Below are 1153433 nucleotides of genomic sequence, written 5' to 3' on the forward strand. Positions count from 1 at the left end.
TTCTAAATGGAGCGTATCTGTGATGGACGCTCATCAAACTGAGACAGTCAGGATTTCTCCCAAATGCCTTTTAGGGTCCAGATTACTGTAACAAGCCCATGTTTACTTTCTGGATTATTTGGGAAAACCTGTGAACCTGGTGTGAACGGGATGGCTTTTTAGTTAGAATCACCTCATCCAAAATCATAGATCTATTTTCCTTCTGGGAAATATAACTTATTTGATTCTAATGTCCACAATACTCCTCTGAATGTTTCCTACTATGGTGCCTGAGTAAGGGGCTTTCCACCTCAGAATGAAGTCAGAAAGATGCAATTATTCTCTTCTCAGAGTTGACTGTACTAGGCTCATTGACAAAGTTACTCAGCTGTGACTTGGCCACGTACATACCCTATGGTCTAAAGATATTCTTTGCTGCAGCCATGTACCTCCATGTTCATGTTATAGAGAAATACAAATACAAGTGTATTCTGCCCCGGCAGTGTTAGAGCTATCGTTTGTCAGTTGTAAATTATACATAGTCTTGGGTTAGAAGGAATCGACAATTCTCTAATCTAGAAAAGAGTTTCATAAGAAATATTAGACCCTCACAATTTGGAAGTCTCAGTTGGTAGTTTTATTTTGTTCAGGAAGATTTTAGAAGCAAACAGTTCTCTGGATGCCTAAAAGTCATGCCTGGGTTTCTGTTTTTACATATTTAAACTATGCATTTAGATACAATTCAAGCATTCCAGGGTGTTAACAGTGTTTACAAAGGAAACTGCCACAGGCAAATTCAAGCAGTTCCTTAAATTAATAATGCTTTTGTTCACAGTCCAAATTTTCCTTCCAGTTCTAGTACCGTGTTTCCCTGAAAATAAGACCTAGCTGGACCATCAGCTCTAATGCGTCTTTTGGAGCAAAAATTAATATAAGACTCGGTCTTATTTTACTATAAGACCGGGTCTTTATGATATGATATGATATGATATGATATGATATATGATATGATACCGGGTCTTATGTTAATTTTTGCTCCAAAAGATGTATTAGAGCTGATTGTCTGGCTAGGTCTTATTTTCGGGGCAACACGGTAGAGCCAATGTGCCTCTTCTCCAGTTATTCAGCCGGTGATGGTGACAATTTCCATTTACACATGGCATTTCATCTAGAAGGTGCACACACTCTCTCTCTCCATCGCTTTCTGCCACCTTCTGCATGGCAACAGAAAATGCAAACTGCATTATCACACTCATTGGTCAGTAAGGAGAAGAGAAGCCCCAAAGTGAACACTAAAAAAAGGAGGCTGAAAGAAAGTCAGGAGGGGCAAATGGAAACTCAGCACGTTACCATGTTTGTTTAGAAGAAGAGGGGCCTGATCCAAGGAGCAGAGTGTTCTTCCAGTAACCTTGCCTGCACCTTTGTAACAGTAAGTATTATAGTGGAGTCAGTGGCTTGGAGCTAGACAGACCCACATTTAAGTGCTTGACATCTTGCTTCCTTGTTGAGTGTCTTTAGGCAAATCCTGTGACCTCTTTGAGACTTGGTTTTTCCATCTGTTAAAGGGGTATAATAACTCCTACTTTTCAAGATTGTGTATGTTGGATTTGGATAAATATATGTACATATATATAGTATATATACATAATATAATTATATTATTATATAATATATAATAGTATATATATAATATATATATAGAGAGAGAGAAAGAGAGAGAAATGTATACACATTTTAAGAAAGGAAAAAATTGTATTAAATTTATGCTGATGGTAACCACTTTAGGCACTTCTTGTAATTGCAGAAGTCAAATGTGACTTGCATTCATCTTTTGTTATTGGTATATATTGAGTATTACAATTTTGATAAAGTTTTCCTTTCTTAAAATGTACATTCATTTTTTTTGGCAGTGTGTGTGTATGTGTATAAAGGGTAAAGATGTAGGGTATGATTGCTGGTATTCACTATTTCTCATTATATTGTTGCTATGAGTATTACTGCCATTGCTACCTATAGTTGCATCTGATGGGCGCTGGAGTCTTCCAAGGGGCTACTCTCCGCCTGACTCCACCTGCCTGAGTTTTAGTTCGACTAATGGAGATGATCTTGAGGTTCATACAAAAGAGGGAGGGCTGTTATCACCCAAAGGTCGATATTACCGTGATCTCTTATGGGTCAAGGCAAACATCTGGAGGACTTTTGAGAATAGGCATTGCAGGGCCCTGTCCTATAGTTAGTGATAATTAGATAATTGTCAACTCAATAATTGTCATTTCTAGTAGTTCCCAGGTTGTGCTGATACTGCTGGGACCACACTTTGAGAATCCTTGCACATCAGGTAGCTAATTATCATCTTGGAAGCCATTGAGACCCTAATCTCTGGAGAGTGTTTTGTATTTGGGGCCCAGAGAGTCCAGAAGAAGCTGGGGGCCTTAAAGGTGAATCAGGGATAGGTTGAACACCTGCAGAAGGTGAAGACTGAGGGGGAGGGCAGGTATCACGACCCCATGCCACCTAGGGCAGTTGCACTGGGACTCTTTCAGCTTAGGTTTTCTCTCCTTTCTCCTGGCTCCCTCTCTCTCTAACAACTTTTATTCCTGTGGGTGTCCTTGTCTTTCCAGCAAGTCACTTCCGGATCAGCCTGATGAAGGGACATGGAAAGAGTGTCTCAGGTAGTGGAAACAATATGCATAATGGTGTAGAAGTTGGCTCTGAGGAGCTAAGAGCAGTTCCACTTGGCTGGAGCCTAGAATGCACAGAGATTCCAGCTTGGGAGGATGCTGTGGGTAACACAGCAAAAGTTGGGTCACAAATTGGACTTGATCCTAAATACTATGGGAAGCTACTGAAGGGCATTAATCAGGGGAGTGACACTAGATGATTTGTAATTTGAAGGGCTTACTCTGTCTGCATTGAGAGAAATTGCCTGGAGATAGGGAGATTGGAGACGTGGCTGTCGTAGTTGTCTAGTCATGGGTGGTGGTGGCCTGGATGAGGGGAAGCAGCAGGAAGAGAAAGACTCCTTGAGTCCCTGTTGAGCTGTAATAAAGTTCTTGAACCATTTCTGTCATTTATTCCAGTATTGTTCCCCGCACCCGCCCCAGTGGCTCCCATACGTTAGTGTGCTTCCAAACCACCTGGTGGGCCTATGAAAAACAATTCTGTTTCAGTGAGTGGGAATCATGCCCGAAGATTTCCATTTCTAACAAGTTCCTCGAGGATGCTGACGCTGTTGGTCCTCGGAACACACTTTGAGAACCACTGATTTATTCCTACCCTTCTCAGAAGAGGATTATAGCCGTGGGCTTTTCCAGCTGATTGTGTTCTCAGCTTTTGGTAACCAGCATCGTAGTGTTTCAATAAAACATTGTTTCTACTCACTAAGATTCTCCTCCTGGGGATCTGCATTATCTCACCGAGCTCTCTCAGGCTCAACTAATTTGTCTTCATGAACCATCAGCCCTGCCTTAACGTTTCCAAAAAGCTGCTTCCTCTCTGGCTTCATTTGGCTTCCACCGCAAGTGGGGCCAGCTCATCCCCAAGTGATTCTAATTAACTCTCTCCGGGTCAACTCCTTGAGTGAATGACTTGAATAACCCAGCATGACTCTAATGCTTTATTTATTTAAAGATTCTGAACTCTCCTTCCCCACAATCCTATGTTAAACAAGGACAAACCGAAAAACAATTATTAGTTAAAAAAAAAAATTGTTTCGTTATTCCACAAGTTGCTTCTTTGTTCTCTGACTCTTTCCACATTTCTTTAACTCTCACAGATGGCCAACCTTTCTTCATTTTAATTTTGGCAAGCGCCATCCTGGCCCATGCAGGAACACATTAAACATGCTTTGATGATGGTAATAGAAAACAAAAATTAACTGCAAGGTTGCCGTCCTGGTCTGTTATTAACAGGCTTTCCTTCCTTTGGAAGGATTAGCAGAGCCTGAGTCAGTCAGAGGCCTTGTCTCTCTCTCTCTCTCTCTCTCTCTCTCTCTCTCTCTCTCTCTTCCCTAGAACCAATCCTTCCAGTGTAGGACTTTTGCAACTTGGAATCTCTTGCCACAGCATTGGTGTGGTTACCATATCTATTGTGATGAGCATATATGTACATGCTTCCCATGTGCCTTCCAGAGACATGACGGCTCTTGCAGTCCCCATGGTACCTTCAGCTCTCTGTATGATCCAGCAGCTCGGCCACACAGTGTCTTTTGGGCCTGAGAGTGGATTGCTGAAAGCTCTCCTCCAACACTGGTTAAAAGGCGAAGGAGAGGGTGGGGCGGGGGGAGGGTCGCAGAGGAAAATAAAATCAGTACTCCTTTGTGCTGTACTGCAGGCAAGGCTGGCTTTCACAGTGTCACTGAGGGGAGGAGATGGGGATGCCAGAGGGGAGAGAGAACTGATGGGGAGTTACAGCGGAAGGGAAGGTGAGTTCAGAACTGAGCCTGAGAAAACCTCATGCCACCCATTATAACGCAATCAAGTAGTTAAGAAGGAAATGAATGAGAGATCTGAGAGTGAAAATTATTTTATAGCAGAAAGAAGACTGAGTTCAAGAGTACTTCTAGTTTCAGGTATCATTTACTATATAATGTATCGGTGTATTCCCTCAAGTGGACTTTTTAAAACAACTTAAAGTGAATCTAATTTTCCCATTGATTTCATTCATATATTTATATGACATGTACTTAAATATATATTCATACCGTATAAATATGTTTATACTTTAATACATATTTATAAGTGATTCTAAGTTATGTATGTAACTTATTTTAATAAGTTATATAAATCATTCTGATGAACTGAGAACTTTCAATGAGAAAGGGGTCAAGTTGATGGCTAGTCCTATGGCATGCTGAACGTTTTAGAGAATGGTTGGGATTTCCCATTTCCCATTTCCCCATTTTCTTCCTACAATCTGATCCCTTAACGAGAGGATCCATCTTTTCCTGTCTACAACTGATTGAGGCAACAAGTGTTTATTTCATACTTTGAAGTCTCCTTTTTCCCACTGCTCAGATTTGATCTCCTAATTTTTGATTACATTGAGTCTCAGTTTTGTTTTGTTTTGTTATTATTAATTAGTTTGGAATTTGTGAATTTTCAGATAGGGTCACTTAAAAAAAATTCAGTTACAAAATTCATCGAGATTGGGTTGTGAAATGTTTGTTCACTTAAAGGAATAAAGTCACTTTAAGAACTTTAGAAACTTTGATTAAAAATAATTAATTGCAATTTCAGTCAATGTCACTTAGTGTAGGCTGAATATTTGTTTTACTAATCAGAAACACATTCTGCAAGGGTCTAGGAAATCTCACCTTTAGTCTAGGTTGAATTACCTAGACTATTTGAAGGTGATAAATACATCTTAAAGTGATATCTTTTTTTTCCCTACCATGGATTTTCCCCATGCAGTTTGGCTTTTTTCCATTGTGTCCGAATTAAAGAGGTTTGACTGGAATAGAATATTCAGTAGTCCTAATTTACAATATTATACTTCACCAATAGGTGTCACTGTTTAACACATGATATACTCGTATTCAAAGAAACAATTTCCTGCGTATGTATGGATTTCAAGTTTCTGTAATTCTAATTAATTCCATACTTTATCAGTGTGGAAGGGTAGAAACTTTGAGCATTAAGTTTCCATAAAGCAAGGACTCTAGAGGCTGTTGTGGGCAGAGGAAGGAAGCGAATCGCGTATAGAGTTCTAGTGTTTTAGCTATTTCAGAGAGAAGTTAGGGGAGCAGCAAAGATCTTGAGCTCATCAATATTCAGAGATCTGTCACCATAAATACCTTTTAACGATTGCTTGTTGAGGCTTACTTGCTTTTTCTTTTTAAAATTTTAACTCAGTGAGAGCCTTCAAATAATAACGGAGAGTCAATTAATTCAAATTCTGTTCCAAATGGTGACCACCAAACGTTAGGGTTCAGAAAGGTTTCTGTCCTCCTACACATAACTGAGTCAGGATACCCCAATTAAAGATTTTCATCTTTGTCAAATATTGCTGCGTTAGACATGTGTTCTGTGATGAATAAATGAGTTGGCCTTGAACACTTGACATAACAGGCAATATTTAGGGACTAGGAAGACAAAAAGAGTATCACTGTTGGGTCAAATTCTCGGCTTTAAGATATGAAAGCCTAGACTTTCTTCTCGATGATACAAGAGGAAAGAAGCTTTTTTACAGATTTAGCGAGCCTCTTAGAAAGTTCCTTTTTCTTCAGCTGGTTTTTTGAAGAAAATAAAAAGTTATTACAGAAGTTTTGAACATACACAAAATTAGAGAGAATAGTATAATAAACCTCCATATAACCATCACCCAGGTTCAACTATTATCAGTATATGGTCAGTCCTTTTTCATCTGTACTGTCTCTCCCATGTCTTACCCCTACCTGTTGGATTATTTTGAAGTAAATACTAGATGTGATATCACTTCACCCCTAAATATTTCAGTATGTATCTCTAAGAGACAAGGACACTACTTCCTGAACCATTGTTACAGACAAAAATTTTAACACTGTTTCTTTAATATCACCCAATATGCTCTCAGGATTCAACCTTCCCTTATTATCCTACAACATTTTAAAAAATTGGTTTATTTGAATCAGGATTCAAATAAAGCTCATATCTTGCATTTGGTGTTTCATAAAACTCTTTTAATTTGTAACAATTTCCTCCCTTTTCTTTTAAAAAAAAAAAGCCATTTATTGGTTGAAGAAATTGGATCTGGTGTTTCATATCATAGACTATCACACAATTTGGGGTTGGCCTCTTGCATCCCTGTGGTGTCATTTGCCATGTTCATCTGTCCCATGTATTTCCAGTTAATTAGTAGTTGTATCTAGATGCTCGATCATATTCAAGGTCAATTTTGGGCAAGAACATTTTATAGGTGATGGTGGGTACTCAGGTATATGATATGTGTCATGCTCTTTCTTTATTGTATTTTATTTTTTGTAATGTTAAGATTGACTAAAGGGTTCAGATGTAGTGAGCTTGATCCATACATAATTCCCCATATTTTAGCAACCCTTGATGACCACTGCCTATGAGGAATAGAGTGAAGCAATAAAATGGAGTCACTATAGCCAAGATGCTAAATTACTAAAATTGAGTAGGTTGAGGCAGGAGGAAATGATTCCATTTTCATTTTAATTACCCTGGGAACTTAAACTTTTAAACTTACCAGTCTTGCATCAATGCCTGGCTATACTAATCAAACCTCCAGCTAACCCTCTGATTATCCTCTGAAGGACTGAGGAAAGAATATTCATGTATCCAGACCACCTGACATCCATTACCCAGACTACATGACATCTATTATCCAGACCACTGGTTGTCTAGACGATTACCATCTCAGACTAATCCAGAGGCTAATAATGCAGGACTGATTCTTCTCAAGAATGTACTTTTTACTATAAAAATTCTTAGCTTTTCTTTTTTTTTTTTCAGAACACTGGGTATTGCCTAGTTGAGTTTCTGGTTTGTAAACGCTAAGATCCTTGAACAAATTTTTATAATTTATTTCTAGCCAAAGCCTCCAGACTCCTTTTGAGTTTCTTTGACACCTAGAACTATAATATTATAAGAGGCTACAAAATGTAGATATTCTAATTCAGTCACTCCTTTTGTAGTTACTAAGTGGAATTCTTCTATAAAGAAGAATTTGTCCTTGTCAATCATTTGATTACCCTGGAATACAGTTAATACTGGAAAGGCTTGATTTTCCCTCTTTTATTTATCAAATTTCAAATGAGAGATTGGTGCCTTAATGGCCTTCAAATGGAACCAATGAGATTATATATATATATATACACACACACACATATATACATAATGTATATACACACACACATATATATGTGTGTGTGTATATATATCATTATGACCTCATATATTAAAAAAATATTTGATGTGTTTTAATCTATTATAGTTATTCTACTTTTTGATGCACAGATTATTTCATCTTTGTACAGTAGTAGTCTCTTTAACTTGGCTCCTATTATCTCTTGACATAACCTCAGTGAATATGGATTATTCTTGGAGCTTCTTTGTTTTCTAGTATGACAGTATGTTCCATGTTTATATTGTGAATTTACTGCACCAGACTTGAAATCAGCCATTTCTCTGTGGATATCAGGTTCTTTTTCCTGGAAATGGTATTTAGAAACCACAGTCTGCACATTAGGGATGCCCCTTGCCACCGAGTTTGTTATTGCTTCCAGATTTTTTTGTGTGAACAGAACTAACTAATAATATATTTTTTAAATGAAATACATCATGAGTATATTAAACTTTTGATTCAAATGCAAATCTACAGGTTTCACTGACCTGTATTTCTTTTAACAGTGCTTCAGTCTTGTATAAGATCCAAATTCGGGAAAATAGTTCATGATATTTAGTTTGGGTTTAGTGAGATATATTTACGTGATTTTTCAGCCACTTTTGTGTAGTTAAGCGATTTCTAGCCATCAGTGTATGAATCACTTCTGTGGTTCTTAGAAGCAGAAACATGTGGATACTGGAGCAAAAACTAGGCTTGTGATGTATGGAACCTGAAGCTTATTCTTGAAAAATTCTTCCAATCATCAGACATGTTTAGTTGTTAATGGAGAATTCAGTTCTCATCAACACCTAGTTAAAATGGAAGTGCTCTGCTTTTAGAAATTGATAATGCAGTGGTGGATACAAGTTGAAAAGCAGTGTACATTTTCAAAATTTATGGTAATCATGCAAAATAGAATTTGTCAAAACACCCATGATTGTAGGGCACAAACTTACAATGGGACTACAAATAACAAAAATATGTTTTTTGTAAAAATATGTTTTTTATGCGTGCCAACTATCAATAATAAAAATAATTTTTGATCCTTTCTAGAAACTATTAAATTATCTTTCTATTATCATTATAGAAATTGATATTAGGAAGTTGTTCTTATATGATGAGATGAAAACATTGAAGCCAGAAGTGTAGAGAAAGTTAATATTATAAAAGTATTTTAGGCAGTTAATTAATAAGAATTTTTTTTATTATATGATAGTTGAGTATTTGTCAATTATTAAATTTTTTTTGTTGTGATTTTTCTTAAGCTGAACAAATATGCACTTCCATACCTAAATTTTATATTTTTAATATTATTTTTTTAAGTGAACCCCTAAAAATATAGAAATCTGAGACCTCAGAAAATCTGGAGCTGCCAGGTGCCAGTTCTTTATTTAATCTCTCCCAATTTTAGCCCTTCTGTGCCCTGTTCTGTGGTGTGAGACCTTTAAAGATTGCCTTAGCTGGGCTCACATTCTCTGTGGCTTTCAGATGGGTCTAGTCAAAGAGAGGTACCAGGTAGAGTTCAAAAGGAAAGAGAAAGAAAGGTTGGGATATTCACTTATTTTGCTTCCTTCTTGTCTCTCACCATAGTAATAACAGTGAATGTGCTCTTCTAAGGTATTGGGACTTGGTAGAAGGCTCCTGCTCTGTGGTTTTACCTCTTATGGGGCTACAATAACACCATTTTTTCCTTTTTCCCTTTCAGGCCATGGATGCAATGACATTCTTCAAGATGCCTCACCATCCTTGCTGATTTCCTTGATCCTGTTCAAAACGTAAGTAATGTTAAATTCTTGTAGTTAAACTATTTCAAGTGTGCCATTTGTTTTCTGCTGATACTGAGATGGTAGTTGAAGTTAAGCCTGAGTAGAGAAGGCTGGGATGGGGAATTAGCCAAAGCTTATTGTCTGCTTTTGGTACACGTGGTACCTCAGCTTACGCTTCCCCTTTTGTCTGAAAGCTGTGTTGTATCTGGACCCTGTTTAGGGAATGGGACTTTTTGGCAAAGCAGGGATCTCCTGTGCTTACGTTTCAGGCTTCATTGGGACACCACATTGAGACCCACTCCCTCTTAGGACATTCCTACTCTCTGGTGTCTCAATACTGATTAGCATATGAGTCTTTAATTTTCCAGGATAAATGTATTCTGTCCTCTCTCTAGTGTTTAGAAGTATTCCCTTTTTGCTGTTTGCTGCTCATGGGTGCATCACTCTCTTCCTTCCTCCTCTAGTACCTTTAGCATAATATCTACAACTAGTGTAGGCATTTATTTTATATAAGGAGAGTTTATGATTTCTGGTAACTTATGTTTTACATCTTGCAAAAACTCCTGAGGCAAAATGCTGAGGATTGGAATGAAATGAGTATAAGAAAAAACACAAGGAAAAAAATCACACAAATTAAAATTACGTGATTATGTCCCCAGACCACCCAGAAGTGTTGCAAGGCGTTTAGTAGTGTGATACAAAGTGGTTCTTGGAGCCTGCCTGGGACACATCTGGGCCTGTTTACTTTCAGACTCACATGATATCTTTCTCTGCCCTGCTCTCTATTAGAAGAAACTATATTTATCAGTCTTCTAGTCCTCTAGCATCTCTACAGGTTTGGCCAATGGGACACACTGGTATAAAGCAGGAGAGAAGCCAAGATACTCATTCTCTCCTTTGCTTTTGTTGACATCTCTGTGTCTCATCTATGTGTCTTCATCCTGCCAGAAAACACCTTCATGGTCCCACTGGAGCTATGGTCCCAACTTATACCCAGTGACCACAGCTCCTGGATTTGGGGACATAGCCTCGTCCCTATATTCCTGCAGCCCTAGTATAGTAGCAGATTCTTGTTGTTGCCAATCTCTGGGATACCTCACCTTCTCCTGTTCAGCTCCTTAGTCCTTTCATCACTTGTATAATCAATTCCCTAGACTGAATTCTATCTGTTTGAGATACTTCAAGTGGTTTCTGGTTTCTGATTAAAATTCCAAAGATACATCATGTTTCTGCCCAGTGGGAGAATTTGTTTTTAGCCAAGACCCATCTTTGTAAGCGATTGTTTGTATGTAAAAAAGAGCAACTCAATCAATGAATATAGTATAAGTAAAAGGAGATTTATTGCAAGTATACAGAGCTCGTGAAATCCAGTATTTATTGTGAGTACACTGAAAAAGAAATCTATTCTACTTTTTAGTCTGGGCAGATTGAACCTCAGGTGATAGTATGGATAAGTAGATCAAACTAAGCCATAGCTGACTATTTTACTGCAACCCCAGGTCAACTTATAAAAGGCTCCTGGAGAAAACTCTTGTCTCTTTCAAGTCCAAGGTTAGTTTCCAGCAGTGTTCTTGACAAGGGGGAAATGTGGTTATGTTACTACATGAATTATTATCCACTTAAACTTTACCAGAGATAACAGGACACGTAACAGGTCAGTGGTACCCAGAAGACTCTCCTTAATACAGGCTTACGTTAACTCTTTAAATTCTTTTGCTTGCTGACTTCATTTCATTCTATGTAATTAACTCCTCCAGTACTTCTTTCCAGACCTCTTTTATTTTATTTTCATGTATTTTCTTATAATATCTTCAGCAAGGGGGAAGAGCCCCGTGTCTAGAACAAAAAGAATGGATTATGTAGAGACCTTCTAGTCCATTTGGTCACACTCCAGCTGTAACGGTGGAGGATCATTTCATTTCACATAAACATTGTTCAGTTCCCCTCCCCCTTTAATTGGCTGTTTCCATAACAATCTGAGGAACTTGAAATTTTCCTCAACTTTACTGAATATACACCTATTATTTTTAACTGTACCTTCTTCCCTGCCATAGTGTTCAATTCTTATATGTACTGCTCTCTCAAAGTATGTTATAGAATGGCCCAGAATCAGGGAAGTCCTAGGAACTTGAGCCGTAGAAGTCTGCGATTTTCACTTCAGTGACCCACTGTTAATGTATCTCAGCTCCTAGCTGATTCTAGTTCTGTCTCTTAGTTTAATAGATATGATGGAATGGGTAGTAGACAGCCTGAAATCAAAGGTACGTGAAAGGGGATCTCTATTTGACCACTGTGCCTTTGTCTCTTAATTTATACCTAGTTGGCAAGGGATTTGATCATGATCTTAGTATTTTACCTATTCCTTCCCCTCCAAATCATGAGGATTGATTTTTCCTCTCTATATATTAAGTAGTCACTTCAACAATAGGAGTATTATTACTTTTAATAAAAGTGAAAGTTATTACAATGAAGTACCATGCACTTCAGAGAATGTATGCTTTCAACTTGGCTAGCTGGCATATCCTTACCGAACACCCACTCTCTTCTTTACACTATTGCATAGGTGTTGTTGGTCTTGATATGTCCTCCAGAATGCTGCCAAGAAAGGGAATCTAGCAGTGGTTACCTCTGATGGGACTGACCTATAGATTTACAATCCCTGAACCCATAATGACCACAATTTGTTTAGCTCTGTTTTGATGTTCTGCAGAACTAGAAAGCCACTAATCAGAATTACTAATGGACATTTATTCATTAGTCAGTCCATTCATGTTAAATAATTGAACAACCAATCACTACTGACCAAAGTAAGGGCTTTGAAGTCTGCTCATGGCTGAACCACAGGTAGCAGGAAAGGCCTGGAAATAGCTGCAGTTATTAAAATTCAGTAGGGGTCACATGTGGACCAGGGACCCAGGCAAGGAGATTACCAAAGAACAAAGATCTAGGGAAGGCAACCTCCATGATTGCAACTTTTGTTTAGATGCTAACCTCACATGTCTTTGGATGGAGAACTAGACCGCTTTCCAGGTAATTATAGTGTACTTATATCAGGGCAAAATGGTCAGGTGGAAGTGCTATCCTTGACTTTGCCGTATTTATAATGGCAAAGTCAAGCTTGTTTGCATGGTAAATAGCTGAATGGGCTTTGATAAGAGATTATAAAAAAAGAGATTATGCAGTAATCTGTGTGTGTGTGTGTGTGTGTGTGTGTGTGTGTGTGTGTCAGAGAGACAGAGAGAAAGAGAGAGAGAGATGATTTTCTAAAAGGTATTTGTAAGGGTTGGAAGAATAGAAACACTTCCTACCCTAAACTACATAGAATTCGCTGCCTTACCTATCACTCCCACCCTCAACATTGGGGCTGCACTAAATATATGTAGATCATGGCAGTATTTGACTAGAAAATCCGTTATAGATCAGTTTAGATCAGAGAAGAAACAGATTGTGAACCACAGGGCCTTATGTGTAGAAATAAAGGGAAAATTTTTGGATAACAAGATACAGCATAGACATATTTCTGCAAAAGTATTTTGACTGAAAGCAAAGCCTCCTTAAAAATCAGCCGATGAGCCTCATTAAAAGTCAGCAGTTAGAGCAATTTCAGACAAGATCGGAGAATTCTCTTTACTGAGTAACCAAGAATCTAGTATGTTAGAAAATGGAAATTTAGAGCCTAGGAAAATCTTCATAAAACATAGAAAAAGAAGGGCCAAAGAATATGGAAGCAAAAATCTGAATTGTGCCAGGGCAGAGATATTTTACCTACCACATGACCAAAGGTTTCCACCAGCTTCTTATCAAGCAGAACTTAGCCATGAATATCAGATACCTGGTGCATAATATTATATTTTGTAGTAGATAATGATGCATATTTTAAGTGTTCCCTTTAGCATTATTTCCTGTATGAGTTCAGACATCCATGATTTATTAATTTTATTGCTTTCATAAATCCTTGAGTTAAGAAACCCATCCAACTGTTGTTCAAGATAAAGATCAGCACCAGATGATCTTAGGTGATTTTTGGAAAGAATCTGATTCTCAGAGTGCTCAGCCCAGGTTGGGTGCATCCCAGAGAATTTCAGACTAGGTATGTCACAAGCGCCATACAGGAATCAAAGGGGAAACCAGTTTTCATTCGAACAAGTGGCTAGAAACAGCTGTATGTTAGAGTAAAAGAATTTCATATTGATATTGGATGCTGTTTCAGTTGAAAGATGGCCACTCATAAAGTTGTTATCTGTGTGTCAAGCCCCAAAGAACCTAGCTCCATCACTTAGTAGCTGTGTGACGTTAGACTGGGCATTTGTCCATTCTGTGCCTCAGAGTCCTTCTTTATAAATGGGATGGATATAACAACTCCTGTGAGTTATGATGAGGATTTGATGAGTAGGACATGAAAAACACATGGAAAGAGCATTCAATAAATATTAGCTAATATTAATTATTAATGTTGATAATAAATATTTACATAAATAATTAATCTCACGGAAATAAAGGCTGCTGTAAAATTAAAACTACTGGATATGAGCTTGGAAGTATGGCTTTTAGTCATGGCTCTGACAGTTTTACACAAAGTGAGTTAAAGAGTTTTAGAACTGGAATGTGGGAGGGATTTTGAGATTATTTTATTCAATTTCCTCAATTTATGTGAAGAAATCAAGGCCAGAGGATTCTTGCTTAAGGCCGCACAGCTCGTTGGTAGCAATATGTATTTCATTCTACTGCTTCTCTTAAATGAACTTGGCTTTTACTTTCCTCATGTGGAAATCAAGGTATTGAGTTTATTAATTTCACACCAAATTCAATTAAAATGGAGGTTCTTCTAAAGCTCACATTGTTAATTTATCCAACTGATATTTATGTCTAAATATGAACATATGCATATTCTATAGCACTGCAATTCCACTCCTAAGTATGTATCCAACATTAATGTATATACCAACAGATATGCACTGGAATGTTCATAAGAGCACTTTTACCTTGGACCCAAATGGAAATGACCTAAGTGCCCATCAGCAGTTGAATGGGTAAATAAACTGGAATATTCACAGTATGGCATATGATGCAGCAAGGGGAAATGAGTCAACTATTGCTACCACAATATGGACGAATTTCACCAGTATATTGCGGAATGAAAAGTCATACATGAAACAGTTCATACTATGACATTCATTTATATAGAGTTCAAAACTAAGCAAAACTAAACTATGCTGCTAAAATTGGGGATGTTGGTTACTCTTATGGGTGGTAGTAAATAGGAAATGGTACAAAAATGTTTCTGAGGTACTGGTAATATTTGTTTCTTGCTCTAGATTCTGGATGCATAGATGTGCTCAGCTTGTGTCAATTTAGTGAGTTTTATACCTATGATATATGTGCTTCTCTCTATGCATATTATACTTCAATTAAAAAATAAAAGAGATACAGTAAAATTAAAAAAAAAAATTTGAGTGTCACCTCTTATCAGCCAGTAACCCACGTGCTGGGGACAATATAATGAACAAACCTGATAATATCCCTGCCCCCATGGAAGCTATTTTTAGTGGGGAGTAGAGAAGACAGATACGTGCAATGGAAGAAAACTAATGTCATAGCAAATCTGTAGTTGGTCAGTGTGTCTGCGTTTATTAAGTAGCCATTGTTATCTTCCAATTTATAGTTAAACATTTGATAGAGCATCATCTTTCATTCTCTCTCTAAAACCGTTTAAATGCTGTTACTTTTTAAAAATCTGTAATATTTTGTCTTTTGTTGGCTGTCTGCTGATTTCCAAGTAGTTTTAGACTCATTTTTCATCAGTATGTCAATGAACATCTTCCAATTACCACAAAGTATTCATTTCTGATAAAAGAATAGAAACACAGCAAGCTAGAAAAACCTGCTTTGGCAGCCAGTGGTATATGAGAACGATTATAGCCATTTAAGTAACCTCAGCAGTGATCTGTTTACAAAGGAAAGACTGTTGCTTTCTAAGATCTATTGCCCATTTAGTGACCTCACTGACAAGTGTAACATTATTCAATATTACTGCCTCATGTTTCCAAAGTTGTGCTTTAATTGCCTTTCAGATATAAGGGATGCTTTAATTATTATGCCTAATTGTGCATAGAGAACAACTGCAAAAAACAGGGATATACATTGATGTTCCAATGTGCTTTTATGGCATAAATTAAGTTCAAGAAGCAACAAAGAGATGCTGAGAAAACGGGTGAAGAACTCTGGGAATGTGCCGAGACTTTTATTGGGACCACATATAAGGACCCCGAGCAAAGGAGAGAAAGATGCTAATTAGAGGGGAGAATATAATATGTTTTCCTTGTTCACTTATGATTGTTTGTGTCAAAATGTCCCTGTGGACTGACGGAATACATAAAGCCTCAAGCTTGGGTTTTTAATAAGGTTTATGATATTACTTAAAGTTTTACGGGTATTCCATTACTTAATAATGGTTCTTTTTATGGGACTTATGGAAGACATCTTTTCATTTGTTATGCCAGTCCCTTGTTTTCTCATAGTTTTCCTTTCCTCTCAGCTCAGTCAAAAGTGGGTATGAGGCCCCCGTTGGTCATTTTGCACAGTGTGGCTCTGCCCACAGGTTACAGTTGATTGGAGGAGGAAGAGCACATGTTTCTGTAAGAGCACTTTTCCCAGATCGTGGCCACCATTCATTGATCAAGAAGCAGGCATCTGACCCAAGTTTGGCCATCGTTTGCCTTAGGAATTTTGAGTTGGGTCTTAGAGAAAGAGAAGAAATAGGTTGGTCCCTCTTTGGATGTTTGGATGGCATATATATATATATATATATATATATATATATATATATATATATATATATATATATTTGTTGCTGTATGTAGACCTTTTTTTCTGTCATGTGCCATACTCTGTAATGGAAATGAATGATGCAGGTACCCAGTGGCCACCAGAGTTGGGAGGTAAATGTTCTTGAGGTCATTCTAATTTCTACTTCCTGCCCATTCATGGGGCCAAGAGGGCATTCCTCTTCCTGGATTCCTTGAGAACATTAATTACCCTTAAATGGCAGAGTGGGTTTCTTTACTTGCAAACAACAGCCCTTCCTACTGCAGCCCCCTTTCTTTACACTGTGACTCTCTCCTGAAGGCAGTTGCCTAGGGGTTACCATGATACAATCCAGTAAGTCAGCTCAACTCCCTTTGGAATGAAATGTTTTAAATAAATATAATAAGTAAAGGAGTAAATAAATATTTTAGAATTCCTAAGCAGGGTTTATATGTCATTTCACATTTGGAATTATGTTTCACTGAATGATGAAGACTCATTATAGAAATCATTCCATTTTAAAGCTGAAAGGGATCTCCATTCCAGAGTTTTTTCTGGCTGAGAAAATTGGGGCCCAGGGCAGTCAACAGACCTACTCAGATTTCCTGTTTCATCAGTCCTAGTAGGGCTTTTTTCATAGAGACAGTAAAGAGATTATACAAGTACATTGGCCACTACGGAATCTGAACCTGAAAGCAGAGAGCTGAATTCCAGAGAGAATGGAAGCCAAGGGTGATGGGGCACGGTGGGGGGAGGGGAGGCAGTTCTGTGGAATGTGAGGAGAGTGGAGTTGTGCATTCAATGGCAGCTCCCCAGACACCAAATTCCTTCACATACCCTCTTATTGCCTGACCCATCATGCTGCTGTATTTTAGCAGAGACTTCAGCAGTGCATATTCTGCAATGGCTACCTTCTTCATTCTGTTTTCTGAACACAGGACTCTGCTTCTCTTCATCATTCCCCAGCTCCCAACGTCTTTGCAGGTACCCTTAGGTTGGGGCTGAATGAGAAGACATGTTTATTATCAGCCATCAGAGAAAGGTGTGATTTGATGAGATTGCAGACCGGATACTGACCAGGATGCACCTTGGGGGAAGACGAGTATGTTCTCAAAAGGAAAGAAATCAAGCAATTCCGCATAATGAACTCATCTAGTCAGAAACTAACCAGGAATTTATACATGTTTTGGGGTGGCAGAGTACCCATCGCTGAATTTCAGTCTTATTTCTTAGATGGGTAAGTTCCTTCACCTCTCTATACCTGACTCAGTTCATCTTTTCAAAGGGTAAATAGGCTAATATATATAGTTGTATGGCTTAAATGAGAAAATACACATGCACTCACTATATGTTAGCTACTAAACGTGGGAAATTTTTAAAAAAGGTAAAATCATGACTATCACAGAGATAGAAAATGAACATGTGTCAGAGATTTTGTTTAACTAATTATTCAATGAGTACAACCGTTTCAAAGTGCGAATACAAAGGTCTGACTATTTATAGACCAGGAATATTGAAATTAACTGCTCTAAACAGTGCATAGTTTTCCAGTAGAGGCACCCAGTAATCTGTTTTGCTTGTTCAAAATTCCCTGACGTTGCTTTAATTATTATTAACTCATCTTAGCTGAGTTCCTCCATTCATGCCCACGTATCACGAAGGGCTCTCCTTTTGACATATCATAAATCTCCTGTGCCTAATATTCCTTCCCATTCCAGGTAGATTTTGCAATAGAGTTCTTCTATTACAACCCCTTATTATCAAGCCTTCAATTCTCGGCCATAACTTAACCAGCTTGGATTAAAGTCAAAGGATGAAAAATATGTTGAGGCTTAAATAAGAAAGAAAAACGGAAGTGGTCATGCTGGCAATTTACCCATTTAGAAAATGTCTGGGGCTATGAAAACTAAATCCACTGTTGGCAGTGCACGCTCAAGCAAGAAAGTCTATTTGGTGTGGGAAATAGTACTCAACCTTTCATTTTCAGCAATTTAAGCAAATCTCTCCTGCTCTCTCAAATATTTATTTAGTCTCCTATAATTTATGGTAACCATGGCACTTAGTATTACCCAGGTGTTAAATCTAATACAAAAAAAGTAAAAAGAATAGTAAAGAAGTATCAAGTGATGCCCAAGGGAACTTATTAAGTGTATTTCATTTAAATAATCCAATTCAACGAATTGAGGCAGACCTCTTAAAAAAATGTGCTACTTGAAAGAACTTGGCTCAAACTGAAGCAGGCACCTCACCTGCAAGCTGCTCAGATCATTAATTTTAATAATTTCTATTGCACGCTTCTTGGGTAGACTGCTCTATAGTCTTTGTGCTGGGTGTTCATACTCTTATTCTGTGATATACAAATCAGATCGATACTGGGATCTCCATGTGAACGATGAACAAAGGGGCCAGTGACATACATAAGGGCATAGGCAAGTCCACAGACACACTGTTCTGTTTCAGCTAATTTTTGTCTCTTCTCCACGAAACCTAAGATGTTTCCTGCTGAGAAACAGATCAGTTCAGGAGGTTAGCCAGGTCACCTTGAGGTACCCCTCTCCTATACTCTCCTGTCCTTGGAAGCCACTGTCTTTCCTACCTTCTTCTCCAACAATCAGCACCAATGTCATGCACTTTCATTATCGGCTCAACTTGTGAATGTATTTGGTTGCTACTTCACCACCTCTAAGAACCAGTTTAGAAGAGAAGGATTAGTCTAGAAACCCACAAAGCTGTGAGGCCACCTGACTAGTTGGGCTTGTGCTGAAGGCTAACCAAAGAAGTGGAGGAAGGCAGGAGACTGGATTCGAGGTGTGACTGGGCTTGTATCATATGGCGCAACCTTGGGCTAATAATTGAAAATTTTTGTCCAGAGCATGTTTACCACAGTGCAAACTAGTTTAGTAGGAGAAAAATGATTATGATGGACTCTCCAATACTAATAGGCTAATATCACAGTGTGATTGGAACATGGGCTTTGGTGGTACAGCTTGGCTCTGTCGTTAAGTAGCTACTATTTAGTAAATTGAAAAAAGAATTAGTGTCCCTGAGCCTCAGTTTCCACACCTGTAAAATGATGACAGTATGTCGTGGAGTTGCTGTAAAGATAATCTATAATATGTTTAACATGCCTGGAACATGTGTACACTAAATGACACCTATTAGTTTTACATAGTAGGCCAAAGTCCCCTGAAATTAAGTATTCTTATGTTTACTTCTAATTTTATATCCAAATATTGGAGGAAGGAGAATATGAAAGTTCAAATATGGTATGCTTCTTTTATTTATTAAAACTATATGATCTAGGTTATTTATTCATTTTGGTGACATTTATCCATATGTTGAATAAATCTACATGTTGGTGATACATGGCAATTTTCTGTTTCAGGCTAAGGTTTTTTTCATAATATATCACCTATCCAAATGAAGTCTCTTTTCTCAGATGGAGATTGCTCAGGGAATGAAAAATTATTTTGTTGGCATCTTCAGCCAAATCTGGACAATTTATTCAAATCCAATGGTGCAGAGAAATATTATTATAAAAACAAATAAGAAGCAGCAGTGTGTACTGGAAAGAGACTAGATGGAGAGTAAAAAAAATCAGTTTCCAGTTCACCTACCACATCAATGGTAAATGTGACCCAGAATCATCACTGAACTTCTCTGGGGCTCTGTTTCTTCTGTGCTGTGACTTCTTGAATCACATATATTCTGATACTAGATACAGAGAGACATTGATGAGTCTACACTAATTAGAAATCAGTTACTAAAACCATGAGGAAATAATTCAGATTATCTGTGTTTTGGGTACTGTTGTTTCTCTTCATTAACATAGAAATCAAGGATATTTACAATTATTGCTAATAATGATAGCACTAGCATAGTGCTAATATAGTATACTAGGATCAATATACTACAACGCACTTTTCAAATACATTGGTTCATTTGGACCGTACAGTGATGTGTAAGATAGATGTTACTGTTATCTCCTTTTGACAGACCAGGAGTGTGAGAGTGTGCGTGTGTGTGTGTGTTTGTGTGTGTGTCAGAGAGAGACAGAGAGAGAGAGAGAGAGAGAGAGAGAGAGAGAGAGAGAGACAGAGAGACAGAGAGAGAGAGAGACAGAGAGAGAGAGAGACAGAGAGAGAGACAGAGAGAGACAGAGAGACAGAGAGACAGAGAGACAGAGACAGAGAGACAGAGAGACAGAGAGAGAGAGAGAGAGAGAGAGAGAGAGAGGGCCAGCGTGGTCCCATAACGATTATAGAAATCAGTCACAGTCTGGGTCTTGTTCTAGAGTGTTCATCCTCTTGAAGCTTTGCTGCCCCCAGTCCTCCCACATCTGCTTCTATTTAGCCCAAGCCCAGTAACACAATAGTGACATCGGGAACTCTGCTTGGGTAAAAGCTGTAAATATGCCACATGATAATTCAAATAATTAATAATCCAAAGAATGACTGACTTTTAACTCATAAAAACAGACCTTACACCCTTGCAAGCTTTCCGTTGATCTCCAAAATGGCTTTTTCTGAGCAGGGCAGAAAGATAGGAATTTAATTACTTTCCCAAGCTTTGGGACAACTTAAGGAAAAATGGTCAGATCAAATTTTTTTTTCAGTTTTTAAAAACACATTAAAATACTTTTAATCTTATTACAAAACAATACATATTTACTGTAGAAAATTAGAAAACATACACAACCCCAATTCCACCAACCTGAGAACACCTTTGTTGATACTTAATACATACCAGAGATGACAATTGTGTTTGGCCACCTGGAATCATGGCAAGTTATTCACCTCACATGGCATTTTTTGGGTCTTAATCTGAATTTGGCCTCAGAAGCTTTCTCAGCGCAGTACCTGTGGGATCCATACTTGATCATACTTGACCCATGGATTAATACCTATTTTCCATCTCTTGTGCCTTTCCAATGCCTTTTCTCTAGGCTCACCTGTTAACATACACACAAGTATATACATATATTTTAATAAAACTTACTGATTTGACTGGCTTCAAAGCATTTAACTTCTTTATTAATGTTCATTTCTATCCCGTTTTCTATAAAAGGTACAATTCTTGCACTCCAATCAAAGAATTTTCTGTGTGGCTTCAGGAAGTGGTGAGATAAGGATAGAAAGTTAAAAAGACCTGTGCAGACAAACATAGAAATCCATTCTGAAAACGAGCTTTAATTTGAACAGTTTAAGTGCAAAATTTTCAAAAGGAGACTTGTGGTGAAAATACTTAATACCCAACATTTCGCGTTAAGCCTGCGTGCTTTCCAAATAAGGTGTCCCCTGTCCTTCTAAATTACTGAGTGTAAAAGCTGTAATGTTATATGTTCCCGAGGGGCAGAGAGTAATTCAGACATGAAGTAATTTTAATAGAAATCATTCCTCTTTTCTTGGCAAGAGAAGAATTTCAGTAGGAATTTTTCAAAATTACAAAATATCCTTCCCTGGGGGATTCATGCCGCCACTTAGCAGATTTCTCATTTCATTTAACACAAATATTTTGATCCTCAAGGGGAAATAGGCTCAGTAACAGTTTCTGCATTACTGTCTCCCAAAGATAAATGAGGTGCTTTCCTCTAAAATGGACACAGGAGAGGTAAGGTGGGAGGAAAACTGATATAAATCCCAGGAAGAAATTTCTAAAAACAAATCATTTACCAAAGTCCTTAAAAATGGAAACAACCTCCAATTTCTATTTCATTTTCTTCTCAGAATGTTTTTCAAACAGGAGCGATCACTCCCCGCCACCTCCCCCAGAGAAAGCTATCCTAATAGGTGTGTCTGAAGGAAAAAGAGAAGGTGATGATCTTGAAAGGCATCTGGGTTAATCCTTTCTTACCAGTTCGGATGGATCTCAGTGGCCTCCTAGATGGGTGGGAGGAGAGAGATTATGAGCTGCATCTGGATTTAGCTGAAAAGGGTTCTTCGGCTGAGCTGCAATGTATGTGTGATGGAGAGTTGTGGATGATCTTGGGTCAATGATGTCTCTATCAATGCCAGCACACCTGTGAGGAAGATGCACCTTGTCAAAGGGCCTGTTCCCAAGTGCCCTATGCCCTGCAGTTCTTCTGAAACTGAGTACTTAAACCTGCCCTTCCCAACAAACACTAAAAATTTCATTGTCCCACCGGTAATTCCGTTGAGGTTCCACTCTTTGTCAAACAATAAGCAACCTGATCTCCCATGTTGGATAATATGTGTAAATAGGATGACCTATGTTTGCCAGTGGTCCTGTAGAAAAAGGTGAGCTTGAAGGACACAGAGTGATAATGACAGGCACCATGAATTGCTAGGGAAATTGTTTGGAAGTAGATAGGTATTTCTGTCCTCATCAAGTGGGCATCTACTGACTCTGTCTCTGAAAGACTGACATTGCTCTTACGGTCAACTTCAGCACCATGTTTTGGTGATAAAACATTCCTTTCTTAGAAAATAAATAGTTTAAGGCTTTCAGTGAAGGAGGCAGTAGATGAGCTTTTAAATACACCTTGATGTTCTCAAATAAATTTAGTCTTGCAGTCTCTTACATGGTCCCTCAAAACTTCATCTGTAAAAGTTGGGTCTCAAGAAGTTCATTTAGCTGTATTTGAATTAAAAACTTAGACCCTAAGAACCGGAAGCCGTGGCCCATCTTTTCATCATTAGTGATCAGTAAATGTTTTTGCCCCAGCAGTCTGGAAAGGTTAGCAACACCAAAGGAAATTGCTTAAATGATTCATCAGAGCTCTGCTTTAGTCTTACAACATGTCTCTCATGGATTCATGTTTGTTACAAAAATTCAGGATCAGGAGCAATCCTAATATACAAGTGGTCATATGTCAAAAAGTCACAGTGATCTTTATTTCCTAATGGAATATTAGAAGTTTCACTGCCTGAGGGGTTGACATCAGTGTCCAAGGTAATTGCCAGATGTTTTGACATTAGGCTGTAAGTCCTTTTGGAGGAGAGGTTGAGAGGATAAGCAGCTCTCTAAAACCACAAGCAGCTGTTAAAAAAAATATAATTATTTTTTGAAATGGAATTTTTATGACCACTTAAGCTCTAAGAATTGTTTAAAGTGATATTAAAAAAACCACATAGTATCACTTTTTAAAATTAGTCTTCAAGTGGGCCTCTTTGTAAGGAAACAGACTTTATTAGGCCAAGGTCCTTTTCCCTCTTCTTTATCTTTTGTTTTTACTATGCTAGGCCTAGAAAAGTCACTCCTAAGTCAAGTACCTCAATTAATCTCTGTACTAATGAGACCAGGATGGGTGTTACCTTTCCTCTGGTCAATTTCAAGGTGATCAAGTGTCCACCTAACTGATTATGTTTTGAAAATGTGTGGCACACAACATGTGGCCCCTGAGATGTGGGACAAGGGAATATAATTAGATTAGTGTAAATCCATTTTTACTACTAAAGAACTAATATCAGTAATGTTAGTTATTTATAATATGAAGTAATATATTTTGAGTGCCTGCTGTGGAGCAAACTCAGTATTAAGTATTTCACATATTGCAGCAATATAATAAGGTAACACGAGCAATCCCATTTTATACAAAAGAAAAATAAGAAGTTAGGTGACTTCCCCAGGATCACATTGCTACTAAATGACAGATACTGGGTTTGAAAGCAGGTCTGTCTGAAATCCTTCAAGCCCACCTTCATGCTTTTATGCCAGGCTGCCTTCAATAACGTTAGTTGTCTAGTAATTTATAATTGATAGTAGAGTCTTTCATTTATTTTTGGTCTCTTTGAGTGCTGAGGATTACTCATTAGGGAAGTGATCTTTGTCGTGCTTTATGAGTAGGGAATGAAGGTGAAACAGTGACAAAGCTCATTCAGATTTATGCAGCTGGGAAAAGACTCAACTGGACCTGGGATCAGGTGCTCTGACTCTTCATCCTGTGCTATTTCCATCACATCACAGACACCCAAGGTTTTAGGGCTGGTAAGTGTCCATAGCTTGTCGCCACTTTCTTTGTCCTTGGAGGTGTAACTTGCACTGAGAATCACAAGACTTACCTTAGTTTGGGAAGAGTTTATCTGACACACTGCATGAGGCATTTCCTCCACAATCCCTACTTTACAGGAGTTCACACAAATCCAATTCCTAAGCATACTTACAAAGCAAGCTCTTGGAAACTAGTAGGCAATTCATATGATAAATAAATGAGTAAACATATGTGTAATTACACAAACATTATCAAGCGCAAAAATTAGTATCTAATGTCCTAGCCGGAAAGTTGGATCCGATTTAAATTACAGTCAGTTCTAAGATAAGAAAACTGTTATTTATACTTATCATCAGAGAAAGATCTGGAGGACTGTAGTAGAGTTTTAAAAAAGCTGAATGTTACTAGAGTTAGAAGAAAGCTGAAAGATATTGGGTGGGCATAAGAAACATTGTTAGTTCTTGTGTCCATGACCTTTTGCTAAAGTTGAGTTATTCTAGGGCAGCAGCCATGTTTGATTTTTAACAACCTCTTATCCTTCCACCTTCATTGCCTAACAGTGTCTAGAAACATATTTCTTAGCCAAGCATTCATAGATGGGCTTGGAGGCATCTGTGTACCTCCTGATATTGAAAATAGAATATAAGATATATGTGCATTTTCCTGGAGAGGAGTCCAGAGAATTTATTGGTTCCTTGGAATGCATGACTGTGCAAAACCCTTAGTCCAAAGTGACTGTCCATCCTGACTACATGTTACAATCATTTGTGCAGTTCTTGAAAATTGATGACCCTCACTGGGACCATTAAGTCAGAATATCCTGGAAAGGGGAGGTGGGGGTGAATTTTAACAAAATACTCTAAAATTTATTCTAGTGCACTAAGAGTGTTGAACACCACTGATCTAGAACATAGTATTGTCATGTTATTTGAATAAGGAGGGAAAAGAGAAGGCGGGAGATGTGTATATTTCTTGGGGGTAGTGTACAGAGAGAAAGAGGAAACTGAAATTATTTGCTCACTCTCAAATTTATTGTTTTTTTTTTTGTCATTTGCTTTCTGTTAATAGCTTTTGATCTTATGCCAATGCTTTTCTTATAAACAGCCTCAAATATTTTCTAAAAGCAGGCATTGCAGTGTTGTGTTTTATATGATTTACTGTTGTTTATGTGACAAGCAAGAGGAATAGATTTTGACTAGTTAAGGAGGGGGATTAGAATGATTAAAAATGCTTACAGACCTGAAGAAAAAGCTATGGATCCAGCTACTGGGAAGACCAGACATGGGCAGTTCCTTGGAGAGTCTCAGCTCAGTACCCAAGACCTCCAGCCCCTACGTTTCTCTAGTCAAGTTTCTAAATGCCAGGAAAGGTTCAGAGTGGCTCCGTTTAGGTCAGGTGTCTGCCAGCTATGGTGAAGCGGTGGGTACAGCTACTGGGAACCCACCTATATGTATTAGGAATCATTTCACAAAAAGGAGAAGTTTCAGGAGCTTAGGAGTCATGTCAATTGCTATCTACTCTATTCATCAATAAATTTTGGTTGAGTCTAGTCCAAGACCAAATTTCAAGAAATGAAAGTGCCAGGGAAGTAGAAATGTCACAGCTTCAGAAGAGGAAGTCTACTAGAGGATTACATTTATGAGTTGGGTTAGTTGTGGCTCAGATGAGAAGATAATTATCAAGGCACTGTAGTTTTATGGTATTTACCCTCATACAACCGGTAAAAACTCCATTGTAAGACCCATCTGACTGGCTAAAGCAGGGCTTGGCTCATGGCTGTCAGGCTATAGAGTGGAGAGGGCCAGGGCCGTGAGCAGGGTTTCTCAACTTCAGCACTCTTGACACTTGAATCTGGATAATTCTTTGCTGTGTGTGTGAGTATATGCATGTCGGGGTATCCTGTGCATTTTAGGATGTTTTAAGGCGTCACTGGCTTCTGCCCAACAGATGCCAGTCATGACAAAAAAAAAAAAAAAAAAGGTGTCTCCAGAGATTGCCACATGTACCCTGCAGAGCAAAATTACCCTGGTTGAGAATCACTGACCTAGGGGATGATTGATGAGTGACTGGTTCATTTTACAAGTAATGCCTGAGCTCTATTGTATGCACTGTGGTGGTCATTGAGATTGTAGAGACGATTGAGACGCGCCCCTTCCCTTCGACAGTTCATAGAATAATGGGAAAAAATGGACACAAACAGCACTGTTTGTCTCTTGTCAGCGCCCAGGATATTCCCTAGAATATATTATCTGCTCAGATGCGTATTGATAGAATGAATGAAAATATATCCTTTATTAACTTTTGACCTAAGACAAGTTCAATATTCACAAAGAATCCGTGTCCTCATTCATAAAATAGGTATAATAATACTTACAGGACTGGGGTGCAATTTAAATAACACATGCTTAGACTGTGGTAGACATTCAATAAAGAATTATTATGAAATGACAGTGTAAACTGTCAATTGAGATTTTTATCTTTTTCCCTAGAATTTCTGACAATCATCCACAGCTGAACAGTAAGGCACAAAGTGCCACACATTGTAAATTTAGGGAAACCCTGACAGGCAGCTCACCACAGCTCTTACACAGAGGCCATCCCAGCAGACCGTCACCCCTTGATTATATAAAGGAAGCTGGAGATGGGGAAAAGAGCTTATCCTTTGGACAGCGCTGAATGATCTCCTCCCTTGGGTTGAATTCATCAAGTGCTAACCCCCTGTAGTCAAAAGCATCTAAGAAAGTCATCCCATTAAATAAGGGATGGCTAATGGTACCCCATTCAAAGGTTGTTGTGTGTGATGTTGCAGAGGTTGGAAAAAGGTGTGGAAATCAGAGTGGGCCTGAGAGGTGGAGAGCCCAGGAGAGGGGAGTGCTGGCGGTACGTGGTATGGTTAGATGACCCGGATGATGATAAGAGGAGCTAGGGTGTAGATCAGCCCACTGGGGACCCCCTGTGGGCTGTACAGAGGAATAGACCAATATGGGGGCTGAGAGCTAAGCCATATTTAAGGGCTATGAGGTAGAGGAGGAGGCCAGACCGGGCCAGCATCTCCCACAGGGAAGGACCAGCAGGGGTTCTCTGAAGAAAGAACAATAAAGAGCCAGCACCATATGCTGGCTCACCATAAAGTGCCAGCATTTGGAAACGGGGTGCCTCAGAATACCTCAGTACTGCTCCATAGAACAAGTAACAGAAAGGAGACAGAGAACTCAGCACCAGGAACAACATCTCAGCTGTCTGGTTATGTGCATGAGGGTTGGTGGCCACAGCAGAACCAATGAAAAGCCAACCTGATGAAAGTGGAGAAGCTCCTGGTCTAAGGACCCTTAAATTCCCTTTTAATATGATACGAATTGGTCTCCATGCCCAGGGCACAAGTCTGAGCCTAAGTGGGTGGGGATTGAAGGGCTGCCAGGCGGAGAGGTGCACAGGCCATTACCCCAATCCAGTCACACAGATGTTCTGTGCTTGCATTGTGTGATTGCCAGCCTTGCCCAGAAACCCTGGACTTCTACAAGAAAAAGGGTCTCACCTTGCCTTCTATCAATAGCACCAGAGGGAGTCTTCATTTCCAAAGGTAATTGCTGCAAATGTGTTACACAATATCATTCATTACTTGCTAGGACTGAGTGTTGAAAGTACATTTCACGAGATAATGAAGTTGTTTCCCAGGACTAAAATAACTGGTTATCTGACTCTTAGGTTCATCCCACATTAGATGTATTACACACACATCTGTCAAAATAAATAACTTACTTGGGATGTGTCAGAGCTCACAACAAGCTGATGAGAAATGTGTAGAGTTGTAGAAAGCAAATCAGAGAGGCTGAGTGAGTGAGGAGAAAATAATGATCTATGTCAGCAAAGGGACAGCCCAGCATGAGAGATGAAAGCCTGGTGAGATTTTAAAATGCCCACATTCCCATTCCTACAGGTTTCAGTGAACAAATAGGCCCGCATCGGGTCACACCAAAAATATCAGTTGGAAATGAATTCCCAGCCGCAGTGGTATCTCATGAGCTGGTTCTGTAATCTGCAACGGTGACAGCCAAAGCCATAAAGCTAAAATGGGGGTTTTCAATCAGGTAGCATGAGAAAAGTGGGGGGAATCATGTACTAGTTGGGAAAATACATTTTTATCAGGCAACAGGTGTGATAAAAAAAAAAAAAATGGACAGCTTGCTCCAAACAGGAAGGGTTGCAGGCATAGATTTGCAACCTTACTTGTTGAATGGAAAATTATTTTAAAGGAAGATTTAGGGAATATTTGGTGTAGCTTCCAAGTGGAAATGATGAGTTTCGGGAGGCATGAGGAAACCAGATCATGATGATGGTGATGACGATGAAGAAAAAAGGGAAAGAAGAAGTGGAGGAAGACAGGAGAAGGAGGAGGAGGAGGGAGAGGAAGAGGCGGAAAAGGGGAAGAGAAGGAAAAAATCTGGCTCGGTCCAGCCAAATAACAAAAGCAAAACATGACCTATAAAAAATATACACAAACAAGTAAGCTCAATTAGCCAAGATGATAAGGATGGGAAAGATGAACATGAGTAAGTGTTCCAGGCTTGACAGTGTTCTTTCCCATGGCAGCAGTCATCTGTCTCACGTGTCATCACTGTTGGATACCATGTAATAAAACGCCAGGAGAGGCACTCACAGTTGGCAGCTGTCCCTGGTGTGTACCCTAAAGAGCCCCAATTTGATGTCATCCAAGGCCTTGGCCCCGTTCTGTCTGTCTCTAGGCTGACAAGGTCTGAGAATTCATTGAGCACGGAATGTTGGCCCAGGCATGTAAGGCCCTGGGTCCCTCTCTTGAATCCTGCAGCTTTCCCCATGCGCAGCAAGAATTGCCCAGTTTAGGCAATTTTGTTATTCAGCCATCAGAACCTTTATTTTGCCAAAGACAGAGGAAGAGGAAGAGATCGAGTAGAGGAAGAGAATTCCTAGTAGAGAGATCTGGAGTGAGAGCTAATGAGACCATATTAAGGTTTGTTTTTTTCACCTCCAGTAATATAGCTTTTATGAGCATTGCTATTACAATAAAATGAAAAGAATAAAGAGAATCGTAGGAGTGACGAAAGAGTCATGGGCTGTGGGGGCAGACGACCATGGATTCCAAGCCTGCCTCTTTCGAGCAAATTGCTGAATCTCTCTAAACCTGTGTCTTAGTGAAACACTATATATTTGAAAAAGTTATTAAGATTAAATTAATGAGAATCCCCTTTACTGAGTACTTTCTACATGTCAAAGCTTGTGTTAAAGTATCTACAGAATTTCAGTTAAACCTCACCATAACCCTAGGAGGTGGGAACCATAATTCCTCCCATTTTACAAAGGGAGAGACTGAAAGAGAAGTAACTTGTGTGAGGTTACCCAGAAAGTGGTGCCACTGGGATTTGAACTAGGTCTGTGCGGCTCCAGAATCTGTGCTCTTGACCGCCATTGAAAAGTGCCCACACATATATGGTGATGGAGGGAGAATTGACTCTGGGTGATGAACACACAATGGATTTATAGATGATGTAATACAGAATTGTATACCTGAAATCTATGTAACTTTACTAACAATTGTCACCCCAATAAATTAAAAAAAAAGAAAAAAAAAAAGAAAAATGCCCAGCTTGGCCCCTCACATATAGTGAGCGCTTAATAAATGGCAGCTTCTGTTATTATTACAACTACCTTAATCCATTTTGGAACAGGAAGGTATGTAAATAAAATAAAAGAACTACTATTATTGTTGGTGTTGTTTTAATCATAGGAAGTTTAAAATGTCCTGCCAGTTCTCATAGACATTTTGCTCAGAGAATTGTGAAGACTTTCCCTTTACAGGGAAATAAATCAAGTGAACAAACTCAAATAATTGAAAAACTTCTCTTACCTAAAAACACTTAGCGGAATCTGTTGCTTTGGCTACCACTAAAATATGGGGTTCCTATCGGACGCTTATGTTTCTGCTATGATGTTAGAACATCTGTAAGTTTAGGCTTTATTGGAAAAAAGAAAGGATTAATTAGATTTTCCAAAGATTCTCTTTAACAAACTCAACAGCATTCAATATGAACGTTCAAGTAATTTCAAATTTGATCCCAAATTAAGAGCTTTTATTTATTGGAAAATTATGTTCAAGATTTTAAGGAAGAACTTTGAGTTGTCTGCTGTAGCCAAGATTTTTGGGGGACCTGACTTGCTTAGATGTTTTATTTCCTTCTGTAATTGTACTTTTTGGAATGAGAAATCATAAACATCTTTAAAGGAGACAATCTATCAGAAAAAAAGCTCCTATTAAAAAACTGTATACTTCATTTCTTAATTAGGTGAATAAGAATGACTGAGGTCTGGACAAAAGAGTTGTTTTTTTCTTTTTTCAAATAATGGTGGTAAGAAAATAGGCCAAGTGATTAGTAATCTATTTTTAGGACTTGACAGGTCAGGTTTATTTCTAGGAAAAAAAAAAGGGCTCTTAATCTACTTGTAGAACTTGATAATAGCCCTGAGCCATTTGTCACTGCAGGTTAAAAACCTATGTGCTCACTTCCTACTTTAAACAGCCTCGACTAATCCCTCTGGAAAGCCAGTCTTTTTACCTCATCACCAGATGGCACCAAACGTCTTTAGAGGGGAGAAGAGAGGTGAATGGGAATGTGTATTTTTTTTGATATTTTATCTAAAAAATAAATCCACTTGCAATACTAAATGCTGAGGAAATGAAATATACAGAGAGAGTGAGCCAATACCACGTTAAGCACTCCCACAGCCTCCCTTTGTTCCAGCTCTGGATCAATTTCATATTCTCTAAAAGACTGAATCTGATAATCCTAGGAAAAGAGAATCTCTCTGGAGTCAATTTTTTATTGTGGTGAAATATACATATCATACAATTTATCATTTTAGCCAATCTAAGTATACAGTTCAGTGGAGTATGCCTTATTGTAGTGTGTACATCTACAGTATTGTACAAGCATTATCACTATATATTTCTTTTTTTTCTTTAAATTAAAGTTCATTGGGGTGACAATTGTGAGCAAAGTTACGTAGATTTCAGGTGTACAATTCTGTAATACATTATCTAATCTCACATTGTGTGTTCACCACCCAGAGTCAGTTCTCTTTCTATCACCATGTATTAGACCCCGTTTATCCTCTTCTAGAGCCCAGTTCCCCCGCTCCCTTACCCTCAGGTAACCCCTAAACTATTGTCTATGTCTATGAATTTTTGTTCTTTCAGTTGTTTGTCTTGTTCTTTTGTTGTTTTCATCACTATATATTTCCAGGACATTTTTATCATCCCCAACAGAAATTTTGGACCCACTTAGAGTCTTTAAAAAGAAAAACCAACAACAACTTTAGTTTGAAATAATTATAGATTTACAGAAACTTGCAAAGATAACACAGTGAGGTTCCATGTACAGCTCACCCAGTTTCCCTCCAATGATTATAACTTATGTAACTATAGTACAATAGCAAAAGCAGGAAATTGACATTGACATTGGTACAATGTGCATATATATTTCTTCCCCACAGCTTTATTGAGATATAATTGGCATATAACATTGTGTAAGTTTAAGGTGTACAAGGTAATGATTTGTATGTGTATATATTGCGAACTTTGAAGATTGCAATATATACACAAAGTGGTGAGAACTTTGAAGATTTCCTCTCTTAGCAACATTAAATGTACAATAGAGTATTGTTAACTATACCCACCATGCATTAGATATCCAGAACTTACTCATCTAATAAATAGAAGATTGTACCTTTTGACCAACATCGTCCCACTTACCCCACCCTCCAGCCCCTGGCAACCACCAATCTACTCTCTGTTTCCATGAGTTTAGCTCTTCTAGATTCCACATGTAAGTGATATCATATGGTATTTGTCTTTCTCCATCTTATTTCCCTTAACATAATGCCCTCAGGGTTCATTCACGTTTTTGCAAATGGCAGGATTTCCTTCTTTATTATGTCTGAATAATATTCCATTGTATACATAGATGCCATTTTTTTTTCATTTGTTTATCCATTGACAGAAAATTAGGTTGTTTATATATCATGGCTATTGTGAATGATGCTGCAATGAGCAGAGTGTGTAGATGTCTCTTCAAGATAGTGATTTCATTTTTGGATATATAACCAGAAGCAAGATTGCTGGATCTTTTGGTAATGCTATTTTTAATCTTTTTGTGGATCCTCCGTACTGTTTTCCACAGTGGCTGCACCAAATTAATATTCCCACCAACAGTGTACAAGTGTTCCCTTTCTCCACGTCCTTGTCAGCACTTGCTGTTTCTTGTCTTTTTGATATGTGTGTTGATAGTTCTGTGCCATGTTATCACCTGTAAATTTGTGTAACCACCACTGCTAACAATGTACAGGCCATTTTGAGCAAGTGTACAAACCTCACCTCCCTTAAAGACCTTTACCCTCCTCTGTTTGTAATATAATTGCCTTACATATTTATTCGATATATATTGAGAATCATATCACGCATGTTAAACTTTTGGTTTCAACCATCAAATGTAATTTAGAAAACCCAAGAAGAGAAGAATGTATTGTACAAGTATTTACCCATATTTTACTATTTCTGTTATTTCTTCCTTCTTGATGTTCCAAGATTCCTTCCTTAATTATTTCCTTTCTGTTTCAAGAACTTCCTATATGGGAGGTCTACTGGTGACAAATTCTCTTAGTTTTTCTTCATCTGAGAATGTTTTATTTTCCCTTCATTCCTGAGAGATAATTTTGCTGAATATAGAATTTAGGGTTAATAGTTCTTTTCTTTTAAGCACATGAAAAATATGTTGCTTCCTTCTGGTCTCCATGGTTTCTGATGAAAAACCTAAGATATTTGAATTCTTTTAACACTGTAGGTACGTTTTCTTTTCCCTCTTTATGATTTCAATATTTTTTTCTTTGTGTTTTTTATGTTAATAAGAATGCATCTTGGCCTGCATTTCTTTGAGTTTATCCTCTCTGTGGTTCACTCAGCCTCTTGAAAACTATAGGTTTATGTATTTTGCCAAATTAGAGAATACTTTTTTTTAGCTCCATCCTATTTCTCCTATCCTGGCATTCCAATGACGTGACTGTTAGATCTTTTGTTACGGTTTCACAGGTCCTTCAGGATTGGGTTGTTTTTCTTCCATCTGTGCTTTCTTTGTTGTTCATACTGAGTCATTTCTATTGTTTTATCTTCAAGGTCACTGATATTTTTCTTCTTTCTTCTCCATTCTGCAACTGAGCCGAAACTCAGTGGCCCTTTCTATTTTGGCTATTGTATAGTTCTAAAGCTCATTTGGTTCTTTTTAGGTTTTCTGTTTCTTTGTGAGCCTTTCTATTTTTTCACTTGTTTCAAGTGTGATTATAATTGCTTATAGAAATATTTTTATGATGGTCACTTTAAATTTTTGTTGCATAATTTTTACATCTGTGTCATGTTGATATTGGCATCTGATGGTTGTCTTTTCTTGTCCAAGTTTAGATTTTCCTGGTTCTTGGTATGATGACTAATTTTTTATTTTATCCTGGACATCTTGAGTAATATGATATGAAATCTGGATGTTATTTATATCTCCTGGTGTAGCTGGCCTCCCTTGATACCACACTGGCAGGTGAAGGGGGTGCTTATCTCTTACCACCATGTGGGGTTGGACATATATGTGATACCACTTTACCTCCATTGATACCACTGTGTCATTCCCTGTGTCCCAAGATTCCTAGCCAGTCCACCTTTTTCTCTCTACCATTCAACATCCAACTATGTTTGCTTTCTATTTACTGTGCAGGATTTTTAGCTGTGCATAATGGAAGAAATAAAGAAAATTTCATTTCACTATCTTTGTCCTGAACTGGAAGTTCTAGAGTTGTTTTATTTAATTTTGCTCTGTAGTTAGTGAAACACAGAATCGAAGTAAAATTACAGGAAAGATTATGCTTTAGGCTGAAAATTTAGAGTGTTTGCAGACCTAACCAGTTTATTAACTTCTTTCTGAACTGCACACTTTGGCAGAAAAGCAGCGCTCATTAATCAATGACTGTTTCTACCATATAAAGTAATGACAAGGTTTTTGGTTTTGTTAAACAGTATAAGGAAGAAAGTTAAATTTTTTCCCTTAAAAACATCAACTGATTTTTTCTTTTTTTTAGAAAATATTTAAAGAATCTGTCTAAACACACCTGAAGACTTGGGAATTATATCTGCATCCTGAGTTTTCTGTTCTTGACAGGAAAGTGTCGTGTTCCAAAGTGACACAGTGTCACAGAATTTAAGTAAAAGTGCCATGGAAGAGGATGGAAAGTACAGCCTGATGTATATTTCTTTCTTCCTCTTAACCAGAATACAGCTGCTGAGTTATAGGCTTTAACTATCATGTAACAGGGAAAGCAGTCAAGGTTGACTACACCTGCTAATTAAAGACCAAACCCAATTGGTACCAACAATCCAGAGAAACCACAACCTTTCCCTCAAGATGGAAATATCCACACTGTCGCCCCAAAATTACCACATAAATTCAACAGCCTTTAGTTTTCCATTACTGTGATTTTCAGCCTCAATGATACCATGCAGAGGACAGCAAAGTTATTTTGTAAAGGGCCAGATAATAAATATTTTAGTCTTTGTAGGTCACATAGTCCGGTCTGTTGCCAGTACTCAAATCCTACATTACAGCACAAAGAAACCACAGGCAGTACATACACACATGATTGTGGCTGTGTTCCAATAAACCTTTATTTACAAAACTAGGCAGCAGGCCAGGTGTGGTCAGTGGGCTATGGTTTGCTGACCCCATGTAGCAGGATACTTTGCTGAAATATTAATTTATATTTTTCTCCCTATAGATTTTCATTTCTTCATTCTTCATATGTAGTCAGGTTCTTTCATGTTTCCTTGACTTGGGGATTTTGAACGAACAGAAATCAGAAGCAGCCTGAAATCAACTTTTCTATTTATTCCGAAATCTAAGACAGAGGTTATAAACTGGCATCTGGAAGACTGACTATGACCAGTGACATAATTTGCTTGGCCCAAATGATGTTTTCAAGACATTTGAATTAGTAACTAGCATTTAATAATCAGGATATTTCACATAAAAATTCAGATCTCTGACTTTTCTAGAAGAACTGGCATGGCTGGCCGAATAGGGCCTGTATCTGTCATGACAACAGGCTAAGACGCAATAGTAGCAGTGGCTGCCCCGTTTGGACAGGTTGTAGCATTCCCCCAACTCCCTGTTTTCTTCTGAAATGAATTCCAGGGTTAGTTGCTATTTATTAGTTTTCCTTGACTTTTTAATGGTAAAGGATTATTTATTTATTATAGGGTCTATACCAGTGACCATACTTACAGATATAAATCTTTGGGCTCCTTTTGTCTTATCTGCCATCCTTGGCTTGAGGCCATTATAGAAATAAAGTTAGGTGTTCCAGATGAGAATAGAAGAAGGAAAACACTTCAGAAGGAAAGAGAAGGATGCCAGTTACCTAAACTGACAAGTGTGAGGATGATAGTGGGACCTCAGAGAAATGGGACCAGCGTTGTGTTCTGTGGGTCTGGGGGGTTTTAAAACACTTTGTAAATCCTTTGACATTCTTCACTAGAGATTGGCCTGGCCTTGGTGACTGCCTCGAGGAGAAGAATGTGATGGAGGTAATGCTAGGTGACTTCTGAGGCAAGAAATGCCATTTCTGCTGGTTTCTGTTGGGATTCCCCCTTTGGGAGTCTTCACCAACCACATAAGGAGTCTGACAACTGTTAGATGGCCCTGTGGAAAGGTCACGTAGAGAGACCACAGTGAGCAGGTGTGCCTGAGGAGCTCCAGCTATCTCGTGTTTCGAACATCCCCAGTCCAGGTGCTAGATAAGTAAGAAACCTTCAAAATGGCTCCAGCCCAATCACCATCTGATTGCAACTTCGTGAAAGACTGAGCAAGAACCGCCTAGATGTGCCCAGTCATCTCCTAGAGCAAGATCAATGATTGTTATTGCTTTAAGCAACTGTTCTGGGGCACTTTTTAGTGTAATAACAGGTAACCGAAACAGTGGAAATGCTGGAAAGGAATGGAAACCCCCCAAAGGGATGGCTACATGGAGCAAGGTGGCTCCTTGCCTTGGCAGAAAATCCTGTAAACAGAAAGCAGTTGGCCTTGAAGAGACTGCTATGGGCTTGGCTGGAGGACACAGATGGTGCCCAGTAGAGGTGGGGACAGAAGACTAATGGTCCCATTTTCCAAGCACTACACAACTCTGGGGCAACTTTTGGAAGGAGAGCCAGAAGAAAAAGAGAAAGAGAAGAGGATTCTAACCTTTGAGCCTGAATTTCTTGCCAGTTCGGGGGATGTTATCTTGAGATCAATGTTTGTTCGATTTAAAAGCAATTTAAAAGCAGTATTTCTTAAACATTCTAATTTGAGGACTCTAATTCAAATTAGTGTAAAAAAATAAGAAACTCTTGATTTGCCCAGGATCTGAAACAACACCTCTTTTGCCCTCCTTAGCCAATTACACGTTTGCTAACACGATGGACTATTTAGCCAAAAATGTTGTGAAATTGGTAAACATATGACATCTATCAGCTCTGAAAAATTCAGTGAATAAAATATAAGTGGAGAAAAATCTTTCAATGGGAAGAGGTCTTGGAGACAGAAGAATAAGTCATGAAATAACTAATTCTTGATTCTGTCCTCCCTCCTTTTATTGCTCATATCTCTCAATGGCATTTAACCTGAACTTGGAGATGGGGCAAATACCACAGTAATCTACCTCACAGATAGTGTTGATTTCTTTTGCAAAACCAGTTTGACAGTTTTTGCTAACATGTTTATAGCTTATTTTGACTGCCCTGATCATTTTGGTAAAGGCTGTATTAGAAGCCATATTTCACTAATTCATGTTGTCTCAGTTTCATGAATAACGACATATAAATAAGAAAGAAAGGCCAGATTTTTTTCCTGTTTTATTCTATTGAAATTTCTTAAAAATAAGAAAAAGAAAAATATAGATTGGTGTTGGCAAATGTTAATGTTTGTGTATATTTTCTTTAGTGAATATGTTGGAAAGTTAATTTGAAAAAAAAAGCATCCACTTGCTGATGGGTGTTTTCAAGAATTATTGTTAGAATTCAGACCTGTATGTTTACATATGTATGTGTGTATTTGAATGAATATGTATACAGTTGACTCATGAACAGCACAGGTTTGACCAGTGTGGGTCTACTTATAATCCATATTTTTTTCCAATAAATACAGTAAATGTATTTTTTCTTCCTTTGACTTTCTTAATAACATTTTCTTATCTCTAGCTTACTTTATTATAAGAATTCAGTATACAATACGTATACAAAATATGTGTTAACTATGTTATTGGTAAGGCTTCCATTTAACAGTAGGGTATTAATAGTTGTTTTTGGGGAATCAAAAGTTATACGCAGATTTTCAGCGTTGTTCAAAGATCGATTGTATATGAGGTTTGACAATTAAGTTTGTGAACATGTTGCAGCAATATTGCTAACCTTTTTGATGTTAGAGGGATTATTCATTATGAATTTGTACCAACTGGGCAAACAGTTAACCAAGTTTACTATTTGGAAGTGCTGCAAAGACTACATGAAAAAGTTAGACGAAAATGACCTAAACGTTTCACCAACAATTCATGGCTCTTGCATCACAACAATGCACCAGCTCACACAGCACTGTCTGTAAGGGAGTTTTTAGCCAGTAAACAAATAACTGTATAGGAACATCCTCCCTATTCACCTGACCTGGCCCCCAGTGACTTCTTTCTTTACCCAAAGATAAAAGAAATATTGAAAGGAAGACATTTTGATGACATTCAGGACATCAAGGGTAATACAACAACAGCTCTGATGGCCATTCCAGAAAAAGAGTTCCAAAATTGCTTTGAAGGGTGGACTAGGCGCTGGCATCGCTGCATAGCTTCCCAAGGGGAATACTTTGAAGGTGACCATAGTGATATTCAGCAATGAGGTATGGAGCAGTTTTTCTAGGAAAAATTCGCGAATTTAATTGTCTGACTGTCATATGCATGTGTATGTGCGCATGTGTGTATGTGAACACTTTACCCTTTGTTTTCCAGTCCAGAGCTTTGGATGAGGAGTTCAGAAAGTTCCCAAAACTTCTCGTTTCCACTTTGTATAGTTGCATTTTAAATACACGAATATAGCAGAGTTCTTTTTCTAAAGCTCCTTCATCTTGTTCATGCTTTTAAATACATATTTCTTAAAATCATAACAGTTTGGATATGGAAATGGGTTTGAGATTGTTTTAGAAAAGAAAGGTGGCAAGTACAGCGCCTCTCTGAAAGGAAAGGATTTTTAAAAGTAATCAAGAAAGGAACCTGCAGGGAGACTTAAAAGTGAGAGAATGAGGGCTTTGATGAGGCCCCAGAAAGCTTTCCTGGAAATGAAGAACCGCTAAATGAGCCATTTGTAAGCAAATAACAGGAGAACTGAAGAAAAAAGAGGAGGGGACTGTTTTTTGTTTAGGCCAAGTAATATGGGTATTGCTAAGTTTGGCAGTAGCAGAACTGAGAAAACAGTAAGGTTCTTAATTGTTATTTCTGAACCTTCTGGTTGAGGAGAGCAAGGGGAGGAGCCTGGGAAGGATGCCTGAGTGCGCCTCAGACCAATCTGAAATCTCTTATCAAATAGATTGTTGGATTCTCTTTCGTCTCCCCCACACCCCAGCTCCATAATTCTTGTGACCTCAGCTTTATCAGCTTTGGGGGGAAAAACAAGGAGTGTAGGATTTTTCCAAAATAAATTATCCTCAAGTCAGTGGGCCCTTATATTAAGCCGTCAAATATATGTCTACAGAGAGTGCCGTCTGCAAAAATGCAGTTTAAAAAAAAAAATGTGTAGCCAAAACCAAGGCATATTCTTCTGTGGAAAACAATACTTTCATCAGAGTTGAACTCATAATTTCACATATTAAGATGATAAAGTGGCTTACACAGAGGGAGACAAGTCTAGAAGGAACAAAAAGGAAATTGGAAGAAGGATGTCTTAGTAGTCTCTTAAAGAAGCATCATCATTTTGTCTGTGGTAATGAGACCCGGGGCATCCGCACCTGAGTTACCCAAGACTCCCCTTGAATGCTTCTAATTACAGGAGATAGCCAAAATTCGGTTTGAGGTTGGAAGAGAGATGAAGGCATTCTGACCCCCTCACCTGACTATGGCAAGAAAAGAGGACTCTTGGTTCTCATAATTTCATTCTTGTCACAGAATGTAGAGAAAATTACCTCAGAATCATGCCCTGGGCTGCCTAAGGGCCATAAATTCAGGATAGGAGATGATTCCAGAAGGCAATGAATTCTTTCTCTATTAATTCGTATCCCTTAAGACAAGCCACAGTGAAATGGTTGTTAGCAGCAACATGAGTAGTTCCAGAAAGTAGTATGGGTGGAAATAAAGGGTTCCCTCTTTGGTTTAAGTCAACTATAAGCAACTGAGGAAGAAATTGTCAGAATAAAGTTCCAATAGAACATCATGAAAGAAAAAAAAAAGAAAAAGAAAGAAAAGAAAAAAAGGGGAAGAAGTAAGAAAGAAAGTTGAGAATTATATTAGACACTCAGATTTAAAAAAATAACCTCAAAGGACCCATCAAACCTAACCAAGATAAAATCGGAAGTCTTGTTCATAGCCTTCAATTAAAATAGCAGCATTTATAATTACCATACAGTGCAGTGACCCAATTCTCACAAACAATCTAAATGTTGCTTTTAAAGGAAACAGTGTCAGAAAGAAATGAATTCTGCACAAATCAGTCAATATTCTTTGCACCATTTCTATAGCAACTAGAAGCAAAAGACTTATAAGTTTTGGTGACAGTTGATTCTGAGTAGGAAAAAGGAAACCACTTCAGTTTGTTTCTCAAGTTCAGTAAAATAATAAATGTTAATCTCACTGGACTTCCAAATGAGATTTTTAAAGTCCTTTGCAGTTTTTAACAACAACATCTTAGCAATGAGTTCCCCAACCTTGCACCCTTGAACATATCAGAACACTCAGAGGTAATGATGGGGGACCGTCAAGCTATTTGTACTATTTCAAAAAACCTAAAGCAAATGGTGCATTTATCTATGTAACCCACATAATCCAGTATCTGCAGGTAACCACATTAAAAAAACAACATAGTACTAAAAATTAATTTAAAAAAGAGTTGCATTCTTTATCCATTATACTTGAACCACATTACTTCATAATTCCATCAAAATTTCTTGTGTCTCCCTTTCTCCTTCACCACCCCAGAGCCTTTCACTCATGAAAACTCCCTAAAATTCTTCCTCCACTGGCTGTCCTAGGGAATTTTTCTCTTTTACTCTCACTCTCTTCTCCCTCCTGATTTCCTCCCTTATCTATTTACTATAGACCCATTTCTAACTTCTCTCGTAACTCCTTTCCTACTTTTTCTGCTTGTTGGTTCTTGTCTTCTCTGGCTGTCCAAGTTTCAGTTTCTGCCTCATTGAAGGAGCACTCTGCCTAGCAGTGGAAACATGTGCAAACTCATTTATTGAGTGGAAATGTACATGTTCATAGTTTGGATATTGTACCACTGTAAGATCTTGTCTTTAAGTGGAATGTTATTTGCTAACACAGGGCTTGGGAAATTAGCCCTTCCTGGTTGACTTTTTTCCTTAACCATTCCTCCTTTAGCGGTGGTCCTGTGGTACCTTCAGGGCTCTACCACACATAGTTTAAAAACATTATGTCCCTATTATTTTTCTGTCCACTGCTTTGGCACTGTCCCACTGAGTAACTTTTCGGGTACGTGTGACGCATTTTCCTAACCAGATTGCATACCCTTTGAGATGGGAGACAAGGGCAGAAGAGTCTTCCTATAAAGACCACTGTAATGGGGTCTTCTATGCCACATTACAGAATGCTAGGCAGTCAGCTGGCATTTTATAAATACCATGGAGTTCATGATATAAAGATCAAAGCATCTAATTTTTCCAGAAAATCTGTTCCTAACAGGAGATTTCCTGAAGTGTGTGCTAACTAAATAGGAACAATAGCTCTATAAAATATTAGGAAAGGCTCAAACTATATATACCCCTTTGGAAATTAATGATACTTGTTTGCCTATTGTTTAACTTCTTGAACCCAACATACCGCATATTTACTTGGACACAAAAGCCCCCCTTCCTCTTTTGAAAGATCCTTCAGCATCCCACAGCAAGAATGTGCATCACCCTTTGGTAAACTCTAGCCTAGGATCCCATAATAAGCCAGGAGATGAGTCTCAAATAAAATCCTTTTCTGGTGTTTTTTTTTTGAATCCTCTTTCTTAACAAAAATTAACTCTAATCAGGTATGAAGAGGAACAATGGAAGAATAAAGGGTAAAAAATACTACTTTAGAATTTTTCTTTTCTACATCTGCAGTGCGTTTAATTCTGGCAGCCTTTGTTTAGTCCATTTTCTCCTTGTGCAGGTCAGCCTTGAAGTGATACATGGGTTTTTGTTTTCTCTGGACACCAATCAGAGAAAGTTTCTTTCAACATCTGGTACTGCTTAAAAGCTAAAAAAAAAAAAAAAAGGGGTGGGGGTGGGGAGAAGAACTTCATGAAAAAGCTATTAGTAGGCAGGGAAGTGAAGCCTTGGTGTGCTCATAAAGGGAGGAACATTTAAGGAAATTGAAGAGACAAACAAACTAGAAATTTGAATGTAGCTGATGTTTCTTTCCATTAACAGTTTATTATCTGTGGTGTATATAAAATGACCCACAACAAAACACCGTGCCTTCCTCGAAAGCTCTCAGATATGCATGCAAAAAGGACAGCCCTAGGGAGAAATATATGAATGCTGCGTTGAATTATGTTAAGTAGGTCATGGCCAGCCAGTAAGAGGACATTTCCTAAGAATACAAATAATCACACCTTCAAGAGTAGTCCCACAAAGTAGGGAGAATGGTGAGGAATAGACAGGCAGCAATGATACAGGCAAGTGTCCTACTCCAAGAGATGCCTCATTCCTGGAGAAAGCTGCTGAGGTAGTGCTGAGTATTCAAGGGAAAGCCTTGCCATTCAGAGACCACGAAAGAAATTTAAAGGAAAATAAACAAAATAATATAATTCACTCATCCAGGAAACACTTTTTAGCATTTATTATAGATCAAGGAACAAATGGAAAGATTAAGAATGGCGTGGTCTCTATCCTCTAGGAGGTTAAATCCTAGAAGGGAATAAAGACACATGCACGGAGAACTCCAATATCACGTATGAAGTGATCAATGCTGTAAGAAACTTAAAATTGCTGTAGAAGTGCAGTGGAGGTTCCTTTTTAAAATTCTTTCTTTTACAATGTATTTCCTAGAATGTATGTGCTGGTTGGGACAGAGGTAAATAAAATGGTCCCTGTCCTCAAAGTTCTGATGATCCTGTGGGTACTCAGCCACTCACCTTTAAAAAAGGAGTCACAAACTACAGGCTGCAGGGCATTTCTGGCTCATTGATTGTTTCAAAAATCAAGTATTAGAACACAGGCATGTCCATTTCTTTATCTATTGTCTGTAGCTGCTTTCAAACTACAACAGCAGGGTTAAGTAGTTGCAGTGGAGACATGTGTACAGCACGCAAAACCTAAAATAGTTACCATCTGGCCCTTTCCAGACCAAGCTTGATGACCCCTGTACTAGAAGGCAATCAGTAATGCTAGTCATGTGATAAGGACTCTCTTCCCTATAATCACGGATTCAATAGTCCTGTCATAGACACAGGGTGATTGTTCTCATTTCAATATGACGATGGGAAGTACGCCTACACCTACAGGCTCTTAGAGGTTGGAAGGTTCCTTAGCATATGAAAAATTCCTTGTTGTCCAGATGATACTCCAGAATCTAAGTTCCATGCCTGTTCTTTCTTCACCATTGTATATCTGGTGCCAGACGCTAAATAAATATTTCTGGCGTTACACCCAGAGAGATCTATAAATTAGTCCAAAACAAATGTTGGCAAGAGAACCATAATTCAGGATACCTCCTTTCCCTTGGGTGCCCCTTACTCTTTTCTAGCAATTTCTACACTGTGCTATTATAATAGCCTCTTGTATTGTCTCCCAGACTATATTCTTCCTTATAAAAATCCGTTAACTATCAGAAAACGTTCTCTAGAGCTCTGCTCAAAAGTCTCAAGTAGTTTACCATTATTGAAATCTTACCTAATTTTCAAGACTTAGCTCAGCTATTCTTCCTCTATGAAGACCTCTAAAATCTCTCACTCACCTCAAGAATGAAATGTATCCTCCCAGGTGCCCATAATTTCTATTTGTTGTATTGAAAAAATGTGTTACAGTAGAAAACTATTCACTCTTTAGAGCACATTCTTCTGATTTCTCTGATTTTAGCTTTCTATTGCCTTTGAGCAATTTTACAACTCGGTAAGTTGTAGATAATAGATAGCAATGCAAAATAACTCTTGTCCATAAATATGCAAAAAATTATGTGAGGTGAAAGTTCAATTAAATTTCCTCCTCATTATAGAAGAAGCTAGTTTTGTCTCAATTTGCACATTCATTACAATACATGGTTTCATTTTACGTCTGTATGAAAATCGTGATCTTTTTTTGAAAAAAAAAAATTACCTTTTAACACGTTTCTTTGTTTATTGTGTAACTGCTGTATTCCAATCTTGGTGCAAGAAAGTGGACATGTAATGATCATAATAGTCATGGTCTCTGACTTCAAGGAATTTATTACATCTAGTGCGGGAAGTAGATTCATTTTAAATCACAGAAACAAAGATTTAAGGGTCATAAAGGAAAATTAGGTTGTTCTAAGAGAAAAACCATAGAGAAATTGGCTTAGAGTAGTGGTGGGCAGTGAGGACATTAAGGACGTCCTCTTTAGAAAGTGACATCGCAGCTAAGACCTGGAGAAGAATTGTCAGGCAAACAAAAAGAGGAGGACCAGTTCAGATGAAGGAGAAGGAGGAGCGAATGAAAGAGGGACAGGGTAAAAGCAAACAAGGCCTCTAGATACCAAATGAGGCAGGGCCTCGTAGCCCGTTGTACGTAGTTTGGGCTTCATCTTAAGTTCAACAGGGGGCCTTTGAAAGGTTTTACAAAGATCTTTATACCCCTAGCCAGAGAATGAATTAAAATAAAGGTCAGGATGGAAGTAGGTGCCTTTAAGAAGATACCATAGTCTTATGTACATCTCAAACACTCACCTCAGTCTACCTTCTCAGATAATGGTGAGCACCAGGGTTAACCCCCCTAAACTCAGGACAGGGGTGATGCCTTATTTATCATTGAATCTATCTAGTTCCTTGTGTACATAGAAGGCCCTGAATAAATGCTTGTTAAGTTGAACACCAGTCAGCTTTCTAATGATAACCACAGACTATACATTAGCTAACAATGGCTATCATTTACTGAGGGCTTATCATGGTGCAGACTCTGTCCCAAGAGCTTTGCAGGGATTATATAATTTAAAAATTATACCAAATATATCAGACAGGTTCAATAATTATTTTCATTTAAGATATGAGATGACTGAGACTTAGGAGAAGTAAAATAACTTGGCTAAGGTAATGTAATCCATAAATGGGACAAAGTTTAGCCTAACTCTAGGACCTGAGCTCTTAATCAGAATCTACATTATTTCCCATTCAAGTATTTGAATTGCAAGTTCACCAAGATAGATGCTAGTTCATTATACCTGCCTTCTTTTTAACCCTTCAGAAGATTAGCAAATGGACACAGCTTTTCCAGATTGTATGCAAATACTCTTAGTCAGCATTTTGGAAATCACAGCCTCCCTCAAATATAGTCATTTATACTTTCTCTTATCCCTTCAAAGAAGCTTGCAATCGAATCCAGCACAAAATCTGTCTTGCATTAGTGATTTATGTCATTTCCAGATAATTTTATGCCTAACAACATCACCTATATTGTTTGACAGCAAGAATCAAGCTGTGAGAAATTTGGACCCATTCACTGCAGCTTCAATTAAAACATAGATAAAAATAAATATATGCCAAATGTAAAGGAGCCAATCTCAATAACGAAAGGAGCATTTGTTCCAAATTCTGTGGGGGATCTCAAACAATGTAGGAAGGGAAGAAAACAAATAAAATCTAATTGACTATTTGACTTCATTGCATTAATACATCTTCACTGTATTCATCTAATCAGACAATTACAAGTGACAAGATATAATAGTACCAAATTCCCTCCACATGAATAAAAAGCAATTTCAGATTATCTTGCTATATTGACTTCTCATCACGAAGTGTTCAGTTTCTTTCTCTTGCATGTAGCTGGGGAAAATTGTAATTGCTTTAACTGGTTTTGATTGACCAACTGCTTTACCAGGACCATAAATATAGACGTCAAGACAGCAAACACTAAATGTTTATTTCTGTGATCCTTCTCTGGATATTGACAATCTGACCCGTGAACCCGCCAGCAGGTAGTCTCATAGATCATTTTCTCTACAGGAGATTCTTGCAGTTGGGCAGGTTTGTCAATATCCCTCACAGAGGGTTTTGATCAAGGACTGCTTTGTAATTGTCTGGAAGATACATTAAACACCTCAGTTTTCCCAGTGTTCTAAAGACAGAACAGTCACTTCAAGTGTAAATTGCTCACACCAAGATTTCTCTATCTGGCTATTTTAAAAAGCGTGTTTCAGATCCTCGCTGCTTAGAAAGTTACAATCATATAAGGATGACTTTCTCATACATTTTTCTGAAGCTATTCCCTTGCTCATCAAATCAGAGTGTTTTTAAAAAAACAAAAATCCTAGTTGACAAGTCTTCTTTTTACATTTAATGCAACACTTTGTCAATCCAGACAGCTAACCCTTGCCTTAGAAACGTCTTTAGTAGTTCACATGTTTCTATTTTTACTGACACAGCTATACATTAATTGGTAGCTACTGAGTTTACAAAACAGATAATCGACAAAAATCATCAGGATGGATCACACCCTTGATTCTCTTTCTTCCATCAAAGATATTTAGCCAAGTGCTGAAATTTTGATGGGAGGTATGTGGAACTTCACATGTTAGTATGAGATACTTGGAAAGGAAAGAGGGGAGCTAGGAAGTAGAGGCAAAGACAAAAAGTTAGGACATTGAGGGCAGATGAGAAGTGGGCCAGTGGCATTCTCCACCCCTTTGACCACAATATCTCTTCAAGTCCTTCGCTCCTCAAGAATTGTTTTCAGTATTCCCTTCTGATGTCACTGTTGCCAAAATCTCTTTCTGTCAGATAGGCGAGAGGATGAAGTAGAGAACATCTGTTCAGATTTGTTTCTCCTTGAGTATGAATTAGCAGGTGGGGGAATGATAGGATATTCTAAATTACTGATGCTGTGAAATTTCAAACACATTAGTAGGGCCTATGGTTGGGAGGTTGGGGCTGTGTGTGTTACCGTTTTTGTGTAAGAAAAAGTCTATAAATTGTATTCTTAGCTTGAGTGAGATGCTAATCAAGCTGGGCTAGGTTATCATAGGTCATAAGTAAGAAATAGGCCTAGTGTATGAAGTAAGCATTATAGAAGGAAGAATTAGAAGATCATTTCTAACTTGAGCACCATCACCCCATTGCATTGGGAAATGCTAAACTCTGCTACCTGTGAAGAGATCTGTGAATTTACCATCCAAATGATAGTTGTTTTCTCTCTAGTTAAGTGTTTGTGCTGAAAATACAAAATTCAATGAGCGTCTTATTGTTCATTGGCCAAGAAAGTGATTACAGATTATTTTAAGAAAAAGGCCTCTTTCTAGCAAAGACTATATTCTGTATAATTCATTTAAAACAAGATTCCTATTTGAGAGAAACCCAGAGCATGAAGAACAAATGGACATAAAGTAGACTAAAGATTTAACAGGGGATGGATTTGGGAGTTAAATGACTTCTGACCACCATTCTTAGTCTCCTGACATTTAAAAACTGCAAAGAAAAGAGAAAATGAGACAAAGTCAGTTTCTCTCTATATTTTAGCCGTTTGCTCTAGGAACTGATAAAACATCTCTTCAACACACAGGTGGAAGTGTGAATCTGAGAGCTAATGAATATTGGAAATGTTCCCAAAACTTCACAGTTTGAGAACAAGTTGTCATGAATTAATTTTGTCTCAGCATCCTGTTCAGATGGATTATAAAATAGACTTAAATTTCAACCTTCTCATAGGTTTTGGGATCCAATCTGAAATGGGGGTCACAATATTTGCTATGGTGAGTGGTAGGTGATACATGCCATATTTAAATATCCATAAACCATCTCTCTTCAGCTCACTTAGATCTTGTGTGAATATTGGAGAGAGCTCTGACGAAAGCCCTCTTTATATCTGTACAAGGACCAAACACATACCACGTATTCCCACTCCTAGTCCTTCCACGGAGGGGCAGGTCTGCGTACTGGTAGGAGTTTGGATTTTACAGAGAGAAATCTGGGCTGGAGTCTCAGCTATTTTATTGACCATCTATGTGACGTTGGGTAAGTTACTTCATATGCCTGAGCCTCAGTTGCCTCATCTGTAAAGTGGGGATACTAATGTATGTGCCTTGCAGAGTTGTGTGGATAAAATGATATAATTTAAAGGGATTTGACCAGGTCTAGCGTATATCAAGTAATCAATAAATATTAGCTGCTATCATTATGCCACAGTTTTGACTTACTACCTGGTAAACCTTAGTGATTTATTGCATTTTATTTTTGACCAATTACCAATCTCAAATCCCATAATGTAAGTGTCCAGATGGGCCATGTGTCTCGTACGTTAACTGTAGTGGAAGAGCAGTGTTATCACGCGTGCTTTGGTATTTCTGAAGTTCTTGCACTCATTACCTTCTTCGATCCCTACAACATCTTTGTGAGGCAAGGTGCTTCTTCTTACCCCACTCTGCAGGTGAGTAGACTGTGATTCAGAGGACTTGAGGAACTTAACTTGTAATGTGGTCTGTGGTAGACCCAGGGAAAGTCTGCAGCTAATTTTACTTTCATGTAGAACAAACAAACTAAAGTTGATTGTCTCTATCGAGCCTTATGGTAGCCTTTTGCTCAACTACAAGTCCTGCTCTGATGCCTGTATTTCGCTCATGTCTGTGTGAATCCTAACTTGGACTCTGCTGGTGTAAGAAACTTCTGGACCAATCCTTCTATGTGCCTTCAAGGTATTACACAGAAAATAAGCCCTCATCTTCTTCAGTGTAATTATCATTAGAAGGTCAGTTAGAGGGAAACAATACCAGTAGAAGCTTATCTAAAGAATAAGTTTCCATTCCTCTATGTTGTGAATATTATTATTAGATCAAGTGACGTTATCAAAGAGAGAGATTGATAAAGACATGCTTCTTGGCTGCTTGTGAAATTGTGTTTTTTTGAATGTCTGTCAGACATTTTTGTCCACAGTTTGATTCATGATATAATAAAAATAGTCCTAGGGAACAAGTGTGTGGTGATTATATCAATACGATGATATTGTTTGTTGAATTCATTCCACCAATGTTTGAATGTTTCCACCCATTTGGCCAAGGGTTGGGTTCTAGAGATGCAGTTGTGAGCAAAGCACTGTCCCTATTCTCAGACACATAAAGAGGCAAATGCTACAAAGGGGGATACATGTGCCGCAGTAAATAAAAGTATGTAAAAGGGCCACTGCAAAGTTCGGGAGTCCCCAAAAATACCCTCATTTATGACACCAATTGTAAGTCTTGGGGTCCTTAAGACCACCTCAGGGTCAGTAATTCATTAGAAGAATTTACAGAACACACTGAAAGCAATTATACTCATAATAATGGCTTGTTACAACCAAGGTTATAGGTTAACCAAGGGAAATGGTACATAAGGTACAGGCCAGAGAGTTCCAAATGGGAAGCTTCCACTTGTCCTCTCCCAGGGGAGTCATGGACCACACAGAAGAGTCTTGAAGGGAAAGAGAGCTGGTGGCAGCCAAATACATGGGATGGTGTTTAGGACATTGACCTGACCTGGTTTTTGCCCTGTGGATGCTCACTCCTTCCTGGGACAGGATAGACAATAGATATGTTTAGCTCATCTATTGATATCATTGTGCCCTGATATAAATCTACCAACCTTCAGAGTTTCATGAAGGAGGGATTCTTTGAGTTTGTGACATGTGTCCTTAGGGGTCAACCTGGGAAGGAAACACATTGCTCTGTTTTCTTCTATGGTAACATTTTACATTTGTTTTATACTTATTCTTTCATTCAGTCTAATAGTCACAATAACCCTATAGGTGGATATTTTTGCCCCTGCTTTGCAGAAGAGGAAGTAAGGATTTGGAGTGCTTAAAGAACTTGTCCAAATGGCAGACAGGATTTGGGTTCACATTGCCTGCCTCCAGCCAGCCTTGTTCCCTCCCTCATTAAATCCTCTGCGCAGAGTTCAGGTTCAGCTTCGCGCCTCTCAGAAGAGGAAGTAGGGAGGGAGAGAGCAGTGATTGCTATGTAAAAGGCTGTACATTTCAAGGTAATATATGAGCTCTGACAATTAAGTTCACGACCTCATCCTAGAAAAAGTGCTACATAACTCATTGCTGAATATCACTGTGGTCACCTTCGCAGTACTCCACTTGGGAAGTTGTGCACCGACGCCAGCACCTAGTCCACCCTCCAGAACAATTTTGGAACTCTTTTTCTGGAATGGCCATTAGAGCTGTTGTCATATTACCGTTGATGTCCTGAATGTCATCAAAATGTCTTCCTTTCAATATTTCCTTTATCTTCAGGTAAAGAAAGAAGTCACTGGGGGCCAGATCAGGTGAGTAGAGAGGGTGTTCCAATACAATTATTTGTTTACTGGCTAAAAACTCCCTCACAGACAGCACTGTGTGAGCTGGTGTATTGTTGTGATGCAAGAGCCATAAATTGTTGGGGAAAATTTCAGGCCGTTTTCGTCTAACTTTTTCACATAGCGTTTGCAGTACTTCCAAGTAGTAAACGTGGTTAACTGTATGTTCAGTTGGTACAAATTCATAATGAATAATACCTCTGACATCAAAAAAGGTTAGCAACAAGTTCATGAACTTAATTGTCAGACCACGTATGTGAGATACCAACAAAACTTGGATGAAGGGACCCATCATACTGATTTGTATCTTGGAGAAATCTCAATCACTTTTCTTTTATCTTCATTATTATTTGTTTCTAACCAACAAAATAATTATATTAATAATGAAGATAATTATAGCAGCTAACTCTTACGTGGTGTTTAGTATATGCCTGGCACTGTGCTGAGATCTTTACCCCAACTCTGTGATTGTGGTGTAGCTGCTATTATTAACTCCATGTTATGGTTGAAGAGAGCAAGTTAGGGAACTTGTACCAGGTTGCACAGTGTGTAAGTGCTGAGGCCAGGAGGTACCAAATTCCCAGAGCTGTCTTGCAAAATCTATTATATGTCAAGGCATTGGGATGACCTATGGATTTAAAAGCCCCAGAAAGTATAATGTATTCTTCCGCATGATTGTGTTATGAGGAATAGTCTCTATATACATAACATCTGCCATCTACAGGGCATTCAGATAGAAATTACAGCCCAGTCTCATTATTCCTGAGAAAATTATTCCAGGTATTAGAAGTGTTGGAATTCCGAAAGAAGCTGTTGCCCCCTCTCACCTTGCCTCCAAAGATGAACTGCAGTGTTCTATACAGTGTGGAAAATGATCTGTGTGTGCTTATGCATTCATGTATGTGGGGGTGCAGGCGGGGAGCAGGAGTGGAAAGTCGGCTGGAGAAGGAGAGAGAAGGTTAGAGAGACTATGCCCCCACGTTAGACTGATGCATTCAGTTTGCAATACAGGACTCATGGAACAGATTTGTTCTTTTGTCTTAATTCCAAAACTATTGTGAAGAGTTTCACTTGCATTCTGGAAATCAGGCATTTCTATGAGACTTAATTTCTTTCTGTGCTAACCTACTCTCAGCTGTAATTAGAATAGGCGCAGACAAAAAAAAAAATGATATGAAGAGTCACATGCTTGACATATATTTATTGAATTTCTATCCTAATTGTGGGCAACTGAAACATTTCATCTGTCCTCTTGATTCTGTCTGGGAAGCCCACATTTAAGCAATGATCTCAGAGCTGGTATCTGGAAAAGCAGGGTCTCTGAGCCTGCTTCAGTATGGCCCAAAAGATAAAGCCTCTGGTCCCCTCTGATTTTTCCTGAACAACGACCCTTAACATCGTTATTCTCCTTGTTGGCACACTGCCAACTTTACATATAGTACCTTTATATATAGTACTTTATATATAGTATATATAGTATATATATGGTACTTTATATATTGTACCTTCTTAGACCAAGAACAGTGACACTTTGGTTCTGTTCTGTAATGGGTGATGCAGAGTTTTTTCGGGGGTTTATTTTGAATAAAGAGATTTGGCATCCTGAGGGGATTAAAGGCAATAGTGATATTGTTAGAAAACAATGTTAGAAACTGAAGCTACCTTGATATTCTGATGTCAATTTGCTAAGGTCCTGAAATGTCTAACATTTTTCCCATTGTGGTATATATACTTCATGGCTAGGTGGCTGTAAAAACAAAACAAAACAAAACAGAAAGAAACGTCTCCACTGGTTTTGTGCAATAGGAGGAACTCAGCTCACTCCATTCATAAATCTAAATATCTGCACTGTGAGAGAGCTAGGAGAATGTTGTCTCTCACTTTCTAAACCCAGTGCCAATTGCTCGAAGTAGGCCTTCATCATTAATCCCCTGGATTTGGAATATAACCTTCTCGTTACTTTGTACTCTTTTAATCTATTTCCCAACTCCTCTCCAAATATCCCTGCGCTGTACTCTCTCAGTGATCTCTTTAAAATGCAAATTTCACCTTGTCTGTCTCCTCCACAAAGGTCTTTAATTACTGGGTTGCCTGAAATATAAAGTTTCACCTTCTTAGCAGAGCATATAAGACCTTCCATGATGTGACGTTTGCCCTTTCTGTCACTTTTGTCCAGTGGCTCTTAGTCTAATTATTACAGCTAACTCGGTTACTATATATAGTAAATTATCTTTTGCAGATGTCCTATGAGGTTAAGGTTATAATTCCCATTTTATAAATGGGGATACTGGATTTCAGAAAATAAATTAATTGTCCTAATGATGTCATTGGGATTCAACACTTACTTGCACTAACATTTTTTAACCTCATTCTTACACTGCCTAATAGCTCTGGGGTTTGAAACTATGTAACTTAACTAACAAACCTACTGTAAGAAAACTACCCCTTACTCTGTAACTCCATATTTTGACTGGTTTTATGCAAAGATAGGAACATCTCACAGAGTTCTGGACCTGGTCTCTGGAAGAGAATGAAACCAGGAAGAGGAATAGCACCAACATAGAGAGAGGGCTCTTTTTCAGTGTCTCAGTCCTGCTTTCTATTCCATTCTTTTCTCCCTACAGAGTAGATTTCTCATGTGTCAGAAGTAGGCCTACTCACAGGTACTCAAGAGAGAAACCTGCATTTGAACAGAATTTTAATTTTGATTTCTACTCAGCAGGAGGTAGAATCTGATTGGCTCAGTTTGGATCAGGTGACACACAATATTTAATCAAGTGTGAACCATAAACAACATGGCGGCCTAGAGCCATCTTTGTGAAAATGATCCGCAAAAAGTTAATTTAAAGAAATTTTCTCTATTAGTCAATAAAGTATATTAATTGGATTTGGTTCAGTTTAGAGTTCAAGTTTTTAGTGCAGTTCATTCCAGATTTATTTATTTTTTTTGAAAGAGGATATATGATTATTTCAAGTTAGGTGTACATTTAAGGCAATGTCATTAATGATAAACATAGAAAAGAGCCTTTCCTCCTGATGCCTAGAACTGCTCTCAACCACTGAAGGAGCAGCGTGGTTGTCTCCCCCTCACATCCAGTATAGGATTTCAGGGAGTCCAGGACAGCTCCTTGGACTGCTGAGAATTTGTTCATTGGAGCTTCAATCTTTTCCCCTAAATAGTCCCCTGAAAAGAATAACTTTTTGAACATCTTGCAGATATTTTACGCTTGGATGAGAATGAAAATAGAGCATTTTTTTAAAAACAAGTTTTAAAGAAGACCAAATCTTGCATGAAGTCACTGGTACCTAAAGGGGATGCGAGGGGCATTTCACCAGAGGCTGAGGGCCCCAGTAGCCGACCTCACCCTTCACATTGGTGCCCAGGTGCAGACACACAGAGTGCAGACGCACATTCTAATCACACCAAAGCCTAAGGGAGCTTCTAGGTAATAGCCAGACATGGTGAAGGCTGTCTCCTCCTGGTCTTCTTATAACAGCTCTGTGACAATGGAGGCTATTGCCACACTTGCTGGATAGCAGGTCTGATCTCTTTGGGCAAGATGAGGTTCTCAACGACTCTATCCTGAGACAGGGATGAGGGAATGCAGTCCAGATGAATGCAGCATCATACGTGATACTCAAACACATAATGGTTACATCAAAGCAAATTACTTCATTTTCCTGAGTTTTGGTTTCTTCATCTGTCATATGAGGCGAATAATACCTTCCTCACGAGGTTGTTTTAAGTATTAAGTGAGAATGTATGTATAAAACAACCTTCTGAAGATAGTATTATATACATATATTACATATGTATTATATATGTATATTATATATAATATTATGTTGCATTGCAGTACACACAGCAAGCACTTAATAAATGGTAGAAATGTGGCTCTTTATTTGTGTTTGCTCCAACTTGATTTATAAATAAAGTAAGTGATTTGTAAGGCCTCACAAGAATATGCTTGTTGGTGCTTCTGTGGTTGGTTCCTTAGCTCTGTATCCATTAAGAAAATGAGTCAACTTCAGTAACAGAACAGCCATACTTCACTTGTATTTGCTTATTTGTAAACACAGCATGCTGCCGTCAGGAGGCTGGTGCTGGCATGAGCAGGACTGAGTTCTAATCTCCCGGCTCTCATTAACACCAGCAGTTGTGCCAGCTCTGAAATGTGGGGTAACTTCTCTATGCCTAAGCTTCCTCATGAAACATCTGGCCTATATCACAAGGACGTTACAACCAGTAGACATCATAGCTGGGGAAGTATTTTGAAAAAAAAAGTTTAAATCTTATTAACTCAATTTGTGCCTTCAAGATGCACAGCAGAAACCACATGACTAAGCTATTCCCTGTAAATAGAGACCAACTCCCTGTAAATAGAGACCACTCTGACAGAAGTTCAGAAGGAAAGCACTGATTTCGGTGAGACACCGAGCTGCGTTCAATGGGATAAAGCTATACATTTACCCTTATTGGAATTAATGCAATCCTCCCAGTGAGGAGAGAGGAAACAATTTCATTAGGATCCCCGAATGTAATTCTACAAACATAAATAGAGTTAGTCAACTAGTCATTGCTTAATTGCTTGGATGTGTGCTTTTGTGGGAACAAGTACTTCTGGATGGAAATTTTATCTCCTGTGCATTAACCACGCATTCTCCCTTCATCACTCCCCAAGGGGGAGCATTTTATCGTTGCCACTGAAGGCCACCACATTGATTGACCCTCCAACAAAGGGCACGAGGGGAGTCACAGTCCTCATCCTGTGTATGGCTCTTCTTTCTCCTTTCTTTTAGAGAATATGAAGTTAATATGGCTGCTTTCTCCTCATGCGACATTCATTCTCATTGTCACCATCATCATCCCAATAATTACAGTAATAATAAACAGTAAGCACTACTCCCCAAACCTGGGGTGACATATAGTCACATTTCTTTTATTTTGCAACTAAATCCTGTTTGAAGTCTATGTCTAAGAATAGCATGAAGTTTTGCGTCTCTTTTTGGAGGCCCCCATCTCCAGAAGTTTCCAAGGACCACACATTAGATTCTAGGAGCACAAAAGAATGTGAAGGCCATTCAGACTTCTGGCCACAAAGGGGACATTCTTATCATTACTTATTACTGCCACATGGGGTTGCTGTTGACAACTGCTCCCGAGTAGTCTGGCAAATCGTGCTGGAAGCTGGTGAACCAGGTATTGGCTCCTTTAGAGAGCTGAACCTGTTTTCTCATTGCCTGATTTTTGAGCAGCTCCCCTTGCCTCACTTAGGCTCCCATGGTCACAGTTCTTGGTTTGTAGCAGTTCTGTTCTGTCTAAAGGTATCGTTCGAGCCTCTAGATACATGCACTCTTGCATTTAGTTTCCTTTCCCTCCTAGGAGTCAGACAGAATTTTGTTTTCAACAGTCATAACACAAAATGATTTAATTACGTTGCCTTTACACAACCATGAAGCTGGCAGCCTCCTCTCATAAAGGTGGCTGATCCTAAATGCCCACTAGGGACTCAACTTCTGAGGAATAGCCCCAGAAAGCCTCCTTTCCCTAACAATATCACTACTTTCTCACTCTTCTAGGGGCACGGACCCTAGCAGTCTCCAGGGAATGCTCTGGCGCTCTACATCTGGGAGAGGGAACTACCACTCATGCCTCACAGTGATGTGTACCTAGGATCACCTACATTGTTGGGGATACTGCTTTTGCTGGGGCAAAGAGAGGAAAACACAGAAATGTAATGTCACCTTATGTACATCTTAGCACATAGCAATGGAAACAAAGGAAATGTCCTGAGTACCTATTCTTTGCCGGGCACTGTATAGATAGACAGTTGGTTAAACCAGTAAGGACAGAGCCAGAGTCCAACCACAGATCTGACTGATCCGTCCCTTCAGCAGCTGCCGCCCACTCTGGGTAGATGCAGCCCTGTTGGTTGTCGTTTGGTGAGCAGAGCATAGGCTGGATTTCAGCCCTCTGAGACTCCTCTGCGAATGCCATTGAGTCGTGTCCAGACTGCATAAGCACAGCATCCACACGTTAAGCTGACGAAACAGTCCAATATTTAAGGGCAAGAGCTTGGGAGTATGAATCCTGTTGCTCCACTGCTAATTCTGTGACCCTTGGTGAGTTACTTTAGTTCATTCAATCTTGGTGTCTCCATCAGTTAAGTGGGAATAACACCTGCCTCACGGGATTGTTGTGAGATTAAATGATTTCCATTCATTTACAGTGCTCAGACCTAGCACACAGGAGATACTTAATAAAAGTTTCTGTAACGTTAGTATTTTAATCGCTACCCTATCAGTGAAGGACTAGAAGGAAAGGGGTATGATACAGAGGAAAGATGTTATGGAGCAGGCCTCTTAGGGTTGGCTTTGTTGAAGGCCGTAAAAATGAAGGGTAAAGGAGTAGAGGGTCCATGAAGTTTGCACATGGTTCCCCAGGGAGGTGAACTGGTGAGAATTTAGGGCAGAATACCTGTTCAGGAATCATCGATATATGTTTATCCAAGGTACTATGTTTCTCCAGGGTCTGTGTCTTTCAGAAACCTGAAGCATGATGGTAAGTGAAGAGCAGAGAAGCAAAGGAGCCTCATTGTCTAGAAGTCTCCCCCAATAGCACCTTTTTGCACCACTAAGCGAAGTGCTCTCCTGGGCCAGCAAGTCACAATTCCCACTCTAAATTCTCAAATTTTGACTGTTAAAGATAATGGGAGCTCACAAATATTTGAATAGTACCAAGATCTATTGTGAAAACACAATTCACAATCAGCTGAGAACCAATGGCCTCCTGAAGCATGAGGGCCAAACTCAGGAATATATAGATGCTGTAATCCTATCTCATTCTCATGATTCAGGAATCAGCAGAAAACTCTAGTGTATGAAATCCTTGTTTTAGCCAAAGGCACTTGTTCTCTGAAAGTATACGTTAAGGAGAGGGCTGTGATATCCATGCAACTTCTTGGCTCATTTGACTGCATTTTAAATTGTGCATCAGCTCGTAATCATGGCTAAGGATTAGAGAACAGAGGACAGGGAACGCCAGTGGTAAGAACTGTTTTAATGGAGAAAAGTCAAATGGTCTCCTTTCTTAAGGAAAGCACCCTCATCAATTCCACTGCCACCTTACTCCTACTGATACTGAATATCCATCAACTTTTATTGTCACCACCGATAGTATATGTCTTTAAGGTCTGGCAGAACTCAAAGAAACAAGTGAGGATTGCAATATAGATTACTCCAAAATAAATGGGTTTTGATGGAATCAGAAAGTTGGACTTATTACCAGCCTCTTGAATGTGCAATGATAGAAAAGTCAGCAGACAAATCAAGACACTGAGAAAGCGATGGCTATCCTTGACTGGATATGCAAGAGGAAAAGGCGATAGAAAGATAACCTCAAACCTGTCCTCATTGCACAGAGGCTTCTGGTTGAGAAATTAAAATTCAAGTTAACCCTCATGTCTACAGTGTGCTAGAAAAAGAAAAACATACCTTTTCTCTGAGGTACCATGTGCTTTTCATCTCATCTGGGCTTTCTGTGTGGTCTGTAAACTTTCATTGCCAGGTAACATGAGACACGTTGGCAAGAGGTCTCTGTACATTTGGCTTGGAGCAATGGAAATGGTGTTGGAGTAGGAAACAAAAGACCTGGGCCCTTATACTGTCCCTGTTGTTTATTAGCTGGCATAAGTTAATACCTAGGATCCATTTATTTCATTTATAAATGAGGAAACTAGTATCTGACCTTCTGGCCTTACAAGGTGGTTGTGAGAATGAAATTAGGTAGTGTGAATTAGAACACTTTGAGCAAAAAGGGTGCAAGCAGTTAACACATTAAAGGACTCGTTACAACAGATAAAATGGGCTGTCGGCTTCAACTCCATTGGGGACAAGCTGCAAATTTCACAAAACCAATCTATCCCCAAGGACCATTTTTTTAATCTCACGTTTACCCATCGACTCTGCAATCTGCCTTTTGACCGCTTCTAAAATTATTTTCTTGAAAGTCACTGTGACTTCCTCATCATTAAATTTCATGTTTATTTTTCATCAGTTTTCATCTTCAACCTCTCTGAAGCCATGATGCCACTTATCATCGACTGCATGACATTTCCTTCCACTTGGGTGACCCCATGCTCTTCAGGTTTCCCTCTGATGTCTCTGTTTCGCTGCTGTCTCACTCCGTAGATACAGGTATTCTCCAAGGTTCTGCCCTTGCTCCCTTTTCTTGACTTCCTTTCATTTATCCCAAGTCTTCTTCAGCTGTTCCCTTGAAAACCTTAAAACCATTATGTCCATTGGACCTTAGCATCATCATTCCTGCTATCTCTTCCCTCATATCACTTTCTGCCTGGCCTGCACACTTGATAATGACTCATTATTTTCTTAGTCACAGAGGTGAGAAACCTAATTTAGTTTGGGCTTATGCCCTTCCTCAATGAGTGATCAATCCTGCCACCTTTCCTCCAAACTCAAATCTAGGCCCTCCTCACTTCTCACCAGCACCCCCTTAAGAAACTCCAATTTATGAAGTAATAATATTCAAAGCAGAGCTCCAATCATTTCTGATATTCTCTTATCCACAGAGGCCTTCTGACACTCCTATACTTGGGATTATAGCATGGTATCCATATGCCATCCATGCCCAGGCCCCAACCTACCTGTTCAAGGATTTATTCCTGACTTCCCCACACATGTATTCCAACCAAATGCAACCATTTTTGATCCACAAACATCCAATATTTATCACACTTCATTTCTTCTTTCTGGTCCTATTTCTTTCTATTCATTCCTTCACTCAGCTAACCCCAGTCACTTCCATATCAGAAAACCCCACTCATTCTTTGAGACTCAGTATAAATATCCCCTCCTCGTGATTACAGCAACCAACACAATCCCTCTCCCTCTGAGATTAGAGAGTTCTTTGATGGTCATATGGTACTTATTACAGTCCCTTGTATTCCTGGATGAGTTTCCTTTCCCCCCTCTTAGATTTAGTGCTCACTGAAAGGTGAAACCATGCCTTCTTCATCCTTCTAACCCACAATGCCTAGCACACTGCCATATATGTAGTTGAATTAACATGAATGATACAGCTTAAGGATGTTCTCAGTTTTGATTGATTTAAAACTAGCTCTTAAACTATTGGCTTAAAAACATATGAACATAATTACTGCTCTCCTGGGTCAGACCATTATCTGTCAGTATTCAACTGCCTTCCTTGGGTCGATATTACTTAATTGAGGCTTACTGTGCATAAGGCACCACGGCAAGCGTTTGCCAAGGATCATATATAACCCATATAGAGACCTTTAAGGTATGTATAATGTTTTCCTCACTTTACAAATGTGGAAACTGAAACTCAGAGAGGTGAAGTAAAATGCAAAGATTACACAGCTAGCAAATGTCAAAGTTGAGACTTGAGCTACAAAAGCATATGGTCTTACCATTGATTGTATAATAAATCTTAAGGCCAGAGATTTAGCCTGTACATTCTAGTTGTTCTCCCTAACCCACGTGGACTTGATTATCCATGGTTCTTAATTTAGCTTCTTGCAAATTAATTTCTATTTTTAACTTGTGCTACTTCTTGTGTGAATGAGTTGAGTCTTGTCCTAATCTCCTTTGGCTTGGATGCAACCCTTGGGAAAGTGCTGCAATGTCTTAATGTACTCAGCTGTTCAGTGAAGGGGATAAAGCCATAGATGTTTCCAGTGGCAGCTGTCTACAAACCCCTGCCATGTTTAAAAACAAACTAGAAAACTAGCCTCCTGGGGCCAGAGAACCATGTGTAATTTATTATAAAATGGAAAATACTTCAGGAAGCCCAAGAGGGAAAAGAAATCCTTTCACCTACTTCCTGCAGGAGCTCTAACTGGCCAGTCTTGTATTTTTCCAGTTACAAAGGCAGATTTTTCCCTCTGAAATTCACAAAGGACTTTGTGGTAACTATGAATTGATACGAAATTACTCTCAAATAACTTTCATAATTGTAGAGCTTGCTTTCCATAAATTTGATGTTCAGTGACCCCTAGCAATGACATGTTATTTCAAAATCAAGCAATTAAATTGATAAAACAAATATTTATTGAGCTGCTACTATATGCCTATCATGGATTATGGTTGGGCCATATTCTGGGCTCCCTAGAATCAGGATATCACATGCATGACAAGTTCTCAGTAAATATATGTTAAATCGAAATCAATATTAATTGACACTGAAGTGTTTTCTTTGAAGTAACCTTTATTTATTCACATACAAATGAGAGAGGTAGACCAGACGATCCAAGACCCTTTTCAATTTTTAAACAACACAACAAAAATGCTTCCAAAATTTATTCTATACTCTGGTGGCCTAATCAAGTGGGCCATATAGAATGCATACTTCTATGAATTGTGTATATATCATATAGGATGACAAATTAGACATGAAGATAGTTCCAGTATAGTAAATAGAGGCAATACAGGTTCTAGTCAACAATATATATGTTAAATAATCACTGAGAATGTATAATGGTAAAAATGTATCACTTAGTATAGTAAGAAAAGTATAAACAATTCAGGAATAAATTTACATGATGTTTGCAGAATATATATTTAGAAAACCATAAAGCTTTACTGTGGGATGTGAGTAAGGCAAACAAATGGAAAGATCTAATATGTCCTTGGATAAGAAGTTTCAATTTAGTTAAAGAAATCTATAAGTTGGACCCCATTTAGATTCTTTGGAGAATATAATTAAAGTTAAATTAAAGGTTGTTTGTAAGGATGATATGTTTGAGAATGTTCAGGTATTTTTGAAGCAAAGCATAGTGACATATATATTTCCCCAACAAACATCACATTGTATTATAAAGCCACAAAAGTCAAAGGAGTTTGGTATCATAAAGGACAGATAGCTCGATCTGTTCTCTCTACTGAAGGAGAAAGGAGATCCTAAATAGAAGATCCTAAAAACCGTATATTCTTGTAATAATTTAACATATAATTTCAAATCAGCAGGTGCATTAGTCAGACTAGGTTAGGCCAGGTAACAAATTATCCCAAATCTTAATAGATTAATACAATGAAAGTTCATATAATGCCCAATTTGTAGTCCAATGCAGATTACATGACAGGGAGGGAAAGGCCTTTGCTCCATAGAGTAATTCATGGATTTAGGCTACCAGGGTCTCCACTATCTTATAGGTGAACTATTTTAAAATATATGGTTTCTGTAATTGCAGGGCAAGAGAGCTAATTGATACCTCACTTGCTCCTAACTGCTTTGCCTGGAAGTAACAAACCTACACAGCTTATGACCTGCCTAATTGCAAAGGGCTGAGAAATGTGAATAGATTATGGATATTTTGTGGGAAATAAATGTTTCTTCCACAATGGACAATTATTTTTTAATGGTATATGAGCAAACTGATTCAGTATTTTGATTAACTGATTAAACTTCTCCTGTAAACTGAAGCTAAGATAATCTGTTGCCAGCAAATGTACATTATAAGAAATGCTAAAGTAAGCTTTCAGGTTGAAAGAACATGAAAACAGATAAAAATTGAATTTTCAGGAAGGAATATAAAGCATCAAAATGATATATATTAGCAAAATACAGTTTTTTCTCTTAATTTCTTTGAAAGACAATTCATGGTTTAAAAATGTCAACGTTGCATTATGGGGTTTATAATGCATATATGTGTAAAATATATGACAACAATAGGCAAAAGAAGAGGATTGAAAGGAATTCTGGTATGCAAAGTTGTTATATTTCATGTGAAATGATACAATATTAACTGTAAATAGACTATGATAAAGTAAAGACGCATTTTGTAATCCTAGAGTAATCACATAAAGAGCAGTACAGCTAAAAGAGAGTAGAGAAGTTTAAACAGGAATACTGAAATCGATTTAGTTAACCAGTAAGAAGGCATAAAATTAACAACAGAGAAAGATCCACAACAAAAGAGATTTGACAAATAGAAAACAAGTAGCAAAATGGTAGACTTAAACCCAACCACAGCAAAGGTTACATTAAATATAAATGCCAAATAAAAGACTGAGATGATCAAACTGCATAAAAAAATGTTAAGAACAAACTCAGTGCTGTTGGTAAGAGAAACATATTAAATATAAAAAATGCAGAGTGGTTGAACGTAAAAGGATGGAAAAAGATACACCATGCAATAGTAAGCCTAAGAAAGCAGGTGTGACTATATTAATAGTCTTGAAGATGAAAAATATTATCAGAGATAAGGATGGACATTTTTCAATTAATAAACTGTTCAATTTATTAGGAAGACTTAATAATCCTAAATGTGTATGCACCTAATAATAGAGATTAAAAATACATGAAGCAAAAACAATCACATCTAAAGGAGAAAGACAAATACAGTTTATAGATGGATAATTTAAAATAGTACCTCTCTCAGTAAGTTATGTAATGAGAAAAAAATAAGAAATTATGTACAACTTTAGATGAAATCTACAAATGTATTAAAACACTAAGATTGCCAAAACTTACACTGTATGAAACATAAAATATATGTATTTCTACAGTTATTAAAAAACTGGATTCATTTAAAAACATCCCAAAAGAGTACCTTAGGCCCAGATGTTTCAGTGTTAAAATCTATCAAATATTTAAGGAACTAATATTATTCTTGTACAAACTGTTTTAGGAAAGAAAAGAATAAAGAACACTTCCCTATTTTTTTTAAGACAGTGTAACCCCGATAACAAAACCTGATAACAATATTAAAAGAAATGAAAATAGTATAATAAGTCTCATAAACATAGATGTGAAAATCCTTGACAACATATTGACAAATTGAATACAAAAATATATGAAAAGAATAAAGCGTGACTAAGTGAGGTTTATCTCAAGAATGCAAGATTGAGTTAGCATTAAAAAAAAAAAAATCAATGTAATTCATAATGTTAACAGAATAGTAGAGCAAATCTATATGATGATATAGATAGATACAGGAAAATCATTTGTCAAAATTCAACATATATTTATGAAAGCGATATCTCAACATAGGAATAAAAAGGAACTTTGTCAATCTAATAAAGGCATCTACAAGAAAACAAAACAGCCAACATCATACTGGTGAAAAATGGAATGCATCTTCCTAAGTTCAGGAACTAGACAAGGATATCTGCTTTTACCATTTCTAGTCAGTTTGGTACTAGAGGTCCTTGTCATTGCAATAATGTAAGTTAAAAAAGTAAAGTCATAAAGATTGGAAAGAAAAAAGTAAAGCCATATTTCCTTGTAGGCAAAATGATTGTTTATGTAGAAAATACTAAGGAATCTAACACAGAAAACTCAGAATTAATGGTAAGATAATAAGAAAATATACAAAAATCAAATGGATTTCTATATATTAGCAGCAAAATTGGAAAATAAAATTAAGGAAAAATCCATTTATAGTAGCATTGAAATATAAAACATTTAGAAATAATTACAATAAGAGGTATATAAAATTTCTCTACTGCTAGCAATAAAACATTGCTGAGAGAAGTAAAAGAAGGCCTAAATAAATTAATGTTTTGAATCAGAAGACTACATATTTTTAAGATGCCAATTTTCTCTAAATTAATTTATAGATTTGATACACTCCAAATCAAAATTCCAACAGACATTTTTTGATAAAAATTGACAAATTGATTCTAAAATGTATGTAGAACTTCTAGCCAAAGCAATATGTAAATAGCAAAACATTTTGGAAAACTCATTATACCTGATTTAAAGACTTACTATAAAGGCTACTGTAATCAAGATGATATGGTATTGATATAAGACACAAATATTATACATCAAGGGAACACAACAGAGAGTACAGAAATAGACACACATGTAAATGGTCTTGATTTTCAACAAAGGCACCAAGACAATTCATTGAAGGAAGGAAGAGCCTTTTAACAAATGGTGCTGAAATAACTACATAAACATTAGGCACAAAAACGAACTTCAATCCCTATCTCACACCATACTAAAAAGTTAGTTGAGTTGGATTATAGACTTAGTTGAGAAAGCTGTAACTCTGAAATAAAGGAGAGGTAAGTGATACTTGTACCATTATTAAGGCATGAGGAAATTAGATAATTAAAGGACCCTAGAATTAATTCTTTCTACAATATAGATGAGAAAACTGACTCAAAGAGGTCAATAATTTGCCCAACATCACATTGACAGTGTATCTCGGTTCCACATCAGTATTCTCATTTCATTTCTTCCTACATTTTAGGATTTTTCCATAAAGCTAATCTTAACAGTGTCAGGTGAGCCTGACAGTATCCCAAGTCCAGTTGTGACAGTTTGTCTGCATTCAAATCTAATGCTACAACACATCAAAATATAGAGTCAGGCTGTAAATTAAAACTGCTGATCTGATATATAAGGGAAAGAAGTGGTAGTTAAGAATACGAGTGATGGTGCCTCATATCTGATGCATGAGATTTGATCTCATGTATTAAAGAACCATTCAACAAATATATACTGAGCATCCCCTTTATCCAAGGAGGTCACAGAGATAAAACAGGTGGTAAAACATTATTCTGATCCAGAATCTGTGACTTTTTCTTTAAAAGTTTATTAGGTGATGGCTTTATGCAAAAGGCTTTATTTACATGATTTAATTTAACTAAATCCCTACAAAATCCTGGTTGGTGGGATTATTTTCTCCATTTTACGGGAGCAAAAACTGATGTACAGAATGGTTAAATTACTTTGTTCAAGATTACAGGATTATTAGGTAGTTGGGTTAGGATTCAAAGTTGATTTCAGAACTCAAATTATTAACCTCTCTACAATATTGCCTAATATTACATTTAATGGCTACTTGTTACTAAATTCCACTGTGCCAGGTACATTAAACTATGACATATATATATGGCACAGTTTAATGTGTATATATATATATATATATATATATATAGAGAGAGAGAGAGAGAGAGAGAGAGATAGGTATAGATACAGATATAGATATATATTTACATATAGATATATATATCTATAGATATATATATTCATTAATTTATCTATCATATATATAGATAACATATATTTTAGTTGCCCAACATCTGTTTCCTGTAAAATAGGTTTACTGTTCCCCAAACAAAGGTGAAACTGAGGTTCAAAGAGGTCAATACATTTTCTCATTTAAATTGCTAGTAAATTATACACCCAGGATATGAAATATATTTAATACCAAATTCAGTGCCATTGCAATGACAATGCTTTCCCAATATTTGAATCTACCAACTCTGATGGCATAGTGCTTGATGCAACCTGAACAGCTGAGGAAAACTAGATCAAGGCATAGTTTCCTGGATTTTAGAGGAAGACGCTCCAATGCAGCCACCTGACTTTCTAGGCTCAACTTTCTCTGGGAAATGAGCACAACCATTCTTATCACCTATACAATGTGAGGCACATAGGTGTGATTAGAAATATTTGTCTAATATGGTAATACACTTACATGTATATATGGTAGTCTAAGGAGTTGAGATTACCAATGGGCTCACTCTATTTAGTTTTATCTACCTAGTTAACAGAAAAACGAAAATGAATGCTGTACTCCTAGGCTATCAAGCCAACCTCTTAATCCCAAAACACCAAAATGTGTTATTTTTCTCTTTCCTTTTTAATTCAGGTCAGAGGCTCCAATAATGCCACCTGTTAAAAGAAGTCAAGGCCTTTTAAAATTAATGTTCACATGCTCTAAGATACTCACTTCTCATTTTAATTTTAAAACAGAAGTTCTTTTCCATTTCTTTTTCTTTCAGGGGCATCTCCTATTTGAAAGCACTCAAGTGTATGTTACCATTATAGTGACAGTTTCTAAATGATTTTGGAAAAGATCAAAGTCTTTTTGTTAATTGCTAAGTATAAGATATTTAATCATTTCATTGTGATTTATTGGATGAAAATAGAATACGACAGCCTCCTCCAATATTAATGTAATGGTAGTAAGTGGATGAAATAGCAAAATACAGTAAGATTTCCAAATGTTATATCAACACAGATTGTGGAGGAGCTTGTTAAAATCAGTAATTTACTTTCCTTTTCACTTTTGAGATTGTGAAATTTGTACAGTTGCGCCTAAGAAAAAAATTTGTGCAAATACATACCTCTTTGTTGGATCAATTATATCACAATAGAAAGAGGATGTTATTTTGCTCTTCACAGAATCAAGAGCTATTTTGTTGAACAACAACAGTTTGTTTCACTAAGGAGTCCTTTCACTCCTACTGTCAGCAGTCAGGAAACAATTGTGTGGAAATGTTTTACATGTCCTCTGCTTTCTTCTATTTTTAGTTTTGATATTTGAGTCTATGTAATTGGAAGCACACTAACTATAGTGTAGTAAATCCCAAGTGGATCTCCATTTTTATGCATCAGAAACTTTGTATGAAATCTTGGACGAATGTCTTAAAAATGGGCTTTTGATCCACTTAGTGCTGTGATTTGATGAGCCAATGGTTGCATTATGCCATCTGTAGGGATTTATTAATATCTAGATTAGGCAATGGCTGGCTCTTTGCACTTCTCCCATTGAGTAGAGCACTGAGGACACAAAGAACTAGACGTCCATGAGTAAACTGACTCTTTCCTACAGCCTTGCCGCCATGGTTCAGAGAGTCTCAGGCCTTTATGGTGATATTATCTCAGAGAGTGGTTTTGAGGATTAAATAGGCTAATGTATAGAAAGCAGTTAGCTTAATACCTTGAATTTATTAAATACCCAGTAAAGGTCAAGTATTATTATAATAATATTTTGAATAATACCTTTTTGTGTTATTATAATTTTCTGCATACTTTCATGTATCTTATTTCAGACACTTCAAGTTGAAGAAAAAATGTTCTCTGCTGGACTTATTTAATTGGTTCAGACTTAAATGTAGAAAAATGAGTTAAATACTATAAAGCATTAATTAATGGAAATGAAAAAAAAAACAGCATTTCAATTTCTGCTCTCAACTTGCAGGAGAAAGAAAAAATGAGGAAATATGCTCAGTACTTGTTTAAAAAGTAAGTTTTTCAAAAATGTACTAAGGACAAAACAGATTCATTCCATACTGCTCTACTTCACATTTTTATTCTAAACACCAGTCAATGCAAATCATTGTTTACAGTAAATGCTAGAAAATTAACCCATTCACTTATTCATTCAACCATCACTCTTGCATGCTTACCATGTTGGAGGGTCCTAAATGATCAAAGATACATATAAATATGTCCATTTTTACTCAAATATTAAGTTAGGAAGGTAGAATAATGTATTTTTAAAAATATTTCAATAGTAAAGGTAATCCAAAAGTATTTTCAAGGTACCATTATTTAAAGAGAAATGAAATTAACAAGAATTCTCCTCTACCCTGACAGTTCTGAATGCCATTTTATTATAATCAGGGTATGGAATAACTTTTCCATTAAATGAATATACTCTAGATATTTTTAGAACAATCTCATTTAAATGAAGAGGTAAGATTTTTAACACCATAGAGTCATTTGATGAGGCCAGTGACCTAAAATAATAGCAGAACACTCAAAAAGCATACACTGATGTAGAGAAGCAATAGTTTCCATAAATAGGGAAAGTTTGGACAAACTCTCCTGTAATTAATTTTTAAAAAAGCTTTACTGATATTTATACATTTGAATAATTGCCTTTTCTTTCAAAGTAATCATCTTGGAAAACAGTAACTAAATTCCAATGATACAGATATTATTCCAAATAGTATTTGAAAATCTTTCAAAGAATTGAGCATTGCAAAACAAACAAACAAACAAAAGCACCTCACTTGTGGCAAATGTTTACTCTTTGAGCCCAAAGTATCTGCAACTAACTTTGAAAAATAATATGTAACTAATATATTATTTTTCAAAGTTAGTTGCATATATATATATGCTGTCATGCTTGAGGAATTACTCTAGAATTGTCAAACGAACTCAAAGTGTCTGCAGGCTTTGCTAGAAATAAATGATAACTGATATTTATTCAAGGGTCTTAGAGTTTGCAAACTGGGAACACAGCGAGGCAAAAAACTCAGAAGTGTTCCAATGAAGACAAAAGTGCTATAGTAAAAAGTACATTCTTGAGAATGATCAGTCCTGCATTTGTAGCCCCAGGATTGGTCCTGGATGGTTATCAGTTAAATGTTAGGCAGTCAGGATGATGGATGCCAGATCGTTCGGAAATGGGTGCCAGGAGGTCTGGCCATGTTTGGTAGTATGGATAAGGGATGTCAGCTGGATGGACTGGAGTCCTTTAGATGGTAATCAGGTGGCCTGGACTTGTGAGTCCTTCAGGGGTACAGGGTTACCTGGAGGTTCAGATGTACATTCAGGCATTGATGCCTATCTGGGAAGTTAAAAAATTTTAAGTTTGCAGGCTAGTTAGAAGAAGAATGGAGTCTTTTCTCATGCCTCAACCTTCATAATGTTAATAATTTTAACAGCTTGATTAAAATGACTCCATTTTATATATTTCGTATCTTCACTCTTTCGTCAGAGTAATATCATAAATCTGCAATTAACATTTTAAAATAATATGAAACTAACCTATGAGTTGTTATACTTGAAGAATAATCCAAAGTATTTTATAAGAAAATACACCAAGTAATATATTCACCGTATTTCCCTGTATTTAAAAAACTTTTTAAATTTAGTTTTTAATTTCCCCGTGATATATAATGCATGGCAAGCCTTTATTATGTTCCTTCTAAATTGTTATTTTCTCCTCCCAGAGAGTTTATTGAATTCGTTATCCTTTCCTTATTGGTTTAAAATGTTATCTATAGAAGAGATTTTTGGGAAGAAACTGCCCAGCTCACGATGATTATGTTTCTCTGAAAACTACCCCCCAGGCAATAGAGGTGAACCGCTGTGTTCTTTTGGCCTGGGGCACTCATATTTCTCCTGGGAATTGGGAATTGGGACTGAGAGTTAGGTGGTCCCCATGTATGTGCTTGGAACTGAGAACATCTAAATGGGAACTGAGGACGCCTGTGTGCATGGAGAAGGAGGTCTATGGAGAGAAAAGAAGAAAGCAGATGTGCACAGAGAAACAGAGGTGAGGGGCCATGTTGTGGGAGTTAGAAGATGGGGATAAACTAAGAGTCACTCAGTTCCAGTCTCCCTGTGAAGTCTCTGTTTTTGAGTGTCAGAAGAGTAGCCATCTGGTAAGATGTCAATTTCTTACTCAAGTTAACAAGAATTAAGTTTTCTTCATCTGCATTAAAGATGTATATTGACTAAGTTTACCAGTTGAATTGCATTCTCCCAAAATTTATGTCCATCTGGAACCTGTGACTGTGACCGTTTTTTGAAGTAAAGTCCTGGGTAGCTATAATCCAGTTAAGAAGAGGTCATACTAGAGTAGAGTGGACCCTAATCCAATGAATCGTGTTTTCATAAGGAGAGGGAAATTAGGATACAGACACACAAGTAAGAATGCTATGTGACTATGGAGGCAGAGATTAGAGTGAGTGATACTTTACAAACCAGTGACCACCAAGGATTGCCCAACACCACCAGAAGCTGGGAAAAGGCAAGAAAGCATCCTTCTCCTATAGTCTTTGGAGAGAAAACGGCCCTGCTGACATCTTGATTTTATATTTCTGATCTCCAGAACAGTGAGACAATACATTTCTAATATCTTAGCCACACAGTTCATGGCAATTTGTTACAGAAATCGTAGGAAACTAATGAAGTACCTCTAGCACACACTAAACTCTTACTTCTTAGATCTGTTTAATTGGTCTGTCTGCTTATTCCTACAAGAATGTTACATTGCTTTGTTTTTACTCTTTCAGTATTTTAATATACGGTTGGGCAATTCTCTGTCAGTATTCAATATTTTCTTGACTATTATCACTATCTTACTATTTTACAAAATTCAACTCACTTTAACAACATCCTGGCGGGCTGTTAAAAAATTGTAAGTGGTTCGATGAGTTTCTGTTTAGCTTTTTACTCTTAATTGGTAAGATGATTTCATTGTGATCAGAGAGAATGACACCTACAGTAACTACTTTGGAGAATTTATTAGGTTTCTCTATGGGCTGGTATTTGACAGTGTTGGTTAAGGAGGCCAAAGTTTGCCACTCCAAAATACGGCTTTTGGGATATTGATTTTAAGCCGGCTATTAAGAAACAAAAGACTCAGAAAGAATCTTTGACCCTCCCCTTTACCTGCCTAAAGGAATTCAGATAGAAAAACCTGCTTAAAGGAAGAAAACATCACCTTAGCATTATAATATAAACTAAATGTGGTAGACCAGGAGAAATCTAGCAAAGCCTGTTTCTTAAACTCCCCTCTCTGTCCCATTGTTTTTAGATGGCTCTGCAAGTATTTGTTTACCACATATTTGCTGTTTCTCATCTACCTGTGAATTTCCTGCTTTTCTTTTGAAATCCCAAACTCCTGCCTCCCTCTCCTTTGTCCAGAATGGTGTATAAACCTCACCTGCCCAGTGAGTCTTTGGGTCTCATATTCTTATGACACCCCGCATATACATCCTTAATAAGTTTGGACATTTTCTCCTGTTAGTCTGTCTCTTATTAGTTTGATTATTAGCTCAGCCAGAGGAACTCAGAAAGGTGGAAGGAAAATTATTTTTTGCGCTCCCATATTGGCATATATTTTTGGGGTGTTTGAAAAGAGGGTGGTGTATCTTTGAAGAACACAAACCAGACTCGTTGCTGGTAAGCATACGATTTATTCACGTCCTAATCTGAACCTTTATTTCTTCCTAGTCTGTCAAAAACAGTGAGGTGGGTAAATATCTCCCAATATGACTGTAATTTTGCTAAATAGTCTTTACATTTTGGTTTATATATTTAAATATTGTATTATTTGTTTCATAATACTTATGGCATTTATTTTGGATTGCACATTTTATCACTAAAGGATATTTATCTTTCCTTGATTAAGGGCTCCTTGGCGTGCATTCTACTTTGTTTTCTATTGGTACCATCAGCTCCCTTCTTTTTTGTTAACATTGGGTTACCTTTGTCCATTCTTTTAGATAGGTTTTACATTTTATATAGTTTTTAATTACCAATAATGCACTCTTGTTTTAAAATTTCAAACAACATGGGAATATGTAGAGAAAAATCTGAACATTCCCAATTCGTTGACCATCCACTGCATCCTCCATTGCAATGCAAGTCATCTCCATCGAAATAATTAATATTAATAATTAATAATTTGGTGGGTATCTTTTAAGATTTTTCTATTTACCACTTTATCTGGATAATTATAAAAGTGAAATCAATAAAAAATTTATATATAAAATATAAATTTATAAGTCTGAATTATAAATAATAAACACATAAATAATAAACACACAAATATGAGCTTTTACATACATTTTGTCATATTGTTCCACTTCCATGTGGTGTGAAAGAGCTAGAGGCTGACCAGGGAGGAATAACTCTGGCCCACCCAAAACAGCTGTGATAGCTACTCAGAATATAGAAGTCATCTCTTAGAAGTGGAGGAGAGCAATTTGAATTTAGATAATTTAACTGAAGGACCTGAATCCTCAGAGCGGGGGAAACCTCTAGGAGGCAAGCCAACGTCTATAATTTTCACCCTTTGGCATTTGCTAATTTGGGGAATAAACAGGAAACTGAGGATATGGACTTCTTACTTACAAAGGCTGCTTCTGGGAAGTGGAACTTTTGTATAGACTTGCTGGCTTCTCAAGCACATTACCAGTTAAGGGGTGTAGACTTGTAGTTGGGGAGGATTTTCAAGTATATGGATACTGTTTCTTTCAGGCCACTTGCTAAATGTTGAGGCTGAGTCTAACAAAAGGAGAAGGAGCATTTCCATGCCTCCATCTCAACCTCAAGTCAGCCTGGTCCCTGACTGGTTAAGATAACCAGCCACCGCTGGTGTGCCAGAGGGAGAGTGTACCAGAGGGAGAGTGGGCATTCTCTGCAGGAAGATAGTATCACATGAAGCCTCTGTAATTTTAAATACACAATATGCAGCGTTCAAAACAATTACTAGACATGCCCAAAACAGGAACATATGACCAAAAACTAAGAAAAACTATGTACAGTAGGAAAAGAGCCATAGATAATCTAGGTATTGGATTTAATGGAAAAGTACTTTAAAATTACCTTGACTCACATAGTCAAGAAAATAGAATAATGGAGAAAATAGCTAGAAAGATGCTAAGTTTTACCAGAGAAGTAGTAACTTAAAATCAAATGGACATTCTAGAAATTAAAAAATGGATCTTGCTAAATGAATTTGTTTGAATTGTTTTCTCATTCATAAATTCCTAAAGGCATACTTTCATGTCAATAAATATAGTTTAGTACTTATTTCCATCTAGTTTTTGTCAGAGATCACTCTATAGTAGTATATATATATCACTCACTCATGGCTGCACATTGTATAGATATACTATAGATTATTTAATCATCAGTATTTTATTGAGGGATATTTGAATTTTTTATCTTTTGTTTTTATAAATAGTGATGTAATAAGTAACTGTGTGTGTGTATCTTTTCCTGTTTTTGCTAGTATATCGTTAGGTTAGATTCCACAGTGAGACAGTTGAGTCAAAGAACAAATGTATAGGTAATTGTGTTCCCTTCACTCAGCTGTACTATTTTGCATCCTCTCTAGCAATGCATGAGGATGGTGAGGGTCATCCTCTATGGCATACAATCCTGCTGGGTGACAGAAAGCCCTATGTGGGGTCTTTCTGAGCATATTATGCCTCAAACACATCATTCCCTTGAGTTTAATTAACTTACATTATTGTAAAATGACTTTTGGAAAGCAAATCATCCAGAATGAACATTCAGGTTCTAGGCACAATTACCTACTATTCCATATACATCATGTAGCTGCAACGTGCCCAAGTTATATAACAATGATGAGGCACTATACATACACAGCTGCATTTATAATTTAGTGGTGCAATCTGTGGATGCATAGTATCTATCATTTACCTTTCACACCAAGACCCAAGAGGCCATAGAGTACCACAGTTGAATACAGGATCTTCTTTTAAATAAACAAACAAAGCCACTTGTCTTTATTTGTAGTTTTGGTACCTTTCTCATTCCCATTATTTTCTTATTTTCTCTTATTTTGTGATGCAATTTGTCATATATTTTCTATTTTACTGGGTTTTACAAGGGTTCAGATTTTGGATTGATTAAGATTGCTTTTTTATTTTCAATTTTATCAGTTCTGTTTTTATCTTTAATAGCTGCTTTCTTATTTTTAAAGCTATTTAGATAATACTTTTTTGTTGTGGTAAAAAAAACTCATAGGATAAAATATACCATCTTAACCATGTTTAACTGTACAATACAGTAGTGTTAACTGTATACACATTGCTGTGAAATAGATCTAAAACTCTACCCATTGAACAACAACTCCTCTTTTCCCCCTCCCCTCCCCCTGATAACCACATTCTATTTTGTTTCTATGAGTTTGACTACTTTAGGTACCTCATATAAGTGGAACCATGCAGTATTATTGTTATTATTATTATTATTTTGTGACTGGCTTATTTCTCCAGCATAATGGCCTCAAGATTCATTCATATTGTAGTATATGGCAGAGTTTCTATCTTTTTAAAGGCTGAATAATATTCCATTGTATGTATATACTGTATATTCTCTATCCATTTCTCCACTGATGGACATTTAAGTTGCTTCCACCTTGTGGCTATTATGAATATTATTGAAATGAACATGGGTGTACATATATCTCTTCAGGACCCTGTTTTCCATTCTTTGGGATATATACAAAGGAGTGGGATGGATGGATTATATAATTCTATTTTTAATTTTTGATGAATCTCTACACTGTTTTCCATAGTGGCTGCAACATTTTACATTCCCACAAACACAAGAATTTCAATTTCTCCACATCCTCATCAGAATTTTTGTCTTCTGTTTTTTTTTTGTTTTGTTTTTGTTGTTGTTGTTGTTGTTGTTGTTGTTGTTTTATAGTGGCCATCCTAATGGATGTGAGGTGATATCTCATTGTGGTTGGTTTTGATTTGTATTTCCCTGATGATTAGTGATGTTGAGCATCTTTCATATTCACTTTATATCTTCTTTGGATATAAGGGCCTATTCAAGCCCTGTGCCCATTTTTAAATCGGGTTTTGTTGTTTGTTTTTTTGTCATCAATTTGTAGGAATTATTTATATATTCTGGAGATTAAATTCTTATCAGATATATAGTTTGAAAATATTTTCTCCCATTCCACAGGTTGCCTTTTTAACTCCATTGTTTCCAGTGCTATGCAGAAGTTTCTAAGGTTGATGTAGTCTCATTCGTCTATTTTTCCTTTTGTTGCCTGTGCTTTTGGTGTTGTGCTAAGAAATCATTGCTAAATCCAATGTCATGAAGCTTTTCCTCCGTATTTTCTTTTAGGAGTTTTATAGTGTTAGGTGTTATGTTTAGATTTTTAATCAATTTTGAGTTGATTTTTGTATATCATGTGGTAAGATCCAACTTCATTATTTTGCATGTAGATATCCAATTTTCTGAACATCATTTGTTGAAGAGACTATCCTTTTGACATTGTGTAATCCTGGTGCCCTTATTGAAGGTCATTTGATCATATATGTAAGGACTTATTTCTTTTTCACCCTGCTCTGAACCCCCTCCCATCTATCACCCCAACAAATCTAGTACCAATGTGACACCATACATAGTTATTACAATATTATTGACTATATTCCTTATGCTATACTCTACATCCCCATGACTAGTTTGTAACAACCAATTTGCACTTCTTAATCCCTTCCCCTTTTTCACCCACCCCCAACACCCTTCCTATCTGTCAACAAACAAAATGTTCTCTATATCTATGAGTTTGTTTCTGTTTTGTTTATTTTGTTCTTTAGATTCCACATATAAGTGAAGTCACATTACATCTGTCTTCTTTGTTTGACACACTCCACTCAGCACAATACCCTCCGTGTTTATCCATACTGCGCAGATGGCAAGAACCCATTTCCTTCCATGGCCATGATGGAATATTGCTTGACCATGGAAGGAAATGGGTTCTTGCCATCTGCAGCAGTATATATATATATATATATATATATATATATATATATATATATATATATAATATATATATACATATATATACATATATACATATATACACACATATATACATATATATGTGTGTATATTATATATATAATATATATACACATATATATACATATATACACACATATATACATATATATGTGTGTGTGTATATATATATATATATATATATATATATATATATATATATATGATATATATATCACCTCCTCTTTATCCATTCTTCCAAGGACAGACAACCAGGCTGCCTTTCCACATCTTAGCCATTGTAAACTATGCTTCAGTGAACATATGGATGTACACGTCCTCTTGAATTAGTGTTTTGGGTTTCTTCGGCTAAATACCCAGAAGTGGGATTACTGGGTCCTTGTTTGTCTGCTGTTACTGACTTTATTTTAAAGTCTGTATTGTCTGGTATAAGTATCGCTACCCCAGTTTTTTTTTCTCTTTGTTTCATTTTCATGAAGTATTTTTTTCCATCCCTTTACTTTCAGTCTCTGTGTGTGTTTTTCAATCTGAAGTGAGTTTCTTATAGGCAGCATATATAAGAGTCTTGTTTTCTTGTCCATTCAGTCAACCTATCTTTTGATTGGAGCATTTAATCCATTTACATTGAAATTAATTATTCATAGATATGTAGTTATTGGCATTTTATTATTTATATTTTTTTATCTTTTTTTTTCTTCTTCTTAATGAAGCACCTTTAACATTTGTTGTAATACTGGTTTGGTGGTGATGAACTCCTTTAACTTTTTCTGGGAAGCTCTTTATCTCTTTTTCAATTTTAAGTGATAGCCTTGCTGGGTAGAAGAGTCTTGGTTGTAGGTCCTTGCTTCTCATCTCTTTAAATATTTCGTGCCAATCCTTTTGGGCCTCCAGAGTTTCTGTTGAGAAATCAGATGACAATCTTATGGGAACTCCCTTGTAGGTAACTAACTGCTTTTCTCTTGCTGCTTTTAAGTTTCTCTCATTGTCTTTAAACTTTGGCCTTTTAGTTATGATGTGTCTTAATGTGGGCCTCTTTGGATTCATCTTGTTTGGGACTGTCTGGGCTTATATGCCTATTTGCTTCACCAGGTTAGGAAAGTTTTCCATTTTTTCTTCAAATAGTTTTTCGATTCTTTGTTCTCTCCCTTCTTCTGGTACACAGTAATGCAAATGTTGGTATGCTTGATGTTGTCTCAGAGGCCTCTTAAACTAGCCTCATTTTTTGGATTCTTTTTTTTCTGTTTTCTGTTGTGATTGGGTGTTTTCTGCTACCTAATCTTCTAAATCTCTGATTTGATCCTCTGCTTCATTTAATCTACTGTTGATTCTCTCTAATGTATTTTTTATTTCAGTTATTGTAGTCTTTATTTCTGACTGGTTCTTTTTTATGTTTTTTTAATTTCCATTTTTATGTTTTCTATGTCTTTTTCTTCTGCTCATGTTCTCATTACCTGCAACACTTCTCAATTAATGGGGGAAATATTTGTCTTCTAATTTGTCTATTGAAACTTGCAATTCTGTTGTCTTTCTTCACTGTACTTTTAATGACTACAGTATTGTAATTTTTAAACATAACAGTAAAATTTGCTAATCTCGTTTCTTAGACTGAGTATTTTTCTGAATTTCTTTGACATAATTGAGACAGAGATAAAATTTTTTTCTATTTTTCATTAAATCTGTTTCTTTAGAGAAATTTGAAATCATATATAAATATATGTGTATATAATATATGTATACATGTAACAATATATATATATATACACATATACATATACTTGCATGTGCATCTCTATTTTTATCTCTGTCCTTATCTAGCTCTCCTCCTTTTCAATGGCTGAATATTTTTTTATATGACTGGAGATTTTTATCAATTTATTCATTCTTATGGAAAAAGAAGATTTCTGCATTTTCAAAGTATTAGTAATTGAGGTGAGTTTTGTGAAAGATTATGTGGGTAAGCTCTCGAGTATTTCATTCCTAGCTGGTGGATGAAGGGACAGTTGATATTTTCTGTGGTTTTATTTTGGCAGATTGCAGGTTCATTTTACCTGTATAGAGAGTGTAGAGGAAGAAACAGTCAGAAGCAGCTATTTGGCAGAGTCTCTGTTATGTTCCTAAGTGTTTCTTTTACATGTTTGTTCTTGTGGCTATTTTAGTTGAAGCCAGCTGCTCCCATTCTCCAACTGTTAAATTTCCCTTATGAGAGCCATCTGTCTGGTGGGCCCTTGGTCTCTTCCCCGGAGGATCAGGTAGGGTTTGATTCACTGGACTCCCACCTGCCACAGTCTACTTCAGTCCCTGCCTCTATGAAAGCAGTTTCACTTGAGGTAAACCCACAGTGTTTTAAAACTTCGTGGGTTTAAATTGTTGAAATACTATAGCTTCTTAATATACTAATTTAAGGATAATATTAATTTTGATAAGTTGATTTAGAGTGTTCATCCAAAAGGTGTTTCATTATTTTGTGGTCACATTTTTGTAACCCCAGAGATAACTATTATTAAATCAAGTCATTTTCTTTTAAGACCAATGACTTTCCTACTGGTTCTTATTTGACTACTCAAGAGAACTAAACAATGGCAAGATATTTGCTATTTTTCTAAGTACTTCCCAAATGCCATATGAGGTTCCCAGTCATTCTTTCATTCAGTAAATATTTATCATGTGGTGATATATCCTATCTATAAGGCATGTGTGGTATAGGACAGATTCAATTTCAGCCAGTTTAGATGTTTGATATGATTCTCTCAATCTTACTCTTCATCATGCAGTCACAGTAACTTAGAAAAGAGAGATAATTTTTTTATACATCTTCAGGAAATGCACATTTATAGAAGTTATTTTCAACAAAGTAAAATGGCAAGGTCCGGGCATACTCTGCCATTTAGCAAAAAGAAACTCAATAACTTGAAAGAAAATTACTCTTTGAGATAGCAAAATATAATAGCTTTTCATGGATATATTTAAGGAAATAGTATCTTTGGTTGGAAATGATACAGAAATTAGGACATATCACCATGAATTGCTTTTAGTCAGTTTAGAGGAGGTAGACAGAATGATACAGTAATCAAAAGGCAGGCATTGGAACCAGAAAGATCAGGTTCAAACTGTTTCTGTCATTTTCAGCTGTGCCCTTGTATAAGCTTCTCAACCTCTCAATTTTCTTATCTGTAAAATGGGAGTGATACTATTTTCATCATGGGGCTTGGAGCAGTGACTGAAGCATAACCTTGAAGACTCTGGTAGGATTTTCTTACAAATGGCAACATTCTAGGAAAGTCTTTCTTCCAAATCCTACTTTTTTGCTCTCTGCCATGCAACAGTCATTTATTTACCAACCATGGTAATTCCAGAACTTCCAGCAAGTGACTTGTTGCTGTGATACTTGAATTTCATATTTAATGAATAACATGGTGGTACTTAAATTTTGTATTTAATGAATAACACTATCTCAATACTTAGTTCTTTGCTATGGCAGGCCATTGGTAGAGCTTTGACAGTATTCCTTCCCTGTGTAGGTGAGCCAGTGTCTATTTATGTTAATGGATAATTCTTTCATGAGCACCTCATCCTGTAACAGTTGGTCTTACAATAACCATGCACACATACCCACCTATATGGAGGCTGTGACTTGGACATATGACATATGCTAAAATTAATCTAAGGCATTAATGTGAGTCATCCATCACTTGAAAGTCCATTTATATTAACATCTCTTCTAACCTCTTGTGCAAATAAATGTTCTTGGCATATTTAGTAAGTCCCTTGTCAGGGAAGAAAAAAGAGAGCTCTGTACATGGAACTGATGAACCGACATGCTCAGTCTTCCTATTATCTGATGGTCTTAGGCTTTTAAGAAAGGTTATTTCTTTAACTGACCTAAAACATTGTTTTACAGGAAGGAGGAACCTTAAATGCTGGTGTAAGTTCATTGTTTGTTCTTCCCCAGAAGACCTTGCTCTCTCATGCTGTAATTTGGGAAGCACAATCTGTTTCTTCTTGAAGTAGGCATAAAATAGATTGATGCTCATTAACCCAAGATTCTCAACTCCAAGATAGAAATATAAACGCTCATCTCCATGGGAAATTTGACAATTTGATGGACAGATCTAACCTTAGTTCTGGGACAAAAGTATTCTCCAAATGTTTCTATGACTTCATTGCAGATTCTAATTCCATCTGTGGCAGACAGTAGTCACCAAATGGTGTTCTTTGCTCGTAGGGCACACAGGTAGACTATATTACTCATACTCCTTTGTATGGCTGTGTGACTGATCTAGGTAATAGAATATGAGAAGTGATGCACACCATTTCCAAGGTTGGGCCAAAAGCCTTCTGTGAGAGCCTCTGTTCTTTCTTATTCCCTGAGAATACAGAAGATGACTTTGAGACCCATAGGGGATATTGGAGGCACAAGATAGAAGAATCCTAGGTCCTTGAATTACCACATAGGATTGTCACATGAGTTACAAATAAGCTTCTCCTGTGCAAATATTATGGGGGATGTCCTAGCAGTAAGTCTATAACTTAAATACCATCCAGATGCATAGTAACTTCACTCAATCCGGATTCCAAATGCAAACTTGCACTTTATGATCTGAATTCAACCATCACTGTTCCCTTTTATTTTCCTCGCTCTCTTCAGTGATTGCATTCATGTTTTCCAAAGCTTGTTCCATGGAACCTTAACATCTAAGACTGTTAATTAGATACTACATTTTGTAACACTGGCTCAAATAAAGATTACCTTGTTCATTTTCTGTGGGACATCTCAGAGCCTTGATATTTTTGAGTTTCTAAGAGAGACTACAATAAGCAGTACTTTGCAAACATATTTTGGAATTACATCATTTCCTTTCTGTCTTCTTTTTATTAACATCTTATGGAGTAATCTTTAAGAAACACTAGTCTAGACAATTAGATTTATATCATAGGTTTTTCCATAGGAGTTTTCTTGTCTCTTTATTATTCCCTTCCATTTCAGTGTGGTTAGCATTCATATTGTTGGACATATATGAAGAGGCACATATTGAGAATTGGTACCCAAATTGTATTGCAAAGCCTTTAAAAATTAAGGTGGACCATTCACAGAAAAAGTGCCTCCCACATATGTTGTAAGATGATGAATAGAAACTTCTCTGTCTCCCAAAGCTAACCTCAAAGCTAAAATATTTTTCCCTCTGATTAATCCTGGTTTCTGAAATTCCCTTCATAGTGTTTAAAGACTCTCGTGTATCTAATCTGAATATAAGGCAGTATGTTTTTGTGGAGAAGTGACAATTAACTGGCTAACATTTTAGTTGGGATAAGTTGCTGTGATTAATTCATGGCCACACCACTGATCAAGCTTTTGGGCAATAGGACACAGCACAGAGTTTTGATTACAGGAGAAAAAGGGAGTGGAGAGTTAAGTCCACTGTTACTTTGGTGTGAGGTCCAGACAGCCAGAAGGGAGGCAAGCTATGAATTCAGACATGTTTGTGCTATTTCATCACTTAGTAATTAGGTCTTGGAAAAGTTATTTAACTTCCTTAAGCTTCAGTTTTCTATCTGAAAAAGAAAGATAATAAAAAATGTCTTACCCATGGGGTTTTGATGATTAAATTAGAAAGTACACAATTAACATCAGCTATTGGTTTTATTGTTATTATTATTAATCCAGTCTTTTGAATGTTATACCAAAAATAAGGCAGTTATTTACCAATGCGTCATATGCCATTGTTGGGCAAAGGAGACTTATGGGGACATTGTTGGGAGGAGGAAGTGAATTCTTTGTCACTGGCATTCAATCTTTCATGCCTCTCAGAAATGGTCATCCAAACATCTCCATTTAAAAATGTATCACATCATTCAAAAGGAAGAATGGGATTCTTTCCATTGCCTAGGAAATTGATAGATCTTGTCATTGATACACTTGTGAAACCTCTTCAATGTGGAATAATTCAATTTTGATCATGTCTTTGAAGTTTAGGGAAGATAAGTATTACTTGCATTGTGTTACCTATGTTTTGTTATAGTCAATATTTAATTTAATGAAATGTGACCCCATCAGTTATCTTTGAAACACGGCACTCCCAAACTGGAATTAAGAATTGTTCTTTAAAAATTTATCCCTTCACTTATTAGCACAGTTCTTGAGTTCCAACAAGGAGTTCCTGGTTAGTGTATTTTCTTTGTGAGGCTGATAACATTTTCTTTTTAACTCTAAAGTTATTAAGAGAAGAATCTTACTGACATTCAGCGCTGACATATAAATACACTGAGGAAAAAAAAGTCCTTTTGGGACAAAGGTGTAGATGAAAATATCTCTCCAGATAGTTTGGTGAAAAATAGGATTATTTTTGTATACACTCGTGTGTGTGTGTGTGTGTGTGTGTGTGTGTGTGTGTGTGTGTGTAATTGGCTTTATTTTTTTTTTTAATTTTAGAGCAGTTTCAGGTTTACAGAATAATTGCTCAGGAAGTACAGACAGCCCCCATATTATCTCCTATTCTCCTTGCTCCTCCCACCGTACAGTTTCCCTGTTATCAAGACCTTGCATTAGTGTAGTGCATCTGTTATAACTGATGAAGAAAAAACATGTTATTACTAAATAAAGCTCATGGTTTGCATTAGGGCTCACTCTATGTTGTACATCCCATGGGTTCTTGCCAATGTATAATGTCATGTTTACACCCTTAGATTGTCATACAGAATAGTCTCACTGCCCTAAAAATTCCTGTGCTCCACCTATTCATTCCTCCCTTCCTCTCCCCAAATCCCTGGCAACCACTGATCTTTTTATTGTATTTTAAATGTTTTGCACTTTGCAGAATGTTGTATACTTGGGATCATACAGTATTAGCCTTTTCGGACTGGCATGTTTCACTTAGTAATATGCATTTAAGAATCCTGTATGTATTTTTGTGGCTTGATAACTCATTTATTTTTAATGCTAAATAATATTTCATTGCATATATATACCAAGGTTCATTCATCCATTCACCTATCAAAGGATATCTTTGGTGCTTCCACATTTTGGCAGTTGTGAATGAACTACTACAAATAATGTGCAGGTTTTTGTGTAGACATAAGTTTTCACATCATTTGGGTCCATACCAAGGAACATGATTACTGAATTGTATGATAAGCTTATGGTAATACATAACTTTGTAAGAAACCGCCAAACTGTCTTCCAAAGTGGCTGTATCATTTTCATTCTCACAAATAGTGAATGAGAGTTTCTATCACTCCATATCCTCACCAATATTTGGTGTTGTCAGTGTTTTGGATGTTGGCCATTCTAATAGGTGTGGTGGTATCTCATTGTTTAAATTCTCAATTGCCTAAAGACATATTTGCCACCTGTACATCTTCTTTGGTGAAGTGTGTGTTCAGATATTTTACCCATTTTTTTTTTTTATTGTATTGTTTGTTTTCTCATTGTTGAGTTGTAAGAGTTCTTTGTATATTCTGGATAACAGTCCTTTATCAGATACATGTTTTGCAAAGATTTTCTGCAGGTCTTTCTCTTGTCTCTTTGTACTCTTAGCAGTGTCTTTCAAAGAGTAGAAGATTTTAACTTTATAAGGTTCAGCTTATTAATGATTTCTTTCATGGATCATGTCCTTGGTGTTGTATCTAAAAAGTCATCTGCATACCTAAAGTCATCTAAGTTTTCACTTATGTCATCTTCTAGGAGTTTTATAGTTTTTCATTTTAAATGTGAGTTCATTGTGATGACCGGTGTAAAATCTAAATCAGTTATTTTTCACATGTGCATGCCCAGTCATTTTGCACCATTTGCTGAATATACTACTTTTCTTCATGGTCATGCTTTAGCTCCTTTGTCAAAGATCAGTTGACTATATTTGTGTGGGTCTATTTCTGGGCTTTCTACTTTGTTTCACTGATCTATTTGTCTTTCATTCACCAATATCATCCTGTGTTGATTGCCTTGGATTTATAGAAAGGGTAAGGTCAGTCTTCCAACTTTGCTTTTGTTCAATATTTTTTTGGCTATACTAGTTATTTTGCCTTTTCATATAAACTTTTTAAATGGTTTGTTGATAGTTACAAAATAATGTGCTGGGATTTTTATTGGGATTCTGTTGAATCTATAGGTCAAGTTAGGAAGACTGATATCTTAACAATATTGAGTCTTCCTACCCATAAGCTTGGAGTATCTCTCCATATAGACGTGTGTGTGTGTGTGTGTGTGTGTGTGTGTGTGTGTGTAATCTTTTTTGATTTCTTCAAAACTATAAAAATCAGCTAATACAATCTCTTATTTTCAAAAATGGGAAAACAGAAGCCCCCAAAGGAAATGAGATTTGCACAGACATCAACAGGTTAGTGATAGAGAGAGGAATAGTGCTCGAGTTTTCTGACCTACATATATTTTTGGCTTCATTTTTATCATTACATTATGTAGTTCCTTATGTTTGTTATTTATTGCTGCCTAAAAAATTACCTCAAAATTTAGCAGTTTAAAACAGTGAATATTTATTATCTCATAGTTTTTGTGGGTCAAAAATCTAAGCATGACTTATCTGGTGTCTCTGATTCAAGATCTTTTATGAGGTTGCAGCAAGATGTGTTCTCATTCATAGAGTCAAATGGAGAAGGATCCACTGTCAAGGTGATGTATTTTGGCCAGCCTCATGTCCTTAGCACATGGACTTCTCCAAGGACTGCTGGCTTCACCAGCAGTAAGTGATGAGAGGGAGGGAGAAACAGAGAATCCAAGATAAAAGTTGTAGTGTTTTTATAACCTCAAAAGTGATATCTTGTCACTCTACCATGTTCTGTTCAAGAAGTGGGTGACTAAATAAAACCCATACACTCAAAGTAGGGGATTCCATGAGGGTGTGACTATCAAGAGACAGGAATTACCAGAGGTCATCTTCAAGGCTTCTACCACAACTCTAGATTCTGGCTTTAGTCTTTTGGGGGCAAATTAATCAAGAAATAGGAGGAATTGATGGTGGAATACTCCTTGCTAGCATTCTTCCTTTACTCAGAGAGGAGAGAGATTATTGATCATAGAAGGAGTAGAACCTCATTCTTTTCCAGAAAAATACACTTTGATCACCATCACCAACTTTAATCTTAGGATGAAGTCACCAAGAAACTTTAATCTTAGGATATAGCAACACAATGAAGTCTATTCTCTCCATATATAGACCTGGCCATATCTAGCTCTCTCACCTGATTATATTTTTGAAGGAAAAACATGTTCCAGATGAGGAAAGACTTAAAAATGTTAAAGACCTTTTATCTAAGGTAGATTTCTGAAGGACTTTCCCCATAGTTCTTCGAATCCATAAATGCAGAGAATATATGAATATGAAACTGAATAAAACTAAATTAGGAACTCCATAAAAAGCAAAGAGAAATATGTTTATAAAACCATCTGATGTGATTTCCAAACAACCCTTTCAGCTGTACAAGAAAGGAAGATCTGAGAATTTGCTCACTACCATGTATCCACAGTTGACTCCCAACTTTGATTATATGGCAGCATAATTATAATAGATGCAAGTAACATATATACCTCTGAACCAAACAACAGAAACAAGGAGAGAGCCTGAAGGATGGGGAGAAACCTTCATGGGATTTCATCTCATAATTGAAAACCCTTTCTTAGGCCACTAACTTTGAAAAGATTCCCTTTTACAGACACTGCTGGAGGGAGAGGGAAAAAATGTAATTTAACCCAGACCTTAGAATAAGTCCTATAAATCTCTAAAACTTTGGTGGAGATATTAGTCTCTAGAAGGAACTATAACTTCGAAGTTTCAGGCTTTTATCGGCTACTCCTTTTATATAATTTGTTTACATAAAGTCATTATGCAGATGCTCTTTGCGCTGAAAGACTACTTTGATAAACCTTGAAGTTTTTCAAAGATAAAACAAATTTTAAAATAGAGAGATTCAAGAAAATGTGGACCCCAAAGCTGACTAGTTCTCTATAATAACGTAAAAAAGCTGTTTCCGTTTTAGATACCATTTCATCTTATTATATTATGTTTCCCTTAGGAAAAATATATTTTCCATGTTAAGATTTAGATTGATTCACTAAATATTGATCATACTTGGAGGGTGGGTATGAGATCTTGTCCCATAATTGAGGCAGAGGTCAAGAAGAAAGACCCAAAAAACGAAGATATGGTGGCATTATTTTAATAGGATGCTATTGGAGGGATCCAGAAAGGAATTGGGTTGACTCTGTTATAGAACTATTACACATAGTGTTTTCCAGAATGAATAAACCAGACTTTGGAAAATATATTGATGTTGTCTATGCTCCTAATGTCAAGGGGTGAGGAGATGCAGATTTTAAGGCCTAGTTACTGAGGGTCCCAGTGAGGATTATCCTAAAATGAATGGACGTCCCTGGTGTCAACAAATATGGAAGAAAGGCTGCCTTCCCATGAGAGAGTAAATGGATCCAGATATATCCTCTCATTGTTAACAATTAGAAAGCTGGATAAAATATATGAAACAACTGTTTTCTGATGTTTTACAGCAGTACAAGACTGTGATTTCTGAAAGAAGATAAACAGATGAAGTGAGCTCTACAATTCCCCTGGCTTTATGCCTGGATACGTTGTCAAACCATGGCAAAGTGAGCAGCAATCCAGACACTGATAAGCAGTCTTGTTAAGTTGGTGACACAGAGATCAGAGTTCAGAAAGGCTGGAGTGACTAGAATTTGTAAGGCAGATGACCAAAAGAAGTAGCTCCAGAAATATGCTTTTGTCTTCCTTGAGTCTTTGGCTGGATACCAGACTGTGTTTGTAAGTGTGACAGTCATGAAACTCAACAAACAACAACTTTTCCAGGGAAGAGGGTAGCGGTTGTAAGCCAAACAACTCCCAGAACTTATACAGGACTTGGAATCATTTAAATCCTAAAGTCTCGTGGAGAGACCTAAATAATACACAGAACATTCATTTAAGAATCCTAAAGGGAAAAATGAGTATGAACTCATAATCAAACAGCTTCAGGAAAAAAACAAAAACAACAACAAAAAACCTCAAAAGGATCAAACTGATATGCAAGCTATTTAACTACTATTTGCAAGAACAAAGCCCAACATTTGTTAAAGAAATATAACAAAATCCAGCTTTCCAAAAAATGAAATCACAATATCCAGAATCCAATAAAAAAAATACTCAAGATTCCAAGAAGCAGAAAGCGGAAAGTGTAATATGTAGCCAGGATGAAAAATAGTAAGGAGGCACTCTGTTTCTGATCTGACAGGTAAAAAGCTTGAAAGTCATCACTCCCTCACAAGAAAAAAGCTGAACTGAAACAAACAAACAAACAAACAAAAAAAACAACAACTCTTTTAAAATACTTTAGAGATTTGAAGTCACAGGACAAACCACTGGCTCCCAAACTGGAGGATAGAGAGAATAAAAACTTACCAGAGCAGAAGCACAGGAACAGAAACCTCTGTAGGAACCAGTGCTGGGAGAGGAAAACTTAAACTGTAATTGATGAATTGCGGGAGTCTCAGTGCAGATATGTTTGAGAGTTGAAAACTCCAAGGGGGTCAGATTTAGTGTGATTTCCCACACTTCCATGAGTTTTATCTTTAAGAATCCTACAGATGATCTAGTGAAAATTGGAGAAAAATTCCCTGTGATTCCAGCCGAGAGATGGAAAAGGTAGCAATTTTTAAATATGCCCAGAGCATTCTGTTCTTTTTTATAGCATCTGTTTTCAAGAGAAGTTATTTTACCAGAGCCTAGCCAACTGGCATTTTATCAGAGCTTCATTGACCTAGAGGGAGGAAAGTTCCTATCTCTCTCTAGCCCATTCTAGACGCCCAATGTGGAGGAAGAGAAATACTCACCTTCAGTTCTCACTAGCCTCTCTGTCTCACCTAAGGGTGGAAAAAAACCAAAGTAATACTGGAAAAGCACTTATGAAGGTCAAAGCCAGAAGCACAGTCTCACTAAAGGACTGAGACCTGATCTCAGGGCTATAGAATGCTTTCTCTCCCCCTACATGCTACCATGACATCGATAGAGCCTATTTTCCTTAGTTCCTTTTACTCAGTATAGTGTGTCCAACTTTAAGCAAAGAATTACAAGGCATACTAAAAGACATAAAACACAGTTTGAAAAGACAGTAAGCGTCAGAATCAGAGTCAGATATGGTAGAGTTGTTGGAATTAACAGAACAGAAATTTAAAAAAATCTATGCTTGATATGCTAGGGGTTTTACATGTTGTCTACTAGGGAAAAAGTAGACAATATATAACAATATATGGATAATGTAAGCAGAGAGATGGACAGCCAATTTTGTTAGGATATCAAAAAGAATTAAAAGGAAATGCTAGAATTCAACAACACTGTAATGGAAGTGAAGAATGCTTTTGATGAGCTCATCAATGGATTGGACATGGACAAGGGGATGAGGGGGATCAATGAGTTTGGAGAAATGACAACAGGAACTTCCAAAATTAAAATGCATAAAGAAAACAAGAATGTAAAAGAACAGAATATACAAGACTTGTGAGACAATTTAAAAAGTGTTAATATGTATGTATTGAGAATAGAAGGAGAAAAAAGACAAAAAGAAAGCAGAAGAAATATTTGAAGTAACAATGATTGAGAATTTTCCAAAATTAATGACAGATGCCAAACTGTAGATCCAGAAGCTCAGAGAACACCAAGAAGGGTAAATATAAAACAAATTAACCTAGGTATATCATATCCAGACTGCAGAAAAAAAGAAAGTGGCATTGGAACAAAGTGGCATTGGAACAAAGACTTGAAAGAGGTGAGGAGTGAGTTATGTCGATCTCTGGGGAAAGAGACCTAGGAAGAATTAGGAGCTAGTGCAGAACCCTTAAGTGTGAGTGTGGGAATGGAGGAATCTACTCCAAAGAAAGCTGGGCAAAACTGTAATTAAGAAACTAAAATATGATGAAAGTTATTTTCTCTGCTTTATAGATATTAATAATGTACCTTACTGTGTCTTTTGAAATAGAATATATTCTTATTCTTAATTGACCTAACAAATAACAGTTCTTTCAAAATAATAGTAACAATATATTTGCATCGCTAAAAGGCTTACATCATTACCTTAATGCATCCATTAACTTCTCTCTATCTTAAATTCTCTGCCCTTCCTTCTTCTCAGAGTGGGGCATTGTCCCATAAGCTGGTGTGCAGGGTTATTTATCCCTCTCTTCAATTGTGTTTCTTCTATGTTTGTGGGGGGAGGAAGATGGTTCTATAGAAATAAAAATAATCCAAATGGGAAAAAAATTAATAAACATTAATAGACACAAAGATGATGGAGAAGAAATTACCAACAAAGATGTTCAAACACACATTATAAATGTTCAATATGCTTTAGTATTTAAAGGAAACATGGGGCATGGTGAGATGATGAATGGATGACATAAAGGGGAAACAAATAAGATTTTTAGCAGTGAAAAATATCTGAAATGAAAATTTCACTGGATGGATTAATACTATGTTAGACACCACAGAAGGAAAGATAAATGAATGTTAAGATATAGCTGCAGAAATTATCTGAAATGAAGCAAAGAGAAATAGAAGAATGAAAACAGCAAACAGAGCTTCAGAACATATGGGCCAACAATAAGTGGTCTAACAAAACTATAATTAGAGGTGCAGAAGGAGAGAAGAGAGGGAGAGGACAAAAATATTTTGAATAAATAATAGCCAGAATGTTCCATATTTGAATAAAACCTATTAACTGCAGATTCAAGAAGCCAAATGGACACCATTCAGCATAAAGACACACACACACACACACACACACACACACACACACACACACCCTCAAAGTATATCATCATTAAATTGTGGAAAGTCATTGATAAACAAAAATCTTAAAAGCAGCCAGAAAATAGAAACATATTTTATAAAGGGAATAATAAAAATGATCACTGACAAATGTGAGAAACAATGTAAGCCAGAGGGCAATGGTACAACATCTTTAAAGTGCTGAAATTGAACAGTCAATCTAGAATTCCATATTCACCAAAAATATCCTTAACAAATGAAGTTAAACTGAAGACTTTTTCAGAAAAACTAAAGGTGAGCATAGTCGTTGCCAGAAGGCCTTAACTACAAGAAATGTTAAAGAATATTCTTCATGCTGAAACAATATTCCAGATAAAATTTGGATATATACAAGATAATGAAAAATATTGAAAGTAGTAAATATTTGGAGTGACATATACTTGCATGACACTTCCCCCCCCCCCCCATTTCAGAGTTCTTTAATGGAAACTTAATGTTTAAAGTAAAATTAACAACAATGTATTGTGGGATTTATAATTCATGTAGAAGTAAAATGATTTACAACAATAGCACTGAGAATTCACTGGGCATTTAAAAGTATAGCTGTAAGGTTTTTACATTATTTGTGAAGTGGTATGGTATTTGAAGATAGACTGTGATAAGTTAAAGATGAATTTTAGTTACAGAGCCAGCTTAAAATTTAAAAACAAAATGTGGAGTTCATAAGCCAACAGTGGAGATAAAAATCATAAAACATACAATATGAAAGCAGGCAAAAAAGGGGTAAATAAATCCAAAGACATACAGGACAGAAGCACTAAATACAAAACAAATAGCACAATGGTAGATTTAAACAAAATGTATTGATAGCTACATTCAGTTTAAATATTCTAAATATTCAGTTTAAAGGCAGAGCTTGTCTGACTGGATAAAAGTTAGAATCACATATATGCTATTTATAATCAACTCATGTTAACAATACGGAAAGAAATAAGTTAAAAGTAAAAGGACAGAAGACATAGCACGCAAGCAGTATGTATAAGAAATCTGAAGTGGCTATATTAATATAAAACAAAGGTAACTTCAGGACAAGAATCATTTTAAGGGATAAAAAGGAATTTTTACTAATAAGTCAATTTATCAGGAAAACTTAATAATCTTAAATGTGTATGGACCTCATAACAGATATACAAAATACATGTAATAAAAAGTGATAGAACTGGAAGGACAAATTGACAAATTCACAATAATGACAGATTTCAAAACCCCCTTATTATTATAACTAGTAGACAGAAACATCAATATGTATTTAGAAGACAATGCTATCAGCCAACTTCGAAATATATGGAACATATATGGAATACTTCACCCAATTATAGGAGAGTACAATTTTTTTGAAAGAACACTCAAGAAGATAAACTGTATTCTGGGCCAAAAAATACACTGACTAAAAGGTTTTAAAATTAAACTAGAAATCTATATATGAAATTAAATTAAAGATCAGTAACAAAAAAAAAAAAAAAAGACACCTGGAAAATGCCCCAAATATTTGGAAATCAAGACACAGATTTCGATTAACTTATAAAGGAAGAAATCACAAGGGAAATTAGAAAATATTTTTAAGTGAACGAAAACACAACATATCAAAATTAGTGAGATGCAGGTAAAGCACTGCTTAGAGGAAAATTTATGGCTTTAAAAACATATGTTGGAAAAGAAAAAGGGTCTAAAGTCAATGATCTAAGCTTTCACTTGAAGATAGAAAAAGAAAAAAAAGCAAACTCAAATAAGTAAAAGGAAGGAAATAGTAAAGGGAAGAGATCAGTGAAGATCCCAGAGGAATACTTTTCTGAATTCTGAGGGCAGCCATAACATGTATTGCCTGTAAGTTCTTTTGTTACTATTCTTGTTTGCTCTCTCCTGTCTTCACTACATGCTATGAGATACATCTTGGTCACCACTATCATGGGGAGCTAATGGAAAGATCTGTTACCAAGGTAGAGGCAAAATGGTTCACTGGTAAGCAACAGCAGCCTGATAGAAAATGACTTCCAGATGGCAAGAGGAGATTTGTGAGGAGCAGAACAGTAGAGTGAGGCCAGGTGGTTGGCTGCGATGGCAAGCCACAGTTAGGAAAGATAGGAGAATCATATGAAAATTTTCTGAAGAGTCCTAGAAACATGTGGACAAGGACACTTAGGAAAATATTGGACTTCTGACCAGCAACTAGGATCAGGACTCTGAGATTTAGAAATTAAAGAAGCACGTGACATCATAGGCTTTGAAGCATGGACTATTTGAGCCCATCATTTTGGTGATGCTAGCTTCTCTTTTCTCTATGGTTAAGAATGGGCATCATTAGAAGGTTTCATTCTGAGGAAATGGTGATGTGCTTAATTTAGGAAGAGGGTTGGTAGGACATGAGACTTCAGGGGTGGCTACAAATAATGAGGAAGTTGACCTAGGATGTCTCAACCATGTAATGCCATCCAGACACTAATATTTTAGGCCATGGCCACTTTTAGAAAGTGGGAAGTCTTATTAGAAACCCACTCTTCTGATTTATTATATAAGAGTTTTCCCATATATGACCTTTTTCTGATTGTTTACTGTCAATTGAATTATTGAAAAGTTATTTATTCAACAAATATTTGTGGAATACTTTCAATGTGCCATGCACTATTTTAAGTTTTGGAGATGCAGGAATGAAGAAGAGACACATCCTCTTGGCTTTCACGGGAGCATATCTTCCAGTAGGAGGGAAGATAGAAAACAAACTTCTGAAAAGGTAAAAGTAGAAGATAACCTCAGTGCTGTTTAGAGGGAAGCGTGATGTGATTGAGGGACTGGCAGAGAAGTGGGAACAATATTAGATGCAGTGGCACAAGTGGCAACTGAGTTGATGCTGAATAATAAGAACCTTCCAGGTGGACAAAAGTACAAATATTAAGTCTCTAAGCTGAATACACTGACGGAAGCTGGATTTGTCCAGGAGAGGTTGCCATGAATAACAAAGGAAATCTGGGTGGGGGGGTGGATTCAGGAGAACACTTTTTGATCCTCCTTCCACCACTATTTAACCCTGGTCTTTAATTTTTTTTCACCTGTTAAAGGGATGTAATCAGTCCCTCCTTTATTGCCAAAACTTAGAGGACAGCCAAAAACATTGGGCAAGATCACTTATGTGACAGCAAGCTGAAAATCTAAAAAGCATCCTGTAGCCAGAGGGAGGTCAGTTTGAGAAAGGCCACTGAGCAGCCCTGCTAAAGCTTTCTTCACTCTGGCTCATTTGCTTACATGTGCATGAAAAGCAATAATAAGGAATGGCTTACCTCTGCCTCAGGATCAGGGTTAGCATAGGAAAACAGGTGGTTAGGGACCTGAAAAGAATGTGCTAGAGCAGAGTGGAATGTGTCTGAACACTGCATGATTTCTTGAACAGTGGGGAATAAGAGACCTTCTCATTTGACAATATAGGTTAGCCCCAAACCATACTATACCTAGGGTGTGCCCAGTCTCACAACCACATTCTGCCTGAAATGGGGAAAATGCTTTAAGAATGAATATGTTCAGATTGTTTCCTTCAGACCAAAACCAATAAATGCATTAGGGAGCTTTAAGGAAGCTTTTCTCTTGTATATGAGAAAGATAAATAATTACTTTTGAGTTTATGATCCCAGTTTTAGGGGCAAGTTTTAAAATGAGTTTCCAGCCCCATGGTGATGGAAAGGGAACATGTACATGTGTGCATTTGCACACACACACACACACACACACACACACACACACTGGCATTTTGAGGATGCCAGCCTATTATTCATCCAAGATGATTCCAGCTAACTGAAGCAGAAGATGAAGGAAACAGTTTCCAAAAGACACAGGTACACCGAACGGAATCCACTGCTTGGGAGAATTGAAGAAAGGTTAATAAAATTACACAGACGGTCTACAACTCTCTTCATGAATAATCCATGAGAAAACTAAAAATAGGACAACCTTCCATAATGCTGAGTGTTTATGAAGCAATAGAACATGTACATAGATCGCTTATTGGGGACACCACAGGTAGTCTGAATGGTAATCTCATTAAGGGAAGTACTTGGTATCTGTAGATATATAGATGAGGGTGTCGCTCCCATTGAATGATGTAATTTATGGATCTTAATGTAGCATCCTTAATCTAAATCTCTTAGAAGGATGTAATTCTTTCTCCCCACCATCTATGAAATGACCTAGGTCCAGTGTACCCATTTAGAGACGGAGCAGGCAGCAAGCTGAACTATCAAACTATTTCTTTCCTCCAAGGCCTTCGTGCCCATTTAGAGCAGGGTGGCAGATCTACAGACCAGGCTTTGATCAACGTTTCTGTAGCTTTTGACCCCTCTCCACAGCCACTTAAGATTGGATTAGTAGCCAACATTTTGAAATTGGGCTATCACTTGAATTTCCAACTTCTCTTAAGTAATAGGAAGACCCAACAACACTAGGCTAGCGTTCTTGCATGGCTTCTGATTATCAGAAGTTGGGTAGCATCTCGCCCTTTTTTTTTCCCTGTAGGTTGTCACCTGGCCTATTTCTGTGCTTTTCCATTTGATTTTGTAACCCCTAATTTGGAGACATTATGTACACTTGTCCCCTTACCACCACTCTTGTTGCTTTAGGAAGGAAGTGTAGGGAGGCACGGTTTGGTATATACAGATATATATATGTCTTGTAAGTAGATCATGTTAGGAAATCCAGTTGTGGGTCAGTTTTCTGGAATTAAATCCATTTATACACAGGAAAAATATTAATTCAATTTTATAAATATTATTTGGATACCTCCTACACGCAAACACTGTGCAAGGTACATGGGAAAGAAGATACATGGAAAAAAGACATGATTCTTGTTCCCAAGAAGTCCAGGCAAGATCATTAATGTTTATTTTACACATAAAACATTTGCAATGAAAACATAGTGGAAAATGTAATTTATAATCACTTGCTATTTTACAGAAAAAGGAAAATTGAATGTTACATCTTTTATCCTGAAAGCTATTTCCTGTGGATAAACCAAGAAAAGAAGTAGATGATGAATGTTAGCATTTGAAGAAAACTTTTGAGCAAGTAATTTCGAGGTTAATCGTACCATTCTTCTTAAAAAATTTTTAGAAGATTTTGAACCATTCTTTTTCTAATTTGTTTTTTGGGAGATGCAAAGTGTGGAATGGAGGCAGAAGAGAGAGGTGGATAGGAAAATAGAAATGGGAAAAAATAGAAAGAGAGAAAGCTAAGATGGAGTTAAAAAGAATATGAGTGCCCATGTAAAAAATAAATTCCTGAGTCAGAGCTAACTGAGTGTGTGTGTGTGTGTGTGTGTGTGTGTGTGTGTGTGTGTGTGAGAGAGAGAGAGAGAGAGAGAGAGAGATCTGTGTGTAGGTTTCTGATCTGAGTATTGATGAAGAATGATATACACACTTCTTTTATCAAGGTCAGCAATGTCCTTCACATTGGGAAATCCAAAGATCAGTTCATCTTGATTTATCAGAATCATTTGACATGGATGATCACTCAATCCTTCTAGAAATACTATCAAGCTACTGCTTTCTTCCAAGCCAAGGCAACTACTCTGGCTTCCAGGACACCACACACTCTTGGTTCTTGTATCTTACTAGCTGCTCTTTTTCAGTTTCTTTTGCATATTCCTCCCGATACCCACCCCACTCCCCCCCCCCCCCCGCCAATCTTAATTGTAGAGTGCAACCAAGGCTCATTACTTGAGCTCATTTGCTTTTCCACCTACCTGTAGTCTTAGTGATCTGCCTCACAGTTTTCAATGTCATCTGTATGATATTGATCCTCAAATATACACCTCAGCCCTGAAGCCAGACTGGTGGATCCATGGCGTACTCAACATCTCCACTGTGTGTCTCACAAACATCTCGGTGCTAAGATGTGCAAAGCCAGATTCCTCATCTTTTTTCTCAAAGCTGCTTCTCTCTCAGTTCTCTCTGTCTAAACTAATGGAAACTCCATTCACTTTGTTTTAGGTCCAAATCCTTTTGAATCATCTGCACTTGTCTGTTGCTCTCACCTTGCATCTAATTCTGTGTATGTTTTTAAATTATTTATGTCCTTAAATATTCAAATTCATCCAACTTCTCATCACTTCCATCATTGTCATGTTGGTATCTGAAAGCCACCCTCATCTCCTCCTTGGGTTAGGGCAGTAACTTTCACGCGTCCATTCCTTTCCCTCCAGTAGTCTATCTTCAGTACAGAGACTGGATCAATGATTTTCACATCTAAGTCAGACCATGTCTGTCCTCTGCTCAAAATCCCTGAATGGCTCTCCATTTTACTCAGAGAAAAATCTCAAGATTCACAATGGCCTCTAAGCTTAAAATCAGGTAGTACATTATCTTTCTGAGCTTACTTCCAACAACTCTTCACTCTATTGCAATCCTACTGGCCCTTTTGCTATTTGAAAATTTCAGGTATGCCCACTCATCAGGGTCTTTGCAATTGCTGGGTTTTTTTTTTTGCCTGGAATGCTAGTACCACAAACATGTGTTTCAGACCTTTCCTCAGAAGTTAACTTCTCATCAAAGTCTTTCCAAACCACCGTATTTAAAACTGGACCTCTGCCTGCCTGTTAGGCATATGTAATCCCTCTTCCTTCTTAATTTTTCTCCATAGCACTCATCACCTCTTTATATACTATATCTTGTACTTGGTTATGTTTTATATACCCGCACTGAAATCTAGGCTTCTTGAAGGAAGACAGTTTTGTCTGTTTTATGTATTGCTGTGTTCCCAGTACCCAGAACAATGCTTTATAGATAGGGGCTCAATAAGTAATTGTTAAATGAGTGCATGAATGAAAGGAATGGTGAGACTAATTCTTCAATCAGGCAACAAGCTGGTTTAAACTCCAGGTGGCATCACAGTGCCAAGATAATCAGTTTCCTAGACCATCGTTGAATTACAGGGCAGCTTGCTATGTGCCATCAGAATAGAAACCATTTGGCCTTTTTCCTTCTTTATTACCAGGTCATGTGCCATTCTCTAACCTCTCCCCACCAGGGGTCCATCTGTGTAAGCTGAGGGAGGGGTACTGGTGCAACAGTAGAGGGTGGCACAGGAGTCTGTCCACATGCCCACCTAGCTTATTTGTGCCCTCTGGACTTTCTCGTGTCTGATATCAGCACTACCACTTCCTTCTTGCCATGTGTTGCTGCTGTGCCTTCTGAACCTTATGATTTGGGAGTTCTGGCCACATGGACAATTAATGTTCCGTGGTCCAATGGTCCATCTCAACTAGGGCTCAATAGCATGTGAAAAGCCATTTTAAATGGCCTAGAAACCTCTACAGTGCATAGAATGAGCCATGCTACAAATATAAGCGTAGGGGTCCATCTTACCATTCTCCTATTAGAACTTACCATAAACTACATACAGTATCTGTTCTCAGCAGATACCTCTAATAGCACAGGATCTGCTAAGTCTAATATCCCAAGTGGCAGGGCTGCCTGCACTATTCTTTGGACCAGTTGGAGATCTCTTTCATGTTCTGGGGCACATTCAAAGCTGGAAGTGTCCCATGTCTCTCAGTAAATGAGTGGAAGCAGTATTCCCAAATATGGAATATGCTGCACCTGGAACCGAGAAACCCCTACCGAGCATTGTGCTTTCTTCAGAAAGGTGGGGTTATGAGATGCTGTAATTTGTTATTTACTTTGGATATGATGTCCCAGCATACTATTTTAGCTGGGGAGGGTGGGGTAGTTTCTTTGTCTTACTTTCTCACTACAATAGTGCAGATGAAAGAAGACTAAAGAAGCTATGTAGAGGTTACCCTACAGACTAAAGAAGCTGTGCATAGGTTCTGACAGCTACCAAGTATGTATGTTCATGCCAATTTTACATCCAGGCACTGGATGAATGATGATGGAGTAGGTCAGTGGAACCCAGTGGACCCACAGTAAACAGGATATGGGCCAGAACTCAATTCACGACAACAGAGGTCCATGATGACCTCTGGGTCACCAGGTACCAATGTTAATTTGGACTCTGTGTCTAACAGTTCTTGAAATGTTTGGTTATTTCTCTCTGGTGTACTGGAGGAATCATTACTAACCAACATTGTCATGGTATCTAGAATTATTTTTCCTGGCAGATGACCTTTCCCCCAATGGTTTGAGAATGGCTCAGGTCTGAACTTTGGGCAAGAGACTGTGAATTTTTATTGGGGTATCCACCTTAAGCCTCTTGCTCATCCATCACTGATTGTTTTTCATTGTACAGCTTGAGCAATACCCTCACAGGATGGCCATTTGTCTTGATATTTGGGATACCATATTCTGTTAATCGTCACCATGGTTCTCTGCAGGTTGGCTTCCTTAACAGCCACTTTGACCTTACTAGTCATTATGATAATTGTGTTCACCTTGCATTTTCAGTTAAGTGCAGCCACCTACCTGGCTTCTATGATTTCAGGATCCTCTCATGCCCGTTTTTATCAGGGAGCCCACTTTTCTAACAGGGTTTCTTATTGCTCCGGTCTACCAAGGACGGCTGTCACTGAGCTTCTCAACGATGGTAGTGCCCTCCTCACTGGCATGTTTCTTAACACGTTGGTTAGTGGATTGTCCTCTAGGTCTTTGCACAGAACATTGTTGATGGGTGGATATTCTGGCCTTATGTAGTACATCCATTCTAGCAGGCTCACGTCTCTGAATCTTTTGATCACTGCCTTCACCATCTGTCACATTTCTACTTCATTAGGTGTGAACTATTAGTTTGTCCCAGATTCCAAGAACCATCCCAGTGGTGTATTAGCTCAGTCTCCAGGAGTCTCCAATGGGGTTTAAGTCTTGGATCTCAGAGAGTGCTCATATATTGATGAATTCATCCCTTTCCCACTGTACATTGTATTCTCTGTGATACAGCATCCTCATGATGCCATCACAGGTAAACTCCCCTAGGTCTTGCCAGTACAGGTTGGCTAGGTGTTGCAGCTTTTTTGATATATAGCCTCTTACCTACTTTAGCAGACCCATTACTTCCCCAAATGAATTATAACTTTTCCCATGATCTGGTGGCCAGGAGGGAAGGTCAAATATATCATGAAGATACTTGTATTCATTTGCAAGACAAAAGCTTCCGCAAGGTCTTCTAGGAAAAGTGAGGTGTGAAGCACAAGGCTTTAAGAGGGAGGAGTGGACCACTTCTGAATAGCTAGAGGATTCAGGGAAATCTGAGTAATCTAAAGATTTCTAGAGCAGCAGACAAGATATTCCCATCTCACATCTCCATGCCCCACCCTTTCTTAATCAGGGCCCTCCCCTTACTATAGAAGACATGCTGGTGTTGAAAATTCAACCTTCTCTGTAGCTCTGCCTGGGTCTGAGCCTTAGCTTTTTCTGCCCTCTGGCTAAGGGAGATGAGAGTCTTTTTGTAATATTATTAATACCAAGGATGCCCTTAAGTTCTCACACCACCTTATTGTTGGTTGTATTTTACCCTTAGGCTTTCATTTCCATCTCAGTTCTCCATTAGTGGAATTTCTACTAACTGCACCATAACTGCACACAAGTGATGAGATTCTCATTTTAGAACTAGGTGATCCAGCTCCTAAATCCCATTTTATAGTTGTCTTCCTAGAATCACTTTTGGCAGGAACTGATCCAGGTTGGCTTCTCCAGATGACAAACTCTAAAACTTTGAGATTTGCATGCAGGAGGTTAATTGAGGAGTACTTTTGGTAACAAGACCTGTGAAGAGTGAGAGTCACGGACTGGGCAGAGGGAGAAGTTGAATTGTGATGCAGTTGCAAGAGAGGCTTCAGTTGATCCTACGGTAAGGCTTGGAGCTATGGTGCTATTCACAGTTGCCCTAATTGAGAGCTTTTGTACTCAGGCACTACTGGTCATGGGATGCAGAAGCCTCCAGGAAAGTGGGTGTGTATTTTTTAGCCTAGAACAATTCCTGGAGAGGACTCATTTGTGAATTATCTGCCTCAGTCTTGAGGGAGTATTTGGACAGTGGACCACAGAGTATACCACTGCTCTCAATAGAGACTTCTTGAATGAATGAATGGTCCTTTTGGGGTTGTGAGCCTCTTGATAGTAGATTCCTTTTCTGATTCCTTTTGAGTTACAATACAGCAATTACATAGCACCTTTCATATAATAGTAGATTTTCAATATGTACTGAATGAATAAATGATGGAATAAATTATAGGGTTCTTGTCCATGTGTGGCTATTCAATAATTAGTGATTTTTAACTATAATCCTTCTGCATTACAATTTTCTAAATTTTGCCACTCCCACAAAGAAGAATGATGTGGATTTACTATTTGTGGGGAACAGTAACTGGAAAAATCCCTTTGAAATGTGGTGGTGTGAATGGGCACTAGTCGAGCTCAATTTAATTGCTGCTCTGCTCCTTAACCGTGATGTAGGACTCATTAGTGCCAGGTTGATGGCATTTCATTGACATGCAGTGCCTTAGTAGAGGCTGAGTTTGTACGCTGTGGACACGCCTGTTAGCTTCATTCTGAATACTTAAGAGTATACCAGACATGCTTAAAAATTCTTCCTTGAAAATAGATTGTTGGTAACTGCTTTATTTCCTACATACATAGTTTGTCACCACATGCATTAATTCTTCATTAAATGATGTCAACATTCCACTCGGTAGAAATAATTGTACCCTTTTCTTAGGTGCAATTATCCTGATGAAAGTAATTAGTCAACATAGCTACTTAAGAAGGAGCCCTGAATTTGGAAGAGATTCAACTCATGTGTACCATGTGGTAGGGATTTAGCTTGGCGCTGGATTCAACTTGGCAAAATGCACAGCTTCAGTGAGGGTTCCTTAGTTGTTTTTTCCCTTACACAGGTGATGTCCCAAGAACATCCAGCACAAAGGAAACATACTACATGTATTAAGACCCAAAGCATACCTGTTATTCTGACAAAAATTATTTGCATATATTGTTTTGTAAATCCACATAAGAAATTAGGATTCTAATTTTGTTTTATTCTCTCCTGCCTATTTGCCCACTTACTGGCCATGCAGCTAATGTTGTACATCCACATAAAGCTTTCCCCTGCCATCAACTGTGAATTTGGAGTTTGGATTTTGCTAAAACAAAGAGAGGAAAGCAACACTTTGATGGCTTGCGATCTGAAGTAGTTTGTGAGGATGGACAGTTCCTATCCGATTTCAAACTTTTTAAGCTATCCCCAGACCAGTCTCTTTCTGAGCAAAGTAGTAGATGAATTCAAAGGCTCTCAAATCTCTACTGCTGAATTTTCTGGCGTGATGGTGATGTTCAATATGATAGGGCTTTGGATTGTACAGGTGTTTGCAATTGTCAAAATTCAATGAATGATTACTTTTACATTAAAGGAAAAGGCTCAAAACAAATACTGAAATACTTCATCGTACATATACGATCTACGATGAAGTATTTATGGAGAAAGTAACAATGTCTACAATTTAATTTGAAATGGATGAAAAAAATAATATGAGTTGTTAGATGAATATAGAGATGGAGAGTTGTGTGATAAAATCAAGTAAAGCGAAATGTTAATGGTAGAATCTAGGGCCCAGGTATAGTGGTGTTCCATGTAACATTATTTAAACTTTTCTATTTTGGAAATTTGTATAATAAAATATTGGAAGCAATCACCATTGGCAATCCTCCTGCAGTGCCCTAGGGGCAAACTTTAATCAAAATGGGGTGACAATTTAATTTATCAACATTTATCAAGTAACTACTATGCCAAATCTTCATTCTGGGTATGAGATTTCATTAGGATTCTATGCCTAGCAGTTTTTCTCTGCTCTTAATAGGCTAGTGGAGCAACTCCAACCTCTCCTCTAATTCTGATTCCAGCAAGAAGAATATAGGCAACTGTATCCCACCCCTCCGGGATTCATGGATTGATTTACTCATCCTAACATCTATCCTTCCAGCTAGCTCTCTGTCCGTCCGTCCATCCATCCATTCATCCATTTGTGTTTATTCTATTACTCTGTTGAATGAGAGGGATTTTAAAAGTGATCAAGATGGAGTTCTATAATCAAGAAGCTTAGTGTCGTGAGGAGTCAGCATGAAGTCAACATTCCCGCAAGTTCCACTCTGACCTTGTTTATTCACTCTGTCAGACAAAATCATTTGAAGGCCAGGGATGTGATGTAAGATATTGAAAATATACTTGTCTGCATCTGGAAAACTTCAAAAGTAGCATTTTTTATTTTCGTGGTAATTTCCAAAGCCACAAAATATTCCAGTCACAAATAAAAAAACCAAGGCTTTCCTGTGGGAAACTTTAAAGGAAACCTAACAAAACTTTCCCCAATTGGAATAAACTATTAAATACTTAAAAGCATTTTAGTAGCATATAAAACCAAATCAAGTCCTCTGAAAATCAGGGGGCCAAATCAAATGTTAAGTTTTGAAAAGTCCCAACTGAATGCATCTCACCAGGATCCTGCCAAGGGGGTTACTGCTCCCTCCAGAGCTGTGTCCTTTTTTTTTTTTTTTTTGTAATCGTTTTAATTAAGTTTTACAGAATAAATTAGTTCACCATATTTGAGTACATTTGCACACAAAGATGCAGAGTTCTTCTTTCCCTTTTCCAAATCAGAGCTTTATTGCTGAAATAGCAATCTATGCAGTGCAACTCCTGTTGGAAGTCCAGTCAATAAGAAAAAGTCCAGTGAAGTGGGAGTAATAGGAAATGGGAAAGAGAGCCCAAAAGGAGACAGCAGAAATGGAGGATGCAAAAGGAGAACAGAGAAGAGTAGGAAAAACTAGGGAAAGTAGACAAGGCCAGAGGGCAGAAAATGACTTGGTACTCTTACTTAGAGCCAAAGGCTAAAGACTGGCTGTCCGGTGATAAATAAGTCTCGGGTTCCCTTTGCCCCCAACTCCAAAATCAGTAAACTGCTGGTTGAAAGTCTTCACATTCCATTGTTCACCATTAGAAACAGGAGTGCCAGGTACTCTGCAGTCCTACGAATCAACCATCTGGAAACCTGGTTCTTGGCCCTTTTGTATCATCTACAATAGGAAAAAGATTTCTCTCACCTATTTCTGTTCTGCTATTAGAATTCCTGGATGTTTTTTCTTCATGTGCTTTTGCCTCATTTGTAGGCATCTAATGAAAAACAAAGAAACGAACAAAAAGCAACAAACCAAAGAAAGAACTTGTGTTACACCAAAGAGAGAACATGAAACTTACCGTGGCCTGTTCTTTCACAAGACGGTGCTCCTCTTTCTCTGTTTTTATTTTCCATCTTGAGAATTGGAATGACTGTGACTTGGGTTTCAAAATGATTTGGTTGATGATACAGATACACTTCTGGTAGCCTCACAGGATTTTATTCATTGGGATATTTAAGTTACATGTTACATTATGGGAGTTGGAGAGGAAGGGAGTATTGCAGTGTGAGTATTCCTGGAAACAGACTGAGGTGGAGATTAGCATGCAGGGAGTGTATTGTGAAAGGCTCACGGGAGTAGCACCTGTATAAAAAAGGGAAGGAAGCAGGATGGGGCTTAGGGTGAAGTTGGCTGTGATACAGTATTAATGCCGTTCTTAGCTAACTCACGGGGCTCTGAAGCTGGGATGACCCTTCACAGCTGTTTATTTTGGGCATCAAGAGCCAGGCCCTTATACTTCTGTAATGACCAGTCATTGGATGTGGGCTGCTCCATGAGGCAGCATACTATTTGGTGAGACAGCAGAGGCATTTCCTGAAGAGGGCTGATAGCTGAGAGCTGTCACCAGCAACATACTCAGCAACTGTGGGAATAAATCCTATTTTCCTGGAGAGAGATTGCCTGGTTCATTACAGCATCTACTATCGGAGCACTTCCCGCCCCCCCCCCCCTTTCTTTCTCCTATGCATATGTCCTTTAGTATGTGGCAGCCACAGTCCCATATAGTTCTTCTTTTTGAGGTTACCCATAGTCACACAGTTAGCCATGGCTATTCCATCTCTCTCTCTCTCTCTCTTTCTCTCTCTCTCTCTCTCTCTCTCTCTCTCTCTCCATATATATATATATATATATATATATCTTTTTTTTTTTCTTCCTGTTTCAGCTTAGTTCCCTGAGCAGCTACAGCTGTGGCTTCAATTTTCCTAGCAGCTTATCTTTCACTGTTGGTTTGAAATTGAGAAAGACCAATGTTCCTCGATGGAGAAATTTCACATACCTGATTCCTAGGCTGGAGAGGCGCAAACCACGACCTATCAATGATAAATGTACAGGCACTGGATTGGTTTCTGCTAATTTTCCTGATCTGTTTGCTAGTGCAGAAATGGATGGTGGTTGCTTTTGTGTTTCTTGCTCGTAAGGAATGTTAATATGAGTTTCGAGTCAATCCACTGGTGGATCTATATATTTTCCTTGGAGAGCTTAAGAAAGGCTCACTAAATAATATTCTTTTCCACCCATCAATCTGTGTTAGGAAGATGTATGACTGGTATCTAAGGCACTGTCAGTGTGTTATTTTCCATGTTCCTCTCACATGTCAAATATAAAAATACAGCCTGTCAGTGTAAGTGTGATATGGGGCATTGTTCAGAGAGACTGTGAAAAATCCTGCAGCGTTCTCTGATTCATCATTTCAACAGCCTAATCATTTCATAGCCCAGTCTAAACAAAACAGTTAAGGGCATTCCAACTTAGGGGGTACTAAATCAGGGTCAATTCAGAAAGGACTGAGAAATCCAAAAGAGAAAAATGTTTTGGAAAAAATAAGAGAAGCCTTGTCTTTGTATCCAATTTCATAGTTACTGATTTTTTTCAGATGGTTGTTTATCGGTTAATTACTCTCCACCACGCCCTATACCCTGACATTTTGCCAAAGTGGCTGGGAGGCCTCGTTAAATCAGAATTTCTACTTTCAGCTCACCTGTCACAGCTAAAGGCTCCCTCAAATGCACTGACATCGATTAATATTTAATGATTGAATAGTAGAAATATTGGCTCAGCACTTTTTCTTCCTTTAAATTAAAAAAACCTTTAGAATGGACTCTGCTTCATACACACTTGGCTCTAGATTTTTACAATAGGAGATTTATGTGGGATGCCAGAAAGGAGAAAAGACCATCGCCCACTGTAAAGCAATATGCGTTCCAGGAAAAGGCTGGACTGTGGCAGAGAGAACAAGCATTTAGTGAGTATTCACTCTGTGCTAGACACCGTATTAGATACTTTCTTTCTCGTCCCTCATCTCCAATACTCACAGTTCCTCTACAAGGTAGTTCTTATTATTTTCATTTTACAAATGAGAAAACAGCCTCATAGAAGTTAGAAAACTTGCCTGAGGTCACACACTCAAGTATTCATCAGTATTTGAATCTTGGTTTGTTTGGCTACACAGTCCATCCTCTTTCCAAACACATGTTGCCTCCCTGGGGAGACAGGAAACCTGAAGCTCATTGAACCAGCGCCCTATTTGACTCCAACAATCATTTTGTGTCTTTGTGTCTCCATTTTTCCATCTGAGAAATGGGCTGAAAGCCAGGTCTTGAATTCTAATTTGGACTCTTCTAGGACACAAGATTCTGGTTTTTAAATCAGGTTAGCTCTTAGTTTATATGAGCAATACCCTACAGGTAATTTTTTATAGCATGCAGATGGAGGAGATTAAGGAACACTTCCTTCCAGGGAAAAGTAGTAAAGAATATAAAAATGCTAAAAAAGTTAGTATAGGAATAGTGTGCATTTTTAGGGAGATCAGTCAGCATAACAATGACAAGTAGAGAAGGGATGTGTTCAAGTGAAAAGAAAATAGGCTTCGGATCAGACAGATAAGTTAAATTTGCTTCTGCTACCGATTAGCTCTGTAAACTGGGGCAAGTTTTTTAGCCTGTATAAATGGGGGTTTGTAGCCTCAATAAAATGGGGATAATAAATCCTACTTCCCTGTACTGTCGTGAAGAATGGAACTGGCAATGTATTTAAGGGGCCTAGAATTGTGTTTGACACATAATGGACACCTGTTAAATAAAAGATTGGTGTTATTAATATTAAAAAAGAAATATTCATCACAATCAATCTTCATAAGTGTTCTAGCTTAGTTCAACTTTGTTGTTTGTTGAGAAAGATAAACTAGGCACATGTCGAAGGGAACACGTAGATGAAGATACAAGGAGTCATTTCAGTAACACAACTTCCTAGATATAGGGATAGATATATGAGTAGTGGGTTTTAGTGACCAGAGGGGGGATCCTTAATTCAACTCCGAGGGTCAGAACAGGCTTCCTGAAGGAGATACCTGCTCTGAGTTTTAAGGCATGAAGAAGGTTTGCCAGGAGTTGTGGGTTGCTGGCTGTCCCACAAAATCTGTTCTGTCCTCTGTAGCAGTGGAGATGCAGCTTTGCACATGGTGCCCAGTTTGAGAAAACGTTATTCAGCCTCCTGCAGCTCAGACCTGTCAATTTGTTTATCATCAATGTTTAGTGTGTGTATAGTGCTTAAAAGAAATGGCTCATTAATTGACCTATGGATGGACATTTGGGTTGTATGTGAAGTTTAATATATATAAAATATACTTCAATAAGTATAAACCAAATAGACAGAAGAAAAAGAAAGTAGTTTGCCCTTCAGGTTTTCTTTCTCCCTTCTGGTGGCCTGGACAGATGTGGTATAACTCAGCTTTGAAAATGAAGTCAAAGACAACAGCATCTTAGGGGATGACAGAGCAACAAGATGGTGGGAACCTGGGTCACCATAACATTATGGCACAGAGCTGCCTTGCCTTCTTGAAATATCCATCTTTGGACTGTTAGAGGAGGGAGATATTGACATCTATCTTATTAAAGCCATTGTGTTTCGGGGTATCTTTGTTGTAGCAACACAGTCTGTACCCTACCTATACTACACCAGGCAACAATACCCACATCACCGTTGGGTCAATGTTTCTCAAAAGATTGTTCAAACACCATCTTCATCAGAATTACTGGGCGACATATTAAAATGCAAGTTTCATGCACGATTAAACCAAATCCTTGGGGGAAAGGAGTGCAGGGAATCTGCATTTTAAGCGTGCCCATGTTCTTGGGTGATGCCTATATGAACTAAAGATGCACTTATCCTGGATTATTAGCTTTCTGCTTTTTCAGGGCGTGTGGAAAATGTTCCAAGGCAGTAGACAGGTATCAGCTTTTTCATGTTGTGAGTAGGGTTATATATAACTAGTCGTAAGACCAAAGTCGGGATAATTTTAATACAATTAGGCTTAGGAATCTGTGGAGAATTATTGTTATAACTTTTAAGCGTTACTACTCAAACTGTGGTCTGTGGAAAGAAGTCTCAACATCACATTGATGCTTTTTAGAAATGCGAAAGCTCAGGCCCAAGCCCAGACCTACTGAATCAGAATCTGCATCTTAACAAGATCCACAGATGATTCGTGGGCATATTAAAGTTTGAGAGACACACCCTTGTAGTCCTTTTCCTTGGAAATCAGTCTTAGAACCAGGCCCAAAAATATGGTTAGGAATTCAATGGGCAACCTCCAAAATGGTAGAGACAGTTCTAGAAGTTAATGTGTCCCCCCCCCCCCACAGCAATTGTACTAAATTTATGAACTTTTAGGACTGATGGTCCTGACCCTTGCCATTAGCAAGGCCCATGGTGGCTAGTACAAAATAAAAAAACACTGGCTCTTGGCTCTGGGAATGCCTCAATTCCACTATTACTTGGATTTAATTCCTTATCAGTCGAAACACACAGCAGATAACTTTCGCTCTCTTTCGTAATAACAAGGCTCTTTCACCTGTTTGTTTGTTTTTCTATTGTTCTTTCTCTCCTTTTTGCCCAGCTTTATTGAAATATAATTGACATATAAATTGTGTAACTGTAAGGTAAACAACATGATGATTTGATATATGTATATACATTGTAAAATGATTAACACACTAAGGTTACTCAGCACAGCCATTACTTCACATAGTTACCCTTTTGTTTTGTTTGTTTTTTTACTTTTGTCATGAGAACTTTTAAGATCTATTGTCAGCAATTTTCAAGTATACAATACTACAAAAGTATTGTTTACTATAGGCAGCATGTTGTACGTAAGATTCCCCAAAACTTATTCATCTTATAACTGGAAGATTGTACCCTTTGTCCACTTCATCCACTTACCCTTCATCCCTGGCAACCACCAATGTACTCTCTGTTTCTATGAGTTTTTAAATATTCCACATATAAGTGAGATCATAAAGTATTTGTCTTTCTTTGGCTGATTTATTTCACTTAGCATAATACCCTCAACATTCATCCATGGTGTAGCAAAGGCAGAATTTCTTTCTTTTTTATGGATGGATAATATAACATTTTATATATAATCACATTTTTTATCCATTCATCCATTGATGGGTAGTTAGTTTGTTTCCATGTCTTGGCTGTTGTAAATAATGCTGCAGTAAACACAGGGGTGCAGATATCTTTTTGAGATAGTTATTTCATTTACTTTAGATAAATACCCAGGAGTGTATTACTTGATTATATGGTAGTATTACCTTGTATTTCTTGAGGAAACGCCATACTGTTTTCCAGAGGTTGCATCAACTTAGATTACAGCGATTGCATCAACTTAGATTCCCACCAGTGGTATGCAGGAGTTCCGTTTTCTCCTCCTTTTCTCTGATACTTATTAGTTCTTATTGTGTCTTATTGCGAATAGCCATTCTAATAAGTGTGAGACAATATCTCATGGTGGTTTTGATTTGCATTTCTCTGATGATTAGTGGTTCAGCACCTTCTTATGTACCTGTTGGCCATTGGTATATCTTTTTTGGAAAAATATTTAGGTCCTTTGACCACTTTTTAATCAGGTTATTTAATTTTTGGCTTTTGAGTTGTATGAGTTCCTTATATATTAGTTCCTAATCAGTGTTACAGTTTGTAAATATTTTCTCCCATTTCATAGGTTGCCTTTTCATTTTGTTGGTGGTTTCTTTTGCTGTACAGAAGCTTTTAAGTTTTATATAGTACCTCTTGTTTATTTTTGCTTTTGTTGCTTGTATTTTTGGTGTCATATCCAAAAAATTATTGCCAAAACCAATGTCTGGGAGATATTTCCCTATGTTTTCTTTTAGGAGTTTTACTGTTTCAGGTCTTATGTTTAAGTCTTTAATCCATTTTGAGTTAATTTTTGTGAGTAGTGCAAGATAGGGGTCCAGTTTCTTTTCTTTACTTTTTGCATGTGAATATTTAGTTTATTGAACATAATTTATTGAAGAGATCATTTTTCCCCTTTGAAAGAAATGGGTGTCTCTTATCAAATATTGGTTGACTGTATATGCATGAGTTCATTTCTGGGCTCTCAATTCTATTCCATTGGTCGATGTACCTGTATGCCAAATACCATAGTATTTTAATTATTACAGCTTTGTAATATACTTTGGTATCAGGAGTGTGATTCTTCCAGCTTTGTTTTTTCTTTTTTTCTCAAGATTGCTTTGGCTATTCAGGGTCTTTTGTGATTCCATATGAATTTTAGATTTTCTTCCTTTTTCTGTAAATGATGCCATTTAATTTAGAAGTACAATCTGAGGCAGTAGAGAATAATGGGTATATATGAAGTAACTTGTTAATAATAATAACAACATTTTCCACAACTATAGCCATAATAATGCAATAGATCATTTATTATTTTCTAAGGGTATTACATATATTATCCCTATTAAATTCTTTTTAAAAATCACGCTAAGTTAGGAAACTGAGGCTTAGGAAACTTAAGTGATTTGTCCAAGATCACATAGCTTGATGCGTGGAGCAGTCAGTGTTTCACTCCAGATTCAACTGATTCTCTCTTCTTACCCATTAAGATGTGGCCTCTCAACAAGTCATCCAAAGCCAAGAATACTAAGCTGATGACCAATTTTGAGGTACAGACCAACAAAAATTCAGCTACTTAAGATGTGAGAAGAAATTGAACAAGATATAAGATGGCATGGAAATCTGAAAGGACAGGCTAATGTTCATATATGATGGACATTCATGGAATTCTGGACTCCCGGTGTCCATTTTCCCTTCTTACCAGCACCTTGGTTTCTGTGGGAGATTTATCTCTTCCCCTCAGGATACCATAGAGTGGGATCCTAATCAGGAACCATGGTGTCACCAAAAAATAAGTAGACATATGATCTAAAGCAAACTGGACTCCCTGGAATTTGATTCTTGGACAAAGTAATAAGCAGACAATGTATGATTAGAGTTTAATCACTCTGGAGGGTAGCCAGGCTCTTCCTGCTGTGTGTTCATTCCTCTAGTTTCTGCAGCTCTTGATTCCAGGTTTCCAGGTTGCTATTTCTTCTATCTCTTTAAAACTTGGTCTCCAATTTACCTGTCTACTCTGAACTCCCATGATCCTTTCAATATGTTACCTTTTGCTTAAATCAGCAAGAGTTGATTTCTGTTTTTCACAACCAAAGAACCCTGATTTCCACACCATAATTATATTCTATCCATTCCTTGAGTCTTCATGGGTAGGTCACGAATGTTTTAGGAGACCTTGTGGAGACATAGAAGTGTTACTTCTACACCATACTGAAAAAGCAATGATTAAAATCTTACTGCTTTATGAGCAATAAAAAGAGTAAATTAATTTCTAGGAAGTGAGCATGGACTTTTGAAAGGAGGGTATAAGATGAAGCTAGGGAGCATTAGGTTGAGTAGCAAAAACGTCTCTACCTATTATTCAATGACACACTAATTCAGTGCATTTGTACTTAAAATTTTCTATTAAGCAAAGTTTTAATTTAAAAAAAGTCAATGTAAACACCTAAAAACATTTCAGTGATCTGCAGGGCTTCAAATTTCAAAAAAAAGAAAAAGGGCTTTCTGACATTACTTGACACTATGGACCCCTTCTACCAGTTGAAGATCTGAACAAGAAGACCAGTCCTTGGAATAATACAAGTATGAACAGTTAGAATATGCTCATACTGTGCAGTGACAGATAGGAGAATTTTCCTCTTCAGCCAGCAGGGTCATTGGAGATGAACTAGTGATTAAGGACTGTTGGACTCTAGGGGTTAAGACAAGGAGCTGTGCCCACCAGTGATTATTCCAGCTGGGGTGTACGCAGAAAGTCAGCCTCTATCCATGTCCACAAAGAAAGGGATTGAAGACAATTCACATGCTTTGTCTGTTGGGGGAAAATATCAATAGAGGTCTTTCCTTGTTGAAGGAAAAGTAAACAGAAAAACAAAACATGGGGGAATATTTAAAATAGTATACCACAGAGGAAGAGAGTCTTAAAGTCTTATAGAAGGAACTAGCCTCAGAGAGTGATTTCTTCCACTAAGCAGAAGAGAATTTTAGAAAACTGGATCATAAGTAGTGGAATGCAAGACATCCCAGCACTCTGAAATAGTGACAGAAAATCATAATGAGAGACATTGGATGAGATGAGAAGAAAGATTCCTAAGTGAAGAAAGGACGTTTAGAACATCAAAAAAATGGCACAGCAGGATAAAATTGTATAGCAGTAAAGAATAGAATAGGCACTATATAAAATCAAATTAATGCTGCATTGAACAAACTCCAGAGCTCCTACAAAATTCACACAAAAGGATAGAAAGATGAAAATGATGGAGATTGAATCTCTGTAAGGCAGAGAATGGAGATGAAATCCAGTGACTTTAGGTGTTCAAGAGTAGAAAACAAGAACAACTGGAGATGAGGCAATAATCAAAGACAGATGTCAAGTAAAATGGAACTTCTCTCAGTTATACAAAGACTTAAGTATCAAGAACAGAAGGAGTCACTGCATGCCAGACAAAAATCAAAGAAAAGAAAACTGTACTTGAACATGACTGGCCAAAAGTTTGAATTAGTAGAATAAAAATAAATGCTATATTTACCCAGGCAGAAAGAAAAATGTTGCCTACAAAGACTGACCCTAACCTTTCTTTAATAGCAAATGCCAGAATTTGAGAAAAATCTTAGTGCTTTTGGGTGAAAAGTTTGTAACCCCAAAATTTTAAAAGCATCCAGATTGATTTTCTTGTGTGATAGCAGCAGAAAAACCTTCACCATTATTCAAAGGCACAGAAACTCTTCATGGATGTGATCCCTTTATTATTTACAAATATTATTTAAAAACATTAATTAAAATATGCTATAATAATGCAGGAGATAAAAAATTGAGCAAAAATGAAATTCTAGGCATAGTGCTGATTAAGTCATACTTTGTATCCTAAAATCAGTAATAAATTGTAGTTTCTAATTCAAAACCTAACCAGGTTACATGGCTGAGCTTAGCCCTGCAGCGTTGCCTTGCACTCTTATTTTTTTCCCACTCTCTTGGCACCAGATGTAATTCTTATTTTTTAAAATTTATTTTATGATTTTTATTAAAATATAGCTAACATACAATATTAGTTTCAGGTGTACACCATAGTTATTCAACATTTATATACCTAAAGAAATGACCACCATAAATTCAGTAACCATCTGACACTGTACCGCGCTATCACAATATTATTGACTATATTCCCCATGCTGCACGTTACATCCCCTGACTTACTTGTTTTATACCTGGAAATTTGGACCTCTTATTCCTCTTCACCTTTCCTCCTCCTTTTTTTAATGTTTTCAATTACAGTTGACATTCAGTATTATTTTATATTAACTTCAGGTGTACAGCATAGTGGTTAGACATTTATATAATTTAAGAAATGATCCCTCTGACTAGTCTAGTCTAACCATGTATACCTGGCACTATACATGGTTATTACCATATTAATGACTATATTTCCCATGCTGTCATATTAATGACTTCATATTAATGACTTTACATTCCCATGACTCTTTTGTAACTTCCAGTTTGTACTTAGTCCCTTCACCTTTTTCACCCTGCTCCCTACCCTCCTACCATCTATCACCCAAACAAATCTAGTACCCATCTGACACCATGCGTAGTTACTATGATATCATTGACTACATTCCTTATATTATATCCTGCATCCCCATGACTACTGTGTAACAACCAATTTGTACTTCTTATTCCTTCCCCTTTTTCACTCACCCTCAACCCCCCTTTCATCTGTCAACCATAAGTATGTTCTCTGTAACTATCAGTTTGTTTGTTTATTCTTTAGATTCCACATATAAATGAAACATATTGCATCTGTCCTTCTCTGTCTTATACTTCACTCAGCACAATACCCTCCATCTATGCTGCCAAGATGGCACGGACACATTCCCTCCCATGGCCAAGCAACATTCCATTGTATATATGTACCTCCTACTCTTTATCCATTCTTCCATTGACAGACATCCAGGCTGCCTCCACATCTTGGCTATTGTAAATAATGCTGCAGTGAACATATGGATGCACGTTTCCTCCAAGTAGCATTTGGGTTTCTTCAGATAGATATCCTGAAGTGGGATTACTGGGCCCTGCTTTGTCTGTTGTTGTAGCCTTTGTTTTAAAGTCTATTTTGTCTGGTATAAGTATTGCTACCCCAGCTACTGTTTTTTTTCCATTTCCATTTTCCTGAAATAACTTTTTCTATCCCTTTACTTTCCATCTGTGTGCGTCTGTCAATCTGAAGTGATTCTCTTGTGTGCAGCATATTTAAAGGTTTTGTTTTCTTATACATTCAGCCCTCCTATGTCTTTTGAATGGAGCATTTAAACCATTTACTTTGAAAGTAATTGTTGATAAACATGTAGCTATTGCCATTTTAGTATTCATAATATTGACCTTCTCCCCTCACCCCAATCATAAAGAAGTCCCTCTAACATTCCTGATAGTACTGGTTTGGTTGTGATGAACTCCTTTAGCTATTTCTTGTCTGGGAAATTCTTTATATGTCCTTTGATTCTAAATGATAGCTTTGCTAGGTGGAAAATCCTGGTTGTAGGTCTGTGCTTTTCATCACTTTGAATATTTCTTGCCAATCCCATCTGGCCTGCAAAGTTCTGTTGAGAAATCAGCTGACAACTTATGGGAGCTCCCTTATAAGTTACAACTTGCCTTTCTCTTGCCACTTTTAGGATTCTCTTTGTCTTTAACCTTTGACATTCTAATTATAATGTGTCCTGGTGTGGGCTTGTTTGGGTTCAACTTGTTTGGGACTCTCTGCACTTCTTGGGCTTGTATGTCTATTTCCTTTGCCATGTTAGGAAAGTTTTCAGTTATTATTTCTTCAAATAGGTTCCCAATCCCTTGCTTTCTCTCTTCTCCTTCTGGTACCCCTATGATGCAAATGTTGTTACTCCTGATGTTGTCCCAGAGGCCCCTTAAATTATCCTCATTTTTTAAAAAATTCTTTTTTGTTTTGGCTGTTCCAATTGGATTTCTTCTACCTTGTCTTCCAAATAACCAATTTGATCCTCTGCTTCATCTGGTCTGCTAGTGATTCATTCTAGTGCATTGTCATTTCAGTTATTGTATTCTTTCCTTCTGACTGGTTCTTATTTTATAGTTTCTATGTCCTTGTTTTATGTTTGCTATCTCTTTGTTGAAGTTCTCACTAAGTTATTTGATTATCCTTATAACCAGTGTTTTGAACTCTGTCTCTGGTAGGTTACTTGCCTTCGTTTTGTTTAGTTCTGTTTCTAGAGTTTACTCCTATTCTTTCATTTGGGATGTATTTCTTTGTTTCCTCACTTTGAATGCCTCTCTGTTTCTATGTGTTAGGTAGATCTGATGTGTCTCCCAGTCTTGGCTGGGTAGTAGGTGCCCTGTGGGGCCCTGGCATAGTCTCCCTGGTAGCCTACTCTGGGTGATCTTGGAGTGTCCCTTGTGTGGGTTGTGTGTGCTCTCCTGTTATAGTTGTGTCTTGATTGCTTTTAGCACATCAGTGTGTGGCATTGACCCTCAGGCTGATTTTCTGTGGGGTTTCACCATGTCCATAGCTTACCCCACTGAGTGAGATTTGCTCCAGTGGGCTCTGGTGTCTATTGAGACTGCCCTTTGGGTGGAGCTAAGTGGATAGTGCTCTGCTGTGGTCTGAAGCCAACCTCCAAGTTTGTTGTTTCAGGTGCCTCTTGTGAGGGGCTCCAGTGCAGGCCCAGGTCACCCACTGCCTGTGACCAGCCAGGGGCTACCTAGTACAAGCTACAAAGTGATCTGCAGTTGTTCACTGCCTGTGCTAACCTTGGAAGCATATGGGAGAGACTACACTGTGAACTGAGTACATCTACCACCAGCACTGGGCCTGGGGTAACTCCACAAAAAGTGAGGACACCCTGAAGCCTGCTGCCACTTGCCACCTACCTTGAGGTTCAACCCCTGATAAAGCTTCATGCAATACACAAGTTGAGTGGGGCAGGGTCTCAGGGAATTACTAGAGTGGGAAGAGTTATGGTCAAAAGGTTAATGTAGACTCTGGTTTGGTGCCAGTGCTGAGCTTGCAGCTACTCAGCAAAAGTCTGAGAGCACATCATGGCCAGCTGCTACCTGCCTGGGTCCTGCAGACTCCAATGGCTTTTCAAGAAAGAGTGCTATGTGGGCAGGGCTGGCTGCTGTCAGAGAAAGTGCCTCTGGTGTTGGGCGAGTTGGGTGGGATAGGATCTCAGGGAACAGCAGAGCTCACCAGACCAATCAGATTCAGATTTGGCTTGTGGGGTAGGCCTCAACACACAAAAGATGGCACCCACCTTCCAGCTGTACGGGGAAGGACCCCACAGAGGAAAAATTATGACTGTCCTCCAGCCCTTGCTCTGAATCACACACCTCCATCTGCCCCCCATATGCTCTTCCAGTGCCCCCCCAAGTTCCTGTCTCTTGCTGTAGCTTAAGGTGAGTGCCTGCAAGTGAGACAGTCTTTGTGAGGGCTGTCTAAGAGGATGTCTGCATCTTGCAGCCTTCCATCCCATCCTGATGGTTGGAATCCCCACTGTTTTTCACAGTCAGATGTTGTAGGGGCTCCTCTTCCTGGCACCAGTACTCTGGGCTGGGGAGATCGATGTGGAGCTGGGGTCTCTCTCTTCTCTGTGGGGAACCTCTGTGGCCAAGATATCCCTCCCAGTTCTCATCCACCACCAGGAGGTTTGGGGCTGGCTTATTTCGCATCCAGTCTTGATGTGGCTTCTTCTTTATATCCTTAGTTATAAAACTTCTGTTCACCAGATTTCAGATGGCTCTCCAGGCTTATTGTTCTATAATTTAGTTATAATTGTAATGTGTTCATAGAAGGAAGCAGGCACAATGTTTATCTACACTGGCATCTTGACTCTCTCCTTGAGCTGTATCATTTAGTCCTCTATGCTCCCTTTCAGATGAAACCCCTTACTGTATTCATGGTATTATTCTCTGTAAGTGTTTGCTGACAATGAATGACCTTTATACAATGTTGGGTTAGAGAGACTGGAAAATGACTAAACAAAAGATTTACTTTTGTTCTACACGAAGTAAAGCAAACATCTGTATTCTGGCTATTTTTAATGCCAAAGATCTTGACTAACAGTGTTCTGTATTTTTCAAATGCTTCTGAATGACCCCAGATCTTGGTATTTCATCTGGAAAGGATTATGAACAACCCAGTGGAAAATTTTGTCACCAAGGCCTCTTGATAGATTCTTCTCACTTTAACTATATAAAACAATTATGTGTATTAAAACACTATAAGGAAAATGCAGCTAAACATTAATAATATTAACCATTGAATGCTGGGATTTGTGATCACTTCACTTTTCCTTACAATTTGCTGTAGTATTTTACAACTGAGCATATATTATTCTTATAATTAGGAAGGAATTTTATAAAAACCCCACAATACTAAAAAGATACACACAGGCATCTGACAAAAGCAGAAACCTGAATGACTAGTAACATGAAAAAATACTCTTCCTCATTAGTAATTAAGGAAATTTAAATTAAAACCATAATATATATTTTCATAATCATCAGAATGGGCAGTAATTTAAAAGTTAGACTATACCTATAATAGTGAGAATAGTGGCACTCTTACATCTTAATGTGAGAATATAAATTAGCACAACCACTTTGGAGATTAATATGACAATATCTGGGAAAGTAAACAATGTGCATACCCAGCAAATACATTTTTTTGTCATTACAAGCAATGTTGCAACATTGCTTGTAATGACAAAAAAAAATTGAATACAAAATCAATTAAAAGGAAAAAAGGGATAAAACATTTGTGGTATATTCTATATTGTAATTAAAATAACTGAATGTGATCTACACAGAACAATGTGGAAAAAATTTTAAAAATGACGTTACAGGAGGGAATGCAACTTACAAAGAAATATTTATAACACAATTCCAATTTTATAAGTTTAAAACAAAAAACAAACAAACCCTATTTTATTTATGGTTATAAGCATGTATGGTAAAATTATGAAAGTATACAAGGAAAGGATGGTTACAGGATAGTGGTTTTCTCTGCAGAACAAAGGAAGGGATTTGAAATTCGGGAGGAATAACACAAAGGGTGTTGGTTATTCTGCAGGTTTTTTTTTTTCCCTTGGGAAAACTTAAAAATCTGAGGCATGTATATGAAGACGATAATATCTGGCAAAGCTAATAGTAGGTATAACTTTATTTGCTTGACATATGTTAGTAAAAAATGCAAATAAAATACTAGTAATATATTCTATTTATAATATATATTTACAAATATAAAAATAAAGTCTATATAATTTTAGCATACTATATTATCACAAAAAGACAAAATATGACATAAAGACTAGAAGAAAATAAAATAAAAATCAAATTCTGGTTATATTTGGATGATGGGACTACATAGTATAATTTTTTACTTTTATTTTTCTGTATTTTCATAATTTTCGTCATGAGGTTATACTACCTTTATAACTGAAAACATGAAAACATTATAAGAGTATAAGAATAACATGGGTTTAGGCCATTATTATAGAAGGTCTTGAATGTCATGCTAAATTTTGGGCTTTATCCTACCATTTCCCAAATTGTGTGCTGTGGAACACTAGTACCTTTGAGATGCTAATTTGTGTTCTTCTGAAACAAAGTTTCCAGGGCCTATATATTTTTTAAATGATGGTTTCCAGAGCTCCCACTTGAAAAAGCACAATGCACATTTACATAGTAAAAGCTCTGAGAAGTTTGCAGTGAAAAACACTACATAACAAAAACTTAGCATTTGTTTATCCATATGTCTCCCAAATGCATATGATTATAGATTCTTTTATCAAGAATTATTTATTGTCATAATTTTTAGGAGACATTGTTTGCAAAACACACTCTTAATTACAAAAATATTTGTAACATTAGATATAAACTAGCATGCTTAAAAGAGAATTTGGATGTTGAAAGTGGCAGTATTGGGCAAAATGATTGGAGGTGATGAAGGTTGGAGTCATAGAGGCCAAATGGGCAATAATTGCAGTATAATATGTATAATATGCACTTTTGTGTCCAAATTTGTAAGGAAAAAATAAGGATGCACATTATACATGAGTAGTACTAATTCCCTGTCTATATAAATGTTTTTAATTCTTTTATTTATGCTTATGAGTTTAAAGGGTAACTCTAGAAATCAATAACAATATCCATTGCACAATGATACCCTACAATACGATAATCAGTTCTGTTGAACTTATGATGAACTTAAAACAAGGAAGAGTTCTTGGCCTTCTATGGTGAGTAAATATCATAAATTTGTTACTGGTACATAAAATTTCTTGTACCATAATATGTTTAAAAATATGCTAAAATTCCTTTAAATACAAAAATACAAGTACCTAGATGTAAACAAATAAAAATTTGAATTAAAAAGTCAAAACGAAAGATTTTTTCCCCCTGAGAATTTGGGCCAAAAACGTGGGTGGGCGTTATACACAGCAAAATACAGTAATTAACCATAACGTGGTAAGGGCTTCAGTGCATTACTGACAGTCTAAGCTATCGCCACATTTATGCTCCTGGCACACAATCAACATTTATATCTCACATGTCTGAGGACCTGCTGAGATTTACCTAGTCTGGCTCCAAGCTATAGATTGGATCAAGTTCTATCCTATATATCTCATTGTCCTTAAACAAGAGATTACCCTAGTTATGTTCTTTCTGTGGCAAAATGCCACCTTATTTCAAGTCTTGCGCCATGTCAGCTAACCTCCCATTGGCCGAAGCAAATCACGTGAATGGCCAAACCCAAATCAAGAGACAGAGCATTACACTCTGCTTACCACGAGGCCAACCATGTCACAGGGCCAAGCTTAGCATCCAAGGGCTGGGGAAGTACATGCCTCCCAGGAAATTGGGTGAAGATTTGCTGAACAATAATCTCATCTATGGCCTTGTCTGTCTGCCAAATGAAGAAAGCACAACTATTTGCCAGATGGTGGAAGTCTGCGTATGTTGAGTCCATCGCCATGGTGTCCATTTCTGAAAGAGGCCAAGAACACCATGAAAGGATGGTTTTAGCATGGCACAAGCCTATAGACAGTCGTGTGACCACTGACCCTTACCTGCACATTCTTTGATCTCCAGGTGTAATAACAAGTGAGTGAGAGTATAAAGCGCCCGGGAATCCCTGAGAACAAAATTGCTAAGAAATTAAAACAGGAGTGTAAGAGCTTAGACCAAATGATTAGCAGAGATAAATACATAAGTGAGAAGCCTGTCTCACATTTCACACAGCTTTCTTCTTTTAATATTAATTGATATTTAGTATTCAGAAACATAACAAAGTCTAGATCTCAGAAAATAATTTCAATCCCCATGGGTAAAAAAGGAATGATCTTGAATATTTTGAAATAATGTGGATCAAACAACCTGCTGAATTTTTAGATACTTAATTGTTTTCTCCAAAGTGATTTGGTGCCTGCTGTGTTCTACATTTAATACCCATATAAATGTCATATCATATGTCTTTTTTTCAGTTGTCATCACCACATACTAATTGTGTAAATGTGACACATAGGCAACTCTTCGTAGGTGAAGGCACACAGTGTCTTTCTTACTCTAACGAGTGATAATCAAATACATTCTAAAGTTTTATATTCTGGCCAGAAACTTTTACATGCACAAGGTTTATGTTTAGTTGTGTTGCAGGAGAAGCTGCAGAATGAAGAAATGATGGGAGGAAACCGAGCAGGATCTGGCCTGTGGCCAAATTGTGAAAATGGCAAAATGTTTCCATGCTACTTGGTTCTTATAAGGACCCAGGCTCTTCTCCTCTCTGTCACAGCTCAGTGACCTCATGGTCCTCACACTCGCTCTGGGGTCAAAGAATCTGAAACTCATTCCCATCAAGGCATAAATGACTTATAAGGATTCCTGTTTTAAACATCAAAGTGAAAAACTATAATGATCAGAGAAGACCAGGAATGGTAGGTGGGGGAGCATTTTGGAGGCACGGATTCTCTCAATGCTCATAATATACCATCAGAAAGGCACTAGACATGTTGTATCTACAGATATACATGTGTATGTGGAATGTTTAATGTTATGCTGAGTCTATATAGAGTACTTCATACATAGTACTGAAAAAAAAAAGTGGCTGAGACAGGATATTCCTGACTTACAGTATGTCTCTTCTATGGAATATGACCCTATTATTTTTAAAAATATAACTCAAGTTAAAAACAAAATTCATAGGGTTTTAGAGATATGAACATTTGGGAGATGGAGTATCAAACAATTACCGTTAATATTTAGTATTCAATGTATGCTTGGTTAGTCAATTGTTAAGCCTCTACTTGAATGAATAGTTGTGCTTAGAAATGCCCCTTGGTACCAGTGGTCATGCTACCTAAATTACAGTGTTTATTGCTATCTGTCCAACACCAAGTCCCAGATTAATAATTATTAGTAATAATAATGATGAGGATCATAGCATCATTTATGTAAAATGGTCTTTAAACCCATTACTGTAGTTTTGTTTTAGAATCATGTGGTCTCTGTCACTGACCAGAGGGATGAGTTGTGGATGACCACCTTACCTCGCTAGGGCTCTGTTCTATTCCTTTACTTATTCAGCAGGTATCATTGAGGGTCTACTCTGTGTAAGCCTTTGCTAGGCTCTGTGGGAAATGCCAAGAGGAGAAATACACAATCTTTGCTCACAATAATATTACAATAAAGCAGTATATAACATAAGTATATTGTAACATTATAATTTAAATAAGACCAGTACATCCAAAATGTTCAGATATTTAAAAGAGGGAGAGGGCATTTTTTGGTAGAGGGGTTGGGGAGAAGAACAGGGTTGGAGAGGAGGGAAGGCTTCATTCAGAAGGAGTTTTGGAACTGGCACTGGAGGGCTGTTGAGGAGTCACTACAAATGAGGGAGTGGTCTTAACAAAGAATTGAGAAAAAAGACACATTTGTCAAACAGTAGAGATTCCCACTTGACTTACTTACAGGTTGTGTGTAGGGGAATAGAGGGAGTAAAAGTCAGGAAGACAAATTGGCAAAAAAGCTCAGGAAACTTCAAATTTCCAAATAACGGGAGGGAACTTTCTTTATAAGGTACTGGCGAGTCACTAAATCTCTTTGAGCACATGTTTGGCATGATGTGAGCTGTGCTTTGGGAGAATTACTCTGACATAATAGGTAGGATGATTTGGACTGGAGGGAAGGGAGGGTTGTTTCAGGCAGACCAATTAAGATGTTACCACAGTAGTTCAAGTCAAAGAAAATATGGACCTAAACTAGAGGTGAATAGTAGGGGATAGAAAGGAACAAAATTTCTGGATGAAGAATGGATTAGGTGGTTGGGAGGCAACTGGGAAGATGTCAGTTGTGGCTTAATTTTTGAATCTCCCCAGATTCCCATTGACCAGGTTTTCTCAACCTCAGCACTATTGATAATTTAGACTGGAAAGTTCTTAGTTATGGATGGGCAGATGGTTGTCCTATATACTGTAGGATATTTAACAGCGTCCTGGTCTTTGCCCATTAGATACCTGAAGTACTGCCCCCACCCCCATCTCCTATTGTGAAAAATTAAAATTATCTGTAAAAACATTGGAAAATGTCCCCTGAGGCACAAAATTATCCACAGTTGAGAACAACTACCCTATATAAAACTGAAAGAACAAGTAGGATATAAAGTCCAACAACCCACAGACAATATCTATATTTATCAAACATCTATCTATCTATCTTTCTGTTTATCATCATCTATTTATCTGTCTAATCTGTCATATATTTATCTAATATTGCTAAGTTTTAAAGCATCTCTACAAATCCCAAAATATGAATGGCTTAGAAAAAACCCCAAAAGCCAGTAGACCTTCACAGTATAAGCATCTTTGTAGATGGAAGTAAAAGGAAGGCAGTGTGCATTCTGCAGGCCCTGAGTACCAGAGCACCCCGATATCCCCAAGAGGTATTCACAGGACAACGTGGCTGAACTGGGTGGGAGTTTTGCAGGATCAAATCAAGGGTGGGAGCAAGAGGACTTCATTTGATCAGATTTAATGGTGCTAGAGCAGGCTAGGCTCTATAAACCACTGATAATAACAAGCCAACGTTCCCTTCCAGGGGAAACTATCGGGAATAGATTCCATACTGAGTAAAAAGGGGCAAAAAATTCCAGATGAAAATGGGACTCAAGAGAAGAATTGGGAACTCTCACAAAATACAAGGTGATATATATATATACTTTTTTTTGTTTTTTTTTAATTACTTTGAGCAGACAAACAGAAGAGGGAGTTTAGAATCATGAAATCAAGAAAAGTTATTTTGGCCTCTCCTCCCTCCTAAAAGTAGACGAAAATTAATTTACTTACATATGAGCAAAGGAAAAAGTATGCAGTCTAATAAAGAGAATGAAGAGCAGAAAAAGTTCCCCATGGCCTGGTAGGCACATGGAAAAACATGCCCACAAAATGGATGAAAACTGAAACCCAGAATTGCAACGGGAGCTAAAGAAACCAAGCAAATGGTAGAAGCTGTGACAATAAATCACAAATAGAAAAATGCAGCTGCGAGGCGATTAAAGAAGATTTAAAGAGAGAAATAAAATAATGAAATTTACGTAACGAAGTTGAGCCAGGAGGAACACAAAAACAAATAGAAAGGATAATACAATGAGAAAAATAGAATGTGAATAGGAAGAAAAATTTTAAATAATATCAAAGAGATATGAAATAAAGCATTTAAAAAAGCATCTGCGAGACAACATATGATTCAACATATGTCTAATGCGGGGGTTCATTACGTAGAGTCATGGACTTCAGGGTTTGTGGGTAAAACAGGTGGACTGTTGTCTTGGTTGGGAAAAATTTGGTGTCTTCATTTTCACTCACCTCTAGCTGAAATTTAACTTTTTTCTTTAATTATTAATACACGCCCCCAAACACAGTAGTATTAATAATACTTGTTACCTTGTCACCAAAAGTAATCACAAATATCATAATATCAAATGTTACTTTTAAAAAAATGTCTCCAAATATCACTTATGTTCATCATTTTTTCAAACTTATGGATGTTATTAGACCTGCCAATAGATCTAATCATTTAATATGATAATAAAGGAGTAAATATATTACTATATCACAATTTAAAAATATTTTGAAAATTGTATTTCAATATAATTGGTTTCCTTTTATATGCTATGTATTCCATTTTATGCACCTAAAAATATTATTCTGAGAAAGGATCCATTGGTTTCACCAGACTGCTAAAAGTTTCCATGGTACAATGAATATTGTAATCTCTATTATATAATAGAGTCCCTGAAGGGAAATTATAATTCAAAAAACTTTCCTGAAATAAAAGATGATTTGAAATTACATATTGAGAGGTCTAGAAATTGACTCATAATGGCCAACATTATCCTGTAAAGAAAAGCCCTTTTGGACATCCCTGCAAAAAGACCAATAGAAAGAAAATTAGATTGCCATTAGAATCTTCAACAACAATACTTTTACGACCAAGGAAAATATAGTAATATATTTAAGAAATATAAGGAAAGCAAATGTGGGCCAAGAATCTTATGCTCAGCCAAATTGACCTTTAGGTATAAAAAGCCTCTGGTAAACTGATGTAAACATGCGAGAACACAGAGAATATTGTTCTCATGTGCCTTTCCTGAGGAATCTACCAGACCACAATGAAATGAGAATGGAATTTAGGAGTAAGCACTTTGAAACTTTTATAGTACTCTGACATTGCCATGACATCCAAGCCCATGAATCATTTCTCTAGTAATGCATTTTCATCGTACGCTACAAAAGTATTGGTCCATAAAAGATTGGCAAAAGTTTTAACTCTCCATACTAATAAATGAGCTTCAGACAACCAAATTTACCATATGGTGGGTAGTGAACATTTAATATCAATGTACCCGTACAATTAAGACCAAAAAAATCACTATAAGGGAGACAGTGTAGTATAAAACATCTATATGCTCTGACAGTGTAGGTAACATGACTATTTTTAAAAGGAGGTAATTGGAAATCGGGAGGTTATGTAAAAACTCTCTTCTAGTTCTGCCCACTGAAAAGACCTAGACACAGTGACCAAATTATTAATAATGAGCATATCTCACTTGCAGGCTGTTGTCTTGAAATACTGTTTCCTACTACGTGCATTTGGATGATTCCAAGTCTAAGGTAGGAAATGTATATGGTTAGCCTATAACATACCAGAGAGCAGGAAGCTACCAAAGATTACTCAGGTTGGTTTTTTTAAAAAGACTCAGCAGCTAACTTGAAGAGGCTCGTAGGGGTCAAATATGGGATAAGCAAAGTTCAGAACTCAGGGAGACCAGAGAACATTTACAGGCAGGGGGAAAAGACCTGAGTAGAGTGGGAGACATTAGCAACATAAGCGGGATGAAATGATGGGTGGAGAATAGTTTGTAAAGAAGGGACCTGAAATAAAAGATCTTTAAAATGCTGTCTGAATCTAACATGGAAGTCTGTCCCTCCAAACGTGTCTGGCCACTTGCCCAGGGTAATTGAGGCATTTACTATTTCTAGGGTGAGAGAAGCAGAAAGAGAGACCCCTTGTTGTTGAAGTGACTAGAATGGATGGAAATAAATTGATGGGGTCTGTCTGTGGCATCTCTCTTGAAATTACAGTAGGTTCCAGTCTTCATCACTCAGCTTCAGCTGTTTTCAGAAGGGCTTTCCTCATAATTACTGCCATATATTATATGAGAGCGCTAAATCAGGTGAATGATTGCTTACCTATATTTGTTTATGAACTATGGTCCTCTTGCAATTTACAGCATCGAATGGGTGCCTGTCTTTAGCGTTTAAATGGGTTGGTTAGGCTCAGAAAAGAAGATCGCAATTCTAAGCACTCCTGCAAGACTCAAATTCGTGTACCATTGAGTCCTACTCCTGAGGAAAGAAACACGACTCCTCTTTGATACTACGAGGTTCCTAATTATTCTTCTCTGAGAAGGCATGAAGGGATATCTAAACACATCATGTATATTTTATCTTCCTAGGCTTTCTGTTTCATGCACGGTTACTTTGAATATTCTACTATTTTAAATCAAGATGAAAACAAGTCTTGGGATAACTAGAGAGCATTGCCCTTAAGGAAAGGACCTTGAGACCCCAAATAAATAAATAAATAAATAATCATCTTCCATTTGCATAATGCTTTTAATTTTTTCAAAGCCTTTTTCACATCTATTATTTCACTTGATCTTTCACAACCACCATGTGAGGCTGTTCACTTGAAAGCAATGAACTTGAAAGCAGTGAACATTTAAAATGTTTCCAAAAAATGTAGTAAAACCACAAAGAAAATTCCCAGAGCATCTATACCATCGCTCTAACTTAAACTGTATTTACTGCAAATTGTATTGACTCAGAAGAGATGGCGGCTCGTAAATACAGTTTCTCTGTCCTGAACCACATTCAAACTGCAGTTGTTATGAATACAAAAGAGCTTTCCGAGTACATAACTGTAGTTTTGCTGCATTAAAGCAAAAGCCTGGCATTTGGACTAGAAAACAGGCTGTAACTGTGTCTGCTGTGCATGGCAAGCATCTCAGTGCCTGCCAGCCATGGGGTGGATTTACATATATTGACTCAATCCAGCATATGAGTAACGATCAATTTTCTTGATCTATTCTATTCTGTCAATCTGTGCTTTTGCTAGCAAATGAGGAGACATTGCTGTCAGCCAGAAATAGAGTTTCCTGGGCTTATGTGAGCTTTTAAGATCTCTTTTCTACTTAATTAAAAGATACATACAGTGGTTGGCAGAGAGCAGCAGGCAAGTAAAAGTAACAAAATTCACTATGTATAGATGGGTTCCTGGAAGAAAAATCTTGAAGAATGGCTAAATAAATGTAAAGGAAGTCTTCTGTTTCTGAGGACAGTGTATTTTTATGTCAATTTTATTAATAGTAAAATAAATACAAAAGGACAAACACAATGTATCAAGAGTAGCCAGTAAAAGCATCCTATTTAGGAGTCACAAATTACTCTTCCAGGTAGCAATATGTAACCCGCCGGATCAAATGAAGAGAAAATGTTTTTCCTTTTCAGTCTCTTATATTAATGTATCATGTCATATTAATTCATTTGGTTTTGGCCCAGATAATCTCTGCCCCTAAACTGTACTGGAGTTGTAAGTAAGATGAAATAATATATACAAAATGAGCAAGCAGTGTTCCCATAAAGGACACTAAGGAAAGCTTGGCCCATGGCAGGCACCAGTGTGCGCCCTCTTACCTCAAATGCCCTGATGATCTCAGTGAACTCATCAGGCCCCCAGGCAAAATCTGAATGCGTTTTGGAGAGTTGGTTTTATGGTAGGTAAGGAACCAAATGTTTCTGCTAGTGGGTACAGTGGTGCAACCTTCCAGTTTCTACTTTTCTGACTTTTAAGTGTTTCGGGGGATGGGGATTCTGAATCTGTCCTAGAAGTGGGACACCATTATGCATGCATTTATTGACTTTAATGAAGTAGTGGGCTGATTGGGTTTGGCTTCTGCATGTTCCCTAAGACCTTCCCGAATGCTAGTGCCAAATACCTTCAGAAATGTCTAGGCTTCCCAGGGGATGGATTTTAGGAATAGCACACGTTAGGAAGGAACAATGGCTGAAGTCCTGTGCTCCAGTGAAGGGAACAGGCCCTGAGCCAGCTGCCAGATCTTGGTTCTGGCCTGGCTTTTCCATGGAGGAGTTCTCTGATCCTGAAAAAATTATTGCCCTTTTTGCACCTCAGTTTTCTCATCTGTAAAATGAAGATATTGCAGTAGATGCACAATTTTCAAGCTGATTTCAAGCTAGGAGTCTTCTTAGCAACTATTATTGGGATAGAGTGGGTGGAACTCTGGGACCCCACTGCTGTGACAATGTTAGCAGCTCTGCTTGTTGCTGTTTTATAAAGTGTGCTTCCAATCGATTTTCTTCAGACTGAAGCTAAAAAAGGCAGTAGAGCACCTTGAAGATTTCTAACATCTCTAGCAATCTATGATCGATTTGAGAATATCTGAGCCTTTTTCACCATTGGGTTTACAAATAAGTATTCTGTTTTCCAAATCCCAGGACTGTCTTGGAGCTAAGTCACCTCCAGTTCTCAGTGGTTCTTCCTCATTGGTCACATCTGACAACCATAGCCCCCATTTGGTTAGCTCACAGATATAGCATGTGGCACATAGGACGAATTCAATAAATAGGTATCAAAGGGCTTTCTGATTCCTATAGGATCCATAATTCTAGATTTTAGCCAAAGCAACTGGTGAGAATCACCAAAAACGGAATGGGTACCAAAAGGGGCAAGCATTTGGCGTAGGAACAGACGGAGAAGATAAAAAATAAAATGAAGATGTCTGATCCCTAAAAATCAAGACATCGACACAATTTCTACATTTATTTCCTAACCCATCTCATTTGGTTTGGAAATGAAAATAGACATATGGTGCTCTTTGAAAAAGCTGCATCTCCTTTTTGATCTCGGCCTCCACTGCCTCCCCCTTGACACATGGCATTAAATATGTGAGGCTGAACATTTGCCCTATGGAGACAGTGGAATGAAAGCGTTCAACCCAACCAGCACAAGGACTGTCGTAGTTGGAGCTGAGATCACCCCAGAACGGAAGTGCAAATCCTTCTGGCTAGAGGTCTCTAATAAGGATCTGTAGGCCATGGTAGACTGTGAACTAAAGTGTATACTTACTTAGGGCAAGACTGGCCTTTTCCCTATTATGTCAGGATTCTAATGCTCACACTTAACCCCTAATATGTTGTAACTCACCGTACTAGGAGCATTCCCTTTTAATACAGTCTCACTTCTTTTAGAATTAGGAAATTGAGACCTGTGGTGGCTACAGGACTTGCAACAAGGACACATATTTAGGTTGTGGGACAAGACAATGTGCTTGGCTTTATGAATGTTCTTTGATGAAGAGGTCATTATCTTCATGTTATCTGTGGCTCACAGATGTGAGAATGGTCCATGAGTAAATTAAGTCAACTTACATTTATTGAGCATCTACTATGTGCCAGGGATGGTGCTAGGTACTCAAGATACAGTCACAAACCAGACGTGCTTTCTACTTTTCGTGAAATTCACAGTCTTATGGGGAAGACTCTCAATAAAGTTCATTTGAGCAAAGGCTAAGAAGTAATCTGAAGCACTGTAAGCCTCAAACAGTTAAGAAGGGGATCCAGCCTCCTTATCTGGGTGATCAGGGAGGGCTACTCTGAGGATAGTGTGATGAAGCTGAGAGCTGAACAATTGAAAAAAAAAAAAAGGAGGTGGATAAGCCAGGGTTTTTCTAAAACAGCTTGATAAAAATTACCTGGGCACTTGTTTAAAATTGCGTATTTCCAGGCTCCTTCTCTTGGAAAGTCTCATTCAGTAAATGGAGGGCTGAGATGTAGAAATCTATTTGCAAGTCCTCCAGGTTGTTTGTGCAATCCAGGAAGTTTGGGAAATCCTGAATGAGGTGATGAGTGTTCCAGGCAGAGGGACTGTCTATACTGAGGTGCCACATTGAGGGATGAGAGAACCTGAGAGATGCTCTGTTGGCTCAAGGCAGGAGTGTGATGTCAGGAGAGGATCAGGAAGAATTTGCTAGACAACTTTTTAAGACATTGAACCTTTGCACAGTGGCTGAGCAGAAGCTTGGGTGAGTACTGGGACGTGGGGAGAAGAGGAAATTAATGACTACTCAGCAGAAGGAGCTGGTCCTGCTAATTCCTCACAGCTGCCCCCCGCCCCCAGATAAAGTTTGCTGTCACTTATTTTAAACAGTATTTTCTGTAACACTGAGGAGAAATGTAGGTCGCTGAATAAGAGGGGTGGTTAGCAGAGGAACCTTAGAATATCTTCAGCTTTCTTACAGAGTGCCTATAAGGATGCATAAATTTCTGCAGAGAATCACTTTCTGGCTTACATTTCAACAACATGTAAGTATCATGATGAGGAGACTCATCATCCACACACCTGGGCATCTCCTTTTGTGTGAGAACCTTCTCACCTGTTTGTGTGGCTACGCAAATGGCTTTTAGAAGAGATTCGGGGCACAGGAACAAGGAAGGTTAGCCTTGCTTATCTTATATTTCAGGATAAGGAGCAACCCTGTCGTTAGGTTTTAGAACCCTGGCAATGGGTCGATGGAGTCATCTCATATTGGCTCGTGACAGCCTATTGTTTTGTCTTTTTCCATTTGGGTATACTGTGACTTCACATTGGTAGCTTGAAATCAGTCATGGGGGGGAGGGCAGTTACACCAGGAAAATCAGCAGCTGACTTTTTTTTCCCCGTTGCTGAGAGCCTGTTCTTAAACCCTTACCGCACCCCACTGCCTAACAGGTATCACGTTTTTGAAGTCATGGCTATTTTTACATGTGAGTAGTCACTGACCAGACTCTCCTACCAATGCAAGCTCCTTTCTCCCTGTTTTTTTTTACTGGGGAGGAAAGTCTTCTTCAGGATCTTCAGTACACTTCTGTTACTTTTCCTTGGTGAGACCTGTGTGGCATTGCCATCCATTCAAAGGAGGCTGGGATGGTGAGTACAGGGCAAAAGAGGGTGGGGCTTCCATGTTGGGCCCCAGGCGATCCTGACTTGAACTGTGAAGTTGGACACAATTACCCGGAACAAAACGGAGGCTCTGTTAGTAAGGACGACAGGGACTTCATCCTTGGCCAGGAAATGAGTAATATTTCCCACATTAGTAATACAAGAAAAGGATGTATGTGGTCTCCAAGATCCAGAAGCCTGAACAGTAACAGAACTGAAATAAGTTCTCCCTGTTTTGTTTTTGTTTTGACAGCTGTTGGCATTTTATGCTCAGCCTTTTATAGCAATGATTCTCCAAGTGTGGTCCTCAGATCCGTGGCCTCAGCATCATCTGGAAAATTGTTAGAAATGCAGATTCTTGGGCCTCATCCCAGATCTCCTGAATCAGAAGCTGTGCAGGACGGAAACAATGGCGGTGGTGGCGGAGGGGAGGGGAGGGAAGTACCATGTTTCTCCGAAAATAAGACCTAGCTGGACAATCAGTTCTAATGCATCTTTTGGAGCAAAAATTAATATAAAACCCAGTCTTATTTTACTATAAGGCCGGGTCTTTAATATAATAGATTATAATATGCATGTGTCTTATATTAATTTTTGCTCCAAAAGACGCATTAGAGCTGATGGTCCGGCTAGGTCTTATTTTCGGGGAAACGGTATAATTAAGCACGTTGGTGTAGCAATCTGTGTTTAATAGGTGCTTCAAGTGATTCTGATAGATGCTGAAGCTTGGGAACTACTGTCTTAAGAGCGCACCTAACTCTATCAATGTAATATGAGTAAAGTGAACTTCAGTGAATGATAAGCACCTGGCTGGTGTTAGCCACATAGCACGGTCCTTCATTCATCCTTTTACTATTCATGTGTTGAGCACTTGTTGTTGTCACCCTATGTCATACAATTCATTGCCCACCAACAGCCAGAATGATCTTTTAAAAAGGTAGATCAATTATACTATTTGCTTCCTGAAAACCTTTCAGTGAGTTGTATAACAAGATGAAATACAAGCTCTAAGTCCCTCCATGGCTTGGCCTGCCCACCGCTCCCAACTCCTTTCTCACTACTCTTCCCACCCTCTTGCTGCTTCCACCAGGCTGACCTCCTTTCTGTGGTTAAATCTCTGTTGTCATTCTAGGTCCAACTTAGAGTTCGCCTTTTCAGAGAAGACATCTGACAACTTTAGCAAGTGTACCCCCACCTGCTCCCACTTATCTTCATGTTAACCGCTGATTTTCTTCCTCGCATATGACACTATTGTGTCTATTTGCTTATTGTCTGGCTCTTCCACTGGAATGGAAGCTCCACACAGGATGCTCTCTGCCTCTCAGTGTCTAAGTGGACCCTGAACACGGGTCTCAACACATATTTGTTGAATGAATTTCAGGCATTACCTTAGATGTGTCAGAACTGAGATTTGAATTTCTAGGGGAAATGAACAACTGAAATCAGCACTTTGGCAGAGGCATATCATACTTTTTTTCACTTGTAAACTATAATCTATTTTACGTGTAGAAACCAAATTTACTTACAGGAAGCTCTTGAAGGGATCATGAAACTTACTTGTCTGGACAAGATCAGTTTACTTCAGGCTGAACTGGCAGTATGTTCATTTATTGACGGGAGATTGCCAGGAACTTGAAAAAGAATACCAAAATGTCTTCTTATACCTTGTACCATATCATATAGGCAAGTAACTGACTCAGAAAATTTATGATAGCTTTATACTTGTTTTTCTCAGAGACTGTTCTGGAAATACAAAGATGAAATCAGACTCCAGTGCCATCTAGTGGTCATGTTTAGTTCTTCGAGAAATAAAATCCAATATACTCTAATGATTTTTCACTTCTTTGGGAGGTTGTGTGTGTGTGTGTGTGTTTGTGTCTTTCTAGTCTTACATATTACTTTAGTCATATTAAATGGTGATGTAGGTTTGATCAAATTCTAGGAAATTCATGAGGAACATCAGTCCTTATTCTCAGGTTGTGATAGACATGTAGGTGTTTTATAAATAATAATTGTATTAGGTCACCGTTCATTTAAAGCTATACAATATTTAAGGGACTGAAACCATTTGATGTCCTCATTTGGAGGTGGGCATTGGTGGTCACTCAGAGGCAAAGAGAATCGGGAACTTCTGATCTCCCTCCAGTCCCCAACTTTCATCTTACTTTGTTGTATAGTCAGATGTCCCATCCTATCCTTGTTTTCAACCTCCTCCATTGGCTCATAGTGACGCCCTTTGCAAAAGACAGTCAAATCTTCAGTTGAAGAAGCAAAATGGAGAAATTATATTAGACAAAAATTAGAAGCCCCCCAACGTTTATTTTATAAAATTATTTCCATCGCATGATTTATAGCATGATTTATGGGGTCTAAAGAAATGAATGGGAATTGATATTCTGAGTGCATATGAAACAGACTATGCCCTGTGCTAAGCTTTTTATGTACGTATATCTTTCCAAGGTAGCAGAGCTTGAGTCTGGCGCTTTAGACCGCTTGGCCATCCTAACGTCTATGGACATATATCTTTGCACACTGTACAATCCTGCACAACATGGATGATTGCTCCCTATTTTTGAAAGAGGGATAATACTCATAGAGTTGGCTTTTGTTGAGCCTATAATATGCCAGGCTTCGTGCCAGGTGTTTTCAATGCATTGTTTTATTTAATCCTACAAACTTTTGGAAGTACTCTTATGATATGTTCAGAGGAAGACACTGAAGCTCAGAGAAGTGATTGCCCCAGATTTCATATCTGGAGCCTGGAATTGGAGTCCTTCTGGGGGGCTCCGTGGTGCATTTTTTCCTACTCTTTCTCCAGCATTTTAGAAAGAATTTTTATTTTTAATTATTAAAAAAACGATTTCTCTTTCCATTCCACATCCCATCAGATGATTGGCAATTTGAGGGCAAGGACCATATCTGATGCCTGGCATGTAAGCACCCGGTAAGTGTTTGTGGAATGAGTTGAAGGAGGCAGGCTTGGAGAGATTCCAGTTCTCTAGTCAGTCACTTGGTTAACATTTGTATTGGTTGTTAATCCTGCGTTAAAGACTATCCTGAAACCTAGTGGCTGAAAACAACAAACATTTGTTATTTCCCAGTTTCTGTGTGTCGGTGTACCTGGGTCTCACAAAGCTGCCGTCCAGATTTTGACCAAAGCTATAGTCATGTCAGGGCTTGGCTGGTAGAAGATCTGCTTCTAAGATCGTTCACATAGCTGTTGGCAGACCGCAGAGGATCCATGTCCAGCTCACTCATGTGGCCATTAGCAGACCTCATCTCCCTACCGTGTCAGTTTTTCTGCAAAGCTGCCTCACAACATGGCAGCTGCCCCATCCCCCTCTTCCCCCCACGTCTGCCCCTGAAGTGAAGTGATCCTAGAAAGAGTGAGAAAGAATGCCCAAGATGGAAACCAAGTAGCTTATATTTTCACAACCTGATGTCGGAAGTGTTGTCTTTTCACTTCTGTTGTATTCTCCTCATTAGATGTGACTCATGAAATCCCTCCCACTTAAGAGGAGGACATTACACAAGGGCCTGGATCTAAGTCAAGGAGCTCGTTGGGGGCCATCTCAGAGGCCACCAATCATGACTGGTGGCACATGTGCTGAATATTAAGCCTTGAAATCACTCTGTAATATTTCAGATCAATGCCTTGCCATGTTAACCAAGAATGTTAGTAACCGAGCTGAGGCGGGTTCTCAAAATGCATAGGGGAGCTAGTTCTGGTGTTAGACACATTCGATCCAAATCCTAGTGCCCTCTGTTCATAACTGTGACTGCGTTGATGTCTCCATGCCTTAGCCATGAAGTAGGCATTATACAAGTATTTACCTCATAAATCTGTCATGAAGATTAAATGAGATAGTGTCAGTACATTGCTAAGTACAGGACCTGATGCATGAAAACAGCAATATATTTCAGCTTACATGGTCTTCATATTTGTGGGAATTTATTTTTAACTCTCCAGAGTGCTTTCTTCTGTATTTCATGTTTTATTTTCTTCACAGTGTAATCCTAGTAAGGTGGTAGAATTTGGTACAGTTGTACCCATTTTAAATATTTAACATTCGAGACATAAAAATTGAATGACTTGCCAGTAGATGTTGAAGGCAAGCTTGTAATCCAGTTTTGCTTTTGTCTAACTAATTTCTCCTTCCCAATTCTTTCTAATTTATTTTTTAAATATCTCAGAGGGATGGGCAAGAAACATCCTCACTACCCCATGCTTATATATTTGGTATTTGTTGTCACAGAGCTTTAAGAATCACCTAGATAATGAACCTAAAAGTTGTCTTAGAATAGAATCATAGTTTGAATGTCATAAAAGAACAATCTATAAACTAACTGCAGTACATGCACCACATTCTAAACTGTGCTGTTATGGTAGCTTAGGAAACCCACATCCTGGCTTTGGTTCCTCATTCTAAGAGCATGGTTTTTCTGTTAAGTTAATGAAAAACAACCTCATGAGACTCAGATTCTATCCCTTAATTTGAGAATGATCTCCCAAAAGGCCTAGGAGACGTCTCATGATAAATTCCAAATGATATTTTACCTAAGCCAACAATAAAACTCGGTAATAGAGACATTGAACCACAAATACATTCACATTTAATTCCTGTTATTCTTCAAGTCCTCAACCACTTCTCTCCTTTTCCCTCCCAGAAAACCCCAAATTCAGGCCAAACAATAATGAAGAAAAATATTGTTGACTATGTGTCATAATCACATCTGTCTTTAGAAACAGAGGACTCTATTCCCCAGATACTAGATTGAGCCTTGAATCATTTTAACTTACGAAGCTGATCTATTTAGAAGAAATGACATTTTATTATTGAAGCTCAGTGTTCCCTTTTCTCCATTTCCTCTTTATAAAATGAATAAAGATCAGCTTCTCTGATCAAGCTATAGCACACCTGTGCTGTTGATCTCTCCTTTAAATGATTATAGCCTTCTTATAAACCATGTGTTGTCAGGTCTCACATATGCATACAAGCTACCTAACCTTTGAGACTTTCGCTTATTGGATTTTACAGGGTACTTTGAATGGATTAGAAGGCGGAAAATGTGGGAGAGCAGGAGAGAGAGATTGTAGATGAAGAAGGGGCTGAAATAATGTCTAATATTTTTTTTTTTTTAGTAATTGGAAATCTAGAACAAAACAAAGTTCTTAATACCTTTGTGGAATATCAAGCAAAGTAATTGGTGCCACTTTAATGTTTAAGAAAGGGAAATCTTTCAAAGTCAGGATCTGTAAGCTTCTTTATGTCCTTTTCCCTGGCTAACAGACTTAATTCCTCTGGGTAGTCTCCAAAGGCAATAGGTCATCATTTCAACTGGTGTTCATGTCCAACCCTACAGTTGAGCAAGAGAATCATGTCACCACAATGACCTTTCTGGGGGCTGACCTAATAGAAGACTTCATTCTTCAGAGCTGTTAAAGATTAAAGAGCATGTACATCAAAGCCCCAGTGCCATCATAATAAAGTGTCTGGATGGATGGGTGTGTGTGTGTGTGTGTGTGTGTGTGTGTGTACCGGTTAAGTCCATATATACAGTGAGATACAGAGATAAGCATATGTGTGTATGTACATATATTTTTATGTATGTATGTATCTATGTATGCATCAATTTATCTATAGTAAATCATCTTTAAGTAATGGCCCATACTCAGATCACATCTGGATTATTGTATATAGCTCTGGATCATACGTTTTATGAGGGTTCTAAACAAGTTAAAATATATCCAGAGAAGGAGCTTAGGATAAGGAAAGATCTAGAAACTACTGGGTAGAATGAATAGAAGAAGCTAGTAGACATTATTGCCCTGGAGAAGTGAAGATATAGTAAGAGCAGAGTCACTTTCAAATACTAAAGCAGTGTCACCTGAAGAGCGAAAAGTCTTGCAATGTGTCACTCCAGGAGCAGAGCTAGAACAGCTGGCAGAACTGACAGGAAGGTTGGTCCTCAATGGTTGATGGACTTTCTAACCACTTGAGAATGCACCAAAGCAGTTGGACCAGTCAATACAGCTGTCCTACAAGTGTCCAGTTCAACTAACTGGAGCGTCTCGCCCATGTAGCAGCCTAAGAAACTATGCTAGATGCCTTTTCAGAAATCCAGACTCAGGTTGTCTACCATGTACTGATTATCCAACAGAATAATAATAATAATAATAATAGTAATATTAATAATTATAATAACAGCCAACAGTCATATAGCATACTTACTCTGTGCCAGGCCTTGTGCAGTTACTCGTACTTTACCTGTCAGAAGATAACAACTCCATACAGCTCTTTGACTCCTGGTGTGAGGTAGAAAGTAGGAAAATCATTCCAGTTTTTGACAGTGAAAGATAAGTGGGGTGGCAGAGAATTCAATCAATTAGACAAATAATGTGTCTTTGTTCTTCGGTTATTTTTAAATTATCTCTTCCTTTAAACAAAATGTGGTATGTACAAACAATGGAATATTAGTCATATATAGAAAGAAAGTTCTGATACATGATACAATATAGATACACCTTGAAAACATTATGCTAAGTGGAATAAGCCAGACATGAAAAGACAAATATTCTGGGATTCCACTTATGAAATATATAGAATAGGCCAAATCACAGAGAAAGAAAGTAGGTTAAAGATAACCAGGAGCTGCTGAGAGAGGGGATTGGGGAGTTATTGCTTAATGGGTAGAAAATTTCTGTTTCGGGTGGCTATTGTATGGGACAGCACAATTTGAGAGAGTTCCACTCTGGCCCTTCTCTGGCCAAGCCCCTTCCCAAGAGGTTAGTGGTAGAAGGGGGCCAAAGGGTCTTAAGTTTTCCTCTTCCTCTTTGTTTCTCATGTGGTGGGAGCAGGCCCAAAGTGGGACCCGTAAGTGCCAGAGCCGTGATAAAACGGTCTATCTGAGTCAATTTAAGGGCATTTGGGTTAGAGTCATAATTAAGCATATAACAAGTTCACAAGACTTGATTTTGAACCTAGCAAGTGCAGGTAGAAAAAGAGGTCATGGTGGGAGAGCTCAGGGTGTGAAGATGAGAAACAGAAGACTGAATGAAACTTTGTGTTCATGTGGTCACCTTGGTGACATATTTCTTTCTGGGGATTTGGGAGAGAGAAGGATTCTTTCCAGACGCTTTCAAGAGTGAGGGAAGAATGTTTACATTCTGGTGGAAGATGGGACCTTCCTGACTCCAGGTTCTGGTGTAGCTTAGTTTGTAAGCGGCAGGCCTTGAAGCTGCATAGCTGTGGTGGAATTCATAACAGATGTGAAGAAGATGGTCATGCAAAACTAGTACTGCAATAATGTGTCCCAAATAAAATTGTATGGCGTCTAAACTTCCACTTCTTTTATGGTACAATGTGGATTTCTGCTTTTCCTTAAATTCTGCCTTCTCTCCAAGGAGATCACATTCACAATCCCCTTTCTCAAGCTATGGAACTGAAGACATAGGTCAAAATCAGGGAAACCTAAGTTTGGCTGAATCAAAGCCCCGGTGAATTTGGAGATGAAAGAATGAATTATCAGTTTTCTTGTTGCTGATTCTTTTTTATGAAAAAGCCCTTCGTTTACTGTCTTGGCAATAACTGTTCAATTCTGAAAAATTATACCTTTAATTTCCCTTTGGAAATACTTGCAACAGTGAAGAGGGGAATTTACTCTCCTGAAGTCAGATGGCGGCCTTGATGTCTCTGGTAGAGTAATGCAGTTAGTGAGCCACCGAGAAACCACCGTGAACTTGGCTACTGTGGGAGGAGAGTCAAAAAAAATGGCACCTTCTCTTTCCTTGACTTCTCACTGAATCTGAAGAGGAAAAGTGCAGTTGTTCTAAAACACATGGCTAGCCCTGGATAAAACAGCAAGGTAATCATATGATTATTATAAAAATGTCTTACAAAATATAGAGATGGACGAACTAACAGTTAAGCTAGCCTATGTTGAGTGCCTACTCCCTTCCAGACACTTCTCATGCATTTGTACTCTGAGACCCATTATATCCATGACAAAACAGTTGCGGCTCAGAGAGGTCGATCACTTGTCAAAGGATGCAGAGCCAATATGTGGACTTAATCCTGTCTGATGCCAAAGGTCATAAGTGAGGTGATGCTTGTCTTTCCCCTTCTTAGTCTCAGTTTTCTCAGGTCCTTGGGCACTTGACGTTCTCATTAGTCCTCACTCTATTAGGGCTTCCCTTAGTATTACCTGCTTGAGTCTCTACTCTCCCCACAGACCCCGTGCACCCCACCTAACCTGTTTCTTTTCCCCTGTTCCTGAAATTTGACTCGTCCTGTTCTTATTTCCTCAGTACCTTGTTATTTTTACTTTCACGAATTGATATGAAGAGATTAATATACTGCTCATCACAGCAATATTTGCATATTGAAAGAGGCCATCTGTGAACAGTATGTCCATGATCCAAAGAAATGATTCTCTAATACAGAAAAGTTCAGGATCAAGGCAGGCTAATGGAGAAATAACGTCCATACGTCTGTGTGTGGCATTTGCCTGTACATGTGTCTGCATGTTTTGACCAGAGGATTGCTGCTAGGGAAAGACTTTCATAGTATTCTCCTAACATATTTCATAGACCAGTGTTTAACAGTCTTCTTTTATTGTTGCTCCTTTAAAGACAGTGTTTTCCTAATTGCTCCTTCCCATGATATATTGTCACCTCTTTATGTACTAATGTAACCTGTGCTTTATACATAAAAAAATAAGATTTTTTAGACTCCCAAGAACCAGCTTTTGCCCAATTGTGGATAATATGCATGGTAACAGACTAATGCTTTCCTACCTTACTGAGAGACAGGACAGCCTAGTCTTAAGAGCAAACTCGGTGAATTAAAATCCAAGCTCCATTATTTCCTGGCTGTGTGACCTGAGCAAGTTATTTAAGTCCTTGGTGCTTCAGTTCCCCCACGTATAAAATGGGCATAATAATAGTTGTTGTTCTGTGGGCGTTAAGAGAGTTAAATGCATGTAAAGCACTTAGAACAGGTCTGGAGGCAGAGTTAGAAGTAAGTGTTAAATATTATATTTCATGTCAAGGTACACATAGAAAGTGATGTTATTTGTACTGCACACAGGAGGAAACCAGGGTGGGGGAATTTTGTGTTGTCTGTATGGGGCTTATTAGAAAAAAAACTGGTTTTTGTATTATTACATAGTTATTTTAAGAAAATGCAATCAGGAAAAACAATTTTAAATTTGTAAATCATTTTCAAACAAAATAATTTCAAAATGTAATACTGAGAAACTTGAACTTCTTTGTTACCATTTACAGAAATCTTTCCTCTAGTGGATTGTGGCTAATGGTTTAGGGGAGATGCTTAAGGGCCTTAAGAATCATAATAACAATTCTGAATTCGAGAGGGGTATAGAGGGAGTCATTTAAATCGTGCCTACCATTGAAACATTTTTGTCGGCTACTTTGAAAAAAGGTTGAACATTTTAGGACTTTGAAGATTTGTAACCCCTCATATCTCCTGGTTGACTTGTAGTTTGTGTGTTACAGGAAGTGGTGGACCACGTCTCAGTGGCTGGGAAGCCCTGACATTACCCATCCCCTCCCCCATTTTGTGTAAGCCTGGCCCAGAGCAAAGATGAGTGAGAGGGATTTTTCCTAAGAGAAGGCCTTTTCAGAAGAACATTACTAAACTGTCTTAGTCTAAAAATGAAGACGCAAGTTGGGCCTGTTAAAAAAGAATTATTTGGGGTCCTATTCAGCACAGGCATGGCATGCTTCAAAAATGGGAGGGCCATTGAGGTAGCAGAAGTAGTCACAGCTCAGAATAGCTGTGCTGAAGGACAGCAACCAAGGTCCAATTTACAGGGGATGTCAAAGGACGGGTTCTGACTGGATGGCACAGGAGGCTACCCCGTGGCTCTGAAACCTGTGGCTGGGCTGGTTTCCTGGGCACAGCCCAAGTACAGGATTACATTCTGCTCATTTACTACCCGCTTCCTCCCTAGGCCATGTGGAGAGCCGCTGGTAGATTTCTAAAAATACAGAATTAAATCTCCTCTCGCCTCTATTTGAATAATTCCATGCTTTTTATTATTCTTTCCCAGCAGTGAACTCAGAGAAGTACTGTGTGTTCTAGCCAAGCCTAATGATTGTTTTATAAATATTTATAAATAAGATACTATCTTCTTTTCTTTCTCTCCTCACCCTGGCTATACATTATTTGGAGGCCCATTCTTCCCTTCCTAGCAGCAGTTTTGACGTTTTGCTGGGCTGGGGGGTGGGGAGAGAAGGCATCCAGAGTTTGACATTTTTCTTTGATTTGCTTGCCTGTATTTCTGAGTCTTTGTTAAGAAGCTTCATTCTGAAGTATTTAAAGGTGGCCTCCTGAGGCTGCTTCATTGTTCAAATGTGCAAAAACCAAACTGAAGCGTCTTAAGGAGATTTAGAGTCTTTTGCAGAAGAGAGAACCTGTTTAGTAAATTCATTTATCAACAGAGGAAACTTTACTCTGATTAAGACAATGTCTTTTGCCTATCCTAAAAAGCATCAGAAATATCGGGGGCAAAAAAGTCAAGAACTGACGCCAATAACCAGTTTTACACACGTAGATCGGTCTTGTTCTTGGAAAGACTGCTGTTCATATTCTTGCAGTGGATTGCACTCCATCTATGGTGTTTGGAAATTGTCCCTAGTAACCATGGCTTTCAGAAAGTGGTACCAGATTAATGAGATTATGTTTACTGTGTCCAACTATTATACTGATTTCTATTGTTGTGTTCTGAGCATGAAATCACTACAGAAGCTAACTGTTAAATAAATGCACGTTTCCTGTCTGGTACCAATATGTTCTCCTGATCTTCACTGACTGTAATGAGACAGTATCACATCAGAGAGGGCAGAGCGAGACTGACAGGCCTTTCAGAGTGGGCACCATCTTCATCAGAACTTGCTTTCCTAGTTTCCAGGTGTGCCCAGAGCCAAGGTTATTCAATTAAAATCCTCCAGGAAGCTAATCTTGATGACAAAGGGAGAAGTGCTAGTGCAGGCTGCTTCATAGGAGAGCTCTCGGGGAGCCGGGGTACATAATCTCAGGAATCCAACCCCCACCGCCACAACCACCATAAGAATAGCAACAACGACAAGGCAAGAGTGTGTCAAGTTTCTACTTTGCACAAGAGCAGGTTTCATACAAAGCGCTGATCTTACCTAATCTCATTTTGCAATGATACTGGGGAAACAGCACATTTAAAAGCGTTTGGGACAACCCTATGGAGAAGATGATTTATTCCCAACTTTCTGAGAGATAAGGAAACTGAGGCTTCATAAGTGAGGGACTAAGTAATTTGCCCGAGGTCCAAGAGTGGCACAGCTGGGATGCGCCTGAGACTGTCTGACTCCACACCTGGTGTTCTGAAGCCCTACACTACACCCTGTCATAAGGAGCTTGAGGTGCAGTTAGAAGAGCTCTTTACTGTCCTCTATTTTGTCATCTGATAAAGAACACGTAGAGATGTTTTCTGATGTTTTCAACCATCTTGTAAAGTCCTCTTTACTTTGGGATCTTTGCTCTTCAAATAAGAACCAAGGCAAGAATTAGACCCTAGGATATCCTTTGGGAAAAGGACAAGTTCCTCCTCTCGTGTTGTCTAAACGGTCTCCATGAAACCAAGCCTGGATCTTGCGAGGCTGCCCCAGGTGCTAATTTGGGCTAGAACATCACAGACATGGAAGTTGTTGACTGGCTGAAAGCTGAGAGCAAGAATCATGGCTTGATGTGCCCCAGACCATAAGAAGGCTGGCTGCAAGCAAGCTACCAACCCACACACCACAAACCCAGCAAAGCACCAAAATGCAGCCCTCCCTGGCCTCTGTGGGAAAGCACGGGAAAGGGGGCCTGGAAATTAACCTTGTCAATTTTTAAAATCAAGGTAAGGCAGAACAATGAAGAGCTTTACCAAATTAGAACTGTTAGACCACTTCCTTCTGGGTCAGCAGCATGGCACACAGCAGTGGTTTTCACGTTTTTACATTTTCAAATGGTGGGGCACTTTTGAAAAAATGAAGTCTCGTGTAGATTTCCACTAATCAAAAGTTTACATTGGAGAGTCTCAGATTGTACGTGCAGCTGCGGGAGAAGGGACAGGAGGCCACCTGATCACCTGCTCTGCTCGCTGTGCCACTGACGCTCCACCAGAGCCCCCTGAGGATTTGGGAACATATTTGGGCAGACTCAAATTTACATTAACTTTGAATGTGTTTTACAAGCAAAGACCAGTTTCAGTTTAACCAAACTAATATATTGTCCTAATGATCGCAGAATTTAAATTGGCCAATTTCAAATAAAGGTGAAAAAGAATATGCAAAAATAGAGTATTTCAAGCATCATAGAATTTAAAAATAAAACTTTTTATAACAGAACTTTTCAAAGATACTCAGAAATAGACTATCAAATGAAACTTTATGTATTAATCACCAAGGTCCAACAATTAACAACATTTCGCCAATCTTTAATCTACCTTAATCCCATTTTCCCCATGGAATATGTAAAGAAAATCATTTCACCCATTAATACCTCAGTATGCATTTCTTAACAACAGGACTTTTTAAACAAATGAACAAACAAACAAACAAACAAAACACACTGTTATGACACTTAACAAAATCAATAGTAACTCTTTACTATAGTCACAGCATTTTAGTTTTGGAATTTTAACCCACTCAGTGTTTCTCCAAATGTATTTCAATGTTAACATCCATTAGATACTAACAAAGGATGTTTTTGGACAAAGGGTTTCATGGTCAAATTATTTGTGGGAACCTCTGGTTTAAATAACGTTAAACAAATTTTCCATCTGCAAGGCTTCTTAAAATCTTCAATATGCGAACTTCTGTGTGACTCTCCAAGAGGGAAAAAGATTATGCAGAAGTTTTGACATTGATTCGACTACTGACACATTTTTTTTTTTTTTTTCATGAGAGAGGACAAGCCTTCCACAAAATATTACATGAGTAGGAAGCCGATCTGCACCCCTGGATGATAAATTGCTCGAGGGCTTTCATGTTTGTATTTCCTAGAGAGTTAAGGACACAACCTTGTTCTTAGGGGGCAGTATTTGATGACCATCAATTGTCGTCATGCCAGACAGTGACATGCTGCTCAGGAGAGGTCTACAATCTAATCATGGAGAAAGACAAATGCTATTCGAGCAATTCGAGAACCTCCTGATGTGGGGCTCCATCGAATGTTACGGCTACAAATTCAACAGGATTCCAGAGATGGGTAGATCCACGTGGCCCTGGAGAGTTCCTCTGTCCAGAAGTTACAAGATGAAGCTGCAGCTTGGGCAGGGCATTGAAAGATAGGAAGGAGTGACAAAGACATGTGGAATATGACTGAATAATGAATACAAACCCATACGTCTGAAAAATTATGGTGTGTTCAGGGAAGTGAGGAGGCCAGCCAGGCTAGGGAGTGATGAGAAAGGAGATCTGATAAAGAGAGTGGAGTGTGAGAATGTTGAAGAATTTGACAGTCCATTTGGAATATGATCCAGGTGGCACGATGATAAAGTATTTGAGAGCAGATATTGTATCTTTTATGGCATCCATCCAAGTAGAATACTTTAAAAACAGCAGGTATTTAATACCGCAGACAAACAGATGTTTATATATATGGAATTCCATGGACTGTAACAAGCTGTCGGTTCATACATCTCAGCATAAACTCATTGTTCAACACAACTCGCCTATCGATTACTGCAGACAAGACCCTAAGAAGGTTGGTCACAGGATGGGTCTGTTTTCATGGAAGTTAGGAAGGAAAGGAAAGATCAGAAATGTGGTATGCTTGGGGGCAGAGGTTACCAAAACAATGAGCTCTGTCTTGAGGATGAAGGATGGAGAAGTTGGAGGAGGGGATGACTTGAGAAAACAAAAGCCTGAGGGTGTTAGGCCTCTGGGACAGCAGGGAGAGAAGAAGAAAAAAGTCACCAGAGGGCAATAAAAAGTCTTCACTTAACTAGAAAGTGGAGTCACATTTTCAAGGGGGTTTGGGAGTTAAGAACTGGCACCAGAGGGCAGGGGGGTAATCTACATCAGTGCTACTCATAGGATGGTTCCTGAGCTGATTCAAGCCATCAAATTGTTTTTGATCAACAATGAAATAAGCATTAAAATTGTGAGCAATCCAGATGGCATGGCTGAACACCCAAGCAAGTGGTTATTTTCTAGTAATGAATTTGTGTTGTATTTTACAAAAGTAATAGTTTAAAAAGTGTTAAGGAAAAAAGAATGCTTCGCCACAGATGGTTTGAGAAGCACAACCTAGATTATCCTTGAAAATGCCCTGAGGAATATATCTTCCCTCGCAGCCGGCTTTCCATCAAGCATTAAAATAAGTGGCTGTTTCTTCGTTGGAGAGCCAGATGGCTTGCATTTATAGGGCATCATATTAGAAAATTACACACCCGATTCCTAGAAGCCATAGCCAGCATGGGGAGGAGCTTACACCGGAGAGGCAGAGGAGAACTGGGAAGGACTAAGGTGGCCCATCTCCTCTTCACTGGGGTTTATTCTCACTGAGTAGATTAACAGGAGAAATTATTGGCCCTGTATGAATGATTTCCTCTTACTCTTTCTTTCCTTCCCGTTTTCCTTCCCTACCTCTTTGCACTGACCTCTAGCAAAAAAGAAAATCTCTGCATTTCAACAATAGTTGGGTTTGTTAAGGTTTAAGCTTTAAGAAGATAAATAAGAAAGTGTTCTGGAGAACAATGAGTAATTCTGAGCTCTTTATTTCTAGAGCATCTATGAGTAATTTGGGCATGCCACCTTGCAAAATTTTGTTACGTCTTGAATTAATATTCACTTAAGAATAAATATAACTTTTGAAAAACCATTTTGTAAAACTGGTCAGTTTCTAGCAGCCAATGTCCTTTAACCTCCCTCTATGTGGAAAAATAAAGACTTTAAATTATTGTCAAGCAAAGAAGAAATGTTATCAAGCTTCAAAAAATCCTTTAAAATTTTCCTTTATGGTAAAGTGTCTGGGGAGATGATATCCATACCATCCAAGGCTTTTAAAGAAAAATATCTGGGGGTGTAAAAGTTTGACTTGGTAAACTCTTGATAAAAAATAAACAAATAAATTTTCCAGACATACCTCTCTTACTCCTCAAATTTCTCTCTGCCCCCTACCCCCTATTCCAACTGCAAGGCAACATGACATCCTGAATAAACATGGATTCTAAAGTCAGTCAAGTGCAGATTGAAATCCCATCTCTGCCACGAACCACTTTTGACCTGAATTTACTCATCAGTAAAATGGGGAGAGTGATATTTCAGGGAGGGCTGCTATGAGGATTAAATTTACAAGCATGACTGGCACATAGTAGGCATTTTGGGAGATGAGAAAAAGTTAATCAATACTTCTCCACTTCTGTTTTATGGAGAATTGTGATATGTCCTTTGCACTCCCAATACATATCTAAACACCGTTTTTCTCTAATCTCAGCCTTTTCGCTGGTCTACTAGCTGTGCAATCTTGGATAAGTAGTTCATACTCATACATCTGGAGCTCATTCTCTTAAACCCTCTCACTAGGAAATATAGTAAATATAAATAATACCTATGAAATATAAGTGCTTAATATGTGCTAGCACTGTCCTAAGTAACGACTCATTTATTTTTCACATCAACCCTATGAAATATGTGTGTTTGTTCATTTGCATTTACAGATGGAGAGAATGAGAAAGAGTAGTGTGAGGTGACTTGCCAAGGTTACCCACAAGCAGATGTTGGCAGAGACAAGAGTCAGGCCCAGAAACCTCTACTTGAAATCATTATGCTAGAATACACATCAGCTCATTTCAATTTGACCTCAGAATTTAATCTAAAATGATATCTCAAGATGCTCCTTCTTTGAATCTAGGATTGAAAAAGAAAACAAGGAAGGTTCTTAGATGGTTCTCAGCAAGAGATAACCATGAAGTGAGTCCCCAGAAGGTGGAGTGGCTCTGTTATATGGTGGACCTGTGCTGGGGTAGACTGTTATTTGTTTGGCTTCCCTTTAGCAGGAATCAGCTGGGTGGAACCCAAATTGGAAAGGTGATTGCTGGGCATAACATCTTCTGAGTAGCTACCAGTGTCTGTTGCCTTCTTACCAAAATGAATCAAAACTGTGTCTCCCGAAAGCCAAATAATGGATAACATTTCTTGACCATCTACTCTGTGGCAGCCACTGCAATGAGTTCTTTAGGTAATCATATCTAATCATGACAGCAACCCTTTTCAAGAAAATGCTATTATTTTGCCTGTTTTATAGATATGGAAACTGGTGTTGTGAAAGACTAATGGATTTGCCTACACTCATATAGTTGATAAATAGTAGAACTGGAGAAAGAAGTTGTTTTATGGATTTCTGACTGAATAGAGGCAGAAAATTTGCATCATAGAAGGTTCTAGTTGAATTCCTTGGTTTCAGATTCCCTGGTTCATCACACTCTGTGTGGATGAAAAGCTGAGGCCAAGGCGAATGAAGCAACTTGCACAAGGTCCTCAGATCATTAATGACCGTGCCAGACTTAGAACCCTGCTTTCCTATTAGCCTGCTCCTGGAATTTTCCTGCCACACCACACCGCCTCTTGCTTGGGATTAAAGAGTGATTACAGAATCCAGGACGTGAATTTTCAAAACTCCTATAACGTGTTTTCTGCATTTAATTTTAAGGGCGTGGAAGAGGGGAAGTTGGAATCAGTGATGTTAGAGAATCTTAGAGGTGGGTCAAAGAGAGTCAAATATGGAGAAAAAGGTCCTACACAGTATCCTTAGCTGGCCCCTAGTGAACACTGGAGTGCTTTGTTCAAAAGAACTCAACTAAAAATAAAGTGGGAAAAGTGTCCCTATAGGAAAAACATTTCGTGCGAAAGTATGATTTCAGTAAGTCAACCATTCCAAGTTTAGACTGTGATTCATTTTACAAATGAAGTTACGCCCCCAGATCATGTATGCATCCAATTTCAGCCTTTGGCCATATTCTTCATCACTCTTGTGGGACACGTGTTTATTAAATTATAGCCCAAGCCCTGGTTCTGCGGTGTGGACTGTTTATCTTGTAGATCTAAAGTAACATAATTATTTAAAGTAAGTTTGAATGGCATATTATTAAATTCATTTTTTTCTCTTCCACCAGCAGAAGGTATTCTCATTTTCTAAATTTAAAATATTTATCTCTTTAAATTTTGATACAATATCTTTGATATGTACACAATAACATTAAAAGTTGTGTGTGTAATTATACTGTCAAATGGTTCCGTTTTCCTTCTTAATCTTCCTCCAGCACATTCAGCCTCGAAGAAACGAGGCTGCCAGATTATAATAAATCATCCCTGCAGGCCCCAAATATTACGCATACAAGAGAAATATGGGAGGATACATATTTTTTAAGTACATACATATATACATTTTGTATTTGTACACATGGATACATATTGTTGGCACTTGGACTTAATTGCCTGACTTTTGAATTAAAGAATAGGTATTTAAGGGTAGCAGATCTATTCCACACACGCCTCAGTCAAAGTGGTATTCAAAATCTATTTGTTGACTTGACTGTTTTACACTAGATAAAGTGCATGCAAAATTGTATAAATATAACAGAACAATACCAATTATCAAGTGCCCATTATATGCGAGGCATATTGCCTTTAAATTCACAGCCTCTTTGCAAAATAAATTCTATCGACCCTTTTTATGATTAAAGGAACAAAAACAAAAACAAAAAAAACTCTGGGACTCCGAGAGATTAAACAGTTGAAGGAAGTCAAACAAGTAACTGGCCGAAGATTGGGACCTAATTAACATGGGTTGGAAAACACTTTGGCAAAGGTTGACTAATGCTTTGTACAATGCCAACCCTGAAATTCTTAATTTTAAAGAGCACGGGCCATGTCTTGTTCAAAGCACGACCTCTTTCTTTCAATCCATGCTACCTTTTGGCATTTGTTAAAGAAGGAAACTAACATTTATTCAGCACATACTTTCTACCAGTTTCTATGCTGGCCCTTTGCACATGCTGCTTCATTTAAATTTTTTAAAAGACTTTGGAAGTTCTGACTCTGCTCAGGTGCTGCCTATCACGGCCAAAAGTCAAGACCATTCTACAGGCTGTCAGAAGATATGAGTTCCAGATGTGTGATGAGGGTAGGTCACAAATGCACTCTACATCCTCAGTTTCTTCATCTGTGAAATGGGATAATAATACAGTTCCTGACTACCTCACTTTTCAATCAGGGGCAACAAGTTAGAACAGAAAGTATTAGAAGAGAATAAAATCATATGTATGAACAACGGTGGTCACCTGTACGATATAGTCACACTGGTGGTATGAAATATGTGCCAATCATGCTCGTAAATGTAATCCTCATAGCAGCCCTCCCTGAAATATCACTCTCCCCATTTTACTGATGAGTAAATTCAGGTCAAAAGTGGTTTGTGGCAGAGATGGGATTTCAATCAGCACTTGACTGACTTTAGAATCCATGTTTATTCAGGATGTCATGTTGCCTTGCAGTTGGAATAGGGGGTAGGGGACAGAGAGAAATTTGAGGAGTAAGAGAGGTATGCCTGGAAAATGTATTTGTTTATTTTTTATCAAGAGTTTACCAAGTCAAACTTTTATACCCCAGATATTTTTCTTTAAAAGCCTTGGATGGTATGGATATTATCTCCCCAGATACTTTACCATAAAGGAAATTTTTAAAGGATTTTTTTGAAGCTTGACAATATTTCTTCTTTGCTTGACAATAACTTAAAGTCTTTATTTTTCCACATACAGGGAGGTTAAAGGACATTGGCTGCTAGAAACTGACCAGTTTTACAAAATGGTTTTTCAAAAGTTATATTTATTCTTAAGTGAATATTAATTCAAGACATAACAAAATCTTGCAAGGTGGCATGCCAAAATTACTCATAGATGCTCTAGAAATAAAGAGCTCAGAATTACTCATTGTTCTCCAGAACACTTTCTTATTTATCTTCTTAAAGCTTAAACCTTAACAAACCCAACTATTGTTGAAATGCAGAGATTTTCTTTTTTGCTAGAGATTATTCTTGCAAGAAAATGAGTCTTTTAAGAGTAAAGCTTAAAAACCGTGAAAAAGAGGGAAAAATCATCAGAAAAACTTATTGAAAAACGCTAAAAAGATCAGAGAGTAACTTTCTAGTCTGGCTATAGCAATGTTTTTATTATGAGTTTAACATCTGACCCTACTGTCCTGCTTCACCAAAGATGTTCAACTTTTTATTGTATTAATTTCAAATTTATATGTGCATAAAGAAATAACCTACTTTCTCGGGAACATGTTCCATTATAGATTATAAATAACGCAGTGAATCAGTTATTTTCAAGCATATTTTTGTTCTCTCACTTCAGTACTTTTTGAGCATCAAACCAAAAGACGATCCCTTGAAACAACACAGAACTTTTTATTTTTCTTTTAATAAAACCACTCTTCTTTTTTTTTATCACATTTTCATTAAACATTTTATGAATGTACTAAAAAATATTGAAGCCAACATTAAAACGCTCTACTCTCATAGCAGAATTATGTTCCTTCATTCTTCTCACTCTGCGTGTCATGGAATGTTCCAGCCAAACTGCGAAATGTGGCCTGTGTAGGCCCCTGAGGGACTAAGTGTGGACTCCAGCGAGAAAAATACCAAACAAGAATATGAAAATAAAATAAAAACTGGATGAGCTATTACAATAGCTTCTTCTATGAAAATCATCTTAAAACCTTGAAGTGTTGTTCAAGTCATTAATGTATTCATTTAATTCATTTAATGAATATTTATTAAAGCCTTACTACATGCCAGACATTATTATAAGTGTTGTGATATAACAATGAACAAATAAGTAACAAATTCCTCCCCACAAAACTTACTTTATAGAGGGAGATAAACAAGTAAAATGCAGTTTATCTGAAGGTAATAGTTGGTATGGAGAAGAGTATTCAGAGACGGAAGTCAGAGAATACTGGGTAGAGTTGGGGATTATTGCTTCAAATAGGTAGGCAAAAAAAGAATGACAGAGACCAAGATTTGAGTAAAGAAAGACCTAGAAGAGGTGAGGGAGGAAGGAATGTGGACCTCTGGAGGAACAGCTTACCAAGAGAGCAAGCAGTGGGTGCAAATGCCCTGAGGTAGAAATGTGCCCAGCATGTTCAAAGAACAGCACAGAAGCTTATGTTTTAAAAGAATCGTTCAAGTTGACGTCTTAAGATTAGACAGAAGGGGTCAAGGATGGAATTAGATACACTCATAAGAAAACTATTGAGTATTATAGGTGAAAAATAAACGTGGTGGTAACAGTAGAGATGATGAAAAGACCAAACACATATAAATAGTGCTAACTTGTAATTTCTTTTGTCTCTGAAAGTAAACACCCAAATGAGGCAAATGTTCAACGTCTATTTATACAGAGTATATCATCTACTCTTTCTTAGAAATGAACTAATCAGAGGCTTTTTAAAATACCTATTTTGTATTTCTATGTCAAATTTGACAATTTACACACACACACAAAATTATGCTGGGATTTTGATTGAGATAGCATTGCATATGTAGATCAATTTGAAGCAAATTGATGTATTTAAATATTGAGTCCCTTAGTTCATGAACTTGATATATTCTTCCATTTATTTAGGTCTCCTATAATATTTTTCAACAATGTTTTATAGTTCTTGAACAGGTTTGTTAGGTATATTCATAGTTTTATTTTATTTCTTCATTTTATTGTCTAATAGATTTTTGCTGATATACAGAAATCCAGTTGGTTTCTCTATGTTAACATTATATTTAATGACTATACTAAATTGTCAGTGTATCTGAAGATCCTTTCAGAATTTCTGCATACGCAATTATGTTTTCTGGAAATAATGGCAGTTTTGTTTCTACCTTTGCATACTTTATTGAACTCATAGACCCTCCTATACAAAGATGAATAGAAATAATGATGGCGGGCATCATTACCTAGTGATCTCAGGTAAAAATCTTTCAATAGTTCACCATTAAATATAGTATTTGCAGTAAGTATTTTAGAGATTTTTCTTAGCAGGTTAAGATAATTTTCTTCTACTCCAAATGTGCTAAGAGGTGTTTTGTTTTATTTGTTTTGTTTTTGTCATAAATTGATGTTGGTCTTTTTATCAGTCACTCTTTCTGAGTTAATTGAATTACACATATGATTTTTCTCCTTTATTCTGTGAACATGATGGATTAAATTAATTGTTTAATGTTGAACCAACCGTACATTCATAGAGCAATTGAAATTTAGTCTTGATTCAGTGGCTAATAATTTTGTTTAAGAGTTATGAACCTATATTCATTCATAAGATAAAGTGATTTTCTTTTCTTGTAATGTCATCATTGGGTTTTATATCAAAGTTGTGACAACCTCATAAAATCGCTTTCTAAGTTTCCATTTTTCTATTTTTTTGAAGGGTTTGTGTAACATTTGTGTGATTTCTACTTTAAATGGTTGGAAAGATTCAACAGTGAAACCTTTTGGATGTGGTGTTCTCTTGCAGAAAGTTTTTAATTACAGAGTCAAATTCTTTGACAGATACAGGTGATTTATGTTTTTCAAGGAATTTGAGCATTTCATTTACACTTTCAAATTTATAGGAATAATGTCGTTCATAATATCTTATCGTTTTAAGATCTGTAGGATTTGAAGTCATAAGCCCCCTATTATTTCTGTTATTGGTAATATGTGCCTTCTCTCTATTATTGATACTCAGTTTGTTTAAGGGATAATTCTAAAAATTTATTTTTGTCTTTTTATATTGTACATTTGTGTTCTCTGTTGTGTTATTTCTTCTCTGTGTTATTTCCCTTTATTTTTAACTTATTTGGCTTTAATTTGCACTTTTTTGTAAATTTTGTAAATAAATACATAGAGATCTGATTTTCAGCCTCTTTTCTCATATATACTTTTAAGATTATAATTTTTTCCTAAGGAGCTGTAGCTGCATTGTATAAGTTTTAACATACCATATTTCATACCATTTAATTCAAAGCAGTTTTTATATTTTATTATGATTTTTTGTTTGATCTATGTGTTTTTACGAATATACTGGTCATTTCTCTTATTTGTGGATTTTCCAATTATCTTTTGGGTACTCCACTCTAGTTAGGGAATGCATAAATCTGTGACATGAATCTTTTGAAATTTCGTTAAGATTTGCTTTAAGGCCCAGAATCTTGTTAATTTTGGTAAATGTTCTATACACTTTTGAAAAAATAGTCTTTGAATGCAGAGTTCTATATAGGCCAAATATATTAATCATGTTGTTCTCGTCTATTCTTTTGTTTTGTTTTGGTCTACTTATTGTTACAGAGGAAGATGGATTAAAACTTTCCCCTATAATTATTGATTTTTCTCACATTTTATTTTATTTTTGCCAACTTTTGCTCTATATATTATGGGGATATTTTCATAGGAACATTCACTGTGTTTTTATTCAACTTCCTATTAATAGGTTATTTATTTATCTATTTATTTATTTATAACTGAGGAAGAGATAAGCTTTGTAGTTTTCCTAAGACACACTGTGAGTAAAGCCAGGTTTGAATGAGGATAGACTGGTTTTAGAGGTTTTAGATTCTGAAACACTGTAATGTACCTCCCCGGAACTCTGCAATGAATTAAACCAAAGAGTATTTGCGAGACAGCCATGGGTAGAACGCTAGAAAGGTGCTGTGATAATTTGTTTAATGTCCTAAGATCCAGCTATAAATCTTAAAGCTATCTAGAGGGGTCCACGTTCAGAGAACTGATGGCAAGTGAGAAACACATCAGCCTTGAGGAAGCCTATACAGTTTATTTGAGGAGCAGTACAGAACCTCTTCCAATTTCTTTATTGGTAATGAATTATAATATGTTAAGATTCTATGAGCATGATGGGGGAACAAAACTTCACCAAAAGTACTATTTATATTTTTGTACTTAGTTTAGAAAATGTAGTTTAACATTGACGTTGGTAACTTAGCTGTGAAATTTAAAGTGTGATCATCACATGATTTTTATGATGTATCTCACATGTGGAAAGCATTTTTCTAGTTTTCAATTCTGAAAAAATACATTTTATCCATAATTTTAGATATTGTATCATTTTTTTCTGCTCTTTTCTGTTCTTTTTTACTTTTTATTTTTTTATTTTTCAATTACAGTTGACATTCAATATTATTTTATATTAATTTCAGGTGTACAGCATAGGTGTTAGACATTTATAAAATTTAAGAAGTTATTCCCCCTGACTAGTCTAGTACCCACCTGGAATTACACATGGTTATGACCATATCATTGACTATATTCCCTATGCTGTACTTCTCCATGACTATTTTGTAACTACCAGATGGTACTTCTTAATCCCCTCACCTTTTTCACTCTGCCCCCAACCACCTCCTGTCTATCACCCCAACAAATCTAGTACCCATCTGACACCATACATAGTTATTGCAATATTATTGACTACATTCCGTACGCTATATCCTACGTCTCCATGATTACTATGTAACAACCAATTTGTACCCTCTGGTAACCACTAAACTATTGTCTGTGTCTATGAGTTTTTGTTTCTCATGTGTTTGTCTTGTTCTTTTGTTGTTTTTGGTTTATATACCACATATCAGTGAAATCACATGGTTCTCTGCTTTTTCTGTCTGACTTATTTCCCTTAGCATTATACTCTCAAGATCCATCCATGTTGTCACAAATGTTCCTATATCATCTTTTCTTATCACCGAATAGTATTCCACTGTGTATATATACCACAACCTCTTTATCCATTCATCTATCGAAGGACATTTTGGTTGTTTCCATGTCTTGGCCACCGTAAACAAAGCTGCAATGAACATTGGAGCACATGTGTCTTTATGTATAAATGTTTTCAGATTTTTTGGGTAGATACCCAGCAGAGGGATTGCTGGGTCATATGATAATTCTATTCATAATTTTTTGAGGAATCTCCAAACTGCCTTCCAAAGCGGCTGCACCAATCTCTATTCTTACCAACAGTGTATGAGGGTTCCTTTTTCTCCACAGCCTCTCCAACACTTGTTACTATTTGTCTTGTTGACGATAGTGATCAAACTAAGGTGAGGTGATATCTCATTGTGGTTTTTATTTGCATTTCTCTGATGATTAGTGATGTTGAGCATTTTTTCATATGTCTATTTGCCATTTGTATGTCCTCTTTGGAGAAATGTCTCTTCAGGTCCTCTGCCCATTTTTCAACTGGGTTGTTTGTTTTTTTGTTGTTGAGTTTCATGAGTTCCTTGTATATTTTGGATATTAACCCCTTATCTGAGGCACTGTTTGCAAAAATCTTCTCCCATTCAGTTGGTGGCCTCTTTAGTTTGTTGATCATTTCTTTTGCTGTGCAGAAGCTTTTAAGTTTCATATAGTCCCATTCATTTATTTTAGCTTTTACTTCCATTGCCTTGTTAGTCAAATTCATAAAGTGCTCTTTGAACCCAAGGTCCATAAGTTTAGTACCTATGTTTTCTTCTATGCAGTTTATTGTGTCAGGTCTTATGCTTAAGTCTTTGATCCATTTTGAATTAATTTTGGTACATGGTGACAGATAGCGGTCCAATTTCATTCTTTTGCACGTGGCTATCCAATTCTCCCAGCACCATTTATTGAAGAGACTGTCTTTGCTCCATTGTATGTTTTTAGCTTCTTGTGAAAAATTATCTGTCCATATTTATGTGGTTTTATTTCTGGATTATCAATTCTATTCCATTGGTCTATGTGCCTATTTTTCTGCCAATACCATGCTGTTTTGATTATTGTAACCCTGTAGTACAAGCCAAAGTCAGGGAGTATAATACCTCCAGTATTGTTCTTCTTTCTTAAGATCACTTTGGCTATTCAGGGTCTTTTGTGGTTCCAAACAAATCTGATGATTTTTTGTTCTATTTCTTTAAAAAATGCCATTGGCATTTTGATGGGGATTGCATTAAATCTGTATATTGCTTTGGGTATTATGGCCATTTTAACTATGTTGATTCTTTCAATCCATGAGCACGGAATATCTTTCCATTTCTTTGTGTCTTCTTCAATTTCTTTCAAAAATGTCTTATAGTTTTCAGCATATAGGTCTTTCACATCCTTGGTTAAGTTTATTCCTAGGTATTTTATTCTTTTTGCTGCAATTGCAAAAGGAATTGTTTTTTGTATTTCTTTTTCTGAGATTTCATTGTTAGTATATAGGAATGCAGTGGACTTTTTTACTTTAGTTTTGTAGCCAGCAACTTTACTGTATTCGTTGATTGTTTCTAATAACTTTTTGGTGGAGTCTTTAGGGTTTTCTATATATAGCATCATGTCATCTGCAAAGAGTGATAATTTAACTTCTTCATTCCCAATTTGGATGCCTTTTATTTCTTTCTCTTGCCTGATTGCTCTGGCAAGGACTTCCAACACTATGTTGAAAAGCAGAGGTGATAGGGGACAGCCCTGTCATGTTCCTGAATGTAGAGCAAAGGGCTTCAGTTTTTCACCATTAATTATGAGATTAGCTGAGGGTTTGTCATATATGGCCTTTATTATGTTAAGGTATTTTCCTTCTATACCTATTTTATTAAGTGTTTTAATCATAAATGGATGTTGTATCTTGTCAAATTTTTTTCTGCATCAATTGATATAATCATATGATTTTTGTCCTTTATTTTGTTTATGTGATGTATCACATTGATGGATTTGCGCATGTTGAACCATCCTTGTGCCCCGGGGATGAACCCCACTTGGTCGTGAGGAATAATCTTTTTCATGCATTGTTGCATTCGATTTGCTAGAATTTTGTTTAGGATTTTGCATCTGTATTCATCAGAGATATTGGTCTGTAATTTTCTTTTTTTGTGTTGTCCTTACCAGGTTTTGGTATCAGAGTAATGTTGGCCTCATAAAATGAGTTAGGGAGTACTGTCTCTTCTTCAGTTTTTTGGAAGAATTTGAGCAGCATTGGTGTTAGATCCTCTTTGAAGGTTTGGTAGAATTCACTAGTAAAGCCATCTGGTCCCGGACTTTTGCTTTTGGGAAGGTTTTGGATGACTTGATTCAATTTCATTACTGGTGATCGGTCTGTTTAGTTCTTCATGGTTCAGCCTAGGAAGGCTATATGTTTCTAAGAACTTGTTCATTTCTTCTAGGTTATTGAATTTGGTGGCATATAGTCCTTCGTAGTATTCTTGGACGATCCTTTGTATTTCTATGGTGTCCGTGATAACTTCCCCTTTTTCATTTCTGATTTTGTTAGTGTCTTCTCTCTTTTTATCTTAGTGAGTCTAGCCAAGGGTTTGTCAATTTTGTTAATCTTTTCAAAGAACCAGCTCTTTGTCACATTACTTTTTTCTATTGTCTTTTTGTTCTCTATTTCATTTAGTTCTGCTCTGATTTTTGTTATTTCCTTTCTTCTGCTGACCTTGGGTTTCACTTGTTCTTCTTTTTCTAGTTCTTTAAGGTGTAACATGAGGTTATTTATTTGATATTTTTCTTGTTTCTTGAGATAGGCCTGTAATGATATAAATTTCCCTCTTAAAACTGCTTTCGCTTCATCCCAAAAATCTTGGTAGGATGTATTTTCATTGTCATTTGTTTCTATGTATCTTTTGATCTCTCCTTAATTTCTTCTTTGACCCAGTCATTCTTTAAAAGTATGTTGTTTAATCTCCATGTATTTGTGTTTTTTCCTGCTTTCTTTTTGCAGTTGATATCCAATTTCAAAGCCTTGTGATCAGAGAATATGCTTGGTATGATTTCAATCTTTTTAAATTTGCTGAGGCTAATTTTATGTCCCAATATATGGTCTATCCTTGAGAATGTTCCATGTACACTAGAAAATAATGTATAGTCTGATGTTTTAGGATGAAGTGCTCTATATATGTCAATTATGTCCATTTCATCTAATGTGTCATTGAGGGCTGCTATTTAATTATTTATTTTCTGTTTGGATGATCTATCCATAGCTGTCAATGATGTATTTAAGTCCCCCAGTATAATTGTGTTTTGGTCAATTTCTCCTTTTAGTTCTGTTTGTAGTTGCTTGGTATATTTCAGTGCTCCCAGATTGGGGGCATAAATGTTGATGACTGTTATGTCTTCTTGTTATATAGTCCCCTTTACCATTATGAAATGTCCATCTGTGTCTCTTGTTATCTTTTTCACCCTGAAGTCTGTTTCATCTGATGTCATTATGGCTACACCTGATTTTCTCTGGGTACCATTTGCTTGGAGTGTCAATTTCCACCATTTCATTTTGAGTCTATGCTTGTCCTTGTAGCTGAGATGTGTCTCTTGGAGACATCATATGGTTGGGTTTAGTTTTTTGATCCAATCTGCTACTCTGTGCCTTTTTATTGGTGAGTTCAGTCCATTTACATTTAGGGTGATTATTAATATGTGAGGATTTCCTTTCATTCTATCTTTAGTTTTCTGGTAAGGCCGTGTCTCCATTGTTTCTTTGCCTTTTTGTTGTTGTCTATTATTTCTGTGTGGTGGTATTCTATGACATTTCCCTCTGTTTCTTCTTTTATTACAGTATATATTTCAGTTCTGGATTTTTTTTGAGTGGTTACCCTTAAGTTTATGTAAAGAAAGTTTGATATTTAGAGTATTCAATTTTCTTCAGCACACTTACTTTCTCCATTCCCATATTCCAGTTCAGGCCTTACTCTCCCCTTTCTTATGTTTTGGTTGCTATAAATTGTCCCTGTTGATGGTGGTCGAATAGCCTCCTTTAGTATTTCTTATAGTGCAGGTCGTGTATTAGAAAATTCCCTCAGCTTCTGTATGTGGAAAGGTCTTTATTCCTCCTTCATATCTAAAGGATTTCTTTGCTGGATATATGATTCTTGGCTCATAATTTGTCTCTTTCAATAGTTTGAATATTTGGTTCCACTCCCTCCTGGCTTAGAGTTTCTGCTGAAAAATCTGATGATAATCTAATGGCTTTCCTTTGTAAATTACCGTCTTCTTTTCCCTGGCTGCCTTGAGGATTCTTTCTTTGTCGCTGATTTTAGACAGCTTCAATACAATGTGCCTTGGAGAAGGCCTGTTGCGATTGAGGTAATTAGGTGTTCTATTTGCTTCTTGGATTCGAGGATCCAGTTCTGTCCACAAGTTTGGGAAGTTCTCATCAACAATTTGGTTTGAATATATTCTCTGTTCCCTTCTCTCTTTGTTCTCCTTCTGGTATGACCATTATTCTTATATTGCTCTTTCTGATGGATTCAGAAAGTTCTTGCAGAGTTCTTTCATTTCTTTTAAGTCTCAAGTTTCTTTCTTCTTCCAGCTGTGTAATTGTGTAATTGCTATCTTCGATGTCACTGATTCTTTCCTCCATCTGGTCAACTCTACTACCTAAGCTGGTTATTTCATTCTTAATTTCTTCTATTGAGTTCTTAATCTCCAGAAATTCTATTTGGTTCTTTTTCAAATTTTCATTCTCTTTCGTAAAATGCTCATGTTGTTCTTTGATTGAGTTTCTGAGTTCATTAACCTGCCTTTCTGTGTTTTCTTGCATCTTGTTGAGTTTTTTCAGAACTGTAATCTTGAATTCTCTGTCATTTAAGTCACATGTTTCCATATCTTTAAGTTCCTTTTCTGGAGACTTTTCACTTTCTTTCTGAGCTGTCTTGTTGCCTTGGTTATTCGTGGCAATTACTGATTTATTATTTCTCTTCCTAGACATCTACAGGAGTGGCTTCTGCAACAGGTTGATAGGAAGAGATCTTTCTTTTGTTTTCCAGTAGTTGTTGGTAGAATGTTTTATTTTCTGTCCGACTGCAGCCTTTTTTTTCTCTTTTGCACGGTAGTGCTATGTTTTCTCTGCACTATTCCAGCTTCTCACACAATGGGGGGATTCCCTGGGAGACGGGCTTCTCCTCTGTTGATAGTTTGCCTGGGTCACAGGGCGCAGTGTCCGTGTGGGTATGCGAAGAGCTTTTGAAGTTCCAAAGCTCTTCCTGCACCAGATTCAGAGCCCGTATGTTTCAGCAGTTCTGTTTACTCCTGCAGGGGTCCACCCAGATAGGTGGGGCCAGGGGCGGGGTGAGTTGTGAGAGGTGGCCCAGAGCAATGGCGGTGACCACCACCACAACTGGTCCTGCTTCCACAGCTCCCTCCCCCTTGCCGGAACTAGTTGGGCTGCGAATCTGTGTCTGTGGTCCACAGTTCTCAGAACAGCAAATATTCTGTTCTTTTGATCTGACACTGCTACAGTTCCACTTCTAGCACCGGGCAGGTGGGGGTGGGGCGAGCTCTGGGAGGGTAGGGAGAGGTCGGCTAGTCTCAGTGCCTAGGGCTTCCGTTCTCTGCTCAGCAGTGAGGGTTTAAACCACCCAGTGAAGGCTTAAACCACCGTTTTCAGCCTTCTTCCCTCAGTCTTTTCTCCTAGGTCTCTGCCATGAGCGTTGGGTTCAGCCATGTTATATGCTGTCCCCTCAGCCCTGTGGGCCACAAACGGAGCCCCAATAGTCCGAGTTCTTCCCTCTCCCACAGCTGCGGTAGGTCTAGGATGCAGCGAGCTCGGAGCACTGAGCTAGGTCTGTGTCCTGCGCCCACGTGGCTCCGTCTCCGCACTTCTCCCTTCCCTTATTGCCCGATCACGCAATTCGCCCACCTTTCGGTGAATTCAGTAGTGGGCCTCTTCGTCTTGCCTGTCTGCTGTGCAGGGAGTCCTTTGTGGAGTTATTGTTGTTTGATTAATTGTAAATTCCCCAGGAGCTTTACAGAGGCTAACCTAACACCGCCATTTTGATGACGTCTGGGTTTTGTTTTCTTATTCACTCAGCCCAACTATGTCTTTTGAGTCGTACATTTAATCCATTTACATTGAAAGTAATTGCTGATAGACATGTACCTGTTGCCCTTTATTATTCAAAATTTTAATTAATTAATTCATTTTTTTCTGTCTGAAAGAAGTTCCTCTAACATTCCTTGTAATACTGGTTTGGTGGTGATGAACTCCTTTAGCTTTTTCTTGTCTGGGAAACACTTTATCTGTCCTTTCATTTTAAATAGTAGCTTTGCTGTGTAGAGTACTGTTGATTGTACGTCCTTGCTTTTCATCACTTTAGATATTTCCTGCAAATCCTTTCTGGTCTGCAAAGTTTCTGTTGAGAAATCAGCTGACAATCTTATGGGAGCTCCCTTAGAAGTTACTAGTTGCCTTTCTCTTGCTGCTTTTAGGATTCTCTCTTTGTCTATAACCTTTGTTATTTTAATTATACTGTGGGCTCACTTGGTGTGGGCTCACTTGGTTTCATTTTGTTTGGTTCTCTCTGTGCTCCCAGGACTTCTTTGTCTATTCCCTTTGCCAGGTGAGAAAAGATTTCAGTCATTATTTCTTCAAATAGGTTCTCAATTCCTTGCTTTCTCTCTTCTCCTTCTGCTACTCCATGATGCAAATGTTGTTACGCTTGGTGCTGTCCCAGAGATCTCTTAAACTATCCTCATTTGTTTGGATTCGTTTTCCTTTTGCTGTTCTGATTGGGTGTTTTATGCTACCTTATTTTCCAAATCACTGATTCGATCCTCTGCTTTATCTAGTGTGCTGGTGATCCCTCAAGTGCATTCTTCATTTCATTTATTGTATTCTTCACTTATGACTGATTCTTTTTATGGTTTCTATGTCATTTTTTATGGTTTCTATGCTCCTTTATGCTGTCTCGTTTTTGAAGTTCTCACTAAGGTCCTTGAGCATCCTTATAACCATTGTTTTGAATCCTGTATCTGGTAGGTTGCTTGCCTCCATTTTGTTTATTTTTGTTTCTGGAGTTTTTTCCTGTTCTTTCATTAGGGTGTATTTTTTTGTTTCTTCATTTTGCCTGCTTTGCTGTGTTTCTGTCTATGTATTAGGTAGATCTCCTCTGTCTCCCAGTCTTGGCCTGGTGGTCTTATGTTGTAGGTGCTCTGCGGGTCTCTAGCACAGTCTCCCTGGTCACCTGCTCTGGGTGCTCCAGATGTGTCCCTTGTGTGGGTTATATGTGCCCTCCTGTAATAGTTTAACCTTTGGCATGGCAGTGGGTGGGACTGACCCTCAGGCTCATTGGTTGTAGGGTTTGGCCACATTCACAGTTTTCGGGTTGTTGGCAGTGGTGGTGAGGGGACTTATTCCCACTGAGTGGGATTTTTCCCAGCAGTCTCTGTGCCTGTTGTGACCACCCTTTTGGTGTGCCACTTGTGGGGTTAATTGGGTGGTGCTCTGCTGTGGTCTGAAGCCAACCTCCAAGTATGTTGGTTCTGGGACCTCATGCAAGGGGCTCCAGTGCAGGACCATGTCACCAACTGCTTTTGACTGGCTGAGGACTACTTGGTAGGAGCCATAATGTGATCCGCAGTTGTTTGCTCCCTGTGCTAAACATGGAGGCATGTAGGAGAGACCACGCTGTGAACCAAGGATGTCTGCCACCAATACCAGGCAGCTCTGCAGAAAGCCGGGACACCCCAAGGCCTGCTGCCACCTGCTGACTCCATTGATGTTCAGCAACTAATAAAGTCTCATGCAGTATGCAAGTTGGGTGAGGCAGGGTCTCCGGGAATCACTAGAGTGGGAAGAGTTGTGGTCAGCAGGTTAATGTAGATTCTGGTTTAGTGCCAATTCATGGCCTGGAGCTACTCAACAGAAGTCTCAGGGTACACCGAGGCCAATTGCCATCTTTCTGTGGCCCATAGACTCCAGTAGTTTTCCAAGAAAGAGTGCAATGTGGGTCGAGCTGGATGCTTGCTGAGAAAGTGCTTCTGGTGTTGGGAGAGTTGGATGAGGCTGGATCTCAGCAGAGCTCACTAGACCAGTTAAAATTCAGATTTGACTGGGGGCATTGGGGGAGGGCTCAAAACAGGAAAGGTAGCACTCTCCTTCCAGCTGCACTGGTGCAGGAACCCACACAAACGAAAAAGTGACTATCCTCCAGCCCTTGGCACGAAGCCACACACCTCAGTCTTCCCCCGGTATGCTTCCAAAGCTCCCCCAGTCACCATCCCCATGCCAGAGCCCTGGGTGAGTGCCTGTGAGTGAGCCTGTACCTGGGCCCTTTAAGAGGACATCTGAGTTTCCCCACAACCTTCCATCCCACCAAGATGGTCAGAATTCCCACTGATTTTCACAGCCAGATGTTGTGGGGACTCCTCTTCCCAGCACCAGTACTCTGGGTTTGGAATCCTGGTGTTGGGCTGGGATCCCTTGCTCCTTGGGGGGGGGGGGGGGGAACCTCCACAGTCAAGGAGATAACCCTTCTGAGTCTTAACCACCACACAGATGTTTGGGGCTAGCTTGTTTCACATCTCAATTCCTCCTACCAGTCTTGATGTGGCTTCTTTATATCTTTAGTTACAAAATTTCTGTTTAGCTAGACTTCAGATGGTTCTCCAGGTTTATTGTTTTATGATTTATTGTAATTTTAATGTGTTCCTGGAAGAAAGCAGCCACAGTGTTTATTCCACCATGTTTCCTCTCTTAACCATTTTATAATTCTGAAAAAAGAATTCCTGTTTTAGCTCTAGCAATACTTCCTGCCTTTCTATCTACACTTTCCAATAGTAATATAGCTCCTGTAAAACAGCTTTTTTTTTTAAATTTTCAAAACATTTTTTCAATTATAGTTGACATACAATATTATAATAGTTTCAGGTTTACAATAGTGTTCCACATTTATATAACTTATGAAGTGATTACCCCAATAAGTGTAGTACCCATCTGACACTGTACAATATTACTGACTATAATCCCTATGCTGTGCTTTATATTCCCATGACTATTTTTACAACTTGAAATTTGTACACTTTAATCCTTCCTTTCTTTCACCCATCCCCTCAAATCTGGCATCCATCAAAATGTTCTCTGTATCTGTGACCCTGTTTTTTTTTTTGTTTGTTGGTTTGGTTTTTTAGATTCCACATATAAGTGAAATCATATGGTATTTGTCTTTTTATTATAACCTTTTTAAAAAATTTTTATTGGGGAATATTGGGGGACAGCATGCCTCTCCAGGGCCCACTAGCCCCAAGTAGTTGTCCCCCAATCTAATTGTGAAGGGCACAGCCCAGCTGCAAGTCCAGCCATCGTTTTCAATCCCTAGTTGCAGGGGGCGCAGCCCACTATCCCACGTGGAAACCGAACTGGCAACCTTGTTGCTAAGAGGCCACACTCTAAGCAACCGAGCCATCTGGCTGCCCTGCTGGAGGCTCAGCTGCAACTCGCCATCTTCAGTCCAGTCGTGAAGGGCAGAGTCCACCAGCCCATGTGGGAATTGAACTGGCAACCCCGTTGTTCAGAGCTTGCGCTCCAACCAACTGAGCTATCCAGCCACCCCATATGGTATTTGTCTTTTACTTATTTCACTTAGCATAATATCATCTAGGTTCATCCATATTGTCACAAATGGCAAAATTTCATTCTGTTTTTTATGGCTCAATAATATTATATGGTATATATGTAACTTACCTTCTTAATCCATTCATCTATTGATATACACTTAAGTTGCTTTCATATATTGGCTACTGTATGAGTAAATAATGCTGCAATAAACAGAGGGGTGCATATGTCCTTTTAAATTAGTGTTTTGGATTTCTTTAGGTAAGTATCCAAAAGTACAATTGCTGGGTCATATGGTAGTTCTAGTTTTAATTTTTTGAGGAACATCCATACTGTTTTCCATAGTGGCTGTACCGATTTTTGATCCCACCAACAGTGCACGAGGATTCCCTTTTCTCCACATATTTGCCAATACTTTTGTTTGTTGATTTATTGATGGTAGCTATTCTGACAGGTGTGAGTGATAGCTTGTTGTGGTTTAACTTGCATTTCCCTAATTATTAGTGATGCTGAGCATCTTTTCACATGTCTGCTAGCCATCTGTATATCCATACTACCCAAAGAAATCTATATATTCAATACAATTTCTATCAAAATGCCAATGGCATTTTTCACAGAACTAGAGCAAATAAATCTAAAATTTATGTAGAACCACAAAAGACCCCAAGTTGCTTTGGCTATTTTGGCTATTTACTAAAGTAGCCTTGAGAAAGAAGAACAAAGACACATTAGAGATGATGGTCTGGCTAGGTCTTATTTTCGGGGAAACATGGTACTATTCCAACCACATTCAGTGTAAAGTATCCCTTATTACATTTTGTAACCCACTTACAAAATGTGTGTAGCTTTGTTCTTTAAAACCTGTACAGTGCAATAATGGGTAACAAATGCCTGGCTTCATGTATCTCTGTTGAGAATTTAGTTACTGTCTTACTATTGTTCTTTTTTTTTATATATAAAGTTCTTGATGTGCTTGGAAAAATTTTTTTTTCATTTATAGCATTTGTACATTTCTTCAATCTGTGACTTGATATATTTTCATCCATTTTGGAATCTTTTAAGTATTATTTTGTCCTACTATCTTTGTTCTTCCAGGATGTAATTCTATGTATATTATCCTTTTGACCAGTTTCTATATGTGTACTACAGTTTTTAAAACATGTGTTTTCCACTATTTCTGTCATTTACATTGAATATTTTCTTCTGATACAAAATTATAGTTTAGTACTATATTCTTTAGTTTTATCTAATCTGCTCTTGAACCTAACTGTTAAGATGTAATTTCAATTTTATTTTTTTCAATTCTATAGTTTCTATTTGATTCTTTTTATAATTTGCATTTTTCTTCTGAAATCTTTCTTCTTGTCTTTTTTGTTGTTAATGTTGTTGTTAATCTTTCTAAAAACCAACTATTGGTTAACACTGGGGGCATTAGAATCGTATGAGCTAGAATCCAATTTTGATTTCACAAATTGCTAGCTCTGCCTCTTTGGTCAAGCTGTTTAAGCTCTTTAAACCTCAGTTTCTCCATCAAAAATATGGAAATAAGAATATTATTATTATTTACATACAAGGTCATGTATGTAAAAATGCTTGACATAGGCCTGACACATAAAAAAATATTAGCTATTATTATTCTAAATATGTACTACAGGTGAGATACAGAGGTAGGTATTAGGAATTCAAAATTATTGTAACTTTCTTTAATACAGTATCTCCCATTCTCTACTGGAGGCATTTCCATTAATATGTGTCAATAATTCATAAACTAAGTATGTCAAAACTGAAGTCTATGCTCTCTTGGCACAGAGTCAATCATTCTTGACATTGCCAGTGACATCTTCATATATTCAGCTTTCCAACATAACAACCAAAATAAGTTTACACTTCCCCTAACCTTCTGAGTCTGTCACCATCTCCTGCCAATTATTTTTCTCTCATGTTTCTGTTTCTTCCCTTTCTTCCTCCTTTTATGCTAGGTCTAGACCTTTCTCACTCTATGCCGAGATAGCCTTAACTAGCTATTCCGAATCATCCAGACTTTTGCTCATTCACCTGTTATATCCTGCAACCCAGTATGAGAATCATCATCTTGTCACTCACTCCCTTGTTTAGCTTCATAAAATTTCTCTCTAATATCAAGGATATCAAATTCCAGCTCCTCAGATTGGTATGTAAAATAGTTTACCCAATACCTCTCTTCACTGCAATCTCACAAAATTAGTTCTCATTAATGAAAAGTCCAAGGATGGCAATAAAAAACTAAGCTTAGCAAACCTAGCACCCAAATCATACTCTCTAATCATTATTTTTCAATAAAAGGAAAGGGATCTTCTTGGAGTAGTGTTTAATTCCAGGGCTAGGGCAAGATACATAAAGATGAAGCTGGACTAGCTTGAGGTGCCAGAAAGCAAGGAGATGCTTTAAAAAAATGAGGCTGTCACAAGAACACAGGATCCAACCTGAAGAAGCTCCCAATGGCCAAAGGTGGATGACGTAAGCAGCAAAATAAATAACAATAGTATTGGATTTAACCCATGGAACAAAATAAATATTCACCTAATAAATATTACGTACAAAAATAATAAAATAAACAAATAGATAAGTATAAGAAAAGAGACGGCTTTTCCTCACAGTAGAATTCAAGTAAGCAAATATAGAAGAAAATAGAGAAATGGAAAATCATCATTAGGCAAGCACTACACTAATAATAAATGTTGCAGAGAAGCTGTACCAAAGAATACTAAAATTAAGGGGCAATTTCAAGGAGAAACAGGATTTGCAGAGTCTCAAGGAATCTCTCCCGCTCCCCCGAAATACTTATCAACTGCAAAGTAATTTTAAAGTGGAGAAACCTGGCATACACCAGTAATAAGACAGTTGACATCATGAACCCTGAGATATGATGCACTGAGAAGGACACAAGCATCATTGTTGGGACATTGGAGCCAAAAATGCATAACTTATTCCACTTGTGGGAAAATGTTGCACAAATGCAAATTGGGAGACTTTCTACAAAATAATTTATCATATTTTTCAAAAATGTTAAAATCACGAAACACCAGGAAAGACTGAAGAACTATGATGGATTAGAGAAGACTAAGGGGAAATGGCAGCTAACGAAATGGGGATCCTGGGTAGGTCTCTGGAACTGAAAAAGAACACTAGTGGGAAAATTGGAATTTTGAGTAAGAGTTGCACTTTAGTTAGTAATATGGTGCCAGCATTAATTTCTTGTTCTTTCATTGTAATGCGGTTTTGTAGGAAGTGAACATTAGGGAGGAAAAGAAGTTGAGGGGTATAAGAGAATTCTCTTTACTATTTTTGGAATTTGTCTATGCATTTAAAATTAGGTCAAATAAAAAGTTAAAAAATAAAAAGCTGACCTCCCTCCAATTTTCCACGTGGTCCTTCACGTTCAAGTCTATACTTTATTCTCCAAGAATATGCTCACCTTCTTTTGTCGCTCTCTCCAGAGCCAACATCCATCTTAACGCAGTTTCTTTACACACAGTGTACAGAATGGCTAAGACATCAGCTTTGGTGTCAGACAAACTTGAGCTTAAATTCAAACCCCGTCTGTCATTATCTGGGTGACTTTAGGTATATTGTCTTGGTTTTCCAGTCCTTGGTTTCCTCATCTTTAAAATGGTGGGAAAATTATACTTGTTAAAGGACGACTGTGCAGATCAAATGAGATCCAGCTTGTGCAGGGCTAAGCACAGGGGTTTGCACATAGTAGGGACTCCACACGAGTTATAACTTTTAGTGCAGATGTAATTTCCTTTGGAGTTTGTCTCTGATTAAGCTGCAAATCCTCTTCTACTCTGTGTTCTGTCAGTAGATAGCAATTCCATTCATGCCTTTTAAATTTGTGTTTGATATTTAATAAGCTGCTCTTAAGTTTAGATAATTTCCTCAATTAAATTATAAAATTGCTTAATTCAGAAAGAATCTCCTACTTCTTTTATCGGGCCCCAACTGCCTAATTCAGTATTCTGCACACATCGCACGATGAATGTTCACTGACTGACTGATTATAAGTTGGCAACTCTGTATTCTTTCAGCCTCCTAATGAACTGAAGCTTTCATATACTGATAATATTTAATAAACTAAAAAGACTGCAACTTTTCATGTTGGCAAAAATATTCAAATATTGCACTAATGTCTACATTTTGAATTAAATTTCTCATGGTGCTACAGTCCTCTTATGGGGAAATGACTAGATTCTAGAGGGTAGCAAGGCCCCAGGGAGATGGGAGGTGTGAAATATCTGAGAACCTCAGAACAAATCACGCTGCCTACTCCTATCCCCCTATCGGCCCCACTGCACATTTTTATTTAAAAAAGTAAGATTAAAATGTGTCCAATGTTTGAAGAGCTCAATAACCAGAAGGTGACAGGGTATGTAAGAAGAGATGTGGCTAATGTTTTTGATGGGGATGGTGTAATGAGTCCCATGAACAACTATATGACTTTGGGCAAGTCAAGTTCCCTGAGCCTCTCTTTCCTTGGTAGGAATAACTGCATGTTCTTCATAGGATTATTTTAAGTATTACATGAAATTACATGTGTAAAAGACCTATCACAGTATATGGCATGTATTGTGCATCAATAATTGTTAGATGTAATTACTATTGTAAAAGAGAAGCATGACACATCCCTTACAAGACTGTTGTGAGGAATAAAGGAGAACGTGTGTCCTGTGCCTGACACAATGCCTGGCACATAGTAAAGCCTACGGATAGGTAACTTTTCTTGTGCTTGTTATTACAATAACACAAGGATTCTCAAAGAATGGGCCCCAAGGCTCTGGTTCACTATTTTTAGAGCTTTGTTATTTGTACAACTACCTATAATTTACAGAATGTTTTCCAATCTTTAACTCACTAGGCTCTCAGAAGAAGCTTGTTGCTTCCTCTTCTGAAAAAGAGGCTTTGTCATTCCCCAGTTTTGCATAAGAGGAAATTATAGCCTGTAAAGTGTAAGTGACATGTACAAGTGATGCAGTGGAAGAAGAACTGAACTCAGGTGTGAAGGACCCGTACGCCAGCATTCTTTCCATATTACCTCTCTAAAGATCATAGCTCATATTGAACTAACTAGATCGAATTACAAATTTTTTGCCTGGCAATTACCTTACATAATTCATACAAGCTGTCTTCATGGTTGTATTGATGCAACTGGATTTTTTAAGTGGGACCCTTAGAGTAGTGCCAGATTTGAAAAGCAACTACCAACCAAAAACCAGGAAAGTGAATGCCATCTAAAGGGTTTTTGTTTTTTTCTTTTTTCCTACCTTTCTTTTCTTTTTTCTTTCTTTCTTTTTTTTTTTTTAAGATTGTTGTTTGTTTAAAGCAAAAGAACTTTCTGGAGATGCAGCAGCAGCAAATCTATCAGCTCCTTGCAGTGTCATCAATCATAGAAGCACAGGCTAAAAGCAAGCTGGACCCAGTACCATCCTTGTAAATTATTTTTCAGGAAATCCTGCAGGCTTGGGTTTTGACCAGGAAACAATTACAGTTTAATACAGAGGACCACAGAATTCACATGGAACTGATTTCTATTTCTTTGTGTTCTGCTTACACAAAGGAAATGCAATTTTTCAAAAACAGCAGAGAAATACACAAGCGCTGGACTAATATAGTGGTGCCTGTCACTTACAACGGAGGGATTGTGTCATTTCTCATTGCCGATCCTGACAGCTCCTCAAATAAAGAGGTGTCTTAGCAAATTATGTTCTTGATATCACTTACTGAAATGCAATGGCTCCATTTTAAATAATAAAGTGACGATGCAAAAGCATGAAGGTGGACATGAACAAATCTTACCATAGCTTAACTGGTGGTTCATTATACTGCTCAAGGCATCATCTGAATCTCACATTTATATTACGTGTCTGTATATGTGCAAAACAAAAAGCCGGAGGTAATTTTGTATTTGATCTGAATCCAGAAGAAGAGGTTGTTAAATTATCATTGCTTTGATATTAAATAGCTTGAACCTGTACAGTGACCTTTGAATATGCAAATAGGGCAGCTTTGTTGCAAAAAAAAAATGTGGTTTGCTAATTGTTAAAATGATAAATGAGGAAAAAATGGAAGAAAACTGGCATTTACTTTGAAGCAAACTTCGTTGAAGGTTTATGTGATAAGGATAAAGAAAATGTTTTATATTTATGTGCAGGTTCAGAAGAATGATTGTCTAGAGCTGTTCAAATCTGTGACTTTGCAGCTGTAATCAAAACCAGCGGGAGAGTTTCTGACTTATATCCCTGGCAGAGAACTCATGGAATACATAATATATACCCAGAAGAGTTAAGGGAATTTCAATAGTTTCTTAGGTAACAGTTTTCATTCTGCTCTTAAGATGTTTGAAAAATGAAAGGCTATAACTCCAAATCAAACAGTAATTAAACATCCGTTTCTATTTTTAAATGAGCTTTTAAACACCAACGTGATCAAGAAACTAATGCTCCCAGAAATAAGGGATGACTATGACTTCCAAGAATGATGACATCAGTGGGCACGTTTTTCCCTGGCAATCAACCATTTTAACCTTGAGCTGCAGCATTTCGGATGTCTGAATGTCATGCCTACCCCCAGCACAGAGAGTGTCCAGAGTAGGTTGAGCTTGGACCGGCACCCATGGGGACTGGGATGTGACATCTCATTTGTTTTCACTCTCAGGAGATTTGACTTACATCTCCAGGGCAACTGTGATGCTCCCGTGTTACAATTGTGGAGTCCGTTTCCTTTGCAGACTGGGAGTCACGTGCACATAATTCTCCAGACAGCAGTTCTCTGCAGATGTTCATAGTGAAAGGAGAAGGTGGCACATTTCCCAAAACATTCCTGCTCGCCTGGACTTGCTCAACAACCTCCACTGCTTTAGTTGCAGCATATTGCGATGATAAAATATGGGGGCTATGCAGCCACTTCGTAGCTATGGTCTTTGATTGAACAAGTTACTTCTCTGTGCCTCGGTTTTCTCATCTGTAATAAGGTTTGCATGCTACTACCTACCTATCTCAAGTAATGTATAGCAAGCACTCTAGTTAGCTATTAATGCTCTATAATAGAACCACCTGGGCCATTGAGAAAGCAATTCATAACTGTTGAGTCCATCTCAGAAAAATGAAGGTGGCTGCAGCCTACACTATCTCAAGAGAAACAGTAAAATGCAATGAGAAAATGAAGAAATTCAATAATGTATATTCAGTGCTAATGAGTTCCAGGCATTCTGCTAAGTGCTTAATAACTTACGGTAATGCCAGGAGTTAGATATTGTTTTTAATCCTACTTTACAGATGCAGTGAGTTATTCAATGGTAGAGGTTGAAGCCCAGTTTGTCTATTATCCAATCTTATGCTCTAATCACTCTGCTAGAATGCCTCTCTTGGAGGTCAGGATTGGGAGCTCTAGTGACTTGGGACCTAAACCTACTTATGCCATTAACTAGCTTTGTGATCTTTGATAAATTATTTCATTTCTCTGGAATTTTATTTTCTCTTTTGATTGCCATGGCTTCTTCCAGTTCTGACAACCTGTGATTCTATAATGAGAATATATATTTAGGAGGAAAAGAAAGGGATAGAGAGAGGAAGAGAGAGAGGGAGACGAGAGAGACAGAGGAAGAGAGGAGACTTCAATGCATAATTATAATTGAATACAGTGATATCTTTGTAGTTTATAAGGAAGTCAAATTCTTTCAGATATTTCAGTATATTCCTTCTTATACAATATGACTATATATTATCACCATCGTTTTATAAATGAGGAAATTGCAGTATAGAAAGTGTGTAACTTGCCAAGGTCACATAGCTAAGTTGTGGAATCTAGCAATTTTACTGCTAATATGAAACAGCATTCTCTAGATTAGGCTGAAAAGTCAATACATAAAACACTTCTGAAAACTTCTATTGCTTAATGATGCAAATGGTGATGTATTCCATGTTATGCAATCAAAGAGTTATTTGAAAGATATAAATCAAATGTCATTAAAACAAATCCTGTTTGTCACTGGCAACTCTTTGATTTCAATTGGATCTTCAGTGGGTGGTATCTTCTTTAGATTTTTCTCCTGCCTTATTTCTATACTGTCTCCAAATTTTATCCAGTTATTCCATGCAATGGAAGTTCATATTTAAATGCACCCTGCAATGAATCCACTAAAAATTCTGCGACTACATATTTCATAATGAAATTCATTCATTGTGCTATATCTCTATACGTCAAAGTTTCGATATTTATCAATTGAGGATAATGCTCTTTTCCTTGTCAAGGTTTTAAAAATTCAATGAGATATCTGTGACAAAGCTTGAACAAGAGTAAATACATAGGAATCATTATCTTATTTTTAAGTGTGAATTTTTGCTTATTAAAGTTTCTTAAAGAAGACATTTTTGTAAACTCATGAATGTTCATTTAATATCATACAAACTGGATTTTGAAAATTCCAAAGCTGTTGACAGCAAACAAATTCCACCCTATAGGGAATGGTAGAGCTATCCCTCAAAAGGAATGGTGTAATCAAATCTGTTAGCAATAACACAATAATAAAAGCTCTGGTTTCTATTTTATCACCAGCCTGGATCTATTAATATTTATACATCTTCATGGGAGTGTGTACATGTAAAGCTTTTCCTTTTAAAATATCAGTTATAAAGTAAAATCAGAAATCTCGTCCTTTTCTTCATCTCTCTTTCTTTCTCTCTTTTAATTTTCCTATCCCAGGGCAATTATTCTTTGAAGAGTTTTGTGATGGCAAACAAATTTGCTTCATAAATGGAACATTGGTTTTTGCAGTTGTGCTGAGGGCTGGAGGAGATCAGAATGTCTGTGTGCTTCATAGATTCCCGTAAAATTCAACTTCTCCCAGTCATACTTCTCCCTGATTGCTTAGCCTCTATACATTTCGACAAGGAGGAAAACATTTTTGAATTGTTAATACCAAAACGCTTAAGAGTTTTGTTTCGACTGCAGCATGTGGATATATTTATGGAGGCTGAAATCCTTTATATATTTTATATGCAGATTATAATTGTATTTGCAAAACCATTAAGCATACCTTTAGAGGGAGAAAAATTCCTTAAATATATATATATATATATATATATTTTTTTTTTTTTTCTATACACACATATACATATTTCCTATACACACACATACATATGTGTGTATAATGAGCATTTACAATGTTTAGTGAAGGATTTTCCTCCAAAAATGACTCTGTTAAAACAATCAAATCTCACAAATCTCAGACAGCGCAGTGTGCTGGATTTCTAACCTCTGGAGAGTATGGCATTTGTGGTTTACTCATGATAACCAGAGATGGTGGAAAAGTTAACTACTTGGCAGTGGATCACATTTCTGTAATAATCCAATACATATTGCACATTGATTCATTTCAGATTTGGCACAGAATTAAGCAGCAAATATAGACATTTCTTTAGTCTTCTGACACCAGATTTAACCATAAACTTCATTTAGATGCTACGTTTTACTTCACTGCGATTAATTTCAATGGGGAGTCAGAAGCCCATTTGCAAAAAATTCAACCTCAAAATTTAAGGGTTTGGAATTCTGATAGAAATCCAAATCTTTTGGCATTTAAGTTCATTTGCCTTTGGCAAAAAAAAACAATCTTGTTTTCAAAAGAAACAAGTCAGAAGAGAACTTTATTAAAAAAAGGCTCAACCAGCTGTTTAAAAGGCTGTTTTGATGATGTCAGTGCAAGTGAATAAAAAACACATGGATTTAAATTCCCTTAAATTATACAAGCCTTTAAAAATTAAAGGAATTATGTTGTTGGGCAAATGTGTTTTAGGTTTATTAACTTAGGAATCAGCCTTCCAGGGTTTCTAAACAGTTTTGTATTGGAGGAACACTACAATTATTTGTTAAACTTAAGATAAGTGAGAACATGGAACACAGTTCAGGAAGTACAGAGAGCCTTATGTCTGTGCACCCAAGTGGGAGTGGATCCCTAACAGCCAGTGAGAAAGCATGAAAATGACTTTCTCTTCCTCCCGTTATCAATAATACAGTAGTGATAGAAGGAAAACGAGGGGTACACTTTTAGCTTACAACTACAATTCTCTGTGATGTTTTATTTTCTGCTTAAATGTTTGTTTTCCGGTTGTGTAGACAAAGCCCTGGCTATTGGATATATGCCAATTGTTGAAAGAGATCTGCCAACCTAAAGGTTTCTCCACGTCTTTTAAAAATCATAGGCTCATTCTTCTAAAACTGAAAGCTTATTTTAGCTTCCATATTGGACAGGAAGACAGATTATAAACAACTTTGCTGTTCAATTCTTAAAGCAACATGACACCTCTTTGCAGAAGATGTGGTGAAGTTTTGACAAATGAGTATGTTCATACATAGACTCTATATTAAAACCATTTAGAAAGCATGATTGATGCCCCCAAACAGTTGTTTCTTGTTCTTAATTTGGTAAAAAATAGAACTTCATATCTCCACCTGCTTGGTCTTCTCCAAGCTGTTTCTGTCATGATACTATGATGGGACATTGGGACTTTTGAGCTCTGAAATAGAAGGCAGAAATAACCAAATCACACGTGCCCCTGTAACATCTTGGTACATCTTTGAATGGCTATAAAACACTAGATTCTACCTTCTGAGTCTTGGGAGATTGAGCAGTCCAATGTTCTGGAACAATGGCAAGACTAACCCCGAATATCTACTCTACAGAAGGCCAGGTGTTTATAAGTCTGATGGTAGGAATATAGCTAGTATAGCTGGTGTAGTTCATAAATGCTAAGTCTTAAGCTCACTGGTGTAGGTAAATACATAACATAGTGGTATATGGTAAGTGCTTAAGACAATAATGATTTCACACATATTATTTACTCTTATCATTTGCAACTCTCCTATCATTTGCAATAATGTATTGCCACATTGCAAATGAGAAACACAAGATTCAGAGAAGAAACATGACTTGTTGAGGCCACACAAACTGCTAAAACATGACACAACAAGAATAAAAGTCATATCTGTCCAATTTAAAAGTCCATGCTCCGCAAATTAAAAATACCCACCAGAGTGGCTAAAATTAAAACAACGGACAATATGAAGCAATTGGGCCTTGCATACCCTGCTGGTGGGAGTTTAAATCAGTACAACCACTTTGGAGAACTATTCAGAGATTTCAATTAAAGCTGAGTCTCCTCATATCTTATGTTCCAACAATTCTACTCCTAGATATAGCAACAGAAATATGTACATAGATTTACTAAAAGACATGTGCAAGAATATTCATAGCAGCATTATTTATAACTTCTTCAAACTGGAAACAACCAAAATGTCCACCAACAATAGAATGGATATAAAAATTGTGTTATGTTCATCCAGTGAAGTGCCACACAGCTGTAAGAATGAACAAACAACTACAGTCAGTTAACCACACGGATGAATCTCATAAAATGGAATGACAGAAGCCATATTTAAAGAAGTACATTCCACAAGAATCCATTTATATAAAATTCAAAAATAAGGAAAAATCATCTATCATATTAGTGGAGGGATAATAGTTACCCTTGGGGAACAGATCATGATTGGAAGGAGGCATGGATTGTACTTCTAGTATAACTAGAAATGTTTTGTTTCTTGATGTGAGTGCTAATTATATGGGTATGCTCACTCTGTAAAATTTATTTAACGAATGATTTCTGCACTTTGCTATACAAAGCTTATCTACAAGATTTACTTCTCAATACAAAGTTTACTCTCACAAATTTAAGGCATGACACCCTAGGGAAGAGGAGAGTGAAGCTAACACACCCCTGTGTGCTAGGTCCTCACGGGTCTCCTGCAGCCAGTTTCATGCTATGAAAGCATGAGCTCTTTCACATGGACCCAGGCTTGGGATAACTTCTGGGCAGAGACATCTTAGCCGACCTGAATGTCACCCAGGCAGGAGGAAGAACAGGGAGCCTTCCACCCGCGAATACAACATCACCTGTAGAAGAGTACAACTCGAAGCCATCCACATATGAAAACGTTTTCCAGATTCTGAGCTCACAAAATTTCTGGTCAGTTCACTAAGTTTACTCCCGCTCTACTGATGTGGACGAGCATTGTAGAACATGCGTAGACACCCAGACTGTTTTGGTGTCCAAGGACACATGTGCGTCTAGTCATGGCAATTTGAATTGAGTATTTACTTTCAAAACTCCTCAATCTCCAAGCCTAATGAAAACTTTTTCAGCAAGGGGAGGCAGTCCTCGATGCATTTTGTTTCTAGGCTTGTTGCCTGATTTCTTTGTGGCAGTGTTGAACATGTGGCCACAGTGTAATTTGCATGGTTTATATGCACACCCAAGTTTAATTTGGAATCACAAGACCCTAGGGCCCCTGATGCTATATAACCTGGGACTCCCATCTGTAGCACAGCATATGTTAGTCTGATGTAGTAAAACTAGGCAAGAAACCCAGACCTAATTATAAATGTACAGTCAGAATGTCAGGTAAATTACACTTCCTACAAGTAAATTATGACCTTAGGACACCGTGGCTTTGGCATGCTGGGCCCTCTTCCCCACAGCGCCCCCTGCCTGTAAGTACCCACAGTGGGGTATTGACAACCGCTCACTTGAAGAGTTTTGGAACCCTCAACAAGCATTTTGCCACATTTACAAAGAATATTTTGTCTAAACCCTGTGACATATATAGAAACAGATGAACAAAAGCAAAGTTTAAACACAGTTAATATTCAGTTGCATCTTATGATGAAGTGCCTGAGGGCAGGGTTTTTCAAACTGCAGGTTACAGTTCATAAATAGGTCATGACATCAATTGAGATGGATCATGACAAGCACTTTAAAAAACTGAAACAGAAGAGATTAGAAAATTTTAGAATGACTTGCATGCGATAATTGTCAGTATTGTTTACAGCAACTTTTTTTGTTGTTTAATTTTGTGTGTATATGTGTACGTATCATGTCAGCATGTGTAATATGTTCCTTACAAGATGACAGTTTATTAAAGCTTGAAAATACTACTCAAAGGTGCATTGTAAACAGATGTAATGTTATAATGGCGGTAATCATCTCATTGTAATAATTTTATAGCTCTTTCATTCAAGGAAACCAACTCTATGCCTGGCAAGTGCTAGGCACTGAAAATAGAGCCGTGAACATGACAGACAAAGTGTTCCCCTTCGTGGAACTTGAGCAGATGTGTATTAAACACAAATTGCACAACTAATTAATTATGCAATTACAGTGGTCACAAGTGACACTAAGGAAACAAATTCAGGAGTGAACACCAAAAGGCTCTATCAGCTTTTGGGGTGGTGTCAGGAAACTCTGTCTTAAAGAAGTGATATTTGAGCTAAAATCTGAAGAGTGAGTCAGAATACAGTAAGCTCGGTATCAGAAACTTTAAGTATTTTAACATAACCCTTGATATTCTCAAATTCCCCATTGGTCTCTCATGGTATTTCATGCCTCCCTTGGACTCCAGAAAAGCCCCTCTAGACACAGACAGTATTCTGTTTTGGTGCTGTGTTCTCAAAATTTCCAGTCCCTCACTCTCCATTCAAACTGACTGTTCATTAGTAGACATTAGCCTACAAAGTCATCTTCAGTGGCCCTTTTCCATCAGTATCCGGAAGTGGTAGAGAAAAGGTTTGGAGCTGATGCAAGGGAGGGCTTCTAAGTCATTGTGTGCTGACCAGCTCTGCTCCCAGCATGCTGCTTCTCTCAGAGTCCTCTCTCTCTTCATGGGAGAGAGGCACCAAGCAATACCTGCCTTGCCTCATAAAAAACGGTCCTTCACCTGGTCAGAATGATCTGTTCTCCAATTCGGGAAAATAATGAGGAAATTCCATATAACAGGTCTATTATTGGGGGGAGCATTGCATTTGTTTGGAGACATATTTTGAAACCACTGCTTGGGATGGTGTTAAGGAGATGGCAAAATGTCAATCTGGCACAGGTCACAAAACTACCTTCTGAAGTGGGTAGGCTCTTTTAAAGAGCTAACGTTTCTTTCTGAGGAAACTTTGTATGGAATTGTGATGGTAAGGGACTCGGTCAGAGCTGAAGCATTCTGCGTAACAGAGAGGAGAAATTGACATTCCCTGGGAGAGGTCCAGGAAGCCATGCGCTGCCTAAAGAAAGATAAGAGGAGAACTCTTGGGACACCTCTCTTGGCTTTCGCATCTTGTGGATTTCCTTCACTCCTGAGTTAGGCTTTTCATTTAAAGAGATGTTTTTTATCTTATCTAGTACTTCCAAGTGCTGGAGCAAGAGGGTTTTTCACATCTTATTTGACAAACCACCAGCAACAGAAGTGATTGGTATATTTAAATTATGTGCAAAAGCCACTGACTATGCTATATATACAAATTATATTTAGCAACAATACGAGTACATTCTCCTTCTATCATCCAAATGTAATTTCTAGGATAACTGTTAGTGTTGTACATCTCAGCCGCACAAGTACTATTGCTACTTTTCTAGAATGTGTGCAAAATATGTTGAGGGAACTAGGACATGTCACATTAGTGAACAAGATCAGTCCTCTATATTAGTGATCACTACATTTTAACCAGTTTATAAACAGACTCTAAACTGCAATGGTGTATCCTCTACTGTTGTCCACAAGAAATTGAAAACTAAAATAAAGTCAATTCTGGTAAGAAAATAAGCTTCCTGTTTTGCTCCCTCTCGCTTATCATGGGGATAATCAAAATTGGTATGAGACTTTCATTTACTGAGTTTCACAAATTTCAGGCACAAAGAGCTCTGGAGATAATTTTAAAAGGGATTTTAAAATTGTTTACTACAAGAAATGCAATGCCTCTCTTCCACCTGCCCCCTTCCCCACAAACACTTGAGTGAAAGTCGGCATTGCTTACTTATACTTCTGCATGAGTGAAGTCTTTGTGAGAAACCGAAAAAGATGTTGCATGTTGTGTGTCAGTAGGTATAAGGTGACACAGCAGTCAGAAGTTGATAGAAAACCTGTCTTTTGTTTACCACCAAAGCAGGAGCATATGGCATTTTCTTCTATAGCAACACAAAGATCTCACTTGGCTTTTTATTATTCTGACAAGAAATAGTGGTATAAATGGTATAAAATAGTTAGACAGTCAGCAAACTTTTTCTGTTAAGTGCCAGATAATAAATGTTTTAGGCTTTCCAAGTCAGACTCTGTGTTAGAACTACTCAACAGTCCTTGTATCTTAGCAAATAAGCATCCATAAACGATATGTAAAGGAATGGCTTTCCGATATGTGAAGGAATGGTTTGTTCTTATAAAACTTTATTTACAAAGACAGGGTGTGGACTGCATTTAGCCTGCAGGCTGTTAGTTTGCCAATCCCTGATCTAACGTGTTTCCCTGAAAATAAGACCTACCCGGACAATCAGCTCTAATGAGTCTTTTGGAGCAAAAATTAATAAAAGACCCGGTCTTATTTTACTATAATGTAAGACCGGGTATAATATAATATAATATAATATAATATAATATAATATAATATAATATAATATAATATAATATAATTAATATAATACTGGGTCTTACATTAATTTTTACTCCAAAAGACGCATTAGAGCTGATGGTCGGGCTAGGTCTTATTTTCGGGAAACACGGTACGCATATGTAAAAAGGCAAAACCTTAACAGAGAAAAGGCTGAAACCTATTCATGCCCACATCAATCTGATGCTTTCCCAATAACTGTTTCTTTGCAAAGCAATTATTGTAGTTCTTTTATTTCCCCCCCCCCCAGTGGTTTGTAAAGACTTTAGGGGCATTATATATTCTTTCTTTAATCCCTTCAGCAAATAAAAACTTCAGAGTGATTTTCAAAACTATTGTGCTCTTCTTCCTGACAGTTGTGCTGATGTTACTGTTTTTAAACAATGTTTTTTTCCCAAAAGAAAAACTGTACATCTGATTGCCATGTGTTATTAGAAAGGAAATCAAATGCCCTATGACTAGAGAGTAACACTCTGAAACAAATATGATCAGGGCACTGCCTGTGATTCAGAAGAATCATGTTGGCATTCCCTAAGCCTATCCCAGAGTCCAAAAATATGTCAAAGACCTCTATGCTCCTATAATGTTCCTCAATTCGAATTTGTTTTCCAGTTACCATAGCCCACCCTTTATAGCTCCAAGTAGGATGATTTTAAAAACCCTATTTCATAGATTCATGTTGCTGGAGAGGTCTTGGTGATCACCGGTCAACTCTCCAGCCAGCGCATCTGTTGGACTTCCTGCCACGCCCACACCTATGTGGACACTGCCCATAGTAGGAGTCTCTCTTTTCCAGGGTAGCACGTTCCTTTTCTGGTTGGCTCGCTGTCATTCCAGATGTAACTGCTGCATTCAGGCAACATTTGCCTTCCTCTCGGTTTTTTCTACCTACTGAGGCAACAGTACTCTACTCCTCTAATCACTTCCCCCCAGGCACCGTCTTTCACGTATTTGAGAACAACTTGTCTTTCCTGATTATTCATTTCTCAAGGTCACAAGCCACCCATTCTTTCCAAATGCCTCATAATAACCTAGTTGAGAAGAGGAGTCCCAAACTCAGATGTTGACAGGGGCAGGAGATCCAGGGTAAACAAGTGAAAGCATGTTGGGTAGGACTGAGGTGAGCAAGAGAAGGGACACCCGAGGGACGAGGCAGATGCTACCTGCATCCTTCAGTTGTTGCTGTGTGCAAGTGTGGAGCAGGGCTGCCTGGGAGATCTCAAAGAACCTTGGGATCAAGACTTCTATTTGAAATCTCCCAATTTTTAAATGTTGGCAACTAATTAAAAAAAAAAAAAAGTTTAAACACTCTGTAAGCCAAACAAAACACATCTGTGAGCCAGATTTGGCGTATGGGACGCTAGTTTGCAGCTTGAAGTTTAGAGTCATCTTACCATCCTGGTTGCCACGTTTTGCACACATTTCTATTTAGTCACTTGTAACTTGAGGAACATTAAGCATTGCAAAGAGGGAGAGAATTCCTTAATTGAAAGGAAAACAGAGAAACAGCAACTTCAACACAGATGAGCACCAGCGAGCAACTTCACTGCATAATCAAAATTTAGGTCACACGTAATATAAGGTTAAATTTTAACTTTTTAACCATTGTGAACTCTAAAAGTAAAGACATGTGTTAACAGTTGATGTGATAGGTCGACAAGAAAACATATTGCTCTTGTCTAGAAGAGGTCTCCTAAAAACGGGAATAAAACACTAAAGGAATATAATATAAAACCATTACCAGGCCATATGTTTGTGATATAAAACGAGGCATTTTCTTGCCAGGATATCACATAACCATGGCAAACTGCCATTAGCCTCACTCTCCCACCATAAAAGAGAGAGAGAGATTCAACAGACATTCTTGCGATAAATTGGGTTGATGTTTTATTACAAGTATTTAATTTATGAAATATATTCCTAGAGTTCAATGCCACTCACCAAAGTAAATAATTATATCATTGGGCTGAGAGGATATTGTTTTGTCATTTGTAAGTCTGCCCTTTCCACGACACATTGGTTTGCTGATTTTAGAAAGACTTATCTGGAATATATTTTGGTTCCTGTGCTTTATGCCCTCTGTTGTATGCTCTGATTTTCAAGCCAGTCTGCCCTTTCCCCCTATTTCCTCAAGAATCTGTTGGGAACTTAATTGAAAGAATGGAATGAACACTAAGCCCCAGCTGGACAGCCCCTGGTGTTAAGGTCAATCTACCAGCACCTTATCTAATTGCTGACCTCTTCCTCATGGAAAGGGTGGTGGTCTTGGATGATTCTGCAAATCAGTTGCTGCCATAGAAATTTGTTTGTCCAAAGCTGTCAGCTCGTAGAAAGGGAGAAAAAACAGAGTAGCTTTGTGGAATATTTTATATACTAAAAATCCATTAATTTCAAAATTGCCTCTTTTTTATAGTTCAAATATGCATTTTGTAAAAAAAAATACAGAATCTTTGGCAAGAGAGCGCTGAATACTTTATGGCTTATTAATAAATTAAAAATTTGGACAACTCTTCTAAATGGATATTAAGAAGATATTTGAAATAAGATATTGAAGTTATAGAGACAAAGTAATTTTAGAATTTAGAGCATGTTATTATTCCTGGAGTTAGTCTTTGTGATTATATATATTTAAGAAAATGCCAAGGAAAACTGTTTCCCTTCAGCAAATAGAGATAAAGAGATTAGACATGCATAGACTTAAATTAGCTGCTTTTCTCCCCAGACAGTAATTAAAGCAATACCACATATTGTGACAATATACAGATCATCTATTATTTGAAACCTAGAATTAATAACACTGAATCTAAAACTTAGAAGGAAAAATATGCATCTTCTTGTTTTACGTTAGCACTCTTAAAGAGATTTAAATCAATCAAGAAAAATAAAATAAACAACTTAGAAAGCTAGACAGTTGTCTTTATTTTCAGTTTATTACTACAATAAACCTAGTCACCCCACAGAGTTACCCTAAGGATAGTTCTCAAATGCACATTATAGAATACAGTTCTTTAAAGTTTAGACTTTGCTTTCCAATGTATGTATTTAGATTACTATGAAATGTAGCACAGCTATTTCCTAGAAACTTTGATACCTAAAGAAATTGTATGAAATTGTATTGTATAACTTCAATCTCTCTGAATGCCACCTTCCAATTTACTTAATCTCCGACTCGGAAAATCCCTCTCATGCTGTTTATGAAACAGGTACTATCCTGAATGAAAGTGTTTCAAAAATCTTACAACGTATAGGCCATCTTAATGTACAATTTACATGGATTAGTAGCAACTTGCTCACATGCCTCTGCGTTTGGATGCATATTATTCCAAAGTGCCTGATATAGAATAAACCATGACATTTGCTATTTCATGTGCTATTGCCAAGGCACGGCTTGTAAACATTAGCAGAATTTCTGATCCAAATGACAGTGTCAGTGGAAAAGACTTCCTAGTTGTTGTTTCTACAGTTTTGTACATGAAGATTATATATACATATAATATATACGTGTATATGCAATTAATTAAAAATTTTGCTCTGTGAAGGACCCTGATAGAAGAATGAAAAGACAAGCTACAGAATGGGAGAAAATATTTGTCAATCACATATCTGACAAAGAACGTGTACCTAGAATATGTAAAGAACTCTCAAAAGTCAGCAGTAAAATAACAAACAATCCAATTAGAAAATGAGCAAAAGATATGAAAAGACATTTCACCAAAATAGATCTACAGATGGCATGGCAGCTGAGCACATGAAAATATGTTCAAGATCACTAGCTATTAGGGAAATGAAAATTAAGTCCATAGTGTGATATCACTCTATACCTATTAGTACAGCTAAAATTAGAAAATAATGAGAATACCAAATGCTGCTACAGAGGTTGAGAAACTGGATTTCTCATACATTGTTGATGGGAATGTAAAGTCATGCAGCCACTCTGGGAAATAGTTTGGCAATGTCTTAAAATAAAAAAATAAAATCTAAGCATATACTTACCACATAAGCCAGTTATTGCTCTTGTGGGTATTTATGTCAGAGAAATAAAAACTTATGTCCACACAAACAGCTGTTCAAGAATGTTCATAGCTGCTTTATTTGTAATAGCCCCATACCGGGTGGTTAAACAAACTGTGGTATATCCTGAAATACTGAAATACTATTCAGTAGTAGAAAGGAATGGACTGTTGATACATGCAACAACTGGGATGGATCGCAAGGGCATTGTGCCCAATGGGAAAAGGTGAATCGCAAAAGGTTCCATACTGTTTGATTCTGTTTATACAACACTTTCAAAATGACAAAATTATAGAGATGGATAACAGATTAGTGATTGCTAGGAGTTATGCATCCATAACTCCTGTGGATGGTAGAATGGGAGAATGGATGATAAATGTGAGTATAAAGGGATAGCATGAGTGAAATCTTCATGGTGATGGTATAGTTATGTATCTTGATTGTCGTAATGGTTACATGAATCTACAGATGTGATAAAATGACAGAATTTCACACACATATATCAATGTCAACTTTCTGGTTTTGATACTGAATTATAGATATGTAAAATGTATCCATTGGAGGAAACTGAATGAAGGGAACCTGGGATCTTTCTATGCTTTTGCAGCATCCTATAAATCTGTAATTATTTTGATACAAAAAGTATTTTTAAAAGCCTCCATGCAGTATGTAGAATCCATATACTATGTATTAATCATTCTTAACTAGGTGAAAACATTGTTGTTTTAATGAATTATACCTTGAAATGCAAGCTAAGAGCCTGGGTTTTTGGTGTCAAATGGACTTTAATCTCTGCTGTTTCATATAGTAGCCATAGGTCATAGAAAATTACTCATTGTCTCTAAGTCGCAATTTCCTTTCCTGTATCATGGGACTAATACCTACCTTGTAGCATTTTTGCAAAAAGTGGAATGAGGTAATATATGTATTGCTGTTAGATGTCTGACATCTAAATAAACTGCAATAAATAAGAATTGAATTTTTTTCAGACCTTCATAGAGCTCTGTACTAATTCTTTATTTTACTGCTGTATTTAAATTGATATATATTTATGACTTGATTTGACTCTGCAGCTGGATGGGAAATTTCATGAGCTCGAGAACTAAGTTACTTTAGATGCCATTAACACCTAGTAAATTACTGTATAAAATTAAGTCAATACATATTTATGAAAAGCATAATCTGCATTGTACTATCCAATGATTACTTGTTAGTGTCCTCTGGAACTTCTCAGCAGCATTTGACACAGTTAACCATTTCCCCATTTTAAATCCTGCTATGGACTGAATTGTGCCCCTCCCCAAATTCATATGTTGAAGCCCTAACCCCAGTGTGATGGTATTTGGAAATGGGGATTTTGTGAGGTGGCTGTTTAGATGAAGTTGTGAGGGTAGGACACTCATGATGGAATTAGTGCCATTATAAGAAGAGACACCAGAGAGCTGTAGCTCCAATTTTTCTACCATGTGAGAAGGCAGCTATCTGCAAGCTACAAACAGAGCGCTCACCAGAAACTAACTATGCTGGCACCTTGATCTTAGATTTCCCATTCTCCTGAACTATGGAAAATGAATTTCTGTAGTTTAAGCTACCTATGTATTCTATGGTATTTTGTTATAGCAGCCCAAGCCTACTAATACTATTTTTTTTTCCTTTATGACATCTTTTTCTCTTGGTTTCTCTTTTATCTTACTAGCTACTTCTACTCATTCACCTTTGCTTTTCCACCAGCCTTTAAATATTATAACTCCTCTGTGCTCTCTCTTAAGCTTTTTTTTTTGTCTTAACTCTATGCTTCCATCTCAAATCTAGTCAGTTGCCAAAGTTCCAGTTATTATCTTTATGCTAGTAATATCCATATTCATATCTCCAGTTCACGCTTTGCTCTGAGCTCCAGACTCATGTACCTAAGTTTCCCCTGGGATGTCTTACAGTCATCAATATGTCTAAAACTGAGCATGCATTGGTCAGACTTCTGTCAGGAAACAGAAGAAATTTTAGTAAAGGAACTATTTGAAAAATTGTGGGCAGGGTTTAGAAAAAGCAACAAGGGTTGATGCATTATTGTAGGAATTATTGTAGTACTAGCAGGAAACTGTGAGCACTCCAGGGTCTGCAGGGTGAGGGAAGGAAGTAGTTTATGAGAATTGGGGGAGAAGAGAGAGAGAGAGAGAGAGAGAGAGAGAGAGAGAGAGAGAGAGAGAGAGAGAGAGAGAGAGAGAGAGAGAGAGAGCCCAGAATCACAGGAGTGGCATCCCATCATCTTTGCCATATAATCTGGTCAAGGTTCACAGGTCTTTGGCTGCATTCAAAGGGGGTATTTTACAGGATGTACACAGCAGGGGCAAGAAAATCTTGGGGATCATTTCAGAATTCTGCCTACCACATAGGCTAGTAAGTATACATTCTCCCGGTGTCAGTTTATGCATCACTTTTTCAGAGAAAATTCTCACTAGGCCCCTGTCTCAGGCTTATTAGGTTTCAGCTTGTCAAATCATTCTCACACAAATCAGAGCTCTTACTCTGAGGTTTACCAATAGTTGCTAGAATGCAAGCACTGAAAAAGCACAGACAAATCAGAGGGAGGTTGGAGAGTTCTCTTGCCCCTCCGACGTCCTTCCCTCCACCCTGCCCCAGGGATGTACTCTTTAACCCAGAATATTAAATGTGGACTACATCTGAGATTTATACTTAAGTTATGAACCACACATTTTGTACCCTTAGGGAGGTGTACGTTCTCTGTGGAGCCATGCCTCATAGATCCATAGATTGTAGACTTGTTTACCATAAATGAGCCTAAATCCAAGACATACTTCCAAGAAGACACCCTAGATAAGGATTCTTATACTAGCAAATACCATTGGTCTATTTGCCTAGAGGTCTACTGACCAGGTTCAAAGGAGATTAGAAGATTATCAATGGTCACCTGTCTTTTTTTCCTTCCTCAGAACTACCTCCAACCCCCATCCTGGTAATTGGAGAAATAGATCATAGGCCATGTAGTGGTGTCCTAGAGCTGCTGCAACAAATTACCATAAACAGGAAGGATTAAACAACAGAAATTTATTCTCTCAAAGTTCTGAAGACTGGAAGTCCAAAAGCAAAGTATCAGCAAGGTCACAGTCTCTCTAGACGCTTTAGGTAGGAGACAGTCCATTCTTTGTCTGTTGCAGCACCTCATGTTTAAAAGCACTCCTTGACTTGTGGCCACATCATTCCAATCTCCTTGGCCATACGTTGCATCACCCTCTTATCTGTGTCTTCTCTTTAGGCTGTCTCAAATCTCCCTCTCCATTTCTCTTCTAAGGTCACTTATTGGATGTAGGGGCTCACTCAATAATCCAAAATCATTTCCTTATCTCAAGATTCTTATTACATTTGCAAAGATCCTTTTTCTAAATATGGTAACATTCACAGGTGGCGGGGATTAGGACACAGACATAGCTTTTGGGGCCATGATCCAACCTACTACAAGTCAACTGCTTGAATGCCTCTCTGCCATGGGTCCTCCCATTCCATGCTTCACAGTAGCCTGCTCTTCTGCCCCATCACAATTCTGCTTCCTCGTTCAATATCTGTCTTGGTCCACTAGAGTGCAACCTCCCCATAGGTAGGGACCTTGTCTGTCTTGGTCACAACTGTGTTTCCAATACCCAACAAGCTGATTTGCATATATTAGGTGCCCAGTCAATGGATTTTCGCCCCAAAACCAACTGGAGCATAGCTTTCTCTTCCAGTTTTCTGGGTAGAAATAGCCTAAGTCATTGATAATGAAAGTTCTTCCCACTAATTGTGAACTTGTCATCTCTCAAGCTGTCTCATTAAAAAAGCATTCATATTCTGAATCTAAATGAAGATATTTCTCTTCTAACGCATTGCTGTAACTTCAGATCAATGTCATTGTGTAAGAGGAACACTGACATGTAGATGGTACAACTCAACTCCTTTGCTATAGTTCCTGACATGTAAATGTGGCACCAGGCACCGTATCTATGTTAACAACTCAGTTTCGTTAAGCTGACAAAATTCTTTTTCACAATAAGAATATTTAATCCTTTCAAGCATGAACTCTGTCTTCTGCCGTGCTGTGCCTTATACACTGCAGAATGCATAAGTGGTACTCAATGCATAACAAATAACAACCACAATGATGATTGTAATGCATACCGTAATATGGTTACTAGAAATACAATTATGTGAACAGACAATTTACAGAAGCGAAGGGACCTCAGAGCCCTTGTGTAGTCAATCTGGACTCTTTCCTAATCAGGGATAATAATAATAAAAGTATCCCCCCCCTCCATCTGCAGTTAGCTTGTCAACATAACAGTATTTATAGAATGCTGTATATAACAATGGCATCTCCATGCAGATGGATTAAGATCGAGGCGCAGCTGCAGATGGCTGTTCATTAACTGAAAGAAGAAAATGAATCTGAACAAAGGCACTTATGGAACCCCTAATTTATTAGTGCTGTAATAGGGAAGAGGAGCTCTCTGGAATGGTAGCTGAGTAAGATTGGTTACAAAGATAATTGTGAAAACAAGACACAGATTCAGTACAACATACAGGGACGTTTTATTGCCTGTAAGTTCTGTAGAATTACAAGGTCAACAGATATCAGACTCAACATGTAATCCTTCATATTTATTAATTACATTCAACAAAACACTTGCCATCAATCTACCAATCGAAGCTAGATTAACATTCTGTCACAAAACCTGCTCCATTTGTCCAGACACAGGTTATGATTTCCTTTACTTTTCTATTGTATTTAATACAATGTGTGCTCATACATGTACACACACACACACACACACACACACACATATCCTTTCCTCCAAATACTTTCTGACCGTGGTCCTGAGAATGACTTCCTGCCATTCCAGGATTAGATGAGGCAAGGTATGTTAAATGTCCAACAAAATGTCAGACATGAAGAAGATACTCCCCAGCTGTTTTATTTTCCTTCCATGTCACAGCTGCTACATGACCAAGAGAACTGTTGCCTACATAACAGCAATGATTTCTACTTCTCCAAAAGAGTAGACAAGTATCTAAAAACCTGACATTATCTAGGATCCATGACAATGATTTTCAAAGTGGAAGATGTTCCATCAAAGTAAAACAAAACAAAAATACTCATTAAGAGGTGAATGATAGACACATTGTGATGTTTCCATAACAATGCAATAAAAGAACTCAACAGTCAAAGGAACAGACTACTGATACAACAGCAACATATGGATGAATCTCAAAATCATTATGCCCAGTGAAGGGAGAGAGAAGCAAAGAGTACATTCTTAATGACGCCATATACGAAATTCTAGGAAAAATAAGTCTAATTTATAGTGATGATTGAAAATAGATCAGCAGTTGTCTGAGGCCAAGGGTGGAGAAATTCTCTGGGAAGGGAGGAACGGAATGTTTCTGTCTTAATTATGGTGGTGGCTCCATTTGTCAAAACTCACTAAACTATTTATTTAAACTGAGTTTACCTACAGCAAGTACATTATAAATCAATAAATTGGTTTCAAAAGTGCCTTTGCTCAAATATGTTTGAAAAATATTACATCCTATATTTTCCTCTCAGAAATTCATAATTAATCAATTAAAGGCAATTGCATGATTGACAGCTCTGAGAAATCCTATGGTGTAGAATACTGATTAACCGCTGGTTTCCACATTCCCTGAATCTATGTTACTTCCAATCCCTCCCATTCTGAAAATAAAATCCTATTAACATCTTTGGCTTATTAATTTATTAGCTGTGTGATCATGGGTGAGTCACTTAAATTCTTTGTACTGTAATTTCCTCTCCTGAAAAAAGGGATATTATTCCCTATATCATAGGTGTAGTGAGGATGGAATGAGCTCAAGTTTGTAATGAACTTTGAACAGTGCCAGACACAGTGTGTTATTTACTCTTGGAACACATTTTAGCAAATGGAGAGCCTTTCTTCAATCATCCACTTAAGCAGAGAAAGTCAGGATAAATATTATTGTCTTACACAACTCTGGAAAGGAAGGGGACAAGTGAGTGACACTTCCTAACGAAGAAGCTGCTCAAATGATCTACATGTAAAGCAATGCACAGTAATGATCTAGACAGGGCGTCACACTGGAATTGATGCCAGCGCTGAGGTTTACTGACTGTAACTTGGGGAGTCACGTGATGTTCCTAGACCTCAGTTTCCCTTCATTAAAAATAAGGTGGTCGATAGAGACAGAAAGCAGATTAGCAATTGCCGGGGCTGAGAAGAGCAGGAAATGGGACATAACTATTCAATGAGTACCAGGTCTTTTGGTTTTTGTTTGGGGGAGGGAGTGATGAAAGTCATCTGGATTAGATAGTGTTGTTGGTTGTACAGCATTGTGAATGTACTAAGAGCTACTGAGTTGTACACTTTAAAATTGTAAAAATGATGAATTTTATCTCTATAAAATATATAAAGTGGTTGTACTAGGTGATTTTCAAGATCCCTCATAGTTTGTTCACACATTCATTTATTCAGTGAATTTCTATTAAGCCTCGCTGGAACGGGCAATGTGTTCTGTGAGGACACAATAATGAACAGAAAAAGACATAGTCCCTAACCACACGAAAATTATACCTTTGGAGCATTCCTTACTAATGGTGGCCCTAGTTTAGGGTATTATGCTTTGTTCCCTTTAATTCAAGGGCTAATTTGAGAGGTTGGAAAGCATGCTAAGAGTTTGATGCTATGACATGAGTTATTATTTGATATTATATGCAGACAGAAGAAAGGGAAGGGACTGCCATTTCTTTAGCCCAAGTAGCAGACACTGTTGACTTAATCCTCACCAGATTTATATAAAATAGGTGTTGTCGTGCACATTGTACAGATAATGCCAGATAAACTAAGCCTTAAAGAGGTTAAGTAAATCTTACTATGTTACAGATTTTATAAATAGTGTAACAAGGAGTTTAAATACATAATCCTGTGGATTTCATATAATACTACATTTGCTCCTCTACTGTAATTCTTATGAATCTAACATTATTTCTATAAAATGGAGAGTACATGTGACATTTAAGATTTACAGTGTTTGCTGTGAAGTTTGGCCTCCCTGTGACAGATGCCAGCAAACAAGTTGAACAAGGTGAAGAAAACTAATTAGAGGCCAAAGTGCTGTTGATGCCTAGAGAAATATATTTTGTGGTATTTACATATTCAAGATAGTTGTGAATATTTAAAACCATTGTTTAGGATTGGATTTTTGCATCTAAGGGAGGACATTGTTATAAAATTCCTTGTGCAACTCCTAAAAGACCCTATTAAAATAAAACCTTGTGGTCATCATAGTTTTTAACAAGATACTGGGCACACTATAAAAAAATGACCTTGACAGGCGGGTTCCCCCAGTTTGCATGCACATATCAAGTAACTACTGAAATGCAACTGACAAGGAAATTAAAGACAAATTGGATAGTAAAAGATACGAGGAAAGACAAACATGGACCATTTATTTTGGTTAGTAATTTACTGACACAAAGCTATTGCTACATTTAAGTTGTATTATCAACTGAGGTGTTTGGGGGGTTGAAATAAATGCTTTAATCGGCATCTCAGTTGATGGAAAAGTTGGGTTAACCTTCATAATCCAATAATTTGTTTATTACCTGTATAGGAAATTTTCTAAGCAAAGCATGACCCCTAATATTTTTTTCAGTTTTTATATGTTATTTCCTTTTTCTTTTTTGCTTTTAATTTCTTGGCTACAACTGCCAATACAACATAAAAGAAAAGTGGTTATAGAAAGCACATTGCTTCTGCTTTTAAAGGAGATGTTCCTTTTGTTTCAGTATCAACTAAGATGTTACTTTAGGTTTATTGAGAGAAACCCGTTACGAAATTAAGAAAGTGTCCTCCTGGTCCCTGTGTGCTAAGAAATTTTCCTGAATGAATGTTAATTTTCATGTAATGCCTTTTTCTGCATCTATTGTTATTAACATACTGAGTTTCCTTTTTTATTTTGTTAAAAAATGTGTATTACTTTAATATACTTTGGGAGATCAAACCATCCTCACATTCCCTGGATAATACTGGCCCTCATTTATCTCTCCAGTTTTATGTCTTGCCTATTCTCGTGCCCAGGTCCCACTGTTCTCTCTCTCTCTCTCTCTCTCTCTCTCTCTCTCTCTCTCTCTCTCTCTCTCTCTCTCAACAAGAAGGTACCCATCTGCAAAATCAACAGCCTGGGCCTATTTGAACTTCTTTCAGGTCTTTGGATAAATTTGATTTCGTAGATCATGCATGATGTTTCACATTCCTGGCATGGTCTTCTCTCTCCCCAAACACCAACTTTACTAAATTATTGTCTCCAACCCTTAACTTAATGCTTTTGCAGGAAGAAACATATCTTGATACCTTCCACTCCCCAACTCCCTACCACAGCACCCACTACTTGTCCTCTGATAGCACCTATATTAAGTTGTAATTATCTGTTAAATTTTCTTTCCTCCTAAATATATTTTACACTCCATGGGAGAAAATGCTAAGTGATTTTTTAGTAAAATTTCCCCTATACCCCACAGAGAGCCTGGAACACTGAGAAATCAACAAATGCTGAAAGAAAGAAAGAGAAGGAGAGAGCAATAGAGTGAGGGAAGGGTAGGGGAGAGAGAGAATATCTTTAATTTTCATTTCTGAGATGACTCTAAACATGAAAAAGCTTTTGTTTCTTTTAATTAGCATCAGAATTTTCTGTTTTCATTCAAAGCATGACATATATATATATATATATATATATATATATATATATATATATATAAATTCATGAAAAGAAATTCTATTTCTTGAGCTTATGGGCCATCATGAAAAAGCAACATTGATAGAGAATGGAGAAAAGGCACTTCCGTGAAACATTTCCTTTCTACTATAAAAAACTAAGCCATATATATATATATATATATATATATATATATATATATATATATATATTTGGTTTTTTTCTTTTTAATGTTACTTCATGTGAAGAATTGCAAGGCATTAATTCAGGTTTAGGATCTTGAAACTATCAGTTTGTCATATAATCCTAGCAGTTGTTATATACAGACACTGCAACTTTCTTAATTCTGATGTTAAAATGTCAGCATCTCTGAGATTGTAACAGAAGTTCCGAAGTAATGACAGGACAAGGGTACAAAGTAATAGAGGAGAAAAAACAAAAAAACAAACTAAAAACACAGGATAATTACTTCTAGGACAATCCTAATGAGAATAAAAATCAGGCGGGGTTGAAAGTAAGCAAAAGATGGAATAGAGGCGAGCCTGCTTCTTGACCATTTCTAGATTAATAGAGTTATATTTCAGTGCCAATAACATATTCCCATTCAGATTTCATTTTCCTTTGCACTCTACTCTCACGCCTAAGTCCTTAGTTTATACTCTCGTTAGTTCATGCCTGTACCTTTGCCTTCAATCTCTTTCTGTTCCCATCTACTTCTTACTGTGTTTCCCCGAAAATAAGACCTAGCCGGACCATCATCTCTAGTGTGTCTTTTGGAGCAAAAATTAATATAAGACCCAGTCTTATTTTGCTATAATATACGACTGGGTCTTATATAATATAATATAATATAATATAATATAATATAATGTAATGTAATGTAATGTAATGTAATGTAATGTAATATAATATAATATATAACATAACATATAATATAATATAATATAATATAATATAATATAATATAATATAATATAATATAATATAATATACCGGGTATAACATATTATAATATAATACTGGTATAATGTAATATGATATATAATATAATATAATATAACATAACATAATACCAGGTATAATATAATATAAGACTGGGCCTTTTATTAATTTTTGCCCCAAAAGACACATTAGAGCTGATTGTCCAGCTAGGTCTTATTTTTGGGGAAACGTAGTAGTAATACCCCATTCATGTCTATCTTCTTCCCCACTTCATTCAGGCACATCTGTTTGCCTGCACTGTAAGTCCTAACAGACTTGGGGGTTTGTCCATGACATAACAGGAAGCACATCAAATAATTTGGGTTCAGCCATTGCATTGCTTCAGCTTTAAATTTCTTCCTTGCCAAGAAGAGATGGCAGTGAGAGTTATCACATTTTTGCAGTCCAGTCGTCTGTCTTATCACATTTGGGTCCAGTACTCTTATATAGGTTTCTAAATGCCAGATTAATCCCCCTGGTTTTTCTTGTCCGTCCTGTTTCTCCCACTCTTGCCATCCACGTGGTTCCCAAGATCCTGACCAAATGCCGAATTTCCCTGCCTATTCATCGCCTGGAACACAGAACTCAAATGTTCCCAATCTTTCCATTCATCTCTGCCACAGAAATTGTCTTCAACTCGTTGCTTTTAGAAACACCTTAATTTATTTCAGGAATCGGAAAGGCAATAGGTAGATAAATAAACCAAAACCAATATGGAAAGAGAGTGACAGAGACCCTCTTCTTGCTGTGTGCATCCTGATTCAGAGCTCCGCTCCCTGTTGCTGACTCCTACTCTCCTGGCTGATTCTGCTGCAGACCTTGACCCCCATTTGACCTCCCAAGCACCTTGCTTTTTCCTAGTTACCATCCGTGGTCTGCAGCATCCACACCCACTTGCTGCAAAAAAATACATGCTTTCATCATTTTATCGCCTGTCCTCTTAAGAATCCACAAAACTCAACTGTGTAACGCAATTATGGCTCTCAAATTATGCTTATTCTCACTGGCACCCATGTGTTTCACTACAAACTACAGAGAATGGGAATCTTGTTCTGTGACACAGAAAAATTAAATGAATGAATTGAATTTTCTTCTTTTAATGCCCTTTCTATTTGTCATAGCACACAGCAAAAGCCCAAACGCTCAATCGGCCAATGAGTAAATATACATTGATTTGACTTTACCAGTGTTTATGGTTTGGGATTTATATGAAGTTAAAAGCAGGTTCCCAAAGAATAAACGGTTTGGGTTTTTTTTTGGTCACACTGTATTTTTTAACAATTTGAGAATACGGTATAATAAAATAAAATGTAAAATAGCTATCTACTGTGTATATATATATATATATATATATATATATATATATATATATATATATTTTTACATACACACTATACTATGTATACTATAAAACATGTATATCTAATATATATATATACACACATACACTTGTCATAAACATAAACAAAATATAACTAAATACATCCACACACTCATACACATGTAGTATTACTCGTGGTGTGACTCCTTCTACTAGTGAACGTTTATAACTCCAATATGTTTTACTTTATAAATTAGAGCAATAATATTCTCTACATCTCCCCAGTCTTGTCCCCCTTTACCTCTTTTTGCTTTTTTAGTGTTTGAAATATAAAGTCCGTATGTTTTTGATTAAAATAAAAGGTCTCTTTCTGTTAATAATCAGAATTAATTTCAGACAAGGCTAAGACTAGAATTCCTTTGGGAATATGCCTAGGAGACCCCATGAGTGTCTGGTAACACTTAAACCTTCACTAAATATCCTATTATATATTTATCAAATAACATATCTGTTTATATCAAGCTTTACAATAACTCACTTTCATGCATTAGGCAGACATATGGATTGTTTAATGACATTGGCATGTCTTCTGACTCCAGAGCTGTTTCCTGCCATGGCAGCCACACACTATAAAGAAATTATAAATGCATTTTTTTGAGTAAGGAATGAATTTTGGAATGACAACCTGGCTCTGCTTCATGATCTAAAAATGAATGATAAAGCTTTTTCAGGAAACCTTGGTTAAAAAAGAATTCTAGATACTGATTTACAAAAACCCCTGAACTTGTTTTGGTTACTGGAAATGTAGTAGTCCTGGTAACTTATTCTGGTCATCTAGGTGACACTCACTATTCTATTTGCTGTTTTTCCAAACCGGTAATCTGGGGAGATGTTTATAATAGCTATTTTCCTTAATCTCCAGCTGGTCTGATAAAGGTGATTTACTGAAATCAGGAGGAAAGAGGCATTCCAAGTAATCACTGATGATAACATTTGCTGGACAAACTTCAGATATCTAAAAATAGAAGGACATTGGTTCCTACTTCCACAAAAAGAATCTGATGTCAGCAGTGTCAGGACGTGCAAACTAACCAGAGCGAAAACACCCCATGGGGTTTTATAACTCACTGGAGTCATTTTGAGGTTCTGCATGTAAATTGTATAAAACTCCCAACAATATAATCCTCAGGATATGAGGATGATTGGCAGGCTGCAAAGCTTTTTCTTTAGACTCAAACAGTTCTTTGATACAAACAATATTTTTCATTTCAAAGGTAATTGTTGGTAGCCAATAGGCACTGATAGTCCCATGTGGGTAGCACAATAAGTACATTGCCTTTCAAAAAACAGTATTGCTTTTCATGTGATAGAGACCATTTGTGCAATTGAAAACCCATTCAGAAAGCACAGTGATAGACTCCTTAAAATTCCAAGATGTAAATGTATTGAACTGCACTATCAGACAGGCTTTTACACAAAAGCTCCTTGGAAAATAATTTTATATATGTGATATATATATATATATATATATATATATATATATATATATATATATATATATTTCAGCCATCATTATATTTACTTTCTTGGCAATAATTCCTTTCCCTTTATTTTCCATTACACTTAGCGGAAAATCTCAGCTGTGTCTCAGCTGGAACAAAGGCAAGACACAGCCCCAAATATCAGTTTTTATCATTGTCTCACTTACTGTTTCCCACTGTCCCATTTTTGTTTCTTACCAGAAATTTGTAAATAACCCATAGGACTCAGAGATGATAAATGATTGCATAGCTTGTCCTTGGCCAGAAATGTCCAGGAAAGTAGATTTTTCTAGTAAATCTTGCGAAGTGTCTTTTTTTTTAATCTCCCAGAGTGAGTTTATTTTACACCAAATAGCAAATGGTTTTTATCTTTTCATTTTATTTCTACTAATACTTTTCAAGGAGACAGCAGGCCAGTAAGAGAGATCTTCAGGCTGTTCAACGTTTGTAGTTATTGACAAGGCTGAAGAAAACGTGTAAGGAGAGAGTGTAACAAAATGAACTATTAGAAAACATAAAGCCAAGAATAAAGGATGCTGCATTACCATCCATCAAGAGATTAACCATTATCTTATTGAGAAATCAAAGTAGAGTTTTAAAGGAATTTACATTCAAAATTCTGAGTGATCAGTTGTCTGAAAGAAAATCAATTCCTACATCACATCAAGAATAGTCTTTTATGAGTCTCTACATAACTATTGATAGCTATGCAATTGAAATAATAAAAGTTCAATGACAAAAACTGGGTCACAATATAAAACTGGCGTGGGAATAAAGCCACACAGTTCATTTTTTATCTTCATTGAGTCACTGTATGACCTTCAAATAGTTTTAATCTCTCTGTTTCATTTTTATCTTGTATGAAAATGAGAGTTCAATTAAACTACAAAATCAGCAGAGATGCCAGAAGGATGGAAGACATAATTTTCCTACAAGTACCTACAGCTATTGAGAAACACAGGTCCATGCACTAAAATTAAAAATCTTTAATTCAAAATTAATGTTTTTACTTTCTATGTGCTGGAAAGGCTGAATGCTCTTTAATACAAATGTAGAGATTTCAAATGCTATTTTTATAATAAATGTCTTCAGGCTTTTTCAGTTTTCTCAGTAAGGTTATTAGCTAATTTAGGGTCTTGTGGGCTGTCTTTGCTGTACCAAAGTTATTATCATCATCATCAAATCGTCTTGTAGATACTTTGGCTAAACTCCAGAAGGCTTGTTAATGACAACGCTATATTAATGCTTTATATATGCATAACCCTTTGCTCTTGACAATCCAATGTGCACAATGCTCTCTTGGTTAGTAAATGATTCTGTGTTAAGGGTGATGGTACACGTACTATGACTTTAGTCCTTCTGAGCTAGGGGTTTGACGGTGTTTGTCATCCAGAGATGGAGAATTTCAGGTATTTTGCCACTTAAGCTGAACGATAAGGTTCACCCGTGTAATCGTCTTCATTGGACATAATAACAGACGTTTGGCTGTAGCAAGAAGTGTGAATGCCAATGCCCACAGGTCAGGATATTTAAAATGAATGAAGTGAAACTGGTATCATTGAAACAATACAGGCTGAGAACTCTGTCCAGCAAGCCACTCAGTTCTGATTGTTGCCAAGTGGCAACTCCAGCGCATTATCAAACTCGGCAACGTTTTTAAAAAAAACTTAAACTCTGTATACATACATGTAAAACATCCCAATTTGTAACAATAGTAATCACTTAAGCTATTTTAAGACCTCTGAGAGAGGTCTCTGGGTTATGACATGATAATTGTGCTACCAGAGGTCTCACATTATCAAAAAGTTCACATCACATTAAAATAGTTGTTTCAATGGGAAAGTGGAGATGAGATGCTGGAGCGTTTTACACCCTATAACACAAGTCTTTATCCTGTAGGAATTTCACAGTAGTGGTGGTTTTTATCATTACATATCTGTGCAACTATAATACCTAAGCATCACACACGTCAGATAGACTTTTTCTCAAGAGCTGCTGTAGCACCACAAGCACTGACACTGGTGGAGCTCTTCTTACACGTCTGTCTCTTCCCTCATCACTGTGAAGGTAAAAAAATCATAAAGTCACTCAAACAGAAAAGATGGCTTAGATACACCACTGCATTGTACGTGGATGGCGTTGGATTTCCATCACATTCAAACCTGAAATATACATACCATACTCAGAGATGCACAAAAACATGGTCTTTTTATTTTCTGTAACTATTTTCATCTCATTCTGAGATACCCATTCCTATTGATGGCAAAAAAAAAAAAAAAAAAGTACTTCAAAACTTGCTAATTACAGTATCCTAGGCCCTTCAAGTTTAAAATAATTTCTTTTGGTGTGAACAGTCTCATTTTGGAATGACTAAGGCAACTCAAAGTTCCATTCCTATCCAACCTGCCCCCATCCTCCCACTCCCAAGGCAGCTTCTGGTTTCAAGGGTTACTTTTCCTTCCTGATGGTGGGTAGTTGGGGCCCAGTGTCCTCACCTTCTTGGGTCTCCATTGATCACCTGTGGGTGTCTAGCTCTGATGCCCAGTAACGAAGAGCTGACTTACTGAAATTCATATTCTGTGCCTTTGATATGTATAAAGCTTGCTGAATGTTCCACTGGGGAGTTAGCCCTCATGCCCTGCTGATAAGGCCCTACTTCTACTGGTATTATTTATTATGATTATTGTTGTTATGTTACTGTGATAAAATACACATCATAAAATTTACCATTTTAACCATTTAAAGTTTAAAATAACTAGTATTAAGTACATTTACAATTTTTGCAACCATCACCACTCTCTAGTTAGAGAATTTTTTTGTTACCCCAAATGGAAAGCATATACTCACAAATAAGCCATCCTTCCCCATTCCCTCTTCCCTCACAGCCCCTGACAACTACCAATATATTTTCTGTTTCTATGAATTTGTCTATTCTGAATATTTCATATCAATAGAATCGTGCAATATGTGGCCTTTTGTATATGGCTTATTTCACTCAGCATAATGTTTTCAAAGTTCATTCTTTTTTAATGACTAATATTCCATTTATGAATATATCACTTTTTGTTCAACCATTCATCTCTTAATGGAAATTTGGGTTGTTTATACCTTTTGGCTATTGTGAATAGAGCTGCTATAAATATTTGTGTACAAGTTTCTATTGGAAGACCTGTCTTAAATTCTTTTGGGTCTATACCTAGGAATGGAATTGCTGAGCCATGCAGTAAATTCTATGTTTACTGACTTCTACTCTTGCGGGCATGCAGATCTTCTTATTCTCAGCTACTTCCTTCATCTTACCCCTAATTAATGATGTGTACCCCATAGTTTACCCTCTGAGGACACTTTGCCTCTCCTTACAGAAGCTCCATGGCAGGCCTGCAAGTTTGCAACTCAGCCTTCTGGATGGGCAGAGGCACCTCAGAAATTTCTGAGTCTCTTCTGTACCACAACGAGATATAAGAAAACAAAAGGACACTCTGAGGCTCATTCCTTACCTTCTCCTTCTATGCGAGGCCACTCCTGAGCCTTGTTGGATGTGCTGGGGAAATGAATCATCTACTTGAGTATTCTCATGCTTGCCCTCCCTCTCTCTGAGAATTCTAACAGGCATTTTTTTTTCTTGTCTTATTACTGTCCCCCTACAACCCTTACACACAAATACACATACAAAGAACCTGTCTGATACATCTACTTTTCGCACCTGTAGGTTGTTTTGACTCTGAAGAGGATAGGACATATCTCTCAGACTTGTTATCTTTCCTTCGCCATCTCTTTTTCTCCTTCCATAACTGGAAGTACTCTCACTTCTCGACGAGCAGGGACTTCTGTTACATGACATCTTATTCTTTCATGAAGTATAATTTGCCCTTATTTCTTGGAGCCATAATAGCAGAAGGGCTTCAGGGCAATATTATTTAGGGGGGAATGAAAACATAAACGTTTAATATTTTTAATATTAAATTATCCTCTTTTTATGTCTAATAGCAGTCTATGTAATAGAAATCCTATTTCTTAATTGGTTATTTTACATTCACTTTTGCTTTAGAAATCCTTGGACTATAAGAAAAATCGTATCCATTTTAGACATTTCTGCAAAAATAAAGATCTTAAGGGAAATGTCCACCTGGTCCACATGTCCCATACTCATGTTCTCCAAGTTGTTTATTCTTCCCATGGTTTCATGCTTGATAACTCCTTCAGTGTGCTCTCAGTAACTTTTAGTACAATTATTTGTTTGACTCCATCAAAGCCTCAGATCCCCAAAGCTGTGTTTTAGCTCCTGTCTTGTCCGAGGTTTGCAGTCACAAGCCTGTTCTGTAATAACTCTCTTAACTTGGCCTGGATCCCTCAAACCCTCGTATTACTTTGTTTGGAAGGTAGATAAAACACCACCAAAAAAAGGTCATGTCAAGGGAGCAGAGAGCTTATAGAAGGAAGGAACTGTTAGAAACGTCAGAAGTTGAAGAGAGTTCGGATAAAATGAGTAAAGAAATGTATCTTAGTGACCTTAATGAAAGAATTTTCAGCAGAGCCATAGAACTAGAAGTCCTAGATAAATAGCTGATACTTCCAAAAGTTTTGTATTACCCTCTACCTCTTTGTAGCACTCATTGTAGTTGTAATTCATTTTGTGAATGCTTTGATGTTGATTTTCCTGAAAGACTATAAAGTTCCGTGAGTGCAAAGACTATCTTTTGTATAATATTTCTGTATCATGTACCCTCAGGACTGAACATAATTCCTGGCGCATAGAAAATGCTGAATACATAACAGTGAAGTGAATGCAAATTAATGAAAAATTTAAAGACACACACCTTTTAGATATTGAAGGTGCCAGTGGAAATTCCAGTCAATGTCGCTTCTAGTCCTAGCCCCATCGTTAACAAGATGTGTAAGGTTGGACACGTCACTGAATTCCTCTAACCTCCCAGTTCTCTCTTCTAATAAGGTGATTGGATTTGCTGATGATCTTCCCATCATGGGTGACTTTTCACCTAATTCAGCCTTGTTTTTCATTTATGAATGAGTTTTTTGTTTTGTTTTGTTTTTGTTTTTTTTTAATGGGAGGTGGGGAGAGAATCTTATTACTGTTTATTTATTTTTTTATAAATTTTATTGGGGGATATTGTGGGAACAGTGAGTTTCTCTAGGGCCCATCAGCTCCAAGTCATTGTCCTTCAATCTAGTTGTGATGGGCACAGCCCAGCCCAAAGTTCAGTTGCTGGTTTCAATCTTTAGTTGCAGGGGGAGCAGCCCACCATCCCGTGTGGAAATTGGACTGGCAACCAACCCTGTTGTTGAGAGCTCATGCTCTAATCAACTGAGCCATCCGGCTGACCCATGAATGAAAAGTTTTAAGTGTATCTCTTCCATACCCACACATTTTATTCACAGCTCTAGGCAATTAATTGCCTGAAGTTTAGCTTGCTCAAATGAAGATATTGAGTAACTATCATATTTACCATAACTTTTTGTCTCGTTATCCGGCTCTGGGGACTCTAACTGCCTTCATTTCTGTCTCAATTTTAGTTCCCTAGCCTTATTTATTTTTTATTTGGTTTCTGCTGTCGTTTTTCCATTCATGGCAAGAGAAAAAACAAAAATGGAAAATACAAAACACTTTGGTCAGCAGTGTGACTCTTTCCTGATGATCTTTTTCCAGTAGTGAACATTTCCCTCTGGGAACCACACTACCATTTTTTATTTCCAAGCTGAATTCACATTTATACCTTATTAAGAGCTCATTGGCACTAAATGTCTCTTTGTTGAACTTCTATGTGGATTTGCCTGTGTGTATGTGTGAATTTTTGGCTGGATTTATGCCACAGTTTCCTTAAAGAGTGAACCCGCTTTCCGTTTTGAACCCTTTAAACAATATCTAAAGTAAATACAACAATAAAATAATTTTTTTTAAATGTTCCAGATATACAATTTTCTTTCCGAGAGAGATGCTTTATTATAGTTAAGGATGGAGACACAAATCCTCCTTGATTATATCTATCATCTCCATGGTTTCTAAGCTACTACAGGAATATAATATCCAGTAAGAACCCAATTCAAGAAGCTTTCAAGTAGAATAAGTTCAATATGCAATCCAGTCTTCTAGTCTCCAATATTACGATATAGATGAAATCAGGCTCTGAGAGGACTCAAATGAAGGGTTCCAATTCCTATGAGAAAATCAGACAATTAGGAAAAAGGAGCGGTTTAAGGAAAAAGAAAGCTTGAACTACTGTTAAATTAATTATGTGAGTTGAATCAAAGAAGTTTGAGTTGAAATTCTTTTTACAACTTCAGTCTTTGACAGAATTAAAAGATCGTACATGGGAGATCTCGAAAAGAAGATAAGGGAAGAAGTGGTCAGTTTCTCGTTGTAGTTCCATAACTTGTAATTCTTTTAAAGTTTCCTGCTGTGGAATATTATTTTCCATTGTAAAAATACTCCAAGTTCTTGCCAGTAAAAAGTACCTAGATTTTATAGTCTATTGAATCAAGATTGATATGTAGTAATTTACAGAGAGATGCATTGAGGCCAATCCCCAAGAGGGATGCTATCATTTCATACAAAAGTGACTCAAGAGTAAAATGAACTATTAGAAATGTTATTCTTTCACTGGCCAACTACTGTCATCCTATAGTCAGGTCCTAAAGTTGATGGGCTCTGAGATGGGAGATTGCTATTGTAGCTATGTTTCTAAGTCTAAGGAGTTACTGCTCTTATATTTTAAATAGTGAGAGGACGTTGCAACATTGAAACTTTTTCATTGGAAGTTTTGCCTGCATCAAAGAAATAAAGATATGACTTGTATTGAAATAAAATCGCCACAGGAGGGAATTCCTCCCCCTTAGACTTTTATTCATAAAGTATTAAGAATTCCCCTAGTTTTCTAAAATACAATGATGGATGCATTTTGGCAAAGTGAAAATTGAATATAAAATGTTATGATGAATTATAAATACATACATATTTCATTCTCTCATCTCAACACTTTGCATTAAATATGAGTGTTGTATTTCTTTCAAGTGACAGAGTTAATTTTATCTGAGAAAATAATAAAATGATCATTCATTTCAGAAAGGCCTTTGGAAAAGTTTACACTCATTTCCTTTTTATTTTTACATACATGTATAACCCACTATTGAAGAGCCAAGAAAGTGCTTTACACATCTCATGAACTCCATCAAGTGGAAAAGAACTTAAAGCAAATATTGACATAGAGTAGTGACTTACCATATTACCTAGCAGGGAAAAATTTAAATTAGCTTCTTGAAGGATAGATCAACAAAACCCAATGGTAAGTGAAGTCTGCACTGATCTTTGAGAAAGCTTGAACTTCAGAATAGACTTTGGTGATTTTAATGAGACCGAAATGGAAAACAGGGTGAGAAGTAGTTTACAAATCATGCATGGTTATTTTAAAGGTGTGTGTGTGTGTGTGTGTGTGTGTGTGTGTGTGCATAGATGAAAGGGATATAGGGGAACAGGAGGAAGCAGAGTGAGCGTCTACCAATTATAACTTAATTGCAATCCATCAATGTAATAAAATAGAATGAAATAATGATGAAATAAAATCCTAATAAAATAAAATAGGATGACCCAAATGTAATAAGGCTGCAAAAATCACATCAATACAAGATACTCAGAAAAGAGAGTCAGAAAAATTGTTTTGCCTTCCAAATCAACTGTACCTACATGTGTAAATTTTCTCCATGAAGAAGGGTTTTCAGGTTCTGTGGAAGTTCATAAAGCTGCTTATCCTCATACGAGTCACCAAGATTTCACATGTCCCTCCAAAGAACAGAATAGAGTCATTTGTGGCTGGAAAATGTACTGATTGCCACTTGTTCTTCAACCAGTTCTTCTGTTATGGAAATCTCTTCTTGTATGTAAACGCATAAGATAAATGATTGAAAGGACATTCTAAACAAAAATCACTAGGTCAAATTCATCATGTACGTAATAATTTTAACTAGTATTCCAGGAAGGCTTTAAGAAGGAGACTCAAGGTTAAATAAACTTAAAAAGTAGATAGGGGCAAGCGATAATTAATGTTACAATAAGTAATTAACATAAGTACAATTAAGCTAAGATTTAGATTCAGACTCAAAACACATAGTACAGGGAAAGGATGCCAGATGTGACTCTGAGGTTTCTAATTAATAATACAAAACTAAGAATAGAACCAAATATGATCATTCAAAATGTCTGTTATTTCCCTTAGGGAAAGGGAAGCCCAGATAGTCCCAGCACTAAGGCCAGGCAGAAGTTTCTCCCAGGACTTGATGAAGTACACTCTGAAATGTAATGAAGACAGTTTTCACCACCACCTACCTTCACATGCTGCAACTCGAGACTCTGAGAGCACTTGGAGGTCATGATGGCATGATCCTGGAAGTGTCTCTGGTATCTACGAACATACTATTTAGGATAACCTCACTGATTGGTTTGTGTTTTTGTGCAAACACAGATTAGTAGTAATATAACACCTGTGTAACAAACTTTTCACTTAATTACATCTTAATATTTTGCAATATTTGCGTTATAGTATTTTAAAATGCAAGAGGACATTATAAAGTTTAACTCTCCTCCACCCAAATCTCAATCACCACCGTCTTTCTCCAGAGGTAACCAGTTAGTATTTTAAACTAAAAAAAACAGTACTTGTTTGTTAAATTTTAAATACATGCTGAAGAAGTGTGTAAATGTTAAGTGTGGAGCACAATCAACTCTCACAAAGTGAAGAGGCTCATGCAAACACTATCCAGTTTAGAAAATGGAACATTATTAGCTCCTAAGGAGTACCCGCACCCAAACGTGTACCTCTTAACCACTATCCCCTACCCTTCTTGTAAAGTAAACAAAATTCTGTCTTCTATCACCATAGGTAAGTTTTGCCTGTTTTTGAACTTGATATGTTTGGAGTCAAACTGTATGTCTCCTTATGTTTGCTTTCTTATGATCAAAATGGAGTTTGTGACATATATCACGTGTTGCATGTGGCTGTCATTGTTCCTTATCATTACTGTATAGTGTGCCATTGTATCAATATACTGGAACTGATTTAATCACACTACAGCTGATGCCATTTGCATTGTACCTGATCCAAATATTAACAATGCTGCTATTCTTCTCCATAGATTTTTGTTGGATACATATCAAAGAAGGAAATTGTGGAATTAGTGGATAAAAACAGTCTCCCAACTAATTTTAGCAGTTACACTCCTACTAGCGGTATGTGAGAGCTGCCACTGCTCTGCATCTTTGCCAATATTTGCTATTATCAGTCTTTCAATTTTAGTCATTTTGATGACTATAAAGTGTTATTGTGATTTTTATTTGCATTTCCCTGATGACTAATGGGGTTAAGTACTTTTATTAAATGTTTATGGGCCCATGAGGGTGAAGTGTCTTTCAAGTGTCTTGCCTTTCAATTGGGTTATCTGTTTTTTGTCTTATTGATTTGTAGGAATTCTTTATATATTATGTACATGAGCCCTTTGTCAAATTATGTGTGTTACAAATATATTCCCCACCTTGCCTTTTCACTCATCTAGTTTTCTATTTGATTAACAGAAGTTCTAAATTTTGATATTTATAATTTACAATATTTCCTTTATGGATATGGCTTTCTCCGTTCTATTTAAGAAGTATTTCCCCACCTCAAAGTCATGAGGATATTCTCTTATGTTTTATTCCAGAATCTTTATCATTTATACTAAATTAGAATAAATAATTCCCATTTACTCTTCACTCAGATTTACCAATTGTTAGTATTTTCCAGATACACACACACAAACATGTATATACACATAAATACATATATTTATGTGCAGTTTTTCTATCTGTTTCTCTTTCCCAGTGCATTACATCAGGAGGTACATAATATTTTTTTCCCATTTTAGTGGTGTTAACTTTGATTGGGTAAAAAAGAACTTAAGGCAAGAATAACTGAATGGGAACCAATTTTACTTCATAAGGAATATATGAGAATTGTGAGTTTGTGTACAATTAAAGCAGTATTCTTTACCTGCGTAAAGCAAAAACTGACAAAACTTCAAATTAAATTTTGCAAACTAACAATTATGATGGGATATTTAACTCAAGTCTCTAAGAAACTCCATAGGCCAAGCAGCCAAAAATAAAGTAGTTAAGCTACAGATGTTTTGAATGAAACACATAAATATAGAGATGGCGGGGGCGGGGGGCAGAGGGAAGAGAGAGAGAAAGGAAGAACTTTACACCAAAAAAATAGAAAGTATAATTTCATTTCAAGTAAATAGGAAACATTAATTAAAATTGAGCTCATATATTCTACATTATCTGACTAACATTAAATTAATAATTCAATCATAAATTAATAAATTTACAAAGTTGGAAATTAAGGAAGGCACTTCTAAATTTCAAATAGAAATTTAAAAAGAGTTGAAAATATGAGTATTAAATAATAAAAATGCATAGCATTTAAGATTGTAATTAGAATAAATTTATAGACTTAAAAACATTTATTAAAAGAACAAAAATATTTGGAAATAAATGAGTTTAGCTTTCAATTCGAGAAGCAAAAAAATAACAAAGAACAGACAATTAGGGAGAAGAAAATTTCAAAAATAACATTGATGTAATCTTGATGTAATTTTTCAAAAGGAAAATTGATGCAAAATGAGTCAAAAAACAGAAAATTAACAAAACTAAATGCAGTTCTATAATGAACTAATAAAATAGTCACACTTTCAACAAGAGTGATCAAGAAAAACAATTTTTTTTAATATTGTGAACTAAAGGGAAAACCAGTTATGGTGTCAATTTTTTAAATCATAAGGCATACTATAAAGAAAAGTAAAAAAAGAAAAAAGAAGACTTGGATTAAATTGAATATTTCTAGAAGAATATACACATTAAAAAATACAAAGTATAATAAACTAATAGTTTTCAAATTAATTTATAATCAAAATAGTTGTCCCCCATTTTTCTCTTTCTTCCAACAAAACACAATAAACTCCAGAACCAACTACTCTCAAGGTGAGTATTGTCCAACTTTCAAAAAAAAAACAACAAATACAAAATATTTAACAGAATAGAAAAAAAGTAAAAGTCAGTCCCCAACTCATTTTAGATAAGTAGTAACTTTGAAATCAAAACTGGACGAGGAGAGAAAAAGAAAGGGAAAATTATGAACATAGATATAAAGTTTCTAAGTAAAATGCTAGAAAAAAATTTAATGATTTCATATACATGTCACAATCAAATAATATCTAGTCCAGTAAGTCAAGAATAGTTCAACTTTAAAAGAATCTAATAGAAAAATGGAAAAATAACATGAGCAAGCAACTCACCTAAGAGAAAACTTACAAACATATTAATAGACATTAAATCTCACAAATATTCAGGGGAAAATACACCATTAATACCAAAACAAAAATGAAGAAGAATCTTACATACATACGGTTGGTAAAATTTAAGAAGTCTGACAGTATCAAATATTGACAAAAACAAAGCTTGCAAAATTTAGAATTTCCAACATTGGTGGGAGTGTAAATGGCTGCAACTCTGAACATTTTGTTTAGCAATTGGCTAATATCCAACACATATGAAGAAAAATACTAATGTTGCTGCAATTCCTCCTTTAGGCATCTTATCTAGAAAGCAATCTTGTAAAAATGCACAAAATGATATATACACGTGAATTGTAGCATTGTTTATAAGAGTAATAAAATTGGAAGTAACCTAAAAAGCTTTCAAAAGACAATGGATAAATTGTAATTATTTTAGTTATTATTAATGTCAAACAATAGTCTACAAATAGTAAGCACAGAAGTTTAAATGAATGAACTACATATATCAAGATTCATAAGTGCCAAAAAATAAGGCTAAGTAAACATAATGGTAGAATGACACAATATGGTATAAAAACGTATATAAAATTTATAATTTATGAGATACCCATTCTCATATTTTTAATTTGTCAGGGTAATTATGTTATGTCTTAGATGGATTTTGTTTTCTAAACTTAACATAAATCAGTCTTTTGTTAATTTTTAGCTTTGTTAGCTCTATTACATTTGTTGTATTTATTGATCTATTTTATTTCTATCATCTTATTTTGTCTTTTATGTTTACATCCTCTTCCGTTGCTTCTTTTTTCTTCTGTTTTCTTTTGAATTAATAAAAAGCTTAATACTCTATTTCACTTTTCCCTACAGGCTTAGAACCTCTGTGTTATTATCTTACAAAGTACTCTGGAATTTTAAAAACGTATGTGGTTAATTTTATTTTCTAACAAATTCTGCAGCTATGCAACACTTCTTCCCCTCTCTCTTACATAACACAGAGCCTATCATGCTACAGCTATGCATTAATTGTTGCAATTTACCATCTCATTATTTTCAGTTATATTTTACATTTCTAAAAATATATAAAAGTTGTTTTGCAGTCAATAAATAATTAAACTTAGTGACATAGTTTATCAATTTTTGAGTTCACTTCTCTGCTTGATGACAATCTTTAATTTTTTTTAAGTTGAGCATCTCTAATAGTTAATAATTTTAGTGTTTGTATACTTGAAAATGTCTTCGTTTTGCTTTCACTCTTTATAGTTCAACTGGGTATAAATTTTGAGGTCACAATTATTGTCTTCAGCATCTTAAATATATGACTCCATTGTCTTCTGGGGTTTCTTATTGCTAAAGAGAAATCTCCTGACAGTTTGAGGGCGATTTTTCTGTAGATGTTTTGCCTCTAGCTTTTAGGATTGTTTTTAATATCTTCTAAGTTATAGTTCCAGCTTTATGTTTCTTTTGCACACTTTTCAAAATTCAATAATTTGTTATGAATAGTTTTGTCTTTCTTCACTTTTGGAAAACTCACATTTATATCTGTTCAAATATTGTTTCTTTACCATTTCTCCTATTCCCTTATTCTGGAGACTCAAATCAAATATTTCTTAGCTGCTTTTCCTTGTCCTTTAGAAATTGATTTTGTTCTGTGAATTCCTCAGTATAATTATCTAATTCATTAACTCTCTGTTTTTCTACAGTGTTTAGAATTGTTTGGATACCATCCTTAGAATTGTTTTACCTAATGGGTGTTATTTTTTTCTTTAATTTCGGTGACTATAGTTTTTATTTCCAAAGTCTGTGGTTCAATGTGTTTCTTCTCTCCTTGGGCCGATTTCATTTACATATGTTTTGTTTTCTAGATTCTTGCTATGGTAAACAGGAACTATTTTTTCATTTGAGATTGTATCATTGCCTTCCCTCATTTGTATAATGCCGTGGTTCCAGATAGCAAGTCAGCAGTGTTTGATTTTTGTTTCTGTTTTTGCTTTAATTTCCCCAGCTTTGTTTTTTCATAAGCAGGAGAGCTTTACCCTGGCTCCTGTTTCCAGGTAATGACTCTAGTTTTGGTCCTAATATCATCTGGAACTCTTTTAATTTCCGATTAGTAGCTTTAACAACCTGAGTCTAGACTCATGGATTCCATCTTGCTTATCACTTTGCTTTTCTATTCTATGTCTCATCTCTACAAACATTTACCTTGATAAGCCTCATTATGACATTTGCAAGACCTAATATTCAATTTTTCCTCCTATTGCTATGATTTTGGAACTATGCATGCGGTAAAAATATAAGTTCTGTTCATTTTGCTTGTGTTTGGAAATTGGTTATGAGAGCAAAAATTATAATATACTCCTAATTAACATATTTGATAAGAAAAAGGTAAATCTTCCTTCCTTGATCAGATAAGCTTGATAACTCTGGTTAAATGAAGGGAAACGGGTTTGTTTATTGCTGGAAGTCTCAGCATCTTTAATGTGTGGATGGTTGGGAGTCTTCCTCGGTGAGTCATTCATGCAGCACGCAGGTCCCTTGAAGCCTTCCCTCTTTTCTTTTTCAAGGAACATTTTTTGAGAACTAGTGCTCTATGAAACAAACATTTAAAATTTAGAGTTCAATTGTTTTTTTAAGTTAGTATGTACTTTCTTAGAGGAGAATGTAGAGATAGAAACTACAACTGACTGTCATCTGAATTTAGATGGGAATAACTGGATCAAGGTATGAGCTAAAAAAAAACACACAACAACAGTAAAAAATCTGCCTAGGACTTCAGCTCATTGAACCATCTTAGCAACCTATTCTGACCACTTACAGAATTCAAGGTAAAAGGAAACTTGAGTGGGACCTACCATATATTCAGGGTCAGGATCTTTAGGCTTGGCTGAGAGAAATCAGTGAGCTAAGGAGAACAGCTTCATGGGGCAATGCTAATGGGCTCTGAAGCGCTAGCTTCTGTTTTTATGGATGGCTACTCTAACCAGTTAATTAGGTTAGATGAAGCCAGGAACTCTATTTCTTAAAAGGGAGCAGATGTCATTTGCCTATTTTTATCCAACATGATGATAAGTAACCTGGACTACAAAGAGTTTTCAAATAGCACTGGTCAGCAATCTCAGTAAATTATAGGATTTTGGGGAATGATTTTTAAAATGAAAATGTACCAGATCAAAATTATGTGTATTAGTGAATATATTTTTAGTCACAGAATCAGACACACATCATAAAAATCACCAATGAGGTATGGTTTAAATATTAACATATATATCTATCCTCATGTACCTACAGTAAGCTTACTTTGTTGTATTACTTAAGGTAATATTTTTACCTTATTTGCATCTTTCTTATAAGCTTCTGTCTGGGTAATCTCATGAATTCCTATAATGTAGTTTCTTGAAATTTAAAATAATTTCTGAGAAACCGTTGGTAACTATCCTCAGTTTTTGTATGATATGATCTCTAAGAACAGAGAGATGTTGAAACACAAGCTAAGACTGAGTTTTTAGTTCCTTCTTTAGAAATACTTCCCCTCTGGCCAGTCCACAGACACAAAACAAAAAGCAAGGTCATAATTACAGAGTTCTATACTGTTATGAAGGACCCCAGAGGTCATTGACTTTATATTTATGCTTTTTGATTGTAACCTGTCACAATCATTTAAAAGATGCTTGTAGCATGTATCACTATTTCTCATGACGTGTACATACAACAAGCAATATCCTAAGTAATTAATTTTCATAATATTTATTTTCCTGCCTTTTGTATCATTTCTCCCCAGGCATCAGAAAAACATAAAAGAAGAAACCTCTCCAGTTTTATGAAGTCATTTATTTAGTTCTTTGTTCTTTAACATGCTCTGCTCAGTCCCCCCTCCCCCAAAGAGAAGGAGGATCTGAGTTGACTTAGGGGAGAATGGTTCTCTAGCAAGAGCAGAATTCAGTTTAGACATCAGATCCCCTCCTCCCCCATGATCTGACTGTTACTTAACTCTTCCCTTTGCAACTCTCGTGACCCCGTCTTCCAATTTGTATTGTAACAGCACTTAATCTCACACATCTAACTCATTGTTGGTTATTATTGCTGCATCTAACAGGACTGGTCTTTCTTCCTGTCCATGGCCTTCCTGTCTCTTAGCCTCTTGAACTCCCACTTGTCCTCTAAGATTCCCTGAGCAAGACTTCACCAACCCTCTTAAGTTGATAAGTGCCTTTTTCTGGCTCTCAGAATTCTCATGCAAAGAATTTTCATCCACCTTTGCAGTTTCTGTAATGTATTATGTTTATCTGCTTTCTCCCCTCTCCTTGAAAAAAAAAGAGCTGTGTGTTTCAGTTTGTGTCACCATTATGTAGCGCAGTAGGTGCCCAATTAATGCTTACTGGGCTCATGAGCACCATGTGTGATAGGGTCATGTGTGATAACATGAAAGTATTTTGGAGTTGGGTAGGTAAACTCCACTAAAGTAAGGATTAAAAAACTAAGCTAGGGAAAGCAAGGAAAACTGAAGGATTGATTAGAAATAGACATTTCTAAAGACGTTGGTGCAGGATAATTGCTCTCTTGCATCAATGAAGCATTTAACTGTTCCATATAAATGAATTGATCGTATATGACATAGTTAATAAGTGACATGCTAGGTAGGATTGAGAAACTGGCTCTATTTTGGTGCTCTTTACATAAAACTGCATTGCCTTCATGATTCTTAGCTGTATTCCACATTTCAAATACAGGTTTTTTTTATTTTCGTATATTTTCAGGGTGTGCCCTGCTACACAATCTCTCTGGCTTACAGATTGGTTTGCAAAGTGGATATGCTATAAGATAACTTAAATTCTGAATATGGTGTTGGCAAAGGACAAAAGACAGATTTTTGTAAGTTTACAGTTTGCTGTGAATAAACCTTGGGAATATGCCGGATTTCAGTCTCCGCTCTCAGCCCCTTGAAGGCAGGCACCGAGTTTTATTAGTCTTAGCCTTTTAGGTTGTACTCAGCCGCACAAAATCAGTGATCCATAAGCGTTCCATGACTGTGATGCTCATCCAAGAATTCATGCGTCAAAGAATAATTTGTTAATTATTATCAAATACGATTTCTGTATTTGTTCCCTGACTCAGAAGCCCCAAATGTTTCCAATAAATATGTTTATAGATATAAGCTGTTTTGCTGCTGATAGTGTTTTGTTCAAAAATAAAAGATATGTTGAATCAAGTTAATTACAGAAAGCCAAAAAAAGTCGACTGAGGCTTTAAAAAAAAATTCTCTTGCTTTTCTTCAAACACTTTGATCTTAGAATATCATGCCATCTGTAATTTCTTTAATTCTTAATCCCACTGACTGAAGATATTAATCTTCTAGCAGGCCCAAGTGGAATGCTCCTCTGGAGGTGGAAGTGGGTTGTGGGGTGAGAGGCAGGAATGTAAACCACATCTCCACTCTAGAGCTCTCTCCCGAACGCCATACGCACATATCCAAAGTCTTAACTTGACTTTTCTACCTGGATGTATAATAGTTGTTTGAAATTTAGCATATCCAAAATGAAATTCTTTATTTTCCCCACTTAAATAACTTCTGATCCTGTAACCTTCCCCCCATCTCATCAACAACAGCTCCATTTTTCTATTTGGCCAAAATCTTTACTCTTTCTTTACCACCATCTTGTCTCAAATCCACCTCTAAACCATCCGGAAACCTGCCTTCTGCCTTCAAATTAAACGAGAACCTAGCACTTGCTTATTCCTGTGTAGCTACTGTTCTTACCCAATCCACCAAAATACCTGGCTGCGGAACAGGTTTCCTTGATTCACCTTTCCCCACTACTGTCTATACTTAGCACAGCATCCTAATACTCCTTTTAAAATGGAAGTCAAATCATGTCATGTCTCTATTCAAAAGCCTCCAATAGCTTCCCCCCTCATCCAGAGTAAAATTAAAAGTCTTTACCATAGCACAGGAACCACCACAGGATCTCATTTTCTACTGTGTCATTCTGGTCTTCTTTCTGTTCCTCAAGCATAACACATCCACTCCTTCCTCAGGGATTTTGCATTTCCTTTCCCTCTGCTGGAACATTGTTCTCCAGATGTCCCCTTATCTCGCTCCCTAATTTCCTTCATATCTCAGATGTTATTTCATTATTGAGGCTTTCTCTAAACAATCTACCTAAAATAATCCCCTCACCTCCATCACTCCCTATTACTTTTACATTATATTTTTACTGCCTTTTAGTATCTGTCATGCAATATATTTACTTGCTTTTAAAATTTTTAATTTCTAGCTCCCTCGCCCAGAACATGTTTTTCTCCTTCTTCTCTTTCTTCTTTTCCTCCTCCTCCTCCTCCTCCTCCTCCTCCTCCTCCTCTTTCTCCTTCTTCTTCTTCTTCTTTTTCTCAGTTTCCTACCACATCTAGAGCTGTGTCAGACACATAATGGAAGCCCTGCAAATATTTGTTGACTCAATGAATGAGCTTGTCAATGATTGACAATAAAGAATCTGACTGTCCATCAACTCACTTTCCACTCCAATGAACCCATGACGAGAGTGGGTCAGGAATTCTTGGTTCCCTGGTAGAACAAGAAAAACCAAGACTTCAGTGTCTTCAAACTCTTGTGGTTGCAGGTGACAAAGATGCACAAAATCTAGAAAAACAATAGAAAGAACTCCAGCATCATCACATAGGGTATCTCATGAACCAGAGTGTAGGTGTGCAGCCAAATCTCAGGTAGGATCTCAGTGGAAGCTGTGGGATGCGGAAGATGATTCTTGCTCCTTCCCTCGGACGGCTTAGGAATGCATTAAGACTCGGCCTCCCTTTCCTGTATTTGCTCTTCTCTTCTTTCTACCACAGTATTTTCTCCCTGCAGATTAGTCTTTTCTGTTCCTTTGTCCACATGGCAGAATGAAGCTTTCTACAGCTTACCTTTTATCAACCTTGCTGGGGGAGAAAATCTGATGGGTAAGGTCCAATTAGCTATGAGTAAAGAGTATGCATAGCTTTCCAGAGAAGTGGGAATCATTTTGAGCCAGTCTAATGCCCTTAAAACTATCTGTTGAAGAGTAAGAAGGACATTTTCCCAAAGTAACACATCCAAGGAGGGGCAGAGGTTGGGCTTGAACTGGGGTCTTCCATTCCAATCTTGGGCTTCTTGAACGTCTCTGCACATACTCTATAGGGAGTTACCCATGAAGCTTCTATATCCCTTTGATGACCATAAGCAAGAGTAATTAGGTTTTTTATTTTATTTTTTTTTAAGTTCAAAATAAAAAGGTCTTAGAGAAAGAAAGAAATCAGTGTATAAGATTGGGCCTTTGATATTCTGAAAACCCAACCCCAGTTATCATGCTTCTGAGAAGATGGCTGCTGTAGCCAGTTTGCTGAACCTGCTTATTCATGTTCATGGTACTGGAGAGCTTGGGGAGAGAGAAGTATTTGCTTCTTTTGTGATCCAGAGAGTGTGCCCACTGGAGCATCACCAGCATTGGTCTGGCATAATTCCACCACTGGTGAACATAGGCCTGTTCTGTAAAATATTGATTTTATCAAATTTATTTCAACTTCATTCCTTTCCAAAAAAAAAAAAAAAAAAAAAGAAAAGAAAAAAGAAAAAAGAAATGGAGGCAGCTCAGTGCTGCTATTGGTTTATAAAAAAATGTAATTTACTTTTCTTTTTGCCCACAGTTAATTTAGCCCCATTGTTTCCTTGCCCCAAGTTCATGGGAAAATGTGACTTCACTAAGGAAGAATCCATGTAAAGATTGTACATTATACTTTAATGTCGGAAAGGTGGATGAGTCGACATCGTATAATGGGAGTGCATCACCCTTTTACTAAGAGATGTAATAGCAGAAACAGTCTTGACTGTGGAAACTGCCATAATAACTGCTCTGCTCATTTTTTATTGATGATGGATAAAAATTCTCATAATACTGAAGCACAGTAACTTGCTGGAATATAGCTTCCGGCTGCCCCTGGGGCAGACTTTATTTATGCATCCCTACTTTCTCTATTTGTACTGATAATAATAGTATTATTATTAATAATAATAAATACCAGTACTTTCTGAATTGCAACAGGAACTAGAAGTTTTTCTGTTTTGCCCTCGACCTCCCCTGCTGAATCTTCTTTGAAAGATGTAATGCAAGAAAAACCATTATAATCCTCACCATTTTCCTGGTTGCTGATAGACCTATACTAGCAATTTGGAACAGAAAGTGAAATCTGCCCACTGTGGGTTTTGCTGGTTTTGCAACTATTATTGTAGGCTTTAAAAAAAATTATTAATTTATAAATGCTCCAAGCCTTACAGAATATAAGCAACTGAGCAGGCTGGGAAATAAAGTTACGTAAATCGCTATTAAGTTAGTAGCGCAAAGCACAGTGACGATGGCTCAATATAGGAGTTTCAGAACAAGCACAATCAGGAATTTCCAAAACCCTAAAAAAAGAAAGTATATTGAAAAATAAGTAAATTTGTCTAAAAGCTTATAAAAAGAGGGTGAAATGCAGATTAATGGAGATCCCAAAGAATCAAAAATATAAACAAGGTATGAAATTCTTGTATAATTTGATATTTTGAGAGAATAAAATTACAAATAACATTAAAGGACAACTCACAGTGGATAATCACGCTTTCCCTGAATTAGACTTATAGCCCAGCCAGTCTTGTGAGACCCATCACTAGGTTTATTGTTTGAACGCTATTGAGGGTGCGGATCAATACTATATACAATGTAACTTTGTCAGGTGCAATAAGAGAAATTCTTGTCTGATCTTAGTACCAAGAATGGTAGTACTTGTTATGAATAATGGGTTTGTATTTTTTTATTCTACGGGCCCTGGTAACTGTATGATTGACTGAGTTTCTCTTTTCATACTGGCGATGCGAAAGCAAAATTCTCATTTATAACCTTCCCATGGCAGTGTATAGGTCTTTATAGTAAGTGTTTTCTCATCGTGATTTCTAAACCCACTTTCTGTTCCTATACTACATTTTATTATGTTTAGTTAGCTTTATATATCTGTTTAGCTGCTTTACCTAAATCCTTACTGGAAAGAATATGGGGGTTAAAGGAGAAATAGAAAGAGAAAGAACGTTGAAAATGTTTTAACTCAGACTTAAATATAATCTTACATAACAAATTATAAAATCTAATTTTTCTATTTAAAAGAACATCACTAATTCCTCTTGAGGGATCCATATCTCTAACACTCCATATCTCTAAATAGCTTTCGTAGTAGATATCAGTTCTAATTTGTATCATGTTTGTAGGTATAACCATATTAATCCACACCGAATATCACCTGAAAGTTTAATACTATGGCATTCTTGCTAGGTTTCTTAATATCAGTTTCAATGTATTAATCTATAAAATGGTGGTAAGTGCATAAACCTTGAAGGCTTGTGAGAATTAAAGAGAATCTATATGAAGAGTGAGTCTTAACTTTCTTGTATCTCAGTTTTCTCATCTGTAAAATGGGAATAAAATAGTACTATATCACAAGTAGGTCATGAAGATTAAACAAGTAAGCATATAAATCATATTTAGGAAAATTTCCAGCAGAGAATCAATGTAATTACTATTATTTCTAATATTTTTATCCTCAAAGCTTTTATAAATATCCTAAATTAATTTCTAACTCAGAGGTTGGAAATACAGATTTACTTAAACCACATACTATATATAGTAGCCTTCTTAAATGGACTTAAAATGACCATTTAAAAAAATCCCATGGTCTGCCATTGCCTTCATTAGATTCTCTATTTATATTGGTCTGAAATACTACAAGATCAGCTAATGTAGAGCAGTGGTCTCAATCAGGAGTGACTTTGCCACCCCACCCCAGGGGACTTTGGGCAATATCTGAAGTCACTTTTGGTTTCACAGCTGGGGAGGAGTGGGTAGAGGCTAGTGACTAAGGCCAGAGAGGCTGGCTGCTAAACATCCTACAATGCACAGGACAGGCCCCACAGCAAGGACTGATCTAGCCTCCAATGTCAGTAGTGCCATGGTGGACAAACCCTGAGTTCCTGAGTTTCATTGCCAAAAGGTGAATAACAAAAGGAACTGTCATAGAACTGGTGAAAATCAACATGCTTCTTATTCAACTACTGATGTTTCTGGATTTTGTTTTTTGTCAAATTTTAGTTTCCACTTTTGTGGAAACTAAAGGAAATGTGACACTGTATATTTTAAAGAGTCCCAGAGACTACCATTATCCACCTGCCTCTAAATTCAGAAACGATTCTGTTTTCAAAAAGCCACTTAGGCTCAAATTCTGAATTTCAAAAAGATCCATCGGAGTCCACATATAGCATATATGCTAGACCAACGAGTGCATGTGAGTCTGCAGGGCTTGCAGAACAATACATTTGGTAATGGTGAAACATAAGATACAATCTAAATACCCATTAAAAAGAAATAGATAGTCACAGGGATGTAAAGTACAGTATTGGGAATATCGTCAATAATATTGTAATAATTATGTGTGGTGTCAGATGGGTACTAGACTTACCAGGATGATCCCTTTCTAAGGTACATAAGTACCTAATCACTGTTGTACACCTGAAACTAATATAATAATGTATGTCAACTGTAATTGAAAAATAAAATTAAAATCATAAAACCGAAATGGGTGGAAAAAATAAATTTAAAAGTTAATGAATTAGATGTGTGTCAAAGTGGATAAAGATCAAACATGATATTGAGTGAAATAAGCAAATTGTAGAATAACCTGCTTGGATAACACCATTTCTATAAAAATCTGAAAAACAAAATCATGCATTACCACTTAGGATTGTGTTTGGATGCCTTAAAAGAAATTCGGCAACAGTAGCTTAACCAAATAGGGGTTCATCATTTTGTCCTATAAGAGTTCAGCTGAAGGTGACCCAGATGAAGGTGGCTCCAAGATGTCATCTGTCAGGTCCCACAAAGCACGGGAATGAATGCTCATGCAGTTAATCAGGTCTGATGGTCCAGAAGGGGAACAGGATATAACGTGTAAATATGTTTAATTAGTCCTCTTTTGCTAGAGGACTCGAAAAATTATTTTCAGACAGGCTCAAATCTGCATCCAGGGTCCGTTTCTCAAGACTCATGGCTGATTCTATATTCTTCTTTCACTCTCCTGATTACAAAACGATAGCTTTGGTGTCACACATTGCATCCATGCTTCAGATCCAAAAAAAGGGAGGGTCAAAGATGAATATGAATCTGAGTATACCCCCTCTTACCAAGAAAACAATGGTTTTCCTAGAAGCCCCACCTTTTAAACTTGACCAAAACTAGGTCACATCCTTCCTACCCACCCCTTCACAATTTAGCTGCAACAGAGTCTGGGAGGGGTTTATGGATACACTTCCTGGGCCACTGCTTCCTGGATAAGACCGGTGTTCTGATGGAATGCAGGAAGGGAATGACAATGATTAGAAGAACAATTAGAATTGTCTGTCTCTAATGTTGTTTTACATAATGTTTAAAGATAGGTAGTAAAGATATAAAAATGGGGGCTGGGAGCATATACCCCAAATTTCTGAAAGTATATGCCTCTAGGAAAAGAGAAAGAATACAATTGAGTAGGAGTCCCAAGAGGATTTTCACTTAATCTCTGTTTTATGTATGTGTTTAATATAAAAAAGAATCTCAAGCAATGGGAAAAAATATTAAAGTTTTTTGATCTGGGTGTTAGATGCATCAGTCTTAAATTCTGTCCTTCTCTGTAATTTTTTTAAGTTAAGGAAACATCTTAAAACTTTTGTTACTATTCAAAATACGGTGGATAATGGTAAATGTCCTTTTGCCTTGAGAGAGAGAAATGAAAATACATGCCCAAATAATGAGAGAACAGGACTGAGATGAAAATTCCAGAGAACTATGTTCCCACTGGCCAGTAATCCGGACAATTCTTGGAAGCCTCAACTCTCAAACTCACATTGCATACAGCGTCTCCCAGGTGCATACTCTGAAACAATTAAGCTAGGATTTAAGCAGAGCCATGGGGAAAAAAATTTAAGTATTCATGATTCATCTTGTTCTCACTGAAAGTCAGCCTAAAAGCTTGCATGTACAATGTTTCCAAATAGCTGACTGTCCTAACATTTTCTTTCATGAGAGAGAGGTCATGCAGGATACTCATACAGGAGGTGCTTTTATGAAAGGCACTTTATACACCCCACCACCAAAAAAAAAAAAAAGAAAAAGAAAAAGAAAAGAAAAAGAAAAAAATGTGTAATGAATTATTTTCCAAAGCTGATGGTTTCGGAGCATTCATTTTCATTTTCATTTTCATGAAAGTCAAAGTCACCCCCACTCAGTAATGAATTCCTTTTGGATGTGATTCAGACTTTCCAAGGTTACCAATTCAGGTTTTACGGAAAAAAAATATATATATATTACATCAGTCTGACAGGAGCTATCCATGGGAAGTTGAGGGACAAAAAGTTAAGGAAGCAGAAGATAGGATGTGGGGACTGGGCATTAATGAGCCCCTGAAGAACTTATTTTCATGCCAAAGAAAGAAGCCAGTTTAGAATAGGTTTTAATTTATGCAAATAAAGAAGTCAGAGAAAGGAAGACTTACTCTCTTAGTTTCACGTTTACCTGCTGCAGACTCTTGTCCCCAGTGACCTAAAGTGCTTCTGTGAAAGAGGAAGCCCTAGAAAGGGAAGGGAAAGGAAAGGAAGGGAGAAGTCTGTGTCAGGGGAACTTAGAATGTCTTCTGTTAAAGACCCCACGTATTCCTTGTCGCTGTGTCTGTCTTCTATTATCTTAATTGTCTTAGAAAATGTGGTAAGGATTTCAGTGTGGGAAGGAGGAAAAATGAGGTTTTTCTTTTTTTTCTTCCCAGCTCCATTAAATATAGAAAAAGAAGAGAAACAAAACACTCTGCTATAATTAAATCCAATACCACAGAAACAACAGCAACAGTTTTCTTTGAGCACATGTGCACAATACAAATCTCTCTTAGGGAAGAGGCAGTTAAATTATTCTAATATTCTTAAAGATGGAAGCTGTTGGAAGCAAAGCAGTTCAGGCCCAAAGAAATAAAGTGATATTTTAATCGCATTCTGATTATGCTGACAGATGTTGCTGTCATGACAGTAGCTTTGGGCCCACTTCCAGGGGCAGCAGGACAATTGTGCCAGTCAAAGCTAAGTTTGGAAAATTTCTGACCAATGGGAAAGGCAAATCTATTTAATTTTTGGGGTTGGTTTGTGCTCATTGCTGCTCACTGATGAAACAGAATCATTTCATAATGAATTCCTGCCTAGGGAACTTAACCTTTGGACTTTTGCCCCTGCTCCACCCTGAAGACCTGACCTTCACAAGTCTTTTTGGCCACTCTGGATGCTCATTTCCTCATTGATTTAAATAAAACGAAAAAACAACAAAACAAAACAAAACAAAACAAAAAAACTTGCCTTCAGAGTGGTTGTGACAATTGAAACAACAGATGTGAGAGTGTTGTATAAACTAATGTTGAGCATAAACTAATATTGAGCGAGTGGAATTATTTTAAGAGTATTATAGCTATTGCTTGTTATTAACAGAAACCAAGTATGTTTAATTTTTTGTTTTATTGTATTTCTTTTTTTGACAGGTCATTTTGGTCTTGAATTTGCCGTTCACTAGAGTACAGCTAGGACAACCTGACTCTTCTCTTCTCCCAGCTTGTATTTCTTGACTTCCAAAGAGGTAAGGAGATCTAACATCCCTTCAAGCTCAAACACTCCAAAGGTATGTGACTCAAAGTACAAATAAAGTGCAGAATGTATCTTGAGTAAAATCCTTGTGTGGGCAATATTTGAAAGGAAGTCAAAAGCACGACATTATGTGAAAGAGTAGTTTTGAGGCGCTTGAAGCTAAAAACTAGAAATTAATACTTGCTGTTTGCTCTGTCTTCAACAAGAAGTTGGAGAAATGAGGTCTGTATTCTTCAGAAGATTCTGATTGAAAAGAGGATTTTTATTAAGTTTTAGAAAAGCCACGAGGCAAGGATGAATCCTCTGATAGCTGCTCAAATATTTCCTGAACATTATCCCTTTCGAGGGACTGGAGCTTTGATGGATGTGGCTGTCACTCCCAGACATGCCATGTATGGTAGAATAAATGGATCAGTGCTTGGATGTTTAGTCTTCTATGGAAGAACCGAGAACACAAAGATTCAAGGGTAAGCTTATTTTGCTCAGTGCTGATTCTGGATCTGTGCATGTAGGTGTGCAATTTTAAAACACAAATAACCAGGATGCTAAGAGCTCACCAGAGCTCAGGCTGGGGAGAGGCATGTACGTGTGGCAGAACCAGAGATGTCTGTGAGTTGAGTCAGGTCTGACTCAACAGTCTCTAAAGTAGAAGCAATGGCAGATCCAGAAATACCAACCATTGTCACTCATGCAGCTGACTGTCAAGCCAAAAAAAAAAACTAGTCTGAATGAACTTTTTTGTCACATCTGACTCAGCAACATACAGCTTAATGGGCCGCTTCCCCAAAGAGAGAAGTGGTGGACATCTGCTCTTAGAAATAAATGACTGACATGTTCCCCAAACTAGCATTTTCTCTAAGGCTTTTATGTCATGTATTGCTTAAGTATAATTTTCAACTTTTTGAAAAGTGCTTGCAAAGAGTTAATGGAAGAGATTGTAATGTTCAAATGTAGACCAAGTATGTCTCCCTTCTAAGACTGTTTGGCTATAATTGAGATTGCTAGAATGTGCTGACCCCAAGTATTCTTCCCTTCAGCCCAGTGAATCTGTAAAAGTAAAGCTCACTGTTTCCCCTTGTGTGACAAATGAGCTTCTTCTATCCTGGACATCTACTAGGAATATACCTTTGATTATTCTGAAGGTCCATGCACTGGTTTTAAGTCTTCTATGATGCTACCTGGCTAATGTCCCACTATGTTAAGCATAGAAATATGTCTGAGTTCAGACACAAGCCTCTCCAGAATAGCTGCAACCTTTGAAAAGAATAGGAGATTATAACCCCAAATCATTATAGGTCCAAGATGCGCTCTTGCGATGTTTGAGGGATCCTACGATGGCCATCCTATAGTGATCAGGAGCCATCAACCTATAAAACTTGTCTTCCAAAGATAAACAACTCTCATTTCTTTTAACTCAGCTCTCTCAGATCTCATTTCTTCTTTGCATCCCCTCTCATATTTCAAAGTGTATGTTGGGAGCCAGGCTGGGGACTTCAGGTTCTACCCAAAACCTGGAGAGAGCCAAAAAGCCCTTCACTGGTATGAAGATAGGTGGTAAGGAGCAATGTTTATGGAGGTTATAGAAACATTTTTTTGAAAGACCATGGATATAAATTTTCTCAAAAGCAAGGGCAATCAGTGTCTTCTTCATTTGTGTATCCCTCACATAGTTAGCAGTGACTTGCATATAGTAGGCATTAAAAAATATTTATCGACACCATTGATCATTCATAGTGCAAATCACTCCATGTGTACCAAGAGAATCTCTAGGGGGCATCAAAAGATGAATAAAACAAGGTCCCAATTCCAGAGTTTACCACAGCACCATTTGGTCTAGGCTTCAAATTCACAAAAGGCCTAAAACATAGATATTTTTCATTTCTCCACATGCGGTTATATATGTCTTCATAGCGGTAATACTGACAAGCGTGGGAGCTGAAGTTGTTCATCATACAAATTTAAATTAAGCCATGATTTTTACACCTCTTTTGATGCTATCTTTAAAGATCTAATTAGTATATGACCCCATTTATATAAAGGTTGTTTAATCTATCTTCAATCTATCATTTAGAGAAATTATTTGAAATAAAACATTCATAAAGGAATGGCCTCCAAAGTATTAATGATGAACATTGTAATATGGTGGGATTTCATGTGACTTTTTTATCCTCTTCCTTTATTGTTCTGTATATTTGAAACCTTGTGTTGAACACATAAGACATATAATCAGAGAAAAGCAACAGAACTGTATTCATTATGCAAAATAAGAACTAGGATCTTTCAATTAGAAGCATCAGTCAAAATTTTTGAGCCAAAATGGCTGGAATGATGGTGGCTCTGTTAACAGAAATTGAGGGTTCAAGAAAAGGAATTGATTTGGAAGAGAATATTGATTGAATCCAATGGTGGGTATGTTGAGCTGGAAATGCCAGAAGAGTATCTACATGCAAATGTGGAAGATAAGCTCGGGGGAGAGCTGGCAGTATAGACTTAAAGTGTCACTGATGGGAGTTAAATTATAAAAGGAGAGATTAGCCCAAATGGACAAGATAGAACTTGTACATTTAGAGAGAGACTGAACTAAACAGACCCACAGATACAGAAGACACTTATCACCATAGGAGGGAGGAGGCCACCAAGAAAAGGCAATTCACGGCACCAAAGACAGAATGTCAACAGGATGACAGCTCGGAAAGCCTGTGGCAATTGGTGATTAGGTCTTTTTCCTACATTCACACACAGGCGTAGGTAGGCATTATGTTCTGAAAGAGGAGTTAACATTAGGAAAAGATCAAGAAATGATACTAAATGAATAAAGCATATATATATATCATATATATATCCAAAAAAATGTATACAAGTGGACACTTTGGTCAACGTTGCTATTAGTTTAGTACATACAGAAGAAAGTGCATAGTTCAGCCAGACCTGAGAAGAAGAGGCGAAAACTTCTGGGGACCACTTACCTGAGTTTATCCTGCAAATCCTCATCCAAGACCACGGCAAGTGACCAATCCCATAGCTCTACATCCACATTGCCTTGCCTGGTGTCCTCATCAGCACTGCTTCTATGAAGGACACTCTAGAAATCAGGGACCTAGGACGGGAGGAAGTCTCTGGTCTCAGAGGAGTCTATGTTCACTCTCCTGGGCTTCCCTTAGGGTGCAGAGCAATCTCAGCTGATGGGATTCTTCTTCCTCCGTACCTTAGCCATCAACTGTGATGCGGAAATGGGCCACTGCAGAGGTGAGGGGTGAATAGACAAGGAATCAGTCATCGAGTGGTGGCCATGGAGGACATCACTGAGAAAAGAAATAGCTACGTACAGCAACACATAGCAATGGAAAGAATAATACAAGGTTAGGGGTGTGTGAGTAGTATGCTGTAGTGACAGAGGTGTGTGTGTGTGTGTGTGTGTGTGTGTGTGTGCAGTGACGAGAAACAAAATTGAAAAGTCGGGTTAGGGCCAGCTTGTCAAGAGTCTTAAATAATTTCCTTGGGACTTCATGCTTGTTACTCTTGGCAAGGGGACATCATCAAACTGTTTTAAATAAAAGACACACATGATCGATTGTACATTTTAGAACAACTCTCAATGCAGTTTGAAATATTATTATGGGGGATTAAACCAGGAGGTTGGATGACCAATTGGGAAATGACTGCAGTCACTGGGGCAAGAAATGATGAGACACTAAATTAGGGTAGTGGCAGTTGAAATAGAGAGGGTAGGTTAAAGATTGGAAGGAATTATAAGCAATACAACTGAAAGAATTGGGGGATTACTCAGGTAGGAGGGATAAGAAAGAACAACCAAGGGTCAGGTTCAGCATGGGAACCTGAGTGGCTGGTGATGCTGCTAACCATTATATAGAACACACGGAAGGGAGTATATTGGGAGTTGGGTGTGGTAAAATATGTATTCTGTATATATTCAGTGTGTGATGTTTGCAGAATATTGGTGGGGCGGGGGGGGAGGGGCGTCACAAATTCAGGCCTGGATTTCAGGAAAGAGGTTGAAGTTAGATACTATTAAAAACCACTAGTTATGGGAGTTAGTTGAAACTAAGAGAGCTGATGAAATAATTATAGCTTTGACCCAGCTGTTAGCTGTCACTCAGGTCATATGGGAACCCTTGAATAATAGGGAGGAACATTTTTGCCAGAAGGTAGAAACAAACCCCAAGATCCCAGAACCACAACCATTTGAATTCTTCAGTTATGCACTTGGCAAAAGCTGCACAACAGCATCCACAGAGAAGACATATTTTGTCTTGTAGATCCAATTTTCCGTGCTCGAAATTCTTAGATTAGATTTAAAGACTATATGGTATCTGACTTATACTTAGTTTAGGAATGTTTTATTTCTTCAATAATTTAATAAGAATTGCATACAATCCATTTGATCATTTACCACAAGCAACTGCATATTTAGTAAATATTTGACAAAAATCTAAAAAGCGTATGTACACAAGTTATATGGGCTATGAATATGAACTTGGAAACGTTCACAGATTCTTTTTGAAGATTTCTCTGTCAGGGTTCCTTCAGTTGTCTACATTTTCTGGGGAAATCAGCTTGAATATGTAATTCATGTGAAATTATTTTCTTGTTTGTTTTGATGGCTCCAAAAATGTCAGAGTGGGTGAAAGTGTCAGACTGGTCAGTTGCAAAGTATCTCCATGGTACTCGTCAATATGCAGTGACTTGTTTTGATCAGTTTGATTTATCCGTGGTCTTATAGATCTATTCATTATTTCATTTCCCTAGGTTTGACACTTCATAAGGCAAGCAGTACTTACCTTTGAGTTTAAACCTATGATTTATCTAAAGCATCTAAAGATCATCTTTAGCTATAATGGCAAAATCTTTTTCTTTGGTGAAAGTGACTGCTGTGTTTCTGCTTTATTTGCAAAATGGTATCAGAACATCCATACATGGCAGTAGCCCCTGTAAATTCATGAGGTTTCTCTTTATTAATCATCATTTTTAATATTATAAAAGGAATGCATACTTAAAACTTTCAAACTATGAAAAACATAAAAGTAGGGGAAAAAAAGAAAGAAAAAGTGGGAGTGTCCATGATCATTGGAAACTTGGGATCATTTCACACGTTTATTAGCCATCTATAAAATTATGGATACCATTTATAAAAAGAATGACATACTACCTCATGGTTTGCTCCCTTATTTTACGTAACAAACAAAGTGATTGCTCATAATTAGCATTTATGGATCTACTTTATTTTTTTAAAGCTACATAGTAATATGCAATATAGATGTTCCATAAATTAATAATGACTCTATTGGTGCTACTATAGAAACTGCTATTGGTGGACACCACACTGCTGTGAGTAGCCTCAGACACACAGTTTTGCATACATTTATCTGTAGGACACATCCTTAGAAGTTGAGTAGCTGTGTCAGATGATTAATCAGTTTTTAATTCTGACTAATATTGCCAAATTGTCTTCCAAAGAAGTTGTAATAATTTACTTCCTCACCAGCAATGAGTAAGAATGTCTGCTTCCCTGACCCCCTCTAACACAGCATTCTAAAACTTTTTTGAATCTTTGCCAGTCTGATAATTCAAAAATGGTATCTGGTAGTTTAGTTTGCATTTGAAAAATGATATTGCATTGGGGTTTAATTTGCATTTCCTTAACTGTTCCTTCTGCAGTGAATCCTATTAGCTTTTGCTGATTATTCCAATGGGTGTTACTTTTTCATTTTTCTAATTTGTAAGAGCTGTTTGCTCATTAAGAAAACTAATGCTTTGTTATAGTTGTTGCAAAACTATTTACCCACTTTGTTCAACTTTTGGATTCATTTATGGTGTTGTAATGATGTTGAAATTTTAATTTTACAACTTGAAATTTATGAATTGTCTGTGGTTTCCAGTTTTGTATTTTACTTGGAAAACACTCTGACCATTTCAATTATAAAAGCCACGTTTTCTGATTTTTATTTTTAATATTTAATTCTTTGATCCATCTGAAAATGTTTTGGACATAAAGATTGAGGCAGGGGTCCAATTTGATATTTTAAAAACCTTAAACAACTTATAATATTCTGTCACCCCCAGCCCATCCCCACCCATGATTTATCATATGTCAAAATCCTTAGGTATTTTAGTCTATTGCTTGACCATACGCTATTCCATTTTTCTTCCTGACAGAATCGTATTCTGGTTATTGTAGCACTATAATATGTTTAAATATACTGAAACCTCTGTCATTTTTCCTTCCTTTTCGTATTTTCCAGGTATTCTTTCATGCTTATTTTATCATAAAATCTTTAGAATCAGCTTGGGTAGTAATTAAAAATTAAAATCTTATTGTTCTCATTATGAAGATTATGTTAAATTTATAGATCAATTTAGAAGAGAGTAATACATTTTAAAACTTTAAGTCTTCTTACTACAGCCCCAAAATAATACATATTGCTATTTGTTAAATTATTCACCAGTGGTCCTCAAAATCATTTAAAGATTTTCTTCACATGGATCTTGTTTATTTATTAAGTTTATTCCTATGTATTTTTTTGTTCTAGTTTACGATGTATGGAAATTTCTTCTTCAAATATATATTCTGTGTAATGTTTATTTACATATAGAAAATCTATTGATTTTTGCATGATTTTGTTATTTTAATAGTTTCTTAGATTTTTGTATGCTTTTCTTGAATGTTCAACATTCCATCTCCTACAAAAAAATGATAAATTTGGCTCCTCCTTTCTAATTTCCATATCTCTCATTTCTCTTTTATGAGTGTACTGACACCTTTCTCCAGAAAAGGAAACAACGGTGATGTATTCATGATACCTTTAGCTATTCAGAAATTTTAAACCTTCACATAGGAAAAGCTGTCAATCTTTTCTTTCGTAGCTTCTGAGAGTCATGTCTTGCTTTGAAAAATCTTTCTTTCCCATTCCGCAAATGCTAAAGACACATTCCATATTTTCTTCTAATATTTTATAGTTTTCAGTTTTACATTTAGATCTTTAATCCATCTGGAATTTATTTCTACATATTGCGTGAGATAAAAATCTAACTTTATTTTTTCCAGATGGTTTGCAAAATTTCCCAACATCATTTATAATATTGGTCAGTCTTTCCTCACTAGTTTGAAATGCCACTTTAGTCATACTCTAAGTAGATCAGTTTTATTTTAAACCATAGCTTAAAAACAAAACTGAATTACAGTATAGAACAAAGACAAGAAACTCAAGCAAAAAATGGACATTAAGATAAAGTGTAAACAAACTATTTAATGTCTATATAATGAAATACAAAGGTCATTCAGAGGAAAATAGTATAAATATGAATAATTCAGAGAAAATATTCTTATAAAATATTCTAGGAAGAAAGATTCAGAAGATGGACACCCGTAAAATATAAGGCTTTAGCAGTTGATTATTCAAACATTGTTTAGAGTTACTCCTATCATATGAAAAGTTATTTAAAGCCTTCGAGCTATAAACATCCTCCAGCTGCCTTGTTTAACCCCAGAGTCTCTTCTTACAATTCAAGATTGTTTGTTTTTTTCACTTACATCTCTGAGGCTCTGCAATATTTCAGCATCTCACTTTCCTGGCACTAGAGTAGAGTGAAGGTGGATAGAGACTTGGCCTCTTGCAATTCTTTCTCCCTTTTAACAGGAGTGTTGATTAATAGTCATTGAGATTAAATGTCAAAGATAATAAGAGTCAATGGGGAACTCTGAAACCTAAAGCATGTGCCTTCCCAAGGCTTTAAAAAGTTTCTATTAAATTACAAGTTAATAATTAACATTCTAATAGTGGATTCTGATATTTCATAGCCATATCTTTCTGGTCTTATAAGTCCTGAAGGACTGATACATACTATTGGAACTACAACAGAGCCAACTGATAAATTTGTGTAACAATCGTCATTATGGACGATTAGTAAAAATAGTATTGCCAATGCATATTTTTATTTTCATATATTATCTGTTCCAGTTTACCTAAAAATTGGCAAAACAATCCAAGAGAAAGACAGTTTACTAATCTTGCCATATCAAGTCATATCCTCTGAGACTCATCTAGTAAGGGTAAAGAAAACGTGCAAGATGGTTATGAGGTATGTTTCTATACAGCACCATTAAAACATGTACACTGTGTTTTCCCACAAGTGAAGTGATATGTTTTTATGAAGGACATTTGATTGAGTTTTAATCAAGCAATTAAAAAACAAAATAACAAATAAGCCACTTTCTTCAGTGGTTGGGTTTGGGCGTGTGTCGGAAGGGGTGGTCCAGATGTATGGTCAGCATCACATTATGCAGGTGATCTGAGCCAGTTATCTTATTACAGATAAAATGGAAGCAAGTCCCGGGATGTCAACATATGGAAGGTAACTGCTGTTCTAGTCATTTTATAGCAAACACTTGGATGTTTTCAAACATTGCAATGTTGAGGAATCTACAATAAAAACATACAATAACTGAATAAATTTTTAACTTTTCATCAGGTTTCTAGGGATACAACCTGGACTTAGGTTTTATTTTTAAAAACTAAATGAATATAGATTTTTCCTCCCACAATAAAAACACTAAGTTCAGAAGAGTGGGAACACTGGCAATTAGGTTAACGAATGCTGCCCTTAGCTGATTTTCCTGGAAAACGTTGCAGTGTGCCTATTTTTGCCACCATTAATTGCTGAGATGGTACTGGGCACTCTTTGCCTTCCTAGCACTCTAAGTGAAGCTAGACTCTGGACTTTCTATCCTTCGGAGGAGTACTAATTACAGAATACTTTACATAAACACTAGAAACTCATTCAAAGCCAAGACAAGTTTCAGATTTTAAAAGCATTTAAAAATATCCTTGCAACAGCCATACCACTTTGTACTTATCTATTTTTAGAGGCCCACTGTTTGTTTTGCTGGAAGAAAAAATTAAAACATGAAAAGTATGCCATGAGCAAATCTGCAGTAATAAGTATCACATACATGTTGTGGATGAAAACATTCACCATAAAACAGTCAACATGAAAACATATTTTGCTGAGGTGCTTTTGTGTTTCCTTTTTTATAAATAGCAGTTATTATTTTGCTTTCAATTGCTAAGTGTTTTAAATAACATGAACATGCCCTTAAAAGTTGTCAAGTTTTACTCTGTATAAAAATAATTTTCTGGTCTTTCATAAAATTATTACGGAAAATTTTAAGTGTATTCCATCAGTTTCATGTGTAATTTTACAATTATCATAGTGTTAAAAATTAGAAACACAAGGAAGAAAAGAAATAGAAACACATGATATCAGACACTGAAGAAGCCATTAATTGGAAATTATTAATTTCTCTGTATAAAAACAGAATTTACCTATGAACCTGTTCAAGTATTTTGAACAGATATCATGTCACACAGATTTAGAGATAAAATTTTCCCAATTAGTTGTCAATAAGTCACACCCAGTTTAAGGTCATACCCTGCCTTATCTTTAATGTCCCTTTGAGTTCCTGAGCATAATAACAGGGAGTAACTGTGCTCTGAGCCCAGAAAGAATAGTTTTGGACTGTTCGCCTCATATAAATACTGTGATAGAGCCAGGTACATTTTCACACTATATCTTTAAAAGCAAAAAATCACTTTAAAGGTTCTGAGTCACCTCCATCTGGAAAATACAGTGGTGTATAAAGGAAAAGTATGACATTTCAATACTGAGGACATGAACTCTTACTACAGGGAAGAAAAGTAAATTTCCTGCTTTCCACAATGTTGTGCCATATTCCAACCCCGGTCACTAATCAAGGGCAGTTACATAGTTCTGTGTAGGGAACTGATGCTGGTGTCCGTCACCAATATCTTCCCTGAGACCGTCTATAGTATGGGCGTTCAGAGCAGCTACAGTGACGGCCAGCACACACCAGAAACTATGGTCACACTTAAAGGGTCCAAAACACTGTGATTGACTGCTTCAGGGCTTGTTTGCTTCAACCCAAATACTTCGCCTTGGCAACATACAGAACCATGGAGTTAAGAAAAATACTGACAAATGCCGCAAATCACGTTCAGAGTGGAAATTGGGACTTTGTTAGTATTACTAGTATTTCCTGCCTTGCAACCGGTAGATCTGTAACTGAAATGGCTTGCTGTGAATTTTGCAGTGCTCAAGCCAAAAGCAGTAAAATTTCTGTAAGAGCATATGCGCCATGACAGAATACCACACCAGCCCTGAAAAATGATTTTCCTGGGAATGTCTGTGCAGCAATGAAGAGAGCCCTCAGTGCTATGGAAACTGGGCAGTGGGTGTCACTGCTTGTAGTCCACAGTGAGGTAATTTTAAAGGTACATTTCCCTTTATTCGTCCTGCTTTTACTGAATGTACATTATTTTATGTGAGAGGGACATTGCAGAAAAGATCAGATGAAATAGACTGACAATGGAACCAAAGTTCAAAGCGTCTCTGTTTTCAGGTAACAGCCGTATCTGCACTAAATCTCTGGAGGGCATGTCATTGTAACCCTGTCCATAGCTTTTCAGACAGTTTAAGACAAACAAATCACTTAGTGGTTGAACAACTGTTGCATTTGATACCATCACACAGAAGTTGTAGCAACAGCCACTAATCAAAGTTCTTTCCATTCAGTTAAAAAAAAAGAAAATTCCTCAGCTTTGATTTGATAACCTAAAAATAAAAGGCCTTTCAAAGTGAGAGGCAACATGCCTTTATTTGAGATCAATAAGAATAGCTATTTGGAATGTCCTGATTTAGGTGGAAGCCCAAATAGTGCTCTGATTAAGAGACAAAGGCATAGGGTATTTATGAGAAAGGGAAGGAGAACAATTGCATCAATAGAACGAAGGCATTTCTATTGCTGCAGATAACATAACTCAGTGACGCAAATTCTAAACAGTGTTTTTAATTTTCAGTCCGGTAGCCATAAAGTCATAACATCTGCTTCCTCATTATCCTTGAGTTCTTTGGGATACAGGCTGCTTTAGGCCCAGTCCAAAGGTTATTTTGTCCTGTTTTAACTTTCCAAGGTCTGAGGCATAAGACATGCAAGGCAGTTCCTCTGGCATGGCAGCTCCGGCTCCATTTTAGAGGGACTCCATTTATATATTTTGACAGGTTTAAGATCACTTTTTATGTTGTTCTTTTGCAAATTATTATATGCCAATGCTTAAAAAAGAGAGAGAGAGAGAGAGGGAGATTCTGTTTGTAAGAATCAGAAAATCAAATGTTCTAGTTGCATGCTGTTGTCAATAAATAACTATGGTGTGGTGTAAGAGTCATCAGAGGTGACTGGCGAGGCCCGCAAAGGTATAGCCAAGCCCTCCTTAGAACCGCTCTCCCAGGCCTCGGGTGGCACCCCACTCAGAGCTGGTTCAGCTGGAGAGCTGTGCCCTCCTCTCGGGACTTCTGGCTGACGTTGCAAGGAGGCTCGGACGTCCATCACCAACACAACCAAGCGGTAGAGGTGTAACACAACCACCAGGAAATTCTTCACAGCAAAGAACACCAGCATCTGGTTGATCACTTTGAAATAGGTCATCAGTATGAGGCGCAGGACAAGGAAAGGGCCGTCCTGTATGAAGATACTGATTCCAATGTTCCACAGATCGGCACTGTATTGGCAAAAGAATAGGCTTCGGAATCCCCTCGCTGTCACAGACGCCGGGCACGCGACCTGCTGTACTACAAATATAAGACAGACCGATTATGGTTATGTCTCTGAAATGTCAAAAAGGAAGACAGAATGAAATGGGAACAAGTTATCAGCAATGGGTACTATATTGGTTCACGATTGAGAGGGATTCTAGCATTTTGTTCTGGTGGAACAGGTAATACCACCCTGCTATTTAACATCCTTGGTCATTTTATTATCCAAATTGACAATCGGTTGTATTTCCAATAAAACACACCAAATGAAGTCAGTCCTCTAGTTTCTATCCATGTGAAAACTTCAGACCACCTTCTAGTGCTCACCCTGAGGTCCGCACAGTTAAGTAGGCTGGAGAGAATAAAGAAGAGAAGAAACCACCTTGTCTATTGTTGCGGTCTGCAGTTTAGGGAGGCAGTACAGCCAGGCTATCTAGACCTCAAGGTCAGGGTTATGGCTGCCTCTCCGGCTTCCTCACTGTCTAGCAGGGAGATGCTGACCAAGTTCCTTGACCAGCCTGGGCCTCAGTTTCCTTCCCTGAAAACTGGGATGACAGTGATATTTGTGAGAAGAGGAGCCCCTATTCACTGACTCTTTTTGTTTCCATTAGAATAACACCCCTGGCTCCTCTCTCCTTTTCACTCTATCTTTCTCATGGGATAATAAATGACTTTCCTGACTGCTAAGTTTGCAGATGGAATAGAGAATACATGACCCAGATCCTTCTAGATTCTCTCTTTGAGATCGACCTATTTACTGGTTGACTCACTTGATTCTATGTGTAAATTATGTTATGAAAATTGAAGCTCTTATACTCAAATTCAAACTTAATTCACATTAAACATATTTTTCTTATGGTGGTGATCAAAAAAACCCCCGAAAATGCCATTGTTATTTTATTTTGTCTAATTCCTTATGGTTTTGTTTCGCAGTTTACAAGAACTGGATATAATTACTAACTCTCCAGTTGAAGCAAAGGAGGTCCAATCAACAAATGAACTTTTTAATTTTAATTCCTAAAATGTAAATTTAATTCAGGGTCAAGGGCAGAAAATAATCCTTGTATAATAATGAAGCCTTCCATTTGGAGTTTTCAAACAAAGAATGCCTTGTCTACTGAAGCTTGCAAATATTATGGAGCTGCTTTGATATGGGTGAACATAATGCACTGTTTGCTGGAAAATACAATAGTGATTTAGTCAGAAGTAACATTTGGTCTTTGTTTTACAAACAGCTGCATAACATTATCACTCCTCAAAGTTTACAAAATGTCTTTCTTAAATAAAAATTTTCTTAGCAAGGCTGTAAACCACAAGATATGGGAGGGTGAGGATCAGAAGAACGCATGGAAAACCAATGTACCGATGATAGCTTTTCCTAAGAAGTTAAGGTCAGGAAAAGAGGCTCTCCTAAGAGTGTTATTCCACATCTAAAGTGATGGTGCATAATATTCTGTCATAATACACCAGTTAATCAATGGGTATTGAGTACCTTCTAGCATACATTATGACAAAACGTGTGTGTGTGGTTGTGTGTGTATATGTGGTTGTGTGTGTGTGTGTGTGTGTGTGTGTGTGTGTGTGTTACTGACATAGTTTTGTTTGTAACTATTAACTAGTAATTAGATTTTTGGAATTTCCAAAAAGCCACAGCCACTCTTTCCATCTATTCTGTAGACAATTTTATTTCAGAAAGTAGATGCTAAGGTCCAAAATGGCCTCTGAAACCTCTGTGCCTGTCAAAGTGAGCCAAAAAAAATGCAGAAAAAAATGAAATATCCCTGCCCTAAGATTAATTCTAATCCTGAAGCCATCAGGCAGGGTGCCAGAAAAAGAAGTCAGGCTCAAAGAACATTTAATTATTAAATCCTAGAATTTCTTCAATGTGGCATCCAGGAGAATTTCCAAATCAAAATTTCAGTGTTCCGAGAAATTATTCCAGATCAATGCTGTCCATTAAAACCTTCTGTGATGGTAAAAATGTTCTAGATCTGTGATGTCTAACACAGTAGCCATACGTGGTAATTGAGCATTTGAAATGTGGCAACTGTGACTGAGGACCTGTACTTTTAATTTTATTTAAGATTATTTATTCTTTTATTTAAGAAGAACCGAGGCACAGATGTGTGAACGAATTTGCAGGAGGTTTTACAAATCTTAAGTGATGGAACCATTGTACGAAGTGCCTATTAAAAAGCTGTGCTCTTATCCACTCAGCTATCTCAGGCATACTATATACCAATGTGGATCTGCTCGTGGCTTTCCTAAATTTTAATCTACTTTTTGTCTGAAAAGCTGAACTGGAACTAGCATCGAGATGTCAAAATGATTAAAATGATAATCTTCTCAAATACATCCTTAGTTTCATTACAGTTTATAATCAAGAGTTGTAACATTCTATTTCTTTGAGCAAACATCCAAACACTTACCCACTAGGTCAAGTGGAAACTGCAACATGCTCCAAGTCCATGTAAAAAGGATGGCACAGACTAGGGTAGGGTTATTCCTAGAATGCAGACAAAATTTTAAATTAATAATTAAAACTATGGTCACGTGCAGAAAAATCTTTTCTCCCCCCCCCCATATTTGAGTATTCCCTAATAAACCTCTTGAGAGTTGTCAAAATATCTTGGTGATCCAAGAAATCCATGAAAAATTTATGCATAATTGTAATTGAATAATGAAAAAGAAGTTTTAATAAAGCCTAAAAATCTGACCCTTAAAACCCAACTTCCACATGTGCCCACATCTGTGTGAATTATGGCAAAGCCTCTTGCTGTATTTAGTTTTACAAAATCATGGAAACATAATGGAAAAGAAATGCTAGGAAAAATGTTAGACATTGACCTAGAAATTCAGAGGGCTGATTTCAAGAAATTTCAAAGTCAAAAGAGTGAAAATTGTTCTATGGTCCCAAGACTCTAATTTGAAAAAAATCATCTCAAAAGGGCTAGATGCTCAACAATTAAAAGTTCAGCATGCAAAAGAAAGCTTCCTCAGTTGGAAAAACAATGTGAAGATAAATCCAGTAATCAGAGATTTACAGTAGATTCTAGGATATTAGTCAGGGAGTATGACTGTCTCATTCACTTCTGTGTCCAATGCCTAGAACAGTGCCTGGCCAATCATAGACATTCACCAAATACCTGTGGAAGGAATTGTTGACTATCCAAAAGAAGGATGCATACTTGGCAAATATACAAAAGTCATAGACCTAGGAAAATGGCCTTGAGGACTAACGTCCTAAAGAAAATGTTACAAACATACATTTTTAAAACATACCGTTTTAAAACGGTATTTTAAAAGTATCAAAGTCGTTTTTTAAGCAAAAATACAAAGGGAATTATCAATTTCAGGGTAGTGGTGTAATAACAGATTTTGTTGCCAACTTCTCTGTCAAGAAGGATTTTCAGATTGGAGAGGGATAGAAAAGCATCATGGAAACCAAACTAAATGAGGTGATTGTAAAGAATACCGTGAAATGCTTTCAGTAGTGAGGCCCTGAAAAATTAGATCTCAAAACTCTGAGAAAATTTGTAAATGAGATTTCTAAGCTGTCATTATGTCTTGGCGGTTAACAGTGGAGACAAGGTTGGTGTCAAAAAAAAAAAAAAAAAAAAATGAAGTCCGAACTTTCAAAATGAAACAGAAGTATATCTCAAACTGCAAAAGGCACATTTACCATGAATCCCTCGTTAGATTACATAAGTGATTGTGTAAAAGATTCTGAGAACCCGTATAGAAGACAGTAATTACTAAGAGTCAACATAGGTTCCCTAAGAACAACTGCACTCAGTTATGATTATTTTTTCTCTCTCTCTCTTTTTTTTTCAATAGAATTCAGATTCCTAGGCAGGTAATGACATATAAATTATTAATAGACACTTGGTTTTAAGCAAGGCTTATGACAAAGCTTCTCATACTGTTCTTATTAACAAGATTAAGAAATATTCTGGGTGTGATTACAGTTAGGGGGATTCCTGTGAAAGTGACTCCCCAAAGGGAGCTGTCTAATGGGTTGCTGCAGGTTCTGCTTTGATTCTGTTCAACTTCATGTTTCATCTATGACTTGGTTGCCAACGTTGATGGTAGGCTTCTTATATGCACATATGACATGGAGGTTGGATGGGAAACCAATACCCTGGAAGACACAGTCAGGATCCCAAAAGATCTTGACAGAATGTAACTGGATGACCTAGAATAGGATAGAAGAGATAGCATTTCACAGCAATAGCCATAAACAGGCTCAAAGATTTTCCCTTACTATTATCTAATTATAAGTCCATCATGGAACATGATTTGTCATTTTCCAAAATCAAATGCAATCATAGGTCACTTCCAAGAAGTATAAAGTCTAGAATTCTATGTGGAAATTCCTAGGGACCCCAGTCTATAACTCTCCCCTCTTTGCAATGTCAATGTCGATATATAGTTGACCTTCAATAAGTGCCTGAATTTTTAAATAATTTTACCGACAGTGTCTGAACTATGTGCATTCTTTTTTCTAACTGTTTAATTCTGTGATCACACTTAATCCTCATACCAACTCTACAAAGTACATACACTTGTTATCTCTAGTTGGAAACTAAGATATAGAGAGTTGAAGAAACTTGTTCAGCCGTGTGGTTATAAGTGTTGGGAGCAGAAATCAAAATTAGATAGCTAATTTCAGCATCCACCCTTTTAACCATTATGCTACAAAATACACTATTTCCATGTAGGCAATGTAAAGTTTTAACCCTGCTCTATCCTACCGTGTTCAGAATATATCCGAACTATCATGTGTTGTGCTCCATGTTTTAGGAAGAACGTTTATAAAATTGTTGGTCCAAAGGAGAGAGACTAGGATGGTGAGAGAACTCAGAGACATGTTATATGTGGGGTAGTTAAAAAACTGAAAACTGGAGAAGATTCCTTAAAAACTTTATTTCATACATTTAAAGGGCTACCATGTGGAAAAGGAATTAAACTAATTTTCCTGTGCTTCAGGGAGCCAATTCAGGTTCAAAGGATTTTAGTTGCAACTATAAGAATCCAAATTTCATTACAATAGAGAAAAGTACTTTTTAATAATATTACCTCAAAATAGAGTGAGTTGCCCCTGGGGTTAGTTATATTCTCTATTAGTGAAAATTATCAAAGAAAGTCTGGACAAAAACTTGTTGAGAAAATTTTAGAGAGGATTTTGCAATAGATGTAAAATAGATTTTTCAATAAGTGGTCGCTTTTGAAGTTTCTTTTAATCCCAAAGTTCAGTAAGTCTACCAAAACTTCATGAGCAATTTGTCTTTAAGGAAGCAGAAACTGATAGTAAAACATGAGCTCTGGTAGTAGGTTGCCAGAGTTCAAATACTAGCTCCAACCCTCAACAGAGATATGTGGGCCTCCAATTCCAAATTGATTATTAACTAGCTATGCGAATATGAACAATTAATCTACATCTATATGCTTTAGTCTACCTGTCTTCCATCTGAGGATGACAATAATAATAGCTATTAGATTTTATATGATAATTTTACTAAGTATGTTATTTAAATATGTTAAACATATAAAGCTCTTAGAGCAGCACTTGATACAGACTAATTATCATAGATCACTACCAGTTATTCTTTTTCTTACCAGGTAACCTTGAGACTTTCTCAACTTCTCTTGCCTGTCACTGTTGGGCTTATAAAATGGTGATAATGATTCTATCTACCTCATAGTGTTATTGTAAAGACTAAATAACTTATCACAACTAAAACCCTTAGAAGAGTGCTTAGGACACAGAAAGTGATAAATATTATCAAGTAGTAGTAGTTGTATTTCTATTATTATGTAAACATACTTCTTAAACTCTTTGTGTTTTAATTTCATCATTATACAAAATAGGGGATGAATAATAAACTAACCCTAGCCCTAAGTAAGCCAAATTCTAATCTTACAATAATGAATATATATCTTCTGCATATGCAAGTATTATCTGAGCATACACAAAATATGGGAGAATGTGTGTGTTGAGAAACATATTAGTAAAGTTATCAAAACTAACTTTGGAAAAGATGGCCAGAAAATTTTTGAAGCAGATAAATTTGTATTATTAAGTCAAACAGTAAAAGTTACTCAGGAAGTTTAAAGGTTGGAATGTAAATAAATCACTGAGTTTAAATGGCAAACACTCAAAATTTGTGAAGGAATTTTGGAGTAAATTTGTCCAACATTGTCTGCATTGTGTAACTGTCTCCCCCAATTGTCTTGCTCCATTTTCTCATCTGTAATCTATCTCCATAAATGTCAATTGAAAAACATGTAAGTAGACAATGGACTCTATTCATGATGAGAAAAAAAGATCTGGAGAAGTATAATTATAGATGTGAGTGTTACTTCTCTAATTGGAAAACTAAGAGGATAAAAGACTGGAATTTGGTAGATCAGTACACCAAATCTATTGACTGAAAACTAAAATGAAGTCATACATTGCTAATTTGCTTAATTATTTGTTTTTGGAAGTAGAAATATTCCTGTAGATAGAGATAATCAGTGAATAGAATTCATCTAGCTTTTTAAAATGCATCCAACAAACCTCTTCAGAGAATGGGGAAAATAAAGGACAGAGAGAAAAAGAAAGAAAATGAAGGATTAAGCTAGCCTGGAAGAAATGTTTCACCAAACAAAAAGAGCTAAAAAAAAAAAAAAGTATAAACATAGGAAAATTCTCCTTTGTGTGGTAAAATACTCACAGTGACGTAACAGTAATGCTATGGGGACAGATTTTTTTTTTTTTTTTTTTAATAAATGATCTGTGCTCAAAAAAAAAAAAAAGACTGCACAGAGTGATCTCCAAAGATGTAAATAAGGACTTCACTCTTAATGGCAATGATATTGAAATTCAGACTTGTTAAAATGTTGGAGGGTGGCTGAAGCAGAATGAAAAGTTTAGCAAATTCTCTCCTCAACAAACATACATAACACTGAACAAATTTTCAAAAACAACCACTTCAGATCCCTGGAAATCAACCAAAGGCAAATAACAAAATAAGTAACATTTATTCATAAAAAACTGGTGGAGCTTCAGGTAAGAAGAGTGGGAGTCTGAGGCACTCTTCCCCTGGGATATTCCCATATACCCTCCAGCTTGGCTATGTCAAAAAAAATTGTACCAGACAGAGTTAATTAGACAAGGAAGAGTTTATTCAAGACTATTGCAATAGGAGAGAGAGATTGAATTCACCTCTACTGAAACAAAAGGCAAGAGAGATTTTAAGCACTGGCTGAGCTAGTGGAAAAGTACTAGAGGACATTAGAAAGGGAAAACCAGTGCAAGACCTATACATTAAAAACTACAAACATTACTGATAGAAATTAAGGAACATTTGAATAAGTGATGAGATAGTTCCTGTTCATTGAATGGAAGACAATATTATTAAGATGTCATTTCTTCACAAAGTCATGCTTCAATTTTATACAATTTTACCCAAAACTCCAGCAGTATTTTTTTTTTTGTAAAATTTGACATGCTGATGATGAAACTTTAAAGGAAATACAAAGGATCTAAAACAGCCAAAATAATTTTTAAAAGAGCAATATTAGAGGACTTACAGTATCCAGTTTCAAAATTTATCATAAAAATGCCGGTAATCACAATAGTGCAGTACTGGCATTAAAATAGACATGTACAGCAATGGAACCCAATAGACTGTCCAGGAAAAAACAAAAACAAAAAACTTCCATATGTGGTCAATTGATTTTTCACAAAGATACCAAGGCAATTTAATAGGGAAAGGATAGTCTTTTCAACAAATGGTGCCAAGACAGTTGATCCCAGCTGGGATAAAAAACAGTATTGGGACAATGCCAAAAACAAAACAAGACAAAACGTGAACTTAGACCCTTACTTCACACTATACAAAAATTTAAGTCGAAATATTACAGAGGAAAATATTTCTAATTTTGGGTGAGGAAAATGTTTCTTAGGTATGTCACCCAAAGCACTACATAAAAGAAAAAAATGATACATAGGCCATTTCAAAAATTTTTTTAAAATGTTCTTCAAATGACAACATTTTAAAAAAAAGGATGTAAATATTTACATTTATGAATCTAATAAAAGATTTGTATCCAGAATATATAAAGAACTCTTACCAATAATAAAAATATCAATCCAATAAAAAATAAGCAAAAATTTTAACAGACACTTCACCAAGGAGGACATATGTGTAGCTAATCAGTACATGGAAAAATGCACAAAATTATTAGTCATTAGAAAAATGGAAACTAAAACCACAATATGATATCACTATGAACTCATTAGAATGGTTATCATCAAAAAGACTGGGGGGAAAAATGTTGGTGACAATATGAAGAAAATGGAATGCTCATGCATTGTTGGTGGGACTATAAAAAGTACAGCCACTTTGGAAAACAGTATGACAGTTTCTGAAAAAGTTAATCATGTGCTTAACATAAAACCCACTCATTCTAGTTCTAGCTATCTACCAAAGAAATGAAAATAGATCCATCCAAAGTCTTGTAAGTGAATGTTTGCAGCAATATCATTCTTACTAGTATGAAAATAGCAGTACACATGTATATCAACTACTGAATGGATAAGTTAAATGTGGTATATGCATGGAATACTATTCAACAATTTAAAAGGAGCAACTACTGAGAGATGCAGCAACGTGAATGAACCCCCAAAACATTATGCTATGAGAAAGCCAGACACAAAAGATTCATATTTTATGATTTCATTTACATGAAATTTCTAGAAAAAGAAAGCTTATCAATGGTTGCCTAGGGTTGGTAGTAAGAGTGAAAATTGACTGCAAACAGCCCCAAGGAATCTGGATTCTGGTGATGGTTATACAAATCTATAAATTTTCTAAATATCATTGAACCATAGAATTACAATAGTTGAATTTTATGTTGTGTAAACTGAAGATATTTAGAAAAATTTACAGTATGTAAATTTATAAAAATAAGGCAGATTAACTTCACGTGGGTGTAATGAAGGAAATTGATTTAGGTTAAAAAATGGGATTTGAGGTTTTAGCCAGGATGTAGGAAAGAGGTAGATATTATTGTAATGTACATATCGTTGCAGGCTTTTTCCTAAATCTATCAGCCCAAATTATGGAATAAAATAAAATAGAAAATAAAATAAAATGTTCTAATAATAGGTAATGCTAAGTACCTTATAATGAAATAACTCCCTCTGCTATTACTCGTAAATATATTTTACGTGTATATTAAATTTATTCTTCATGATTGTCTTTTTGAGGCCAAAGGGGAAAGCTATGCCACAGTGGGAGGGGTTTAAATATCGCCTTTGAAAAGACGGAGCTTTGCAGTGTCAATTCCTGCAATACCAATGTAACCTGAGGTGAAATCAGAACTTGGGAGGTGAGTTTTAGGAAGGAGAAAAAAACTCTCGGTTCTTTCTGGGCCTCGGTTTTGGAGTCTTTGAGTAGTGATAGAGACACTCAGGAGAGAAGAGACTGCAGAAGGTCACGAACACAATGCAGTTATATTTAAAAAAAAAAAAAAATGACTTCCATCTGAAACCGTGAAACCTGAAAATAAATTTAAAAGCAAAAACCATGGGATTGTTTATTTGATCCCATTCTCAGGACATGATACAAGTTTAAAACAAGAAGGAAAAAAAGATTTATGAAGCATTCAGATTAATTTGTAAGTGGCATAAGAACTTGCTGAACTGAAATTGCCTGGGTTGGGATAGGACTAGGTGCCCTTCCACTCACCATTTGCTCCCCAATCTCTGCACATACTAAATAATCAATCAATAGTTGGTGGATAAATGAATGTCTGGTGACATTCATATCCCTCCTGAATGAATACCCCATTTCTTATCCTATATGCCTCCCATACCCCTAGATATTTAGCATGTATGTGTTTACTTCTATGTAAGTGTAGTTAGTCATCTTTATAGTCTCATGTCCCTGTGCCTGCAGTTATTGTTTTGATGTGCTTGTTCATGATTTTTTTTCTTTTTCTTGTAACTCCATTATATTGTGTCCTAAAGTACCTGAAACTTTGTTATACAGTGTAAATCACTGACCAAATATACGGTATTAAAGCTACAAAACTAAAGTCAACATTTTGAGGATAATGGATCAACTTAGATTTGATTCCTTTTAAAATTCTATGTGTACTTAATAAGGTATAAGAAAAATAAATATAAGTGAGACAGGAAATGATCATGTAAAGGTAACCTATGGTTATAGATATGCTTTGGGCTATAATTGAGACATTAAGTTTACTCAGTAAGTTTGTGTATTATTCTCAGCTTTATGTTGTGTTGTTTGAGAAACACAGCATAAAGTAAACCGTAGCATTAAAAGCCAGCCTCATTGCAATTTATTTTTATACCATAGTGCAAAACAAACCAAGCTGAAAGTACATTCAGGCACTGAGACTTAAATCCCTAATGGTAAGAAGTAGTTCCATAAACAGATGTGATCATGGATTCTGAGTTTATTTGCTTGTGGCAAAAATAAAAGTACCAACTCAATAAGTTTTAATTTATAGGCATCTACTCCAGAAAGCCTTTGGGCACTTTGAACAAAACTGACTAAAAATAAAATTTAGTAAAATAAAACCTAATCTGCCCCATTCTTCATTCACATTAGGGAATAGAAATTTCCCAGCTGGGTAAAGGAGAGATTTCACTGTTTTCTGTGGGTGCTTTCTTGGAATTATAGCTATGCCGTGCTCTAGAAGAGAAACTTATGATTGATTGTAGATTCCTGGACACTTGAGAATGTGAAAGAGGAGTTAGGGGTCATCCTTCTCCAGAAGGTTTTCAGATAACCGTGGCCCCACCTAACCTGTGGACCTGCAGACATATAGAGCTTTTACATTCTCACATATAGGAAATATTATTTGCCACTTTTCTGTAGCAGATACTTCCTGTTTGTATTTTAATATATACCAAGTATATCTATACCTATCCCTATATCTATACCTATAGCTATCTGTATCTATATCAATACCTATACCTATACCTATACCTATACCTATACCTATACCTATACCTATACCTATACCTATATCTATATCCACACTGGGCTGCTACCTAATATGTATCTGAACAGCAACAAATTCTATGAATCTGCCATTGGGCATATGAGATACTGAAAATCCTTGTTAATGCAGAATATAAATGATAGAACAAAGAGACAGGTGTGTGGGCTCTGACCTTGAAAAGAAGGTCTTTTCATTGCAGGGCCTGCTTACCTTACATTTTTTTCTCCCAAAGTCTCACTTGTGAATTCCAATATGTCAGCAGCTGTCCCCACAAACATAAGGAGAAGTTCAGAGAGTTGGTCCCGAGTGATCGTGCCTCCAATAGGTAGAAGCCATCTTCCAATTATTAGCATCAACAAGAATGTCTGATGGAGTCCCAAAGTCCAACTTTTCTCACATGTTGTAGATAATTTATTTACAAAAACTCTGGCCTGTTTAACAGAGATGTCATCCAGACAAAAGGATTATGAGTTACTACCTTGGAGAGAGATACTTTCTTCACCATGGCTTATAATCTAGAGTTATCTTTTGTGCAAGGTCATTTTCAGATGATTCTTTACTTACTAAAGAAAGTAAAACTCCTTTCAACTGAATGCTCTAAAACAATTAAAAGGCTAATGTGGTCCTTCAAATGGGTAGCCTTATAACTGAAAGTAATTTAAACCTTACACTTGCTAGTGGGATTATTCAGTATGATATTTAATGAGCCAATTTTACAATGTTTTAAAGATCATTTTTCATTCTATCATATTTTATAACAAATTATAACACATAGCAAATTTTTTTAAATCCCATGTTAAAATTCCTATAATTTTCTTTCAGAGATTTTTAATGTTGATTTTACTAATCTGGGAATATTTTAGCATGGTACAAATCTTCTCTTTTGTTTTTTATTGCTTTAAAACATTACCATGTCAAATGAGAAAATATATAATAGTGTTTATTCATTACCAAAATATAAAGAGGCTACCTATAAAGTTATTTTTATTCTGAATATTTAACATATTATTAAAAAATCCATAAGCTAGCAACCAAGTTTTCTTCTGTCCGTATTCTTGGATTCAGAGAAAAATTTACATCCCATTTATGTAATCTGGATGATATCCCTTGTCCACCTTCTAATTAAATTTTAAACTATTTTATTAACCCTCTAGATTATGATCTTTTAAGGACTACCAGGGCATGGGACTCAAGTGGTTCCAACTGATTTAAGCAAGTGACTTACCTACATTTCTGCAAAATTAATTTATCCCTTTTGAACACTTGCTTATGTCAACTGCAAAGGTAGAGGGAAGAAAAAAGAAAAAGCAGCATGCTAACCTGATTGAAGCCACGCATGAAGATCAATAATCTTTCATTTGCATACTTCTTTATATTCTATGAAACTTCACATATGTCTTACTTAATTCTTATAGGAAGCATACTAGCAGGGGATAGATTAATATTTTCAATTATCAAACAAAAAACTGAGATACAGAGAGATTAAGTGATTTGTTCAAAGTGATATTGGTAAACTGTGATGGGAGCTTGAATTTGAACCCAAAGCTAATTTTATTAACCTCATAGAATCAATAGCCTGTCTTACTGTTGAAAACATGGTTCAGTGGTAGGGGCCTTGGTCTTGAGTCTCTCCCATATATCATTTTCTAATAGGCCATGGTTAGTTGGCAAATATCAGGCATGTGAAGAACAAAGAAGTGATCCTATTTGGGCTGTAAATCTTCCCTATTTTATTAATATAAGCACATAAAAATATATAGGGCAGATCACAATCTTATAATGATTTTATTTCTTCACAAATAAATGTATCTCTCTGTGCATATATTGTCTGACCAAAATATTAAAGATTCCTTAATGCTGCAAGTTAAACATATGACATATATATGTGTGTTTGTGTGTGTGTGTGTGTGTGTGTGTGTGTGTGGCATAAGTCTATTATGCTTGTTAACTATATTTAATAAATATAAAAATACAGTTACTTTATGAATTCCTGAGTCAAGCAAATAATTGGCAAATTTCCTTAGAGAAGAATGAGCTGAAAGGTGTAGAGCAGACTATCCTCACCAAGTGAAAACATTTGCTAGTATATTGTGGGAAAAGCTCTCACCATCTCAATGAGATCACCCCTTCCGTGGCTTTGTTCACTTGATATCAGAGTTTGATTGAAGTCTTGTTTGCTGCTGGTATTCTGTGACATTCCTTCAGATTGGCTAATGCAATTCTAAGAATTTTGTAAAAAAGCAATATGTCAAAAAATCCCACAATAGGTATGATTTAAAATGGCTTCAATGTATCTAAGAGATTATGAGCAGATATGCGGAATTCAAACAGTATGTATAAACATTTCCAAAAATCAGTTTATAGGCTTGAGATAGATAGAAAACCACTTTTCAATTAATAGGAGAAGAGAGTCTACTTTATATGTCTAAATTTTCCACAAGTCTGTGAGGATGTAGGTGCTCTGAGTTCATTGTATGGCGCTGTAGAATTTATGGATTGATAACTGGGGTCCCTTTCTTGATCTTTGGAACAATTGTAAAACAAACCAACAACCAATGACAACATTAAAATGTGTATGACCTGGGTCAAAACATTCATTCTAAGAATTTGTTTCTTGTCCAGAAGCCTCTTTATCTAAAATACCATTTTGCTTAAGTAGGTAATCCAGTTACTTTCAATCTTGTCAGTACTGTAACAACCAAAAAAAAATTAACACGTTCACCCACCAAAATATACATTTTAGTGTCAGTTTAGAAGTCAATTTAGGTTTATAGAAAATTTGATAATAGACCTAAAATTAACGACGTTTTTCCCTTCTTATTCCTTCATTTGGCATGTAAATTTCTTCAAGTAAACTGTATGTGATTTCAACCAGCCAGATGCTGGGAATCTGATAAAGAGAAAGAAAAAGTATATGAGAGGAAAGGGGTGGCACTTGAAAATGTAACTGTAGCCGATGATTATTTCATATATATATATATATATATATATATATATATATATATATATATATATATATGTATACATACATATATGTATGTATATATACATATATATGATTTCCTTAAACATTTGCAGAGCTAACATACTTTTGAAACACACACACACACACACACACACACACACACACCACCACCACCACCCATCCATGATCACATATTCAGATTTACAGAAAAACTTTTTTTTTAAATGCTAAAGTTGTAAAAAGTTATTTTTCTTAATGATTCTAGATGCTACATCACAGATATGTCTGTGAGATATTTTTAAAAGTAGAAAAGAAAGTCTGTCAAGAAGCTAGTTTTTTCTGCCTTCCATCAAAACAACTAGTGCTAGGGGTGAAATGGCAAGAATAATTAATGAAAACGACTACGTGCCATATCTCTAAGAGCAAAATACAGCTGTTTGCACACTTTTTTGTACAGCTAAGACTCCAAGAAAAGATAATAAAGATAAAATTAAATCTTTGAACCAAGTAACAAATCTTCATTGCAGAGTAGTTTTGTAACTTGATAGAAAAAATAGAAAACAAACTTTAACCACTTTGTTTGCAGGCATGAAAGCAAACTGTATATTAAAAGTGGTGACCTTGATGTGTTTTTTTACATCCTTATCACTGAAAATCCATGGGCATCTTGTTATTTTAAAAAAGTTGTCTGCACTACAGTGTACGATAACGTGGTAGCAAATAGCTTTTAGTCCATGTTATGATTTATAAGCTGAGTCTCACTCCATTCTTGTAATTCTATTTGTTATATATTGATGAAACTTTCCTTTAAGCAGCAGCTGCATTAGGACTGCAAAGAGCAACTGGTTTGACTCCTAAAACCTAATCTGACTTGTATAGTTTTTACTAGAATATAGTTTATATCCAGCATTGTGTGTTTGAATTCATGTAGAAGATCTGGGTGCCAACCAACCACTTTTTCGTGGACTATGTCTTAAAAGCTAATAAGCTTCAGTATACTCCTTCGGGTCAGACTGACACCATCCGAGACCAGAAAGTTTCCATTTCTTTCACTATGCCACTTCATAAATAAACTTAAGAGTGAAGGTCAGAATTGTTATCATAACCATTTTGTTTCCATTCATGTAGAACTAGCAAGATTCAGGAATGAAGGTACAGAATTAATCATCTAGGAGAAATGTCTTCATGAAATAGGTCAGGATGTTTTCCGAATGCCAAGTCATAGGTTACAACATTTAGGATTTAGAGTAAATGTAAAAAGTGAATGGAAATTTTATTACTCTTTCTCGTCATGAAAAATTCAGATGGTTTTGACGCTAATGCCTCTAAAGCATAGAAAATATAACTGAGAAAGGTAGTGTGTTTAACAGAGTAGAGGTCAAGGCCTAGGATCGAAACTCCAGAAAGTTGTCGATTAGCTGTGTGGCCTTGAGAAAATTACTTCATCTTTTTGAGTCTCAGATCCTCTTCTATAAAACAGAATCGTACAGACCATGCCCAACTTGTGGAGTTGCTAGGTTCATAAATGAGAAAACATATCTGAAAATACTTTGAAATCAAGAAGAAAAGTGATTATTATCATAACCAAAATTTCCTAAATGGACACAGAGAATTGCTGTATCTCCCTTTAGTCTACCATTTCTTATTTATTTAAATGCAATTCCAATACCTTTTTGTCTCTTGTTCTATCACTTTTTTCTATTTCTATCTCTGCCCACCCTGCCCAATTCAATCTCTGGGCATTCAGTTTAATTCTTAGTGTCAAAATGAGTCAAATCCATTACTATTAGAGGGTCCAATTTCTTTTGTAGCATGAAAATTAGAGAGGTACTGCCAGGGGCTCAAAAATCTTTTTTTTTTTTTTTTAGTGAAAAGAGAGCTTTGGGTTGCAGGCTATTTGTTGTAATAAGATTTGACCTGTATATCAATTAACTGTGCCACACATTTTTATTATAAAAGCATTTGGGGAAATGAATTGTTATTGTATATGATAGCTGTGTCATAGAATTGCTTTTGAAGGAAAAAATGATTGAAATCACCAGAGTTTATTTCCATACCCCTGAGAGTAGTAAGTAGTAAGGAAATTGAAACAGTCCCCTAACGCCCTATAGTTTTTAAAAACCATGATAACTAGAACCAACCAATGTACTGTTATAAAAATAGTTTTGCTACAGACATAGAGATAGCCGATGACTTTAATTTGTTTTTAAATGAAATTTAAGGCAGACATATGTTTTCTTCATGCCTTTATGATTGGTACATGCTTGGGGAATTCTTCTAAAATAGTCCACATAGCTAAATTCCCCTCCATATGCCTAAAACTTGGAACAAGCATTTTCCAGATAAGGTTTGAATATCTGAAACATATATAGGAGGCTTATCTTTGCTATAAAATGACCAACTGTAGCAAAGATGTCTATATAGAGGCACAATTCTCACAGATCTTCCCTCAAGTAATTTATCAGCGAAGGTAATAAAATAATATTATTTCATAACTATTGTTCATCTGTAACACATAATCCTGTACCCTGAACCCTGAAGATATTAAGTCCAGGCTGGAGTCTGATGGACTTTGCTAACTGGCTTCCCCCATATTGTAGAGATTCATTAATAACAAGAAATGTCTGAAGCCAGCCTATAGCCTGCTACCTAGAATTGCCCAAGTAAGAAGCAACTCACTTGAAATTCAGCACATTTCTCTCTATATAGATTAATGTCTCTTATTGGAAGCCATTGTTTATTTTCTGGGTCAGTGTGGTTCTAATACATAAAGCCCACCTTTCCCAATAGTGAGTCCCATGACTCTTTTACCCTGATTTTGGGTCTATAGAGTAGAATTCCTATTTCACTGAAACCTCTCGAGGGAACCTCAAAAGTGAATCTCCTGTAATATGCACAGCCTACATTTTAAGACAGCCTATTTCAAATAGACTCTCCAAGTTTGATTGTATTTATATAGCAGAGTACAGATAATGAGGTTTGTTTTGTAATTGTTGTTCCTAAAAATGTCATTTTGTAGGATGCTAGGTTATTGCACCCTGCCCATTCTTAGCCTAATATAGAAACTAATTGAAGCTACAAGGGTGAAAAACTAATTTTTACACCCCCATGTAAACTCTCGCATATTGGGTGGAGCGGGGAGCGGGGAGCGGGGTGCTCCTAGGAACAGCTCTCTAACACAAATTGTTAATTATATAATCTTAAGTCTTAAATGAATGTAATATTTTATTGGTTTTGACAGATCATGGGTTCACTTTCTTTTACTGATGACCCCTTATTTATTCAGTTCCTGATAACTCCAGTTCCTTAGAAAAGTGTGTTTCTGACACAAATTGGATTATAATATAAAAGTAGTTTAATCGCTGAATAATCCACTTCCTATTTTGCAAAAGGATGTACCTGGGTCTCATGGTGCGTTTCAAGAAGCCATAATGATGGAACAATGCTAATCAGATATAAAAATATGGCTGGTGAAAACCTGTGAAAGAGGAAAAAAAAGATAGTTAAGCTTTTACAAAAAAAAAAAAAAAAAAATTAAAGAAAGAAAGAAAAATAAATGCACATATCCTGACCACAGTGAGTCAAACCTTTTTATCTCCAATGTTTATTTAAATGAGGGGAAAAAAACATTATGTGATTTCTGCCATATGGATTATAGAGAAATAAAGTAACTGTAAAAGGCACTAGCAGCTGTCATTCTCACTGAATTTCTAATCCAATTAATAGATGTTAATTTTAATATGGTTTAATGGGACACTGCCAGTTAGTTTCAGGCACAAAACTAGATATTTTGTATTTAATATGGTTTACAGAAAGCAAATAGAGCAATAGTAACTCTTGTTGGATTTTTCAACATCACAATTTCAGGAAGATTGGCTACATTTTTCAACATTAACCTGGAATTCTGAGAGCTTAAATAACATTCTCCTACACAAAAATCAGATGATAATGAATAGGAATGAGAAAAATCAACTGGTTTTGTCTGTATCTGCTAAACCTACTAAAAATAAAAAGTCACAGAAACAACAACAGAGGAAGGGTGTGGTAGTTTTTAAAAGACTATATTCATTATTTTCTTGTCCAAAATACAGAGGACAACCCAAAGAGTGAGCTTTGTAGTCAGACACACTCCGGTTCAAAAGCCAGTTTACTACTGATCTCTCAGTTTGCATCCTAATCCACAAAATGGGGATAATCACTGTGTTAGTTTGCTTGGGCTGCCATAACACAATATTATAGATGGGTGGCTTGAACAACAGAAATTTATTTCCTCACAGTTTTGGACGTTGGGGGTCTAAGATCAGGGTTCCAGTATGGTTGGGTTTGGTGAGAGCTCTCGTCCTAGTTTTTAGATAGCCACCAAATTGCATTTTATTTTAGATTGGATTATTACTTTAATAGACCATCTCAAAGTCAAAATTCTAATAAATAAATATAATTTCATTAAATTACATTTGACATACTTGTGAGATTTTAAATGACCTGAAAAAATAGAAATGTTAATTGCTCAACAAAGAGAATTATTTGAGATGAAATACTACTGAAACCTTACTATTATACTACAGGAGAGAAAAGTGAACAAAATAAATCTAAGAGAACATTTAGAATGGACTTTTTAAAAGGCTTTCAACCCTTTCTCTAATATCTCCTTTCAACTTCTATGGAGAGGAAGGGAGAAAGGGTGACAGAGAGAGAGAAAGAGAGAGAGTGGTCTTTTTAAAAAATCAATATTTAATATAGATCCTCCCCCGCCTTTGATTTCTTGCAAAAACTAATTTTGAAACAAAAGGTTATGGGTCATGATATTATTAAAATCTGACTTGGAAGATGGCTGGGCTGCAGAGATATCAAAAGCCCCCATGTTGAACATGCTTTTAAAAAGAAAAGAAACAATTTTTTGACCTTACATATCAAGGGAAACATCAGGAGAGAACATTTCCTTTGTGAGATTGGAAAAGGAAATGAATTCTGGTTGGGAGGACAGTTGGAATATGTAAATGTTTGTGTGGGTAGTAAAATGTTGGCTGGACTGCAATTTTGTTGACTCTATGAGGATTAATTATGGGATTAACTCCCCTAACAATACTGTTACAATAATAATCTAGGGAAACCATAGACTGAAAATATAATAGCTCTTGAAAGAGGTTAAAAATAAAACAAACAATAGCCGGTAACATCTTCTATGTACAAGACTTATTTCTATAATTGGAAAGAAAATACTATCCTGTTCAATTTATTTCCTCTAACTAGGAATCTAGTTATGTTAAAAAACAAACAAACGAACAAACAAACAAAAAGTCAAGATCCGTGATTTTCTGTGTTGCCTACTACAGAAAATCTAAATTCCATAATCTGATATTTTCTAAGTCTCCATTATCTAGTTTATCTCCACTTCCTCTTCCTCTTCCCTTACACATCCTATGAAGCGGAGCTGCTTGAAACCTGCTGTGCAGTTCCAACCTGCTGTGTATTTAAAACACAATAAAACATTTTGGAAGGTTTCCCTCACTTCAATCCTTCTTCATTAGTGAAAAGGAGGTAAGGAATCAATGACATTGAGGGCCTAAGAATCGATCATACTAAACTCAAGAGAGCCTGAGTCCGTAGTCTTTGTTACCATATTCCCCACCCTCTTAAGCTTGTCCCTTAGAGGATTTGCTGGAATTTCAGAAGGCTTCCAGATAGAGCTACCAGATACACAGTACCACACAGTGACCAAAAGCGAATCAGAATCGGAAATCAGGAGCTTGTTTTGCTGTTCCTCCCTAACTCCCCAGTGGCAGGCTGCAGCAGTTGTACATCTGAAAAAATTTTAAAAACTTATGGAAAAAATAAAAGTCTCCGTAATCTAAAGAAGTATTAAAAACATTTTATTTTGGCTATGAATAATACATTTCAGCCAAATATATTTTGTTGGACCATGGGTCCCCGTTGAGAACGAAGGGCTCTATATGCTCCTTCAGTTTGGTTACGCTGAGAAGAGAGGTGTTGAAATGGCTTTAGAGCAAATGTCCCTCCAAATTATAACTGCCTGCTTTGGAAAACCCTCCTCTTACTTACTGCTCTACCCACCAACATCATACCTGCATTTCAAAGGCATACCAGGAATTAATCTTAACGTGTATTTCTCTTGTGACTCAACACGTTCTCCACTGTTTTATAGTCACGTGTATATGAGACTTAGCTTTCCTCATAGTATGAGTTCCTTGAAGGCAGATCCTGAATTTTATATCTTTATGTCCCTTCCCCCTTCCCTTTCCTTCATCCACTTCTCAGTGTTATCTGGTATTTTAGTAACTCTTTATTTAATGCTTATTAAGCAAATGCTTAAATGCTCAAATGACTGAATTCATGAATAAAGGGAGGGCTGAGCAGATGAAGTGAAAGGAGGCTGCTGGCATCTACAAGGACATTTATTGCCATTTCAGGAGGTCCAGCAGCAAATACACTTCTTGAGTTCTGTCCCTTGAGGAATCATTACACTGCAGTAGAAATTTCACAAACTTAAGAGACCCAGATTTGAATCTTGTCTCTTCCATTCATTCATCTTTGGAAATTCACTAACTTCCCTCAAACTCAATATCCTTGTCTTTAAAATGAGGATAATAACATCTACCTCACAGGGTGGTTATGAGGGTTAGTTGAGAGGGTGCATGTTATGAGCTTGCTATTGTATGTGCTCAATGCATGTGAATCCCTGCCTTATCTAGGCTCAGCTCTGCAAATACATGTATACCCATGGCTGAAAGAGGACCCAGAGGATATCCAATTAAAAATCTGTGTCTTCAAATAACTTATAATCAATCCTATTTTTAAACTATGATTCTGAAAACTAAAGCTATTTAAGACTTCTTGAATCAAGGGAAGTTGTTTGTACTGCTGAGGACACCGTAACTTCACATTCACCGGTAAAGCAATGACTGTCTTACATTTGTGGGTTATATGAGCCTTTTGCCCATCACGAGCTATAAAATGCTACACAATCAGGGCTCTGCCTACCTCTTGGGTTCGGTTGCTTGCCATTCTTTCTCACTGTGCTCCTATAACAGTTCTGGCAAAAAGCTAAGTGCCTTCCTAACTCAGGCCTTCCCTCATGTATTCCTCTCCCTTGAAATACCTCTCGCTCTCACTTTTTACCTGATTATTTCCTTCTCATAGTTCATGTCAGCTATATGAGACTGCACAGAAACATTGATCTTGTCCCTCTTGTCTAAATTAGATCTCCTTGTTATGTTTGTTCTATAGCACTTTTCATTTTTGCCCCATATACTTTCAAAGTTCATAATTATATATGCACGTATGTATATGTGTATGAGTGCGTGCATGCGTGTGTTGCCATGACTCAGTTGTCTCCCAGCAATTCTAAGTACTACAAGCACAAGAACCGTGCCTGTCTGCTCATCATCATACCCTCATCTCCTTCCACAGCGCCTGGCACATAATGGGCTCCCCAATATTACACATATGTAGTGATTGGATAAGGCCACGGTTGATTTATGGTTCCTACCTGCTTTTCTGCCACTCTGTTGCTGGTTTGACTAGAAATTTCTTCTTGAAATATCATCATAAATCAAATTTATCAGAAGTTTTCTGGAAGGAAACTATTCTATTCTTATATGAACTGAATGTTTTTTTGGGTTTTTTTGCTGCTATGAACGATTTAATGTTTCGAGATGACATTTTAGCCATTACTTATTATTTTGAAAATTTGCCATATTCTCGATTGCACATTGTCAGTGCAATTCATTTTTGGAACTGAGGAGACTATGAGTTCTAAAACTTAAAAACTAGGCCTAATCCTCCCTTTTTCTGTGTAATTAATCAAATGGCGTGCTCTTTCTCAGGAGCTACCAAATCATTTCAGTCCAGGCTTCACATCTTAACGGTACCAGAAGTAAGATGCCAAGCATTTTGTATGAAGACTAATACCACAGATGGTCTAGCCAACTCAGAAATGATGTAAATCAGGTGTCTGGATACTAGTTTATAAAAGTAAGACATACTATTCATAGACTAACAAATACTGATACATACATGTTTAAATAAGATATGTACAAGTGGAAATTTTTCACAAAATTGGTACTACCCTACAATAAGTCATCTGCTCTTAGAAAGTCAGTTTTATTACAATACCAATTACCACTGTCTTATCGGAATACAGAAGGTGCCCAACATGTAAAATTACTCTGCTCTTCCTCAGCTATTTTTTCTAAATTAAAACCTTAGTAAAGATATTCTTTCTGTCCAAAGAAATTTTTGTATGTGCATTTTTTATTTCACAGCCCTTAGCCAGCATACCAGTTCTCTCTAAAGTACTCAGCAGGAGCATCATCTTAAAGGATTTTTTCCTTTATTTGTTTATCTACTTATTTACTAATCAAATATGTTTATAGGTCTTACACACACTAAATGCTGCTCTGAGCTTTTAAAGAGCTACACTTATGTTTCTTTTCAGTTCATTTCATCCAAAAATAAAATATTATTTATCACACAAATTTGTAATTTCAACAGATTATAATGTTTTTCACAACATGATTATGTCATGACATTTAGCAATTTAGCCCTGCAATGGATTATGTTTACTTCAACTCACCATTAGTCTAGAATTAGGATTCCATTTTCATCTTTCTAAAAATGACAGTTATTGTGGTTCTCTTATTGAAAAAGTAACATTTGTTCATTTTAGAAACATATAACAATGTAAATAAGCAAATACAAGAAAAATTAACCATAATATCATCTGGTTTAGCTTTGCTCTCTGCAAACAATGAAGATTCTTGTCTTCTGATCATATGCATAAATCTGAAAATATATAAGATTTAAGTGAAGTAAAAATAATGTTCCAAAATTATTTTGACGTGAATTGGAATTTTATTTGTATTTAATTTCTCAGTATTTCCTACTCTACAAAGGAGAATAGAGCTGTAAGAATACTAGACCTAAGTTGCAGAATCTCACATTAAACTGCCTTGAGTGTCCTCAGTAAAATTTCTGGAGCACTTTATAATAATAGGCCTACTTTCATGGAAATCAAGAAAGTAGGTCAAGATACCCTCTCGTGAGCCCCTAAACCCTGTCTAACAATTTCAGGATTGTCTGTCCTCCTTACATGTACAGTAGACTTACTTTCAGTAAGTGGGCCTTAACATCCACGATTTCCAGCGGGGCTGCTCAGCAAGGGCTTTCTATTCACAGGAGGGAAAGTGGTCAATACAACAGCCCCGACCTATTATCTCCCTCTCTGCAGCCCCTCAAAATGCACCCAATGCTCTAGTAGAACACATCCCCCCTGAAAGCCTGAAAAATCACAAATCTGACTTCAGCCACCACCCATGTGTCTTCTTAACCCTCACAACTACCTTGCTCCCGGAGCCCTTTGTCTGTATCTGCCCACTAAGGAAGGACAGAGACCACAACCAAATGGCCCTAAGCTCATGAGAACTCCCCCCAAAATGGAAAATTAAATATGGAGTGTGTATGTTTTAATAGGTGCCAACGTTCGATGATAGCTTTGTTTTGTCCGTGATCTTATGGGGAGCAGATTAATAACAAGAAGAGAAGAAACGGGGGAATTTCCAGTGGTTTGGGAATACTCATTGCAATGGAATTAAAATCTTTATACTTCCAAAGCCCTTGAAGAATGCCCACGTTTAGGTTTTGTAAAGAGGAGACTACTTCTGAGGGTAAATAGCAGGGCTCTTAATTATAATTGTCATTGTGGTTGCCCATTTTAAAAATAAAGCCATCATCCCCAATTATGATATATTACACTTAAAATTGTCCAAGAGGATATTTAACAAAGCACAATCTTTATTAAAATTGAAGTTGCCCACGTTCAAACCTCAGCAGTAGGCTTCAGTATGACTAAACTAGTTATAGGAACAAAATATGCATCAATTTTAAAATCTATGTACTATTTTCCTCATAAAATTTCTGAGGCAAAGAAAATCATGACATCTTCCTAAATGAATTGGTTCCATTATTGAAACCCTAAGTACTGCCAACACGATATTCCATCAACCGGAAAAGCCCTTTTGTCTTCTCTCCACTCTTGTAAAACCACCAGCTACTTCAACGGCCAGTAAATAAATCACTTACAAGAAATTTTCCTTGTCTAACAAGCCTACCGTACTGATTGTATCTTTATTCTGCAGCTTTTCTGCACTCCTGAACTTAGTTTGTGGAAAAATTATTTGGTTGTCAGAGAGTTGTTTTGTCCTCTTCTCATGTATCTGTGTATATTTTTATATTCCTTCAAGAACACCATCATAGCACCTGGTACAATAAATGATTGTTAAATGCATAAGTGAACTTAAGCGCTGATGACTACAGGAATTGTAATGGTCTCTGAGAGGATAAAATTCATTATGGGTATTATTTATGTAAGGCTTTAACTTATTTCATTCTATAAAAGACAATGGTATTTATTTCTCTTCTATGGAAGAGTTTGGTTTCTCACTTTATGACCAAAAATAATTTAGACTTTTTCTACTCTTCTGTTTTCCTTTAATCCTGTTTTGGTTTAAAAGGATTTCTACTCATGCAAGAGTGTCTTTGAAGCATGTCCCTGTGTAGTCTGAACTTTTCTACCTTTTGTTCTAAGCAAAATTATCCCAGTGCGCATTCACAGATCACCTGGGATTTACCTACCTAATTTTGAAAAAGAAAAAAAATATATTTCAACCCTTTCTCCACTGTCAGGAACCCTTGACTCTAAAAATATATGTAGCTGTATTGTCCACAGGCAAGCCCAGTTTGGTTTTTGAATGCAGAGAATAACAAATATGCTGATGGATCCTGGGATGGGGAATCTTTCTCTAAGCCTCAGGCTTCCTTATTTGCCAGTAGGAGCAAGAACCTTTCTACCAGGGCTCTTGTGGGGAGTGAATAAGTTAACGCACGCAATGCCGATGCCTGACGCAATAAATGGGAGCGCTCACCAGATGCTGGGAATTATTTTTGTGATTGATTATGATTTGTTGTGACCTTAGCTAAGTAATCTAGCCGAACTGTGCGGCAGTGTTCTCATCAAATGGTGATAAAAATGTAAACTAACCCATAGGCTCATTGTGAGGATTACCTGAGAAAATGTATGTAAAGCAGGCTGGGAGCTTTGTCAGTACTGGGTAATTGATACCTGTTACCACCTCCGTTATCACCATTGCCCACACCTTCATCGTTGCCCTGATTACTATTACGAACAGGCTGTCAGAAAATGGCACAGCCAGTTTATGAAGAGGCTATTCTAGGTGGATTAAAACAGGTGTGTGGGACAGGAGGCTCAATCGGGGAAATAAGAAAGCAAAGGAATACTGCAGGACGCCACCGGGGCTGGCAGCAGCCTGGACGGTAAGGAGGACTTCTTTTATTCCTAAGGATTACTAACTTTCATTCTAACAAGCGTACACCACTAAGTCAGCTGTGCACCAGCTACCTACTTTGAGGTCAGACAAACTGAAGATAAAATAGAACCCCCCTTCCTAAACAACTATGAGTAGGAGGCTTCTGTTCAGAGAAAAGAAACAACATTAGTCATTTTATATTAACAATCTGTATGGCCTTAATAGTAGTATTTCAATGTGACTTTCAAAGAAAGTTTATTTTTGGATAACTATAGAACAAAACTATTTTATTAAAAAAAAAACAAAACAAAACTGGTTTTCTTTAAAAAAAAAGAAAAAAGATTTATATACCCCAGGATTAACTCTCCTGATACCAGTACTTCAGAGGAACCTTGAGAGTTGTGAGGGACATGCACAGGAGAGAATTATCCTTGATGTAAAAGTGAATTTTCCATTGTTGGAAAAGAAGTTAAACGATTCAACTTTGCCGTGATGCTGTTTGCATAATCACGTCACTGCCATGAGAAAGAGAAATGCATGAAATTTAGAAGTAGGAATAGATTTATACTGGCTCATGGGAGCTCTCCACTCTAACTTCCACTTTGTTTCTTTACCAGTCAAGTATAAGATGTGACTAAATATTATAACCTCAGTTTTCCTTTCTAAATGCCTCAGTTGAACATAGTGATGGAGAAAGCATCAACATCATTCAAAGGTTCAGTTTCCTGGGACTCCCATTCTAAACGCAGATATAATTATTTCTCTAATCCCAAATCCATTGTGAAATAAATGAAAACATGGCTTTTTCTTCAGTGTGAGGCATAGTACTAATTCAAGCTAACCTAAGACCTTCCAAAAACCATGACTGAGATCGCAAAAACAGTCATTTGCTGGTAACAGTCAATGTGTATTTCCCAGAAGGATGCAAATTTAAGTCACCCTTTGCATTTAGCTCAAGTCTCAGGAGATAAAATGCAAACACACAAACACATGTGAAGATGATGAATACTTTAAAGTTCTGGATACACACTGCAGGCAGTGCTGATAAATCCAATGCACAGTGGAAAGTGTTACTGGACTCACTAAAAAGCTAAGAAGAGATTTCAGGAAATATGGGCCGCAAATGTGAACAAAAAGAAAAATAGTCTGTCTGTTGGGAGAATCTCCAGTGCCCAAGTTGGCCATATGGAAATCACAGGGTCTTCTTCCAAATCCCTCCATTTCATCCTCTCTGAGGTCCAAAAAGATCAGCAGGAGAAGAGCGCTTTTACTTCTCAGCTTTCTCACTGGCATTTGAATAAACAATTTTAGTGGAGGATGCTACAAGTTAGCAAAGACTCCAGAATTACATTTAAAAAGTTCTACACTACTCAAAACTTGTTCAAGATCAGACTTCTTATGGTTTCCATCAAGTCTAGGTTTTCCATTTCGGCTATTGAACCTTTTAAATACAACTGAATAATCAAAACAGATTTCATTGAGTTTTTTTACAAAATCGGTTTAAATTTGAAATCAATTTAGGATAGAATCTGTTCTGATTCCTAATTTATCTTTTTTGTTTTCATAGAAGACTCCTGGACATTTTCTAATACATGATGTTCCAAATGAAATACAATAAAGATGTAACATTTAGGAGGAATTTTTCACATGGAGGCAAGGGACATGGGGAGAAAAAGAGATCAGGAAGAGTAGAAAAGAAAGTGTGTATCTGTCTTCTGGAAGTATGTCAGAAAAAGGCACACTTAGCTCTTCCTCTCTCAATGTTTCATCTCCTTAGCTCTCCCCCTGTCTAGCTCCTTCTGTTCTCTAACAGACTCAACTCAAATGTCTTCTCCCCAGCGAGGTCTCTCTGACCACCCTTATAGAGGGATGGAGAGCCAAGGGGAAGGTTCTGTTCTCTTCCCCCTGGTTCTCCATCCCTCTGTAAGTCGTACCATTTAGGCATTCACAGTTCTGACAACTCAGTTGTTTACTTGCTTATCGTTCCTTATTGACTTGTTTATTATTTCTTTATTTTCTGAGTCCCCTAACTGAAATGTGAGTTCTTTCAGGGCAGGATTTTACCTGTTTAATTCACCTCTGTATTCTTAGCACTCAAACACTAACACATGCTAGATGTTCCAGATATTTTTGTTGAGTGAAGAATGATAAGACTCTGTCTTTCCTCCAGAGAAACCAGCTCAAGTTTCCCAACATGCACATCCCTCAGGATGTCCGTTACCTACGCAGCCTGTGCACTCCTCTCTCTTACCCAGTTTTCCTGCTTCAGCTCACATGCCGTGAAGTCCCTTCTCCTCCCCACCCTTTTCTCCCCCTACCCACAGTACTTCTGATCACATCCTTTCTCCTCTAAGTTGTTGGAGTCTCAGTAACCCTCCTCTCACAATTACCAACTAAGAGAGCCTAAATAAAATCTTAAGTAGAAAAACAAAAACAAACAAACAAACAAACAAAAACCAGCTCTGGGCCTCAGTTTTCTCATCTAAAAATGGGTGAGACAAAATAATTGCAGCTTCTGTCAGGATCAAATGGGATAATCTATACAAAACACTTGAAAGAGCCTGAACATAAGTAAATGCTAAACATTCATAATTATTCTTCTTCCCATACATTTGAGTACTTAATCAAAATGATACCTTTTATTTTACAGTCTCAAGTGTGTTTGTTTTCTGTTTGCTCTGCCTGTTCTTAAAGTGTGTAGCATAGAATCATGCTTACTAATTAGGCAATTCAACATATATTAGGTTGGTGCAAAAGTAATTGTGGTTTACAAGGTTTACTTTTGCACCAACCTAATAGTTGTCTGATTGAACTTAATAAAGAAAGGGAGAAAGAGAGATAATGAAGCAAGGTGACCAAATAGGTGACATATTTTATTAACTTAATTATATTTGCCTTGTATTCTTGAAATTCCAATGAAGAAAGCTCAGTGTTTAAAATTATGTGTTTTTGCCAATAAATGTAACTTAGATTTCTACCTATTCTCAGATACTGTCTACTTTCAAATGTGTTACAATCTTGGTCATTTTTTCTATCCCCTGAGGAATATTTTAATCAGTATTTGCAAGAAAACAAGGAAATATTGTCTTCTGCTTGGCTTTACATAGATGGTTATTCACAGATCCACTGGATGATTGCCCAGAAAATAGAAAATAAAATCAAGAAAAAATAAAGCAACGTGATACTAATTTCTACCTTACAGTAATGTAAGTGAATTTGCAGGTGAAATTAATAAACACTGGGTGAAATGGAACAAATTCCACTAGGACACATTTATTGCACTTAGTAAGGGGTGTGTTGTTGGCTTGCTCTCTCTATCCTATAGAATTCCAACTAGTTAAATGTCTCCAACTGGCAAGTTATCAGTGTTGATGTAATGTTGCCTGTCCCCAGACAGCTGAGTTCAGCAGCTCTAGTCCCATATTCCTTTCCAAAGGATAACTAAAGAAACATTCTTTGGACAAGTGTAATATGTTTGCTATGTTGCAAGAAATTTGGTTCACAGTTTCTCTATAGTTCTGTTTATTGTTCCATGATTTCTGTAGCTTTGATTTATTTGGGACCAGGTGCCAATTATAGTAAAAAGAACAATGTTTAAACTAGCCCAGAGTAGCCTCACAGATGTCCATGGATCTGATGTTCCAAAAAAGAAATTTTCACCTCATGTGTGTACAGAATTTAGGCAACCATTCAGGTATTATTTGACTGATTGATATTCAATACGGGTGGGGTTTTCCTTCTTCTACTTGACTTGTAAATAGATAATGTATTCAACTGATACACAGAGTGACTCTTTGACAGGTCCTTTTTTAAAAAAATGAGATCTTATATACATAACTCTGTAGACTTGTTTTCCTGACAACATATCATAGACATCCCTGTAGGTCAATAGCTAAAATCTAGCTCATTATTTTTAATACCAGCAAAATATTCTATAGTATGAGTATATTACAATTTTCAACCAGTCTATTGATTTACATAGACTGTAAATCAAGTTGCTTTCATGTTTATTTTCCTCTAACAAGATGGAAATTAACATTGTGTACATATGTCTTTACATATGGGTATTTTTGGTTCTGTAGGGTAGATTCCAAAATGAATGACCAATAGATGAAAAGGTGCATATCTATATTAATATAGATCTCCATATAGATCTATATATTATCATTTTCATGTATAGAAGTAAGATACTGCCATAATACTTACTTTATGTGTTTTTTATTTTATTTTATTCCATCAGCCTTGATTTACTCATGGAAATTTTTTTTTAACACTCAGAAACAACAATAAAATTATGCCTTGCCTTACCCAGAAAATATCAACCCAGAAATGAAATATGTCCCAAATCAAACCGTTTTTAATTATTACCATATTGTATCAGGGATAATTTTCTATATTTTTAGCATTCTGTCTTCTGATTATTTTTTCTCAAATTTATGACAGAATGAGAGTTTTGTCCACCACAAAAATTACCATATTTTCAGATTCAATTGTAACATCAGTAGAACAAAGCATTTCTAATCACAGTTCTATTTAGATCATTTTTCCCTGAAATTTTATGTCAAAATCTATCAATTTTTTCTTTGCTTATTTTCAGATATTAGTCTAGATATTGAGCCAGCAAGATTTTTGTGAATTACTGCTATAATATACAATACACATCATGGGCCTGTTCTGAAATAAAGGTGAGAATTTTTTTTTTATGCTTTTTGGCCCTGAACCAATGGTTTATTGTCCAGTTCTTCAAGTAAAGTTGTTTGACTTCTACAGACAGAAAATATGTCCAGTAGACATAGGATATTTTTTAATAATTAAAAAAAAGAAACCCTAGGATCTAAAAAAGGCCATTCCTTTTTTATTCATTGATCATCAACATGTGTTATTTCATTTTATTCATAACCTTTGAGATAAGTATTTACAGATGAGGAAACTGAGGCTCAGAGAGGTTAAGTAACTTACTCTATACCTCACATCAAGTAAGTAGGAAAGTTCAGATTTTACTCCATTATCTGTCTGATTTTGAGGCCACACTCCATATGTGAATATGTTCCCAGTTCCCTATTTCACGCGATGTATTGACCATCACCCATTTTTGCCCCAACTTTTTTTTCTTCTCTTGATTGTAAGTTACACATTAGTCTGAATCAGCCATCAGTGATGACACAGACATGAAGGTAAAGTTCCATTGGCTTAACTATTTCTATACAACTGGAATGGAATTTTGACTTAATGTGAGGTAAGGACTCTGGTCTACTCTTGGAGAAGGAACAGGGATATTTCAGGGCCTGCTGACATAGTCACTCTGTTGAGGTTGACATTTCTCTCAGAAACCCTGATAGTTGGTAGCTGGACTACCTTCTGTGGAACATTTTCCAGCCTCCGACTTCATCCTCCTGTCACTGAAGGTATTTTTTTACCCTAGAATATTGAAGCTACTCAGTAAAAACTAAATCAATTTCACATGACCTGTTCTGGGCACACGTTTCTCCCCTTTTGTTTCTTTAACCCTAAGGCTCATTTTGGAAGCTAATGCCATTTTTCTTTGAGATTTTCAAAAGACACACTGGAAAGTACCTCAACTGTCTCCTGCTTAATAAACTGTTTATGGGGGGAGGAGGCTGAGAGTGGGCAGTAACATTCCAATCCTCACTGTATTAATTTAAGATTCTACTTGAATAATTTTTTCATTGGTAATTCTAGAAATTTTTCAACAGTGGAAAACTTAAGCAAGATTCACATCATTTTAAGAGACAACACACTTACCCCCTTGCACTCTCATGAATTACACAGCCTTTTGTAGTTGGATGTGTAAAACTGTAGAGAGAGTTTCGTTTTTTTTGTTTTGTTTTTTTTCTTAATATGGTGGCTAAATATAATTCCATTCTGTGTGTAATTCGTGAATTGGCTAATACTATTTTTTTCTTTCTCATAGCATTAGGTAGTTTTTAAAGTATCCACATATATGAAAACACAGCCTCACTTTTTTTAAAATTTTAATACAGGAAAAGGCCTAACCTGGAGAAGCTTGGGATGCCAGTCTACTGGGACTGGAGGAATGGAGGTGGAGTCTCTTTGTAAATGACAAGAGAATCTTTTTCTCATTTCTTCTTTCGCCATTCGAGTCTTTGGGGGAGGAAATAAAGCATCATGCAAAGCCTGTAGTTCTTGCACGTTGAGGTTAAGTCTGAACCACTACCTGCTGGTCCCTCCACCAGCGTCGCACCGCAACCTGTCTTTCACGAGTCGGTCTGACCATTAACCAAGCTCGCATGCGACCAACCCCAGACACCTGAAACTGATGCCATAGCAGGGTGCCAGGGGCTGAAAGGAAGCTGAGGAGCTGAAACCACAGACATGTTGCAAGGGGCTTCTCGCCCTTCATCTCAGCCCGATGCACACAAGCTCTTGCTAAAGTCGCTGATGCCCAACAAGGGTCATCCTCATACCTGCATATACGCAGAGGAACCATGTACATCCACACGCCTCAACAGAAAGTAGCGCACATGCTATCTCCCTTGCCCCACGACTCCCCCATTTGGAGCACTTTCTGCAGATCGGGCCAGTGCGTCCCTGGTTTTTCTCATTCTCCCAGTCGGCAAACCTGGGGGCCGGTGACGCACGGCTGTGACTTGCGCCTTCCCAGTGTTGCCCTGGGACCCTGGGGTACTCCGGCATGCCCAAGGGACGCGCAAGCATCTCACGCTCCTTCGAAGCTCCGGGCGAGGACAAAGGGGGTCCGAATCCTTGTCTAGAGTCAGCAGGCTGCGGGGAGAAGGGTTCTTGGGCTGCCTGTGAGTGCCATAAAGAACAGTACCCGAGGACTCCTCGCGCCCTCCCTTTCCCAGGGTGCCCTCACCATTTGTAGCCTCTGCCGCGCTTGAACTTGAGCGTGAGCGCAGTCTCCAAAAAGAGCAAGAGGTTGAGCAGCACGAGCAGCCAGTACCTCGGCTCCTTCGTCACCACGGTCACTCTCCAGACCCCAACCAACGAGTGCAGCACGAATAGCAGCCGGGTGATCAGGGCATTCAACAGGACCAGTCCCTCCATGCCGGTCCGCGCACTCTGCCCTCCGCTCCTCACCCGCAACCGGCAGATCCCGCCAGGAGCACCCGAGCCCGCCTGTGGGCGGGAACGTGACAGCTCTGAGACCTGCTACTGCTGTGGTCCTTCCTCACCCTCCCACGCGTTTAGAACAGGAGAGAGCGGCTCGCCCCTCCCCCAAACTTCCTGAGAACTCTTCAAAGAGGGGAGAGAAAATCTAAGCCCAGCTTTGCTAGACTGCAGGGCTTTCCCGGAGGTCGGGGCTCACCGCCCCGGCCCCTGGGCGTTCTTCTCCAGTGCTGCCCACTCCCCTCCTTCCCCGCGAGGCAGTCCCCATCCCTGCCCTCTATCCTCACTCCATGCCCAGGCTTCCACGGGGTTCCCAAGAACTTCCTCACCCCAAGGGATTGGAAAGAGGAGGGAGGTAAACTGAGGGTCCAGATGCTGCCAGAAAGGGAAGGAGGACCTATCTGTGGCATCTCCTTGCTTTCCCACTGAAGTACTTTAATTCACTCACACTTCTTGCAGGAACAGGCTCTCATGGTGACTAACCGGGGACGGAGGAGGGCCACAGAATCTGCGGTCCAAGCAGTTTTAGAAATGCAGTGTATGCACAATTTTGAAGCATTGAAACTTCCTAAAACTAAAGGAAATCAGTCACGTTGGGCTTTCTGAGCGCTCCCTGCATCTCCGTTAGCGAAAGGGTAGCCCTGGTGACTTCTACACTTTGGGCACAGTAATTAAAGCAAAGAGATAGTCTTTATTATCCTCCCCACCCTCACTCCCCCACCCCCTCCACTTTTTTTTTTTTTTTTTTTTTGGTCTGAAAGCATACAGGGTTGCAAGACAAGAAAGCAGACTAGAAATTGACGGGGGAGATAAAAGATGGAGGAGTTAGATTAGGAGGAAAAATTCATGGAGCGGGGAAATTGCACCTTGAGGTCAATGACCAATAAATTAAACTCTGGTCTTTCCAGGATCCAAGGCAAAGAGGAAACTGGAGTCAGGATGTCCCAAAATACCTCCATGATTTTTGTCTCCTTGTTTGATCTCCTACCACCTGTACCACTATTTACTTAACGTTTTCCTTTTAACAAACTCAATTTTTCACTGAAAGGAAACTTTATATCACTTATAAATGGAAAATCAGTATAGTAGGCTACAGATGGAAGGTAGTTACAAAAATAAATAAAATGAAGGTACTGAAATTTCACTAGATATTAATTATTGCTTTTCAAGGCTCTGTGCCTCAGTATCCCTCCTCTTGGGGAGATAAAGAGAACTACGCATGTTGCTACCTCGCAGGAATGCGCTCTTTATCACATTAGTAAATTGAAAGAAAAATGCAAAAGGGATTTCTTTCCTGGTTAGGTTTATTCAACTTAAAATCATACCACACCTTTCTGAGAATTATGTTGAAAACTCTGAATCATATGATTAATGACTTCTTAGGTAAAAAAATAAAATTAAATTAAAAAATCCAGCTGCTTAGAAGAAGCTCAGTTATTTCTGGTACTGTGAGTAGGGAGAAAGTTTTCTGTTTCCTGTGCAATATCTTACAGAAACCCAGCAGTGATTTCTTAATAATGCTTTTTTAGATAGAGGAATGTTTGTTCATTTTTGTGTTGTGGACAGTACTCATGTTTTGTCTGTGTTCAGATGTGATTGCAGAGCGGTCCTCTTTTTTTCTCGATCCATCACACTCACAGAGTAGCCTTCCTAGATCTTAATGTTTTATGAAATTTTGGTGTTCAACGGAAGAATACCGAGGTTTGGTTGGTGGTACCAGACGAGTTGCCTGATATGGGGGCTGCTTTTCTCCTTCTCGGCACCCTACGAGGGCTCTGTAGGAGAAGGGTTAAACCAAAAAAGGAGGGAGGTCTGTCTGACATCTTCCACACATCTTTGCTGTTCACTGTTTCGAAGGTTTAGATTCAGTATAGATTCTGTTGCTTCTGGATCTGAAAAACAAAACTGTCATTAAAGAGAGCTTTAAAGTTATGTCTTTAATTTTCTCTTCAGCCCATTTTAGAAAACTGAAGGCTTTGAGAAATATCTTGGGACCTCCAATCCAATAGCCCACTAGTGCTTACAAGGGAAATGGAATCCTTTGGGAGTGAAGCACAGCAGGTATAATAGGACAGGGCCTTGGGCAACTGGAGCTGGAAGAGAGCTGTGGACTCGAGTGGCTCTGGGGACCTCATGGTTGCAGTTTGTGGACCTTTCACAGCTACTGTCTGACGCTCTCAGCTTCCAGCCAAAATCTTTCCATAATGTGAGTTCAGTTTCCTGAGAAAATGTATTCAATTGAATCTCTCCACTCTAGGTTCCAGGTCATGGTGGACCACTGAGTAGGCTTTTGACTGACTTTAGACCAGTTGTTGGCTATTCCTATGCAAAGACCAATGTAGTGCTGTTTTCTTCACCCTCCCACATGGGGTTCTGGGCAGGATGGTTTGAGCAGGGTGGGGAAGATGGCATGACAAGCACCTTGACTGATACATCCTGTACCATTCAGTCCTCAGGTGACATGCACACATCCTATACCTACAATGCCAGAGATGTCCCTGCCCTAAACATTGTGCATGCCATTATGGGCCCACCTACATAGGGCTTCCAACAGTGATGCAATCCAAAGTCACATCTGCATCCAGAGGCCACCAAAGCTGCAGGTTGGCCTCAAAAACTATAGCCCCTAGTAAAGTTCATTTCTCCCTTAGCTCCATTTTAATCCTATTCAGACATCATTCGTATACACACACATACACATATATATATATGAAAGTTGGGGAGTCCAATTTGAAAGTGGGGAGTCTAATACTCTTATAATACCTTCTTTCTTCCTGACTCTACCTCTATTACCCAAATATTGTTAATGATGTTGTGTATAGCAGCACCGTTCTCTTCCCTAGCTGTAATTCAATCTATTGTGTCATGTCAGTTGACCCTAAATGTTGAAAATCAACAAAAGATATTTAAGATATATAATTATTATTCAATGTATTTTTCAGATGTATGTTTCCCCTAAATTTTGAAGCATTCCTTATTTTCCAAAATCCAGTATTACTGATAAAAAACCTGATGTTCATCCCTTTGTCTTTTCTTTGTGGATAAGTATCTTATTACTAGTTTTTTCAATTACAGTTGACATACAATATTATGTTAGTTTCAGGTGTACAACATAATGATTAGACATTTATATGATTAATGAAGTGAGTCCCCCCAATAAGTCCAGTACCCACCTGGCACTATACATAGTTATTACAATATTATCAACTGTATTCCCCATACTATAGATAAGTATTTTTTTAAATTTTTTAAGATTCTTTGTAATGGTTATCATTTCAATGTGTCTAGATATTGGGCTTTTTTAAATATTCTCTACCAGATTTAGTAGTCATATGTCTTTATTTAGGTGAGTCAAATATTCTGTTATTTCTTTGATTATTTCTTCTCTATTGTTTCTGTTTGTTCCTTATGTTTTCTATCTGTGTCTTTTTTACCTCTGTTCTGGTAAAGTTTCTTAATTTTATATTCTAGATGTCTAACTTAACCACCAAATAATTTTATTTCATCATGTAACTCTATCAGTGATCCTTTTAGTCAACTTATTTTGCAATAAGCCTATCTTATTAATTGAAACTTTTCTTTTCATAGCAATTTGTTCTTGTTTGATGGATGCAATATCTTTTAAATGTCTTTAAGAATATTATAACATTTCAATTATTTTGTCTTTCTTGAATTATTTTTGTTTTCACTTATTGATTGTTCAGTTTATTCAATTCCTTCCTTCACTTTCAGGATTTCATAATCTGTTGATCCTCATATGACCTAATGATCCTTTGTTGTCCATTCATATTTGTAAATAAAGACCTGGGCTGGCTATTTGGTATACGTGTCTTGAGCTGCTATCTGTCTATTGAATGAGAGAGCTGACTATGGTTCTGATACTCGGACAGGATACACTTGTCAAGTCAGCTTCTGTGTGGGGTGCAGTGAGGAGAAGTAGGCAGTGTTGTCAACGTGAGAAGTGTTCCTTTGGGAGCTGACATTTGTGCATCTCATTTAGGCCTTGGTAGAGCTGCCTTGATTTGTCTCCTTGACCCCATCCCAAAGATCCAAAACCACACCCAAGGGTGCTCTAATTCTTGTATATCTTTAGGAGGAGTCTCAACCAGCCATCTTTTTTTTTTTTTTCCTTGTAGAGGACAACTCTTAGATTTTTGCTTGAAATTATTGATGACTCTAAGTAAGGAAGCAGGGAGGATCTCCAACCATTTCTATTGTTCTAAATGTGATAATTGAACAAATGCCTTGAGCAGGACTGCTCTTTGCACTTGCTGATCTAACTTCAGCTTCTTGCGGGCTCTCACAGAAAGAACTGTTCATTGCTCTCTTAAGCTGTTTTCTTCTGCTTGGTTTCTCCACTGGCCCGATCTTGCCTGTATTCTATCTTCCTGGAATTCTTTAATCTCCCTGGTCCAACCCCTCATGCTCTCTAGCACTGTTTTTGTTTGTTTGTTTGTTTTTCTTTTTGCATCCTTTTTGGTTTTAAAAATCATTTCTGTCATTTCAAAGGTGAAGATTGGGTTCCTAGTTCACAAATTTGAATCAGAAAACTCACAGATTTCTTTACTGTTATGGAACGTGTGAATTAAATAGGAAGTGTAACTGCAACCATTTCACATTATCTGTAATAATGGAGGATAAACAGCTTTATTAAGTTAGCAACAATGGTAATAATTACTCTCTTATTAAAAATAACAAAGTAAATGAGAATGGTAATTATCACTCTTCAGACACTTCAACAGCGAGCAAGGAAAAGAAATCTAAAGTACAGGTGAAGCACCCAGTGTCAGGCGACCTTCTCCAAGTTGCCTTCTTCAAGTCTTGGCTGTACTTCTTAAGTGAAGTGACTGTTGGCAAATGACTTAATCTATTTGAGCCTTGATTTCTCATCCATAAAATAAGAATAATGATAGTACCTCCATGTCTATTGTAAGGATTAATATTTCAAAAGTGCTTAGAAAAAATGCCTGAATATAGTAGGCACTCAGTAAATATTTGTTGAAAAAAATAAATGAAGATATGAGTTGGGGTTGAATAAACAACACCCCAAAGCAGAAATGTATTATTTCCCAGCTAGTACAGTAGCTGAGTCTTCCTTCTTCTAAGGCTGGCTGATTATAAATGATGGAGTAAATAATAAAGCTAGTAAATATCATTGGTAGGAGCCCAAGGACTCATTATCCTGTGAAGGGAGATCACAGACCAGTGGCGACACTGCATGATTGGCTGTGATGATAAGCAAATCTAAAAGCTGATGGTTTTACTACCCTGAATAGTATGAGGTTCATCTCCTGAGATAGCTGAGTAGTTAAGATTTTGACTTTGGAGTCAGAGGATTTGGGTTTGAATCACAGTTCCTATTGTAGATTGAATTGTGTTCCCCCAAAATCCATATGTTAAAGTCCTAACCCCTTGTACCTCAGAATATAACAGAATTTCAAGATAAGGTCTTTAAAGATGTGACTAAATTGCAGCTCTTAGTATAGGTCCTAATCCAGTTTGACTGGCATCCTTATAAAAAGAGGAAATTAGGCTCACAGAGAGATAGACGCCAGGGATGCACAGGCACAGAGGAAAGGCCATGTGAGAACACAGAGACAAGGTGGCTGTCTGCAAGCCAAGGAGAGAGGCCTCGGGAGAAACGGAACCTGCCAACACCCTGATCTTGGACTTTCTGTGATGTGGGACCATGAGAAAATAAGAGTCTGTTGTTTCAGCCATCAAGTCTGTGGTGTTATGTTATGGCAGCTCTAGCAAAGTAAATGCTTCAAGGATATGATCTGTGTAAACTTGGGTGAATTTTTTTTATCTCTCTGAGCCTCAGTTTTCTCGTCTGTAGAATGAGGATATTAGGATTTAACCCATAGATTTTGAGGATGAAATGAGACTACCGTGATCACAGAGCCTGCCTCATAGTAAGAGTTAACTATGTTAGCTATTATTATTATTGCTACAATTATAATGATCACTATTGTTGATTTTGTTAAGGGTCTCCAGAGGGACAGTTATCAGGGCCCCATCTATCTGATTGGAAAGTGAACAACATGATTACATACCCAAAATATTGTATCTTTTTGTAAATCATGAGCTGGTTTTACAGCTAAAGAAACCTTCTTTTAAATGATTTTTCAGGTCTGGTAAGAAGACTTGACTATTTAAGAAGATAAAGTATGACTATGAAACACCAAATAATTACATAGTTGTTGTTTTTTTAAAGAGGTTGTTCCAAATGTGACTTTAAATCATGATGTTTAGTTCCTGTATTAATAGTTTGTTGGTTGTTTCATGGTCACTTGATTGGATGTTTTGATCCATTCTGACTTTGTGCAAACACACCTAGGCTTATAGCTATAGCTGAAGATGCCATTTATCATTTAGTCATGATCATTCTTAACCACAAAAGCAATAAAACAAATTACACTGGAAAACACTGTGAGACATTGCTCTTCATCAATGCTTCTTTTAGGTATGATTTAGAACAGGTGGTCAGAGTGTTATGAAGAGATTGATGGGTTGGCAGTCATAACGCCTTATTTCCAGTCCCTGCCTCAGGGTTTGCCCTCATAAAATGGAGCTGAGTATGCCAGCCTTGTATACTTCATGGTCCTTAAAATAATCACATGAGGTAATGAATGTGAAAATGCTCTGTAGAAGTACATCAAAGTCAAGGTTAACAATTCAGTGATAAATCATGTTGATAGTATGTACCTTTGATAGTATGTGATGAGAATGGAACTTTATCCCTCCGGTCTTCCTCCCCAAGCTCTATAACCACAGGCTAGCCATGAGAAAAAGATCAGACAAATATCAGACAAATGAGGAACATTTTGGATAATACCCTACCAGTACTTCTCAAAACTGTCAAAGTCATGAAAAACAAGCAAAGACTGAGAAACTCTCATAGACCAGAAGAAATTAAGGAGACATGAATGCATTACCTTGGATGGGATGCCAAAACACAAAAAGGACATCAGTGGGAAAACTTGTGAAATCCAAATAAGGGCTAGAGTTTGGTTGGGAGCAATATGTCAGTGTTAGTTCTATAGTTTTGACAAAGGGAAAATGGTGATAGGCGATCTTAACAAGAGGGAGACTGAGTTGAGGGTATACAAGAACTCCCGGCATTATCTTTGCACATTTTGTGTAAATCTAAAACTATTGTAAAATTTTATAAAGTTTATTTAAAAAATAAAATTGATGTACAAATATAACACTGTATTTGGTTATTGCATTGATTTGAAAGCAGCTTGTAAATTCAAAAACTCACCTTAGAGATGTCATATAAAGGAACTTTTATGTGATATTTTGAGAATACTTTTAGAATAGCAGAGTTAGTTGTCCTTTTTGCTGTAGTCCCTGAATGGAGTATCAACAAAATGATTTCCCTGCTAACGGATCTACAGTGTTTAGCCAATCCGACCTCCTCACTTTGCAAACTGACGTCCCAACTGTGACCTTGGCCAAAATCACAACTTATTTAGTTATTGATAGTGTTAAAAATGTGAAACAAAAGATATTTTTATTGCACGTAAAGTACTACATAAATATGAATATAGGTATGTGTTTGTGTATAAATATGCAATACACACACATATATGCAATCTTTCTTATAAATAGATAAAATGTAAAAGCATAGGACAGTCTCTTCAATGCTAGTCTGGTGGAATTTTTGTCTAGTGTTAAGGAAGCACATCCAACTCAGTTAAGGTACACAGTTGTTATTTTTGTTTGCTTGCTCTGTGTGTGTGTGTGTGTGTGTATGCGTGCGTGTGTGTGTGTGTGTGTGTGTGTGTGGTTTCTCAGGCTCCTGTGGCTGATTTCCAGGAAGCACACACTTCTCCTTCTAACAATCTTTGCTTCTCTCTGCCACATGCCCAACCCAACTGGCTCACAGAATGAGGAACCACCTCTCCTCTGCCTACAGCTCTTCCTCCTGCCCCCTACTGTTTGTGGTCCCCAGCACCCACTCACTTATCTTCCGTTCCTTTCAGGGGCATCACATCACTCTTATTTATTAACCCTCAGCTAAAGCAAGACTTGTGACCATCCCAGGCAAGCTAATACTTTGCCACTACATCAAGCCTGTAGTCTTTATTTAAATTTTTCTTTTATTTACTTATTTTTTTATTTCTATCCCTCCACTTTCCTCCCCTTTGGCAACCATCAGCTTGTTCTCTATATCTATGGGTCTGTTTCTATTTTGTTTTGTTTATTCTTTGTTTTTTAGATTCCTCATATAAGTTAAATTACGTTGTATTAGTCTTTCTCTGTCTTATTCACTTAGCATAATACCCTCTAGTTCCATCCATGTTGTCGCAAATGGCGAGATTTCATTCTATTTTTTTACTGAATAATATTCCTGTGTGTGTTTGTGTGTGTGTATCATCTTTTCCATTCATCTGTTGATGGACATCTCTACGCTTCCTCCATATCTTGGCCATTATTAGTAATGCTGCAATGAACATAGGGGTGCATAAATCTTTTCAAATTTGTGTTTTTGTTTTCTTCAGATAAATACCCAGAAATGAAATTGCTAGATTGTATGGAAATTCTAATTTTTTTGAGCAATTCCATACTGTTTTCCATAGTGACTGCACTAATTTACAATCCTGCCAATAATGTATGAGAGTTCCCCTTCCTCCACATCCTTGCCACCATTTGTTATTTGTTGATTTATTGTTGATAGCCATTGTGACAGGTGTGAGTTGCTGTCCCATTGTGGTTTTAATTTGCATTTACTTGATGATTAGTGATGTTGAGCATCTTTTTATAAGTCTGTTGGCCATCTGTATGTCCTCTTTGGAGAAATATCGTTCATGTCCTCTGCCCATTTTTCAATTGGATTATTTGTTTTATTGGTGTTACGTTGTATGAGTTCCTTACATATTTTAAGTGTTAAGTTGTATGAGTTCCTTATAACCCCTTATTGGATGTATCATTTGCAAATATCTTTTCCCATTCAGTAGGTTGCATTTTGTTTTGTTGATGATTCCTTCAGTGTACAAAAAACTTTTTAGTTTGATGTAGCCCTATTTGTTTATTATTTTCTTTTGTTGCCCTTATTCAAGGAGACATGTCCAAAAGGATATTGCTAAGAATGATATCAAAGAGTTTACTGCCTATGTTTTCTTCTAGGAGTTTTATGGTTTGGGGTATTATGTATAAGTCTTTGATCCATTTTGAGTTTATTCTTGTATATAGTGTAAGAAGGTGGTCCAGTTTCAGTTTTTTGTTTTGTTTTGTTTTGTTTTGCTTTGCACATATCTCTCCAGTTTTCCTAACACCACTTACTAAAGAGACTTTACCTTATGGTATATCTTTGCCTCCTTTGTGATATATTAATTGACCATGTAAGTGAGGATTTGTTTCTTGGCTCTCTATTCAATTCCATTGATCTATCTGGTTTTATGCCAGTACCATATTGTTTTTTGTTTTGGTATTGGTTTTTGGTTTTTGGTTTTGTGGACAGAATATTGGGACACTTTATTGACTTTTTTAATGTTTAGGATAAATGATAGACCTAGGGCTATGGATGTCTCTCCAGCCTATATTCCAAGAGTGGTTTTTAAAAATGCAATTATTAAAGAATACATGTAGGTTTACAACAACATATTCACCTCCCATTGCAGTTGATAACCCTCTTCCAAGTCTAGTACCCACGTGGCACCAGGGCAGCCAAGGATATTATCGGTGTGAAATAATTAGCTGTCACTGTGGTCTTTGCCATTAATTCAGAGAATTCAGTTCTTAAAAGTGTCATCATATTCTTATGAGCTCCTGGTTTCTTGTGACCTTCTTATAAGAACTGAAACTTTGAGTTTTATTAAGTTTCAACTCCAAGGATATTGTTTGGCTCCTCTCTAATATGTGTTTCTTTAATAGATCAGGTGTATAAGTCCTGATTGTGAACTAGGAAAGATGATGACAATGGATATTAGAATAATGATAGACAAAAATACTGTTTTGATTATTGTAGTTTTGTAATATAATTTGATATCAGGGAGTATCATACCTCCCCCTGTGTTCTTTCTCAAAATTTCTTTGGCTATTTGGGATCTTTGTGATTCCATATACATTTTAGAATTAGTTGTTCCAATTCTGAGAATAATGCAATTGGTATTTTTAACAGGGATTGCATCGAACCCAGATATTGCTTTAGGTAGTGAGAATATTTTAACAATATTAATCCTTCCAAACCATGAGCAAGATATGTCCTTTCATTTATTTGTAACTTGCTCAATTTCTTTCTTCAATGTCTTATAGTTTTCAGAGTACAGAACTTTCACCTGCTTAGTTAAATTTATTCCTCCGTATTTTATGCTTTTTGATGCAATTGTACATGGAACTGTTTTCTTAATTTCTCTTTCTAATTTTTTATTATTGGTGTATAGAAATGCAACAAATTTTTGCATATTGATTCTGTATCCTGCAACTTTATTGAGTTCATTTATGATTCCCAATAGTTTTTTGGTGGAGTTTACAGGGTTTTCTATATATAGTATTATGTCATCTGCAAATAATGAATGTTTTACTTTTGCCATTCACTGTGGATGCCTTTTATTTCTTTTTCTTGTATGGTTGCTGTGACTAGAACTTCCAATACTATTTTGAATATGGGTAGCAGTGGTGATAATGGGCATTCTTGTGTTGTTTCTGATCTTAGAAGAAAGGCTTTCAGTTTTTCATCAATGAGCATATTACTTATAGGTCATTCATTTATAGCCTTTATTATGTTGAGACATGTTCCTTTTATACCCATTTTGTTGAAATTTTTTTTATCATAAAAGGATGTTGAATTTTCGCAAATGCTTTTTCTGTATCTGTTGAGATGATAATATAGTTTGTATTCTATATTTTGTTAATGTGATATATAACATTGATTTATGGATGACAAACCATTCTTGCATTCCTGGGGTGAATCCCACTTGGTCATGGTGTATAATCCTTTTTATATATTCTTGAATCTGGTTTACTGACGTTTTGTTGGAAATGTTTGCATCTATGTTCATCAAGGATATTGGCTTATAATTTTATTTTCTGTTATTTTTCTTTCTTTTTTTTTTTTTTTTTTTTTTTGTAACATCTTTGTCTGATTTGGATATCAGGTTAATGCTGGCTTCCTAGAATGAGTTTTGAAGTGTTCCTTCCTCCTCAATTTTTTGAAATAGTTTAAAGATAGGTATGAATTCTTTGAATGTTTGATAGAATTCACCTGTGAAGCATTCTGGTCCTGGACTTTGATTTGTTGGGAGTTTTTTGATGACTGCTTCAATTTCATTGGTCGGTTTAAATTTTGTACTTCTTCCTGGTTCAGTCTTGGAGGGTTATATACTTCTAGAAGTTTATCCATTTCTTCCAGATTGTCAAATTTGTTGACATATAATTGTTCATAGTGTTCTTTAATGACTCTTTGTATTTTTGTGGTATTAGTTGTAACTTCTCATTCATGTAGGATTTTTATTTTTGGGGTGCTCTCTTTTCTCTTGAGTTTGACTAAAGGTTTGTCCATTTTATTTATCTTTTCAAAGAACTAGCTCTTAGTTTTATAGATCTTTTCTATTTTTAAAATTTCTATTTCACTTATTTCTACTCTACCTTAACTATTTCCTTTCTTCTGTTTACTTTGTGTTTTGTTTGTTCTTCTTTTTCTAGTTTCTTTAGGTGTAGAGTTAGATGGTTTATTTGTGATTTTTCTTATTTCTTGAGGTAGGCCTGTATAGCTATGACCTTCCCTCTTAGAACTGCTTTTGCTGCATCTCATAAACTTTGAAAAGCTGTGTTTTAGTTTGTTTCAAGTTAGTTTTGATTTCTTGTTTGAGTTCCTCTTTCATCTATTGGTTGCTTAGTAGCATGTTGTTCAGTTTCAACATATTCCTTGGTTTTTTCTCCAGCTTTCTTCCTATAGTTGATTTCTCCTTTCATACTATTGCAATTAGAAAAAGATGCTTGTTATGATATAAATATTCTTGAATTTATTGAGGCTTACATTGTGATCTGTTTGGGAGAATGTTCCTTGTGCACTTGAAAAAATAAATGCATTCTGCAGTTTTTAGATGAAATGTTTCATAAATGTGTATTAAGTTGATCTGCTCTAATGTGACATTTGAGGCCATTACTTCCTTATTAATTTCCTGTCTGGATGATCGTTCCATGGACGTGAGTGGGGTATTAAAATCCCTTCCTATTATTGTAGTACTGTGGATTTCTCCCTTTGTGTCCACTAACAATGCTTAATACATTTAGGTGTCCCTATGTTGGGTGTGTAGATATTTATAATTGTTATATCCTCTTCGTGGGTTGAGCTTTTTATAATTAGGAAATATCCTTCTCTGTCTTTTTGTTTATTTGCTTTAAAGTCTGTTTTGTCTGATAATGAGTATTTTTAACCCAGCTTTCTTTTCATTTCTATTTTCATGAAATAACTTTTTCCATCCCTCTATCTTCAGGCCGTATGTGTCTTTTGATTTGAAGTGAGTCTATTGTAGGCAGCATATAGATGATTCATGTTTTTTAATCCATTCAGCCACCCTACGTCTTTTTATGGAGCATTTAATCCATTTATATTTAAAGTAAATCTTGAAAAACATGTACTTATTACCATTTTGTTAATGTCTTTTGGTTGGTTTTATAGTTCTCTGTTCCTTTCTTCTTCTCTTGATATCTTCCCTTGTGGTTTGTTGGTTTTCTTTGGTGTTTTGTTCCTTTCTCATTGTTCCTTGTATATCTTTTGCAGGGTTTTGGTTTGTGGTTACTGTGAGGTTTATATGTGTCTTCCTATATCTATAGCAGTCTATTTTAAGCTGATAGGTGTTTAATTTTGAATATATTCTATAAGGACTACATTTTTACTCCTGTGTCTATGTTTTATGTTATTGATGTTATGTCTTAGATCTTCTAGTGTTGTGTATTTCCTAACTCTTTATTGTAGGTTGAGTTGAATTTAATACTTTTTTTAACCTTCATAGTAGCTTTTGAAATGTCTGATTTACTGTATTTACTAAATATTTGGCTTTACCTGTGCAATTTATCCTTTTCATATAGATATGAATATATATATATATATATATATATATATATATATATATATATATTATTTTTTCTTTTTCTTTTTTTCTGGTTATTGCCTTTCCTTTTCTGCTTAAAGAAGACCCTTTAACATTTCTCCTATAGTTGGTCTAATGGTGATGAACTTCTTTATTTTTTGCTTGTCTGAGAAGCTGTTTGTCTCTCCTTCAATTCTGAATGATAACCTCGCTGGGCACATTATTCTAGGTTGTAGGTTCCTTTCTTTCAGCACTTTAAAGATGTCTCACCATTCCCTTCAGGCTATAAAGTTGCTGCTGAGAAATCAGCTGATAGCCTTGTGTGGTTTCCTTTGTATGTAACTATTTTCTTCTTGCTTCCTTCAAGATTGTCCCTTTATCTTTAATTTTTGCCATTTTAGTGACAATGCCTTAGTGTGGGTCTCTTTGGATTCATCATGTTTGGAACTCTCTGTGCTTTCTGGATGTGGATTTCTGTTGCCTTTCCCAGGATAGGAAAATTTTCAGCCATTTTTTTCTTGAAATAAAGTTTCTGTTTCTTTCTCTCTTTCTTCTCCTTCTGGGATCCCTATAATGCAAATGCTTGAGTGCTTGATATTATCCCTGAAGTCCCTTAAACTATCCTCATTTTTTAAAATTATTTTTTCTTTTTGCCTTTCTGATTGATTACTTTCTGCTAGTCTTTATTCCAGGCCACTGATCCATTCTTCTGTACTAGCTAATCTGCTATCGATTCCTTCTAATGTATTTTTCATTTCAGTTACTGTGTTCTTCAGGTCTGCTTGGTTCTTTCATAAGTCTTTGTTGAAGATCTCCCTAAGTTCCTCTATTCCACTCTTAAGTCTGGTGAGTATCCTTATGAACTTTTCTTTGAATTCTTGATCAGGCAAATTACTTATCTCTGTTTCCTTAGGATCCCCCTACCCCCTGGGGATTTTTCTAGTTCCTTCATTAGAGATATATCCTTCTGTCTTTTTATTTTGTTTGATTTTCTATGTTATTTATATGACATAGACAAAATAACAGATCTCTCTCAGTCTTTTAAAAGTGGCCTTACATAGAAGTGACCTCTGTGTACTCTGTGTGTGCCAGGTGGTTTTGATGGGCTGGTAGGAGCTGAGTGGGTGCCTAAGGCATCCAGGGCACTGGCCTACCAAGCTGGAGAGGTTCCGCGTGGAGAGGCCAGGTGTGTGTAGTAATGCTCTGTTGACCCTGCTTGCTCCCTTTGTTCAGGGCCAAAATGGGCTCAGGCAATGAGTCCAGGAATGCATAGCAGCAACCTTGCAGGTAGGCCAGAGCACTTAGATAGAGACCCTGCTCACCCTATGGAGATGGGGGGGCGGGGGTTAACAATGGTGCTCACCAGCCCCAGCAACCCTGTAGAACTCCCACAGTCCCCAAGCACCTGCGGCTCCCTAGCCTTCTCTATACCATCTCTTGTTTGTTGTACAGAAAATGGTCCCATGTAGAAGCTTTACTTTCAATGTAAATGGATTAAATGCTCTGTGTAGGCTTTGGGAAGCTGGTTGAATCTGAATGGAAGCTTATGTCACCTAGGGCACTGGCCTTTGGGTTTGGAGTGGCTTGCAAGGAGGCCAGGTGCTTATGGTAAAACCCTGTTGTTTTTGCTGACTACCTTTGCTCTGAGGCAAAAGGCTCCGGGCAGTATAACTGAGCACGTGCCATAGTGATCTCACAGGTAGGCCAAATCACCAGAATAGAGTTCCTGCCACCCTGTCAAAGCAGAGGGGAATGTAAACAACAGCACTCACTGGCTCCTCTGGCCTGGAGAGTTCCCGCAGCTCCCGAGGGCTCCCGTGGCTTCCCAGCCTTCTCTATTTGGCCTCTTTCTCTTGTTTGTTGGTCAGAACCTGTTCATTCAGACCTCAGTTGCTTTGTAGGAATAACTGCTATCTATATATCTGTATATTTGGGTTTGCTCATGGGAGGGGATGAGTTCAACATCTTCTTATGCTGCCGCCATCTTAGGCCTCTCTCAAGGTTGGAAGTTGGGTAAGAAAAACAAAGAAGTAAAACTGTATCCCTTTTAGGTGACAGGCCTGCACTAGGCATTGAGGATTTAAATGTGAGTAGGATCTGCTCCTTGACGTGGAGGACCTCACAGCATAGTCTAGGAAGCAAAAACCTAAAAAGCTTTACACTACAGCATTGTAAGCATAAGGGTAAGCGCGTGTGTGGTGGGAAAGCTCTGAGGAGAATCACATGACCCAACTATGGGGCCAGATTTAAACAATACTTCTTGGAGTATTGACCACCTGAGATGCCTTGAGATGAGTGAGAAGTTAACCAAATAGAAAAGAAAGGGGAAAGGGATTCCACGCAGGAGAAGGGACTTTGTCCTCTGAGATTGCAAGGAAGGAGGGAAGTGTGTGAGTGTACATAAGACAAGGGCTGAAGGGAGACAGGTAGTCAACAGAAATCAAGCCTGAGGACCTCAGTGATCACAGAGATGGAGAATATGAGGCCATGTTCTGAAAATGAGGGGTGGGTGCTTTGTGGGGAATTTGAGGAGAGTGGTTAAGATTTGGGCCTATATCTGAGGGAAAAGAGAGTAGAATCTAAGCAAAAGTACATAAGGTGTTAATGAAAAATTCAGAACTAGTATAAGCACCAACATATAGGAATATGAGTTCAGATAATTTACTTCGTAAATTCATCCTAGAAAAAGGGTGTGGGGGCGGAGCCCCAGAGAATAGTTTCCAGGCTCTCGGCCTCACATAGACAGGTGCCTGGCTCAGGTAGTAAATGGCCAACTGTGATTGTATGGCCATCAGCTGTGGCTAGTTGGCCGTCAGCTGTAACCAGTGAGCCATTGGCCACTAATATAACTGCTGTGGCTAAGGAAGAAAGATGGCGGTTTGAGAGGAGGAGAGAAGAAAGAGAAAGAATGGGGGCTAGCAAGAAGATGGCGACTGGGCTGGCAAGCGCGGATGGCGGTTTGCGGACAGTGTGGATCCAGCCTCCAGTGAGAGTATAGTGCCGCCAGAGAGAATAAAGTGGTATGACTCCCCTACCTATGGCTCCGTGGGTGTTCCTTTTTGGCCTCACCATATCCTGCGTTCTTGTATGGGGAGCGGGAGCAGAGACCCCGCAGGCCACCCCGCACGACAAATGGCGCAGCGAGCAGGGTCCCCCGCATGACACATGGCATAGTCGGCAGGATATGGTGCCGGCCAAAGCTCTCCAAAGGACGGTGGAGCAGTTTGTGCGTGTGAACACCCAGTCTGAGGAAGACCAGGAGGAGCAGCTGCCGGAGAGCTGGACCCCCGTGGAGGGGTGGGAGGACGTGGACGGTTCTCCCACCAGCACAGGAAAAGCCATGCAGCTGCTGCAGAGATGGAGCCCCGTGGAGAGGTGGAAAGATGTGGACGGTTCTCCCACCAGCACAGGAAAAGCCATGCAGCTGCTGCAGAGATGGAGCCCCGCGGAGAGGTGGAAAGATGTGGACGGTTCCCCAACCAGCACAGGCCGGAGAAAGCGAAGGTCGTTGCAGCCCTGTGGGCCGGGGAAGTTCCTGCTCAGGCAGCCCGGATGCGGGACTTATAGTCCCAGGAGGTAACGCTTGCTGAGTCCTCCGTGGGAGATGAGGGTGAGGTCAAGGTCATCCCTCACCCCCAGGACAGCCCTGGTGAATGACTATGGACTATGGGGAATTGCCTTCCATCCCTAATTTAATGGACTGCTTGACTGTTTGTTTGGGAACTGTTGTTAGTGGAACTGGGGGATATTTGCTTTTGTCTCTTGACTGGCCACCATTGAGAATATGTAAGCACCTTGATTGTGAGTCGCTGTTGTTCCAGCAGGGTACCCCGAGAGGCACAGAGAGAGTGGCAGTGCGCTGAGAGGTCTGGCTGAGCCCTGAAGATACCCTGGCTGTGCCCAGGAAGTCGGGCTGTTCCCAGAGAGAGTAGTAGAGCCCTGAAGGTACCCTGGCTGTGCCCAGGAAGTCGGGCTGTTCCCAGAGAGAGTAGTAGAGCCCTGAAGGTACCCTGGCTGTGCCCAGGAAGTCGGGCTGTTTCCAGAGAGAGTGGCGGTGCCCTGAGAAGCCCTGGCTGTGTCCAGGAAGTGTGGCTGTGCCCACAGAGAGTGGTGGTGCCCTGAGAAGCCCTGGCTGTGTCCAGGAAGTGTGGCTGTTCCCAGAGAAAGTGGCAGTGCCCTGAGAAATCCTAGCTGTGCCCGGGGAAACTAGTGGTACCCTAAGAAGTCCAGGAAGTCTGGCTGTGCCCAGGAGTACTGGTGGTGCCCTGAGAAACCCTGGCTGTGTCCGGGAAGACTAGTGGTACCCTAAGAAGTCCAGGAAGTCTGGCTGTGCCCAGGAGTACTGGTGGTGCCCTGAGAAACCCTGGCTGTGTCCGGGAAGACAGGTGGTACCCTAAGAAGTCCAGGAAGTCTGGCAGTGCCCAGGAGTACTGGTGGTGCCCTGAGAAACCCTGGCTGTGTCCGGGAAGACAGGTGGTACCCTAAGAAGTCCAGGAAGTCTGGCTGTGCCCAGGAGTACTGGTGGTGCCCTGAGAAACCCTGGCTGTGTCCGGGAAGACAGGTGGTACCCTAAGAAGTCCAGGAAGTCTGGCAGCGCCCAGGAGTACTGGTGGTGCCCTGAGAAACCCTGGCTGTGTCCGGGAAGACAGGTGGTACCCTAAGAAGTCCAGGAAGTCTGGCAGTGCCCAGGAGTACTGGTGGTGCCCTGAGAAACCCTGGCTGTGTCCGGGAAGACAGGTGGTACCCTAAGAAGTCCAGGAAGTCTGGCCGTGCCCAGAAGCACTGGTGGTGCCCTGAGAAACCCTGGCTGTGCCCAGAGAGCCTGGCTGTGTCCAGGATATTGCATTCACCCCCAGGCTCCTCGCACAGGTCCCCTCGCGGAAGACGCTTGTCGCGTAGATTGTGAGGCGAGAGCCTGTAGGGGTGGAGTGTGGGGGCGGAGCCCCAGAGAATAGTTTCCAGGCTCTCGGCCTCACATAGACAGGTGCCTGGCTCAGGTAGTAAATGGCCAACTGTGATTGTATGGCCATCAGCTGTGGCTAGTTGGCCGTCAGCTGTAACCAGTGAGCCATTGGCCACTAATATAACTGCTGTGGCTACGCTAGGAAGAGAAAAAAGAGAAGAAGAATGGAGGCTAGCAAGAAGATGGCGGCTGGGCTGGCAAACGTGGATGGCGGTTTGCGGACAGTGTGAATCCAGCCTCCAGTGAGAGTATAGTGCCGCCAGAGAGAATATAGTGGTATGACTCCCCTACCTATGGCTCCGTGGGTGTTCCTTTTTGGCCTCACCATATCCTGCGTTCTTGTATGGGGAGCGGGAGCAGAGACCCTGCAGGCCACCCCGCACGACAAAGGGCTACATCCCTCATTCCTGAATATCACTACGGTCACCTTCGAAGTACCCCCCTTGGGAAACTGCACTGATGCCAGCACCTAGTCCACCCTTCAAAGCAATTTTAGAACTCTTTTTCTGGAATGGCCAACAGAGCTGTCATCATATTACCCTTGATGTCCTGACTGTCATCAAAACATCTTCTTTCAATATTTCCTTTATCCTCAGGTAAAGAAAGAAGTCACTGGGGGCCAGATCAGATGAGTAGGGAAGGTGTCCCAATACATGTATTTGTTTACTGGCTAAAAACTCCCTCACAGACAATGCCATGTGAGCTGGTGCATTGTCATGATGCAAGAACCATGAATTGTTGGTGAAAAGTTCAGGTCATCTAACTTTTTCACACAGCCTTTTCAGCACTTCCAAGTAGTAAACTTGGTTAACTGTTTGTCCAGTTAGTACAAATTCATAATGAATAATCCCTCTGACATCAAAAAAGTTTAGCAACATCATTGCAACAATTTTTCAAACTTAATTTTCAGACCTCTTACACAGCCTTCAGCTGTCTAAGTGTAGGGAAAGTATATAGAAAGTGAATTGTAACACTCATCTTGGGTTCAGTTTTCCCAGGCAGGGTCAGAAGACTATGGAGACTTAAGGGAACCAAGGATAGCTGATAACCGTTCAGATATGAGGTATAGGGCAAAAAGGGAAATGGGAAACGTCAATAGACTGGAAGAAAATAAAGACAGTACAGAATTTGATGCTTCTATCAGGATAATAGAAAATAAAAATGTCTTAAAACTAAATTTGGTAGAAACACAGACTGATCCATGTGTCAAGCTTGTGAGTAAATAAAAGGAGATGCCTGGAGGGTTAAGAAAAGCAGAGGACATTAAACCCAAGTGACAATGACTTTAATGGAGGATGACATTTACAAGAGAGTGGAAGTTCAGTGATGTGCCAGGAGAATGCAGCCTGGAGAATTGGGATTGCTGGGATGCAGAATTGCAAAGCACTAAGGGATGAAAACGCACCAAGGAAAGGAGATGTGTGGATGGATTGCAGAACTGGGAGGAATGGCTAGGATAGCTTCCTTCTAGCACGTAGTATGGCTGGGAAAGAAGCAGCTCACAGTGCAGGCACGGACTTTGGTATCAGACCGACCTAACTATGTAACTACAGGCAAGTGCATTCCTCTCTCTAAACCTCTTTCCTCATTCATAAGAATACTGCTCTAACAGGCTGTGGTGGCACTAAAGAAGGTACTGTGCCTATACCGTCATAAGTTGTACATAATAAATGAGAGTCAGTGTTTTTTTTTCTGTGTTTTTTTTCCCTCAACTTTGCCTGTGGCTGAAAATCCTAAGTGATCTGGCCTGTTTATGCAAGGCCTGCACACAGTGGACAGAGAGCTGGTGCTGCCGAGAGCTGGACTCCAGTTTGAAAACCAGTAGCAAGAGTTTAATATTGACGTCGACTTTGAGGTACAAAAAATGATGGGGATCAACATACCCAACCACTCCTACAGACAAAGGGCATAAAAAACAATTCCCTTTTTGGTTCTGATTACTCCCCAAAGGGCTAATCTATTGTTCGTAGGTATGGAGAAGGCATGTACATGGCAGAAAATAAAGACAGGGGAAAGAAGCTGAGCTGGGTAAGGGGAAGGAAGAAAGAGATGAAGAAAATCAGTATAGAGGCAGCATTGTCAAGGGAATGCAATCAAATTCGACGGCGCTGGGCTTAGGTTGTGTTTATGAGGAAAGGGCCATTCATGAGATCCATGGGGTCTTTAATTCTTATTATATATAACATGCTGGTTGTATTTATAAAATAGAATCATAACTACATCTGGAACTTTTACACAGAAATTAAGGTTGACGTATGTGCCAGATTGATTTATATTCCCTGATAAGATGGTAAAGTAGAGATTTATTTTACTTTGCACTCTTACAGCTTGGATTATTATTCATACTTTATTTTGCAAATTGGTGGTAACCCAAATGCAGCCAAATCAAGAGTTCACATGCCAAGTTTTGGTCTGAAAAAGTTTTTGCATCCAATATATACTTGGCCACAAAAATAAGGAGATCAAATAATAGAAGAGAAAATAAAGTGTTTTACGTACTCTGGAGGTCAAAAACAGATGTGAGGAGCCTTCTCATGGAGTGTGGCTAGCTAACATCTGGAAATCCCCAATGCATTTCTTTGTCCATTTGCAAGTTTCCCCCAATGTTTAATAACAGCTATTCAGGAACGCAGTGACTTGTGCAAAGAATAAAACTTATAGATATCAAAGACAAAGTCAGAAAACCACTCTGTTCTTGGCATCCGTCCTTCCTGGGCAAGGATTTCATATTTTCTTTCGGTCAATGCTATGTTTAATAAACCTATGTGATCGGTTCGATTTTGATTGAGCCAAACTTGGTTTGTTTTGTTTCTTTTCTATGACTCAGTGACAAAAGAAACATAAAACCTTCTGCTTACTTTAATCACAGAACTATGGTTTCTTCTATGTAATCTGAAGAAGAATTGAGAAAATATTCCCAGAAGGACTAGTTGTGCTATAGTAGGGGAGGAAGGTGAGAAAGGGGTGGTGAGGGAAGTGGATAATTTAGCGTGTTTTCTTCTCTTGGCTCACAGTCTATGTGGTTTCTTGTTCCCTTTCAAACAACTCTTTTCTGCAAAGACAACTCCCATGAATTGCAGAATTTATAAGGAAATTTACAGAGGAGAGCAGACCTGTCTGTATTTCTGACCACAAATGTTTAAAATGCTGAGGGACATGCTGTGAAGCTAATGCAGAAGTTGATTCCCATTACTAAATGCAGCAATCAACATTAGACATACACTCTTCACTCCATTCACAGGTCCATGTTGCATTTTATAAATTAACAGTAATCTAGACATGCTTTGACAGAACAGGGTAGGCCACAGAACTGATTGATTCCTCACTAATTCCGAGATGACAGCAAGGTATCAACTTGTATGCCTACTCAGGTCCACAGGTAGTGGCGGCTAAGAATACAAGGTTTTAGAAGAATTCTACAGCTCTTCACAAGCTCAGTGAGAAAGTGCCTCCTTTGTAGATTTTGAATGTGTGTCAAGGAAGTGGGTAAGAACAGCGTAGCTATGGTACTTGAGCTACTTAGTTACCATTCTGATTTAACGAAAGAAGTGTCATGATAAAACCTGTTTCTGAAGTTTGGGGAATTTTTAATTCAAGGTAAACTCACAGTAACAAATGCATATATATATATATATATATATATATATATATATATATATATGGCAGTAATAGTAATAAACTCCACCACATGATGACACTGTATCTTTAGAAGAACTTTTACATGTGTCATCTTATGAGTTTGTAAATTGATCCCATGAGGTGGAAAGGCGGAAGTATATTTATCCACATTTCCAAATGAGGAACTAGATTTCAGAGTAGATGAGTGATTCATCCTAAGTCATGCGAATAAGTTAGAGAATGTAGGACATATATTTTGTAGTAGTCATTTGACTATTTTGTGATCACTCAATTTTCTGACTCAAATTAGGAGTCAGAAAACTGTAGGAACTATGAGTGGGATTTTCTGATTCCTAAATTTTGCAACAATAAAATATAAACATGACTACACAGGAAACATTTGCAATGAATATGTGTACACATGATTAAGTGACAGGTGGGAGATAGCTGGCCGTTGAAGTGCACGAGTGGCTGTACTGCAGAGTTTTCCAAAAGAACAGAATATAGCTAGATTTAGTATAAAGAATCAGTTCGTGCGATTTTGGAGGCTGGCAAATCCAATATATGCAGAGTCCATGTCCCCGTTGGAGTCTGAAGAGTAACAGCCTGCAGTAGAAGCAGGGAGAGCAGATGTCCCAGTGTGAAGGCCATCGGGCAGGAGAATTGTCTCTTACTCAGGGGAGGTGCAGCCTTTTATTTTGTTCGGTCCTTCAAGTGATTGGATGAGGCCTACCCACAATATGGAGAGCAATCTGCTTTACTTGAATGAAGTAAATACAAGTTTAAATACCAATCTCAGTCAAAACCACTCACAGAAAAACCCACAGTGATGTCTGACCAAATTACCTGGGCACCCTGCAGCCCAGTCAAGTTGACACATAAAAGTGATCATCACAAGTCCACTCCTTATCAACTTGTCACCCATACATGTTTCTGTCAGTCATACTTAATGTCCAAATAAGGCACATAACAAGGTTAGCCTTCTTCCTGACCGGAAACAATTATCCTGTGTACAATCAAAAACACACCAACCATTTTCCCATAAGAAGACACCAAGTCCTTGAACAATATTTACTCTTCTCCTTGCTATCTCCTAACTTAAGTACTATGAGGATAGAATGTAATGGACTGAAGTGTGTCCCCTCAAAATTCATATATCAAAGCCCTAAGCCCCAATGTGGCTGTGCTTAGAGATAGGGTTTTCAGGAGATACTTAGTGTCAAATGGGGTCCTAAGGGTAGGACCCTAATCCCATAGGACTGGTGTCCTTATAAGAAGAGGAAGACACCAGAGATCTGTCTCTCAGTCTGCACGTGCACACAGGAAAGACCATTGAGGACGCAGTGAGAAGGTGGCCATTGCAAGCCAGGAAGAGAAATGTCACTAAAAACCAATCCTGGGGCGGGTGCAGGGGGGCACCTTTACCTTGGAATTCCAGTCTCCAGTAGTGAGTGTGAGAAAATAAATATCTGTAGTATCTTGTCATGGCAGCCTGAGTTGACTGATACTGGGACCAAAGCCCTACCTGAGGTTCTAGCAAAAATCCCAGCTATTTATATGGGCTTAACTGGAGGTCACTTCTCCCTGACTTGGGGAAGTGTGCCCCTTTGCACTTATCATCTTTGGCTATCAGCAGGGGTAGCAGATTCCATGGCCTAGTTATCCTGACATCTTGAAATTGTGCTACTAGCTACGCTATAAAAGACTTGATTTAGGTCTAAGGATTGGGCAATAAAAGCATGCCTAGAAGATAAATTAGATTAGCAAAGACTGTGTGTGTGTGTGTGTGTGTGTGTGTGTGTGTGTGTGTGTGTGTTTTAAATCATACTATGCAGCCAACTTTTAGAACCCTAATTTGTTGCAAGGTTCCTATTTTGGTAAGGAGGTGGTTTTCATTCTTTAGGTAAAACTTTTTTTTTTTTTTACAGAGTTGAACAGACCTCTTGAAATAGCTTCAGTGTTAATACAACACCTTTATGCTGTAAATCCTAAAGAAAGCCAAACAAAGGGTGGTTTGTTAACAACACTAGGTGTTTCAGTTTTTCACTGTACTGCATTCATGGATTTTGGAGAGGACCTATGAAGCTATAAATAAAAGCAATACATCTATTTATTTTTTTTATTTTATTTTTTTGTGAAACAATTTCTAAACTCCCCAATAGGTATAATGTTTGACTCGTTTAACAGCTTGCTACAGACTTTCCTTGGGGAAACTAAAGGGTACTTTCCCCCTTTTTGAATCAAAAGTTGATAATGTAGAAATACTGCACAACTACCATGACCATAGCATCTTTCCTTTTCATTGAATAGCAGTTGTGGTTTGCAGAGTAACTTACTTCAGAAAATTGTGGAGACTTCATAGCAATGGTTGAAGCTATTTGGATTCTCCAAATTACCTAATGGAAGAGGTAAGCTTTATGCTTTAAAATGAGCCATATGTGTGTGTGTGGGTATATACACACACAAACATATATATGTTTTTTCTTTGAAGCCTCTGGTACAGAACTTTTCACCTCAATATTTTGTATTGAGCATAAAATTGACTGCAATTCTTACTGCTTCATCTTTTCAAAAGTGCCAATATAGGAAAAAAATTGAAAATTTTTAACAAACCCAAGATTCAACAATTATACCAATGCTGCCTTTGTTTCCCATAAAACCTTAAGAAAAATCATATATTAACACAGCTGCTGCTAAGTTATCGACTTTTGTTGTTCTTCTAACAACAACAGACTCCCAAGGTTGTGGTGGTAAAATGAGTGATGAATGATGAATAGAAACAGTAGGAAATAGGCTAATAGATAGTGGTACTTTGTACAAGGAATTCAAGAAACTTAAAAAAGTCTATTATAAATCAGTTCAATCCAATTTTGAGTCAAGGGCATTCAAGACAATTTTTACCATTTTCTGAAACTACTAAGAGTTGAAAATGGAGTCACAGATGAAAATGTCCTTAATGGAATTAGCTAAAAATTGATTATAATAAATGGAAGTCTTAGTATGGCTGACCACGTATACCTATCAAGGAACATTGCAACCAGGATTGAGGCTCAGACATGCTGGCATAGATGACATTTCGCCTCCCCCCACCTCTTCAAACTCCCTCTCTACCCCTCATCCTCCTACACACACACCCAATCCCACCTTTTACGGAGCTACTGTAATTTGCTCTCTTGCCTTCCCTGAGATAGAGGCTGTTTATTCTTCTATTACCACCCCTACCTCCTATTCTGCACATTCCAAACTAGACCTAGCCATGCTCTAGGCTTCTGGGGGACCCATAAATCTCAAAGAACTTGAATTCCATCCACAGCCAGGATGTAGACTGATGGGGGCTGAGTGAAAATGGGAGACAAACTGTAGTAGGGCCACTGCAAGGAGGGCACTGGAGAGAAATTGTTTCCCAAAACTGATGAAGGATGCTGGCTCTATGAGTCATACTCAGTCAGTCAACCAAAGCAGGTGAGGAAAAAGTGGTCCTATGCGCTCTGTGAGGCTGCTCTGTAACCCTGCCAGTTCCTGTGTCACCAACATGCTTTGGATGAGTGTTACAGCCAGCGATGACAAGGGAACCAGACCACTCCACCATGGGATGTCCCTGTAAATGTAGGGTGTGAAAGGGGAAGGGCGTTTTCCTACTGTCTTACAGAAGAGAACCAAAGCCAAAGGCAAGTGGTGATGGAGCTCTAAGTGCAGTGTGGCCCTAACGATGCTCCAGAGGGCAGTGTCAATGGTGGATCAGCACCACCGAATGAGTAACCAGGGCAAGAGCCCCGAAAGTGCAGTCCTGGCCCTTCCAGAGATGATTGTCTGTCACAAGAGCACTGAGCCTCAAACAGGGCAGAGGACTATCAGTTATATTCAGGACAACCACCTGACCTCAGAGACTCGAGGACAGACTCTTTTGCTGACTTTGTCCTCAAGCTGGAGAGCCACAAGCTGGAGAAACCTGGGAACATATGAGTTACTTATGTCTGAAACCACATTAGATCAAGTATTGTTTATGATTACAGAGCAAACAAAGTGTTAGGCATGTAATTTAGACCTTTTACTGCTATCTTGATGGACCACCTGCTTCTTTTATCTTTCTTGTTTGTTTTGTTTCAGTTGCTTCATTTTTAAACAAGAAAAGGCAAAAGTGAGGCTTTCATTTTTCATTCTACATCTTTTCATAGCAAAAGAGAGACCTCATTTTAAGTTCTTTACTCCTCATCAAATACTGTCTCTGTGAATTATGATTTGTGCCTTGAGGTCAGAACCCACAGCAGCGTACAGACAAACATTGCATTTTGGGAATAGAATTTAAGGAGAAAGAGACGAGGGTTGAAAAGTCAGGCTTTGGGATGTTCACAGTTAGGCAAGGGAGGAGTCCGAGCAGAAGCAAGAGTTCAAAGCCAGTTCCCTCACGCAAAGATCAACCTCCCCAGACGTCTATAGTAACTACTAGGAAAAACACTGATTTATATGTTTACTTTAAATATAGAACAAAGTTGACTTATGCATACATATGTACATGCGTATATAAATGCATATGAGTGTGGGATTTCTACATAGAGATATAGATGTATAGAGAGATGCATACATATTGAATTATATATAGATTTATGTAAATCATAGATGTATATGTGTGAAGTAACAGCAGAAAGAAGAAGAGAAAAATAGGAGAAGTTATTCCTTCTGACCCCTTCCTGTCCAATCTCCCCATGCCTCACACCACTGTTTACCTTGCTTATGAACAGGAGCCCAAACTTCTCGGGTGTCCATTTTTGCCAGGACTCTCATCTCCTTACGGTGGTGTAGAGCCCCATAATATGAACTAATTCTTCCCTCCCTTTCAAATTCTTTTACTTTAAGCAATTGAAGATTCTTAAATATATGTTATTGAGCCTATACTCATAATGGACTATTCAAAAAATGGCTAACATTTGTTCAAGAAGAACACAAAATAAATTCACTTAAGCCATTTGTTCATAATTACAGTAGACACAATGCTCCTCATTATTGAACAAACTCTATGCTAAACATTTGGCCATGAGGACAATGGGCCAAATTATACTGATCATTTTTTTACTGTTTTGCGTTTGCACTGACATACATGGCCGTAGACAGTTAATTGGATCTATAAATACTCCCAGTTAAGTTTAATTAGTTCTCTGTGCACAATCTCCGGTTATGATAACTCTGATGATAATTTTGGATAATTTTTTTTTAATTCCATAGGAAGTCTGATTTTTTTTTTTTAAAAAAATGACCTAGAATATGCTCTGAGAGGAAAAAAAAAGAGAGAGAGGAAAAAAATAAAAAGAAATTGGATAAAGGAGTGAGAAATAAGAGTATGAAAAGATTAGTTACTCTGTAAAAGCCAATATGATTGTAGAAGTATTAAAATCCCTGTAGGAGATTTACAGAGAAGTCTGCCCTGGATTAGAATTTGATATCAAATGACTTAACTGAACTCATACAATTTCTGTGTCATTTGTAGTTGAGTTAATAGCATATGTTCCTGGAGGATTACAGCCAATGATTAAGGAAATTAGGTTTTGTTTGAATTTAATTTAGTTATATAAAGCTGCTACTATAATTTACAGCTTTGATATTTAATATTTAATAACCCAGATCTGAGAAGAATACTAGATATAGCTGTGTCATTATGCCTTGAAATATTGTTCCCATAAGTCATTTATATTTGCTGGCTGATAAGGACGTTCATCAACTAGATGGACTCAACATGAGTCCGCTGATAAAGCCAATGCAGTTTCACAGTTTGCTGAGTCCCTTGTACATTTCCACTTCATTTCCCACACCTGTAACTTACTGAATCATAATTTATCTGGCCGGTCAATTGTCATAATGAAGAAACATTGCAGCCTTTACTTCAGCAGCCAGCTATGGGAAAGACTCAATTCTGCCTTTCTCTCACATTTTATGTATCTGGGGCTTTTGTCGCTAAAAATCGTGGAAATTTCAGTGTAAATATTGCCCCCTCAATATTTTTCTTGTTTTTTTTCTTTGTTGTTGTTGCTTTGTCATGTTTTTTCCCCAGTCCCATCTCCTTGCCTTATTCTTTCTTTTTTTCCTTCATTTTTCTGAAGCTCTATAGAAATGACTCTGATTCCTCTTCTGTATATATCTTTATCTTTGTAGAAATTTAATTTTTCATTTTCTCTGATTTACAAAAATTAATCCTACACATCTGATCCTATACACTAACTTTTAGTTCTAAACATTCCTAATTTTTTCTCCCTATGCAAGAATATTTATACTGCACAAACTGCTTTTCTCTGTTAGTATTTGTGATTTAAACCTTTTATGTGTTTTATTCACATGTTTTTTGTTGCCCTTACAACTTCCGAGAATCCTTCCCATCACTCTTCTGGTTAGTTTTGTTCTTCTCACTTACTTTTACTTTCTAGTTTGGGCTTTTTTCAAAGACAGGTTAAGTCAGCCCTTCAGAAAATTCACAAGGCATAACCTTTAACCTCAAAGATTTTAGACGTCTGAACAAAGGACTTAGTAGCAATACCTACTTTAAATTCACACACACACACACACACACACACACACACACACACACGTATATTTATTTATTTATTTTTTGTTTAGGTAGGTAGCAAAGAGTGGAAATGACTCAAATTGAAATATTTAAAGTTGGTCAACACTTAAACATGCAAGTTGAAACACCAGGAGTTTGTTTGAAGGGAATAAAGAAATATAGTAATACAGCCTAAGAAATGAGATTCTTTGGTGCTTTCCTGCCAGCCCTCTAAAAACTCCAACTTGGTGAACCCATTTAATACCACTAATAATAAAGCAAAGCGGTTAAGCGTGGGGTCTGGAACTACATTGACTGGCTGGCAAATTTGGATTCCCTGCTTTAGCTGTGTGACTTTGGATAACTTACTTAACCTCTCTGTGCCTCACTTTTTAAATCTGTAAAATGAGGGTAACAATAGTACTCTTGTTGACAAAATTGTTGTGTTACTGCTTGTAAAATGCTTAGAATCATGTCTCAGACATAGGAAAATCTCAATAATTGTGAGATATTGTTATTTACTATTGTTTTTGTTATTGCTATTATAAAATAAAGCACCAATTACAATTGACCCTTGAAACAATGCAGGGGTTATGGGCACCAACCCACCACACAGTTAAAAATCTGCATATAACTTTTGACTCCCTAAAATCTTAATTACTAATAACCTACTGTTGACTAGAAGCTTCACCTATAACATAAATAGTCGATGAACACATATTTCGTAAGTTATATGTATTATACACCATATTCTTACAATAAAGTACGCTAGAGAAAAGAAAATGTTATTAAGAAAATCATGAGGAAAATGCATTTACAGTATTTATCGAAAAAAATCCTCATATATGTGGGCCCACACAGTTAATACCTGTGTCATTCAAGAATCAACTGTAGTAGGAAATAGCAAATCAAAAAGCGAACATTTTATATAGATAGATAGATAGATAGATAGATAGATAGATAGATAGATAGATAGATATAAATATATATTATATAAACATTATCAACAATTGTTCTTCCTAGATCAAAAGTAACCCATATGAGGAGTTGAAGGAAAACCCTGCATTAAGCATATTTGAGATACAAAGATTTTTTTTGTTTTTTTGTTGTCGTTTTGTTTTTGTTTTTGTACCTGAAGATAGTGAGCTGCCTCACATCCTCAAAGCTTGAAACTCTGGTGGTTGTTAAACATTCCAACTCAAGAACCAGAAAAACAGTATGTTTGCATGAATGTAAAAAAACAGAACCCTAAAGCAACAATCCAGACCTAGATCAAGATCTCACTAGTCAGAATTCCCTGATTGATTTGAAGAGAATTCCTTGAGTACGGACTGTACAGAAGGCACTGACCCTACCCAGTAAGGAAGTTAAGAACAGAAGAGAGGGTAAGTAGAACAACGATTCAAGTCCTTAATATCGAATACAAAGGAAAGGATGGAGTTTATATATTCCAGTGACTATTGAAATAAGAACACCCCATGAAAGAGAGAAACTTCAGACTGATCAAGAAGAGAAATGAGATTGGCTTTCTCTAGCTATGCTCTCATTTATTCACAAACTGGATCCTATGTAATACTGGGAAAGGGTGAAAATCTACATATTAACTAATATCGCATAAAGAATCTTCAACTAATGGAAATACAGGCAGAATCTGAAAGACCTAGAAATACAGCAGCGGGAGCTACGAGTATAAGAATAGAGAGGCTAATGATGGGTATTCCTGGGAACAAGATTGCCAGTAATAAGAAAGAAAGCAGTAGAACCAGAGTCAGATCCAGGTCTATTACAAAATTAGTTTCAATTACAGACACATTTTAAATAGCCTAATAGTTATAAAGTTTGAAGAACTGCCAATGTTTCTGAATTAGAAAATCTGAATGTGAGTCACATCTACACCATCTATTAGCTCCACAATCTTGAGCAGTCATTAAGCTTGCTGAGCCGCAGTCTTTCCATAATGAAAATAGAAGTGATAGTATCTACACAATACCACCTTACAGAGCTTTAAGAGTAGTCAAATGAAACTATACTCTGAAACATAAAGCACTATTGGAATGTAAATTATTAATATCATTCAGCTTTTGCTTGATTTCCCATTAGTGGGAATATTACTAATTTATTATATTATTTATGAACAATAGCTCTAATTGTTAAAGGGGGATATCTGTCCATTATATGAAAAAATATATGTAACTTATACACTGGTCCTAGCTATATCCCCTGGTGAATCAGAATTAATTTGAATCTACTATCCAATGATATTTCTTCAAATATTTAATGATAGCTATCGTGATACCCTTAAAGTTTTCTATTCTGCATATTAGGAAAATTCAAGGGTTGGTGAACTCAGTTATACAATGACATTGGAGCTCTGGATCTTGTCTGGTTCTACTGTCTACTCAAAATATGATTCAGTTTCCAGACCCTGGAAATCAGGTCATTTTCTTCTAAATTCCTTTGAGTTTGTTAATATCTTTCTCAAACGTTGATGCCTACACCTGTGACAAATTTTGTGTTTGCTTAGACTATACACATCCTCAGTCCAGTTGCACCTTCTGTTTTCCATCAGAAGCCTATTTAGTTCATATATTGGAGGGCAGTGTCTTCAGGAAAGACAGCCTCCCCACCCCCATCCTCACCCCCGGTAGCCAAGAGGTGAATGTTGACTAGTTTAAACCAATCGTGGCAGTTTTATTACCCTGCCACCTTCATGGACATGTGAATGCAGTCTTGGCCACTGAGATACAAAAGAATGTCTTCAGGGAGGCATGTAGGAAAAGTCCTCTTCACTCTTTAGGAAAGAACCAATGGCAGGGTTCACCCCGTCCTGCCTGTGGGATGCTTACTTCTGAAGTTTGGATGTGCCACAGACAATTTGAGATGATGCTAGTAGGAAACCAACATTATTGTAGAACCACCGACCTAGGGTCCTTTCATCATAAAGCCACTGAATTAAAAAGTATTTATTCTTGCCTTTTCCAGACATTTCTATGCAGGGTGATCCATTATGGTTATTGCTTAAGCCCCATTTGGATGTGTATCAGGGTCTGTTGATGCCGCAACTTACCCTTTTGCCCACCTGAGGCAACCTGCTGCTATAAGAAGCAGTGCCAGCACTCTGATAGTTTCCCACCTCACGTGCCTGCACCTCTTCTCTAAGCTAAGAAGCATTGCTAAGGTGCAGTACAAGGAGTTTAAGCTCCTTCCTCCTAAGCCTCAATCAAAAGGAATGACACTTAGGGGAGGAGGGGGGCTAAGCCTTCCCCCACTCTGGTGGGACATTTATGAAATATGTCCCACACACTTTCTCAGAGGACTCCAACTGAGTCCCAGTAGCTGACAGCAGAAACCGGCTTATTAATATATCCTTTCCTGTCTTACTTACTCCCACCCCCTCAAATTTGTTGTCCTTGATCTTGGGATCACCTTCTAAATAATTACATGTGCCTAAGACTTGTCTCAGGGTCCGTTTTTGAGGAAGCCAAATTAAGATACGTCAAGTATTCTGTTGTCTGCAGCTAAAAGCATTCTGATGCAGCAGAGCTTTCTGTGATGGTAGGAATGTTCCATCATTCCTACCTATTGGGATGTGTAGTCCAATATGCCAGCCATTAGTCACATGTGGCTATAGGGTATGTGAAATGTGGCTAATGTGACTGAGGAACAGAATTTTTTAAAATTTCATTTCACTTTAGTTTATTTAAATTTCAATAGCCACATGTTGCTGGTGGCTGTCATATTGGATAGTGCAGCTCTCGATGCATTCCAGTGAGGACGGAGTGAATGAATCACATCTCTGATTTTTTAAACATCAGAATTATATTTCATAACCTATATTTTGCATAATGAAGAATTGTACTAGGCTAGGCTTTGTGAAGAATACAAAGATGAATAAAATAAACAGCTTCTGCCTTGTAAAATCAACATAGTCAGGGAAACACACATACATATGGATATATAAAAGCAGGGCACATATTGCAAGAATGGTATAAACAAAGTACTACTGTATTTCCCAGAAAATAAGACCTAGCCAGACAATCAGCTCTAATGTGTCTTTTGGAGCAAAAATTAATATACGACCCAGTCTTATTTTACTATAAGACCCGGTCTTATATTATACTATATAATATATAGTATAATATACTATATGTTATATATAGTATATACTATATATAATATATACTATATTATACTTATATTATATAGTATAATATAAGACCGGGTCTTATATTAATTTTTTCTCCAAAAGATACATTAGAGCTGATTGTCCGGCTAGGTCTGATTTTCGGGAAAATACGGTATGGGAAATAAAAGAATGCACAATAAATTTCTGATGTGGGAATCCAAGAATGCTTCACTAAGGTAGCATTTAAGCTGAGTCGTGGCAAATACAGTATCTTCAGGGAGGGACAGAGGGAGAATTATATTTATAGGTGGATAGAAAAAAGAGACACAGGGAAGCAGTACAGATAAGAAGAATGAGAATGCAAGTGGCACGATAAAGCTGGGCTGTAGAAAAAAAATTCTAGGTGGAGAGTACACAGAGCTTTGAATTACATATCAACACACTTAGATTTTATTACCCTGTGAGTGATAGAAAGGTATCAAAGTGTTTGAGCTTGGGTGGTGATGATGGTGTTGTCAGTGACATATCGGTTATAGAGAGGAATAAATAGAAACATAGAAATCAGTTAGATATTTACAACATTCATCAATATACAAATGCTATTGCTGTGAACTTTGTCCCTAGCATTGAAAATAAAAATAAGAGACAGTTCAACCATATCTCACAGGTAGACGTGGTAGGTCCTGACCACAAAGTGAAAGTAGTTTATGAAAGAGAAGAGTTGGAGATGGCCCCAAGAGAATCACAGAGGATCAGGATTGAGGGAAAGAGATTCTAGCAGACGTTTGAACATGCAAATGCTGGGCGTTGGTGGTCAGGTATGTGAAAAGAAGCAGAATTTGAGCAGGAAGTAAAAATGAGAGGAGGCTCTTGAAGTGTACTTGTAGTTCAGGGAAGACGAAAAGAATTTGGAAAAACCAAAGTGAGCAAAGGAAAAGATTAGTTTTTTTGTTTTGTGTTTGTTTTTGTTTAAGTACCATATGCTCATATGCTTTTAGCTAATATTGAGTAAAAGATGGTTATTTATTCCTAAGTTTTTTCACTTGTTGATTTGGGCTCATTATTCCATTACTGAATTTATTGTTTGACTGCCAGTCATTCCACAGAAAGTTACTCAGCTTTTCCAATTGTCTTCTTTTGTGTTTTCAGCCTAAGTTATTTAAGATATAAAGGAGTTGAATAAAAGGAAAAGCTGATAATTTTCCTGGGAAAAAAAGTAGTATTGTATGAATTGTGTAGTGGACGCCATGGTGTACAGCACATATTCCCATTCAGAACTAAGGCTCTCATTTCTAGAGTTTGAGTGTTGGCTACTGAGAGCTCAGAGCTGAGTCCTTCTCCAGGATCTGTCCTTGGCTTTGCCCGTCATATCTCCTCCTTGGAAGCAGCCTGTACCCATTGACTGGTTGATGTAGCCCCTTTGTTTCAATTCTGGTCAACTCTGAAGAATCATCCCAGCTCTCTCTCTATAGCTCCGTGTGAGATCAGCTGAAGCCTCTGTTGCAACTTCATCTCAGTTCAACTTTTTCTTTGCATCCCTTACTATCTCACAGGTGTTACTCGCACAATCACCCCCAAATAAATTACCTGCTAGCAAATCTCCATCTCAATATCTGTTTCCCCTGAGAAACTCAACCTAAGATTAACTGCAAATCAAAATCTCAGCTGGTATTTTTTTGACTTGACAAAACCATTTTAGACATCATTTAAAGTATCAGATTCTTTTTACATTTGAAAAAGATTAATGGCGATGACTTTTCTAAAGTTATGTTAATTTCATCAGCCTGGCACTGGCGCAACAATAAAGAGACAAATTAATAGATGAGAATAGATATCTCAGAAACAGATCCTACTATATACAGGAATTTATTATATTATCATGGCCATTGATATCACAAGAGTATAATAAAGATTAATGACATAACAAATGAAAGAGGAAAGGGAAGATTATTCAGTAAATGGTTCTGGGACAAAGAATGGGAAAATAAATTTAATTCTTATATCATATATTGAAATAAATCCCGAATGGATTAAAAATGTTACTTCAATTTCACTAATAATCAAGGAAGCAAATTTAAACATCAAGGAGATGCTGTCTTTTGCTGCTCGTATTGGTAGAGAGAGTGTATTGATGAGGGCACGGGGATAAAAGAGTACCCTCATATACTGTTGGAAGAACTGTAAATTTTTACAGCTTTTGAAGGGTAATGTGACATTTACTATGAAAATTATAAATGTATGTCTTTGGTTAAATTTATGAAACTTTTAAATTGGAGAATAATATAAAATATTAAGAATTACATGTATAAATAATTAACTTTACATACCTTAAGGGTTTTTACAAATTTATACCCTTGTGCACATGTAAAAATAAATATATACAAACACATAACCACCACCTATATAAAGACATGAAATACTTTCAGCACTTTAGAAGTTTCCCTGGTGTTCTATCCTAGAAACAGTCCCCTCCCAATAAGTGAATAAGACAGTCTCCATCCTTCCTAATAAGTGACTAAGACAGACCATTTCCTTTCATGGAACTTATGGTATACTGGGGGTGACAAATATTAAGTAAATAATTACACAAATGACTATTTATGAATAATTGATCCTAATATTACAATGTAAAATTAAAAGTGTGAAAATAGAAATAGCATTTAGATTGGGGAAACTGAGGGAAGACAAATCAGAAGTAACATATAACGTAAAGAATGAGTTGGAGTCAGCCAGGCAAAGAGAGTGGGGAGGGAGGAACATACCAAGGAGAGAGAATATTATATGGCTTGACTTAGGAAAGGGTTTCAAGGACCTGAAAAGTAAAAATACTGCTGGTAAGCAGAAAAAGAGGCAATGCAGGAGGCCGGAGAAACAGGCAGGAGCCAATCCCTGCAAGACATTATAAGCTGGTTAAAGATGTACATTTTAACATAATTATAAAACCACTCAATGATTTTAAAAGAAAGTGCATTTTTAAATGGTCATTGTGCACCACTGTGAAGATAATGGATTGTTGAGAAAATCGTGTGGAAGTTGGGAGACTACTTATTAGGCTATTGCAAGAGGTGACGATGACTTGGACCAGAAAAGTGACTTGGAAACAAAAAGAAATGGAGAATTCAAAAGGGGTTTTGCAAGTTGCATCTACTGAGCTTAATGACTGATAGGGTGAGAAGGGTGAGGGCAAAGGAGATTGTAAATTCATTTAAAAGAAAAGCTTCAAAGGATATACACCAAACTGCTGGCTGTTACCTCTGCTTTGGGTTTGGATGTGGGGGGAGGATAGGGACAGATTTTTGACTTTTTATTTTATGTAGACTCCAAACTAAAATGGTATCGTGGTGGTGGTGGTGATGGTAGCAGTAGCAGCTTAGAGTTATTTTAATGACCTTGCAAAATTGCCTATAATTAATTGCATTACTTAATGGAAATAATAAAGAAAATGGTCATTCATTTGATTTCATAAAACAACTTTATTGTATAAATGAATGATAACATAATCCAAATTAAAAGGCAAAAAACAAAACTGGAAGAATATTACGACAATGGGTGAAGATAATTCTATATAAAAAGGTCAGATAAATTATTAAGGTTTATGTGAGGTTTTCCATACTAATCAGCAATTCACAAAAGAAGAAATAGAAATAATTTTTCTAGGTTTATTCAGATATAATTGACATGTAACATTGTATCAATTTAAGGTATATAACCTATGGATTTGCTACACTTATATATTATAAAATGATTACCCGCATAGTGTTAGCTAACACCTGCATTAGGTCACATAATTGCCATTTCCTTTGCAGTGAGGCTATTTAAGATCTACTCTGTTAGCAACTTTCATGTATATAATATGGTATTAACTATAATCACTATGCTGTACATTACAGCCTCAAAGCTTATTCATCTTATAACTGCAAGTTTGTGCCCTTTGATGCACATCTCCCTTTCCCCCCACCCACCAGCCCTCAGCCCCTGGTAAGCACCATTCTAGTCTCTGTTTCTGTGAGTGTGGACTTTTTTGAATCCACATATAGGTGAGATCATACAGTATTTGTCTTTTTCTCTATCTGACTTACTTCACTTACCATAATGCCCTCAAGTTCCATCTATTCTATCCACATTGTGGCAAGTGGCAGAATATTCTTTTTTCATGGCTGAATAATATTCCTCTCTGTGTGTGTGTGTGTGTGTGTGTGTGTGTGTGTGTGTGTGTGTGTGTGTATCACAACTTCTTTATCCATTCTTTTGTTGATGGACACTTAGGTTATTTCCATATCCTGGCAATTTACTTTCCTACCAACTGTATAAAATGGTTCCCTTTTTTCCACATCTTAGCCAACACTTGTTATCTCTTGTCTTTTCGATAATAGCCGTTCTAACAGATGCGAGGTAATACCTCGTTGTTTTGATTTGAATTCCCCTGATGATTAGTGAAGTTGAGCACCTTTTTGTGTACCTGCCCTTTGGATGTCTTCTTTGGAAAAATGTCTATTCAGTCTCTTTGCCCATTTTTAATCACATTGTTTCATTTTTTGGTATTGATTTGTATGAGTTCTTTATGTAGTTTGGATATTAACCAAACTTGGGGTGAGGGGTCAGAGGAGAGGTACAGGAGGCAGTGAAATAGGCCATCTACAGCATCAGTGCTTTAAGTTAAATTGTTGTGAGTCTGGCAGTTAGGCAATATTGTATATATGTTATTACAATTTTCATATTCTTTGACTTGAACTTTTACCTCAGGGATTATATTCTAATGAAATGAGCACAAATTTGAAGAGATCTTTATGCATTCCATGTAGCCATTATTTATAACACCACATGGGAAACAATATAATGCACAACCAATGGTAAATGGCATATCCCTGACTATCGTACAGTCATTTACATTTACGTGTGGAAATGCTGAAGCTATCATTTTAAGTGAAAGCATGTTTTTATGTCTGCTTGACGCATTACCCTTCTATGACCCCTGCCTGTGGATACCATATATAGTCTTAGTCCTGCCAGTATCAGCAACCAGATTTTACCTCTGTGTAACCGCTGCACCTCAATCCTGGGCAGTCTTTGGCAGGCAAATGTACATCCCTGTCTTCCTGACCTTGTCTCTCCCATCTCCAGCCACTCCAGTTAAGATGGATGGCATTCACTGTGTTCAGGAAACCTGCAAAAGGATTCAGGTACACTTAATTGCTGCAATCAAATTGACTTTATAGATATAATATGGAACACATTCCAGAAAAAATAAATTATGAAGTTGGAACTATGAGATAACCTGAAAATCTGTTAAAAATAAAAAAGGGATGCTATAATGGTCACTGTAGATAAAAGAGAAAAACAGCCTTCAGGAAATTTAGCAAAAAGAAGAGCTGGGAATTCATCCTGTTGCTACATCCAGTACTCTGCCTTGCGCCTAACAGGCCCTCAAATCTATCTATTAATGACAATGTTTTAGGTTAGTTTATTCTTCCCACTAGAGGGCAAGGTTTGAAGGCCTTTACCTGCTAACTTATTTGTGTAGAAACTTGCATAGTATTGAACAGTGTACATTCAAAATGTATTTATTCTATTCCTGAAACAGCTAGCTTTGAAATCAGTAGATTAAAAAAGCATAGGCTGAATAGTCTCTGGAGAATGGGATCGGGAGAGGATAATAGAAGATAATCATTCTTTCATTTATTCAAATATTTCGTTTTTGACATTATAATTTTGTATTATTTTTTGACATTTTTGTAATTTATATATAGATTTTAATTAAAAGTGGACATATAAAAGCATATTACTGTGTTTTACATAATCTTTTATTGTTTTTAATTGCATAGGTGTTGGAGGAATATATACACGTAGTTTATATTAATCATATTGAAACCCAGGATGAGAAATAGTTGCTTGCATCAAACCCAAGATAAGAATATTGCTGTTATTGGTGGTTTTAGCAGTTGTAACAGCAGTGATAGAAGTAGTATTAGTAGCTATAGTAGAAGCAGTAGAGCCTAATATATGTTCAGCCCTTGTGAGCTTTAAATGACCTTTATTATCACCTTTGTCCTATTAAACAGCTTTGTGAAATCATTCACATCGAACTAAAGGGAAAAGTGAAGTTCAATTTTTTTGCCTAACAAATGGTATACAGTTAGCAAATGGCAGAACTAATGCAAAATTCTGTCATTTGATTCCTAGACCTTCATTAGTTTTACTATTGTTCTAGGCATTTTCATATTCAATCATCGCAAGTCAATACAGACAGCAAATTGGCACAAATATTTGGGCTTCCCATATGTTATAATTTCAAGGGTGGTGTATTTCTCAATATACAAGAAGTGATCTAATAATTTTAAATTATTTAATTGATTTATTGTAATCAGTAAAACAATAGTAATATTGATGCCTCTAGGATCTTCTGATTTTATTTAGCTCATTGTCGATGACATTTTTCCTAGAGAAGGTAAAACTGAGCAAGTATAAAAATAAGTTCAGTGTGTCCTTGGAACACATTATAATTTTGAAGTAGTTCTGAGTAGGAAATGATTTACTGTAGTGACTGGAAATGAAAATTTCTGCAAGGTCATCTGGATTTCAAAAATTATTCTAATGAATCCTAAGCTTGATATAAACTTTATGTGAGTTATCACCTTATACTAACGTGTGCTAATAGACACCATCCCTAAATACTGTCATTTGATGACAATAAGCCTTATAAAAGTTTTGTTCCTGAGCAACTCATCTCCTGCTAAAAAAAAAAAAAGAAAAAAGAAAAAAAACAGTAAATCTTTGCTTTAAACTACAGTTTTTGCTGAGACAAATTCTTTAGGAGTTAAATTGGTGACCATTTTAGAATTGTGAATTTTAGCATCCATGAAGTCTGCCAGTTTGTTATTTTCATGTTGCTGTGAATCACTTCTGAATTGTCATTCCCTCTTATTTTTCCTGTCATTCCTAAAGCTTTGCCATAATCTGATACTCACTGGAATACTTAGTACTCTGCTGTTTCCCTAGTGACTAAGCCCTCTTTTCTGTGACATAGGAACTGGTCCATGCCTTCATCACCACCACCACCACCACCATCAATCAGGAGACACTTGCCCAATACCTCCCCCAGAGCACAGTCTTTCCTTGCAAAGGGACTGTCCCTCTTTGAATGCTCAAATATTTTATTCTGCTTTAAAGTATTTCAATAGCAGTTTTACATTTCTTCCCATTCGGGGGCTGTATTTTCTATTTAGGTTCTTGTTTCATGAAGATATAGGAAAAGATGAAATTGATGCTACTGAGATTTTGAAATGCTAACATTGTGTAGTGAATATTTTTCAAGGACTAAACATTTATGCTTAATTTGAGCAGAAGGATGAAAAGATGAAGCATAAAGAGAGAATACCATGAACAAGAATTCTTAAGAGTCTAGAAATAATTTCTCGCATAATACCTTTTAGAAGGAAAAACATAATGTTCATTACTAAGGCTTTTAGAATGCAGTTTCTCATTTGCCATGGACATGACCACAAAACATTTTTCCCACTAGATTTTCTTTCTGCTAGGTTGCTAGCATTCAGCCTATTGGGAACATTTTATTTTCTTTAAAAAAGGGAAACATGAGATGAGAAAATACCCCCCTTTTTAACTTATTCAGATACAGTCCTCTGTGTTTTAGATATTATTTTTTTCTTAATCTAGCATTTTTTGGCGGGTATTCATTATATTCCAACCATTTTACATGCAGTATCTCACATAAAGATCACAACACCTTTAAACATAGATATTATTATGTACATTTTATAGATTAGAAACAAAGGCTTAAAGAACTTAAATAACTTATCCAACTGAGCTAATAAGAAGCAAGAGCCAATGCATAGACACAGATCTTTCTCTAGATAGAATCCAAGCCTTTAGTCAAGTTTGAAAAAAGGTACCAGAAGCTTCTACTAGATTCAGTAAAAATATATCGTGGGACATATTGCCCAAATCAGATTTGAGCTATTTCCCTCAGTAAACATATCTCAAGCACCTATTGTGTATTGGGCACTATGCAAATATTAGCTTTAAAGTTCTGGCATTCTGGATATAGAGAAAGTAAGTAAGCACAAAGAAATTATGTAGGATGAACTATAAGGCTGTGAAAGTTGCAAATTATGGCACAAGAATAACAAAGAACTTCTATGCATAAAAATAGTGGAATTGATATGGGGCTTGTAGCAGATTGCGATGTTAACATAACAGTTAGAAATGCAATACTGTTTGAAAATAACGTAAAGACACACATGTAGTAAGTGCAAATAATCTTCTGTCCGTATTTAGCTTTGGCTAAGCTTTTATGAGACCAAGTTGTTCCAGTGTGGCCATATTCTAAACAAGATACAGGGAACCTGGAGAGGGTCCAGAGGTCCATAATGAAAATAATTAACATGTAAGAAGAAAAGAAATCCTTGAGGAAATATGTAAGGATATGGGGTTATTTTGTTTGAAGACAGCAAAGATACAAGCAAGGAGAGCTGTAATAACTATTTCAAAATACAAAAAGAATATTTTAGAGGATGAGAAATAGTTGTTCCCCCTATGCACTAAAGAGAAAATAAAAGAAATATGTGTTCCTCAGAGGATAATACATAAAAGTAATAAAGAGGCCATTCTTTATCCTATTTGAGAAGAGTCATCTTAATTCTCCCTCTAAGGACTTGTGAGTAGGCAGAAACAAAACTTTAAAATTGTCAGAGGATAAAAGTTTCTCGTCTCACACCTTTCCTGACACACACAGCCAGAGTATCCACCTACCAACCAAAGACATGAACAATCGTGCAACATAAATGTTGCCCCTTCCTGAAAGAATGAATGGCATAGGTCTGAAACTCTTTTGGTTAGCCACATATTTTATAAAATTGAATTATTTATCAAAATCAAAATATTTTTAGTTTAGATAACAATAGAAATCTGTTATTTCTTTAATTTTTAAGTGATCAGAATACCTGGCAAACCTGGCCACATACAAGGCTGGAGACGTATAGTACATGTGTCTCCCCCCACCCACCTTCCCCCCCACACCTCCGTCCCCACTCCCCATTCCCCCCCCATGTGCCTGCATCCCCACCATTTCCTATAATACACACACTGGGCCTCTTTCACTCATTCTTGCTGCCTGCCTAGTCTCTTTAGACATTTGACTTTGTAAGCATGGGCATAAGTTAAAAGGAGCAGTGGAAGGGGAACCATTCAATTGCTTTGCCAAACCTAGCAGAGTTACCCCCAGGATCCTCTTGCCATCACTTTATTTAGAGCTATGCAACCAAATGCAAACTAGTACAGAGTCCCTGGGCAAGAATGCACGAAGAGGAGGTATGAAAACGAGATAATTCTCCATTGTCTTCCAGAAGTATTCTATGGAACTAGGCTTCTCTGACTAAGATTGAGACAGTGTGTGGTAGGAACTGTTTCAAGCCACAAAGACCTGTGGTGATTGGATCTTCTGGAGGATTATTTGTATTCAATGAGAAGTAATTGAAAACATGATTTTTATATTAAAATATAGTATTACATTTTGCAGAGTTCAAGAACCTTTACAAGGTAAAGCACGATATTTCAAAGCCATTTGTCGCTAACAAAAGAACCAGGTTTGCATATGTCTGCCATTGGTGGTTATTTTGTTGACAGAGTTTGAGGAGCATTACTAGGTTTCTGCCAACTCCAAATCATTGCAGTTTCTATCCCCTGTAGCAGTCTGTCTTGCATCTCTTCTTGGAAGTCTTGTAAGCATAAAAGTGCGTGTCCACAACACAAGTAAATCTTAATTAAAATTATTCCCACAAAAATTAAGAAGCTCTTAACTTGAAATGTTATGTTAAAAATGATCTCCAATTAAAGCACCATTTTATCCAATTGTCTTGGTTAAGGACATATGTTTTGAATCAGATTGCCTGGGCTTTCTACACGCAATACCGTGTTTCCCCGAAAATAAGACCTAGCCGGACAATCAGCTCTAATGCGTCTTTTGGAGCAAAAATTAATATAAGACTGGGTCTTACGATAATATAAGACCCAGTATAATATAATATAATACCAGATCTTATATTAATTTTTGCTCCAAAAGGCGCATTAGAGCTGATTGTCCGGCTAGGTCTTATTTTCGGGGAAACACGGTAGCTGTGCCACCTTAAACAAGTAATTAACCTCTATGGTCTTCAATTGCATTGGTTCTCCATACGATTGTTATGAGATCTGAATGTGTCAACATTTGTAAGGCATCTAGAAAAGTACTTGGAATATAATAAGTGGTACAGACCTTATTATGGGGAACACTAAAGTTTTATTTTTCGAAAGTTTTATTTTCAGGTAGCAGCACTACAGCTTCATAACCTCACCCTGAGGTGGTGACCTTGGGTGGAATATATGTGTTAGTGAATTCTCTAGTAACCCAACCTTTAGTAGCATTAGAAGGCAAGGCAAAGTGCCAAAAAATGAGAACTTCTAACTCCAAACAGCCAAGTGTGTTTTGACATCCCCCAAAACAATAGAAAACGGGGTCTTTTGAAGCAATACCAAATAGCATTTATTTCAGAAATGTGAGAGACTGGATCTCTAAATTTTATATTGAAGAACCGCATTTTAAGTAAAGGAGCAAACATTTAATGCCCTATTCTATTCAGTGGCATTTGAATAAGACGAACTATATTTACTTGTGGGTATTTTTGAGGGGTTTATTTTGGTTTTTGTCTAAAAGATTCAAAAGCATAGATTCTATTTCAGAAACCATATCCAAAAGATTAACTATACCCAACTAGATAACAAGTTTATTCCAAGAATAAAGACCCATGTTTTTGCTGTATTATAATATACTTCATAATTAAATGACAGTAAAAACTTAGCAACCTCACATTTTTTCTGATAAGCCTTGCCTAGCAGTTCTCAAACTGTTTGGTCTCAGGACCACTTTACATCTTAAAAACTATTACAAACCCCAAAGAGCTTTTGTTTATGTATATTGCATCAAATATTTATAGAATTAGAACATTTTAAGCAAAAATTTAAACATTTCTCTTTTAATATCGTTAAAAACAACATTAAAGCAAATGCAGGCTAAAATAAACTATATACTTTTATGAAAAATAACTATTTTCTACAACCAAAAGAGAAAAAAGATATTAGTGACAATGGTGGCATTTTTTCACATATTTGCAAATCCTTCTAATGTCTGATTTCAGAGAATACAGTTGAGTTCTCATATCACCTACTACATTCAATCTGCTGCAGTGTATGTTTTGGTTGAAGTGTATGAAGGCAATCTGGCCTGCACAGATACGTATTTAGGAATGGGAAGAGTATTTTAAGAGCCTTTTAAGACAGTTTTGGATAGTCTTTGCTATTACAGTCAAACCTGACAAGGAGTAGTTTCTTCAAAGTTGGTTGCAGTATGGAATCTGAAACCATACAATTGAGCCTTTTGTACATAAGATTGTCTTGCACTTTCAATGAGTTTTCCACCTATGCATAATTTTGTAACATCTTGCATCGATCATTTGGAAAACTTGACTCTGAATTATGTTAACCATCAAATGTTGACAAAGCAAGCTAAAAATTCACATTCATTAATATGCCATCAATCTCTCAGAAAAGTCTTTAAGGAACTGAGACGCTGTGAAGCTCATGGTGACAGATAAACATTATCTGAAGTTTTAATTTTGCTTGAGAGCTCAAATTTTATCAAGAATGAATGCTATCTTTTGTGTTCCTTGAACTAGGAGGCGCACTTGTTCATTTTTAAGAAGATGTTCATTACTATAGTTTGTCAGACCTTCTTTCTGTGTTCCAAGAAGAAATGTGTTCCATGAAAAAAGTGGCTATTTCAGCTTGTAACTCAATCACACAAGTGCTTTTCCTCCTGGCAACCATCATACTTTGGCATCCAGCAGAAATGTTTTATGCATAATTTCCATTTCACAATACAGAATATTAAAAAGATTTAATAAAATCCGGGGTTGGGATTTAATAAAATTAATGATGTTTACTGCTTCAACAAGGGCATTTTTAAGTAAAACTGTCCTTTGCCCTTTTGTTTTTTTTAACTGTGAGGGGATGATCATAATGAATACTCTGACTAGTGTATAATTTGATATCCCTGCTTTGATTCATGCCAAGTGCCAGCTGTTTGATTCACCATTGTTTTTGCACCATCACTACATGCCAACATAGGGGGGAAAAGAAAATAACATCTTCATATTATGATTGAAGCAGTTTTGGCTTCATGAACCTGCTGAAAAACTCCCAAGTCAAATTGCAGATCACAGTGATTGGTCCATGGGTGGTCATGTGTAATTCAGGCCGATCAGAGTCATTTTTCAGAATCATATGGATGCTGAGAGACAGGGATGCTCTTTTCTCTGGGATTATTAATGTAAAGTCAAAACCTTGAATTGCTGCTGGCCATCTTTGGTACAACATAAAGGAAAGCTCTCTGAAATGATTTCAAAAAGAGGAGGTCAGAAGTCAGAGATGGAGAGACATAGACTCGTAATGACATCATTTGAGCTCCTGGATCTGGCTCAGCCTAAGGCCATATATCCTCATGATTTTCAGTAGTATGAATAAATAGATTTTCTTTGGCCAAAGATAGTTTGAATTGGCTTTCTGTTCTTTGCAACCCAAAGAGTTCTGACATAAAATGAAAAAATCTGTAAGGACAAAACCTATAATTTATATTTTTGTAACCCTCAAAATATCTAGCAAGTGCCTTGACTATGATGGTCACTGTTCTTACCATCTCAGCCTCCACTTAATTGAATCTCCTCATTTTATACATTTCTAAAATGCACATTAGATTATGTCAATCTTCGCTAAACTGCTTCCACTCTTCCTTGCCATGGTAGGGAGGGGACTGTGTTTAAAATTGTTTTCACAATATAGCTCTACCCACCTTTACAGCTTCTCTGCCAGTTCTTCTCCACCAATGTCCTTTATCACATTTGCTGGTTCTTGAAGGAGCCATAGCCTTTCTTGCCACCAATGCTTTGCACATGCTGTTCGCACTAAACCCCGGATATCTAACTAACGATCTCCTACTTCTCGAAAAGCCTTTCAAAGATCACCTCACAGGGAAGTCTTTTCTAATGCCCACTCATTTCCCTCCCTGAGTTTCTATTGCTTCTGTGTTCTTTATCAAGTCTTCACAAACTATATGAACATTGCTTGCATATTTGTCTGTTAGCCTGAAAAATGGTGAACCTCTTGCATGGTGAAATTTCATCTTTCATCCTTGTATTCGCAGACTGAGTACAGAACCTGACACTTACTAAGCACACTCTCAATATTTATAAAAGCAAAGAATAAAAATAACAAATAACAAAATTGTTTTAGTCATTACTCTTGGACTCTGCCATTTATTTGCTCTGTGACTTGGGTTAAATCATTTATGCTATTGAGAACCTATATTTCTTCATCTATAAAACTGGGATAATAGTGTCTTCCTTGCCTAGTATGATAAATATATAGAATAATAGGCAGAAAAATGACCTCCCTTCCAATGATCTCCATATCTAAATCCCTGGAACCTGTGACTATGTTATGTTACATGGCAAAAGAAACTTTGGAGATATGATGAAGATTATGGACCTTGATATGGTGAGATTCTGGATTATCCAGCTGTGCCCAATCTAATCACATGAGCCCTTAAAAGAGGAAAATTCTCTCAGGTGGGAAGCAGAGATGGCAGAAAGGGAGACCAGAAAGATTCAAAGCTTGGAAAGGACTTGCTTGATCCACAATTGCTGGCTTTGCAGATAAAGAAAGAAGGCCATTAGTGAAGGAATGTGGCTGGCTTGTAAAAGTTGAGAATAACCCCTGGCCAACAGCCACAAAGAAACATAGACTACAGTCCTACAACTACATGAAACTGAATTTTGCCAACAACCTGAATGAGCTTGGAAGTGGATTCATGCCCAGAGCTTCAAGAGAAGACTACAGCCCTGCAGATACCTTGATTTCAGCCTTGTGAAACCGGCTGTAGAGCATCACCTAACCCAACCTGTGCTGGTACTTCTGACCTACGGAATTGTGAAATAGTAAATAGCGCTATTGTTTTAAACCACTAAATGTATGGTCATTCGGTAGGGCAGCAATAGAAAACTAATACATATGTAATATAACTTATTTTATAAACGGAAATGTCAGACAGATATGTGCTCTTATAATTTGATACTGCAATACTGGAGATTTGGGGTTAAAGAAATGTGCTGACCCAATGTTGTATTCATTATAAGGAGGATAAGGGTGAGAGAAGAAAGAAAGTGATGTTAAAGTCATGAATTTAGTTTGCTCTTTAAATGTTTAACTTTGAGGTTGCCTCTTTTCAAATCCCTGGAGATTTGGCCTTCCTGCCTGCAGAGAGGTTTTATTAAAACTCAAGTCCCTTGTAAAAGCTTTTAATAGCTTTCTTAAAAAAAAAAAAATCGTCTTTAACTCTCTCTTCTGTGCTATTTCCCTAAATGCAAGAAAGCATAAAGATACTAAAGAAAGACAGGACACAGAATTAAATCAGGGGCCCTCCTAGCTCTTCCATTATTCAAAGCACTTAGCAAACTATAAATGATTTAAGAGTGATACAACCAGCCTTCCCAGAGTAAATAGTTTTTATTTTCCTGATTGGTAAGCAGGAGAAAGAAGAGTCTGTATTCCCATTAGCAAAGATTTTTGAATCATCTTTTGCCAAGAATAAGACAGCATCTCCTCTTCCTATCTAGTCTACTTTCTAAAAAAATATGGAAGCAAATCAAGAGAAAAGGAAAGGGTATTACAACTTTATTAGTGCTTTTATTGGATAGTTATAATATGCCAGCAGACTACCGGGCACTGCACAGAATATAGAAATGAGACCCTGAGTACTTGTTCTGTAATGTAAACGAAGCTGATCAGAATGTACTATTACTGCAAGGTTCAAACCAAAGCCATGGGGTTTCTCATAACTGCACTTGGCACTTAGAGCAGTTGAGACTCGCAACATGCTTCATAAACATTAATTTATTATGCTGGGCTTAAGTTTAATTCCTCTAGTGGATTGAACATATGTACAGATGATGAAAGAGGTAACCTAGTGCTCATTCTAATTCTGGATTGTAGGATCAGCTAGTAATAATCACAATAATGGCTGACACCAGTAATCTTCAAAATGCCCTTTAAGCATTTATTAGCCATCACACCACCCTGTGGGAAAGATAAATATTATTCTCCTCATTCAGAGCCTAATAAATTGTGTTTTCAAGTGGAATGGTTTTGCCCAGGATTCCCCCCAAACCCCACCTGGAGCATGGAGAGTTAGAGTCCCTGGATTGAGCGGAACAGACCATAAAGGTTACCAGTACCCCATTATGAGAGGGGGTTCAAAGTGGTGAAACTTACTCAGGGCTTCTATTACTAGAGAAAACGTCCTAGGGTACGTCTAGAAAAGAGGGAAAAGGTCAATGAATCGGAAAAACCCCAGGAGTTTCCTTTGACTGCAACACATTTTCCCAATTCGTCTACCACAGTCCGTTCTGGAATGTTCAGTAAATGAATTTAAAATAGAGGGTAAAAATTTCCAGCCAAAAGCCGCAGAGAGCCCACCGATGTAACTAACTGGCCACATAGCATTTTATTTTTAATGAAACATGTTTTGGGTGCAGGCACATTTATACTCTATCCATTGGATACGAGACAACGCATTTGACACCCCTGGTTATTGACATGTGTAGAGCACACCATTTGTCTTCTTACACCCAGAACCACCCCCAGCGCAGGGCAGATGATGCTTCCTTTCTTGGAACCATCCTCAGAAAGGATAGCTGACTGAGGGAGCTAGAGTATTTCCAACATAATTGCAGTCTTTTTCTCTCCATTCTTTGTCCCACTTCTTATTTCCCTTGTTTGCCAGCCTTTGTATTTCTTTCCACCATTTCTTCTTATTCCCAATTCAGAGCTTTCACACTGACTTTTCCATCTGCAGGGAATGTTTTTATCTCCCTATCCTCCCTATATCTACTCAAATGTCATTCCCACCCCAGTCCTTACTTGCTTTATGTGTCTTCATAGCAATCAACACTCCTGAAATTATATGTCTGCTGGTTTAGTTCATTTTTAATTTTCTGGCTTTCTCACTAGAACGCAAGCTTCATAAAGACAGATCTGTTTTATTTACAGCTGAAGCACTTAGATCAGAGCCTGACACACAATAGACATTCAGCAATATTTGGTGAATTAATAAATTTGTGAACATATTTCCATGTATATATACACACATGTCATTTTAATAGCTGCATAATATTCTGCTAATATCAAAATGTCCTAAACCATCTTTAGTTTTTGGAAACTGAGATTATTTGCCTTTTTTTTTTCTTTTAAACTAGTATAGCATGAAGATCATGTTGAGGAGGGAGTGTAACAAGGAGGAGAGAATCAGGGTGATGAAAACAAAACCACCATGTTTCTTAGTAGTCAGGGACTGCTCTGCTTCCTACTGTCCAGCTGATTTCTAACGACCTCATCTCTTTTTACCCTCAGTTCCTGCAGCAACCCTTCCAGATGGGATGCCTCCTTGCTGCTACTTTGTCCCCAGGTTTAGTTGTCTGGGCCCCAGTTCCTGCTTAAAGATGACAAGGTACGGAACTTTATGCGTGTTTTCTGCAATGTCAAGTCCCTTCCTATGCCCACTGATCAAAGGGGAGAGCATCAGGTCATGATCCCTTAACCGCGCTCTTATCCTGAGTCTTATCCCTTTGGGAGCTAATCAGAGACAGAGTAATCTAATTACACTAATTAAGAATAATGCATTAATACAAGAGATTTTGAACAGTCAAATAATTATCTGCTGAATTTGGAACCTTTAGGAGAAATTATCAAGCATTGTGACTTTCAAAAACAGTTCTGGGAGGGGCAGAAGTGAAGGGGCAAAGGGAGGGTGTTTGTGGCTACTCTCAAATCAGTCACCTTATCTGGAAAATAGAGTGCTGAGTTCACAGAACAATCCAATGCCCTATTTCCCCAGCTCCTCACTTACAGTACGGAGACTTAGCCATGAGAATATTTGGGGCCTGTCCTCCGTTTTGCCCTCAGTTTCTTGACCACATGCCACTCAGCATGGGAGTAATGTATGTGTGATGTGAGGTTGGTGCTCCAACCATGGATGTGCGTCCTCGAGGGGAGATTTTGATCTGATGTTGCTAACAGACCTCCCCATTCCATAATGCATGATAAAATATAGCTTCTGCTCCTCTTATAAAATGCAAGGTTGCTGGGTCTATTTCCTAGAGGCAAACAGTATTAATCTGCATACCTGAAATTCTGTTTAAATATTCATCTTTGTAAAAGCATCTGTAGCTTTTGTCAGAAACACATAGTGTTTAAGAAAACTAAATTAATTATGTGCACTTTAATATTGAAAGTACAAAATAACAAAACTTACCTAGAATGCATATTTTCTCTGTCTTGCTGAGAGGAAAGACACATGAAAGAAAAATGTGTACTTAAGCATTCATTTAATACTGTGGATGGTGAGGGGCAAACATGTGTGGATGAACAATGAATGCTTTAATCAGATATTTTTGAACGAAGTGAAATAGAAATGTTTATGGCTAAAATACAAGTATAATCTCAGAAACTACTGAAACAAATATCAGCCCTAATAAGATATTTCTGGAGGCTCACAAAAATATAATCAATTTTTCAGTTCATAAAATTTCAAAAAATTGAATTTACATTTGCTAAACCAATTAACAAATTCTAATTTACACAGTGTTGATGCTTCTAATTGGCAGCCGTGCATTTTTATGAGTCTGCTTGTTAATCTCTTATGGTAATCAAACTCACAGATGTAAAATTCATTGGTGTTCTTGATACATGGAACTAGTTAAAATTCTTAATTAAATTAGGGTGACTAAAAGAAAAGTCATTTTAAAAGTAAAATCATAAAGTGTTATGACTAATGCTGTACAAATTAGCATAAAGTAGATTTGGGGAGAATCATTCTGAAGACTTTGCAATTAAGAGCACCTGCTATTAGTGCACTTGTTAAACTTTTATCAATTAATCATTGCTCTCTCAAATAGCAAGAAAAATGGAATGTTGTGAATATGAAGAGAGTGATTAATTGCAAGTGGCAAATTGCTGACTGGCTCCATTATTATCTGTGTTTTAAGGATATTTAGAAATAAATGTCTATTACCAGTTTTATGAATACATAAATTACACTAATGAGTTCAGTATTGGTTGGTTTTCTGTCTTACTTATTCAGGTATGTTTTCTCAAAGTTTTAAAGATGACTTAGGGAACATAGATTCTGTGGCAGGACATTATTATGGCGACCTCAAAAACATTTCATGAGTACATTATGTAATCTTATTCTCTGAATACACACTGTCCATACTTTTTTATTGAAAAGACATGGGGAGAAGGAAAAGTTGTTTCACTATGTTGTAGAAATCAATCCCTACTTTAAGCACAATTTAGGAATAAGTAAAATAGCGCTATGGCTTCGAAATGTTAATTAATTCTCAATTTCCCCTGCTGTTCTCAAACCTGAGCAGTTAGATTGCAATGGGCACTTTCTTTAAGACTCATTTTATTACAAGTTAAAATTGAAAAATACATTGATTTAGAAATATGTTTCTAAATCAATGTAGCAATGGCAGAGTACCTAAAGTATTTGCTAGAATGTACTTTTCATTATTCCAAGATTCACACAGGGATCTCTAATGGTCCCTGAAAATCCAGAGATTATCAAGAAATGTGACTTTAAGTACTAGGAAATTGCTGTCGCTATTTATCTTAGCTACTCATAGATAAAGCCTTATAACTGTTACACAGAAAGAGTCTCAAATGTAGGAAAGACTTCAGCTACATTTTAAAAACTATAGGACATTGGTCTAAATTAAGAAGTGTGTGGGTGGGGAATAGATGAACTATAAATCAAGCCTTTACAAATTCCAAATTCTACCAAATAATAACAAATGCCAAAGGAGAACACTCTTCTTACCTTCTGGGAAAAAAAAATGCCCCGCATCGTATTGCCCCCGTAGACACTGTGAGATCACAAACTGCACCCTCACCTTTCCCTGAACTCTTATGCTGGCCTCTCAGGTCACGTTTGCTCATGAAGGAAGGCACTGATTTACAACATTACCATCCTGGCATGAAAAGACAAGTCTAGACTAGGGTTTCTCTACTGACATTTTGGGTTAGATCGTTCTTTGTTGTGGGAGGCTACCCCTTTCTGTATTGGAAGATGGTAAGCAGTATCTGTGGCATCTATAGTACTTCTGCAGTCATGTCATTCACAGATGTCTCCAGACATTGTCAGATATTCTCAGGGTGGCAAAATTGTTCTCCATTGAGAACCACTAGTCTAATCTGATCTAAAATTCTGAATATTTTTAAATGTGGTAAATCGGGTAAATTTGGCTCCCAGTAATCGTGTCCCCTTTCAGATGTTGGCAAATATACTGCTTGGACTTGGTTTCTAGTTCTGCCACTCACTCCCCAGGTGACTTTGGTTATCATCTCTAGACCTTAGTCTGTTCATCTGTCAAGTGAGGATAATAAGCTCCAATTCAATAGTATTATTGTGAGAATAAATAAGGTATTAAATATAAACATATAGCACAGTATCTGGCACATTATTATCCCTGAATAAAACTTGGTTGTTACCTTTATATTATTATTTTTGGTTGTTATAGGTCCATTATCATTTATAAAGCTATGGAATCTGAAGTGTCTACACATCTTCTTGAGTTGCACTAAAGAAAGTTTCCAACATAAATAATGGTAATAACTTAGAATTGTTTAGTCCGTTAGAAGGTCTAAACCCTATCACAGAGGTTGTTTTTTTTTTATTTTTCCATAAAAGAGTATATTTTTAGGATCAATATGTCTGTTGAGCATAATGAAGGAGGTCAAAAGAGATAAAAGTCTAGTGTAGGGCTTCAAAGAATGTAAACCCTAGTCAGGAAAATTAATCTTCAACCTACAAAATAATGAGAGAAAAGTAGATGATGCTGTTTCATACATTTTTACTAGATTGCAAACTTGTTGAGGTTAGTAGCAGTATCTTACACACCTCTTTAATTTTACCACTAATACTTTAGAAGTAGAGCAGCTCCATAAATATTGGTGGGATAAAGGAATGAAGGGAATATCAGAAAAATATATGTTTTCTTCCAAATGTCCGTGACTTATTACATGGACTTGTTAAAGTCAGTTCTATAAGTTGCTATCTCAATAAAAGGAGAAGGAAATAATTATGCCTAATACCTGACATTTATATATTCCCACATAGTTTGCAAAGCATTTTCAATTACATTATCATATCTCATGATAATATATCATCAGCCCCCTTCTGCTTTGAGAGCTCAGCAATTTAATTACTGCTGCTATAGCACAGGTCTTGGCCCTGGAGTGCTTCTCAGCCTGGGATATACTTCAGTCCTTAAATGACCTTGATCCTATATGAATATTCTTTAATAACATCGGATAAATTTTATTATATATAAGATTAAGTTACAAATATAAAACTCTTTAGAATCTTTACCTGCTGGTACAGAATCACAGAACTAGGAAAAACCCCAAGAATCAGGTTTGTCTTATCCTTTTATAGATGAGGAGATGCAGACCGATGGGGTAAGAGAATTTCCTAAGTTATCTTGCTGACTCATTGGCCAAGTCAGAATTAGAAGCTGATGACTCTTTCATTGTCTCATGGTATTAATCATTACAAAAGGCAGAGGATTTAAATTGAACTCAAATTAGTCAGGCTTCCATTGGCTCCAGGAAAATATTTCACTTGTAAGAGCATGTAAATTTTTGAGCCCTCATTTATTAACACAATAAACTAATGAGTATATAATTTAGTTAGCAATATGGAAAGTAGTAATGTAATGCAGCTGATATCCCTGCACCAGTCATTTGCTTATTAAGTCCAAATGGAATTTCTGTCTCCTCAATTTCTGCTTTAACATCAATATACATTGAGGTAACTGTCTTCATTTTAGAGAAATTGTGCAACTAGTGTCAAGTGAAAATTAATCATATATTTTCAAGCATTTTATGTATCCATCATGAACTTTTATTTGCATTTTATATTCACATAATATTTTTGGGAATTGAATTAATCATGCAAAAAGCGTTGTATGGTACTTTTGTGATGTAGACAATGAGTCTCTCACTTGTTCGGACACAGCCATGTAAGAGGTGGTCGATAAATATTGATAATGTGGGTGGCTGCCTGCTAAGATTTTAAAGAGCCACCAACTGTAATTATATGCATTTGGTCTTGGGGCCATCTTCATCTAATGTGAATGTTTATAGGGTTCTTTATATAGAAATAAACTTTAATAATAAATATGTAAAAGGAGAGATGAGTAAGTCAATCAGAAATAATTATATTCTAGGCTAAAATGAAGGACCTTTGTGAGTTAGGTAATTATTAGTGAAGTGTTAAACAAGTTAAACTTTCTTCTAACACATTCTGAAATTAGAGGCACTTCTTATTGTCAAGTTAGGCAGCAAATAGGAAGATCATGATTGATTAAAACTTCTAAAGGACAGAAACCATAGTTTCCCCATTTCTCTACAGGTTAGCATGCATTTAATAATTTAATTAATTAGGCATTTAATAATTCTTTTGTAACTGAAACAAATCCGTTTCTAGAATATTAAGTTAGCTGTTAATCCTTCTCTGAAATCTAAGGATGACACAACTTCCCAGGAACCTTCTGCTTGCACTCCTACACACAATTAGGTTTAATTGTATGGGTTACTTATATGGATGTGAACTGGTTGCTAAATTTACCTGTAAAGATTCTAGAAGCTAGGTTGGCTAATCTTGTGCTACCCTTGAGCCTTCCCACTGTTTTTTTTTTTTTTTTTAAGCCAAGAAAAATTACTTATTTAAATAGAAGATCCCAAATCTTACATCCCAAATAAAGAGAAAGATGGTATTCTCAAAAATACCTGGCTACCACAGCCAGTTGCTGCAGGTGTCTCAGCAGTATCAATAAGAATTGCAGAGAACCTGGACAGACGGTGATCCTAGTAGAATTTTGTAAATGAGATCTGTTGTAGAGGCCCTCTGAATTTGTCATGATAGTCCACTCAGGGAACTATAGACTAGCAAAACTTACAGAGAAGGGATCCATTTTATCAGCGTCAACAGGCTTACCTCTCTTAGGAAAAGGAGATGGCTTATGACTGATGTTCTAAAATCCTTTTTCTATAACCCTAAGGGAGAATAAGTTAACGACCCACAGAAGTTGCATTCCCTACAGGATGATTTAAACAATTTTTGATGCTTCCGCCCTAATAACAAAACTCATCATCCAGTAACTTGTATGATGGTTCCTTGCAAGATTCCATCTACACAGAGGCTGGCTTTTCCCTGTGAAAGCCCTGACCAGTATTATATAACCTGTAGGCCTGTACCCAGGTTCAGAAACTGGTAACCATCCTAGAAGACCTGAAGTTTACAAAATGACCAACATTCAGATAGAAATGTTCCCCATGCACAAATGAGATTGGTTTGCCACGTCTGAAATGAGCTCTCCACCAAGAGCAAAGGACTCAGGGAATGCACACTGCACAGTCCATCCAACACTTTCAACGCTTCGCACCTGGTGGGCGCACTTGCAGGTGCTTCTTGAAAAGCAAAGTTTCTGTTACGTAAGTCAGCATACGCAAGTGAGCATAAGTTGTAGGCCCCAAAGTTAAGGAGCCCAGTGGACTGAACTTGATGGTTGACACAATTTATGTACAAGAGATTTAAACTTTAGAGCACCTATCTCTCCAGCATCATTTGATTCTTTACTTGTTGGGGGAAAATACTTTTAGAGCATTGTCCATTCTTTTTCCTGGTTGGAAAAAAGACTTTCTGGTAGGAAAATAAGCCACTAGCAAAGCTGGGAGGAACAATTTGAAAGGGACTGCTTTTGAGCTGCCTCTCATATAACCAGAGCACCTATTCAGTGTGAGTTTGTATCTGGTATGGTAGATGCAATTTGTTATAACAGATAAATTTCCTTGTCAGGGAAAACAACACCAGCCTATATGAGTTATTTTTAATGCTGGCTGCATATTAGAATCACCTGGGCAGCTTTAAAACTACTGATGTCCAGGCTCACCAAAGATATTCTTATTTAATTGATCTGGGGCAATGCAAACCCATTAGTATTATTTTTCCTAAATCCCAAAGTGATTCTAATGGGTGCCCAAAATTGAGAACTTCTGCTTAGATTTATAATCTCTTTTCGAGAATCTTTTAAATTTATTTAGCTTCACAATGTTCTACAAAGATAATCTTCCCCGGAGGACTGAAGGGTAAGATTAATGATAAACTCAGTAATTTCCCTACCTGAAGCCACTGGGGAATGGATTGGTCATTGCTTCCCACCAGGCCACTATTTTAGTTATAGAAAAATTAACCTAAAAGGGATATTTATCATTGAATGTGTTCATGAACTGAACTTGGTGGTGCTAAATGGTAGATATAAATCCAGAGGAAATATTACACTTGTCCCTAGATCAAATATTCTCACTTATCATTTATCATCTAAAGACATATTAAAAAATTCTGCCATAGTTACTCAGGGAAAAGGTTTCTCCCATCACTTTCTTTTAACAGATTAATGATGACTTAAACCTAGTCTGCCCTTGATCTTCTAGGGTCTGATTTGACAAGGATGGCTGGGCAGCCAAATGAATCCCTGATCAGGTTCATATACATATGAAGTAAAAAAAAAAAACGGTAAAGGCTGATTGTGGTTTTTACAAATTTTAAATCTTTCTATGATAGGAAATTCTGGTTTTGCCAAGGTGAAGTAGCCCTATCGCTCCCAGGCTCTCTCCTTTACAATTAAAAACCTCTGAGCATAACACAATGAGAAAGCGTAGGAATTTTCTGAAAGGTAGAAAGAAGGCTGTTTGCTAAGGCCTCTCGAAACCTGAGGAATAGCCCTGGTGGGGAAGGGGGTCTCCTTATTGCTGCCCACATATCCTAGACAGGGTACCACAGAAGATTACAACAGGCATAGACCAAAAAATATCCAAGTAAAGCCTGCTCTTCCCAAGCTAAACAACCAGAAAACATGTGTCCTAAAATTCGAAAATCTCATGGGCAATACCCACCTTACTCTAGTCAAATACCAAAGGGAAAACAAATCACACCTCGCACCTTTGCAGTCTTAGCCATGGAGTGGGAAGGTGATCTTCTAACCCAACCCCCTGCCCAGGAAAAAGTAGGCAATGTTCAGATTCCCCCATCGTTGTTTGATGTGTGAGGGACTACCTGATGGAAGTGGGCAGTACTCCAATTTTCCCAATAGGATAGTGGGGCCTGTTGGGGAACTGAGCACCCACCCCTATACAACACCAAGGAGACCGAACAAGAAAGTGCTACTTGGAGGTAATTAGTGTTCCACTTCACCCCACCCCTGAAGTCAGGAAGACTTAGGAATCTGAACCTCCACACCCACATAACATCCAGGAGTTGGAATAAGTGGTATGAGGTGGGACAGTAGATAATCCATTTATTCCACAGGACCCTCCCCTGGTGTCAGTGGGGGCCATGTGAAGCTGAACCTCAGGCCCCACCTGGCATCAAAGAGGCAGAAATAGTGGGAAGCAGGGATAGTTAGAACTCCCCTTTTCCTTACCTGGTGTTATAGGGGCTTAGTGTGGAGCCAAGCTTCTAACCACACCCTACAGTAAGTAACACAGCAGTGTGAGACAGTGCCCACTTTTGCCAAGGTGGGTAGACTAGGCCCTGCAAAGGACTGAACATATACAACCACCAGACATCGAGGTAGGTGCACTTTAACAAGAATTTGGCTGCACAAAATAGGCGATTAAGTAGGAACCAGAGTGTCATAATGTATACCCAAAATGTCTAGGGCACAATGGAAAATTACACATCATATCAAGAATGAGGAAAATCATGATATGAATTAGAAAAGCAACAAACAGATGCCAGCGCCAAGATGAGTCAGATGTTGGAACAATTTGACAAGGATTATAAACCAACCACCATAAAAATGCTTCAGTGAGCAGTTACAAATTCTCTTGATACAAATGAAAACATATAAAATCCCAGCAAAGAAATAGAAGTTATTAAAAACAAAAAAGAATCACATGGAAATTATAGAACTGAATAATATAATAAGTGAAATTTTTAAAAAACCTCACTGTATGTGCTCAATCATAGAAGAGGGATGATAGAGAATAGAATCAATCATCTTGAAGATAAATCAATAGAATTTAACCAGTCTGAACAGAGAGGAAAAAGGTTGGAAATAAAATGAACAGTCTCAGGGACCTATGGGACAATAACCTATATAAATGTTGTGATTCAAGAAGATAAGCAAACCACAAATAGAATAAACACAAAGAAATTCATGCCCAGACACATTATAATTAAACTTTTGAAAACTGAAGACAAAAGAAATCCTCAAAGTAGCCAGAAAGAAATGACACATTACTTAGAGGAGAACACCAATTTGAATGAAAGCCTATTTCTCATTTAAAATCATGGAGGCCAGAAAAAACTGACACAACATTTTTCAAGTACTAGAAGAAAAGAATGCAACCTCAAATTCTATATCTGGTCAAAATATCCTTCAAAAATGAAGGAGAAATAAAAAACATACTCAGAGGAAGGAAAAGTAAGAGACTTACTGTACTCCAATTATATGGAGCAAATATTTAAGGCAATTATCTTTTAAAGGTAGAGAGGGTAAAAGGATCTAAGTGGAAATAAACTTTTTAAACTTCACTCAAAGTGGTAAGATGTTGATAATAGCAGAATGTGATAACTCACATGTTGTTATATCCAGGACAACCACTACTAAAACTAAAAATTCTATAAATGAAAATTAGAATGAATCCTTAAAAATTGTTCTAATAACCCACAGGAGGTTAAAAAAATAGAAAGAGGGAGAGAAAAAGCAGAAAATGAAACAGGAAACAAACAGAAAACAAAGATTTTCTTCTTTATTTTTTGCTCTCTTAAAAAATATATACACATCGTGTCCACATAAGAATACCTGAATTTGGCAGTCACATTCACGGAAAAAGAATCTGAGACATTATTTCCTAGGCTGTAAATTCAGTGAGTGTAAATATTACTTTTTTAAAGTAGAAGATTTAAAAAAACACTTAAATTATTTTTTCTGCCCTCAAAATTGTAACTTTTATTTTAGTAAATTTTTCATTGTTTATATAACTAATACTAAAGTTAGTTCCATATGGTTGGACAAAATTACGCATTTTCTATGTTTTAAAGGGCTATCTTTTACTCTTCCAACATTATGGAAACATTACCTTACTAGAAAAGACACATATATCAAAATATTTTAAAATATTTTTAATATAAAGGAAATAAATTAATAAATTGAAAGCTAAGTGTCTCAGGCTAACATTCTGCTGAAAGAAGAGATATTTAAGGCACATTTTTTTATATGCTGATCACTATTACATTTTCTAACCATTGGGTGAAAAATTACTCAAAGTATTAAAAGACTGTTAGTTTTATTAACATTAGTATTTGATTGTATTTTTCTTTTTGCTCATTTGTACTTTATAAGATTTCTTCAACAAGCATGCACTGGTTTTATAATAAGATCAAAATTCCAAGTTTCAATTATATAATATCCACTAGCAAATTCTAGTTTCTCCACACAGTCTCTCTCAAAATGTGCAAATTAAGGAGGCAAGCAAACATCAAAGATGATAGTTAAAGAAAGAAAATATACAAATTACTTTTGGGAGATGAATATAAAATTGAAACTATAAAGCTGAAAACTCACATAAGTAAAACTACAGATAATTTCATTTATGAATATCAATGCAGAAATATAAAATAAAATATTTGCAAACAAAATTTTCAAACAGCACATTGGAAAATGATATATTCTGACCAAGTAGGATTTATTAAAATAATGCAAGGATGATTCAATATTTGAAAGTCACTAATGTCATTCAGCACATTAATAGATTTAAGGAAACAATATCATACATTCCCTAGATGCTTAAAAGATATTTGAAAATTTAATGTCAGTTTTTAATTTCAAAAGAAAAAAAATTCTGATATAAGATTCGATGAACTCATGCTTTAAAAGATTGTGTGTGTGTGTGTGTGTGTGTGTGTGTGTGTGTATATTCTTCAACCCAAAATGTCACATTTATTTATGGAGAAACATTGAATAAATTCTCACTAAGACAGGAATAAGGCAAGGATGCCTATCATTTGCATTACTATATACTCTTGTTTTACAGATATTATCCAATGTAATTGTTTATTAAATTAAGAATATAAGAATTACAAAAGATAAAAATATATCTATATGTATGAATTAATGAGTGTGCTTGAAAAGAATAAAAATATTACAAATAAATAGTATGCTATTATATTTGTAATATAATTACAAATAATAATATCAAGTTATAAAATTAACATGTAAAATTAAGATTTCATATATGCAAAAATTACTAGTTTGAAAATATAATAGAGGAAAAGATTCCACAACAAAAACTGAGAGAAAACAAAAATAAAATAAATAGTAAATGTATAAAATCTACACAGTTGACCCTTAAACAATACAGATTTGAACTGCACGGGTCCACGCTTATGGGGATTTTTGCAATAGAAACAGAGTTATTCCTCCATATCCCTGGGTTTCACATCTGTGTATTCAACCAACTGCAGATGGAAAATAATATTTTCATGATCTGCAGTTGGAAATCCTCAGATGGGAAGGGCCAACTGTATGCGTTGTTCTGTACCATTTCATGTAATAGACTTAAGCATCCATGGATTTTGGTATCTGTGTGGGTCCTGGAACCAATCCTCCACACATACTGAGGGATGACTGCAGTTATATGTTTGGGGAATCGAAATTTATACACAGATTTTTGACTGTGCACTCCCATGTTGTTCAAGGTCAACTGTACATGGAAAATAAAACACTGTTGAAAGATACAAAACTATACTTGAACAAACAGAAAGGACAACCCTGTATTCTTAGATTGGGTGATTCTACTCATGAAAAATTAATATTGTTAAAGTTAATATAAAACAACATATGATTAAAATATATGATCCCAATAAAAATACTAATATTTTTGTGAAGCTGGAAAATTAGATTCTTAAATGCACAAGCAGTCAAGAAAATGTTGGAATAGTAATTAAAAGTATCTTAAATCATACTACAAAGTATCTATATTTTAAACAATGTGATATTAGTCCAAGAATAGAAAGACAAAACAATGGAATAGAATATAAAGTCCAAAAATAGAGCAAGGATATATGAATATTTGATATATATTAAAGGTGGCATTTCAAATGACTGGGAAAAAAGGATGGAATTTTAAGTAAATGATCACAGGACAGTTTGATAGCCAGTGGGAGGAAAAATGCAATTGAATCCGTACCACACACTGTTAAACACCAATAGAAAAACTTTATATGCATTAGGAATCTGAATGTAAAAAAAGAGAATATTGCATATACTGGGAGAAAACTTGAGTAAATTAATTTACAACTTGACAGTTAGAAAGTCTTTCCAATTATGATTCAAATTGTGAAGCAGTTACAGAAAATATAAATAAATTCAACGACAAAAAATATTTTGCATAGAAAAAAAAGAAAAAAACTCCATATGTAAGTCAAAACACAACTCTACTTATCAGCTTTTGTAAGTTTATGTTGTGTAACAAATAATCTCAGAATCTCTGTGGATAACAACAAAGGTTTATTTCTCGTTTGCCTTACTGGACAACTCTGGATTGGCTGTGGCTTTGTTCCACACCACATGTCCACAATGTAGGCTAATGGAACAGCCCCTTTCTGAATCACTGCCATCCTCTTGATTTCATTTAGTACACCCATGCATAGTTCACGAGAGTTCTAGTTCTACGTCTTTGCCATTACTTATTTTTAATTCTAGTTTTTCTCATGGGTATGTAGTAGTATATCATCATGGTTTTAATTTGTATGTCTTTAGTGATCAGTGAATGATATTGAATAACTTTTCCTGGACCAGTTCATTTGCAAAGAAAGCATTGACACATTTTTTTTTATTTAGTTGTCTTCTTCTTATTGAGTTGTAGGATTTCTTTGTATATTCTGAATCCACATTCTTTGTAACATGTATGCTTTGCAAATATGTTCTTCCCATCTGTGACTTACCATTTAATTTTCTTAACGGCATTTTCTGACAAGTTTTTAATAGTTTGCTTTTAATTCAATTATGATTCTTTTTGTGATTCATATATTTTGTGTCCCATCTATGCAACTTTTGTTTTACCCAAGGTCACAAAGATTTTTCTTACACGTTTTCTTCTAGAAGTTTTAGGGTTTTAACACTTTTGTTTAGGTCTATAATTCATTTTGAATCAGTTTTGTTTATGGTGTGAGAAAAATGCAAAAGCTCCTTTTTCCATACATATATATCCAGTTATTCCAGCACCATTTCTTGAAAAGGCAGTTTGTTCCTCAGTCAGTCATCTTGGTAATTTGTCAAAAAAAAAAAAATGACCATATAATCATATTATCTATTTCTGAACTCTCAATTCTGTCCTATTGATCTAAATGTCTATATTTATGCCAATGTCATACTCTAATATTTACTGCAGGTTTGTAGTAAGTCTTGAAATGCATTATCCTTTTTCGAAATTCTATATTCTATGTTTTTTGTATTCCCACATAAACATAGAATCAGTTTGACAATTTCTTTTTAAATGTCTGTTTAAAAGACATTATCCCAATAATTGGGATTATACTTGGGGTTGTGTTAAATCTATAGATAAATTTGGAGAGAATCAATACATTAAAAATATTCAGTCTTTTAATTCATGAACATTGTATGGCTCCCAATTTATTTATGTCTTCTTTAATTTCATTCAGCAATCTTTCCTAGTTTCATTGTACAATTATCTCTAAGCACTTCATTTTTTTTTTTTTTTTTTGATGCTATTGTAATTGTTCATTGCTAGTATCTAGAAACACATTTGATTTTGGGATACTGATCTTGTGTCACGTGATGCTGTTATATTCACTTACTATTTAGAGTAGATTTTTTTGATAGACTCTTTAGGAATTTCTATGTATATTTTGGGGTATTTCTATGATACCCCAAAAATAAAAAGTTGTATCTCTTCCATGTGTGTGTGTGTGTGTGTGTGTGTGTGTGTGTGTGTGTGTGTGTTTATTTATTGCACAGGCTAGGAGCTCCAGAACAATGTTGAATACAAGTGTGAGCAGACATTCTTACCTTGTTCCCAGTCTTAAAGTGAGAAATTATTTAGCCTTTAACTTAATCAGTAAGTGTGATTCTCGATAAATGTTTTTTTCTCTTACCCTAATATTTACATTTTGCTGAGAGTGCTTAGAATTAGTGGGTGATGCATTTTGTAAAATGTTTTTAATACATCTATTGAGATGACCGTATGCTTTTCTCCATTATTCTCTTTGCTTTGGGAATTACATTGATTGTGTTTAGAATGTTAAACCAACCTCACAATCCTGGGATAACACTTGAACATTACGTATTATTTGTTTTTGTTTTTTAAATATATATTGCTTGATTTGTTTTTCTAATATTTGGTTAAGGATCTTGCATGCACTTTTGTTAGGGATATTGGTCTTTTGCTTTGTTTTCTTTATAATATCTTTGTCTGGGTGTGATATCAGGCTGATACAGGACACGTAGCATTCTTTGGAAAATGTTGCATTCTCCTCTGTTTTTAAAAGAATTTGTGTTGGATTGGTATTATTTCTTCCTTAAGTATTCAATAGAATTATCCTGTGAATCCATCTGGACCTGGAGTTTTCTTTTGTGAGAGCATTTAAGTAATGAATTCAATTTCTTTAATGAATATAGAATGATACAGGTCTTTGTATGTGAGTTAGTTTTTAATTTATGCCTTTCAAAGAATTTTTCTAATTCATTTAAGTTCTCAAATTTATTGGAATAAAGCTGTTCATCATATTCTCTTATTATCCTTTTAACAATCGTCAGATCAATAATGCCATTTCTTATTTCATTCCTGATAATGATAATTTGTGTCTTCCCTTTTTTTATCCCTTTTGATCCATCTTCTCACAAGTTTATTAGTTTTGTTGACCTTGTCAAAGAATCAACTTTGAATTTAATTGGACTCTGTTTTCTCTTTAGGTTTATTCTCGTCTTAATGATTAACTTGCTTTAACTTACTTAGGTTTTATTTGCTCTTTTCTTTTTTTTTTAACTTCTTATGATGGAAGTTTAGATCATTGATTTTGTACTCTTCTATTTTATTAACATAAGCTTAAAAAGATATAAATTTCTCTGTAAACAGTGTTTTAACTGCATCCCACAAATGTTGACATGTAGTTGTTTTCTCTATACTTAGTCACAAATATTTTCTAATTTCCCTTGTGATTTCTTCCTTGACTTAAGAACAATTTAGAAGTGTATAGATTGTTTTCTAAACACTTGAGGATTTTCCAGTTCTTTCATTTATTGATTTTTTTAGTTAATTCTGTTACAGACAGAAAAGATATCATATATGACTTCAGTCCCCTCAAATTCAGTATTAGTTTTTAAAAATTAATTAATTAATTAATTCAGTATACATTTAATTCATCTACTTTCTTCATGACCCTGTGTGGTACACAGAAAATTGCCTCCTCTCAAAATGTCCACAATGGAATCACCAGAACTTGTCAATCCCCAGAACCTTACAGAGGAAAAGGAATTTTACAGAGGTGATTAAATTAAGGATCTTGAGGTGCGAAGATTCTGCATTATCTGTGTGAAAGTATAAATATGTGTGAAATTTTGCTAAATGTTGCCTATTCCTCTCCATAAAGAATTATACTATTTTGCGCTGTCACCAGCAGTATGTGGGTGTCTATCCCTCCAGCCTAGCCAGTAGAGTATGTTGTCTAATCTTTGGATTATTGCCAGTGTGGATAAACCAAAATTTGTACCTGGATAGTGTTTTAATTTACATTTAACTTGTAATCAAGTTGAGTCTATTCTTATATGAGTCACTTGCATTTCTTTTTTAGGTAAACTGTTTTTGTTGTTTTTTAAAATATTTTCTCATTCTACTATCTCTTTTTGTTTCGGATATTAGCCATTTGCCTGTGATAAAAACTGAATTTTTTCTAAGTTTATCAATTGTGTCTACTTTGCTCGTAGTATTATTTTTTCTAATTTTTTTATTGGGGGATGATGGAGAGCAGTGTGTTTCTCCAGGGCCCATCAGCTCCAGGTCCAGTCATTGTCCTTCAATCTAGTTGTGGAGGGCACAGCTCAGCTCCAAGTCCAGTCGGGGTTTTCAATCTTAGTTGCAAGGGGCACAGCCCACCATCCCATGCGGGAATTGAACTGGCAACCCTGTTGTTAAGAGCTTGTGCTCCAATCAACTGAGTTATCCAGCCGCTCTGCTTGCTTGTGATATTTTTGCCAGACAAATGTTTATATTACTTTGACCCAATATTCTGATTATACATCCTTAGACTATATCCTAAAGAGAAAAAAGAACTGAAACAAAATTTTAAACCATACTGAGTTTTATTGTTGGTAAACATTGGAATTTTTAATTTTGTAATCATTTTATGCATATCATAGAATAAAGTAAATTTGTTAATTAGGAATTAAGAATTTCAGTGTAGAACAAATAATATAAATACAAAAATCAAAGAAATTAAGAAAAAAAAACTTTTGAGAGACTTACACTAGTCAATTTTAAGACTTGAGTATTGAGATTTGAATATACAAAGGGATAATTATTACAATTGTCTGAGTATAAAAGATTTAGATATTAAAAAACATAATTAATTGTGAAACATTGAATATATATGAAGATTCTCAAAATGAAAGAGACACAGAGACAGAGAGAGAGGGAGAGAGACAGCAAGAAAGAAATTTGATGTGTCTAATACATGGAATGATCTTATCATTTATTATCCAATGTGTTAATTTTTTCAGAGTGAACAGAGGCATAATAATATTGATGTTGGGGAAAGAGACATAACCAGGACTGTCGTGGACAAAATGGAATATATAGTCATTTTATTATTACACAGCTTCCTTACTCTACTAGTTAGTAATGAAAGGGGAGAGGATAAGTAAATTTTAGGAGGAAAAGCACTATTTTTTTTTTAATGAAAGAACATCAGTTAATAAAGCTAGGAAGCATAATAGTATTACAAAATCATAATTTTCTGACCCCCTTTTAAATCAGTGATTCAGGCAAAGATCATTTATAAAGGTTAAAATTATTAGGTAAAATGTTGCTGGCATATAAGATGTATACAATGTTGCCAAAGGAAAAAATAATTCACAATGAAGAGGTCTACTGGTCATCCCATCAACTGAGTGATCAAGGTTAGCATCCATCACCTCTTGATATAATGCAAAACAAAGCGCACACCTATGAATTATTTTTTCCCCCAAAATGTTTACTGTCAATCTAGTCTTTAGACCCATCTTCTAGTTTTCTAGAAATAAAGCATACAGAAAAAAGATAAAAACACAAAAAAGAAACAATCAGATACATTAAAAATGTGGGAAAAATCTATGATACAACTGACTTTTTTAAATTCAATGTTATTAAATACACAAATAAATAACAAAATGTTATTAAATGTCCAAAGCTATGAGACTGAGACTATTCTTTAAAAAAAAAAAAAAAATCCTAGAGACAAAGAAAGCAAGTGCAAATATGGCCGTTATCCACTGCTAAATCTTGGTGGTGGATATTTATTTTATTAAATTTTTCCTGCATGTTTGAAATTTTCCATAATAAAAATAATTAGGAAAAAAATCTATTCATTTGATAGTGTTGCCTTGATTGGAAATTGATCAGTTCAGTCAAAATTGCTAAAATGATAGTGTATCAACTTTAGATATTAAATTTTCTCTTCTTTATGATCATCTAATTAGTTAATAGGACATACTAGTTTAGAGACTTTCTTTTATTAATTTACTCTGATACTTACAAAAGATACAGCAATGATTATATCTGAAAAAAATAAAATATTCATTATATCAACAGTAATTTCTGCTCAATTTATTATGCACAAATGATGGAGGAGCTGTGATTTGGGTAACATAAAAAAGAATAGGCATGCAGGTAAGTAAGATTCTCAAGTCTTTTATTCAGTTTTAATTGTGTATTTCACCCACAGTTCAAACCAGCTGGTATATTGAATTCAGAGGGGGGAAAAAAGGTAAATTTAAGCATCAACTCTGTCTTTGCAAAGCAATATTTTGTCTCCCTAATTAAGCTTGCCTTGTGACTATTAAGAAAAGAATGTCTACAATTATTCACCCCTTTCCACTCCCAAAATTAAAGAGGATGTCTTTTAAAGCAAGCTCTTTGACACAAATTCCTGGTAAGCAAGTTGCATTGCCATTCTTTTTTAAAGTTTTGCTATTTGTAATTTCCATTAAAATTTTCAGGGCCAATAATATCTAAAAAATATCTAGCTGGAAAGGAATTCTGATTTCTTCTTTCATGATTAGCAGTTTAAATAGTAATTTCATTTAGACTATAATGTGAACCCCAGCCTCAGTATTATGAGTCTTGGATTGGGAACTATTATAAAGGAGGAAGAAGTCGAAATAAAACTAGTAGGTTGTATAGTGATGGTCATCATTTAAGAGTGGGGTCAATTATATCAGGGATGTGGGCTGTGATAATCTAATGGGACTAGGAGCTCTTTCACTATATTTTCAGCTCAAATTTCACTGAGCGTATATGAGTAGTGATTTGGAAGGAGAAGCAAACTATTGACCACAGAATAAAGAGCATTCCAAATGCTTATCTATCAATGGTTCAGCAACTGGTATCATCTTCATAGACCAGAAACTTGGAATTTTTTTTTTCTTTAAAGGGGCACATAGTAAATATTTTAGGCTTCATGGGCCAGACTGTCCCTGTGGCACCTACTCAGCTCTGCCATGTGGTGCGAAAGCAACACAGACAATGCATAAATGAGGGTTTGTAGCTGTGCTCCAATAAAATTTCCTTTATAAAACTAGGTAGCAGGCCAACATTGACTTATAAGCTGTAGTTTGCCAACCTCTACCATAGATGATCAAATCATTGAGTTTAGCAGACAGCATCTGATGTAGAATTTGGTTCCTGAAGCATCAAAATTTAGGAAGTTAAAATAAATTATTTTCAAAGGACAAGAAATTACTTGTGATTTCCCATTTTGTCTTCTTTATAAATGAATTCTTATTTTCTAGTAGTATGAAGGTACACAAGATCAAAAAAATAAAAAAAAATAGAAGGCTATAGTATAGAACAAAGCTATCAGCTAAACATACATATATATAATACATACATACATATGCAGGGGTAATACTATATAGCTCTTAAGATTATACTGAGAAATATATATATATATATATATATATATATATGTATATGTATATGTATATGTATATGTATATATGTATGTATGTATAACTGATTTAAGTATTTTCATTCTTTTTGTCCCATGCAACCATGCAAAGTTAACATTTTCCACTTTGAGAAGAGAAAAATAATACATTCTTGAGTTTTGGGCTTAAGCCTTGTTGGACAAACATCAAACACTGAGCAACAGAAGTTACTTTTATGTCAGGGCCCTATGTAGAAACATGATAAAAAATATTAAATGAATAGGATACTGTTTCCTAATGGGTACAGCACTGGAACATTTTGATGCATTGTAAATAATTTTTTCAAGTCCAGCAGTGGTTTTCCTGCCTAATTGATGCATTCTTACACATATAGTTCATGAGAATTGAATAGTATTCGTGTAATATCAGCTCAAAGTCTGGCATGTAGTTCTTAAAATCATAATTGTTAAGGGCCTACTATGAGAGGCCATGTACACTGGTTAAGAGTATGGATTCTGGAGTCAGACTATGCTGGGTGTGAACACTGTTGTGTGACATTAGGCAAACAGCTTAACCTCTCTGTACCTCAACTTCCTCATCCGTTAAGCAGGGGTAATACTATATAGCTCTTAAGATTATACTGAGAAATAAATGAGTAAATATGTATAAAACACTTAGAAACACTGGCATATAGTTGGGAAAATATAAGCATTGAATGAATTTATATCAGCTAGTTTTCAGCCTGTGTTCGGAAGCTGGAAGTTCTTTTATGGCCCATAAGTAAAGAGAATGAGGGAACCATGTGATTAATACCTATGCTTTTCTATTCTATTCAAAATAGATTTTTTAAAATTTGTGGAAGATGTTACTGCTGCTTACAGAAGGACTGTATTTTTCTAATTTTCTTGAAGTTATCAATAGACAGATGTTTTTGACCAATAATGTGTGAGCAGAAGTGAAAAGTGTGAGGATATGTCTTTTTAATCTCAGATATTTCTTTGGCAATATTCGTGGTAATGGGTATACATCAAATTATAGGAAAATCATAATGAACACCAAACCTTTTTTATTGTAATAGAAATGTGAGTGTTTTATAAATATTATGTTAGTTTAGGGAAGCATTTATAAGTATTATGTTAAGGAACCATTTATTTATTTAATATATAAAATTCCTAAAACTATTTGATCCCCCCATTTGGCGATCACTCACCAAATTCAAAATGCTTGATCTCCAATTACCAGCTCTCACCCTGCTTTGTTGAATATGGTGGTCTACAGGCTGTTTCATGTGTCCCATCTTATCTTTCTTTCCCATCTCCTTTTAGTATAATATTGGCTCAAAGGTAGGCTTTTGGGGGGAAAAATAACCAAATCTTCCTTTGGAAAAGCAAGTTGTAGATTTTAAGCAAAAATTAAAAACCCAAAAAGCTGTCTATAGATTTCTTTCAATCTCATATAACCATAACATGATTTATGGTTCTACAGACCCTTAGTGGAATTTATATTCTTTGTCCATCTGAAATGGACCATGCCCTGTGTTGAACATACTATTTATGTATCTCTTTTCATGTACTCAACAACCATACTCTGAGAGAATATTTTACAAATAAGGACACTGAGACTCACATAAATGGAATTAATTGACTCCCTAATGTATGTTAGGCATTGCTACACGAGTTTTCTGTAAGTTATTTCATAATACTACAAACTTTTCAGTCGCAGTGTTTCCATATTTTCAGATGAAGAAACTGAAGCTCAGAGAAGTCTATGGCCCAAAATTTAGAGACTCAAATTTGACCCACTCTAACTGGTCCATATCTTTGTTCCTTCTACATTTCCATGTTTCTTCAGCATTTTAGAATGTATTTTTATTTTTAATAATTTTCTTCTGTTTCTTCCCCTTCCCCTTCAAACAAGAACCTTTGCAGTAATTTATTATTCAGCAGTAGATAATTAATACAACTATTAACCAAGTGACACGCTGGAGAACTGGAACCTTCCCGTTTCTGCTTCCCACAATTGATTTAATAAATACTTGAGATTTTACTATATGTGCCAGTATTAGATATTGTCCCTGCTCTCAAATAGCTTTTCGTCTAATGGTGGAGGGATGGGAGAAAAACAAAATTTAACTGGACTTTTTAAAATTAAACCCAAAGTAAGTAAAAGAATAGAAATAATAAAGAACTTACAGAGATAAATGAAATTTAAAACAAACAATAATCAACAAGCACAAAAGTTGATTTTGCAAGCAAAAATTATCATAACTGAATAATCTCCAGCTAGAATGATTAGGAGAAACAGAGAAAACGAGAACACAAATTACTAGTATCAGTAATGAAAGAAGGGACATCACTACAGATCCTAAAGATAACTTTTGAAAAGATAGTAGGAAAATTTTATGAATTAAAATTGCTTAGTGAAAATTTAAAAAACATATAAAGCTTCTACAATGAAAACAACATAACACTGTTGAAAAAAATTAAAGCAGACCTAAATAAATGGTAAAATACATCATGTTCATGGATTGGAAACCTCTGTATCATTAAGGTGTTATCTCCACATTAACCTAAAGATTCAACACAATCTCATTCAAAATCCTTCTAAGAATTTGTTTTAGATATTGTCAAGAAAATTCTAAAACATATACAGAAATGCAAAAGACCTAGAATAGCCAAAACAATTTTTTTAAAAGAAGAACAAAGTTGAATGAATTATATATACTTGATTTCAGCAATTATGATGATGCCACAGTAATCGAGTCTTGTGCTACTGACTTAAGGATAGACAGACAGATCAAAATAACAGAATCTGGAATCCAGAAATTCACTCACTTGTACATAATTAATTAAACTTTTACAGAAACACTACAGTAGTTAAATAGGGAAAGAAAAGTCTTTTCAGCGCATGGTTATGGGAAATCTGGGTATCCATAAGAGAAAATAATCAACCACTGTCCCTGCATCACATCTCATATAGAAGATAATTTGGGGTGAATCATAGACTTAAACATAAAAGCTACAATCATAAAGCTTCTAGAAATAAAGAGAATTATATCTCTATAAATTAGAGTCAACAAAGATTTCTTAGATCACGGAAACATTAACCATAAAGAGAAAAACTTGTGAAATTGAACTTTATTAAAATTAAAAATATCCATAAAGTGAGCTATTGGTGAAAATGTAAATTGATACAACCACTTTATGGAAAACTGGAGTTTTGTCAAAAAATTAAAAATAGAATTACCATATGATCCAGCACTCCCACTTCTGGGTATACAACTGTAGGAAATGAAATCACTATCTCAAAGAAATATCTGTACCATCATGTTCATTGCAGCATCATTCACAATAGCCAAGATATAGAAATAAACTAAGTATTCATTACTGGACGAATGGATAAAGAAAATGTCATATATGTGTGTGTATGTGTGTGTCTGTGTCTGTGTTCTATACAGCATCATGGTAACTGTAGTTAAGAATATTTACTGTATCTTGAAAGTTGCTAAAAAGTAGATCTTAAATGTTTTCACCACCACCATACACAAAAAAATGGTAATTATGTGAGGTGATGGATGTGTTAACTAACCTTATTATGGTAATGACTTTACAATATATGTACATGTATCAAATCATCATGGTGTACACCTTAAACTCATACAATATTATATGTCAATTATACCTCCATAAAGTGGGAAACTAATATTTTTTAATTCACTGAAGGACTCAGACACTTCAAAAAGGAAGGTAAATGAATGGCTAATAAGTATATGATGAAGTTTTCAATATCATTAGTCATCAAAAAACTTCAAATTAAAACCTCAATGAGATACCATTCCATAATCAGTAAAATGCCTAAAATTAAAATGACTAGCATAGAAAACGTTGACAAAAGATGTAGAGAAATAGGAGCTTTCATACATAGCTGGTGAGGGCCTAAAATGGTAAATATCTTTTGGAAAAGATAAGGTAGTTTTACTTAACTCTTATAGAATTAAACACACTTTTTTTTTAATAGAATTAAATTCTATTCCTAGCTAATCATCATAGACTATTGAAACTGTATCTTCCCTTAACTGCCATGGCAAAATGTGTCATCAAAAACTGTATTAGTGAGACCTGCCTTTGGTATGTCTGGGATTGAGACATGTTTTAAAACACTGCTTTTTAGAAATAAAGTTTAACTTCAAATAAGAATTGTAAATAATTTCTTGTCCATTGGGAGATTATTTCTAACTGAAAGAGTCATCAAAGCAAAATTTCAAAAGACTGCATTTTTCCTGAGTAATTTTTCGTGGGGTTCATTCCATTTAACTAACATTATTTAATGTCTCCTATGTGCAGTCTATTGCATCGGAGTTCAAATGTTAAAAAAAAATTATCAGACTTCACTGAACCCGTAACATAGTTGGGCAGATGAACACATAAATATCTTATCTAAGGTAGACAATGATAAATGCTACAATGGAGATAGAATGAATTTGCTATCAAAATATAGCAGTGTGAACAGAATTCCCTATATTCGCAGAATTCATCTGAGAGTATAGGGAAATTAGACAATATGCAATTTGAGCTGCACTTTCACAGGTGACAAATATAAAAGGCAATCACTCAAAATTTGCTCACAGTTGTTTTAATTTCTTAAAGCTTTGATCTAATTAAGTTAATAAATGTTGGACAAATTTACTCCATAGATATGAAATCAGAAAATATATATTAAGGACCTAGTATGTCAAACCTGATACTTGACACATTAGGTACTTAGTAAATACTTATATTTCATGCACTTCTTTCCATTTCCACTACAACAAGCCCTAGTCACAGCTGCCAGTGGTCTCCTACCTGGACTGAATGGCTTCCAAAGTGGCTTCCCCTTCTTTCATTTTAATATCCTCCCTTTCAGCCTCTTCACACCAGACTGATCTTTTAAAAACCTGCTAGAAACATGTTATAGGGCCATTAACTAAGAAGATACTTGTTCTTGGAATGTTCTCTCCCTACTTTTATATGGCTGGGTCCTTCTAATACTTCAAATTTTACTTAGCGTTCACATCCTCAGTGCTTCCGTCTCCTGACAACTCTAAATAGGTCTTCCCAACTCAAAACGCAAACCTTTAATTTAGCACCGTTTTGATTTTCTAACAAGACTGTCGGCCACTCAAGGGCAGGGGTTTTGCTTTTTCAGCTACCCAATGCACACCTACCATCTAGTATGGAGCCAACACATAGTCGACACTGAATAAATTGTTTAACATTGTGTCATAGGCAAAATCAGACACCATCCCTGACTTCATGGCACTGACAGCCTATGAGTGAGGCAGATATTAATTAAATAACCACAGCAGTTAATGGGAAATTATAAATTGATAGGGGTTTGAAATATACCACATGATTTTATGAAAATATACAATAGAAAGATGACTCAGGAAAGATGACCTAGAGGACTCAGGAAAGACTTTGCATTGAGCTGAGATCTGAAAGGTGAGCAAGAGTTACCGGGAGATGAGAAGTAAGAGTGTCTTTCAGTAAGGGAGAATAGCTGTGACAAAGCTTTGTCATGAGATTGAATATGATGGGGATGATGTAGAGAAACAGTGCTCAACTGGGAATTTGGCAGGGTCTGGAGGTATTCTGAGTTGTCATAATGGAGGAGGGATGTGCTACTGACATTTAGTGGGTAGAGGCCAGAGGCACTGCTAAACATTCTATAAAGACTAGGATAGCTCTCCACAGTAAAGAATTGTCCAAACAAAATGTCGATACTGCCATTCACAACAGCCAAGATATGGAAGCAACCCAAGTGCCCATTAATAGACAATTGGATAAAGAAAATGTGGTACATATATACAATGGAATCATACTTGGCCATAAGAAAAATAAAATCTTACCATTTTTGATCACATGAACGGACCTAAAGGGTATTATGCTAACTGAAATAAGGCAGACAGAGAAAGACAAACACCATATGATCTCACATGCGGAATCTAAAGAACAAAATAAATAAACAAACAAATCAGAAACAAACTCATAGTTACCAAGAACAAACTGATGTTGCCAGAGGGGAAGGTGATTGGGGAGCTGCGTGAAAAATGTGAAGGGATTAAGGAGTACAAATTGGTAGTTACAAATAGTCACGGGGACAGCATAGGAAATACAGTCAATAATGTTGCAACAGCTATGTATAGTGCCAGGTGGATACTAGACTAATTGGGGGGAATCACTACATAAATTATATAAATGTCTAATCACTATGCTGTGCACCTGGAACTAATATAAAATATATTGAAAGTCAACTGTAACAAAAAAATAAATAAATGTTTTAAAATATCAATAGTGCCAAAGTTGAGAAACCCAGGGTTAGAGTATTGCTTCTCAAACATATTTTTTTACTTAAGTAAGAAATATATTTTACAACACAATCTAGTAAACAAACACACAAAATGGAAATAATTTACATGAAATATTTACCCTTTTGCTTGTGATGTACTCTTTTCTATTCCATTCTATTCATTTTTTTAAATTCATTTCATGCCATACTGTTAAGTCTCAATCTGCAGTTAGAAAAGTCCTATGTTGAAGGACATGAAAGAAGGTGATTGTCTAGAATTCAGAAATCAAGGGGAAGATTGGGAAGTGGTAGAAATGGTGAGGCAGGTAGGGGTAAGACTCCTCAGAGACATGAGGGCCATGTTAAGGATTGTGGTATTTATCCTAAGAGTAACAGAAAGACACTGAAAGATTGCAAGCAGGATATGACATCAGTAGATTTTTATTATAATATACAGCAGCACTGTCCAACAGAAATATAATGCATGCCACATAATCTAATGTTAAATTTTCTAGTACTGTCATCTTTTAAAAAGGTAAATAGGAATGGGTAAAAGTAATTTTACTATTAAGTTTAATTTAACCCAATAGATTATTTCAACCTGCAGTCATTACGTATCACTAGATAACTGTTGTAACACTGAGTTAAAAGTCCCCGAGTTATTAGGTGCTAGTATTTATTAGTCTTTCCTCATCATCTGCCCCAAATTTCCTAAGCAGGCAGTTTTTTTGCATGTGTGTCTGTGTGTGTGTGTGTGTGTGTGTGTGTGTGAGTGTGTCTGTGTGTGTGTGTATTCTGGACTTAAAAATCTATCCACATTCCATCCACCAGATACAAAAGGCACTACATTTCTTTTCTTTGGGACATGTTAAAATCAGATGTGACCTTATATCATACGTTATTTCCTGACCACTCTAGACTCTGCCTCTGGAGCTGTGGTTCACCCATCAGTCACTCTGCCTCACCAAGAACAAGCATTACAGTGTTTTGAATGATCTTTCCTACTGTTACATTTTACAGCGTAAGTTCCTACCAGACTCTCTTGACACACAAGTAGGAAACAAAATATCTTTTTAAAATTTGTTCACGCTCGTATTACAGAAGGTATATATACTTTTATACAAAATGCAGATGGATTAAATAAATATAGTGTAAATAAATAATAGTGTAAAGATAGATAAATATAGTGTAAAGAAATAAAATGGGACGACACAATATAAATTGCTGTGAACCCTTCTTTTCCCACTTAATAGCTATCACACTCTTTCTATGTTAATGAGCACTGTTTGGCATCTGTATGTATCTACCAAGGAGTTGAATAAGTTCCTCATCCTTGGATTTCAGATTGCTTACAGCTTTTCTGCTATTATAAACAGTGCTGAATAAACATTTGTGTTAGTGTTTCTGCATTTTTGTTATTTTTAAAATAAATCTCTAGAGTAAAAAATCTTTCATGTTAAAGGTTATGCAAATGTTAACGGTTTTAATACAGCCAAACTGCTTGGAGAGGCTGTGCCAATCTCTGCTTCTCCCAGCAGCATTCAGTACTAGAGCGCCAAACACCACACACCTGCCCAATCAAGCTCTTTGTCTTTGCCAATTTGATAGATGAAAAAGTGTCATCTCATCTTCGTATTAATTTGCATTTATTTTATTACTAGCCAGTCTTTTGGAATTTTTTTCATGTGTGTTGGTGATCTGTATTTCTTTATTTGTGCATTGTTTATTCATGTTTTCAGTCCATTTTCTTCTCAGAAAGATCACCTTTTTCTTTTCTATTCATAAATGCTCTTAATATACTAAGATTATTAACTTTTAATAACAGATGTTTTAAATATTTACCAGTTGGTCGTTAACTGAGGGGAAAGGGAGCCTTTGTTATATTTTGGTTTAATTCTTTATGTTTTCAGGTCTTTCAAGTCTATGTAGCTTCCATCTTAATATCACATGACTAAGTCATTCCACAACATAGGTTATATAAGCATTTATCAAGATTTTCTAATCTAATTACTTTTATGATTTTATTTTTTAATATTTTAATATTTAATCTGTATAGACTTTAGTTTGGTATAAATTAAGGATACCATTTAATTATTTTCCTAAATGGTTAGCCAGTTAGAACAACATGCTAGGTATACCATACTAGGTAAGGTATAATCAACTCTGCTCACTGACATGATTTTCTAATTTTATTATATAAAAATATTCTACTCAATGAAGTAGCATGGGATTGAGTAAAAGAGGAGGATACTTTAACAGAGAGCCAAAAATAGTATGAGGTATGACAGTGAAGTTTGAGAACTTATTGCAACAATGTTGCTAACCTTTTTTGATATCGGAGGGATTATTATTCATTATGAATTTGTACCAACTGGACAAACAGTTAACCAAGTTTACTATTTGGAAGTGCTGAAAAGGCTGCATGAAAAAGTTAGATGACCTGAACTTTTCGCCAACAATTCATGGCTCTTGCATCGTGAAAATGCACCAACTCACGTGGCACTCTCTGTGAGGGAATTTTTAGCCAGTAAACAAATAACTATATTGGAACACCCTCCCTACTCACCTGATCTGGCCCCGAATGACTTCATTCTTTTCCAAGAGATAAAGGAAATATTGAAAGAAAGACATTTTGATGACATTCAGGACATCAAGGGTAATATGACAACAGCTCTGATGGCTGATGGCCATTTCAGGAAAAGAGTTCCAAAATTGCTTTGAAGGGTGGACTAGGCTCTGGCATTGGTGCATAACTTCCCAAGGGGAGTACTTCGAAGGTGACCATAGTGATATTCAGCAATGAGGTATACAGCACTTTTTCTAGGATGAGTTCATGAACTTAATTGTGTGACTTGTATAAAGATTTCTAAATATGATAATAGGTCTAGTTTTCTTAAAACTCTGAGTGTTCGCAATGTATGTGGAATTGTTAAAAGCCTAGGTTAAATATAAAATTAAACCATAAAATCAATTTCCAGAGCTGTTTCTGATCTCTCATTCATAATTTCTAGTTCTCTCTGTTTACTTGGAACAACTTTTATGAAGCAGAGGAAATTGATTGGAAAGAAATTTTGTCAATGTTAAGTTTCAGCAGGTAATTGAGTTTCTATGTTTAATGGTATATTATTAACTTCCTTGAAATATTAATCAAGAAAATTCATACATCAAAATTCTTGATAAAGGAATTCTCACTGTTGCTCTTAGTAACTACACAAATTTGAATTAATGGAAACATTTTTAACTTTTTATTATAAAATTTGAAAACATAAACAGAAGTAGAGAATAATATGATAAACCTGATATACCCACCACCTGCTTCAACAATTTTAAACTCCCGGTTAAGGTTCTTGTGCTTACCTTAAACACAAAACCATCACCTTAAAATAATGTAAAACATTGTTTTAAAACCATCATATTCATCATTCTTCACACATCCTTAATTGCCTTTTTTTCCTTTCAAAAAAATGTTACTACTTGATTTGTGATTCAGATAAAATGCAAACATTGCAGTTTATTGATATGTGTCTTGTTCTTTATGGATTCTCCTTCAATATTCTGAGGTTTTAATCTTTGTAGTTTTTCACTGCTGTTAACAAAACTGACTCTTTTGTCATATAGAATTCCCCAGTCTGAATTTTGTTGATTGCAGCTCCATGATGAGATATAGAAGAATGATAAGATTCAATTTCTTTTTTGAGTGTGGCATGAGTATTTTATAGGTCATTTTGTGTATTTCCATCTAGAGATGCAAGATATCTATTATCTCTCATTTTTAATGTTATTAGCCAGTGATGATTATTATCAATTCAAAACTGGTAGCATTGTAAGTCTACCATTTCTTCTTCATTTATTAGCTAGAATACAAAAAAGAAAATTGGCTTCATCAATTATTTGGGTACCATATGGTACAGATCATATTGGAAAGTCAGTGTAAATATTTGGATCTTTCGCTTTGTTTACTAGTTTTTAAAATAATAAACTATTCTCTAGCCTCCAGAAATCATAATGAACTCTGATTTTTGAATATTCAATATTTTAAAGTTTCCATTTCCATTAACTGTCTCATCTTTGTCCCATGGGAGCTAATTCAGTTTAACTATTGAGTTCTTTTGAATAGAGACTGTTTGGTGGCTTCCTTTCTATCAGGTACAAGATGTGCCAAGTTTTCCTTGTGCATTTCTTAAACCAGGTCCAGAATTCAGTCATTTCCTAAAAACCCTGGTTTCTTTAGGTGGAAAATGATATTTCAAGACCCATTCAGGTTGCTGCTAAGGCTCAACTGGGTTGACCACTGTTTTTTACCTTTTAAAAAGACCAATCTGGGAAATGTGCATTTCATTAAAAAATAAATTGGCAGGTCATACTGGAGCCTCCATTTTAAATTCAAGAATGTAGGTTTGCATTTCTATCCTCTTTCCTCCATGCTGAAATCTTGGCTTTCAATGATGTCAATATAATTACTGATTTACTCTATCCCACATTATGCATAAAACCGTCTCAGAATAATTATAGCACCACTGTCACCAATAAAGTAATTATTGAAAACAGTTTTTAAACAGATTTTGCAGTTCTTTCTTGCCTTAGAGTACATTTTACTACTAACATACAGTCAAAATTCCCAAGTTTTAAAGTCACTTGGAATAGTTTTTTTCTATGAGATTAGGCCAACAGGATATAGAGTTAGGTTCACTTGTTTCATTTTTGTCTTAGATTTTAAGAGATTGCTTTTTCATTAAATTCTCTTTATAATAATATTTAAAAATTTAAGGTTCCAAAGTCAATCTCTAAAACAAAGTATATTTGAAGAGGTCTGTGTCTTCTACCGTATTTCCTCCTTCCCACTAGAGATGTGCTTTTTAAATTTTGTTTTGATTTTATGATTATCCTTTCATAGTTTTGTTAATAAGCATCCATATCTTTTCTTTTTTTGAAACTTAGCATACTCTCACCACCTTATTTTTGTCCTCATCAATATATCCTGGATTTCATTCCATCATAGTATATAAAAAATATTTTTAATTCTATGTTACAGTACCCCATGATACAAATGTACAATGATTTATTCAACTAGTTCCTTATTAATAGATATTTAGAGTGTTTCTAGTGTTTTCTATTACCCCTCACGCTATCAGAGTCTTATGCATCTTTTCAAATGTTTACCAGGGTTTGGTCATAATACATTTTTACAAGTGTAATTGCCAGATCAAAGGGTAAATATATGTATGATTTTGCTAGTTATTGGAAAATCCCCCTTCATAGATGCCCTACAAGTCAGTTCTCACCAATAGTATATACAAGTGTCTAATTATCCACAACCTTTTCAACCAAGATTGCTGTGAAATTTTGGATTTTTGCCCCTCTGATGGGTGAAAAATGTTTCTAACAATACTTTTAATTTGCATTTCTTTTGTTGTAAGTGAGGTTAAGCAACTTCCCATATGGTTAAGAGCCATTTGATTTTCTATTTCTGTGAACTTCCTGCTCATATTGCTAGCATATTTTCCTATAGAGAATTTTTCTCTATTTCCAGAAGTTCTTTATATTTTAGGGATTATTAGTCCTTGTCTGTAATTAACTGCAAATATTTTCCCAAAGTTTTTAATTTGTCTTTTTACTATGTTTAATTTACTATACAACGTTTAGTTTTCTAGAATCAAATTTATTGCTCATTTATTTTATTGCTTCTAGATTTTGATTAATATTTAGAAATAGTTTCCCATATTCTAGGTTATAGAGAAATTCATTCATGTTTTCTTCTGGTACTTGTATTGTCATAGAGTTCTTTTTTATCCTAACACATTTATCCATTTGAATCTCTGATCCATTTGAAAATGAATGTGGTTTACAGGAAAAGTATTGGAATAGTCATATGAAAAAAGATGGAAGTGAAAACATTTTTTTGATACCCAAGCTATAATTTTTAAAGTTCTTTTTATTTTCTCAATTCATGCACTATCCTTTTCTTCTAGGGCTAAGAAAAGAATCATATCTTCTTTACTATAATTCCATAATTCAGTATAGTACCTTGAATTTTATCATACTAACTCAACAAACAGACAACTGATGAGCTTAAGTCCAATAAACATCCCACAGAAAATAAAGATGCAATATTTTTGGCTTATCTGGTAATTTCCAATTGTATCTTAAATATATTTTCACTAATATCAGCACTTCTAATTTTCTATTTTCACTTCATTATAATAGCCTAAGGACAATTATTATTATTTTTTTTAATTCCAAACACCAAAAATTCCACAAGCAAACACAATGACAGTGTTTCCAAAACTATACAATGAGCTGGAGATATACTCTAGATCAAAATATTTGGTGATTAGCCTATATATAAAAACCTAAATTTGTCTGACTTAGAGTACCTTAGGGACATCAATGCACAGACTACAGAAAAAACGTGTCACATGAAAATTGAAAACTATGTTAAATTCTTTAAAAATGCATGGATCTATTTTCAGACTTTCTGTTACGTCCCCCTGTGCTCTCTACTCTACTGCTGGTGCCACGCTCTTTTAATCACTGTAACTTTATAATATTTTAGTATCTAGTAGAGGTCATCTAATGGAGCTAAGTCAGGACTTTCTCTCTTTACTTGCGCCTCCCCAGCTGGGCACCCTTCTGTAGGGCACCGTTAGAACAACCACATTTGGCAGTGGTGTTTTATGGTTAATTATGCTAATGTGTACTGTAATTTCTAAGACTCTTTAAGAGGGAGTGTGACTCTGTACGATATGCAGAATAATGCCTTCCCTGCAAGATGTCCACATCCTAATTCCCAAAATCTATGAATATGTTACAATGCATGGCAAAGGGGAAGTAAGATTGCAGATGTAATTAAAGCTGCTAATAAGCTGACTTTAAGATGGGGTGATTATCCTGAATTATCTAGGTAATGGCAAGTCCCATGGAATGACAAGGGTCCTTGTAAGTGAAAGCAGGTGGCAGGAGAGTTTGTGTTAGAGTGATGCAACATGAAAATGACTCAACTGGCCATTTCTGGCTTTGAAGATGGAAGGGGACCATGAGCCAAAGAATGTTGGCAGCCTCTAAAAGCTGGAAAAACAAAGGAAAGGGATTCTCATCTCAGGTCTACAGAAGGAATACAGTTCTGCCCAGACCTTGACCATAGCCCAGTGAGATTACACCAGATTTCTGACCTCTAGAACTGTTAAACAATAAATCTGTGTTGTTTTACGGCAGTAAGTTTGTGGTAGATTGTTACATCAGCCATAGAAAACTAATACACCATGGAAGTCTTTTTTTTAAAGCATCCATATGGTATATTGGGAAACATTGTATTAAATTATGCTTTGATTTGGATTGAGTTATTAATTTATTAAAAGTGTTCCTCAAATCCAGGCAAAAGGTTAGGCTGCCCCAGGCAAACATTGTGTTACAATTTTATCTTTAAAAACTTCTTCCTGTTCCTGTTCAACAACTACTGATAGAGGCCCTATTTAAGAAAAACACATTTTAGTTATTTCATATGTGCACACATGTGTGACTGCATACAGACACATACATTCACAAATTAAGTCTTCTTAGGTTCCCAGTATTCTCTCCTGCACTCCATGCACATAATTTTATGCTCTGAACATATCTTCAACTGTTACTTGCTGCCAAATTTACCTTTCCTATGTCTCATTCATCTCCACTCACTCAAGAAATTACTTATTGAATACTTACAATGTTACTGGAATGTGCTTCTCATTCCAGAGATTCAGATATGTCCCCATACAGCTTCCCCCACTCACTTTGGCATGCGACAAGATCATGAGATCAACTGCCTTAGCTGCTGATAAGAACGGAAGTGCATTGTATTTCTTGGGTATTTTTAATGGAAATCCACTCCCTAGAGTGGATTATGTTTGGATTCAATGGGGAAAAAACATTTGCAAACCATGCTAAGGGCAATTGGATGACATTGAAGAGTTTCATCAAAGTATTGACATGGTCCAAAAAATATGGGTGCTATGCTGAGAACACATTTAAGGAAATATGGAGACTAGTCAGACAGCTGTGGGAGCTATCTAGTAAGAGATATCTACGTGGTGGCAGCAGGAATGAAGAGAGAAGTGTGTAGATTCTGGAGACACTTAGAAGTTAAAACTAATAGGAGTTGTTTGTGAGTTGGTGAGAGCAAGGAAAGAGCAGAGGATCACTGCGTACAACTAAGTGGAGGCATAGATCTGGGAATGTGGGAGGGGAAAGCATCTTTGTGGAGAAAGGTGATGAAGTCCGATGTAAAAGAGATTACTTATGTAACAGCAGTGGAGGCGTGATCACTAGTTAACACCGATACTACATGTAATGTCTGCTAATGTTTGGAAGGACTTTCATAAGTGGAGTTTAGAAACAATTCCGTGGTCTTTGTTGTCTAATTCAAAGAAGTCAGGAATATCAGAAGTTTCAAACCACGATGGAGAATTTAAGACCAACCGGAAGACAATGACAGAGCAGATATGGGGTATTTTTGGGGGGAGAGGTAATTTTTGGAGCTCTTATGTCTTACTCTGGCATTGGCATTCCCAGCGCATTAGGGATTGAAGTCCCTTGCTTGGCTTTGGTTGTGCAGACACTGACGAACTGCATCACTGAGGCCTATCCTGGAACTTGGAAGAATAAATGCTACCTGGGCAACACAGGAGAAAATAAATGCAAAGACAGTGTTGAAAAAAGTAAAACTGTATATCTTCTTTCGATCACACCAATTCCTAATCTGAGATACTCATTTCAGATTCATCAGTGAGTCCTTCGCCATGAAAAAGTAAGACTTTTGAGACTTTATATTCTGAAGAATTCTGAAAAGGCCTAACACAGGGCTGCTGAGTTTTCCTACATATAATCCACTCTAGAGAGTGGATTTTCTTCCAACCTTATGGCAGGAAAAGAATTATTGATCTGAGAAAATTACATAAAAACTGTGAGAAATCCCAGGGAGAATAAAGGCTGTTGTGAATTGGTCTAGGAGGAGTCAGGAATCCCCTTAGGACCAAGGCAGCCTGACAGCAGCAATGAAGTTTAGATTGGGGCAAATTTTTCAAGTTCTGCTCTTGTCACACCCCTCATTGCCTGCTCCTTCATATCAGAAATCATCAGTAACTACAAAGGCCCATGGGTATGGCTATTCTCAGAGCAGCCCTTTGAGGGTGATGAGGTGATTTAGGTGTAAACTGACCAGTCACCCTGGATATTCATTGATCCAACCTCTTTCCCACAACACCTCCAGGGCAGGAAATTTATAACCCAAAGGGATTGTCACCCCTGAGCACTGCTCCTGCTTAAGAGTTTAGAAGTGGATGCCAAAACAGAGCTATTGCCCAATGAAGGGGAGCAAATTAGATTAGTCTGAAGGATTCTGTGGTGCCTAGAGCTATATAGCTTATTCTTCTAATCCCTCCATCTTAACTATTGCCTGACCTTAAGTACTTCTTTCATATATCATAGAGTTTTCAAACTGTGGCTGTTGACCCATTAGTGGATGATTAAATCAATATAGTGAATTGTAACTAGTATTTTTCAAGAAAATCCAATTGAGCAGGAAATACCAGAGTACATTGCTCATTATAAAATAAACATTATTTTGTAATCTGTATAAAATATGTTTAGCAATGTCATTTTGTAAATACATTTCAAATGGATCATGAGGTAAAATGTATTTCTCACTGTAGAATAGGGTCAAAAAAGTTTAAAAGGCCCTGCATGGCTGTTATCCCCAGGCAAGCATTACTTCACAGACAGCTGAGAGATGCAAACTATAGCATAATGGAGCAAAAATAACTGTATGATGAAGAACAGTTGGAATAGATCATCCAAGTAAGCATAATGAATATTCTCAAACAGAGAATGGAGGGTATTAGTAGTGCTAAATAGTATCAAGAAGAAAGAAAAAAGAACAAGGTGAAAGGTGAGGTGTGAACGGTCTTATAGGTGAATATAGAACACTGGTTTGTAAAACCAATCAGTGAGCTGACATATCAGACTGAAGAACCTTCCCATAAGGCAGCAGGAGAAAAAATGATGGGATATGAAAAATACAGATAAAAAGTCTTTTGGCGATTAAAAATATAGGCAAAAACATAAAGATAGTGGAAGTACTGAATGGGTATTTTTTAAATAGATGAAGAAATACTTGATAAAATAAGGAAAATAAATTTGTTCAATTTAAAGAAAGATAAAAACATTGAAAGAGGTCTTTATAGAGCACAAAATAATAGATAAAACCCTACACCTGACCATATTGTAATAAAATGTAATAACATCCAAAAAAGAGTATTCTAAAACCTTCCAGAATGAAAGAGCAGATATATTACAAAGAAACAAGAATTGCACTGAAAAGAACAAAGCAAGAAGACAATATAATATTATTACTAAGCTGTAGAAGGAGAAAGTCTATGATTGTAAATTTTTTCTTTTGCCAGTATGCCATTTAAATCTGATAGGAAAAAAAATATCTCACAGGGTTCGCATGACAGAGTCAAACCTCCAAACGCCTCTTCAAAGAAAGTACTCAAGAACAGGGCTAATTCTAGGAGGATAATTGAAGATATTTGGAAGTAAATGTAGTCAAACCACTTTTTTAAATGTACTACTGTCATCTAAAAAAAGTAAAACAACAAAAATAAAAATACATCTAAAACAAGCTAGAACTAAAATTCTAGAAAATTCCACAAGATAAGAAACAGGTGCATGAGAGACTATTTATCTTTTGAAGGGAAGATATAGATGTTTAAGAAATCAATGTAGAATGAATAGTATTTCAGAAAACTACAACTTTCCAAAAATAACCCTACTGGAGGTGAAAAGTCTAAACAGATCATTTTCCATAGAAGAAATAAAAATAGGTGGGTAAAACTAATAAAGAGATCCCCTACACAAAAGCACTAGGCCCAGAAGATTTCACAGGAGAACTCTACCAACTCTACTTTTATGAAAGAATTATAAAATGATCCTAAAATATGACAAAGATTTCCCCATAAAAAATAGACTAAATTCCATTATAAATAATGGTGCAGAATTTTTATATAATGTATGTATTAACAAAAAGAATCTAATAATCCTAAAGTATGATTATTATGACTAAGTAAGGTTAACACAAGGAATACGCACATGTTTCAATATTAGGGAACTGTTAATAAAATTCGTCATTATAATCAAGTAAAGGAGAAAAATAATATTATCATCTCCGTGGACACAGGAAATGCACTTGACAAAATGCAATATCCATTCATTTTTTAAACACTCAATAAAATAGGAATTATTGGAGATGTTCTTAACATGATTTTATCTATTTACTTACCTATATATCTATACATCCAAATGCAGTTATCTTAAGAGGGAAACACTAGAACCTGTCCTACAAAAGCCAGAAAAAGAAAAGCCTAGCCACTAGTTCTCTTGCTATTAAACATTGTATTGGAGTTATTGATGTACTATGGACTACGGTGTTTCCCCGAAAATAAGACCTAGCCAGAGAATCAACTCTAATGCGTCTTTTGGAGCAAAAATTAATATAAGACCTGTATTATATTATATTAATTATATTATACCCGGTATTATATTACCATGTTTCCCCGAAAATAAGACCTAGTCGGACCATCAGCTCTAATGCGTCTTTTGGAGCAAAAATTCATGTAAGACCCGGTCTTATAATATAAGGGTCTTATATTATAATAAAATAAGACCGGGTCTTACATGAGATTTTGCTCCAGAAGACGTATTAGAGTTATATATATAGCTCTCTCTCTATATATATATATATAGAAGTGAAATAAACTTAAGCTATTTAATAATTATATTGCTAATGGTAGTATAGGAATTGTTCTTCTGATAGTGTCATGTGTGGAATGTGAGATTCAGCAAGTAGTCATTATTAGATAGACTAATCCTATCAGGCCCAGTGTTATTGGTAATTGGGACTCCCATAGTAAGAGACCAAGCATACAAATGTAATATTTTTAAAAAAAATTTAGTAAAAAACAAAAAGTTCTGTGGTTCTGTATTAGAATAAAAAGAATGAATTACATATCCCCAGCTTTATCTGTGGAAAAGATTTTTTAATAATAATCAATTCAGTAGTAAGTAATGTGCATCCCTAGCATTCAGATTATGGCCTTGAAATAGCATTTTACTCTAAAAAGAAGTATGGCTTCTCAAAGAAATGACTGATTCAAGTCTAGGACAAGAAATGGATGTGGTAAGGGTGAATATCACAACCAAAAGAAGGAAGCTATCAAAAACTACTATAATTGTATTAAAATTATTTAGGAGCCAAATTGAAGAGACCAAGGATAGAACAATATGGGCATCAATAAAGAAAATAATTTCAATCGGTGGGTACATATCAAATATACTTAAATCCATGAGTTCATGATGACTTAAATAAAAAAATGGAAAAAGAAAAAGGAAACAATTGCTCTTTGAGGAGGACAGATGTTATGGTTAATTTTGGCAACTTGAATGGGCTATGAGGTACCCTGATATTCTGGGTGTGTCTGGGAGGGTGTTTGGGGATAAGATTAACATTTGAATTGGTAGACTGAGTTAAACAGATTGTCCTTCCTACTGTCAATGGCCCTCATCCAATCAGTTGAAGGCCTGAATAGAACCAAAAGCTGACCTCCCATGAATAAGAATGAACTTCCTGCCTGACTGCTGACCTGGGACATCAGTCTTCTGCCTGCCTGCGGACTAGAACTTATACCATCAGCTCTCAAGTCTTAGACTGGAACTACACCACTGGCTCTTCTGGGGCTCCAGCTTGCCGTTTGCAGAGCTCAGGATATAGCCTCCATAATCACACGAGCCAATTCCTTAAAATAAATCTCTTATACACACACATATACACTGTATTCGTTGTTTTTTTTTGTTTGTTTTTTGTTTTTTTTTTTTGGAGAACCCTGATACTTGGGAACCACCTCATTGTTTTTGAAAACTTATGAATAAGAAGAAAGAATCAAACACCCTGCCTTTCTATATGAATAGTATCACTGTGTAACCAAATAGTCAATGAGAAGTTTATTTCACTTCATGGAAAAATTACTGCTCAAAATGAAGGAAGTAACGAGATAATTAAATGTCATCATTTTGCAACCCCTGATGACTTTGAGGATCTAGGATGTGACCAATCAGAGACAGAAAGAGAAGAACCATGCAGTATGTGCTCTTGACTGAAGAACAAAATACCACCTTTGAAAAAGGCTTATCAAGACCCAAAATCCAAATATTAATTTATAAGGAATACATTGACCAGAAAAATCTGTTAAATGGCATCACAGGGGTACAATTTGTAAAATACCAACTATGGGAAAATCTACAGGACAATCAATATAGCTTTATCAATAATAGGAAAAACAAGAAGAAAAAGGGAAGGAAGGAAGGAAGGAAGGAAGGAAGGAAGGAAGGAAGGAAGGAAGGAAGGAAGGAAGGAAGGAAGGAAGGAAGGGGAACTGATAAATTTAAAAGATTTTTAAAGAAAAAAAATGCACTAGGTGTACCTTATTTGGAGGCTAGTTCAAAAATGAGAACTGTAAAAATAAATGATGACTTTCAAGTTTAAACTCTTTATATTTGCTCATATTATAATAGTGGTTGTTTTTTGAGATTTCTTATCTTTTAGAGATACTTACTAAAATATTTATGGATAAAATGATTTAATATTTGGGATTTATCTTCAAAATAATGCAAGAAGAGGAAAAATGAATGGAAGGTTTAGATGCAGAAACAGGAGCCATTAGCTGATAACTGACTGTAAGGTTGGTAGTGAGTCCAGGGCACTTCATAAATTCTTTCTGAATTCTTTTAACATATTTTAAAACTACCATGCTCACACATTTTTATTTATGTTACTAATGCATAGTAAAGAACAAGTGTTCTCTGAGCTATTTTTTAAATAAATGAATAACATTTGTCCAGTGGTTTTTAAAAAAGATGTACTTATAAAAGAGAAAGAGAACAGTGGAAAAAAACAGGACTAGAAGCCAAACTTCTTTGATTTGTAGATTTAATGTTGGAGCCATAAAAATATTTTACATATTATAAAATTCAATAAAAAAGAAATCGTTAAAAATCTAAAAACAGAACAAATGAAACTAACTCCATCTCCAGTTGGTGGCATAATCACGCAGAGAAGATCTATTCCAAAAGACTTTAAGACACAGTAATTTCATTTTACACTCTCAGTGGGAAATAATTTAGGAATAAATCATTTTTGGTAATCATATTTTTGGTACTGATAGCGGTATTATCATTCTACAACTGGTGTATTTGTAATCTGTGATGGATTAAATGAGTAATTAATTTTTGTCACTGAGAACTGAGATTTTCAGCATGGGAGAAAATAGATACTGAGGTAAATTTAATGAGGAAAAGTAAATACTCAGTAGTTCTGAATTTGACTTGGAAATATCAGTACAAATACATATTTTATCTTCTAAAAATATATACATATATCATTCCCTGCTCTAGCCATGAAAAGTCCTTGAAACAATGAACAGTATCAACAATGTATTAGATTTCCATTGCTGCTGTAACAAATCACCACAAATTTTAGGGCTTAAAATAACACATATATATTCTCTTACATTTCTGGATGTTAGGAGTCCAAAATTAGTGACTGAGCTAAATTCAAAGTGTCAGCAGGATAGACTGTTTCTTTCTGGAGGATCTAGCAGAGGGACCATTTCCTTGCCTTCCCTACTTTTAGAGGTTGCCTGCATAAGTAGGTGTTTGGCTCCTCTTTTGCATTTTTCCAACCTCTCTCTTTTGTGATCACATCTACTACTGATTCTTATCACCTTACTTCCCTCTTATAAAAACCCCTGTGATTACAGTGGACCCAGCCACATAATCCAGGATAATTTCATCATCTTGAAATCCTAACTTAATCATATCTGCAAAGTTTCTTTTACTATATGAGATAATATACTTGCAGGTTCTGGGGATTAGGGTGTGAATATCTTTGAGGGGCCATTATTCAGCCTACTACAGTCTGACTTCTAGCCCCCAAAGATTTACATTCCTCCCACATCAAAATATACTTACTCCATCCCTAGATCACCAGAAGTATTATTAAACTATACGGTATCAATTCAAGTCCAAAATTTCATGTAAGTCTCATTGGTTCAAAAATCAAATACCTTATCATCTAAATTATGTATGGATGAGACTTTAGGTGTGATCCATCTTGTAGCAAAATATCTTGCCCCATGTCAACCTATGAAACTCAAGAAACAAATTATCCTCTCCCAAAATACAATAGTGATACAGGCATTAGATTACAGTTATAAATATTCTCATTTAATAAAGAGAGAAAATTAAAGGGAAAAGGGAGTTCTCAAGCACTTTTGAAATCTAACTGGGCAAACTCCTTTAGTTATAAATCTTGGGAATAACCCTTTGTGTTCCACATCCCTATCCTCCAAACTCACAGTTTTGCCCTCATAATCATCCTTTCCTTCTCATGACAGGTCGCGTATGTTTGCAACTGAGTCATTTTATCAGCTTATTTCCTGTGCGTAGAACTCTGAGAGTCCAACAGCTATCTTTTATTTTGTCCTCTCTCTGTTGCTTTCAATCCAAGTTTGCAATGTCTCTGTTGGTATAACATTCTCAAAAAACCTGTGGGTCTTTCATGTATTTCACAGTAATTCACTGCATTAGACAACAATGATAGTTATCAGTGAGCCTTTGTATACTCAGTTTCTGATTTTGAAACCATCTTACACCAAAAGGAACTACATTCATTGTAGAAACGTCTGGTTGTTTGGGATAGGAAGAATATAGGATTAATATACCATAAAACTTATCATACCAAAAAGTGGAGAAGTAACAAAAGCATACTAAATTCAAGCCAAAGGGATTGAGATGCCAACCAGTCTGAAATGGGAAAATTTGAGCATAAGGATAATAACAGAAATGGATTAAAATACATCAAATTTGTTTAAATCCACGAGTTTATAATGATGCTAAAATGAATGAATAAATAAATGAAAGAAATAAGAGCAAACAAAACAATGCAAAACCAAAATTTCTTTGGACTCTGTTAGCAGATGCTGTTGACCAATTTTATAATTTGAAAACTGGTAAATAAATTGAAAGAATCAAGAATTTATTCTATTTTTTTTCAATATGATCTGTATCTTAAGGTAACAAAGAATTGACAAACATCCCAGAAACGGAATCAGACATTGTATATCTCTTTGAAGTACACAGTGTCATTAATAAAATTCTTTTTTTAAAACATGCATCTGAATATAATCCAAACTCCAGATCTATAAATTTACACAAAATAGGAAATACCACTACACACCTATTAGAATGACCAAAACCCAGAATATTAAAAACACCAAATACTGACAAAGATGTGGAATAAGAGGAATTCTCATTTGTTGCTGGTGGGAATGCAAAATGGTACAGCCACTTTGGAAGACAGTTTAGCAACTTCTTACAAAGCTAAACATACTCTTACCATATGATCCAGTAATCACACTCTTTGTAATTTACCCAAAGTAATGTAAACTTATGTCCACACAAAAACCTGCACACTGATATTTGTACCAGCTACATTCATAATTACCAAACCTTAGAAGCGACCAAGATGTCTTTCAGCAGATGAATGAATAAATAAACAGTACTTCATCCATACAACATAATATTATTCAGCTCTAAAGAGAAATGAACTATCAAGCCATAAAAAAACATGGAAGGAAACTTCAATGCATATTAAGTGAAAGGAAATCTGAAAAGGCTACATGCTGTATGATCTAACTCTATTATATTCTGGAAAAGTCAAAGCTATGGAGATAGTAAAAAGTTCAGTGGTTACCCAAAAGTTCCACCAAAAACCATCAAAACTAATAAATGATTTCAGTAAAAAAGATACAAAATTAATATTTAGAAATCAGTTGCATTTTTATATACCAATAATGAACTATCTGAAAGAGAAATTAGGAAAACAATCCCATTTACAATTGCATTAAAAAAAATATCTAGGAATAAATTTAACCAAAGAGGTAAAAGACCTGTACTTGGAAAACGATAAGACATTGAAGAAAGAAATTGAAAAAAATACAAATAAATGGAAGTATATACTGAGCTCATGCCTAGGGAGAATTAATGTTATTAAAATGTCCATACTTCCCAAAGCAATCTATAGATTCAATGCAATCCCTATCAAAATACCAATGGCAGTCTTCACAGAACTAGAACAAGTAATCCTAAAATTCATGTGGAAACACAGAAAACCCCAACTAGCCACAGTGATCTTGAGAAAGAAGAGCAAAAAAGGCATCATGTCACCTAATATCAAACTATACTACCAGGCTATAGTAATCAAAACAGCATAGTACTGGCATTAAAATAGACACATAGATCAATGCAACAAAATAGAGAGCTCAGAAATAAGCCCATGCCTATATGGTCAATTACTCTATGACAGAGGAGGCAAGAATATACAATGGGATAAAGACAGTCTCTTCAATAAAAGGTATTGGGAAAATGGGATACAAATACCCCATACAAAATGGATACAAACAAGAAAGGAAGGAAGGAAGGAAGGAAGGAAGGAAGGAAGGAAGGAAGGAAGGAAGGAAGGAAGGAAGAAGAAAAGAAATTGGACCACTTCCTAGACCATATATAAAACTCAAAATGGATTAAAAACTTAAATGTAAAACCTGAAACCATAAAACTCTTAGAAGAAAACATAGGCAATAAACTCTTTGACAAAGGCCTTAGAAATATTTTTTCGTATGTTTCCTCGGGCAAAGACAACAAAAGCAAAAGTAAACAAATGGGACTACATCAAATTAAAATGTTTTTGCACAGTGAAGGAAACCACCAAGAAAACAAAAAGATAACCTTCTCAATGGAAGAAGATAGTTGCAAATGATACCTCTAATAAGGAGTTAATATCCAAAATATATAAAGAGCTCATACAGCTCAATATAAAAAAAACAACAACAACAAACAATCCAATTAAAAAATGGGCAGAGGACCTGAATAGCCATTTCTCCAAAGAGGGCATACAGATGGCCAACAGTCAAATGAGAAGATGACCAACATCACTAATCATGGAAATGCAAATAAAAAACACAATGAGATATCACCTCACACCTGTCAGAATGGCCATCATCAATAAATCAATAAACAGCAAGTGTTGGCAAGAATGTGGAAAAATGGAACCCTGGTGCCCTGTCGGTGGCATTGTAAATTGGTGCAGCCACTATGGAAAACAGTATGGAGTTTCCTCAAAAAATTAAAAATAGAACTACTATGTGACCTGACAATTCCACTTTTGGGTATTTATCCAAGGAAATCCAAATCACTATTTCAAAAAGCTATGCATCCCTGTGTTCATTGTAGCATTATTTACAACAGCAAAGGTAGGGAAGCAACCTAAATGTCCATTGATAGATGAATGAATAAAGAAGACATGTACATATACAGAGTATGCAAAAAAATGTATACACATTTTAAGAAAGGAAAAAAATGTATTAAAATTGTATTATAATACTCAATATATATACCGATAACAAAAGATGAATACAAGTCTTGTGTATACATTTTTTTGGCACCCACAGTATATAATAGACCATTACTTGGCCATAAAAAAGAATGAAGTATTGCCATTTGTAAAATTATGGATGGGTATTATAAGTCAGAAGAGAAAGACAAATACCATATGATCTCACTTTTATGTGGAATCTAAACACAAAATAAATGAACAAGTAAAACAGAAACAAACTCATTGACAGAGAACAAACTGATAGTTGCCAAATGGGAGGGGGGTTGGGAGATGGATGAAAAAGGTGAAAGGGATTAAGATGTACAAATTGCCAGTTATAAAAATAGTCATGGGGTTGTAAAGTACATCATAGGGAATATAGTCAATAACATTGTAATAACTATGTATGGTGCCAGGTGGGTATTAGGTTTATCAGGATGATCACTTTGTAAGGTACATAAATGTCTAATCATTATGTTGTGTACCTGAACTAATATAATGTATGCCAAGTATAATTTTTTAAATTTAAAAAATACTGTATAATATGAACATAAAAAGGAAAATTCAGTGGTTACCAGTGGATAGGAGTTGGGGTGGGGGAGGGGTGCATAGGATAAATAGATGGAACACAGAGAATTTTGGGGGCAGTGAGAATACTCTGTATGATGCCATAATGATGGATACATGTCATTATACATTTGTCCAAACCTATAGGATGTACAATATCAAGAGTAAATCATAATGTAAACTATAGACCTTGGGTGAATATCATGTATCAGTGTAGGTTCATCAGTTGTAACAAACGTACCCCTCTGATGAGGGATGTTGGCAGTTACATGTGTGGGTTCCGGAGGCATATGCATAATCTTTGTACCTTCCTCTTAATTTGCTGCAAGCCTAATACTGCTCTAAAGAGATAAAGTCTTAATAATTGAAGAAGAAAAAAGAGGGGACTTACCTTACCAAATATTGTAATGCTACAGATAATTATAACAAAAAACGATTTACCCTCATAACAATAGAATAATTATAAAAGAATAAAAAGCTCACAGACAAAACACAAGTCAATAGCAGGAGAGACAGACTATTAGATGTTGTGGGGGAAAACTGGCTCATTATTTATGTGGCAAAAAAAAAAAAAAATCTAGTCTTTCACTTAACACTGGAACAAAAGGGGGAAATGCAATGGATAAAAACCATAATATGAAAGGTAAAACTACAAAGTCAAAACAATTATAAATTCAAGAAGGAAAAACTACATAAGGCACTAACTAGAGAGTGAATAAACAGGAAAGTGCCAGAGGAAGTTAACACTTGCTACTAGAAGAAAATAGCATGAAGTGAGTTTCCCCTTTTTTAAAATTTTTTTTCTTTCTTTCTTTTTGCTTGAGAGCAAATCACTCTCCAGTTTGTATGAGGTGGCAAAAGCTGTAATGCGAAACATGCAGATAAGCCAATTTAAAGAACTAAAGAAGAGGGTTCAGAGCAACTACTATAATAGGAAACTGAGGGGAAAATTCCAGGAATTAGAAATGGAGAGAGAGAAAAAAAAGAGAGAGAGATCCCCAAATATTTTTTGTAAACTTTGTTCAACCCTCTGGCTGATAACTGAACATACACATGGAGTAGATTTAATAACCTAACCAATGATAAAAGAACTGCACTGAAATTTGCGTTGCTATTCACTGGAGGAGAGACAGAGTTTTGCAGTTTGAGTTCATCTAATTTAATTGCCTACTAAACAGACAAGAATCAACGTTCATTGGAGGAATGGAACAGAACCCAGAATCTCTACAACATGTCATTTTCAGTGTCCAGGATATAGTTTAAAAATCCCTTAAAAACAAACAAACAGAATGATGCTACCTCAATAGAAAAGGTAATGAATGTAGACCAAAAATGAAATGACTCAGATATTGGAATTATCAAAGAAATATTTTAAAATGTCTGTTATAACTATGCTCAATGATGTAAAAAAATGCTCACAATGAATGAGAAGATAAAAATTCTCAGTACTAAGAAATAAAAAGTGTAGAAAGAAAAAAGACAAAGGGGAAAAGAAAGGAACAGAGTTTTAAGGACGAGTTGGACAATATCAAATGGTCTGATAGATGTGTGTTGGGAGTTCCAGAATCAAAGGAGAGAAAGAATGGAACAGAGAAAGAAAAAGTTGATGCAGAATGTGGGAAAACATCTTTCTGTCTTAAACGAAACCTCCCAAACACAAACCATATGTGAAAATTCCATACAAACACTGCAGTGATTGCATGAAACACAAAAACACGCAAGGTAAATACCTTCAGGGAAATGGATGTGCCTAGAGATTACTGAGTCACTCACAAAGTGTCAAATAAGCAGAACAAGTAAATGGGGAAATATACAGATTATTGAGTAGATGATGTGGGAGAGCCTGGCTCGTATGATTCCATTTCCTTTATTTACTATTCTTTTTTTATGTCTCAATAAATGTTAAGCAAAATCAATAACTAATTCATTACAAAGTTTCTCATCTGAATTCCTTCATATATATACCACCCTCTCCTTTGGCAAATGAGAGTAACTTTTCATCCAATTACATGTTGAGCTAAGGAAAGAATTTGATTATCCAGCAAATTGAAGACAGAAGGCATCCCTGACCCTTTTTTGTATCTGAGGCACCCTCATGGATAGATAGATAAGCCAAGAAAAAATTTAAGTACCAGTTATCATCTAACTGAGCTCCAGTATTCCCAAGTAGACCTCCAAACTAAAGGTACCCTGAAAGCCAAGCTCTACATCTGGGATCTACCTTGGGCCAATTTTTCTTCCTTTCTGGAGCACTCAGCTGGTTTCCCAGGCCATCACCTGGGCAAAATTAGCTTGTAGAGGGTCTTCACTTTCAATGAGGCCTCTTACCAAATGGAGCGAATTTACCATTGGCAAATTCATCCTCCAATGAATGTTGATTCTTGTCCTTTTAATAGGCAATTAAATTACCATTGGCAAACTATACCAGATTGGCAAACTTCGTGAAAGCCTAAAAGTAGAGGCAAGTACCAGTCTTATTTCATAACCTACTTTCTCTCTTTCCACAATATTTCCCTCCGTTTGGCCTATGCATTTTCTTCTACCAGGCAACCAGTGTACTAAGACTGCTTCCCAAATGCTCAGGTCCTCTTAATGCATTAGCCTTTTCATATTCTCTCTGACACAGCCCAATATGTTTTCTTTTTCTCCTCAAATTAGAGTTATTTTTTTCTCTTTCCCAGCCACTGTGGGCTTTGCTAGTTATTAGCTAACAAAAGAGAATAAAAATAGGAATGGTTGATTGGTGATGGCAGAATTTGAAAGCCGTTGCAGATGTTTACATTGTAACTAGGGCCTTCAAAGTCTTACCCGAATGAACGAATAACTAGACTATCACCCATACTCTGGAAGAGTCCATAAAGGGGCTGATTGTAGAGGGAGCCTTGGACAGAAGAGTACTTCAGTACCCACCATTTTAAAATGTTGGGGTTCCAAATAAGATTTAAAAGGGGAAAGAGACTTCTACTATTTTAAATTTTAAAAAGAACAAAGAAAAACCAATGAGGTGGAGGGGCTGTGGATAAGAACATCCTGACCATCCTGACCACCTCTAGAAATCTCTGTAGGTTTGAGCCCTGCTGATGCCTCATTCAATGTCAGAAGGCCTGCATTCCCAGACTGTCCTAGAACCAATGAGTGGAGGAGAAACGTTACTTTATATACTGGTCTCAATATTTCCATGTTTGTAAGACAATGCTGCAGTTATTAAATAGCCATGCACATATAGAGCATTTACACACGTACACCCCAAGTTGTAATCTCTACAGCCATTGTTAATCATTAACATTGTTCCTTTGAAGTATTATAGATGTGTCATTATGACAGAATAGGTTTTTCCTCCTTCACTTTAAAACATCCGCGTCTTCTTACTTGTTTCAGCTCCCTGTTGAGAACCCCAAAAAAAAAAGTACAACAGTTTATAAACACAGGTTGGACTCCCTAAGCAAAGAACACTGCAGGATGCTTTTATATGTAATGAGAACTCCCCAAACCCACAGTTTTAGAGCAATCAAGGTATCTGAATTACTGATGCATTCAATTCACTCAGGTAATACAGTAGTAAATAAAATAACCTTTAACACAAACATTGGGCAGTGTCAAGGAGTTTTCATAAATTGAAATGTATCTTCATAATCAAATTCCTTTGGTTTTCCTTTGTATTGTTTCAACTTCGTACATATAAATTAAGATTTAAAGCTTATAGGTAATTTAATAAACATTTAATGCAAAATGTTTGTCATTAGAAGAAATGTTTGTCATTATATACCCGGCCCCTGTATTAAGAAGAACTCTAGCCAGAAATATTGTTTTCATTTCCTCAAATGTTGAAGCCAGAGCAGTCTATGGGTGAAAGTAATGATGAGTCTACTTCAGCTGAAAGATAGAAAGAAAAATAGTAAGTTAAAAAAAAGAAAAAGGAAGAAGAGAGTGGAGGAAAAGAAGATTACTTATATTGGCTTTAAGTTTGAAATCAGCACTTTAGTTGTACAGTATTTTCAAACATCCCACTGAGGGGTTTAGTAGAGGATAATTGGAATATTTGAGTCACTAAATCAATGTAAGTCACATTTAATGATCTGTAAACTTTAAAACTGTTAGTTTTAGTGATTCTATAACGTTCCTGATTTCAAATGAACACATTTGTAATCAAGAGAACTATTGTCTTGATGTGGAAGCAAAGGGAGATAGAGATCAGCAGTGGTCACACTACATTATTATCCAATTGTGCTTAATGGAGAGTTCATAGTGAATGGGGATGATAAGAATTCTTGTTTCAGCCTAAAACAATGTTTTTCTTTGCTTAAAAAGTTACCAAACTAGTAAGTAAATGTTCCCCTTTAGTATCAGAGTTATGGACTATCATTATGATCCACTAAAGTCAGTGAAAAGAAACCCATTTTAAACAATTATAATGTTCTTCACTTTTGTTTAATATTCAAAGATAATTTTTAGTAATATAAATGTTTTAGTCTAATTAATAAATAATTATCACATTAGATTACATTTCCTCTACCCCTCAAATTCTTCTTCCTCCTTTCCTACCTTTCTTAAATTAGTGGCATGACCACCTATCAACACATAATTAGTCTCTATTAATAGAATAAATTCATAAATGTGTAAATGAAAAAATATAAAACGTATGGGTAATAATAACAATGTACTTCCATAGGCCAGGCTCGGTGTTAAGTACCAAGGATTCCTCCATGAATAATATATGGATATGGTACTTTCCTGGAAGAGCTGAGAGTTTAGAATCCTCACTGAGGACCGATTCCTAGTTCTACCTGTAGCCTCATTAGAGCAAGAGAACAGCAGCTCTTGATTCTTCACACGGCTGTACTGAAAGGATATTTTCCATGTCCAGCTAGTAACAAAATCTATAATAAGTCTCTAGTCTCCAGCAAAATGGCCACTGAATTCTATAGCTTGGAAAGGATGGCTGACTTAGGGAATGCTGGCCAAGTGTTTGCTAGGCATGACTTACTCTTTATCAGCATCCTACATCATTAGCCATTAAAAGTGATACTTAGAAAGAGTAAGGGATATTCCTTTAATTTCCCAAGTTTTATGACTATTGGGAAAAACCTATAAATGGGGTTTAGCTGCAGTCAACTTTTAAAAATAGATTTTAAAATATAGCGATATGTCATATTGCTAGACATCGCTAAAGAAGAGCTAAGGCTCATGACAAGATGCTTTAGAATGATGGCCACATATGATGGACAATGGCCCCCAAAATGACACAAACCCAAGTAGGGATCCAGAGATAGAGGTAATTCCAGCTGTCTCCAGTATCTCCCTAATTTTTCTCTCCCGCTGTAGAAAAAGTATTGGATGCTAGTGAAAGCATTTATAGAGATGCCATAAGATCTGCTTTATTTTTTAACTAAAAGAAAATCCTGTCCACTTTAGTACAATAAATGCTTCTCACTAGCAGATTGTTTGAGATATCCTTCACAGGACGTGTCAGAGTGTGGTGACACCAAAGTTTAGAACTTGGAAGTGTGTTCGTTCTCTCTTCAAGTCATACTCCCAAGTGGACAACTCGGTCATCAGCAGATTCGGGCTATGTTCAATTTGTAGAAAGATCTCGCGGTGCATTCACACAGCGCGCCCTGCTTAGAAATGCATGGAGAACAATGGGAGCCAGCTCTGTGTTAGGAACATGTGTCTCTACTGGATGAGTGCTAATAAACTCTTCTCTTCCCTCTTACTAGAAAGTCTAGTCTTAGATTAAAGCCGTGTTTCCTCTAAGTCTATCTCTTCTGCCAGAATCACACTTTTCTACCCTATCTATGCACCAACATACAAAGAGTAAGTAAATACTTCAATACTTGATAGTTTTCTTTACCCTGGCTCACAGTATTTACATATTGTATTCTAAGCTATAATACCAATGTATCAAGGTTTGACATGCCTGTGATGGATTTTTCTACTACATATTAAAATGTATTTTTATTAAAATCTAAAGTATCCATTTGTGTACCTCCCAAAAATATTTTTATCCCCTTTACCCTAGAAATGTGAGAACCACTCCTAGAATAACATTGGTTTAGTGCAATATGGGATCGGTTCCAATTGGGAAAAGGGCATTATGAATAATTTTAAGTCATATTTTTTAAATGAAGGTATTATTGATTTTATCACATGGAAAAACAATCTGCAGAATGCTAATCTGACTCATTTGGGTGCCTTGAGAGCTTAGGAGAAAAAAGCATTTGTCAGATACTTTGCTGAAACAATGATGTTAGGAATATTTTGTCTGTAATAATTGGCCTTTAGTATTTTTTAAATGTATTCACAATAAGTGGACAATCATTAGCTTGTTTCTTATAAACTTACTGTAAGAGAAACCCCAGTCATCTCTTATAATACATTAAGTATATAATTAGAAAATATTTTCAAATACATTCTTCAGGGGCCTCCTTTCTCTCAAGGGTGAACTTCTTTTGATTACTCAAGCCCATCAAACCCAAACGTGGAGGTGTAGCACATAGTACAATATCACATAGCCAGCATCATGCTTGCTGTTATGAAGAGACACTCATGGGAGATGTGGTATCTTGTCTCTCAAGCAGCCAGCCTTCCATCTAGCTGATGAGACTGAGGTAACATATGTCAGGTGAGAGAGAGAAATAGAAGAGAGTCTATAACCAAGGGCTACATCCTGAGTCAGTGTCAACCAGCACTGAAAGAAAAGGAGATCAAGGGGACCAGAATCATTCAGAAAGATTTCATGAAACAAATGGAACTCGGGTTGACCCTGCGATTGGTCACAGTCAGAGAAACAAGAGGAAGGAAAGGCATGCCAGAAAATATAAAACATGAACAAAGAAACAGTTGCCCATAGGAGTGAGCTGGTCTTTCCCATCTTCTCATGGGGCAATGCAGAAATTAGACTAATTGTTACTGGGACTGCCAGCCCCATGTTAAAATACATCATTTCTTAGATAAAAGCAAAATAGATTTACCTTTCACAAAATAAAAACTTCCAGAAAAATTGAATGCATTCCCTTAGGGTAAAACAAAGCACAGAGAATTTCAACTCCAAAAGCAGAATTTTTCTGAGTTGGAGATAACAGGGGGAACTGAATTGGAAGCCAGTATGCAGCCCTAGGAGGGAGCGGCAGGGCAGCTACACATTTTTTCCTTTTCTTTATATTAACATTACATCCGTGCTCACATTTATTTCCTTGGGGATGAGTATCTGTTTCTCATTAGAACCCCTACTTTATCTTCCTTTTCTGGTATCCTTTCTCAATTATTAAATGTTATGCCAATTAATCTTATTAATACAGACCCCAGATTCGGGTAACATTTTTTTTCCCCTTGGATTTGGAATAGCTTAAGCAGACTAAGACTAGAGTCAAATTAATTACTTTCATGGGCACTAATGAAGAAATCATGACAGAGTGTTGCCTCTGAGCCCAGTTCATGTTACAGAGACTTCGATACCATACTTTTCTAAGGATCATTTTCACATGGGCCTTTGAAATTCAATGTCTGCTGCTGACTAATTTGCTTAATACAAAATTTTTAACCTCACAGCCAGATACATGGCCATTTCTACAGGTTGCCAAACATCTGGTTGAGAGACGAAAATGTCAACCCCAAATTGACATTTTCATGTACTCAGGTGTTTAGCTGTGTGTGGAGAAAACATCTGGGTGTTTGGCATAGTAATTGTCCAAATAACTTGACAATCTTCACTATTCCATTTGAATGGTGTTAGGAAAAATGTGGATTCTTATTATTTATCTATAATTTATTATTATTTTAGTATTACTACACTGAAAAATGGTAGTTTAGTCTTAAAAATTATGTTAACATGGTACCACAATCCAATTTTTTTTTCCATTACCATTGACATTCGATATTTTATATTAGTTTCAGGTGTGCTGCATAGTGTTAGACATTGATATAATTTACAAAGTGATCCCCCAATTAGTCTAGTACCCACCTGGCACTATACATAGTCATTGCCATATTATTGACTATATTCCCTATGCTGTACTTTACATCCCCATGACTATTTTGTAATTGCCAATTTGTATTTCTTAATCCCTTCACTTTTTTCACCCAGCCTCCCAACCCCCCTCGCATCTAGCAACATCAGTTTGTTCTCTGTATCTACGAGTCTGTTTCTGTTTGTTTGTTTATTTTGTTCTTTAGATTCCACATGTAAGTGAGATCATACAGTATTGATCTTTCTCAGACAGACTTATTTCACTTAGCATAATACCCTCTAGGTCCATCCATGTTGTCACAAATGGTAAGATTTCTTTTTTCTTTTTTTTAAATTTATTGGGGTGACAATTGTTAGTAAAATTACATAGATTTCAGGTGTACAATTCTATATTACATCATCTATAAATCCCATTGTGTGTTCACCACCCAGAGTCAGTTCTCCTTCCATCACCATATATTTAATCACCCTAACCCTCATCTCCCACCCCCCACCCCCCTTACCCTCTGGTAACCACTAAACTATTGTCTGTGTCTATGAGTTTTTGTTTCTCATTTGTTTGTCTTGTTCTTTTGTTGTTTTTGGTTTATATACCACATGTCAGTAAAATCATATGGTTCTCTGCTTTTTCGGTCTGACTTATTTTGCTTAGCATTATACTCTCAAGATCCATCCATGTTGTCACAAATGTTCCTATATCATCTTTTCTTATCGCCGAATAGTATTCCATTGTGTACATATACCACAACTTCTTTATCCATTCATCTATCGAAGGATATTTTGGTTGTTTCCATGTCTTGGCCACTGTAAACAAAGCTGCAATGAACATTGGAGCACACGTGTCTTTATGGATAAATGTTTTCAGGTTTTTTAGGTAGATACCCAGGAGAGGATTGCTGGGTCATATGGTAATTCTATTCGTAATTTTTTGAGGAACCTCCACACTGCCTTCTATAACGGCTGCACCAGTCTGCATTCACACCAACAGTGTATGAGGGTTCCTTTTTCTCCACAGCATCTACAACACTTGTTACTAACAAATGGTAAGATTTCATTCTTTTTTATGGCTGAGTAATAATCCATTGTATACGTGTACCACATCTTCATTATTCCAATCATCTATTGATGGACACTTAGATGGTTTCCATATCTTTGCTATTATAAATAGTGCAGCAGTCAACCTTGGGGTGTACATATCTTTTCAAATTAGTGTTTTGGATTTCTTCACATACATACCCAGTAGTACAATTTCTGGTCATAATGTAGTTCTATTTTTAATTTTTTGAGGAACCTCCATACTATTTTCCATAGTACTGCACCAATTTACATTCCCTCCAACAGTGCACATGGGTTCCCTTTTCTCCACATCCTCACCACTCGTTTTTTGTTGATTTTTATTGATGATAGCCATTCTGACAGCTGTGAGGTGATATATCTCATTGTGGTTTTATTTGCGTTTCTCTGATGATTACTGACATTGAGCATCTTTTCATGTCTTTGGGCCACCTGTATATCCTCTTTGGAGAAATGTCTATTCAGGTACTGTACTCATTTTTCAATTGGATTGTTTGGTTTTTTTGGTGTTGAGTTGTATGAGCTCTTTATATATTTTGGATATTGACCCCTTATCAGATGTTTCATAGCCAAAGATCTTCCATTCAGTAGGTTGTCTTTTTGTTTTTTTTGATGGTTTCCTTTACTGCACAAAAACTTTTTAGTTTGATATAGTCCCATTTGTTTATTTTTGCTTTTGTTGTCTTTGCCAGAGGAGATGAATATAAAATAATATTTTAAGACATATGTGAAAGAGTTTATTGCCTATGTTTTTTTCTAAGAGTTTATGGTTTTAGGTCTACGCTTAAGTCTTTAATCTATGTTGAGGTTTTTGTTGTTGTTGTTGTTGTTTGGTATATAGTGTAAGAAAATGATCCCATTTCATTTTTGTTGTTGCTGTATGTATGTATCCTGTTTTCCCAATACCTTTTATTGAAGAAATTGTCTTTAGCCCATTGTATATTCTTGCTTCCTTTGTCATAGAGTAAATGACTATATAGGTGTGGGTTTATTTCTGGGCTCTCTATTCTGTTCCATTGATCTATGTTTCTGTTTTTATGCCAGTTCCATGCTATAGTCTTGTAATATAGTTTGATATCAGGTAGCATGATACCTTCAACTTTGCTTTTCTTTCTCAAGATTGCTGTGGCTATTTGTGGTCTTTTGTGGTTCCATATTAATTTTAGGATTATTTGTTCTCGTTCTGTGAAAAATGCCCTTAGTGTTTTGATAGGGATTGCACTAAATCTACAGATTGTTTTGGGTAGTTGAACGTTTAAACAATGTTAATTTTTCCCATCCATAGGTACAATATATGCTTCCATTTATTTGTACATTCTTCAGTTTCTTTCTTCAATGTCATAATTTTCCGAGTACAGGTCTTTTACCTCTTTGGTTAAATTTACTCTTAGATATTTTATCCTTCTTGATGCAATTGAAAATGGGATTGTTTTCTTAATTTCTCTAATAGTTTATTATTGATGTATAAAAATACAACCGATTTCTGAATACTAATTTTATATCTTGCTACTTTACTAAATCCATTTGTCAGTTCTAATAGTATTTTGGTGGAGTCTTTAGGGTTCTCTATATATAGTATAATGCCAACTGCAAATATTGACACTTTTACTTCTTCCTTCCCAATTGGGATGCCTTTTATTTCTTCTCCTTCTCCTTCTTCTTCTCCTTCTCCTTCGTCGTCGTCGTCGTCGTCTTCGTCTTCGTCTTTTCTGCTTCTGCTTCTGCTTCTCCTCCTCCTCCTCCTCCTCCTCCTCTTCCCCCTTCATTGCTGTGGCTAGGACTTCCAATACTATATTGAATAAAAGTGATGAAAGTGGACAGCCTTGCCTTGTTCCTGATCATAAGGAAAATGCTTTTAGCTTTTTATCATTGAGTATGATGTTAACTGTGGGTTTGTCATGTATTGACTTTATTATGTTCAGGTATGTTCCCTCTATTCCCACTTTGCTGAGTTTTTTTATAATAAATGGATGCTGGACTCTGTCAAATGCTTTTTCTGCATCTATTGATATGATCATATGATTTTTATGTTTCATTTTATTTATGTGGTATATCACATTAATTGATTTATAGATATTTAACCAAACTTGCATGCCAGGAATAAATCCCACTTGATCATGGTGTGTGATCTTTTTAATATATTGCTGAATTCGGTTTGCTAATATTTTTTTTTAGAAGATGATTTTTTTTGTTGTTGTTTGTTTTGTTTTTATAAATTTTATTGGTGAATATTGGGGAACAGTGTGTTTCTCCAGCACCCATCAGCTCCAAGTCATTGTTCTTCAATCTAATTGTGGAGGGTACATCTCACTGCCCCATGTGGGAACCAGCAACCCTGTTGTTCAGAGCTCATGCTCTAACCAACTGAGCCATCCAGCCACCCCAGGTTTGCTAATATTTTGTTGAAGATTTTTGCATCTATGTTCATCTGGGATATTGGCTATAATTTCCTTTTTTGCAATGCCTGTCTTGTTCTGGAACCAGGGTAATGCTGACTTCGAAAAATGAGTTTGGGAGACTTCCCTCCTCTTAGATTCTTTTAGAATAGTTTGAGAAGATTAAGTGTTAATTTTTTTCTTTGAATGTTTGGTAAAATTCACCTGTGAAACCATTTGGTCCAGGACTTTTGTTTGTGGGCAGTTTATTTTTTTTACTATGATTTTGTTCCATTAGTAGTAATCACTGTTTCTTCTTGATTCAGTCTTGGAAGATTGTATGTTTCTAGGAATTTATCCATTTCTTTTAGATAATTTTTCATAATATTTTCTATAATCTTTTGTATTTCGATGGCATCGGTTGTTATTTGTCCCCTTTTATTTCTGATTTTATTTATTTGGGTCCTCTCTCTTTTTCTTGATGAGTCTGGTGAAAGGCTTATCAATTTTGTTTATCTTTTGATAGTACAAGCTCTTGGTTACATCAATCTTTTGTATTGTTATTTTTTTTAGACTCTATTTTGTTTATTTCTGCTCTGATCTTTATTATTTCCTTCCTTCTACTCACTTTGGGCCATGCTTTCTGTTCTTTTTCTAGTTCGAGTGTAAGGTTAGATTGTTTGAGATTTTTCTTGTTTCTTGAGGTAGGCCTGTATTGCTATGAATTTCCCTCTTAGGACTGCTTTTGCTGTGTCCCATAGATTTGGGGCCATTGTGTTTTCATTTTCATTTGTCTCAAGGTATCTTTTGATGTCATTGCTAAACTATTAATTGCCTAGTAGCATATTATTTAGCCTTTATGCATTTGTGTGTTTTTCAATTTTTCTCTTGTAATTGCTTTCTAGTATCATACCATTGTGGTTGGAGATGTTAGATATGATTTCAATCTTTTTTAAATTTATTGAGAATTTTTCTATAACTTATTATTTGGTCTATCTTGGAAAATGTTCTGTGTACTTGAAAAGAATGTATGTTCTGCTGCTTTGGGGTGAAATGCTCTAAAAATATCAATTAAATCTATCTGGTGTAGTGTGTCATTTAAGGCTGCTGTTTCATTGTTGATTTTCTGTCTGGAAGATCTGTCCATTGGTGCCAGTGGGTTTTTAAAGTCACCTACTATGACTGTGCTACTGCCAGTCTCTCCTCTTATGTCAATTAATATTTGCTTTCTATATTTAGGTACTCCTATGTTGGGTGAATAAATGTTTATAAGAGTTATATCCTGTTGTTAGATTGATTCCTATATCATTATGTAATTTATTTCATTGTCTCTTATAGCCTTTGTTTTAAAGTCTGTTTTGTCTGTTATAAGTACTGCTACCCAGTCTATTTTTTTTTGTTTCTTTTTGCATGAAATATCTTTTTCCATCCCTTTACTTTTAATCACCACAATCCAAATTTAAAAAGCTTTTCTCAAACCAGTTACCTAATTTGCCTTCTCACCAGTGAGTCTAGAGCTATTTTATTATCATTCATACAGAAATAGTTCCTTATCCTGGTTGAATAGCCAACGAGCAAGCTTCAATACCATCGCATATACATAGGGGACCTATATTAATGCTTTCAACTCTTGTAACCTTGGCAGACATCTTGACATCAACTTGAGACACACCCTCTCTCTCCATTAAAAACAGATGTACCCTGACCACTTCAACTTCAAAATAAAAATGCAGAATCACTCAATAAGCTTGTGTGAGGAATATAGTTCAGAGGGAAAACCTGTATTTACAAAACTGGACTAAATTGAAAATAGGCTTCTGTACTCTCAAATTGACAAGTAAAGCAAAGGAAATGGAGAAAACAGACACATTTATTATCATTACCTTTTAGAAAATACCCAACACTCTTTGCACCACGATACAAGAACATTTTGATGAGTGATCTTGTTCCTGTGTCATGATGTTTGCAAGGAGAGGGTCTGGCATACCAATAGCACTCCCAGTAATAGTCTAGGGAATTGGTTTTCCTCTTGGGAAGCCATAAATCTTGCAGCTGTTTATTGTGAACCTAACAGGATCTCTGTCTGAAGGAATGGCAGGCACATTCTGACTCTAATCTCTGACATCAGTCTGGGCTGGCTGGTAACATGTGTTTACACAGAGCTGTCCGAAAGCTGTGGCATGTGACGAGTGTCACGGCCCTGCCTTTCTTGTGCAGCCTAATTGCCTATCGCTACCTGATACAGTAGGGAAGGGGCCCCTTGCCAGGCTGGAGAAATCCAGAAGGGAAAGGGAAGTGCTTCTAAGACTACGTCTGAAACCAAAGGAATGCAAACAAATATGAATTAAACAGATTTCCAATGCTTATAATCAATCAACTTGATAAAATAGAAAATATCATGGCTACTATTTCAGAAGGCTCTTAAATAAATCAGATGGCAACAGGAGGTAGCTACAACAAATAGAACGGATTGAAATAAAAACTACACAGGGCCTAGGACATGGGCAGCAAGAGAGATTGCAAGGAATCAGACCAGAAGAGCCTTCTCTTCAGATGAAGAGTACCCAGGAGACAAGAAGAGAGATGGGGCTGGGAGATTGGAGGGAAGCTGCCGGAACAAACCGTAAAAGTGCATAACTGGGCCTGCCAATGGCGGCATTAAAGAAAGTGGCTGGAAAATCAATATGGAAAGGAAAATTTTTTTAAAGAAGTCTTGAGAAAAATGAAAAATAGCCTCATTAAAACATTTGGAAGTGATTATAAAAACCACCTTGAAATAATCAGTGTTAAACACAGCTTCAGAAAAACATACTGAGATTTAACTCAATTAACTCTTTCAGTCTTACACTTATGTCAATTTTCACAGACACAACATTATGCTATATATACCCTCCTTCCCACTGTACCAGTTTTAAATAGGATCCATTAATGCAAGGAGGAAGTGATTCGAACAAAACTGAAAGCAATATGAATTAAAAAACCCATGCAAATTAACTGATTTTTTTCTTTAAATCTTAGAAACCAAGAAGAACGCTAAACAGTTCCATCATGATTTTACATAAATGGGAGCAGCTTAAAATAAAATGTTTGTAATTAACCAGTGAATAAGTTGTATTTTTAGATCAGACTTTTCTGACTTATTTGTTAAATGACATCATTTTCTTGGTCAGAAAAGAGGTCACATTGGAAGTGGGGCTTGAGAAAACCAGGAACAAGACATGCAGACTCCCTGTGCCTTCCTCTAGCACCATGGCCCTGACCAGGAATCACTGATGCCCTAATTCAGAATTTCAGGGAGGCCATGAAACTTAGGAATCCTGGAGTAAATTCTGCATGTGTTTATCTACACATTTTTTCCTGGAAAAAAGTTCTGCTGCAGTATCTCAAAAGGACTGTGTGATTCAAAGACAGGTTAAGATTAAGTTCTAATATGCATAAATGACAGCTTTCACAAGGTGATGGTGGAGGGCAGGTAGCCTCAAGGACCACACCCTAAAAACGCTGTCCCCTTAATGCTGAAAATCCCACAATTAGAACTTTATTCCTGTTAGTTTACTACTAAATTCTGTAAAATAAAATGTTATATATATATGACACACCTGTATATATATATATATATATATATATATATATATATATATATATATATATATGTGTGTGTGTGTGTGTGTATGTGTGTGTGTATATATATATATATATATATATATATATATATATATATATATATGGCTTTAAGCATGCCTAGTGTGCAGATTTTGGTTCTTAACATCATTCTCCAATAAAAGGAAACAGGACTTTTTGAAGAAATAGCTGATTCTAGGACTGAGGTCTGATGAGCATGGAGCATCTCATAGCACCAGAAAACAAGGAAGTGCTAAAACAAACAAAACAAACCTGTTAGGAGTGTGTCAAAGAGTTAGCAGCCAACCGTGAGAGCTCCCAATGACCAAAGCTGGAACAATTTGAGCAAAAATAAAATTAAATAGTATTGGACTATAATCCAAAGTGTAACATAAATATCCATGAATCCATACAACATAAATAAATGATTGAATAAATCAACAAATAGGGCAGAAGAGACAAATCTTCCATATAGAAGAACTCCAAGTAATTGATGTAGATACTCTACCCTCAAGAGGAGGAATATAAATCTCTGCTCTTTAAGTGTGAGAGGTACATAAGTAACATTTTTCTAAAGAGTACAATGTGCAAAGAGGAGACACATAGTAACTTTCCAGTATAGAAACCTGATAAACATTACCTCAGGCAAGTGAGTAAGTTCCATATCAATAGTGATAAATCATGAGATATAACCTCATGATAATATGATGTAATGAAAATGGCACTTTACCTTTGTGGTCTTCTTCCCCAAAACCTATAACTCGGGTGTAATCATGAGAAAATATCAGACACATTTTTAATAGAAAGGTATCCTACAAAATACCTGACCAATACTCCTCAGAACTGTTAAGGTTATCAAAGACAAGGAAGGTATGAGAAAGTCACAGCCAAAAGGAGTGTAAGGAGATAGGACAACTATATGTAATGGGCTACCCTGGGACAGAAAAAGGACATTAAGTAAAAACAAAGAAAATCAAAATCAAGTCTGGACTTTGGTTATTTTTTTGTTTGTTTACAAATGAACTGGAAGGATAACACACCAATATTATGATACAGTCTGGGGAGGGTATGAGGCTGTGTGGTGTTTTAAAAGAATTCTAGCTGAATCCAAAATGCTTTATTTTTTAAAAATAATACTGTGGCCATATGTGATAGCGGTAAATCTGGGTGGTAGGTAGGTATATTATTATTACTATATTATCCTTTAACTTTTTCTGTAAGTTTTTAATTTATCAGGAAAAATAAGTCAATGTGTAAAAAGCAGGGAGCAGGTAATCTTTTGAGTTGCAAGTTGTCATCTTTGTACGATGGTTTTCAAATTAAGCTCTGCAGGCCTGTGTTTATCAGCACTACCTCAAGAACCCCAGAAAGGTGTAGAAAGCTGAGAGCAAAAGGCTCTAGAAAACCACCTCTGCTTCAACCAAAGCAATCTGCTTAATGTATTTTATAAAATAGGGTGACTGTTTAATAAGTTCAGGTGTTTCCCTTAGACCGGAGACTACTGGCTGTTACTTTTTTTCTTCGTCCTTCAATTTTAGCAGGACATGTGGACACCAAGAATTCAAATCTTATTTTCCATGCTCCCTTGCATAGAGGTGTGACCATCTTGCCATCTAAGTTCTATACAGTGCAAGGTAAAGGAAGTATCTTTAAAAGGAAAGCCATTTTCTTTTTGTACCTCCCCTCCTCCTCTTGGCTGGAATATGGATGTGATGACTCCTGCTTTCAGACTCAGTGAACACCTTGGTCTATGAGTTGACCCTGGGAAAGTGGAACACCGAGATAGAACAGGAGAAAGAGAAACCTGTGTTTCATTCATGCCACCACTACTTGGTGTTTAAAATTTTTATTTCCCCTAGCAGCCGAACATAATTCTAATACCTATAAAAATATCCTACTCATTTGGATGCATCAAATGAGATAGACCTTGGGACCAAGAGACAACTTTCTCTAATGTCATGGGCTAGGATGCTTATGTTATAAGGGAAGCTGGTTCCGGAAGTGAGCTGTTTCTAAGACAGGAAACCCTCATGCTCCAGCTCCCAAGACACTGGGGAAGGGAATGACACAGGAAAACCACTGTAAATTATATTCTGAAAGAGTTTTTTCATGGTAGAGCCATAAGACCAGGAGCATGGGTGAGCATAGCTCTGCCTGACACTGTGCGAGGGAGGTTTCCTTTTACTCCCCACATCCAGAGTCCACCAGCAGCCAAAGATCTGTGAGTGTGTGTGTGTGTGTGTGTGTGTGTGTGTGTGTGTGAGTGTGTGTGTGTGTGTGTGTGTGTGTGTGTGTGTGTAGATCTCTGTTGTGCTTCTTCCAATGAACACACACTGCTCCCCTCTCCAGCGGTGACACCACATGACAGAAACAGCAACTGCAGCAGTGGAGAGCTTGGCTCCTGGTAAACGCATTAGGCTATTTTGGATTTTTTTCCATGTTATGTCATCAACTAAATACACACTGCTAGTGTTCTTGGGCTTGTTATAGGAAGGAGGGTCCAAGAAGGAAAGAAAGACATTTCTATGACAGCAAGATGGGACATGGACTCATTTAATTTGAATATGAAAGGAGAGATGACCTTGTTTTGAACTCCTAGATGGTGAAGTGGGACATATTGCTTACATGTGTACAATTTCATTTAACATAAGGTTTTACTGCTCAAGTAAGTTTGAAAAATCACTGCCTTATTGTGAATGAAAGCTAAGGATTTTACCGTACACCATGTAAAACCCCAGACTTAAAGTCAGACACACAGCGTTTGAAACCCAACTCCCCCCTTTTATGTTCATGGACAACTAATTTAATCTTTCTGAATCTCCATTTCCTCTTCCAAGGAGTCTGCATCTAGCTGTCCTAGTTGTGTGTGAGGTTGATATTGTGCACAATGGGTGTCTGTGTGTGAGGCAGCAAAGGTGACTTAGCAATCAAATGACCAAAAGTGATTGGCTATGGGTACTACGTAGAATAATGGTTCCCCAAAGATGCCCACATCCTAATCCCAGGAACCTGCAAATGTGTCACACACACACAAAAAAAAAAAAAAGTGGCAAAAGGAACTTTGTAGATGTTGTTAAGAACCTTGAGAAGGAAAGATTATCTTGGACCATTCAGTGGACTCAATGTAATCATGAGGGTGCTTGTAAGAGGAAGGCGGCAGTGTCAGAGTCGGAGAGAAATTTGTGAGATGTTTCCTTCCCAAAGATGTTCCAAGGAATGCAGGTGACCTCTGGTAACTCGAAAAGGCAAGGAAATGAATTCTGACCTGGTGCCTCCAGAAGGAGTACAGTGCTGCCAACACTGATTTGAGGCCTCCTGACCTCCAGGACTGTAAGAAAATACATCTTTGTTGTGTTAATCCACTATGTTTGTGGTCACTTGTTACAGAAGCAATAGGAATCTAATAGAGTCGGTACATACGAAACAGCACTTTGCTGGGGGTACTTCACCAGTTTCCTCTCAATTTGAAAGGAAACAGATTCCTGTTCATGAGACAAGAAAGCTGAATGAGATCACCAGCTCGCTTCGCATGGATTGTGGATGAGCAGGCAGGTTTCAGAGGATAACTAGATACAAGTTATTTTGTGAAGCTATCTCCTGGAAGAACATTCCTCACATTGTTGAAAAAAGAACTCAGGCTTTCCGAGGACAACGTTGTCCCTGTGGATACACAAGGCTTTAGCCTGACCTTGTGCCCAGGGAAAAGAGTACCAGGCTTCCCACCTATTCAGTGGTTGGCAGATGACTTTCATCTGGAGTCTCAATTCAAATCTTTGTGTTGCCACCACTATATTGAAGAAGATCTTCTTGAAGAGGACCAGTCCTCAGGGATGCACAACATGAGTATATGCATGGAGAGGGAGTAGCGTGTCCAATTCCTGCTATGTATTTAGCATTCTTGTTCCGGACTTATGCGATAATTTGCATGTACAAGCACTTATAAAGTCAGACAAACACAAGAAAGAAACCAGAAAATTGTCCATAGGAAGCAGACGTTCCCCCAAAGAAGGGTTTAGGTGAAAATAAAGATTTTGGCAGCAGAAAGGTCACATGTGGAGTTTAACCATTCATTTACCCAGATTCCAGAAGGTAACATCTGAATCTATATTTGTGTGTATAACATCCAAAATGAACATAGCTAATCTAAATGACTGTACATAGTTAAATAACATCCACAAATGTGCAAATCCACAAACCATGTCAATTAACTTAATATCTACTTCCATCCTCCTTTATTTTACAAATTCCCGATGATCTCCATTTTGGGTACATAAGAGGCTGGAAAACCCTGAAAGGAGACACAGTTTATCAGAATTTTTTCTCAGTTTTATTTTAACTATCAAGCTCATGGTTTCTTCTTATGGGGATTATAAGTTAGGGAGTAGAACAAGCGAAATTACCAAGAACAGAAATGGGTATTTTGTTTTCTTTTCCCAATATTGCTCCACCATGGCTTTCCCTGCAGACTAAAATATATGAGTTAAACAACAACAAAGCAAGTTGATCCTATACCCAGGTAGATCAAGAAACAAGCTGATATGGGAATCACATGAAAACTGTAATTTCAGTTGCAGCTTCCAGTTCAAAGCAACTTTGTGAGCTGCACCATAACAAACCCAGACTGTTTGGAACATTCTATACTTTTCATATATCTTTGCTTAGCTGATGAGACCAAACCAGACAATCGCTGCAGCACCACTCAAGTTGTTCCTCTGTCCCAGGTGTCATTCCAGTTTCCATTTACCTGCGATGTCATACTCAACTTTATGAAGAAAAACATAAAACCTAACAAACCCTCTCCCAAGAAGCCTTTTCAGATCTCATCAGGCAGATTCATCTCTTCTTCCATATTCATGTTCTTTAGATTCACACCTTTCTAGTATTAAAGTAGTGTGTGTGTGTGTGTGTGTGTGTGTGTGTGTGTCCATCATTAGAAACTCCTACAAGTCTTCCTTTCCTATATACCCAGGAAGAGTTAGCACATTACACATATTTACACACAATATGTACTCAGATCTCTTAAGACATGTTCAGCCACAAGTAATAGAAACAATCTCCCCAAAAAATGGCTTCAACAAATTAGGAATTATATTTTCTTCACTGAATGAGAAGCCAGAGACAAGGCGTCCATGGCTAGCATGAGGTCTCACAATGTCACTTGGAATTCAGCTCTATCCAGCTCTGTACTGACATACTTAGGATGTATTATTCATAGAACTACCAGGTGAACTCAGCATGACTGTTCTATATCCAGCATTGTATCCACATCCCAGAGAAGAGGAAGGATGAAGGCAAAGAGCAGTTGCCATTCGGCTCGGCCTCTCCCTTAACCTTAATGAGTTTTATGAGGCCCAAAACTCATTAAGGGCCCCCATAAAACTGAGACTTATCTTTATATCTCATTGGATAGAATTGCATCATATGGCTACCCTGCGACAAGAGAAGTTTGTAAACATAATTTTTTAAGTGTCATTGTACATTGCCACTCAAAATTGGAGATCATTTAGTTAATAAAAAGAAAAAGGGCAAAGAGATGACATAGGTTAGCAGCAGTGTTGCAGTATTTAGAACGTTATCCATACATTACATATAAATGCTTGACTAATCATTTGTGTATGCTCTATTTGTATTAGTACATTGTTTGAGTACCATGTTAGCATAGCAAAAAAGCTATATATACCACATGTTCCTTTAGACGTCATCATTGGGATTATTTCTTTCCCACCGCCTTCATCATTAGACTCAAATGCCAAGAAGATATTTGTTTAAATCTGAGCATTATCTCAAAGAAAATAAGAGAGTTATTCACTGCTAGATGAGTCAACTCTTAATAGATTTATTTAAACCATGATAGAGTTTAAAGATCAAAAATCCTCAATGTAGGAACATTAGGTGGTTAAATAAAAACAAGCTACAAACTATAATTATTTTCTCGATCACTCACTTGTCACTTAATTAAATGTACCCTCAATCATAATTCTGTTCTCTTCAAAAGCACGATATGCCCTCCTGAGGATCCCAACCAAACAAACTATGGTTCTTTGAACTCTCAAAGCAAGACTGCCCTGGACTCCGTCGGTGCTTAAGGATTCCTCGTTGAGGATTCTGGAGAGGAAAGTGTTTCCTAAAATTACTATTCTAAGCACTGAACAAATATGTTGTTAACACATTAAACTGAAAAGCATCCAGATTTTCAGAAGAGACTAAAGCCCAATGGGAAACCATATAAATGAGGTGAATCTTAGCTGAGAGCAATTTTGCGATCAGGATAAAAAAAAAAGATTATCGGTCTATATAATTTATTAATTCTTCCCACACTTCTGTGTTGTAAAGAAACTTGCTAGAACACAAAGGGAATTTACCAGAAATCTAATCTAAACCCTTTGTTTACAGATGAAAAAACTGAGACTTGGAGAAGTCAAGGGGCTTGAAGCCACTTAACTCTTTAGTGGATCAGGTTTCCTGGCTTCTGGGGCTCTAGGGAAAATGAGTACAGTGGACTGAATATTCCACCTCTATTCTTTTGCTTTCTCAAGAGTGTCATTTTGTTGTGCATGGCCTAATTGTCTGACACTAATATTTTCAGCAACACATGAGAAATGGTTTTTATAAATGCTGAAATGAGGTAGGTAGAACCATCTGCCTTTGCTAAACTTTGTCAGTGCCATCCCTCCAGCTTTGAGGAATCGCACTTTTGGTCTCAGTTATCATAATACAGGAGCTGTTTTTCCTGAAAAGTGGTTGGAGGCTTCCAGAACCACGATGGTGGTGAAAAGATCCTGAGCCACTATATTATCAGCACTTGTGGTTGGAATAATTATGCCACCATATGTGTGACATGGTTATGTTCATTCAAAGGTGCAGAGGCACATGCTGTAAACTTACATCAAAATTAAATTCAAGGAAAGAGACTCAGGGGCAATGGCAACTGTTTGAGACCTAACTGCTCCCAAGAGAAAGCCAAGAGACCTGAATGGTGTGGTGGAAGAAAAAACAATTTTCCTTCCTATCTTTCAAATTAACATGAACTAAATTAATAGGAGAAAATGACCAAATCTATGACCTATGTACACATGGGGATTCCATAGGAATATGAGACCTGAAGACAGACCGCCAGTTAAGGCTTATATGTCATCTTGAGCTAAAGAGAATAGGGCAGGTGGGGGTTGTGGTTTGGGACTTCAAAGGGCACGGCAGGGAGGAAATTCACATGGAAATAGAAACAGATATTTGGTAAATAAGTATTTGCTGGACCATCTTTAGCATAGGACACGGAGAAGACTTTGATCGAACAGGTCTTGCTAGGTTCTTCCCTGTCTACCACACCCAGTTCATATTAAACTATAGTTATCTATAATTAGAGTTCCCTTCCCAGAGCAGTTCCTCTATCTGACTTCTTTTATGCAGTTAGGAGGAAGGTCAAGGGTTTTTCCCGAGTCTTTCTTTTCTTAAAAATAACCAACTTAAAGTAATATCCCAAAAGTCCTATTTTGGGATGGCAAACTCTGCTTCCATTCAATGGCATGAAAAGAAAGGAAATGCCTTTTCTAACTCAGCCAGTACCAGTATGATCCTTGGCATGACACACGCTACCTCTGACTTTTAGTCTCAATGTCTTTGAAATGAAGTTGAACAATACATGTGGCCCTAAGTTCCCTACCAGGTCTAACTTTAAAGCCTGTAAGTGGTAAGAACCCCATTTTATTGTTAAAGGGCTCACTTTACTAACATTTCTTTCTTTATGAGTAAACATGTAAAAAGGCTTATGACTAAGTCACTTTCCACTTGATGAGCTCTTTTATGTTTCTTACTTTCCAAGAAAAGTTCTGCATTTTACCAAATCTTATGATCATAATTCCAAACATGAGCCATTTATTGTCTAGACCCATTTGGCTTATTGGACTATTCCTTAAGTTATCATAAAAAAATACTTGGTTCTTATTCTCCTCTGTTGTTTCATCCAATATTTTTTTTTTTCTTCTCCAGCATTTTATTTGCCACAACCAAGCCAGTTGGGCAGGAACTGATTTGCAAACCCTCTAATCCATAAAGCACTGAGGTTTCTGACCAACATACCCAAAACATAGTATTCTAGGTTATGTGAAATAAAAATAATTCCCCAAGCCTATTAAAACTGCTAAAATAATATAGTTATTGCAAAAACCAAACATTTAAATTGTAAAATATTGGGAGATAATAGTTATTATTACTAAAGTGAAATAATTTAAGCCTCCTCTTCTTTCTTTTGTTGATTCATTCTTCCTAGTCCATCACTCAGCGTGTGAGTCAGACCTCTCAGAATAACCTGACTGAAGCAAATTCAACACATTTTAGTTTAATTTTCTTGAATTCAAACACAACTTGCACAATGAGGTGAGCAGCTAACAATTCAAAGGAACAAACCATTAAATTAAAATTCCTAACTTGATTGTTTGAATCACACTGAGCTAAATTTACATCCTCCATAACACTGTGGGAATTCACTCTGTGGGAGATTTTTCTAGCTACATTTTTTTAAGCAAACCTTTTCTTTTATTAAGGGTGAATTACTTGTCGCTGTACCTTTAACGATAAGAAAAAAGAAATAAAACTGGGCTCGAGGTGAAAACAATGAGGCAATAATTTTGAAATTAAAATACAGCACATGATATATCAATATAATTGTCCTGCGTATGTGAAGATAACTCTGCTTTGATGGTGTTATTTTCCGAGCACAGAAAAACCTAATAAAATCTGGAGAACTGAATTGATGAGAAATTCAGCGTTAGAGATTATGAAAAACACACACTAAAATAACCAAACAAAATTACTGAAAAACAATTGTAGTGGCAAATTATTTATCTAAGTAATGTAGGAAGATTTATAGCGATCTCCCAACATTAAAATATATTAGTTACTTAAAACACTTAACTTCTTTGACAAAGAAAAATGTGATTACATAACTCTTTGTTTGACCTTGAGCAAGTCAGTGGACATTTCTGTGCCTCAGATTTCTTCATGTTTTATTATTCATCCTTAAGGAAACTTTTTTTCTAAAATGTCTATGATTGTACCTTTGTGGTGATAGTTTTTTGTTGTTATTGTTGTTGTTTTCTCCTTTTCCCTTATTCATCTCATGTCTTCAAAATGGAATCATTGGTTACAAAATTGAAAAGAAAGGTTTGGTAATTATCATCTAGCTCACCAGTTGATAACAAACAGAAAACAGAATCAACCATGGAAGCATCCAGAATGATGCTTCCAAACGTCCAAGAAAGCAAGAAGCATTCAGGGGAAAAACAAACAATCACGATGCTAAGCTTTACTACAGAAATAGCAATTTAACTACATATTTGCTTGATCTGACCTTGGGCATGTCATTTAACTGTTCTATGTTTTCTTTTCTTCAGATACTATAAAATGGAGATATTAACAGTGTCTGTTGCAGAATTGCTGGTACACTTAAATGAGATACTGTGTACATAAACCCAAGTGCCTGCTATACAATCAAAGCTCAATAAATAATTTCTATTTTTAGCATCATCACCATAATTATCACAGATAAGCTCTCAGCGGTGATCACCATTTGGGGAATAAATTTGAATGAGCAGAACATTCCACTTCAACGTAAACATTACAATTTAACATTAAATAGGAAAGATTTGGTAGGAGAAACTTTTCAACCCTTTCCTTAGAAATAATAAAACAGTCACATAAATAAGAGCTAATTGTCTTATAAGAAAGCAATGCACCTTGATTGCATAGTCATAAAAAAGGAATTTGCAAGCTAGTCTCTGCTATGAAAAAAAGCTGAAGAAGGAAGAATTTTCTTTCTACCTCTTGGCATTTGTCCTTAGGTTTTGAATTATTTTCCCAGATAATTAGTTATTTCTACGTATAAACCCACTAATCAAACTTTATTTAAAACTCCAAAGAGTTTTTATGTTTTTTATATTTTTGATAACCTACACTTTTCCCCATCCACTATCCCCTCTTCTTCATACATACACACTGGATTTCTACTAGCTCACTTGGGAGCCAGATGGTACAGGTCTTTTTGCTTCTTCTGTCAGATATTGACATATTATGCCAAGGAATTTCCCTAGTCTCAACCTGCACTGGTAATTCTTAACTCCAAATTATTTGAATGGGGCAAATTTATTCACCTAGCATTAATACAGAAATGGTCTATGGATGCTTGTAAGTATTAAAAAAACAATACATTTTTAGCAGATAGCTCAGGAAAGGAAGGTGCCCAGGGTGGAGGGGAGAGAAGCTACCTAGCAACATGGAGGTTTGGAGGTCATGCAACAAAAAGGACAATGCCCAATAAGAATGGCTGAGACACTTTCATGGGACCACGGATGCTGTATGTCCATATTAAAGATATTTCTCATGCAAAAAATGCAAATGTAAACCACTCCCTGCTATATGTACCTGTCTCAATTCTGCACCCACACCCAACTTTTATACAAATCTCTTACACACTGCATTTTGTGTCATTGATCCTTTGATGGATAACAGACCAAAGCGGAATCTACGGTAGGGGTAACAAATCAGTGACAACAAGCTCAGACACAGATGTTTTAAAAAAGAAAACTATATCAATGGAAGAAAATGATGTAAGCCAGAGAAACCTAACTCCCAACCCCAAGATTTTTTGGAGAAATTAAGAGGGCTTCTCGAGTTTCACCCCCATATGTGGAATGAGAAGTTAGGTGTAATTTGTATGGCATGTACTTACTCAGAATGCTTAAGTACTCAATATCTATACTATTCATGATGGTTTTCTTTGTTTTGATTTTGGGTGGTTGTAGTAATGATGATAATAACGATGAGGTGAGTCATAGACTAGGCATGTCACATGGCACTTTTTAAAAGTTGCTAACCATTTACATCCTGACCACAAAAGAATAAGAGACAATTTTCTGGTTATTTGCTATAATATTTGCACCCTATATTTTCCCCTCATAGCACTTACCAAAAATTTGTAACCATATAATTATTTTCATAGCCTAACTGATAGTCCTTCTTTAATCTGGTTGTGGCTTTTTTAGAATATGTCAGATCTCTTATATTGTTACATGTGCCATAACAATCTTATACTATTTAATTCTCCTCTTTGCTGAGCACAAAAACACACCATTTACCCACAATCAAATCACTCTATGGCTTTCTTTACCTTGTTATTTCTCCTGACTATACTCTGATTATGTCAATCAAGTAGATTCCAGAAATGCTCTCGTTCTGTAAAAGACAATCACAGGCTTTTACCCAGAAGGGAAACTTTTGCAAACACTGATAAACTGCCATGAGATGACCATATTAAATGGGGGGAGAAAGAAGGAAGGAAAGATATTTCATAATTGGAAATATGCATCAATCTCTAAGTAACCAAGTTGTTTATCACTTAGGTTTCTTTACTTGAAAGCAACAAAAACCAATTCTGGCTAACTTAGCCAAACACTAAATAGGAAGTAGGATGGGAAAACTGTAATTTGTTGCCACATAAAACTAAAAAGTTCAGGAGTAATGTCTTCAACATTATTTGATCTAGAGGTTCATATGTTTTACTTAGGTTTGGTTTTTCTCCAGCTTCTTGTTCTGCCCTCTTCTGTGATGGTTTCATTATCTGGGTCCAAATAGTGACAAGAAAGTTGCCAGAAACTCTAGGGCAACATCAACTCAGAATTAATTTTATTAGAAAAGAGAGGGTATATCTCAAAAGCCCTAAAAAGGACTCTGAACTTCATTGACTTGCTTTTGTCCTAACTCAGCCAACCATCATGACTCAGGAAAATGAATTATGCGAATTAGCTTAAGTCACAGATGCACATAAAGGCCAAAACATGGACTGAGAATGGAGAGGTTGTTTCCTAAAGGAAAATTAAGAATCTGATACCTGGAAAATAGTTAATAACAACAACAATTATAAAGCTGATATTGTATTGGTCCTTTGTGTCTTACTATTTGCCAAGAATTATTCTGTGTATTCCATGAATGCTAACTCATTTAATCTTCACACCAAGGTTCATATAATTATCTCATTTCACAGATGAAAATGTGAAGTCTCAAAGCAATTAAAAATAACTTTCTCAGAATTACACAGTTCCTGATAGAGTTGAGATTTGAACCCAGGCAGGGTGAAGCTAGAGTGTTTTCATAACCGTTTTAATACACCAATTGTGCCATGTCTAGATAGAAAAAAATATATAATTGTAAATTTTCATGCATTCTAGCTATTCTGCTCATGGATTTACCCCTAGACTCTGAAGATAATATGTGATATATAAAGAAACACTTGGTTAAATGAATGAATTCATAAGTGGGTGAAGGAATAAATGAATGGTGTGTGAAACCTACTGCAGTATAGCTAAGCAAACTTTAAACTTCAACTAAGTTGTAAACCTCTAAAACAGTCATACTTTATGAGTTTCCTGTATCCTTTCCAAAGGATAGCAAGCATAGTGTTAAATGCATAAGAAGTTCTTAAAAATAACTTCTAATTATTGAAAGCAAACCTTGCGGAGTAAATTTTACTAATTAATATAAGTCAGTCTTTACAACATGCGTCCCATTTTACAGATGACAAAACCTGATGCTGAAAAAGGTTAAGACATTCTCAAAGTCATATAACTAATAATGGGAAATCTGGTATTCAAACTCTTGTCTTTTACCATCACTAATGTTATTTACAACCTTATTCTCCATTGTGCTTTGTCCCTGACTAAAATCTCACACTATAGGAGGTTATCTACAGCAAACAAGCTTTTCTGTATTTACATGAGTGTAGGTGGAACTGTGCATGCATGAGTGTCCAAAAAAATTCATATTCAATATTTACATTTAAAAAACAAATTTTTATAATCATGCACTGGTGAGACAGAGGTATGCTTTCTTTCATTACAGTGATAGAAAAAGAAAGGGGGAAAAAAAGAGGAATGTTTAAAGAGAGAAGAACCAGTCAGACACTAATGTGATATCGTGTTGGGAAAGTGAACAACAGGCTTTATCAAGTGAAGAGATCCAAAGACAAACACCTTTTATTGGAAATGATTTGACCTGCCTTAAGTCTCCTAAATTCAAATCTGGAATCTGCCAAGGGTGCTCAAATGTATTCAGCCAGTCAACTGCAATAAAGACAATGAATGGGCTCCAGAACTTTCTGTTACTTAACTCATTGTGAAAAATTTTAGGGTTTTGTTTCTGTATTAGATTACTTGTCAGCTGAATCAAAAGTTCAGTACTAACAGTAAGGAATAAATCAGTAGAGAATGAATGCCTTTCTCCTCAAAGACTCCAATAATATAAAATTACTAGAGCTAGCTAAGTTGGAATATACTGAATAACTGAATATATTTATACATTACAGATGGTGTGGAATGCTGCCAGTGATACCTTGGGGATAACTTAAAGTCTGGCTTTCCTAGGGGCGGAGAGATAAAATAGCCAAAATAGAATCCCTTCAAACTTGAATCAAAGAGATGGAATGAAAATGTAAACTCATTTAAAAACTTGAAGGACTTATCTACCCTAATACAAACCAAAGGAATAACTCAATACCTTTGGAAAAAATATATTGTTTCTTATCAAATAATCAGAGTAAAGGGTCTTTGGAAAAATAAATAGGCCCACAATGCCACCATACAGCCGAAAAATCTGAGACTGTGTGTTCAAAGGCAAAGTGGAAAGGAGACGAGATGAATCAATTTTTTGTATAATTCACATAAACTGTTCTCCATTTTAAAGAGTCTGGAGGCTCAGAATTCACCAGATTGGCAATGTTGATTTAATTCACAGAGCAATTTAGAATTTTATTTTTATGAAAACCAAAAGGACGCTTTAAAAACCTACTCCAACCAATTCATTGTATAGTTTAGACAAAGCAAGTTCAAAGGGATTAAACTGCCTGCCCATGGTCACACCAGTTTAGCTATAGAGGAAGAAAAAATATTGAGGATACCTAACTCCTAGTCAACTGTTTTTTTCCAACACACTATGCTTGACTTGATTTCTGTGTCTATTTTACTTTCTCTGGGAAGTCTTTCATATTTAGGTAGGAAAACATATCTAAATATAAGCAGAAAACAGAATTTTAGGGAACTGCATTTACTTGCAAAAGAGAATGCCAAATCTGAATTTTATTCAGGAGTAGAATTTTGGAACTAATATTTCCTTAATATTAATCTACTTGTCTATATGATACTATAATAAATTCACTAATTTAGTATGGCGAAAAAAATTCCAAAGTATATGAATGCATTTTTATATATATAATGAGATCATGTTTTTCCTGTTTTTTCCATTTATGACCTCATTGTTATTATAGGCTTCTTGACATGTTTAGAGTATAATCACTATACATGTTTAATTGTACAAAGATTATGCTCCACTAAGAAATGTATTTTATTCTTCCTTCCATTGGTATAAAGCTTAAATATTCTTTTCATAAGTCTGACTCCTTGTCATCAAAAAATCTATTTTAAATGAATTTTCCTTCTCTTGGTTCCAAAATGCAAATTGAGGCAGGCACTCAAGAAAGCTTATTCCCTTGTTTTTAAGCTGTCTTTTTCAAATAGGCTATAGTTCTATTTTGCCACCTACAAGGGCCTTTAAGAACTTCAGGTCACTTGTCCTATAATTATTCTGACTAAATGTTGACACTCTAGGTGAGGAAGATGACCCTGTGGTTTGAATGAGGCCGGACAGCCTTCACTTCCTACCCTAATTTGCAGTTACATGTTCTCTCAGGAGAGCGTTGTATGTCATAGGACCTTTGTGATATGTACACAACTTCATTCAGTAACTGGACACTCTGGGCACCATTGTTACTGGTGAGAAATGAAGAGATTACAGTTCAGATACATATTCAGTGTCAATGTGAAAAATCCAGTCAATCTCCTGAGAAGTCCAGTGTTACTCTTTCGATATCTATACTCTACGGTCTTTAATGGTATAACATTTTATTTTTGGGGAATAAGAATTCCTTTCTTTCTAATGAATTAAGAGATTAGAATTAATAAAGCACAGAATTACACAAATAACAACCTCAAAGGAGTTGTCAACTCCAGAATTTGACACTATTCTGGGTTTCTTCAAATAACAGCTCATTAGATCACAAGATACTTTGCATTTGCAATGGTTCATCTCTCTAAGAAGGTTTTAAAAGAGTGGGTGGATGGGTTCAGGCTGTATCCAGCATGCCAAACACATCTCATCTTTGTGTGAATTTAAGTTATCTCCAGCGTTTTTCTCAGATACCAATACAGAGCCACACAACTACATCCTTAAAAGTAATTCTGAAACCTAGCTCTTGAATCCACTACTTAAGCACCTCCACATTAGTAATGGCTTACAAGGACAAGGAACCTATGGAAATATTGAGTTCCATTTGGGATATACAGTCTTCTCCCTCCTATTGAACACTTAGGGTGTTACTGTAGTCTTCAATGGAGCAATCAATAAATAATCACTGTTTGATTTGGCCAAAATCTCAAAAACATGGTTAAAATAAGAGAAGTAGCTATTTGTTCACTTATTCATTAATTTATTCAACAAATATTGATCTGTGCCTGGCCTTTTTAAGTTTCTGATCACACAAGAAGATATGGAAAAATAATATTATTTGCAAAGAACTTTACTGGCTCCTCTTGTCAAACCCTCAAATCACTGGTTTGTAACATTTTTGGAGGAGAAGCATCATAAATTTCTTAAAGAAATAGTTAAACGCTATGAACCTACCCAAAAGAAAACCCTAAGTCCAGACAAACTCGCAAAGGTTTACATGCTACTTCTAAGTTTTCCAAGTGTTCCTAAACTTTATACCAAAGGATGCATGCTTAAGAACCACTGCTGCTCCTAACTAATTAGCTGCTCACAGGCCACACTTAGTGTCCTACTTTTCTCATCCTCAGCATTCATTTAATGCTGTGTACATCAGTATTACAAAATCAAGAAATGAAAACATTAATTTGGGTGACAGACACACACACAAACACACACAAACAAAAAAAAAACAAAAAAAACAAACAAAAATTTGCTGAATTTTCCACTAGTTAAGTTCATTGCTGTATTGTGGGACAAAATATTCATTCTCAAAAACTATAACCATTCAGTAGAAAGAGTAGGAGAAGAGTAATTTCTGTATTTGTATACATTAAACACAAATCTTTATGTGTCAAAAAGAATTTTAGAGGTCTTTAAGTATTTTAAAGACTAAATTATTTTAATGACAAATAGAACAATTTTTTTTTTCTTCAAGAAGGGAAGAAAGAGAAAGACATCAACATAATTATACATTGATAAAATCAGAGTCCAAGACATTTTGCCTGAAAGAGCAGATTATACCTACCTAGAACTTTTATTTTCGTTCATTTTTCTCCATCTCAACCAGTTTTCCACCTTCATGGCTGTGGTCTCAACCCAAACTATCCTCTGTGACCTGGATGTATAGAAAGTTCCTGGCTTGCAAATCATTGTTTCTGCATCAGATTAACATTGCAATACTCTAGTTAATGAAATCTTGGCCTAATTTGTCTCTCACAGATCTCAGCATTCTGATCTCTCTCTGAATTCTATGCTCATGTACCTCTACCCTGGGAAAGGCTATCTGGGGGACCCAGCTGTGACAGGCAGGGGCAGATTCTGCATGTGATAGCTCTGACCATATAAGTCTTCATGTCTTGTAATTCCAAAGAAAGAAGAAGCATTTTCCTCTAGCATATTAAATGATTCTGTACATAAATCAATTGGCTTTGACAATTTCTAAGTCCACTAAATAAATCAAGTCTAATATATGAAGACAAGCTTCTTGATGGACATTCAGATATAAGTGAACCGTGTATCTGATGGTATTAGGAATTATTATTTATTTCTTAGGTGTGATAGTGGTGATTTTTTTTAAGTTCTTTCCATTTACAAGCACATACTGAAATATTTATGGATCAAATAATATATCTGGGATTTGCTTCAAACAATATAGAGAGCAAGGAAGTGCTGAAGTATAGATGAAACCAGATGAGCCAGAAGTTACTAATGTGGAAACTATGAGATGCTAATTGGAGGGTTTTTTTTTAATTAGTCTCTCTTTTGCATATATTTGAAATTTTTCATAATAAACAGTTGTGGTTTTTTATAACAAATCATACAAAAAAGTGGAAACAACTCAAATGTCCTTCAACTGGAAAATGGATGAGTTATATGTGGTGTACCATACAATGGAATACCATTTAACTATAAAAAAGAATCAAGCATCGATATGTGCTACAACATGGACAAAACTTGCAAACATTATGCCAAGTGACAGGAACCAGACACAAAGGACCACATATTTTGTGATTCTGTTTGTATGAAATGTCCAGAATAGGCAACTTTTCAGAAACAGAAAGTAAATTAGTGGTTGCCTGAGGCTGGGGAAGCTATGGGGATTTGGGGGTAATGACTAAGAGGAGTAGGGTTTCTTATGGAGTTAATAAAAATGTTCTAAAATGGACTGTAGTGATGGATGCACAGCTCGATGGGTATACTAAAAGCCATTGAATTGTACATTTAAAAAAGAAAACACATGGGAAACAATTTTAAAAATTTGAATGTGAGCTGCATGTTAATTTTGAATTAGATTCAAAATTAATCTAAGCATTGAATAAGCAGTGTTAATTTTGTTAGAGGATATAATGGTAGCTATGTAAAGAAAATTCTTATTTATTTATTTTTTTCTAATAACATACCAAAGTAGTTAAGGATAAAATATTATGATGTCTGGGATTTGCTTTCAGTCGCCTCATAAAACAAGTAAAGCAATATGGTGACATTGAAGTAGTTGTTATATCAAAGTGATAGGTAGACAGGATTCATTATATTTTTGAAATTCATTACATGTTTGAAATTTTGCAAAAAAAAAAGAAAACAAAAATAACTCAGTGGAATATGGGGAAAGAAGACATTGTGTAGCAGAATGAGTATTCCCGTGTGGACACTGCCATCTTCCACAAAATACTAGTTACATGTTAATAATAATTACTGAAAATGATATTATGTGCTCAAATAAGCTTGAGGAACATTATGTAAAACAAAACAAAACAAAAAAAAACAACAACAAAAAAACACCCATAAGCCTTCAGCATCTTTACTATGTGAAGATACAAGGAGAATCTCCTAGATTGAATACATGCTACATTATCCCAAATGTTCCTTTCCATATACATGTTGCTTATTAGATAATAAAAAAGACAAGACTATTCTGTAAAATACAGACCATTATTTTTGATAACTGTGACCTGTCTTTCTGTAAGCAACTTTCTGTAAGCAACATACTAGTACCAATACTTCAATTCAGAAGCAAGGGACTAGTAATAGACTGGTTCCATTGTTTTCAAATTTCTCAAATTCCCATTTGTTTGAAAATGTGTCTATGGCGCAGAACGAGTTATAGTCCAGATCAGTGGTGCAACCTCTGAATCGTATATTGGATGTTGCAGAACTTTAACCTTACCAAATTCCTTAAGTTTTGCCGCATTATATGTGTTCAATGAATTGAAGTTTTGTGATGTTGGAGGAGTACATGGTTTGAGTTGACCAAACCAGACATTCATGCTTCACAACTCTAATGCTCCAAGTCAGTCCAATCCTTCAGAGAGTATAGTGCACAGACACAAGTTTGATGTGCATAATTCCCTAGAAATTTCATCATCACTTTGTTAAAACTATCCTGTCAGTCAGGAGATGAGGACCTCGAAGAGCTATTCTGTGAACCACATTTTTGCCCTCAGCTCCTCAGATCTTTTGGTGACTCCCTTAGAAATCAAGGCTTTTTACAGAAGAAGGACAGAACTTGAATAGCAAATTAGTTGTCACGATTCTGGCTGCCACAGTGAGCTGGGATGTAATGGAATACACCTAAAAGACACTAACTCTTAGGGACAGTATAATATGCTTCTAGGTGATTTCAAGAATAGGTGTAAACAATTCAACTTTCACGTTAAAATTTAACATCAAATAAACAATCCCATTATGGGAAATAATTGTTGAGGTCCTCTAGACACACTGTTGTGTTACAGGATTGAAAGTATCAGACCTAAAATCAGACTGTGTTTGAAGTTCAGCTTCACCACATATTTGTCACAGGACCTAGAACACCTTCGTTAATCTTTTGAATCCTCAATGACCCCTTTGCAAAAGAGAATATATTAATAATAATCGTACCTCCTTTTAGGCTTTCGAGAGGCCTAAACGAAATGATGTGGAATAAATAGTATATAAAAGTGTTTGCACGTGATATGTCTAAAGGTCAGTTATCACTGTTGGTTTTTATACAGGTTCCCACATTTATTTTCTTTTTCTCAAAAAATCAATGTTGTACAAAACACACTTGGGGATAACATTGATTTAAACAGAATCAATGTCCTCAGTGTTCAGCACAGTACCTCACATAGGATGGGTGCTCAAAAGTTTATTACTGAAGATGATGGATGATTAAATCAAAGTCTTCTAAGCCCATAGATGAAAGTCTTGTAGGAGTTTTTGAGCTGGAAGCAGAAAGGAAGCCTCTCCTTATCCCACAAAGTATCCTTAGTGCTTTCTGGGAAACAGGATTGGAACATGTTTCTCTAAATAAAACTTAGTATGTTACTAGAAAGAGCCTCATGACCAAATTCCATGTTAAGCTGGCATCAGAATTTCTTTGAATCTGATTATTATCTTAAGCCACATTCCAATGAGCCTAGAGTGTCCTGTGGGGAAAACAATTACTCAATTGCTAGTAGTTGGCAGATATCCCATTAAAAAAATAAATAAATAAAACTTTAAACTTGCCTTTGCATTCCTCATTTCAATACCAGTTAAATCAAAAGTAGATTGTGATTAAAATGGAGGCATTTTTATGTGCTAGCATTTACAGTATACATTTTCTAAATTATACTTTTTTTGGTCTTGTTTAATAAAAGGTTTAGTTCCTCTGGGGTTTCCCTTCCTATGTGAATTAAATTTTAAATCTTACTGTTTCTAGTGAGAAAAGTATTAAAGCTCTACATATGCCCCTAAATGACATATAATCTACTGATTACTTCTCTTCTTTTGCAGACTTTACATTCAGAAACTACATAAATGGAGAAGACTTGTTGCTTAAAAACTGATCTCTTTGTTTAAAATGTTCAAAGAATACAGAAATTGAAGCAGTATACATTTGTTTCAAATTCAGAGGTGCAAATGTAATTATTCGCTTTAAAAATTACATATTTCAAGAGAAGTCATAATAAAACAACTATAATTTGCTGTCATCCTTAGGGATTTCTAAACATTTCTCTGGGTTGAATTTAGAATATAGTAGATAAACCAGAGAAATGTTTGTTTGTTTGTTTGCTTTTAAAGTTCAAAAATATTTTAGTGTTCAACAGTGTAATACTCAAGCTGGGAGTGGCCGGGGGAAATGAGATCCATGGTTTCTTCCTAAATTTGCCAAATATTAGCTATATTAGTAGCATTGGTCACAAAGTCTCCCAAGGGTTCAGTGTCCTCAGCTATAACACAGGGGATTGGACTAAATGACCTCTAAAGTCCCCTTCAGTGCTATGACCCTATGTTGAAACCAAATAGATTATGGGAAAATCTAAATCACTGTGAACTACAAGGAATGTTGAAGGAATCTTTCGATAGTAAAATCCTCTGAAATACCCAAACCTTATTGAGTAGGAGTCAGGCTATCATGCAAACAACATCTGGATATGATTGTTCAAAACCAAATGCAAAAGGGGAATCCAAATTATGTTAGATGTTAAACTAACATCAGAACCTTGGAAAATGAAACAATTTAAAAGAGAAAACAAGACAGAAATGGTTTGCAAGAAAAGAGTGGTTACTATAAACCAGGGAATATTCAGAACGGGAAATGAAAAGATATTGAAGTCAAGGAAACTGACAAAACCGGAAAGGTGAAATACTCCATCAATATAACCCTTTATGTTGGCCTAATTGACTTCATAATGTTTTATTCTAAATATAATGCAAATTTATATCTCCATGAAAATCTACATGATAGGCATTACCCAGACAGGAGTTTTGTCTTAAAAATGTTAAATTAGATTTACAGCTGCATTTGCCAGTCTGTTAAACATTTTTATCTACCCTTTCCAGTAAAAACATTTTTAGTGGTTATGGCTACTAAATGTTCCCAAGTTAAATGGAAACATTTTCACTGGTGGGTTTACATACTTGCTAAAATTTTCTTTGCTCTAATTTGACAATATTGAAAATCTCCCTGGGGCCATTTTTATCGATATATCACTCAAAGTTCCACAACAGCAGACTCTTGTGAGGCATATACCAAGTTAAAATCTCAGGACTATATGAAATTGTAGTAATAATAAAAGCAGCGATAATAACTACCACTCCTACCATTTACTGAGGACCCAAAATATACGCCAACCAGATACTGAGATGTATTAGGTGGGTGTTAACGCCTTATACAATTGAATACTAACTTGAAGCTCAAAAACATTAAGTAACTTATCAAATGTCATAAACCTGGCAAGTAGCAGGGCTAGAATTTGAATCCAGGTCTACCAGTCTCTAGAGTCATGTTCACACCCCTATGCAATGCTAGAATTTACAGAAGCGGCAGGGCATGAAGTCCTATGTGCATGTGAAATGTGTGTGTATGTGTGTGTATGTATGCACACGTGTGCACAGGCACAGACCCGTTTCTCTGTAGTGGAAGTCCATTTCTTGGATCAACTTCTCATAGAAGTACATGAGCCCAGAAGGATTAATAACTCCAGCAGTGAATCCAGCATACCTTGGCTGAATATTTCACTTGGAGAAAAAAACGGAAAAGAGAACCAGAAGTTCCTATCCAATTACTTCATACGTATGTGTTCTCATCTGCATATTTTATGTGTGCATAGAAGTTTAAAATTCATAGGGCTCTTTTTTCATCCTCACCTGAGCCTTGCTAGAATCTCTGGCTTTGCACAGGCGGAAACAAGCTCAGAGAGAGTAGTTATCTCATGTAAGAACTCAGCACAAGAGAAGGCTGAACTTTCTCCTAGACCACACCTCAAATCCTGTCCTGTTCCCATTCTGAGTATGACATCTCTGGTGGTGTGCCATCAGCGAAGGCATCCAGGACCTCAGAGCCTCTTCTCTCTCCCTTGAGCTGGGTCTCTCAAGTTCCCTTTAGTTTTAACATTCTGAAATTACTGAGGTCCCTGCTGCACGCTCTAGAAATTATTACAGAATCAAGGGAAGAATTTCCCAACCCTTTCACATGTCCACCAGGGAAGAGAAGTACTTGAGTTTCCATTGGAATAATACTATTTTAAAGTGCATGGTTTTGGGGGTTTTGTTTGTTTGTTTGTTTGTTTTTAAGTAAAGTAAGCTTAATCCATTTCTCCCTGATTAGGAACAGAGTGATTTTCATGCAATTGCAAAATACTGTCCCCACCCAAAAAATACTACCTTCCCTTCCCAGTCTACTAAAGGATCCAACTATTCAAGAAAACACTCTTGTTCCAATAATTGTCCACTTAAACAAAATTGCATTATTGGCAGATGCCTAACTTATAAATCTGCTTAGAGTCATATTTTTCTGACCCTTGCCAAAGTATTTGTTCTATATCTATATATCTTTTAGGTTCTGTTCAATTTCCAAAAATAGGCAAATATTTCACTACAAGCTTAAATCTGCCAAATATGCACAAATCTTATCAGTTGCTAGTCCAAAAAGAGGGAGAGAGAGGCGATGGGGAAGGATGGAGGGAAATATATAGTTATATATTATAGAATTGTGGAGCCTTCATAACTCTTCTGGAGTGGGTAGGGTGAGAATGACAGAAAGAAAGCAGGGGAGGAAGAGGCCGAGAGAGACAGAGACAGAGACAGAGACAGAGACAGAGAGAACACCTTATTCCAGATAACTTAGAATAGCCTGAGATCACAGCTACTATCTAGGAAGTAATGCAGGCAAATGATTCTCTCTGAAAGAGCTTCTCCCTGGAATTACTCTGCCACTGCCTTTCCTCTATCCATCCTATGGTGCCGAGTGATGGTGTGCGCCTTGGAGCAAACATTCAGGTTTGTGGTTCTACAAAGACTGTGACCACCTGTATACTTTTCTATTTGTTCTACAGCCAAGTTGAGCAATTAAATCTCTACAGCCTTGCTTAGATAATTTGGAAACCAATGATCAAAGATATTTCCTCTTGCCCAATGCACATTCCATTATATCAAACTCCTTCAAAAGCTGCCATTCCAGATTTCCATCTTGGGAAGACAGAAAGATCTGCTCTTGTGGCAAGCCCCTGTGGGGGTTCCCCCATTCTCAGCATGACAGAAACATGATATGGAATATCGTTTTGGCAGAGCATCTCCCAGTGACCACTAAACATTTTCAATGTGGTGATTCTCACTCTTTGATTCATGTATTTTCCAGGCTCTTGGGCATGCCTTTAATTGGTTCTCTTTAAATAAGTGAAAAGCAAAGCAGACTAATTTAAATCTTAAACAAATTCTAATTATCCCTTAATAACAAGACTCTTCCTTTAAGCTCTCCCTTAAGGTGATACCTCTAATCTCCTTCAGTCACACTCCCTGCTTTAGCCCCCCACTCAAATACGTCATTCATTTTCCTGTATAAACTTCCCAAGATCCTGTCTCCCGTTCCTGGCCTGTGTATAAAAACAGATAAAGGAAATGATTCCTCACTTTGTTCTTTTACCCATATGGCATAGATGTGTCTCAGAATGGAAGTCACAGGTCCCATGGGCAGAGAACAGAGGAAGGGAGAGAGAATGATTTATGATAGTCAAAGTGTGGGATGGTGCAGGAAGATAAGAGAATAAAGCACTCTCTTGCATGTGCCTTGTTCTCAAGATGATTAAAAATAAACAGCTAATCTTTCCTCCTGCTTGAGTGAAAGACTTGTACTGACATGTGGGTAGAGAGGGAGAACATTTCTTCTCATAAGCACTCTTGAACTCAAACCAGTCAAAGCAAATGTGTATTGAATATTTACTATGTACCCGACTCTTAATAATTTCACCTTCTACACTTGAAAATTCCTCTTTATCTAATGTTTAGCTCATTTTTGCCTCTCTTTGTATCCCTCCTGGATCTTTCAACCTGGAATCTTGCTCAGCTCCTATTTTCCTGTTTAATTCTAAAATAATGTAAGATTATATTAAACATCTGCTGTGAGTCATCAAAGCTCTTCTTCCCCACCCATATCATACTGGGTAGTTGTGGCACATTTTTACCATGTTCCTTGCATATCCCTGTCACCAGCAAGCTGACGTAATGTGTGAGTCAGGAGCTTTGTGCAAGTCTCAAGGGACGTGTGACTCATCTGCATAAAAGATTGTTCTCAAGGATGCCCACACCTACAGAACTTTAAAAATTGTAAACTTCTTAATGGTTAGACTGGGTCTTGAATTTGACTTCTATTCCTCACAAGCATGGGGGTATAAACCAGAATCTCAATAGATAGATAGATGATTGATAGATAGATAGATAGATAGATAGATAGATAGATAGATAGATAGATGATAGATAGATATAAAATGGACTTTATTCATTCCTCTTCTAGATGTTATTCTTTCTCAGAAGCTGAGTTCATTTTCTCTCTTTTTCAGCTGGTACATAATGTGATTTTAATTCTGCTTCATGGCTGGTATTAGCTGACATTTGTCCAACAAAAATAGCCCAGCTTCACAAGAGAAAGGATAAAGCCCTCTGTGTGTATCCATGTGTGTATTATATATAATGCATTACATTATATAAAAATATGCATATATAATAAGCAAGCAAGAATAAATAGAGAAGTTTAGTGGCGGACTTAGTGAAGAAAACACATTTAAATGGCAGGACAGGGAATGAAAGAAACCAGTGGTAAGTAAAAGAGCATAGTCACCTCCTCCATCTGAGTCTAATGTGAGCAGAGACATGGTGAGGGTTAAATGAGATAAAACATGGAAAGTGTTTGGAAGAGTGCCCAGCACCTGGTAAGCACTCAAGGGAATTCTTACTCTTGGGTTTTGTGTGCTTACTATGTGCCTGGGACCGTGAGGTGTTCGGGATACACAGGGAGCAAAGCTGCCTAGCGACCAGGACCCACAGAGCTCACAGTGCAATGAGTAAAACCTGAAACAAACATAAACTATAAGGTCGGCCAATTACGTTCACGAACTTTCCACAGTGCACTTACCGGTGGAAAGTTCGAGAACGTAATTGTCCGACCGCGTATGTGAATGAAAAATTTCAAATTCTGACAGGAAATGTCATAGAAACAAACGGAATGCTGAGAGAGAAAAAATAAGGGGCAGGTGCTCCTTTTTGATAGAGCGGCAAAGAAAGGTCTGCGGAGGACACATTTACACTGGTTTGGGGACCTCAGCTGGGAAGACGTCTTCCACCCCGACCCCTTGTGTTCCTTCTCCAAAGAAAAGAAAATGTCGTCTTTCCCTCTCCTTTAATGATATCACCAGTTACTCAGGAACTCGATTTCCTTAGTTACAATTCTATATAAACCAAGCTCAGTTCTCAGTTACCCCTGTATTCTTTTCTAACTAGTGATTAAGTGCTACGGTTTTGGGCATCAGATCTGGTTAAAATCCCACATATCAGCTGTGTGCCTCTGGCCACTTGCTTCATCTGTAAAAATGTGGAAAATAACATTGCCTGCTAAATAGAGATGGAGAGAGATAAATGAAATCATTTATGTAATGCCTTTATCACGGGTATTGACACTGGGTAAGTGCTGAATAAATAGAGAGTATTTATAATAAGAATTAGACATTTCAGATCATCCAGAAGAGTTTAGTGGGTTTATTATTGAAGAACTGTGGTCATACCTCTTTTCGCATTATTCCAGATTATATTCCTTCTCATTTTACCTTGATGAATCCAAACTCCTTCCCCCTCAAAAGAAAAGACACTCGAAACTCTTGTAAGTAAATATTCCTCAAGCCGCTTAGCTATGAACATAATTTGTGAACACCTTGAAGAGCAATTTAGATCTCACCTGGTTTGTTTCTTTTATGTGGATGTCCATCTCCCGGTATCACCATGTTGGTGCCATCACTAGAACAATCCATGCCGTGGTCCACGTAAATGCTACAGTTTCTCAAAACAAAGCCTGTAAGAAGTAAGGGAAAGGACTCGTTGTCTCTGTCAATCCCTCAGCTTTTTCCAAATTTATTAGAATGACAACTAACTCCTTCTTTTACATTTTCTTTTTAATGAATAACCATTTATATTTTTTAAAAAAAACATGGCAGTTATCACTGGGAGACATTTGGATACAAAGCCAACATCCACTTTTGCCATCTTTCATCATACTGTGCCTGAAGGTCTTCAGTACCCTTCACAGTGCGTACAGATTCACCCTCAAACAGTTCCAGACGTTTCTACAATGACTGTAATGAATGGACTTTTTCAATGAACTGTTGAAAATATTGTCCAGTGCTATTGTGTAGTAGAAATCCCAATTTGCTGCCATCTATTAGGTTGGTGCAAAAGTAATTGTGGTTTAAAAGGTTACAAAAAAATTTTGCAAAATCCGAAATTACTTTTGCACCAACCTAATATTTACCAAAGCCCACATAGGGAGTGGGTATAACTTACCCGACTCCAAACAATTTAAACAATACCTTTACCAACAGACGTGATTTAGCTCTCTGAACTTCTCAAGGCTTTTTTGGTGTTTATTCCTTTATCAAATCTTCACAGTTATGTGGAGTATGGCAACTGTCATAGTCCCAATTCACAGATGGAGAGATATCAAATTCAAGAGAGTTGAGAGAAATTTCCGAAAGCCACTATCAATAATATTTACTCTTCGCAAGTCGCTCATTAATAGGCCATCTGAAAGAGTTTATCCTGGAAAGGTCTCCTCATTTTGATGAAATAGGAAGCAAATGTTTTCAAGCAATGTTCAAGTGGGATATGTGCTCACAAAGCAAAACATTTTACAGGACACACCCCAGTTTCATTCTCAGAATCATTGATTTTGTCTGGTTTGGACACCCTTTTGGGTTCAAATATAGAGATAAAGAATCCTAGATCACTGATGTGATAGTCTCCCAGGTGAAATGCCTTTTCCAAGTGCGAAATCTGTTTCCCTTTGAGAAATTCTCCCTCCTGTTTTTGAGCCCAGCTGGCTGTTTCATAAACCCATGTTTCTAAGAGCAACTAGGTGAGACAGTGTGAACACTTCAAAGTGAACACTTCTGGAAGTCTCCTCTGAGCACATGCCCTTTTGCCTCTTGGCTGTTAGAAGGGGCAGAAATTTACATTAGATGAGAATGTAAAATCTTTGCTCACAGAAGCCTTCCCTTAAAAATAGCAACTAGTAGTTCCTTTACATCACCATGGGGGGGGGGGGGGCATATTTTGCTATTAAATTTATTGGGACAACACAGATTAGTAAAATGATATAGGTTTCAAGTGTCCATTTCAATAATATAGATGGTTCTATATATTGCATAGTGTGTTCCCCACCCAAAGTCAGTTCTCCTTCCATCACCATATATTTGACTTCCTTTTCCTGCCTCTACCATCGCCCTTCCCCCTTACCCTCTGGTAACCACTAAACTGTTGTCTGTGGTCTGTGTCTGGGAGTGTTTGTTTCTTTGTTTGCTTGTCTTGTTCCTTTGCTGCTTTCTATAGAACAGCAAACCTCAGCCTGCCATCTTTTTTTGTTCAATTTATTTTAAGATTTTTATTAAAATATAGCTAACATACAATATTATATTAGTTTCAGGTGTACATCATAGTTATTCAACATTTACATACCTAAAGAAGTGATCACCATGATAAGTCCAGCAACCATCTGACGCGGTACCACACTATCACAATATTATGGGCTATATTCCTTATGTTGTACATTACATCCCCATGACTTATTTGTTTTATACCTGGAAATCTATAGCTCTAACTTCCCTTCATCTTTTGCCGCCTTTTAAAATTTTCAATTAAAGTTGACATTCAGTATTATTTTGTATTAATTTCAGGTGTACAGCAGAGTGGTTAGACTGGGTTCTCTTGCTTTTCTGGGGGAAACCTCCATGGTTAAGATATCCCTCCTGGTTCTCAGTCACCACACAGAATTTTGGGGCCAGCCCATTTCACCTCTCCACCCCTTCTACCACTCTTGACATGGCTTCTTCTTTATATCCTTAGTTATAAAACTTCTGTTCAGCAAGACTTCAGGTGGTTCTCCAGGTTGATTGTCCTATAATTTAGTTGAAATTTTAATGTGTTCATGGGAGAAAGCAGACACAGTGTTTATCTACTCCACCATCTTGGATCTCCTCTATCCCATTTTTGCAAGTTATGTTTTTTTGGAACTTAGCCACACACATTGAATTATAGTTTGTCTATGACTTTCATGCTATAATCACAGAGACTGTTTGGCCCACAACCTAAAATATTTACTATATGGCCTTTTACAGAAAAAGTTTGCTGACCCCTGCTATATAACGTTATCCCAAAGGTTGAGGCAGAATAACATCCTAATTTAAAGCACAGCTATGGAGTCAGTGTTCTATTTGTACTGTGTATAGCCTGGTTCTGATGTTGAATGACTGGCACCTTGTACAAAGAATTCAACTTCTCTGGGTCTCAGTGTTCTTATCTGTAAAATAGGGAGATAAATAGCATGTACCTCAGAGAAGTATGGCAAAGATTAATTGAGATAATACAGCTAAAGGGTTTTGAATATTGCCTGGTATAAAACAGCATTATTAGTATCACATTGGCAACAGCTATATAAACTGAAGTCCAACAGAAAAGCTTCAGCTGAGTTTCAAATGGCACTTAAACATGCTTGTAAGAATTTCTGAGATTCATGGCTGTGTTATACAAAGGGGATTCTTAGCTTATTTCCAGTGACAAGCAATAGGCTGACATAAATGACAGCTTAAGAAACAGCCATTCTATATCCTTCCCTCACTGCATCCCCAAACCATTGCTTTTTATTTCAATAGCTTATGTCTACATATGTCACATTCAGACATTCAGACTTCAAATTAGTTGATATTTAAACTTGTCATTTTTCATGTTTTTCTTTCTCATCTCATCTCCCATGTCTTTTTTTTTTTTTTTTCTTTTACTCCCAACACTCATTCCTTAATACTGGTTTTACAATTTTCACAGATTCTAGAGGTTATGGATGATGGTGGAGAGAACTCTCACACTTCCACTTAAGCCAATGATACTCAAAAGATAATATATTAAAATCCCTAGTGAGATTATTTAAAATGCAGGTCCATTCTCCACAGAATCTCATTTCATAGGGCTGGGATGGTTCTAGAGAATTGCTTTAGTAGGAAGCAATACAGATGATTCTTACATAGGGTCATACTTTGAAAAACACTGCCCTACTCCTCCTCTTTCCCCTCCTTTATCAAAAGCACAGCCTTTTGAAGTCAATATATGCACCACCATATTCCCTTTCTCTCTGTAAAACTGGCTTATATGTATTTGGGGGTTGAAAGGGTGAAAGTGGGATTAATATTTTTATGGGCCTACACTGATCCCAACTGGACTTACTGAAAAGAAAACAGAATTTTATGTCTGTGTATAAAAACAGTATAGATTTTTGATGTCTGCCATGTACTAGCGGTAAAATTAAGCTCATAAGACTTTTCAGCTACATTTGATACTTTGGATCATGAGGGCCCTTGTAGACCAATTTAAAGTATCTTACTGGACTATCTGCTTTAGTAATTATAAGATTTTTACTTTGCTAGTTTTGGTTTGTAACTTCAAGTTTGGGAAAACCATCTCAAGTTAAAGGCTGGATTGTAAAATCGTTCTAGTCACCACCATCGCCCCCACCCCCTTCTCAGCAATGGAATGAATGATTGGTAATATGCTGAGGGTGTACAGCTCTGCCAAGATTTACTTCCTGTTTCTACTTGGGCTGGTTTAGTATTATTTTCCAATGTTCTGAAATTGCATGTCAGAATTTATTTGAAAATATAATAATTTGGAAGTGGATATCTTGCTAATTGGAGCATCTGTCTCTAGCTACAGCTTTTTTCTTCTCTTTGTAACATCCGGATTTATAATGATCATCTCACCTTTGCAGATATTGCACTATTTAGGAATAATGCTCAACCATATTCTGTCTCTAGAATAACATAAAATCATCTTGGGTTTTGCTATTATTCTACCACCTAAGAATTATCCCTATGCTTCGTTCCCTATCCATTTGGTTTGTTGCCAAAGTAGTGATTTGTGTTTCCTTGCTGCTAGACTATATTAGTGCATTGCTTTCATATACAGACTAACTGATTAGAATACACAGAAAGAAAGGAACGCAGTTCACTTAAGTGTGTTACACATAATTCCCCATTTCCTTGGCCTTCCTTTACTGGGGTGGGATATGGAATCCATACCACCAAAGTCGAAACTCTGACAGTTCCTGTTGATGACTTTGAAGCTTACGGATCCTGTTTCTAGAATAAAAGGTACCCCTTATACGTGGCATAGCAAAAGACTGCTGATGTTTTGATAACTGAAAATTTTGTCTAAACAGCTGTACACACTAGAATTGATTTTGTTTCTGCTCTTAGTTTTTATTCAGATGTCATTTAAGTTTCAACATGATGTGCACATACAACCTCATCCTTATGGCGTTGGGCCTTTTGGATTCCCTGGTGTGTAGGAAATATGGTCCTGGAGAAAGAAGGGGTTTCTCACGTACTCTAACATTTCTTCTCCTGCAGCTAACCCTTATCCAGCATCCCTGACCAACAGCCATCCAGCATCCCCTGGGTCATCTTCAATGATAAGGAGTTCAGTACTTGAAACAGCTGATACCACTGTTAACAGTTTCTAGTTGCTGATTCCTTCTTCCTTTTCAGTAGGATCCCAGGCCTCCTATGTGGTGAGCACCCTGTAGCCTAGTTTTATTTTTCTTCTTTCTAGAGCACTTGCTATCTACTGGATGTTTGTTTCCCAAAATTTCGCTTATTGAACCTCTAATGCCCAATGTGGTAGTTGTTGAAGAGGGGACCATTGAGAGGTAATTCTGTCATGAGGGTTGAGTCCTCCTAGTGGGATCAGTGCCCTTTTCAGAAGAGACAGGAGAAAATGTGCTTCCTTTCTTTCTCTCTACCAAAGGAGGATACAACTAGATTATCTTTTGTGAACCAGGAAGAGGGCCTTAACCAAAAACCCCACCATGCCAGCTCTCTTGCCTCTGAATTCCAGCTTCCAAAATTGTGAGAAATAAAATTTTTGTTGTTTAAACCACACAGTCTACGATAATGTGTCATAGAAGCCCAAACTGATTAAGATGACACCCGTGTAGATTTCTACATGGCAACCATTCAACTAAAAAAACCAGTATCAAATTTCTCTGAAGCCCTTTCTTGGAATAAACATGCCTTATTTATTTTGCTATCCCTCATAATCATAGTTTCCAAATATTTCACCTCTCTATTCAAGCTTTTAGCAATCACTTCTGTACAACCCTATAGAAGAAAAATTTATATATATATAACTTTATATATATATGTATGTATATGTATAACTATATATATATATATATATATATATATATATATATATATATATGTATGTATGTATTTTTCCACAATGACTAATAGATTAAGGGTTCCTATTTACTTCCTAAAAGAAAGGGCATAACATTAATTTTTTAAGTTTGAAAGGATAGTATCCAAATTATAATAATAATTATTCTGGCATGCAAGTATTACACTTTTTGTTGTTTTTGCTTCTTTGAAACTTATAATTTTTTCCTCAATAAGCCAGCATTTTTTATGTAACACTTTTTAGGATAGTCACGACACAGACCCAATATTCTTAAAACAATTTATCAATGAATTATTATGGTACAGATGACTTCCAAATGTTTAAACTCTGGACATTAAACACTTGGAAATGATATTTGAAGACTTTTTATCATAAAACAATTATAGTTTTAAATATGAGGCAGAATCATGAAAAAATATCCATGACCCATAAGTAAAGGCAAGGATTCTGAACAAAGAATTCATTGGAAACACTCAAGCAAAAACCTCTCAGTACACTTATTTAAATCTATTTCTTTTGGAACCTTTATGTGGAAGACACACATACAATGATGTTAGCCTATAGTAACACACAACATAAAATATATTATTAAACTTGGAATACTTAAAAGCATCCTTCGACAAAAATGCCCAAAGTAGCTGACTGAATTGAGACATCTGGAAAATGAAGGCATTATGTGTTAACCTAGGATAATTTGCTAAGATGCTGGTGATTTTCTATTCATTTTCTTCAGTATTTTTCAAAAGACTATTGTATTTAAAAACCAAATTGCTGGTAACATGCAATTTGAAAAAAAAAAAAAAAAAGTACATCAAGTACACAAATTACTGGAGAAAATGCTGCCTGTAGTTTCCAACCAAGTTAGACCCACAGAAAATGTCATGTCAAAATTCTTCAGGGTCATGCTTTATACATTTGTGGATGAATTTATTACCTCATTACCCAGACCATTTCGGCATTATAGAGCAAAAACTGCCTGTGTAATGGGAGCTTATGCAAACATTGATTTCTCATGGTGAACTTCCAAACATCTTCAGATTATTCTTGTGCACTCTTAGAGTTTATCTCTTCACCCAGCAACAGACAAGTGTATTAATATACTGTGCGTGTGTGTGTGTGTGTGTGTCCTCGTTTTTGTTGACACAATGCACAGGCTATCAGTCGCTATTAACTCCAGGAGAGTAAGGGCAGGTCAGAGGACAGGCAAAGCAGAATTCCAACAAAACAGTAAAACGAACACACACTGTCGGATCTCTTTTTGCCCAACAATTCAGTTGGGCACCACTAATCTTTTTAAGTCTGTTTGCAGTACCTTCAATTACTTGCTGAAAGCAGCACAGATCGGCTTGTACATGTCATTGTTTGTATGGCACAGAAACATGAATTAAATCTGTCAGTCTTTTGATCTGCATGCCAAGTCAATAGTGTAGTCATTGTAAGTACTTGTCAAAAAAAAAACACAAAAAACAAAAAATCCTCTGTATCCTGCCACAAAGACGAGAGGAACAACTTTTGCCCTTTTGCCTATTTTTTTATCACTCTTCTTGTAATATTCCTTTTAAATATGACATTTATTTGTCAGCAGAAAAAAAGGAAAAAAAAAACTCTTGTCATGTGCAGTTCTTAATTATAGATTTTCAGGTCTGTGAAGGGTTGAGTTACCTCTTTCCATTCAGTGCATAACCAACCAAGTAATGGAAAGAGAAAGGTAAATAGCAGCACAAGGAAAATACTGTTTTGCATTGGTCCTGGTATGATGGTGTGCAATTTCTTCCTTTAGAACTTTTTATAAAATCCAGTGCTGTGCAAATAGAAAGAAATAAAACAATCTTTTTAGGAAGAAAATGGAGAAGACACTGCGTTTCATTGAAGCTGAAGTTCAACATTAAAAAAAAATTAAGCGTCTACTGGAAAAAAATTAAATTGGCACCCTCAATTTTGTTTAATCACCAAAAATCAAACATCCTTATCAAGAAAAATGCTTCAGGAAAGTGAAAATTTTTTCCAAATCATCTTTAAAATCACAAAATTTGAAGACCAAGATTACAAGCTCCCTAGTTTTGCATTTAGCTTGTGTTATGGTTAATATTAATAGAAAGAAAAAAATGTGCAAAATTTTTACATTTTAATAGACACAAATAATTAGAAAGAAATGGATAGCAGTGATTGTTGAACAATATCCAAATCTCATTTTACTAACTGCTCCTTAGATAGCCAATAAGTAAAAGATTGATCCCATCCAGCCATTTGATGTGGAAAAGGATGGGGAAAGCTGCAAGGAAGACATCAAACTGGAGCAAAGGATCTCAATATTAATTTATCTGATCAAACTCTGAATAACAGAATAGGCTCTTTATGATTGAAAATCATTTTGAGTTCCTAACTAATCCTATTCCCACAAAACAATTAGGAGGTAAAGCAATCAGTTTCTAATGTGGAGAGTGAAGCCATTGATGTGTAGAGCTGCAGGGTTAACATCTTTAATGAAAGCTACATTTAGTTTATTTGAGGAGCTTGAAAACACTTCCCCATCTGAACAACAATTAATATCCAAAAGAATGGTGTGCTGAAAAATCACTGTGACCATAATTGGAAGTCACTACAAGTTACCTCTTTTAGACTGAGATGAGAACAAAGATGCTACTGAATGTGTTGTCTTGGGTCTTTTTGTCTGGCTGACCTTACTGTAGATGAAAAATCTGTGACAGCTGTAGCTGTACATGGCACAAAGATCACTCATGGTATTCTGTATAACACACACACACACACACACACACACACACACACACACACACACTTCAGCTCACTTTGTTTCCAGAGGCATTGTATTCTCAAGTTTCAAAGCTGAGAGGCAAGCAAAAGTGCCAATTGGAAGTCAAAAACAAAACAGCGAGGAGATATACTTTAATAGATTCATCTGCATCACTTTGTTAGCAATCTGGGATTCAGACTTTCATTTCTCCATCACTTGAATTAAGTACATACGCGTCACAGAAAGACATAGTCTCTGAAGAGCACGTTGTCATAGGAAGGTGAATAATGTTGGCCCCCTCCATTACAGCAAATGAAGTTTGCAAGTAGCAATGGAAAAATTGCAGGCTTTGTTTGGAATGGTTCTCGAACCAGCTTCCAAGGTTTGTTATCTATATAAACCAAATATTTCATACTGCTAAAATGGGGTGGAAATCTCATGAGATCATGCTTTTAAACACTATTCCTAGTACTTCTTGTTTTCAAACAGACCAGAAATACAATGTGAATGTGTGAATTTGCCCCTCCCCCGCCCTGTGTGTGTGTGTGTGTGTGTGTGTGTGTGTGTGTGTGTGTGTGAGTGTGTGTGTGAGCTTGGGCGCATTGTTTCCTTTCACAAGTTCTGGCCAGACCTTAAAGCAACATAAATCTGTAAAATACTCTTTTGTGCTTTTGTCAATCAACAATGCCTCCATTTGAACTTAATTTGCTGAACATCACAGATCTGAATAACCTCATATAAGCACAGGAAGTATTACAAGTATTCAATCTGACTGAGATTTGAAGCATGTAAGATATTAGGGTTAATAATGACAGTTTTTTAGTGATTTAATGTCAACGGGTTAAATGTGCACTTAAAAAAAAAAAATACTGGTCAGCAGAAACTCAGGGAAATTTGAGTCTGAAAATGAAGGTGATGCTATTTTCCAGGCTTTGATGAAAGGCCAGAAACAGAAAAAACAGATCCTTCCATATAAGTAACACAGAAACTGGACTTTAATAAACACAGCCGCTGCCATGTTTTTAGTAATGTTGTCTAAGCTTCATAGTCAGCCTCAAAGAAAGTAGTTGATTTAGTAACCAGCCAAAATGCTGGGAATCTTGCTGTAACATCTCATACTCAGAGGTGTAGCTTAGGAATCTGGAGACAGACAGACAGAAGTTGAAGTCCCCATTGTGTCACTTACTGTCTGTGTGGCCGTGGGTGGATTACTTTACTCTCTGAGTCTATGTACTCAAACATTAGAAGTGGACGATAAAAGAGCTTCATGAGTTGGTACAATAGAGCTTTGCTGGAAGATTAAGAGAAAATTCCTATAAAGCTCTGGCAGGTAATACAGGCCTCCCCCATTTTCCTGCACTTCTCTTTATTGTGCTTCAAAGGTGTTGTGTTTTTTTTTACAAATTGAAGGCAAGACCCTCTACCAGCAAAAAGATTACAACGCACTTTATTGGGATACTTGCTTTATTGTGGTGGGTATTGGTGTACCCAACCCACAATATCTGCGAGATACGCCTATATGTGTTCAATGGAGGGCAACAACTGTGTTTTATTATTGAATTAAAAGTTCTGTCAGTTGTCAGTCGACCCCTGGGGACTGTGGTGCATTGATTTATCTCAGAGTAGCCCTCCACACTGAGTGAAACTTCCAGCGATTCCTAGAGGAGGAAGCACAAACAGAGGGGGCAGAGAGAACAACCAGGGAGGAGGGAAGTGGAGGTAGGAGGGGAAGCTCTATTAATCAACTGATGTGATGTTGACTCTGAACCTCTCCACCAAAGGGATAAAATTAAGCTTCAGACTTTGAATTCTAAACTGTGGCAGAAAATTGTAAGAGTCTCCTGGGCAGGTTTCCACTTGCCACTCCAGAGGTACTGGGGAATTGTAGGTGTTTTAGAAACATTAAACAACAACAAGGGAACCACAGCGGGGCAAAGTCTTAACTCCATAAAGATCGTCCAGAGTGTAGGGTGTGGTACAATGAAGTGCACAAGGGGGCAACCTCGAGACCCCTATTGGTAAGGAATCCTAGGCTCTGCCCTTGAATGTCACTCCTGCAAGGAAAGCTCTGCAGCATCGAGAAAACATTGTACATGCACACACACACACACAAGCCCACATACCCTTCTGATTTCAGAACTGGTTTCAGCACAACCATTTAATTACCTAATAGACAGCTTAAGACTTAAAGCTAAAAGTTTGACCCCAAACTAGCACTTAGCACACAAATACTTTAATATCAGTAGTTAACCCAGAAATGCTTTATGGTATAACACCTAACAGCTCACCAAATGGATTCTCAGAAAATATATATATATAATTATAACTAAATATCAGTAAATGTCAAGCCGGTAAATAGCACCTAGTTGTTCAAGCCAAAAAAAAAAAAAGATTTCTCTTTCCCTTGCCACATCAAAACTCTTGGCAATTCTGTTTTTTCTACTCCAAAATAGATCCCAAATCTGGCCACATTTCACCATCTCTAATTCCTACCATCTTAGTCCAAGCATCACAGTTTCTTGCCTGGTCTCCCTTTGATATTCTTACTCCTTTAGAATCCATACTTTATATAGAAGTCAAAGAAATGATTGTAAGTTAAATCAAAACAGGTCATCCCCTCATTAATTTCCTCCAGTGTCTCCCCATAAGATACATTGCCCTGTTGCTGAGCTTTTCATGCTCACATCTTACTCGTCTGTCCCATCCTTTGGTCCCTTCAAAAGAACTTTGCTCCCACTTTGGTTACTTCGCACATTCTGTCCCTTTCACCCAGACCACTTGTCTCTAAAATTTCCTGTAGCTGTCTTCTTGATATTATCTAGATCTCATTTGAAATGATACTTCCTCACAGGGTTCTTTACTAACCACCACTCATGGAAAAAGCCATCACCCTCATAGTCATTATCTCTCACTGTTTTACTGTCTTTATAACTATTTGATAGCATCTCAGTCATTTCTTTGTCTACTTGCTTATTGTCTGCCTCTCCCAGTCTAGAATATAAGATTTGTGAAAGGAGTAACTTTCTCTTATTTACCACTGGTTCTTCCATACCTCAAATACTATCTGAAATATACTTTTGTTGAATAATCATGTGTTGAGTGCTTACTATGTATAAGTATGATGGCAAGCTCATTATATGGATTTTCTTAGTTTGTACTCCTCAATATTTTGGAAGAGGTACAATCAGTATCCTCATTTTCACAAAAGGAATATGAGACTTAGGTTGAGTAACTTGCCCAGTCAGACATCAAATAGATGATGGTACCTATATTTTTAAAATCAAGTCTATTGTGGTATAATTTATCTGTAGTAAAATGTTTCCATTTTAAGTGTAGAGATTAATGAGTTTGGATAAATGTATGCATCTGTGTAACCACCACCACAATTAAAACATCTAATATTGCCATCACCCCAAAGGATTCCCTTGTGCCTTTTCCCGGCCCCTGGCAACGAATGATCTGTTTTCCATCACTATAGATTAGGTACAGAATGTATTCGCTTGTGGCACCTATATTTAAACTTACATTACAAGCCACACTCAGTTACTTTGTTTGGCCCCAAAGCCATTCCTGAAGTTATCTTCTTTGATGCATGAACAGGTGACATTCAGAAGTTTAGATCAAATTGTTATATATTCCAAAATTTTTATAATCTAATTGTGCCAACATGAATGTAGGTAAGCAACAATGAATATAGAAAATGAACCATCATTTATTAAGGGGAAAAAAAAACTCAAAAACTAACAAACTAGGTTGAAATTCTGGTTTTGCCTCCTACTAGTTTCACACACCACATCTTAGTTTCCTGATCTATATATAAAAACAAAGACAATGATACCCACATAAAGACAGAGTAGAAAGAGTATGAGAGATCATGTAATTAACACAAAGCTCAGGTGACTGCACCTAACAGAGCATTGATTACCACAGCACTCGTTCCGATTTTATTCCAGAAGCTGGGCCACACTGCCTTACGTTCTTAGTAGTGTTTGTCTTTTCAAAGTATCATAATTGCCTGTTGAGACTCAGGCACCTCTGTGAAATAAATAGAGAAAGAAATTATTACTCAGATTGTTCAGTTGGAGAAACCAAAGAACAATTTAAGTAACTTGCACAGGCTGCAAGTAGACCTATTTGTAGAATGAGGTCAAGAACTCAGATTTTTCCAAAGACTCTCCAAGTAATTCACGTACATTATTCATTGCTACTGTATTTCTGCCAAGCTGATGGAAGGAAACTGCCTTCATTGCATTTGGTAAGTGGGGAATCTAAGGCATGAGGTTGTTAAATGACCATACAAATTGTTAAATAATGACAGAGCAAGGACTACAACTTTAGCTTGTGGATTTACCATTTTCCTGTCATTGAGCTTGCCTATCCCACAAACTGTAAAGCTGGAACTTTATCAAAATGAATTACTAATCAGCACATTCAAGAAAAAAGAAGATAATGAAGAGACAGAAGGGAAATGGAAAGAACTCTTAAGAGATTTGACAGAATAAAGATAAACACTAAAAATGGTAGAAGTTGTGAATGTGGCCCATATGTTCTTCTGGAGCCAGAAATTACCCAGACAAATAGGTGGGAATTATGGCTGCTAGACAGACAATGTACCAGAAATATCCATTTAGGAATATAGTAATCAATGTGTTATCAAGAAATGCGTCTTTGGGATCATGGAGAATATGCTATTACAGTAATGCCTCAGCAGTTTCAAAATCCTTGGTCTGTGGCTGCATAAAATGAGTTATTGGCTTGAACTGGAACAGAGAAGACAGACTTGCAATACAGAAAAAAACTTTATTCCCTTTTAGCTTGCTCCTTGCAAAAGAATGTGATAGTTGGTGAAGAAGCACTTTCTAAAATAAGAATATCCTTTTTGGGTACAGAACAATCCTTAATATTTCAATGTTTAAAAGCAGTAGTTTCTAGTAGTGTTTAAAAATTAATAGAGAGTGATGTTCCAGAATTCTTGGGTCCCTTTTCTGAAGATGCAGAGTGGGGAAGAGGGTTTCGCAGATATTAAATCATGATCTATATAAGGCATACCTCTTGAATACTTGCCGGTACAGACTTAATTCTACTGCCTATATGCTAACCTACTTTTCTTGCCCTTTACAATATAGTAGAGTGAAGTCTATTCCTTCATCTTCTTGATGGAGATATAGAACTTCATTCTTCAAGAGGAGAATTTTTGAGGAGATCTTATTCCCAGGAGGGCTCAGTGAATACCACAGGTGCTCATTTGTCAAGAACATTTTAAGAATGGTCCTGCCTGGAGGCAGAATGACAAAACTTAGCGGGAGGTATTTGAATTATGCTGGAATTCAGAACATGCAATGACGCACTATAATATTTTATTTCAGTTCATTCCTATCCCTAACTCTTAAGTAATAAAAAGAGCAAACCAACACTATGTTTCTACATGCTTGAAATGTGTAGGATGTGTGTATGTATATGGTTAGGGTTGGAGAGAGAATGTCTTCACTCCTTATTGAGGTGACCCTCTCAGTGTTTGAGTTCTGCTGTTCAATTTTAACAATTGAGCCAACAGAGAATAAATAGCTGGGGAAAGACAGACATACAACAAAACTGAGAAATCGACAAACGTTATCACTAATGTCATTTTCTGGGACCACAGCTATCCTTCTCCCCCAACGTGTGACTTTGTGATTCCGTTTATGCTCAAGTTTCTCCATCCTAACCACTCCAGGCCCCCACTGCCACCCCCCCCCACACACACACACAATGTTGTGTTCCACCCAAGAGCCATAAGCCAGAACTTTCCTGAGCTCTTGTCAAAATATTGAACTAGACTCTTTCCCCTTTAAAGCACAATGACATGTGATTGCAAATATGTCTATTGTGGCTTGCCCAGCACCTTTTCGGATGTGATTTAGTGCCAGTCTTTAACAATGAAGAGTGTTCACATACAAATCTCAATTTTGTATTGTTCTATAAGACCTGGAAGACTTAAAGACACAACAGTCTCCAAGACCGGAGCAGTGGCTGCCCCCATTAAACAGGGTGGGCACATTGCAGTTTCTCAAGCTCCCAGAGGGTGCCCTCTACCCTTTTTACTGTTTAGTGTGGAGTAGGCTGTAGGGTTAGGGACTTGCATACTGCCAGCATGTGCCCGGGTGGGAACACATGGGTAGTTCCCCATTCAGAAGCTCTGGGGGGTGTTGAGAGGCAGGGGCCTCGGAGGTCAGACGGCGTGTCACAGTTGGCTGTTCACCTATAGCCACAACCAAGTGTGGGACATTTGGAACAATTTGTTTTGTTATCTTACCTTAGAGCAAAAACTAAATTAAAATAACAAAAGGAAGAACTCCACAGCCCCATTACCTAAACAAATCAGTGTTGTCTTTTCCTATTACCCAGAGGCCTTATTCCTAGGCACAGTCAAGGATTACCTTAATGGAACTGTGTTATTGTGTACGTTCCGGAATATGTTATACTAGAAAGCTATTTACTGTTTTGCCTTCCTTTTTGTCTTATTGCCCTCTAATACCCAGGGTAACTATACAAACCTATAACATCTATAAACATAGATATAGGAGCATTTGGTTAGGAAAAAATAGGATCATGCTATATACCTTTCTCTGCAATGTGCTTTTCTCACCTAAGAACATACCATGGATACAGGGGAGGTTTCTGTCACTTAAAAACCTGTGCTTAAGTTTCATAGTGTCCTGGAAAGACTTTTCCTCTTCGTAGAGGTTCTGTCTCCGCATGTATGGCTGCTCCTGGAGATAAGCAGGTCACCATGACATGAGCGGACACCCATGCATTGGACATACGTCAGGCATGGCTGGCCGGGACAAACATGTTATTAAAAGCCTGGGTTTGGCATCAGACAGACCTAAGTTTGCATACTTCCTCTGCCGCTCACTGGCTCTGTCACCCTTGGGCACAGTGCCTTGTATCTAATAAACCAGCTAAGAGCATGGAATTAAAGTGTAGCAGAACAAGAGTCCCGTAAACTTGATACAAGTCCACCTGTAATTAACTTACCCAGGGTTTAGCCATGGGAAAATCTGAAAATAAGCTATTTTAAATCTAGCATATAGGTGAATGTTTTATGTGATATACTATTATTTTGTTATTATGTAGAGGAGGTGGACCATAATCTTTTTGGTGTTTTGCTATTCTAAGGATCTTAATCATGTCTCATTTTCTGTGGGTTTTTTGTTTGTTTGTTCGTTTTTTATCTCTAATAAGACAAAAAACATATCTCTAAATGAAGCTAATAGCACTGGGCTCACAGAGGTATCGTGAAGATTGCAGGAGATGCATTTATGGAAAGTTCTTAGCTCCATTCTGGCACTTGATAGGCATTCCATAATAGTTCCCTTAATGCATTCTGAGTTCCTTTCCATGTTCTGTCCATTTTCCTTATTTCAACCCTCAAGTTTTGGCTCAACCCCGAAAGCCACACTCAGTAAACCTTTCTTAATCTCCCTTTCTTCTCTTCATTCCCTTACCGTGTTCCGAGTCATTGTCTGCATTTTTTGATATTCTTACCTCCATTGCCAGTTCAAAAGCTCCTTGAAGGCAGGAACACTACTGCTCCATCCCCAACGTTTTCTTGAACAGAAGACACCACCTAACTTCTACTCACAAACTGAGAAACCCAAGGCAAAGGGAGCAAGAGGAAAGAAAGAGAAGCGTCCAAGTGAAATGTTGAAGGTGGTTACTACTATCTTCAGCTGTTCGCTGCACTCCAGCTTCCTCACCCTCCGCCTTTTCCCTTTGGCAGCCTCTGGCTATATTCTCTGCCTGTAGTCAGCCTATCTTTTTTAGCTCAGTTGCTGGAGTACAAGTGTTAAATGCCTCATTAGCACCTTTTTTTTCCAGTGACTTGGAAGAGTAGATGCCCTCAAGTGGCTCCTAAGACTATAGTCACAGCCGGGGCTGTGGCAATGGGGCAGGAATTTGCTCTCAGCCTCACCAGGCTCTCAAATGTGTGCAAAACCAAAGGATATTGCAACTTTGTTTTTGTCCCAGCTGTCCCAACAGCTTTCATTTGGGGCTTTACTCAGTTTCCAGTTGTACAACCTGGCGGCAGCAGCAGTGGTTTCTTCTTTTTCTTTAACTGTTGCCTCCTCTTCTTCCTCCTCTTCCTCCTCCTCTTCCTCCTCCTCCTCTTTTTTCTTCTTGTTTAAAGGGGCCAAAGAGTATCCTTTATGCAGTGTTTACAAGAAAATATGGCCTTAAACGCTTAATCAAGTATCTTTACAGCATTGTAGTTGCTCAAAATAAAATTAGGTAGACATGTAATGATAAAAGGGATTTTAAGATAAAAAGAAATTCATTGCTGTAATTTGTCTTCCAAATAATAACAATAGATGAGCTATCTCCTCTTTTATCTGAAACTTCGGCTGTCTCCCTTCACTTCGTGACACGGGGCCCAAGACCTACATTATTGCATTAAGTTTGCAAAGCTACAGAGATGCCCTTGAGTGAGATTCATCATCTGTCCTAAATTCTCCACACGCTCCACTAAAAGCCTAGTGGCAGACTGAAGGGATTGTCAGAAAGCATAACAGGCAAAATAAAAATTTTATGCTCTTTTAGGCAAGTGAAGATTTGCCCTGTAGCAATTTCTGATATTAACTCATTAATCCTCACAACATATCTAGAGGATATATTTCGGGAAGGAGCAGTCCTTATCATCTCAATCACCTTCAAAACTTGCCCCAAACAAAGCACTGGCCGTTCCCCTTGGTTTGGTGGAGCATATTCTCTGAGCCCAGGAGGAACCGGGACTGACAGACAGGATTCAGAAGCACGTCTACAACTCCCTTCCCCTGACATGCGGACTGGCAGTGGCATAGGACCCTGGGCTTGGATTAATGCACTTCTGTTGCCATCTTGAATTTATTTTTTAAATGAATGTTGATCCAGAAGTCTTGAATTTTCATTTTGTATTGGTCTCCTCCAATTATGTAGCCAATTCTGCCTGTCATTCATCTTAGGAGAAAAGACATCAGAAGTAGAATAGTAAGGCCAGGACATGTTTCCTTGATCTCCATACTAATGCTGATGATACAGGAGTAAAGTCCACATTTTCTGTTGTCTCATCAGTACTCTAGTTTTGCTCTACTTGTTCAAAACTAAATTGGGCTATGTGCTTAGAATTTTAACGAAAACGTAAGACTAGATATTTTCTTTCTCGATTCTATTTATGCCACATTTACTTTATGTTTCCTTGGTTCGAAATCCTGTTTAATTTACTTTATGGTGTTTTTAACTGTTGCCATATAATACCATACCTTCTTTGCATGTGGCATCTCAACAATGTGCAATTTCTAAGAGTCAGCATGAAATCATAACTTAGAAAAACATTGCTGAGCTAATTACAGGGACTATCAAAATAAATCCAAATCTTTTCTGGGCCATAGTCCATATCTGAATCATAATAAGTGTGAAAATGTTTACAGATCATTACAAATTTTCCACATAGTTTCACTCAGTGTTAGGACCAATCGTGTTTTTTCAGTCATTTGAGTCGACATGTTGGATCATCTCCAGTGAGAACACTGATTTTAGAAAACAGTTTATTAGAGATTATAAAGATCAAAAGACAGAATTAAAATAGCCCTGAAAATGCAAAGTGTAAGGAACATTCTTCATGGAACTATTTGAATACACCCATAAGCATAATCTATTATTTATTTTGAAAAACATTTCACTGAAGTGATAAAGGCAAAAATTTGAAGGAAAGTAGCCAGGGTCTTTAATTGTTTTGTATATTCTAATCAATTCACATATTAAGAAAATTGTATTTACAAGTCTAAAAAGTAGTGAAGTTGTTTATAACAAAACATAGGAGAATTATTTTAATAAGCATTCACTTAGTATTACTTTTATGACATTGGGTGAGCTGCTACCCCATTAGATGAGCAGAATTCTGAGACTGACTTTATACAAGTTTCATTGTACCTACTATGTGCAACACATTGGAAGATCACATTAATGTTCTATATTTCTTACTCCTTTGCATGTTCTTAGTCCTCGTAGACTGAACTGGTAGAAATATATTCTGAGAAACAATGAACTCAGTTCTTTCAAATTCCTAACGCTATGCCTGTAAGAAGACTTTTAGATTTTAAACTTTAAGCTTTTAGATTTTAAAATTCAGGGAAGGAGGGCTTAGTTTTTGCATTCTGATAAAAATGGTTTATATATGCTTGAGTCTAAAAATGAGCTTTAGGGAGTCCCTCCCTGAACCACCACAATTGCATGTGAAATTTGGGGCGAAGGAGCATTTTTCTGGTTTGAGCATTTGTAGCTATCATCTGATTGTCAAGGAATCCATGACTTCAAGCACTAACAGACTGCCCTGAACGGCCTTTTTCCAGGCTAGTCAGGAACTATCAAGACGCTCCGGTGCACTCTAAAACCATGAAGTCCAAAATAAGTTCTCTGAGAGTCAATGGTTGCATCGTTTTGTTGTACTTGGCACCATTTGGTCCTGTGATTATTTTTCCTGATAGGGTGTATATTCTCCTTGAGAATGCAAACTACTTTTGAGCCATAATTATTTTTAGTCTACTGCAGCTGAGATACATATTGTAGCCTCAGACGTTCATGTAGTGTGGTGTGGATCACACTGTGGGGTGTTTAGAGCATGTCAGAATTGGGAGCATAAATTTTCTTGATAGAAAAGAATTTCTAACTTGACTAATATTTTGTTAAACACCATGTGTGAAAATAGGAAGGATTATATGTTGATAACACTATGACTTGCTAAAAGTGGAAATTATGCAGCCAGATGATTCAAATGAATTCATCCCATTCTCGTTCCTATCTTGCATAATAAGAATTTTTTTTTCCTAAAGAAGCAAATTCAGTTATGTGATAATACAAAATAATGCACATCATTTGTCTTTGGGTTCAAAGCTTCAAATACCCCTCCCCCAGAGATTCAGCAAAGTGTTATATTTAATACAATTAATTTAAACCTCCTGTCCAATGAGAATAAACTCTTCCATAGGCCATTGCTTTGGAAGGAGATTGAGAAAATTGAATAGAAATAGAAGTTATTCTTTAAATGTCTCCATGCTAATATGCTTATCCATAATGATTATTAATATGTGCAAAAGCAAAGAATTTGATGATATATGAAATAAAGAACTGTGGTTATAGCTAACATTTGATCTCGAACTTGGGACATGCCACTAACTTTGGGGAGGTGTAGCAAACATTTTGGTCTACCCATTATTGTCTTTTTCTCTTAGTAAGCGTATTCTCATTTCCTTTTGAGTATCCGTCCCTCCTCAACATGGCATGTTTAGTGATGAGAAACTGACTTAACACCAACACCAGAGATAGATCCTGATTGGCTGAAAACAATCAGCAAGTCCAATCTCTGACATAATGACCAGAGCCCAGCGAGGGCCAACGAAACACAAGATTTTTGTTGAGAGTTTCTGAAGAACTAAATTTCCACCCTCTTCTTTGAGAGCTACCAGAAGAGATCTTCTCTCTTTCCTAGTTAATGTGAATTAAGAAGCATCAAGTTCCCCCAAACTGAGCCTGTCTTGGATGAAGCAGACACTCTGGCAAGCAGAGATGATAGAGAAAAACGGGATCTTTAATAACACACTTTAATATATTTTTTTTAATTAACTAATTTTGGAGTTATATATAATTCACATATAAGATTACATTAGTTTCAGGTGTACAACATAACGATTTAATATTTGTATATATTGCAAAATGATCAGCACAGTAAGTCTAGTTAACATTTGTTACCATACATAGTTACAATTTTTTTTTTCTGTGATGAGAAGTTTTAAGATTTACTCTACTAGCAATTTTCAAATATACAATACAATATTATTAACTATGGTCATCATGCTATATATTACATCCCCAGGACTTATTTATTTTGTCTCTGTCTGTCACTTCACTTAACATAATGCCCTCAATGTCCATCTATATTGTCACAAATGGTAAGATTTCCTTTTTATGGCTGAATAATATTCCATAATTTATATATATATATATATATATATATATATATATATATATATATATATATATATATATTCCACATTGTTTTTTAGCTTTTAGCCATTCATTCACTGATAATATATAATAAATAAATAAATAATGCAATGAACATGGGAGTGTGTATATCTTTTTGAGTTAGTATTTTCATTTTCTTCAGATAAATGCCCAGAAGTCAGATTGCTAGAGCATATGGTAGTTCTATTTTTAATTTTTTGAGAAAACTCCATCCTCCATTAATTTTTTAATCAAACCTCACTTGAAATCTGACCTACCTTTGACTCACCAGCAAGTCAATAAATTACCTTTTTGGCTATCTTTTTCTGTATTATATAGATGAGGTTATGAAATCTATAAATCTAGAGATACTACCAACAAGGAACACAGTTAAACACAATTACAAATTTTGTCTCTAAATATTATCACGATTGCTTTTTTAATAATATGGAAGAAAAAATATTTTTCAAGATATAGTGAAGCCCCAGAAATTTTTCCTAGATTCAGCTCACCAATAAGCATGTATTGAATGATGACAATGAGAGCAATATTTATTGACTGCTCGATTTGTTCACAATAATAAACAAAAGCTATTTTCCTTATGAGGAAATTGAGGCTTAGGTTAAGTAATTTATCAAATGTCAGCAAGTAAATGGCAGAGCCAGGACTTGAATCTATGTCTATCAGACAGCAGAGCTCATGGTCTGAACCCATCATGTATCCAAACTTTGGTAGACTAAACATAATTATGGTTTAAGTGTGGTTCGCATCCCTATGGAAATATACTCTTCACTCACAAGAAAAATAATCGAAGAATCAAATGATACCAAAGCACAACAAAAGATGAACCTGTAGAATCTCAGAGAATGTTCAGAATCCCATATCCTCAGGCAAGTGGCAGAGTGGTGCCAAGAGAAGACGTGGCTGAGTTACAGGAAGTTGAGTAATCCAGCTACCCTCTGGGTGTCGGGCTCTTCATCTTGCAAATGACTTGGTGAACTGAGTAATTTTAAAATTCCCTTCCAGCTCATAGAGTCTGATAAGCCTTGTCAGAGAAAGAGTTCAGAGCAATCTCATGTGAGGTTACATTTTAAGTCTTTAAATATGGAACTAAATTCATCTTTCTGAGTGATAATTATGTAAATATTCCTTTTATAACTTCATTAAAGCCTTGTGAATCATGGCTAGACAATTTCAATCTCCAGATAAGTTAGTCATTAGAATAATACAACCAGGAAAAATAAGATTCTGTTCAAATTCTGTTTAGAGAAATGTGGCCGATGTTTTTCCATGTATATAATAACAGTGTTTGGTCTAGCTCTGATTTTTCTGATCAGTTGCTGGCTGATTCAGTGATATTACATTACAGATCTTTAAAATATGTTACTTACCACACTGGGAGTTTTCCTGCCAATAACTTCATGATTTTGAATTTCCAATAGGGAAATCAGGAAGATGAGTATTTATTGTTGAGTCTTATTATTTTCTTCTTAACATAACATTTTCTAAATTGGCTGAAGAGCTCTAGGTCAAATTCAGATGTTAAAGGAAAGCTCTACTCTGACTGACTGCTTTCAAAGCATCAGAGTTGGATAAATATTTCATAGTGTTCCTTTGATGATGATGTTTTAGATGAAAAGCTAATATCAAGTCACTGAATTAAGACCTTATTTAATGTTTTCAATAACACTCTATCTTTCTTAGACATCTATCAGTTTCATATAAACCTGGATATACCTTTTCTCCCCCAGAGCTGTAGCCACCACCCCTATCACCTCTCCAATAAATATTACACAGAAGCTTTTAGAGGAACACAGTCTTTCAGAAGGGAAAAAAATATCAGAATAGTTTGCAACATTACACAGAATGACCCAATCTGAAAAATTGACATATCAATGAAATATTGCCATAGAGCAATAAATAAGCATCGAATCTGTGGATGACTGGAAGCCTCATGAACAGTCTCAGGTCTCTTGGGTCCTATCTAGTGCACAGAAGAAGCCATTCATTAAATGGACCTCCAGCCATGTAAAATCTGGTATGTGGCTTCAAAGAGTAAGTTACAATGTGGAAAAGTTTAGCCAATCGAGCCACTTTATAGCCCTATTCTTATCAATTTAATGAACTTTGTGGAATTTGAAAGTGACCCAGCACCTGTGAGATTCCTAGTAAACTATACAGTTGGTGTAATTCCTCCCTAAATTTGCCCCACAATGTACCACATAACACAGAGATTTATTGAGATAGTTAATAGTAAAAATTGGGTTGACAGGAGCAGCATTCAAATATTTATTAAAATAACACCTAAGCGATGCACGACACTCTGAATTGAATATAGCATTGTACACTCACTATCAGGGCACACTGCTCTGTCTTTATAGTTGTATTGACATGCTACTTGTTGCTTTTCAAATTATGTAATATAACATCAAGTAGATGGCTCTTTTAAGAAGTTTGACTATAAAGGAAAGAATAACCTGAGTCAATTGTTTAAAGAGAAGGTTGGATCAAAGAAAGGTATTATATTTTATGGACAGGCCTTAGAGGGAGACTTGAGAATGTTTACAGGTTGCACAAAAGAGGATGGTGTAGCAAGAGAAACTGAAGTGACTCCAGATGAAATGACGTCTAGGAAACAGTGAGAGGAGGGGATCAGGTGGATAAGTTCTATATACTTTTTTAAAAATACACATTTGTGCACTGGAAAAAAAGGGGAGAAGGCATATCCAGGTTTTCAAACAAAGCAGTTTAAATAATGCACATTTGAAACTCAATGTAAGATGTAAACGTGGTCAATAGCCAGCATCATTGCTGGACATGTAGCATGTTTTGAGTTCAGTTCTCTTTATTTACCAGGCACTGTACCAAAAAGTGCTCTTACTTACGTACATTATCCCATTCAATTACCACCCTAGCAATTTAGCATGCTAACACCATGAAGATATTAAATGCAGCATTAAAAACTTCCACTAGGAAAGCTTAGCAAAAGGGTAGTTTTGTTTTCTAACTGAGCTGTAGCAGAATGTCTTGGTACCATTTATAGGAATTGAAGGGATGTAGTTACATAGTGACTGCCTTCCGAAGAACTCTCTCCCTCCGACAATGTTCCCACAAGGCAGTTACATTGCCTTTCTGGAGGTGCAATAAAGCAACTGATTCAGTAAGTTGAATCCTTCCATTGTGTGATTAACAAAGATGCAGAACATTACAAAGGCAACATGTCCAGAGTGTAGCAGTGCAGCCTTGGTCTGAGAGCGTAGACAATTAAATGTGTACCACTGTCCAGAGGAAAACCAACCTGACTCGGAAAAATGCTTACTCAGAGCAGAGTCCAGAAAGAGGGTTTTGGTGTTGCTGCTGTTGTGTGTGGTTTATTTACTAGTTTTCTTTTGTAATATAGGTAAATCAAGCATCATTTTGTCATTTTTTTTTAAAACAAAGCATACATTTCAAAGGTGACCTTTTTATATTTTTCAACATTATTGAGAAATACTCATCACAAATATATGGACTACCTGAATATCTCTCAGTGATGATTCTCAGTCATCTTAAGTATTTACGTTCTAAAATAAAAAAAAAATTTTTAATGTTCTAATTATTGGAACTAGTTAATATGTGCAAATGCAACAAAGCAGAAAAGGTTAATAATAACAACTTTTTTTTAAAGCTATGGAAGCTATGGAATATTTCAGAACGTACAGAAAGAAGTAGTAACAAATTCAATTAAATTTTAAAAGATAGCCCAAAACCAAGACAGTTGGCCTAAAAAGCACTGCGTCTCAAGATTGCTTTACTCACGATGTCAGTATCCTTGCAAGTTGCCCTAGATCCGCCTATATTCTCCCAGAGCCCAGAGTTACACAGAACAAACCCCAAACTCCAACTCCAAACTCACCTCACCCCTCAGACACTACTTCCCTAATCAGTGTACAGGGATTCTTAATCAAAACAGAGAGACTGAGCGAGACGTTAAAACACAGAGAATGAGATATGAGTCTCGATAATACCTACAGCATCCCAAAATCCACAAGAAAAAAAAAAAAAAAAACACACTAAATTGTGATGGGACTGACAAAGAATATATATATTTATCTGTTGCTTTAATTCATACAGTAGAAAGATTCTATTACTGCCAGATTTTATTATTCTATTCAACACACATAGATTATTGAGGTACTGTATCTACAGCGTATCAATAAATAATATTAAATGAAGTAGGACTGATTCATGGCTGGCATAAATTTTTCTGTATTACGACTTTCCATGGACATTGCTGCTTTTGTGTTCACTCTCTGATATCAACACACACACACACCGCGACCATAACCATAAACTAAATGACTACATACTCAGAATAGATGGCTGTTAGAAAAATACTCACACTAATTGATAATGACATCATGCTGGTATGCACATTACAATGTAAATGAGGCTTCCAGACTCATTTATGGCTCTTTTATTCAAAGTTTAGTACTTATTACCTTTTTTTCATGGTTTAGAAGGTTCTTCTTAAGGCTGTGGGATTACTTATTCCTGATGATTTTGCCCCTTGGAATTGGACCAAGAGTGCCAATTTTTAACTGTATTTTAAAACAGATGCTTACCAGCAATGAAACAGAATTGAAACGTCTAATGGAAACCACATGACTGAAAGAAAACATGTAAAGAGAAAACTGATTAACAGATTTATCCAGGCGGCCATTTGGCTTTATTAAAAGTTTGAATTATTCTTTGCATCAAAATATAGTAACAGTTTCCATGCTTTTGTCTGAGTGTGTATGAAGAGAAAGCATGCAAATGAACATCTTTTTTTTTTTTACTGATATATTTTGAAAGGTGGTTGAAAATCCATCTCACACACATCTGTGAGCTTAAGTGGCTTCTCAGGGTCATATGAAAGATCTAGGAATAAGATGCAGAACTCCAAGCTTCCCCTGAAGTGTTTGTAAAACTCAGCCAGATTTAACAAAACCTGGAAAGAAAACAATGCTTGATATAATGCCCAACTTTTCTTTGGCTCCTATTTGTGATGATTCACAGCAAGACCACATGGTTTCTCTATGTTTCAACTCCTTTTTTTCTAAAAACTCATATTTCTAGAAGTCTCCATTATTCTCTTTAACACGAGGAAGTATAGAGGAAAATTAAGGAATGCAGAGTTGGGATCTTGATGGAGATGCAGAAAATAATTTTTTTCTTTTTCTTTAAGTTGTAGAAAATTAATCACATCGTTTTGTAGTAAATTCTTAAATGCATAAAAGCTTCCTTCTGTTGCGTTTAATCCACTTGTAGGAACATTCCTCTATGTTTAAAATAATTGCACATTACATATATAAGTCATAGCATGCAATTTACTGCCTAAATATTGTTTACCTATTACACTGTTCATGATGAAGGTGGGAAGAAACTTCACGTGGTCTCATTTTCAAAATGATGAATAAGTTTTTCTTTTTTAATTTTAATGTAAGATCTACCAAACTGAAGGTGCAGAAAACACTTCATTACCAATAATAAATTATTGAGATGAGAAATTGGGATCAGAAATGATGGAAACATTAAGAAAAGTCAACTGTGATGATCTCACCAAGTGATATCACTGGAGTCATTTTTCAGTGCAGTAGTAATTTGGCAGAGAGACAATCTGACAGGAGCTCTACATTCTGCTTAGCTGGGAGCTTCCCGTGTAGCATAATACATCATGGAATTGAAAGCATTCAGTGTTGTTTTGCAATTCACAATTCAGCCCAGGTGGGCCACTATTATACAATAACCGTGCAGCTGTTAGTATCATTGCCTAAATTGCCCTTCCTTTTTAAAATTTACAGTATAATCTGCTCAACCAATAGACACTAATGTCCAAAAACTCAGCTCTTATTTACCATTTACTCCCTCTAAAGGTCCAAAATAACTAACAAATCATTCTCAAAGGAATTCCAATTATGCTGCTTGTTCCCTTAAAGAGTATAAAGGAGTAAAATGTCAGCATTGTGTGCAAGAAATAAAGTACTCACAGCACCTGCTAACAATACACACCGTATAAAGCACTTAGCCTGTAATGCATTTCTGGAAATCATTTCAGAAATTTACAAACATAATTTTTGGCCTATCTTCCCACTATTGTAAAGATTCTGCCATATGCTATGCTAAATTTTTTATCTGAATTGCCTGATTCTCTATTCCTGATATTAACATGGAGGGAGTACATAACAGACACGTAGGTTATGTCAAATACTACATAGGTTTTTGTCAGTTACTGCTCATAGAAATTAATAGCTTCTGCTGAAACTTTCTGATCCCAATGAAATTGTTCATTTATTTAACTGATCGTGTGTGTCTTCATCTAAGAGCTGTTAAGCACATCCAAAGAGCTGTGTTCATTCTGACAAAATGATAAGTAGAACATGTGTTTACTCATTTGTTTTCAAGGCTTTTAAAACATTTTTTTTTTTTTTTATGTTCTAAGTGCCTGCAGAGAGGACAATAAATTAAACAAATTAGTGGGCTGAGCACTGAAAGGTCAAACCCAAACGTAGTCTATGACTTGTTAATAAATAGTAGCTAAAATAACACAGACTAACATTCTGTGTAGTTTGCAGGTGAGATTAACTACAGACCAGAGATACCTTTAGTCAATATACTCTCTCTTAACTGGCCTTTTTGGAAACGATTGTGGGATTTATCAGAAGGGGAATATTTTTCTCATGAAATTACTGCAAAACCATGTTTAAAATAAGTTCAGAATCAAATTTTCTCAGCCTCTCGCCCCCATGCAAGCATCTTCCTTTACTGTTCATGCTATGTATGTGGGCTTCACATCTATTTTCTCCCTGAAGTAATGTTTCCCTCTGATCTGGGTATTTCTACTCCAAAGTACTTGACTAACAAGCATATGAGTACACTTGACACAGTTTATAATTATAATCTCGATGAGCAGTTTCTCAGTGTGTGTTAACTAAAAAATTATCTGATTCTGATTCTGTTGTTTTCGGCTTCTCTGAAATAGCCTTTATTCATTAATTATTTATTTGATATAAATGAGACGTGTTGACTGCCCTAGGATTTCTAGACTTGTGCATAACATTTAAACTAAATCCGACAGCTAAAATACCACTTAAACTGTAATGACATTAGCAAGTTAATGGAGCAGTGTAATCAAACCAGAGTTAATAAATATGGTGTGGCCTTAATAGATGCCAGAAGAACAAATGTCAATAGATATTGACAATTTGCCATGTGAAAGCATGACATGTATTACGTTTATACTCATGTTGTCACACATTTATTATTTTTATGGTCCACTTATACTGAGTGAATTGGAACCACAGCATTGGGCCTATGGAAATAAAAGAAATAAACAATTTTCCACTTTTCAAAACTAAGTCATCCAGGATTTTCAAAAACAGCAGTCATTAAAGCTTGCCAAAGAGGTTGGTTTGTCCATCAAAATGCACACACTCCCACTAACACACAATGTGAAAATGTGCCTTTAAAACTTTGTACAAAAGCAGCAGTCTGGAGGAGAGGTTTTTACTTGTAAACATACAAGGTGGTGGTTGTCGCACCTCTTTGTGTCTTTTATTTTTCAGTGGGGAAAATACTTAAACTCATGTGAGTTGATTTTTTGCATGTTAGGCGCATAATCTTTTGGAGCAAACATGGCTCTTAGCTTCTCCTAGAAGCTCCTTATAAACATCTGCTTCCACAGCACATTCTGTATTTCAGATTCTGAATTCAAGAATGAAAACTCTCCCCAAACTGATTGCAGAGTATATAGACCCTTTTACTTAAATGTGCTTTACCAAATTCTGTGTTTTGCCTAATCCCTGAAATAGATGAAGGAAGAGACGACAAGAACCCCATACAATTAGCCACATTGCCTTTTGGATCTCATTGTTCATAAGCTTCTTGTTTATATGAGAATATCGTATATTCAAAGAAACAATGATAAACTGCCAAGACAAAAATGTGTTTTTTACTTTGATTAAAAAAAAATAATAAATCGCATTGATTTACTATTTTCATTAACAATACTGAAATGCTTTCAGCTTTCTCTAACAAAAATTCTGGGGGACTAAACCAATGTTTTGGAAACAGGATTTGGGCAGTGGAAACAAAATATTTTTCAAGGGAAGATACGAGAAATCATTTATGAATTACAATAAATAAGTAGCTCCACTAGGTTTGAGCATAATGGTTTGTGGATAATTGAACTTTAAAAAAAAATGGTTTTAAAGAACAGTTGTGGAAATGGAGTGATAGATACATGAAGTTTCATTACACTAATCTCTACTTTTGTCTAAATTTGAAATTTTGCGTTAAAAGGAAAAAGTAACATTGCTTATTTATTATAGAAAATTCATAAAGCACAAATAAACAAAAAAGGAAATCACTAAATGACACTAAATACTTTAGAAGAGTATCATGCTGTTTATATCTTACTTTGTATTGTGCTTTCCATTTATCATGAGCAATTTCTCAAACCTGATATTTTGTAACCATGTAAGATTTCACTTTATGGATCTAACTTGATTTATTTTAACTTTCTCCCATTATTAGGCACTATTTTATTTCTCTCTCCCCCAACCCCAAATTATAAACAATGTTACACCAAAAATTATAGATGACATTTGCAGACATTTGTGATTATGTCCTTAGAATACATTTCTAGAAATGTAATTTCCAAGTGAAAGAGTATGAAATCTTTTATATTTTTATGTATATTGTCATATGAACTTTCAGAAATGCTATTAATTCACATGTCCACGAGAAGTGTCCTAAGAGAGTCCATTGCCCCACATGTTTATGAAACTTGATAAGCAAGAGATGCTATGATTGTTTTAACTTGCTTTTCTTTAATCATTAGTGAGGCATAACTTCTTTTATATGTTTCTTGTCATTAATATTTCTTCTTTTGAGCTGGGCCATATACAACCTTGTCTAGTTTTCTACTGGGCAGGGCGTGGGGGGGGAGGGGCAGAATTTTTCTTTTTCTTATTACCTCACATCCATTTCAATAATCCTAATAATTCAACACAAAATAAGTTTTGGGTTACTATTTTATGTCTTAATTTTTCCACATTAAGACATGGTTTATACACAAGTGAAACCATTTTCAACATATTAATCAACCACTGCAGACAATTCTCTCTAGTGATCAAAGTAATAATTGCAGAAATGATGTTATAATTACCCACTTCTCATATCGCTGGCAGAAAACAACTTAGATTTTGCTAGGTACGCAGGTGAACTTTAGGAGTAAGTCTGCAAGTGAGTTGAGAGATGAGGGGTAAAATTTGAAAGCCTGTGGACATAGCAGTAGCAGTCCTAAACTCCAGTGAACTGTCGCTTTACCCCCAACACCCCAGCAATAGCCTCCCTCCAAGTTCAGTCACCTAAAGTCAGGGACTGAGTGATGAAACTGTGAAGGTTTATATAGTATCCTACTTCCTTAATGATATAATTAGATAGATTAAAACAGGTGAAAGAAAACAAAAATTATTTTGGTCATTGGACTATTTATGTTCACAAAAGGAACAAAGATTTCCTAGTTTCATTTAGGGCAACTATGGGCACAATCTGTGTTATTTCCTAATTCCTTAGATAATTGCCATTTTAAAATCTACTTCCATGCTTATATCAATGGGTATCAACCAATACCCCTCTCTTGCTAATTTTTTAAAAATTAAGTTTCCATATGTAAATAGATGAAAGTGTTATGTTATTTATATAAATGTAATGCCTATAGTCTATTTTAATATGTATTTATGCTAACTATAAACATATGTAGTTACTATGAAATATATCTGTTTATAACTATAAAAACTAGAACGAGACTATTCCAGCCATCTCAATCTCAGTATTGAATTTATTCTAATATTCTGACTTGATTTCATAGTATTAAAAAAGAAAACCTTGATCTACATAAGCAATTGCAAATGGTGGTTTGAAAAAAAATATTTCCCTGTAGTCTCAGGATATGAAGTATTGATAATTCACAGCTTAAAGTAAAACCAAAGTTAGTCACTAATTATATTTCAGCTTTTCTCAAAAAGCATCTAAACCTAACAAACAGTGCTAGAATTACCCTTCATATAACATTATATAAACATGTTATGGGTTCTCTTGTTAATGAGCTGTCAACAATTCTTCTATGATGAGAACATGAGAACCAGCAGACGTTTCTGATCCTGTGCTACACATGAGCTATTTTACAATTTTATGTTGAACAAGCATGCAAAGACTTGAGTTTTCTTTTTAAATCATGCAACATTTAAACATTCTTAGCCATTTAAATATTTATACACTGTCCAAATATATGCATCGGGGTAGAAAAATTTGCACATGTGCAAAAAGTACCTAACCCACAGTTTAACAAGTTGACCTCCCAAAATATGTTAACATGTCGATTATAGTATATTCGAGTACATGTTTTTAAATGTAGCTTTTAAAATATGGCTAATAATAGATGCTTTGAAAAACTAATGTCAAATCAAATTTCATGACAACCTCTAAAGAGTGTATAAACCACTGCTTTCATTCACAGTACAGAGTGTAACTTGGGCCCTTAATCAGATAGTCCTGAATTTAAATTCTATCACTTCTACTAAATAGCTGTGCAATACTGGATAAATAACTAACTTATTTAAACTTCAGTGACCACACCTATTGTGAGAGTTAAGAAATATATGCACAGAAAGCAGTTAGCCAGACTTCCAGTTATGATAATGGTGGTAAGTCTTATTCAGTTGTCATCTCCTCACTAAGGCCAATCCTGATCATTCTACTTAGAACAACAATGCCCAGGTTCTCTCAACCCCACACTTCTGATCCCCCATCAGTTTTCTTTATATCATGTTGTATCACTTTTTAACAAACTATTAAACATCAACCAGTAGCACATGATCTCCAGTTAAAGGGATGTCACATGTAATATCAGGCTCTTTGCAGACCTTAACTTCTCAGACTTGCATAGAGAAAAGGCCTTCCCAAATACTAATTAGTAGATTCTTACCTTGAAATAGAATCTAGGATTATTAACTCACTAGAATGGAATTTCTGACAGGACAGAGAGTTGTTGTCTCTTATTTTTTCACCAAATGCTTGGCACAGTGCCTGACACCTCATCAGTAGTCAATAAAAATTTATTGAATGAATGAATAATAAGAAGAAAATGCCTCGGGACACAGTATCAGTTTTATATTGTCTTAAATTGTGGAGAAAATTGCTTTTACTCCATTTTCTGTTCCTAATACTCAGTATAATCGTATGAGGTTGGTGCAAAAGTAATTGCAGTTTTTGCAACTATTTTTAACTTTTTGAACAGCAATTTTGACCTAATAATGAAACATGGGTCACTGGAGGTGAAGTTAGAAGCAGGACTCTGACATGCAGTTTGTCTCTTCATGTATGGTTACAGCCCAAGCCAGGTTCATGGACATCCCCACGATCTAGGTTTCAGGAGGGAAGAAAGGGAAGGCTCGAGGCAAAGAGGGAGATTCAAGTTTACAGTATGTCACCACTCCAGGCAGAACATAACACCTTCTACTGCCAGAGAAGAGTAGGTAGTAGAATTGTTCCAATAACCTTCGTGTTCACAACCAAAATGGGCCTTTCCTTGTCCAATCAAGGGAGGAACAGTAATTCTACCAGTGGATTCCAAAAGACACAACAGCAACAAAAAACTAGAATCAGGTCTTGCCCTGTATTCTTAGGCTATTTTGGAACCATGGATCTATGACCATTGAGCTCTAACACTTATGGAGCCCAGTGAGTAGTCTGACTCTTCTTGAGCATAGCCAAGACTCAGTGGGAAGGCTGCCAAATCAAGAATGGTCAGGCATTCAGGAGGAGCTGCCTAGCAAGAAGAGCCCACTGGTCCTTTCAAAAGCTACATTATTTAAAGCTTTTTTATGAAACATAGCTGACATACAATATTATATTAGTTTCAGGTATACACTATAGTTATTCAACATCTATATGCCTAAAGAAGTGATCACCACGATAAGTCCAGCAACCATCTGACACCGTACCACACTATCATCATATTATGGATTATATTCCTGTGCTGTATGTTACATCCCCAAGACTTATTTGTTTTATACCTGGAAATTTGAGGCACTTATTCCCCTTCACCTCCCCCCTCCTTTTTAATTATTCAATTACACTTGACATTCAATGTTATTTTATATTAATTTCAGGTGTACAGCATAGTGGTTAGACACTTACATAATTTAAAAAGTGATCCCCCTGACTAGTACTCACCTGGTATTATACATAGTTATTACCATCTTATTGGCTGTGTTCCCTACACTTTACTTTACATTCCTATGACTATTTTGTAATTATCAATTTGTATTTCTTAATCCCGTCACCTTTTTCACCCTGCCCCCAACCCCCCTCCCATCTATCACCTCAATAAATCTAGTACCCATCAACATTGTAATAACTACTGTGTTTCCCTGAAAATAAGACCTAGCCGCACCATCAGCTCTAATGCGTCTTTTGGAGCAAGAATTAATATAGGACCCAGTATTATATTATTTTATATTATGTTATGTTATGTTATATTACGTTACGTTACATATATTACATTACATTACATTACATTACATTACATTACATTACATTACATTACATTACATTATATTATACGTGGTCTTATATTATATTAAGACCGGGTCTTATATTAATTTTTGCTCCAAAAGATGCATTAGAGCTGATGGTCCAGCTAGGTCTTATTTTTGGGGAAATGTGGTATGTATGGTGTCAAAATCTACATTTTAAACATCTTAAATACCTAATTCAGCTGCAGAATTTTAATCAACTTGCATCAGTCAGTTTTGCATATATGGCCAAGGCGTCAACTATTTTCTGAGGGTCTAATGATCCAAAGAAACACATGATCTTATTTCAGTGTATCATTTGTTTAGAGCAGGGGTGTCCAAACTTTTTTCAATGTTTTTTACCAAGGGCCATATGCGCTAAAATACACAAAGAGCTGGGCCACTCACTCGAGGTGAAGTACGTATTGCCTCACCTGGTTTATTTAAGTAAACTAAGTATATTTTTGGAATTTGCTGCAGGCCAATTAACAATGGATTGCGGGCCGCAGTTTGCCTACGGGCCGCAGTTTGGACACCCCTGGTTTAGAGGATCTAAGTCCCAAAGAGGGGATTGTCCTAGCAACCAATTACCTAGGTAATTCCAAAGCAAAGCAGAACCTACTAGACTACTCTGGCCTAATCTCATATGGGCACACTCCTAATGACAGGAGCGTGATTCAATGTCCTGGTGGTTTTGACTCAGCTTTTTTGGAGTCCATTTTCTCCTACAAAGTCTAAAGATTACTTCTGGTCTACCATCCACTTTCCCTTCCATTCTTTTTTTTTTTTTTTTCCCTAAGTTTGAATAACTTAGCATGAGGAAATGTTTAATGATTTTCTGAGAAGAATCATCGATGATAGATGAAAATAAAATAATTTTTCCTAAGGTTAATCAGCTGGTCAAAACTATCACTTGACAGGATTTACTACACTATCTTGTACCTAAGCTATATCCACGGGATAGGATTTACTGTGCTACCTTGTATCTAAACTAGGACTATCAGGATACTGGTGGCCATGAGGTCACACCATTACGGGCATATGGGACTCTCATCATAACAACGTGGAAGTCAGCCATTAACCACCAATTAGCTATGATACCTAGTTTCAGAAAAGCCACATATAATCTTATGATACGTTTTACAGACCTAGCCTCCCAGAAAACATAGACAAGCAGCCCTTTTAAAACAAAAAAGGAAGTGACTTACGTTCTTATAAAATAAAATAGAAACTGGCATAGTAAATTATGTGCTACTTTGATGTACTCTTCTGAAAGCTGCACAATGAAAACATGAATTCCTATAGTGTAGCTGCTTAAACCAGTTGGAGGCACACAAAAAATGCATTTCATCTGAAAGAGACACACTTGGGCCTTTTGGTGATATAGAGAAATACTGTTTAAAATTACGCAATCGACAAACAACCTAAATAGACATTTTCCCAAGAAGATACACAAATGGTGAACAAGTATATGAAAAGATACTCATCATCACTAGTCATGAGGAAAATTCAAATCAAAAACACAATGAGGTACCACTTCAGGCCTGTTACAATGGCCATCATCAAAAAGACAAGCAACAAGTGTTGACAAGGATGTGGAGAAAAGGGAACTTTGTGCACTGTCGGTGGGGTTGTAAACTGGTACAGTCACTATAGAAAAGAGTATGGAAGTTCCTCAAAAAAATTAAAAATAGAGCTACCCAAATCCAACAATTTCACTTTTGGGAATATTTTCAAAGGAAATACAAATACTAAATCGAAAAGGCATCTGCACCCCCATGTTCATTGCAGCACTATTTACAATAGGCAAGGCATGAAAACAACCTAAATATCCATCAATAGATGAATGGATAAAATTGATCGATATGAATATAGATAGATATAGATGAATATTATTTAACCAGAAAAAAATAAGGAAATCTTGCCTTTCGCAGCAACATGGATGGACCTTGAGGGCATTATGCTAAGTGAAATGCCAGAAAGAGATATACAAATACTGTGTGATCTCATTTACATGTAGAATCTAAAAAATGGAAAAAAAAAAACTCATTAAGAGGTTGGATATGTGGTTACATCAGGAGGGCGTGGGGGAGGGGAAATTGGAGGAAGGTGGTCAAAGGTACAAACTTCCAGCTATAAAATAAATAAGTACTAGGAATATAATGTACAACATGATGACTATAGTTAACAGTGCTGATAATATATATGAAAGTTGTTAAAAGAATAAATCCTAAGAATTCTCAACACAAGGAACATTTTTTTGTTTTGCTTTTTCTGCTTACTGAATCTATATGAGATGATAGATACTTACTAAACTTATTATGTTAATCATTTCACAATATATGTAAGTCAAACCATTATGCTATACACCTTAAACTTATAGGTGATTTATATCAATTATGTCTCAATAAAACTGGAAAAACATAAAATAACTTCATCTATGAAAAGGCAAAACAAAACAAATTACACCATCTATTGTACTAGAATCGGGAATAATCATACCTACAAGATACTTTCTATTGATTAATATACACTTTTATCATCATGCTCTATCTGTTAATTGGGTGCTTGCCAGAACAGTGACATAGACGCTGTGGAAGGTAGAAGAAATCATAACATCTTACGACCCTAATAAGTAGAATAAAGCTGTCTCTGAGGTGAGATCTAAGAGGGTGCCAGAAAAGAACTGTTTCCAAAATATAAACGCCACAATTTGGGAATCCTCTATTAAAACCTCATTCATTTGCTGCAAAAGAATTTTCCATCTTCAAGAGTCTCCTAGTAAAATATAAATATCTCTGGTAGGTGCTAAGCCATATCATCTCACACTTTAGTTATTACTATATACCTTTGTTGATAACTTGCCAAGATGAAAACACTAAATGAATTAGCAATTATTGCAAAGGCACCACTGAGAAAGGTGGGCAGGGGACAAGAGGAGAGATGTTGAGGGAAAGCTGGAAAGGTTCCAGTGATAACCTTCTTCGATCCACCAGGTTCTTGAGTCCGCAGCACAGCTGAGGTAATGTAATGTGTGAGGTAGTGGGGCCGAGTGAGTGGACCGTGGAATCATCGGAACTAGTCCACACCTAGGACTGCCTACTGCATATGGTCAGTTACCTTGACTTCTGAGCCTCAACGTCCTCATCTATAAAACAAAATAATACCATTGTATTAGTCAGGGTGCCCCTGTGTTACTGTAGGCAGGAAGAATAGGGCCACAAGGGAGTGGGGAGAAGGAAGGAGAAGGCAAGGTCAGCAGTTAAAGAGAAATTGCCCCTACAATCTGGCCAGAACTGGATTTTGACAGCAGAGAGAGGATCCAGGACACCCTCTTACCACGTTAGATGAACTTTAGCTTATTATACTAGATTATAATGCTATTAGCATGGCAACCAATAAAAAAAATCTCCATCCTCGGTATCACCATAACCGTTCTGAGAGTGCCAAATAAGGATGAAAACGCCCCCTTCCACTAAGAAGGAATGGTCAGCAAGGACCTGCCTAGGAACACCTCGGACCACCCCTAAGTCCTGAATATTCTACCCTTATATTACTATTTTTAGTGTAATAAATTGCCAACCCCACTTCTCTTTGGGGCAGTTTTTCTTCTCCAAGCTTGCCCACTCTGGCCATTTTGAGAGCATACTATCCTTTTCTAATAAATCTATGGCTTGCTTGGCTTACTCGTGTACATTCTTGAATTCTTTCCTGCATAGAACACCAAGAACCGATTTTTCCGGCAACAATACGGTGTGTGTGTGTGTGTGTGTGTGTGTGTGTGTGTGTGTGTGTGTGTAGAGAGAGAGAGATTTATTATGAGGAATTAGCTCCAATAATTAGGGAGGCTGAGACATCTACGATCTGCCATCTGCACAATGGAGATCCAAGAAAGCCGGTGGTGTAATTGTAGCCCAAGTTTGAAAGACTGAGAACCAGGGGAGCTGATGGTGTAACTCCCAGGCTAAGTCCAAGGACAAGAGAACATTATGTTCAAGCTCTACAGTCAGGCAGAGAAAGCAAATTCTCCTTTCCTCTGCTTTTTAAAATTCTATTCAGGACCTCATGAGATTGGATGAAGCCACCCACCTTGGGAAGGGCAATCTATTCAGTCTACTAGTTCAAATTTTAATCTCATTCAGAAACACCCTCATAGACACATCCAGAAATAATGTTTAGCCAAATATCTGGGTACCCTGTGGCCAAGTCAAGTTGTCACATAAAATTAACCGTCACAAGTCCATCTCTTGTCAACTTGACACCCATATGCATCTCCTTAAACCATACTTCATCTACAAATAAAGAAAATAATGTGGTCATAAATCGACCTAACATGGTACAACCGTTCTGTGCTCAACTGAAAACACATGAACTCATTCCCCAGAGAAGAATGTAAAGTCCTTGAGTGATGTTTAGTCTTTTTCTTGAGATCCTGTAACTTAAATACTATGATGTAAAATTAATAATACCTAAATACTATGACATAAAGTCAATACATTTTATGTTACATAAAGGAATAAAAGAGGAAAACGCCCACATGTATTCACAATAAAGTAAGGAGAAAATACTCATGACAATTATAGTATTTGGTTCTGGAACTGGTTAGTGCTCATAGTATTTATAACTTCCTTCCACCCCATTCCGTTTTCCCTTTGTCTTCAGCAAGCAGCTCACTGGGGTGTGGTTCTTTACCTGGTTGGGTGACCTAAACCTTCATTCCTGAAAGGTCTGGGCTGTTAGTAGTCCTTCCAGGATTGTTTTGCTGTAGTTTTCCACTGGCCTTAATCACAGGGTGTGGTAATACTGAGAGGCCCTAAAGGGTCTCCTATATACCAGACATACTCTTCTTTACCTCCACTATGGAGCAGTAGCCCAATTTTCCCTTGATAGTCAGGATCAGTCACCCCACCCAACACCATAACACCTTTCTTTGTCTGTTGATTCATGGACATGAGAAACCCAAAGTGGTCAGGTGGCAGTCTTAACTTCCAGTCCAATGGGATCATTGTTGTGTCTCCTGATAGAAGTATCTGTCCCTCTGGAATAAAGACCTTTAGGCTAGTAGAGCATAAGTTCATGGGAACAGGAAGCAAAAGATTGCTAGTGGGTATTTAGGGTAGTGATAGCGAGTGGTCTCTCTCATTTCCACTCCTTGATTCCTGGACCCATGAATCCTGGCTATGGAAGAAACAGCACCATATGTTGGACGCTGATTCAGAACATATATAGCCTTCTGGATAACCTTGCCCCAGTCCTGTCCGGTATCTCACTTAGCTGGGGCTGTAACCAAGTCTTCAAAAGACCTTTCCACTGTTCCATTAAGTCATCTACTTCAGGTTGGGGGTGGGGGACATGATGAGACCAGGGAATCCATGAGCATGGGCCCATTGCTGTACTTCTTCTGCTGTGCAGTACTTTCCTTGATCAAAAGCCATACTTTTTAGAATGCCACAACAGTGGATTCTAATGATAAAATAAGATAATGTATGTTATTTTACTTCCCTAGAATCATAAACATGTATATACATCAGAAATGTTTAATAACAGTAATACTGTGTGTTTGTCAAAGTGAACATTTCAGACAGTGAATGCTTTGGGAAATTATACTGTAATAGAATTTTCAGAGATAAAGATTCCTTAGAGATTATCCAGTGGCTTTCAAACTTTTTAAAGCTCAAAATCCTTCCTTCTAACAAAATTTACTAGAAAGCTATTATGTAAAGCAGGTAAAATTAGACTTAACTATATTTAAAAGTGGAGTGGGGTGAGAGGTAGCACAGAGACGGGGGCATGCTTTCTCAGTCAAGCCACTTTCCAGAAAACCCCAGGATAAGTTTTCTCAAAAATATATTCAAACAGCACTAGAGTCCCCTGCCATTAATTAAATGGCACCATCACTCTTAGGCAGTTTTAGAAGAAAAAAAAAAAAAATCAATGAAGCTATTTTGATCATACATATTTCACAATTTTGATTTTTACAAAAGTACTTTATGGCTAACTCAAATCATGTGTTTAAAGATTCTGCTTGCACTTTAAATTGGGTCATTCTGCCTTGGGTAACATTCTGGAAACAGGTTCTAGTTTTTTGTCAACTGAAACATTTTCACTTAATATGTATGTCATTGCTTAGGTTTGTTAACTTGTATTTTGCATTAAATTACCAGTCCACAAATATGAATTGATGACTCAAAAGTAGTTCAATGATGCATCACAAGAATGATGAAAATAGTAAGGCAAATGCTACAATGAAGAACAATTTGTAAATGAATGAAAATAATTAACTTGTGTGCAAATACAGATTATAAATCTCAATGTGCTGGAACAAGTAAATCTGAACAACACCCATTTTCAGAAGCAACCTCCCCTGCCTGGTATGTCTCACCTGTTTACCAGATGAATGCCACAACATCACATGGCATAGGCTAAAGGTCAAACCTTCGGGGCCAGGATCAACAAGAAAGAGAAGAGGAAGGTACTGTTCCTTCCCCACGTTCCCCATCAAACATGGAGAGGTGTGCCAGGGCCTAAGTGATCTGTTATTTTGCCTTTTTTTATAAGTCAAGTTTTAAAGAAGTCTTGTCAATAAGGTTGCTTGGCATCAGAAAGTCAGGATTTAGGGAGCCAGCAGTTTACACATGTTGTCTAGGACAGACAGATGCCCAGGACGTGGTTAGCACAAGTTGCATGAGTAGTTAAATGCCCCCTGCTTCCTATCAATCCTGAGGGTAGTTGAACTTGGGTGCAGTGCCTCCATGTGGAAAGTGGGTGGGGGTGAGATGCGGTTCTAGCTAGATAATTGTACAAGGTCACTGACAGACAATACTACTCATTGCACAACCAATATGTGGTAGACAGCAATGGTGTTGAACAAGTCAGACTTAGTCTTCTGTGTTAAATGTTTTGGAGTTCATTTTTGCTGTATCAGTCAAGGTACCAGCAGGAAACAGATGGCATAAAGCTGGGAACTGAGGAATGTTTAGTAAAGGAGCTATTTATAAAAATGTGGGCAGACATAAGGCAAACCAACAAGAGCTAGTCACAGGAGGGAGCCATCACCACTCCTCGGCCTGAAGGGGTAAGGGGGTGATGATTACCAAAACCCACAGAGAGCTGTAGCTGAGGCTGAGGGACAGGCAGTGGCCTTCAAGACCGTTGGTGTAGGAACCCTCTACTCCCAGCCTACAATTCTGCAGGGAGAATGATGACCCTGACCTCACTCTTCCACCCATCCAACCTCCTGCTGGTGTTTCCATTGATCAAACCCAACCACAAGTCAGAGGGCAAGGAATGTGACAGATCCAGCTGATAAAGTCCATAAGGGTAAGCCTTCCAGAGCACATTATCAAGTGGAGAAGGTAGCGAGTGAATATGAAGGGCAAACAGACAATGTCCACACACCAAGGAAAACGGGACCCAGTGGCAACCCTTGAGTAGACTGGTTTAGGAGAGCAAAGGAAGTAAGAGACTGATGGCAGGGCATGAATAAGAGACCACTTTTTCAATAAGTTGATCGGGAAGAAAAGGAACGAGTTAAACTATCTTAAAAAGTTACCTGGACAGGAAAAGAGAGTATTTCCTGATTTAGGCAAAAAACCTGATAATTTTTATCTAAGTGGCATAAAGATCTACTATAAAGAAATCTTTATAGAAAGAGAATACATCAAATCTACCCACAATGGGAGAATATAGAGTTTTGAAGACAAATTGCAGTATTACATGAACACTGTCAAAATCGTACCATTTATTGGAAATCATTACTCCCCACCCCCCATAATAATTAGTCTTAGAATGTATTCTACTACAGTAGGTTTACTGTGCCATCTCCTAAAAGTGTTTTATTAAGGTTAGGCTTTAAAATGTTTTCACATAGAACTTGAATAGATTAAGGCACTTGATAAGACCAGATTTGAGGATTGGATAAAAGTTTAAGGAAACTAAACATATTTCAAAATTGATTAGCTATTAAAACACTTTCTTTGCTAAAATTAAATGTTACAAAGAATAAAGGAAATTAGTCACAAATTAAAATGCTGTTCATATTTTTCTATATCTAACAATTTCAATGTATTTCAAGGCTAAGATACAATATTATCTAACCTTCACCTCCAGAACTCTGTGGTCTTTCAGTACCATTTAAAGGACAAATTGGAATTTTTCCAGCCTGATCCACGTAAGACTATCAGGGGTGTGACTTAAATAGATTGAAAACCTCAGGAATCACAATGTTTGAACTACTAATATGCCATTAATTGAATTAGTGACATTATTTCATTTATTGGTAAAGAACTTCATTCATCTTACAATGAGCCTGTAACATAGCAACTTTGATGAGTAGAGTAGAAATGTTTCCTTACCCTAAGAGGATAGACAAAATTTCACAGTCTGTGTTCAGTGCCATATATTGTCACACTAGACAATCAATATCCATCATAGAATTATCTAGTCCTTTCCTAAATGTTTCTCTGATATTTAAAAGTATTTTCTGTTAAACATCCAGTACTCAAATTGGGAAAATTATAACAATACTTCTTTTCAAGAAAATCGGTTCCATTTGTAAAATATGCTACTCATAGGTTTAGAGGTGTTTAGATTGGAGTACTTTCGTTAGAACAGGGGCCAAACCAATTGATCAAATCATAGTGTGAAACTACCCTATATTTCTCTGTGATAAAGTAAAAGTCAGAGGACTTCTAAAAAAATAATTGTAAAATACAAGTCTGTTTCCTTTTCTCTTCTGGCCCTAAAACCATAAACTAACAAATAGAATTTTTCAGGCTTTGGTTAGAAGCCTTTATCTTCAAAAGAGACCCGAGAAAGAAGACTTAACTGACTTTTCCATGTTAGAAAGAGTATTGCCTACTAAGATTTGTCTTCCTTGTTGGTGCCTCAAGAGGAAAACAGGAGGAGGCTAAAATCAGCTTCAACTCGTGCAAATTAAAAGTAACCCTCAGGCTAATGGGTTTTCAACACCACTCCTTACTGGGCCGGAAAAAAAAAAGAATGTGCCCCATAAAATTAAATTATCTACTCAAAACTAACTTCTCCAATAAATTATAACATTAAATACAGTAAAATTGGAATTCCTACAAAACAATCTCCCCCCTTCTTGAGGTAAACTTCCCATCATGGTTAAAATTGATTCCATCTTTAATGGAGTACTCCATCTACTTCTGGGGTCTAAAACAGGGGCGCAGAAAACCTAAAAACTGTCAAAGAAATGGCAGGACAGTTAAAGGCCAGAAAAATAAATCAGATCTCTGAGGAAACTAGAATTTCAGTTTAGAGAAATAAACGCTTTAGCACTTTACCAAACGCTAAATTTAAAGAATGTGGAGACTTCTTGCCTAGCAGATGATTTGCTATTTTCAATTTCTTTGAAGCAGCAATCAGGAGGAAACAATCAAATAATTACACATTGTAATGAGTTTGTAAGGTGGTAGCTCTTGTATTAACCCTGGCAATCACTAAAAAATGACTGTATTTCCACTAACTTGAGGAAGTTCTACTAATAGTCCTTTTTAAACAGGGTTGGAAGTCATAAATGCATTGTTGAATGCATGCTCTGTGTTAAGAACTAAACCAGTTTTTTTAGGAGTGAAAAAATAAAGGAGGACACTACAATTCACTTGCAAGATTGGCCAAACATATACAAAACTAAGAACAATTCATGAACACAACTTGACGGTACAAATTGTGTGCAACATTTGAACTGTGAAACAATTTGGGGGGAAAGGCACTATCATCATGAGGTTATGTAAAGCTAAACTGTTCAATTTGGTCTGAAAGACAATGGGAAAATATAAGAAGCGGTCCAAGATGCAGTATTATCCTGGCAGCTGTAAACAGGATGGACAAAGTCAGGGGAAACGTAATACAAACTAATACTAATCCTAACAATATCTAACACTTATAGGTGCCAGACACTGTTTTAAAACATTCTGATGTATTAACTTGTTAAATCCTCATACTAATGCTGTGAAGCAGACAGGTATTACCCCATTTTACAAATGGGAAAACTGAAGCACTTGATGTCTGATTAAACTTCTTGCATAGCAGCCCCCATGCAGGTAAATATAAGCAGAGTACATTTCATTTTCAAAGCAGATATTATCCAGAGAGAAATACTCATACTGCCACTAATTATATTGTTTAAAATGTTTTTATTATGGAAAATTTCAAACATATATAAAATAGAAAGGGAAGTAGAATGACCACCTCTCACCATGTACCCAATCTTGATTCATGTACTATACTTTCACTCATTTCTCATGGCCTTCCCATTATTATTTTGGAGCAAATCCAGACATGATATCATTTCATCATCACTAAATCTTTAGAGTATGTATTTCTGAAAGATAAGAACACTGTTTTCTTTCTAAACACAACAGTAACATCATACACCTTAAAATTTCAATAATTCCTTAATATCAAATGTCAATCAACGATAAACTTCCCCACTTTAATATTGAGAACATGCTATGTGTTAGCATTAGACACTTCCACATATTAGCTCATTTAAATGGCTGTTAAATGACTCCCCCCGCCCTCCTGTTTTCACTTTATTAAAAGAAAGAGTTTGTCTCTACTCTGTGATTCAAACCCCCGTTGCAGGCCTTCCCAGCACAATGCCCTGCAGCGGCCTCCCCCCGGACTCCCCTTTGCTTTCAGGTCCCACGGCGGGACCCCAGCCCTTACGGGGCCCAGGCTGAGAAGCCGGAAGCCGCTTTGCCTTGGGATCCAATCTCCAGCCCCGCGACCCCGGCCCCGCCCCAGTTGCCTAGGCGACAGAGGGCCGCTTAGCTGGGGCAAGATCATGGCTATTCCTGGGGGGACAATTCCCGGGGGGACGACCCCAGCAGCATTGACCCCGGTGAGAACCTCGACCGAGTCGGAGGTACGTCGCCCCTTCCCGGTACCTGCGACCCCCGAACGCACGCTCCCGGCCCGCAGGGCCTGCGGCGGAGGCCAGTCGGGAGGAGGCGCCCCACGCCCGGGCTGGGGTTGCCGCCCGATTGGCTGCGGAGTTGGGAGCGTGCCCCGGGCGGCGCTGGGCTCTCCCGGACTGAGTTGGGGGTCCGGGAGGCGAGCTGGGGTTCCGCAGGTATACCCCGCACTCCCCAGACCCTGCTTCCTGCCGCGTCCGATCCGCCCTAGCGCCCCGGCAAAGGGCCCTCGAATACGAATTAGAAATTCTTCCGTGGGACGGTTCCAGGCCCAAATGACCTCTGTATGAGCGTCTTCCTAGGCTCTCTGCCTTAAAAAGGGATCTTGGAATTTTAAATGGGCCAGTCCCTTTTGGAAATTTCTACTAGTTCTTTTGCAATGATCACCGTTCCGATGGTTCAAACGGTGTAAGGGAATAATAACTCTTTCTTAGTAGTGGATTGTTTAATATTTGAAGGGCAGGGCTTTGTGTTTCCCTTATTTTACCATTTCTATAAATGTATACATACCCACATACAGGATAAGAGGCAGGACAATGGAGGAGCACCTGGAAAATCAACCTTCCGGCTTATGACTTAGTTACTCATGATCAGCTTGTGTTCAGCAAAGTTGTTTAAACTCCTTGGGCCCCAGTGGTTTCTTGTGTACAGTATTTATCTTTAGGCCCCTCCCAATATCAGCTCCCAATAATAAATGGGTTTTAGGTAACTAATTACTCATCAGCTTGGTATCCTGAGATTTTAATTAAGAACATATCTGCTTCACCAGCTACTACTAAAAGATATTTAAGTCTTCACATACTGACACCACCACGTGGTTTCTATGACTTTTTTTCTTTAGTTTTTTAAGTCTCCAAAGGTAAATAATGTAATTAACATTGCTATGCTCAACTCCCTTATTAGCCTAAACACCATTCTTTGTGCAGTAGATAAGTATTAGTTGCAATTTTATAAATGAAGAAATTCTCTGAGCAAGGCACCAGTAATTTTGTGCTTTGTTCAAAGATATGCAAAGTCCTTCCCAATCTAGATTTCTTCCCATTACTATACTCCTATGCAGACAGCTAAGGCATGCTGACTCTCCTATGAGCCTTTTGAAATTAGCATACATTAAAAACACATTGTAATGTGATAAACTGGTTACTAAGCCAGTTACTCCCTTGTGATTTCTAATGTAAGTAAAAGAATTTCAAAAGAGGCATAGGAAATTTTGCAATCAAATTGTTATTTAAATATATACAAAAACTTACGATAATGAACAATTGTCATTGTACACTTACATATACTTATCCATGTAGATAACATCCTTTCTAAGAAGACTCAGACAATTTGGGTCTTAAAGAATCTGTACTTAAAAAAAAAAAGAGAGAAAGAAATACCGTATAATTTTTTTTAAAGATGCAAAGAAGTGCTATGCTCCAGGGGGAAAAAAATTCACTTTTTTATAATGGATGAGTCAGATGAGAGAGCTAGTTATAGACCTTAGATGATTATCTACCATGTTAGTACTATCTGCACATTTGTTAACTTCTTCGAGGAGCAGGTGTATAACAATTTAGGATATACACAATCTTTTAGTTAGTAAAAAAATGGAAAAAACCAATTGGAACTCGGACTTACTTAGCTGTGCTCAGTTACTAAGACTAACCTTAGGTTAATGTGCTGCATGGTAGAAACTCCGTTTTCCATTCTAATGGAAGCAAAATACTTGCAGTTCACAGAGAAGACAATTGATCCATAGGACTGTATCATATATTAGAATGACAAGTCCTGCCAGCCGTCCATTTGTACTGCCTGGGGTTTAGGGGTTAGATGGAAAATATGGCAAAAAAAAACTCTGTCTTTGAATCTGTTCCCAAGGCCACAGCTTTTCAGTTGGATACTGAAAGGTTCTTCTCAGATCTTTCCAGAGTTGATTCCCCCAAAGACAGTTCCCTCACAGTGTCATTTCTAATAAATTCGGTATCCAAATTGACTTAGCTAATAAATCACGTAGTCATCTGAGCCAAGCAGTAGTGAAATATTTTTCTTGCCAAGTCAATCGGAAGTTAAGCATAAGCTTTCAATAGTCGGAGGTTTCCCATTTGTTATTTGTTGCCAATACCTAGAATAAAAACAACCAATTCTCCCAATCACATAGTAGGCACTCAATAAAGTATGATATCTAATTAAGATCATAGGTGGTCTGACATATGCCAGGAGAGGTAGTTATCATAAACTAAAATCTACTCTCTGAGATACTGTGAACAAGTAGACATGAATTGCAAGTCCAGGAAAATATTTTTCATATGACATTGCATAAACTCTTCTTGCCAACTTTCTGAATTCAACATGCTAGGAGTAACATTGGAGTAAATGCCTCCCTCTAAAAGACTAAACTGTTAGTGGATGTCTGAATAAATGCACAAGAATAGAAAAATAACAAAAATCTGAAAATAAATATTTGCTATATATAGATGTGTAAGTGAAAGGAGTTTATAAGTGAATTTGGAAAAGAGTTTATAAATACTTAAAATTCAATCACCAGTCTTTTAGCAAAAGTTTGTTCATAAACTGACTTTCTTAATATCTTCTAAAATACTATTTTAGAAATATAATTATTTGAGTATTATACTTAAAAAGGGCTATATTCACATCAGAGACCTAAAAGAAAATGTAAATGATTATTTCCCATATTTCCATTTGCTTTTTCTGAGTAATGTTCCTTTAGGGTTACCACATCCCCAAATAGATGACATTTACTCAATGCATTCGGGTCTTTATCAGCACAGGAGGACACCTACCGTGTTTTCCCAAAAATAAGACCTATCCGGGAAATAAGCCCTAGCATGATGTTTCAGGATGACATCCCCTGAATATAAGCCCTAATGCATCTTTTGGAGCAAAAATTAATATAAGACCCGGTCTTATTTTCGGGGAAACACAGTACATAATCTTGAGGGAAAGATGAGTGTCACTTGTCTTTGAGATCCTCAACATGGCCAAGAGGAAGCCAAAGACAATTCTCTCTAAATTAAGGGTCACTACAGACCTTGAAAACAGCCCCCACCCCATCTTTGGCAAGTTAGGGAGAAACACTTGGGGCTCAATTTGAGCAGGAAAATGATCAGATTTCTGCAGTTTCATTGTTACTCAGGCATTTATTGAAGCCATTCACAACACATAGTGTAGTTCAGCCTATGCAGGACCATGGGGAGGACACCTAAATATCACTTAAAATATTGTTGAGCAAACAGTACTAACATACCTCAAAATGTTACTATACAGCAGTAGTGTTTATCAGACACTGAGAACCTCTGGGAATACTGGCTGGTGGGTGTGGAGATATCGACAAACATTTGGGCTTGTCTTCCTTCTTACTATTTGTCTTTGGGTTTCCTGGCTTATTTAAAAAGTCCTGCTACTTCTCCCCTCTCCAGCCTCCCTTTCAGGTTGAACAGATAATCTTCAATCTTTTTCTAATATTTAAAGTTTAACTTTACTAAAGTTAGGTCTTTAACACAGCTAAAATTAATGTTTCGTAAATGTATTTTGTGTATTTGAAATGAGGATGTAATTTTGTTTTCTTGTAGACATGAGCCATCAAGTCAGTCAGCTTCATTTACTGAATAAACCAACCTCTATCTTACTGAGAATGGACTGACTGCCGTTATCATAATACCTGTATACATGAATAGGCACAAGAATGGACAAAATAGTCAATGGAATGGATTATAGAATCCAAACAAATGTGTGTGTGTATGTGTGTACTCAGACATCTGTGTATAAATTTATATGTAAGCATTTGTATCAGAAATTTTATTTTTAAAATAAAATGGTATGGCACTGACACAGAATGGAAAAATTGGTCAGTGGAAAAGAATAAAGAATCCAAAAATGTACATGTATTTTTGTATCAAAGCACATTTTTGGATTCTTTATTCTTTTCCACTGACCAATTTTTCCGTTGTCAGTGTCATACCATTTTATTTAAAAAAATTATTTTGTGGAGTTCAGAATAATACAATTCAGATTTGAGATTGTCATTGCATTACATTTATAATGTGGGAAGGATTTAATTTTTTAAATTTGAAGATTTCCAATAAATCTCTTATAAAATCTTGTTATTAAATTTTTACTATCCTATACCTTTTTTGTTATATTTATAACCAAGTATAGTTCAATCAAGTTTTGCTATTTCCATTTCTGATTAACTTCTCATATAGAGAAAAGCGAATGTCCTTTACATATTTATGTTTTATATAACCATCTATCAAATATCTTATTAGCTCAAACCATGTTAATACAATGTCAAGTTTCTTAGGTGTGCAACCATGTGATCTTCAAATAAAGATTTATAAAAATTTCTTCATTTCTAATATTTAAGCTATATATTTAGTTTTCTTATTTTATTAGTTAAAACCTCTATAGTGTGTTGAATTACAATAATGTTACTAGCCGAAATCCCATTTTAGTTCCCGGTTTTTATAAGAATGACTTCAGTATTTCACCATTCAATATGATGTTTTGCAAATAATTTTCTCATGTTTAGCTATCTTTTTCTGTTCATATATTACTGAGAGTTTTGCTGCTGAATTCTCTCTTTCTCTCTCTCTCTCCCTCTCTCTCTCTCTCTCCTATATATATATGTGTGTGTATGTACAGATATATATAAATTTTTATTTAATTTGACATAAAAAGTATGGTAGAGTTGTTCATAATGATCCATCCTTGCATTTCTGAAATTAATTTGGTCACAGTGATAGCTTATTATTATTCTTTTAGGACACTGCTGGACTCAATTTTCTAAGATAGTATTAGAATTTTTGCATCTGAATTCATTGATTTTGGTTTATAATTTTCTTTTTGTGCTAGTTCAGGTTTCTGTGTGTAGACTATGCTGACTTAAAAGTTAATTATCTACAGTCTGTAATTATTACACTTAGAATTTGTGTTCTTGTTTATTAAAACTTCAAGTGTAAAACTCTGGGCATGGTGACTTTTTAAAAAGTAAACTCCAGGTTACTTCATGTATGGTCAGTTCTGTTTTTTTTTTCTCCTTACCACTGGCCAAATTTGGTAACTTATATATTCCTAGGAAATCACCCATTTTCTTGTACCTTTTAAATGTAATTCCATTTAATGTGGCATATATTTTTTCTTTATTCTTTAATCCCATTTGCAAAAGATTTGTCTATGATTGTTTTAAAGAACTAGCTCTGGCTTTTACTTATCTTTCTTTCAACTAATGTTTTTCTTCTTTTCCTTAAATTTGCTCTTTAGCGTGGCAAGTGAGGCAGTCTCCTAGGGCACGGAATTTAAAGAATGCCAGAAAATTCAATAGTCAAGATAAACTATATTTTAATGCAATATTTAAAAAAAAACAAAGTTAATGTAAAAAAATCCATAATGGATCAAAGTTTTAAATAAACACTGCATTAGTATTACTGATTTTTTTTTCCCTTTTGCCTCAGGCTCCAACATGGTTCAACACAGTGCTGCTCCTTAGTTCATTTATTTTCAGACTTGAAGAAAGTCTTTCAAACTGGAAATTATAGATCTCTCTATGATTGTGAAAACCCTCTTTAGTCATCTTTGGTGAAATGTGTTATCTTTCTCTCTTTTTTTTTTTAGAATTTTTAATTAATTAATTTTTTGTTAGTTTCGGTTGTACAAAGCAATGTAATAGACATTTAAACCCCTCATAAAGTGATAACCCAACCCCCAAGCTACTACCCCTCTGACATTTACTATCTTCCCTATGTTATACTCTACATCCTGTGACTTTATATACCTATATATTTAGTCAGGGTTGACATTCAACTATATTCAGCCCTTCAGATGCATAGAACATTGGTCAGGCATCTACACAGTCTGTGACGTGATCCCCCTGATAAGTCCAGTGCCCATCTGGCACCTTACATGATCTTTGCAACATTGTTGATTATATTCCCCATACTGTATTAACTACCAATTTGTATTTCTTAATGCCTTCACCTTTTTCACCCTGCCCCTAACCCCATTCCCATCTATCACTCTGATAGATCTAGTACCTATGTGGCACCTTACCTAGTTATTACAATAATATTGAGTATATTCCCTATGCTATACCCTATATCTCCATGATTACTGTATAACAATTTTTCAATCCCTTCCCCTTTCACTCATCCTTAACCCCCCTCCCATCTTAAAGAAGTCCCTCTAAGATTCCTTGTAATACTGGTTTGGTGGTGATGAACTCCTTCAGCTTTTTCTTGTCTGGGAAGCTCCTTATTTGTCCTTCAGTTCTAAATGACAGCCTTGCTGGGTAGAGCAATCTTGGTTGTATGTCATTGCTTTTCATCACTTGGGATATTTCCTGCCACTCCCTTCTTGCCTAAAAAGTTTCTGTTGAGAAATCAACTAACAGTATTATGGGGGCCCCCTTGTAGGTTGCTAACTACTTTTCTCTTGCTGCTTTTAAGATTCTCTCTTTGTATTTAACCTTTGGCATTTTAATTATGATTTGTCTTGGTGTGGGCCTCTTTGGGTTCATCTTGTTGGGGACTCTCTGTGCTTCCTGGGTTTGTATGTCCATTTCCTTCACCGGGTTAGGGAAATTTTCTGTCATTATTTCTTCAAATAGGTTTTCAATTCCTTCCCCCCTCTCTTCTCCTCCTGGTATCTCTATAATGCGAATATTGGTACGCTTGATATTGTTCCAGAGACCTCTTAAACTCTCCTCAATTTTTTGGATTCTTTTTTCTTTCTGCAGTTCTGGTTGGGAGTTTTGTGCTACCTTATCATCTACATCGCTGGTTGTATCCTCTGATTCATCTAATCTGTTGATTTCCTGTAATATATTCTTTTTTTCTATTATTGTATCCTTTATTTCTGACTGGTTCTTCTTTATGGTTTCCATCTCCATTTTTATGCTTCCTATCTCTCTGTTGAAGTTCTCCCTGAAATCACGGAGCATTCTTATAACCAGTGTTTTGAGCGCTGCATCTGATAGATTGCTTATCTCCATTTTGCTTAATTCTTTTTCTGGAGCTTTGTTTTGTTCTTTTATTTGGGACATGTTTCTTTGTCTTCCCATTTTGGCTGCCTTGCTGTATTTGTTTATATGTATTAGGTAGGGCTGTTATGCCTCCTGGTCTTGGTAGAGTGGCCTTATGTAGTAGGTGTGCTCTGGGGTTCAGTGCCTCAGTCTTTCTTGTCACCTGAGCCACGCCCTCCAGGTGGCAAATGAGGCAGTCTCCCTTGTGGCCCCTTGTGTGGGTTGTGTGTGCCTACCTCTTGTAGCTGAGCCTTGGTTGATAATCGCACATCAGTGGGAGGGACTGACCCTTGGGCTCACTGGTTATGAAGACTGGCCTTGACTACAGTGGCAGAGCTGTTGTGCAGGGGCTAATGCTACAGAGCAGGACCTGCCTCAGCAGGACTCTGGTGCCTGCCCAATCCTCCCCTTGGGTGTGTTGTACTTGGAGGCAGCTGGGTGATGCTCTAGCTCATTTTGAAGCTGGCCACTGGGGATGCCGGCCCCAGGATCACCTTGGAGGGGACCCAGTGTAGGTCTACTTCAGCCATAGCCTGTACCCCACCCAGGGCCACCCAGCGGGAGCCAGAAGAAATCTTCAGATGGCTGCCTCCCATGCTGTGCTTAGAAGCTCCTTGAGAGGCCAAGCTGCGAACCAAGGCCGGCTGCTTCCAGTGCCAGCTTAGGTCTGCTCAGGCAGAGGTACAGGACATGTTCAATCCAGATGCTGCTTGTCTGGGTTCCGCGAACCTTTGAAAGACCCTAGGAAAGTGCAGCTTGAGCCAAGGCAGGCTGTCTGCATGAAAAAGTCACTGGAAGCTGCCTGGGTGTGCCCAAAAGTTGGGAGGGGTAGGGTAGGGGATGGTAGGGACCCCCACAGCCGAAATAGCCCTCCGGATCTTTAATGGTCACACATAGGTGTGGGACCAACCCATTCCTTGTCTCTGATCTTCCTACCAGTCTGGAGGTGGCTTCTGCAAGTCTTTAGTTGAAAGGCTTCAGTTCAGCTTGCTTTTAGACAATTCTCAATAATGGTTGTAGATTAGTTGTAATTGTGATGTGGCTGTGACAGAAGGTAAACACCGCGTTTACCTACTGCACCATCTTGCTTGTCCTCCATGGTATCTTTCTCTTAATGAACATTTGTTAAGACTCTTTTAAGACACTGCCAGTAATGGCTACAAAGATGCCCCCAGAAAGCTTACATTCTAGAAGGAAGACATATATACAATGTTGAAGGTTTAGGTGACATTAGAGAAAAAATTCAGAGAAAAGATGATCTTGCAAACATCAGGCTTACAATTTCATTGCTTCTAGAATAACTGCTAAAATCCACCAGGTGGTGGAGTAAAATGAGTTACAGTGTGGTTTAGCTAACGTATTTTCCTAGTCAGAGATGTAATTTTACAGAGAAAGCCACAATTTACATACCCACATTTTTATTAGCCTATTCATGAATTTTCTGTTGTATCTTTAATTTGTACAAATCAGAATGTCTGTGTTGAAAGATTAAAGATTTTTAACCACCTTATATCCTTTCTAGTGCAAGGCAGTGTATAAACAAACACAAAGGAGCAGTGGTTTAAAATAGATCCAGGAATTCAATTTAAAACAAAGAAAACAAAAAACAGAGGCAAACCTTCCTACAAGATGATTATCGTAAGCTATCAAGTTTTAGTATAAATGAAGCACTGATATTAGGCATCTTAGCTAGAATTATTTTTGTACTAAAGGTTAAGATTCTTATATTCTCCTTCATATAGTCACTGTGTGACCTATATTTTCCTATCCATAAAAAATTTAATAAAATTGATCTGAATGTCTGTATAATGTACCTTTCATGTATATCTTTATTCATTATTAATAATGATAGCAATCTTGTGTGTATTAAAACATATCAAAATGATTTTTTTAAGATGAATCCAAATTTAGGTTCAAATGACTTGCTGTAAGTCACAAAATTAATTAGTATTCAAACCTCATGAGATTTCTAAATCCAAGTCCTGCTTTTCATCGTGCTGCATCATATAACAGTGTCATCATGTGATGGAGATGAATTCAGACAGTCTATTAGCAACCTATGTTGACATAACTAGGATCTGCAGAATTCTAAAAAGAAGTAAAACATTGAAAGACTGTCCCTGAGGAATTTACAATCTAATGGGATTGACAGTGAAGGAATAATTATACTTTACTGCTACTAATATATATATATATATATATATATATATATATATATATATATATATATATATATATATATAAAACCAACAAACATTTAAACAAATATATAGCCATATATTATGGACTAAAATACTATCCTACCTAAAAACTGAGTTTATTTACATCAATTACAAGTGTTCAAGTGCCTACTAGGTACAAGGTATTATACATTAGGTGGATACTATGGAAGCCTAAGATATTTTTGTCTTTTGGAGATTATAATTCAATAGACTGACCTAGTTTAGGTTAATTTCCTAACCTTAGATTACAAAAAAATAGCTAATAAAGTAGCATCTTTTATTTCTAAATGATATTTTTTAAAAATAAAAATATAATAACCTATTATAAAATACAAACTTTAAGCTGATTACCATTTCCAATAAGTGTTAGCTTTGATTTTTGTCCTCTGGAAAAAGAATAAGGAAAAATTGGGACATAGTTTTATTTATAGCACAGCATTTTGTTGCTTTTCTTATTTATTGGAGTCCATTTACATGGAAGGATACATAACTGTTTGTTGAATTGAAAACATTTGCCCCCTCTCGCCCGAAAATCTCACAATCCTTTTTGTTGTGAAGCTGCCTCTGGTACCCTTATTTCTGTCTCTTTTTCCATCCCCATTCACAGCTTTTCTCTTCCTGCTCTGGCTTTGGGCACTTTCACCCTTGCAGTGACTCCTAAATTTAAACTTGACCTTTCTGACTCTAGCATTTCTAATTAACCTCTAAACGTTTCTTCCTTGATAGGCATATTCCATCGTAAACTCAACCACTGAAACTAAACTCATCATCTTGCCTTCTTAAAACTACCATCATCTTCCAAAGCTCCTATTTCTATTTTGTGTAACAAGAGTGCCACGTACAGATTTGCAGATTATCCTCTGAACAAAAGAACTGGGCTGAGGGTTGAGCAGGAGCTGAAAATACATTCACAAGTGATGCACTTGGGCACAGGGCTATGTCACTTAAGACTTTTAGCACTTCCTGCACCCAGAGAGGCTGTGTTTGTCTAGTTCACACACAGGTGGCATATATGCGATTGGAGGCCCTCAGTATCACCTTTTTCTTCCAATCACTTAGTTCAGAAACTCAGAATCTCCATTCATTTTTCCATCTTTTGGTTCCGCACATGTAACATGTTGCATTGACCTCTTTCTTTTCTTTTCCATTTCAGCCCAATGCCTCATTCCTGAACTGGTTTTGTTGTTTTGTTTCTGATATATATATTTTTTCAATATTATTACTTTCAGGTGTATAACATGGTGATTAGACATTTATATAACTTACAAAGTGATCACCCGAATAAATCTAGTACCCATTTGACAGCATACATAGTTATCACAATAACGACCTTTCCATTTAACTCTTCCTCTGTGTCCTTTCTCTGCTCCTGTCTTTCCTTCACCCTGCTACAAATTACTCTTACTTCAGGTTCTTTATTGCCTATATTACCAAAAACAAACTCTTCATCCTCTCATTCTTCAACCAGCCAGGACCTAAAATATTTACGATAACTTGCACAGTATCTTGCATCTTGTAATCACTCAGTAAATATTTATTGAATTATTAAATGTAAGATCTCCCACAAGAGGTTCCCATTGCCGACTTCCCACGTAGGTCCAACTGGTCCCCCCCTCCTTGTACCCTAGGCACCACTGTGAACTACTTTACATTTTCAGAACTGGTACCCAACAGCCCTGTCTTCATTCACCTGGGGCATTATCCACGCCCATTCTCACAAAGTCCATTCCTGGACCACATCTCTACAGACTTTCCTTGTCCTGGCTCTACCTTTGTCACTTCTTTTTAGACTGATTGCCGCTTGTTTTTTATGACTCACCATTGTATTTTCTTGTTTTAAAGTCATCCTTGGTTTATTCCTCCCACTAGAAGTTAAGCTTCTTGAGGCTAGCAAGTCTTTCTTACTTTGCCTCCTCTTGAGCCCCAAATTCAATGAGGAATATGTGGATATTCAAAAATATTTGTTAATTGAAAAACCATCACCCGGTTTTAAATGTGCAAGACAGATTGGACTTTTCAGAAGAGAGGTACCATTACTTAAAAACAGAAAAGAAAAATGATTATCTAGGAGACTGTTGTTTTTATTTTTATTTTTTCCTGATAGCAACTAGACTACAGTAAAAACAAATTTTGATATCATTGGGATTAATAAGTAAAACATGTGATTGAAATAACTGATTCCACTTTTCTTTTTCTTTGGTAGAGAGATGATGAATTCCAAGAACACGAAAAGATTCTGTCCCCAGATTTTCTTTCAGTTGCTCAAATCACTGAACTGCTAGCAGTGGATGTAGATGGAGTTCAACGGTAAGCCCTTCAATATTATAACCAAATGTAGAACAGTTTTAGTTCTGCATCTATAAATGACCATTATATGTTATTATACTATGTATATGCATATATATACCCAGATATACACCAAATATATTTGTTATTATGTTTTATGTAATGTATATATCTTATATATAATATATTCATGTACTATTATGTATGTTATTGTATATAATAGTACATATATAGTATATGTATTTATACATATATATATATATATCTCCAGACTCCTGGAACACAAAAATTTCAAACAACTGCCTTGTTGTGCTGCTCAGCAGTCTTCTTTATGGGAAAAGTACATTTCAAACCAACTTGTTAATTTGTTAACATTAACAGAGAGTAGGGATTTATTGTTAAAAGCAGCCTTTAGCATATACTGTCTTCTCCTTTTTTCTTTCATTCTTAAAACTGTCATTATGCACAAGAACCTTTCGGTCTTCTGTGTCATTGTGAAAAGAGTAAGTTGTTTTTTCCATGATATTAGTAGTCAATATATTTTATTATTTGGGAAATACGGAGTATTAACCATCCACCTATGATTTTTATTGGGTAAGAACCTACTCTGATTCATACGTTTTGCTTAAAAACGTGAGTATAACTGAATTTATAGGCAATAATTCTAATATATGTACCTCTCATTCTTAAGAACATTGGTTTCTATAGTAGATCATTTACTTAGAACTCTGGTCAGATGTATCCAACACACAAATTCCTAAAATGTGTTTCTAGCAATCACTCATTTTAAAAATCATCTCACTCTAATAATGGAAGCCTGATTGGCCATAATGTGTGGAAAGGGGATGATGTGATGCTCTGGACCTTAATATCCTAGTGTAAGATTTCTGCAGGCCAGTCCTCCAGATGTTAGCAGGGTGTTGTGGACCATAATGGACAAATAGAAAATGACTCTGTCAGTGGATATCATTTGCAAATCTCACAAATATTATGGAATAGAGGCAATTTACTACTGAGAAGGAACTGTGACAGATGTACTGGCTGGAACAGAAATCTGAGAAGGGAAGGCATATTAAGAGCAGGTGACACTGACAGGCCTTTTTCCAAGATGCTGTTCACCTCCAGCGCCTGGAAATCCTGGTGATTTGTGATTTGGCCGTACTGCTACCTGAATTTTTAAGTATTAGTCAGTCAATAAAATATCTCACTGATTTTTAAACAAGTATTTCATGGTGATTTTACCATTTTTGTAGAAATGAATGCTCATTGGAAATTCTGATTTTTAGTGTCAGAATTGATTAATAAAATACATTCATTTTATTAGTATCACTGGTTATTTATGCTTTAGAAAAATATTATTTTCCATTACATTTCCATTCTATTATTTTCCATTACTAATCCCAAATGTTGTTGGTCATTAAAATGCAAAAATTAGGTGTTTAATACTAGGCAAAATGATATGAGGCAAATTACAGCTATTTAATATAGTTTACAATTTATTTTGATTATTCATTAAATAAAAATTGTTATATTAAATGCAATTAATATTAAATAGAAGGTATTGCAAACAAATGCTTTTTAGATTTATTTTTTGCCACATCTTAAGTTGTACTATGTATCATGCCTTCTGTGACAATCTTCTTTTTCTTCAATTATTGGTTCTCTTTGTTGTTAAATACCTAAATTATAAAAGTGTTTTTAATCTTTAAGAAGTGCGGTCTAAGACAAAGGAAATGATACAGAGGGTGATCCACCAGTTAGCAATATGGAAACAACCAGTTTCAACATAGGTTGACCTTTAGAGGCCTCATGAATAAAATTCACCTGAAGTAATCTGAAATTTTAAAACATCAATTTTGGATAAAAGACACCAGTGTTATGTCAGCAGCCATCTCTTTGGAAAGTAGTTTTCTTGAGGTTTTTTATAATAGTAATCCTGAAATATTTGCAACCAATCATTCACTTTCCATTTAAAATAACATTATTATAAATGGGATTCTATACCTTTCAACATAACAGAAATATAATTTAGGTGTTCTGTCACTAACTGACAAAAGTATGCCAAAATCATAGTCTACAAAGCTATAAACCTATTTAAATAAATTGTAGGAAATCAGCACATTTTCCTACCTTTTAAAAATAAAATTGTGCTCCTTAAAGCAGCCAATGAAACAAAACATGAAAGTATCATTAAAACATATTTGTGCAGTACACTTCAGGTAAAGTCTGGATACATTTCTAATGGTCTCCTAACTACCATCAATCATGTTTTAATGTAACCCTGATTTGATTTACAGATCCACCCAAATCTTTTTTGAAAAAAAGATAGGGACTAAATTGGAAATAACTACTTAAACACAGAAATAACACTAAGAGATCTTTTAATAACCTTTCTATAACTGGGCCTTCATGAGCTGTTCCGTTCTTGCCTTAAGGCTTATTTCTGCATGTCATCATATTTGAAAAATAAAAATGCACTCCAATTTCAAGAGCATGCAAGAATAATGTAATATTTTTACTGAAATTCTTGGTGAGATAGTTACATCACCTATCACTGTAGCAAAACTTCCTAAGTGACTATTAAGCATCTTTCTCTTTCCCTACATTTTCCCATGCTATAGCTGTGGCCATTTCTCCCCCTCCCCTGTTCCAGCTCCCTTTATCCCCAGAGGAAAAGCTTACAAATTTGCCAGGAAGGCATGGAAACTGCATTCTAACTGCAGCAGCATTTTGCTCCAAATGCCTCCCTGCATAATCTCCTTTGTGGTGAAATGACTGAACAAAGAATACAAACGGTAAATATTTAGCTCTGCAGTTCAAGTCCAAGGTTAAGATTCAAATGGTACTAGGAGAAGAGGTGGAAGAGGTGTGGGAAAAGGTAAAGGTAGAGGGATGTCAAAAAAATGTCACCAAATTATTCTTTAGCAAGTAGTTGCCTTCACTCACATACAATCAAACACTGGAAAAATAAAAATAAAAAGTAAAGGGTACGTAACTATTGAGGTAAAATATTTAATTTTTAAAAAACATAGCACGGAGGTGGCAGAAGAAGATTACACTTAGAAGGAAGACTAACTGCTGGAAACAGAAGAAAATGTTGGGCAAAAGCTGATGCTTAAAGAGGGCATTGATTCTGTAAAACAAGGGGTGAAAGAAAAGGTGATAAAATATGTAAATAAAAAGATTTTAGAACAAACATAAGAGACTAAAGAACAAAACCAATCTAAAACTCATCTTGCTGAGAATGAAGCTAGTAATGTGGAAAACAAATTTAAGAAAACTTATACAAACTACAGATTAAAGCAATTCGAAGATGTTTCAATATGCATCCAATGCAGTGAATCAGAAAAAAAAAAGTAAACGCCATAAAATAAAAGCTTTAATTTTAATATTTTAATAGAATAAAACGTTGTGCATTACCTTATCTCTGGGATAAAGAAAATGACCTAGAGAGGAAAACAATCAGTTAGGCCTCAGACTTTTCCTTAGCAATATTAAGCAACAGAAATCAGTGGAGTAACAAGTAACCAAATTTAGGAAGTCAAAAGAATGTGATTATAGATTAAAATACTAATTTGGACTGTTGTTTTAGTTAATCCACCTGGATTTTATTTTAATGCATTGGGTGAGGTAGCATTTTATTTTCTCTATGGATAGCCAATTCTCCCAACACTGTTTTTGAAGAGTTCATACTTCCTTTACATTCTTCTATACATTCTGGCATATACCAACTTCCCATACAATATTGGGTCTGTTTCGTGGCCTATTTATTGATTACATTAAAATGCTACAAGTTTTCTGAATGGGAAAACATATTTGCCAGTGTCACATCGGATATCCAAAATATACTAAAAATGCATACAACTTAACACACACACAAAAAACCACACAAACAAAAAAACCAAAACAATTTAATTAATAAATGGGCAGAGGACTTGAGTAGGCTTTCTCCACAGAGGACATACAGATGACCAACAGACATATAAAAAGATGCTTAATGTCACTGATCATCAGAGAATGCAAATATAAACAATGAGTTATCACCTCACACCTGTCAGAATGACCATCATAAATAAATCAACAAATGTTGGTGAGGATGTGAAGAAAAGGGAACCCTTGTGCACTGTTGGTGGGACTGTAAATTGGTGCAGCCACTATGGAAAACAGTATGGAAGTTCCTCAAAAAATTAAAAATAGAACTACCTTATGACCCAGCAATTTTACTCCTGGGTATTTATTCAAAACACTAATTTGAAAAGATATATGCACCCCTATGTTCACTACAGTGTTATTTACAATAGCCAAGGTATGGAAACAACCAAAATGCCCATCAATAGACGACTGGATAAAGAAATTGTGGTACATTTATACAATGGAATATTACTCTGCCATAAAAAAGAATGAAATTTCACCATTTGCAACAGCATGGAAGGACCTAAAGGGTATTATGCTAAGTGAAATAAGTCAGACTGAAAAATACAGGTACCATATGACCTCACTTGTATGTGGAATCTAAAGAACAGAATAAATGAATAAACAAAACAGAAACAGACTCATGGATACAGAGAATAAACTGATGGTTACTAGATAGGAGGGGCTTTGGAGGACTGGGTGAGAAAAGTGACGGGATTAAGAACTACAAATTGGTAGTCACAAAATAGTCATGGGGATGTGAAATACAGTATGGGGAATATAGTCAATAATACTGTAAAAACTGTATAGTGTCCGATTGGGTACTGGATTTATCAGGGGATCACTTCATAAATTATATAAATGCTTAACCACTATGCTGTACACCTGAAACTAATATAATGTTGAATGTCAACTATAATTAAAAATAGTCAGGGAGATATATAGTACAGCATAGGGAGTATAGTCAATAATATTCTAATAACTATGTACAGTGTCAGGTGGGTAATAGACTTATTGGAGTTATTACTTTGTGAGGTATATAAATGTCTAATCACTATGTTGTTTTGGACACTTGAAACTAATAAAAAATTAAAAATTAATATAAAAAAATGCTACAAGTTTTTATTGCTATAGTTTTCTTATTGACGTTCACTTAAGACTAAATGACATTATACATTAAACATGGGAAAATAAATCTTGCTGACTGATAGCCAAAGCAGATTGAAGATGCCTGGCTCATAAGGTAACATCCCTTCCGCCAGAATGCCTGCCTGTTCATATCTGCATTCACCACTTGAGTTTTGTGCTTGACAAAATATATCAGGACACTTTCAGTTGCATGTAATATAAAACATTGAACATATGACTTAAAAAATAAAAAAATACACACAAAAAAATATATATAATAGGATATTCAGAAATTGACTGACTCCGGAGTTGATAAACTCAAGGCCTGAATAACATCATCAAAAAATGATGCATAATTTAGAACTGATTTTTCTTATGATTATAATCAAACCTATTTATTTATTCTTTTGTATTTTTGTTCCATAGACGAAAATGAACTTCACCCTTAGTTATGAATTAATTAGAACAATTTAGGAGATTGCCCACTCTAGACCCATAGTTATTATAGAGAATGCCATATACTGAGTGGCATTATATGGCATTGTGGGAAGGGGGTGAGAACTACTGTGGTGGACTTAGAAGAATCAGAACTAGGGGAGGTGTACCCTGATCCTCACTGTAGATGTTTAACTAATGATGTTAGTTAAACACAATGTCACCGTTATTTGTTCCCAAGCTTGTTTAATTCTGCTGTATTATTCTGATCATAGAATTTATATCAATATTATGATCAATCAGGACTTCCTTTTATGCAAATGGTGATATAAAGTTGTAGCACACACATTCCCTCAAAAATCACATATAAGCAACAAAAAAATACCAATTCCATCTTAGTCCAAACAAGGAAAATGCTGAAAGCCCAAACCACAAAATATGAGGATGAATGCCAGAAGCATTATAGATCAAACAAAAATACAAGAGAAATTATTAGGAAGATATACATATTTAAATATCTTAGAATAAAGTGAAAATATACTTACTCTCTTAGGTGAGGAGAAAACCCTGAAGCGCCACTCCAAGAACCCTTGTTTGCAACAGGAGGGCCAGGATGTACAAGCTTGGAGCAGATGCTTCCCATATTTACCAGAAATAGATTTTTTATGTGATAGTAAAAAGAACCTATCCTACTTTTTTTATTTTTCCCCATTAATTGAAAAAAGAGTGAAAACTGGAATTATTGACACAAACTTATTTCATATAGAAAATAGCTTGTAACATGGCCAGATCTGAGTACTAGCAAGGCATATGCATACAAGGTTATTGCAAGAAAAAAAGAAGAGTAGGAAAAAGAACTGGCAGGGAAAGAAAATACACCAGAAAAATATAGCCATGAACAGATAAAAAGTATGATCAAATGTTTATAATGAATTTAAAAAACTTATGACGCAATCACCACAAGAACATAAAACAGATATAAAAACTAAAGGAAGAAATAATAAGACATGAAAGATGATAAAACATTTTTAAAAATAGTAGAAAATGAATAATCTTGCAGAGGTTAAATTTATAAGCCCAAGGGAGAATTAGTGCTGCTGAAAATACTAATGGACATAGAAGACAGTAATAAGAAAAGTATATAAAATGAAAAGGAAATCAATTTGAAAAAAAATTTTTGAAGGTTAAAGGGAAAATTATAGTTATAGGAAAAAAAGCGAGTAAAATATAAATAGCTGGAATTCTTTAAAAAATAAAATAAAATAAATATTTAACAATCTACAGAACATTGTCAGAAAGAAAAGAAACTTAGTTGTATAAAAGACATTGAATATTTACCTTTTCAAAACTTAGTTAAGGAACTGTTCAATATTTAATCTGATTTTAATACCTTGATTTTTCTTTTTGTTACAGAAAACTGGAAACGTTTTTGAACTTCAAAAATATTAAAACCTGTTTAAAAGAAGCCATTCTACTAGATTACTATGTATCTGGATTTTTGTGGGCTAGAGGAATGGACTTTTCTATTATTCAGTATTCACAATTTATGACTTTACTAGATATGCTACTTCATAATCTTAAAAGTAAGTACATTATTTTTCTCTATTTTTAAAGAAAAGAAAATTTAGTCCACCATCTAAATTATGTTATTAAGCAAAAGTTCCTAATTTTACAGTAATTCCTTCAATGAAAATTATGTTTTTTTCCTGGGCATAACAAAAATATAGTTCATACCTTTGTTAAGTTGTAAAACTTCAAATTATACTTAGTAATGCTAACATGCTCTTAATTTGCCAAAGATGTGTTAGTTTCATTTTAAAATCTTATCAGTGCCACCCATCCCAAAATCATCAAGTTGTTCAAATTTATTTAGGTATTTCTTCATTGTCTGAACTATTTTCATTTCATTCTATCTATATCTATTACTGGGATATCTCAGAATGACTGATAAGAGGAGGTACTTTGGTAAATCTCAAAACCCTAGTAAGTAGACATTACTCACATACACTTAGATTTGTGACGTTTTTTCTAATATAACATTGAGATCAGTTACTACAGAAAATTTGGAAATTCTTCCTTGGAGCAATTTTAAATGTGATAACTTTTGTTTGAGAATAAATAGAATTGCTTCTTAGAAGGAGGAAAAGAAGGAAGTCTATCATTTATTCATTGCCAGCTCTGTGTTCTAGGTACTATGTTTGGTTCTAACCTTTAACATACATTATTGAACCTCAGAGCAAATCCTCCTGCGGGAAGGATTTATAACCACTGTCTCAGAGTTGAGCAACAGTCCAGAGAGCAAGGTCGTATAGCTGGGAAATGACAGAACTAAAATTTGGATGTCTACTGTATAACCAAAAGAAGATGAGCACAATAAATGTAAAGGTATCTGTCAACTGAAAGAAGTGCTTGTGTCAGTTGGGAGACAACTTCTTTCTTTCTTTTTCCCTCCTTCCCCACCTTCCTCTTCCCCTCCTTCCTTCCTTCCTTCCTTTTTCTTTTTTCCTTTCTTTCTTTTTTTTCCTTCCTTCCTCTTTTACTTCTTTTTGGTTGTTTGCTTGTTTTTAGTATCTTTTTATTTTTAGTTGGGCAGGTAAAAGACCTTGCTCCGCCTATAGAATTGTCACCATCATCCCAGGAAAATTTGTGGATGCCTTGTGGTCACACAAAGACTGGTCTGTTCTATGTGTCAATTTCCAACTACACTGATACAGGGGATGTTTTAAGTGAGTTAGCAAGAGTAATAGAGAAGCCACTCATGCCCTTTGCATTCTTCCTGCTCCTAGTCACCTTTACAAGGGAAGAATTGGTAGTTCTCATATATGAAGATGAGAAATTATCATCTTCCTCCTCTGAAAGTTGGAGAATTTCATCTTTGATTTTACTCAGGTATGTGCCATGACAAATATAAATAACTGTGCCAATAGAAGAAAAAATAACTACATTTGATAATTAATAAAAACAAATTATGATATTAACTGAATGATTTCAAATTATCCTACACATGGGAAACATGGAATAAAGCTAAAACAAAGATTGAAGTCTCAGGTAGCTAGTCTTGAGAATTCAGTCTTTCCAAATACTACAATTAATGATACATATTTTATTATTGAGAGACCTAATAAGTAATGTCATGTTGTTTTAGTTTCAATTGTAAACCTACAATCTCCCAAAAAGGGATTTTTAGCTAATCATCAGAAAGACAGACTTTGGCTATTATATTTTCCTCGTGACACAAATATTTATAGAATCTTTGAATACTACATGTCTCGAAACAGATTCTTTCAACACCATTGCCAAAGTTATTGGTAAACAAAGAACCATGTAAATCTCAACTTGCATGGAAAATAACAGATGCCAAAAATAAGATGAAATGGATGTTGAAATTATATGCCAAAGACTTCAAAACAGCTATTATAAGAGTAATTAAATGAACAATAGTGAACATTCTTGAAACAAATGTTAAAATGTATAGTATCATGAAAGAAGTGGAAGGTATAAAGAAGACACAAATGGAAATTTTAAAACCATAGTATACGGTAACCATAATTAAAATCTCACTGGATGAAATCAATTGCAGAATGGAGAGGAGACAACAGAAAGAAAATCAGTGAACTTGAAGATAGAGCAACAGAAATTACCCAGTCTGAACAATACAGGGAAAATATGAACAAAACCTCAGGAGCCTATAGGACAACCAAAGTTTTAATACACATATCATCAGAGTCCCAATCGGATAAGAGAAAGAACAGTGTGCTAAACAAACATTTGAAGAAACAATGGCTGAAAACATCCCACATTTGGCAAAAGACACAAACCTATAAATTCAAAAGGGTAATAGGACCAAACTAAACCAAAAGAAAAAAGAAAATCAACCAACTGGATCTAATTGACATTTATAGAGCAGTCCACTCCAAAACAGCAGAATAGTCTTTCTTTTCAAGTACACATGGAACATTCACCAAGGTGGACCATATCCTGGATCAAAACACCTTCCTTAAATTTAAAATAATTGACATCATACAAGAATGGCCTCTTTCCATTATGGAATTAAACAAGAAGTTGACAAACATATCAGGTAAATCTTCAAACACTAGATATTAAACAACATAATTCTCAATAGTCCACGGGTCAAAGAGAAAGTCTCAACAGATATTAGAAAAGATTTTTAAATAAATTAAAATAAAACATGAAAATTTGTGTGGTACAGCTCAGCCAATGATAAGAGGGAAGTTCATATCATTAAATGTTTATATTAGAAAAGAAACAAAGTCTAAAGCTAATAATCTAAGCTTAAACCTTAGGAGTCAGTAAAAAACAAAGAGCATAAATCAAGCAGGAAAGAAAGAAGGAATAAAGAAATCATGAAATTGAAAACAAAAAAACCAAAACAGTGAAACCTGGATCTTTGAAAAGGTCAGAAAAATTAATAAACATGAAGCAAAACTGACTACGAAAAAAAAGGCACAAATTATCATGATCACGTATAAAAATAGGGATATCACTTCCAGACCCTGCATACATTAACAGGATATTAAGAGAATACTATTATGTACATAAATTAGGAAATAAAACAATTCCTTAAAAACCAAGAACTAACAAAAGTCACCCAAGATGAAATAGATATAGATACCCCAATAATCCAATAACTATAAAATTCTTGTTAAAGAATTAGTGGAACAGGGTAGCCTTTTCAACAAATGTTGTGGGAACAACTGCTCATGTATGTTGAAAAAAAAATATGCCTCAACCTAAACCTTTCACTTGATGCAATTAGCTCTATACAATTAGATCATAGATATAAATTTAAAATGTAAAATTATAAATATTTTAGAAGAAAACATAGGAGAAAATCTTCACAACTGGGGTTATACAAGAAGTTCTTGATGACCAAAACATGACCCATAAAAGAAAAAATTAATAAATTCGACAGTAGCAAACTAAAACATTTGTTTTATGAACATCACTGTTCAAAGAATGAAAAGACAAACTATAAACAGGAAAAAAACATTTGCAAATCGCGTATCTGACAAAGGACTTGTATCCATAATATATAAAAGACTCTCAAAACTCAATAAGAAAACAAACAATCCTGTTAAAAATGAACAAAGCCATCAAAACCCATAACACCTGTCTAACCATGATGAAAACATCAGAAAAATCCAAATTGAGAAAGATTGTACAAAATATCTGACCAGTACTCGTCAAACTGACAAGATTATCAAAAAACAAGAAAAGTCTGAGAAACTATTCAGTCTAGGGAACCTCAGGAGACATGACTAGTCGATATAATGTAGTATCCTGGATGGGATCCTGGAACAGAAAAAGGACATAAAGTAAAAATGAAGGAAATCTAATAAAATATGGACTTCAGTTAATTAGAATGTACAAATAGTGCTATTAGTTGTAATGAATGTACCATAATAATGTAAGATGTTAAAAGTAAGAAACTGTATGGAGTACACAAGAATTCTCAGTACTATTTTTGTAATTTTTCTATAAATACCAATCTATTCTAAAATAAAGTTTATCTCTTTTAAAAATAGGCAAATAATTTGAACAGAATTCTTCACCGAAGAAGATGTAAGGATGCAAATAAACACATGAAAAGATGTTCAACATCATTAGCCGTTGGGGAAATGTAAATTAAAACCATTTGGATACCACTACATACCTAGTAGAATGGCTAAAATTAAAAATACCAAATTCTGACAAGGATACAGAGCAACCAGAGCATGAGTTTTGCCAATACAAGATGGCACAGCCACTCTGAAAAATGGTTGGCAATTTTTTAATAAAATTGTATGATCCATCAGTCCCACTCCTAGGCTTTACTTTCTAAAGAAAGAAAAACGTAGGTTCACACAAAAACCTGTACATGAATATTTTGTAGTAGCTTTACTCATAAGTGCCCCAAACTGAAAACAATCCAAATCAAATGTGTGTCAATAGGTGAACAGGTAAACAAACTATGCTATGTCCATACAATGAACATATAATGGAACACTAACTGGACAGTAAAAATGAAATCATGATACAACAGTTTGAATGAATCTCAGTTTGCATCGTACTTGGTTAAAGAAGTCACTCTTAACAAATACAAATAGCCAGAAAAACTGCCTTTAAATAGTGTAATAAGCTATGGCCTATTTTGTTATTAGAAGTATTATAGTAGTAGTATTATAAAATGTCAAATATTTGCACACAGTGGTGAATGACTAAACAGACAAACCAAAAGTTTAGAAATAGGCCCAAGCATTGGGAGTTACTGTTTGATAAAATGACATCTCAAATCTGTGGTGAAAAGTTCTACTATTCAATAAATAGTATTCAACTGGGTATCCATCTATAAAAAAATAACATAAAATTGAATGCAAACATCTCTCTGTCCATAAACCAGAATACATTCCAAATGGATCAAACACTTAAATGCAAAATAAATGGAACTATAAAAATGTTTAATTTCTTTATAACCTTGGATGGGGAAGACATTATAATTATGCCTAGAAACCATAAAGACAAAGGTAGTTAAATTTGATGTATAAGAGTCAGAAGTCTGCAAAGAAAAAAATACCAAAAGGAAAATCAAAAGAAGAATAAGAAACTGGGAAGATTATTGCATTGCAGATAACAGCAAACGATTAAGTTCTGAATTATAAAAAGAGCATGCAGCAGCAGAAAGAAAAAGACCAAAAATGCAATAGAACAGTATGCCAAGGATGTGAAATAAATGCAATTGATTGATTGTTAAACAATTAACAATTGATTGTTAAACAAATGAAAAGTTCAGCCTTAAAAACAATAAGAAAAATGCTAATTAAAACTACACAGAAATATCATTTGTCATATATCAGATTCACAAAACTAAAATTTTGGTAGCATTCTCAGCTGTCAAAGATGGAAGAAAGCAGATACTGTCCTACATTGCTGATGGAAATATACATTAAAAACCCATTAAGGTAGCAGCTACCTATAAAATTTACAAATGTGTTGTCCCTTTGACCGAGCAATTCCACTTTTGGAAATTTATCCTACATAACCACTTGCACACTTGTGACCTGGCACATATGTAAAGTCATTAGTTGCAGTAATGTTTGTAAAAGCAAAAGATTGGAAACATAAACCTGAGACACCACTGTGAACTCATGTTTAATTTAATATAGATACAGATATATAGTTATGTTAAGTGTACACACATATACCTCTTAGCTCTGTCCACAGAGAGGGCCGAGAAGTAATGACATCCCAGTAGCTATGAGCATACCCAGGACCCAGGTTTTGGTTTGTAATTTCATTCTTCAACAAAAGAAACCAGGGCTTCTTAGAAAAATGGCTAATTGTAGACCTGGAATAAGGAACATAAAACATGAGCCTGGGGCAACTTGTAGTGGCATTAGTATGTACTCAAAAATGAAAATGATGTCAGTATGTCAAAGGAATAGAAAAGCTAACTGAAAAAGCTACCAATGTCCAAACTTGGAACAATTTGAACAAAATAACATAGTACTGAATTATAAAAGTATGAAATTCACATCCATGAAACCATACTGATGTACATTAGTGATTGAATAAATAATGAACAGGGATAAAATGTGCAAATCTCTCACACAGAATTCCCAACAATTTATGTAGATACTTCACCCTCAGAAGGTGAAGCACAGCTCCCCACCCCTTATGCGTGGGCTACACAGTGACTTCCCTCCAAAGAAGACAGTAGGGAAAGGGGGACAAACGGTAACTTTTCCCTAGAGAAGCCTGAGAAATACTGCCTGAGCCATTTGATTAAGACCGACACTGTTAGTGATGAGCCATGTCAAATAGCATATACCCTTGATATAATGTGAGAATGCTACTGTAGTTTTCCTCCCCAACACCCGTCACCCCTGTCTAATCATGACCAAAGTATCAGATAAACCCAAATTGAAGGACATACTGCAAAATACCTAACACTTCTCAAAACTGTCAAGGCCATCAAAAACAAGGAGAGTCTGAGAAATTGTATAGTCTAAGGAGATGTGACAAATAAATGTAATGTGGTGTCCTGGATGGGATCCTTCAACAGAAAAAATATTTTAATAAAAACAAAGAAATCCAAAGAAAGTATTTGTTCATTAGTTGTGCCAAATGTACCAGATAGATGTTAACAATAAGGAAATCTGTCTATGAGTGTTTGGGAACTCGCTGTAATATTATTGCACTTTTCCATAAATCTAAAACTACTCTGAAATTAAAAGTTACTTAGTAGGGATTAGCCTAACCCTAAAATGGAATAGTATGCAGCTATAAAAAGGAAACAATGAGAAAGCTTTGTAGGTATTGTATGAGAAATTGTATCTTGTTATTTATTAAGTAAAGCAAGGTACAAAATTGTGTGCTTTTGTTTATAAAAGAGACAAAAAGGAGAATTTATGTATGCTTTTATTTGTTATATATACAAAGAAATGTTAGAATATAGAAAAAATTAATCAAAGTTTTCTATAGGGAAGGGTGTGGGAACTGGGCATGTGGGTAACAGGGATTGAAGAGTCTTTTCATAATATATTTTCACATATGTTTTTTGAACCATGTGAATATATCACCAATCAAAAAGTAAATTGTAAAAAAGAATATATGACATGAACAATCCTAACCTTTGCAACCCCTCAGCTGAGTATTCACAAACTAGAAACAGAGTAATGGAAAGTAAAAAATGTTCACAAACCTCACATTCCAAATTTGACAAGATATTTCCATTTTAAACTTTTTCCATAGCTTACAACTGATTCAAGAATATTTCTCCTACGTGAAACTTTATATTGTTCATATCAGGTCAAAAATGAATTTTTAAACTTGAGCAGGATCCATCTAACTACTCATAAACTATGAGAGAGCGAAAGTACGTATGTAAAACCTAACCAGGAAAAAAGCAAGGGATCTAGTGTTTCCTTCTGGCAGGAGACAAAAAAATTCCCTTAAATCTTTAAACCGAGCAAGGTTACAGTTATCATCAGGAAAGAATGTAATCTTAGGCAAGTGTGCCAGGGAAGAGGTGAAGTGTGTTTACGCTTATGCTAAGAGGTGGTGGAATCCTGAGTTCACAGCGAGCATTCCCACCCAGCAACATCTTAATAGAAAAAACACTGAAGAGCCCAGTCTGAGCGCTTAGCTGAAGTGTGGTCAACCATTATTAATAAAATTCTGGTGTGGGAACTGCATTTTATACTGACTCAGTTTCTGATCTGTTTTTTTGTCTCAAACTGGTGCTCCATTACCTACCAGGCATTCTGCAGACAACGCACCTGGAATCAAATTGGATCAGCAATAGTATTATGGAATATAGAATTTGTAAGGTTGTCTTAACAATATACATTTTGGGGTCAAGTCTTTCCAGGGCCTGACCAAGGACAAGCTGTAAAGTATTAGATAGACTGGATATCTGGCCTCTATCCAGGTCCATGGGACTGAATTGATTCCCTGTATTGAAGGTGAATATTAGTAAATAACCATAGAGTACTTTTTAGTTCCATAAAGTTGAATTGTTTTTCCCCAAATAGGAATGGTAAATATAAGTAACATTTATGTATGATTAACTTGTGCCAGTCACAGTGTCATTTGCCTTCCAAATACTGTCTCATTTAATTTACACACAACCTTATGAACTAGTTCTATTATACTCCCCATTTTAAAAATGAGAAAAATAAGTTAGGTTCAGAGAGGTTAAATAACTTCTTAAAGTCACAAGCGTCAACCCCAGTGAGTGAGAGCCCATCCCTTTGACTACTCTACCAAATGTGCCTGGCTTTGGGCCGAATTCTGAAATGCACTATACACCTATAGTATATTTTCGTATATGTATCTTTTCAATTTACCAAGAGTCACAGTTCTTATTTAATCCTCACAACAGCACTGTAATTTTGAAAATTGATATTATTTTCATTTATAGATAAGGAAAATGAAACTCAGATCACCTAGCTAGTCAGTGGAAATTATGAGGTACCAATTTAAGTCGTCCAACTAATTATAAGTCTAGTGTGTTCTTTCAGTACCCCAAATTTTCAAAGACAAGTTTTATTTCTAACAGCCCTTACTATTTAAATGGTTTAATCTTTCATAGTTTAATCACATCACTAAATGTGATTTTTAAAAGAGCAAATATTTCCATTAGATAAGTGAAATGATAACTTTCTTAATTTTTAAAGCCATTATTTATAGAAAGACATTAGAATCGAAAAACTGTTTTAAAGAGTCAGTTATATTTCAACATAAGGAAATAGTCATATAAATGTATTTTTCTGCTTGATAAGTATAATTACATCTAGAATTATAATCGTTTATCTAAGAATTTCTTTTTTCTCTGCATCTCTAATTAATAGCATTTTATTAATAAAATAATCACATTTTTAATCCATCGTATCTGAATTGCTTTTATCCAACAGTTTTCATTTCTAAATTTATTCATACTATTTTCAAGAGAAGTTTGTCATGGAAAACAAAATACAGAATAATAATTGTGCTCCACTTAGAATGATATAGGAATGCCTAGTTATCCAGCAGTAATTTGTGTATCTGACCTCCATAAAAGGTGATCTGAGGGTGGCTGTGAGAAATGGACCAATTGTCATTCATAAAACTAGATTTTGATTATTAAATAGTTTTTTGCTTCTTTTTAATTCCTGTAGTTAGAAAAGAATCCAGACTAAACTAATTACAAGTTAGTGTTTATAGTGCCTTCCTAAAATTTTAAATTAGTCATTTTATTAATAATTTGGGGGCATAGCACTTACATCCTAGAAAGAGTAGCTGTGTAATCCAGAAATGGCTGAGTCCTACAATCAGCCTATGTTCTCATAACTCCTCTGCTATCTCCTCTCCTACCTCCCTGAAAACTCTACTTCATTAGCAAGAAGTGGAAAGGTTATTGATGGTGTTTCCTAAGGGAGATAGAGGTTTGGTTGGGATTTGAAGGTGGGGTTCACATTGGACAGCACAGTTCTCCCCCAGCTGAGCCCTCCCCCAACTGACATTCACCTCCCCAAAGCAGCTGGTCCAACCTGGTTTTGCTGGAGTCTTTCGACTCTCCACCCTTAGGCTCTTCAGTTTTACATCCATATACCCATCAATTGTCAGCAAACAAAGGGCAGTCGACACTCCAGGTACCTGGAATTAGCCTCGGGACACAGGAATCTCTGGGTGTGTGTAGATTGTAAGTAATATTTGCCTGTCACAGTAAAAATGAGCATAATATAACCAAACATGAAAAGAAGATGGAAATTAGTATTTGTATTATAGATACTATAAAAGTTAAGTCAGAGGCTTTTGACATTTCCTTCTTTTTCAGCTGAACCAATGCATTAGAGGATAGTGTTGTTTTGTTGTTTGTTTGGTTTTAGTTGCAAGAGAACACACCACAATCAGTGACATGTTTATTGTGGATAATGGTGGCAAAGTGGTGTCCGTGTCACTCTGCACTGTCATCTGGCTCTTTCTTACCAGCACCACAACGCGTACATTTGAGAAGCAGCTCACTTAAGTTTAAGTCTGCAGCTTGAAAGGGAAAAAATAAAAAACAATGTTTTACATAAAAATCCATATTTCTGGCATCTATTGAAAATCTTCAAGCCCAAATCCCCACATGGTAACAATCAGCTAAAGCCAAGTGTTGGTCGACTGTTCATTTACACTTTCAGCTCTAAGTTCAGCTCTGCTATCTACCGTCACTGAATCTACCATGTAGGCCTTCTTAACCAGCTAATCCAATCCACTTTTCTGTCACTTCCATATATGTGCTCTTATTCTAAGATCATAAAAAAAAAAAATTGTTTTCCATTTTAAAGTGACCTTTAAATAGATTTTGAATATTTTTGTGTCTTTAAATGAAAACTCTTTAGACAGTTGTGTAGTGTTATAGTAATTTACATTTGTTGGGTGTGTTAGCTGCTGTTCTTTTACACCAAATGGAATTATTAGTTTATCATAAACAAACAATAGTTTTAAAATTTGTCCTCACAAATACTGAAAAAGTACATTTTTGCACATTAATGACATCTTGGATTTTTTTTTCCAAAACAATGCTTAAGACTTCTCTGGATTTTTTTTTTTTTCAGCGTTGCATATGTCCTTAGAAGACAGCATAAAATGGCTTGGAGAAGTTATGGCTGAAATAGGACCATCCCATTTACAAAAAAATGAGAAATGGAATATCTTTGATATAAAACAAGCCAATGCTATCATTGATTACTTACAAATCAGGTATGGATTTCTTTTCAGTATCATGTATTTTTAATTTCATATTTTCTAGAAAATGTCTACTAAATAAGAAACTAACCCAATTTTTATCACAGTTTGACATTTACAAAATTTATGCAGTAATTAACCCAACCAATAATTAGATAATATTCAAGTCTTCCATTCAGTAAACAGAAGTCAAAACATTGAATGTTTTAGCTAACCTTGCACTTAAAAAAAGGTTTGTGTTTGAAAAGTATAATTTTATTTAGAATTATAATAAATTATGTGAGCATTTCTTCTTTCTCTAAATCTCTAATTAATGCAATTTTATAAATAAAATTCTTTCAGATTTATCAGATTTGATTACAATACACTCTATATTTTAGGTAGTTGTCCTGATATCAAAATTTTACATTTTAAAAAGCAATGTTCATTCCCACTTAAACATTTGTTTTAAATACTTTGTATTAGAAATTAAAGAGATTTATGTACACCCTTCCTCAAATTTATTATGTGCCCCAAAATATTTTGTAGTATTGACCAATTAAACTCAGTAAGTTTTTCTTTCTGCTTAGAAAATGATGGTATATGGAGGAAAAGTATTTTTATTACAGTGATTCTTCATTGGTGAACTAAGAAATCTGTCTTTTTATATAATCTGTCACAAGGTCTGCATTAGAGTCATGCATCCCTCCCAGGGGATGTTTTTAGAGTTTGCAAATATTTAAACAAGAGTTGGTAAAAATCTTTCTTTTGTCTAACTAAAAGCTTCTGCAGAGTATCTTTGTTCCTCTAATACTGTACACTGCAGTGTTTTCCAACTTTAAATTTTAAAATTGCAAAATAAAGGGTGCTGCGTGATATCCTGGACATGTTCATGATTTGCTTGGCAAGGATCCTGGTTGTAGTCTGGAAGCTTTTTAAATATTAATGTGTTTAATATGATAAGGTTTATATACTGGTTTCTGGCATGAATTAATAATGGTACATGATATAATATGTTTTTCTATAATAGCATTTGATATAATATGATTTCTTAACATAAAAACATACCTCCTAATGTGTGTGTCCCACTAAAAGCCACAATAGTCTTCATATCAATTAGAGTAAAGCAAGATCCTTGTGTGGAGGGAGGGAGTGGAAATGCAGAGTTAGAGAAGAACCTGTTTCCCAAGGTCTTTCTGCCTGTCAGGGCTTGGGAACCACGGGGGAAGGGGGTCCTCTGAACATTTGGATAGCATCCTTCTTTCCCTTCTCTGTTTGGACCTGCCAGGTCTCTCTTGCAGAACACATTTTTACAGCTAAGCTCTAAGCCCAGGAGGTTTATAATGGGCATCAGGACTGATAGTTAACCATAGAAGCAAAACCCATGCAGGCACCACAGTGACACCTTCTAGATGGTGAAAGCTGGCAGCTCTTTTCTCTTTCATCTCATCTCTCTGGACAAATGTTCATCAATGTAATTCTTGACATTTTACTTCAGAAAATGATAAAGTTAGGAAAAGATGTCAGTATTAGTCACTGTTCGATCCTAACCAGGGTAACCACATACCAAAAATCCCTAATCTTTTAAAAAAAAACAACAAAAAAACAGGTAACATTTGAGAGATTAGTCACATAACGTAAATCAGAATTATTTTTGGTACTGTTGAATCTTCATAGTGGGATTTCAAAGAAATTATGTATTTTAAATATACCTGTTACAGAAAATGAAATATCAGTATGAGATCTAGGATTGATGCTGAGGTTATATAAAGAGAAATGTGCTTTTCTATAACAGCTGTTCAGAATGCCTCATAGATTCACAAATGTAAGTTTAGTGGCAATTAAATCACATAATACTTTTCATTTTAATGACTACAAATAAATTTTATAAATATGACGCTAACTCAATTATTGAAAGTACAAGCATGCTTCAGTTTAACCTGATATTAAATTTACTCAACCAGTGAAAGCCCTCATCAATTGAGGGAGAGAAATTTTTAGAAAATGACCCCATAGTATGTGAAACTTAACTGGCAATAAAATTGAAGTCTCAGTTGATAATGTTAATAGAGTCTAAATTGCATATGCTGTCATATATCCGTGATTTGAAAAAATGCCAAAATTCTTCCCCAACATTACTGTAAGTACTGAGGAATCTACTTGTGCAATATATACATTTGTAAATATTATATAATACATACAAATATAGAGGTAAATGCTCCTGCACCTTTTTCAATATAAGACATCACTTAGATACATATCTGGTCTAAGTACAATTCTGTCATTGTGTAGTCTACCTATTCCCTGGGAATTAGGTGAAGGTAATGTTCATAGGCATATACTCAAAATAGGAAAATCAACAGTGCCCCTTTGTGTACAACAAGGTATTGTACTGCCTGGTATGGAGCCAGACATCTTGACCCATTTTCTTTCTGGGTATTTTCCTTTGATTTTGGACTAAGACAAGATGTTTAGCAAAATAGTCTGGGGCTTGAGTCAGCCAGAAGTCCAAAAGAAGAGGGAGGAAACGTACTCTCATAGCAGAAGTGTCACTTTTTTCCCATGGGAGGCCATCTAATAACTTCTTGGTAAAGTTAGAACCCCAACAAAGGTGGGGACCAGCGTGGGGCAATGGAGGCCACTTGACCTGCCCCTCAGTAAGTGCCTCCCTTCCCTCACCTGTCTCACCCTGGCCTTGCCCCCAACCTTGCATCTTTGACCACTGCATCCAAATCATGCATTTTATTTTATTATTGGCTTTGCAAAATCTAATTACTATATTAATGGGTAGAATAAGTCTGAAACATTATGAACTTGCAAGAAAGAATACTTACGAATTAACTTCGAGATGGAGAAAAATTTTACACTAATTCACTAAGAGGAAGCCAAACTATTTTCAAAATACTCTACAGTCTAATTTTTCTACTCAAAATCAGTTATTGCCAGTATAATCTTTTTAACCTTAAAGCTTTTTCTAAGTAAGCAATGTAAGGAAGGGAGAATTTGAATTTATTTTGCTTCATTGAATCATCAAACTTCACTAATCTTGATGTATTTTCTAGCCAACAAATCAAAGTAATGTCAAAAGCTAAGTTAGTTTTCTGAATGTTGATGACTAATTTGAATACATAAGGTGTGTTTTTTTTTCCAAAAAAACCCCACCATGACTGAGTCTGCACACCCATCACTTTTTAATGGATTGTGTTAGTAGTGAGATCAACTGCTAATATAACTCAGAGAGACCCAGCTGCCTGAGGATTTCTTCATTGATTTCAAATGAATTGAAACTTTGATCCATTACAGCATTCAGGAGAAGCCATTATTATACATGCTCTGTAGCTACATTTTGCAAATGTTAATTTCTCAGTTATATTAAAATCAATTTTCTTAAATAGCAAAAGGCACCAGAGTGAAAGAGAAACCACTAAGACAATTTTTTGTTCTTGGGCATTTTGCTGTATTATGAGTCTATTAATTTTCCCAACCAGCGGGAAGAGAATTAGAAAAATTCAAATATTATCACAAACAGGATATTAGAAGTCAACCCTTCAGTGAAATTTTAACTCTTAATAATACATTGCTGAGGTCTTTAAACTTACTGGAAATATTTTAAGGAACAAATATTTGGCTCTTTATAATTTTTGTCTGCTGACCACCTAGTCTTTAGGGTAGGAATTGAAGAAATTACCTTTCTTAAATTAATTCCTCGCTTTGATGTTCGATCAAACCTTCTACAAGAAAATAAGACATCCTCTAAATGGATTTTAGTTCATGTTGCATTATTTTTCAGGTGTTATCAGAGATTAATTTAATCTTGAAACAGTTTGATAACGTGAGAAGTAATTGATATGGGAGTAGATTGTAGAATTCAGGGCCATTCATGCCAGAGAAAAGTGACTCCATTTTGGAAATAGGAAAATAGGAAAAATAATGTGAAGTTTGGTGTTATTTAGGGGCAATGCATTTTTTAGTTATAAACCAGGAGACGTCAGGGTGTAATCTAATTGATCCCTTATCCCAAAGCTATCTACTCATTGCAGATTAATTTACTGATATTATTTTAGGTACTGAGGTGTACTGTCAATGTCTCAAAATGTAAACCTTCAATTTGTTAGCATTTCTGAAAAATTTATTTTAGAATAAAGGAGGTGGTTACCTCCGGAATAGTGTTTAATGTCTTTAGCTTGGTAAATATGAACAACTTTCCTTTAATAAATGCTCTTATATATTTACTTTTTTTCCTGAACTAAATTAATCAGAGTCACACGTTTATTTTATATTTCAGCTTATTTCAACACTACAAGCTATATGAGTTTCTGTTCTTCTCTACCAGGGAAGAAATTGTGATAGGAACTGAGGTAAGTAATTTATCTGGATGGAACCAATTAAGCTGAATCACTTAATGCATGCTGATCAGCATCTGGATCTTTAACTGCTTAGAGCAAATTCTTGTCAAGATTATTCAAGTGTTAATATAACCAAGTAGTAGTTTACAAAAAGAATAATTACATAAAGTGAGCTTTGGATTAAGAAAATAAGCTGTCTTTTGGCATTAAAAGCAGTGTTAATCACGTATACTTTGTGTATTTATGGGCTGATTATTTGACAAAGCTCAATTGGGTAGGGTATGTATGTCTTTATACAAATAAAATCAGGAAAAGGGAGATAAATTAATTCAGTTAAATCCCTTCTAATTTCACATTTATTTTCAGTCAACTCGTTGTTTAAGGCCTAATTCAAAACCCACTTCCTCAATGGAGCAAACCTTCCTTAATTGCATTGCATCTCAGAGGAAGTGTTTAGACAAACTCTTTAATTGCATTCTATTATTTTATTCCAACTGACCTTTTTCTGCTGAATATTGGCTACTCTTACCACACCAATAGCATGTAAATATGCACTGTTACATGGTTTTCTGTTTCCTGTGGATTGATATAGTTAACACAACCCAAATGTAATTTCCTTGAAGGCGGGGATCATGTGCCGTTTCCTTGTATATCACTATACTGTCCTACAGTATAATGTAGGACATAGTAGTCCCTCAATTAACACTACGTAAGTGATTCAGTGACGGTGCATAGAATAGCAATTCTATGATTAGTGGTCTACCTGGAGATACTGTTGAACAGTTTTACATATAATCATGTATTGGTAATTACAGAAATGAATCCTGCATAAGAGAACATGTTAAGGAGGCTAAAGATGTCATAAAAAGTGCTTTTTAGGTTCTCAACTACTTTAGGAGGCTACATTGCCTAGAAGTATAAGGGCTAGGAGTCGCCTTGTTCAGAAATAAACAGTGAATAAGGGGATCATTACATTATCTTTATAATTTTCCTGATATTAAGAACCAGACAGGATGTGCCAACTATTCTGTCTTCCAGAAGATTGTTATTCTGGTGTTTATAAATTTCTTACTTCATAAACATTTCAGTCACCATTATTCCATTTGGGTACTTGTTCTAATGCCGGCCTTTTAAAAATGAGCTGAAGGAAAACAAGGAACCCTTTTGCTTTTGCTTTTCCTTAAAATTTCTTCTTTGTAATCTCCTCATACTGTAGCTTAAATTAACTGTCACTCGACAAAGTTTCATTGAAAACATTTCCATTTCAGTATTACATCATAGAGTGTGACAGTGTTGCAATAATTATCAGTTTGGAATACATTCCTGTCTCATCTATTCAGCAAAACTTTGGGGAAATGATAATGTCCTCAACAGTAGCATAAGCAGATATTTAGAATTATCGAGAAAAAAGATTGTCATAAAGAACTCTTTCCCCTTTGTTAATTGCACAATCATGCCTTTTTTCTCTGTTGTAAGGATATATTTAGATGACATTTATGCTTATGGAAAGATAAAATGGAGAAAGTAGACAGGGATTGGCTCCTTTATTTTTCATTGCCTTTTGTATTTTCCCCAAGCTGACTAAAGCTATAAAAAAATCTTTAGGGAAAGGATATTGAGTCTTCAAGAATTAGACCACTGATGGAATTTTAAAGGATCAACCAAAGCACTTATTGTAGTACAATATTTTATAGCATTTTAGAAGTGTTTGATAACCCTTGGTGCAAAAATCTGTTTTTTTAATTAACACCCTTTCATGGAGGACGCAGGAGCCTGCCTCACTAATGTGGTCATTCATGCTGACCTCAGTTCTCTAGTACCAAACAAGGGCCACATGACAACTGTATAGTTGTTCCAAATTTAACTCTCAGGCACGCATTCAAGTTAAATAACACTGCCGAAATTTAGTTTCTTTCTTAATTGTGGATAGAAGATTAGGACAAAGCACATAAATCCCCTCCAAGGATAATTGCTAAATATTAATTTTAATTATTAGCAGAGACATAAATAAATCATACTCATACTTTTCTTGGGATTTTAAAGAAAACTGATTTTTTTTCAATAATTGTTTCTAGCTATTTCTACTCACCCTTTTAAAAGAAATTTCATGTTATCCTTAGATCATAGAAGGCACATTTCCGTAGATCATTATATTTGACCTGAGCATTTTTTATAATCTAGAAATATTTTAATAGACATAATTTTATAAGCAACATGTCTTATAGTTTATTTAGTAGTTTACAGATCATATATGTTGTAAAACAGAGTCACAGCCAGGATGAGCTAGGAAAATAATAAAAAGGAGCAGAAAATAGAGGCAGAAATGCCTGGAGATGCAGTCATCTGACTGGGTGAAGTATAAGAGTGTCACTCACTTTATTTAAAGAGCTGAGGACTCCCTTTTAGTTCCCCAACCCAGGAGTTCTCCAAGGCTGTGGTTCTCACAATGCAATTAGCCCACAGACCCTCTGACATAAGAATTGTAAGGGAACTGGATCTCCTTGGAGGATATGCTATTTTCCTTGGCTTAGGCCCCCACCTAGAAAGCAGGAAACTGCTATGACTTTTGCTTTTGTTACCTAAAAACTACAAGGAACATTTAATAACTGACATAAGAACACCATTGGATATTACCAATAATGATCAAAAACTCATAGCAGATACCCAGAGTCATAGTTCTAGCCAGGTATCTACTGCTGGACAACTGAAATAAGACAATGCCATTATAAAATTGTTTATTCATTTGTTCAACATATGTATCCAGTTCCTCTTATGCTCTAGGCCTTGTACTAAGGCCCAGGGATACACAGTGACAAGCAACAATTCTTGTCCTCAAGGAGTTTACTGGCTAATGAGAGGAGAGACATAAATAAGTAATTATTATGTAGGACCAAAAATGTTATGGTACTATGGGAGCCAATAGAAGACAATGAGGAACAGCTAGCCTATAGATTTAAGGCTCATGGGGGCTTCCAGGAACAAGTGAAATCTAACAGGAAACACAAAGTTTGTGAATGAGTTAGCCATACAGTGTATTATAATTTAGGGGGTGCAAGTGAAAGAAATTCCACTCAAAATAGCCAGTAAACACAAGGGGTAAGCTAAACTAAAGTCAGCTGGATCTAAGAAGTCAAACAATTTTATTAAGTGTGTATGTACATGTGAGTGTGTAGATCATGAGTGCATATTTTTCAGTCTCTCATCTCTTCTAGTCCTTTTTCACTTCTCGGATTCTCTCCGTTTTGACCTCATTTGCTTCTGCTGCACACAGGCTTCCTCCAACTGGTAGGAGACATGACACAGGCAGCTCCAGTTTAGCAACTCCAGAAAGAGGAGACATTCTTCCTGATTATGTGAATATGATTGGCTGTACTCGTGTCATGTGTCCACTCTTGATTAATCAGTGTGACCCGAGAAGTGTGGTAATGTTATTGGAAGACCCAAGCAGGTCATTTTGATTGGTAGCAGGATGAATAGGTCCCCAAAAGAAGCAGAAAGGACTTTTGCAGAACGAAGAGTCATTTTTACCAAAAGAGTGAAGTAAACACAGATGCACAACTCTTCTTCCATCCAAAATCCCGTAGCAAACCAAAACTTGCACAGTCCATAATGATACAGATAAGGAATTTTATGGCATCTAAAGTTATAGATTATTGATTAGATGAAACCACAGCCTCACATGTATAAGATGTTACAAAGTTAATGAAGGTTCCTTAGGCATCCTCAATTGATACAGAAATGGGAGAAAGCTTTAGAGGGGAAAAATTAAAGCAAGTAGGAGACTGCTTTCAGAGCAGCCACGCTCTTTAGCCCTCTCACCCTCATCTGCTTGTACGGAGCACTGAGACGCCACAGCATTTGCTCCAACGCTAAGGAAACTCGTGTGGACATTGCTGTCCAAGAGGAGGACAGTTCTGAGCTGGCTACTGACATTCAGGAGAGACAAAAAACATACCCTCACTATCGGCTCCTGGCACACCTAACTACCCTCATTCTCTGCCCCTGTCCTACAGTCTCTAGAGGCAAGCTATGGCAAACAAACGAACATCCCCAGACAAGAGAACCAGCATCATCTAATGTAAAGATAAGCTGGCAGCCCCCAAATCACCAAGCAGTTGAGAAAAATAAAATCATAAAGAGGCATGAAACTTTACAAACAGATGAAATAACAGCTAAGGAACAGTTGACAGAGCAAATGGTTAGAAGACTCATTAATATTCTCAGAAAAGTTTGCAAGTTTATTATTGAAAAATGAACTAGTAGAGATCTTAGAAATTTAAAATAAGATTTGAAAACTTTTAATGAAATATCCGGTACAATTTTACGTTATAGATTTGAAAATATAGAAAAAGTGATATTCAGGGAGCTTAAATTATCAGTATTTACTTGAGAGGACATAGAAAATCTTAATAGAATGATAACCATATAAGATCCTGAACAATCCACACATAGAAATGGCATCGGACCTAGAAGGTTTTACAGGGCAGTTTTACCAAAATTTCCAAGAGTAGATAATTCCCCTTTATGTGAATTATGATAAAGGACATCAGGAGATGGAGAGCTTTCAATTCTTTTGAAGTTAATATAATCCTGAGAAAGCTTTTAACTTAGTCTTTGAATTGATAATGACTGTAACCAAAAAAATGGAAAAGAATAATGCAAAGTTATGGGCAATCTCAGTTATGAAAATAGATGCAACAACATTAAATAAAATATTAGGAAGTAAAATATAGCAGAGGATTGGATGTTGAAATAGGGATTATTCCAGATATGAAAGAATGGTTTAACACTGGGATATCTATTAATGTAATTCATTACACTGTCAGATTAAGGGAAGAAAAAACACATGATCATCTCAATAGATATAATAAAGCATTTAATAAAATTAAATACCAATTTCTGATTTTAAAAAGACTCTAGTTAATCAGTAATATAGACTTACCGTCTTAAGTCATAGAATATACCAACCCAAGAAACTCCTAAAAATATTTTAATGAAAGCCTTAAAATACCCACAAGAAAGAAGACAAGGCTGATTATTATCACCCAACATTGCTTTTTAGTTTCTTGCCAATGTAATAAAACAAAAAAGAAGTCAAAACTAGAAGAAAAAGAATGGTACTGAAAAATACCACACAAAGCTGCCATTGTTTGCAGATGGTTTAATATGAAATCAACATGAAGAAAATAATATTTTTCTGTATTTTAGTAATAACCCATTAGATCACATTGATAATAATGAAAACCACAGTGTAGTCACAATCAAAATATTATAATTGTAGCACTTTACCAGGTAATTCTTTTAAAAAATTATTTCATTGTGGAATATTTTAATCATACACAAAATAGAAGAAATGGTATTAACCCTCTACTACCTAGCTTCAACAGTTACGAACTTATGGCCATAATTGTTACGTGTTTTAATACGTGACTCTACAATAGAGTGAATTTAAAGTAACTCTTTAATGTCATCAAATGTGCAGCCAATGTTCAAAAGCCCCTGATTTTGTGTTTGTGTGTTTTGGTTTATTTGTTTTTGCTTGAAGTAGCATCCATATAAGACAACTACATTGCAATTAGATTCTTAAGTCATTTTTAATTTATATAGGTCCACTATTTGGTATTTTTCTTTCCTTGCAATGTATTTGTTGAAGAATACACATCTTCTATCCTCTAGAGTTTCCCACAGCTTGGTTTGCTAATTTCATTCCTATGCTATCCCTAACATGTTCCTCCATCTTCCATATTTCTAGTAAATGGGTAGTTAATGTTAGACTACTGACCCGATTTCAATTCAAATGTTTAGCAAGACAATATGTAGGTGGTTTTGTGCAATTTTATTAGGAGGCAAATAATGTCTGGTTTCTCTCTCTCTCTCTCTCTCTCTCTCTCTCTCTCTCTCTCTCTCTCTCTCTTTCTCGTGCGCGCGCTTTGTGATGTTAGCAACCACAGATCATCACTGCCTAGATCTGTTATTTTATTAAGGGTTAAAAAGTGATGATACTATTCTATTTCATTATTCTTTTTTCATGTATGAGCGGGATACTCCTGTGAATAGAAACATCTACTCTTCAATTTTTTTATTAAACTGAGATACATTTCATATAGAAAAGACAGGATAAGTGCTTGAACCTTTTTCTTTCTTTAATCATTGTCAAAATCCGAAGTTGGAATTTTGGTATCCTCCAACAGTGACTGTGGTAGACTGAATCACCCCCTGCCAGACACCTGCATCCTATTCCTGGAACCTGTGAATATGTAACCTTATAGGGCAAAAGGTATGCAGATGTGACCAAATTAAAAATATTCAAGATGGGGAGATTATCCTAGATTATCCAAGTGGCCTCAATGTAATCATAGGTTCCTTATAAGAGAAAAAGAGAGGAAGGAGCACCAGACAGAGACAGGGAGAGAAATTCAAAAATGCTACACTGCTTGCCTTAAAGATGCAGGAGGAGGCCAGGAGCCAAGAAATTTTGGTGGCCGCTAGGAGATGGGTATGGCAGATATGGCCTCTAGGAGATGGATATGGCAAGGAAACTGATTCTCCTCTAGAGCTTCTAAAATGAATGAGCCCCGTCAGCATGTTGAGGACTTCTGGCTTCCAGAACAAGCTGGTGTTGTTTTAAGCCACTAAGTTGGTGGTAACTTGTTATATAGCAGGAATAAGAAACTAATACAGATTTTGACTAATGGAACACATTTGTTTTGTTTTGATCTATTTTGATTATTATTGCTATTAGTGCTCAAGGTGTCTCATCTTTGGCCAGTGATCCCATTGGTCTACCAATCCCTGTGTGAATACCATACTGTTTTAATTACCATAGCTTTGTAGTTTGTCTTGTTTTCTGATGTGCAATGTCTTCCTATTGTTGTTCTTCTTCTGCTGTATTGGTTTATTATACAGATTATATATAATAGTTCATTTTTCTTCCATGTGAAATTTAGAATGAAACTCATACATATGTGTGTTTCTGGTATATGGCATATACAAGAATTTAGAAAAGTAGCATTTAAAATCAGGATAACTGGACACATGTTTAATGAAAAAAAAGTTAGATTTCTTCCTCACACCAAACTTCAAAGTGAGCATAAGAGATCTGTTTATCATAATGACAGGCATACCCCATAATGGCAAAATATAATTTGTCCTCAAACTTCCTTTGGAAACAACTAGGAAAGCTGGACAAAAAAAAAAATTTTAAGGCTTAAATATTTGAAAGTACTGGCACTAGCAAAGCTAAAAAAAATTTGGGGCCCCAAAATGTGAGCCTGATACTTGGAAATGGTTTCTACCTCTAGCCATCTACGAGTTTATAGAAGGTGGCTGAGAGTCTGAGAAGCTGAGAAGTGGAGCTTTGGTAGACACATGGAGCTAGGAGAACAAAAAATGGCGGGGGAGGGAAAAAGTAAATTCCACACATTGCAAGGACCATGCTTGAAGAAATCAGTCCCTCACTATCGGCTCCTGGCACACCTAACTACCCTCTGAAGCTGACTGAATTTCAGCTTCAAATTATCTCAGTCTCTGGTGAATTGAAGATTATTGGTATGTAGTGTTATTCATCTCCTCTCTAAAGTAAAACAAACTCAGATTATATCAACAGTTTTTGGTCACTCCCTAAAAGTCGTGAGACGTACAGAAAACGGAAACAGACTTGCACGTGTTTCAGATGATGGTGTAATTAGTCATGTACTATAAAATAATTACGCTTAAGAAATAAATATTCTGGGAATATGGAAGATATGAATTTCAGCAGAGAATTAGAAACTATTAAAAATACTAAATGGAAATTCTGGAATGAGAAAATGCAATAATTGAAATTAAGAACTAGTGTAGGCACTATTAACCATTTTTTTAGAAATAACTTAGAGAAAACGTTTACAAATCAATATATAAAAATCAACACTATTTGATTCACAAATAGTTCCTACAAATAAAATAAGCACACGACAAACAAGAAAACAGAAATATGGGCAAAGAGCATAAACAGACAATATACATTATTGTTAACAGATAAAAATGTTAAATCTTACTAGTTATCAAAAAACATCAAAAGAGAAAAAAGTACTTTTCAACTATAACATTTGGCTAATAGTAAAAAGGTTGATTAATACCCAATATTAATGGGGCTGTAAGAAAATACAACTCCTGTTGAGAGGTTTGTGAGAGGTTAAATTTGTAAAGCCACTTCGGATAGCAGATTAGCAAAATCAAATGTGAATATACTTTGCCCCCGAAATTCTAATTATAAGAATCTTGCCTGTGGACGTACTGATAATATATAAAGCTATTTATACATAAATATTCATCAAAGCGTCGTTTATAACAGCTAATAATTAGGGAAGGTCAGTCAAAAGGGAAATGGTTTAATGAAGTTTAATCACACCGTAGAAAAACTCTCCAATCTTTAAAAGGAATGCAGTCGGTCCCGATTATGGTTATGTTAAGATCTCAAACATATTTTTAATGATAAAAGTATAGAAAAAGTACAATATGACTAGTGTTTCCATTTATTTTTAAATGCAGATAAACATGAAAACATATAGACAAGTATATGTATTTAAGTGATAATGAAGGGACTAGTAGGATTTATACTAACCATTAACATGGCGTACCTTTGGGCAATGAAGTAGAAGTAGGACTTGGATAGGATGTGAAGGGGGACATTTTATTCTATATATTTCAGATTTATGTTAATCTTTTGTAATGTGAATGTCTCCATGTATTATTCGTACAGTAATAAAATTGCTCCCTGGTTCATTCCCAGAAGTGTTAAAGCACATTTTGTAAATTAAGTGCTGGCATATAAACATGCTTCTGGACTAATATATTGACAGAGAGATATCATCTGGGTGTTTACAAAATGAAAGACCAAATAGAAAAAAATAGGTGAACTCTCAAGCCATGAAATTAAATACTTTACAACTGTGTTGCTGCCATATTTTAATTTTAAGTATAAACTAGGTTTAGCTGAAAAGTCATTTATAGAGCAAAAATCTGGTGTTGTGCTATAACATCCCAAATTTTCCCAAGAAAATAAAATTGATGTCATGAATTATGTATACATAACACATTATAAAAATATTTATTCAGTTTAATTTCACCAATGTGACAACACATCACATTTTGGATCATTTGTGCTTTCAAAGGTTATGTTATATATAAGTATTTAAACATGCACGCACACACATATACACATATTTGTGTTTGAATGTAAAAAACCTCGTAAGATTAAATCTGCTTTAATAGTTTCCTTAATTTGCAAAATGTAATAGATAGATGTAGTTTTCTTTCTGTCGAAACCAGCATACTTAAAAACACGTTTCATAATTTATAACATAGACATTTTCACACAAACCCTGTTTGCACAATTCCAGGGGGCACCGTTCACACTGTGGTCTGTGTGATTAATGGAGTTGTCCATGGCACAACCTGTGCAGCCGTTGGTGGAGGCCTTATTTTCACAAGTGGTACTGTAGCAGAATTGGATTATTATAAATGTGATAAACTTAGATATTTAAAGAGAATGATAAATATACCTAAGTAGTTACCTTGCCTAGAGTCATATTTTGACAGCCTTTCATACCCAAAATAATATAACACCACTTAAAATCAGCAAGTATAGAAAATTCAGACCTCTCTAAAACCAGTGAATATCAATTGTATATAATTTCATGTTCTAAGCACTTATTCCTAAAGCAAAAACAGAATAAATACTTTCTTCTTCCTTATTTCAAAACCAACACAGATTATGGGTGTTAATGACACACTACTTAAAAATTGTTAGATTTTGGGAGGAAAAATAACCAAATAGAAACATAAGTTTTGTTTTCTTTCTTTAAACTATAAAGGTATGGTATCCTGAGTAAACAAAATATGAGTATTATGTAAACACTCACCCTTTTATGGGGAAAAAAAGCAAAAACAACATTGCATGTCTGATCATATTTTGGAGAGGAGGAAAGCAACTGAAATGTAGCAATAAAGATATCTTTTTTCTCCTCAGTTTACCCTTGAGATGTACCTATCAAAATAATCTAAACTTATCCAGATGATGTTTTTAATCTTGAAAAAGACTTTTTTTTTTCTTTTTCTTGTTGGATGATTGTATTAGCAGACTGCTGGAAGGGAAAATCATACAGGACATAATTTGTAGTTTGACCTACTCACATTGGGTGTTGCTAAAGAAAATGAATCAGAAATTGTTGTGGTAAAATAACTCTATCTGCTCTACCTGACATGTGTGACTAACTGACTTTAGAATCTATCATTTACAAAAAATGGTTGACACTTGGGTATACAATTTATCAAACTTCACCCTAGTCCTTTTCCCCAAAGCACAGAAAAATAATCATCCCTCCCTAAATATAAATCTTTTAAGGGAAATTCAAGGAATCTGTCTCCAGTAAAATAATTGATAAATGGAAGAAGCATAATTTAAAGATGGTTTCCATCACAGATCATATGGCACCTAAACTCTTGAACCTGTCACTCAAGTCTTTCCATCCCTTGTCTCACTAGCATTAATCTCAGTTCCTCTGTGTCCAGTTCTCTGATTGAGTTATGTTGGTCTTTTCATAATTACAGGTTTTCTACTTATTTCTGCCTTGAAATAAGCTGTTCCTACTACCTGAAGTGCTCTACAGCCTTTTTCTGCCAACCCAAACCTATTATTCCCTCAGACTTCAGTTTGAGGAACACTTCTCTTAAATAACCAAAGAAATAAAGACAGAAAAAAGGGAAGGAGAGAGAGAGGAGGGAAGGAAGGATGGGAGGGGAAGGGGAAGGAGGAAAAGAGGGAAAAGTACTTTCTCTAACATTACTTTTTACTTATTTCCTCAGTATTAAATACTTTCTAATTATAGGGCTACATTTCTTGGAACTAATTGTATAGGTCTGTGATATCCAGATAATTGAAATTATGATTTTCATGTTTTTCTTAGTATAGGAGCTACAGTTGATCCTTGAACAGCATGGGTTTGAACTGTGCGGATCTACATAGGTGGATTTTTTTTTCAATAAATATACAGTCAGCTCTCTGTATCTCTGGGTTTTGCATCCAAGGATTCAATCACTCACTGATCAAAAAGAGTATTTTCCATCCTTGGTTGGGAATCTGGATGCAGAAGGCCAATTGTATACATTGTTCTGTGCCATTTTATATAAGGGACATGAGCATCTTTGGATTTTGGTATTCCTGGTGGCCCTGGAACCAATCTCCCACCTGTACAAGGGTCAAACTGTATATACATTCACCTAGTGTTCAATAATTGTTTACTAAATTAATTAATTTAAAAGGAGGAAAATTTTATTTTATTGACTAATTCCAAAACATTATATTTGGAGAATATTGTTTTGTTGTGTGTACCAAAAAATCCAAAGCAACCTTTTAAAATATCAATTATTAAACCCATTACCAGAAAATTAAAAGCTGAAATTAGAATAAAATATGCTTATATTAGTCATTTTTAATTATGGAGAACCTACTCTATATGGACTACCTTGAGAATGTTTAATGTAAAAGGGGAATGCCCGTTATAAATTGAGACTCTAAGATACCCGAAGCCACTAATATTTTTGACCACATCAAAATTTAAAACTTCTATTTTGGGGGAAGAGAACACCATAAACAAAAATCAAACAAACTAACAATAAAATTTACAGTTGAAATGACAGTAAGACATAATAGTCTTAACATTCTGTATAATGATTTCTTACAAAACAAAGAGAAAAAGGTGACCATGCTAATAGAAAAATTAACAAAGTATATTTAGAAGACAAAAATATATAAAAAGTCAATAAACTTTGGCCAAGTTTATCACCCTTTGTTGTACTCAAAGAAATGCAAACTAAATTAAAATCAGATTCCCAAAAAATTAAAATGATAACACAGTGTCTTGTGAAAGTGTGGTGAGCTGGCACTCTCATACACTGCAGATAGGAGTGTAAATTTGGTAAATTTTCCAGAGAGCAGTGTGGCATGATATAGCAAAAGTTAAAATGTGTTTACCTTTTGAGCCAACAATTATACATCTTTGAGTTTATCCCAAAGAGATAATCAGACAATGGACAGAACTATGGGTGCATATATTTGTTCAAAACAGAAGAAAAAACCCTTAAGCCTGAAGTATCTAAATGTCTATCATTAGAGGGAAGTTTTAAAAATTTGTGGTACCTCATAATAATATAATTCTGTCATCATTAAGACTACTTATATACTGTTGCACTTATGATGGAGAGTTATTCACACTATGTTAATTAAGTGGGAAAGAAAACCAGACTACTAAGTGTGTCTATTGTGATTACACTATTGTGATTAGTTTATAATTTTACGTCTGTATCTATGTATATACGTATACACCAAGAATGGGTCCTAAAGGATATATATATCAAATTGTTAGAAGTAGTCATTTGATGTTGTTAGTGTATACCAGATAACCTTTGCTTTCTCTTTACATTTGCCCATACTTCCTGAAATTATTTTTTGCAATCAGCATATATTAAAAGTATGTAGCTGTTTTTAAGAGTAAAGACTTAAACTCAATGTTTTATTCCACTTCCTTTTATTTTCCTTATTCAGCATTATTGTTTTTCTTGCTTGTTTAACTTTAAAAGATTGCATAACATTATGAAAATGTCTGTTTTATTTGGAAGAGATGCATTTCATGTTTATGTGATTAGGCTGTGTTCTTTTTCTTAAAGCAAAAGGTTCTATTGCAAATGAAGATTTAATTGTTACTAGAAGATGAGCATTTTATTATTTATGAGTTATGTAAGTCACCAAAATGCCCAGGGTGATCACAATAAGACCTAAAAAAACAAGAACTCTAACTACAGGGGTTCACTCTATTATTTAATAAATTATCTGGCTAATAGATGGCAAGAAGTAAGGGGATGAATGGAGTCTAAGAAAAATCAATATGTCTTTATTCTGTGATTACTTACTCAGCAGAATCCGTTAATAATCCAAGCTTCTGGTTTAAAGCAAAAGTCCAGACATGTCTAAAATAGACTACATGAGCTTCAGCAACCCACATTTGAAAAGGGACATATTCAAATCAAAATGTGTTCGGAGGAAAATAATGTGGATGTTCTAGGACCAGAAGCCTCTGAAGAATTAAAAATTCAGAAAAGATTTAATATCTGTCTTCAAATACAAAGGTCTGGCAAAATGAAAAAAAAAAACAAAAAAAAGATTTGTCTTGTCTGCATAACTGTCAGATGGCGGACCAAATACCAGTGCCAGCTTTTCTGGGGGAAGATTTTAACTAGTACATACAATCACTTTCTGAATAATGGGAGTATCCAGAAATGGAAGGGATAAGAAGGGGGAGGGCAGGGGCCCATCACTTCCTCACTTTATACTCCCAGCTCTTAGCACAGGACCTGGCAAACAGAAGGCACTTAATAGATTGTATGGAATGAACTGAGAGGTGATCAGTTATGTCTTCATTGACTATATTCCAAATTTAACTATATGATTTTTGTTGAAAGACAGTTTGTAAAGTTGTTCAAGCATTGGATGGGAGATTGAGTCAGATCATCTCTAAATGCATAACCATCTATCCCAGATTTTTCTTGGTATTTTGTAGGACAATTCCAATTTAAACTACGTTGTCCTATTCTTTCCCTAAGTATACTTCCAAATGTTCTTCTTGGTACTAAAGTCCAAAATTTATGATGAGCCTGTCTTACTCTGGGTAGCATAACTAATAGAATGACAAAATAGATTTCTATCTACAGGCTGGAAATCATGTTGGACTGCTACAGCTGGTGTGGCTAGAGAACTAAGTTGTTTATAACTAGAAAGTCATTTACTATAAATATATAGCTAGCTCTGCCTTGGTGAATGCAGACTTAAATGTTAATAAATTTATGTAATCAAATATAAGTCAGGCAAGGCTGTAGGTGCTATATTTTTATTGATTACTTTCTTTTAAAAAGAAGCTTTTGGTCACAGTTCTATAATATTGCGCCATATACCAATGGTTCCATAGTGTTCAAGTTTGATTACTAGGCCAGCCTTAAGGCTTCCTGAATGTTTGACAGATGGCTGAGAATATGCAAGTAAGTATGCATTGTGCAGAAAAGCATGCAAGTGAAGAGTCAATCAAGAGAGAATAAACATGCTTAGCAACAGGCCACCTTATTGGTATTCTAACTACAGAATCCAGCAACTTTCTATGCAAATTATGCAGCTGCATCAGCGCCATTGACACTATAGGAGTGAAGAGGGAAGCCACTCAAAGTTTTCTGTGGCAAACTACCAGTAGTTCTGTGCCTGATCAAGGAAATCATAAGTGCGTAAGGCTAGATGAGGTAGATTGTGGTTTTTTGTTTTGTTTTGTTTTCATTTTTCTAAGTTGATTATTCTGTTTGCTTAAAGCTCTAATGACCATAGGAAATGTGGCAAGTTTAACTGATGAATATGGAGTTTGATAGCTCCCAGAGCATGGCTTTGGACTAATAAGAATTTAGATGGGAGCAGCAACCTACTTTCCCTTATTTCAGGATTTGCATGCCTGCTGGTACACACAGGATCATATAAATATGCCGGTGCTTGTGGGGAGACGCACACACACACACACACACACACACTCTTTTAAAAAATAGGAAGAACTGAAAATGTAGTCTATCCATTATTCAGAGAATGTTCTTCTGCCCTATATATTCAATATGTAGCAACTTAAAGAATTACGGGCTTTCAACTAAAGAGATCAAGTATTTTAGATGGGAAAAAAGGCACATGCAGTTAACAAATGAATACAGATATTTTTGCTCCATTTAAGCAGTGAAAAATCTGACTTGAATTATCTTTTCTCAATAAAATGCAAAGTGTATTATATAAATCACATATTAATATTTACAATCTGGAGCAACTCATGTTTCTTCAATGAAGCCATTCCTGCCTCCCATAGACCATGCTGAATTCTCCCTCCTATAAACCACTGTTGGGAGTTGACACTAAAGCATTATGTCTTGCAGTGTTGGTTTCATGTGTCATCTGACTGTAGCTGGGTTGTCTTGAGGCCCACCCCACCTCTTGAAACACACATACATACATACACTCAAACTCAAAGTTGATTCCTAGGAGCTGGAGGGAAATGGTGACTATACCTTAGCTTTCTTTAAAAGGTCAGCCCAGACATTATACATAAGGCATCACAAAGATATCTATATATTCCCATGTCCCTCCATGTTTCCTCTATTGCCTTTTTAAAAAGATGTGCACAAATTTAATACTTCTTCTCTCAAGAGGTGGGGTTTCATTCCCTCCTCCTTGAATGCGGGCTGAACTTAAGTTACTGGCTTCTAGAGAATGGAATATGGTGGAAGTGATGGGATGTCTGTCACTTCCAAGATTAGGCTGTAAAAACTGTGGCTTCCAGCCTGTGGTTCCCTTGTGGCTTGCACACTCTTGTTACCTCTCTTGAATCACTTGCACTGGGGATGCCAGCTGCTGTGTTGTGATGCACTCACAACAGAGGAGCTTCTAGGGAGGTGCACTCCTCAAGGGCCTGAAGCCTGCCCGCAGCCACATGAGTGAGTTAGCAAGATCTTCCCCAGGGGGAACCTGGATGTCACTGCAGCTGGACCAGCAGTTGGACTGCAACCTGGTCGGAGAGCCTGAGCCAGAACCACCCAGCCCAGCTGCTCACAGGATCCTGCCATACAGAATGGCATGATTCCAAATTCTGGTTGTTTTAAGCTGCCAAATTTGGGGAAATTTGTTACATAGCAACAGGTAACTAATACACTTCCCATTCACCACAATAGCTGGAATCTGTCTTTCACCCCACGTTTTAGTCACCCTCCAAATGCTCACTGCTTCCTCTTCTTTCGTTTTCTCCTCCCCTGTGTCAGGCTCCTCCTGTACAACCCACTTTGGTCTGCTCTTCGCTCACAGAAGCCCCCTGGAATTCTAGTAAAAAATCAAGTTTTCCACATGAATGGCTCCTCTCCCAAACTAGATTGCCCATAATAGGTGCTTAATAAATATCTGTTCATAGTATAACCAAATTTTAATTTCTTTTGACTTGTGTAAATAAAAATCATTCATTTGAAAACCAATATTTTTTTTTTTACCAAGTCAGACTAGAATTATAAAGAGAAGTGATTAAGTGTTTGAAGCTAAGCCTTTTATAAACAAGGCTTATTACTGATAACTAGACAACTCAACCCGATGCCTGAGCCAGGCAGATATTGGACTCGATGCACTCTTTGGCTTCCAGAACAGGAATAGGTATGCATTTCAGTTCCAAATGGGCAAAGCTGCTATGCATTTAACGCTCAACAGTCTTTGCCCTCAGAAATACTTGCAGGTTTAAGACCACTACTGGCTTCTAAACACAGTTCTGGTTCTAGGTGTCACCTGTAGTTTTCAGGTTGGTGTCTGTTGCCACCTTTAATAATCAAGATATTTGTTCAACAAATGTGGTATGCCTACCATACTCTGGGAACTTACTGTTAGTTTGTTTCACAAATATTATTTTTACTACCTGTGTGTGACATTGTTTAGCAAAACAAACACAGTTACTCATAATGCTAAACAGTCTAGCGAGAGAAATGGACATTATTAATAAACCCACAGGCATATAATTACAAGCCAACTACTGTAAAGAAAAAATTCCGGTTACTGTAAAGAGGTGTATTAGAGAGCTTCCTCTGATCTGAGGATTAGTGAAGCACCGTAGGCTCCTCTGAGCTAGTTATCTTTGGATGAAGATCTAGGGATAATAGGAGTTAACTGGGCAAAAGTGTAGGGGGAAGGGAAGTTACATTAGTTCAGCATTTACTCTGTGCCAGGGACTGTCAAAGTACTTTAAGTATCAATGCATGTAATCTTCACAACAACCATAGGAGGTAGGCACCACTTAAACCACGTTTTAAAGACATGAAACCTGAGGACTAATGTCCACATGCTTCATTAACTACTGTCCCAAATTTCCTCTGCAAAGACTTTGATTTAATCCCTAGGGGCACCAACAAAAGCTTGAATGAAAGAGACTATTTAGACCCCTTTTAAGTTAAGCAGCATGTCATAATATTGATTTCAACAATTAAAACACAAAATAGGACATAGTTTAACTTTATTACCCTCCAAACATTCTCTCTTAAAAAATAAAGGATGATATAAATAATATTATAACAAAGTAATTTTGAATGATCACTTTTACAACCTCTTCAAATTCTTTGTTTTCTACCCAAGAACTCCATGATATCCTTTTTTATATAATAAATATTCATACTGCTAACCAAATATGTATGCTTCCGCTTACCTAGTTTATGAAAATGGACACCCTACTGTATATTACATTGCAGCCAAAATTGAGCAAAAAGAATGGAAAGTACTTTATTGTTCTTTGTTAAATAATGAATGTTGTGAAGTAATGTGATCATTAAATGCAAATGAGCGTAATTCTGATATAAATGTAAATTTTTCAAAACTTGAAATGTTTCTTAAGATAAACTCTTTGGCTGAAGTTCTGAATATTTAATTATTCCATTTTCACAAAATGGGTGCAGTCATCTACTCAACATAATTAGTTATCTAGGTAAAAACTATTATAATTGAATATAGGTGTTTCCTAAATGCATTTTAAATACCATTTAAAAAAATTCTACATTAATTATTTGGCCTGTTGTTTGGATGTCTTTTTTTTATTATTATTTTTATTAGTTTCAGGTGTACAAAACAATGTAATAGTTAGATATTTATACCCCTCACAAAGTGCTAACCCCTCTGACATTGTATACAGCTGTTACAACTTCACTGACTCTATCCCGTATGCTCTACTCCACATCCCGTAACTATATATGTGTGTGGATATATATATATATATATATATATATATATATATATATATACATATATATATATATATGTATAAAATTATAGTTGGCATTCCATATTATTCAGCTTCAAGTGTACAGTTATAGTTGATGTACAATGTTATATTCATTTCAGGAGCACAACATAGTGATTAGATATTTATATACTTTATGCTGTACTTTATATTGGGCGTCTCTGTTTGCCCTTCAGATCCACTTTTGCCCTTTTCTACCCTACCCTGTGCTCAGAAGGCCAAAGTTTATGGAAATCGTCAATAGGCTTCTTTACCTTCTGCCTTCTAGCTAGGCTAATTGGGAACATGGGTAGGAGAAGAGTGAGGCTGAGGTGTTTTCACTCCCAGCTCCCTTCCTATTGAGTCACTGCATTTTGGGTGTGTTCTCTACAGAAAGTTGGTTCCTGTCCTGTGTGTGCATCTCTTCTCTCTGTATTGTGGGAACTGCTCCCTCACCTTCCCATTAGGCCCAGGGCTGAGAACAGATAGGGTGTCAAACCTTCCTCATTACTTTCCCCTAAACTGGACTGCATCTTTGTAAATGGCCCCTTTATGAAGGCCTCCTCAATACCTAGCTATTTCAATATGCTGTTTTCTCATAGAACCCTGACTGTATAGGAACTGATAACAGGAGTGACCTCAGGAAACTCACCCTCATAATGGGAATCTGAACCGGTTGTTCACATATGTGGGTGGTGTTCAGATAACTTATTGGGCAGGAGTGAGAGGAAGTGGGTATGCAACACTAAGGAACATGGTTGAGTAGACTTTAAGGGTGTCACACACAAAAGGATGCAACAAATGATGAGATAATAGAGACTGAGCAGGATGAATGTACTGAGGTGGGTGCACTCGCTCAGAGTTTAGGATTTGAAGGTATGGGTCAGGAGTGACTTTAGTACCCAGGAGTGGCTTTAATTAGTCTGCTAGGCTTGATAACTGAAGGCTGAACTCAGTGGTGGCCTACAGTCAGGGAGGATGATGTGCCAGAAGCTCCCTGCCTTAATGTAGAGGAAGGATCCAGGTAGTTCAGAAAGATGAAATAATGTACAACCTATTTAGCCCCTTGCTAACCATTATCCCTGGGAGTGACCAAAAGACACACTCCCTTCATCACGGCATTCAGAAATGCACTGATGAGGGGACGCCACCAACACTGGTCAGTCAGTGGTAGCTGTTCTCTATAGGCTGACTTCTGAGCAGGGGAGTGGGATGCTGGGAACCGTGTTTGGGATATAGATTACATTTGCCATTCCTATGACATTTTTATACTTTCTTAACCACTAAATGCATTTTTAATAACATTAGTGAGAAAAGAGTGCTGAATGGAACTCTTTTAAAAAATCTCCGGTAAAATCTACACTAGTCACTGATGCTTTAATATACTCTGTGTAATTGATACAAAAGAGTACTGAGTCCCATTGCAAGTTTGGCACAAGGTGCAAACAGAAGCTGATACATGAGCTTGGTTCAAAGGTAACCTCCCCCCACCCCACCTCACCTTACTAGTCGGGTTATCATTGACAGTACTCTTAATCTCTCTAAAGCTCAATTTCTTCATCTACAAAATGAGAGGAATAATATCTGCCTCTCATAGTTGTGAGGATAAGCAAGATAGAGGTGAACGACTCAACTAACAAGCTAATTTAGTTTCCCTTATGGGCTCAGCATCTTGGTTATTCCTCTCTCGTAGCACTTTCAATCTGGTACCACATACTGCAGTGCAAACCCCTTGAGTTCAGGATCCATGTCTACTTATTTCATTTCTATCCGCAGTGCTCAACACATAAACAGACGCACACCAGATGCCAACTGTGTGAGTGATTGAACGAATGAGTAAATGTGTTATTTTGATAATGAAATGGAAGTGGTCAGTTTAGGATTTACCTTCTTTTCCATTCCTCTACCTGTGTCTAAATTGTCTCCTTTGCTGCCTTTATAATCGTGGACAAATTACTTAAGCCTACTGAGCCGTGGGTTCCTCATCTTTAAAACTGAGATAATACCTCCTGTCCTCATAGAAGTGCTGTAAGAAATAAATTAGATAACAGTTAAAATAGGGAGCACTCCATAAATTTTGTTTCCCTTTCTCTTGTTCCCTTTGTATCTCAAGTGCCTGGCACGTTACAGACACTGAAATAATGTTGTCTGTGATGGATCACACATGAAGTTTTCATTTTGAAAGCTTATATTCCATTCATTCCTTAAAAAAAAAGACTCCTAAATATCAGATTACTGCCCATGAGATTGCAAAATCTTTTTTAGCCTTTTATGGTTAAAATGCTCTAAGAATTTGGAAGAAGCTTCCCTTCTGAAACTCACTTCAATAAATCCAAAATGAATCGATGTGGAAAATATTTAACATTCAACAGTTAATTTTGAATAGAAGAGATAGTTAATTTTATCCTTTTCATTTCTACAAATCATATGAAGAGACAGTTTGGATAGCTTACTCAAAAGAGGCTCCCCGAATCATTTCTAATGGGATACGTCAACTCAAGTGTTGCCCGAAGATTATTCTTAACAAATGCACATATTGTTTGACTTTACTAGGAATAAACAAAAAGCTTAAAATTAGATTATTGCTTAGACATAGACCCATTAAGTTAAAATAAGGCCAGACATTTGGAATTAAGTCAGTTTAAGATAGTAACCTTTGATTAAAACGGCTAAAATATTTGGATTGCTTTATTAGCTATGTGCCATAAGCATAAAAACTCAGTTAAATATTCACAGTAAATGCATAATTCCTTTACACAAATTCATTTTACATATTAAAAGGAATGCCAACAACCACTCAAAACAAAAGACATAAAGAGGAAAGATTTTTTTTTTAAGTTATGTAAGTTGCTATTGGCCTGGCTTCCCTTCTTCCCTTCAAATAGAAAAATATATATATATATAATTGAAAAAACTCAATGCTGTTTCTCTCATTTTTCTTAGGGTTCCAGTACTGCATCTCTATCTAAAATGTAACTAATTTAAACTGATTTAGAGAAAGAAGCTGTACTTAAAGCCTTATTTGAGTTGAGTGGCTTTTTAAAAAACACATTTTTCAGATTAAAGAAAATGTTTGTGGTAACATAAGCTCTACTTGCTATTTCAAAATTATAAAATGAATTAAAGGGTGCAGGACATGAATTAAAGCATGAGTGACTTCATAAAATAAGCATTTTACATAATTTGTAAGTTTAAATTTTTGTACCTCAAAATGAAGACAGAATGATTTAAGAACGTAATGCATTTATTTGCCAAAAACAAGAAGAAACTTACCTAATTACTATTTTAAATAAATTTCTTGGTGAGCTTTTTTAAGTATATAGTCAATGGAAACCTTTTGTTCTATGCCATAGACTTCCACTTCCTAATACAGCACTGTGGCCACAGACTTGAAATGCTGAATTTGTGTGTGTGTGTGTGTGTGTGTGTGTGTGTGTGTGTGTGTGTGTAGACATAGACATAGGGAAAGAAACAGTGATAGAGGCTTCATTTTAAAAGCTTCTTTAAGGAGCTCTTAGAGTTAACTAGAGAAACCCTAAATTTCCGTTGAACACAGTTTGAATCCTAAAAGCAGTTGTGATGCTGTTGATATTCCCTGAATATACAGTGAGCTCTAAAATATTCTCAGTTTTCAAAACAGTGGAAATATGTTCTTTGGGGGCATTAAACAATAAAGCATAAAATTTACAAATAATTTCATATCTTTCCAATGTGAAAAATACTTCATTCAAAAAAGAATCATTGTGGCACATCTGTTTGTAACTCTGAAGGAAGATCTTGTAACAGGCCATGCTCTAATCAAGAACAAACAGAAAAGTGGAAAAACATTTTTAAATCTATCTGAAGGCTTTGGGGGCCTTCCAAGGCAGTCAAGACTTAAGAGGCCATGAGCCCAGAGAGAAGTGAACCCAATATACCAATATATTTAAAGTGAGCCCGATATTTGTGTGCTGCTTTTCCCCTAGGGACATTTGTTTTAGGAAGTACAGGCAAGAAGTCCAGAAGCAGGCAGAGGGCTGCCACTAAGAAGTAGAGAAGCCAATCAAAATGTTGGCAATTTCATAAAACTAGGAAAACAAAAGTAGAATGTGGGCATGCCAAGGCTGCGTGGATTGAGAGAGAAAGATCACAGGAAGAGGGTGCATGTATAGAAGTCGGCCTGACACTCTGTGACAGCTACCTACTCCAGACATGGGCTGATACTTAGACATCACTAAAATTTCTACAAATATTGGGAGGTTAATAAGAGAATATTATTGTCAAGAACTGTGAAGGACCTGATATTTTACATATGAGGTAAGACAATTAAGCTCGCAAACTGATCCTAGAAAAAGTGCTACATACCTCATTGCTGAATATCACTATGGTCACCTTCAAAGTACTCCCCTTGGGAAGCTATGCACTGACACCAGCATCTAGTCCACCCTTCAAAGCAATTTTGGAACTCTGTGGAATAGCCATCAGAGCTGTTGTGGTATTACCCTTGATGTCCTGAATGTCATGAAAATGTCTTCCTTTCAATATTTTCTTAATCTTCAGGTAAAGAAAGAAGTCACTGTGGGCCAGATCAGGTGAGTAGGGAGGGTGTTCCAATACAATTATTTGTTCACTGACAAAAAACTCCCTCACAGACAGTGCTGTGTGAGCTGGTACATTGTTGTGATGCAAGAACCATGAATTGTTGGTGAAAAGTTCAGGTCGTCTAATTTTTTCATGCAGCCTTTTCAGCCCTTCCAAATAGTAAACTTGGTTAACTGTTTGTCCAGCTGGTACAAATTCATAATGAATAATTCCTCTGCTATCAAAAAAGGTTAGCAACATCGTTGCAACATGTTTGCGAACTTAATTGTCCGACCTTGTACTATCATGGTTTTATGGATGCTGGCAAAAGACCCCAGACTTCTGAGCCAGAGATCGAGTTAAAGAAATAAAAATAATTTTTTTAAAAATGCCAAATTACACTCAAAGAAAGGATAAGGAAGGAAATTAAAAAGCTAAACGCAGGAACTAATGAAATAGAAAAATATATAATCAGTAGAGACAATTAACAAGCCTATGAGGTGATCTTTAGGAAGACTAATAAAATTGATACTATCCTAGGAAGACTATTTAAGAAAAAAAAAAAGAGAGATTGCACAAAATACAATGTCAGTAATAAATTGGGTCATCTCCAAAGATCACACAGACATTAAAAAGATAAGAAGACCATATAAGCAACATTATATCTAAATTTTTATACTAGATTAAAATGGTAAAATATGGAAAGTTCTAATAATTCTATGTCAAAGAAATTGAATTTAGTTAAAATTTTTGAATTTAAAATACTTTCCACAAGGAAATTTCCAAGGACATATGTCTTCATATTTAAGAAAAAAATAAAATTTATATAAACTTTTTGAATTTAAAAAAAACATCAACATAACCTTAATACCTAAACTTGACAAGGACATTCCAAGAAAGGAAAAGTCTTGACGTATCTCCCTTAAGAACATACATGTAACAATTCTAAGCAAGATATTAACAAATCAAATTTAATGGTGTGTGAAAAGATAGAACACCATGAACAAGTTAAATTTATTGCAGGAATGCAAATTTTATTCAATATTTGAGAATCAATGTAATTTACCATAGTAGCATAAAGGAAGGCAATCATCTGACCTCGTTAGAAGCAGAACCATCATTTTATAAGTCCAACACCCAGTCATTATAAAATCTGTTAGCAAATCTGGAATAGATGAATTAATGGTCATAATTATCATAATTAATGGTCAAATGTTGAAGCCTTTCCTCCTGAGAATGGGAATAAGAATGTCTGCTGTCACCACTTTTATTCAGTATACACTGGCAATCTTAGCCAGTGCAATATGGCAGTAAAAGCTTGGTAGTATAGATATGGGAAAGTAAGATTTAAAACTCTCTTTTTTCACATTCCACCTGATTGTATATTTAAAATACAACAGAATCTACAGAAAAAATACTCAAACATAAAACAGTTTTATAAATCATGGACAAATGACCAACGTACAAAAATAATTTCTTTTATATAATAGTAAGAAACAACTAGGAAATAAAACTTAATAAAATGGCAACATTTACAAAAGCAACAAAAAATGTGAGATACCTAACTGGAAATATGTAAAGCATATACTGGTGTCAAAAAAAATGTATATACATGACTTGTATTCATCTTTTGTTTTCGGTATATAATTATTACAATGTGTTTATATTTTTTTGGCACTCTCTGTATACATAGAAGGCTACAAAACTTATTGAATGAAAGTAAAGAACATCTAAACAATGCAGGAATACACAATGGCCATGGATCGGAGGACCCAATGTAAATAAAGATGTCAGTTCTCTCCGAATTGATCTACATATCCAACATACTCTCATTAAAAATCCCAGCAGGTTTTGTGCATGTAATTGATAATGTGATTCTAAAACATATAAAGAATTACAAAATGCAAAAAAGAGCTAAAATAATATTGAAAAAAATTGAAGGGTTTTTACTACCATGTTTCAAGATTTTTAAGTCTACAGGAATTAAAACATGTGTTTGGCTTAACGATGGACAAATAGGCCACCGAAAGAGACACACACTATATGGTCATTTAGTTTATGACAAAGGTGACAATGTAGTGCAGAGGGGAAAACATGGTCTTTTCAATAAATAATGCTGGGTCAAGTGTATATTTCATACTAAAAATAATGAATCTGGACTCTCAACTTACAATATAAACAAAGATCAATTCCAAATGAATTTTAGATCTAAACATAAAGGTAAAACTTCTAAGCATATAGAAGAAAACAGAAAAACATCCTGGCGTTAAATTTAAAAAAAAATTCCAAAAGAATACCATAAAAGAAAATGCTGATAAACTGTAGTACGTTAATATTGAGGAGTTCTTTTTAACAAAAGACACATTAAAAGGGCAAAACTTCAAATAGATTGGGAGAAAATATTTGCCATAAAATGTATGACAAACAACATATCCACAATAGATAAAGAACTACAAATCAATAAAACATAAGACAGCTAAACCAAAAGGGAAAATAGGCAAAAACTTGAACATACATTTCACAGAAGAATATACGCAAATTTAAAGGTATGTCCAACTTTAATAGTTATCAAGACAATGCAAACCCCTGGAAGCTGACCTCTCTCTACATGGGCTCTACACATAATCGCTCTATGTGACTTCCTGGGCTCATTACACTGTGCTTGGATCCTAAAAGTGAGGGTTGCCAAGAGGGAGGAAGCAGACGTCGCCAGTCCTCTTAGAGGTTAGGCTCACAACTGGCACAGTGTTACTTTGACCATGTTGCATTGTTGAAAGTAGTCACAGAACTAGCTGGCATTCAAGGGGAGGGGAAATAAACTACCTTTCAACATGAGGGTGATAGAGAATTTGCAGCCATCCATAATCTGTTATATCTTCTCGCCTCCCTCAAATTTATGCTTGTCCAAAACTAGCTCTATCACCAAAGTTCATCTGAAATCCTCTCTTTTTTATGAATTATTAACCCCCTAAACTGAAAATAGCTCTTTCATTTCCCCCTGTGAACTCTCGTTTTATCTGTACCTTTCGTGGGGCACTTTTAACTTTCAACCTTGAATTATTTATATATCTTATCTCCTCTACATTTTAAATGACATTATTTCTAGTGCTCAATAAGAAATTCGTATTGTAGAAAATTATCAGGATTTATTTCTGAATAATATGTGCCTCCATACACTGCTTTACACACTTGAGATGATTAGTAAACATTTATTGAGGAAGATAAGAGTAAAATCCAAACTTTCTTATAGGCAAATACTAGGTATTAGGTTGGTACAAAAGTAATTTCAGTTTTTGCAATTTTTTTTTAACGTTTTAAACCGCAATTACTTTTGCACCAACCTAATACCATACTTCTGAGGGCATTTATCTTGCTACTTTCTTTCTTATCCTTAATTATATTTTTGTAGATATAAATAGGCAAAACAGTACTAATAATGTTTTTGTATATTTTAACAGGTTCATATTAGGGCTGGGGTGGGGAATGTCATAATAAAAGAAACAAATGACACAATGGCTAATACTCGCTGAGCTCTTAACTATGTGCCAGGCACAATTCTGAGAACTTCATCCTTCTAACAGCCCTACAAGATTTTGAAGAAAAGGAAGAAATAACCAAGAAATAAGGAACAAGGGAAACAAAAGAGCCAGAAAAAAATATGTATCCTCTAGAACCCTGAACAGTTCCAAGACTTCTGAAAATTTGACATAAGTTGGCTACAGGATGACAGAAACCAGACTGTAAGAACATACTCAGGAAATGACTTTGGGGGTAAAAATGACATCTTTCCTCTGAATTAGAATTTACACTTTCCATGTTTATATGGAGTACAGTCTATCTCATAATTCTTATTTTTGAAAAGAAAACTATCGATTTTCTGCCTTATTAGAACTTTGAGGGCTTCAAATTACCTTAGTGTAGTTTTTAATATAATATGAAATCCTTTAAACACTCAGACATGAACAGTAAAGACTAACTATAACTTAGTTTTTTAAAAATTGTGCTCTACCTAGAGGTAATAATGCACTGTTATAATTAGAGAAAAATTAAACACATTTCTTATACTTTTTTTTCACAACCAGAAACTCTTTATGTGCTCAGTGCTATGCTTTATGACTTGAAAATAAAAAAGGAGTTTCATATAGTACCTGACATCAGAGAATATACTGTCTACTTGAAAAGATAAAACTAAATATTTAGGGAATTAACAAGAAAGCTTTAGTTTTAAACATAAGATAAAAGGTCAGAAAATAGAAGAATCACTATGGAATATAACAGCAAAATAAAATTTTGTTGTGGGAGTTCGGAATGGAGGTGGGCCTACAAAGAAGGGCAGAATATAAAAAAGTTAGCAAAGAACATTTCAGACTTGAGAAAGTGGAAATTATTTACATAATGAGCAAGGTCAGGAGACAAGAATGATTGTTACATTTTAACCAGAGAACAGAGATGAGACTCCTCATTTGAGTAGGGCTATATATTGGAGAATTTTGGAAAATATCATTTAATGGGTAAAAGATTATGACAAGCTTTAAATGGGTGCTAGTCAACGTGGTTCAGGCTTGGTGCAATAAACAACCTGAAGCCATTTTCATACTTGACTCTGAGAGTATTTAACGAACTAACGGGAACTTCACAGAGTTTTAACATAGGAAAATTCTTCCTGAAGCACAGTTGGAAAGAAATCTCCCTACTTGTTTGCCATAAATTCAGCATGATTTTCCATAAAGAGATTGTTATTTTTTACATGAAGCAAAGGTCAGTGTTTGGGTGTGTATTTGTGTCCATGAACACGATGATGTGTATAGGTGTTTTAATTTCCAAAGTCAGGGTCAGGAGGCAGGTTAGGGCTATGCAGTGTCATGGCAACTAAGCAAACTGTTCATTTCAGTCCAAAAAGTAGTCAATTCACTGGAAAACACACAATCAGCTAAATTTAAATTAAAATAGTTACAAATTATTTGTGAAAAGCAGCCCTGGTTTGTTTAAAGAAAAGTATACAAATAAGCATGTTTTTTCATAAATTATTAATTAAACATGAAGCGAAGGTCAGAGTTTGTGTGTGTGTGTGTGTGTATGTGTGTGTTTTAATTTCCAACGTGGGGGGTAAGAAGGCAGATTAGTACTACAACAAGTCAAGCCAACCAACCAAATTGGTCATTTCCGTTCACAAATAGACAATTTACTGGAAAAAGTTAAAAAAACTAAGTTTAAAACAAAATATGTATCAATTCATTGTGAAAAGCCACTGTAAGGTTATCTAATGAAAAGTATTAATGCAGGTATTGTTTCATGAAGTCTAACAGCTTGTCACTCTGTAATAGAAAAAAATTTGATTAATCTGATAGGATACATTTTCACAAGATATGTTAATTTTTACCGAATGCCTATATCTTCTAGGTGCTTAGAATTGATTTTGAATTAATAATAAAAAGTCCGGCAGAATTACCAAATGGAAAACTTTCACCAGTTACTTTTTATTTCATAAATATGCTTTGAAAACACTTTGTTAATTTTACAGAAAGTCATTAGGTTAAATAAATTACCTTTTGGATACACTTACTAATGGAGAAAAATAATTCCAATATATAATTTGCTTCTAAATGCCTGGAGTTTCAGGAAGTATTAATAAAACCCTGACTTCCTGTATCTTAAACCAAACATTAAGTCTGATCGTTGCTTTCCTGGGTCTCAGCAAAACGAATTATGAAAGTTATAATGGACTTCTTGGAAAGGTAATGACATATGAGCATGTTTACAAAACTCCTTTCCTTAATTTCCTACTTAATACAAGGAACATTAGGCCTATACTATAAATGCCACAGAACACTATTAGGTACAACACTATTTAGACCACATTGACAGAGGGTACTTGCTGCCATGCTTTAACTTTCCAGTTTATGAACACAGTGCAGAGATGTAGGTGACATACGAGTATGACAGAAAATCTAAAAATCCCTACGTTTTTGTTGTTGTTAGCTTTGGAAAGACCAGAAAATTCTCAGCATAGAGTCTACTTTTCTGCTGCTAATGAGCAAGGCTGGCAAGAAGATGGGAAATCGCTTCTCCAAGCACATGCTGTTATCTCTGACCTGTCCTTTTAATCAAAAGCAGTGCCATCTTTGAGCAAACATTAAGCTGTATAGTATGAGAGCCTTCATTTTGTGTTTTTCTCAACATCTTTTGAAACTCCTGAACTGGAGAGTGCTTCTCTATGTTAGACGTTTATCCTGTTTTGTGGTTTGCTCCCTTAGTTTGCAGTTACTGATTTGGGGTGGGGGGATGTTAATGGGTAACAGAAAGCGATTCCTCATTCAAAAATAAGTAAATAATTTTTAAAAAGTGGATTTATAATTAACAACAACATCCCAAAAAAACAGAAAGAAGAAAGAGAAGGAAGAAGGGGAGGGAAGAAGAGGAAACGGAAGAGGGAGGAAAAAAAAGGAATAAAAAATACAAGTAGGCCCACTAACGATAGATGAAGATTTACTCAAGAAAAAAGATTTTAGACTGTAACTGCTTTGTACCCCCCAAAGAAACTAAGAAAACACTTATGACATATAAAAATATAAAACAGAATGAAATGAAAAGGGAACTAATAGTCTAAAGAGAGAGGAAAATGATGACATTGAAGAACTTTAAAATATTTAGAAATAATGAAGAATAGAAATAAAACGTAGAAAAACCAACCCATGACATGGAGAACGAGCTTTAGAAAATCACATAAGAAATCTGAGGGAAAGGACATAGAATCAAGGATTACAAGAGATCCAGTGGAGATCCAATATCCGTAGGACTGCTACCTCTGAAGAAAACAGCACAGTGAATGGAGTAAAAAAATCATTCAAATATATAATTGGAATAACATTTCTGAATTAAAGGAAAACCAGATATGAAGAACAAAAGGACTCACTTTTCTAGAAGAAAAAGCTAAAAATGAAAAACTCTAAGACACATCGAAGTGAAATTACTGAACTTCAAGGTTAATGCATTCAAGCAATAAAAATAAGTTACCAACAAAGGAAGAGATAAAAACTAAGAAAAAAACAGACTTAAGAATTGTCCTTAGCACCTTTAGATGCAATAAAATTGTGGAACAGTCAGTGGAGTTTTAGGAGAAAAGGGATTTGACTCTAGAATTACATACTCAGCCAAATTGGTTTCCAAATGTCCAGACAATATGAAATAATCCAGACAATACGAAATGATCTCAAATGTACAGAGGAAGCATATCTCCCAGCTATACAGGTAACATTTTTGAAAAATGTATTTGTCAACACAATCCAGTGTAAAGAGATTCATCCAAATAAAAACTACAAAAATGGCAATGGATGAGAGATGGCTTGGTGAGTACTGAATTCAACTGAGCATAAAATTAAAGCCAAATTACTAATTAACAAAGTATAAAACAATGTAATTATCATACTTCCTGAAAGAAAAAACTACATTATGTTGAAGGAAAATTGTGATAAAAGACTCTGTAAACACCACAGTATCTATCAGGAATCTGGGCATGAAGTAGAAAGCACCCCCAAAAAAGCCTTAAAGGAGTATCTGTTTACATAGAGACAAGAACCTCCACAGGCTGGGGAGCACTCCTCTACAAGCAACAGGGAAGAAGGCATGAATAGCTTTGATAGATTGTATTACTGTTCACCCATTTTTGCTCTTTCTGGGGAGTCTTATCCTTCCCTGCTCACTGATGTTAAACTTGGCCATTATCTGTCTGGGCCAATCAAATGTGAGCTGAAATGTCAGGAAACAGATGGGAAGAAACTTTTAAAGCCAGTGTGTACTTCTCCATCGCCTGGATCCTAGTTTGGATGGCAAGAAGCAGCACCACAACCAATGAACACTAAAATAACCTTTGTAGTCGTATGTCACTGAGATTTGGGAGTAATTTTTTAGAGCAGCAAATCTAGCCTTTTTTCACTAGTATACTACCCTTAAGCCTGAAGGGAAAAGGAAAGGGCAAAGTGTCACTAGAGTCTGATAAGGGCTGGAATCATGGAAGAGAAGCCAGAAAGCTGGAACTGAAGTCATAAAGAAGCACAGCGTAAGCCACAACCATAACACAGCAATAGGGAATGGGGCAGTAAATACCCTGACTTCTCTTTCCTCCTGCCTTCTCTTTTGCTTTTGGCTCCATTTGGTCAAATTCAACTGGAAGCAGAGGACTAAGAAATGGTGCATTCCATAGAGTTCAGTGTCATAAATTGGGTTTCCCATAATCAGATGCTAAGCTAGAGTTTGGGTACAACACTTTACTAGGGTACAACACCTGTGAAGGGAAGAGGGATGACGCAAGATTGGACAGAAAAAGACACTGAAAAACAATGCAGATGATGAGCTATAAAGCCACAGCCAGCCCATCAGAGAGTTCTGGAGTAAGAATTATCCATCATAATATCCCACCTAGGGTCAAAATGGCCAGCCCATCATGCCAACACTGAGAAGGTTGATGGCAAAAGCTAGCTGATAGCCGCTGGCGGGGTCATTTGTCTACTTGGTTGTTTAGTTCTCCCATGGTGGATGGCCTCTGGTGGGCATTAACATGTGACACATTGATATACACAAACTATATTTATATTTCCATAAAGGAAAAGCACTGATACAGATATTTATATTTCCAACATAAAGGAAAAGCACTGATACAAAAATAAATATGAATTAGAAAGCAGAAATGACCATAGATTACTGTAGAGAAATGTGGCTGAAAGGGAAGAAAAAATTATCAAAATAGACACAAGATGATTTTGAAAGCCTAAAATCAACCAATAGCTATAGGGTGATAACTATAAACAAGTCTTCACAGGTTAAAATTTTTTAACCTTCAAGTGATAATTGACATGTATTTAAACTTGTCCAGAGTTACAGAAAGAAGAAAGTCTTCTGAATGTTTTTTCTGATGTCAAAATAATGATACTAAATCTTGCTAAAAGGAATGCAAAAGAGAAACCTACAAAGCAATTCACTCATGAATATTGATGCAAATTACCCAAATAAAGTTTCAGCAAGTAGAATTCAGTGATACTTTAAAAAGACTAACACTCTATGATCGAGTTCTTGAAGGAATGCAATGATGGCCCATTGACATCAGTTATCTCTTAATAAAAAAGAAGAAAACATTATGTTATATTCTTGATAAAAATTATAAAGCATTTGATAAAATGTAATATTCACACACATTACTAATAAGAACTCATTAAAATAGGAGTAGAAGAATGCATAAAGAAGATATAGATATATAGATACAGATATAGATATATAGATATAGATATACTATGCCATAAACAAAGATGAAATATTGCCATTTGTGACAACATGGATGGATCTTGAGGGTATTATGTTATATGAAATAAGTCATGTGGAACATAAAACAAAACATTTGGTGGCTACCAGAGGGACGGGGATGGGAGAGGGCAAAATGGGTAAAGGGGGATCGAATGAATGGTGACAGATGGCAACTAGACTTTTGGTGGGAAGCACATTTTAATGTATACAGATATAGTAGTATAATGTTGTACACCCAAAACTTATATAATGTTACAAACCAATATTACCTGAATTTAAAAAAAATAATAATAAGATACTTGACATTTTTAAAGTATGCATTTTCCAAAACACAAGCTAAACTATGAAAGCATTCCCATTAAGAATAATGTCAAGACAAGGGTTCCTACTATTAACATTTTTATGACTTACAGTCAATGTAATAAGAGAACGAAATACTAAGTATATTAATGTGCTTGGCTGAGAATGCCACAGTCTGGATGGCTTAAACATTAATAAATTTATTTTCTCTCAGTTATGGAGGCTAGAAATCTGAGACCAGTGCCAGCCTGGTTGGTTTCTAATAAGAGTTCTCTTCCTTGCTTGTAGACACTCACCTTCTCCCTGAGTCCTCACATGGTATTTCAGGAGAATGAGCTCTCTTGTTTCTCTTTATATAAGGACACTAATCCTGTCAGAACAGGTCCCCACCCCTGTACTCTCATTTAGCCTCAATTACTTTCTTATTCCAAACACAGTCACATTGGGGTTTAGGCCTTCAACATACGCATTTTGGAGGGACACAGTTCAGTTCAAGAAGTATTAATATTGGAAAGGGGAAGGAAAAATTATTATCTTCAAATTCTGCAACTATTTATCTGACAAATCTCAGAGAATCAATTGAAAACTCCTACAACAAAAAAGTAGCCTTCAGTATGGTGGCTATTAATTGAAATACAAAAGTCAATAGCATTTTTACATTTAAACAATGTAATTAGAAAATATACTGGAATAAAAACGCCATTCGCAAAAGTAAGAACAGTTTTAGATAGCTATGAAAAAGTCAAAAGAATATACTAAGCTCAAATAAATAAACTTTACTGAAAAACATAAATAAAGCTTGAACAAAAAAGAGACACAATTTCTTCTTCGATTGAAATACTCAACAATGTGAAAGTTTAAGCTCTTGTTATTTAAATCCAATGCAATGCCATTCAAAACCCTATTAAAATTTGTGGCTAAGGTACCCTCATTGTAGGGTATGTAGATTGATGAGAAATAATAAAATTATTCTTCCACCTGGAAAAATAAAAATATTATGTGATGATGAGAAACTTACCCTCCCAGATACAATGGTACAGGACCTGGAAAAGACCCGACAGATCAATATAGCACAATAGAGAGTTTAGAAATAGCTGTGAGCCTATATGAGATTTTAATGTATGATAAAGATGGTATTCAAATCAGTGATAGAAATATGGAAAATGGAAAAATGCTCATTACCCGTTCACTTGCCAGATAAATAAAATATGTAAAGTTAAAAAATTAAACCATACTAGAACTAGATGAAAATCTGAGTGAATTCATTTTTAATTTGTTTATAATTCTGTATGGGAAGGACATTTCTGAGCATGTCACATAAACCATAAAGGAAAAGTTTGATAATTGTAAAACATCAAAATTATATTTTTAATAAAAGAAGCACCAAAAACAAGTTTGAAATTTTTTTAAAAGAGAAATCATATTTGTAATGCACGTTAATTAAACAAGGGGTTAATACCACTAACATCTCATAAGTGAATAAGAAAAAAACACCCCGATAGTAAAATTAACAAGATGAACAGTATTTCATAACAAAGGAAACAGAATAGCCACTAAATATATGAAAAAGATATTCATACTCACTAATAATCAAAGAAATACAATTTGATACCAGTCTTTCTTTTTTAGATTGGCAATCCTGAGTCGTAGCCTATGTGTTTAAAACTCTCCTGCATTCTTTAAATTTAAATCAGTATTCTGCTAGAGTGTAATCTGTTAAAATATATCAAGATTTTAGAAAGCCATACTTTTGACCTGCAATTCTGATTTTAAAACTTTATTAGGTAATTCAACATGTGCAGAAATATGTCTATGAAGAGTGTATCCTACTGTTTTTTACAATCATAAAAATTTGGAAATTAGTATTCCTCAGTAAGAAATTGAATAACACCCATTGGTACCTCCATCCAATTTAAGACTACATGCTCAATAGAAGTTACAAGTACATGAACTTTTACATGAGATTGAAAAGGAAAGATTACAAATTACCTATATAATATCCTATTTCTTAAATAAATATGTACAAGCATAATATTAAATGTAACAATATAAAAGATATGGGTTTATTTCTGTGTGCATATTTGATTACATAGAAAAATATCTGGGAAATGTAAATGTAACAGTCTATGAGATTTGGATGATTTTTAGGTTTTTCTTTTATATTTTTGCATTTTGTATTGCTTGACCTCTTTTACAATGATTCTGTTTATTTTTATGATAAAAAAGCTATAAAATAATTTTCATTGGTGGGAAAATACTATGATAGGTGATATGTTTACTCATTCATAATAATAAGAAAATACTATTTTGGGGGAATCATATATGATTGCCCAGAATTGGATGACTTCCTTGGAACTCCCATATCTGTTCATTTATGACACTTGCATAAGTTATAATAATAAAAGACAAAATGTGATTTTTAAGGTATCACCTTCTATTTGATTATAAGCTTCTTTAAGTTAGGTCTATTTCTTATTTAATTGACTCCCCTATAGATCTTAAAACGGAAATACACAGTGAACATTTACTGAGTTGAGCCCATTGAACTTCTTCTGCAACCATTTCAAAAGTCATAATCTTTATACCTAATAAAACTAGAATTTTCAAAGATTTTAAAATTTTAAGTCATTTTAGTGTCAAAACTCAAACTCTGCATACTGAATAAAACAAAGCAGAAAGATGAGTTAGTTTATTATGAGGTTTATGACTGGCAAGCCAGGAAACTCAAGGCTACAGGAACAGAGTTCTGACTTGCTCACACACTAAGGGAATTTTATGACTAAATAAAGAAGTTATTTGACTTTTTCAACGATTGGTTACCTAGTGGTCTTCTTTCTTAATTGGATCAGGATTGCTGAGTCATGGGAACAAGGAAGTCCAGAGATGGTGTGAACAGATTTGACATTTGGGGATTGTCTCCTGTCATCTGTTGATTTCTGAGCAGAGCTGTAAATTCCTGTAATGTCATGTTAAGTTTCCTTTACGTGCCTGCTTTGACTATCTCCATTTTATCCTTGACATAAGTGACTCCATTTTAGTTTGATTCTATACTAGTTACAAAGGGACAGACTTACAAATTGGCCAATACGTAAATGTCAAGAGTAATTTTTACAATAGTAAGATTTTCACTGGTGTTGTCGGAATATTGAAGAAAGAGATTTAAACTGTTTCAAGTTAATTACAATGCATCTAAAGGAACTCTGGAGTTCAAAGAATGAACAATCAAATCCCTTACAGTATTTCTCTCAAGTAAAAAAATAACTAGAAATGTCTGCTTTTATCCATTACTGTCTTCAAATAGGGAAAGCTCTGTTTAAAAAAAAATGATTTTTTAATATATCTAGGATAAAAGGAAAACAAATGTTTTTCTGATAATTGTCATTTTTTTCCTTTTCTGTGTTTTTTGTAATGTGCATGTATGATGATCTAGAACACTTTCTAATTTTGTAAATGATCAGCATGACTCAATAAAAAATAAACCAAAATGATTTTGAACACCTAACTGGTAATATTTTTAAATATTCCTTGAGCTGGAACAATTACATGTTCGAATTACTTACTCTGAATGCTAATGTATGAGTACTTTTCTCCTGTTCTGCATTCATCTCTCTATATATAAACTATTTAAATCACAGTGTAATTATGGAATATGTTAGTAGAAGGAAGGCAAAGTGTTTTATCAATGCCTGTAAGCATCATTTACATTAGCATCTGTTTCAGAATTGGTTTTAAATTTTATTTCTAGAGCCTGAAAATTAGTGGATCACAAACATTCAGTGTTTTTAGACTTTAATGTCATAGGACTAAAACAGTTTTTTCAACCTTCCTTTGTTTCAGCATGCTTTTGAATGCATCTGAAGATATGGATATTTTATCTTTCTGATTTGTTTAGATTCTTTTAGCTCTGTAAGTCTTCTTTTGTGTCGTTGGGTTTTTTCTATTTGTGTTGTTTGTTTTTCTTTTAAATATACAAGGTTAGTTTTTACTCATGTTTATATACAGACCTTTAACACGACGTATCAATTCTCAGACGTTTGGCAATAAAGTAATATGAGATATATAAGATAGTCAAAGCAGAAATACAGAAATATTGAAATATGGAAGTATGTGTAAGACAGATCTGCAGTATTGCAATTGGCCCGTCAGTATTTACAAAGCAGCAGCAAATGTTACCAGGTGATTGCAGACCTCTGGGCAAAAACATATCTATAGGGAGCTAGCCTTCCTTTTAAAAAAATTCATTAGCTATCCCTTTGTCAGTTAAAAAGAAAGAATAATCTAATATTTCTATGCATTTTTTTATTTCCCTTCAAAGGTGAAAAAAATGTATTGACCTGTTGAAATTACAAGGGAATATAACAATATTCATTTCTTTTATATTCTTATATAGTTAACCTGATTGTTTCAATTAATATGGAATAGACTCCAAAAGATAACCTCAGAATCTGAGTTTTCAAAAAGTTTGACCAAGCTAAGCTTCTGCCAGCACACTCAGGAGAGGGCTGGAGCCATACGTACAGTGTATTCACCTAGGTTCCTGCTTTCAGTCAATATAACAGGTGGCAGTATGCGGTACTGACGTGGCCTGAGCCAAGATTCTTAAGCCTGTCCTCCTTCTGCCTTTCTTCATCCACTTCCCACTCCCCTTATTGGAGCCTGGCTAGGAGCAGTGGAGAGGGAAGGACAGCGTATGCCTAGGGTTGAACTTTACTGGCACAGCTTTGAAAATTGGTTGCATATGGGGGCAAGGGGACTGTGGAAATAAGTAAATATATCAAGAAAAATGGGCTTTGTCACTATAGGAGAAGGGAATTATATATTTAATAAGGGGGAAGACTACAATCAACTACATGCTGTTGGAGTTATCAGTGTGAACTAATGGGTTTTAAGATCAATAGATTGAAAGATCAGATAATAAGGAAAAGGAGGAGCAGGAGGGGGAGGAGAAGGAGAAGAATATAATATAATGTAAATTTTTTTCTAATTTTATCTGCTGAGAAGGCCCAGAGCAACAATACCTTGGTGAGGAGCACACTAAGCATAAGCATCCAGCTCTTGCTTTCTAAATATCATTGTCCAATAAAAGAAACTAGGGCCCCATAAAGAAATGACTGACCAAACTTCTATGTAATATTTTTTTAAATCTTCAGGTCTGAATCATTAGGGACGCTGGAAATGCTCATGTGGGCCGTTTGGAGAAGCTCCTTCCCACATGTTCTGACTTCTGTTTCTATTGGATTTTGTTACATAATCCTGCATAATACAAATGGATGACAAATATATGAACAACATCACTAATCAGTGGAGAAGTGCAAATCAAAACTACAATGAAATATCACTTCACACCTGTTAGGATGGTTATTTCAAAAAAGATAAGTGTTGGTGAGGATGTAGAGACACTGGAATTTTTGTACACTATTGGTGAGAATAATGTTAAGTAGTGTAGCCATGATGGAAAATAGTAAAAAAGTTCCTAAAAATTAACTACTGTATGATCCAGCAGTTCCACTTCTGGATAAATAACCGAAAGAATTGAAATCAGGATCTCAAAGGGGTATTGCAGTGCCATGTTTATTGTAGCATTATTCACAATAACCAAGATATGAAAACAATCCAAATGTCCATCAACAAAGGAATAGATAAAGAAAAAGTGATATATACATACAATGGAATAATATTCAGTCTTAAAAAAGAAGGCAATCTTACCATCTGCAACGACATATGGATGTATCTAGAAGACACTGTGCTAAGTGAAATAAGCCAGTCACAGTACAAATACTGCACGATTCCACTTATATGGCATATATAAGATTGTCAAAGCAGAAAATAGAATGGTAGCTGCCAAGGGATGAGGGGAGGAGCAGATCAGCAGTTGTTCAGTGGGTATAAAGTTTCAGGTGTGCAACAGGAATGTGTCCTAGAGTCTAGGGCCTGCAGTTAACAATACAGTGCCGTGCACTTCAAAACTTGTTAAGAGGGTGTAGCTCAAGCCAAGTGTTATTACACAAAAATAAATAAAAGAAACAGGAGACACAAGAAATCTTTTGGGAGTGATGGATGTTTATTGCCTTGATTGTAGTAATGGTTTAGTGGGTGTATGCATATGTCCAAGCTCATCAAAATGTACATATTAAATATATGCAATTTTTTTGTATATAAAAGTATGCCTCAGTAAAGCTGAAAAAAAACATTTTAAATACAGAAGTTCTAAAAAACAAACACTCCAGTAAATTGAGTGTCTAGTTAGATAGATTCCAGATTAAAAAGCAAAGGAAAACCTTGATTGTGTATGATTCTGTTATTTAAGTATCTGACTATATAATTTGCCAATTTTACAGAAGAACAATATTTAAAAGTAATTTTTATTATGTGCAAGCAGATTATCCAAGTCTTACTTTGTTATTTTTTATTACTTTTAAATCTACTTTTTGAATTCTTTATGGGCTAAAGAATCTGTAACTATGAGCTAAAAGAAAAGATATTTAAATTAAAACCGGCTGCCTTGAATCCCCAGGGGAGTGATGAACTAGCATTTTAATTACCGACAAATTTAATTATTCAACCCAGGTGTGAACCATCAAAAGTTTAGAGAACTCCTCTGTTTTAATGCTTTGCATTTGTATGAAAGTATAATACCATCAATTTCTAATATAGAATGCAGATTCAGGAAGCTGTCAGGTTTGTACAGTGGTTATATTATTTTGCTTTAACTACAAATTTCATAAGATTAAAGCTATCAAAATTAGACTGTAAAGAGGCATATGTACCACCCCAAAGTTAAGCCCTGTTGATATAGGGATTTTCACCACTTTAACTTTCTACAAGTCTTTTCCTCCATTATTAGAATTTACCTAAACGCTGTTTTTTTGGCAAAACTGTAATGAAATGAGTAATTTCCTTAATAGAAACAGATTTGTTATGTAAAGTTACAGAATTGTATAACTATACCTATTACCACTGCTCTTGTGACTCTTCAAATTTAATGAAACTACCTAGTCAGTATAGCATTTTTGGACTTGTACACGTTCTATTAGTCCTCAAAATAATAAGACCCACAAAGACACATGGCAACTGACAAGCTTACAATTACTTTTGTATTGATTTAACTCTAGTAAAATATCAAAATATTTTATCTCCTGGAGGACAACTTGAAAATACACTAGTGAAATTGAAAGTTAGGACCAAGGGCATTTTAAAAACCTTAATTTGGACCACATTTCCATTTTTATCATTACAGTGAATGTTTTTAGAGCCTTATTGGGACAAGGCGAGCCAGTTTGGAAATGCTTTGGTATTTATGTTTTGATTATATTTCTGCATTCACTAAGATCGGCTTACCTATCTACTGTCTACTTAGCTAGACATGCTATTACAGGTAATAATACGCTTATAAGTAATATCACTTATGTATACCTTTTACATACACTATTATAAATATATACGACTTAGAAGAAATAAATACATTTATCTGTTGTATTGTCTTTCAGTTTTGATTGCTTAGCATGATGGTTCTAAAATATTCTTTCTACTTGTTACAATATTATATCATTTTAAACTATTTAGCTTTTGCTTCATCCAGACCACACATCTTACAAATTTTGCTGTATTTTGAGATAACATTGTATGTTGAATATATGCCACAAAAGAAAGATTAAATTACCTTTATTCCTTTTTTACCAAAGGAAAATATATTTGGCACATGTGACATCTATCTTGAATTTTGAAAAACTAGAATTTTCTAATGCAGGACAAGCACTATTTTAGATGTTTAATCAAGGGTCAGATAGTGACAGAATGGGTTGCTGTGGTTGCAGTTTATGCAGAGTCACACTATAGTGCCCTCCTGTGGAGGTTTGGTTAAAACTTCATTTTTGTGCCCATGAAGAATGATTTTCAAACTAAGTGAAAAACCATTGCATTCAAATTACTGAAGTTCGATATAGTTTAGTCATTCTTTTCATTGGTAACAATGTTAAATTACTTTTAAAATGTAAAAGCATTGACATTTCAGAAGATTTGCAGTTCAACATACAAAGTAAAGCATGTTGGCTTTTTATCTACATTTCTTAATTATTTTATTAAAATGGATTTTTCCCTGATTTTTTTCCTTAAATAATTAATTAATAAAGAGGGAAGACCATAACCAAATCCTTAAGTAGGAAGATGAATTCTTCAGCTACGGCATTTTTAGATTTATGTAATAAAAAGTTTTATTGTTAGAAGCATAAAGACTATAACTTTTTTAAGTTACAAAAGAAAAAATGACCAAGTTTAGTCTAGAATATATATTACTCATTTATATTTGCCAAAAAAATATGCAAAATGTGACTTTTTCAAACTCAAGTGTTTTTTTCCCACTTCAAGATTTAAACTTCCTTTCTGAGGATAAATTAATGTTACCTATTAGGTATTTATTTCAAAATAATTTAATTTGTTTATTTTTCCTCTCAGTTCTAAATCTTCTTTTACTCTTAGCTTAAGGGACGTGGCAATGTGAAGTTAATTACCATATGTGGCATGCACACATTGGTATATATCCCAAGACATTTTTACTTTTGGTGGATATTTATAATCAAGTTCAATGCATATAAAATTCTCAGATCAGTGGATTTAGGTGTCCAATATTTCCTGTTGTATTTAGTCTTTTCCTCCAGTAGCCCACTGCTTTGCGTACCAACCTTTTCCATTTGCTAATACTAAGGATACTTGCTAACTACTCAAAACCTAAAGCCCACCTTCCTTCTTAAATGGGCAATTAAACACGTGTTAAGAACCACTAGAACCTAATTAAGATTTTCTTGAAGAAGTAGGAGTGGGAAAAACACTAAGTATTGAGACACATACCAGAAAGCTATCTGTAGCATTTTATGTCAACAGCAAATACAGTGAGTGGATTTTTCTCTCTTCACGTATTCGTAAATCTTTTTAAATCTATCTCCTGCAAATGGGAAGGGAAAAACGCTGGCTTTTCAGAGTTTAAATGTCTGTAATTACAGACTACTAGGTAACTGGCCACGTTCAAAACTAGAGAAGTAAGTGGAGCTCTTTCTGAAGCAATAGCCGTGATCAAAGAGATTATAAGTAAGCTCATCCAAACTAAAAGTGTTGGACAAAATTTTAAAAACAAAAGTAGGATGAGATAATGTGGAATGGAGTGGAGAATGGCGTTAGTTTCTTTTGGTAAAATATAGCTTAATTAGACCAGGTGAGATTAGAACCATAGTTGCGAAACTAAATCTAACCTAAAAGAAACCTTAAAATTTTAGATGAAACATGCTTAGTACTAAGCATCCTTGTTTTTCTATGTTCTAAAAAGAATCCAGAAGAACAAAATTTTCCAAGGTCAGGAATATAGGGATTTCCATTGACAAGCAATGGTGAAATCTAAGGTATCTTTGTAGAACAGTAAAATAAATGGTGAAAAATTGGGGCCCAGCCAAAAAATTCCCCTCGATGGAATCCAGGATAAACCCCAAAGCCATTTACAAAGCAAGCATTACATAGTTCATAGTCAAAAGGGAACATGTAGGGATCAGAACACAACCTCCTCAGAGAGCTAATTCAGTATCAGCAGTAACATGATACCTCTTTCTAGACTCCAGGCTGGCCTGAGAGCAGTTTTCTGTCAATAAAATCAGATAAAGTCAGGGAGGTGAAATTATCTAGGTAATGGTAATCCTTAAATCTTGAGTCCTAGTTTCCCACCAGAAGCCCTGGAGCAGCCAGATTTAAACAGAGAGTCAAATCAGTCTGGTACCAGTACAGCTTAGTTACCCACCACCACCACCACCACCAACACACACACACACACACACACACACACACCATTTCTTGAGCTTCTACCATGGCACAGACCCTGGAGGTCCTTTTGAAAAGATGAAGGCCTTGACTTCAGGTAGTTCACTGTTGTCATTATCTGTCACTTAAGTTCCTTAAAGGAAACTTGTTTTTTTTTTGTTTTTGTTTTTTTAATCCTCGATTTCTTTTTCCCTCTCTACTCTGTCTATGATATGCGCTGTGGCAAAACTGCTCTGAATGCTTGATAAAAGTTGGGAAAGAGAAGAATGGTAACCAAGTCAGATAAAGGATGGCAGAAAGACAATTTGAAGAGATGCTAACATTTCTGACTCAACCTTTCCTATAGTGCCTTCCTTTCTGAATATTGGGTTTTCTGTCACTTTAACAGCTGAATGCTATCCAAATACACGACTGTCACTACTTTATATTGTTAACAAATATCCACTTTTTAAAAGATTTTTATTATAAATATAGCTAATATACAACATCATATTAGTTTTGGGGATACACCATAGTTATTCACCGTTTATATACCTAAAGAAGTGATCACCATGATAATAAGTCCAGCATAATATGACACCACACTATGTTATCACAATATTATTTCCCATGCTGTATATTACATGCTCATGACTTATATGTTTTATATCTGGAAATTTGGACCTTTTATTCCCCTTCTCTTTTCCCATTTTTATATTTTTCAATTACAGTTGAAATTCAATATTATTTTATATTAATTTCAGATGTACAGCATAGTGGTTAGACATTTATATAATTGAACAAGTGATCCCCCTGACTAGACTAGTACCCACCTGGCACTATACATAGCTGTTACCATATTATTGACTATATTCCCTGTGTTTTGCTTTACATCCCTATGACTATTTGGTAACTACCAATTTGTACTTAATCCCTTCACCTTTTTCACCCTGCCCCTCAACCCTCTCCCATCTATCACCCCAACAAATCTAGTACCCATCTGACACCATATGTAGTTATTACAATATTGTTGACTATATTCCTTATGCTATACCCTACATCCCCATAACTACTTTTTAACAACCAATTTATCACTATTTCTTCAAATAGGTTCTCAATCCTTTGCTTTCCCTCTTCTCCTTCAGGTACCCCAATGATACAAGTGTTGTTATGCTTTATGTTGTCCCAGAGGTGTCTTAAACTACCCTCAATTTTTTTAATTCTTTTTGCTTTTTGATGTTTCGATTGGGGGTTTTCTGCTACCTTGTCTTCCAAATTGCTGATTGAACCGTCTGCTTCATCTAGTCTGCTGGGGATTCTTTCCAGTGCATTCTTCATTTCAGTTATTGTATACTTCACTTCGGACCGGTTCTTTTTTATGGTTTCTATGTCCATTTTTATACTTGCTTTCTATTTGTTGAAGTTCTGTCTAAGTTCCTTGAGCGTCTTTATAACCACTGTTTTGCATTCTTTATCTGGTAGGTTGCTTGCCTCCATTTTGTATAGTTCTTGTTCTGGAATTTTATCCTGTTCTTTCATTTGGGACGCATTTCTTTGTTTCCTCATTTTGGCTGCCTCTTTGTGTTTGTTTCTATGTATTAGGTAGATCTGCTTTGTCTCCCAGTCTTGGCCGGGTAACGTTATATAGTCGGTGCCCTGTGAGGCCCTGGCACAGTCTCCCTGGTCACCTGCTGCAGGTGCTCCAGCAGTGTCCTTTGCATGGCTGTGTGTGCCCTCCTCTTGTAGTTGAGCCTTGATTGCTATTGGCACATCAGTGGGTTGGCATTGGCCCTCAGGCTAATTGGCTCTGGGGTTTGGCCACGTCTACATCTTACAGGCTGCTGCTCAGGGAGCTTACCCCATGAGTGGGATTTGCCCCAGCAGTGTCTGGTGCCTGTTGAGACTGCCCTCTGTGTGTGCCGCTTGTGGGTCTAATTGGGCAGTGCTTTGCTATGGTGTGAAGCCAACTTTAAGTATGTTGGTTCTCGGGCATCTTAGGAGGGGCTTCAGTGCAGACCCAGGTCACCCACTGCCTGTGCTGACTAGGAACCACCTGATAGGAGCTACAAAGTGATCCACAGTTGTTCACTACACTGCGTGCTAAAGTTGGAAGCACGTGGGAGAGGCCACATTGCGAACTAAGATGTCTGCCACCAGTACCAAGCCTGGGGTAGCGTCACAAAAATCCAGGACACCCCAAGGCCTGCTGCCAGCTGCCAGCTCCCTTGAGGTTCAGCCACTGATAAAGCCTCCTGTGGTATGCGAGTTGGTTGAGGCAGGGTCTCACGGAGTTATTAAAGTGAGAAGAGTTGTGGTACCAAGTTAATGTAGACTCTGGTTTGGTGCCAGTGCTGAGCCTGGAGCTACTCAGCAAAAGTCTCACAGCACACTGAGGCCAGTTGCCACCCATTTGGGGCCCTCGGACTCAGATATTTTCCAAGAAAGAATGCAAAGTGCCTCAGGCATTAAGGGAGCTGGGTGGGGCGGCAGCCCAGTGAGTCAGCAGAATGGGGCAGCGTAGCTCACCAGACCAATCAGATTCAGATTTGGCCATGTGGGGGTGGGCTCAACACAGGAAAGATGGCGCCCACCTGCCTCGGCTGTACAGGAGTAGGACCCCACAGAGGGCAAACAGCAACTGTCCATCAGCCCTCTCTTCAATGCCACAGACCTCAATCTGCCCTCCATTGTGTCTGACACTCCCCGAGTCACCACCCTTCTGCGGAAGGCCAAGGTGAGTGCCTGCGAGTGAGTGAGTGAATGAGTCTGTGCGAGGTCTGTTTAAGTGGATGCCTGGGTTTCCTGCAGCCTTCTGTCCCACCCCAGACAGTCAGAATCCCCACTGTTTTTAACAGTCAGAGGTTGTGGGGGCTCCTCTTCCTGGTACCATTAATTTGGGCTAGGAGAGCCGGGTGTGAGGTTGCGGTCCCTCACTCCTCTGGGGGGAGGAAAGGGCAGAAACTCCACAACTGAAATATCCGTCCTGATTCTCAACCATCACATGGAGGTTTGGGACCTGCCCGTTTTTGCGTCTTTACCCCTCCTACCAATCTCAATGTGGCTTCTTCATATTCTTAGTTATAAAACTTCTGTTCAGCCACTCTTCAGATGGTTGCCCAGGTTGATTGTTCTGTAATTTAGTTGTAATTTTAATGTGTTCACGGGAGGCAGCAGGCATAGTGTTTATGTGCTCTGCCATCTTGGATCTCTGTCTCAAATATTATCCACTTTTAATTTTAAAAATTAGATTAAAAACATTTTTAATGATAGCTTCAAAATCAAAATATTATATCATAGTTTCTCTCAAAATATTTTATTTTCATACAACACTAATATAAAAATTATTGTAGTATGAATTGTATTATATGTTAACAATTATATTGGACAATATATGTTGTAGCAGTTTGAATCTTTTTGCAAATTACAAACAGTAAAAACCTCATTAATTCAAACCCTATTATTATAACTTAGAACTTTAGATGTATCAACCTGGTCTAATAGTAAAACTTTAGTCTATAAAAGAACAGAGACTCATAATGTAGACAGTATTACATGGAGGCTGTTTTTAAATACCCTCTTGCTCTCTGAAGTAGGACAGGGTTTGAATTTGGCAGCATTCACTGTTTATATGCAAATGGACATTGCTGATTACAAATGAAGAGTTTTTTCCCCTCTTTAGGTCATTAAAGTAGATCCAGAATCTCTAGTTGTAACATTTTATTAGCAGTTTATTTCAATTACTATACCAGTGTTTTTAACAGGGGACCTGCAAGATAACTAAGACATGCATAAAATTACGTAGGTGTCTGTTTTCCTAATTTTCTCAATGATATAAAACTATAAATCCTTAGGAGAGAAGTTAATTCTTATAAACAGAGGATGCTTTGGGCATGAGGGCCAATTTCTCTGGGAATCCTTATTGAGAGGCTGCGAATTGCTACCACCTAAAAGTAAAACTATTTAGAAAATTTTCTATATTTTAGGTTGCTGTCAAGTTCACACTGGCTTTCCACTCAATTCATCCAAATTAATATTTGATTGATATATAAGTAACTTTAATTCTTCAGAAATTCGAGCTCTTTTTAAATTCAGTTTTAGGTAAAAACACTTATCTAAATGTTATAAATATAAATTGGGAAATTATGAAAAATAGGACTAGGATATAGCAATGGAAAGGAATGGACATATGTAAGAAAACAAGGAAAATTTAACATAGGAACTTATGATCATTTGGATATGAAAAACTAAGAAGTTAAGGTCAATCAAAATTCACACAGATTTGAGCAAGAGGATCTAAAAGTAATTGTGCCATTGACATAATTGGAAAAGACAATTTTTCATAACGATTTTAAAATGTGATGATGACTTTAATGTCAAATACATTAAGTTTAATGGTGATACTGGAATGACAAAATATAAACATAGTTTGAAATGCACGGCTGGATAAGTATATTCAAAAGGTCACTGATTGAATTGGAAGAAGGAACTCATATAATAATCTATGCTTAGCCATCTTTGGATAGTTATGGTTTCTACCACCGGATATGATATCATGATACAAAGGTGTAAGGTCCAAGGTCATTTTGCAGTGTAAGTGTGGGCCAGACCCTAGATGTGGGCAAGTAGTGGAGGAGAAACCAGATGTGAAATGTGTGGATCTAGAAGCTAGTCTATGGAAAATTCTAATAATTTTCAACTGGGTAAAATGGTATTCAAGTCTTGTAATAGGAGCTAAACAACATTTTAAGAACTCCAAAATATATTTTTGAAGACTTGGAATAAAAATCCAAGTGCAAATGAAATGCAAACATTTTCTTCAATAGATTTTGAATATACCATTTTATCTGCAATTCCAAAACCTTTTAGAATATTTTAGTTCAACACGTGAGAAATTACAGCGTCTGATTTGGACTTATATTCAAAGTACCTCCTTTTTCATCTTTAAATTGATTTATTAAAGAACTGAGAAAATTTCAAAATATAGTGGAATATTAAATAAGAGCAATACAGGTAAGCAATTAAATAACTAGAAATTATTCTAACATCAATGAGTAAATTTTAACTCCAGAAATTCAGATCATACCAAAAGTGGTAATACAAAAATAGGAAGAAATACATTTGAAATAGAAGCAATAACAGGCTTCTAGATTGCTTGATAGTCCAATTAGTGAAGAGGAGTGAATCATATGAACACATTGTAAAAAGATTTAAACTTCTTGCATTGTTATTTAAAAAAAAATGACACCACTTAAGATGACTTCAAATTTATATATACCTGTACAATGAAGACATCAACACAAGTTGGTTAATTAGTGCCTTCCCTTTAAGGAGTAAAGGTTACTTTAAATTGTTCATTTCATAAGAGAACATGAAGAGAACCTTAAATCTTGCAGTTCATATATGAAGGAAACTTACTACAGGATTTTTGAAATTTGACATCAATCCTAAAATGTAAATGGTGTTACTGATAATGAGTTATGAGGCTGAAATTTTCCTAAACTATATCAATAATAAAAACAATTTCTATTAACCAAGCTAGAGGAAAGACTAAATATTTCTATTCTTTCTATGAAAAAGAATATTACAAAATTGTTATCATCTGAAGAGCTGATTTCTAAAGCCCAAACAGTAGACTAAAATGTGTTATAGATATAGGTCAGTTACTAATTTTAGTTTATTTTTCGTGATATTTGTGGAATTTGTCAGCTTTTTAGTATATGTAATTTTTGTTAATTCTATATATTCACTTTTGTGATTTCCATATATTCGTTTTTGTATGTAATACTGTATCATAATTTGGCTTCAGACTCCACAAAACCTGCTCTGGCCGCTCTTTGTACATGGTTCTTATTGGGTAAAGCAGGGAAGCCAGTTAGAAGGTGATGGCTGTGGTATGAGTGGTTTGGAAAGGGTGATGGCAGGGAAGGTAGAGAGAAGTAGATTTCAGATGTATTTCAGAGCAGATACGACAGGACTTGATGAAGAATCGGATGTAAAAGGTTAGGGAAAAGGAGGAATCAGGGATGCCCGCCACCCCAGGATTCCGCTTTGAACATCTGGGTGATATTAGCACCGTCACCTGGAAGACTGGGGAAGGGACAGGTTTAAGGGAAGATGGAGAGTGTTTCTTTGGACATATTTCGTTTGTCATTTCTCCACTATACTGCACTGCCTTCCACGTTTCCATGTTATACCTCATATGACCGTCAGGCCCACATTAGACTATCAACTCCAAGAGGGCAACTGACTGTTCTCTGCCCTCACGAACATAAAATTTTCATTCAGTTGAGTTTAACATGTGTTGCACAACCTATATATGCGACATGCTCTACCAAAACTAGATTCAAAACCTTTGAATCAAACTCCACCTACAAAAAAAAAAAAAAAATGCAAATGGATAAGAGCTCAGGTTCAGAATGAAATAGACCATGAAATGTAGAATGAAATATCAAGTTAGCACCTTAGTGCTGTCACCTGCTAATTGTAGGCTGATAACATAACCTCTCAGAGCCTCTTCTTTCTCATCCGTAAATGAGAATGATTATCCTTATTTCATAGGATTATCACAAAGTAAAAATAAAACAATATATACAAAATGCTTATCACAGCACCTAGCATACACGAGCGCTCGATAAATGGTAGGATGCACTTGCATTTGGTTTTCATGCCAATGCAGATAATATCTATAGCACAGACATCACAAAATCGGTGCATTAGAAAATGTTAAGAGAGAGAAGTTACATTTTTGGCATAAGAATATATCTTAAATATAATTTCAGGAGAAGATAATAGATTTCTGCACTCTTCCAGTCCTGAAAACGGGGAAGGAGACTAAAAAGCACGATAAGCAAAAATAGAATGAATTTGCCCAATTCTTTACTGCACTATTTAACCTCTGCTTTCTTAATCATATGCACAGCAGGAGAAAGGATGTGCTAAAACAATTCATGTGTCATGAACAAAGCAGCTGCCGATTTTAGCTCAAAAATCACACTAGGAAAACCACCAGTTGGAAGTAAAGTAATAAGGCCAAATTTATTTTTTTAATTGAGTCTTGAGTTACAAGCAACCCTTTAATTACATTAATCAAGCAGGCTTCCTCTTAGCAAATGATGAGGAAAATACATTGTTGTAACTTTTGCTAAACTTGTTTTTTAAAGTGCTGGATATTATTTGGACATACAGAAAACAAATCCCTTGATTTTTCATTTTTTCCTCAATTGTTTCTATATAGATATAGCAAGACAAACATACACTTACTTCTAGACATGACTTACTCTAAAAGACTATAAATCACATTTTAAGTTTAAAATATTTACATTTAAGTATTTAAAATGTTAGCACTCCTCAAACAAAATTTTGTTATTGTTACACTTAAACACCATAATTTTTATTTTCATTGTTCTGATTTTAAAATTGTTGATATATGTTCCCACAAAATCTCCAAGAAAATGGACTCTACCAATTTAATGATTTGATGATTGTCAAAAAATAGGCTCTACTTGATCCATTTCACAGGTGAAAAACCTAACACATATAGGAAAATAAATGACTTGCCCAAAGGTGGTATAGTTATTAAATACCAGAGCCGGGACTAAACCCAGGCCCATCTGACCCCAGCTCTTCACCAACACTGTGTGCATCTCTTGTCCTGGAATCCTCTCCTTATGTCTCTGCTTTAGTACGTGCCTCTTCCCTCTCTGTCTTTCTGGCTGGGATTTTTTTCTCTTTATCCATCCCTTTCTGCGTGTTAACCCCTATTTATCCTTTAAGATTTAACAGAGGCACCATCTCCCCTTTGTGCTTTCCCTGAATTCCTTTCTCTCTTCCCTCCCACCAGAATGAAATATTTGTCTTTCCTCTGTATTTCTAGGACATTTCACATACACTTCTAATGATTATTTAATTCTGCAAATTACCTTGTCTGTCATCCCTACCAAGCCCCCCGTGTGCAGACTACAGTGTGACCTCCTTGAAAGTCGAATGTGTGTTGGTTGTCCCTGAATCTCGAGGACCTAGACAGTGCTGGGCTTGCAGTGCATGCTCAGTAAAGGTACCCTTAAAATTACTGTATGAATGACAGTTTTGAGAACACAGAGTGCCTTGTTTTCTGAAAAAATTGTGAAAGCTTTAAGCAGGAGCTTGTAGTTAAGCTAAATGTTTGAAGACATATAGGATTTATAGAGGAGAGGAAAGAATGCTAAAATTTAAAGGAAGGTATTTGTAATAAGCCCTGAATTGAAAATTTCCAAAATAAAACATCATTACAGGAAATGTGAGGAAACTTAATCATATTTATGTTGCCAGTCATACTTTGAGAATACAATAATTAATATTTTATAGTAAGAGGCCTAAGAATGGACCATAAACATTTTATGTTTTCTGGCCTTTAAAAATTATTATTGCCATGTAATTTACACTTTGTTCAAGCAAGTACAACAAACATGGCATCTTTTTAATCATTGTCACCAAGCAGCCCAGCAACAATTCATTTGATCTATTTCTTAAATGAGGCTTGTTTGAGCCAGATGGTTTGTCTCAGATAACTAAGAACCATCTTGGTTTGTGATGAAACAGAGCTAGTTCAGCAGGAGCCACTCCTGCGTTGCACTGGCATATCAGCCCTCCTCACGGTAGGAGGCGCTGACGAGCCAGCACAGATATTCTCAGAAAGGAGGTACGGTCAGCCCTGGTACTTAACTCACTGCTGCACAACAATCACAGACCAGCTTAGGATCCATCTAAGAAACAAATGCAAACACCATAGTTGTCTTAGTAAGAGACTGGAATTAGATAAGGCCAGTTATTCAATAAAGTTGAAATAAAATATGGCAAACACTTTGGAAGGGAGGTGCTGGCATATGAGTTTTAATTTCCAAATGCACACCTATATTCTGCAGACTTATATTTAAGTAGATCAGCCATTTGCTTCTTTTTTCTTGGATTAATGTCTAGTCCTTTGAAAGAGTAGCAGCATTTAGTGCTATTCCTGTGTGCATGTAGTCAGTAATGTTTGTCAAGAGGTTTGGGAGGAAAGGACAACATAAATGTCAGTAGTTATTAATATTTGGATTTTTTATATTTAGCTATCAAATGTGTTTTCCATAATCTATGACCAGAGGTCTATTTGTGTCCCTCTGACTATAAATATTTTAAGTAAAAATAGCCATTAACAGTATTTTTTCTGTTCTTCTCTATAATCAAAGCAATATTTATCAGCAATTAACAATTATGCTTAACTGAGGTTATTTTAACATGTCTTTTACATTTAAATGATTTAATGTCACTCATCCCTCTGGCTTTGGGTAATTATTACGAAGAGTAGCTAGCTGACACATACCTCACCATGCCCTTTGCTTCCTTGCTCTTCTCTTTGTCTGGATGATTCCCTAACTGGTACATTATTTAGTGGTCAGCTAAATAAAGTCTGACTAACTCAGTAGTCCCTATTCTAGCCCAATTGTAGCCATTTTCACATATTATTATAATTGATTGTACAGGTATTTGTATCCCCTGCCTTTTAACTTCACCTCTATACTGTAACCCCTGTAAAGGCAGAAATCCTGCCTATGATGTGTCTGCCTGGCTGGAAGGCATCCAGATCAATTGAATTGAACTGATACCTAAATCTTACATAAGAGGTAAAACTCTTCTTTTAAATATGTGATCTGGTACAACATAAATCTTACTAGCTCACAGCAAACCCAGCCTAATGTTTTTTTTTCACTTTCTCTTAAATAGTATTTCTACTCTATTTCCTTTGAAAGACCCAATGTATTAAAAAGTGTGTGTGTGGGGGGGTGAGGATTGGAGGGTGAGGATGACGAGATTGAAATAGTTGGGTTTGACCTACAACTGATTCTCGAGACTGGAATTCAAATTCTAGTTTAGGTTAAAAAACAAAATAGATTTGAGGGCTTCTTGCCACATGCCACATCCACTGACGCATTTTTTTTAAGAACCATACAAATTCTCATGTTTGGCATTGACTCATAAGAACAAGAATAGGTCAAAATTTATTGGCAGAGCTATATAAAGCAGTCTACAAATACAGGCCTATACTCTTTCTGGCTCAAGCTAGCAACATTAGCCTTTCACTTTTATAAGCACTAAATTTCACTCTAGTTTTAATCATAATAATAATAAATATCATAATAAAATCTTGTTTATATAAGAGGTTCAACGTGTTAAAATGCATTGAGACTCATGGTACTTTATAGGACCCAATTTATACTCTCTTTGATGATTTAAAGGTGATAACTTCATGTGATTCATTGCCACCTAGTTCTGAATTTTAATAATATAATGACTCATCATGGTTTTCACATTTCTTAGCGAACCAGCTTAGTTAAAACCATTGCAGTTGTTTTTACTGGGGTCATCTGAACTACGGTTCCCAGAATGCTCATGAAAGGGACATGCTTATGTGTTCTGAACAGCCATAATCTATCATGGCTGGTGCCAGGTCGACACATTATGAGTTTACAGTGTCAGCCCAGTGAATTAAAGCTTTGTTGTAGACCAGCTTGCTATGCAATTATTTCCAGTTCATATCCTATAAATCATCACTCTTCACATGACAATCGGCAATTTCCATCTCGCATTCTATGCATACATGTTTTGTCTTAATTGTGCTGCTTGATTCTGCACCTAGAACAGTGTGACATGACTAGTACCAATAGCTTAGAAAATAAATTTCACTGTCACTAGAACCTATTTAAGGCGTATTCTCTGTTCTCACCTTTTTTGTCAAGCTGTTTGGTATTTATGTTGAAATAATAGGAAATGAATTTAAATAGAAACACTTCTCATGTCTTATCTCTGCAAACAAAAAAACATAATTTACAATAAATTAACACAGCAGTTGTTACTGTAGCTTAGTTTAATTTGCAATTCTCACACCTAAGCTCACAAGATGACACTTTTTCTGATAAGGTAATCTTTATAAGGTAGATCTGTAGGTGATTAAATCTGACAGATGCTAGTGAGACGGTGAAGTTCTGAGATATAACGCAAACCTTAAAAAAAAATTCTTGTTAAAATAATATGTCTTATGATCTAGCAACAGAAAAATCAGCCTGATAAAAGAATAAATCAGTTACAATATTGTATTTCTGTGTCTAAAACGAAAATAAAATTATTTACCAATAAGCAAATAAATAAACCAATTATAGCAAAATAAACTGTAAGTAAAGGGGTATTTTTTAGAATAAAGAATTATTGTAAAATATTATCTTCCCAGTCATTTTTTTTTTAGTATTTACAATCATTGCTGAGCCAAACAGAATAAAATGTTAGAAATAAAAACAGAAGCTAAAGAAATAGAATACATCTTTTCATAATATTTTGATACTCTTATCTGTTCAAAAAATGCCTTGAACACCAGATCCTTCAAAGGTAAAACCTTCATCTTCTCCCTGGACAATGATAATAATCAAGTGACTGATGTTTCCAATGATACTGCAGCCTGAAATCTGTTAAGGCTTAGTTGTAGATTGTGTAATTAGATAAACCCAATTAATGCTATGACTTAATTTTGCAATGTACCTTTATTATTTGCATGGTTTTAGTCCTGGCTTCTTATTTCTTGCAGAAGAATTTCGAAACAGTAGCTCATTGTCCTTGCTTGCTTTTGATTACTTAAAGGAGCTTAACTTTGCTAGAATGGATTGATATTACAATCTTCTGAAATACTACATTACAGCATATGCTGTCTTCTGATTTTCTTATCTAAATACCAGTTGCCTAATGTATGGAGTTCGTATATAAATACCAGGAAGTTCCCTGAATTAAAATTAGCATGCTGGACCAAATTCTCTGGCTTCATTAGCAACCCCTCATACCAAGGCTGTGTTCATACAAGTGTGAAAATCAGAACGATCCTTCAAGGGTTTTCCTGAATAATTTCCTCATCTGGGAACAAGCTACACTCATCCTAATATTCCAGTCTTACCGCCACAATCTATTCATTTTGCATAACTCCGTCTAGCATGGCAGGGAAGAACCTGGCCGTTGGCAGAGGAGAAATACGTGAAGTCAGGGAGCAGGCCAGACACCCACATGAGGCATGAGGAACATCCGGAGTTATAGGTCATAGTGGGGGAGCGGGAGGGGAGAGGGGAGGAATGAAAAAAATCTTAAAATTTGGTGCTCTGTATCTCAACAGACTATATAGCGGGGGAGGGGGTGATAGAATGATGTATTGACCATATGAGACCAGATGGTTTCCTACATTTAATTATTCAATAAATATTTATTACTTCCCCACTGTTTATCAGCCACTTGCCAGGCAGTGAAGTGGGGAACAAAAGAGGCCAAGTCCCTACCCTCGGAGAGCATTGTTTAGCATTGTTATAGACATAAATGTGTGACATGAAAATATTAAGAAGAGCAAGCTTCGCACTTTTAAGCTCTTACTACTGTATTAAGCACTGTATTAAGAGCTTTATACAAATTGATTTAATCCTCGCAAAAATCCAGGTGGTAGGTAATTATTGTTATCCCCATTTTCTGGATGGGGGAAACAGTGTTCCTTGCTGTGGCACCATGGATGAATAAGTATTCTCAGAGAGCTGCAGTTTATGCTTTCTACTCGTGACACTGACAGTGTTTCAGTACAGCAGATGATAGAGGTTTTTCGGTGCAAAGAATTTTCAAATAATACTCATGCATTCTATTTCCCTGTCAAAGAAATGAATGATTCAAACTATGAAAATAGGTGCCTAAAATCCGTAAGACAGAAGCAACACTATAGTTTCTATAGGACAGCTGTCAAGATAAAGCCAGAGCACCACTGGGTCTCTGCTAGAAGAGTTAGTTGGTACAGCTGTCTAATTCCTTTTATGGAATGGGAGAAACTGATCAGGAATTAGAGCTGCAGGATGGACAGTGAAACTTGTCCACAGCAGGACTAGCATCTTATTCACCCAAGTTTGAGTTTAAAATTATATCAGCCGTGAAAATTATTTCACTGTCTTCCGTCATGAGTAATCGGGCTATATTTAATTTTAATCATTAAAATGTAAAAATAATAAGAACCACCAAAATAGTCTATAGTCAATTTTCTGATAAAGTAAATTTGTTTTTCCCCCCCATTTGTGATTTAAATGGCCTCCAGAAAGGTTTTTTGGAACTAAGTGTTAATTAAAAATATGGAAATGGATTTAAAGCACATTACAGCACACAGTGGAAGAATAATCACAAGAGATTTGTTCATACAACCATACCCATTTCTCAACGTGTTTTTTAACTGTCTGGGTTATTGGTTGTTTTTCTGCTTGCCTGTTCCCAGAAAAAACTGTGATTCCACCGAAATAGTAATGACAACAAATAGGACAAATTGCTATTTGAGCAGGAATATGCCATTTTAGTCACCTAAAGCAAACCGATGCTCCTATACTTTCCTATTTAAACAAATGAATTAAGCATGTTCTCAGATTTCTTTATAAACCAAATGCTTTTTTATAAATCTTGCCATCTTAAAAAAAAAAAAAAAAAATCAATTCCCCATGCCTTACTTTCGTTGACTTATTTTAAAACAACGCACTGTATGCTATGAGGAGCCAGTGAACAAATTCTCTTTCTGAAACGTCCATAGAACTTACGCCTTCAGATCTCTCATGTACATACATCATTCTCCTTTCCTTAACCTCTCTTTCCTTACCTATAACCTGGAGAGAACCCTTTTTGAGGATCGTAAAGGACCAGTGGGGTTCCATTTGCCCCTAAAATGTAGGTGTGTGGGCTTTGGAGTCCAACGGATCTAGGTTCAAGTTCTGACAGAATTCATTGTTCTCTAGTATGTGGCCTTGGCCAAGTTACTTAGCTTCTTTGAGCTTTAGGTTCTTCATTCAAATAATGAGATCCATAAAACTTGTCCTCATGATATAGTATGAACCAAAGCACCTACTATCTATAACGTGCTTTCCAGCTAGCCCAATGCCGAGCTCAGAGCAAGTTCTCAGTAAGTAAGAGCTGTTTGTTGTTGTTTTTATTGTTTTCATCATCAATGTTCATTTTCCTGGATGGTGCAATTCACATTGTTTTGGGGAATGAGGGGTCCAGGGGGGTGGCCCATGGAAAACAATGTTAACCATGGCTCCTGGATTCAGGCATTTTCTGATGTTACTTCTATTAGAAGCCATGTGGGGGTAGTAGTATCTCTGGGGAATTCCTTAGAATTTTAAACTACTCTGTGTCTATGAAACAACTCTTAGTCAGCTTGAGCATTGCAGTCAAACCAGGGAGAAGCTGTTTAGTTGTTTGGCATTATGCTAATCACACGAACACTTCAGGACTCCATTCATAACTGAGAAATACAGGTATTGCACTGATGCAACAATAAACCATTAGGTTTGCTTCTCAGAGTGTTATTCTTTTTCATGATAAACTTTTTAAACTGAATTGTTTAACAAACTGGCAACCTTGAAGTTTTTTAAATGAATGATCACCCTAATGGAATACTCAATACCTAAATGAATGCCTCCTACGTACAAAGACCTGAGCTAGGGACTAGGGACCCTCAAGATGAACAAGATGTGGTCTCTGCCCTCAAGTTGTTTCCACAAAGTGGTGGGAGATCACTCATGCATGGCTATAATTCAAGGTTCAATGTAATAAGTATTACACAGGAGAAAAAGAAAACTACTTGGAAGCACAAGCAAGATCAAGAAAAACTTCACTGAAGTGAATGAGCTGGCCTGAAAGGCCCACTGGAATACTGACTGGCAGGGATGAGGGCTAAATACCCTCCCAGCAAAGGGAGCAGCACAGCCAAGAGTTCGGGACATGGAAGCACCTCCATCCACACTTTCTTTTCTTTCCTTTTTTCCTTTTCTTATTCTTTGCATATAACAGATATTTATTGAGCACCTACTACATCCCAGGCTCTGTACATTTTGGGAACACGTAAGCAGTCCAGTAGCTCAAACCAAGGACTTGGATCTGAAGATTACATGATGGTCATTGTTGTGAAAAAGAAGGGGGCAGGTGTGACAGACATCACGGAGATGTCGCCTCCCCCCCCAAAAAAAAAACCCATTTTGTGGTTGATTTAATGTTAGGGACAAGGGAGAGGGAACAACTAAAGACAACCTCAAAGTTTTGAATCCGGTCAACAAGAAGCTGTTGATGCTATTGAGAGATAAGGAAAATGGAGGAGGATCTAGTTTGAAGAAGATAATTAAGGATAAATAAATGGACAAGATGCAGCCTGTCTAAGATTCCAGTAAGCACTGGGTGTGTAATCAAACCAGTCTTCTACATCACGACAGAAAATACTGAATCTGAGGATCTTCACCAACCGGCGACTTTCAGTCTCATATAAATATAGAAAAAGCCACTTGAAATTTAATTACGTAGGATATAACATCTGTAACTGGACTAGAGATGACCTAGTCCAACCCCCTAATTTTACAAGTAAAGAAACCACGTCTCAGACATGCTCTCTGTTGAGTGACTGGGCCAATCCAGGACTCTGACTACACATTTAAGGGGGAAAAAAATCCAGATTTCTAAAACATTCAAATCTGGAATAAAGATACCATCTAAATTTTTCAGAGTTGTTGTTATTTTGGTTTGTTTTTAACTAAACAAGCATGATTTACAGATTACAGTTGAAAGGTCTTTTTTGAGAAAATGTATTGCTGTGTATACCACTGTCTACAAAACCACTTTTGTAGTTAATTTCCAAGAATTCCATGAAAAGCCTCAGAACCTTTGAGTACCTAGAGCTGTTCCTTCTATGGGAAGACATGACTCTTTTTCTGTCATTAAAATAATGACACCCCCGTGTGTATAATAAGAGGCTGCCCTGCACTGAAGGAAAGGGTTGGGTGATTCTTGAAAGAGCTGTTTCTAGAATGCCAGGCACATAAGAGTAATTGACAGCAGTTTCCTCCTCCAGAGGAAGAAAATCATGCCCTGCTGACCAAGGAAGAGCGCCTGAAACAGTTACAGAATCAGTTAGTGGAGATTTTAAAAAGGAGGGGGAGGGACGGGGGAGGGAGCTAAGCAGAGAGGGAAATATTTATAACTCTGACAACATGTTTCCTTGTAATAATTTATGAGCCCACTGGAGAAAAAGGAAACACACAAACTATGAGCAAAATATCCAAAATGTAAACATCATGCTTTCTGAAAATTTTCTTGAGTTAAAAATTAAGGTTGAGGTTGACTAAAGTAAATGACTGTATTTTCATGGTCCCTTATTTCCTTGATGCCAACTGATTTACAACTTCCTGTGTTGTTTTTTAATCTATATTTGTCAGCACATTTTTAATGTCAGATTACTTAAAATAGACATCTTGGGTCTAAGAGGTCAGGAATAATAATATTATGTTGACTTCTCTAAAGGTTTCATAGCACTTGACAAACATTCTAGGTTTGCCTTAAAAAGCTTTGTATTTCTAAATGAAATTAGTTTCAATATTGTTTAAGAAGGTTTTTGGTGTTTTGGTTTCTTTGGCGGAGTTTTTTGGGGGTTTTATTTTTTGCTTCCCACTGATGACTTCAGAGCTGAAGTACAGTTCCTTCAGTAGACTTTGAAGTTAGGTCAATTATGTGTGTAGCTTTATCCAAAAAAGTTTCAGCTTCTCCTTACTCAGGTAGTTTAAACTGTTACAAAATAACAGGAAGCTCATGAAAGGAGAAAGACTGGAATCAAGGACTTAGGGTCCTTCCCTTGTAGTTTCTCTTGTAACCATTGTGATTTATTGTCTCACATGATTTCTGCAAATTTGAGGTACTTGTTTAAAAAAAATATTATCAACTATAAAGGCCATGAAATAGCTTCATCTTCATATAAGCTATCATAAGATACAATTAAAAGGCAACATATAGAAAATAAAATTCTTTAATTTACCTTTGATAATTCAAAACAGGCTTTCCACAAAGATGATTGCATCTTTGTTATTCTGACTAATTGACAGAGACTGATACTTAATTTCCAGTTCTTAAAATGAAATAATTTGAGTAGTTCCTTAATTTTAACTATTAAAAACCTCACATTTAAATAGAAGAGCCTAAATGAAACCAAACAAAAATTCATCCGTGATCAGAACTGTTTAAAATAGTTTACAACTGAGTTCAAGGATTTTTCTTTTAGAGTATAACTTAGTAAGCTAAACAAAGATACACTGAGTGCCTTCTAAAAATAGTTTTGAAAAGCATTGGTTATTTTCTAACTATTTATAATGGAACCAACCATACTTTCCGTCTCTCACACTGAGGAAGTTGGAGGATAAGGTCAATCTAAGAATCAAAAATACAGTGTTGAATTTAGTAATTTCAAGAACTCTGGTATTTCAATTTTCAAAAGAAAGACATGTTAAAAGTTTGCCCTGTATGCCCTACTGCTTTACTTTTGACGAATTTTGTTAAAGGAAGTCTTTTTGAAATGAAATCAATCTGCGCAACCACAGGCCACACTGGATGCTAAAAAACAAAAGATAAAAAAGAGTAATAAATTGGGCTAGGAATGGAGAGATGCAGATTTTCTAATCTAAAAATGAGATGTAAGCACTCTCCTTTTCTAAATAGGTGATTTCCTTAGTCCTGACCATGCCACATAACTACCTTAATTATGCCCTGCTATCTAGGTCTCAAAAGAAAAGTTGTTTGGGTCCATGGAATTCTTCAAATAAGATGGCATTGGGTATACGTTTAGTATTATAAAGACCATGATTATATGGAAACAGGGTGATGGCATGTCTTCATTAACAAATTCTTCTGAGTTAATTAGCCTTGCTTGGGCAATATTAACAATTACAGAAATAGCGTGGACCAGTGTCCTCAATATGGCTACTCTAATCTGTCTTCCAATGCTGGCATTAGAAAGATGATCCTTTCAATAATAACAGTAATTATAAATAATAATAATACACCCTGGAGTTTAACAATTCTTTCCCTTTGAAGAACTCCCAGCATTTTCATCCATGTTATCTAATTTGTGCTTGAAACAATTCGATGAAGTAGCCAGGTAGCAATTATCATTATCCTCCTTTTACAGATAAATAAACGGAGGCCTAGGGATTTTCTTAGCATCACACAATTAGGAATGGAGCCAGGTCTAAAGCCTGTAATTCAGTGGCCTATCTTCCAGATTATTGCCATCTTTAGAAAAGAATATCTGGGTATCTGAAGAACTGTTCTATCCCTCAGGAAATGTTTGCACCAGAGCCAGATCGCCTTTTAAATTGCATTTACACTAAGAAGGTACTCTTTTTCAAATTCATTAGACAGGATTTTGTTGTCCGAGGTCATTAAGACAGGAGTACTCAGATTTCTTTTCAAAATGTAATGTTGGCCTGAAGCAGAAGTACACTGCAAATACTAAAGATGTCTGAAATACTCTGGAATCAGTTTCTTTAATTATCTAACTTTATTTATTTATTTATTTATTTATTTATTTATTTAAATTTCAAGCCCAAGTTAAACAAGATCAAATCAAGAGATATAAATAAAAATGGGCATGAGGTGTTAACTGGAGTGTCCTAGCCAGGTTGCAAATTGGTTTACTGTGGCCTGCCAACTTAAATTCCTCCTTGCAGCTTCAGCTGGAATGGGTAGTCTTCATTTCCTGTCCTAACTTGTACTGTGTTACCATTCACTGTTGAGGTGATTAGCATGTGGATCTGATGGTCTCCAAGCTCTATTAAGTTATAAATGTTCAAACTACCAGTATGCTGTGAGTAAAAATAGAAGTTGCTATTAGATGTCTATTCATACCCTGCAGAAGCCTGGCAACATTTTGAACCTTTTCAAAATATAAATACTGCATATTAAGCATAGGAAAGAAAATTAATGTGCTGCATTTGCAAATTTATTTCCAAGTCAAAAATGCAAAGGGGGAGGAGGATCTCGTAGCAGAATTGATATTCTACATTTATAGGGTATATTAAGAAGTTCATAAGGGCCTGAACACAAAAGAAAAACAAGTTAGAAATGAATTAATTTAAGTTTCTCTGATAATCTTAGCTTTTGAATTTACTCTTTTGATTTTAAATTTATGGCCTCAGTCTGACATTACCAGAGTTTATTGCATTTTGCAGGTGGTATTCATATGTTGTTACTTTATGTGTAGTATATTGTGGGCAATGGGTTACAATTTTTTCTTAAAAATTTCCAGAACCACACAAGTACTTCTTAATTAGACTTGCAAATGAGCAATGCCTTTATCATTTGGGGGGGAAATACTTAAACTATTACAGGAATTTGTGTGCTTTTTTTTTCCCTTAGTTAGTTTGGGAAAAGTTTGCAATAAAGTTTACTTTTTGAAACTTTGACATTTACATATGAAGTCATCATTTTACAATTTCAAACAAATGATTTTTTAAAGCAAACCTGTGTTTTGTATGTAGTCCTATAGCTCCAAAAGTGTTTAACAGATTTATCTTGCTTTCTTCCAGTCAAAACAGTGGAAAGTTGTCATCTCAATGGTATTTTTAATATCTTGAATAATTTAATAATTGAATTTAATAATTTAATAATTGCTACCTTAATCATAGATTTCAGCAGTACAAACACTATCCACAAATCACCTACATTTTTTCCAAAGAAAACAATAAATAAAATAAATATCAATAAACAAAAACAAAGAATAACAAAAACAAATAACAAAGAGAAACAATAAACCAAAGTTAAGACTATCAATAATGTTAACACGTAAAGTAGAAAAAGAAAGCATGAAGTAACACATTTTTCAGACAAAATTTTTATAATGCTTCTTAGACACAGTAAAATCTGAAAACAGATTTTAATTCCTGTAAGTATGTTTTTGTAGACCTGAACTGATCCTGTACTTAGTTTCAGGATGATTCAAAATTCCTATCATTTATTCCCATGATTAAGGTCCATTTCACATTGAATATGTAAATTCTTAAAAGATTTCTAGTGATTTTATTTGGCTTGTAAGCAAAGATCTTGGATTTTTTTAAGGCTACATAATGTTTGACAATGAAATTCTGTTCTTATGAGTATTAAATTATGCCAAAAAGCCATTTACTTGATATTCGTTAAATACCATAGCATGATTCAACTAAAGCTCAGATTGTAAGCCATCTTAAAAAACACTAATGAAATGTGCACGTAATGAACAATATAACTAACTTAATTTTCATGTAACAGATAACATCTGGGGGAAATGTATATTGGTAAGTTATGCAAAACTAATTTTCTAGTGACCACATCTGTAGATGTTATTTATTGTATGTTCACTTAACAGTCCATTATTCTGTTTAGAAATCTATTCTCTTCTTTATTAGAGCTTTTAATGTACTCACCTTGGTTCAAATGGTCTGCTCATTATCTGAAAAAATATAAATGGCATTCGCATGGAACAACATGATTGTTTTTATTATATCCATTTGTGTGCAAGCATTCAAAAATGGCAAGAGAAACACATTTATTGCTTTACATTCAAAGTAATATTTAGGGGGTATTTGAAAGTCAAGCAAAACCAATCATTTGGCCAAATGGATGTATGTGTATAATCAGAAACTCCTGATTTTTAATCTCAGCATTAGACCTCAGGCAAATCACTTAAAGGCTTCCCCTTTGTTTCTTGATCTGAAGATTATGGGTGCTATTCTCTTATAGAAGAAAGGGGGTTTGCTAAATCAGGGTACCAAATAGTGTTTTTTTAATAAACATACTTCATCCTTTTTCTGTTTTTATTTTTCTAGATTTAAGAGGTAACATATTAGACTTTTGAGGAAAAAAATATGAGACAATTACAATTCTACAGGAATGTATAAAAATAGTTATAAAACTGGCTTTATTTAATTTGCTTCAACTATTCATAGACTTGAGGAAATTATAACGTTCTTTCAGAAAATCTAACTTAATAAAGCTGACCATGTCTCTCTGTTTTAAATAGATTTTATTACAGAACTAGTGATGTTGTAAAACATGAGGTTTTGTTAAAAAAAAATACAAAGGCCTAATTGTATTTTTTTAAAGAAAGTATTGCATCAGACGGTTTCATTTAAACATATTTGCTGGCTCTGTGCTCTCACCACAATTATTGATTCTAATTTTCCTTAAACTTGTTTTTTCAAAAGGCTACTTAATGGGGGAAAAAAATCACTGTGATGTTTCTGAGCCCTATGCTTATTTCAAACTGTGTATTTGACAATACACCTTATTATTAGTGAAATTTACCCTCATCTGAAATTGGGGTATTTTTCCCCTTACATTATCTTACTAACACAGCCAAATGTAACTCTTCATGAAAAAGAAAAGTGTACCTATGGTTTGGTTCACTAATAGTGTGCCAACCACCCTGCAGAATAGAAATTCTCACCCCAAGTTTTGTGCACAAATTAAATCAAGTGACTAGCTATATGAGCTACACTCGTAAAAGTCAAGGAGAAGAAAAGCCCAACTCTCAGGCAGGGCTTCAGGTTCTTGAGATAAACGGCAGCTTCACTTCACCAAAGACGTGACAATGTGGAGCTCCGCGTTTCCACGTGTGTGCCCAGTTCGCGCACACACACACACCAGTGCCAAAGACCAGGAAAACTGGGTAATTGGCAAATAGTTCAGATTAGCCTTATAAAGAAATCCAGACCACAGGAGTTTGAGGGATAAAGTGAGAGACTTGAGCACAATATCTGCTTGCATTTAGGTGTATAATCTGATGGAAGTGGGGCATAGGTGGGCAGATGGTAGACTGCTAATAGGATGGAGAGGTAATCTGTTGAGAACTTCCACCAAGAGGTGAGAGAAAATGAGCAGAAAGGCCTAGCCTGTATATGGAAAAGCATAGCAGCAAGACAAATATGGGGACAACAAAATACTTTTACCTTGCAGATTAGCTCATGTTTACTTTCTCAATGCCTGCAATAAATTAGGTAATCTCCATTCGGTTCCTTTCTCTCTTTTTCCAATGTCTCATTTACCACCACTCCCCCAAAATTTGTATCTCTCGCCCTATATTAAAGTCCATACTACTGAGTAAATACCTCATCATCTTCCCTGTCTCTGGATTCCAATGTGGAGCTTATTTATTTTACCTATAATGTTTCAGAGGACACTAAAATATGTTTCGCTGCTTCATTTTCCTAGCTTAGTACAAGAAAGAGCAACATAAGATGTAGGAGGAAGGAAAAACAAGTGTGGTGGAAAAAGGTGCAAGTAAATTTGTAGAAAGCTTAAAATGCTTGTATGTCCCATTTAGGAGAGAAAAAAAGTACAGTAGCTTAAAATGTGATGAGAGAAAAGAATCGTTCTGATACGTTTTCTCGATATTCTATTTTGATTAACATTTAGTCAACTTGAGATAAACAACCTAAAATGATGTCATCTAGCAGAATAGAGATTAAGTGCTTAATAATATCAATAATTTCCAAGTATGGCAACATGATGACATATTACAGTTTACTGCAAATTGCATAGGCCAAGAAGTCAGCACACCAGGGTTTAACTCCCAGACCTGTCAATAAGTAATTATTTGACTAAGCCAGTCATTTCATCGTTTGGTTTCCAGATTTCCTTGACTGTAAAGTTAGGATACTTCAGTCTTTCTATATATTTGTACTAAGCAGCAACTTCCTATAAAATCAATTTAAAATTAAAAATATAAATTCAATGCAAAATAGATTGGTATGACCAAGCAAAAACAGCCTCCAGTACATTTCAAAACCTATCAACATAAAAAATATTAATATTTAAATGATATATTATATATAAGCTTATGTGAAATATTGTGGAGAAGTTACAAATGAATGTATGATGATTTCAAGGTTTTTCCAGGCCTTTTGGATGATACTTTTTTGGTGAATTTATGCCTTGCCAGAGTATTATTATCTTCAAACTTGTAGGCCCAAGGTCTGACTTTATCAGCATAGAGTGGGTAGCTTCATTTTAGGGCCACAAAAACAGGCTCCTAGAGCTTACTGTATAAACTAAGACATCAATTTATTGATTTACAATAAGGAAATCAAGTGGACATATCTTCATAGATCACTTGAGATGGAAAGTCAATTTACGATCAAAATGTTGCTTCTGCAATGTAGACTCAGAGCAAGAGGAACTAATAAAATGATTCAGATATTTAATGGCATCAGTATTCTCATCTCTTCTTTCTCTCCCCCAAGCTATGGTGGGATGGAAACTGCTTAAGCGTTGACTTCTTTAACTCCTGTTTCTTCATTTCCACGTTGCCCAACCATCATCACCCTCCCTCTGGTTGCCACACTCTTGCTATAGAATTATTAAATGCTCACAGTGACATCTTGCCCTACCCTCTGTGTTTTTAGTTGATTTTGCAAATCTCCTGCCTGACTTACTATGTGCTGGCCTTATACATTAAACTTTAGAGCCTTCATTGTCCTCATCATCACATTCTTGGTGACCACTATTGTCCCTAAGAACAGTTATACCTTGCTGAGTAATATCAATCACCATTAGGCTGTTAATGAGTGTTTTAAGCACCTAAACCTTTGCCAGAACTGGAGAAGATATATAGGGGGTCTAAAACATAGTCTCTACCTGGAGAGCTTGTGGGCAGGAGGAAGGGGACACTGACCCATGAAACAGGTAAAGCTCAGAACAGTGCAGAATGAAGTCCTGAACCATATAGTAGAGAAAGAGAATTAGCAAGTGGGAAGAATAAAATGCTAATTATCAGAACAGAGTGCAAAAAGCACTAGAGAACTAAGAGTCCAATGGCATCAAGAACTCAGAGGAGATGGCACTTAAAAGATAATAGGCTGAAAGTTTATATATATATAAATATCTTCATATAGATATATACGCATTGGCTGAAATTGTGGTACATACCAAAGGCTTTGCTATTACACAGCTCTTTTCTTCTCCTCCAGCAAATGATAGAGGTCATCAAGCCTTCGGGTGGCCTTTACCCCAACCCTCTAGAAGAAGGAATCTCATTTGATATTTATTCAACATTCATAAAGCCACCCCCAACATTGGATACAGAAATGAAGGTATCTTCCCTTTTGTCTCTTAATTCACTCTATCTCGGCATGATATTCTCTATGGGCAGAAGGAAAGGAAGCAAATGCTCTTCCATTTTCTTTCTCTCTGATTTTTCCCAGATAAACATAAATATTTGTTTTGCCATTGATTCACAGGTGCACCAGCGAAGGGTGGTTCAGCAGTTTTAATCTCTTCCACTCCATCCTCTCCAATCTCCACTTTTACTTTCTCCCAAATAAGCACTGCTTAGCCCCATGGCTTGATCTGACATGATGCTCATAAGTGATGAAAATGCAGGATGACGTCAAATTAAAATCTCCTTCTGGATGGACATCATTCCTGGTAGAAAAGAACCCAAGAGAGGTTTAAGGCTGAATTAATCCTTGAATGCTCCAGATAATCACCTGAGTGTTGTTTACTTTCAATATTATAGGGATTGGATCAAGAAGAAGGCCCTAAGGAGTCCCAGCCAGAAGCCAGCACCTCTGACACAGATCCTTTAGCTGGTTTCACCATTGAAGATATAAAATCAGTGCTGGGGCAAGTCACAGATGACATTCTAATCGGCATTCAGGTACTCAGCCTTGACAGTATGCTCACTGACTTCATTACTAGTTACTTAGCCAACCTCAACCTTAATGTCTGCAAGTACTACCTACACTCCGCTCGCAATGTTTATGATGGAGTTCAGTTTAACACCACCACGTAATTCTCAGCTGAGTCATCTGAGACTCAATAACATCACAAAATAGCTTTGCTAACAGCACATTCTGTGGTATGTGTTATCCGTTTACAAAATCATTCGGCAATGAAACCAAAAAAAAAAAAATAACATGGTAAAAACTTTGTGCCTTGTCACACTAAGATTGCTTGTATTCGAGTAATTAAAGTATATTTTTAAACAGTAATCACTGAAGATCAAGCCATCATTCTTAGCTAAGTCTCCTCACCAAATTTCTAAAGAGAGGCTTTCAAAGCTTTGAACTCCCCATCAGATAGTTTGTTCCTTTTCACGTATCACTAATAATATCTAAGCAGTTTATACCAGTGGCTGCGTGAAAATGGTGATGACAAAGCCATCTCAGTAGCAATTGCCAATGACGGATCAGTCGGCTTAGCTTTATGCTTAATTTTTTTTTTTCTGTCCAAAAAAAAAAAAAAAAAAATTCTATTTCTACACAAAGACTTGCATCATTGCCCAGACAAAATGATTAAATAAGTGAGTTGCATATTTTGAGAGGATTTATAATTTCTTGTGGAAATGACTGAATCAATAAGATAATATACTGCATGTTTAAAATATTAATGCATCTCAGGGAAAGATTGAGTTGTTTTCTGAACATGAAACTATATATAAAAAGCACACAGTATTAACAACTAATTTTGAAAGAGCAAAAGATTAGCTTGGCATAAGCATACCTTGTTACTTGTTTAATCATCAAATGTTAATGCACTATTTACATGAACATTTAATGATTTGGTGCCAACAGAATCAGCCAAAGTCCTTGGTTTAATAAGAAGCATTTAGTGTTTACCAGAAATAGTGGAAGAACACGTTTTACACAAAGCTTTATTGTTAAAAACCCCATGAATATAATAACTGGTTACTGTGTGGAAGGGCAGAGTGCAGTTGAATTAAGCTGCGTTCAGAACATATCTTCTTTTTATATTTGATAACATTTCATCTAAATATAGTTTATGTATAATCATGGCCCTGGGCTCCTTTGCGATCCTGTGGCTCTGAAATTATTGCCGAGAAACGACTAGACAGTAATAGAATTGTTTGCAGGCCCAAAAAATTGAAAACATCTTTACCAAGGCCATGTTCCATGTAGTGAGTATGTTTTTAACTATCCATTGATTTTTTTTTTTTAATATTAGAGTCTGCAGCATTTATACCACTGCTCTATAGCAGAAAGAATATGATTGCTGCATGCATGTATTATTGTCCCATTGGCCTGCAGCTATCCTTAACTGGGCTTAGAAGGTCATGAGCGGGTTCATCTAAGTATAATTAGACTTAGAAAGACCTTGGAGACCAGAGGTGAGGCATATAGATCCTTTAGGTGCCACATTCATTTCCATATTAAGTGGATTCACGGATTAACCTGAGCCAAATTACTGCCAATTTTTCAATAAAATGGCATGATGATGTGGATTTATACAATGTCTCAAGATACGCAGCAAACCCCTTTATGTATTCTCTTCCAATAACCCTAGTAAACTCTATGCAAATTATGCAGGCACTTCTCTGATAAATAAATTGAAAACTGAGACACACAGGAGGATTGGGTCACTTGTCCTGTTTCCCAGGTCAGAAACTGGTGAAAGACTCTGAATGGGAGCCGTAAACTGGGTTCTAATTCGAATTCCAGTGTTATCCACAAAAACCACATAACCTCTAATATCATGACCAGACTACTTTGGATTTTAATACTCCCGTGGTGTGGCACTTTTTCAGTGTTTACCCTTGTGTCTTGGTCAGATTCCAAGTTAGGTAATTACTCTCTGCTTACCTAAATTTCTCCCCCTGTTTCAGATGGGTAAGTTAGATTCCACAGAAAGCCAGTGTATTCATAATTTAATGAATTATTATTTGTAAGATGTTTAAAGTTTTTCTCCTTCTTTATGTAAAAGTCGTACTGTTACTATACTTTTTGGAGGGAAAGGCAGTAGAGAATTCATGTTTTAAGTACAGGTTTTTTCAGAGCGCCTTCTCCAGTGTGGTTGCAGGCATATTTCACTTTGAGTAATTCAGAAATTTCTGAAAATGTAGTGTGAATCCTTGATTTTCTTTATATTAATCCACTTACTTTCCCATTGACTCACTTTATAGTTTTAGAGATTTATTAAGAATGAAGTTATCTTGGCTCTGAGATGTTAATTAAAATTATACTGAATAGAGCAAACATTTTAAGCTTATATAGTTTAGGTATTTTAATTTTAAAGATACATTCAAAATGAAATTATTTTGGCCCTGGATTGTATAATGAAAAATTATACCCAATGGAGCAAACTTTAATATATTTAAAGAATTACATTTCAGAGAAATATGAATGCTAACGCTAAATGCTTGCTGTTAAATGTTGGCTGTTGGCCCTGTCTAAGCAATAGGGTAAAATAATGTGAAAACTGTGAGGGAAGTTTGCCATCTTGGGACTGCAGGTATTTTTAGGTCAACTTGAGTTTCCAGGTTAGAAAACCTGAGAGTGAAATCACCTCAAGGTAGTGACCACTGAGAGGCAATTGAACCCAGGTCATGGGTTTTCCATTCTTCCAAAAAGGAAATAGAACATACCCAATCCTAGTAGCTGTGGGATTGCTTGTCTGTTCAGCAGTGTTCTATAGAAGAAGAAGAAGACATGGTAGACTAATGACAACCTATTCTTGACCAGACAGGAGTTTTTCCGTCCAGATCTTCTGGTTGTGCTTGAACTAAAGTACTGATCACCACGGTAGTCTAGAGACCTGACATGTAACTCCCCTCTGTCCATACATCACTCTGTTAACCATGCACCTTTCCTTCATGGACCTTTTCCCCAAAGCCCACACTTGTTTAGATGAATTCTGTTTCAGTGAAATACCAGAAAGATCTCCAGGTTATTGTGAAAACCCTGGTGAGACAGTGAAACAGAAGCTGGTAGATGATAGTACATCTGTTATTCGTTGAAAAGAAATGAGATTATTGATGGACATATAACTCATTATAGTCATGCACCAATTAGCAACAGATACATTCTGATAAAGGTGTCATTAAGCGATTTCATCATTGTGCAAACATCACAGAGCGCACTTACACAAACCTAGATGGTATAGCCTACTGCACAGCTAAGCTATATAATATAGTATAGTATAGCTTATCGTTCGTAGGCTACAAGTACATCATGTTACTATATAAAACAACATGAGATTAAATTAAGCAGAAGAGAGAATGATGCAATCAAGAGACACGGTAGACATGAGATGTATGAGGCTGCTGCCAGCATAACATAGCAAACTGTTTTACAGCAAACTTTTTTTATAAATAAAAAATACTCTAAAATAATATAAAAAAAGATAGTATAGTAAATACATAAACCAGTAATATAGTTGTTTATTATCATTATCAAGTATTGTGTTCTGTATGTACATAATTCTATGTGCTATACTTTTATAGGACTGACAGCACAGTAGGTTTCTTTATACCAGCATCGCCGTAAACAAGGAATATTGCCTTGTGCTACAACATTACAATGGCTACGATGTCACTAGGCAATAGGAATTTTTCATTATAATCTTATGGAACCACCATCATATATGTGGTCTGTCTTTGACCAAAACGTCCTTATGCAGCCCGTAACTACATTGAAAGTGGGAAGAGTTGATTGTTTAGTTACAGCAGTGCTTCCCTATCCTTTGGAATGTGACCAGATTGTTTATTCAAACCATTTCAATCCCTAGATGGTCTAATCTGTTGCATGACATGAAGACGTAGTAGTAACATCGTTTTAAAATATTTCATGACATCATATCAATGAAATATAACATTAGTGAATATATCACAAAATTAGGAGTTGGGATTATGAATTTAAAGGCTAGCATGTAATGTTTACATACTTAATTCTCCACTACTTAGGTTTTCAGATAAGAGCTAAGACCCTAGGTGGTTCAGTGTCTTCCCCAAGGCTATACAGCTAAACTAGTCCCTAGGTCTCCACACTCCTGGACCAGCGTGCTCCTCTCAACTCTACCAAAATCATGCCTAAGGAGTTAGTGATGCCTAAAAAATGAGAGTTCCTACGTAACCTGGAGGACCATGTTCATCCCTCCTGTTCTCCTCCACCCAATCACCAAGAAAGGAAAAATTGAAAAACCAGAGGCCAGAGCTTGATCCAAGCTTGATAAAACTTGAATCAAAAAAGACTGATAGTCATCTAAGAATCCAGAGTTGTTGACACTAATGTGATCTTTTTAGAAATACCAATTCTTGCTGTGAAGGTAAAACAAAATCTCCTCAGATAAGACAACCAGGATGTCCATTCAAAACTATCTATTACAGTTACATAGATAGATGATAGATAGATAGATAGATAGATAGATAGATAGATAGATAGATAGATAGATAGATAGATATGAAAAGCTATATCTTGACCAAAGCAGTATGTGATTTTTAAAATTTCCCCTATATACATTGTTTCATAATAATTACCCTGAAACTTCAAATCATGGTGCAGACATGAATATTCTAAACCTCAAATTAATTATTAACACATATGTATAAACTACTTCTTATACACTTGTAGACTTTTTTAAATCACCTAAACAAAAACAGCAGTTTTACCACATTGCCCACCACTGGTTTCTCTATACATAATTTTATTATCCATCATGAAAAAGAGAAGATATTTCCAGAGCTACTAGTGTTCAGTTAATGTGAAAGTATTTCTGGAATTGTGCAGGTAGCAGTGTTAGTCCGCGGAATATCACTGCCAGAGGCTAAATGCTATCACAGCTGCAGCAAACACGAAAACCTGTCAGCGATCACTTACTTTTTCTACTAGAACTATACCACAAAGTGGCATAACTCCAGGAGTTATAATGTATGATGAATACTTTTAATTATGAAAATTGTTCTAATTGTGACATTATTTGTGTTGTTATTTCACAACAGAAGCTTTCTGGGATCCCATTTAGAATGTATTCCATGGGAGACAAGAAAGAACATTTATTGCAAAGAGGTGGGCAGACCAATAACACTGCAATAACTGAGCCCTGAGCAGTTATTCTGATTCGGTGCTTATTGGTAAAGTCTGTCTGAAAATACAGATAAATTATCCTATCTTCCAACACAAGGCTGTGTGAAAAATGGCTGTCCAAATACCACTTCCTGTTCATGGCAGACATGCTATACATTGGGAATGTGCAGAGAAATATGATAAAGTGTTATCACATCACGACAGGCTGAAACACGGCTATGTCTGCAAAACAGGAAGGTGTGTGAGGGATAATGTCTGTCTTTAGGCACTATAGTATGTCAAAACCACAAAGACAATGTGCAGCAAAAGATAGCTCCCTCATAACCACTTTTTTATGATTGTCTTCACAGACCGAGATAAACGAAAAGCTGCAAATACAGGAAGAGGCTTTTAATGCACGAATAGAAAAATTGAAAAAGGCCTGAGGACTCAGGACAGAGAGTGATGCTAAACTTCACAGAAACAAACAAAACCAGTCAGAATAATGGACTCTCTAGAGCCTCGACTCTCCTTCATTCAGTTGGGAGGGGGAAACCAAGGTCCGCTTTTTATTATCCTAAGTCATTAGAAAAGTATTGGCCCCCACTTTGCTATCTCTTGTCCCATAACAGCCTCTGAATTTATTGCCTCTAAGTGTAATAGGAGCATTTTGTATACAAGAGTTTGGAGAACTATATATAGAAATACAATTACTTTTACAATACTCCCTTGATATTTTTGACTAATAAATGTTATTCATCTTCAAGGAGAATGAAGCCAACTTTTTTAAATAATGAAAAATAATAATTTTATCCATATTGACCCAAATGAACCTCCACATTAATGGAGTACTGTGAACAGATACCACTACCTCACTACTGACAGAAAACTTGCTGAACAATAGCTATTCAAATGCATATAGTAGGGGTTTTTTTCTTAAATCATTTGGTTTTCTTGAGGATAAAACTTGCTAAACAAAAGCTATTCAAATGCAGATAGTAGGGGTTTTTTTCTTAAATCATTTGGTTTTCTTATTTAAATGTTTCAGTGTGAAACCAATTTTCTGAAATTATATAATGCAGTTTGAAGCACTTTAATTTATTCTGTACTGTATTTGTTATTTCTAATCTTGTTACTCTCCCAGGAGAATACATGACCTATATAAAAAGAAGCAATGTATAAATGGTTATTAAAGACCAACCTATATATAGATTGTAAAAATCTTAAATACAAATCAAACTCACAGAGCTCTTAAAATTAACCATTATATTGCAGTAGAATGATTGAAAACATCTCAAGCCTGTAAGTACCTTTATTAAAATATAATTTCAAAAGAAAAATATCTCTTTGGCAACTGCTTGTCCCTAGTTGGACAAATTAAATTAATTACTACTTAGACCCTTTCCCAATGTCTTAGACTTCAGACTGTTCTAGAATAGAGAGCATTACTAGGAGGGGACAGTTCCTTCAAAAATCTCCAGTTTTATAGTGGAACCAGATGTACGTGCACCTAGGTGGTACTTGCACCTTGGTTGAATATGTTTGTGCTCTAAACTTGACCTATAACCTTACCTTTGCCATCAGTACCAAAGGGATTGCCCAAAGTGAATTCATTTTGGACAGAGATAGATCTAACAGCATTTGGTAATTTTCTAACTACCCGATCTGCAAAGTAAGAGAAGTCCTTAAGATGAAACCATGTTTATTGTTCATACAGCTCCAAGTCTGGAAGGCCCGGACATGTGCTGAGATGTGGTTTTTTTTTCTTGAGCTGTCCTTCCTAATTGAAAGTGTTCATGGCCATAGGAGACCCCTAGGAGGGCTCACAAGTCTTGATTCCATCAAGCAGTCTTTTCTCCAGGGAAAACAGAGGTGAAACTAGAGAAACCTCAAGCTGGGAATAAAGGAGCCTCTAGAAATCACCAAGCATAGTTTCAAACGCAATCATTGGCACAGAAGGGACCTGCATTTGTAATAAAGAGTGCTTATTTTCAGCAAGGGTACCAAGATTCTAAAAGGGAATAAAAAATCCAGTAGGATCCCTAAAAACTACACAGAGACGATATACTGTAAGCATGCCTAAAGCATGCTTCTGGAGTAAGACTCCCAGAGTCTGATACTGGCTTTACCATTGGCTAGTGTGGGACTTTGCTAGGCTACTAAACCTCTATTTGCTCGTCTGTTAAATGGGCATAATACTTATTTTCAAAGTAGTTATGAGGATTTCATAATTTCATATTAAAAAGATTTTGTTGTAAGGTTTGGTTTCTATTTACCTCTTAGGATACCTAAAAAGCCACTGCCCATCCCTAATACCCACTGTCCAGTTGTTTCATCAGCCTCTTTGCCAGTCTCCTCTGTCTCTCCACTCTCTCCATGTGTCCTCCCACAGTAACCACTTTGCCGCCCTGCTGTCGTACATCGTTCAGGTTGGAGCAGCCCATGGCTCTCTGAGGCAGCCTCACTTTAACATCTAATAATAATAAGAGAAAGAGCAATTACAGTAGCAGTAGTTACAAATTTTAATTCACAGTCTCTGCTCTTTAAAATTAATTTCAAACTGGTAAAGAAATATATCCATTCAGTTATTTAAAAAAAAAAAAGTGTAGACAGTGGAAAATAAATTTCACCCTAGCTAGATACTGTCATTTCTCTCCCCTCGAGGCAACTATAGTTTCCAGTAAGTCCTTGGGAAAGTATTTTTTGCCCATTTAAACAATTGCATGTTTGTGTACAGTGATCTTTAAAAAAAACAACACAATTTGCATTGTTTTTACATTACCTTTTTTATCAAATAACAGAGATAATTCTCTATCAGTACATAAATGACCATATAGTATTTCATTTTCACAATTCTATAACTTTACAAATTAATCCTGTTGATGAACTTTTTATTGTTTCCAGTACTTCACTATCACAATGCTGCATTGTCATCTTTGTAAACATGGTTATACCTGTAGGATGTATTCCTAGAGGAAGCAACTTCTAGGTCAGATTTTATTTGCCTTTGCAATTTTGATAGATATTATCAAAGTGCCTTCTGAAGATATTTCACCAATAGTGTGTAACAATTCCTTTTTCTCTACATTGTTACCAACAGCATGCTTTGCCCAATTTTTCATCTGTGATATTCACATATTATACATAGAAAATGTCACATTATTATTTTAATTTGCTTTTATTGTTTTACTCTACATGGACTGAGTCCATTACATATGTTTATAAACAAATTATACACACACACACACACACACACACACATCCACACACACAGAGGGTGCCAAAAAATGTATACACATTTTAAGTAAGGAAAGAAACTGTATTAAAATTGTAATGCTCAATATGTACCAACAACAAAAGATGATTACAAGTCATATATATACATTTTTTGGCACCCCTGGTATATATTTTTATTACATGTGTATGTATTTGACAATAGACAGATATTGTCGGCCTCATTTTATTTATAAATTGTGGATTCTGAAGCTGAGAGATTATGAACCAAGTTACATAATTGTGTAACTTGAACCAAGTTACACAATTAATAATTGATGGATCAGGGTTTCAACCCCAGTTCTGACCTATTTTACAGATGAGGAAACTGGGACACAGAAATTTTAAGTAATTTTCCCATGATCACACAGCCAGTAAATGGTAGAACCAGGTTTTGAACTTGGGCGTGTATGATTACAAAACTTACATACTTAACCTTCATCTTCACCTAACTATCTCATACTCAAGATGAAGCAAAGTGAAAACTGACCTTTCCTTTTTGTCATTAGTTATAATAAGGAAACAAATTCATTTATGGTGTTAGCATATTAAGTATTTAGAAAATTTATGCAGGGATGGAATGTATAACCCAGCTTCATTCATTCATTCATTCATTCATTCGTATATTCAATGAGTACCTACTATGTGTCATGGCATTTAGTAGTGAGCCAAACAGACATGGCCTCTACCCTAATAATCTCATTGGGGAGACAGTTCATACTAACTATGAGAAAGACAAGCTTCAGGGAATTATGGCAGTGGTGGACAAAGAAACTTGATCTAGCTTGGGAGGTCAGGGAAGTGACCCATGGCTTTTGACATTTGGGTTGGCATCTGAGGAATAGGTAGAACTGAGCTAGACAGAAGAAGGTGAGGGAAGATGGGTTTCAGGCAGAGAGAGAAACATGTGCAAAGTCTCTGGGACACAAAAAGAGGCTGAATAATTGGCCACAGCCAGAGCTCTCTCAAGGGTCTATAGACCACATACAGATTTTTATTTTTAACCTAAAAGCAATGGGAACTTGTTGATAAGTTTTAAGTAGCAAGTGACATCACATTAGTATTTTTAAAAAGGCCACCTCCCTAGTACCAGGACTTCTACCCATGGAGACGTGAAAAAGTGGTCTCATGGAAGGATCCCTGCTGTTAATGGTGCTATAGATCTACTTCTTAGTGATTTTCAAGAGTGGAAAATAAAGAAAATTTTTGACTTTTGTAAAGTCACAGGGTCCACCTACTCTTTGGCCCATAAGGCAGCCCCCTGAAGAGCCAACTGAAAAACAATACCAACCTATATCACTTAGAAAAGCAGCAACCTTTCTCTTATCATCCACAGTAAGATATTTTTCTTCCATTTGCAGGAATAATTTGGAACACTTTTTCCTTCACCCCCATGATAAATTTCAAAGACAAAATATATTCATTCTGTTATGAACAAGCCACCACCTGCCACTGTTACAGGTATTCGCAGGCTCTGTTGGGCCTAAATATAGCCATGGAGTCATTTTTCCAAAATCCAAATATAAAGCCCCTACTTCTATCCTCCATTTGATTGGAACCATTCAACCATCCTGGTAGATAATAAGTTTGCATGTTCTTAGATTGCATTTTATTATGCTTCAGTTCCCCAGGAGAATAAACGCTCTCCTTTTCCCAACAATTGTAGAAGAGAAATACTTCTGACATCTCAAATTTCAGAGTCTCAAGAAGATGTCTCTCGTCTGGACCTCAAAGTCCTTTTTTTTTTTTTCTGGACATTGACTTGTTAAATAAGAGAAGTCAGGACCCCTTCATGGCAGCCAAAACACCTATTAATTTAAGCAAAAATAATATTGATTTAAATAATATCATATTTTGGGAATTTAAATTCCACAACAGAGAGAGAATACTAAAATCCTTTTTTGCGTTCAGGATCCCTTCCCTTTTTATGAAAGTACCAGCAGTGGAGATTGGCTTACTTACTTCTGTGGTCTTCCTACGAAAAACCAGAATCCCTCTCTAATCATAAGAAAAACATCAGGCAAATTCCAATAGAGAAGCATCCTACAATATACCTGATCAGTACTCCTCAAAACTGTCAACTCATCAAAAACAAGGAAAGTATGAGGAAATGTCTCATCCAAAAGAAGAGACATGACTACAAATGTAATGTGGAATCCCAAATGGGATTCTGGAACAGAAAAAGGAAATCTGAAGAAATATGAATAAAGTATGAATGTTAGTTCATAAAAATGTATTATCAGTGTATTAATTTTGCCAAATGTACCATATTAATGTAAAATTAATAGCAGTAATTATTAATAGTAATAATAAAGGAAACTGGTGGGGAACAGTATATGGGAATGCTGTACTTATCTACTCAATCTTTCTGTAAATCTAAAACTGTTCTAAAAAATAGCCTATGAATTTCAAAGAATGTTAATGAAAACAAAATTCGTTAAAAGGAATGATGCCCACCATCAGATTTCGCCATTGATGGAATGACACCCCCTTATAAGTGACACATGAAAAATCAACTATAGCCATTTGGCACGCTACATACTTATAAAGAAGGAGAAAGAATCCCATTTTAAAGAGGAAATTGCAAACTTTATCAGTCCTGGGTCTCTCCTTACTTTCTGAGTTCCATGGTAGAATTTGAAACATTCTAAAAATGTGCATAGCTCATAAAAGCAGAGAATAGATTGGTTCCTTTTAAGTACCTAACTCTCTAAAATATAACATGATAATATGGTCTGTCAGCTAACCTTAAATAAAGCGATCTGCTCTCAGTTAAGTAAGTCTCCTCTGGATCCCACTAAGACATCTCTAAATGAGCATTCTTGGTCTCATAGTACGTGGAAAATGATATTTTGAATAGGTCGATGGATGGATAGATAGATAGATGATGATTAATAGATAAATGACTGAAGATGATAGATAGATAGATAGATAGATAGATAGATAGATAGATAGATAGATAGATAGATAGAAGTGATATCCAGCAACTTGTAATCAGGCTTGGTAATGATCATCCACCAGTCTATCTCCAAAAAAGAGTTAAAATAGCCTAGATATTAATCTTTTTAATAGAATATAAATCTCAAAATCAAATGGAGAAAAAAGAATAGCCTCCGTTCCTATTCCAGTGAAATCTTATATTAATGCACTGTCAATACATAGCCTTCATAATACCAAGGCCCCAAACAACCAGAATAAAAGGCACACTACTCATCTTCCAACCCCATACAGGAGTTAATGCCTTCCAATGACCCACAAAATGTTTGTGGATTTTATTTCCATATCTCTTTCTGTAAAATAATGGATGCTATTATTTTTTATGAACCCCATCCAGTCTCCTTTTTGGTTGTTATTGTACCTCATGGATTAGGATAAAGTTTGCCCTGAATCTGTAATAGTCAAAAATTCAAAATGGAAGACTGAAAAGTGTTCTAACCTTGCTTGATCCAGAACTTATTGCATCAGCTTAGGAAACATAATTGAGTGACTGAATGAATGTAATGACCCACAGGATTCAATTTTAAAATGGTAGAAACATGGTGCTGAAAATCTTAAATATTATATAGTTCACTCCTTTCACAGTGAAGAAACTGAGGCCCTGAAAAGTGAAGATTTTGTGATCACATGGCTAATTTGTGGCAGGAAATAGAATCCAGATATTATATTGTTCCGTTCCTTCTTTTATTCCTTCTTTCTTTCCTTCCTTCCTTCCTTCCTTCCTTCCTTCCTTCCTTCCTTCCTTCCTTCCTTCCTTCCTTCCTTTCTTCAAACATGCTTATATTCAACAAATGTTTACTGAGTATCTTCTGTGGGTCAGAAGCTATGCTAAACGTTTATAAGCAAAAACAGACATAACCTCTGACCTCATGGAGTTTACAGACTGGTGGGAGAAGTGGATTTTAACCAATCCCACAAATAATTATAAAAGAAGAACTGTGATGGGTGCTATTAAAAAAGGTATGCTCTGCAATGAAAGCTTATTTAGAAGAAGGTTCCACTGGGAGAGTCACACGGAAAGGATGAATAGACACTAACTAGGCAAAGAGGGGAGAAAAGTGTTCGGTCACAGGAACAGCAAGTGCAAATTCCCTACGGAAAGAGAAGATGGAAAATAGGGGATGTGAAAAGGGCCCTGGGTGGTTGGATCCTCAAAAGTGAGAAAGAGCACTTCGCAAAATTGAAAATGAATAAGTAAGTGGATATTAGATTACGCAGAGTTTTATATGTCAGCATAAAGAGTTTTGTCTTTGTCCTAAATACAATGAAAAGTCATTGAAAGGTTTTAAGCAGAGACTTGGAGGTGATTGGTGAAGTACAAGCACATTTGTCCTACACAAAGATGCCTCTAATTTCAGTGGAAGAATGTAGAAAAGACCAGAGAGGATGGGGTCAGTTAGGAGACTTTTCTAGCACCGTCCTCTTCCTGTTATACCACATATGTGTCACAAGCTGTCCATGAAAATCTGTTTTCCCATTTTTCCTAAGCACATTCCTGAACCCCATTTCTCAGATCCCTTTGCAATGACCATGTTTCCCCCAAAACAAGACCTAGCCAAACAATCAGCTGTAATGCATCTTTTGGAGCAAAAATTAATATAAGACCTGGTCTCATTTTACTATAATATAAGACCGTGTCTTATATAATATATACTGTAAGATCGGGTCTTATATTAATTTTTGCTGCAAAAGACGCATTAGAGCTGATTATCTAGCTAGGTCTTATTTTCAGAGAAACAGATTAGGTGTGACCACATGACTAAGTCTCAGCCAGTGAAATGTGAGCAGAAGTGAAATGCGCCACTTGAAGGGTGTTGCTCAAGACTAGCCAGCACCTCTTCCGTGTTCTCTCTTCCTCCTTTCTGCTGGCTGGATGGCAGTGAGGAGAGTGGCAATTTGAAGATAATAGAGCAACTGTCTGCCTGGGTTCCTGAATAACTACATGGCAGGAGACACTTACCGACTTGGATAACTTCCAGATTGTCTTATGAGGGAGAAATAAGCGTCCATTTCTTAGCGTGACTTCATTCTTGGGTCTATCTGTTACAGCAATTTAGCCTGCCCTAATTAATGCAATGAATATGTCTGTCTGTGTTTATGCATATGTAATATGTCTCATATGGGTCAATGTCTATAAACTTGGAAAACAACTAGCAAATTCATTAACAAGGGACCTACTTATAGTTTTATTGCATAAGGTAATTACTTCTTAGTTTATATAAGCCTACAGTCCCTCCTAAACTGACATTCTGTGAAATAATTGACTGAGCCTCACAAGTATGATGAATTGTACACTCAGGAATTTCCCACGAGAGGGCACACCTTAAATACTTTCTACTTTAAGTGAAGCTAGTAATTTTTTAAATGTCTATGGTTGGCTTGGGAATTCTCTAATATAATAAGAAAAGTATAAACAAGATTCTAAATTATGAATTTGCTAATAGTTTTTCCCTTAGGCCAAGGTTATTTCCTCAGCTGAAAAACTCTTTAATTCACTAAGAATTATTTATTAAATACCAATCCAGGAACCTGGCTGAGGCCCTTACTAGAACAAATATTGATATGTTGGCTACTATTGATACTGACTATATCCAGTTCTGAAGACTAATATGTCTTTCTGAAATATTATTCTAGTTGAGTAGTAGACATTTCCATAGTTAAAAGAAAAAGTGCAGTCAGATCATAGATAGAGTTGAAAGTAGAAACAGAATGTCCGTAGTTTTTCCCTCCCTCAAACATGCTCAGTCATTTGTTGTTCACTTGTTATTAGTGACCACCTGAATTAGTTAAAAATTTTTTGGCTAAAAGTAGGTAAAATTCTAAACTCAAAATAGCTCAAACAATAACAAAAATGTGCAATATTATCTAAGAAAAAGGGAAGCTCAAAGGTAGGGCTCCTCGGTGACATCATGGCAAACCCAGATTATTTGTCTGTGGTGCCATCGTTAGCATCTTGGGTTTTGTCCTCAGCGTTCTCCCCTCATAGTCCCAAGATGGCAGCTACATTCTCATAAAAGGACCAAAAGCTAAAAAAAAAAAAAAAAAAAAAAAAAAAAAAAAAATTTTTTTTCTTTTCTTACATTTCTTTTTGAACACAAGAACAACTTTTCCCTTCCAGGAGAATTTCTCCCATGTCTCTTTTGCCAGAATTGTATCACATGGCCAATTCCAAACCAGACACTGGGAACGAAAGTAGAATTATCAGGATAGACTGAGGTGAGTCAAGATTCACCAAGTGGAGCTGAGGAGTGGCACTGAAACACATGGTCAGCCAATAACAACAAAATTGGGATTCTGTTAGAGAGAGAAAAAAAAAAATTAGTCAACTGCCATTTCTAGTCCACCAAGTGATCTTGCCTACATACATTTTTGTTATTATTAAAGTTTATTGGTGTGGCAATGATTAGTAAAATTACATTGGTTTCGGGTGTACAATTCTGTAATACATCACCTATATATCAAACTGTGTGTTCACCACCCATAGTCAGTTCTCCTTCCATCACCACATATGACCCCGTTTACCCTTATCTACCACCCCCCTCCCCCCTTACCCTCTAGTAACCACTAAACTATTGTCTGTGTCTATGAGTTTTTATTTCTTCATTTGTTTGTCTAGTTCTTTTGTTGTTTTCAGTTTTATATCCCATATATCAGTGAAGTCATACTGTTATCGATTTTTCCTGTCTGACTTATTTCGCTTAGCATAATAACAGTGGCCAAGACATGGAACAACCAAAGGGTCCTTTGATAGATGATTGGATAAAGAAGATGTGGTATATATACACAATGGAATACTATTCTGCCATAAGAAAAGATGAAATAGTGCCTTTGCAACAACGTGTGGATCTTGAGATTATTATGCTAAGCCTGCATACATTTTATACCTTGGAATATCCTAGCCCTCTCAGCATTCTTCAATTCCAAATCTGGATAGATCAATCTTTTCTTGTTTATCAAAGATTATGCTACTGGTACTGGTTATTATCTCTATGTGTGGGTGTGGTTTTTTAAATTTTTGTCACAGAAAAAGCTACTGTATTCCAACATGTCTCTGAAAACTAGCTAGAAATTTTTGAAACTAAACCTATTCTTCTCTTAAGGTGCTAGACTCATACTGAATTATTACCATTTCCTTTCTGTTGAAATTTTGATGACATGGTCATCATTCATTCAACCAAGTGTGACCATTTCAGATTCAGTTAAGTGTCTTTATTCAAGGTGTCCTCATAGGCTCTTTTATTTGTTAGAACTATTTCAAAATAAATAGCCAGATGAATCACCAGAGAGCTACGAAACAAAACTCACGGGTCAGGGCTGAACTGAGGAAACAAACAAAAAGATGAGGCAATTACAGACTTGGGAAATTGTTCATGATATAATATTAAATGAAAAATCTATCATTCAATCTATGTATTTTTGTGGGGGAAAATTGATAGGGAAAGGAAAAGCTCAAACAAAACAGGTGTTTTCTCTTGATGGTAAGATTTTAAATGTTTTTCTATATTTTTCATACAGCCTATATTAACTTTCCTTTTTAATAAGAAATAAACACTGCTTCTGATAGATTTAGGCTACACCTTAACCTTCAGTGTCACTGCCCTTTTCCCAGCTCTGGACCAACCCACTGAAAGCTTGAGCATTTTCCCAGCCCTTTCTGGGACAGGTGGGGAGTCTTTACAAGAGCGGCCATTAAGACGCAGCGGCGTACTGTTTGGACCCAGGGAAGCAAAAATTGCTTCCCAGAAAGAGCTCCTGTTCTGAGGAAGCTTCCACCTTAAATCAGATACACACTGGGAAGCCCATAGCCTTGAGTAAATAGATGGCACGTTGCCCTTATAGTTCCAGGACAATGTCTGGAGCTGGATTTCACAGAGGATTCTGTCTCAACCAACCACGTGATGTGGGGCACGCTGCATGGCCCCATTGAGTGTCAGGTTTATTGTTTATAAAATGGATGGGTTGGCAATAGGTAAAAGGAAGCCAAGTTGAGACACCTTCTCCTAAAACTCAAGGGACATTCCTACCTTTAAAAAAGCTAGGAACTAGCCTTAAAGGAACACAGCATGTAAAAGAGTATCTTAGATTGGCTTAGAATTGAAACACCAGATGCATTCCCATTAAAGTCAAGAATGAAATAAGGATTATAATTAAGGAAGTAATTGTATAAATACCTGTTTAATGTTTGTCTCCCAGCCCAGGCTATAGCTCTAGGAGGGCAGGGACTGAGTCTGTCTTGTTTATGTTCTGTCTCCAAGGTCTAGCACAGTCCCTGGCACAGAGTACATACTTCATAAATATTCTGTAGAAGGAAGAGCAGAAGGCAAGACGACACACTGGCTGGTTGGCTGTTTTCACCACTAGTGTTTAGCTTTTCTTACCACTGCAGTAGGACGATACATAGATGTATAATTTAAAGTACTATTAACACAAAGCTAACGTAGTTATATTTGTAGATTATAAGATTATGTACATTGAAAACCAATGTGAAAAACTATTTTTAAAAAAATCAGTAAGTCACATGAAAAATAAATGTTAAAAATAGATTTTCTATAAATTAACAACGGTTAGAAAATATAACTGGTAAAAGCCTCTTACAATAGTAACAAACAAAGTGTAAAGGATCTGTCTGCAAAAATATATAAAACTTTCCTAAAGTGCATTTTGCTAGGTGCAAATTTTAAACACAGTAAAGATGTTGTTGAAATATATATAATGCCATTGGAAATCTCAGGATTTGTATTTGCTAATGTTAGTCTGAGGTCAACATAAATACTGAAAAAGTAATAAAGGACAAGTGCTTTCTGATTTAAAAAGCTTACAAAGCTAACATACTTAAAAGTAAGATATTAGTGCAAAAATAGCAACCAAATTAGTGAAATAGAATAGAGAACCCAAAAAAAGGCCTTAATGCTAAGAACTGGTTTTATGGTAAACTTTAATCGGGTGACTGAGTCTGTGAACTTTGTCACTCAATCCTGAGTTCCCCTCTCAGACCTGCCTGTTACAGATAAGCAATTTAAGCTTCCTAAGCCTCCGTTCATTCATCTGTAAAATGAGGATAAACATAACTATACTAGGACGTTGTTGTAAGGACCAAATGAAATGTATAGTCATTAAAATTAAAAATTCATTAAAAATATTTAGCACAGTACCTAGTATACAATAAATGGCAGTAATCAAAGCAAAGGGAAGTAAAGAAATCTATAAGAAGTGATGTTGGGACCATTAATTATTGGAAGAAAACTGCTTATGGTATATATTTATGTTTTAGACATTGCATTTTGCAGAGCATTAAATGTAAATATTAAAAGCATTAGATGTAAATATTAAAGCATTAAATGTAACTATTAAAACTACAAAATAGCTAGAAGAAAATATGACTGATTATTTTCCTGGTACTGGGATAGGGAGGGCTTTAACAAATAAAAGTAATGAAAGAACACCACAGAGACTAGGCAAAAAGATTAATTTTAACTACAGAAAAAAATTGAGCTGCTCCATGTAAAAGGAAATTCACTGTAAGTAAAAAAAGAAAACAAAAACTGAGAAAAATGCTTTTAGCAAGATTAGTGACAGATGCGGAGTTGATAACTCTATTATATAGTTTTTTTTAAATCAATCAAAAATGTTAATAACTCAGTAGAAAAATTGCAGCGGATCTAAACAAATAATTCACAAATTAAAGAATAGTACAAATTGTCAGCAATAATTGTCAGCAATAATGGAAACTGTTTAATCCATTCTGGACTTTCCAAATGCTATGTGTTTGATCTATTTAAAGCCAAAGAAATCCATAAGGGGAACTATGGAAATGAAAGTATTTTGTACACCTCTATGTCAGGAACTGCTCAAATATGTGAAGCATTGTACAGCTCCCATTTAAGCCCTATGTGTTAAGAATACTTTAAATTTTTAAATAAGATATTAGAACTCATATTTGGTAAATTGCAGTAGGCTGCTCACACCCTCTCTGCCACCCTATGTTCTCCTCTAACATGGCACATGTAGCTATCACACCTGACAATTTCCATGTCAAAAAAAGATGAGCATGAACTAAGTAGATGACAAAAGGTCCCTGAGGAAAACAAAAAGATCTAGTTCTGAGTCGCTCTCTAACCATGAGCTGTGAGCCAGACCATGGATGAGGCACATCACTTCTCCAAATGTAAAATTATTTAAATCAGTGTTTCTCCTAGACAGGCCTGTAATTCCTGCATTCCACTATAGCCCTTCAGATTCAGAAGGCAGGACCTGGAAATTGGCATTTTTAACAGGCACTCCAATTAATGCACAGGTATGTTAAAGTTTGAAAGCCAGTGTCACCACCAAGTCCCTTCTAATGCCAAAAACCAAGTATTTTGAAGGAAAAATATACGTGCTGAAGAGCAGCTCCACTCTGTACATCTGAGAGTGACCACCCACCCCAGCTTTCAAATTTGACTTCTCAGATCCTTGTTATATTTGAGTTGATATCTCTTTAGGTTTGTTCTTTCTATCCTGTGCAGCAATTATACTCATCAAAGCTGCCGGTCTTGAAAAGTGCTTTCAGAAGGCACATAAATTCAACCTCAAGTCCTTATGATCCAGACATTTAATCACACCATAAAGTTAATGGAATCCAATTTGAATGTAGACACCTCAACAGCTACATTGCATTGAATTCACAGCATTCATAAAATGTTGGTCTGAAAATGAATCACCAGCCTAATGGAAAGTTTAGAGGGGAATGCTGCCCTCTCATTGGTCACTGTCAGGATCTTCAGTTACCAGGAAAACGACCAGAGCTGTCTACACAACACCGTAGCACAGTCAACCAGCCATGCCACTGGGAACTTTTCAACACTTAAAGACATAAAAGTTACATAGAAACTTTCAGATGCTCTTTAGGTTGTTTGGAAAGCCCATGGTTTATAATCGTAATGATGTCCCAGGGTCAGATGTCCCCTGTCAATTTAGGACTTCTCATCATTATCAGCCCAGAAATGGGTTGCTTTTTGGGTCTCCAGACCTTTGCCTGATCACCATAAAGTGTGTTTCTCAAGTGGCACATGGTCTCTGAGGTAAAAGGAAATAGATACTGTCTTTCCAAGATCATAACAATCCATTACTTAAACAACAGAAAATAAAAATGCCACTGGCCCTCCAAGCATCCAAATGTGGTCTCAGTGTTTGGCATCCACTAGCTGAAGACATCTGTACGATTGATCTGAGCTTGCCAACCACACATTTAACCATAGTGGCAACTCAACTTTGAATTGAAGTTAGGTGGGGTTTGTAGTTACTACGGAGCTATCCCTGCAAGCTCCTGTTATTGGGAATGCATTTTCACATTAGTGTTTCCACCTTGGATAGTGTGGCTTTGTCCAAAAGAACCTCAGGATCCGCAGAACTGCTTACGTCAACCTTCTCAACTATGTTTTCTTTTCTTCAAGTTTTCATAGTCATGGCTAAGCTAGTGGAAGGAGGACCAAATCCTTTCTTAATTTTTTAAAAGACCGCTGCCTGAATCCACCCATTCTTAAAAAGTTATTTATCTGAAGTAAGAACCTTGCACATAAGGAAAGGAGGCAGGGGTCTCAAAATGTGCTGTATACTTTCTGAGTCTGATATGCTGAACTGCAAATTTAATCCACTGAAGTGGTTTCATGCAAACACTCCTCTCAAATTTCTTTTTTACAAAATCTTGATGCATAATGTATTGAGTCTGAAAATGGATTAAGCTACATTTGGAGATGGTTTGAGTTTTTTGTGTGTTTTTTTGTTTTTTTTTAAGCAAGCAAAAATGAGCAGAGTTTTTTTGTTGTTGCCTTTTTTAACCCTTCTTACTCAAACAATCACACATGGATTCTGCCTTTTCAAAGCTGCCTTCCACATAATGTTTCATGTCTTTTTTTTTTCCTGTCAAAAAGCTTGAAATGTTAAAAGTTGTAATTAAAAATGTGAAGAGTGAATTAGATTCGTTTCCCTCAGATTTTACAACTAAAGCAAGTAAATAGAATGGTAAAACTCCCGGAAGATAATTCAGTAATCAAATAAGCATGAGTGGAATCTTACTGAATAAAATGTTTCCTAATACCCCACAATTTAATCACCCTAAAGACTGTGGCCATAGATAGAATACCAGTCTGTGTGTTTGACGCAACAGGTATGGCAAATGGTCACACATTCCTACTGGTGACAGAAAGGTGAAAAAGGAGATGGCCAGGGAAAGTTGTCAAAGGCTCCAGAAGAATCTCAAGAGACTTGACTACAATCTCACACTTACATTTCAATGGGTCAATACATTTGTAATGCTCTGTTTCATCATTTGCTTATTTTTACATGTCATTTGAATACTATGTAAATTATATTGGCAAGAGAATTGCAGCTAGAATGAGATTTGGGCTCAAGTTTTAAGTCTGACCCTACATAGTTATGTAATCTTAAACTCACTTGCTCTCACTGGTTTCAGTTTCATCATCTCCAAGTAAGGAGAACCCTTCTCCTAGTTACCCATCTGCATCTGGGGCCATTGGGGGAACAAATGAGATGGGTGGGAAAGTACTTTGTAAAGTCTCAAGCTTCGTGGACCCTAATGAATTCTCTATGTTGGGTAAACTACTGCTTTCTCCTGAGAAAATGGTGGCATCCTTGGCTCTTCTCCCACATCGTTCTTCATCCAGGTCACCCCAAAGCCATGAACAAGCTATTCTAAAGGGAGACTTCCAGCTGCTACACCTCTGATCACTTCCAGTGGACTCCATGTATGCTGCCCCAACATGAGATTTTAAGCTGACACAGCCCTCCCCGTGACATTTAAAACCATGGCTTCAGATAAATACGGAGAAACAACACCCCCAGCCCAACATTTCTCATGGCCTCCGTGCTGAACTCTCACTTGACTCACCTTGTTTCTGAGCTTGTGATGAACCCTTTTGCTGTTGTTTGTCTCGCCTCTCCCACTCCTTAGACACTTCCATTTACCTGGTTTGGGCCTTTTGATTCTCTTCTTCATCATGATTCAAATGAGTCACTTAACCACACCCATTACCCACTCCACCTAGGTCCCGGGACCTTTCACCCCAGCCCTATGAATGGGACACAAAGAGAAGGCTTTATATGCAGGTGTAGGAGCTGAGATGTGCCTCCCCAAAAAGGCAGCGTAAGAATTTATGCCAGCACTGAGGACATTTTCTCTTTCAGAGCTATAGACTTAAAACAATTGGACAATTTCAAATTCTATGGAACAGGTACCTTGGGTGAAGGTGACAAGGGGGAGGGGTAGTTCCACCTCCCCCACTCACCTCACCTTCCTACCTTAAATGTAAGCACATACCAACATGTGCCAAAACACAGAGGAACCACATTCTGTTTGTGCGTCCCCATATAGACCTTGATTCGTGGATGTATTGAATGGGGAATGAAGACTAAATCAAAGTCAAATCCATTCCCCATGACATCACAATAATATAGACTTTATTAAACTTTTATTTTAAATTTTTACAATGTAGTGAGAGCAAGACCATGCCTGCCTTCTTCATTGGGGTATTTCTAGAACCCAGCACACAGAAGGCGTTTAAAAAAGATTTGTTGCCTGCATAAAAACATAAGAAGAAAAAACAAAGTAATATTTGAAAGATGTCTTATTATCTGATGCTGATAGAGAGTAAAGTTAATGATTTAGAGAACAAGTATCTAGCAGTACAGCTCACTAATACCTTTTAAAACGTGTTGATGCTCATAAATCCAAAATAAACGACCTGTAAAATCACTTAAGAAGAAATAATATGCATTTAATCAGGCTTCCGGAGGAAAGTCTGAGGAAAAAGCTGAGAATTTCAAGAGAATTATTAAATCCCTTCAAATTCAATTGCTGGCCGATCACAGACACGCCACATGTCCCTCTGACCACAGGGCTGTCACTTTAGGCAGTCTCGCTCAGCCCTTCGTTGTGAAACTCCTAAATTACAGCCACCTCCTGGAGCCAGAGGGAAAGGCTTTGGATCAACTGAACAGGGTAGGTCCTCTTACATGTCTACCCAGCATGCTTTTCCACATTCCACAGACGCACCTTAAATAAAGGGGGAGAAATTGAACACATCCCCCGCATCCTAAAGCCAGCATCTTCAAAGTCATACACAGGGCTTTAGCTTCAAGTCAAAAGGGCGCTTCCTCTAGCAAATAAAATTCAAAACACTGTGAAATGCCAGTCTGTGCCTCTGCTTTATAATCCTGTTGAAGTTTTTGGAATTTAACAGTGTTCTGGTACCTTCCGTTCCATCCTGGATTTTACCTTTTAGTCTGCTAATGAGAGTTACTTTACCTTTCCCGGAGTTTGATTAAGGTCCTCAGGGTGGTAGTAAAATGGATCCATCTTTTTGTTACAAACTCAATTAGCAGAAGTTGGAATTGCTCTCTTCCACAAAGTTAAATAAATTGTTAATGAGAAATTTACCTTCACTTGATTCGCTAGTTGCCTTATTAGCTTGAAGTCAACACTATTAAAGGAGAAGATGTTTATTAAAGCTTAAGGTGTTTGCTGGATTGAATGTTAAAAAGAAGAAGGCAGGGTAGTGCCGCTGACTGCTTGCTTCCAAAACCCAGAGGGTCTTCCATGATCCGTCCCAAATGAGCAATTCAGAGCCCTCATTTGGGGTCCCCTCATCAAGGAAATAGCAATTTATGTCGTACGTAAAAGTGCCCCCATTCCTGGCCTGAAGCAAGGTCACTCAGTTGCAGGTGAGGCTGAACACCTTTTCTCCTCTAGTAAGGAAAGAACTAAGTCATGTTGGAGGAGGTCATCGAGAGGAAATGACTGCTAGTTGACCCTTGAACTGGACCTGGACAACTGGAGGCTCCTTATCCCCTCCCCTGACCTTGGAATATACGTTCCGCTCATTGTTCCTATAGTGGGAGCCATTTTCAAGAACGCAGCCTTGAGAGAGCAATGTGTTACTGAGACCAGCTGGAGAGTGTATGCAGCTGCACCCTGTTAAGGCCTCTATATAAACTTATAAGATTCTGGCAGATGGGTGCAGAGATCTACTCATCTTGTGGATCCCCAACACAAGCCTCCTTAGTAATTTCCTTTCGCTTTTTAAAACTGCCACCTACCAATCTAGAGTGATCTGCCTCTTTCTCCGGTCTCTCCTTGCCCTCTATGTGCAGGGGTCAGTTTGCAAAGCAAAGAAACAACCCCACCATAAATGTCAGGAACATAGAAGAAGGAGTCTATTAACTCAAGAAATTTCACATGCAGACCTCAAAATCACCACCGCCCCCAAAACATAATGTCTCCCTGATGTAGCATTCCTAAAATGCCTCATCTTAATAACCAGGACCAGGCAATGTGGTGAGGTCAGTCAAGGTTGTTTTCAGCCCCTTTTCCATTTCCCTCTCAGGAATGCTTCCCTGTACCTCCACCGTTACTGCTGTGGTAGAATCTGCAGGCCCGTTCAGTTTCCATGGCCCTGCAGAAGCTGACACAGTAAATGGTCTCTCTCCCCAGCGTGCTCTACAGCTTAGGTTCCACATGAGACCTAGTGTCAGCCAAGCAGACACTCCCCAGGGGATTCAGATGGTGGAGGTAAACACTGAGGTAGAGTCTGCACTCCACTACTTCTGCTGACCAGCAGTGCGGAGAGCTGTTGGGACTCTTAACAGAAGCTCCAGGGTCCAGACACCTGCATTGTGGCTACTGAGAGGCAAGTCAAGGGGATCTGTCTTATTGGTGCAGGTTGGGATAGATGTGACGAGGGGCACGAGGCAGCAGTTGTAGAGGTAATCTCCTCCTTTACCAGCTTGATCATGACTACGGCAGCAGCTATCTCAGTGGGCCAGTTCTGAGGTATTGTTCTGGGGTGTGATACCTGGAACTTCTGCCGAAAGCCTTCTCCTCCAGGCTTTCTAGGGATTTTTGTAAGCTCCTTATTCCTTGTATGAAATCTATGTCTGCTGAAAATAGCTAGACTTAATTCTGTTATCTACAACTAAACTCCGACAGGCACACTTCCTTCCTACATAAGCAACCAAGTTCCTTAATGTTTCTCCCCCATCTTCTTAGATGAAATGAGTTGATAAACTAACTCACAACAAGTACATAGTTAATAACTAATAAGGTAACTTCTTATGGGTACTTGCCTCAACTCAAGCAAAACGATTCTAATGGTGAATTTCTAACCATGAATGGCTTATAATGTCGATGGGAATTTTTTTTCTTAGTTGGGGAGGCAAAGATTGTTTAAACTGTAAAGAAGTTGTTTTCAGTTGTTAATGATGATGAAGATGATAATGATGGTGGTGATGTTTAAAAGCATGAAGGAGCTGATCCAACTTGGAAAGTTCACTGCCCCACTTCACCCTCTAACCAGGGCTAAAAACAACACGGCCATCACCCAGTTTCTCACCTCTCACTGCAGACCTCTCCTATGGAGCTCTCGGTGAAATCAGAAGGACATTCCAGAGAAGAGAAAACCTGCATCATAACGAGACACATGAGGGTTCCAGACTCTCCCTGGAAGTCGATCACATCCTCTCAGAGAGAAGACAAAGCAGCAGGCTGGGGTAGAGGGCAACTGGATGGAGAGGCGATGGATGACATCCATCTGCACATCCACAGACGTCCCTGGAACAGCTCCACCCTGACACGCGGGGAGAGGTGAGGCTCACTCTGGCCTCCAGGAGGTCACAGTACAAAGAAATAATAGAAATCGTCATTTCTTGATCACTTCTGTGTGACAGACTTTATCTCCGCTAATTTCATTCACTCAACAAACAGCTTGTGGTTGTATTTTAGTTATACACACAGATGTACACGCTAGGTTTCTTAATCCCTTATAGAGGAGGCCAGGTGTGTTACTAGTACTCACACAGAATGTTCTCATAATTGAGGCAAGTGCTTCAAAGGAAAACCATAGCACCCTGTTTGATGGGGGAAGAGGAGTTGGCATAAGTTGGTCTGGGGATTCATGGAGCACTTCCCAGGAGAAAAGCCATTCCACCTGAATCCTGGGGGCTGAGCATGAGTTAGTCAGGTTGAAGGAACAGCTTAAGCAAAGGCCCTGAGGTTGGAAGGAGCTTCAGCCAGTGAGGTATTATCCCCACTTTACAGGTGAAGCAATAGAGACCTAGAGAGATTACGTAATTTACTGAGGTTATGCAGGTTGTAAGGTAGTGTGCACCCAATGATAGCGTCCTTACATGGAATCCAGCCTCCCTGAGAGGTAGAGACAAAGGTACTCGGCAGGTTTTAAAAACAATTATCAGGAGACCCTCTCATGGCCTTCAAGGCCACCCCTCCACCTGAAGGAACTGGGAACAGATTTTCATTTTCTCAGTCCATTGAGTTCGAGACTAAATGAAAAGAAAAATCTGCTATTTCTGAAGCAAAAGTCCTGGGTGCTTTTCGGGAATGAAACCTTCTTCCCTCCTCCCCAGGGCCTTTCATACCATTATGGTGCAGTCCCAAGCTATCAATGATAGTGAAAAAAATGGGGCTCTGTGGTAGAGGAAAGAGGCTATTCAAACCGCTCCTGATTTCTATAAAAGAGAGATCTTTTGATCTGTGAAACAGCCAAAAGGGCAGTTTGATCTCCCTCAAACTCATTTATTTTAGATTCTTGCAAATTTCTTTTCTGTAGGTTTACTTCCTTAGGAAACTCAATATTCAATTGAACAGTGACTTTTATATATTGAAATGCAATATTGAATAGCTGAAGCCTAATAAATGCCATCCCAGCTATATAAGATATTTTAAAAATCATAAAAGGGCCGATTGAGCCCCATCCAGGCAAATATGACAAAGCGAATTCAATGCTTCTTTTGAAAATGAGTCATGGTCAGAAATACTCACTTTGACCAAAAGCATTTCTTTGAATGCCAGAGGTAAATTTGCTCACTTTCATTTTCTGCCTGGGTTTCAAGTCAGCCCTGCAGAACGGAACAAAATCAACTGCAAGAGGCCCTGGCAGCTGTTCCAGATGTAAATGTGAACAGGATAGTGAGGTTGGGTCTATTCACTTCAATGTGTTATTTTCAAATTATGCAGATGATATTCAGATATGGATTGATCAGGCTTTGTATATTTTTTCAGGGAGGAGTAAATCATTGCTATTCTGAGCTGCCTTAACATTCCCCAGGACCACCCTTTCTTTTACTTAGAAAAAGGATGTTTTATTATCATGAATCACTAAATTACTGGCAGAGGGAGAATCCGACATATGTTCCCAGTCGTGGGGGGCTCGGAGGAGGACAGGCGCAACATACTCAATCGATTAGCCAAAGGAACAGCCCTTTGATGTCAGGGAACCTTTCCAAATATCATTTAAGACACAAACAATCTGTGGGAAATCAAAGTTCTCAATCAGAACCTCTGCGCCACTTCTCTGGGTGCAGCCGGGCTGGAGGAGGAACGTTGGTTTTAACTATTTCGAGATGGTTACTCAGCTTGAGACTGTGTCTTTCTCATGGCCTTTTCAAGATTAGACTCTTTAAGAAGACGGACAACTTCATTCTCCACCTTCTTCTTGTCACATGCACTTTTTCCCTCTGGCATATGTGTTTTAGGAAAATGCAGATTAGCACTGTCAAAAGCCATTATTTTGTAGCAGCCCTCCCCTCAGTGTGACCTCCTAAGAAGGTCTGATTGCATAAAGTATTGCAGGAATGCCTGCATTTTGCACACTCCCAGGATCACCTAAAAGGTGGATTCCAATTGGAGAAAAAAGTGGGGTCAGGAGAAAAGGAATAATAACCGTTTGGAAGAAGGTGATGAAGAAAAAGGAGGAGTCAGAGACGCGCGGAAGAACTTGGGTCCCACTCTCAGAGAGAGCAGGCAAGAGGAGGAACTAAACGTGGTGTCGGTTTAGAGAGCATGGTTTCCATGTTGAATACATTTGCTTTTGCATGGTGCTTTGGCTCTCCAAGCAGAAATACCAACTCTTAGGCATGGCCTAAGAACCTGGATTACTTTGGTATTTAGTGGCAGATGTTTCTCCTATAAACAAGAACATGAGAATGTTCCAAAAAGGGATACCTTAGCCCTGGTGTGCTCTGCACTAGTTAAACCACATCTAGGAGGCCATGCCACCTTCAATATGGCCACTATACTTCTATTCACCTGAGCATTGTCAGTTCTTCACGCTGTTTTCTCATATAGACCCTGACTAGTTGGGGTCCTGTCCTACAGACAGGAATGGTCAGATGATAAAATGTCTGGACAGCAGTTAACACCCTACAGATGTTTAGCCCAAGAAAGAATGACTTAGAGAAGATATGAAGATCTATCGTGTGAAGAGGGATTTGATGGGCCCTTTTTGCTCCAGAAGAGAGGACCTGTGGGAATTACCGGGAGTGGGGAGGTAATAGGCACAATTATAGAAAGCCCAAATAATGCCTTGCTAAAGTGAGTTCTCTGTCATGGATGACACTCCAGCAATAGCAGGATGGCTTCCACCTGGAAGGGAGGAGAAGGAACTCCCACATTTCTGAATAATATCCTAACTGGAAGGGACCCTCAGTATCATGAGTCCAACTTTCCATGGACAGGAAACCCTGACAACCACCTTAGGGCTCGCTGCCCTACCAGCAAGTACACGCTTTCCTTATGACGTCAGGATTTCAGAAACATTCATGGGAAGCCAGTTATAAAAGTGGCCTCAGTACCTCAGAGCCCTTTGAGTCGTTTTCCATCTTGAAATTATCAGAAGCAATTCCTACAGAAGGTCTCTCCTACTCCAGCATTCCCAATCTGGATATATATCCAAAGGAAATAAAATCTCCTGATAAAATGCAGATTAGCACTCAAGGAGATATCTGCACTCCCATGTTCATTGCAGCCTTATTCACAATAGCAAAGACATGTAAACAAACTAAGTATCCATCAACAGATGAATGAATAAAGAAAATGTGAGACAGGTAGATAATAGATAGACAATGCACTATTATTCAACCATTTAAAAGGAAGGAAATCCTATCATTTGTGACAACATGGATAAACCTGGAGAGCATTATGCTAATTGAAATAAGCAAGATACAGAAAGACAAATATGATCTCACTTATATGTGGACTCTAAAAAAGTTGAACTCATAGAACCAGAGGGTAGAATGATGGTTGTAGGGGGCTGGGGGTGGGGGGGCGTGGAATGGGGGGGATGTTGGTCAAAGTTTACAAACTTGCAATTATAAGATGAGTAAGTTCTGGGGATCTAATAATGTACAGCACCATGACTATAGTTAACAATGCTACATTGAATACTTGAAATTTGCTAAGAGATAAATCTTAAGTGTTCTCACCGCACACACACACACACAAGGGTAACTGTGAGGTGATGGATGTGTTAATTAACTTGATTGTGGCAATCATTTCACAATGTGTACACATATCAAACCATCCCGTTGTACACCTTAAATACCAGGAGTGCCAAAAAAATGTATACACATGACTTGTATTCATCTTTTGTTATCGGTATATATTGAGTATTACAATTTTAATAGTTTTTTTTTCCTTTTTTAAAATGTGTATACATTTTTTGGGCACGCTCTGTATATACAATTTTGTCAGTTTGAACCTGAACCTCAATAAAGCTGGGGAAAAAATAAAAGAAAGTCTCTCTAAGGAATGGGTAAAAATCCACAGTTTTAAAAAGAATGGCTGATGATTACTGTTCATTAAAGAACTTGAAATAGAGGACACAAAACAACTCAAGGACAAAATTTTGTGCTAAGTGAATATATACAGACATGCTCGTACATGTCTTTAGGGCTGTTAGTGCTCTAATAGGAATTTGGGGAAAGGGACTATTTTTTCTTTCTTAGAAGCAAATGGAGGTTTCATTCCCTTTCCTTAAAGGACATTTTAAAAACAAACAAACAAACGACACACAAAATGCCTGGGTTTCTAGACACTCACAAATAGGATTCTTACACGCCCAGGTTTACATTCAGGCTAACATCAGTTTGGATAACACTGCTGTAACAAGATTGCTTTTGTCACACAGTTAGCTTCTCTTGTCTACTTTTATTCACTTTGCTGTTTTCCAGTTGTAATTTCATCAAGAGATTGAATCAAGCTGTAGACTTCTTGTAGAATAACACCTCCAGACACTCACCCAAGAGCAGGTTGGGCAAAGTTTTCAGGGCCAGGAATAAGAATGTTAGAATTGAAAAAGTAGAACTAAGTGGACATATATAAATGGCCCACCTAATTAGAGTGGGAGAAAAATTACGAAGCAAGGTGCTTAAATACTGGGAGAAAAATGGAGGAGCCTGGCTTCAAGTAAGTAGGACCCACTTTCCTATCAGTATTTTTCCCATCCCGCTGCAATCCTCTACAAGACAGACCATCTGCTGATTGTTCTGGCAAGAGTATATCACCAAGCAGAATGGGTTTATCAGCACAGCTGTTTGTGGTGCTTACTCATTCTAGGATAAAATTAAAGAAAAACCTTCCAATATAGTAGTCAACACTAATCTCTGTGGCTGCAACCCTTGTGTATCCAAAGATCTTCTGGGTAAGTCAAAGAGAAAGCGACACTGAAATTCCACAGCAAAATAATTTTATTAACCACCATTTGTAAATAAAGCAACAGGGTATAGATTGGGGAAAATATTCACTGACAATAAAGCAAATGCTAGCTAGATACGCGTATCTGACCCCTCAAACCTTTCTCCCCAAACTTCCTAGCAGTAAAATGCTATCAAAACAAGCAAATACAAATACATTCCTGTTTCAATTTCTATTCCAATGCAAAATACAGCTCTCAAAATGTCAGTTTCATTTAGTTTGGCCTTTCCAGGAATGTGCATAGTTAAACTTCAATGAACTGTAGTGGTGGGAGGAAGCCATTTAATTGAATTTTCAGGTTAAAGGTTAACTGGGAGGTAGGCAGAAAACTTTTTTTTCTCTTTTGGTTTTTTAGGAATCAATAGAAGATATTGATAGAATGAAGATGATTTTGTCCTAGAGATCCAGAAACCTAGATCCATAGACAATTTCTTGGGAAGTCATATGCATAAGAAACTCTGACAATAAATGAAATAATAATAATACCTCATTGTCAGTAGTGCTTGTGTCCTAGGCTCTTAAAGCTTTCTGATAAAGTCAGCTGGCGTGCACGTCCTGGCTCAGAACTGCAAGGTCTTCTCCCTGCCCATCAGCCCATCTTATCACTAGGATATCACAGGACAAAAGAGAAGAGGAAAACACGTGCATGATGAGAAAAGAGGGCAAAAGGACCTAGTTATGGAAGGAAGCCCTACACTGCGCCTAGTTAAGCCTTATGAAAGAAGGAGATTTTTGCCTCTTAATTATAAATATGGTTTGCAGCAAAAATGGATTTCACTTAATGAATAGTTTTATATGTTTTGTTCATCGAAATTTTGCTATTTGCAAGTGACAATTTTGCTGTATACAAGTGACCATGTCTTCAGGGAGTGTGACATCAGTGCCATCGTTATGATCACCATCATCATAAACAAGAACTTTTTAATATAGTTGGTTTCACAATACACTAGCACATCCATGCTTACCATGGGGAAATGTAAAAGAAAAAGCCAGTTCAAAGGTGACTGGCAGTGGCCTAGAGATCTAAATCATCCAAAAACATCTTGCTAAAAATTCTTCAAGATTCTAAGAAGACAAGCACCATTAATTTAATTCCAAAGAAAGAATACTGTTTTTATAATTAGCACATTGCCCTTTTGTGTATATTGTATAATAATAGTCAAATAGATTTTTATGTGATGTATGAATACTTCACTGTAATTGAGACACTTGTATAAACAGTGGGTAAGAAACATATATGTCACTTAAAACTTGTGGGTTTACATTTTTTCAATTCAATAGGAATTAAATCTTAATCTCATGCTCTTAAGATTTTGCAGTTTGTATCTTGGATTTGGTGACAATATAAGGTCATCTCTGATATCACTGAAGCTGTGGCCTACATAATACAATACTGAACAGAAAGCACTGTCCATATACAGGGATGCACTGAATGATCCAGTTTCCAGGAATACATTTTGGCAAAAAGCTAGGACTGAATCTCTGCCTCCCTGCTTTAGTTACTAATGTGCCATCCAAGAATCCAGAAGAGAGAGTAATTGATAAGTTTACTAACTATGGTAAACAGTCACCATAGGGATCTTCATTGGTACTTTATCAAGGGCTTCAAGGAAAGAGAGATGTTTCTACTCTCCCATCCACAGGACAATAAGGCCCATGGGCGGAGTCCCCCCAGCAGTTAGAGACCACTGCCCACCAACCATGAAATCCAAATAGCCTGCAACGCCTTTTGATTCTCCAGCCCACTAGGAGGGCAGAAAGTGGTCTCCAAAGAGAATATAAAGGCCTTGTCTGCCTACATCTGGGCATGAAGCTCAATCATTCATATTCAGTTCTGAGGCCTTGATTCTACAGGCTGAGGAGCTTTGCATTACTTTGAGATCACAGAGCACCCTCCCAGAACCCAGTTCATTTATCTTCCCACAATTTAGCCCAGGAGACCAACAGGTAGGGTGTGGGCGTGTGTAAAATCAGCGCCATTCCTGGGTGAATTTCAGGCATGTGCTCAATTCAGATATGAACTAGAGCATATTCAGCAAGCCTATTGCATAACATGGGACCTGGGGAAAATAAATCTAAAACATGCTTGCTACTTGGTTCCTGATTAACCATTAAGACAAATTACATGAATGCAAAACACATATGAAGAAGTGAAAGCATAAGGCAAAGCTGTAAAGGAACAAAAAGTACTAATGCCAGTAATAAAAATAACATGGCATTTTGTTTTCCACCGAATTAAGCAAAACTTGATCCATCATTGGTGACTGCCCAAAACGCAATTCAAACTAGTTGCAACCAAAAAGGGACTCTATCAGTTCATAAATTTGGAAATTCAAGGGATCAGGTACCGCTGAATCCAGGTATTCAATGATGTCTTCATCCTGCCTTCACTCTATCACCATCTCTTAGCTCTGGTTGTTCTGCGATGGTTCATTGATCTCTCCAAAAGTTCCCAAAGAATCAGAAGTTCCATGCATCCTTGTATCTGTTACTTGCAAACTTCAAAGGAAAAAGACACCCTCTCTTACCTAAGAGTTTCAGCAGAAGTCCCAGGGTTACTAGCGTGGGTCGAGTGCCTATCCCTAAACTAGTCACTGCACCTAGGAATACATTTATTAGATCTACTCCTGGTCCCAAGATGTGGGCAGCCCCAAATAAACAACACTAATCAAAATGGGAAAGGTACAGTTCCTCAAAGGAAAAGTCGGGAGGTAAAGGCAAACCAAAGGGAAAAGGATATTTTTTAGACAAACAACAGAGAGCTGTATCAGCTACCAATATTCAAATGGTGCTATGAAGAATGAACTTAGATATACCTAAAATTCTCTGGGCCCTCATAGAGTCCTGTCTGGTATTTTTCTTGAACTCAAAGATCCAAGACTATACAAACCAGAAGACACAATGTACATTGTTTATTTATTTCACAAGTATTCATTGAGTGTCATCCCAGTGCTATTTTTAAGGGTATTATGGGAGCACAAAGGAAGAAACCCTAGCCCAGACTTGGGGGACCAGGGAATGTTTCTAGAGGAAGTGAAATCAAAACTGACATTTGAAAAATAGGTAGGAGTTCAGCTAGTCAAATAGAGAAGTTGGATAGTTCAAGCAAAGGAAACAGCACATGCGATGTCTCCAATCAAGAAATAGTACAGCGTTTTAAAGAAACAGAAAGATTCATGTAAAACCAGATTGTTCATATAAGTATCCTAGAGGGCAAAAATTGTGCCTTCTTCTTGCTTTGTGATCAACAAGACCCTTGAATCCTCTGGGACTCCCACACAAAGTTTTTATAAGAATCAAATGAAATAATGTATTTGAAATACTTTGTAAATTTTAAATCCTCTCTACAATTGAAAGGCATGTATACAGAATTGAAAGAAGCACACCGATTCCTAAAATCCTGAGTAATTAAGGAAAGATGACCAGCTTGATATACACGGGCTTCTCAAGAAAAACGTGCTGTAGTTTTCTGATTCTGTTTGGCCACTCAGGCATCCTTTTACTCACTGGGGAGGTTAAAGCGATGTCTGTAGAAAACAAAGACAAGAATCATGTACTCTCTGTATCAGCAGCCAGAAATTCAACGAGAGGGAGTAGGCATCACGAAAAAGTGTGCTCTCTAGGAAAACAATGGAAATGTTCAAAGAATGTGGGTACAACACAGTGTTGTAAAAGCATACTTGGCAGATAGATGGATCTGGAATTTTGAGAAGAAGAAAAAGTTTGCTTACTAATGTTTTAAGAGTATGCTCAACAAGAAAGTATGCTTGGAAGATACCTGAAAGGAGAAAAAAAACAACATGCAGAGCAGGAAATGAGTCTGGAAGATTACAAATCACGCATCTATGAGAAGAAGTAGAGGAAATAGTTTGAGAGATTCATACTCTTAAAACGTCAACATAGGTATGTTTAAATTGTAACCCAGGCCAGAGAGTCATGAATAATCAGTTTGTCTTGGAGAATTCTGGAATTATAAACAAAAGGATACAAAGTATTGTCCAAGGTAAATATTGACATGACTGAAGAGGAACTAGAAAAACTTTTAATGAAGCCAAAAATACTGCATCTGGGAAAGATGTTTCACATTCTTATAATAAACACTCGGGTATAAGAAGTTTAAGGGCGATGGGTAAAAATTATTGTCCCAGGTTGAAAAATTGTGTTAGAACAAAGGCTTTCTCAAATTTAAAACAGTCATACTATAAAAACATAAATATTAATTTTTAAAACCATGTTATTTCTTAAAGACAATGATCTCTGCCAAACATCAATTTGCCTTCCAATATGCGAGAATTAGGGCTCATATCCTGAAACAGCCATCCAGTTTACACTGTGGCAAATGTACAGTGGTTTCTTCCTCAGCTCCCAGCTGCCCAGGAGTGAAGTGGCCTGGAAAGTCCCTTTACGCCAGCAGGGCCTCCCCTAGGACTAAACCCTCCCAGCCCTGCGATGACAAATCTCCTTGTCTGTTGAGACACACAACCCCATCAAGGAAAGCAAGGGTAGGACTTCACGAATTCCTTCAGATCCATACCTTGCTTCTTCCAGAGGATGTTCAGGTGGGGTAACCTGAAACTTAGAATAAACAGAAGCCCATTATTGCCGCATAGTGGGAGCAGTGAAGGCTCTTGTCAGCAGAACAGTACCATGGCAACCGGTTCTTCAAAGCGGTTTTTAAAAATACAAATCGAATTTCATCTGGAAACATCCCAATTACCCAATTAGACTAAGCTGCAAAGTCTTTTTAGAATAATCTCAGATCATAAGTGAGTGAATAGCTCAAACCCAAACCATCGCTTTCTGATACATAGAAAATGCAAGTCTGTTGGTACTGTATTTTGGTAGGAAGACAGTTCTTTTTCAACAAGAGCAATGAAACCAGTCTGTATTTCCACAGGATTCTCAGCGCTGTAGTAACATATGACTCTAGCCCATTGGGAGCTATGAGATTCTGGTTTTATTTTTCCCACTTAACAGATGGGAAAACTAAGGAGCTATAAGTAGACTCATCTCTGGGGACAGAAAGAGGCCAGGTGGAGCGAAGACGGGTTTCTTTTGCTCTGAGTGTGTGTGTGTATTGTGTGTGTGTTTGTGTATTTGTGTGTGTGTGTGTGTGTGTGTGTGTATCCAAGGAGTTGGTGAAATGAGTCTCCAAGCCCTGTAGATTCCACCTTCGAAGTGTCCCATCCCTCACCTCCCCTCTCCACCCTTTCCCTACTGAGCCAGGTCAGACTTGAAGCATTTATCACCCAGGCCATGCAATCTTCTCTTCATGCTGCTGCTGGGCACATCTACGAAAGCACAGGTCAGATCACAGCCTCCCCAGTGCTCAAAGGATCAAAGCTTCCCTGTAGCCTGTAAAAAAAAAAGAAGTACACTGTGCTTAGGATAGCAGTCAAGGTCTCCTCAATGTCACAGTTTAATAGAATTCATAGAATTGTCCACTACACCCTCACCCACCATCCAGCCATACCATGAACTTTCAACACTCTATTAATTTCCTGAGATGGTCTCTGTCAACCTGAAATTAACTTATCTTTATTTGCTTCCTATTTTTTATCCCTCAAGGCCCAGGCCCAGGGGGACCAGTTTGTGAAGCATTTCTCCAGTCCCTTGTGGGTATATCACTAAGACTAGAGACACACCTGTCATGTGCCAGGCTCTGTGCAACAGCGTTGCCGTACACTGTCTCATTTCATCCTTATGCTGTCCTATGGACTGCATACCTTACTGATCCCATTTCATGGATGATGAAGCAGAACTATAGAGAAGAGAGGCAGTGTAGCTGCCATCACAGAGAGTAGGTGGCAGCCTCAATCTAGAGCACCCACAGTCCCCTGGCTGGGTAAGCTCTCTTTGAGGTAACATTTGCTCTGCGCTCCCACTGTACTTTGAACCTCAAAGGGAACACATCTTTGAAAGGTGAGAGTGGTGATGCGTATAGTGGTAAGCTTCTCATCTGCAAAATGGGGATAATAATTGATTATATACTTTCGTTTCTAATGACCACATGAGCTACTACATTAAAGAAAACACATGAAACGGTGCCTGGTACATAGCAAGTACTTGATGAATGTTAGATATGAACTGATTCGATTTCTGTTTCCTCCAATGAGAATATGAGCTCCTCTGTCCAGCTTATCTTGGTATTCTCAAACCCTGGGATCCTAATGTAGTGCTCTGCACATGTGGGGCACTGGATAAACAGCTGTTCAAATATTAATTTAATTTGTCATGATGAATAGATACAAAGTATCGGTCACTCCTCTTCCCACCAGTTAAAATAAAACCCAGTCTCTACCCGAACCTACTAGGTAAGCGCTCTCTACCCAGGCAAACGAAGCTGTTCCATTTTGTTTCCTTTTTTCTCCCTCTGACTCCATCCACTTCCACCTTGCTTTTCCTCAAACACACCTAACACATTCCTTTCTCAGACGCTTTGCTATAATATCTCCCTTACTCTGCTATATTTTTCTTAGAACTTGACAATTTCTTACATATCTATCTATGCACTTATTGTCTGTCTCCTCCCACCCCCATTAGAATGGGAGCTCCGTGAGGGCAGGGATGGTGTTAAGTTCACTGCTGCATTCTTTGTGCCCAGACAGTGAATGGCACATAATAGACACTCAGTAAATATTTAATGATTGAATGAATATGTGAATGAACAAATGAACCTCTAAACCCCACAACAATGCTGAAAGGTAAGTTTTACATACTTATGTTACAGATGAAAAAAAAAATAAGGCACAGAGATACTAAGTAATTTTTCCACAGGCACACGTTTAGTGAGAGGCAGAGCTTGAAATTTATCCATTCTCTCTGATTCCAAAATTCATTCCAGTGTCTCCTAATCTTAAGGCATTCGACTGCCACCTTCCACATAACATCTGAACTAATGTTTACCTAACATTTTTATTTAAGTCACTTCTATAGTATGTAATTTTATTTTAAAAGAAAGGCAATCATTTCCATAGAATAAATCACACTGAAATAGAGGTATACCCATTAAACTGTAAACTACTCATCAGTGTATTTTGAAGCAGGGATTTGTCTCCTGCATTCGAAAGCACTGATCTGGCCTCATTCTGCAAACCCGTGGGGCTGGTCCTGAATCCAGCCACCCCAGGGATCAGAATCTTCTCCATCCTACAGAATGTCATCTTCTCAGTTCTCCTTGTTCACTCAGCTTCCTGTTCACAAGTCCCTCAGCTCTTGCACAGAACATTCTTCATTGAGAGAAGGCCAGAAAGAGGTTTCTGATGCCTTTAAAACACACACACACACACACACACACACACACACACACACACATTCCGTGTGGAACGTTCATGTGAGCCTATGAATACTACAGCTCCCCAACTGAAAGCAAAAGCAAGATGCAATAGGTGGGGAGAGAGAAATTAATTGAAAACTTGAGGCTGTCAAGCCATACAGAGGAAAATCTCTCCCTCAGTTAAAGATCGGGGACATAATCAAGGAAAGTGGCTTCTATAAAAGCTTGATTGGGTGATCGAAATCTCCAGTCATCCCGAAAATAATTGCCTGGAAGAAAGCACTGAGTGACCTGTCTAGTTGGCAGGGAGCATCCAGCGCCAACAATAGAAGGTGCCCCTCTCACCATCCTCCCCTTCCCTGGGGCCCCAGCGATGATGAACTGAATCTGTTTAAGGAAGTATATTGCCTCATTATTTTCTGCTCTGACATATTTCTCGTGGACGTTAACTCTCAACAACATAGAGGAAGTGTTTGTGTTCTTTGTTTCTGCAGCATTTTCATTTCCAGGTCAGTGTTTTATAAATATTTGCTCTAGACTCCTCTAGGTGAGGCATGAGGAATAACAAAGAAGGTCGTCGGCCCTGCTGTGGGCAAATCCAATGGAAACAGGACTACGCCAAGGGCCTCTTCTGGGTCCCTCACACATCCTCCCGGGTGGGTCCTCCTCTGTCCTCACCTCCGTCTGTCCCATCTACTCCTGGCCACCACAGTGCTATCAACAATGCAAATCTGACCACGTCTCTTTTTCAAGCTCAAACTGTTCAGCAACTCTCTATTCCCTCCTAAGAAAATCTGTTTTCTTTAATGCGATGTACAAGGCCCTTTCTTTCATCATCTAGTTTCTGCCTACCTCTTCGAAGCTCCTCTCCCAAATCTTTCCTGCATCAATAAAAGCTCTTCATGTTCTCTCACATCTCTGGGCCTACTTGTGCTGTTCCCATTGCCTAAAAGGCCCACCTACCTCCTCCCCTCACATCTCTTGTCTGCCTTGGAAATTCCTTTTCATCCTTTAAGACTCTGCTCTGTGAAGCCTTCTCTCACCAACCCCCCTTCCCAAGGCAACTAACTTACAGAAGACAGATGCCCAGAGCCTTAGAGACCCTCTCCCTCAGCAGGTTCCAGCTTCCCATGGTCCAAGGCTAGATTATACTCTACCCACCTCCTAGGGAAGTCTTCCCTGATTGTTTTTGTACTCAGCCCACGCAGATCTCTGGTTTTCCTGTTTTCATGTAGTGAAATCTGTGCCCCACATCTAACATTTTTTTCCCACCACTGATTTAAAGAAATACCAAAAATTCTGTCCAAGTCATCATCCTCCTCCAGAAACCTACCCTGAAAAAATAATCAAAAAGCTGATCAAAAATTTATGTACATAGATGTTCATTGCATCATTTTTTTATAATTACAAAATAATGGGAGCCATAGGTTCTTAAGTATGTAACAGTGGGAGGTCGTTATAGAAAATATATTTATATGGCCATTAAAAATATTTTGAAGAACATATAAGGACATGGAAAAATGCCCATGAAATAATGTTAACTTAAAAAGCTGAATGTAAAATTGTATGTAAAACATGATCTCAGGTTTAAAAAAGAAAATATACATATCTTGATATAGAGGTGAGATAGCAGGATGGTGAGGGGCATGGACTCCAGAGCCAAGATGCCCATGTAGGTTTGATCCTATGCTCTTAGGAATATTATTAAACCATTCATTAACTCACTTTCCTTATTTGTAATATTGGAATAATAATAGTACCTTCAATGTAGGGTTGCCATGGTGATTAAATTAATTAATTAAAAAAAAAAGATTTGTATTAAAAATATAGCTAACATACAATATTATCATAGTTTCAGGTGTGCACCATAGTAATTCAACATTTATATACCTAAAGAAGTGATCACCATGATAAATCCAGCAACCATCTGACACCGTACTATGCCATCCCAATATTATTGACTATATTCTCCATGTTGTACATGACATGCCCATGACTTATTTGTTTTATACCAGGAAACTTGGACCTCTTATTTCCCTTCCTACACCTCCCCCATTTACATTTATCAATTACAGTTGACATTCAATATTATTTTATATTAATTTCAGGTGTACAGCATAGCAGTTAATCATTTATATAAGAAGTGATCCCGACTACTCTAGTAACCCCTGGTACTAGACATAGTTATTACCATATTATTGACTATATTCTCTATGCTCTACTTTACATCCCTTATTTTGTAACTATAATTTGTACTTTTTAATCCTTTCACCTTTTTCACACTGCCCCCTTACCCCCCTCCCATCTATCACCCCAACAAATCTAGTACCCATCTGACACCATATATAGTTATTACAATATTGTTGACTATATTCCTTATGCTATACCCTACATCCCTATGACTACTGTGTAACAACCAATTTGTACTTCTTAATTTCTATCCCCACCCCCAAACCCCATCCCATCCAGCAACCATCAAAATGTTTTCTGTATCAATGAGTTTGTTTCTGTTTTATTTGTTAACTTTGTTCTTAGATTCCACATATAAGAGAAATCACATGGCATCTGTCTTTCTCTGTCTGACTCCACTCAGCACAATACCCTCCAGGTCCATCCATGCCAGTGCAGAAAGCAAGAACCCATTCCCTTCCACGGTCCAGCAATATTCCATTGTATACATGTACCACCTCCTCTTTATCCATTCACCCATCAACAGACACCCAGGCTGCCTCCACATCTTGACCATTGTAAACAACGCCGCAGGTATGTTGGTTCTGTGGCCTTTTGGGAGGGGATCAGGTGCAGGCCCAGGTCAGCTACTGCCTGTGACTGGCTGGGGACTCCCGGTAGGAGCTACAAAGTGATCCACTATTGTTCACTGCCAGTGTTAAACCTGGAGGCATGTGGGAGAGGCCATGCTGTGAATTAAAGATGTCTGCCACCCGTACCAGGCCTGGCTGGGTTAACTCTACAATAAGCCACAACACTGGAGGCCTGATACCACCTGCCAGCTCCCTTAAGGTTCAGCTACCGATAAAGAGTCCTGTGGTATTCAAGTTGGGTGAGGCAGTGTCTCAGGGAGTCACTAGAGTGAGAAGAGTTGTGATACCAGGTTAATGTAGACTCTGGTTCGGTGCCAGTGCTGAGCCTCGAGTGACTCAGCAAAAGTCTCAGAACACACTGAGGACAGTCACTGCCCACCTGGAGCTGGTATGCTCCAATAGTTTTCCAAGAAAATGCAATTTAGAATGGGCTAGCTGATCACAGAGAAAGTGCCTCCAGCTGTGTGAAAGATGGTTAGGGCAGGGTCCCCGCTGAGTCAGCAGGGAGGAGCTGCAGAGCTCACCAGGCCAATCAGATTCAGATTTGGCCTGTGGGGGCGGGCTCAACATAGGAAAGATGGCGCCCACCTGCCAGCTGCACTAGAGAACAACCCCTCACCAGGAAAATGCCAAACGTCCTCCAGTCCTCCTCCTGAAGGCACGCACCTCAGTCTGGCTCCCTTATGTCTCTGAGGCCCCTCAAGTCACTGTTTCTCCGCTGGAGCCCAAGGTGAGTGCCTGCGAGCAAGTTATTCTGTGAGTGGACCGTTTAAGAGGACGTCTGGGTTTCCTGCAGCCTTCTGTCCCACCTGAACAGTCAGAATCCCCACTGTTTTTCACAGCCAGATGTTATGGGAGTTCCTCTTCCTAGCACCCATACTCCGGGCTGGGGAGCCAGGTGTGGGGGCTGGGGCTTGTCACTCCTCTGGGGGAACCTCTGCAGCCAAGATATCCCTCCTGATTCTCAACTCTCACAGGGAGATTTGGGGCCTGTTCCGCGTCTCCACACCTCCTACCAGTCTTGTTGTGGCTTCTTTATATTTTTAGTTATAGGACTTCTGTTTGGCTACACTTCAGATGGTTCTCTTGGTTGACTGTTCTGTAATTTAATTACAATTTTAATGTGTTCATGGAAGGACGCAGGCATAATGTTTATCTACTCTGCCATCTTGGATCTCTATCAACTAAATTAGTTAGTATTTGTAAAGTGTGTGGATTTATACCTGGCACATCATAAGAGCTATCTAACTGTCAGTCATCTTTGTTATTATATATTGAAAAACTACTGCCCTTTCTGGGTGATGAAACTATAAGTTATTTTTATTCTTGTTTTATACTTCTCTATCCTTTTTTCTAAATTGCCTATAATGAGCACATATCATTTTTTCAGTTTGAAAAACACGAGATGGTTTTAAAGAAGTAAAACTCCATTCAAAATCTGTGTTATTCTTGACTCCTAGGGTCCAGGTATTTATTTATTTATTTATTTATTTATTCCTTTCTTTTCTCTTTTTTTTTTTTTTTGAGATAGAGATAGAATCACCCATTAACCAGTCCACATTGCCTAAGCCTCTGTTCCCAAGGAGAACATAGTCCCTTGGGCTCTTGGAAGAAAGCTTGGTTATAAAATCTAGCTGTCAAAAATATGAACATGGTGCGTCAAAGAGAAAATGATACTATGTCACCTTGGGCAAGTCACAAACTTCTCTTACGGCTCAGGTTCCTCATCTGCAAAATGGAGAAAAAGTAATTCCTACTTCATAAAATAGCTGAAGAGACACCTATAATTGAATAGGGTCCGGCACATAGTAGGGACTCAGAAAATCTTTGACATCATAGTCGTGATCAAAACTCAGAATGGAGTTGGCCAGTTGACACAAGTGTAATGGAAGGAATGGCTCTGGGGCCAGACTAAGTTGTGTTTGAATCTAGGCTCCAGTCCCTACTTGCACTGTGGCACACAAGGTCAAGGAAGGTCCTCCTACCCTGCACCCCCAATTACTCTCTATCTTAACACCCTATTTATTGTTTTAGGAGGGCTTACCACCATTTATTTTTCATTGATTTATTTCTTTGTTTAGTTATATTTTATCTGTTCTCCAAATTAGATTTCCCATGAAGTATATTACCTTCAGTGTGTTATCCAGTGTCTTAACACAATGCCAGAACAAACTTGTGCTCGTTAAATAATTTTTTTGTAAAAGAATGAATGGTCAAATAAACAAATGAACTTGGGCAAGTTACTTCAGTTACCTTGTCTATTAAGAAAACTAAATACTACAAGGCAAATATGGTGCCTGACACATAATGGGTGCTCTTTCAATACTAATTTCTTCTTTCTGAATATTCATCAGATTAACTTTAATCGTACCCACACACTTTGCTAAAGTTACTTTGGATAAATGCTGTTCATGATGCCTCAAACCATCATCCTTGTTCTAGCAATTTCTTAATAAAGGGAATTTTTTTCCACAGAACAGAGCAAAAAAAGCTTTGAAACTAGAATTTTTAAAGTTCACACTCCATGCATGCCAGACGCAAAAATCACTTTGAGGCACTAATTGGTGACGTAAAAAAAAAAAAAAACACACACACAAAACATTGTTTTTTAATGCAAAAATTCAACAGAGGGATTTGGCAGCAAGGAGAAGACATTCTTTTCAATCTAAAAATGCTTGTCATCTCAATTTTTACTGCCTTAATTCGTTTCTTAAGCAGAGGGTAAAAAAAATTTGATGATTAAGATGTCTAATGGAAATTTTTCAGAGCAGAGTGAGGAGGTGACTAGAGACCATATGTTGCCCAAGAATGGAGCCTTCAGCAAATGTTGGAGAAGAACAAATGTGCTGATTTGCATGCTATTGGCGATTATGTCCTAATGAAAGAATACACCCCATTAGTACTAATGGGCATTATATACACATACGATTAAAACAACATATAACCTTTCCTGAGACCACAAGCAAAGGAGAAGCGCTAATACATTGCCAGGGAGAAATGGAGAAGCAAAATAAACTGCTGGATAAGAATAGTTCCCACATGTCCACATTAGAAAAGACCAAATTCCTAATATTAGCACAGCAATGACTCGCCTAACATCCCATGTGAAATCATATCCCTCCATCAGAAATGCAGAATGCATTGTGGCTGTCGCAATTGACACACCTACAAAATAAGTCATAACAGGCCTTGTTATTTATCTTGATTCATGGAGTTCAACCCAAACAAGAAAACTTAATTAAATCATGCAATAAATATATGTTCCGCATTCACTAGAGCATTCAGCCAACAATGTTGGCACAGAATACCAAGCAAAGTTCAATACAATTCACCCAAGAGGAGTTGAGCAAAGTTTTCAGTATCAGGAATAAAACTGTGGTCATGTGCTTCTATCAGCCAGTGGTTCATGTGCTTCCATCAGCCAGTGGTATAAACTCAAGTAATCCTGGCCTATAAATTCCACCCAAGCCAGTGCTTGAGGTCCTTGGCAGTCAGAAGTCCAGAAGTCAAGCCCAAAGCGGATCAGGTCAAAGGTGAAAGGGAGGCTACCCTTAGTTACTTCTCAGGCGAGGAGGACAAATTCAGTGACGCAAGTCAAAATGAAGTAACAGTCAACATCCAAGGAGGCTTCTCAGGATTTCTATGGATGTTTCCATGCGTCTAGATTAGGGGAATATGTCATTAGTGTGAAATGACAGCAGGTGTCCCAGGGCTATGGCTATCCTCCGTCCTGGAAAAATGCACTTCCTGCTCCAACACTGCTCCCAAAGTCCTGGGCCTAGATGATGTGGCAATAAGCATTTAAAACATTGTCTCCTAGGGCAAAACGTGCTTGAGGACTGAGGCCATATTGTAGGGTTGGGGTTTTGGTTTTTTTGGTTTTTAGTTTTTGGGTTTTTTCAGTTTCCCATAATGCCGACCACTGTGCTTTATATACATTGGACACTCAATATACAAGGACTAGTGAGGTTATGAGGGCAACTTTACATCCAAAACCTACCCTTTCCTTTCATCAGTCACTGTTCCTCTCCTGAAAGTTCCCAGGGCCTTCAAAATGTCACTTAGAATCTCCATCAAATCTTAAGACCCAGACAGACAGACCCAAGTTGAAATTTCATTCCAGGACTTACTAGTAGTAAACACTTTTATCATGCCAAAATTTATCAGGCACTATTCTAAATATTTGTTTATACTAACTCCTTTTATCCTCACAATAACCCAGAGGTAGATACTATTATTATTTCCAGAAATAAATGAAGAAACTAAGGCACAAAGACAAATGTTAAGTATCTTGAACCAAAGTTATAAAATTAGCACTCTGGAGCGTGGGGTTCAAACCCCAGGTGTAACACTTACTAGCTATGTGGCCTTGGACAAGTTAGTTAACCTTGCTAAGCCCTATTCCTTCATTCAACAAATATGTATTGAGTGCACACTTTGTGTCAGAAATTGTTCTCAGCAGAGAGGATAAAATGGTTGATAAGACAAAGATGCCCTTCTCCATCGGTTGGAGAGTGATCAAAAACAGAGACAACATATAATAAATAGTGCTATTTAACATGAGAACAATGAAGAAAATAAAACAAGGTGATGTGATAGAGTAAAGTGAGAAAACCCTTAGTTTAGGTGGCCAAGGAAATTCTCTCTGAAGCAAATAAGCTGAAACCCAAATGCTAAGCTAAACCCAAGATTCCCCAATAAAAAGATGCTTGCTAGAGCTGGTTTTGGGGTAGATGCCCTCAGGTGAGGGTTAACATGCCACAGGAATATCTTTACCCACTTCAGAAGTCCACCCACATGCCTCTTGCTTAGATCTCTTCCTCTGTCTTCTAATCTTGCTCATTTCAGGCTCCTGTCCAACCAAACCAACCATTTGCCACTGACTGTGACTCTGAGTATATTCTTTCCATGCATAGTCTTCCCCTGAGCCACTCATCTTTACAGACAAAGTGGTGGCCCCAGTTTACCCTGTGATGCTCTGCCCATTCAGGGCATCTCCCCTGACTGCTGTCTTTCCCTGAGCAGGACTGTAGTGCAGCAGCAGTCCATTCTTGTCTTCCACCCACATATTGAAGAGACCCACCAGTGAACCAAGCTCTGCTCTTTCCTCTTCTGACAGCTGGTCACAAGGAACCCTTCACACGGCCATAGGGGTGTGCTGAGGGAGAGGGATTGGAGCAAAAGTGAGGACGGCACAGGGATTTGGCCACTTCTTGTGGCAGCCTACCTGTGCTTCCTGATCCTGCTTATGCCCGATGCCAGGTGATTAACGCTAACAATGACAGTAATGATGGTAAGAAGGATGATGATGATGATGATGATGATGATGATGATGATGAATTGCTGATGGGTCACTCAACCTTGGTGGAGAAAACCCAGCTTATGATGGGCAACTCTTAGCCACAAGGCCACTTGATGGTTCAAGGTCAGAAGCTCTGTCCTCCCAAGGGCAAGTAGCATGCCAGGAGCCACTTTCTGAATGCTGTATAGCTCTTTACTGTGGAAGGAATGGCCTTGTTCTAGAACCTGAGGGTCTACATTGTGATCATCCTAATAGGGCTTTCTATAAATTTCACATGGAGTTTTTTAGCACCACACAGACTTATATTATCATAGAATCTGCCAGGTCTTATGGTCCAAATGGCAGGGTTGCTTACACTGCAGTCTGGATTTGCTGCAGAGCCCTTTCCTGTTCTTAGCCCTCTCAGAGCTGGCTGAATTCCATATCACATAGTAAACAGATTGAAGCAGTATTCCCAAGTGTGGAATATGATGCCCTAGGACTTGAAAATGCCTACCAAACATTGTTCTTCTTTCTTCGTGGTTAGGGAAGAGAGATGAAATAATTTCTCCCTTTCTTTGGAGGTGATGTGTTGGCATGACCCAGACAATCTGACTTTCAAAAATTTCACCAATGTAGTGATTTATCTTCATAAAGTTTATCTTCCACCCTCTGGAACACATATATCTTACAAAAAGCCTCCACTTATTTGCAACTTTTGGTTTATTTGATCCAATAAATATGATGTCCTCCATGTAAAGGACCAATGTAATGCTCTCTAGCATGGAGAAATACATAGCTTATACCTGCTCGTTCACACTTCTCACTCATGGGAGACATTACTAATCCATGAAGGTACACTTTTATCCTGAATGTAGACAAGAAACTTAGAATCCCTCCCAACAAAGTGCTCCAGGAAACTACTGCTAATTAATGAGTGCTGATACTCAACATAAAACCTACAGACCACCTCTGAATTAAAAGGTCCTTCTCGCATCCACAGACTATGATTACATGCTCAGAGCCATGTATGGAGAATCACAAGCCAAAGTAACCCCAGGGACTCCAAAGTATAGATGTCCTAGGAGCACATGGCAGCAGCAGGACCATGGGGACACCCAGCTGCTGAGGCAGAAGTTCCAGACTATGTCCCCACTTTCTCCAAGGCTCTTTCATCCTCGCTGCCTTTTGGTAGGCTAGGGCCAGGGATTTCATTCATCAACTTAGATTCTAGCCCCATCTTTCCCTAACCTGGCCCACTAAGGAATTCCTCGGTAGAAGTAGCCCTAGGGCAGGGGTGTCCAAACTTTTTTCAATGTTTTTCACCAAGGGCCATATGCAGTAAAATACACAAACAGCTGGGCCACTCACTCGAGGTGAAGTACATACTGCCTCACCTGGTTTATTTAAGTAAACTAAATATATTTTTGGAATTTGCTGCAGGCCAATTAAAAATGGATTGTGGGCCGCAGTTAGCCCATGGGCCCGCAGTTTGGACACCCCTGCCCTAAGGCATGTCAAACAATCACATAGGGTGAGGCTCTCACAGAGAAAGCCAATTTTAGTATGCATTATCACATTAGTGCAAATTAGCTCTGATCTTTCCTTGTCCTTAATAGGCTTTTTGTTTTATAGGAAGGATATCTTTTATTTCCACAAGCAACCTAAAGACCAACCACTCCTGACCTTTCCTAGTTCCACAATTTTATAAACATGACTTTCCTCCCATCCCAACACACACACACTAGTAAGAAATGAACTGATATATTAAGAACAAAAGTAGCAGTCCTCTTGCTTAGTCCATTTAAGCCCTGTCCCTCCCAAAATTCTCCCCTCCTAACCCTTCTCCCCTCATACCACCTCCCTCTCTGTCTTTAAGTAGCTCATTCTACATACATAATGAGCATTTTGTAAAACAAACGCTGTGATTCTTTAAAAAATCTACTGTCCTCCTTAGGGTGATCTTTTAAGGCCCTTCAACTATTTTCAAATTCTTAACTCTGTCTTTGTTCCCTGATTTGTCAGTAATGCTGCCAGATGCAATGTATCATTTAATAAATCCAACCTCTTGTCAAAAATAGTAACTGAATTCCCCACATTGCCAACTCAAAGCTTGATCTCCTGAAGCCCAAATACAAAAATATATTAAGCTCCACTGGATTCAAATTGCATTTGGAGATGTTTTGCTGATAGCTGCCAGTTCCCAGGACCTCAAAGCCTAAAATCAAGCCAGAGTTAATATCTCATTAGGTGAAAAGTATGACAGAACATAGAATGTCAGGGCTAGAGGGACTCAAAGATCATGTAGTCCAACCCTCTTGTTTTACTAATAGGAAAAATTTGCCCAGGAAGGTTAAGTGATTTACTCAGAGTTACCCAGCAACTTAGTGACAAGACAGAAATCAGAAACCTTGCCTTCTGAGCACATAGATATGCATGCACATGCCCATATTTTCTTATTCCAGATAGTAACAAGGCACCATCTTTTGGGGGTGCCTAGGGACCAAATAGAGCCAACTTTCCAACACTAATTCTCCCCTGGCATTACTATAGGCTGTATGTTAATAGCCTACCCAGTAGACATTTGTACTCTATTTTCTCTGATGCTGAAAGAATTAAGAAAATCCAGAGGAAAAAAAATTTAAAAATGTAAGTGCCCAGTGCTGTCAAGGCTATAGGCAGCATAGACCTTATCAGAAGGAGGTATAGGCTGCCAAATTCATGTGGCTTTGGGTACCTACTGAAAGGTCTCTCTGGCCCAAAATACTTCCATTTGCTGTCTGTGTGTCTAAGGGAAAAGTTCTAGGAAGGGCTAGGAGGTAATGGGTACTCAGGAAGGGCCTCACTGACAAGGTGATGACTGAACAGAAACATAAAGGATGTGAGGGAACAAACCAGGTGAATATCTGGAGGAAACATATTCTAAGCAAGGAATGGTGACTGTGAAGGCTATGTGGTGAAACTGAGCAGAATGAGCAGAAGGGAAAAATGTCAGGTAAGAGGTTTGGGTTGGGAAGGGTGGGGAGCAAAACATAGAGGGCCTTCGAAGCCATTGTAAGGACTTTGGATTTTCCCGTGAGTGATGAGCCATCGGGGCACTTGGAAAAGAGGAGTGACATGATTTGACTGACATTTTTAAAAGAACAGCCTATCTAATGAAAGATCACTTCGTACTCACTAGTATGTATAATAGAAAGCATTGACAAGGATTGGAAAAACTGGAACCCTCATGCATTGCTGGTGGGACTATAAAATGGTGCAGTTAATCTGGAAGTTTCGCAAAAAGATAAACATAGAGTTACCATATGACTCAGCAATTCTACTCCTACTTACATACACAAGAAAAATGAAAACATATCCACGCAAAAACTTGTACACAAATGTTCATAGCAGCATTGTTCATGATAGCCAAAAGTAGAAACAATGCAAATGTCTATTAACTGATAAATAGATGAATAAAATGTAATGTATCCATATAATAGAATATTATTTGGTAATAAAAAGAAATACTGACACGTGCTATAACATGGATGAACCTTGAACACATTATGCTAAGTGAAAGAAGCCAATCACAAAGGATCATATGTTGTATGATTTTGTTTATATGAAATGTCCAAAATAGGCAAGTCTGCACAAACAGGAGAGAAGGAGGCAGTGGCAGTCAACTCTTGACTAGGGAGAATAGCTGAGACCTGACTCCCAGGCGGAGGGGCTGGCCTTAGGTACATAGATCACCCACTCACAATAAAAGGAGGACAGCGAAGGTAATAGCACAGATTCAGGTAGATGTGCAAATTGATTGATGCCTGTAGACATCTTTCGATTGCTTCTTTGTGAAACAGGAAGCAATGTCATTAACTGAGTGGAAGAGGAGAGGAGGGGGTACTAGATACTAGAGGGAGAAGAAGTAAAATAATCCTTTGTAAAGGGTGCGAATGACTAAACCAGGTATGTCAGGTTAGGGGCTAGTCATTAAAGTGTTATTGTTCATCATGTGTGTTTCCTCCAGCCACATTTAACTGGATAGGTACAGGCCAAGAGTGGAACTTAATCAAGGTTGAGGTTTTCCAAAAGAGAATAATGAAGAGCGAGAGGGTGAGGTAGTTGGTAGAATGCAAGAAATGATTACAAAGATGGCCCAGGCAGCCTAAGCTGGTGGAGTGAACTGAGGACACCAAGGGTATTGAGGGACAGGAAGGATGGTAGATAACTGGAGTGTAGGTCCCGGGGGGAGAGGAGATTTGGCCTTCAAGAGGGAGGAGCACATTAAACTATTATCAGATGTCCCCTCTGACTGAATTCATGTGCAGGCACTTATTCAATCGAATTAAATTTTAATGAATTAATACCATCAGAAGAGTTACATGGTATATTAGTTTCCCGGGGCCACTGTAACTGGATGATTTAAACAACAGAAATGTATTATCTCAGTTCTGGAAGCTAAAAGTTAGAGGTCAAGGTATTGTCATGGTTGATTTCTTAGGGTTGTAAGGTAACCTCAGGTATCCCTTGACTTGTAGATGGCATACTCTGTGTGTTCAATAGTCTTCCTTCTGTGCCTGTTGGGCTCTGTGTTCAAATCTCCCCTTTATATAAGGACATCAGTCAGACTGGATTAGAGCCCATCCTAATGACTTCATTTTAACCTGATTACCTTGGGAAAGACGCTACCTCAAAATAAGATCACATTCTGAGGTACTGGGGAGTTAGGACTTCAATACATTTGTTTTGGGTGACACAATTCAACCCATAACACAGGGTATCCTAAGTGTTAATATATATGCTGAGAAAATATATACACAGGTAGGTGTACCAGTAAGATATTTTAAATTGAGAATGATCAAACATGAGCCTAAAAAAATCTTCAATTGTTTAATTTTCATTGGAACAGGTACCAAGTCATTTTTACCCTTCACATCTGCTTGGGGAAATGGGAAAATGAGGTGCAAGAATTGGGGGTGGGAGATAGAGTAGCCAGCAAAATTATCTGGATAGTGGTCCAGACAGGGCCCTGGGGAAAAGTCACACAAAGACTTTTAGCCAGGCTTCCCCAGCTAGGGATCCAAAAATATTTCTTCACCAGGGTCTGAAGCTCCCTTTCCTCCCTCAGCATTGTATCTATGAAGCAGGTTGGTCAATACTGTTCTATTGGTCCACAAATGGCCAAGCATCCTCCAGCCTTAGGAAACGTGATGCTAACCACTGGGTCAGGCAAACCATGCAAGTTCTTGACACAAGACACTTCCCTCTACTTACTAAGCACTTGGCAAACCAAATGCATTCTCAGACGTGATAAATAGACCCACAAAGACCTTTCTGAAAATGTGTGAGAAGCAGATGCCCAGTATCTGGGCCCTCAGTTGTGGAAATATTTGCCAGATCTATTTAAATAGGGGTCTAAGTAGAAAAAGGTGGGCAATCCGGTTCACCAGACTTCTAGAACAGCTATTATTAAACTATGACCAATTAGACCCATTGATCGGCTGCCATTTCAAGGGATGAAAACGGATCCTGACTTAATTCGTAGATATAAGGATTACTTACTACTGTGATGAGCAATTAGAGGTCACTAAATTTTAGGCTTCATAAATTCAAGTTAGCACATTATGAGTTTATTGTGGATGCTGATTCATTGCTCTGCTAACAATGCCAGCTCCCACACAACACTTGACAACATTGCAAACTCCATCACAAGCTCATACGCACACAGCTGGAATTCCCACAAGTTTCAGTAAGGATCCTTTGTTGGCAGTATATTATTAATGTTGTCTTGGGTTGGTTGGTTATAGTTTTTAAATTTCTGCTATTCTTGTTTTTTTAATTACAGAACACTGTCGTTTTGTTATATCGTTATTACTTTACTTTGTTTTCAGTTGCTTGGTGAACTCTACTGTGTGTAATGGGCCTATTTGCACCAAGAGTATTTTTGGCCTATAATTATCTAATAACTAGACTTTAGAGTACATGCATATAGTGATTCAAAGTGAATCATCCAGATCATTATTTCTAAAGCAGATTTTATATATACATTATATATTATGTGTATGTATGCATAAATATGTGTGTATGCATATAAAATATGTGATTTTTATAAGCATACATATATAATATATGTATCTATTAAATATCCCCGCTAAGTTTGCTTGTACAATGGCATTTTGTTGTTGATATTTGGGCTCTTTATATAACTTCCAGCATACTATCAAGTTAGTACTGTAATATAATGTTAGGGTTATTTTCATAGGTGTAGAACATTATTTTATAATAAGAAATCATGTGTATATATCTCTAGTCTTCTCTAATATAATAAATAATAGGTTTTATAAATTGTAAGCAATAGATTAGCTACATTTTCTTATTTTGTCCCCAGACTATGGGAGACCATAACTTGCTTTTGTAGGTTTGATTACAGCAGGACCAAAGGATCTGAGACTCAGAAGCCTTGGCACTTGTGTGAGTGACCAAAAGTTATTGGGGTGGGGGTGTATAATAAAGTGAAGCAGTGAAGAACAAAGGCCAGTTCAAATCCCGACCACACACACTAGTGATGTGACCATGAGAAATCTCTTCAAGCTATTTGAGTTTCAACTTCCTCATTTGTAAATTGGAGAAATATATCTACCTCACAAGGCTGTTACCAAATTAAATGAGATGAAGCATGTAAAATGCTTACCACAGGGTTTAGCACTTACTATATGCCAAAACAATGGCAATATTTTTATTGCTGGAGTTATAATCATTACTAATTTATCAGCCAGGATGGGCTGGATTATAGTGCCATAACAAACAATGCAAGCAAAATCTGATTTATTTATTGAATTCACTGCATAGCCACTGCAGGTCTGCTAAGGCTTTGTTCCAACTTGTCTTTGCTCTGGGACCCACGCTGGAACATTACTGGCTATTGTGGCAGAGGAAAAAGAGAGGAAAAATATTGCTGATTCTTACAGCTTTTGCCCAGGAGTTATACATTACGTTGGCCCATATTTCATTGGCTAAAGCAAATCATATGCCCACTCTTAAGTTTAACAAGGTGGAAATGTATAACTGCCCTGCAGATAAGGTACCACAAGGAAAATGGAATACTTGGTGAATAGTAGTACCATCAACCATATTATTACCAACTCAAAGACAAAGTGAGGCAGGTAACTTACCAAATGATTCATCTGAGGTTTATTCAGGGAACCATAAAAAGGATATGATGTTTGGGCCTTGCTTACCTAGGATACGACCTTTAGCCCCCGTTTCTTTAGTTTAAGAGTTGTCCCAGCTTAACTAGTAGGATCAAAAGCCCCTGCCAGTGCAATTCAAGGTATATTTAAGCATAGTCTCTATTTAAATAGATCCTACATTTAATGCAACTATCCAAATTTCCTGTTATACACAGATCCAAGTATGAGAAACTTCATCTACCATTTCACAAATGCTCAGAGCAATGAGTCCAGGCTGTTCTCACTGCTACCGTGTTTCCCCAAAAGTAAGACCTAGCCGGACAATCAACTCTAATACGTTTTTTGGAGCAAAAATTAATATAAGACCTGGTCTTACTTTACTATAAGACTGGGTATAGTATAATATAATATAATATAATATAATATAATATAATATAATATAATATAATATAATACTGGGTCTTAATTTTTGCTCCAAAAGATGTATTAGAGCTGATTGTCTGGCTAGGTCTTATTTTTGGGGAAACAGGGTATGACTTCATTTTCAGCCAGATTCTCCCCATGCCGAAGCTACTCCAACATCTTAACAAATGCAACGAACTCTGCATCCACATTGTTTTTCCATCTCGATTTGTTTCTTCCCTTGCTTCCTGAAGCAGTAATTGTTGCTGAACTATAAATATCCGTAAGCAATAAGTAATTAAATGATGTGGTGGGAGACATACAAAAAGGTAATACAATTTCCTGAGATCTGAATTTACATAAGTAGAATCATGTTCACTCTCAGGGGATTTGTTTCTACAGCCACCATGGACCTGCCAGGAGATAGACTGGGAGCTAGACTCTGGGAGGACTCCCTTCTCAGTCAGTTCACGATGTGAGAGCTAGTGACAAGGAACTCGAGGGAAGGATTTATGGATGGGAAAGCCGGACAACACCAAATTGAGCCAGGGAGCAGGCCCGCATCTAGAGCAAATCAAAAATTTAAGCTCAAATCATTTATCAAACACAAAAATACACCCACGCATGATGACATCTCTCCCAAAGGCCACTCAGATGCAGACCTGCATTTAAAGACTGATAATTCAGGGGTCTTGACATTTCCCAGGTGTGGCTGAATGATGTGAATAAACAGATTAAATTCCCCAAAATGCACAAGCAGTCAGTCTCAGTAAGCATGGAAAACTAAGTGAAGTGTCACCTGGCACCACAGGAGGTCTAGTCTTGACACTGGCTTCAGGAAGCTGCAATAGTGTTGTTGTCCCCCTTTAACACATGATATTGAAGCCCATTGAGATAAAAACATGCAGATAATAAGCGGAGCTCTGGCTTCCTACCTCCGTGTAGGGGCTTTCCCAAACTCTAGCCATTCCTCTGCTACCTTCAGAAACCATGCCATAGCTGTATGCTTCCTGCTGTATTATTTACATGCTCTTTTTAAATATTGAATTACTCTTTTTCAACTGAACTTAACTTTTTCCTAAGCTACAATAGCTGTGAACACATAGCATTGATGTGCTAATTATATTGTCTGATATACCTTAAAATAAATAATTATTATATTGCAATATTTTTAAATGTGTTCATAAACCTCTAAGATCATTTGTGTCCCACCAGTAATGCATACACTGAGCTCAGGGAGGTGAACTCAGCAACCTGCTGCCCCTATATATTGCGGCTCACCAAAGTCTTTGGGACTTTGTCCTTTCCTCCATCCTCCCTTTATCCACAACTCACACCTAAACCAGGGTTGATTTTTCATTCAGGGTGCTTCAGAAAATGATTTAACAACTTTGCTTTCTCTGGTGGACTTCTGTATTTCTTTTTGAATGTTTAGCTCATCTGAACACCACATATATGTTGGGAGATTCCCCACCTTATTAGTCTATCTCACCACAAAACTGATATCAGAAACTCCCTCTACCAGCCTCCCTTGCAGCTAGCACACAGCCATTAGTTCAGACTCTGCTCATCTGATGAGTCTCATAGGAGACTTTGAATTCAAAAATTTAGTTACACAAAGAAGTACCACCAAGAGCTCATCTACAGAAGGCAGCAAATACATCCAGTCCCTCTCCTCAACAACATCCAGTTCCTCTCCTCCTCAAGTTCATAATCTAGTACGTTCCAAAGGTCTCATTTGACAATTGCAATATAGGAGGAGAACTACTCTAGTTAGGGTGTATACAGAACACTTAAAGAAGATGTTTGAAGGGAAAATTGTCCAGGAGCTTCAGTTGGCTTATGAAGGATAGGGTTTCCCAAGAGGATAAGGAGAAGGTAGCTCAATATATGTTACATATTATTATTAGCATTCTTCCCCAATTTGAGTCAGACAGACATGGATTCAATTCACAGCTCCACTGGGAAGGTCAGTTTCTTCATCAATAATCTTGCCGTATTTGGTTCAGTAAAAAATTAATAAGGTGATTTAAGTAAAGCACATTCTAAAATACTTGACATACAGTTAGGTTCTTCATAAATGCTATTTCTCTTCCCATCTCTATTTTTTATTGAAATGTCCTTCTCTCTATTTCCATTACAGAAAAGTTCCTCCCATTATTCAAATTCTACTTGAAACACTGTTTCTTCTGTGAAGCTATTATTTACCCAAAAGACACAATCTTCCCTCTTTTGAAACCCTGCTAAAGTACATCTTGACCTCTATAATGGTTGGCTCACAATTGGTATGTGTTTGCTGAAATGAATTAAATTGCCACTTATTCTGATCCCTTTATCTAGTCTTAATGTCTACTTATTTTCTTTAAAAAAAAAAAAAAAAAAAAAAAATTGCTATCTGCTTTGCCAGCATTAATGACCATGCCAAGGCAAGGCTCTGACTTTTTAAAAAGTTTTGTCTGATGGTCTAGATAGCTAAACTACCATGAGTCTTTGATCCCAAGGTTCTGTATGTACCTCCACTCCTGGCCATTTCCATTCCAAACTTGTCTTCGTCTCTCTACATGATAGATACCTACTGATTCCTTTCTATGTACTGAACAAGGTCATAGACACCTGTCAATGAATAAAATAGACCTTGTTCCTAGTCCTTGCTCTCAAGGAGCTTATACTCCAGTTAGGAGAGATGGTCAGTAAGCAAATAATAACACAGACAATGACAACTATAATGATGCTACAGTGGAACAATACAGAGAGGCTTGTGCTAGGCCCAGTCTGTTCTTGTCTTGCCTCACCTAACCTCTCCTACCTTTTCATCCTCTCCACTCTCAGCCCAATGTCTATATGTCCAAATTCTTATCCATCAAGGCCTTGTTCCAGTACCATCTTCTTCATGAATATCCAACAAGATAGAGAAAGAAGGATGCACCCTGTAAGACACAAATAGATTTTTAAGCACATCTTCTCACCCTCCTTAGGGCAAGGCTTCATATACTTCATCTTAATAGTGCCAAGGGCTCCCTACACAAAGCCAGGAAAGGTAGTACTCAGTATCTCTTTTTTTTTTTTAATTGGATTTGTTGGAGTGACATTGGTTAGTAAAATTATATAGATTTCAAGTGTACATTTCTACAATATATCATCTATATATCATATTGTATGTTCACCCCCCAGAGAGAGTTCTCCTTCCATCACCATGTATTTAATCTTCTTTTCCCTCTTCTACCACCTCCCACTTATCTTCTGCTAACCACTAAACTATTGTGTGTGTCTATGAGTTTTTGTTTCTTTGTTTGTCTTTGTTCCTTTGTTGCCTTCAGCTTTATATCCCACATATGAGTCTATGGTTCTCGACTTTTTCTGTCTGACTTATTTTGCTTAGTATAATAATCTCAAGATCCATCCATATTGGTGCAAATGGCACTATTTCATCTTTTCTTATGGCTGAGTAGTAATTCGTTGTGTATATATACCACATCTTCTTGATCCAATCATTTATCGAAGGGTACTTTGGTTGTTTCCATAAATAATGCTGCAATGAACAGAGGGGTATATATATCTTTACAGATAAATGTTTTTAGATTTTTGGGGTAGATACCCAGGAGAGGGATTGCTGGGTCACATGGTGATTCTATTCTTATTTTTTGAGGAATCTCCATACTGTTTTCCATAGTAGCTGTACCAATTTACATTCCCACCAACAGTGTATGAGGGTTCCTTTTTCTCCACAGACTCTCCAACACTTGTTATTTTTTGTCTTGTTGATGATAGCCATTCTAACCGGTATGAGGTGATACCTCATTGTGGTTTTGATTTGCATTTCCCTAATAGCTAGTGAAGTTGAGCATTTTTTTCATGTATCTGTTGGCCATTTGTATGTCTTCTTGGGAGAAGTGTCAGTTCAGGTTCTCTGCCCATTTTTTAATTGGATTATTTGTTTTTTTGTTTTTGAGTTGTATGATTTCTTTATATTTTTTAAATATTAGCCCCTTATCAGAGGCATTGTTTGCAAATATCTTCTCTCATTAGGTTGACTGTCTTTCTGTTTTGTTGATGGTTTCTTTTGCTGTGCGGAAGATTTTTAGTTTGATATAGTCCCATTCATTTATTTTTGCTTTTACTTCCCTTGCCTTTGAGGTTAAATTCATAAAATCCTCTTTGAACCCAACGTCCAACAGTGTAGTACCTATGCTAGCTTCTATGCAGTTTATTGTTTCAGGTCTTATGTTTAAGTGTTTGATCCATTTTGAGTTAATTTTGGTACATGATGACAGATAGCAGTCTAGTTTCATTCTTTTGCATGTGGCTTTCCAAATTTCCCAGCACCATTTATTGAAGACGCTTTATTTTCTCCATTGTATGTTTTTGACTCCTTTGCCAAAAATTATCCACCCATATATACCGTGTTTCCCCGAAAATAAGACCTAGTGGGGAAAAAAGCCCTAGCATGATTTTTTAGGATGAGATCCCCTGAAGATAAGCCCTAATGTGTCTTTTGGAGCAAACCATAATATAAGATCCAGTCTTATTTTCAGGGAAACACCGTATGTGGGTTTATTTCTGGGTTCTCAATTCTATTCCATTGGTCTGTGTGTCTGTTTTTTCTGCCAATACCATACTGTTTTGATTATTGTCACTTTGTAGTATAAGTTGAAGTCAGGGAGTGTGATACTTCCAGCCTTGTTCTTTTTTCTTAGGATTGCTTTGGCTATTTGGCTCAGTAACACTTCATGAAATGAACAAGGGTATTCTCCCTTGTCCTGATAGACTATACTTAAAGAACCCTCATCCATGCTACTCATAAGACATTCTATTTTTTTTCTGCATCCATTCAGGAATATAGTTGACCCAGTATAACATAGGTTTGAACTGCATGAGTCCATTTCTATGTGGATATTTTTCGAATAAATATTTTTTCTTCCTTATGAGTTTCTTAATAAGATTTTCTTTTTTGTAGCTTACTCTGTTGTAATAATACAAAATATGTGTTAATCAACTGTCTATGTTATCAGTAAGGCTTCTGGTCAACAGTAGCATATTAGTAGTTAAGTTTTGGGGGAGTCAGAAGTTATACATGGATTTTCAACTACACAGGGTTGGTGCCCCAACCCCTACATTGTTCAACTGTCAACTGTCTATCATTACACAAATGATAAACAAATACTCACAATCTAGAGAGGCCAAGAACTTAGAACATGCTACGTTATGATCCCCATGGTAACTAAAGTCATGCACAAAGAACTCTACCAAGTTTGTATCTTAATCCAGAAAAGCCAAGCATGTTTTCGTGGTGTTAATTTTGTTAGTCTGGCCGTAACAAATGGTTACCTGGATTACAAGCTACTGAATAATATCCTGCATTTTTAAACCTACCATTCCCCTGCATAGTTATCATGAATAAACGTACTGTTAGCCAACAGAACATCTGAGGTTGTTTCAGGGAGCCCTGGATGAGGTCAACACTTAGTGCCATCAATAAATAACAAATTACAGTATGTTACTCGGGGGTGTACACACATTTATTCTTCTGTTCGCATAGAACTTACAACTTTTCATTGTATATTTGGTTTTGATCTTAGGTGCCATGCATAAACAAAGCCATGTGCACTGCTGTGAGGGGTGGTGAACGATGAACGCATGCCTCTGTTTATGTGGGGAATGTAAGAGCTGTGGGGTTTCATTACCCTAAGCTAGTAGAAATCAATTTGAAAAACAAACATATTAGTAAAGAACCAAGCACTCTTTTGCTGCCAGAGGATTACAACTTGAAATCATAACATCCTAGAGCTTTAGAGCTGGAAGAAATGGCAGAAGTTAGGGAGGCCAAGCCCTTCATTTTGCAAATTGGAAAACTAAGTCCCAAAATAGCATGAAGCGTGGTCAAGAGCTCAGGTTCTGTGATTAGACAGACTTTGCTCAAATCCCAGGTCCAGAGCTTGTCAATGACGTTGGCCAGTCAGTTGACCTTTCTGGGCCCCAGTATCCTCATCTAAAAAATGGGGGCCATGAAAGAGTTATGAGGATTAAATGGGAGAAAGAATATGAAGTGCTCAGCATAGTACTAGACACAGTAAATCATAATGCTAACATTTATCATTACTGTTACCATGGCCATCGTCATCATCATCATCGCTCTCTGAGGTCACATGGCTTATTAGTAACCTTGATCTTGCCTAAACTAATGCTCCCTCACATCTACCTGGGTTTGTTGTTATGGACAGTAAGAACTAAATATTTTATAAGTCGTGTTCCAATAATCATATGGTCTAAATTATTTTCCACATCAAGTTTTACAGTAATTCAGTGCTCTCCAGTGACCACTGAATCTTCCAATAATTGTATGTTCTACATTGTCACAGTTCTGGAAATGTAGTTCACTTAGCATAAACATATTCTTGTCCGAAATGTGTAGTCACTCAAGAACTATTAATGATTTACCAAGATGTTTTACTTTGAAGAGTACAGAATCTCTTAGGATATTTGACTAGAATTCTTGTACCCCTCCCAAAAGCCCCAAATTAAGAAAACATGATGCTCTTTGTGGCCTGATCCAAATGGATAATCCGTGACTCAGAAAAGATGATTTCAGAGCATGACATGCAAATGCAGAATTCGTGGCTGTTTGTTTAAATTCTGGGCCCTTTTCCTTGACTGCGTTTACTATAATTAGAAGAATGGCCTTTCTCACAAGGGTTACAAACACACCATTGGCAATGTCATATGTGAGATGCCAGAGAAAAGATTAATACGTTTTGCTGAGTGGCTGGAAGCTGTCGGCCCCCAACAGAACTTGCTCTCTTTAAAAAAAAAAAAAAAAAGTGAGATTCCAGAGAAGGAAAACACTGGGAATTTGGCTGATGAATAATACTCAAGAGAAGAAAATGCTCTACTAGATTTTCCATGGGATGGTGGGAGGTAAGAATGGAAGAACTATGTGATGATCTGGTCTAGAATAATATAGTGCTTTTGGTGGCAGATTCAAGTTTTGTGGGGCCCAAAGGCTATATAATTGAGATGAGCCTCTTTAAGTAAAAGAAAACAAAATTATGAATAAAAACTATAGGACCTCTCCCAGGGTCCCTTCTCCCAGAAAGGACCCTGCCAAGTGAGGGTCCCTGAAGTTTCAGCTTCATTAGCTCCATAGTAAATTTTTTCTTTGGTGCTTGATAGTTTGTACCACTTAATCTTCTCAGTTTTCAGAAAAGTCTTTGTGTGTGAACTCCCTGCTGAGACAGAAAAACATAACTCCTGATTTATAGATTTCTAATTTAACATTTCAAAACAGACTGTGTTCATTTTAGTTCTGCACTGTTTGCCTCACCTGGCCCTAGCCTGGGTATATCGTAGGTGCTCAATAAATACTTTTAATGAATTAATAAGATTTCGCGTATGCCAGCTCCCCCATTAGTATATACGCATCTCAAAGACAGATAGAATGTATTACTCATTATTTGCTTCCTTGCCCCCATTCTCTCAAGTGATTGGCATAGTATCTAGTACATGGCAAGGGCTCTATAAATATTTGTTAAATGAATGAAGTATTAATGGCAGGACTTCCAACCTTCATAGCTTCAAATTTCTTCTGCTATCTGTTCAGGCCTCTTGCTACATAAATCTTTCATATCAGTGCATTAAAGTACTTGAGAATTTTCCATTTGAAGAGCTCACCAGAGAATATTCTCCATAAAGAGGAACAGGCCCCTATATTCCCTTATTACTCACTAATTTCATAAGAAGTGCTGTTTGCTGAATTCCTCCTAACCGCTTCCTCCTTGCTTTGCACGCTGCCTGCTCCTATCTGCTTTGCCCTCACAGAGGCTCCTCATTCTGGGGGAGCCACAGGCAGCCATCAGGAGCCAAACCTTCTTCCCAGAGAAACACTTTGCTTCTGAAACAAAATCTCTCTTCTTCTTGCCCCACTGTAGCCAACCTCCTGAACGTCTATGCTGCCCTTTTTGACTAAAGGAATTTCCATTTACTACATTCAGTAAGTACCTTTATAGATCAATGACTCAGCAACTGACTTTTTAACACGCAATCAATATGTGCTGTGTTTCCATCATGGGAGGGTTAAATGTAATTTAAGACAAAGAGATATCTTCACACTCTCATTCCATTTTGCTTTAGTTTTCAAAGCAATTTGTGTTTGTACAGAAACCAAATGTGCGCTCTGTAGGCAGATGGATGCAGGTGTTTTATTCAACAGGTGCCTACCTACTACTTACCTACCTATTTATCTATCTCCATCTTCCCACAGACATAGGACCAAACCTAGAAATAGCTCATGATGTCCAGATGCTTAAAGTCTTGCTAGAAAAATAAGATTTATTTGAGGAACAGTAGAAAGGAGTGAATGACAGATGGCAGCATGTATACAATAGGTTCCTAGAAGGTGACGTTTGAAGGGACATTCAGTATCAACAAGGTGAGATCTGGGACTTGCCTCAAGTCACATGAGTATTTAGTGGCAGAGTTGAAACAAGTTCTCAGATCTTCTAACTTTAAACCTTATGCTTGTTCTAGGTCCTCGGTACTTCACCCAGTGCTTAGTGTGAAGGCAAATGTATACAGTAGTCCATTTAGGCAGGTCACTCAGCAGATGTGAAATAATTTTTCATCATAGAAAAAATACCATGTATTTTTGAACAGTTACCCAAGCAAATATCTGCCCTTCGTCATAAAGTCTTTTTCAACATTTTTTTCCTGAGTCTAATGGAACTTGAGGTAGTATTTTGATTGGCTGAAAGACTCTACTTTGATTCTAAATCAATGCAATTTAAATTTATTTTTTAAACACTGTCTCTCTCCGAGAAGTGTTTGAAGCAGCCTATAGAAGGAAAAATAAAATTAATAAAATAGGAACAAAAAAAGAGATGCAGCTTTGAGAAAACATTTCCTGGTGACAATAGTTGTTTTCTTTGCAGTTTAAACATGACTCTGAGCTTCCTGGAAGCTCAATCAAAAAGGGAAACACAATTAGATGCATGGTTTTCTTTAGCTGAGAAGCAGAATCGTATTTTCTCAGAAGAAAAGAATTTTTCTTAGGTCAAATTCTGAGGTAATTTTCTTATTCAAAGCAATAAATGAAGGAATGTAATAAACAATATTTTTAATAACAATTCTCAGCTAAACCAGGAGCAGAATCCATGCAACCTTTTTGTATCAATTCTAGCAAAGAGACCAAGATGATGTCTTAAATTGTATAAGAAAGAGTCTGTGAGGGACCCAGCCGTCAACTTTATCAAAAGAAAAAAAATGTAGGTAATGTAGAGAAAAGGGCAAATTACATGAGCCTTAAGTTAGCTTCCCTTTATTTTTCTCTCTCCCAGTCTCTTGACAGGTTGTAGATATTACACAATTTTAAGACCTTACTCTCTAGCAAGAACACAGAGTACACTTATCCTGAAGATTGTTAACTGAGAGCAAAGTTAAAACTATGACAACATGTAAGCAGATGTTAAATTTAACATTGCTTCATGCAAGCTATCCAGTGTAGGCAATATCCTTGCCTGAGTGGAAAGCCTTCACCCAGAGGCTAGTTAAACTTCCTGGTCTGGAAGAAAGTATAACAACTCCAAGTTGTCTTACTGAGGGCTTCCTAAGTTTCCTCATCTGTAAAATGGGAATAAGAGTTGCCCAACTCACAAAGTTGCCAGGGGAGAGATTGTGAAAACATGTGAACAGGCTTGGCACATTGTTGATTCCCAATAAAATGTTTGTTGTATACATGAATAAATGACTTTCAATTGATACTATATTTTCCCACTGAATACTGAACATTCACCATTCTAAATATATCACAAAATCAATCTGTAAACGACATTTATATGCTCCCTATTTTTTTACATGGTTGTTACCATATATTCATGTATCTAGAGCAAAAACACTGGCAAACTACAGCCTTGAACCAAATCCAGCCTACTGCTTGTTTTTGTAAATAAAGTTTTATTGGAACATAGCCACACCCATTCATTTACCTATTGCCTACGGCTGCTTTCCTGACATAACAGCAGAGTTGAGTAGTCACAACAGTGCTAATATGGCATACAAAGCCTAAAATATTTACTATCTGGCCCTTCATAGAAAAAGTTTGCTGTCCTCTGAATAGAGCACATGGCCTCTTTGATGCCAAATATCGTTTCAAACACAATACATCCCAAACTAAGATATTTACCTGTGCGTGTACATTCATGAACACACATGTATATACATGGACCCCACAATCCCCACCTTTCTCTTTTTAACTTACTGTCAATTCAGGTCCTTATCATTAATCATCCCATCTTCTGAACCCAGTTAAATTCTACCGTCTTCTTTTCCTTCAAGAACTCTCACAGCCACTCCCACTGTAGCCCAGACTTCAATTAGTCCCCCTACCTCCACTGACATTCTCCTCACGCCATCCTCTATACCACTGCTTGAGCCATTGTCCTAAAAATGCCATTTTTACACAATTGCAGTCTAACTCCAAAGCCTACAGTGGCTCCCACTTGTCCTCTGCACAAACAGTCTACAGTCTGGCTCCACAGTACGTGTGAAACTTCAGGCCCCACCTTTTCACAGTCTACACTGAGAACTCTGGTTTGGCCCATTTCCGTTAGCACCCATCTTGCTAAAGCTCACTCCGCTTCTTCACAACCTCTGTTCTGGATGGAATTGAGTCCCCTCCATCCCCCCAAATTCCTATGTTGAGGTTTAGACACCCCATGCCTCAAAATATGACCTTATTTGGAAAAAAGGATCATGCAGACATAATTAGTTAAGAGGAGGTCATACTGCAGGACTATGGCCTTTATAAGTGTTTTTATAAAAAGGTGAAATTTGGAACGAGAGACACAGGAGGAACACCAGGTGAATATCAAAGCACAGATCAGGGTGACGCATTTACAAACCAAGGAACACCAAAGATAGCCAGCAAACACCAGAAGCTGGGAGAAAGATATGGAATGGATTCTCCCTTACAGCCCTTAGAAGGAACCAAATCTGCCAACACCTTGATCTTGGACTTCTGGCTTCCAGAACGAAGGGACAATAAATTTCTGTGGTTTGAGCCACCCAGTGTGTGGTGCTTTGTTAGCGCAGGCCTAGCAAACTCATATAGCCTCCTACCTGCCCAGGGCTCAGAAGGCTTTCTGGATGGCTCTGAAGGCCCTATGACATGTGGCCATAAAGAGCAGAGATGTGAAGACAGCAGCAAATGGCAAGGGAGCAATTAATGAACCCAGTAAACTTGCCTGGGTCCTCCCTTCCAAAAGGAAGCCCAGCCTGCTTCCTCCCAAGTCTGTGAGGCTTTCCCCAACTTCATCCTGCTTCTACTAGGTCAGAGGGAGAGCCGAAGTGAGGGAAGCCCAGATAAGGAAATGCTCTCCAGGGATCTGCCTTCAGTGAGTTGCTTTTGAATATCTACTCTTCCCCTCCCTCCCATTCCTCACTGAAGACTTAAGCCACAACTTTCGTAAAGAACGAGTTCTGAGCCAAGCAAATCCACTTCAGGAGTCTAGTGCCCGCCCTGCTTCTGTCCTGGAAGTCTGGATATCTATCTGGAGAGTCTGCTGTCCTTGAACGAAGGCCGCCTGCGAGAGGCTGCCAAGAGGGGAGCATTGTCCAGGAACTTCAAGGAGGCTAAATTCGGACCTATCGAATCATTACAGAGACTTTTTACAGGGAATGTGGCCCAGGGGACTTGTGAGAGGCAGAGTAGAACTCTGCAGTGCTGTTTTGCTATGACATGAAAGCCCACGTGACTGGCTAGCTCTCAGTGAGAAAATGAAACCCCCTTCAACTCACTGGACTCCAGGAGGCCAAAGGCCAAACTAACCCTGAGTTACCCAGTCATCACAGACGGTATATGTGTGAATGTATTATCCTCTTCCCCAGAGACATTGGGTAAGTCCAAAAGACTTGGTAAACTTCTTATCTCATATGATGTAGGGGGAACAGTGATCAGATTTTCTTTGTCCCAGAAACAAAAAATAATGCACATGCACTGAAATGAGAATGTAACTAATTAGCAGAGAGAAGTTTGGCCAGCTTCCTGGGTGTGTGATGCTTGCACAGGACCCTGCACATGGTGTAATGCTCTGTTCTTACCATCTTAAAAAAATCTTAATAGTTATTGAACAAGGGGACTTGCATTTTCATTTTCCTCCAAACCTTAAAAATTATGTAACCAGCTGTGGGGGAGCATTGTCAAGGTGTGTGTGTGTGTGTGTGTGTGTGTGTGTGTGTGTACATGTGTGCGTGAACTTGTATGTATGCCCATGCGTGCATATGTACACACCAGTGTGAGTATGTGTGTGTCTGTTCAGCCAGGTGAGGGTTGATGATGAGTGATGAGTAGAGAAGGAATGGCCCAATGTCAAACCTGGGAGTAGACGATAATGAGAAGCACAGTCGAGTCTCATTATTTGCAGTAGTTAATGTTCAATGCAGTTGCCGCAAACACTGAATGAGTAGTGAAAACTGCACCATTGCTCCTAAAGAAAATACGGAGTTAGGTTCCTGTGAGCCCCTGATCACATTTTCATCAACTCATCAATATACAAGCTACTTTTATATGTGTTTCTGTTTAAAGACACCGTACTTAATATATAGTGTCGATTCCTTAACTTCAAACTCACAGCCAACAGCACTATAACTCAAGTCTGAACAAAGCTTGGCTAACACGTATGTTTTCTCCATAAGGCACGTCACGGCCTTTTTGCACTTGGGAACATGAGTGGGTACTTCAGCACTATGCTTTGGAGCCATTTTAAACAGTGAAATCACCCTCCCCCTCCCCCAAAGAAAGCACGAAAATGTGAAAACATGGTACTAAACACACTGAAAAGAGCACCCACTTACAGTATGAGAGAGAAAACAGGAAGGCCAAGTATCACCTTGTTCGACCTGTGAAATGCCTGTCCGGCAACTCAGGTTTTCACCACTCTACACAGGTCCCCAAATGGCTGCAAAAATGCCCTACGTATTGGTTTGAAGTTACACATAAATGTTAGGGAGTGGGTAAATTCCCTAGTAACGGAGTCCACCCATAAGGAGGATTGAATGTTGACTCAACAACAATCCCGTTTCTGTTCCATCACTGCTATGTGACATTCAGCAAGTTATTTATCCTCTGTCTGCTGGTTTCTTCGTCTTCATCTACTAAATTCTATTCAACCTTCAAGACCCACAAACCACCACTTCTTCCATGAGGACTTTCCAATAACCTCAGCTGAAAATGGATTGTTTTTTTTTTTTTTTCTTCCCCTGAGTCACCTCTCTTTCGTGGACATATGCCAGTCGTCTGTCACTGCACCTCAGACGATGGCCATGTTATTGCAGTAGCAGCTTCAGCCTATACACCCTGTGCTGCTCGGTTCTTCCTCTTCACCTGCTTTGACTCCATTGACTGCTGCCTCCTGGCCTTCATGATCTATGAGTGCTGCGTGGCTGGGTGCCAGCCCTGCTTTATGTCACCATCATGATGCAGAAGGCCCTTTGGGGTTTTGTGACTGGGATTTACCTTGATCACGTCTTCAGCACCTTGCTGATGAATTGCTGCTTTCTCCCAAATATTCTTCATCATTTTACTTGTTCTGCCATTATAACGCTGATTTAATTATGCTTTATTGTAATTCATTGTTGATCTTCTATTGTTCCAATAAGTAGATTGTAAAGTCTGTTAGGACAGGGATTATATTGTGTTCACCTTTATATCCACAACACTGCTGAGCCCAGTTTTTCATAATGCAGGTATGAATAGGGATTTATTAACTTGAAATTGGAATAATAAGCCTGGCCTTATCTATCATCATTTCTTTATTGTGGTAAAATGCAAATAGCATAAAATTTACCGTTAGTAATATTTAGTACATTGCTAATGCTGAACAACCATCACAGAATATTTCATGACTCCAAGAAGAGATCTTGTATCCGTTAAGTAGTCATTCCCCATTCTCCCCTTCCCTTAGACCCTGGCAAGCACTAATCTGCTTTCTGTCTCTATGGGTTTGCCTATTTTAGACATTTCATGCAAATGAAATTATATGATATGCACCCGTTGTGCTTGGTTTCTTTCACTTAACATGATATTTTGGGGACTCATCCATGTTGTAGCATATATCAGTACTTCATTTCTTTTTATGGCTGAATAATATTTCATTGTGTGGATAAACCACATTTTGTTTACTTCATTCATCAGTTGAAGGGCATTTGCGTCGTTTGTACCTTTTGGCTTTTATGAACAGTCTGCCATCATATTTTAATAATATGATACACTATAGAAATGTTAATGATAATAAATGTTTTTGTTACACAGATGGACAGCCTACTTATTTATCCCCACCCCCATCCCCACTGAAGTGTAAGGTCCCGAACAAGGCTTTATCTTCTTCCCTGTGGATGCCCCAGGGTCTTAGCTAGTTCTGGCACTGAATACATGCTCAGTAAATCTGTTGACTGATTTCTGCTTTAGAGGATTGACTGATCACAATAGATGTGAAACATAGCAAAAGTCACTCTCATAAAAACATAGAGTATTAGATCTTGAGGCAGAGACCATCTGATCCAAATGTGTTGTTTACATTTTTTGTGCCATCACTTTCTAGCTGTGTGACCTTGGGCAAGTTTCTTAATCTATCTGTTCCTCAGATTCCTTATCTATAAAATAGCGGCAATAACATGACCTACCTCATAAAGCTGTTTTGATTCTTAAAGGGCTTAATACATATACGTATTCAATGCTGATTATTGGGAAGGAAGAATTAAGATCAAAAAGGGTAAACAAATTACCCAAGATTTCACAACTAGTTAGAGGCAGTACTGGAACTAGAACCCGTATCTCTTGGCTTTCCCACCTTCCCTGTCGTCATTTGAAGGTTACTCAGAACCTGATGGGGAACAGAGCTTTCTCCGGTAATGAGAGCCCTGCTTCCACAGTCACATTCTCTGGGGCAAACACCCTTTGTTGGATAGGTGGCTTTGAAGCACTGGCTTTTTTGCTTCTCTCCACAAATCTAACCTCCTATCTACCTCAGAAAGGAGAAAAATTCTGACTCTCCACCACTCAAAGTAACTTCCCCATAAGTATGTTCCTCAAAATATTCACTGTAGCTAGGGTAATTTCTAGGTTGAGGGAAAAAAAGAATCCTTGGCCAAATAATTTGAGAAATAGGCTATCTCTTGGAAAGGGAAACTGAAAATTAACACATAGAGGCTACTAAGAAGTTCTGCATCTAGATACCTGCTCCCCCGGCAGTTCCAGAGCATAAGTATGAATGTTCTTCTCAGCACAATGCCTATCACCATACTTGGAATGCCACCGACCTTAATTGCATCAAAAATATGGGCCGTATTTTGATGCAAACTCTAGGAGAAAGCAAGTGTTGTCTAGTTTTTTTCACCGCTACGACAGTGCCTGGCACACAGTAGAAATTAAATGATAATTTGATGAAGAAATGAACAAATTTTAATGGAAATCGCAACTTAGAATTGGAGGCATCAGCCACTGGGAGAGAAGAAGAGAACACATCAGCTGCTGGGTCTTCAGTCTGGCTGGCCCCAAGCAGAAGATCCCCATGGATTTGGCTCTCCCTCAAGAAGAAGGGTCCCACTTACGAGGTACTGGCCTCTTGCCTTCCAAGATGTCGAGTCCCTATCAGGGTTGACCAAGAATGTAATCCTGGCCACTGCCTCCTGGGTCACTAGACTTTTTCCTCAGTCTACCAGCATTTCTAGGGGTGCCCGTCTTCGTGACTTCCACACAAAAATCAGGTTCCCTTACAGATCTGACATGAGTCGACAGGCTCTAACCTGAGTGCTCGTCAAAGAATGAACTCCCCTTCCCTGGCCCCAGCCAGCCCCTCTGGGCTTATCCGGGCAGCAGCCAAAAGCAAGCCCTTTGGAAAAGGGAAGGCTGCTTCAACTTTTCCTGGCGCAGTGGCCTTCCTTTTCAGAACCTGTAGCTCAGCTTAGTGGAGACACCTGGTGTTTGTTGTTGCAACTTCAAGGACAATACCACAAAGACTTCAGGCAGAAAGTCAGGCTCCTCATAAAAATTGCTTCCTCACAAAGACAACTGAGAAGAGAAAGAGGCAAGTGGTAGCCCATCTCACACCCACCAAACTTTCTTCCCTCTCAATTTTTCTACCGTATGTATAGTTTTTCTCCATATTCTTGCCTTTAACACATGGAGAAAAAACACAATTATAAGGCACCCCAAATTTGTGAGTAGCCAGAAAGGAGAAGAATTGCTTCATTTTGTCCGATGTTAAATCAGACTGCTAACTTTTGTGCAATAACTGTTTGGTAATACTTTATAAGTAGCGGGTGTAGCACAGTTCCAAAACAGAATTTTTTTAAGCCTATACAAGGCCAAAGGAATATTAAAGTTTCACTACGGAAGAAATATGGCCACTGCCAAGAACTGATTAGTCATAAAATCCACAGCATTATCTTCATCCATCATTGCCTTTCTTTTAATGACTGAACTAAAAAGAGAGACATCAAAGTTTTCAAAATAAGGTTATAAAAATGCTGTACGCAGATGAGGCCTCCAAATATTTTGATAGAACCTGGACAAAAAAAATATAGAAAAATCATTGAAACAAATCACAAAACATATGTTGTTATGTTTTGCTCTAAAAACCATGAAGTTTATCCAGAACCCTATTATGGTAACTGCTTAGCTTTTCATGCATTCCTAAATTACCATGTAATCTAAAACCTTGTTTTCAGCTGCCCTATATTGGAAAGCCCCTTAAAATAATCAGGATGATTACAGGCTAGTATTCAGAAAGAAACTTGTTTGCATTATAGTAAATGAAAGTGTTATTTATCAGGCAGGCTCCTTTAAAAACAGAAAAAAAAAAAAAAAAAAAAAGAAAGAAAGAAAAGAAAACTACCTCAGAAACACAATGTAGTCAGGAAATACCTAAACCAAGGATTGCATTTTGGGCTCTCTACATTTTCAAACACATGGATAGTTGGTGTAAAAATATGTTCTTTTCCTGCAGGGACTTGACTGTAATTAGTGTATGCCAAAACTCTCTCACAGAGATTTCATTGTCTTATCTACTTACATCATCTTAATGCGATTTTATTTTACTTTGTCAAAGTCATATTAATGTAAATGTGTTCTTGATAGCAAACAGAGTTCTTTTTTATGCAAAACAGGATTCAGCTGACTCTAATAAAACAGCTTGCAGTCTATTAGACTATAACAGTAATGTGCTTATTTTGTTTCTCAAATCAAGACTGTGTCAAAAAGCTATAGACGGAGATTTGTCTTGTTTCTCACAATAATTGCTAGGGTGGGGTTACATTATGATCTTTAAATGAATAGTATCGCTTAGAACAAACACTTCATATATCTTTTATCTTCCCCTGCATACAGTTCTGAGTTTTCTTTGAAAATGCTGTGCTACTTTTCCACATAAGTCATCAGAATGTTTCCAAAGAATTTTAACTGCCAGATTAATTATATCTTGCAAACAAAGATAGATTGCTTACATTCTTTATTCAGAATTCCTGCCAGTATGGAGCAACTGGCAACAAATTAATTTCTTTTGCAACCATGCAAAATGTTTTGCTGCGAAAAGCTCTGGAAGGTAAATGGATCCTTTAAAAAAAAAAAAAAGAAAATCAGGTTGCTCATTCTGAAAGGCTAATCTATAAGCAAAGAACAGAGGATTAAATGAACTTGACTGCTCTCCCTCCCCCCCTTTTTTAAGCATCTATGTTATAGCTTTCCGTTAATGTATTCAGTTAATTAAGTATTGCTGTGACCTGGTGGCAATTTTTGAAATCCAGGGAATTTTTTTCCCCTTTAAATTCTGCCTCCCCCACGGAGCAGCATATAATCTGTTTCCAGTCAGTCTGTTTATGTCAGCTGTGCCTCTACTACAAGCCTCTAAAATGTTTTAATAAATTTATCAACCAAAAAATATTACAAACATTTCATTTCCTTTGATTCAGACACACATACACACCAAAAAAAAAAAAAAAAAGCCTCTGCCTTCATTGCAAATTCTTGCTGGTATGAATCATTCTAAGTAATATTTGCTTTAACTTTCGTGTGGTTCTACAAACAACCTTTATATGGCTGGACTTCAAAGCTAGGAGAAATAAAGGTTAGAAATGCGATAGGAGTAATCTATTATTAGGCATGAAACATTAAACCACTTTTAGCTATAAGTCTTAAAACCTGAATAATCTAGGTTTTTAATGTAGTGCATATTTATTGTGCTTCCACTCACACAGGCATTTATCACAGAGGAGTGTTTGGAAGAGAAATATTTTCCATTGCACTATGCGCCACAATTTGGTTTAATTTTTCCTAATATTTAATTTAGAAAAACGGTAATATTATAACAGGGTTCTCATGTTTCCTGGCCAAAATGCTTGGTGTTCCTCACAGAGTAAAATTAATCTGTTACCAGCCCGCTGACCTGCAAGTCGGGTTTCAGTAAAGTAGGCACAGAACAGAGTGGGGAGGGCAGAAAAAGGGGGGGAGTTAGGGTGGGTAGGGAGATAGATAAGATCTCTTTCTTTGACTAGGAGGGGAAAAAAAAAAGAAAAGCTTAGAGGAATGTCTCAACCCACCCATGCCATCAAATGGCAGAAAATAAGCTGAACGTGTATTTGAGCCGAGGAGTGTTTGAAAACATTTATTAGCTCCATCCATAACGACATCCACTGCAGGAATGTTAATTGTTAAAATCTGTACTGCAGTTATTTCTTTAAGTGGAGGGGTGGGGGGCTGCTTTGTGTGGAAATTCAGCTCCTTGTTTTTCATTTTCCTCCACATATATTTGCAACTTAAAAAAATAAAACTAATGTTATGAAATAAGTCAGATGTCAGATGGAGAGCTTTCTAGCACAAGGGAAGGCAATACAGTGCTAAGGATATATGCATACGCAGGAACAAAAAAACAACATTGGTAACATTTTGTTCTTGATTAAATTCGTGCTCCTAATACAGTAGATTAAAAATAAGTCCAACTGTTAAACACATCAGTATTCAGCCACTGCTGATGTGCCAGGAAAGCAGCTATCTCTCCAGACCTGACCTGACTCCCTCTGTAGCCTTGAAGAAACAGAGGAAATCTGACCCCCAGGAAACCTGACCCCCAAAGCCCATCAGTGACCCTGCAGTTTGGGGATTCCTCATTTTCATCTGCTGATTAAATCCCCAACCCTTCTAAATATCGTCTCACTCTGTGTCAAAAAGCGGTGTCGCTCAGCAAAGCTGAAAGGGAATATTGGCTTGAAAAGATGAAGAAAGAATTATTAATAGCCAGCCACAATCAATGCACTCTTTGAGGAAAATTAAAGTTGTAGTCTATTGGGCAATTCTTTGTGAAATTTGTGTCCTTTTAGAAGATTGTTTTAAGTCCCACCTTCCACTCCCCAGGAATTTTATGATGGGGGCTAAAGATAGGATGGAATCCCAAAATTCCTGAACTGAAAGACACTCCAGAGAGCATAGCCACCTCTCGTCTTTCATGGATGATGCCCAGTGAGGTGAAGGATGGGGCATGGCCAGTGTGACACCGGGAGCCCTGACCTGGCTGGACCAGAACCCAAGCTTTGGTTTCCCTAACCCTGCCTGTTGTGCGATACCATACCCCCCTTTCAGTTTGTTCAAAAAGAGAGTGAAATTAATCCCATGGCTAAGAAAAATAATATATTTCTTCAGGAAATTACAGTAATGGCCATTTACCTAATCTGTGTGTTATTACACCTGTGTATTTTCTCAGAATCGGTGTATTTTTTTTTAAGCAAATATACCAGCTCTTCAATTCTTACTCCCTCCTCCTTCCATACAAATTCTCCCTTCCCAGTTCTCCTGCTCCCTTTGCACTGTACTTTTTTGTGGTCTTTGGGCAATCTGGTTTAATAGGTTACCTGTGGCTGATGCTCTCACTTCACATAGACAGGGAGCTCTCTGCTGTGATATGCTTTCGGGACACAGAAGTCTATGTGGCTGTGACATTTGTAAATCTAGGAAGTAATAGCTCCCCAAAAGTAATGCAGAGAGTTTCAGATATTTCCAGGAAAAGAGAACAGTTCATTGAAACTATTTGGGGCATGCAGTATTGAAAAAGGAGATGGTTTCTGAGCAACACGTATCTAAACGTGGCTTGCCAAAGACCTGCACACTTTTAATTTGCTCTACAAATTTGGTTAGCCCAATAAAGTGTAAATATCAAATACTGGTCTTGGAGAGCATTAAACATTAACCAACTGAGAGTTTAAAGACTTGGGTAGAACATTAAAATCAGAAGAGAGAGATAGGCCAGGCAACTCTGGGAAATTAGGTTAAAACTCCAAAAGAGAATGTTTGTTGGCTAAGTAAAAATAAAGTAAAAACTATTTTAAGATTGGTTAACCATTTATCTCTGTAGACAGGCCATTTCCCCCTTGAGATTAGATTTGTAAAATCAAGCAAACTTACCAAAGTCAATTTAATTTTCTGATTGTTCTCCAGGACACAATGTATAACTACCCAAATGTACCCTGAAAAGGGGTATTTCAATTGCTGTTCCTAGATCCATGAACGCTTTCATGAAACTGTGCCTTTTACCTGTTTTATGTGTTCCATGTTGCTTAGCCTGGCATTCAAACCCTGTAAAAGTACAACAACGTTTGTTGAACAGCAAAATGGAAATGCCCTCTAAGGAGAGAAGGATGGCTCCCAGGTTTACCCAATTGGACTTGTCAGACGAAGCCCAACAAAAACATGCATGAGTATGTGGTATACTCTCTTCTCAACAGGAGCAGTAAGTGCTTCCTTTGAAATATGTAGTAAGATTCAGGGAAAAGGAAAGAATACCATATTCAAGTACTTGTTCTCTAAGTATCCTTTGCCCCATCAGGCCTCACAAAGTAAATGCCTGTAAGGTAAGAACACTTTCTCTCAGGAGAAAGTTTGGTTCATTATTTCTTCAATATCTACTAAAAGTCTAGGATACAGTAGGTGACAGCTCTCAAGAATCCCACATAAGTAATGGAGAGGTTGAGGGGAAAATTAGTTAAACCACACTGCTAGATCAAGAATTATAATAACTCCTAAGACAATTTAAATATGGCTGGCTGTCTTTGTAAATTTCAAAATACCCACTCACGATGGAACAAAAGAACACTTACGAGCCACATGGGCAGGCAAAGGAGGTTTTGGTGGCCAAAGAAATGCAGGAGGTAATTAAGCAGGCCAGCAAGCTCTGAAATCATCAGGGCTAGGGACCAGAGGCAGGGCCCTAACAGGCTTCTTTGTGGAGTATCGCAGTATCAGCAGTGACTTCTGAGGTTAACTGCAGCTCTCTGCTGTGTCTGGTATAGGAATGAACACATCGGAGGGAATTAATCAATATTTGTTGAATGAAGAAAGGATGAGGTAAGTCATCCATGAACCAATTTTTGTAATGCTTCACATATATGGGTTATGCTCTATTTAATGATCAGTAGTTTCAACTTTTCTCAGGAAGCGATATAATTTAAGCTCAGGCTTGGTATCAGACAGACCCAAAGTTCAATCCCACTTCCAGCACTTTCTAGCTGAGAAAGCTAGCGCCAACTAGTCCATTCCTTTCAGTCTCAGTTACTCCATTTGTAAAATGCCTATTTCATGTATTCAATGATGTAAGACTGGAAAAGTAAGTGATATAAGGCTTGATACAGTAACTGACACAGGGTAAGAACTCAATGCTAGTACAATGACTCAAAAGTCAGTTCTCTCTCTTCAAATTCCACTTGTGTCACCAACTAGTCACACATTTTCAAGCAGGTTATGCAGCCTCTCTGGTGCAGAACTTACCCATCTTGAAAGTGGAGATGAAAACGGCCTGCTGCTCATTGCCCAGGGGTCCTAAGCAGCTCTCACGGGAGGGCTAGGTCACACCTACTGAGCAGTTTACAGTTTACACAGTCCTTTATATGTATCCTCCCATTTCTGAGCAGGGAAGCATTTTGAACTGAACAAATCATTCTTGCAGTGTAGGGGAATGCTCCAAATACCTTTCTCCAAATACCCCCAAGTCAGATTTGTGTTTGGATGAGGTTGTAGACTATGAGATGATTCAGAGAACTACCGGGATAGTAGCTGCACATAGGTACCCAGAGGAAATGGAGTTCACTCATTAATGCTTGGCCAGGCAGTCCGGGTGGGCATGAAAGTCAGTGTCCAGCAATGCCCAGGTGGCTCTTGTAGGCTCCTGGTCAGGAGAGAGTGTTTATAAAAAAGTAGGATGAACTAAGAGTAGAATTTATGCCAGGAGCCATTAAACCAACGCAGTCATGTAGCCAGAGATCTGGTTGGGTTGGTGTGGGATGGGTAGGCGAGGTACGTTGCGTGCAAACCAGGAGATAGAAGCCTAAAACTTAGCCTGAGGATGATTCTATCAGAATGTCTGAGCACTAATTATGCACCAGTCATGACAGAAGACACAAAGATGAATGCCCTTTTATTATCCCTATTTCACAGTTGATAAAACTGAGGCTTAGAAAAGATAAGTTATTTACCCAGGGTTTGCAGAACTGTAGTCCAGGTCTGCCTGATGCCAAAGAGAGCGTTTTAAACCCCTGCATAACATGGACTTTCTGCAACATCATAACATTTTGAAACCATTCAAATTGTAACTAAAATAGATAAAAACAAAACAAAGAAAATCTAATTGATAATATCTGTATTTTTTATCCTTCAGCATCCTGAGGGAAATAATATTTTACAATAAAGCATTGATAGTCAATGGACTGGGCATTTGAATCATGACTATACTCTAAAGTGAAGGCAAAGTCATTCTCGCTACTCTCCAAATGCTCTTATTCTAAGGGATTGCTAAGCCTTCCACAAGATTTCAGCCAAATCAACAAGAAAAAACTTAAGTAATTGTCCTATTTGTGATTAGTTGCTTGCATTGCATCTTAATGAGCTCACTTTAATTTAAGAGGACCTAAGAATCAAATAATAGTTGCTAACTTACTATGAGACTTTGTGCCAGGCACTGAACTAAATGACTTACCCAGTTATTTCCTGTATTCTTCTCAATATCCTTCTGGGTTAGGTGTTATTGGTTTCCCCCTTTACAGATGTGAAACTGAAGCTCACAGAGGTTAAAGAACTTTTCCAAGGTCAAGTTACACCTAATAAGTGGAAGAACTGAGATTCAAATCCTCACTGACTGATTCCAGGACTGAATCCATGACGCTATGCTCTCTCTGGATCCTAGGGATAGAAAAGTATCCATTTTCATTTAGACATTCCCTATTATATCGGACAAATATGGTATAAGTGTTGTAAACTTTTAAGTATTGTAAACAACTTTTTTAATGTACTTGAGCAAATTTAGTTCCTAGGAATTCTTGAGAACAGAGTTTAAGTTCCGAAACAAAGCAAAGCTGCCCCAAACTAGCCTTGATATAATTGTATGAAAAAGTAGGCTATACAATTACATAAAATATTTGATCCCAATTTCATAAATATTTTTGAAAACTTGTAGTAAATATATAGTTGTAAAATATACTTTCAAAAACATTTTATTTTATATGCAATTTTATAATCCTGACTTTACTTAACCTTACTTTATGACTATATAATCTCTATAATATTCAGCAAGAAAAAAGTTCTAAAAAGGAATACATTGAATGTCAAAACATGATCTCTATGTATTTTATCTAAAGGAACAAATGTTGCATCTGTTATCAGGAGAAAAACATTCATAGTTGCTCATTCATTATGTATTAGGGCGAGGGCTGGGCTTCTTAAATCTATAATACCCACAAATAGCTTGTAATGTAGCTATTGTTTTGTCCATTTTATTAATAAGGAAGCAAGATTCAGAAAAATTAAGTGGCTATTCCAGGTCTCACAACTGAAAAGTGGCAGAAGCAGGATTTCAACTCTTTCTTACTCCAGGCTGAGTTCTTTAAACTACAACACAACCCATCGTACAGATTATTTATGTTGGCACCCATACATGTCTCTGTGACAAGATGATTTCCTGAGATATTAATTTAGGGCATGATCCTGATTTTACAGGAAGCTAGAAGTAAAAAGGTATTTTCCCCTCCCTAAATCAAAACTATAGAGGGGTACCTTCCCGAGACAGGCAAGATTCCAAGGGCGGAAGTGGCCTACAGGTGGGGAAGACCTGGGCTTGCTGGAGGTAGGGAAGGGTGCTGGGTTCCCAGGGAAGCTGCCCACCAGGGCCCTAACCTAGGCGATTTGTTCAAAGATCCTGCTGCCTCAGCTTAGCACATGGTAAGTTAGGTTGCCCAGCTTTGAAATAGGAATCCTAGGATTGCTCAGAGTATGACGTGAAAAGCTCCAACCTAAAGAATTAAAATCATGGAACTTTCTTCCTCTTTGTCAGGACAAAGTGCAAACTGAGCAGTGAGGTGGTCACTTAGCAGTGAGGCACAGATCCCACTTCACCAAGGCCTGTGAGGTATTGAACTCATTGGCACCATGCCAGGGAACTCATCCCCCTTGGCCAGGACAGAACAAGACACAAAACGCAGAGAGTATTACAACAGTCCAGTGCTTGTGTTTCTTTCAAAAGCTTCTCCTGGGGCAATATGGCTGTCCTTTGGAATGACAAGAGTTGACTCCCTACAAGAAAGAAGTCCAATCCCACAGAGCCGGGGGGCCATGTTGGACCCCACACACACACCTGCCCCATTCCGACAGAAGCCATTTTTCAGTCCCATCAGCTACTCCTCTAGCTGTGGCCTTTATGCGGGCTCCACTTCAATGACTGTCAATAAATAGAAAATACATGAAAGTCTGAAAATAAAAAGTCTCCTTTTCACTTAAAACATTGAGATTTCATTGCTTGTGCTGTGGCTAATATCAAGCCACAAAATGGCAAGGCAGCTCCCCAAGCCGGTTCTGTTTCCAAGCTCGTTAAACTTTGGAATGGGGTTTGTCCTTTGTGTGTGCATGTGTTTGAAAGCTGTTTTATGACACATTGTCAGGAACTCAGGTACTGGGCCTCTTTAACTCCAGCTTTCAGCAGCTGCCTTTGCACTTCCCTTTCACATAATTAAACACCCTATGGTACTTAACAGAGTAATAAGTAGCACATCAATAAAGCAATAAATAATTGTATTCAGGAAAACTCCAGAGCCATCATCCATTAACCAGCAGCTGTGAGCAATAGTTTTGATTAATCAATAAGGTTATATAATAGGAAAGCAAAAGTCAGTCAAGGCCCAGGGAAGAATCAGCCAGACTTCAAGCCCTAAAGGAGTCTTATCTCTGAGGTAACTTGTGTGAGGAATACCAATTGGAAGCACTAGCTCGGAGAGTAACTGCAGCAGCAGGAAGCCCCACCTCCAGAAACTAGTTAAAAATACTAGTTAAAAACAAAGAAGCGGGACAATTGGGCTTTAAGGCAGGAGGGCTGCCTACTGAGAATATGGATTGAGGACCCCAGGAAAGCACAATGTTTCAACTTCAGAAAACCCTCAGCTGAGCTGAGGAGCAAGGGGGGCCTGCAACTCCAGAGGTGTGTCCACAGTAAACTTCCTCAGGTACCGTGTGGGAGAAGGTGATTCAGCCTCCTGCCAAGAGGGAGAGCCTTTGGGAATGTTATTAGACCACAGCTCTGTGGGCCAAGGCCAGGACAGGGCTGAGGGAACAATTCTGGTAACCGTGCTTACAGGCCTCAGAATCACCTGTGGAGTTTTGCTTTATAACAGCTTGCCTGGGCCCTGTGCCTGCAAATAGGACTCCGAATATCTGGAGGTGAGGCCAGAGAACCCATATTTTTAATGTAACACCCCCCCCCCCCCCCCCAGGTGGTTCTGCTGCATAGCTGATGTGGATAACCTCTGGCTTAGAGACCTCCATGGGCTTAGTGGGCTAGGTCAGCCTTGCCGTGTGGACCACAGGCTGTCAAGTCCTTAGCCAGCAATGTAAAACAGATCTGTGACATTCTGGTTTTGTAAATAAGCCAAATTTGTTTGCACCAATTGCCTCTAGACTGTGAAGAGGTCTGTGGTTCACAAAATGTCAGGGGCTTATGTCTAGGCCTCTCTGGTGTAGCACGTTCCCCCAGTGGTTATGAAACTAGCCCAATACCAGTCATGTTGAGATGCATTCATTCATTCTACAAAATACTGAGGAACTACTATGTGCCGGGCCCTGTTCTAAACACCAGGGATGAAAAGGATCAAAAATCCTTGCTCTCCGGGAGCTTTGTTCTGGTGGTGCCCAGAGATTTTCCAGGGGTCTCAGTGCTTGAGAGGGTGGATTGAACCACTGAAGCTTTGCATACCCCTAACTCCATTTTAACAAGACAGACATGCTTTTATTATAGAAATGTTAAAGTATATGTAAAAGTAGAGAGAGTAGTATAATAACCCCATATACCTCTCACCGTGTTTCAACAATTATCAACTCACAGTCATTCTTCTTTCACACTCACTTTCACCTTCATCGCCCAGTTTTTTTGAAACAAACCCCAGACAACATATGACTTCATTTGTAAATTTTGTCAGCATGTATCTCTAAGGTATACATTATCTTGAATAAAAGAATAACGACGTATCATTATTCTACCTAAAAAGTTAACTTTAATTTTGTTATATCATTACATTTACAGTCAATGGTAGTATTCCCCCAAATGCCTCATATATTTTTGGTGTATGCATTCAAATCAGGATCAAAATAAAGTCCACACATTGAAATTAGTCGATATGTCTCTTAAATCTCTTTTGCTCTAAAATATTTCCTCCTTCTTTCTCTCTCTCTCTCTCTTTCTCTCTCTCATTTTGAAATTTGATGGAATAACCATGTTCTTTATTCTGTACAGTCTGGGTTTTGCTGTTTGCATCCACATGGTATCGTTTAACATGTTCTTCCTCTGTTGTGCGTATTTCCAATAATGTGGTAGTTATAGTCAGAGGTTTGCTCAGAGATGGTTTTGATTTTTTTGGCAAGAGTATTTCAAAGGTCTGTCAGGAGGTTTTTAATTTTTGGTTGACACTGAGCTCTTTGTGTTGTTAGTAGCCATGTAGGTCATTGCCTAGATCCCTTATTTCATCAGAGGCTCATGGAAGGATTCATAAACCACTAAAAGAATTCATCAGAATCATTGCATTAGATCCATTATTCAATTGCTTTTATTCTAATTTTAATAATTTTATTTATCAGCTGAATATTTATGTGATGAAAACCTCTTCATTAGCTTTCTGGATACTCTAAAGGACAGGAAAGGCAGGATAAGTGACTTCTTTATTTATCCGTTTTCAAAATTAGTTGGTTCTTTAGCATCAATCATTATAAACCCAGGGATTCAAACAATTTGATGTGTTTTAATTCACTGTAGTTAATGTCCTTGATTCTCACATTTTTGCATCTCTGTGCAGTGGAAGCTGACTCATATTGGCTCCTGGGTCCTTGTTGTTATGTGACCCTTGTCGTCTCTGATAACTTCTTCTCTAGTATAGCAAGATGTTCTAGGTGCTTCTTGGACCTTTCCTACCCCCGATCTGGAATTAGCCATTTTTCCAAAGAGCCGTGGTTTATGTTTAGTGAGCAATGATATTTAAAGACCACATTCTGGAGCCCACTCTTATCTATTGTACTTATTGAGTTCTGGCAATTAAAGGTTTTGCTATTTAAACATTTCTTTAAATGTCACTTGTCCTTGGAAGAAAAAGTTAATGAGGGTCAGTATGAAATATATAAGAAGTTCCTAAAAATTAATTTAAAATACAAATAACTTAATAGAAACATAGGCAAAATATCTTAATACACAACTAAGAGAAAAGAAAATACAAATGCACAATAAACACAGAAACATGTTCAACCTTGTAACTGTCGAAATTACAAGCTAAATCACTAATGAGGTACTAGTTTTCAGCCTTCAATTTGGCAAAAATGTAAAAATTTGAGAGTTACACTTTTGATGGTGCCAGAGGAAACAGAAATAGGCACTCTTATACACCCATGTTAGGAATGTTAATTGACTCAACTTTTTTTGGAAAGTGAAAATTTTAATGTGTACAGCTTTGACCTTATAATCACATTTCTAGGAATCCAGCCTACAGAAATGAAAGCACACATATCATATTAACAGATTTGGTTGCAGTGTTGTTTACAACAAAATTAGAAGAAAAAAATACTTAAATGGCCACTAGTAGGGCACTGGTTAAAATTATGATATACACTATAGAATGTTATGCAGCTATTATTTAAATGTTATAAATTTGTGTCTACCGATAAGTAAATATATCAACAATATATTCACAGTTGATATATAACAGTTTCAGGCTAATATATGTAGAATGATCCCATCTGTGTGTGTGTGTGTGTGTGTGTGTGTGTGTGTGTGTCTGTGTGTGTGTAGCTAAAAAAAGTACACATGTAAGATAACATCTCTTAAAAATTTGTATAAATTGTTTTCATCCCCTATATTATGTGTTATATAATATATATAATATATTATATATCATATATATATGATAGGTAAACAGAGATAGAAAGACTCAAAAAGAACTAAGAAAATAAGCGTGGTAAATGTTGAGTGGTTACCTTTGATAGGTGGAATGAGATGGGAACATCATTTTTAACTTTTAATACTTAATTTTATGTTATTGTTAATAAAAATTGATAATATGAGTAGTTTTAACTCTTTTATAATTTTTCAATATAACCCCCCCCCCCCGGCAAAAAGAAAACCCACAGTGTTAGCACCAACTGAAACAATATCATTTATCAAAGAGTTTGACATGGATCAATCAAATTCCTCTTCATAAAACCATCACAGGTACTTATGTAAGAGCATTGTGCTCAAGAGTAATTGCTACTCAATTCAATCTTGGTATTTGCACCATTACCTAACTTCTTCCCCCTCAAAGCCTCTGTGATCATAGTAAGATGAGATGTTCCTCAAGGTACCTCTTTCCTTGCACTGAGGTGCCTTTTGGTGCTGTTGCTTCTTTCTGTTTAAGTGTCTGGGAACCCGTTCCCAGCAAAACCATTGTCCCTGACAACTGCAGAAGCTTCAGAGGTAGGATGCTGAGTGCTGTTGCTACACTGTAAATCTGTAAATCCTTATTGGTTTCCTGGGACTCTCCCCATGACATACTATCTCCGGTCCCCATGGACTAGTCAAATGAGGTTTTTCCAAGGTGTTACAGAAATTGTTCAGAATATAAAATGTAATCAAAAGCGTTAGAAGGGCTAGTGGCTGGCATTAAGTTTAATGGTCTCTATTAGGTGCTTAATAGCCTGTCCTGGCTTCCCCCCATAGTCTTATAAATTTTCTACAGGACAAGGTAGGTGTGGGGCTCATCATCCTCCTTGAATGTTTACAGAACCCTTCATCATCACTATGAGGTTAATCTAATCCAACACCCCAAGGACATCGACCAACATCACCATCTTAATACAGAGACCTAAACACTATACTGCCGTTTCCTTGAGCCCCACGACAGTATTCTTGAATGTCAGCATTCCTACCAATATTTGATCTCTTCGTTCTTGCCATTCCCAGGCAAGTCCTCAGATACTTCCCTTTGGCCTTATCATCAGTGTCATCATTTCACTGATAGACACCTCTCTTTGAGTTCCAACCCGCAGTCCATTTACAAAATACCAGCCACTTGCGAAACCAGATACTTCAGTGATGCCATTCCAATTCCTTTCACAAGACTCCACAAGTTGCCTCCAACTCTTAAAGAAAAGGCATGAATTCATTTCCTGGACTCTATGGAGTACCTACTGCGTTTTGGGTTCTGTCTCTGTCCACGCTCCCTAGTCTTGCAAAACACAGGGACATTTTTGAGCTGGAAGGAAATTCGATTACAAACTGGGTCAGCCCCTTATTAAACACCTGAGGAAGTAGTTAGGTGGCATGATTTGCAACATATTATAAGATCATATCATAGTGGTCAGGGTTAGAAACCCACTAAACTGTGGTTCTCCTGACTTAGTCAAAGGACTATTTTATTCTACCATGTAAGTTCAACTCTCTTGCCTTTCCTTTTGTTTAAACATTTTTTTCAGGTTTTCTCCACCCTTGTGGTTCAGAATCATCTCCAATATTTTCTTTCTTCCTACAAGCAGCCTCAAAATACATTTTTTTACCCAAGAAAACTCTTTTTGAGCTCTTCATTCCTTTTAAATGATGATATGGCTTGAGGGTGAGTCTAAACAGAAAATAATTGGGACTTCTTGGTATGCCTTTCCTTTTGCTTATCTGGAAAATAGCAAATCCCGTACATATCCTTCAATACCCTGCTCAAGTATTATGCTTCCTCTGAGCTTTCCCTGCTATCCCCTTTATCTATTGTTAGGCAGAATTCTTTTCCTTCATGTATGCTATAGTTATTTTTAACATGTTGGTCTCTTCAGCTAGACTGTGGACTCCCGAAACAAGTAACCACATCTCATTCCTTTAGTACCCCCAAGGCCCAGTACAGTGGCTGGCATATGAAAAGTGCTTAGTAAATGCTTGTAGAAGCAAGATTAAATAGATATCTACAATCTCTCCTAATGAACTCTTCATTTCCCCCAATGTTTATTTCTCATCTATTTAATTTACAATCTCTCTATAGCACTGAATCATTTCTTTTAAATGTAGCCTTTAAATGCTACACGCCACCTAAATGTGGTTGGAGTTAAAAGTGTTTATAATTATGCAATATCATCAAAGAATGGAGTGTTTCACATAGTAAAATTGTCAGAGTCTTCAGCAATATTTCTTTTTTTTATTAGTTTCAGGTGTACAAAACAATGTAATACTTAGACATTTATCATTTCTATCCCTCACACGGTGATAACCCCCCTCCCCCATCTACTACCCCTCTGACATTGCACACAGCCATTGCATTTCCACTGTCTCTATTCCTAATGGTGTACTGCTGTACTCCACTTCTTGTCACCATATATATATGTGTGTGTGTGTGTATATATATATATATATATATATATATACACACACACACACACACACATATATATGTATACACACACACACATATATATATATGAAATTATAGTTGACATTCATTATTGTTCAGCTTCAGCTTCAGGTGTACAGTGCAGTGATCAGGCATCTACATCTTCCCTGAGGTGGTCTCCCTAATGAGATAAGTGTCCACCCTACAAAATCTTTACAACATTGTTGATTACATTCCCTAAATTGACTTTCGTATCCCCCTGACAATCTTGTAGTTATCGATTGTGCTTTCTAATCCTCTCACCTTCCCCTTATCCCCCCCCCATCTACCAACCCTCAGTTTTTCCTCTATGTCTCTGAGAATGTTTCTGATTAGTTCATTCATTTTTCTTTTCTTTAGATTCCACATATAAGTGAGATCATATGGTATTTGTCTTTCTCTCTCTGACTTATTTCACTTAGCATAATGTTCTCTAGGTCCATCCATATTGCTGCAAATGGTAAGATTTCATTCTTCTTTATGGCTGTGTAATACTCGATTGTATAAATGTACCACAGTTTCTTAATCCAGTTATCTGCCGATGGGCATTTCAGTTGTTTCCATGTCTTGGCTATTGTGTACAGTGCTGCAATAAACATAGGGATGCATAAATTTTTTCGAATTAGAGTTTTGGATTTCTCCGGATGGATACCTAGGAGTGGAATTGCTGGGTCATAGGGTAGTTCCATTTTCAGTTTTTTGAGATACCTCCAAACTGTTTTCTATAACGGCTGCACCAATCTGCAATCCCACCAACAGTGCACAAGTGTTCCCTTTTCTCCACATCCTCGCCAGCACTTGTCAGTTGTTGATTTATTGATGACTGCCATTTTGACTGGGGTGAGGTGGTATCTCATTGTGGTTTTTATTTGCATTTCAGCAATATTTCTTTATTTTAATTAATTGTTGATAATCTTTGTGAACTGTCTTATAGACTTCTCTGCTTTTTAAACTGAGTATAATGATTTTAATGTATTGTTTTCCCTATGAGTTAGGTAATGTTATGCACACCAATTACTGTACTTTGGACATCGTATCATGAAATCCTTGGGGGCTCTTAAGGCAAGTAGAGTTGTTAGCCCCCACACCAAAAGACCCTAAGGTTTCTGTTCTTTTAGTGCTTGAGTCTGTTTTGGAGCTTCATGTTTCCTTATTCCAAGTGTAATTGTCACTCTGTTAGCATAAAAAAGTGGGGCCTGCCTCTCCTTATTTATATTTTGCTTGCAATAAGTCATTGTTGAATTTGGCAAATGGGTTAAAAAGCAAGGGCCTTTCGACAACCACGCGGCGCTTGTTCCTGCTCTCCAACTAAGAGGAGCATTATTGATGTGACAACAGCCAGTCAGCAACAGACCAGGAAAAATATTATATAAATATTGGGCGCAGAGCTCCTGAGATGAGAAGAATTAGGGAGATATGAGAGAAGAGGAACATTCTGTTAGATTCCAAGGGGGGAAATAGGCGGAACTAGCAAAGGAATTGCACATATGTTTTCACTCTCCAAACTCCTACGTCTCCCACAGTTCCCCATTCTTACAGCATGACAGACATCACTAAGTCATCTTGTCTTTCTTTCCTACTGGAGAAGGCCTTACAATCTTTCTGAGCATTGGTCCCAGGAAGCCACTATCAGTCGACTAAAGATGGCATTAGGCAGTTCACCTATTTCATCTTCCAGAACAGGGACTGCACTCAAGAAGACAAACTTCAATTATAGAAAGGCACGTTTCCTAATAGTCCATCTAGTAAGCAGTTCTGCCTCAAAACACAAAGGAACTACCATTTATTGGGTGTTTGCCAGGTGCCAAGCAATGTCACAACCATTTTATATCTCATTTAAAGTTCAAAATCACTCTAGGACATAGGCAAGATTATTTTCCCACTTCTCAGACAGGGAAACTAAGGCCCATAGAAGTTATACAACTTTAGAAGGGCAGAGAACTAGCAAGCAGTGTCACTGGGATTTGAACCTAGGGCTTAGCCTACATCACTGAAGATGTCCAAACACAGACTAAACACCACGTGGCAGGGATGTTGAGAAGGGATTCAATTATCATATGAAGTTAACCCAAATGACCATTTAAATCCCTTGCTGTTTTGTCAGCCTTATGTTTCTATTTGTCCCTTGATAATAAAATTACTTATATGAAACAAGTAATCCCAAATACCAGTAGATAATTTCAGAGGTTTCTGTGTGTTTATAGTTTTAAGATAATACATAGAACACTGTTGATGACATGTATCTAAGAGAAACTCATATGTACTGAATTCTTTTGATTATTCTCTAAAGCTGGCTAAGTTAGGATAGAACCACAGACAGTTAAGGATGGGTTTCAGAAGCTCTTAGAATCCTGAAGTGGTTGTCCTGCATCTGTTTCTCTCCTTCATGAGACAAATATTTATTCTGTGCTTATTATAATCGGGCTCAATGCTGGAGCCTACCGGGGGTGCAGTAGAGGTTCAAACAGACATGACCCTGCCTCAGACAGCTGCAGTCTGCTGGGGGCAGCCCATTTTATATCAGGACAGCTCCACGTGTGAGCTCAGGTAATTTATGAGCCCTGGCTTCCCCTTGAAGGAGCCCCCAAAATGTATCTACTGGTCACAAGCATCTACTAGAAATCATCTGTAATGTCTCCAATGGGTCTTATTTTGGGAGGCTAAGCACTCCCGATGTGTCAACCATCTCTCATCTGATGAGGTTCCGGGACAGCCTGCTATCCAGAGGCCCCGCCTGGACCCATGCTAACAGATGGATTTGGGACTACCCTGTTCCAATTGTGTTTTGTCCAATTAAGAGGAGGCCAGGCCTACCTTCTCCCTCATTCATTTTTCTACTTTTTTACTGACCCAAGAATAAAACAAACAAGATAGCAGGTAATATTCTAGTAATAAGAACTACCATCTGTGAAGCACCTAGTATGTGCCAGGTACTACGTTATAAACTTCCCTTGCATTAACTCATTCATTCTCAATTATTTTTCCACTTTACGAGAAAACTGAGGTTCTGAGACTTCCTCAAAGTTACATTACTAGTGAGTACTGAAATTGGAATTTGGAACCTAAAATCAAAGTTTCCTACCCCCCAAAGTCAAGTGTGTCATCAATCACAGATCATACCTTCTCCCCTGACACTTGGAAAGAGGAAAGCTTCTCTGAAAACTATGAAGGGGAAGTGCTTTAAACTCCCTGCAGTGCACTTTCCCCCTTTCAAACCTCCACTTACCTGAGTGGCAAATGGGGCTTATTCTCTCGCTTATTCACAACTATTTACTGAGTAAATACTACGTAGCAGATGCCATTCTAGGTTCTTGGGATCGAGGGATTCATGGGACCTACAGAGATGCATAATAAATAAATAAACATATAGAAATGCTTTTGGGTAGTGATAAGGTCTCCAGAGAAAAATAAAGAGAGTAAGGAGAGAGAGGACAATTGTTGGTGTTTTAAAATATACTTGGGATTTTGCTTCTATTCAGGTAAGGTGAGACCAACATATCAGAAGACTGTTGCCATTGAAAAGCCACTTTGTTACTCTCATTTCCCAAGCGGAGGGGCCACACCACTCCACACAGAACCACAGGGGAAGCAGCAGGCAGCAGGTGTGATGGGAAAGCGTCGCAAAAGCCTTGGTTGTGGGTTTTAGTGGGAAGGCATGGGTGAGGCAGGGTAAGCAGCTGAGCAAGTATAGGATTAGACAGTTTAGATAATTTCAGTGGTCTCTAGTACCTGGCCCTGGGGTGGTTTAGGGCAGGCGGATAGAGTCTGGGTTTACAGGGGCTTGATCAAAGGAGGTAGGTGAGGATACCACTCAGGATTGGTTGGTTCGCATATATAAGGCATGCTAGTGCTGAAGGCACGCTGTGTGCTCATGCTAGGTATTAGCCAACCCCAGGAGGGACAGTCCCTCCCCAGGTCCACAAGACCTCAAGATGTCAAAGCACCGTGAAACAGAGACAATAAAAAATATGATTCATGCAGTTGGGGGTTAGTGAGAGACACTGCTCTGTAGACTGGTCAGGGAAGAAGCAGGAATTGAGCAGAAGCCTGCCAACGTGAGGTCTGGGGAGGAGCCTCAGACAAAGAGAAGAGCAAAGGCTGAAGCCCACGGAGAACACGCCTGGTACTGGAAGGGCAGCCAGAGGGCCCGTGGGGGAGGCCCGTGGGAGCCAAACCACTCAGAACTCTGTAGGCCATGCGAGAGTTTTCTGAGTGTGAAGGGAAGCTGTTGGAGGGGATTTTGGTTTGTTTGTCTGCATATTGACTTCTTATTATAGAAAATTTCAAACATTTACAAAACTAGAGGAAATAGTGTAACAAATCCCCATAGTCTCACCAGCCTGCTGCAACAACTGTCAACTCAGATGGCCTAATTCCATCTAAACTCATGTCTCAAACCCTCGTGTTATATAGAAAGAAATCTTAGATATCATGTCATTTTATACATAAAATGTTTCCACATATATATCTCTAAAAGATAACTATTTTTTTAAAGCATGACCATAATATCATAAACATAACTAAAAAAATAAACAAAAACTTTTCAATATCACCAAATATTCATATGTCTCACCCCACAATTTTTAGTAAACTAAGACACAAATAAAGCCCATATGTCTGTCTCTTAAACCTCTTTTGATCTGTTGGGCCCTCCTTCCTACCCTGCCTCCATCCAATCCACCATCGCCAAAGGTGACCAACCAACCATCCCAGTTTGCCTGGAATTGGGGGGCAGGGAGCGGGGGAAGGGTTCTAGGATGTTGGACTTTTAGTGCTAAAACCAGGAACGCACTAGACAAACAGGTACAAGTTGGTCCCCCTCTTTCCTCCACTCCTTGCTATTTATTTATTGAGGCAGCTAAGTCATTTGTTCAGTAGCTTTTCTGACAGTCCAGATATTGCTAAGGGCATGCCCGTTGTATCATTTATTATATACCTCCATCCCTTGTATTTCCTGTAAATTGGCAGTTATATCTAGAAGCTAGATTAGATTCAGGTTTCATATTTGGGCAAGAAAACTTCCTTGGTAGTAGTATGATACGTGACAATTAAGTTCACGAACATGTTGGAATGATGTTGCTAACCTTTTTTTGACATCAGAGGGATTATTCACTATGGATTTGTACCAACTGGACAAACAGTTAACCAAGTTACTATTTGGAAGTACGAAAAGGCTGCATGAAAAAGTTAGATGACCTGAACTTTTCACCAACAATTCATGACTCTTGCATCACAACAATGCACCAGCTCACACAGCACTGTCTGTGAGGGAGTTTTTAGCCAGTAAACAAATAACTGTATTGGAAAACCCTCCCTACTCACCTGATCTAGCCCCCAAAGACTACTTTCTTTACCTTAAGATAAAGGAAATATTGAAAGAAAGACATTTTAATGACATTCAGGACGTTAAGGGTAACATGATGACAGCTCTGATGGCCATTCTAGAAAAAGAGTTCTAAGATTGCTCTGAAGGGTGGACTAGGCACTGGTGTCAGTGCATAGCTTCCCAAGGGGAGTACTTTGAAGGTGACTGTACTGATACTCAGCAATGAGGTATGCAGCACTTTTTCTAGGATGAGTTCGTAAACTTAATTGTCAGACCCCATATGTATGTCCAACGTTATGTCAGTTTGTTTCTTTTTTTTTTTTGTCTGAAATTAGCAGCCATTGATGATTGTTATCTCGATATATTTTTTCACGGGGGGGGGAGGTAAATGGTGTTTTTCTAATTCGATCATTTCTTTTTTGTTCATCAGCAGAAATATTTTTATAAAGAGAAACTTTTTCTCATCCACTCTTTAATACCCTGAGACACAGTTGTTGGACAGTTGTGAGAGGGAACTAAAACACCGCGTCTCTGTTTTTCTGAATATCACCCTGCCTGCTCTATAAAGAGCAGACAATTGGGGGTTAAGAATAGCATCAAGAAAACCACAGGGGAGCTAACCCGTTGTTCTAGGAAAGAGGCCACAATGGTTTGAACTAGGGTAGAACCCGGGGAGGTGAGAAAAAGGGTCCGATTCAGGATGGAGAGCCAGTGCTGATGGGTTGGATGTGGAGTGTGCAGGAAAGAGAGGAGATACAAATGACTCCAAGGTTCTGAGTGACCAAGTGGGTGATGGTGACATTTACCAAGATGGGGAGAACTTGAGGAGAAACAGATTTGAGCTTAGAAACTGTAGAAACTACAGTGAAACAAAGTCTCGATGCCTGAATTGCATCAAGGAATTTAAAACCATGCCAGAGGATCTAATCATCTCAAACTCAAGAGAGGCCTAGGCTGCTAAAAATATGAGTCTTTTTTTTGTTTTGTTTTGTTTTGTTTGTTTTCTCTGTGGTTCTTGCATCAAATAAGTTGACTCTTCTAAATACTTACAAAACACCCAGTTTCCAGCCTATCACCAAGGCTATACCACCAATGCCATTTATGAGAGCTGTGCCTGTCAGGACTCCAAAGGCCCACCTGAACCCAGGAGGGTGAGAGGTGAAATCCAAATTATCACAAACTCCACATTCACACATCTATGTAAAGCAGCCAAAGCTGTTAGAGCACATTGACTTCGTCAAGAGTCGAAACTACCATTTCATGGAAGCCAAGAGTGGCCACTTTTCTCCCTGTCGATGTGGTCTTCCTTTTCAGGACCACTGTGCATAGCTGTGTAGGTACAAGTTGTGCAGGGCGTGCCATTCACACTGCAACCTGTGTTCTTCCTTTCCGGTAAACTTTCACTTCCTCAGGAAAATCCTAAAGAGGAATCGAAAGGCAACTCACCTGAGTAGAGGGGTGGCTGTTCTGTATGCAGCCAGGTAAGTCCTGAGCCATGACTTCCTGCAGATTGTGCTCCCTGAAACACCTGCCTTTAGTCACAGTTTTGTGGGCTTGCTTTTAATAAGCAAAATCCCTACACTAATACATTCATAAGCTAAAAAAATGTCTTTCACCCAGAGCTCTTCTAAAGGTACCCCTCTCCTCTGCTTTTTGCTTGCTGTCATATGACCTTTGAATTTTACAATTTGTGGTTCATTCAATCAAATATGAGGTATAGGCCAGCGGATATCACTGTGGGGAAGGAGAAAAAGCAGATATCTCCATGCTTCTCTGCAGGAAAATGCGATACACTCTATAGTTGGCATGGGGAATAAGGCAGGTGGGTGAGTGAGTACATTCATAGATTTATCTGTAAGCTTATTCACACTGAATGATCCTATGTATAAGTATCCCATCAAAGAATAGGAGGCCATCTTAGGGGGAAGAAGTGGTACATAGGACAAAGGTAATAATAACTCAGAGGTGGATGACATTTCAGTCTTAAGGAAACCCTTTCATCTCTTGAAACCTGCAACAAACATGATTTATGCAGGGAAGGGAGTATTCACCCCATTCTAGAAATGAGAAAACTGAGGTTTGGAGATGATAAGTGATTTTTCTCATGGTCCCATAGCTTATAAACCACAGAGTGAAGCTTTCCATTCACATCTCCTGACTCAGGGCTTTTGGGTATGGGGGAGGCTTTTACTTGAAGAATAGCAAGGGGTGGACTTCAGGCTGCAGTGGGGGAGGTGCTTCAGGCCTTAGTCTTTCCCAGCGCCCCCCTCAAAAGCCATGATGTGAACAGCTATCCTCACTACCAATGTTATAGGCCAAAAGTGTCCGCTCCCTCCCCATGCTCTGGATGTAAGCCCTACACCCAGTTCCCCGTCTTCTCTGGGAACCTCTTTCCTGGAAAGTCGACATCTATCAGAAGTGGCTGTTTTGGTTTTCTTTTATAACATACCATTTATTTTCTTCTAATTGTAAAAAGTATTACAAGTTCATTGTTTTTAAAAATGGAAAATATAGAAATGCTCCCTTGTTTCCAAGATAAGAGCAATTCACAATGTGCTATAAGTCATCGGGAATTATACAATACAGATGTTTCAGTAACATCTGTATTATACTCTACGTACATTGGGATCGTAAGGCTATTCTGTTTTACAGCCTGCTTTTTTCACTTTATATATCATGAACATATTCCCAACCATTAAATGTTCTATAAAAATATTATTTTTGACTTCTGAAAAGTGTAGCCTACCATATGGAAATACCATCATGTATTCAACCATTTCCTTTTAAATGGGCCTGTCCAATTTCAGTTGTTTGCTTTTCCTTTTACCTTTTATCATTAAAAAAAGGTTCATATGTACCTCAATATTTGTCATACACTTCACTCCTCTCTCCACCTAATTCCATACATCTGACCCATCACTGAGTCCTGCTGCCTCAGGCCTCCCTTCTTGCCCTCTGTCTCTTCCTCCTCCGCACCGACTACCAGTGCTCTAATCCAGGCCCTCCCACATCTCTCTTCTGGATTGATGCACCAGCATCTTCCCTGGGCCCCCTAAAGTCCACCTGGGCACCCCTATCCATTCAACACCTCCAGGCAAAGCAATCTTTCAAACACTCCAATTGGACCTGCTTTTAAGCCATTCAGTGGTCTCCCATAACCAAAGGATAATGCCCAGTTTCCACTACATGGAACAGGGTGCCCTTAGTGACAGGCCCCTGTGAGCATGTCTTCAGTCTCATCTCCTGCCACTCTCAGCACTCTTTACCCACCAGATATAGCAAATGGCCCCCAGCCCCCACTCCTGCCCTCAGCAGTCACATTGTATTAATACATTTTCTAGCTCTGTCACCTCTACCCATACCATTCTGCTGCCCAGAAGAAGCTATTTCCCCATCTAATTTCTTCACTAGGGTAGCTCTTATTGATTGTTCCAAACTCTGATCAGGAAATTGTCCTTGCGGAAACTCTGCCTTGATGCTTCCCCCCACCATCGTCTCACTCACTCCTAAGACTGTGTTAGGAATCCCTCCCTGGTGTTCCCACAGAGTATACATCCATCAAACACTTTGTACGTTGTGTTGACATAACATACATGCCTGCATCCCTTGCTAGACTCTAAGAAAATCTGATATAAAGACCAACTCTCTTAAACTTCAGTACCCATCTTGGCACATCACAGATGCTGAGGAAATGTTTAGTGAACTCAACTAATTTTTTCCAAGTAAGTAACATTTCTTATCTGATTAATCTCAAACTTACCCTACATTGTTTCTGAGTCTCATTTCTTGAGATTCACTTCATCTGATCATCTTGATGATTTGCTGATTGACTACATGGTGTGCATTTTCACATACATGACCTCATTTAATCTTCCCACAAACTGGCAGTGGTGACAGCTGGTATTTTTTTGTCCCTTTCCAGCATTCACTCTTCCTTCATCTTGCAATATGACTCCAAATTTTCTCTGTAGAACCATCCCGTACTCCAGGACCAAGTGATGTGGGTGGAGTGAGGGGTGCTAACAGCACACAGCAGTGAATGGGCATATGACCGAGACTAAAGCCAAATAACATAACACATTCCCCTAGCCACAGTAATTATTTCGGGGATGGGCATATGACCAAATAAGTCAATGAGAGGCAAAAAAGCATGTTGCTGGGCTGCTAAGATAGATGTATATTCTGTTCCCCAAAAAATGTACTACAAGCACTACTACAGCCAACTTGCCCCACCTGAGCTTCCGAATGACTAGAACAAAGAGGAAGGCAGAGCCAAGAGAGGGGAGACGTGAGTCATGATGATGCTGGATAAGCCCCAGACTGAGCTGGGCTTGACGCCACTCCTATGATCTGGACTTATCATTTACGTGAGCCAATCAACTCCTTGTATGAAGTCAGTCAGAATTAGGTATTTATTACTTGCAAACCAAGAGTCTTAATTTATATGACTGTAAAGGAAGTATTATTGGAAATAATTATTGTAAATTATGACTCCAAAATATCACATTTAGGCAAATTATAGCTAATAAACAGCACAGCTAAGATTAGAATTTGAGATTTCTCAGTCATGAGGTTTAAAACCTGGCACAACGTGGAGAAGGGAAACACACACACACACACATACACACACACGCGCACACACACACACACACACACACACACACACAATCTGTATACCTTAACATGAGGTTTTATAAATAACCTCTATGAGTTATTCTGCTCCACTGCAGTAAAGATATACAATTACACTAGACAACTCTGAAGTTCTGCCTCATACAATATAAACGAGTATATATTCCTAAAAGTGGGAGCACTCCTTACTTTTTAGTAGTCAAATTTTATTGTATAGAGATAGTCTTTATTTAAAGGGATTTTTATGGTGGTCCTTCTGCAAAGTGAAGAATCTTAATTTTGAAAAGCAAATGAGTGCCCTAATTTATATCTGGGCATTGATCAATGAGGATTGCTTAAAAATAAATCTGGTTTACAATTTAAAGAGAAAGGGAATTCTGGGAGCATGCAGGTCATAAGTAAAAGACAGACCACTTCCTACCCTCGATTTCAAACTTTGGACCAAAAAAAAAAAAAAGTCATTCAAAATTTCCAAAATGCTTCCATAGATTTCACAGGTTAGATATCCTCAACTGTGTGAGGAAAAGTTCACAAACCATCAATTGGAAAAACTGACTTCTCTAGTAGGCATTCATTTTTCTTAATTGTGTTTTTTTGAGCACCTACTAAATTCCATGGACTGTGCGAAGTATTTGGGACAAAATATTAAGCAAAACTAAAAGAGCCTGTTCTCTTGGAGTTTACAGTATAAAAAGCAGTTTCGAGTGCTGTGCTAGAAACTGGGTATACAGAGATGAATAAAGCTGACATCATCACTGCCCTCACAGAGCTTGACCAAGTACAATATTCCTAAGCTTTTTTTATTGTTTTACTCCATTATTAGAAAAACTCTTGAACATGCATCCCTTGTAAACATATATTTATTTGTTTATGAATATTATACTTGCTTTACTTTCAAATATGTATACTATAAAATACACACACACACACACACACACACACACACAGTAAAACAAAAAGGATGAGACCAAAATTTAACATAAAGAGTTCTAGTATTTTCTTCCCCACACCCCTCTTTGGAGACCACTGGTCTAGTGGTCTGGGCTTCTGATGTCCGTGCTTTGGCCTAACTTGAATTACAGTTCCCTTTAGGCACGGTCAAGGCTTGACCTACACTCTCTGGCTAAGGCTGGGATGAGTATTTCTTATTCCATCCAGGAAGCCACCAATCAATGTCTGACCACTATCACTGATCCTGTCTGAGGTTTGCAGACACCTAAAGCCACTCTTGAAATCGGGGAAACCATGGTCATATCAGTTGTTTGACTGAGTTTTCACTTTTTAACCATTTGTTTTGGCATTGGGTAGACACACTGCTTGAGTCAATATTTCTTACAAAATCTCTCGCACACCAAGAATAGCTGGTTTATGGACCCATGTCGGGAAAGTCAAGGACTAAAAAAAAAAAAAAAATCTCTGGTGCATTCTCTCCGGAAATACATTACCTGGACAAGGCTGGCTGCACACTTCAATCAGGCCTTCAATGATGAAGCATCAGTATTCTTGTCATCCTCTATTTCCAGGGCTAAATTGTACAGCCCACAAACAAGAAAATGCTGTTTCCTTGCACCAATTTCTACTCATATCTCTGCAAATTAATTTAACCAACATTTATTGAGTGCCTACCTTGAACAAGACACAACAAACTGGAATTTATTTTTGCCAAACTCAGGCTAACATAGACATGTGGGTTAAGAGACCCAGTGATGATATACAAACCCCCCCACTCTAAGCCAACTTTTTCACAGAAAATGATTGCTACGTGGAGTTTGCATGCCCATCCCCCGGCATCACAGGGCGCATACATTAGCAGCCAACGGCATGCTTCATTCCCACATACAGTAATAAAAAATGATTGCTTGTCTTTCTAAAACCAAACCAATTACTCTCGGTTTTGTTGAGTGGAAATTTAGCTTGTGTTTAGTGACAGAATAACGAAATCAGTCTTATTTGGAACCCAAGCGTCAACGTGGATCCTGTCGTTTTCCTGACAGGAAATGTAACCCAGATAGCTTATTTGATAAAACAAGGCTATTTTGGCTTTGAAACAAAAAAACTCCACTCTTGCAACTTCAGAGCGAATGAACCATGTGCCCCCAGCTCCATCTCTGTCTTTCCCTGGTGACCATCCTAACACAGCCCATAAGAAGGCAACGTTTTACATAACTAGCAATCTCTACTCTGAGCTGGTGTACAAACGCCTACCTGATTGAATATCACCATTTCAGAACTGCTGCCTAATCACATTTTTTCAGGCTGTGTGAACCAAATAATGTTTCTTTAATTACGTGAACTCTTTATTTTTGATATTTTAATGACATTTTAGAAGATAGAACTGCCGCTTCTCTTAGATCGGGTGGTATTAATCAGGTGTGACAGCTAGTTATTTGATACATTTTTAAATCCCACTTGTATTTTCACACAAGTAATCTGGGACTTGATTTCTCAGTCCTGGGTCTGCAATGTCACTTGTGTTTCTGCCCATAATGAGCAAAATAATTGAACCAAATTAACACTATCTATAATTCAGTGCTAGCTTAAAGGCCTTGTTTTTTTTTTTTGTTTGTTTGTTTTTTAATGAAATTATAAAGCATTCTCTCCTCAGGATAAATGTTAATAAATAAAGGTTTGTGAGATCTATATCTTCACCGGGTATCGGTCCAACATTCTCCTTCCCCTGGGGCAGCACTCAATTGCGGGGCTGTAAACATGGCAGGTCCATTTCTTCACTGAGCATGTCTTCTGGGCTGAGTTGCTGCTCAGACACACGTGGGGGCTCTTTCGCCTGGGTCCGGATGCTGGGGACCATTTAGTGCATCTTGGATGCTATTTGGGGATCAGAGTATTAGCATCATGTACAACCTGCATGTGTGTTTGTCAGAAGTGCTATAATAGCTGTTAATTCACCTGCCATATACTTAACTTTAGGGCCCCAGATGATAAGCACTGCCCTAAGGCTCATCGGGCTTTGTAGCCTCAGCACACAGCCCTGTCTTAGAGGCTTTGCTGGTGAGTGTTTTGTGAATTGCTAAGTATAAATATTTCTTGTTTCTCTCATTTTACAGAGAAAGCGGATAAGGCCCAGAATAGACATGATCAAAGTCAGCAAGCAAATATGCTTGAGTTCCATTCTCAATTCCCAGGCCGTCTTCCATTTGCTACACTGGCCTTTTCGGTAAAGCTGAATTGTTAAAGACAATCTCTGCATCATGGATTTAATATTTGGGGAAGTAAAGATAATAGATAGATAGAGGATAGATGGATAGATAGATAAATAGATATGGTGATTTTGGTGATATCTGATAATTGTTTTTCTACATAAATGTTTATGCCAGCTTTATTTATAATTGATAAAAACTGGAAACAACTCCAAGTATATCAACAGGGGAGTGGATAAGCAAAGTATGGTATAATCGTATAATAGAATACTATCTAGCAATGAGGAAAGAATGACAAATAGTTGTGCCATCAAGAATTAACACCTAATAGAAACAAACGATACCTCATAATTTTTAACAGTTGGCAACTACTTAAGACATTTTCAAATACCCTGTAGGCCACCCCTTAGATGGATCCTGCCTCCAGTTTGCCACTTCTTGACAAACATCTTCTCATTTAATCTTAAAACAACCACATGGGGTAAATAAATATTATTTTAATTACCGTTTACCATAAAGGAAATTGGTTTAGAACCATTCAGTAAATCATTCCTTGTAAGTAGCAAGATAGAAGCAAAGCCAGGACTCAAGGCAGGAATGTTTCCAAAGTTCACTCACTACACAGCAGTGGTGATTGTCACCAAGTCCTGCCCTATCTCCCCAGTCTCTCCAATGTCCCCTGGACCATGGCTGATGTGCTGTGCTCCAGCAAAATGGAAAAAAAGAGAAAAGGAAAAAAACACCAATAACTATTAAAAGAAGTTTCCCTCTAGGCAAATCCAACTGGCCCGAAAGATCAGCCTTGAGGCATGGGCCTCCTGTGCGCTGTGCTAGCTCATTCCCACCACAGGCTCTTTCCTCACGCTGTTTGAAGGTAATGGAATGTAATAACTGAAACCTGTGATCCACTTAATGTGTATAGTCCGTAATTTACTATAATGCCTACCTCATTGGCTAGTGTGACGAGTACATGAGAGGCATGCTCATAAATCATCTAAACTAGGCGTGTAAGTGGTGCTCAGTAAATTGCCGCTATATGTGATTACGGTCCCTGCAATCTCCAGGGCATCTCCCCCCAGGACCTAAACAAGGACTCTGATGTCCCTTGTATGTCAGGAGCTCTGATTCACAATGGACCTTTCTTGGTAGCTAATCATGAGGAAATCTCATGACACTTGAGCAGTGCCTGATGTCCCGGGGTAATCATATCTAGTCTCCCTCTATCATCTTCTCTCCCTCCACCACTAGTACCACCATTCTACCACTGAAGGTGAGGCATGGCAGTGGAAAAGCCTTTGATTTGGGAGACAAGAGCAACGCAGTTTGGAACCTGGTCTGGCCCTGGATGTGCCACCTCTGCTCTATCACGCAAGCAATTAGGGCTCAATATCCCCAATTGAGAATGAGAATAATAATTCCTATCTCCTAAATTGTCTTTTTGTTATTGCAGGAATTAAATTAGATGATGTATTTAAAGTGCCTGATACATAGTAGGCACCTGGCAAATTTTAGTTCCTCAACTCCCCTTTTTATTCCTATATCGCCTCTGGCCAGCCTTGTCCCAGAGTGTCACTGAGTAAAGAGTGAGCAGATTATACCAAACTACAAACATTCTTTCTCCAAGCTTTAAACAATGACATGGCACCTTGTAATGAAGGCACAACTATACCACATTCAGCCCTGGACTGGGAATTGAGAAATTAGACATTTATAGACAACCACGAAAGTGCAAACTATCATTTACCTCATTTTAAGACTGGGGAAACTGAGGTTTAGAGAGGTTAAATCACTTGTTCAAGGTCACTCTGCTATCAAGCAGCACACAGAGTACACACCATGACAAATCATTTCACTTCCTACGGTCTCAGTTTCTTCATCCATCAAATAAGATATCAGAAATATCCAGTCATATAAGAAACCCATATTTTTGTCCCAGTCTTTGGCGGTGTTCCCCATAACATTCTTCATTGAGACTAGATGTAGCACCGTTGAAAAGGAGCCTAAGGGCAGTAGCTTGCTCTCAAACACACTGTTCTCAGACAATTGCATTAAAGACAGGTCATGTTTGGTGCTCTGCCCCAGTCTCCTTTCAAGCTGGCCTGTGTGGACACCTGGGTAGTCTCTCTCTGGGATCTAAACTATTTTCAAGTGGCTCAGATTTCCAGGATGGAAAGGATCCTTTTGATATAGATCAAGTTCAGCTTTGATCATTAAACCATTCCCTACTTCCTGTGAATTTTCACCAAAGCGGGGAAACTGAGCCTATGCATTCACATCAGCTCAGAGGGTGGGTGCAATGGATCAAGGCAGGACAGAGGCAGGGGAGACAGCAGTCTCCTCTCAGCTGTATGAAGACACCCTGTTAGGACCAAAATCCAGGGCGAAAAGAGGCACTTTAAATAGAAATCAAATACTGCTACCTTCTTTCTCCCTCTCCACTCCCTTGCAGATAAACACATAAGGCTTATGATTGGATAAAGGTTTGGTTTAATTCCAAGCACAGAAATGGGTTTAGAGGACTGCAGCTTCCTGTCTCCTAACTTCCCTAACCACAAACATTTTTTTTATTATAAGCCATGAAAGCAAAGGGTTATTTAATAAATTAACACTTCAAATGCCTTTGGGTTCAACCCTCAGTTAGTTCTAAGCTCAATCACTGGCCTCCTATTCATTAGCTCCTTCAGTTAGTCCTGCCTCTACTGTCTCTTAATTCCTTCACCTAGAAAGCTTTAGTTCTTATCCTTGCTGTATTTTATGGTTTTACAATACTTTGTTGAATTGCTATATTGTAATATTTCTGCCCTCTCCACCTCCCCCAAATAATCCTTTATGAGGAAGCATAGACACAGTCTGGAATGCAATGAGGTAAGCACAGCAGTCTTTATAGCATTTTACAAATTTCTCTTGGCCTCAGAAATTGCAAAATAATCACATTAAAAAAAAAAAAAAAAAAAAAAAAAAAAAGCCTAGCCTTTTGCCTGCAGGACAATGCATGGTTTTTTATTAAAAGAGGAATTTAAATTCCTTCTGTGCACAGACTGTTTTAACTATAAAGACTTAGAAAATTAATTTTTGCCTATAATCTCTTATAGATAATACTATAAAAATAGTTCCTCTTTAAGAAGCATATTTCATGCAAATATCAAAAAGTCTTTTATCTGTGTTCAAGATTTCTTGTTCTATTTCTGTCCCTTGTTTCCTTCTCTTCATAGAAGATCAGACTTTGAGAGCCCTGGATCCCAGAATGTACTGTTGGGAGGCAGAGCCCAGGGGCCGGCCACAGATTGGCTGGCTTGCCATGTCATAAGCAGAGAAACTGAGGATCCCAGCTGAACTTCCTACTCTGTGCTAAGCACTGTGCCAAGCACTGGGACAGAGAAGTGGTGGATTCAAAGGGCAAGAGAGGCAGGGTTGGCAGTGCAGAATTATAGGGTAGGGAAGGAGATGCCATCTTTGAAGCAGTGTCGCCCAGACTTCCCTTCCTCACAAACCACCTTCAGGATTTCTACTTACTTTAGTTTATTATTTTTAAAATATTTTTCTTTACATTCTTCAATTTTTTTACTTTAATTTAGCCTCATCCTAAGCAGTAATATTGGTAAAAAAAAAAGTCACTGTTTAATAAGCTATTGTGTATTTTTTTCAAATACATATATCTATTAAAGAAATATTCATCTGGGTACCCCTAAAAGTTTTCTCAGGTATATCACTATTCATGTCTCCAATACATGCTAGGAAACCCTGCTATTATGGAGACTGAATGCTTGTGTGCCCCCCAAAATTCATATGCTAAAATCCTAACCCCCAATGTGATGGTGTTAAGAGGTAGAGCCTTTGGGAGATAATTAGGTCTTGAGGGTGGAACCCTCATGAAGGGGATTAGTACCCTTATAAAAAGACGCCGGAACTTGCTTCTCCCTGCTCTCCACCGTCTGAGGACACAGTGAGAAAATGGCTGTCTATGAAGCAGGAAACAGGCTCTTACCATACAGTGAGAGCAGGGCTCATTGTTACCTTCAGCTGCCATCAAGACAGTAAACATATTGCCCACAAAGGATATGATACCTATCCATGCACCAAGTATTGGTTATTTTGGTTTGCTGATTTTCTGTAGGCAACTATGGGATAGTAGAAAGAGCCAGGATATAGAGTCAAATCTGTCTTGGCATTTCTACCCAGATACTAAGCAGATATCTAATCCTAGATAAGTTACTTAAGTCCTGTAACTCTCAACTTGCACACCTATAAAATGGAGATAATTATACATATACATGTAATAATTTCTTTTTTGGAGGGGGAATACAAAACGTGTAGTGTATGTAAACACATAATGCCTCGTACATAATTTGAAATCACATAGCAGGTATATTTTTAATATGAACTATGCAATCATTAGAAATAACAGAATCATAGTAATGAAGACTATAAGAGCAATATTAAAAACTCCTTAAGATATTTTAAAAATATTCCAAAATTCCGATATTCTAATTTTAACATATTCCAGTGTGCTACTGTGTGTGTGTGCATAAAAAAAGTATGCATATTTATAGACAAAGACAGATAAAAATATGGGAAAATAAAAATTTTCTTGTAGTAGGACTGAGAGGCAGTTTGGCTTCATAGAAGTTAAGAACATTAGCTCTTAAACTGGGCTTTAATCCCAGCCAGGCCACCTCCTAAATATATTACCTTAGCTAAATAATAACATAGTCTCTCTAAGCCTCAGTTTCCTTTTCAGAAAAACAAGGACATTAATATTAATATCTACCTCCTAAATTGGCTTAGTTGGTATTAGTAAATTCTGGGATTTAGTAAATTCGTAATAAATAGTATGGATATTAAGGTGATAGGATTATGGTGATACTTTTACCTTTTAATAAGGGATCTTTGTTCATGATAGAAGCTGCAAGTAACCAAATTACAACTACATTCACTGAGTTTCTGTTGTTTACCTCAAAGTTGTCCTGTGGGAAAGCGAGAGAAAAGCAAAGGCACCCCCACCACTAGGCTGCCCGATCAATGCTAACACACACCTGGGCAGCTTGGGACCAAAGCAAAGGGACAAATGTTCACCTCCCACCTGGCACAGTCGAATAGGACCTACCGATCCAAATGCTTTTTTCTCACTCAGAACAAATGCATCTGAAATTACCTGGGCTGTGTGTCTACCACTGCCACTTCCAATTTTACTTTACAGCTACCCTGGAAAATTTTAAACTCTCTTCAATTTAGGCTGCTTTTATTTGTATTCAGACTAAGATAGAGTGTGTGTGCCAGGGGACAACTTGACCATTAAAAAAAAAATTCTATTTGACTACATATATTTTTACCAATTTAGGAAAGCCATCAAAGCAGGCATTTTCACTTAAAAGCTTGGAAATAAAGCTGATATTATCTGGTTAAGGGAGGGCTGGGGAAATCACTTATAGCAAAAATAAAATCCTTTTGTGTATCCAATTTCACATTGCTGTTGTCATGTACAGGATGTATATTCAAATGCGTTTGCATATTTCTAAACTGATCATACATCAAAATTAGAGCCATATTGTTCCTTTTACAGTGAAACTGTTTATATAGGAAATATTGTACCAAACATTCCCTGCCTCCACCCTGGGTTGTGACTGATTACAGAGTGAGATAAAAGCACTTATGTCCACAAACAGGAGAAAAGTCGATAAGCATGCAAGAAATCAAAAGAAGGTGTGATTTTAACACAAACACTATTATCAACAACAACCAAAAAAGATTACTGGAGTTTATGCAAATTCAGAGAAAGCAAAAAGCATATACTTATACACTCTCATTTTGAAAATCAGGGGTTGGGTTAGATAACAATACAATGCAGTCTGGTATAGTTCAAAACAGCCCTGGATGCCGTTTTTGTTTCCATGTGACTGACTGAATTAGTGTCATTTACAAGAGACAGATATGGCCCACTAAGGGGAATCCATTCCCTAATTTACTATGGGAAAAGGTAATTTAAAGCTCACCCCTTGGTTCTTTAGTGTATTTTCTGGAAGGGCTGAGTCAGTTTCAATAAGTACAGTTGAATTTTCCCTCCTCCGCACTCAGCCATTTTTTTCCATCTTCTTCTTGCTCCAAGTACAAAGGGAAATGGGAAGTTGGCAATTATCCTATAAATCCGGGTTATGTTGTTAGGTCAACAGAATTGTAGGTTTGATGGAGCTTAAAGGAATTTTAGAGATTATCCTATCCCACAGCTTTCAAACTTTAAATATTTTGTTAATGAGATCATGTAGAACTCCAACATATAAATTAGGTTTTAACAGTATTTCCCTAGTATAAATTTATTTAAAAAGCAAGCAAGAAAAAATTCTAATTTTCACATTTACCTTTTATAAACTTAACAAATAAGAATAATAAGACGGATTTGATAAATCCCAAATATTGAAATTTGGGATTATGAATGATAGTTAACAGTCTTTTATCTGCCTCATCATCTAGTTTATTGCTATGAGAACATCATTTTTCACAAAAATAAGTAGTATAAAATAGTAACAGTTTTATTTCTTTTAAAATGTAACCAGGAAAATTTATTTTAAAATTTCAAATGTCAGAAGACACTCTATTCAGATGGCTAGTAGACTTATTGGGGTTATTACTTTGTAAGGTATATAAATGTCTAATCACTATGTTGTTTTGTACACCTGAAACTGATAATAACAATAATATAATAATAATAATAATAATAATAATAATAAAAAACACTATTCCAAGGTCTTTACACAAACAAGGCAACCTGGTAACATAAATAAAAGGATTGATAGACTTGAATATATAGAATTTTAGGGAATGTTATTTTTGTTATTATAATTCTTAAAATTGAATACCATTAAACTTTACAATAAAATTTAAATTAAATGGTTACAAAACCCCTGAATATGGTTTAAAAACCACTGATCTAGTCCACCCTTCATATTTTAGAAATAGAATAACCAAGATCCAGAATGAAATAACTTACCCAAAACATATTGTGAAGTAAGTGGCAAAGCTTCCTTAGTTACCCCTCTTCTTCTTATATCTCCCATCTCTCCTTCTCTATAGATTATTCCTTGAGGAAAAAAAAAAAGCCTTATCTTCCATCTTCAAAATAAAGAAAAGCAATAAAGAAACAAAAACCCTCAAAGACCCAATACCCCAACGTCTTCATCATATTTTTACTTATTGTTCTACTCTCGCTTTTTAAGTTTCTTGAAAAGTATTTACAAATGCTATCGCCTCTTTTGTCAACTCCAATCTGACCAACCCTCTGACTCTCCCACCAATTCCAGAGTCTACTTTCTTTCCGCTAAACTTGATTAGTCTTTCACCTACACTAGATTGCAAGCTTTATTATGATAGAAATTTTTGCATTTTGTTCATTGATGCATCCTGATTACCTAATACAATGTCTCAATCATGGTAGGTATTTAATCAATATTTGTTGAATAAACAAATAAGTCATGTTAGAGTCGCTATTATTTGTGAATAATGCACACTATCTAAAATCTCTAGAGGCAGAGTTCTATTTTTAAGTAAAACTTGATAAAGGACTCAAAGAGAAGAGAAATTGTTGGTCAAAAGCAATTGCCTGCCCTTTGATGATACCTCAATAATTTTTTTTAATTTAAAAAATGGAAAATTTTTAAAAATGAAAAGCGATTGCCCTGTAAGGATCACTACAAAAATAATCATTCAATGGCTCTGGAAACACATGGATTGCTGTAAGTGACCAAATTCTAATCTGACTTTGTCACTCAAAGGCCTTCTCAGTTTTATGTTTATCAGTGTAAATGACAAGTAATTCCATTTTCCATAAGTCCTGCAATTTGGAAGCTTATATATGCCCTTTTGATTTTGTCTGTCCAGCTGCCAGTTCATTTTTAAGCTTTTCTCTCTCTTGTCAAATACAGCCTATAGAACCAATGCATAGTAGTAGTATTTTGTTTCCCAAACTCCCATAGTGCTAAGTAATCACATATGACATTGTTTTACCTCTGCATATCATGTATATCACCTCCATATAACATGAGTTGCTATCTTTCCATCCTCTAATAACAATTAATTGCTCATTACCCAGCCCAAATAGCACATAGTTTGGTTATGCTTCACTAAGAAACCACCATAACAATCTCAATATCTTCTAATGATAAAGGCTTATTTCTCACTCATATTACATGTCAGCTACAGGACTCATGCCTGCTCCATGAATCTTTTTTATTCTAGCATCCAGGCTCAGGGATCAGCCCCCATTTGGGGACGTTTCCTTCTTGTGACAGAGGGGAGAAAAAAGCAACGGTTCCTAAAGCTTCTGCTCAGTCATGGTGTGTGACACTTCTGCTCACATCCTATTGGCCAAAGCAGTTCACATGGCAAAGCCTGATGCCAATGGAGTTGGAATATATTCCTGCCACGGAGATGGAGGTCCTGAAGAGGAAGAGGTCCTATAGAGATGGAAACAATGAAGAGGACAGTAAAGATTGTGAGAAAAACAAGTAATAATATTGTCCTCCACAGTTACAAGATGAATATTGGGAAAGACTGGAGTCTAAAGGACTCCCATGTTTCTAGTTAGAGTAGAGCACGTGCTGGTGCCATTTCTCCAGTTCCAAAGTACACAGGGAGAAGCAAGTGATGGAAACAAAGATTATGGGTTCCATTTTGAACATGTTGAGTTATTAATGGCTGTGAAATCTCTGAATCAAAATATCTATTTGACACCTGGTCTCACTGACTTAGATTTGAGAGATAAGAACTGAGCCAAGATCTAGTTCTAGAGCCACCTGCATGTAGATTGTGGATGCAGCCACCTGAGTAGATGAGATCTCCCAGGGAGGGTGAAGAAGGAAAGAGATGAAGGTCTAGAGAAGCACATTCTTAGAACTCCAAATTCACTTGTGGGCAGTGGAATGAGAGCCTACAAAAGAGACTGAGGAGAAGAGAAAGATACAAGGGAGAGTCATGTCATGGAAAGCAAGGGAAGAGATTTCAGGAACTTGTCAATAATATCAAAATACTAATAACTGTCTAACGCTTAGGAGATACCAGTCACTGTTCTAAGCCCTTCACATATATTATCTCAATTAATAGTCATGACAGCCCTAGCAAGTAGGTTCTATTTTGTAGATGAAGAAACTAAAATAGAGAGAATCTAGGTAGCCTGTTCAAGGTCACACATAAGTAAATGTGGAACGATGTGGAACTAAATTGTACAGCTCCAGAAATCACTCTGTGGCACTTTGCTGAACTTAGAAATGGGTTTTTCCTCAACTTAGAAACACGGGTTTCATTCCCACTCTGTCCGTGTGTGCCAGAATCACCAACACTAAGTCTCTTCCTCTTTTTCATATTCCACCCATCCCCAGGTACATCAAATAGGCAAGAAACAGAATTTCAGCCAATGGCAAGCAGGGAGCAGAGCCCATCCATCTGCGGGGCCACAGCAAATCTCCTCAGGGTCAGTGTTTCACTCACCAAGGCAGCTACATCAGCATTGGTAGGCAGATGCCATCTCTCTAATTCTCACTAGATTACTAGACCATGTTGAACTTGGAACCCAAGAGTTCTACTCTCATGACCACCAGCCGGTCTTATTATAATGACTGTCAAAGAAGGCTGCCAGGCCGCCTCAGATTTGGGGTCCCTGAATGAAGGGGCAGGGCAGGAGAGCGAAGCCTAGTGGGTGGGCTGTTTTCTGGTTCTTTTTTTTGTTGTTCTTTTCTGTCTTCCACAAAGCATTTCAGTTTCTGAAAGAGTTCTGCAACTAAACAGATACATAAAGGCTTGTAAACCACTGAAGCAAGTCTCATGAGGCAAGTAACTTCCTCTCCAATCCTGCTTCCTCAACTGTAAAATATGGGAAATAATGTGGGGTTTTTTCTGCCACACAGGATTGCAGTGCTGCACAAATGAAATCATTTCCACAAATGCGGGAGGTATTATCATTACTATCTTTATCACCACGTTACTGAAGACCAGCACCAAGACCCATGCATCAAAATCCTGTCATGGACAGGGCGTATTCTCGGTCAACCCTACTGCACGTAAGATTACATTATTTCAGCTTTAAAATATCCAAGAGCTCTCTGAAATTAAGGCTTTGGATAATAGTAAAGTCTCAGGAATCCAGACACTGCAAATTCAGAATATATATCCCCCTTTGTTGGGAGCTCAAGTAAAATGTACCTTTGCATCAATTGTGAAATAAGGACTTAATGGGGAAACAAGGCTTTGAGGAGAGTACTGACCATATTCTTGAGTTAATCTATAGAGTGTTTTGCTCAGAACTTTAAAAACTATTTTCAAAGACCCTCTTTCTATAAATAATATAGCAATTCTGAACTATTCTTTCCTCTTTGTTATGGCAATTCCCATAAGGGCCTACACACGAAGCTTTTGTTAACTGAGTTTTCTTACTTAAAAATATATTTGCTGAAAATATTCTATAATTTGGATTTTCTACCAAGAATAAAAAAGACCTTTTATTTATGAGTGCTTATTGATGTCATGCCACTGTTTAAATGTTTTCACACATGTATCATCTCACTTTTATAGCAACGTGACAACTCCATGATATATTACAGAGGTGATTATTTTCTTTTAACCAATAGGAAAGCCAGGCTCAGAGAGTTTAAGTAACTTGACCAGTGTCCTGAAGCTAGAAAGTGATAAATCAGAGATACAAACCAAGGATTATCTGATTCTAAATCCCTTCCTCCTAACCATTTTTCTATTCTGTCTCTCAACTAAGATGACATTTAAGATTTGATCAAGGGTAGGCCAATTTAGCAGGAACTTTGCTGCTATGAAACATGCTAAAAGAGTCTGTCTTCACACTTTAGCTGGCATGTTCTTAGAAGACAATAGCCACCGTTGATCAAATCTTTATTAAGTCAATTCAGCCTGGCTGGGTGTCACCATCTGTAGATGCCATGGTAAGTTTGTTTCTCATGATGACTTCCAAGTATCCCTCATTGTCAGGGAGCTGATAAGTTTAAGAAATGACCTGTGTAAGATCACAAAATCACCAAGAAGATGGGAAACGGACATGTTTAACTCAGGGGCTATTAAGCTCATCTACTACCTTCCGCTGGACCCTCTGCTGACATTGCTCCACGCAGCAGCCCGGGCACTTAGAGGGAGGGTAAAGGACGAGAAGCATTAGTCTTTCTTGATTCCTCCCACAAAAGAAAAGAGAACCAGCTGGAAAGGGCAGTGCAGTTTTTCGCGGTAATGCAGGCTTTAGAGGGAGCTGGCCCCAATGTTAGGAATGTGCAACTCTATCTGCTGCTGATTTTCTCCCCAAAGAGGGACCCTCTGGAACGTAAACTTCAACCAAGAATTGGATTTTTCTTACAATGTCAACAATTACTTTGTTATTAAAGAAAAAATCTGGGAGGGAGACAGCAGATGGGCCCATCTGACAGGGGGGAGGGGGGAGGGGGCAGTGTTCCAGGTAGTGGAGAAATTGTTCAAGGACAATTTGTGTGTGAAAATATAACCCCTATAAATCTGCCAGAGCCAACAGGGGTGAAGACAAATCACTTACAGAAATGTGTCAGTCTCTCCCCAGCAAAGCTGACCACAGGCTTAATTTAGGTACACACCCTGTTTGTGCTGGGTTTCAGATTTTTGTTTTATTGGGGTTTTTTTTGTTTTTGTTTTTGTTTTTGTTGTTGTTGTTGTTGTTGTTTTAAGTGAAGCATTGGCAACAAAGAAGTAAATTGATATCAGTTCCCCTGCGTTGTCCCGTTAATAGCATCTCTTGCCTCCTGGTATTTTTAGAGCTTTGATTCAAAATATAAAAGTTATGCCATAATTCAGACCAGCAAGCATATCATTTCCATGGCAATAGAATAATGGCCTAGGAGCAAGACAGCCAACTTTTGTTCCCAATGCCACCATCAACTTCCTTGTTCTTGTCGGCATGACTAAAAAGAATGGAAGAGCTGATCCATTATTTAGCCAGCTGAGAATTGCCTAAGCAGCTCACTCAACCCATTAGGATATAAGTCACATTAGGGCAAGAAATTTTTCTTTCTTGTTCATGCTGTATCTCCAGTGCCTGAGCCATGACTGGTTCATAGTAAGAGGTCAATCATGATTTGTGGCATTAATGAATGAAATATCCATCCATTTTTATATCCTCAAAGACTAACGCAGAACATGCCTGTGTTTTTCTTCTATGGAATTGCAAATAATACTCATTATCTCACTCAACTTTCTCTTGGAGACCACGGATAAACATACTTCTATATTACTTGAAGTGCTAGTAGAAGTTTTCAAACAGGAACTCTACTCTGGGAATATCAGTCATCAACAAATATTTCCACTTAATTTTCAAACCCTTCTCTACCAACTCTTTATTGCAGTGCCTCACTTTCTTAACTGGTGTTCACCAGCTTGAATAATGTAGGTCACAGACAATTAAATAAAGAGCTGTGCTCAGAATTATTGCTCTCTAGATTATCAGATTCCAGTTGTACTCCATTATACTTTTTTAAATGAATGATCTGTCAGCTTTTCACCGGAGGTTTTAGAAGAGAGAATTTTGATGGGACCTTCATTAAGTCACTACTCCTTTCTGGGCCTCCATTTTCTCATCTTGGATAGAAGACAGTTGGACAAGATCAGAGGCACTAATATGGCAACCCTCAGAGTGGATGGAAACCACAGACTCTTTTTATTTGACCTGTACAGAGGTTTTTGGTTGTTTGTTTGTGTATGTGTGACAGAGGGTGGGAATGGTGGGTGGGAGGGGAGGTAGGGGCATTTAGTTCTTAGTTGACAATAGATAAAGGAGTTTTCGCATAAAAATCTGGGAATCCAAATCTCTGTCTTCTCTTTAGAAGTCAGCTCTGGCAATACTGGGCCCAACCTCTCACATAGGAACAATTAGGGGCTGTCCCCTTTCTAGATAGTTTCATCCCTCTGTTTCTCCAAGTGCCCCTAGATCTGTATCACTCCTTAATGTTAGTTACCTAAGTCCTGAACTAGGTGAGCTCTGAAATTTCATTCCGTATTGATCATTCTATTATTCAAGAATTGTATGAAATGTCAGTTGGTATTGGATCACTATCAAGCGTTTAATGAGGTATACATTAGGTAAAACTCTGTGTTGTCATTATATATGATTTATTTATTTTTTAAGATCATAGGGACACTTGATGTTCTGGGTCTCAGTTTCCTCATCAGAAATGAGGGGGAATGAGCTGCAAAACATGGTCTATGAGGCCCAGAGGTCCCATGCAATCCATTGGTCTCACTATGAATATAAAACTAAAGTCTTTGAATGCTGCCTGTGTTGCTGCTTCTCAAATATGCCGTCATTAACATGAATGACTATAAACTGTAACAATTTTCTCATTGACATTCTTCTAGTCAATGAAGTAGATAGTATAACTTGTAAGATGGTACATTTTTCCCATGGGCCTCAATAAAGCTATTTTTATTTTGAATGGAAAATAATGCAGCCCATAAATTTAGTTTATTTTTTTCTGAGGAATCCCTTCCATTTCTCAAATTCTGTGATTCTGTGTTTTGTTTAATGCCTTTTTCCACCCAGAACTGGAGATAGTCTATAAATATCATATTGGTAGAAAAGAATAAAAATGAAATTGCATAAATATGTTCTAAATGCTTTTCAATACAGTTGCGTTCTGGCCTCACAGGAGCCCTGTGAAGTAGATATTATCATCCTACTTTTACTGTGAGAGACTAGTAAGAGCTGCAACTAACTCAGTGTGGTCTGATTAGAAATTCCCAGCTTTCCCCACCATACGTCACGACCTTCTAGAAAAATCTGTTTCCCAAAGTGTAAACCATGACATGATTTTAGATGGAAGTAAGCACTAATGAGTTCACTATCCCTCCATTACTATTGAATAGATATATACTTCTCATCAAGGAACCTATTATTTTAGGTGTAAAAATTTGTAAATTACTCAGGTTTATCATTACTTCTTATTAGTTTTTTTTTTTTTTAACTTTTTAACAATATTTTTGTTTCCATTGTACTTATTTTTATGGTTTATGGCAAATGACACTGATTTTTCTTTTAGTCACAAAAATTTTTTAAGTGAGTCAATATAAATAAATGAATAAATAAATAAATAGATGGGGAGATCACACAGGTGGCAAATTGATAAAGCAAAAATCAGAGAGAAAACATGCCAGTGTCTGAAGTTGGAGAAACACTAGTCTGAAGGAGGAGGTGTGTAGTCACAGCTCTTGAGAGGAACCTACTCTATTTACAAGTTGAAGTCCCTCCCTAGAGAGCAGCCATCTTACTGGCTGAGTATGGAAAATAGCCAGAAAAAATGAAGTGTCAAGAAAGATGCCAATCAAAGAAGAGATACCCTTTTTTTTTTTTTTTTTTTTTTTTTACTTCTCAAGGTTCATCCTCTTTTCCTCCTCAATATACCTCTGTCCTGTCCCCAATTCCACCCAACCCAGGGCATACCATTTTTCTATTAGGAAGCTCATGCATTTTTAAATCCAGCTTAATTGGTTACTGACGTATCTGGCTCCTGTCTTGAACACTGAAGTCACTCAAGTTAAGAAACAATTTTCTTCTCTCCTCAGTACAGCAATTGAAAAGTATCTGCATACAAAAAAGTAACATAGATACACAAAACTTCCATCTGAAAGAAAGAACATCAACAAGAGCACAAAGTAGAAAACACCAAGCATTTAAAAAGACAGTATCAGTTTCATTTTATTTAAATGCTCCATTATTTGTAATAAATACTTAATAGCTTGAAAATCTAATTTTTCCACTACCAATTTTATCCTTGGCCACTTGGCAAAAACTGACGTTTTTCTATTCTGCTTCTGTTACCCCAATGCAGAAGCTGGAGATTTGGATGTGTGAGTCCTAAATCATGAACCATTACAATAATATTAACTCTGTGCTGGAAGTAGCACCAAGAGTTATCAAGACCTAGGCTGTTACAAATTATTGGAAGCAGACTACCTCTCCACCCTATGTGTTATAGAGAACAGAGACTCAAAACATGCAGCGAATAGAGACAGAAAGTCTGTAAGGATAGTTGATCTGTAATAGAAACCCTTTTATAATTTAGAAGATACAACTGCATCTAACTTTTATACTGACCACATCTTACTCATGGCATAATTATTGTAGGATTAAAAATATATGACAAATATGCCATAAATCCCCTATCCACACCATGGCACACATTACTAATCAACCATCAAACTCTTTCCTCCTGTAATGGGGCAAGGAAGGAGGGTCAGAAAGGGCAATAATCCCCCCTATTCCTGATGTGTCTTTCTTGTGGAGTGAGCACCATTAGCATAACACTTCTGGTTTCACTATCTCCTCACTTATGCTTCCCCAAGGAAGGAAAGAACACCAACCACGGGTCGCCAAGCACACTCACCCAGGAGCACGTGCTCCTGAGTCTTTTCTACCAGCTAATGAATGTCTCGTGAAAACCTTGGCTTGTAGGGGAGGTTTGCAGTGACCCAGGGCTGCCTAAGACTGGGTGTTATTTCTTCATTGCCAGAGATAAGAATGGGGAAACCTACTTGCGCAGTAGATATAACTTACATTCTCTAATACCAACTTTAGCAATCACAAAGATGATGTTTGACTCTTTCTGGGTTACTCTTTTGTCCAGTTCTAATTAATTCAGGCCTTGGGCCAAAAGAAAGGGTGATATTTACCAGGTCTATCAAGATCCCTCAGGATAGCAATTGATTAGGCCGTTCGCAGAAAATTAATGTGCAGACTAATATACTTCAGGAGCCATAAAGTGCTGCAGTTTAAGTTAAAGAGAGACAGTGAAGTCAGTGTTGTTTAGGGCGATCTGTTGACCACCTAGGCTAGACCCTACACTGGAGTAGTTCTTTCATCACCAAGTTTCAGAGATTTTACAGTCCAGAAAATCAATTCTGTCATTGCTGCAGAGATAGTCTGTCCTAAGCAACTAACTGTTCAAACTCAAAAGCAACTCTCATATGCTTCTGGTGGAAATATAAATTGGTACCATCTTTTTATGGGCCAATTTAGCAGCATATCGCCATATTGAAAATTTATTTACACTTTGTCATGGCAGTTTCACTTCTGTGTATCTATCTCACAGAAAAGGCACAAAAATACATGTTCAGTTTATTGCAATACCTATTGTTATCATAGAAAATTGGAAACTAAATGTCCAACAATAGAGAAATGGTTAAATAGATATAGGACACTTGCAATAGTTGTTTTTTGAAAGATTTTTATTAAAATATACCTAACGTATAATTTTACATTAGTTTCAGGTGTAAAGCATAGTAATTCAACATTTATATACCTAAAGAACTGATTACCATGATAAGTCCAGCAACCATCTGACACCATACTATGCTATTACAATATTGTTGACTATATTCCCCATGCTCTACATTACATCCCCATGACTTATTTGTTTTATACCTGGAAATATGGACCTCTTAGTCCCCTTCACGTTTTCCACCCTATCTAAAATTTTCAATTACAGTTGACAACTCAACATTATTTTATATTAATTTCAGGTGTACAGTATAGTGGTTACATTTATATAATTTTAGAAATGATCCCTCTGACTAGTCTAGTACCCACCTGGCACTATACATAGTTATTACCATTTTATTGACTATCTTCCCTGTGCTTTATTTTATATCCCCATGATGATTTTGTAACTTCTTAATCCCTTCATCTTTTTCACCCTGCCCTCCAAGCTCCCTCCCACCTATCACCCCAACAAATCTAGTACCCATCTGATACCATACATAGTTATTACAATATTATTGACTATATTCCTTATGCTATACTCTACATCCCCATGATTACTGCGTAACAACCAATTTGTACTTCTTAATCCCTTCCCCTTTTTCACTCACCTCCAGCCCCCCTCCCCTGGCAATCGTCAAAATGTCATGAGTATATTTCTATTTTGTTTGTTTAGTTTGTTCTTTAGATTCCATGTATAAGCAAAATCACATTGCATCTGTCTTTCTCTGTCTTACATACTCCACTCAGCACAGTATCCTTCAGGTCCATCCATGCCACTGCAAAAGGCAAGAATCCATTTCCTTCCATGGTCCAGCAATATTCCATTGTATATATGTACCACCTCTTCTTAATATTCATTCTTCCATTGATGGTCACCTAGACTGCCTCCCCATCCTGGCCACTGTAAGCAATGCTGCAATGAACATATAGATGCACTGAAATAGCCCTGAAATAGCATTTTGGGCTTCTTCAGATGAATATCCAGAAGTGGGGATTACTGGGTCCTTCTTTGTCTCTTGTTATAACCTTTTTTTTAAAGTCTATTTTGTCTGGTATAAGTACTGCTGCCCCAACTTTTTTTGTTTTTTTTTCATTTCCATTTTTATAAATATCTTTTTCCATCACTTTACTTTCCGTCTGTGTGTGTCTTTCAGTCTGAAATGAGTCTCTTGTAGGCAGCATATGTAAGGGTTTTGTTTTCTTACCCATTCAGCCACCCTGTGTCTTTTGAGCATTTACTCCACTTACATTGAAAGTAATTGTTGATAGATATGTAGCTATTGCCATTTTAGTATTCATAATTTTGATTTTTTTTTTTTCAATCTTAAAAAATCCCTCGAACATTCTTTGTAATACTTGTTTCATAAGAGTGAACTCCTTTAGCTTTTTCTTGCTTGGGAAGCTCTTTATCTGTCCTTCAATTCTAAATGATAGCTTCGCTGGGTAGAGTAATCTTGGTTGTAGGTTGTTGCTTTTCATCATTTTGAATAGTTTGTGCCAATCCCTTTTGGCCTGCAAAGTTTCTGTTGAGAAATCAGCTGACAATCTTATGGGAGCTCCCTTATAAGTTACAACTTGCCTTTCTCTTGCTGCTTTTAGGATTCTCTTTGTCTTTAACTTTTGACATTCTAATTATAATGTGTCCTGGTGTGGGCCTGTTTGGGTTCATCTTGTTTGGGACTCTCTGCACTTCTTGGGCTTGTATGTCTATTTCCTTTACCATATTAGGAAAGTTTTCAGTCATTATTTCTTCAAATAGGTTCCCAATCCCTTGCTTTCTCTCTTCTCCTTCTGGTACCCCTATGATGCAAATGTTGTTACTCCTGATGTTGTCTCAGAGGCCGCTTAAACTATCCTCATTTTTTAAAAATTCTTTTTTGTTTTGGCTGTTCCAATTGGGTTTCTTCTACCTTGTCTTCCAAATCACCAATTCGATCCTCTGCTTCATCTAGTCTGCTAGTGATTCCTTCTAGTTCATTCTTCATTTCAGTTATTGTATTCTTCACTTCTGACTGTTTTTTTTCCTAATGGTTTCTATGTCCTTTTTATGGCTGTTATATCTTTGTTGAAGTTTCACTGTTCCTTGAGCATCCTTATAACCATTGTTTTGTACTCTGTATCTGGTAGGTTGCTTGCTTCCATTTTGTTTAGGTCTTTTTTTCTGGAATTTTCTCCTGTTCTTTCATTTGGGAAGTATTTCTTTGTTTCCTCATTTTGGCTGCCTCTCTGTTTCTATGTATTAGATAGATCTGCTATGTCTCCCAGTCTTAGCCAGGTCGCCTTATGAGGCACTGGCACAGACTCCCTGGTCACCTGCTCTGGGTGCTCCAGGAGTATCCCTTGTGTGGGTTATATGTGCCCTCCTGTTATAGTTGAGCCTTGATTGCTATTAGCACATCAGTGGGTGATATTGAACCTCAAGCTGCTTGGCTGTGGGATTTGGCTACATCCATCATTTATAGGCCGTTGTACAGGGAGCTTCCCTCACTGAGTAGGATTTGCCCCAGCAGACTCTGGTGCCTATTAAGACCACCCTTTGGATGTGCCACTTGTGAAGCTAGTTGAGTGTTGCTCTGCTGTGGTCTGCAGCCAGCCTGGTGGTATGTTGGTTCTGGGGCCTCTTGTGAGGGCTATGGTATAGGCCCAGGTCACCACTGCCTTTGACTGGCCAGGGACTATATGGTAGAAGCTAGAAAGTGGTCCACGGTTATTTGCTGCCTGTGCTAACCTTGGAGGTGTGTGGGAGAGGCCATGCTGTGAACTGAGGATGTCTGCCACCAATTCTGGGCCTAGGGTAGCTCTGCAAAAAGCCGGGACACCCCGAGGCCTGCTGCCACCTGCCAGCTCCCTTCAGGTTCAGCCCCTGATAAATCCTCATGTGGTGCATAAGTTGGGTGGGGCAGGATCTCTGGCAGTCACTGGAGTGGGAAGAGTTATGGTCAACAGTTTCATGTAGACTCTGGATTGGTGTCACTGCTGAGCCTGGAGCTACTCAGAAAAAGTCTCAGAGCACACTGAGTCAAGCTGCTGCCTTCCTGGGTCCTCTGGACTCTGATAGTTTTTCAAGAAAGAGTATAATACAGGTAGGGCTGGCTGCTCTTTGAGAAAGTGCCTATGGTGTTGGGGCAGAGTCTCAGGGAGTCAGCAGGGTGGAGCAGGGGAGCTCACCAGACCAGTGAGATTCAGCTTTGGCTGTAAGTGTAGGAGGAGGGCTCAATACAGGAAAGATGGCACCTGCCTGCTGGCTGCATGGGAGAAGGACCCCATGCAGGGAAAATGGCGACTGTTCTCCAGCCCTCAACTCAAAGGCACACACCTCAGTCTACCCCCCATGTGCCTCTGACACCCCCTGAGTCACTGTCACTCCACAGAAGCCCAAGGTGAGTGCCTGGGAGTAAGTCTGTGCATGGGCCATTTAAGAGGACATCTGGGTTTCCTGCAGCCTTCCATCTCACCCAGATGGTCAGAATTCCCACTATTTTTCACAGCCAGATGTTGTGGGGGGCTCTTCTTCCCAGCACCAGGACTCTGGGCTGGGGAGGCCAGTGTGGAGGTAGGGTCACTCACTCCTCTGGGAGGAACCTCCATGGCTGAGATATCCTTCCCTGTTCTCAACTGCCTCACGGAACTTTGTGTCCAGGCCATTTCCCATCTCCAGCCCTCCTACCAGTCTCATGTGGCTTCTTTTTTATATCCTTAGTTCAGCCAGACTTTAGATGGTTCTCCAGGTTGATTGTTCTATAATTTAGTTGTAATTTTAAGTGTTCACAGAAGGAAGCAGGTACAGTGTTTGTCTACTCTGCCATCTTGGATGTCCTCTCCAGTTGTTTTATTTTTTTAATGCAGTACATCTATACTATGTGTCAGTGATGGCATTAGAATAGGTGAAAAAGGAATGTCCATTATTATTTTATATTTTTTCCATTTGAAATTTGAAGTGAATATGTATGAATCTTATAACTAATAATTAATTAAAAATTGATCAAGGAGGTAATCATTTTTAATTCACAGTATTTTTTTGTTTCTGAGAACAAGATGCTGCTGCCTGTCATTTGGGGTACCCTACATTATTACAGTGCCTGGAAGCTGAATGGGTAATCAGAAGGCTGGTGGGTGAGCATTGAATTGGGGCCAATGTAGCAGTTATCTGGAGGGACAATTCTCTAAGGCCCAAGTGGGCCTGATATATCATGAGTAATACATAGTAGAAAATTTTGAAACTACCAAAAAAGTACAAAGAAACATAATTGACTTAATTTTACTATCGACATAAACTTGCATGTTTTAAATTAAAAATATTTCCTTTTAAAAACAATAGTATTTTGAATATCTTCCCATGTCAATAAACATGTTTCTATTACATTCTTAATATGTGCATATTTTTCCTTATTAGGGTTGTACCATGATTTATTTAGCTAATCTTCTATTTCAATTACTTATGTTGCTTCCAACTTTTTGTTATTTTAAACAATGTTCTAGTGTGAACTTTTATATTCCTTTTTGTGAACTTGTCCAAAATTTTCCTTAGCATAATTTCATAGAAGTGAAATTTCTGAGTATGAGGGTATGCTGTATCTAAAGGACTTGGTATATATATATATACTGCCAAATGACTTTCAGAAGGTCTGTACATACTGGCACTTTCCCCAGCGGGGCAATTCCATTTTCTCTTACAGCCTAAGACTGGCTACTATTTAAAATAGTGCCAAGTTATCGGTCATAAATCTAATCTTATTTTTTAATTTAAAATTTTTGTCAACAGTGATGATAAAAACTGTTTAATACATTTATCAAACATTTGAATTTGTTCTTGTGTGACATCCCTGACACTATCATCAAGGAAATGGTAAAATGTGTTGCTAAGAGCACAGACTCTGGACTGATTACCTGAGTTTGAATCCATGCTCTATCTCTTTCTAGCTGTGTGGCCTTAGGGAAGTTACTTACCCCCTCTGTGCCTCAGTGTCTTCATCTTAATGTTGATAGTGCTTACTGCTAAAGGTTAAGGACATGCAAGCATTTTGCACAATGAGCTACTGTTATTGTTTGCCTATTTTTCAATTGGTGTGATGGACTCTTTAGGTGGATATAGTGAAGAAGGCAAGGTAAGGAATATCTAGAAGTAGTAATGGCGTTAACAAAGGCATAAAGGAACATTACTGTAATGCTAGCTCCACTTGAACCTTTCCAATATTTTCATATGTTTTAAAGAATGAAGAACAAGAATGGTTTCATGCATTGTTTTCCACTTCATGAAACCCAATGTAAACCAAATGAAAAAAAAAAAAAAAAACATTGACAAGTCAGTAACATGTAGTTTTCTTGGTCTACGCATGACACTGCCCCCTGGGTCTAGCAGTTCCTAGGTTGTGATGTCACAAAAATACCTCTGCTCTCCCTGTTATGCAGCAGAAACGGTAATTTTTAGAACCCAATTTTATGCTCTAATGTTGTCCTCAGGCTTGGGTGACACTATCTAGAAATGCATACAGTCCCAGAAATTTCATGGAGGGTCAAAAGGAACCTCATTGCTCATCTAGTTCAACTTCTTCATTAACAGAGAAGGTTCTGGATTACTACAGTCACAACAGATCCAATAATTGAGCGGAGAGTTCAAAGGGCTTCTAACTTTTGGAGTTTAGGAGTCTTCTATGTAATTTGTTTGAAAATGTTTAAACTCAACCCCAGTTGATGGGATCAACTAAAGATGGAGGAGATACAATTAGTTGACACACCCCGTGAAGCCCATACATCCTGTCCCAGAATGGCTTAAGGCATTTTACCGTTTCCCCACAAATAAAACCTAGCTGGACAATCAGCTCTAATGAGTCTTTTGGAGCATAAATTAATATAAGACCTAGTATTATATTATATTATATTATATTAATTATATTATATTAATTATATTATATTATATTATATTATATTATATTATATTATATTATATTATATTATATTATAGACCCGATCTTACATTATAGTAAAATAAGACCGGTTCTTACATTAATTTTTGCTCCAAAAGACGCATTAGAGCTGGTTGTCTGGCTAGGTCTTATTTTCAGGGAAACACGGTAGGTAAGAAATTCTTTAATTATAGTCTTTGTAGTATAGTCTGCTGTTAGCTAACTTCTATGTTGTTATTTGCCTTTTATTTGTACATTGTGTTTTGTCTCCCATAGTAGGTTGTAAATGCCTTTAAGGTAAAGACTGTTTTCCACTTTTTGTTACCCCCCATATTTCTTGGCATGGTATATGACCCATGACTATTCAAATTTGGTCAAGCCTTAGTTTCCTATTCAAAAAAAATATTGATAATAATGATGCCAACTTCATAGCATTATTATGAGGATTACATCTGAGACAACACATACCTAGCTCCTAACATATGTTATGAACTCAGTAAACGAGAGCTATTTTATTGCTGTTTGTTGGATTGAATTTTTACATCCCATACATATGGAATGCCAAGAACCATGCTAGAAAACGAGGAAAAAGTGTATAATACATGGTTCTCTTTTAAGGAATTCATAATCTAACAACAACAACAAAACCCCAGACATTTAAGTATTCAATTATAAGGACACATAATAGAAGCTCAGGTTGGCATATGTATAAAGTGCAATGAGAGTATAACTAAGGGAGTGACTAATTTTTCCTAGTGCCTTGAAGCATGAAGGGGAGTTTTCCTATAGACAAGGAAGAGGCATATGCTTGGAAGAACAGCATAAGCAAATATATGAAGCACTGGTTCTCAAAGTGTAGTCTGGGGATCTGTGGGCATCCCTGAAACCATTTCAGGTGGTCCATCAGGTAAACATAATGACCATAATAATACTAAGATATTGTTTGTTTTTTTCCTTGCATTCTTTCACAAAAGTATAGTGGCATTTTCCAGAAGCTATATGACTTGTGATACTCATCATATTGAATGTAGAAGCAGCTATGAGAATACAACTGTCTTCCATTACAGAGATTTCTGAAAATGTAAAACAATGCCTCTCTTTTTGGTAAGTTTCTTTGTTTTGAAAAATATGGCTTTTTATTAAAAATATGTTACGTCAACATGTAATTGACTTTTACTGTTATTTTTAAATGAGTTAATGAATATTTAAAAATATTTCAATTATTTCTAATATGGTAAATATCTATATATCTATGTAGCCATTATAAACAAAAGCTCTTTGAGGTCCTCAACAATTTTGAAAGTGAAAAGGGTCCTGAGACCACTAGCATAAAAATATAAAATTGCATGGTGTGTTCAAGGAATAAATGAATAAATGAATACATGCAGTTTGCTGCCTCCAGTTCTTTTTGGAAGTAGACAGAGTATAAATTATAAATATATACATCACACATTCATACACAATGAATATGATTATCATATACTCTCAGCCTATGAATAACAAATAACATACCCCAGAATGCTGAAAGGGTTAACCTGAATTTATTGGTAATTTTTGGAAAGGAGGAGGGAGCAGATTTAGTTAATCCAGTGAAAGTCATCGCATATAAATTTGCAAACTAAAATACTCCCTGGGCTGAGGTCATGTGTTTAATTTTAGCAAGTAGGGTGAATATGGTTGGTTAGGTATTTATACTAAGCAGTAGACTGAGCTGGAGATAGGTTTGACAGTGGAAACAGTGATACAGCCTTTATTATTTTCAATGCAAGAAAAATGAACTATTAATGTGATGTTCTGGTTGAGAATTTAAACTCTCAAAAAATCTGGAAATTCAAAGTCATGGTACCCATAGCAACCATAACTCTGCCCCCTTGCATGCCCAGTGTGGAGTATTTTGTATTGCAGTACATGCTGTGAAATCTATGCCTAAATGTGCTATATAGCAGAGTTACAGTTGCTGTGGGAACTGTAACTTTGAATTGCCTGCCTTTTGTGTCATTAAACTTTCAGCTGAAGTATTGCATTAAAGAAATTTTTTTTTTCTTCCACTGTGTTTCCTCATTTAAAAAAAGAAATTGATTGGGTATTTAAAAAAAAAAAAAAAAGAAGAAGAAAAGAAAAAAAGGATGTAAATGATGTTAGACCTAAATGGAAGGATAGCACATTCTTATTTCCGAGATATATGCACTGACAGAGCATTAGTGAATTACCACATTTACATATTTCAACCTGCAATAACAAGTCATAAAATAATCCTCTATTATATAGCACCTTTAATCCTAAAGGGTCCCATCACACACATAGACATACAGTTACCGAACCACATTGGACAAGAAAACTCAATAAATATTTAACAGCACCCAACAAAATTATACAGTGCTTTAGGACAAGCAGTAAGAAAGAAAGGCACTGTCATCAAGTGGTCGGAACACAAACCAAGAGTGGGAAATCTCACGCTCCATTCTTAGTTTTATGATAACATCGTCTCTCTCTCTCACTCCTTGACCTTGATTTGAGTCAATGATTTGAATCCCTTACAACTCTGGGTATTCCATTTCCTCTGTCTGATTACTGAGGAAGTATTTCTAGGACCAACGGCAAGAAAAGACTTCAAAAGGTCATTTGGGTGTGTCTACTACTGCCAGCCAAGGAATGTACCTACATATTCAAGAACACACAACTTCTACTACAAACTTATACCACAAAGGCAAAATAGTAAATATTTTAGGCATTGAGGGCCATATGGTCTCTGTCACAAATACTCAACTCTGCCATTTTAGCCACAGACATTACATAATGAGCATGGGTGAGTTCCAATAAAATTTATTTATGGACACTGAAATTTGAATTTCACATACTTTTTATATATCACAAAATATTACTCTTCTAGTGACTTTTTTTCAACCATTTAAAAATGTAAAACACATTCTTAGCTCATGGGTTGTACAAAAACAGGTCGTAGGCTAGTTTGCCAACCCATGCTGTAGAAGTTTGGGTTACATGTCAGGCTTAAGGCTGCCTTTAGAAAGAGGTGTGCTTCTATTTAACTAGCTCCCCATCCCAAAAATAGTATATAATTTTTTGTGTATATAGATCTAGATCTATATTTAGATGTGTATATGTAGATTTAGATATATACATATACATGTGATATATAAATTCATTATACATCTTGCTAATATACAGGAAGTGCAGCATAGGTGTACAAATAATAATAAAATATTCAACACTTTTCACTGTAAATTCCATATAGCCAATCTATTCTCATTGAATGCTTTTGTTTACAATTTGCTGAACTCTTTTATCCATATAAGTGCAATTTACAAATTAGTGTAGTTCCAACTTGAATGTTGGTTGGTATTTTCCTTTATATTAAGGAGTAGCACAAAAAAGAAAAAAAAAAGATGTATCCCAGCACTTCACTGTTTTGTCAGTGACATGAGCAACTTCTTTGCTGAATCAGATAATAGCTTTCAAATATTGCCTCAGTTTTTTTTTTTTTTTGTACTATTCATAATATAATTGGCCATATTGGCTATAGACCTGACACACATTTAAGTTTAATCTGTATATTAGGATTCTCAAAAAAAAAAACAAACAAAAAAAAAAAAAACAAAAAAAAACAGAACCAATAGGATGTATGTGAGTGTGAGTGTGTGTGTGTGTATCTATAGATCTACATCTACATCTACATCTATATCTATATCTATATGGTTCACATGATTTATGGAGGCTAAGAAAGCCCAAGATCTGTAGTTGGCAAGCTGGAGACCCAGGAACACTGATGTGTATTTTCAGCCTGAGTCCAAAGGCCTGAGAGCCAGGGGAGCCTATGGTGTAAATTCTAGCCCAAAAGTTGGCAGCCTTGAGACCCATGAAGAGCCAATGTTTCAGTCTGAGTGCAAAGGCTGAAAAAACCCAGCTCAAGTAGTCAGGCAGGAGTTTCCTCTTACTAAGACTTTTAGTTCTATTCAGGCTATCAACTGGATGAGGCCCACCCATCTGAGGGAAAAGCAATCTGCTTTATTCAGTCTACCGATCCAAATGTTAATCTCACCCAAAAACATCCTCACAGACACGTCTAGAATAATGTCTGACCAAATATCTGGACATCCCATGGCCCAGTCAAGTTGACACATAAAATTAACCATCACAATCTACAATGTTAACATTTTCTCCATCACTCTCTTAAGTCTAAGCAATCAACAGCACAATAAATCAAGCACTGATTTGTAATGTGTGCTGAGTCCCATGATCTAAATACTCCCACCACAGCCAATTTCAAGCTACCAACATAATGCCAATGGACATGTATTGGGAAAAGATGCACAGTAGCACAACGTTATATTGTTTTGCAACCATAAAAATGCAAAATGTAAAAATAACCTCAAGAGTATAGATAATAGTAAAATGTAGTAAAATAATTGGAAAGTGATGTTTTGAATATGTATTACCTTTGTTTTCAATATAATTTAATTGTGAGTTTATATAATTTAATGTTTAATAATAGGTGTGTTTAATAGCTTGCAAAATTCCTGAAAATGTAACTACCAGCTCTAGCGAGTCTATGAGAGCTGGTTCCAGCACACTCTGAGAATGGTCTTGTGTAAGCCAAGTGAGGCTCATCTGGTCCCCTACCTCTTTGGGAAAAGCCTGCCCGATTTCATTTTGGCTAACGCTTCTTAAAGTATTAAAGATGAGAACATAAACAATCTCACTATTCTTCTTGGTATTACTTTTCCTCTGAAGTACTCAGATCTCTTTATACTCTTAGTGAATTACTACATTTACATATTTCAACCTGCAATAACAAGTCGTAAAATTATCAGTCTGCGGCATGGCAAAATGTAGGTGGAAGCAGCCAAGGGACTTTCTGGCACTTCCATGGGTTTGGTTGACAACCTAGCACAGGGGCCTGCCACTACATAGATGACCAGTCTGGATAATTCTGCCACAATTATCTGGGAAATTTTGACAAAGCCAGAATTAGGGCTTGAGTCCTGCAGATAATTATAGCCATGGATGAGAAGACACAGAAAATCAGTGAAGAATGGTCCTCTTGACTTGCAGGCTAGTGATTTACCTACCATACCCACTCCGCTTCTAAGTAATGAGTTACTTAATGCTTGTCAAGTAATTCAGGATATAAATCACAAAATACAAGGCATCATTAATGTCCATTTGAAACTGCACAGAGAAATTTTTAGTAGGCATTATATGAGTTCCCCAGTGGAGCCAAGACTTTATGTCTGTTCATTGCTTGTCTTCTTTTTTAAAAATCAAGTATGGCAAGATGTTTTAATAACCTCACATGGCAGGGACCTGTGTTTTTGAAACGATCTAAGCTGTTTCCAGCAATCCCTTTAAGACCCTGCTGGGGGTAAATTTGATCAAATTCTTTATTAATATGTGGATCACAAATGAGTCTGAAGAACAAGAAGCCTGTATGTCATGACCACCCTTTCCCCAGCACCTCACCACCTGAGATGGAATGGTGTGGAATTCCAGATATAGGGCAAGGTCACAATTCAGTCAAAAGTTATATATACACCACTGCAGTGCATGCAATTTAAAAGAGTGTGTGGGGTGGGGGTGGGGGGGACTTAGTTATTTCTAAACTAAATAACCCATAAATATCAAGGGCACTTGAAGGCAATGAATTGTTGAAATTAAGGGGTGTTTGGGTGTATTTGTGATTGGGGTGAGAGAGTGGGACTTGGCTTTAATTTACAAACAAATTAGAAAAACTAAATAGACTCAGCATTGCTGTTGTAACTGGAAATGGCTTGGGCAAATTTAATCCAACTTCCCTGAGACTACTTGATCTATCTTGGACCTGGGAGGAAAATCAAGATAGGAAGTCTTCATCTCTAAGGGCAGAGGAACTTGGGCCGCCAGTGCCCAAAAAGGGCATCACATGACCCCTCGCCGGCGGGGTTCTTTCTCCGAGTTCCCTGCTTCTGTCTTGGTTCTGGTCTTAAGTCCATGAGAAATCTTTCCCAAGCTACCGCTTTTATTGCCTGGACCTACGCCTACCTCTCCTAGGAGTTAGAGACCTACACCTACCACACAGCCCAGGAGACGCGACAAACAGGAGGCGCCCCAAATTTAAGATGTAGCTCAACCTTTGACCACTAGAGGTCTCCTGGAAGGCAATGACCCGTATAACCCGGTTTATCCTTCTTTAAACCAATCGACTTGTTGCATTAAGACTTGGCAAGCTTGCTGTGCTGGAGGCCACCTTATTAATAACGCCACCCACCCTCACTGCTCCCTATGGCGCCAGGTTTGCAAGGAGGAGGGGACTAGGCGGTGGCTGACCCTCAGACAGTGCTGGCTTTTCAATCCACGAATCAATCTGCAGACTCTGGGGCTACCCCTTCAAGCCCCACTTCTTGACCAAGCAGGACGGGAGAGAGCCCCTAACTCGAGGTCCCCAGGTGGGCAGCGCGGAGTCCCACGGACTTCCAACCAGCAATGGACTAGCCAAGGGACCACTGTGCAGAATCACGTAGTGTCAGATCCACCAACAGGCCAGGATCCACCCTCCTCGCGCTTCGCCCGGCTCCTTCCTCCCCGCCGCCCCCCCCCCCTTCACCTCCTCCCTTTGCCTCCCGATCGTCAAAGTGATCCGAGTTAACCAGAGACAGGAGATGAGGGAATCATTCACCGGCCCTGTTATGATCCATACGGTATTTTCTGGAAAAATTAGCGTCTTCTAGCTAGAAGATAAAAGAAAAAAAGGGGTGGGGTAGTTGAGGGGGAGCAAGAAAGGAAGCAGCCAGGTTGAATTCCCAGTCTTTATCAAGCAATTCGCTCACCAATGAAAGAAAGCTGCAGTGGCAGATTCGAGCCACATGCGGTAGTGTGTAGCAATTAGTAGATAAAATGCTGACTAAAGTGCTAAAACATGAAGTATTATTGTAGCCAAGGTCAAACATGCTTCAGTTGTCTTTTGCAATTTGGGGGAGGGGGAGGCCCGGAGGTGTGCAGAGAGGTTTGAATTTTCGAAATGGTCGCCTTCTTTCTTCAAACTGTACTTTTTTTTTTTTTTTTTTTTTTTTATGATCCTGTTTATTATAGTCCAAGCTGCCTAATTATGTCACTGCTGGTTTTTGCAACCAACTTAATCCTCCTGATCCTTTATGAAACGTTTCTTAGACACTGAATCATGTGTCCACTACTCTCTCACTCCCTTGAGGGGTAAGAATGATTTTTAATTTTTTACCTTTTAAATAAACCAAATAACTTAAAACACAGAGTTTGGATTTTTGGCTAGCAAAGCAGCAGCAGTATAGATGTGTGGGTGTATGTTCCTGTGTTTCAATATAAGAGCCTGGAAATAGTGGGTCATATAAACATAGGCGGCTTTTATCCCCCCACTCCTCTTTTATACACAGTGAGTCCCAACTAGAAGCTTTTCTATTGATAAATAAAGCAGTTGCTTTCATGATTATAACTGTCCTGAATGGATTGTCTTCTTACAACATTCAATCTGTTTATGAGTATTTACTTTACATTAGCCCAGGGACCCTGCACGGCAGGAGTTTGCCTCTATTCCCCTGGGTGTCGGTGTCTCAAGTCTTACATCTGCTCTGTGATTGATGGAGCCTTGAATCCACGTTATTACTCTCTCACAAGCAGAAATCAAACAGGCTATTAACTACATTACTTCAAAGAACTGTTTCAATACAATCTCCTTATCTTAATTGAAACTTTCTTTGTATGGATATTTGCTACACAGATAATTTACAGGTGCTTATCAAGCATTATATTAAAGAGGTAAAATAGAGGGTGTTTGTTGTTGTTTTGTTGTTGTTGTTGTTTTATAAACACACACCATTGTAATCTATAATTTTAAAAGCTATTTACAGGATTGGACCAGAGGTTTGATTTATTAGATTTTATTATGTTCATGGGGAAGGTGGTGGTGGTGCTGCACAAAGAGAAGCAAGACACCCCTGTGATTCAGTTTTGAAATTTAGCATTCATCTGATTACAAGACTGCAGATATTCAAAAATATTCAGACCTAGATCCCTGCAATTATTAACATCACAAAAACCTTATCGGAGTTTACGAGAAGAGACATTACGCAGCATGCAGCCCAGTTCAGCACCTACCTTGAAGAGACAGAAACAGGGTTTCTAATTAGATGAAGTCCCTTACAGACTTAGAGACTTAGAGCACCAAAAACAGAAGTTGCTTAGACGCTGTAAAGAGCTGTGTATGTTTTGAGAGATTTAATATACAATTGAGGGATACCCTCAGGCATTCTGTTGAGGTTTCCTGCATAAATGCTGCTGCCTTGGTCATACAGGAAACTGACTCAGTGTCGATCTTTTATATATGATCTTGTCAAAATACTGCTCAACTTTTTAAATATAGGATTACTTGAAGTGGATAGAGATATATTTACGCTAACAGGACAGACTAACTGAAGCCTTAGGCATCTCTCATGTATTTTAAAAGAATATGTAAAATGCCCTTCAGTCAAGTCCATTCATATGTAAAAAAATGAACAAAATGGGTTATTCTAATCAAATGTCTGCAGTATGCATCATAAAATCAAAGAGAGAGAGAAAGCGGGAGAGCTGTAATTTCTCTTTGTAACCCATGTTTATAAAATAGAAAGATCAGATGAAATTTCAAGGAAGATAATTAAAGAGTGATGTACAAGTCATAATTTGGCTAATGCAAAAGCTGGGAGACTGCGAATTGTTATATTGTCCTCCTTCATGCTACAGAGTTGTGATATTACTTTAAATTATTTAAATAGTTTTCGACATCTTTCAAAATACCGGCTGTTTGGCATGGGCTTTTATTACTTATTGTAATTGGAGGATCTGCCATTTTCTTTCGTTTATCTCTCTGTGTGTATAGAAACGAGATAGATCTTGCCTTTTATTACTTCCCCATGTTCTGAATCAAAAATGTGGTTTAGATAATGTTAAGTGCCCTAATTCTTACTGCAGCGGACGCAGACGTTATGAAAAAGCATAAAAATACAGAGGGTCTTTCCACCTCAAGTCACTGAATATGAGGCATTTGTGCTCTGTCGGGTGTATTAACTTCAGCCATGTGAATATAATTTTCATTAAAGTAATCCTGTTTCAACTAGATGCTGTGACTAGAGGTGAAACGTTGCGAAAGCGTTAAAAATAGCTTACTAGTAATTTCAACATCCTGTAATTTTATCACAGATCAAGTTTCAACTGTCATACTATACAGACCTTATTCCCCATATAGTACATGTTTACTTTTTTAGCATGCCAGACCCACTTTGGAAAGATTGGTGCCAATATAATAAAATCATCGGGGGCGGAGGGGTGCTGGAAGGAGTGGGAGGAGAGCGGGGAAGGGGGTGAGGGAGCGTGGGGGAAGCGAGTACACCATTTTACATCAACACTGCGAAAATGCAATCTAGCCTGGCGGAGGACCGGCAGCTGGGTCGGAGCGAGCGAGGGCTTTGCAGTCTCTGCCTGTTCCTTGTTCTGTCGCTCTTAAGTTTCTCTGTGTTTGCATAATAGCCGTGCATGCAAACCTCGCAATGCTCCAGGGCTCCAGAACAATAAATATACACATTTAAAGCGTTTATTGTCTTACGGTTCATGCCCCCGGTTTTCAACAGCTTAATTTCTGGTTGTATTTAACTAGTTTGCAAATGGATTTTTTCAGTTTCAAACTATTATTGAGGAAGCTCCCCTCCCTTTTTTGGCGGGGGAGGGGTTGGGGGTGGGGTAGAAGTCGGTATATTATTCCTGTAGCGCTGGGTTATATAAACACATTATCATTTGAGAGCGCCCTTGGCGTCCATCAGCATTGTAAACACGTACTAGTGTATATACTTCAAAATTAAAGAATGCACACGCAGAACCGGGAGTCTGAATTCATATTCCGAGCAGACTCGCTGCTCGCATTTATTGATTTATCATGCATCGTTTATTGTTCCAGTCCCTAAATGCAGTCGCTGTCTGTTCAATATTGTTTGCAAAATCCCGAGATGTGTGTGCACTGCTCACTTGTCTTTCTGTTCTTTTATTTATTTATTTATTTATTTGCTGAGTATTTTTTTGCGAAGCGAACAAATGCATTAATATTTATATGTTTATATAATCGATAACCCACTTTTCCCTTCCATGTAAATAGGCATCAAAAGATAATTTAACAGATTAGTTCTCGAAAACATGGCAGTGAGGAAGCGTAATTTAACTATCAAACAAATCTACATGTCTAATAACAGCAAATCTGCTAAGGAGCATTAGAAAGAGGAGCAGCGCCCCGGAATCTCTGCAGGAAATGTTCTTTATATTAGACATATACAAGCAGGTCCTGTCAGATGCACAGCTGAGCTCTCCAGTTCTCGTCTCCTCCAAAAATCTCATCAGACGACACTCCTAGACAAGGGAGATTGGGAAGAGGGAGACCTCATCGTCATACAGTTTTAGGGTGGATTTTATTTTTACAAACCTTCCTATATGTTTTTTGCCTTGATCCATCAGCTTCCCGCCGAGATCGGACGGAGCCTTTCTCCCGGTTATGAATTTGATCAACCCACATTTGGAAGGAAACCTACACAGTTTTGACAGACGCTAAAAATTGAGTCGTCAGAGAAATATTAGGACATATTTTTAATCATTTTCATGTCGAAGGAGAGGCAAGAACTCAGTTTTATATTGAGACATTACGCCAGCTGAAGACAGAGAATGTTTTTCCCTGCCAGGACCTGATGCAATCCATTCAAGCCAACAAGTTTGGAGAGAATGTTGAGTTCAATCAATTCAGAACGTCGAGATGGAGCCCAACTCACTCCAGGTATTTCGCTCTCCTCCGCTCTTCCGATCCCAGCACCCCCCGGCACCCCCCAGCCCCCCAGCTCACCCACACCTCTGAACCCACCCACACCCCCCACAAACTTTTCACCAAACTTTTACCCTCTGCATCCCCCAAAATAATTTTTATTGTTTAAAAAAATCCCTGCACTGATCATACATACATAATGTAATTTTACCGCCTCAGATGGAGAGGTGGCGGTGGGGCGGGGGGGGGGGGGGGGGCGAAGTTTTTTTTTTTTTTTTTAAGGGAGGCAGAAAATTTGTGGGCTCTATTATTTTTCCACCCAGCTTTATATCTGTTGGCTCTTCTGTATTAAGAGTGTGGATGTCTGTGTGTAAATGTGTCTGGGAAATAGATGTTTGTGCTCTGATGGCTACATTATTTATTTGGTGCTTTTTTTTCCCCTGCAGTGGGTCGGCTCACCGTGTGGCTTGCACGGACCTTACATTTTCTACAAGGCTTTTCAATTCCACCTTGAAGGCAAACCAAGAATTTTGTCCCTTGGCGACTTTTTCTTTGTAAGATGTACGCCAAAGGATCCGATTTGCATAGCGGAGCTCCAGCTGTTGTGGGAAGAGAGAACCAGCCGGCAACTTTTATCCAGCTCTAAACTTTATTTCCTCCCAGAAGACACTCCCCAGGGCAGAAATAGCGACCATGGCGAGGTGGTAAACTTATATATCCCTCTCTTCTTTCTTTATTATTTTTTTTCCCTAGTAATGCTTATTACAGGGCAAGCTTGAAAATACTGTATTCACTTCTGCAGGCGAACAGGATCGACTCCTTTTTTAAAGGGGTAGCGCCACTAGCTGGGGCTCGAGTATTTTGCCATTGTCAGAGTTTGGCTGTCAGCTTTACAAAGAGGATCCAACTGCTGATTTTAGTCAAGATCAAATAACTTGTTCGAGAAGGGTTTTGTTCAAGGGTGTGTGTGTGTGTGTGTGTGTGTGAGAGAGAGAGAGAGAGAGAGAGAGAGAGAGAGAGAGAGAGAGAGAGAGAGAGAGAGAGAGAGAGAGAGAAGAGGAGAGGAGAGATCGTTCGCTTTCCTGCTACTGCCCCTTGAACATCACATGCTTTTTATATATTTTGCCTTTTGAAAATTTACCTTGGCCTCTGGCTCGTTCGGGGCTGGGTGAATTTCCTTCGGTGGGTTTCGATATTGTTCACGTTTTGTTTTTTTTTTAAGTAAGTATTTGATATGTTTAAGAGGGCGGAAATTACGAAATGGAGGCAGAGTGAGATCAAAAGCTATTGAGTTGGCAAAGACGTGTTGAATAAAGTGATAAATGACAGGTACTGGAATAATACATTCAAATAACTTGCAGATCTGCCCGGGCGGATTTCAAAGCGGTCGTGTAACCGGCACAAACACGTTAAGCATTAACAACTATCTCTCGCCCCCACCCCCTCCCCCTCGGACAAGCCATTTGATGTTCTAGTTTTCAATTACTCCACTGCAAGTGGACGTCTTCCAGCGCGATCTTTGGGGATGTGTGGGACGAGAACCGGGAAGGAAAGGGCAGAGGGGTGTGTGCTCGCCCACTGGCCTTTCGGTCCGGAGTCCTCCGTGCCCAGACAGCGCTCCGGGGGAGGGTGGGGAGGGACCGAGCCTCCCCGGCACGTTTCTGGGCGGCCGCGGGGGCGCTCGCCGCGCTCCCGGGAGGACGCCCGAGGTGAGCCCGCTGTCACCGGGCGCCGGGGCGGCCGCCTCCCTTCGCCTCTGTCATTTCTTGTGTGACCGCAGTTCTGCGGGCTCCTCTTGTCAGCTGACCGACCTCAGAGCCGTGGTACCTACGGGGGAACTATTTTGGGGAGGCAGTGCCCACGGCGCGGCAGGGAGGGAGGGCGTAATGCCTCCTGGCAAGGCTTTGTGTTGCCCAGGCGAGAGCAGGGTAATTAAACACTTTTGAGGGCAGCTAGCTCTGTGCCAGGCTCTCGAGCTTTCGAGGTAGGTGTAAGGATCTTTTTGTTAAATGAATGGTTCCCGGTTTAACTCATCCCGGAGCTTGGAGCTTCCTGCCAGTCCTTCCAGAATTCCTTGGTCTGATGGAGTTGATTGTATTAATACTTTGGCACCGCTAGTTCACTCCCTCTCCCCAGGATCGAATTACCCACCAGTGGTCTTTGCCGGTCAATTACAGGAGTTCGTCGAAACGTTCGCCCTCGGATCTGCCTCTTCGGAAATAAGCCCCGCCCTCCTCCCCGAACACCTCTCCCCCTTACCCCCCTCAGCCTCCCCCGCCAGCTTTGGGTTTTAAATGTTCACATTTCCCGACGTCTGCCTGCAATTTTACAAAGGTGGTGTTTGGAAATACTGTGAAAAATCCTGCAACCTACCAACAGGTTGAGCTCTTTCCCCCTCCCGAGATCTCCCTCGGCCCCCTCCCCCGACCCAACTTTCCTGCGCAGCTGTCTTCCTCCTCCTCCCCCTCCTGATTTCTTATTATTTGCTTTTCAAATTTATTACTTCAACATGGCCTGTGATCTGGAAAAGGGAAGGATTAAATATCCAGAAAAGAGCTGGTGCCTAATAGACTTCTGACTAAACCCAGAAGGAAATTATCCAGTGTTTTATGGGATATTTTGTGGTCACTCTCTTTTTTTTTTTTTTTGAGTTGAAACTGGAATATTTTTAAAGACCCCGAATTGACCCCACTTAGACCAGTTTTAATTTCTGTTGGTGTAATTAAGTAGTGAATTCTTATTTAAGAATAAAAAACATTAACTGGAGGTTGCATCTGTCAGAACTGCTGATAGTAAATAGATATATTTTTAAATACACCATTTTTAAAAATTGTTCATTGTGGGGAAATGAAAGTGAACCATTTTAATGATCTGTGCATTTTGTCACTACTATATGAGCCATACCTGAGAAAATTAATCTTGCCATTTAAAAGTAAACTCTAGGGGACTTGGGGAGGGAGATGGCTCTATTTATAATCCTCAGCTGCATTTATATCCTCTAATATTATGCATGATTTGTTTTTTAATGCTAACACGGCTGGTAATTAGCTGTATGATTATACTTGTATATTTCATTAGGACTTTGGCTGATGTCATTGTGAATTATTCAGCCATATTAAAACAATTTTCAATTGAGATAATGACACGCCTCAAAATTATGCAAATGCAGGCTGCATTGTGCAAAATAATTATGACAAATGTAAAGCAGGTAGAAAGTTGCCCAATGCAGATCGGTTTTCCACCCTGGTGATGTCATTTTCCCCCTGGCCTAAGTTAGTCTTAGTCATTCATTAGCAGAATAGCAGCAGCAGTCTCCTCTGGAGGAGATCCTACAGAAACCAGCACTTACTGCTGGCACCTAGAGGGGGCAACAGGGCCCTCTCATTAAGAAATTTACTTTGTTTTCACTTACTCCATTAACTTGTTTATATACAGTGAAATGATTTTTATTATTGATTTTAAATAGTTTTGAATGATGCATTTGCCATTTGCAATGTGTAACTGAAAGAGAAAGGTTTCTTGGTGATGTGCACTGTTACTTGGAGAAAATGTTCAGCACATTTAATCAGCCAGTGCAGTTTATTTTAAGTAACCAAATGGAGGTTAATAATTTCTTGATTGAGCTGACATCAGCATCCATTTCGGAAGGACAGTCAGGACCCAGTATGCTTTTTTGGTTTAAGAGAACCAGTCTGTCTTTTTATGATTTCTTGAAGTGTGAAAACGTCAGTTCTAAAAGCAAGAAAATTCTCGTTTTGCGAGATTAGAAATAGCATCCCTGTGTGGTTTGCTATGAGCTCCAAATGCCTTTTTTGGGGAATTTTTTTTATTGACCTTTGCAATAATTATATGAGACTGGATAAGGCAGGAGCTCATATGCCCATTTTACAGATGGAGACAGAGGCTTACAGAGGCTATATGGTTTGTCAAAGGTTGCAAACCAAGGCTAGGACCTAGGTTTTCTTAACCTTTAGGGTTGGTTTATTTTTCCACTGAAACCTATCCTTGAAACCAGAGTTTGAATACATCATATTGTATTCTATAAGGGTATACTAATGTGGGCAGTTCCTTATACATTTTTAAACTATGACCAATGAGTATTGCCAAAAGTCACCGAATATTTAGGTAGCAGAACCATTCTTAGTCTATAAAGTTCACTTAATTCTAGCCAGTGGTGTAGGACAATAACAATTACATTTTAATAACATTAATAATCTTAATAATTTATTATTAGTTTTAATAATTATAATGATTTGCATGCTTATATACTTGTATACTGCTACCTTCACTTCCAGTGGTAGCAACTGCTGTTGAGGAAAAGCATTCCAGAAAGGCACATCTTGATCCTGCAACTTACTATGTGTTTGACCTTGAACAATCATAAACACTCTGAGCCTCAGTTTTTTCAGCAACAAAATGGGAACAATAATAAGGCTGACTATGGATTGTTATGAATAGGAAAAGGCATTGCATGGGCAAAAGTACTTTATAAACTGTAAAGTCCTTAAATAAATGGAAAATAATTATGATTATGGTGGCCTTTATTCTACATATTCTTAATTCGTAAACAATAAACATAATTTTTATGTCTGTATGGAGGTTCCTGGGCCTAATCATGATACTGTTTTAAATTATCATGAAAGTGAATAGCAGGGCCATATGCAAGGAGTTAAGTGTCTTCAGTAATTACCCACAATTGCCACATTCAGCCAGTAGCTCTTCAGAGGAGGAAAATGGCAAAGTAGGCGGGTAATTGGTTCTGTTACTGGGTAACTTCTGATTACATTCATTTTCAAATTGCCAAGTGCTTAATCTACTGGCAATATACCCTCTTAAAATAGGTGAATGTGCAAGCATGGATTTCAGCCTGATGGGCCACGAGCTAGATTCTACAAGATTTGCTGGTCGCCTGCAACTGAGTGTAGATGGGTAAACTAATGATGTTAGGGAGTCAAGATCAAGAACATCTGGGCATTACAGACTCTAGCATGCAGGCAGGATTTCTAAAAGTAATTTGACTATCACCAGCCTCACCGTCAGTTAAAAATAGTTAAAAATGCATATTCCGGAACCCCTATTGAAATTAGTTCAGTTAAACTCAGGAATTGGGGTCCAGGATTCTTCACTTTAAACCTTTTAAACAGTCTTGTTCTAACTCTGTGATCTTGGGCAAGTTTTAAACTGTGCCTCAGTTTTCTCATCTGTAAAATGGGAATATAGTACTTACTTCCTAGGATTATTTTAAGGATTAAATGAGTTGATACATGTCAAATCCTTACAACAGAGGTTGGCACATAGTAGATTCTTCAATAATGGTTGACTCATTATTATCATTAATATTAGTATTACTGTTCTCATTGAAGTTTGAAATCACTACTATGGGCCCTCCCAAAGAAAGCTTTTCTCTGTGAGAAGGTGGAATCTAGGTTAGTTTGCAAAAATATATAGCCAATTCAAGTCCCCCCAAATCAGGCTGGCTTTCATCTATATGGTGGATTTAGCTGTGTCACCAAAAGAAAAGGTTAATTCAGGACTTAACATTTTTAGTATTGAAGTATGTCGTCAACTGAATTGGCAGGATTTTTTAAAAGATTGCCTGATTGTATCACATCTGGGGTTAGGCAGACACATGAAATCTAGGAGGTGCTAGGTTGACCTTGCTTTATCTGTGGATGGCCACTCACTCTCTGGTCTGTATCCATGAGCTGATTTTTTGGAAATTTCTGAGCCTCTTCAGTGACCTCACAAGTCTTGGATAATTTCTTTAACTTTTCTGAGCCTCAGTTTCCTCATCTGTAAAGTGAATTTAATGATCTCTACTTTGCCAAGAGAATTAGAAATAATCATGAAAAGGGCCTGACAACTAACATAGTACTTATATAGGACAGCTCAGCAAATTATGGATGTAGTTATAATAGTTATTATTTATTTTTAGTTGTGATCTTAAGCTAACAGAAGGAATATCTTTACTCTCTGGCTGGCCCTTTAGAACTAGGGGGCGAACTAATGAATTATATGGAGAGAGTTTATTGGACAGTGACAAACATTAGCACAGTAAGACCTGAGGGTCAAATCTGGCCCACTCTCTGTTTTCATAAATAAAGTTTTATTGGAACATAGTCAGACTCTTTTGTTTATGTATTGTTTATAGCTCCCCTCAGACTACAAAGGCAGAGTCAAGTAGTTGTGACAGTGACCATATGACCCATACAGTGGAAAATACTTACTATTTGGCCCTTTATAGAAAAAGTTTGCTGACGTATAGGGTCTATCCAAAACAAGCAATGTAACTGTGTACTTTTTTCTTACATGGGTTTGGAGCAACATCTGGTAATTTAAGAAATAATTTAACATTGCTATGTCAAAAACATTTACATATATTATACAAAACTCTATTTCAACGTTGAGTCTAGGATGTTAAAATTTGAGAATCAGTAGAATATGTGCTAAGTTGTATTTTATGTGGTTACGATCCTAACTCATCCAATGTTGGTATCATTTTTCTTGGGTTAATCAAAAACTACTTGTTGAGAACTAACTATGTGCTCAGCACTCTGCTAGGAGCAGAAATGGATAAAATACATACAATTCATGGTGTGGTCCTTTTTTCTCAAGAAGCTTATCAGTCTTGATAGATGAGACCAACACGTGTTTTTAAAAATACAAAAACATAAGACGCTATATAGCACATCGGTGAATTGTGCTGACAATAAATGCAATATGTCTTCAAAGGAGAGCTCACTAACTTTATGCTTTTCTAAAAAGAATTCATTCAACTCCTCAGGTGTTGAGTGAAGACCTACTATGTGCTGGGCAGTGGGTTACAGAGATAAAGGAGAATGACTCTATCCCTCAAAGAACTCATAGTCTATCCTCATAGACCCTGGTCACAGAAAAGCTGTTAAACTCTGTTCCCAAGTTAAACGGGGAAATTAACTAAGGTCACTATTTATTTGTAGCCTGTCATGATCTTTCTGGAAAACTAGAAAGTACTATCTTCATCTTTGAAGTGTCACTCATTCCATGCATATTTATAGAGCACCTACTTTGTGCCAAAGCCTGTTCTAGGCCCTGGGGTTACAGCAGTGAACCAGACAGACAAGAATCCATGCCCTCAGGGAGCTTACAGTAGAATGGTTGCTTTTAACCTCCCCTGTACTTTGCACATTGTGCCTTATATAATGGTTGTCCCCGTGCTTTGCCTTGTCACCCTGCCTTCCCCCTCTCTATTATAGTGCTGTTTTCAGGAGCAGAGGGTTGCGCCTTACTCACCTCTGGGTCCCTCCACAGTATTCAGTGCTACTCACTAAGTATTTATTGAATGACTGAATGACATAATTAAAATGCCTTCTTTCCCACAACCTGCTTTCTTTAAGTTTGTCCCAATTTCTTTCTGGCAAAGAGCCTATGATCAGTCATTCTCACATGTGGGCCAGTTCCAACACCTCATCTCACACTTTTTCTTTCTCTTCTAAAATCCATAGTCATTTTGTACCATAGGATGTGAAAAAAACAAAAAGTGTAAAGGTTTTGTTTTTTTTAAGAGCCCACCGAAGAAATTAGTGAATATTTGGGACTGAACAATCAGGCTAGAGCCAGCATCTGTATCTCTGAGTGCTCTTCCAGTCTTCAGCCATCAGCCCATAGAGAGATAGGGCTTGGGATGGCAATCTGTGCAAAGACTAGACTTTAGGGAAGAAGAGTCAGTCCTCACCTGGGCGTTGGTTGGCAGTTCCTGCAAGCTAGCATGTTCTTCAGGCTGATGATCTTAAACTAGGCCACATGTTTCATAGTGAGTCAAAATTGTAAGCAATTAAAACCTCTCTTGACATTTAGAATGTCAGACACATACCGGTACTAAGGAAATGTTATTTTTATGAAGTACATGAGTCCATACATGTAAATACTTCGTTATTAATTATTAATAAAGCATACCACTGTTCATAGTGTCATCTAGTGATACATGACTCCAGCTCATTTATCAAAGTCTAGTTTTAACCAATATCCAGAATATAATTGCTTGAATCAAATGCATTTGCTTGTCACTTTTTTTTTATAGCCAGGGTAGCTGGACACTTGCCATCTTCTACTCAGAATAATATTGTAGCTAGTGATTACCCGTTGGCTTGGCTTTTAAAGAAATTTAAAACAAATTGATCGATTGTTAGTTTAAGGATTCATCTGCCTCTCACAAATGTGGTCATGGATTCCTGCATTTCTTGAAAAATCTGCTGCTGTACCCTTGCGCAAGGATGTCTTTTTGCCGCCACACTGAGATTTTTCTCTGTCTTACTGGGGATTAGAACCTGGGTCTTAGCCTTCAGAAAGCATAGCTCACATCCGGAACTGTGAGTATTGACAACACGTTTCAAACATACAGATGATGATGATGATTGAAATGGTTCTTTAGAATCATGCTAATGGCATCAATCCCCAGCACACACTTGGGTAAATTAATTCTGCTTTTAAAATCAGATGCACTGTTAGCAGTGTTAAAGATGGATATTTGACATTTATCATGCAGACGAAGACGGGTGGTTTAATTACATGAATTTTCTGTAGAATCTTTATGGCTGTATAAATAGATGCACAGTGGCATGTGGCCTTGTACACGTGACCATCAAGTTCATAGTCCTGTCTCCATCCTTGAGCTACAGTGAGAAAAACGGGGGAGAGGCCACGTGTTGCTTGTTAGTCTAGTGGTCCCATAAACATCCTTCCCCCTACCTTTCCTTTCTCATGACGCCAAGCACAGCCCGGCTGGGAAACATACCCCCTCCTCCTCATAGTTGAGTTCCAAGCCTGATCAGTGGCACTAAACATTAAACTCTTGTCTTTGAGAATAATAGGCTTTGCTTTCTATACCCTCAAGCATGTTGAACTACTGTGCAGGCTGGAAAATAAAAATGTTCTAATTGTGTCTTTTAAATAAGCATAGGAGTGAATTAATTAGACCATATTTTGTCTTTAGTTGCTTAGTTACACAATAGTATTCCTGAGCACGAGTAAGATAAATTGGCTCTTTTTGTGCTGCCTGTCCCTTAATCATAATTACTGTATTGCTTAGGAGAGTAAAGCATACATAGATTTTGAATTTTTTATTAATAGTCAAAAATATGCATATGATATATAAAGTATATGTTGTTCAACCTGTTTTATATGCTTTTATGTGGGAAGAAGTTTTATTGTGGTGGTAACATTTGCATTAGTGGCTCAAAGATGTAGTTCTGGGAAATACATAATTGAAATGTTTTTGAATTGCTTTTTCTGGCCTTTTCAATCTTATTCAAAATAATAGTGCCTCCAGTCCTGGAGCAGTCATTCTCATTTGATTTAACATCTTTCTTTGCAGTGCACGCACAGCGCCCAGTTTTAACCCTGTAAAGCCTAGATGAGGTTCTGTGATTCATAGGCCTCAGATATTATGCCTTATGTTTTTGGGCTCTCACTGTCTGGGGTGTGGGAACAGTGCGGGTACAGAGCGCCTGCATCCTGCAGCCATTACTCCAGTGCCCTTTACCTTTGGCACACTTCCATATTCCATGCAGAATCCGGGGTTAGAGATCATAAGAGTTTGTTTCAGCTTGTCTTTTGGGGTCTTGCAAAATGGGATGTTGCTACTGGAACTTGGGTTTCTAGCCCCCTACCCCCACCCTCCACTCCACCAAGGAGGGGAGCAAGAGTTAGACAGCTTGATATAGTTATTGAACAATGGGAGAGTCTGGCTTAAGACCCGGGATGCATGCTGGGTAAATGTATGTGAAAATTGACCCCATTGTTCTGTTGTATTTGAAAAGCAAGTAAATTATTTACAGATATTTGCTAATTAAAGCACATGTTGTTTTACCAGCACAAAAGAGCACAGCATAACTGAAGACAAAGAACTAAGTGTGAATAATTTAAACTTGCTAATTCTGTATATTTTTGTTAAGGGAGGAATAGGTTTTAAAAACATGTATATATATACATACATATGAAAGTGTATGTATATGTGTTTACAGATATGTATGTATGGGTTTTTTGTGGGTTTTTTTTTTTCAAAATCCCTGCTAAGGAAGCCTTACATGCTATAGACATAACAGGCCAAGTTACCATCCAGTTACTTGTTACTAGGCTGGCCCCAAGCTCCCAATGGAACATCGGAGATGAAAATTGTTTTGACAGAATACTCTTTTCCCTTTTGTCCAAGCTTTGCTTGCCTCATCTAGTTTGAACTCAGCTCCGAGTACCACTGGAAAAGAAGCAAACTACCTAGATATTGTACCAGAGAATAAAAATGTTCTCCCTCATTTTATCATCCTCATGTTTTCCTCAGTGACAGGCTCAGGTTTAGTTGTTTTTTTCTTCTCTAACTACCCAACTTCGGCTGGCTTTGTTCTGGTTGGAAATTTGCATTATGGAGTAAAGGGCAGTGACATGCCCTGAAGTAGTCTGATGTACGGAAAGTTGCTGATAATGTTCTCAGAGACTTCTTAGCTGGAAAATTGTCCTAAGCATAGCTGCAATTGGCCCCTCTGGCTCTGCCATCTGCATAGGCACATTTGGTTTTAGGCATGACTGGCCAGAAATTCTTTGGCATTTTTGGTCAGTGTGATAAAGGGAAATTACAGGGACCTATGACGGGTTGCCTGATCTTGTAGGGAAGGTCTATGGAGGCATTTTGAAAGAAGTAACAATTGAACCCAGGTCTAAAGACATTCTGGTGAAGATTGGGAAGAGGTCCCTTGGCAAGATGTGGAGGTGGAAGTAGTCTCCCTGCAGCATGATTTCTGGGCTGAGCCTAATCTTGGTGAATCCAGTAAAACAGGCTAGAGATGCCCTCTGATGTCCAATGAAGGCACCTATTGTTCTAGATATCATTGAGACACCTTAAAAGCCTCTTCAGAGCTGATTTACATTGCCTGGCTGTAGAGATTTTTGAAAACAAGGGTCAGCAAGGCCTATAGGCGAAATCTGGCCTGCTGCCTGTTTTGCAAATAAAGTTTTATTGGCACACAGCCACACCCTGTTGTTTACAAATGGTCTCTGGTCACCTTTACACTATAGTTGAGTACACAGAGTTGAGTAGTTTCAACAGAGACTGTATAATGTACAGAGCCTAACATATTTATTATTTGGCGCTTTACAGAAAAGGTTTGCCTGACCCCAGGTCTGAAATGGTATTAATAAAGGTAACAATAAGACTAGATGCTGCCAGCTTCATATGTGACCTTTTACTTATTCCTCATAATAATAATACCACAAGGTAGACTCTGCTGTCTTCTCCATTTTGCAGAAGGACAATCTGAAAGGTTGGGTAACCGGTCCAGGTTTCCAAATTCATTCATCAGGTAAATGACAAAGACTGAATGGGAACTCGAGCTGTCTTGATTCCAAAATACAGATGGCAGAAACCTTGTGCTGTCCTGCTGACAAGAAAGGGAGACAAGGGGCGGTATGAGAAAATGCATGTAAAATTTGTTGATGTTTCCCTTTGTGTAGTAAAACTGCACAGTATTTCCGCACATCCGTATTTCAAGGTTCTATTGAAAAGCCACCTCCTCTGTAACGTCTTCTTCTGACTACCTAGGGGGTAAAGGAACCTCCAGCAGAGGCACATGCGTAAGTGTCCACTGGGCCAGGCAGTTAAGAGGAAGTGAAGTGAACTGGGTCTAGGAGACAATATGATGTTTGAGGGAACTGGTGATCACATGACTGGTCTTACGTTGCTCCTCAGGTCCTGCTGAACATTGCTGCGCAGGAATGCTGTCCAATATTGTCAGACCTTTCCATTTTTCCCGAGAAGTGCCCAAAATACAGATGTTTGTGTGAATGTAGTTGGCAGTTCAATCCAATTGTTAAAAAACAGTCGGTGGGCCAAGCAAAACTTGCCTTCAGTTAGATGTGTCCCACAGGCTGCCACCTTGCAGTCTCTAGAGCAAAGCTTTGGACTATTACAATTTTAAAACTCTCTCATATTTGATCCATTTTTTGTAAATAAAGCAAAAGGAACCTATTGGTGCTAAAGGGGCAGCAAAAAAAGGAGCTGGGGCAGCCAGGTAGACAAAGCCCTCGCCATTCACTCTAGCCAGAGTTCCAGAGTTGGAAGGACAGAAGGAATGGATGTGCAAGGAAAGCTGGGCTCTGTCCTGGAGCCCAAAGTTGGGCCTCCGGGAGAGCACAGGGATTGAGAGGTAGAAAGAAAGAAGTATGTCTGAGGCAGAAGAAGCCATAGGCAAATAGAAAGGAAGGCTATAACAATACTGGATATGGTCTGCATTCAGCAAGAGAGCTGAGACCAGACCTCAGGGAGTCTAGCAGGTCAAGTTTAGAAGATTGGACGTGAATCTACAGGCAGTTCTGATTAATAATTTCACATGTGTTTTTTTCTCTTTCTAGTTAGAATATAAACTCTTCGTCTTGAAGCTTGGTTGAACCAAGTGTGAATGTTTACTCTGCCAGTTAGTAGCTGTATGTCCTCTTGGTCAACTTAATCTCTCTGGAGTCTCAGTTTCTTTATCTGTGAAATGGGTCAATCTTGCTGGGCTGTGAATATCAAATGAGATTTACATGGGCATAGAGAACCAAACCATGTCCTGGCTTATCCCAGGCCTTTAGCTGTTGCTAAAGTTACCGACCCTGCCCTTCGTGGTTAGGGACCAAATTCTAACTTTATTGTCCCACTAAAGTCTGTCATGGTCTTAGATTGTTAATAGTCCCTGATAAGTAATTTATTGGTTGAGTCATTTGGAATGCTAACTATTGTTTGAAAAACAATGGCTATGTAAACTATCAATTTAAGTTGAGCGAAACTTCCTGGTTCTCCATCTGTTCCAAGAGACTTTTCTTGTGTTTCAGTTCAGATTTTTTGATCCCTGTTTGAGGTTTCCGGGGACTGTGACGGGGACACCCTCAAACCCATTCCATTCTGTTCCATTTAGGTCTTAAAGGACCTAGAGGGGGCATCTCTTCCATCAGCCACAACAAAATAAAATGAGATGGGAGGATGGAGTCAAGAGACAAAACCTGCATTTCGGATGTTTGATCTCTGTATGCCAGAGAAAGTTCAACCTGGTGTTTCGTAGCTCCTCCCCTTTCGTGATGCAACCTCCGGGAAACCTGGCATTGATCCGCTAAATGTGCACAACATTGAATGTATTTTGAACACCTTTATTTTCAAAAATCCTCTCCTGTTTCCCATTCTTCAAAACACCCCTAATTTGAACATTTATTTCACCCCCGTTGTCTCTTTCTCGTCCTCCTCTTCTTTGGGTAGTGGTGGCAGGAAGGGTATTCCAGACCAACTCCTTTAAGATGTGTAACTGCCAGGTTCTTTTACAAAGTGAAAAGCATCAGCAAAAGGATATAAAGGGAAAGGGTCCCAGCCAAAATGGCTGGGGGATCTTAGGAGAAGGCACTCAAAATAGACTGCCTGCTGGGCCATTTAAATCCTTTTTGCTTTGGGTTAATCCCACAGTGTATATCAGATTACTAGAATTCAGATGAAAACACTGCGGTAGTACTCAGCCTCTTCACCAAATCATTCCAAATTCGAGTGTACATGGGTTATAAATACAGAAAATAATTGAATTCTGTATGTCTTAAGTGAAATAATCTGTTCCATTCTCTTTCTTGTGAATATTCTCCATAATGGTCTAATTGTGTTTTGTGCTCCTGGCGGCTGAATGTATGTTCAGCAACAATGCATTGGGTTGTACAATATGCATTCCCAACTATCTGGGCAGGCAAAAAAGAATAGTCTAGTAAAATGGCTAAAGATGTTTTTCCTAATGCAAATTGTATGAATCACATAAGTGGTAGTAGTATCTTTTAATATTATTAACAGATTCTGTTTTTATGTCCTTACAGTACAGGTCCTGTTTCGCACTCCACATTTTTGATATAACTAGATCAGTAATTCAATAGACAGCCAAGCAGGTGTTCAAATCGCTGCTGACCCCCAGAATTCCTTAAATGACCCCTTGAAGCAATGGAGTGAAAACATTCTCAGCATGTCAGAATATTGAGATATTTCAGTTGCCTCAATTTTTTTTTTTTATTTTACCTTAATTTTTAAAGGCTATTTTCTTCCCCGTCTTCCCACCCCTTTTTAAGCAGAGAAACCTTACCTGGATCTTGGCCACGAGGACTAAAAGATTGTGTGTCTACAGGACTTGCAGATTGTGCTTATAGGCAATGGAGTTCTAACTGGTCAGCCGTGTCAAGGTCTTTAAAGGGTGAATCTTGAAAAGGTGGGAAGAGGAAAAGAGAGATGAGGATTGGGATTCTTCTGTGGTAGCTAAGGATGTAATATAGTGTTGCTCTTGAAGAACATTTCTATTTCTAAATATAGGCCTTTTGACTGCAAACTTTGATGCAGCTCAATTCGACCAATATTTATTAGTATGTACAGAGTCCTATGGAGGTGATTAAAAAGATGAATAAGATCAGCCCCTCTCCCTTTAGTTGCATACAGGAGATAAAATATAAAGTTAACCTTACTTGGTAAGATTATATTTTACTTTGCCTCTTTCATCCTAAAAGGTATACTAATTTTATTAAATAGTATTCTTGGAAATTTCTATGGATACCCCAAAAAAGAAAAGTACTCTTGTATACGTGGTTGTTTCAGGATTTAGGCAGTTGTATACATAATTTTTCGATTGGCCTGTCAACCACTTAGCAAAAATTAATCTAATTTCCAGGCATAGTTGGAACTGGTATTTACTACCTTGTTTCACAGACTTTATTTTGTTGTCACACAAAAATGTGTAAATATGTCCCATGTTAAAGATTGGTGTTTTGGGTACCTATTGTTGTGTAACAAATTACCTCAAATTTTATGTCTTAAAACAACATTCATTATTCACAGTTTGTGTGGGTCAAGAGTCTGGATAAGGCTTAGCTGGGTGCCTGTAGCTCCGGGTCTATCAAAGCTCTGGGTCTCTCAAAGCTCTGGTGGAGAGAATTTACTTCCAAGAGCCCTCACTTGCCTATTGGCAGGCCCCAGATCCTTGGAGGCTGTTGGACTGAGGTCCTCATTCCTTGCTGGCAGTTCGCCGAGGCCTCCCTCAGTCTCTTGCAAGGTCATATGGGCTTCTCCATGGGCCAGCTTACAAGATGGTAGCTGACCTACGTTTGAATATGAGAGAGAGACACACACACAAGCCACAGTCTTTTTATAACCTAATTTCAGAAATGGTATCCCATCACTTTTGCCTAGTTCTGTGTGTTAGAAGTGAGACATTATGTCCAGCCCACACTCAAGGGGAAGGGATTACACAAGAACATCGATACAAGGAGGTGGGGGCCATTGGTGGCCATCTTAGAGGTTGCCTACTACCTCAGCAATGGAACCAATCACTTCAGTATAAAGCTATACTCCGATGAGGGTTGAAAGGTATTCTTACCCTGTCTTTCTCTTTTTTTCTTTCTCCTTTTGTTGCTAGTATGCATTCTCCTTGGGTGGTTCCTCCCAAACACCTCCCCACTCTTCTGGGCATATAATTATAGATGACATACATAGTAGCCCGCAGATTGCTTTAATCTTTTAAATATTTGTTAGTCGTAGGACATGTCAACAAGCCATACTCGGTCTTTCTTAAACCTAATGTCTTGATCAGTGAATTTAGAGTTTTGTGGAAAGAGCATTGTGTCTGGTTGTGATGAGTTTGCAGAGAGAAAGGAAAGGAGGACCCTAGAACAAGTATAATTAAACAGGCTCCTTAATGCATAAGAAAATAAGTGTGTTTCATGCACAGAAGTTGAGGAGAAATATTAAATCAAGTTGCCATATATCCATGTAAAGAAGACCTAAACATCCAAATGAAAGGGATTGGTGTCCCCGTTTGTGTTTCTAACGAGTGTATCTACTGGAGATGAGCATCTCTTAGCCACCCTTCAACCTTGTGCATATGGCAGGGAGCAGCTGGCCTTCCATCTTTTAAATTCTGTGGAAATTAGCTGTTTCATGGGAAAACTCATCTTTTTCTCTTTCAGGGAGGATACAACTTGGTTTTCAAAAAGTGCTCAAGACATGCATACGTAAGCATTCAAAGTTTGAGGGAAAGGTGGCATTCAGCAGACTCTGGTCAATTTTTAATAATGGAAATTGATTTATGGGGTTGCTTCCATACAAAACATAGCACAAACTTGGATAATAGGAGTCTGGATTCAAGTTTAGAAGCATGCATCAGCTATAAGACATATGCATGGGGCAGATTGTGTGTTGTCGTTCTTTATTTTTAACCTTGAATTTGACAATGCACCGCTTTCCTCCCAGTGCCTTTGTATCCTCGGTTCCCTCTGCAGGCAATGTCCTGTGTTCTTCCCCTGCCTCCTTTCTACTCTTTACCTGACTAGCTCCTGCTCTTCCATCGGGTCTCAGCAGAGACCTTCCCTGATCACTCGATTTAAAATAATCCCCAGTTCCACCCCTTGGCCTCCCATTATTGCCTCTTCTAGTTCTTTTGTTCCAGATTTTTTTTTTTTTATTATCTGGCTCTTTTTCCCCACACCCTTCTCCCCCACCACACACACACACACACACATACACACACACACACACAACTGTAGGCTCCAGGAAGGTTGGAATTTGTCCGTTTTATTCCTGACTATAACCCCAATGCTTGGCATATAGTTAGTGCTCAATAAATATTTGTTGAATGAAATCATTTATGACACTTACTGCTCATTATATAAATCCCATTTAGCTGAGGGCTATTGTTTACTGGCTGTCTTCCCTCACTAGACTGGCACCGATGAGTCAGGGGCTTCTTCCCCAGCTGTTCCTTGTTCCTAGCCCGGCTCAGACTAGATGCTCAGAACATTGAGGAGGAAAAATTGAGTGGATTCTCTGACAAAGGACTAGAGCAGGGGTATCCAAACTGTGGCCCGCGGGCCAACTGCGGCCCGCAATCCATTTTTAATTGGCCCGCAGCAAATTCCAAAAATATATTTAGTTTACTTAAATAAACCAGGTGAGGCAATGCGTACTTCACCTCGAGTGAGTGGCCCGGCTATTTGTGTAGTTTACTGCATATGGCCCTTGGTGAAAAACGTTGAAAAAAGTTTGGACACCCCTGGACTAGAGACTAACCTTTATGTCCTAGGCAGGGAATAGGAGGCCCTGGCCGCCATGTGTTTCTGAAGGGCAGCACCAGTGTGTTATTCATCTTTGTCGGGCCATGGCTCTTCCTCAGCCCAGTCGCTGGCACAGAGCAGAGTCCATACAGGGTAACTAGATCAGACTGAGTTGAGTTGGGGAAAAACTAGAACAAAGTCCCTCTTGACAACAGCATTGATGGAGCTCAGCTTGCGAACGCCCCCTTTAAGGTGGTGTGGGGACAGAGTCCCAGAGAGCAGTTTCTAGGCTCTTGGCCTCACATGGAAAGGTGCTGGCTCGAGTAGTAGATGGCCATCAGCTGTGACTAGCTGGCCATCAGCTATTACCAGTTAGCCTTAGCCATTGCTGTGGCTAAGGTAGCAAGTGCGGATTGCAGCTAGCAAGTGGAGTCGGTTGGCAGAGAGCAGACAGCAGGTTGCGGATCGTATGGCTCCTGCTTCCTGTGTCTCCAACGCAGCCGCTAGCGAGAATATAGTGGTATGACTCCCCTATCTATGGCTCCGTGGGTGTTCCTTTTTGGCCTCACCATAACCTGCGTTCTTGTGTGGGCAGCGGGACCAGAGACCCTGCATGACACCCCGCATGACAGGTGGCAAGAATGGCTCCTTCTAGATTTTCACTTGCAACTGTTTTGTCAGAACACCTGGTAGCATTTACTCATCCATTCATTTATTCTTTAAGCTCCACCTGGGAGTGTGCGGGATATTGGAAAGCATAAAAGGCAATGAGAGTTTCAGCCCTGTCTTCAGAAAACTTACCTTGAGGAACGCTTAGGCTGTATTCTCTGGTTTCCACAACCTCCCTGAGGTGGCAAAAGAGTCGGAATCAGGCAGTTGTAGATCTTGGGTCTATCCTCTGTGTTGGCCTCCACGCTACAGTCTTTGAGTAGGAAGAGAAAGGTCACCAACTGTGGTTGCAAATTGGCTCTTGCCCTAATCCTGGCTTATTCATAAATACTCAGTATTTCTCCAAACTGATTTTAGGGCTTTTGATTGAAGCCTGAATCGTTTAGTACAGCAAAGCATATCACCAGTGTAGCAAAACTAAAACTTAAAAATACAAAGCCCCTTTAAATAATCCAATATAGGATAATTGTGTTATTAAATAAAGCTGTGGGTCTCAAATTATTTCAGTGCCATTGTACACGTGAGGATAATAATACGAACTGTGCTAAGTGAACAGAGCAAAAAAAATATAAAAAATGTTTAACAAGAGGGAGCATGTCTAAATCATATGTTTATATTTAAATAGAGGCTACACAAAACAGGAAGATTTACTTGGTTTCTACATTAAAGAGTTCTAAATGGGCGTGAGGCTTTCAGTGATTCTCTGTGAAGACTGCTCTTCTCATTAATGACAGCGGTAGAGCTCGACTCCGTGCCAGATCACCAATAACCTTGAAGAATTCAGACGGCTTCCACCATGATTTTCATACACCAATAGAGACAAAAAGGTTTCTTCTTCATTTTAGGGTCTTTGTGGAATGCAAATCTGGGCAGAATGTCACGCATCTGTAAAACTAGTTGAAGAAAGATCAGGAGATGTAAAAGTAATGGTTTAGAGTCATTCAGCATATTAGAACATCTGGGTTGGGTGGTTGTTGAGTTTGGGTTTTATTGTTCTTTTTACTTTTATAGAATGTTATAGGTAACTCAGCTGAGCTTTAATACTGGAATTGGGCTCACTTATCTTCTTTTGCTTATGTTTTAATGGACAAAGTATATGGGTGCCAAGCTAGTTTTTATTATGGCAACCCGAAAGTAATTAAAGAAATATAGACTGTGGAGTTAACACCCTATTAATTCTGCCAAAGGAAGGGTGAACAAGCTCAGCCATTGACTTAAGGCATCTCTGTACATATCATGTGCTTGCCTGTCTAGGGGGAAAATACCTAGGATTCTGAGATGTATTTTCTTGCTTTCTGTGTAAATTGTATTTAATTTTGGGGAGGAGAAAATGTGCATGCATGGAAATCCAAAAGGAAAGAAATGAAACTGGAAATAAATGAGAGGATGTTTCTGGAGCTTTCTTTAGAGCTGGCCTTCTGGTCAGGGGAGCAGGCTGCAGCCTAAGAGGTTTTAGATTAGTGTGTATTAAAAATGTATTTAGGAACATAAAATATTTAGGATTTTTGAATTACTTGTTTGATACGCAAATGCCTTTGGCTATACCATGAAGGATGGTCACATTACATTTGACAAATTGTGCCTCAGAGCGGTCTTCTGTTTGCTTACTTCCTCAAGTGTGCCAGGATGGATTTCCCAAATTCACTGAGCCACAAGCTTCACCCAAATGTCTGGTCGGGGGAGGGAAACGGTTGGAAGAGATGGGGCTGGCTTGGGAAATTGGAACCCAATACGTTAATGAGCCTCCATGGCAAATCCATTTCATCATGTTAAGGGAGTCAAATTAAACCTCAGTGCATACTTGAGAGGATATCTTCATCACTCAGACAACAGAAAATTCTTCACATTTTTATCTAGCTCATGAATGGTGTTTTCTGTAGTCTTACTTTGGGGACAAAAATACAACACAAATTAAAAATTAAAGTATTTTTTTGTTTCAAAATGACTTTAAATCCCACCCACCCCAGGAAATTGACGGGAAGTAGGGAAAGGTTCTGCTCTCCCAGGGTGGGACTAGGGTGGAGTGTTACTACTGAAAGGGCCAAAGAGACCAATTTCCCAGGAAGACGATGGTGCTACCAAAGCTGGTTTCTGGTTCCACTTTAGTTTTTTCATCTCTAAAATGGGCCTAAGAACACTCAGAGAGTCCTTATAGGGATTAGATAAAATGATGTATTTTAAATTCATAGATTAGTCTCTGGGTAAATTAAAGCATCTCAGAGTTTTCCACTGCTGTATCCTTGAGAGCTGAGGAGAATGACTTTGATGCCCAGATATTCTCCATCGCTTTCTGGCACAACTTTCCCTTGGCGGTACCCAGCAGGAGCTACAAGGGTATTATTGTTCCCAGACAAAGAATTAAGAAGGGGTAGGAACACAACACAGTTACTGACAGGTGGCATCTGAATACCACACCCCCTTATTCCCTTATTTTCAGTTCAAGTGATACTATATAGTAATAGTAATATCCATCTTTTCTTGGATGCCTACTCTGGTTGACCAGTGTACTATAACAACTTCAGCGTGCTATTAGGTTGGTGCAAAAGTAATCGCAGTTTAAAAGGTGAAAAGTAATTGCAAAAAACCACGATTATATTTGCACCAACCTAATAACTACCCCATGAGGTGGGTTCTTTTATTTTCCCCCTTTTTTAGATGAGACTTTAGCAAGATGATGTCATGTCCCGAGATAAAGATGGGCATTAACACGGTAGAGCTGCATTTGAACCTGGGTCCATCATACTCAGAAGTCTGGCTTCCTAAGTATCCTTTAGTTTCTCCCAACACGGAACATCTAGAAATGGTTTACCACTAAAATAGTGTTTGTTGCGTGCTTTAGGCCCAGCACAGTCCATGGCTCCTTAGAAAGTACAAGAAAAAGAAAGTTAAACAAGGGTACTTGCCTCTAAAATGTCTCTGCAATTCAGGTGTTTACTGTGGAAGGCAGGATTATGCTATTCAGCATCAAATACTGATGACTAACAAAGATCTAACATTATGTCACAGGTAATAAGAACAGTAATTCCCAGTTCAGGGACCAACTTAGTGTTGATATCGTTTTATTTTGCCTAGTAAAGATATTTTTTAAAAAAACAACTACTCACGTCTATTGCCATCCTCATTTCAGAGGGGAAAAAAGATAACACCAGACAGAAGGAGGGGGGATAAAGTCTTAAATGGAAAGAGTGTATAGAGGATGTCAGTTCTCTGCCCTGGGAGGCTGACTGGGGGGGCTCCATTAACAGAGCTCCAGGGCCCTGTGGCCTCCAGTGGGGTTTCAGCCATCGAGCTGAGGCACCCTACAAAAGAAGTGAAGAGGGAAGAGTGAAAGCAGGTATTTATTCCCTGTTCTTTCCTGTGAGTTTCCACCAGGCTGATGGGATCCCTCTAAGGAACAGTCCTTGCCGCTGGTAGAAGGATCTGCTCTGATGCTCCTAACCAAGCCCTCCCTGCTTTGACCCTTTGGCCTCTGAGTGGTGATAGCTCAGATTACTCTACTATTGCTCTCTTATGGTGTTTTACATCCCACCAACACCTTTGTCATTAGTTCCTTTGTAAAGCCACCTTGGATTATCATTATCTAATCGATGTATTTCCTGTTGGAATCCTGGTTGATATAAGGATAGTTCTTTAAAATCTGGCAAATTTAGCTTCATGAAATACTCATTGTGTTGTCTTCATTTTTCTTATTTCACCTCTGACCAGTGAAGGCTTCGTCTTTTTGACCCACATTACCATCCTGTTTTGCCTGACTTTCTTGGACCTTTGATAAGCAACCACATACCTATCGAATAAAACCTTTTTTACTTACTCCGTAGCTATCCTTTTAGCAGAACACACTACAGTGTAACAGGGAAAGTGATTGCGCAAACCAGTAGGTGCCATGAATAGCAGGTGTCTGAGGGAGGCTTGAAAGCAAGGGAATGGCCAATCCACCAAGGCCCAATATGGCACTTTCTTCCACTTGCCTGAATCCATTGGTGCATACCCTAGGCACACATGCCTCGCGAGAATGGTTAGGGCACAAGCTGATGTGGTTGCCACTGGTCTTTCTAAATGTTGACACAATAGTTTTTCTTCATCTTTAGTTTATCTCTTGATGAAAGTTTCCCACTCTTGTGGAACCAATTGGACGATTATTTTGGTTTCATAATTTATGTAGCTTACATCACCTATTGATGTGTTTTGTGTTCCCAAATGTTATCACATTTTAACTGCTACAAAGAACATTTTTAAAATCTGTGATGTTCAGGGAAAGTTGAGGTGGATGCCCTCTTTTCCTGTTCTAATTCCACCCCATACCTGCTAACCTCTCTAATATTACATTTATATGTGTTTGTCCTTTGGACTCTATTAACATAGTTGAATATCGCTCTCCTCAGCAATGATCTATTATTGGGTACCAGATGTTGTTATAGGGAGCATTCCATTAATGTCCTTTCTTCTGAGGAATGATATATTTATTAATAATACTGTTTCATTCAGCATCATTTTATTATAACGTTGATGAGATGTCGTAGGAACTTAACTCTTGTTTATATCAATTAGCCTGTGATAAAATTGGTTTTGTTATACATCGTTTCATCACTGCTCCAAGAACCTATCAATGACGTTAAATGAGGACTTACTGTATTAATAAAGATATAGGTTCAGCCATGTATAACAGAGATCCAGACAGAATTAAAGTTGCTTAAATAATTTAGGAGTTCAGAATCTCTCGTGTCACAGACTAGAGGTAGGTGGTTCAGGGTTCGTGTGGTGATTCTGCTCCAAGAAGTTATGTAGGGACCAGGCTCCTCCCATTTTTTCTCCTGAGAGATTTACCCTCATTTGCGTGGTCCAAAGGCACACCTATTCCCTTTGAGGGCATGGCCTGGAAGTTGTACACATCACTAATATTTACATCCCATTCATTCAAACTTCATCACATGGCTGCACCTGGTTAAAAGGGAAGCAGGGAAATGGTGCCTTTATTTTGTACCCAGCAATTTAGCAGTTTTTTTATAAAGAAGAAAGGAAGAATAGATATTGGGGGAAAGTTAGCCACAGTTGGGGAGTGTTAAATTCCCCTCTGTCAACTAAAATGTTTTCTTACACATAAGCCAAATGGGCTGTGAAGTTCCACTGAGCTTGAGTTGTCTCTGAGACATTCAAATTGACAACAGGGGATTGGAGTCTGGTGCAATTTTTGGAACCAAACTGTAGAATGTAGTCATGGACTAACAGGTGAACATTAGAATTCTCATGGAGAATGATTTCTTTAAGGAGTGTTTTGCAGAGAAAGAGGACCTGGACCCAGACTGCATCTAAGTATATGTTTCCTACATTTTCCTAGTAGGGAGATGGAATAAAGAAGAAAGGAATCGAACAAACAGAGAACTATAGGGATGGTAGGTGTTAGGTAGGGTCTCTTGAATATATGCATGTCTTATGAGAAGAGCCACTGACCGCCTTTGTTCTGGACTGTCTTTTCAAAGATGTTTATATAGTGAACAAACAGCCTTGGAACACAAGCTAGTGTCTTCCTCCAGAACAAAGAGCAGGTAGGCATGCTTGCTGACCAGTATTAAAGATTTGGGTTCCCTACGTTCAGGGTCCTTTAAGACACCCTACTGTGTGTACAGGTATTATATAGCCTTTTTGCATCTCCTTTTCAGCATTGGATATTAAAGAACCAACACAAAGGCTGATACTACAGCTATTGCTGTGAGCAGTAAACCATCCTTTGTCTCTGACTAGAAGTCTTGTGTCCTTTGCCAGCATCTATGAAACTGTCAGGTTAACTTGTTTGAAGTCGAGTAAAATCTTAGACTCTTCGCAGTTCTTAACAAGCAGGAGAGTTTCAAGTCAAAGGTAGGGGCTGTTCTTATCAAATGCTACTAAGAGATCAAGGAAAATGAAGAGTAAGAAAAGGCCTTGGTTTAATACAGTGGTTCTCAAAGTTTTTGGACCCAAGACTCTTTACCCTCAAATTACTGAGGATCCTAAAGATCTTTTGTTTATGTAGGTTATATCTATTGGTATTTACTCTATTAGAAATTACTCTATTAGAAATTAAAACTGAGAAATAAATTACTTATTAGTTCATTTAAAAATAAAAATAATATTCATATGCAAAAAAATGAATGCCAAGCTGACCCTCACACCTTATACAAAATTAAGTAAAATGGATTATATTTCTAAATGTAAAACTACAAAACTTTTAGAAGAAAACATAGCAGAAATTCTTCATGACCTGCCATTAGACAAAGAGTTCACAGATATAACAGTAAAACCACAGTCCATAAAAGAAAAAACTGACTGATCGACTTGATCATAATTTAAAACTTTTGCTTTGTGAAAGACACTGTTAAAAGAATGAAAAGACAAGATACGCAATGGAAGAAGATATTTTCAAACCACATATATGACAAAGGACTTATATTCAGCAGATATAAAAACTCTCAAAACTTAACAGTAAGAAAACAAACAACCCAATTTTAAAAATAGGCATAAGACTTAAGCACACGTTTCACCAAAAAGGCTATACAGATGGCAAATTAGCACCTGAAAATTTGTTCAACATCATTAGTCATTGGGGAAATGAAAATTTAAGACATGATGAGAAACCACTATATACGTATTAGAATGACAATAATAAGTTAATTAGCAATGACATGCCAAGTACTGGCAAAGATAAGAAACAACTGGAACTCTCAGGCATTGCTGGGGCGAATGCAAAATGGTACAGCCACTCTGGAAAACAGTTGGACAGTTTTTGCACAATTAAATATACAATTACCCTATGACTTAGCAATCCTTCACCTAGATATTTACTGTGGAGAATTGAAAATGTATGTTCACAAAAAAACCTGTATGTGTATATTTATAGCAACTCTATTTGTAATCACCAAAATTGGAAACAACCCAGTGTCCCTCAATGGATTAATGGATAAATAAACTTTGTGACATTCATACCATGGGATACTATTCAGCAGTAAAAAGGAACAAGCTATTGATACATGCAGCAACATGGATTGATCTCAAAGGCATTGTGCTTGAGTGAAAAATGAAGTCTCAAAGGTTTCATACTGTATGATTCAATTTATATGACATTTTGGAAAAGAGAAAACTATAGCAAGAACCCATCAGTGGTTACCCATGTTTTAAAACTCAGAACTGTACTCCAAAAAAAGGAAATTTTACTGTAAGTTAATGTAAAAAAATAAAATTAAAATGGCAGTACAAACACATTATGTAAAAAATTTACACATTTTATGAAAATTAACCATATTTTTAGAAAATTAGTAAAAACAGTGGCATTGTTTTACATTTTTGTAAATCTCTTTACTATCTAGCTTAGTAGAGATAGCTGGATTCTCATATCTGCTTCTGAATTCACTACGTTACCATACCATATGTCATGGAGTCTCTGAAAAACCCCACTGTACCCTTGAAAGAGACTAAGAATGAAAAAAGGAAATAATGTCTTAGTATTATTATGATCATTGTTTTGACACTGTGGACCACCTGAAATGGTCTGGAATTCCCCAGGGTTCCTGGACCACACTTTGAGAACCACTGATATAATAACACTGTCACAAATTTTAATCATTTTCATAGCATCTTGGATTTTTTTTTTTACCATACCCACATGTCCCCATGTTTATTTAATGGTTTTATTTAAATTGACCCATTTCTTAAATTTATTTAAAGAGGAAACTTTCTATATCTCCTATAAATGGAAAACCAGGACCACTTTCCCATAAATGGTAAGTAGCCACAAAAATAAAGAAGCAATAAGTAACTTAACATTTGGGAAGAAAAAGTTTATCCATGAACCATCTAAACTCATCTCTGCATGGCACGCTTTGGAAAACGCCAGTGCAGACGAGTAATGATAATGATAGCTAACTCAGACACACCACTTCACTTACGTTACCCCATTTAAGCCTCACAATTACCATGAGAGGTAGATAGTATTATTATCTTTTTTAAAACAATTGTTAAAAAAAATTTGAAGCATAGGGAAGTTAAAGAAGTTGTCCAGTGTTCCATAGTGAATAAATTTCAGGGCTGGGATTTGAACCCAGGCATTCTCCAGAGTCCAGGAAAAATGCTGTGTTGGCAGATAGGAAACCTGGATTCTTGTCCAAGTTCTACCAGAAGTTGGCACTTGGAAATGTCATTGAACCTTATCCTTATCCATAAAATGAGGGATGTGCACTAAAGCAGGGTATGTAAGTTGAAACACTGGGTACCTGCCTATGGGGCCAGGCAGGTAAGGGAAATGTGGAAGAACATAGGGAGTGGTGGGGATAATGGTAAACTAGAGGCCTTGCATTTTGTCTAATGAAGGCAATTGCTACTCAATTTCAACTGTTTTTTGTTGTTGGTGGTAGGTTTTTGTTCATGTTTTGTTTTTGACAGATATCCTTTTATTTTATAAGAGAAGCTGAAAGTCTGGATACTTTGTGTACAATTTTCCAAGTTTTAGAGCTCTTGGAAAGGCCAGCCATACACATAGGCTGCCTGATTTATGACTTCTTGACTAAATGATCTCCTCTGACTTAGAGGATTCTATGATTGAATAAGCTGTTTTTATAGAGTGGTAGGAACAAAATCCAAATTACAGAAGTAGGCAGTTTAAAACAATGATGAAAGGGGGTATGGACTTAGAAAGTGTCTCAACACAGCCTATATAAATATTGATTGGGAGCCAGGTTAATTGAAAAGCCAAGGTGCATTAATAGAATAATAACAAAGTGTGTTTCTTTGTGTTCCTGTTGTGTTGTATTAGAGTAAATCAGCAATATTTATCCAGTGCTAATTCTCAGTTTGGAGAGAGCTAATATAATCATGAGACGAGCTTGTTCAAATTCTTTTCTTAGACATAGAGACTTGCCCAAGAATGGTGAGTATTAGCAACTTTAGTCGGCACTTGCTCAGAATAGTAAATACAAGCATGTGATTTATGCCATTGTGTATACAAAATAATGTTTCCTGAGACATTTTCTCTATATATGTTGGCTGTTTTGTTTTGTTTTTTGGGGCTGGCTTGTTGTTTTCCCCTCCTCCGCTTATCAGATTTCCTTCTCAATCCTGGCATTTCACAATGTTGCCGGGCCAGTTTCTCTGTGAATCCACAGTAAAATATACTGGTTGCACGATTAATCCAAACTTGGGTTTATGGTTTATGCAGGTTTATGTGAATTCTTGCATTTTTTTTTTTTTTTTTATATATATTGTGTATATATATTCAGAAGGTCTGTTTCAGAGAGAAAAGAAGGGAGGACAGAATCTGTGGACGAATCTTGAAAGATGGGTTTATTCATCAATGACATCATAAGGATTGTATTTTTCTCTTGGTTAATAAACTATTTGCTTGATGGGTGTTGTAAGCCAGCCAGAGCGAGTCATGCCATTTCTTGGAAATGAGCTGAAGCAACTGGTAATTGAAATGATAATCATTTGATCAGAGTTACAGCTATTTGAAAATAACACTCATCTCCAAACTTGACTCTTCTAGGGAACCATATTTGGTAAAATTGTTGCCAAATTCCATCTTTGCTAATGTTAAGACTTGTATACCTTGATACTTAATTATTATCCAGTATATTCTAAACTTGATTTCTGGTGTGCCCTGTCCAGAAGCTGTTATATGCTTTGAAATAATACCCAATCTGAATGTTTATTCTCACATTTAATATCACCATATAATAGCTATAAATGCATGACAACTATAGATCTTTTATTTCAAGAGGACAGTATAGTGAATCTGAATGAAATCTTTGGTTGAAAAGGTACTTTGTAATATGCCCCATTGTTTACATAAAGTATTGAAATATTTTTTCTTGAGCAGAGGATAAAAACAGTTTCCACTTTGTCTGCCATTTAGTGGAAGTTCATATTTAATGGTGATAAGAAAAAAGATTACATTATGGAAGTTTTACTTTTCATTTTTGATAGAGTATTTGTTATTTTGCTGCTGCCTGACAAACTTGCTTCTCAGAAGCAGCTTGGAACTGGATGAGGAAAAGTGTAATTTTAGATCCTACCTTAAACCATTAAAAAAAACTAAATCCAGGGCTTTTTATTGTGTGAAGCTTATCTTAATAAACCCGTTTTTGTTTGCTTTGGAGTAGTGTGTGTGTGTGTGTGTGTGTGTGTGTGTGTGTGTGTGTAGGTGAGGGGGGAGGAGGAAAGAGTCATGTTTAAAAGTAAAATTAGCCAAAATCACTTGTGAATTCCTTTTGTTTAATAGCTTAGAGACATCTTCCTGTTGTTGTTTGTCAAGAATATTTCTAAGATTTTGTAAGCTTAGGGGTTTTCACAGCTAAGCTTTCTTCAGAAATGTGAAATAAAAGAAATGAAAGAAGTCAGTTCAAGTTGAAATGTCAAATGCTTCAAATAATTTAACTTAAAACCCATGAGATGATCTTCTTAAGCCTTTTCCAAAAAAATCTTTGGGTAACAGAGGCCCTCCTTTGCTCCATGTATGGACATCTATTAAATATCTTGCTGGATTAATTCTGAGTCCGAAAAGTTGGTTGTTTCCTGGAAGCAATTAGAGATGCTTAAAATTCAAATTTATGATCCATAGGAGAAACTTAAGTTTCAACTACTTTTCTTAGATTCAAAGGCTTTCTCCTCACTCGCCCTCTCGCCTCTTACCCCATATGTATTAAAAGAAAAAAATCAGTTCATTTCTCAACTTACAAAGTTTTTAAGAAACATGAGAATGTGTAAGTTTCTTTCAGTGGGAAGCACATAACATTTATGAAGTATTTCTTTTGGGATTACATCACAGTTTTATTTAATTTTTAGGACAAAAGTTAAATTCAATATTTGTGTATAAGCCAAGGGAAAATGTACCATAAACATAGGAATTTTGGGGTGAGTCAGAGTTCCAAGAATCCCAGATTTACTTAGACCATTTATATAGAGACAGGCTAACCATTAGTCATCTAGTTCTCACTTTTTGCTTTTGCAATTAATTGCACCTAAAAATTAGCTTTCACCCAAATGATCAGCTAGGCAGAGTAGGCTTTTGCAACTAGCATTAAAAATGGCTATTAGAATTATTGCCCAATTTGTGTACCCTTTCTAATCATATAACAAATATATCTTATAAATTATTCCTCAACTAGACAACTAGCTGTGAAAAACCATTGAAATGAAGTGAGTGATTGAAGATTTCCTGTTACTGAGAAGCACATTGTCTGCTTGCGTAGGGTTAAACCACTCAAATGGTATTTCAGATGGGCTTTGTTGAAAATTTATTATTTACCTCAGAATGACAAAATAATGTTTTTTTGTTCTTCCCCAACCCCCTTTGGTAGGATGAAGTCATTGCTGTTTCCGAAAAGGTGATTGTGAAGCTTGAAGACCTGGTCAAGTGGGTACATTCTGATTTTTCCAAGTGGAGATGTGGCCTCCAAGCTGGGTCAGTGAAAACAGAAGCCTTGGGAAGGAATGGACAGAAGGAAGCTCTGCTGAAGTATAGGCAGTCAACCCTAAACAGTGGACTCAACTTCAAAGACGTTCTCAAGGAAAAGGCCGACCTTGGTAAATATAATTTGTACTTCTAAATCTAATGTGTGTTCATATACAGTAACCTACATTTTTTTTTGTTGTAGATTTTTCTAGAAACTCTGACGTATATGTGTGTGTGTGTGTGTCTGTGTATCTATATATAGTATATATAATCCTGATCTATATAAGATTATATATATTTTATATTTGTGTGAGTGTGTGTGTGTGTAATTTCTTTAACTTCAAAGGGGCCTGGCAATACGGACAGACAGATGACTAGGTGTGTAAGGGATAAATTTTACCTGTTAGATCATAGGACCTTCTATGTGTGGAGCCCTGTACCAGAAACTGGGTGATATGACATGTGGTCTTAAGCAGCTTCCAGTTGGTGTCAAGGCATGAGACTTAATTAGAGCACCTAAAATTGAATTAATGAAGAGTTTAAATATTTGGTCTAAGTAGATAGTATGCCATCTATGAATACCGTGTTAGAATTTCATGTTTTATGTTGGATGAAAAGCAAAAGCAAAATAAGGAAGAGAGATGAGTTACTTAGTGTGGAGCAGGAGAGCAATGTCAGAGCAGGGAACTGTTGGTTGGCGACTCATGGCTTAGGTTTCCCTGAGCTTTTAGCATTTAGTGATCACCATCAACTCTATATTTTTTTTCCTTTTCTGCCTTCTCCTCTTCCATTGTAACTTTAGAGGAGAACTTGTGATTTGGAGTAGTTATTCTAATTAGTGCTTGAATCCTGACTTTGCTGCTTAGTTAGCTGTGTGGTGTTGGGCAAATAATTTAACCTCCAAGCCTCAGTTTCCCCCTCTGAAAAACATTGGAACTTTGCCAAGTCACTGTGAGATAGACGTAAGATATATAGGAATGAGCACAGTGATTGGTGTATACAAGGGGCTCCATAATTAATTCTGTTGCTTTTTCTGAACACTTGGTTCTGTAGTGACTTTTTGTGTGTTTCTTTTTCCTTCTGTTTGTATCTCCCTGTGGCATTCACTGACTTACTCTCCTAACATTGCTCAAGACCATAGTTGTTGACCACTGATTTAGATGAGTTTATTTCCTCTTTAGGCAAAGAGGAACTTCACTTTTAACGTATTAAGGCATCTTTTTCTTTCATTCTAACACAATGCTGATTTTCATAGCCCTATTTCATGCCTTAATGTGACAACTTCCTGTTTTTTGTTTTTTGTTTTAATCTAGAATTTAACTATTACAACGAACGTAGACTATCTTAATTGGCATAAGGAAACTGAATAGCACCATTAACTAACTGGGTCTTTCACGTGATTCTGGTTTGTGATGAGCTGTGCTGTGCTTTGGGAATAGCATTAATATTTGCTTGCAATTTGAGTTTAATGATCAACTGTTTCCTGGCATCTTTTGGTAGTTGTCAGGCTGTAATATTTTGTACATGGCAGCCTGATTGTCATGTGCACATGTAAAGAAAATTATTAATCTAGTGGTTTTCCTTTTAAAGCCAAAATAACTTTTTTTAAAAATACAAATCTTCTCATATATTCTATTGCACCTCTCAATTCTGTGAACACACAGTAACTAATGTTCTGACATGTGATAATGCTGAATAATACATCTGTTTTATTACTTTCCTAATGTATGATCTAAGTTGTATCGCTATTGTGTTGTTTTCCTTAACATTAAACCCTTTCTTTTGTTTGTTTGATTTTTTTTTTTTTTTAGTTATGGAATATACTGTTACTAATAAAAAACTAAACAGGAAACCCACGGGGGGACAAAAGGATGTGTAGATGGTTAAGCTTGATGTCACACATATAAACAAGAGTATTTATAGCAGGGTTGTTTTGTGTTTAAAAAATTGATAGTTTATTAATGAACATGAAGAGAAACCTAGTCTCTTAATTCCATCAGAAGATTTAAAGGTTTTGATCTTTCTGAATTCTAGAAAATGTCCATAATCTACATTTTGAATAATTGATTCCAGAAGAAATTGGTTTATAGTGAATATTCAAAGTACTTAGTGGTTTTTAAATCTAGTTTTTCATCAGACACACTAGGGGAATTTAAAAAATAATACTAATTGCTGAGTCTGCTTTCCCAGATTCTTCATTCAGTAGGACTGAGGCAAGGCCAAGGAGTGTTTGCTGATAAAAGGCATTCTAGGTAATTATAATTTTGGGGGGAGGCGGGAGGGAGCATCTCATTTGGGAGACAGCTTCACATTAGTGTGAGGAAGGGAAAATAGCAACAGGAGATTTGTTTGGGAGGCTCTCCTCCGCTGAGCAAGAAACACCATGTACTTTTTCTCCTTTTTTTAAAATGTAAAATACCCCTTTAAGGATAGACTTTGGGGCCTTGAAATTCTACTCAGTTGGTATGAACTGTGGGGAATTTGAGACAAATAGCTTTTGTAATTGGAATGCACACTGTGTTGTAATAATGTGGAAAGAGAAACAAAAAACTTTCCTTAATGTAATGAGTTTCCATTATCTGCTTGATCTACGGTTTACAAGTCTACATTGTCAGGGTTTATATTGGGGAGACAGGGGGTGTCATTTGCTGTACGCATTCCTGTCCCAGCAACTTTCTCTTCAACCTCTTCCCTTTTCTGTCTGCAACATCAAAATATTTGTTGTCTGTACTTTTCTTTCTACACAGTGGTTTTCTTATCTCCCTTTCTCTTGGCCACACTAAAACCACTTCCAATACCACATTGTTAATGGAAGTTCACACACTTATTAGGTTTTTCCTTCTGTAGAACCCTTCCAACTCCTCATTGTTCTTACCAAAGAAAGAAGATGAACTCTGAGATTACTTAAGACCCCCCTCTTTTTTTTTTTCTGGTGGAAGTAAGCAAAGAATGGAAAGATCTCATCTTTCTGTGGATAAAATAAAACTCCAATATGTTATTTTTTCAACTGAGCTATTTCATCACCTTAAAACATCAAAAATAACAAAATAATTAGGTTGACTCTCAAAAGAAGGGATTTTTACCCTATAAAAGCTAAAGAACTCTTCTTGCTCGGTGTTTAGGTAGAATAAATTCTCTTTAATCTCAGTTTGTGTCACTTCCTGTCTCTCTCTGAATAGTGAAAAAAAAAAAAAACAAGAGTGTTCTCACAAAAGTGTGACTGCCAACAAATTAATACTCCACAAAGAAAAACTCTGCCCCAAATGGCAGCTTCCAATAACTGCTCTGATTCAAATCACAAATCTCGTTTTTTAATCCCTTTCCCCTTTAGGACAATATTTGCAGATGTCATATTTGCTTTTTAAAAATCTCTGGAGTTTTCATTTAAGATTCCAAATGACTGGTGACTAAAACTACAGCTCTAGGTAGTGAGAAAACTAATAATCTTAAACGACACTTCTGAGATGAGGCCTTCCTCCTCTTTGTCCTTTTCAAAGAAAGAAAGTTGAATATGAAACCAATTCAAATTGTGACTTTACTCAGTGAGATGTTTTACCTTCTTTCAGACAGTTTCATAGTGAAGTTTATACAAAAAAATATAACTATGTTAAAATAGAAGGGTTAAGGAATGTATTATTCATAAGCATAACGAACACAGGAACCTGTTTTTCCAGAAGAATCGGGTTGATTAAATCATTCACTACACAAGCCTCCAGTTATTTATTTTTGTCTTTAGAATTACAGTACTTAGCCTTTGTAATAAAGTGGACTTAATACCCATATTTGGTATGGCAGTTGGAAGTAACCAAATAAAGAATTATTTTATTTTACAAAAATTTTAGCAACTAAGGAATATAAACACTATCAGTTAAATCTCGCAAACTTGCATTTTTTTATTCCTAGGGCTATAGTTTGAAAAAAAATCAAATTATTTTACATAACACTGCTTCTTACAGAGTTCCTTTAAGTGAAGTATGAAAGCTGCAGTGTAAGCTTTATTGGCCTATAAATATGTCATTATAGTTGGACTACATTTATATGCTTTGGATTGTTGTTTAAGCCAAGAAAATATGTCTCTACAGGTTGACTTTTTATTGAAACCCTTTGAGGCATACAACAGAATGTATTTTAGGCCAAGGTTATTAAAACAGCATTTTCATTTTTTTGCAGCAGACTCATTGTCAATTATGCTGCCATAAACTGTCTGTGGATGGGCAGTTATGAATGGCTTCATCTCCAAATGTGTCTTTTAAAAAAGAAAGAAAAGATAGAGGAGGCTGAGCTGAAATCGAAAAAAGAGACCAAAAGATGTGGGTGTGGGTATGGCTGAATTTAATGATGGGGGTTCCCTCAGTTCAATTCTGTTTCTAAAGTCTTATCAGATAGAGAAAGAATGGCTTCCCCTGTCCCTTCTGTTGGTGAGACTTTTAGTGTCCTCTGGGGAACAGACAGCATGGTGGTGTTGAAAGAGCAGTAGATGGGATGTCAGGAGAATCTAGGCTCTACCTGTAGATCTGTCACTCACTGGAGAAGTTGCTGTATGTTTACAAGTTCAAGTATGTTTGTGTATAAAATGGGGAACAGTGTGTACCTGGCCTTATTAGATTTTTGAGAAGATCAACTGAGAAAAAAATTAAGATTTCTGGGAGTATTTATATTGAAGTGTAAGATGGTATCATCATCATATTATTACTAGAAGGAGGTTCTCTGTGACAGGGAGCTACACAGTACAGCATTAGCTTATTTGTCCCTGTTGAATTTTCCTAATCACACGTTCTAGTGATTAGGGCAGGGTTTACTCTCCACACTATCTGCCGCAATAGAAGACTATCATTAACATTCTTCAGATCCTTGCTTTTATTTACATAGATTTTATTATATATAAAATATATAATAAATAAATATGTTTTTATGTATTTCTTTACATAGAGATATATATTTATATTTTATATAACTTTTCTCCTCTCAAAAATTCTGTCAAAATAAGCTGGGCCATAAGTTGCCAGCAGTGTAACTAACTTCTCAGGTTCTCTTACTTAGAAACTGACTATAGTCTTTGTTTAGAAATTCTGGAGGCCTTGTATTCAAATGGTGGTTTAGAATCACTTTTGACTTTGATATGTCAAGCTGCTTCCTGGGATGTGGCTATGGGAAGGATTCTCGCTCTGTGTTGAAGAAAACAGTATAAATGTCTCTGACAGTTTGTCATAATAAGGATTTTTCACCTGAGACATCTGATGAACTTATTAGGATTGAAAACATGCTTCTTACTAGGGCACTCTTTTTCTTCTTTCCTTCCTTCCTTCCTAACTGTAAATTTTGTACGTGTATTAAACAGTCTTGTGAGGGTATTTGTTGCTTATATTTTAACTTCCATTGCTGGGCTAGTTATACTATTTTCCTTATGATAGAAACTTCGGAGGTTTCTTAGATGATATATTGTTGAATTACTCTATTCACAAATATGAGGAATCCCTACAAAAGGGCCTCTCCACTGAAACAGACTTGGCCTTTATAGTATCCCTGAATTCAAAATAGAAATCAGTTACATATGGGGCTTATCAAAAATTCATAAAGACACTTTCCAAAGGATTTTCTCACAAGGTTCTCTGACAATATTGTTGTGTGAACCATACTTTCTTTAAACGATTCAATCATAGCAGTTCATATTGGAGAAGCATGCTTTCCAACTGCCAACATGGCTCTTTCTTCAAGTGGTTGCTTCATGCCATTGTCAAGTGACAGCCCAAAGGAACTGTGACAGGAGCAAGTTCCCATTTCCAGGAGTCTGCATCTAAGACATTCAAAGCTTGGAACAACTTAGTGACAGGATATTTTCTAAGAACCTGGGAACACACATGGGAAGTTATCCTATTTCATTTCAAAGTTAAAATTCAGCTTGGCCATCTAATCAAATAGTTGAACATTGTCCTGCAAGAATGAGCTATCTCGGCTATTCCTTCTGGAAGGGAAGTCTTTGTAAAATCTAACTGTGTGAGCCATTTAACAGCTGGTCATCAATACTGCCGACTAGATATTCACGCTGCCATCACTCATGAAGCCTCATGCCAAGTTAAGACCCTTTCACCTGGAATTTCTGTTGCCTTAGCGGGTCTTTTCGTATTTTCTTGCATGATGAATGCTTTTTAGAAGTCCGGATTCATATTTTCTTTTGACAATGGATAGTCAACTAAAGAGAAGATTGTAGAGTTTAAGAATGTATGCTTACTTTTAGAATTGACGATGTCGTAGCAGAAATGGGGGGGAAAGTGAAAGTCGAACCCAATGCTGTTTTGATTATTCAGGTTACCAGTATTTACCTCTTGGATACAATGTATGAACAAGGTAAGAAACTCAGGCTTTTTTGGAGCTCTTCATAGAATTGTCACGCTGATGTTTACTCCTCCCTTTCCTTGAAACAGTACTAGAACCTCTCTTTATTTGTCTACACATCCCCAATTTTAAAACTTCTTCCCCAGGATATGGTTTCAAAATCCCTCACCATCCTGGTCATTCATTTTAGGGCACAGTTTGAGTGTTCTTTACGCAAGTGTACCTTTTTACATTGTATGAGTTCATCTTTCCTAAGAATCCTAGAGCCAGACTAGGAGTGGATTCCAGTGGACAGGCCATGGTACATCCATCAAGCTTGGCACCCTCCCGGTAGGACATGACACTGGCAAAATTATTAGACTTTTTTCTAGAGCTGTATGGTCTTGATTTTTCTACTCCTCAATGCAAAAAGCTATTCAGCCACTACACCTCCTGAAGTTTACTTACCTGTTTGTTTGTTTTTAACAGTATTAAATGTAGACTGTTCCCTAATAAATATCATTGTCACCTAATATGGCAGGAGCCACTGTGGCTCTGAATCAGTGTTGTACCTTTTGAGCTTCTGTAGTTCCTGTAGTTGTGTACTCTAGCATTTAGGGTAGAACTTGCCCAACTGGGTTTTTGCATCGATAAAGGTTCACAGTTGAATACCAGCCTGGTGTCCAGCTTGTTTAAGCTGTTCCGATCAAACCAAGATAAAAACCAACAAGTCTTTCCTAAATTATCATATTGTTAGTTTAATTCTTTGTGTGTGTGTGTGTGTGTGTGTGTGTGTGTGTGTGTGCGTGTGTGTGTTTTCTGGTGTTTTATCTTGATCATATGGCCATTACCTGTGATAAAAAGACCACGATGGAGAAGGCAACCAGCCATACTTTTGCTTTAGCGTCATTAATGAGAAATAGTAATTTCACAGTGAACTATCTGTGGTGGTAACCATCTGATGGGAAGATAACCAAAAATGGAAAAAAATTCAGCTGTAGTCTGAGTCCCTTGCTATGTATGATGTCACCTTTGGTTTCTGGTTACATACCTGGGGTCAACTGGAAAAAGTCTTTTAAGCTCTCTTGGCTTCTTGTAAGCTCAGACGTTTCTGGTATCATAGATAGATTGGGAAACTTGAAGCAATAATTCTGTTTGCATTTGGTGATAGGAGTCTACTGTGAGGGAGAAATCCTGTTGGTCCACGATGGTGTATTAAATGTCTTTTGAAAAGTAAAACATTGACTCTGCCTCAAATATGCTTTGAAAATGAGGTTTGAGTCAATAGTTCCCCTTTCAGTTGTAGGTACCTAATGCCTTTCTCCTTTTATTGTAACTCCAAATGTTTTTTTGTTTGTTTGTTTGCTTTCCACCTCTCATCTCTTTAGCCACTGGATGATTACTGATGGTAGACCATTCTTATAACTGTTATCATGATAGCATCACTTTGGAACACAAAGCACATACATCCGACATGTGAATTGATGTGGCTTTTCCAGAGGATTTTGTGAGCAGATATTTGATTTGGGCATTTAGGCTTAATTCTCTTTAGTATTGATGCTGATTCTTCCACACAGCTCGTTTATCTTTTAGAGTACTTTAAATGTGAGGTTTTATTGCAAAACATTAATTTTCCTTAATGTCAAAGATTCACTCCCCTTCTCTCCTCTAGCATTGTGTGTTTAAGTTTGTGATTTGTACAGTTCACTGCAGAGGAAAACTGAAGTTTGGACTTTTACCCCATTTTAATAAATATATTTATTTAGGGCAGCCTGGAATAATAGTGGGTTTTCAAAGGGCTGAACAAATAGTGCTGTCCACTGGGGGTTTTCCTAGTTGCTTCACCCTGTGTGCTGGGATGAAGTGGCATCGCTTTTTCTACCTTAAAATTCCAGAGCTGTACCTTGCCTTGATCTCTCTTCCTTTGGACCTGTCTACTTGCCTTTTTGATTTTTAATCATTTCTGGCATCTTTTATATTCTCACCTTCTTTAAATATTGGCTTTCAGCCTGTACCCCCACCCCTTTCGATACCCTCATGCCTACTGCATAAAATACAAATGTTGTAAGCAAGTATCCAGTGAAGTGTTTAGTCTCAGCCTCCATTTCTTTCCTATTAAATAACTTTCATTGTTGTTTTTCAGATGACCAATGTCATCCATGTTTGTATTAGAAAATGTTGGCAATACAGACAAACAAAAAGCAGCAAAATATGTTGCTTATTTTCTACCCACCCAGAAGTAACTACTGTTAGCGTTTTTATTTATCTATATGCCAGTGAATATGAATGTTATATAGGCAAGAATTCATATGCATACTCTTTTTCCCCATAAAAATGAAACTTAATATCCCCCCCCCAATTTAAATTTGTACAGATGAATGTGACAATGCCTCCATGTTGTAAAATATTCTAGACTGTTTCCCTCTGCCTGCATTAGTGTTTAATTATAGCGGCGTGTCTATTGTTAGACATTTCAGTTGCTTCTGTTTTCCCACACACTCTATGAACTTCTTATAGCCCTACGCGTATCCATGACTATTTCCTTATATTGTACATTCATAGAGGTGGAATTGCCAGCTCAAAGTGCACACAGAATGTTGAGACAGCCTATCTCTCTACCTTATCTCCTATCCCTTATGTAAACCTTCTGCTCTAGTCTGACTAGTCTAACTGCTTGGTCTTCTTTCTCTTTAATCACATATACCCATTCCCCTGTCCCCCATACTTGCCAGTATGTTTTGAGTGGCTCTTTGCCTTGACCCACGCTTGGAATGCCCCTTCCAGCACTCTTACCTGTAGAAATTCTCTTTTCTTTAAAATTCAGTTGAAGTCCCTGTAGCCATTCAACTCATAGGATTTTCCCTTCTTATGGAGCTCTTATCTCACTTAGTGTCTCTACCACATTATTGAGCACCTTATTCTATAACTGTCAATATGATGCAGTATATTTTTTTATGTGTTTGTCTTATCTTCTCAGTAACAGTCTTAACTCTATCATGTAGGCGCTCTAACTTCAAAGCTATGCCTAGTAGGTTAAGTAAACATGCGATTTTTATGATCAACCTCCACAGAAATCTCTGGAGTTCTCTGCTATGAGTCTACTGGGAACACCTACGTACATTTAATGGTTGACTTGACGTCTTTGCCCACACTTCCTGGGACACTCTCTAGTAGAGGGGTTGTCTCATTGGTACCTGGTAAGAGAAGCAACATACTTGTGGTATTTAGTTTCTAAGTATTCTTGGCTTAATTCATAGTAACCAGCTATAGACTCACCCTAGAAAACTTATGGAGAGAGCTTTAGAACATGTTCAAAGCTAGTCTGTTGCCTGAGGATTTTTGGTGTTGTAGGAGTTTGTGGTGTGTGGACATTTTACATATTAATACTGGCACTTATTAATTTCTCTCTTCCTCAAGGGAATCTTTTTCATGTTTCAGGATTATAGCAATGACAAAAATGTGCAGGGAAATAAACCAATCCAGACTGGACTTGTCCTGCTTTATCTTTTTTATTATCGGCTTGTTTGTAATCTTTTTTTGCTTTTTTAGGTGACAGGTTATTAAGGAGATGGTTGAAGCACAGCATCTAATACTTCTTATTCTAGGCATTTGCACTGTTTTGGTCCTCACCTCCCTTAAAATGATTACTTGCTAGTCATGGTACAGGATATTCTTTCTCCACCTTCCAACTACCCATTCTACTTTTTTGGTTAACAAAGAAAGTATTCTGTTAGGCTCTAAAAAAAATCCATGCTTCATGCCTGGCCTATTCACTCAATAAGAAATAAAACATTGTTTTCATAGCTGTGCTGATAATAAGGCAGATTTCAAAGCATGATGAAACGTATACTTTTCTAGCAGAGAAAAACCTATAGTTACCTGGCTAATTACCCATCACGTGATGGTTGTGTGTAAATATAGGCTTTTCACATGTGGGTTTCTATTCTTTTTTAATTGAGAATGATCATTTAGTTCCCATTGTTTTGTATTAATGTTTTCAATCAAAGGTTTAAAAGAATGAGCAAACATCCAAGCTATCATTTTAGAGTGGCTTCTTTTTGACCACTCTACTAAAATCTTTGTAGCATGGACTTCAGAATAAGACAACACTGGACTCAAATCCTTGCTCCATAAGCTATATGACTTTAAAAATTGTAATCCTGCTTTGATTACTTATCTGTGAAACAGAGTTAACAATGCATGTCTCACAGGGCTGGGAAAGGTTAGATGAGATCACATATGGAGAATCACCAAGCACACAGTGGGAGCATTTCATCAAGAATGTTCGTTTCCTTTCCTCTTTCCTTTAGAAAAGTAAACCTAACAAAATGCTGTTTTCTTCCCAAAGAAAGTAAAGTGGACAATTGCAACATAAAAGAATACCAAGACACAGATCACAGTGGTATGTGACTTCATTCAGGTTAATTCACAAACATTTGAGTATCTATTATATTACAAGGCACTGAAATTGATTCAGGGTTACATAAACCATGATTGCAGTTTTCTAGGAGTCTGGAAAACGTTGAGCATTATTTTGAAGTGATTTTAATATGATATTTTAAAATTTAATTCTCTAGTCTAGAATTTACCTATGTGCATTGTCCTACAAACAACCTGCTTGTATTTCCCCTGGTCACTCTTAGATCATAATTAACAGCTGATTCTAGTTGGTTAGAAAATTTGGTGCCAGGATTTCAAATTGGATATCACAAGTGAAATATGTGAATTACTCACCTCATCTGATGCTTCTCTGGTTGTGAGCTTGCTATTCTTGCAGTTTATTGGTTGTGTATTAGTAGGTGTATGATGCTTGTGTGTTTGTGGGATGGTCCAAACTGGAAATCCCATTTGTCCTTGAGGTGCCTGATTTTTTCAAAAGAAACCAAACCACACTGCTAAGGCCATTTTCTCTTGGACATTACAAGCAAGAATTTTCAATCTACCTCAGGACAGCCTGCATTGTACTGCGGTAGCAAACATCTCCAAAATCACAGTGCCTTAACACAAGAAAGGTTCATTTTGTTTATTCACAGTTCCTTGTGGTGTACAGGACTCTACAGAACAAACTTTCCCTCTCTGAGACTCCATATTGGGCTTCCTCTGTGTTTCTGTGCTTATAAAACCGGGAAAAGAGAGATGAAGAGTATAGGGTACTAGCAATTAAATATTTACACTCAACAGTAACATGAAGTAACATGCATTGCTTCTACTCACATTTCATTAGTCAACAAAGTGATTCATTCCATTGTCATGTTTTACTTCAAGGAGGATATATAATCCTATAGCATTCTTGGAAGGAGAGGAAAATTGGATGTTGTGTGAACATTTGTAATATCTCACACAAACCCTTAGGATAATGATAAATCTCATAGAATAATGAAATCTCAGGGTTGATAATCTAGTTAGAAAATTCTAGTGATGACACCTTTCCTGCACTGACTACTTCTTAAATATCCTCAGTAAAAGTGTTCATTAGTTGACTTTCTAAATATTTTCAATGATTGGGAGCTTGTTACTTTATGAGGCAGTTGCATTCCATGGTTGATTCATTTCTGTGTTAGAAATTCTTTTGATGAATTAAATTTGAAATGTATGGCTTATAGTATAAACTATTGTACTAGTGATGTATATTATTGCTACTAATTCTATTCTTGTAACAACAGAGAACAAACTAAGTTTTTCTTGTTCTTGAGAATGTTTCAAGTATTGTGCATAGCTGCCCCGCCCTCTATTTTCCATTCTCCAGGTCAAACACCAACAGCCTCAATCCCACACACCTTGTGTAGCACGACTTCTACTTCCTTCATATTTCCGGTAGTCCTTACCCGAGGGATCTAAATTCTCCCTGCCACTCTCAGAGTGTAGCTGTATTTGTCTCTATTTAAAGAAAATAGTACTTCAATCTGTTTTCTCCATAATTTTACATTTTATAGAAGACATGTAAAAATGTAAAGCATTCATAAGTAAAAGTCCTCATCACCTCCTTTCCAATTCCACTCCTTCTCCCAGAATTAACACATTGCTAACAATTGGTGGTTATTCCTCCAGTTATCTGTGTGTGCGCGTGAATTGTTTTGCTTTGAAAATAAGAGCTTACTGTGTACATTATTTTGCAACTGTGCTGTCCAATATGGTAGATACTAACCACATGTAGCTATTGAATGCTTGAAATGTGTCTACTGCAACCGGGAGACTGTGCTTTTAATTTTATTTAATTGTAATTTCAGTTTAAAATTGAAAACTGAAGCAGTGTTAAATATTTTTTTTTTGTTAAACATAACTTTGTTTTGATAGGACTTCATGTCACTTTAACTATTGAATATTTAGCATGCAAATTGGATGCACTATAAGTGTAAAATACACACCAGATTTCAAGAACTTAGCATAAAAAGGAATATATATCTCATTAATAATTCTTATGTTGGTCCCATGTTGAAATAATATTTTTGATATCTGGGGTTAAATAAAATAAATTATTGCAATTACATTTACCTTTTCCTTTAAATTTTTTAATGTGGCTACTAGAAAATTTAAAATTGTGTATGTGGCTCATATTATGTTTATATTGGACGGTGCTGATCCAGGAGATTTGGACAGCTGTGATGTTTTGCCAACCCTTTTATTTTGAAGTGGAATCACTGCTGTATGCATGCACTGAGTACTTAAGGAGGCCAGGACACCGTACTTGTTATAGAAGGAAAATGAAGATGAAAGAGATATCCTCTCTGCCCTCAGGAACTCATAGTGTGGCCGAGCAGACAGACACAATTAAGTTATAGGATAGAGTTTAGCCATCCGTCTGCATGGATGAAGGTAAGCAAAGTACACTGGGAGCGTGGAAGAAGGTTCCTGAGCCCATGTGTGGCGTGTGAACAAACCCGTAAATGCTTAAAGAGCAGGCATTATGACCCTTGTTTCTTCAGCAGTAGTCTCCTATACATGGTTGTTGAATAAATGAGGAGATCCCCATCTCCTGTGATCTCTCTGCTCTACCAGGATCTTACTAGAAATGAAGAATGCCATGGTCGTCTCTGGCTTAGATCTTTTCTGAAGGGCCTACTCCTCCCACTAGGAAGTTAGACTTAGTTGAAATTTGGTTTTCCAGACAGAATTCCTGTGTTTGATGTTAAGTGCTGACCTTTCATTATCTCCAATAAATACATAGTTGTTCATATCAACTGGCAAGCAAGAGAAATACACATATTATATACTCCTCGTTAAAATTCCTAATATTTTGCCAAAGCACTTCCACCCAGAAAGCGTTCTGAAATGTTGAAGGGAAGATAATTAAGCTGAAGGCTCTTTCTTGATTTATTTGGATTTATAGTGTTTCATTTGTTTCATAACTAAGAAGACTTTTCATGCCTACCAATGCGTTCTCTGGTGATAAAGGGCTATCAGTTGAAACTCCAAATGTTAAGTCTTTATCCCTTCATTGGGTATCCTTGATTCATCAAAGCAATATTTTTATATCATAGTCTTAGCTTGTATTACCTACACGCTAAGAAAAAAGTTAGCAATTTTATTATTATTATTTTTAAAGATTTTATTGGGGAAGGGGAACAGGACTTTATTGGGGAACAGTGTGTACTTCCGGGACGTTTCCTAGTCAAGTTGTTGTCCTTTCAATCTTTAGTTGTGGGGGCCTCAGCTCAGCTCCAGGTCCAGTTGCAGTTGTTAGTTGCAGGGGGCACAGCCCACCATCCCTTGCAGGAGTCGAACCTACCGGCAACCTTGTGGTTGAGAGGACGCGCTCAAACCACCTGAGCCATCTGACCACCCAGGAGCTGAGCGGCAGCTCATTAACTTCATTCTAGTTCCAGAGGGTGCAGCTCGCTGGCCCATGTGGGAATCGAACAGGCAGCCCAGTTGCCCAGAGCTCTCGCTCTAACCAACTGAGCCACCCATCCGTCCCTTAGATTGCAAATGATAGAAATTTTCCATGAAAATGTCAACTTTCTGCCTGGTTACATTATTCATGGTTGCAAATGGAGCTAGTACGGTTAAATCAATTCCTGTGAAACACTTTCTCCCAAAAACAGTGTTAATGGTAGATCTCACAAAATCAGAGAATTCACCATGGGCAGAGCTTTCTGGCTGAGTAGACCTCATCCTACTGAGTCTGTTCTTGGAATGAAGATAAGGGTGGTATAGAATCTATACTCTAGATAGCAGGTTTGGGGTTTGGCAGGAGGTGTACTGATAAGCACCTGCTGCCCCCCAAAGCCACCCCTCAGGCATTCCCACCAAGTTTTATTTACTGCGTTTTCCTAGTAGTCCCTGTACATGTGACGGGGAAAGACAGATTCTCCTGTTCTGATGGTGCTTAAACCTTTCTGGAGGGTGGTGGCCTAGATCAGTTTGAGAGTCTAAAGAACACTATGGACTCCTTACTTGGAATTTGTTTACGTCCACAAAATTGGAATGACGTTTGAGGACATTCATGGACATCCTCCTGAAATTGGTCTTTGACTCAGTTAAAGACTACAGGTTGATTCCCTTTAAAGAGTACAAAATTGTCATGCTATGAAGAAGAAAAACAAGGATGATGTGTGTCCACCCACAAGGCTGGTGGGATTCCACTTCCCGATATGAGGATTTCTGGTTTTCATGCATGTGTGGGAGGGAAGAGATGCCTCCCTCATCTCATGTATATTTCTTTTATGTTTTCAAATTAGAAATTTTGACAGCAGGGATGGACAATTGGTAATTCTTACTTTCTGTTCTCTGGATAAGTGGATGTGCTATGGACACATTGTATGCTTATTAGTTACTTTCTTTTTAGAGTGCTCTATAGAGTCTTGCATAGTGGGAAGCCCTCTGGAAACTCCTTTTGGTGAAGTAGAGCACCCTCTTGTAGTAAATACATGTCATATGGCTTAATTTTTATATGTCATGTTTTCATGATATGTAGCCTGCCTCAGGATTTTGTTTGAAAGCCTTTTTGTCAAAAAAGTGGCCACCTCTAACAGCAACTTGTTTATTGCATGAATCAATCTCATGTTTAGTAGCCTAAATATTCATAAAATAATGACTTTCTGTTTTCTACTCAGGAGCTCTGCATATTGTTTATGGGTCTAAATTGGGTCTATTTCCTGGGAGCATGAGTTGGAGCCCAAGATGACAAACCTTTTCTTTTTTATTCTGATCAAGACCCCATGTGCCATTTATTAAACTAAACTACTTACAGGGAAGGAAATGAGGGTCTTTCCCCGACCCCAATTTTTATTCTGAGATATTGTCTGGCATGTGGTAGGTGCTCAATACATATGTTGGATGAATGGATAGATGACTAGGTTTTAAATCTTACACCTAGAAGCAGCATCATGTAATGGTAGATGTCTGGCAGACCTGGATTTGGACCCTGGTTCCCCAATTAAAAAAACAAAACATCTGTATAATAATTCCTACCTCACAGGGATATGTTGTAGGATTTAATAACATTGAATTCCACGTGCTTTAGGCATGGTCTGGCACAATAAAGCACTTGATACATGGTAGCCTCATTCACGTCTTAGGCCTTAAATTAGAATATCCTAGGTTTCAGTGGTTTACAAACCAACGTCACAATTTTTGTCATCTTGATGACACCCTATTTTATGATTTACTTGATATTTTTCTTTAATTTATTTTTTTACTTAACTTTATGTAATGGGAAATTTTATATCACTACTGTAAATGGAAAACATATCATTTGCTATAAATAGCAGTGAAGTTAAATACATAACTCTTCAAATAAAAAAAAATATGTTTATCCATGTACCACCTAAAATTGACTTGGGTACCACTAGTGTACACCACACTTAAGTTATTTCCTTTGAGGCTTTTCTTTTGGGCAATAGCCCAGCCTAGGTTATTGATAGCAGTGAGACCTGCTCGGGCTGTGGCAAGCCTCATGTCAACAGCAGGCTGGGAAGGGTTGGAACGAGTTGCACTGAATTAATCTATCGGCTCAGAAGTCTAGCTGCCACACAGATGTGAAGTCTGAAAATAACCACCACGCACCTGCCCCTTTTGCGTGTCCGTTGCAGTGTTAATTGAGCACCAATAGATTAAATGCTGCAGGAACAATAGAATAAAGACATGAATGTTGCCTTTGAGATGCCTGGACTCTTCTAAATGGTATAATACTCAGCCTCTGGTTGGGGATGCGGATTTAAGAATCTCAACTCTTGGCAATTTCTGAACATGGAAAAGGGTAATTGTTATTACTACTAATCGGCCCCAAACAGTGCTTGCATAACCTTGCAAAATTGAGTCCTGCTTAGAACTGGTTTCTTTAGAAGTTTGCCCAGCCAAAGGTAATTTGCTGAGATCGAATCCTTCAGACTGACTCGATTAGAACAACTCCCTTGTCTAAACGTTGGGTTCAAATTAAGCAAAAGGAAATAAACACTGCTCTAAAAGGGAGTGTACTTTAGCGGCACACGAAAAACAAAAGTGAAGGCTCACATCTGTGCTGTGTTGCGTAATTGATAGACGCTGAAGCACCACTGGAAACAGGTTCATCGTCCATACTCCTCTCCTAATCATTTAAATACATACAGCAAGTTTTAGGATGCCTGTTAACGACGCTGCAGGCACGGTGGTACTCTGAACATTACATATGGTCCGGGGAGTGGCCCGGGATATGTTTGCCAGCAATCTGATACCAACAGTGTTTTGAAGACCATCGTCAATTTGTGCTCTAGTCTGTTATGCTGGGAAAGAAAAAGGTAATTCAGCTGAGCATTTTGCCATCAGCTAGAAATACCACGGTTTTGAATCTAAATATTAAATGAATCATTAAAATAGTAGCATAAAATATTTGATGAATGAACTCCTGAAGTTTGGACTAGAATACATTTTACCATCCAAGCAGTACTTTAACCCATCGACCCGTGGTATGGGTTGTCCATGTAAGTCGCCAAAACAGAATTTATGGTCTTAGAGTAAATGATTGGTAATTAGGACTTACACAGTTATAAATACATAGCAGGGATTTGGTGATATCATAATAAACCACAAGAGAAGCTAGAGTGGTTTCTAATGTTAGTAGAATCTTGAGAAATATTTAGAGCTGTGTTCTCAGTACCACAGAATTTTTTTTGGGTGGAGGTGCACAGCAACTGGTGTTTTACCCAAAATTGTGCGCCTCTTTTCCATTAGGACAAATGGGAGTATACTGACTGTCTCGAGGAGATTAAGCCTTGGTCTGTGTAATGCTTGAATCTTTTAACAAGCAGAATATATACTTCAAGAAAAATAAGATATTCCCTCCTGTCCCTCTCTTAGTTCCCTCATTTCCAGTCTCTTTCCTTTGAATGAGTTTTGTATAAATGAAAAAAGACAACTGAATGATCTCTATACTCTCAGCTCCATGTCCCCAGTTTGGCTGGTTTAGCTCCCGTTTCAGATTCTAAGTAAAGCTTTCATCATTCTAGTCCAAGACTTTGTTTCCCTACCTTGTTACCTGCTGGTCTGCTAACAGCAGAGACACTGAAAGGAGTACTTACATCTACCTCCTAGCTTCGCTCACAGCTGGAGGGACAGTGGCCTGTCAGTGGGACTGCGACAGCTAGACTGAGTCCAGGACCATAGCCTGCTGACATTACAGCAGTGCCTTAGTTGAAGATCCAGCCTGACAGCTGACCTATAGGCCAGTGTCACTGCCCAGCAGGACTGGCCTGGCAGAGCATGTTATATTTGAGTAAGGAGCAAGACAATTCTTTGTCAAGTCCACTAGTCCCCTAGAAAGTTCCATGGACGTGATGCAGGACAAGTGTTGGAGGATGTTGAGAATTGCGTTCGGCCTCTTGGCTGCACCCTTGACTTCTGTGCTTGTATTTTGGTTTCGATCATCCTTGACTATGCTATTTCTTGAGCTCCTTCTGTGTGCATTGACTATAATTGCATCCAGTATGTGCAAGGCACTGGGAAATAAATGACCTGTGCAGTCAACATACCTACACTGGTGTCATTAGCAACAGTTAGTTAACAGAACTTGCAGGCAGGGACAGATGTGCCTGGTGTGAAAAACATTGCCAGGATCTGCCCTAAAATAATTTTGCTTTTGCACATTTTTGTGGTCCTCAAATCCCTTTTAGATTGGCACCTTTCTTGATTTTGAAGTCTAGAATCAAATAGAGTCCAACTTATTGGCTCATCAGATAGAGTGAAGGGGGAAAATCAGCACATTAACACTGTAGGGCACATACCTGCACCAGTCAGAATAGACACACCTCAGGGCTAGAGCAGCAGCCAGGGGCTCCTGGTGTGGCCCGGAGTGAGCCCTGCTGGGCCTGGACTTGGGGGGTTGGGGTGTCTTGGATCTCCCAAGGGAGGATCCAGGGATGTGGGAGAGGAAGCAGGGAGCACTGCAGAGGGGCTGCAGCAGTGGCTTTTGACTAACCTGCACAAAAGTCCTTTGGTGTTTAACCTGGAGAGGCCATCGCTCTGTGTACCAGCTGAGGGGGGCCCTCCCTGTAGCCCTGGGGCCAGTGTGAGCACAGGGACAAGAATCCTTCGAGATTCTGTTTGTAGCTTACTGAAAGCCCACCCTACAATGCTTAACTGAATAGTGCTCTTCAAAATGCACCGACTAAAAATAGTTTCATCTGCAGTGTGAACATAGTTTCATATTTATACTAGCATCTGGCCTAAGGAATTGAATACTCCATTCTTTAAATAGCTTCACTTCAGCTCTTGAATACTCAGAGAAGAAAATCTCCCCCAGTCAAACACCTTGTTTACATAGCCACATTTAAATGCAAACACGCTCCCTGTTTAAAATGCGAAAGAATATTAATTTGGGAGGTCATGGTGCTTTGGGGTAGTCTTTTTTTTGGGGGGGGAGGGTAAGAGAAAGAGGTGTTAAATAGTGAATAAATTTCAAATATGTCAATTTGGTAAAAAAAAAAAAATTCCTGAGACACCTACACTGTTTAAGTTTTTGTATTTTACGAAATTTGATTCACAAACATGTAAATCATCTGTGTGAATTTGGGGTGCCTTCTTTACCATCATATGTGAAGCCAATTAGAAGAGAGTTCTTGGGAAGAAAAATTTATTCTGCTGCTAATGCCCAACAATAATAGAAATATAAGCCTAGATATACTTTAACTTTTTCTACCAGCAAATGCTTTGGGGCCAGAAATCATTTGCCAGCAGGCAATGAATGTACTTTTGTTAGTCTTAGGGGGATACTAATGGTTAGTCCCCATGAAGAAAAACGTGAAAATAACACACTAAAAGGTAAACATTACGAATGGATGGCTAATGATTAGCTGTTATAGTCCAAAGGGTCAGGGTATTTTTTTTATAGTTTTATGACCCTTGCCCAGCCTTCATTGAAAGAACATTGTATATTCAGAGTTATATATTTCAAACTTGCACCTCCTTTGAACATCCTTCTTTAAAGATCATAATAAGTATTCCCCTCGTTGTGTTTTGTAGGAAGGAGGATTTTAAATGTAATATGATAGTTTTAACATCATATCAAAGAAGAGGAACGGACAATTTTTTTTTAATCCAGTTCATGAACCCACAGAGTGGGATATAATAATAAATCTTCACCCTCCCCTTGCCCCACCCATCCTGAAAATTAGGTAAGGACAATATTGTTGTTCTGTCAGCTAAATGAGTTAGTATTTAGTACCTTATTTGCCACAGGATAGTCAAAATACATCCCTATCTGAAGTGAATAGCTTTTGTACACATAGGCCAGTTTAGAAAAATAAAAATGTTAAAGGGTTGCATTTGTTTCCTTATTTAAAACAAAAATGGCTTCTTTTAAGTCCCTGGGGGTTCTAGTTTTACAACTTAGATTAACTACTTTAGTAAATAAAAGAATGGCAGTAGAATATTGCCCACTAAAATGTTAACATGTGGGTATATTTGAAGAGTGTAACGTAAAGGCAACTTTTCAGTCATTCATGTTGAAATTAGATTTGAGGCCATGGTTGTTCTTCACGGTCTACAAAAGTAAATGCTCTGGCTGAATGAAAACTATGTATATTCTCTGGGAAACATTGAAATGTCATCATTTAAACATCACTTTCATTTTTCACCAGTGGGACTTTTCTAGATAAAAAACTAATCTAATTCTAAGTCATCCTTCTAAAATGTTTTTTCCCATTAGAAATGTAATATCTTTTTTATTGCAGAAAGGAAAGACATGCAAAAAGAAAAAATAAAAATCATTCATAGTCCCACTACCCAGAGGCTACCACTGGTAACGGTTTAATTGCATTTTACTGTATTTTCTTGGTCCTAAGATGCCACTGGTTGTAAAGGTCCATCATTGATTTCACAACAGCTTTTGGAGAACACGAAACAGCTTCATTCCAAATATAGCATAATTTTTAGATATATACCAAATTCAGAAAATTAAAAAGTGGTGGAGGTGAGCAGGGAGTGCATTTTTTAATTCATTTTGGAAGGCCCAATCCTGGTCCTTTGTCCCCAAGAAGCCATACTGCCCCCTGGGTTCCCAGCTCTGTGAATCCTTCACTAGTCCAGGATTCTTAGACTTTTAAGGCAATGCAACAGTTCAATCTAATCTCATTTTATATCCATCACAGTAATCGTTCCATTGTTCTTCCAGTGACCTCAATATTTGAGTTTACTTACCCTACACAGCCATGGATTTGTTGTTGTTGTTGTTGACATGCTCTGAATTTTAGAAAGTTCTTTGTTTTTATATTGGACCAAATACTATGGCTCTGCCACATTTACCCATTGGGACCAGTTCCCTTAAGGAACTCCACAAGGGAAGGGTATAAACTCTTTTCCCACATAAAAGTCCTTTAGATATTATAAAGGCAGTTTTCATGTTGCTTTCAAGAGCTCCTGAATCTTGCTCATTCAGACATCTTTGTATTTCTAGGCTAACCATCCCTGGTGCTTTCAGCCTAGAGTATTCTTTATGCTCCTGTTAGTATGCTTCCGTTAATCAGTGTTCGTTTAAAAATACTGTCTGCAGTATTATGAAGTACTTTCTTTTGACTCCTATAGAAATTACAGTTCACTAAGAAAAGTGGGTCTTTTTAAAATGAGAAATGTTATTGAGATGGGGCATCACCATCCTGCTCTTGTACAATAATTTTTTACACTAAGTTCAAGACTGCATTTTCCCTTATTACATTTAACATTATTTGCTTTTAGCCAATTTTCAGCCTCTTAAGAGCTTTTTGATCTTGACTCTTAGACATTTTGATTATTCCTTCCAACTCTGTCATCTGTAAGTTTGAGAAATCTCCTATATCTTTATTCAAGTACTTGATTAAAACAGGCAACCACCAAATAAACACAAGCCATTATTCTTGCTGACCTGGAGTCATAGCCCTACTTGAATTAATTTTTAAGGTATATCTTCCTAACTTGACTTCTAGTGTCTTACAGGAAGAAGTTTGTCTTACTGGTCACTATTTGTAGCATCCACAGCTCCTAGTTCAGGGTCAAGTTTTGATGAATCCATTGGTCATTAGTGAGTCATGTGTCTGCCCAGCCTTACTCAGCCACAAGCACAATTCTTTGTAACATAAATCAAGGGGATATAAGTGATGTGAGACCACACAGTTGACTTAGGTAGAATGATGGTTCCAACAGTGTCATGTGCAAAACTAGTCCTTTTGTTTCATCCATGTGTTTTCTTATAGAATGATAAACACAGTTGGTTGAAAGATAAATGCTCATCTTTCAGCTAGATGATTTATAGTGTGTAGACAAACTACCTGAACATTTAACTCAGTTTGTCCCCTTCCAAGCAAATGTTTCACTGTAATGTAGACATGGACTCCACGGATACCTTTTTGGCCTGTGAATGTTAATGTCTCTGTTAATACCTGTGCTGTTTACAACAGAAGAATGATGCTGGCATTTTATTTTGACAAGTGTTGGAGGTATAGCTCCATGTAAGGAAGAGGAGCTGCCCAGGCCCATGGAGTAAACTTGTGGTTCAGAGATGTTTGTTGTATTCATGTAGATAACAATCTATTTGTACATTCTTATATTTTTGTAATCATTCATTGGTTTGTTCAGTAAACACTTAAGGGCCTATTATGCTCAGGCTCCATTAGATGTTAGTTTTTTAGAAAGATTCTTAAAAATATTAATTTTCTTATTGTATGGTAGTATTAGAAATGACCCATTTCATGAAAATTACCAGGTAAGAATTTGTAGGTATACAAATAATACCTAATCTAATGTTTCGTAATAATAATAATAATCAAATTTAACATGGTGAGCTAGTATATACACATACAAATATGTATGTTTTATATATATATATATATATATATATATATATATATATATATATATATATATGAATGGGAGAGTAAATATACATATATAAATATACGTATTTATTTGAACCAATAGTTTTACCTAACTATTTTACTTACCTCTAATATGGATGGTGCACTCTAGCATTTTCTTTTCTATTATATTCTATTTCACTTTTTAAAAATGGGGTTTGTAACCCACTTAATAGGTTCTGTAATCCTAATGGGCTGTAAACCTCAGTTTAAAAAACACTGACCTAGAAGTAATCATTTTGCATCATCATGCTTAAGCACACTGTTTCCAAACGTAACTAAGTGTTTATGGACCTGAATTTGGCCAAATGTTACTTAGGTTCTCCCAACCCTGTAACAATCTCTACAGAACTTGTGTTTCTTTTCCAGAGTCTAAAGTGAACTCTTTCAAGGTATCCTATTTCCAAGGTACTGTTAAAGGTACAGTGCTATACTCTTTTGGGTAAGCTAACATAAAGTATTGTCATAAGTAATTAAGCTGCCCATGTCTAAAATAAAAAGAAAACCCCACAGTACAGTTCATTTATAACACAATGCCCTTGATTTTTCAAAAAAATGTGAACAAGTTTTCTGTTCTTCCCATATACAGTGTTTTTAAAGAATCCATCTTTTAGGCATTGTCTAAATTGGTGTGTTACTCCTTGGTGGAGAAAAAGCAATAATTTCCTGCCTCTTTGCCTTGGACCTAAGAGAAACTGCTTTCAACATCCCAAAGACAAAGAAAAGCTTCTATTTATAGGCTTCATGTGGTTTCTAAAGTTTTAACCAAAGTGAATAGAACAATAATAAATTGCTCTCACATTTCTACCCATAGAATTGTTTATTTAGCATTTTCTGTAAAACAAGAGACCTTCCATCCTCATGAAAAGACTGTATTTTGATTGCCTGGGAGATTCGAAATGATTTCTAATCTTGCCACAACTGTCTTCTGCCGTATAAATGAAATGTTTCATTTTCAAAGAGACTGTCAGGATATTCTGAAGACAGTTCCTTCACTGCTCTGCAACGGCCCCCCTCCCCCCCACCACACACACACACACACACACACACGCACACACACACACACAAAAGTGCTTTGCTTTGTATTTTCCAAGAGAACAATGGCATAATTTTTTATATTGGAAGATATGATTTTCAGCAAGTTGTAAAATGCTTATTTTCTAGCAGTTTCTTTGTTTTATTAAGTTGCTCATAGGATTCTTTTTTATTAACTCTCAAGAGTTGGGGGTTTTATGGGCAGGTTAAACAGTACGGAAGCCCTTTGAATATGGAGCAAGAATTGAACCTAAAATATTGTATGTCCACAAACCGTATTTTCTTTTTTTGGTGGGGGGAAGGCGTGAGGGCAATAATCTAGAACAAAACTTTCTTCTTTTGTGAAATAGGTCTTGTCTTGATAGCTGGACAAGCCATACCAAAAACCCTGCCATTTTGTCAGGGTGTTGAAGAGAACTAAGTTGAGCTTTTCAATCAGCCTTTCTTGACCTTAGAGTTTCGCATTTTCATATTATTTATAGTCTCATATAGTCCCATGGCTGATCTCTAGACCTACCCTGAGTGTGAAATAGGCTCGTTTTTTTAATGACACTTGACCCAACCAGTTTTCACACAGGAATCACCATGTTTTATGGTCTCACCAAAAAAATGACATTTTCATCTCTCAATTTACTACCTAGGTGCCTTAATTTTGTTTAGAAATAGCCTTATGAGTCTTTGTATTTTTTTTCCCTAAAGTTCTTGATTTCCATGCTTAATTATCTACCTATAAGGCTTCCTCTCTTTGCCCGATACATCTAATAATAAGGAGATATTTTTTTCATAATTACACTTAACTGGAGTCAAGGTTTAAGCATATAGTGTGGCTTGCCATTACCAGAAAAATGACTAACATCTAAGCAGAGAAAAATGACTAACATCTAAGCCAGTCCACTAATTATGTTAATATCATCAGATCTCCAAGCAGCACTTAATATATTCTGCCTTGATTAGCCATATTGAAATACTGGAAACCCTGGCTTATAATATGAAATTCAGACATAAATGCCGATAGTTTTTCTTTACTTCAAGTCAACAATTGATGAAAAAGTTCTTACTTAAATAAATTGACTTTGAGAACAAGGGTGCAAACAGAAACATAATTCATTCATTTTATAATTGTCCCTCCCTGCTGTGGACTTTAGCCTTTGGCATCTGATCTTTAACCATAATCTATGGCTAGATACGGCCAGGGCATTGTAGGAATGAATGCTAAGGTGAATTCAAATTGGATAAGCTTGAGAATTCCAGTTACAACAAGGTTGACTGAAATCTAAAACACACTGTAATAGAGACAAAGGAATTGTTATTATAGATTAAATGTATGTCGAAGATATAGAAGGATTATTGTGTCTGTTTCAGATGTAATTTCATGCCTGAGAATTTACATTGAAGGAAAAATGGTCTGGATCCCATTAGCGAAAGGCCCTGTTTTGCTGTCAGTTTAATTAAATGGAAACTGCGAGCAGGAGCTCTGAGGAGCTTGATAGAAGCAATACTATTTTGTATGTTGGAACAGGAAACTGTTAGGTCTTCCAGTTTGAAAAGGATACAAAACTGAAACCTGTGATTCATTTTTGTTTACAAACGCCCTCCTCGTTTACAATGATCTTAGTGATAAATTAACGACAATAAGTTATACATAGTGTGCAGGAAGACAATGGCTTGATCCCAAGATATGTAATGCTAATCTCTGATGAAGAAGGTAGAACTTATTTTAATGTGATTTTTTCGCCCCAAACAATGCATTCTTCAACAAAAGTAATTGTTTCCTTTGGTTTATTTTTCTGTAAGTAGATTGAAAAGAAAGAGAGGGGTGTTCAGTTTGCTTTTAACGTGTGTGTGTGTGTGTGTGTGTGTGTGTGTGTGTGTAGCAAGAGACAGAGAAGAAAACAGAAAGAAAGGGGGGAAAGAGTAAAAGAGAGACCCTGGAACAGTGATTTATCTCAGTGTGTTTGGCATCCTGCCTTTTGGCTGGAATTTTTGAGAGAAACATATTTGGTTTACTTTAATGGGCAAAAACTCTGAACCTCATTTGTAGGAAAAAAAGAGCATGTTTTCTTTTCCCTTTTGCAGTTCAGTTTATTATATCTTGACATTCTGTCTTGTAATTGAATAGTAATTCTGAATTTAGAGCTGGAGAAGAAGGAAATTTAAGTGGGTCCTCCTCCTCCACCTCCTCTCATGTTTCCGAGAAAAGGACTAGCTGAACCCAAGGTTTTATCTCTTTTCACGGCCACCCTCCTAACTGGCACCAAAAAATGATTGTTTAATTTTGCTGAGACTATGTAGCTGTCTTTGTACCTTGGCTGTGTAGAGGGTTGTTGATATGTTTGTGTCTGTTCTATTAAAGTGAAGTCAGTATGTGTTGTTTGAAGAAAATTTTCAAAATAGTTAGCCAGTGAAAGTATTCTACCGTGTTTCCCTGAAAATGAGACCTAACCGGACAATCAGCTTTAATGCGTCTTTTGGAGCAAAAATTAATATAAGACCGGGTATTATATTATATTAAAGACCCGCTCTTATATTATAGTAAAATAAGACCGGCTCTTAATTTTTGCTCCAAAAGACACATTAGAGCTGATTGTCTGGCTAGGTCTTATTTTGGGGAAACATGGTATATGATAACTGTCATGGTGGACACCTGATTGTATGCATTTGGCAAGACCCAGAACTGAACAACACAGAAAGTGAACCCTCATGTAAACTATGTATGTGATCAATAATAATGTATCAATTTGGTTCATCAGTTGTAACAAATATACCACACTAATGCAAGATGTTAAAAATAATGTTTTGCATGAAGATGCCAGCAATAACAACAACAAAAAAAGATATGTCCGTGATATGGAAACCTAAATTAAAATCTCCTCCCCCCATAGTTTGTTTTATCACTATTAGTAACTAAATCTACTTACTGAATTTTTATCCCCTTACTAGGATTTACCAGAGTTCCAAAACATAAAAGTTGGGCATATGATTTCAGAAAATTCTGATCAAATATTTGGACCATCCAACACTGGAGAATTTATATGGAGTCATGTCCTTTCTCTATGTCTATGTCCACAGTTTTTCTTCGTTTATTTTAATTATGCTTATTTTCTCATAAACAAGTAATGCATGCTTATCAGGTTAAGACAGTAAAAAGAAATAGGAAAAAATAATTTAGATTATCCATAATACAACCATGCCAAACTAACTAATGTTGCCATTATTATCTTAATCATTCCAGTCTTCTTTTATCTGCCTATATATGAGGTGTTTTTTTTTAATTTATGCAATATCTTCAATTTTATATCAGACTTTTTTTTAACTTAATGTGCTCTTTTATACACAACAGGTATTTATCTGCTATTTTTAGTAATAGACTCTACTATATTCCATTATATGGAAGTGCCAGAATTTATTTGGCTCTTCTCCTATTGTTGGAGTTTGGGTATTTTTTTCCTAGCTTTTGACTATGATAAACTGCTCTCAGGAACATCCTTGAAGTTATATCATTGTTTGTATCCTTGATTATTTCCTTAGGATAAATTCCTAGAAGTGGGACTTGTGAGGTCAAAGGTCAGAGCAGAATTCTGAGATTTTCCTGGGTCAAATAGTAAAGAACATTTTTAGAGTATGATTGTTTAAATTATAAAGACCATTTTTAGTAGAATTAGGATATCATATATATTGAAAAATCCCTCAATGCTTGGCACTGCTGAAGCCAATGTAAAATGAAAAATATGTTATTCAGTTTCAAGAGAAGCTGGGCAAATTTAGATGTAGCCAGTCTTGGGAAGACTTATATTTTGTGTGTAGAACATGTTTCTATAGCCAAAATTCTATCTCCAGTGCTCATACTATGATTAGGAAAAACAACACAACTCTAAGAGAGCTCCTAACCATTCCCTTCTCCACCTGCCAGAACCTTCCACAGTGTCCCTTTGGGCGCTGTATTTGCACCAAGCCTTCCGGTGGAAGAGACATACCCACTGCCTTTTAGAATGTTCTAGCTCCATGGTGTGTGTGTGTGTGTGTGTGTGTGTGTGTGTTGGCGGGGTGTGGGGGGAGTGGTGGTTGTTCTTCCCCATCTCTCTGTGCTCTCACAGGTGAACATAGGATACACACGTTAGAGAACTAACCAGTGATAGGCTGAGACATCTTTGAAAGGGTTAATCTGAAAGGCTGTTGCAGCCAATAAGCATTTATACTGATGATGTCATAATGGTGCTATCAGAAGCTCTAGGGAGTTTATTATGAAAGTACACAGAACTGGAAATACTCATTCCTCTCTTAGTGGCTTTTTTGAGTGTGGCAAAAACAAGGATACATTTAAGTTTTAATAAAATAGGGCTATGTGTGTTGCTCCAGGTTCCTGAAGATCATTATTTTGAGTACAGTTAAATTAACACATAGGCGCGCGCGCGCGCGCACACACACACACACACACACACACACACACACACACACACAGCCAGATGCTGGTGTAAAAACGGGGAGGGATGAAGTTTTCAGTCTTTGTTATTGATTGATTTTCTGTGTGCTCAGTATTATCTGAAGAGTATGGTTTACCAGCCATAGTGGGGCTGGGCTTTAAAGCCAGTAAAAAGCTTTGGTCCTTAGAAAATAAAAGGAGATATTCAGGCAGCTAGTTTATTTTAATTTCTTTTTTTTTTTCCCACTCCATGACAGTATTTCAAATAATTAGGTTGATTTATGATTACAGATAGCTTTAAGATGTAGGATGCTTTCACAGTATAGTGCTGGTTTATTGTATCTGGCCTTATCCAATTATAAAATTGAGTTTACTCATGTAATGATTCTCTAACTAAAATATCAATCATGGTGAATGAATCTTTGCAGTGTATATGCTGTACATCTATTTTGAGTTTCTCTCGTCAAGGCACCCTCACATCTGAATATGCCTACTTGGCTTTACTCTTTAACATGTAAGAACACATGAAACTTTGGCTAAATTTAGCCTTCCGAGCTAACGCACATGCTTGGTGACAGTAAAGGGGGAGGTTTTGATGACGAACAGGATATGATAGACTGGAGTAATCATTTCCGCAAGAAAATGAGCATCCTACATTATTTGTACAAATAACACAAAGTGATTATTTGGCTGTGTCATTGTAATGAAACAATAAAGATCATATTTAATTTAAAACAGTATCCCCCAGGGTCTTCTTTTTTATTCAGAGCATTTTTGGCTACTAAAACAAACATGATTTGCTGCTACAGTTAACAACAACAATTTTAAAGGAGAGAGAGAGAGAGAGATTTTTTTTCCCTTTCCATTAACTCTAGCATTCCAGAAATCATGATAAGAGCATGTGGGACGAGAATGTTGAAATAAATTGCTTATTGAAATAAGTCGCTTATTTCACTATTCTTTCCATATTGTTCACACAACTGTTTATTTACAATAATTTGAGTAATCTCAGAGTTCCTCCTTAAGGCTTTTTTTGGCCTGGATAAAAAGTGCAGCTTTAAGATATTTCTCCTAAAATAAATTTGAGACGCTCTCATTTATAGTCAGCAGTGCCTTGATTACTTGCAGACACACTGGAAATTTACATGCGCTTTTCTCCTTTATAAAACACTGATCTGTTCATATCATTAGTTCCCTCATGACTAGTGCTTGGCTGCTTGCCAAGCGGTCTAAATCTGTAGTTGTAAATCGTGAGTTGAAATAGCAGAAAGTGGATTTGTAACTTAAAAAGTGTAAACAGTTTGGAAAATGAAGTAATTTTGGAGTATGATTGATTGCCTTGTGATTGTACTTTAAATTAGCCTGGGGTCTCGGGGGCAGATATGTGCTCTAACTGCTTATTATACATTTTCAGTTTTCGAAGGAATAATAGCATTGTTGGTAGGCTTTTAAACAATGTATGCATCTCCTGGAGTGACCTTTTAGGAAATGAATAGTTTTATTGTGTGTCCATTACTTTGCCTGAAACAACATTTTTGAGTTATTAATTTGACTTGTTCTATAAATAAAGAATTCAAAATGCAAAGCAGCTGTGCAACCCAGAGGACAGTATATCATGCTTGTACTTCAGAACCCCTGTTTGAGATTGATAATTCACAGAACAAATGGTTTCTTGGGTGATAAATTAATAATGTTTTCTAGAGCCTATGGTTACCAAAGATTAGCCCTTCAGTATTGCAGAAGCCAAAAATTATTATGAAGGATGACAATCGATTGGTTGGCCTTCTGGGGCCCTGGAAGTATAGGTCTGCTTTTGTTAAGGGATCTCAATTCATTGAATGGCATAGATAGAAAGTAGGAATAGTCCGGTAGTTTCTGGGCAAAATATAGCAGCTGTGATAGAGCAGAAAGATCTGGAGTCGGAAAGCCTGAGCCTAGATGTCTCTTCCCCTGATGTACCAGATGAGTCATTCAAGGCAAGTCACTGAGTCGCCTCTGGTCCTCTTTTATCCCTACCAATAAAATGGGCATAAGAATTCCAACCTCACAAAATTATTGTGAGATTCAAATGAGACAAGATGTGAACAGGTTATGTGAGTGTAAAGAGCTCTCTATTGCATATCACCACCATTATCACCACCATATCATTATTGTGGCTACGATTGCTATTGTGTTGTTATTATATTGGCTTTGGTAACTTTGCCTGTCTATTAATGTTGTGAAAGGCTCATGGATGTACATTTTGAGCAACAGTCTCATTCACTTTTTGCTTTCATAAGAGTGAGGTCTAGGAATTGTGTGTGTGTGTATACTAGAATTCTAGTTTTTGTTTATGGGAACAATTTTCTCAGTATAACTTTTTCTTTGTGTTTTTCACTTCTTCCTCATTTAATTCAGTATTTCTTGGGGGTTCATTTTGTTCCCGTGTTTAGAGATGAAGAATCTCAGTTCCTTAAACATTTATTAGAGCTTTTACTACATGTCAGGCAGCGCCTATGTTAGGCACAGGGACACAGTTGTGAAAGAGTATAGTCTCTACCTATGTACGTGTCCGAGCCTCAGGGAGCATATTCCAACAGAACTTTCTGTGATGATGGACCTGTTCTATATCTGTGCTTTCCAATAAGGGACCACCAGCCACAAGTGGCTATTGACCACTTCAAATATGGCTAGTGGGATTAAGAAACTGAACTTAAGGGGTTTTTTTATTTGAAAGTAAACCAATTAACTTTAAATAGCCACATGTTTCCCCGAAAATAAGACCTAGCCAGACAATCAGCTCTAATGCGCCTTTTGGAGCAAAAATTAATATAAGACCAGGTCTTAAGATAATATAAGACCCGGTATAATATAGTATAATACTGGGTCTTATATTAATTTTTGCTCCAAAAGGCGCATTAGAGCTGATTGTCTGGCTAGGTCTTATTTTTAAGGGAAACACAGTAACAGCGATGGTATCAGACAGCCCACCTCCAGAGTAAAGATTGGCTCACTTAATTGCCAGATTGGGAAGTCAACCTAAATATTTTGTAAGCACATGGAGACTGCATTACCCATATTTCTATTCTCTTTCAAGAGACACAATGCCAAAGCTCAAAAAAAAAATACAGTATTTGGATAATTCCATGGGCCAAATGGATGAATTGCTTTTTAGTTTATATGTTGTCAATACAGGGAATCAGTATGTATCAATGGAAGAAATGAGTAAAATACTCAAACAGGGCCTAAAGTCTGGTGAGCAAATAGAGGTGGTGCTGAAACCAGACTGCTGGGGGAAACCGCAGCCAAGCCCATTGGGGGTATTCATTTGGCCACCTCTGGTGAGTGAAAGCGATTTGGAGGCATCAATACCCAACAGTGATGAGTGCAGGATATACAAACTTCAACTCCCTGCCCCACAGAGAAAATGTAGCCCTTCCCATTTTCATTTGGTGTGAGTAAAAATCCATTCATGTTCATGGGGAACAGAAACATCCAAAGGCATTGGGTGTGCAATGCAGCCATCCGAGACGTGACCGTGCGGATCACTGGGGGAGTGCCGTATGGGGCCAGAGTGCGCCGGGCCTGCTCGTGGGAGGTGCTGCACCCAAACCTCTGCAGCCAGCATTGGATAGCGATGCATCTTTGCAAGCTTCGGGTTCCTCAAAGTCCTTTCTTAGTTCCTACATGAGTGAGTTTCCTCTGGGACAGGAAGCAGCTCTTGGCACTATGGGATTGTACTTAAATACTTGTGGTGAAAAGTCTAATATTAGAGTGGGAACAGAGAGAGTTTAGACATCATGGAATACAGTCTCCTGATTTTTTTTTTTTTTGATTTTTTAAATTCAACACTCCTGGTTGAGCAATGGCGCTCTTACTAAGAATTGTACAGTAGATGGGAGAGGGGTTGGCTTCCACCCCACACTCCATACCCCGCTCCAGCAGCATCACCCCCCACCCCACACTACTCCTCTCCTCCTGTCTCACCAACTAGCCACCAATAAGAGATCCTCCTCTCCACCCTTCTCCCACACAGAGCCCTTCTTTTGCAAAGGAGCCCCAGCCCCTCCAACTTACTTTCTCATCCTAGGCCCTCAGCAAACAAGGGCCTTGTCCTTTCTCCAAGGCCAGCTTATCGGGGAACCACAGCAGGCTCAGGGCCTAGGGCCCAGAGCACTTTTAAGGGCCCACAAAATTCTTTCTATTCCTTTTAAAATCAGAGGAAATTACAATGACCTTTTGGGTGAAAGACAATGTTTTAATATGTAATGTTTATGTATTCGTCTTTCTACCAATGCAGTCCCCAAATGTGATGTTTAATGTTTTCCTACAGAGGAAGGGGCACCGGGAGGCAAATGTGCCTGGGGGTGGCAGGCAGTCATAGTGCAGAGCTGCCTTTCCCTGGTCTCACCTTCCCTATGAGACAGTGTCCCCATCAGTTTCCAGAGGAGGGACTTGCAGCCCAGAGAAGAACCTGAGTTTGCCAAGATTACAAATCCAGTGCCTGGTGCGCCACTCTCTTCTGATGCGGTTGCTTCATAGGACATCAAGGAGACTTCTTAAAACGACCTATTTCAGGGCTGGTTTTTCCCCACCAAAATGTCATACATTAACCAATAAAAACTTTCCTGTGGAACAACTGGGAGGGGTGGAGAGAGAAGCCCCCCACAAATGGGAATTGTTGTTTATTTGTCTCTCTTAAACAATGTTTCATGTAAAACCAGCTGCAAATGAAATGAATTGTATTATAAGCATCTTGGAAAAATAGCTGCTGATCTCATAAATTCATCAAGCTTCCAGGTTCCAAAGGCCTCTCTTAAAATAATAAGTGTCCTGCGCTCAGTAAATACTACCTGCCTCCACTTAGCGGGCAGTGAAGGAATTATAATTGCAAAACCAGAATGGGCCCCTCCTGCCTCTTCAGGAGGTGGCAGGTTCTTTGCTGACCCTGAACAGGAAGGAGGAGGATTGTGGCTTCCTGGGACAGTGACTCCTGTCCTCTGTTTTATATGATGCCTGGATCTCAGCTCATAGGCTTCTCCTCTCGTCATCTCCCCTGCCCAGCACACTGCTCACAGCTCTGTTCTTTGTGCTGTTTCAGTGGCAGCTCCCTTTGTGTCATTGGTTTATCTGGGCATAGACTTCTCTCAAAAGTTCTAAGCAGTGGTTCTGGACCCGGGGCTATGGAATCAGACAGACGTGCATTCCAGAGTGACCTTGACCAAGCTGCTTAATTTCTCTATGCCTCAGCTTCCTCATCTACAAAATGGAAGCAGTAAACACATCCCTCACAGGGTTGCCGCAATGATTAAATACATATTACAGGCTTAGCACTGGCCTGTTAATAGTGTATGTTCAATACAAGGCAGCTGGTAGTCTGTCAGGACAGTGTTTGATAACTGAACATTCGACAGGTAGCCTGGAGATTTTTGTTTATATTTTTCTTTAGTTTGGCATCAAATACTGTGATGGCTGCAGGGTTAATAGCCATTAGGAAGTGTGCTTGGCGTTTTACAAACTGGACTGTATTTCACCTGTCCAGGTATATGAGATCGTCTCAGAAAATGGTTCCAAGTCGGTTGCGCTTGAATGTTGTGAGAGATGAAGCAAGGTCATCAGATTTAAGATCTCCTCAATGCCTGCAGGGTTTATTCCTCAGTGCAGGTCTCAGCACCTGTCCATTACGTGATGTGGGCATACGAAAGATGCATCAAGCAGAAAACAAACACCTGATGTGGGTGTTACTAAGCTGCATTACCTTCTGTCAGACGTCCATGGCAGAAGAGGTGACTTCAGTCTCCACCAATCTGAGTTTCTGAACGGTTTTACCACCTGTCTTTATAGAGTCTTGTTTGAAACAAATGTCATTGTTAAAATGTTTTTTGCTCTTTGCAGGTTTGGAAATCTTATTTTAAATCCATATAATGAGGCACTTTAAACAAAATGTAGTCATTCTCACTTCTCCATGTGTTGGAAGAAGTAGCATCACAGCTAGAGAGGTGGGGTTAGACTGAGCTGGTTATTTTCACACAGTCTCGTATCCTTGCCATGTACTCCAACTTGTCATGGTGTACTATATAGATAGGATTTTTGTGTGTGTCTGTACTAAGTAAATTATACTCTGGAAGAATTAAGAGGACTTGTATTTCACTGTGATTTGTGAGAGAGTCAGAAACCTCAGACCTGAGCAGAATTGCTAGGCCAGGTCTCTCCCCTTTTCTTCCAGGCCCCCTTCATGTCTTGAGAACAAAGTTCCCCAGTTTTCTAGAATGCTCTATGGAAGCAGACGTGTAAGTTTCCATTAAAGTACGAGGGTTGTGAGGTCAAAAGAGCCTTCACTTTATCTTTTACAAAGATATGTTTACATTTTCGTTCTGAAATGAAAAGCTATTTCTTTTTTTAAAGAATGCATGAGTAAAGCTAAGAGAATTATCTAATTTCTTTTGGTCTCTTCGTGGTGATCCATGAAGGAGTAACTCATTGATTGATATTTATAAAAGAATATTTTAACCCAAGATAGAATGTGGTGGCAAAATTTATTGGAAGAAGCTCTTCCACTAACCTGTGTGTGAGAACATTTGCCCAGCTCTGAAGCCCAGCTCTGGTAGAGAAAGGTGAGAGGCGACTCAGCAGTGGGAAATGGCAGTGATGAAAGCCCCTTGCTTAGATTCTCCTTATTGTGCATGAGAGGGTGATGTTTTACTTCCAGATTCCAAGGCATGAGCAAACTGATAATAAGAAATAACCACTCAAGGTGGTAAATTATGTGGCTTTTTAATCTAGAAACGAGCCCCCTAAACAGAAAGAACAGGGATGACTTTAAATAATCTGATTGATTTGAAGGCTGGGCGAAGGAAGGTGGAGGGATCTGATGGATCTCAGCTTCTTTCTTGGCTGCCTAAGACCATAGACTGAGGTTCCTTTGGATGCTACGCAGATGTGCCTCTGACTAAATCCTTAGAATAACTGATGTTGGATGTCCTCTAAGCTTCTAGATTTGTTACTAAAGCCAGGCAAGGGTGTTGGGGGTGTCCCGCTAGACTTGAAGTAAGGACCTGAAAACTTAACAGCCAGTCAGGTGAGAACTGAATGCTAATTTTGGGCAAGAGCAGACCTCTGTTTCCAAGTGCAAGCCCTTCTCTTCTGTCTCCCCCTTAGAACTGAAGAATTGCAACCACTTTGTCTTAAGGTAGGATGAGGGAGAGAGAGGATTTTCTCAAGTCAGAGAAGGAGACAAACATGGAATTTTTACAACATGTAATAGTTGCTGGTATTTAAGTATACTTTGGTGGCATCTTGGCTGATGTTCAGAGACTCTTGAAATGGTTTTGATTATGAAAAGTCACTAAATAGAGCTGTTAAATTGTGCTTCACGAATTACATTTACCTGCAAAGTATTCATTCCATCTTGGCCTCATGAATGATAACACCTCTTCCCTAGAATGTTCTCTGTCCACATCCCACCTGATGAAAAAAAATTGGGTTTGAATTTCAGTTGAGGCAAAATATATTAATAATATCCTTCATTATTAAAAAGAGATCTTGACTGCTTAAATGCACAGTGTGCAGTGCTTGCCCTGTTGAAAATGCGGGTTATTTGCAAGACAAGTGCCAGAAATAAAAATGAAAAAGGAAGCATTGAAATTGTAGGTGATATAGTTGATGTGTCCATTTTTCTTCTGCATGAACCTGATCATAATTCAAATTGTATTTTTTAAACCCCCTTGTGTTCAGACTATTTCACCGACCACTGCTTTTGAAATTTTCAGACTTAAAAATGAAATGAAAAACATTGCTTTCAGAGCTGGGGCATAACACCTCCAAAGTGTGGAGCTCTGTGGTGTGCTTTGCATATTAATTCTTCATCTCTTGGGCTCAGTAGTTCTTCTGGAACCCAGAAGCCTGCACTCCAGCCGCAGTGCTTTAATTCCAGCATCTTCATTAACTGGAGATGCGCCTTTTTCCTTTGGAGGCAGCAGTAGCAGGCAGCCCTGGGCACTGGGCTCCAAGCCTCTTTAGCAGTGTGACTGCCGGCAAGTCACTTAATCTTTTTATGTTGTCAGTCTCCTCATCTGGAAAATGGGGGTAATAACTTCCTGTAGGATTGTCCAGAGTAGGATTAGAGATATGTTCGTGACGGACACACGCAAGTGGCTCAGTGAGTGATGGTGATTTTATCTGCCTAGAGAGTGTCTGTGTATCCTTCAAACTTAGCTCGAACTCTCTCTTTCTGAAGCCTTTCTTGATAGTCCTTTGAGACCAAGGACTTACTTGTCATGATTCTTGTCAGAATACTTATTTGTATATTTGCTTGCATGCTCACCACCTCCACAAGACTGTATACCCTTGAGGGGAGGGACATTGGCTCTTTGATCTTTGTCCTACTGCCACCTGCCACCTCCTAATTCATGGGCAGTGGTTTCTGAGCAGTTAATGGATGGATGGCCCTTTTGACACTGAATGCTATCTCTTTCATGATGCAGAGGGTACCGTTATGTGAGCTGTGTGCGTGACGAGTGTCGGATGGTTTTGGATAGTTGTCCTGGGATCTAAAGTGGGGGGGGGGGGTCATAGAGAGAAATAACACTATTGGATTCACTGAGTTTGCTTTCTAAGGGGCTAAAAGTGGAGAAGTGTGCTGATAAAGTGTTTTATACAATAAAAATCTCTTTCAGGGATTATCTTCCAAATAAGGTAAAATCAAGCTTCACTTTGGAGACTGTTTTGAACATGAGACTAAAAGGGATACTTTAATAGCACAACCTGAAAGTAGAAGTTGGCTTCTCATTAGTTCACAAAAGCATGAGGATTCTCAAGGCCACCAGCCCACTGGAGAGTCTCTCATATTCTCATGAATCTGCCAGACCCCCTCTTGGAGGCTTGGAGCTGAACAGACTGCTGCTGGAGTATAATGAAGGCAGTGTAATATTTAGCACCAGATGACCTGTCCCTGTCATTAGCTGGTGACGTTGGGCAAGTCATTCAACTTGTTGAACTTTCCATGTTCTTTTATATAAAATGGGGGTATTCATAATAGACCTCAAAGTGGGTTCTGGGAGGGTTAAGTGAATCTAAGCCTGTGAAGGGCTTTATAAATTCTGAAGTGTTATGCAGATAAGTGATTATACTATACATTAGAACATATTTGTGATTATACAGTGTTAAGCAGGGTATGTATGCAGGGACCATGTAATCAACATTTGGGTGAATAGTTCCCAAAATGTAATCAGAGAAACACCAGCCTGTTGAGGTGAGCCATGAATGATCAAAAAAGTGGTAGGAGGCAGGGTGGGGAAGGGAGAAAGAGGGTGAGAGAGGAATCCATGGTAAGAGGGAAAGGTAGCATATTTCCTCCTGTAGATTAAAATGCCCATTTGCATGTTGAAGGCTCCAAGGAGATTGTATAACTTTGTTAAACAGTGTTTTCCATACTGTGGTATGTTCTTCCACATGATACTTGGTAATATGCTCCCTTCTTTCCCCAGGAACTAGTGTTCTTTAGAATACATTGGGAAACAACTCACAAAGCAGTAATAATGGTGAATATCTATTGAGTGCTTACTATGCCCTACACTAGCATCAGTATTTTTCATCTTTTAACTCATGTATCTTCCCAGAATGGTACTATTTTTTTATGTCCATTTTATAGATTAGGAACTTGAGGCTCTGAGAGGTCATCATTTCCCAGATTCCATAATTAGTAGTTGGTAAACATCATGCCCTGCTTTGTGCTTGCATGTGAAAACCCGTGCTTTCACACATGCTACCTTGTTGGCTCCTATAAATAATTGAACTATAGGGCTCATGCTTCCCAAACTCAAAGCAATTGCTCTTTATGCTCACCGCTATACTGATACTGATGAACAGATAGACTATTGAAGCCATACTATAGAATATGTGATTTTTAAATATGTAGCTTCCTTTAAAAGGCTCATCTTTGTTACCAAGAGAAATGGGTAATTCCCATTTTTATCTTGTGCACCACCTGTGGCCTTCTGGTAGCTAGCTCTGATGTTCTTTTTCTCTTAATCCTTCCATATTTATGTATATGACTTTAGGACCTTTTGACACTCTGCAGTTGCTTCAAACTGGTTTTCTCTTTCTTATTTTTATCCTGTCCCCAAGCCTGAATTTCACCATCTGTTTTAATAGGTGCATTGGTACTTGGGGTACTTGTTACAAAGCACTAATCCAGAGACCCACCTCACCATCTTCATTCAGCATGGCAGGAAGGGGGCCCAGTAATCTTTATTTAAACAAGCCTCTTAGTGCTTCCAATGTGACTGGTCTACAGAACACATATCTTCTCTTGGTTTTCATTTAACCTCTGAGTATGTGGACATCCTATTGAGTTACCACTTGCCAAATGGGAACCCTGGGGAAGTATCAGTCAAGATTAAGGCAAAAACAAATTTCCACTCAGAGGGTTCAACTGAAAAGATGTTAACAAAAGAAAGAATTACAGAAGTGTGGTTAGGGTGAAGAGAATCAAGAAGGGAGGTTGAGGCACCCAAGGTCCAGTAATATCAGAAAGCAAGGGGAGGAAATAGTGCTACTTGGTGAAAACTGGAGTTCCGGAGGAATTCTAGTGGTGGAGGGGTGCAGCCATAGCCAGAACTGTGGTGCCAAAGCTGAGAGGGAGTAGGGAAGAAATACCCCAACTTCTGTCTTTCCCACCATCTGGTCTCCTACTGGTATCTTCCAGTTGCTGAACTAAGCAAAAGCCAGAGTGTGAGAGAGCCCGGTTATATAACTTTCAGGGGTCACACAGCAAGTTAGAGAGACTAGGTAATGGATCCAGGGGTAGGGGATACCAAATAGTGAATAACTAGAAAACATTAATTTGAAATATTAATTGAACATTAATTGAAGTTATCATTAATTGAAAAACCTACCAGGTGTTTCACTTGTATCCACCATATTAGGGGTTCAAACATGCTAGAAACCCACCTCCTGCTCTTCAAAGAACCCACAATCTAGAAAGGGGAACCTAACATAAATAAGTTCAGTGAAGCGTCACAAAGTAACTGTATTTAGGAATTAAGCTGATATCAATGATCAAAAAAAAACAAAAAAACCCCACAGATTTCTGGAAGTAAAAATCTGTTCTCCAGAGCAGGGGTCAGCAGAAATAGAGAGTAAACAGTTTAGGTTTATGGGCCATAAGGTCTCTGTTACAACTACCCAATTCTGCCACTATAACACAGAAGCAGCCATAGACAGTATGTCAATGAATGGCCATAGCTGTGTTGCAATAAAACTTTATTAATAAGAACAGGCACCAGCCAGATTTGGCCCATAGTTTGCCAACCCTTGCTTAACGTAAACCATTTCACAGAAATATCTAAGAGATGCCCAGAACAAGGATCTATAGCACTAGTAACTTGTGGTACGAAACCACAGAGAATTATAACTGGAATTAATATATTAGTCACCAGCAATGTGTTTATTGTGTGTTTTATGAGAAAAGGGAAGTAGGTTTGTATATTAGAGATTGGGGAAAGGAAGATTTTGCAGTGGAAATGATTTTCAACGGATGATAGTTATTATGGGAAATGTGAATAAACCAGATTCTTCTTCCTCCTGTCTTTTATCAGCTTACTCACTACTAACACTGTACAAAAGGAAGTAAAATAGAGCATATCCATATCATCAGCTTTCAATATTCTTCCACGATGCACTGTGAGAGCACATTAGAAGGTGCCAGAGTTTTTATATGACTGCACTGCTGTGAGATTGAATAGTGGTTTTAGTTTCCAGTGGGTTTTATAAGTATCTCTTTCCTTCAGATGTTAAACTAATTTTCGTATTGCTCACACTAAAAAAAAAAAAAAAGAAGAAAGAAAAAAATACCCATTCTGAATGACTGATGTTCTCTTGGCATTGTGACAGAAAACAAAGCAGACAGTTTGTAGAAATGGCACCAAGTGAACTTATAGGTAGTTACAGCAGGAGAATAGATATAACCGGGAGGAGAGAGCTCTTACCAGGTTTTATAGTTGAAGCTTTATTTTTTTTCTTTCTTACATTTTACTTTGTATTGATCTTTATCGTTCACCAGAAACCAAACGTGGGGAGCAAGGATCGCTCCTAAAATAATGACAAAGGGCTGCTTGCTGCCTCTTGGGCTTTTTGGTATTTTGATTATCAGAACAATGAAATAACAGCCACTGTAGTGGCTTTTCCTCCTATTTTGTTCTCTTCTCCCAGTGGTGTTTCTGAAACTCTTCTTTTAAGATTGTAGAAATCCAGGGCTGAAAGGCATGGTGGGGACTATGGCAAGTACTCAGAATAGCCCCATTCGTACCAACTGCCTCTTTAGGCCCTGGTTGGCTCACACAGCGGTCTTCAAATTTCTTTTCTGGTGATCTCTCTAAAGCTACATCATCCAAAATGATAGCCACTAGCCACGTGTGGCTATTAAGCCCTTGAAATGTGGCTTCTCTAAATTAAGAGAAATGTAAAATGCATACCAGATTTCGGAAACTTAATATGACAAAAATAATATAAAATATCTCACTAGTAATTCTTTATATTACTCATTTGTTAAAATAAGACTTTGAGTATGTTAGGTCAGATGAAAATAGATTTAAAAACAGAATGTATCCTAGAGAACCATTTGCACTTGTGCCATAAAATAAGACAAAATGTTTTTCAATCTATACATACATCAAATCATTATGTTGTTCACCTTAAACTAATACAATGTTATATGTCAATTATATCTCAATAAAACGGGGAGGGGGAGACAAAGTGTTCATTGAATTATTGCTTTTGATAGTGAAAATTTAAAGCTAAAAAAGACAAAATAGATTATTAAAAGTAACTTTGTTTTCTTCTTGCTTTTAAGTGCTAATTACGTATTTGGCTCATGTTATGTTGCATAGCACTGCTCTAAAAGATTTTCGAAACTGTAGATATGCCTTTACCCAACTTTCAGTGGACATCTAAATTTTTTTATAGTAAGTTGGGATGACTTTTTTGTTAATAGGAGGTAGAAAATGTTAAACATGATATAGAATAAAATAAGATGGTGATTGACTATAATTAAAATAAACGTTTTATGTGATGTGATAAAATCTTAAGTTTTAAAATCTCTATTTGTTAAAGTATAACAGCTCTGAAAGTATCATGTAAAATTTTTAACCTTTGTTTTTTTTCCCAATTTATTAAAAAAAAAAAATCGGGTAGCCTTGTAGAGCATTCTATCTATATTTAAAGGGATCGGCATCATTAACCTTTATTGCTCTGGCTTTTCCAAATTCAGAGAATCCTAACACAGACCAAAGTATTCTGTTTCTACTGCCAAGCTTCTCCCCTAACAGAAATATGTGGAAGAATGGAAAGATCAAAAACCTATGGTTTAAGGTGACTTGATGTAATCAATAAAGGAGGCTTCTCCGAAACCAATATTTTGATTTGTCTCTTTAGTGGTCATAATAAAAGTGGAGCAGGTGCTGGGTAAAGAAGGAGATTAGCTGTATTGAGTGCAGGCCCATTGTCCAGCAGATGAATTGAGCAGTGAGTAATACAGTTGTTGAGGATCTGTCTCATTCCTATGGAGGTTTCCCCAGGAAAGTCTGCTTGTACCCTCTGGGTAAGGGTTCACCAGTTTGAAGACCACTGATTTGAGATGAGCCACTGATAGAAGATAGAGGCCTTCGCCCTCTTTTCCTTGGTAAGCTGCTCCAGAAGCCCTATGATGATATGAAAGAAAACAATACAATCTGTACAACTCTTGTCACCTGAGGATGTGAGGTCCCAGAGGTCAGTGCAGTTGTTTGGAGATGGCTCAGCACTTTGAGGATGGTCCACAAGGTCCTCAAATGGTGAGGTTATTAAAAAAAAAAAAAAAAAAAGTCACAAAAATGAGATGATTGACTAAACTCATAACCTTTCGCCTTTGCTTCTTAGGAAGAGTTCTTGGTCTAGAGACTCGGATAAAGTAATGACATGACTTCTCTTCCTCTTTAGTGGAAGGTTTAGATACTTATGGCAGCACTGTCTTTTGGCAATTACATTTGTCAGTGCTCCTTCAAAGGTCCAGGGGGGCTAACAAGAAATTAGGACACTAATGCTGTGCCCTCCGGAAGTTTATATTCCAGTTGCTGGTTGAAGCACCACCTCTTTTCCTCCCAAGAAACAATTAAGGGTGCCTCCACACAGAAAATATAACCCTTGCCAGATGTTCCCCTCTTTTTTATTGTGTAAAATATACATAACATAACGTTTACCATGTTAATTACTTTTGAGTGTACAATTCAATGGCATTAAGTACATTCACAGTACTTGTATTGTGTAACCATCACTAGTCTCTATTTCCAAAACTTTTTCATCATCCTGAACAGAAGCTCTGTACTCGTTAAGCAATAACTCCCTAGTCCTTGTCCCGACCTCCCTGCCTACCCCCCGCCCCCCCAGTTCCTGGCAGCCTCTATTCTACTCTGTAAGAATTTGCCTGTTCTCGATGCTGCATATAAATAGAATCATACAATATTTGTCCTTTTGTGGTTAGCTTATGTCACTTAGCATAATGTTCTCAAGGCCTTTATGCATGTGGTAGCATGTATCAGAACTTCATTCTTTCTTATGGCTGAATCATATTCCCTTGTGATCTATGTACTACCGTTTGTTTATCTGTTCTTCTATTGATGGGCACTTGGGTTGTTCTACTTTGGTGCTCTTATGAATAATGTTGCTATCAACATTCATGTACTAGTATCTTGTTTTAAATTATTTTGGGTATATACCTAGGAGTGAAATTATTGAGTCTTATGGTAATTCTACGTGTCACTTTTGAAGGAACTTCCAGACTGTTTTCCACCGTAGCTGCACCATTTTACATTCTCAACAGCAATGCTGGAGGGTTCCAATTTCTCCCATTCTCACCAGGACTTGAGTTTTTTTTTTTTTTTTTTTTTTTTAACTAATAGCGATCCTAGTGTGTATGAAGTAGTATCTAATTGTAGTCCTTTGCACATTTTAAAATTAGATTGTCTTTTTGTTGTTTTAGGAGCTCTTTATATATTCTAGACGTTAATACCTTATCAGATATATGGTTTGCAAATATTCTTTCCCATTCTGTTGGTTGTCTTTTCACTTTCCTGATAGTATCAATTGATGCACAAAACTTTGTACTTTTGATGAAGTCCAGTTGATCTATTTTTTTGTTCTTCTGCCTATGCTTTTATGTCATGCTTAAGAAACCATTGTGAAATCCAAGGTCATGAAGATTTCCCCTTATGTTTTGTAATTTTAGCTCTTAAATTTGAGTTTTTGATCCATTTTGAGTTCATTTTATATATGTTCTGAGGTCAGAGTCCAACTTCATTTTTTTTACCTATGGATATCTAGTTTTCCCCACACCATTTGTTGCAAAGACTGCTCTTTCCCCACTGGGTGGTCTTGCTACCCTTGTTGAAAATCAATTGATCACCTATTTGAAAGTTTATTTCTGGATTCTCCATTCTATTCAATCACATTTTATCCTTATGCATCTTTGTATTGAGTTTTAAAATAGGGAAATGTGAGTCCTCCAACTTTGCTCTTTTTCAAGATTGCTTTGACTATTTGAGATCCCTTGAAATTCCATCTAAATTGGCCAGATTTTCCTATCTTTTAAAAAATTGCAGTTAAAATGCAGGCAAACCAAGGAGAAAATAATAATCGCACATAATCTCAAAGCCTAGAGGCACCCAGTGTTACAATTCTTAAACATTAAACAAGACCAAATGGGAAACCACATTCTCTAGGATGGCTTTCAAAAAGACAGATAGCAAGTGTTGGAGAGGATGTGAAGAGATCAGAATCCTCATACTGTGTTGGAGAGACTGTAAAATGGCACAACCACTTTGGAAAACAGCAGGTAGTTCCTCAAAAGCGTAATTCAAACATGGAATTACCATATGACCCAACAATTCCTTTTCTAGTTATATACACAAAAATTTTTACACAAATGTTGATAGCAGTATTATTCATAACAGCCAAAAAGTAGAAACAACCCAAATGTTTCATCACCTGATGACATGGATAAATAATATGTGGTATATCCATACAATGAAATATTATTCAGCAATAAAAAGAAATGAAATACTGATATACCACAATATAAGGAAAACATTATGCTAAGTAAAAGAAGCCAGTAACAAAGGACCGCATATTGTATGATTTCATTTATATTAAATGTTCAGCATAGGAAAATCTACAGAGACAGAAAGTAGATTAGTAGTTCCCTAGGACTGGTGAGGGTCAGGAAATGTGGGAGCAGGAGGGTTCAGGGTTTCTTTTTGGGATAATGAAAATGATCTAAATTTAAATGTAGTGATGGATGCACAACTCTGAATGTATTAAAAGCTTGTACACTTTAAATGGATGCATTGTCTGGTATGTGAATTATATCTCAGTAATGCTATTAAACAAAAGACAGGGCTGAATATATTATTTCATACCGTCCCCACCCCCTTTTTTTTTCACTTAATACAACAGAAGAATCTTCACATGACCGGAAATGTTATTTAATTTTATTATTTTTAATGGCCACACCGTTTTATTGAAAACAAATGTACCATTCATTGTGTGTGTGTGTGTGTGTGTGTGTGTGTGTTTGTGTGTCATTCCTACACTGTTTGCTGTTTAATTCTCCAAACACATTTTTGTTTGTTTGTTTGTTTTCCCTGATATAAACCATGTTGCAAATGATGAGATTTAGCCTGATCAGTATTGACTACTTTTGAAATAATCATGTCCATGAAAGTAGTGGTTAGTCATTTTCTTAAGGCACACAATTGGATCCTACGTGCTGAGAGACTGATGTGTGGAAATTAATCATTTAGCTATTGATCTGTCCAGTATCACACCTTAAATAGATTTATTCATGAATTTGGAGGTTCAGGAAGATCTCTCCAATGTAAAAGGTTTTACAGCTGCTTCAGTAATGGGATTGTGATTCTTGTAATGATGGCAGGCGTAAGGTACAACTTACAAAAGTAAAAAGCCATGTAGATATTCTAAGGGGAAAGATGGCAGAAGTTATTAAGGCTTACGATTAAGGCTAGTTGTGCTCATGATGGTCAAGTTTCCTTCTCTGATAGCAACTTTGGTTCATGATAACCCTACGGGCTGATTGCAGTAGCTCCTTGTAAACCAAGAAAAGGTTGAGTTTAATTAAGTTCAAATCTAACATAATAGCCTTACCTGGGTCACTAGTAAATAAATCAATATATAAGTTAATCTCTGAGTAAACTTCTGGTGCAGTTTTATAGTAGAAGAAATTTTTGTCTAAGCCCTGACTCCCTGATGTTCTCATGGGTTCTGTATATTTTCTTCTTCAGATACTGAAATTCATTTATACTAAAAGCAGGGCTGACTGTCACCTAACAGTTAACCTTGTACAGAATAGGCAAGTTAAGGTAGGTCAGGCTCCTTAGAATCACACCCCAAATGTGGGCACCACTTTACCTACGGGTCAGCCTGGCCATGTGGTCTCACTAGGAGACATACGTGTTGCATAATCCCTGTCTTGTGTGTCATTTAAATTTGGCTGAGATGAGCCATATGGAAATAAAATGCAAAATTCACAAAATGAAATCTAGAGTGGCTTAGAATTCAGTGACCATTTGGGAGAAAGAACCTTGGAGGTGGAGCTGGCTTGCTTCCCAGTGGGATCATTTGTTACTCACAGTGATGGATGGCCGTGTTTGCTTGTAGTTTAGCTTCCTGTTGTTTTCTTTTTTTGAGTGAGGAAGCAACAGAATATTGCTGATATTAACATATTAATACATATTTTTATATTTATGTGTCCATCTATTTGAAGTGGCTTGCTTTTGGAAACAGCGGGTTAAAACCCTGGGTTTTGCATTTGAAATATTCTTTGTTCTGTTTGCAACCCTGCGCTGATCTATTTTCCCACATTTTCTTTTTTATAAGTTCTCCAGTGATGTTTTTGTTGCCTATCCTGGGAAGATCTGTCTTTCCATTTATCAAAACAAATGGCAAGCTGGGGACCATTTAAAGTAGTTTTTTTAGTTAATAAAGCCAATCTTCTTGTTCTGTTATGTTAAAAGTACATTATCTTTTTATTGCCAGTTCTGTATGGCTAGGTCTGTTTTCCGTCTTAGCCATCTTAGGCTGCCCCACTTGCTTACTGTGTCGAGAATTACAAAATCATTAAGGGTGGGGCAGCACCAGCTGACTTACAGTAGAAACCATTTCTCAAAATAACCACAACAGTGCAATACTGATGTGTAATTTACGTCACAGTATGTTTTTATGAAATCGTTTGTGGCATTTTCATTTCTATTCCGGATGGAATCTTGTTCTCTTTCCCTTTTAATCAGGCATTTAATTTATTTTTATTATTAATATTTTCCACTCCTTGTCTTGGCATGCCTCCAATTTAACAGCTTTGATGAGGAAAAAAAAAAACAACAACAACTGATCTTCCCCTACCCCAACTCTTCAACATCAGTTTAACTGCAAATGTGTTTTCCCCTTTGATGTGTACTAACTTTGGGTACTAAGTTCACTGCCTTAAGGGAGAATCAGAAATATGGTGTGACACATTACACATTTACACAGAGTTGTAGTCAGGCATTGATGAAGTTGATACACAACTTTGGAATTTTAAATACTTTCAACAAATTCAAGCTATTTAGTCATATGCACTGCTGCATTTTCCCTTTACAAATGTCTTTCTGTATAATGTCCTGTAATTAGAACAGGAAATCATTGAGTAACTGTAAGCTGAATAAGAGCACTTAGACTGAAAGGAAAATTACCTTCCGAGAAATTATATTCGTGTGTTTTTTTCTTTTTTTTCTTTCTTTCTTTTTTTTTTTTCTTTCCCTGCGTGTTACAATGTTGGTAATGATAGTAACAGCTGTAGCTACTCTTATCTGTAGAATTTTCATACTTAGGTTTTCTGGAATAAAAAAAAAAATTCATTTTCAGTAATAATCAAAAATGAATGGACGGAAAATAGGAAATGCCTAATTATGACAAATATTCAGTGTCACAACAGAGCAGCAATTAAATGGAAACTTCAATATCATTGTCAATAGCAGTAAGAATTGGAATAGTGCCAGGTATATAAAGTTGATGCTTTGCCTTTGGTTGGTTGCTAGGAGCACAGTGAAAAGTATAAAGCTTTGAGAAAAGAATGTCTAACGTAATAAAGTAACAGAAAGAAGCATAAATCATTGTAAGAGCCTCTCATATTGATATTATTTTACTTAAATTGTCTCAAAACTAGACATCAAGATTTATAACATGAACAAATTCATATTTGCTTGGGAGAAAAGGAGCACTATATGTTGTCTTGGAAGAACTTGCGACGTTTGTATCTCCAGCATAGCCTTCGTACATATTTGGAATCTTTTAAGTGAAAATCTTTAAATGTTTGTTTCTACTGGCATCCAAATGCATTTGCCCTAATACGATTAAGAGAACTAAAGGGCAAAATACTTGGCAGGTTTTTCAGTTGAGGTAATTAGGTGCAGGAAGGAACATGCATACTTTTTCCACCAGGCTCTATAAAATCCTGGTGCGAAGGTCTTTTTTTTAGATTTTTTTTTTTTTTTTAGCTTACTGATGTTAGAAGTAGATTATAGTGGTTTTCAGTAAGCATAATAGTGTGATGTTTCTGAAACAAGCCTTGCCTCCTCCCCCCAGAATGAAAAGGAAAGCCACATTTCTAAATTGTTGTATAAGAGATAAAAGCAAATTTCTCCTCCGGAATTTATGTTTTCAGCCTTCTGTGCATTTGGCCACCATTATCTATTTTTTAAAAAATAGCATTATGGATATTTGAAAGTCAATGCTCCATTAATTCATTGTGTTTGCTATTTCATGCATCTCTCTTTGTACAAAGACAACTTGAGCAACGTGCTATTCAGAATGAATGCCTGCTCTTACCCTCTCCCCACACCCCTTCCCCACCCCCAGCCCAACTCTGAGGATTAAAGCAATGGTATACAGTTACTGTTTGAAAAGCTTGGGTGGAGACTCACGTTATAATTACAGTTTCTCTGTGGAATTCTGTTTTGGACTTTGAAAATATATAAATAAGTGAAAAATTGACATTGCGAGAGGTTAACAAAACGTGTAATTATGATATAAGCGCAGGATTAGAGTAATTTTGGTTGAGCATTACAAGCAGTGTACTTTAGGTATTAACTTTTAATAGGCAAAGTTCTTTTCATTGGAGTTGAAATGAGGTTTAGTAATTTTGGGTCTCTTATTCCCTTTGAATATTTCATTTTAAAATAGGCATATTCACTTTTTTTTTCTGGTGGAGGGGAGTTGAGAAATGAGATGACATTTTAATATCATCTCGTAATTATGGTTTTAAGTTTCAGTCTTCGGTACCAGCAATTTATTGCTGATCATTTTCTGTTGACAGAAATCAAGTAATGTATACATAACCTAACCAACTACAACTGACGAGAGTGAGTTAGAAGAAGATTCCTTAGGGTAATACTTTGATTTCTCTTCCTATGTGGATGTGGTTCAAAGAAAATCTTTGTTCCAAGAACACTTTGTTTGTCTTTTGCTAAACAAATGTGCAATTTACCCATTCTTTATTCATCCTTAGATTTATCTGCTAGACTCATTATGAATCAGAGAGGGGAAAAGGTCCTACACAACATTCATGGGTAACTTTGCATAGGAGTGTTTATGTGTATCTGAAATGCATAGGAGGAAAGAAGTAGATAAGAAATTTAAATAACAATTCCTGAAAGTGTCATTTGGCTTTGTTTCTTAGTGTACTAAGGCAAAATAAATTATGGCAGCTGTTGAACAATTTAATACTTTTGTAGCTGTATATCAGGAAGAAATTAATTTAATGCAAAGACTTAGGAGGGAGTTATAGGATCATAGAATTTTAGATCTGGAAAGCCCTCCCAAACTTAAAATTTTATGCTAGCATACATATCTTTCATATTAAGGTGACCACACTTCATCTTGAGAAAAAGAAAGTGTTTCTCCAGTTAAATAAATATGTCTGCCTAAAGGAAGAGACTCAGGGTGTCTTCACTCAGGGAAACTTTCACCTAGATGAATTGTTGGTTCTTCCAGGTCTCACCTTTACTCTGGAAGTTCTCTTCACTCTCACCGAGAATGCTTTGTTCAACCTTCCCAGGAGTCCCGAGGGTCTCATAGGCTTTTTCTGACTTTTGTAAATATTAAAGGCACCTCCTCTGGGGCTAGCTAATTGTAAGGTTGGAAATTTGCCTCTGGCTCAAAAGTCTGGTTCAAATAGGTGGTTCTGTTCATAAGCAACAAAGTTATCATCCTTTATGTTTTGGCATCACTAAGCATTGCCATATTAGACCAGGTCCCAACTGTGCCTCTGGCCTCTTCGTGTGGAAAGAGGTTCATGGCGAGCAGGCATTGTAGGCTTGCACAACTGGGAGTTGGCTTTATTTCTCATCACATGGCTAGAAAATGGAAAGTTGATATGCATGAAAGGTGTGTCAATAATGTTAAATAGTTACAATGGAAATTGCAGTATTCCAAAACAATAACAAACTAACTTAGACATTGAGTAGAAGAATCGTGGCTTATAACTGACTGAATTCCTCAGTATTGGATGAAACAGAAGTCTCATATTTTACTGGATCAGAGGTCACCATCCTCATCCCTAATATTATAAATAAGTTAAACCTCTAATAATAATAATGTTGTTATTATTATTATTATTATTTGTGCACATCAAACTTAGAGTTAAAAGGTGGCTTTATCACTTGTCACTTGGGTGTCTGAACCTCAGGTTTCCCATCTCTGAATTGGGGGATATTAACAAATAGTAATGCTACCAATCAGATTGCTGTGAGGAACAAAAAGATACGTTACGAGAAAGACCTTTGTCAAGTTTCGTGTTTTATTAGTAGTATTTGCTCAACTTTCTAAAGAGGAGAGGAATCCCTCAGTCACTCCTGTTTTTGGTTGGGGGCTTTGTTTCATTTGCTGTCTTCTGTGATACCTGCAACAGTCCTGGGAAAGTGGTAAAGAAAGTGGCCTTGTATTCTGTTTCAGGTACAATGGTGATTTAGATAGGAGCATATACCTAAAAACTGATTTTATATAATTCATATATAATTGCCTGAGAGAGGGAGAGAGATCAAAATACAAACTAAATAAATTACTGTAAGTCTGTGCAAAAAGCTAAACTCAGAATGAGAGTTTCCTGTGCTCCAACCTTAGAGATTCTGAGTCAGTGGTTCCTAATGGGCCTCCAGAATTTGCCTTTCTACAGGCAGCCTATGTGAATTCAATGTGGGCAGTCGAGGGGCACTCTTAGGGATAGTGTCTCCAGAGTGAACGGATATCGTAGGATGACTTGGGATCAGAGGGAACTTGTTGTTTTTTGTTTTTGTTTTTGTTTTTTGCCAACACAAGGAAGAGAAGGATTCATGGCATGGCTAGTGTTTTTAGGAACTGCATGAAGAAAGACGGATAAAGTTTTCTAGCTAGGATGAGGTGGAGAGAAAAGACAAAAAAGAAAGAGGCCATTTCTACGCACAGAACATAGTCAGGCAGCTGATACCATCCAAAACAGAGAATTAGGAAGATGTTAGAGATGGTGTCATCATGAAAAATGGTCAGAGAAAAACAGGAGAAGGAAGGGATAGGGAGGAAGTAAAGTGATCCCAAGAGTCCAGGTGACATCTTCTGCTATAAAACTAACTCTGTGAAGGACCCATTCTCTCTCGCTCATTCAACCTGAAAAGTATAACTTCCTCTATTTCATTTCAAGAACACTTGGAGAAACTAGGACAGCTTTTGCCCCATCACAGAAAGCCAGTAGCACATCCAAGATAGAATTTTGGAATCAACTAGTATTTGTACAGTATTTGCTATGTACAGGAGATGGTATTTGGTGCTGAGTATGCTAAAATAAGTCCTGGGCGTTCATGGTTATACCCCTTTCTCTCACCTTGGACAATCTTGGGCAATTGTTAGTCATCTTGGGCAAACAGAGTGTAAAATACAATTGACACATTGGGGTCTGCTTCTGTGAATAGTATTTAGGTGCTCTGGAGTTCTAATGATGTTCAGTGAATATTTCCACTAAACCTTTTTGTGCTTTAACTCTATAGAAAGCATAGACTTGAACCCAAAGTGTCAACTAGTATCTTGGTCCACTGTAAAAATCTCACATTGGCATGTCTTGGGACATGTATCAGCATCTCAAAATTTAATTTGGGGACTTGCCTTCAATGTAAACATGTTTCCTTTTAATTAAGTGTGCCAGCTGACAAAGTGGCCACCCACAAACCAGGCAGGCGTCTAAGAAATGTAAACTGTTAAAAGATGTCATCTTGAAAGCAGCTAAACATCTCCATTCTCGAAGAAGCCTCCAGCCTGAGGAACTCAGTGAACATAATTAGAAATACATCTGGGTATTGGCCTCCTATCTGAAAAGGTCACATGCACACCTTCCACTGGTACTGGTTGTGTTCCATCATTATGTTCTGTCCTCACTCACTCGTCTCCCACTGGTTACCAGATGGCCACAATAATGTTGGTATCCTTAACAACTGTCTTGTGCAATTCCCTGCAGCATGGTAAGGGCTCAAAATATTGAGTGTTTCCCCCTTTGGAGAAGCAAGTGACATATCTGGGAATTGCTTACAAATGCCCTGAAGGTGTGGTTATAGAGAGTGATGGCAAAGTTGGTCACGGAGCCTAACTTCAGCTTGCCATTATGGAGGTAGCAGGCTCCCACAGGTGGGCATTTGCAATTTTTCAAGCTTAAGATGAAGGAAGGATTTATCCATGCAGAATCTGGTTTTCATAAGTAGGCACTTCATATAGTGAGGTGTAAAAAGGCATTACGATCATTGTGAGAGGAAGTTGCACTGAAGTTGCTGAAATGTTCTCCTGAGTTAAGTTGGTTCCTGGAGCTCTTTCCCAAGGTTGCTTGGGAGTCCTCTCAGCATGGTTCTCCATGATGTGCCAAGGTGCCAGATAGGTTTGAGGAACATGAGAAGATACGGGGTATGGGATGGGTGGAGGGCAGAGAAGGTGGCCATATCAATCAAGTTGAGTCAGATGGTGCTGCAAAAACAGTAACCCCAAAGCACGGTCTCACCTAAAACAAGAAAGGTTTCTTTTCTACTTATGTTATATGTCTATTTAGGATCAACCAGGGACTCTGCTCCATGTTATCCTCACTCTAGGACCCAAACTGGCAGAGGTACCACTGTCTGAAACATTACAGATGTCCAGAGCGAGGGGAAGGAGAGACTGCGGTCAAACAGTGGCTCTTAAAGTAGCCACTCACTTCTGTCATATTTCATTGACCAAAACAAGTCACCCAGCCACTACACTCCAGTGGGCTGGGAAGCACAGTCTTTCCACGGGTCCATAAAATGAGCCAGAAGTATTTGTTAAACACCACCAGAGCAAAGGATGATGCTCTTTAGGCCCAGGGACATCTGTCGGGGTCCAGATGACCTTTTCAGAGACCTCAAGCACTGAAAGATTATATAATAAAAAAGGGGGGGGGGCACATACAGACACCAGAGATAAGCATAAAAAAGCTCAGCAAAATTCTGATTTTTCCTCAGATGATGACTTTAATACTAAAATATATACGAGGTTCTTTCAAAACAGTTTTTTTCAGTTTTCCTCCTTGCTGGCAATCCAAACGTTGCTTAATCTGACTATAGGGTCCTCCCTCTCTTTCTTCTCTCCAGTTTTTCTTTTCTCTCCAGGTAGCCTGAGGCTTTTTTGTGGAGCTGGACTGGTGAGGTGGGGCTGGGAGGAATGCGTGCATTAGCCAGACTGTGACGAAGATGAGCTGGTGGAAGAGTCTGGTTGAAGACTGTAGTTTTACCGCAAAACCAGAAGGGATTCTTGAAACGGTGCCATGGCCATGACAGTTCTCTGTTGGAGGGAAGAGGGTAATGAAAGTGTTTTCTTGTTTGTCTAGGTGAGGATGAGGAAGAAACGAACGTGATCGTTCTCAGCTACCCTCAGTACTGCCGGTATCGCTCCATGCTGAAGCGCATCCAGGACAAGCCGTCTTCCATTCTCACAGACCAGTTTGCGTTAGCCCTGGGTGGCATCGCGGTGGTCAGCAAGAACCCTCAGATCCTGTACTGTCGGGACACCTTTGACCACCCAACTCTCATAGAAAATGAGAGCATATGCGATGAATTTGGTGAGTCTCTCTTTTTTTTTTTTTTTTTTCACCTATATGAAACTTGTGCGTGCGTATCTACTGTTTTCAGTTCTTGTGAAGAGCAGTGATGGGGAACAGGGCTTATTTTCACAAGCCTAATGTGCCACCCCACCCCTCCCATCCTCCGAATTACTGCGGCATAAGGCGTCACTGCCTCCTTGGCAGCCTCTGTTTACCAGGGTGAAAGATTATTATTTAGAATTTGTTGTTGAATATAGAGTCTGAGGTTGCTTGGCCAACCTTAAAATTGGACTTTAGGACAGGAAGTTCTCATGCTAGTTCTTTCTTAAAAGGCTTTGGCTATTCAGATACGGATTTGTTTTATTTAACTGATACCTCATTTTTCAGTGTTATAAGGAATTGTGAAAATGCATTAATTTTTGTAACCATTTCAGTATTATAAGGTGAATAGATGATAGATTGATAGATAGATCCCCATACCCATATCGTTTCATATATATGTATGTATATATACATATACATTCATCTTTGGTGGTCACAGGGTACTATATATAGATATCTATAGATAGATGGATATAGCTATGGATATCTATCTTTATACACATACATGGATATCTATATCTTGATATCTACACATGTAGATATATATGTCTATCTTTATACACGGTGCCCACCAAAGATGGATATACACACACATATCTTTATCTGTACCTCTGCCTAGCTGATCGATCATGTGTCTCTATAGACAGAAGGGAAGGAGGAAAAGATATATCATCAGTTTAGGAGACCTTGCATGATGCAGTGAGTGATTGGAGGCAAGCCAAGATCACATCTCTCACATCCTCATTTTCTCGTCTGTTCTTTGAAGAGATTGGATCATATCAGTGATTCTCAACAGGCTGGGCACATGTTCCCTGGCCATTCCTATACTTATGGAGACCTGAACAATCCCTACCTTCCCCCTCCCCCTTCTCTGGGAATCACCACCATAGAGTGACCAGTATGATCACTGAGTCATGCTGAATTCCTCGTGGGTACCCTGGTGGAGAAGAGGTAAAGACCCTGGCCTAAAGGAAGCACGGGGTCCCTTTGAGCTGGAACATTTCTGGATTCTGTTGGCTAACATTTCCTCAAGGATCCCTAGTTTGCGGATTATTCCAATTCAGATTGTTTTGCTGAACCATTACAGGCCTCGACATGGCTTAGGGAGCCCACTATGGCCTCTCTAATCTGATTATTTGCGACTCTTGCAGCCCTGTAGCTGCTGTGGGAGGGATGTACTAAGTAGGTGTGTGGACAGAGGAGAGGTGAGAATGAGGGGATGGAATGGAATGAGCCAAGAAGGAAGGGAGGAAAGAGGAAGGGGACATGACAGTTCATTGGATATGACTTTTTTTTTGTTTTCGCAAACTGTGTTTTCAGATGCCTTTCACAACTCTGGCTTGTCAAATGACTGTCAATTGGTAACAGAGTGGTAGTGTTTATATAAGTTATTTTCCTCTTCCAAGAAGAATTTATTGTTATATTTTTAATATTCAAAAACCTTTATATTCAAGTTGATGAATGTATCCAATACATTTTTTTAAATGCCCTCTTTTATCAGATCAACATTTACAAAACTTCCCTTTTCAATACTTCAATTTTGAGTTTTTCCTCAGTCCCTGCTGCTCCCACACACTGTCCTGTTTGCTGCTAAAAAGGCCTCTGAATTCCTGACACAAAATAAAACTCAAAGAATGCTTTCGCTCGTATAAGAGTATTCAAAATTAGAGTTTCACAATGTAATATAATGAAAAACGTTTCAACCTTTTGGCTAATTTAAGAGTTATTAGTCATTGAGTTTCAAAGCTGTTGCATCTAGAATTGGTAATAGAAAGAAGTTCCAATTTAACAGTGATCACAATAGTTAAGAGTTACTGTATTAGTTTTAAATATTCTCACAAACACAGACACCTGACTTTTGAATGTTTTCCTGAATTTTCTTCTGGTATAGCTAATTTTAATGCTGTTTTTCTTCTCCAGCCTCATAAAATGGAAGCTTTCTTTTGGAATAAAGGTACCTTTAAAGAGCTTCTAGAATGGCTAGTTTAATAATTAGAATATTAGATAATTTTTTAGTTATATTTTTATTTCAAATAGTTTGTACTTCTAGTATTGCACTTTAGTAAGTGAACCAAAAAAAAGCTTATTTTGACCTGATTTGAACACATTTACCAACGTCCCTCCCCCATCTTCCACTTTTGGTCACACTCTAAATTTCCAGAGAACACCCTTTTAAAATCTCCAACTGGTTGTATTCGAAATCAACATGAGTTAAAGGGTTTGTTAAAATGTGGGGTTGGGTTTCTCCAACCAACTAACAGTTGGTGGAAGAACATAAATTTAATTAGTGACTAGCATTAAACAAATGTTCCTAATATTAAACACTGCCAGATGACTGAAACACTTCTGTCAGATTACCACGAGTGCCAGGGGGCCCACAGATGAATTTCTACACAGTATATATTCTGTACCACACGTTCGGTGACTTCAGTAATTGGTCAAATGTAATTTAGGTAACAGTATGCCTCGGCTGTAAAAATCAAATTTTATTAGCCATATCACCAGGTGGATGAATGGTGGAGCTGATGGCAAAGAGTTTATAGCAGTTAGCAGCTACACCTTTGACACATGAAATTCATAAATTGCCATAAAAATACCTCCAAGGCCCTTCTGAAAAGGACAGTGTCTCCTTTCCTATGATTAAATAATGTTTATTTTATTAACTAATATATTTTTTGCTTTCTTCTATTAAATGGGATTATGGAGTGGGACTGGGAGGGGGTGTTCAAAAGATAAATAAAACACAGTCCCTGCTTGTTTTGAGGATTTGAAATCTAATTGGGGAAGACAGGATTAACTCACCTGAAAGGTTAACTAATGTTACAAGAAAGTTGGTGATTAAGTATTTAGTGAGTGTTGCAGAAAGCAAGTGCAGTAGGAATTTTGCAGTGGGTTGGGGGTGGGAAAGGTAGAGTGGCTGAAGATGGTGATCCTGGAGAGAGGGCAGGGAAAGCCTCATGGAAAAGGCAGGACTGGATCTGGTTTTAAATTAAGATTATTAGAAACCTTTAAAAAATATCTAGATCATTTACAATTCATATCCTGACTCTCCATGTTAGGAATGGCTGCCTTCACCCTGCCTTCACCTCTCTTAGGTTTCTTTGCCCTTAGCCATCACCCTCGGTGGGCCTTGCCCTCTAGGTGGGTTTTATAAATGGTCTGATGTCCCCCTGAGAATGGAGACATGAATGTGAGTCTGTGGACCAGGGTTGGGATGAACCTAGGCAGCGGCTTTGGAACAGGAAGTAAACATTCCTTCTTGGGCTGGGATGCCCCACATTTTCTCTGTGTGCTTACATTCCCCAGATTCATATCGGAAAATGGGCTTTGCTCTGTGTGACAACCTTGCCCAACTGCCCAAACACCTCCCCCTGCCCCATTGTTTCAGTGTTATTCACTGAATCACAAGTTTAATTGAACAATAAAAATAAGGCATTGAAATCTACCATGAGTCCCTATAAATAAATTCTCCTTAGAGTTTTATGAAACTGTTTAATGAAAAGTTTGATTAGAAACTATTAAAGAAAAATAGAATAGATGAAATTTCATCATTTAGTCCCACATTACAGTAGTGTGATTTTGATTTTTATTTACATTGAGATATTCAGAATAGAGTAAATATATCCTGGTTTTAATTAACTACCCTCCTTACTTGAGAAAGGTTATTTTAGGCTTGAAGGGTTTTGATAGCATACCATCTGCTTTTTTCACTGTGTTTTATTCAAGTCCCTTTTTGCTTACAGCGCTGTGCGATGTCTAAACTTATGACATAAGCATAAATTGAATCATAGTAATGGTAGGTGATTGAAAAGCTTCAGGCTCGACGTCCTGCCCGCATTCTTCCATCTTGTCAGTTACAATGCTCTTACAGGCAGTGTACTCTTTTCTTAGCACAAGAGAATTGACTATTTTTAAAACTAAAGCCACGGACTCCCTATTAAAGCATTATGAAAACTGTTGTATTGCACATGCAATTAGGAAATGAGATTATAATAACAGCCGGGGAACGGGACATTATGAATGACGATTTTTTACTCTATGCATAATTCCTGCCCCCGCTGCCTTGTTAGAATCTCCTAACAGAAGGCACTCTCTGACAGCCCCCCCATCTTGCTTTTACCTCTTTTTATAATTCAATTCCTCTTTTGTGAAACACATACTGTCATTTGTATTGTGTTATTGTCTGTGCTATAGAGAAAACACACAGATGCAAACATTTTATCTGTTTTTCCTGTTAGAACAATAAAATGTCCACTGGTTTGTAATGTACAATGTTTACATGAATATCACACAGATTGATTTCACATGTGTGAAGTGTTGACAGCTCAATCCAAACAGAGGCATGCACTGTACAGTAGGTAAATGGATAACTTTAGTTCCTGGCTTCCATCAGAGAGATGTAAGGTGGACCCAATATACATAAATGAGATGAAATCAGTCCTTCAAAGTGGATGGGCCTAAATGGATTAAGATACGTTTCATTAAAAAAAATACTAAAAGATACAGTTTATTTCAGTCTGAGTTTTGAATTGCAAAGAGACAAGCTGTGCTTCTAAGTTCTTTGGAGTTGTGTGTGTGTGTGTGTGTGTGTGTGTGTGTGTGTGTGTGTGTGTTTATTAAGGAATGAGATGGAGTTAAAGAAAGGAAATTGTAATTCACCTGAAAAGAACAGAGATGAGATGGACTGCCATCTTGGTGTTCTGACCTTCACCATATAGAACACCAGGAGCTCTGACCTTCAAGTAGGAGAAGTTGGCTACATCAGTGTTATAACATATACTCTGCTAATGGGCAGAGGGGTACCACGGTCAAGGAAGACGAATGCTAGGCTCTCAGAAATAGCTCAGGTCTAATCAAGGCTCAACTGTCCAGTGTGCTGTGCCTCTGAGTGAGTGACATAAGGCCCCTCACGTGTCCCATCTTAAAATTGAGCAGTAACAACCCACTCACCAGACTCAGAATAAGTCTATATTCACTTGATTTTTAAAAAGTCCTCTTAATAAATGAAGGTTTTCTATTGTTTCTTTTGGAGTGTTAGGCCTTGGACAACTTACGCTCTACACAGATCTTGCTCTTTGAACAGTAAAGGAACCATTTCCCTAAGGCTCTTGCTAGAAGGACTCTTGCTAGAACCTTAATGGAAAAGAAAAGTTTTCTACTTTTTATAATCTTTTAAAGAAGCTTTTCTGACTCTGCGTTTAACTTTTCCTTTCCATTTTCCTGTTGGGTGAAAGAATGACATTATGGACAAAAGAAGAAAAAGCAGAGAGAGGAAGAGAACTAGAAAAGGGGACAAAACCTTTACCTATGAAAGAAAATTCAGGACATATAAAATTATTTTGAAGCATAAAGGATGAGCTGGACTCTGCATTTTCCCCTCTACACATCACATGTTTTGCTGGAAATGAAAGGAAAGGCAGTTGTTTTGTTAAGGATCATGGGAATTTGTAAGTGAGTAAACATTTTTTTCCTTGCCAAAGTAGGTTTCATGGTCACAGTGGATTTCGACCATCAGATGCCTTTGTTCCTGGCCCGTGTCCACATTCAGGCTTTTGCCGCCTGCATGTGCTGCCCACCGAGCTCCCGAATGATAACAAGGCAGACATTTCTCTTTAATTGAAGCCAAGTGGGAAAGGAGTTGCTTCTTGTATATTGCTGTTTATGCAGAAGGCATAACCTGCAGAGATCTCACTTTGGAGGACTGCTTCCTCCTGGAAATTTTCTAGAGGTTCTGTTTAACATTAGAGAATAGTCTGACCAAGACCTCTCTTGGTACCTTTGGCATGGGGACAGAGAGAATGTTAAGTTCATCATACAACATCGTAAACCAAACCCAAATAAATCTGCTGGTAGAGGTGTATCGGATGTGCTCTGTAGTACGTGTAATGATTAACACATGGCCTCGGCGTCAAGGACAGTAAGACACAAAGAGGGCTGGAGAGCAGACTTTCATGGGCATTGGAAGCTAGGGTACCGTCTCTCTTGGGGATTCAGGAAAAGAATTTTTATGTTGCTACTGTAAATTCATCCACAGAGTCATGATATATGGAATGGGTGGGATTAGTGAATTTCTTTTCTATTTTTGGAACTTGAAAGAATACTTTTAAATAACTCTGGACTCCTTTGTAGCTGAGTGGACTCAATGGGTTATTAAAAACTATTTGGACTCATGAGTACAGTAAACTCTTGTTCACTCCAGAAGAAAGGATCTATGTCTATATTGGCCAGTATTTCACCTAGCATTTCATCTAGAAAAGCAAGCAAGTTATATCCCATTACATTAGCAAGGTCAACATATTCACTCTAGGGTGAAACCGATATTTTTATCAATTGAAAAAAATCACACACCAGATCCAGATCATTGAAAAAAAATCACAGACAAAATGCTTGTTTGGGGTAGGGATGAAGCAACGAGGTTCAAGATAAGTCTGGATTCACTTGATTTTTTGAAAATCCTCTGGATATGTGAAGATTCTCTCGAAACCCCTTCATGCTATCCTGTCAGGGGAACTGGATTGATTAAAGTTCAATCCAGTAGATGGACTCTAGGTGAGGCTGTCTGGGGATGCTTAGAGCCTAGCACAGTGCCCACACTATGCCCTTAATCCATTCATACATTTTACCAACATCTATTACATACCACTATATGCCAAGTACTCTTCTGGTCCTTGTGTACAGAGTTGTGAACAAGACAGAAAAGTTTCCCACTCTTCAGCAACTCACACTGGAGTATGTAGGGAGGGGAGTGGCACACTGCAGTATAGCCCGGACCAGAGCTTGTAGATATAGGTCATACCTTACAAGGTTGTTGTGAAGATTAAATGAGTTAATGACTTAAAGCGCTGAGGTGAACATGGTAAGTGCTACCTAAGTTCTCATTGTTATCCAAATCTTCTTGTACCTCTTGCACCACCCAACACAACCTTAACCACATATTGAGCCCATAGTGGTTCTTCAAAAAACACCCACAAGATTGTTTCATACCTGTACAGACTGCTGAGGATATTGAGGTATCATTTGCTATTCAAAATCATTCAACATTTGTTCATTCCAGAAATACTTATTTGTCCTTCTGCATGGAATGTGTTTCTCCAGATATCGTGGGTCTGGCTCCTTCTCATCATTCCAGCCTCAGCTCAGATATCTCCTCTCCAGGGAAGTCTTCCCTGACCTTCCCCTTTGCACAAGTCCAGCTCTATCCCATCACCCAATGTAGAATTATCTTCCTATACCTCATCACTATCTGAAATTAACTCTTGTATTTGTTTCTTTATATATGTATGCTCTGATTCCACCGTCCCCCCCATACTATAATGTTAGCTCTTTAAGAACAGGGAACATTTCTGTCTTGTTCATAACTGTGTGTCCAGGGATGAGAATAATAGTTGGCACATAGCAAGTGTGTAATAAATATTGGTTAAATTAATGAATGGATACTTGCATGCTATATGTCAATATCGTTGTTCTCCCTCATTTTACAAATGAAGACACTTAAGCACCATACTATACAGCTATCAAGTGGCAAAACCAGGACATAAACCTAGACAGCCTGGCTCAGCATCCATGTGGTTAACCATTACACTAGGCTGCCTCTCAGCGTGGACCTAGCTCAGAAAGATCTTTCAGGCTTCCTGACATCAGGCTAACTGGAAACAGATAACTGATCACCAGATCTCTGGATAATGAATACACGATTGGTTATGTAGGATTTAGAGATGGTTGTGTGTTGGAGTCATTATAAAAGGAATGATCGTAAAGATTCAAAATCTGAAAACCATTAGATTGGGATCATGAAACTTTGATGCCAGCCACTGTGCTTTCTTGTCTATATTATACCAGTCTTCCTGCTTTAGCCATTGTTGTCCATTGGTCTCTTTACAAGACACCAGGCAGAGTGGTCACTTCCCTGCTCAAATCTTCCAGTGCCTTCCCATCTCAGACAAGCGGATATGAGTATAGAGCCCTCTAAGAGCTAGACCTATTTAGAAGTTGAAGGGGGCAGGCAGTAAACTGCTCTGTGTTCTCAGGCACTTGTTTTGAAGACATAGGGTTGCGATGCTGACAGGACTTTCACTCTCCACCTCTCTGTAATTTTCTGCTTAGAACGCACTGGCTTTCCCAACTTGGCATCCTCCTTTAATGAAAAAATTATAGGTCTAATTTCAAAAAATGAAATGTATGCAAGCTTTCCTGCTTCTATCACTTCTTTATTTCTGTAACACATAAATCATTTCCCTTTTTAAAATTAAATCTTGCTTGCTATGATTTGGTAATGGGTTTTCAAAGAAGGCAGAGTAGCCAAGCTCTTTGGCACCAGAGCCAGCTGTGCTGCCTGCTCAGGAAATCTTCTCATTGCTGGCTGGCGTGGGCCTTGATTCCATCATCTGGGCTTTATGCTCCCTTTGGAAGTTGCCTAGAAATTCTCTCCCTGAGTATCTCTTCTATGAATGGTCTTTTTAGCTCTCCAGTCGCCATTTTGGAGGACTCAAGAATAGATGGGACTTGGGTAGAAAAAGACTGACGTGTTCTAATGCTTCTTCGGTGCTTCTTCATTCATTCATTCATCCATTGAACACTGATTCTGTTGGACAGAACCCCAGGCATTGTTGGGATGAGTATTGGTCTCTGCTCTCAAGACTCTTGAAAAGCAAGTTAACTGAGATAAGACATAGAGCAGTGGTTTACTACAATTATTATCTGAGATCCTCTTAGCAATCCTGCATTTTACCGTGAGCGACCTTGTGGTAACACAGCTACAATAGGGTCGCAGACCTAGCATTTTGCTGAAGTGGGAGTTGTCTTCCCCTAGTCTGCTGACCCCAATTGGCAGGCTCCTTCCACCACAAAGTGAGAGGAGCATGGAGCTAAGAGTCAGGAGTTATTCTGATATTCAAAGGCGATGATATCTGCCAAGCTTTGTAGTTGGGAAAGCTTTACCATATGATGGACGCTGAGAGGCAGTCAGCTGAGGGCCAAATGAGGAGGTTATCAGCTATATGAAAGAGGGCCTGGGTGTCAGAGGAGGCCTCTTAGAGGAAGTGGATCTTCAACTGGAGCTTGAGGGATTCAGAAAGGAGGAAGTTATTTCAGGTGAGGAGGTGGTAAATACTCCGGACTTTGAAGCTCAAAGAAAGAGATTGTTTCCTCTGCCATTTTTAGCTTTTAGTGTAGACAAAAAAACAGCCTCCACGAGCAAAATGTATTCTTCTTTCTAGAAGATGTTACCTTCCCCTGAAGGAGCACGTGCTTCTGGGTCCTTCTCTCATAGGCCCCATTGAGGCTAGGACCCAGGGGAAGCCTCTTGGAGGACAAATCAACTTGTCTCTTATTAAATTGGAATTTTTTCCTTGTGTCTGTAAGAAAGAAAAGGAAGGATGCACCAACGTTGCAGTAGGGAGTAAAGGAGTGAGGTGCCTGCTTGGTTTCCTGGCTACTTAAAGGGCTGCTTCAAGGCTGAAAGGGCTGCTTCAGAGCAATCATCTTTAATACCCTACCTACTCCTTGTCCCTTCTGTGTTACTCAGTACTTTTCCAAAGTTTGTTTTTCCTTCTGCTTAGTATTTAACGGAGTCTATTGCATTTCTCTTTACTAGATTCTAAGCTCTTAGAGGGGTAAGAACTATGCCTTCCTCATCTCTGTATCAACATGTTTATTGAAATAATATAAAAACCCTGCTAAATTCCAGAGGGCTTCAGCTTTCCATCAACTTATCTCCTTTCTTAGAGACAAATATTTCTTGACCTCAATCTTCAAGCTTTAGTTTATTGCCAGTTGATTTAATTCTCAAGGGCAAGTGTCTAGCTCAAAGGAATTGCTTTGTTTTGTTTTTTTTCCTCAACATTCACCTTTTCAAACGCAAGGAATGGTCTTCATAAATTGATCAATGTCTTTGGTTGAGGATTGTTCATTTGTTATGATGCCTTACCGGCCCTGGAATCTACACAACCTAGAATGGCATTCTTTCTGAGGAAGCTGAGGACCATCCTTAATTTAATTTAGGGCAAATGGTAACCAGAAGTCAACACTTTGATATTTCCAGCCTTTAACCCACAGATGTCAGAATTCATTGTGGAAATCAAGGAATAGTGGTAGCATACACTTCTTTGACAAGTTCTAATTACATGTGGGCTCTGTGGATCAAGAACGTAATATAGATCACAGTTCAGGCTAGAATCATATCAGAAAGTGTTGGGAAAGAAAGGGCTTAGCCAGTATAATGTTCATTATTAGGAAGATTACTTGGTGGGTGGCACTTATGCCTCAAGGATACTTTATGGATCATTGACTTGCCGCATGTTATTTGTAAATGAAGATGAGGCCTTCTGTCTCTCAGAAGAGTTCTGTAGACGATCCTCGATGAGGCACGTTCACAACACACAGGGTTTAGCAGGTCACACTTTCTTCCTCAAAGTCCCAGATATGAACATTAGGTCTTTAAAATAGGAGATAAAATATTTTAATAAAGAAATCATACACAGTGCTAGAAACTGTACTCGATAAAGCCACTGATTCCTACCCCATCCCCAGCACATACGCCTTTAAAAAGAGAGAGGATGTTTGTACTAGTTGATTCCTCTGAGGTTTGTATTTACCGCAGCATGTATCACAGGTCCCATGCTATAGAGAATGCATTCTGTCCCATAATTCTTGAAAGAAAGGAAGTTGAAATGTGTCAGGACTAGAACAAACAGGGACTATGGTTGAGCCCCCATTAAATTGTCTTGCCGACCCTTGGGGCCAATGTCATTTGTCTGAGCTGAGGAGGTGGCCTCAGAGATGCAGAGAGCATGGCCTTGCAACTCCCAACCATGGTAAATGCTCATCCCCACTCCCCCACAGGCCTGCCATTCTGTTCCTCATGAGAGAGGAATAACCTTCACATGGAAGAGCACTCCTCATATTTTTCAAAGAACCTTCACCCAGTGTTCAATGTCTTGCCTCTGAGCAACTCTGTATAACGAGAAGGACCAGTGTCATTGAGCCCATTGGGCAGCTGAAGAACTGATCAGGAAAATCAGTGGCCAAACATTAGTGCAGCAGTGGTGAGACCACAATGGGATTTGGGTGTTGACTTCTTGACCTGTGCTCTGATTACCTACAGTGTTTCCCCGAAAATAAGACCTAGCTGGACCATCAGCTCTAATGCCTCTTTTGGAGCAAAAATTAATATAAGACCCGGTCTTATTTTGATATAATATAAAACCAGGTTTTTATAATATAATAAAATAATATAATATGATACCAGGTATAATATAATATAATACCGGGTCTTATGTAGTATAAGACCCGGTCTTATATAATGTAATATAAGACCGGGTCTTATATTAATTTTTGCTCCAAAAGACACATTAGAGCTGATGGACTGTCCGACTAGGTCTTATTTTCGGAGAAACACAGTGATTTCCCTGAATGTGGCCCAGTGCTAAAGGACATGACATCTCAGCTTTAAATGCAGCAAACCCTAATTAACCAGAATCTTTAGTTAACCAGATACTCCCTGCCCCTCATTCCCTTTGTACAGTATTTCAAGGATGAAAAAAAGTAAATGGTAAGAAACAGTTCAATGTTTTCCAAAATATTTTTCTCATTATGAAATTATGTCCATTATGGAAAGTACAAGTATAATAATAATAGTAATAATAATTGCCATTCTTCTGTGAGCATATACCATATGTCAGGCCTTATGGTTAAGTCTTTTACATACAGTATCTTACTCCTTAGAGCGCCCTTGTAAGGAAGCTCATATTACCCATCACTTCACAGGAGGAAACAGAGTCTAAGAAAGATTACATCAGCCTGAAGTCACACAGCTAGTAAGTGGTCAGGCTGGATTCCAGTTCAGTTTTCTCTGGCTTCAAAGCTGGTATGCTTATCCACTCTTTGATATTACCTCCCTAAATAACATTGATAATCTCATCAGTGTTTATCTATTTCCTTCCAGTCTTTTTCCAAAGCATTTTTATTTACTTGAGAACATGTTATATATGCAGTTGTTGTGTCTTAAAATTTTAGTTCTTATGAAATAAGCATTTCCCCATATTGGTATATACATTTTTATAAACACCATTTTAATGGTTGTATAATACTGAATTTCTCAGAATTCATACAATCCCTTTCTATTAGAAGTTTATATCGTTTCCTCCAGGGTTTTGCTTTGTTTTGTTGCTTTAATGTATAAGGTATAAGTAACACTGTAATGAACATCTTTATATATAAAGGCATCAGCTTTTTGATGGTTTCTTTAGGATAAATTCCAGGAACCTCTTATTGACCAAAATAATTTTCCTTGTAAGCAGTAGCAGAGATATCAGATAAAAAGAGCCTGCTATGGGCGTAGTTCACAAACGGCCCTATCTGCTGAACCGTCTACATCTATGACTGAGGACGCTGAGAACCAGTGTTCAGAATGATGACCTCGAGCTTCTGTACAGCTCTAAAGCACAACAGGAGAAAAATTTCTTCAGTGAGTGCTGGGCTTAGGCAAGAAAGGGAGCTTACGCAAAGCTTTTCACATCAGCATCAGTCTCCTGATGCTTAACTAAAAATTTGATTTTTAGTCTCAGACCTCCTGAATTTGAATGGGTAATGTCCTGTTCCCAACATATTAATCACACTTAGGAATACCTAAAGTTGGGGTCGCTGGCACTGGTAATAGAGAATGGCAGTTGACAAAGTAATTATTCCTGCCAGCTCCTCTTTCCTTAATGGCTTCTGTCCAGGTGTGATGGAAGAACCCTGGAACTGCAGCTGGTGGTGACATGAGCTTTTAGAGTGTAGTGAGAATCAGCAGCGGAAGGCAGGGTATGTTCCTTGGACGTTCACAGGCTCAGATAAAAGGCCTTGCCTTAAGTAAAAGTGCAGAGCCATGATTTTATACGGTTACACTCTAGTGCTATTAATTACCGAAAAATTGAGAAAAAACACAGTACACTAGAGAGGGCACTTGACTGGGAGTCAGAATAACGGGGTTCAGAATCTGACCCTCATACCAAATAGGGGGCTTCAGAAACTCAGGTAAGCCCATGTCTCCATGTCTTATATGTGAAATGGAAGGTTGGACTGGACTTTTGAGTTTTTTGGATTTCAACTCCCTTTGAGAATCTGATGAAAGCTATGAATCTTCCCATAAAAAGGTGCTTGCAAACATCCTCCTCCTCATCATCATCATAGCTTTGGAAAATGTCATTAGCAAAAATTGACATATCAAGCAAATATAGAAAATTCTGCATGTATTTTTCAGGATCCACAGGCTGTGTGTAACTTTAGATTAAGAACCCCTGGACTGAATATTCTTTAAGATCCCTTTCTATTCTCACATACTGGCATTCTATCAGTGAAACAAATAATGATTTGTAATGATTCTCTGTAAATTTTACATTTTGTTAACTAGGGCAGATCATTTCCTGAGAATTCTGGTTAATGAAAAAATAGTAATAATAACAGCTTATACCTTTCATTGAGAGTGTACAGTGTTTCAGACACTCTGTTAGGTGCCTAAATACACATGGTGTGATCGAAAAATATGGTGAACGTTTAAATTTAAAAAATTTATTACAGTAAAAGACACATTGCCATTAATCGCCCACAAATACTCCCCCTCACTTCGAACACACTTATCTCATCGTTCTTGCCAACTTTCTGAAGCAGTTCTGGAAGTCCTCTTTCATGTCTTTACTTCATCTTCCATCATGACAACACTCCGTGTCACAAATCACTTCTGGTATATGACAGTTTCTGTTAAAACATTATGGTGTGTCCTCATCCACCTTATTCACCGGATCTGGCACCGTGTGAATTCTGGCTCTTCCCCAAAGTCAAAATAATTCAGGACATCAAGGCAGCCACAACAGCGCAGCTAAAGACACTAGTGAAAGAGGACTTCCAGAACTGCTTACAAGAACCTGACTCAAAATTTCTGGAACTTTTGTCAAATACATAAAACAATGTTTCTACAGGAGTAGCTGCGAACGAACTTTGCCTTTACCTACGTGGTCCGCTTCCCAACCCCTGAACAATGTCAATTTAGTGATTCGTGTGAGTGTATGCATGGCCAATCCCCTCAGTCTTTTCTGACATATATGGAGCACCTGCTGTAGGTGAGTTGTTAGGCTGGGAAGACTGCAGCGAATGACAGGTTTGTGCCTTCAGCGGGTACAGCATCAGGCCTGATGTTCCATCAGTGTGCACGGCTGGGTCCGTTCTTCTAGGTCAGGGTACTGATTACAATCTAGTTTACGTAGGGCAATCTGCGGCCTTCAGGCCAGTCTTATTGGAACACTGCCACGGCACACTCATGCGCCTGTGTCTTATCGTTGGCTGTTTATGTGGGGCAAGGGCAGAGTTGAGTATGTCCCACAAAGCCAAAAATATTTACACTCCGGCTCTTTACAGAAAAATTTGCTGACCCTTGCTACATACCAAACAACTAGAAACTATATTTCATCATATCTCAGGCAACATTGTACCGTGTTTCCCCGAAAATAAGACCTACCCCGAAAATAAGCCCTAGTTAAGGTCGTCAGCCAGATGGATGCATTTAGTACGTTATGACAATGTTCCAGAAGAAGATGATACGACTGTATTTGAATAAATGTAGATTGTTGTACATGAAAAAATAAGACATCCCCTGAAAATATGCCCTAATGTATCTTTTGGAGCAAAAATTAATATAAGACCCAGTCTTATTTTCGGGGAAACACGGTAACACACATCATTTTTATAGGTATTGCTAAGAAATAAAAAGCATTATAATTGTAAAATACCATCAATTGAGAGACACCCCCCCCCCCCCCCCCAGTTCTGGAGACATTGAAATGTGAAAAGAATTGGGACTCTTACAATCAAAATTAGGTGCCTTACAGAGGCAGTTTTTTAAAATGTAAATGTGGATTTTCTTATAGGCTGTTTTCCCCTGTCCATAAATCAGCCAGTCTGTTGACTACCCCTGAAACCTATAATAATAGATCATGTGATGGAACCCACTGAATTAGGAAAGTGCTGGCTTTTTGGCATGTGTCTTCCCAAAGACTGTTGCTATTAATGAGTGGAAAAATATTTTGGCATTGTTCTCTGAGACTATTTTCAACTCCTGTTAGTATAAATATTTAGGGTGTTTCAGTACAGTGGCTTGTGTGGCAGTAAAATTGTTAGTTCTTTTATCTTAGGGCTGGAATATTTAAACAGTATGTTTGTTCTTAAAATGTGTTATGAGGCTACATACGAAAGGCTTTGTAGTAGTTTGAAATGGGAAGCTTCTCAGATGCTGCTTATGGTCAGATTCTTACCAGTCTGAAAAATATGCTAATTACATACAAGGCTCTGAGCAAAGAGAGTGAACTCAATATTACAATTTTAAACTTCCTCAATAAAAATACAGGATGCCACTTAGGGCGAGGTAGTGATAAATACATAAGTCTGTGTGCCTTGTACATGGACACAAATTGACCATTATGCGTACACATATTCACATAAACTACCCAGATAGCATTCATATTTCAGAATGTAAGTCATGGTATTATGTTTCGTTTTTTTTTCTTCAAAAATAGAAATTTAGGAATTCTGAGTCAGGCTAATTATTTGGCTAATTCAGCTGTGGAGTAAGTTATTAATGACCCCCAGATGTTGTTTAGAGTGATAGGGTATTTTCAGTTGTGAAATAATATTTTCTTTTTTTCTGGGCAAGTGATATTTCTTAATATGCTGTATACCATCTGAATAAAAGTTTGATGGCAGAACAGTTTGCATGTCCCATGTAATTGCTTCTAAGTGAGCTCTTCATTCTTCACATTTTTAGCTCTAATTGCTTTTTTTCCCATATGTCTAAAAATAAATATTTGCAAGTTTTGCGTTCTGCTACTCATTGTAATACATAAAATATTTGTACACTGAGCAAAATTCACTGATAATGTTCACAATCGGCTATTTAGAGAAAGTAAGGTTTGTGTGGTAAGAGGAGATAAAATACATTTTTATTAGTATAAATGCCAAAAAAGCCATTTATCATATTTTGAAAGAATATGTTTAAAGGAGTGTCCAGATTATTTGACCTCTGGACTATTTAAATAGATTCAGTTGGAAAAAGACAGCCAGAGTCAGAAATAGTCTGTTTGTCTATATAATGGATATTTTAAATGATCTTTGGAAGGTGGCAATTAATTTTTGGTTATCAGGGACAGGGGCCCCACTATGTGGATTATTCAAGTCCCTGACTTCCTGGGCAGGTCTCCTCTGCCTTTATTTGAGTTTATTCCAGCTCATTAGCACCTCCACCCGAAGGCTGGCAGAGAAAAGGAGGGGAAGAAAAAATGAAATCACTCTGCTGTTCTTAATGGCCTTTGGAAAGAAAGGATCATGAATGAAATAGAAACCAGTGGGAAAAATAAGCTATTGGATTTTCTGTGTTTTCTTTTATCCTTGCCTTCCTTGGTTGACATAGAACATCAATAGTTGGCTTAAAGACTTTTAAATGAACGCTACGTCGGAAGGCTTTATAGTTATAATAGCAATATCATTATTCTCTTTACATTCCGAAAGACTGGGTGAATTCCAGAGACGTAAATACTGTCTAGTCTCTATGTTGGTATGTTCCCAAGCTTTTTCTTTTTTTTTGGGCGGGGGTGGGGGGTGTTAAAAAAAAAAAACCGTCCTCCAATCAGTTTTTATGCACAGAATTCCCCTCCCCAAACCCCATATTAAAGGTAACAACTATTTGTATATATTCAGATATAAACGTCTGCTTGGCCACTGTATCTTGTGATCATATCTTATGCTCCTTGACCTGGAGATATTTTGCATTAATGAAAATTGGCAGCTTTGGTCTTCCTCATCAGTGTTTGCTTCTTAACGTGTTGCTATATTTACAATTCACACAGAACAATCTGTAACAAAGGTTTGCTTTTGTCAGAACAGCTGCCGGATTTATACCACATCTCAAGGTTCTATTAGACGTGACAATAAAGTCATTCTTCAGTGTTTGCATTACTCAGCCATCTTTTGATATGTATTCTTTAAGGCATCCTGGCTACATGGGTCTCAAATTTCAGTCCCTCTTTTGGACCACCATGCAGCCCAGAGCTTTTGAGCTTTGTCTTGGAAGCTCCTTCCATCAATCAGAATACCAAATTTACATTGTTAAGTTCCCTGGAGGTGTTAGAGCTCTGGATTCAGCAATTATTGTGAATAAGAACTTTGCAGCGAGGGTGAGTGCCAACATTCCAAGTGCTAGCACAATGGAAAAGAGAAGTAGTTTATGTTAGAATATGGTCACATTCTTCTGATTAAACCCACTCAAAAAAGACAACATTGTAATATTTTCCAATGACTGTTTATCATGAATTACGTCAGCCTTCGTTTAAATTGCTATTATTTCTCCTTAATGCTTCTTGGTGCCTGCATAATTTACAGCACTGGCAGCCTCGGGACTATGAAATAACCTTTCACAACCAACACACAATAGTAAAGAACATGGCGTTTTTGTTGTTAATTATTATAGGACTCCTTTAACTTTTACAAAGTGACATAAAATATTGTTGAGGTATTTATGGTTCAAGCTACTTTTACATGGATCTATTTTGCTTCTGGCTAGTTCTTAACTAAAGCAATCATTTGTGGTTATTAGGCCGCCGGAGATATTATGTCAGAACTGGTTTAAGAGTATTATTATGTATCACATGTCATACACTACATGTCAGCACTTGAGGCTGTCTTTCAATAAAAACAAATGTAATTTTAGTTTCTGCTCTTTTAGGGATTGGCGATTTGTAAGCTAACCTGAGTTCACTTGAAGGTGTCCCAACTGTTCGGGAGGGAGCCTGCCTCAGCCTTCCATCATGCACTGTTAGTCTCTTTCCTGTGGATTTAAGACCTTTCCAAAACAAACTTTGGCAAAGGTTTAATTCAGAGTGAAGATTTGCTTCTGGGGAGCAACAGAATTAGCAAGGACTGGTTAATTGCCCATGGCTGAGCTGGTTTTGATTTCCCCATTTTGTGGTTTTTCTTATAGATTTTCTAAGCACTGGGTCTTCTAGTTATGGCCCTCTGAAGGGAGGAGGAGAGCCCCAGCCCACTGGAGACCCTGCCTCACACATTCATAAAGGCTACCCGAATACTCTGGAGCGAAGTCCTGGGTAAAGGGTGACAGAAACAAAAAGGATGGGAACACGTTTGAGTTTCCACAAAACTACACTTTGAATTAATATGTCACTCCCCTGGGTTCCAAATACTATGCATATTTTCCAGTCCTTGCTTTTTTAAAGCAAGAAAGGAAGGGCGTGCCAGAAAGTTTTACAAAGAATGAAAACACATTAATGACTCATGTGAACAATTACTGATTTTCTTAACATATAATTTCTTAATTACTGTCAACCAAAATAATTTGCATGATAATATTTTCCCCACCCCTCCCCCATCTGTGTTTAAGAGCCATAAAATAGTGATCAAAGAGTCTGTTTGATCAATAATAGGGAAATTTAACTCCTTAATTCTTAGTGGATTGATGGGACTCTGACATTGGATATTCTTTAGAATAATCACCTCCAACACAATGGGCAAAATGAGCTTTCCAGTAAAACAAACAGCTTTGAAAAGAGCTCGGGGGCATTTTCTTTAGCTTGAATTCAAGGAGGAAATTGTGACTTTTATGAAACTTGCATAAATTTACATGTATCCTGTCAGAGTTTTAAAATTAGACAACATGCCTGAATGCCCTGGAAATGAGTCTGCCATCCAGATTTAGAGTGCTTTTAGCTTTCTTAATTAAAGACATTTCACAAGCCAACCCCAGAGAAGAGAATTAAGCATTACATAAGAATGTAGCAAAGTTTGAGATTTAATGAGTGAATATTACCAATTTATAAAGGAGATAAAAGGTGTGAAAGGAGCAGTTGTTCGGAGTTTTCTGCTTTCTTTTTTTTCTTTTTTTTTTTTTTTAAATGTAAAAAATGGAAGAAGTGAAAAGGCCAGGCTGCCATTTGCTGTAGCCCTCCTTCTGGAACTGGTTCAAAGCTCACAGAACTGACTGGGGCTGTGAGGCTTGTTAATGAGCACTCGTGGCAGTGAACTGGGATCATGGGTTTGTCACATGAATTTATATATGTGTATATATAACTCAGAAGATAGAAGGCAGAGTTGTTTGAGAAACCCAAAACAATTAAAATCATCCTAAAGACCACATTTATAAGAACTCAATGTTGAACCCTACAAGTGCTCATTTGAATGTTTTTAATAACTGCTGATAGTGAAATATAGTTATTGAAAATTGTTTTTAGCTACACATGTTATACCATTTTAAGAACTTAGACTAAATACTGTCAGCCTGTGTTTGCTTTCCTAACATGTTATTCATTTATTGAGAAATTCAGAATGTAAAACATCTGGGAATAACTTGGTGTGTGCAAAGTCATCTTTACAATGTGTATATTTCAGAATTTCTTTTGTGTATTTATTTAGAAATATGGGAAAATTCTGTAAACATGTCCTGGAATGTATGTAGCATTTGAATATGAAAGGGAAAGTTGGCGTAACTGAAAGCCCAAATTTCATTTTCTATAAATATTACTCTGTTAGAAGAATGGGTTTCTGAAATTAGAAGATTCAGATTATGGGTAGTGACAGGGAAGTATCTCTCTTTGCCCTGGACTGAACATATGAACCAGCAATGTCCGTCCATCCTGGCCCTTTCTGGGGTGTGATGTGATGTTTGTATCTAAATAAAGGAGTTAATTTATTTCAGCATTTCAAAGCCTGAGCTGGAGCATCGATATAATCGAGTATGACCAGAAGGGCTACACCACTGCGGTGTTAATAGGTCCCTGGTTCTGTTCAACAATTAGCTCATGTATTTTATAGCTGGGCCTTTACCAAACTGGTGCCATCAGCACAATCACAATAACTGGGAGATGATACAACATAGAGAAGAGTCAGAGAAGGGAAGTTATTAATGATTTGTCATTTTCAACTTTTTTTGGAAACGTCGAAATAAGACCTAATATCATATAGCTCTTCTCAATTCTTAGAAATGTCAAATGTTGTTATCACTTTAGTAGCTCTGTAACCCTAGGGTCATTCCCCTGCCCCAGGTTCTCTAATCCTAATTCTAAAAAGAATTCGTTCTTTGCGATATGAGCCGAGCTTATATAATTAACTTTGTTGGTGTGGTTCCGTGGGCTGATGAACTCTGAGATCCTCCAAACACCACTTTCTTGAGATTCTAAAACCCATTCTGTGAATGATGTTCTCTAGACAGCACTTGGGTTTCCAGCTAAGGGGCATTCTTGCTTTGTTTTAACCCACTAGGGTATGGGTTCCTTTGAAAACCTCACCACATTCCTTATGCCTCGCAGGCACCATGATCCTTCATTTGTGGCTTTGGCTCTGGACTTGATATGATTTGAGGGCCATCCTCAAAGGAATATTAAAATCAATGTGTTTTCCTTGGGCAAATATTCCCTGGGTCTTATAAAGAACTGAAATGATGGAAAGGAGGTGGGATCTTACTTTCTGGCAAGGAAATTGCCCTACAATTTAAATTAAAAACAAAACAAACAAAAAAACCCTGAGTGTGAACAATCTACAGATATCTCCTATAACTGGAGTACAAGGTTAAATTTGTTTATTGACCAGGGCAGGAAAACCCATTGAGCCAGTGTCACTAATTTCCCATTTATTTTCTTAAAAGTTTAGATGAGGTCTCTAGATCAAGGAAATACTGGAAACAAGCCAGATACATGCCTCTGAGTTTATCTTTTTCCCTTTCCTGAACTTTCAACACACTGGGGCAAGTCTCCCACCCTTTCCCTAGCACCTAGTAGGTATGGCAGTACCACATAGTGGTGGATGACTCAGAGAAGACTGTTTTGAGGATTTTAGCCCATTGGTGTTGGCCAGCTCACACCCCTTGCTATGGACAACTCTTATCTTTCATTAAAGTAACACTGCTCTTTGGATATGATTTCTTAGCAGACAGTCGAATATTTGAAAGTAACAAAATGCTTATTAGAATATTCATTAGTTCAGACTGTCCCTGGGTTTGCATCTTAAATTTAAGTGAAGGATCTCTTCCCTATAGTGCCTCCTTTAGCCATCATTCATAGTTTATAAATGACCAGCCCTGAAAGAAGTATTGCTGTCTTCAGAGTTCCATGTATACATGACATAGAGTCCTTTTCAGTCTACTCACACCAAATTGACCAAGTGGCATTTTATATACACATGGGCAGGTCATTGCCACATTTTTAGTCATATTCTTATACCAGAAGAATGAAACACTGAAGAACTGAAGGGATTGGTCAGTTTAAGGTTGGTTTGGAGGAGGAAGAGGCTAAAGATTTATGGAGTATACCATCTAATCAGAAACAACAGACTCTTGTTCAGAACACGGGGAAAAAGGGGTGGGGGGACAAAGAAGGATGAGATAGCTGCAACTTTGAATAGAAAGACAGACAGTGTGATGTGACAGTGATCAAGTGAAGGGAAGCCTTACTTATAGAATTAATAAGAATGGTCCTTTTGGACGAAGTTAAGAAGGATATTTCTGATCTCCTAGTCAAGCCACAAATATTTATTGAGTGGCATCTGTTCTGCCCTGAACTGTGCCCTGGGCACATGAGAAAATACAGCCTACTTGGGAGAGTAAATAAATATATTTGAACTGATTCATAAAACAAATTGTGCATAGAAGAATGAGGAGCTAGCTGTATTATAAAGATTACATGCAATTGAAAAAAGATAATTATGGCCAGGGTGATCAGGGCCGCTTCCTGGAAGATTTTCAACTTGGGAGGAGGATAGAGAAGGCTTAGGTATGTCCACACTATTTAGTACACTTGTGTTGACAGTTTTGAACCTGATGGGTCTTTTTGTCCCACCTCTAGGAGAGGGGAGTCAGAGCAGCTGGTCTTCACAGCATATTGGGATTGGTGGGGTTATGGGTGAAACAATCTACAGAATACAAAGCCACTAATCTGGAGATGAAAACTTTGGTTGGAGATTATGAGGGCTTTATGGGTAATTGTTTATATCAATGCTCCACCTCCCTTCCAAATTGTCACAGTAGCATTTAGCTGCTAAACGTGATTCCCCTCGTTTCTCCTGTCCTTTGAGTAGATGAAGGGAAATAATACACGCCCATTACCACAGATGCAGAAGCAGTGTTCTTGGGACTGTTGGGATTAATGTGTTAGTAGAAGAGTCTGGAATAAACCAGTATTTGGTTCCTCCTCTTGTGTTCTACTGATGGTTGCTGAGCTAGAGGCTTCTTAAAGCCCTTAGAAATGAAGCCATCTCTTTGTCATTGCTGTTGTCTACTTACCTTTGGGTAATAGGTATTTAAGAAATTTACCCTCAGGTTTTTGTAACGCTTGGTCTGCTTTCTTGTTCATTCTGTTGTTGTTTGTTAAGTTAGTTAATTTTAGTGAGTTTTCTCATCTCGTATACAAGAATAGTAACGCTGGTTTCCCATGTTGTCATAAGGATTGGCCAAGATAATGTATGGGAAATGTTTGGCATTGTGCTCCTGGTACAGTAGTCTTAAAATAATAACAATAATAGTTACGATCAAGGTCACACACAGATGGAGCTGGTGGTGTACCCTCTCCTGCTTCACCCCTTTTGTGTCTTAGATAAAGATAAGAGACTTGTCATCCTCAGCAGCATCCACACAAAGATACGGCAGACATTGACTTAAGTGCCCGCCTGCTCTGCACAAGCAGCTCCATGTTCAAGCCTCAGTTGCCTTAGCTTTAAAATGAGCACGATGATCTCAGCAGAGTGCACTATCCATTCATCCATCCATCTATTCTTCTTTCAGTTAAGGTCATCATTTGTCAATGCAAGAAATACATTTAAGGAGAACTTATTAGGTACCAGATATTACATTAAACCCTGAGTCAACCTTAGTGAATTAAACAGACGTAAGTCCCCTGACTTCCTGAAGTCTAGAGTCTAAGGATGCAAATAGTAAGCGAGTAAATACAGACACAGGTAGCCTTTCTCTTTCTCTCTCTCTCTCTCTCTCTCTCTCTCTCTCTCTCTCTGTCTCTGTCTCTGTCTCTGTCTCACACACACAGAATTACAGGCTATGATAAGAGCTACAAACCCAAAAAGATTGCTGTGGGGATTAAATGAAATAATGTATGAGAAAATGTGTCATAGGCTATAAAATGTAAACCTTCAGAGACTCTAAATTTTGAATAACGCAACACCTGCTGTCTTTGAGGCGGCCAGTGGCTACTGCACATGCTCAGTGCCTCAGGCTTAATGGTGACACCACCACTGTTTTTTCTTTGAGGCTTATTTCAGAAAGGATAGAGGAAAGGAACCTTTCTGTTGGGTTTATAATAGCAATTACAAGCTGATAAGGGCAAACCATTCATCAAATGATCATACCTCCGGACTTTATCTCTTTGGGTCAAATGTTTCCTGATTGATATTGACTACCATATCTAAAGCAGCTTTGAGCAGATAAGAAGCTAGAAAAGAAATTCCTTTGAAGGAGATTTGACAAAATTATATTTTCTGATTGTTTTTTCTTCTTAAGGAGGGAGATTAACTTCTCATTGTTCTTCTTAAAGAATACAAAAACTACCACACCACTGAACTGAAGAAAATCCAGAGAAGTTTTCATGGGTAGATACTAAGTTCCCTCTGGATGCAAATTATTGTCTGTATTGATACTCTTTTCTTATTCTGAAATTATTTGGAAAGAACTTTGAAAATATTGAGAATGACCCTGTATCAAAGGGTCTTTAGAAATACAGTTGTCCCCAGAAAAGGTAGTCCCTTGATTACTGTGTATAAATGCCCTACTGGAAACAGTCCTGTATGTAAAAGTCTTGTAGTTTAAGTATAATTCATTTTCATAGAGTGTTATTTGTAGAAGCAATGTTTTAAAGGTGGGTAGGGTAGGTTTCCAACTATGGGCCTGATATGCAGCTTTTAATTGAAATGACCATAAACATTGTAATTAATCAACTATGTACTCAATTATAAAGTATATAATTACATTCTGAACAGTAAAAAGCTTTCTAACGTGTATATAAATCAATTAAACAGGGTAATACAGTAACCGATCACATAAAATTATATTTAATGAGATGTGTCATCCATCACAGTGTTTTCCACACAGTTCTTATCTTACATCTCTGTGATTCATCCATGCCTTATTTTTTTGCTGCAACAAATCTCACAGTTAAGGAACTTCTTTATCTTGGCCATAGAATTTAGTGACGTTATTTTGAGCAGATTCACATGGGTATCTTTAAAGGAGTGTAGAGGGGGTAAGGTTTGGGGTCATTTCTGATGGCTTTTTGGAAAAATAATCTGGATTTGTCTGTCTGCCCTTACTTGTTATAAATTTCCCTATAACAAGCTTGGGCATTTGTATTTAAGTTGTGGTCTTGCTACTGTATCCACAGTTGACATCTGTTGCCTTGAAATTAGTTAGATGACCTATGTTTGCTTGTGTACTTCCTGCAATAGCTGCTAGATATTACAACAGAGGTGTAATTAGAAAAACATGCTAAATACAAATTGCTCTTGATCAAGTCACTGCACGTTGAGAAGTATAGCTATTACTTGTGACTATAATGTAGCACCTACTCATATATTTGTATAAGTCCTTCAGGTTTTATGTGTATAATCATGCAGGTCATTCCAAGCAGGCTGACCTTGGGTCAGTGGACTTGAAGCAAAGGAAAAGTGTATTTGCATTTTTAACTTTGGCAAATTGGAAAATTTTCTAAAATATTTTGATAAATATATTTCAAAAATGTTCTAGAGGTGTTTGTATCTCTGCTGAAGATACACTAAAGACCCTGGTCTTGCAAATTCTTATATGTGCCTCAGAATAGATAATAAAAAGAAATATCTGAGTAACTGCTAAAGGGCTGGCTTTTTAGTAAGATGGTGATACCACTCATTTACCTCCTCCTCACCTCATTGCAGTTGGGTCCAGATCCCAAGTGGCTTTTCCATAAGTGAAGTCAGACTCATGCTGAGTAGCTATACCCAATCCTTGTTGCAAGAAACAAAACCACACAGAACAACTTGCCATTGCAGGGGTGCCAAATGGGGTGACCTAAGGACCTCCCCTCCATCTCCCTGGGAGCTCATGTGATTCTTTTGATACTCTCCTGCATTCTGTAGTGCGTGACTGTACATGTGTACAGTCAGTTTGTTCCTTCACGTTCCCAACTAACATGTGTTGTAAGCAACCATGTAATTGTATGTAGCCCTGCCTTAGGATATAGGGCTCATACAATAAAGAACAGAGCACAGTGCTAACCTTTGAGGCACTCACCTGCTAGTGGGAGCATGCTGGAATTAAACAGACACTTACAACATTATTGAAGTAGTGATAGAGCTAAGGGAATCCTTCTTCTCAGTTTCAGTAGACAGTGAGGAAGATACTTATTTTTTTATTTCAATTATTCCCTTGAATATTTTTACTGGAACTAATGTAATGGAGGGACTGGCAAGTTTTACAAGTGACTAACATATTAATCCCACTCTTCCCTTCTGCCTTGGAGATTGTCAGTTGACTCAGGGTTTAAAAATGGAACTTGATGAGATTTGCTCTAAAGATGTTGACTAATACCAATTAAACCCCTAAACATCACACACACAGATTGATTATGTCTTTTTCATTCTTTTTAAAGACCCAAAGATGCACCTAGTTAATAATCTGCTCCATGTCCTTAATAAAGAGCAGGCTAATTAAAAAATGTTTGCTAGCTGAAAATGAGTAAATGAAGAATCACATATTAACACAGGCATCGTCAGCCAGCAGAAGGAGCTGAACAGGGGCCAGTGGGGAATGAAAGGAGTAATTGTGAGCCCTTCATCACCGAGGATGGCATGCACAAGTGTAGAGTTGTGTCACGGAGGCAGCGTACCGGGGTAAGGAGGGTCTTGATGGGGCGTGCAGCCAGGTTAGTCTCCCCCTGTGTCTGTAATAACAGGATGAAAGAGCAGGGGAAACAGTCTGTTTCTCCTCTTCCTCCCTCCATCTCTCCTAATCCTGCCTAACCATTAAGCCCCATCCTGCCACAAGTCCTGCACCAACCTCCTTGAATCCCTCTGTGTGTCTCCTGAAGGCCTGCAGCAAAGAAGGTCTTCACCAGAGTGATGCATTGGTCTACCTCACAGTGCTGGTGAGAGGATACTCGTCCCGCCTGTGTGCTCTATACAGCCTAGCAATGCGGGACTTTTTGTGTTTTTTTGACCTTGCCTTTTCTCTCCCTTGAATCTAAACTTTTGTATATGCCCATCCTGGAAAAGAAACCATCCCCTTATGGCCTCACCCCTCAAACTGGCCAACTTCTTCCATCCTGCCGATTGCAACTTAAACATCGCTTCCTCAGAGAGAGGTCTTCCCTGCTGTTTCCATGAGTTCAGCACCCCACGATGTTCTCAGAGCTTCTACTCTTGCTCATTGATGACACCTACCCGTCCATTTTACCATATGTCTCGATTTTCTATGCCAGGACCTCAGATTTGTGGGAATAAGACCAAGGGATGTCTTGGGAACCGCTGTGTCCCAAGTATACAGCTTACATATCCTAGGTATCCAGTGAATGTTGAAGGGATGTTTCAGTTCTGACTCCCAGCAAACAAACTTGATGCTGTATCCCCGAAAAGCAAGAATCTTGTCTCGTATTTCTTTGGTGACCCTCATAAGGCTAATTGGTGCCGAAGAAATACTTGTTCAAAAGAATTTTTAATAATGGTATTACATTTACCTTAGCTCGGAGTAAGATGTTTCCTTTAACGATGTGTAGGGACAGGGAGAGGAATGAACGAGCTTGGGCTTGTTTCTTTCTTTGTTGAAAGGAGTTACGTAAGCGCAAAAATACTAGTTTATGGTATTGAGTGAGCAGTCGTAGGCTGAATGCGTGCCAGTTGTCACTGCATTGTGCTTTACAGTCTGTTTCCTCCTGGCCCTCTCATCTCAGGGAACAAAGTCTGCCTCCAGTAGGGTCTTCAAGCGGTCTGCTCTGCAGAGGCAGGTAGCACAGCACCAAGAAGAAGAACTCTGAAGACACATGAATCTGAGTTTCAGTCTCCACTCACTCTTACTTACCACCTTTGTGCTTGTGGGAAGTTACTTAACCTCTCTGCACCTCGGTTTTCTCATTTTTAAATTGGCAGTGATGATAGTGCCTGCCTCCAGGGGATATTGTGTGAGGATTAAGTGAAGTGCTGCACATAATGGTCTTAGCACCATGCCTGGAATGAAACACTTGATAAAGTTTTACGCTAAATCAAGGAAGATCTGCTAGCCTCTATTTGCTCTCCATAACTGTTTGTGGGACAGTTTGAGATGGCAGTAGGTGCACAGAGAGGCCTATGATTTATCTGTACAGAATATTCCAGAACCATGATGTTCTTACCTCCATTTTTATTCTCTTCCTCCCCTCCCACCATCCTAACACTTAATACAGATCGTACAGACCACTGTTAGTTCCAGGTATGCCATGCTGTCTTACCTCTGTGGCTTTCCAAAAGTCAACTTGAAAGTTTAGAATCATGTGTTTGTTTTAATATATTTTATCATTGATAAGAACCTTTGTTTTTTTCTTTCTAAGTACACTATCAATATTTTTCTAAATTGATTTCATAGGGAAGATGTAATCTTTGATTGGAATTAACCAAAGTGAGAATATATGTCTAAGAAATAGTGGGAAGTCAAATATAGGATCTATGACCCAGAAATAATAATGTTGTCAGTAATAAAAATAATAATAATAATAATAATAATAATAATAATAACACTTATTGGCTGGTTACCATATTCTAGGTACTATTCTAAACCCTGAATCATTTTATCCATTTTAAAGATGATGAAACTAGTTACCCATGTGAACCATATAGTGGAAAAAGTATGTAATTACTTAGCCTTAGGACTCTATCCTGACTGAAAATTCTTTTTCTCCACTAATATCCAACAAAAGAAATGGCCTTGCCACAAGTTCTACTCTTGTTTAGATACTTGATTCAATTTATAGAAGTCTTATGTCTTTGTAGCTTGACCATGACATTGGAATGTGGAAAAAAAAAAATGTGGGGAAAACACACTATAAAATAAAATCTACATTTACTGGTAAGAAGCACAGAGCATTTGGCATCAGCGGAAAGCTTCGTCTTTGATGTGGAAAATAGAAGTTCTTACTGTTTCCATTTGGGTCAGAGAGAGATGATTACTCTATAAGTTTAGTGAGCTTTAAAGTTCGATGTAATAATCGACAAGCCACAAGTCGTCCTACCCTGAGGATATGCAAGTATGAAATACACATGTCAGAAAAAAATATGGTCAATGAGGAACCATGCACCAGGAAAAGCAGAAAATATTTATTAAGACAAGTCCTGGTTATCCTGTGAGTGAGACTTTGTTATAAGATGAGGTTTCTTGCTGAGTGGGGGGCTTAAAGGGGCTGATAAAAAAGACAGAGAAGTATAGATGAGTAATTTTTAGTGAATCATCTGACTCACGACCTACAGAAGCCAACAGCCTGCAGTGTCCCTATTCTGGACAGCAACCCAAGGAAAAAATGTATCATTTTGGGTACGGCAATGACCTATTTTAAACATTTTCCCCCTGTTTTTAAAAATGTTCACACAATTAATACCTCTTGCATGTATTCAACAATAGTTGCCTAGCAACCATCAAGAAGCATTTTTGGAGCCCAAAGCGTCTAAAAATGAATGAAGAGCAAGTAGAGTTTGAGTTATAGCTAAGATGACCAGGTTTCTAATACCAGTTTCAAAGCAGATCCTGCAAGAATCATGTCATGCATCCTTAAGAGTAATGAGATCTGGTCTGGAATCTTTAGAGATCCACTGAAATATCCTGTTCATCTTGGACACCTGCGAAAAGAGAATGTGTAAGATACAAGAGGGACCTCTAAGTATAGGTTGATCCACTTTTTTTTGCCTTGAGGCAAGCCTGCTTCCTACCTAATCCAAAATGGATGTGTAGATAATGGAGTTTTGGAAAACTCTTAAGAAGAAGCATTATAACACCTTCTCTGGTAACCCACTTTAGGATATTGCAGCCTTTGGGCTGAGATCACTAGGTAAAGAACATGGGTTAATCAAGGAATTAAGTCCTCTCTTCATGTTACTGACTTATACCGTTGGTTGGCTCTCACAGTCATACCTTATTCAAAATGAAAAGAACCTAAGGAAACTTCCAGATCATAGGCCACAAACTCGGGTGCCCAGAGGTGCCAGCAGAGAACCTAGAGGGAGAAGGTCATGTGGGGCCTACAAGAAATTGGGAAGCAATAGATATCCATGCTCTGTCTAAAGAAGCAGTTCCAGTCTTTTGTTGTGTTGTAGGCGTAGAAGCACAGTGTTGTCAGATCTCTCAACCCTTTAAGAAAAGCCAGACATACCAATTTTTAAGTGAAAATATCATTACTTTCAATTGATGACAATAATTTTTAAAAATGTCCAAGCTAAGTAAACTATGCCACTGGACAGATTTGGTTCATGAATCTTGCCTAATGAACCCTTAACATTATACCTGAGGGACCTGAGGCCTGGTGAGTGAGGATACTATTCAAATTCAATAAAAATGTGAACTCCTTAGAGTCAGGAACTGTGTTGTTTTCTCTGTTTTATCCCCAGCTGGACTAGCACAGGATCAGTCATATGAAGGCAACTCAACAAATATTTCTTGAATCAAGAGTTACTAGATGTTAGAAGCAAAATCAGGACCTGAAATGCTTTTCTTAAATGACTCCTTTCTTTTTTCTCCTAAGTGACATTTCCTATCTTCTATATAGATAAAATGTACTCTTCTCTTTTGCCATGTAATAGCTTGTATAAAATGAGATTTGATTAATAAAAATGTTTGAGTGAAAACCCCAGAGGCAAAACCTATCTAGGGTTCAACCTCCCCATAGATTTTTCTATACTGGGACTCCTTCAAACAAAAGGTTGCTTTTCTTCTTGGCCAACCATATTCAATTCCATTAAATGTATTGTCTATTTGTTGAGCTCCTACAATGTGCAGAGACCTCTGTATGGTGATTACAAGATATAGGGGACTCAGATGAGCCTGGGGCTTCTGAAACATTCAACAATTAATTTAGAGAATGAAGATACTTGGCATAGTCTTTTTTTTTTTTTTCCCCCCTATTTAGGCAACATTTTATGGTGTGGTAATTTCCTTTCTTTCCTTTTTGTTTTGAGATTTCAAGTTGCCCAAAATATAGAATCAATTATCACTAAGACATGTTCTCTTTTAATAATCCAGTTATTGCTCCTATGTTGGAAGGCTCTGCCAGAGTAGACAACAGCCAGCTATCTAGGAGGTATACCAGATGCTTGTGTCAAATGATCCTCTACCTTTCATTGCACTTATATTTTCTTACTGGTTCTACAAGGTGGTTACCTTTGTGCTGAGGGTTCGGGCATTTCAGAGTATCAATAACTCTCCCACAAGAGAACTACTGGCCTCTTAAAATGCTTGAAGTGATGTATTACTTACATGTGTCTATGCATATAATAGTAATAATAATAGCATCCACCATTTATTAGTGTCTTCTAGATACTGAATAATGTGTTAGGCATGTTGTCTCATTTTATCTCACTTGTAGTCTTTCTCCATCATAATCTTTCAAGATAGATATATAATCCCTTTTTGATAAATGGGCAAATTCAACCCCAGAAGGAGATGATGACTTGCCCAGTTACCTGGTTTGTGAAGTTAACAAAGAGCTACCTGCTCTCAAATCCTGTGCCCTCTTTACTCCCTTGTGAAACATGGGCGTCCAGCAGCAATTTTACCCACTTCACCAGCATTTTGGAGATGAAAGGAAAGATGCTATATCTTTTTTTCAGAAGTGAGCTCTAGGGGACATTTTAAACAAAGTGGATGATTTTGCATGATACTGAGTTTAATTTCAGAACGGCGTTCTTTGCTGGCAAAGATAATCAGATGTAGTGTCATCTGCAACCTCTGTGTGTGTGATTTCATAAAATTGGTGTAACAGTTTATTATTATAAAATTAGTATAGCATAGAACAAACCTGGGATGCAAGCCAGACGAAATAGACAATGAATAGTTATATAAGTTTTTGGAAGCACATGCAGTAGAACACAAGCTCACTGTATTTTCTTCTCAATTGTCTGCTGTTTGTTAATGTTTCCTTTTCAACATGATTGCATCTCAGTTTAATAGCACTTGCCATCTCAGGCTTTATGGTGCCAGGCCTGACATAGTTACATCCCCTCTGTGCTAAAAATATTGCATGTATATATTCAACCGCAGCCCGACATGTTTAGCTAATGGGTTACTCAGGAGCTATGCGCTTATATAATTAAGTGATGTATGTAATTTTGTGTTAACACATTTGCAATGTGTGTTTCCCTGGTGATTGCAATGCTTTATTCTGTGTAAAGTGTGACATTTTAATTCCCGCTAAACAATTTTCTACCTTGATTCGCCTTGTTTTTGTGGCAGGGGATTATTTTGCAATCAAGATAAAAGCATTATTTATGAAATTTCTAGACTATCCCATTACTGGGAATTTTTAACTGCAGATCAATCTCCTATTTTATTGATCTTTGTTAAAAATCTTTATTAGAATTTAAATTTAATCTCTACATTATGGATTTCCCAGACTTTTGTCTGTAGGCACTTTTTTTTTTAGGCAGCTTTGCAGGGATGGGGTTCCTTAAAAAGTAATTCTCACTAGACAGTCTGCCATATTCTCCAGGGACCTTGATTTCTCCTAGGTATTGCTGACTTTTCCTTCTTTAGGGTTTTCCAGGAGAGCAAGCATCCCTGTGGATTGGAGGTTCCTGGCAAAACAAGTCAGACCTATAGATTCACAGGACACGCAAATTTCTGTTAAGCATTTACGTGGTTGACAATAGCTGTGTCTCAGAATTACGTAGTGGGAACTAGAAAGTGGATGTACATTTTCCCCCCTTAGTAATGGCAATCATGACGAAGGGAAGGTGCTACAGACAGCCCAGCCACCGTCCCTCTTCAGAGGTATTTCTTTTCTCTGGCGGGATCACTGTAGTTCAATAAACATTTATTAACCTTTTATTAAGTACTTCCAAATTTGATACAGAGAGTCATTTGTTCCGTTAATGTTTATTGAGCACCTTCTATGACTATAGTTCAGTGACCAAGACAGACATCACCTCTTTAGAGTCTGGTGAGGAAGCGAGACACACAGACAATTTCAATGCAGGGTGCTAGGTGCTAGGATGCAAGCATACTTGATATAGGAGCTAGGGACAAAGAGTACCTCCACTAGCTGGAGATGAGGGAGAATAAGGAAGGTTTTTAAGGGATGTGATGCCCAATGTGAGTCTAGGAGAGTAGACTCCTAGGAGTAGCAGTTGGGACAGGAGGGCCAAAGGTCAAACAGGAAGGGTATTGTCAGCGGAAGCTCGGGTGCATGGACACACAGGTGTGAAGCCGTGCAAGATACTCGGGACCTCTAAGGCATTTGTTACGGTTGGAAGGTAACAAGGCCAGATGCTCCAAAGCGAGATAGGCTGTGATCCATTTCTCCTGGCCCCCAGAGGTCCTGATTTCCCAAGGCCTGTCCTCATCCAGGGAGTCTCATTCAGCACAGCCCAACAAGAGCAAGCAGGTGGCAGGCACAGAGGCCAAATGCTGGAGTATTGCCCCAATGGCTTCGCAAGTGCTTTCCTCGTAGTCCCTCCCTCCCGTTTGGGTCTGAGCAAACAGCTGGGAGTGTGGTGCACAGAAGTCCTGCCAGAAGGACCCACGGTCCGTGCGCTCCAAGTGAGCTTTCTCAGTTGTGTGTTTTGGCATTGGAACACAGTGGGAATGTCCTTGTCAGCTCCCATTTGCCTTTATTAATTGCAGTTCCTTGGAAAGTGTGTTTTAATAACGTGGTCTTGGGATGACAGCGCTCACCCTGCAGGGACCCAAGAGGAGGTATTCAGGGCCCATTGAAAAGCCATCTGCTGCCAAGGCACTGCTGCTGATCCCATGCGGCCAGCAGACACCAGTGTCTATCACGGCTCTGCCACTAACTGTGTGACTTCGGGCAAATTGCAAACTCTCTGGGCCTTTTCTGATGTGCATGAAAGTAAGGGTTTGGACTAGATGGGATCTCAGGTTCTCCTTATGCTCTGGCATTCTATCATTTTTATAAAATTACTCAAATGAAGAATCCTACTATCATCACATCTGTGGATTCACCGACTCCTAGCAATGATCTTTTGGTTCCAAATCCATTTGAAAAGCCAAGAACCACTTTCTGCACTTCATGTCTTGGAATGATTCCCTGTCTCTATATAATAGTATTTTAGGAGGCCGTCTACATGAACACTGGAATCTAGATTCTAATTGTTGAAGATACAAAGGGAATCCTCAGGCCTCTAAATATTCCTATAATATATGGCCGTATGGATCAAGTAATCCATTTTATTACCAATGTCACAAGAGGCTGTCACCTAGCAGCTCTGTATTGTTTCCAGGCCCCGCCCCCACCCCCCACTTCCCTGAGCCCTGGGGATGTGGTTAATAACGTCAAAAGAATGTTTTAAAATTGCTCTTCTGTTGATTCCAAAGAGTCAGAGCCCTCACGTGGTTAGTAGAGTCCTGGGCTAGGAGTCAAATTCTAAATTTAATTCCAGCCTCTATGAACATCTTAGTTCCTCCTTTCCTCATCATTTATCCATGTTTCAGTTTTCTCATCTGTAAAATAGGCGTAAGATGCCTTGCTCTGCAGAAATATTTGCAAACAGCTTTGTTGTACCCAAGGATTGGCATTAAATTGGGGTAGGATATCATTTTTCTTTTCATAAAAGGCATTAAACAAAAGCACTTTTGAGTATGCACCTTGTGTAAACGCCCTGTGCTTTAAATGCTGATGAATTTCAGAGGTCAGCAAATATCCTCCCCCTTCTTTCTTATTATTTTTTTAATGCTAAACAAGGCTAACTAGGGAATTCATTTGGGAATAAAGAGACATGAAAGAAAGAGTATTTCAGCTTGCACAATAGTACAAAGAAGAACAAGCAGCATCATGTTTGCTAAAGATCTCACAGCTGTTTAATTTTGTAGTAAAATTACTTTAAGAACTTTGCTAATTCAAAGACAAAACCAAACAACTGTTGTTGCAAAACTGAACTTCCACATGCGAGTGGAAAAGTCAAGTTAAGATTAATCTACCCCTAAAATCATATTAAAAATACAGAACGTTTTTGTTAATGCTGCTGGAGGAGTGGCTTTTATCTAAAGAGAAGGCATAAAAGAGGGAAATGGTACATTTACTGGTAACAAGATGAAAAATAGTTTATGATCTCATGTACTTTGCCCCCAGCTTTTTCTTAAGCTGCTCAGTCTGTTTTAATACCAGGTTTGTTTGCTTTTTGGGGATGGGCCTGTAGGCAGGAAATTGTCAAAAGGCATACAGCAGAAACTTTAAATGTTGTTTTTAAAAATAAAAATTAAATACCAAATTGGGTAACCAGTTTTTCAACTTGGAGTTCATATTTTTATAAAATTTAGAGATTATGGAAAAATTCTGTACCTACACTTGGTCCTGTAAGTTTCAAGTTTCCATATGTTGCCTGTTGTCAGAAACAAATAAACTGCCCCCCCCCCTTTAAAGTGCTTTCTTCCATATTAGGTAATTATTCAGACTTCTTTCTTTGGTTCCTATAATTCCAAAATAGTTGGAACATCGATCTATTTTTGGTCATGAAGGAACTTTTAAAATGTGGGCATGATCTTTTTTTAAGGTTTGAAATCTCATAAAAATCAATTTGTCATATATATATATACCAGTTACAGTTGTAAACATAGTGAAGTAATTGTATTTCAAAAAGACAAAGTTCTAATTTCCATATTTCCCTAGCTTCCCACCCCCCACTCCCATCCTTCTCCACCTGGGAGGGCTGCTAAATGTAAATTCCAAAATATATAAAACAACATAAGGTTGTGATTTGACTATTTCTGTCAAGGATGAATGTTCTTACCTGTATTTGATTAAGCTCTCTTGTTAGTTTCTGGATTTTTATGATTTTCCCACGACATCACATAGATTCACCACGAGAGGGCAACCGAGAGTTTACTTTCAGCTAACAAAGCTAGAAAATGGTTTTAATATCAGTTTAGTGTTTTAGCTTGCTGAGGATTTATCTCCCCGCCTTCTGATTGCCACACATGCAGCCTCTGAGTTTCCACTTACAGCAATAATAATCCAAATAAAGTTCTTCTGAGGGAAAATATAGACAGACTGGTGCAGACAAGAGCTTTTGCCCAAATAAGGATCTCTTTTGTGGAGACCCCATGTGTTAGATAACCATCAGCTGACAGTTGGTCATGAGTTAATAATGTTGGATGCTGAAATATGCATACCATGTGCTATAAAAGAGTGTGGAGGACAAAGACAAATACTGCTATAGTTAGATATCAGAAAATGCTAGAGGTGTACAGTCTGCTTCACTAGATGTAGGTTGCACCACCAAACAACTTCATAAAGATTGTTATGTTTTAAGTATTATACAGTAGAAGGAATAATATTCATCGCCCGTTTTGTTGACGTTGTGGGGATTTGGGATTTAATCTCTTTGCATGTTACTGCCTGAAATGCTATAGCAACTCTCGCCTTCTAAGAAAAGAAAATATTTCCGAAGCTTATTTCCACTGCTGCCATTGTTGTTCTTTTATTTTTACAGTGGGAACCCCAAAAGGGTGGTAAGGGGGATCCCATAAAAGAATCCAGGTAGATGTGTAGCCCTTTGATTGGCATGTTATTTTTGGAGAGTTATTAATGTCTAATTATATTTCTGTGTTGCTGAGCCACAGGAATCAAAAAGTAAATGGGTGGAGGAAATAGAATTTGATTTCCGCTACTGCAACCAGTAATTTGGAAGTTTGGGACGATGGGCCACCAGGGCACTGAGCAGCCATCTTCTCAGAGCAAGGTCCGGTATCTTCTGGTGTTAATGATTGGGGAAAGAAGGTGTCTCCTCCTCTGCCCTCAGGGTTCTGGGCTTATTGGAGCCTGTCTTCAACCAACAATCTCACTTTCAGTCCTATAAAACTGTGGCAAAACCAAGAAGACCACGCCTGGCCTTTAGGCTTGATTCTATCTGACCTCTCTACTTGCAAATTAAATCTCCAAAAAGGAAAAAACAACAGACATTTATTCAGCAGTTTGGGGTTAAGAAGCTTCTACCTTCCAAATTACCCAAATCAGGATCTATTTTCTCTGATTCAGTTTGCAAATGGCTTGCATTATACCCAACCCATGTTGGTAGCAGAAGAGAATAATTAGTAAAATAAATAATTAGCCTCTCATTTTTCTCTCTCTCTCTCTCTTCCCTTCTCCTCCCAAGTCTGTTGCCCAGGCTTAACATTTGCTTTGACATCTTAGTTAAGGAAGTTAATGAAACAACATCTTCATCAGGGCCATTTAGTAACCCTGAGTCAATGATTACCAGATTTGAATTTTACAAGGGAGACACCTCAGCTTCGGGAAAATTCTCAGATACTAACATCTGTGCATGACTGTCCTCCATAACAATGAATAAAATCCTAAATTATATTGAAACTCGAATCATCACTTTTGCTGATTATTCTAGCTTTAGATGTTAATCTTGTTCTGTCTGCTCTTTCACACATACTTCCAATGACATATCTATAATTGTAACACTCACTTGCTGACTAACCCAGCATCACCCAAGAGAAGATAATGCAAGCCACACGTAACTTAAACTTTTCTAGTAACCACATATCAAAAGGTAAAAAGAAATAGGTAGAGTTAATTTTAATAATATATTTTATTTAATATTGTATATCCAAAATATAATTTCAATATGTAGTCAATATAAACTGTTATTAACGAGATAGTTTACATTTTCTTTTTTCTTTTTTTTCTTTTTTGTATTGTCTTAGCAATCCAGTGTGTGTTTACACTTGTGGCACATCTCAGTTTTGGATTAGGCGTATTTCAAAGGCTCAATAGCCCCATGTGGCTAGTGGTGACCATGGACACAGGAACTCGAAACAGTTACAGAAATTTTTAATCTTATGCTGAAAAAGGGGAAGCAGTTCTAACCTCTTCTGTGTACTCTCTGTTCATCGTAAGATTTACGTTAGGATTTCTGATGGTATCTGGCCGTTGTTTCTCCACACTCATTCTGATTCACTGAGCACTCTAGTTGTCCTTATTTAATATACCACAAGGAGTAGGGGCCTTGTCACAGCCTTTCCATGCACAACCCAGACCCTTCTTACTGTGGACCCTCACTCCGTCCTACTCCAACACACTCTCTTTTCTACCATCTGTGAACTCCTTGGCATTACTGCAGAGCTTTTAAAATCATTTTCTAGTATTGTGGTTCACCTATATCCACAAACAAATGAAACTCAAAGATGGCACTCGTAGCTCATAAAGAAGGAAGGGATGGGAGGGATCTATCTTAGCAAAGAAAATTGTCTCAAGAGCCTCAGACAAACAAGAAGAGTCATCATTTTACTTTTAAGTAAGATACAGTCCTACTTCCTAAATTATTCTTCCTGAAATGTAGACAAGCAGAAAAAGAGTGAAAAACCCCTTTAAACACACATTCCTTTTGTGATTTAAAAAAAAAAAAAAGAAATTGGGAGTTTATTACTTGATGACCTTTTACTTTTTCTTATGTGTATGTGTTTGAAATACTGAAATGTCTCTCATAACACGTTAGTCGAAGTCTGTAAGAAGTTAAATATCTCCATGTTAACACACACACACACACACACACACACACACACACACACACATATTCCCTTTTACTTATTTCCAAGTGGGGAATGTTTTCTTAGAGATGTAGCAAATCAGTTATCCTCAATGTTGAAAATAGGAGATCTCATTTCCAAACCTGGAGAAATGGCTGAACAAGAATGTTCTGTTTATATATGAGTTTAAAAACTGTTCTGATATTTACCGCTCCTTGCCAGGCTTTTCAGTACAAAAATGTAGCCTTCAATTCTGTGCTGTCACGTTCAATAGTAACACCACAGAACAGATCAATCATGAACTAGAATGAGCGGGTTTATTGATTGAGAGAGAGAGAGAGAGAGAGAGAGAGAGAGAGATTAATTCTCTATGTTTAAGAGGTCTTATCTTTATAAACTTCATAAATTATAGAAATCAAAATGTCCTTAAATAGCATTCCCAGAGTGGGTCCTTAAATAGCCTAAGAAAAAGGACAAGTATTTTAAATTAACATTCTATTCTTATTCTAGACAATCATACTAAGAAAGACTAAATCTGTGTTTATTGGATAGTTTTATTTAAAAATGAAACGAGTTATTTTGAAATCTTAAGAAAAAGATTTTTCTTAAGAAAAACTTAAGAAAAACCACATAATGAACATTGAAACAACACATTCATGCTATTAGGTTGGTGCAAAAGTAATCGCAGTTTAACAGGTTAAAAAATAATTGCAAAAACCGCAATTACTTTTGCACCAACCTAATAATTGTAATAGCTTTCATAGAGTGTTTTTCTCAACATCCAGTATCGTCTTCTCCATTAAGCGAGGAGCCTGGGACCTGAAAATAGCTGGTGGGTACCTGATCTCTGGGGAAGACTACAGTAGGAGAAACAAGTTGTCCTGTAGATGTGCAAGTGGAAGTTTGAGCTACTATGGCGTTTTTAGAATCCAGTTTTTATTTTGCTGAGTTTGCAACTTCATGACAAGACCTTGCATTCGGTGAAGAAAATCAGACCCTTTGCGTGCAGTATTAACACCTAGACAGCACTGCCACCTGCAAGTGAAGGACCAAGCTAAGTCCTCAGGTATCAAGTGCCCAGATACAGAATATTTGGAATTCTAAGGCAAACGACTCTTCCCATGGACTCCTGAAGCCATGGTAGATAGACCTCATTACTCTGAAGATAAATAAGCCTTTGCAAAACAGCTATGAGCCACCATCTCCATCCTCTTACAGGTCCTGGAAGGCACCTTTCACTGAGAATGGTTCCCCTGGAGGATACTGGGGGCAGCCAGAACAGGCTGAAGGGAAAGTAAGAGTTTGAAAAGTCTGGCATGGATTGCAATTTCCTTCCTTATTTCCAGAATTCTCTTTTAAAGAGTCAGTCTTCTGAAAACCTAGGCTCTCTACTCACTCTACACGTAGGTTTAGCTCCCAGATTTTTCCTTATTCTGCAAGTGGTAGTGAAAAGCATCTAGTGGGGCGGCCGCTTAGCTCAGTTGGTTAGAGTGCAGTGCTCTTAACAACAAGGTTGCTGGTTCAGTCCCCACATGGGTCACTGTGAGCTGCGCCCTCCACAACTAGATTGAAACAACTACTTGACTTGGAGTTGATGGGTCCTGGAAGAACACACTTAAAATAATTTTTTTTAAAAAAGTGGGAAGAAAAAGAAAAGCGTCTAGTAATCCCTTTCTTCTTTGTCAGTGCCCTTGTAGACAACCCTAGTGTAGACTTCTGGAACATTTCTGTATTCCTTTGGAATTCACTACGTCATTTCAGAGTAATATATAATAACATTTGGTCATTTAAATTTCTCTCCTTCTTCAAGACACAGAGAAGAAATAAAGATAGAAATCTGCCTGTCACTGCTGGTAAAATCTAGCTGAAAAAGAGGTTTGCTTGTGTTTTAATGGCAAGAATGCACAGAGTCACATGCTTTCAAACCAATTAGCCCTAGTACAGATGAGCAAGCAAGTCGCATTCCATTTATAGGGTGGGGGAAGGGGAGAAGTCAAATAATCTGTATTTTTAAGTGTTTCTGAGAAATGAAGACCTTCAGGGCAGAAAAAAGGTGGATCAGGAAATAGCTATGCAAATCACATGCCAATGAAATTACAAAAATTTTGATCAGGGGCATTAACAATTGCTCCAGCATTCACAAGTATGAAACAAGGAGTGAGTAAGACTGGGCATGTTTTGGTAAGGATTACAAGAGTGTTTACTTACATGGTTTGTTGAGTAGCCAATGAAGTCCATGGCTGTTTTCGACTTAAGCTGCCCAAACAGTCCAGGTATGACAAATGCACTAAATGCATTCCACTTATATTAGTGGCTCTTGAGGTTCTCAATGATTTTGACAAAGAGCAAAGTGACTGGACCTCATCTAAGGCCTGTTTCTTCTTTTTTTTTTCACCCTCTTTCTAACAACTACTCGCCTTTCCACAGGAGGTAGAAGGAGACCTGGATTCTGTGAGAGCGGAATTCATTGGAAATGCTAGATTGTAGTTAGCAGGGACTGTGGTTCAAGCAACGACAAGGTATGGCTTGGGCTGTCGCAAACTCGGACACTCAAAGCGGCCAAGACATCCAGAGTGGCTAGAGCCATCATTTCTCTGGGACATGTCAGTCATTGTTCAAGGCTGTGTGGTCTTGGTGGCATTTGAAAGTGAAAGCATTTGAGTTTGGCTCTAGTGTCGGTTCACAAGTCTGGACTCATCTTTTTAATGCCTTTATTTAAGAAAAAAGATTACCCTTAAAAAGGGAACTGTCAGAACAATAATAGAAATGATAACATAGCTTTTTTTTTTTTTACTGTGCCTGTTGTTTTAAATTCACCATTTAAGTTAGAACGTCCTACAAGATAGAGTTGTGCTTGTTAATGGCCCTGTGTGTTCATATCTCAGACAACACATTGCTTGTCAAACATTTCTCTTGGGTGTGGAAGACTGTTTATAGAAAAACAGAATAAAAGTAAATTTGAACACTCGTATTCTTAAATCTCTATGTAAGTAATGCTTTGCGAATTCATGGAAAGACTCAGCCAAATGACAGATGTAGAGTACCAGCCGCCACAGTTTTCTCGCACCACTCTGTCAGGTGTGGAATAGTGAGTATATAGAATACAGCTGGATTTAAAATAAAAATTTCAGGAACTCATTTATGAATTTTTAAAGTAAAAATGTTGTCTTTAAGTTAAAGCCAGAATGAGGGCTGAGAGCTTCTGTTTTTCTTTTCTTTTTTTCCAAGTATTTGAAAACTGAAATTCTGTAAGAGATTATCTGTGAAATGCCTTTCTTTTATTACACTCATAAATTTCAGGAGTGGCTTTGATCAAGCTTTCTGCCATTCTTGGTTTCTAATCTTTTATTCATACGTTAATAGCTTTAAAAACACTCATCCTATTTTTGTTGTAGTGAAAGAGGAAGTTTCTAAATAGTCAAAAGGGAAACATTGAAAATAGAACACAGTAAATGATAACTAAATTAGGGTAGGTTGTTTTTCATTTTTTTTTTTTTTTTTTTCCAGAAAGAGCAATGCTCCATGCTGAAACTTGCCAGAGTATTTTAAGATTATTGTCTATAAAGAAAATGTTCCAGAGAATTGATATCCTCAGAGGAAAGGCATTACAGAAATGCAAAGTATTATCAGTAATGTACACTATACATAGAACAATGTTTGTCAGTCCCTAATACTTCAATCCGTGGAGTTTAATTTCTGGCTTGTGTTTATTGTGTTTAAAACACACACACGCATCAAATGAGTTAACGCTCTGCCGACTTCCTCTAGACATTAACCTTGGGGGTCAAACTCGGAGGAAAACGATGACTGGTTTTCCATTCTCCTAATTCCAGTCCCCACCGACAAGTAAATCCTTTCTCTGAGTGGAAGATCACAAAGAGTTTCTCGAGAGAATATGTAGCTGCGTTGGCAACAAAATCCTCTCCACAAAATGAGATGAAAGAGTTGTTAACTGATGAGTCAATCCAGCTTTTATAGCAGTTTATCTTCATGGTATTTCCAAGAGCATAAATGTTATTAGAGAGAGAGAGAGAGAGAGAGAGAGAGAGAGAGAGAGAGAGAATAGGTCATGACAGGAAGAACACAGTTGAAAAAAACAGGAACATTTAAGCCAAAAGCAATTTACTTTGCCAGTAACTGGTTACATTTCCTTTGTTTTATTATTATTATTGCAAGAGTTGGGGTTGAGATGAAAGTTTCCTACACCTGCGCTGACACATAACTTGTGAGAACCCATTGTGAAGTAAATATATAAACGAATGCCTGCAACTCTGGGCTTCTAGACACTTTCAGAAAAAAAACCACAAAAACTTGTTTTGCTATGTTGTCTTTAAAAAGAGACTAATTCATCAATATGTGAAAGAGTTTAAAAAAAAAAAAAGGAACAATCAAAAGAAAACACATAGGTTAGCTGTCCTTGTAGCCTGGAGCACTGGCTATCACTGATTCTCCTGGAATTAACACCTATAGAAATAGCAGTGACTTCACAAAGGTGAATACTTGTTAATTTCATGGCACTGAGTAAGAGGAACAGATGGGCAGTCAGAGAGGAAAGATTTTTGAAAAACCACAGAGATCTTTTCAGTGATGAGGCAGCAGAGTCAGTTGGCCCACTGCAAGGGAGTAATGTGCATAGTGCTCTGATTAAGTTTTATTGGAACTCGGGCTTCAGTGGAAGTCTTTTTACCTACTGCTGCGTCAGGACTGATGGTGACCCTGCTGTCTGTCAAGCCTGTGGGATGCTGTTTGCTGCCTCAGATGGGCTGCAGCACCTTCATGCTATGTGGTATTTGAGAGTGTTTTCCTTTGGGGAAAGCTCCCTGGAGACTGCCAGCTCAATAACATAAATACCCCATTATGAGACCGAGAGTGTGTGTGTGTGTGTGTGTGTGTGTCTACTAGAGAGAAGTTACTTAAAGCAGGGGCTCTGGATAAAGTCCAGTTGCATGGGCTGGAATCTTTCTGCTACCAGTAACCAGTGGTGTGACCTACACAAGAAGTTTCCCCTCTATCTCAGTTTCCTGGTCTGTAAAATGGGATTAATAGTCATACCTTCCTATTGACTTGTGAGTTTTAAATGAGGTTACGTGCTAAGTGCTGGCTGGCACAGAGAAAGTGCTCAGTAAGTATCAGCTATTATTATTCATATATAGTATTGAATACATTTGTGGAAGGAGTGTTGACAGTATTCTATGAATGAGCCAGGCCAGGGTTGGTTAGTGGGTTATATACACATGGAAAAGTAACTAACTGCATTTACTGCTTCACACTATTTTTTTTTTTTTTTTGAAGTAGAACTGACTTGAGTCAGTTATGCTATTGGTCGGCGTACTGCTGGCTTTCCAGAATGGCTTTGTTGCCAGAGATCAGTCTCATCTAAAGCACTAGAGCTGGTGTAATACTGGAATCTAGGACTTAGGTTCTCCCAGTAGGTACGTAGCCCTTAGTTGTCAAGGGGAAGGCAGGTTTAGGTTGATCCAGGGTAGCTGGGACAAGATGGGGTTTCCATAAAAGAATTAAAGACCAGAGTCTCCTTCCCACCCCTGACCACCACCTTACCATAAAGCCTTTATTTTCAGTCACGCACCTAGCCAATGATTTGTCTTGACACTGTAGGAAAAAATAATGTAGCTGGGGTACCAAAATTTTCACTCTCCCCTCAAACCAGCCCCTCCATCCCAAAGCTTCACCTGGGTTCTTGTGGATCCAAAATGTGTCAAACTGTATGATGGGAATCCCACCCAGTCCTGCATGCTCCGCTCCCCCCAGGGACTTTGAACATCTACACCTCAGGGCATTTGTTCCTTGCATGGGACAAGATTATGGCTCCCTGAGATGCTAGTCACAGTGGCTTAACAGTAATCAGAAATCAAAGGCCACAGGTTTACTGTCTCCGTTCCCACAGCAAACCCAAGTCACTGGTTTCTATTCCCAGTGCTCAAGGCTAAGTAATAAAGGTGAATGCAGTTTTACAGGTGCCCACTGTATACATGTGGTCAGATTGGCAGGCCCAGCTCATGAAGACACAAAGGAGATATATGTGGACATCTTTATTTCCATTAGTCACTCGCTCATTCAACAAATTCATATTATGCAATGCCACCTCCTGGGCGTGTGCTGGGACAGATGAGAGATGAATCCGACCTGATCCGGCCCTTAAGGACTCTCCAATTTAGTATTATAATAAGCCATAAAATACAGCTAAAGTACAAAGAATACAGTGAGTGATACCCTGCATAAGAGAAGGTCACAGAAGGAGTTCAGAAGGCAGACTAAAAGAGGTATTTGAGTTTGAGACTTGAGTGATTGGTGGGATTTAACTAACATACCTGAAATGTCAGTGTACTTGCCTTACTAGAAACAAGAAGCTTTTTTTCTCTTGACCAAATCCCATTTAGAGTTGAAGTTTGTGTGACCAGAATATTAGGTCCTAGTGTGTTCTAAATTTGTAATTCTCAGAATCTTCTGGGGAAGGACATGTGCTTCTCTGGGTTCAGAAAACAGCTCAAAGAATGGAGAAAACAGACCCGATTTGGAGATGACTTATATCGTCAGTTCCTGGAACCTTTGTCTTTATTTAAAACAGCCTGTTCAATGCAAGTTCTCTCTATGGAAAAGGCCTTTGGGATTTGAAAGCTTTTCTAGAAATAAATGCCTTTTAGGTTTAAATGCTTTTTGCCAAAATGTTAGGAAGGAAAGATGATAGTAACAAGTCTTAGAACAGAGGCGATATTGTCTTGTTTCTTTTTGTGAAATGCCTCAGACCTACCCCAAGTTTGTTTCTGTCAGCTTTCTGCTCTGCTATTATTTTGATAAGGGACCTGAAAGTACACCCTTCCCCCTGCGGTCATTAAAGTCTTAGCACTTGGGTCAGTTGTGGAAACACTTCTGTGCTACCCCACTGTCTTCAGACCAGGAGTCCACACCCTGGCTCCTGTGTCAGCCCTGGAAGGTGGCAGCAGGCTCTGACAGGGGAGCAGAAGGTTAGGATCCACAAAACAGGCCAGATGAAATCACCAACCCCGAGGAGGGAGGGAGGTGGAGAGAGCAGGGTCCTCCCTGCCAGTCTGGCAACTCCAGCAAAGTCCTCAGAGCTCATCCCACACACTCCGTGCTAGTCACTGCTGTGTGTTTACATGAGTAATGGAGCTGCCGGGGGAGGGGAGTTGTAAGCAGAGCGCGGAGCCTGGCCGCTCTCATTCGGAGGGAAGCTGACATCCACACCAAGTCGACTGGAGACTTCCAGGGACGTGGCCGGGAAGCAGTCAGTCACATGCTGTAGCTTTCATGAGCACAGACATCATCAAGCAGATGTTTGTCGACTGGAATGGGTAATCGCTACTTTCTCTTTGCTTGATTTGTGTTTGTGAGCTTGTTTGTTTACTTTTGATAATTCCAGGCTGGTTTTTGGGGGGATGGACTTTAAGACAAACGTTTTTTCGAGGGGAATGAGAAGAGGGAGAGCTCATTTGGGAGGGGCGCCTGAGCTGGAGCCCCAAAGCCACTTTTTAAACTTTTGCCTGATTATAAACAGCTTTGCTTTCCTGAGCTTTAGAAACAGCCAACTGTTATCCACAGAAGAAAATTGAATTAGTGGGATTAATTGTGTTTGTGAGATGAGTACAATGTTAAGTGTCCTACAACCACTCACTAACTGGGTGACGTGAGTAAGATTAATAACAATTAAAGAGGTTTCAGTTGTTCAGATTTGGCATTGTCACAATCATACCTTAAAGTAATAAAAAGTTGTGGGTACCTGGAAAGGTCTGAAAGAAATTGCTTGGGGTATAATAATTCATTCGTTTGGAATTCTTCAAGGGCTAGTTGGTTAGTTGGTTTGTTTTACTTTTGTTTGACTTGGGTGACTGATGAAGTTAAATGTGAAAGCTGATGCCGGACAGCCGTAGCAGTCAGTAAACAGCAGCCTTTCTGCGCCCCCCCCACGCCCCCCCCACCACTTTCTATATGGATCTGAAAGGGATTCAAGCTCAACATCAAGGATGAAATGTAACTTTGATTTGTATCTTGTGTATGGCTTTTAAAAAACATAATCTCCAAGGAATCTGTCTATAACCACAGTGTGCGTGATCTTTGCAAGTTGTTTTAAATAACCCTGAAGATTGTCATAAAAAATGTATACATTGAAATGGAAAAGAAAATGTACTGATTTAAATGTATCTGCCAGGTTTGTTCAGATTTGAAACATGTTGGTTGCAATACTATTAGTAAATACATGTAACAATATTTTTCAGATTGTTGTCATGAATGCCTCTTTCTATAGTTCTTTCTCTCTAATTTGTATCATAATTTGAGAAAATGCTGGTGTCTCCACTTTTGAAGAGAGATGTTTTCAAATGTGACATTACTATGATACCATAATGGGTTTACATATCACTTAGGTTTCTGAAAACAAAATGTACAACAGAAAACAAAGAATGATCTCGGAGCTTGGCTCAGGGGCTGTCTTTCAGCCCAGCGTGTTGTATGTCCTTTCTAACAATGGGGAAGTGCATGTTTCTCATCATCCTTTAGCTAAGGGCTTCATTTTATTTATATTAATTAGATATGTCAAAGTGTAATACATCAGCTTTAAGAAAGAGGTACAGAATGTATGGCCTTCCAAGATGCAATCTTTCAGAGACAGAAGAATAAAATGAGGGCTGGATACCCCCAGATGTGTACATATCTCTGCACACATAGGGGGGAGCACTGTAGGAAGAGTCTCTGTTTTTAATAAGGAAACCCATGCCAATGAAAATGTGCATCAATTGTTCTCCATTTGTTTTCAGCGCCAAATCTTAAAGGGAGACCACGCAAAAAGAAATCATGCCCACAGAGAAGAGATTCATTCAGTGCTGTAAAAGATTCCAACAACAATTCTGATGGCAAAGCCATTGCCAAGGTACAGTTGTTCACTCCCTGGTTTTCATTTTGCTGTATTTTAAACTTGTTCCCTTTTCTCTGTAGCTCTCTGTTCTTGTGTCGTAGTGGCAGTTTCCAATTCCAAATCTGACTTTGGTATTCACAGCTCTCTGTCCCTGCCCCCTCCCTTCCCCTGGGTGGTGAAGGGTGGGGGGTGGGGATGAAGTGTAGGCAATTTGATTAGTCAACTGAAAGACTTCCCACCTCCCAGTTTGGCCTGTTGGGTAAAGGACAGATGATTAAGCGCTCACGTCATTGAGGCTGAGATTTCATAGTAGGTGACACAATGACATAGTTTTTACTCTGCTTGTATCAAAAATAGACCAGCTGAACCATCCTCTTTCTGAATGTGTTCAGCTAAATGTGATTCAGAGATTAATAGAGGATGAAATTAGAAATGGCTAGAATTAATCTCTTTAGTTATGTTTTTCTTTTTCAAAATCACCTCTAATTTACCTTAGGGTAAAATTCAAGACACATAGTAAAATATTTACATGTATACCTATACCCATATATGCATTTATGTATTTTCAAAGATCTTTCGTAATGCAGAATGAGAGTCCAAATTCTAGACTAATTTTTCAGGATCCAGGCCCGTTTGGCCTAAGCATTCTTTGGAGTCTTGGACGTGCATGCTTGAAATGTCACTTTGTATTTTTAGACTTATCTTTTTTACTTTTGTGGGCTTGGATCAGCTTTCTGCGGTTCTGTTTACGGGTGTTTGCGTTTAGGTATTGTTTCTTCACCAAAGACAGCAGTAGCCCCTTTAGGACCTGAATTGAAGACCAGATTTCAACTGATATCATGTTTCCAGATCCAAGGACTAAACTTATGAAAGTGGGGACATTTTGATTATTCGTGAATTTGGGAGAATCTGATGTAGAAAAACATCAATTCAGTGCTGTGTTGAAAAATCTATTTTTTCTGCCATGCGCTCCACACCTCCTCCCAGTGTAATGAAGCAAATCCTAGACATTCATATTCTATAAATCTTACCTTCAAGGATGATTGTTTCATCAGGAAATTCTGAGGACTTTTTGGTTAGGATTTCTTCATGCTTCCAAGATTGCAAAGGGTTAAAAAGAGATCAACCAGTAGAAATGTATATTTTCTGCCTAAAAACAAATCTGCCTTTCCTTAAAGTTATTTTTGTTTTGTTCATTTAACCATCTGCAAAGTGAGTCCACCTGGACACCAAATATGACATTTTCTAGTAATTTGGACATCTTGGCCTTAGGACTGCCTCTCTAGGGCTTTGGCTTCCATGGTCTTAAAGAATGTCAGCAGGAACAAGGATGTCAGCAGGAACAGTTTATTCCCTATGATGTGGTTTGCAAGATACTGAAGAATGGAGTGAGGTTTTAGGATTGTAACATTCAACGGCACTTGTACTGCCAGTCTTGTGTTGGCACGTTGCCCTATACCTTTAAGGTGACATCATGTGTTTATCCCAGCATGTTCTTTACCTGAGCCCAGCACGATGAAGCTCCTTCTCATATCATTTGAAGTCACAACCAACGCCTGCCTCTGGGAGTTTTCTAAAACTCATAACAATTGACGTGAACACACACCTTCAATCTCTCTCCATGGAAGGCAGCTTTGGACTCACACTAGGATCCACAAAACCGAAGAGAACAGGAGCCTGTTCTGTATTTGATGTTCACTGACTTATCCTTCTTAGGACAGATAGTAGTCAAGCCTGGGTTTTTTAAGTGATCTTTTTCACCTTACCTCCCACCAGTGCAGCCATTTAGAATCTTTACGAGGAGGAGGATTATCCTTCCATCATTGGTTTCAAAGGGGAATATGGATGTCCTGCGGCAGCCAGCTCTCGGAGACTGGTCTAAATGCCCAGCTCTTCTTGGAGTCTTGGATTTACAGTTCTACCTTGGCTGCCTCCAATGGGTCAGGCAAGACCACTTCACAGAAGAGAGAAACTGGTACATATGAAGTATGGTGTGCCTATCTGTTGGCACCAACAGACTGAAGTAAAATCCCTACAGAATGAACAAGCCACATCTGGGGCCAGGACAACCATGACACAAGGCATTTGTGTTATAAATAGTCTTTTCCCATGAAACGCTGCCGTAGAGATGATAAGCCTGTGGCCATCTGATCATTCGCTGAACTGGGAGCAACGTTTCAAGTGACGGTTAGTTTGCTTTATGACCAAGAGCTGTTTGACTGTTATTGTCAAGAGTTTCTCAAACAGACCCATTACTATGGATAAGTACCAGCTGCCTGCTGTGTCACATAGCAGAGCTCTTACGGTGAGAATCCACTAGGTTTCTTGTGGGCCTGTCTGGAAAATCAAGTCGAGTAATTTGCCTGTCGCCATCAAAAGGTTGCACTCTCAATGTGAACATGAAAACTAGCTTTACGAGACTCTGAGAATTTCCAAAGACTGCAAAAGTCACATGGGGAAGAGGCTGTCAGTTCTCTGAAGATGTCACGAATGTGTCCAACTCAAATCCTGCTGTTTGCCTGGAGCTCATCTTGCAGCATCCAATCTGGAGCCCAAGCCTGTTCATATGGTGATCTGTACAAGACAAATCTTCTCAGCCTAGGTCTATCATGGAAGCCCTCCACTAATAGAAGGCAAATGACTTTTCACATCCTGTAAACACTTTCCAAAGGCCAGAAGTATATAACAGGTGGTTTGTATTCTAAAAGGAACGTAAAATAGGAAACCATGGTGTGCAATATGCTCTTTCGTTTAAATCACAAACACACTTTCAATTTCACAAATGTGATAGCTTCATGATTTTCAATATGTTTCATCCCATTTGGTTCTCAGAAACTACCCTCATGGTTTATCCCTCCCACTTTTCTGAGGAAGATAATGAGGGTCTCTTAGCAAGTTAGTGACCAAATTGAAATTACTCGAGCTTATTTCCTGCTGGTTCAGCACATCTTGCTGCCCCAGTTGAAAGCGGGATTAGTTATAACTCAATCCAGTGAAAGGATGTGGTTAATATCAAATAGGTGGTGGTTCATTGAAAACGTTAAATGTGGATTCTTTAATTAGCACTTCCTCAATCACTTTGGAAACCCCAAAGCTCGTAGTGAACTCAACAAATACAAGGCGTTCAGGTTGGGGAAAACAGATCTAGTAATTAACTGTTACCATTGCAAAGTTAGGCTTTCTCAAGGTCAACCTGAAGACTAGCTCCCATTTAATATTTCCGTCAGTGAAAATGCTGAGAATGTTTTGGGTAAATGGGAAGTACATGTAGAAAGGAACTTGGCATGGTTCTACGCTGTAACAGAATAATACCCTAAAGGGTCATTTATGTTAACTGGAGAAATGTATGACGAGATAGTCCAAGAAAAAAAGCCACTATTCACTTCTTAGGAAGAACCCGGCCTCCCAGGAGAAACCTGGTGGGAAGCCCACTGAGGTTCATGATGGAGTTCAGAGGTGGCAGTCTGGCTTCACCTGGAGTCTTTTCTATAAAGCAAGGAGTCTGAGTGACTTTGGGCCTGATTTGTGCACCCCCTCAGCACTTTCCTTCTGTGTCTGGGTAGTTTCTGTACAGGTGAGGCCAATGGTTAGGCAGATATCTAAATGCTGAGGGACCATCCTTGTATTCCCTGAATAGTGGCATTTCTGACCTAATAATATAAATAAATTGCCTATTATCACTCAGCCTGTTTTTTTATGCAAACCTCACATCTACTCCTGTTTGTACAAGATAGGGGTTTGGAGTGAGAGAGACCTGAGTTCTAAACTCAGAGTTCTGCTTCGCACTAGCCAAATGACAAAATACATAACCTTGCTGAACTTCAGTTTTTGTGACTGTAAAATGAGGCTAAATACCTGCCTTTTATGAGTCTAATGCACATCAGGTAGACTCTGTGAAGCCCACAACAGTATCTCCAGCTCATTGTAGGTGCTTGGTTCATAGTGGTTTCCTTCCCTTTGTTCAAAAGACAGCAGAAGGAACGTAGCTCTTTTACACTTTGAAAACCAGGATAAATCACATTTCCAAGCTGTAGGTTTTGTAAGCTGAGTCATAGATATGCTTTCTAATTGGAAGTGTGTTTTGACTACCAATTTAATATTTTTATAAGAGTGTCAGTAAAGTATAGTGTTTAAAATCATGAGTCCTATAGTGAGACTACCTGGGTTCAAATCCCAGGCTCGACACTTACTAACTTGGACATGATGTCGTGATCATGTACGTGTTACTCATCCTCTCTGTACCTCTGTTTCCTCTGATATGAGAATAATAACTTATCTCATTAGAGTTGTGAGCATGAAATGAGATAATACCTAAAAATACCTTACATAGAGCCTGGCTACGCAAAAAAAAGATTGGGGGCAATACAGATTAAAGTGGGAGTGATTTTATGGTTTCAAAAAGCCATGAAATTAATAGATTTCATCAGAATTTTAGACTCAACAATGTAAAATTTGGCAGTGAAAAATGATGACAGCATAACGTTTCACAGGATATTCACCTTAATATAATGTCGCAATGTACTAAAGTTTGAAAATTCTATAAGTAAAAATTCTACATGGAAAAATGTTTTAATACCATTTCCACAGCCCCTTAAAAATTAAAATCTTATCTAGAGACCCAGTTGAATGAGTTGTGCAGGAAGTTTTATTTTTAACAGAACCAGTCTAAAGATATTAAACTAGCATGTTCACTTGAGAGACTAAGCAATAAAGAAAAAACCTTTAAAAGATATCGTTCCCTTTAATAAATAAGCATAGCCTTTTATTCTTAGTGCTTGGGAAGGTGAATCTGAAGGGAAAGAAAAAGAAGGGTCAAAAACCTGAAATGGAAAATGTTGAATATGTGGGACATTTTTATTCATATTTCCCCAGCTCTTGCCCTCTTCTCTCCGATGTTAGATATGGAGATGTAAAGAATATTGGAATGTACACATTCCCCATGGGCACACTTGAACTCAAAATCTGACCCTTTGTACTTCCCCCTTTTACAATTAAAATAGCTCAGCAACTTAGCGTTATATTTAACAACCATCAAAGGCCTCTTGTAGAACATGGCAGTGAGGAGGGAACATTAGGTTAGCCGCTCAGTATGCCAAGTTCTATATTCGCCTAGAGTGTGGAAGGAAGAACATCTGGAGCATTAACGCCATTTATTTTTTAATTATGGAGCTTTCCACTTACTCTTCTTGGGTTTTCAGGTGACCGCTCCTCTTTCCTTTGTGGCAAGTTCACATCTCCTATTATATTCTCAGAGCTGACTGAAAAGCAAGACGCCCTCATTAAAGAGTGGGATCTTCTGTTTCCTACTGAGGGTGGATCCAGCTTCACTTTCAGGGGACAGACAGCAGAGACTTTGCTGATGTTCCTGATGCCAACATCAGCTGGCATCAACATGTGTGTCTAGGTTGCTGGAAAGACTAGCAACAAGATAAGTTTACTATGAAGAAATCAACTTGTCTTTCATTTTGGTACAAAGTGTGAAATACACGGCTATTTATTAAGAAGGCAGGGTTTGCTCAATGACATTAACAGATGGTGCCCCTAAGGAAAATAAAGTGTATAAAGAAAGAGGCAGGAGAATTGTCCCACCAGATGCAAAACAGTTTCTGGTTTCACATCAACATACTTACAAGGAGTCTAAAAGAGGAGGGCATAGTTTGGCAAACTATGGCCCACTGGCCACCTGTTTTTATAAATAAAGTTTTATCGAGACACACCCACACTCATTTACATAATATCTGTGACTACTTTCACACTAGAGTTGAGTAGTTGCGACAGAGACTATCATGGCCCAAAAGTCTACCATATTTGCTGTCTGGCCCTTGACAGAAATTTACCATCCCCCGGAATAAGACAATTCATCTTCAGTAATGTCTCTAAAAAGCTATTTCAGGGCGAAGGTAATTTATTTGTTCACCCTTCCCACTCAGTGAAAGGTGTCGCTAGCTATGTCTTTGTAAGCTTTCCAGGGCTGTGCTTGATTTGATGTGGCAGTTTTTCCCTTTTCCAGGTAAAATGTGAGGCCAGGTCTGCCTTGACCAAGCCGAAGAATAACCACAATAACTGTAAAAAAGTCTCAAATGAAGAAAAACCAAAGGTTGCCATTGGTGAAGAGTGCAGGGCGGACGAGCAGGCCTTCCTGGTTGCACTTTATAAATACATGAAAGAAAGGAAGACGCCAATAGAACGAATACCTTATTTAGGTTTCAAACAGAGTAAGTATCCTGGTTTTCATTTTTGAAATATTGAAACTGCTCAGATTCTTTGAATTGGAAAAAAAATATATTTTGACTCAGGATTATGTTGAAATCCTAATCTGGGGATGATGATCTCTGTTTATACTAAATATACAAATCATCCAAGCCAGGAATTTTTTTCCCTGCCTCTTTCCGCTACATTGTTCCCTTCTGGGGCAGTGAGATATTTATAGGCTTGAATCCACTGATTATGACTGGAAATAGACATGTTGAAAGTTTCTCATTTTCTGTTTTGTCAATCTTGAGTGTCTGTAACGCCTTTCTTCTGAGATAATAATATGACGTAGCTTTATCAGGCACAGATGTTGCCTGTGAAAAGACAGCTTTTAAAAGGAGGATGTTTAAAGGTGGACAAAACAACAACTAAGAGAAAACATATTTCCTACGCTCCAAATTTGTTAAGAGATAACAAAAACCTGATGACTTCAGAGGAAACAAGAAGTATACAAATTTGAACCAAGGGCCCAATTTTGAATTACTTTGACAAGTACGTACATTTAAGCGTTTTCATGTATTTTTAAATAGAACAGGGAACTCATAGCTGAGCAGAATTCCATATAAAAAGAGAAGAAACCCAGATCCTGTCCTTATTTCACAAATGAATATATATTTTGCCTCTGTCTGGATTTTGTGGCTCACAAAGCATGAGCCCCTGGCTTGAAGTAGTATTTTCTCCAAACATATCTTCCTAGATTAAAACCATGTGTCATTTTGATGAAGAATGTCAAACCTGCATGTTTTACATAACAATTTACATACCTAATAGCAATTGGCACTGATTGCAAGAGAACACTTGCAGCCATTATAAACTTATATAACTACGAATGATTACAATGTTTGTCTGAAAACTGGTTGCTGGAAATAGAAGTAAAATTAATGTACTATGAACAGCTTTGTTGCATTATGCATTGGTTCAGATTAAATCAAGGCCGAGGCAGGGCTCTTGATAGCTTTGCAATAGTGCAAGGTTCAATGAAGCTTTTCAAACGTGTTGTATCAAAGAGTCTTTTAAAAAAATTTTTTTAAATTTTATTCTTCATTTTTCTTACCAAGGAATTACTTGAAGTTCAATTTTCCCCTCTTGTAAAAGTATCAAATTCATAGCAGTCCCATTCCATGGTATTTGGTACAAATGAAAAGGGTTGCTAGCAATTTGGCATAGTTGTTTAACAGCGTAAACATATGCAAACCCTGTAAAGATAAATCTGTTTTTAAAAAAAATATTTTTGCAACATCACACAGACAAGTTAGGGGACTAAGTGGACTCATGACTCAATTCCTCTGTGATCGAGTATCTTCCTTCCCTTTGATCTGTTGTATCACTGCTGCCTCAAGGGTGAAATATTTGTTTTCCTACTCATTGCAAGGCACCACATGTTAGTGAAATACGATATGAGCTTTTAATATAGTGCTGCCATCAGACATTCTATTAAAAAGATAATCATATATTAAAGTGGCTGTTATTTATTGATTGTGGAGAGTTCCTATCCGAAGGAAGCATATATTACCATTTAATCAATGGCTCCTTTCTAAGGGTTGAACAAGACCAACCCCAATTTTGAAAATCCGCAGTTTTCCCAAGGACGCTGTAACTTAGCTTCTCTTGGTCTGCTGATGGCAGCAGGACAAAAACTGTGTTGTCCTTTATCCTAAAAGTAGAACCATTTCCATATTTGTGACTGTTTCTTAAGAAATATTTTAAGTGGTAATAATATATCCTGTTTTTGAATGCCCTTTGGCAAATTGTTTGCTAAGAACTTAGCTCTCTCGGGTATGTTAGTATTTCTTTTTTTCTCTTTCTCATTGAAAAACAAAATGTTTTAATTGACATTTCTTGGAAATATGTTAATGCAATGCTTATCTAAATACTTATTGTCCCTCTAACAGTTAACCTTTGGACTATGTTTCAAGCTGCTCAAAAACTGGGAGGATATGAAACAGTAAGTGTTTAAGCAACTTAAATGAAATAATTTTGCAATCTAACTCCCCCAACCCCTTTGACCAAAATGGAGAAAATGCAAAAGCAAACCATCATTGACTGCCTTTTCAAATGGCTCTGCACTTTTGGGGGTTTATTGGGCTACTTTTGGAAAGAGTCCCAATTAGTTCCAGGTTTGGCAAAACTGTAAACTTGTCGTAAAAACTACAAGTGGAAAACATATGTAACTCTCCCCTGTCAGGGAAATTAGTTGGGTCTGTAATTTTTTCCCATGTTGAGAAAGGGCTATTATTGTACAACAAGCCAAGATTGCATAAAAGAAATTTCCCTTGGCAACATACCTGACGTCTGTTCATGTCTAATATGGGAAATGTATTAAAGGCTTTCAAAAGTAATCAGTATTGGCCATTAAGGAATAAAATGCAGCAGAATCTCCTCTCATTCTAGGGCAAAGAGGCTTTATTAGACAAGGGTCAGTGCTGCATAAACAGGAAGTTATCAAACTTATTCAGAACAGGCTCTGACACTCTTTATCAGCTAATTCTAACTGACAGAAACGGGTTATTTTTAGCCCACAGGAAAATTTGATGGCCACGGATTTTTACAGCATGTATTTTGAACTAAATAAAGTGTTAGAGCAACAAACTAAGATTAAAATCTTGAAAGAAGAAGAAAGAGTTGCATTAATATACCACACAGAGATGACATCTGTAGTAAAATCAATTGACGAAGGAAGATGTCGTCATTGGAAATATTTTCTCCTTCACACAATGATCAGATTAAGTTGTGCAGTTTCTTCTGCAATTGAATAAGAAATTGTTTTTTCTTTCCTTACAAAGCAACCTGGGATATCTCTGTTCATAGAAAAATGACAGTGAGAGACACAAAGTCAAGAAAATGAAATTCATTTTGGCCCAAACATAATAACTAGTGTTTCTGGCCAGATATAGCATATTGTTTCACAAACTAATATAATGGTTTGATGTCAGGGGCTTGGGACGGAAAAAGATGGCAAGCATTATATGATTCAGATAATCTGGTGTTTACTGTAGAGATAATCTGCTATGAATTCTGACTAAAAACTCTTTGATGTAAGGACATGTGCATGTAATATGTTTATTTAATATATGGAATATACATATATGTTTATAAGGAACTATAATACTGATATGAATTACACGTAAAATGTGCACTTCATAGACGTGAATTTACTTAAAATATTTGTTTTATCAAGTGCCCTATGTAAAAATAAATCATGTAGCTTTTCACTTGATTGGATCTGTTGTGATGGGACAAAGAGATTGACTCCTTGCCACTTTGACTCATAGTTTTGCAAAATCTTGAGCTAATTATGGTTTTTACCCATTTGAAAAAGATGATAACTTATTGAGGGTTAGTCTCATAAATTTAGGAGTCAACTCCATACTCTAGAGTTTTATGTCTAACCTTTAATGTTCAGAATAGGAATACGCAGTTTTATGAACTGTGACTACAGATAAGTTACATGAAACTGCACAATATTATGGAATGTATTTTTAAACCCAGGAACTCGTTGTTATTCACTGATAGGGAGAATGCCAGCAAATTTTACAGAATCAGTTTTTCCTGCGTTTATATCTTCTGTATCTTCACAAGGATTTTTCTCCCCATGTAACAGCAAGTTTATATAGAAAGTACAAAAAAACTTTTGATACGTTTCAGGGCATTTGCAATACTCTTTGAACAAACTGTACTTATTTTTTTGTTGAATGAATGAATGGATGAATGACCACACAATTAGTAAATCACCTACACACTTATTTACTGAGTGTCATATGTGTACAATGCATTTTATTGGACACTGAGAGATGGAAAAATACCAAGGCCAGTGGTTCCAGTTGCTTACCATCCAGGAAAGGTGGGCATTATACGACAAGGTGGAGAAAGATCCGTACCTTGTTCAGGTAAAGTACTTCCTCTTTTAAGGATGAGGGAAGAAAACTTATGGCTCTGATGCCATTTGAGCAGAATTTTGGAGAATGGATGGTAAATGAAAAATCATGGCCTTCCAGGAATAGAAAATCAAATGGGGAAATAAAATGTGGAGGTAGAATAAAGTTGGGCATAGAGAGTTTGAGTAATTTAAGGTAGAGTCACTAAGTGAGTGGGACAAATGACTGTGAAGGGGAGTCCAAAGAGAAGGATGGAACCAAGTGAGGAGAGACCTTGGATGCTGGGCCCTGGAGTCATTCAGTAGGCAGCGGAGCAGGAAACACATGCAAGGTTGATAACAAGCTAAGTGTTAGGCTTTGCCGCTTATTCTGCTTTCACTGTGTGTATAGGTGGAGTAAAGTAGAGAGAGGGTGGGATGGAGGAATATGGAAGACCAGACTGGCATTTGCCTTTTATCTTTTGGTTATGAGCTTCATGTCTCTTCAGCCAAGCCACACGAGGACTGGCAACCGCCAGGATTGTCCCTTTGCTTCTTCCCTCTCAACTTACCCTTCAACTTCCTTATGGCTCATTGGGTCCCTGCCATTCTTCACAACACTCCCAATTTTGACATCTCATTTCAGACAGTGAATCTACAGAGCTGTCTTTCTATAAAATCTACATGTGGGTTACATCCAGCCATAAACTGGATGAAGCCAATTGGTGGGATTTTCTTCCTTCCTCCCTCCCTCCTTCCTCCTTCCTTCCCTTCCTTCTTTTTAAAAAATGCCTTATACTACCTGTTGGCCCTGTAGGCATTTAGTAAGTTTGCCACTCCCATTCTACATTTAAGCTTTTGAACCTCCTAAGTACAAAATTCATTTTTCTCTTGGTATATTTTGACTAGTAGAACTGTGAGGATTCAGTTTTGAAGTTAGTCCAGAAGATGTATGAATAATATCCAAAGTCTGGGGACTTAAATTGTCATCACAGTGTTACCAGAGGACACTTATCTGTGAGATTATCTGATACCAGAGCTAGTGTAGACTTGTCAGTTAGAGCTCAATAGAGATCTTAGAATCTTCTAGATCACTGATTCCCAAAGGCTACTCAACAATTTTCAATGGGGAACTTTAAAATATAAGTGTTGTCTAAGCTTCCACACTGAAATATTAACTCTGTGGTGGGACTTAGGCCTAAGAACCTGAGAATCCTTTTTTTTTTCTTTTTTAAGCTGCCCAGGTGATGCTAATTCAAAGTTAATCATAGCAATGATTATTAATACTTAGCCTACTCGTCCTCATGGGTCAGAGCTTCAAAATGCGGCTGCCATTGAAGTCAAGTATCAAAGATTAGAAAGTTATCTTCATGCTATGACTGAATAAACACATCAGCATATTAACATTTTGTTGGCTCAAAAGCGGCACAAAGTTTCCAATGAATGTTTTTCCATTTGGTAAAGTGATAATCTAAATTGGAACTCTAAGGAAAAGTGTAACAAAGTGTATCACCATAACACTTTATTTTTTATGAATTGACTTTTGTGTAGAAAAAGATCCTTGCCATGCTCCAGTCCATACCTTCATTTTACAAATGAGGAAACTGAGGCACAAGATCAAATGAGTTGCATGGGGGTTCATCAGGGCATTCTTCAAATTCTGACCTACTGAGAATTTTGTACACAATTGTTCCAACCTCAATAATACCACTGGAAGGAAAGAGATTCATAAAAGATGATTCTTTGTGCCTTCCATTCCCAGCAGTCTCTTATGTATCTAGAATGCTTTCTATGTATTTTGGGTGATGTGTTGGAAAAAGGATCTAATAACCTACCTTCGTTAGTCGCATCTTTCAGTTAGTCCTTTGTACCTTATATGATCTTTAGAAGGTAAACTATTACTAGCTGAGACTGGATATGATTCTTGATAAAATGTGTGAATTTAGGAGATAGGTTAAGGAGTCTGAATGATGTAAATATTCAGTAATAGTAAAAAATGTCAAGTTTAAAATTTGTAGATGTATCTCTTCTGCTGTTAACTTGTGATTAGATAAAGACATCTCTGGAATTCTTTCTGGGTATAGAAAGAGGCCATTTTAATCGGTTTGTTTTCGTTTGTGGTTATAAACTATTTCAGACCTTCTGGTTTGAATTGTGGATTGTGGATTATTTCGTTTCAGTTCTTTACAACCCTCAAATTGAATTAAAAAAAAAAAGGAAGATGAGCAAAAGTTTCGTGTTAAACCTTTATAGCATTCGACTAATGGCTATATTCAGTTCTCTTGGCCTCCCCTGCCTTTGTTGGAAATGTGTATTGTGTCTCTATGGCCTTACGTTCAGAGATCATTTCCTAAAAAGCCTTATCCTGGCATTTAGATTAGTTGGCAATGAGGACCCTTCCTTTGTAGTCATATATCCAATTTCTCCTTCTAAACATTTTAGCGTATGGGCACCTACGGTTGAAGAAGCATAATGGGGTAAAGTTTTGCTGATGAGCTGAGAGGCTTGCACTTTAGTCTCTGGTGAAGCAATGAAAGCTTACAGAGTAGCTTGACGTATTACCAGGATGCAGCATGTTGAGGATGGTTTGCTAAACTGTTTTCTACTTGGCTAACCATTTCCTGACGTGCCAAGGGCATGATCTGGAGAGAAGGTAATATTAGGTTAGTGCAAAAATAATTGTGGTTTAAAAGGTTAAAAATAATTGTAAAAACCGCAATTATTTTTGCACCAACCTAACAACCTCATAGAATAGGGAAATGGGTCTTGAATAAATCTTATCCTAGAGGCAGAAGACGATGCAAGTGGTGCCTTCTAAGAATGTCTGCTAGCAGCCCATCTTTCTCCATGGGTGAGATGAGCATTACTTTGCATCTGGAAGAAGAAGTCACTTGTCTTCTTGCTGGAAGGATTAGGCTTTGACATCATCTAAAGACATCCGCTGACTCTACCTCTAGTTCTCTGGACAGACAAAGCCTCTTGCTTAACTCAAAATTCTCAAGGCCAAAGATGATGTCATGTAGTTTTGAAAAGCTCCAGTTCCTGGAGTACTACCAGGAAAAAAAGTCATCTTCCTTGAATTCAGTCCGCCCTCAAGGTGTCCTGAGAAAGAGGCTATTTCTCAGAGCAGCCTGGGCAACACTGCTTTCAGGGAAACTCTCCTTTTGACTCTATTTTCTACACATTCTTACGCCATGGAAACACTACAATCCTAAAAGACTTCTGATTGCTGTTTCCTCACCAGGCCACAAAAATTCCATGATTATTTCATTTCTGCAATCTCAAAGGCAGTGAAATCAAGTCTCTAAAACCGTGCCTTGGGTTAAAACGATTTTTCCGTTTTTTTAAGTGACAGGATATTTTCATCAAATAAAATTGTGGAAGGGACAATTCCTTTCCCACTTACTAGACCAGTTTTCTTGGCAGGGGTGGGCATTGTGGAGAGTTACTTTCAGGCCACCTTTACAACACCACCTGAGTTCTAAAGAACAGTTTGAAAACCACTATATTTATAAGCAATGAAAACTTTATGAACATAAAAGGTGAAGAGTGCTTTTCACAGACTTTCTTGGGTCTTACCACAGTAGGGAACGAAGTAACTGTCAAGTATCTTCAAAGTGAGGTTAAGTCTCACAGGCACTCAGATTGGTTTATTTTACCTGGGTGTGGTCTGCTCAGTTTTTCATCTTGCTTTATGGTTAATTGTATGGGGTTGTGCTTCCTGCTATATTATGAACCCTTGAAAGCTGTAACATCTCTCTCTTTTCATGGTATCTCCCCACCCTCAATTCTCCATCCTCCCCCTGGCACCTTCATGCCTTTGTACTTGGCACAGTGCCCTAAAATAGGAAGCAATGGAAGATGGGTTGATGTCGTGAATCCCTATCATCTAACTGAGGACTTTGAGGGAGATAACCGGGGAAGCATAATCCAAGAGAGGTAGCTACCTGGATGAATTTGGCCATTGTCTTTAGGAAACAATGAGCCAGAATTTCTTTGTATTCTTAAAAATCTAAAATAAATGGAAGGCCAGATTGAAACATGAACATGACCAGGAGGCCTGAAGCTTAATGAGACAGTTGATCAAACCAGTACCTTGGCTCCATCAAACTTTCCCGCTGATTGGGTTTGGGGGTTAGATATCAGGAGGCTGACCTTGGTTCTGCCCTTGATGGTGTGTAAAGCTAATATGCATCCAGAGAGGACCTTGGACAACAGAATAAAAACCCTAAGCAAATGCATAATTAGGCATGACGGAAGCATATTGGTACAGAAGGCAAGAGTTATCCAGGTGGGAGCAGGATGCCCAGGAGCTGGGCCAGGAGAAGTCCTCAGGTCCTTTCCTCTCTCTTTACAGGCTCTGAGACCCATTGTAAGTTTGGATGACAGGAGGATTTAGACATTTCTTGCTTTAGAACCCTTGGTCAGCTTTTGAATTAAGTGCACCTTGGCCCTCAAACTAGAAATGTGTACCCAGGAAAACTGTGTACTTAAAGCGGTTGGAAAGGGCACATTTTTTTTTTTTTAAAGAATTGATCACTCCCTCCTTCTTTTTTCTTTTTTAAACTTTGATTTATTTAAGTGTGTTTTTCCAGGACCCATCAGCTTCAAGTGATGTAGTTGTTTCAATCTAGTTATGGAGGGTGCAGCTCACAGTGGCCCATGTAGGGATCGAACCAGCAACCTTGTTGTTAAGAGCACCGCGCTCTAACCAAGTGAGCTAACCAGCTGCCCCAGAAGGGGCACATTTTATGACTTTCCTATGGAAAGAAAATACCTCAACATGGCCTAATTTATCCAGGCTGCCCAGTGGAAGCTTGGTACACAGAGAGACGACTTCCTTGAAGGCCCAGACCTTGTCTTCGCTCTAAATGAGTCCTCAATGGTAAACACTGTATTTAAAGAGCAGGACCTGCGAGCAGGGGGCTAACACAGACCCCTAGCCAGCGGCACATGGCTTATTCACACCAAGTGGTTCTTGATGCTGGCTTCCTGCTGCCACAAGTTCAATCCTAGTGTGAGGAAGATTTTTTTTTTTCCTTTTGATAATTCATTATTTATTCATAAAGAAGTTTTGTCATCTCTGTGATAGGCAAGTGTTTAACAACGCATTCCCTAGTCTAGGTGATAGGATGTGGGAAGGGAACAAGGCCAGTTTCCACACTTTAAGTGTCCCTATCGGCAGTGGTCTTTTCATTACAATGTCCACAATCTGTATTATTTTGTTTATATGTCTGGTCAGTTGTTTATTGTTGGTATCCCCCACAAGAATGCAGTCATGTTGGCTGTTGGGTCTGATTATCATTGGTGCATCTCAGCTGTTACTATAATACAGTACCCAACCGGTGGGAGACGTTCAATAAATGGTGAATGAATGGATGAGTGAATGGATGGATTCAGATATAAATGGGACTCATCCATGACTCAGTGGTGAACATAATAACAACACCTGTGTTCTAACTAGAGACACAAGCAGTCAGCAGAGAAAGAACCAGAGTTTTACTTGCTACTTTAAGAGAGTGAAATCTCAAAGAGCACTATTAACCGAACCCAGCTAACCTCACAGCTATGCTACTTGCCCACTAATGAGAGACCCAGAGCTCGGTGTTGAGAACTTGTAGCAGAAGGTGTGCTTCCCACACTCATCTGCTTCCTTTGAAGCAAAAGGCCCTTGGAGTTCTGTATGATCACCCTGCTACATGCATGAGCTAATTCATCAGTTCATTCTGATGTGGAGGCTGCTTTGGTGTAGGGACCATAAGAGGCTGTCTTGGGACCATAAGACATCGGTATGAATCCTGGCATTGCCATTCTGCTGCTGTGTGCCCTTGGGCAAGTCGTGTAGCCTCTCTGAGTCTCCCTTTCTTCTGTGAATGAGATTCCTATAATCTGCCTCACAGGCTGATGGGAGAGTTAAACGATGTCATGGATTTGAAAAGTCTACAAAATATGAAGTACAGTGCACACAAGAGATACAAGAATGACAAGAGTGATGGTTTCTGCTGAAGTGATTGCAGGGACATAACTTTGGCTGTTTTCTGCCCTGCTGGGCTCCCCAGGGCCCACACACCTCATCTGAGGGAAGGGAGTATGGAGGTTTATTTCAAGGGACCTTGGTATCCTAAGGGCTTTGAGGAATAATGTAGAAACTTGGGAGGGGATCCTGTTTCTGCTCTCTTGACATACAGGCTCACATAGATCAGCCTGAAATTGTATTATTCAAAAGGCTGGAGGGATATTGTAATTAAATATAAGATAATTACCAAAATATGTATTTTGAGTGTTTTGAAAGGAGCTTGAAACCATTTATTATAATCAAAGCCAAGCTAAAATAAAGGAGGATTTTATTTTTAGTTATACCTGCTGGTAGATGTAAGAGGTGGTTCTGTCTAGTGAGAACCATTGAAACAAATTGGTTCAAGATTCTTCTTGGGAAATTGAACAATGCAGAAGTCACATTATCTAGAGGTCCTAGTTGGGCTTGTTGAGAAGTGTTTGTGGAAATAAAGGGGTTCTTTTTATTTGAAATAGAAAAGGTACCATTTGCCTTATAATATTTAACTACCCTTCCCCTCCTCCTTAGATTACAATTTCAGAGCCCTTGGTTACAAACTGAGATTTTGCCCCCTCTGGATTGCTGCCTTTAGCCCCTAAGTGAACTCCATTGGCAGCTCTGCAGGTATTTTTCAAACAAAGCTTCCTGCTCTGATTGTATTAAATGCCCCCTGGCACCTCTGCCATGCCCTGCCCCCTGCACATTCCAATAACAGAGTTTTCCTGTAACCCTGTTGAGAAACATTCACGAGGACCTCAGAACTTGTTCTGCCTTCCTAGTTTCAAGGAAACATTGGGCTTGCTCGGATGTAGTAAATGATGGGGTTTCCCCCGATTAATCATGTGCAGCATCATGCATCTGTTGTTTCGTAAAATCTTAATTTATGTACAGAAATGAAATTAAAGAAAAAATAAAACAAGACCAATGAAATGGTATACCGTTCAGTATATTGCAAGCTGTGTGTTTTTATGCACCTAACTTAGTAATGCACATAGCTTGCATTTTGACTTTGGAATATGTTAGTTTTCATACGATTTGATCGATATCCCATTTTTCTGACGTAAGTGAATAAAAATAAACAGCTTGCAACATACACAGTTTTAGATTTTGATTTTGTTTTGGTGGTTAGAGGAGCTGTCATAAAAATGTAGCCTGAAATGACTATAAATTCCATAAACCAATTTGATCAGTTTAATTAGTTTTGTTGTAATTTTATTTAGTTTTAGTTTTTTTTTTGTTTGTTTTGTTTTTTGTTTTTTTTAAAAGTAGGCAATACATCACATAGTTTTAAAATCAGAAGATACAAAAGCATGTTTGGGGAAAAGTCTCTCTTAACTTATGTACTTGGCCACCCATTTTCACACCATTCAAGCAACCAAGGTTAATTCTGATTCATTCAAACTGATGTACTAAGATATATTTTAGCAAAAGCTTACTTTATGTTGATGCTTAATCACATGACATAAAGGAATTGAATATGAGTTTTGGGGACCTTGGGTGGGGGGGCGGGGGCAAATAACTACATAAATATCCAGAGAGATGCCTTAGACAGAAATGCCCTAAGGGTGACAAAATATAAAGCCAAAAGCAGAATTCCATTTTTATTGTAAAGAAAAGCACTGAAAGTGAGTTCTCACTATAAAACCATAAGTCTTCCTCCATACTCATTTGGACTTCTCTGTTTCTGGGTTCCCAGAACAGACTGTTCTCTTCTGACTGTTGCATATGTATTGAATCCTGGCACTGTGAATCTCTTATGATGCAAGATTGAATTTCCCATTGCCATTTTTTCAGATAACAGCCCGCCGTCAATGGAAACACATTTATGATGAATTAGGCGGTAATCCTGGGAGCACGAGCGCGGCCACTTGCACCCGCAGACATTACGAAAGGTAAAAAAACAACGGACACCTTTTTGGGAAAGTAATTGAAAGTGTGTTAATTGGAAGAAACTTCTGGTCAAGGATAAGACCAGAGAGTAGTCTAAAGGACCTTTTAAAGGAAACAGAAAATATCCCTCTGGCATTTTACTTGGCCTACTGCCTTGTGATTTTTAGGGGATGTGGATTTTTCTGGTTACTGGGGCTAAAATTCAATGTTCTTTTAGTTTGCTTTTATCCTGGGACCACCTTGCTTGACAATACCATTTTGTTTTTCCCCGCAAGCATTACATTACTCCGTATGTTCTCTGTTGGTTCATTTCCTATGAGAACCTTCAGATTCTGGAAAACATAGGTCTGCAGTGTTGCTATGAGGTTGCCATGTCACTGTATTAACATTGAAATGTATTAATGTTGTATGTATTAACATTGCAAAGTAAGCATTTCTTGAATAAGAAAATCGGCCCCCGATAAGATCGGTTGTTTTTTCCCATCTTGGTATTTTTCTTCTAGGGCTGTGCTTTTGACCCAGGAAATCCTTCCTTGCCAATCTCTGTGTGGTTTAGTTTTCTAACAATTTCAGCTTCTTTCAGAAAATGATGATAATGCAAGCAAGAAGTAATGCCAAATTAGACTACTATGAGGGTTGTCTCCACAGGAAAATGTCCCCTTTGCTTTAGGACTGTGTTACCCACAACACTGAAGACAAGTTAGCAAATTCATGCATTATCCTTGCTCTGTACTTCAAGCCCATATTTAATTAGTTTAGGTCACACCAGCTTCCTTCTCAATGGCATTTCCCTTCTGAAGTGGTGACTGACTCAGCTCCCTGGTTTCAAATTCTGAGTGTGTGAGATCCAAGTAAAGGTGTGCATGTGTGTGTGTGTGTCTGTGTGTGATCCCACCTTTGGATCATAAAAAAGTATCTTCAGATAATGTCATCCAACACATCAACCCTTAGTCATATTTATTTTGAGTTCAGTTATATTTTTATCTGTATTACATTTAATGTAGATCCTTTTTTAGTATAGTCTATTTAATGAAACAGACTGATTTTGTAGGTATAATTACAGTAAACTGAGTTGGGTTAGTACCTCATGAAAAATTCCCACAAAGCTTTCCCAAGAGATTGCCAGTGTCATAATCCAGAAGGATTTTTAAAAATTGGTAACAGGAATCCAAATTATTACTCTTCATAGCGTTGTTTCCAACATAGTACATCGATTTCTTAAGTGTGTGATGTCTCTCAGTATTTACTATAAAAGCCCACATTCTCACTGTATATAACAGGTATAACACAGAAGTCCTAGTACAGAATAGCCTGGTATTTCAGGTGAGTGTTTTGTAAATAGTGTCTAAGATACCCTAGTGAACTTGATTTAAGGCTTTAATCAGAACATTTTTGTTAGAAACACTGTATTTTCAAGAAGCTTCTATTCTGATAGTAAACCTCCCTTACCTCCATGTGCAAATGTTCCAACACCAGAACCATCAAACTTAAAGGACCAGACAGCAATTTGAAAAAGGAGTGTATCTCCAGCTGTTAGCTAGTTCACCCAGTTGAAGAATGAAAGATTAATCAAATGTATTACAAAGCATCCCATAGTCAAAAAAACAAATAGATAAGGATTGGAAAGGAAAAAGGATTGGATCTAATGTGTGTGTGTGTGTGTGTGTGTGTGTGTGTGTGTGTGTGTGTGTAATTTACTCAAGCAATTGTGTGGATAAAAATAATCTCAGTCTTAAGTGAAAAGGCAAGATATATTCTTTTGAAGATTGTGTACTTTGTTTCATGATTTACTTCTTCCTGGAGTAGCAGAATCCCAAATGCCTTCAATCAGTCGAATTGGAAAATGTTAGTGCAGATACCTCAAACTTTAGCACCTAACAAACATTATTAAAGATCTTTTAAAATTTTCTTTCTCTCCTCATTCTTGGCAGTAGAATATATTTCATATAGTTCAATATATTTCAAAAGAGGTTTGGTTTCTCACTGGATTAAATTTTTTGCAAAGCTATGTCTTTGAATTTGAATTATGAATTTGTTTGGTCAGTGTGAATCAGTCAGGATCCAGTAAGGAAAACAGAAACCACGCTAGTTATTCAACAAATATAATTTACTATTGGAATTGTTTTAGCAAGTGTTGGTGTGAAGTGCTACAATACTGTGGAGGTAACAATCACAGTTTCCCCAGAGCTGGAAGCACAGAGAAAAGAGGTTAGGGGATTGCCACCTTGAAGTTCAGAGTGTGGGCCTTATAGAGCTGATGTTCAGACCCCGCCCACCCCAGGGAGAGACACCCAATCAGTGCTGGTGCTTCAGGAGCTCAGAGGAGGGGCTCTGTGGAGCTGGGCTCAGACCTAGGTGGCAGTGCTCCCTGGCTGGTGCTAGACCTCAGAGAAAATGCCTCAACACTGTTTGGAATTATTGAAAGAAGCTAGAGGCTGGAACCAACTGCTGCTGCTAAGTTATTGTTGGGTTTGCACTGAAATGAACAAGCAAAGTAAGAAGAAAAAGGTCCCTTCGCCCTTCTATTGGCTTGGTAGGGCCCCATTTGCAGAAACTCAGTAAGAAGAGAGCTGACAAAAAAGACATATAATTTGCAGAGCCCCATCCCAGCATCCCCAAACCAGCACAGAAGGGTGGATTTGAAATTGAGAGACAATAGTCCATCTGCCAGGTGAAACCCCTATCATGGAAATCCCGGTGCAGACCGTGAAGCCCAGGTTAGAGCACAGCTGTCCCTGGGTGATTAGCAAGGTCCTTATCACTTCCTTGGCATTTCCTTTTGCCATGTAGGCCCCTCCCACATTGCTGTGATCAGATACAGAGTGTCTTGAATAATAAGTAATTAATAAGAGTTAAGTGCTAAAATTTGCAGATGATTGAGTTAAAAAAAAAATCAGACTCTACTTACAATAACGCCATTCCCACTCATTTGAAGCTGTCGTGATTTCAAAGGAGTCACCCATCCTCCTTTGTGTTGTGGTGGTAGAAAAGTCTAGTAATTACTGCTCTCAACGTCTTACTTCTCTTTAATGGTTCTGCCAGGGAAGGGCAGACAGAGGTTGCTCTGATCTGTCCCAGGGCCTGAAACAGCTCTGTTTTGGTTAAAAACAAAACAAAACAAAATGAAAAAACTGAAGTTCTTGGCTAAAACTGTACTTGGTGATTATGGCAGATTTCATTCATTCTTGCTAGTTACAAGCGATGCTAACACAATTGAAACAGAGATGGCTAGATTGGTGAAGAGCCACCGTTTTCAGGAAGGTTCAAGGAGACAGAAAGGGTCAGGATGCTGTGGGCAAATGTCTCGTCTGGAGATGTTCTTGGGAATTTTTAAAGCCTTCCAAATCAGATCAGAGCCATCGGAGTTCCTCCTCTGCTGCTGGTTCATTGGGTCTCTCATTCTTTTCATTCTAGTATAGCGACTTGGTCCTTTTCCCATTTCCCTACCACCAGCTTTGCTGTCCGAGAAGATGAAGAAGAAATGAGTGATCTGCTATGCATTATCCACTGATTTATTTTTCATGCAGTGTGGTTCATGTTTCCCGTAAATGTTTTCATTTTCCAACAAGAAAAAAAAAACCATAGCCGGTTCCTCAGTAAATGTTACTTGTATATTAGTTGTGCACTTTTGGTTTATTAATGAGTGTAATAATGAAAGTGCGGGTTGTTAGAAAGAATCAATGGGTGTTTTTATTTAAGGCATAGCAGAAATGGTACAATGCCTATGAATGCATCATTGTCGCTGAAGGCCTGACTCGTCCAAACTTGCCTCTGATTGGTTTAAATAAAATAGGCCCAAGCACTTCATAAAAATGTCTTTGTCAGCCTGGTTTTGCTTCCAAACCTATTCATCTCTGTCAGTTTTTAATATTAGTACCAGGCTCCTGGCCACAGTCCATTTAGTACTGTACTTAATTGCTCATGTTACAGATGATCACCAATATAAAAAGCATTAATGTTTCCCCATCGTGACACTGTTGCTTTGTAGATGTCTCAAACTCAGAAAAGCTTATGGACATTTCTTGCTCAGGATTTATAGATTAAGGTACTGCAGATTATAACGCAAAGAAAAATGCCCACTGATACCTGGGCAGGACCCTTCTAAGAGGAATATTTTCTTTCTTGTCCAACTGTTTATTTAAGGTGCCCGAAATGGCTTTCCTTTATCAGTAAAGGAACCAAAAGGAAAATAGTTACTTTTACGGCATTCTCTTAGTTTGATTTTCTTGGAATAGTAATTCACTTTAAAGGCTTTGTTTTCAACATGCAGATTTGTTTTCTTTTTAAATGTTTTAAGCACATGCGGGGGGTGGGGGGGGGCGGAAATCTTTACACAGAATACCAGATTACTGGTTTTGATTTTCCTGAATAAATTACATGGTCTGTTTCTGTGGAGCACATGAAGTTGTTATTAGGGATTTGAAAAAGGACTATTTAGGCGAAAGCACTTTATGATGTGCTTTTCTGAGTATTTAGAAAATCAAAATCATAAACAAATGTATTTATTTGTGGGGGAAATGAGCAATTACACTTCATCTTCTTGCAGACTTCATGCCCAATTTCAAATTCTAACCTTTCGCTTTTCCCGTAAGCATTCCTCGGGCAAGACTGTCATGCCTCCTGACTGTGGCAGCTTCCTTTGCAGTGACTTGGGGTGAGCTGTACCCGAGCCAGATGCATTTGGGCAGAACCCGAGTGACAGTCAGCTGGTGCTTTGGCCTTTTTTTCTCTCAAGGTGGAAGGCAGGGTGTGGGAGGTTCATGTTTTGAGTAAGATAAGTATGTGCTCTAAGGTAAATGCCAAAAATATATCAGATTCTAAGGAACTCAGCTAATTATGTTGTGGGAAAAGGCCAAGAGAAAGTAAGGTGCGTTACCGTTCTGTTCGTGTCTGTTCATGTCCAGGACGTTGGTGTATTCTTGCTCATTTTGACACCCTTGAAATTAATCAATACACAATCCAGAAAGCCACAGGCAGGATCGCAGCATTTTAGGTTTGAGAGGTCCCTTAGCAATCTTCTAGACTAGCGTTACTCACTGAGGTTTTTCTGACCCAACTGTGAACTGTTTGCGACTAGGCCATGGTGAGCCAAGCACAGCAACTGCACACAAACATTCATATACTTACCTAACAATCTGCCAGAACCATTTTACGTCTGTTGCAACTAAGAAAAAAAAAAAAAATAGGCCAGTATTTTATATGGTTTAAAAAAAAAAAGAATGCCTTTTTCTAGTAATTCATTTGTATGGTGTCTTACGAAAGTAGCAGTAGGCAACAGATGGGACACTTAGAAAACTAGTCCTTCACCCCAGGTCATTGGAGAAGCACTGCTGTGCACCAGTGGTCACAAACTCAAGCGTTTATGGTAGCAGGTAGCATAGGTCGTGCAGGTGGCCAGGTGGGACAGTGGAAACTGGCACACACAGACCAGGCCAGAGAGGCCCAGTGGGATCAGCCAATACTAATGCCTTAGGCAGATACAATCTCCGTGCTTCCAGACCTTCCTTGTTTTTGAGATCATTTTTATGTGAAATCACCTGACTTACAAAGATTGGCTCCAACATTTCTGAAAAGATTATACGTAAGCTAACCGAAACAGTCCCATGGGCAACATGTAGCCTCCAGGCTGCCAAGCTCCGTAAGCACTGAGCTATCTTTGGCACTGGGCTGTTCCAGTCTCTGCTTAAATGCCCCGCAGTGGGAGGGCAAGGAAGAAGCACCACTGTTGAAGGTGCCCTTTGTCCAAATACTCCCACGTGCTGAGCTAAACACCTTCTGTGGCTTTCCATGGACCCCACCTTGCCTTTTGGGGCTGTCTCGTTCCACGTGCTTCCTTTTTCTAGGTGATACACCACCATATGCTTGGCAGCGCTTCTTTCTAAATTCAGGTCGTCCTGTTCCATTCAGCCAAGCCTCCGAGCAGGATTTACGGACCTTCACCAGCTTGGCTTGCTCTTGTGTGGATGCCTCCAATTTGTGTCATTCAAAACACCTGAAGCTAGTCCAGCTGTGGCATATAGTACTTTTGGGGATGTAGGCAGTGTCAGTCTATCAGTGTAGCCTAAGACTTCATTTGAAATTGGTAAGAAGCCCTTTCCTAGGGGCCAGTTTCTTGGGCAGGATAGATTTGCCATTTGCTTGGCTGCCTTTTTCCTTTGCTGCTGCCCTCAAGAGCCAATGGTGGTTTTTGAACATCTACCATGTGCCAAACATTCTCAGGGATACTGAAAATGTATGAACCAAAGAGTTTAGAACAGGGCTGGCAAACAAGGAGGAGGTACGCATGCTACCACATTCATGGCAGAGATTGCTAAGGGAACGGGCTGCTACTTCCTGCAAGCCCAGGCTCAGCCTCAAAATTCTTACCAATATGGCACCCCCACACTACTACCAACACGTTAGAACTGGGAGCTGCTTGGCTTACCTAACTTATCACGTGATCCGACTCATAGCCCATACCTGCATGAAAGGGAGTTAAATGTTTAAGGCTATAAAAAAAAACTTTAGGTAAGTAAGTAATAGATACAAATAATAATTTCAACCTGGACTGGAGAGAGAAAGAAGTGCCAACTGGAATGAGCTAAGTCTTCCACGAGGATCTAGAATCTGAAGGCACTAGAATCTTAAAGTGGTTAGGTTAGAACTTAAGACAGATCATCATACATTGCATAAAATAATTCAGTTGTAGAATTCAAGAACAGTAAAGAAACTATTTTTGAGGACAAGGAGAGTGTGGCATTGCTTTCCATAAGACTCCCCAGGGCACCCAGCATAGCATCATGAACATAACAGGGATTCAGGAATTAAGAGTTGAGTGAATTAAATTAAATCCAAACCAAAAGGACAGTTTCCTCTAGGAAATGTGTAAAGAGGAGGGAATGAGGTGGTGGAAGGGACTGTCAGGGAAGTGCTAAGGCTGAATTTCCAAATTGGATACACCAAAGGCAGGTATTATAGTTTATCCTCTCAATGTCTTTTAACTCTTTTGCCCTGAGGTCCAGTGGGTAGACCAAGCGCCCTCCTCACCTATGGTGAGGTTGACCAATCTATGGATTTGCATCTCCTTTCTGAACACTGTCCTTGTAACAGGGGCTCGGCCCAGTGGGTACTCTGTTGGTAACACCTCTGCAGCACTGCCACCCAGGCACTCTCATCTTCCCTTCCCCCAAACCCACAGGAGGCCTCCTGGGCCTTATCAACAACCAGCAGCCCAGGAAATCTGACACAAGGTACTGAGATTTAGGTAGGCTGAGGCTGTGTTGTTGCTCTTCCATCTCCACCTCACCAAGCTTGTTCTTACAAGGTACCTGAGTTGGGTGGGTGTAAGAAGCACCCTATGCCTGGAATAGCTTCTTATCATCTGTCAAGAATTTCTCCCTGAAGGACAGTCAGGTAATTTCATAAGCAAGAGCCTCCCTCCGTATCACTCAGCATGCCTAAAATGCTCTGATAACTTTCCAATGCCTGGATATTTCCAGAAACTTTTAAAAAGGAAAACAAAACCCTAGCCAGGCCCTGGAGTAGAAAAACTGGTTTCTGTTTTAAAAAAAAAATAAACAACAGCCTTTGAAAAAACATCTCTATTTAAAAATTCTTAAATTTGCCTCTAAATGCAAGTTGTAATTAATAGAAGTTGGAGTTTACACAGTTGAGTGTAAAAACACCCTCAGGCACAAACTAATCAAGTGTGTATGTCATGCTGTAAACTACAGCAAGTTCTTTGTTTGACCCAAAAAAAAGCTTGCCAAACAGCAGTTTTTCTTTGTCAAGTTCCTTTATTGTCTCATTTTTGTTTTTGCCCTATCCCCCTCACTCCCCACGTCCCTTTGAACCTAGCTATAGTATATAAGAAACTTTGCAGGTCCCATGTTTTATTGATAGTTTTCATCAAGCATGAATTTAAATTTGAGAATAGATTAGGTGTCTTAGACCCTTTTCTTTTTGATAAATAACAAGAGGTTTCTACTTATGATTTTCTGTCCTCGGGGCTTTATCATTAAGATTAAATAACTGTACTCTCAAGCATGCCACTGCACAAACATCTTTTCAATTATGTGAGTAACAGATGCCTTCACAAAGGAACTATTGAAAATTCAGAAAGCATGTTTCCAAAAAAGAAAGGGGGGAAAAAAAAAAGTATCAGATGACAGAAGAATGTAATTGTTTACCATTAAAATATATCCTTAACTCTTCCACTGAAAACCTCTTGGAACATTCTGTTTTTGTACAAGTTATTACAAAGTTTGATCAAAATAATAAATGTTTGGGGGAACTGTTGAGCATTTCAGAAGCTCTGGAATCCATGGTATGTCACATCCTTAGGACTTAAATACACTAGCTGGTTGCCTGTTTTTACATATGGACACTGCCTGCCTTCATTTGTAGGGTACATGTCATGTTGCAAACACCGCCACGTATTATTCTTGAAATAACCTTCGTCTGCCCTTGAAATGGATCCACCCAACTTGATTCTAAGTTAGTCATTGTTTTCTCATTGAGGAGAATAATTGCTGCCATCTTGGCTGGCTGGCATTGTGGAGGGCTAGGGACTGTTGATGGGTCCATGCCCTTTGTTGTGAGTCTGTATTTAAATTCCTGGGACCTAAGGTCAGCCTTTCTTACATCCATTTGAATTTTCTTCAATGTGGTCTTCATTTGAAAGCCATGAGGCTAACTAACATCAATCTAGACACTCTTACAAGTGGCAAGGAGGCATCATAGAGGCAGAGTCTCGTAAGGGCTTTCAGTCTAGCTGGGGAGACTACGGGAACCTCAGACTTGGGAAGATTAAGTGCTATAGCCTGGAATTCATGGAGGATAAGGTTCTTGAATTTCTCTTTCCATCCAACATCAAGCTCAGCCTGATGTAACTAAGGTTACCAGCTTTTGGAGAGTTGTAGCCCATTGTAAAAGCATTTGTGTGCCCAGTGCCCGAGCCATGCTTTTGTGGTAGAGGATTGACCCTTTGTTTCCATGTGGGTCTGTTGCCTCTAAGAAGAGGAGAATGCTTACTCTGATTTCTTAGACAGTTCCTTAGGAACTTGGAATTCTCTTAACCCAGGGGTGATCATTTCAGTATCTCCCCTATGTTGGTGCTTCTCGGACAATGGTTGAAGATGCACAGCTATCTTGCTGATATACAGACAGCTTGGACTAGCAGAGGCAGGCAGATCGGGTTTGAACTCAAATTTTGGCACTTAATAGCTGGCAGAGTCTATGCCTTTGACTAGTCTTTTAATCACCTACCTTTGAACCTCAGTTTTTTCATCCACAAAATGAGGATAAAATAATATACCTGTGGATAGTTCTTTTTGTAATGGTGGACGCTAAGACATACAAAGTCCCTAATACATGGCGGCTGCTATTAATATTTTAATGACTAATGTAAGAACAGACTGAGGTGTTTCTCCCGACCCGCCCATTTCACCTGTAATCCAGGCCTCCACAGCTCATGTAATTCCAAATCAGGGGACCTGTCGTTCTTGAGCTACTTTTCTCACACTGACATGCCTTTGTGGGAGTCAAGTCACCTTCTTGCTGGGTCTGGCACCATGTACCTTTCTTTCCTCTCTTTGCTTAGTGAGGGTCATAGTCACTCCAGGACCAGGGAGGAAGGTGTCAGAGTTACCAGTAGGCCTCAGAAACAACTCTCCCACCACTTCCAGGGGTAAATGGAATTGATGCCTACAAAACGCTTTTTTTTTTTGTTCATCTTCTGCTGCCCCTTGAGTAGGTCATGAAGCCCCCAGTGGAGCAGATCATTTTCCCAGGGAAGAGCTTTTCTGAAGACAAGGGTCCATGTTTGGTTGTTGATACCAGTGGGCCACGTACATACAGTTTAGGTATCTTAGCATAGAATACAAAGGATGCTATTTATACCCACTTCCTTTTTAAGAAGCTTGATACAGTTGAGCCTTGATAGCTCATGGGCAAGCTGTCTTTTACACAGAATCTATGTGGCAGTCTCCTGCCTTTTTCTTGGCTTCAGTGGGTCCTGCCATAGGCTTATTCCCCTTGGCCTATGTGTCAGCGGGGTGCCTTCCTCCATGGTTTGGTGCTCAAAGCTTTCAGTTCACATCTTTGTCTGTTGGGAGGTCACAACAGAGGCCTCTTTCTCAGCTCTCGTGGTTACTAATCGTTTGCTACTCACATTGCACACTATTTTTTTTCTGCTTTACTGAAGCTCATGCCATAAAACGGGGGAGATATTTATCTGGAGCCCACATCGTTCTCAGAGGGAGCTTGGCTTTTAAAAGAACAGGACCAACGCAGCCCAGTTTCTATTGTACTCAATGACCATTGTGCCCACGGTGGGATCGTTCCCGCTTCTGTGCACACTGACATCACCCATTTGTGTATTTGGCTTTTGTTTTGGTGTCTACTGCCCACATGCTCTTCAACCATTTCTAGAGTCCTGGTCTGGAACCCTGAAAGGTGAATAGTGTGTGAGAGGAGAAATTCTCTCTCCTTCTCAGAACCTTAACAGATGTGTGTACTTCATCTTCCAAAAAGGAAAGTATACCTTTTATTAGCTTCATATTTGGTGAAAGATGGCTTCCCACACTTTGCAGTGAAGTTATATTTTCAATTTCTGGCTGAGAAGGGAAATGTCTGGCCAAGCCTTAGAATTTATCAACCCTGGAATCAACTTGGAGGTGTAATGACTCCTTTTGGGATCAGATTAGGTCCGAAGCCCCAGAGGAACCAATATGTCATTTTATTTCTACTGCCACAAAAATACCTAGTAGTATAACGATAGTAGCGTTTTCGCCCTGACATGCACACCAACTTTATTTCCCTCTGCCCCTAAATTATTCTGTTCCCAGAGCTAGCAGATCTTTGGGCCTGGAATTTTTTGCTGGTTTGATACCATAAAAGTACCTATGGAGTAACTAGGGTGAGGTTCAAATACAACCCTAAAAATTTCCCATTTCTTTCCCCCACTCTGCAGATTGAATCAGTTCCAGACATAATTATAATATCATTTTTCAGAACTCTATAAATAGATTGATTCTCATTTCTCCTCTTAAGCACTGTTTGCTAAATGTTTTGGCCCAAAAGTTCAGTCATTCCACGTAAGCATTAATCAATACAGGAGACATTAGTGGTTACTCGCGCAGATGAGATTTGACATTATTTTCCCCCTACCTATGAGGAGGGGAGGGGAATGTTGCCTAATAAAGATGAAGGGTCTTTTCTTCTTTTGTGTGAAATGCATATGGCGAGGACTTGTGCAATATACATTTCTCAAACGTGAGGCTGCTTGCTGCTTTTTGTTGAGAAAGAGAGGCAAGGCTCTGGAGGATTTTAGAATTTGTAAATATAAAATTATCTGCCTTGGTGTTTAAAAAAATAATAAAAGGGAGAAAGAGTTGGCAGGTTGCCAGATTACTTACATTACAGTAATAGATTTGCTGACCCCTGACTTCTGCTGTAGAGAAATGTATTGAATTTTTCATAATATCAGATGAGGCAGATCTAAAAGCCGAGTACACTGAGCACCATTATTTAACTTGAGATTTAACAAAGCCGAAATCTCTTCAAACCAGCAGTTTCTTGTATGATGATAATTTAGGGGCTCAGACACTAATAAATCAAGGTTAGAATGCCATTGATTTGTTAATTTTAATTTGGGTTGATTTTAAGTCATCTTTATTTTAAAGAAGAAGAGAAAGGGGAAGGAGGAAAAAAATCTTGCTTTTCACAGTGACTGAATTTAATAAGAATCTCCGTGATAGCAAAGGCTCCCCTACTGTTTCTGCTTTGGGGTGGAAAATGTTATTCTTGTATTATTCCTAGGGAAAAAAAAAAAAATCTCATGCTGCTACAAATCTTATGCCTATGGAAAGATGTTATTTTTTAATGCACGATGGCTTACCTATTTCAGATCCATTAATAGCATCATAAATAAGCATTTTGCTAATCTTAAATGTGAAATCTGGATAATAATAAAGACCCATTTATCTGCCCAGCTTTCAATCCCCAGACTAGATGTAGATTGGGGGAGGGTGGGATCTCTCTGGATTTTCTAATGAACATATTGCTTTTTTTCCCCATTACTTCCACCCACCTAAAACCCAACCCATATTCTCAGAGTTGCAGTGCATTGAAAATATTTCTCGTGTGTAATGAGTTCTTGGGGGTTGGGGTGCATTTTTGCTTTTATCTGTGCAGTTTAGAAGCTGATTAAATCTTTGTTGTACTACAAATATTTGAGGAATAATCCTCCTCAAGGCACAGGCGTGTTGCATTATACTAAATTCTTTATACAGTACAAACCTACTCAGCTTCCTGCATTGGGCAATGCTGACCTCATATTGGCTAACCTGTTTTTAATTCTACCACATGTACGTTAAACGTTGAAATGTTCAGAAACCTGTACTAGTTTTCGTCCTCTTGTAATGTAAAAACTTCTAATAATCAAATGATAAGATCATATCCTGTGGGGTAATTGTGTTGTACCATGACAGGATAACTGAAAAAACATTCAGTGAAAATCACACCAAACGGAAATCTCTATATGAACAGCACTTGTTTTGGTGCCGTGTGAGACCATGCCCTGTTCTTCAGAAGCCTAGTTGGTCATATTTCTACTTGTTTCCTTTTAGCTGCTGCCTTTCTTGTTTTATTTTGGGAGGCTTTTTTTCTCTAAGCAACTATAATTATCTTTCAGTGATTTAGAACGGAAAAAAACCACTCAATTGACCTTTACACACACACACACATACACACACACACACACACACACACACTCTTATGTTCTCTCTCTCTCTCTCTCTCTCTCTCTCTCTCTCTCTCTCTCTCTTTCTTTCACACACACACACACACACACACACACACACACACACACACTCCCTCTGGAAGCCTTGAACAAGCAGGGCTTGTGTTTGGATTCAGTTTTACCTTAGTCATGCCTCTTTCCAGATACAAGAAACATTTAATTCCAGATTTCCTGCTTCTGGCTTTAGGCCTTTGACCGGCAAAGTGAAATGTATTTTTTTACTGCTGTCCGCCAGCCAGCTGCTGAGTTAATGTGTGTGTGTGTGTGGGGGGGGGGGGGGGGGGCAAGAGGGAGGGGAGAGAAAGAAAAGAAAAAAGAAATGAAATGAAAATGTTGCCCTGCCTCTTGAATTTGCAAAATTGTATAAGGAAATTAGAGCCTCCTGAGCACCCATTTGAGAGGTGGGTTGGCCCAGGACTGTCAGAACTTGAGGGGAGGGGTCCTTTGGGGCCCCCTTTGGGTGTCTCTCCCACCCAATGCTCTGCTTCCTCTCATCCTCCTCCCCACACTCAGAGGTAGTGCTGTCATCCTTCTCAGCAAAGAGGGTCTCTAATGGTGTCACCGTCTCAATTAGAGAATATAGTTGGAGGGAAGGATAGTCACCATTGGAATATCCAGACTTCAATGCTCCTTGGGTTCCCATGGCAACCAAACAGAAGTAAAACAAACCTATCTGCCCCCAAAACAAGAAATATGTTTTCATTACATCAATTTAAAATATTTTTTCCAATTTAAAATATTCAATGCATTTCACTCCCGGATAAAAATCTCCAACCCGCCGATGTTGAAGGGGCTCAAGTCCCTGGCAGAACCACATAGATAAAAGGAATTGGGGAGAATGCTGGGGACTTTACAGATGAGACAAATAAATTCAAGTATGAACAAGATTGCTTTTTTTCTCTCTTCTGCTTAGTTGTGCTTTTTATTATATAAACATTAACTGTAATATTACAGTGGGAAGCAGGTATTTGGCAGCCATATATTATTTTAGTAAGTCTACATGGAGAGAATAGTTTCCAGTTTTAGCAGCTGTAACATGTTTAAACTCAGTTTGTAATGGGATCTGAAGATAACTATTCCCCACGGGCTGTGTTGATCTTCATGGCTGGCCCACTGCCAGATGTGGGGCTCAAAACTATTATTCACGCCTCCTTGCACATACCTTGCCTGAGCATGCTCAGTAAATGAATTTTGTTCCTAATATGCTATAAATTGGGATTTGATTTTCTCATCGTTTACCTGGTATTTATTAAAGAGTGAAATATTATGATCACAAATGTCCCCATGTCTGTACTCGCAAACCTGAACAGTTTTGTATGTTTAAGTAGTTGAGATCCAAATTGCATAGTTAGAAACCAATTTTAAGATAGCTAACAGATATCCAAACCAAAGAACTTTCTGCCTGGGAGTTTTAGTTTAAAAATAATTAGGGTTCCCGATATTTGAACAGATTTATGTTGTTTATAAGCCAAGTACATTTTCTTCATTGAGTCAACTTGTCTTATTTAAAACAAATTATGTTTGCTGTATTAAAGTTCATATTTTTAAGGCTGAGTCTTGTATTAATCCCACAGTGAGTCATTAATCATACCAAATGCATTATAAAAACTTTAATCACTGAAGTTGAAACTGAGATTGTAATGCAATCCATCCCTTTTAATTACATCAGCTATTTTTCCCTTTCAGATCAAGAGCTATAGCACAAAGGGGAAACAGATTAAAACTAGAGCTGTTTGATGTTTCTCTTTTTAGAGCAATTTTATGTACTTGTTTAAAAAGTTATATAATTAAAATGCTTGAATTTTTCAGCCCTCTGATTTTTGTGGCTGGAGTGGTCTGTCCACCTTCCTTCTCATGGTGCCCTCTTTTACTGACACCCCAAAACAGAGTTCCTCATGCTGGACTCACTTACTCCTTCTCTGAGCTGCTGGATAAGACACCTGTCTGTCAGCCACGTTGTGCTTGCCTCCCATCAAGCTCTTTATAGGACAATCTTAAGTGTCCTGTATTTTGACATGAATGAACATACAAACTTTGGAGACAGGCAGAACTAGGTTCGAGTTCCACTTTTATCAAATCGTGCTACTGTTAAGCAAATCATTTAACATTTTTGGGCCTCAGTTGTCTCAGCAGTTAACAATAATAGTAATTATTATTATTATTCCATATGGTATGATTCTAATAAATAATATGGTAATTTACCATAGAGATATTGTAGAGGTTACATGAAATAATCCATATTATGTACCTAGGAGACTACCTGGCAAATACTAGTACCTATTAGAATATAAGCCTCATGAGGTCAGGAACTTTGAATCTTTTGTTTGCTGCTATTTCTCAGTGCCTAGAACACTGCTCAGGAAGTAGTTGTTGGCAGAATGACAAATGAACAGCAGCTATCATTATTGTTACTATGATTGTTGTGATGTTGTTCTTGGCTCTTAGCTGGGTTCCATGGGCAATGATGATGACGCAGCCTTGGATACTTCTTTTGGTATCCTCAGTGTATAGATTCACAAAACCAGAAAGAGGTCTTGCAAAGCAGTATCTAAGTCACCAGGTACTGGTTTTGACCAGGGAAGTATATCACTAAGCTGTGGAATAAGTTTCTAGAAAAGCATTGGTGTCGTTGGCGATGAAGTCATGCAATAAATCACTTGTACTGAGAAAAAGAAAATAAACCCACAGCATCAATGCTAATGGAATTACCTCCCCTGATTGATCATCTCTTGTGATATACTTTTAGATTAATCCTGCCATATGAAAGGTTTATTAAAGGAGAGGAAGATAAGCCCCTGCCTCCAATCAAACCTCGGAAACAGGAGAACAGCTCACAGGAAAATGAGAATAAAACAAAAATATCAGGAACCAAACGCATCAAACATGAAATCCCTAAGAGCAAGAAAGAAAAAGAGAATGCCCCAAAGTCCCAGGATGCATCTGAGGTGAGTTGTTCTCCTCCACAGAAATACCTCTGTGAGCCGGGTCCTGCCTCGGGGTCTCCTAGAGCCCTGCATCTGTAGCTTTGTCCTGAGATGACAAAATCATCTCTAGCAAAATGCATCTATAGCTGCAGCACGAGATGACGAAATCAACTCATCTCAACTTCACAGTTCTCCAAAGAGTGGACCTTTCGGTTTGCTCAGGAACTGAAAGGCAATGCATGGTGTTGAATGGGATAGGCCAAAAATAGGATCCAGAAAGATGCAAACATCCTGTAGAAAACTGCTAGCAAATGCTGACTTTGAGATAGAAGGAGCCAGAGCATCAGCTGTGTGAAGCCAAGGGACTCCAATTTGAAAGATGTGGTTTCTTTGCCATTTCACAACCAGTCTATCTGAGGAGGTGGTGTGACTTTAAATCATGCTTCGTGGGGTCTAGCAGGGAGGGATGTTGAAATTAATGTGCAGGACTGTCCCGAAAACTTTAGAGACTTGTTTGCCTCCTGTAATTGACCTCTGTGCAACAGCCTTGGGTTGAGACCAATTTAGAAATATCTTAAGTACATATTATTTATGGGGAAATTTTGAAATGGTTCCTCTGAAACCATTATTATCTCTCATGTTAACAGGTAGTTTCTGAACCTTTTAAAACAAGCCCCAGCTACCCGCAGCCCCCAACAGTTCTTTGGTGGAAACCATTACTGACAGCATACGGCCAGTCATGGAGCCTGATCTGGGCTGTGTTTCAACATGAATAATAAAAGCCCTGTTGCCCATAAAAAAACAAAAAAACAAAAAGACTTAGCATCCACATTTGGAGACAGCATGTTCTAGGATTCAACCCCAGGGGGAATTTGTTACTGATATTAAACACCCCCTAAAAATCATGTTTATAATGAACACATAAGAGACTCCCTAATTAAACACTGGTTTAACACACACACACACACACACACACACACACACCACGACAACCTCCTAACTAGAATTCAACTTACCCAACTGAATCCTGCGTAAGAAGATAGTATTAATACCGAGAAGATATTTATTTTTGTTTCACAATTATTTTAAGCTCTAGTAATTAAAAACGGGGGGCAGGGGGAGATGATGAAGAGATTTCTAAACATCTGCAGGCTTGCCACATAAATGGCCAAAAGCAAGGAAATTCCAAGTTAAGGCTTACATTCCATTCCTCCTTTATCCTGTTGGCCTGGTGATTTAGTATATGGTTTTGGATCAGTGAGTTCTATTAGATACCATATGTACAACATTGCCAAAGCACCAGGGGACAAACTGAGGACCAAGAGGCCAGCTGATCTTTGAATGGCTCTACTTTGGGGATGAAGTTTGAAATGATTGGTTTGTGAGTTGTGGAAGGAATCCTGAGCTCAGGCCTTGAGCACATCAGTTTAGGAAATGACCATTGTCAGGAGTAGAGTCCGACCTCCTGCAGTCCACGGAAGCCCTTCCAGCCTTAAGGCACCCTGTTTCCTCTCAGTCCCAACAATTCCCTTCAGTGTCGTGAGTGTCGAAGGTTATCATGATCAGGTTATCTAAACTACCTGGACCCACACATCCTCTCCAAAGTTGACCTTGTAGTAAGAATTGTTCCCCACCTCCAACAGAGACCCATGTAATTGACCAGGTATATTTCCTCTCATGGGGTATGTGTTTGGAGTTTTATTGTTGTCGTTGTTTTCATTGTTTTTAATTTTTGATGTTTTCAACATGAAGCAGTGAACTCAGTGGAGATAGGAGGGCTTATCAAGCCCTCCTAGCCAAACCCACTATCTTCAGGTAATTGGACTACAAGTTGCATGATGGGAAGACACCATTTAACATACTAAGGCAGATCATAAAATGCCATCCTAGGAAAAGGACCCTTTACCTTTTTCTGCTTAGCTTTCAAAGAACCCCTAAACCTGTTTACGACTAGAAGCATAGAACTCTCCGTACCTGAAGGCCTAAGTCACAGGAACTTCAGTGGGACTGAGTATCCCCAAAGCCCCACTGCAAACTACAGTCCCATCAGAAACCAACATTTAAATGCAATTTGCCTTTTTCCCTTGCCATACTCATTTTTCTGTATTTTTCATGTAATGTGTAATAAGCTCAAGAGACCAATGATGATGGTTAATGTAAAACAAGTAATGATATTTGTACTGGAAAAGGCAGCTATTGGAACCAAAAAAAAATGAAAGATGATAAACAAGGGCTCTTAAGGTATCACACATCCCTGAAAAAAAGGGGTATCTTTAAGTGGATTTAAGAAGAAATATGTATGAAATGGGTGTGAATCCTTAAAATTTTTGTTTCTATGCATCGCTACACAGCATCCTCAGTCTTACCCAATGATGCTAATATGGTCGACAATTCTCAACAAAGAAGAATAACCTTCAAGGGAGGAGGAGAATAAAGATCAGTTCAATACAACTGTTTTGAGGACTGTTCTCCACTAAGATATGTCAGGGCAGAATGACAGAAGTTTTGAAAGAGCTTGTCAGTCAGCTGGGTCACAGATGGAAAGTTAAAATGACCTTCAAAGGTCAAAGTTTGCACAGCTACATAATGCAATGAATGGGTCGAATTGTGCCCACAACTTCTGTCAGTTGGGACACATAAAGAGCATCCATTTCCTTGACTACAATTTATTTCAGTGAACAGAAAGCTGTATTTGTGGTGGCGCTCACTGCCTGAATTTTGACAACTTCATTTAACTTTCATAGAAATGTAGTTTGTTGCAGGCAAGAAGGACTTAGAGTCCTTCTGTCCCTCAGGTAGACAGGCTGCCATTGAATCTGCATAATGTTTCAATATTTTGGCTTTATCTGTATGCAATATGGTGCTGAGTAGAAATTATTAACACTTAAGCATCGCTAAATTTTATGCATCATATTGGACCCATTAGGACAGGATTCACTCTCTCAAAGAAAGGCAAGGAGTTATAGTGAATTTGTTGTTTGTTGTTGACATGGGGTTGGTTGGATTTTTGAAAGAGAGATGCTGGAAAAAAAAAATCGTTCTCCAAAGTGTCATAAAGCACAACATGTAATTTAAAACCCATTTGGATAATTGACTGATTTGACAAAAAGACAACCTCAGAATTAAACTATATATTAGAATCAAGAAGTGATATGATTGTATACCATCAGTACATAACACTTTGATATTTTGATAGGTGTCTCACAAGGGACTAAGTGAATATGCATATTTCCCCTAATGTTTCTGTAATTTAGATTTCTTTGTTTAGAGCCGTGATTGGGGAGTGATAAAGCTTTACAGAACCTCCATGAGCTGAATGACAAACCTGTTTTCAAGAAAAACTGCTGTGTGTAATGTTTGATTTCATAGAAAACTATGTCAATGCATGTGACTTCTTTCTGACTGTCTTTACAATATTTTATCAGGTTTCATCAGAGCAAGAGAAGGAACAAGAGACTTTAAACCAGAAAAGCATCACTGAGCCTCTCCCAGCAACAGACATGAAGAAAAAAATAGAAGGGTACCAGGATTTTGCAGCGAGGCCCCCGGGGTCCACAGCAGACCCAGAAAAGGACAACGAAACAGATCAAGGTGCCAACAGTGACAAGGTGGCAGAGGAGGCAGGAGAGAAGGGGCCTGCTCCCCCACTCCTGGGTGCCCCTCCGGCCCCTGAAAAGGATCCAGGCGTTGGCAAACAGGCTCTCACCTCTCCCAGTGCTCTTGTGGACTCAAAACAAGAACCCAAGCCCTGCTGTTTTACAGAGAGCCCTGAAAATGAACTCCAAGACACGTCCTTCCCCGGCTTCCCCATCACGCAGCCACCACTGGCAAACCCGAGTGAGATGGAGGAAGACAAAGTACCTGCCATGGCGGATTACATCGCCAACTGCACTGTGAAGGTGGATCAGCTGGGCAGTGACGACATCCACAATGCACTGAAGCAGACCCCGAAGGTCCTTGTGGTCCAGTCGTTTGACATGTTCAAAGACAAAGACCTGACGGGGCCCATGAATGAGAACCATGGACTTAATTACACCCCCTTGCTCTACTCACGGGGCAACCCAGGCATCATGTCCCCACTGGCCAAGAAAAAGCTTTTGTCCCAAGTGAGTGGGGCCAGCCTCTCCAGCAGCTACCCTTATGGCTCCCCACCCCCTTTGATTAGCAAAAAGAAACTGATTGCGAGGGACGACTTGTATTCGGGTTTGTCCCAGGGCCACCACGGCCAAAACACGGACCACATGGCAGTCAGCCGGCCCTCGGTGATTCAGCACGTGCAGAGTTTCAGAAGCAAGCCCTCGGAAGACAGAAAGAGCATCAGTGACATTTTTAAGCATGACAAACTGAGTCGATCGGATCCCCACCGTTGCAGCTTCTCCAAGCATCACCTCAGCCCCCTTGCTGACTCCTATGTCCTGAAGCAAGAAATGCAGGAGGGCAAGGAGAAACTCTTAGAGAAGAGGGCACTCCCCCACTCCCACATGCCCAGCTTCCTGGCTGATTTCTACTCGTCTCCTCACCTGCACAGCCTGTATAGACACACCGAGCATCATCTTCATAATGAACAGACATCCAAATACCCTTGCAGGGACATGCACAGGGAGTTGGAAAACAGTTCTTTTTCTTCCCACAAACACCAAGAGAAGCTCCATGTAAATTATCTCGCGTCTCTACATCTGCAAGACAAAAAGTCGGCTGCAGCAGAAGCCACCACGGATGACCAGCCAACAGACCTGAGCCTTCCCAAGAACCCGCACAAACCCACCGGTAAGGTCCTGGGCCTGGCCCACTCGGCCGCAGGGCCCCAGGAGAGCAAAGGCATCTCCCAGTTCCAGGTCATCAACAGCCAGAGTCGAGACTGTCACCCCAAAGCCTGTCGGGTATCGCCCATGACCCTGTCAGCCCCTAAAAAATACCCCGAAGCGCTCTCAAGATCGGGAAAACCTCACCATGTGAGACTGGAGAATTTCAGGAAGATGGAAGGCATGGTCCACCCTATCCTGCACCGGAAAATGAGCCCTCAGAACATTGGTGCAGCGCGTCCAATAAAGCGCAGCCTGGAGGATTTGGACCTTGTGATTGCTGGGAAAAAGGCCCGGGCAGTGTCTCCTCTGGACCCGTCCAAGGAGGTCTCTGGGAAGGAGAAGGCCTGTGAGCAGGAGAGTGAAGGCAGCAAGGCAGTGCACGGTGGGCATTCAGGGGGCGCATCGGAAGGCCACAAGCTCCCCCTCTCCTCCCCTATCTTCCCAGGTTTGTATTCTGGGAACCTGTGTAACTCGGGCCTCAACTCCAGGCTCCCAGCGGGGTATTCTCATTCTCTGCAGTACTTGAAAAACCAGACTGTGCTCTCTCCGCTCATGCAGCCCCTGGCTTTCCACTCGCTTGTGATGCAAAGAGGAATTTTTACATCGCCGACAAATTCTCAACAGCTGTACAGACACTTGGCTGCAGCCACACCTGTAGGAAGCTCGTATGGGGACCTTTTGCACAACAGCATTTACCCTTTAGCTGCTATAAATCCTCAAGCTGCCTTTCCATCTTCTCAGCTGTCGTCCGTACACCCCAGTACAAAACTGTAAGCCCAGCTCTGCCCAGCATCCCAAATGGCGTGTCTAACAGAGCTTCACTCCTTACCCTGAAGGTGATGGCTTATAGAATTAGAAGCCAGTATTTCTTCTAATCTGGGGGTAAGATCAGTTCCAGCCAAAGGGCCCAGAGAGGAGGTGAACATACCTGATTTTTCTGGGACGACACCAGCCTTCTTGGCTGGTCAGTCGTGAGCCCCTTCCAACACAGTTGCCCTTGGAGTCCAGATCATTCACTTTGCACAGGGGTCTTGTGAAGGGATTTATGTGTATCCAGGAAGAACTTAGAGGACCCCGGCTGAGTTCCAATGGTCAGGAAACAATCTAAGCAAAACAGGGGCAGGCATTTCAAAGGAAGGGGCAAGGAAGACTGGCAAACATATATGCCAAGGGATGCCCCTCTTTTCATAAAACTCTCCAAGGTTCAATCAATGCAATGTATAGTAAAACTTCAATAGAGCTTTCGTTTTGACACTATTAAACAATCCAGAGAAGTAAACACTGTTAAATTGACTGTATATATTTGCTTCTTAAAACTACCCGTATCACTGTTCGCTCACCTAATTTATATACAGGTAGTTCCATTCCCAATTCCTCCTGGTCCTTTTTTCTTTTTTAATTAAACAGTATCGCTTTTGTTTGTAGGTCTTTTTTGTTTTGTTTTGTTTTGTTTTATTTTGTTTTGTTTTGTTTCAAAGGCTAACGGACTGTCCTAGTTGTTGGTGTGTGTTTGTAATTTTTTCCACATCTTATCATTTTGAGCAGCTTTGGGTGGTAAAGTTATTGTTTACATATTGAAGCAACTGATTCTAGTGGAACAAATGAAAAAGAAACAGTTGAGCACACAATAGTGCAAAGAAAGTTCCATTGCAGATCCACAACTTACGGACTTTGTTCCTCCTAAATAGCATAGTTGAAAGAGCTCATACACTGCTTACCTGACCAAATGCTTTGCTTTGAAGTATTGGGTTATGTGAAAATATCGAGCATTGTACTTACCTTATCTAGGCTGTGAAACTGTCCTACATACCAGAGGAATCATAAAAACAAAAACCTCACTGGCAGCAAGCTGCTGAATAACAACAGAGTCTAGAGGACATACTTGTGGGCTGCACAGATATTTTAGGAATTTCAGAAATTAGAACAGGAGCCAAAATGATTTACATTGGTGTTGGCCCTGATCCCTTTAAAAAGTCCAGGAAAGGGGGTTGGGAAGAGGATGGAGCCCAACTATCCAGAAGAGAATGAGCAGCTGAAGGCCCATTCACCCGTTCCCTGGGCCGTGGTCTTGAGTAATAGGTAGTCAGGTTGCCTTCATCAAGTTGGTTTCTTGTTGTTCCCAAGAAGAACCTCCCAGGCCACATTTTTTGGGGGATAATTGGCATACTGGATTACCCATTTCTAAAGAAAGTCATCCTCTTTGGGTTTATGGGCGTGAGTTTTATGTGTATGCATGCACATACAGTGGTTGGTGTCATGTTTGTAACCACCTGGCAATACAGTCCGCTTTATGTTTTATTGTTGGAAAGAAATGGTCCAGCTGTCCAAGCGGTCGAAAGATGTGAGAATGTATATTGTCATTCTTGCCACTTTATTCCATTTGCTGCCAAGATGTAACAGCAAGGTGGATGCATTTTCTAAGTGTGTTGAAAGTCGATGGATACAGAGAGTGATTTTCTTTCCAAGTCCCTGCTGATAAGACTGCTTTGATGAACTCGCCAGTCAACCCTCCCCTCCCCCAACACTACCAGTAGACATTAGAACCATAGTTAACCAAGCCTTTTACCTCTGAGATATTTAATTCTATGAAAATTGATGACAATTTTCAACTTCTAAATAGGTAACTCGACTGCAAAATAATCAAAACTGGTACAACAAGGAAACTGCGGCTCTTAAATGAAGCCATGCATGCCGTACATTTGTATTGAAATGTCTCCATGATACGAAGCCAAATATTCAATGTAACATACTTAATATCCAAAGGTGGAAACAAAAGAATGTAGAGATCTAGTGTTGAGTTCCATTTGCTTCAATTAATTATTTACCTTCCTGTGGAATAATATATACATATATATATATATATTTAATAGATCCATAGCTAGACTAGTAGAATTTAGATTATAAATGTGTGAGTGCAGATTATCCTGCTATTGCACAAGATAGAGGGGGGAAGATCTCAATTCCAGCTGGCAAAACGCTGGCCAGGACAGATAGAATAAAGTTGCACTAGATTGAAGGGTCACAGAATCAGAGGACATGGAAGAAAAGGAAACTCCATTGGTTCTGCAGCAGACATGGGCTAGACCGGATGTGGTTTCTACGAGTTCGTTTTCTCAAAGAACATGGTGGGGGAGGGCAGCCTGTCCCTGGTGGAGCTCACCTATCCATTTGGAATATGGGGTATTTGTTTTCCCCACTGCGATGATTTCAGTCTGGTTTCATCATGTTGGAATTTGATCACACCATTTTCAAACAATGTTAACGTAGTCCAGCTTTTGTTTTTCTCATCTCTTCGCTGTTTCTGTCTGAGGAAGCTCATACCCTCGGCAAGACATCAGGACAAATAAAGAGAAATGGGGGCCTACATTCCCAACAGAAGCAGTGTGTTATTTGTTTTAAAACTACGAACAGAGATCTTGGAAATCTTTCAAAAAGACCATTGAATTCTTCATTGGCTGAGAACTACATTTTAAAAAGTCTTAAATAGGGCTTTGTTTTCATTGTTTGAGTTCAAGGGGCCTTATTATTGAATGGAATTGCACAAGCCTTTCTTTGTGCAATCAAACCATTGTTATTGGTAGTTCTGTAAAGGAAACTGTGGAATCTAATTGGCAATGGAGTCATAAATCTATTTACTAAGTGTGGCTTCCAAGAAATGTTGCAATTCAAAATGCACTAAGTCCGTGATTTACTGGAGATTTGGAGATTCTAAATAATATTTTTTAAAAGCCTTTCCATGCAATTTCTGGTTTAACTTTTGGCAACTCAACATAAAAAAAAAAGAAAAAGAAAAAAAAGAAAACCACAACAGCCCAACCGAGTTTCAGAATTAAGTATTCTTGTAAGTGATTGGAACTTGTAATATTTGCCACAGGACTGACTTATTTATTTACTAGCTAGACGCTCTTAAGTTCACTTGTTTATCAGGGCATATACAGAAGGGTTTGTTAAAACTCAGTGTTGACTTTACAACTTCTGACCTGGTGCATGAATTCTCAAGTACTGTATTTCACTGTGTTGGTGTGTCTGATGGAAATTTCGAGGTGATCCTACAAAAAATATTTTATGTAGTGTGCCTTCAAAGAGAACCATTTATTTCTCTTCACTTGTGTCCCACAAAGTCACATTTGGTGGTGGTCAGCCAAGTCCCATCTGGTCCAGTTGTACTCTTGTCCCAATTTAAAAGAGAAATGGGAACAAGTTAGCCCTGGTGAGACCCACACCATTGCAATGATTATCTTGAGCACTTAAATTCCAGTGTTGGCTGTTGATGTATTTGATATTATGCTTGTCTCCCCATGGTTGAAATATGTCTGAAGAATAGCAGCATAATCTCTTGGCTGTTTATACTTTTTTAAATTTTCCTGTGTTGTAAATATTGTATACTTTTGGTGATTCCAGCTATGTAACCTCTGCTCTGTAAGGTGATTATTTGTATATAGCAACATGGCCCAGTGATATTATATAGTTTCCCAATGGAGAGGTTATTGAGTAACCTTTGCATTAGTTTAAACACTACCAGAAGAATGCTGAGCCAACTATAAACACTCAATTTTGTATGTTTTCCAAATTGTACTTATTACTGCTTTTGATACTGTATTATGTGCCAATAGTTTCCCAATCACATAGCAGGCAAGAGATATTTTGTACTTTTTGATCCACTGTAATATTTAATAAAAAATGTTACTGTTTCCTTTTGGGTGTGAGTAATTCTTCCTGAGGAGCCCTGTGGCCCCACCAGAGTACTTGCCACCACATTGTCTCCAAATTGGGTAACATCAATAATGATGATGATGATGAGGTCTGTAGTTAGTTGAGAACCTACTGAGTGCCTCATTGGCATACAGTATCTTTAATCTTCACAACACCATGTAAATATGGTTATGTCCATTTTACTGAAAACTGAAGCTTAGGTAAATCGACTTGCCCAAGATCACCTGACTAACAAATTGGCAGTCAGGATTTGAACCCAGGGCTCTTAAGTCTATGACTTCCTTTGTATACCATACTCCTCCCCTGGCAGATAACAAGTCACTGTTTATTCAGTCAACAGAGATTTACTCTTGCCTCAATTGCCAGGCATCGTGTGAGGAGCTGGGAATACAATGGTGAGTAAAAGATAAATATTGTCTCTGGAGCTTATAAATCTTATGGGAAAGAATTGATCAAGTAGTCACCTGTATAAATACAAAACCTCAAGCTGCCTACTTCTGGGGGAGAGGACTGTGATGACTCAAGTGATACATAGAGGAAATGGTGATTAAACTGATACATGAAAGATGTGTATGAGTTGACCAGAGGAGGAATTAAGAGAAGAATCCAAGCACAGGTACCACATGTGTAAAGGCCCTGAGTTTGGAACAAGTGTGGCTTATTATATAAGAGTTAAAGAAAAAGCCTGTGTGACAGAGCATAATTACAAGGTCCAGGAAATGAGGCTGAGGTGAGATTAGAGTATAGCGGTGGGGAGGGGAAGGGGGCAGGGTGGAGCAGGGGTGGGGGTGGCGGGGGGGCAACCAGAGATGTTCCACTAAACCAGGTTGAACATTTTCGTCTTTATTCTAAGCAAGCAGAGGTTTAAGCAGGGAGGTGACATTTTCAAATTTATCTTTTTTAGTGTTGCACTCTGGCTGCTGTGTGAAGGCAGATGGAGGGTTGTCTAACACCAAGATGGTGGTCATTTCAATTGGAGTGGTGGAATGGGAGAGTGGACACATTTCAGAAGTACTTGGGAGGATGAACAGATTTGGTGGTAGATTAAATGGGACAATAGATTGATATCAGGAAGGACTGGAAAGTGAGGAAAATAGCATATTCTGATGTCTGGTGATGACGGACAAAGATTACTGATCTTTCGACCCCTTAATCCTCTTTCTCCAGGCTTCCCCCCAGGTTTTGCTCAGTTTATTATTGTTTGAAAAGGTGGATTCATGAACACCGTGTGTGCAATCCTCTTAATGGGTGTCAGAAATTGGGTTGGGGGAAAAGGTAAACAGACTTCGATGACAGTGTTAATCCAAAACAGTGTTTTGGTGTACAACCTACCCTGTCTGGTCAGGATGGACTTTGAATTGACAGGAAAGAGTAAGGTGCTAGCAAGCATGTCACCACAACTCTGGAAACAAAACAAAACAAAACACTCAACATTTTGATAAAAGACACAAGACCCTTTTACTTATCATAGTTAACTCTCTGAAGGACCCTGCCCACACACCCCTCAGGCCAGCAGGATTTGGAGCCACATGTGAGGGGCCTCTCCTTCTTGTTGGCTGTCATCCCTTTGTTAATCCAAACACACCCAACACAGGAAGAACCCCTGGCCCCATGGTCTCCTTGCTCTCAATTCTGGTTCACGTGTATTTAACCGTATCATGTGAATTGCTGCGAATACATCAAAAGAAGGTTCTTCCGTCTATGACACATTCAGCATCAGCATATACAGATCTGATACTTGAATCATACACAACAGGAAACATCATGATAAGTTATCTATTTTTACCAGGCCTAACTGGCACATACTGTTGGGAAGGAGGGTGCTTTTGCTAAAGATGTTACTCATAGTGCACAGGAATGAAAATGCCCAATGACTTATTCTAGGAAAGTGGCCAAAGTTGACAAATGTTTTAGGGCTGATAGTGACCAGGAAAGGGGTGATCATTTACATCAACAAGTATGTAAATGGCAGGAGGGTGAAGGGTGAAGGGTGACTTCTGGCCAGGAATAATGTGAAAGAAAGCTTAGCCTTCAATATTGGCTTGGGAGTACAGTACATCGCATAGATTTGGGCTTCACTAATTCAGAATTCCTGAATTTTGGAATCTCCAGGCTAATTCCTTGGGGGAAATAACATTCTAAAGCATTTGCTTAAACTGCTAAAAAAAACCCGACTATTTTTAATCAGGCTAGCCATAATCATAGCGATGCAGCGAACCTAGTAAGGACAAGGTGATCTGTTCCCTGAGGCATACATGCAAGAACTACTGCTACTTTAATTATTGTTGAAACTCCCTTCTGGAACAGAGCTGTCCAATGGAACTTCTTGAGACAGTGGAAATGTTCTATAATTCAAAGTTTTCCAATACTGTAGTGACTAGAAAAATGTGGCTACTGAGCCCCTGAAATGTGCCTAGAGTGACAGAGGACGTGACTTTAATTCTATTTACTCTTTACTCCTTTAAATGTAAATAGCCACATGTGGCTAGTGGTTATCATATTGAACAGCGCAGCTCCAGAAGGTCCAGTTGTCCAATGTGCATATATGGATAGACCCAATTATAGCTGGGCAATGTCTGCACATAAACTTGAACGTAAACTTGAACTAAAGTAAGCAACATTGTCTCTTCTTGGCAAAACTTCATTAATCCATCAGGGTGACTATAGATTTAACACTTTTTCACTCACGATTTACATATCATAGGCATTTAAATACTAACTAAACAAACAAATACATCATTAAGAAAATACAGCATTAAGAAAATAGTCCACAGTTACGGCATTTTGTAAGCCAGTCCTGCCTTCTATGTTACATCTCATTGTGTGTGGTTTGAATGCGACTTCCAGAAAGTCTATGCAATGTTAGTGTGGCCATATTCAAGCCATCCTGCTTCACTTCATCGTAGTTCAACATTTATCTCTGGAGGCTGGAAGAGTATTCAGCATGAGGGAGATGACCAGATGGGGAGTGGACCAAGTGTGGAGGAATCCACTACAAACATAAATTCAGTATCTCGGTCATTGTACTTTAAATCTGGGTACGTCCTGTCACCCTGACCCAGAAATTCAAGTGATCAGCCACAAATGTCAGCAGAAAAGCCTAATGTTGTTTGTAAATTAACGAGGCAAAAAAGAGAGAAGACACTAAGAAATAGTATTAGGAAAGAATAAAGGATGCAGTGGAGACTTTTTAAATCATGAGAAAATAGCATTAACTTTAAGATTATGAATTGAAAAACAGGATGAAAGAAACTATTTCCTACAAAAAAAATAGAAATTAACAAAATTTTCCCAAGAAATATAAAACTCAAATAACAATTAAAAATTTGATCAGGAGTCAAATAGTTCTCCACAAAAAAAGGACCAGGCTCAGACGGTTTTAAAAACTGTCAGAAAATTGAAAATGAGGAAAAGTTACCCAATTATTTTTATGAGTTTATTTTGACCTCATTACCAAAAATCAAAAAGGACAGTGACAAAAAGAAAAAATACAGACGAATCTCACTTATAGCAGATGTAGAAATCCTAAATAAAATAAAAGCAAATTATAGAAGGTTATGTGTATATATATATGTATATATATATGTATATATATATATACACACATAAATATGCATATATAATATACTAAAATGACATACATATTTGAAATGTATTAAAAACAATATTACTGTGTTTCCCCGAAAATAAGACCTAGCCGGACCGTCAGCTCTTATGTGCCTTTTGGAGCAAAAAATTAATATAAAACCTGGTCTTATATTTCAGCTTTAATGCATCTTTTGGAGCAAAAATTAATATAAGACCCGGTCTCATATTATAGTAAAATAAGACCGGGTCTTACATTAATTTTTGCTCCAAAAGACGCATTAGAGCTGATGGTCCAGCTAAGTCTTATTTTCGGGGAAACACGGTATATAATGACAAAGAAGAGTTTATCCTAGAAATATAAAGATGGTGAAACATTACCAATTCTATTAATTTAATAACATGTAAAAGCCATCTGGAAAACTATTAGTTGGATCTACATCTCATAAACAATATACAGAGTACTTTTAAAGGAGAAAACATGGGAGAATTGTTTTAATCCTGGAGTGGGGAAAGCCATGCTATGATTCAAAATTTAGAAACTATAAAAGATGATTATTTATCTACATAAAATTAAATTTCTGTATACAAAAAATAAGCGAATTCAAAATGCATATTTGACTTTGATAATAAATATTGCACTTCATATCACAAAAGTCTTAGAAATCAGGAAGAAAATGGGAAAATAACAGTAAAATATGTAAATCTCAAGTATATAGTTCAATGAACTTTGACAAATCTGTACAGCCATGTGATCATGACCAAGAACAAAATAAAGTTCCCCTCTATTTTGACAGATTGTTTCCTTATGATACTGTCCAGTCAATTGACTTACTCTGATCTAGGAGGCAATCACTGTCCTGATTTCTATTATTAGATCTGTTTCACTTGTTTTTAGCACTCTTTTAAAAATTGGCAACGCAAAAATGTTTACCATCATGTCACTGTTTTTATTTAACATAATACTACAGGTCCTTTGTAGTGTAAAACGACAGGGAAAGAAAAGAAAAGGCATCAAGTTTGGAACGGAAGAAATAAAATTGAAAATTTTCATAAACAATATAATTATTTATCCAGAAATCCAATCTAATTTGCAAATAAACTATTATAATGAGTGAGAGAGTTCAGCACCTTTGCTGGATATAAGATTAAAACCCCCAAGTCTATAATATTCTGATCTATCGGCAACAATTGAAGTGATACCTTTAAACAATTTCCATGCACAATCACAATAAAACCAAGAGATACTTAAGAATGAATCTAACAAAATAATTTGGAAAGCAATTTGGCAAAACCCAGTAAAGCTGTAGGTGTACTTACTATAAACTCAGCAAGAACACTTCCAGATATATACTGAGAACACTCACACTTGCATTAAAAGAAGTAGTTGGATGGTCATTGTAGCATCAATTCTCATCACACACACAGAAACACAGAAACACAAAACAACATACAAGTCCATCAGTACGTTGGACTGATAATATACAGTAGTTAAAATGAATATTATACCATAGTTAAAATGAATATTTTAACAGTATACAGTAGTTAAAATATACAGTAGTTAAATATACAATGTACAGTAGTTAAAATAGAATAATATACAGTAGTTAAAATGAATATTTTAAATATCTATCAATGTAAAGAAGCAATCAAAAACAACGTTGAGTGGGAGAGACCAGATGGCTCAGTTGGTTAGAGTGCGAGCTCTCAACAACAAGGTTGCCAGTTCAATTCCTGGATGGGATGGTGGGCTGCGCTCCCTGCAACTAAAGATTGAAAAACAGCTACTGGACTTGGAGCTGAGCTGCACCCTCCACAGCTAGACTGAAGGACAACGACTTGACTTGGAGCTGATGGGCCCTGGAGAAACACACTGTTTCCCAATATTCCCCAATAAAATAAAATAAAATGTCGAGTGAAAAAAATGTTGCAAAAGAATTCACATAGTATGATAAAAATTAAAAACATAATAGGATAATACTGTTTATAAATATATTTAATGAATATATAAAGACATAAACAGCAACACTTTAACATCAAATTATTTACAGGAAGGAGGAAAGAGAATCTGATGGGGGACGAGGAGGCCTTTAACTGCCTGTAAGACTTATTTCTTTTGAAATCTGGAGCAAAATGGCAAAATATTAATATTTATTGAATTTGGGTGGAAATAATGTGGTTCTATTATGATATATTTTTGTATATTTGAAATTGTTCCTACTTTATAAGATAAACTAATTGACCTGTAACACTGCACATGGAGTAAAGACACATGGGTTTACAGCCTCCAAGCCTCAGCTAACTCATCTGTAAATTGGGGAGAAATAACTCTTTCCTGGTCTCCTCTCAGTGTTGTTGTCAGAGTAGGAAAACACTTAATAAGCAGTGCATTTCCATGCAGCTAACACTATTATTATCGCTAATGCTTAGAATCACCTCAGCGTATAACGCCCTGGGTCACCAAGCACACAGAAAGTGTTAGGTCCCTACCATGCCTCAGCCCCTTCCTTGCTGAGAATCTCAAATGCTTTTAGCCCATGTATTCCTCAGAATAACCTGGAGAGGTAGGTGCTGCACTGTTAGCAATCATCCTCGCTCCACAAGTAGATGCAGGCTTAGAAAGGCTAAGTGCATAACCCAAGCTTCCTGGGGAAGTGAGTGAAAGAGACAAGTTTGATCCAGGACCATCTCTTTCCAAAACCTCTGCTCTTGATTACTAGGTGGCTATTTTCCAGCCCAGGCATGTCAGTGTTCACACAAAGATACCTCCCAACACTCTCACCTGTGTTTTCAAGACTCATTCCTACCTCCTCTCTTCCGACCCAGCCCCCATCTACCTCCAGGACAGGTGGGACTTTTTCCTGGTTGCCTACTGCAGAGAAGCACGAGGGCCTGGAATCTCATCAGAAAGGCTCAGATTCCCCAGACAGCACATCATTCTGCTCTTTGGCCCTGTCCCCCATTCCTTCCCAACTCAGGACCTCAACAGCCTGGCCCTTTGTCTCAAAGCCAAATAAAGCTGAGAAACAGTTATTACAGTGATGCCCGTGGATTAAAGAGGAGCACCTGTGCTTTTCTTTTGTTTTTAATTTAAATTTTTTTTCAATTACAGTTGACATTCAATATTATATTAGTTTTAGGTATACAGCGTAGTGGTTAGACATTTGGATAACTTACAAGGTGATCCCCCAATAAGTCTAGTACCCACCTGACACTACACATAGTTATTACAATATTATTGACTATATTCCCTGTGCTTTACATCCCCGTGACTATTTTGTAACTGCCTGTAGGGACAGAGCCAGGAGTGTAGTTTCCAGGCTCTAGCCCTCATGTGGAAAGGTGCTCACTCGGGTAGTATATGGCCATCAACTGTGATTGGATGGCCATCAGCTGTGGCTAGTTGGCCGTCAGCTGTAACCAGGGAGCCACTGGCCACTAATATAACTGCTGTTGCTACGCTTGCTCCTGCGTTCTTATGTGGGGAGCGGGAGCTGAGACCCCGCAGGCCACCCCGCACGACACTGCCCATTTGTACTTCTTAATCCCTTCACTTTTTCACCCAATTCCCACCCTCTTCCATCTGACAGCTATCAGTTTGTTCTCTGTATCCCTGAGTTTGTTTCCATTTTGTTTGCTTGTTTGTTTTGTTTTTTAGATTCCACATATAAGTGAAATCAAATGGTATTTGTCTTTCTCTGTCGGACTTATTTCACTTAGCATAATATCAGCAATCCCACTTCTGGGTATTTATCCAAAGAAATCCAAAACACTAATTCGAAAAGACATATGCACCCCTATGTTCACTGCAGCATTATTTACAATAGCCAAGATATGGAAGCAATCTAAGTATCCATCAACGGATAATTGGATAAAGAAGATGTGGTACATCTCTGCTTTTGTTTTGGAGCCAAATTGTACAGATTTCAAGAACATGATGGGAATGATTTACAGTGTAGGCTTCTAATCCATGTGTAGGCGGGATGTTGCTATGCACAGAGCAGCAAAGAAGCCTGCCCAGAGTGGGAGGATCGGGACAGGGAGGTGTGAGTCTCCAACCTTTCTTCTGAGAAACTGAGGATGCAAAGGAATGGGACTAGTTTCTATGAGCCAGGAGGATTCACTTACAATCCCTTGTCTGTGTGCATGTATAGCACAGGTACTATGCTAAGTGCTTCCACATATATAATCTCTTTGTAATAATCATCTAGGATTATAACATTATCCCTTGTTTACAGATATAGAAACTAAAGCTCAGAGAGGTCAAAGAGCTTGCTAAAAGTCATCTAGAGCATTTATGGCAAAGCCCTAAGTTAAACCCAGACCTTCTGGCTCTAAAAGCACATCTGAGCCCATCATGTCTTCTGTTTCATAGAAGCCCCAAGAGGGATGATGTTTTGCTGTATAGTAGAAAACCATCCTACTGACTGCCGTAAACCTTTGAGCACTGGGGTCCTGCCCATGCTTCCTTATTTTTAGCATAATGTGTGATTCCTGAAAGGTGCTTTTGCTCCCTGGGTGTAAACCAAGTTCATATTCCGGAAGTAAGCCAAGCTTTCCTTAATTTGGGAAATTCTACAAGGGAATCAAAGGGCAATGGTCTTCACTAGATTTAGCATCTTCTTGAATTAGTAAGCAGCTCAGATCTGGGGATATCTATGCTGGTGGATGAAAAATGATCGTTTTCGCAAGCTCTAATTAAGTGACTTTACAATAGCAAAGTTTATTGATCCTTTATTGCAATACAAGCAAAGCTCTGAGTTATCCATACACATTATTTCGTTTTTCTTTATAACTCCTTATAGATGAAAAAACCAGGGCTTAGAAAGAGGAAATAACTTGTCCATAGTCACTCAACTAGTAAACATCAGCAGTGTGATTGTGAACATACAAGTAGACTGTCTGGCTCCAGCCTCAAACTGCCCAGCCTCAACCCTGCACTGAAATAGCAAGATTTTACCCCTCAGGCTTTGCACCTTTGCTGCCAGGCTGCTGGTGTGAGTGACAGTGAGGCCTGCTCATAGCCAGCTTGGGCTGTCTCCATCTGGCCTCTTGGTGATGGCTCTTTTTCAGCTTCTATGGGTCTATTGCCCAAACTTTGGGAAGTTCATCTTTGGGCAGTTCATTTTTTTTATTCGTCATATATTCTTGCCCTACTGTCACCCCCGCCCCTCCCCAGTCGGTGGCATGTTTATGCTGGGCTGTTTCCTCTGGTAGCCCATAGTCCACTCAGACATTCCTAATTTTCATCAGAACCTAGACCTCTGTATCTTGCCTCAAGTGGGCAGCATGGAGGAGACCACAGGTAAGTATGAATGATAAAGTTCCTCCACCCATCTCAAACTAAGATATGCTGATCCCCAACAGTAAATATTTCAGGAAAAAAAGCTCTCATCCGTAAAATGACTTTATTGAGAAGGTAAATCATCATTCATCTTTTAAATTAAAGATGGAGAGTTTCAATCTCTTTTAATTCACAAAGGCATGGAAATACCATGACTGTCTCCTGTGGTGCTAATTTACTCCATCATTAAAAAAGTCATTTTTATATTGAAAATAACACAGACATGTACTAGAAGGCAAAATTCTTCTGAGTTTAAGATAAAACCAAAGACATGTCTAATTTGCAGCAGGCTGCTTTAGGCTGCGAGCCCACAAATACTCACTGAGTTCTTCCCATGTGCCCGGGCCAGTGCAGAGCCCCTGACAATAGATAGCACTGAGTAAGGCAGCACCTCCCTGCTTCTTCCAGAGCTTGAAGTCTAGTGAAGAAAACAGATACGAAGCATTACTATTGAAGGTGCTGAATATTTTAAAAAGCTGACAGTCGAAGAGCTGTAGAAGGCCAGAGAAAAGGGAATGGGAACTTCAAGTAGGATTCAGGGAAGGTTTTTTTAAGGAAGTGACTTCTAAGAGGGGGTCTGGGAAGTAATGAATGGGGAAATAACATACATGAAATCTCACAAACAAAACATCATGGGGTGTTCTCGGAACTGAGAGAGCAGAGGGGTCAGTGGTTGTGTGGGGGATGCAGGACTTTCGGGGGAAGTACCTAAATAAGAAAATCTGAAAAGCACTGACTTAGTGAATTACAACCCTAGAACCACATCCCATAAAACAGGAATAGTCAAACATTAGTCAAATAAATGATTTGAAAAATATTACCCCTCATGGTATAGTTTACATTCTAAAAGAAAGTGCCAGGCCCAGAAAACCTGAGAGAATTAGAAAACAATATGAAACCATAAGGCAATTCAAAGGGGGAGTTGTAAAGTAAATATGTAACACCAAAAGCTTTTCCTAAACCATTACTTACTAGAAATTGTGGTAAAAGAAAATATGTAATTTAAAATAGCAACCAAAAAGAATCCTAGGGATAAATGTAACAAGTAATTTGCAAAGCCTTTATTAAAAGCTCTTGAATAGACTACTGACAGACCTAAAGACAACTTAAGATGTTGAAAGACAAACTGTTATCTTTAATGGAAAGATACCAATGCTTCCTAATGTAATTTATAAATTTAATGAAATCCCAAATTAAATAGCAATTGTTTAATTTAACAAAAGATTTGTTCGTAGAAAAGAAAAAATGAAGCTTAATCAGAAAACTTCTTGAAAATAGAAAACAATAAGAACAACTGTCTCAGTCTGATACTAAAACTATTTTAACTACAATTCTTAAAATAGTTTGTTATTAGGAAAATATAGATCAATGAATAAGAATGAAGGGTCCATAAGTGAAACCAAATTCACATGAAAACTTAACATATGAAATGATAACACTTCAAAACAGCAAGAAAAATGTGATTAGGCAACAAATGGTGTGGGAACAATAGGCTGATTAGGGGGAAAAAAAAGGTAAAGTTAGATCTCTACATTACTTATTACACTAACATCAATTCCAGACAGATTAAAGATTTAAGTGCAAAAAAGAAACTATGAAAGTTCTGGAAGAATAAATGGCTGAGCTTATACACCAGGGATAGAGAATACCTTTCTAAGAAAGACCCCAAACCCAGAATCCATAAAGGAAAAGATTGGTAAATTTGACTGTATGAAAACTGGGAATTATTTTGTGTGTATAAAAATATACCATAAATCAAGAGAAAAGACAAATGACAATTAGGAAAATATTTAACTCATAGGAGATGAAAGGGGCTAATTGCTTTCATTTTTAAGAAGCTTATGCAAATAAAATAGAGAAATGATGAACCATGCATATCAGTAGTCAATTACTAAAGAGTGAAATAAAAAGGAGTCAGTAAATATGAAAATATGCTCAATATTACTCATAAGGAAAGGCATGCAAATTAAACAGCAACAAGAGACTGTTTTATTTGTTGTTGTTTTTTTACTCAGATTGTGAGAAACTAAAGTGATGAGGCCCTATTCTGAGAAGGCTATGGAGAGGCAATAACTGTTAGACAATGAGCTGTGGCAAGGGATAGCTGGCTCATTTCTGGAAGGAACTTGGTAAAATCAATCTAATTTTAAAGGTACGTTATAGACTGAAAGTTTGTGTCCTTCCAGAATTCATGTGTTAAACCTTCACCCCCAATGTGAGGAGGTGAGGACTCTGGGAGGTGATTAGTTCAGGAGGGTAGAGCCCTCATGAATGGGATTAGTGCCTGTACAAAAGAGACTCCAGAGAGCTTCCCCGAGCCTTCCATCATGTGAGGACACAGTGAAATGACGACCATCTATGCACCAGCAAGGGGTTCTCACCTGACACTGAATCTGTTGATGCCTTGATCTTGAACTCCCCACCCTCAAGAACTGTGCAAAATAAATTTCTGTTATTTATAAATCACCCATCTGTGGTATTTTTATAGCAGCCTAAATGGACTAAGACAGACATATATATCATTTAACTTAGCAATTCCTTTGCTGGGAATTTTACTATAGAAATATACCTACAGGTATTGGTCAAGAAATAAGTACAAGTGTATCCATTGTGGCATTGTTTAAATAGCAAGAAAAGGAGATGAAACTTACCAAGTACGGGTTACATAAAGTATGGGGCTCCCATATAATGGATTCTTATTCAACTATGAAAAAGAATGAAGTAGTTTTGTGTCTACAGAGATAGGGAATAAAGAGGTACAGGGATGTATGCAGCATCATCCTTTTTGTGTCGATTTCATAGGAACAGATAGATAATAGATGATGATCGATACTTACATGGATACATAGATGGACGTGCACCCTGGTATAGGCATAAACAAATTTTCTGAAATCTGTGGTGACCTTTGGGCAAAGGCACAGGCTCGAGGAATGCAGGTTTGCACGTTTCATTTTATACTTGCTCTACTACTAGAAGTTTCAAACACATAGATTAAAACCTTTCATGAATTAAAATATGATATGGATTATCTGGGTAGTAGGATAATGGACTTGTTTTCTTTTTCTTTAAATGTCTATAGTTTTAAAAAATAGTTTGAGTTGGGAGCAATAAAGACCCATATATGGTCTTGACCTAAAGGAGTAAACCTCAAATGGTGGCCTGTCCTACTGCTAGAGACCCAGGGGGAGGTTTTCTAGAGAAGGGGACTTTCCAACATCAAACAGATTTCCCCACTTGCCTCACATAATGACGAACTCCCCATATATAACCATCAGGGAATTTGGCTTCAGCATCAACAGGGTTAAAATAAATCAAAGGAAATCAGGCTTAAAAAGAATGTCGTTATGATTTGTGCAAGCATTTCCTCTCTATAGATAAAATTGAGCAAGATGACAAAAACAGATACAGGCCCACCTCACGTTTTTCTCCTCCTCTGCTTACTTGGCAGACTACGATGGCTCATACTCATCCTACCTTCAACGGGCCTTGCATGCCCCAGTGGCCTACATATGCAGCAGATTTCAGCTGGATTCCAGAACCCCAGGAACATGTCCTGTGCACCCGGCTGGGCCTTCTCCCCTGCATCACCAGCGTTGGAGGCTCTTCCTCTCCATGCTCTTCCTGAAGGTAATTCTGAGTAATCAATCCGTACTGAGACCAGCTCTGTATGTAGCACCATGCAGGCACAAGATGGTAAAACGTGGCCTCTACACTCAAAGAACTGGATGCTTCTGAAGAACCTCCGAAACAATTAAGCAGCCACGTGAAAATAGGGATCTAAAGAAAGACTTTCAGCCAGGAATTTGAGATGGAGTAGACATTGTTGGTTGGCTGACCCAACCTCCAGCTAACCTCCTCTTTATTCATACAGCAAGTGGCAGCCCTGTGACACTGTTCAGGCAAAGAGATATAAACAGAAACCTCGGGGTGAAAAAAGAAAACATTTGTAAAAAGGACAGACCCAGTGTAACGCAGGGTCTCAGCACCCACTGCCCGCACAAGAACGCAGGATATGGTGAGGCCAAAAAAGGAACAACAACGAAGCCATGGATAGGGGGTTCACACCTCTATATTCTCGATGGCGGCTGGTCAAAACACAAAAGCAAACATCCGCCAATATCCCAATGAGTGGTCTTCCTGCAACCCTGTCTTCCTGGCGGCTGGGCGAGACACAGGAAGTAGGATCAACACAATCCTCAATCCACAATCTGCTTGCTAACCGCACTCACTAGCCTAGCTGCAATCCACCATCCGCTTCTCTGCCAACCAACCAACCCCTTAGTGTAGCCTCGGCAGTTATATTAGTGGCTAATGGATAACGAGTGGTAGCTGATGGCCACCCAGCCACAGTGGATGGCCATCTGATTACAGCCGATGGCCATCTAATAACCGAGCCAGCACCTTTCCACATGAGGCCGAGAGCCTGGAAACTGCTCTCTGGGACTCTCCCTACACCCAATCAGCATGCTCCTTTGACTTTTGGCCCCTCCCCCTTTTTCTTCATTTGAGGATGTCGCCATGAGGCTATAGGTGAAGCAGTCATCTTACAACCTGTGGAGACATGTTCGAGGGTGAAGCCAACATGTTATGGAGGCAGAGTGGAAGAAAGAACCAAGTCTCCACCGACATTGGCAGGCCACTGCACCAGACCTGATGACCGACATCTGGGTTTTTCGTTAAACAAGAAAAATAAACTTCCCTTTTGTTTAAGTCGCTACTAATTGGATGTTCTGTTATTTGCAGCCAAATCCACTATTAACTGATTCACCTGGTCTTAAGAGGAAGTAGCTTTGATATAGGGGAAAGTGCGCTGGCCTTGGAATTGAAGGGTTTGGCTTAAAAAAAAACCTGAAGTTTACCGAGATAAGTTATTACTTAACTTTCCTGGGACTCTGTCTCCATAAGTATAAAATAGGGCCAGTAAAGCTACTCAGACAGAGATTTGAGGACTCCATAAAAAGGGGAGGCAAAAGTCACTGCATATAATAGGTCCCAGCTCAATGAATACCTGAAACTTGTTTTGTTGAGAACATGGAAGGACATCAGGAGGTGGGGCTTACCTGGAATACAAACAGAGCGAGGTGAGGTAGAACGTAACCCAGAAGGAGTAGATAAGGGGAAACCTCAAGAAATAGCAATAAAAAGGCTCAGTGGGAAAATCATCTTGCCTCTTGAAATAGACCTGGAATCCAGTCTCCCATAGAAACCTCGGGCCAAATGGAATCGATGTGGCCCAGAATTCTTCCTTTCTTCCTTCTTTCCTTCCTTCCTTTCCTCTTAAAAAGGTCAAAACTATTTCAAAACCATGTAGGGCAGACACAGTTTGTTCTGATTTGCAGTAGAGAGATGATGGGGCCTGGTTTTTCAACCATTGAACCCACAAAGAAGATTTCTGTATGCTTCCATTCCCTTCCAATGGGACAAAGCACACAAAGACACTGTGTGTTGAATAAAGAATCAGGAGCCTTCTGTCTTGCCTTACCGTGTTTCCCCCAAAATAAGACCTAGCCGGACAATCAGGTCTAATGCATCTTTTGGAGCAAAAACTAATATAAGACCCGGTATTATACTATATTATATTATATTATATTATATTATATTATATTATATTAATTATATTATATTATATTATATTATATTATATTATATTATATTATATTATATTATATTATATTATATTATATTATATTATATTATACCTGGTCTTATATTATAGTAAAATAAGACCGGGTCTTACATTAATTTTTGCTCCAAAGGACGCATTAGAGCTGATGGTCCAGCTAGGTCTTATTTTCGGGGAAACTCGGTATATGTGTTCTCAGAAGTTCTCCTAAGCTCTCTGAGCTTCAATTTCCTCATCTGTAAAAAGACAATGTGGGCGTGTGTGGAAAGGGGTTGGAGATAGGATAAGAGTTGCTTAGATAAGCTCTGGAGTTCTTTCTTCTACTTACTCATTTCTTGCAGTCCCTGAGACACAGGTGGAAACGTTTGATTGCTCATTTATCCTCTGAATGTCTATTGAGCACCTCCTCTCTGCCAGGCACTGGTTTAACCACTAGAAATACCATTGTGAATGAAACAAACAACATCCTGAGCAAACGAATAAAGAATTGGATCGTTTCAGAAAGTGATAGGAGCTGTGAAAAAGAAAATAAGACTAGTAATGGAAGAGAGCATGGGGTAAGGGAGCCACTTGAAAAGACAAGGGTCATGGAAAGCCCCTCTCAGGTATAACCTCTATGCTTAGCCAAAATGAGGAGCCAGCCATACCCCAGATCCCTGCAGGACTTTTGGCCTGGTCCTTTAACTGGGTACCCAGAGTGGTTCTCATTGCAAATGTGTTTCCAAGATGAGATGGCATGCTCCAAGTCCATGATGGCAACCCAAGGAGCCCAGTTGATGGGTCTTCATGGCCCACTGGGATCATCAAAGCAGGTACAGGCAACCCAGGTGGTGTCCAGAGGAGAGGATGAGGAGGCCAAAGGCCACGGGAGCCAATCCAGCAGGCAGGCCGAAATACTACACCTCCATTTTATCTGTTTTTCAATCTTATCCTTTTCATATTTTTATGGGGATGTTTATAATAAATATGATATATTACTGGGATAACTAATAGCGAACACTTAGTGCTTGCTTAGACACTGTTCAAAGTGCTCAGATACATTAACTCCTTTAATCTTTACAACAACTCTGAGTTACCTTCTGATATTCTATCCATTTTGCAGATGAGGAAACAGAGGCTCAGTCAGGTAAGCGATTTTTCCAGCTCTTGAGTGGCAAAGCAGGACATGGAGCCAAGCAGGATAGTAACCTAGTCAGTCTCTTATTTAACCATTATATTGAACACCCTTCATGTATAAAATTTGTTTTTTTTTAAGCATATTTATGATTTTATTGGAAGTTCAAGTTCAAATTTTTTAGAAATTGTCTGTCAAGAAGTTTGGAGACCATAGCATTGATTACGAAATCAGAGAAAACTGGGTTTAAATTCCTATTATAGAAAAATATTATTCATTACACTTTTTTAAGATGGCAAGGCAGACTTTATTTGTGTGTGTGTGTGTGTGTGTGTGTGTGTGTGTGTACAATGGGGTTTAACTGGAGGGGAGAGAGATTGGGCTCCACTCTGAAAACAACAAGGACAAGAGGAGATTTATTGCCAACAAGCAGAGTGGGGGGTGTTGGATGGAAATTACTAGAGGAAACCTCGGTGGGGGGGGGGTAGGGGGAATTCTGGCTAAACCAACTTTGATAGGATTTTTGCTGAAAGCAGACTAGGGTAGGGGTTGAGAAATCTGATCAGATATCAAGGGTGGGGGATATTTGCTAAACTGACCCAGCAGGATTTTGGTTAAAACTGGACTAACTGGGCTAAGGACAGAGCCCAAGGATAAAGTCTCCTCAGAAAGAGGCCTCAGAGGTGAGTGACTCAGGTTTGATTAAGGCAAGTCTTTGTCATCACCAGTGCTGTGACTTCCTGGTTGGGTTAACTTGGGGAAATTATCTAATCTCTCTGAGCTTTAGGTTTTTTTAATCTGAAAAGTAGAGGCAATATCTTCTTTACATATTATACAGATTTCATGAGATAACGCTCAAAAAAAAAATACGTCACCCACTGCTTGGTCTAGCAAGTGCTATGCACGTCGCTGTTATTATGAAAGCTCTCGCTGGGGAACTAAACCCTTCCTGATGAAACAAGGCTGTCAGGACTTTTATTTACATGCCACTGGTAAGAGTATGGCTTGGCACGGCATTATTGCCGTGCAGTTTGTAATATGGATCAAATCTAAAACACGGTATTACCTTTGGACTCAGTAATCTCATTTCTGGCAATGTGTCCTAAGGAAACAATAGGACAAGAGCACAAAGACATGTCAGGGGATGTCACGTGAAGCACTATCTGACACAGTAAAACTCGGACAGGAACTTAAACCAGTAGGAGACTGGTTAAACACATAATGGTATTCATACAGGGGGCGCCAAAATCATGTACACATATTTTAGGAAAGAAAAAACTATATGAATATACACTGATAACACAAGATGAACACAAGTCACATTTGACTTCTGCAATTACAGGAGGTGCTCAAAGTGGTTACCATCAACATCCAGACACTTCTGATTATGGCGAACTACTGCTTGAACGACGTTGTCCAAAGTGTTAACATCTCTTAAAATGTGTATACATTTTTTTGACACCCTTCCCCCCCATATAGTAGAATGCTATGCAGCTATTCATGTGTTCAGTGAGCAGTAAAAACCATGATGTATTAAGTGCAAAAAGCAGGTTACAAAATAATACGTATAATATGATTTCATTTTTGTAAAAACAAAACAAACAAAAACCCAAATCAGTACATACGTCGTGCCTGTTTTTATGTGTGGATGACTGTATAGGCACATGTGCATAAAGGAAAAAGCCTGGAGGATAAACACCGAAATGTTAGCAGGAGCTCTACTTGATCCTGGTATAATAACAGTCATTTGCGCTCCTGACTAAATATTTCTGGCTCCTAACCTCAAGGCCCATAGCAGGAGTGCACATCTTGGCTCCATTGTGATCGGGTGGGACCATGTGAACATTCCAGCCAACGCTGTAAGCTAAGGTGCACGTGTCACTTATGGGTCAAAAATTTAACTGTTGCCATGAGACTTTCCATCCCTCTCTTCTTTTCCTTCTGTCACAGCAACCAGCAGTATCCCAAATGGCAAAGAGCATCTCGGTTTACCTGGGTCCCAGGGTGAGGAAAATGGTGACATTGGATGGATCATCTGATGCGATGATCATGTAGCCTGTGAAAAAAAATACCAGTGATTTTAAGCCACTGCTCTTGGGAATTGTTTGTTATCTCAGTAAAACCTAATCTATACAGATGTTCCTTGTCTTTTGATGGGGTTACACCCCGATAAACCCACTGTAAGCTGAACATATCTTAAGGTTGAAATGCATTTAATTCACCTAATCTATGGAATGTCATAGCTAGCCCAGCCTACCTTAATTGTGCTCAGAACACTTACATTAGCCTAGAGTTGGACAAAACCGTCTTGCTGCCGCTGCCCAGCATCACAAGAGAGTATCCTATGCCACATCACTAGCCCAGGAAAAGACCAACATTCACAATTCAAAGTTTGGTTTCTACTGACTGTGTATCACTTTCAGACCATCTCAAAGTTGAAAAGTCGTAAGTGGAGCTATCCTAAATCAGGGACCGTCTGTTCTCCCGGTGATAGAACTTATGGTTGATTTTTATTTTCTCCTTTTACTTTAGTTATTATAGGTTCTGACTTTTCCCCTCTGGCTAAAATCAAAACATGGGCAGGATTTGTGGGTCAGTCCAAAAGCCTTGTTACTGGAGCATCTAGGCCAATAAGGACTGGTTTGTCTCCTCATCCAGGCTGACTATGGGCCTAACTCCTGCCACAGCGGGTGGTTTCCTGGGGAGGGAGGGTGAGAAAACCAGTGTGAAGAGGAGCAGGCAGGGCAGACTGAACACAGCAGGACTGGCTCCCCAGAGGACAGGTCTGGGTTGTTGGGAGGCTGGAGGATTAGGGATACCAGTTATCAGGACAGAAAGTAAATATACCAAAGGGGGCATGTGTTTAGGGAAACCCTTAGTGTTACTACCAGCCTAGTCCAAAGTTGAGAGTCCCCCATCACTGAATACAAAGGCCCTCGTATCTACACTCTCCACATTCTATCTGATCCACACCCTGCACTACAACAATTCTGCTAAACAGCAGTTGATGGTATCACCTCTCTGCTCAAAAACCTCCCCCTTGAATGCAAGATAATGTCAAAGATCCTTTTACTGACTTTTAGGCCACCGATAAAGAGGCTATGCATAGCTCATAAGTATTTCCTCCTCCCTTTCCTCAGGTTCTTCCTCCCCCCAGGAATGTTCCCCACTCCCCCTTACACCACGCCAGTCTTCCCAGCCCTCAAGGTCCCAGATGTGTCCCATCAGGAGCAGGGACCTTCCAGGCAACTGCAAAAGAATCTTCAGAGCCCCGAAGCATTTACTTTCTCTCCAGCAACCTGTTCACCCACCACTTTTGAGGCAATCCAACTGGCCGCTCTCCTTGAGGGCAGGGACCATGTTTGATGCATTTTTGTCCAAATGCCAGTACTTTATCCAAGAAGCTGGCCCATAAACACTTGGCTAATTTTCAAACCAGGGTTCCCTGCTCTGGCAGGAAGGAGGTCAGTGCCCATTACCTGTGAACCACCCCCAGCTCTGCTGTCAGAAACCCTCCCCAAAGATAACATTTCTCCAGGACCTCAGAGGGGTTTGGGAGACACATGGAACTATTTCAAGGCCATTCTTTGGGTCAGGTCTTGGAAGCTGGTAGAATTGTCTGATCAGACAGTACTATTACGGAAAAAAATTTTAAGTATATTTTAAGAAAATGCGGTGTACTCCATCTAGTGTTTTACCTACAGAATAAGATGATATTTTGAAAATTAAGGGAAAGGAAAATCCTCTACAAAAAGATTCTATTGCATTGGACGGATTTGCCACAACTCTTTGGGAACAGCTAGCATAATCTTTAAAACCCAAAATGATCCATGAGGATGGCTATTATTTAAAAAACATGTAGAAAATAACAAGTATTGGTGAGATACTGGAACCCTTGTGCACTACTGGTAGGAATGTAAAATGGTGCAGTTGTTATTGAAAACACTATGCCAGTTCCTCAAAAAATTAAAAATAGAACTGCCATATGATCCAGCAAGTTCCACTTCTGGGTATAGACCCAAAAGAATTGAAAGCAAGGACTTGAATAGGTTATTGTACACTCATGTTCATTGCAGCATTATTCTCAATAGCTAAGAAGTAGAAACAATCTGCAGGTCTCTTGATGAATGAATGGATAAACAAAATGTGATATGTATATATAATGGAATATTATTCTGTCTTAAAAAGAAAATTGTGACACCGGCTACAACATGGATGAATCTTAAAGATAATATGCTAAGAGAAATAAGCCAGTTATAAAATGACAAATACTGTATGAGTCCACTTATGTGAGGTACTTAGAATAGTCAAATTCATGGAGACAGAGAATAGAAAGGTGACTGCCAGGGACTGGATGGAGGGAGAACAGGGACTTACCACTGAATGGGTACAGTTTCTTTTTTCTTAGAAAGATGAAAAAGTTCTGGAGATGGCTGGCTGTGCTGGTTTGCACCAGGGTGAATGTACTTAATGCCACTGAACTGGACACCTAAAAATGGTTAAAATGGTCAATTTTGTTATGTATATTTTATCACAATGAAAAAACAAAGAGAGGGTAATAGACTTTTTAAAATTCAAGAAATTGCAGAGAAACAACTTGTATTTTCACTGGACATTTTTACAAATGAAATAGAAGAAGAGATAAATTTTTATTCCAGGTCAGAGAGAACATGGACTTGTCACTTCTCTCCTTGCTGTGGGAAAACTCCTCAAAATCCTTCTTCTCCCAGGAATTGGTTGGGTTCATTGTGGGCGCATCACCTGTTGCCTTGGAACTTGAGGGTTAAATGGATCTTTAAAACTTTGTCTCCCTCTTATTCTAAATGGGACAAAAGGCATGTTAATTTATTGATTCAATAAGCATTTTTCTAGTAGTCCAGGGCTGGCCAATCGTGACTATCCTTGCCATTCCTAAAACTGACATGGCTGATCAATCACTATTTTTTCCCACTGAGAACAGATACAGATTCAGAATCCTTCTCAACACAACTCCATCACTGTAATACTAGCAAATGGGTGTTAGTATGAGACAAGCGCATGTTGCCGTCTCTAACCCTAACCCTAAGGGAGGACCTTGCTTAGGGCTTTCAGGCAGCTGGCATCACATTCAAACACACACGGGGTTTGGTAACAGGCGCTGTGGCCTCCTGGAGAAGGAGTGAGTGCTCACCATTGCGTTCAGTAGGTTAATGGTGGTATACGGCCTCACAAGAGTCCAAAGCCAGGCTTAGCCATGAGCCAGCTCTTTAAGCAAGGTCCCAGTGGCAGGCAAGTGCCCGTGAATAAATAAAGATAGAAATCAACATTAACCTGATTTTCCTCTTGCAGTTTGTATAAGATTATGTAATGTAGGACTTAAGAAGAAAAACAGAAACCCAAAGAGCCTCTGTGCTGATGTGGACCTTCTTTGCTAATATTTTCTGAGTTTAGAAGAACTCACAAAGCAGAAGGCTCCTTATGGAACTTCTATCTTTAGTGCTACCGGATTCTTTTTACCGCCAGTCTGGTTCTGAAGGCCAAGTCGTCCTTCCCCTTCTCTGCATACCTGAAATGCCCCTTGAAGTTCCTTCCCAGTCATCTTCCCCATCCAGAGGTGATCACCATTCTGACTTTGCCATTGATTAGTGTTGCCTGTTGTTGAATTTCAATAAGAAATCAAAGTGTATGCACTGTTTTGTCTTCTTTCCTTCACATAATTCTTTGATACTTATCCATGCTTTTGTATGTATCCATAGTTTGTTCTTATTGCTGAAATATTCCATCAAATATACCACAGTAGGTTTATTCATTCCCATGTTGACGGACATTTGATGGTTTCTAGGTTTGGACTCTCATGAGTGAAGGTGCTATAAACATTCTTGTATATAAATCATTGAAGTCTTTTGCTAATTTTTAATTGTAAAGTTTTTGTCTTTTTATACTTATTTGTAGGAGTTCTTTATATATTCTGGATTCAAATCCTTGCTTATTTGTTTTCTTTCTTTATTTTTTTTTTTAAAGATTTTATTGGAGAAGGGGAACGGGACTTTATTGGGGAACAGTGTGTACTTCCAGGACTTTTTCCAAGTCAAGTTGTTGTCCTTTCAGTCTTAGTTGTGGAGGGCGCAGCTCAGCTCCAGGTCCAGTTGCTATTGTTAGTTGCAGGAAGCACAGCCCACCATCCCTTGCGGGAGTCGAGGAAGCCAACCTTGTGGTTGAGAACCCACTGGCCCTTGTGGGAATCGAACTGGTAGCCTTCGGCAGTGCTAGGAGCATGCAGCTCCAACCACCTGAGCCACCCAGCTGGCCCACTTATTTGCTTTCTTGATGAAGTTGTTTGATAAACAGAAGTTCTTAATTTTAATCAATTCCAATTTAAATTTTTTTTATGATTAGTGCTTTGTGTCCTGTATAAAAAATATTTACCTTTCCCCAGATCATTAACATGGACAAACATCACACATAGTTTTTAATCCAGAAAATCTCAGCTTTAGGTCTATATCCACTTTGCATTAATTTTTGTACATAGTGTGAATAATAATTAAGCTTCTTTTTTTAAATGCAGATATATGTTCCAGTACCATTTATTGAAAAGGCTAACTGTTCTCCACTGAATTAAAGGAACTTTTTCATAAATCAAGTGACTGTATCTTAGTGGGTCTATTTATGGCCTTTCTATTCTGTTCTATCAGTTCATTTTTCTATCCTTGTGCCACTATCACATTATCTTAATTATTGTAACTTTATAAAAATATTCCAGGAGGGGGGCTAGAGATTGAGTTCAGTCATGTGATCAATGATTCAGTCATTCATGCATACATAATGAGACCCAGAGAAAAACTCTGGTCACCGAGGAGGCTTGGGTAAGCTTCCCTGGTTGGTCCTCATACGTCCATATGCTGGGTGGATGATGTGTTTTAAGGACAGGGAAGCTTCACCTTTGGTACCCTCGTAGACCTCACCCTATGTGTCTCTTCATTTGGCCAGTACTGATTTGTGTCCTTCATAATAAAACTGTAATAGAAAGTAAACACTTACCCGATTGCTGTGTGTCATTCTCGCAAATGATCAAACCTAGGGGGATAGTGGGAAGCCCTGAATTTGTAACCAGTTGATCAGAAGTGTGGATTTCCTGGGAACCCTGTAGCTTATAGTTGCTGCCCAAAGTGAGGGGAGTTTTGTGGAGACCTGAGCCCTTAATCTGTGAAGTCTGCACTAACTCTGGGGAGTCAACACCAGAATTGCATTGCAGGCACATGCACATTGAGGATTGTTATGTCTTTTTAGAGAATTGGCCCTATTTCATTATGCAGTGCCCCCTCTTCATCCCTGATAATTTTCCTTGTTCTGAAGTTGGCTTTGTCTGAAATTAATATAGCTACTCGAGATTTCTTTTGACTCGTGTTAGCATGCTCTATCTTTTTCTATTCCTTTGCTTTTAATCTATCTGGGTTTGTGGGTTTCTTGTGGACAACATATCGTTGGTTGTTGTGTTTCTGTTAAATCATCTCTGAGAATCTTTATCTTTTAATTGGTATATTTAGACCACTGACATTTAAATTGATTATTGATATAGTTGGATTAATAGCTACCATATTTGGAACTCTTTTCTATTCATTGCCTTTGTTCTGCTTATTATGTTTTTGTCTTCCACACTTCTGCCTTCTCTGGTTTTAATTGAGCATTTTATATGATTCCATTTTCTTTCCTGTCTTTGCATATACTTCTTTTTAATATTTTTTTAGTGGTTGCTCTAGAGGTTGCACTACACATTTTCAATGAATACAAGTCTATTTTAAACAACACTATGTACCACAGTGTTGTTATCATTCATTTCATTTATCCATAAGCTATAATCACCCTGCTATTATTATTATGAACAAACTGTTACCTGTTAGGTCAATTAAGAATAAGAAAAATTAAATATTTTATTTTCTCTTCATTTATTCCTTCTCTAATGCTCTTCTTTTCTTTATGTTGGTGTGATTTTCTGACATGTATCATTTTCCTTCTCTCTGAAGAACTTTTAACATTACTTGCAATGCAGGTCTATTGTCAACAAAAATTCCTCAATTTTTGTTTGTCTGAGAAAGTCCTTATTTCTCCTTCACTTTTGAAAGATAATTTCACTAGATAACAGAATTCTATGTTGGTGTTTTGTTTTGTTTTTTAACATTTTATTTTAAAAAATAATAAAATGTTATTTTAAATAATAATAAAATGTTATTATTTGCTATTACTCCATTCTCTTCTTACTTGTATGGCTTCTGATATAATTCTTATCCTTAGTTTTCTGTTGGTAAGTTGTTTTTCTTCTCTGGCTTTTTTCAAGATTTTCTCTTTGTCTTTGATTTTCTGTAGTTAGAATATAATACGGTTAGGTGTAGATTTTTTTCGGGAGGGGTGGTATTTATCCTGCTTGTTATTCTCTGAGCTGTCTGGATCCTGTGGTTTGGTATCTATCATTAAATTGGAAAATTCTCAGCCATTATTACTTCAAATAATTCTGTCCTTCTCTCTCTGTTTTCTCTTAGTATTCCCTTACACGTATGCTATATCTTTTTCAGAACTTCTATAGTTCTTAGATTCTGTTCTATTTTATCCTTGCATTTCAGTTTTTGAAAATTTTTATTGACAAAAAAATCTTACTTCAAGCTTACTGATTCTTTCCTTGGCTGTGTCCAGTCTGCTGATGTGCCCATCAAAGCATTCTTCACTTATTTTACTAAGTTTTTGATTTCTCAGCATTTCCTTTTGCTTCTTAGAACTTTAATATCACTGCTTACATTACTCATACTCTGTTCTTTCATGCTGTCTACTTTTCCTCTAAAGCTTTTAGCATATTAATCATAGTTATTTTAATTCCTAAATCTCTGCCATGTCTGCATCTCATTCTGGTGCTTGCTTTATCTCTTCAGACTGTGAGTAATTTTTTCTTTTGCCTTTAGTTTGCTATATAATTTTTTGTGGAAAGCCAGACATGCTGTATTGGGTAAAAGGAACTGAGTAAGATAGGCCTTTAGTCTGAAGTTTTATATGTATCTGACTAGGAGTTAGGTGGTGTTTATTGTCTGCTGTAGCTGTGGTGTCAGAGACTAAAATTTCCTCTAGTGTCCTGTTTTTGTCTCCCCTTTTGTTTTGGGTTTTCCTAGAAACTTCTTAAATAGGGTCTGAGGCCTGTAGTTCTTTTAGCTGTAATCCTCTGTTATTATACAGGAACTAGATTGATGTGGTAGTAAGGTGGGGGTGGGGGGAAGTTTTCTATAGTCCTATAATTAGATTTTAGTCTTTTAGTGAACATGAGTTGGGTATTTCCCTTTCCCCAGGGTGGTTAGGCTTTGGTAAAACCTCAGTAGATTAAACACTTGTAAGTTAATTTCCCTTGAGGGTAGGTCTTGTTGAGAACAGAGAACTCTGGGTATATTTCAACATGGTTGCTTTTCCCTCCCTCTGCTGGAAGTATGAGAAGATTTTTCTCTAGTCTTCACAGTGACAAACTGATAGGACTCCTGGACATAAAACTCACAAATGTTTGGAGGCCTCCCTAAAACTGGGCCCCCTCAGAATTTTTAACCCTCATGCTTATCTCCACTGAGCCTTCAGCAATTTGTCAATTACATGTTAAACTATTCCTACCAACACTAACTACATCGAAGGGTTTCTGCTCCTGGGTTTCTGTTCCACATAAGCCACAGTTCTCTGTAGCCACCTCTCTGTCTCTTCTGTTTTCAGGGCAGCAGTTTCCCCTGTGACCCCAATCCTCTGATAGATCTAAGAAGAGTTACTGATTTTTAGTTGGGTCAGCTTTTTTCTTGCCATGAAGTCAGGAATGATGACTTCTAAGCTATTTATATATTGGCCCAGAAACCAGACGTTCACCAGATCTATATCTGAAAGTTAAATTAAGATAGTGAGCCACCATATGTCCATATTAGCAGGGAGTAGTATGCCTTTACTTCGGAAGCCCCTGGCTGTATTGTCCTAGAATCCCAGCACTTCATCTAGTTGAGTTTTCAAATATCCCACAGGGAGGAACTGTAGAATCTGACCAGCCCACGTACAGATTTCCACTTTTATCCCTGTTTCTACCACTGCAATGACTGTTAGACCATGTCAACATTGAAAGGACATCGCTTTCCCAGCCCAATGCATCCCTGCCTACTACTACAATCATTCTACTCACGGTTGAGACTGCAGTAGACTGTTTTGTGGTTTGTTTTTTTAATGGCAATGTCATCTGTGTGTATATGTACTTCGCTCTTGGACTCCTGAGGTTATAACTGCCCCACTTATACATATAGCCCATGTCCCAAAGTGAACCCACCATGCCAGGTAGATAATTTCATCAGGGCATCTACATACCCACATTTCCCTATCTTCATGGTAAATTCCCTCTCACTTGAGCTTCCTTTCCTAGAAGTAACCTCACTCAGGACTACCTCAGGTCATCAGATCTTCAAAAGGGAAGGGTTCAGGTTTAGATCCATTTGATTTACCCACTTGCTATCGAGACTAGTTCTGTATTCCAAGAGGTGTGTGTATATATATATATATATATATATATATATATATATAGAGAGAGAGAGAGAGAGAGAGAGAGAGAGAGAGAGAGAGCATAGTTAAGGCAGCTGTGGATCTTAGAAGACTACCCTGACGCTGGAGCCAAATGGCTTGCATTAATTAGCACAGAGCCAGAAGTGTCTGGGAATTTACATCTAGCCTCCCCCACCAACAGTGGCCCTTTACTGATCCGGAAAACCCAATTCCCTTGCGTCATGTTGGACAAGTATGAGATGTAATTAACACTCCAAGGATCCTCTGTGGGATCAGAGTGAAGCTGCCTCATATCCTGGCTTGGTTTCCTTCCTTTCCTTGTCCTGCTTCCTCCGTATCCTTACCCATTTCCCCTGGAAGCACTGCCCTAACCAACCACTTCCTTATGGCTCTCATCTCAGCGTCTGCTCCTGGGAAACTCAAGACACTGTCCAAAGGGTTCAAGGTGGTGAATGCCTTCTTGTCTTATATTTTCATAGCCCAAAGAGTTCCACTGATCTACTCCAAAGGGCTCTACTTCCAAGTGAAGTGGCTGACACCATTTAAATGGCAGCCGCTCATACAAACTTTTCTATTTCTGCCCAACCAAATTCTTTGTTATTGGTCGTTTCCAATCTTTTTACTCAGTATTTTCCTTGTGACTAGCCCCTTGGAGGCCTGAAAAGATCAGGGCTCACAGTAGCCAAATGACTCATTTGCTTGACCGTTATATTCAAGGAAGCTCTCATGCATATTTACTCTGAAATCAGTTAAGACTTTCTAACTCCACCTTTCCAGCTTCTCCATTTTTCTCTCAGTGCCTTCATTCAAACAAAAATGTCACCCATCTCTCTCCCCACTTGCCCAGTCAAAACGTATTTATGAGAAATGATTAAACCTATTAGTGACTGAAATGCAGTTTCTTTTTTTTTTTTTGCAGTGGGTTTTGGGGGCTTTCTTTATTTTTCAAGTGGAGTTGACATACAATATGATATTAGTTTCAGATGTACAGCATAGAGATTATATAACTTATGAAGTGATCACCCCAATAAGTCTAGTACCCACCTGACACCATACATAGTTATTACTATAATATTGACTATATTCCCTATGCTGTACTTCTCATGCCCATGATTGTTTTTATATCTGGCAATTTGTTCCGATTTTTCTTCTCTCAGGAAAGGATGGAAAGGGAAGGTCAGGGTATTTAAAATACACTCTTTTTTATATAATGAAAAGCTCTGGCTGTTATTTAAGGTATTTCAGGGACCAGACAATAATATGAGGACAATTTTTGGGTCCAGGGGCCCTGGAAGATACCCCTGGCATCTGTGCCTGGTGAGTGAAAATCGGTTGTAGGCAATTCCTCATTTACAAAGTTTGTAGATTAATCAGTGTAAATGGGAGTAGCTCTCTTTGGATGGACCTCCCTCTGCCCCATCTCTGTATCTCATCTGGTGCCGGTAAGGGCTTAGCAACAAGTAACTTTGGCTTCTGCTCAGCAACACTCATGGCCAGGGGCCGTCTACATGGTATGGTGGACATGGCATCAAGTTCAGCAGAAGACAGACTTGGTTCAAATCGTGACTTTGCACTTGCTAGCTGTGTGAGCTTAAGAAGGACACTTAACCTCTCTGTGGCTCCAATTCCCCGGTAATAAAATGAAGATAACAATACTGACCTCCACAAGCTGTTATAAAACATAGAAATGAGATCAAGCATGTATAATGGATGACACCAAGTAAACACCTAAGGAATATTCATCCGTTCTCTCCCCCTAGATTACAAGTTTCAGCAAATGACGTTGGGTTTATCTGAATCATTGTTCTGTTTCCCTGGTTCAGAAACCTACCCCCAATTAACTCCCCAAATTAACATTCTGGAACATCAAAATTAGAAGGCAATTTCCTATCATCTTCTTCTTCAACTTATCCATTTTGCAGATGATGAAACTGAGACCTAGTAGTTTCAGGGGCCTTGTTCAAAAGCTTGCTGTTCCTCTTCTGTTGCTCTTTGCCCCACACCTCGTTAATTATCACCTTTTTAAAGTTTGTGTTTACGAATCCTGGCTAATCTTTAGCTGTTTGCCTCTCCAGTATTATTTTGTGAGGTGTTGCCACATGGGGTTGTTTCAGGTCTTTAGCAGTGGTCTCCTAAAAGGGCAACATGGTCTCCTAAAAGGGTTCTCACAGCTCTCCAGAGATGCCAGGCTGGTATGGCTACCAGCCATGGGTCCCAGCTGCTTCTCTCTTGAGAGAGTGCTGTTCTCCCTGGGCACATTTGTCCTCTGTCAGAAAAGCATTTCTCCATGGCCGCAGTGGTGAGGCTGGAGGAGAGAGTCTCCAAGAGGCTGGAACAGTTCATTCGGCTGCCCAGCCTCTGATGGGTGGCTTTGATCTGGGGAGGCAGCCTGCCCTGTGTCTCAGCCCCAGGGTCTGTTGGCGATCCAGAGATCCAGAGAAGTATCTTCAAGGCCAGAGGTGGGGTTAGAGAGTCTCCAAGAGGCTGGAACAAGCAGTGTCGAGAGCTTCCTCGCCAGCCAGCTTGCCCTTTTCTGCAGAGTAGCCCCATCAGTGCTCACGGGCTCCCCAGAACCTCCTGGAGGGTTAACAAGATAACAATGGCCCAATTAGTCCAGCAGTTTCCAAAAGAGTTGTCCTCAGTGTGGAATGCTCTTAAGTTCCACCAGGCAGAACACCCAGCCTGAAACAGCCTTGGAGACTTGTCAAACCACAGCATCCTACTGTGCAGAGCCTTGGGAGGAGACAAAAATTCTGAATGTTGGCAGGTAGGTACGTAGACACATTAGGATCTGGTTGGGGGTGGGGGACAGAGGACAAATTGGAAAAAACTCCCTAGATGATTCTGATGAGCTTCTGCTACCCCGTAGGGAGCTAGATTTAGCAAAGAAAAAGACAAGCCACCCAGTTAAATTTGACTTTCAGATAAACAACGGATACTTTTTAGCATAAGTATGTCCTATGTGATATTGGGGACATCTTACACTAAAAAATTTTCTTGTTTATCTGAAAGTCAAATCTAACTGGATATCATGTATTTCATGTGGCAACTCTCCCATCCTCTCCACCCTCAGACAGGAAAGTGACATTTTTCAAATTCCATTCTAAAAAAAAACGTACAATCACTGTCAAACACAGAGAAATATGAAAAATAAAATTAAAAGTAGTCATAATTTTACTATCCAGAGTTGTTAACCAATGTTAACATGTTATTTTTTGGTTTATTAAATATGTATCCACATACACACACACACAAAATCTGTGTATGTGATTTATTGTCAGTCAAATAGTTATAAAATTTGGATTATACCAAACATCCCAATATTCAGTTTTTGTTTTTGTTTTTTTCCAATATTCAGTTTTATATTATGTTTTTTATCTACAACATTATACGTATGTATATATACATATATGCATACATGTACATACACATACATATGTATATATACATATATGTATACATACACACACATATGTTTTATTTCACAGTACCTGGCATACAGTAGGTGCTCAGTAATTATTGAAACAGATGGTCTGTTTTTTAGGGATTTATACTCCATCCAATTCCAGAAAGTTTTGAAATTGTATACAAAGCTACATATATTATTAAAACACAAATATAACTGAGCAAATCAGAGAAAGGGATTTTGAAGGTAGGGAAATAATATAAAGTCAGGGTTAAAGTGAGTGGTTAAAAATCCTTAATGAGTAGTTTTGAACAGAGGTGAATTACAAAGTCTTCTAGCAGCCAGTGAAAAGAGAGCAAAGGTCAGTTGCTAGATTCACAGAAACAAAATTAAGAACAGCAACAAAAAGCCAGTAGCTCGGGAAAAGGCTAGCTCTTTCTAGTATCGAGTCTAAGACATTTTTTATGGGTCTTCATAAAAAGATTTTCCGTGAGACAGTATATAACAACATTCCTACAACAATACAGTTGTGAGTTACAAATGACCATTTCTTGAAACACCCTGGGAGCATTCTCCAGGCATATCTGAGCATAATTCCATCAAGGTGACCGCGCTGGGGGGAGGGAGGGAGGCACAGCACGCCATTCTGATCCACAGCTTGTTATGGACCGCATGTAGGACAGTAGAGGGACTGAGAGGGAGGTGGAGGATGGAGCCGGCCAGGACACCAGTGTTTGAGTTTGGTGGGGCCAGGTACATGCATGCATTTGCACATCTTTGGAGAGGAAAGGAATAACTCAGAATGCAGGAGAAACCTCCCTCTTACACCTGTGCTGGGCCATCTTCTGCCTTCCTGGAGCAAAATGTTGGGAAGTGGGGAAGGCCTCTACAGAGGAGGGATTTGTGGAGGGGGGAATCTTCAGGAAGTGCTATACTGAACACCTCATATTTCAACTCTGTGAAGAAAGCACCTCCTGGCAGACGACTCACGAAGTGTGCACAGTTAGTGATGGGGTCATCTTGGGCCTGCATGAGCTCCATCAGGGCACTCCATTTCCTGGGCCATAAAAGCATGCTCCCGACTGACGGCTGACATACGAGGTGACAGGCAAGGAAATGGTTTCCTTTGGCTGCATGTATGTGTGTCCCAATTTACAGCTCCCCTGGAATTAGCAAGGGCAGATGATGTCACTGCTATTGCATATAGACCCCCAGTGGCTTCTTCATGGAGGAGAACACTTGATTTGGAAGAGAAAATCATGGTGAATTCAAAACAGAAAAGTAACTTCTCTTTTTAAAATACTGTTACTTTTAAATGAATTGTAAGCATGGTTTAAATTCACTGGATTTTCTACCCAGATCTGTGTGTCCAGGTATAACCCGTGTTATGCTCTGGTACTGTCAAGTACTTGAGAGTTTCATCTTTTGCCAAGTGCATTGTCTTGTTGGATCCTAACACTGGTTGTAGATGGGAAAATGGGGGCTTGGTGAAGGTTAAGTGACTTCTCCAAAGCCACATAAGGTGGCTCCTAATCGCCAGTTTCCCAACTCCTAGTTGAGAGCTCTTTCCATGGGATAATGTCATGGGGTACCTGATACCAGCAACAGGAGCCAGTACTTATCCATTTCCCCACCTCTTCTCACCTTCCTCTTCTCCTTTCTACTGAAGGGATACTCTTAGACTGGGGGCCAAGAGTGTAGCTGATTTCATGGTCTTACCTGTTATTTCCACTTTGGTCAGATGTCTGCTTTTCCACGAGTCCCAACTGGAAATGCTCCAAACACGTGTGCTTCATAAAATGTCAAGGAAGGTTGTTGAGGCTCAAGTGTACAAGGTTGGTGTTAGAATCCCCTCCTGGCCTTCTGACCCACACTTGTCACTCACTCTCTGCCCCCAGACCTGTCACCATGTCCCTCTTTTCCATTCAGCATTACCAACACCACCAAGGGTGTTGTAAGTGCTCACATCTGAACTGAGGTACTGGGAGAAACAGCAGTGTCACAGGCTGTACATTCTGGTGAGGAGTGTGAGGCAAGAAAGACATCCACGCATTCTCAGACAAGAAGGTCAAGAAAATACTAAATTCTATGGATGAGAAGAAGGGGTGGTGGTGGTGGTGGAATTTATCATGATTATAGTGCTGGATTTAAACTGTTTTCAGCTTAGATTGGAAAGTCAATAACCATTCACTGTGTGGGGTGCTTTCTATGTGATCAGGCTCCTTTCATTAGGCATGTAATTTAGTAATTATTTCAGGTTTAGGAATACATTCTGACTTCAAATTACATACGTATTAGTTTTAGGTGCTCTTGCGGGGGAGGGGGATAGATGGTCGGGGGAGGGCAAAGCCACAACGTCAAGCAATGCTGACCCTAAAGACATTATTTTCTAAGCAAATGTCCCCTGAAGGTCCATCTGTTGAATAAACAGACCTAGCTCAGGGAGGGTTGCCTGGTGCTACAAAGAACTGTGGAGGACACATATTTATAGCCATTTTTTTTAAAAAAATGCATAAGAACACAAATATCTATAGAGGACTCAAGGTGAACAGGATGGGGACCTAAATGTAAATTGAATAGTGCCTCAAGTATGGAAAAAGAGACTAAGGTCCTTTCAAAGGATTTCACCATCAAAGGTTGAAACAGAGAAGCTTTCTCCTTCCAGCAACCAGAAAACTCTAGTAACCAGAAAACTCTAGTAACCAGAAAACTCTAGTAACCAGATTGGGCCATTCCCTCATCCTTAAGTATTTGTTTATTTGCAGCATCTGATCCCTAAGTCTCCTACTCAGCAAATTCCCCAACTATGATTACCTCCAATGTATGAGCTCATTTCTCTGCATTTACTCCCAAATAGTCGACATCGATTTGCAACGTTAATGAAGTAAGTACCCAACTATCCTTGTTCATGAGCTATTACCTCAGTATTGATTGTAGCCTTAATTGACAATTACTTGAATGGGTCGGGCTACACTGAGCTTTTATTAATTTTCCGTTGTGATGTTCATTACTAAACTTCATTGCAGTTGTGTAACAATGTAAACTCCCCACTGTGGCTAACTGAACTGGAAAATTCCACTGGCCATTCCCCAAACCTGTTTATCCTGGAAAACAAAGAATTTGGCATTGTTCAATTTGATATCAGGAGTCTAGGCCTCGATTCTGTGGGAAGAGAATTGTGACTTTGGATGTGACCATAAACAGAATTTGCTAAATTATTTTCCTTCACTGTTATATCAGAGGACATGTGTTATCTATAGACTTGATTTTCCCCCACCCTGTGCTGCTTAGGGAAACAGTAACTCCATGCTACTGTAAAATTATATTCGTTCTTCTATCTCCCTTTTGTTGTTATTGTTGTTAAATTAGGGGTGGGGAAGGTGCAGGGAATTAGAGGAGATTATGTGGTTTCAGGAATTTTCATTTCCTTCAGCTGAGCCCTGTAAATAGATTTTTTTTTTTTTTTTTTTTTTTTTGCCACTCTCACAAAGAAAATCTCTGATTTCAAACCTTTTTAAAATAATCAGCAAAATATACTAACTATCAAGAGCCTGTTGGAAATGAAAGTCAGAGCATCATCATGAGGGAGCTGTTAGGAAAAGGAAGGGCTTGCTTCCCAGTACACATTTAGGTATAATTTCTCCCAGAGACACATTTGGATATCACTTCCTTCTCACAGCTAGATCTCAGAAATCAGAATCAACTCCGTCCTTTGCTTCTTTGAGAGACTCACACTGGCCTCCCTTCAGCACTCTAACATGCCCTCGACTGTCTCTGACCATGTTGGGACTGTAAATGTGCATGTTAGGCTGAATTACAACACACTAGGAAAATGGGAAAATGTAATTGTAGGGGTCATTTTTTTCTGGTCTGTGGTTGGGACCAGATGAATTTGGGACATATGACGAAAGAAGATGTAGGGAAGAAAAAGCACTTTTCCTTCACCCTCTTAGGTTCAGTAACTGAGGCCTACAGATCAAACTAATAAAGGACAGATTAATAGGAAAAAATTCATACATATTAAGTCTTAATTTTATGTGCATAGAGGCTTCACAGACAAGAAGTCAATCCCCAAGGACGCAGTTAGACTTGGAAACTTATATACTATTTTAACAAAGAGCAATAGATTGTGGAGAAGTGACTAGACAAAGGAAAGAGGGGTTTTGGCTTCCAAGGATAGTAAATTGTGGGAAGGTAAATATACTCCTATAAGGGAAACTAATGGTGGAGAAGGGTAATTTAGTAAGGTTTGTTTATTCATACCCATCTCAGTGCTGTCTCTATCTCTAGTGATAAGGACTGTTCTTTCCTTCCTGGTATGGGAGGAGAACACTTTCTACAAAGGAAAATTTATGCTCTGCTCTTAGAAGACTGGGGGAAGGCAGAAAATTCTTGTGCCTTCCATTTCTCAATTGCCCTCAGCTCAAAATAATCATTATACCAAAGTGGTATATTTTGGGGTGGAATATTCTGATCCCCTTCAAAGGTGATTCAGAAATGTGATATATGATATCTGAGCCAGAGCAAGGAATGTAATGTGATATGAATTTGATTAGAGTTGGAATTCATCTTATTATGAGCTAATAAAATGAAGCCACTCTTGTGGTTTTCTGGGAGAATAACTGGTACAGCATAAAGGGAGGGGAAGTAAAAGATTTATCCATAAGGAAATGCTGAATTCTTGGTCTTGCTGCTCTAGAAACATATCCAGTGAATATCCACAAAAATTTCAGAAAAAATATTGATTGGCATCCAACAAATTGAACTTTCAATTGATCAGACTGGTACAGTTTTTGTTTGTTTTGTTTTGTTGACTGTCATGGGAAGTCAATGATAAGAAAACAGGCTCCACTTAGAAAGAATGTTTTGAAAGAAAAAAATTAACAGAGATGAGTTTACTTTGAGTACAATCATCTCTGCCTTGTATGTAAGGCTATGCAGTGTGATGGGAAATGTCCTTCCCTAGGAATTCAAGTTCTTATGGCTGAATGTCTCTAGACCTCAGTGTAAACAGAGGCATTTGGTCCATATAAATTCCGAGGGACTTTCTGTGCTCTGAAGTGCCCCAATTTTGGTCTTGAGACACTGAGTCACACAAAGGTAAAATAGTGGAAAAAGTACTATGCTGGGAGTGTTGCTTTGAGTTTTTCTTCCCCCAGGCAGTGTGACGTTGGACATGTTATTTCATTTTCCTAGGCCTGAATTTCCTCCTCTGTACCATGAGCCAGGCAACCTGTACCATCCCTTCCACTTCTCAGGTTCTTCAATTCAACGTGGTAAGTAATGGCTCCTGTTATGGTTAATTCTATGTGCAGACTTGGAGAGACTACAGTCCCATTACTTACTCAAACACTAATCAGGGGTTACTGTGAAAGTTCCTTTGCAGATATGATTAACATCTACAAGCAGCTGATTTTAAGTAAAGGAGATTACCCTTAATAATGTGGGCAGGCTTGGTGCAATCCATTGGAAGTTCTTGAAGAAGAAGAAAAAATTCTGCCTCAAGACTGCAGAATTAACTCCTCCCTGAAGTTTCCAGTTTGCCAGATTGACTTATAGGTTTTGGACTGGCCAACTCCCACAATCGTGTGAGCCACATGTACACATATATCTTATTGGTTCTGTTTCTCTGGAGAAGCCTGACCGATACAGCTCTCCAGGTGAGATGGGAAATTTGTGGCCGTCAAAGGAAGATGCACTGAAATTTCTTTTACTTTCTACAGTAAGAGAGTAGGGATTAAAAACATAAAGCACAGGTTATCTCAGTAAGTATATACAGGCCACAAACATTTTTTTTCTTGCGCCTACACCGTTTGTTTGCTTCGAATTAGTCAACAACATTTTTAAAATACAGATATATCACTTACAGTGTGAATTTCTCATTCTCTTAAATAATTGGAGATCTAGCAACCTGGGGCTTGTATTCCTGCAAAGAAATAATCAGCTTGAACTAAATCCTCCAATTGGGTTACTTGTCACCCCGGGGGCACACGAAGACTTTCCAAGGAGCATCAATTTCCTGACACTCAACTTCCATATGTTCTCCTTTCTAAAGCTGATCCGCTTGGCAACCTGCTTACCTCCGGAGCCTCACATTCATCCTCCTTTTCTCACTCCTCTTTACAGTCGCCCTTTTCAAACTTTACAAAATGTGGTAGACACAAAGATACACTGCCCGCCTACCTCTTCAACACAGGACTGGCTGCTTGTGGTAGGTTGGGTCGTGACCCCCAAAAATATGTCTATGCGGAACCTCAGGATGTTACCTTCTATGGAAGAAGATCTTTGTAGATATAATTGAGGTAAGGATCTTGAGATGAGATCATCCTGGATTAGTCCTAATCCAATGATGAATCTCCTTCTAAGAGACTGAACAGTAGGAAACAGAGACGCAGAGGGGAAGGCCACCTGGAGGCAGGGGCAGAGATGCACCTACCAGCCCGTGGACTCATGGAACAGTCTCCCTCAGAGGCTCCAGAAGGAACCAACCCTGTTGACACTTAGATTTTGGGCTTCTGGCATCCAGAACTGTGAGAGAATACTTTTTGTTACTTGAAGCCAGCAGGTTTGTGGTAATTGGTTATGGCAGGCCTATACCATTAATTCACTGCCCCTCTGTGGAGAGCTGCTTCAGGGTCTGCCTCAGCTGCTGAGAGCCACCCTGCCTGAGGTCACACTCTTTCCAGGATAGCCCTAGTCTGGTGATGTAGCCTGTGGGGTATAAAGACCTGCCATCTCAGCCCTGTCACCAAGACAACTCTAATGGGTAGTATTCACTTCAGAGCTTCCTACTGGCCTGGCCCAGGCTGCACCAATTTCTCCTCTGTCCAGGCTTACTTGCTTCTGCCTCCTTTTCACAAGTGTTGATCTGTAATATACATCTTCCCGCCTCTCCCCTCCCATCCCTCACATTCTGTCTCAGTGTCTGCTTCCAGACAACTCAACCTGCATGTAAAAAAATTGCACACCTTTCACCCATTTCAAGCTTTATTCTGGTGGATTGCCTCAGAGTGTTACAACTTTCTGGGTGACAATATAACAATTCGAAATATTGATGTTGGTTTTGCTGTAACGAAAAGGTTCCTGTTTCCATTTCCTTATTTTTATAAACCAGGATTCTCAGCCTTTATATCTATAAACACCAAACACAGGAACAGATTTGGTGTTGAACCCCATTTCATTCTCACATCAAGTAAAAATCATCCATGTATAAATGAAGTAATTGAAAAGAATAAAACCCCATCTATCTAATATTGGTATGCACTTTAAATAAAAATTTAATTTTATGTTTAATAATTATTCATAAAAATTTGTAAGTATATTTAGGTTGTTTTCACCAATATTTCCAGAAGAAAAAAAATTAATAATTATGACCTTATGCTCACAGAAGATAAACTTTCAATTTATATTTTTATTTATGTTGCAAAGAAGCATGAAAGTATGATAAATAAAACACTTTAAATCAAACATTACATTTGAGTGAAATTTTGTGGGGGAAGAGGAATTCAAATATGAGTTCAACGACAAAAAGGAAGTGCATTTTCTGCTTGTCAAATAAGAACTTGTGTATTTTTTTTATGATTAATGGTGGTTATCAAAGTGTTATGAAGTTTACATTTTATTGAAGTGATGTAATTTTTTATTTTAAAACTCACTATTTACATCACTTTTACAGTACACATACAATTATCTTTTAAAAATAACTACTAAGATTATGATTAAAAAATTTAGACGTTTACCTAAAAATCTGATAAGGGGTACATGGTTTTCCAAAAAATTTTTAGGAGGTTAATGAGAAAAGTGTTTGACTGCCCTCTGATTTGTGTTGCCTGCTGGCACCTGTAGGCATTTCAGTCTATGATTCCTGCTTTAGCTACACAACTGAATATCTCTGTGCTAAAGCACCGGAGTTAATCCCCAGGGGCAGTTTGTGGGAGGAGTATCTCCCCCAGATCTCTGAGGAACCAACACATCTGTAAGGGAGAAAGGGGCTGAAATACAGAGGTGGTGTAGCTCTTTCTAATTCCCACCAAAGCCCTTTAAAAGCAAGGGCACAGGAGAAGGCCCTGATGGGCAACAGAGAGACTGACCTAAAGATTTCCCCAAAGGAATTTAAGAGAAGCTGCTCCTTCTGCACCCTCCACCCAACCCCCTCACCCCTCAGCTTCCTCTTTCCCTTCTCTATGAGATTTCATTCCATGCTGAGGAGAATGAGATATCTGAGGAGACTATATTAACTTTGCACCATTGCTATTCCTTCCAAAATAATAACTGTAACTATAATAACAATTGCCATTTATTGCACACTTACTATGTGCCAGGTGGAAAAACGAATGGTCTTTTGAGAATCTCTTTATAAGAACCCTTTTAGGGACTGATTCTAAAAATCATCCAGAAGAGGAATAAGAAAGCAAGAAAATTTTGGAGAAAAATTATAACAAATAATAACAGCCAAAATGACTTAAAAGGCAATGTTTTAAGTCATTATGTATAGAAATTTATGAAATCCTCACAATCACCCTGTATCATCCTAATTTTAAAGATGGGGAAACTGAGGAATAGAGATTAAACAATTTACCTCAGTGCTAGTAAGTGATAACATGCGGACTGGCTGCAGAATCTCTGCTCTCATTTACAATGCTGTATTTATGCCCTTAACCACTGTGCCATGCTATAGCAAGACGTTTTCATAAAACAATAGTAATTAAACCAATATGGTGCCATTTCATCATAGAGTAAGGAAATAGAATGGAGATCAGAATCAGACCCATATATAGAAAATTAACATATGATAATTAGACATTTCAAATCAGTAGGCAAAAATGAAAATAAATTTCTACTTCACACCTAAACCAAATTATATTCCAGATGGATCAAATGTATAGAAATGTAAATGCATCAAACTTTTTAAGTTCCAAGAGAAAAAAACATTGGAATATTTTTATAATGTTGGCATTTCCTTCAAGCATACGAAGCCCAGTATCTCTATTAAAAAAAAAAAATTGTACTTTTAGCTATATATAGTAAAAACTTCTATATGAAAGAAAATACACTATAATTTAAGTGGGAAGAAAAACAATTCTCTGAGAAAATATTGCAAATATATAATAAACAAAGAGGCAGAAACCATTGTGTATAAAGAGCTTCTATAACTCAACAAGAAAAAAACCAAACTATCCATTAGAGCAAGAAAAGAAACACAAACATGAATTCACAGAAAAACAAATGCAAATGGCCAGTAAACATAGAAATAGATGCACAATCACATCAAAAGCCAAATATGAGCAAAATTTTAAAATATACTGTGGGGACAGAGCACCAGAAAGTAGTTTCCAGGCTCTCGGCGTCACATAGAAAGGTGCTGGCTCAGGTAGTAAATGGCCATCAACTGTGGCTAGTTGGCCGTCAGCTGTAACCAGTGAGCCATTGGTCACTAATATAACTGCCGTGGCTACGCTAGCAGCAAAATGGGGGCTAGCAAGAAGATGGTGGCTGAGCCTGCAAGCGGTGCAGTGAGGGTTGCGAACAGTGTGGCTCCTGCTTCCTGTGTCTCCGGCCCAGTGGCCAGTGAGACTATAGTGATATGACTCCCGTATCTATGGCTCTGTGGGTGTTCCTTTTTGGCCTCACCATGTCCTGCGCTCTAGTGTGGGGAGCGGGAGCAGAGACCCCGTCGGACGCCCCGCACGACATATGGGGTATCATTTTAAAAGAAAAATATTAGCAAATATTAAAATGTTTGAAAATACAGTAGATAAAAAACTCTAAGATCCTGTTGGTAGTATAAATTACAAGCCTATTGGAAAGAATATTGGTAGTAGCTATTTCGACAGAAAATGCACATTTCCTTTGTCCCAGTAATTGTAGGGGTAAATTATCATGTCTCCAATGTTCAAAAACACAAGATGATTCCACACTTCCCTCCTGGGTCAAGTTCCTGGGTCAAGTCTCAGCCTGGTTTGCAAGGCCCTCCATAATCTGTGGCCACCTATACATTCACTGCTACTCCCCACACAACAGCTTGTCACCCCATGTCTGACAGATCCCAAGTAGCACCGCCGTCCTCCATGTCTTTCTTCAAGCTGTTTTATGTTTTCAAAGGGCCCTCCCTCCTCGCTTCTACCTCTCCCCAACTTGTTTCAAGGTTAAGCCCAAACTCCATCTTCTTCATGAAGCCAGGTCCTTAGCACAATGAAATACCAAGTAAGGGCTTCACTTTACTATTAACCCTTAAGCATCTACTCTCTCAGGTGATTCCCTAATTCTTTTGGATGTGTTTTCTTTACAATGATGTTGAAAGTTTCTTGAAGACAGAAATACTTTGAGCTTCCCGTAAAAAGGCAGTACAGTTTATGGGGTTTTAATATCAGACAGACCTGGGTTGAAACTTGATCTACCATTTTTTTTAACCTATGTTTCAAGTTATTTTACCTCTATGCTTATAATACATATAATTAATTGTTACTATAACGATTATGGTTGCTTACCTGCTTGCTGCATCATACTTGCCCCATCCTATCAATGCCAAAATAGAATTAAGCCTATGTAAGATGGTCAGCAAACTCTTCTTGCAAGTTGATTAGCTAGAGGTCCAAATTGTCATGTGTTCTAGATACATGTAAAAAAAAAAGAAGAAAGTAAAAAGAAATTGGACCACTTTCTTATACAACATGCAAAAATAAACTCAAAATGGATTAAAGACTTAAATGTAGGAACTGTAACCATAAAACTTCTAGAAGCAAACAAAAGTCAGTTAACTTTTTGACATCAGACTTACCAATATCTTTTTGGATATGTCTCCCCGGCCAAGGGCAACAAAAACAAAATAAACAAATGGAACTACATCAAACTAAAAAGGCTTTGTACTGCAAAGGAAACAAGAAAATGAAAGACAACCTACTGAATGGAGTAAGATATTCACAAATGATACATCTAATGAGAGGTTAATATCAAAAATATATAAGGAACACAATATAGCTTAACACCAAGAACACAAACAATCCAATTTAAAAATGGTAGAGGACCTGAATGGTATTTCCAGAGGACATACCCATGGCCAACAGACATATGAAAAGATGCTCAACATCACTAATCAGCAGGGAAATGCAAATTAAAACCACAATGAGATACTACCTCACACCTATCAGAATGGCCATCCTCAATATTCAACAAACAACAAGTGCTGGTGAAGATGTGGAGAAAGGGAACCCTTGTGCACTTGTTGGTGGGATTGAAAATTGGTGCAGTCACTATGGAAAACAGTATAGATATTCTTCAAAAAAATTAAAAATATACCTGCTAGATGACCTAGCAATACCACTTCTGGGTATTTATCCGAAGAAAACAAAAACACTAATTTGAAAAGACATACGCTCGACAAAATAAAGAGGCAACCAACCAAATGGGAGAAGATTTTGAAAAGACAGGCACCTCTATGTTCATTGCACCATTATTTACAATAGCTAAGACATGGAGATATGGATGCAACTTAGGTATCCATTGATAGGTGAATGGATAAAAAAATTATATATATATATATATATATATATATATATATATATATATATATATCATGGAATATTACTCAGCAATAAAAAAGAGTGAAATCTTGCCTTTTGCAACAACATGGATGGGTTGAGAGGGTATTTTGCTAAGTAAGATAAGTCACAGAAAGACAAATATCATATGATTTAACTTATATGTGGAATCTGAAAAGAATGAAGAAACAAAACAGAAACAGCCCCATAGGTACAGAGAACAAGATGATGATTGCCAAAGGGAAGGGGGTGGAGGGATGGGCAAAAAAGAAAAAAGAATTTAAATTAAAAATAAAATTGCCATGTGTCCTCTCACATACACTCTGTCACACACTGTGTGTCTGCATATGTGTGTGTTTTCTCACTCATTCATTCACTCACGCATTTATCTAAGAAGAAATCCTTTTAGTTTGCTTTTAAGCAGGCTAGTAACTATTCTCAGTTTTGAACTAGCCAAAGAATCAATCTTGACTCAGTTGCTAAGAAACTCTGTCTCTGGAGCAGAAGTTAAGTATCAATTTTCCCATGCTTTAAAGAACATATATTTAACTAAATGACTTCCTCAGAAATATTGATTCATTCCAAAAGCATTTAAATACTATGGAAAACAAGTGGAGTTTTATGTGGAAGCTGCATCTTGACAGTGAAGTAGACATGAGTTTAAGAAAAACATATTTACACATATAATCCCCATCGTGTTCTGAGAGAAAATAGACTTTAATGTAGTAATAGGACTATTTATATAATGAACTCTCATGGGCTATTGCATAAATAATGGTTCCCGAACTGTAGGAATGTTTTAATGTGAAACTGCCTTTGTGAACTTTCATAAGAATTTGGTTTTGTGATTATATCAAAGGCTGAATTTATATGAGCAAATGAAGCTTTGTGAAGACATGAAGACATTTTCTAATGGAAGCATCATAATTAGAAGCACATTTTCTCAAAAGATGTGTTTTGAAAATGCTTGTGCCTCTTCACAGTGCTAATGTCTTGCAAAGGATTCTCTTGGTCAGTAACTGGCTTCACAAGCATTCTCGGACCTCAGTGAGCCCTGCTCCAGGGAGGAATGCCAGCCAGCCTGTGAGATGTTTCTGCAAGAACTTTTGGCTGCCTTAACTGCCTAAAGCAAATGTTTGTTTGCTGCAGTACGTGAATCAAATGCTTTTGTGTGAAAACACTTGCTAGAGAAACAAATGTTTGTTTTGATAATCGACATTTGGACTGTTGGAACATTACCATTTAAGATATTGGTTTGAGAAATATACATTTAATTTGGAAAGCACCAGTTAGGATCAAGCACGTGACACAAATCTAGGCTGTTAGGAAATTAGGTTGAAATTGGACCCAAATTTTTCACTTCCCCTTGTCAGATCCGACTAGGAAAGTGGTGCCTTGTTTTTTTACATGTTGCTGTATAATGTTACTGAGCAACAACATAAAAGAAAAAAGGGATTTACTTCCTTCTAGAAGTGTATGACTTATAAATTATCAAAGATGGCAGCAAGAGTGTATTTATCTAGTATTAATATTTAAATGCCATTTTCCTATTGTAGGTACCACATGCTCCATATTAATCTTTTAGATTAGACTTTGTACAAATTGATGTTTCCTAAATGGAAGATTTCTCCTTACAGTTCACTTTTGATTATCCATGATAACTGGCAGGAGGAAAGGTACAAATACTCCAAAACAGCAGGTGATACAGAAATAAGCTTTGGCTTCAGAGAGTATTACATTTTTTAGTAGCAGAAACTAATTACATTTTTAAGGGAGAGAGATGTTCAGAAGGAAGCTTGAGGGACAAGATGGTCATTTTTATTTGAACTATGTTATATTTGATCATAGATAATCCATAAATAGAAAGTCAGACTATAGTATACTGAGGTGGAGCCCGAAAACCAGAGCAAAAAGGTTTTTTAATTAAATATTTTATTTCTTTCCTGTATATTTTATTTTATTTTATTTATTTATTTATTTTTGACATGTATGAGACCAAGCGTCCCTGGCTGCTACAGGAGTATAACAGACAGGTATAGGTAAGAAACAACTTAATTTTGAGCAGCGGGAACGACAACACAGCACTTAACAGCTATATTGTAACCTGAATCCTGCTTTTCCTGTACATTTTAAAGCATATTTTCACTTCTGATGAAAGTCAGGCGTATATATATAAATGCATTTGATTTTTTTACCACTATGTTTGAGTTTTTCTCTTTTGTGAAAATAAACCGCAGGATTCAGATTCATCTGAAAATTTATGAGCTGAAACCTATAATCAAATCATTATGTACTTAATAATAAAATAAAATTATAGCCCAGATTCTTTGCTGCTGGCCTTAGTCCTATTTGATTTTTAGCTTACAAAAAAATCATGTTTCGAAGTAGACAAGGAAGCCAGTATCAGTTCAAAATAGCCAAATAGAAAGATTATTCGTTAGAATGTCAAGAAAAATGACTTTGTATCCTGAATCCACCCATTGCTGTTTCCAGTTGTAAATTTCATTCCACTGTTGAGAAAGATAAGTGATATAATTCATGTATATTTGAAGTACTTTGAGCTCCCCAGAACTTAATAATTCAAAGTATTACAGTAAATTCCCATTTATTCTGAATCCAAACTACCAGAAAGCTGAAATAATGAGAATTTTTTGTGCAATTTATAAAATGGTAATGTCCCTGGAGCATTAAAAGATTCTAAATTCTTTTGAGTAGTGACAGAAAGACTAAATTTTGTTCAGCATAATTTTCTGGTAAGAATGTTTGATAGAGTTCTAATTCTCTGAAGATAGTAATTAATCCATGTGTAGCCTATGGTAATTCTTCTTTTTAACTTCAATATAGAAATAGTATCTTTGCATTTCCAGGAAACTTTGGCTTTGTATTTCTAGCCTAATCATACCCTAAAATGTACAGCACATCAGAAATTTTACAAGTTTGATAACGGATCACATGTGTCCTACTTTATTAGCTATAAATGATTCATGTGGTTTCAAATAAGAAACACCCACGCAAGCTAACCTGAGAAAAGATATTATTTATTAGTATGATGCTGGGCTGTTTCATAGAACCCAAGCCTGTGCTCAGGCACAAACTGGAACCAAGAACTGGAGGTTTGTGGGAATTTATATTTTCTCTCTGCCTTTCATTTCTACTTCTCTTTGTAAATCAGCTTCATTCTCTTCTCAGTCTGCAAACCAATAGCTGCTCTTAGTCCCTTCATTAAGTGGAAAGTGGGCCCTATGTGGTGATTGACAGTGGATCAGGCATTGGAGAGATACCAAGACTCTCTTGGCCTCAGCTGAATTGTAAGAGGAAAATAAGATAGGCCTGTGGGAGTCAGGCATCCACTCAGTGCCTTCACCTCCCAACCTCTCTATTGGGAGGAGACACACATAGCCTAGGTAAATAATCAAGCCCCGTAAATAGAAGAAGGGGCAATTATCAGAGAAACAGACTCAGTGTGAGCTGGAAGATCTACACAAACATTTCTCAAACTTGTTAGTGTCAGAATTCCTTTATGGTCTTAAAAATTACTGAGGACCTTAAAGAGGGTTTATGTGTATTATAGATATCAATATTTATCCTATTACAAATTAAAACAGAAATTTAAAAATATTTAATTTTTAATTCATTTTAAAAATAACAAACCCATGATATGTTAACATGGATAACATTTTATTACAAATAACTATATTTTCCAAAATAAAAAGAAATTTGTAAGAAAAGTACCATTTTTCACATTTTTGCAAATCTGAAGTCTGGCTTGGTAAAAAACAGCCTGATTCTCATATCTGCTTTTGCATTTAATCTGTTATGATACGTTATTTTGGCTGAAGTATACGTAGAAAACCGGCCTCACACAGACATGTATTTGTGAAAGGCCACAAATATCGAAATTTGTAGCCTTTTCATATAATCGTAGCTACTCTTTTTTGATAAGACACCAAACCTGACGAGAGATAGTTACAATCTGGAATCTGAAATCACACCAAAGAAAATTTTATACTCTGTTACAGAAGTATCCATTGATTTATCTTGCACTTTTACCCATGTGTGATTTTGTAATATCATGAATTGGTCATTTGGAAAATGTTGGTTGACTGAGTTCTGTAGAGTTTTCCAAATATTGATGCATTTCACTATATGATACACAAAAATCACATTTTCTAATATCACTACCAATCTCATCAGAAAAGTTTTTAAGTATTGAGAAGCCGTTACATTCATGGTGAATAGATACAAGTTTTACAAAATTCTAATTTTCACTTGAAAGCTTAAATTTTAGCATTGGCAACAAATACTGTCAATTGCATGACTTGTAGTGACAGGCTGACTTCATTTAAAAATTTTTGAGAAAATGTCTGCCAAATAACCAGGTCTAAATAACCGTCATTTGTCTGTCAGTTGTTCTTTCAAGTAAAAATTTTTCATTAAAAAACATAAAACAGAGGCTAGTTGCACTCACAACTCAAGCAACCACACAGTGCTTTTTTGGAGACAACCATACTTTGGTACTCAGTGCTTTCATACATACTTCTTATTTCATCAGATAAAATATTAAAAACACATATAATTAAGGGTCAATATTGATATACAGTGCTTTATACATACTTCCTATTTCATCAAACAGAATATTAAAAACATCTATAAGTAAGGGTCAATGTTTAATAAAATTAATAATTTTTAATTGATCCATCAAGGACATTAAACAAAACTGTGTTATTTTTTCTCCACATGGCAGCAGTTAAGCATATACTGACTATTAGTATAGCCTTGTGTTACTGCTAAGACACCAGCCATTTTGCCCATTACTGCTTTTTTAACATCAGTGCAAATGTCAACATAGTGAAGGCAAATTATCTTTTTCGTGTTATTATGAAAATAATTTTACCTTCTCATATTGCTGAAAGGGTCTCAGAGATACCCCCACTATCACTATTGCTCGGGATCTGTGGACCACACTTAGATAACCACTGTTATACACCAACCTGCTACACACACATTCATATTAGCTAAAATTATTGAGCAAGCAAATATTGTTCTTTTGGTATAATATCTTCTTGGCAACAAGAAAATGTATAATCATATTATGTAGGAAAATATCACACTTATAAAAATTACAAACAAATTAGAACTTTTTAGTAATCAGTCCTGGGGAGAATTTTAAAGCTCAGACTGGTAAAGTTGGTAAAGAAACTCAGATATGATGGAGTTCAACACAACATCCAGTGGAAGAAATATTTAAAACAATAAATGATGTGGTTTCTGTTTGATGAATACTTTGCAGGAACTGAGAGGGCCATACATAGAGCCATGTGGCATGGCAGTTTTCCAAATCACATAAAATTAAAAATGCAAGGAAATCCTTAATGCTTCAAGTTACCACAAACAGGTTTGTGAGTTAAAATAACAATAAAAACAATAACACGAAACTAAATTTCAAAGGAGGTAGTTACCACATAGAGTATTGATTTGAGATCACCACTGTGAATTTACTAAGACTCGGAGATCCAGGGCTACAGAAAAAATGATTTAATCCAGACTCAACAATTTACTAGCTGTGTGACCTTGAGCAAGTGTCACTGAAACTCTTAGGCCCGTTTTCACGTGTGGAAAATGGGAGCAACAGTTTGTACCTCATAGTCTTGTTGTATTATGTGAGCAAACGTATTTAAAATAATGAACAATACCTGGTGCATAGTATTCAAAATGTTATTTTCTGTAAAAATTTTTAAGAGGAAGGCAATGATAAAGCAGAGAAATCCCATTGCTTATCTTACAAGATGGTATTTACTATACACTCTAAAGGAATGACTGAAACAAGTTATAGCTAATAAGCCAACAAAGGTGATAAAATATAATAATAATAATAATAATAATAATAGTACTCAGTTAATCTAAAAGAATGTGAAAAAAGTGGAAGAGAAAAACAATGAACTGATGGAATCAATAGAAAATGAATATCAAGGTGATTTATTTAAACTTTATCATATTAATAATCACATTAAATGTAAATGATCTAAATAAACAGCCCAATTAAAAAGCAGAGATTGTCAGAGTGGATTATAAAGCAAGACCTTAACTAAATAATGCCTACAAAAAACTTGCATTAAATATAAAGAACAAAAAGGGTTAAATGGAAAAGAATATAAAAGGCTGAAAAGAGATGTACCAAGCTAACATTAATCAAAGGAAAGCTGGAGTGACTATATTAATATCAAATGAAGTCGATTTCAGAGCAAAGATAGTGATAGGCAGAAAGAAGATGATTTCACAAAGACAAAGAGATCAGTTCATTAGGAACATATGAAAATCCTAAACTTTTATGAACCTAATAACAGATGTTCGAAACACATGAGTAAAGCCTGATAAAACTGCAAGGAGAAATAAATAAATCCACAATTATACTTAGGGATTTCAATAAACCCTTTTTCAATAATTGATTAAACAGATTAAAAACTCAGTACATATACAGAAGATTTGAACAATATAATCAACCAACTGAACTTAATTAACATTTATAGAACACATGACAAAACGACAGTAGAATGGACATTCTTTTCAAGTGCACATACATGGGACATTTATTAAGAGAGATGTTCTGGGCAATAAAACAAATCTCAACATATTTAAAAGAATTCAAGCTATATAAATTATGTTCTCTGACACAGGGTATTAAATCAGAAATCAGTATCAGACATATTTGTAGAAAATCTCCAAATGTTTAGAAATTAAATAACACTCTTCTAAATCACCTATGATCAAAGAAGGAATAAAAGGGAAAATTTAAAAGTATTTTAAGCTGAATGAAATGACAACACAGCATATCAAAATTTGTAAGATGCTGCTAAAGCCATGCTTAAAGGGGAATTCATGCACTAAATGCCTATAGTAGAAAAAAAGAGCAGTCTCAAATTAGTGACCTCAGCTTCCACCTTAAGAAACTAGAAAATAAAAGCGAATAAAACTCAAAGTTAGCAGAAGAAAAGTAATAGAGAATTTAGTGGAAATCAACGATCTCGAAAACAAAGAAGCAATAAAGAAGTTCAGTAAAATAAAAGCTAATTTCTTGAGATCAATAAAATTAATAGCCAGACTGATCAAGAAAAAATAAGAGAAGAAACAAACTATCAATATCAGGACTAAGAGAAGTGACACCACTACATAACCTACAAAGTAATAAAAATAAATATTATAAACAATATTATGGCAATAAATTTGACAACCTAGATGAAATGCATAAATTCTTTGAACTAGAAAAGCTCTCTCAAGAAAAAATAGGTAACCTGAATAGATCTATATCTATTAAAAGAATTAAATTTTTCAAAAGAACTTTAAAAAAAAATTAAAAATCCAAACCCAGATATTTTTACTGGTGAATTTTACAAAACATTTAAGAAAGAAATAATACAAATTGTATGCAAGTTCTTCCAGAAATTTGAAGAGGATGAAATACTTCCCAATTCATTCTTTTGGGTCCTAAATTAATCTGTACATTAACTGTAATCCCAATCGAAATGCCAGCAGAATTTTGTAGAAATTCACAAGCTGATCCTAAAATTCATATGGAAACACAAAGGATCGCGAAACAACTTTGTAAAGGAATAAAGTTGTAGGACTACCTACCTGATTTCAAGACTTATTATAAAACTGGAATAATCAAGGGATAAAAATGGGACTCATTTTTCATCATACAACTTTCGGTGCTGTTTGAAAATTTTATCATGTGCCTGTGTTTTATATTTCGAAAGATGAACTTTATCTTAAAAGATTATTTGGTATATTAGAAGGTTGATTTCATATCTCAAACAGAAAGCTTGAAGACAATGTCTGTGAAACTGGTTTTCCTGAGATGCAGTGAGGAGCAGCCACTGTGCCTGGCCAGCATGGAAAGTTGGCTCTGCAGGCATCACAGCACTAATTCCTCTTCTCACTGCCACAGGTAGGGTCCATATCCTATTCTTGCACAGCACAAGAAAGAAACACAATTCCAAAGTAATGTTAATTCATTATGTTCTCTCTCTCTTTCATTTCTTTATTTGTTCATTCAACAGGTGTTTACTGAGCACCTACCTTGTTCCAAGCACTAACGTAGGCACTGGAGATACAGCAGTCAACAAAACCAATAAAGATCCTTGTCCTCAATGGAGCTTACCTTCTAGTATGGGAATGTTTCATGTAGCTATTGCTGCTTAATAAATTACCCCCAAGATATAGTGCCTTCAAACAACAATTTTTATTGCCTCACAATTCTATAAGGCAGGAATTCAGAGACTGTGGACAGCTCTGTTCCAAACAGTGTCACCTGGGTCATTCATTTGACTCCATTCCGCTGATGGAGTCTGGAAAGTTCAAAGAAAGCTTTACTTACCTGTCTGAGACGTGGTACTCACCCATATGTGGCCTCTGTCCACCTGGGCTTGGGCTGCCTTATAGCTCGGTGGCCCTAGGGCAGATGGTTTTCTTCCATGGCTGTTGGCTTCCAAGAGGAAGAATTCCAAACATCGAAGGCAGAAGCCCAGATTCAAGTGGAAGGGAATAGACTCCATTTCTTGACGGGAAATAGCAGTGTCACATTAAGGAAGAGCATGTGGGGTGGACACTAATGTGGTGATCATCTTTGGAAACAATGTACCTCGGAGAGATAGATAACTAATAAGACAAATAAGTAAAAATCAGTTCTTAGGAGAAAACTAAAAAGCCAGGAAGGGTGTAGAAAGTATGAGTGTGGGGATGGAGTTGCAGTATGACGTAAAATAGCTAGGGAAGGATTCATTGAGAAAGTTACATTTAAATTAAGAACTGAAGAAAGTGAGGATAAATGGGGCGAGAACATTCCAGAAACAGCAAGTGGAAAGGCCCTGAGGCAGGAACACACCTGGCATGTTTAAGATAGGAAAAAGGCCATTATGTCTGAAGCCGAGAGAGTCAGGGGGTATCAAGAATAGTAGGAGATAAAATCAGAGAGGTAAGGGGTCAGCAGATCAGGTAGAGTCTTATGGGTCGTTGGTAAGGACTTTGGCTTTTACTCTGAACTAAATGGGGAGTCTTTGATTGGTTTTGAGTATGGAAGAGACACAATAGGACTTGTGTTTTCACCGGATCCCTCTGTCTGCTATACTGAGTACAAGCAACGGGAAGCTAAATAGAAGCAGGGAGACCAATCAGAAGACTATTGTAATAATTCTGGCAAGAGATGATGGTGGCTTGAATTAGGGTGGAAGCAACAGAGATAGGGCTAAGTGGTTGAATTCTTGATATATTTTGAACAGAAAGATTTGCTGATGAATTGGACATAGAGTGGGGAGGAAATAGCGAAGCCAAAGATGATTCCAAGATTTTTGATCAACAGGAAGGATAGAGCTGGTATTTACCAGATGAAGAAAACAAAAGACCAGGACTGGGAGAGAATAGAAGGTCATGTTGAGTTTGGAATGACGTTTAGATTTTAAAGTAGCAATATAATAGGAAGTAGAACATATACTTAATTACATGTGTATGTGTTTGTGCATGTATACACCACACATTTTTAAATGCATAAAAATACATTAAAAACTGTTAATAGTGGTTACCTCTGGGTAACTGGAATCTTCAAAAGTGGCACTGAGATGTGTGTGGGAGAAATAATACATACCTTTTGTTTGTTTTCTAAATTTAACACCCTCTGTACTATGTAATATATATATTATATATATATTTAAATTATATATATATATATATTATATATATATAATATATATATAATATATATACACACACACACACGTATGTTATTTATAACATACATATTACCATGTCCTGTATTACTTTTATTACTAAAAGTATTACACAAAATCTGTGTGGTTGGTGAAATGAATCAAGTCACCACAAATGAATCTCATCAGGAAAGCCCACATTGGACCAGGTACTGACAAGCTCCTTTTAAGCTCCGACACTGATTTCTACGACTGGGAATTAACGGCTAATTCTTAGCCTCACTTCCTCCTGAGGCTTCTGTGAAATGTGGAGTGTGTAAACAGCCTCTCTAATTCACTTGCCTCATCTTGAAAACAGTACCAAGAGCTCTCAGTGCTTACCTACCTCACAGGAAACTTGAGGTTGGATGAGATAAGGTGTTCAAATACTCTGAGTTACCACAAAGACAGGTGCTCATGTAGGCAGGTTATTATGAGTCCTGGAATATTAAAAGACCTGGTAAAAAGAAGCTATTTCTGCTTTTTGATCACATAGGAATTTTGATACTCTTGAACTATTATTCTTCATTTAGTCTGCCGTAGAATGAGTGTTTCTTCCCAAACAGTATTCATTTTAGCATTTTTTTTTTCATGCCTTCTGTCAAACAAGCTTTCCTTAGCCTTTGATTTTTATCAAGATTTACTTGACTTTATTCTTCAAAGCATTTAATTCAAAGTTCACTCTATCAGTGGGTGGATTAGTTGAGTAACTGAAATAACAGTGTTGAATGCCATAATAGTTTGTTATAATATTTCTCTTCACAGGAGATATACTTACCAAAGTCATGTACTAATGAACAATGAAGTGACTGTCTAAATAGCAGACATCATTAAAAGAAAGTTACTGGTAAAGGCTGAATGGAAAATAATAAACAACGACAACTCTACAAAACGTTCATTCAATGCATCTTAAGTATTCTTCTAAGGCCATTATTATGTGCCGGGTACTGTATTATGTGCAAAGAATACAAAAAGAAAACACATGTCTTTTCCCTCATGAAGCTTATATTCTGCCAGACAAATGCCACATTGTATTTTAAATTTTGCATAACTGTTCTAATCAAGTATTTGAGATGTTATGTGACGAGGAATTTGGAGGTTGCTGGCAGTATCCATTTCTGGAGATTATGTAGTTGATTACTATTATTTTGGAAAAAAAAAAAAAATCACCTTTAGTCCCAAAAAGGTGAGGAGAAGACTGCAAATTTACCACCCATCAGAATCACAAAGGGCAGTTAGTGGAAAAGGTTGCAAGTCACAGGAAAGATGAGCCCGTCTCAATATGTAAAAGACCTTTCTTAGAACTGGAACTTATAAGAAATCAGGCTGAATGTTCTAAAAACAAACTTAAAAATTAGAAAACAAAAACAAAAAACACCCAAACAAAAATTATGCCAAATAGAGGCTGGACCTTCATGGATATTATGGATTGGGGAAACGGTTTCTGCCTCCGGAAGGAGGTTGGAGTAGATTGCCTTTGAGGTTCCTTCCCAGCCTAAGGAATACAAAATACAGCAATTGTGAAGTTATATTTTCTCTAGAGAAAGATTTCTCAACAACCAAATACACCCAAGATGCTAATATTCTATTTATATTTTATAATTATTTAACAATCTCAAACCAGAGATGAGTAGAGAAAACAAACAGGCCTTGTTAATTACTGAAGAGAGAATAAAAATATAGCTTTTACCACATGTTCTTTTGCCTGAAACGTATGAGAAATCTTACCACTCACTGACCAAAGGTCTGTCAAATTTAATAGGTAAACTACCAATTGGTCAATGGTCAGTGCAGGGCCCCCACCACCATCACCATCTCAACACCTTGGAAATCTTGCTAAAATCTTTCCCAGTGCTTTTGCCTCCCTGTTCTAATTAATTTGCCACCCACATTTCTGATTTCAGTGCCAACTTCAGATCACTCTTGTTTCATCTTGTGATAATTTATCATAAATAAGACCTCCACAGTAAAAATGAAAACTCACATTATTGATTGGCAGCCTCTCTAAGTTGACTGGCACAGAGGTAATGAGCATTTGATTGCATCAGTTCCTCAGGCTCTGATGCAAAAAAGGCCTCTGGCAAAGACGTCTCTCTTTCAAACGTGGTGAGACATCAAAGGAGGAGCTCTTGGTTTGGTTCCTTTAGGAAGATCCCAGGTTAACCTCACGTCAGAATTCATGGGACGGTTACATAGGACCACTGGCTCCTCACCTTGCAGCTACACTAAGTGTGTGGCTGTCTCCTTAGAAAAGATGTTTCTTGCACTTAGAACCACTTCAGGGTTGGGGTTATAATAATAACCTTTATTAGGAGACAACATTTATTAGACACTTACAGTTTTCTTGGAACTTGACATAGATTTATATACAGCTTCTTCTTGAATTCTTGCAATGACTCTCTGAAGAAGGTGCTGTTACTACGATTTTACAGGGTGTGGGGCTTAGCAGAGTTAGTGAAGGCAGCCCCGCTGGGACTGGCACCCAGGGTGGTGTGCTTTCAGCGCTGCAATGGGTGGGACTGTAAGACGTGACCAAGTGCAGGAGGAAGCTGGCCCATTACACCGCTGCTGTTCTTTGCGCCAAGCCTGACTCCCTGACCTACGGGCTCTCTTTCACCTTTCCTTAACATATACGTGTTTGTTTTGTACTTATTTTGTTTTGCGTTAGGGGAATATTCTATAATTCAGTTAAAGTTTCTACTTAATGCATTCATATACTGTGAAGTTCCCAAAAAAGTTCCTTACTACATAGCTATATAAAGTTTTCTGAAGGAGGACGAGTGAAGTGAGCAATTTACTAGAAACAGGGTTGATGAGGGAAACTTCTCTTGATTTGAAGGGGACAAATATGGAGAATGTGCAACCACAGAGCAAGACAGCGCAATGAATATCTCTGCATTCTTCTGTTAACTGGACTTGGCACTGGCACAATAGGGGACGGGGCTAGGGGATGAGGAGATGTGTGGTTTAAGGAAATACATTCTCTCCCTGATTCATGGTCCCAGGAATCATTAGCGGGCTAATTAGCAGGGAATGAAGCTTTTGGGAGACTCTAGGCACTGAAGATTTTGGTGCCCTCTTCTCTTTACCCTATGTAATTCAAAAACAATATTATAGAACCAACCCATAACACATAAAACTTACACATGTGCTGGAATTAATATAGTTTTTTTATTGAAAAATATGGTCTTTCTCTTTCTTGTGTGTGTGTGTGTGTGTGTGTGTGTGTGTGTGTTTGCTTGGATTGAGCATTGCTTAGTTTTGTCTACTAACTAATAACAGTACTGAGCAGGCAAAATATAAGGTTCTAGAATGCTAATTAATTGCAAAAAGGAAAAAGACAGGCTAAAGCTCATCAGCTTCTAAGTTGAATGTCTAGCAGTACTTCACTAAGACATAAGCAACGCACTAGTCAGCCATTTTCAAACGGTTTGGGGAAATCCTAAGGCCCCACAGAGAAGCTTCTGGGACTGCTGGGGAGGAAGATGGGTGAGGAAGCAAAGCAGGATGGGGAGGGAGGCCAAGTGCTCCTCACTCACTTCCCACTCCAGTGTAGTTCCTACATCAGATTTTGTTTGGAAATGAGGTTCTGCTGCTAAAACAAAAGCATAGCAGTTGTTTGTACAATTGTTGTTTCAATGCTGGTTACTGATCATAAAAATATTTGTGTGTTTTTTCCTGGCACTGGAGCTAAATTCCATGAATCAGTCCAACTAATCTATAGTTTCCGGGAGGACAGAGACAAGCCTTCATGCTCATTTACGTGTGCCCGGGAAGCTAGCAGAGTCCTACATACGATGGGAACTAGCAAAGTGTTGGCTGAATACATGTTTTCCCTCCCCACCCCAATATTTAATAGTATAAGTTACCGACTGCTTCCCAGGAAGTTCATGGCAGAAAATTAAACAACAGACTATTTTCACTGGTGTTGATAAGGCTTATGGTACATTTAGTTCAACACTTTCCCGGTTCTCCACTTTAAGCATTTTATTTTAGTAATTGATTTGGGTTGAAATCAATCCAAACTAATCTGAAGTGGAATCATATCTCCAAATTTTTACTGAATCTAATTTCTTAGAATGCTTTGCTGCATGATATAGCAAAAGTGTTGAAGTATACCAGGCACGCTATTCTAATTTCTCAGAGAAACTTTGAATGACTGACTTGGGGATGATGGAAGTTTTGCTCTCATAATTGACTATTTAAGAAACACTTCTGATATCACAAGTGACAAAACCAAAAAGAAAAAAAAAAAATCCCCAGCCGAAAAAAAAAAGTACAGTTGAATTTCCCACAGAGCAAAGCAGGAATCAGGTACTCCATTCAAAGCGTTTGGTGTGGATGCATGGAAATGAGGTTTGCCCTGGGCCCCTGAATGTTTCCTCCCTTCAATCTGTTCACCACTCTGTGTCACTCACTCTTCACAATCCTTTAGGCCTTTCCTTCCCTCTTGCTTACTGAAAAGAGAATTTGATAAACACAGTCATGCTAAGATGTCGCAGGTGGAAGCAATTTAATGTGTCACCCCCTCCTTGCAAAAATGCTGGCAGGTAAGAAAAATCAAGTAAATGATGTCACATTAGTGACCTGGATATGTGAGTTTTTTTCTCTACCTAAACATTTTTTTTTCTTTTTATAAAGCCAAGGAGGCTTGATCCTTTCAGCACCTTTATATTGACAGTGCCAAAAAAAAAAAAAAAAAGACCCGTGCCCTCCATGAACTTATTTTGTAGTTGTGGCATTTATAGGCTACTTTTTCTCTTCTTTTAGAGACAATTCAATGATAAGCATGCTCCCCCATATTAAATGTGACAACTTCTGCCCTTACCACTCTAACAGAGAATAAGTCAGAAGTGATCTGGATGCACTAAGCCCACACTGCAGGTTTCTTTAGCTACCAAATAAAAGGCAAACACTTTAGCTTGCCATTCGAGGCCTTCCACCTCACTCCACCTGCCTAGCCAATCCTGCTTCTCACTAACCCTCAAGCAGGTGCTAATGAACAATTTCAAGCCCTTGGCATATCCTATAGTTTCGTGCTCTTTCAAGTTATCTATTGTCCTGGAAACAAATTACCCCAAAGTTACTGGTTAAAATAATAAAAATGATCTTATCAGTTTCTGTGGGTTAAGAATTGAGGAGGGCCATAGCTAGGTGCTTCTGGCTTGGAATTTCTCAGAAGGCTGCAGTCATGCCTGGGCTCAAGGATCTGCTTCTGAGGCAGCTTCTGTGCTCCTTGTGGGGAGAGAGGTCTCAGTTCTTCTCCTCATGGGTCTCTTCCGGGACTGGTTGAATGTACTGTGTTTCCCCGAAAATAAAACCTAACAGGAAAATAAGCCCTAGCATAATTTTTCAGGATGACATCCCCTGAATATAAGCCCTAATGCATCTTTTGGAGCAAAAACTAATATAAGACACGGTCTTATTTTTGGGGAAACACAGTAGTTGCTGGCTTCTCTCAAAGTGAATGATCCAAGACAGAGTGCTTAGGTGTAAGCTATCCTTTTTATGACCTAACCTCACAAGTCACAAAGCATCACATCCACCATATTTTATTTGTTAGAAGTGAATCACTATGTCCATGTTCAAGGGGAGAGGAATTAGCCTTCATCTCTGAAGAGGGGTATTAAAAAATTTGTGGACATATTTTAAACCACTATAATGCTCCCGGCCCATTGTTCATTCTGTTCCCTCTCTGCACAAAATGCACTTTCCCATGTTTGTATAGCTCAGTCCTTTATATTTACACGTATATTTAGCAGCATCCCTGGTATCTCCCTACCAGAGTCAAGTAGCATCCCACTCTCCCAGTAGAGACAATAAAAAATGTCTCCAGATATTGTCAAATGCTCCATGGTGGACACAAATCACTCCTGGTTTAGAACCACAGTTCTGGATATTAAGTTCTGTGATGCGTTTTGTATCCCTGATATGAAACAGTTTTAATATGTTGATGTAGTCACTACCCTAAAAGATTATTCTGACAAGCTAGGAGAAGAAGAAGACTTTCTTCTTTTCCATCTTTGTGTTGCTGACTTGTCCTGTGCAATCATTCCTGGGCTTCTTTCACTCTTCTGGGTGATTCTAATAGCCTTTCAATAAATTCCCCAACTTTCGATATTGTTTTTTCAGTTTTTGTTGTTTTCTACTGAAACAAATGTAATTAATGAAAACCGACTCATACTACAAGTCCTAGCTAAATACCACTTCTTGACCTCCTTGGATGAAATTTATTGTTTCCTCTCCTTCATTTCTATTATAATGCTTTCCACAGGCTGGTGGTAGAGTCAGGTTTACATATACCCTAACCTTCCGTTCCAAACACCTCCCAGGGCCAGGCATCGTACCTCAAATAGTATACGCTGGATATAATTGTAACTGAAATGGATTTTCATTTGGGACTTTAATATATAGAGATATACTAAGTGACCACATCATGAGGGAAAAGAGTTTGGAGGCTAGTCACTTTTTTTTTTTTTCCGCTTTTTCCATTTACTAGAGGATATTATAGCACAATGAGGAGGTTTAGCACTCACTTTGGACCACAATTTAGTTCAAATCTTGTTGCACTCACTGTGAGGCCTTGGGCAAGTTGCTTAATTGTTCTGTGCCTCAAATGGCTCATCTGTAAAATGGTGGTTGTTATAATACTATCTCATGAGGTTAAAACATAAAACAGATCAACTTGGAGCTGAATTACGAAAGGAAGAACCAGAGGCTCACTCACTTGGCATCACCCCCACTGTTTGCCACCTCTGAGGGCATCAACTCAGGAGTCTAGGGCTCTCTAGATTCATTTGAGACAAACACCAACAGTCATTCTAGTGGTTTTACTGATAAAGAAGCTGAACAGGTGAATTAATAGCTTGCCCTAGACAACCCAATTCTAACTCATAAGCTTAGTGTTCTTTCTACTGTCTCGCCCAACTCTAGTCCTAGTGTCCACTATTCCTCCTAGTTTGTCCTGTTTTCTTAACTTGGCATTCAAGGTCCTGCATGTGGTCCAACAGATCCCACCTTTCCTCTGTTGCCACTTTCACTTATGCCATGTCAACCTGTTTGTGTGCCACCGTGTTTCCTTGATTCTTACCTTAACAGTAGGCTTACTGCCCTTCGTAATCCATTCCTTTCCACAACTTCCATGACTACTAATCTCCCTTAAATTTGAATGCTGTAAAATTAAACTCTTCCAGGACCATACTGGATAAACTGACTTCTATTGTACTTATTTCTCCTAGATTTGAAAAATCTTCCTATTATGACTCGTTCTCACATCGTTCCAAGACATTCATAATATTACGTTGGTACAAACTTAATTGTGGTTTAAAAGGTTAAAAATAATTGTAAAAACCACAGTTACATTTGCACCAACTTAATATATAATTTTGTACTGCTTAACTCATTATTTTAGTAGTGAAAAGATATAAGGCCTTTGGCACTTGTTGAAAAATTGCTTTGTAAAAGTTCTCATACCTCTCACTGGTCTCCACAGCACTTAAAATTAGACGCTTAGTTGTATTATACTGACTATTTATATTGCTCCCTGTTGCTTAATGTATTATTTAAACTTTTCAAAGAATTTCTTAAGTTCATTGATAGTCGGTAGGGATTGTTTCAAATGTCCGTATACAGATATATTTGTTAGATATATGGGGGGCAAGTTCAAGCAGCAATTTATCTCAATATTCTTGAAAACAGTTGATCCCACAAACTAGATTATTCACTTCTCAAGAATAAGTATTCTTTTCGATTTAATAAACTCCAATAGTGCCTAACATAGGGTTCTATTATAGGGACAATAAGTATTTTGACACACTTTTGGGTATCTCTTAAATTCTCATGCATTCTAAGTCCAATATGTTCACATCAAGCAAAAAAATGAAAATGGGGCCGGGGTTACGAGTTCTTTTATATATATATATATACATAACAGCTGTATCTTCTCCTCCCTTTCTACGTTTGTTACCTGCTATATGCCATGCTGTAGAAACAATGTAAGAACTTATGTGCTAGGCCCTGAACTATGTATTACAGGCATTATCATATTTAATAATCATTGCAGTAAGTACTATTTTTGTCTTAAAGATTAAAAAACAAACTTAGATGAGGTTAAAAAAAAAAAAAAAAGCAAAACATCCTCAAATAACACAGCTAGGTCATGGCAGAGATAGAATTTAATCCAGGTCTAATTCCAGAATCCACACTTTTAACTACCATGCAGTTTGGCCCAGGGCAAGACTTCTACATTTCTTTAGCGGCATTAATAGGAGGGATATGGTAAGGATCAAATGAAAGAATTCATGTGCTTAGCACAATAACTTACACATAATAAATACCCAATAATCAGCCCTCATTATCACTGAACCATGACAAGGTTAAAAGGTCAAATAAAATATGTTCCCTGCCCTTGAAAAATTTGTCTAACTTGTGGTAGTCAGAATTCTAAACGGTACCCCTAGATTTCCTGCCCTGTGGATATATCATGCCCATGATTATATTATATGTAAAAAGGATTTTTCCAGATGTAATTAAGGTTACTAATCAGTGGATCCTAATTTTAATCAAAAGAGAAATTATCCTGGTGGGCTACATGCAATCATATGGGCCCTTAAAAAGCAGTTTTCTCCAGTTGGTAGTGGATGAAAAAGTCAGATTTGAATGGGACAGATTCAAATCCTCCATGAGGAGGACGTGATATGCCAGAGCTCTTTAATAAGCTGTTGCTAGCTTTGAAGATGCAAGGACTAGAGAGTGATCTTTAGGAGCTGAGAGACATCCTGGCCAATACACAAGCAGGAGGAACTGAATTCTGCTGACCACCTGAATAAAGCCTGGAGGCAGGTTTTTCCCAGAGCCTCCAGATTAGAGCCCAGCCTGGCCAACATTCTGATGTCAGTTTTTGGAAACCTAAGCAGACAACTCATCAGAGCCCATCCGGACTTCTGATCTAAAGAAATGTAAGGTAATGAATAGATGTTGTTTCAAGTTGATAATTTCACGGCAGTTTGTTATGCAGGGGACAAGTTCACAAAACTAATACATGGAAGAAATGAAAAATGTGAATAAGGGCTTAGGCTGTGTGCATAGAGGATAGATATAAAGCACAAAGGCAGGAGTATAACGACCTGGGTGGAAACACTGAGGAGGATATAAAGTCTTGGTGAAATTTCGAGGTGCTACCATTTTGAAGAATGAATAAAATTGGCTGTGCTGAGTGGAGTTTGCATGAAGAAGAGGAGGAGGAAAGAGAGTATAATAAGGCAAAGAGAGTATAAATTTAAGCAAAGAGAGTATAATAAGAAAATGATGAGCAAGCAGAGACTGCACAGACTGTTGAGGCAACGTCCAAAAGATGAGAGCAGTGAGAGTAAAGGGCCAGGTAAGGTGTGGTAGGCTGGAGATGGATTGTGATGCTTTCTGTAAACTGTGGCAAGAGGTTTGGACTTTCATTCTACTAGCACTGGCAGCACATTTAAAAACAATCTTTTAAAACTGATTGAAAATACCTGCATTGAAGACTTAGAGTATATATATGGGTACATCTAGCTTTATATTTCATATATATAAAAACATGTTTTAATACTGAGGTAAGTGGATGGATAATTCTTTTTAATACTTTTTCTCCCCTTTAATACCGTGTTTCTCCGAAAATAAGACCTTAGCTGGACAATCAGCTCTAATGCGTCTTTTGGAGCAAAAATTAATATAAGACCCAGTCTTATTTTACTATAATATAAGACCGGGTATAATATAATATAATATAACATAATATAATATAATATAATATAATATAATATAATATAATATAATATAATATAATATAATAAATATAATATAATGCCGGGTCTTATATTAATTTTTGCTCCAAAAGACGCATTAGAGCTGATTGTCTAGCTAGGTCTTATTTTCGGGGAAACAGGGTCTAAAACCAAAATTCTTACAATTAAGTTAAAATAATGTTTATTAAGAGGGCTAAATTTAAAAATGTATCCATTCACAAAAACAAAATAATGTTTTCTTCTGAGTAAACAATAAAACCTTAACTCAGAAAACTATCCATTTTGAAAAAAAACAATCTATTTTGATATTTTGAAACGTTTCAAACATAGCATAATCATGAATATATAAGACCCTTTCAATCAATTTCTCCTTAGTAGTTACATTATGAGATTACCATCTCTCAAAGCAATCTGATGCAACTTAAAATACAATTTTCAGCAAGATTTGAAATGATTTTGCTTAGCTTTCTAATTATCAAACATGCCAGAATTGGTAATTTTTTCCTATATTCAGATTTTAAAAAATGTTTGTTAATATTTCTGTAATAGTTTATTTTTTGTTAATTGAACCTTAAAATGCCTTGTTTATTTGAGCACATTGATTAGCCGGCCTCTCTCCTTAGAGAAAGAGAAGTTTTTTTTCTAAAAAGAAATGTTAAATATTTCTGGACACGTTACAGGTTTAGAAATAAAATGTTGCAGTAATATCATTGAGCCGGGATTGTTCATGTCTCCCCTCTCCCCTGAGGTGTTCCATGGGAATAAATTAAGTACTGAGGGAGGTGCATTAAAATAAGAAATCTTATGGCTGACAGCGACTGAGTATCCTCAGTCCCTAATTTTTTTTTTTATCCGAGTGACTTAAATTCGGGGGAAATTCTGCATCACTAACCTAAAATTAAGGTTACGTCAATCAAGATTTTTAAAAGAGTATACTGCAAGAAGGATTATATACAAACATTTTAATAAATGTTAGTTATACCAAGGCTATCGAATATTATTCTTAAAATAATTAGCATCAGCTATTGGATATCTCTTTCTCTGATTAAACTGACTTCGCAGCACTGTTTACTTCTATAATCTAGCCCAGAGAGGGAACCTAAGAAAAAAAGCTAGAAAATGTTTTCATGAATCAGTTCTTTTAATGTACAGACATTTTTAATCACATGACCTTAGCTTCCTTACCAATCTTTAATACTTTAATGAATACGTAATCCGTGATATAATAGTTTTTAATCCAGAAGTTTGACCCACATTGAATTAATAAAAATACAAACAATGCCAATTATACAAGCATGTCTTAGAAACGAACACACCTTACTATACTCATATTTTCAAATGAAATCTTGTCTTTCAAAAAGTCAAAGGTAACATCTTTTCTAGTAGCTAAGAATATGCATGATCCAGAATGAAGCATTTTCACATAATTATTATTACCAATGAAGCAATCATATATAAACATGTAAACATTTAAAAATAGTGATATCTTTGAAGTGTAAATGCCAAAAGTCAACTCTATCTACACTATAGGTTAAGACAAATAGAACACTGAAGACAGCTATACGAAAACAAATGGTCATCAGTTAAAGTTTAATTACTGTTCAATAATTCACTCTTTAGAAAAACAATGAGTTTTGATAAATTCTGACCCACAGGAACAGATATTTTTCCTGCCAAAGCACTTCTCTTCTTGTTCATGGTATAGCACTCTGTCTCTATCGGGTAAGGCTGCGCCTCATCCATGTAACACAGGTGATTACACTCAAATGGTATTTAACATAAATTGCACCAAACTGCCTTATTTCATTTTGGACTGAATTAATTAACTTCACTGTAGGTGGATGAAGTATTTAACATAAACCTAAAGAACTGTTTCACTGCTTAACCTACCATACATGAATTGTCTCTGAATCAAAAAGTATCAGGTAAAATAACATTCAGTAGGATCCTAAAGGGAAAAGATACAGCATTTATAATAGATGGATTCAGTTTTCCACATATATGCATATCCATCTAAAAGAAGTCAGGGGGCACTGCAAACAGTTAAGAAGGATTTAATAAAACTCACCAAGAGTTGGCATGCCTGATATTTTGAAAGACTGTTTACTTTAGGATGTATGCATTTAATAGCAAAATGCCTCCTTTGTTTTTGTAAGATGTTTAAATAAAAAGCTCACCACTTTGCAGCAATCAAAAATAATACTATCTTAATACTGTTGTAAGTTATTTATATCCCAGAGCTTGAAACGTAAATGAAATTTTCTAAAATATTATCTTCTGATCATCAGTATTATAATATCATAAAATATCTATTCTTTCTATTATGTTTCTCCAATTATAATATTATAAAGATCTGACAGCTAATTCTTTGTTTCAAGTTTATAGTCTTCATATATCAAGAAACAAATTAAGAAGACAAACAAAGAATGTGAAAAGCCAGCTCATAAAAAGCTGAAATGTCTTTTATTACATGGCATATTTTTCTGTCATAAACTTCCAGTTTAGAAAATGAGAAAACAAATATTTCTTTTGATGAACTCCTTAACAAACTGTTTAACTCAGTATTTTATTTTATTTTATTTTTAACTGTGGAAGGAAGGGAGGGAAGGAGGGAGGGAGGGAGGGAGGGAGGGAGAAAAGGAAGGAGGAAGAAGCCTCAACTTTGTATACCTTTTGGGGAAACTGAGCTAACATTTAACAAGCACAATGTCAAAGAAAGTGCCGTTGAAATCTTCAGCCCAATTTCAAAAGCTTTGTAACACACAGTAAGATTGGCCCCTAGAGAGAGCCTGAATAATTTTGATGGGGAAGGTGGTCCTTGGCCAGGCTTCACCTAAATGGTTCTAGAAAGAAGAGCTTCAGCCTTGTTTCAAAGTACCTCACTGAGGGCACAACTGCTAGGTAATTTCTCTATGAATAAATTGTCTTTCCTGTACAACTTAAATTCTTCTTGATATAATATGCATAAGAAATGACAAGAATATAATTTGGAAATTTTAACGTTGGTTTGTTATAAGGAAGGCTTCAACTGAAAAAAAATAAGAATGCTTAGATGCCACTTTCGGAAACAATTTTGCCTACAGCATCTTCTAGCTCAATAATTTAGTGGCAATGACAGTCACAAATGCTGTCAAAAACAGCAGTGAGGTTTAAAAAAATAAAAATTCAAACAACAATACCCTTTCGCTTTTTAATACCTCATTTACTGAACTGGCAATCACAACAGAGATTTACAAGAGGCTTCTAGTTAGAAAAAAATTAACCCTACCTTTTTAGCTTTTCATATATGTGTTGTCTCTAAATTCTATCAGGCAATCATATAGGTTTCTTTCTCAACAAACACTGTGTCTATCCTGATGTTGCCACTCACAAGAGACCTTTCGTATCATTGCTCCCTCGAGCCCCAATTCTTACTGGAGTCCTGGGCAAACACAAAAGTAACTGGCAGTTACATCATTCTATGTAAATGAAAAAAGACTCTGCTATGTGAAATTAAAGAAAGGCTCCATTTAAATTAATGTTATTTTTTTGTCAAGTGTCCATTTTATTTTGTTATTGTCTAGTTCTGATCCAAAGAGAATTCTTACGGGCTTTGAAAGGATCTCTAGAAATTATACGCAGGGCAGTAATTTTTTATTTTTTGCAATGACATTTAGGGTTCACTGTGATTTGAGATTTTTAGTGCAGTTGCTGACACATTATGGAAACTGTTTTATTGGGAAGTTCTGATTAGATTTTAAAAACTGTTCAGCTCTTGTTTACATGAAGCATTATTATAACAAATGGATTTGTTCCTTTAAGGTATTCAATCTCTTGCTATTTATTCCTGCCTTGATTTTATAATTCTGTTTGGGTCACTATGATTAGTTGCTATGGAAATTACCTCCTATGGAAATGATTCCGATGTCATTATTGTAAGAATATGACTTATAATGAATAATATCAATAGCAGACATCAACCCTTACCAGAAAAAGGAAATCTAATTAAAAATTTTAAAAAGGATTAATTTTGAAATTTATTATCATGGCCCACTTTTTATATTTTTGAATTGGCCACCTGCTTTTTAAATAAGTATTAAATGAATTTTAAGGTGTTAATCAGCTACTCATTTCCCCAAATTCCAATGTCACAATGGAAATTAGCACTATGCGTAGAAAAATGGAAGTGAAGAACATTTTATCTACCTTTTCTTTAATAAATGTTATGCTTTACTTTTGAGAGTTAATATCTACAGGATTTCAGGGCTCATCAAGGAAACAACTTTGAATAGCACATTACAAATTCCCTTTAAAAATTAAGAATTTAATAATCCAAACTTTACCCCAGGAATTTAAAAGGTCAGTGAGTTAATGAGTCAAACAATAGATGAGAGCCAGTGAACCATTAGATGAGAATTCCAGAATGCTAAGAAGAAATTTTCTTGGGTGGATTTTATAATTTGTGGTTTGAATAAAACTTTTGAAACATTCCATTAGAATTAAAATTCTCACAATGAGAATATGGCTCATATTTAACACATTTTAAATTACTAGACAGTCTCTCCCCAAAGAAATTTTAATGCTTTCTTCTGCGTAGTGCTTGTTCACTGCCTGGTACTAATTTAGGAATAAATTAACCCTTCCAACAATTAAGATATTGTCTAGAAACTGCCTCTTACACTCTGCTAGGAAAATCACTTACATTCTGAAAATCAAAAGTAAAAGAGAAATTCACTTCTTCACTATAAAACATTTTTATACCTAATAGCTTATTAATTATTTATGCAAATAACTATCTTATTTGTGTACATAGTTTCATATTACCACATCTATAGCGCTTCTGAATCAAGATTCACAGTTACAGATTATGTTAAATGTTTTATACATTAAGGGTTTTCTATTCTTGTGCCTGTAACCATGATCTAGGGTCCAAAATATCTTTGATGGATTTCTGCCTTGGTGCTGGCACTGGCTTGGCTTCAAAATTGGTTTTAGTGTCTATGTGTTCACCATCAGTTAAACTATTTTTCCTGGCAGGAAGAAGTTTTCGAGGAGCAGCCGTTGGTTTCTGTAAATGATGCATTAGGGTTGATAATTTGGTATTTAATGACGAAGTTTGAGATACACTTCCTGCTTTTTCCCAGTTGTCTTTAACCAATTGATCTGTATTGCTCTGTGTTTTTAAGCTGAATGGGGCTTTATCAGAAGGAGGAAGGGGAGCTCTTCTCTTCTTCCCTTTCCCATCATGTAACTGCTCGCTTGCAGAAGATAATACCTTTTTCTGGATGACCACTGGACGATTACCCTCAAAGAGTGCTGCCCAAGGAGGAGGTGAGGCTTCTTCATGCTGACCAATAAGGAACTGTCCATTCGTCGCTTCAATTTTTTTTTGTATTATATCAGTTAAACTTTCAAGTTTTACAGGTGAATCAATGCCTGTAATAATTTAAAGAAAAAATACATGGGAAAAAAATTCAAAACAGTATGTATTTTATCAGAGTAAGTTATTATTTTCCAAACCAATACGCTATCTGTAATAGTCATCAAAAATAGACTAGGAAAAGCAATAAACAAGTGGGGTTTTTTTCAAGTGTTTACTTATAAAAATAACCATACTAATAAAACCAAAAAATAAGATCATGTATTGTGCACTGCACACACACACACACACACACACACACACACACACAGGCATACGTACATAAATATATGCATTCCTAAATAAATAAGTAAAATCCAGCTTTCAAAGGAGTGGAGTTACATCAGATTTTTTTCTTTTTAATTCTATAGATTCGGTATTTATTAAATAACTTCCCTTGAATTTAAAATCCATTCTGACTTTTAGGTAAGCGTGGATTCCATTTTTATAAATGTCTGCTATATAAACTAGGATGAATGCAACTGAATTATTCTTTCCTGTAGACCAGCAAAGTCTCTGTTAATAGAGTAAAAATACAAAACCAAAACCCCAGAGAAATTCAGTGAATCCCTGATACCATTTTGGTGATAAGAATGCTGGGAGAAATTTTCCTTGGCAAAAGTTAGAGAACAGAAATAAATGTCTATTAAGTGAATCACTGGTATTTTCAAATGTATAAACCTAAAGGCATCATTTTTAATCTAACATTTCAAATTATATGTCAGTGCAGGGACACTGGTGGCAAAATAGACTAGATTTTAATGTTGACTTGTGCTTGTTCACACTGTTCACTGAGGCATCTTACAAAGATAAATAAATATCCTTCAATGTGTGAGAAAAAGGAACATTAATGAGTTTAGAAATTTTAATTTTTCCAAAGTATTAAACTTAACCAATTTTTTTGACCTGAGATGAAAGCTTCAATTTATTAATATTCATTTATCAATACTACTTTAAAACAAATTTAATAAAATACAGAAAAAAAATTACCAAACATGATTACATTTTAGAATCTGCAAGTTTACATTTTCAGAATTTTCATCAGCTACTCAGCTAATATTTATTTTCAGTGCACCTGTATTCATTTTGAAGCTTTAACATTTTTGTTTGATCTTAAGCATTCAAACTAACGAAAAATGTGTATTCATTAATTTTGTATTAAATCATCTATTAAACATGAGTTCCTTAGTCTATAATCATAGTCTTTTTTCATTCATTTTGACTGTGCCCTGAAAATTTTAGCATTTTAATGTCAATAGAATAAGCTGCTTGAGTATGGACAATGTTGTTTTTGTTACCCTGCAGCTTAGAAAAGACAAACCCCACTTACTCATATCATGGTAGACTGAAGTCGCCTCTTTTGTCAAGAACAAAGGTGGTTTCCGTGGTGACATAATCTCAATTTTCATAAGTTCTTCACAACAATGCTTCCATTGGCCTAAAGAAAGACAGAAAAAGGCAGGCTAGTTTAAAACATAAATGTGAAGATGTATATTTCATTTTCAATAGATATCAACACATTTTTCACTTTGAAAAATAACAATGAATTTATAAAACATTACCTTAAGGAAGCCACACAATCTAGTACTATCCATAATTTCAAAGTCCAAGTCTAGGCATAAAAATAATCTATTTTAAAAATGAAGTTCTCTGCACAGATATTAAGCTAAGATCTCTAGGCTATTAAATGTTATACTATTTTACTAAATGGTCAATAAATAAAATTTCTATTCATGGCAAAAATTTATACAAGTTGTCTTCTTTTAAATATTAAATAAAAATGTCCAGTATTTAAGATAGTTGAAAAGTAAAAATCAATTCAAATATAGTTACCTAGGACACAGTAGAAAAAAAAATAAAGAGTAATGGTTCTCAAAAATGATTTTAACTTTGAAAATTCTAATTAAGAAAAAGAAATTGGTTATTTAACAATTACCTTTTCAAGATAATTATTATGCTTTTAAAAATCATACAACTCTAGAAAAACGCTGTAATTTCATTTAAGTAAAAGCTATATAAAAGCCTATTATTATAAAGACAGAACACTCAAAATTCTAATTGAATCTAATTTATTTTAGGAAATACACTTTAAATAAAGCCATTAGGCATTCAGAATAAAAAAATACTCTAGAATAAGTTGTTTCGATTATTAAGTTAAACTTTAAAAGTGTGGCCAGCATTAATTTTTCCTTTAATTTTATTTTACTATTTTCATCTTAAAATAAAACTCTCAGATTTACTTCTTCAGAGTGGGTATAAAAAAATTTAACTTTTCCATATTTATTGTGCTCCTGCATGCTGGATAACAACTGTGTGAGAAACTGTATGTGTATATATTCATATTATAAAAGTTTAAGTTATTGAGGGTCACCATTCTTACATCAGTAGAAAAGTAATTGTAAATACACATGTGCCTTTTAGACTGATTTATGATCTGTATTTGTTTTCCTTTTATTATAGTCTCAATATCTATACTCAATATCCACCTTAATTATTTTTCCATGGCTTAAAAATTAAAGACATTTCATGTTTATTCAAATTATCTGTTCATTTCTGTTGTTTTAAGTCTAATATACTGTCACAGTAATGTATGCATAAATTTTAAATCCATCACCTTAAATAGTTAAGCAACATAAGAAATCTTTTTGTATGTTTTATTATAATGCTAAATGCAGAATATCATAAAAATTTCAAAATAACCCACAGAGCAACTCATAAAGGGAATAAAATCTTGAGTTTGAGGCTTCAAAGGTTGCTCTGCAGAATGTAAATCTAATAGGATCTGAGATCTGATAACTTATTCCTCCCCTACACTTCCTTTTTTTAGATAAATATATAAAAGCCAGCTTTTCCTTCTTAGGGGCAGAGAAAAAGGCCACATCTAATGGAAAAATAATGAAACACTTTAAACTAGCAAACATTTCTCTGTCAAATCTTAGACAAATTATAAAGTGCAGTATTTTCTCTATATTGATAGATGAAAGCTTTTGATGGTTAAACTGGTAGCAGAATACTAATCATGCTGAAAATTGGAATATAAAGCCACATTATCCCATGTGTTACTGAAGTCAGAGGTACAAAAATGTGGTATGTTCACTGGTCAAGACTTCACAATTGAAACATTTTAACCAGTGAATAAATGAGTATGCCTCGTTATATGTGCTAACATATGCTAACATAAAGACCCAGTATGAAATATTAAATAAATGTTTTATTTACATAAAATCTGTATATTGAATATGTTTCCCACAGTATTTATTGTTACAATATTGCCAGTCAAAACAATCTGTTATGCTAAGCTGCTTATGTAACTCAATATTTATATTATTAAATATTTGAAAAAAATTTATTTTTCACCCACTATTCCTAGGCTCTACCCTTTTTGATCATCATCCAGAACAAGTGCCATTCCCCTTTTACATGTTGGTTAGCTCTCAAGTATTAAAAATTAACTATTACATCCCCCTTGCCTCCTAACTTCCGCTCCTCAGGCTATTCTTCTACAGGCTGAACAGACCTAATTTCATTAATGTTTTCTCATGATTTCTAATTATCTCACCCTCCTGATTTTCTACTCTTAAGCAGCGTCAAATAATTGAAATTTGCTCTAAACATTAAATTACTTTTTATTGTGTGCTGGATATCTATCCTTTACTTTGTTCTACATATCATATTTCACCTAAGACCACAAGAGGCTAGCTAGCTACGCTTATCACTAGGAAGGTAAAAATTTTAAAGTGCAAGTCAATCTTTAGGACAGTATAAACACTTCCATCTTTGCTTTGTATCTCCATACACAATGAATTTTAAAGTGCGAATGTAATAAAATTTATACTTTGAAAATTAGATTGGCAGATTTTATCCCTAAAGCATTTAGTACCAAAGAAATAGCCAGACCTAAGAACCCCGTTGTCATCGCTTTCTTATTACTTTGACAGTACAAAAATGCCATGAGATTCTTATCCCTACAACTCCCCTTTTTAGCACGATAAATTATTTTACGTAATCTGCAGAATGAAAATATGAGATCATCTGATAGTAGTTTATATCCAGACTATAATATCCTGGCATTTTCACCTCCTTTTACCCCTCCTTCCTGGTTTATAAAAATTATAAAAATCATTTCTAAAAATAATATAGTCTTTTGTAAGACAGACTCTCTAAATCAGAGCATTCAGGAAAGCAGTTAAAATTTTAGCAGTGATCAGCAAACAAAAGGAAGTTGTTGTCTTTTTAGTAACACCTAAGATCAACTGAAATTTTAAAAGAAAGAAATGCAGTGCATTGCTGATAAGTATGCAACAAATATTTAAACACCTAGTGAGTGCTTAGGGATAGTATTTAAGGAAAACAAGTCTTAAGGATCCCAAGAAAGCCAAGGAGGGAGTCTTCTGGTTCCCTGCAGCAAACCAGAAACCTTTTCAGGACTCAGTTTTCTCATTTTAGAGCAGAGGAAAATAATTTCTACATCACTAGGTTGTTATGAGTAATGAAAGAAGCCATATGGTAACGTGGAAGGTAATCAATAAATTTAGTCCCCTTTCTGCCCCCTCCGCCACCAATCACTGTAATACTTGACCTGGCCATGGATCAGAGTAGGTTTATAAAACTTAATCTGAGTACTGCAGATATTAACTCTTTCATAGAGTTCTCAAAAAACAGCTTGTAAGAAGCCATGAAATGTCTCTAGGATTATTTCCAGGAGTTGCACAAGTAACTATTGTTTGGAAATGGCTGTACTTGTAATTCTAAAGACATAAAATACTGGTTAAATCTGACAGTAGGCTTAATTTGGTTAGAACTAGCCATTATTACTAGTCAACATTTTCAATATACAATTTCAGTATTTTCCTTTTGATAAAATTCTTCTTTAAATTGAGAATATTAGAGCCTCAAATATTTTACATACTGGAAATCTATTACATTACTATCACATTGTTTTTATAATCCATGCCCTTGGACTCTATTATTGAAACTCAAAAACCATATGTACGGGGTTTAAAAAAAAAATCTCCTTGGATGATGTCCACGATGACATTATAATGAATCTGGAGTTAACAGAAGGTTATAGAACAATGAGCCTCCTTCTGAACATTTCAATATTTTAGGATCATCACTAGCCTAGAGAAGCTTTTTATTTCTCAAATATCATTTTATCCCTTTGATCAAACACATTGCCTTAAGCAGCTAAAACCTCATATTTTGAAAAAACGGGGTCTAGTTGTTTTAAGGACCAGAGGAACTCAAAAATAAGAGGTAGGGATACTAGGAATTCAAAGGTAAGCTATGCTTTAGTCAGTCAGGCACTAGGGAAAGGTTGAGGGAAAGAAGCATCATTGCATGGGTATATGCTACCATTTTATTCAAGAGCATAAAAATTTTGATACAAACCATAAGATTATAATTTTAATATTTAGATTGCTGTGTGCATCTTTTCATGCTAAATGAATATACTACTAGAAAATCCAAACATCAACTTACTAAGATCAAAGAAATGCTGCCAGAAGGCTTCCATCCACTTCTGAAGATCTTCTCTATTGTCAGCTGCAAAAATATGAGTTATAGCCTGTCCAGCAACAGGGTTGATGACAGAGAAATTATGGATTCTAGTCTTGGCATTCTTATCCATTGCCCGAATTCTGGTTTCCTAAATAGGAAGACAAAATTGGTGTTTTACAAGAGAATACTTCTGTAATGATCAAATGTTTTATTGCTTAGCTACCATATTTACACCAGATGCAATTATAATCTTATTGCTGATCATCTGAAATTTAAAATATGTAATTTTGAGAACTTTCAATATTCAAACTGAAATCTAGGTTTTTAACAAAATGCTTTATATTAAAAATACTTTACATTAGAAAAGTAATGTTTCAAAGTATGCTACATATAGCACTTACGTTAAATTACATGAGATTAAAACATAACCTCTGTTTTGATCTCTCAGTTTAAGTTTGCTGTCTTTTTTATATACATCTTAAAATTTGCAATAAAACAAGTACAGCATGCCATAACTGTAATGTGAATTATGTTAACTATATTCCCAACAGTAATAAAATAGAAGAATCAGTAAAGTGTATTTCTTATTCTAACATTCATGGATAATACAGTGTTATCAGTTAAAGTAGTAAAACCATAACTGAGTGTTGACTGCAGCAAAACTGTTAGGGTTTCCTCATTAACATTTATTTCAAACATAATGTTCATTTACAAAACTCTGGCCAAAGATCCATAAAGTAATATAACCCTCATAATGGTAAAAACTATTTTTTCAAATGCCAAGTGCAAGACTCTAGAATAAAGGCCATGTTTTCATTTATGCTGATAGTCCAGACCTTCGTTCTGAGTGGTACTAAGTATGTCGCTGTGGTGATACTTATTGTGTCTGCATATAGAAGACAAACGTCTATTCCCAAGTCACATACAAGCACCGCCACACCAAAAGACAAGCTGGCAACTACATGTAGTTTCCAAGGAATCTTGGGGGGAAAGTCTGGAACAGAACTATATTATGCAAAGACAGGGAGTTGGATGCTGGATCATGATTGATATTACACAATTCTAGAGCAGTGCTGTCCATTAAAAAATATAATGTGAGCCACATATGTAATTTAAGATGTTCTAATAACCACATTAAAGGTAAAATGAAAATGGTTAAAATAATTATGTAATGATTATCATATTATTTGAAAATAATGTATTTTATGTAACCCAACATATCCAAAATACTAACATAGAATGGACAAAGATTTTGAGACATTTTGCATTCTTTTTTCATACTAAGTGTCCAAAATCCAATCTATCTTATACTTACAGCACATCTCAATTCAGACCAGCGACAGTTTAAGAACCTAACAGCTACTGATGGCTAATGGCTACTGTGTTGGGTAGAGCAGCTCTAGAGGAATATGATTAAACCTACTATAATGTGTGCAGGATATCTGGCTGGCAGTTACAAGAGTTGATTGAGAACGGGAAGAAATTCTTCACATTGTTGAGTTTAGAGCAAAGAGACACTGTATGTACAGTCACACAACAAAACCAACATACTCATATAGTGTGTCTATGTGGACATTATAGAAGTAGCAGAGTTAGGAAGAAAATCCATTCATTCCCTGAAAAATGGGTACAGATGGACAGGTGAACACCAAATGTACTATATGAGAAGTTATTTTTTGAAGGAAGGAATTTTTATTCAAAAATCACATGAGAAAAAAATGTATGTTGTATAAAGCAGCAACATAACTTGGAAACTCTGGAGCATCACAAAATGTAATGATTGGTAACCACTGTCATTTAAAAAAAGTAGGAATGTGAGTTCAGGGGATTATAATGGATTTATGGCCAGCACTGTAATTTTATCATATAACAGGGTCTTTTTATACTTGTATGCAATGGTAATAAACTTTGTGAATTAACTCTTTTAAGTAATTATTTATAGATATTTAAAAATGTTGTCCGAAACGGCATCCTTGAAGCCTAAAAACGCATGTAATCAATCTCTGTAAGTTTAAAGCTTACTATCACTATCAAAGAATGATTTAGCTCTAGGAAGAATCTTTGATATACTTTTCTATCCGACTAACTGAAGGCTGACTCAGTGAGAAGCCGGGGGGGGGGGGGGGGGGACGACCGTCTATTGTTATTATCATTAAAAAGACACCCAAATAATAAAATATGAAGTATTTTTTGTTGCTGAAATTGTTCTTCCCTTGACCTAAATCCATTTTAATACAAATTTATGACTACCTTGTCTATATAGAATTAAAATAGATTCAACTTTTAAATAAGAAAAGTGTGATTTTTCTAAATAGATATGAACATTTTTAATACAACCATATCATTTCAAATGAAAATCACTATGTAGAAAAGCTGATGAATTGAGTCATTTATATCCTTCTAAGATAATATAATGCTATAATATATAAATACTGTTTACTCCATTAACTCTGATAACCAAAAATATTTTTAACGAAGTTTTTAAAGGTGCAAATGAAACACAGAATAGATTATTTAAATTAACTTCTATATTTTATCACCCCAAATAATTTAACTAATGAGAAATTTTTTAAACCAAAAAGCTTCATGTCAAAGAAAAAGTGATTAGACAAAGTTTAATGGTAAATAATGTTAGAAAGTTCATGCAAGCTATTTCTCAGTATGGGAAAGTACCAGTAACAGTGCTCAGGACTTCACTTCTCATATAAGAAATGGATTAGAAAACACAAGGTGAATTTTAGGACTGTTATCATTATGTTATCATTACACAATGAATAGATGATGGAAGTATCTCCTCTTAGCAGGGTATGAAGGGAAAAAACTTGGGTATTTTTGTCCACATTATTTCTACCACCAAACACATTGCCTGGCAATATTAATTAATACCACCCATTAAGTGACTGAAAATATTTAATGAATAAAAGTATAAGAAAGGAAAAGATCAACTCGGATAATGATAAAAAGTTTTACAGATCCTAGAGAAAATCTCTAATCCAAGTCCTTAATTTATAGATGAGAAAATTTACGTTCTAAGTGTTCTATCCAAAGTCAGAGTTTCCAGTTTTGCTTTTGATAATCCCAAACCTTTTAGTTGATTTTGGAGGTTTTATAGTCAATTTTTATTGATTTGTGGATAGATTTGAGATTATTCACTGTGAAATTTTAATCCTTGTTGGCTCAACTTTTATCAATCAGCACATATTGAACTACAATTTTCCACTGCATGAGATGGTGGCTACCCAGAGGAGGCCAAAAATATAATCTGAGAAACCAATTTTGTAACAAAATGTAACTCTAAAGTCAAAGGAAAGTTTCTTTCAGGTTATTCATAATTTTGAATTAAAACTGTACTTCAACCTCTCCATTTCTGTGATAATGGAAAATTACTAGTTCAGAACTGTCCTAACCTTACTTTTGACTACATGACTTTAAAAAAATTTGCTATGTACCCAGATTATGGTCTCTAAATACTCTTTGCTATTAAAAAGCACCTTAGATGCTCTTTAGATGGCTGATTACCAGCCTGGTTCAGGAAATATATAGGAGGATCCTAGAATATAGGGTGATCCAGAAATGAAAGATTACTAAGGTTGTATCAAATGGACCAACTTGGAGAAGTTTCCAGTAGCCAAGATAGGACAATCTGAACATCAATAGAATAACAATGGTAATGGACTGATGTATGAAATGTTTTTAAATCCATAAATTCATAATGATATTTAAAAACTTATTAGTCGTTTTTGAAGGATGCTAGGAACCACCTTCATTGTTTTGGTAACTAGTATATAAATGCAAAAAATCAAGCCGTTAGATTGTCTTTCCTGTAAGAATTGTACCTCAACTAAATAGGTGATGAAGTAGAGCTATCTCCACTAATAAATGAAGAAAGAAATTTAAAATATCACCAGTTTGCAATTCCTAATGAAATAATGGAGCTAAGCAATGTTCATCAGTGGGTGTTAATATGAGTGGAAGGCCCATATTATTATTTAAAATTCTTTTAAAGTTTTTCAATTATAGTTGACAAACAATATTAGTTTCAGATGTATAACATAGTGATTATACATTTCTATAACTTACAAAGTAATCACCTTGATAAATCTAGTACCCAGGCATATATGACTCCTGATAAAAGCAAACAATATTTCCTAAAACATATTTACTAACTAACCAACCAACCAACCAATCAACCAAACTAAATCTGAACCCAAAATACGGTGTTTCCCTGAAAGTAAGACCTAGCCAGACCATCAGTTCTAATGTGTCTTTTGGAGCAATAATTAATATAAGACCCGGTATTATATTTATTATACTCTACTCTACTCTACTCTACTCTACTCTACTCTACTCTACTCTACTCTACTCTACTCTACTATACATGGTCTTATATAAGACCTGGTCTTATATTAAAATAAGACCGAGTCTTATATTGATTTTTGCTCCAAAAGACACATTAGAGCTGACGGTCCAGCTAGGTCTTATTTTTGGGGAAATACACTAGAGGAAAAAAACCAACTCTAAGATGCAATCAGCAAAACCCAGACTGTAGGATAAACGACCCACTTTCTTCAATTTCTTCAACAACGAATTGTGTGTGTGTGTGTGTGTGTGTGTGTGTGTGTGAGAGAGAGAGAGAGAGAAAGAATTAAGCCAACAGATTAAGAGATTTAAGAGACCTAATTGACTAAAATGTATGGCTCTTATTTGGATCCTGACTCAAAAAACTATTTAAAAAATTACAACACTGGAAAATTTGAACCGTCTGGATTTTTGATGATATATTGACTACATATATAGCTGTACATTTTCTTAAGTATGACAAGTGTAATATTTACAAGTAAAATGATATGGTCTCTAGGATTTCCTTCAAAATAATTCTATGGTAGGGGTAATGTGTGAGGGTACAGATGATTCAGTTATATTATTCTCTTTATAGATTATCTTGAAATTAAAAAAAAAACCAATTAAAAAAAATGCAGTACAAAAACCTAAGTGTCTGCTTTCTCATCTATAATGCTGAGATAGTATTTCACTCATACCTTCCTCAGAAACTTGTTCTAAAGATAAATGAGTTCTTTGAGAGCTGTTTGGTCTAAAGTTAATCAGGAATGGAGACAAAATTGCTGGCTAAAGTTGCTGGCTAAAACAAGATTTAGACCTTGTATATATTCTAATAACAAAGGATACATAGTTTCATAATATATGACAAGGAATGTAAAGTATAACCATAAATTAAACCAAGCACTACGTATAATTAGTACTAGTGTGATATAATTATTTTCAATTTATGGCAATGAAACAAGATATAAACTGCTAATGGAATCGGCTGTTTAAAAAATTATTTTTGCTGTATTTAATAAAGGATAATATGAATAGTTGGCAGGGTTAAGACATTAGGACTAACATAATCAGAAGAAAATCCCCTGTGCTTCATAATAATTTTGCCTGCTAGAGTCCATGATAAACATAATGGTTAAAAGCAATTTCAAGACAATTTAACAAAGGTCTACCACCCCAAGCAGTGTTATGACTTGTTTAGTACAGATTTTAATATTCATTAAAATGAAGTGATGCATAATATTTAAATCAAGAAAAGAACACTGATCTCAAAGAACCACACTTCTTTTCCTTTCCACTCCCCATTGGAAGTGGATAAAACTTTGGCTAATAAAATGCTTTCTACCATGTATAGGAGATTCAGTGGCTCCAGTTAAGTACCCATTATTGAGAATGTCTTACTCAACAACATTCACAAGGAAGTTTTTTGAAGTTGAAGCAATCACTTTGAAGTAAATCATCCTTTCAAATTGGGATTGAAAAGAAGAAGGGAATAGCTTTTAGGCTTTTCTTCCCTTAATGTGACTATTTCCACAGATGGCTCCCTATGAAAATTAATGAACTGACTAAGCCTTACAGGAAGTGCCATTTAGAAGGACAAGAATTATAGTTAGAGAACAGATTCTGTGATCAAAATAACAGAACAATTATTTATATACCTTAGCAACAGCAAAATTTATGTTGTCACATAATTTTTAAAGTAGCATTAAGCAAAATTATTATTTTCTAAATCATGAGAGAAGACAACCAAAATAAAGGAATTCTGGTTTGTATTTATTTAACATTATTAAGTATAAAAATATCTTAGACACCCACCATTGGAAGTGTACTAAAAACTAAAACAAAATACTATTCTTAAAAGTTTTATTCGGTCCTTACTTGCTCTACATATCAGAAAACACCAACTCGGCATTTATCAAAGCTCCTGTTTATTGAAGAATACATTAATAACTATGTCCCTTAAAAATTTCCAAAGTAAGCAAAACAAGTAAAACATGTATCTCATATTTTAAAACCAAGCAATTTAAAACATTCAATAGATAAAAATCTGTAAGTTTATTGTAATATTTGTGGGGTGGTGAGACATGACAGTCGTTTGCTACTTCTTGGAGTGGTAATATCACTCTAATACATATTGCAAATATCAATACAATACCAATATTCAATACCAATTGGCAATTAAAAGAATAAGCATTTCTCCTGCCTTTTCAGGAGGAACTGTAATAGTTCATTCCTAGTTGATGAGAAAAGGTCCTCAAAACGAATACAAAAGAATGCCAGATAATATATCTACAAGGAAAGACAGCATGGAGAAAAACATAGCAATCTCCAAGGTAATAACACATTCAGGCAAGGGCAATCACAAACCATTTACCTCTTAGACTACTTGCTAATTGTAAAGAGCTTACATATTCTAGAGAGAGCTAATGGTCACCACCTTAACCGAGTCTTTACACTAGGTATTGCCAATAGTGAGATAACCTGACAACATGTGCCTCTCAACAGGAGGCTCTATAAACTATTTGTCATCATCTATGAAATATTCTTATAAAAAATGTTTTAAAATAATCTAATCAAGCCTCTAGACCTAATTTACAGTTTAGAAGAACAAAGGATTCCCAATACTTAAATATTCCTAGATTGAAAGCAAAAGCTAAAAGAACATTTTGGGGATAATGGGATTGAATATAAACTGGATATTAGATGATATAAGAAAATTATTGTTAATTTGACTGGCTGTGATAATAGTATTGTAAATGTGTGTGTGTGTGTGTGTGTGTGTGTGTGTTTATAGATATAGATTTTTTTTTTTCCAAAGAGGTTAGCCAAAAACATGGATAAGTAGAGGCTTTATAAGCTTTTAGCTATAAGATGAATAAGGTCCAAGGATTGAATGTAAAACATGGTGACTATCGTTGACAACACTGTATTGTATAACTGAAATTTGCTAAGAGAGTAGAACTTAAATGTTCTTACAAAAAGATTAAAAATAAAATAATACTGTAATCCAATGATTGTAGTAATTACATAAGTGTATATTTGTCAAAATTATCAGAATGTACACTTAAAACTGGTGAATTTTATTTTACATAAACTGTGCCACCATGAAGCTGATTAAAAATTAAATAAAATATAAAGTGTTCAGCCCCATATTACAAAAAAAGGAGAAAAAGATAAAGCAAATATGACAAAATGTTAACTGTTGAATCTAGATGGTTTACAAGTGATTGCTATAGTATTTTTTCAACTTTTCTGTCAATTTGAATAATTTCATATGTTTAAAAAAATAAGTAAAAATTACTTTAATTAATAGGAGACATAATTATATAACAAATGTCTTCTCAGAAGTTAACAAATAGATTTCTTGACTGAGATGATATTTGACATATTTAAATAAGGAGACCAATGGCAATTACTGTTACAAGAGTGAAGTTTTCAGGTGAATAGAAGAGTTCAAAGGAAACCTGAGGTAGAAGTACGAAATACAAAGGGAAAAGGTTCTACAGAGAAAGGAGAGGAATCAAGAGAAATTAAGATGACAATACTGTAAAGCTAGACAATGGAGGACTTTCCCATCAGTTTAATATTTGAGATTAACAACTAACTTATATTAATCTTTCCAACCTTAATTCTTACCTCATAGTTTAATCTTAAATTCTTTTTTGTACTTTAGACAAAAGTCGTGAACAATGGAAGAGATATTTGTCATCAGTGTTTAGGGTCAAATACAACCCATGTTATTCCCAAGTCTAAGACTGAGTTTATACAAATTACTAGGTTTATCATTTTTCTGTGAATTTGTAATGGTCAATTGTGGAACCACCGTTGGGATTTCTAAGTATGTTGATTTCAGTCATCTTAATAATGGCGTTGATTGACTACAGAATCTTATTAATTGCCAGGTCATCAGCCTTTTATTACCACAAGGAAAAATGAGTCACTTGAAAAAAGGTCAATTCAGTCCAGCCATGTAAACACTGTTAACCACTTTTCAGGAATTAGACTCTTGTCATCAGACAAGAAAATACAGATGCACTGCCTATAATAACAGTAGTTTCCTTATAACTGCCCTCTGAAATTTAAATGGCAAAGATTCAACACATGCCTAAGCCATAGGTAGTGACTTCAGGCTCAGAACCTCATTTCAGAGCTACTTTTGACTTCCAAAACTGAATCAGAACAGGTATGGAGATAGGAAAGTCTAATTTGCCTTCCAAATCTAGTCTAGCAGTATGTTTATGAGGAAATAGAAAAAAGCAGTCTATGAATTATTATCTACCCATTAAGAAAAGAGTGAGCCATATAATTTTCCTTACTAGCTAGGCAAGTTCTAGCTCATCTGAGTCTATTTCGTCACTTGTAAAACAGAAATAATATACCCGTAAAACAGGGCAGACTTACCTGTTCTGACTACCTTAAAGGGCTGAGATAAAGTAAAATGAATACCTTGAAGACTGTTTTCAAATAAAATAAATGGCTTTAAATATACCATTTATTTAGATTACATTTTATTTGGTTTATGATTATCCATATTCCATTGTACAACATGTAAGAAAAAAATTGGTAGGATTCCATTTTTACTACATAGCCACTCAGTAAAAAACAGGTTAGACAAAATCATCTATGTAGAACTCTTGCCAAAAATATTTAACCTGAATCTAGTAAACTAATTAGTCAAATACAGATTTGAGGACTGGTCTGGACTTTTCAAAAAATGTCAATGTAATGAAAGACCCTCCCCCCTCAAGTGAAGGGCAAAATTTAGATGAAAAGGAAACAAACAAAAGACATGGTGACCAGATGCAATTTGTGATCCTTGACTGGGTCTTGAATTAAACAATAAATAAAAATTGGAAAGAACATTTTGGGGACAATTGGGGCAATTTGCCCTGTATGTCAGATAATATTATTTTATCAACAATAAATTTCTTGACTGTGCTAATAATATTATGGTTATGAAAGAAATGTCCTTGTTTTTAGGAGAAACATGCTGAAATATTCTAGGGAAGAAATGTTATGTTTTTTTGTTACATTCAAATGGTTTAGAAAAAAAACTTTAAACTAGAAAGAAGGCAAATGTGGCAAAATGTTAGCAAGAGTTAAAGAATATAAGTGAAGGGTACACAGGTGTTCATTATTCTATTCTTTCAACTTTCCTGTACATTTGAAATTTGCAAAAGACTAAGGTGGAGAAAAGTGAATGATAAATTAACAAAATGAAAATATAAAAAAATAAAAAAATTACATCAATTTTCCAGTAAAATTGTACTTTCATAAACCTAATTTTCTAGACCAAAATAAATTCACTATGTTGCATAATAATATTGAGGTTCATTATTTAAGAATAACACTAATCTTTCTAATACACAAAACAGATAAATTAAGTGAATTTATTTATATAATCTAAGGTCTCACTGAAGAAGGATTCCCTTTAAGGAAAAAGCAGTGTAATTTCTAAAAGCAGGATAGCAACAGACCAAACTGGAAAAGATTACAGAAATTAACTCAAGTCCTTATAGGTTAGCAGACCAGTATCTACATGTTTTTCAGGGCATGCCACATTACATTTTTCTTCAAAAGAAAATTTACACACAAGTAGAACATGCAGAGTTAACAGATGTGATGGCTCATATTTTGTAATGTACTTCAATTCAACCACACCAAAGGCAAGCAAATTAAAACACTAGAAACAATTAAGTGCAGTCCATAGGCAGAAAACACAATATTCTGCTTTAGAAATGCCATTAAAGTATTCTTGAGTAGGAATGCTGTAAAAAGGGGGGAAAAAACCCTCTAATAAACACTAGACTTGGATGATAGATGAAGACAAATTTAAGATCCTGGGATAAAAGAAAGTCTGGTTTACGTGTATTGTGACAAGTTTTCCTACAGATTGCAGGTGAAAAATTTGTAACTAAATTTTAATAATCCCCTTTGTATGAAACGTGTGTGTGTGTGTGTGTGTGTGTGTGTGTGTGTGTGTGTGTGTGTGTATTTGATAGATTCTCTAGGTGGTGTAGCACTACTTTTTAAATGTAGTGTAAGTACTCAAGTATTCTAAATGGAGTGTCAGGCTTTCCTGTTCTGACAGAAGGTTGGACAACCGCCCATCAACCCCATAAGAAATCAGAAAGTATACTCAAGAATGTCTTTTTATGGGTTCATATGAATACTAACTAGAAAGAGTATCACTGTAACCTGAGCTAACAATTTATGTTTATATACTCTCTTAATTACACAACTTCATGAAAAATTTAAATATCCTATTATGGAGTTACATCCTCTGCTTTCAAAACTATTTACTGGTATAGCTTTCCAATCACTGTTTTTTTAAGGAAATATATAGTATTTCCTTTACCAGATAAGCTCTATAATGGAAAGAAAAATAAGATTACTTATCTTATGAACTAACCTATTTTTAGCAGTACTTCCCTTTTCTTTTTAAGATAGCAACAATGTAAACTGTATAAAAAGGAACAAACTTCATAAAATGTTATATCTTTATTTTCAAACTATCATTTTATTTACCTTGTTAATGGACACTACCAAAGCTGGTTCCACTTTAGCTTCAATTTCTTCTGGAGTATAAAAACAGTAGAGTTTACCCCCTCTCAGAACACAATATAACCTTCTCCAACTAATCAGACCTTCTACCATTTGCTGGGGGAAAAAAAAAAATCAAGAAACTATCAACCTTAAATCATTATTTACCATCATAACTCAAAACTCAATAAAATAGTTAAATTATCAAAGTTAAATTAGCTGTTTGAAATTTTTAAATGTGATAGCGTTACCCATTAATTTACTGTGTAATAAGTCAATAGCCCAAAATCAAAGAGTAAGTTAATTTAGAGAAGAAAGGTTTAGAATTTTCAAAAGGATTAAATAAGCAAAATGGAGGTAATGATTACCACATAACTATTATACACATAAAATCATAAATCAACGCAGTTTTCCAGAAGCTATTAAAAAAACGAGTGCTTAGAATTCCACGGCAATTTATTTAAGGACTCAGAAAAATTATAAAAATAACTCATTCAAAACACAATTTTCCCTTACTGTCCTTAGACCATCGGAAAATGTTGACTACCCGGAAGAATGCAAATTTTCTTTCCTCTTAACGGATTCTTTTAGAAAAAGCTATTGATTCATTGGAGCCCATAATTAATTATTTACTGAATATAAATGACTATGGCTATAAATAAATCAGGAGTAGGTGGCACAGAGACAGCTTTGGAAGCCCAGAGGCCTACACTGTGCCAAAACCTGTCTGCCAGAAAGGCCTTTATGTGAAAGGTGGTGAGTGGTCGTCATCAGTTTCCACAAGGAGTCCTCTGTTGCTGATTATCTTGTTACTGGTATTAATGAGGCAGAGGAACCTGGAGAGGTAGTTCCTTAGCCTTCTAAACTGCATGGGACCCCTCCCCTTCCCACCTTCCTCATCATCCCCCAGTCTACATCTAACACTGAGAAAACCGTTATTTAAAAGAAGATTTTACAAAATACTTCTCAACATCAGAAGGATTAAGACCTAAATTGGAGCTGCAATTATTATAGGATATTTAAAGTCCTCTAACCTGCTGATTCAGAAATCCTGCAAATGCATCTTCAGCCATACAAGCTGGCTGGGCGACTAATCGGCAGCACATGTTGCCATATAAGGGAAGCCAAAATGAAGACTCCTCTATTTAAACAAAAGAGAAAAAAATCAAGTTATACATGTTTATTTAAGGTCATTATACATTTTGGTTTTTTCTTTTTACAGTTTTTTTTTTTTTTTTTTTTTTTGCTTTATATAAGAACATATGTAAAGGTTCATCCTTCTCAAATACTAGTACCATATTTAAAATCAAATCAGAGATATTAAACGGACAGTTTATAGCATGCCATCACCTGGAACAAGACATGGAACTTTCAGTCTCTTGACCTTGTTTGATCTTAAAGTAATTAATCAATAGAAGTAGTTCAGAGCACATAAAGTGAACTCATTTATTATTAAAAACATTCTAATAAAGTGATTTTTTTAAAATTTTATTTTATTAAATTTATTGGGGTGACAATTGTTAGTAAAATTACATAGATTTCAGGTGTACAATTCTGTATTACATTATCTATAAATCCCATTGTGTGTTCATCACCCAGAGTCAGTTCTCCTTCCATCACCATATATTCGATCCCCCTTACCCTCATCTCCCACCCCCCACCCAATAAAGTGATTTTTATATGTTGAATCCTACTTTTGCTCTTTCATTATAATAGTTAGTAAAGGGATCCTCTGAATAAAACATTTCAGAACACAACTTTAAGATAATAATTTTAAAACTTTTTGGCTTTTCCTCTTCCCCTCCCCTTACTGAATAATTCAGTTATAAGCCATTAGGTGGAGCCCACCAAGATGGGCATCTGTGCCAGAGGTTTGGGGTGGAGCTGGGGTATGTCACAGCTGGGAGCCGGAGGACGAGAGTGAGTAGACCTGCTAGGCCTCAGAGGGGCTGAGGACAGATCACAGGAGGCACAGCCTGGAGCCCAGGGGGGAGCTGTGCTCAAGGGATGGCCTGGAACAGGGAGTCAGGGACCAAGCAGAGTAAGGAGTATGCACATTTGTGGCATAGCCCAGCCATGGGAGTGAGAGTCTGAAAGCAGTGAGGAAGCCATCCACACATTCAATGACCCAGAACAGTATGTCAGAGCCTTATAAGAAGGACATCTAAGCAGAGAGGCAGCTGGGTATGGAGTGTCAGAGCACAGGCAGGCTGAGAAGGGTGTCCACATGGGGTTAGGTCAGGGCAGCCAGGCCTGGGGAGGTAAAGCCTGAGCAGAAGGAGGAATGTCTACATGGGACAAGGGCCCACCCAGAATGAAGAGTCAGAGCCCCAGCAAGGAGAAGGAAGCATCCTTGTGGGGGCGATGGGAGAATGGTTGTGTTCAGGGAGACCGAGCAAAGAAGAAAAAGCATTAAAGATAACAGGAGACAGGTTTCTCACTGTCACAGAAAGGAATTACAAATATATAGAGTGAACTCTCTGTGGTGTGGGATTAGAACTGGAGGTACTAGTACAAACTCATGGTTTTCAACATATAGAGATTAACATGACAAAATATATGTGCATATATGTAGCTCTGTCTACTAAGGGGACTTAGGGAAAGCAATTCCCTAATGGTGATACTCCCATAGCAATGAATATACGGTGTTTCCCCGAAAATAAGACCTAGCCAGACAATCAGCTCTAATGCGTCTTTTGGAGCAAAAATTAATATAAGACCCAGTATTATATTATATTGTATTGTGTTGTACTGTACTGTACTGTACTATACTATACTGTATTATGTTAGACCCAGTCTTATAGTAAAATAAGACTGGGTATTATATTATATTATATATTATGTTACATTATATTATATAAGACCCGGTCTTATAGTAGAATAGTAAAATAAGACCAGGTCTTAATTTTTTCTCCAAAAGACGCATTAGAGCTGATTGTCCGGCTAGGTCTTATTTTCAGGGAAACACAGTATATGGAACATAATCTATTCTGTGAATCAGGGGTGCAAATAAAAATCTAGCATATGGCCCTTTGTTCACCTGGACCACACAAAAATGAATTTTAAAGTTTTCACTGTACTTCTGTTAGTAGTGTCTATCAAATGGCTAGTAATTGGCTGTTACTATTATTGACCAAAAAAGTCTTAGTACTCTGGAAAATAAAACATTTCTAGTAAAAGTAAAATTATTTAATATATAGATGCAATGTAGCCACGGTTTACTATACCAGTTAAATGAAAAAGACCAGCCTAAAATGAAGAGTACAAAATAAAACAAAACAGGTTTTCATTAAGTTACCTGCTCAACATTCTATTATAGAATAGCACACAACAAATTGTTGGGGACTATTCAATCTTTTTTTGTTATTATCATGTTAAAGATGCTATCTTTTAGAAATAAAGGGCTTGCCTGAGAGAAATAAACACATATACACTACACAGGCAATGATTCCCAAATGCAGACATACAGACAGACAGACAGAAATAAATAAACATACAAATAAATAATCTTCTTTCCTAAAATAGGCTGGAAAGGAAATAAAAGTTCTGTAAAAGCATGCATCTGAGTAACACATCTGAAATCAACTTTGGGATTTGTGATTAAAGTTTGAAAACAAATTTCTTTATAAGCAATCTCAGATTTATTAATAACATGTCCTAAATATCTGTAAGCTAGTTGTTTTTAAATTAGGATTCACTTCCTAAAAACAGAATCATAAATGATTAGTTTTGCAGACCAGTTCCTAACGTTTGTTCAATCAGTAATGTACCGGCACCTAAATATCACATGTAACAATGTGCTTCTCTGATAAAACAAGCTCAGGTTTCATGGCCCACCAAGAAAAAATAATTCCTTCCTGAGTGCAGTCGTTGAAAAGGACTATTGGATGTAGACTTCCTTGCCACATACCAGGCAATCACCTGTTACTTCTAATCTAGGTTTCTTTACAGGTTAGGAGCACTGTGGATTAAAATGTAGTCGAGCTCCTCTCTACTTCTGACAAGAAATATGGCATCTAGACTAGTCACTTAACTTATCTCAGTATAAATTTCTCATTTAAAAAATACTACCTATCTTAAGTAGGAGGGCTGTGAAAATCAAATAAGATAATGTGTATATGACATCTATCATTGTGTCTGGCACATAATAGATACTTCTCATAATTTCATATCCAGAGTAGTCTTACTCCCCAAACCATACCCTTTCCATTTTTCAATGCTGCCTCTCAGTCCTTGTGTCAACACATTTAATCAAAATACTCAATTCTTCTTTTCTAACCAAGGGAGGTATAAGGACAAGATGAAATGAAACAGGAAGTGAAAGAGCAGTTCGACTTTTCATTACTTAAAGATATTATCTAATTCATCTGTAGTTTCAAATGAGGAACAAAATGGAGTTTAAAAAACGGCCGCAACAACAAAAACAATACACAGGCAAGAGAAAGACTCCAGATAACATCTCAGTTCCGTGTGAGTCAATCTTCACAATGTGGTTTCATTGTTTTGTAAAAAGTATAAAAATTTCTTGATGACAAATATAAACCATATCATTTTGGCTTTTCTAGGAAGAATAATAAAGTTGAGTTATAAATTTCAAAATCCTTGTATTTCCTCTTGATTTTATGGTAAACATTAACATAACTTTATTTAGGAAAACCCCATTATATTAACGTAGACTTATATTAATGAAAAAATCAGGTGTCTTTTTCTATATAAAACTTTTCATTTTAAGATTTAATTACAAGTTTTTAATTTACACACACTTCTAGGAATATACTTATTACATAAAAAGAGTTAGGCATATAGGTTAGTATTTCTTAGATTATTTTCCAGTGGAATTTACAAATTCTAAAGTCAACAATTTTGGGGTGTTATTGCTTTAAGTATAGGTCTCTTCAGTCTTTAATATGCTAATCTGCACAGTGTTTCTATAAGAATGAGCTATAACCACACAGTTTTCATGCTTATTTGCCCACGAGTGTTTTATTCAAGGAGAATATAGTAATATCTTAAAGAACACTGAAGACAACTGAGGAGTCACTGCTAAAATTGATGCTCCCTTTGTGAATTCTATTCCTTTCCCCAACTTTTCGGATGATTCGGTTGAAAGAATGGGGCCTTTTATTATCAAGTCCATTTTTCACACATGGGTAGTATTTTGAGTCTTTTAGTTGCTTTAACAGTAACCATGCCTGACCAGAAACCAGAGCAGAAAGAGCACAGCCTGTCCTGGATTTTTTAAAGTCTAGCTCAACCACTTGCTAGCTGCATGGCCTAGTATATTATATTCTCTAATCTGTATTTTACTCATCTGTAGACTGTAAATGATAATGAGGAACTTGCAAAGGTCACAGAGCTGGCCAGTGGTAGATCTAGAATGTGAATCCAAGGCTGTGGCCCCACTATTAACCACTTCACTGTAATGTTTCCTTATAACTATATCTCACAGTGACTAAGAATAAAAACTGTGTTAAAAGTGCTTGTTTGCTTATTTATTTATTTCTATTTTATTGTGGTAAGAACAGGTAACAGGAAATTTACCCTCTTCACAGATTTTTAAGTGTACAATACAGTCTAGTTAACAAAAGGCACTATGTTGTCAGCGGATCTCTAGAGCTTATTCATCTTGCCTAACTGAAACTTTATACCTGTTCATTAGTAAATAACTCTCCATGTCCCCCTCCCTCCAGCCCCTGGTAACTACCATTCTACTCTCTGCTTCTATGGGTTTTACTATTTTAGAGACCTCATGTAGGTGGAATCATGCAGTACTTGTCCTTCTGTGACTGGCTATTTCAGTTAGCATAATGTCCTCAAGGTTCCTTCATGTTGTCGCATATCGTAGAATTTCCTTCTTTTTGAAGGCTGAATAATATTTCATAGAATAGCATCTGACACATAAGAGGCACTCAACTTATGGTAGTAGTATATATAATTCTAGAGAATTGTCACAAATGGGATGACAACATTCATTTGCCAAATTTTCTGATAAAATTGATAATGCTACTGCTACTGCATACTTCAAGTATGGGATGATGAAAGGCTAGACTGTTCAGACCAATCCTCCTACTGAAAATGCTGAATCAACAATATTAAAAAAATTTTTTTCCAGAGCAACAAAGAGGTAACAAGACTACAAGAAATTATCAATACAAATTGGATAAATGAGAACCAGTGAACACAGTAGCTGTGTTTGTCTTGACAGCATTTGCTGCTGCCAGCAAATCTGAATTTATGATTTAATGATTCTGCAAGCTGAGGGAAGCAGAACGAAATCACAGTCTAGGGCCTGACAATGTAAGTGGTTTAACGGGAGATTTACCTCATACTAAGTTGATATCCCAAAGGAATCACCAACAGGGTAGTGGTGAGCCAGAAGCAAACCAGCCTTGCTACCCAGAATTCCCATTGCCTGGAGGTGAGAAGGAGGGATCCAGAGAAACTCAGACATGGCCTTTGGATAAAGTGGTCCTAGACTGACAGTCCCCCCAGGTGCTGGCCAGAAGCAAACAGAAACACTAAACATCAACTTATTCCTATACTTGAACAACTTTCAATCACAATGACAAGTACATAAAGATAACCAGATATGCAAGAAATTGAGACATCATGAGTGAGAACGAGTAGAAAACAACAACAGAAACCAACCTAGAAAGGCTATATATCTGAATTACTAGTCATACATTATAAAACAGCTATGCTTACTCTTTTAATAAAAACCTAAAAGATAATATTAACAATATATGCAGGGAATACAAAGTGGAATAGCAGATTTGAAAAAGTAAAATAAAACTTGTAGAGCTGAGAAATATAATAACTGAAGTAAAGAACTTAGTATACAAGTTTAACAGCAAATCAGACAGAGCTGCAGAGAGAATAAAGGAAATGGAAGATAGTTCAATAAAAATCCAGAAAAGTATCAAAGACAGAAAAAAAATGAAAAGTACATCATAGAGGGTAAGAAACATAGAGAGTACAGTGAGAAAGACTAACATAGGTGTAACAGGAATGCTAGAAGGAGAAAAGCAAGAGAATGGAGCAGAGGCTGTCTGAATAGACAAGTGACATTTTGTGCAGAATTAATGAAAGATACCAATTTAGAGGAGGAGTTCAAAGAGTTCCAAAAGCAGCATAAATAAAATTAAATTCTATACCTATATCATAGTGAAACTTCAGAAAATCAAAGACAATGAGCAAATAAAAAGTTAGCTTCACAGAAGTGACACACTGACAAATGATTTTCAATAGCTAGTTAAAGAAGCCAGAAGATAGTGGAATTATATCTTTAATATTCAAAAATAACTTTTAACTGTCAAACTTCTATATTATATAAAAATACTTTCAGAAAGCAAAATAAGGTCATCTTCACACAAACACAAAGAACCAAGAAGTAGACCAGCAGAACATACTAAAAGAAATTCTAAATTATACTTCAAGCAAAAGGAAAATGATCCCAGATGTAAGGTATAAGATACACATAGTGCATAGAAACATGTAGGTAAATCTAAATAAATATTAAATGCATAAAACATCTTGTGAAATTTAGAAATCAGATAGAATTATAATACACAATAATAGCATATCGGTCAGAGAAATGGTATTTAACTGTTCCAGCATTATCTGAAAAGAAGGCAAAATTATGTTTTAATTTTAGCTTTTAATAAATATGATTAACAAAATTTCTAGAGGTAATATATAAAAGATGAGAAAAAGAATTATAACTTTAATTAGAAAAAGAAAAAACTGAAGTGATAAAACCATCAATCCTTAAAAGGCAAGAAAGAACAGAGAACCACCATGGGAGAGGTAAGACAAATAGAAAATACATGATATAATGGTAGATTTAAACCCAAGTATTTAATATAATGTGGGTTATAAACTATTTGGTATTATTTTCAAAATGACCAAATGCTCCAGTAAAAAAAAAACCACACAAATATTGTCAAATTGAATAAAAATTAAAATTCAATATATAACCCTGTTTGAAGCATATTTACAACATAAATATAAGTAGTTTGAGGTAAAAGCGTAGAAGAAAATACACAATTAAAAACTGTGCGCACCAAATAGTAAAGGCTCAAATTATATAAAGCAAAAATAGACAACCATATGAGAACTAGAAAAATATATAATTATAGAGTGTATTATTATAATTGTAATATAGAATATGTAAACTACAATCATTATTTCTAACAAATAATTAGCATATATAGAACACACCAATGAATAAAAACTGACAAACCTACTGCAAGACTGACAATAAAAAAACAGAAAGTACAAAAAGCCAGTAAAAGGAATAGAAAGGAGGGGCATTGCTACAGATGCTACAGAAATTCAATAAAGTTAATGCTTATGATGCTTATAATCCTCAAATTCTAGATTAAATAGATCCATATGTATAAAAATATAACTTAACTAAACCTGATTCATGAAACAGTAAACCCCCCAAACCCTAAAACTATTAAAAATAACTGAATAAGGGATAATTATAATTATACAATGAAATGTAATTATACAAAGATATAATTATACAATAAAATACTATAAGCAAAGAAATGCAAATATACTGAAAAAGAAACAAAAAGCAAGTCACCAAGAAGACATGATGGGATTCTATCTACATAAAGTTCAATCCAGGAAAAACTAAATTATATTATTTAGGGAATCACACATAGGTGGTAAAACCATAAAGAAATACAAGGAAGTGAATTTCATAGAAGTTGGGACATATTTACACCTAGGGTAATTGAGGGGAAGTAGTGTTGGTAATGTTCTAGTTATTGATATGGAGGTAATTATGCACACATTCATCTCATACTTATTTGTTAAACTGTTCAATTACATTTTATCAACTTTCCTCTATTTTTAATGTAATTTCTAGTGTGAAACAAAAATATTGCTGTAAAATTGTCCATCTCATCAGTACACAGCCACTCAACCTTTACAACAGTATTAATAAAGTACAATCTACTTGTAATTGTATATATTCTGCTTCAGAATATGAACAAGAATAAATAACCCAAATCTTATTTCCAAACTACTTTACCAACACCAGTCTATATTCTTCATCACAGGTAAAATAATCTGGGAGAGTGGGGAGCGCTCATGCTAAGTTTTACAAACCTTCCTAATAACCTAACTCTCTTCTTCACCTTGCCACATATTTCTTCTGGATAAACTACAACTAACAATATCATCCAGAGAGAAAACAGTTAAGACTGATTTAACCCTATCAGCTCATATCCTCTGAGTCCCACAACAGAAGGGGTGGCTTCCTCAATTTTAAATTTAAAAATTAGACAGGTCTTTGATTGCCAACTGGTAGGGTAGTGAAGTCATCAATTTCAAGTCAAAGACAAGGATTCAGAATACACAAAACCTTTCTGTTCTCACTAAGCTAGCCTCACACACAAATCTCTGGCAAACAGCATGAAGAAGGGAAACAAACTTTTCACTTGTGGGGAAAAGGGATGGACATAATTGAAAGAACCTACAGAATCACTCATGCCTACATTATTTAAGCCAATATCCACTTCAGGGGAACATGTTAAAACTAGAAATTATTACTGTCATCACATATATATGGACATAATCTATGTAATAAGTAAAATATAGACTGTACTTACCATTTCCATTAATAGACAGATTATGTGTCTTGAAACTGTCCTCAGCATTTTCCAAGGTCAAGGTAGTATGAGCTAGCAAATTATACTTTGCACCACTAATAGTGAGAAAGAAGACATGTTTTAAGTATTTTAGTAATCTTCTAGTACATAAAATATTTAGATGTTCAACAACAACAAAAAACCTGATTAAAAAGTGGGCAAAGGACTTGCATACATTTCTCTAAAAGAGTTATACAAATGGCCAATAAAAACATGGAAAGATGCTCAAGATCACTAGTCATGCAAATCAAAACAACAAGGAAATTATCACTTCACACCCTTTATGATGGCTATTCCTAAAAATCAACAAAGAAAAATAGAAAATAACAAATGTTGCCTGGGATATGGAAAAGCTTGAACCTTTGTACAAAGCTGATGGGACTATAAAGTGGTGTAACCACTATGCAAAACAGTGTGGTGATTCCTCAAAAAATTGGAAATATTAGGTTGGTGCAAAAGTAATTGTGGTTTTCCCAATTAATTTTAAGCTTTTAAACCGCAATGACTTTTGCATCAACCTAATAGCATCAACATATAATTCAGCAATTCCACTTCTGGGTATATAGCCAAAGAACTGAAAGGGAGGACTCAAGTAGATATATGTACACCCATGTTAATAGCAGCATTATTCACAATATCCAAATAGTGGAAGAAGCCCGAGTATCCATTCAAGGGTGAAAGGATAAACAAATGTGGTATATACATACAATGGAGTATTTTCAGCCTTAAAAAGGAAAAAAATTCTGACACTTGCTACAACACGGTTGTACTGCAAAGACATTGTGCTAAGTGAAATAAGCTACTCTCAAAAGAACAAATAGTGTATGACTCCACTTATATGAGGATCTAGAGTAGTCACATTCATAGAGACAGAAAGTAGCGTGGAAGTTGCCAAGGGCTGGGTGGAGTCAGGGAAACAGGGTGTTATTATTTAATGGGTACAGAGTTTCAGGTGGTGAGTTGCACAACATTGTGTATGTACTTAATGCCACTGAACTATGCTCAAAAATGCTTAAAAGGTAAATGTTATGTATACTTTACCACAATAAAAAAATGAATTAAAAAAACACATTTAGATGTTATAAATGAGTTTATAGTTAACAAATGATTAATCAACTTAGCATGTTTATCTCTTTATGCTATTTTACCTTAAGAAAATATGAAAATCATTTGGTTTAACTTATTAAGTATTTCTTTTGAAAGATCTCCATTCACTCAAAAATATTAACTGAACCCTAATATGTGTCAAGTCTTATGCAAGGTGATGGGCATTAATAGTAAACGAGACTCAGTATTATATTCTGATGCAGGAAGGAGGAAAAAAATGCAGAATTTATCAAATATTCACATTTGGAAGTTATAATGAAAATTTTTCTATGAAAAAAACAAAGGGGATGAGAAAACTGAGGACCTGTGTTAGGTAGGGGGACCGGGAAAGAACTCTCTAAAAAGGTAAGAGTTATGAACTAATAAAAGGATCTAGCCAAGCAAAGAAGGCAGAAAAACATTCTAAGCAGAGAGAACATGTGCAAAGAAGCTGAAAGATGAGAGTGGCTAAAGCACAGCAAGCAAGCAGAAAACATGGTACAAAACAAGAGTGAAAAGACAGACAGGGATTAGATCACCTAAGACGTTCTGGGCCTGGGAAGAAGGGTGGATTTAATTCCAAGTGTAATGGGAAGTCACTGGAGAACGTTAACAAGAAGAGTAGTGATGAAATCTGATTCATATTTATTTCCAGTAATGGTTCATATTTTCAGATGAAGAAACTCAAGTCCAGAGAATGTAACTGACTTGCCTGTAGCTAGAAAGTGCTATATTAAAAAGAGAACCCCACTATACTAACTACCTATATAGTTCATTCAGCAATAGTTTAAAATTAAGGTACTTTTAAAACAGATACAGAGTGACCATATTTTACTACTGCAAGAATTGTGAATGCAGGGAGCATGACTTTGAATCCAATGTACCACATGATATAACTGCTGAATAATCATTTCTAAGGTCATTAAATGAATGAATAAATAAATTACACTCAATAGCTGAGTAATTCCTTAGTTATATTTGAACACTGCATCATCTTTCACACTACCAAACCATTAATACCCTTGTTCCTCAAAACATAAATAATCCATTTTATTCTGGACAAGTGTTAGTATAGTTATTTTGTAACTTCTATCTAATTTAAAATGTAGTGTAGTGGCTTTTTAAAAAAGTTAATACACCTGTTTGTCAAGTAAATAATCACTCTCAATTTTACCAGTTTTCACAAGATGATTGTTTAAAATGATGTATATTTACACAATGAAGAATAATGTACTAAATAGTTCTTAAGGAACATAAAATAGTTAATTCAGCTATTAGAGGCACTGGGAAAATCTAGCTAAAAGAATTTCAGTAAGCTCAATTCCACAAATTAAATGAATAAATGAATCACATGAAGGAGCATGCTAAAAATTACCAAAAATGTTCAGTGTCTTCTTTCAGATCAAACAATAATACTTTATGATGATATTTCAAGTTACTTCATTTTTAAACCATGACTAATTACAATGGCAATACTTCCAAAACCAACAATGATCTCACTTTTAAAACATTCTTGTCAGGATAACATTTTCTTACTAAAACATTACACTCATTCCTTTTGGCCAACCCTAATATTGAGTTCCCAAAAGTTTAATCAGATACATTTTTTAAATCAAATAGGTCAATTGTTATAACTTTGGGGGGGGAGGGGGATGTCCAAAAATGTTATGAAAAAATAAATAACTATTATACTTTAAATGGTAGTCTGAAAAAATGCACTCTTTTGTCAGAAGAACAGCTATACTTTGTCACAGGCCATATTACTAGATAAGATACATGAGTATTTTGCCCAAATTTGATCTCTTATGCCCATTTTGGCTAAAATTTAAAAGCTGTATTAGGAATCTTCTTATTGAACTAGATCACAATTAAAAAAATAACATTGATCCCTTTATGATTACTAATACTACTCTCCAAGTCTTATGGTGGTGCTGAAGTACTCAGTTAAGGAAGTATCAGTCAAAAGTGGTTTAACCTTGTATACTCTGGATTCACACCAGAAGCTCAACAGTATGCCAGTATTAGGAGAAAATGATTTGGTGAAATGTTGTAAAAGGTTGTATTCTATCTTTTGACCAAGTTTAATGGTGTAAATAAACAAATGGCATGCAAGTTTCATGGGAAATGTTATTCATAAAGGAAATTAATATTTGGATTCATGTATAAACCAAGTAGAATGACAGCTCTAAATAGAAGAATGACTACTTCAAGACAAATATGTCAATCCCTGTTAAACAGAACTTAAGACCAATAATGTGCCTCAAAAATTCCTTTAGGCTTTGAAGAAGAATATAAGTTAAATGCAAGTTCTAACATCACTTAGATTATCTTCTATGAAATTATAAACAATGAGTTTAAATTTTATTATAAAATATATGTTTATATTTTATAACCCTATGTTAAGTTTCTAAACTACAATGCTTCAGCATGACTTTAAAAAAAAAAGCACTGGCCTTAGAACATTAAAATAGTAACAATAATAGTAAGAGCTATATTTATTAAATGTTTACAATATACCAAGTTCATGCATTATCTTTTTGAATCTCATAATAATCCTATGTTGTCAGATATGATTACATTACCATTATTCCCATTTTACAGAGAGAAAAACAAAAACCCAGAGAGTAAATTAATCTGCTTTGGGCCACACAAATAAATGACAGGATAACAAAATGTAAATATTCACTGCCAAACAATAAAGTTTTAAAACTGTTTGAGAGGTCTACTCATTTTTCTTATAGGCTTTAAAGGTGTATGAAACCTTGAAAATGTCTCTAAGGATCCTTCTAAAAAGAAATTATTATATCTAAGCATCCTTATCTTTCATATGAGAAAACAGAGGCCCTGGGAATAATGTACCTTGTCCAGAACACTATTTGTTCTGTCATTTCTTTTAAATAAGGAATTTTGCTGCTTAAAAAAGTTTTAAAACTACAGAACTCAGTGATTATCTCTAATGTCTCAGTTCTAAAATCTATGTTTTGTAATTGCTTATTTAATCATCAAAAAGAAATAGTTCCACTACCTTATAGTTGAATTAAAGCACCTTTCAGCAAATACGTGACATAATCTTAACCTAGAAAAGTTTTAAGATGGCCTTAATTCCAGAGGAAGAAAATTAAAGGGTACCCTTTCTCCTTTTGAACAACATTTATATTAGGGAAGACATATCTTCTGTGACTGGTTTTCAGTGGCGTGGACCCATTTATGGATCATGAAATCAATTTAATAATTCATAAACAGATTTTTTAATGGAAAATAACTTAATAAAAAGTTTGATAACTATATTATAAACAGCAAGAGTTAAGTATTGCTTCATGAAATCTGCTTATGTAGCTATGCACTCAGTCATGATGTAAAATTAAAATGTATTTCTTACTATGGGTCTCCAGCAAAATAGACTGAAAGCCACAATGCTAGAGTGCCAAGGCATTTTTCACATGTAATATATCTGACATAAAAAATTATTTAATTACATTATGATGACTGATATTTCCAGGATCTACACCCAAAATATTTTCTTTTTGTAATTATAGTAAAATTATTGGCATGCTGAAGGGGCTAACTCTACTAAGACATGCAAAGAAATTCTAGGAATGTAGCCTGATCAACAGTTTTCTCAAGATACATCAACATAAAACTATTTGTGAAGCAACAAACACAATGTTTAAAGAAAGTACCTGAAAGAAACCAGGGCTACTTGAAGAAATGGTAATTCCAAGTCTGGGCAGAAAAGTACAAGATGAACGTGGAACATCGTGTGTCAGAAAGCAAAGAAGCTATGAGAGATTAGGTTGTGTCAAAAAGATGCAGGAGTCAGCTTGAAAGAGCCCCACTGATCAAAGATGGGACTATTTGGCTTCAAAGAGAATAATAACTATAATAGATTGAAACAGAAATATATAAAAATTCAAGAGTTCAAATAAACAGAACATTGATTACCTCCTCCACGCTTGCTAGGATATCAACTTATTCTAAATTTGGGTAAATAAAAAAAAAAGCAAATGATTTTTTCCCTTTCTTTCATCATTTTTTTGCATTTATATCCAGAGAGTTCATGAAGGAAAGTTCTTTGAGAAAATTCCAGGTTTAAAAAAGAAAAAAAAAAAAGTAAAACAAATGTAGAAAGTCACCAAATGAAATAATGAAATAATGAATGATCTGCAATGACTGCTAAGACCATTAGATAAAAGATTGAGAAGGAACTTTATAACGGATGGATCAGGAGGGCAACACCTGAACCCACTGATCAATTTTAGTATATGTGCTGCCGAAGCGAACACCCACTGATCAATTTTAACATGACTAAAAGTGGGACAAGGCCTCCTAATGGGAGACAGTAGGAAGTACATATAATCAATATGAAGTATTATTGCCCTAGAAAAGAACCTGAATCTAATCAGCCCTCTAAATCTACCAGTTGTAGGAAATACAGGGTATAAAAAAAGATGTTTTAAAAAAACCCACAAGGATGCAATTAGCTAAATTAAAAAATATGGGAAATTCTATAAGATCTGGTTTCTTCAATAAATAATGGAAAGGAAAAAAGCAGATGGGAAATTGTTAAAGATTAAAAGAAACTTAAAAGACTCACTTGCACTGTAGACCTTTTTTGGATCCTGATTTGCACAAATAAACCACAACAGGAGTTTTTCAGAATTGGGGCAACTTGAATACAGACTGGATATAAGATGATATTAAACTTATTGTTTATTTTGTTAGGAGTGAAAATGGTAATGTAGTTTTGTTATAAAGAGACAAGTTATTTTTAAAAATCTGTAAGAACAAAGCATGACATAAATATAGAAATCTAATTAGCAGACTGTATTTTTAAAAATGTATAAGAATAAAGCATGACATAAATATAGAAATCCAATTAGCAGACTGATATGTAGTAAATACTTTGACATATAGATAGTCCCTTTTCAAGAAAAACATTTCATCTTTCTGGTAGATACTAGAATTCCAAATCACTAAAAACACAATCACCCAACTTCTTACTTTCAAAGTAAGGTATTAAGGCTACCTCAGCTGGGTAAATGTCAGACAACCAAGTTTTGTTTCTGCTTCAGGATGTTGTTTTCCATTTAAAATGTAAACATACACTCCACAGGCAATACTTTAAAATGTCACAAACATATAATTATACTATGTCACTGTAATTATACTATGTCACTACATTGTATTAGAAACTTACAAAATAGCAGAACTGAAGGACAAGCACGTTTCATGAACTTCTTGAAGCACTGAGTTTATTTTCTTTCCGGTAGCTTTACTTATAGATGTCTTCAGTTTCTTAGCTAATTTTTTTGGTGTGTTGATTATAGAAGATTCCTCTGTACAGCAACTATATAGTTCCACCTTTATCTGAAAGTCTGGCTTTGCTTCATTACTAAAAACAAGGGCATTCGTAATGTTAGGAATTTAACTGAGTAAAAATAAAATTATAACATCTCTTGATGTTTTCATACATTTAGAATCACCATTTGAAATAGGTTTATGCTAATATATGTTAATGAGACAAAAATCTCACTGTGTTTATTTAGTATCTAAATGACCTGAGTCACTGCAACATTCAGAGCTACCAGCTTCTAAAGTAGGTCAGTCTTAACTCAAGTTAATGAATATGTACAGGCATAGTACTTAAAGAATAAAATGTCCTGGTCATTTTGCTGCCAATATTATTTCTCCTTGTTATTCCTTTAATAGTTATACTTAAGGTATTTACGTTATACATGTGATTTCCTGAAATGACTATTCTTCCAAAAGAAAAAGGTTTGAAAACAAAAAAGGAAAGAAAACAAAAAGGAAAAAAACAAAGACTTCATCTACTAAAATCTTTAGTTTTCATTTCTTTTTCATAGAGTCACTTACACTCACCACCTTGCCGCTACCTCCCCCCACAACCTGTCCCACCTTTGTACCTAAGAACTCTAAAATAAGATTTCATTATTTAGTTATTAATATGTAGGGGAAAACAAACAAACATACAAAAAATAACATAGAGATATAGTCAAGGTATGAACTCCTTGAAGGCAAGTGCTCTCTTGGTAATCTTTGTATTCTTAACCATAAAAGTTACTCAATAAAGACTTATTAAACAAATAGGCAGAAGTTCTGCAATTTAACAAACACTAATATTGGCTTTACCCCTCTCAGACACGATTAACTACCTTTTCTATACAAGACTGTGGGGGAGTTACTAACAATAAAATATACTTAAAACTGCAAAAGAGGTCCATCAGCAGGAGATGTTGCCTGTAGACGATCCATCAGCCTCAGAGATTTTTAAAATGCAGCACAGACTTTTTAAGATTTAAATGGCCAATCCAAAGTTTGGATAAATCCAAGGAATAACTTCCAGATATTTTTATAGTTTATTATTTGGCAACTTTTAAACATACAGTATTCCTGGTAATGACTAACAAATGTCAATATTTAGAGGAAAACCAGAGATTCATAAATATTGAATACTTATTAAAAACAATCATAACAAAAAGCACATTTTTAAACAACATTTAGAACATCTGACTGCAGTTATTTTTAGAACAATTTAAAATATTTACAGAATTTTTAAAAAATATATAAATTATGTGTTGTCTTCCCAAGTAACTTGCATTGTTCTGTCGCTGAAAAAAAATAATTTTCGTCTTTGTAGTAAAACGAACAATAGCAAAGCGATGTGAAGAGCTCATTAAAAAGATGATTTTGACAGGAAAAAAAATGTACTAGCAACAGTTGATAATGGAAATAAATGTATTTAGGTAACTAAGAGAAATTATTTTTTTAGTCTCAATTATGTAAGCATTTGGTGATATTTTTGGGATCCTTAATAAATTGCTTTGGTTCAATAGAGCTTGTAAGAGGGCCTGTACTACTGCTAACAACTTAGAACACTGCATTTTATTTTTCCGTGCTATACAATTACTTATGGGACACTGGACAGAAGCCACAAAACATGGTTTGCAATAGTTTTTTCAATGTTGTGTGAGTGGCAAAACGAGTACTCTCAAATCTCAACTGTATTGCTCCATAGCTGAAAATGGCAAAAACAATGTAGACTGATTTATTTTAATAGTTAAATAGCTATTCATATTTAGATATGAAGATAGTATCTTTCAAACTTTGAAAGAAATACAAATCACACACTGATTTAGGCCAATAGAACCTTTCACAGAGGCCAGGAAAAACTTACGTTAGTTAAAAATGATTTCTATGGCTACCTGAGGAGTTCTTTCTGGTGTCGTATTATGACCACAATAAAATGGGCCTGTAAAAGAGCAGACGCAATAAAAACAGCCCTGAGGATCACCCAATTTTTTATTGTTCTGGAGTACATGAAAGAAGTACACCATAAGAAAAAGAACACTTCGAAATTTTACTAAAGTGCTTTTTCTATGGTATGTATTTCAGGACTATCTTATAAATAAAGTTGTAATACTATTTTAGTAATTCTGAAACTAAATCTCCTATATGAGATATAAGAACTTGTTTTAGGCCCAAATTCACTCTATATACAATATAATGAGATTGTATTGTATTCATAGCTTAGTAAATAATTAAACTATAAACACTTACAAAAATTTATAATATCCAATGAGTCAAATATTTACTACTAATACTACATGATTTCTATTTTTTTTAAATTGGAAAATTTTAAATGTAGAAATTGGATTCTTTTGAATAAAGTAATTTAAAAAAATCCATTTAAACATTTAAAGCTCTTAATGCTTCAAAAATAATCCAAAGACCCAATAATTATAACCTCCTTTAAAAAAGGAAGAATTTTCGATGATTTTCATTCTCTAAAGAATAAAAAATACTTACAATATGGTTACATTTTCAAAACATATATCTGTGATTGTTTTATCCACAATCACCATGTCAGTATCAAAAACTTCAGCTCCCATTTTGAATAAACAAAAAATGGCATAGCGCTGTGATTCTAGAGGAAAAAAAAAAAAAGTTAAGCCATGATCCATGTGATAAATCATGCCTATATTATGGTAGAATCTATTTGAAAATGAAAAAACTTAGCTTAAATATTTAATAGATTCTTATTCATACATTGCACCTTGTAATCCTTTTTATAGTGACCGTTCTGTCAGTATATATTAATACCTTACCCAACTACAAAAATTAAACCAGGGAATATCAAAAAATAAAGTAAAAAATATAGGCCTCTCAGCAGCCTAAAATAACCACCAAACTCATAAATTTTATCCCTAGAAAACTCTTTAAGCTTTAATTAATAGCAAATTTATTATTATATATATACAATTTACCTTTGTTATTTTGGTTTCCAAGTCTATTTAAGAAAAAAAGGTTTCTATTATAAGAAGTTAAGAGCAGGCACGTTAACAACAGCAAAACATTTTCCACCAAACAGCAAGGGAGGAAACCACAAAAACAATAAAAAGTAGACATGTGAACACAAAAAGCATAGCTGCTGGGCCTTTTAATATGGTGATGTTTTTAAAAAAGTATTAGGTGATTAAAGGGCTAAATCCTCATTATTGAGAAAATACAGCTCTTTAGAAAAACTTATTCTCTATAGTAATCAGAAAGATGTACTTAATTCCCACATGTATTCTTTGGTAAAGTAAATTATATTTCCTAATTGAATAACAAATACACTAACCTGATTTTGGATTCTTCATATAAAACTAATTATGCTCAATATGATTCAGTTTTTAAACTATGAGTAACAAAGCTATCACAATTGACAAGAAATATAAAGGATTATCATATCTTTACTGCTTTGCTTCTAACAGCCAGAAATCATTTGAGGTTAATTTCCATGACCTAAGCATTACAAGGATTAGTGAAGACTATATAAAGCCATAAAATGCTGAAGGGGAAAAAGAAAATCAGATCAAACTAAAAATCTTTCTCTCTTACATCCTGTTAAATAATCTGAAGTAACAAAGCAAGGCAGAAAAGATCTCCTAGATTCTGGTCAAATACAATAAATGCTATCTTTACCTTCACTCCTTAAACATTTTCTTTTGTTTCATACTTCCCTTCCCTTATAACTCGTTACAGACTGTCCTTGCAGAGGATCCTATCAACAACTTAAAGTACATTACATATGCATTACCTTAATTAGTATCAAGCAATTACAACACATCTATACTCAAAATTGGAAAAAAACCGTTCAGCAAGATTTTGCTTATTCTGTCAAATGACATGAATTTATTTCAGTATGGAAGCAGCTTTTTCTCCCAATAATCACAAATTTATTGTACACTAAAGAAAATATTTCCATTGCAAATTAAAATCATACATACGTTCTTTATTGCTGAAGTGATCAGAGTCTTTCCACATGAGTGGTATTCGAATATCTATAAAGAGAGGGAAAAATGACAAGTAATAATTTTGGTAAATTTCATTTCTTAGAGTGAAATGAACCTCTGAATGCCATAGTGGAGGCTGACCATTAAAGCCATATTATTTAAATATTCTAACACAGGTGATATTTTCTGTAAAAAAATAGCTTAGACTAGAAATGTAGTATCTGTTATACTTATTCAAATAATTTACTAAAAAAAGAACCCACCATTATTCAAGAAATTAACTTATTGAGTCTGTAATAAGCTTATGCCATAGTATTTTCATTGTGTGATTTATGTTTTTTAAATAGGTGAATTATGGGGAACCCAGAGTTGAATTTCTATTTTTGGTAAGTAGTAGCAGCAAAAGTAGTTAGGTAACATTTCAAAATCACAGAATAGTAGAGGCAGAAAGGGCTTTAGAACTTTCATCCACATGTAAGTTCTAGAAACTTACTAGTTCTAGTAAGTTCTAGTAAAAATGATGAAAATAAGTGACTTGTCTAAGATCATTGGTTTCTGGGAGAGACCCAGCTCTTGACAAACATACCCAAACCCTTTGCATTAAGATGTAACTCGTCTACAAAAGAATTTGCAGATCTTTGTATATGTTACTATCATTTCCGTTAAGAAATAAAGCTAAAAAGAGGAATGCATTATTCTTTCAGTCCAAGAAAAGGGCTTATGTTCTAAAAGTGATCTAAACACATTTTCTCTAATTCACACATTCTTCAAACTCTAAAGTAATTGTGTTAATAATTTTTATTCCAGAAGTTAATCCAGAGATTTGACACAATTTTTTTTCTTCCTAGTTTCCTCCACTCTTCCTGTTACTTTTAATGCTAGATTAATAGTAGTAACAATTTCACTGACATTCCCATGCTATTTATGTATTTTCAAAGTTAGAGGATCAAGGTTGTACCTAACTTAACAGATGTGTGAACTACAGTATAATATAGCACAGTAGAGATCTCAATGGTAAAGTGAAGTTAGTTTTAATTACTCAGAGTACAAAAACTGTATAAATACCCCAAGCCTTTGTGGAAAATGTCTCTATTTAAGACCCTTCCCTGTTATACTACGGAAATTTATGTGCATATTTTCATACCTATTAATTATGTCACTTTCAAATAATTACAAATCTTAATGAAAATAAGCTGTTTGGCTCCATTTAGGTTGTGCTTCACTTTTAGATCCCACGATCCTTTGTCTACATCTTTGTTTGTTTAGAATTGTATTTTTAAGGTTCTTAATGCCTATTTCCAATTTCCTTTCTAGAAAAGCTTTCTAATATTCCTTCATCCCTACCCTACCCAACCACACAGTTTTTATGAGTACTCTTCCCACTGCTGCCTTAGCAGTTTTGACAAAAATATTACTTATTGAACTCTCTCCGTATGCCAAGCTAAACACTTCACATACATTTCATCAAACAATAATTTAAAAAATGTTTGCCAATTTAATAGTTAAGTGACAGGATTTGTTTAGATTTGCATTTTCTTGATTAACAAGAAAAATGCTAGTACATTTTATTGGCCACTTCAATGAATCTGTTTGTATCCATGGCCCATTTCTCAATCTCTCTTTTTTTAAACATACTATTTATGGTTTCTACTTTTAAAAGTTAATTATTTAATCTGTGTGAGAATTTGGGTATGTGAGGTAAAATTTTAAAATAATTATTCCTCTTATAAAAATAATAGACAAGTTAAAGCTCCATTTATATCTAATAGAATATCTTTTCTTTACTGATTTAATGATGCCATCTTTATATTGTTATTATTCTTATTATTAGTTTCAGGTGTACAAAACAATGTAATAGTTAGACATTTACACCTCTCACAAAGTGATAACCCCCCCCAATCTACTACCCCTCTGACATCGTATACATTAATGATGCCATCTTTATCATATATACCATTCTAAGTGTCTGTTCCTTGACTATATACTTTATGATCTAATTGAATTATTTATTAATGACTGTCTATCCTAGTATCAATACTATTATAAACATTGAACCTTTATAATATACTTTACTGTTAGAAATACATTCTTCCCAAAAACACCTGTTTTCACTTGCTAATTTATGTGAATTTTAGAATACTTTATCAAAATTCCCCCTTCAAAATGTTTTATTAGTATTCTATTGTCAAAATTAATTTGGGAACTGATAATGTTATAATAGGGTCTTTACCCAGAGTAGCTTGATAAAATGATCCTTACATTTTTATTAAGGTTATTCTAGGGGGTTGTTAATGTTTCTTTTTATTGTTTTAATTGTAAAGGAGATCTTTTTCACCATATTTTCTAACTAATTATTGCTGGTGTTGACAGCAGCCACCACTTTTTATATACTTATCTCAAATCTAGCCATTTTTACTGAATTCTTTTTTAATTCAAATAGTGTGTCAGTAAATTTCCTTAGATTTTCTAGGTCTGCAATCTATTATCTTCAAATAGTATTTGTCTATTTGTTTTCAGTAGTTTCATCTTTCATTCTTACTATTTTAGCTAGAAATTTATAAAACTGTGTCAAATTATATTGATACAATAGACATTGTTATTTTGTTCTTGACTTTAATGGGATTGCCTTTATTGTTTTATAATTATGACTTGGCTGATGTCCTGTCAAAGAGCCTGCTTCTTGCTTCACCACAGTTGCTGACTCATTTCATTTCACAACTGTTCTTGTTCTATTAGGGTGGTATTAACTATTTACACTACCTTGGGAGGAACATGGAACCTGACTTCCTTTACTGTAGACCCACAGCCTGTGGGTCAGTTTTGCTCTTTCCCATGCCTAACTATGTCAGAGCCTCAAGAGGGGAAGGTAAACACTTCTTATCTATTTCCCAGGTGGTCATGTACTGTCAGATGGCAAAGGATGTGTAAGCCACCGTTTCTTAATTCACCTGCAAATAGTAGAAATTCCTTCCCAACTCTTGCAAATGGTTGACACAGTTTTGGTTTACAGTACTCTTACCTTTGTCCTTTTGTGGGTCTTCATTGACATTGTAACGGTAAACCAAAAGAGTCATAAGAAGATGGCTAACTCGATGCTTTCAGGCCCTAGACGTCTATCATAATTTTCAAAAGTGAAAACTGAGGCACTTTGTGAACTGATTTGGCTTTAGTCATTGAATTAGCAGTCAGTGAGTAAGCTCAGACAATTACCACAGTGTGGTTATTTGATGCTTGGCAGGAATGATCAGAATACACCTCAGTTATTCTTTTTACTTTTATGAAGATTTGGCCAGTGAACGTGAAACTGCAAATGAAAAACCTTGGTATCTCCTAGCAATCAATGTAATCTCAGAAACATTATCAAACTTTGTTGAAAATATTCATTTTGATCAAAAGTCACATTTTCATCCCAATATCAAAAGAAAATAGATTTATAAAGGTGAATTAGCTTTTTGTTTGTTTTTATTTTTTACACATCAATAAATGAGATATAATTAAGTCTAAGCAAAGATGAAATGAAATTATGTACGTATCCCATTTTCTGAGACTTTCACTTCCTTAACTTAAAATTATCTCTTGGAAAGAAGGAACACATGCAGAAATAAGTTTAATTTCTTTACTTGAGTATTTGTGGTCAGGAAAATAGTTTTTTCTCTTACTTTAAATGCTTTTACTTAAGCACTCTTCTAAATGTAGTTAATGCTAATTTCATGAGTTGCTGCAGTCAATAAACTATTTATTATGAAATGACAATAGATGTTAACTCTTTAACATGTCATTTGAGTCTTTAATAGCAATTTAACATATCTCATTTGCATAGTAAATGGCACTACACTGGAAGAAAGAAATGAAGGATTATGTTTAAGTATTTTTAGAAAATCCTCTTTAAAGATCTGTAATATTTTATCTATCATGTTAAAATCTATTGAACAACTACTCATGTAAAAGTACTGTTTCACATCGAAAGGATGTGAGGTGTTTTATTCCAGTCTTATAATTGGAAAGAAGAAAACATGAATATAAATATAAAACAAGCAACCGATTTTTACACAGTTCAGTTATTTTTCTGACGAATTTTTTGATGAGGGCGATTCCTCTGATGTAGGGCAGTTACATCCTATGTGAAATTCAGGTCTATCCTTCCTGTGTGAGAATTTTTTGTTTAATCCATAAAGACATTTCTAAAAACAGTTCCTTGGGTGAGAGGGCCTGAAATACAGCACAGGGTCCCTGGAGCTAAGAAAACACGGCTTTTGGCCAATGAAAAAACCTAGTTATTACTTAAGGATTGATGGAGGTCTGCTGTTTTCCAAAGTGTACTGGTGAGATATTTGTAAAGGTGCATTATCTAACTAGCATACACACAAGTCAGCCATGTATTCACCTCAATCTGTGGCATCTCCAAGCCATTGTCTTTAGCTTCCTTAACACTTTGGAGAAACTGAGACAACACAGCGTAAGTGCCATCTAGTGGTAAAAGATCTCCTAAATGTATTAGGAATTCAGAGAAGGGAAACTTCATTTCCAGCTGGAATGATAACAGAGAAGACTTCATAGATGAGCAAACAGATCCTGAAGACAATACAATTATTTCAAGAACTAACGGGATGTCAGAAGCATGGGGTGTGCAGATGGAACAGGGAGAGAAATGTCTGGCTAAAGCAGACAGCTTATGTATAGGAGTAGTAGAAGATATGGCTAGAAAAATAGCTGGGTCAGAATAGAAAACTCGGAGGTGAAAAGTTTGGTCTTTGTCCTATGGGCAACGAAGAACAGTCATTGTATGAGCGTCTGGGTCATTGTATGAGTCACTGTATAAGCTTCTGGGTATATAGTGATGAACAAAACAAACTTCATGGAACTTCTAGCCGAGCAAACATTAAAAACATTATTGAAACTTCTGAGCAGAAAAGGAATGGAGAGTCAAAAGACTTGAGTTTGCAGCCCAGCTCAACCACTTACAGGAAGTCATTTAACCTCTGAGTCTGTAGAAAAAGAGAACTACCCTACATATTTCACAAAGGTGCACTGAGGACAAAACTGCATAATATATATACTTTATATGAAACAGCTTTCTCAAACGATTTGTAAAATTCAATACATATGTAAGGCATAATGATGAAAACAGTGTTTTAGAACAAATATTCTGATAGAGGTATGCAAAATAAAATGATGGAAGAGAATGGACACAGAGCATTAAAAAACTCCACCAACTCTAGAAAGTTACTTTATAGAATTTATTCGGTAATACAAAAACAATCCATCTGTAAGCATACCTGATATGGCAATCTTTCCTTTACATGCTGTTCGTTCTTTACGTTCAAAATTCACATCACTGTCAAAAAGAAAAAGCCTAATGAAAAAAAAAGTTATCTTTTCTAATCAGCAATTGTTTTAACAATCTTTCACAAATGTCTAAATATTAAAAGCAAACACACAGCCATGAATAATAATGACTTCCACTTAATATAAACAACTTGACTCAAACTTTAAGATGTTCAGTCAACAGCTAGCTGCTTTTAGAGAGATATAGAGTTATTCTCTTTGATTTTTTCATATAAGCTTTACATTCCCTGATGATTATATACTGGTTGATTCTACAATGAAAACCTTTGTGATTATTTACGTTTATAAACAAGATATACAATATTTGTACAACTCCCAGGAAGTATCATACCTTGGATCACCATTTCATAAATTACGTTTACATTTCTAGCTTACCAGATTATAGTTGCCTGAAAAAGTTAATGAATGTCCCAATCACAAACTTGTTGCCCAGAAGTAACTCATCCTTATAAAATATAACAAACATCAGAAAAATTACTCTCTGTTCTATATTTATACACAGTAATATAATTTCCTTGAAATTCCAAAAAACTAAGCATATACTAAAACAATAAATTAACTAAGGTGGAAAAGAAAGGGAGTAGCTCCATAAAAAGAATAAAATATGGAAAGGAAAATATTATGACAATAGAAAAAAGTCTCAAAGGATATTCTTGGGATATAAGATACTTCCAGATCTGACTTTAAAATATACTTTTACCATTAAAAACAAACAAACAAACAAACAAACAAACAAACAACCTTTCAAAATAGTTATCTCCTACTAGACCAAATCAATCCCAACCTTGAGTATTTCTCCAATATCCTATTTCCTAATATCCTGTATTTAAAGATTAGCATTCCATTTCTATGGCAATATTTCCAAGAGTATTCTTTGCACCATTTTTTTGGTCTTTATTTAAATTAGTTAACTAATTAACTGCTGGCTAATTTAATTAGGTACTTCAAATACGTGGTAAGATAGAAACTTTTCATCTGAATACTCTTTGATTTTTCTAAGAGGCCTTTTAGGAAGGATTGGGTGGGAGTTAGAAGTGTATCTAATTAATTTTCAGAAGAGTACGACACCATCTCATTGCATTTCAGTAGGCTTGTTAAAAAGATTGCATATATTCATTATCATGTGTCCAAATTTGAAAATAAAATATATCAGCCTACTTTTCTCTTTTACTCCCTTACTGGATTAAGCATATAAGTATTACAGGTGAAATATATACCAAATGAGCTACAATAATTTATTAATGTACTTAAGTTAGACATAATATGGTATTTACAGACTTGCATACTAGGTATAACTAGAGTAATGTAGTAGACTTAAAGACTTAAGTTCTCAGAATCCTATCTAATTACTTTATGGTCACACTGGTATTTAAGTTAAAATACGGAATTGACTCTGTGAAAAATAAAAGTGCTCATTGATTATTTCACAATGTTTCATTGAATCACACATTTTATACTTAAGTTTACTTTGTCATGTTGGAGAACATTAGATTGCTTATTAGTTCATTATAGAGTGAAAAATTCTATTGAATAGTCTACTACATTTTGGTAAAAATAATATACTGACAGGTCCACTCAAAATCAAACACAAATCTCAATTTCCACAAATTGGAACAAAAAATACAGTATAAATGCAGTTGTTGGCATTTGTAAGTCATATTTCTGAAAACACCTTCTATATGAGCAATGTATAATATAAATTTTTAAAATACTTATTATTTCAGTGAAAAAGTACAAGAAAGCTCAAATACGGTAAGTAACTTGAGTATTAAGGAATAGGTAATAGATTATGCTAAAGTTGAGATCCATTAGGTATTACTAAATTGGATTAAACTTGAGGCTTTGGCAGGCAAGTGATACTCTGAAATACCAGAACCACCAAAAGCAAACTTGCTGAATATTTACCAAAAAGAAAGAAATGTTCCCCTCCCAACTATTCAACCACCTGGCAGAATATAGCTTTCTTCCCTGTAATTATAAATTACTTGCATGGGCATTTCCAGGACCAGTCAACAAACTTATTATATATAAATATTATTAAACGATAATATAATTTCAATTAACCATATAATCTTACAGAATAATTAAGTCTGTCTTTAAAAAAGTGAGAGACGAACTGAAGTAATGTAGCCTCATTTTTCTGAGGCTTAAATTATTTTCAACTCAAATATAGTAAATCCTCAAACTGTTATTTAGGGTGCTAAAATGTGATGTTTTCTAATTAATCCAAATTGACAATAAAATTATTAAACATTGTTTAATAATGTGCTACTGTAGCTAACAGTTTGCTCCAGTTAAATAAATGTTTGTTTGAAAATTTGCAATGTTAACGCTAATTCTAAATGCTACAATTAGAGAGCCAGCCGGAGGAAAAAACAAATAACCACAAAATTATCCAAACAAAAGTACAGCTAAATAACAGTGTATCTTATTCTTATAAACCCAGGTTGGAGTATTATTTTGGTGAGGCCTGTAAATACTAATTTAAAAAACAGATAAAAATACAAAAGACACACAACTTTATTATTTACATTACTGCCTGTAGGTAAATAAAATGACCAACAGAGGGTGCCAATCAGCCACCTTGTTGCTCAAAAATCTATATTAAAATTGACTGAGTAAATACAGATTACCCTATTTTATATTATTCCATGTGGGAATGTAAAATAGCATTTCCTTGCCAAAATGAGCAAGCTATCATGAGAAACAGCACAATGATGAAGTATTTTATATTTTCTTAATGAAGTACTAAAAGAATCTAAGTGGGATTCTATTATTTGAAAGCAGGTCATAAAACCCTGCACCTCTAATGCAAATCAGTGAAAACTGTAAGACTCAGAAATGGTTAACATGGAATTTTAAACCATTCTGAAACTATGTGGTATAAAATTAATATCTTCATAAGGATCTTAAATTGAGAAGATGAGTTTTCTATTTCAAACCTTGACATAAATGCTTTTCAACAGATACTAAATGATATAAAGTTTAAAAAATAAAATCAGTAATGTCTGTCATTAATACATACCATGTTTTATTGTAGAAATACCAGCAGCATATAATTTTCACTTGCAACCTATATTTTTTTCTTTGTTTTTTAAGTTATAGTATATAAGAAATAAACTAGGCAACTGGAATATAAAAAACTATTTAATTATTGTGGCATTATTAAAATCACAATTATGTTAAATGATACACATAATTACGTCTCATAAATGACTTTGACTAGTATTGTTTTTACAAAGCCAAATAAAGTATTTCAGAAGTTAAGACAAGAGATAGGTTGGCAGGTTGGGGCAAGGGAAGAATATCATTGCCAAAAATGTAAGCTCTGTAAGTATAGGGCCTTGTTTTGTTCACTGTTGAATCACCAGTGCCTGCTATATAGCTCAGTATATTCTAAGGAACTCAATAAATGTTTGCTAAATATTAAATGAAATGAAATAGGATATGGTCATTTTGATGGAGCAAGCAGAAGATTTAGTAGATTTAGACCAGAGTCAATGAGTTGCTGTTAACCTCTTAGCCTCAGCATCCTCATCTGTAAAACGGTGTAAATATCTACCTACCTCATATCTACTGAATGAAATAATATTTTATATGTATTCTATGTCATTCTTTAAAATGTTATACTAATATAAACATTACTTTGTGAGTATTTATATGTTTGGCCTTGGTATTTAACTTGGAGCTTATGTGAAATAGGCACTAACACATCTGTTAAACTGATCAGAGTAAGACTTCCTAGTTCCTGTACGATAACGGTAGTCACCTAAATCGGAATCTCTTCAGGCATCCTCCAAAAGCTTGCAGATCAACAAGGAAAGCAAATAAGATTACCTATAGCACAGTTGGGAAACAGAGACTACTACAAACTTTATTTTATATGTAAGTGGGAAAATTAATCACTGAAATCATCAAAGCCAGCTCCTGGAGGCCTAACTCCAGTAAAGAGTCATTGCAAAATGCAGTATCAACTGTGATCTCCCTAGAAGAAAAAAGAATGGATGTAAGACCTGATGGATACAACAGCACTGGTTTCTGGGGAGTTGAAAGGAAGGGGCTCCAAAAGAATTCTAGTTCAGAAGTTGTTAGTCTTTTGGAGAAGAGTGACACACAATGGGGAAGGTATCCTTTGAAAGTTTGGTCATGAAAAAAAAAAAAAAAGGAGAAGAAGCAATTTAAGTTAAAAACCTCAAGAACAAAACAGTATCAAAGAATCAGAAAACCAACCATCCCATCAACCAAACTCCCAAAGACACCATTTATTAAAGAAGTTGCTCTTCACAGTTCCACTTATAGAAAACACTACTGAATTAAGAAACCAAGTGAGCCTTTCTACCCCCCCATCAGTTGGCCCAGAAAAATCCCATATTTCATTAGGGACAGAAAAAGGATCCAAACATCCATACAAAGCTACTATAAAATGAAAGTAGAAAGAATCAAAATGCTTCAGCTGAAAAAAATCAAAATGCTTCAGCTAACCACTCTCCAAAAAAATAAAATAACAAAAACTAAAACATGATACTCTAAAATGAATGAAGTACAATTAAATAAGCTATTGTAAATCTGAAAGAAACTGGGAATCTCAAATCTAAAACCTCAGACTAGTAAAGGACAAACAACAGGTAAATATGCAGAAAGAAGAAAAAAATGAAAGACCTAAGAAGGAAATTGGAAAAAACTATAAAATCATTTCTAAAATGAAAATACAAAGTGCCCAAGGACAAAGAGATAAAATTGAAAGTACACTAAAAGACATAGTGGATGAGAATGAAAAACAAAACAAAACAAAAACGTAGTAAAAAGCTTAAAAACATTACAGAGAAAGTGATAGGCATAGAAGACAGGCAAACAAATCCAACTTTTGTGCAATTGGAGTCCTTATATAGGAAAAAAAACAAAATAATGAGATAAAATTAATGCTTTATGCTGGAGGCTTTAACTCCAGAGGAACTTTCTGAAAATAAAACAATTGAACCTACCTATTGAAAGGGTCCTAACTGAGCCAAAATGCTCAGCCTTAGACATATCCCAGTAAAATTCTCAGCCTTTAAGATAAAGGAATCTATTTTCAGCCTCCAGAAAAAAAGACTAAGTCATTTACAAAGGAAAAATAATTAGACATTATGTTTGTTGATAACAAGACAACAATGGAGGAAGGTTTTCAAGAAACTCAAGGAAAGAAAGTGTTTGCCAAGGATTTTGCATCCAGTCAAGTTGCCCTTTAAGTGCCAACACTAAAGAAAAGTACTTTAAACATGCAAAAATGTGGAGAAAACTACTTATGTTGAGGAATATACTAGCTCATGAGCTTTTCCCCAAACGAGATGATTTTGGACGGTACGACAAAGGACATACAGCAAACATTATACATATCTAATTGCAGAACAAAGACTAAAACAAAGGTGGAGATACAAGATTAATATGTAAATATTATTCACTCCACCAAAAGAGGAATAAATGATCATTTTCTGAATAGAATCACCAAGGAAACTGATGATGCAGCACAAAAGAGGTCTTGGTAAGTAGAAAAGAAAGATAGGGCACGTCAGTATACACAAAAGCACTGGAGACAAGAAAATTCAAGCACTGTTTTGGGGATACAGATCTAGCATTTGGCTGAAAAAAATTTGTAAAATAGAAATTCGAGAGATGAGACTGAAAGTGTTTGAACTCAGACCACAAACATCTGGAATACAATGCCTATCTAAGGAATTTTAGTAAGTGGAAACCATTAGCTGTTTCTTAAGAAGTGGACTGACATAACCAGTCTTTTAAGTAGATGTATCTGGTTATAAGAAGCAGGAAAATGATAGGGAGATAGTCTAGGTTACCAGTCAAAAGACTAGCAAATTGACAGATTGCTGTAACTAAGCAATCCTATCATCTAAACTGAGGCAGTAAGCTGTCTCTATTCCACCCCTCACCCTAACTATCTCCTGTTTACTTAACCTAGAAAGCTTTTTATATCTCACTTTTTAAAATCGCCCTGCCTGTATTGTGAATTGTACACAAACTTGGGTATTTCTTGCATATTTAATAGACATAAAAAATAGGTGGTACACCAGAAGGTGTTTCATAACTACACACAATTTAGGAGAACAAAGCTTTTGTTATATCATTAGAACATTATAGTAATAGAATATTTAACCAGTTACCAATAGTCCCAGACACGTTTTTTTTTAAAAAAGGAACAAATAATATGACTTTATCACTGATTTCTTAGTGGGAATTCCTCATCTAAACCACAAAAGGACAATTTTCTCAATTTTCCCAAGAATTGTACAAAACTAGCACTATCCTAGAAACATGGAATTTAAATCACTGTTTACAACGCGTGTCTTGGGGCATCAAGGGCTTAATTCTTTACTGAAACCCTGTTTTAAAAAAGCTGTAAAATGAAGTAACATCATGTGCTTACTTTAATAAATTCACAATAAACTGATAAATAACTGAAGCTGTTTGCAGAATGTTGTTTTTGTATAAAGAGCACTTTGAGTGGAAAATCTATTGGAAAACCCCCAAACTCAAGGACTATTTTTGATCTCCTTAATTCTCTCATCAAATTACTTACTCAATCACTTCTAGGTCTGCCTATTGCTAAATAATTTCCCTAAAACTTTGTTATTTCATTTATTTTGTCTCATCATCCTTTCAATACTCTCCTACTGGATAACCTTTCCAAACACCCATTTTATAATGTCTCTTCTTTTGCTGCAAATAAAATGATAAAAGATAAATAATGAAATAAATGTAAAGCTTGGGGTAGTACAAAATACATGGGCTTCTTTTTGGAGGGTGAGGGGTACTCAGGCTTTTAAGTCAAATGGGTTCATATCCCAGCCACACCTAGTCACTGTGTGCCCTTTGAAAGTTTCTAAGTCTTTAATAAAGATGTTTATACCTCTGTCTTAGTTTGTAATATATTTGTGAACACCTTAGCACAATATCTGGCACCCAGAAAGTCTGTCAATTAATACCAATTAACTTCCTAGCATTCCAAATTTTTTTGAATCTTGCTACCCCCTCCGCCCATTTCCTTTTCAACTTGGGCTTGATCATCATCTGAACCACACATATGTCTTTGCTGCGCTTGAATTGTTCATGCTTTTCTTCCACCCTTAGCTTTTATTTTGCTATTTTCCTTTCTTGGAATGCTGATTCCTCCTACTCACCTAACCAAACTCTCTCTATCATCCGTCATGATCTAGAAGATTCAGATCCAACTCTTCCATTACACCTTCCTCAGGTCTACGATTTCATACTGATTTGATTCTCCTTTGAAAAAGTTTAGATGTATTATCTGTATTAATTTTTTTGACATTTTATCATAAAATTTTAGAGAAGGTAGACTAGTGGTAGGCAGTAGACTCATTAAAATGCTATTTTAATTCTGGTAGCAACGTAAAAACAGAGCATTTTTCTTACCTTCAAGATGATCAAAATCAAGCTAAGGAACAGACTGCTAAGTCTCTACAGCATATGACTGCAGAATATACATATAGTCTCATATTTTGATAAATTGTGTTTTTTGAATTTGGATATACTAGCACAGTACTTAGTAAGAGTTGTACAAGTAGTAGATATTCGGTAAATATTTGATTGACTAATCAAATGGCATAATTTACATAACTTTCTTCAAGGAACTAAAAAATCTATCATTAATCTTTAGGTCATTTTTATATAATAAGAAGGCAAGCTCTATAATTTCTAGTTACATTTAATCAGTGAACTCAGGTTGTTTCTGCATATAACAAAATGAAGTTATAAACAAAACAGTTCATACAGAATACTCAGGTGTTGTTTTTTTTAAAATAGAAATAGTTCAATAATTAAGGGAGACAATGTTTTTATATGAACAATGAAAAAATATAAATGTGTGTAGCATCAAAGGTATTTTCATTTATCAAAAATAATCAATAAAGAAACTGAAAATCATACACATCTTCAGTTGAGAATCCTAGATATTTTTTTCTGTCTTTGTTATATAAATCCAAAAGGGATTTGGTTTATTTAACAGTTTTTATAAATCAGCAACTTCAGAAAAGTCATACTGCCAAATTATGGAAATGGCCAACTCACAATTAATTTTACAGTAGTCCCACCCTCATCTGTAATTTCACTTTCCACGGTTTCAGTTACCCATGGTCAACTGTGGTCCAAAAATATTAAATGGAAAATTCCAGAAATAAACAATTCGTACGTTTTAAATTGCACACATTTCTGAGTAGCGTAATAAAATCTCGCTCTGTCCCGCCTGAACATGAGTCATTCCTTTGTCCAGCGTAGTGTCACTATACATTACCTGCCTGTTAGTCACTTAGCGGCTATATTGGTTATCAAATCGGCTGTTGTGGTGTCACAGGGCTCGTGTTCAGGTAACCTTTATTTTACTTAACGACCCCAAAGCACAAGAATAGTGATGCTGCCGAGTCGGATATGCCAAAGAAAAGCTGTAAAATGCTTCCTTTTAGTGAAAAGGTGAAAGTACTTGACTTAACAGGAAAGAAAAAAAAAAAATCATATGCTGAGGTTACTAAGAACAAATCTTCTACCCATGAAATTGTGAAGAAATAAAAAGAAATTCGTGCTAGTTTTGCTGTTGTACCTTAAAATGCAAGTTACAGCCGTAGTGCATGGTAAGTGCTTAGTTACGATGGAAAAGGCATTAAAATTTGTGGGTAGAGGAAATAAACAGAAAACGTGTTCTGATTGACGGTAATGTGTTGTCCAAGAAAGCACTAAGCCTATAAAAGGACTTCAGCAAGGGATCCCCTGAAACAAGTGACACCAAGGCATTTATTGTAAGTAAGGAATGGTTACAAAGATTCAGGAATAGTTTTGGACTGAAATACATAAAAATTACTGGAGAGGCTGTGTCTGCTAATGAAGAAGCTGCTGCCACATTTCCGGCAGAGTTGAAGAAGTTAATTAAGGTACAATCGTGGTTTCAGGCATCCAACTGGGGGTTTTGGAACATATCCCCCAAGGGTAAAGAGGGTCTACCGTAAATATTTAAAGAACATGAATATAGAGGACAGATATGATTCTCAGAGGAATATTCCATAAAACTGTGAGAGATGATACAATATTGTTTAGTCTTACACTGTCTTTAAATCAGTGCTTCTTAAACTTTTCCATGGAAATAGCCCCCCTTAACCAAACACCCTTATAAAGGCTAGAGAGAAGGAACATACATCCGCACCAGTAGAATAACCCAAAACTATGCCACAATTCTAAATTTCTCATTCTTTAAGTTAAAAATTCACGTTATAAGAAGATATTCTATATTTATTCTATGGCTTTGCATATCTCTTAACACATACGATAATCCTGTATTCTCAGTGACACATGTGACCTAGTTTGAGAAGCACTGACTTAAACCAATGTATGTCTATCTGAAAAATATTTTCCTAGACTATGATACTAGGATAATTTCATTTTATAATGCCAGGGATAAATAATAATACAAATTATTTGACATTTATTGAATATTAATTATGTAAAAGGCATTACAATAGTTTTTACATATATAATCTTAATTTTCAAAATGTAAACATTATCATGCCAAGTTTTATAAAGAATATTAGGCACAAAGAGATTAAGTAGCTATCCCAAGGAAATAAAGCTAACAAATATTAGCTACATTGTACATAAGGCTTTGTCATATCACAGTCACATCAATATTTTGTTTTTACAGAAATCTCTTTCTCTGATCTGCGTTTTCACCTTACTTTTCAAGAATTTAACGGCACTGTGAACAGCCCAAAGGCCACTGGTGTCTAAAAAGAAACTTTTTACTAATGCTAGAGCTTGAAGACTAATCAACAATAGACTAATCAACATAAGACTATTCATATTTAAAAAAAACAAAAACCCCAACATCTAGTCACTAAGTTGAGTCAATACTTAGGTCCAAATAAGACTTTTCCTGAAATCCCCAGAAAGATTGTCCTGTATTTTAAAGAGCACGGGAAGTACATTTTATACACAAATCCCAGACCTGATCCAAAAGGGCAGCTTGGAGTGACAGAAAAAGAAACAGAACTTACTTAACAAATCCTAAGTGACCTCTCATTAGCTTCTATCACTAGCTAGTTACATGTCCTTGAGTAAGTTGTTTGCCTCTCTAGGATTTATATTCATATGAAAAGGATGTGCTAGCAGATATTTTAAGTCCCATCCATTCAGAAGGTTTTGTATCTTTTCAATTTTGCTGTCCACTCATTTCAATTTATATACCTAAGTTGCCATTACACTCACCTAGTACCTTCATTAATAGCACACTTTTAAATTAGTTTTTCTTTAATTTACATTCTTTATATTTAACTATTGGTCTCAGTCCTTCTTAAAACATTCTGTCAGTTCTTGCTTCTTAACTATTAAATTTAGAATCTGGAAGTATTAAACACAACAAAACTTCCAGTGAAAAATGCTGCCTTAATAAATTTATTCTGAGCTCCACTGTCAAAATATTCATGTTATCAGAGGGCACTTCAGTATATTTTTAAAAGCTTCAGTGATTTGACATTTGACCTTAAGGCTAAATTATATATCATGTTTTTAATTCAAATATATAAGTACATTAAAAGTCATAGGTAAACTATGCCACTAACCATCTTCCAGTTTGATTTGCAATCTGTTCTTCTAATTTCTGTAGTTCCAATGTGTAAGCCATTATTCGAGCATTGCACACCATGAGATTCTTTACTGCATGTAAAATCTGGTCTTTCTGAGTGCTCAGAGAAAGGAGTTTCCATATTCCTTGTTGCATTCGAATTTCTAAATCTATTTTTTCTCGAATGCTGCAATCCTTAAAAAAAAAAGAGAGAGAGAGAGAAAAGCATTTTTAAAAGATAGCAAAAATCCAAAACTGTAACATTTCTTTTTATCACTAATAGATGGAGGTGTACTAGATATCATTGTAATTTTCTACTATACTGGCAAAGTAACTAAGTGTTAATGTATGATAGTATAAAAATATAGCTATCTTAAAAAGCTCTTTGCAAAACCTTAATTTCTTGCTTTATTAGGTAGTCTTTATAATCTACTGGACAAACAGAATAGAAACAAAAGTGAAAAATATTACATATTCTTACTGTAACTATACAAGGTTGAATAGTGTCTCTCAAATATGCCTGTCTTTAATTCAGAACCTCCGAATATCACCTTATTTGGCTATTGGGTTTTACAGATACAGATATAATTAGTTGAGAACACACTGAATTGGCATGGGCCCTAAACTCAGTGATCGGTGCCCTTGTAGGAAGGCCGTGTGAAGACATAGAGAGAGAACTCCATGTAGAGATGGAGGCAGAGACTGGAGTAATGAGACTGTAAACCAAGGGACACGAAAGATTGCCAGCAACCACCAGAAGCTGGAAAAGGCCAGGAAGGAGTTTTCCCTAAGGGCCTTTTGTGGGAGAATGGCCCTGCGGATACCTTAATTTCAGATTTCTGGCCTCCCGAACGATGACAGAATAAATTTCTGGGGTGTTAAGCCACTCGGTTATGGTAATTTGTTATGGTAGCCTCAGTAAACTATTATAATAATATAATAACTAATGTGAACAATATAGCACATGTACCTCTTCTTTAAGTTGGATTGTGGAATGGCACGATGTGGTTGATGGCACTGAATTAACCAAGGGAAAACTTTCTAAAATAGCAGATGCTGAATAAAGAAACTAAGGTTTAGCATCAGGGAGGTAACAATGCAAAGCAATGTTAAGCAATGTAAATAAAATCTCAGAAGCAACAGAGCAAAAATAAAAGCACTGTGCTTAGAAAAATGGGAGACATTTTGGCTACCTGAAACAGAAATTTAGAATACAGTTTTGGATATATTTTAGTTTTAAGAGTAAAAATGAAACTACTAAATCATTTAGTTCTGAAAGTCTTTTATTCCATAAAATGATCTTGTAATGGCCTGACTCTATATACTAGTTTCATCTGTAACACTAAAATTCTGTAAGCTGAAATGTACTGTTCTGATTTAATTCACAGTGGCTTTTTTTAAATTATAAATCATCAGATACTATACTATACTATACTACAAACAAGAAATAATGCTCCAGTACGTCGATTTTTAAAATAAAGTGACCATCCTGCTTTCTGTGGTTAAAAATGAATGTTATAATTTATCTTTTATTTTGATCAAAATCGATGTAAAAATGTGAATGGAATCTAGTAACAAAAGTTCCAAATATTAAAGACAATCTTCTCAAAGAGAAAAGCTGAAAGTTGGGAGAGCAATAGTCTACAAAGATTACCCAAAAAGAGAAACTGCAGTAGATGATTTAACTTGACTATCCAAATCAATCAGATATACTAGTGGAATGAAAAAAAACCAGATCTGTTTAATTACCTTCTGTAATTACATCATGTAAATCACCAGATAAAGTCTTCTCTTGTAGTATAACTCAAAACTGCTGTACTATATAAATGCAGTCATTTGCTGGTTTTCCTTCTTTACACATGACTGAACTTCAACAACTCCATTTCATCCTTTTATGACTTGTCAGCCCCAAAGTAAATTCTTATTTAATGTAATTAATAATTAATTTCAAGGATTATCTATGTGACCCACATATCTATAGAAATAAACTCTGGCAGGCTGGTTAATATTGGAAGAGTGCACATAGTGAGCAAATTGAAGCTGGGATGTATAGCTTTACTTCACAACTCAAATATAAACAAATACCATCTGGTGCCATTAAACTCAATTTTGCTTTGTAAATGCTACAGTGAGGCAGCCAGTTGAACTAGTACAGTGGTTCTTAAAGCTGGGAATTACCTCAGGCAGATAGGAAGGGTCTTATAAAAGTTTATGTCCTACCCCAATTAGGATCTCTGGAGAAGGAACCTGAGCATTTTTTATTTTTTTCAACTTCCTCTGGTGATTGGATATTCAGCCAGAGTAGACAACTACTACTGCTGGACTACTTAAAATTCCACAGGAATCTGGAAAGTTGCAACAACCTTAAGGAACCAGTAGATGGCCATAGCCACATTAAGGAATCAGTCTGGGCTTCCAGGGTTTCCATCTTGTAAATGAAGACTGTATTCTCTTCATCATTTATTGATAAAGACTTTATAAAATTATAGAGGCTTGGGAAAGAGCAGAGAAAAAAACGTAAAGTCAGGTGTTTTTTTTTAATGTATTTGTAAGATTAAATATGCATTAAGGAAGTGAGATATATCTAGCAAGTATTAATATCAGAATTCTATCCTTCAGAGCAGGAGTCAGCAAACTATAGCCTGGCTGGTGCCTGTCTTTGTAAAGAAAGTTGTGCTGGGGCATAGCCACGCCCATTTGTATGCAAGCTGCAAATGCAGAGCTGAGGGATTTCAAGACTGTCTAGCCAGCAAAGCTAAAAATATTTACTATGTCCTTTTAGAGAAATAATCTGCTGATTCCTAAACCAGCCAATTTAACATACATATGACATACAAACTATGACTCTACCTCTCCTGCTCTATCTACAGAGAGCGGATGTGGATCTGGGAGGGCTCTTGTGTTAGCCAGTCTTGTCTTCTCCATGCAACATCTTTCAGTACACGTCTCTTACTTTACACGCAGAGAAAACCTCTCTGGTCAAGCCATACTACTCTAGCTAGGAAAGGCTTTATGGAGTTGAAGGACTTGTCTTAGGAGGTGCGAAGTGTGCTAAGGTTGGAGTTGATGTCTAGTGCTATCCACAATGAAACTAATGATCACGCAATTAGGGCACCCATTGAGCATTCAATGGTGATGCTTATTGACCTCAACGAGGAAGAGGAAAGAGCTAAAATCTTCACCGCTGCTGCCTCGACCATCATGGCAGATTCAAGACCGATTAGGACCCATGACAAAAGCATGTTTCCCTATACCCATCCCTCTTAAAAGTGTCTGAATGCAAATCTCCAGGAAGAGAAGAGGAGAGGGGAGGGGAGGGGAGGGGAGGGGAGGGGAGGGGAGGGGAGGGGAGGGGAGGGGAGGAGAGAATGGGAAGAGATCCATCCTCTTGCTATTTCTTCAATTTTCTGAATAAGGGCTTGCTTGTATACATGGCAAACAGAGGCCTATGGCACTGTCCTGATCTTGTAGGTATTTAAAGTCAGGTTGATAAAAATAAATGGACAGGGCAAGGCTAAAAGTGAAATAGGGAGATGACTTAAAAGTGAAAATCTAGATCCTGTAGAAAACAGAAACATAGGAGGATTTAGAAGCTAGAATGGTACAAAGGAAGTGCAAAGAAAATGGCCTTACTGTTGGAAGTAAGCACTGATTTAAAAAAAAAAAAAAGAAAGAAAGAAGAAGATAAAGAAGAAGAAGTTGGGCTGCTAGTTAAGACAACTGTACTAAGCCAGATAGAAACTATCATCCACTTAATGGATATAGTTAAACCACGCTAGCTAAGAGACCAAGGTGAAAAAGAAGATTGACCAAGAGTATATTCAGTATACATTCTTCTAAAAGAAATGGTGTATATTTTAAGAATTGTTCATGTACAGAATAAAATCTGGAAATTGTTAATAGTGGTCGTGCTGGGAAATGGAATTGGAGAAAGAATTCTTAAATTCATGTTTCCATATACGTTCACTTTTCTGCAATGAGACTGTATTACTTCTCAAATTTTATTTTTATTAAGATTTCAAAAGCTTAAACATTTGTAAGACAAGGTAGGTGGCCGCTCCAACTGCTCAGATGAATAAGACAAAAAAAGATAATAACAAAAACAGTCATCATCTCTTAAGCATGTTCTGGGTGCAAAGTACTGTACTAAGCACTTTAAAGAGATTCTCGAATTCCAACAACTTTCTGGGATAGGCATTTTAACCATTCTACAGCTATGGAAACTGAGATTTAGAAAAGACAGGTAACTTATTCAAGGTTGCACAACAAGCAGATTTGGATTTGACCTTAACCTGACTCCAAATCCAATATTCTGTGCTGTGAGTAGTCACAGATGATTACAAGGTTTGAGGAGAGGTGTTTCAACAGTGTATGACCACCTCAAAATCTTTGGTCCTATTCCTATTAGATGGCAGGGTCATTAAAATCACAGGAAGTACACCAATTAAAAATTCAGTGTTAATCAAGTATAAAATTTTTATTGACCCTCAATATTCCTGCTAGGTTGAAACCTATTACTATTTTGCAATTAATTTTTCTCCAAGATTCAAACAGAAGGAATTCCACAACTAAATTAATTTGATTTCTTGCTGCCTGAGCAATCATTGAGTATTGTACATTCCCACATGTAAATAATTCAGCTTTTATGTACATTTAAATATTTATTTTCATTCCATGTAGCTAAATTTCTTTCATGACCATATCCTCTTATCTATTTTGTATCATTCCTAAACATTCCTGCTGCACAGAGCTCAATAAATATACTTGAATGGCTACACCAACAACTTATATGATAAGTCCAAGAACCTCAATAAATCGCCAATTCCCTAGAAATCAAGATTTCATTAACAATCAAGTCAAAGTACATAACATTATAGGGCAGAAAAAAAGTACTTTACATCAAAGTGTTTGAAATATTTGAACAAGCTGTTATAAAACAGTATAAATTACTATAAATTACTGACAAAAGCACTGGCTTTTTTGCATAATGATTCTTAATGTTTTGCTTTATTTTTCCCAGTAGACTTGAAAACTTCCTAACAATTTTGTATCCGCTGAGGTTTTTAAGGTTTCTAGAACAGGTAAAGGTTTCTAAACAAAGGTTTTACCAGCTTTCTAAACAAAGATAGTAAGTTGGGGCATACACATTTGCTAACGTACCAATTTCGCCCTACAAAACTGGCAATTTCATATAGTTTAACCTACTTCAGAAGTAAGTAAACGGAGGTGGAGATTAAAATGGAGGTGACGATTCAGCGTAATGACATCACAATTTTCTTTTAAGACCCTAAAGTTCTGATTGAGAGTGGAAAGGATAACACTTTAATAGCTGATTTTGCCAAGAAACAATGTTGGTCTATATTAAGTAAAAACGTTTCTAACACATTTTAGGTGACTAAATAGAAATCATCAAACTTCTAGGCAACTCAAAAAGAATCCACTATCAAATCAACTTTTTCTAAAGTTCAAGGGTTGCAGTTTGCTTCTCCGCCCCGCCCACGTAAGTTTATGTTGCGCGCAGACATCGCTCCAATAATTGTTTTCCATCAGTCTAGTAAAATAAGCACACTGCTCTCTATTGGCCTCGGGTGAGCTTCTCGTAAAACCTAGGGCTCCACTTTCCCATGCGTTACCTACACTTGCAACAAGACGAAGGTCCAAACCTTGCGGGAAGGGGCGGGGAGCGGACAGGTGCGCCTGGAACCGCGCGGCGGTACCCCGGCATCGCTTCCCCATTCCGAGCCTGTTTCCTCCCTAGGAAATCGGGGGCGGGGTGTGTGAAGATTTGCAAGCTCCATTAGACCCTCAAAAGGCAGTCTCCTAGCCCTGTCCTTTGTTTCTGGCCACCGCTGAATACGAGATGCGGAGCGAGGGCTTTCCCGACGACGAGACAGAACGATCGCATGAGCACTTGAAGCCGGGCCCCCTCCTCACTCACCTGCTGTGCAGGAAGCCCGGTCAGGCAGAGATCGGGACCCCTCAGCGTCTGCCCCTCCATCTCCAGCGCTCCGGCTGAGACCGCCACCACTCCTCCAAAGATAAGATTTGAAAAGCCCGCCCCTGTCTGGAGCAGCGGAGGACGCCAACCGTCCGGCCGTACCAAGTCTCGGCCGTACCAAGTCCGGCTGCAGGAGGAGGGGGTACAGGGGCTGCCGATCGGGCGCGCGCACGCGCAGTGGGCGCTCCCTGCGCCCCTCGCCTCCCGCACCGGTAGTTTGCCGAGACCCGAGTTCTCGGTACGCGCTGGGATGTGGGAAGCGGCTGACTGACTTAAGGCACTGATTGGGATGTGGGCGGGCCTGGAACAAGAGGGGGCGGGGCTGTAGGGAAAATGTCTGCCACTGAGTGCACCTGACCCAGCTCTGGGTTTAGGCTGGTGGCAGAGGCACGCCCTTTGCACGGGGAGCCTTCTGCCTGCATCCCACCGGTGGCCTTCCAAAGCACTCGGAGGCCTCTGACTGAAGAGTGAAGTCGCTGGGCTCCGACAAACAGCTCATGGGCACAGTGTTTCTAAGAGCCCATGGTCTGGCTTCCAAAGGCCCGATTGACATTTTTTTCAGAGATTACTCTCTCCCACAGCACAAAATTGTTACCCAGGGTCACTCAGATCACAGCTTTATTGATCAGGCTGGTGAGACATGCCAGGCATTTCACAAGATCTGTTCTTTTACCCCAATGTTTCTTTATGATTCCAGATGCCTCTTACCCAAGTAGTCTGCTCTTTCTTGCAGAACACCTCTGTCCTTACTCTTTCCCCACCAACATCCAGGGTGACAGCAGAATGGATTGTTTTCCCAGAGCTCCATTTCTTGCTGTCCCTAAAGACCAATACAAAGATTCTTTTGAATTAAATGTTTCTGTTATTAATCATAATGGGAAAGTATGAAATCTTTAAGTCAAAATTGTAGTGCCAAAGATTTCAGGCCCTTTCTCTGGCCTTATCCTGACTTCCTCTTGAAAGGGCAATAAGATACCTCTTTGGCTTCTGACATTTTTTATCCAAATGGAAGAGTCTATCAAATCAACTCTCCCACCCTCACCTCATGGAAGGATTCTAACACTTTTTCTTCCATAAATAGGGCGACCATATTTTTTATTTGCCTGAGACAGTCCTGTTTGGATATGTGTCTCAATTTCCCACCCGTCTTGCACTTGTCCCATAGTGGGTATTAAATTATATGGTCACATTATCCATAAAGCCCTTTAAAAACAGTTGAAGATGTACTTAGAAAAATATAAGTGCCTTTCCTCTCAAATGGGTAATTTGCCTCTCTGAGGCCCTTTGGACTAGGTGATAAGATAAGCTGCCCAGCTAAGAATGACCCTCCCCTTACTTTAGGAATGACCCATATCCTTATACACAGCTATAAAATATGTAAAGCTCAAAATTACCAACACAGAGTTCACCTCATTGTCTCCAAACACAGATCTGAATTCCAGCGTCATTAGGTACCCTTCCCCTAGTGTACACCTCTCTCTCTTACACTTACCATTTTGTGATATAATTATTCCCTCTTCAGGGTAAGCTGCATAAGGCTCCTATAGTACCTGACTCATAAAAGAAGTACACACAGGGAGATCATCATCAGATGTATATTATTTTTTCATACAACACACACAGCTCTCAGGCTCAGATCAAAATACCTAATGTAATCATCATTTCATGGAAACAGAGGCAAGCCAACCAAGTTTAAATTGGACACTGATGTAGGAATATATGATGAGTAAATACTAGGTATGTATATCTGCAGAAGCATTTATTTATAATACTCGAAGAAAGAGATCTAGGAATGGTCATACTTAGTAATTATCTGTAGAATACACAGTTGCTATTAAAGAACTTTCTCTTTGGAGAAGAAGATGTGATGTGGTATTATCTCTTTATTATTCATCAAAGGATGTATCTAGGAAGTGCTAAAGATGTAACTATTACATGCTGATTAAAATACCTCAGAGTAGGAATGCTGCTTCCTTATTTATCCCTAGGTCCTTTCTTGTTACTGCTGGTTTCATCAGTTTTCCCTTGTGCATGTAATGTACATAAAATAAAAATAGAATAATCCATGGAAACTACCGAAAGGTTAAAGACTTCACATGTAGTAGTTTGATTAGCTTGAGAATGAATGAAACAATGGCCAGAAAGTAAGAAGTACAGTACTACCTATTACTATTTCAAATGTTTGAGAGATAATATTTGGGCATCTGTCGTTTGGAAACAACATCCCACCCTCCTTGGGCTCCCACAGTAGGTGGATTCTCACCCAGCTCATGCCTACACTCAGATAGGCGCTTCTACTGGAGGTTGAGTGATGGAGTTACTGTCCTACCAATATTACTTCCCATTATAAGTTTAACATTTAATGCTGATTATAAGTATTAATTATATCTAATATAACAAATAGACAATATTTAATAGTAGTTAACTAATTAAATATAAAATCAGTATTTGTAGATCAGACAGCCAATTTATTAAAACAATGCAAATATTCATTTCAGGAGAATGGGTAAAAAAATTATGGTGATTTACCCAATGGAATATTACATATCAGTAATAACAAATAAACCATGTAACATCATTGCTGAATCTTAGAAATATTGAATGAAGAAAGCAAGTTACAGAGGAGTATGTAGAATATATAATTTTTATAAAGTTGAATAATAAGAACATCTAAGCAATAAGTTGTTTAGAAATACATATGATAAAAGTTTATATTTAAACAGGAAGAGAGTGCTAAAAATAAAACTCAGGATAGTGACTAGAAAGGCGGGGAATGGGATGGAGACAGGGCATGCAGATAGATATAAAACTACTGCTAATGTTTCAGTTCTTAAGTTGGGTGATGGGTTCAAGAGTATTCATTTTATTTTATTTTATTTTTATTATTAGTTTCAGGTATACCAAACAATGCAATAGTTATACATTTACACCTCTCACAAAGTGATAACCCCCCACCCCAATCTACCACCCCTCTGACATCATATATATCTATTACAATTCCATTGACTCTATTCCCTATGCTGGACTCCATATCCCATGAAGAGTATTCATTTTCATGTTTACCTGATAGTGTACATATATATTACATATACATTCTATTGTATTTCATAATAAGAAATAATTCTAAAATATTCTTGTACAAGTAAAACAATAGTGATAATGTGTAGTATTTTAAAAGATCCTTACTTGGCCACATAATACATTTTTGGCTTACAAAATTTGACTTACATTTGATTGGTTGCTGGTACGTTTTACTATGTGAAAGCGTGGAAAGCACAGCTACTAGGCAATGATACCTATGCCCAGTGAGAGACAATTGCCATGTGGATTTATCAGTGAGCACTTAAAGAGCCACTTCTTGGGGGCTTGGGTTGGGAGTGGGGTGGGTGGAATTTGCAAAGGATGAGAGGTTTTGTCAGCAGGTGAGAACAAAATAAAGTGTAATTTGAGTTATTACTGTTAATGTGACCTGCGTATCACTCACAGGCATAAGGATATTTGAATGACATTAAAATCATAGGGTTACTTACTGAGCAAGTAAATCAGCGAGAGAAATTAATTACATGACTTGAATAAATGGTCCTCAAACTGTGGCACACAAAGACTTTCCAAGGTTTATATAGGCTTGGGCAGTTTTAAAGGAATGATTGTTAAGATCTTCAACTTATGGTCCCCGTCTTATTATAAAATTGATCTACCTAAAACTTGCTTGCTGTCTAGCCCTCACATTGGTCTCTCTTTACAATTACCTTTTCCCACTTGACAAAATAAAAATATCACTTTCACCCATCTCTACTGCATTGCCCCAAGGTATAAAAACCATCTGGGTCCTGAAGGGACAATTAAATTTATTGGTATTGGTATTGTTCTAAGCAATGAACCAGGAGCTCAGTACTTACATTTATAAAAATGAAAAACAGATGTGGACTTGATGTTGAAACCTGTGTCATTCTAACATTATTTAATATTCACCCAGATATACACAAATAATTGGAAGGGAAAATGGTTCATCCATCTCATTATGAAATTTACTTCCAGGAAAAAATTTACTTTCAGTGGATAATATTGATCCATTATAATTTGTAATATAGTTATTTTGTTTTTATCAATTGTGTACTAGCAATAATTTTAATAATGCAATCCAAAAGAAAACTCTTAACAATTAAATCTTATATAGTCCATGAAATATAAAAAAAAGTATAAAATTCCAATTTATATGCATCTCTTTGCTGCGGAGAATGTGATAAGATGAGTAATAAAAAACAAAAACATTTTATATGAGCATAATATGCTGTGGAGAAAATGGAATAAAAATACAAGTTCAGATAGGAAAATGAACAATGTAAAGTTGTTCATATATATTTTTAAATGGATGTTGGCAGCTGGGTATCAAATCTTTAACAGTTTGAATTCCATTGTATACACTTAATAAATATAATGTTTTAAATTTTAAATTGTAGTTCTTTTTAATACACCAGCAATTACATCCTTTGTAACTATTTAAATGTATCCTACAACAACAGATGCCACCTTAAAAATATGTAAGGGGGAAAAGATTCTAAAAATTCTTTTAGGTGTTTTGCACAAAAAGTTTTGAAAATTGCTGAGTTAGGTATCTAATAGCACCAGATTACAATAACCGGATGCCTCTATGTTTAACAGAGGGATACACTTGCAGACTCACTCCCTCAAATTTTTCTCTGATTCTGCTGTCTCTACTTACCATCACCCCTCACAGTCTCTCATGTGCACCTCTAGTTTCCTGAACAGACTCAGTTACTTCTCTAGGTAATTTTTTCTTTAGGTGTATTAATGCATTAGGCTAAGGACAAATTCTTCTCTTCCTGCTTTGGTTCTGGAAATATTTTCTTTGTAGATGTTCATCATTGTTTTCTTCTTCTCAAGAGTATCTTGGCTATTAATGGACTTTTGCTCCTCTCTCACATAAAATTTTGAATCAGCTTCTCAAGTTCTGAAGAAACAAAAAAGGAAGACTGTTGGAATTTTTATTGGAATGAAATTGAATTTGGAAGGAAATTATATATTTAGGATATTGGCATTCCTATCCATGAACATCACATGTTGCAAATTTACATCTCCTTTAATGTCTTCCAATAAAGTTTTACCGTTTTTTCCACATAGGCTTTGCATATCTTTTGTGCCATATATTTTAGATTCCTTATATCTTTTCTTGCTATTTTAAATAATTCTTTAAAAAATATGTCTTCTGTTTGTGGCTAGTGTATAGAGGTAAAATTAATTTTTGTCTCTTGGTTTTATATCCAGGTACCTTACTAAATTCTCTTACTATTTCTAGCAAACTGTAGGTTTCTAGGGGGTATTCTATGTAGACAACTAAGTGTAAATAATAATTTTGGTTTTAAGAGAAATTCACCATATTATCTTTGTTGTTCTCCTTCTGCAAATGTAGCCACCTGAAGAAGTTGATCAGTGACCCAACAAGGTCATATTCACTGATGTTCCCTTTGAATGTATCCAAAGAGTAAAATAAAAAAGACAGAATCTTTCAGAGGTAGAACAAGGAGTCATGGAGAAGAAATGGACTGGAAAACCCCCTCCAGGTCTAACCAAGGAACATTTCTGTCCCTTGGGTAGTGGATCCTTACAGTACCTGCCCACCGGGCTTTCACACCTGCTACAGACCAGTAACTGCTGTGTCTCCCATTCTTCTCCTTTCTAAGTGAGAATAGTTATTGAAGTTACCCAAACATGTTTCACCAGTGTATGTTGGATGTTTGGGGAGCAGATGACCTACCTATGTAGTTCATAGGTTGTTTTTTTTTTTTTTTGGTTCAAAGGGAACCACAGCCAGACCTGAAGCACACTTCTCCCTGACGTAGGGACTACAGTATGTCACCCAGAGACCCTGCTCTTTGAGCTTGATATTCCTACTAAATAGCACTTTTGGTTTTTCGCCTTCAGAGGGATGAGTCCATATATTGCCTATAGGAAAGAGAGTGAACTGAATATTTATTGCCTAGAAGGACTGACTCTTGTAATCAGTGACATTTGCCAAATATTTCTGGTTTGGTTCACTGCCTCATAGGTTTGCCCGTTTGCAGTTAGCTATGACTATGAAGTATGTTTGGCTGATGAACCATGAGCAGGAGTGTCTGCGCGTCAGTTTTAATAGCAAGTGTGTGATTTGCTATATTTTATTTCCCTCTGTCTCAGTGACAGACAACTTTCCAGATAGTGGATGTTACAATATCCTGGGTTTCAGACTGAGAGAATGAAAGAGAGTCCCCAGACATCTTGTGATGAATGTGTATTAAGAGCAAGACATGTTTTTGTTGTTTTGAGCCTCTGGATCTTGGGATTGTTTATCGCTGCAGCATTACCTAGTCCACCCTAATTCATACAAGTACCAAATGAGAGACAGGATTTAAAGTGTAATCTTAGCCTTGCCATCTATGTGTCAGGTCACTTGACATTTCTGAACCTAAGTTTCTTTACCTGGGATGTAGGACTAATAATTAATAATTCTTGCCCTGTTTGCTTCAAAGGCTCAATTTTGGTATCCAGTATTGTGAATATATTTGAAAAATGGAAAGCATGTGCAAAACTATGCCAGTAGTATCATTAACAGCATTGCATTGGTTTATTCCTATTATATAATGCCAATCCCAAGAAGAAAATATTAAGGAAGGTATGAAAACTCAAGATTTAAATCAGATAACAGTGGAATGAATGACGTGATAACTTCAGCATGAAGTAGTGATATTTCCAGCTAAAATATCTTTAAAAAAAAAAAGTAACCTTCTTTTATAACCATAAACTTCTTTAAAAGAGTTTTTAATGATTTCGAAACGTTATTGTAAGTTAAATAGGTGTGACAAACAAAATAGAACCAAAGGTAGTTTTAAAAGAAAAAAGTTTATTTTGGTTTTAGAAAATATTTTATTTTTATTTCATGTGATGTGAGAGTGAACACTGAGTTGGCTTGCTTTTCACAAATGTCAGAGTCAAACTTATTAAAGTGCTTTGTTTTCAAAATCCATCTGCCTTTTTCTTACCCCCAAATTCCAAGTTCCTGGAGGTTGACCCTTGTTTTCCATTGAGATCACCACATTAGAAGAACAAATCCTAGTCTTGTAACAATACTCTTCTTATTAATTCCTGAAAACCCAAAAGCAGAAGAGAACATCCTGTGACCAGTTTCCAGAGTGTGTGAACCTGTTTAGAAGTTCTGAATTGGTTCATGAAGACCATAAACTGATCATTAAAGACAGCTGTCTGTGAGGAGGAACTCTGGGTCTTACAAGATTGTTAATGTTAGCTTATTTACTACGTTATGAATGTCCAGGCAGGCTCCATGACGACTATGTAAAGTGCTGTGTTGACTGCTGCTGTCACAGTAATAATGATGAGAATGCGTGATGAGTAATTATAAATGAAACACTTAGCTCCTTCTCCTACAGATCAGATACCTGAAATGGATTACTTATCTCTGCCCGTTCTCATTGTCCAATGGGAAATCTAAAATTTTGAAATTTATTTTGAGCTGTATAAGTTTTACCGATTAGTTGTGCTCAAATTAGGAGTTAAATAATAGCTAATGCTAAGTGAAAGCCTGCTTTTTGCTGATCATTCTTCTTTCTTTCCATCAATTAACTGTGCCATGAATAGAATGTCATTTCTTCAAACCATTTCTCCACTACTTACAGGAAGATAATCATTCATTTATAAGACATGCACTGAATTCTTTAGTTAAAATAACTAAATAAAGTGTAAAATAGTATATAGTATCAACAAGAAACTTTTTGTCACTCATATCTCAAATAATGTGGCTCCGACTTCTTGAAAGGACACTTATGCATGCTAGAAAATATAGTTATCAGATATACATATTTATTTTTTATGTCCTAACCATATCTTCATCTCCTGGAATTTTATTTCTTTGCTTTGTGGATGTTGGTATGACGATGTCACTCTTTCTCCCTAGCACAGTATAAATAACCTCTGAGATTTTTACCTGCAGGTTTAATGTATCTTCCTTAATGTGTAGCTCTTAAGTACTTTGGAAAATTCTGTATGCCAATCATATACTTTACTCATATTTGGAAAGTGTCTAACCAAAATATTCTTTTTAAATGTTGCTGTGACCAGAAGAAGAAACTCATATAGATAGAAAATACCAGGTAATCTCCCTGCTGAAAGAATTCTTTTTTCAATCTTCAAAACTTATTTTTGTGCATAGTTTTCATTTAGTTGAATTCTACTTTGCTTCATAGTTTCTTATGCTCAAGCTAATTGTAGAAATTACCTACAAAATGATATGTATATGGTTATCTAAGATGAGATTAGTTTCTGCTTTTGGACATTACTTATTTACTGAAACTAAATTTGCCCCCATTAACTGTGTTTCAAATTCACAAAACTAATAAAATGAAAAGATGGTTAAAAAAAATCAGGATTACCAAATTATTTTTTCACATAATGCAGTTTTAATAAAAACGAATTTTATAAGTTTTGAAAATGACTGCAGAAAGGAATTTTTAAAATTCTTAAAAGTCCTTAGTGTATCTTATTGATTTTTCCTATATCTTAATTCATTAATAGGGGAAACAAACTAATTATTGATTATGCATGTTAATCACCTTTTATTATTCAAACAAAATATATCCCTCTGAAAAAATTTAGTTTGTCCCAGAAAATTCATTTTAATAGAATGACTGGTTAGATCTGTTAAATAAATAGAAGATTTTACTACATATATTTTGAATATGAGAATGGTTTAGTAATTATCACCAAATATACAAGATAGGTGCTATACTATGTTTTTCTAAGGTACAGAATAAAATCTATTGTGTAATAATATTGGCAATAAAAGATATAGGTTGATGTCAATTCTTATGGCTTAATCTGGTCAGATTTTTTATGATTATTCACAAAATGTATTACAGGACTTTAAAAGAAGATTGAATTACTGAATTTTAGAAATTAGAACAAGCCTTAGAGAATATATATCTAGTTCTATTTCATAGTTTTATGGGAGAAGGTAGAAACAATGCAATCATTATAAAATATTATAAAAATAAGAAAAGAATCGACTACTTATTGAGTACATTTAATATGTCACTAGGGCATATTGGCAATTTCTTCCTACAGATCTTTAGTAATATGATAAATTGCTGGTTTTCATTTCTCATGTATTTGTATAAATATTGATGTATACTATATGTCATCTTGAGCTACAAATCCTATAGCTGATAAAAGAACATTTTACAAAACAGTTTTCTGATGAGGCCTTTTTGATGACAACATTTACTAAAGGACATGAACTGGTTGTTAATGGTGGACTACCACAATATTTTTCCATCATTTAAAAATGACTACTTACAATATTGGCAAAGGTTTCACCCAGGTAGCAATACATGATTTCCCCAAGGGCTATCTCCTCATGCTTACCTCTCAACTCTGACAGCAGTATATGAAAGGCTGTTGCTACAATTTGTCTCTCCAGCTGGGAGCTAAAAAGTTATATGTGCTGTTAGATGTGTGGACACTTAAACGAGAAGAAACGAGAGAGTGAAAAAGAGAAGTTGCCCATTACTGAAGAGCTTGCTGTGCTACTTGTTTTCCTGCCTTCTGTACCCAATTGTCATAGTTTATATAAGATTCATTAATCAACCAGGAGCTCAGTGGTCATGACAGTTGCAATGTCTTTTAAATAAAATGCTTCCTTGACTGCACTGTGGTACAGCTGCACGTACCACAGAACAAATATATCCATTCGTCCACAGGGAGAGCCATTTTTTTTTCTTCCTTGCAGTAGTAGCAATTTTTCTTTTCAAAAATAAAGCAAAATCTAACTTTTAAGACAGAACTCTTGAACAATAGTCACATCTCTCTCTCTAAAGCCAAGAGTCAGCCTCAATCTTGTTGAATTTATTTTCAGGTTTTATTAGAGAAAGATTACCATTAGAAGTGTAACCACACGTAGCCTTTCATCTGTTGAATTTTCAGCCTTTAATTTTTTTTCAGATGGAATGTACAACAAAAAGCTTTGACACCCTCAACCTCGACTCCCCTATACTTTGTAAGAGTCTATGTCTTGAATTAAATAATTTCTCAAGATCATTATTATTTATTTCTGTGGCTACTTTTCAGATATCAAATTAACAAGATTAATATCAAAAGGTTATACAACACTAGGTAAAATGTCAGTCTGATATCACAGTAATCAACTTTAAAAATGGGACCACAAATCCAAATCTATTATTATGATCATATTGATGATGGTATGAATAAAGTTATTCATTTCAGACTGTTAATAAGATGTCTTTCATGTATCATTAAAATAACTTATGTCAAGTAGTTGGCTAAATTATCGACATAATCTCAGTATTAATGATTTCATGCAAATGTCTAGCAAGAATAACCAGTCAAAATTAATTAATGATCAATTAGGATAGATTATTTCTCTTGGCTCTCATTTGCTTTCCTAATAATCAACTTGCCTTTTTTCTAAAATAGGTCAATATGAAATGAGTCCTAGTCATTTGCAGTTCTATTTTTTAATAAACCAAACCTCTTTAAAGAAATGAGTGATTCCCTTGTAAGTTATTAATCTTTATGGATATTATAAATTGTGTTTTCATCCTTTAAATTTGATATGTTCATTTTCTCTTTAATTATTGTGTACTAATATGGTAATACCACAGTAATTTTATTAGTTCTACTTCTAATACATTTTGTAAAAATTGGTTTATCTTAAAATGAATCATATTTGACTTAATAGTACAAACATCCTTCTCATTATTACACTGTTTATTGGGGGAAACTTATTTTCAGGATGTTTAGCTAAAAGTACAAAAGGGAACATTAATGTCTTTAATTTTTAATTATTTTTACTCTGATTTGTATTTTTGTGACTCAATGTTTGTTTCACAAATCTCTCATTAATTTAGGCTAGAATACAAAGATTAAGAATCAAACTCTGACTTTTTTTTAGCAGAGGATATAACATTAGCAAGTCATATTACCTAGCAAGCTGTAGAAAAGAATACAGATCTGAAATGTCAAGTAAGAATTAAACCTGTGAATCTTAGGCATGTTGAAGAGATGCTGAATCCGGATTCTGACAAAAAGTATTATGCTCTTCCACGGTTACTATATTTGAGAAAGGTCATTCCCTTTATGTATCTGTAGAATTTACTGCTTCATTTAACAATTTTTCAAAGTTACAGATGAATGTTAAAATGGAAAAAATTATGAAAATAACTGTAGAATAAAGATAAGCAGAAACATTATCCTGAAAACATAATTATTTTTAGAAATTCCACCAGTTAATTATTCTTAATGTTAAGTTTATAATTTAATGTAACTGGGGTCAATTTGTTTCTCACCTACATTACTGAAAAATAGTATATATTTTCCTAATGGTTTTGAATTAACAGCTTATGTACCTACTCTTAAATTATTTCTATGGATCTTAGTATGCTAAATAAATGGCGTGCCATTTTTCTAATTGCTTTCTGCACCTTCTAAATATTCTCCCCATTTAAAATTGGAATTGGAGCCTGTTTGCTTAGATAATAATTTAATCTTTTCAATAGCCCTATGATATAAGGTATGAATTAGAGACTTTGCATATAATAATACAGCAGCAGCAGCAGCTAATATTTACCTGGTATCTTTGTTTTGCAGTCATTATGCTTAGTGCTTTATATGTCCTATCTTATTTAATCCTCACAACTCTGATGCAAGTAAATAGAGAAGAGGAAAGGAAGAAGACTCACAAGGTAAATAACTTACTGAATTCACACAGCTAATAAGTGGCTCACCTGACTGGGACTTAAACAAGATTTGTTTGATTCTAGAGATTACTATACTACCTTTCCAACTGCAATGGAATGGAATGGAATGGAATGGAATGGAATGGAATGGAATGGAATGGAATGGAATGGAATGGAATGGAATAGAATAGGAAAGAATAGGATAGAATAGAATGGAATACAGTATAATACAATACAATACAACACAATACAATATAATGTTAGAATCTGTTTATTGTTATAAAGAAGAAAGGTCAAAACTCTGATCTCCACCATAGACAAGATTTTGAGAGACATATTGTAAACTCTAAAAGGCTGCCCCATAATCACTCCTAAACCTGATCATAATCAACTGGTTAAGGAAAGTGAAAAGTGTGAGGAGGAATGAAGTTTAGAAACTGTGTGCCCCTGGGAAAGGGGTATTAACAGAAACCCAAGACAGGTTGGGGATCCAAGATCAAGAGGTCCTGGGCCTCACTCCTGGGTAGAGATTTGAAGAAGTACTAAGGTCCCAGAAAAGAAATATCTGTGAAGCGTCTAGGTAAGTACATGCACTGGAGAAGGGCTTGGCAGTTTCCCTTGCTTTCTGTGGGAACAGAGAAGGGTGCCAGGAAGGAAAGGTCCTTGACCATGTTCTCAGAGCCCAACACAGCTTGGGAGCAGCATGCAGATCCCAGGGCACCTTGAGAGTGGCACTGAAGTTGCAGAAAGAGAACTGGACCTGAAAAGACCTTGCAGATGGGCCTGAAGTTACACTCCTAGCAACTTCTGTGGAACTGCAATGAGGGAAAAGGCAAGACAGTAGCCATCTCAGAAGATGTCACTGAAAGAAGTTGCTAGGGCCAGGGACCCCTCCCAAAGGCAGTGACACTATACAAGATGGCCACCCCAGGAGAGAAAACAAATCCTGAATTGACTGGTCACAAAGTGAAATTTTAAAACATATTAGAAATATATAGATCCTGTTCACATAAATGAAATCTTTAAGTAGAAACTAAAACGAGAGTTGTTTTTATTTCCTACTGGTCACCCAAATGTTCCAACCCTAGACTGAATGATTTACTTGATTTCATTGTTTTATCATTTGATTGGTGATGTCATCAGTCTGAGGATTTGAAGTATTCATTTTGACAGTTTTGTGGGGGAGGGAGGTTTGCTCACCCCCATCATGCATTCACTGCTTTTGCCCTGCTCTGTGCTGTGGAAGCTGACCCCTTTGACCTGCATCTCCCAGACTCTTTTGCAGCTGGCTTCTAGTTGGTTCAACCGGTGGGAGTCACTGGCAGTAATTGGAGGACAGGGGAGGGGACAGAGCAGCCAGTGTTTTATCCTTATTCCCTCCTGCTTTGAGTAGTGGCTATAACCCTTCCCAGGCTCAGCATCTACTTCAAGGTTCCAACTGCCATTGGACTTCAGTAACAACATTTCTTCTCTTTGCCCCTTCAGGCACGTGGGCTCCAATGGCTTCTCCCTGGTGCTTGACCCAGGAACCTCATCATGCCTTGCTGTTTCCCTTCACTCTGCTCACAGCTCAGGGGACAGACCCTTTGTTAGAATCTCTTGAATTTTCTGAGTTGGATTCTCTGTCTTGCAGATATCTTGACTGATACAGTTTATTATTATTATTTTTAAAAATTTCTAATTTAGAGTGTCTTGTTGGGAGCTAATAAAGAGATTCAAGTGGGAACTAAAACTCCCATAAGCCACTCCTTGGTGGTAATGATCTGGGCATAGAGTTATGAATAAACCAGGCATGATTCCTGACCTGATAGGGCTTCAAACTAGAATGAAATTTCTAACACGTAAGGTCTCATTTCTCAAAATGTCGTCCTGCCTCAGATGCACTTGGTATGTTTGTTCAAAGCTGATGCTCAGCCCTGACCAGGTCTCCTGATTTTTGTTCTACATGGATATTGATATTCAAGCTTCTTCCTGTAGCACAGTTTTCCAAATGTATAAAGTAAATAATTCAGCATTTGATTAGCATAAACTTACTTCAGTACTGTAAGAAACATTTCCATTGTACTGCATTGATTAACAATAACAATGAACACAAATTAATATTGGGATATTATGATTGCATATTATAGTCATAAAGTACTTTAAACATTTGCATATTATAGTCATAAAGTACTTTAAACATTCACATTTTGGGAGGGGATTACAAAATGTTGGGAAAATTTAGATTCACACAAACTAGTAATAGAAATTGTACTACTTTTCAACCACTCACCTTGGAATCTCAGGGTGTTCTTTATTCAATTAAACAGTGGTGGTAGAAGTAACTTCATTCTGTACTTTTAGGCAAATCAAGTTAACATATACATGGTAATAAGTAGGTAAATATCCAAGTTGTGTTTTTTTTTAAAATAAAAATTTTAAAAATAATTGGAAAAATATCTAAAAAGTAAAATTTGAAACAAATATTTCTGCTATGGAACGCCAGGGTTAGTGAGGGGCCCTACCTGAAAATGACTATACTGAGCATTGTGTTAGACTTTGTTCTGTCTACTTAATATAAGATAGTGATTTAGCAACACTTTTGTTAAGTAGATCAATAGAGCCAGCAAATTTAGATTGAAGCAAATATATTGTGTTTTTCTCTGGGCAATTGACTTAGTAATTAATAACTTAAATCATTAAGTAAAAAATTAAGCTGTTTAACATAGGAATAGTGTATGAGGCTAAACTATTAGGAAAGACATATCTAAATATTTAATTAACTGATTGATTAATTATATTAGTTTCAGGTATACAAAAAAAGACCATAGTGATTAAACATATATATGTATACATCACAAAATAACTCCAGTAATCCTATTATCCATATGACACTGTACATAGTTATTATATTCCCTATGCTGTACTATATATCCCTGGGACTATTTTTTAAAAATAATAGTTGACTTTCAATATTATTTTGTATTAGTTTCGTGTGTACATCACAGTGGTTAGACATTTATATAATTTATGAAGTGATCCCCCCCAATGAGTCTAGTACCCATCGGACACTATACATAGTTTTTATAATATTATTTACTGTATTCCCCATACTGTACTTTACATCCCCATGACTCTTGTAATTACCAATTTGTACTTCTTAATTCCTTCACCTTTCTCATCCAGGCTCCCAAACTCCCTCCCATCTAGTAATCATCAGTTTGTTCTCGGTATCCACGAGTCTATTTTTGTTTTGTTTGTTCATTTATTCTGTTCTTTAGATTCCACATACAAGTGAGATCATTTCTCAGTCTGACTTATTTCACCTAGCATAAAATGCTCTAGGTCCATCCATTTTGTCACAAATGGTAAGATTTCATTCTTTTTTATGGCTGAGTAATATTCCATTTTGTATATGTGTACCACCATTTCTTTATCCAATCATCTATTGATGGCTATTTCAGTTGTTTCCGTATCTTGGCAATTGTGAATAGCACTGCAGTAAACAGAGGGGTGCATATATCTATTTGAATTAGTGTTTTGGATTTCTTTGGGTAAATACTCAGGAGTAGAATTGCTGGGTCATAGGGTAGTTCTATTCTTAATTTTTTGAGGAACCTCCATACTGTTTTCCATAGTGGCTGCACCAACTTGCAATCCCACCAACAGTACACACGGGTTCCCTTTTCTCCACATCCTCGCCAACACTTGTTTGTTGCTTTATTGATGATAGCCATTCTGGCAGCTGTAAGGTGATATATCTCATTGTGGTTTTTATTTGCATTTCTCTGATAATTAGTGATGCTGAGCATCTTTTCATATGTCTAACGGGCATCTGTATGTCCTCTTTGGAAAAATGTCTGCTCAGGTCCTGTGCCCGTTTTTCAATTGGATTTTTTTTTTTTTTTTTTTTTTTTTTTTTGGTGTTGAGTTGTATGAGTTTTTAAATAAATTTTGGATATTAACCTCTTATCAATGTATCATTGGCAAATGTCTTCTCCCATTCAGTAGGATGTTTTTTCGTTTTGTTTCAGTTATTGTATTCTTTATTTCTGACTGGTTGTTTTTTATGGTTTCTGTGTCCTTCTTTATGCTTACTATCTCTTTGTTGAAGTTTTCACTAAGTTCCTTAAGCATTCTTACAACCAGTGTTTTAAACTCTGTCTCTGGTTTGTTGGTTGCCTCCATTTCATTTAGTTCTTTTTCTGGAGTTTTCTCCTGTTCTTTTATTTGGGACTTGTTTCCTCATTCTGGCTGCCTCTCTGTGTTTGCTTCTATGTATTGGGTAGATCTCCTACATATGTCTCTCAGTCTTTGCCAGGTGATCTTATATAGGATGTGTCCTATGTGGTCCAGTGGTTCAGTTTCCCTGGACACTTGTGTGTGTGTTCCAGGAGTATTTTTTGTGTGTGTTGTGTGTTGTAGTTGAACTTTAATTGTTTTTGGCATGTCAGTGGGTGGGATTGACTCTCAGGCTGATTGGCTGTGAGGATTGGCTATGCCCATAGTGTATTAGCTGCTGTGTGGGGGCTGACTCCTCAGAGGGAGATTCACCTGATCAGGCTCTTGTGCCTGTTAAGACGACCCTTTGGGTTTGCCATTTGTGTGGTTAATTGAGTAGTGCTGTGGTGTGGTCTGAAGACAGCCTCTGGGTGTGTTGTTTCTGGTGCCTCCCTTGCAAGCTAATTTCTGCCTTGCCTGTGACCAGCCTTGGGCTAACTGGTTAGAGCTACAAAACTATATGCAATTGGTTGCTGCCAATGTTGGGCCTGGAGGGGTGTGGGGTTGCCTCATTGTTAACCAAGGCTGGCTGCCACCAGTATCAGGCCTGGAGCAGCTTAGCAAAAGGCCCAGAGCCCCCCTAGGCCTATTGCCACCTGCCAGTTGCCTGTAAGGCTCAGCCACTGAAGAGCCTCCTTAGTTGCTCATTGACTGGTGTTGACAGTGCCCCCAGTGATGTTGCCTGAGAGGATGGGGTGGGGTCCCTGGGATTCATGGGGTGTGGTCCGTAGTTTTCACAAAGTTAATGCACATTCAGTTCTTGCGCAGGTGCTGAGCCTGTGGCCACTCTGCAAAAGGCCTAGAGAATACTGTGGCCAGCCATTGCTTGCCTCGGGCCCAAAATACCCTGAGAGCCACCCAAGAAAGGCTGAAGCATGAACTGGGACTGACCACCCACCACCGAAAGTTTGCCAGGCCACTTTAGGCCACCTGCTGTTGTACAAGCCTCCAGCAGCTGTGGAGCAGGGCAAGCTGCCCAGGAGCTCAGAGTTCCCCTGTCAATGCAGAGATAGCTGGGTAGGGTAGGGTCCAAGGGAGTTACCAAGTTGGTGCATGCACATGTGGATTTTATCAGACCAATGGGGTCTCAGATCTGGCCCTTTGGGGTGGGTCCAACGCCTCCTGTAGGTGGGCTCCATACAGGGATAATGGTGGCTGCCCCTCTAGCTCTTGCCCTAAAGCCATACAACTCAGAATTTCTCTCTATGTCTCTGGCGCCTCTTGAATTGCCGTCCCTCCAATGGAGCCCAGGGTGAGTGCTTGCAAGTGAGTGAGTCTGTGTGCAGACCCTTTAAGAGGATGTCTGGGTTTCCAGCCACCTACCAGGTCACCAGGACAGATGGATAGAATTCTCGCTGATATTCACTGACAGATGTTGTGGGGACTCCATTTCCTGGCACAGGAACCATAGGCTGAAGAGTCCCATGTGGGGCTGGGACACGTCACTCTTCAGGAGGGACCTCCACCACCGAAGTGTACTTCCTGGTACTCAACCACTACGCTTGGGTTTGGGGTCAGTCTGTTTTGCATATCTATCCCTTCTACTAGTCTCGATGTGACCTCTTCTCTATATCCTTATCTATAGGGGTTCTGTTCAGCTAGTCTTCAGGTATTTCTCGAGGTTGATTGTTCTATAATATAGTTGAAATTTTATTTGGTTTATTTATTTTTTTAATTAAAGTTTATTGGGGTGACAATTATTAGTAAAATTACATAGATTTCAGGTGTACAATTCTGTATTACATCATCTAGAAATTCCATTGTGTAAGAGTAAGTTCTCCTTCCATCACCATATATTTGATCCCCTTTACCCTCATCTACCACCCCTTCCCCCTTACCCTCTGGTATATTTTATTATTTTTAATAGACAAGTATATATAAATATTTTATTTTAATAATGCTCTTTATCACTTGAATTTAAATCATTACATTATGCAAATGTCTTCATTGAAGAGAGAATATTTCTTCAAAACTCTAAATTAAGTAGAGCTTTATCAATTAAATTTACAGCAATACAGCATTTAGAAATACGTAATTCTTCATTTTACAATACTTCCCCTTTAAAAATTTGTCGTGGTTGTCACAGATTTGAAATACAAGGCACCTAATGCTATAAAAGGATAATACAGCATATGTAGTGTAAGTGAAGCAGATCTTTTCTCAAATATTCTTTCTAAAGTCCCACAAAATTTGCGTGAACATGCTTGTTACATAAATTAAATATTTCTTGTCTTAATTTCCAATATTCTACAAAACTCAAAAACAGAATCCATACCTATCACAGGCAGCTGATTTTAGCATTTTACCTGTAAGAAACACTGATCTACACACTTAAATGATTTTTTGAAAATATACATAGTCCAGCATATAACAACTAATACGTGTAAGATAGTCTCCAGAACATTAGGATTATATCCCTTGATTAGTTTAAATTATTTTATCAGCTGAATTCTTTGAGATGTGTAAGTCAGGTTGGTCCTTTAGATGGACTGTGGACTGAAACTTCCTGTAACTGTAGTAATATATACACAGCAACATACCAAAGTAATTCATTATAAAATGAAGAAAACTGATACAAGGAAAATAGACTTTAGTGTTCCAAAGAACTGAAACTGTTAATATTCAGACTAGGCACTGAAACGTTTTTCTACAAAAACTTGCCAGAGATTTTCTCTTCGCTGTAAAATATTCCATTGTCAAGCTGGACTACAGACAACAGCTAAGTAGCTCCATCCTCCTCTGAAACACTAAGCACGGGAATGAGATTCTCACACTGTGCGCTGTTTTGTGGAATCTCTGAAAACCTCTGATGATTTCTGCATATAAAGGCAAAAATTCTGATTTCCACCACCACAGGACCCCGGTTAGTAGAATGGCATAGGAGAGTTACAATAAAAATGAAAAAAAAACAAGGATAGCACCTGCAAAAAATAACTGAGAAAACCGCACCTTTTCCATACTCATGTCAGCTATTATGGACAGAGGTATTATAAGGCTTAGTACAAGTGTGCCTATCAGTGATGAGATAAGAAAGCAGCCCCACACCCACAGGAACTCTAAGAGAACTGTTCCAGTAAGACCATTACTGATAATGTACATTAATACTTCTTCATTGGGAAACTCAAAGTCCTCAAATCCAGTATAATGAAGTAAAAAGAAACCTGGCCACAAGAGCAGCAGATTAAACAGACCTACAAAACCAAAGAACATTGGGATATCCAACTAATCTTGTTTGATTTGTCCCCAACTTTTTCCAGTTTGTCTAAATATTTTTATCATCTTCACATTTTAAGCACTAATTGTTTGCATTACATCAATTTTAATTATTTTTAACATATGATTTGAAATATACCATAGGTTAAAAAAATATTTGAATGCCTTTAGAGAGAGTTAAAAACTGCCCCTGGGATTAGTATTCACCTTGGTTCTATGATCAAATTATATTTTTACTCACTAAAATACAATTATACTCAGAAGAATATATGCATACAGATATATTATATATATCAATATAATTGTGGTTGGAGTACAAGGCTCATTTTTTTATACTACTCATTCCAAATTAATCCAGCTGCCCTGTTGATATCTATTTTTCTGAACCTCTTATGAAAGCTGCGAAAATTTAGTATTTATAAAATTGTCTTCAAAATTTGGATAAAATTCATGCAAAGGCAGTAACAAGTTTGCTTCTCATATGCACAGCTATAATTAAATTTGAAAATAAAAAAGCCATCTGTCCTGGCTTTTGAAAAAAATAAAGCAACATCATTTAGAAAAAAACTGGAAAGAATATTTAATTTACAAATGGTTCAAGTCTTTAAAAGTCACTGAAAAAATACACTGAAGAAATATATTTACTACTGGAAGTAGCCTACTTTTTTTGTGTGGAAAAAAACCCAAAAAACTCTGAGTCTCAATTCTGCCAGTCAGCTGAGTGCAGCTTTTATGTCTTTATGCTTTGTTCCTATAAGAAAATTTCTCCACAGTGAGCAATGGAAGTGATGTGCATTTGCAGAATGTGTGGTGGATAAAAGAACACATTAATCATATATTCTAAAAATAATCTTATCTCAAAGATTGAAAATAAGATAAAGAGGAAGAAGCCTATAAAATATTAACCGATTTTATGTTAAAATTGTACCACAGCCTGTTTATTAAGGCTCAATGATCTCCCCAGTAAGTGCATGAGTGCTCTACTTAACACACATGAATGTTTGGGTGAACCGATATGAATAGATGGACAGAAAACCCACTTTCGAAAAATGAATAACCTTCATAATTTTTACTAATTCAATAAAAGTACACCAATGCATAATAAAAAGATACATTTTAAATGAGATATCTTATTATACATGATTGGTGACAAAGGACAGAAACAAAGGACTTGAAGTAGCTTAAATAAATGAACTATTTCTCCCTGAAAGATCCAGGGAAAATCAGTGTGGTAGACCCTCCTAGTGGCATACATCCCTGTACTACCATTTTTTTTTTTTTTCTTGCTGAAAGAGCCTATCACTCATTGTGGAGGTGAAAAATTCCAGACCTGCACTTACCCAGCCTCCCTTACAGCTAGGGTATGGGCATGTGACCAATCCTGGCCAATGAGATATAAACAGAAGTCAACTTGGGACCCTTGAAAAATAACGTTCCTTCTCGATAAAAAGAGAGAGAATCCACTTTTCTATTTGTCTTTGGTCATGGTTGTATAAGGATGTAATCTTGCTGTAGGTTGGACAAGAGGTGTGGGCCAAGAGCCCTGATATGATATACTGAATCAGTGCTAGAACAATCTACCCCTGAACTCTTTGTTATATGAGGAAAACTGATGTTATATCAGTTTTAATGCAATGTTTTATTATTTGCAGCCAAAGCCATTCTAATTGATATTGACAATTTCAGGCATGGCCGGGGTCAAAAGCTTAAGAGATATTATCAAACCTTTATCTGTTTTTTCCACAACTCTGTGTTTTTTTTTTGTTTGTTTGTTTGTTTTTGCCATATTGGCTTCATGATCAGGCCCCAGGTAGTGGCCTCAAGTAGGTTCAAACTAACATCAAATTTACTGATATCAGTTTTAGCCTAAGAAGAACTTCCTCCATAAGAGTACAGAAAACAGTCTTGAGATTTAGTCAGATTCCTCTGACTTGAGTTCTCTACTGTTCCCTGGAACAATCTCTCCAGCCAAGGCCATGAAATACAGTGATCAGGAGCCAGGGGTGGGGTCCATCTTACCCAAACTACCCAGATCGTAAAGCGATTTCCAATGTCGTTGTTAACTGAAAAACGGAAGTGGATGCTATGTTGACAAACAAGACAAAGAAGCAACAAGAAAATCCAGATGTTCAGTGTAAGAATAAAAACAAACAAAGAAGTAAAGAAATAAATAAATGATTACATTGCCGAAATAAAGAATGTATAGTGAAAAATGTAGTCTTGGAAATAGGGAGACTTTGGTTCTAATGACGAATCTTTTAAAGACAGCTTCTGGGTATGATAAAGATGCTGAGGACACAGAAATTCAGACCCACAGCATCTGTCCATCCAGTCAAATGAGAGAGATAGAGGGAAATCAGTAATTTCAACACAGCAGGTAAATGCCATGTACACTGTGTTTTATGGTTTTGCAAAGGGAAGGCTGAGGGGAGGTATGTGACTCAGTCTACAGGCTTCCACAAAACCTTCCAAGAGTAGGTAACATAACAACTGAGTTTTAGAAACTTGAGATGGTGAGAACATCATAAGCAAAAATCAAAGAGGCCGGAGCACTCTTGGTGCAATTGGCTAATTCTAGGCTACTTCCACGTCTGCTGGTGGCCTTGGACAGGTTTTTCTAGCTTCTCTGTTTTCTTATCAGTAAATAAACAGTGGGTTGTGAAGTAGGAAAAGGATGGATAGGGCAGGACTTTTCCAAGATTCTTTACAGATTTGAAACCTGATTATTCTATTATAACTTCTTGTTACAAATATCTCTAATTGATGTGACAAAAGCCTATAAAGACAAAGAGTTTCTAATTTTGATTCAATCATGAAATTGACAACTGACCCAGTTTTCTAACCATTGCCAGAAAAAAGACTTTAGTTTAACACTGAATAACAGATAATAAAAGTCATCACGTTTGGAAAATGTTCCCCTAAAATTAACTGCCTTATAGTTAACCCATTTTCTAAGAATACATTTTACTATTTTTCTCAGTGAGTTCACTAAGAAGCTAGGTTGTTAAAGTTAAAAGTTCATTTCGTGCTTTTCTGAGCTGTTTTGTTTTGGTATACACCTTTTTAAAGCTAAAATTCTCTTGTTCTTCCTTAGAAGTTTCAAGGACCTTTTCACACTCATTTACTGGAACATGTTTATTGTCATTATTGTGAATATCTGAATTACTAAGCCCCTATTGCACTTCCACTGAATAGTACAAAAAAAGTTCAGAATTGTACAAAACGTTCAGAAAATAAAGAAGGGAAAACAAAAGAACAGAAATTACTTAGGGGGATTAAAGTGGATGAGAGAAAATTTCTTCTGAGATGGGGCCTATGATGAGAGGTTATGAACACCTGAGTCAGATTCTCATCATCTTGAACTTGGCACCTATTTATACTAAAAAATAAAATAAAACAAAGCATCACTTTATTTCTTAATGTCTTTTCTCTAATAAATACACATTTATTCTCTTTGACTTTGACCATACTATGAAAGTACTTTTACAAAATAGCCCCATTTTAAACTTATTCTAAAATGTATTCTAATGTTCATATTAACTTGGAATAGACCTATATTTATAGACATCTTGAACTTTGTCTTAGAAAACATCTTCTTCTGTAGAAATATGAAATTTTCTCATATCTTTTCCACACTCTTTTCACTACAACAGAAAATTCTAATGTCTATTAAATTCAACATCTGAACATGAGAGAGAACCTAATACTTGTTGGCCAAATAGTGAAAGATTTCAGTTTTGAGGCTTAGCATTTTAATGTCCTGTATTTCTTATTAGATTCGAGAAATTATATTCAAGAAAGGAGGCATTTATTATGCTTCTGTTATTTCTTCAGAAATTAGAATGGTAGGAATAGAAATGAGCTTTGAAAATATTTGAGACTGTATAGATCTATTCTGCTACCATGGGCCTGTTTATTTCAAAGTTTGACAGCAAATTTATCAGAAAACAACAATGTCATACATATTAACTGCGTGCTACATTAATTTGAAAATATTCATTATGACAAGAAATGAGAGGAACAGAATGCTCTATTTGTTTAAGTGATCAGAAAACTCATTTGGAGAAATAATGGGCTTTCTCTGGAAATCTGACACAGGAAACTATGAGAAGGCACACGTAGCTTATTTAAAGCGTGTCTTTGTGTTTGATTTTATTGGAAAGGTTTTTCTTTTTTTTTGTAGATGAATCCAGGTAATTATTTTGGAAGACAGAGTGTTCTTATGTTGTGCCAAGCTAACTGAATATTCAACTCACTGCAGTCAGCGATGCGAAACTAACACCCAGGGCAGGAAAAAAAGAAATACTACAATTTAATGTATATTGAGATGAAGGAACTCACCTTAATTTACCACTCTCAATGAAGGGATTCCCCCTCCTCTGAATTCCACTCTATTAAGGGAAGTTCTATTAAGATTTGTCATACCATAAATCCCAGACATTATTGCTCCAATCCATTCTTCACTCACCATCTCAGCTGCTGCTACTTGCTGTTCATATGCTAGGGCTGCACTTGGAGGGCAAGGCCTTCGGTGTGACCACTCAAGGTCACACAGGCCCCCCCTTTGCTGACCCTTACAGCCATTACCACAGGCACTGTGGGCACCACAAAGCCCTGAGGCTTTGCCACAACCATTGCATCAGCCATCTTTGGCAGCACCACCAGCATCAAAATTTTCTCTCAAATTAAAAATTTTGCTCTGCAAAGGATGCAGTTAAGAGGATGAAGAAACAAGTTACAGATGAGGATACATTTTCAAATCACATGTCCTACAAAAACAACTTATGAAAAGTATATATAAAGAATTTTTAAAACTCAACAATAAGAATATAATCACCCCAAATTAAAAAGGAGCAAAGGACTTGAATAGATACTTTTCCAAAGAGAATACAGAAGGCAAATATATACATTAAAAGATATTCAATATCATTAGTCACTTGGGAAATGCCAATAAAAACCACAATAAGATATCACTTCAAACTACTAGAATGACTTTTTAAAAAGACAGTATCAAGAGCTCTCTGCCACCGGAACTCTCAAACATTGCTGATGGGAGTACAAAATGGTACAACCATGCTGGAAAACAGTTTGGCATCTCCTTATAAAGTTCCACATACATTTATTATTCAGCAATTCCACTCCTTGGTATTCACCCAACTGAAATGAAAACCTGTGTTCACACAAAAACCCATGCACAAATGTTTATAGCAGCTTTCTTCATCATCACTAAAAACTAGAAACAATTCAAATGTTCTTCAAAAGGGGAATATATAAACAAACTTTGCTACATCCACACAGTAATAAAAAGGAACAAACTATTGATACACGCAACAACTTGGAAGAATATCAAAGACATTGTGCTGAATGAAAGAAGCCACACTTAAAAAAAACTCTAGCAATAGACAAAAGATCAGTGATTGTGACACATTAGGGGTGGAAGACAATGTGACTACAACAGGATAGCATGAGAAAGTATTGGGGTCAAGGAACTGCCTATATCCTGACTTAGGTGGTGGTTACATGAATCTATGCTTGTGTTAAAATTCATAAAACTATACTCATCAAAAAAATCAAACCAACCTGTTTTAGTTCTCTAATACAGTACTTAATGTTCATCTCTGTCTGATATTTTTCCGCTTATTCATTTATTGTATGATGGTCATTTATTGTTACATTCCACCAGAGTATAAGCTTCCTAAAAGCAGGCATGTTGTTGGTCTTGAACATTATTATCTCCACCTACAGTGCCCGGCTCATAATAAGGGCTCAAATCCTATCGATTTCAATGCATGTTGTCCACTATGTATGTCCATAAACATGTGCAACCTGGGAATAGAGCAGGGGGATAGAGAAGAAAGGACCATCACCTTTATTTATTATCTTAAGACCAAATAAGTACAAAACACTTTTAGGTCTATTTTGAAACCCAGTTTTGAAATGGTGATAAGACGTAATGCAATCGCATACAAAATTTCAAAAGTAAAATCCCACTTGCCAAGAGAAAATTGTTTGTTTTTACAGAGCACACTATGTCTTTTGAAAATTAACTACCTAATTATACCTCAGAAGTTGGTTTATCGTGCTGAGTGAGTCTGATTTTCGTGATGAGTCTGATTTTCCATTTAATATAAAGGAACAGAAGTTCTGTGCATGCCAGAGACAGGGAAATCTGTCCTCCTTTCCCGTGTCTCCCACCCACAAGCCCCACTGACTGTTCTCTACATTGTGGGCACATCCATTCTCCAAATTGTGCAACACAGAATGCTGCTGATTTCCTGACATTTAATTGTCATTTTGCTAAAAAACAATTTTAGGCTAATAATAGAGGTGAACTCTTCGTACAAGTTTGTAACAACCCAGGGGAAAAATAGAGGCTGAAGAATAAAGTTTAGAAGCAGAAAACAATTTGTAAGAGGTAAAAGACTAATTTAGAACGTGTTATTTGGAATCTAATTACATTTCCAATGGTGATTGCAGACCAAGCACTGAAATCTTGATTCAAATCAGTAGGAGAGTGAGAATTTCTCTTTTGTGAGTTTAAATAATTTGGAAATTATTTCATTACTAAACGTTTTATGCATGTGACCTCTAATGTATTTTTATTTCAGTTTTGACTGAGGTATTCATTAGAATTTATTGATGGTTTGTGTTAGTTCTCTGAATGTTAGAGACCTTGACTTAATGTTGGGTCTCTGAATGTCAGGTCTCAGAGACCTTGACTTACAGACAGAGCCATGTCTGCAACAAAACAACAAAATGTCTGTTGGCCGGCACCTGCAGGCAGAGCCAAACTTGCGATAACAGAAAACGCCACAAAACAACTGCTGGCTTGCAGGCAGTCAGCATTTTCTGTTCAAACAATGCTACCCTGTCAGCACTGCCCCTATAAAATCCTCTTCACCCTCTCCTTCAGGGCTACAAGTCTCCTTTAGGCATGCAGCCCGGACTGTAGAAGTCTTTGCTCAGTCCGATATACTTTTCTCTCTTACAATGAAAACTTACTTAACTTGCCTGACCATGCGCGTTCCTTTATCAGTCGACCTATCAGTTTGCTTCTTAGGAATTTACATTTGAGATATTAGAAGAGTGTTTTATATGTTTGGGTCCCATTTTCCACAGCAGTGGGGTTGGGGTGTGAAGAAGGAGCTGTCCACAGGGCAAGCCAGGGAAGTGGAAGCTGTCCAGGTCAGCCAGAGAAGGCAGACAGCTTAGAAGTGAGGGTGCACCGGGAAAGGCTGTCCAGCTCAGAAGGGGAGGGGGCCGCATCATTAGCCCTGGTGAAGGGGCAGAGCAAAGATGAAAAGGTAGGGAGGTGATAATGTTGGTAGCCAGAAGATCTCTAGATACTGTAATTTGGGGCTTTATTTTTTTAATTGGGTGGATCCAACAGAGAGTTTTCAATGTTTCAGTTTCCCAAGTAAGAACACTGACGAACACTGCCTGTTACTTATTCAGCAGCCTTTTCCACCCCACTATAGCCAGACTTGTTCAGTCAGACTGGGGAGATTGCTTGATCTTAGGAAAGGTAGGCCTCTACTTCATAAAACCCTAGACCAATGTGTTGATTGATTCATTGATTCATTCAGCCATCATTCATTCATTCATTCATTCATTCAATGTTAATCAAGCACCCACCATGAGCCAGGCATAGTTATAAGTGTTAGGGATACAGCAGTGAACAAAACAGACAAAGCTCCTGCCCTGAAGGAGCTTATATTCTAGTGGGAGGAGACACTAGATAGTCAATAACTAAAACAATAACTAAATACATAAGCAAACAGAGTATGTCAGATGGTGGGCTAGGGAGAAAAATTAAGCAAGATTAGCTAAGGAGTGATGGGCTGAGGGGTAGGATGATTGTTACTTCACTTCGCACTGATGGTTAGAGTGGCCTCAATGGGAAGGGAGTGAGTCAGACTGGTATCTGGAGGCAGAGGACAGTGCAAGCCCAGAGACCTTGAGGAGGTGGTGTACCGGGAGTGTTCAGAGAACAACAAAGAGGCCAGGGTGTTTGGAACAGAGTGAGTGAGGGGGAGAACAGGAGACAATCAGACAGGGAATACAATGGGGAGGCCAGATTGTGTGGGGCTGGGTAGACTTTGGTTTTCACCTTGAGCACAATGGGGAAACCATTGGAAGTATGAGCAAAGGCATGACATGATCTGGGATTTGTGATTTTTGTTAAAAAAAAGGCTCTAGGGGCATCGGGTTGGCTCAGTTGGTTAGAGCACAGTGTTCATAACACCAAAGTCACTGGTTCGATTCCCACATGGGCCAGTAAGCTGCACCTTCCACAACTAGAGTGAAAACAACGACTCCACAACTAGATTGAAAACTACGACTTGACTTGGAGCTGAGCTGCGTCCTCAACAACTAGATCGAAAAATACAATGACTTGACTTGGAGATGATGGGTCCTGGAAAAACACATTGTTCCCCAATATTCCCTCCCAATAAAAAATAAATTAAATTAAAATAAAAAATAAAAAAGCTCTGAAGCCGTCTTGATCAGGTCAGTGATTGGTTTATAGGCTGTTATGAGCCTCATTCTGTCTGTTGAAATGTAAAGGGACATCTATTGGGGAGGGCTTCTTTGATCAAATTTTTTAAAAAAAACTAAACATTATGAATAGAAGGCCTTTGCCCTTTCCCCTTTCTGCCTGGAACTTGAATGTGATGCCTAGAATTACAGCAGCTGTTTCGCTACCATGAAGTGAGGAGGTATCCTGCTAAGGATGGGGTATCATGCTCAGCATGGTGGAGCTAGAATACAGAATGTGCCTGTATCTTCGAGAATATCACTGAACCTTTATAGCAGCCCTTAACCAGCCTACTGCCAAACTTTCTGTTAGACCTATTTTAGTGTGTTCATTTTCCTTGTAATTAAATTAGAAATTGGAACTGTTGAAAACAACAACCATTACACACTCAAAATTACATTTAAATACATTTACAATTAAATAAAGAGAGTGGGAAGGGCACAACCTCAGAATATGATACAAATTTTTATTTGAATCAATTGAGTTTTATAAAAGTATCATAACTGAGTATTAATTATTCTTATTTCCCTGAAGGCCAGTAAAAGCGTCATCCCAGACTAATCTCTAAAGCATAAGGCTGGATGGAACAACTGGGCAATTCAGCAAACTAGGTCTTTAAACAGTGGTCATGATTTTTTTTTTTTTTTGCTGTGGTCATGATCTTGATGCATCCTACTAGGGTTTGGGTCACGCTTCAAGTTTGGGTGATCATATGTCAAGGTTTGCTGAGGACATTCCTGGCTTATGCTTGCTGTTCCTGCATAATCTTTAGTAGTACCTTCTTTCACCTTCAAAAGTGTCTTGGTTTGGATAATAAATTACATCACACACACACACACACACACACACACACACACACACACACACACACTCACTGACACACAGGAGTGAATAAATAAAACCTTCCTGAAAAGATTTATAAGGTTTCCTTTGGAAATGGGACCAGGTTTGGGCAAGAGTTATAGTTCATATAATATTTGTTTCAATTTTGTATCAAGTGTATGTTTTACTTTCAAAATTAAAAAAAATAATAAAACAATTAAAAGAAGTACCTACCAAATAAGAAGAAGGATTCTAAACTTGATTGTTCCTATGTAGGAAGTCAATCATGGACAAAAATGTCAGATTCTATTGGAAACAATATTTGAATGAGACAAAAAGCTAATATTTGAGAATAAATGTCAGTTACTTCGCTCTGAGAGTGTGGTCAATCCATGGAAAATAGGTTTTGAGACATCTGATTCTCGTGCTGGCAGTACCATTTACTCCATGCCACCTCCCGCCAGGATCAAGGTGCTTCCTAACACTATTGTAGCTCAGGGATTGAAGACAGAATGGAAACATTTTCGGTAACATTCAATAAACATTCAACACAGGTTTTCTGAATTCCTACTATGTATGAGGCATAGCACTGGGCTCTGGGGTAATTAAACTGATCTGCTCCCTGCCCCTGTGGAATTTATAGTCCAGCAGGAGAGACAGACAACAAACAAACAAACAAACACATATATAAGGAATTACAGATTGTAGTAAGTGTTATGAAGCAAATGGAAAAGGCACAGTGCTAGAGAATAAATAAGTAGATGAACTAACACTATGTTTTGCTGGAATAACAACAACAATAAGAGCTGAAAGCTTTTATTCCCTCCTTCTATGATGGGAGGTACAGTCCAGGAGTGGAAAGGAGACAGGATTCGGTCAGAATAGTCCAGTTCTGGTTCCACCACATAATAATACTTTGGTGGTAAAGATGACAAATATTCCAAGCCTCATTTTTGTAATCAACCTTCTTTACTCATAAGGTCGTTGTGATAAACAAAACAAAGTTAATCAAAGCAAGAAAAATACTATAAAGTACTACTTATGATCTATTCTCTCAACAATGATTTATTGAGTACCGTCTTTGAGTTCAGCTTCTGGGCTTGGAGATTGATGATACAAAGCTTCAAGGTACAGGCAATAGTCACAAAGAATTCATGTCTGATTTGGGGAGATAGATAAAATATGTAACTATGTGCGCGTGTGTGTGTGCGTGAAGTTTGCTCTTTTCTTTTTAAGGATGCTTTTCAAAGTATGCTTTTTAGACAAACAGAAGTAAAAAGTTTACATATGAGATTGATTTTAAAGGCCTTTTCAAAGTCTTGCTCATGCAATAGTGGAGACCCAGCCCAATGTTTGTCATCATTTATATCTGCCATCGTAGCAATGAGAACAAATGTTTACAATGGGATACTGAGGTTAAATCTTTGTCATGTCATATGAATCACCAAAGTTTAAATAATTATCAGTATATTTTTGTATTTTATAGCTGTGAAAACAAATAATTTCTATGTAATAAAAATGACCACTCTGGAATTTTAGTTTGCCATAACATATTATTCCATGATGGCAACGCCAGATAAATGAGTTTCTCTTAAAAACAAAACAAAATGAAACAAAAAAAGGCACTTTTTAATTATGGACCATGGATTTAAATTATGGACCAAGCATGTAACACAAAGAATTTGTGGATGAGTTGAAGATGATTTTGCCAAAACTGGAGTCATGTAAAGACTAGGAGGACTTGGAAACATTGTTCCTATAGCTCGCCTTTCTCAAGTGTTCAAACAGAGCCTTTATTTAAATTTAAATTAAAATAGAAAGCTTAAAATATCTCTTTTGCTCTTTTAAACATGGCGACTCCACAATGTTAACTCAGTCATTAAGAATTATTTTGTTGACAAGTTCTACAATTGGTTTGCCTCAAGAGGTTGAATTTTTTTGACGGGGTGAGATATTTTGATTTGTTATCTCTATACTTGTAGATGCTCAGAAATCACTCAGATCGACATACCCTCTCAAGTGGCCTACTTCTTTTTCAAAACTCTCACATTCCTACCTGTGTTTAGTTTGATCTTTATAAAGCATCTTATATGAGTGCTACCTGAGATGTGTGGTACTCAATAAAATTCTTGAAATAATTAAGGACATGTTCTCAAAATTGAATAAACAACACAAAGAAGTGGGTAAAACTTCTAGAAAATTTCTCTTGGCAATTTTATAAGAATAAAATGTCCATATTGCCTTGTGCAGTTATCCACATGGCCTTACTCTGCTTAACTGGAACTTAATTATTCCTGTTTCTGGGTTATTATAGTTCCCTGCTTCCTTTCTTTTCCCCTGTTGCAACTTGACATTTGTCTTCAGCAAGAGACTAAATGATATGACTTTTAACATTTTCTCTATTAATAATTCTTGTTATGCATAAGATGGAGACAGAGGCTGAAGGCATTTATAGAAAGGAAGCTCATGGCTTCCTGGATGATAATTATTTCCTGTCGAGTGGTAACTCCAATGAGAGCAACGACCATGTCCATCACATTCAACACCACATCTCCAGGACCTGGTATGGGAATTGGGAGCTGACAGGTGTTCAGTAAATATTGATTGCATAACTTAACTCATCTCAGCCTTGGGTCTTGCTAATGTGTATGACACAGGCTAACTGTATAACCACAGTCAAATCACTACAGTAGGATGGATTGGCCAATAACTAGTTATAACACTGGGCAAGGTACTTTGTTTCTCAGTGCATGGCTTTTTAATTTTAAAATAAGGACTTAGGATAAGAGTATTATTTTGGAAACTTTTTTGTTTGTTTTTTAAAGTAATGAATCATTGTTTTCCCCCAAAGCTATCTTAAGTGGAATATCAATATACTTTATACAGTTACCAAAAGCAGAACAAATTTGGTTTGAAAGAGGGTCAGAACCTCCCTTGCTTGGAAACCCTAACCTCATTGCTTCCTTTCCCAGGATGAGCCTTCAGTCACCTTTTGTGGAATCCTAGGGCCCCAGAGAACACAATTTGAAAGTCACTGGTTTAATTATTTTTAATATTCTAGTTTGAAAATTGTATGACCAACATGAAATGATGTCATCATGAAGAAAGAACACACAGTTCTCAATAATAGCTGGAGGCAAGCTCTAGCCCTGTGTTGCTGTGTGATTTTGTTTCTTATCTATCAAATAAATGCTGCTGCTTAAAAGTGGTCTGCTGATCAATGACAACACAACTTAGGAGGGAATTGTTCTGGTTACATATTGCTATAACAGAAACTCCCCAAATCTTGGTGGTTAAAATAGCATGCAAGTCAGGATCAGGCAGAGTTTGCCTGGGAGATTTTTCTGTTTGCTTAATGTTATTTAGCTGGAAAATGAGCTGGACTGGAGGATCTAAGACAGCTTCATTCACATGGCTGTCTCCTTGGTAGGAATGGATGGCTGGAAGCTTGGACTCAACTGGAACTGTTAACTGGGGTGCCTATCTCAGGGCTTTCCATCATAGTAGACTTAAGGCAGTCAGATTCTTAAATGATGGCTCGATGCTCTAAGAAGAATGTTCCAGCAAATATGGCAAAAGCTGTGTGGCCTTTATAACCCAGCCTTGGAAAACATATAGCATGCCTTCTGCCATACTCTATTAGTGGAAGGTATCACAAGCTTGTCAAGATTCAAGGGAAGGGGCTGACGCTCAACCCCTCAATGGGAGGAATGCCAAAGAATTTGCAGCCATGTTTTAAAATGGACACTCCAGCATGTCTTATTACTGCCGAAGTCAAGGAAAATTGGTAGACGTGAGTAATCCATTTCTCTCCACTGTCACAGGAGGAGAATATTGCAAGTGATTTCATAGTTTCTTGAAAATTTTATGTTGAGGTTAAATGTACCAAGTCAAATCAAATGACTACTGAGTTTCTTGAGTTCTATGCTTTAGGCAAACCTCATACCTGTGCTACAAAATGTTTTGGCAGAGTTTTTTGCCATCAGTATCATTCCATATAAACAAGGCTTCTCTAGTTAAGATGTGTTATAAACCACTCAAGCATTGTTTGGGCAATGAAAACAGAACATGCACATTTGGAGGACTGCTTTTGGAATTGGGACTCTACGAGTTCCTGGTATCTAGGCTTTGTTATGCAACCAGAATCACTTGGATATTCTTTTCCTGCCTCCCAGTAATACTAGACTAGAAATAAATAAGTTGAAACTATAGAAGTTATGTTGTCTAGGGAAACATATTGGATGTGGTTTGGGACACAGCTCTTTTTGAAAAATGTATTATTATGTGAAAGGAGAATGTGAAAATGTTTAGGAGGCTAAATTACTTATTGTCCTTGATAGTGATAAATGGACTTGGCTGGGCTTTTTCTACACAAATGAAAGGTAACAGGGAGTCTTGTTCTTCCACCAAAAATGATTTTCTTTTTTTACGTCTGTTAATTCCATATGTTGCCTGGAGAATTTTTCTCCTAAGTGGAATATATAACTCAGAATTTTTAAAGACACGTAAGGGAAAAAAATTTCAGGAATCAAATTACTTTTGTGGAGAAATGCCACAGAATTTTTTTCACAAAATGAAATATGAGAGTTTTTTTAGTGTCTTGCACAAGACCACTTTATACCAAGTGGGTCTGTAGTCAATAAGGATATAACCACCAAAAGGTCTCTTAATCATTACAGCAGTCTCTATAACTACCAGAACAGGTTAACCCCTTTGTTTAAATTAAGGTAATGGGTCAACAAGAGTTCTTGCTATGCCTCAGAGAGGTAATAATTGAAAATTTTCATTGTTTATTGCTTTCAGTTTTATATGCCACATGTGAGTGAAGTCATATGGTTCTTGACTTTTTCACAGACAACAATTTAGAGGCTACCAGAGGGCAAGTGGGAAGGGGGTGGTGGTAGAAGAGGGAAAAAGGAGTCAAATATATGGTGATGGAAGAACTGACTCTGGGTGGTGAACACAGAATGCAATATAAAGATGATGTTGTATAGAATAGTACATTTGAAACCTATATAATTTTACTAACGAATGTCATCCCAATAAATTTAATAAAAAATAAAAAATAAATAAATAAAATTTTTCAGTAAGTGCTCTAGAGCGCAGTATTATTACCTAGGTAACATGTCATCACTGAAAGAAAGGGATAGCAGTGTTTTGAGAGCTTGTGACACAAGGGAAATCGGAAAAGGTGACATTTTCCTGAGTGCATTTTTACCTTAAATAAAGTCTGCTCTTACTAAGAAAGAAGGTCAGCATTCCCTTTACCAAATAGGATGGACATCAAAGACCAAATTTTGAAACCAGAGAAAGATAGCTATGGGAGAGCAACATAAGCTATTTCCTGTTATCTGTTTCCTAGACTGGGTCTGAACGAGCCAAATAAACTGTAATCTGAGACAATTACCTGAATAGAAAAAAAAGAAATGACTCAGCTAATGGGAAGGGGGATTTTATGCTACTTTCTGGGCTAAAGCTAAGTGTGTAGAAAAAGTTGGGGGTGGTGGCGGTGATGCTAAGGACAGGGGCTTTTGCCAGATTCACATTTGGGTCCCTGGGAGAGACAGCCTTATGTTTCCCATATACAAACCTGGGAGCTGGACATTTAAGTGTGAACTTGGAAGTTCTCTCCATGATAGATATAGGGAAGACTGAGGTTTAGCTTTCCAGAACTCTTTTAATTCCTGTGTGCCACAGATTGGACCAGTGGGTGCCTGAAAGCTGAGATAGGGAATGGGGGTCAAATCAGAAGATTGTTCTATGGAAGTCAGCAGACCTGGGCAGGATGATATTATAGCAGACGCTGTGGGATCAGACTCCAAGCAGAGGCATATGGAGGAGATGGGAGAAACCTAGGAAGTCTTAAACACCAGTAAGCCCTACGGTAGACCAAGTCCGTCTGAGAGCACCACTGAACCTGAACACGTTAAGAAAGACCAGACAGGAAAGGACACCAGTTGCCAACTTCAGCTGCAGATGCCAGCATGGAAAGCATGACCAGGCAGAAAAGAGAGATCAGGGATCCTAGTTTCCCTCACCAAGAGATGATTTAATCTACCCCTAACCCGATATTGTTTGGGGAGAATTAAGGTAAATCTGAGGAACCAATATTTTACCCAGAGCCACACAAAAGATAACTATTTAAATCATTCACATAGGTGGTTAATGCTATTGCTTTTTAAAACTATGCTTCATTTTTATAGTAATATAGTCACATGATCCACAAATTGAAACAATATACAGAGCTTTACAGGAAGAAGCCTTGCCTCTCGTCCACCCCATTTCTCCTAGTCCCCCAACAGCACTCCTCTCAAAGGTCACCGTTTTCATTGGCTTCTTGTGTATTTTTCCAGTTCCTTTATGCTAACAAATGTGAATGTATGTTCTTAACCTTATTTTCTTCCTTTTCTTAAGTCAAAGGTAGCAGAATTGTTTTTTTAAATTTTTTATTGGGCAATATTGGGGAACAGTGTGTTTTTCCAGGGACCATCAGCTCCAAGACATTGTCCTTCAATCTAGTTGTGGAGGGCGCAGCTCAGCTCTAAGTCCAGTTGCCATTTTCAATCTTTAGTTGCAGGGGGCACAGTTCACCATCCCATGTGGGAATTGAACTGGCAACACTGTTGTTGAGAGGTCACACTCTAACCAACTGAGCCATCTGGCCGCCCCTCCAGCAGCTCAGCGGCAGTTAGTTGTCTTCAATCTAGTTTTGGAGGGCGCAGCTCACTGGCCCATGTGGGAATCAAACCGGCAACCCTGTTGTTCAGAGCTCCCACTCTAACCAACTGAGCTATCCGGCTGCCCCCAGAATTGTTTCTGACCCTCATTTTCCCATTTAAAAATATATCATTGGGATTTCCATATCAGTAAGCATATAGTGTACTCATTCTTTTGTTTGTTTTTTGAAGGGTATTTCATTATAAGGATGCTTTAGAACTTATTTAACTCTTTCCTTATTGATGGCACATAGATAAAATTTTGCTGTTACAAACAACACTGCAATGAATAGCTTTATAAATATTTTATTTTGTATACATGCAGGTATATCTTTAACAAAAACCTAGGGGGTAAACTTTAAATGAATGTGTAAGGTGGATGGAGACATTTATGCCACAGAACACTGTAACATTGCCAAGTTTCATTGTTTTAGGCACCCAGTGAAAACTATCTTTAGGTGATCAGATCACTTAATGGGGAAATAAAGCCACATAAGCTTGGTACATCCAAGAATATTGTTAGTAAGTTTGTGATTACTTCCTATCCACATACCGTGTTTCCCCGAAAATAAGACCTAGCTGGACAATCTGCTCTAATGCATCTTTTGTAGCAAAAATTAATATAAGACCCGGTCTTATTTTAATATAATATAAGATCAGGTATAATATAATATAATATATTATAATACCGGGTCTTGTATTAATTTTTCTTCCAAAATATGCATTAGAGTTGATGGTCTGCTTAGGTCTTATTTTCGGGAAACATGGTATATGTACATACAAGTACACATTAAGAATATAAAATTGGGCTCAAGAGTCTGTAGACTGTTAAACTACAGTCTGTAGACTGTTAATTGTTATTATAACAATTGCAAGATAGAGGCCTACTAAGGCCAAGCCATGTGAAGGGCTTACTGAAAGGATTTACACAGAATGACAAGGAAATTGTCTTAGCAATCTCAGAGCAGGGGCCAGATTAGGGCCTGTCCCTTGTGGAATGAGCTAGAATGTGGGTCTGGATCCTTAGCAGCTGCCAAGACCTGGGCATCAGGAGCTGGAGTCCTCGTAGCAGATCTGTGTGACAACATGACTGATTGCCCATCATTTGTCTTTTTGCCCGGCTTCCAACTGATTTTTGCTACCAATTCTTAATTTCTGCTCCCCCATATTTTCAGTTTGCTACTTCTTATAGTGGCTACTCTAGCTTTAACTCTATCTTGTGACCTTTTCATTCCTTATTGTCCTGTACTTCCTGAGTGTTTAGTACAAACTTCAGACTTTGCTCTCATTTTCCATCAAGCCCACACAGATAATAGGTTGCTGGAAAGTCTACTGATTGGTCACTCTTGGATCTGTTACTCATTCCTGAGCCAATCATGGAAAGTGGAGGGAGGAGTCATGTAGTAAAACAAGGTCCTCCCTCCCTGACTGTAAGAGGGTTGGTGGAGCTGATTTTGGTAATAACTGATGATGGTCAGGGCAGACACATTAACTTTTCCAATATACCAGATCATGATAACATTTTTCCATGTTTAATATCCCCACATAATTATAAATAACTGCATAGTTGTATATCATGTGGAAACTCTGTCATTTATATTATGAATTTCTGTTGCTAGACATTTATATTTTCTTAAGTTGGTTTGAAAATCTTGTTAAAATAAAAATGAGACCAGGTTTGAAAATCCCCCAAGCAGACAAAACAATTTAAGCCACATAAGCAAAACTAAATCTAGCTTATTTTATGAACATAAGTGAAATTTAGGTTATTTCTTATCAATGTCTCTGATAATCATAAAACTTAAGTCATCTTCCTAACATTGTATAAGATAATCACTTTTAATCTATTCCCTGCCATCTGGAAACCCCCACGGTTATAACCAATCATTGTGAATTAGGCTAAACCACTTCCTCATTTTCACTTTATGAGCACTCTTGTAATGTCATGCCTTGAACTTCATACCAGTTTTGGATTTGAAGTCTCCCTGTCCTCCAACAGCTTGTTTCTCACTCTAAAAATATTCATAACAAGTAAAGCCCTCTGAATTTTATTTTGACAATACAAACTATATTCCAATAAAAATCAAGGGAAGAGATGCTGCAAGTGTTCGAAACAGGGCCAGCTTCATGAGTATAATCTATGCAATTGCCCAGGGCCACTGCATTTGGAAGGTCCCCATGCTTGGTTTAATGTTCTGCAGAAATTAGTAATAATAGTTGAACAAGGGGCCTTGCATTTTTGTGTGTGCTGGGTCCCTCAAATTATGTAGCAAATTCTGGTTAAAAAATATATGCAAGAAGGAGACAGGGATGAAACCATGATGCATGTTGAAGGGAGGTCAAGAAACTTATCAGAACCTGACTGACATTTCTCCCATATGCATGTGTAGAAAAATACGATATTGATGAATTACATGGTGTGTTTTTCCCCTATGACTCTCCTGACTTCCACTGAGGCAGCTTCTGGAAAAAGATGACACAAGAGAAAGGAAGAACAAGTAAGCAATTCTTCATGCTAGAGTTTTAAAATAGACCTTTGGAATCATAGCAGAAACAATTGTCTTGAGAGGAAAGGTGCTTTGAGTTACAAGACCCTGGATTCTGAAAGCTTCAGAGCAGAACAATGGTTTTGAAAGAAAATGTTCTCAGTTCAAGACATATTTCCCACCCTTCCAACTATAATGTCCATAAGAAAGAAGAATCAGAGGACACAGACACCGATGTTTTCTAGAGAGAGACCCTGGGCCTCCGTCCCTGCTGTTAGGGCTGGTCCTGGAGAAAGTTTTGGGACAGGATCACAGCAGAGAAGAGCTGTGTGCCTCAGTTTCAGTATGGATCTAGGAGTGGCAGCAAGTTTTATGGGTCCCCCCTCGGCAGCATGGTGGGGAAGTAATAGGGTAGATGTGGTGAAAGGGTGTCTGTATAGAGGAGCCTGATACACTCTCACATGGTCCTCCAAACCCAGGAGACCTAGGAAAGCCAAGAATGCTTTCTGGAGAGACCAAGTGATGGGCGAAGGCCATTGATAGAGAGTTGGACCTAAGGGATTTTATAATCAGGAGTAAATGGGATCCATGACCTGAGGCTAGGGGGAAAGAGGATATCTTAGGGGATGCCATCAAAGACAGACAAGGAGCACCAGGGAATGAGTCCTTCCCTGATGCCTCAGAATTGCCTGGATTAGACTTAACCATGGGCAGAGACAGGGTACGTTAGATATCAGGGTAATAGGACATAAAAATAGAAATTAAGTCAGTTGCAGAAAAATGAAACACATTTTAAAAACTCGCACTTGTGGCCTCAGAGTCTTACCTGCTACACATATTTTTCATGGGGGCAAATATTTGAGCTTAGATAGCCCTTGGAGCTCATCAAACACTTGAGAAACATGTGACTTAAGAAAAAACACTCGTCCGTTCTTTTAAGAGTTTTTATATTTCATTAATAGTTGAACTGGTGTCTGGCTCCTAAGATACTTTGATAAACATCTCAGAAGTGGACACAAGGTGTTCACATTCTTAGAGAAGTGATTTTTCAGATTTGGCATACCTTAGCAGTGGAACCCTCTCTTCAAACAAAATATGAAGAACCTTAAATAGCCAAGAGAGGGGTGTTCTGGGAGATCATTCTCCTCCTCCCTCACTGTCCTCTTTAACCCCCTGATATGGCCCTGGAAATCCCTGTAACCTTGACTCATGCACAAGCTGGAAAAGCACCACTTGTTCAGACTGCTCCCATCCTGATGGCTTCAAAGATAAGCAATGAAATGGTGACATCACCCTTAGCCACTGGTCCTCAGTCGCCATGTCTGTAAAGTGATCAGGATGAAATGGCTCAATGGTGTGGGAGTCATGAGAATCTCCTGAGTGGCTTCAAGGATATCTATGCCTGCTTTCCTTGCCTTCACTGAGATTCATCTGGAGTGGGGCCCAGGAATCTGCATTTTTAACCACTCCCTTCTGCTCCCCACAATTCTAACATGCAGCCACCATGAGAACTGTAGAGGAAGGTGCTCATTGAGGACTGCTATTAACAATAAAACTCCATAAGTAAGAATTTGGAGAAAAAAGACATCACATTTTAACCAAATCTTTAAGTGATTGTAATAATTTGCTGGTTTACCTTAATTTGACGATCTAATTGGAACAAACTCGAGAGGGTAGGAGAGTCCTTTGAGGACTCATAGGAAGTAGAAATCATACATTTTCAATTTCAGTGGTGTTAACTCAGACAGTGAAGCAGAACAAATACTATTCTCCGAAGAAAGGAAGAATTTCTCTCCAGTAAAAAGTCCTTGAAATAATTATTTGTCCTTGACTCTTTGGAAAAGCATGGCTCATTGCCAGCTGGGTATAGAAGAAGGATGATTTTATTCATGTGAATGTCAATATTGCCTTCAGGAGGTAGGAATGTTAAAAACAGTGTTTGAAAATTTTGGAGCCTCGTTACCTCATAATTAAATTAAAGCTCAGCTACAATCTTGCCTTCTCTGAGAAGAGTATTATTCTATTTTTGTTAAATATTTAAAAATTAACCTATAAGGAAATGAAAATCATCATTTTAATCTTACCTCATATTTGTTTAATAATCTCAAATGATTAATTTTCTAATTAAGGAAATGGAATTGATTTTGGAAAATTATCATGTAGTATTCATGGTTGAAGTGTTCAATATTTCATATGACATTTAGCCCAGTTTAATAAAAATTCTTCTGCAGTTTTCTAAAAGAGCATTCACAAAATGTGTCTTATTGCTGCTGTAAGAGGTTAATAGAGGTCTCAAACACACAAAACATTTCTGTATTGAAAGACATCTGGGAAACTCAACATATATATATATATATATATATATATATATATATATATATATATGTTTGTGTTTGAATTTCAATATGTTAATTAAAATTCTTAGAAATTTCCTTTATAATAGGTGTTTTTTTAAAAAAAAACTTTTTACCTCAAGATTTTTTATAGACATAGAATAAAAGGCAAAGACAGATCTTTTTTTTAAAGTTGTTATTCCCAGTCCCATCTCTATTTACTCAAAGACCACAACAAATGGGAACCCATGTCTTCTGCTTCTTGGTTCTCCAAATAGAGATGTTGACAGATTATATGGGCATTCTAAGCAGCTTTTTGGGATGCTTAAGCAGATCAAGGTCTGAATAATGAGGTTCCTCTCAGAATTCTGACTCGGAAGCAGATGAAAAGATACAATTTTGGGGTGAGTTATTGATTTTTATCCCTTCATCAGGGTGAATTTTGACATGTGAGGTAGTAGGTGCATTGTCCAATATGATAGTCCTTAGGCCGAGGCTATTTAAATTTAAATGTAATTAATTAAGATGAAATAAAAACTAAAATTCAGATGCACAGATGCACAGGCCACATTTCAAGTGCTCAATAGCCACAAGCGAACCTTTCCATCATTGCAGAAAGTTCTATTGGAAACACAAAGAGAGAATGTTGGTCCCAGCCATTGAACCCTAACTCAAGATAAGAGTTTTCTGTACTTTCTGTTGGTCTGGGGCCTTCCCCAATCCATCTACATTAAGCTCCAGCATCTTGACATTTGGTGTTTGTTTTATATTTCACACGATTTTGTCTCTAGGCACTATTTTAGTCCCTACCTTAGTGTTCAGATGTCTATTTTATTTTTATGACTGATGGTTAGCTGGGCTCTGTTGGTTCTTCCTCTTCACATGGTATTGACTAGGATCTCTTGTGAGAGTTTCATGTGACCTGGAAAGTTCAAGATGGCTTCACCTACATTCTGGGCACTTTAGCTGCCATGACTGGAATGGCTGGGAGTTGGCTGGGTCTTTCTCTGTCTTATATTATAGTTCAACTCTTGTTTCACCCCATAAACAAGTGAAAGCAGAAGCTGCCATACCTCTTAAGGAATGGGCCTAGAATTGGCCCAACATGGCTTCCATTACATTCTATAGGTTACAGCAAGTCACAAAACCAACTAGAGTCAAGGGGAGGGAATATAGTCTTCACTGCTTGATGGGAGGAACAATGATCTTTGCAATCTATTATACTACATAACCCTTTTTTGGTCATCACACAAGATAGTTCTTAAGGATAAATGTATAACATAACTGTATAATGAATAGCAACACATAAACTTTTACAGTTTTTTCATGTAGTAATATGTACTCATAAATAATATTTCCATAGCATCTAGGAACCAGAGCTTGTAGAATCATAAACTGAGATGCTTAAAAGAAATTCCTAGACAGGCAGTTCATAAGTAAAAGAAATACTTAATACTAAAACTCATTCATAATTTAAGGATGCAATTAAAAAACAAGATATCATGTTCTACAAATTATATTTTCCATATTTAGAACATTAATGACTTCCAGGATGAGAATGTGTGTGTATGGACAGGGGGTGGGATTCAAGATAATATAAACTCGTGGAAATGTACACTTAAACAACTTTTTAGAGGGTATTTTGACAATATTTATCAAAATTTAAAAGGCATATCATTTAAGTCAGCATTTCCACTTATAGGAATTTACCCTCATTCCATTAAATCCTTAATCAAATCTCTCTTTTAGCACACTCCATACATTTAATTATCTTTTGTCTCTTGGGGAAAAGGAAAAATATCAAATTGTGAGATAACAGTTTTTCATAAGTAAGTCATATTAGAATCAGCATGCTCGTTTTTTAGAAAGAACCATTTCATATTATTGCCACAAATTGAACACATAATGATTCTAGAGTTTATGGGAAAAAATCTCTGTTAAAGAAACTGATCCAGCATGCTGTTTAATTAGCATGAAGGATCTGGGACACCCCATTGATTTCTACCTTAAGGAAGGTAATTAAAAAAACCAGACTTGCTCTTTGAAGATGTCACTCACCTGTAGGCAAAATCCTCCATGATCATCTTGATAAAACATGGTGAGTCCAGACAGCTCAGATATTTGAAACAATTTTGCTCACCAGTAGCAGACTGAAACCAATGTGGTAATATCTGAATATTGAATAATGTTGCTTTGAGTAGAGAATAAAGATGCTGTATAACTCTTTAACTAGCGTCTAGATCTCTCAGGGCCCTGAAATGTATGCCCCATTATTTATTATAACCAAATTTAAGACTTGCTTAGAGAGTGATCCTTGATTTTTAAGCACCTAATTCAGTTTGACAGATAAACTCACATAAATATGCAAAGATTTCCATACAGGATTGACGGTTGCAGTATTGTTTGCAATAAAAAATAAAAAAGGAAACAACCCTAGTAGGGATTGGTTATCTGGATGATGTACAGCCATACAATGGAAGGCCAATGTATGTGCTTGTATAAAAAAGATGTGTAAAATATGTTAAGTGAAAAAAGAAAGGTGCAGAACATTATGCAAAATATGTATTTGTCTAAGTAAAAAAAATGTGTGTGTGTGTGTGCGCGTGCATGTGTCTGTGTTTGAACACAGACAGAAGTTTTCTGAAAAGAACTTTGTAAGAAATTTAACCAGACGGTAAGAGGGGAGAGGGGTGGTAGATGAGGGTAAAGGAGATCAAATATATGATGATGGAAAGAGAACTGACTCTGGGTGGTGAACACACAATGTGATATATAGGTGATGTATTACAGAACTGTACACCTGAAATCTATATACCTTTACTAACAATTGTCACCCCAATAAACTTTAATAAAAAAAAAATGTTTTACCAGCTATCTAGGCATCCCTTAGCTCAGTCATGTTAACACAAAAAATTAACTATTACATGAGTTTGAATCCACTCTTAAAATATTCCCATTCATCCACAGCTGTAGATACTGGATTATTTTTCCCCCAATATTTGTTGTCTCATGTATAGAAATAGACATAAAATATATCCTCTATTAGTGGTTTAAAAAATGGAATCTTTGTTTATGTTTGACTTAGGCTTCTGATAAAATACCAGGCCATCTTTCCATGTGAAGCCAAGCAGCTTGATGTATCATGTGTATCTTTGTGAGTAGGAAGAGGTATTTAGTATAAAAATCTTAAAGGAAATAGATTTCTCAGTCTTCCCAATTTACTCTATGAGCAAATTCTACAAAATGTTATAAAATTTAACCCATAAACTCTTTAGTCATAAAATCTCTGGTAGATATCATCACATGCACCAAATTTAATGATTCTATAATATTATCCAATACACAGCCTATGTTCAAATGTTCCTGATGTCTTAAAATATATTTTTGAATCAGAATCCAAATATTTGTATATTATATTTGGCTATATGTTTCTTAAATATATAACCCAAAACTTACAGACCTAAAAAGAGGAATATCCAAGTCCACAGGATAGTGATGAAGCAAGCAGTAAAAATCTGTCCTTGTACACTGTTGGTGGAAATGTAAATTGGTACAGCCATTATGGAAAAGAGTTCCTCAAAAAATAAAAAAATAAAACTACCATATGATCCAGCAGCCCCACTTCTGGGTACATATTTAAGGGAAACAAAATCAATTCCTGGAAGAGATATCTGCACTCCCATGTTCATTGCAGCATTATTTACAATAGCAAGATATGGAAACAACCTAAGTGTCCATCAATGGATGAATGGATAAAGACAATGTAGTGTATATGTACCGTGGAATATTATTCAGCCATAAAAAGGAAGCAAATCCTGCCACTTGTGACAACATGGATGAACCCAGAAGGTATTGTGGGAGGTAAAATAAGCCATATAAGAGAAAGACAAATACTACCTACTATCATTTATATATGGAATGCCAAAAAATCGAGCTCATGGAAACAGTAGAATGGTGGTTGCCAGGGGCTGAGGGATGGGGAAATGTAGAGATATTTCCATTATAAGACGAATAAATTCTGTGGATCTAATATACAATATGGGGAGTATAACTAACAATTCTGTACTGTATACTTGAAATTTGCTAAGAGAGTAGATCTTAAACGTTCTCACAAAAAAAAGGAAGAAAATAGAAAGAAAAGAAACAAATCACTAACAAAGATGATTTGAATAATAGGATTAAGACTTGATCTAAATGACATACACAGAACACTCCAACCAACAGTGATAGAATTCACATATTTTCAAGCGTACATGGAACAAACCTTAAGTTATCACATGCTGGGCCATAAAGTAAGTCTCTACAAATTTGACAGGATTGAAAACATAGAGAATATGCTCTTTTATAATGATAGGATTAAACTAGAAATTGATAAAAAAATAGAAAATACCCCAAATTTTTGGAAATTAAGCAAATACATTTGCATAACTTATAATTTAAAGAAGTCATACTGGAAGCATCTGAAATATAATAACATGGGGAAATACTTCAATAAACTATGGGGGGGATTTCTTACACTGGAAACAAAAAGCACTGATCACAACGGAAGCATTGAGAAATGCTTAAAATTAGAAGTGAAAACAGTAGTTTCTTTTGAGAGGAAGGTAGAGTTAGTGACTTGGGAGGAATACAAAGGAGGGGGGGCTGGTAATGTTCTATTTCTTGATTTGGATAGCATTTACATGAGTACATTCACTTTGTTAATTCATCAAGCCACACATTTATAATTTGTTCTCTTTTCTGTATGCATATGAAAGTTTAGAAAAAAATTGCAAGATATGATATCTATAAATAAATCTAACAAAAATTTGCAATTCTTTTAAAGAGAGAAAATTAAAACTAAAACTAAATAAAAGATGTAGAGAAGATTTAAAGACCTGCACTATATTAATAGATTGACAGATTCAATAATGTGGAGATGGCAAAGATATTGAGAGGCTAATCTAAAAATTTTATGTGGAGTAGCAATGACCTAAAATGAGCCCAGATACTATTTTATCACTTATTTTTTTTATTGTGGAAAAATACATATAACATAAAACTTACATTTTAACCATTTTAAACTGTACCTTTAGATAGTGGCATTTAGTACATTCATAACGTTCAATAATCGTCATCATTATCTATTCCAGAATATTTTTATCACCCCCCCAAAATAAAATCCCAAACCCATTAGGTAAGTTAATCCCCATTCTCCTTTATCCCCAGCTCCTGACAACCAGTAATCTGTTTTCTGTGTCTATGAATTTGTCGATTCTGGATATATCATATAAACGAAATCATACAGTGTGTGGCCTTTGTGTCTGGTTATTTTGGTTAGCATAATGATTTTAAAGTTCAGCCACATTGTAGAATATATCAGGACTTTATGATTTCTTATGGCTAAATAATATTCTATTGTATGGATATGCCACATTTGTTCGTCTATTCATCAGTTTCTAGTTTGTTTCTACCTTTTGGCTATTGTGAGTAGTGCTGCTATAAACATTTTTGTAAAAATTTTCATTGGAACACCTGTTTTCACTTCATTTGGGTATATTCTCCATAGAAGTAGAGTAATATGGTAATTGTTGAATTGTGTGGAATTCTGTGTTTAACTTATTAAAGAACTACCAAACTATTTTCCACAATGGCTACACCATTTTGCATTCCCACTGGCAATGTATGTGACCTCCAATGTCTATACATCCTCACCAACACTGATTTTTGGTTTGTTTTTGTTTTTAAATTATAGCCATCCTAGTGGGTATGAAGAAATATCTCATTGTGATTTTGATTTACATTTCCCTAGTGACTAGTGATATCAAGCATCTTTTCATGTGCTTGTTGACCACTTGTAGACATTGTTTGGAGAATGTCTTTTTATAAAAATCCTTTGCCCATTTTTAAAAATTGGGTTGGTTTTCATTATATTTTTGAATTATAAGAGCTTCTTATATGTTCTAGATGCTAAACCCTTACCAGAGATACGACTTTCAAATATTTTCTCCTGTTCTGTAAGTTGGATTTTTATTCTCTTGATAGTTTCCCTAAATGCACAAAAGTTTTTAATTTTAATAAAGGCTAATTTATCTATTGTTTTTCTTTTGTTGCTTGTGCTTTTGATGCCATCGCTAAGAAACCATTGCCAAATCATAGGTTATAAAGACCCTCTTCTAGTTTCCTAGGGCTGCCATAACAAATGTCCCAAACAGGACAACTTAAAACAACAGAAATTTACTGTCTCACAGCCCTGGAAGCTAGAAACCCAAAGGTGTCAGCAGAGCCATACTCTCTTTGACAGCTCTTGGGGAGAATCCTTCCTTGCCTCTTGCAGCTTCTGGTGTTTGCTGACAATTCTTGGCATGCTTTGGCTTGTAGCTGCATCACATAGGTGACTTCTTCTTGGATGTCTTCACATCATCTTCCTTCTGTGCATGTTGGTCTTTGTGCCCACATTTTCCCTTTTTATAAGGACACCAGTCATGTTGGATGAAGGCCTACCCTTAGGATTTCAACATAATTTTGGGGGGGACACAATACAATCCATAACAACCTCTTGTTTGCCTCTACTGATATCCTAATCCCAGGTAGCAGAAAGTAATTTATCTGCCTGTACATTTTTTTGAAAAATCTCTCTATGTACCATCTTTGTTGCCCTGAGAGATTTCCAGTTACACAAAATAAAGGCACACTCTTTGCATTAGTCCTCCAGGGAGTGACCAGACAGGTGAAAAAAGACAACTACAATTCTTTGAGAACAAGCTTAGCTCTGCTCCCTCCATAGGCTGCTGTCTCATCATTGAGCTGGAAAGAGGGGAATGGGGCAAAGGTGGATTAAAATGCCTCAGAGAATTCCTGCCAGGTTTCAGTTGCCCTGTTCTTAAGTATTTGCTTGGCTGCTTTCCAGAGTTCTGACAAAGTTGATTCTGACAGTTTTTGTCAGTTTTTCAGTGTTTCTGTTGAGAGACAGGCCCTTGGAGTTCCTTACTGTGCCATTTTTCCTGCCATTCCTCAAACATTTTTAAGAAATAGAATAACATAGGGTCTTGCCATAACAGTTATTAAGAGTTATTATAAAACTAGAGTCATGAGAGAGTGTGGTTTTGTTTTAGGGTTATTCAAATTGATCAACAGAAAAGAAGAGAAAGCACTAACGTACGCTCCAATTATATTGTTAGTGGCCCATTTTTTAGTTTGATTGATAGGTATCTGTTCTTACATATAGCTTTTTGACTGTGTCAAATATTGTAAAATGAAACATGTTTGTTTACATTCTAACTATTTGGAAACTGAGAAATATATTTCTGGATAACCATTGGATTAAGGATGAACTCAAAATAAATTATGAACTGTCTAGAAAGTAATATAGCTTTTTGACTGTGTCAAATATTGTATAATGAAACATGTTTACATTCTAACTATTTGGAAACTGAGAAATATATTTCTAGATAACCATTGGATTAAGGATGAACTCAAAATAAATTATGAACTGTCTAGAAAGTAAAACAAGAATATCACTTTGCATCAAAACCTGAGTCTGCTGCAAAAACTACACTAAGAAGTGAAAGAAAGTATTAGCCTTAAATGCTTTCCTTATTGAAGAAGAAATAACAAATGAACGAAAAAGGAGTGAATTCATAGCACACATCTTAAGAACACTGAAAAAGACCAACAATATAAACCAAAAGATGAAATTTTAAAATAAGAAAAAGTTAGTAAAGTATAAAGCCAAAAGAATGTAAAGATAAATAAAGCTTTCAAAATGGAAAAGATCAATAAAATTAAACTCCTCTTAAGTCTGGTGAAGGAAAAATAGAGTAAAAAATACCGATTTTGCTCAATTCTAAGAAGGAAGCAAACAGGATTCTGTGATGAAAAAAAAACTTAGGAGAACTAATAAAGATAGCAGATGGGGGAACTTTTCCTAATGTAAGAATGAGAAGGAACTAGTCTAGGTCTAGGACATTTTGGGGAGGTGATAGGAAGATTTCGAGGATGTTCTTGAAGTCAGCAAGTATAGTGTGTTCAAAAAATTCAGTTTCCGTGTCTAGGACTCAGCAAAGAAGGCTCATATGAGGTAGAACAATGCCTGAGTGAATCAATGATGTCACAGAATCTGTCTTTCTTTCCAAAGAGCCACAAGTTGGCAACAAGAGGAAAAATAAGAAATATATCTGATTATTAAGATACACACTCTTAAAATATATTATATGCAGAGGCAAATTGGATAATCAAGGCCTGGATAATATCTGAGCACAATTCCAAATCCAATCTCCAAAGGGAGATTTTTTTTTTTTTTTTTTTCCTCTCTCATGTATTTTTTAACTCAGGGAATTCTATTTGCTTTGCTCATTTCATCATGTAACTTAACACATGGGTTAGTCACTTCCTGTGTGGCCAATCTACTATGTAAATAAATTGGGTCCCCAGAAACAAGGAAGTATATGAATAATCTCTGTGAAGCTCTTACTCATCATGCATTAGTGATTTGAATACTAATTAGTTTTTGTCAAGTAGGAGGGGAAGCAGGAGTGAAATGGTGGCTGATTGTCATTACCTGATAGTAATGAACATATCACAATATTATTGTAAAAAATAATATCCTACTGTCCTTTCACCCTGTTAAAGAAATGAATCTTTACCTTACTTTACATGGAAAGATTTGGAGCAGATAGGGACAATTAATAAAATATGGTTTCAAAAAGAATAAAAGTTATGAAACCTATACTTCAACTTCTAATATGAGGTCTGACAATTAAGTTCGCAAGCTTGTCACCATGCGATTACACTGGCAGCACTGTACAAACAGCTCGGTAAGGTTTCATAATCTTGGTGTATCAGTGTCTCACAGCTGTGTTTGTATCAATGTGTGGCAGTGTTTTGCTGAGTGGCGTTCATTATTGTTGTTGCATGTTTTTGTGTGCAATCGCGAGAATGTCTGAGCTTGAATTAGAGCAGCAAACAAATATTAAATTCTTGTTAAAATTGGCAAGAGTAGAAGTGAAATCAGGGACATGTTAGTCCAGTTTATAGGGATAATGCCATGAAGAAAACGGCAGTGTACAAATGGATTCAATGTTTTTCTGAGGGGAGAGAATGCATCACTGACGAAGACAGGTCAAGATGGCCAATAATGAGCAGAACTTATGAAAACGTTGCAAAAATTGGTCGAATTGTGTGTCAAAATCATCGGCTGACTGTGTGAAGCATAGCAGACCAAGTAAACATCGATAGAGAAACATCTTAATTGAAAATCTCGGTAGGAGAAAGGTGTGTGCAAAAATGGTCCTGAAGGAGCTCACCAACAAACAAAAGCAAAGGAGAGTCGAAATTTGCCAAGACCTTTTGGGGATGCAAGATGATGTTTTGGGCCGTGTTATCACTGGTGATGAAACATTGGTGTACAACCCTGAAACAAAGTGTCCAAGTGCACGGTGGAAGTCAGCCAATTTTCCAGGGACAAAAAAGTTCCGTCAGTCCAAATCGAGAGTCAAAAAGATGTTGCTAACATTTTTTTTGGTACCAGAAGGATTATTCACTATGAATTTGTACCAACTGGACAAACAGTTAGCCAAGTTTACTATTTGGAAGTGCTGAAAAGGCTGCGTGAAAAAGTTAGATGACTTGAATTTTTGCCAGCAATTCATGGCTCTTGCATCATGACAATGCACCAGGTCACATGGCACTGTTTGTGAGGGAGTTTTTTGCCAGTCAACAAACAACTGTATTGGAAAACCTCCCTACTCACCTGATCTGGCCCCCAATAACATCTTTCTTTACCCAAAGAGAAAGAAAATATTGAAAGGGAGACATTTTGATGACATTTATGACATCAAGTATAATACGACGACAGCTCTGATGGCCATTCCAGAAAAAGAGTTCCAAAATTGCTTTGAAGGATGGTCTAGGTGCTGGCGTCAGTGCAGAGATTCCCAAGGGGAGTACTTCGAAGGTAACTAAAGTAATATTCAGCGATGAGGTATGTAGCACTTTTTCTACGATGAATTCTCCAACTTAATTGTTAGACCTCGTATCTCTCCTAATCATCAGACCCCACATACAAGGACTTATTAAATAGATTCAGCTGTATATTTTCAAATTTGAAAAAGTTAAAGTCATTCATAGTGTGTTCTTTACACAGTAGAATCAATTAAAAATATATATAACTAGAATAATGCCAACTGCTTGATAATTAAACACTTTAACACCAATTAATTTGACAGTTTGGGTGAAATAGATAAATTCCTAGAAAAATATAACTTTTCAAAACTGTCAGAAGTGGAAAGTCTGAATAACTCAATATCTATTAAAGATATTTAATGCATTATTTTAAAATCTCCCCCAAAGTAAACTCTAGGCTCACATGGTTTCACTGGTAAATTCCTGAAAAAATTTAAGGAAAACAAAAAATAACATGAATCTTGCACAAACTCTTCCAGAAAACAGACAATGAGACAACTTTTTCTGATGCAACTTTTATGAGATCAGTATAACCACAATTCCAAAACTTAACAAGAACATTAAAAGTAAGAGAATTATAGACCAATCTTTCATGAACATAGATGTAAACATCTTTAACAAAATAATAGATGATTGAATCTCTTGATAAATAAATTGAGCTTATTCTAGGAATGCAAGATTGGCTTAACACATTTAAAAATTAACCCAACCACATTCACATAAAGGAAGGAGAAAGGTTATAAGAACATCTTGATAGATGTAGAGAAACAATTTGACAAAATTTATCTCTCCCTCATTTATTGTATGCTAAAAAAAACTCTTCACAAACTGAGAATAAAAGGCAACTTTCTTAAATAAAAAAATATTACAAAAACACCCCAGCAAACATCATGAACAGTGGTGAAATATTAAAATCTTTCCTTCTAAGATTGGAAATGAGACAAGGATCCCAGCTACTTATAGTCAATGTTTTACTGGGGTCCTAGTCATCGCAATATATTTTTAAAAAAGGTATTAGGACTTGAACGGAAGAAAAGAAGCCATCGTTGTTTGTAGATAGCATGATTATATGCCAACAAAATCCAAAAGAATCTATAAACTATTTGAACTAATAATTGAAACTGCAATGTTGCTAGATACAACGTCATTATTTAAAAATCATTTGTATTTCTATATATCATTCACAAACAAGTATAAAATTATAATTTAAAACATACTGTTTACAATAGTATTAAAATATAAACTACATAGGAATATTTTCTAACAGAAGATTTTCAATGCTCCAACATTGAAAGCTACCAACATCCTTGAGAGAAACCAAATAGCTAAATAAACTTAGAAATAAACTTTTAATATTTAAAAAGCTCAATATTGTAAAGATGTCATTTCTTCCCAAATTGATCTATAAATTAACACTATCCCAATCAAAATCCTCGCAGGATTTTTTTTTTTTTTTTGAGAAGTTGGCAGGCTGATTCTAAAATTCATATGAAAATAAAAAGGGTCAAGGATATCTATAGGAATTGAAAAGGAAGAACAAAGCTGCAAGATTCATTCCACCTGAGAACAAAACCGATGATAAAGCTATAGTAATGAAGACTTTCTGGGATTGACACAAAGTTATATAAACTAAACAATGAACTAAATTAGAGAGCCTACACATCCATGGTCACCTGATTCATTACAAACGAAACAATGCAATGGGTGAGACCATTATATTTTCAATCAATGTTGCTAGATCAATTGAATACAACTTATGTTTTAGAGAGGAATTAGACTAGAAGGTAGACACTGAAGAACACTACTTATTTTCACCTTTGAATAATAACGACCAAAACAAGCTATCTTTTTTAACTCACCTGATCTTAGCCATGAAATGCCTAGTAAAACACATCTCTTAGCACAGCCTAGGGAATCATTCCTGCACTGCTATGAGGGCCTGGTAATGGAAGGGAATCCTTTTTCCCAATTAGAAAAATTATTTTTATAGCCTATATTTTATTTTCAAGTTCAGTTCTCTGCTGCCTATAGTTATGGCTTTTTCCCCCCTCTCTGTCTCTAATAACAAACATAATTTTCACCTAAAATAGTAGAATAAAATTGCCTATTCCAGGTCCTAGAAAACAGCCCCTATTTTGACAGAACATCAGTTCCATAATTTATTCTTCACATAATTACATAATTCAAACTCATTATCTAACAATTCCCCTCTTTTAGCTGTATCTTTTTCTGTATATTTTATTCCATAGCAACATGCTTCCTAGTTCTCCCACAACCATTTCACTTAGGGGAGCTGTCTCAAAGGTTTCTCTTCACATTATAAACTACCAAGAAAGGAAAGGGCTTGAAACTTTGTGAATAATAGACTCTGAAAACCTTCTAACATAGCAGTCATCCACTGCATATTCAATAATTAGTTTTTGAAAAGGGCCCTTAGAATGCCAGGCAATTATCTAACCACTCGAGGTACAAAGGAATAATGGTCAAGCCCGTAGGTTCTGAATTTTTCTATAAACTCTAGCTACATAATTGACTACATCTCTAAAAATGATGTTTACTTTACCTCTCTATGACTCAAGTTTACTCATTTATGAAATAGGGATACTAGTATCCCTTTCCCCTCGTCTTGTTAAGAAGGTTAAATGGTACATTATGTGAAAATCATTTCAATCCATCCTTGGCACACAGTAGATGTCAGCTGTTATTACCAGAAGAGATGACACTTAATGTTTGCCAAATCACCTATTAACAAACTTCTCCACCACTACCATGGCTGCCTGTCATGTTCTCTCCCCTAACTATCCATCCATGCTAGGAAGGAAATGACAGTCAGTCACTGGACCAGCAACTAGGATTGTGGCACTGTAAAGTCCTTAGTCCATCCCAGTATTTGCCTTTTATGAATGGGGACAGTAAAGCCCAAAGATAACGCTCAGCTTGAATTGAATCTCACAAAGCTAATTAGAGGGGGAAGCTGGTATTAGCCCTTCTGTCTCCACATTCCTAGTCCAGACCCTGGTCTGGAATAACCTCCAAACTGGAAGATTAGCCCATTCGCTCTCATCTGGATTATGTTTGAGATCACCAAGGGGAACAAGTCAGTCACACTCCTAGGAGAGGGGGGGGGGGAATTTGCTATAAAGTGTCTATTTTTAGCCTCTCTATATGGCCTGCTCTCTGCAGACTCACTTGGGCTAACAGACTGCTGTGGGATTTAAGGCTCTCTCTATGGTGTTGCTTGGTGGTTGCTATGCCAACAAAATTTAACAGAAATAGAGTTTCCTAGTAGATTATTCTGAAAGAGGCTTTAAAGCCAGATTATACCTCCAACTCTGAAGCTTAAGTGATGTAAGTGATTAGTACTGGTATACAGTAGGTGCATAATACAAGTTAAAAAACAGAATACATGAGTGCGATTAGTTGCATTGGGAACTGAAGATGTAGCAGCAGAGAACTGATCTGCTACTCAAAGTTAATATTTAAAGTCAGTCTGGTGCAAGTTTACTTATATTGTCTCTGAATTTTCATAATTATCTGACACTCTCTGTGTGAAACGATTTGCCTTATTCCAAAGGACTTCCTCTGATGTTCAGGCCACTTACTAGCTCTGCAACCCAGGGGGCTATGGCTGCACACAGATGCTTGTTGCAGACATGGAAAGGGTAGCAGGAATCTGACCCCGGGCACCCTTGCAGGCCTTTTATGGAGGGAGCTTACTCACACCTGAGAGGGTTGGTGTTCAGTCCTTCTAAGGATGCTTTTTGGCAAATGCAATCATCATACTTAATTAATGTATTTTTTATTTAAACAGTCTCTCTGGTTCAAGAAACCTGAGTTTGAAAGCCCATCCTCTGGCTACAAGGAGTGAATGTTATCAAATAAGCAGAAGATCAAGGGAGCTCATAAATCTCCATTCAGTTTCCAGGTCTTTCAACAAGGATTCTCTGACAACCCTGCCTGATGGGTTCTTTTGTCTCTATTAATCTATTGTCTCTATTAATCATCTGGCCTCTCTCTCCCTCCTTCCCTTCCTCTCTCTGTCCTTCTCTTCCTCCTTTCCTGCCTATTCTTTCATTCTGCCTTCCACTTTCTTTTCCTCTTCCCCTCCCTCCTTCCTTCCACAGCGACAGTGAAAAGAACAGTCTTTTGGAGTCAAAAGTAGATTCAAATCCTTCTGTCTCTGATACTTACTAGTGGTGTGACGTTCAGCGACTTTCATTATATCTTGAGCAGCATATCCTCTTGTGTACAAGGGACTACCAATGTCTGTCTTGGATGGTTAAGGTAATGAAAGTGGTTCTCAAACGTTAGTGGGCATGAGAGTCACCTAGGGAGACAGGAGAAAGTACAGCTTCTCGAGACTCATGCTCATAGAGCCCAATCCATTAGGTTAAAGTTCCAGGCACCTGCAATTTAACAAGGTTCCAGACTTCAAGGGTCCTACTTTGAGAAACAGTGTATATGCTTGTAAATGCTTAGTAGAATGAGACATGTGGTAAACACACAAAAGGCAGAAGTTATGATCATTATTCATTCAGTAAACATTTACTGAACATCTACTATATACCAGGCATGATACCAGGCTCTGTAGATATGTCTCACTTAACTTTTACTATGAATTTAATTTGCCCTGTATGTATGCCTTGTCCCATCCCACTAACTGTAAGTTCCTGGAGGGCAGAATAAAGCAGCATAATGTGTTATAGGAGAACATAAATGCTAGAAGACATGAATTCTAATCCTCATTCTATTCTTTTTTAGCTATATGACTTTAGGCAAGTCATTTATCTCTCTGAACTTTATTTTCTTAATCATAAATTGGAAAGGCAATGAATATAGTGGTTAAAAGTCTAAAAGTTTGAATTCCTGGTTCTAATGCTTTCTAAGTGTGTGATCTCAGGAAACTAACTTACTTTCTTTAAGCCTCAGCTTCCTCTTACATAGAAAGGGGATTCATTTGTTGAACATTCATTCCTTCAACAAATATTTATTAAGCACTTTCTATGTGACCAATACTGTATTAGATACTAAGAATGTATTGGGGAGTAAGACAGACTCATGTAGTTTACAATTTAACAGTGGGTACAAACATAAAATAGGTAACTACACAAATAACCAATTCATTATGATACATTCTGTTGCGATAAATATAACTAGCTAACCTAGCCTGGGAGTATCAGGGAAGATCTCCTGGGAGAGGGGATACTGAAGCTGAGCCCTGAGGGATGAGTAGGCATAACCTGGAAAAGAAGGACCTGAGATGGGAAAAAGCTGGACTCTTTTGAAGAAGTAAAGGGATACCCGTGTGGCTGAAACTGACTGTACTAGGTCCAGCCCCACCTCACAGGTGTTGAAAGGATGAAATGAGATTATAAAGTGCTTAGCACAGGGCCCAGCACAGAGAAACATACTGATCGTGGAGATAACACACCTTCGGGTTTGTTGTAGACAATGTATGAAGTACTGCGTAAACCAGAGGTTCTCAAACTAGCATTTATCAATATCACCTGGAGGGCTTTTTAAACCACAGATTGCTGGGTTCCACCTCCAGAATTTCTGGTTCAGTAGATCGGGCTTGAGGTAGAGAATCTGTAATTCTAGTCTAACAAATTACTAGGTAATGGTCATGCTGCTGGGGGTGGGGTGGAAGTGAGGGTGCATTTGAGAACAACTAGTGTAAACCTTAAGGTCCTAAATGCCTGTCAATCAAAGTTGAATCTCCCACAATGCTCAGCTCTAGACCATGCACAGAACAACCTCTCCATAATTATTTAATAATATTCTTTATACTTTTAGGGTGAGAAAAGGCCCTCGGAAATTCCCAATCCTTTCATTTATACAGGAGAGAAACTCAAGGAAAGGAGAAGGCAAGGACACTGTCTTAGAAATAGGAGGAGCCTGAACTCTAGAGGTTTACCTCTCAAGAGCACAGTTTTGGTGTATAGGTGTGTAGGCCCTCTCTTATGTTAATAATATTAGTAATGGAAATGAAAATGATAGCTGATATTATCAGTGCATGTCTGGGTCAGAGAGGGCTTTACCCTCATCACCTCATTTGACCCTCACCACCAAATTATGAGGTAGGTCCTGGTTATATCCATTTCATAAATGAGGAATCCAAGGCACAGAAAAGTCTGGAAACGTGATGCAGATTTGAATCCTAGAACTAGGATTTGAATCAAGGCTGACTCTAGAGCTTGGACTCTTAATTACATTGATGTGATGACTCATTTGTCCAAAAAAGGGGGGGGGGGATGAGTGTTGAAACGAGTGATAGTAAGCTCTGAGAACAGACATCCTGAGGAGTCCAGAAGATGCATTTAAGAAACTGTCTATAGATGAACAATCTCTCCTTTTGACAAGAAAACCCAACAACGTTTATCCCGGTTTCATATTTCAAGAGTTAGACTAGGAATATCCCCAGATTTTTTTTTTTTTTTTTTTAAGTTGAGTCATTAGGATCCTTCAGAAGGAAAGAAAACTCTTTTTAGGTTGACAAAAACCTAAAAAGGGAAGGAAGGGGCCTGTTCCTTAGAGATGGGGGTGTGGGTGGGGGGACCTCATTGCTTTATTTATTCACAACCCATATACTTTACTAGATTTAGTTCTGCCGGTTAATTTAGCACCAGGACACTCGACTAGGAAGGCTAGACGAGACTTTCTAGGTTATTTTATGACATCTCCTGGTTGCTTAGGATGAAGAGGTCCTAATATAAATACCCGGACCTCCCTGTCGGCAGATTTTTAAAGAAGATGCCCAGCCATGCTTCATTCTCATCCACACTCTCCCGCTCCCCAATAACTGTAAAGTACAAAAAAGCTTGCCGGGGCCTGCAGAAGGCGCAGCGCCTCCAAGGCTGGCACGCTTTGCCCCTTCCCTCGCCCAGGGAGCGATCCCAGCATCTCTCCCCGTGTGTCGGTGGAATCCTGAGCCCCAACCCGCTCCACAGCTTAGGGAGGAAAGACGGAGCTCTTGGCACCTGGCAGACAGGGGGGTGTCATCCGAGGGACCACAGCACTCCAGGACCCCAGAGCCCCAAGGCGTTCGCCCTCCGGACACCCGGGGTCCCCAACAGCCAAGCGCACCACCCCCGCCGGCCCGCGCCACGCTCCGCCCTGGACGCCGCTCGTCCCGGCGCCGGGGTGCGCGCGGGTGGGAGCGGGCCTGGCTCAGCCTGATTTACGGCTCTGCTGAAAACCGCTCCGCTCCCGCAGCAGTAGCACCAACGGTGGTGGCAGCAGCAGCAGCAGCAGCAGCAGCGGAGCCTGCAGCTACAGCAACAAGTCGAGTAAGTGGCGGCCGCGGGGCTTCGGCGCCTGCGGCCCGGCCCAGGGGGCGCGGCGGAAGGGGCCAGTAGGGGCTGGTCAGGAGTTCCCGTCCCCTCACCCCCGCGGGCAGTTGGGCTTCCCGGCCCCTACCTGCAGGAACTCGTGTGAGCACGTACCGGCTCTGGGGCTGGCACGCTGCGGGGCGGGGACGGGGAGAGCCGGGAGCCCCACGCAGGAGGGTCTTTGCCAACCTGCCTTGCTCAGGCAGAGGATATTAGGGCTGTTTCCGCCAACCCTGTGGATTGGGGTTTCTGCTGGGCCCTTGAAAGCTTGCGTGCTCCCGGAGTGCGTGATTACCCATTTCCCCATACAGAACGCCTCCCCTTTCCCACTGGCCCTGCAAGGGTTTCCCCTTCCTTCACCTCTCGTCTGCATTTTTGATCAGGGTTTGTATCCCATCCCAGAAAACCGGTGGTTAAACAGCCTGGTGTAGCACAGGAAGAGATTCCCCCTCTGGGGGCCAGAGGCTTTTATTATTAACCTGGAAGCTTGCCTAATTGTCTGGGGACCACTTGCACCTCTGCTTTTGAAGAGGTTGAGGGCCCAGTAATAACACTTTTCAGCCTAGACCCTTAGCTAAGCTCCCTCTTTTGGGGGCCCAACGCTTCTTACATTTAAGTAGAAACCATTCCTGGAAGAAATGGATACGCGCTGCTTGCAGAATTGGGTTGCTAGCAGTCATCTGTTGCTAAGGCTAAGATGAATTCCTACAAGGAAACAATAACTTTATGTTATTAAAAGAGTCATGCTGATACCTACCTGGTCAAACATTGGCCATTTCTAGAGGTTGTCATTAATGCCTAGAGGTTGGTCCTTAAAACAGGACCACAGACAAGACAAATCCATCCAGAGCACTCTTATGTTAATAAAGTCTTGGCCATGGCCCACTAAGGTCAAATAATATTTGACACATTGGGTTCCCAAATTTTAGTAAATCTGGAGTATGGTGGCTATTGCTGTTACAATAATACTTTGATTTATGTTATTACAGCAATCATGAGAGGACAAAATTAAGGGCAAAAATTGCAGGTTGAAAACTTTTCAGCTGATTGCTTAGATGCCACTGCACCTAGTTTGAGTAACATCTTTCCCATTCTTGAGTAAAGAGAGCTGAGCTTGCTCTCCTCGGGTCAGTTCTGATAAGTCACGCTCAGTTTTCCTCATGTTTTGTATTCATGCTTATCAGGTTATCAGTAAAACAGGGCACAGTTTTGCAGTTAATATACTAAATTCAGGAGGGCAGGAAACCAGAATCTGCTTCTGGATCTGCCATTTTCCATCTGGCCTTCAGTTAATTACTTTACCTCCTTGCTCCAGTATTCTCACCTGTGAAAACTAATATTACCCATCTTTTTTATTCTAGGCAGGAGTTGGCAAACTTTTTCTGTGAAGGCCAAATAGCAAGTATTTTTGGCTTTGCAGGCCGTAGAGTCTCTGTCTTAACTATTCACCTCTGCCTTTTAGTGCAAAAAGAGCAGTAGACAATGGGGACATGGATGGATGAGGCTGGATTTGGCCCAGGGTTTGTAGGTTTTAATTTTCACGTAAGATTCATGCAAACGTCATTTGAAACCAAAAAGCCTCTGCCCTCATGGAGATGAGCAACAACAGTCATTTCAGTAGCATTTTAAAACAGACATGTAAACTATCTGTTTTTCACCCCCTGCCCAGGACTTTTAGAGTAATGCAACAGAAGGCTTTTGAGGACAGCAGATACCCCTGGCAGGAATCCTTTGAGAATGTTGCTGTGTGCCTGCCATTCCGCTGCCCGAGGTGTGGAGACCATACGAGATTTAGAAGCCTGTCGTCGTTGAGGGCCCATCTGGAATTCAGTCACAGCTACCAGGAGAGAACCCTCTTGACAAAATGCAGCCTCTTTCCATCCCTCAAAGACACAGACCTAGTTACTTCCTCAGAACCTCTGAAACAGGGAAAATTGCAGAGCTGTGGCAATGTGGTGAAGCAGAAACCAAGCTATGTTAACTTATATAGCATTTCGCACGAACACTCCAAGGACAGGAAGCCATTCGAGGTGGTGGCAGAGAGACCTGTGTCCTACGTGCAGACCTACACTGCCGTGGACCTCCGAACAGACTCGCTGGATGGGCCGCGATCGAGTCCTGGACTTCCCACCTCAGACACCAAAGCTGCTTTCGAGGCCCATGTCAGAGAAAAATTCAATCGGATGGTCGAGGCTGTGGATAGGACCATCGAAAAGAGAATCGATAAACTCACCAAAGAGTTGGCCCAGAAAACTGCCGAACTGTTGGAAGTTCGGGCAGCTTTTGTCCAGCTGACTCAGAAAAAGCAGGAAGTTCAGAGACGAGAGCGGGCCCTGAATAGACAGGTGGACGTGGCCGTGGAGATGATCGCTGGGCTGAGGCAGCGCCTGACAGAATCCGAGGAGGAGCTTCTCAGGAAAGAAGAGTAAGTGGCTCTGAAACGGGATGCTAACCCGATTTCTTTAGGCTCCTTCCCCCTGAGTTACAAGCAAATGTTAAGAAAGGTTTGGTTTTGTATTACTTGCAGGTACCTTGGCTGTATTTCTCATTGATATAGTTGAATGTGGGAGGCACAAGGCTTTTAATATTACTTACCCTCGCTGTATGGTCTGCAACCTGGCAATATGAAAGTCAAAATATCTAATTCCTTTTCACCTTGGAAACTGTAACATACAGATAACGTTATTAGAGAGCAGAGTAGCATATTGTTTCTGTGGTGGGTTCCATTCCCAGCACCCACTGGTGAGCCAGGGAATTGAATGGGAAGGCAGAAGGGCATGCTGGGGAACTTTCCTTCTTAACAGTCTCCCTGTAATGAAGTCAAGAACATGAGATGCTGTCTTAGTCAAGTACAAAAATATGCTCTAAGTACAAATACTGTGTTTTCCCGAAAATAAGACCTAATCGGAAAATAAGCCCTAGCATGATTTTTCAGGATGACATCCCCTGAACATAAGCCCTAATGCATCTTTTGGAGCAAACCTTAATGTGAGACCCGGTCTTATTTTAGAGAAAACACAGTAATTTTGGCTTCTTTGCCATTTAGGACTATCTGTCCATGTTAATAAAACGTTGATTGCTGAAAATTCATTTCATTACAATTTTTATTTGGAAGAAGCAGACATTAGGAAACCCAGAGGAAACTTTCTGGTATTGCTGTGCTTCTGTGATTTAAGTTTGAGACTTCTCTTTTTGTAAAATAATATGTCATACTATATAGTAAGTCATGCCTGCTTGCAAAGAGTTGACACAGGTTTTCACAAGTTATAGGAGATTAGAGAAACTAATACTTTAAAAATCATACTTGGCAAACCATTTCCTTATCAGTAAGTATGGATTCAACCCAAAGTTGAAAAGTATATGTAACAATGCAGTGGATTTCCCAAATGCAGAATGTTGGATTTCACTTTAAATAGAGGTGCAGAATTCATGGAATGAAAAAGACATAAAAACTGATCAACTAAAACATTCTAGAAGGAAGGTTTCTAAATAATTTGAGTTCCATTATAGAGATTGACTTAAGTTCATCCTTTTTTTGCCTTGTGGCAGGCTCTACCTGTGTTGTCTCTTAAAATACAGTAGTAATTCAAGCTTCTTCCACTTGGTAAGACATTGAGAAACCCTATGTATCAAAGAGATCATCACTTGCTATCACTAAATGCTTACTTTCTATGTAGAGGAAAAGCCTGATCTGCTCAACTAGACATTTTTTAAATTATGGAGTGAGGACGGAATTGAATGAGCCACTTATTTACTTTGCTCTTAGAGAAATGATTGCTAATGAAAAATGTTTCTCTCTTGGCTTCTGGTGTTTCCTGGTGGGAAGTTAATGCCCATTACGGCGACCAGGGTGGCTAACATCGCACCACTGTGGAATGCCCTGTGTGCAGAGAAAAGCTTAGAATTAAATGTTATGGTATTTCTGTTTGATTAAACAGCAATCGATTTAAAAAGTAACCAAATTAATTGTTTGCATTTACTTATTTGTTGTATTTTATTTATTATTTACACAAGTAATAATGGATGTGCGATTTGAGGTGGTGGTTGCCTGGAGTATGAGGAGAAATATGGTGACAGGAAGGAACATATGGTTAGATCTAGGTTATGGTCAAGGACCTAATTTTTACTTGGGTTGGTGGGTTCAAGGATGCTTTATTATTAGAAAAGAATTGGTTAACAAGTAAAAGTGGGCCATGCATGGGTCAATAATGATAATGTGTTATGGTTAATTTAGCACTGTCACCTGAGGACCAATTGGAAAACTAATGCATACTTGTAACAAAAATTAACAGGGTAGAATTGTGTATGTTAAAAGTCCTCCCTCCTTTCCAAGCACACACCACCCCATCCTGTGGAGACAGCTGCTGTTTAGTTTAGTGAATGTCCTTCTAGATCCTTCCTGTGTGCATACAATCTGTACTTTATATGCACATACAGTTACTGTGTTTTCCCAAATGGAATCATGACACATACTTTTCTTCCACTTGTGTGTGGAGTTTGTTTTTGTTTTAACATAGTATGCTGTAGGTATCTTTCTTGCACTGAATATAGAATTATATCATTCCTTTTGGCTATTGCATGGTATTCTATGGTGTGGATGAACCATGGCTGATTTAATCTGCTTATATATGGTTTTGTTCCATTTTCCTAGTTTTAAAAATAGTGCCTCTGTTAACATTCTTGTACATATGTCTTTTTTCATGTTTTTTTGTGAGTATATCTGAGGGTAAATTATGAATTGATTTTTAGTATGATATTTTTTGGACTACCAGAAAAAGGAAAGCAATGCCATTTAAAACAAAACAAAACACTTTAAATGAAAATACAGTGAAACTGCCTTCAACGTTTAAATATAAAATAAACAAAGTCTTCATTTTTTTAAGCCTTCATTTGGCCTGCCCCATCGGTTTCTGTATTCAAACCTCAAATAATCACTCTTTCTGTACATAAAATAGGACTGAAAGAGTCTTGTTTCCCTGCAGGACAGTGGAGCTCTTGGTCTGAGAGAGCGACGCTGGCCCTCACCCTCAGTGTCTACAGTACCCACCCTCCCCTCCCCTCACCCCCATGATAGGGATGCAGAGGGAGCCAGTTGCCAATCTCCCACGCCATTGAAAACGGTTGATTTGACTTGATCTGCCTGGCTGGACCATGCTCTTCCCTTCCTCACCACTCACTCACAGAGATGAGTCGTCCACCAAAGAAGTGACCTTTCAGATATGGGAAGCTGCTTTTTGTCCAAGGAACATGCCAGGGGCTGTGCTCCCCTGCTAAACCCATCCAGATGAGCTCTCAAGGCCCATTTGTGAGAGAAAGTAGGTGTTTACAGTCCATTCGAAATCGAGTTAAACTCTGTGGACCCTTTGAGACACAAATGGTAGATTCAGTTAAAAGAAAAAAAAGCAAATGTCAGTATTTAACATTCACGTGAGGTTCTGTTGCTTATGGATTTTTCTCTCAACTTTAAAATCCTTTTTTTCAAACTGAAATAAAAGACTCAAGGGCCAGTTTTGCCCTGAGGCTATCTGTAGACTGAAGCACCTTGGTTGTAGGAGTCATATGTATATGTGCTCTATAACAGAGGAGATTGTCTGAATTGACAGTATGTTGTATCTCTGTGCTGGCGAGTCTCATTGTACCTTTGTAAAGAGCTACTACATGTTTCTGCAGAGCAAATCTGAAAAAGAAATTGTTCATTGTCTTCCCAAAGTCCCCGCAACTTTAAAAGTCCCATGGAAACAGGTATTTACTTATTTAAGAGTATTCAGGACTGGAGGGTAGCACTGCTGGTAATCAGGTAAATCAATCCTGGCCAACCTTGCCGTAAGGTATCCCTTAACAAGAAAGGATGGATGTGGGTAGTGGCTGATTGCTGGTGGAGTTCACCTGGGGTTTAGAGGACATCAGTGTAATAACGGTCATCCTAAATTTACTTGCACACTCTTCTGGTGAGGTTGGAAAGTCCAGACTGAGCACCTGTGATGTTTCAAGTACTGTGTGTGTGGAGAGAACACAACATTCTTGATATTTTTCCCTAAGGAGCTTACACTCTACATAGGAAGAATAAAAATACCCATGAACACACCTATATTCAACCCTAGGGTAGTTTGAACAGTGGTTAAATGCAAGCCATGTTTTTAAGTTGATAAAAAGTTAGAGAAGAGATGTTTCTATGTGAAGAGGCCACACTGAAGGAGTGAGGATGAAGGGCAGGATTTGCACTGGTGGCTGGATAGTGACATTGAAGGAGAGCAGGGAGGTGACTGTTAGAGAGATGACCCGTAAGGGAACTGTGTGATTTTAGTATTGGAAGGTACTCCTGGCTCCTTCAGGATAACACCCTCATTTTACAGATGTAGAAAATAAGACCCAGGGTAGTGGAATGACTTAGCACCAAAATAAAAATTTAGTAGCAAAGCTGAAAATGGAACCCAAATTCCCTGTCTCACTGCTGATTGCTTTTTCCATTCACTGTATCTCAGCCAGACCTTTGAAAATGTGATATTTGCCCAGTGTCGAGATTTAAGTAATACTGAATTGGGCCCATTTTGGAATGGGCTTGCTTCTTTGCAGTTTTGAGAGAGCTGCCAGGGTGACATCATTTATTTTTCTGATGCGATTAAAGGAAATGTCAGTTGGCATCAAAGGTGTTAGGAAATGGGGTAATGGCTGCGTCAGTAAATATGGTAATGATACTAAGCTTCCGGAACACTAGCCCAGGGCTTTTGACTTCCAACAAGGGCTTTTAACTTGACTCTGCGCATCCATGGCCAGTCAGGGCCAGCCTTTGACTGTGGTGAGGGGTCTCTTTGTAATTCCATCTCTAATTTCCATCCTGCTCCCTTGCGAACTATGATAGATACAATCTTTTCCCTTCTTCCTTCATCATTTGCCCTGTTCCCAGCAGAAGGAGTCAGCAGAAGGCAAATCTTGGTTGAGAGCCCACTGAGTGCCGGGTACTGTTCTAGTTTTAGTCAGACAGTGGTCAACCAAATGAGTCCAGTTCCTGCTTTCATAGCAGGAATAGATCAGAAGGTAAAATAGACATTAAACAGATCATCAGGGGTGTGATAAAAGAGATGTAGATAGGTGCCCTGAGCCAGGTAATGTCCCTTTAGGTTTCTGTCCAAAGCTGGCTGTGGAATGCTGGCCTTTAAAAAGCAAACTTGACTTGGAAACTTGCTTTGTACGACTGAAAACCCTCTTGCTGCTTAATTCATCTTTCCCACTTTTGATCCGCTAAAGCGGTGAGTAGGCGATTTGGTCTCCACACTGATCCATAGCTAGGAAGCAGGCCAAGAAAAATGATGTTAGACGTCGCGTTCAGTGGGGCAAGGAGGGGTCTGTGTGCTCCACATTTTAATGCGTTTGTATAAAGTAGGGTCCTCTCCTTCCAGGCTATGTTCCATGCAGACTTACAAACGAATGGAGAAAAAGCCAGATGTCAGACGTGCTCTCTGAGGGGTGGCATGTGGTAAAATTCGGAGACTCAGGGAAATTTTCTGTCTTTCTGTCTCTCTCTTGCTCTTTCCCTTCCCTCCCTCCAAGCCCCCCCACCCCCTTCTCTGGCCGGAAGGGCTTAGAATGTAAGTGTTGAGCTATTTAGAACCAATAAGAATAATCTGACTTTCCCATTACTTGGTAAATCCTTAGTGAGAAATATATATACTTTTGGTTTATTCAAAGAAGCCAAAAAAGAGAGATGAGGTAAAGGGCTGACACAAGTAGAGATGTGACATGGCCCCAGATGTGCAGCAGGTACACATTCTACCCTGTGGGGCCCCGTGGGGTACACAGGAGCCGTCCTTGAACTCCGAGTTTGCAGTCAGGTTCCCAGTGCTCAGAGGTGGTGGAGTCTAGCTTTGGGGTTTGCCTCCTGGCTGACACTACGGTCTGTCTGAGGTGCTCTGTGATCAATGGCTGGACTATTTTTAGCCAGAGGTATTTTTACCATTTCATATACCTCTGAAGAGGTTCATAAATCAGTAATGTAAAATGAAATTTAAATAACTTGGTAGTGCTTTGCCTTTGGGACATGAAGCTGATATTAAAGTGTTGTTTAAGAATAGAAAGAAGAGTGACATCAATTTTAGATCCCACCCCCATTCCTGTAGGAGGTACCTGTATTGCAAGGTTACTCGCTTATTGGTTTTATGTCCCAGTACTTTGTCTGGGAAAAGATAACAAGAAAAAAAGAAAGAAAAGTTAAAGATTTTCAACTAGAGATGTAGTTGCACATTTCATGCATTCAGCAGAAATTTGTTGAGCCCCTTTTGTGTGCTGGGTTCATGTTAGGTGCTGGGGGGATCACAGGAGCCCTGATTTTACTCGCTGATTTTACAGTGGAATGGGATAAATGTGTCCTGTGATAGGGTGCAAAGTTCTGTGGGAGTAACAGTAGGTCAACAGTAACAGCCATGTGTTTGGGAGAGCTTCTTAGCAGGAGAGCCCTGAGGTGGGAGAGGTCAGCAAGAGTGGGGCTTAGGACGGGCAGTAGGAGAGACTCTGGTGGGGGAACAGCATGTGCAAAAGTAAAGATCTGTAAAAATATTACTCAAGGTAATGTCTGCAAATTTACTTTCTATATTTTAGGAGTTTTATGGTTTCAGATCTTACATTTAAGTCTTTAATCCATTTTGAATTTATTCTCGTACATGGTGTAAGGAGGTGGTCCAGCTTCATTTTTTTTTGCAGAGAAAGACAAATCCCATATGATCTCACTTATATGTGGAATCTAAAGAATAGAATAAATGAGCACACTAATCAGAAACAGTCTCAGAGATATAGAAAAAAAACTGAGGGTTGCTAGATGGGCGGATGAGGATGAGGAAGAAGGTGAGGGGATTAGAAAGCACAAATTGGTAACCACAAGATTGCCACGGGGATACAAAAGACAGTTTGGGGAATATAATCAATAATGTTGTAAAGATTTTGTAGGGTAGCAGATGGGCACTTGTCTTATTAGGGAGACCACTTCATGGACAGTGTAGATGCCTGACCACTATGCTGTACACCTGAGGCTGAAGCTGAATAATACCGAATGTCAACTATAATTGAATATATATATAGTCACAGGATGTGGAGTTCAGCATAGGGAATAGAGTCAATGGAATTTAATAGTGTACGATGTCAGAGGGGCAATAGAGGGGCAACTTTGTGAGGGGTGTAAATGTCTAACTATTATATTGTTTTGTACACCTGAAACTAATTAAAAAAAAAAAAAGTAAGGATCTAGCTGAAAGTGGAGTCTTCACTGAGGCTGGAGCCGAGAGGGATGTGTTGTGCATGAACGAGGCCTGAGGAACATAAGGCTACAGGATGGCCATGGAAGCTGGAAACATACGGGAATAGACAAAATAAGTGGTGTATTTACAGTAGATTACAATATGTGGTATGATCTGTGTGTTGTCCCTCATTAACATGCGTAGTTCAATGACTATGTAAAATAGAAACGAACACCACCATTAATGTGCATTTCCTTCTGTCTCTACCCGATTCTAGAGAATGTTGTCCACATAATAGTATGTCTTTGATTTTTCTGAATTAACTTGTCTTTAACCCACCTCAGAAAAAGTGAGGGGGTTGAAAAAACAATATCTATTATTTTAGACGGTATGGCCTTTCTGTAAATGAATGAGTATATGAATGAACAAATACTTTTTTTCTAAATAAAGCTTTGTGGTACCAAAAGGGCTTTTTCACTCAGTGCTTCCTTATGTACTATTTGTTCCTGAATGTCTGTGAATCTCAGGATACTGACAGATTTCCAGGTCTGCAAGTCATTTGGCAAAATAGTGAACTTCAGGCCCGTTGCTTATACTATACTGGTATTTTTTCCTTTAGTATCAAATATTGCTTTAAATAAGCATATTTCCCAGTGAATTTTGAAACTGGAAACTTTGGATTTAATGACATTTAATCTTTCTAAAAAAATAAGTAAGAAGTCAACGATGGGACTGAAAGTAGCCTAGAATTAGTTAAGTTCCCCAAAGCTGGTCTATACCCACACCCTGATTGAATTTCACTCAGGTTTGCCCTTACTTATCTTCTCATCTGGCCTCCAGCTTTCACACTGTATTCTGAATCACAGGGTTGAGAACCTAAAATAAAACCACACAAGTCTTTCTGCTCTTCTGTCTGATAGCATCATATTATTCTTTTTCTTAGTCACTTTCAGCTCAGCTTTGTAATTACACATTTATTTTAGTATGTGTTCCTTTTAATGCCTGCTTTGCTCACTGCGTCAGCGTTCAGCGCACCACCAGCCACATCCTGCCTGCTACCTGTTTTTGTGGAGCTCATGAACTAAGAAGGCTTTTATATTTTTCAATGGTTGAAAAAAAAAAATCAAAAGAAAAAGAATAATTCATGACATATGGAAATTATAGGAACTTCAAATTTCAGTGTCCATAAATAAAGTAAAATAATAAAAAATAAAGTTTTATTGTTACACAGCCACACTCATTCGTTTACATATCATCTATGACTCTTTTTGCGCTAGGCAGAGTTGAGTAGTTGTGATAGATACTGAATGGCCTGCAGAGCCTGAAATAATAACTCCCCCGCCCTTTACGGGAACAGCTGATCCCTAGGTTAGACACTGAGCTTCAGGAATGTAGCCATGGGTTCATGAGCGTCCCAGCACTAAGCCCAGTACCTGGCAGCATCAATAAATATTTGTTGAGTGACTAGATAATGAAATAAATAAATGTATGGCTTGTGGCTGCCTCTTCCTCATGTTCTAGCCCATGTTGTTTACCCTCACCAGAGTTCTGAGTTCTGGGTCACTCTGGATCACTCTGATATACAGTATGGCAACAATTTTCAAATTTTGTGGCCTCACTTCCCTTTACATTCCTAAAAAAATTTGACGATCCAAAAAGCTTTTGCTTGTGTAGGTTTTTTCTATTGATATTTACTGTATTAGAAATTAAAACTTAGAAATTTGAAAAACACTAATTCATTTACAAATAGCAATAAGAAATCCATTACTTGATAACATAAATATTTCTGTGAAAAAATAATGATTTTCCCAAAAACAACTTAGTGAAAAGAGTGGCATTGTTTTTAAGTTTTGCACATATTTTAATATCTGATCTAAAAGAAGGCAGCTGGATCTTGTTAGTTCTTCTGCATTTAATCTGTTGCAAATTTATTTTGGTTGAAGTAATAGATGAAGGAAATCCAATCTCAGATATGTAGTAGGAAAATGGAGGGGTATTTTAATAGCATTTTCAGAGAATAGTGGATATTGTGCTTTGATACTATGCCAAATTCGACATTTGGTAGTTTGTTTAAGGGTAATTGTAACATGGAATCTGAAATCATATTAACGAGTATTTTGTCCTCCCTGGCATTGAAATCCATTGGTCTTTCTTGTACTTTCAATGGATATTTTACTTTTTGGAGAATAATTATTAAAGAGGTTACAAATGTATGTAGTTAAACTTCTTTCTTTTCCATTCAGGAAATTCCCCAAATCCTTGGGGAAATAAGAGGTGTTTCTGGATATTGTTAATCCAGACTGAGCAGGATGTAACAGGGGACTCTGAAGTTGTACACACATGCTCTTCCACAATTAGTCACTGGGTTTTTGTTACTGTTTTTATCTAATGTAGATACCCAACCACAATCTTAGTATGATGAGTTTTTCCAGCCCTTGTCTTATGTAACATCTCTTTTAAAATTAAATCATCAGGCTTGTTTTAACCTTTTGTTTTAGTTGATGTGAAACATCCATAAACTGAAATTAGGTTAGCATTGGTGCCAGGTTAGTTGAAAAAGACACAGGGTATTAACTTCTCAGCTTCAGGGCATAAGATAATTGGATGAGGGGGAAGTTAGAAAAAGATGCTTTTCTCCTACAACATGGCATAACACTCCACTATCAGCTAGGAGCAGTAATGTTAATTAGTGAAAGTTTTCTATGGAACCAATAGCAAAACATTACATGATTTAAAAATACAGCCACAATCATAAGCTGTATTGCATTCAGATTTGTTTTCTTTTGAGATGCTAATCCTGTGGGATTAAACTGTCATATATTTCTGTTTTATATTCTAAACTGTACAACCTGAGAGCCCAAGAATAGTAAATATGAACAGAAGGAAAAAAAAGACTGGAAAAAATATACCAGGATATTTACAGTAGTTACCTTTGGGTGGTGGTAGGATTACGGGTCATTTTTTTGTTTGTTTGTTTTTCCTTTGTCCTTTTAAAACATTAATTACAGCAAATATTTATTGAATATTTATTATGTGTTATGTATTGTGTTGAGTGAGGGGCTTAGAGCAGAGAAAAAAAAGCTGACTCAGCCTTTGCTCAGTTAGATCTTCCAAATAGGTCAGTTTTCCTATTTTCCATGATAAGTACCCAATCTTCCTGTAATGAGATAAATACAGTAAATGTTATAAACCAAAATGAATTGGAAAAAAACAAACAAAAAACACTGGCTCTTTTATCTATGTTTTTGTTTTTATCTGTGTTGGGTTTTTGGTTGTTTTCCCTGTTAAGTACAATTTGGAGACTGTTTCATAATTCAGTTATCCTAAATACCACCCAGGAAGTACCCACAGTGGGCTGGACTCTGAATGAATTGAAACCTTAGTGTTGGAAAGAATAAGGAGTAGCTATTTTCTGGGCTATGTTTTCAGTGGTGCTTTTGAACTGTGAAGATACTCTGTCCAAAGGATCTCAACTATCAGACATAACTACCGTGTTTCCCCCAAAATAAGACTGGGTTTTATATTAATTTTTGCTCCAAAAGACGCATTAGGGCTTAGGTTCAGGGGATGTCATCCTGAAAAATCATGCTAGGGCTTATTTTCCAGTTAGGACTTATTTTCGGGGAAACTTAGTAGGAGCCATGAAACAGCTGAATGTAGCACTCAGACGGACCCGCCACTATTTTGCTGCTAGTTAAGGTTTGTGACTCACCTAGGAGACAGATCAAAGCCAAATGACCGTGGAGCTTGAAAATTGGCTTGTGTCCATGGCCTGAACAGGTTGGAAAGTGCACATCTTCTATTCAGGGCTTGTTCGGAAACACCTGGAAATAAACTTCAGGCTTGATGATGAAAGAAAACTCCTTTACAGAAGGACTGTTATTTCTCTTATGTGAATATCTTTTGACTACTGAAAGATAATGGAATTATTATGGGATTGGGGTTTATGTGTCATCTTGGATAGGAAACTAGAAAAATGGAAGCTGGTATAATGAACAATTCTTTGAGCGAATCATTGTGAGAACCAGTCTCTTTTCTAGTTTTATAAATAGATAATCCCCAAGGTTTTGCAGAGACGTTTGACTCTGTAGGATGTCTCAGAAAAAGTTTCAGTATGGCTAAATGTGACATATTTGTGAGACAAAAATCATGACTAATTGTAAAAACAGCTCACTGACTAGTTGTACAGAAAGGAGCTGGAAGCCACGAACAGCTATTTGGCAAAGACTTTCTACGAAACTGTGACTCCTGAGCCTGACTTTCCTGAAGTTCTACTCTTTAAGAAATTATGGCGCTCTGTGGAAAATAAGGATCAAATGGACATTGAGAAGATGCAGGGAAGGCAATGAATTTAACTGACTATCTAGAACAACTGCATGAGGTTAGATTTGAAAAATAGGATTCATTTACCTAAAATGAAAGAGGCTGGAGGGTACAGGGCGGACAGTTATCAGAGTGTTTGGAATCTTGCTTCTGCATAAGCTGAGCATGGCCAGAAAAATGAAGGGCTGCTCCTCGAGGGTTGAGAGAGATATTGAAGACACATAAAAGAAATACTATATCCAACAGGTAGTAATATTATGGAATTCATTAGCTTCAGTGGGGGTGGCAGAGCATACAGGAGGGGATGGCTGAAAGGATCTTCATGGTTTCTTACTAAGTGAGGCAAATCAGATGTGATACTGTACACCTCTTGGTAGTGCCAATTACTTGGAGCTTGGCCTGAGAAAAAGGCCAAGCACCTGTGTGTGTGTGTGTGTGTGTGTGTGTGTGTGTGTGTGTGTGTGTGTGTGTAAATGCTTATGAGGATGTCTACCAAAATGTTAATGGTGGCAGTCTCAGGATAATGGGGTTCCAGAGGATATTTTTTATGTATATTGTAATGTGTTTGAATTTTTTATAAAGAACTTATATTAGTTATAAATCAGAAAAGCATTATTTTCATTCTTGCATTATCGATAAAAAATATAAAATAGTAATTAAGTTATTAAAAATATTCTGGATTTGTGCCTCCACAAGGAATTATGTAGATAAAGGAATATTGTTTGAGGTACTTTGCTCAACATTTTAGGGAAAGGCAGCCTGCACATTGCTTCTCTTATGTCAGCTAAAACAGCTTTCCCAGGGGACCTTGAATCTACTTCAAGATGGCATTTCTTGAGCTGTTTCATTCTTAGCTCAAAAATCAGACAAGGTTACTCATTTTATAAACTTTGATGCTTAGCATGGCCTCTCGCTTCCATAACTTGCCTCCCCATAGTCTTTTCTCCTCTAATAGCTAGACTTAAAATGTAAGTCAGAACTTTTCTCAAAAGCATCTGGTGGTTTCCCATCTCATTTTTAATAAAATCTGGAATCCTCACAGTGACCTGTGAGGTCCTACCTGGCTCCCCGCTCCCACTGTTCACCCCTCCCCCACTCTGCTCCGACCACACAGGCCTCCTTGCTGTACCTCAGATCCATCTGCACATTCCCTCAGAGCTGTTCCCAGGTAGCTGCATGGCTTATTCCTGTCTTCCTTCAGGTATCTGTTCAAATGTTACCCCATCCAAAAGGTCGTCCCTGACTTTGCTTTCTCAAATATCACTCATTCTTTCCCTTTTTCTGGCACTCTGTCCTTTTGCACCCAGTTTCAGGTTTCTCCTTAACACTTATCACCACCTGAGATATATACTTGCTTGTATATGTTCTATGGTTATCTCCTCCTAAAATGTAATCGCTAAGTGTGATCACTAAGATGGAATTTTATCTCTCGTCATTGCTGTGGCCAACTGCCTAAGGCAGTGCCGACACATAGTAGACACTCAATAAATACGTATTGAATGAATGAATTCCGGTCTCATTTCTCTATTTTGTGTTCTGGCATTTTTCTTTGCAGAGAAGTTGTTACATTCAACCACTTCCTCGAAGCAGCAGCCGAGAAGGAGGTTCAAGGGAAAGCTCGGCTCCAGGACTTTATTGAGAACTTGTTGCAACGGGTAGAACTGGCGGAAAAGCAGTTAGAGTACTATCAAAGCCAGCAGGCGGACGGCCTCTGCCGAGACATCAGTGAGCACGTGGTAAGTCACGCAGGTCCAGCCACCAACTGTGAGGTGCTTGAGTATGAGATCGGGTCAAGGACAGAAGCAAAGGGAGCTGGGGAGGGACTTGTAGGGACTCTCTTGACATCATTTGAAAGCACTGCCCTGGCCATGCCTGTGTTATGGAAGTGATATAGGTGAACCCAAGACACCTGGAAGTAAGCGGTGCACAGTCTCCAGTTCTTCTTCACTCTCCAAAGTGGAGCCAAGATGAATGGGTAGAAGTATTTTCATATTTCTAGAATAACAGAGTTTTGAAGAATGCGAAGAAATCATCTGTCCCCACCTCGGTGTTCAAGTAGATCGGAAGATACTGTGTTTTAGAGCTCTTCAAGCGAATCTTATGAAAGCTTTGGCCCTTCTGAGTAAAGCAAGATTTAACCACATTCTTTTTCTTCTTTAATAGACAGGAAAACACTGTCCAGTAGTCTCTATATGTTAAACATTCTTTAAGTCTATTTTCAAAAAGACAGAAAAATTCACAGGTGATAAGTTTACATACAGTTTCAGGGGCTAAAGAAACCACCAGAATCCAGATGAGAATCCTGGATATGGATGAAGGTCCAGACTCTTACAGTGGCTTGATCAAGCTTCCTGGTCTCTTTGGAGGGCAGGGAGGAGGTACAAATTACCACACTGTAGGTGCCATGTATACAGTTTCTTTGGTGGTATACACAACAAAGCCAAAGAAAGGATTTTTGAAACCCCAAAGTGGTTTATTTATAACATTTTCATTATTTATTGAAGTTTATGTTTACCTCCTTCCCAGAAGATTTTTAAATAATTCTTTTACCTACCCCAAAATGGACTATATTTATAAATAGGAAACATTTATGCTAACCAAAAGTTTAGGTTTCTCTTGGTTGATAAAAAAAGTTTAGTTTGAGCATTCTGGAAGCCAAGATGAAAAGGAAACATAAGTGATAAAAGAAGGAATGAAATGGAAGGCAGGTGGGTAAAAGAAGGAAGCCGGGAGGGAGAGAGACAACAGGAAAGAAAGGAGAGAGGGAGGAAGGAAAGAAATGAAGAAGTCTGACCCAGTGCTTCCTGTAATAATATGCACTTAGCCTTAGAGCAGTACAGTAATGCAGGCTCCAGAACTTTCCAGTCAGGAGCAAAGTAGACTGGAAGGAAGTATATTTGTTACATCTGTGAAGTTTCTGTGTTCAAAGCAGTTTCAGCTTCATGACATATTATTTCCCAGGTAGGTGTCTTTGGTCTTCCCCATGTAACTTTCTTGAGAGGGAACCTTCACTTCTCTCCTGGATTACTGTGTTACCTCCTTGGGAAACTGGGGGAGTGTCCAGTCATAACTAACTGGCTGGAGGGACGCTGTGAGTCCTTTCCTTTCTTCTTCCATCTTGCCCTCTCTCAGGAGAGGCTTGTGGCATGAGGTCACGGAGCTGAGATGTGAGGTGAACAGGCCTGACTTCTAGATCATTCCCACCCTCCTGACTGGGCAAGACAGTTTGTCTTCCTGGGCCTATAATTCTTAAGATGAAGCACTTGGGCTAGTTGCACTATAAGGTCTTTTGGCCTCTTAAATTCTCTGATTATTGCGTGACTTTGGTGGTTAGGAATTCTGAAATTAAAATGTAACCTTAATATTTTCAGTCTTTAGGCTTAAAAGTAACCGAGAGGTAAGATATGTAAAATCCTACTATCCTAAGCCAAGAGGATTTTAGGAAACAGTAGAAGGCAGGGAGGAAGAAAGAAAGCCCATTAGTCCTCTGTCTCCTTTATAGACAGAGGACTTCCTCTGCTCAGTTTATTTTTCCAGCTTGAAAATTGAACATCTTTTAAAAGACATAGCCAGTCATTATTTGTCGTCCTGCTATACCATGTGATCAAAAGTTGAACAGCATCTCTACTCTTCTAGTCAGATGTGTAGCTATAAAATTATATGTATGTGTGCATGTACACACAGCATATATACATGCACACCTATATACACATAAATACATATAGATACACATATACACATGTGCACATACACACATACATGCATACAAATATGGTAGGAAACTAATAAATATTTATTTTAGGCCCTCTGTGTCCCAAACATGACAACATCTGCCTTCATCAGACTTGATTTACCTAGGGGACAATTGACTAATTCAGACAAAGTGCAGTTGAGATTTTAGCCGGGAGTTTGGAAGTGAGAGCTTCCTGTGAGTAGGACATGATCAGGCTGGAGGGAGGTAAACTTTAGTGGAAGGTGAGTACATCACCCTGAGAAGACCAAGAATGAGGTGTTTGATTTCTGAAAAGATTTAGCAGATGTAGTTTCCTCTGTTTTGATGTGTAATCTTTTAAACTCTACTTTGGACCCGGATACACTGCATTGTGAGACAGTCTATAGACCGACCCGAAGACCATTGTCTCCTTTTCACTCAGTCTATTTCATTGTAATCAGACACACTCACCTATGAAATTAGGAGCCATGTCTGATGTAATGAAAGTACCAAGTCTAGCCTCCCAGGGTATCCGTGGCTCTAGATACACAGAAGAGCTTGGATGTTTTAGCAGGAGAAGTTTGACACATCTTTATTAACCCCGTTGGCCTTGCTTAATGAAGGTCCGGAGCACTGAGACGCCTGGGCTTCTGGAGTCTCAGTCCCACTGAGGGGACCTCCTGGCCCCAGTATCCAGGATGGAGCAGAACATTCTGATCTCTTCCTCCCACATCTCAGCTCCGTCCTGCAGAACAGTTGGAAAAGTCATCACCAGCCTGGCCTGGCTCTACCATCTCCACTAAGGCTACACTACAAAAAAATTGTCAGTCTTCTTTATCGCCTTCATCCACCCACCCCTAGCTCCTGCCCTCTCTCCTCTTTCCTCTTTCCCTCATTACCATCTCCAGATAGCAGTGAAATTTCTAGATGGATGTATACGTTGATTCTTTCTGAGGTGTCTTCTAACTTTAAATTATTTTGTGCTCTAAAAATATTTCCTCCCCCCTCACATTTAGTGCCTTTTTCTGAAATAATGTTTTGGCATCTGTATCTTTCCCTGAATCCCCTGGAGCATTTATGTTCTTTTTCACCTGGCTGGTTTCTAAAAATGTACTATGCTTACTCAGATATTTTGTCTTTATGCTCTAAAAAACGCTGTCGAATTAGACACAAAGTGACCTAATATCCCATCTGCCAAAATCACTGACAGAACTGCTCCCATGAAAGGTCATGAAACAGCTTGGATAATCTTATTTTAAGCGATGCATTTATTTCCTGCAGGTTGCTAAATTAGGACTAGCAGTCATTCATTTAACACTTATTGGGGACGCAACGCTCACTGAGTGCTGAGGAAATTTCTATGAGTGAGATAGATGAGGTCCCTGCTTCCAGTGAGGAGGGGCATGCAATAAACAAGTAAACAAATGGCAAAGGTAATTCTGTATAGTGACAACTACTATAAAGAAAAAAAGGTGATGTGTTGGAGAGGTCCACTTGTGCACTAGTGACATGCTTTTGGGAAAAGCCTTGCTGAGGAGGCAACATTTGCACTGTGACCTGAATCACAAGAAGAAGGCAGCTCTGAAACTTTGGAAGTGGAATGTTCTAGGCAAAAGAATAGGAACTGCACGTGCCTCAGGAGGGAATAAGCGTGGCACATTTGAGTGGTAGGAGATGCAGTCCGAGAGTGGGAAAGGGTCCAGATCACGCTGTGGTCTGTAGGTCACGGAAGGCATTTGTATTTATTCCAGAACACAGAGAGAAGCCATTGGAAGGTTTTAAGCAGGAGGTGATCTATGTTTTAGCAGAATGACTCTGCCTGCTCTGTGGGGAATTGACTGGAGGGGTACAAGAATGAGAGATGGCTTAGACGTTGATTACGATGTGGCAGGTCAGAGGGGATAGCATTTTGGATAGAGGGCAGGTAAAGAGAAGGAATGGGTGTAAGGGTATGTTCTGGGAGTAGAATAGACAAGACCAGTTGGCCTTGCTGAAGGATTAGGTTAGAGGGTAAAGGAAAGAGGAATCAAGAATGAATCTAAGGTTTTGTCCTGAACAATTGAGTATGCAGGGCTGCTATTTACACAAAGGGGAGGTGGGATGAGGGCTGGGTGTCCAGTGTCCCCAAGCCTGAAACAACCTGAGACGACACCATGTTTGTGTTTTAGAAATGCGTAGACTGGCTCTCAGCGCAAGGTTGTTTATATTTTTCCACCCTGGAGCCTCAATCAAGGACACTCTTGATCCCCATCTTCATACTCGTCCCTCCCTAAACAAAAGGAAGACTAAGTAGCATAGAAGAAATGGAGGCATGTAGATGGGCTAAGTAGGAAGGGTCTTTCTGTCTGCCTGTGGCTGTTGCCATCAGAAGGAACAGTGGCCTCTTGTGTTCACAGGGAAGAGAGTATATGAAATTCTCCGGTGTGTGATAACCGGTCCGGCATCCACCCCAAACCTCATAATTATAGGATCACTGGAGAAATTCTGATCCAGCCATGGATTCCACTTAACGTTTTGTGTATATACTTCCTTGCTCTTATACTTACTGTACACAAACACACACTGTTTAGGGAGGCTGTGCAGAGTGAAGGCTTGCTCTGGCTTAGAATGTGCTAACTGGGGTTTAAAGCCCCGCCCTAACAGTGCTAAAACGTTGAGGCTTTGAACCAGCTACGTAACTTTTCTGCCTTACTTTCCTTATCTATAAAATGGGGATTATAATGCTTACCTCATAGTTGTTTTGAGAGTTATTTCTGCTTGTTATACTCCTATGGTCAGTAATTTACCCAGCACGTGACATATAGATATGCACAATTTATGGTACCTGTATATGTGTATATGTAAGGTTTATGGCTCAGCTTTACCTATTTTTATGCATTTCCCTTTCTATAAGACATAGTGAATTCTTATCATTTCCTGAGGTCCATCAGTGACATTCATAGGTGTTGAGGTTGTAGTTATTAAAACCTTAATAACTGCATTTTGGAAGTCAGGGACTCCTTTGAACATTTGATAACACTGCTGGCCTTTTCCCCAGAGAGGAAAGCATTCTAGCATTCTCTCTCTCTCTCTCTCTCTCTCTCTCTCTCTCTCTCTCTCTCTCTCTCTCTTTTGCATAAAATTCCAAAGGACATTATGTATACATATAAGTTATCAAACTATATGCTTACATAAAGTGAAAAAAATTTTGTTATGCCTCAATAATAATACCAAAAAAAAGTAGGCAGGAATTTAAAGGAAGAAAGATTCTAGATTTTTTAGTTTACACACACACTGAAGTCTATTCAAGGGGCCCAGTTGAGAAACACTTACTGGTGGTGGTGGGGCAGGAGGGCAAGAATGTAGAAATGCTGATGCTTTGGGGTCCCAGAAGCTGCCTGCCTGGTGTGTATCTCAGCCATATGTCCTATCTTCTTTGTGTATTGCATACCTCACGCCCCTCATGCAAGAAGGTACCTTTTTTGTCCATATTTACTAATCTCACGTAGAATCCAGCCAGTGTGAACAGTGGCAACAATAATGCTGACTTTTGGTTGTCAAAAGACAGAAGGCAAATCTTGCCTTCTTGGGGTATGACCCTCAAAAGTGTAAGAAAACTTCTTTCTGATTTGCTCCTGACTGAAGCTCAAGCTGCAGATAAAAGAACCAGGCAAGTGATCCTCTTACGCTGAGCTTGGTTCTTCAGGTTATTTGAGTAGAGCAGGGACATGTATCTAGGCCACAATGGGCCTCAACATCAACATGGCCTTTTCCCCCACATTTTCTTTGTCATCCTCAGCGTCCATCCGTCTGCCTGCCACTTCTTTTAGTGAAGGCACGTGGGGGAGGTCAGGAACAAAAGGTTGGGAATACACTGGGTTTGCCTGTAAAGTGGATGGTGACATCTGGATCACAAAATGATAATTATCAATTTATTCTGGAAATGATATTCCTACCTTTCCCACAGAAGTGCATGAAGGTATTTTATTGGGGTCGGCCCATTAGCTCAGTTGGTTAAAGTGCAGTGCTCTTAACAAGGTTGCTGCATCGATCCCCACATAGGCCGCTGTGAGCTGCGCCCTCTACAGCTAGATTGAAACAACTACTTGACTTGGAGCTGATGGGTCCTAAAAACACACACTTACATAAATAAAAGTTTTTTTTAAAGGAAGATATTTTATTGGGAGTGGAAAATAATCTCAGTGATAGACGGCCTCAGGGACAACTGTGGAATTGGTTGGTCTTCATATGCTCTCATTTTAGAAATGATGTATTTTAGGCAATAAACATGTTGTGCCAATTTCCCTCTTAGTTGATACACTGTGATCCACCACAGCTGTAGAAAATGAGCTGCAAATACATCCTGAATCAGTCAAGAAATAATGGCACATCATTCCAGCTTTTAAAAACATGTTTCTTCACATGTTGCTCTATTGGAGGGCTCTTTGACCTTTTGAAATTTTGAAATCTGCAGCTACTGGCTTCTTGGAAATCTCAGAACAGGGAGCCGCAGAGGCTCCCTGAGTAAACAGAGGCTGAGCATGAGGTGTGCTTGTTCACTGCTGTGATGGATGGTGCTGTGGGCAGTCCTCCCAATAGCAGTTACTGGCTTCCTTGATGGGAAAACAATTTCTTAAGAATAGAAGCAAGATTTTAGAAATCAAATCCAACCTTCAAGTGAAGTAATGTTTCTTTCTTGTTTTCCTTTAGCTTACAGATATCTCCTCAAATAGGAAATCCAAATGCCTGTAGGTATATCTTTTTATACTTGGGCCATTTGATAATGTCTATATACTATGTTTTCCTGTTGCATTTTATAAGACATCCATAATATAAATGGATTTGAGAGTCTCAGGTGAAAATTTACCCGATGATGCACCTAACTTTCTAAAATGTGGGTTTGACTTTTAGCTATGTTATTAGGTTGGTGCAAACGTAATTACGGTTTAAAAGGTTAAAAATAATTGCAAAAACCACAATTACTTTTGCACTGACCTAATAGTAGTCTATTGTATATGGCAGTATGATAGTACTATTGGAGTATTTTTACAGTATTATATGGTATAACTTTCTCTTACTGAGATACAATACAGTCATAATAGCTCTGTAGTACTATTAATGTAGTATGTGTACTACATTATACATACATAAGTTTATACTATGAGTCATGCACTTTGTAATAGTTATACTACAGATCTGAGTCCCATAGTAGTTACTTAAAGACTCATGAGGTATGGGTTTTCCGCCCATCTTCTCCATAGACCAACTGTAGGTATTCTCCTGGGTAGCCATTTACATTTTCTATGCCTCAGTTTTTATTACTGGTAAATAGGACTAGTAATATCTCCCTGGGAATGTAGTATCATGAGATCACTTCATGAAGGCCACAGGAATTTTTGGAAGTAAAATACAATGTATGCTATTTGTTTTACTGGTGCATTATCACTTCTCTAGCATGCAGGAGTGATTGTGCCGTGGATAGTTTTTAATCTTTTAAGGTTTTAAAGAAATCTTTCTGCTCATCTCCCTCCTCCTGCCTGACCATCTATAGAAGCCGAGGGCACCCACATTTGATGTATAACCACCCTGATCTCAAGACCCATTTTCATCCAAAGGGAAGGAGCTACCTGAAAAAAGCCAAGGATGACAGAGCCAGCATGCAGCCTGCTAAGTCCATTCACGAACAGGCCGAGTCCCCAAGAGAACTCTTCAGACTCCCGAAGAAAGGCGAACCTCTGGGGTTCAGTCGGAAAGGCAACATCAGGCCCAAAATGGCCAAAAAAAAGCCAACAGCACTCGTGAACATCATCTAGAAGGGTGGGTGCCTCGGGACTACGATTGCTGGGTTTTGGGGAATGTTCTAGGGGCCAACAATAATGTCCTTTTGGGCACATCCCATAGTAAGACACAATGGGAAAGCAAAGGGTATAACAGTTATTTCCTGTCCGCACAAGCATGTGGATTAACCAGAATTTAACAAATGGGAATCTCAATGAAACAGAATTTTACTACAGCTACCTTGTAGACGCAAGAGGCAAATTATAGAAAGAACTTAAAAGGTGAAAGCAGCCTTAGCCCCAAATTTTAGTAGAACAAAGCTTCAACTTCTAAAATACTTAGCCCAGTCTTCAGTAGTTTCTGCATCTGGTGTTCTAGGCGGTAGTGATTAATTCTCAGACCCAAGGTCACACAAGATGTCAGGCACTGAAAAAAACTTCATCTGTGTCCACTGCTCTCTAAATTGTGAGACAAGGACTTGGAATAGAAAGTTCTCTTCACTGCAGTGAAATAAAACTATTTTTATTTCCTTTTAACCTTCCCCTCAATTAATGTGTGAGCCTTCAAAATAAGGATTCCTGTTTCCCCCAGTATTCTGGTTAATCCAGATTTCAATGTTTGGATTGCTTCAGGGACTTGTTTAGTTAGACTTCAGGTCTCGTTTCCATGGAGTGTTCTCAGTTTGTTTGATTCAGGTTTTTTGTTTCTCTGCATGCATGTTTATTCAGCTTTTGGTGCATCTCTTCCCTCTTTGGCTGGATATTCTGCACCTTAAGATCATGCTGCTAGCCTCTACCTGTGTCTCTCGCTGTGGTTGGGGAGGCCATAAATGCTTTGACGAGCACCCACCACAAGCTCAGGGTCTGAATGGGTGAATGCCTCGATTGCACACGTGCTGCATTGTGAGCCATCCCAAGACACTGCAAGCCTCTCCCAAGACCTCGTTTCCTGGCAGTGTCAGCAGCTTCTCTGTCTGTTAGCTGTAGGCATCACTGTCTCCGTGCTGGCCTAACTTTTCCACCTCCTGCTGCTCCTGGCCCTTTTATGACTAAAATATACATTCTTACCTTTCAGCCAGCTATCTGAAGTATTCATTGTACACTGCTTTCTAAAGTAATTTCTAACATAAACAGTGCATGTGGGATCCAGAATCAGAACCTGTCCTCTCTGTCCCTAAAATGGCCTTTGTTCCTACAAAGAACCATCTGTTAAGAACCTGCTTTATGATTTTTTTTCAAGCATTTCCATGTTACTTTTTTAAAAAAACTTAGCATTATCATCAAATCTGCAGAGTTTATAAGTGCTGGCATCCTTCTGGAAATAAGAATAATTATGTCCCCAAGTATATACATATATACATATATATAACACAAACAAAATATATATGTCAAGTATATTAAGAATTTATTTTTAAATACTCATGGAAAAGGTGTGTGTGTGTGGTGGGTAGTTTTTAAACTATATATGTTAGTTCATGTAAATTGAATTCTCTCATTTTAAAAATTAAAGCTGTAACCTAATTAACATTAGTAGAATTATTGTTATTGCAATAAACATCAGATTAGCAGTGCATTAAAAATAGGTAATAAAGCAATTACTTAAAATGCTAGTAAATTGAAAAGTGTAACTTACTACTATACAAACATTTTGAACCTGTCATAGTGAAAATGTTGACTTTTGAATCTTCACTTTGACTTTTGGCTCGTAGGGGTGGACCATTCATGTGGTGTATAGGCAACTATCAAGTGAGAAAAATATTGCTGTGAATATCACTGTTTAGGCTAACACTGTAAAAATTGTAATGTTATAATTATTATTTATTTGGAGAATTAACCTTCTCCATGGTTATTTATTTATTGATGTTTATACCATGATTGCCCTTTAAAATTTTATGTACTGAAAATTGACTCGTTGATTCTGTTGCATGCTAATTGTCCCGATATGTGTGTGTGCAATGACAATTTATTTTTAAAGGTGGTATAGCCAGATTTTTTTCCCCAATTTTTTAAATGTAACCTACATTTTCAATTTTCATTTAATATGCCTAGGGTGCATGACAGCTCTTTTTGACAGTGGTACCCAGTGATCTTCAGAAAGCAGCATAATATCATATCTACTCTATGTACATTACACAAGACAAATGATGTTAAGACTTCTTTATTAATTTTTTTAAAGTCCCAACAGAATTCTGACCCTCACACAAGAAAATGCATTATGTATGTTGTGCTCCTTAGAGACATAAATTTGCTATTCAAACATGAAGCTGGCTTACTCGAAGGGATACCCCACTTACATGCAATGGCCCAAACCATGGGCCACGTCCTACTTCGGTTTTATTTTTAAATATTTTCTTTGTCCACATGGGCAGTCAACCTTAGAGTTGCTTTTTGGAAGAAATCACCAAAGTTTCTGGGAAAACATGTTCAAGGTTAAACTGAAGAATGGATCTAATTTTATTTATTTTGTAAGGACAAAATCTTTATTTGAGCTGTTTTTCATTATTTTTTCCCAAACGAGATTATTTATTCTAAACTGCAAAGTTCAGATTGCTTAGACACTGTTTTCCAGTATTTTTCAGGGTCAGTCGGTTCTCTGGAAGTTGGAATATTCTCTTCCAAGAATTAAAAAGAAAGTTTTTAGATTATAAAATATTATAATAATAAAGCTATATTTCTGACTAATGTGTTGTTGTTTTGTCTAGTTGAAATGTTTCTGGGGAGCCAAGTATGCTGGTCCATTAACAGTGAACAAAATGTTCCTCATGGATAAGCTATACAGTAGTACATATAGGCACCATGATCTTGTACCTAGAAGCTTTCTTGAAAATTTAGCTTGATCATTTTTGTTTATCATAATGCCTATATTTAAAAGTTCTTTTTATATATGTTGACACTGAGAAGTCCTCATGACAAGCCCATTTGGCACTTTTCTCCCATCTTCCTCCACAACTATGAGTAATTTTCCGACACTGTATTTTTAAACTTAGCAAAAATCATGAACAGGTTTCACAGTATGTGTGTACATGTATCTCAACCTATATATGCTGTACGTCCTAGTCCTTGCAATGCTCAGAGAGTGATCAGGATAGATAACAGGAGTATATCACTAGTAGAATAACTCAGCCATTGGTCTTTTAAGACCTGTGGAATTCGGAAAATTTAGGGGACTCCACTTGTCCAGGAGCTGTTAGAACTATTAGGGAGATGACCTCAGTCTGTTCATTTGTTTAGGTCATGTTAATAAGTTCACCAGGTCATAATGTTCTTAAGAAATAACTGGCACATTCTTAATTATCTCTGGGCATTAGAAAACATAAATAAATCCCAGCATCTTGATTTGGTTCAGTTTGGATCCTTGGAAAATGAATTCCAGAGATGGTATGCATGCAGGATCCCAAAGACAAGGCTTGGAGCCATTTCAAAAATTTAATGATGGGAAACTTTAGAAATTGGATTCCTCTTTGTGGAAATAAGGTGGTAAATTTTTTTCTTTCTTTTTTTTTTTTTTTGGTTCATGTTTTGTATCAGTAAAAGTGGACCCATCGGAAATGTTCATTTAAGAAAGGGATTTTCAACCTGTAGCCCTGTGATATGTTTCCTTTAGATTCGCAGCTATTATTCTAAGACAGAAATGAGTTTTTCCGGTAGAGGAAACTCATGCATTGGCAGGCCCTGCTCTCCTGCCCACCGTGTAATGGGGATACTGGTAAATTTCATAGATGTGGGGCAGGTGTCTGGGATTCTGGGATGGTGAGTGAGGGCTTTGTCCTGTGACAACGGGCATGTCCTGTGAAAAGAGACATGATTGCTGTCCTTGAATATCTGAAGGGCTGTCACATGCAAGAATACATATTTTGTGTGGCTGCAAAAGACATTACTAAAATCAGTGAGTGGGAGTTCTAAAGAAGCAGATATCAAGTCATTGAATGACAAAGGTCAAAGTTCAATATGGAATAGGTCACCTTGTTGAAAAGTGAGCTCCGTGTCTCTACCTGCTCTTTCCTTTGTGGTAGATGGGACCCTTCTTTGGATGGGAAATTGGACTGGATCCCTCTAAAAACACTTGTAGCTCACGGATTCTGCCACAGGTACTGATGCTACATTATCGTAAATGTTGGCTGCATAAAACTTAGTGTTGAGGTGACGAATAGATTTTGGAGATATTATTTCACTGATGAGCTTTATGGAGTGTCCTATAACATATATCCACAGTTATCCTCGTAGATGCTTTAGAGGTAGTCGGGGATGAGAAAGTATCATTTTCTTAACAGGTGCAGAAACAGCAGTTGGGGAAATGGGACATGTACATCTGGCACTGTTCCCTCAGTCAGGACCATGTGCTTCTCAGGAAGCATCTCACCTCACTGAATGTAGTTTAGGTGTTTAAAGAGAAGGTGCATTTTTTGGTACAACAAGGCTCCTGAGTGCAGGCTAACCATTTAATCTGGTGTTCAGTTGAGTCAACAGCTATTCTGTCCAACACTGGGGGAGAACTTGGCAACGTTAGACTTAGTAGGAGATGGTGTGTGGTGCGTCAGCTTCCTTCCGCAGGCATTTTTCAGGTAGTGCTAATTATACTAAACTTTTGCCTTACGACAATACTTAAGAATGGGACTTCACCATATTTTATAATGAAGGTGGGGCTTATAGTGGCTTTAAAGAGTTGTCCAGGGCTCCTTCATAACCGAGAACCAGAATATTGAACAAGAACCAGAATATTGTCATCCTGAATCTCAGCCAGTGCTTTTTGCACAATATGGAGTCACCTCCTTAATTAACAAGATTACTGGAAAATGGTTCTAAAAGTATGACTATTTTGATTATACAATGGTTCTCACTGTGCTAAAATTCAGTTTAATATTTATAAATTATTACACCTATTTCATGCGAACCATCAGGGGGATAAGAATGTCACCACTCTGTCATCTCTGGACTGCCCATCCACCTTATAATAGAGCCACCCCAATTTGCCAAGGAATTCCCAAGTTTCAGATAGGAGTCTGTTAGAGTTTAATACACACGTCAGGTTGGTGGTTTGCTGACTGATGAGAGGGGCACTGCATTCATGTGAGTCAAAGCTATCAGAAACAGAAAGCTGATTCTGTATCTCAACTCCTCTTTGTTTAAGACACAGTGGCCATTCCTCTTCTCAGGAGGGCACCACCTTTTTTTATCCCTATGCAAGTCAGCCTGTAACAACACCATAACTAAAATTTCTTATATAATCTGAAACACAGAAGGCTGATGGAGGAAACCAGAAGTTTTATAAAAAGTGAGGGTCCCCCTAGCATAAGCAAAGGCACTCACGGGGGCTATGGACAAATAGGTAGACACACAGTACTGGTGCTCAGAACAAAACCCTGAGCTTGCCTGCACGTTCTGGCTCTGGCCTGCCTCTCACCCCCTTCAGCCCCATACCTCTGGCTTACTCCTCTCTAGCCACTGGCTTCCTTTCAGAGCATCACAAGTACCCTGCTCTCCCCCAACACTGCTGTTCTGCCAGGTTATGCCTTCTGCCTGGAATGCCCTTCTCTTTGTTGTCCACCTGGGTAATTTCTACTGAGCCTTCAGATTTCAGGTCAACACTCACTTTCCCAAGGCAGCCTCATAACACTTAGAACACCATGTACCTTTTCACTGTCAGAAATATCCCAGGTGCCCCCATTAGATCTACCGGTCTGATTCTTTGACTCATATCTGCTGCCTCTGTCACTAGCCTGTCATTTCCATGAACAAGGGGCCCTGTCTCTATCTTTGATCCCCAGTCTGTCCCCAGTGCCAGGTGCAGTACAGGACACAGAGTGGGTCTCACTAATTATTTGTGGAGCATATGAGCATCAGTGGCCTCAGGTATGTTAAAAAAAGAACAATGAGAATGTGGGTTTTCTTCCAGATGGGGATGATCAAAGAGGGAGTGGTGTTTGAAGAAGGAGTAAGACTGGGGCAACTGAAGACAGAAGAGCATTTTAGGCTGTGTGAGCACAGCCAGTGGAGGTGGAAAGCACAGAACCAGTGAGGCCCAGGGGATAACGTTATTTCACCTTGTGTGGCTATGTGTTTGCCTGTCTGTCTCCCCATCTAGAGGGTAAACTTCTGGGGTCTGCTCCCATCCTGCAGTACTCTGCCTATCCTATTTTGGTGTCTTCAGCGCCTAGCACCAGGCCTGCTGCTATGTAGCCTTTTGGGAGATCCAGTGAGAAAGATTGTGAAGGACAGGGTTATACCTAGAGCCTGGAAGGGGGCTCAATGTACAAATGAGGGAAAAGTAGATCCAGCTACAGGAAGAGAAGGCAGATCATTGCGGCACTCCCCTTGGAAGGGCCCTTCCGGCTGGTTCTGGAGCACTCAGACTGGCTGGTCACTCCTCTTATCAGTAGATATTTTGAAATTCTCCTTTTAGCCTGCACCTGTGGCAGGATGGAAAATACATGGCATTTCCTTCCGAATCGAGAAATACTGCTAATTGACCATGATTATCTTTCCTAGTGAATATAAACATGGCCTCAGAAACAACCATAACCAGCAGTGGTAGACAGAAGAATGCTCCCACCCCGCAAATTCTATGTCCTAATCCCCAAAACCTATGAGTATGTTAGGTTACATGACAAAAGGCAATTAAGGTTGCAGATGGAATTAAGATTTCTCATCAGCCAACCTAAAAATAAGGAACTTATCCTGGATCGTCTGGGTAGGCCCAGTATAATTATAAAAGTCCTTAAAGATAGAAGAGAGAGGCAGGAGTGTCAGTGTCAGTGAAGCGATATGAGAAAGACTTGAACTGTCACTCACTATTGGCTTTGGAGGAAGGGAACACAAGCTAAGGAATGTGGGCAGGCTCTAGAAGCTGGAAAAGGCAAGAAAACGATTCTCCCCAGAGCCTCCGGAAAGGAATGAGCCCAGCTGACACCTTGAGTTTAGCCAAGGAAAACCTATATTGAACTTTTTTGACACTACTGAATTGTAAGATAATGAATATGTGCTGTATTAAGCCACTACGTTTGTGGTAACTTGTCATACATAGCAGCCACACAAGACAAATACACCAGCTAATCACATTTGGCATGAAGTGCAATCTATTTGCCACCCCTCAACCATAGTGCAGTTGAAGGAGAGCTGGCATTGGCTGACTACAACTTCTCTCCTGTACATGTGGTCCAGTCTCCTCAGCTGGAAGATGGACATACAGAATGTCGTGCCGTGGCCATGTAGGAGGTAAATGGGAACAACCGTGACGTCTTCCTCCCTACCAACCCCCTACCCAAGAACTTGAAAATAAAATAATGCAGTTCTTCCCTGTATATTAAAATAGCAAAATATAATGAACCAGAGCAGAATATTATGAAGTCACATTAAATAGTCCAAGTGGCAAGGAATTAGCTATAACCTGTTTGATGATATTATTGATAACCTCCCTAAGAAAACAGCTAGATACTAACTTAAAGAAAGATATTGGACTCTACCATTTGCTAGTTTTTTCATTTGAAGCAATTTATTTCATAAATTAGAGTCTCATTTTCTTTCTCTGTAATTGGGGTTCTGAGATGATCTATGTAAAGTTTTTAGCACAATGCCTGGCAGAGTCAGTACCTGATAACTTTGTTTATTTAAGATCGAATTGGTTAAATACGGAAATTTAGAAAAGGGAGTGTCAGAAAGACAAATAGCAACAGCAGCTGTTGGGGATTGGTGGGCCAGTAAACAAAATTCCCTCCCCAAGTTTGGAATTAACCAATAATTGTGACACGAGTCCAATATACGGAGACCAAAAGACCAGTGCTACTGGTAAATCTGGATTCTAGCACACTCTTTGGACGTCTACTTTTTTTATGCGTTGCTTTTGGACCTTATTTCACCTGCTTTGCTTTGGCTCTTGGGGCCCTGTGTCTTCACTCTCCAGTAGGGTCAATGTAGTGTCCTTGGCTTTTTTCCCCCCTGAGAGTCTCTACTCTAGCGGCAGTCAAAATTTATCCTTGTTTTTGGTTGTTCAGCATTTGAACCCCCTTCTTATTCTGCAGGGACATTCTCCACCTAATAGGGTAGAGCAATTTCCTACTAGCGAACCTGAAAATACCACATACTCTCTTTGCCATCCTTTCCTGAAGGTCTGTGACTTAGACTGCCAGTTAGACATGTAGACACGTCCACCTCAGTCTTTAATCAGGAAGAAATGACTCAAGGAGGCAAGGTATACAGAATCCAGGCTGGTGACGGAAGTTAGCGGAGGCAGCAGCTCTATCCAGTTTCCTGAGGCGTCAGCAACAGCAGCTCTGACAATGGGGATCCCACATTCAGTTTAGTTGGGGCAAGTTGTGATGTTTGTGCCCACTGGCAGTGACCCTGGCATTTTCACTGAACCGTTTAGTTGTATAATTCTGGCATTGTTCCTGGCTGGGTAGTACTTCTTCCCCTGGTTATCCATCCTTTCCACAGGTAATGTGAGCTTACGATCCCAATTTATGAAATTCCTTTCTGATAAATCTAGACTCAGTTTCTATTGTTTGCCACTAAGAACTCTGATGGATATAGCACATCTGTTTCAAGTAGTGAAGGAAGAGGAACTACTTCCTTTTAAGTGAGTCTAGAGTGAATTTAAGGTAGACTACAATGAAGGAGCTATTGACTCCGTAGCATAAAAGAGGTTTTGTGCATACTTAGCCCTGTTTCCTTCTTGTGCTTCAGCATCAGGTACAGAATATCTTACCATTTGCCTTATGATTTAGGAGGTAGCTAGCCGTTCATCAGAGTGAATGCTCAGTTTGGCCCAATAGTTTAGACAAGTCCTGCTTTAAGGTCTCATCAGATGGATCTTGTCAAAATTACTAGAATTAACTATTCATCCATCCATCCATCCATCCATCCATCCATCCATCCATCCATCCATCCATCCATCTATTCACCAATATTCACAGGGGCCTGTATGAGCCAGTCACTGTAGTAAGTACAAGGGATATAGGCTGCCTCCTGACCAGGTATATTTGGGGTAATTGGTGAAGTTTTCTGAACCATCAAAGTCAATCCCAGTGACTGTTGTCTTCTCTGGAATGGTGTCCACATTATCCTGACCTTTGGCAGTCTTCAGGACCAAAGTATCCAAATGGAATCCCTGATTCAGTTATCATGTCCCGTGACACTGTTTATTTTCTTCTCAGCATTGATTACGATCTGAAGTTATTTATTCATTTACTTGTTTATTGGTTGTCCCCTATGCCTCACGGGAGTGTATTGTCCATCTTGTTCACTGAATACTGCCAAAATCCTGATTGGTGAAGATTTGTTCGATACATCAATGAGTTGGTCCTAGAGAGAAAATCTTTCTTGTGAGCTCTGACTTGGAGTGGAGATAAGGAATAACCACTGTTGACTAGGAGGTTACCGTGAAAAGACTCGGAGGAATCCCTTCAATATGTAGACTATATAAAGGAATCTTTGGGGTACCCCATCTGGTCTGAGTGTTCTTCTTTGGAGGAAGGCAGTTTGTGTCTGATGCTGGTCATCCCAGGACAACATAGGCTTTGCAAGAGGGAAGCTGGGCGAACAGGCAGGTCTCCCAGGTGGTAACAGAAACTGCTCTGACATTATAGCAGTGATTCTCAAACCTTAGCAGTCATACTCATTTGGAAAATTTGGTGAAAATACACAGGCCTGGGACCTATCCTACTTCAGCAAGTACTGTCATCTGTATCCTTTAGTAGCTCTCCAGCTAATTCAATATATACCAAAGTTTGAAAACTACTTCTCTGTATGGCTGCATTTCCCAAAGTTTGCTCCATGGAACACTCGTTCCTCAGAATGTTAATAGTTAAATAAATGATTTATCAGGTTAAACATGTTGCCCTACTGCAGATGGTTCACAATCATTAAAATGTAAATGTGCAGTGTGAATCTCCCAGAGGGGGAAAATTGTGTACAAATGCTTCTTAAACTTATTTGGCCATGGAACTGTTTCTTCTAAGGAACATGCAATAACATCTTCTGCAAGTATAACAATGTTCAAATTATACTTTGGTAAACATTTTAAAAGTGCAATCACTGGGCACCCACCCCTCTTTTCTTAGGAGAATTTAAGACCCTCTGTCATAAAGCAGTTCAGTTAACAGCCAGAGTGGCCAATTTTTAGGTGACTTGGGGTTCACCCAGACCTTTGCTTCTCAAAATAGTCTGTGGACCGGCAGTTCCCGGCATCACTTGGGAGTTTGTAAGAAATGCAGAATACGAGGACCCACCCTGGAACTATTAAATTGGAACCTACATTTTAATAGGATTCCTGGACGATTCATTTGAGCCAATGTAGAGCAGTGCTTCTTAATCAGGGATACATAAATACGTGGGGAGTCATCCAATATGCTATTACTGGCCCTCTCCTCACCCTCCCTTATCAGAATTTCTGATGCACTCTTGGAAGAGAGAGAAAGGGGAAACGTACCCCGAGGTAATCAGTATATTCTCTGAGTCTTCCCTTCTTTGGCTCAGTTTTTCCAAGGTTGGGCTCCTGGCTGGGAAAGTCAGAGATAGCAGTCCTCACTGGTTCAGAATGCCCAGCAAAAAACTAAACCCTCCCTGAAACTTACAGTGTTTCTCACACAATAAACTATATAAATCAATTTGTTGGCTATAATATAGAGAGAATAAAACGTTGTGACTCAAATTAATTAGTGCAAAAATTGCTTGGGATTTTATCATTCTTCTTAGGCTTCTTAATACAAGTGAACTAAGAGTAAAGCTCAAGGTTATACTCTATCCTTTTGTTTTAATTAAAATTTATTGGGGTGACAATGGTTAGTAAAAGTGCATAGGTTTCAAGTGTACAATTCTGTAATACATCATTTATACTGTTTGTTTATTCTTAAGAGCTTGCACCTCCAGCTCTGAAATACACTGCCAAGTGTACCACCCAGTGGATCATCCAGGTAAGTCCATCTTCTTTTTATAGGGCCTTTTCCCAGTGTCTGGTCTTCTGGTATTGCCTTGCCTTGCCATTTGGTTTTCAGCATTTTTATCATGATGTGCCTAAATATGGTTTTGTTTATACTTATTTTGCCTATGGTTGTTTCTTGAATTGGTGGCAGAGTTTCATGAATTTGTGTGTTGATATCTTTGTTCATTTTTTTGTATGTTCTTGTATTTTTTATTATTAATTTTTAAAGATTGTTATTAAATATAGCTAATATTACATTAGTTTCAGGTGTACACCATAGTTATTAAACATTTATAAAGAAGTGATCACCATAAGTCCAGCAACCATCTGACACCATACTATGCTATCACAATATTATGGACTATATTCCCTATACTGTACATTACATCCCCATGACTAATTTGGTTTATGCCTAGAGATTTGAACGTCTTATTCCCCTTCCTCCCCTTTTAAAATTTTCAAGTACAGTTAACATCCAATATTATTTTGTATTAATTTCAGGTGTACAGCATAGTGATTAGATATATAATTTAAGAAGTGATCCCCCTGACTAGTCTGGTACCCACCTGACACTATACATAGTTATTACCATATTATTGACTATATTCCCTATGCTTTATTTTACATCCCATGACTATTTTGTAACTTCCAATTTTTATTTCTTAATCCCTTCTCCATTTTCACCCTGTCCCTCAAACCCTTCCCATCTATCACGCTGATAAATCTAGTACTCATCTGACACCATACATAATTATTACAATATTATTGACTACATTCCTTATGTTAAACCCTGCATCCCCATGCCTACTGTATAACAACCAATTTGTACTTCTTAATCCCTTCCCCTTTTACACCCACCCCCAAACCCCCTCCCATCTAGCAACTATCAAAATATTCTCTGTATCTATGAGTTGGTTTCTGTTTCATTTCTTTGTTTATTTTGTTCTTTAGATTCCACTTATAAGTGAAATCATATGACATTTGTCTTTCTCTTTCTGACTTACTCCACTCAGTACAGTACCCTCTAGGTCAATCCATGTTATTGCAGATGTCAAGATTTCATTCTTTTTTTTTATGGCTGGGTGATATTCCATTGTATATATGTACCACCTCTCATTCATTCATTCATTCATTCATTCAGTCAGTCAGTCAGGGACACACAGGCTGCCTCCATATCTTGGCTATTGTATATAATGCTGCAATGAACATATGAATATACATGTCCCCTTGAAGTGGCGTTTTGGATTTCTTCGGATAAATACCCAGAAGTGGGATTATTAGGTCCTTCTTTGTCTCTTGTTATAGCCTTTGCTTTAAAGTCTATTTTGTCTGGCATAAGTATTACTACCCCAGTTTTTTTTCTTTTGTTTCCATTTTCATGATTTTTTTTTTCATCCCTTTTAGTCTGTGTGTGTGTCTTTTAGTCTGTAAGTGAGCCTATTGTAGGCAGCATAGGTAAGGGTCTTGTTTTCTTATCCATTCATCCGCCCCATGAATTTTAATTTGAGCATTTAATCCATTTATATTTAAAGTGATTGTTGATAGATATGTAGTTATTGCCATTTTATTATTCAGATTTTTTATCCTTTTTTTCCCTTTATTTTTCTGTCTTAAAGCAGTCCCTCTAAGAGTCCCGGTTTGGTGGTGATGAACTTTAGCTTTTTCTTGTCTGGGAAGCTCTTTATCCGTCCTTCTACACTAAATGATAGTTTACTGAGTAGAGTAATTTGGGTTGTAGGCCCTTGCTTTTCATCACTTTGGATGTTTTATGCCATTCCCTTCTGGTCTGTAATGTTTCTGTTGAGAAATCAGCTGACAGTCTTATGGGAGCTCCCTTATAAGTTATTAACTTTGGATGTTTTATGCCATTCCCTTCTGGTCTGTAATGTTTCTGTTGAGAAATCAGCTGACAGTCTTATGGGAGCTCCCTTATAAGTTATTAGTTGTCTTTCTCTTGCTGCTTTTAGGATTATTTCTTTGTCTTTAACCTTTGGCATTTTAATTATGATGTGTCTTGGTGTGGGCCTTTTTGGGTTTATCAGGTTTAGGACTCTCTGTGCTTCCTGGGCTTGAATAATCCATTTCCTTCGCCAGGTTAGGAGAGTTTAACATCATTATTTCTTCAAATAGGTTTTCAATTCCTTGTGCTCTCTCTTCTCCTTCTGGTACTATGATGTGGATCATAGAAGGTACTCCTTCTCCTATGATGTGGATATTGGTACACTTGATGTTGTCCCAGAGGCCCCTTAAACTCTCTTCATTTTTTTGTGGATTCTTTTTTCTTTTTTGCTATTCTGATGGGTGTTTTCTGCTACCTCATCTTCTAAATTGCTGATTTGATCCTCTGCTTCATCTAATCTGTTAATTTACCCTAATGTATTCTTCATTTCAGTTATTGTACTCTTTATTTCTGACTGGTTCTTTTTTATGGTTTCTGTCTCCATTTTTTTTAATGTTTCCTGTCTCTCTGTTGAAGTTCTCATTGAGATCGTTGGACATCCTTATAACCAGTTTTTTGAACTCTGCGTCTGGTAGATTGCTTGTCTCCATTTTGCTTAGTTCTTTTTCTGGAGCTTTGTTCTGTTCTTTTATTTGGGACATGTTTCTTTGTCTCCCCATTTTGGCTGCCTTACTATGTTTGTTTATATGTATTAGGTAGGGCTGTTATGCCTCCTGATCTTAGTAGAGTGGCCTTATGTAGTAGGTGTCCTATGGAACCCAGTGGCTCAGTCTTGCTAGTCACCAGAACTGGGTGCTCCAGGTGTGTCCCTTATGGTGTTGAGTGTGTCTTCCTCTTGTAGCTGAGCCTTGGTTGCTATTTGCATGTCAGTAGGAGGGATTGGCCCTCAGGCCGATTGGTTCTGAGGACTGGTCATGACTACACTGGAGGAGCTGTGGTGCAGGGACTAACCCTACAGAGCAGGATTCACTTTAGCAGGACTCTGGTGCCTGCCCAGTCTGCCCTTTGGGTGTGTTGTCCTTGGAGCTGTATGGCTGATGCTCCACCTTGAACCAAAGCTGGCCACTGGATGTGCCAGCCATGGGGCCTCCTGGGAGGGGACCTGCTGTAAGCGAAATTCACTTGCAGCCTGTGCCCTGTCTGGGGCCACCTAGCAGGAGCCACAAAACAATTCACCACCCACACTGTGCTTAGAGGTGCCTTGAGAAACCAAGCCACAAACAAAAGCTGGCTGTCATTAGTGCAGGGCTTTGGGCTGCTCAGCCAAAGTTATAGTACATGCTGTAGCTAGATGTTGCTTGTTTGGGTCTTTAAATATTTGTGAGATTTTAGGAAAGTCTGCAGCATGATCCAAGGGAGGCAGTTTGTAGAGAAAACCACTGGAAGCGGCTTGGGTATGCCCAAAAGTTTGGTGGGGCGGAGTCTCTGAATCTTCAGGGCGGGGCTAGGTTGATGGAGACTCAAATATGACGGCTGCCTGTGTCTGCATGCCAGGAGAGGGAAGGGCTGCAGAAACAAAGAAACAACAGCTTCCTCCAGCTCCTCCGTCTGGGAGAAAGTTGCCTCTCCAGCCCTCGCTCTGAAGTCAGACAGCTTAGGTCCTCCCCACATGTCCCCAACACCTTTCAAACTGCTGCTCAGTGCTGGAGCTCAGAGCAAGTCTATCTGCAAGTAAGTTCATGTGCAGGCCCTTTAAAAGGAGCTCCTGAGACTACAGCTGCCCTTTGGCTTACTCAGCCACAATCTCCTCTGGCTTTCACAGCCAGAAATTATGGGGACTTCTCTTCCCAACACTGAAACCCTGGGTTGGGGAGCCTGGTGTGGTGCTGGGACCCCTTACTCCTTGGGGTCGGGGAAGGAGAACCTCTGCAGCCGAGATATCCCTCCTGGTTTTTAATGGACACACGCAGGTGTGGGACGCCCCTCCTACCAGTCTTGAGGTGGCTTCTTCTGTATGTCCTTACTTGTAGGGCTTTAGTTCAGCTAGACTTCAGGGGATTCTCAATGATGGTTGTTCTGTAGTTTAGTTGTAATTATGATGTGGTTGTGAGAGGAGGTAAGCATAGCATTTACCTTCTCTGCCATCTTAACCAGAAATCCTGGACATCTTGATATGATTTTTTTTAATTTGGAAAATTGTTGGCCAATTTATCTTCAAGTTTACTTCTGCTTCATTCTCTCTTGTCCTTCTGGGGCTCATATTGTGTGTGTTATACCTTTTATTGTGTCCCACATATCTTGTGTTTCTTTTCTATATTTTCCATTCCTATTTTTTTTCTGTGCTTCATTTTGGATATTTTCTATTGGCTATTCTTCCTGTCCATTGATCCTGTCTTCTGTATCTAAACTCTTTTAAACCACTAAAAGCAGATTTTATATTTTTAAATTCTAAAATTTCCATTTGATTCTGTTTTACAAAATATAATTCCCTGAAAAATGTTTCCATTTAAAAATCTATTTTCTCTATTCTTGAATATATTAATTATAGTTATTTTAAAGTCCTTGTCTGCTAACTCCAATATCTAGTCACCTGTGGTTCTATGTCTATTGAATGTTTTTTTCTTGTGGTTTTTCAGTAATATGGTGACTCACAGCATGTCTATAAGTTTTTTGTTAAGTGCTGGTCATTGTGTATAAAAATTACGTATCTCCAAGTGACTTTTCCTTCTTCATGTGGGTTCATCCTTTCCTCTGCTAGGCTGATGCAATTGGTAGTGATCATCTTAAACCAATCAGTAAATGAATTAAATTGAGGCTGACTTTTAGTTTTGGTAAGGTTTAGTCTACCTCTGATTGTTTCTGTTACTACACTGTTATCCTTTAGGGTTTTCAACTGGTTTCTCTCTGCTGGATCCTATCTGTATCTCTTCAGCATTATGAAATAGTGGAAAATTTCTCTCTAATTTTCAGTGGTGTTTGGCATAGCTTGCAAGTTCTAAAGTCTACTTGTTGTTTCCCCAGAATCATTTGTCTGTGAAAAAATGCTACTTTGTATTTCACCTGTTTTTGCTTTGCTTTTCAATCACCTGCCCTCACAGCTTCATAAATTGGTACATATTTTGAAGTGTTGTGTATTTGAGGTCCCTCAAGCTTTTAGTTACATCTCTACAGCCCCACAAAACCATTAAAATCTCCGCTGGTTTTTCTTTCCCACAGCAGTCTGGGAAAATCTTAGATTGCTAATCTCTTAGAATCTGCATATGCCATGAAGGAAAAAGTGATGTAATTGCCTGAGAGCTGAAGTTCTGTCCTCTTAAGAAATTTAGCCATTATTGGCCTCTTTGATTCAGTAGCTGGTGTGATGTTTTTAAACAAGTGATTCTATATCTTATCCAGTGTTTGTAGTTATTCTTTAAGGAAGCATTGGTCAGCCTCAAATTACTCCATTCTACCCAGATCTGGATATTCTTATCTTGTCGTTTTGAGTCACACTTTGATCACACAATTTCTCTGGTTTTTAATTTTAGTTCACTCTGGATGCTATTTCTTGGATCACCTTCTGAGCTATACAAACCTCACAATCCCTCCCCCAGCACAGGTCCCCAGAGCAGGTCAAGTATCAGGCTTCCACCTGGTTAAGTGGAAGATTACCAGGGGAAAAAAACCAAAAACACGACTATGAAACTAAAACAGTAATAAGCTGAACACAGAGCAAACCAAATATAAGAAATGACTTTTGGTGGTAGAAAAAGGGATTATTTTTACTCAAATAATGTTCTCCTAACAAGAGAAAGAGAAGCATTTTCTCTAGGTATTCGTTCTCTGAAGAATTCTATCATCTGAAATATTTCCGTGTTTTCCTAATATTGAATCCAAAAAAAAAAAAAAAACCCCAAAAAACAAAACAAAAACCACATATTTTTGATATTCTGATATTTTGATGAGCGAGCCTATTAGTTCCAACCTCTTGATGACAGAAAATAGAAAAAAATAATGGATTAAAGCTTTTTGAGAGGCCATGGATCCTAAAATATTAGATGGCAACTTATAGCTCAAAATGAACTTTTCCTATTCACATTGAAATGTTATGGGGGGGGGGGGATTGAGAAGACACATAATCATACAGCCTGAGGTTATTACTATATTTCATGTGCTTCTCCAAACCAATGATAAGAACCTTTGAAGGCAAGGACCCTCTGTAACTCAGTAATCTAGAGAATTTCAGAAGATTTGAGATCTAATAGACTTATTTTGTTAGCAAAAGAGTTCTTGGAAATAATATTAAACTATGTACTTCTTTCAAGAGAATCAACCTCAATAAATGTACTTACTTTGTTTACCAAATGACCACTTATATTGTTCCTTAAAATTTCCAACATTAGTCATCAGCTCCTTGAATCTGCTTGAGCTAAACATACTATTCTTTCTTCTTATTTTGCATCATTATAATGTTTATTCATACATGAGCCTAATGCTGATTATTACTGTGCATCCTGTCTGAAGTGCCTGGAGTAGATTATTTTCGTACTTTTTACCCTTGTAATTTTTTAAAATACCAGTAATGATTCCAATGGATAAAACATTCAATAGTGTTTCAAAAATAGAAGCTGCTCTAAACATGAACAAAATGTCCATTCTCATTTCTCTGCTAATGCTATGTTTAATCCAACTTAAGTTCTTTCCTGCAGCTCTTACCTCTAACAGGTTGGCATGGAAAGTGAGAAAAAAATGAAAATCAGCTCATCTTAATAAAAACCTTGGACATATGCTCATATTCCTCAGATCTATTGTAGAGAAGGAAAAATAATTTTCCCTGTACCCTTCTAGTCTCTTGGCTGAGACCCCCCCGTAATAAAAGACAGATTAGCAAGATAAAAACCATCTTAATTATGCATGTATATATGGAAGTTCCATAAAGGTCTGAGACTCAAAGAAGTGATCAAAGCAGGAAGCTTTTCTATCTCTTAGACAAAGAAACAATAAATTTATGAAAAACTGGCAAAGGGGTTTGGGTTAGGGGTAGTAAAATGGTAAGAAGACACAGGTTTGTTTATACAGCCTGGTGGCCCTAAATGCCTTGTCTCTGGTGATGAGGATGCTTTCTGCGCTCCTGGTACAGGGAGGCTGCCTTTCACGTGGAAGATTTAGCTCCTGCTTTCAGGGGGAGAAAGGAGAGTCAAAGTATCTTCTAATCCAAAATAATCAGCATGCCAGAGTCATATTTTGGGGATGACACATTCTGAACCCCCACAGTATTTATCTAACTCAAGTTAGATGTACTTCATCATCCAGAACTCAGACATTGTTGTAGCAGTTTTGCCTTGGAGACGGACAGGACTTAGAGATCTTTAGTCCCCTTCCTGTTTATACTTGGGGAAACTGAGGCATGGGTTGACAGCACGACTTTCCAAGAATCACCTAGAGAGTTACTACTGTTTCCCCGAAAATAAGACCTAGCCAGACAATCAGCTCTAATGAGTCTTTTTGAGCAAAAATTAATATAAGACCCGGTATTATTATATTATATTATATTATATTATATTATATTATATTATATTATATTATATTACATCATATTATGTAAGACCCAGTCTTATTTTGCTATATATTATTTTACTATATTACTTATTTTATATAATATGATGTAATATAATATAGTAAAATAAGTAAAATAAGACCGGGTCTTACATTAATTTTTGCTCCAAAAGACGCATTAGAGCTGATTGTCTGGCTAGGTCTTATTTTGGGGGAAACACGGTAGCAGAGAAAGAATTATAGCCTGAGTCTCCTAATTTTCTTAAACTTGAAACTCCTTGAAAGCAAGTAACAAGTGTAATTTTCTTTAGAAAGATACTTTCCTCTTACAATGCATCTCTATATAAAAAAAATATCTAAATCAGAATCAGTGTGTTCATTGTGTTGTACTCTACCTTTTTGTAAACAGGGAAAGAGAAGAATGGGAAATGTATATTTTCAAAAGGAAACAATTTGAGATCTAATAGACCTATTTTGTTAGTAAAATGTAAACTAAAGAGTAGCATAAATATAAACGAAAGATAAACTAAAAACCAATAAAAATTAGTTCCCCTTCTAAGGGAAGGGAGAGAAAAGAAAGGAGAGGACATGAATACAACTAAGACTTATCTGAATTACTTTCTTTTATGATTTTATTATTTTCTTTTATGATTTTTAAATGCTTCACATAATAAAAAACAAGCTTAAACATATAAATATTGAAAAAAAGAGTTGCTTCCATATCTTAGCGATTGTAAATAATGTTGCAATGAACATAAGGGTGCATATGTCTTTTTGAATTAATGTTTTGGCTTTCTTTGGATAAATATCCAGAAGTGGGATTACTGGGTTATATGGTAGTTATATTTTTAATTTTTTGAGGAATCTTCATACTTTTTTCCATTATGGCTGCACCAGTTTATAATCTCACCAACAGTACACAAGGGTTTTTTTTTTCTCCACAACTCAGCATCATTTTGCCACATTTTTTGAGATCCCCAGATAGAAGGGACTAGGAGCCTGGAAACTGTCTTTCTCAGAATCCCCTGCAAATTGAATCCCAGTTCAGATATTCCCAAAAGAAGCACTCATATGAGACTTGGAAGGCACAGATTGCTATTCTCTTTGCAACAATTGGTATATAGGTACATTAGTTTTGGCAGATACAGAATTTTGCAACAACCTCCAGATTCCCTGCCATCTGTTACCTCAGTGCTACAGGCAGCTGTGACCACTAGCTTCCAGATTAGTCAGCACACCTAAGTTATTTTTCAGCAATAAATTAACCCTGAAATCTAAGAGGCTTAACACAAAAAAATGTGGTTTTTTTTCTTTTGAATACTTGATGTCCATCACGGGCTGATGAGATATTCTGCTTCACATGGTTATTTAAGTATTCAGGCTGACAGTCTTTGTCACTACACAAACTAAAACTTGTATCTGTTTAGAAAACCATGGCACAGAAATCAAGAGACTAGAGAATAACATGTGGGATTTCTCTTTCTTAGTCCAGAAATAATGCACACATCTCACATTTCAGCGGCCTCACATAACTTCAAGGAAGCTGAAATTAAAGGGAAGGAAATAGAATACTTGGCAATCTTTTCTGTCTATGGCAACTTGTTGAGTTCTTGACCTGGACTGCAGAAGTAATATCTTGATTTCCTACAAGTTGGCAGTGAACTTGAAAACAAGTGATGGTCTTCCCAAAATAAGTGATAACTTTCTCCCTTCCAGCCCTTCCAGTGGTTTTATGAGAACCTAGTTCCCCTAATTAAGTTTTGTAGGCACCTAATCCCTTCTAGAGTTGTTTCATTTTTTTTTTTCTCACCTAAACCTGAGTGATAAAGCATTTTGTACCAGAAGTAGCTCTGGGAAACAAACCTTCAAAGATGGGAATCTGTCCTACTTACGTTTAAAGGGATTGCTAACTGGTAGTGGTAGTTCATGACATACAGTGGCAAAATATGTATTTATCTATTTTCATTTATTTAAGCAAATATTTATTGAGGGGAAGTCCTTGGGAAACCAAGCCACTGCTACAATTGATTGTTCTGGTAGGAATAATAATAAAAAGATTATGGCAAACTCTAACTGAATTTGCAAGTAGTTTAGGGTTTTAAATTCTTGGGTTTAGACTTAGTTGAAAATCATAATTATATGGGGGGGTGGGAGATGAGGGTAAGGGGGATCAAATATATGGTGATGGAAGGAGAACTGACTCTGGGTGGTGAACACACAGTGGGATTTATAGATGATGTAATACAGAATTGTACACCTGAAATCTATGTAATTTCACTAACAATTGTCACCCCAATAAATTTTAAAAAAAAGGAAATAATAATTATGGCTGTGTTAAAAGAATACATTATCTCTTGTAATTATGGTGCTACTGTATCTTAAAACTACAGTCAAAGTTTGGTTCTGCAGGCTGCTGAATTGCAGTGCTAGTGTAGCTATCTTTTGTGAAAATTAGAGTATTGGTGGAGACCCTGAAAATTGGGATAGGCAAATTTGGGTGAGTATGGATAAATCTAAATACCTCAGATCCCACTGAGCATTTCTTCCTTTCCTGTTGGAAGAGGCTGACTTCTTCTTGCTTGAAGCCTCTATTATGACATTATTTTAGGCAATTACTTTGAAAGGGAATGCTGATTTTACTTAAGACCCACACCCACCCGCATTGTCTTTAGATTGGTAACCAGAGTGATATCGTCAACATGCTCTAGGGGAACAACTACAAAGTGTAACCCTTACTGGGTAGTTTAAATACCAAAAGAATTACATAATATAGATGATTTATGTTGGCAGAAACTTGGAGAATAAGTGTGGGAATGGACTAGAAGTGTAGTAGACCAGTTAGAATTAGGCCAACATTTTCTCATGAGGTAGGTAATTAACAGAAATTCTGGATTCAGTGTGTTAACACAAGTAGCTGGAGGTGGCTTTACAGTTTATTACTTGATAGAAACTGGAATCAGTGGTGGCCTACATTAAATAAAGTTGAGTTGCTGGGATATTCTTGATATAACGTCAAGGAAGGAATCTACAGGTTTAGGAGGCTAGGAATATTGGAGTGAATCTATCACGCGTGTCCTCCTCCCCACTGTTTCACTATATCCCCTCAGAAGGGCCATTGGGCATGGCATTGGATAAGGCAATGAGAAAGAGTTTAGGTACCTTTGGAAAGCTCTGAAGTAGTTGTTATATGCAGTTCAGAGATAATGGTGGGAAATCTTATCATGGAAAAGGGCTCTTTAATTGTATGTAGCAAGGATGATGGAATCCTTAAGTGGTAGGAGTCAAGTGGTAGTAACTTAACTTCCAAGACAAAGTAAATGTGGTTACTGTAATGGGTGGGAAAATGGCCAGGGCAGTAATCAGGATGGTTATACCTACAGACATCTTTGGTACCACCTAGTTGATTATGTTGTCCCTTGGACTGAAATAGATAGGTAGCCATCTTGTTTGATGACCTAAGTCATCAGCAATCATTTTCTCATCCCCAATTTCCAACCTGAGCCAGCTCACAGGAGGACCCTGTGAATGGAGGGATATCTGGTTAACTTGATGAAGGATCCTACAACACTGGCACAATTATGTACTATAAATCTGTTACTTAGCCTTTCCCACAGGAATCTGTGGCCATTTGCCAGAGTTAACCCACAGTAGGTAAAGTAAAATTTCCAAATTTTCTGGAATTACTCCTCACTGGCTCTGAGCTGATGCAAATCCCGGAGGACCTAAAAGGTCCCTGAGATCTATCAGTTAGAGGACGGGTTTGGAGTTTAGGTGGAAAATGGAATTTTAACCTAAATTCATTTCATAGTTGGCATAGTAGCTATGCAAAACCTACTATGCTAATCTGTGAAAGCATGATTGAAATAGATTTAATTAGCTACTGGCAGCATCCCCACATAGGCGTTTATACCTTTGGGGTAAAGGCTTTTATGATAGCAAAAGCCAAGTAGAAGTCCTTGGAACTGCTTCCCCCAAATAGTAAACAATAATTAATACTACATCTCTGAGATGATTGCAAAGATCACGCCACCATTGAATCTTGAAAGCTGCAGGGCTATTGATTCATTTCACATCAACATTAACTCATCTGTTTGGTCCATGCAGAATACAGATGAATCTAGAATAATGATAGTGGATTATTGTAGTTACAACTGCAGATGTTACAGATGTGGACTCCATTTTCCCCTCTGCTCTGAATAGCACAAAAATCAGAAGCAGTATGCTTTTATCTGCCAAGACATCAGTATACCTTCATTATCTTCATTTAGAGCTATGTCAACATTCTGGTTTTTAGCAATAATCTAGCCTACAGAGACTAAGGTTGTCTCGGGACTCGACAGCATGTTAATCCATTATGTGGATGACTCATGCTGATTAGACCAGGTGAGTAGGAAGTAACAGGTACTTTAGATGCCTTGGTAAAATATTTGCATGGCGGAGGTGAGAGAAACACCGCATAAAATTCAAGGCATGTCATCTTGGTGAAATTTCTAGGGGTTGAGTGGCCTGGGAAATGTGATATGCCCAAAGACATGGAAGACAAATTGCTACACTTTACACCCTTATCACTAGGAAGGTACAATATTTGGTGGGTTTCTTTGGATTTTAAAAGCAGCATATACACATTTGAGTGTGCTGCTCTGACTCATTACCAGGTAAGGATCTGTAAGTTTGCCAGTTTTGAAAGGTTCTAAAATCAAAGAGGCTCTGCAGCTGAGCCTCTGCAGAGGCTACTGTGCAATTTGAGACTACTGCTGTGTGAGCCTTATGACTTAGCAGACCTGGCAGCTAGTGATGCTGTATGGAGCTTTGAGATACCCTAATAGGAGAATCAGAATGCAGAATTTTAAAGCAAGGTCATCCTCTCTTCTGAAAAATAATAATTTTGCATTCATAAAATAATCTTAGCTTTCTGCTGGGACCTAGTAGAGACTGAATGTTGAAACAGGTTACCACGTGACTATGCAACCTAAGTAGTGCAGCACGAGTTAGGTATTATCTCATCCAAGAAACCACAAAATTGGGTGTTTACAGAGCACTCCATGGTAACAGAAAGAGAAAAAGCTGTCTGTGAGACAAGTCCAGCAGATGTTGAAGACTAAACTAAGTTGCGTGAATAGCTGGCTCAGACTCCTATGACACCTATTCTTGCTGTTGCCATCTCTCTCTCAACTCACACGTCTGGTCTCTTAAGGAGTTCCCTATGACTCGTTGTCTGAAGAGGGAAATATCTTGACTGGGTTCATGGATGATTTCTCGTAATACATTGGTACCAGCTAGGAAGAGACTTACCATAATGTTAAATGAATTTATTGTGAAAACTAACGTGTATGGTAGATGTTCCATAAATGTTACTCTAGCCCAGCAATTTCCAAATTGTGTTCTGTAGGATGTCACTAAATAAGATGTGCAAAGAGAATTTCTCGTCTAGTAAGTTTTAAAATTTTTGACTAGAAACTTAAAAAAACAAACAAAAAACTGCAGGAGTTGTAAAGGAGCTAAGATACTAAGATATATTATGAATTTCAGCAGTTCCAAAATTTATTTGACCCTAAGACCCCTTCTTCACAGACTATTTCACAGGACTAGTGTTTTTCAGAATCTGCCTTGGAAAGTATGGGTTTTAATGATTTAGGCTTTTAGAGAATATCAGTTTTGATAGCTAGGAATGAAAGTGTTAATTTTTATACTAACTGACTCAGATGTAAGATGTGCTCATCTTGGTTATTCTAAATGACTAGAATTCTTAGCTCAGAAAGAGATTTTAATAGAAAATCCTTGCCATCAGGGTGCTATAGGTGACACTACCCAAAAGGAATGTGTAAATCAAATTTAATGATGATTTTTCCACTTTGTAATAGGGATTAGGGTTATAAGGAGATCACAGCTCTGTGAATCCAATTAGAATATAATGAAATTCTTCCTTTGAGCTTACAAACCAGTTGATTTGGAAAGAGAAATAATTATAATAATAAGCATAATATTTGGCACTATAATTACACATTAGGTTATTCAAATTATTAAAGTCATTCTTAATTGAATGTACCTAGTTTTGCACAATGCATTGAGTTTATGGAGTCTGAAGTATATTATACTTTCTTTTGAGACACCAGTGGGAGGAAAGACTTGTAAACAAGATAAGGGCATGAGGTTAGGATAAGAAAAAAATTAGGTCTTACTACAAATGACTTTGAGTTATTAATGAGCTTTTATAACAGACCACATCAGACATTGTTATATGTAGAAAGAACAAAACATGATTGATCAGGACAAATTTCTGAGAATTCTATTAATTTAAGAAACCCATGAGTGAGTTTGCCTGTCCAATAAAACTTAAGTTAATTTTGATCCCATTACCCATCTTGCTGCCGAATTCAGCATTTATTGTTCTGTTTGTAAGGGATATGAGATGAAGAGGTGGTAAGGTATAATAGGACAGATTTGTTTTTCTTTTTTGCAAGCACCATATCTAGCCCTATTACCGCTTTTACATGATATTATAGACCAGCTTTTCTCAACCTGGGTTTTGGGAGAGAAACCATAATGCCCTCAGGAATCCATTGTATGCAATGAATTAACTTCCTTCCTATGTCTCATCCTTGGGAGAACGGAGAAAATAGTCATTCAAATAAATTTTTAGGACTAATTCTGTAGTGGAAACTTGTTTGATAGAGGCTGCTCTAGACTACTGATTTCAAAACACCAGTCAATAGAGCTTAAAACATTCCTGCATATATCATCCTCACTGATTTTGATCCAGTTAATCAAGAATGAGATTCAACAGTCTGTGTTATAAAAATCTCTCTAGATATTTCTGATGTAACCAGGTCTAAGAATCACTGCTCCCGATATAAACACTGAATCCCAAGATGCCTTATGAAACAAGGGTTCCAATGGCCAAAAGTGCTCTTGTTGGAGACTCCCAATGATATTAACATACTAAAGGATCTCAATTGTCCTAACGTTAAAAAATAATTATACCAAGTTTTTCAAATTTATTTTAACATGGGAATCTTTTTTGCTAAACACCTGTAGTCACCATGCAAAACTAGAGTACTACAGAAGCAGTTTGGGAAATGGGACTCTAGAGAATGGCTGTTGGCATCTATGAATGTCGAATTTAGTAAGACCATTACCAACTAATTTCAATCCAATCTGCCTGCTCCATCATATTTAGAAATCCATCCTTTTGAATCTTGGAAGTTTTTCAATTTCAAGAGTCCCTTGTTTTTTAAATAGTAAACTCTATTTATTACACAGTAAGTTCAAAATGTATCAAAATTTTAAATGCTATTTTTTAATCCATAAAATTAAAAAAAGAAAAAAAAGGAATACATTGTTCTTTATTTTTGAAGTGGGGATGATCTTCCTAAATAAGACTCAAAACCTAGGATCAATAAAGAAAGGTTTGATAAATTTTGTTACATAAAACAATACTTTGATATAGCAACTATGTCTAAATGTGACATACACATAGGTTATATACTCACAATATAAATGAGGACAATATTTGTAATATATATGCTAGGCAAGGACTAATTTGTTTAACATGCAAAGAACTCTTATAATTCCATAAGAAAAATACAGGCAACCAAGGAGAAAATGTGCATATGAACAGGCAGTTCACAGAATACCAACTATAGATTCTCAATAAATATTTGAAAAGAGGGAGCCAGCTATGGTCCAGCCAAAGGCCTTTATGCTTATGTTCCCTCGGCCTAAATTTCCCTTTCTCTAGATATCCTTTTGGCTCACACCCTCACCTGTGATGACTTTGCTCAGATGTCACTTTCTTATGAGGCCTTCCCTATTTAAAATTGCACCCCCAACTGCCAGCATTTCGTATTCCTCTACCCTGCCTTACTTTTCTTGGTAGTACTTACCACCACTAGATATACTATATATTTTCTTATCTATTTGGTTATTGTTAATTTCTCCCCTCAGAAGGCAAGACCCATGAGGTCAGGAAACTTTGTCTCTTATGCACATGCTATAACTCTCACTCTTCGATTAGTACCTGGCACATAGTAGGACTTCATTAAGTATTTGTTGAATGAATGAGTGAATAAAAAGATGTTCAAGTCTATAATAATTAAAGAAATGCAAGTCAAAACAGCCATGTTATAACAGGTTTTCATTTTGACTCTAATGATAACTTGTCAACAATCAGTCATAATGTAGGAATCCTTGACTTGATGCTAAAGCCTATACCAGCGGTTTTATTCTTGTAACTCCAGAACCAAACTCTCTATCTTTGTCCCGAAACCTGCCTAGGTGGTTCACTTTCGCTACTAATATTACCATCTTCTAGTTATTGACCCATTGTTCTCCTTCTCGGTGTCTTAATGCCAGCTCATCTGGATGACTCTGACAACTTCTTTTGGTTGCCCACCTCCAGTCTCATCCAGTACCACACTAACTGGAAACTCAGCCCTGCACCTGCCATGCCTCTCTACAGAAGCCTCTGTGGTCTATTCCTCATCGTGTGGGTCCTGGTCCTCCACGACCTGGTCAGCCGCCCTTCAGTCTCCCTTTGTAAACGTGCACATCCAAGTTCAGTCTCGTGGACATACCCAGAACTTTCTTCCTTTGTAGTTGTTCCGTGTTCTTTTATGAAATGATCAGTCAGGTGCGGCCACTAGTGGGGACACGGGAGAAGCTCAGGAGAACAAAGTGCGTTATAATCACAGGTCTAGAGAAAGAAGCATGCCACACCCGGCAGGGCCATGTGAGAAATACCAGGTTTGGGTTCAGGTGGCAGAAGACAGAAGCCAGGGGAAGCCCCTAGAACTTTTACTGAGGTTTCTGGGAAAGTCAAGGCGGGGCAGGGTAGGATAGGCCAGTGTGAATAATTTCAAAAGGCTCCAAGCCTTTAGGGTGAGTCCTCTTGCCTGGCATCTTCCCCTGGGACAATTAAGGCAGAGGAATATTTCTTCCTGGGTGCAAGGGCCAGATAAAGGAGGTAGGGATCTGGAATGGCTGGTTTGCATATCAAAGGCTTGCTCCCTCCTGGGCCCTTTGCTATTTCTAAGAATTGGTTAATCCCAGGAGCGGCAGTCTCTCTCTCTAGCCAGAAAGGTTTTTAAGGTGTCAAAACATCATAGGTAATACGCGGAAAATAAACAATATAAACAATACTCCTGTCTATGCTGTTTTCATGACTAGAATACCTTTTGCCAAAGACGCTGCCTTCCTCCATATCTATTATTGAAACCTTACTTAGCCTTTAAGTCTCAGTTTAAATATGTTTCCCCCTGGGAAGTTTTCTGATTTCTCCCAGCAGGAAACAGTATTTCCTTGTGTGCTCTCATACCACTGTAATTTTCCTTTTGTATTTGGCCTCGGTAATTTGTGTGTTTGCATTATTTCACTTCACAGGGTTAACCCAGAGGAATACTGACCCCTGCTAATCACTCTGCATTTGCTAATGTCCAGTCTATGAAATAAGGAAGGAAATGAGCTCCTGTCCCTCTCTGTTAGCCCTCTTGTAGATGCAAGAAGGCAGCTCCTGTGTTGGGGATCCCCTTTGGTTCTGTTGTGCTTGTAGGTGCCAGAGCTATCGATCAAAGCTGCCTGCCTCTTGCAGAACAGTCTTCACAGTTGGTGAGAAATAGCCACGAGAGAGTTAACATACAGGAAAATTCCATATTCACTCTTCTTTGAACATCACAGTGGCCAGTAGGAAAAGCAAGAGTGGTATAGAAATATGTAGCTTCAACCCCAGGTTAAGTCAGAGAATGAGTTTTCAGACCATCGCTCACCTGGCTTGCTCTGCCATTGATCCTATGTGATTAATTCCTGTTTGGTCTTTCTGGAGGACAGGACCTAGTGGGAACGATGTCCGGACATGGATATTATGATATTCCCATAATGGGAGCTCTTCTACCACAGCTCTTCAGCAAGAGTACTGAGAGTACTATTGTGAGGTTAGGAATATCAGATTTTTAAGGTCTCATGAGATATAGATATGTACTCAAAGACACGTGCAGGGTTTCATGCCCTGTCTTTCCAGCCCAACACAAGTGGGGCCTATAGAGGGCCCTCCCAGGGCCCCCAGTGGCCACCAGGATTGGTGTGGTGAAACTCATTCTAGCAATAGCCCCACATCACACTGGTGACTGCATCTTGTCACTGCAGACACTTCATTCCCTAGATGTGGTCTCTTTTAAGCGCTCTAGCGGTGGTACGCTAGTAACTGTTTAATATCTGGCTTGTGGGGATGGCGGTAGGGGTGGCGAAGGACCCTGGTTTATAACATCTGTTGCTTTCCATGGTGTAAATGCTTACACCATGCTCAGTTTCGAGCTACCAGTGTGCAGTCACTGAACAGGGAGTTGGGAAGAGAGATGCACAGTGGGCGCTCCCTGGCTGGTAGGCACTGGCTCTAGCTCACATCTGTGTTCTCCAGCTCCCTGTGCCATTGGTTCTGTCTCCAACCAGAAACGCCTGTGTGTGTGTCTGTCAGCTCTAGTTATAGACAATGAGTTCTCCCAGGAAGCTTGCCAGCCTCTTGTAAACCAGTGGATGCACAGAGTAGGGAGTGGGAGTGGTTCTCATTGTCGTCTATTATGCATGTCTCGTAATGTATGTCCCAATCGCAGCCTTAGCCCATTTGAGAAATCCTGTTACACATATTGTTGGTGTTGACAAAATAAATGCTGATTGCTGTTTAGCACCTAGCCTTGAGGAACTCAAAGCAATTTTTGTTATATTAAAAAGTGAATTGTTACAAGCATATTTGCCATCTAAAGAGATTGCTTGCAATAAATTTCCTTAGGGATTGCTGAGTCCTTTTGGTGTTCTTTTCACCCATGCTTAATTGGTGAACTCGTCTCAGCTCCAAGTAGAACTAGATTTTGACCTTTCAAGTAAACAAGAAGATGAACAAATTTATGTAATTTTGGTAACAAGTTAAGGTCAAATATTGCTTAACTTTGACCTTACTTACTCTTAATATCTCTCTTTCTTTCTCTGTCTCTCTGTCTCTCTGTCTCTCTCTCTCTCTCTCTCTGTCTCTCTCTCTCTGTCTCTCTCTCTCTGTCTCTCTGTCTCTCTCTCTCTCTCTCTGTCTCTCTCTCTCTCTCTCTCTCTCTCTCTCTCTCTCTCTCTCTCTCTCTCTCTCTCTCTCTCTCTCTCTCTCTCTCTCTCGTTCTCTCGCTGTGTGTGTTGTGGGGTAGAACTCCTTGGATGTCCACAGCTTCATTTTCCACAGTTCAACTTATTGGGGATATAATAACATGAAATATGCCATTCTTTTAACTTCTCAGGAAGCTTCAATAACTGGCTTATAACGTCAGGGGAAGAAATGAGCTTCTTTCTTACTGACAGGCTTGGAGTCTCTCCTTGCCTATCAGAAACTAAGTCAGACTGAAGCTAGATATTTGCCGACCACTAGAAGGCATAGTTGGAACTGGGGACAAGTTTAAGTTCTGGTGTTCTGGCACAGGCATGCCTTACCGTAGAAGTTTACTCAGGTTCAGTTCCACTTCTGGTGGCATGCTTGGAATGATGGTGGTGATGCTGGTGACTCCTAGGTGATGGCTGATTGGAGCCAATCACCAGTTTTCAATGGGCAGGTGGTAGTGACTGAGCAAACTCAAGAAGATCAGTGACGTTTTTACACTTATGTTTTTCTGCCAATGAGAGAAATAGTCATCATAGGAAACTCAGAATATACAGAAAAACATAAAATCATCCCAAATCTCAGTGACAGTTAACATTACAAATAATACAATTAGATGCCATGGTATGTGCATAGTTTATATGAGTCTTATTATCAACATTCTCAATGACACTGTACTATTCTATCATATGAATGTACTGTCGCTGATTTAACTCTTGCTATTTAAGGGAAGCATGATTCCACAATGATAATAATTTGAAGTGCATCCTAGTACCTGAATCTTGTCTACCTCTTTGATGATGTGGTTTGGATGGAATTACAGATGTAAATCAAATTGTCACATCAAAAAGGTTCTTGTTTTATAGACTTGAAATTGCTTTTGAGAAAGGGTTTAAAAAAATTGTCTTTCCATGAATTCCTATCTTCCTAAAAAGAGGAGGGTGAAAACCCTCCTCGTTTTAAGATTAATAATATATAAATAGAATGAAATGGACCCCTGTGAGGTTTTAACCTTAACTTTATCTGCCATAAAGCTAGAACACTAGAGAAAACAGGAAATGCTAGTTTGGTGATACTTTATAAACAATCGTTCATCAGGCATCACCAAAGTACAAGCTGCCAAGATAGGAAGGAAAAAGAGACATTGGCGTAATTTCTGGGCCTATGCAAATGCTCAGCTCACCTAGATATCTTGTTGGGTGGAATTTCTTTGGTTATTTTTCTTTCTGCTGTAATACCAAGCACAAGGTATCTGACAAACAAGATGTAATATGACACACAAGGTGTGGCCTCAGGTGTATTCCTGAATGAGTGGCTGTCACACCTGTCTTCTAAGGAGGTGGTAATAAGGATTAAGAGTCTAATCCTATCATTTTGCTGCTGTTTTTATTTATCATGTAGGTGTAATTATAGTGTTTCCCTTTTAAATGGCTCTTAATGTATTTGGCCAAAGGGGAAAACCAAAGCAGTTGGTAAAAGTCAATTGTTTCACCATCTGTCTCTATCTCATTTCCCTGGTTGCAGTTCTAGCAGCCCTGCCTGGGAGATTAACTTCTTTTTACAAATAAGTCAAATCTATTGATTTTGGCCAACAGTCCCAGATTTAGAAAAACATGATAGCCTTCCGCCACCTGCTCTTTGGTATTACTTATGAAATTATTATCAAGTAATAGTGTGAATAGTGAAAATAGTACTGCTCTTGGGTATACTTCCAGAATTTTCTATGTAGAAATAAAGATATATATATAAAATAAACCCATGTGGAGTCATCCTACATACATTCTTGGTTCACTTTACAACATATCCTGAACATCTCCTTATATCAATAAGGAGGGATCTTTTCTTCTTCTCTTTTTTGAACAACAACAAAGTCTATGTATGTCTCTAAGGTGATTTTTTAAAAAGAAGTCTCCTGTTTTTGATGTTTTCAATCATTGCCACTATGTAGGGCCCAGTATAATTTTGGGAATGTATGTCTGTGATGAAGTTCTAGGTCAAAGCGTATATGCAATAAAATAATCTTTCAATGAGGACAAAGCAAAACAGAGAATGATCTTCTGGGTATAAAAATGAGGCAATAATGGATAATATTATTTTTTATTGGTGAATATTGGGGAACAGTGTATCTTTCCATGACCCATCAGCTCCATCTCAAGTCGTTTTCAATCTAGTTGTGGAGGGCACAGCTCACTGACCCATGTGGGGATCGAACTGGCAACCTTGGTGTTATGAGCACTGCACTCTAACCACTTAGCCAACCACCCACCCAATAATGGGTAATATTTTAAGGATGATTTCATAAAAAAGAACCATCTGATAAACTTTCCATTCTGCTGTTTTAACTAAAGCATTTGTTCTTCTGTTGTTTGCTTAAAAAAAAAAAAGAAAAATTACCCAGTGCAGACAGAGACTCCAATAATGGCATTGAGATCCAAAGATGGCATTAAAACAAAAATGATTTGAATATAGAGGAAAGAATGGGCGACCTGAGGTCATGTTATGGTTGGTCACAAAAATATACTTGATCTTCATCAAATCATCTCGTCTAATCTCAACTTTGCCATCTGTAAAGATAAAGTTTGGGGAAATCTTTAAGAATGGTTTAGAATGGTTTTAGAATGGTTTCATGTGATTTGTTTGCCACATAGGGTTTCTAGTGGTATTGCTCATGAGTGAATGCTGGTCAAAGCTGAAAGTCATAGTTCTCTGAAAATGGGTTCTGTTGGCAAGGAGTTCAGCCTTTGCCCAGATTAGCAGTGATGGGTGCTGAGGGGAAGTAGAAGATATTTTAGGACAATGTTTTTTATGTTTTTCCATATTGTCTCTGTCATTTGGCCCCAGAAATGTGCTCATCAGTTCCAGGAGGAATTTGAGCCAATATGCTACTTGACTCAACCCTCAGAGAATCTTTCACAGTAAGGAGCAATCTTAAGGGATGATGGTTTGTCAGTGTTGCTCTAATGGTTTGAGTAACTTCCATCTTTTCCATCTTGGAGTCTGGTTTCCAAAAGTATTTCACTGAAATCAGTGCTTTAGTATTCACAAATCTAGCACAGAAAGATTGACCATTAACATTTTTCTGGGCTCTCTTTCTAAATCCCTCCCTCAAACAAATAATTAATGTTTTAAGATTTCTTAAAAGACCTCTGTCTTTTTAGACCATTGGGAGCAAATTAGTACCTCCATATTTTCAACTTAGCCCAATGGTGGGTAAAAAGTAAATGCTCAATAAACAATAGTAACTACTACTACTATTGTAATGACAGAAGATGAACAATTTTGCAATAGCCAATTAAGATAAGGTTCAGGGCCTGAAAGTCTTTCAAATATATCAATAACATCAAAGAGAATCCAGATAGAAAACATAACTTCTATATGTCAAATAGTATAAAAATTTTTCAGTCCGCAGAATATTTTATTATAACTTCTAAATTTACATTAAACTCTTTCCCAGTAAATCCAAACTAGGCATTTATTCAAGTCACTTTTCATTCATCATGAGGTTTAGCAAATCTAAGGATCTGTCCCCAGGCAAAACCACTTCATACTTTGGGTTTCCCCTGAAAGCCCAGATTACCAGGGAAATTAAACCAAAAGGAAATACAAGTTCACTCTAGATGTGGGATGTTCCTGTAGAACTTACTGTGTGATATCTCCAACTTCACCTTGGATTTCTTTGAGGAGGATAAAAGCTGAGGATGAAGGAAAAGGCTGTGATAATTCAAAAATAACCAATGAGTTGCTAATGAATTTAATGAGCTTAATTAAAGGAGGTCCCTGGAAATGGGGTTCCTGCAATGAATTTCCTGAGAGAGTAGACAGATGACTCACCAACTTTGGCCACCAAGGCAGGCTGAGTCATCTAAAGTCAGCTGAATCACCTGCCTTCAGCTCTGTTTTATAAGAACTGGGGCTGGCTGGATATTTCCGTCTCTTGGATTGCGAGTATTAAGCATTTAAGTATATGGAGAATATGATGTCCTTCTTAGGAAAAACCACACAAATTGCTCATGCACAGATGGATTCCATTAGTGAAAGCAGATTAGTAATTGTTTTAAGTTCCTGATGATGAAAAAACTGCTCTGAACACCTGCCTACCTTACTGGATTCTTTACTCACCAGATAAGCCAAGTGACACTCCATGAGGATCCAGGTTAGGTTTGAAGACCTGGATGGCTGACAGCACAGAGCCAGAAGACCGGGTCAGAGAACATCCTGAGATGTCATTTGCAGAGCTTGCTTTTAAAGTCTCCGTGCTAATCTGGACCACACATGCATTACAAGTAGAGAGTTTGGGGTTTTTCTTTGTTTGTTTTTTAAAGATGTTTCACAATGAGGGATTATTGAAAGAAGTCAGCTAACTTTTTTTTTGGAAATACTAGGGAAGCATTTTTGGGTGCTCAATTCTCCTGTAGTGTGGGCTTTAATAGTTGTGGGGTGTTTTTGTTTGTTTTTGTTTTGTTTTGTTTTAGGGGGATGGAGGCAGGTTGACATAAGAGAGAGAATCCAGATCAGGGAACATGAAGATTCTTGAGCCATGTGACCAGACGAACACCCAGGCCTTTCTGAGCCTCAGTTTCTTCATCTGGTAATTGAAAGGGTTGTGTTAGATTGGTGTTTCAAACTTGCTTGAACATGTGGATCGCCTGCGGCACTTGTTAAAAATACAGATATCCCTTGCCTCACCTCATCCTATTGAATCCAAATCAGCAGGGTGAGGCCTGAGAATTGTTTTTTTAACCAGCACCTTGGGTGACTCTTATGCTCAGACAAGTTTAGGAAACACTGTATTTGACAATCAGTCAGATAGTTTTCCGCTCTAAGATTGCTCAAATGATCCTTCAGAACACCAAATCTTATTTTCTTTTTCCTCCCTCCAAATTGGGGAGGCAAGAATCAAATGGGAAACAAAAGAAGTTATGTTGTGGGTGGAGCGGCACTGGTGGGGCTGGTCTGCCACTAAATTATAATGTATAGGAAGTTTGTCTTGGGTACAGTAAACCTTAGATAATCAAGGACTGTGTGTTGTTCCTGCTCTAAATAATACCTCTCAGGAAAGGTCTGATCAATTCATCTACCCTGGAGTTTAAATAGCTCAAGAGTCGCCTTGAATTTTCTCTCTTGTATATTAACAACTTTCGAAGCCAGTGGAATGGAGGCATCAAGAATGTCAGCAAGCTGGAAGAGCACCAAGCGTAGACAATGACCTTATCTACTCCAAAAACTGCCCTGAGCTGGTCCCACATGAAGTAGGAGAGCCTGCATCCGTTCCAGGACTGTGCAATAGGACATTGATCACCCAAGCAAGAAATATAGCAGAAATCAGAACAAAATTAGTGTCACCATTGCAGACCACAAATTCCAGATAGCCTCCTTGAGCAGTTTTAATCTCTTCTCATAAATCCATCTGCTAACAAGATACTTTGGAGCAAACTTTTTTAGGAGAGCAAAAATTCATAAATCATGTATTCATTCTTTCATATGTTCAGCATTATTTATTGAGGAAATGCATCTATTCATGTAGTCTATTCAGTAGTAAACATTACTGATTGAGTCCTCCTATGCACCAGGCACTGCTGTAGATCCTCTGGATTTAGCAGTGAACAAGATGAGTTCCTGAGTGCATTCTAGAAGATGGTCCAGAGCTTGTATTCTAGAAGATGAAGGAGATCAGAATATGCTACCCCCAAATATGCCACTTTGGCATAAAGGTTATTTTGAGCTGAATTAAGAAACAGAAGATGCAGGTAAAAGCTCTCTACCCTCCCCCACCTGTTTAAAGGCAGAAAATAAGATTCCCTTTGTAAAATTGTTCTCTCTGTCTTCTCCTATACCAGGAAGAGCAAAGCAGCATTTTTATCATCTGAGATGGAGACTGTGCCAAGATGAACTTGCATAACAGACTTTACTAAAATAATTCTTACCTTCCATTAGTTTCCCCCATATATCTACCTTCCCACAATGTACAGCCCCTAAACTCCTATACCTCCTTTCCTTTGTTTTGTCATTGTCCTACAAATGTATTGCTCTTTGTTAAAATGGTATGTAAACCCCTGGATCTAAATGCTTTTTGGGATTCTCACTTCATTTCTTGAGGCCCTTTCATATGCATATGAAATAAAGCTTTTTTTTTCTCCTGTTACTTTGTCTTTTGTCAATTTATTTCCAGGACCCCAGGTGTAGAACCAAAGAGGATAAAGGATGAGTTTGTTTTTCCTCTCCTGCAAAGGGCAGATAGACAGTAACAAATAAATTAAGACCACTTCAGAGGGTGTTAAGTGATATGATGGAAAAACAATAGATACATTGTCTTCAAGAGTGATTGTGCAGGGGTAGGTGGTGGGTAAGATACCTACTCCACAGGCCCTGCTAAGGAGATTCAGGAAGGACTGACTGTTAGACATGAGATGAGTGTGTGTGTCTGTGAGTGAAATAACTGAGGTCCTCTAAGAACAAAGGACTTACTCAGGTAAAGGTGAGACTAGAGTGCAGGTTTCCTAGTGTCAGGAGGTAACTTTTTTTCTGATGAACTTAACCTTCTTAATGTTACTCCCGATGAAGAGGTATAATTTTTGCCTCACAGACTCCTTGGATGCATTTCTCTGAGTCCTTTTGTATTTGTTGCTTGCTGGAATTTAAGTGCTGAAATAGGTTTAGAGATCTGGAACAGTGTAAGGCGTACCAACCTAAATGCTGAGGAATTTTAGTAGCCCATTTTCAAAATATTAAGGGACAATAGGAGCTAGAACGATTGTGGTACTATAAGCTTTTAACCTCACCTGACAAAGGTTATGGGAAGATGGTTCGTGCCCAGTCGAGGAGATCTGGAATAGTCTGATCACCAGAAATGAAACCAGTCCCATTTCTCATCCATTCTGTTAACTTACGTGGAAGTTATTTTTACCACGGACCTTTATAGCCACATTTCCATCCAGACTCCTGGCAATGCTTGAACCTTTCCACTGCAAGAAAACAAGGAAACTCATTTCTTTTAACATGTATTGACTCAATCTACCCTGTCTTGTTTCCCATAAGCCAAGTGCATGAATGGCTTGCTCAGATATGATGTCATTTCTGAAAATTTTAACAAAAGATGAGTTGTATCAAAATGATTTTTCAGCGTTGTTACAAGACAAGCTAGCCATTCTAATAGTCTTCTGGCATTTTGTGCTTCTTTTTCCTTGATGCTTGGAAGGTAGGATTTTACACCGGAGGCTCATGAAAAGTATTACCTCTTTGGTGTTTGGTTTTCTATATTGTAATACGAGAAGACTAACTTTCCTTTCTTTACCAGCCTAACTGATACACTAGTCTGAACATCTTTGTGAGGTTCAGTTATATACAAATAAAGGAGCCACCGCCATCTGGTGTATTACAGGCGATACTACAATTAGCGTGTTACTTGTAATGCCACGAGGCAAACAGCCAATTTTCCAGACCATGGGAATTTTCCTGTAGGAAGATGGGAAAGTTCCAATGACCAAACAAATTTAATAGAATAAAATCTTGGTTAACTGGTACTAAAGTAACTACAATCCTTAATTAAATTATGTTTTTGTGTGTGTGTGTGATTGAAAAAGCGGCATAGGGCGCTATCCTTTCTATTTAGGGAAAATAAAAACAAGTGACAAAAGAAGTAATAACTGAGATTTGGTTACATAAAATTCTAGAATATTTTCAGTTTATCAAATAATAGCATATAAAATATGTAACATTAAGAAGAACAATTTTGATGCCCTATAATACTTTAGTCGTTAATCAGGTTTTCTACTTAAGGCAGAATGATTTTCATCAATCAGTTTTTAGTCAGTAGGAGATAAGTATTTCCTGAAGCCTTTTGAATCCTGCCTAGCACCCTCGATGACCAATGTGATTGCACTTAACTAGGTTCCTACTTGTTGAGTAGTACCAATTAACTGAATAGTCATTGTTAAAAAGATAGCTAACTGGAATCTAGTAAGATCTAGTCTCCACAGTTGGTAACCTTGTGCCAACTTGTGGATTTAATATATCTGAGCAGGCTGATCTGTAAAATGGTGTTAATAATAATGTCTATGTATAGTTCCGTTAGGAGCGTTATATGCCAAGTTCAATGTATGGTATAACCTATGCTCAAAAATATTTTGCTTGCTTGCTTGCTTGCTAGCTTCTGTACATGCGCGCGCACACGCGCACACACACACACACACACACACACACACACACACACACCCTGCAAGGATTTCAAACAAGTACTATAAGCAGATGATCTTTTCCCTTTAAACTTTTTCTCTTTAAACTCTCTCATAAACTTTCTTGAAATAAGAGGGAGAGTGAAATACCAAATTGAAATGCATGTATAAAAAAATGTGTTTTATGCTCTCGTAATGCTCTCAGAATTAGAGATCAGTTTGGATGGTTTATTTTAAAAAACCTTCCTCAATCTATACACATAGATACAAATATAGGTTTCTGTGGGTGTTTTGGGGGCTAGGATTGGGTAGAGGCAGGGAAATGTTGAATTCAGTTAAACAACCGGCTGTTTTGCAACTAATTTGTAAGTAGTGATTTGGATGAATTTAAGGTATTTTAAAAAACATATAGTTTGCTGAAATGCATCTAAGAAATTGATCTATATTGAACGTTAGGGTAACTTCATCATGGTTTTCTTGCTTTCTGGAGGATCTATTCATGTCATGTCAAATTTTATATAGGAAATCAACATTATTCTCTAACACACTTTGACAATAAATAGCTATTTTAAATCTTTCTTTGGAAACAGTTCCATAAGCAAGTGAAATGACAGAAACAGACAAGGAGCAAAGGGAATTTTAAGCACGTTTTCATGTCCAGGCAGGTTTTCCAGTGAGTTAACAAAACAGCCAAAACATGAAAGGAAGGTGCAATGCATAGTACGTGTGTGTGTGTTATAGGTAATTCAAAGATTGTGAAATTGGTAGCAAAAGCTCTTTTCTGCAAAAGCCTGAGTTTTTCCCTTTCTTTTGAAACGGACCTGAAATGTGGAGCCCTGATAAGTATAATCGTTACCACTAGGGGGTGACAATTGATAATGAATCAGCTTCCCTTTCTGTGAGCCTAACCACTGGCGTAGTTTGGTTGGTACGGGAGTAATGTTTCTTCTTTTATTGATTGCCTGGTGATGTGTGGTGTGAGGTATTTTGTTTGCTGAACATGCTCCACACCAAATATCATTCCTTTTGTGTTACACAATATGGGCCGTAGAGAAGAACCTCTAGTGCTGGACAACTTTGAAGATTTCAAGTAACTGTCTGGAAAATTAATTAACGGATGGGAACATTTATTCTCTCGTGCATTTATTTAATAAATATTGTAAGTCCACAGGCCCTGTGACTGACACTGGGGATACAATGGTAAACAAGAACATATCTGCCCACAGGGAGGTTTTCTTGTAGGGGGAAAGGCAACAAAAGCCAGGTCAACAAACACATCAATAAAATGATCGTGAACTTTAACCAAACAGATAAAGGAAAGAAATATGGGGATGAGATATAGAATAGCTGGAGTTAGAAAAGAGACACTACATTAGATCAAGTGTTACTTTACTGAAGGCTGTGCTAGTCTCCATCTAAACAGCAAATTTCAGAGACACATTATATCCCTAATTTGGTTGTTTTCCACTTGCCTAAGATTCTGGCAAAGTTCCCATAACTCAGCATTTTGGTGCCTTCGAAGCTTGAAATATCACTGATATTTAGCACTAACATCCCACCTCGGTACACCTCTCATAGATACTTGCAAAACTTCATTAAGAGAGGCATCAAATGGGAGGAACATGCCTGTCTCTTTCCATTCCGCATGACAGAATGGAAGCTTCAGTAATGTAACTGGCTAACTTGCATCCATTTTTGTCTAAATAGTTGGTGCATTTCTTGAGAAATCTCTCTCTCTCTCTCTCTCTCTCTCTCTCTCTCTCTTTCTCTCTCTCACACACACACACACACACACACACACACACACACACAAAATAACTCATTTAAAGTTAAAATTATCTAGCATGGAAAATAAGAAAATTATCCTAGCATTGATATAAATATAAAAAAGACTAACTTTGGTGCTATTGAGGTTGCACATTTTCTAGTCATTACTGATTGTTTAATACCATTTCCTATTTTCTCGATTTCTTTTTTTACCTGAAAGACCCGCCCCCTTTATTCTCTATCAATTTAAGTCTACCTCATCTTTCATCTTCTAATGGGTTTCTCTGTCTCTGCTTCTCTGTCTCTCTTTAAATTCCCCTGCATACCATGTGTATTCCTTCATTTTCTTTATGCCAGAAGCACTCGTGTAATTGAGCAATTGGTTAAACAATATGTTCTTAGGATTTTATAATCATTTCATCTCTGTTGAAAAAAAAATGCTGATTGGCTACCCAACAATCTCTCCTTTTCCCAGTCTCGCTTGCAACTAGGGATGAGACAAGTGACCCAGATGTAGCCAGTGATATGTAAAGGGAAATATACTGGTATCTTATGAGAAAAGTATTTTCTCCAGGACAAAGGGAAAAGATATATGTGGAGGCCCTCTCATGGCCTTGGCTCTTCTTTTGCCCTTCCTTTGGATGAGGTTATGAAGGCTGTAATGTCTGAATCTGCACAACCATCTTGTGAACAAAATGGGAAACACAAGAGACTCTTAGAGATGCCAACCCAGTGCTCTTGACAACGTAGAGCTGATGAACCAGCTCTGTAATGATCATCTCCCGGCTTCTTGTTATATTGTTTAATTTAATGCCTTTATTATTTACACCACTATTATTTTATTATACTGTTCTCAGGAGCCAAATGGAGCCTAACCAACACAATCTGAATATTAAAATCCCTTGAAAATATCATCTCACTTATACTGTTGAGACTTCTGAGAACTTGGCCCAGTGCTCAATACAGAGTAGTGGCTAAATAAATATGTGCAGTCTCCATGTTTTTTCTTTGTCCCCTCTTCACTTTCTCCCCCATCAAATGAACTTCTTGAAATTAATCTCATATACTCATTTAAGAGACTACTGAATTGGTATAAGGAACTTGTCCCTACATAGGGCTGTTATATAAGATGCATATTTGTCAGCGGGTAGCTCATGCTCACTTTGCCAGGGCAAAGTTTAATGATTTTGAGCTTCATAAATACATGCCTCCAGAGGGCAGAGGCCTTTCTTTTTCATCTTCCTATCTACAGTCCAGCTCTGTGCCTATACAGATATATACAGACAATGGATGAATAAGTATGAGGGGTAGAGCAGAGGGAATGGAAATTGGAAGCAGGACAATGTATTTGGCTACGTGAAGGGTATGAGATGGATCACTGTAAATTGCGTGAAGCAGAATTATTGCCTTATTCATCTTTGCATCTTCTATACTAACTAGTGTTTCTAAAAGCGTAGTCTGACCATTCAGAATCAACTAGAGCTTTGCTAAAATTCACATACCTGGGCCGCACTCCAGAACTACAGAAAGAAAATTTCTGCAAAGCGGCCCAGGAACCCGTGATTTTACTCACTCGTGAATCACTGCCCAGTGCCTAGCAGAGTTCTTTGTATATATTAGACATTCAGTAAGTAACAGAATGAATAAATAAGTGATGCAAAGATAGAGCAACAGCTCAAACTCAGATCCAATCTCTAAAGTCATTCCTTTAAAACCTAATATTTATTTGATGAAGCACAATATTTTATTTAAAAATTAGAAAATCCCCTTTTCAAATGAGCAAAATATTTTCTTTGATAACCAAGAAGGCAAACTGTTTAAATGATTCCCTCAGTCTCAAATGTAAATAGATTGAAATCAAGAATAAGATTTCTTTTAAAATACTTGGGTACTCAGAAATGAAGGCAAAATATTATATGTCCCCAACCCCGTAAATATTCCCGACTACTTCTCTGTGCTAGTCTTTCCCATGTACCCCTACCCAGAACTTGGGCATAACCATATTTTGCCACTGGTTCATTGAAGAATGAGTTCACTTTCTGGACAGGGATAGAACTTATCTACAGCAAACACAATGGTGAGCACAGATTCCTCTTGGAAGTGGCTGTCACCCTGCATTTCTGACCCCAGTGGAAGGCTGAATCATCTCCATCTCCAGGCCAGACACGGTCTCACTTCCTTTAAAGCTGTGGTTACAGAGATGTGTGCTTTCCTGCTCTGCTGAAGTAGGTCGTGCTGTATATGGTGCACCCTGGCATAACCAGATCAACTGTATAAGACGGCACCATCTAGATTCTTTCTGTGCAGGATGAGAGAAAGCTCTTGCTTAAACAGTCGATATTGGGGCCTCCATTTCAATAGTGTGTGGTTACAGGGAAGTGAGGAAGCATCTGTTTGGAGGGAGTAAAGAGGTCTTCTTTAGCCAAATGGTTTGCACAACAAACTGGAGAAACTAACCCCACCCGTGCTATCCAAACTTATCTCTCTCCTCCCAACAGAGTCAAGCCAGTTTCTTCCTCTCCGCCCAACATGTCATGCTCCTTAAAGCCTATATGTATTTGCCCAAGATCTTTTGCTCCAGCTGGAATTTCTTATTCTCCTCTTCACCAAAAAAAAAAAAAAAAAAAAAAAGGAGAACAATGCTCATAATAACCATTGAGCAGTTACTATGTGCTTTATATACATTGTCTTTTTGAATCCTACTAACAACTTACAGATAAGAAATGGATAATCAGAAGGGTAAAATTATGCAGCTAAGGTCATCCAGCCAGCATGCTACTGAACTGAGTTTCAAATCCAAGGATGTCTGATTCCAAAGTACATGGCCAGAGCCATTGTGCACTCATTGGGGTGTCCTTTGGTCCTCCAAGTCCCGCATTATCCATGAAGCCCTCTTTGACTTTTTGTATTGATTACCAGCTAACCCATGCATATTGGTACTTTAAATAAAATCATAGCGTGTCAGAGAAAGGAAAACTTCAGAGTCCGTCTAAATCACCTCTCTTTTTTTTACAGATGAGAAAATCAAGGATTAGGGAGAAGCTATTCTTATCAGAGGTCTTACAGAACTCAGTCATGTACTTAGGGCAGAATCTTGCTGATTCTGCCCCTAAAGTTGGGAGTCACTAATATTCTATATCACGTGATGTTTCATCTGTGTTTGGTGTTTCATTTCTTTCACCTGTGTTGTCTTAGCTCTCAGATCTGACTCCATTGAGACTTTGTTTTATACTTTACTATCCCCTACAGTGTCCAACCAAGAGCTAAACATATTCTAAGTGTCCAGTAAATGCTTGTGACTTGAAATGAAGAAGGTTTTGATACTGAGTATTTGACTTGGAGGTGGCAAGGAAATGGATTATGGCAATTAGGTCCAAGGCCACGTAGAACAGACCTTCCATGTGGGTGGTACATAGATGGGGATTGGAAGATTTGGTTTGTCTCCTTTACTTCAGCTCATATAGACTTGGGAGCCTCATTGGCAATAGATTTCAGGGAGAGGAGTTCTGATTTCTGATTTTCTTTTGCCTTCCTAAGCTGGGTAGACATACTTAGTAAATGTGACCTTCGGATTCTCAGGACATGTCTTGTTCTGCTATGAGCACATGGAACCAAGCCCCAGTGACACTGTTGTCTTGGAGTGGCAGAGCCTTATATGGAAGCAGAGTGTACTTTTTGCTTTATTGAGGGATCTTTAAATAGCAGAGAACAGCAACTCAAAGCTTTTCAAAGAGCTACTTAAAGTTATTTTTCTCCATGACAACAGCCTGCCAATAAGGTTAGAATTTAAAGAGCTAGGACCCCAAGTAGAAAGAGAAAAGGAAAATTTCCCTGCTAACTTGAATGCTCAGAGATGAACCACAGCCAGAGTGTAAATTCCATACATTGACTCACAACTATAGAACAGATGAGATGAGCAATCAGACTGCATTCTTTAATTATCTGTGTGCAAAATCAGGAGGATATTTAAAGGTGTTCACTTGGTGGTAGACAGGGTGGAGAGAGATAATCACAGACATGTGTAATGATGGCTGGTGTTAAATAATGGATTCAGTTTCCTGTGTGTTGTTACCCTTAGAAGTTTGGAGGACTGATTTTGTTTTGGGTGCTTAAAGATCAACTTCCAAACAATCCTCTTGACTTTCCTGTGCCTGCACCTTGCAAAATCACCTTTTGTTCTGTCTCATGAAATCTGACTCCTGGGACAGGCTGTAGTGAACTCAACTCCTGATCTCCTTTTCTCTACCAAATGAAAACATTCAGATGCCTTCTCAGGGAGCCCCATACTATATTTTTTAAAATTAAGACTTTATTTTTTTAGAGTAGTTTTAAGTCCACAAATTGAGTGGAAGTTACAGAGATTTTCCATATATCCCCTATATCCATAGGCATGGCTTCCCCCATTATAACCTCCACCAACACCACCAAAATGGTACATTTTTTATAACTGATGAACCTATGTCGATGCATCATAATCTCCCAAAGTCCATAGTTTACATTAGGGTACACTCTTGGTGTCATATATTCTATGGGTTTGGACAAATGTGTAATGACTTGTATCCATCATTATGGTATCATACAGAGTATTTTCACTGCCCTAAAAATCCTCTGTGCTTCCCCTGTTCATCCTTCCCTCCCCCCATCCCCAGGCAACCACTGAACTATTTACTGTCTCCATAGTTTTGCCTTTTCCAAAGTGTCACACAGTGGGAACCATACAGTATGTAGCCTCTTCAGGTTGGTTTCTATCACTTAGCAATATGCATTTAAGGTTCCTTCATGTGTTTTCATGTCTGCATAGCACATTTATTTTTAGCGGAGCACAATATTCCATTGTCTGGACAGACCACAGTTTATTTATCCTTTCACCTACGGAAGGACATCTCTGTTGCTTCCAGGTTTTGTTAACTATGAATAAAGTTGCTATAAACATCTGTGTGCAGGTTTTTGTGTGGATGTAAGTTTCCAGCTCTTTTGAATCTGCTGGATTGTATGGTAAGATTTTGTTCAGTTTTGTAAGAACCAACCAAACTGTCTTCCAAAGTGGCTGTGTGTGTCTGCATTCCCACCAGCAATGCATGAGAGTTCCTGTTGCTCCACACCCTTGTCAGCATTTGGTGTTGTCAGTGTCTTCGATTTTGGCCATTCTAACAGGTGTATAGTAGTATCTCCTTGTTGTTTTAATTTGTATTTCCCTGATGACAAAGGATGCAGAGCATCTTTTCATATGCTTATTTGCCATCCATGCGTTACTTCTTTGGTGAGGTATCTATTAAGGTATTTGGCCAATTTTTAATTGGATTATATGTCCTTATATTTTGAGTCACATCAGATTTTTATTTCTCTATTGTCAGAGGCCACCTTTATACCCCACATTGGGGGAATTTGTGTGATTTATCTTCTACTCCTAATTTACCCCAAGAATTGCCCTGATAACTTTCTTTACCCTCCACCTCCAACCAAATCCTAGTCTAACTCAGCCGTATTAATTTCAGAATTTATCAATTCTAAAAATTAAATAAACACAATTTTCTATCTGATATGGTATACCCTTTACAGTGTCCCTTACAAGTACTCATGGGACTTTATTTAGTGACAGCTCTCTGGCTTGACAGTAGTAGCAAGTTTCACTATTGATCAATATCAGGGATTACCATTCATTTAACAAATATTATTGGGTGCCCTTTATATGTCAAGACCTGGAGCCGTGAGCCAATAAGACAATTATCAACTTCTTTCTTATTGGGTAAAAGTGGTTTTCCATTGCTGGCTCTATTCTGCCTATTGAAACCATATAATCAGCCATTCCATTTCTTCAGAAACTTGAAGACAACAATCAGAGCCCCTCAAAGACCATTGTCATTCTGGCCTCCCCTTCTTTTGGACATGCTCCAGTTGGTCAATGACAACTTTCAAAGGAGATGCTTCAGAATTTCACCTTACTTCCTGGGCTCTTCTGCACGTTTTGGATGCTCAGGTGTTACTACAGTTGCTTAAATCTGTGGATTACATTGCTCGATATGTTTCCTGAGTCTAGAGGTGCAAGTTTGCATATATCCCTTGGGGAGAAAGAGTTGAAAAGATTATCTTCGACATGGGGAGTTGTTCTTTTCCTGCTCTTTAACTGGAAAAATACATGTGTTTGTAGCTTTGAAAACTGAAATGCTAGGTTTTAAGTAACTTGCAAATAATAGAGGGGAAAATGGGCTTCATAAAATTCTATGAGAGGAACCGGTGTATTCCCCTTTTAGTTGGTAAGCTGAGTATAAATGGTAACCAGAAAGTAATTGCCTCTAACTACATTTCACTGAGAACTGATGTCCCTTTGACCAGTAAATAATGTTAGCTTACAAAAATATTAATCCAGGTTTTTATACTGTGACAACTGAAATAGGCAATGATTATAGTCCTTGAACTTTTGCTTCTCACTGGCTGTTACACCAAAGCATAATCAATGCCACCATGACACGGTTTTGTGGCTGATATTACCAAGGATCAGGCAACCCCTTGGCTCTTAGACTTGGCTTCTTCTAGGTCTGAAAAGCCTCAGACCGATTCCAGCAAGAATCCACCATCTCCCCTTATGTCAGAATTTGGAAGTCTTGACTTGTTCTCCTGGCTGATTATTCTCTGCTCTCATTTTCCACCTCGTTCTGCTTCCTGGATGTTTTCTCTGCCTGTCTCTGCCCTGCTCTTGGCCCCAGGAGGATGACTGCTGTAGTATATTTCCTGGCTTGTCAGGTGGCTCCTAGTGAAGTTTGGCCAATGAGAGGCCCAGGTCAGAGTGTGGGAAGAGTATATCTTCCAAGCCCTGTGCTTCTGTAGAAGTAGCTGTACCCATTACTCCAGATTACAGCTCCTGCCAAGCAGCCCTGAATCTAGAGTTCCAGCTTTCATTAGGCTGTAGGAACTCTATTTCCTCCCCTGGGCCCTGTACCCTATGGCTGGGAATGGCCTCCTCTCATTGCTACTCTCTGAGTGCCTCAACCTCCTTAACTTTTCCTTAAACCTGCCCTCACCTCCATCCTGTCATTACAGCCTCTCCATTCAAATAATCTGGCATGAATTATTTCCTGCCTGTCGCCTACCAATAAACCTCTGCATGTTCGAGACTTTTCTGTAAGTCATGGAGCACCATGCCATCTGCACCAGGGAAGCCTTCTTATCTTCTTCAGGCAGGTGCAGAATCAAGAGTTTGGCAATCCTGACCTGGCAGCTCCTCAGAATCACCTGGAGAGCTTTGAAATATCCACATATAGATTCCAGAATGCCACCTGTTAATGAGACTTGGGACAGGGCCCTACAATTTCTACTTTTAAAAAGATCCATGAAGCGAGAATGGCAAAGTAGTGATAACTGTTCAGGTTGGGTGATAGGTACATGGAATCCATTATACCATTTTTGTGTAAATCATTTGAATGGGACAAAGAAATCCATCATCTTCCATATACGGTAGGCCTAGGTACCAGAGACCCAGGGCCTTCAGTCCCTACTTCACAGATACCTTTGTAGATTGAGGTTGACCAGATTTGGCCAAATCAAACAAGTCCCACTCACATTTACACAATTTATGACCTATAGCCAAATTCTGTTCCTATGGAATTGGAAAACCCAAGTCACTACACTCTGGTGTGGCTCTCTCCTCTGTCCCTTCTTTTTGAGAAATTACTCACAAATCCCACTGTTCTATTTGTGTCATACCAGAAAAGGACCCAGAATTTTGAGTAACAAATTCAGGTTTCCAGTCCTGTGTGATTTTGGACAAGACACTTAGCTTTTAAAATTCTTTGGTTTCTTTAATTTCATAGTAGTATAACAGTTAAAAGCATGTCTCTGGGTTTGAATCATAGTTCTGCCTAGCCACGTGTCTTAGGGTAAATTGCTTTACTTCTGTTTGCCTCATTTTTTTAATCTGTAGAATGGAAATATTAATTGACACCACATCACTGGAATCAAATGAGCACTATATGTAAAGGGAGTGGCATAGTGCCTGGGGTATTATAATTTCTTTGTAAGTGCTACCTAATGCCGTTATCATTGCTACTTAAATTTATATTTCTAACCTTGGAGGACTAGGCAAGAGGGAACATAGCAACAGTTTCAGATATAGACTTCCCAGTGATTCTAAGAGTCATAATGAAATTTGAGAAATGACTGCTGTAGATCATGCAGAAATTAATGGCTATAAAATCTGGGGAGAAAAATGATCCACTCAAACAACCCAGTGCACTGATTCCCTAGTTGCTGGTCATTTTGTCCAGTTCTGGGCTTCAGCACCAGCCTGGGGAGAAGGCCTGGCTGGGTCTGGAACTGGCCTGCACTGACACAAGCAGCGCAACTTACTGGGTTTGATGTGTGGGAGGCGGTAGTGCAGGGAAAAGCAGCGGAGCATTGAGAGTGCTCCTAAATCAAATGGAAAAGACAAAAATGCCGAGATGGCTTTGGCTTACGTATGTCCATTCTCAGCCAACTTGAGGACACACGGCTTCATTTAGCAAACCTGACCTCATGTTCCTGTCAATTAAGAACTATGCAAATGTGTTTTGAATTTTCTAGGCAAGGGTGTATTACCTCCTAATGCTGACTATTAAAATTCCTGATAAAACCAATTTCCCAAAATTGTACAGCAAGGGAGAAAGAGTCAAAGAGAAAGAAATTTGGGCCTTTTAATAATGTAGTAAAAATATATATATTAATGTGTAATTGTAGTTTAAAGAACAACTCCTTAAGTACTCCCTTGGCTGGGAAGAAAAGACTAAGCCCTCTTCACACCTAACTGAAACAACACTCAACTTAAGAATCCTTGTTTACATTTTTTAAATTAAATTTATTGGGGTAACGTTGGTTAATAACAGTATATAGGTGTCAGGTGTACATTTCTATAATACAGCATCTGTATACTGCACTGTGTGCTCACCAGTCAAAGTCTAGTCTCCTTTTGTCACCATATATTTGACCCCCCTTTACTCTCTTCATCTTCATCCTACTGCCTTCTCCTCTGATAACCATCCTTCTGTTGTCTGGGACATGAACCATATGATTTCACTCATATGTAGGATATAAAACAGAAACAAACAAACAAACATATAAAACAAACAAATTCATAGATGTGCTTAAAAATGTAGATCTGGGCTTTACAGGCACCGGATGCTGAAGAACATAAACTGATTCACTCTTAAGCCAATGTCTAGCAAATGGTCGAAAGCCAGCCATTTCCTGGATAGGTATGTTTTTACATGGAAATACCTGTCATTTATACTCTTTGGCATATTCTGTTAATTTTTCTCACTCCTGGTGGCACGTATTTAAAAATCACCCAGCTAAGAAAAGTCAGAGCTAAGAAAATTAGATCTTCAATTCTAATTTTGGTTTGTGAATGGCAAGGAGACATATAGTCATGGTGCAAGGACTCAATGATAACCTATCATCTGCCCTTTGGTTTTGAAGATTGTCAGGAGGTCAAATTGGGGTGGCTGCCTGCCTCGTGACATGCTCCAGGGGTCATGTCTGGGGCACACCCCTTTCTTCGGGTGGGATAACGTTTCTTTGCAAATTCTCAACTTACCCACTCCCTGCTTTATCATTGTCCTTGGACAGACATTGTGTGGTGGTGCCTTGCTGGGCATAGTGGATGGTTTAGTGGTAGGCAAGTAACCTGAACTGTGCAGTCAATGTCTCATACCTCACTTTAGGTCAGGGCTGGGAGGGGACCCAAGCTGGTCTAACCAGAGTCCTTCCTCAGGATTTATTCCCCTTGCTCCCAACAATTGATTATGAAAATTCTCAAACATACAACAAAGTGAAAAGAATTTTATAGCCGACTCCCACCACCTAAACTCTACCATTAACCATTAACATTTTACTACATTTGATTTATCATATATCTATCTGTCCATCCCTTTAATCCAGCTACTAATTAAAGTTATTTTTGGTGCATTTCAAATTAGATTGCAGACATTAGTACACTTCTCTATAAGTATTTCAGAAAGCATTCATTAAGTGGGGTTGAGTATTTGTTTATAGTGGGTTTTCCTTTTAATGTAAAAATCATATAAAATGAAAGGATGTACCTTACATTTGCAGCGTTTTGACAAATGTTTACCTCAGGATTTATTTTCATGATGAGTGGAAAGAAAGCTTCTTTCCCTTTTAGAACATGAGGCTCAAAAATATGAGCCCAGAGTAGGACAGTTATGACTGAAGCTGCGGATTCTGAAACCCCTCGGAGTAAGAACACCAATGTGGAGGTAGAGCTAAGAAATAAAAATAATTTTGAAAGTATTGTTGTCATTTCTGGGTTTTTCAATTTTTGTACTTTATTTACATGAGCCCATAAATTCACATATTTGCGTATACTATTTTGAGTGTTTTTCTTTTACTTGCATCTAGTTCTGTCTAATATATATAAACTGTCCCCTTTAATTTTTAAGTAATATATTACGTGTCTATTGCAAATATCAGGACCAAGTCCAGAAAAGTTAAGAAAGTCTAAGTTTTCTTACAAATCACAGAGACTGTAGCTAGTAAGTTGAACCCATTGACCTTACCTAGGTTTCATCTGTGGATCCACTGTATGTGGGAATAAGAGACAATTTTACACAGGCACTAGCAACTTTATTAAAAGAATCTTTAACAAATAAAAATAAAAGCAAAAACACAACATATGATAACCTTGATATTAAAAGTATAGTTACTGATGTTAGAAGCAGGACCCTAATGGACTTGCTAATTATTCTTTCTAATGTTGAATATTGCCCCGTTTTTGTGGCTTTAGCTAAATAATTACAGAAACAGAGGCAGTGTGTTTTCACTGTTAGAGGTGGAATAGGTTGCAAAATGCCAAAATGAGTCCAATCTGGAAAATGTTGAGTCCATGTGTGAGAGAAGGGAAAAGAGAACAAGACTCTCAATCATCCGAGGGGGAGTAAAGGAAGTATTTTATTGCCCAAGAGAAATTAACTTCTTTTCTTTTCTTTTTTTTTTTTTTAATTTTGGGTCTTACATATGATACTGTTTACTAGTTGTGTTATTTTGATATTCTATGGCCAGAATTGGTTTCTTTTTCTCTCTTTGTCTCAGACCGAAATAAAAGTTCCTCCTTGGTGATTTCTACGAAAGTCAGAATAGTGATTATTTTGGGGAAAGGGAAAGGCTTGTGAATAGAAGGGGGACTCAAAGACACTTCCAGGGTGGGTGTCCATGTTCTGTTTCTTGACCTGGATGATGGCTACGAGTGTGTTCACCTTATATTAAGCTGAAATTTGTTTTGTGGGGTTTCTTTTTTTTCCATATTTTACAATAAAGGTCAAAGTCTGATGCAAATATGTAAAGAAGTGAGATTTGATAAAGCTATGAGGAGGGTATATTATTAGTGCTTATTTCATTATACTCTGTAGTTTTCTTTATAATTGGACTATTTCATAATATAAAATTTTAATTAAATTTTTTTTCCCTTAACCTCCAACATTTCTTTGAAAGGACAACATTTTTATATAGGCTTCCATTTCTGAGGCCTGTCAAAAGTGGCAGTAAATGACAAAATTGTCACTAGCGCCTTCTTCATTTGCACTGTTTCCTCAAGTCAGTTTTTCAATCTCAAGATATTCTAGTTCCTCCACTCTTTTGTGTGAGTCTTAGCCTGATTCATTTCGTGTAGAACCTCTGACACTATGTATTTTTGCAACTTCATATTAAATTTTATCTGACTAGGTCTACTCATTACCAAAGTGAATGGCAATAAAGTAACCATTTGGGTAATTTATGTTAAAGCTTTCTTGTTCAGATAATTCAAAGAAAAGCAGAGAAAAAGAGTGTAATAGTAATTGTCCCGTATTACTTGACTATTGCCACAGTTTCAAATTTTGTTTGGCGGTTGAGGTTCTTTTTTAAAAAAAGACTATTTTTTCAGAGCAGTTTTAGTTACACAGTAAAATTGAGAGGACGACACAAGATTTCCGATATGCTTCCGGCCCACAAACATGCATAGCCTCCCCCATTATCAACATAACTCACCAGTGGTACATTTATTACCCAGGGTGAACCAACACTGACACATAATCACCCACAGTGCACAGTTGATATTATGGTTCACTGTTGGTGTTGTATATTCTGTGGGTTTGGACAAACGTATAATGACTTGAGTCCATCATTATGGTATCACACAGAGTGGTTTCACTGCCCTTAAAATCCTCTGTGTTCCACACTCTCTTCATCCCTCTCTTCATCCTGCAACCACTGGCAACCACTGACCTTTCTACTGTCTCCATTGTTTTGCCTTTTACCGAATGTCCTATATTATGCCACACAGCATGTAGCTTTTTCAGATTTGTTTCTTTCTCTCAAATATGCATTTCAGTTTCCTCCATGTCTTTCCATGGCTTGATAGCTCATTTCCTTTCAGTGGTGAACAATATCCCATTGTCTGGATGGACCACTGTTTATTTACCTTCTCACCTACTGAAGGACATCTCAGGTGCTTCCAAGTTTTGGCAACTATGAATAAAGCTGCTATAAACGTCCAGGTGCAGGTTTTTTTGTGTTGACATTAGGTTTTAAATCCTTTGGGTAAAGGGTTGCAATTGCTGGAACTGCTGGAGCATATGGTAAAAATATGTTCAGTTTTATAAGAAACCACCAAACTGTCTTCCAAGGTGGCTGTATCTGCATTTCCACCAGCAATGAATGAGAGTTCCTGTAGCTCCACATCCTTGTCAACATGTGATATTGTCAGTGTTCTGGATTTTGGCCATTCTAACAGGTGTGTTGTGTTATCTCATTGTTGTTTAAGTTGAGGTTCTTAAGAGCATCATAGTATAAGCAGGTAATTGGTGACGGCAACAGCTAGTAATGTTTAAGCACTTACTATGTGCCAGACACCATGTTAAACAATTTACAAATGTCATCTGATTTAGTCATTCCACAAGTCTAGAGATAAGTACGCTTATTGTCCCTAATTTAAAGATAAGAAGACTGAAACTTGTGAAGGTGACTTTTTGAAGTCACGTAGTTAACATGGGACAGCAGTGCTGGCTTCATGGACGTGCGACCTGGGCCATCAGTTACACCGGGCCTTGTGGTCAGGAGAGCTCCATATTTGGTTTAATGTTCTGAGGTCACTGTCTTGAAATCCTTAATAATTTTTGCATGAGGGGCCCCCTGTGTTTTCATTTTATACTGGGCCCAGCAAATTATGCCCTGTGGAATAAGGCTGGATATTTGACTCCAGAAGCTGTGCTGTTAACCACTGTTCTATTCTGCTGCTTTCTGCCTCTCTAAATGAGGCGAGAAGGAAAAACAAAGAAACATACCAACCAAAACAAACAAAAAACACCCCAAACAAAGAAATAAACAAAAAACTGGTAACAGATGACCAGCTGACATGGCATATGCTATATAACTAAAGATAGTAAGAACTAACCTAGGAAGAATAATTTTAAAATGTGTGACTTGTACTTAAATTAACATTTCTTGGATATAGTTCTTGGTAAACAAAATTAATATCTGAGACTTGTTATACCTTAGGAGATACACTCCCATGACATAAAGTTCATTTTTCTACATTCATCACATGTTGTCAAGGCAAGAGCCTTTTCTGAAACAAACCATTATTTGGGAAACAAGAGGAGTGAACTCAGCAAATCTCAGCAAATCTCTGGACTTGCTCATTGTTTTCCCAGCTGAGGATAGCTTCTCATTGCCCAGCTTCTACACCCGTAAAATCATCCACCCTTACGCCAAATGGAGCTTCGGTATAGAAAGCGCCGGAAAACAATGACTACAGATTGGGAAAGGCAACACTGTGAGTGTCCCTATACACGTGAGATATATGGAGGGGTTTGGTCCCCTCGTTGTCCTAGGATCCCTTAATTTCCTGCTTGTTCTCATTCCGGTCTTGAAGTTCCTTTTTCCTTTGATTGCTTTGGCTGCTGTGTTTTCATCTATTGCGATTTTTGCCCTTGTTTTGCTTGTGGCCTTCGTCTGTGCTTGTCTCTTCACTGGAGTTGCTCAATTTGAGCTGCTAGTTAGTTAATGGCTTGTCTCATTTAGCCTCAAGGGTCGTTATCATTTGGCAGCCAGAAGAAGTTTGGCTCCTACTCCTCCCTGGTGCGACGTGTTCAATGGAGGATGAGCGGAGAACTGGTGGCAGCAAGAAGATGGAAGCTGGTGCAGAGGCTCCAGGCTTCATTCCTTGGGACTTGCTGAGCCACGTACCCCTTGCCCCTGAAAAGCTTTGAGGTTTAGATGCTTCTGGAGTTTTAAATCTAATAGCTAAGCGTTACTTCTTAATCACAAAATGGAATCACAGGAGAAAGAGCTTTTCTTGCTGCATGGGGGCTTGGCTAAGATTCATTGGTAGTTATCAACATTTCCCTTCTTGCTCCACCCTGCTCCACAATGCCCATCATTGTTTTCAAAAGGTTTCACATGTGTGTGGTGAGAACTTGTATGGGCAGGTCCTCAGCAGCATCCAGCTGAGGATTCGGCCTTCTCAGAGCTGGAACACAGTTCCCAACATTGTCATAATAATTTTTTCTTCATTTTGGATTAAGGATGGATATTAAATAATAAAAAAGTACCTACCCCTAGCCCTAAGGTGTGTTTATATGTTTCTCATCACACACCTGTCAGGCAGGCAAGATAAGAACCATCATTATTATTTGCCAAAGCAGAAACTGAATTTTAGGGAAGTTGTCATTTCATTTGTCCAAGACCTAAGATGTCAACCTAGATCTTTCTATGCCAGAAACAGTGTTTCTCCATCACTGCGTCACATTACTTCTATCATGAAACAAATTCAAGTTATTTAAGAAACCTGGGTGTTGCTTTCAGGGTGAAGGTAGGATGATGATGATGATGATGGTGATGATGATGATTAGTGATTTTAGCCTGTGGACCTAAATTGTCAGCCTATTTTATGATGGCCAGATATGGTCCAGCATGACTGGAAGAGTCATCTCTGTATCAGGGACCAAGGAAGTTGATGGAGAGGAAAAACACTGACCCTTGCATGAAAAATAACCATCCCCAGAAAAGTGACCTGACATTTTATGGTTAACTGAGGAGCAGATCTTGTTCTCTAGAATCTTACACTGGCCAAGGCTGACAGAATCTTGGAGAGAATTCCTTGTTTCTCAAAGTGGAGTACATGGCAGTGTGTTGGGGTCTTAAAGTTACATATTAAATTATGGTACATCTGCCCAGAGCACTAATTCAATTTGAGAAAAAAACAAACAAACAAAATGTTTTTACCTATTAAAAACACCAACATTTTATGGAGAAGGAGGCAGTTTTGGCCTGAATTTTAAAGAGAAAAACTGCACACCTGCAGTGGGTCTGTTTAGGTCAATAAATCCCAGTTACTAATCCTAGGAATACATTTTTCACTCCTTTGTATCTTTGGGCTATTTCTGTAAAAAGTTTGAGATGCACTGGTCCTTTTAGTAGACAAGTTGATACTAAGAGACCATGATTCTCCTCTGTCTACCATTCTGTCCACTCGTCCATGAATTCATTCTTTGTTGTGGAAATGTCCTTAATAAGAGAGTATATTTTCCTGCCCGAGTAAGACTAGGATGCAGAAAGAATGCCTATTTTGGGAAATGTAGATTGTGTGTTATAATGAGTATCACTTCTCATGACCAAAGCCATGTGGGACATGGGTTGTGGAGTAGCTTGAGTTGAATGTGAATGGAACCTAGACAGGTCCAGCAAGGGGCTTTTCCAACCATGTTTCAGCTGTCATCTTGCATCGAAGGCTTTGCCTCTTTCTTCTAAAGTAAATTCTGGTTATTAAAATAAAAATGCTCCACTTCATTAAACATTAAGCAGTGCAAATTAACATAATAAGCTACAACTCTTTTCCTTTGATTTATTGGCAATGATTTTTTTTTAAGTACTGAAAATACTCAATGAGGATGAGAAAAAACAGAGTAGAATAGAAATTTATCCAAGTTATCTATAGAATAATTTGATAATATGTACCAAAATCCTTGGAATTTGTATATCTTGCCCTTTGACAAAGTAGTTCTACTTCTAGAAAACTGTCCCCAAGGAAATAAACATGAAAGCCTGAAGGGATTAATTTAGTTCCAAAGATCTTCATTTTATGGTTCGTGAGAATAATGAGAAATTGGAAACAATTTACATGTTTCACATTCAGGATTTGGTTAAAGAAGTTATACTATATCTTTACAATAGTGTTATTCTCGTCTAACATTGTGTCCTGACTCCCACAATGAAGTGGTGCTGTGAAAGTGAAAAGGCATTAGATGGAGGTCGTTAAGAGTAAGAGATTCTAGAGCCTGATTCCTTAAGTTGACAACCTGGCTGTGCCACTTACTAACTGTGGAACATTGGGCAAGTTTCTTAAATTCTCAGTGCTTCAGTTTCTTCATGAAGATAATGATATAATATTATACCTTCCTCGTAAGGAACATGTTAGGTACTCATCAAATATTAGAAATTGTTAGATAAACAGTTACTAAGAGGAAAAGTTGTTTTTTTTACTTATTATTAACTAGGAAAAACTGGTTAACAAAACAGTTTGAATAGTATAACGCTATATTTTTCTTTTAAAATATCCTTTTAAAAAGTTTAGACCAGTGGTTTCCAAACTTTGTGCCAAGGCTTCCTGGGACACTGCAACTCACAGGGACCCAGCAGGATATTTTCCAAAAAATCTGAAAACATTTATCTGTAAAGATATATGTGCTCCAATGTTCATTGCAGCTTTATTTACGGTGGCCAAGACACAGAAACAACCAAAGTGTCCTTTGATAGATGATTGGATAAAGAAGACGTGTTATATATGCACAATGGAATACTATTTTGCCGTAAGAAAACATGAAATAATGCCATTTGTGACAATATAGATGGATCTTGAGATTATTATGCTAAGCGAAATAAGTCAGACAGAAAAAGTTGATAACTATATGATTTCACTGATATGTGGCATATAAAACTGAAAACAGTAAAAGTACAAGACAAACAAATGAAGAAACAAAGACTCATAGACACAGACAATAATTTAGTGGTTACCAGAGGGTAATGGAGGAAGGGCGTGGTAGGTGAGGGTAAAAGCGATCAAATACATGGTGATGGAAGGAGAACTGACTTTGGGTGATAAACACACAATGTGATATATAGTTGATGTATGACAGAATTATACACCTGAAACCTATGTAACTTTACTAACAATTGTAAACCCAATAAACTTTAAAAAAAAAAACACAATTTTTTTTCAAGAGAAACACTGCGACACCTCTGGACACTCTGTAAACTACTATTAAGTTGTTCAAACCTACCTACATATTTTTTTTTTTTTCTGGTTTAAAGTACAAAAAGTTACTGCAATATTAAGGGTGCCATGAACAGAGAAAATTTGACAACCTCTAAAGTAGTCTGTGGACGTATACCGAGGTGTTAAATGTTACTGAGAAGTGGGGTTAGGTGTGCTTTACATTTTCTCCTTTTGATTTAGCTGAACTTTCTAATTCTCCTACGATGAACGCTTATTGTTTTACCAAGACAATGAAAGTTATTTTTAAATAATTTATTCTTGAATCTATCTTTGCAACAATCATTTATTGAGCACTATTTAAGGTCAATTTCTGGGCTGGACACAGGAAGGCAAAGATGCCACACCCTCAAGGAGCACATAACTGAGGGTGAGGCGGGATGTAAACAAATGATTATTGTTCGGCAGAACGGGCTCTGAGTCAGAGTTGCCAGTTGGAGTGGGAGCTCTGAGCTCTGCTTTGGGAGAATAGCAAACCTTCACAGAAGACAGGTGTTATGTGAGTCTTGCAGAATACATGGGGCTTCCCTAGGTGGAAAAGGTGTAGAAGAATGTTCCTCCTTGCAGCCTATGGGTAGAGACTTACGTGCCTTTGGGGGATGGTAGGTTACTGGAAAGACAGGCAAGATTAGAATGGAAAGGCTTTGGTGAGTCATGCCTTGGACTGGGCACTTAACGTGTAAAGGATGGGAAAAGATTGACACGATTTAAGCAGGAGAGTGTCGTAAGAGTTGTGCCACGAAAGGATCACTCTGGCAGCCCTGTGGAGACGAGACTGGGAGGCTGGAGCAGAGCTAGACAGGAGAGGGACCAGCCAGGAGGATTTTGTAATAGTCCAGGAGCAGGTCACGAAGCCCCAGCTGACTAATGACGAAGATTTTATAATGGGCCCCAGTAGACCAAATCAGCAAAAGCAAGTGATCCACATTCCAAAATCTGTTGGTGTCTTTAAAACTGAAAACTTTGTTTTATCTGATGACAAAGATAATACATGATCAGTGTAAAAATTTGGAAAACACAGAAATGTACTCGTATAAGGAAGAAAATGAAAGCATTTATATCCCATGGACAGGAGCTGAGATATGCATGTATATATATTACATATAAAATGTTAAATATTACATATTATATATACATCATATATATATAGTCTATTTAAAGTATGTGAGTATGGTAAAACAAAATGTAACTTACAGAAGGATAGACAATAAAAAAGTATAATTACTGAGTGATTACCAAATGCTAGGTGCTCTTAGAAGTACAAAATATATAACATATATATATATATATATATATATATATATATATATATATATTAGTTTATTTAATAGTCACAACAATGCTGTGAGCTAGGTCTGTGTCTATTTTGCCATTTGCAGGTAAGAGAATTGGCATATACAAAGGTCAGTACTTTGCCAAGTGTTCTATAGTTTGTGTCAGAGCTGGGATTGGAACCCAAGCAGTTTATCTCAGGGCCCATACATCCCCTTAAACTCCTAGGTACGATTTTGAACGATAATTTAAATTCCTGTTGTTCGATTAACTGTCTTTACACAGTGACTTCTGACACTGTTACATCTGCACTGTCCAGATGATAGCCACCAGCCACATGTAGCTACTGAGCACCAGAAATGCCACTACTGTGAATGAGGAACTGAATGTTACATTTTATTTAATTTTAAAGAAATTGCAATAACCACTTGTGGCTAGTGGCTTTGCGTTGGACAACATAGATCTACATAAGATAGAATAACGGGCACCTCTTCCCTTTGTCATACTCCGTGTCCAGTCATCACAGGTAAACCATCTTTGTTGGTTTCTCATTTCACACCTTGTTCATCGTCATCTCTATTAAGTCCAAAAAAGGTGCCTATGTTTATATTTCTTAATTTATCTACTTGAAACTTCGCTTGACGATGCCATGCAAGATGGGGAATTCGTTTGTGTGCTCTTCCGCCACGACCTTCTCTCCTCCTAGTTTTTGTTAATTATCTTAGTTCTCCCACTGGTTACCTATATATTTTGATATCAGTTAGGATTCTTCTGATTGCAAGTAGGAAAAAAGGCTAAATAAATCTGATTTAGGCAATGCAAATGTAATTTATTGGCTCATATAAACAAAAAGATTAGAGACAAAACTGACATTACGAAGGCTGAATTCAGAACACAATGTGCACAGGACTTGATTTCAGCTCTCGTCAGCCTATAAGTTTCATCCTTAAATTCTATGTGGTGGCCACAGTTGCGGGAGCTACAGCTTTGTAAGCTCTTAGATTCCAGACTGGCAGGAAAGAATGTAGGCATCTTTATTGTTGTGCTATTTAACTAAACCACAATAATGCTGAGCTAACACACACACACACACACACACACACAATCTCAGTGGTGTACGATGATAAGCATGTATTTAACTCATACCGTGTTTCACCGAAAATAAGACCTAACCTGAAAATAAACTCTAGCATGATTTTTCTGGAGGACATCCCCTGAACGTAAACCCTAATGCGTCCTTTGGAGCAAAACTTAATAAAAGACCTGGTCTTATTTTCGGGAAAACACAGTATATCTGTGGGTTGGCTGAGCTCAGCTTATTTATGTTGGGACTGCTCACAGCGCTGGGCTATGGTAATTCATCAATGCTCCATGCATCTCTCACCTTCCTCCTGGGATAGGTCACCTACCCCAAGTATGTTCTCATGATGATGGAGGTGCAAGAGCATGAGACCAGATGCACAAGAGCATCGTTTTAGCTAAAGAAAGTCACATGACTGCACCCCAAATCAACAGAATGTGGAGGTATACTCCTCTCATGAAAGTGAGAAGAAGGGAGGGAATATTTCCAATCAGATAGGCTTGGCTTACTAATTTCCAAACCAGAGATTGTGGCCAACGGCATGGATTGCACACTTGGCATGGGCCTGGATCCCATATTCCATCCTGGGGGCAGAGCTTGCATTCAGATTCACTCAGAGTGTGTGGACTAAGAGTGGAAGAGGAATGGTTACTTCAAACCAAGATCAGAATTCTATTGGCCATATTCCCCATGAATAGGAAATGGATATGGGATGGCAAAACACAATGACGGTTACAACTTTAAACAATATATGTCAACTTCTGTTTCTTGAGTCTTTGGTTTTAAGATATAGTATCTCTTGACATTGAACTCACCGTAAGAGTTATTTTTCACTTCACATTTCCCACGTAAATCAGCTTGATCATTCAAGTTGGTTTTCTTTATATTTATGAAGAAAGGACTAGGTAAATACTAAAGGGGGCTGGGTGTGGGTGGTTCGGTTCTCTGCTACTGAGTAGGTATGTTCCATCAATAGCATATCCCTCTGAGGGTGGGGACTGGCTGTGTACATGGGTGCGACATGTCAACTAACAAGCTCCCTTTTAGGGTACAAGCACAGAGAATCATGCATATGGTGTTCTTTTCCCTGAAAACACCAAAAACAGAAGGCCTCACTGTGATTCCAAATCCCATATAAAGAGCCTTAGTTCAATTCAAGCAGCAATCTAATTCCCTTAATAGAGCAGACCTGGAGGAGAGGGTGACAGTTTCTGAATCTTCTCTTGTTGGCTCATCCGCATGCCTGGAAAAGGTGAAGAAGGATGAGAAAGCCCTAATGGTATAGCCATTCTCTGGACAAACGTTAGCTCTTCTTCCAGTCCTGAGCTCAGGATATGTTAATGCTCAGTGTGGAGATTCCCAAGGCTTCTTTGTAAAGGACATTTCCACCATTTCTACAGCCTTTTCCTGATTACATCTAGGATGCTTGCTTCCTCGGCTCTGCTTCATCCATCAACACTGTTCACTTCCTTTCCATCTTCCTGAAAATTATTAGAATCTCTGCTGACAGCTCTCTTTTTATCTTCAACATGCGTATCAATTTATTCCCTTTACTAATTCTTCAGCAGAGTTTTGAAAGAAAGTATAGATAAATGCATGGACTCAGTTGTGAAAACACAGACGTATATATGTAATGTTGTATATATACATATATACAATTTTTAAACAAAATTGGGCCTTGCCAATTACATTTTTTTCCCACTGGCTTAACTGAATACTATTCTGGAAGAGTTTCAAAAGCTGATTCTCAAAGTCACTCTGGGAAAACAGGGACCTTTCTCTCACTCTTTTGAAAAAAAACTAACATTAACTTGGTTTTGGGGGAATTTGTTTTGCTACCTGGATGAATAAATGATTCAGATTTCAACTTCAGGTATGATATGATCCATTACATAGAAATCAGATCAAGTTGGTATTTAAGAAACAGGAAAAGCTATACATGAAAATCAATTGATTCGAACTTCAGAAAGGTTTTTGTTGTTGTTTTTATTATTATTTGTCTGTTTTTAACCCTGAACAACTCTAAACCATAAACTCTTACCAAACTAGAACATTCACGTCAAATCCTGAGAGTAGTTGGTAAAGAATAGTAGTAGCAAGTGGTCTGGAATAAGAGTGGGTAAATGACCCATGAAGGAAATGACTATCTTATGGTGGATCTAAAGCCTAACTAATACATATTTATCTGCTGTTGCTAGTATTATGTACTCATATGCGTTTATTGTATGCCAATAGTATTCAACGTATATAGGTCTACAAAGATGGCTAAAACACACATAGGTTGAGGGAGGGTTTCTGTCTAGTGGGCTCCAAATTGAAGAGATGCACAGCATTGAGATAGATGCTTTCCAGGAGAAAATGATGACTCACACGGGGATGACTTAAGTGGCATCTGGTTTCCATCTTCTTTGTTTCTTCTCTTGGACTCCACTCAGAGGCACTTCCTTCCAGCTGGAGCTTTTAATGGCATAATGTGAAGGCAAGATCCACAGAAGTGGGTTTAGAGGAGGGAATTGATGGAGAAAATGCAGATCATCAGGGGAGACTATGGAAAATTACACCCAGATGGGAGGTAACAGAGAATATATACACATCTAGGCTAAAATGTACCAATTAAAATATTTAGGGAAATGCAGAGAAATACATGGTTTTAAATATGTGGTAACAAAAATCTGAACTGAATAAAAAGTAAAAGTGATACAGTGCTTATTGCAATTAGATATTAATACAATTTCTAGTTCTAGCCTGGGAAAATATCTCAGCTCTCTTTATTTAAATGAATGCAAGCATAGCGCTGCTTGTGACTTTGCTATGCTCTATTTATTCTACATACTAGCTCCATTCATGATGGTGATACCTTTCTCCCCATTTCATAGCTGGAGAGGCACTGTTGAACGTTGCCTGGTGCTCCAAAATAAAATGGGATGGAAGTAGAGCCATCCACCTGGGTGGGTGGATTCAGCCTTGTTATAATAACCAGCAGCACATCAGAGCTCACAGAGACTGTAATGGGTGGAGCAAGCCATTGGTTTCTATGTAAACACTCATTCTCACATCCCCCTTCTCTCAATCCAACAGCAGCAAGGAGGAAGACCATTTGTCTTTTAAAAATGAGAGTCCATTATATTTTGTACCTTTCTTTTCAGACACATGTTCTGCTTAACAAAATATCGCTGATCTGAATGATTTGCCCCTGGTCTTATTCTCCTTCAGCCCAGAGAGGAACCCATGCTTTTCTCCAAGGACACAATCACATTTGCATAACTAACAGAATCTTCTAGAGTTGACTCTTCTAGAGCTATGATAGAATAGGCCACAAAGGCAAATACGCTTTTCCACTGTGGAAGATAGCATTCCTTAGAAGTCAGTTTAATTAGCTTCTGAGGAACATTCTATCACACATGGGCCACAAACCCAGCAGTGGAAGAGCTGGTAGAGTTGGCTGAGTCTCTCCATTTTCCAGGGGTATTCCTGGAATTCCTGGGCTGCCCTCAGGCAGAGGGAATAGAGGAAAACAGATTCAACCAGGGCAGCTGTTTCACATGCTGGGCTCTTGAGTAAGCTCTTTTTGAAGAGAGAAAGACCGTTGACCATTGTTATGATGCAGATCAGGAAACTCCGTCCCACCTTGTCAGAGAATGACTTGACTGTGATGCCCTGCCTCAGATTTCCTTACAATGCTCTTGTGAGGAAGAACTCTTGTGTTTCTCCTTTACCCACTACACTCAGCACACTTCCCTCAGGGTCACCAAATGGGTGACCTAACTCTCCAATTTCTGGCAGAGGCTGACTAGGCATCCTACGAATTTAACTCAATTATGACACTAGCTACCTAGAGATAGTATCAGATCCCACAGGGTAAGGCTCAGTCACACAGGACTGCCCTCACTTCAGATGCCAATCACAAATCTAGGTTGTCATCTGTACTTCTGACTGACCTTTATATGTCATGGTTCCCAAGACGCCCACCTCCGGTTTGATAATTTGCTAAATGGCTCATGGACATCAAGGGAACATTTCCTTACGATTTACTGATTGCGACTCAGGAACAGCCAGATGGAAGAGTTGCAGATGACAAGGTATAGGGGAAGGGACGTGGTGCTTCTATGCCCTCTCTAGGTTGCCACCCTTCTAGCACCTCTCGGTATTCATTAACTTGGAAGCTCATCAAATTTCTTTGTTTGAGAGTTTTTATGGAGTTTAATCTCCAGCCCTCTAATCACTTGGTCTTCCTGGTGACTAGCTCCCCCTTAGGCTGGCTGTCAAGGGCTCCTATCCTAAGTCACCTCATTAGCATGAACTAAACTGTGGCGAAAAGAGCTTGCATGAATAACAAAAGACACTCATATCACTTAAGAAATTTCAAGGGGGTTAGGAATTTTGCACCAGGAATTAGAGACAGTGACCAAATATATTTCTTATTATGCCACAGATCCACTCAGAGTTTTTCCCTTTTGCATACAAGGATTTATCGACCCCCATCCCATCCCATTCCAGTAAATACTGTGCCTCAACTATAACCGCTCAATAAGGATAACTTATTGAAACAGAGTAAAGTCACATTAGTCCTGATTAAATTAACAGCTGACTGCAGAATTTCCAGAATTGAAGAAAGACAATCCTAGGATTGAATGTGCTCTACAAGTGCCAAATAGGATTAAAGAGAAAAATAATAAATTTATTCATAGCAAAACTATAGAACACAAGAGAAAAGGGGGAAAACAACTTACACAAACTTAAATTAGAATTTAAACCCTGCATAAAATATCTACATTTTTTCCCCTTTAATCCATTGCATAATAAACCTACCCATCAGCATATGTTAAGGTATATTAAATCAGAATGGTGTAAATTCTACAGGCAAATAGGAATACTTTAATATTCTTCACCCATTCTCTCCTTACTATTAAGGATTATAGACATTTCAAACAGACTTTCTTCTTCTCCTCCTCCTCCTCCTCCTCTTTCTCTTTCTCCTTCTTCTTTACTCAGTGATTCTCAAACTCCAGTATGCATAGGAATATTTTGTACAGGGTTGGGTCCCCACCATCAACCAATATACAAAGGGAATTTGGAGTATTTGAAATTCTTACTGATATTCAGTTAGATGTTACAAACCCCTTCCCTTCCTAGAGAGAGAGAGAGAGAGAGGAAGCTAACCCTGGTGAATTCAATTGTGCTTGTTTTACATGCTTTTCACTCTCTTCATTTCAAACAGGTAGTCAGGCTTGTTATTTCTTGCTTAAGGCAAGAAAGCAGAAAGCCTACTTTTGAAAGGATAAGGAAAGAAAGAAGCTGCTTTCCTAGGCTGCAAGGGATGCTGTGGCTCCTGTGAGAAGTGGGGCTCCAGGTACCACTCTGTAACTACCCCTTGGAGGAGAGGGATGTGTGTGACCTGAGGTAGGCTAGACCCCAACTGCAGGTCTCCTCACTTCACCAGAGATTCCCACCCCACATGTGGCCGGAAAGCAGCAGAGGTGAAACCTGTGTGGGTCATTTAGACTGGTTCAATTGCTGTCTCAGTGATAGTCAGTGTAAACAGATGACAAATTCTGGAGAAGTCCTCCCAATGCCTGTGCACAGTATAAGACCCTGTACTCTGTTAGACCCAGACTTTTGTAGAATCCTGGGGCGTGGGGCGTGGCAGCAGCCTAAGTATGGCGGTTAAATCTCCGGCCAGCTTGGTGGACTCACTCCTCAGAATCCACATTCAATTTGATGTAAGAAACTCTAAATAATGCATGTTTCTTGAACACATGAATTTATAGACTGAGACTTACGTCTGTTTCAAGTATTTGTTGAATGCCTTGCTGATGGGAAGGATTTCCTGACAACTACGAGGAACCACCTCGGCCAGCTTGGGATGAATATGGCTGAGCAAAGCAGGGCGGAAAGGTTGGCTCCAGGCAGCAGTAGGAGGCCATAAAAGATAAACTACACCAGTTGCTCAGTATTTCTTAGGCCTTGTCGTGGGTCATTTAGCTAGTTCCCTAACCTACCTCTGCCAATATTTTGGGAGAAAAAAAAAGCAACATATTCAAAAACAAACCAACAAACAACTTCACTCTAGCCAATCATTTTATTAGCCTCAAGATGATTGCCTGCCTGCAAAGCTCTCAAATGCCAGAAAATGTGGGGGGGCCGGGGGGGGGGGCAGCCGCCTACTTCCTATCCCTATCAGGCTGCTTAGGGTTTGACTTGAATGGCTAATTACTGGTCACTTCACCTTCCTGTGTAAGCCAAAAGATTATAATTCATGCACAACCTAAGCCTTCCCCCGGACCTCGCTTGTTTGGACTGGCAATCACGGTTTCTGTTCCCTTCACCACTTACCTTAAGTTTTAGTAATTTTCCTCTGCGCTCAAAAGAGCATCCCACTAGGCCATTGAAATGTTAAAAAGCCCCCTGACATGGGGAAATGTTTATCTACACTCTGGAAGAAAGAACTGGGACAAATACATGAGGCTTTATACATGTCAGGACGCAGGTTTCTTGTGAGCAATTTCTTAACTTTCAGCTGAATAATAACTATAATCAACTTGGTGCATTAAGAGCTGGTTAGAAGTGTTGTTAGGCAACAACTAGAAACTTTAAAGATGGTAAATAAATAAATCATAATGGTGATCTTTTGCACAATGTAAACATCATGCCTGGTGTTCCTTTGGGCTTTGCAAAATGCGGGAATACTTAGTCACCTCTATCTCTGCAAGAAGAAGAAAGATAAAAAGCCGTTTCTCTAACTCTTCACCAATCATTCCTGCTATGGATTCTCAGCAGATGAATGTGTTCAGTCCTGGACAAACCTTTCAAGGATGCATGTGGAGGGTCTACTACTAACACATCTTCTTCCAACAGATGGGAGACTCAAACTGTGTGCATGTTGGGACTATCTCAAAACCCTGACTCCAACAAAATGTAGATGGAGTCATCAAAGAGGAACCAGGAACACTTTACCAGGAGAAACAAAAGTCTCTGAACTCAAATAGCCCTCATATTAAACCTCACCTGCAGCAGCAAGCAATGAGACAAGTAAGTGACTTAAGAGACAAACACATATCTAAGCCTCACCTATAGTGTAAGAATTACAATGCCTTTTGAACTTGCCATGTTCTTTTCTGCTTTGGGTCCTTATAACCCGTCATTTCATCTGCCTGCCTAGCCAATTCTTATTCATGCTTAATATCGCTTCGTAGGTATGATTTTCTTAAAAAAAAAAAAAGCTTTTAGGAATGATCCTGTATTATGTAAGGCCTCCACTACATGGTCACCCACTCAAAACACCCTGCCCTACTTTTTCCCAACACATAGAGGATCATAAAGAAATCATTTTCTGTGTAATCTGTCTCCACTGCCAGAATATAAGCTCCATGGGGGTAAGGAGTGTTTATCTCATTTACTGTGACATCGCAAGACCCTGTACACAGACTGACTCCTAGCAGGTGTTCAATAAAAAGTTGTTGAATGATGGGGTGATTGATCTGTCTCCTGAGGTTGGTGGAGGATTGTGAGGTGACACCTCTAATAGAGTCTGCACATCAAATCAGTCAAATCAATCCATTTTAGCTTTATTACTTCCTTCTTTATTTCACTGGTGTTTGTGACAGATGTATTCATTTTCCTGCTTTCTTCTACAATCTCTAGATTGCTCATGTCCTGGTAAAGAATCCTGATTTTAGAACTGGGGTATAGGAGAATGATCACTTCTGGATTCGCATGTTAGCGACATTTTTGCTGAAGCCAGAAGAGTCGTTTTTAACTACCAGGGTAATATCTATTTAGTGACATGTTCAGCACGGGTGCTTGATCTTCTGCTTCTTGATTCCTAGCTCCAGACTCCTCATCACACTCAGTAAATAATGCATTTTACTTTCTTTCTCAATGTTCCACCATTTTTCAAACACTTGCTGGATAGGGGCATCCAACAAGTTCCGTGAGTGGCTGTCTTGAGTGGCCTAGCCTGGCTCAAGCTTTTCACAAGAAAAGAAATGCCTTACTGAACTGAACATACATTAATCATTTGCTGCAAGTAAAGCAATCCAAAAAATTTGCTCTAAATCTGGAAGAAAAATAAAAAGTGGAATTCATTTGCCATAGATAGGGCACCTATAATGAAAAGAGAAATATGCGTATGTTTTTATAGTTTATTATTGTTATTTTTCATTTTTTTGCAAATCCAAAGAGAGGTTTGGTGCATTCTTCTTTTTTCATCAGAATTTAGACTGCAACTTTCAAATTAATTCATTGCATGATTCAATGCTAAAAGTTACCAAAATTGTGGAGTTTCTTTGTTCAAATGCTCATGACCTTTGACAGTTTATGGGTTACTTGGAAGAAATGGAAATCAACTGCAAAAAATAGATTATTTTAACTGATTAGATGACTCAGTAGCAGAAAGTTGTTGAAGGTATTTACCAAATTTAGATCGAAGACTTCTGGAAATTAATGGGTACCCTGAGAGAATCAATCTGTTAGATCCCCCAAAAAAGTTGGACTTATTTTTCCATTGTGACCTGGGCTGAACTTAATGGGATCAGAAATTACGAAGAAGTGCAGAACTATCTGAGGAAATGAAATCACTCTTTTAGAAGCAGTTCACTTATTTTGATGCTATGAATCATGCCTTAAGCATCTTTCCTTGCTTGTGAATCTTAAACACAGAAGGTTCCTGAATACTCAAGTATCTGTCATATCAGTGACACTGTTTCTAGAGCTACTCATGCTCAGCCTTTGGGCAGTGTTTGTGTTTGCGTGGCTCTACGACAATACAGTTGATTTCACTCACAGTGAGACACATCATCAACAATATAAGCCTAGTGTCAATGGTCCCTGATTGACTGTATCCAAAGTTCTCGAGAAGATCAAATTAGTTGAATAGTAGTATTCTCCTGGAATTCATCAGCAAGGACTGACTAGCCCTAGGCCACAAACTGTATGCTTTTAGGTGAAGAAATTTGGCTAACGTACCTTCTTGAATCACTTTACAATTATTCATAATATTCATTAAAAGTAACTTGTCATATGAATACAAAAGTAAGAATTATAAAAATCAGGAAAATACAGAAAAGCACAGAGAATAGTATACAGCATCTTAGCACACACAGAGATACGTGCAGTTAATATTTTCACGTGTATTTCCCATTTTTCTATGCTTCTATAACTATATATCTATTTAAGAATGTTTTATGTTCTTGTAAACTTGTATTTTAAACTTTATATTTTAATACTAATAATGATAGTGATTATTATTATTACTGTGTGCAAGGCACCAGGCTAAGCACTTTATAGGAACTATCTCATTTAAACCTCACAGTAACCCTATGAGATACTGTTGTCACTCTCATTTTACGTTTGAGGAAACAGATGCTTAATGAGGTTAAGTAACTGCCTGAAGTCGTGGAGCTAGTAATGGGTGGAGCCACAACTTGAAATGCTGTCTCATTCAGAACCTGTGATCTCAACATTACACTATTCTGCTTTCCTTCTCAAGTCATTAAATATTCTTACCATATTTTTTATTAAGACTATTTTTAGAGCAGTTTAAGATTCACAGCAAAATTGAGGGGAAGGTACAGAGATTGCTCATAAACCCCCTGCCCCCATACATGCAGAGCCTCTCTAAATATCAACATTCCCCACCAGAGTGGTACATTTTTTACAATTGGTGAACCTACATGGACACGCCAGAATCACCCAAAGCCCATAGTTTGCATTAGGGTTCACTCTTGGTATTGCATATTCTGTGGGTTGAGGCAAATGTGTGTGTCAATCATGATGGTATCATGCAGAATATTTTCACTGCCCTAAAATTCCTCTATTTATCCTTATCCTTCCCTACTTCCCCTTCTATCATATTTCAATGGGTATGTACTGTATCATAATACTCATGAATCTATTATTATTATTATTCATGTGTGATATTTTCAGTTGTTCAGTAGTATAAATAACTGTGATGAACAACACCTTTTTCAATAAATGTTTGCGTATATCTTTTTAGGTTTCCCCAAATGATGACCTGGAATTAAGCAACAGCATCACTAGCTTATTTAAGAATGACCTAGGAGACATCAGTAGGAGAAGTGAGAAAAGGAAAAGAAAAAAATATCAATACAGGGAGTGTTAATGAGCAGGTGAGCACTATGGGCAACTGAGGGTTCAATTCCAATGTGACCTGTGGGAATCTGTATAAAACTCACTTCACAGTTGTCTCCGCAGAGGGTAAGGAGTCCTTAACTACTACTCATCATTGGTTGAGGACTGCTCCCCAGGCCGTCAACTCGTTGGAACTTCCAGCCAGCCTCATGTGTGATTCGGCACACTTCCTTATCCAGAAAAGACCCCAGGCAGATAGTTGCCAGTGCTGGTGGTTGGAAACCAGGCTGTATGCACAGAACGGGCATGAATGGTCACTGACAACTGCTGTTGCAGCACATATCTATGATGCTTCCTTCTGGATAAACTTAGGATAAAGAAAATCCTAAGATACCATACATTTTGATTTCCAAATTGGCCCACAGGAATGTTGTACCAATTTTTCATACCTTCTGTGAATGTTGGGTTTACCATCACCGTGCTTAGTCAAGCCATTTTGTATAAAAAATTATCTTATTTGCATTTTCTTGATCAGCGTTGGACTTAAACTTTTAAAATTTATGTACTAATATAATTAGTACATCTTTTTTTGTACATTGCCCTTCATTTACTTTGACCATTTTTTTCTTTTGGAATTTTCACCTTTTAAAATTTACTATTTTCCTAGTGTTGCAAATATTTTTCCTAGTTCATTCTTTGCCTTTTAATTTTTAAAAGATTTTTGTTAAAATACAGCTAACATACAACATTGTATTAAACCATAGTTATTCAACATTTTTATACTTAAAGAAGTGATCACCATGATAAGTCCAGCAACCATCTGACACTGTACTATGCTATCACAATATTATTGACTATATTCCCTGTGTTGTACATTACATCCCCATGAATTATTTGTTTTATACCTGGAGATTTGAACCTCTTATTCCCCTTCACCATTCTGCTATTTTTAATTTTTCAGTTACAGTTCACATTCAGTATTATTTTATATTAATTTCAGGAATACAGCATAGTGGTTACACATTTATAAAACTTAAGAAGTGATCCCCCTGATTAGTCTAATATCCATCTGGCACTATCCATAGTTATTACCATATTATTGACTATATTCCCTCTGCTATACTTTACATCCCATGACTGTTTTGTAACTATCAGTTTGTACTTACTCCCTTCATCTTTTACACCCTGCCCCACAACCCCCTCCCATCTATCACCCCAACAAATCTAGTACCCATCTGACCCCATACATAGTTATTACAATATTATAGCATATTCCTTATGCTTTACCCTACATCTCCATGATTACTGTGTAACAACCAATTTATACTTCTTAGTCCTTCCCCCTTTTTCACTCATCCTGAATGCCCCTCCCATCTGGCAACCATCAAAATGTTCTCTGTATCTGTGAGTTTATTTCTGTTTTCTTTGTTCATTCTGTTCTTTAGATTCCACATATAAGTGAAATCTCATTGCATCTTTCTGTCTCTGTTTTACAGTGCACTCAGCACAATTCCCTCCAGTTCCATCCATGCCACTGCAGATGGCAAGCACCCATTCCCTTCCGTGGCCGATCAATATTCCATTATTTATATGTACCACCTTCTCTTTATCCATTGATACATTGACAGACACCCAGGCTGCCTCCATGTTTTGGCCATTGTAAACAATGCTGCAATGAACATATGGATGCAGATATCACCTCAAAATAGCTTTTGGGTTTCCAGATAAATACCCTGAAATGGGATTACTGGGCCCTTTTTTGTCTCGTGTTATAGCCTTTGTTTTAAAATTTATTTTGTCTGGTGTAGGTATTGTTACACCAGGGTTTTTCTTCTTGTTTTTTTTTTTTTTTTCATTTCCATTTTCATGAAATATATTTTTCCATTCTTTACCCTTCTTCTGTGTGTGTCTTTCAATCTGAAGTGAGTCTCTTATTAGGTAGCATATGTAAGGGTCTTGCTTTCTTATCCATTCAGCCTTCCTATGTTTTTGAGTGGAGCATTTAATCCATTTACATTGAAAGAAATTGTTGGTAGGTATGTAGCTATAGCCATTTTATTATTAATAATTTTGACCTTTTTTTTTCCATCTTAAAGAAGTCCCTCTAAGATTCCTTGTAATACTGGTTTAGTGGTGATAAACTCCTTTAGATTTTCTTGTCTGGGAAGCTCTTTATCTGTCCTATGATTATAAATCATAGCGTTGCTGGGTGGAGTAGTCTTGGTTGGAGGTCTTTGCTTTTCATCACATTGAATATTTTCTGCCAGTGCCTTCTGGCCTGCAAAGTTTCTGTTGAAAAATCAGCTGACAATCATATAGGAAGCTCCCTCGTAAGTAATTGGTTGTCTTTCTCTTACTGCTTTTAGGATTCTCTTTGTCTTTAACCTTTATCATTCTAATTATGATGTGTCTCGGTGTGGGCTTATTTGGGTTCATCTTGTTTGGGACTCTCTGCACTTTGTGGACTTGTATGTCTATTTTCTTCACCAGGTTAGAAAAATTTTCAGTCATTATTTCCTCAAATAGGTTCTCAATCCCTTGCCTTCTCTCTTCTCCTTCTGGCATCCCTATGATGCGAATATTGTTATGCTTGATGTTGTCCCAGAAGTCTCTTAAACTATCCTTATTTTTTCAATTCTTTTTTCTTTTTGCTGTTCCAATTCAGTGTTTTCTGCTACTTTGTCCTCCAAATTGTTGATTCAATCCTCTGCTTCATTTAATCTGCTGGTGATTCCTTCTAGTGCATTCTTCTTTTCAGTTATTGTATTCTTCAATTCTAACTGGTCCTTTTTTATGGTTTCTATGTCCTTTTTTATGCTTGCTATCTCTGTTGAAGTTATCATTAAATTCCTTGAGCATCCTAATAACCATTGTTTTGTACTCTGTATCTGGTAGGTTGTTTGCCTCCATTTTGTTTAGTTCTTTTTCTGGAGTTTTCTCCTGTTCCCTCATTTGGGATGTATTTCTTTGTTTCCTCATTTTGGCTGCCTCTCTCTTTATTTCTATGTATTAGGTAGATCTGCTACATCCCCCAGTCTTGGTCAGGTGTCCTTATGTAGTAGATGACCTGTGGGGCCCACTGGCATAGTCTTTCTTGTCACCTCAGCCAGGTGCTCCAAGAGTGCTCTTTGTGTGGGTTGTGTGTGCCCCCTTGTTATAGTTGAGCTTTGATAGCTATTAGCACGTTAGTGGGTGGTATTGACCCTCAGGCTGATTGGCTATGGGGTTTGGCCACGTCCACAGCTTACAGGCTGCGGAGGGCTTACCCCACTGAGTGGGATTTGCCCCAGTGGACTCCGGTGCCTGTTGAGATGGCCCTTTGGGTGTGCTGCTTGTGGCACTAATTGGGAGGTGCTCTGCTGTGGTTAAAGCCAACCTCCAAGTATGTTGGTTCTGGGGCCTCTTGTTAGGGGCTCCAGTGTAGGTCCAGGTCACCCACTGCCTGTTACTGGCTGGGGACTACCTGGTAAGAGCTACAAAGCGATCTGTGGTTGTTGGCTGCCTTTGCTAGCTGTGGAGGTGTGTGGGAGGGACCACGCTGCCAACTGAGGACAGCTGCCACCAATAGCAGCTCTGCAGTATTCCAGGACATCCTGAAGCCTGCTGCCACCCGCCAGCTCCCTTAAGGTTCAGCCACTGATAATGCCTTATGTGGTATGCAAGTTGGGTGAAGCCAGGTCTCAGGGAGTCACTAAAGTGTGAAGAGTTGTGGTCACCAGATTAATATGAATTCTAGTTTGGTACCAGTGCTGAGCCTGGAGCTACTCAGCAAAAGTCTCAGAGCACACCAAGGCCAGTCACCGCCTGCCTGGGGTCTGTCAGACTCTGATAGTTTTCCAAGAAAGAGTACAATGCAGGCAGGGCTTGCTGCTCTGGGAGAAAGTGCCGCCAGCATTGGGAGAGTTGGGTGGGGTGGAATCAGCTGTGTGGGGTTGCAGAGCTCACCAGACCAATCAGATTTAGATTTGGCCATAAGCGTAGGAGGAGGGCTCAACACAGGAAAGATGGAGCCAGTCTGCCGGTTGTATTGGAGGAGGGACCCTCACAGGGAAAACGCTGACTGTCCCCCAGCCTTTGTACTGAAGCCACACAACTCAGTCTGCTCCCTGTATGTCTTCAGCCTCCCCGAGTTATTGTCCCTCCCCTGGAGCCTGAGGTGAGTGCCTGGGAGAGAGTCTGTGTGTGGGTCCTTTAGGAGGATACCTGAGTTTCCTGCGGCCTTCCATCCCACCTGGGTATTCAGAATCCCCAGTGTTTTTCACAGCCAGTTGTTGTGGTGGCTTCTCTTCCTGGCACCACTACTCTGGGCTAGGGAGGCTGGTGTGAAGCTGCGGTCCCTTGCTCCTCTGGGAGGAAACTCTGCGGCCGAGATATCCCTCCTGGTTCTCAACCACCACATGGAGGTTTGCGGTTAGCCAGTTCCGTGTCTCCACCGCTCCTAGCAGTCTTGATGTGGCTTCTTTATATCCTTAGTTACAAAACTTCTGTTCAGCTACACTTCAGATGTTCTCCAGGTTGATTGTTCTTTAATTTAGTTGTAATTTTTGTGTGTTCACAGAATGAAGCAGGCACAGTGTTTATCTAGTCTGCCATCTTGGATCTCCCTTAGAAGTTGTCTTTTAATTTTTATAATTCATTAACATGGAAAAGTTTTAAATTTTTATATACTTCCATCTGTAAATTGATTTCCTTAATGCATTCAGATTTTTCATGCACAATATACATATTTTTTACTTTAAAACTTTTACAACAATATACAAATTTTTACTGGAATCCATGTTTGGAATACTTTTTAATTTTAATGACATGTTAACTTTAATTTGTAACTAATTTTAATTTATTTGTTAATTTTAATGATACTTCACAATACCTATTCATTTAAAAAGTACAAGTTGCCTATATTTATATTAATTTCAGATCATACGGCTTACTGTTGCAAAATCTTGGCTACTCATACTGTATACCCACCACTGCCCAAATGGATATACAATAATCCTCATGATTTTTCTCATGCAAAGAACTTCTTGCATCCTTTAGTGAGTTATATTGTTAACGACAACCAGAAAGAAAACATTACTTTATCTTGAATTTTTATTGTAAACATAACTTGAACGTGATTTTTAAATTATCTTGTCTTCTGTATGAGGCAAAACTCTCTACAGTGGGATATGATATTTGGTTATAAAGTAAAATTCTAGAAATTGGTACATGTTGAGTCAGCCACCCGGGACTCCTTATGTTTCCACAAATGCAATATTATATAGTATAAGAGTGGAAATTGCCTGTAAGTGTTCAAGCTGATTTTATAGTTACACAGGGGAAGTGAGCCAGAGCTGGGGTGCACAGCTTTACAAATGGCCTGTTACTGAGATACCAGGCTCCCTGATTCAACATGTGCCTGTCATGTATTACATTTGCCGTTTTCCAAGTTGTGCCCCTCAAAACCAAGTTCATGTGGTCTCATCCCACTGAATTAAAATATCAAGGCGACGCTTGTTACAAGGACTTGAGAAAATGTATTGTTCTAAGAGAAGAAGCCTCCAAACGGTCTTCTGTCTATGCTGTTTTGCGGAATAGATTTTCTCCAGAAAGCATTCCCATACCTTTCTGTTATGGACTGAATTGTGCCACACAACTCCCTAAATTCATGTTGAAGCCCTAATCCCCAGAACCTGAGAATGTGAACTTATTTGGAAATAGGGTCCTTATAGAGGTAATTAAGTTACAATCAGGTCATAAGAGTGAGTCCTAATCCAATAGGACCAATGTCCTTATAAAAAGGCAATATTTGAACAGGGAAAGACACAGATAAACGGAAGATGATATGAGGAGACACAGAGAGAAGATGGCTATCTATATGCCAAGGAACACCTGAGGCTTCCAAAAGCTAGGAGAGATGCCTGGATGTGACATTCCACAGCATTTGCACAGGAAGCCTGGCCCTGCAGAGACTTGGGTCTCGGGCGTCTGACCTCCAGAATTGAGACAACAAATTTTTGTTATTTCAGCCACTGAATTTTTGTACTTTGTTACAGTAGCCCTAGCAAACTTACACATCGTTCATGCTTTTTAAAAAATGTTTGTGTACTCTCAAACCATTCTGTCTATACCTGAATTTATCATGTTTTATTGAGTTTTAAATTTTTCTAATTGTTTTTGCATAGGTAATACATACACATGGGGGAAAAAAAATCCCAAGAGTATGGAACAGCATAGAACAGAGTGGAAACTGAGTCTTCAACTGGTTCTATATAGCACCCCACCCCCATTCTCCACCAGGTGCCTTTCTAGAGGCAAACACTGTTCTCTGTATCTTATATGGTTAGTTTCATGATCATCCCTAGTTTAGTTCCCTGTTTCGTCTCATTCACTATAGGTCCCATAGGGGGAGGGATATTGCTTCCTTCTGTGTAATCTCAGCTCTCAATAAATCTGAGTTTAATGAACTATTCATCAGCTAAGTTTGCCTTTATGTCTCAAGGCAGGTTGATGCATAAAGTTTAAGCTGGGTTTAAGGCTCTGATTTCTGTTAATATGCAAACACTCCTGTTATTTAGTCATTTACACATTTAGGGTGAAGCAGGATCTGAGTGAAGATTTGTTTGGGGGGTGCAAAGTGGGAAGATAGTCAGGAACCTTGGTGATGATGGGGAGAGTGAATGGAAAGAATTTCACTGAAGAGGAAATGAAAACTCTGTTAGTGTGACTTCCTCTTTGCTGTTCTTAGTGGTTCCCAGTAATTGACCTTGAATGGAACTAAACCAGCTCCTGTTTGTTAATATGAGAGGCAGTCTAACATCCTGGTTAAGAGCTTGGATTTGGGGACCAGACTCCTATCTTAGTAATACTAATTCTACCACTAGTTAGTTATAGAACACTGAATAAATGATTTAACCTCTCTGTAACGAAGTCCTTCATCTGAGAAATGTAGGAAACAATAGTTTCTCCTTTTTCTAGTTGCTGTAAGGATGAAATGGGTTAAAGCTCTCATAGAACCAAGGCTGACAATTAGTAAGGGCAGTGTTAGATTTACTATTACGTCACCCATACAGTTGTCCCACTGTAGGCTTGTTAATATATTAGTTAGGATGCTTTTTGGCTGCAAGTAGCATAAAGACAAGCAAAAAGGAGCTTAAACAATAAAGACATTTGTCATCTCTTATAACTGGAAGTCCTGAGGGAGGTTTTAGGGTTGGTAATCCAGTGGCTCGTTGACAGCACCAAGAATCATTACTTTCTGTCTTTGGATACCAGTGTTTGAGGGACAGGCATCTTCAGCATGTTGGCTTTTGACCTCAGTCTTGTCTTCTCAGGGTCACAAAATGTCTAGTAATGTTCCAGGAGTCACACACAGACATGACAACTTTGAGAGATATTGTCAGAAAAGGGAATGCTTCTGTCCTCACCATACGTCCCTTTTGAGAACAACCAAAAAACTTTCCTAGAAGTTGCCAAAAGTTTTTTCATGTTTCATTGGCTAGAATTATATCACGTGCCCATGCTTAACAAATCATTGGGGTGTAAAATGAAAATCTCATGATCATGGGCGGGCATTCTCTTTCTTGAAGGATGTGACTGTTCACTCAGATTAGACTACATAAAAATCAGGATTTTGTCATCCTGGAATTAGGGTAGCAGGATGGCAACAAATGTCTCTACCACAGTTAGTTTGCCTTTTGATTTCTGGATGGAGTTGCTGAAATTTCAGTTTCTTTGCTTGTTTGTTTGTTTGTATGTTTATTCCCATAAACTGTTTTTGTTTTGTTTCACTTTAACGTGTTTCTACAGTTCTAGTTAATTTGTTGTGGAAAATCACACTATTTTCCATTGTGTGTGTGTGTGTGTGTGTGTGTGTGTGTGTGTGTAAGAGAGAGACAGTGTGTTTTAGTAAGAGCTTATTTTTCTCTGTCAATTCCTCCAAAGGGTCTGACATTCAACCTTCTTTACCTGTTGGTCACTCTCCCTGGGTGATCTCATCACTGGTCATGCTCTCTACTGATGCTAATAGGCTGATTCCCAAATCTCACTGTCCACCTCCGATCCCTTTTCTGAGCTTCACCTTCATATATTTGACTTCTTAATGGCAGTCTCTATTTGGCTATCCTACAAGAATCTCAGATGAGTTTAAAACTGTATGTATTTCCCTCTAAATTGACATAACCATCAAGGAAGAAGAGGACTCAGCCCTGCCCCATTGATTCACAGAGCAGTAGCACCAGTTCACCTGGTCTTGCCTCTGATGGTGTGTTTCTGACATGTTTAATTTCTCTGGATCCTGCTCTGCCAATGTAACTAACTTTTTCATTAACTATTTCCATTTCCCACCCTCCTTATCTGCTTTCTCATCCTCAAGTAAGCAGTATCCCTTTGGACAATGCTTGTCAGACTGTGTCCTAATGAGAAGGCTCTTCAGCACAATGAGAGCTCCCCGCCAGCCCTCTGCCGTGCGTTGAGCCCTCATGGTCACTCTGGCAAGACATGCCTTACTCTGGACCAGGGCCAACCCCTTTCCCTGTCTCGGTCATGAAAGGCTAAAAGTTTGTTATCATCTCTTAACTCCTCAGAATGGACAAATGGTCCATCAAATGAGATAAAGGAGCCAGACACCTTGCTATTGGGATGACTTGAAGTTAATAAAAAAAATTACATGCTCTATAATTGTGACTTTTCACTAATTTAGACTGCCCAACTATGAATTGGGATTGAAGAAAACCACCTCTTCCTTATGCAACCTTAAAAAGCAAATCTTACAGAACTAGAGAGAGAGAGAGACAAGAAGACTCAGAGTAGAAGGGAGGGTCCATGCCCTCTCCTCTTAACTCCACCAAGTCCACCAATGAGACCAGATACCTGGCATGGAGCCCCATCTAGGAAATGCCCCAAGTTCTTCAACTGAAGAAGTGGGAGTTACATTTCCTCACTGGACCCATGGGCACAGTGACAGGATGGAACCTTGTGTCTAGAAGGAGCTGGCCTTCCTGTGACAGGCCCAATTAAGCCACAAGCTGTGATCAATTATCCAAAAGGCCAATCAGGTGTAGGCAGCTGGGTAGTGTGGGGGCTGGACTGGAATCTTCCAGAAAGCTAGCAGATTCTCAGCTGTCTAAACTTCAGTTCAGTTTGTATTTATGGAGCCCCTCTTAAACCTCATGGATCTTATTGAAACTCCTACATCTGAGGGGTTTTAGGATACTGTAAGGAGGTAGCCAAGATCAGATTTTGCCCTCCGAGAAGTTGTGCAGAGGCTCATTAAAGAACCTTTTATATATCTGTCCTGTGTCTATTTTCTGTGGGGTGGGGAAAGCGTCCCTATGCCCAAGGGACCAGTGTCTATTATACTTTCTCCTCACTCAGGAGAAAAATATTCTCTTAGGAAAGTCCCTCAAACTCCCCTACCTTGGGGTGTCACTGACTGATGATATATTTTAGTTATTTTTATGCAATCTGTTTAGGGAGATATAACCTTCAGCTCTGCACTGGTTTTCAAACTATGTTTCTCAAAATCATCTAAATTCCATAGAGTTTCTACAGAGCCTGGATTAAGAGACAAGGTATGCCGCAATTGGCCATTATATAATATTGCCTTCCAAGTATTTAAAAAAGTTTGTTTTTAAAAAATTTAAGCAAAAGAATTAAAGGCTTAATTTGGGTAACAATTGGATAGATATTTTGGAGGGATAAGAAACTTTCTTGGAGCCCTGAAACTCCAGTATACACTTGTTGTTCACTCCAAAAGACCCTAAAGTCATAGGTAAGGTTATATCTAGAGAAAGATATTATTTTGACACCTGATGTCAAAGAAACCATTAAGATCAGCTAAGATCTTGTGCTAGGAAATCCAAATACAGACTTCTGTAGTTCCTCCTCCATGAAAGCTCTGGAGAAAAGCTGGAATGCGTAAGTCAAATAGTCAAGGAAGTAAAATCAGATGCCCAACTGTGCTAAGCATTTGATCTGAATTGTTTATATAATTGAAATGGCCCTTTTCTAGGCAATGAATACTGTCTCTTAGCACAGTCTTGATTTTAGGAAGCAGAAAAACACCATACATTGCTTCATGTTATTGGGGAATCTGTACATTGGAACCCATTCATGTTTCTTGTCCTACCTTGCAGGTACTAGTGGACAATTTTCATCGTTTGTCATTGAAAGCTGAAAATAATTGTCTCTTAAAATCCAATTTACCATTTTGTGATTAATTATGCTTGTCACGAGGAAGCAAATAAGTGAAAAATTTAGTATCTTGTAATTATGTCTATTCTCTGCCCCAGTTACCATGCTAGATAAGGGATATAAGATGGAGCAAGACAAAAGTCCTGCACTCAAGTGGCTCATAGTCTAGTGGAAGAGAAGGAACCTAATGTAACTCTAAGAAAACTGCCAGTGGCTACATAAGGTGGCAAGAGCTGAATAAGAAATGAAAGCCTGGGGTAGGTTTTTTGAGATGAAGCAGTGAAGAGAAGGGGGTTGTATTTAGAAAGAGAGCATTTAGCAACTTAAACAAAAAGGAACTCATATCTTAGATGTATCCTGGTAAGATTTCAGAACATGAGGGTAAAACAATGATCCCAAAATTTTCCAGAGCAGAAAGAAAGAAAGAAAGAAAGAAAGAAAGAAAGAAAGAAAGAAAGAAAGAAAGAAAGAAAGAAAGAAAGAAAGAAAGAAAGAAAGAAAGAAAGAAAGAAAGAAAGAAAGAAAGAAAGAAAGAAAGAAAGAAAGAAAGAAAGAAAGAAAGAAAGAAAGAAAGAAAGAAAGAAAGAAAGAAAGAAAGAAAGAAAGAAAGAAAGAAAGAAAGAAAGAAAGAAAGAAAGAAAGAAAGAAAGAAAGAAAGAAAGAAAGAAAGGCAACTAGAAAGTCCAGGAAAAAATAAATACTACATGAGAAAGTCATAGTTCAAACATGAAGCGAACAAATGTAGCAAGATTGTGTGTCACTGAATACTGGGAGCTTTCTCCTTTAGGTATGTGGAACTATAGCTTCCTCTTTATAGGCACATTACTTGGGACTACGGTGAATAATGTTTACATGATCATAATATTTTTAGCCTTGTTTATTGTTGTGACAGTTATAATGAGCTAGGTTATGCTACGAATGACCCAAGTCTCAGTTGCTTCCAACAATAAAACTTTATTTCTTGCTCACATTAGATGTTCATTGCAGGTAAGCTGAGGCTCAGATGTATGTTATCTTCATTTTGGGACCCAGACTATGTCTGCAACATTGTCAATCTCATGGCTGAGAGAAAAGAGACATGTGCTTTCTTAACACTCTGCCTAGGAATGACATTCATTATTTTCACTCACATTTTCTTAGCCAAAGCTACTCCTGAGTTCAACACAAGGGGTATCTATAATCTTCCCATAGGGAGAGGCACATAGGGATGGAAACAAAAACATCTGGTGACTGTAATACAAACTCCCACAGGCCACCTCTCTGGTATTCAGTTATTCAGTATCCTCCCTTTCCCACATGCTGAACACACTTACCCCTTCTCTGAGAGAGACAACCAGAAGTCCCAAACAGTAACTTGGTCTTTACTTCTAAGGTAAAGACAGAGATCTCTGGGTAATGTGAGCTAGCCTCTATATCAGGTCTGGATGCGGCTCTGCTTGATCCAAAGCTGCAGGAACAAAAGAAGAAGCTGTCTGCCCCTCACATACTCCATATGCAGCGGTAGAACAAGGCGACTGTGTCCATAATAAGCCTTCTCATGGGAGACACACAGATGTCACAGTCCCTCCAAATTCCAAAATCCCCTTGGGCAGATGTTGTCTGAGAGAAGGAAGTATTCTTTGATTAGGTTTTGATTTCACTCCCTGGGAATTTTTCTCCATAGCCCTTGGCCCTATTCTTTGGGAAGTCTTTCTTTTTCACTATTCTCTTTCACAATTCTCAAGAAAGGATTGTAGAACATGATCTCCTTGGAGGCTGTAGCGTTTTCTCCTCCTGCTTCCTGCTCAAGCAGGAAGGATGGAGGAAATACAAGGGTTGTTTTAAGTATTGAACAATCTCTTTCAATCTAGGCTATTGATTTTCTTGTTGGTACAATGTTTTCAACTTTTAAATTCTTATATATTTGATTCTTGAATTCCTATCCTGTTTTGAAATATGCCTCTATAAACCTTTAATTGCTAGTACCTTGTTTCTATCAGATATCCTTAGGAGACCCGCACCCTTAATCTCTTCTGCTTGAACCATTTTGTCTGATTGAAAGGATTTACCGGATACAATCTTAATAGGTTAAAATTTTTCAACAAATGACATCCATCCATCCCTTGATTTGGTCCTTGACATGAGGATAAGTTTTAGTAGGACTTTGTTGTTCAACGATATTCTTTTTCTGTGGTTTATTGATTAAAAATGATCATCAGTTCTATCTTTCAAACCATGACAATCCCCAATTTTTTGGATAATACTATTTAGTTCTTTTTTTCCCCCCTGCTTCCAAACTGACCAATTCTTTTTGAGGTTATTTCTTTCTAGTCAAACGCATCTAATACCAACCAACTAAAGCTGCTAACATACTGTTTGCCCACATCTTCTCCTAAAGCTACAAGTTCATTAAGGATATGGATCACGATCCTTCCACCTCCAATAACAGTTTCCCTGCTTTCCACTAATGAGTCCTGGAGCCAGTGCAACTTTAGTTTTGTCGTTGTTGTTGTTACACTAGCACCTGTTCTGTGCAAATTAATAACTTTTGTATCAGTCAGTATGAACTAGGTTATACTGAGGTAGCAAATGGCTCCAAAATACAACAACAAAGGTCTGTTTCTTTTATTACATGTCCACTGTGGGGTGGCTATAGCTCTGCTTCATCTCGCTTTCACTCTAGGACCAAGACTGATGAAGCAGTCACTGGTGGTACGTTTATGATCTCATGGAAGAGGGAAAAGAGACAGTGACCCATGTGTTAGCACTTCAAACTTCTTTCTGGTAATGGCACTTACCACTTCCACCCATATTGGCCAAAGCAAGTAATATGATGACTTCTGAGTTCAAAGGCAGGAATATATGTTTTTTTTACCTCAGAGAGGAAAACCAGAATATTTAATAATCAGTAATATAACTTAACTACGATTACTCTTAAGTTTAGAGTTAACCAGTAGACCTAGCACAGAAGATAATCATAGTTATACCCTATAAAATGGAAGTGCTGAAAACCTTAACCGCATGAAAAGAACATAGCTGACAACAGTAAGGAGGTAAAAGTGTGTGCAATTTACCTTCTTAACTAGATGTCCTGTCTCACACCTCTGGCTCAGCACGCTTTATCCTGTATTCATGGTGATTATATAATTTATCTTCTGAATGAGTACACTTTTGAGAGTTAAAGACAGTGCTATTAATAATTACATCAGGAAAACAGGTAAAAACAGAGACTGTCCTGTGCAAACAAGGATGTATGATTCCCTCCCTACCTGAACTATCTGCTCAGCTCCAAGTCCCAATTACAGACTTTGCTGGAACAGTATGAATTCTCAGTTGTAGAAAAACAGGCTCTATGTGTCAATCATAATTTGACAGCACATAAGTGAGGAGTTGGCAGTGCAACCCTTTTTGCCAAAACACATGGTTGAATCCACATTTTTTTTTTTTTTTTGACTTTTGTTGCTGGTACCTAAATACCATCACCAGCTATTCTAATTTCCCTTTTGGTTTTTATGACCGGGAATCTGAAATTGTGGAAGAATGAACTGAAAATGGCATATGTCTGGGTAAGGGCTTGGATCAAGAGAATCATGTGTCCCATTATGTCAGAGAAGCTTTTATTCATTCAACAAATATTTATTAAGCATATTTTACGTGGTGACACTTTATAAGACACTTGGGCTACAATGATGACCTTACTCCTGAGGAGTGGATCCAGACTCCTGATGCATGAGTTCCAGGTAAATTTCACATGTCTGTGACTTTTCTCCCTAATGATATTGTAGACTTCTTGAGGGCACAGCCCATCCCTCATAGAACCTGCTCTGTATTTCTCACAGAACCTGCCATAGAGAGTGGAAGAAACTTCAGAATATTTTTCCTAGAAGATAGGGTCATATTCTATTTTTTTTTGGGGGGGGGATATAGCAGGTACTCAATTGTTGTTCACTGAATGAATATTTATTGTGTAACTCGTTTAAGTTCTAGTCCCTCAGTAAAATAAAATCCAGTTCCCCACCCAAGAAGAAATAATCAACGGCTTAAGGAAGTCCAGTTTAGCTTGTTTCAGAAGTATTTGCCAGAGAAGTCGGGGGCTAACCTGAATTCCTTTCATGAGGCAACACGGTCTTGCACATCTAAAAACGAGTGACCTTACAACAGAAGCCAAAGGGATGGTATTTTTTTCTCTAAGGAATATGTAGCACAGCCTTATTAGAAATGAGGCTTATTATGGAAGTTTCCTTTAGTTTTTTGAGATGTTGGTCAAGAGTCCATTATGACAGAGTTGTGCAGTATTTATGAAATTGTCAACTCAAGGAACATATCTGCTCATTTTTTTTTTTCACTCTGAAATTACTTCACTTAACAGAGGGGCCCAGATTTGGCGGTTCCATCATAATTTAAATGGCTTGCACCTCATTAGTGTTGTCAGCATTTATTTAATAAAATCAAATCAGAATAGCATTTAATTTAATTTTAATAGGATAGTTAATGTATGTTAACTAAATATCAATTGATTATTAAAGTGGAGAGTGCTGAGGTGTAACAAATATGTGAGATATAAATCTTGTTGCTGTGCCATTAACTCAGAATTACATAAGCAATAAATGTCTAATTAGATTTTTAGTAGTGATGAGTTGTAAGCATTTATTGAGATTCAATGAGATCGATGTTATAGACTTGTTCTAAGGACCACAGCTTAATTAACTACTTCATTCCTATTTTCACCAGTCTTTGCCATTTTTTATTTTAGAAGGTGCTAACTAGACGAGTGGTGAGGGAAGGAGGGAAGCGATCCAGGTATAGCACCTTAGATAGTCCCAGACTGGTCAACAGGAATACAGAGGTGACCAATCTCTGATGGGCTTAGATTCCAGGATTTGGGGTAATGGAATCACTGGTTTCTTGCAGATAAGTTTGGAGGTTCAGCATGATATGGCAGTATAGTCAGACCACATGAGTAGCATAAAGTGAAAAGTAGGCCCGGAATCAATCCCATCTTAGATGGAGGAAGAACAGAAGATGCAGTGCGATTTGTATAAGTCTTTGCTATTCTAAAAATATCTGTCCTACTTCTCTCTCACACTGTCTGAAAATCATCATGCAATTATTCCTTTGGGCTCAAGGTATTATTACCCTTTGCCTACCCTTTGGTTCTGGGATTATAAATTCAGGATGGCCAAAAAGTCTGGAAACATAGGTTATTATACAAAATAAATAATCGTCATGAACAAACAAGACATGATCCCTGACATTACATGATATATTCACTGTGTTGTCCCTTGTTAGAAATACATCTTAGCACTGGGAAATATCGCAAGAACTATGGTTTATTACTCCATCAATCTCTGTACGTGCATATGTGATGTTTTGTCTTATTTGTGTTTCTGATCTGCACTGAATAACCTATGTCTTTAGCATGCCCCCAAAGAAGTCACCAAGTGGGATCAATTTGTAAAAAAGTAATTTATCCATGTCACCCAATTTTATGGTCATTCTGTATTTTAATCTAGCATAAAACAGCGCTCTACCACCGTTTGGAAAATTAATCAATTTACCTGACATAATGTCATGGAGAGACTTTGGCTTTGGAAAGTCTTTGGAAATTCAGACACTACTGAATTTGTGGCACGTGTTCTGATCCTAGCCAGATGAGCTTCTGCAAGTGATTTAACCTCTCTGGGAATAACATCCCATAGTGTTTGGGGGAGGTGGGGTGTGTGGGTGATTAAATGAGATAATGTATAACAATTGCCCAGCACAAAGTCTCCTACATTGTCTAAACAAAATAGATGTTACTGACCTTTGTTCTTCCCTGTTCTCCCCTACCCCTTTTTCTACCTCTCATCCTATTTCACTGCCCTTAATGCACTAATATTATCCCCTCTCCTTTCTTTGGATGAGGAGGATATAATGCTATTTCTTAGACTGGTGTAGGGCTTAGTACTCTGTAAACCAGAGGCAGGAAGTGAAGAAGGGCATAAAACCATGGAAAGAGAAGAGGACAGAATACTAGGAACATAATTCTTTGTTGTTCACATGTTTGCCATGGGCCATTCCTGGCCTAGCTTAGCATCCCAAGGGATCTCAGCTGTAGAGGTTCCAGGTACCACATTGTTCTGAGGTTGGTTCAGTATATCTCTGAGAGGCTGCTTTCTCTACCAGAGCTACCCTTGGGTCAAGGCTGCAATTATGCATTCGTGGGCTAGGCAGTGCTGTAAAGGAGACATCAGAACCTGCCAAAGGGTCAGCATTGGTTTCTGGGATTATATAGTTGCTTGTGCATAATTAATTTATTCATTCGTTAAGTTATTCATTTACAACATCCCTTGGAATGTTGTCAGTAAATCTCTGGAAGTTTCCTTTGTTTCAGACCCTGTGTTAATCTCTGTGGATAGAGAGGTGATACAAAGAGGCTCACAGTTCCCAGTGCCTGCATTGCCTTCTCTTTGTGCTTAGGAAACCTGTGTCTGTTACAATAGGAACTTTCCAAAGGAAACAAATCATTCCAATTCTCATCGGCTAAGTCAAACTTAGTGAATAAGAAATTTGACTATTTTCCTAGAAAAATAGGTATCAGAAACTCTGGGCACATATTTGATTTCCCCCCCTATTTATTTCTCTGTTTGTTAATGAGACTTGGGTATACAGTTTAACTATGGTAAAAGGTCTGATTGTCAAGTGTCTTTTGTCTAGTTAGTTGGTTCCCTCTTCCCTTTATAATCTTCGCCAAAAGTTGAGCAAGAGAAAAAGAAATTTTATTTTATTCCTCTATCAACAGTAAACAATTTTCTAAGTCTCCTACTGTGGACTCAATGTTCTTTTAAGCTCTACAGGGGATATAAAGAGACATAGGAAATATTCTCTGCCTTCATGGAGAAACAAAATTCATTTGTATGAAAAGGTAGAAACCAATTATGTACTAAGCTTTGTGGTTGTACTAAGCTAATATGAGACCAGACATGTAAAGAAGCACAAATGCACTGGGTTCTCCAGGTAAAATATTGAAGGAAGAAAAAGAAGGAAGAAATAACTAAGTTCTAGGAGTATCATATTCTTTTTTAAAAAAAATCATTCAAACAAGTCTGAGACAGACATCAGACCCATTTAATCTATGTAAAAAGTAAGACACAGAAAGGATCTAGTCATATTTCTTTACCGCTTTATAATCATATAGCAATTAAGCATTGAAGCTTGACTTTGATGCTGAGACAATTTGGTTTCAGAGACTTCTCCCACAGAGCATCCTGGGACACCAAATGGAACTTGAACCAGGTTTTGACAGGTGAGTAGAGTGTGCATCAGTGTGACAGGAGGAAAGCAGACATTTCAAGAGGGACTGGCCGTTTGGAGGACAGTGAAAAGGCCGATGAGACTAAAGTGGACTGGGGATAGTGAGAGACAAGATTTTATTTTGACTTAGTGGATTCCCTGGTGTTTTTCAGAAGAATCGTGGATATTCAATAAATAGTGTTTAAAATGAACACTAAAAATTAGTTTGGAGTTGTACTAACGTTTAGGGATTATAATAGTAAATAAAGATCTAAAATATGTTTATCTTCTTTATATAGTATACGTGTGTGTGCGATACATAAATAAATACACTGCTATTGCCGCTCCACTTGGAGCACGCTCCATGGAGTGGCCTAAGTGACCCTGTTTCCCCGAAAATAAGACCTAGCCGGACAATCAGCTCTAATGCATCTTTTGGAGCAAAAATTAATATAAGACCTGGTATTATATTATATTATATTATATTATATTATATTAGACCCAGTCTTACAGTAAAATAATAGTCTTATGTTAATTTTTGCTCCAAAAGACACATTAGAGCTGATTGTCCAGCTAGGTCTTATTTTCAGGGAAACACAGGAGAAGTAGCTTGACTGCACATCGACACCTGCAGTTTGGAATATTTTGTGACTTATGGATTCAGGAACAAACAAATGCTTTCTGGGAACTGTGGTTGTGGTTTAACAATTCACTATGAAGATATAGAAATCATGAGCCTGCATATACCTAATGACCCAGCGTCAAAATACATAAAACAAAATTTGAGAGAATTACAGAGAGAGTGACTCATCCAGAATTGTAGTGGGAGATCCTAATATATTTCTTCCAGAAGCTAATAGATCAAGCAGACAAAAGAAAACTAGTAAAAGTGTAGAAGATTTGCACAACATAACTTAAAAGCTTATGCTAATGGTAAATATGGAAACTTGTACCCAACAGACTGATAATGCATTTTTTTTAAAGTACCCATTGATATAGTCTCATTTATTTATTTTTGCTTTTATTTCCCTTGCATTTGAGGTCAAATTCATAAAATAATCCTCTTTGAACCCAAGGTCCATAAGTTTAGTACCTATGCTTTTTTCTGTGCAATTTATTGTTTCAGGTCTTATGTTTAAATCGTTGACCCATTTTGAGTTAATTTTGCTACATGGTGACAGATTGCAGTCTAGTTTCATTCTTTTGCATGTGGCTTTCCAATTTTTCCAGCAGCATTTATTGAAGAGGCTGTCTTTTCTCCACTGTATTTTTTTGGCACCTTTGTTGAAAATTATCTGCTCATATATATATGGGTTTATTTCTGGGTTTTCAATTTTATTCCATTGATCTGTGTGTCTGTTTTTCTGTCAATACTATGCTGTTTTAATTATTGTTGCTCTGTAGTATAAATTAAAGTCAGGGAGTGTGATACCTCCAGCATTATTCTTTTTTCTTAGGATTGCTCTGGCTATTTAGGGTATTTGTGATTCCATACAAATGTGATGATTTTTTGTTGTATTTCTTTAAAAAATGCCATTAGAATTTTGATAGCGATTATATTAAATCTGTATATTGCTTTGGGTAATATGGCCATTTTAACTATCTTGATTCTTCCAATCCATGAACATGGAATATCTTTCCATTTCTTTGTTTTCTTCAATTTCTTCTAATAATGTCTTAATAGTTTTCAGTGTACGGGTTTTTCACATTCTTTGTTAAGTTTATTACTAGGTACTTTATTCTTTTTGTTGCAATTGCAAAAGGAATTGTTTTTCATTTCTTTTTCTGAAATTTCACTGTTAGTATATAGGAATGCAATGGATTATTGTACATTGATTTTGTATCCAGCAAACTAAAAAGTTTCTGCACAGCAAAGAAACCATCAACAAAACAAGGAGGCAACCAACCAAATGGTAGAAGATATTTGTAAACAACATCTCCAATAAGGGGCTAATATCCAAAATATATAAAGAACTCATACAATGCAACTACAACAAAAAAATCAAATTAACAAATGGGGAGGAGCTGGCCCCTGGTGGCTCAGGCAGTTGGAGCTCTGTGCTCTGAATGCCAAAGGCGGCTGGTTTGATTCCCACATGGACCAGTGGACTCTCAACCACAAGGTTGCCAGTTCGACTCCTTGACTCCCACAAGGGATGGTGGTCTCCGCCCCCTGCAACTAACAACAGCAACTGGACCTGGAGCTGAACTGCACCCTCCAAAACTATGATTGAAAAGGACAACAACTTGATTTGGAAAAAATCCTGGAAGTACACACTGTTCCCCAGTAAAGTCCTGTTTCCCTTTCCCAGTAAAAAAAATCTTTAAAAAAAAGGAAAAGAAAAAGTGTTCAAATAAAAACATTCAAAAGATAATAAAAAATAAAAATAAAAAATAAAAAAAATGGGCAGAGGACCTGAACAGACACTTCTTCCAAGAATATATACAAATGGCCAACAGATATATGAAAAGATGCTGAACTTCACAAGCTATTAGGGATATCAAGTCAAAACCACAATGAGATACCACCTCACACCTGTTAGAAAGGCTATTATCAACAAGACAAATAATAAAAAGTGTTAGAGAGGTTGTGGAGAAAAAGGAGCCCTCATACACTGTTGGTGGGAATGTAATTTGGTACAGCCACTATGGAAAACAAAATAGTATGGAGGTTTCTCAAAAAATTAAGACTAGAATTACCATGTGACCTAGCAATCCCTCCTCTTGGTGTCTACCTAAAAATCTGAAAACATTTTTCCATAAAGATATATGTACCCTGATGTTCATTGAAGCATTATTCATGGTGGAAAACAACCAAAGTGTCCTTCGATAGACAATTGAATAAAGAAGATGTGGTACATATACACAATGGAATATTACTCAGCCATAAGAAAAGATGAAATACTGCCATTTGTGGCAACGTGGATGAATCTTGAGATTATTATGCTAAGCGAAGTAAGTCAGACAGAAAATGTCAAGAACCATATGGCTTCACTCATGTGGGATACAAAACTGAAAGCAACAAAGGAACAAGACAAACAAAGGAACAAGAATTCATAGACACAGACAACAATTTAGTAGTTACCAGAAGGTGAGGGAGGGAAGGGAGGTGGAATAAGAGGGAAAAGGGGATCAAATATATGGTGATGGAAGGAGAACTGACTCTGGGTGGTGAACACACAATGTGATATATAGATGATATATTATAGAAATGTACACTTGAAACCTATCTAACTTTACTTACCAACGTCACCCCAATAAATTTAATTTTGAAAAAATAAAGTACCCATTGAACATTTATAAAAATTGATCACATATTAGGACATGAGAAGAATCTCAACAAATTCCAAAGAATCTATTGATAAGGCCCATGTTATAACTACAAAGAAATAATCAAATTAGAAAACAACAATAAAAAGACAATTAAAAGCAACAGCAGCTGTCATATCTCTAGGGGAGACACATACTACTAAAAAACTCAAGTATTAAATTAAAAGCTATTTAGCACTGAAGTAGAACAATAATAGTCCATTCAAAATGTAGCTAAAAGCAGTACTTAATAGAAAATTTGTAGTCCATAAATTCAATCCTATGTCAAAAAAAAAGTGAATTGGATTTTTCATCAAACTTGAAAAATTGCGTTTTTTATAAAGAAGTCAGAAATTAGTCAAGAATAAAGAGTGCAGACTTGTGCTACCTGATATCCAGATTAGTTATAAAGCTATAATAATTAACGTAAGGTAGGTGGTGTTATGCATAAAGAGACAAATAGATCATCAGAGCAGAATAGAGAGCCTAGGAATGAAACCAAACATACATAGGCCCTAAGTATATAAAAGAGGAGGAAAAAAAATCAGATAAATTCAAGAAATGGGATGAACTAATAAATAACAGTTGCATAGGAAAAATTGGTTTTCATCTAAAAAAATTAGATCACTACATCACATGGTCCATAAAAACAATCTCCCAATGGATTAAAAACTATAATATGAAAAAAACTTTAAAAATATTAGAAGAAAATATCAGAGAATATTTAATGATCTCAGGGTAGAAAACAATTTATCAAACAAGATAACAAGAAGCTTAAATCAAGACAGGAAAGTTTTAAATTTGATTGCTCAAAATTTTAAAAAGTCACAGTAAAGTTAAAATATGAGTGACAAAGTAGAAGTAGCAAAGGTACTGTTTTAACACATATGACAGACAAAAGATTATTATCCAGAATGATCTATATTACATATAAATAAGAAAAAGACAAAAAAATCTAAAAAGAAAAATTGAAAGTTTATTGGGGTGACAATCATTAGTAAAGTTACTTTAAAAAAACAATAAAGGATCTAAATTGTCAGTTCTCAGAAGAGAAAATTTGACCAGCCAAAGTGAAAAATGAAAATGGCCCCCACACAAATGAGTACAAGTAAAACGGGCAAAGTCTGAATAATATCAGAGGATGTATCAATGTCAATTTCCTGGATGTGACATTATACTACAGTTTTGAAAAATGTTCCCATAAAAAAACTAGACAAAACTAGGATTCCCTTCATATTATTTCCTACAACTGCAAATGAATCTACATAATCTCAATAAAAATTTCAATTAAAAATATGAAAAGGTACTCACCCTCACTGGTAATCAAAGAAACTCAATTTTAATCAATGAGATGCTCAGAAAATTCATAAAAAATAAGAATTGTGATCATAAGCAGTATTGGAAAGAAAGTAATTATGTAGAGAAAAACAAAATTTCATATTTTACAGTCAGAAAATTGGTAAAAATTAAGAATTGTGATTATAACCAGTGTTGGCAAAGAAGTGACTATTTAGAGAAAAGGGAATTCTAGTATTTTGCTTGTGGGAGTTGTAATTTGGAGAAGTTTTGCAACAGCTCTTAAAATTGAAAGTGTGCATACTCAACAAATTCACTTGTAGGTGTACATCCTGGATATATTATTCTGCATCTGCCCAGGGGGACATGTACAAAGATATTATTGCAGTTGGTGATAATAAAAAATTGAAAACAACTCAAATATCCAGGAATGAAAAATGGATAAGTAAATTGTGATATACAATGGAATATTAGACAACAATTAAAATGGATGAATTAGATTTTTAAGTATCAACATGGATAGCTCTTGAAGGCAAAATGTCGGTTGAGTGTTACACACACTGTGAAACAATTCACTGTAAAATGCAAGTGTTTTTACAGTCTTACACACACTGCCGTGTTATACACACTGTGAAACAATTCACTGTAAGTTAAAACCACACAAGACTGTATTCTATACTGTTTATGACATCATATGAAACAATATATTAAAATAAGACTGCTTCACTTTAGACTGGGACTCCAAGTCCCACATTTTAAAAAGACAAATAAGTCATTTGAAGCCTAACTATGTGCTCCTTAATTGATCACAACTCCAGTCTTTGAAAAAGGGTGGAGATGTCAAAAGAGATAATGGAAATTAGAGAGAGATTTGCTTTGAAATAAGTGTCCGTGAGAGTCTCTCCTGCATTTATAATTTTGGGAAGGGTGAGGTGCACACTTTTATCTCAAGTCAAATGAGAGGGGCTTCCCTGAAACCACTCAAAGTTTGATGGTCTGTTTGTTGAACACAGGGGGCTGGTATGAGGTGGAGCTTAATCAATGGAAGGTTAAGACAATGGCTAGGGTTCAGTGTTCTGAAAGTCCAGCAAGGAACAAGGGTGTACTGGGAATGGTCTGGAACACCAAAGTCAAGAATGCATGAGTATTTCCCTGGACAAATGGGTCATGAAGAAGAGCCTACCACTGACCAATTGATTGATTCATTCATTCATTCATTCAACAAATATTTAAGTATCTATTACGTTCCAAGCATTATTTTAAGTATTTAAATCAGTGGACAAATAGGCAATGATTCTTGTCCTCATGGAACTTATATTTCAGTTGTGAGAGACAGACAACAAATAATAAACATGAAGAATTGAATGATATAGTATAATAGAATGTGATAAGTACCAGAGGAAAAATAGAATACAGTAAGGAGCATTGGAAATTGTAGGGTGAGGTAGGTGGATAGGGTGCAATTTTAAATATGGACATCAGAGTAGGCTTTATTGAGAAGAGAAAATGTGGGTAAATTTGGAGGAGGTAAGAGAATCTGTCTACTATAATTTGAGAAAAACCTATTTTAGGTGGAAAGACTAGTTAGTGAGAATGCCCTAGAAGGGAGTATGCATGGCACACATGGCAAAGGGTAGCACGGGGCCAGAGTGTCTGGGGTGGAGTCAGATGGGGTGAGAAGTAGGAGATAAAGTCTGAAGTCAGAGAGGTAATGGGCTGGCAAGGTGGGGGAATGAGTGAGCTATGCATAGAGGATCTTATGAGTTTTTGGCTTTTATTCTGAGTGAAAACTGGAGCCCCGAGGGGCTTAGAGCAGAGGAACTGATATGATCTGCTTGTGTTTTAATTTGTCTCTCTGGATGCCCTATTGAGAATAGACTGTCGACCAAGAGTAGAAGAAGGGATACTGGTTGGGAAGTTTAATTGCTGTAATCCAGGGGAGAGATGATGGAGGTTAAGACCAGAACAGCAGGAATGGAGATGATGAGAAACAGTCAGATTCTGGGAGAAAAATCCACACACAAAAAAGTGTAAAAGTTACATGAGGACCCCTTGAAAACACTATTGAAGGGCACAGAATATTTTAACAAATGAAAAAACATAACATATCTTACAAGAGGAGACTCAACACTGTACAGATGATAATTCTCCATTAATTAGTTTAGAAATATAATGCAATCCCAATAAATTACTAAGTTTGTAAAGATATTTAAATTAGATTGATTCTAATGTCCAAAGGAAAGATTGATATCTTTGACAATAAAATAAAAAATAAATGTCTTCATAGAAAAACACGTCATAAATGACAAATTGGGGGGAAAAAATTCCAACTGATATACTGAGCAATATTTGTTAATATACCAAGAATTTCTACAAATAAATAAGCAAGTCAACAGCTCAATAGAAAACTAGACAAAGAAAATAAATGAGCAGTTAAAAGGAAATATAGATGAAATTTAAACATATGAAATGATTTTCATCCTCACTTCAAATTTTTAAAAAATTATAAAACTATAACGTGATACCATTTTTCACCTATCATATGGGAAAGGAGTCTAGGAAACATGCATGCTCATTGCTAATAGAAGAGCTTTAAAGAGTAATTTGAAAATGCCTAGCTACAGTTAAAGTGTCTTTAATGCCCTTTGATCTCCAAATCCCACTTCCTGAGCTTATCCTATAGATACCTTTATAGTATCTGATGTGCAAGAGCATTCATTGTGGTATTAGTTTGAATACCAAGAAATTAAAAACTGCTTAAATATCTATAGTAAAAAACCAGGTAAGTAAGTACATTACAGCATGATAGGAAACATAGCACCTAAAACAAGGAGGCAGTGATGTATACTGATATGGAAAACTGTCCAAGATATGTTAAGTGGGGAAAAAAGTAAAACAAATCAATGTGCAAAACCTGCTAAAGTTTGTTAAAGATATACACGTGTGCTGTACATTCCTGGAATAAGGGAAATGGTGGTTACCTCTTAGAATAGGAACAGGGCAACTGGAGGAGAGAAACTTACTTTCACCATATGCACAGTTTGAATTTTATACCATGGGTTACATTTACTGATTCAAAAATATAAGTGAGTTTTAGAAAGTCAAATGCGTGATAAGCACAGGCAAATTGGTTAGAAATAGTCAAGGAAATTAATGTTTTAGAGGTGTCATCATGATTCTCTGAGATGAGTTCAGAAATGAAACTAGTCAACACGTAAGGAAGTGAAACTGTTTTTTGGATTCTTCTGAAAATTCGCTTGAAATCCACCAGATGGCATAAGAAAATACAATGTGAGCAAATTTGGAGAGGTTTTTGCAGGTAACAAATCGAGGTTGGTGACAAACCAGACTAACAAGAACAAAGGCTCATGCCAGATTGAGTCTCAGTGCATTCAAATTCCAGACAAGCCATGGTCCTTGGGGACATGATTTTGTCATATGCCAGACAGGTGATATTGTGGAATCACCAAGTAATGTGGGCTATCATAAACATGGAATTATCTATATATCACAGCCTTTGCATGAATGGCTTATCAAAGATTCCTTTCTTCAGTTTAGAATTTTCTTTTCTTTTTTTCCCTCCTTAATCCATACTCAATGCCTTATGAAAAGAGGTATCTGTTTCTTGGTAAGCCATGTTTCTTTAATTAAAGGAGGAGGGTTGGGAGAGGTCTACTGGAAAAAGAGAAAACTCTGGTTTCACAATATGCACTATTTATGAGGGTGCTTTGCTGTTGAAACCTATTAGAGGCCAGCCAGGCTCAGTTTGCCTCTTGCCCTCCCAGGAGACAATTACTGTCCTGCATAACAATTTGAAGCAAATATCGGATGTGGTCGAAAGAACAGTTGTGGCCCTCTCTCCGGCAACCGTTTCTGCTTAGATTTCTTAATTGTTTCCACCACTTCCTTTCCTCGGCTTGTGGCCTTCTTCAGGATCCTGAACTTTAATAAAAGCCTCCTATCCCCTCTGGAATTCACATGTGCAAGCAGACACTTCCTGGACCCCAGAGATACAGCACCTTTAAAGCAGTACTTCCAGCCAAATTTGTCCAGTGCACACACACCTGGGAATCTCTGCACTGCCATGTCTTCTCCTGCATGAACAGCGTGAAGAAGGCATAACTGGTCCCAGCCACCCTTACCCCGTCTGCAGAGCTTTCATTCCCTTCATGCCTGGAGTTCTGTTTGTTCTTAGTACCTGATGAGAGAGTCTTTACCAGTTGGTTTCTCTCACCTTCTTTCAAGTGTGTTTCAGGTGTGGTCTTCTGGGAGATTTTGCAAGGTAAAATAAGACTTCAAAGAAAGGAACTGGACAGGATGATTCTTGTATGGTTCAGCTTTCAGCATTGAAGTACCCAGGGAGGGAAATGTTTGAGAAACACTTAGGATAATTGACTCTTTTTCTACCAAATTTTACCAATATTTTTTTCCCAGTCTACGTACTGCATAATCCTCTTTTTTTTTCCCCCACTGAAATGAGAGACCAGCCCTACTATCAATATTGCCTCTGACTTGTGGACAAGATGCTGGAATCAAAGATTTAGGGGCAGGCTGGTGTGCAAGATCAGGAATCAGCAGTCTAATCTCAGCACCTTGACCTCAGTGCAGAACTGTACTTACTATTCTGGGGCTTGTGTATTTTCTCTACAATGGGGGTGACACTATCAGTCAAACCCACTCAAAGAACGGTTGTGAAGATGAATAAAATTAAACACTTTATTTAAAAGAAGCTCAAGGTTGTAAATGTTATTATCCATGGAATATCAAAACAGCAACTAAAATTATGGTAGAACTAACTTATATATTGGGAGATGTTGCTAAAAAACTAAGGCTGTGATGGGAGCTATGAAAGATTTAGATTGTGGCTTCGGCAGGAGATGAGGCAAACAGAGCCCGAATACCTGGACATAGCTGAGGCCATGTCCTGGGCAATAGAAAGTCACTATTGTAACCTCTTACCAGGGCTGAATGCAAGGAAAGCTTGTTCTGCTAGAGGTAGAGTTGGCTGCCTTTTAGGCAGTTGAGACGTTTTAGTTAAAATACCATGCAAAATGTTGATAGAGGTGTTGCATCAGTTACCAAAGAATACTTGTATTCAAACCAAAATAAAATACTTGAATTTTCCTAATTGTGTTTTAAACAGCTTTGAGCATCTGCCAATCCATACCCAGATTCTTCTTTTTTCCAATGGAGTTACATAGGTAGTTGTTAACGAGTCTGGAATGGCACACATAGCTCTCTCCACACCACTTTTTCTGCCAGAATCACCACCTATGTGAATAACCTCCCTCTACTCTTCTAGTTTGTGGCAATATTTTATTTTATTTTTTTTCAGAGAGTACCCTCACCTTTATGCTATCTAACACTGTTAAGCAGTGGTATATAGAGTACAAAAACTTTTCACAGATAAAATCATTAACCCATACAAAACACTTTACAATATGGATATTATCTCTTTTTTTACAGATGACGAAACGGGCTCAAAGGGATTTGCTGATTTGTTCAAAGCTATAGTTTGTAAATTCAAAGCCAAAATTAGGACTTAGCCCTGTATTCCATCCCTCCTTTAGCAACACTGTATAAGAAGTCCCAATAGTCCCAGAAACATAGGCATGTCATCATGCTGAATGGGAGAGATGACATGTGACGTCTGTCATGCAGCATTTAGCCATGATTCATTTGCTGCTTTACACTAGCATTTCCACAAAATGTGTTGGAACGTGTAAGACTCAAAAAAAACAAAACAAAACAAAACAAAAAAAACGCCTTCCCTGTCCAAGTATGTTTGGAAAATGCTGTATATTATACGCTCTGCTATCCCACAATGTGCACATTTGCATTTTAAAGGCCTCAAGAAGTCTGTTTTACCTTGTTTGACCCCATATATCCCGAGCCTATTTGAGCACAGGCTTTATATAACATCTATGAAAATCTTACAGAAATAGAGTGCTATGCATGGAATACACTTTTGGGGAAGTGTACACAAATGATTTGAGGGAAGCTGAGAAAGTCAAAGAGGTAATCAAAGGGGATATAAACTAGTCAAGAAAAAGTATGTGAGAAAAAAATGTGTAGCCTTGTTAAAGGATATTCAGCTAGGAGCCTGTGGGTTTGGTGCTGTGCTTGTGTGTCTTGTGTGTACCCTTCCTTTTATAGCTGCTTATACTGTACTCACCCCTGTTCTCGGCCTCAGTTTCCCCACCTTTGAAATGAAGGGGTTTGCCTGAAAGATCTCTAAAGTTGTTTCTGGCCCTAGTGGTCAGTCATTTTTTTCCTAGGAGATCCTGAAACTAACTCTGTGAACATTTTTATTTCTGACTTTTTACTTTGGTCTAACTCGAAACTTACAGAAATACATAAAAATGGTACACAAGGAATTTCCACATACTCTTTCCCCAGATTACCCAATGTTTACATTTCCCCCATTCACTTTATTGTTCTCTCTCTCTCTCATATTCTTTTTTTCTGAGCCATTTGAGAGTAAATTGGAGACAATGTGCCCCTTTACCCTTAAATACGTTTGGGTGAATTTTCTAAGAATTAAGACATTCCCTTATATATGCACAGTACAGTTATCAAAATCATGTACTTAACAATTCATACAATGGTGTTATCTAATTCACAGTCAATAATCACATTTCATCCATTCTCCCAATAATGTCTTCATTAGCTACTCTTCCCCTCTCCCCAACTCTACTAACTTTTTATATTGGGCAAGTTTAAGTCCATGTTGAAATTATTTATCCACCTAAAATGAAATACATGGATCACCATTGTCCCTTTCTTCTTGTTTTACTACTGGATAAAGGGGTGGAGGAAACAGAGGAAAAGAGTGAAAACTGCGTGAAAAGTGTTCATCAAGAAACTTTGGCCGTGATCTGTCTGTTGAGCTGTACAAGAACAAATGCCTCCATGTTAATTCTGTCTTTTACTGAAAGTCTCAGATTTACAATGATGAAAACTGGTTGATAGTGAAAATCAGCATTTCTGAGAAAAAAGTTTAGTCATTCATTCCTTTATTCATTTTCACTGTGCACATGTCTACTTAACTAGATTTTAAATTACTTTGGCAGTTTCAAAGCATGGGAAGAGATCTGGCTGGCTAGAGAAAGTTTATGCAATTAAAGAGTGGGAGAGGTACTTGAAAAGATAGGTTTGGTACAAGCCTGGAATACTTACATACTTCACTTAGGGTTGTATTGTTTTCCTTTTTCCTAGACAGAAAGATGACATCATAATCTTCCAGCACTGTAGGACAGTTCAAAGAGCATATAGTTTGAAGTCATAGGGGTCAAGTTAAAGGATATAACCTCTCTGGACCTCATTTATAAAATGCAGGTGTTAATAACACAGATTCAGATCTGGGATTCAATGAACAAACAGTGTTGGTTCTCCCTCTCCTCTCCTCTGCATCTCTCATCTGCTCAAATACACTGCCAAATGAAATGCTAAGTCTAATGTCAACTCACAAGGGTTTACTGTTTACCTGAGACCTACAATTTGGGGAGGAGATAGAGGAATAAGAACATTGCGATACTTAAAACACCTTAGTAATGGCAGTTTCGATATTTCAGCCTGGAGTTATAGTGATTATTTCCCTCTTATGTACGTGTATTTCGTGGCCACTCTCTTTACTCATTTTCCCAGATTTTTTCCCTCTGATTGGAAACGTTAAACACAACAATCTGGGTTTCACAATAAAAGGTCCAACTGCAGGTGCGGAGGAAATGGAACCAAGCGTCTCTCTTTCTCCTTGAGGAGAAAGACTGGATTATCTGCTCGGAGGAACTTGGTTGGAAAATGTGTGTGCATGTGCATGGTTTTCATGCTCCATCTTTGGGAAAATTGTACTCTCCTCAGAGATCCATTTGGGAGGAAGATTTTGGCTAACTCAGGTGTCTGTGGGAGACTATTCTTATCTGGAGCCAGAGCTGAGACTGGAGGCCAAAGGGAAGCACCATTTCAGGAGCCATCAAATATAACTGTGTCTTTGGCTCTGGAAAATTAATTCCAAAAGGCATGTGTAGCCACCATTCTCTTGCTTCTTTTAAAAAGCAAATGGTGGACACATAGCCAGCAATAGCCAACAAATGCCAAATATATCCAAGTCCATCATCTTAGCACAGGTTAGCTGCTGTAAAGTGAAGCCAGCTGCCCTTGAGCCATTCTTTTGGCTGTGGGTAGGTGGCAAAAAAGAAAGGGAGGGGGTTTAGGAACAAGATGAAACAAAAATGATGAATGGAAACCATTTTCTTTTCAGGGGCTCTCAAGGGAAGCAGTGGTTTCCCAGCACCACCCCTTCTCCCCCAACCAGTTTAGACTTGCTTGACAAAATGACTGGCATTTCCGTTCTCAGGTAGGAATACTCCAAGTAAGAAACTTGCTCATGCAATTGTGTTTTTATGGATTCGTGTGATATGTCCAATGAATTGAGTTAATTCATTCTTTAACTTAACTGGCAAGATTTAATGGTTCACATTGAAAGCATGAATAACCATTTTGTTTCTTGAATGACTCCAGTTTAATGCCTCCTGATGTCAGTGTATTTTGCCCAGGGTAAAACTTGCTATATGAATTATTCACTGCTTGATGGAATGAATGGGGCCATGTTTGCCCACAGAATATTAGTTGTGGTTATCTGACATGATGCGACATAGCGGATGTGTACAAAGGACAATGGGTAATTTAGAATGTGGTTCCAGGACTCAGCCATTGCAGTTAAGATCTGTATAGAAAGCATAGCACCTTTTTGTCCTGTGCCACAGATCACGATGGCCTCAATGAGCCAAGAAACTCTTGCCCTTTAAAAAACAAAAAACAAAAAAAAAAGAAAAAAAAAGATCTAATGTGGTTCTGCAGTGGGCACTTTTGTCTTTGGTTAAATCTTGGTTAGTGGAGGTTGGAAGGCAGTGGGGGATGGAAATGCATTTTAAAAGAATTTAAACTAAATAAGGAAATTAGTAATTTTTATTATGGTGATTGCACCAATGCGAAATCAAATATTTTTGGTGAAGGAGAAACAACGTGCGCCTAGTAATAAGGAACCTGAGCTTTGATTTTAGAGTGAATGTGACTCAGACCCCTCTGTCTTAAGAGCATTTGGGGTGAGTTATCTCCCTGGCTACAGTGCCCAACTTTGCCACTGAAATGGTTTAATAGGAACAATTTATAATCTGGAGAGACAGTTAATGTAACTTAGTGGGAGCTGATAAATGAACCATTGAGTTTACTTATACAAATAAGTGAGGCATTAATCTTGACTTTGAATTTCCCCACTGAGTTCTCTTTATAACCATTTGTGATATTGTGAGTGACAGGAAGAAATGATTGGCAAGTTTTAATAGTTGGCAAAAGTTTTCTAAATGTCATTAAACTTTAGAAACAAGACAAATAAACCTTGAAATTGAAATACAGATTAAACTAGCTTCCATCTTTTCAGTGTTTACAGCTTTATGGTGGGTAACTTGTTAAGTTAACACATGCACTGAAAAGCCACCCTGAGACCAAGCTGAAAACCCAGCTGGGCTCTGAGTCTTTCTGCAGCTGAGCTGGGTAACTGTAGCAGGGTCTTACTGGCTCTGTTTCCTAATTATAAATCCACTGGAGAGAGTATATACCCCTACTTCAAATAGCTCTGGCCAAGAGGTATACTACTTGGCTGCAGGGTTCTCATCCCAGTTGTAGATGGAGAGTTAATTCTCAAAGAAGGGAAATCAAGGCCTGGGAAGATACCTATGGTAAGCTGAATAATGCTTCCCAACAGACAACCAAATCTTGATTCCTAGAAACTATGAATATTACCTTGTATGGCAAAAGGGAATTGGAAATGTGATTGCATTAATGATTTTGAGATGGGGATATTATCTTGCACTATCTTCATGGGCCCTAAATGTAATCAAAAGGGTTCTTGTATGAGGGAGCCAAGAAGGTCAAAGGAGGAAGTAGGAGAAGTGATAACAGAAGCAGGAGGTTGGAGTTATTGACGGGGAGAATCATGAGCCAAAGAATGCAGGCATCCTCCAGAAGATGGAAAAGGCAAGGAAATGGATTTGCCCCTAGAGCCTCCAGAATGAACCACTCCTGCCCACGCTCTGACTTTAGCTCCCTGCACTCATTTCGGACTTGTGGCCTCTAGAACTATAAGAAAATAAATTTGTGTTCTTTTAAGTTATTGAATTTGTGATAATTGGTAACAGCAGCAATAGGAAACCAATCTAACACCCAGTGGGTCCTGACTTCATTAGTCTCATTGTTCTCTTCCTGCTCCTCACCCCCCACATTAGTTTTAAAGCCCAATTTCATGGTGTTATACTACAAAGTCTTGTTATTTTACTGTAAAAGGATTGTTGAAATATAGAGCATCGTGTCACTTCCTCTGAATCAGAAGACTCTTTATGCTTGTGGAAATACTGTACTCAATAAAGAGGTCTATGTTTCCAAAGGGAAGTGAAGTCTTTCGCTTTACGTATTGTAAGGCTCAAGTAATTGTTGATGCAAGGATAAATAAATGAATGAAGGAATGTAGAACAACAGCCACTGAAAATCTACAAGTAACTCAACTGTTTTTATTCAATATTAAATGAGTTTCTAAATGATAAATGAGTTGCTAAAATTTATTGTAAGAAGTAATATTAATGGAATGGACAGATCTAAGATGGCAGAGTAGATAAATGCTGTGCTTACCTCCTCCCATGAACACATCAAAATTACCACCAAATTATAAAACAATCAACCTGGAGAACCATCTGAAGTCTAACTAAATAGAAGTTTTGTAACCAAGGATATAAAGAAGAAGTCACATTGAGACTGGTAGGAGGGGTGGAGATGTGAAACTGGCCAGCCCCAAACTTCCATGTGGTGGTTAAAAATTGAGAGGGATATCTCGGCCACCCAGAGAAACGAGGGCCATCAGCCCTACACCAGTACTTGTGCCAGGAAAAAGAGCCCCCACAATATCTGGCTGTAAAAAACAGTGAGAATTCTGACCATTCTGGTGGGACTGAAAGTTGTGGGAAACCCAGATGTCCTTTTAAAGGGACCATACAGACTCGCTCGCAAGGTACTCACTCTGGGCTCCAGCAGAGGGACAGTGACTAATGGGTTGTTTGAGATATATGGGAGGCAGTGTTGTATAACTTTGGGGTGAGGACTGGAGATACAGTTGCCATTTTGCTTGTGTGGGGTCCTCCTCTGATGCAGCCAGCAGGCCACCATCTTTTCTGTGTTGAGCCCCTACCCTGACATGGCCAAATCTAAATCTGAATTGATCTGGTAAGCTCCACTCGTTCCACCTGGTGACTCACTGAGAACCTGAGATATCCAACTCTGTACCACATGAGGCTTTTTTTATCAGCAGCTGAACCTTATGAGAGGTGGCAGGTGGCAGCAGGCCTGGGAGGTTCCTGGTGTTTTGTGGAACTACCCCAGACTCAGTACTGGTGGTAGCTATCCTCGGTTTGCAACATGGCCTCTCCCACAAGCCTCCAAGTCCAGCATAGGCAGCAACTAACCATGGATCATCTTGTAGCTCCTACCAGTTAGTCTCTGGCCAGTCATATGCAGTGGCTGACATTGGCCTATACCAGAGGCCCTCCCAAGAGGCCCCAGCACCAACATCCCACCAAGTTGTCTTCAGACCACAGCAGAGCACCACCCAATTAGCCCCATAATTGACACACTCAAAGGGCATTCTGAACAGGCTGCAGAGCCACCTGGGGCCAATCCTGCTCCCTCCATGGGGTAAGCCCCTCACTCAGTATCCCATAAGCTGTGGATGTGGCTGAACTCCACAGTCAGTCAGCCTGAGGGTCAGTCCAATTCTCTGATGTGCCAATAGCAATCAAGGCTTAACTATAACATGAGGGCACACACAACCCACACAAGGCACACTCCTGGAGCACCTAGAGCAGGGGACCAGGGAGACTGTGCCACTGGGCCCCACAGGGCACCTACTATATAAGGCCACCTGGCAAGACTAGAAGATGTAGCAAATCTAACAATTACATAGAAACAAACACAAAGAGGCAGCCAAAATGAGGAAACAAAGAAATACATCACAAATGACAGAAGAGGAGAAAACTCCAGAAAAAGAACAAAATAAAGGCAAGCAACCAGAGACTGAGTTCAAAACACTGGTTATAAAGATGCTTAGGGACTTTAATGAGAACTTCTACAAAGGGATAGCAAACATAAAAAAGGACATAGAAACCATAAAAAAGAACCACTCTGAAGTGAAGAATACAATAAATGAAATGAATGCACTACAAGGAATCACCAGCAGACTAGATGAAGCAGAGGATCGAATCAGCTCTTTGGAAGACAAAGTAACAGAAAACACCTAGTCAGAACAGCAAAAAGAAAAAATAATTTTAAAAAATGAGGATAGTTTAAGGGGACCTCTGGGACAACATCAAGTGTAACAACATTCACATAATAGGTATACCTGAAGGAGAAGAGAAAAAGCAAGGAATTGAAAACCTATTTAAAGAAATAATGACTGAGAACTTTCCTAACCTGGTGAAGAAAATAGACATACAAGTCCAGGAAATGGAGAGAGTTCCCAAAAAGATGAACCCAAACAGGCCCACACCTGGGCACATTATAATTAGAATGTCAAAGGTTAAAGACAAAGAGAATCCTAAAGGCAGCCAGAGACAGGCAACAAGTTACTTACAAGGGAGCTTGTCAGATGATTTCTCAAGGGAAACTTTGCAGGCCAGAAGGAATTGTCACAAAATATTCAATGTGATGAAAAGTATGGACCTACAACCAAGATTATTCTACCCAGCAAGGCTATCATTTAAAATTGAAGGACAGATAAAGAGCTTCCCAGACAAAAAAAGAAAAACAAAAAACAAAAAACTAAAGGAGTTCATCATCATCAAACCAGTATTACAAGGAATCTTAGAAGGACTGCTTTAAGATGAAAAAAATATATATCAAAAACATGAATAATAAAATGGCAATAACTACATATCTAGCAACAAACACTTTCAATATAAATGGATTAAATGCTCCAATCAAAAATATAGGGTGGCTGAACAGATAAGAAAACATCTTTACATATGCTGCCTGTAAGAGATGCACGTTAGATTGAAACACACACAGAGATTGAAAGCAATGGGATGGAAAAAGATATTTCATGAAAATGGAAACAAACAAACAAAAAAGCTGGAGTAGTAATACTTATATAAGACAAAACAAAGGCTATAACAAGAGACAAAGAAGGACCCAGTAATCCCACTTCTGGGTATTTTTCCAAAGAAAACCAAAATGCTACTTTGAGGGGACATGTGTATCCACATGTTCATTGCAGCATTGTTTAAAACAGCCAAAATGTGGAGGCAGCCTGGGTGTCTGTTGATCGATGAATGGATGAAGAAGAAGTCACACATACTCGTATATACAATGGAATATTGCTCGGCCACGGAAGAGAATGAGTTATGCCATCTGTGGTGGCAAGAATGGACCTAGAGGGTATTGTGCTGTATGGCGTATGTCAAACAGAGAAAAGCAGATGCAATGTGATTTTGCTTATATGTGGAATCTAAAGAACATAATAAACAAGCAAAACAGAAACAAACTCATAGATACAGAGAACATTTTCATGGTTGCCAGATGGAAGGGGGTTGAGGGGGTGGGTGGAGAAGAGAAAGGGATTAAGAAATACAATTGGTTGTTACAAAGTAATCATGGGGATGTAGGGTGTAGCATCAGGAATATAGTCAGTATTATTGTAATAATGATGTAGGTGTTGGATGGATACTAGATTTATCGGGATGGTAGATGGGAGGGGAGTTGGGGGACAGGTTGAAAAAGGAGAAGGGATTAAGAAGTACAAATTGCTAGTTACAAAATAGTCATGGGAATGTAAAGCATAGGGAATATA

At 37.4% G+C, this 1153433-nt stretch overlaps 5 protein-coding genes and 2 non-coding genes across 20 annotated transcripts; 4 read left to right on the top strand and 3 right to left on the bottom strand.

The window, feature by feature from the left end:
• Positions 1 to 9535: 9535 nt before the first annotated feature.
• Positions 9536 to 573061, top strand: CABCOCO1 (ciliary associated calcium binding coiled-coil 1). Of its 8 annotated transcripts, XM_074339487.2 has the most exons (12): positions 127864 to 128015; positions 219313 to 219407; positions 287417 to 287514; positions 312274 to 312370; positions 452866 to 452969; positions 459837 to 460006; positions 470507 to 470651; positions 474901 to 474973; positions 540564 to 540686; positions 541112 to 541252; positions 566060 to 566298; positions 571559 to 572876. In XM_074339487.2, the coding sequence occupies exons 6-12, from the start codon at positions 459937 to 459939 to the stop codon at positions 571566 to 571568; spliced, it is 801 nt and encodes a 266-aa protein (XP_074195588.2). In that variant the 5' UTR covers positions 127864 to 128015; positions 219313 to 219407; positions 287417 to 287514; positions 312274 to 312370; positions 452866 to 452969; positions 459837 to 459936; the 3' UTR covers positions 571569 to 572876. The 8 variants fall into 8 exon arrangements, with proteins under 8 accessions (XP_088648163.1, XP_074195588.2, XP_088648162.1 ...); XM_088792037.1 differs by lacking the exons at positions 127864 to 128015; positions 287417 to 287514 and adding an exon at positions 9536 to 9581; XM_088792036.1 differs by lacking the exon at positions 287417 to 287514.
• Positions 226661 to 264047, bottom strand: TMEM26 (transmembrane protein 26). 3 transcript variants are annotated; one of them, XM_019731900.3, is made up of 7 exons: positions 263931 to 264047; positions 263229 to 263491; positions 248430 to 248508; positions 244173 to 244286; positions 242276 to 242496; positions 233470 to 233546; positions 226661 to 231076 (listed from the first exon to the last, which is right to left on the bottom strand). In XM_019731900.3, exons 2-7 carry the CDS (start codon positions 263417 to 263419, stop codon positions 230652 to 230654), a joined length of 1107 nt encoding a protein of 368 aa, XP_019587459.3. In that variant the 5' UTR covers positions 263420 to 263491; positions 263931 to 264047; the 3' UTR covers positions 226661 to 230651. The 3 variants fall into 3 exon arrangements, with proteins under 3 accessions (XP_019587459.3, XP_019587460.3, XP_074195582.2); XM_019731901.3 differs by lacking the exon at positions 263931 to 264047 and adding an exon at positions 263812 to 263829 and having other exon boundaries at positions 226661 to 231071; XM_074339481.2 differs by lacking the exon at positions 263931 to 264047 and adding an exon at positions 263812 to 263829.
• LOC141572969 (small nucleolar RNA SNORA32) lies at positions 303209 to 303330 on the top strand. Its single transcript, XR_012498558.2, has one exon. It is a non-coding gene; the product is annotated as a small nucleolar RNA SNORA32 (small nucleolar RNA).
• Positions 573062 to 670553: 97492 nt separating the features above from the next.
• ARID5B (AT-rich interaction domain 5B) lies at positions 670554 to 840215 on the top strand. 2 transcript variants are annotated; one of them, XM_074339490.2, is made up of 10 exons: positions 670554 to 671194; positions 671626 to 671880; positions 700231 to 700456; positions 753307 to 753537; positions 800134 to 800246; positions 806242 to 806446; positions 808376 to 808428; positions 818186 to 818283; positions 833809 to 834007; positions 837412 to 839697. In XM_074339490.2, the coding sequence occupies exons 1-10, from the start codon at positions 671174 to 671176 to the stop codon at positions 839563 to 839565; spliced, it is 3555 nt and encodes a 1184-aa protein (XP_074195591.1). In that variant the 5' UTR covers positions 670554 to 671173; the 3' UTR covers positions 839566 to 839697. The 2 variants fall into 2 exon arrangements, with proteins under 2 accessions (XP_074195591.1, XP_019587351.2); XM_019731792.3 differs by lacking the exons at positions 670554 to 671194; positions 671626 to 671880; positions 700231 to 700456; positions 753307 to 753537 and adding an exon at positions 798224 to 798675 and having other exon boundaries at positions 837412 to 840215.
• Positions 840216 to 886631: 46416 nt separating this feature from the next.
• On the bottom strand, positions 886632 to 886763 carry LOC141572962 (small nucleolar RNA SNORA63). Its single transcript, XR_012498551.1, has one exon. It is a non-coding gene; the product is annotated as a small nucleolar RNA SNORA63 (small nucleolar RNA).
• An 18519-nt stretch (positions 886764 to 905282) lies between these two features.
• RTKN2 (rhotekin 2) lies at positions 905283 to 968223 on the bottom strand. Of its 4 annotated transcripts, XM_019731898.3 has the most exons (13): positions 967890 to 968196; positions 964172 to 964443; positions 961950 to 962146; positions 951264 to 951322; positions 945982 to 946035; positions 944519 to 944636; positions 941889 to 942083; positions 935567 to 935661; positions 926975 to 927081; positions 925926 to 926057; positions 915042 to 915207; positions 910891 to 910998; positions 907809 to 909577 (listed from the first exon to the last, which is right to left on the bottom strand). In XM_019731898.3, exons 3-13 carry the CDS (start codon positions 962105 to 962107, stop codon positions 909039 to 909041), a joined length of 1731 nt encoding a protein of 576 aa, XP_019587457.3. In that variant the 5' UTR covers positions 962108 to 962146; positions 964172 to 964443; positions 967890 to 968196; the 3' UTR covers positions 907809 to 909038. The 4 variants fall into 4 exon arrangements, with proteins under 4 accessions (XP_019587456.3, XP_019587457.3, XP_019587458.3 ...); XM_019731897.3 differs by lacking the exon at positions 964172 to 964443 and having other exon boundaries at positions 905283 to 909577; positions 967890 to 968223; XM_019731899.3 differs by lacking the exons at positions 961950 to 962146; positions 964172 to 964443.
• Positions 968224 to 1024607: 56384 nt separating this feature from the next.
• ZNF365 (zinc finger protein 365) lies at positions 1024608 to 1051050 on the top strand. The gene is made up of 5 exons (XM_019731895.3): positions 1024608 to 1025311; positions 1027023 to 1027778; positions 1040456 to 1040636; positions 1047302 to 1047339; positions 1048143 to 1051050. Exons 2-5 carry the CDS (start codon positions 1027036 to 1027038, stop codon positions 1048402 to 1048404), a joined length of 1224 nt encoding a protein of 407 aa, XP_019587454.3. The 5' UTR covers positions 1024608 to 1025311; positions 1027023 to 1027035; the 3' UTR covers positions 1048405 to 1051050.
• The last annotated feature ends 102383 nt before the right edge of the window (positions 1051051 to 1153433 follow it).

The sequence above is a fragment of the Rhinolophus sinicus genome, chromosome 15 (genome assembly GCF_057876585.1).
Source record: "Rhinolophus sinicus isolate RSI-liver-muscle chromosome 15, RSI-T2T, whole genome shotgun sequence".
Lineage (NCBI taxonomy): Eukaryota > Metazoa > Chordata > Mammalia > Chiroptera > Rhinolophidae > Rhinolophus > Rhinolophus sinicus.

What these genes read in the sequence shown, in the direction of transcription:
- TMEM26 (XM_019731900.3), bottom strand. Translation starts at nt 263,419, where the DNA reads ATGGAGGGACTGGTCCTGTTGAATGCCCTGATCACCCGGCTGCTATTC. An exon ending in CGCGGCAGAGGCTACAAATG is followed by an intron (nt 248,509 to 263,228) that starts GTGAGGGCACCC and finishes CCTCTTTCACAG; the next exon opens with GTTTTCACCAGCCATATTTT. An exon ending in TTGGGAGAAAAAAATGTAAG is followed by an intron (nt 233,547 to 242,275) that starts GTAAGCAGGCCC and finishes TCTGCATTCTAG; the next exon opens with GAATAACCCTACCCTAGTCT.
- CABCOCO1 (XM_019731902.3), top strand. Translation starts at nt 441,293, where the DNA reads ATGGCTATTCCTGGGGGGACAATTCCCGGGGGGACGACCCCAGCAGCA. An exon ending in ATTGATTACTTACAAATCAG is followed by an intron (nt 470,652 to 474,900) that starts GTATGGATTTCT and finishes TTTATATTTCAG; the next exon opens with CTTATTTCAACACTACAAGC. An exon ending in AAATTGTGATAGGAACTGAG is followed by an intron (nt 474,974 to 540,563) that starts GTAAGTAATTTA and finishes CTTCTCCTCCAG; the next exon opens with CAAATGATAGAGGTCATCAA.
- ARID5B (XM_074339490.2), top strand. Translation starts at nt 671,174, where the DNA reads ATGGAGCCCAACTCACTCCAG. An exon ending in CAAGGAAAAGGCCGACCTTG is followed by an intron (nt 700,457 to 753,306) that starts GTAAATATAATT and finishes TTGTTTGTCTAG; the next exon opens with GTGAGGATGAGGAAGAAACG. An exon ending in AACTGGGAGGATATGAAACA is followed by an intron (nt 808,429 to 818,185) that starts GTAAGTGTTTAA and finishes CCATTTTTTCAG; the next exon opens with ATAACAGCCCGCCGTCAATG.
- RTKN2 (XM_019731897.3), bottom strand. Translation starts at nt 967,949, where the DNA reads ATGGAGGGGCAGACGCTGAGGGGTCCCGATCTCTGCCTGACCGGGCTT. An exon ending in GCAAATCAAACTGGAAGATG is followed by an intron (nt 951,323 to 961,949) that starts GTTAGTGGCATA and finishes TCTTTTTGACAG; the next exon opens with TGATGTGAATTTTGAACGTA. An exon ending in TTCAGTCTACCATGATATGA is followed by an intron (nt 909,578 to 910,890) that starts GTAAGTGGGGTT and finishes AAATTATTACAG; the next exon opens with GCATTGATTCACCTGTAAAA.
- ZNF365 (XM_019731895.3), top strand. Translation starts at nt 1,027,036, where the DNA reads ATGCAACAGAAGGCTTTTGAGGACAGCAGATACCCCTGGCAGGAATCC. An exon ending in GAGACATCAGTGAGCACGTG is followed by an intron (nt 1,040,637 to 1,047,301) that starts GTAAGTCACGCA and finishes GTTTTCCTTTAG; the next exon opens with CTTACAGATATCTCCTCAAA. An exon ending in AATAGGAAATCCAAATGCCT is followed by an intron (nt 1,047,340 to 1,048,142) that starts GTAGGTATATCT and finishes GACCATCTATAG; the next exon opens with AAGCCGAGGGCACCCACATT.